Raw genomic sequence first — 1,153,433 nt, 5'->3', positions numbered from 1 at the left:
GCGCGGTCCCTTAAACACATAAGGTCATCTATCAACTCAAGAAAATTGCTTGCAGGCATAGTGTTCCTTTGGCGTTTTCTGCACCGAACAAGCTTTTAAAGCTATGCTCCCGCACCTGCGGAGAGGGCAGAGGAGGATGCCAAATTCGGCATGATGCTTCATACGTGTTGTGCGCGGTCGGCGTGGTTTATACCATTCACTCTCATGTGGTTTTATACCATTCACTCTCATGTGGTAAGACGTAGCTTGGCTAGATAGGGCATTGCGTCAATGAGCGACTCAGGGAACATGCGCAACAAGTAAACAAAAATGTAGATAGAGGAGCGCACCTTGGTGCGCATATAAACTCTTGCAACAATTGTGAGGCACAACTTGATGGGACGTGGATTCTTGGCAAAAGCAAGAATGAGCATGTGCGGCTTGCCTTAGAGGCCTACCACAAGAAAGGCAGGGCGATAATTGCATTAGTAAGATATCTTTGTCCCTGCATCCATCTGAATTTGACTTCCTACGCTTGCGTATGTGATAATTTGGCAGATCTCTGTAATGTAATCTGAGTGCCTGCGCGGTAGTGTGGCCTAGGGTTTATATTGCATCGACGACGAAGAAATAAAGAAGTTGTTAGCACCAGTGTGTGTCGTATCTTCCTTTTGTGGTTCGTCTTAGGTGTTTGTGCTGTAAGTTTAAGTTGCTTGACTAAGCCATTCCTAATTAACAGTGGCTGGTATGAGGCCGATCAGTGGTATTTTGCATGGACTAGCACACAAATATGATAAATGTCAAAGTACTAAATTAAGAAATTGGGACTCATCACAAGCGAGCTACATAATTTAGTGCTGGATTTCTGAGCAAGCTATTAAAAATTATTGTATTTTACGAACCAGAACCCACCTTCTGATTATGACACATGCCATAGCGAGTAACCCCGAATTAATTAGGACAACCTAGGGTTCTTTAACATGCACCTAAGTACACGGGTGCTTTTGCATTTCGCTCCCACTGAAATGCGGTTTTGTTTAAGACTACATTTACGAAAGTTCTAAACACGATCCCCCCTATATTTTTACAGTGGGTGCTCTTTAAATGGAGCCTCAAGGTGCCAGGGAAATTGGTTCCATTTACCAGGCATTATATTTACTGAGAGACATTGCAGAGAGCCAACCAATTATCAGGATGGTGTCCTATTTAAGCGGCAGTTTCGAAGCGATTTTCGTTTATCGAGATTCCACTGTAGTCCATAATAGTGGATGAGTTGTGTTCTGCATGGACACATTAGCATGGCTACCATGTTAAGTTGAATATTGTGCAAGCAGCAACATTTCACTGTACCCAGTGCAATATATAAAGCCAGCAATGTAACATGTTGCAAATGCAGCCACGAACAAGTACCTTCCCTGATCATATCCAATAGCAGCATCTTTAGACGAAATTAGTCATGCTTTCTCCCGTTTAAGTGCCTTGTTTTCAGAAATCAAATCCTCCTTATCACATTGACCTCCAATTGTGTCATTCCCCGAGCTGAGGTCATTTGAGATTGCATTTAATTGCCCTTCAAATAGCATATTGGTCTTATTTAAAAAGCACATGGCATCACAGTGACCACCTAGACATAGAATTCGAGCTGCAACACAGTAGCAAACATTCTGAGGTAGAAGCCTAACTATTCTTTTGAATTTGGATGCATGCTCAAAACACTGCTATGCAATTGCAGACAGGGCTGATAGTGTAGCAACCAGGACAGATTTAACGGACATAAAGGAACAAAATTGTGTGAGCTTCGAATTATTATTCTCTCTGAGGAACCATGCTGTCCAATTATAAAACGGGGATCAAAATAAAGTAATTGGATAGCAAATCTGCATTTCATTAAGTAAATAAAATACTGTTCATGCTACCTTCCAGGGTGCACACTACATTCCCTTTCCTTGAATGTGAATTTGCTACCTTTCCATGGGTTACCAAATGTATAGGTGTATTGTTGGTCAAGGGTGGTGGAATGGATATAGGTCTCAGGCTAGAGGAAATATTTCGAGAAGGAGACTTGCCAGGTTGAACAACGAATGTCTCAGGCTGGAGCCATTTGGTTCTCTTGCAAAGATGTTGCCTCCAGCTTGAGACTTCCTTTGTTGGACAACTGTTGATGACTAATTTCGCCATCTTTTCATTTACCCTCGTCTTATTCAACTTATTGCTCCACGCAGGAGCTGCACTTTCTTTAAAAAATAAAGATATTAATGAGCTCAAAGGCTTTGTGCATGGCTGCATCCCCAAGTGCAAAAATTTGTTTTCAAAGAATGACAGAGTTGGTACCTTTCTTGAGAATTCAATAGGAAGAACCAAAAATTAAGCTAACAGACTGGTTATGACGACAAGTAAACATGAATTGATGTGGAGTGCCATTTCTTCATTTTGCACCAGGCTTGGGGCCAGCCAGACTTCTTCCTAAAATTGAGAAAATTTTTCTAATGAAATACATATTAAGAGTATTTTCTTCATAATCTGAAAATTTAAAAACATGGTTATTTGGTTATTCATATTTAGTTGGGAACAGTGCGAAGGACACTGACGAAGTAAGGGCTTATGCAGTAATGCCACATAGTGCTGGCTGAGAACAGACTCAATTTTAGAACAGACAAACAGTTAAGTACTTTGGAATGCTTCCTAAAAGCCATAAAAAACCAAAGCAGGAAGCAGTTGTACAAAATAATGTATGTGCATGAAAAATGCATCTGATCATCGGTTCGCAGACATGTATGACATTTGCTTGTCAGTTAACAAAACATGTGTTACACTGAAACATTTCTCCTACAATTTGGCAATTCTGTGGGCTTTCATTATTGCTCGGGTCAGTTGGTTGCTGTTGTTACTGCTACTGACAACTATGAACATTGGCAAATTTTGCTGCACCAGGATAACGCATGCATTGTCCCGCTGCAGCGAAACTTTCCAGTAAACATTCACAGTTGTCTGTACCACTTTCCCATCTGTCTCGCCTCACACTGTTCCATCTATAGCGCTTCACCATACTGTAATATGCACCACCGACACAAAATTCTACCCTTCTGAAGTTCTTACTGCTACTTCGCACTCGTCACATTCAGGCCGCCAGGCGTACTGAGCCCAATGCATAGACTGGCAGCTCCTGTCATGGACTTATTCTGGTGTAATGGCACCACAGAAGCAAACAAAGACAAAGCCATGCAGGACACAAGTGCCTAACCTCAAGTCTCGCTTTAACAAGAAAACAGACATCATATACAACACATAGTGACAGGAAGTGATGTCATTAATTCAAAACCAAATTCTTTGTGCAATGTAACTGAGAATGACTGATGCATTTGTCCTTTTCGTGCTAATCTGCCAAAGCTTAATTATCTTATGTACATCTGCTCATAATTTCTGGCTACGAGTTTTGATGAACACAGGAACGAACCAATCTATTTTGCAGTGCATCACTATGTGCGAATGAGAGTTATTCCACACAAACTTCATTAGCCGCAATCTCAAATTAATACAATGTGTGTATGCAATGCAAGCATGACTGGATGGGAATGGCTGATTGTACATAACCTCCGTTGCACAGTGCACCGCGTGCAAATTGTGCTGCACGCAACAAATTAATTTGTTTCCCTGGCTTGTCATTTTTTCTCATCAGAGCAAATCTCTCATCACATGTTTCATACAGAAAAAAAATTTTTGCCCGTAGAGACCAGCTACACAATTACCCATGAAAATTACAAATGCATACGAAACAACTGCAACCACTTTTTTACTTCATCTCATTCATTATATTCCATATTCATGCCTAATTTAGTTGCGCAAATCATTGTTTTCTCAGGCCCTTGTTAGGAGAGTTTTGTGCTGTAATAAAAGGCAGAAGCCAAAAAAAGGAAAAGGTTGGTTGTGGTTGAAGCACAATATGCATCTAGTGAGCTAGGCCGCAAGCGTTGTGTAGTCTGCTGCCATCATAAGGCCGTGCCTACATTGGACAGATGGGATGCTCTATTAATGCGAAATCAGGGAACTTGAGGGAGTATGAGTCATCCGTGTGAAACAATCCTCCATCACACAATGTTGAATACTGCAAAGAATGTGACTGCGGTCCTGTGTTCCACAAAACTTGCGTTGTAGCCAGGTATTACGACCTGACAACATGCAAGGTAATTGTGGCTTGCAACATTTAAAAAGAATGACGAATGTATCAGTGATCCATTAGTTGCACTGCATAAAGAATTTCTTTTAACAGATATCATCACATCATGTCTCCACCTGTTATTAAATATTGCCTGTTTCCTTATTTTAAAGCTTGAAGTGAGATCCGGTGCTTGTGTCATGTGCGTACATATCTTTGTTTACTTTTTGTGGTGTCATTACACCAAAATTTATATAACCAAATGGCCACACACTGCTTTTGTCACGTTATAGTGGTGCTTGCAAAGCCTCCCAAACAGCAGCCTATTTGGTCAAAACATGCTTTTGTAAATATGCTCTTCCAAATAGAAAAGCTATCAAGAAGGTAACAAGAATCAAGAGCATTAAGTTAAATCCACTGCAATGCTTTACTTTTTTGCCTTTATTCCTTACACCTAAGTGGATAAGAAAGAGTGTGAATGTTACAGAAATGCACTAAATAAGTTGTTGAAATTATGCAAAAATGTTAACGCAACTAAGCATAGATTTATGTGCAATAATAGACACCAGTCTCAGTTTCTTTCCTTCTGATACAAACATAGTATATCTTATTCCTTTGGCATGAAGGAAAGCATATGTAGACCAGACAAGCTTATATTTGAATGAGAGCCTTCACGATTAAGCACCACTATAATGTGACCATAAGAGTACATACACTGTAAACAGTGCAGATGACAGCCCAAATTTCATAAGTGCAACATGTTAGCGAAAGCAGCAACCATTAACCCAGAAACTAATCAAATCCCACAAAATAACAAGAAAAAAAAAAGAATAATGTGTCAGCGCAGCACCTGTTCTCAGAAGTTACAGAAAAGTGGTATGCTTGTTAACAAACCTGAAACCACGGCACATTTGTATCTGACCACCTCCTGCCTCTTTATGTGCTTTCGTGCCTTTGACAAGGCATTACTGGATATTTATTTGCTTGTCTGTTGCAAAAACACATCAATTATTAGTCAGTGCACAGTGCACCATGCCATTTATCTATGTGGACTCACTTTGTGTCCTTAGCACTGCTCTCACCTATTCAGAACTAAGGATTGCAAAAAGACTTGTTCTACTTAAATCTACATGCCTTAATATGTGGGTTCTGCAGTTGAAATAGGGTAATTATAAGTAAAATGCATGACATGTTCTTATGAACTTTGTTTTCACAGTCTAATTGTTTATTTGGGCACATAACCAGTCAGATCATTTGTACTAAAACAAGAAAACAAATTCAACACACTGGTTTATACTGGTTGGTGCTCTATTGACTTTAGTACACACATTGAACAAACGACAGGCAGTGAGGAATACCAACAACCACTAACTTCCACACAGCATTATTGGTCACATGTGCACAATATAGCTACAAAAACCCAAGTGAAAGTAGACAAAGAAAAAAGTACATTTTAACAGAAAAAGAACAAGACAAAAAAACTTCTTTTGGTAGCTAAGTCACAATCAAGGTGTAAATGACAGCTATAGTTTGGCAAGCACACATGTAGTTACTTTGCTCAGTTCCTCAATATCCCAATTTCTTGTTTGACAGCAACACCAACGGGACATCTACGCATATCTATTGCACATGCCATTTTTGCTCGCTCCAAAATCCTTTCGTGGTTATTCATTTAGTCCCTGCTTTGCCTGTACTGGCATTGCTGGGGGGGTATACATTCTGTGTAATGTAACTTACATTCAAATCAAGCACACAAAGCAGGGAGGGAATTATCTTTGAAAACTATGCAAACAATTGCAGGCTGAAAAACCTTGCAGTCCCTTTGGTCCAAGGAAAAAACAATGTGAGGCATCACCTATAAGTAAAAGGAAATTAATAAACCTTTTTAGTGTAATCTCTTTCTTGTGAGGTATGATGATAGCCTGATATGAATGTCTCTATCTCTACATGTTTGGAACAGTATATGCTTGAAATAATTTTAACTGAAGAGATTTCCCAGTCTTTTAAATCCTGCCATTGCAGCTTACCCTTACTCTCAGTAATACAAAGCCTTTTAGTATGACTTCCTATTACAAATCTAACTGCCATATTTTGAACATTTTCAAGCAGACCAGCTGACTCAATATTATGGAGATTCTAGCAAACATGTACTTATTTGATTAGTGAATGCACATAAGCAAAATACAGCTGTTCTTTGAGGTTTTCGGGAAGCCAACAAAATGTGTATGGGTGGACACACGACAGCTACTACACCGATAAGCATCGTGGCCAACCAAAATTAAGTTTATTCCTATATGGGCGGGCACGGCGGAGTGTGAGCAGACAATGGTCGGCTTTTTCTGGAGTCATATACAAAGGAACCCCAACATAACGAATGCACTAAAATCAGCAATTTGGTTTGTTGTACTCAGATTCGACCGTTTAGTCAAATAAGTACATTTGCAAATGGATTGTTTTCCCACGGAAAGGGCCGCAGTCAGAAAACACAAATCTGAATGAGAAAAAAATTTTGAATTTGAGAGTCAGCGACCAAAGATACGGTTTCACGGTGTGTTAACGATACCTTCACATAGGTAGCATGAAGCAAACCCAGCCTTGCTTTCGCATCCACCCTGTCCTCTTTGATACTGCCACACACAGTGGAACGACACTATCATGAAAAGTGCTGGCAGTGGAGGCGAATGCTTTGTCTGTCTCAAACTTCAATGCATCTCTGAAACTACAGATTATGCAACCCCGTGTACTAAACACGTGGGAAGACTGTGCACATAATACCACGCCATATCAGCACGTCTAGTCTTTCCACACGCAGCAGATCACCTCTAGAACAGGGTGTGCAGGCTGCAGATGTGCTCAGCTGCGCTCACAGCCATGGCGCTAGAAAAGAAGACGCACGGACTGGGCCCTTCTGAGGGCCCCCTTAAAAGCTCAGTTTGTCATTTTTTGTTTCTGTAATAGGCTAGTGATAAAAGTGAATTTGCTTCATGCCTATTAAGAAATGTTGTACACATGGTAGAAAAATTATCAAAGTAGAACATTTTATTACTTTTCACCCCTCTCAGTTGGAATATCGTACAAATGCATAAGCAGCCATTTTTGCCTTGTTTCATCTAAGATGTTTTTTCATGCTGAAAGAAAGGCATGTGTTTAAAAAATAAGCTTGGTTGCAACATGTAAAGGAATTGTGTAATGTCACAAGGGTTCCTGAAATCAAAATATATTTGTGATTTCTTTGCGACTGGAACACTCAAAAGAAAAACGACCTTTTAAACAGACTAAAACAAAGCCACAGCACATGCACCCATACTAAGCCAGGGACTGTATCAAGCTGATATGAGAAGACTTTCAAGAAAGAATCTTTCCCGGTTTGGTAAAATTCTTAAAACAATGGTTAATACCTGGCCCCACACCTTAAATCTAGAAGGAATAAAGTTTTTAAGCTACTCTGTGTTCTTTCTTGAACCCAACAAATGTGCCTAGAAAAATGGGTCAAGTCTACATCTTGTCGCATCTGTGGCAAGGTGTGAACAAAAAACTCGCTTTAGCTGGCTGCAGTGCTCCCTGCGATGAATATTCAGGCAGAAAATTGTTACCCCAGTGTGACTGTGCACCCAAGAAAACAAAATGTGGTAGACTACATCAATGCAAACGGAAAAATCTTTAGTCCATGCTTGCTGGCAACCTGTGTCTGTATTGGCCTCTAGGAGAATTGTGGCCCCCACGTGCTGGAATATTTCCGTGGAATAGAAAACATTGTGTGATACCAGCTATCAAGTGCTACCATCAAGTAGCTACCAGCTACCAGCTATCAAGCTATCAAAAGAGCTATAGGCAATTTTGCTGCAATAACTGTACTGTTTTTATAGCATTCGTTGTGGGGAGTGCGGCTTGCCCCTTTTGCCGGAGTTCATGCTGAACGGCGATTTATTATCAGTTTGTTATATGTGGAACTTGAACAGCTTATATTTTTGTCTCCTCAATCCACACTTCTGCTGCACTTTTGTCAGCATCTCTACACAGGGTGTCTTGACTGAGGTCATACCAAGTAAGCACGCTACAAGCTTTGTGTGCATCGTTTTCATGACTCTTTCGATGACCAAATTTCATTTCCAGTGACTTCATCAACTAAGTATCTAGCGGCAGCTTGAACATGGGTACTCATGAGAACTCGCACCAGGCTTGGTCAAATACGTCCAGCACTGCAGCACTGAGTAGTGAACCATGCTGTAAGAGTTGGCAACTAAATTGCCACCTTGTGATTGAAACTTTTCATCCTTACAATCAAGGCTTCAATTGCCCAGCCAGCGAGCTGCAGCAAAGGTGTGAACTATAGTCATCTGATGTCACATTCTATGTCATAGCGATAGCAGGTGATCCCTCCAGTGGTGGCCCTCAAGGCCAACAGGCATCCCTTTCTATGCACGTGCTTGTGTAGGACTGGGGAGATGGTGCCAGTTTGTTCTTCAGCATTAACACTGTTCACGCTGTATCAGGAACACATTTTCTTACTCAGTGCAATAGCCCTTGAACCTACATAATTGCCAATGAGTCCTTTGTCGACCAACCTTTCCTTTGCCATGTCATTTGCTTCTGCCTTGATGTCACAGCAACTTCAGCTATATGAAGCAATGATGGTGTTTGAGTACCCACACAGCCTTGCAGCTTTCCAACCTGAACATTGCTTCATTAAAAGCTGACATGATTTGGTCTCAGCAGACAGATCAGAGTTAAAAAGAAGCCTTAAACTTCTTTCAAAGTCATTCTAACCTTGTCAATAATCCCATGCCTTTTGATGTGTTATTCAGCATTGTCCAAAGCAAGTCGGCTCTTAAAAATCAAAATAACAACTTTGTGAGGCCACCTACTAGGCTACCACTGTCTCTTCAGCCAGCCTGAAGTGTCTTGCAGCCATAAAAGCTGGAGTGCACAAAAAACGACAAAGAAAAGTGTGGCAGACAAAATGCTCATGGAAATCCATATGTTTATGGACTGTTACACTGATTGAAAAAAATGGCGGCTTCCCAATACAGTCTTGATGTACGTAGCTGTTTCAGTCACGAATAAACAGCCAGTTGCGCAGTCCTGCACAAGCACAGTGTACAGATGCCCATGGATTAAAATTTGTTGTGTGTGCATGTGGTACAGTGTACCACATTTCTTGTTCCTGAGGCTGCAGTACACTGGGAAGACTGGTTGCAACCTAAATAGTAGGCCCTTAGAGTATTGCAGCCCTTTGTTCATATTTTGCTGCAGATTGCATCAAATGCGAATGCAAACTGTTTTGCAGGACACGTCAGTTCAGTTCAAGCAATTAGACAGAGTAACCCAAGAAATAGTTTAAGCCTCGAAAAGGTCTTAATACAGTTTCTAGTTTAGTACAGGTTCTCGCCTGATGTTTTGGCTTCTTCTACGGTATAATGCTGTTGCTTGCTAGGTACTGGTGGTGTGATGTGCACACTCTCTTGTGTTGCTATAACGACAACTTGTAAAAAAGATTTTCCTTCCTAACAAACATTTGGATACAGTGCCTGTGAGCTCATCTTTTAACCTGTTTTTCATTTGATCTGTGCATTTACATTGAACGTAAACTAGAAAATATCAGTACTGAGAATCACAAAAGAACACACCTGTGTAACGATTCCGCCGAGATCGTTGGAGTGGTCCAGCCACAGGATGCAATGCAGGTAGAAAGGCCTCCTGAGTTAAAGCAAAATAACAATCGTTGTAAGATGCGAATAAAAAATTTTATTCTGTGAGGCTTTCGGCATGTATACTAATTACCACATTTGTATGTAAAATAGTTTTGCATAATAGCTGAGCAAGGTTAACGTCTCGCCCTGTGACTGTCAGCCAATGCTACTCATAGCAATGGTGGCAAATATGGCACATCCTTTCAAATGGAACTTTTGTGGGTTACATGAATTTAAAAGAACTTAGGTTTACATAATACATAACACCTGTGGTTAGAAGGATGTCTTGCATGCAGCACCAATGCCACAAGTGGCACTGCTTAACACTTCCAGGGCCAGACTTAGTACATAAACAATACAAATGTGCAACAAAGTGAACAGGTGGTTAGCTGCTGCTATAACTCAAAGATTGCATGCATCATGTAGATGTGAATGCAGCTCCCATCAGGAGCGAGTTGCCCTTTAGTGCACTTCACTTCTCTTCCTCTTTTGTCTTCATTGCATGTTGGTGCCATATGGTAATAATGAACAAAAATTAAGCACTTCAGTTCCCATTCTTGTTTTACTACATGCTGTAAAGTCATCTAAGTGCGCTTAATACTCTTAAGAATGTACTTTAGCCATTTTGTCAAGATTTTTTGCTTGGCTTCACTACACCTTAATGTAGTGCAAATTCTAGACAATGCTTACAAAAAAACCTACTCCACACAATAACACCTCCAATTAAGAGTACACAGTCTATGGCTTTGAGATGTGTACATACATACTTTATACATGGTTACAATGAAAATATAAGTGGCTGTTCTAATATGCACACTTAGCATACTGCATAACAGTCACCTGGTTCCAAAATGGCTTTTTGTTATCACACATAGGACGGCCACAACTATAAATTTAATTCTGGCAGTAACTTAAGCCACGGCCAAAACCTTCATAGTGCAATCAATGAAAATTTTCGAATTTAGAGCAGTTAGACATAAACAGGGCAAGTAGTTTTAAAGTGTTAAATAATGAACTGTTATGGAATATGGCGGTAGAAGGCCATGCGCCTGAAACATAGGTACTGTTTATCATATAAGCACATTCTTATATTTTTGCTTACTTCCCTAGGGATTGCATCAAACAGTTTGCTTGTGTAAATTTTGCTACGTGGCTGTATCGTATTAGCCCTTATCTTTTCACATTTGGCTTACTGCAGCTTTATGCACAAGCATAAAGCTACTACTGCTACCACTCTACTGCTACACTACTACCTACTACCTACACTACTACCTTCAGTTGAAGGCCAAGCACTATGCTGTCCAACATACATGCATTTAACAACACCGAACAGTAGACAGAGAATGAGCAACTCTTTTAAAAAGTGCAGTTCTTTGGAGACACATTGATATATATCTGGAAAACAGATTTTTGCTAAAATTATAACTTAATATAATTGGTACTGAGCATAATGCATCTTGCAATAAACTTGCATTTACCGGACACCACTATACACACTGCGACCTCTGCAGCTTCTCCACAATCTGGCACAATGTGCTCAAGCTGCCTGTAAACCCTGGAAGGGGTCTATGATAGTTTAAGAAGCTTAGCAAACATGAGAAGGACCTAAAATGAAGGTCAGAGAAGCAAAGCAAATTTTTAACCATTCCTCTCTATGTTGCTATGAATGTCAAGGTTCCAGCAAATGATGTATTTGAACTGTATATTTAATCGTGCAATACTAGAGAGCACATTTTTGCAATAATAATGTGACAGAGAAGAATGACAGAAACTAACTTAATGAATATTTTTCTAAACTTGCATGAGGTTTTCGTCATTATGCTGATGCACACACCTGCATACCTCTACTGTGAAGTCTTGTTTCAGTTTATTTTATTGTCACATAGTAATTTACACCATACACTTGTCCTGAAATACATCACGTTGGGCTCCTTCAGTATTTTTTTCTTACTGGAAACACACATGCCTATACAGGGCAAGCACTCAATACATGCAAGACTGCCACGGGAATGGCCACTCGAGGTCGACTGTTAGTACAGCGCAAAAGACGAGGACTGAAGGAAGAACACAACACAGGCGCTGTCACACAGAAACATACTCAAGGCACTTTGCGAGATTCTCAGGCTTCTTTCATGTTCTAAAAACACATTATGTAGCACATATTGAGCCACAGAGAGCTGTACTGGGAAATTTTCACGTTGCTCTACAATTTTATAATTGAGACTTTTTATCTAATTACATTTGAGAAGTTAATTAATTGATTAAGACTAATTAGGTAATTAGGCAAAATGCAGCAAATCCAAGTATTTCCAAGAGACAGGAAACAACATTACATAGGTTCTGTGCAGCTAGGTGGCATATTCATATATTTAAAAGTTTGCTAATGTTACGTGGGATAACCTGCATACCTCCTATGGAACAGGTGTCACACCAATCACTCTAAGTAATGCCGCTAAACTAGCCATTGCGCTCAAAACATACAGGGTAAAAAAGCAAACTCTAGGTAAGAGCATACCAAGGCCTCTATTGCTGAAAAGGGAAACTGATGGGAGGCGCCCGATCTCCGGCCATGAAGCTGCTTCATCCTCACAGTTGGCAATGAAACGACCGCAGCCGCAGTCCTGAAATAAAAATGAAAAATTTGACACTACAATGATCACACAGAACACAAAAAAGCTGGTCACAAGCTTATCTTGGAGAACATCTGCTGCTACATTAGGTTTTGTATATTCGTCAGCTTATTGTTAAACTAAGCTTGCCAATATTTTATATCTTAATGGCTTTGCTCTTTACAAACCAATACCTTTGCCCAACTCATGCACATATGCACTACTTAAGCTATGAGATGTTTACTGATCCCTTACAATGAATGGCTTCTAAGACAAATTATTTCACACAAAAGGATGCATAACTTATGAGTGTTACTGACATTGAATACCAAGGTAGCACCTTTTTTTATAGACAATGGCGGACTTGAAGCACATTTTTCTCACAGATACAGGTTACAGGTTGATCGGTCTGCCTTTTTTTTTTCACCAGCAACAGAAATTTTGTTATTAATACTCGTGCAATATAGGATGACGCTGTGATGTGTGATATGATCCTGAGTTGAAAAGCGCAACTTCTTTGTGTGAATTTGGCACCTAGAATTCAATACTAAATATCTGTACCCAATACGCAGTGGCACAGCAGCAAAGTAATTAAACATTAAACAAGTTCAGGTATCCAGAGCACAGCGCCAGCTGTTGAATAACAACATTGCACAAGCATCGACTATATAGATATAGCGTAGTAAGTGCACCGCAGGCGTAGTGGCGGCCTCAGCAAAGAACACAGGCATGGAGCGACGCGCCCGTATGACCTATCACCGGCAATGCTATCGCGTAAATTGATATATCTCGTCACGGCACGGGCACCGTTTTCTGCCCGCCGAGGTGCCGCCGCCACTGGTACTCACCTGCTCCGGCCGCCGAGGTTCAAGTGACGGCGTATCCAGTAATCTGAACCCAAGCAGGACACCTGTTACCGCCAAGCAGTACGCTAACAATAAAGAGGTTCTTATACTCTGACCGGCAGCTCATGCGGCGTTCACCCGTAGTGCCGTTGGAAGCTCACCACACGCTTTTAATACCACAAACGCGCCGCCGACATTTCACGCCCGTAGATCAAAGTCGACGGGCGCAGGCTCTACATGCTACGTGCCGCAGTCGTGCACTGCCTGCACAATCAACGACGTGGGTGCGAAGAGACACAGACGATAGAAAGGAGCGTACTGGCAAATCTGCACAATGCGCGCTAAGTGGGCGACCTACTGCACACAATCGCACGAGCTAGGGGATTGGCGCCACGTACGCGCCAGCTAGCAGATACCGCGCACAAAGAAGCGCCGCCGGTTCTCGCTCAAATGATCGCTGTACAAACACTCACACACGCGCACCGCAGTAAACCCTTAACGAGCCGCCACATTTCCAGGCCGCGGTTAGGCGGCGAAGCTTAGCTCACCTCGCACTGCACGTAACTATTATGGTAGTGGCTTGCGCTTCGGGGATCATGTCGAATGCTCACATCCGCCCAATTAAAGACGCGGCAAAGTCCCTCATTATATAAAATCCTAATATTTAAGTACACTCGCTTGACTCTGAGCACTCAAGTCGATTCGATTACGACAAAGCTCGAAGAAACACAGTGATCGGGCAAAATGGTTCTGGACGGCCAACTGTCGCGCCATGTTGTACCGAGACCTTCAATAAGTCATATCAGCGCGTCTCCTCACTTAGAACACATGCACACTCATAGAACATGTAATAATCGTTCAAAGTCACTTACCGTGGAGTCTTGGGGGTTCAAAGCAGTGAGAAACATCAACCACGGTAGAAGAATGTGCCGTCGCTGGCAAATGGCTGCTCGATCGCAGCTTTCAACGCACGCGCGCGCGCTCCGAAGGCTGGTGTTCCTCCGCGCGTAGTTCCGACTTGCGTCCTCTGCAGCACCAAGGCGCGGCTACTCCGAACAGAAAAACAGCGCCGACACACATTGCGCGGGATATTTCGAATCTGACTGCAGAAATAATCCTACTGAAATTGTCGCTGCGGCTGACTGCCTTATTGGTCATGGCTGACTTATTCTTTTCTCTGTTTGGCTCGTCTCAATTTCCCCTACGCCACCGTTATTCCTTGAAAACCCCCATTTTACAACCGCAATGCCCCATCAAATGGGGTCGGGGGTACAATAATGGTTCTAGCTTATTTTACTTCTTCTCGTGGGAGTACTCATATTAAGCTAGGGGGGGAAAATGGCATATCAACTGTTAAAACGCCCATATGGGCTCATTTGTGTTTACAGTGTGAGGCCGATGCACTCCAAAAAAATGCAGCAATGGGTGAACAGTTTTCGTGCCGATTAAGAGTGAGGTCACGCTAAAATAATTTTCGTCTCAGAAAAGCTTCTTGAGTCCAGCGGGTTCCGTCTTGGTTACGAAGGTCTAATGATGAAAACGGTATAAGAGCTCTGTTGCTAACGCATCCTGCTTCGCCAGGAAAGGCAAAAGAAAAGAAAGGTGTGAATGTCGACCGTGGGGAGGAGCAAGAAAACGAGAGGTAAGGAATGAAATTTAGGAGGGCCTCCAGACTGGCTGTGGTTAAACGCGCTTCCCTGCGGCTTCCCGACGCCGTTACGCGCGCGTGTCCTGTGCTCGCTAGAAAAGCCGAAGAGTGTCTCCAAGGCCATTTTCGCCCTCCAGCGCGTTCGTACTTCCCTCCTTCCCCTATTTTCTTTTCGCGTACGGCCTCGCAGAAGTTGTTCCACAAGAGGCAGGCTCTTTGTTCCCTCCGCCGCGCCTGTGGTGCCGCAGCGCTGCCATTGTTATCGAGCGCCCAACGCCGCCTGCATACGTACCATACTGGCTCGCGAACACGCTCGATGTCCACGATAGCTTTATAATGGCTCGCCTTTCACGTGCGGGCGCGAGCGCGCTGCATCAAGCTTGTTAGCGTCGCGAATACGCAGACACTGCTCGCCGTGCACACCCGGCCGTTCAAGATCGATGACCAGCGCATGTCCGGTATAGAACCGGCACAGGAAACTCCCTCCACTCTGTAAGCTCACCCCCGCCTCTCTTTCGCTCTCCCCATCCAGTTACGGCACGGAAGGGTGCAGGAGCGACCAAGCCCGCGCCGCCCTTTCCCTGGAAGGTCTCCTCCCTGTCGACTCATTTTTGTCTAATGACAGATGACTCGCTCGCGATCCGGCGCAGTTGACCAGGAGACCAAGCGTGCAGAAAACGCCCCAGGGTGGCTGGCGCGACAGCAAAGCTGCTCTAGTGGATTATACGTGCCTGAAAGTTTGTCGAAGTGTTTCCCATTGCATTCGAGTTTTTATTATCATGCGTGCACAAGCTCTCAAATTTGGTAACAGCAGTTGACGTCGCGCGTGGTTACTGCACTGCCGGGAGGGCTTTGCCAAAACACAGGAGTGCCCGTGCATGTGCCGGAAAGGCTGACAGCGTGCAGTCTCAAGTGTGGACAAAGGCATGCATTGAAGAAGAACGGGGATAGGCAGCACTGAGAGCATCGACATATATAGTGCACCAAGCAATGCGTTAACGACGTAGATCAGTCGATCTTTAACTATGGTTAACTTGACGTGAATTCAGGCACTTCGAAGTTGTAGATGTAGCAACATAACGGCCCGAAGCTACATTTTTTTTGTCATTGGTGCTGGAAGTTATTGTCCTTTAATATCTCTGAAAGATTAATGTGTATTTGTTATTATGTAATCAAATGAGATATAAGATGAAGCAACAATTATAGATAACGTTTTTCACTCATAACGCCTTAGCCAATAAGAGACTGAAATCGTGCAGGCATGAGCCAATTCTTCCAACATCTGCACGTTATTTCACTACTAAACCTACCCCCGCGCCCCACCGCCACCCCCCACAAAAAAAAAAGGAGATGACCAAGAAAAAAGAACAGTGAGTGCAAGGGTTGTTGATTCACTTGAAGGAAGTGGTAGATTATGTACTGCTTTCTTCTAAATGAAAATTGGGCATTCCAGCTTTGTACATAAGCGTACTTTAAAGCAACAAACTGTGCGAAAAAGCGTACTTGAAGAATAAGAATGCAGCTATGTAAAAAAAATAAAAACTATCCCAACTTATTGGTGCTTAAGATGAACATACGCAAATGTTGATTGAAAACCCTGAATTGGTGGGCGCACTGAGTGGGGCAAAATAAAATGATTGCGCAAATGGCCGGAAAGAATGAAGAAGGCGACAGGACGGAACTCTCTGTCATGTCGCCTTCGTCTTTCCAACGATTTGCGCACTAAGAAGAACTTATTCTTGTCTAAACAATGTTTCGCCAACTAACCCAAGCAGACACCCTTTTGTTATTGCTCCACTTATTAGTGGCTGCTACTCAAGGGTTCTGTGTACAAAACGATGCGAATATAACACATTCAAGTTATAATCACTCAGCAACGACATGCGGACAGATACAAAATTTAATATAGAATGGGGCGAAGTGCTCGCCTTGGCTGCACTTGGCTGCACTTGGCATAACCGGCGAGTAAACGCTGCCACCGTTTACCCGCCGGTTATGCAAATGGCCAAAGGCGTCCCACGGCCCGACACTCGGCTTTCTTCAGGAATGACGGAGCCCGCGTTGCGAAAATTTCGTCAAACCCTGTTGGCACAACAAAAACTCTGAATAAGGGGCGCCAGTGACACACCCATGGTAGCAATTTCTGATGTGGTATCCCAAAGCTCCCACCAGATGGGGAAGCCCTGAGGTACCGGTTACCGTAACTGTAAGAGACGGTGTTATTCTCCTTGATTGTTCGTCGATGCCTGAAATACTATTCAGGCCGCTATTATTTGACAACGGACTAAACCAACCGGCAACCCTGTGACTCATTTCCCCCCCCCCCCCCCCGGAAGTGTACGAAATTTACCATTTCTTTCAGCAAATTATTGCCGATTACATCCGAATATGACAGATATGTTACATGTGCGGTTTAGGTCTTATCTTCATCCGAAATATTATTGAAAGTCATGTGGTATGACTTTCCCTCAGCACACGTATAAGGTTCGAGCATATTAATCTGAGCAGATGATAGCCATGTGAATCAAAATTATCGAAGAAGGTGTTCAAGTGGCGAAACTAAAATGCAGGACGCGAACTGGATTGGCTAGCGAGGCTCGTCTCCGACAAACAAGGCAAGACAAGCTGCCACCTATAGGAAAGCACCGCCCGTCTTTGATTATTTTTTTTTACAAACAGCTAGGACGAGTACAGCTCGGGCTTGGTATTCATAGGGTTAAGCTGGCAACGCTAACAAAATGGCTCTCCTGTTTCTAATGAGACCCGTGAAAAATAGGTTTTTCACACCCCAACAGTTTTTTCTTGGTATCTTTTTATCGCAGATAAATACTTTTCTCTGCACTCAATCAATAGATGTGCGCTAGACAGCACATGCTCATTATCGTAGCCGTCACTCTAAAAATCTCATGCAGAGCTACTACTTGCACACTCAGATTGCTTGCAATGTTACCAGCTTAGTGAAATTATGAAGCCAACTTCGTGCTTTTTCAATAGAAGTGAGTTTCTGGTCCCAGACGGAAGTCACAAATACTTTCATCCGCTTCTTCGTAAACATGCACAGACGACGTTTTTTGTTGAAGACGCACCTTCCCAGTTCACAGCGGTCTGCAATAGCTTCTCCGCCATTCTCTCTGAAGTAGTCTCGTAAATGAAAGCAAATAGAAATGTAGACAACACACATGAATCATTACGGGGCACAGTCCTTGCTTAATTCCCGTGCAGTTCATTTCCAAGTTCAGGCTAGAAGCCCTGCACTCCCTCCCCCTCGTGTCTTAAAGCTGGCTGAAAAATGCCAGCGGTCGAGGTGAAGCATTAGTGTCAGTGCATAGACCCAACAAGTCGCCTGATGAATGGAGACAGCGCAATACAAGCAGCGAACAAAGAATATTACGAAAGCAATATACGCAGCGCTCATTCGAGGCACTGTCGGCAAAGAGAATGAACATTACGGTGTGCACACGCATGCCTAAAGAAGAAAGAAAAAAAAAAAAAACGAAATAAAAAAGCTGGCTGCACAGCCAACAGCGTGGCCATGTGTAACCCAGTTTCCGACTTCATTAATTGGCCGTCAGATAGAAAATCGATTGCTATTCCTTATCGTGGGGCCACCATTTCTGGTCGTCCGCAACAATTTTCTCTGGCTGCACCTCCTCCTTCGGTTTCTGTTCTCTCAGGCTTCGCTAATCACGTTTCATGTCTTTCTTATGAAAACGTTGATACAGCGGCTGATCTTCACAAGGGGGCCACATGTACGACCCGACAGTGTCGCCAGTTTGCTGCTGTGATCAATGGTGAGTATTTCGAGTTGCAACAAGCAGTGCCCTTAGCACTGCTTAGAACTGTGAAGTGTAGTATGGACGGGTCGCTACGACCTACCAAAAGCAACGCAACCCTTTCGCCGACATAACTAACTCCCTGATACTTGTCAGCAATGCTCGCGTTCGAATGAGCCAGGACGAGCAAACACACAGGATGATTGTACTTCGTCTAGTAGTAGTTTTTTTTTTTGTGTTCATTCGCTCAGAAGTTTTACAGGGTTAATGTTGCCCACGCTTCCTTTCAATTTGGTTTTGTACTAATGCCTACTTCACCTATATTTTCGATCGCCTTTCAAGTACTTTCTTTTTGCACATTCTTCAAACGCTCTATAGTTATCGCAGAAACTAAGGTTAGTTAGTTTAGTGCGGCAATAGCAGGTAGAGCTTTGTTAAATATTGTTTAATTTTGTAGCCACAATTGCCTGCACACTTTATTACATGGGCGCAGGTCCTCTTCTTTCATTTCTTTTTTACTTTTATTTTTAGATTAAATACTTTTGTTGCTTATTTTGGTGCAGTGAACAAGTACACTACGCACCGATGTATACGAAAGCGATGATCATGTTTTATTGTTAGTGACCTGGTCAAGATCTCGTACAATTTGAAGCTGAAAAAAAAAAAGGCTCCCTTTACAAATGTCGCGGCAACGTTCTGCGACTAAAAAATATTCATGACGGTAGACACGTAACTAAACAAATTAGATTACCCGAGCAAGGTATTTTATCGTAACTTGCGCCTCTATGAGGCGCGAAGGAACAGTTCTAGTAGCCAAATGTTTAATAGTACAAGGGTTCTGTTTACGAAAGCAGTATGCCCTTGTGGACGTTCTTCAGATATCCTCCTCTGCGCAAACACAATCTTTGGAGAGAGAATACCGTCACTTGAAGACCGCAAGACAGTCGCTAGTCATTGCTAACTACTGCGACCTCATGCGAGAGCTTTTTTTTTCTTTCTTTCTTTTTTTTACTGCCTGTGTAAATTTCTTCGATTGTTTGAGTCTTTCCTCCTTTTCTTTCTTATAGGTCTCATTTTTTCCCCCATGAATTTGGACCTGCCAGTCTTCTGGCAGGAAAATTTCTCATCTTTTTCCTGGTAATAAACAACAAGTGAGATTCACTCCCTTTTACATGTATCCGGGTTCATGTGTACTGACTAAATTATTGCTCAATTTTTGTAAAATTGACCGAAAGTTCGCATTCGCCTTGAAAACGCATGTTTTCAAACTGCCTGCTCTGGTGGTCGGTACTCCAAACAGAGGCCACTCATTCTCAGGACGTCGGCAACGTTTATTTCATTGTATTGACAGACATAAGCATACGTGTGTTTGTGGTGTGTCCAATGTGAAGTTAGCCCTAAGTACCTATGTACATTCGTTATCAATATGAAAGGAACACCTCATTTTTTAAACCACCCGTAGGGACTAAGCACACGTGCCCCTACGTGTTCAAAATTTAATGTGCCCCTGAGTGTTCAATGAGCATAAAAGTTCAACAAGAAAGCTTATTGTTATGTATCAAGTTTCTAGATTTGAACCCATGCATCACGAGTTATTGTAGTTTTAAAACAAAAATATCTGTTCCTATTCGTATTGATGATGACTGTACGTGTGATAGGGCTTTGCATAAGCGACTGTCAGCCATGCATTTGCTAATGCCCTTTACAGCACGACCAGATGAGAATTCAGGATTTGTGGCGCGTTATTATTCTGCCTTGGTTTTTATTCCCGCTGTAAGTGCTTGGCTCGATCCCAACTGTTCGAGCTTTTTTTTTTTTTGATAACAGATGTCCTACAAGTGAATAAATAAACGGATGGCCGAAGAACTACAGCATTGAAATGAACACAAGCGTATACTAAGGAAGCGTATCTCGTTGGCCCAGAGCCACAATTATGCATGCAGTGCATTTGCTTAGGAGAGCATGTGATCGCTTAGTTTGTTAATTGATCACCGTTTTACTTATTCCACGCAAATAATGTCTCCACCTTCCGCTTTCTGGGAGATAACCACTTTTATCGAAGTATTATATCACAATCTTTTCGATGGGGTGACTCGCTTTTCCGTCATGTACTCGAGATTTAGTTGATACAATTCCCGAAAATTTCTCCGTGGCAATTACAGATGGCGTCGCCTCCCCACTGCTCCATGGTCCCGAGACTTCCTCACCGCAAGCACCGAATTATCTTCATGCATCGCAGAACGAGTGGGATGACAAAGATTTACGACGTAAGTGCATGCACCATGGCAAGCCCTGGTATGAAGCTTGGTTAGGATCAATTCAGCTGAACCAGTAGGTAAACCTACGCGCCGTGATCGCTTCGGACATAGTCATAGGAACTGTAACGTAAGATCCTAGTGCTCGGGTTGATATTTTCCTGCTTTCGCTGTGGGACCTAATTAGGCTATGTCCCGGAAGCAAGTACGTTATTAGGCGACGCTCTCCGAGCCAGGGAACAAAGAGAGAAAGAGAGAGAGAGAGAGACAGACCAAGGCAAGGCAGGCAGGTCAACCAAGGTCTTACCCAGTTTACTACCCTACGCTTGGGAATGACATATACCCAGATGAGAAAGAAGAGAGATGAGAAAAAATAATTAAGACGCAGTCATAAATGTCCTAACACTGCCACAAATGCTTTCAGGCCGAATTTGTTAGCCGATGACAGCAGGCAATGTTCAGTTGCCCAAAAGCCCGGTATCCCAATGTCGCAGCCAACAATACGAAACTCTGAGTCAGAAAAACAAGAAAGAAATGTACAGGAAATAGGGAAAGAAGTAAGTCACCGTTATCGCGTTGTTTACCTTGCAAGAACGGACTTAGTGGAAGAACTGCCGCTGTTTCTTTTTTTCTTTTACACTAGCAGCATTTCGCTTTTTGCCTGCTTTCCGAAAGAAAAAAACTTTATTCCACGGTATAGCACATCTTGCCTCATTACACTTGATCAAGTTTTCCCCATATAGCTACAAGCGTTTACCCCGACAATCTTTTAACACTGCTCCAGCTCCTGCGTCTCAGCATTTAAGCTACAATTCGAATTAAGGGTGCGCTATTTCATGCGAAGATTTAAATGGTGCCCCTTGGAATCTGGCAGCGAAGCATAACGTCTACCGTGCGACTTGGGTAGAGTACCCTCTTTAACTGCTCAAGAATTTGTCCTTGCACTCTGGCATGAACCTATTTTTCTTGTTAAAAGCGTTGCTTATTTAGTGGTACGTTATCCTGGCGTTATTACTCGGTGCGTTCTGTATATTGATTTTTTTTTTCAGCTTGCCCTGAAAACCTCTCTTGTAGCCCCCCCGATTATCGATGACCCCCTTCTCTCCTGCTTAAAGACTTAGAGCATACGATGGTGCTCGCTTATAGTTAACTCTTCCACCTTTCCGAGGCCGTTCTTTTTTCTATCTTAAGCAGACACTGTGCTTCGCGTCCGCGAGTCTTTCCGGTCCTTCAAGTCAACCTTGCTTTTATTTAGCATCACGGCGCTAGCATCTTGTGAGGCGCAATTTCCGAGAACCCATTTGCCGAGAAGTTCCAATTGCTTCGAGACCAGATGTCTGATGGAAGTTCCTTCCTAGATGACTCGAAACGAAACGGGCTGGCGTTATACGCTGTTAAAAGAAAGAAACTGAGAATAAAGCCTCAACGGCGCGACTTGCTACGAGGATAACATGTTTCTAAAGAAAATCTGAAAGTGTGAGGATATATGAATTGGTGATAGCTTGTACAGACTCTTGTACTGAACACCAGAGAAATTTCTTTTCAGATGAAGCATGACCACCTGACATCATGAGCTAGCTGTAACGTATGTAAAAAAAAGTGAAATCAGAGCCATTTTAATTTTCTGCGATGCTTTCAAAGCAGGAGAACATCTTTTCAGTGTCGGACCGTGAAACGGATTTTCTTTATAAAGACGGTTGCACGCCAAAAAAGAGAGAAAGAAGGATGTATACTGGGCCTTCGAAGAACCGGGGTACGCCATGACAAAAGACACAAGTTTGTGTGGTAGTACTTCTTTACGGTCAGGTCGTGCAGGGGCGTCAGTGGTGCCTTCATAGATATACAGCAGCTAGGCGTATGATGTATGAGTAGCTTTTCTCTTGAGAAGAAGCTTATGTATGTGTCCAATATTATGTGAGAAAATTAGGTAGCGGTCACGGGAACGTTGAGTCGAAGATAAGGGAATGTTCTGTTGGTGGCTTGCGATGTGTACATTTTGTTACTGCGAGTTAGCGCCCATCTTTATGTATTTATCTATCCTACCCTGTTGAATGCTTTCGCAAGCACTACGCTCTAACAATGATGAGCTATAACTATAAGCCCAAAGACTCACACTGTGCTATATACAGCACCGTATACGAAAGATGAAAGGGGAAAAAGAATGCAGCGGCATTGCTCCTTGGTTTACACGCGAAATAAGCACAGAGCACGTGCAATTAGCTGCCGAAGTCAAGGCGTAAAAGCCGTCTCGGCAGCGAAACGGATTAAAATGCGCTGACCTGAAGAAGAACGCAAAAAACAGTCCCGCGGAGAAAATAAATTGAGAGAGAAAACTTCCTCATTGTTCATGCGACTTTTCAGCTGTTCCGAATCCTTCAAATCCAGAGCGAGCGCTTTTACACAGCCTGCGCTGCTGACTATTTGATCGTTCGCGCGTTGAATATAAGAATCGGCGCGTGTTCTCTCTTGAACACGACGGCTTTGCCTTGGTGATTCGGCATTACCTTGCGTCGTGCAAGTGCCACTTCCATTCGCAGGCAAAGTGCTAATAAAGGCAACACAAAGCCGCCATCTTGGCGCCGCGCCGAAGAAAACTGCGCGCAGTCTGAGGCAAATTGCTTGCAGTAGAAGCGCCGAGGTTACTGTAGCGGGAATAAAGGACGTCTTGAACGTTTCGCACTTCGGGACAAAAAACGAAATTAGATGACGCACGGAGAAGCTGTCGTATTAATGAGTGGATTAAAATCCACTCCGTCTCGGAAGATTTGCGCGTACAGGGACGCTGCAATACTGCCGTCGGTTTAACGCGTGTCAGGCGTTTTGACAAGCGAAGGTGTCGTTTATGTTGGACTTTCTTTTCCTTCATTCCTCCCCCTCCCCCCCGCCCTCCTTCCCTTCCAGCTTGAAAGAGCGGCTTTCAGGTGCTCTCGCGCGAGACCGCTTTGGAGGACTCGATAGCGCGAAGGAAATACTTAACAAGCGAGCTGGTGTCAGCAGACTTCGGGCTTAAGGACCATTTCCTCCTCGCGGTCCGGCCAAATTGTGTCAACCAAGCAGTTTACTCTTGGAGCACGACTCTAAGACGGTCTCTAGATCTGCATATTTTATTTATGTGCTTGAATCGATACCTAAATTCTTTTAGCTTGCAAACAGACTTCGTGGAATGGCTGCCACTATACTTATGATCAGTTTAGGAAAAGTGGACTTTGCTTTCAGCTGTTTAATTTCTTTTTTTACATTTGTGAACAAAAAAAGAAGATTCCTTTAATAAACAAAAAGAAACTTCAAGAACTGCTTTGCAATATTATGTTTAATTATACGCAATGTGGTATGTATAACGTGCTCGCTTTATGCACAGTATGCGATCGCGAAGATCCTACGCAGCGTAGGACTGAAGTGGGATTCATACATTTCCGTACGAATCGTTTGCATAGGCGAACTCAAACAAATTTGAACCCATTTCTCCAATACAGCCTCGCAGAACTTACCGATCTCGCAGATTCTCGCAAAACGCCTTAGAACAACCCGTCAACGGTCATCGAGAAAAAATAAAAATAAAAAGAAAGCAAGAAATAAAAAACGCGCAGATCCAACGCCACGTTGGAATCTAAATGACGCGAGGCTTGTTTGAGTTAGCAAAGCAACAAAAGTAGCGGATGAGACGAGCACAGCCTCGTCCCCTGTAGCCGTTAGATGTCCGCGTCACCACGACGAGAGTAATGAATGATGCTTGTCGAGGGAAGAATGTTGGTGAGAGTTGTAGGCACAGAGAACTGGGACACGTTTCTGGGTACATATTGGGCTTCATTATAATTGGATCGCAGTGGTAAACCCATGCTGGGGGATTGATTAAGAATGCGCGCAAACCCAGTGGCATATGCTCAGTGACCCGAATTGTCTACTAGGCAAGACAGCAGCCACCAGCAGGTTGTCTATTCGGGCACATACCGAGAGGCCAGAGTTATATATATATATATATATATATATTCACAAGTCTAACTGTCGAGGAAACGACGACGAATGCCGAAGCTGCAAAGGCAAAGCTTTCGAAAATCCTGCATTCCCGATCACCACGATGCCCCGCCGTCAGCAACTCGTACAGAGGTTACGCTTAGAGTTAAAGGCAATGCGACGGCCCCAACGATAGTCCCATGACTTACCTGTATAGAATGCTCATGGTGGAGCCTTCAAGACTGATGTCTGAGAGGTCCATGAGACATCGGTGGCTCGGAACGAATGTAAAAAAAAAAAGAAAGAAAGAAAGAAAGGAAAACAAACAAGAAAAGAACTAGGAAGAATTCTTTTTCAACTTTGAAGGTTTCTTTCTGATGGATGAGTGAGCGAATAAATATCTTCATTAAAAACTAAGCGAATAAAAGAAAGAAAAATAAAGCAAGACAAAGAACGAGAAATGTAATCTACAAGTTACCTCAAGGTCTAGGCAATAAATGAATTCAAAAAGGTGTACGGTCGTTATAAAGCTAAGGTGGTTCGTGTAGACGAGCTTGCTGTTCAATCTGCACCATTGTTTATAGGTCTCGTCGTCTGCACCGCAGAGAGACGGTCCCGGCACGACCGGTTGCCTCCGGGCGGCCGAAGCTCGGGCATTCACACGCGATTTTCCCCCGTCACCTGCGTTTGTTTTATTTTTACGCCCGACTTTCACGTTCGTTCAGCTGCAAGATCCTTACGCCGTCGCGTGGTTCGAACTATCCGTTATTCGTCACATGGTTGACGAATCCCACCTCATCGGGCTCGTCAGAGACTCAGTGTCCCCATCCGTTTTCGAAGGCCCGCCCACGTGCGTACACAAGCTTTGGCTTTGCAGTGTAACTATGCAAATACATGTACGTGACATTCCAAAGTGTTTCGACGAGGACTAGTTACGTTGCACGCCCTCATTATATAAAGAGGAATCTGCGCACAAACCTTGCTTTTATGTTCCTAGTTCAGCGGGCGACTTGAATAGTGTGGCTTAGGAATAAAGACGTTTCCGTGCCGTTGCGCTGCTCTCAGACGCCACGCACGCAGGCGAGTGAAAACTTGAGCAATAGGTGAACAACTTTCTTCCGAAGAACCGGAATGTCAGACAGAACGGAGACAAACTGAAGAATGTGAGGCGCCCGTGCTGAAATCGGCCCACCGCCAGACATACACTGTACAGATCGTAACATGGAGCGCCGTATAAATGGGCGGACACGATGACACGCGAGAGAAAGGAAGTAATTCCAAGCCCCGTCGACACGCACTCCATTCGTGTCTCCCGTCATCGCGTCCCACCCGAACTGGAATAAACGCGAGCTCGCGACGCCCTTTGGTGTTCCGAGAAACGGGAGCGATAAAATCGAGCAACGAAGGGCTGAGCGCGGGGCTGGCGCGCCTGAGCAGGCGCGACTACCGTTTCCTCCTCTACATAGCAGCCAGAGCTGGGCGCGGTACATTAGAACTGGTGTACTTCGAGAGCATCTCCGCGAAGGAAAATACAAAGTGAACGATATTTTGCGCGGTACGCGCCATTTTGATCCACGGATGAGGGATTTACCCACACTGGATAAACACTGGATCAACATATTGCTTATAGCAATGACGTTCCAAAAATTCCAGAATCTCCGTGTATGTTAAAATAAGGGAAACTCACGTGTTGGGAACCACGTGTACGAACATCCAACCTCATTTAACAGAAAATGTCAAAATCTGGGCCTACAAGTGCTGACAAAACATCTCTTACGTAAGTGCCATCACCAGCGCACAATCGCCGTTGTTACGGTTGTTATCCCATTAATATATAATCACGAGTGGCAGGCACTTGTAGACACTCCAGCAATGAAACGGTCCTCTGTAAAAGAAATTATTTCGTGAATTTGAGCCACGCATTAGAACGTGGCACGGTGCTTGAACCCATCATTCAAGAGCGGCGTAATCCTTTTGTAATGGGCCTACTCATTTTGCTATGTTCATGCTGTCGTCGCTGGTCATTTGCTACCAGAATGTTGTAAAGAGAGGGGCGCGCAAACAGCCGAGTGATACAGCGGGTGGCGTCGAACATTTCCATCAACGTATGCTGCTCCACTCAGCGAATATACGCCATAAAGGAAGCATTAAACCGAATTCAAACAAAACACTGAGAAACAAGTACCAAAACAGTCGTCTTCATTATTTCTGTAGGATATGTGATCGCTCAGACATTGCTTTCCGGCTCTATCCTTCTCTGACCAGGATGATTTCAGTTAAGTGATACTATTGAGGGCCCAGAACTGCCTTTGAAGAATGCATACAGGTTCTATAAGAGTTTTCTGGGAAAGTATCCAGCCGAGCCAAACGGAACGCTTCACGCCGGTACCACCGACAGCGCACTATTCTTAGCGCCCCGTCGATCTCGCGGCGCTCTCGTCATAGGGCGGAAAACGCGACACTGAAATCGAAGCTGCGCTCGTGCAAGCGCTAACACACAACTCCATTCGTGTACATACAAGCGCAGATCCGAAGCCATAGAAGCGGCGTAGCGTGACGTGCGGCAGATATACGTCGAGGCGCCCGCCGCGGTGCCCGTAAAGGAGGGAGGGGCCTCCCCCGCCCTCGCCATGGGCGCCGTGCGACACGCGGTCTTGCAGGGGTGCCCGATGCCTCGTATCGCGTCGGCTGCAGAAAAGCGCCACGCGCAGCACAGCGCTGGGTTGAGGGGCGGAGAGAGGCCCCCGCCGCCAGAACGATCGTTCCTTGTCCAAATGGTTTCAAGTCGCCGATGTTTCACGACCCCAGCGCACCGCTCAGCCGCCGCACATCGCCGCGCCACCCGGGATGGGGCGGACGGGAGCGTGCGGCGCGAGCGGCGGGAGAGCGCGCGCGCTCGGGACGCTCGTTCTCCGCGAACGAGTGCCGATCTCTCCGGGGAGAAATTCGCCATCGCCAACGATCTTCGCGGGACGTGCTTTTTTCGACCGGACATCTAAAAGCACTCCGAGGCGGACAAAAGCGAGGCGACGAGACGAAGGGGGCCGCTGGCCGCGAATCACCTGCGTCGTCCTTTCTCCTCCTTCTCTGTCTGTCTCATTCCCTGCTGAAGAGTCCTTTTTTTTTTCTCGGTGCTTCCCTCCATTGTTGCGCAACCTGGCGATCCGAGCTTTATTTCCGTGTACTGCGCATCTCGCTCTTTCTGTACGGGAGTCTGTGCAGAAAATGTTTCGATTCTGGCTGAGTGGACACCCTGCGCGTTCTCTCAGCGAGCGTGTCCCTGTACCAGCGTTCCCCTGCCCACCGTACCACCGCACCCTCTCCCCATTTCTACTTTCCTTCTTACCCGTCTTGCTGGCATCACCGTGCAGCCGGGCAACACGCGTTACTCAGGCTTGCTCAGCCTCCCGCTCTCGTCTCTGGTCCCCCAGTTTTTACGGAAGGTCGTTAGTCGGCCGTATCTTTCCTCAGCGGGTGCTCGACTGTAAAACCTGGACTCGCTTTTTCGGGGAGCGCGTTGCGTAGAAGAATGTGGGCGAGGCCCCTTTTGTCATGTTTTGCGAGTGTAGCGTTTGGCTGGAAGTGCCCGACAAATCAGGAGAAATTGAGCACTTTCTCTTTCTCTATCTTTCGGCGTGTGTTCGAATTTTGGCGACTTCTGACTGGCATAATATTTCTCGCTCTTTCACATAGCTGCGCAAGTCCCATACGCATGGTGTCCCTCCGCACAACCCACTTCAGACATTTGGGATAAAAAGATGCCTTAGTCGGTATACACGCAGGTAACACCGCCCAAGTGTCAGTGTGGTACTTGAGTATTTTTTTACGGCATCCAGGAAAATATGCTAAGTCTTCCATGCGGAAGAGCTAAAATGTTTTCGCATTATTTAATTGGCAAGCGCGCATGACAGGCAGGGATGCGGTATGACGTTGCTTCCTTAATTATTCTGCGGTTTCTTGGTTTTCCCCTGTGAGAAACGAGAATTCATAATAAAGCGTCTGAGGAACTCATGCCGTTAGAGGCACTCGGCTACAAACTCCAGGGCATCAGTGTCATCAGTGTGACGGAAGTACTGGTTTGCTTTGCGTATGGTGACAGAACGAGATACTTCTGTGCAGTACAGAATGAGGTAAATTTGGAGATAGTAATCTGGGCCGGCATAATCTAATGATTAGGTCCGCTCGATTTTGTTGCTTTGATATCATCCCCCCCGTGGCATTCGAGCTCGCACCACCAGTGCACCGTTGCAACCTCGGAGGCCATGATCTACCACCTGATCCTGGGGACAAATTAAGCGATGCACCCCTGACGAAGCACGAAACGGGGAAAAATTAGAATAGGACCGTTGCATTAGCCCGGTTGGTCTACGTTGTCTCCCTAAAGTCATTGAGCAAATTTTGGCACTCACGTTCAAGATTGACTGCACCGCAGGTACTTCCATTTCAGATTTTACCTCTCGTGTTTTGGTACATCTGTGCCCTGCTGAGTATTTCGTTGCTCCGCCGGAGTCTACCACTATACGTGTAGTTCGAAGCACCGTACTCGCTGGTGGTGCTTTTCCGTAAACGGTGATGAAATATCCGGGTTCAGATTTGCGATGCAGTGACATGCTAGCAGATCGTAAAAAATACGTTACTAGGCTGATGGTGTTGCAGCGAAAACTGTGATGGGCTCATCCTAATAGCCGTTTCGGTTGGCGATGGTGTCCACCGGCGGTCGTGTCCGGTGTCCGTCGCAGCTGTCGCCTAGCGCGCGAGAAGTCACGCGATACCAAAGGCGCGCCGCGTAGCGTCCATACGTGCTCACTTTGCACTGCAGTTACGTATCGTGGTGCGTATAATAGCACAATTATCCAAGTTATTCGCATCTTCATGTTTCGTCCATGCACACGCTTAACTTTCCCATTGCAACAATCCATCCTTTGAGAGGGAGGAAAATGCCGCGTCTGTAGTGCGGCAACGGCAATTACGAAAAGAAGACATATCGCCGTTTTGAAGGAACATAGCGAATAAGAAGAAGGAACTAGCGTGCGACATTAAACAGTCCGTTATTCTTACTGTTCCTGCGGACTGAGCGCTTTGGACCCTGCTATTTCCACTCACAGCGTATCGTTACACGTATCAAGGGATGGGACATGTGTGCCGCGTAGTCATGCTACCTCCGTTGCCTCTTCGCAACACGTTATGGCGCCTCCTCGCAAGGTCCGAACCGCTGCTGAAGAAGCGACTCGTATAGCTACACGCGCGGCTGCAGCCAGGCAACGTCGGGCTCAGCAGAACACTGTGCGGCCGTCGAAGAACACTCGCCGTCGACGCAGGGCGGACAGTTTAGTTCGTTCTCGAGAAAAGGACGCAAACAGACTTCGCCGAGAAGACTCTCTGGTGCATGCGGCTCGGCAGCTGGTGATGCGGCTCGGCAGCTTCGCCGCCGAGACCCTCAAGTGCATGCTGCCGAAAATCGGGCACGACAGCTTCTACACGAGCAACCTCACGCGTGCTTAACCGTAAATGCGGTACGACAGCTTCACCGCGAGGACCCTTGTGTGCATACAGTAGAAAATGAGGCCTGGGAACTTCGCCCCGCAAGGCCTCACATGCGAAGAGCCGAAAATGAGAAGATTGCAAACAGCCACATAGGAAGATTGCGGACTGCTTGGCACATACCTTCGTTCCTCAACACGATGTGCCCATAATTTTTACGGTTGATTTCAATGCGAACAGGAAGGATCCCCGCAACGCCTGGTTCGTACACTGTGCACAAGCAGACCTCGGCATGAAATTTGTGTCAGATACGCAAGGCAGCTTTTCGTGCACAGGTTCTTGTCTGAACTTTGTATTTACAAACACTAAAAAAGCCCTATTGCCCCGCTGCACATCCCTTTTTGACCTACTTTTCCGACTATAAAGCACACCTGAGTGTGTTTCAATAAATGTATGCGAATGAAAGCGTTGCTTTTAATATACTCACTACTTGCAGTTACCCTATTAATTCAGTTCACGACAGTGTCATATGGAGACGCTCCTCCAGCTTACGTTGTGACTGTGCGGCGTGTGGTGCGCAGGCCTGTGGCTTTTTAGGATCCATGCTTGCGTCATATTTTGGAGAGCACATGTTATTCGATTCACGTCACTGGCAGTTGCTTGCGATGAAAGCAGTATCTGATTGTTCGCATGTGGTGTTTTGCGGGAGAGCTCTAACGATTCAGTGAGGCTTTTTCTTTTTCAAGTTCTTCAGGTTGCCGTACCGTATATTAAACGCTAAAGATTGAATGAATGACTCGCAATTTGGCCAGGAGAATGCAGTGCTCCTGCAGCATGCAAAAGATAAATCAATAAAAGGAAACATGCAACTCTCCCACAGACAAAGGAGTTCGCTAAGACTATTCGAACTATTCTAACTGTCCGCGCTTCTGAGAATCGAGGGCTCATTGTCATGACAGTCAACTCATCTTTCGACAATCATATTGGTTAGCTTGCTAGGCTGGCGTCCACATTTACATATACATTTTTCTTCCACGTCAGGCGCCCAACCACTTTTCTAGATAGTTAAATTTACGTCCATGCTTCCCATATGCAGCAAACTCAGTCGGTGCTTACCCGCGCCCCGTCCCATGAGTTCTGACCCGTCTCGGCTGGCGGGCTCCCTTATATGAGCCCACCGGCACTTTACTGAGCGTTGAAAGGACGCACTGGACTGACCGCGTAAATCAGTTGCCTCTCCTACTGCAACGCGAATATTTCCGCAGAAAATAGAGGTTTGACCGCGCCGAATTCGCAGAGAACGAAGCAGCTTATCCTCCAAGTCGTGGTTACCGTACTCTGGCCCACTTGTTGGTAATATTTTCGCCCAGGAATTGTTGAGCAGTTTCGTTGAAGCGCAACTCTCACTGAGTGAATGAAGCCTTTACTCTTCTGCTGCACTCCGTCTCAGAGCTTCGGTCTGGCGCGTGCTGATTCCTGCATTAAGGGTACCAGTAGCAATGCATGCCGATCATTCTTTCATTGCCGTTACATACTACGCACAAGTACTTACGAAAAACTTTCACCCTACGACAACATCGTACGACGCGACTAGCAATGAATCATAGTCGAGCGGACAATCTAAAAACCAGCGATTTCACTTGGTCCTGAAGGAGGGCAAAAACTAACGACACCTGGAACTTCTTTCTTTACGCAGACTTCTCAATCTACACGAACTTCGGTACCTCTACTGCCGTAGTTTATCAGCTGTATTAATGCTTTCTCGTTCTCCCCGCCGTACTAACATACCGGTTGGTGAACACGGCAAACGCCAAAGTCAAGTGTCTGTGCCTCTGTCTGGAAGTAATTTACACAAAGTGTACTCGCCTGGCCGCGAGAGCAGGTGTTACGGTGAGCTTTCTTTGCCCAAATACTATACTCACTTGCAACATATCACATGTGTGATGGGGTTGAGTGAGTGAGTGAGTGAGTGAGTGAGTGAGTGAGTGAGTGAGTGAGTGAGTGAGTGAGTGAGTGAGTGAGTGAGTGAGTGAGTGAGTGAGTGAGTGAGTGAATGAGTGAGTAAGTGAGTGAGTGAGTGAGTGAGTGAGTGAGTGAGCGAGCGAGCGAGCGAGCAGTACATCAGAGATCAAAATAGCCAAAATTTAATACCTTTCTAATTTTGGTGGCGCATTCCCTTTTGAAAAACCGAAAAGTATAATACACCTACTTTGCTTTACATGCGCAAAATCAAAGACATCCCCAGCCCTACGTCAACAGGCTTTCGTTGAGAAATCTGCATAACGGATGTACAACATATTTATAGCTTTGCGCGTTACCAATTCATATGAACTGGGCTGCTTCAGGATCGACTTGAAAACAAAAAAGGAATGAATTGAAAGTATACTGATGAACTTAATGCACTTCTGCTTCGCCCCATTACTGAGGTGAAGCAACGAACCGTTCATCGCCAACGCACTCCGTAACCAACGCACGCCTGACCGATTAAGAGAAGTGTATGTACTTTGCTCTTTCCTTGGCGCAAACACAAGGTCCACTGCCAATGGCAGTGAACGACGCGGGACCGAGGACAAGAAACAAAGCGTGCGGAATTGAGACGCACGCTACGGTAGAGAGAGAAAAAAAAGAAAAGGAGAACGACTCCGTGGTAGTGGGGGCCATTTATGAAAGCGGCCTCTCCGGGCAAAATATCGCCTCTGGGTCAGTGCCGCGTTCTGGTTGAGTCAGGAACGAAAGGCGAGGGAAAAGCGTAAGTGAAAGATGGGACAGAAAGAACGCAGTCTTGTGTTCAGGCAGGGCTACGGGCCAGAACCCTGCGCCGTCAAAAGGGCCCAGTTCGCGATAGTCGGGGGAGAGAGAGAGACGGAAAAGGAGGGTAAGGCGGCGAAGGCGCGAAGGTGGTGAGATGCCATAGGGGGAAGAATTCCCGTGGGGCGGCCGACTGAAAGATTTCCGGGCCCCAGCACACCCTCTCGCTCCAGCCTCACTTTGTCGCGGCGCGGCCGACCGCGCTGCGCGCAGGCCAACGGGGGAGCGGACGAATCACACTTGGCCAGCGAGGGCGCTTGTGCTCGATCAACCGCGTAAGCTGCGCGCTTTGGAGAAATTGCGCCCAGACGTGATACTCGAGAACCCGACCACTTCTAATTCGTGGGTGCGCGCGTTTGTCTGTGCGTAAGTTGGTTTCATGCCAAGAATGGTATGCATTGACCTCTCTTATCATTTCCCTTTTGCAGCTCTATCCTCTTGTTATCTTTCTTCAGTTATCTTGTCGTCTTTTTAACTTTTAAGAACTTTTTATCTCAAGGAGACAGGGAAAATGCTTTAGAGGCAATAAAATGTTTCGCATGAGGGTGGCGTAATTCCTAACGCATTATGGCTGCGAAAAGATTGATTGGGGATTACGAACGCAGCAAGGAATTTTTGTTCTCGCATGAAACGGAGGTAGCTAGGAAAACAATAGTTCTTTTATTTCTTTCCTTCTTTTTAGTGAGCGTGCATAAGGGTGAGATAAGTTCCACGACACAAGGTTCAGCATTCAAATAATTTTGGTATCAAATTAATGTGTTTCTCTACCTTCATACTCACTATGCACGTTACCTCGACGTGTGAAAAGCATGGCGTAGAGTTTTCGCAACATCGAAACCATGTGTCAGTACACCTTTGAATAGAGTATCGTTCATGTACCTAACGTCCTGGTCGTGTTGTCACCGTTGTCTAAGTACATGTTGCTTAAACACATGTTTAAACAACGCTGCCTGGGCAAATAAATAAATAAATAAATAAATAAAAATAAATAAAGTGACAACGACAAAAAGAAAGTCAAAGGCAGTAGAAATAAGGACGTCCGCATGTGTTACGAAGCGTTTTCCACCTTATACTGAGGTTTATCTTCTCAAGCAGCGAGAGTTTGAGTTCGGTTTCAATTTTTTTTTGCATGCGTTTTCTGAACGTGGCTTACAACAGTAAACTAAAATAGCTGTCGATTCGACACTTTTCCACGACACATTGGATCATTGTGCTGGCATTTGACTGCAGAAAGATACTTTGCTGCAACAACTGTCGTTGGTAATTCTTATGACTCGGAATTGCTCGAGAGAGGCACGTTCACACCCATGAATTTCAGTGGAGGCCGAGAGGGCCTGGTTGCATGATTTTTGCTATTGAGACAACTCTGGGTTAGGCCTCTTTACATGTGTTTCTGCTTACGCTGCAGAAAAACAATATCCGGACACGACTCTGCGCATTGTAAGGGAATGCGCAGATATATATCTAGTCAGAACCGAAGTAAATAACCCGCCTTTCAGAGGAGGAAGCGGCGGGGTGTTGCTTTCTGCAGTTGAACCTAGCCTCGCAAAAGTTGCCGGCAATTTCTTCACCTGCACGCAACTTATCAAATGTGATACGGTCTGAAACACTTCGCAGTCCAGCTAATAACACCAGGTATCAACAACAATTTGACACAGAGCGCAATACGTTGCGCGTTATCCTAACCGCGACGACCCATACGCATCACCATTGACTTTCCCATCCTGTATCGGCTCGCCGTTCGCTTCCAGCAACGAATCCAGCAACTCGCCGACGACGTCAAAGAAATAAAAAATACTCGACTCTCTTCCATCGAAACTAAACTCGACCAAGTGACAGCCCTTGATGAAAAAATTGCTTCTTTTTATGAGTATTTTCGGTAAATTGCAAGAGTCCGTTACAGTTCTGGAACGAAAGTTAGAAGGGTTAGACAACCGCTCTAGACGATCTAACCTAATCATCTACGGGTTTCCAGAGGACGACGGGGAAAAGGAAAAAGATCTTGACGTTGAAATTAGCGAAAAAAATAATACATAATTTACTTCAGCTTGAGCCTGTAGCCATAGAGTGATTCATAGATTAGGTAAAGCGGCCGCAAACAAGGCGCAGCCTTCGATATTGAAACTCCTAGATTTCCGTGACAAAAATAAAATATGCAAAAACTACTCCAAACTTAAGGGATCATCACCCTTCGCGATTGGAGAAGACTTTTCACCTCGGATTCGCGAAATCAGAAGGAACGTGTGGAATGCAGCCAAAGTAAAAAAAAAAGTATCCGGTGACAAGGTTTCTATGGTATACGACAGACTAAAATTTAACACTGCTTCAATAACCTGGGACGAGGAATCAAACTGCATTCGACCGGCTTTCCACAGTTCCCATTAAAAAAAATGCCGAACCAGAAACGCGGACTTTGCGTCCATGCAACAAACCCTTACGCACGAAATGATTTTTGCTAAAATAAGTGCTCGCAGCATTAAGCAAAACCTAACCTGGCTGGAATATTTTATATTCAGCTTTGAACCAGACTTCATCGCCCTAAGAGAACCATGGTTAACGAGTGATGTTAAGGACTTCGAGATAGCGCCACCAAACTACGCAATCTTACGTTAAGATAGGAAAACGCGAGAGGGAGGCGTAGCTATTTCAATAAATGAAGACAGTTAATTCTTTCATGCTCATTCGTGACGTTGAAGGAGCTGAAGCTGTCTTCTGCGAATTACATTTTTCTTCGCACCATGTCGTTGTCGGCTGCGCATATGGAAGTTCTTCACCAAACACTGACGTTCTAACATCCTTGTACACGTACCTGAGCCGTTACACCTTGTCAAACAGACTAATAGTGGTGGGCGATTTTAATTTTCCAGATATGAACTGGCATACGACGCAACATCACTCTGCCTCGTCTGACATAATACTTGATATTACGCCAACTCTAAATGTTTATCAAATTGTAAAACAACCTACTCGTGTACAAGGTAGTTCCGCGAAAATACTTGACCTAGTGTTCTTGAGCAATCATTTTCATCGAGATAAAGTCGATGTTCAGCTACTAGTTGGTATATCAGACCATAACGTAGTGGTAGGTTCAATCCCAGCTCATGACTGTACAGCAACTTTCAAATCACTTGTTACTTATCCTGATTTTAAAAATGTCCATGATTCTAGCGTTATCGCTCACCTTTCCTGTGAATTTTGTTCTTTTGAGCAGCTGGCTAACAAACCTGGTTCAGACATTGAATTGCTCTGGAAGAGATATAAAAACATCGTATGCTTTTGTATCCAAAGTTACATCCCTACTAAAATAAAACAAACAAAAAGCACGACCCTTGGATAAACCGCGAAATCATACACGCCAAACACAAAGTAAAACGACTCAGGAACTTGTTAAAAAAAGAACATAAATTCCAAACTCGCCTATCCCTTACTTCAGCAACCATTTATACGAAATCAAAAATAAAGGCCGCAAAATCATTCTATCTTTCTAATACGCTAATTTCCTTAAATATTCACGAATGGAAGATGGTTAAGGTAATCCGAATTCGCAAAGGAGATGACAAAACTGACGCTTTCAATTTCCGTCCTGTTTCACTAACGAATACAATATGTAAGTTGCTTGAGCACATCATCCTTAAAGACATTACTTTCTACATCGAAAAAAAAAAAACACTTGCTATCACCATTCTAGCATGGTTTCCGCAAAGGCCTTTCTACAGTAACTCAATTAACCGAATGAATACACGAAGTGTCAAAGGCCATTGACAACCAAAAGCACATAGATCTAATTCTACTTGACTTCTTCAAAACTTTTGATTGAGTATCCCATAGAACGCTTACTATAAAAATTGGATCAATATTAGGTAAAGGACCCATTAGTGTTTGGATGAGTGCTTACCTAACAAACCGTTCACAGTTTGTCGAAAGTAACTGCCAAAAATCTCAAATAACCCACGTTACATCAAATGTGTTTCAGGGTAGTGTCCTGGCTCCTGTTTTATTTCTTAATTTATTAATGATCTACCCCCATCTATCAAGACTAACACAAGGCTTTTTGCCGACGATTGTATAGTACATAAAGAAATTAATTGTCCAATTGATCACCTAACCCTCGAAAACGATCAAAAATCAGTATCTCAATGGTGTATGGAGTGGCAAATGACATTAAATATAGGTAAATCAGCTTCACTTAGAATAACCAGGAAAAACATTATATTAGATTTTTCTTACACAATCGGCAACACTCAACTAACCCCAGTTAAAGAACACAAGTATCTTGGATTAATCATATCAGATGACATGAGGTGGGAGGCACACGTAAATCATGTAACGTCATCTGCAATACAACGGCTATATTTCCTGAAAAGGCGCCTCCATTCAGCATCGCATTCAACAAAGCTTCTCGCCTATAGCACATTTGTTAGACCAGTACTCGAGTACGCTAACGTCGTTTGGTTCCCATCTACAAATAACCTAATTAATAAACTAGAGAGCGTGCAAAGAAAAACAGTAATGTTGATTTTTACAAATACCGCATATCTGATTCCCCCTCCGAACTAATGGATAAAGCTGGAATACTAACCCTCCGTAACCGTGCCGAACTGGCATGCCAGAAAATGATGTTACAGCTTTTTCACAATGCGCTTCGTATCGATAGCACCAAATACCTTTCTTACTCAACAACTAGACCCTCACGTCATAAACACCCCCAATTTTTTCAGGAATACTGATTCAAAACTAGTTGCTTTAAGTTTTCCTTTCTTCCACAGGCGATAAGGGAATGGAATAGCCTGCCTACATATATAACTATTTGCAATGGTCAAGATAATTTCCTGTCACTACTTGAAAATTACCTACGCGTTTCCCAAATATAAACTACTTGTAAAGTTCTAATTTTACCGTTCGCTTTATTAAAGACGTTGATTAAATCCTGTACGACCTATTCATTCACTACAGGCGTATTCTAATGAACTTTTAATATATTTTTTATCATAGTGCGCACTTTTTACTTCCTGCATTAATGCTTCATTCATTATACATGTAGTACCATATGTACTTGCTAAATTATTGTACGTGCAACAAAACCTTCTTGTAGTCCCTCTAAAGCATTACTTATGACATGTTCAACCATTTTACACCAGTGTAATACGGTTATTATAAGTACGCCCTTTCTGCTAAAATCCCCGTTGGGATTGACAGTATGTCAATCTAAAATAAAAAATAAAGTAATCACACAAGGTTGATGTGGTGGAGACCACGACGAATGGAAGTGGCTTATGATATCCTTCTCCATGTCTCTTTGCGTCCTGGGGAGCCTTCTTCGTTGGCTTGAATTGCAGCGCTTTGTGCGCCAGACTGTCGGCGGCCTCGTTGCCTTACACGCCAATATGGGAACGCACCCACTGGAACACGATGGTAAATCCGACTTTCCGCAATCATTTCACATCATATAATGCAGGCTGAATGAACTTGTCAAGGGGAAACCCGCGCAGTAATAGTTGTAACGCAGCCTTACTGTTGTCTGTTGTAGGTGAAGAAAAACCAGACAGATGCTGGTGCCTGGTGTCCACGAATGATATTTTTAGCCGAGCCCGCTCAATCAAGGGGAAGCCTGGTTCCGCCGATTCCACTGCTCGCGCACCGTCAGCGTGTTGGGCGTGTCGTCGTCATCTTTTCTGACCGGACCATTGTGACACTTAGTAGTGCGCTACACTGTCTTAAACGAGAACTACCGACTGAGGCTGACAGGAATCCAGTTTCCGCAAGGTTGCTGCAATGGCTACACAGAAGCGCTAGGGTTCAGTGCTGGTAGAAGCCCTAACTGGGCAGAAGTGAAGATCAGCAACAGATGATGAGAGTATTGGTAAAAAAGAAAGCGAAAAAAAAAAGACAGGGAGGATATGAAAGCGGGATCGTCACAGCCGATAATTTAACGAAATATAACAAACTCCAGTAAAATGAAATGACCGGTATATGGTAACACGTGAATAGCTCCTACAGGTGGGCTGACTGTTGGGCTAGTTGGTCTTGTATTGCGCAAATCAATTACGGACACAAAGAACAAACTGAACAAGGATGGGTGCTTCCTTGCGCCCGTCCTTGTCCCCTTTGTTCTTTGTGTGGCTTAATAATTTGCGCTAATCTACCGTAATCATAGCTCCCACAGGCTGGTGAGTGTTTGTCGCCATAGCAATTCAAAGGGAATGTCGTTAACTATCATCATCTTCTTGAAGTTCTGGCGATGCGTCGAGTCTACGGGGGTTGGAACGCGGATTCCACAGGGAAGATGCGCGCACAGCCACTGCGCGAGAAGGGATCGGCGTAGACGGAAACTGGACAGCAACGGAAGGAAGTGCAGAGGGCTAAGAAATGAATTACGGCAGCGTCAGCTAGAGGCACTGGTCGATGCGCTGTGGCTATGAACAGTACCCATAGAGTGCCGCCAATGAACGGCCCAGCGCGTGCCGATGACAAGGGCGGATAGACGACGGGCCGCGGTGGGCATCGATTCCTTCCCTTTCGCTTCTCCGTGCCCTTGCGCGCTGCCCTGTGAGCGTAGATGTTGCCGCTAAGCCGCATCACTGGAACGGACCCGCCTCGCGCACTCCGCGCCGGTCTTTTCTGACTCGCCAGCCGCGGCTGCTCTTCGCTAGAAGTGGCTATTGGAGCGCAACAGAGCGAGGATATATATATACGCCGAAGGCTGGTGAGCGCGACCGTGATTTATACGAGCCGGCCTTCGAAAGCATAGAAACAAGTCAGCGCCGACAAAGTAGAGTGGAATGCCGGAAGCATGGGTTCCTGCTGAGCACGCATTCGAGTGGCTATACGAAATAAATAGAGAGGAAAACAAAGCAAGATTATATACTAGGGCCCGGATTCAAATCAACGTTAGTACCGGATTCGAATGCCGGGCCAGGACAACTCTTCTTCTTTTATTTTTTTTTTTTTTGAACTGCGACGGTTTGTTTCCGAGAAACCGGTATGCGCTTCCTTTGCAGCTTCGTGCGATAGTGGGTAGATGACAATTTTTCCTCGTTCATGAACTGAAAAGATTCAATCTGAATGAAGAGCCGCATTAAAGCTAATACAATTGCCTACTGTGCTGAAACAATCCATATCCTTCTCAGATACGGGGGTGCACTATTCCGCCCTGGCATGTCACTGAACTTATCGAAATGTCTCGCGACGTGACTAGTTAACACTGTTCTTACCTCCTTTCAGTTAAATAACACAGCGGACCAGCTAAAGCAGTCAAATCATTCAACAGAGGTCCCGTATACGAGAAGACTGCTGAAAAACCGGAGCAGTGAAGTTATCTGTCTGCACTGCAGCGACCCCATTTGCGTTGCGGTAAAATTACATTACACGAGGACTGTCAACAAGTGCTACATGGTCTCTTCAAGGGCATGTGATGACATATAGAAAAATATGCCTGTGACTTCCATGAAGGACCCGCTAGAAGTAGTCCTGGCTCTTGAGTTGGTGATCCTAAGCTTTGCCTGCTTTTAAAACACCTAGCAACATGGACGCGGTCACGACATAATGTTCACCATCTCGTACAAAGGTGCCGCGTCTTATACAATTGAACTGCGCAGTTCTTGCGTGCTGAACTGTCGCTTTTCTTACCTAAGATATCTGTGCCAATACTGGTCCGGTCCGAGCCTGGCCTTCCAAGTTTCAGGTGAATTGCTGGTTATGTCGCACTTGGAAACCAAAATATTCCGACATTTCCGAACGGAAGCGCCATGCTTTATGTCAGACGTGAAATAGTACACTTCTTCCAACCAGTTCAAGACTTTTGCAGCAGTGCTTTGGAGGTCACTGCTCTGCAAGTGCGGTTGGTAAACCGAAGCCTTAGCGCGGCGTCCGTATATGTGAGCTCTCATCAGAAGATCTCGATGGGAGAAACACGATGCGAGAAATCATAAGAGACCTCTGCAGCCACTGCCTGCTCTGAGGATCCCAGGCGGGGACTTTGACGTACACCAACACGATGCGAGAAATCATAAGAGACCTCTGCAGCCACTGCCTGCTCTGAGGATCCCAGGCGGGGACTTTGACGTACACCATACTCTTTGGGGTGACAACGTGATTGATGCTCGTCGGAAACAAATTATCAGTGCTTTAGATATTGAGGGACTCTTTGTGGCGAATGACAGACAGCCAATATTTTTCCGACCACCGGCCTCTTACAGTTTCATTGACTTGACATTGCACCCAGCCGACATTCTTGCACCATCAACGATGAGTAAAGATAAAATGGGCAGCGACCACATTCCTGTCTTCGTCAACATTTATGGATTTCGAAGCACCGACCGAATAGCCTGTTCTGTGACGCACTGAGATACGTACAGGGACGGTATCAGCGAATAATAGGGTGACCTGTTCGCGGATATGATACGTAGCAAGAAATTAGCTACCGCTGAGCTGAAGCTACCTGACCTGCTCAAGAATAAAAAATCTATGAACTCCCCTAAAAGAGCGGAACGAAGGCTGATGAGGACGAAGGGTGACCCGCCAGTGAAGACAGTATATAACAGCATTAACGCAGTGATTCGCCGTTACACAAGGAAACTAAGAAACGATCAATGGGCAGCATCTTATGCAAGCTTCTCGGTCTTCTCGCCAGGTCGAATGATATGATGGGTCGTTAATAAACTTGCTTGAAAGGTTCGACCAATCAAACCATCTGAAGAGCTTGCATTGAATTTAGGCAAGTCGCTCGTTCTTCTTGCGACTGCCTTTGCTCAAGTATACTCTTCCGGCAGGTCAGCCGGCTCAACCAAACCGCCTTCACCGCTATTGTCGTCTCTGATCGATGATCTTTTCACACTGAGAGAGCTGGGACTGGTTATAAACAACCTACGACGTCGCTGTGTTGTGGGACTTTACCTTATGAGTAATCAGATGCTAACTAACCTACGTGTTGAGAGACGACGTGATCCACTGGAATTCCTTAAGGAAGTATGGGCCAGAGAGGGTAGCCTTCGTTTGTGGAAGGTAGCATGGGTGGTACCAGTTCTGAAGCCTGGAAAGAATTCTGCAGCTCTGGACTCGTACAGACCGGTATCTCCGACCTCCTGTGCAGCGAATCTAATGGAGAAGATGGCGCGCAGAAGACTCACTTGGCACGTCGAGCAGCATCGGAAACTACCGTCGTGCATGACTGGGTTTCGGCAGTGTCCAAGTGCTCAAGACAATGTGCTGGACCTGCTAAGTCACATAGAACATTACAGTCCAGGTGGCTTGTCGACACTTGCTGTTTTTATGGATGTTGCCAAGGCTCATGACTACGTGTCTCAAACAGCTATCATCAATCAGTTAGAAGCTATAGGCGTCACTGGTCATCTCTTGCACTCCACACGTATGTTTCTCAATGATCGCCGCCTCAAAGTTCGTCCTGTCGATACGCTGAGCGATGAAAGTGGTATGTCTTGCGGCGTACCTCCAGGAGGGTGTTTTATGTCCCTCTCTTAACATCGTCATGGCGAGTCTCCCAAGAATACTAAACGACAGAAAAACCGTGAAGATGTATACATATGCCGATGATATCCGCGTATGGGTCTCCGGCTACCAATATCGTCGCCTCGCACAAATAGTCAATATCAGCAGGAAAAGGATAATTCATACTATTTCCTGGAATTAAAAGAAAGTCTACACGCTTGAAGCAAAATTTTGATGGATACCAGATTCGACGAGTCACCAGCGTCCGATTTCTTTGTATTACCTCGGACCACAAGCTACTACGGCGCCGCGCTGTTTTACACGTTGTGCCGTCGTCGTCACAGAAGCTTCATGTGCTCAAGCGAGTCGCTGGGGCAACCACCCGACCTCGATGCTATGGCTACATACAGTGTTGGTTACAAGTCGGATCATATGCCAGCTACCTCTGATGTCACTCTCAGATAGTCAATACGAGTGCTTAGAAGCCATACACAGAAACGGCGTGCGGCTGTGCTTAGGAGTCCCTCAGAAAAAGGTGCTCTATGAAGCTGAGTCGCGCCCTCTGCGAATTCAGGCTTCCCAGACTCTCATGATCCAGCTACTAAGTTTGAATGAGTCTTCGTCTGGCAAAGCCCTCTTAAGACGTGTGGCTAACAGGCCGTGCTCATATTTTTATCCAGCACAGCGCACGCTTCGAGTCTTAGGATTGCGCTGCTCGAGACAGAGGGAAAAGGTAGACCCACCCTGGCCATGAGAGGATATCACATGCAATTTAAATGTACCACGACTGCAGTCAAAAAGCTGCATTCCAGCTGCAGAAGCCAAGTCACTAGTTCTGGAAAGTTTGAACATGGGTTGCCCGAATCACCTCCAAGTATACACAGATGGCTCTGTCAAAGTAGACGAAGATCACTGCGCAGCTGCATTCTATATTCCTTCTCTGAAATATATGTGGCCTGGCCGTCTGGACTGCATAGCCTCGTCGATATTGCGGAAGGCGTGGCAACAGCTGCTGTTCTGCGCAAACTAAAGACTTCGCCACCACGGAACGTGGTTCCCTTTAGGGACTCAAAGGCCGCATTGCAACAACTCTACCGCAGTCTACCGTGCATCAAGGTCCCGCGCAAATCACTAGCCCCTGTGAAAGAACTCGGCAACAAAGGCTTCACACTGTAGATTCAGTGGACCCCCTCCCACAGTGGTATTGCTAGCGCTGAAAAAGCTGATGCCCTTGCCCACGGAACGCTCTATCATCCTCCTAAAAATCAAGGCGGCAAAGAGTAGTCAAATTAAAAAATCTGACATTCCAAATGACTCTGGGTCACATTGGATTCCACCAGATATTGCATGCGTAACCAAGTGATTTCGTAGAGAGGAAGCCTCACTTCTATATAGAACAAGGACAGGACCTGCTAGTGCATCAGCCTGCTTAAGATGGGGCGTATCAATTCTCCCGGATGTACAAGAAAGTTCCATCCATCCATCCATCCATCCATCCATCCATCCATCCATCCATCCATCCACCCATCCATCCATCCATCCATCCATCCATCCACCCATCCACCCATCCATCCATCCATCCATCCATCCATCCATCCATCCATCCATCCATCCATCCATCCATCCATCCATCCATCCATCCATCCATCCATCCATCCATCCATCCATCCATCCATCCATCCATCCATCCATCCATCCATCCATCCATCCATCCATCCATCCATCCATCCATCCATCCATCCATCCATCCATCCATCCATCCATCCATCCATCCATCCATCCATCCATCCATCCATCCATCCATCCATCCATCCATCCATCCATCCATCCATCCATCCATCCATCCATCCATCCATCCATCCATCCATCCATCCATCCATCCATCCATCCATCCATCCATCCATCCATCCATCCATCCATCCATCCATCCATCCATCCATCCATCCATCCATCCATCCATCCATCCATCCATCCATCCATCCATCCATCCATCCATCCATCCATCCATCCATCCATCCATCCATCCATCCATCCATCCATCCATCCACCATCCATCCATCCATCCATCCATCCATCCATCCATCCATCCATCCATCCATCCATCCATCCATCCATCCATCCATCCATCCATCCATCCATCCATCCATCCATCCATCCATCCATCCATCCATCCATCCATCCATCCATCCATCCATCCATCCATCCATCCATCCATCCATCCATCCATCCATCCATCCATCCATCCATCCATCCATCCATCCATCCATCCATCCATCCATCCATCCATCCATCCATCCATCCATCCATCCATCCATCCATCCATCCATCCATCCATCCATCCATCCATCCATCCATCCATCCATCCATCCATCCATCCATCCATCCATCCATCCATCCATCCATCCATCCATCCATCCATCCATCCATCCATCCATCCATCCATCCATCCATCCATCCATCCATCCATCCATCCATCCATCCATCCATCCATCCATCCATCCATCCATCCATCCATCCATCCATCCATCCATCCATCCATCCATCCATCCATCCATCCATCCATCCATCCATCCATCCATCCATCCATCCATCCATCCATCCATCCATCCATCCATCCATCCATCCATCCATCCATCCATCCATCCATCCATCCATCCATCCATCCATCCATCCATCCATCCATCCATCCATCCATCCATCCATCCATCCATCCATCCATCCATCCATCCATCCATCCATCCATCCATCCATCCATCCATCCATCCATCCATCCATCCATCCATCCATCCATCCATCCATCCATCCATCCATCCATCCATCCATCCATCCATCCATCCATCCATCCATCCATCCATCCATCCATCCATCCATCCATCCATCCATCCATCCATCCATCCATCCATCCATCCATCCATCCATCCATCCATCCATCCATCCATCCATCCATCCATCCATCCATCCATCCATCCATCCATCCATCCATCCATCCATCCATCCATCCGTCCGTCCGTCCGTCCGTCCGTCCGTCCGTCCGTCCGTCCGTCCGTCCGTCCGTCCGTCCGTCCGTCCGTCCGTCCGTCCGTCCGTCCGTCCGTCCGTCCGTCCATCCATCCGTCCGTCCGTCCGTCCGTCCGTCCGTCCGTCCGTCCGTCCGTCCGTCCGTCCGTCCGTCCGTCCGTCCGTCCGTCCGTCCGTCCGTCCATAAATTCTCCGAACTGTATGACATGCGACGAGACAGGAAACATTGAACACTTTCTGAGGTTGCGCCTAAATTTCCAACATGAAAAGGGGACGTTTTTCGGGAAAACCTGCAACAAAAGGACCTTCTGCATGCGTGCTTGCAACACCTTGTGTTTTGCGAAGGATGAGTTATGGCCTGCAATGAAGCGTCACGTTTCCTTATCGCATTCTTCAGTGAGATTGGTCTGATGGACATGTGGTGAAACACCACAGGGATACTATAAGAGACACATGGGCAGAGAAATTGCTAGCCTTGATCGCCAGGCTAAACCCGCCTGTTGCTACAATTCATCACCACCATCCCCACCACCATCACCACCAGCACCACCAGCACCACCCCCACACAGATAACTTATAAGCTTCGAAACTTGGCCAGTAATATACACCGAATTTTTCACTACCGTCCAAAGACTGAGTTGCGGTAATCTGAAGGAGCAAGGACTTTATAGCAGTACAATGGTGCTTCTTTGAAACTATTATAATTGAGCCGATGCGAGTAGCCTAAGCTTCTGTCTTAGAATGCTTGTGTAGAATCCCTTTCAGTGGAAACAGCGCAGAGCGACATATAAAACTATTTTCCCTTGCACTTTTACCTATGTTTGCGAAGACATTGACTAGTAGCTTGGACCATGCTTAGTGGCTCCTGATCAGAAGTGTGCAATATTGTGGAGCATGGGAAAGATCAGTCGTCTGAAGTTTTGAGAATAATTTACCAACGTACAAATATTGACAATAATTTCCGAAATGACGAAAACCTCTCTCCTAACATCTATCCTGTTTTCTACCGGACAGAGATACATCGGTACGGTTGCTCTACGTTCATGCGTTACGTGTTTGACAATATTCGAAAGATTGTTGTGAAGCTTAATTTACAAGATTTCGTTTTAGTGGAACTCTTTCATTTTTAGATAATCAAACTGAAACAGTAGTGGTCCTCTTCATTCGAGAATCGCTCGACAAATAGGATAACCATCCGCTCACCGGGCGGATGTCTCGAATGACGTATTGATAACTTCGCGCGCCTTACAGATGAAGATGAAGAAAGGGGAACGTTCGCCCGAATTTAATGACACACTGGCTGCAGGATTTAAATCTACTGCTTGGCTTTAAGCAATACGGAACGTCCGGAGTCTGTGACGATGTTGCCCATGCTTTCATGTCCCTGGCTGCATTACACGTCTTTCCTATCCACGAGAAACGAGAAATTTACGTGGCAGACTAAAATTTACGCTTGTTAACATCCCTGCCTTTCTTCTAGTGCCGTATTTTTCTTTTTATAACCTGTAGTGAATAACACAGCTGATATATCTCCCCTCCCCTCGCCTTTCCATCCGATTCCACCTCCTTCTCAACTGGACGCCGAGTATGGAGAGTCTATTTTCATCCCGCACATCTACGAAATGCCGCGTGATCTTGGTAACATTCGCGATTGTCGGAGTGCGGACGAAGAATATTTTTGCTCTATGGGCACTCCCACCTCCAGAACACTGCAATGTTGTTCTCAACTTTTCTCATCGCAGCGCACTGTGTTGCAAAGTTACATCACACGTGGGATGCCGAAAGCGTCTGTGCGATTTCTGCACTGTTTGCACATCGACCATGGCCACGTTCACCGCTAAATCTAGTGAGAAGGGTCTCCTATGTCATTGCAAGCAGGATAATGAAGCCGAGAGAGAAAAACAAAAAGAAAGAAAGGAAAAAAGGGATATTAATCAGGTTGCACCTGGGTTGCTACCGTACACCGGGAGAAGAGAAAGTGGGCGGCAAATAGTAAAGCAGTTTATATAGAAACTATCTGGATTAGATGAACGAAACTTCAGCTGGTAAAGCGAGCGCGACGCTACACCCGACACGCTGCATTGTAGTTGTTGTAACCACCGGAGCAGAATCGTCGTTTTAGCCACGCGTATAACTGTCCTGCGAACACATTCAATAACTCTAAAATGACGCAACGCGAAGAGTCTTGGTTGAATGATTCACGTGCTTTTAACGCCACAAGGCAACACTGGAGTGATTAGAGAAGTCGTAGTGAACCACTCAAGATTGACACTGACCTCCTGGAGTTGCCTAATGAGTTCTGCAAACTAGAAGATAACTTTTTCAATTTTAATCTCATTGCACTGGTGGTGCCTCGGCCATGAGCAGAACCCACAGCTAGGTGCTCATCAACACGGCACTATTTCCACCGAGCCAATTTGCAGCGCAGGTGTGATCAACTTTGGCAATAAATCAGGACAAAACAAGGAGAAAAATATAGCGCACACTGTCGTCATCGTCGTCGTCGTCTTCGTCATCATCATCATCATAATATATATGTCCACTGCAGGACGAAGGCCTCTCCTGGCACACTATAGCCGACGCAATCCGGCTGTCATGACGCGTGGTCGTCGATGGCCACGCTCCGTGTCGTCGCTACGCTCCCTCGCGACGGCGGCAGCACTGGTGCCCTACGGGCGCTTCGTGAGCGCCGACGCGCGCGCGCCCGCTTGTTCTCGGTGCTCCGGCCAGAGCGCCCTTCATCCTTCTTTCCGCGGCAGTGGCCACGATGGGACGCCGCGCGCTGCTCGGCGTCGGCGCTGTGGGGGCTCGTTCCACCCGCTGGCCGGGCGAAAGTGGTCGCTCGGCCGGAAGATAACAATTGCCCACGTGGGGGAGCAACAATGAGTTACAGCTCTCCCCCAACAAAGCTCTCCGCCCGCCCTTCCACCCCCCAACCACTACCGCCGAACGCAGCTCCCTCGTTCTTGCCATCCGGTTATTCCGGCGCATACTCTGCGGGCTTCCTTGGGCGTCCCTCCACTTCTCTTCGCCATGCCGCCACAGGCTGAGAGGCCGCGCCGGAGTGTGCTCGTACAATATATACCCGTGTTCGCGCGAGTTGACGTTCGGCGCGCAAGCTTCCAGCAGAATTCCACGGGTTAGTGAAAGCGCGAAGTCTGTGAGAAGGAGCAATAACCGAGGCCTGCAGTAACTCTCAACTAGCACTGCGACTAACGTTCAGTCTTTCCCGTTGATGCGAATAGAGAAAGCGACCCGTGAAAAGAAACCCGTTGCGCCCTTGCGGGCTGGCGACGTAGCTGTGAAGCACTTCTTAGCTTCTTGAGTCTGAGTGGCTGAGTAGGTTTGTCGGCTTCGATTAGAAGAGACGTAAATGGAAAGAAGTCAACTAGAGGCATGTCCGGTTTGCTGGTCTACACAAACTTAAGAGGGATAAAGGGCTACAAAAGAAAAATCGACAGTTTCCCCTGAAGAGCGTAGCATTGACCATGACAGGGAGGTTTAGCGTTTCTCTTAATGTGCCTTGTGTGGTGTTATAAGCATACGCAGATGCGACATGTTGGCACACAAAACACACGCGCGCACACACACGCGCACACACACACAAACACACACACACACACACACACACGCACGCACGCACACGCACACGCACACGCGCACACGCACACGCACACGCACACACAATCGCACATACATACATACATACATACATACATACATACATACATACATACATACATACATACATAAGTAAGCACGCACACGCACGTACACTTCATCACAACAGCACTGTTTCTTCCTCATCTTATGATGTTCACTTCGAACAAGATATGTTTAATTTGACTCCATTACCTGATAAAAAACAACCAGTGATACATTTCATTATTTATGAGTAATCATTTGCCATTGTAAATTTATCATTTTATCAGTAATCAGTTTTACACGCCTAACAATAATATTTATATTACAATATGCTCGCCCATACCTTTATATCTGGGTCTCACACTTTCATTATTATTTTTCTTTGTCATGTGTTTCTGCTGTGTTGATGTATGGTCTCTACGAAGACCAAATAGATATCAAGGACACTATTCTGTGAAAACTGAGGTCTACGCTGCTTATGCACTGTTTCGTGGGGAATTCTAGTGTAGCACACTATAATTGGTGCGGTCGATCGTTGAAAAAGATAACAATAACAAACCACATACTTGCAATATAGGATAGCCTTTCGCTATACAAAATAAGAGTTTGTTAACAAAAGGCACTAGATTTTCGCTGTCTCCTACATTACTTGAAACAAACTAGATTGTCAGTGATCTAAGTAACTTCGCTTTGGTGGTGCACCTAATATAACGGTGTGTTGCTCAGTGCAGTGGATCCAAGTTTCCAAGCCCATATTGTACTTAAGGTTGATTGATGATGCCCCTGCGCCGGCGCGCCAATTTTAAGGAACTCACAAAGCTTTCGTATGTGCACAACAAGGAATATGAGGGCGGCATTCTTGAAATAAGTGCTGGCTGGATGGGTTAAGATCCGCGAACTTGCAGTTTTTTTTTCATTAGGTTGTTGCTTTAATGGTTTCTCTTAAGCGCCTCCGCGAGCTTAGGAAACTTTTTAGAGCATGCGTGCACGTTCAAGGCGCACCACACTATCGCCTGCGCATTCCACCGGAGTGAAAGTAGCAGTTGACTGTAGCATCAGGCTGCATCATAGGTTGTTTTTGGCGCAATGCAAGCTTGCTCGCCAAGACCTCGGCAATTGCCTTTTATTTGTGTGAGTAAATAAACTTTGGTAGGGAGAGATATTTAATAAAGTGAAGGCAGAGTGGTCGGGGTGAGGAGCCAAGTCTTCGCACTCCGGGTAAAAGAAAGGGGTGAGAAAAAAAGAAAGAAAGCGATGGGATGAAAATTATGTTGATGAGTACAGAGAGCTATGCATACCACATGATGTCAGACAGCGCCGTGGCGTAAAAGACAATGCTGCAGACTACAGCGGCAGTCACTCTCACACGAAATTTCAGGAACACTCTTGTTGTACGCTATTTTCTCTCTCTCTCTCTAGGCTCAAAGTTCTAAATGATTTTGGTACGTTCGCTTAGTAAGACGCTTGCAATGTCCGAAGCCTACGCTAACGAGAACTGTACGTGTAATTCGCAGCAGTGCTACTTGAGTACTACGTATTTTCTTGTTCTCTCGTTGTTATATGCTGCTGCTGTGCAGCGTCGCAGTGCAGTAAACTTACGGTGCAATCAAGTTTCGGCGCGTATATCGGATCAGTGGCATTTCTTAGCCCTACAAAAAGAATATACGTTTCACTACTGTGCTTTCAGAAGGTATAACTGTGGTCGGCTCACGGTTATGATGCACTAGCTGCCATCTAACGAAACGCTTTAGAATCCTCCGGATTAAGGTAGTTTCCCTTTATTTCCGTGCGGATTAGAAATGCTGAAGCGTGTACTTCAGGCTGATCTCTCCATCCTTGCTTCATCGAGGTATTTATCACTCTCGGACGGATCGTGACTCCACCATTTGAACTCCTCAAGATTCTCACTGCGTGCCAAACGATGCCACATTGTCCGTATAATGATGTTACACCTCTGCTGACAACAGTCTTCCATGTTTCCACTGGGACTTGATCTGTGCGAGGCATAAGGCCCTCAAAGAAGCGGGCAAGTAATCCCCCTCCTTCTTCCACCTCTCGACTAGTGAAAAGAAAAAGAAAGAAAAGAAAAGGGAAGCAAGACGAAGACTAGCCGACTGCACAGCTCTAAGATATTGGGCGAAGTGGTGAGAAACTGACGATAGACAAAGCTGACGTCGCTCGGCTCAAGACCAGCCTAGCAGCTGTGCATTTGCGCGAGGACATGGCTCGATTTACGCTCGGGAGAAGTCAAGTTGGCTTATCAGCACTTTTAAAAGAAGAGATCAAAAGCGTAAGCCACAGCAAACCCTCCGTCAAGTCGGTTATCCGAACTCAGGCAGCACATCGCTCGCTCAAGTTTTCCATGTACTCAGTAATATAGCCACACAACGTTCCAGCCGCTGCTCATGCCAAGTTACCAAACACAATTACACTGGTGCATCTGTCGGAATTAAGTCCAAATTGGTGAATATTTTCCCTAGAAAATCTGAAGTTTGTGTAGATAGGCTGATGTGATACTTACTACACTCCAAGAACACAACTTCAGCAACCAACTCCTTTGTGCGGCCAGTAACTGTTTTTCGCATATGCAACTCCACTTCGGAAAGTTCTGGTACTTATTGATGGCGTAAATTCCTTTTGCTTGTGTCAAATTCGAGTGGACGTACTTCATTGAAGAAAGAAAAAAAATGTAGGTGTTGGGGAATATGAGAATTGTCGTAAGTGTGGTCATATAGGGAAGACGAGCGTTTTCCGCAAGATGAGTGGCCAGAACTCTTTTTCATTAATTAATTAATTAATTCATTCATTCATTCATTTATTCATTCATTTACTTGGTTTACCTTCCCAAATAAACACTGTGGTTATATAGAGACTGTAGAGGAGGGCTCTGGATTAATTTCGACCATTTGGAGTTCTTTAGTGGGTGCTCAAATCTAAGTACACGACGGTATTTCTAGTTCGCCTTCGTGAAACGGTGATGCCATGACAAGCAATGAAACCCGCTACCTCGTGCTCACCAATGGAACGCTATAACCACTGAACTACTGCGACAGGTCCTGTATGGCGCATATGGTTAATGCGTTAATGCTACCTTGTATATTCCTTAATTTGATAGTTGTGACAGATAAAAGTTGCGGTGTTCTCTGACGTGAACGCCGTATAGATTTTCTTGAAGCTGAGGACGGAAAATATTGTTGGTAATAATTTGATTCACAGGGACGCTAAAAAATGAAAGTAAATTTTTCTTCTCGTACATCGGCCATTGCGCTCGGAAAGTTCATGTACATGAAGGGTTTTCGAGCTTTCAGTCGCATGCATGGAATGCAGGGCGCTATAGACCATAGTTTCAGTGGGGCTGTGTGGTAAATTCAGACGTAGCTATCTGTTTCCAAAGCTGCGCCGCCTCACTAGAGCGGACCTATGGTAATAGGCGCACGCAATCATTCTTGAGCGCGTGCTCTCACTACATTTGTGAAACTGAATTGCGCTAACGGTTTTCAGTATAATTAATTATGTGCCAGTCGACTCATCGTATGGCGTAGTAGCGACCTACCCGCTGTGGCCCTTCGTAGCCTGTAGAGGCTGCTTTCTTTGCGAGATACCATGCCCTGTGAGAAAGCCAAAGAACCAGGAGTAAGACATCCATATTCACGGCGTTTCAGCGACGACTGCCTCCCATTATTAAAAGTAAGAGATTGAAGAGACAGTAATACTTTTTGTGGGACAGGATTAGCAGGAGGAAAACACAATATAAAGCTTTCTGTTGGATTATTTAGCAGTATAATTAACTGTAATTTGCAAATGAGCTTTTATTAATCAAAGCTAGGCTGCCAGTGCCATTTGGACGTTTGCAGCTAATGAGGAGCTCATAAGAAATCGGTTCCTAAACATGATGAAAAACCTTTATTTAAAGCACGCTGCCGCAATGTTTCCAACTCATCTGCAATGCGAGACAAAATCCGTGTGTAAGAAGGGCACGTAACTACGTTTTTAATTCACATCACATGCCAAGCGCCCCAGTGTCACAGGCCGCTTTCGACCGGCGCCAATGACTGCTCATTTCAATTTTTTGGGGAGACAAGCACAAACCAAGCGGGTGCCGCCAGGTGGGGTTGCCTCACCTAGATAAGCTTAGTGCTCTAGCTGGCGCGCCATGGTGTGTCCCAAGTCCTGCACGTTACCACGTGACACAACTTGAAGGCGTCATCTCGCACGCTCATTATTATGCGCTCGATTTCAGTTTCGCACTGAAAATGAGTTGAAACTCATCGCGCCAGCTTGCTTTAAATAAGGGCTCTTGATCGTTCATAAAAGCCGATTTGTTAGGAGCTGCACATTAGCCTAACCTATATAATAAAACGTTAATTGATAAATCTGAATTAACTAGGCCGCTGAATGATCCGACAGGGAGCTTTGTTTTGCTCGTCCTTGTTGCGAGTCTCGTCCTGAAAGAAGTATCATTCTGTCTCGAATCCCCTCTTTTTAATAATTAAAGACAGTCGTCACTGGGACAACCGGTACGAATGAAGTGTGGTGCCCGAGTGTGTGAACGGTAGATTCAACAAACAAGATGCCTGAGATTGAGTAAGTCTAGCGATGGTAATGCAACCTTAGAGATCAATACAATCTTTTACAAGCAGGTTACTTACATGTATTTCGTAAACAAGGTCTTCTTACTGGCCTCTGAGTAATAATTACCTGCGGGGGAATAACAGCGGTAATGAGATGAAAGACGTCCCAGACCCGCTTTGTAGAAGCCCTCGCCGAGATATTGCGAAGTGCCTGCTCTCAAAAGTAAGCTCACCATGGTAAGAGGTTGCTCTGATACATGGAACACATTAAGGCCACCTTCGAGCTCTGCCGTTGATTTCCTAAGAAAGCACAACGGCTGTACCGGCACAAATTAACTGCCGCTTTAGTGAGGGTTAAGTAACCTTATATATTGCATTCTTCGCAATGATAGAAACATCAATAAATATAGAAGCCGAGTTATTCGTTGCAGTTTCTTGGCGTTGTTCTCTCGCGTCAGATGCCAGCATAACAGTTTTCACATCATCCGGCGCGCAACAGTGCAGCCTGCCGCGCACTCGCCCGGCGCGAGGCCTTCGACTCTCAAATCTCGTTTCACTCTTCGAGAGCTCTGCAAGCAGCTGCTTGCAAAACAACCAGAAAAACGCACAGAGGAAACGATGAGGGGTGGGAGAGAGAGAGAGATGGGGGTGGTGGTGGGTGACAGACAAGCGTGCAGTAATGAGGGATGCCGAGACCTTAGACGAGGAGGAGGAGGAGGGGGAACCCAAGAGGAAAGGTCGCGCGCGCTCTCGCGCCGCACTTTCTTCAATGTGGGCGCGGGCATGCGGGGCGCGCGCGCGAGAGGGGTCAGGCGGGAGGCAGGGTGAATATTCTTTCGAAAACAAGGAAGCTCGCTCCCTCGACGGGAACGCGAAAGAAAAGGCGCAGGGCGGAAGCGAGGAGGGTCTGGCCGGCCAGCAGATTCCACTCGAGTCCTTAATTAAGCGCCGTTCGCCCAGGAAGCATCAAAGGGAAATTGAGTTTCAAGTGTCTCGCGATGTGCGCGAGCGCAAAACTCTCACCGTCGCGGGCGAAGGCGGCTCCCCGCGGCCGCTTCCCAGGACGCCCGCGCGGGCATTCCCTCCTCCACCCCCACCGCCTCACCCCCCTTCCCCCCACAATCCCCACCTCACGTTTGAGGTAATGAATTTTTCCTTCGGAAAAGAACACTCTCAACCGACACAGACACGCGCAAAGATGTTCGCGCACGCAGAAGTAGCAGCAGAAACGGCAGCAGCGCACTCAAAAGCGGTGCGTACGGTTGGCGCGCCGCTTTGAGGAAAGAGGACGGGGAATAAAAAAAGACACACGCGTGCACGCGCGTGTGTGTGTGGGCTGTTTGCGGATGTCCCGCGCGCGTGCATCACACACACAACTTGCGCGCCGATCCAGCTCGGCCGCCGTGAGTTCGCTTTCTTTGCAGCGCGCGCGCTCTCTCTCTGTGCTAACCGGGCACCGGAGGCACTCGCTTGAAGCCGCTCGCCGCCGCTCGCCGCCGCCGCGGCTACCGCTTTGCCCTTCGGCGTGCCGCGGCGGCGGCCGCGTAGCCTTGGGCCTCCGACCTCTTTCTCCCCTGGATCCGTTCCTCTGCGGCCGGGCGTGCGCGGCTCACTCGACCGAAGGAACAGAAGAACAAGAATCAGAACGGCGTGCGCCGCCACGGCGCCGCTTTCGACAAACAGGGGCCAAACAGCCCGAGAGTTAGGTTTCACTCGCTCTCTTTATTCTTGCCCCCTTCTCGGCTGCGCTATGCCTGACCTCACCTTTTGCTCCCTCTGCAGTTCTTTTCTTCATACCGGCCCTCGCACTTTCTTTCCCTCTCTTTCTTTTCGTTACTTTTCGGCTCTGGACCGCTGTTCCTTTGAACGCGCGCGTGCCTTCCGTGCTTCGCGACGTTTGAACGAGCATTTCGGACAAGTGATGCCGGATTCTAGATATGTTTCAGCTTCCGTTTTCTTTTTCTGACGAATTCGTTAACTTTTTTCGCGCTCTGCCAGTGAAAGCCTGCCCTCTCTTCTTTTCCCCCCACAAGTATTTTATTTGTATCTTGGTGCCCGTTTGGCGGCTTCGATTGAAGTTTGCTATTTTCTTATATTCAGTTTTTAAAGATTTCTTAAGTTTGAACTAAGCGAGAACGCAGTAATGCGGCGCATTCAACAAGTGGGGCTTCGCTACTTTGTAACTTTTATTCCCTGCGAGTGTCTTTCTTTTCTCTCTCATTTTTGTGTTACTGCACCTTAGCGTCTGGGTCGGACCATGAACAGGCGAGGACTCAAAAATGCAATATCAGAACGCGCCGCGTTATATTCAGTAAACAAGCTAACCACTTCGCTCATAGAGAATGGCAATGTGCGGGTCTCTTCACTGGATGAAAAGAATGATGAGCAAGATTCCTCCGACACCGTGTGATCTGTGGAAGCGCATTGCGTTTTATCTAACCTAGAACATATGCGTCAATAGGCACATTTCTTTTTGTACTGCGTGCTTGTGTGTGTGTACGGAGTGACAAGGAACGAGACAGCGACAGAGAAAGCAGAAAATCATAAGGAACATACATTCCAGAAACGTCATGCTGGACACGAAGCAATGCATTCACTGTATTCTGCGTGGACATCTTCAGTGAGTACTGATCTATAGATGTCCTTTCCGATGGTGGGTAACTGCTGTTTGTTGTACGACCAGCTCATTTAGGTGCGCGTTTGCTAGAGTATAATGAAATATTTACAAGAGTGTAACGGAAATGGGAGGCGATTACGTAACATTAGCACATGTAGGTATTCCACGTACGTCCTAATTGTGCGTTTAAATGAACGCTAGTATTGGAATCAAAAGAGCTTTGTTCAGTCGTAGTTAATGAGCAATTGCTCAATAGGCCACTCTTAACTGAGAGAGATGCTTTCCGTTGAAACAAGAATTATCTTTGCAGTACGTGTACATACACATAAATGACTCGCTCTCGGATTACCACACACGGGAAATGTGCTGAAGCGGGCTTTTCTGCACAGTACACATTTATGTTGTGAAGCCAGCTTTAAATGTACTCGCATAGCGGCGTTTGATTTAGGAGCGATGCTTGCTCTCATGTACAAATTTTACAACGCATCGCAGATACTGCCTCTAAAATATCTCCTACAACGCCAACAGTTGCTTTTGTCATTTATTAATGAAGATGTCAGGACACTTACATGGAAAACTTCAGGACCTTGGTTTTGTCGGCCATAATGGGGCTACACAGCGTGCTGATTCCGCCTAATCAATGAGGCAGCCTGACTTGAACCTGGTTACTGCCACTCATGAGCACTTTCTTCATGGCAGACGCGATGCAAATCGTTTGTTGCATGCCAGTGTAACAACTTCTCGAAGTGTTGCCAAGTCACCGAATAGGAACGAGAGTAATTGTTCAGAGGCCGAAGGAGTTGTCTAAAAGCACTCAAGTGCGAGCTGCATTAAGTATCAGTTTAGTAAAACGAGTTCTTGGGCGAGTTGGTCACTTATTGAAGGCATAACAGCAGTGCCAAAAAAACACCCACATAAGAAAGGAACACTGACAGACATTGTACAGACAGGAGCGATTGTCCGTGTCTGGCAGTGTGCCTTTCTTTTGTGAGTGTTTTTTGACGCTGCTGTTATGCCTGCAATCAATTTAGTATGTTTCATGTTACCTGTGTTGTGAGCTGTCTTGAATGCACTTATGTCAAATGCCTTCAAATTTGACTTTTTTGTTGCCGTTACCTTGATGTTGTTCCTTTCAGCTTGTTTTTTTTTTTAATTTCTAATGCATCTGTTATATGCCCAAGGGAGCAGCCGGAGCCGCCTAAGGTGCCAACATCGCAACATCTCCTTAAAATTATTTAAATTATTATGTTTTACGTGCCTAAACCACGATCTGATTATGAGGCACGCTGTAGTGTAGGCATTTGAAATATATTCGACCATCTGTGTTAAACAACGATCTTCTCAAATGTGCATCTAATTCTAACAACACAGGCGTCTTTGCATTTCGCTCCCACCGAAATGCGGCGGTCGCCGCCGGGATCGAACCCGCGACCTCGAGTGCAGGAGTGCAACGCCGTAACCATTGGGGCGTCACGGCGGGTTCAATATCTCCTAATTATTATGCATTCGGAAAGTATCAGTGTCATTCTGTTTACTGGCCTGCCAGGACTCTGACTTACGTCTTCTAAGTTAAACACTCCTCGTTCACTTTCTCCTCCAACTGCTCGACTATACGAGCCGCGACAGAGCGGCCGACAATACAAGCGCTACAAAACAGTGGACTCGACAGACAGCATCATGACGAAGGCAGGAACGTAGGGACAATGTGAATGAACAAGACGAAAAGGAAAAGTGGAAATAGAAATATAAGAGCCATACTTCTATTGTGCGTGCGTGTATCATCGGCGCACTCGAACCTGGGTCCGTCGCAGGCGCACTGGGACGAGAAGAGAGTGTTTCCTCGCCCGGGCGGATCAATCTTTCTTAGAGCGTCCACTGCAGCGAGAGAGCGCCGTGCTTTCACCACTTCGTCCGTCGGCGGCGCTGGACGGCGGCAGAAGGAAGAGTGGAGAGGCGTCCAGCGAAGCGCGAGTGTATTTTCCTTTGTTGCGGGTCGTGTCGCGGCCGGGTCCTGGCTGCTGGACAACGACACACGCTGTTGCGTTCGACGACCAGAGTCACGTCTCGAAATTGAATAACGCCCTCGAAATGAAGCCATTGAGTCGAGGCCCCGGTCTCTTCTTGAAATGCTTTCTGTTTATTCTATATTTATTTCCTGTTGTGTTTCTTTTTACTTCCCCAAGTTCTGTCTCGTTTTGTGGCTGAGACCGTGGCTACGGATTAGTGTGCGCGGATGAGACTGACAGGAAAGCCGAGGAGTTAGGGGATGTAGCGTACGGAGAAGGCTCGGCTGCTAGTCGCATGGCGTGTGTAGTACGACTAAAGAACAAGAAACACGCACTGGCCGTTAAGAATTGAAAAGAAAGCAAAGGCCTGCAGGGAAACGGGAAGAATTGCGAACGACGAGAAATGGAGACTGATGGATCCTTCGCAACAGTTATGAGAGGAGCTCAGTTATTTATGGACGCAAGAATTCTTTTGTGTCTCAGCAGTTGTTCGCACGGTTGTGTAGGATGCCAAGCGTATAAAGGAACGTGTCCAGCATAATGTTTTGTATACTTGCATATGTGTATGATGGTGTGCAAAAGTAATGGAGTCAGCGCTGGACGAGTACCGTTAAGCAATGTGCTGTATTTCGTTGCGCCTCACATTGGGTCGTTTATCGGTGCAGTCATGGACCATTATCTTTAGGGTAGTTTTGAATGCTCGACGTTTACCTCTTAGTTCTGCTAATTATTACTTAAACTAACAACGGAGGGAGGGAGCACTTTCTACTGTAAATTAGGCCGGCCAAATCCTAATATACATAACTTAGCATAATCAAGACGCATTCCAAGCAGTTAGAATTTCATAAATTGGACTGCTTACACTCGTTTCTGTCGCCAGAAGAGGCAACGGGCGGCAGAGGGCGTGGCAGTTTCGCAACTGGTCGGTTTGCTGCTGGTCGTGATACCATGTCGGCACGGAAACGTACAGCACCGCAGCCCCGTCGACACCAACTAGCCCGCCTCTTTGCGTTAACTTCTCGTCGTTCCATAAGCACACCATATTTCACTACACTCGCCAACAACTTTCTGGGGCAAAAAAAAAAAAAAAGGGGGGGTGGCGGTGGTGGAGGAGGAGGAGGAGGAAAGGTAGAAGGCAGGGATGGTAACTATAAACGCGTCCGGTTGGCTATCTTACGGTGAGGAAAGGGAAAGGGGGAATAGAAAGATGAAATTGATATATGGGGGCTAGGAAAGACGGGCGCTGATTGTAGAAATGAAGCTTCTGCACATGTGTTAACGTGCCAAGAAGAGAGTGCTTTAGGTTTCCGCTTCTGGAAGCAAATGCTGAATAAGCGGTGCTACCTACTAGCGACATTGTCGCTTTTGACAAAATGCGACAAAGGAATATAAAACCATTCAAATTTAACACTCAGGGGTGTATTTCACGTTGCGGGTTGAAATAAGTGCAACAGTAACTAAGATATTCATGGTTTTTGGTTCCATAATCTAAACAAACGCGAATAGGGCCGCGCAATTATTTTCGGGAGAGCTGTCACGCGTGCGTTTCATCTCCGTAGCTTTTTAACCAGCAGTTCTTGAGTGAAGAGGACTGCTGGCTCACAGAAACGTGCACTTAGATGGTTTTGTAAAGGGACAGAAAGCGGTTTTGAGAATGTTGTCCGGTATAAAAAGAAAAGTGTTTGTGTGTTTGTGGCATGTGTGTGCGTATTTATGGGGAAACTGTGTAGCTTCAGTTTCATAACTCTACCTGGGTACATCCGGCCCTAATGTATCCTACCCTCTCGTTTGTCTGCAGTTGCTCAAGAACAGCAAAATTTGTCCTCCACTTACCTCTCATGTTGTAGTGTAGAGGTGAAAAAATTCTCATAAGAATTCGTCGCAAGGAAAACTTTGCTGACAATGAAACATACACCCTGGATCGAGGATTCCAAGATCCGTCTCATCATTATCGCTGTCAAACGTACAGGTTAACTTCTTGGTAGAGCGACTACCTTGCTTAGCTGGTGTTTTGACGCTCCATTAGCTTTCTTTTAATGCGAAAGCTATATGCCCCCTTACGTATAAATCCGCCGTAGTCGGCGTGACCTAAAGATGGTAGAAAAATGGCCGACCGCGCATTGAGTAAAACACGTAAAATAATGCTCGGATTCATGTCAAATTTCTCAAGGAGGTTCTTGCAAACAAAGTAAATTAATTACTTGGAAAAGAAAATTTGGTACTTTTCCGTGTTGGTGGGAATCGAGCCCGGGCTTCCGAGGGGCGAGACAAGCTCGCTTAAGTTTAACCTTAACCACGCTTACTCGGTTCTGGCCGAGTAAAGGTGGGCCTAGCGCGTCCGTCATTGGCCACGTGACGGCGCAGTCAATGGAGAGGAGGTAGCACCATGTCACGAGTGTATAAAACGAGCGCGTTCATGACGTTCCGAGGTCTACAAACGCTATGATGTTCTCGCATTCCCACACGCAAGCAGTCTTAACTATATATACCGAATTTCTTATTTCTAATTGTGCTTTTACAAGGAACCCACATAAGTTTATGTTTTTGAACTGGGCTACAACCATATTATAGTGGGTGTTTTACAGAAACGTACGCATTCTCTTTCTTTCTCAAAGGTGCACAGGCAATGTCACGTGCGACCGTGTGCCTTGTGTTGGCGTTTGCATTGAAGCCGTGTGATCAGTTGTTCGCGAGATTAAGGAGAAATCTTGCCCTCACTTTGAGATGCTTTCAAGCGCCGTGAATGTCACAGCAGCCTCAGAGCACAACACGTCAACGATGGTTAGATTGATGGGAAATACTGAAATGCACTGTGCTGCACTGCTGTATAACTGCGCTGGCTACTTGAAGTGGCTTTTTACTTTTGAGAAAAACTGCGGATGGCAACGGCACTGGGAGTTCATAGTCCGCGTGAAGAGTTTAAATGTATTTACTCGAGCAAATGATTTTAAAAAAAGAACGCGTCTTGTCTCTGCGGTGCGCCTCCTTCAACTGCGCACTCTTTAATTTTCCTTTTTTTTTTGCTATCATATGCATTAGTACAAATGACACAATCTATTACGGTGCATCAGCAGAAATTCGTGCAAGAAATGGTACTTCGCGAATGCGTAATAGAGGGCTTTAAAATGGACCAACAAGTAATTAAGTAAAAAAATCAATTGATCATGACTTACAAGATCCGCGATTATCGAGAAAAATCTAGGGAACCAATAGAAGTTTAGTAGGAAACCATATGGAGTTATCATAGAGTTAACAGCACTCCGTACTAAGAAAGACGCGAAGTACGGCTGTGGGTTGTGGCCCGTTGCACTTTCTTTCTTTCTTTCTTTCTTTCTTTCTTTCTTTCTTTCTTTCTTTGCACTACCTTACGGTGCAATATTAGAGGGTTCACTTGGAGACGACGCTGTACAAATTTTTGCACAACGAAAGACTAAGCCAAACGGCTGCGGCTGCCGTCTATAGCCGACATTAATGACACGGACAATGTAGCATGATAATCAGAAACACAGCATATTTGCAAACGGTATCGCTGCGCTTAGTTCCGCACAGATACGCTTGATTTTGCACTAAGCTGATATATATCGGCGTGAGAACTATTCTGGCATTGCCGCGCGGAAAAGAGGGTAACAACAAAGCACCTAGACGTGAAAAAAAAAGAAAAACCCTGCAGTAACCTGAGTAGAATCCACTAGAGACAACCTAAAGAAAGGACACTTGAGAAAAAAGAAATAAAAGGAAAAAGAAAGAAAGAGAACTGGTCAGAGACATAAAGGAAAAGAGAAGCTCGAATCGATTAATGATTGCCTTAACGGCTTTCTTCTCTGAGGCCTTCTCGACGTCTGGGACCTGCGAGACTGCATACAACGTTTATTCTGCCCCGTCTCGAATGCTCGTTATTTTTTTATTGGCTGCACTCAAAGTTGCGATGATGAGACGGCCTTTACGTCCACCCTGTTTCAGTCTTGTCATTTTGTTTGTCTCCTTGTATATATATTTTTTGCGAGTCTGTGTCTTCTCGCTATCCTCTTGTGAGCAAAGTAGGGTAATTGAGGTCTGTAGTAATTTCCCTTTATCTTGTGCGCCGAGCATTCGCGTTTGTTGCAAGTCTGGCCAGTGGGACGGAGCAAGGAAAAGAACAGGAGCAGTGGAGAGACTGAAATACGATGTGTCGCAATATACAAACAGACTCTGACGACTAGTACGAACTTGTTTTCTGGATTCTTGTCGCGACTTGGAATACCTCCTGCGCTTGTTTTCATGATTGTACTTAGGAACCATTAAATTAGATGGTCTTTTTTTTTTTTCGAGGCAAGAGAAACAAATAGTTAGACAAATTTTATAAGCAACCAGATAGACGAGTGGTAGACTCTTCAGCTTGATTTCTTTCGCTATGATTAGGTGCCATAACATTCCACAGTCTTTGACATGTCATTTTTTTATTGATAGTACGCGCTTATACAGACGAAAAAATTGCTGTTGAGAAGTTTAAATTTCAAAATGTAAACACATTATTTCGGGGGATAATATGATTGCTCGGCACTAGCTGCAAGTTTCCAAACCCAAATATGCCATACTGACAAGCTACGAATGGCGGTAAGCACGGTTCAGAGTTTCGTGGAACATCTTGGACATCCTCATCATTTGAAAAAAACTAGGCTTTCTGCTCGTTCTTTTTTCTTTTTTTTTTGAGTGGCACATGCAGGACAGCTGTTTCATAACAACTTTTATGTCATTAATTTTTACTTCTTGGCCCAGCGACTGCGCTTTCTTGTTGCCAAGCTGTTGTATTAGATAAGTTTGTACAGTCTCACAAAATGGAGAAAGAAAGACAGCAGACTTTAGCGATTCCTTCGGCGCGAAGCTCATTTGCTGCGTTTTTACCGTTTTTACTGGATGCACGCATTGAGTTCACGAAAATGCAGGTTTTTCGTGAAATCACGGGTCTCCAAACGTGTGACGCCGGCAGCTGACGAACAAAAGACATTGCATCCTTTCTTTCTTTCTTTGTTGCTTGCTTTGTTTTTGCTTTTATTTTTATTTTTGAGCACTTCGCATTTTACTGGAATTGGTATCGCGTTGCGCAGGCGTAGCTGTCGAAATATCTACTCCTCGACTGCACCAAACATGCTAAGCGTAAATGGAACCTAGATCAAGAGCAAGACAGGACTGATCCCCATTGACCTTCCTCACTTGTGAAGTTGCTCGACCTTTGGCCATCGTGGACAACCCAGTGAAAAGCATTGAACGTACTTGAAGATTACTTTGAAGACACGGAAAAAACAAACGTGCACTGTGCCGCACTGGGTAGCGTTGGTTATGCAAGTACAACCCTAGTTGAGTTGAGTTGAGTTGTTGTAGGCTACTGGTGGGATTAGCCTTGCAGTTGCTGCCGGCAATTGCTCCACCGTAGCGACACTTAAAATAAATAAATCACATAATCAGACACAGTCCTCACAAAATACAAATGGTCACTCCTCAGTTCACCATGTGGAGGCCAAATCTGTGTCCTGTAGGTAATTTAAAAGAAGGCGAGAGACCTCCTTCCTACACAACCGGTTCCCGCGCGGGAAAACAATGTCTTGAAAAGAGCTGTGAGGAACTCCTGTCTTCTTGAGGGACCCGAATAACACCCTCCTTTCCGCGTTATACACAGTACAGCACATTAGGTAATGTTCTATGTCACCGCACACACCACACGTTGAACATAATGGTGATAACGCCAGGCCAGTCTTATACATCCACGCAGGGGTTCGAGCAGAGCCCGTGCGAATGCGGAGCAGTAAGGTGGCTTGGTTTCTTTTGAGGCCCTTGATCACACATGGCTTGTGAGGTGAGCTCCACAAAGAACTGAGGTGGCACAACACTGCTTCTCTGAAGAGTCTGTTGTCGTCTTGAGGCACTCTTCTCAATGGATTCCCAGACAGCGCTCTATGGGCGAGGCTGTCCGCCATCTCGTTGCCTATGATACCTGTGTGCGAGGGCACCCATCTAGTCCGCCATTCGTGTATTGTGTGCGCTTGTTGTCGAACATGTGGGTCGTAGTGATCTTCGTGCGTCTTGTGTGACGAAGCTCGCTTTTGACTGTTGCGTTTCTGCGCCTGTGTTACACCACCTGTGTATTTTAAAACGAAGCTTCCTTTGCTTACTTACCCGGGCTTTGAAAGGTTGCTGCCTGCTGCTGGGTCGGGCATTATCTCGGTGGATATGGGTGTGGATATGTATACGAAGGTTACGTGTGCCCCGAATGCTATTACCAAACGGTACTGTATAACCCTTCTTGCACGTTGACTGACAAAGTAGTACGCGTGAGCGCGATTCCGTTTACCGTAGCAACAAACAAACAAACAAACAAACAAACAAACAAACAAACAAACAAACAAACAAACAAACAAACAAACAAACAAACAAACAAACAAACAAACAAACAAACAAACAAACAAACAAACAAATAATAATAATAATAATAATAATAATAATAATAACAACAATAATAATAATAATTTCCTATACAATCATCATCATCAGCCTGGTTACGCCCACTGCAGGGCAAAGGCCTCTCCCATACTTCTCCAACCACCCCGGTCACCTATACAATACCTGAACGTATAATTTCGGTTCATAAGTATATCTAACGCACACCTACCCGTTAGTAGAATGGCGTGTTATTTCCGATGGATTCATTGAATTACTTTATTTTCATTTATTTATCGATTTTGTATGGGCCACTGGATGCGAGCCCGCTCTCGTCCAATCCTTCAGTATGTGTATGTTCCACTGCGACTCAAGAGGCATGCAGAATCCCTAAATGTACCCAGATATTGTGCAAATTCTCTAACTTCTCCACATCCCCCATTATCGATGAACGACGACGTAAAGACTCCGATGACGAAGAAAACGCCGAATGCAACGACACATACGACGGATACAACTACGAAAGACGTAACTGACGTCCTCAGCATCGACCTCATCGTTCGCGTTGACGGCCACCAAGTAGCCGCTCTTGTTAACACTGGCTCACATTTTTTCAATTATAAGCTTACAGCTTGTATAGAAGCTAAGGAATGTGAAGACGCCATGGCACGGGCCCAACATAAGAACCGCCGGAGGTCAGCTGATCACACCTGTCGGGAAATGCACGGCCCGACTCTTAATCGCCGGTTCAACCTTCGTCGCCACCCTCGTCGTCCTTACTGAGTGTTGTAGGGAACTTATATTGGGCATGGATTTCCTGCGTGAGTACGGCGCCGTGATAAACATCCGTGACAGAAGCGTCGCGTTTGCCACGAACTCGGATAATGTCACCCATGAGGAGCAACAACAACCTGGCTTACGTATTGCTGCGGACGAAGCCATACTTTTTTCGCGGAGTTGCACTGTGACAGCCTGCAGACTGGGACTGCAGTCGCTGAGCACATCGATGCGCTAGCACTGAATTGCGGCGTCTCCATTGCCAGAGCACTTATCAATGTATTCGACGGAAGCGCCGAACTCTTGCTGGCGAATTTTAATAAGGAGCGCCGACACATCGTTAGTGGCACTGCTGTCGCTTATTTCGACGAAGTAACACAAATACAAGACTTAGCGCAGGAGGCGGACTCTACAATCCACACAGCTGCGCCTATTGTAGACGTTAGTCGGACGTTAACCGCCGTTGAGCGAGACAGTCTTGAACTCATCAATCAGTACCAGGCTGTTTCTCATCTGAGTCACGAGTTGGTCAACCGCCATTTACCAAACACCGCCTCATTACTGATGTCGACGCCAGACCCATTCGACAAAACCCTTATCGTGTGGCCTCAAAGGAACGCGAAGCAATACTAAAACAAGTGAAGACGATGCTGGCAGATGGCGTTATTCGACCATTTAATAGTCCTTGGGCATTACCTCCAGTTTTAGTGAAAAAGAAGGACGGTAGCCTGCGCTTCTGCGTCGACTATCGGAAGCTCAATCAGGTCACAAAGAAGGATGTTTATCCACTACCAGGTAATGATGATTCCTTGGACAGGTTGCGAAACGCGTGCTACTCTTCGTCAATTGACTTGAAAAGCGGTTATTGGCAGATCAAAGTGCATAAGAGAGACAGGAAAAAAAACCGCCTTTGTGACGCCTGACGGACTTTATAAATTTCAGGTATTTCCCTTCGGTTTGTGTTCGGCGCCAGCAATATTTTTTATTGAATATTGAATATATCTTTATTTCCAACAGTGTTTCCAACTTTATTTTCAGTGTCTAATGGACACTGTGCTCTCTTGACTCAAATAGCAAACATGCCTGGTGTACCTGGATAACGTGATTGTCTTTTCCGCAACGTTCGACGAACAATTACGAAGGCTGAAAACTGTTTTTGAATAGATACGCTCTGCCGGTGTCACTTTGAAGCCTGAGAAGTGCCACTTTGATTTTCAAGGGCTCCAGTTCCTCGGTCACATCGTCAGTAGCCAAGGAGTCCGACCCGATCCGGATAATATTGCTGCCGTCGCTAATTTACCCGACCCCATCAGAGAAAAAGGCCGTGCGACGTTTTCTGGAACTCTGTGCACATTACCGGCGATCTATTGCGAATTTCTCGCGCATCTCGCATGGCCGTTAACACAGGTCACCAGAGAACATATGCCTTTTACTTGAGGCGAAGACCAGCAGCGGGCATTTCACGAGCTCCGGCAACGCATGCAAGCGCCTCCCATACTAGCACACTTCGATGAAGACACCTCGACGATATTGCATACAGACGCTGGTAATGTCGGTCTAGGGGCGATCGCTTCTGGGCCTATCGGCTAAGATCAAAGTGTAGTCTGGGGCCGGTGCTCGTGTAATGGCAGGACGACAGCGAAAAGGTGATTGCTCACGCCAGTAGGACCCTATCCCGCGGCGAGGCTAACTACTCCACCAGTGAAAAAGAATGCCTCGCAATGGTATAGGCAGTTCTGAAATTTCATCTGTATTTGACCGGTTGGGGTTACCGTCGTTAGCGATCACCATTCGTTCTGCTGGCTCATTAATTTGAAAGATCCTTCCGACCGACTCGAACGCTGGAGTCTTCGACTCCAGGAGTTCGACTTTATTGTCGCGTACAAGTCGGGAAACCGACACGCAGACGCTGACTGCCTTTCTCGGTCTCCTGTTGAGCCAGCAACACAAGACGATGACGACACGGTCTTTCTGCGATTCGTGGAGACTGCCGATCTTTGATGCCAGCAGCGGGATGACAATGAATTGATGCCGCTTATTGATTACCTGGGAGGACGAACCAAGAGCGCGCCGATGCTACTTGCAAGAGGGCTGGCGTCGTACTGCTTGCACCGCAATGTCCTCTACAAGAACTTCTCACCTAGCGGCATCAACTACTTACAGACATGTCTGGATTGCCAGCGTCGTCAAGCCAGCCGGCTTACTGCACCCTGTTCAAGTACCGGCCACACCATTCGCACAAGTCAGCATGGATTTTCTGGCCCCTTCCCAACGTCTACTACCGGCAATAGGTGGATAATCGCCGCCACGGATTATCTCACTAGCTATGCCGAGACAGATGCTCTGCAACGGGCAACAGCAGATGAAGCGGCACAATGTTTTCTCGAATCCATAGTTTTAAGGCATGGCACTCCCGCAGTAGTCGTCACGGACAGGTTCCGCGTTCGTGACCTAGTTTTGGCATATAGTTCTACGGGTAAGTGGTACCGCCCAGCGGAAGACAACGTCCTATCACCCCCAAACAAACGGACTGACGGAACGACTCATTAGGACACTGGCTGATATGATAAACATGCACGTAGATGTAGAGCACAAGAACTGGGACGAGGTTTTACTTTATGTCACCTTCGCGTACAATGCCGCTAGTCAAGAGACCACCCGCAAGGTACCCTTCAGTCTCGTATACGGCCGCGAGGTTACGACAACATTAGACGTAATGCTCCCTCATGAATTTGATGACAACGAGACGGGTGCTGAAGAGATCACACAACGAGCAGAAGCCGCTACGCAGCTTGCGCGTCTGCGAATCCACGAATCCACACATCACCTGTAACGCCAGACGCTACAATCTTCGGCACAGACCTGTAACATACATCGGCGACAAAGTATGGGTCACTGGATACCTATTCGTCAGCGTGGGCTCTCTGAAAAGCTCCTGCGCAAATACTCGGGCACTACACAGTTCTCCGACGCATCAGTGACGTTAACCACGAAGTCGTTCCAGACGGCTCTCACTGTTTAAAGCACCGACAGCATTTACCCGAAGTCGTTCACGTGCTTCGTATGAAGCCGTACTATGAAGACTGAAAAGACTGCGCAGTGTTTTATTGCTCTTTTTCAACCCTCTATCATCGAGACGATGATATTTTCTAAAGGGCGAGCAATTCGCACAACTATATTACCACAGGTATGTGCCAATTGGGCAAGGTTGAAGTAGTGCGGGTTTTTAGGTTAAGCGTGGAGACGAAGAAGACGTTCTTGGTTTTTCTTTGACGACAGATAATGTATATTTGTTGGTGCTGCTCCGCGTCCTCGTCGATCCCACGTCGTTACAATACGTGCAGTTATTCTGTGGGCATACTATCGCCATTCTCTCTTCGACAAGAGAGAGAGAAAGAGAGAAACTAAGCGGGAGAGGTGTGGAGGTTAACCAAGGACGTGCCCTGTTGGCTACCCTGGACTGGAGGAGGGGGAAAAGGGACAAGCGTCACACATCACCCCCGTCCTCGTGACACTGCTGCGTAGACATCTCACCCTGTGCATCCGCCTTATTTGCTGTTTTCATTTCGGCGTGGCTTGTGAGTTTTGTATTGCATAAAGATAAAAATTGCATAATATTAACCGTGCAACCTAAGTTGGTGGATAAACATAAGCATTTGTATGACGCTGCGCGCTGCATAGAATGAAAGTAAACACCAATTGTACGCACCACCATTAGTTGGATAGGATTTTATTAACCGCTTCCCTAAAGCTCCGCATCACGTAAGTTCCAACATGTGTGCTAGATAAGCACAATTATTTTTCTCATATGTGTGCTCATTCATCCAGGAGTGCATTGTGGCCTTGCGTACTTCTTCTGAATATGTATATACCCGTATGTGTCGCTGCTCAGTATAGTCTGTGGTGAAACTTGTCCTCGCGTATGGTCTCTGTGTGCTCCATTTCGTGTAGAACAAGAAGCAGTCCTCATTTACTCCCTTTAGCTAACTACGTTCCAGATTTTCCGAGCCTTTGACGTAGCCTCTTATTATACAATATTTCTTTATTTATTATTATCATGTGAAAGGGAGTAGCCATCGTCAATAGAGGAAGACAAAATCTCTTGTATATTCATTTCAATAATTTCTTTCTACAAATGGAGGCGCAGAATTACAGCAGTTCACATGTTGTACGGGGACATTAAGACAAGCGCGGGCAAACACGCCAACAAACGCACGTAACACACGACCGAGACACTCATGAAACCCGAATAATCAATGCACTCGGACACATGCGTCGTGACAGAAACCTACTGCTTCTTCTGTGTTTGTCGCGAAATTTGCTGCTCGCCTGACTGAATGCGCTACCATAGATCCGCAACAGTTGAGAACGGAACGAAAAAAAAAAAAAAGACAAGGAAGGAAATTTTCATTTAGTTGCTGACATCATGGCTAAAAGAAGCTTAAGTTACGCCTGTGTGACCTGCATTCGAATGTCCTCTGCAAGCCACCGTCGTCTTGTTTTTCCAATACTTTCTCCTAAATTACATATGAAAACCTAAAAGCGAAACCGGCATAGCGAACCTCGCGTGCGCCAACATTGGCGTGAGCATCTGTGCACGCTCCCGCAACTCAATGCGCACCCGGCATTGTTTTCGCGTCGTGTCAATACTGTTTGCGGATCTCTATGGCGAAATACAAAGCTCCGCACAAGGGAGACAAAAACAATACTGTAAATGTTGAGGAGGACGCTTCGCTCTCGCTCGATTTGATGCCCTGCGTGCTGGCGCGGGGGGCCGTGGCGGCTTTAGGAAGCGCAGCCACGCGCCATTTCATTTGACCCGCGCTTTAACCCACCGCTCTACCGCAGCTAGTAGGTTGGAGGGCCTAACTTGTGTTTTCGCTCGTCAAGACACACGTCGAGCGAGAGGGAAACAGAGGGCGGGTAGTTCAGAGAGCACGGGTTTGGGGGAGGGGGCGGGGTTCAAAGTGGACAAGTACGGAGAAATAGCATGAGAAAGTAAACATCACGAAGACAGAGAAGTCAGGTTGTGGAAGCGGTACAGAAAAAAGAAAATCAAAAGGAGAACGCTTACGCAGGCCCGTGCGGAACGAATCAAAGGCGCACTTTACAGCCTTCGCCTTGCGCTGTCCGCTGAGTATGGAGAAGCGAAAACCAGCGTAAAGCATGTACGACCTTAAAAAAAAAAGAAAAAAAGAAAGAAAGAAAGAAAGAAAGGAAGAAGAAAGGAAGGTGAAAAGAAGACAGAAACGAGAAAAGGACTACAGCGGAAACGAGTTCGGCTGGCCTCACGAGAAAGTCCCGGAGCGAGGTCGCGCGCAAGGCGACTCCCACGCCGCTCTCGCCGCAACACTCGTAATAACGCCGGATGGGAGGGCTTGCTTTCTGTATTTTTTGTCTATCGGAAATCGATGCATTTCGGTAAACCCTTAGTGCGCGCTTCTGCGGCCTGCGAATGAATGCGCTGCTATAGACGTACACACGTACGTACGTATATATATATATATATATATATATATATATATATATATATATATATATATATATATATATATATATATATTTATATTTATATATACACACACAATTGCGCGATATCTGGTTCGAGTTTTCTCTGTATCGCCGTCCCTTCCATCCACTCGTTCCTTGCACCCTCTGCCACTGTCGCTCTCTACGTGCCTGCTATTTATCAACATGTACCTCTTCTTCGTTGCTCGGAAAAGTAACGTTGGTTGCTTTGATCCACTTCCTCGGTTTTGTCTCAGCGCCCTTGTCCCCCCCCCCCCCACCCCGCATATCCATTTCCGTTCGCTATATTTCTCGACTCCACGTCTGATCTGCCCACTCTCGGCGTGTTTGAGCCAGGCGGTTCGATTGCCGGTGGTGCATGTTTGTTTTATGCCAATCTGGTCGCCTGGTTCTTCGACCTTTCGACCCTGGCGTGAAGGAAGCGCACCATCCAGACCATGGTCTGACGAACACGTGACGCACCTCTGCGCGCTATTGTCGATACGTCCATACTCGGGTGTGCGTGGGGCGTTTCGAACATTGAGTGGCATTTGCTACGCATCTGCACTGAAGGTCGGTCACGTTAATTCAATGAAAGTGGGCGCAATAATATTCTTTGAATACACTGGGGTACGCACTAATGTCAATCATTTGCGGCCTATGCTCGTGCGTATATAGGGAATGATGAGTGGTGTTTTCTAGCACTTTGACAAAGCTGTGCGCCAAGGAGCGCTGCAGGTGTGGTTTGAAGAACGTGTTCTTGTTGCCGTGCCTCTGTAATGGAAACAAGTAAAACCACATGATTTATGGAGGCGATACGCGGTAGGTGGCGGAATCGCTTGTCTCTGAAAATAAAGTTAGAGAAGCGCAAGAAAAGCAAGATGTCAAGCGTTGACTTTTCTCTGAAAGTTGTGAAGAGCACTAAATAACGAATTATTGTGGATGCAATGGCTCGGAGTCAGCGGTAGAATAATGTTCTCAAGAACAATGTGCTCGGTGTTCTTGAATTCACAGGTAGAACTAAATCTTCCATACTTGGTTTTAATTTTGCCAATTTTGGCGCTCAGATCAATGTACTGCTTAGAATGCGGAAATGTTTTCTGTTTTACTAGTGATGGCTATGTATAGTGTTCTTTTTTTCCCCTCAAGTTGCCGATGTAATGCCTGCGAAGGGCTCTTAGGGTGCGTGAGTGAAAATATGTATATATATGCTATCGTGCATTTTAATACCAAACCATATGATCACTTTTATTTAGTCGTTCCCCTGTTCAGGAAAGGAAATGCTACGCTGACGCACAGTTAGTTATACAGCCAGGGATCTAAACACGCGATCAGAAAGTTTGTTTGTCCTATACAAATGTCCATACAAAAGCCACACAAAAGTTAGGATGAGTTATATCTTACAAACGCAGCGTTTGTTACCTGTATATTCTGTGCTGTTGCACAGCCACTAAGTTTACTAAGTTCGAACTGTTTCGAGAAAATTTCCCTTGAGCAAGTGTTTCCCGACACCGAACAAAAGCGGCGATAGTCTTCTTTTGGCAGCGATCGCTGATACAAGTGTCGGGTCTGTGAACGCTTGTCAAAGGCAGAAGCGATCTTATCAGGAGAAGTTGCATGATTACGTGTTTCGATAATTGCACACCACATCGCTTAGAGCTCTGATTGCGCACTATTTATGTAAACGTACACATTGATTGCAGCTCTATACAGTTTGCGCACGTTCTTGTCCGTGATCTTCTCAGAACTTAAACTAATAATGACAATAATTTGAACTTTTTACATTTTACTGAATTCACCTTCCTTGTTCCCTGGTTCCCACGTCAAAATAGTAGTGCGCCGAACTACACTTAGGGAACACAGGTGAAGAAAAAAAGAGAACGCTAGTGGCAACTGATACGCAGCAGGTGCAATATAACCCCCCCCCCCCCCAGCCCCCCTTGTCGCCATGTCTGTTTATTTTTACGCGCATGCGTAAATTGCGGAATGCAAAAACGTCCGTGTCTCGTGCATTGGGGGCACGTTAAAGATCACGTTGAGGCGTTAAAGAAGTGTAAGCTCATTTGCGAAATGTCAGTGGTCAGCGAGAGCGTGCGGGCTGCACGGAACTTTACTTGTACCTGCAGAGGCGCGACCATGCGCATGGCTGGGCTTGTTAGCATACTGCCGTGCCACACGGCTGGTGTCTTCGTTTAGTCGTCTAACCGATGGGTTTGCTGCTGCGTTTTTTTCCCACTATCTGACAGCGTTACCACATCGCGTGCCTGCCATAGCCGCCGCAGCCCCCAATGCACCTTCGATAAAACCAACACGCCAACTCCGCGGCGCATTTGGGCGCGCCGCATTTTCGCTCAATTTATTGGGTGTTACACTTAGTGCACAAAGCATACCGTAGCATGAGGCTGCCATTCGGTTTCACTTCACTAGAATTATTGCACCAGCCCATCAAAGCTTTCTTGAAGTTTTTCCTAGTTGTCGGTGCATTTTCCAGGCACAGTTATCCATTTCCACGAGAAGCGGCGCACCTGCAGTGGTAAGACAAGAGTGTGCCTCTCCGGAGGAGCTTCGGGTAAGAGCTCCTTGCGTCCAGTGAAAGAAACGTATGTGACACACTAAATGGGTGCTCAACGAAACAGACTTCGTAAATGCGTCAGCTACCAAGCCAACATTCGGTCAAATGTCTTAGGTGGAGGAGGAGGATCTTCAGGAGTACAGAAGGCAGTCGAAGGAAGCAAGTAAATAACAACTCAAAACTTAGCATGAGTACTTAACCCGTCGGCTGGCGCGAATGATCAAACGGCCAGAAACCACGTGGTTTCACCCGCCGCAGTGGCTTAGCGGCTATGGTGTAGCACTGCTAAGCACGAGGTCGCGGGATCAAATTTCGACCTCGGCGGCTGCATTTCGATGGGGGCGGAATGCAAAAACGTCCGTGTCTCGTGCATTGGGGGCACGTTAAAGATCCCGTACTGGTAAAGATAAATCCGCAGTCCCCCTATACGGCGTGCCTCATAATCAAATCGTCGTTTTGGCACGTAAAACTCCAGAATTAATCCATTCCACGTGATTTACTGCAGTTGTTGCTTTGCCGCTTGCAACATTACTATTGCACATAAGCTCGCAGTGGCGAGTAACCGAGTTGAATCAACTGCTATCGGAACAATCTTGCGGCAGACCAGGCAAAAAGCTCAATAAACAGCTTGAGAGCAACTGACCACCCTACACACTCGTCGGCACAATGGTAGTTAACAAAAAAAAAAAGAGAATGAAATCACACGCCGTTGACTACAATGCATCCTACATAATCCCGCATACTTACATAAATGTGTATTATTATACATTATGCGCATTATTATACAATATGCGCGTATCATTATATATGCGTAATACTACAGCATGCATTTGAATTATATGTATCTACATTGTATACGCAAACAACGGTTCTGATAAATTCTCACTCAAATAAAGAAAGTACAAGTGAGCAAAAAAGAAGAATAAGAGAGTAGTAACAGTGAAAGTGAGTATAAGCATGAATAAACAGCAAATTTTCCTTATACACGAGGAGAGAGAGAGAGAAATAGAAGAGAGCAAAGGCAGGGAGTTTAACCAGACGCACCTCCGGTTCGCCATCCTGCACTGGGGAAAGGGGTTAGGGTTGAAAAGAGAGAGAGAGGAGATAGAGAGCACAGTTTCGCGCACATTTGAATGTTCGCACCGAGTCTACACACGGTCGCCAAGACCTGTCGACTTGAGGTATTTCAAGAGCGCTTTCGTGACTTTCTGTGTCGTCGACGCGTACGCCCATGGTCCAAAGATCTTCATTTCAGAAAATGGTCTAGAGTCTAGCCAGTTCAATGCTATCCGGAGGGCTTCACGCTCGACGTCATATTGGGGACAGAGACATAAGATGTCTTCGATCGTTTCTATAGTTCGACAAGAGTCGCACATGGGCGTATCCCCAGTTCCAATGCGGAACGAGTAGGCCTTTGTTTTGTTTGTTTTTTGTCAAGGAAAAAAATGAAGCGGCCTGCCCAGAAATATTCTTTGAGCTCTCAATCGACAGGAGGACGAATGACGGAAACATTGTTGGCAAGCGCAAACGCACGTGGCACGCTGTTTGGAATCTGCTGTATGCCTAAGCAACACGGGCCCGGAAATTAGACAGGAAGATGGGCGTGAGCTCCAGAGTATGGAAAAAAAAAAGCTTCACCAGGGTGTCTAAGAGAAATTGCCAACCACCGATCTCCAATTCGTCTGACAGGCGTCCATGGACACTACCGAGTGTGACCGAATTCTTTCCGAATGGATCATTCAGGGATCCATCTAGCGTCCTACGGTTTAGCAGCTTCGCATTACTGGGTAAACATAATCACCATTACATATATCCCAAAAACCTAAAAGACTGATGCATTAAAATGACGTTAGGCTGACATTTATTTTCGCAAAGAGGGGTGCCTAATAATCAGATTGTGCTTCTTGCATATAACGCCCAAGAAATTAATTTAATTTTCAGCCAGAAACATTGCGTAAGCATATTCTGAGGTAGCCTCCTTAGACCACATAGAATTGAAAAAAAAAAAAAAGTGCTGGTTGTCAGGGAAATACCGCGCAAGCTGTGCCTGGAACATGCCCGAATAAATATTTTCAACGTGAGCTCTTGAAATCTTGATGTCAAATTAGCTACGTGCTCGTTGAGATAAAGAGCTGAATTTGCAAAAAAAATAAAAAATAAGGGACCATGTGACACTATTGTAAAGCTCCCGTCCTTAAAAGAAATAAGGACTGAAACCATAGGTCGGCAAACTCACTCATGAGCCGACTCACTCAGACTGACCCGTAAGTCTGAGCGAGTCCGGCTGAATGGAACTTTGGTGAGTCTGAGTCCGAGTGAGTACAGTTAAGTAGAATTTCGGTGAGTCTGAATCTGAGTGAGCCAGGCGAAGTAGAATTTGGTGAGTATGAATTTGAGTGAGCCAGGCGAAGTAGAATTTAGGTGAGTCTGAATCCGAGTGAGCCAGGTGGAGTAGAATTTCGGTGAGTCTGAATCCGAATGAGTCAGGCGCAGTAGAATTTCGGTGAGCTTGAGTCAGAGTGAGGCATAAGCAAAAAATAAATTCTGTGAGTGAGCCTGGCATGAGTTTTGTTTATATTGTTTTGCGGGCTATACGGCTGAAATTTATCTAATTAAATACCCAGAGAACAAAACATGACAGAATTCAAGAACAACTCTGACATAGGCGCGATAAATATACCAAACTTATTTTCCTGTCTTATCTGCCGGACGATAGCCCATTCCCCATTCCTCGCTATGTTACATGTGGGTACCAGTGTGGGCCAAGGTTGTCAAACGTTGGCCAAAGAGCAGAACGTTCAGCGGTTATAAGTATGATTGCTACATGTGGTACAAAGTGTGGATTTTTTGGCAGAAGAAAAGAAGGCGATATCATTAGGATAAACGAAAACATTAACATTCCTGGAGTATTAAAGCGTTGAAACAATGAAAAAGAGATGAAAAACAAGAAAGACAATGAAACAACAACGAAAACATGCATTCAACACTGAGGTTGACATTTAGACTTAATGGACAAACTAGGATTAAGCTTTTCGTCAATACAGAAAACACTAGATTGCCCGTCCCAACCAAAAAAGCAAAAGAAACAAAAAGAAAAACCTATCTTATTCAAGCAAGTAAATCAAATGGATGGAAGGTTTAAGGCAGCCAGTTCATTCAATAAAATGCTGATCCTAAGCTTTTGCGTTATCGAGAGTAACACGGGTTGCAACTTTAGAATTTTGCTTAGCTCACGGTATCTTGCGTCATTAATCCTCATGCCACAATCAAATAGAAAATCCACGACAAAAACCAATCTTAAGGCATTAATTTTACATATGTGCATCAAATGGCACCGAATGGTGCTTAATGTATTAATTTTACAAAAGTGTTCCGGAAGGCTCCACAAGATGCTATGGGCGTTTCACTATAACCAGTCGCTTTTCTTTATTACTCTGTACATTTCTACGTTGGCGTATAGACTGATGCTTGCATAATATCAGATGACAACTTAATCGCTCATTATTTTTCGCAAAAATGGTTTTGACAGGCACGTTAAATGCAGAATGCGAGACTCTACCGTCACTTTGCTTTACATGAGATAAATAAAGAAAACAACAACGGTAAATGATATAAAAAGCGACATATAAAATATATCGATGCATTCCCCGGTGGCCAAGACACTTGCAACACGAAGCAAATGTTGAGTCTCTAAGGTGTCCCATTATAACTGATTTTTACACTTGCTTTATCGTATCTCATTAAGATTAATACGTCGATCCCACGCTTACTGAAAAATTCACATCTTAAAAGTATACATCGTTTTCAAGTTAATTGTCTACAAGTGTCCAGAAACAAGACAGCATAACTCACAGTGTTACAAACATACAATTGCCTGGGTTGTGCTGCTCCCCGCATTTTCCTCACCACCTTCCACAAACCCCATACGTTAATCCACGATCATACAAACTTTACCTTTTACATTCTGGCACGCTAATAAATTCACGACTCAGCGATATGTTTTTTTCCCGTGTCAAGATGTAAACGTTATCTCGTGTGCGCAGCTCCTTCTATTAGTCCTCCCCTCCCACCTTTCACTCTAGCCAGCGTTCGCAAACCATTAGTCGTTGCTGTTTCATGTAGATGTACTTTGGCAATAAGGCAAACTCGCACTGCCATTACTTTTCGCTATTTCATTTCGTGGCGGTGCTCCCATCGCACTCTCTCATTACAAATGCACTGATAATTAGCGATTAACATCGTGTAGCACAAGCCACGGAGCAAACTTGTACAAAGAAACTATAAGCTTTCCGGAGCATTGATACATCGTTCGCGATGAAACTCTATGAATGCCCGAGCAGACGTTTCACTAACGCAAACAAAAGCACGACTAGAACAAATGAGTGACACTGTCTCACGTTGCGTCCTTTGAACCTTTTGCTTAGCTCTTACGCTACTTGCGCTTGTTACGTTGCCGTTCCAAACCCTCAATAAACATCAACAATGCCAAGTTTTCTTTCGAGCTGAATGAGGGCCGCGCACGGTTATACTGCACCGCTCAAGCGCAGTGAGAGGTGGCACAGAGGACATGACGCGAAAATCGAAGAGACGGCACGGGCGACCCGTCGCAGCATTGATCTGGGTGTCTTCAATATCGATGCCACGTGCACGCTAGAAGCACATAGCCCACATGCGTATCGCTCCTCTCCTCATAACGGGACAATACAACAGAAAAACGCGGTAGAAATAATGCATTCGAAGCAAAGAAATTACTGGAAAAAAGATGATCTGCCAGGAAGGTGGTCTGTAGCTGCAGAAAGACCATGATAAAGAAAATATCTCAGTACGATGGCCTATCTAGTAGTGTCCGCCTGAAACCATCGTAGTCTGGACATAAATATTCCACTCATCTGCGGATCCCGCCAGCGGGTACCGTCTATAAATTATGAACGCGTAAGGGCCCGCTGTGGTGTGTCGGACTACAATGAACTACCTCGCATCTGCGCTGACAAGAACCTGAAGAGACTACGACATTTCTCCTCGTTGCGATCGGCCTTTATTTGCTTTTTCCAACTTTTTGTCTGGAACTTGCGGCGGGTTGCTCCGTATACCACGATATATGTTGCTGTAAGTAATGTGCTTGGTTGTCATCGATTTGCAGGTGCACTAGCAATCGCGTGTCAAACAGCGATAGCGAGGTCGACTTGTATATAATGCGGTGTCATACTGGTCCTAGGCGAGATTTGTGCACGTCTGTGGCCCACGTCCATGGCAAACTTGATGAGCTAATACAATTAATAATCGCCAGTATGCAAAACACCGTCCATACTCAGAGATGGTCAATATCTCGAAAGCTGGCAAGCTCTCTTACTGACGACAGAAGCTATGAGCCCCATTTTACTTTTCCTGCCAAATTAAAGGATTTAATATTTACGGCCGGAGCGTTTCACATTAGTTTGTTTGCCCTTTCTGTTTCTATGCCCTTACTCCTTCCCTACGTGTACGGTAGCCAACCACATCTACAGCTCATTAACCTCCGTGTATTTCTAGATATTCTTATCTCTCTGTCTCTCTCTCTATATATATATCTATCTCTCGTCCGCACTTATCCACACCCGTATAATTGCTTCTTTTAGTTTTTTTTAGATGACATAAATATCCCACTCATCTGCTGCCCTAATCCCAGAAGAAACCTGCTGTGTAGAAAAAAAAAAAAAAAAGCTGACTTGTTATCGTCGGCTTTCAACTAGCTTGTCCTTGTCCGCTTAAGCAAGAGGTACAGCGAATACGCACACATTTAGAGTGAGGCGAGGCAAAATGAGACACCGGGCAAAGCGCGACATTTTATTTACCTAAAGCAAAAAAGTACTTTTCTGTGGTTCTTTCTTTCCTCAACATGTGACGGTGTTTGTCGATTCTCTCGATGAAAAAGTTCGCCATTGTTCGAAGAGGTCGCGCGGGAAAGAATGCTCATTTGTTGTCCTCCTGCCCCCCCCCCCCCCCCCCCATAGAAAGGGGGGTCGGTGAAATTCTGCTCGCAGAAATTTTGTTGCTTTGTATCACTAGCTACATACTGCCAAAAGTTTAGTTCTGCAAGTGTCGGGGCTTAAAGGAGAAATGTTTTTGAAATTCGGGCATTCGAAAGGGCCAACGCGACAAAAAGCCGTTGAATAGGCATAAATAGTTTCTTACTGGGCGAATCACTTGTTTACGCACATTACATATTCTATTTTTTGTTTAATATTGTGCGGACGTACAAGAGAAAATCATCTGGGTTTCGAAAGTGTCGTGTGCGGCCATTTTCCCGCGCTGTTCTAGAAGTCCCCGAGTTTGACGAACCACCGTCCACCAGCGTGACAGAAGAGAATGTGGAAAAATATGAACACACTATCTCTAACATAGTCTCGTCGGATAACACCTAGAACATCAAGGTGTTACTTTCCATGACTCCAGAGCCGAAATTAGGAAAGACCTTGGTAAGGAACTCCGAAGCTAGCGCAGTTCTAAAGTCATCGCCTCACAAAGCCAAGTTGACCACGATGAAAGTCGTGAAACTACTGCGCAGCTCTGCATCTAGACGACAAGAAGAGGCGGAGAGGACTCGTGAGGACCGACCTAGCCTTCATTCGTTGAATGAACCAGTAAAGTGCAAACGTCCTAAAAAGTGCAACAACAGCACAAAGAAAGACTGACAGTGCTTGATCTGCAAGCACTTGTGGATAACCACAGCGCCAGGCTGCGTTTGCATTCAGTGCGTAGAGTGTAAAAAGTGTGTTTATGAAGACTGCATGAGTGCTCACAAAGTGAATTTCAAGTTCTCCTCCTACAATAACTGAACAACCCAAACTTTTTAGAACGCAGCTCTTAGGCGCCCGTTCCTGCGGCGAGCGTCGGTGGCGTAACCGAGCGATGGAGCACAGCGAAAGATGAAAGAGCGAACGCGGAGCGGGATATGAAAGGCGCGAGCCGCGAACGGCTGAGACCAATGAGAGTGGGCCCTTCAGTGACGCGCGCGCGGGGAACTGGTGTCATGCGGACCCACCCAACCGCTCGATGCGTACTAGTAACTATAACTAGTAACTATAGACTAGTAACTATAGACTAGTAACTTATAGTCTCAGTCGGACGACTCGTTTCGTACTCTCGCCTGCTCGCGTCAGCTCTCGCTCGCGCTTCTTTGGTTTGCTTGGTTTAGTGTCGTTCGCGCTTGCTTCGATTGTCATGGTTTGCGATTGTTTTGTAATCTGATTGTATGCGCGACGAAGATTGCGCAGTACTTTCTGGAAGCCACGCGGGCACCAGCGATTACACTGGAACCTTCGACGAGTCATGTATAAAAGCCGACGCGCTAGACCCGCAGATCAGATTTTCGATCACCACCGACTCTGCCACAAGTCTCTCTCAAATTCTTTGCCTCAATATACCGTGAAATGAGAACACGTACAAAGCTGCGCTCAAATTTCGCATTAGAAAGTATTGTAATCCTCGGTGAATTTTTTGGGGCGGTGTCGTTTTGCCCCACGCAGCGTCTCATTCTGCCCCGCAGGCTGGGGCAAAATGAGGCATTTGTGACATTTCTTATTTCTTTCTTTTTTAAGTTTTGAACAGCGGGAACATTGACATCTTTAGTACGACACAATTTTTACCGAAAGAATGTTCCTGTTTTTTCTTTGTTTCATGATAATAAATGAAATTTAAAAAAATGTTCACTATTTGAAGGTATCTGCCACATTTCGCGCCGCCTTGCCCTACACTGACGGCTCCGTCCTGTCCAATAGTGTTACCACCACTGTTGTCATCACAGGAAAGCTCACCGTCATAAATTTCAGTCTCCCACTTGACCAAATCAACTTGTCTATTAGAAGCCGCAGCTCATCGCGCCGCACTGCGTTTCAGTGATAGCGAAAAACCATAAAAAATGGTCGATTATCTGCTACTTGAAGCTGGCCGTGCGGTGTTCACTGCTAGCCATGTACCGTGGTTCGCATGAATAATTGGTCTTTGTTTGTAATTGCAGAAACGATGCACCACCTGGCTGAGAAGAGACGCCCCGTCACTTTTCAATTGCCATCGAGCCATTGTTGCACTTTCGGTAGAGAACGTGCGGATGAAGCTGCTCGATTAGCCTGCAAAGAGTACCATTATTTATCAATTCCTTTTTCACGAACGGCCTCTGCAAGAAAAGTTCTTTTATTTGCACGCCGGTACAAGCTACATAATTTGAATGTTCCCAACTACAGGCATACCCGGCTACACTCCTCAGATAGACTCTACCTTAAGGTTTTGCTTATCGTAAAGGCTGCCCCAAGGAGACGCGACCCTTTTACGTGGACTGTAGCTTGAAAAGGCGTTGTGCGTACGCCTTCCGCGTAGGAATGGCAAACACCGCGCAGCCGATGAACACTGCGATGAAGAGGAAGGTATCAACCACATTACTTGTCAGCGCCCGCAATTTTTATGTACAGATATGCTCGCTCATCACCGCGCCCAACAAGATAGATGATAGACCTCTGTCGGAAGGGATAATCCTACGACATAGACGTGACTCGATATTCTGCCACAAGACTGCGAATGCATCGTAGTGCTTATTGTAATCCACCGCACGAACCTAACGCTTATAGTACTTCCATTTTTATTTCTTTCTCTCTGCTCTGCTATTCTTTCTCACTCCCTTCTCCCCAACCCCGTGCAGTGAAAGAAACAAGAAACTTGCATCTACTTGACCTCCCAGCCATTTCCCCTCTCTTTGTCTTCCTTGTTCGCTTATCTAAAGAACGCTAATTATTAACACAAATTCATCAACTTCGCGAGGCAAACATCAACAGTGCACGTGAAATTTTGCTGCCTTGACACGGTTTTTAAGAGTACAGTGTGTGCGTCGCAATAACTTTTTTGTCACTGGTTATAAAGTGTACACAATTTTTGATATATAGTGGGAAAAGAGTTCATGTGATAGCTGCAACGTAATGAAGTCGCCGCTTTCCATGGCACTTACTAGTCTATGGGAGGCTTAAACAAGACTGAAAGTGAATTTGGACGATTTGGCCATGCAAATATCGAGAATGACTTAGAAATAAATTGTTTTCAAATATATTTCTAGTTATGCAAGCAATCTTGGAATCACGGTCACTGAACAACCTATATCAAAAAGAGTGATGATTTATCTTTTAGTAATGTGATTCAGGCGAAATGAAAGAAGGCAACAACCCACATCCTCAGCTTTTGCTCCTGAACATTACGAGCTACTGAGAAATAGGGGGAAGAATTTACGAATGTTTTCTTTCGTAAGTACTCTTTTTCCCTTGCCAGCCACCATCATTAATAATATGTTAAACATCGCGATCGGCTACCACCTGCTCTTACGAACAGTTATACCGTAATATTTTTTTTTTTGTCGGTACGGGCGCAGATGAAATTTTCTGCTAGGGGAGAGCTGTCGCTTTGGTTGCACGATAAAATCTTGCGAATATGTGCTAGTATGGCTTGAGAATTTATAAAGCTTTGACATAACTGCCGGCAATCATAATTGATTTCTTCGGCAAGCAGGGATGTAGTAGTCTTCCTCTTCGCATGCACATTCGCATCTTTTACAGTCGGAGCTGTTATGCGCTGGGTTCTGGTGGTTTGTGTGCGTAGACAAAAAAAGATGGCAGCCATTTCAGAGCTGAAAGAGCTAAAGCATAAAGTGAAAGTGTATCGATGGGTATGCTCCAGCTGCGTTTAATTGCGAGAAGTATCAAAACGTACTGTGACAAAAAAAATGTAATAAAAAATTTAATACCGGAATAGACACTGTTTAGTATGGATTGCGGCTTGACGTCACGGGCTCTATAGCAAACCACCTAACCTTATCACAGTTCCATTCCACCCGTACAATGGGTAGGCCGCGCGCGGTGAGGACTGCGGAAGAACAGCCCGCCTACGAAGGAAACCATCGTGAATAGAAGCGGGAATGTGCTCGGCGACGGCGGGAGGAACGTAATACGGACGAAAATCGTGCCACAAACGCCAAGCGTATGCACCTTTGGTTGGATCACCCCTACCGACACCACTCCCGTCATAATTGTGAGTCATTTCAACATAGACGTGTCTCGGCCAGACAGAAAGAGGTTTGTGGCGTTTCTCCTTGGAAGGTTCGGCATTCAATGTTACACGAACATCAGTGTGCCCACGACGCGTCATCGGTCGTGTATAGACCTCACATTGGGCAAGAACCTTTCCAGTGTCGCCACAGAGCCACTGGCCGTATATTATAGCGAAAATAAAGCGATAGACACCTTGGTGACCAAATAATAAATAAGAAAATAAGGGGACAAACAAAAAACATTGAGTATGCAGTTTAATAAAACAACAAAAATCGAGGAAAATGAAATTAATTGTGATATGTGCCTTTCATTTTCCATCACCGTATTTATTATCAACTTATTTATCACGGTATATACCGCTCCTCTGGTCATCCACCTTCAACGAGTGGAATGGCTCTGAATATTGTTTAGGTTCTTATGTGTGATAAATTAGTGCTTTCTTACTTTCGCAGCGCCACATTTCCTTCAATTCATTGTTTGCAAAAATTTTGGTTGCAAAAAAAAAAAAAAAAATAAAGCGGGCGCTTACTGAGAAGTTCACGCCCGTCTACGCAAGCACCGAATCATTCAAGCCGAATTAATGCAAGCCAAGGCATCAGATACGGGTCGTGAAGCTTAGTTAGCATGGCGGTAATCCTCCGGAGTAGTGGTTCGATGCGGGTCGAGGATAATCCCAACTGGAATCGCATCAGGCCTTTTAGCTTCTCATTTCATAACTGTTTCTTAGCCCCTACACCTTCAACGCGGTAGTGACACACCGGAAGGGAAGCCAGAACCCTCCAACGCATTGCTGTCATTTAATCACGCATAATACATGTAATGCGATCAACGACTAATACATATTACATGCTTGCACGTGTGATAATAAACGCTAAATAACTAAGACAGTTAGAATCACCTTCAAGTCGTTAACGGCGCTTTTATGTGAAGCGACGAGATGGCCGCTGCCAAAACTGCCGTTAGCTACTGTGCGCCCCTAATAAGAACCTGCGATTACACACGATCCGTCCCAAAAGAATAAAGTAAATACGAAATACACGAAGCTTAGTTTCCATTCGCTTCTGTTCGATTGCCGCTCCATGGTGACTACTGCGTTTTACTCCCCTGCTCCTTTTATAGATTATACTTTATTTGTGCTCTGAAAGGAGAGCGAAAACACCAAGCATGAAGAAGACTGTATAAAACAAGAGGAAAGAAAGAAAAGAAGGCGTACAAATGTTTCTTCAGGAAGTGCGACTACACTGGGAATGTTCGTTTGTTGCCAGCGTGACTCAAAATCTTTCCTTCAACAGAAAAAGGAAATTTGGTCTGCTTGTCGCGTTATGTTCTCCATTTATGGTGCACTTTGGGTTGTGTGGGAAAGACTAACTAGGTGGAACAACGCATCGATTTTCACGTGAACGACTTGGACACAGGGGTTGCAGAAGCTAACATGTCAAATGAAGCGAGAGATCGGAGCGCACGTCATGCAAGAACACGAAGGAATAAAAGCGAATTTGTTGGTAAGTAGTGAAGGACATGGACTTTTTACGATCTACACGATATAGTTAAACAGCAAGCTAACGTATCTGTAACAATTTTTCGAAACTCAAGAAACTAAGACTCTAAGTTATGTATGGCTTTAAAACGTGGGGTGGAACCAGAAAAACTAAAAAGAAAAGGGGAAAGTAAGATGAATGAAGTTGTAGTACACGGCATATAAAAAGAATCAAACAAGCGTAGAGAAGGGAACAAGGAAAACAACAATACGCTTCACTTGAATAGAAGTTATCAATGTTTGCTCTGGTCAACGAAACTAGTGTAAGATTGCTACGAAAATAAATAAATAATAATTTCTCGTCCGCGGTTCTTGCCTTTTCTCTATTTCCCCCTCCTTTTCCTTCTTCTGCATTTCATTTCTTTCTTTCTTTCTTTTCGCACAATTTTGTAGCACAGTCTCTGCGGCGGATGTTCAGTGTCATGAGCCTCTGCTCATCACGAAGTCGTGGGTTGGATCAGTATCGTGAGTACTGTAATTTAGGCTAGGCGAAATAAGCTAGGGTGGCCGATATTATCCCGTGTCTTAATACACCATATCTCAAAGGTGCAGCTGAACCTGCTGAATCTCTCATAGCCTTTCTTTTAATCTGAGACGTCAAATCGCATCAGTCAATCAGGCATTATCATCACCATTCGTGTGACTGTTACAGTGGCTACTCTTGCATGTATAATAATAATAATAATAATAATAATAATAATAATAATAATAATAATAATAATAATAATAATAATAATAATAATAATAATAATAACGAGGACACACGCGCAGCACTTGTCTCTGGCGCCTCCGCGTGTTCTGTGCTTCCTCCAACCTGTTTACTATTTCTCTTGCTTTCGGACCTAACATTCCTCGCCCTTTCCACTCACCACTTTCTGCTTCATTTACACGTCAGGGATCCAAAGAAGGAAACGTCTACTCAGCTCATTCCTCGCAGCTCCTCGGCGCTGTTCGACGGTTCCCGAGCGACCCTATTGAGCCTCGTGGCCAACGGTAGCACAGCGAGCTGCGCGGTGCCCCCAGTGCTCTCTGCTCGATCGGATCTTCACACTGGAGCCCGTCGCAGCTCCAGACCAGTATACGCACACACACACGTGTGCGCTTACCGGGGCGCACTTATCGACACGCGACGCGATCTTCTTAGTCGGAAGGGCGGGTGAAAGGATAAAACACGGGCGTGAGTACAGCGCTGGAACGGACAATATTATAAAGCGACAAGGGAAAAAAAAGAACGTGAGGATGATAGCACAAACGATAATTGAAGGACTGTCGCAGGAACGTCGCACGAAGAAATAATCTGCTGCACAGATAGACAGTGAGGCCGTGGCCGGCGATGAAAGAAGACGAGAAGAATAATGGAGGCACGAGAATCGCTGCGATGACATATCCCTTTGATTAGTTTTCGATTTCGGGGACATTTCCTTTGTGCACTTTGTGTACAGTGTCTTCGCAGTTTCGGTCATTCAACTTTTGCGCCGCTGCCTACATATCTTTTTTGTTCTTCTCTTACTTTTCTTCATTTCTCAATGCGCAAGCTCACACACTTCCCGTACCTAGAATACAAAGAGCAGGTTCTGTTTCTCCGCATCGAAGGGACGTGCTATTCGCCGCTCGCCCTCCGGGAACCTTCAACACGGCGGACGCAGCGGGCTACGGTAAGAGGGAGAAAAAATGCGGACACCCTGCACGGCACGAAAGGGCGCACGCGGCAAAGCAGGGCACGCGGCTTTCCGATGGCATGCGCGGAATGCCCGCGCAAAAGAGTCCAGTCGATGATGAAGCTCGTCGCGCACTCCTCTTTTTCGTTTCTTCGCAGTTTACTTTCTCCAGTCTCTTCGGCGCACTGACTACACAGACGTGAACGTGCGAGAGCATTGGTTCTGTGTCACAAGCCAGAAAATACGCAGGCGGACAAAGTTTAGTGCTGCCAGCGCGGGTTTCGCCTAAGGGCGCAGATCTTCGTGCTCGACTGAAGTTCTTCTAGAGGAGGGGCCGACACGCGCACATGACCGACTCTCCTTTTCCGCTGCTTGCGCGGCATAGAGACTGAGGTGGACTGTTGGACGTGAAGAATGTCGGGACACACTCGAGCCGATATTTTTCCGCTGCTGCCCCCTCCCCCCTGTATTTCTGCGTATTTTGTCTTTTCTTTTTGTGAGTCAAGTTAGTTTGCAAACATAGCTACGTTCTGACTCTGTTGTCATGTTCCATGCATGACATACCAATTCTAACGCTTCGCGCGCACTCGTTTTGTTCTGCACGTAGTTTTCTCCCCTCATTGAATACAAGACCGAAGAACCAATTGACAAAGTAATAATAATAAAAAAAAAACGAAAAAGAAACAGGAGAAGCTAGCCTGGCTCTGGAGGCTCACTAATTTTATTACGCTACACAACTCGACATTTCCTTGAAAAAATGGTCACATATAAGAATCGTGACGCACTATTTCGGCGTGATTTGTGCGGCGTGTTTTATTTTTATAATTTGATACTTTCTTGCAACCTCTCCAATTATCTCAAACATCTGCAGCTTTTCCAGTGTTTTTCCCAGCCATCTAGTTTGTTTGTTCAGGTTTGACCACATCGAAATTTTGGTTCCTTTACAGCAATTGTTTTAAATATGCGGCCCGGAGTTATGTTTAGCGAAATCAATAATTTACAGGGAATTAACGCTTAACCGAGAACCTTAGTTTGCCCTGCAGAAGATATCCAGTGTCTCTCCGAGAGAGGGAGACGAAGAGACTCGTTGATGAAACGCGTGAGACGTTATTGAAAACGTAAGGTTAAAGCCTGACACTGCCAGCAAGGACGAGGTGTTGGACCTCATGTGTTTCTCATTCTCAGTGGTGCATGATCAACGGTACCTTCAACTGGTCGCGGGCAAAACCACGTGACTACAGCATCGCCTAGCCAAAGCACCACCGGACTGGACTCCTCGTGCTGGGTAACACGCGCGGAGAGTCCAGTATGGCCGTGGCGAAAGCTCCTGGCGCTTCTGGGACAAAACATAACAAAAAGGGCAGACGCGCTGTGCGGACGGGCGTTCTTTGAGATAGCAGCATGTAGTGGCCTAGGTTACGGTGGAGCGTCGCCAACAGCGGCGACGGTGTGTTGTGATCACACGAGATGAAAAAGCTCTGAATCTCGACGACTGCTCCAGCGACAGAGCGCGGAGCGCCCGAGAGTGCTCGACGCGAGAGGAGAGCGATGGAAAAGAACGAGCCGAACGCAAAGCGCGAGCTCTCTTTCGAGCATTTAAAGAGAACGCGGCTCGCGAGAGTGGTACAGAGCGCTCCGGAAGCGACCAGTCGAAGATGAGCTAATTTCGTTCATTTGGCATTCATAAAATGTGCGTCTCTTTCATCTCTATATAGGCTGCATGTTCTATAAGAATACATTGAACATTACCATAACACCGCAGTTGACACAATGGGAATCGGTATACATTATCCAAGTCGGGTATTTGTCATCCCGCATCTCTGGTTTTATGTTATATTTCAATCAGTGCTCCTTCTACGTATGCTTAATTGCTATATTTCTTTGATAAGCGTAGAGGCATTGTATAATATCACCAGCAACATCGCAGCGGAATTCAATGACCCACACTTTGAAAAGTGCACTAGCTCAGAACAACTGCGCGCAGGAATAGTCACCATATTGAGTTACACAAAAAGCAAGATGGATGAAACCACTGCTAGTGGGAATCGCGTAAGGAAGGAAGAACGGATTCATGAAACCATTTTTGAACATAATAGAATGATACCTGAAGATAAATTTGGGTACACGCGCGAGCTTAGGAACCGTTGAATACAAGAGAGAAATGCATTAAGGGAATTGTTTCTTCGCTGGCCTCACTCGTAGCAGCTGTGTACAATACGCAGGTGCTGCACTAAATGCTTTCTTTTTCTTTTATAAAAGATCCGTGTCCGAATACAACGTTTCTAGCAAATCCTTCTTCTTTGCCAAGATTTCTTTATTGAAAGCCGACGTACATATTTGCGGAAGCGTTCAACATGCGCGCAGCGTTTGAGCGAAGTCAATACACCGCGAAGGAAGTGCGGGAGTGCGTGCATGTTTGTGCGGCGCCTGCCGCAGCAATCTCGATTAATCTTCTTTCCTGAGGCATCACTCAATACCTTAAAGTAAAATTACAACCCACATCCATTTTGGGCCGGGAGAGAAACACACAAAGAGAGAGAGAGAGAGAAAGATAAATACACGGGAGAGAAAGCTGAAACGCGCGTGTCGGGAGAAAAACTCGGAAATCGAGCGTATTGAACGCGGTTAGCTCGAAATGCACATGAATTTGTTCTGGACACACCCTGCGACGATGATGTAAGGATTTTTTGTTTGTTTTCTTTTCGTCTAGAACGTCATTTTTTTGTATTCGGTTGCCTGCGATTGTCCCAAAACGTGAACCGTTTTGTTATCAATGTCTATACTTTTATCGTTAGCCCTCTCTGCAGGCAGCCATGCGACGTTGACCTGCGATGTTGAGCTGTGCGGCTGCGAATAAAGCGTGCACATTTCATTAGCTTGCTTTCGCTTCTATATAGCGTCGCCAAATTGAAATGGGTGGAGAGCAAAGAGGATTGGTAGCAACATGATCACATATGAGCATTCGTGAAAGGGACCAGGGCAATTAAATACCGCGTCTGGCTGGTGAGCACATACCCTCGAAGTCTGTTCGCAGTGATTGTGATCTCGGCTAACGTATGCCGACTGTTCATGAATTCGAATTTAACCGAATGAGCTAAAGTCATTTCGCTGCCATATTTCTAGCAAATGAGATGTGTAGGCTGAAAAAAGATTGAGTGGCGATGTAGCGGCAAATACAAACAGAAATGCATTAGCATTACGTTGCACCTCTTTGAGGTCCCGTGTCCATGATTTAAACCGCGTTCCCCAGATTGCAAAGTATTGTTCCAGAGCTCAGTCGAAACACCTCCTGCCTTTTTGAGGAGCCAAGTGCAAATGACATGATTGCAGTCTGGAGCACGTCACCGTCAGTTGCACTATATAGGTATATGGGGACGCCGGCTGCATGGCTGCGCAGATATACCGCCATCATCAGCACGTCGGCCTGGCTCATGCGGCCGTGCGACGCACAACCAGCCTGGGGCCGCGGAGCGCGAGGAGTGGTGACCAGGAACCGTTTCAGTTGGCCGTAAAGGCAGTAAAGGTTGTCTATGGCTATTGCATCCTGTCATGAGAATCCAACAACAAAGGGACATTAGCACAACGTAGGGGAAATTACTTGTCCTTACTAATTGAATTAAAGGAATGATAAATTAATGGGAATGAAAGTGGATGAAAAAACAACTTGCTGCAGGTGGCGAACGATCTCACGTCTTTGCATTACGCGTGTGATGCTCGCACGCGTAATGGATGATGATGGCATCTTTTCGCGCAGTTTTGAGGAGTACCTAGGATACTTTGCCGTCGTTCTTCACAAAATGCAGAGAGGAGCGTACCATGAACCTCAAAAAAGTCCAATTAGCGTGCTCAAGAGTATCCTTGCTCGGTTTTACTTTGGACGACGGTCATCTTCGTCCTAATGAATGTAGATACCACGTGACCGGCTTCCGACACTTCCCACACACTTCTTTCTACTTTAACACTCCTAATGCTACCGTACTCAAAATTAAATGGGCAGTAGTTTAGCTCGAAGGATGAAGCACTGACAGCGTTGCTTTAGAACTCCTCTGATGATGGTCCATGTGTATAAGCGAGTGCGACACGTTGACGCGACGAATGTAAGGCAACTGCTGCTGCGCGTGACGAGGAGAGTGCCACCAGGCGTCGCAGGCAGTCGATGCTGCACAAGGTAAGAGCTACGGAAAACTTAGAGAAATATAGTCCCAGAGAAATATGGTGCTATCTCTTTTTTTTTTTTTTTTTGGTGCACCAAATTTTTAAATTGCTTGTGGCAGATGGCAGCATTTTAACCTTTGATATAAGTTAATCGTTGAGGCGGCTATTACTTCTACGAAGAATCAAAATGCCAAATTGAATAATTACATAATTACCCTAATAAACGTTTTAACTAATTACTTTATGGCACATATTTCAGTACACGGATTGTAGCTAGTGAGTACGCAAGGCAACTTGGAACGAGGTCTGAGGGCGGTACCGGTTTCAAGACATGCGCCGTCCCGCTAGCGGCAAAAATGCACTGTTGTTCCACTTACTATATTAAGAAGAAAAAAAAAAACGCTATTTTATGCATTGAAGCACAACAGTAACTGGAACGCCAACGCATGTCGTCGGAACCGTTGAAAATTATTATTTCGAATAAAGTTTCTCCTTCTTCTTCGAAGCTACTGGTGTAGTTCCGAGAATTCGTTTCAACTGGACATGCCTTGCATACTCACCAGCTACGATACTTAGATTGAAATATGTGCTGTAAAGTAGGGAATTAAAAATGTTATTTAGCTCGATTATCTTAATTATACAATTACGCACTTTCATATCTTGTTCAACTAATGGCTGCCTCATGGAGTAACTTACATCGACCGTTATAACTGCACTATCTGGGACAGGCAATCTTTAGAAATTTGGTGCCCTGTATAGTGAAATGTTCACGCTTACCGTCTACACGCCGCTCCGACCAGTGCATACACACTGCGGCGCAGCAAGGACGCCAGTGCACTTACAGTGCGCGTGCGTACAACGCTGATTGCAGCAGCGGGAGGCCGAGCGCCGCTCTTGCTCCGCTACTGAGCCGATGGAGCACCCCGCTCCATCTGACCGTGCGTCATCACCTCCCTCCTTCGTTTCTTGCAGCCGTCGTTCCGTCGTTTTGATCCGACAGCACTTCTAAAGACCGAACGAGCGTCGCTCAGTTTTGTTTCAGCGAGGTATATCTGATGCTGGAGACACGGACGAAAAGCATAATCCTGTGAGCGAGCCATCGCCCCCGCGCGCCTCAGACAATGTTTAGTTCTCGTTAAAGAAGCAACCTAATACGAAGGGAGCGGAGCGACAGAGACAACGCAATGTTTACCGGCGAGTTGTACAGCGTATAAGCGTTGTTTACTTCTTCAACCGTGGGTACCCTTTATTTTAACTCCTGCAACTCACTGTTTTTCTTTCATCACTTCGATTGGGCTCCTCTATACCATAAACGCGCCCGCGTGTGCGCCGACGGTTAAGTGTTTCTTTGGCAAGCCCCGGCGTGGTTCTCCTCTCGGCGCTTTACCGCTCCCAGATCGTTATTTCCGGCGAATCGTAAAAGAAAACAGTGTTGTTAGGGGGGCAATTGCCATCGCGCGGTTGGAGCCACCAGGCCATACACTCGTAACCGGGCACGCTTTCCAAATATACCATATACGCGGATAGTAAGGGGAGAAGCGCGGGAACACGACAAGAGCCCAGTGGCACGCCCAAGCCATTTCATTTTTACGCTGTTTGCGCTGCCTGCATCCAACCGCCTGGTGCATCCCACCGTATAGGCGCATCACTGCAGGAAACATCATACGCGCCCCCCTCTTTGTGGCCGCCAAACGGCCACAAAGCTCTCTCAGCTCTCGCCACTCTCTTGCGTTGCCTGGTGTTTGAGTCAGCTTCGATGGGACTCTCTGATGGCAAAAAAAAAAAATCTGTTTACAAAGCAAACAACCGATGTATAGACGGCTGTCACAGCGAACAAAGAATTGTGTTCAACAGGACGCTGCGGAGACCAAGCTCAAATTAAGGCTGGCCTGTGTTAAGCGCAGGAAGCGTTACAGTGCAGCTGTTGTTGTTCTTTGTTTTGTCCTGACGATGGCCACACGCAATAACGGTAGTGTGAAAGAGACCCTCCTGGGATTTGCGTCGACTTCGCTAATAGTGACAAGGCATTTTACGGAGAACTTACTTTCGCCGTGTTTGCCCTCACGCCCGGTAGCCTGTCCTAGGCAAGTCCTCGCAGCATTAGACACAGCGTCAGCCCACACCCCGAGTTCCTTATGCAATGCGTGCATGAAATTTCCTGCACGATGCAAGACCCTACAGACTTTCAGTCCTCAAGACCAGGGTTTGCAAGATGAGGAGGCCGTCACCACATCTCGTGTTACTTTTTGTTATGTTCATGAAAGACTTGGTGGTATATCGATCTGTTCGTAGGCAGACTGCAGTCTAATAGAAGTTGAATCATAGTCACCTGCTGAGTTCGATTACAACGCAGACCTTCGTACTAATAGAAGACCGGACTATCTCACTAATGCAAGTGCGACCTCAAATACAGAGCAAGGTGTTGTGGCCTTTAATATAAAGCAGCTTCTCTTTCTCAGGAGGTGCAGTGATTTCAGTTAGTTATGCTGTTATACGCACTTTTCTTCGTGGCACAAAGCTTTCAATTCGGGCGAAAATTGCGTACGATGATTATCAAAAGCACGATTTCTTTATTTTTACTGGCTGCGATTTTTAGACTGCACTGTCTTTGGGATTTGCCCACCAGAACTACAATAAATCGGACAAGAACTCTTCGCATTAAATGAAAACCGAAAAAGGGATAAGAAGCGATGCGCGCGTCACACGAGAGCGTTCACCAGGCAATCAAAGGCGGTGGCAGAGCCGAGTCGTCTTTAAGAATTGCAGCAGTGCTCCGGTGGCTAAAGAAATCAGTAAGATGCAACAAGGTTTGAGGCCGGGCTGGCCGGTGTTCCATGTTACTGTGAATTACAGCGCACACCGGGACCAAACAGGGAACGACGAAGACAGGCGCTATTTCTTCTTTTTTTTTTTTTTTGCCGCAGCGGTGGTGAAGTGGTAGAGCGTCCGCCTCGTACGTGGGCGAAGTACTGGGGTCGAACTGTGCTGCCGCAAACCAACCGTTTTTTTTTTTTCCTAATGGGCATAGAGATGTACCATGTGTTGACACTCGGTTGTTCATATGAGTTCGCCTCTCGAAAGGGGGCCTTATGGAGATTTGCTAGGGTCTCTCTGGGCGCCCCTTGTCCCCACCGCAGTTTTGGTGAAATAGTCGAGCATCCGCCGCGGCTGTGGGAGGCAGGGGAATGCTACCGCCGGGTACTTACCGGTACAATAGGTATGAGCACGCTCCCGGCCTGGTGCTCGCGAACTGGGGGATTTCCAGACGCTTGGAAGGACACCCAACCGTTGGGAAGTTGGTGGCGTGGGACCACGCCAGTCTTGTTTCAACAGACTCTACTGAGATCAATCGTCACTTACAGCGCATACATAGACGGAGGACAAAAAAGGAACGACGTAGACAAGCGCTGTCTACGTCGTTCCTTTTTTGTCCTCCGTCTATGTATGCGCTGTAAGTGACGATTGATACCATGGAATACCAACTAGCCCGTACTCAAACCTTGCTTCAGTATATTTCTAGTGAGAGCTTGCAAAATTCGAGATTACTGAGCACAACATGAATAAAAGACAATCGAACAGCTACTAGCTTCGCTTCTCAGCGCATCGTCTCGTTCGTTTCCTGTCCTTGTCTCTATGTGCGCTGTAATTCGCAGTAACGGTAAACTGTAAACCGGAGATGAATTCAAAAAGCCTTTTGTACAAAGTGTAGTGCATCGATTGACCGGCCCCCTTGGTAAATAACGTGGCTAACGTTATGTTTTTGCTAGCATCTGTTCTTAGGAAAAATTCTTGCGTAAAATATTTTCTTTTGTTAATACGTGCCTTGTCTTTTTTAATGCTTTAGAAAAAAAAACTGAGCGAGTAGAACTATGTAATGCCTCTATATGTCGCCGGACTATACTTCATTAAATATAGTTTACTAGAACACCAAATTACTTCCCAACAAATTCAGCTTAGGACACTAGTTAAGAATACAAACCTATCAAACAAATGGCGAAAACGTGAGAATAGGAAATTAATAAATCCGCAAGAAAAAATACGCACGTAGGTACAGTGCTGACGAGTACGTAATCACTTCGCGAAAACCAGACATAAACTAAGAACATCTTGCATTCATCTCAAATAAATTAGGGTGGTTCGCGGAAGACGTATTAAACAATGAAGACTTTAGGAGAAACAACAATAGAAGCAAAATAGAACACAGAACGCCAGTGTTTACAAAATAATATTTAAAACCCACATCACTATGGTTGCCTGGTAAAACAAAAGGCAAAAGCATTTAGATATCGCTACGTGGATGAATGCGAAAGCATTTCGACGTGTTCTAAATGAGGACCCGTTTTACGAAACGTAATGGCATTTTTTTCACGTTGCTTTGTATCATTTCTCGCATCACGTGTCTCAGTCTATAGTTCGCGTAATTGCGTGGAGGCCCAAAGGAGCCGAGCGCAGCTACTGACTGAGAAGTCGAACATTCGTCAACCGGAGCGCGCGACAGAACTCACTGAAGTCAGCGCCTTTGCCCAGAGAGGGGCAGTATGGGAACGCTGGCGTCATGAGCGGCATCGGAGCCAGCTGTGGAAGAGGAACACGACGAACGCGCTAGCAGTGGCACGAGCGCGCCTCTGCGACCACGTGACTTTTTGTACCTACTCCGGCCACGCCGCCGCATTTTCCGCTTCATGAGCCACATAATGCCTTCGCATTAAAAAAAGTGTGCCATTGAACGGATGGCGAGATCGACACCAAGGACGTGTAGAACGAAAAAAAAAAAAAATCTGCATGACGAACGACGGAAAAGCGATACACACTTTCCCGCACCGCGGGATTCAGCACATGACACGCGTTGATCAGTGGACATTCTGATCAGTGCCTACAGCTACAGACCACTACTGCACAGCCGAATTTCGTTTCTTTCCCTTCTGCTTACAAAGTAGCATTAGACGCGAGCGAAGAGCTCTGCCGCTACGCTTTGCGCGCTGTTCTCGATTCCGAGGGAGCACACCACCGGCGGTGCGTGGCTTGATCGGTTGTTTGCGCTCCCATTGGCCGCTTACACCGGCGCGTGGCGGCGGCGGCTCCGGGGCAAATATTGACGCTGCCGGGGCGATTGGTTCATGCCGAACTGGGCTGCTTCCAAAACGATTTTCGGTTTCTTCTCCTCGCTTTCCCGGGCACCCCAGCGCTCTTTCACGCACCCACTATGCCGCTGTACTAACCCCCTTCCTGCTGTTACTTCATCCCCTCGGGCACTGCGCCGCTGCACGCCGCGGTTTTCTAAAAAAATTCGAGCGATTCCGTCGGTGCTCTCGGCTGACGATATAGTACGCGTTCCTTTCTTCATTACAACCGATGTTCTATCGCTTACACGGCTACGCGCACGTCGCTTACGTTCCTTCCTCTTGTTTTGTTGCGTTCTCTCTCTCTCTCTAAGTTTATCTTCCGGACTTTTGAACGCGGTTTGTCGCACCGTGCATTTGGCGGAACATGACACTGCGCTTATGTTCTCTGAAGCTCGTATTCACCACTGTGTTGAACGAGCCCTGTTATACAAACTCTTCGAACGGCTTGTGCCTACTCTGTGACGCTTGATAGGTAAACACGCTCCTGCAAAGACAAGCAGATAGCAGATGAGCCTTTGCGGCCCATTCGTCGGTGCGCCTGGAGCACCCATGGGCTGCACAAATGGGGATCGCCGTTAAGTAATGAGCCGGCGTGATTAATAAGTGGGAGCTCGATGCGACACCTGACTTGAGTGAAGAGCAACAAAGAGAAACGTAGAAGCGTATAAACTCAATAGAGAAAGACTACATGCCACCGGTTTAAAAGGCTTCTCAGATATTTAAGTTTTCATGTCGTGTATGCGCGATGGTGTAACTGAGTCAGCTCGGCGTAAGATTTTGAAAGAGTCCTCGTCAGCAATCAGTCACGTAGATGTCACAGAAGGATAGGATGATTAACTATGGCGTGAAACTCGCTCAGGAAAAGAAGTGCGACAAACTCTAGGGGTACATGGGTGTGAGAACTGATGACGGAACGTTGCAATCAGCGGCGAATACGCCAGCTGTCCGAAGTTCGCAAACCAGAAGGAAGAATGTTGTATGCGCGAAAGTTTGATAGTGCAACGATTTGTTGTCGACGTGCCCTGGTGTCAGGTGTACAGGGGCGTGCATGAAGACACAGTTGTAGCGTCCTTTGAGTTGTTGAGGCTAACTGGGTGAGCGTACTGTCTTCATAGAACGCTGCTGTCGCACTTGGTGACAACAACTGAAAAAGAGACGAACTTGCACATATTCTCGCAAAGAAGGATGAATACTCGAACATCTTAGTGAGAGAGGGAGGAAGGGAGCAAAATATAATTGTATGGGAAGGCTACGAATCTAAGTAATAAATATTTGCTTGGCTGATTAGTAACTTCTGCTGTCGCGCTAGTTTGTACACGGCTTTTAGAAATGGCTTTAGGCGCAAAAAATAAGTCATGGACAACAGAATAAAAGACACGGACAGGCTCACACTCGCAACTGATTTTTATTTTTCCCCATGCTTCATCTATATACATACCCTCGGGCATGCGAACAGGAGCACATACAGGTGAGGTCACATGGGACAGAAACCAAACCTAGTCATATCCTATCAGCCAGGAAACTGAACTTATTCTCGTGAAGAGACTATGACGGAACGCTGATACACTGGTCACCAAACTTTCTGATATGCATCGCCTCTGCTAGTTCCCGTGCCACCGTATGCTTACTTTTTCGTAATATGCAAGTGTTTTCCAGCAAAGGTTCACACGTGCACACTTTGCAGTGATACGGCAAATGCGACCCAGTCCCATTGATAGAGCATGCTCTCGCAGGCGATCCCTTATACAACGCCCAGTCTGGTCGATGTATACCTTGCCGCAGTCTAAAGTAATCTTATACACGACGCCATCGGAAAATTTTTTTCAAGAAACACTTTACGTGGTTCTTTACACGCTCGGTCCTATTTACGGAAGACAGGCGCGCACAAATGCGAGGAAGCTTCCGAGGAGCCAAAAACACTAGCGGTACATCGTACCTGGAAGCAACATTCTTTAACGAATGAGCAACTCTGTGTGTTCGGAATGACCAAAGGACGCATTTTCCGTCTCTTTTCGCATTCTTCTGAAGCATTGTTCTAAAACCTGTACGCAGTGAAGGAATATGAAACACGTTGGATATAATTGGAGCATTTGGCAAGCTGCTCCTACAGAGGAAGTAATTTTCAACTGAGCCTATTCTGGCGTCAAAGGGACATACAGATTTTACCTGACTGGGGCTATCTCGCACGGGGAGGAATAAAGGGGCACGGAGAGCCCCGCGAAAAGCTTGCACATTTTGGGCATTTCAGAGAAACGCGCGAACTACTCCAATGAGCAGAAGAAACTGATTGGCCACAGCAAATGTTTCTTTGTTTTTAACGTTGCTAGAGGTACTCACATTTATTTTATTTTCCCATTGAGCATCAGGCACGGATCTCCGTTTAAACGTCATTTACCTACGTGCTTCAATCGGCTTGCTGTTTTCGCGTTGTTTTACCACAGGCGCGGCCCGTTCCCGACCTTTCAAGCATATGAAGAAACGAAGTGTTTCGTACGCCCTTGTCACGCAAGCGAGCGCTGCCTGACGGCCGAGGTCGCGTGATGGAGGCTCTTGGTGCTCTCGTGTTAGTGTTTCTTAACGACTGGGGCGGACAAAGAGGGATTTCCCGCCCTGCGTTTAGCCATTCGTACGGTCCACGTTTTTTCTCTTCGCTTGTCTGTTTATGTATGTATGCGCGCGGTGATACTTACGTTTGTGTTACGGGTCTGGACTTATTCTCCCACAAATGACCCCCCTCGTCGCTTAAGCACCGCTTTTCGCTGCTTTTATTTCCTGTGCCTCGGTGAACTGGCAAGCGAAAGGTGCGCGCATATCCACAGGCGTAACGCAAACAGCCTGCACGGCGAGAAGTAAAATATTTACGGAAAAGAAGGCGCAGTAACTTATGCACTGCGGAAGGCAGGGAGGTCAGCTTTGAGCCAATGTGTGTTCCGGTGCCCTGCCCTGCTCTGTCTGACAGTAAAATCAGAAAAGATAGGTGACGAAAAATATTTATACAGAAACTTTACTGGAGTGTTCTAAGTGTTTGTAAGCATTGTGCCACTTGCTCATCTACACGCAACCCAATGAATGGCATTATAAATTCTATCAAATTTGATCCGACCAGTATAGACAGTTATCAGCCCTTATCGGTCTTTATCAGCCCTTATCGGTCTTCATCAACCTTATCGGACTCGATACAATCCTTATCAACCTTTTTTCAATTATTATCAGCGTTATCGCAATATATCCGATCCTTATCAGTCCTTATCTATATTATAGAACATGATCCAAACCTTATAAACCTTTCTCGGTCTTTCTCAAGCTTATCGGAATTGATGCGACCCTTATCAAGCCTTATCAGTTTATATCAACCTTATCAGAATTGTTCCGACAATTACAAATTCTTATCACTCTTTAGCACCTTATCCAACCGCGTCGAACCATTATCAACCGGGATGAGAGCCATATAACCCTTCATTACTCCTTATCCACATCATCAACTCATTGACTGCTTATCTTTCTGTGTTGCGCCACGCGAAAAGCATGAGCCCTCAGTGATCGGTGGCATTTCGGTCGGTGAAAGAACGCTCCAACGAAAGGCGCATCGCGCGACTACAGAAACGCATCGGGGATGTGGCGTGTTTGACATTAAATTTTCGCAAAATCAGAATTTCCTCATGTCTGCAATGCTCAGTCCGCTCTACGTGTGGTCCTAGAGATGGATTTTATTTCACCATCACCAAATCTTTCAACAAGGCCTAGCCTAGCTTAGTCACTCGGCCTCCAAGGGTGGGATTGTATGTTCGAAACTCACCACCGCCAAAGTTTTCCTTTCGAATTCACTCTGTTTCTTTGTACAATAATTTCTTTATAGCGATGCGTCTTACGGGACCGAAAAACCGACGGGCTTCCTCAATGAGTAACCATAGAAATGCATGCGCATTTAAAATCTATGTAGTGGCAGATGACAATGATGGCAGTAGTATGCACGGCAACACGTTCAGAAAGATAAGCAGAAAGCGCAGATACGCATAGGTTTCTAATGGCTGATAACATTGCTTCGAAAACTTGCACGACGCTGAAGGAATCATGTTTTGGAAAGAACTCCTATATGTTAATAGGCAAAAGACGCTGTAAAGAACTGCTATACACTTCTTGTAAGCTATTAATTTTAGAGCATGCACTACTCCAAGCTTAAATTTTATGATTCTTAGGTGCATTTTCGTATCCAGAAAGAGGCGGTTCGATTAAATGTTGATGGCATTGTTGAAAGCTATATTTGGCACGTAAAAGGCAGGAATTCGAATTGAGCCACGACACATAGATGACCAACTATCTCGAAAGCTGAAGTAGGTGTACATTTGTAGGAGGATTTTATCACGTCATCAAAGCCTACTTAGAACGATAATACTCACTTCCGTTATAGATATGCTTTCACGATGCATAATACATTTTGATTACCCCTCAAAGTAAACTACATTGAAGATAACAGAGTTTCTTCGTGAATAATAGCTTTGTATGAAGGTGATATTATACAAACATAATTTGGTGCATAGAGTCGCCGATATATACAGGTAGTGAATCATAACAAATAAATAAATTCAACTCATTGTGTCGGAGACACATGCAGAGTTAACTGGAATTATGCGCAAAGTTTTAAGTCACGTCTTATGAAGCATTGGCACTGTCTTAGTCCAGCACATTCTAATGTGTGCATCAAAGGTCGTTTTTCAAAGGTCCCTTACGAAAAACTGTAGTCCTATAATTATTCCATCTCATTTAGGCGAATCAAAGGTAGCCAGTGTATATTAAGGCGAAAAAAATTCACTCTAAGCAAAATAGCGAACAAGGGTACTCGTTGTTGCGTAGTGTCTTTCCACAGCAGTGTCATGTTTAGTGCTAGTCCTAAACGTGAGAGGAATTCATGTATTCGAACTTGCCCTTGTCTAAAAGAGGGAATGGAGTGGATGACCTGCATTTAGGATAGCTCAATGATAGTTAGATTACGCATTTGTGCGTCAGTGGCATTTATGTAGATTGCAAAAGCCTAAATAATTTCGGTGACTACAGAACTCAATTGACCCTCGAGACCACTCGTGTCACAGCGATATAAGCTGCTCACATACCCGATATCTTGGGTTGAAGGGCCTTTGGCAGGGCGGGGTAGAGGAGTGAAAACATGAATGAACGAAACATCACGCGCTAAAATAATTCGGTAGTTTCGCCCGAAGAGCGAAGAATTAATAGCAATAGCAAGGTTTAGCATGGCGCTAGAGTTCTTAAGACGGTGCTTTAGGAATACGCCGAGGAGACATTATGGTCCCACAAAGCAAGCGGGACGACTGCTAGTCTGCAGCAGAAACAGTGTCCTATAGCAGCTATCAGGCGTCTCAGAATGCTGGCGCGATGAAGAGCGCCGCCACCGGAGTCGCAGGTGTCGTACCTTAACGGCGCACGGGATGAGGTCGAAGGAAGACCGTCGGTAGTGTACCATCGGCGTCTGCCAGCGTCGAATAAAGGATGAGATATGTTTGGCCTTACGTATGTCGCCCGTTCTGCTCAGACCATCATTCCGCTCAGACACCACGGTGTGGAATGCACGCGGCTCCTCGGCAGGAGCGCAAGCGTTTGTGAGAACAACGCTCATAACCAGCAGCGGAAGGTAGAATGCTGCTGCAGATCTGCAGTAGAGCCGATTGAGCGGAGTGTGAAGGCGTGTACACACTTGGCTTCGTCGTTTTTGCAGCCACACACTCCGCTCATCTCTCGCGTCTCTGGAGAGGCTCTGTCTCCACGCCCAGGACGCTCATGAGCCATTGATAGCTCGGCAGCGCGGCAACGGCACGAACGGGCTACGAATGCCCGTATAACATTTCCCTGCCAATAAAGTTTCCCTGGCATCCGTTGCTGCGAATATAGTTTTGCTCCCCAAACACCTCAATGCAAACTCATTTGCTTGGCAGACATAACAATGACCAAGAAAGCGTAAAGAAGAGGTCATTTGCGATATAGTGCTTTTAATCAATCGCGTGCATTCGAAACTTGTGAGAAAATAGTGACGTAAGCGGGGGGGGGGGGAGGGGGGGAAATCAGAAAAGTCAGAAGTTACAAAATAACGTGACGATTTGATGCGCTGTCGGTGTGTTGCAAAAAGGGAATGTAATAGTTGGTTTTTTTTAACATAGTTTGAGGATTGTGTGCTCCATAATAAAAATAAATAGAAAAGGAAAGAAGTGGGATTGCGGGACGTGCCAGTGAACGAAAGATACACCGCAGCCGCAAAATATCAAGCTCGTCACTTTTGTTGTTGTTCCTGCATATCAATTATTATTATTATTTGTTTTGAACACATATACAATATACAGTTAACAGGAAAGGGAAAGCGAGGAGCAGGCTGGCAACTGCCACCGGAAGGGGCACAACGCCTGCCTACTCTTCTGAAGGGAGGTGACACCAACACAGAAATAGGAGATAGGAAGGAGGGGAGGAAAGAGGAAAGGAAGAGAAACAGCACAAATCTAAAGACTAAAGTAGAACACAGTACACTACGCACGTTGTTCTGCCGAGTTTCGACTCTGCAGCCGGAATTAAAGTGGCGCCGCGTCGAACAGCCTCCACAATTATCAATCACATCCATGGCTAGTTCGCTATGCGGCTAATGGTTGATGAACTTAACTCACCCCTTCAATTAAAATGTACTAGCGTGTTCTCGCACAGTATAGAAGATATCCTCATTTATTATGACAGAGAGGGTAGTCAAGGGAGATACCACCAAAAAAATAATGAATTAAAGATGCGGAAACGTGTGCCGAACGTTGAAATATGTCAATCAATCATGATATGTTACCGAGAAGCTGAACAATAGAGCTGCTTCAGCGGGGTAACAAAGGAACCCAAACACATAAATAAAAGAACCCGTATTTAGCTTTAACGACCCATAATATAGTGACGAGGTTCGTATAAACCTGTGTGCCTTTTACTGCCCTGACGCGATGGAAACAGCGAAAGATGGGAGGCCCCATTCTGTGTGGTTTGTCCAAAGCATGCCTCGCGCATAGTAGAGCGGCGTCGGCGTCAGCAGCAGCGTTGGGTTCGCTAAGGGAGCCTCAAGAAAAAGATCGCCTTTCAGGCGCCAAGAGAACCGGAAGGAAGTGCGTCGCCATAAGTTGCTCGGCCCGCATGCACGTTTTTTCTACTCGTGGCCTTTGGCTCCTTCTGCCCTATTTTTTTTTAAACATTCATTCTTTCTGTCAGTGGCTATTCACTAGCTCGTGCCTTATATCTCTCGCCTTCACGCTCTGTTTATTTTTCATAAAAAATAAGAAAGGTGCTGTTTCTGCCTTTTCCTTAGTATTATTTTTGTTAACTGCGTAGCTTCTACGCAAGTTCTTCCTCCGCCATCCTTCTCAATCACGATCTTTCTTTCTCTGTTCTTTTTTTTTTTTTTTCAGTATCTAGTAATGTTTTCTAAACCTCACCATAAACCGCGCCTTCAACGAGCACTTTAGCACTCCTCTTTTTGTCTTGATTTCCGAAAGAAACGACTAACGGGAGAGAGTCGGCCAATGACAGCGTTTCCTTTTCCACTTCCGTTCTCTCTCTCTCTTTCTCTTTTCTCCCCAGCGCTCGCTTGAAGTGTCTCTTGATGGGAAGTGTATCAAAAAGGGCGAAACTGAGCGAACGCCGAGGGTTGCAGTGAATAAAACCGTAGAAAGTGAGGAAGACGCACGAAGTGTGAAAGACAGAAACACAAGAGTTAGAAAATTTCGTGTATATATTTTTTGACCGAGGGAATAAACATCACCGACCTCCGCCCTCCTCCCCCCTCCCCCCGTCCCTCCGCCCCGCCGCCCTTTTCTTTTTTCAGTGACGACGTCGTGCAAGACACGACGAAAAACACGCGCCAGTAACACGTATATACGGGACCAGCGAACGCAAAGAAATAACAAGAAGCACGAGTGACTCGGAGCGCTGCGCCGATCTGACAAATGGGCCGTAACGGTGACGAGACCGGCGGAAGGAGGCCCACGTTGTCGTATACGTCTTGGAACGGACCGTGCTAGGCGTTTTTGCTCTTCACGCTCACTCGACCTTATTGGCCCCTTTTTCGCTCTTTCGACCTCCGTCTCCCACTCCTAGATACCTCTAACACACGCACGCACACACACTTTTCTTTTGCATATTTGGCCCCTGCAGTAAGCGCGAGCAACAATCTTGCACGCATGCACGCGCCCGTGACAACCGCTTCTGCTTCACCCGCCCTCTCGTTTTCATCTCTCTAGTAATGCGTTGCTGTGTGCCGTCATCACCGCCTTTGCTGGCTGCTGTTTCGCCTTTAGTACTCCGCGTCCTCTCTCCGCTTCTCATTGTTTCACTGACGGCATGATTTCTTTCTTTCTTCTTTTTTTGTGCCTCATATTTATCGTATCCTTTCGCTAAGGCGGACTACACACACAAAAGTAAAGAAGAACGAACGAAAAAAAAAAGAAAAAGACAGCAAGCAAGAGGTCAACCAGACATCGTGCGGGCCCGGAGTCCACCTCTTCTCCCCTTCGATGGAAGTTACCTCATCGCCCGAGAAGTTTCGCACTAACGGGCGAAGCGATTGGTCATCTTCGCTTTTATGGCTGGCCCATGACGCCTTTTAAACTTGTGTTTCCGTTCACACGCTTTCTTTCCTTGCGCACGCCTGAAGACTTCCGTGCGCAAGGCACAAAGCGGTGGCGACGTCGTAAACTCAAACTAACTCGAAATGGCTTTTTGACTCGCTGCGCAGATCACGGGGCCAATGCTCATTGACTCGGGTCGTTTATTGCCCTTCTGGCGGTACGCCTTCGCTTTTCTCCTGTTGCGACAAGAGTGCGTTAGTCAGAGCGTATAATCAGTGAGGACACGGCAGTCTACAGGATAAAGGAAGAGAAAGATGGTCCTTTTACTTCGGTACCTTTCGGAATCTCTCAGCTACGCCTGAGTTAAGCAGGGCCCCATAGAAGCTGTCGTTAAGTCCCATAGAACGACTGAACGCTCCACTCACGAATGTCTTACTAAAGACGGGTCATCGCCGTCTGCTTACTTGGCACACACAAACCCTCTGTCGCAGTCGCAGGAAAGAACAGAGTGTTGCGTCAACAGGTGAGCGAACGGGAGTCTTTCTTTCTTTTCTTTTTAACCGACATTATCTTCCCAGTATTCGCCCTTTCCTTTTACGATAAGAGTAGCATAAATCGTGGCAGAGAAATTTCGGTTTAAAATATCCGGCAGGAATCTCTAGGCAAGTGGAACTATCTGAACCAAGACAATGGTAACAGACATTCTCTGGTTTCCCGAAAGCGCGACATACATGCAGATCAGGACACGGAACGAGCCGTTATATTTAGAACGAAACCAATTATACGGACGCTCGAGGCGCATTCACGCCATATCGCCGTCGGCACAGCCGTTGGTGCTGTCATACTGTCACGGTGCCGACGCGCATGAACGGCCCGTGCGCAGAGGGTTAAAAGTCCACCAGAGACGCGCATCGCGTTTGGCTGCAAACGCGACGAATCCAAATGGACTCGTCATCGCGCTTCGCTCAGTAGGCTCTTCCGCAGCTTGGGCGGCGCTATGGCTTCCCGTGCAGGCACGAGCGCTGAGCGCGCGCACATTAGCTGATTTCCCGCTGAGCAGCTGCGTGGACACCAAATCGTGGTGCATACACTGGTCTGAGCGGCGCGGTCGGCAAGCGTCAAGCCCGCAGTTTTCCATCGGTCTCGGCTCGCGCACCATCTCGTCGCTACGCCTGCGACCCCGCTGGCGGTGCTCCTCACGACGCCTTCAGCGCGACACCACACCTTGCCATCGCTCTCAAGGATTCGCCTTCGGGCGAAAACGTTTTTTGTTTTACTTACCCAGCAACTTCTTGCAAAGAAAACAACAATACTACTACTACTACTAGCTATACTACTACTACTGAGAATATTAATACTATTATTAATAATAATAGCATTAAGGGGAGGAAGGAGAAGGAGAGAAAGAAGAAAAAGAAAACAAGCTATCGTCATCAAATTCTGGGCTCTACATCTACATATATGTGTTCACCATTAGAGACGGCGAAGGAAGAAAAGATAAACGGATCATTCACCTTTGATGCACATTGAATTTTTGTTTTTCGCCTATTTGTGGCATTCGATGCGTGTCTCGCAGAAATGAGAAACACAGAATCAAGTATTGTAGGTACATAAAGACGAAAAAAAGAATGAAAAAGAACAGTCCCACAACAGTAATAAGTCATTGTACTGTAGCGCCCAACTATATAGTTAGTTTACTATACAAATCAAGTGTACGCTTTACAATGATGTATGATGATGATACCATCGACAGATATAACGTAGGCTGGCTGAATTTATTGGCAGCGATTAAACAAAACGCAAAACACCGCAAAATACGATCGACGAACCGACGTCGACCGGTGTTTGAAAGGCCACACCCGCTGCGGTAGCACAATGGCTATGACGTCGAGCTGTTGAGGTCGTGGGTTGAATCCCGACCTTTGCGGCACCATTCCGAGGAAGGCAGGATGCAAAAACGCTTGGGTACCGTGCATTGGGTACAACTTAAAGAACCACAGGCGGAGAAAATTGTGGCAAAAAAAAGAAAACCACCAACGCGTGCCTCCTAATCAGATTGTCATTTTGGAACGTAGAACGCCGAAACTTCATTTTAATTCTTGAAACAGCGTTTTTTCCTTCGCCGATGCGCAGCTGGACGACTTCGTTCATTTTCGGCTATTTCCCCGCTGTTCCGTTTTCCTTCGCTTTGGTTAGGGCACGTGCTATAAGCATCGCTTTAGTGCAGTTCCTTTTATCAACTTTCATCTAGGATCGAGCACCACTGAAGTACTCTTGCACAGAATAAATAAAGAAATAAAGAAACAAATCTGCGCATAGCGTAAGGAAGTGATTGAATGAGATCACCGGCTGCACAATAGCGACACATTTTATCCACATTTGTTTGAATACTGTGACTCGGCGCAGTACGTGCGCGGCGGATTAATCAGCCACGTAAGCAAGCTTTCTGTTTGTTGTTGTTTTTGTTGTTTCCTCTTTTTGTTTCATTTTTTTCTGAAACTATCAACGTGTGTGTAGGTTGCCTCCTAGCATTTAGAAAATTTAACTGTTGCTCATTTTCAAAGAAAAGTTTGACAGCTGTCACGCTTGCGTTCATTTAAATGTTCACGAGATAGCCTTCCAATCGTTCAGTCACCCTCGTCCAGGTCTGGTGCTCGCAATCGAAGGCTCGTAACTCAAATCGCGACGCCTCGGCGAAAGAGTTTCTCGAAGCTTCGAACAATGACCTCAAAATGTTGCTCTATCAATTGCTGCGGTTCAAATTTAGTATACGCAGAAGCAGTTTTCTCGAGATGCAGAAACGCCACATTCTTAACATGCAGTGCCAATACCTATTAAGGACACTCCGACAGAGCAACGAACGCTTAATGAAGTTTAAACGGGCAGAGTGCTCTTTATAAAAGAACTTTGTGCTGGCTCGATGACGATTCTTTCTTTTAATGCAGCACCCTTTAAAACCTAGAAACTGGCTTGGCTTTGTCTCTTCGTCCTATCCGTTACTCTGACGTCAACGTGCCGCCAGATTACCTCCGCAACGTCGCCTAGGGAAAATAGAGGAGCATTCCTCTTACCACCGCCACTGCCTTTTATGCTCTGCAGATGCTCCAAACACCAACAAACTAGCTTATATAGCAACGCCCATTGAACCACAACGTTGGGCCACTAAGCGCACCTCTGTTCTGCGTCACCAGACAATAAAACATGGCAATATACTTGCATAAAAATAGTCCGCTCATCTAAATATCACATAGGCTTGCTAATACACTCGACCCCGTTAATTCAATCTCAGTTAATTCGACTTATCGCTAAATTCGAACGCACTAGAATGTCCCGACGACTAACCATACTTAGAAGGAAAACTCACTTCGAACGAGAAGGCATGCCCCTTCGGTTAATTCAACCCTTACCGACGCCCCCTCACGCGCATGCGCTGTTACTAAAAGCTTATAAACAAAAGAAATTTAGCGGACCACGCTCCTGTTTCTTCTTATCTTTTAGTGGCCGATGCTCCTTCGGCACGTGAAGCCTCCTGTTTCATCTTGTATGGTGCGACGTCACGCCCTCATGTTAAGCAGTCAGGTTCTTCCGTTCAGTATGGCGTCGCCTGGCATTTTGCCACCGTTTCTTAATTCGACTTGTCGCATAATTCCTCGAAAACGTGCGGTCCATCAAGGAGTCGACTGTTGAAGAGCGCATGTTGTTCAAAGATTCCACACCTATATGTATTAACACCTTCGGTGTTAGATAAGAACTTCGGCAAAGCGCAATGACGGCAGCCAAATAAGTGCTTGTGCGCTTAGTATGAAATTGCTCACCACTGCCATTGCTATTTTATCTCTTGTCACTGTGACAATGTGCAGTTACAAGCTGAACAAGCTGACGTTGGAGCAAGTACGAGCACCAAACCGAGTCAGAGAAATCACTGAAAAATATTCCCTTTAAAACGGGAGAAAGAACCGACAAAATCAATTCGGTTTATGAAAGGAATGGTGCGCATCACGGCGCGCATTTGTTGCACGGAGGATATTCAGGTGGCATTTGCTCATTCGTTGCGTAATTCCGCACAGAGGAAAGCCGTTCAGTGGCACACCCATAGCAGTGTATGTTCAGATGGCTATGCGTATGCGCCGATACGTTGTGTGCGCTGTCCGGCGTTGTCGGGCGGTGACATCGTTTCAGTGCAACGAAAGTCGGCGGGAGACTGGAGGAAAGAAAAACGCTGCTGCGGTAAAATACAAACATCGTTGACAGTTTCGTGGCATAGATAGATATTCTTTAAAAAACGTACCAGAGGTAACTATTGCACTACTGTCTAGGGCAGAATCAAGTATGTGGCGATTCAATCAGCATGGTAATGATGGACGATACCTAAATTTGCCCAAATTTCGTCCTTCTGGCTTAAAATGGCCTCGTGATTTTGCAAATTGATCATATTAAACAAAATATCTCTTCGCAAAGGCAACAATTTGCAATCATTACGCATGCAAAATCATTTATTCTGAATCTCGGAAGGTGGAGGAAGGTTCATGAAACGGAAAAAGAAAATATCCTCCATCATAGTCTAGCCACGAAGATACAAATGAAACCCATATGGATTTCTCTGAAAGAAAGCTCCGCAGTGTAAGAAAAATTCGTCATGGTTCGGGCACTCAACCAGCGACCAACGCTTTTCCGGGGCGGTCGCTCTTCCTTCATCATGCAGTATTCCGCTAACTTGATTTGCCATATTCAGTATCCCTCTTCCTCGCTCTGTGATCACGTGCCCTCGCTCTGTGACCTGCTAGCCTCCTGGTTAGCTCAGATGGTATGGCAACTTTAGCGGAAAGGCGCTGGTCCAGGGTTCGATCCTCGTAGCAGAACGAATTTTTGTTCGACTGCGAAGCTTTCTGTTCTTTGTAGCTTATTGCTACAGTCAGGTGGACAACAATTCTTTTCCCTTCAATAATTACGGATGTGCGGAGGAAATAATTGCTTGTTTGGAAAACTATGAGTGCTTGGAACTTCAGAAAGCCGATGCGTAATAAGTAGCGTCACAAGACTGTTTGAATCTACAAGCACGAATATCGAACAAATGCGTGTACGAGCCGTCATTCTAAAGGTAATTGAACAATCCCAGTACTAGTTCCCTCTGGTAACTTTTGTAGGAAACTTTTTAAATCGTGGTGCAATGGGAACACATGAGCAATACATGTGCATTTATCGACGCTTGTTAAATTTAAACACACGCAACGCATACGAAATAACAGTACTCACAAGGTGCGGTGTTTATCGAGTAGGTATAATATATATCAGCGACGACCAACATGCATTGTGGTGTGATTTCCTATCTCGGCCACTGCCGTTTTATGCTAAAAGCATATGTGCAACGTCGTACAGCAGACAGTACCGGTCATAGCTAAGGCAGTGAAGAGCATAAACAAGCCATCACGAAGAGACGCACGCACTTTCGCGAGGTAATTAAATCACCAGAAGCTTACTCAGCATGGCTGTAAGGTATACGTGGTCTCCAGCAAAGCAGCAATTGCAGCAGCAAGCAATATTACAATGCATATTGCATTACCGCCAGTTGGTCCTGGCAGACGAATTGGCATGTCCTTGCTGCTTTTTTCAGTCCACAGCATAACCGTACGAAATTCGAAGCTCTGTGGGCTGCTCGTAAATATGCAACTCGGAAGACTACTTATATCACCATCATAAATTATTTTTTCTTAAGCGCCCCTTACTGGGGCGTTACATAAGGAGGACGGAGGGGGGGGCGGGTCGTCAGTAATAAACAATGGTAATTTATACGAGTTCCCTTCCACATATCTTCGATAAGCAATAATGCTAGTAGAGTATGTATATCGTTATATATTTTCTCTTAAGGAGAAGGGGAGGAAGGGGCAATCAACAGAACTAAACAATGCCCATTGATTTACTCTCATTTTCATATAGATCAGCGATGCCACCACAAAGGTCCAAACACAAAATCGTGCAATGTTTAGCTAGCTCGTGAAGGAGTGTATTGCCGGGTGGGCACATTATCGCGACGCTGCAAAACCGGTGCAGAATACGAACACTTACATGAGCGTTAACACGAAGCCGAACGACACCAAACTTCAGGAATGGGAGAAGAACGCGAACAGTTCGTTGCGTTTAGTTAACAAAAAATGAAATGAAGATTGCCGCATCATGTGCGTATTTGCATAGCACTTAAGCGAAGAATTTCGACAGAGGTTCGCCTGTAGTAGGTATACATGCGTTGGATCATGTGTTTTTCTTTGTTCATTCCCACTATGTCGAGGCTGAAATTGAGGATCAGGAAGTGGCTTGACCAGAATTATAACGACGACCGGTGCTGTTGGTGTAATGAAAGAGGTGGATACAGTAAGCCCAATTGTGAGCTTTTAACTGCTGTTTACGGTGTTTAAGTGGCGCATTACTTCATCCGCACGTCTTTTTTTTTGCTGTCTTTTTTTTTGTCCACGCTATGCGAGATTTTTCTTTCCGAGTAATTCTCACAACTCACAACTCATAGATTCTATAGCACATATAGAAGTGAACTGGAGTAGCAAGCGCAGTGACGTTCCCGTGGGTTGGCACAACAGACAGGTGACCCTCCCCTCCTTCAAAATTTCTGTGTTAATATGCGGCCCGCGCAGCCTCCCCCTCTTTGAAAAAGATTCCGGCTAACGCCACTGAGCACACGCTTCAAACCTCTCCACCTGGTCTCCTAGCTGAACCGGTGCACCAATGTAGAAGTGAAACGAAACCGGTTGAACGAAAAAAAAAAAAAGGAAAGGGGTACCGTACCGTATAGGTGTTTGAATTGAAAACCGGGTAATTTAGTTGCAAAATTACATGGGCGATATCTTGTTGCGCTTAATGTATATCGCGAGAACGCTTGAATAGGCATGTCGTACTTCGCCGAGTTTTACTTTTGTATTCGCAGTTGCTCTTTGCGATATTATTATGACACATTCGGGTTTAAAAAATGACGACACACCGTCTCGAATTAGATGAAGAAACGTCGCTGATAACATAAAAAAAAGAAACAGTCATTGCAATTTTATTTGCATATTATTCGCCGCCGATGGTCTCCCACACGGAACAACGGAGAAAAGAAGCTAACTAAAAGAGCAGGGTACTGTTCCTCGTCAACACTCCAAAATGATTTTAAGAATAGTGTTGCCCATGAACCGCTATATATATATTAGCCTCTCTTCTCAAAGCAGCCACGCGGCACTATCACAGTCAGCAGCTTCAGGATTGTAGAAATGACTCCAAAAGAAAATGGAAACAGCTTTAATCGGTTATTTAACAAAGGAAAACCACCCAAGCAAGCAACTTCGGTTATTCAGGATGGCTTTTGTATTAGTGATGCTTCAGGGATTGCAAAGGCTTTTTCTGAACACATCTCGTCTGCTTTCTTCGATACTTCTACCTATCCTTACTCCTGTACTATTCCCCCGTTATCCTCATTCATCTTCTTTAATATCCTACTCTCCCCGATGAAGCGCAATCGGTTATTACCAGTTTGCGCTCCACAGGCCCGCGTTTAAATAACATTAATGGTGCTGTGATAAATTAATCAATTCTGTAATCGATCCTATACTCTCGCACATCTTTAACGTGGTATTTAAGACTGGAGTATTTCCGCAACAGTTCAAGCAGGCAAAGGTATTGTCTGTCTTTAAAAAAGGTGACTGTAAGCATGTCAAAATTTACAAGCCAATTTCCTTGCTTCCATTCCCAGACAAGGTTTCAGAAAAACTAACTGAAATTCGCCTTAGCAAATATCTAACAAAGTTTCGTATTATCTCCAATTGTCAGTTGTCTTTTCGTGAGGGGCTTTCTATGAATATGGCTATTGCAAACTCCCCTGACATAATTTTAAGATGTATTGGCAGGGCAACTTATGCTGGGACTATTTTCGCTGACTTTTCAAAAGCTTTTGACTCTATTAACATGTTGCGGTTAATAGAGTCAAAAGCTCTTGCAAACTGGAGCGTCATGGCATAACTGGACCACCCTCAAACCTTTTACGGAGTTTTCAGAACAATTGGAAACAGCGCATCTCTAATAATGGCGTTTACTCGGATCCAATCAGTATAATATGTAATATGTATAATTAGTATAATTAGTTCCTCCAAGCTCTATATTGGGCCCCATTCTCTTCTTAACCTTCATTAATGACTTCCCCCAGTGTTTAGCTTCTTCGCAGTGCATATTATATGGGGATGAAGCCACAATTACTTTTTCCCATGCCAACTTTTACGATCTAATGTTTAACCTTCAAACAGATTTAAACTCTATTCAGAACTGGTCCACTATAAATAAGCTAAAGGTTAACGTAAAGAGAACATGCTTTATGCTTTTTACGTCTCCTCAGAAAGAAACTTCAATTCCTCGTTCTTTATATATTCAAGCTCGAGAAATGAAAACTAACAGTCGCACTAGCTTTTTAGGTGTCATTATTGACTACAAGCTAAAATTTCGCGACCATATTTTGTTGGTTGTTAGGAAAATCGCACCAGCACTACGGGCCCTCACTCGCACTCGAGCTTTTATTTTTGATATCACAACACTTCCTACTTTATACTACGCATTTATTTGCAGTCGTATCAATTATTCTATTGAATCCTGGGGCAGCACATTTAATATCCATCTATCACCTCTCCTAACCCTTCAAAAACAAGGTATTCACATTTTGTTTTGCCCCTGTACAATCAAACTCACTCCCGTTCTTTTTTAACAATGACGTACTACCTTCACCCTATCTTATTACTATAATCTTGGTCTATATTTTTCAAAGTCTTTCATCGCGATGTCCAGCTCGATATAATTCCATCATATGTATTGGTTAACGCTAACTGCACCGGTTTTCTGTTAAGGGCAATATTTTTTTGTCTAAGATACAGACTGACTACGGAAAAGAAACTATTCTTTTTTGTGCTATATCCCTATAGAATTCCCTGCCTACCGACTTAAAACAATGTAACTTCATTTGCATATTTAAATCTCAATTAAAAGACTACCTACTTCAATAAAAGGATGACCATACTACTTAACTTAACATGGTGTTTGATTATCTACGCCTGCTTATTTAAATTTATACAGCAGAGATGTCACACCAAGGCATTACTTTTTTTGTTTTGTGTCAGTTTTCTTTTGTATTTTTGCACTCCTTTTATTTTTGCAACTTGTTTTTATTATATGATTATGAATGACATAATCCGTATACATGATGGCACATCAGTGTACTCATTTCATCTTTCATCTGCCTGTTAATTTTTCACCTATGCATTGTTAGTTTCGCTTTATCGCTCGATTTACATTTCATCGTAAGGGGTCCCGCCTTCAGTTTTTATTTTGAGACCCTTTCCTGTGTACAACTGTTTTTGTACTGATTTACTTATCAATGAAATTGAATTGAATTGCAAATTTCGTAGCTAACAGATTTCGTAGCCTAACAGACGCTAAGTGCATAACTACAGCAGGTTAGTCAAGTTGGAATGGATTCATTATGAACGACGCGCCGCTTCCTTGGTCGCTCTTTGCTTGTGTCTCCGTTCTTTTGCAGATCATCTTTAGTTAAGCCCTCAATAGCTTTCCACGCAAAAGCCTTGCTCCAGGGCATACGACGCGCATCAACTGCAGACGCAGGAGTAGGACGCTTAGGACGTTAGACATGGCCTACGGACGTTAGGGTGCAGGCAGCCTTACGGGCTCGTATGATCGCTTGCTGTAATTACCAAAACTACAATGGTGGAGCCTATCACATATTTCACGCAGCGCAAGTTATGGACTGCAGTAAGTTTGGCGTTAAAGTTAGCAATCCGGTATTCGTACAGCAGAACACGTACACGATTCCCGCTGACAGGTGTGTTGTGTCTCTTGCTGCTCCCCGTGCGCCCTCAAATCGAAAGAAATAAAAGCGATCCTTTTTCAGTCTGGGCCCTTCCAGGGAAACCACATGCTGAAGCATTGCATGAGGAAGTCCTCTCAAGGTTGACGCTCCATCACACCGGCGACTTGAGGAGGTCGCGCGACTGAGCGTGACCGATGCTCACACCGCCAAGCGCGACCGGCTACAGTCGCTATCTGCGCACAATTGCAGCGCGACGTAAAATTAGCATCAGCGTATACAGATGTACTGTTCCCGTGCGTCTGATTGGTTTAGCAGCTCTGCGACTGTGGTCGCGAGATTGAAAAATGAAGGAGCGAGTGAGCAGCCCAAAATGGTCGCTTTTCAAGAAAAGCGACCATTTGCATCTATGAAAAGCTCCCGGTACAGTTTCCTGTTGCTCATTGTGAGCTACATGAAGGTGTTTTTTCAAGCATGAGAGAAGGCCGCGAATACACGCAAAGTGCCTCAAGTGGCCAGTCGCGCAGCAATTTTTTGTGTATTCGTGGACTTCTTTCATGCTTGGAAAAAAAAAAGAACTTTCATGTAGCACGTACTGAACAAGAGAAATTTGTATCGGGAGTTCTTCATTTTGCTCTACAATTTTCTCATTGACACTTTTCGTCTAATTATAATATTGAGAAGTTGATTAATTATTTAAAACTAATTATTTAATTAGGCTGAATGCAAAAAATAATCCGACTATCTCCAAGCGACGGCAAACGGTATTACCTTGGTTCTGTCCATCCCCGTGGCCTATTTCTAAAGTATGGCTCAAGTTACGTGAGACACCCTATATAATGGTTCAGTACTGCAGCTCCTGAGTTGCCGACCCACCCGTTGACCCTAACCTAACTCAAGGACAACATCATCGACAGCTCTATGGCATATCGTAACACCATCAGGCGTAATCTGATGGAAACTCATTACCCGCACTACGGGTCCGCATGGGAACAATTAATATTCATCCAAGCGCAGACGGGTGCGCGGTGCGTGCGTACCCGCCTTGCGGAATCGTGCTCCACCTCGCTAATTTGAGTTAGGGCGTACCTGGCGCTCCGTTTCTACGAAATGCCACTGAGACGAGAGAATGGCCCTGCCATTGCTCTTCGTTGTCATCTCTTTGTTTCTTCTGCCTCTCGTGGCGCTTTTTATTGCTCGATTCGCTATTATAGGAGCCCGCACGGGCAGGGACAAACGAGCAGTGTAAACTTTCACGTCGACCATGCTTCTCGCACGCGCGTGCTGTTCAAAGATGGATGGCAGCGACGGCGGCCGCAATGGGCGCGGTCAATAGCGCCGTCTGCCCGGCCGCAGCCTTCGACAATGGGCACGGCGGGAAAGCCTGCCTACGGCTAGCGGACGGTCGACGCGCGCGCTGCTGACGCTCGCGCGTTTGGGGAAACATCCGGAGTCCGGAAGCGAAAGCGCTTTCTCAAAAGCCACGACGCTCAAAAGCATGCTCCGCAGACGGCCTTTGGCGTGCGGCGACGAGTTGCTGCGGGCGCTGTGCTCGCGCGAAAGCTTCAGAACCGTTCAGTGAGAGAGACGAGGGTCCGAGCGAGCATTCGCTGCCCGCAGTACGCCGCATTCGCTGTCAGACTGGCAGCACGTTAAAATTTAGTTCACGTGGTGCGGTAACGAATTCACGTATGCAGATAGGCTATAATTACGCTGTTTGTAAAAATCGAGTTGCTACTCACTTTTAGTTATTCCGGCTGCAGAATATTTTGAAACAAATACTAGTTTTCCTATATTTATAAGACTGGTGCGAGTAGCCTTGCCCCCCCCCCCCAAAAAAAAAAAAAAAAAACATACAATAATTGTAAAGCTGTTCTTCTACCGGCGTGACCTATCCCCCAGGTATCTGCCTCAGTATCGCGCCGTATAACTATGGAAGTACACACCGGAACGCTGCACGTTTGAACGCGTTGGAATGCTATCGCGTTTGCGCATACATGTAAGCGGCAAACTTAACTCCGGAACATGAATTGAGTAAAGAAAGCTTGCCTCTCCACCACTGTCGTCAAAATTGTACTTACGTCACGTTATTTGGCTAGATATCAGGGTTAAAACAAGAGTGCGCTCTTATGTGTGGAAACTCGTTCATGCCTTTCTACTTCATTAGCTATCATTTAACATTAACTTCGATTCGTAGGAATAGACCAATTTATTTTATCTCGAACTCTTCTATTTTGCGATGCGCTGCATCTTAGTTGCGTTTTGTCTGATCGTTTATCATTTTTCTCACGTGACACGATTTATGCGGGTGTATTAGCGTGGCGCACATCTCCTTACCTTCTGTTTCAGTAATGAAAAGAAACCATCCTGGAATGTCCAAGCTGAGGAAACATGGGAAAGTTGCACGAAGGAAGTGCACCTTGTGGAATATTATGTCGGCCTTCTGCGCAAGCCCTACTACTTAAAGGAGCATCTCACCGAAAAGACGCAGTGCCTCGGTACTGCCTTGAAGCCTACGGAACACTCTCGTTTTCTTGCCGACTTCCCAAAAGTGCCAACTATGCGCATCTCACTTGCCGCTGTGCTTTCTGCCTCACTATACGTTCAGCCGTGCCATGGTGGCAGTGACGGCGGCGGGCGTGTCGCTTCAGAACAATGTAACCTGGATGGATTGACTGGGGAGATCGTATACGTCCCGATCCGAACATGACGTATGACATTGCTGCGTGCGCTATCTACTGTTGCGTCGAAACTATCGACCACCTGCTGCGGGGCTTTCCTCAGTTCCACGCTCTACGGCAATCACTCTCCTGAGCACTATCACAATTGCACGACCGGCCTTTGTCTGAAGGGAAAATTCAAGAGAACATAACTCGCCGTTTATGAGCGCAGAAGATGCTATTTCGCATTTTTAGGGTAAACTAGCCTTTGGGACGGTCTTTTACAAAGCGACTCTTTTAATGTGCGTGCCTGTGTTATAGAACTTTCTTTTTTCTTTTCTCTCACATTACTAGTCCCTTCGCCCTATTCCCTTGCGTGGGGTGGCTGACCGGACAGTTTTCCGGTTAACTTCCTTACCTACCTCTCTTCATATTTTCTTTCTCTCACGTAGTTTTACCACGGGAAACTACGTCTGTGTTGCGAGGTAATTTGTAACGATAACTTTGGGAATGATTACGACCTTCTCCTTTTTGTTTCGTAGAGCGAAGTCTCGGACCAAAAGCAATATTACTGCCGTGGCTTCTAAATGCCGCGGCTCGAAATTAAGTCAAGCCCGCGACCTCCCTCACAGTCAAAGAACGTCATAGCCGCCCTGCGCGCATGACAGGCACAGTGGCTCGAATGCGGGTCACAATCCAACTGTCATTACTGGCGACGTTGACGTCACGGCGTGTTTTCGTAAGCTCCCGACAGCTTTTAGCGTGGATTACCACAAGTTTACGCAGTACAGCAGTCTTGCAAAACGGGTGCAACAGGTGTTGTTGCACGTAACCTGCGCATTCATAATGCCCACGCGTCGCTACCATAGCTTACGGAGATATCTGCGGCATATCTAGGCTCAGGCTGCAGTTGGATTTCTTTTGAACATGTCGCCTATTTTGGATTCGCGCTCCGAATGTCACTCAAATGGCTCGCCAGCGGGGTGTGTGCATGAGCAGGCCCTCTTCATACTCTCGGTTGTTCTTTTATGAACTTGTGATGGCAATGTAGCGCACTTCCATGGCGACAGCGTCTCATCACAGCTGCATGAGTCGCGCGTGGGGCTTGCAGACATCTGTGTCTGCCCGCGCTGTAGTGCAACTGATGTGCAAAGAACAGGAACAATTGGGCAATCGTCCACTATCAGAACTAAAACATCTATAGGCCAGTGCTCCCAAAGAACATCCCCGCAGAACGCCTTATTCGCGCTACTAAGATTCATGTGTTCTACGGGCCTTCACGATGGATTTTAAGAACGCCGCTCCCTACCGCTCTTTTGTTTGTGCGGTTTGTTTGTACTCGTCCCTCTCTCTCTCTCTCTCTCTCCTTCCACTCTCTCTTTTTGTCTCCCAACTCGTTCCCCCCATGCAGTGTAGCCAACGGGAACTACCTCTGATTACCCTCCCTGTCTTTCTATGCATCATTTCTCCCTCTCCATGGTGACAAAGTGCGCGATATCGCGTGATCGAATTTAGATATTATCATTGGTAGAATAATCGTGAGGCTCTGAAGATATCACTGAACTGAAAGTGAACTAGAAAACGAAAGAGTGTGTTGTGTAGCAAACGTGTCCCACGTGCTTTAAAGGACCCGATGTAGTACACCTGTCACGAAGAAGGCAATTTTTGTTGCGCCCATTTATTCGCGACATATAAGATTCCCCGATATAAGATAGAAGACTATTCGCGACCTATAAGGTCAATTCATTGGGTAAACGGCAATTGTCCTTTCTAATGCGGCTGTAAGTAGTTTGTTAGTTAGAGGTGTCGGGACCGTGCCTGAAATTTGTTTCAATATTAATTAAAAGAAGGGGCTGGGGCCTTAGCGGTTTTCCTTTTTTTGTTTATGTGTGTGTAAGTGTGCATGTGTGCGTATTAAAGAAATCGAGCCTGTTTTTCTCTACCGTCTGCCTGTTTCATCCGACCAGGGGGAGATATTCACTATGGTCAGGTACTTTTTCGCACGTTAAGGAAGCGTGGCTAACAATATCGAATATTTCAAACGCTTTAGCTTGCGCACCACTAGCCGAACGCAAAATCTACTTTCAGAAGGGTGAACATTGCGGTAAATTATGGGTGTCCAGAAAAAGCTTAAGCCAGGAAAGGCTTACCACGTTGTACGACATCTTAACACGCAAAGTTCAGAGCCTGGTAATATGAAAATCGTTGTGAAACATAGCTTGCGAGATTTTCGAGCGATTCTCATTCCCATGGATTTATATTTTGCGATAGGTGGGACTACGTCATCAAAGCTGTGAATTGACGTCAATCTTTACAGGACTTGCCTTCGGTGGGGGAAAAAAAACTGGAAGCGCATTCAGAAAGAACTGTTTGTCACTGGCAGACAAGTATTGTGTCCATGCACTATCGCAAATAAGCATCGTTTATTCGCACAAGCCGCGAGTGCGAACAGCTTTGTGGATATCGAGAATGACTTTCAATCATTGTAAATCAGACCAAGTAATCCATTGATCATCATCATCATAATCATCATCATCGTCATCATCATCATCAACAACAACAACAACAACAACAACAACAACAACAACAACAACAACCTATTTTAAGTCCATTGCAGGACGAAGGCCTCTCCCTCCTATCTCCAAGGACTCCTGTGCTGCGCCAACCGATTGCAACTTGCGCCTGCGAATTTATTGATTTCATCACTCCACCTAGTTTTTTACAGTCCTCGACTGCGTTTCCCTTCTCTTGGCATCCATTCTGCAACCTTAACGGTCCACCAGTTATCTAACCTACGCATTACATGACCTGCCCAGCTTTTTTTCTTTTCCTTAATATCGATTAGCATATCGGCTATGCCCGTTTGCTATCTGATCAACACCGCTCTCTTCCTGTCTCCTTAACGTTACGCCTATCATTCTTCCTTCCATCGCTCTTTGTGCAGTCCTTAACTTGTTTTCCAGCTTTTTTGTCAGTCTCCAAGTTTCTCCCCCATATGTTAGTACTGGTAGAATGTATTGATTGTACTCCTTTCTTTTTAGTAATATTTAGCCATGACCTGTTTTTACCTATACTGATTAAGGTCTACCTGACGACATCAGAGTTTCAAGCAAGAGGAAAGGACAGCTGTGGCTGGCGTATTTTCGTGGTTCACTTCACAACTATATCAACCAACTACTCACAATTGTGCCAACCTCTTGACAGTAAAGTTACAGTAATGCGCGCAATGCTTAAATTATGTCTGTCTTACTCGTTAACTTACGCGAGCCGTGCCTGCAACGGGGTAGAGGATGTTCGCGAACAACACACTGCATGCAATGCGCTGCATACCGGAACTTAAGAACGCACGTCACGCACGTGCTTCTTTCCGCCGCGATTACTTGCTAATTGATTGCTTTGTTCATCGCGTTTAACGTCCTGTATTGGCCGTATTGCCCCCGCATCACTCACCATGTTGCGGCACGCGCCCTTGCCTGGCACGGCCATGCTTTGCTCAGTGTGTTTCCATAATCCATTGGCTGACGAGCGACGACAAAGGCCTCTGATCACCGCACTGCCCCGTCTGAGACTCCACAGACGCAAAGCAACACATGAAAGACACGAAGCGGGAGGCTGCTTACTGATGTCGGCAACGCGGATTTCTTTCGCGTTCACTGAACGCTTAGTAACTACACGAGTGCCCATGCATTCGTCGCGACAGGGAATTGAACTCGGGACCTCGTACTCAGCCGTTAGAAAGCCGCATAGCCGCCGAGTTTGGACAGTGGATGCGTCGTTGCATTATAACTAAATCGTCTGCCTCGTGCACTTCGCCCGCTTTTCACGGCTATACGCTTCAACTTCCGTTATCTCGCGAGGATATTTCACTTCATCGTCACTTGTTATCTCAGCAGGATTACTCTGGAAGTTCGCGCAAGCGTGGTTTCTTAGCGAAACAATAAATGAGACTCAGCTAGTCACGTTCCCATTATTGTGCGTGGAAGCGTAGAGTAAAAACGGACACACAATGACACCGACACATAGCTAAAAGACGTGCTTGTCCTTTATGTCCCCACGTCGCTCTGTTACTCGTCTGCGCTTCAGCGCTCATCGTTAGTAGAGCGATAGTTCTACTACTCCAGGTACAAACCTAGAAAACGCCTGGTTCCGTAAATCTGACCTTCAAGCTTAGACAAGGTCATTTCCTTCGGGCCTCACCTCGCGTGCCATCGAGGCGCAACTCTCGCAACGCCGCGGCGGCGCTCCTCCTCGGGCCAGCGTATTGAGGCGCCAGGATACCGTGCAGCTGCTAGGGCTGCTCTTACTGCTATACGCAGAAGCATTTCGTTCACGTGCTGCAGCGCACCAACATGTCTCCCCCGAGTATTGCTAGAACATCAAGTCTAAATCTTGCTATCGCTTTCAATGCTTCACCTTTCGGGCGAAACTGCCCACTGATTTTTTTATTTCATTCCTTTATATAAGGTTAAATGCTTGTTGCTTGAATTTATGCGTTCGTCTGCCTTTATACATATGAGGCGATTTCTATCGCGCTTTGCACTTCGGTTTGTTAATGATGACGTATATACCACGTACTGCGTACTCGAAGAAAGAAAGAAAGGAAGTGAGTGAGTGAGTGAGTGAGTGAGTGAGTGAGTGAGTGAGTGAGTGAGTGAGTGAGTGAGTGAGTGAGTGAGTGAGTGAGTGAGTGAGTGAGTGAGTTCCAGCAACCTTCGGCTCGAATCAACAACCCCTTGGTTTTTGTCACAAGGGGACGCAGAGCAATGTCTCCAAAACGTTTCTCAACATGCGACAGAAGTGATTCTACCAGACTGTTTATTCTAAGGCCATTGAGCTGCCCTCCATTATACGTTCCTTCACACTTCCTTAGTTTATTTGCTCGCGCCATATTGACCTAATCCCTGCCCGCGTGTTCCTCTCTGCAGTTCGAATAGCAAGCAGTTGGTGTGGACTCTAACCAGCCCTTTAATCGGCTTCATTCTGCCAGATTCGCATCACCTAAATCAATACGAGATTCTAGTTTAAACCGTGGCTCTTGGTTGTTTTTAATCGTTACTGAATTGAATTTTACGCTTAGTGGCAGTTGCGCTGCTTCCATTGATGTAAAAAGAGTGAAATAAAGTGGCATACGACAGCAGTACTCCCCGAACGCTCCTTTATTTGAGTTTGTTTGTTAGGTCGCGGGATCGCGAATACTCTCTGGTCACATCATGTTGAATCGCCTGTTTTACAAGTAACGGACCATCTGACAGCTGAACAAACTTCCGAGAGTTCTGTATTCTCCAGACATACGTATATTATTACCACTCCCGAGCCAACCGTGCCTGCAGATATGCAGATGAGCTGGCTTAATGCTTATGTCCCATTTCCGCTTTTGAGTTTTGTGACGGTGTATTTATTATCCAGAGATAAAAAAAGAGTTTTAAATTGCGGAGCCAGGCCACACAGATCGCAGTAATTCTTGGCGAAGAAACAAAACGGACTGAGCAGACGGACAGTGCGACAGTCTGCACGAGATTTTGACTGAGGGGAGATATCAAATGCGACGTAGTTAAGCGGGAACCTGTTATTTGGGCGTGGTGGTAATCTTCTCTGAACCGGAACGAAATGGGTCCGAGAGGTTCTTCAAGGTCCATGCATGCTTTCAACGTGCACAGGACAGTAAAGGACACGCAGTGAGCAGGATATTAAGTGTGAAGGTTAAACAAATCATGCTTCTTCGTATTGAACATGCCCTTGTAGTTTATTACAAGAATTGCGGGCTGAGATTAAAGTAGTCGAAGAGACCAACTCCTCTACTTCGTGTTAGAGATGTGTGCACCTTTGAGAAAAAAGCGGTGGGGTGCTGCAGTACGCCAGTCCATCTATTCCCGTATGCATCGAGTTTTGATAGGTAGGAAAGTGCTCATGTGTCGGAAACCTATTAAGAGAAGACGCGTAATGAGAAGGTGCTCTGTCATTGATGTAGCACATCAACGTGGGTTTCTGTTTCTATTCCCATGGGCGTATTTTGTCATAATATGGTCATGCCTCTTGAGTTCCATGGCATGCGATAAAAGTGTGCCTTGACGTGAGCGCTAACTACGAGAACGTTTAATTGCCGCCATTATACGTTTCTTTCTATTTCATTGCTCTATTTTTTCGCGGTATTAACCAGCTCTCTTAGAGCGTTGTCCTCTGCAGCGCACATGTTATTTCGCCTATTGCTCTAATTAATTAACCAATCCATTGTGAATGCAACCGTGGTGGTGGTGTACCGGGTGTGTTGTAGGGACAGGCTGGTTTAGCCTGAGGATCAAGGCCAGCAATTACTCAGCCCGAGTACCTCTTACCGAGTCACGCTACACGTCCAAACTTCGGAAACCGAATTGGAGCCCAGGCGAAACAGTGCCGTGGTTCTGATGTTCGCTCCAAACATGGATCGTCTAGAGAAGATCAACTTGGGCTTCATAAGACATGAGACCGTTGACTGCGTCGAGCCCCCACCTCGGTGCTTCAGGTGTCAGCACTATGGACGTGTGACCAAGTACTGTCGGGGTGAGCAGCGGGGTAAGAGATGCGGAGGACCGCATGGTTCAGAAGATACGCGTGCGGCGAGACCTTTCTTTGTGCATATTGTAGTGATGGCCACCTGGCTAGTTATAGCAAGTGTCCTACGCGGGCAGCAATAATAAAGCGAAAGAAAACGTTAAGGCAAAGTACGAGAATAATAAGACGAAGAAAAAGACGGTGAGTAGCAAAGAGTTAGATAACGTAACAGGACTCTCAAAGAGTAATACTAATTTTCCAAGCATGAAGCCTACATCATGAACTCAGGATGCAGTGGTGCCATCGCACAGCGGACCGGTTAAAGCGCTCAAATCATTGAACAGAAGTCCCGTATACGAGAAGACTCCCACAAACGGAACAGCGAAGTTATGTGTCTGGAGGGCAGCTACTCAATTCACGTGGCGGTGAAACAAAACCACGTGAGTACTGTCAACAAGTGCTACGTGCTCTCTTCAAGGATCGGTGATCATACATAAAGATGCCGGCGAGCTCGATAAAGGACAAGCTAGAAGCACTCCTGGCTCTTGAGTCGGTGGTTCTAAGATCCAACGCCTCTTAAAACACCTAGCAACATCAACGCGGTCAAGACACGATGTTCACCGTTTCGCCCAAAAGTGCCGCTTCTTATGCAATGGAACTGTGTGGGCCTTGTGTGTCATTTACCTCAACTGTCGCGGTTCTTACGCAACATGTCTGCACCAATATTGGCCATGTCCGAGGCTGGTCTTCCAAGTTCCAGATCAATTGCTGGTTATGTCGCACATGGAAACAAAATTATTCCGGCATTTCCGAACGGAAGCGCCATCCTATATGTCAGACCTGAAATACCACATTTCGCCCTTCCAATTCAAGACCTTTGCAGTAGGGCTTTGGAGGGCCCTGCTTACTAGTGTGGTTGGTAAACCCAAGCCTCAGCGTGGCGTCCGTATATGCGAATTCGCGTCAGGAGATCTCGATAGAAGAAATCATAAGATTCCATCTGCAGCCGTTGCCCTGTTCCAAAGATTATATGCGGGGACTTTAACACGCACCATACTCTCAGGGGTGACAAGGTGATTGATGCTCGTGGGAGGCAAATTGTTAGTGCTTCAGATACCGAGGGACTCTGTATGGCGAATGACGACAGCCAACGTTTTTCTGACCACCGGTCTCTTACAGTGCCATTAACTTGACACTGCACTCAGCGGACATCCTCGCATCATCAACGACGGGTAAAGGTAGAATGGACAGCGACAATTTTGCAATCTTCGTCAATATTGCTGGATTTCTAACCCCTGGCCGAAGATCCTGTCCTGTTACGCCTTCTAATACGTACAGGGACGGTCTAAGCGAACATTCTGGAGACCTGTTCGCGGATATGATACCTAGCAAGAGATTACCTACCACTGCAGCTAATCTGATGTAACTAACCCGACCACAAATCCTGGGCTTAACACTAATAGAACTAGGCGCTGTCCCTTGAAAAATGTAATGAAGGCTCATGAGGATGAAGGGCGAGCCACTAATTATGGCTATGTATGTAACAGAATTAAAGCAGGAATTCGCCGTTACACACGAAAACTTAGAAGAGATCAAAAGGCAGCATTTTTTTTTTCAAGTCTATTGTTCTTCATACCAGTGCCAATGATATGGTGGGGGGTTAATAACCTTGCTGGAAAGGTTAGACCAATCAAGCCATTCGAAGCCCTAGCATTGAAGTTAGGCAAGATGCTAGCTTATTTTGCGAATGCCTTTGCTGAAGTATACTCTTCCGGCAGGATAGCCGGCTCAACCAACCCGTCTACGCCGCTATCGTCGTCTCTGAGGGATGCTGCTTTCACATTGAGAGAGTTGGAACTAGCTATGAGCAGCCTCCGACGTCGCTGTGCGGTGGGACCTGATCTTATCAGTAATCAGATGCTGACTAACCTACTGGTTGAGGGACGACGTGATCCACTGGAATTTTTTAACGAAGTATGGGCCAGAGAGGGTAGCCTTCATTTATGGAAGTAAGCATGGTTGGTACCAGCTTTGAAACCTGCAAAGAATCCTGCAGTTCTGGACCCATACAGAACTGTATCGCCGACCTCCTGTGCAGCGAATCTAATGGAGAAGATGGCGCGCAGAAGACTCACTTGGAACGTCGAGCAGTATCGGAAACTACCGTCGTGCACGACAGGGTTTCGGCACCGTCTAAGTGCTCAAGACAATGTGCTGAACCTGCTAAGTCACATAGAACATTACGGTGCAGATGCACTGTTGAAACTTGCTGTTTTTATGGATGTTTACAAGGTTTACGACTATGTGCCTCAAACAGCCACCATCAGCCAGTTATAGGCTATATGCGTCATGGGTCACCTCTTGCACTTCATACATAGGTTCTTCAATAATCGCCGCATCAGAGTTCGTCCTGGCGACCCTTTGAGCGATGAAGTTGGTATATTTCAAGGCGTACTACAGGGTAGTGTTTTATCTCCTTTATTATTGAACATCGTCATGGATAGTCTGCCAGGAATACTAAACCATCGAACACCAGTGAATATGTCTACATATGACGATGATATCTGCATATGGGTCTCCGGCTATCAACATCGTCGCCTCGCGCGCATAACCCAGAGAGCAGTAAATGCCATTCTGAGCCACTTGGTTACGCTTCAGCAGAGAAATCATCATCCATACTATTTCACGGAATCAAAAGAAAGTCTACATGCTTGAAGCTGAACTTGAACGGGTACCAGATTCTACAAGTCACCAAGGTCCGATTTCTTGGCATTACGTTGGACGACAGGCTCCTTTGGTGCCTCGCTGTTGACCATGTTGTGGCGTCATCGTCACAGAAGCTGGTTATAGTTGGATCCTACATCATCGTCATCCTCATCTTCTGCTTCTTCTTCTTTTATGTCCACTGCAAGACGAAGGCCTCTCCCTGCAATCTCAAATTGCCCCTGTCCTGTGCCAACCGATTCCAACTAGTGCCTGCAAATTTCTTTATTTCATCACCCCACTTAGTCTTCTGCTGTCCTCGACTGTGCTTCCCTTATCCTGGCACCAATTCCGTAAGCCTAATGGTCCGCCGGTTATCTAACCTACGCATTACATGACCTGCCCAGCTGCATCTCTTTTTCCTAAGGTCAGTTAGAATATCGGCTATCCCTGTTTGCTCTGTGATCCACACCGCTCTCTTCCAGTCTCCTTAACGTTACGCCTAACATTCTTCGTTCCATTGCTCTTTGCGCCGTTCTTAACTTGTTCGGAAGCTTCTTTGTGACTCTCCAAGCTTCTGCCTCATATGTTAGCACCGGCAGAATGCATTGATTGTACATCTTTCTTTTCAGTGATAATGGTAAGCTTCTAGTCAGGATCTGACAATGTCTGCCGGATGCGCTTCAACTCATTTTTATTCTTCTGTAAATTTCCTTGTCACAATCAGGGTTTCCTATGATTAGTTGACCTAGGTAAATGTACTCTTTTATAGTCTCTAGAGGCTGACTGGCGATCCTGAACTCTTGTTCCCTCGTCCGGCTATTGATTATTATCTTTTGGCTTCTGCATATTAATCTTGAACCACTCTCTCATACTATCTCTGTTAAGGTCCTCAACCATTTGTTGTCATTCGTCTCCAGTTTTGCTGAACAGGACAATGTCATCTGCAAATCGAAGGTTGCTGAGATATTCGCCGTTGATTCTAAATCCTAAGCCTTCCCAATTTAATGGGCAGCTACCTCTGAGAGTGAATAAGAGTGCTTATAAGCCATACTCAAAAAAGGTAATCGACTGTGCTTGGGAGACCCTCAGCCGGTATCGAACAAAATAGTGCTCTGTGAGGCTGAGCCACACCCTCAGCGACTTCAGGCCTCCCATGCTCTCATGACCCAGCTATTACGTTCGAGTGAGTCTTCGCCCGGCAAAGCCCTTTTAAGACATGTAGGTAACAGGCCGCGCTCACATTTTTATGCGGCACTGAACACGCTTCGAATCACAGGATTACGCTGCTCGAGACAGCGAGAAAAGGTAGACCCGCCAAGGACCCATTCAAAGATATCATAAACAACTTAAACGTATCACGATTGCAATCAAAGTGGTGCATTCCACCTGCAGATGCCAAACCACTAGTTCTGGAACATTTGAATATGACTTACCCGATTCACCTCCAATTATACACAGACGGCTCTGTCAAAGTAGACGAAAACCGCCGCGCAGCTGCATTCTATATTCCCTCTCTGAGATGTACATGGTCTGGCCATCTGGACTGTAGAGCCTCGTCGATATTTCCGGAAGGCGTGGCAATAGCTGGTGCTCTAAGCAAACTAAAGACTTTACCACCACGAATAGAGGTCCCCTTTACGGGCTTCAAGGCCACGTTGCAACACCTCTACCATCATTGTCCCCGTGAATCAATAGCCTCCGTGAATCACTAGCCCTCGGCAGCAAAGGCTCCACAGTACGGTTTCAGTGAATTACCTCCCGCAATGGTAATGCTAGCGAGAAGAAAACTGGTGCCTCTTGCATACGGAGTGCTCTATCATCTTCCTAAAATCAAGGCCCCAAAGATTAGTCAAGTTAAAAAATCCGATATTTGAAATAATTTTGGGTCACTTTGGATTCCACTCCATGTGCCCTGGGTAATCAAGATATTTCGTCGAGAGCAAGCCTTTCTTCTATATCGAATAAGGACAGGATCTGCTAGTACACCAGCACGGTTATGACATGTGACGAGACAGGAGACGTTGAACACTTTTTGTGGTCATGCCCGAAATTCCAAGATGAAAGCGACGCTTTCTTGGAGAGAGAGAGAGAGAGAGAGCAAGGACAGCAGAGGCAGAGAGGTCATCAAGACGAGCACCACATTTACTACCCTACAATGGGGGTGAGGGAAAGGGAGAATCTGCAAAACAAACAGGGCCTTCTGTATGCGTGCTTGTATTCCTCGATGGATCAGTTATAGCCCGCAAAGATATTTCACGTCTCCTTATCGCATTCTTAACATAGACTGGCCAGATGGACATGTGGTGAAACACCACAGTGATATTATAAGAGACGCCTGGGTGGAGAAATTGTCGGCCTTGATCACCGGGCTAAATCCGCCTGTTACTACAGCCTACCATAGGTATACAGTCGTTTTAGTTATATGGACGCATTGGAATAACGACAAGGTGACACGAACGTTGTAGTTCAATCTGTAATGTCTTTACGTTCTTTGTCACGCTACATCAAATTTTCCGAGCTTTAGATCGATAACAAAGCAAAGCATGAGGTAATTGCACGCTTATTAGGCAGCAGCTTCTCCTGCCCCCCCCCCCCCCCCTCACACTTAGTTTTTCACGAATTGCGTAATGGATCGAAAGTTCTCATTATGGAAGATGGAAATACGGTTTGGTATCGAACGACATTACATTGAGAGTGACTATTCTCGGCCACGGGAATACGGTAATGGGTTTTAACTTGGATGACCTACAGGTTACAAGCACGCACTCTTTTCGATGTCATTTCTATGTAACGCTAAATACGCCTGATGATCGTAGCATTAGGGCGGCTAACATATCGCGCTACGTAAAACTTAGTGTTGAAAGGTTACCCCCTAGAGGCTAAGCATATTAATCTGCATACGTGGACCAGACAGGCTTAAACGATGTGATGCCGTAACAGGTAAGATATTTTACCAATGTATTCAGACGAAATGTAAGTAGGAGACCCCAAAAAACGTTGAATTGCTCGAAAAGCTGTATTCGCAGACCCCCCTGCCCCCTCCCCCCTCCCCCACAAAAAAAAAAAAAAAGGACTAAGCTATAGTCGGATACAACTTTAGGAAAAAGGGGGCGTTTACTCCTCCGAGGGGGAGGCACACGAGCATCCACCAATGGGCGCGCACTCTGGACTAACGTCATGAGCCGGACGGCCGGTGACTCCGCCGACGGAGAAGACGGCCGCCCGCCCTTCGAACTGGGCGAGGTCGCGTCAGCTGTGTGCTTCAGCCCCTCGTCAAAGTGAATTCCAGAACTGTTTGTGATGGTCCATCATGCCGAAATATTGCTGCGAGCTTACGATGCGGCATTTGTGCCGCGTGCGTTTATTTTGAGCCGTGATCCGGCGAAGGAACATTGCAGCGAGCATCGCTGGCGCTGCGCTACGCTTTGCCTGAAAACGGGATCCCGTGGCGACCGCTACGAACACACATCCTGCGTGTTTTTTCCACGTTGTTTTATTTCGCTCCCGAGTGACGTTACGACGAGAAAAGTTTTCCAAAGACTGGTGCCTACTGTTAGCGGCGAGTGTGTTCGTGTACTGTGTCGCTGCGTTTTTCGTCGGACGGGCTGAAGTGATGCAGCAAAACCAGTCTCAGGAAAAATCATAAAAGTGTGCGCGCATGAAACAAACCTACGAGTGTCTCAACAGAAAATATTTGCAGAAGAAGTCTTCAACGCAGAGATTTGTCGACGTCAACTTAGCGTGAACGATCATTGTCAGCAGTGAGATAGCCGAGCGTCTAGCGACGGTGTTCGAGCGTTGTGTAGCACCGTCGATTGATTTCTGTCCACCAATGCTCACTGCACACGCTAGCTGTAGAATGCGTGCTGTGAAATTGTGAAAACGCAAAACCAAAAAAATATAAATTTTATGCTATTTAAAACAAAAAGCATTTATTTAAAACGATGAATGAAGCATTTTTGTACCTTCCTGCCTAGACCGTATTCTCGCCCCTGGTTTGTAATGGTTACGATAAATGCATTGTTTTATATAAGTACTTTTTCAATAACAACCGATTCATTTTAAGCTTCGAAAACGAGTAGTAGATACGCCGTGTACAAGCACAAAAGCCTTGCAGAGCTGCTCCTTCTACTTCTGTCACTTGCAATGAAGCGAAAGAGCAGACGACGGGCACCGTCGTAAGAGGCATGGGGTTCGGTCGCTATCCGGCATGTGCTGTAGCACATGAGAGCTCTACTAAACCAGTCATCAAAATACAAAAGGCCTTATTTATACCGACAATTACGCGTTTCGGGAGCACGATTTTTTGAGCGGGACTATTTTAGTCGCGGAGGCAATCAGCTGTCGCGCTTCGGTCATCTGGGCGGGGCCTCCCCTTTTTTCTAAAGTTGTATCCGACTATAGATTGCACTGTGAAGTTTATTTCTTCGCGCTTTATGGTATTGTGAGCATGTACTTACTAAACGTAAGATGAAACATGGAACTTTTCCGTAGCTGAGTTTCTTACTTTAGGAGCTTCTTTCCATGGCTTCGAAAAAAAATTTGAAAAACGTGCAATATTAACACTCTACATGTACAAACATATGCGATTCTTAGACTATGTTATGCCACACCATGCAACAACCTAGCACGTTGAATTACGAAAGGGATCGTAAGCTTCGCAACCTGGCATACTTTAAATTGCTGATAGATGTTTCATATTATTCATAAGATCCTCATCATCGTTTATTAAACCGTTAAAGGCCCATAGAGACGAGTTACATAAAGGGGGGGGGGGGCGAATCCGTAAGAACAACAGAAAGCATGATTAGTGTGAAGTGAGATGAATATTTGCGTGGAAGAGATATCACAGAAAACGTATGTATTCAGAACGCTCGAAAATTAATACTTATTACATGAACGCTTAAGAAGTAACAATAATTATAAACATACATAAATGTCACATATACATAATAAAGGGTGGAAATGCGCGGACAAAGTAATAACGTGCTTTTGAGCAAAAAGTGTTTGCTATTATTTGTTGGAATTTTAGCCAGTCGCGCTCTGGGGCAACGATCTCTTCGAGTAAGTTCTATTCCTCAATGGCAACAGGAAGAAATGACTTGTTAAATGCGGTGGTTCTACCAAAAACTCGTTGCATGATCATAGAGTTAGATAGGCAACGTGAATAGCGGCCGGGAAGTACTATTAAGGGGCCATGAAAGTTAGGAAAGCAGTAATACAATTTATGGAATAAGCAGAGTCAGCTTGCGTCTAACGTCTAGAGAGTGCAGTCCGATCGACTCCTTAAGACTATTGATGTTTGAATGGTATCTGTAGTTAGACGTTATGAAGCGACCAGCATGATTTTGCATGGATTCCAGTAGCTTTGATGAGGACTCCAAATGAATGACGCGTATTTAAGTTTAGTGCGAACGAAGGTTACATATGCTTTTTAGCGGACTGAGGGTGGGCACAGAAACAACGTTCTTCTAATGTAACCAAGTTTCTTTGATGCATTAGTTACAAATGGAGTAATGTGTTCGGAGCACGTTAAGTTGCTTCTGTTTATGATGCTAAGGTACTTGTGTTCGTCTGCATGTATTAGGTTTATTGAGTTTAATGAGCAATCGTATTCCGAGTTAGACTGCTTGCGAGATACTCGCATAACTTTACATTTAGAAGCATCAGTCTGCATCATACAGCGCGAGCACCAGTTTTCTGTTAAACAGAGATCGTTTTGCAGTAGTTCGTGGTCTTTAGTGGTGGTTATGGGACGTTACAGGACACAGTCGTCAGCGAATAGTCGAATGGATGATGAAATTCCCAATGGCAAGTCATTTACATCAATTAAAGAGAGTAGAGGGCCAAGCACAGATCCCCGAGCAACTTAAGAATTTACGAGAGTAACAGATAATTCGCATATCTTGTCCAGCACGTCAGTCAAAGCAGGAATGCGTCGAACGAAACGTGAAATTATTGGTATACTGCTTATCATATGCGGGGATTGTATAGAAAATCTCAGGTGGGTATTTTCTATTTGTTAATGCTTACTGTACGAACCGGCAAAGTTTATTAGCCGAGCTATTTAGCATGTTCGCCCGCGCATAGTTCAAAGCTGACCAAAGAGACCACGTTCTTGTAGACGCACGACTTACCGCCATATGAGGAGATGACGCCGAAGAACACAAGCCAGCGCAAGAATGGCGTCATTGTTTTTGAGTCGGGATTCATGTTCACTGAGGCCAGCACAGAACGAGCCGCCAGAGGCGAAAAAGATCCGATGGTTGCCTCACAATTAGCACAGCCACCCACTCACGCAGCCACGCAATGGCAGGACCGAACACCGAAGAAGGTCACGTGGGTAGAAGGGGGACGAAAGCTGAAAGCCGCTGAGGGTGTGAACAATGTCTTTAGGGTGACACACTGGGAATGCAGTCGTCGTCAACTTATCCACAACGCCGTTGTTTCAGCTAAGCCGTCGACTTACGAAATACACAGTAATAGAGTATCACGAAGAAGATGAGGGAGCTCCTGCTACGTAGAGCGTGCCAAGTGACGACAGGAGCACGGTTTTGTCACGCGCGTGTCAAAAGAGAGCGGCTTGCCGCGCGTGCCAAGCCGCGGCTGAGCACGCTTTCCGGGGAGCAGCGTTAGCACGCAATCAGTGCAAACGGCGGGCGTCCGAGCAACCACGCGCCGCGGCGGCTTTCAAAGCGACTGGTGGCGCGTACGCTACGCGCTCCCTCGAACATCGCGGCACTCGGCGCGCAGGGGGAGAGCGGCAGGGTACTGGGGAAAGGAGGAGACGTGCCTCCCCCTTCTCCCCTCTACCTCCTGGTTTCCCCACTTCCCGAGCAGCATCCCTTTACCCTTCCTTCGCTCTCGTCTCTACCTCCCTTCCCCTTTTTTTTCCGAGATGGGAACCACCCCGAGGTGGCGCCGCGCGGCGGCGTCCCGCCGAAACTTTGGAAACTCTGGAAGCTACACCGGCTGTGCGCGACCTGGCCTGCCGGTCCCAACTTGCCTTGGGCTCTCCCCAAACGTTGTGCCGTTCGTCAAGCGGCGAGAGCAAATATTGGGTCCGATCTCATGCAGACTAGAGCCATTATGCTTCGCTTTTACCGGTCGCCGATACAAATATCTGCGAGAGAATAGGAGTGAAGAAAGAAAGAACAAAAGCGATCTGCAAACAAAATTCACTGTCAGCCTCCACCGTTTACTGACTACGCCAGCGGAGCAGTTGTGACTGCTTTACTAGTCGATGCTTTTGCAGCATGCTTTTACAAAGTGACTGTTGGTGCCATGCTTTGATAGACGACATTGTGTATCATTAATTTTTTACATGCATTTATTTATTTATTTTTTGACGCTAGCGGAATCGGCAGAGGGGAACGACTACGCGAATGTTTTCTTCTCGAGCCTGTTAAAGAAGTTGGTTAAGATGGAATAGAATCGTCACATTAACCCTGTCCTTGTTACTTGTATATTCATTTGAAAACAAACGATGAGTGCAGTACGAAAGTACATTAAATAGAGAAATGTAATATACTTCTCAAATGCCTTAAAAACTCCCTTAACTATGAGGTGAACAAATTGATATGCACGGTAACCAGGTGCAATAATAATGTTAGTGCACTTATTCACATAGATCGGGTTCACCGAGTGGGTAAATCACACAAGAGGGATATCAATGCTGTCTTTTTATATAGAGCAGCTAATGTTTGCATGCCGTCTGGCTGGGATGTTTTTTGGGAAAGGCAGAGATAAAGCGGATCATCTAAATGCTAAGGGGATTTAATTTTTCAACCACTACTACCGCGTTCTCCCAGAGTGATGTAGAGCACATGAGTTCTAGAGGTCGCTTAAGGTGAAAAGTGTGCTATTTCCTTGGAACACTAAATCCTCTTCATCCGCAAATATAATGGACCGCTGGCAAACGCTCCAGTTACATAATTATATGCCACAGCCAAGCAGGCTTCTCTCTAAAAAAAAACAAGAACATTTGAACGGAAGGTGATCATTTATGAAAAGTCTTGGATTCCTTGTAGCTACACTTACAGAACATTAAAATGCCACTTTACTATAAGCTTTCTTATATTAGTTTGTTGTCTTAATGAAAAGAACTGAGCCACTGGCTCAAAACACATTCGCAAGCTAATCATTGGCTGTACCCATCATGACAAAGCAAACACTACAGTTATTTTCCCATTGGGATTGAAAGAGGATATGAGCTTACAACTATAGGCTGTAATCTTTGCGCAGCAATGTACTGGACCACAGACAGCAGCCACGTAAAGAAAGAAAAAGACGGAAATGGCTGACAATCTTAGAAGTCCCGTACTAGTGTACATAAACCCGATTGGCTACATCTCCCTAATTAGACCTAAACTGGAATATGCTTGCATAGTTTGGGATCCATACACAAAAACTAATATCAATAGTCTTGAGAGAATTCAGAGAAAAGCGGTGAGGTTTATATTTAACAAATTTTCCATATGTGGTTCCGCCACCGAACTTATGCGAATTAACAACCTTCAACCACTCGAAACTAGAAGAAAGAAACAGAGACTTGAATTCATTAAACTGATTCACACCAACAATTTATCCTTTGACCCATCTGAACATGCAATTATCGACCAAAACTACACGCCACCGCAGACAGGATGCATGAACCCCTTACTTTGCAAGAACGAACACACCTAAGTTTTATTTTTTTTCCTCGAACTGTAACCGAATGGAATTGTATAATTGAATCCACTTCGTAATCCTGTAATTTCATGGTTCTGTTTGTTTTGTCAATCTGATTTCCATTGTATGTAAAATATGTCGCCGTCCCTGCTTGGACCACGTGTCCGCAGTATTTAATAAATAAATAAATAAATAAATAAATAAATAAATAAATAAATAAATAAATAAATAAATATCAATTCACCGACGAATAAATACACCCCGCAATTTCATTCGCACTTCGAGGTGGTTACAAATAGTTTCCAAAGGCAACGTGCAACCACACTACTTGCAGCAGCTAAGCAAGCTGAGCTGCTGCAAGTAGTGTGCATCATACTAAAAAGCATGTGTGGGAATAGTAGCAATATTTTGAATGAATAATGTCTATATTCATAATATAATATTTTTCATAATATTCATAAGGATAATCATAATATCCTGTCAGAATATCAATGACAGCTCACGCTATACTATCTTCGGCGCATTCATAGCAAACAAAAAACAAGACATCTCTGACTTTTCATAAATAAATCTATATATCTCAAAAATGCAATAGAAAATGTAAAAGAGAAACAAAAGAATACCTGCTCATTTTGTATTTGCCCACTTCTCCAGATAACTTGCGCCCATGACATTTACTTGTGTTGTCATGACTTGTTCACAAAGATTGGCAGATGAGAAAACGTATATTGTTTTTCTAAATACATCTTTAAAATATAGCAGGACTAAACTTCATATTAATTTGTAGAAAGGGGAGACGGGCAACAAATATTCTAGAGGGAACAGATGAAGTTTATTCCATCTATGGCATTCGACCTGGAGAGCGTCGTGCTCGAAGTTAATCCCTAAGCCACAAGATTTGACATGGTTTCCCCTCCATTTGCAAACGTAGGAGCACGAACACAAGTGTTTCTATGCAGTAAGATTCAAAGTGGCTTTGCTATACACTGTGCTAGCCTGATAGCCATTTCCGGCCACTGTTCTGGCAAGGCGTCGTTGTCCCTAACAAAAAGCGTGCTACCACTCGGCCATCAATGTGAGTTCATAATCACGCAGGAGGTTCAGAAGACGCGACACCACCTTTCGAACTATGTGCGTGTCTCTACGAAACGCTAAATTGGCCATGCAAGCATAACGAATTCAATCAAAATTTAGTGGGTGTAGAAGTAAACTTCTGCATTATCACAAGGTAACACCGCACCATTATTTTGGGTGCCGGTGAAAACGGACAGAAAAAGATAAAGCACTGCAAAAAAAAAAAAAACAACTCAAGGAAATCGGGTTAATGTACGCTAGTATGGGACTTCTAAGATCAACAGCCGCACCACCAGATATGCGACATGTCGATCGTGCGAAAAGTGTGAGAACTTACCTCTACAGACCTGGGCTGACAAGCGGAGATTAGACGGTGACATACACGACTCGATTCTCGTCAAATTTATGTATTGTCCATACACGACCACTTGTCTGCGTCAACGCCTTGGTAACTAGGAGCTTATTTCGAAGTAACGGGTCAACTGTCACGTAAACGAGCGCACTTTCACGGCTGCCTGTGTTCAGCGGCGTTTTTGTAACTGAGACTAGGTAATCCCACGCAACAATGCATATGATGCAGTGCTTTTATTGAGAGAGCAACTATACAGACACTCTAAGTTCCTTTACACCGTCCCGGTCGGCACCGCCGTGCTTACCCGGGTACGACAGCGGATGCGCGCGGCCCACGCGCCCTATATGAGAGGTCACGTGACTTGCTATGAGTGCCAGGGCAAGCATGTGAGGGTGAGTCGAGTAGGGTCGTGCACTGCATCCGAGTTCGGGCCGCATACGGGACGACAGCGCTACAACCAATCTTGAAGGGCATAGCTGGCGGTCTGATGCACACTGTCTTCCCGCACGCCCAGCATGGAGCTCAGCGTTGGAGGTCATGTGATCTGCTAAGCTTTGGAGACGTGGCACAGTAGAAATTCTGAAGGGAAGGTGACACGAAAACATTCGCTTTGAGAGAAACGCACGTGTTTCCCGCTCCTCATAACGTTAGCATTGTCACTAACTGCGGCTACTTGCGGTCATAGAATGAACTCAGTTGATGTTTGATTTTGGGCGCGTGACACCGGGCGTGTTTATGAAGGGAATGTATATTGCCATTTTAGAGTGGAACTCTGGCGATTTTCGGCGCGATTGACGCGCGACGGAGGGTCCCGGGCGTCGTTTCGACCAACGCACCCACGAAAATCGTGTAGCCGCGTGATGCCGTTGGGAGTCGAAAAGATCGCGTCCCGTTGCGTTGCCGGACCCGCGTTCACCAATGATAATGCAGCGCGAGTCCACGTCACGCTATGCGACACCCATTAATTCCTTCAATGCCACCAGATGCAGTTGCCCTCCGCGCATCTTGGCGGAGCAGCGCGGCGGTACACCAGGCAAGCGCGGTGCCGCCGGCGCGCACCCGCCATGCTCATGTGTGTGCCGACGCATCGGCGGTGACGCGTACGTTCGCCGAGCGTTGCGTTTTCGTGAGCGAGAAACACGCCATGCGGTTCCAGTTTTAGGCAACCGTTCCTGCGTTGAGCCTTGGCGTCCCTCGGCGTAACCGAGCGAAGGTTGAAAGAGCGAACGTGGAGCGCAGCGGGGGATGAAAGACGGCGAGGGCGAAGAGATGAAGGAAAGTGGAGGAGGAGAGTATGGCGAAAGAGTGAGGAAGAAAGCGGAATGTCGTGCGTGACGTGCTCCACGGTGGCGACCAGGCATGCGGCAAGCGCGTCCACCGGCACCATATATGAAAATAAAGTGCTGGCGTGGTCTTCGAACCCACTGCGCATGTGCTATTTCACCTGCGCCGTCGCCGCTAGAGAATGCGTTCCGCGCGAGCCACGCGTTCCCGTGTTGATGATTTATTTCTGAACAATGAGTGACACAACCGCTGGAAATGCTTCGTTGGCCGGTGCTGCTAAACGAGCTACCCGAGCAGAGGCTCAGCGCTACCGCCGAGAGGACCCTGTCGTTCAGAATGAAATTCTTTGCCACTCACATGGCGAATTCGAAACCCCTTAACAGCTGCGCTCAAAATTCGCCTTAGGGAGTATCGTACTCGTCAACGAATTTTCTACTGCCCATAAAGCTACGAGGCTTCTTTCATGTAAAAAGCTAGTACTTTTATGCCGCTGCCAGTGGTTTCCCTTCCCGGCGAAGCGGCGACTTCTGTCTTCACCTGTCCTTTGCCCACATGTACACACTCTTTGGCTGTGCACATCTGTGTCTTCCTTTCTTGAAAGCACCTGTAACGTTTTGTTCAGTTTAAATTCTGGCCTACGGAGTTATTGCACCGGGAGTATGAACGCTTGCTGGCCCTTAAATATATATTTAGCTTAACCATGAGGCAGAGTTTGTATGGAAACAGGTGTTTGCACTCCCAATATTGGAACGAACTATGCATATTTCACGCCACTTATAAAGCTTGGGCTCATTATTCATGCTCTGAACGTACGAAAAAGCCACAGAGAATTCGTGTCTAACTGATATTACTGTTACCTACGCGGAAGTTTCCTCTCCCTTATTATTTCCGAGAAAATTTGTGATGTAGGACCTAGGAAGGCATACGCTTAGCCAGGGGTCTGCGAAGGAAAGTTTGGACGCAACTTCCTTACTGTCTTTGTTTGCAGGTGTTAGTGCAAATGCATATATTATGCGCCTGCGACATTGGTTCAATATGATAAGCGTGACTAAATGGACGCTCAGGCAAGTTTCCACATTCAATATCCGGAATTTCAGTCAAGAAGAAGGATGCGCAATAGCAAGGAGATTAACCGCAACAGGTCCCGTTTACTGTCATGCAGGCGCAGAATGACGTGCACGAGAGGGAGAACGGTCCGGGCGATGACGCGCTCGTAAGTATAAGGCTTATTACACGAGTACTCATAATGACCATTTGTGAGTTATTACTGTTGCTATTATGTTTTGAGTGCCTGGAAGAGTTCACGACCTGAGAGTCGCATAGGCAGTGTGTAATTTCCGGTACTACAACGTCGACACATCGTTTCGAACTCTATACGCCATGAAACACTGATCTTTCAGCTCTGTCGAAATTCTCGAATTTTGACTTTGAAGATTAATAAATAATCAGTTGCCAAATTGTCGTCTTGAATCCCCGTAGTATCAGTACTATTAGGTTTATAAGATAAGGTCACCTTAGTTACGTTGAGGAGAAGCCATCCACACGTTCACTGTGTACAACTTAGAGGAACTTATTGTATCGTATTAATTCGGCGCACGGAAATATGCCTCGTTCTCTCATCTGGAAGACAATAAGTTTTATCCCCAAACGCGTGCCATCATGTATTTTATCCGGAACACTTGGCATGTGATCACAAGGTTTACAGCAACAAGCGAGTGCATATTGAACAATCGGCTATGAATATGATCATCTTATCGTCCTTTCACACAAGCCACTATTTTCTATATAAGTACATAATTATTCGGGAAGTAAGTTGTAATTTCATCGCTTGTCTTACTTAAAATCACCTCTAGTCTTCCCTTCTAACCCGCTCTTGCGCTCGTTTTAATCTAGCCAATAACGCCGCTTGGCTCGCCTTAACAAAAGCCCAGATTCCCCAAAAAGAGCAACGGCCAAGCGAAGGGTGTCTCTCTTACGACGCGCCGTTAAAACTGCCGCAAAAGCTCCTTCCCCTTATGACCACCCCGTGTGTCCCAGTTTCCCGTAAACTAATTCACTTTTCACCCGAGCCGCAGCGGCTCGTAGTCATTTCACTCCCGAGCGAGCGGCAAGCACGGGCGCATAATCGTTTTGCCGAAAACTTACCCCATGAAAACTGTCGCAGTCTCGCCTCGCTACTAAGCGCCAGAGCAGAAGCCGGCCGCTCTTTGAGCACCATGGCGGTTCATTCTGGAAAGACGAAAAATAAAATACAGACTGAGTTAGAGAGAGATTAAAAAAGATAGAAAGAGTGGGTGCAAAGTGCGCGTTTCCCTCCAGCTGGCAGCTCGACCGCTATACTGCCCTTCAGACAGCCGTTCCTCAAGTGCCGAGATCGAGTCCAGCGTTTAAGACAGCGACCAACACAGCGCATTATGCAGCGCTTGTTCACGCGCATAACACGTTCGCTGTGTAGGGCGCTCACCAGTGCAAGCCGAGTGGGAAAGCAAAGCAAGGACGGCCGGAAAGACATGAAGCAGCCAGTGCCGTGTATGTTACACTCGTAGAATTACACGGACTGGCTCTTGAGAGGCTTGCCAGGAGGCCACGCGCAATATTTGGCCATGTAAGCGAAGGAGCACGGGAGAAACGGCGCGAGCCGGCTCTGTCGCACCGACGTTCGCGCCGCGCAGTTGACGAGAGCGCGAAGGCGAGAGGCAGACCGAGCAAGAGAGAGAAGGCAAGTGGGGCAGGGGGAAGGCGGCGAAAGCCACTTTTCTCCTCGCTGAGCCTTCTTGTCAGCGGGCCACTTCTGCGTGGGGGCCGACTGGGCCTTTTCAGACACTCTCCCTATCTGCAGACCCTCGCCCTTCCAACGCCACATCTCCAATCTTCAAAACAGCGTCTCCTCCGCTTAAGCCCTCTTCTCCGCGAGTCACTCTTCCTTCCAGGGGAAGCCGCCGGCAACCGGGGTGGCCGCCGGTCGGAGCCAAGGCTGCGGGAAGGAGTGCAGGGGAAGTGAAATGGCCGTTTTCTATCTAGACATAATGAGCGCGGGTAATTGCATGCTCGGCCGTGGCTCGGCACCATCGATTTTGCAATATCCGAAGCCGCGGAAGAATTAGGAGCGCGGAAGTGAGACGATGCGCGCCGTGACTGAGCGCGTCGACCGAACACCGCGTGGCAAACTTTGAACTAGCCGGACGAACGACGACGCCGAGCCTGCCGCCACAAGATGCCTCGTCGCTCGGCTGGACCGGCGCCCTGCGGTGGCGGGCGCGCTAATGCGCCTGGAGAGGAAGCCATCCTCAACGCACGCGAGTGTTCCGAGGCCCGCAACGGTCGCGTCAAGGGGAACGTTCCGCAGACCGGAAGTTAATAAATAAGAAAAAAAAAAGACAGAGAGAGGTCGTTTTCACGGGATTTCTTTATTTCCGGATGGGCAGAGCTTTTTTGTTTCGGTTCTCGTAGTGGCCCAATTTGTTGCTACTATTTCATTTATTTCAGAATTTCTCACATTTAGTTCTCTTTTATTTCTTTCGAAACCTCAATTATGGAGAGGAATGTAATTGCTGCGAGTCTATAAAGCTTTGCGACTGTTCGTTTTAGGACGGTGTCTGCAACATAGCGCATCCCCTGATGCAAAGAACCGACTTACAGCGATTTGATATTAAGGGGTGCTTGAATCATAATAAAGAATCTGCTTATTTTGTAGGCAACTTTCGAGATTATGCAATGAAGTGCCCACTAGCGTAACACTGAACCCCATAACCTGCGCCTATGTTAGCGCACAAAGATAATGCTGCCTGCCACTGACGCATATGTACTACATGTATCTGTGAAGCGTTTTTAGGCATGAAATGTTTTTAACTCCCGTTGTCGGCGACCTTTAAGTGACCTTGAGGCAAAAGGAAGAGCCGTTATTCGGGAACTCAGAGGAGAACATCCGGGCATCGTTGAGAGAAGAAAACGAGATCATCCAGGCAACCAGTCCCCCAGCCCTTTGTGCAGGATCGCGTTACATACGCTAGTTACTGCCCAAACAAGTAAGAAAAAACACTGCTTCCGAGTTCTTCATAATGTTTGTTCCCACTACCACTCAAGCTGTAACTTCTATCACGCTGAAGTTTTATTTGTCATTTCCAATAGCGACGTTCGAAAGGCAGATACAGTGCACCAAACACTTGATTGTCATCTTTTGGCGCTGAGACAGGGTTGCCTGTTCTTTTTTAAACGCCAGTGGTCCGTGAGTTCCGCAGCGCAGGTATTGTGCCGCTTCCTTCGAGAGATGGCGCCACGCTGCGTGACCACGCCGGCAGCGTCCGGCGCGCCGCGGGTGGTTGTGAGATGGTTTCGCTGGTTGTGACGTGGGTGTGAGTAATCGTCGTAATCACTCCAACTAATCTGCTCTGCCGGTAGCCATTTCATGCTTACATATACTTTCGATTACGGGAGAGCCACCATTTTTTTCTTGTCGCTGTAAAACTGTAAAACGATGACAAACTGCCTTCCGGCCGATTATAACATACAACCAACCGGAAATATCTGCAGAGCACTGAAGCCACAAGAAAAAGCTTCACTTCATTGCGACTTCACCATAACACTCGATTTTTTTGTGAATAATAACGTACTCGGGGAAGTCTCTATATAGTAACGGCGGCTTCATGAGTGCGATGAATTTTTTTTTTGTTCAGATCCAGTGCACCGAGAACATTTGCGGTTATGAGTATACGCTTTCCAAAGGGTTTTGTAGGCGCTGTGGCACTAATACGTCCTTAGGTCACCTATGGATTGCAGTCTGACAGTGAAAGTGACTCTGATCGATGCATTAGTTCAGACTAGGGGTGCCGCTCTCTGGGCAACAATGTTCCTAACGGCTTGGTATCCAGTAAAAAGTTATTCATCGCCTTATTAATAGGATAAATATTTGCATTAAGTGCCGTTTTAAAATGATGGCAGGTGCTGGCATAGGCGGTTATATAATAGCCTGAAAAGAAAAAAAACGTAGTGGTCGAATGCTGTCACGCTTATCACTTATGGTGAATCTTATTGTAAACAGAGTTATTCTATACGGAAGAACGGCAAAACTTGAGCTTATATGCACGCCGACGGGAGGCCGTTTTGAGTAGGCTGAGTGGAATCCACGTGGAAGGCATATATGACGCAATTTAGCGGTGCATCGCTCCGAGTCGGCGCGTCTATTGAATGAAAACAAAAAGGAAAGCTAGACAAGCATTGTGTTTACAAGAAAGAAAAGACAACAAAAAAGAAAAGAAACGTTGAGGGAAAGAGGGAGAGAGAGGTTTGGTGGGGGTCGTTTACCTTTGTTCTTGAATCGCAGTAATCGCGAATTCCTAAAGCGAAGGGCACATCTCCTGGGCGTACGGATGGAAGCGAAAAGATCGAGCTGACTTACTATGCAGAAAGTTCTTGAACAAATTTTCTTCTTTTCCTCTCATGATCTGCGGCAAATTAATATTGTCTCTACTAGCGTTAATCCTGTTTTCTTGTTCTGAACTAAATAAATTTTGAGCAAGGACAGGCTATACTACAATAAGTATAAGATCTGGGCTCGCAAAATAACACGTGTAATGCTGTTTTCTTCGCCATTAGTTTAATGAAAGTTTCATCAGCAGTGCCTTCATTGGAGATGTTAAGGGACTGCTATTTCACAGGGATGCCACAATGGGCTCACACGTACGTATTACTTGTATTTCTCCCTCTTTCAGCAATGAAGCAATATTGGTTGGCCGCTAGTCAACGAACATCCTGTCCTGTCTACAGGCTAACTAGAACGGGAAAGACTTTGTAACATCCGCATTTCGAGACTTGGTTGCACAAAGCACGCCATAAACTCATCTCAAGCCCAGACAGCCGCGCGATTCTCACGGGAAGCGCCGATGTATACCATTATCGAGGCAATAAAAAGAATCAAACATAAGTAGGGTATCTTCATTGGAAGGTTTACTATCTAGATAATCATACATGAGATGACTTTTTGAATTGAATTATGTAGTTTAACGTGCCTAAACCACGATTTGATTATGAGGCACGCCGTAGTAGGGGACACGGAAATAATTTTGACCACCAGGGGATCTCTAACATGCCGCCACTGGGCGGGACATGGGCGCTTTTCATTTCGCCCCCATAAAAATGCGGCTGCCGCAGCAGGGTTTCGACATCGTGCTTATCAGCCCAACACCATGGCCGCTACGCCACGGCGATGGGTGAGGCGACCACTAGACGCACAACACAATGAGAAGCGCACGTGTGTGTATATGTGTGTCGACTCGACATGTACACGGCTTGGTATTTGAGGATTGAGGGCATAAAATCTCGAAATATTTTTTCCACTTACAGCGCCGCCTATGGAGTCACTAAATGCATTAAGGGAACCACAGCTCAACTTCGTGTAGCACAGAGTTATTTGCGTTAACACACACACACACACACACACAAACACGCACTCACAACCGTGCGTGTGTGCATGCAGAATTTAGTTATCGCTTGTAAAACAAGCGGAATAGTTGAGTTGGCACTTGTTGCGCGAGCCCTCAGTTTTTATTATTTTTTATTGCAGATAATTCTCGCAACTCATCTTTATCCGTGCTTAAGCCACTGAGCTCGTTTTACGTTTTCTTGCTCGCAGCAAAGGCAGATGCCGCAATGCCACTGTTAAGGCGAACACATTCCAGAGCTACCACACAGAATTGAGGCGGATTGTACGTACCGTGCGCAGGTTTTGTAGCCTGCAACGCGCAATATATTTCAACACTGTCAATGATGCATAAATACAAGGCGGCAGGGTGTGAAGAACACCCAGAAACGGTCCATCTTTAATGTCTTTTAATAATGACCGTGGATATTAAACTACATGTTAGCAAGGTATGCGCCCCTATCAACAATAAAAAAAATAAGTCAACAGAAAGTTACATCGCTTAAGCGGGCTTCGCTCGACACAATGGAGGACGATATGTTTACTTCAGTTACAGAATATGCAAAAGAAAATCTATTAAGGCACGCATGTGCTTCCATATAGTCAGTTGTTCTTTCTGACAACACAGGGCTCGGTGCATTATTGAAATTTATGCAGTAGAACACGTCGTGGGGCTAGGCGGTTCATAGCTTTTCAAAAGATGAAGTGCCAACAGAAACACCATACCAATGAAGAAACAACAATGACAGGACAAGGCGCTTCCTGTAATTATTGTTTCTTCGTTGCTGTGCTGTCTCTGTTGATGCTTCATCTTTTCAAAAAAAAAAAAGAAATTTATGTGCATCTCTTCGCCCCACCATTTACTAGGTGGCACAGAAGAGCGCGATGTGCACCGTCTGCTGACTGGTGGCATTTGGAAAGCCCAGTAGCGCTACTTTGACGTGTCATGCAGTGTTCTCACCAGACATCCTATGACGGCGATGACTGCAGCCTGCAGAAAACAGGTGATGCACAATGAGATGCATGTGCCCCCACGCGGTGTGGTGTGTCAACCGTTAGCAGCGGCCAAGACGGTATAGCATTCGCCATAGGATGCATTGCTGTCTCCTGTAATATTAAGTTGCAGGTTACGGTAATCACCGATAGCTCTACCTTTAGACGTGAAATATTCCTAGAGCTTTTTTGGAGATGGTAATTTAGCTTCGCGTTACGTTTCTAGGTTTGCTAAGCTAGATTCCTTAGAAGAAAGACAAACTATAGAAAGACAAACTAGACAAACTATCAGAGCAAACTATTTTGGAATGCCGACCTCATAAGACATCGAAACAGAGGACGACGAAAGCTCTGCTAGTTTTTAAGGACTACAAACCTGCTCAGGTGTGTGTAGCCTCAATTGGTGTTCGGTGTGTTGCAAGTGCGCCTATGCTGCGGCAGTTTACGGCGATAATGACCGGCTGTCGTCTTATGTCTGTGCTCCCTCCCTCCCTTCTCCTCCCTTTCTCCCTTACTCTATATCTCTCTACTTTTCTATCTTTCTCCCTCTCCCTCTCCCTTTCATCAGTGTAGGGCAGCAAACCGGATTTCCCCTTCTGGCTAACCACCCTGTCTTTTTCCTTTCTTCTTCCCTATCTCTATCTCTATCTCAGAGCTTGTTGAAACAAATATTCCCAAGCTGTTATTCCGGTGACGCTGGTTGTCTTATCTGACTAACGGGCTTCGTTACAATCAATTTTTCTGTTACTTGCACCTTTCTGTCGCAACACGCTCATATATAGGCACCCGCTCATTGCAGCACTGCCTCTCCGTTAGCGGCCGTTTGTGCCCACACTTCGGCGCGGCTAGGGACGCGCCAGCTCACGCTAAGGACGTGAACAGGTTGGAAAGAGTGGGACGTGCCTCGCTTCAGCCTCGCGTGGAGCACCAGCGCGGACACCGCGAAGGCGTCGCTCGCTGATTTGCATCCTGCTTGCGCTAAACAGGAAGCTAACGCCGGCGGCCGGCCTCAGCCAGCGCTGCGACGCTCAGCGACCGCCGGCTTGATGCACTGCTCGCAGGAATGCCCGCTTGTGTGGCGAACACCGGGCCCAATGCGCCGGCTGACCGAGCGAGGCTCATCTCCGTGAACGTTCTTCGTGTTTGTGTGCGTTCCTGCGCTGCCCGGCGACTCGCGCCGGCAGTGCCAGCCCATCGGCATCTGTCTGGGGCTTCTTCAGCACCCTCCACCGGAACATGGCGGCTTTTTCTCACGGTCGTATGCAAGGGCAGCTGCGTTGCAACTAACGTCAGTTTGTCGCCAAGTGCGTCTCTGAGAGGATCGTAAGGAATGTTAGTCGACCCGTCTACGCGAAGCTGTCGCATGGTTGGCTAGTAACAACTTCGGCGGCTGCGAGAAAGATGGTGGACGAGACAGGCACACTGTAGACAGCAGCATTTACACAAGCCACATTGCCCTTTCAAGTTAACGATATTTCACGGTGCGGTTATTTTGTCGATCGCTAGTGAGACTTGAGATGAATGCTACGAATTGCCAACATAATGCGCGCATGCTGCAGGAGGCCTGCCGGCGGTGCTCTACAATCTCTAGAATATGCGAAACGAAAGAAAAAGAAAAGAACTGCGCTTAGAAAAACCTAATTTTACGCTATAGCTTCTTACTTCAAAACAGATACACATCCCTTCTGTTCAGTTTTCTTAGTCTTCGCGCTCGTCTATTTGGTTGACCATGTGCTGTGGCAGCCAACAGGCACTTGCCCTAGTTTAGTTTGTTGCCCGTGCTTTCTCTCAGATGAACAGCAATAAAGGTGCAGTGCCGCATTGACATGGACACAGGTAACAACAACAGAGGTGCTTGTTATTTCACGACATGCCGTGAAACAAACACAGAACACACGTTATTTTACAGCTAATCTAACCCTCGGTTATCTATGGATTGCACTTGCGAGGTTATTAATACATCCAAGCATTCTCACTGCATGTTGAAACGACATTGTGTACATGAGATTTGGTGATAATGCGTAGAATTTCCAGCACCGGAAGAGCTGCACGGGACAGGGCCTGTTGAGTGCTGAGCGTAGTCGACAGTAAAGTTAACTCGTAGCACGCGTTGGAAGCGGTAGCTGCAGTCGGAAGAAGCCTCGGCTGGAGTACGCGATAGACAGCCTCGAGATATAAGTGCCCGGACGGGTTCTGTGCCGAAGACTGCTCTCCACAGCGCATCTGTTCAGAGCGACTCCATACTTCCTCCAGGAGATCGCTGGAACCCGCTCCTGACCTGTCTAAGGCCACATGTAGTTGTTGTTTATGGTGCCTTTAAACATGCGAGCCATACTACGTTGTCTCAATTTTCGATTTCTTGTTTTAACACGTTAGCTTTAGGAGTGCCAAAATGGGAAAAATCTACGTGTCAGTGTGGGAAGCCGGTCATGTCGTCGTAAACGTAGAAAGGGGAATGGGGAGCTTACAAAAGTATATATATATATATATATATATATATATATATATATATATATATATATATATATATATATATATATATATATATATATATAGAACTTGAGTGGTGCTACAAGGTAAACAGAACAAGTATTATCGGTCCACCGATCGAAACTGTCGACATTAAATACTTGTTCTGTTTACCTTGTAGCACCACTCAAGTTCTTTACGTTTGAAAGGTAGCCTGAAGAATTCCTCTTTGCCTACTATATATATATATATATATATATATATATATATATATATATCAGACCACTGACGACGGTTTACTCTGCTCCGGACCACTGCCAGTTGTACTTGGCGCCTCGAAGGCGGTTTCTCGAGTGAGCTCCTCTACAACACTTTGCAATGTGGTGAACGCGGTTTAAATCTTGAATCCATAACTTCAAAAGGTGCGACGTAATTCCCTCGCATTTCTCGCAAATTTACCGATATACCGCTGCATAAACAATAGGAAATAAAAGAAAGAGGACATAAACGTGCGCATAATATGTTCTCTGCATCACAGTGATGACATCGTCTTGGCTGTCTTTGTCTCGTTTCCTGCTAGGTTCAGTTCCCTAGCGGTGTCATGCGACTTGCCCCTGGAGTAATGCTTGAAAGGAAATGTGTGAAGCGAATGGGAAATGTGCCGAATTACCACTGATGAGAAAGAACTAACCGAGTTTTTCGGGAGAGCCATAGGTGGCACGAGCACAATCCATAGTCGACTCGTCGTACTTAAACACATGCAAAGCAAACCTTCTATCAGTGCCTTCACCTGCTTTTTGTTCTTTTGTCTGTCAGTTGAACAGTGCGTAGCATTCACCTAACAGCTGCGTCAAACTCTTAAAGTTGTTGCGGCCTTTATTAAGTTCATACTGCCCACTATAACTTTGGTGACTGTAAGCCACCGGGCCCCCAATGGTGTGGCACAATACCTCTATTTGTTTCCTTCCAGATCGATGTTAGGAAAACGGGGTTAACTTATGCCTGTATTATTTTCTATGTTCTGCCTAGATGCCACATAGATGGTGTCGTGTCACCTTTTTTTATGTCCTCGGGCAGCGCTATACTTTTTTTTTATTTGTGCCATGCGAGTAGGAGCGTGATGACAAACGTAATCGGAATAAAGGGGCTGGAGTGGTTCTCGGATGAAGCACTTTCTTATGTATTTTTTAATTTTTGTTTATTATATAAATATATTTTTTTTTTGCTCGAAGCGGAAGGATTCGAGACAGGCCTCAGTTAATATCCAAGGGAAAGCTAAATGTTGGGTGGTTTTCGTGAATACTTCCGAGCGAAATTCCGCTTACTGAGAAGTCCCCGGACCAGAGGAGAAGAGGAGAAGATCCAGTTTGTTACCCTACGCTGGGGAGAGAGGGGAGGCAAAGTGGCATAAAGTAGAGAGAGAGAGAGAGAGAAAGAGAAAGAAAGTGAGCAGACGTGCTCAGTCACGGTCGGTCACTGTCACTGCATACTATCACCGCGCACAGCAGAGCAGCACTTGCAGCACTATAAAAATCAGATCAGGCTACAGTCACTTGCCCAAGTCTAATGTCCTTAAAAACTGCAAATCTACCCTCGAGCCACGAGCGCCAGCAGGTCCCGAAAAAGAATGCAATTGTTTTCTTTGTAAGTTTTAAAATATGCTGCACAGATGTACACTTAGAGAACACTCCGTCGGGATGCGTTACTATAGGCGATCCCATACATATAATGCCGTACATTAAATGAACCATAAAAGGCTGGCACCAGTGTGTTCCTAGGGCACAGCATGTGAGCACACTTCTAACAGACGTGCTTATGTTCTTCTGGAACGAACCAGGAGAGGCTTCTTTCTTTTTTCTTTACGCCATCGCCAAGTAGTAATATGTCCAGTGGGCGGCTACGCCGATGGTTTTGTAACTGCAGGCTTCTTTTTTTTTCTCTCTTTCATTTATATGGCCGCGTAACGCGCATGAATAGTTAGGCTGCGAAAACGAGCATTTCTGTTGCCTTTTTTTTTTATCCTCATAGTTTCACCTTCAGCCCCCTGTTTCCACACGGGGCGACATTTTACTGCCACAGGTATCGGAACAGGTGTACAATCGTAAGCACCGTCCGTCTCCAAGCCAGCGCAGATAGAAAACAGGCTTCCAAGTTCTGGAGAGGAAGAGAGAGAGAGCGACAAACGTTGGTGCCCGGCGACGGGGGGAGAGCCGACCACAACGCGTCATAGCACGGCGCGGCCGCCGCTGGATGATCGTTCTTGTGGCGTGCCGCTCTCCTCGGTTGCCTGGCCTCGGTGGATCGAGCGGCTGCCGCCGGTGCTGCGCGCACACAGCCCAGGGCATTGATTTGCTCCGGCAGGCTGATGATCGACTCCTTGCCTTTCTGCGGTGTTTTGCACCCCCTCCCCCCACCGCAACCGCTCTGTTTCTTGTTTTTCTCGCATCTACTGTGTATTTCGCGCTTTGTGTACTCTGTTAAGACTTCTTTTTTTATTATTATTACTTCTCTCTGGTCGTTCTTCACGCGCGCTTGCTTGCATGCGCTCGCTGTTGCGTAGGCAAATCGACGCGTTATACGTAGCACGCAGCCACATGCAAAAGGCGGCCAGTCGTCCGCGCACTCCGTCTCTGTAGAGCGTGCGTGTGATACCCCCTGTTCATATTAAACTTTTAAATTGAGCTATTTCGACTCGGCCGAGTTCGGTGTGTCAGCCGCGCGTGTGTGTGGCGTGCGCTGCGAGTTCAGCACGTGTGGTGTCCCCGCGGCATAACAATGGGGGGGGGATAGAACATAATAGCGCTTTGTGCAATGCGTCAATCGCTTAGATGCATTAATATATTTTGTTTGCTAAGCCACGAGCGCCAGCAAGTCTCGAAAAAAAAGCAACTGTTTTCTTTGTACGTTTTAAAAATGTGCTGCACACATGTACACTTAGAGGACACTCCGTCAGGATACGCTACTGTAGGTGAACGGTGAGCCAGATCGTAGCAACGGCAAGACGTCAATATGCAAATACGTCCTCTTTTTCCACCTTCCTCTACCTTCTCCCGTCCCTCCTGGCAATTTTTGCGAGAGTTACAGCGAGGATGTGTCGGGCTGGGATTATTATAGTGCATGCGATGCATGTTTCGGCCGCCGGCCTCGCGACACCTGCACGATTATGAGGCGATAGACACCGGGAATGATTTCTGAAGTTAAAAACGAGCCGTATAAATGGGCATTTAGGACCACACCATCGTCACAAAAACACGAAGGTTCCGCAGATGCTCGGGCGCGCGAGAGTAAAGGGTAGAGATCTGTCGTCCTAGTTTGTCGATGAGGGCGCCCTATTTGAGCTGCGGGACGCGCCGGCGGGCAAGATAGATGGCGGCGAACACGCGCGCGCTGTGTACACGCCGTTTGCTCGCTCACGCGCGTGCCCCTTCGGTGGCGTGGAGCAATCGAATAGTGTTTGGGCTGCGCGCTCCGAGTCGTCCGTGCTCGCCGCCACAGCCGCAGACAATAATGGGTACTCCATCCTCACCTGGCCGGAGCGCTAACATGATGAATCGAGCCGCTTATCCAGCCGGCTGCTCTCCAAACGGAAACGCCTTTGCTGCCAGTCGGCCATCGCAAAGACGCGGGGGCGGCCGAGGCGGCGAAGAACTTTTCTCCCCCCCCCCCCCCCCCCCACTGCCCCTCGAAGGGGGCGAACTAATGGCAGCCGCCGGCGGCCACACAAAGCCCCCCGCGAAGACGATCGGCCAGCGCTGAGTAGCAGCGGCGGAGAGAAGCGCGGCCATTCCTAACAATGGGGCGTGATCGGCCGCGGCGGTTTGGCGGAGAAGGCGGAGGAGAAGGCGCTGTGGCCGGGCAGACGCCTGCCAAGACCCGTACACGCTTTGGCCGCCGCGAAAGAGGTCTCGACGTAACGAATGCCGTCGCGTCGACCCATCCGACGTTGGGGCTCTGCCGGCCGCCCCGGATGCTGCCACCCGTTCGCCTGCGCGGTTGGTCTGAAACTCATTCTGTCTTCAAACGACGGGAGTTAGGAGGAGGAATAGTGGCGCGAGGAACAAGGGGGATCCGCAGCTTTGTGGCAGCGCAGCAGCGGCTAGGAGCGGAAGACAGAGACGGATCTGGCCACGTTCAAAACGTCATTGTTCGATATCCCTTCGACGGAAAGGAGCTCTTTTCGCGAATGAAGTAAAATGGTTGCGTGGAGGTGGTGAAAAAAAAGAAAGGGTGAGGAAGCGAGAGGGATAAGTGAGAGGCGCTTGATTCTGCGCTGGGATCACGAAAGAATAAAACGTTTGTCATCAGAAGATCACGTCACTTGCAGACGAGTTCGACGGTGATGGCGGGTGAGCTGCTCCACACGCCGAATTTGAATGCAGCTGCACGCGGCGATGAAGTTGTAGAAACTAGGCTGATGGGAGACTGCGCCATACAGCTCTGTGTTAGTTCATGGTTTTTGTCATTTAAACAGTGAAATAAATCCCTCATGCGCGTGATATAAATGAGCGTCGGGCTCATGGGGTGCGTGGAGTACACCGGCACCTATACTTTCTCTCAGTTTTCCGACGTTTTATGTGAGACTTGAAACTTCACTTCATAAATATAACTCGTGTTCCCAATCTGGCAATTCTTGCCGGAAGCTCAGTGTGTCAACGCGAAGAGGTAGTGAGCAAGCGAAGCCCGCTTAGCGCTTGTGCGAAAATCACAAGTTATGTGCGGAAAAGCAATTCTGTGAGTCACGCGGTCACCGAACTCATGCAAGAAATCTCTCATGAAAAGTCGGATCATGCTTCACCCTTTACTAACACCCTAGCGGAAAGATGGGGCGCCAACAGTATGGTCGAGAATGGTGTGGTCAACATGCAGATGAGAAAGAGGCTTGAAAGACCGTGTCTTACTGATAGCAATGCGTTACTCGCAGACACAAAGACACAGATAAAAAGAAGAAAGAAGAAGAGTTGTGAAACGCTATGGTAATGTTTGTCAAACTGACGAAGGTCGTACTGGGAACACGGAGAAGAATGCTGGCGCTGAAAACTGAACTGTGTGCTATTTAGAGTTGGATGACCTGAATACGAGGAGGGACGAATGTTATAGCGAATCGCGTCTGCGTCAAACTGGGTGAGGTTGCACCGAGGTATGATCGCAACGCTCTAAATAAAAAGATACCACGGTTTGCTTGTCCTGCTATGTTGAAGAATCGACTGCAGAAAATGTGGGACACTTTATAAGAAAACATTTCGAGATGGTGTGATGCGCGTCAACTGGACTTTGTGTAAACGTCGTGGAAGTGCTTTGGAAGTTGCATTACCGTGTGTTGAGTTCGTAAAAGTAGACGCACACGAGTTAAGAGTTTGTTAGATGCTCAGGACAGCAGCGCTCAAAAACAGGATATCTTCCTGTCGATGACGAGGAGAGAGAAAGAGAAATTACGACTTTATGAGAAGCTCCAGATAGTTGGCTCGCTAATGGGCCGGCATGCTTCATTTAAGTGTTGGATGAGAAATCTTATGTATGGATGGATCACAAACACAAACAGTAAGCACACCCATGTGACGCGCACACATGTGAAAACTGATCGCTTCATTAAATCCTGTAGATGTTTGAAAAACCAGAAGCGCTTTTGATAGCGGCATGCGCTGGCAATTGCTTCATGTACTCGGCGGCCTACGAAGGTCTTCTTACGTTAAACCACTTCACTGAGTGATTGTTGTCTCTGAGCTTGGAATTATTGCAAACCCAAGGTATCACATATGCTCATTCTCAGCAAGAAATATCGAAGAACAAAAGTGTAACTCTGGTGCACCATCAACTTGATCGCCATCAAGCCACTGATACGCATTTCCAATGGTTTATGTACTTGTACGCGTGCCTTAGGGGATTTAACAGGGAATTAATGAGGCAGCTAATAGATAAGCGCAAGACGGTGAGAAGCCCAAAACATGCGTCTTCGTTTTTCTTCTTTCTCAGAGATTCCTCTCTTTTTCGCACCTACGAAGCGCTCTAACAGTACATTATTAAGGGACCCCTTCTCAGTGCTCTACCATACTGGTGTTGACGCTGTTCCAGTGTGTTCTGGTCTCCTTATAGCCTGTCAGTTTTTGCCGAAGTACCCATATTTGCCGCTACGTTCACTTTTATTTAGAAGACTTGAGAAAGAAGCAACGTGCAAGAATGATTCAAGAATTATGCAATACCTTTTATGGCATTTTGCCATCTCTTCTCAATTCCAGTTTGTGTATCTCCTCCTACGTTATCATCGCAAACTTTTCTATCTCACCGTGACGGATCTTGATGGTGAAATTGTTCTGACATTGCGCATTTCTTAAAACAAAAACTCTCCTCCAGGAGATATGTCACGGGAGAGAAAAAGGAAAATACGAAGTCACGCGTCCTTTCTTATAAGCACAAAGTTGAATAAAAACGCACTTCGCTCACAGTTATACATGGTCGATGCCTTCGCACTCTTTAAGATTGTTTCAACAGAACTCTTTGTTGGCCTAGTTTGTGTTTGCTGAAGGACATAGTTTCCCGCAAATTAAGACAGGCACAAAAGGCAGAAACATAGACTACGTACGGCAGTCACCAGTACTCTGTCATGTGATGGACGACGCGACTGGACGTCTTCATCTTCATTTACGCTAAGCAAAAAGTATCTTTCTCAAAATGCACTATGTGAAGTCGTTCACTAAGCAGACGAATTTGTCTCGGCAAATACGAACGCAGTATCTTGTACAGGCGGTTACTGTGCGGCTTCGAATATGGTGCATATGTTTCTTCCTTTTGTGTGCGTCTTAATCCGTGGCTAAGTATGGCCGTCCCTAAGATTGTTCTCAAAGCATTGCACTTCCACGCGCTTAAAGTCATCGCTTCACTTTGTGCACGCTTACAAGTGAAGCTTGACAGAGCCAATTTGAGATGACTGGGAGAAGTACTCGTTCTATGGTGGTCACAATATAAGTGGACGATGATGGCGATTGTCGTTTAATTCAAATCTCGACAGTAGTTTGAAGCAAAAACAAATAACCTGCGGTCCGTAGGACGGATTCAAAAGTGTGCAACATGTCTCGCGCGAAATAAAAAATAAAGGCATACCTGCGAAATATATAGTTATTAGCAATTCCGTGTTTTGCGTTTATGATGAGAATTTCTCTTATGAATGCTCAAGATGAGCCTCTCGCTTCAAGCGACTCATTGTAGATTTGTCAAGTATTGCATCATGCTATTTCTTCAAAGAAATATTTGCCTGCGACGACAAAGTTTTGCGAAAACTCTTCCCCAATAGAAAGTATCACTAAAATTTCAGCATGTACCGGGAGATTGGCACGGCAAACCTAACTATACCACGAACATAATTGCCAAATTGCGGCTGGTTAACAAGTCAATTCTGTGCATTCGCAAATACGGTTCTGCAGTTTTCTGCGGTTTTTAACGCGGAAGCATTGTACGCCCCATTGCGCGAAAGTCTCGAGTCGTCGCTGTCGCCAGCGAGCAATCGTACCGGAAGTAACCGACGGCGCAACGAGTAAAAACACGTAAAAAATTCTCGGATTGACGTCAAATTTCTCACGGCGGTTCCTGCAAACAAAGTAAATCAATGAATTCGAGAAAAAAAACTTTGCCAAATTTCGGTCTGGATGGAAGTCGAACCCGGGCCTCCGGGGCACACTTCCCCGACGCCATGGTGCCTTCCCGGTTCTGGATAACTAAAGGTGGGCCTAGTGCGTGCGTCATTGCGCACGTGACGTTGATAAGTGTGGCCTAGTTGGTGCATCATTGATCATGTGACGGCGCAGCCAATGGGATAGAGGTGGCACCAAGTGATGAACGTATTTTATAAAATGAGTGTGTAAAATCAAAAGCGTTAATGACTAATTCAATGCTGCTGAGCAATCCTTCGAGTTATGAACTCCTCCCGGGCAAGCGATCGCGTTGAGACGCTTGGCGCGTTTTGATTTGGTCTTACTGAGGCGCAGTTACAACGCAGGCGAGGGCTTGCGCTGACGAGGAACGCGTGGGAAAAAAAAGAAACACTTCACCAGAGGGACTATACATTGCTTTCGCTTTCCCACACGTAAGCAGTCATGTGTGCCGAATTTTTCTTCTTTAAGAGTATACGGTTTTTCATAAGCATTCATTCAATTAGTATAAAAAAGGAAAGATGATTCTGTGTCACAGCGCGGTCTGTAGTAACCCGCTCACAGCTTTCTTAGTATTTATCATCGACTGAAACAAAAATTTATTTCCAAACTCAGCCGGGTGGATTCTTCTCCTCCTCTTCCTTGAGTAGGCACGAGACACGATATCCGTTTTTTTTTCTGCTCTCAACACACTACTCGAAGGAGACTTTGGCTTATTCATGTCTTGAGCCTGTGTCTATCGAAAATTTAGAGCATCGCGGAAGAGAAGACTGAGGCAAAGTGAGCGGACAAATTGAGATATCAGTTATAAATGGTGCCGGAGAGTGACTTGTCTAAAGCGGCCATCTATAATTCAGTTCGGGGCAGGTGGAGAAATGGGACAAGCGCCGATTCTCAGCGTTTATTAATGGACGCCGCCGGAGCGAAGACTCCTCGAGTGAGCAGCAGTGCACTGTTCCTGGCGGCACCAAGATCTGACAGCGATTTAATATAAATTTCGCCACAGGCGCTGACGAGTGGTTTCTCGGTCGTGTTATTCCGTGTCGTGATGTCATCAATCGCGTTAATCTTTCTTTTTTTTTCTTTATCTCTCTTTCTCTCTGCAATCGCGTAGAAAGTTCTCGCACGAAGAAAGACAAATGTCAGTATGTGGTGCCACTGCTTGAAGAAAGTTTATCAATGTGAAATTAGGCTATGTGACGTGAATAATTAGTGTCTATGCAATCCTAAGGAGTGCCCTTACACGTGTATGCTTGGCGCGAGCCGCCTTGCTTATAGGCCAATCCACATTTCTGGATCTCGACAAAGGCGCGGAGAAACGTAGATGAAACATAGAAACTTCTAACCCCGAGCATTTCCACAGTAACGTAGAATTTAAGGTTACAAGGTTGAAAAACGAGGAAACCTAAGATCTTGGAAACGTTCGCAAGTTACTTACAATGTATATTACGATTCGATGGTGGCGGAAAGTGATAGCGTCAGTTCTTTTTCTTTTTCATTGTCCAGACGTTATTCTACTTGCTCACATTGCGAGCACGCACCCCGTCAGGTGCAAGAGTGCTCGCCTCCTTAAAGAAACATATGAAGTTCCAGCTTCGCGTCTTGTATTCCCGGCATTAACAGCCAAGGCGCGATAACAACCTTGTGAAAAGGTAAAATGTCTCCCAAGAGTACTTTTAGTGGGCCGTATAACGAAAATAAAAAACCCTGCAACTTATATATTGCACAAATGAATATTATATCGTGGTCTGCAGATAGTAAGGTGGCGACTTACAACTGGAAATGTTGCTGTAATGTCAAGATTAAGTACTTCCCATCTGCGTATGTGAGCACGCGCGCGCGTGCGTGCGTGGGCGAGCGTTTATGAAAGAGGGAGGTGGAGCAGAGATTTCGCGATTAGACGTGCAACTATCTTGCCATAAATATGATACTGAACGTTTTTTTTCCTGAATATCATAAGAAGCCAACAAACACTGGCACCAAGCACAACATAGGGGAAATTACTTGTGCTTAATAAATGAAATAAAGAAACGATAAATTCATCGAAATTAAAGTGGATGAAAAAATAACTTGCCGCAGGTGGGAACCGAATCCACAACCTCGACACGCTATCGTTAGGAAACGGCGCCGTGGTAGCTCAACTGGTAGAGCATCGCACGAGTAATGCGAAGGTTGTGGGTTCGGTTCCCACCTGCGGCAAGTTTTTTTTTATCCACTTTAATTTCGATTAATTTATCGTTTCTTTATTTCATTTATTAAGCCCAAGTAATTTCCCCTATGTTGTCCTTGGTGCCAGTGTTTGTTGGCTTCTTATGATATGACTAATAAAAATCGGGCCCCTCGGTTAACCCCCTTTCTTCTCGTTTCGTCCTCAATAGTTATTTACCATTCAATAAAACAAGAAAAAGAAAGTGAACGAAAAGAAAGAAAAAACTCAGTAGCCTTCCACTCAGTGAAGAAGGATCACCAGCGGAGCTGTTTATGTGGGCCCCTTAATGGCGAACTGCATCTCTGCCGCAGATCGGCCCGGCATTGCACTATTTTGGGGATCGGCCCGCGTATGGAGAGTGCTTAACGCCTGCTGCACCTCCGCCGCGGGTTGGCACGGTATCGCACTATCTTCGGGGTCGGCCCACGTATTGGGAGCTTTATGTTTACACACGGACACGATCCGGGGGTAACTAGGCCTTAACAGCTTCGGTGTAAAAATGAGAACAGAAAGAAAAGAACACAAACGAAACCCCCCCCCCCCCCTCCCCCCCCACACACACCCCTGAAGGTTTTACCTGTAAAGCGTGCTCTGCCTCACAAAGTATTAAATTGAGGTGAAGCCTTTTAAGGCTAGCTTGTATTCGTAGTGTACAAACTGAGGACGAATATTTATTGACCGGTGAACTACAGTTATAAAGTTTGAAATAGCCAAGTTTTTGCACCATACGCTCTCCTTGGATGTCTAAATTGAAATAACTTTCGAAGCTCCTTCAGGAGGCCTGCCGTCCGCATCCAAGCAACACAAATCTCTAATGACTTTGTATTTGGTAAAATCAAAGCAGATGCACCTGTAAACGTGCCCCCGAACTTCAAGCACTCAGAAATTCTACCTTAAATTTATTTGCGGCATAACGGAAGCAACACATTTAATTCTCAAGTTCCATATTTCTCGTAAGTGAGCAAGCATTCCAAGGTTTAGTGTAGGTAATTCCTACACCAAAGCACGATTTCCGAGTTGCTCATTTTTTTATTTCTAGAAGAATAACTTCTGTTGAACATTTGAACATTTATCGAACTTTTGATTTCACAGGATCTCGAAGGGACTGAGCGAACACAAAATGTTAGTTGTTAGAAAACGGGTGCATCGATGTCCACGGGAGCATTTTTGGTCCCTCCAGTTAGGCAAATAACCGGTTTTGATGGGAAATCTTTTCGATCAGTAGTGTTGTTGGCAAATAACAAGGAAGGTTTATTGACTTAATAATGTCCTGGCCTTCTCAGAATAAAAACAAAATCGAATAAACAAAAAAATGAGTAGCCATTCCACTCTGTGAAGGTGGTTGACTAGCGAAGCTATTGCAAATCCCACACAGTTAGACTAGGGTACACGATCTATTTTTGTCACTTGGTAGTGGTAGGGGCGATAGCTTTGTAATTACTCTAATATACACTGGTTCGGTTACAACTTTAGACCGATTCTTGGGAAAAGTTGAATCTATACACGACCTTTGTTGAGTAGTTGAGTGATTTGGATTGGTGTGGAACTTCAAGCCAAACTCTTCTGGCACAACCTGAGTCAACCATTTCTTGTCTGAAATGTTAACTTTCGAGTATCAGCAATGATCACAGGGGTAGTGTCATCACGTCTAGCCTATGAAAAGTGCGTGGTCATGAACCTTTAAATATCGCACTTGGGTATGCCTGAAGATATGCATGGTGTCCCAGCTAACTTTAGCGAGAGTTTAAAAATACGCGAACGCCACGTAGCTACAGAACCAAGGTAATGTTGTTTGCCGTCGCTTGCAGTTACTCAAATTATTTTTGTCGTACCGCCTAACTAGATAATTAGTCTTAAATATTCGCCTCCTCAAAAGTTATAATTAGATGAAAAGTGCAAATAAGAAAATTGTAGAGCGACAAGAAAAACTACGAATACAGCTTTCTGTTGCGCAATACGTGTTACACAGAAGTGTTTTTCCGAGCGTGAAAGAAGCCCGCGAATACAGGCAAAGTGCCTCGAGCGGCCAGCCGTGCAGCATTTTGTGTGGATTTGCGGGCTTCCTTCACGCTCGGAAAACAACTTTATGTAGCACGTATTGAGGAACAGAAAGGTGTACCGGGAGTTTTTCATATCGCTCTAAAATTTTCTCATTGACACTTTTCATCTAATTCTAATACTTGAGAAGTTGATTAATTATTCAGACTAATTATCGAATTAAGCGGAATTAAAAGAATAATTTGGGTATCTCCAAGCGACGCCAAACAACATTACCTTGGTTCTGTGCAGCTACGTGGCATGTGCATATTTTAAACTCTGGCTAAAGTGGATATCACAATTCCGTTTTTCGTTTGTACGGCACAGACATCCCCACAGTCGGTGGCATTGTCGTCTTGCGAGTCGAGGGCGTATGGCTGTGCACACACGTTGTCCTCTGCGTACATGGCAACGCCTCCTGTTCGTGAGTCCATGCGCTGTTCATAACCGGTTCCAGTATACCTATCGACTTCAAAGAATGCTTCTTGAGTTTTTTTTTTCATTTATCATTATTATTTATTATTATTATTGGGGCGTAGCACTTGAAGCCTGCTTCACCTCCGCCACAGGTCAGCCCGGTATTGCCCTATCTCCGGGATCAGCCCACGCTCACATTTTTTGTTGTTGTTGTTGACGCACGGACACAACGAAATACATGGCGCACTAGTCATATACAGCTTCGCTATAAAACGAAAAGAAACCAGAGGACAAGAGCTTAGTATGACGTCATTCAATTTCTCCGCATAGTCGGCTAAGGACGTGGAAGAGTATAGCTGTATAAAAAAAATATAGCGGAAACAAGACGGCAAGAATTTCGCTTACAGATTCTTGAGAGGGCTTCCTTGTCGTTCAGGTAAAGGCTTCCCGCGGCTTCATGCTCGAACAGCCAAGAAATTACTGCGCTTTGAAGGCCAAAAGGGGTTTTTAAAGAGAATGAGCCCAATGAACAACGTAACGAAGAAAAAAAATAAGAGAGGGGAAGGAGGGAGTGAAGGGGTAGAAGCACGGTCTTCGGGAAAGCTGTAGCGTGCATCAATAACTCGCTCCGAGCTCTCGCTATCTTTTCTTAAGGCCTCTGTTTGCTTTTGTAACGATTTCATTTCCTTGGCTTCCTGCCTATTTTTCTTTCTTTTCGCTGAGAGGGCACGACGACGACGATGAAGAGGGGAGCTTGATTCATGCACATGTCACATGCACATGCACACGCCTCGAACCTGGAGTCAACCCCCATCCCAGTATATACAGGGAGACGAGTAGGAACCTTTATTGAGGGGACGTTGCGTATAGAACTGGTGTACTTTCGTTGTTTTCTTTTTCCCTCGCTCTTTCGCCAGCGTCGCAGCGAAGCTGTATCCGGGCATAGGAACAGCCAGGCGTACCTGCGCTTACGTGAGTACGCTCGAGTGTTGTGCGGCTGGGGACTCCCGGCGTTTCCTCCCCTCTAATGAGACACCCTTCCTCGCTCTCCTGCTACAATGGGGACCGCGATAGCTTACCGTCCTTTTCCTCTCATCGTTCTCCCCGCTCTTCGCTTTGTCTCCTGCCACCTGCGAGTCGCTCTGATTCTCAACGTTTTCCCTAAACTTTGTTTCTTCGCCTTTCTCTTTTTACACGCTTTCTTCGGCTTCGGTTTTTCTTTTCTTTCTCTTCTTATTTGCAGTTCCTTCATTTCTCTCTATATGTAGCTTTCGCCTTTCTGGTTTTGCGTTCGCTCACGCTCTGATGTCTCATCCTACGCGTGTTGTCGCCATGCTGCACCCATAGATTTGTGGGGGAACATAAAAGGCATTTTACTTTTACGACAATGCGTATCCTCTGTACAGATGTCAGAGGTGCGTTGATGGCGTATGTTTGCTACGACACAATAAAGGAGAAGAAGACAAATGCTGTTGTCTATTACAGGCCGATATCGCAGTGCGATTACAAAACTAAGTTGATGGCTAAAGCAGCATTTCAATCATTGCTGCCGTGCCATATGGTAATACTGCTGTGGGAGCATCTTCAGGCCGTTCGCTCGGCACCGCATGATTCATATGCATCGACGAACAGCCCAGTATACTTTCTAAAATTAAAATTCGGTGCTCGGGCCGTGCGCTAGAACATCATTTCTTTATCTGAGAGAAATGCATTCTGGAGAGATCATACGCTATGCATTTAAGTCTTGCATACGAGTTTTCCATAGGCCACGCCGGCCTATCAGTGAAAACATATTGAATGGTACGTCATCAGACGGTACAACAAGATATTCGATACTGTGAAAATTTACATTAACGTCTTTCCGTAAACTTCTGTGGAGAACTATCCCCAGAATAAAATGACGTCTTTACAGTCAATAAAGCAGCGTTCCATAGTTTCAGGCACATACAAAGTAGAGTGTTAATTGTCGAAAGAAAAATATTCTTTTTCCGAAGCCATGTTGCAACTTATAAAGGTTCAGTGTGTAATTTGTAAACCAAATTCTTTTTTTGTGACACGGAAAACCGGCATTTTGCGCACTCTTGCAAGTACATTTGTCCCGGTAATCTGATGTATATCGATCAATAAAATGGCGGCGGGAACAGCATGGATATTCAATTGCTATAAACATTTTTGCGCGACACACCGAACACATTATTTTTAGAAAAACTAACAGTCACATAAGCGAGTGAAAAATAAACCTCACCTAAGAACTCCTACAAACAAGGCCTACAAAGAAAATTCGAAGATCCCACCAATTCTGTCAGAACATGAACCAGCTTAACCTGCAAGAAGGCTTATAAAATCGCATGGAAGCTATCTCGAACAAAAGAAGAGTAAGAAACCGCGAGGCCAACCTTCGCACATACTAAAAAAGAAAAACTTAACCCTAACCCTCCAGCACTCACTGAAACGTACGCTTCTATCCTGCCAATGCAAACTAACTGTTTGAAATGATCGTGACGTGTGTCGCATCGCGCAGCACGGATGCGCGACATCAAAAGCGCGCGCGTGTTTCCTTTACCCCAAAAGACGCACGATTAAAAATAGGAAAAAGTCCGGGCATTCGATTAACCACTACACGAAAGCTATGCTTCACATAGGTTCCAAGATGGGCGCTGACGTTCCATGCGGTCCACGCTCGAGCGATTTTATTAAAGATCCGGAACGCTCTAGTCATACGGCAGTGGCTGAGGTGCCTTTCCTCCTTCTTGCTCAGCCGTTAAGAATATCGCTGAAATATTTACGTACTATCTGAGTGATTACGCTTTCCTTCTGAGACTACCTAGAAAAACTTTGAAATCAAAGCTCGAAGTAGTCATGACTATTTTTAGTGTTGTAGTAGTGCATATGGGGGGGGGGGGGGGGCAAAAAAAAGCAGGACAATAAAAAAGAAAGCTAATGCTCTGCACTGTAACTTACGGGCACGACAAGTCGGCATTGTAGGCCTTTTGTGTCGTGGTCTTGTTTGAAACGTCCTGCATGTTTGCGGTCTAGTTCATTAGTTGATTTGAATCATTTATTACGGGCTCAGTAGTCAGGTGTCCACCAGAGGTGTTGACTTTGGGTGGTGGCGAAACATGAAATGTCCGTACACGGTGCTGAAGGTCACAGGCCAAAAAAGAACTCAATAAAATTCCTACAATAGGTTTCTCTAATAGTGCTGTGGCGCCCAAGTCAAACAAAGCTACACGAATAGCTCTAGATGCATCGCTGGCTTTATTTTTCAACGATGCTTCGATCTACAAATGCCTGGAGCCTCATTTTAGCAACATCGCCCTATTTAAATCTGCTATGGGAAAGACAACTGTACCAAATACTTTGATCTACCTGGGTAGGGTATCAACCGCACACGTCCTGTATTTGGTAGTTTCCTACGCTCTTAGCTCCATTACTTTCTGTGGCGTACGTCTGACTCCGTTTGCCATTCATCCTTTTACACTTAGGTATCGCATTCGCGTATTCTGCTCGTAACACGATCGCAGCAAAGCCATATCTTCCTTGAAATCTAAACAAGAACGTCCCTCGCATCCGCTTCATCCCAAATCCGTGCTGGTGCTATGCAATATTCATAACTTCTACTCTACACGGACAGATAATATGTTGGGTTCGGTAAATTCAGCACGGGTTAAGCTGAATTTGAATGTTCTTTTGCGCAATGGTTGTCTCTCGTTATCTCTCTGGAGCAATACACGGTGCGCTCACCTACGTTTCTTCTTCCTTGTCGCCCTTACTGTAACGTCATCTATCCGCGTTCTTCTGTAAACGCAAACAGCCGTGCTGCCATTCCCATGACTGCGTGCAGGGAGCGCATTGTTTCGAGCTATCGGGGCATCGGTTACGATGGCGTAGCGTATTCTCGTTCGCACACAGCCCGCAACGGCGGCCGCCAAAGGCCTTCCAGTGCGCGGGACAAGTTTGTGCCCGCCTGCCGAGCGGTGTCGTCGTCCCGCACAATCGACCGCCGGCTGAGAGCGCTGCCTTTCATTTCCGATACTCGCGGACGCGCATACAACAACGCAGCCACGGGGGACCGGTGCCCTGACCCAATAGCGATAGGCCGCCGTCCCCTTTGCCCCTCATTAATATTGCAGCCTCCCCACCGCGGAGGGCCCGAAAAACAATGAATAATTTCCATTTCCTCCCTCCACCTTCCTCGCCCGCACTCCGCATATTCGATCATCCTAGTGGATGACGCACGAGTCTAATATGGACTTCAGCAGCTATATGAATGAACGATATACCCCGCGCCTGGTACCACGCAGATATTGAGGAGATAACGGGGTGTTTGCAATTTGGTTCTGACTTGCGACTACGTGGCGAGCTCGTAGTCATGCATTGGATAGGTCACCATGATATCGCGGCGGATGCTACAGTTTGACACGCTCAGCGGCGTGCAGGAAATAATGCCCCCGCTTATAGCCGTGGTTCAGAAGGAAGCATGAACTATACTCCGAAAGCGTTTCTCTTCGAATTCTATTCGAAGAGACACGTTGTCGCGACGCTACTTGGCTTGTGATAAAGAATATAATACAGCAATGACGCATCTCTCATCGAGAGAAATGAGACCATTTGTAAACAAGCAGGCAAGCAGTATGTTTAGCGGATGCAAGGAAAAACATTTACGTGTCAAGACGATGAAGCAAGTACACAACACGCAGACAGGTCATGTGGCAAGTCTGGAAAGCTCAACTAAGAAACAGTCGGCAGATTTACGAAAATAGCGAGTTTCATGCAGAACAGGCTTCGACAGCTGACGCTGGCGTAGTAATCATCAGGCGGCGATTGTCGACGCTGCTGTGAAGATGGGCATGGTAGAGACGGGCAACGGTCGGACGCCGTTGCGGCGTTCGCCAGCTGGAGCTTAGGCACAGCGCAGGAGACGCTGGGCCACCTCGGTCGTACGCACTTTGGCGTTTGCCAGCCACAGGCTGCAGAAAGAAGTTGGATGTGGTGTCGATCCCAGGTGGGAGCCTGGAGGGGCCTTGGGTCAGGAACTCAATTGGTCGTTACTCCCCTTACTCCCGTGACTCCCGCGCTCTGGCTCTGGGCACCATCTTCTCCTTCCGCCTTCACGTCTGAGGGGAGAACGCTGGCTCGAGGCGACAAGACGCGCGACGGAACTGCTTCCTTGAAATCACCTGAAATACCTGAAATATCCATAACACTGCCGCCATTTTTGGCACAAAGCAACGCGAAGTGTACCGGCACCCCAGGATGCAATTTGGGGTGAGTTGAATGGTATCTCAAAGCTTTACGGCTGTTCTTTCGAAGACTACGTGTGAAAGGAGTCGCTAGCCCTAACCACCGGGCAAGTCGACGCCTGAAGCGACATGGACGAAGAGGCAACCACGGAACCACAGGGTCATAATGGTGAGGATGAATTCATTGCCATTCCAACCGTCATACGGAGCGTCAAGGCCGAGACCATCATATTGCGGCTGGCGACTAAAATCAGCTTCATAGAATCCATGCCCTACAATGTGAGCGCTGCCATCACGGCAGCAGCTGCGCTTACAACAGCGGAATCTCGGGACGTCACTATGCTAGTTAGACAGCCGCAGAACCTTGTAGTTGCGGAAAGCCGGTGGGAAATCTGCAACACAGAAGCTCGCCTCACTCAAGACATTCCAGTCAGGAGGGAAACAAGACGAAATAAAAGCATACGTGGCGCATGAGTCGGACAACGCAAGGTGTAGTTAAAGGGCGCCCACTCGGCGTGCCGGAAGACAAAATGAAAACAGTCATAACGCTTGAAGATCGGGAACTTCTAGCAGCGAGAAGACTGAGCCTATCAACAGCTATACTCATCACTGTCAGGGGACCACAGCTACCAAAGAGAGCCCTACTTGGGGGATCAGTCACCAAAATACAGCCATTAGTCCCAAGGTAGTCCAGTGTACAACATGCTTCACCACTGGGCACCGACCAGACGTCTGCCCCCATGCGCTTGATATTGTGCGGTGCGAACAATGCGGGCTTCAATTCTCACCGGACCAAAGACCGGACAGAACACTACATGAGTGCAAAATCAAGTGTGCGAACTGCGGCGGGCCTCATGGGACAAGAGATCCCGATTGTCCGAAGAAAAAACAAGCAGACCTCATGGCCAGATTGGCGGCCGAGAAACGCAAGGAACACACGTCTAGGAAAGAAAACACGAGCAATCGACACCCGTAAACATTCCGCAATAAGCGACCACCGAAAAACGACATCAACTACCCAACGCTGAAGACACAGAATCTCCTCGACTGCCCAAGAGAACCAGCACCTGAGATTGTGCTCAGGAGCTCCGAAAACTATGGTAGCCTACCTGACCTCAGTTGGTGACAACAACACAAGGGCGCTATACCAACAACGAACAATGCCAAGAACAAGGCAAACAAGAAACCTCGACAAGGCGGTGCAGAAGACAAAGAAGCATGGAGGCCACGGGCAGAGGCAAGTCCGCCAGCTCCCACTCCTCAGGGTCATACTGACGACAAAAACATAACTAACCAGCCTCGTAACCCACTCAGTCGCATTCACGACAGGAATCATGGTCAGGAAAGCTGCATACAGAAATACAGCAAAACCCAACTCACATTCTCAAAGAAATAGCAGTAATTTGAAAAAAAAACACAAGTATATCTTAGAAAAATAATGTTGAACGTGATAGAATAGTAGCGGAAATGCAAAAACAATTCACTGCTATTATTCAACAACTTGCTGCGCTAGCGTAAAGCGTCGAAACTTTACAACGAACCTTTAGAAAACGACTTCCCGCGAGGGAGGAAGCGCACCCCTCTAAACAAGGCCAAGCGAGCAGTTATGCAGACTAATGACAGCAGACGTAACTCACGACACGAAACAGCAGTTACCGTATGGTAATGGAATTGTAGAGGAATACGCCGTAAAAAGAACTCTCTAATACAATACCTAGCACAAACTGCACATAAGCGGGACGTAATAACTCTTAAGGAGACCAATGCTCCGATCTTCCTACCGGGTTACACGGCCTACCGCAATCCAAGTATTACACACTGGCCCCGAAAGCGAAAGGATGATTATATGATTAGCTATGCTACAATGATGCTGACACTGGTTGCGAACCAACACACGACCTTACAGGAGGACCTCAGTCATATGAACAACGGGGAAGAGGAAAGCGCATTGGTTAAACGCGAATTATTCGAACGATACGACGTAACCATTGATAACAGCTACCATGCTCCTAAAGGACGGTTTTATCGCAGAGAGTGGACGAGCTTGCTCAAAAAACATAGAGAGAAGGACTTGTGACTTCAACAGCCACCATGAGGCGTGGGGCTACAATCACAGTACACCAAATGAAAGGCAGCTTGCAGAAAATGCAAGTGATGCCCACCTAACGCTTCTGAATGAAATAGAAATTCCCACTCGTATTGGGAATTCAGTGGCAAGAGACACAAACCCAGATCTGACTTGTGGCCGGACAGCTAGGGAAGTGGAGTAAAAAAACACCGGGGAAACGTTGAACAGTGATCACAGCGTCATAGAAATAATCCTTCCCACACCACAGAAGCGATGTACGACTAAATGAAATCGCACTACAGCCACAAATATCAGATTGGGATTCTTTCAGGAGCCTTCTACAAGGAGAGTGTACTGATAACCTGGAAGGATTGGCCACACTGGCCGTCTCCCTCTGAACTCCCTCGCGTACCCTCCCGCCTGCTTCTATTTGTTTTTCTCGCAGCACGTGAAATGACGCCGATGCGCTGTCGGCGCTCTTCTTGCCCCGTTGTCGTCGTCGTCCGTTTCTTCCCACACCGAATCGCAGTTCTTCGCTCCGCGCATATCATCACACCCGTTCGTACTAGAAATTTGCAGGGGCGTGAAAGTTCTTTTGAACACAGAATTTTAGTTGAACAATCCCTCGACAACGTGACAGCAGCGTAATGTCACGTGGCATCACGGCAGTTGAATGAATAATGTGGCACAAATGATTTAGCCCTGCTCGCCACAATACTTCGCCATAAAATTATAAGTTAATTATAACCCATGACTGCGTCGCTTTGTTGTCAAAGTTGAAGCATAAAGAATGGGCGTCGTGCTCGTTTCCTGTAAACGCTGTTTTTCAAATATAACGTGGGTTCTTAATTCTTGCTTGCGTGCTTGCTTGCATGACAGGTTATAGTTAAAAGGTTGTCTGTATATTTATTCATCTTCCCGTACCTCAGCATAGCCAAGAGAGCCATTCCTTTGTAACAATATTTATTAATTCGTTCATATCTATTTGCGCACTTAAAAAAAAAAAAAAACTAAGATTGAGGGTACGCTGTAATGCGGAACGCAGACGTAACCATAGGCTAAAGTTTATTTTCAAGATCGTGAGTGGGCGAACAAAAATAAACAAGGATTTATATTTGCAACCTCCAGGAAGGAGATGCGATTGTCTAAACAAATGCAGAGCTACCAAACCTTATTTAACACGTACTGATGCTTTTCGTTTCTCCTTTTTTCTTGACACAATTGAAATGTGGAACCGATTGCCTAATGCAGTTGTGAGCAACGAGGTGTCTGCCGACTTCGAAAATACGTTAGGTACTTTCTTTTGCGAGGTTGTATACTGAATTTTGCTACGAGCATTGTTGTTGACTTTTCTTTGTATAACTATTGTTGTGTGCTCCTTGTTTTTTTTGTCTTGTTGTTGTTAACTACCAACAGCGTCAGTGAAATTGTATGTTACATAGAATGAAAATTATGGATCATGTATTCTTGACACATCACCCTTCCTGTAATGACCCCAAGAACGGGGTTGACAGTAATAAATAAATAAATAAACAAATAAATAAATAAATAAATAAATAAATTCCGAGACGCGACCTTCTTTTTTTTTTCCCTACCATGACGCTGCCTACTGGGCAGCGTCATATTATTATTATTAAATATTAATCGTAACTAAGCGGGGTTTACAAAAGGTTAATTATTTACAGTGTAAATGTATGGGGATGGATTAGTAAATCAATCAATCAATCACATAGAAACAATCCACTAAGAAGCTCGACATTTAACAGCTGTCCCATGGCAAAATAAAAAAAAAACGGCAATTTTCACCGTCGACGACTAGGGAGGTCAGCCGTATCTATAGGCGGGCAGTCGCACTCAGCGGAAACGCATTCAAAGTTCGACATTACAAGGTTATATTTAGCGTAAGTGGGCTCAGTATGCTCCCTATCATTGTCATAACTGTAGCACGCGTTAAACAGGGGAGCCACTGTCACCGCAAGGACGTTCTGAATGCTAATCCAGCGTTTAAGAGTATTTTTACAGATTTACTGGGTTGGGTTGGAGTAGAGCCGTCCATGAAGGTGAACGAATAAGTTTTCACAGGGGCATTCTTACAAACTGCTTATTACAGTGTTCATATTATAACAACCTTCACTTTCTGTAAATGATCGTTAGCACTCTCTTGCAGAAAGGGGTTCAAACAAAACCTTGGCACCCGATGACAGAAACCATTTCGGAGGTAAACTGGACCATTTTCCGCTGAAACTCAAAATGTTTTAACATATGTACGGCCACGTGAACTGCGCAGACTAGAGATGGATACGACTCAGTGCTATTTCTTTCTTTCTTTCTTTCTTTCTTTCTTTCTTTCTTTCTTTCTTTCTTTCTTTCTTTCTTTCTTCCTTTCTTTCTTTCTTTCACAGCAGGCACTTGCGAACACGCTGGTGAGTTGATCGTCAAGTCAATCATATGTGGTTCACATAGTCTGGTACCGAACCCTGAGCTCAGCCTGGTTAACCTCCTCGCCATTTCCCTTTCACCTATCCCTCTTTCTCTTTCTGAATCACTCATTGTTTGTTTGTCTGCCCATAGAACGCTAGACTGCATGAAGTGATTTGCCATGCAGCCAACCGTCTGCATATTGTACCAGCGGCGTACCAGCTGAAATTTCCGGCGGCTTGAATTACGGCACGAACCGAGTCCATATTCTCGCGACAAAAGTGACTTAGCTTCAAAACAGAGGGAATTCCAGACAGCGCAAAATCGCCGTCATCCCTGCTAGCGCGGGAATCCCTCCTAAAGCCCGAGCACGAACTGCCTCCGAGGCTCCCGCTGGCGCGCCGCCTCCTCGGTGAACGCCGCAATAGGCGACGGCCTCCTTGTAGGCCTCAACTTTTTCGCTCACGGCGACTCGCTATGGTAATGGCGTATTTGCCCAAAGTCGCCCCCTTCGGGCCGACCCCATGCGGAGAGGATTGTTAGTGCCAGCGCTGAAATATTGCGGCCCGGTGTGACCCGCGCGCTTCTATGCAAATCGCGGGCTTCCTTCGAGCGCGGACGCAGCGCTACGACGGCGTGCCGGCAACAGATCCGTCCCGTACTCCGCCTCCTCCAAACATCGTGCAGCACAGTCGATGCCTGCCGGTGCTGTAGAAGGGAACAGGCGCAGCTCCGCTACGCATTGTAGATTCGCGTCCGAACGCACCTTTAGTTGTTCGTATGGAGACACGTATACTTAACGTGAACGCGGTAGGTGACGATGTAGATGTATATGCACCATACATCTGTAGTTTCCATCTGTGGATTACTAAACGAAGACAGAGTGAATAAGAAAAAAAAAAGAAAGAATATGTACGTACCTGTGGCATCGGCATAGCGTAGCGCTCTCGCCTATAGGTTGTTTCTCGCGCTGGTTTCGCAAGCCACGTCCAGAGCTTCGAGCGTGCTGTACCGAACTAAGCGCATAAGCTATGGCGGCGTTATAGCCCCTTGCGAGTTATACTCCTCGCTCTTCCTGCTCGCAATGCAGCGTCCCCGCTTCTTCCGTCGTCCGCGCCGTGATTCCGCGGCAAGTCTTGAATGCTTTGAGCCTCGTGCGTAGTATTTTATCACTGTGTTACCCTAATAAATGGCTGAATATTTCCACACTCAAAAACCCCGTTTCAGCCCTTGCGTAAATGTGAAGCTCGCGAAGTACCTGTATTATGTGCCATTGTGCGTTTCTTGTGCGTGGCGTTAAGCTTTAGTGAATGAAGCGCTAGGCGGGCGACCCCAAAAAGTAGAAATTACGGTGCAGAGAAGTGAAAAACGCGTTGTCGTGGTTGATGTCGGATTCTGACTAGAGGTGTTACATACATATACATACATTACATTACATACATATATTACGTTATTCACTCATGGAAAGGTAAAGAAAGATGTAATGCGGATGGCGGCATACTGGCAGAAACATGAGGTAAATAAAGTAGACCTATAACTGTACGGTGTCGCGTTTGTGCATCTGTCAAAAAGAAATGAACAATTAGGTCCTTTATTTTGTTTCCACAGTGATTACGTCAGCAATGTGAGCTAGCACTTATTCATGACGCAACTGGTATAATTTTCTTAAATCCCAAGAATGCCATCTGCCAAGTATATTTTCATTTCATTTTTCTAAAACTTTTGCCCACGATAATAAGGTGATAGATGATGCTTGGATTTGAAACGCGTAAGATATCTTACAAGATCATATGAACTATTGTCTTCGTATAATATCCTTAATAAGACAAGACAATTTATTTTGATCATGGTAAACATGCATCGTCACCTGGGTAACTTACTGGTTACAATGATTGCAATCTTTTGTAGTCACTGATTAGTACTACCCTATGACATATCGCACTACTGTGGCACAACTAGAGATTGAGCTGCTGGGGAGGAGCTCCGTGTTCTAGCTATGCACAGAGGTGGCTTTATCAAGGCACCAATACATAAAAAGCTTGGGAGCACGTTGTTCTTTCCATTCCATCGCAGTGTCACATGTTTTTTGAAGTTTGTGTCGTTCTCTCTCTCTCTTTTTTTCTTCTTGCTTTGAGGTGCCTTTGTCGAGATCACACAATTCATGGGTGCTACAGCGACTGGCCTCAAGGGCCATTTCGAGCTTAGTGAATCTGCCGTGTTCACGCAGACGCCTGTCGCTAAACATGAAACGAGGAAGGGTCACGGAAAACGTGTGCCTTCGTTTGCAGACTCGATTGTTCTTGTTACAGTCGTTGAGCGCGGCCATGCTCACAGCTCTAATCACCCCTGATCAGTTGCACCGTAGGTCTCGGCACATACAACGCCAGCGACGTAGAAGGTGTGCGTTTGCATGTGTGCGGAAGACAGAATGAATTCGAAAGGAAAAACGTTGGCGGTGGTGAGTTTCGAATCTACAACCCCACGCTCAGAGGCCGAGGGTTTTGCACCCTGGACTAAACACCCACGCTTGAAGAAGGTGAATATATCTGAGGGCATATCAATGTGTTGTACAGGTGGTACAAAACACATGTCAATGGAAAACAGTTTCTATGAAGGCTTTGTTGAAGGATTTGATGACGGTAGGACCACATGCAGACCCGACTTACACACTTGTACACAAAACTAATGCCAAGCAAGCAACATCCCCGATGTGTTTCGCTGGTCGCGGGATGCGCCTTCCGTTGGGGCAATCCGTAACCGACCTAAAATGCCGTGTTGCGCAATAAAGACACATGAGCAGTCGAGGAGTTGATAAGAAATGATGAGGGGTTATATCGGTCTGATCACGGTGATAATGGTTCGACGTGGGTGGATGAGGTGCTAAAGAGCGATAAGGGCTTATAGCGGTCTGGACAATTCTGATAATATTGATAACGACTGATTAATGTTGATAAGGTTTGGATCATGTCCGTTAAGGTTAAAAAGGATGAGAAGGTTTGATAAGGGTCAGGTCATGTCTGATAAGGTTGGTAAGGACAAATAAGGGTTGATAAGGATTGGATCGATTGCGATAGGGTTGATAAGGGCCGATAAGAGTTGATAAGAGTTGATAATGGTCGGATCGAATCTGATGAGGTTGATAACCGATAATGGTTGATAAGGGTCGGATTGAGTCCTATAAGGCTCATAACGACCGATATGGGTTAATAAGGGCTTATACGGGTCGGATCAAGTTTGATAAGGTATATAATTACCCCGAGGTACGTGGAGATGAGTAAGTAACACAATGCTTACGCATATTTAGGCTACTCCAGTGGAGTCCCTGCATATTTTTTTCGTATTGCTTCTATTGTACATTTCAAGCCAGAAAACACCAGCGTTGACATGAAACGTCCTTTCTTGCTTCGCATATACAAGGTGTTTCATGCAACTTGAATCAAGGACCCAAAAAAAGTGGTTAGTCGCAGCTGAATGAAACCAACGTATATGGTTTGCCGTCATGTGGCGCTCCTCAAAATTTTTTTATATTCTGCTTAATTGGTTATTTAACTAAAATTTATTATGTAATTTCTTTTATATTCCCTTTCGGGCCAAACACGTTTCCTTGCGTTGTAGAGGATGTTAAAAATGATCGATACATTTTTTTTTTTTGTGGCAACGTACATTCTGCGTGGCGATTTTTTTAGGCATCAAAAGAAATCCAGCAACATAACCACGGGGCTGGGCTCATGCGCTATGGCATTACACCGCTCTCAACCGCGTTTCCTGCGAAAGAACCGTGCACGCGGACAGTGGCGAAGTGAGCGGCGGGTGCTCTAGGCATTGGCTCCACAGTGCGTCAGCATCTTTGGAGGTGGCGCACGGAAAAGAAGCGCCGTCGTCCCTGGTAAGCGATAGGCTCGACGCAAGGTTGAGAGCGCTGCAATGCGGCCACGTGGTTTTATTCCATATTTCACGGACTTTCTTTAAAAGCTGGAAAAATCGGCGCGCAACATGTCCATTGCCGCAAAAAAATTGGATTGGTCGTTGCTAAACCCCCTCTACAACGCAACGAAACGCGCTTGGCCCTAAGGGGAATAATAAATATTTTTCATAACAGGCGGACTATTAAAAGATAATCTAAGGAGTGCCACATGACGGCAAACCATACGCCGTTGGCTTCATCAGCTGCAGTCAATTAGTTTCTTAAAATCCTTGGTTCATGCTACGTGAAACACCCTGTATACCTTGCATACCAATGCATTAACCTCACTTTGTATTTGTTCCCATGTTGTGCATGCGACCTTTCGTCATTTATAGGTACAGAATACTTTATAAACTGCGAGAAAATGCTGAGGTTACAGCGTGAGAGGCAAAGAGCCAAGCGTCCCAATAAGAGGAACAGTGACGGTGAGGCTAACTAGTATTCACTCGCAAACACCATATTAAAATGAATTCTTCTAGTGGTGTCTATAAAGAAAGAAAGAAAAAAACGAAGAGCGCTTTAGGAAACAGCCGGTCTTTATGGTGAAGGGCGCACTGCTAGTTGAGCTGGGCCTCAAGTAAAGAATATTAGGAAATCATAATCAAACACGTGCGGCTAGTGACTGAACTAAAGGTACGCATAATCGTCAGAGAACGAACGTGAAGGCGAAGCTGGCGAACTGCTGCGTGCGCGGGCGAGCCTGGGTGAGTGACATACAAAAGTGCGCACTGATGGCGTTCTCTGAGTCACGTGCAGATCTCGAAAGGGCCACCATGCGCAGCCACGCCCTCACGTTGCGAGACCATGTCGCACGAGGGAGGAGGAGAGGGGAGTTGTCGGAAAGGGAAGGAAGCTTCGGTTCTAGCTCGATGGAGACTGCGGGGTACGGAAAGAGAAATACAAAGAGAAAGGCATATATACGGTCAGTATGAGCAGGGCGTTGTGGAAAAGCGAAGAGGTTGAGGCCGTCAAAAGGGAGGAAAAGGTTGCGTAGCCGGGAAGAGGGGGAAGGGGGCAGGGTGCACCGCGAGGCTTGCTGCTCTTCGACAGGCTGGATGCCGGGACGCCGGGTGCAGAGAGGAGGTAGCGGAGAAGGAAGGGATTTCGACGATGGCGCGGAGGGGACTCGCGTTACAAGAGGAAGAAAACATTTTTGATTCCGCCGGTGCTGCCGCGTGCTAAGCGAAGGGAGAGGGAGCAAAATGTGGGCGAGGAATCCCAGCGAGACAGAGCGCAGTTCTTTCCCTGGTGGGGCTTTTTTATGGATCGACGGAAGGCGTTGGCAGAGTAATGATTTCCGAGGCTACGACCCCCTCACCCTTCCCCGCGCGTCGGTGTCTACACCTCCCCTTCTATCAAAATAAGAAACGAATAAAATAGTTAGAACCATCACGACGCCATCAAGAACAATGAGGAAGAGAAGTAAAAAAAGCACTCGTACCAGTGCGATAGGAAAAGCCGTGGACATAACTCCCCTCGCCCTAGCGGGGGCATCGCTCGGGAGAATAGGAAGAGGAGGGAAAAAGAGGCTTCGTGTCGTGGTGTGTGTGTGTGTGTGTGTGTGTGTGTGTGTGTGTGTGTGTGTGTGCGTGTGTGTATGTATGTGTGTGTGTGTGTGTGTGTGTGTGTGTGTGTGTGTGTGTGTGTGTGTGTGTGTGTGTGTGTGTGTGTGTGTGTGTGTGTGTGTGTGTGTGTGCGTGCGTGTGCGTGCGTGCGTGCGCGTGCGTGCGTGTGCGTGCGTGCGTGCGTGCGTGCGTGCAAATGTGCGTGTCTGTGAGTCCGCGGGCAAGCCACACGGAGCCGACTCTTGTTTCCCCGGCCGCAGGACTCCCTAGGACCGAGCCGCCGATACGTACCAGCTGTACGTGTCTGTGTGCGTGCGTGAGCGCGTGCGTGCGCCTGCGGTGGCGAACAAGCGGCGGCGACGCGAAACGAAAGATTGAAGCCGCTATAAAAGCGCGCAGGCTGCGGCCATTAGCGGTTCCTCTCGGCCAGGGACGATTGTTAGCACGTGCTAATAATTAGCCCGGCGACCGACGACTGCCGCCGCTCCCAGGCGCCCGTGAAGCCATAGCGGGGTGACTTGGCCGAGCACTGTCGCGGCTCTCGGACGCGCCGCTATATAACTTTGGCGACGAAGCCTGGGCGTTGCTGCGCGCGCCCAGCGGCTGCTTATTGTGGGTGCGGCGAGCGGGAACGTGATCGACTCGCGTAGTACGCCACGACCCTGAGAAATGGGCTGGCGGCGCAACTACTGTGGCCTTCCGTTATTGTAAGACGTTTTCTTTTCGCCAGGAGGCTGTTCTTGCAATGAGATAATAGCGGCTGTGTAACGTTGACACCGATCGCTGCGGCATGGACACTAGCCAGCGCTATAAATGATAAATGTTGCTGGAACGTAGTGTGAGTGTAACGAGAAAAATGTCCATGTCCTCAGTATAATTCAAGCAGCCGACCCAGAGATATGTTCTATTCTACACATTCCTTATTTGAATAGCAGACGCGCTAATGTTTAACCATATTATACTCCTTCCTAATCAGCAAGTCTGACTCCTGTATATGAGATCATTGTAACTACGAGGAAAACATCAACCACCTCCTTCGCCACTGCAACCGCTTTTTCCTTCTTACTTTTATATTTTCCCCCTTTCCCTTCCCCTAATGTAGAGTAGCCAACCAGGTGAGACATTGGTTAAAGTCCCTACCTTTGTTTCTTTTCTCTCTCTCTCTCTCTCTCTCTCGTCATCTAACGTCAGCTTCTTTGGAGCACACTCAGCTAACTGGATGATTTACTCTTTACAGAGGCGAATGTCCTGTGTGCTTTACCTCATCTACATCAACCCAGAAAGCCACGCCTGCTCTGATGGCTTTCTAAGATCAACTAACTTGAAAAGATACTTATAGACACCATGCGTCTACTACTGTGCATGTGAACTATCTCTCTGCGCTTTCTCCTTTTTTTCTTTCAATCTCTCATCTCCGCTTCCCCTAACAGGATAGCAAACCGGACGTCCGTCTTGCTAACCTGCTTGCCTTTCTGCCTTTTTCTTCCTTATTTCTATTTCTCTCTACCCTATGTATGGCTCGTGCAACTGTGAAGAGGCTGTCGAACTTGTGTTTTTGTCATCGCTATGATTTCGAACGTGACTTTCTGCTACTAGTGGCCGAGTGGTTAATTTGTTGCTTCCTGTAGTGTTTCTGCTATTAACGCACATCCTATAATGTATTCCTTGCCTTTTTTAAATCGTATTTGTGGTTGCTTGGTGTATTTTTAAACTAACATAAGTTCACGGTTGCTTTGATGTTCGCAAAAACATTTTCGCTGCAGTATATTTTTACTTTACCATGCGCACTTCCGGATTAATTGAATTACAACTTGCAGAACATGTGGTCCCATTTTGGTATTACAAGGCATAAAATTCCACCAGCTTGGTCCAATGTAACCGCAGTATACTGTAAATAAAGAAATACGAGGCTACCTAAGCACTTCTTATGAGTTATGAATGCGAGAACATTAATGTCCAATTGAACACTGCTGAGTGGTCCTTCGAGTTATGAACTCCTTGCGGGCAAGCGGGAGCGTTGAAACGCTTGGCGGGGTTTGATTTCAGCTTACTGATGAGAATGTAGGCGAGAGCTTGCGCGGACAAGGAACGGGTGGATAACATACGCTTCCAAGAGTGAGAGCGAAGGTCACGTGGCATCGTGGCGATGCCCTCATCATCACGCAATACCACGACAGCAGGTGTTCCCTTTCGCCTGCTCTGCTCCGTCGAGGCCTGAGCCAGACGGAGCAGTGGACCATTTGACGTTTTCGCATCAGTAAAGTAAATTACAAACATGGCTACTAAATAGTATTCCAATTTATGAAATCTACTGCCGTAGCCTGGGGTGATCTAACCTAACCGAATGATATATGTAAACCCCGTAGAGCCCGTCCATTCGTGCAAATTTACACTATGTAATAAATGTATGCTGTGTTCAAACACACTGCTCAGTTCAATTTCAGTCCATAGTACACAGCATAAGCGCGGTTCTTCATACATGACTATACAGCACCATCCATCAAAAGTGCTGACATAAGCCCCTCTCTCCTGAAAGAAATCCAGGGAAAACACGCCTCCCGCTTTTAACTTGTTCTGGTTTTGCTTATCGTCTCTACTGAAAGGTTGTTTCAAGAATGCGCTCACATTTTGTTGCAGACAACTCTCGTCTGACTACAGTGCAGAAACAGACAAGGGACGAATAACGGCCGGAGACACAGCGCTTGTGTACGGCCCCATCATTCGTTCTCTGTCTGTTTTGGAGTTGCAGTCACTTTCACTATGAATTAACGACTAACCCGTTTTTATACATACATTTGGTGCAGATGACTGGCTGAGCGCGGTCCAAGACATTTTTATGCAGCTTTTCTTTTCCCTGGAGGATATTATGCCAAGAAAACACGGCTATGATAAAGTTGAAGAGGATATCTCCGACAGACGCCACAAATAACGGCTTAAGTAACCTAAAGAGAAATTCTCTAACACAAAGAAAAGGCTGGGCGTGATTTTTCGCGACGAAATGCAGGTCAGCAAATGTAAGCTGCGCTTGGATATTCTGCTGGAGACCATTTTATATCTTTAGTTTTGCTTTAATACAGGCAGCACTGGTTTACGCTGCGAGGTTTCCGAACTTCTTGTTCAAATGAAAGAGAGATGTTCGAGTTCAGAGAGAGGCCATGCCGGTGTTGTAAACTGAAGATGACAACTCCTGCGTCGTCCATCAACTGTACTTTCCTTGGGAATGCTCGATCTCGTCAACGACATCCCCTGAAAGTGTCTAAGCCTGCCCTGCAGCAGGCGTGCTCCTGTATTTTCATTACGTTCTCATTTTGCTTCAGCCTATGAACTTCAACAGCGAACTACGTAACATTCGTGGAGGCCCGTGCTGCGGAAAAGCAAAGCTTACCTTTCATGGAAACAATGACGTAAATTCGAGCAAACAATGAATAATTTCAGTGCAGAAAGAAATGTAATGAACAGGCGAGCATGTGGAAAAAAAGAAACGAACACAACAGAATGAGGCTAAAATAAAGCCACAAAATATAAAGTCCACGTGACAAGGGAGTCCCAAGAGAAAACGAGCGACGACGTGTCGACGATGGGATGGAAGTCTCTTCACCCCAAGTTCTCGCCTCGGTGTTTTCCACCTCTTCAAAGCTGAGAGAAGAAAATTTTCTCCTTCGGCGGGGTCTCGGGGCGCAAAATATAGCGATGGTACGCCACCAAGACAACGACAGAAGACTCAAGCCAAACACGAAGAACGCAGTAATGGCGAGAAACGCCCGAGGGAATCTCTTTTTTGAAAAACACTTCCAGATCATCCCGTTGTTGTTCACTCTCTTTCCTTTTCTGTCCTGTCGTCGTCTTACTTAGGTGATCCAGGAAGATGTCCTAGTTGTGTCGTTTGTGGTGCTTGTGTCTTGACACGGGCTTTGTCATTCGGCTCCTACCGTCCCCTTGTCTGACACTCGCGTTTCGATCCAAGTGAGTAGCGCAATAAATCAACGGGTGCTGGCAACAACCAAAGCACGACTTACTCGTAAAAACCCTCTTCATCCACTCTCAAGTTAACAGCTGTAATTTTGTCTATAACGTGCATTCGAATATCTTATGTGCACGAGGTTACCGTGTGAGGGCCAAATAAACGGTATTCAAGCTTTCCCGATCAGCTAAACTGTTGTTGTTTTGTGTCCGTTTCGACGACCAGGCATAATGCAACGAAATAGCATCAGCGTCCTTCCGTGTAATATAAAGTCATTTTTGACGCGTTTTTAGTTGAACAATACCTCGCAAGGCTGTCGCTACCAGTGTTGCGGGTTCTGTCTGTGGCCGCATTTACAGTAATGAGACAGAATAGGACATCACATTTCTTAACGCATCACGTTATTAGGATACGACACATGGGGCGCATGCTCCTCTGTTTGAAACAAGCAGGCAACTGCTTACGGGGAGTGCGTTTTGCCATTCAGCGGAGGAGAGAAGACGCGGGCAGCCGTCTGGATGTTCCTGTCGCCCTCGATGCGACACGCCAGTGTTTAGAGGCACCGCGTGAGACGACTCGACCCGTCTTGTTCTATCTTCTTTCTTGCATATTAATGCAATTGTCATTTTGTAGCGCATTACCGCCGTTTACGTGGATGCGATGCGATGCGATGCGCGCCACTGCCGCATTATGTAAGTCCGGCTCGTCCTTCCCGCGCTCCGGAATTCCGTAAATATTAGTAGCATCTACGTACAGACTAAACCTCTATTCTGTTCAGCCGTCCGTCCGGTGGTACGCCATTTTTGGTAAGGGACTATCGATAGCTCGCGGGAAAAAAAATGTGGGCTGGGTTTAGCGTACAGGCCGACGCCGGTGCAAACTTTTCAACTGCAAGAGTGGGCATGTCGATCAGTGCATGGGCTTCCCGCTGAACCATAAACACAGAGCTGCCTCATGTAACCTCCTTTCTACATCTTATCTCGCACAGACATTTATTTGTTTTGATTTGTTTCTGCAAGTTAGCTCGAAATACGAAAATGTAGAAAATGCGATGTCGATCAGTGCATGGGCTTCCCGCTGAACCATAAACACAGAGCTGCCTCATGTAACCCCCTTTCTACATCTTATCTCGCACAGACATTTATTTGCTTTGATTTGTTTCTGCAAGTTAGCTCGAAATGAGAAAATGTAGAAAATGCGAAGCGTTTGCAGCACCACAAAATGACTTATGCTTCTTTGCATACCATTTGAATCTACTTTTGAAAGAACTTGAAGATATCAATAGGTTTTGTATGCAGGGTGTCCCGCATAAATTGAGCCAAGAATTTAAATATGAAAGGCGCGTCGGAAGCAAATTGAAACAAATGCATACAAAAAACATTGTCTGAAACGAACTCAGACAATGTTTTGTTTTCCACATAACTCACTAATTAATTAAGTTTAATTACCCAACTTTTTGATTATTGGCTGAGGACCCTAAGTCTGATGCGCAAACTTGTAGAGCACCTTCAGAAACCCCCGATCGATTTGTTTCCTTTGCGATACGTCTCACGTAGTCTTTCTTTCCGGGTTGCAAAGAAAGCCCGCGAGATATGAAAAAAAGACACGTGACGGAGCGTTTGCGCACTGGTATTGTGCTGCTCTCAATCGTGCGTTCAGTGAGCAAGGTCGGCTGCATCGTGAGTGGCGACGAGGAAGCGGCAGGGCGTTCTTTATCTCGTCTGCAGCGCTCGACCAGCAGCATGCATTTTCGCCGTGATCCGACGGGAGCCGACCTTGTTCACGGAACGCACTCAGAGAGCAGCACGATACCACTGTGCAAGCGCTCCGTCTCGTGGCTTATTTCACATTTCGCGGGCTTTCTTTGCTACCGGGATAAATAGACTACGTGAGACGTATTGTAAAGGAAACAACTCGATCAGTGGTTTCTGAAGGAGCTCTACAAATCGGCCTTTCATACTTGGGGTCTTCAGCCAATAACTAAGAATTTGGGTAATTAAACTTAATTAATTAGTGAATTATGGGAAAACAAAAAAGTCTGAGTTACTATAGGCTATTTCGAATAGTATGCGTTACGTTCAATTCACTTCCGACGCGCCTTTCATTTTTAAATTCTTGGCTCAAGTTATGTGGGACACCCTGTATATAAGCAACTCGCACAGTTGTAGGGGTATACACATGTCGACGGCGATACAGCGAATACCACTGGAAACTTCGTGTAACGTCTGTCCCTGGGAAAAGAGTACAATAGCCCGATAGCGCTGCTGAGAACACCACTACATACTGATAGTTTACCAAAGACGAAAATCACCGGCCAACCAGCCTAGTTCAGAGCTTGTCGATCGTCACACTGAAATGTTACATGTGGGCAAGAGCTTTTAACAATATTCAGAAGTCAAATGTATCCTGCGTTGCATGTTATATATGTAAGCAACTAGGTACCTTCGGTGATTTATTGGCACGTACTTGTTTGCAGTGATGCGTTTGTATTGAGGTTTCAAAATAATGTTACAGTGCGTGAAGCGGTTCTATCGGCTGTTCTATTCCTGGTGGTACGCCTATAAGCAAACTCATCTCAGTATCGCAAAAGAAACACACATATGGTCAGTGGAAATGTGCGAACATCAGATGTCAATTTCTTGTAATACTTTATCTTCCGTTTTTGCTTGTGGTGTCTGGCACAACTTCTCTTTCGCTTGCCACATTCATAAAAAAGCACCAGTTTATACTTGACGTTTAGTAAGGAGTAACCGATGTGTTCCACCACCGCAAAAGTGCCTGAACTGCCATTCATCGGGCTATTTTTCCATGAGCCCACCTAGCACCTGGCGTGACGAGATTTAAAAAAAGAGCTCTTTATTTTTCTCACAATAAACGACTGATTTTGGTTACCTTCAATGTACTGCTAAGGAAGATATAGCTTACTCTGTCTTCAGCTGACGTGTAGCCAGATATTAGGTATCTGGCCAGTCGCTTTGACTGCTCGACATCCTTTATAATGTTTTGTTCCTCGGTTCGGCAAGATACAGCTTCCCTGTGCTAGACGACACCGGCAAAACAAACATGCGTACACTAAAGAGACTGCAAGCACAAACTGTAAAGGCGTGCGTTGGTGTTCTGAAGAGCGCGACTACAGCGGCAACAATTGTCATAGCGCGAGATCACCCAATATCAACGTACATAGCTCTCGACGCTCTCAGGGAGCATATTCGGCCCGTTTCACTACTATATTCGCACCATCTTGCTTCTTCACCTGCAGAGTGGTCACACACAATACAACTTTCATTGAAACATTATCTCCACACTGTAACTCTTTGCCATGGTACTACAAGCCTACAGAAAAAAACACCCTCGCCTTTATGGCGCCTGCATATGCCTGGAATACGCCTCACAATCCCAGGAAGCACGAAGAAAGTTTAGATGCCTTCGTTTGCTCTGAAACAGGCCACATTAGGGCTTTTACTTGAGGTGCACAGTGGCCGCCTATGCGTTCACACTGATGGTTCAGTCACATCTACAAGTTCAGCTGCCGCAGTGCTGATACCAGCAAAATCCCTCAAAATACAGCTAAAAACGTCACATGTGTCATCAACGACAGCTGCTGAACTGGTAGCCCTGCGTGCGGCTCTTCATCTCATTCAGGAGGAAACACCCCATCCGTGGTTAATCTTCTGTGGTTCCAATGCAGCCCTGCAGAGTTCACCCTCATCACGGCGCTATGGATCACATGAGCAGCTGGTTACAAATATTAGACAGGTCAACCATTTAGTTTTTGACGAAGGACACGATATAATGTATAAATAGTTTCCTAGTAACTGTGGCATACGTTGAAATGATCAATCGGATCTTTCGAGAGCCGACGCAGCGAAGAAACATACCGCGCTTGCGTGCAACCTAGTATTGGATTAATGGAATTCATCCGACTTCACAAGTGCATGCCTTCATGCTATGGACATTAATTTCCAGATTATTCTGTCCGACCATCCACAGCGTGACCGCACTCTTTTAGTCGGTCTGTCGCTTGGAACAGCCTTTTCAAATTCGCACCTCTTTCTGATAGGAATGACTAATAGCCCACTTTGTCACTTCTGCGGGTGCAGAGAAACGATCGTGCACCTTCTTTGCGAGTGCCCTCGTTTCGATCCGCAAAGAGCAGCCCTTTCAACCACGCTAGACCAATCGAACATGCATCGAATAACGGAAAACAACATCCTTGGAAACTAGCTTACACGAACATCAGCGCGAGCCGCTATGAAGGCACTGCTGCGTTATTTAAAACACACCGGAATGTGGGACAAGTTACTGTGCGCTGTGTGACTTAGAATGTATTAGCGGGACATTGAAGTCACTGTATATGACTATGTGACGCCTTCGCAGATTGTGTGACAGAGCCCACAGACTTTTTTCTTCCACTCATTTTCGCATCTTTCCCTCTTCCCCGGTAGAAAGTAGCCAACCGGAGATATCGTCTGGTTAACCTACCTCCCTATCCCTCCTTTGCATCTCTCTCTCTCTCTATATATATATATATATATATATATATGTATATATATATATATATATATATATATATATATATATATATATATATATATATATATATATATATATATATATATATATATATATATATATATATTGAAGCGTGCCAACAAAGGCGAAGTCGGAGAACATCGCAGGACGCGCGGAGATAGCAAGAAAGAATAAAGAAGTTAGAAATGGCGAAATGACACTTGTTTGGTATGTGCGGCCTTATTACATAGGAATCTATATGTGCAAAATTGGCAATAAATCTTCGATAACACGTGCAGAGACCTAAGGAACGCTTCCCGGCCTTCTTGTCTGTTGGAACTGGGAACTTTATGACGGCCGTGACCTTGTCGGGGGTCAGGGCGGACGCCTTGATGACTCACAACACGACCTAAGAACTGGAGTTCCTCGAAACTAAAGTGACACTTTTCTGCTTTCAGCGTTAGGCTAGCGGACCGTATCGTTTGTAGAACCACCAGCAGCCATCTCAGATGTTCCTCGAACGTTTCCGAAAAAACAATGACGTCGTCGTGGTATACAAGGCATGTATGCCCTTCCAGGCCTGACAGAACCGTATCCATAAGCAGCTGAAAAGTTGCTGGAGCTCAGCATAAACCGAAAGGCAGGGCCTTGAATTCGTAAATCCCCTCAGGCGTTACGAAAGCCGTCTTTTCTCTGTCTCTCTCGTCGACTTCTATTTGCCAATAGCCATGTTTTAGGTCCACCAATGAGAAGTAGCGGGCATGCCTCAGCCTGTCGAGAAAATCGTCAACACGCAGTAAATGTTATACGTCTTTGTCACCCAGCTCAGCTTACGATAGTCGACACAAAAATGTAGATAGCCGTCTTTCTTTTTGACCATCACTACCGGCGATGCCCACGGGCTTTTTGATGGTTAGATAACGTCGTCGTCGAGCATTTTATTGACGTGCCCTTGGATCTCTTCACGTTCTTTTGGTGCTACACGGTACGGGTTTTGTTGGTTTGGTCTCGCTGTCTCCTCCGTGTTGATCCGGTGCTTCGTCAGTGGCGTCTGACCGACTCTGGATGTCGACGAGAAGCAATCACGAAACTGGTGCAGCAGCTCCACAAAGCGCTGCCTTTCCGCTGGTGTCGAGCTCGCGCTCACGCCAAGAACAGGTAACGGTTCCGAAGTGTCTTCCTCTGCCTGCTGTAATGCAAAGCATTCGCCGAATTCCGAAATCTCATCTAAGTAAGCAACTGCTGCGCCCTTTGCAATGTGTCGTTGTTCTTTGCTGGAGTTAGTAAGCAGTACTTCTATTTGCCCATTATTGGACCTTGCCGTTGAGTGCGGGAGCTGGCCGACGTTGAGGAGGATTTTGAGATGAAACTGAAGGTTTATTTACATTATTTGCAGTAATAACACAAAGTAATGAACAGTCATCAAGTCATCGACGGCCGGCAGCAAATCAGACGCGGCGGCCCGTGGCAACAAGAACGAAAGAAAATGAATGAATGAATGAATGAATGAATGAATGTCTCTTCTTCATGTCTCTCGCTTTTAACCCCTTTGGTCTCTCGGGGTCACGTCATTTTCGGCCAATCGTCGAGCCCACTCAGGTGTAGTCATTTTTCTCCAATTATGGGCGCCCATGCAAGTGTCGTCACATTCAGCCCAGGGGGTCGCTCCAAGGGCTCCACTGTCCGAGGGGTGACTTGCTACCGGTGTTGCCTTGGTGTTGCCTGCCCGCTTGAAAGCGCTCAGCTGGAGGAGACGGGTTGTTTTCGAACAACCCTTCAGAGCTGCAAAACAGCTTTTCTCGGGACCAAGAACAACTACCTGGAACCGTGTCAGCCTCACGTTCCGCTTTCGGGAAGAGTCAAGCAGGGGTGGAGACAATAGCTCGACGTGCGGCACATGAGGTTGGCGTCGCCAACTTGTCTAATAGATCCGGGAACGGGCTAGACGCGCTCCTGCGCACCATAACTGGAATGCGACGGTGATTGGATGTGGTCAGTGAACTCGAGTGATGCCAGGAAAAGGATCCGTATCCAACACCATGCATCCCTTTGATGAGACTTCTGGGTATGGCAACACCTTGAGTTAGCAAAAGCGTAATTATCTGCTCGGCAAGACCTTCTCCATCATACTCTGTGTCGCACCTGACGGAAACAAGACGGCAAGATAACGGTGGTACGGTCACGTCGTCTATGATGCGCAAGGACTTGCGTTGTAGTTCTGCACTTTCGGCCCCAGAAAAGGTTAGTATACCTTCTGGTATGTTGATGACGGCGCTGTACTCGCGTAAGAAGTCCATACCTAAGATCACATCTTTGCAGCAGTCCGGAAGAATAGAAAAATTGCGACGAATGACGAATCCCCTACGTTGATCCTTGCAGTACACTTGCCAGTCGGTGTCAGAAGGTAGCCTCCAGCACCTCTAATGTGCGGCCCTGACCTCTCTATTTTCATTTTGTGAAGACTGTCGCCCAGTTTTTTACTTACGATCGAAAAGTCTGCGCCAGTGTCTACCAGTGCCGCCAGGTCGTGGCCGTCAACTGATACAGCAGCATCGGCGCTAACAATCTTGTCTGTCGTCAAATCATCCGGCTGTATCGGCTTCTCGTTCGACGGCAATGTGGTATTTTCGGCACTTCGACGTGTGGCAACCTTCCCTCCTGAGATCGCGGCCTTCAGTTTCCCCGGCGGGGACTATGAGATCGCCCTCGGGCCACGTCGGCGGAACTGCATCTTGCAGGAAAAAATGATGTTTCGGAGAGGGGGAGCGTGACCGGTAACCGGGAGAATTGGCACGCCAGCGTGTCCAATTCGCGCCAATGTTCGCTCGGCTGCCATCGAAAGCCTAACGAGAAGCACTGGATGGAAATGCTTGGTACCCTGCGACGCGATAAGGGCAATGGCGGAAGACGTGGCCCGCTTTCGCACAGTGGAAGCACAGGGACCTATAGTCAGCTGTGCACCGAATGTCGGTTCTGCGAAGCGGTGGTCGCGTCGGTTGTTCACTGTGGTACCAAGACGATGCCAGTGCTGACTGTTAGTGATACTGCGGCGCGGGTATCGGAGTTGGCAGTCGACGGACATCTGCGTAGCTGGGCTGCCACGTCTGGGTTTGTGGCTCGGGAGCCGAAAACGCGTGCCTCATTTCTTGGTGCACAACGTCAGCCATTGACGCAGCTGTGCATTCACTTGGCCGTAGCAGTGAGCTTCTTAATCTCTTCCTGAACAATTTCGCGTATCAGCCAGCGCGAGGAACCCTCGTCGGTGACCGCCACTGCTGCGGTGCTTGCCAGTCCACTGTTGGTAAGATGATCTCACTTGCAGCATCGTAGGTGTAATGCACGCTCTATGAGTGTCGATTCTTTAATAAATTCATCGAAACTTGTCGGTGGGTTCCGCACAAGACCAGCAAAGAGCTGCTCCATTACGCCGCGCATGAATTGGCTGAAGTGTTTTTTTTTTTTGTTTTCTTTTTGCCTCGGACATATCGGGGTCTGCACGACGATAAAGGTGAGACATGTCCTCAGCGAACATGGCAACAGTTTCATTTTGGTTGTGAATCCGTGATTCGAGAAGATGCTGTACGTGGTCTCGCCTTACGGTGCTCCCGAACGTATGGCGGAACTAGCGGTGGAACTCATCCATCGCGATTTATGAAGCCTGTGTGGGCACCGTCTTCAAGAGAGAAATAATGTGGGATAGCTTTTGTCCAACATGTCACTCATTATACTTGGCTACGCGCTCGTACTCCTCGAGCCAGTCTTCGGCATCCTCGTAGGCGTTGCCGTGGAAGCTCACAGGAGATCGAGGAGTCAAAGGAGTCACCTGTGCTGGGTCAGAGTCTGCCATGTCTTGGGCACTCGTGATAACAGGCAGACTTCGTGGTAGTGGACCAAATTCTGGGCTTAGGTCTAGTAGGCGATGGCTGGCGCGGTGAACGGGTGTTTGGACACTCGGAAAACGTCCTGGGCTTGATGTTAGGCTGTTGACAGGCGTCCCAAACATTTACTCAGCACCTCCACCAGTGTCACAATTCACGAGCAGCAGGAACTGGGAAAACAGGGCAGGACACTTTAATTATAGGCAAACTGAAAACGATTAGGCAGGGACCTCGTCTTCTCTTATGCAATGCGTGATATCTTCGTCTTTCTGTATATTCCGCATATTGTATGGGGCATCATTTTGGCGCAGCCTACGAGTAAACGAAGATGTGGGTGACTTTTTTGGTGGAGAGGTACAACTACGGACTGGTATTCGGAGGCTACCAAGTCCAGGATGATTCTCCGGTCGACCTTCCTGTGGATAGAATAACGGGTGAGCTCCTGGGTCTTGTTATGGATCGAGCTTCTGTGTCGCCCGAAGAACTTGTTAAACGAGGTTCGGCGAAGGTGCATATTCCAGTGACCCTGCTTAACCATCGGATACTCGAGCGACCGTTCAGTCGTGCGGCGCCATATGACGCGAGACAATTCTTCAGGCCACAGTGATGCAACAACAGCAATTTTCGCAACAAAATGCTAGGACGGAAACTCTCTTGTCTGATTTTCGCCACTAGAAAAATCATCAAGTTTATATGTTACGCCCAGAAACGTTTGACGGGTCTTCTAATAACCTAGAAGAATGAATCACATTTTATGAAGCTGCAGTGAAATACAATGGCTGGCGGTCTGACCAAGACCGAGTCTTAAACATGCGACAATTTCTCCGTGATGTAGCGAGAAAGGGGGTTAGTTGCGCTTCTTAGAGCATGTTTGCGAACCTTAGTGCATGAGGAAAGAGAGCTTCTTGTCAACATTACGAAGAAATAACGTTCAGCGATGTGACCAGGCGCTGTTTTACCATGTTGGGTCTGGTTCGCTGCTTGTCTACTATCTTTAGAAGCATCAACTGCTTCGACTTGCTGAACCAGAGTTGCCAGTAAGATCAGTCATAGCGCTCGTTATTCAAGGCCTTCAAAGAGATTTGCAATAACACGCACAAATACAAGGGTCGGAAACTCTGGGAGCGCTACTGCAGCTGCTACAAGCATTCCCTGACTACTGGTGTGAGAGGAGCTGCAAGACGGGGCCAGATCTTCAGGGACAGTCAGATTCTCAGTCCAGCAACTCGGATGTAAGGTCTCCCCAACTTAAAGATAGTGCAAATATTAAACTACATCACACCGACTCAGGAGCCGGTAATGCCTTGCAGTCATCAACAATGTTCAAACAGAAACAAATGACGCCAAAGCTTCACAGTGTTCAACCGAAACGAAACGATACGATCTCACTGATTTCTTCCAGGTGGCTTCACATACAACTTCAAGTGAACGGACCGAACCTGCGAGAGCTCGTCGACAGAGGAGCTTCAATATATATACTCAAGAGAAACAGCGAAAATGCAGAAGACATATTCACAGGCTGATCAGTCCTTGTACGAGGTTATGACAGTCGTGAAAAGGAGCACTGCAAAACCAGAAAGAGACGACGCCACCAGCGTAATCTCATTGCTCAATCTCATTTAGCTTAAGGTTAAAATGTCAGACGCCTTACGCGGAAGTTCTTGCCTTGGTGATAGAAGGCATCAAATACCACTTTCTTTTCTCTCTCCCGGACATGAAATAGTTGAGGCTAAACATTCATTGGGACGACACTGTGTCTGTCAACCCCAAATGAAGATGATTCCAAACCTGGGACTCATGCAAACCGAATTCGCAGGCCGAAGAATGGAAACAGTATTCAGAAACGTAACCCGAATTATTCGGCATGGGAGGCTATCCTCCTGGTACTACCAAGTTTAATGTCCCCTTTAAATTACACGACACTACTATAATCCGGGAAAATCTATACAGCTTATCGAGAGAAAAAAAAAACATGGCTAAAAGAGAAGCTTCGAAAGATGCTAGATGCTGATATCATCCACCCATCTGTATCGCCGTTTGCATTGCTAATCAAAGTCGCCCTAAGAAAGGACGGTATCCTCAGGCTGTGCATCGACTACAGAACGATCAACAGCCAAACGCATCTGATCCCATTTCCAATGCCTCGAATAGACAGCATCATTGACGAAACAGGCGGATGTACCTGGTTTTCCAGGATAGATCTGTGCAAAGGCTTCCGGAATTGTCACTTCAAGAAGAAATCAAACAATACACAACCTCTGTGACTCCTCTTGACATTTATGAGTACAATCGTCTTCTGTTTGGTTGGAAATACTCTCCGAGCTGGTTTCAGAAGATGATGAATAAAGTTCTGAAGCCTATTGTTGGTCGTTTCTGCAATGTATGTGTACACACCATTGAATACTCCAAGAGGCAGCAGCAACATGAAGAAAACACCTTGCGTAAGTTTTACTGCCGCGTCAAGTCATGAACAAGAGCGAGTTCTTGAAAGACAGAGTACCATTTCTGGGTCGAGTATTTTATGGTACCACCAAGAATGCAAAAGAAGTGTCCGTGATGCGAATCGCTAAGCTTGTGAAGTCATGAGATGTCCATTCGCTTCGCTTATTTTTGGGACACCAGCCGGCCATTTTAGGGCGTTTATTCGAGACTATGCTGTGAAGACATGGTGCTTAACAAGGTTGACGCAAAGAGATGTACAGTTTCGATGGACAGAAGAATGCAATTGCGCGTACGAAGAGCTGACACGGATAATCTCTTCTGACCTCTTTGCTTTCCAGACTTTTCGCTTCCATTTGAAGTAAATACAGATGCGTCGCATTATGGAACGGGAGCGGTTCTATGTCAACAACACTTCAACCAGGTAACAAATCAATATCTTCGCGTGCAGGGTTACTGTAGTTACACTTTCACCAACACGGAAGTAAACTACACTACGACTGAGAAAGAAGCTCTCGTTGTCCTAAAGGCCATTCGGTACTTTCGCTCCTACTTAGAAGGAACAAAATTCAAACTCTATGCTGATCATGAAGCACTGACACACTTCTTGAAGTTGGCGAGACTTAAAGAAAACATCGCCCGCTGGATGAACGAGCTTGAGCCGTTTGACAGTGAAGTTAGCCGTCGCCCAGGGGCTTCCGTGAAAGACGTTGATGCAATGTCGAGGTTGGTGATGACGCCTGTTTCAGTTCACCAAGAAGCAATAAACGCCACGAAACTTTGACAAGGAACTGAAGCATTCCAGCCCACAGTGGAGGGGAACGTTGCAGTGCCTTCCACACTTGCGTCAAAAAGCATGGACCTCTAGTAAATAGCCCTCATTCAGATGGACATAATGGGTTTTGGAGATCCCACACGAAGCTCACGAAGCGATTTACATGGCCTCACATGAAACGAGACGCAAAGATGTACGTGCAATCATGTCATGAATGTGAGCTGAATAAGGTGAAATTCAAATAAACAACTCAACAAACGACATTGCCGAGACATTCAAGGACACCATTCGAAGTTGTCCACTTAGACTTCGCCGAGAACCGTAATATATCTGAAGGTGTGAAGACAACGCAAGCGTTCCTTGTGTGTGTGGACGAGGGCGCAAAAATGGTAGTGGCGAAAAAGGGGGGGGGGGATACTCTGTAAGACTGCAGCTAGTGGACTGTCCATTTCAAGCGCCGCTTTTTGGTTGGTGCCGCTCATCTACTTCTCGCTCGCACAGCTCCATCCAATCAGCACATCGGTGGCGGCAGAAACAGACAGCCCACTAAGTGAACTCTTACAGAATACCCCTCCATGCACTCTAAAACTTTTCACACCCTTATGGGTGTATTGCGGGTGTACTTATCTTTTCACCCTTGTAAACACCCTTGAAACACCCTTCTTTAACGGAAAAGGGTGTTCAATAAGAAAACACCCTTGGAACAGCCCAGTCTTTCTAATTTACACCCTAATTATAAGGGAGTAAGTGAACAAGCTTACAATATATGATAAATGAACATTGGCAGTTAACGCATTTATACTGGCTATACATGAAACGCGCGCTACCTGCGCTTGAATCAGGTAGCTGGAATGATTAGATCGGGGCATCTAGGCAGCAGCGCACTGACTCCGAACAGCGGTCAAAAATGATGTTTCCCATGAATGTTGATATCGAACGGATGACACTAACGCGCCGACTTTGCATAGCCAGATATCTGCAAAAGGCTTCGCATGATCAATGGGAAAATATTTACAATGCTATAAAGGTGTGCAACCAGTTAATGAATAAAGGTGTGCAACCAGTTAGACTGGGAATGGTTAGAAGTGAAGGCTAACGGTAACTAGCTCACCAACTTACGGTTTGTAGATGACATTGGCATACTCAGGAACGCTGCAGACTATTTGCAACTAGCGTTTGAGGACTTTAGCGCAGAAAGTGTAAAAGTCTGATTGAAAGTTAGTATGCAGAAGAGAAAAGTAATGTTCCACAGCCTGGCGAGAGAACGAAATGTCATGGTCGGCAGTCAGCCTCTAAAACCTGCGCAGAAATACGTTTATTGAGGTTAATTACTCGCAGGGGCCCCTGATCAAGGAAATTAACAAAAATAAAAAATTAGTTGGAGAGCTTACGGCAGGCATTACTAAATCATGACCATGGAGCTTACTGCTAATCATTGCTTTCTGTCGTTACTAACGTATGGGGCCAAAACTTGGAAGTTACCAAAGAAGCTTGGTAAGACGTTGAGGACCGCGCAACGAGCGATGGAATGAAAAATATTAGGCATGAGGGTAATGGACTGTAAGACAGCGATGTGGATTAGAGAGCGAACGGTGATAGCTGATATTCTGGTTGACATCAAGAGGAAGAAGTCGTGCTAAGCAGACATTGCAATGCGTAAGGGACATAACTGCTAGTCTACTGGAGCTGCAGAATGGGTGCTAAGGGAAGGGAAGCACAGTCGAAGACGGCAGAGAATAAGGTGGACATGATGGAATTAGGAAACTTGAAGACACGTGGAAACAGTTAGCACAAGACAGGGATTGGAGATCACTGGAGAAGGTTTCGTCCTGCGATGGACATCAAAATAGGCTGATGATGATGATGATGATGTCACGACATCCGTGCCAGCTTCGCGGCATGTAATTCATGTTATTCATGCATGCGCGTCATGCACGTTCTGATAGCTCAATTTGCGTCGATTGCGGGGGGGGGGGGGCGAGTAGCCGCGTAGCCAAGGGGGGCACGCCGGGCACTTGTAACGATCAATAACAGTAAATTTTTTGCTACTATGGCAATGGCCCCGCTCCTTCCCCCTCCACGGTCACTTGGACCCCCCCCCCTCCCTCACACGAAAAATTTTCTGGCTACGCCACTGTGGGGAGGGGGGTGTAAGATTGCTGTAGACCCCTCCCCCTAACTTGTCAACGGAAACGGGGGAGGGGAGGGGAGGGGAGCTGTCGCCAGGCTGCAAACCTTAGGCAGCCCAATTACCCGCTGCATTTTCTTTTGGACGTGAATACTGCTATAATGCCATTAGACAGCTGGATTCATGGCGGTTCGAGGGCATGCGACAATAAAAAAAAAGCACATACAGCCATCAGCAAGTCTCAGCGTGAGCAGATCTTTGGGAGCTGGGCAAGACTCTCATAAAAAGAAAAGCTTCGCACCCCTCTTACATGCATTGTCAACTCTGGGTCACCGCCGACTGCACATTTCCGGTAAAGAAAATCACATAGGAACTCCTCTGGGATTTGTCTGAGTATGCGTAAGCATTGTGACTCTTCCTCATCTACACGCAGTCCATGTCGTTATCAATGTTATGAAACTTGATCCGACGTGTATAAGCGACAGCGCTGCGGCGACACGAGCTGCTGCGGTCGGCGGCGCCAAGTGAATGGCGCAAGCAAAGTACTGCAGGTGGCGGGGCCAGGTGCGCTAGTGACGTTCCGTTCATTTTGAGCTGTTATCGCTCTTTAGCACTTCTCATCCGCGTCGAACGATTATCAACCGTTCTCCGGCGGCGGCTGCTTGTGGCCCGGCCGCGTGAACCGTATCTTGAAAGCGAACTGCAATGCGGAGTGTGCCCACTGCTGAAAGCTTAACGCGCTGTGTTCTCACCGTTTACTTCGCTTTGAAAACAGACGCGCGTACACCTATCTTGAAAGTGATCTGCGAAAAGCGCATAGTGCGGCATGAGCTGAGAGCTTCGTGAGCGCTATGTCCTCGCCGCTTCGGTCGCGTTGAAGCGAGAGCTAGCACGAAGGTGAATTCACTCGCTGCTGCGGGTTCTATTTTGAAAGATATCGTGTGGTACGAACTGACGGACGGATGGTTTTTCTTGTTGGATAAGTATAGAACTGCTTACATTATAAAAAAATCGCAGGGTTCGCGAATTTCGCGGTAAGAACCAACACCAAGCTACTCCCCCGCCCCCCGCTGAGCGATGTCGTCTTCGTCGTCCCCTCCCCATCCCCGGGAAAAGGGACACTACGCATCTACCTCAGTTGAAGAAACGATGATGAAACGTTAACAACGACAAGAACGGCGTATCCTTTACGCGTTGTCCTATGGCCTCCGAGATTTGCATGCGAAGCTGGCGCAGGCGAATCTAGGAGGTCATAATTTACCGCTTAATCGCATAAAAAGACTAAAAAATAATGCCAAGTGACACAGTAAAAAAATGTAAACAAAGAACTGATCTTAACCATACTGTTTGGGGAAAAGAAATAAAAAATTACACAGCCGCGACACACGCCACTAAAGCCACCACCGCCGGCATAACGTCGGAACCAACAGTTGGCAACGTTGGTTCACCGCTGCTTCGTCTCCGCAACGCACGGCCGCAACGAGAGCCGCCATCTTCTCGCGCCTAACGCTTTGTATGGTTCTGTTCTCTGCAATACCGCGCACGCAGCTCATCGGTGGATGCACGACTGCACGGCGTCGCAATGCTGCCTGCGTCATTTTCTCGTGTTCGCATAATCAGTGTGAGACATGTCGCATGTGGAGTGTTTGATAGAAATGCCTCCCGTCCAAGTGAAGCGGCCGTACGGGCTTCGGAAGCGTCGACGGGTTTCCGGCATGCGGATTTCAGGTACGTGCAAATGCGTTTCGCCCTCCTATTGAGCTCCGGAGCAAAGCGTGCAATATTTGATGTGAAAGATGCAGTTCCCGTCATCATGGTGTCAATTTCGAGCGGCAAACGAGAACTGCGGCACTTAGCGCACACCGCGGCTGCTAAGTCAGCGTGGAAATTGTTTTTCGTTACCGTAATATGTTGCTGTCAGTCTAACCTGCGGCTTGTGGACAGCTAGCCCATTGAATTTTGCTTGTGGCTGCGATAGGTATGTAAATGGAAGCGGTAATAATTTTCGAGAGCAGACAGTTGTTTCGCTCGTTGTTTGGTCGTGTCATGCGTTATGAAGGCTAGAAATCTGGCTTGGTCGTGCGTAGTTCTAACTCCAAGAGGCGTAACGTTGGCGCTGTATGTGTCTGTTTTCCGTGCCGCGAGTACCACTTTCATGCTTTTGTTGCATGAGAGTGGTAGCTGCTACATGCCGCCTGGGCAGAATACAATAAAAGCAATTTTCTCACTTTCATACGTATGCGATGTGACGTAACAAAATTTCCAGCGTTTTATTCGGAGCGTAAATATCCAGTATAGTTAAGTAGTAAACTCAAATTCTATCTTAGCTTAGTAGGTGTGAAAGAAGTAAAACTCGGATTCCTTTTTGAATTGTTCGCCCCAACCGCAGCGCCCGCAGATGCGTCATCGGGTATTTGACAGTAGCGGCGCTACTTGAGTCGTTTTATGCGCAAATATTTCCCGGTTAAGTACCCTGTTAATTTATGCCGACGCTCGTTCATCGTAATTTTAAGCGATTACTATTCGCGAGTACCGGACGATGCCAAACTTGTGAGGTGTAGCAAACGCGGGAAATTCAAAGTGGCGTGTCTGCACGTTCCAGTTTTTACGTTTCTTGCATTCAAAGCCAACAGACACAGTATCACTGATTTATTTCCATTTCTGCTGTACTCGATCAATATAATGTGACAACTGTATTTGCTCTTTAATGTTCATTTATTGTGTATTCAGCTTGGCTGCCAGAAAATGCTTGAATTTTTTTTCAGTATCCAAGTGACTGAATATTTTACTGACGGCCGTGTGTGAATCACACAAGATGACAAAACTGATAGCAAAATGATGAGATGTTTCTTTCATAGAGTTCGGACTCGACTTTTGGTGAGGATGTCGATCGACCTTGGGCCTGGTGACAGCACACCGGACATGGCCAAAGTGCAGCCTGTCAGTTGAGTGCCCCCAAATGGACCATCAACATCGAAAAATGAAGCAGAGCCAGGTAGGGGCAATTTTCACTTTGGAACGGAATACTCGCAGCTGCTTTTTTAAAAACTAAATAACATATTTACAAAACAATCCTTTCTCTTTGCGCAGCCTACATAGAATTGTTTTTTGCTTGTTATACAGATCTTCAGAAAGCAGTTCTTCTGAACCCTTTTTGCATGCACAAATAAAGAGTGCACTTGCTGAAGAAATTGATGCACTGAAATGTGCATTCGGAACACACAAAGATGCAAAATAACCAACAACTTTAAAGCGGTAAAAAAAAAAGCAGGTTTGAAAGTTCTTCTAACATCCTAACCCGCCTTGGCATATGGAACTAAATATAACAGCAATAGAGGTGCATGCAGATAAGTGTTTGTAAATGTTTGCAAGAGGTGGAGAGTGTCTAAGAAATTGTTTTTATTTACTCAGAGCTTCTTGGTGCCATGGCAGTGCAGTAAAAGCTGAAGATGATGTCTTGCTCCTAATAAACATCTTTAGATTTTAAAATTAAGGGCTTTTACATTCCAAAGTCACAACCTGAAGTTTTGGGAACCTGGGCTTCTTTAATGTACACCTGAATCTAAGTGCATGAGCGTTATTGCATTTTACCTCCATTGGAGGGCAGCAGCCATGGCCTACATTGAAGCTGTGACCAGCATGACTGAGCAGCATGGCATCGTAGTAACTGGGCTATAACACCAGGTCAGAATGAGGAATACTGCTTAGAACTACCAGCTTCTTGGCTCACAAGCACTTTGCACTAAGTTAAAGGAGTATGGAGTACTGACAGTGACCGTTTATGTACCAATTTCTTTTTAGGCTGTAGACTCCATTATTAGGATGCGAAGCTTCAATTAGTCAAAACCAGCCTAAATTACAGAACCAGCTCAAAACACACACAATGTATAGCTGGATTTGGACATGAAAAGGGAGTCAATTCATGTTGCCGAAAATGGAGGTGGCAGTCACACTATTTCATGTGTTTTGCCTAAAACATAGTCAATAATAATTAATCAATTTCTAAAATATTCTTCTCAAAAAGTGTTTTTTTCTAGCATGAAAGAAGGAGCCAAATGGTGTTCAGGTGCACGAGTGGTTAGTTTCACAGCACTCCTTGCATGTATTCACAGGCTTCTTTCAAGCTTGAAAAAAAAAAGCTTGTATTGCACCTATTGAGCAGTAGAAAGCTGGATTGGGAATTTTTCAGGATGCTGTACTATTTTCGCACTGACACTTACTTTCAATATAATATTTGAGCAGGTAAATAATTGTTAACTAATTACCTAATTAGGAAAAATTCAAAAATTGGTTTCACTGGCTCAAAACGATTCCAAACGACATTACCTTGGTTCTGTCCAGCTACGTGGCACTTGTACATATTTAAAGCTTGCACAAGTCACACAGACCACCTATTACTTACAAGGCATATATAGAAGTGGCTAAGTTGTTTGAGCCAGCCATCTGTAGCGAATCATGAGAAAGCCATGATTCTTTGACAAGGGAATGATGAGATTTACATGCTTGACACCTTGTATCAGTATGTTCTAGGCCTGTTCGTAGTTTAGCTGCTACATAAACAATATTTCTCGACATGTAAGCTCATATGCTTCTTTCAAGTCTATTGCCTCATGTTTGCAAAATAAACCATCCTCGCGCTTCCTTCATGATGTCTTTATCTGTTGCTGTGCTAAATTTTTAACATGCAACTGCACAAATTTTCATCTAGTTTTCATATTTCCTCGTTGTTTCGTGGCTTTATTTCTGAACAAGTTGTTTTCTTTAAACCCTGTTGCACACAGCAGTACACAGCATTGCTGTATAGAATAAGAATTGTTTTTTTTTTCAGATTTACATTAATACACCTTGCCTGGGCAATGTAAGCCTTTCTACGTAACACGGCCCTGCAATAATGTTTTATATTGCATTCCAGCATCATGCAAAAGCTGTTTACTTACCAGATGGGAATGTGTGTAAGTGTTGGAAGTAACAGAACTGGAAGAAGCCAGCAGATAATGAGGCCAAGGAAAGCATACAGGAACATGTTTTAGCTTTTTATATGAAGTATAGAAATTATCAATTCAAGGGAAATGAAAGTGGATGAAAAGACAACCACCTGTGGGTGGGGAACGGACCCATAACGTTCACATTACGCATGTGATATACTAACCACTGTGGTACTACGGCCGCGTTTGAGAGTCAACAATCTGAGGGGCCATTGTGGACGGTTGAATGCTGCCTTGGTAGCACAGTGGTTAGTGCATCGCATGCCTAATGCAAAGGTTGTAGGTTCTTTCTCCGCCCATGGCTGGTTTTTTTTTACCATTTTCATTTGCCTTTATCATTTCTACATTTAAATAGAAAATTACAAATAATTTTCCACGTGCCTTCCCTGGCATCTTCCAGCTGTGATGAAGAAAAATTTTGACCCTCAGTTCTCTTCTCATTTGGAAGAACAGGAGCTTCATTTTAAAAATAATAAATTCACCTTGTACAGCATCTCAATGTGGCCTCAAAGAAATCTTATCACAGCAAGTGTATTACTAAGTGAAGTTTTGTCAAGATGATGATATTGCATGGGACCTAATTAGTAGCCTCTGTGTACAGAGATATGACTAGTCTAATAAATAGGAGGATTTTAAGTAGCGCTTCTAACATGGTCTGATCATGTGTTTAAAAAAACTGTAATCTAACAGGATTTCAGGCATAACAGTTGCCCCTGAAAAATATTTGGATCCGCATTGGCATTGTTTTTAGAGAGCACCAATACTGCGTTGATTGAAGTAGCCTCGTGGAACATGAAGCATCGCTTCTTGCTGAGTCAAGGAAATATCTGCATATCTGAGGTGCATGTGTCATGCTCAAATGCTGTTTAAAAGCTGCTAATAAGAAAATTACTTCGCTAGTCTTCCAGAGATTGCTGAGATTGCTTCAGTAGTCTATGCTACCCGATCATAACCAATTTACCAGAGTGAACTTTCATCACAGTTGGCTTTGCAATGTTTATGCAAAATACCACAATTGCCTACTAGACATGTGACTGCACTAAAACTTGGAATTAATGTCCAGTAAGATTTATGGGACAGCAAAAGTTAGTTTATTACTCCAGAACAATATGCCAGACACTTCCGTTATTTCTGCCATAGAGTTTCTTACAGTAATTACTAGAGGGAACTCTGGCACTGCAGTCGTTGTACCACCATGGGAATGACGGGAAGCACATGGATTTGTCTGATCTTCGTGCTTGTGAATTCAGACGTTCTTGTGGCTTTTTATATTATACGCTATATAAATCTTATTGTTGTAAATTTCAGCGCAGTCTATACTCGTCGAAGTGCAGAAGACGCCGCCAACACGCATAATTGTTATTAATTGCAACGATTGAGCTTGTTCAGGTGACCAAATTGAAACGCGCCAAGAGTCTCAAGGCACTGGTATGCCCGCGATAAATTGATGAGGGCGTTGCACTCGCTTGTCGTTACATGCCTCCGTGGCTTAATAGTTTCAATATCAGACTGCTGTTCTAGAGTTCCTGTGTTCGAATCCTGTCGTCAGATGGTTTGAATGATGTTTATTTATTTATTACACAGTATATTATTGAAAATGTCTAGTTTGCAAAGTGACAAAGCCGTTTTAAGCCAAACAGACGAAGTTTAGGCAAAGGGATGTACTTCCCATAATTCCCATGCTGGTACAGCCGTTCTTGTTTCAGCTCTTGTAGACACTAGCGCCAGAGTTCCCTCTTGTAATTATTGTATGAAACTGATTTCTGCACCTCGCTCGTTCAGAAGCGGCACCACACCTGCTGCCTAAACATGCACTACATTTCGGCCAAGTGCAGGAAATGTGAACTCGCCTTCTACAAAGCCTGCACTAAGTAAAACGAATCACAACGTGCAGTTGCTGCCATGTTGAACTGGTGGAACGAGTAGTGAAATGCAGCACCTCCTGAACTAGTTCAGATAGTGCAAGTTAATCGAGTAGAGACTATATAGTAACAGAAGTTGAGTGATTCTGCATTACATTCACGAAATATACTTCATGATACCTTTCCATTTGTTTAGTTATTATGAATAGCTTTTGCATTGTTGGACAAAACTACAGAATGCCAACATATTTTCTAGCATTCACTGGTAGCAAACATGTCAAAACGTCTTCTACTTTCTGGATTGCCGCTTTACCCGTGATCCCCCAAGTTAATTCCGGTAAAGTGCACCAAATTTTCCAAATTTTTTATGTACTCATTTTTTTCGGTGTCATTCTCATTCTAAAAATATATTACTTCATTGGTCTGTGGTTAGAAATAACACAAAAATGAAAGCTGCTCTTGAGGGCAGCTTTCCCTCAATGCCGACGGTAATTCATCTTTGACAATAAGAGCAGCTTAACATCGGGCAGAAAGAATGCGACTCGTCATTGGCGATATTGGTGCTACCTCCAGTCACTAGTACAGCTCGGGATCAAGGGGTAAAGGTTGCGACTTCATTGCTGCCCAATTTTAATTCTGCAGCTGTTAAACTTGGGTGTAGCGTGTGTATGTACGTGTGCATGCATTAAAATGACTTCATGCTAGAGCAAAGCAACTGTAGTGCAGAGAGGCATCAGTCATCTTTATATATTTGCTTTGTAAAGATGCGCTATGTTTATCTTTTGCAGTATAGACTTGGCGTTCTTTGGCAAAAGATGCCCTTGTGCTATTAAAACCTATCAATTAATTAGCTTTTTGCAGTAGCAGATGCTTATTCTTTTTCAGGATCGGTGCACCAGTTTTAATTTGTTTTTCTTGAACTGTGCAATTCCCACTCACAGGAATGCATGTCATCTGAGGTGTTCCTTTTTCAATCAAGAATGTTGAGGTTGTCTGTGAAACTCGATTTCTTGCCTCAAACGAGCTTGTACAAACTGACCAAGCTGGTAATTCTACCTGCTTATACATGAAATATGTTGCGGTTATGAACCCTTATAGTTAATAACACATAGTACAAAAATTTTATGTATTAAAACAATTTCATGGAATTTTTCGTGTTTCTTGTGTTTGTGTTGTCCACTTCTCTACTCTTGTGTCCTGTCTGCACACCTTGCATATTAAATATCATCTAAATTTAACCATGCTTTCTTTACCACTACGCAGGGAGAAAAAGTTCCGGTAACACCATGCATTCAGTATGGTGGCCCAGACGTGTATGCAAGCAACCTCCTTCATGTGGACCAAGAACTACTCTTCAGTGTCTCGCAGACTTCCATGCGAAGCCCTGAACATTCTCGTCTCAGTGGAATGGCTGCTCATCAGCGTGTCCATCACCAAGACTGCCAGTTGTAAAGCTTCTGAACCCCTTTAAGGAAGCTTAATGATGTTTTTATTTACTTCTCACGGTTGGCTGTAGAATCTGAACATTTTTGATGTTTCTAACATTTTTACCTGGCACAAAGCGGTGCAATAACTTTAAACCAGTGTAATGTATTTTAGTGATGCTCACTTTAATGCCTATCTTGTTTTGTTAGTGTTTAAGAAATTTGAATGTCTGATGAGGTAACAGCATTTGGATTTGTCATGGTGGCTCGTTTCAATAAGCTGCTAGGAAATAAGACGCAAAACTTACAACACGCCAGTTGTAGCATTTTTGTTTTCATGACTACAGTATGCACGTTACAAAAGATGGAAAGTGGTGAAAAAAGCCTCGAGAACATAATCATCCTAGGATTGTCATGTCCTTACAGCTCTGCAATGACTAATGCCTCATACATTTTGGGAGCATATTGGTCGCAATGCCTGCAGGTATATTTGATAAGAGAATAGCTTGCACCCAGATTTGCCACACAGTTGATGGCTGATGGCTTTTTTTGTTGTCTTCATGTTATTACTATGTATTCAATATTCATTTAGATGCAAAGGACACTACAGGCACTGAAGTACCAAATGGCACTTGCATTTCAGGGGACAAAGTATCGAGCATGCCTGTCACAAAATGTGTTCTAGGGGTTACCTTGCCTCTAGGTAAATGGACACCAGATGCTCTGTGTACAATGTAATCGGTGTACTTGTCTGGAGTGCTTGAAAGATATGCTACAGGCTGTACTGGCACTGTCTGAAGATAATGCATGGTTCTAGAAAGCCTGCAGCTTGTTGATGTGGTTGAAATTTAGGAGCTGCAATGAATAGTTGTTACTGTGGCAATGCTGCCGAACTAAAGCACAAATTACACACCTCGACTCACACAATGTACTCTGAAAGTTTTTCTACGTGGTATCTGTTTGCTGCCTGACCTTATGACACCTTTGCGAGCAGTCGCAGGTGATTGCAGCTGCTGAGGCTTTATCAACTGGCAAGGTGAAAAAAGAATGCTGTGCCACCAGTCTGGCTGCACATTCCAAGATGCAAGCTATCTTAAACCAGGTGTTCGGTAGACTCTACCTGTGCAGACAAAACATATTGTTTTGAGCCCTATAGGCAACTGCATTCACAACTGCACACAAGTGTGCTGTCACAGCAGAAAGTTGAGAACAAGCAGCATTTTTACCGGTGTTTCTTCAAAACATTAGTGCGAGTCATTCTTTCACCAAGGCTGCTAATCATGCATAGGTAATGAGAACGGCATTTGTGACACAAGGGGTCATGTGTCTAAAGTTTATTTTGATCAGTAATCTATGAGATGGAATTATAAAAAAGTATACCTTTTGTCCCTCAGTGGTTTCTTGGAGAGACATGACCATTTCTGGCAGTTTAGTTGACTTTTTATGTCTAGATTTGGTGTGCATATTGCAACTATAACTAACAGTCAGTGCTCTGTCTTGCCCAGTTTTTATGCTGTCTTTGTGATATTTGCAATAATTTGCAGTTCAGCTGAGTGAAGTATATGTCTACTATTACTAGTTTTCATGTTCAACTTTTGTGCAGTGCTCACTGGTTATTACTAGGCATGTTTTGTTCACATATGTTCTTGGATTGTAGTGCGAAGTGACACAGACTAGAAGCAGACAGGACACGCGCTAACTCTCAACTAAATTTTTATTGTAATGAAGAACATATATATATATATAATCTATATATATGGGTGATTGCAAAATACCGCAGCATAAGTACATGACAAGGTATGAAGACATCGATTAAACATATCAGGAAGTAGGGAAGTGAAGAAAGGAAACAACAAAAGGACACTACTTCAGATTAACACACGTGTTGTGAAGATACTGAAATTCGCATTCTAACAGAGACAGATGCATGGCTAACGTGAGTCTCTCCTAACCTTTTAATGTGGAATGCCTCGATTATTTCCCATCTGGTTTGGCATTTGTGTCTTGAAAGAATTTTAGTGTCTTCAAACAAAGGTTTACAGCCGCAGTTGAAACAATGTGGCGCTAGATGTGAAGCATTAGGGTTGTTAGTGGATGTTTGTGTTCTTTTAGTCTAATATTGATGCACCTGCCGCTCTGTCCAATGTAAGTCTTTCCGCACTTGAGAGGAATCTGATAAATTATGCTAGCGTTACAAGGCACAAAAGGGGACACATGTCTTATGCCGCAATCATCTTTGCTTTTTTTGCCACCCTGTTAAAGTTTCCTATTTATCATAGGGCACATGATAGACAACTTGCGGGGGGCCAAGAAAACTGCATCCACGTCATATCTATTGGCCAAGTTCCGTAAACCATGTAATAATCTGTGTACATAGGGCACCACAGCAAACCTTTTTTTTCTGTTTTTCTTGTTTCTTAGCGGGGCTCTTTACCCATTTTAAAGGTTTTTCGCAGGTTAGTGATAATAAATGCACAGAATAACTAGCCTTCTCGAGCTTACTTACATTCAACAGGGTGGCAGGCGTATAAATATAAGACTAAAAGAACACAAACATTCACTTAACAACCCTAATGCTTCACATCTAGCATCACTTTGTTTCAATTGCGGCTGTAAACCTATTTTTGAAGACACCAACATTCTTTCAAGACACAAATGCCAAACCACACGGGAAATAATCGAGGCATTCCACATTAAAGATTAGGAGAGACTTGGATTAGCCATGCATCTTTGCCTCTGCTAAAGTGTGAATTTCAGTATCTTCACAACATGTGTGTTAATCTGAAGTTGTGTCTTTTCTCGTTGTTTCCTTTTTTGACTTCCCTACTTCCTGATATGTTTAACTGATGTCTTCATACCCTGTCATGTTCTTATGCTGCGGTTTTTTGCAATCACCGATACATACATGTTCTTCATTTCCATAAAAATTTCGTTGAGAGTTAGCGCTCGTCCTGTCTGCTTCTAGTCTGTGTCCGTGGCACTTTGCGCTACAATCCAAGACCATGTTACCGTACCAACTCGCCCAACTTTCTATCCTTTTGTTCACATAGACACACTCAGACTTGTTCTTTCTTACATGGCCGGTTATTTTCGTACTTTATGATAAGATGCAGTTCTTTTCAAATGAAAATATGTGATAGTTCGTAGTGAGGTTATTTAAGAATACTTTTCTGCTGAAAATTTATTTGAACAAGCCTGTGCCATTATTCAGTGCTTATGTCTTTGCATTAGTATGGTTTTAATCCTTATCTTCCTTTTTGCTTTTTAAATGTGCAAACATTATTATGTAACCATTTATCTTTAATGAAATAATAAATACTGAAATTTCTTCACAAATTTCATGATGATTTTGTTCAATTAGGTAACCTCAGACTAGCTGATTGTTATTCTGGTAGCTTAACTTACAATGCCTGTGGGATATTCAGTGCAAGCACATGGTGAAAAATAAACTATATTATTGGGTATATGCAGGTCACTGGCAGTAAATGAAGCATACATAAATTTCAGGAAATAGTGCATCCTTATAAAACAGCATGTACAGCTACACATGCAGTTTTGTTTGTAAATGCTGAAACATTATTCTAAGTGGAAGCGCTTTGTTGCACTTTGTTGTTTGGCTTTCAGTGCTACCTTTAGGTCATTATATATGTGAAGGTACTAGTAGTAGCATACCGTGGAGATGACAACTTTGCTGAATAGAGGTATCAAATATGTGCTTAAAACGGAAAAACTGCTTAATAGGCAAACGTATGCTTCTGTAGTACACTGGTTACTGTCACCAATCCATGCATTGCTTGCATTCAGTATGAGCTACAACGAGCTGTGGTGGCTTTCCCTCCTGGTCAAGCTGGTGTTGCTGAAAAAAGTTTTGACCAAGACAAGTGGAGGTTTTTAATGATTTCAGAAATGCATGTAACATCATGCTTTTGGCTGTGTGCTGTTTCCACGGAGTGATAAGTACTGGTGCACCAAGTTGCGGGATATCCTGTGTACTTAGTGCAGCGCGTCGTTATTTCGCTCTGCATCCTGCCGGCAGTGTACTATCACTGCAGAGGAAGATTACGGAAAGCATAGGGTGTGTGCATTGCTGCGATCATGAAACTAAAATTTTTTGCCTGAAAGGGTCGCACGTTATATATGCTACCACATGACGGACCAGAAGCGCAATATGACGACGCCTCACAGATTCTGGCTCATACTGAACAAGGTAGTACCATAGCTAAGGCTAGGCAGCATTCACAACAGCTAGTCTGTCCATTAACTACATGGCTCTAGTGAACGCTAAAATACTTGCAGGGAAAACACCCTTTTGGAAGGGTGTTGTCCATGCTACACCCATATTGAAAGGGTGGTGTCTGTGTTACACCCCATACAGAAAGGGTGTTGTTTGTTTTACACCCATAGGCAAGGTGACGTCATATTAACACCCTTTCCTTTGTGGGGTGTTAATTTGCACCCTTTGATTGGGGTGTAGCAATACACCCAAAAAGGGTGTCACCCATGGGACAAGTCATTTACACCCTTAAGGGTGTTAAAATTTTTAGAGTGCAGGAAGAGAGGACGCCAACAGCGTGATCTCATTGTTCAACCTCAAAATGTTTGACAACGTGAAAGTTTTGGCATCAGATAATGTTCCAGCCTTTAAAAGCTATAAACTGCTGGAATGGGTAAAACGACGTGGAGTAACACTGAGATTCACCGCCCCATACCATCTAGCAGCTAAAGACTTGGCGTAACGAACCATTCGGGACCTTAAGCAATACATTAGCACGTGCCCAAGTTTTCTGGGATGATGGAAGTGATTCCTTGAAGCAGCAGTATCTCATCACAGCCGACCACCCGCAGCGGGTCTAGCATGTGCACCACTCTTTGTTGCAACTGGAAAACCAACTTATCTTCCAGCTGATGTATCCTTGGCAGTCGACAACGTGTTACCGCCTCCAGACACAAGGAGGACAGAAGACAGCCAAGCGAACTACCATGAAATGACGAAAAGAAACTTTCGTAAGAAGCAAAACACAACGTAACCAGCACTGGAGGTAGGAGCCTTTGTTCTGGTGAGAAAGGGACTATTGTCGTTCCTGACGGTCCTTCTGGACAAGGAGACAAGGATGCTTCACCGTCAAACGGGCAGCTTTGAAATGCTGTTGTAACCTCGCCCCTGCAGGCAATTACGCTCCGAACACCGGCTCCCATCGCCTTTCCCCCTCCCCCCCCCTCTCAGCGACCGAAAACGACCCGGGGGAGGAAACAATAGCACACCGCGCACCGGGGGTCTCCACTCTTCGACACTGATCAGGTTCGGAGAACAGGATTTCAACAAAGTGCCGAATTTCTAGAAGAGTTGCCAGAGGTGTCGCCGGTTGTCAGCGCTCAACCTCGACATTCCTGCGCCGTCAACAGAGATCTGCACTCCGCAGTGGCTCAACGGTCCTTGATGCTTTCTACGGCGCGGCACAATGTCATGGATTCGATTCTCCTATGCAGCCGTCGAACTTTGATACGCGTAGAATAAATGAAGGCTCGAGCGCAAGGAATTTTCTACACGTCAACGAACTCCACGTGTGCAAACTTATTGTTATATACATACCCTATACATTACCTCTCATAACTTAGTGTGTCTTTATGAAGTTATCTATAAAGCCACACAAACCGCAACTCAGGAAGGCAACTTAAGAACTGTCTGGTATATCAGCTCAAACAAAAACGAAGAATCGGCTTCTATAGCGAATGTGCTTAAATACCATTCCATGAGCTTCGGCTATCTGATAAAATAAAGAAAGAAAATAGCAGTGCTAAGTTTAGAGAGCGAATAACAGACATTCATACGCAGAATTATGTTACCTCTCAGCCTGAGATATGTCGGATGCGATTCCATAGCGCCACAGCGGTATTCAATGGTTTGATCTTCAGTACTGTATACATGAACAAACGTGCTAGACCTGTTCACTGTGAAAATCACGTTGTCGTCCGCTCACTATCCCGGTCACACCGTCATACTCCCGGTCACTATCCCGGTCATACTACTAGTGCTGTATGCCGAGGTAATGTCAGCATCAGGCATAAAGGCGGAGCCGATATTTGTAGACACTACAGGAACATAGATACGTTTGGGTATATCTCAAACCAGGGCTTATAAAGAAAAAAATAAGATAAGCATGCCCTAGGAGAAAGGAAACATCGGGGCACTTTCACATCGATCGACACTAAAGTGTGGTGAAACAACTATATCACCCAGGTAATTACATTTAAAGAGAGGGCAAGCCAAGCGATATCTGAACTGGGAAGCGGCGTTGTAGCGCTAAAAGCTCAATAACTGCGCAGCGGGCGCCTGCAGGCTCGAGGGGAAGATGTGAACAAAAGCTAACTCGTGGGCGCCCAAGCTTTTACGGAAGGGAGACAGAGCGAACCTATCGTGGGTGCTGAGACAACCACACGAAAAAACGCGCACAGGCGAAGCCTACGGCACAGAAGAACAAAGGCTACAGCGAAAAACAAGCATGCGCAGACGTGAAGGAGAAGAAACAAAAGGAGAAGCCTCGCGTTTTAGCAATAGATATATATGCGTACGCGAGGGGCTGGCGCACAAAGTGAAGCGCGAAGATGAGCAAAGCGGAGGAGAAATGCCAGACCGTAGTTCAGAGCTCCATCCTGCTCGCGAGTTTTGAGCGTGAGCGCGCGCCGCGCCACGAGCGTATACCTGTCCTGCCCTGCTGCTGCCATGTTCTTCCCTGCGCGCCTTCTTCGCGCCTCTGGGCTTCGGGGCGCACGAACGCACACTCGCAGATTGCATGCGCCGCTTGCAAAGTGAGGAGGCGAAGCGCGGGACGAGCCAAGGGAGGAAAGGACGTCGTGTGAAACGCCAACTCGAGCACTGGCGCCAATAGCCGTGTTCCGAGAAAATATGGGGATAAAGGGAAGAAAGAGTGAGAGAGAGAGAGAGATAGCTAGTGGAGGAGGCTATCGCCAGCCAAGAAGAGCAAGAAGAAACGTTCCATTTCCAGAGCCGCTGCAGCGTACCGACCGAACGACCGACCTGCTCGAAATGGGATTGATTTTTGAAGAGAAGCGCCGATGCCCCGCCGCGCCAACCACCTTAGGCAAGGAACAAATGGAAAGCGACGACTCCATTTACATTAAAACTGACGCGAGAGGAGGATGAGCGAAACTATACAGCGACGGGGAAAGAACAAATCGCTGGGAGCGTTCGCGGGCGGCTTTTGGTTTATTTATCTATCTATAGGTTCTATCTATTTCTTCCTATATATATATATATATATATATATATATATATATATATATATATATATATATATATATATATATATATATATATATATATATATATATATATATATATATATATATACGTGTGACAGAGCGGTGGTTCCGTGCTGGCGCAGCTGCAGCGGTGCCTGCCTTCCCTTCGCATCCAGTTGACAGAGGTGAAAGCGGGAGAGGCACTTGGCGATGGTGAAGGATGGCAAATCGAAAATCGTGCGCGCGCTCTCGGCGGTTCGTTTTCCGAGCTCGCGGGTGGTTACGTGTCGATAGCTGCAAGTCCCGCTTCTCCCTGGCTCCGCGAGAATTGGTTTGGAAATTCGCTGCCGTGAAGACTGTGCGTATGCGTGTTCAAAACAAAGGGACAAGTGTTTTTTGCCCTGTGGTCCAACGGGCCTCTTCCACTCGTGCAGAACCTGCACTTTTTTGCGATTTCTCTTTCTGACTCTGTTTCTTCCTCTTACTTTTCTGTACTTGATTTCGCATGATGGCGTGATTCCGATTTCCACCACAGTCCCTTCTAACATTCGAGCATTTGTCTTTCCTATCTCGTTTCTCCCGAATAGTGCTGCTTTTAAAACACGTACGACGCATACAACACGGAAACAAGAAAAGAAAAATGAACTGTGCACGAATGCAACCACAACACGAGATGCCGACTGGTTTTATGAGGCACGGGAAAACTGCGATATTCCTTTCGAATAATAGCAGAGTTATTCGCTTGAGGCCGAACTGACAAGGCTTTTCGTTCGTAAGAGCTGCTTGTGATTGGTCAGCTACCTTCGGTAGAATAATATGTGCAACATCGCGACTAACTGCCATATGCTCCTACGAACGCAACTAGCTTAAGAACTGTTTTTGTAATTAGTGGCGTTGATGTTTTTTTTTAAACTATTTTTTATTTTGTACTATTTGCTTTTCTTAATTTCCCTATCGAAAACTGAAGGCACAAACGAAAGCCTGTGCCTGATATTCACTGAAATTATAATTTTTCTGATGCAAATGACATCTTGCACGACACTTCAGGTCACTTCTGTACTTGGGCGGACAACAGTTCAGCGCATACGCACGTACACACGAACACAAGAACAAGAAGAAGAAGAGGAAACGTTTCAGGGTTCCACGGTGCGTCATGTGGTGGGATAAAGGTGCTGAGAAATGGAGAGCTGGAGGAAGGCTTCTAACCAAAGGTTAAGCCAAATGAAGTGTTTCAATAGGATGTTCGACCTTCTTATAGGAGGACTTACCACTCTCAGAGGGAGTCTCTTATTATTGCGATTAGCATTGTTAGCCTACTAACCCCACTTTGGTGCCCTGCTATCCAACCGCTATCGTATGGCTCCTGTTTAAAAAAAAAATATATATACGGTCGATTGTACATTCCGAACCAGCTTCCTTCAGCACAACAGCCCCACGCTCTACACATTAGACCACGGTTTTTTTTTTTTTTTATGACCATGGCAGCAAAACATTTATAATAACAATGCACTAAATGAATTTGAGGTGACTGAAAACATACACTCAAAAGTCGGGTAAGCACGTGCAAGCGTTCAATAAATACGTCGGGCCCGATGGTGTTTTCTTGTTCTGCGTACACACTGCGAACGTAAACAGTAGATTCCGAAAAAAAAAAACACCGAGTGTATCACGGCGATTAAGCATGCCTGTCACACATTCCACAGCGCCAAAGGCTATGCAGACCAAGTAACATGACCATGTCATATGGCGGGTCGCAGAGATTTTTGAAAGGTAGCAAATGAATTGCGTAGGGTGTGTTGCGTAAATCTTTTTTCAGTGTACTTTGAAGAATGCATGGCTTTAGTATGGATTATATTTTCGCTGCCACCCACAGAAAATATCTGTTGCGCTCGTGGACACACCGTTCCCAGTTTCCCTTCAGGGTGCACCTTATTTGGAATCCTATTGCCTACTCTTAGATATACTTGAGCGTGTCCTTCGAATGGTCATTCCTCCAGGCGTGAAAGCCTTTTTTCTTTAGGTCACTATTGGCAACGCCTTCTGTCGAAACTTGGTTGGAGAGAAGGGGTTCTTTCAGGACGTGATCGGCAAACTGTTTTGGTTTATCACTGTTTTGTAGAGTGTAGGGTAACAACATGGACCCACGCCTATAAATCCCATATGACACCATCACCAGAATCAATCGTGCCAGCCATTGCTTTGAGACGCTTTGAACTATTTACAGATAAAAGTGAGGATGCGCAGTCATATAGCTGACGATGAACATGAATGTTTTAGGCCAGAAATGAAGCCTGTGCAATCACGCCGTAGTTCAATCGAAGTGAGGTATGACGAACTCCAATTCTACACGCGCCCGTGCGCTGCCACCCAATGGCAGTGCAGAAAGCTTAAATGACATCATCATCATCATCATCATCATCATCATCATCATCATCATCATCATCGTCGTCGTCGTCGTCGTCGTTGTCGTCGTCGTCGTCATCGTCATCATCATCATCGTCGTCGTCGTCATCATCAGCATCATCATCAGCATAATGATCATGATCATCATCATCCTATTTTATGTCCAATGCAGGACGAAGGACTTTCCCTGTGATCTCCAATTACCCTTGTCCTGCGCCAACCGATTCCAACAGCACTCGCAAATTTCCTAATTTCGTCGCACCACACGACGGGTTGCAACCCTCCAACCCCAACATTTTACGACGGAGTACAAGCGCTTCAGGAAGCACTTCCTCGATGACCAGTTTGGGGCCTCGCGGGGTGTCGGTGACCGTTTTCAGATACAAGAGAGAGAGAGAGAGAGAGAGAGGGGTATTTCTTTTGGTAGAAAAGCTTAAAGGTCGGCCTCAATCAATGTTCTGACCTGCTACTCGGCGTTGGGGGAACGGAAAAGGGTGTAGACAGAAAGAATAAAGAAGACGTTGATTACGAGGATGAAGATGGTGGTGACAATCTTGCATGCTCCAAGACTCTTCAAAGACTCTTGTCCAGTCCGCTTTCATACAAAAATTTTGTTGAGACCCTTCATACTATCAGGCTGATGACGATGATCAGGCGAAGGCACCAGTGCCTGTGAAATAGTTGACGAGCCTTCCAAAAGAGCAACATCAACAAATATCCAAATCTACCCATTTCAGGGTCTTTCCTGAACCTTCTCATTTGCCCTCTTCATCCCTCTCCAAGTCACTGCCACGTGATGTGTCCGACGACACGGGCATTTATCATTTCGAAGTCGTTACATTGGTCGAATGGGAACCGCGTCTACAGTCATTATGGGAAGGTTTTTGTGGTAATTCTTCTTCGCGGGTTAGTGTGCATCGTTCGAAGACTCACGTGTTGTCGTAAGTGGAGGTGAAATCAAACAGTTGTCCTTAAGACCGGCGGCAGACGCCATCTGGATGCACTTCTCAACCAAAAAGCTGAGACATAAATGTTAGAGAAAAGTGAGGAACTTTCACTAATAACAGCAACTCTTTTATGAGAAAAGTGCGCAACTCAAGAAGATATATATAGAATATTAAGCAAGGCCAGCCGCTACAGTATGTAAGAACGAAAGCTGAACAAAACAAGAATCCATCTAGCCACATTTGCCTGTTTTATAAGCTTTTCCTTATTCTGCCTCTCCACGTGTCCGAGTTATGGCAGTCCAAAAATAGGCTACATGCGTTTGCGGGCGTCGTTACATTTTGTGATGCTGCTTTTCAAGGGCGTAACGATCGAGACAAAATGCACATGGTTGATCGATTACGTGCAGTGCATTCGAAGTTAGGGGCCGCATCCACCAGCGGGGGAACGACAACGGGCTGCCTGTCCCGCCAATGTTTCAATGGTTTGGGTTCGTCTCTGGTTAGATAGAAGGATCACGGAAGGGTGAGAGGCAAACAATAGGCGAGGATTTCTTCCTTACCCGACATGCACGGCCGGTTCTCGTTTTTGACTGACTAATGCAATTGAAAGGTAGCTTTTGTTGCACTGCATGGAGTTGGTGAAACGAAGCCAGCAAGCTGAGCGGCTGAAACCGCTTTCTTTACACAACTATGCTCCTTCCCGCAAAAATTAAATTTTTTTTCATCGTGCTCAAACTCCAGAAGTCAAGACAGATGTCAAGGCACGGGCAATGAAAACGAGGAAAAAGAAATTTCCTTGTAATCCGCGTTCTGTACGTCATCACGTTTTGAAGCGGTTGGCAATGCCGGCTCGCCTATTACGTCAACATGAGAAGATGACGCTAAGCGCTATAAATATATAGGGACGTTTCCGACAAGTCAAAGCTTTCAAAACATGAAAGGATATGTTCGAAACTTTAATTTGAAAGATAGTGAGAGACGCAGGTGCGCTCGTAATAAGACTGCAAAAAGTCAACTCCAGCTGAATATTGAAAACGCCCCTGCGGAAAACCAACAAAATTCTGAAAGGAAGATTTGGTGCTTACGTAAATGGCAGCTCATGGTAAACAACAAGTGTGGTGGTATGCAGCTGCGACAACTACTGCCTCTTGTAGCAAACGATTACACACTCAGAAGGTGGCGTGTATGAAATCTATTTTTACGAACGAATTTTACACTTTGCGCTTGTGCACTTACTTCTAAGAAGAGGGAAAACCGTTTATAATGCGAAACATTTGTTTCAGAGTCCGGACAGTTTTCGAACATCTGCACCACGCATCGAATGGACATGTGCTTATTGACTGACTGATTCCCCGCCCGTTTCCTCGCATGGGAAAAATGGCGACATCAATTATGTTCATTGCTGGCATTTCTGAATGTGCCGCGTGAATTACGCATCCCCTTCCAAAGCATTTCAACAAACATGTATTTCCTATTAACTTCACAATCCCTGAAACACACAAAAGGTCTCAGCTGCCGGTGCGATATTCTATATGACTCAGTCGGACATGTTCGAAGGATTTCCAGATTAGTTTCAAGTATTCACAGATGCATCTTTACACAGCAATGGTCAAGGCACCTCGATCGCGTTATTATTCTATTCGACTGGGATACGACGTTTGGGAGAACTGTGAATCGGGCTGGTTGGTATCGATTCATCATTACTACAGTGAAAAGTCCTGTCGTTTCGTTGTCCCCTTCGTCTTCGTTGTTTGCGCTGTAGTAATTATGAAATAAGACGTATACTTCACATACCACATCCACCCTCATCAACAACTGCGATACTAGCAGTAATTGATTTGTCACTGAAATATATGCAAGACGAGTTAACCGTATCGAAGAGTGCCATCTTCACAAACTGCCGCGCTGCCCTTAGCAGGCTCCAAAGAAGGGACGCTTATTATGCAGTTGTGCGTGGCATTAATGATTCTGCCAACAAAATTGCATCTAATTGGCTGTTGGATACTTTCGCACTTAGGGATAGTCGGAAACAAAGACGCTGACAGTGTGTCTTCAACATGTGCTTACAAGGTCGCCATCTCATGATGCAGCACGCAGACCAGCTTCTCGCAAGTGGAACGTTTCTAGCCCGTGGTCGTCGTCGAGGCTTGCCTCGTCGAGCTGGAGCACAGCATCAAGTTCAGGGTTGCTACGTGTGGACAGCTCGTCGTGTGCCTTTTGCGGTTGCTGCGAAACACTTGAGCCCCTAATATTGGAGCGTCCCGTATTCAATACACAGTGCACGTCGCTACTGAATGACTATCTTGTCTATAGCCTGCGGTGTAAGACCCTCGATGAATGTTTCTACTCCAGTGGTTACGTATAGACGTGATCAAGCTCATCGCGTCCTCCATAGTTTGCTAGAAGAATATAGCTTCTCTTCCTGCTTGTAGCTTACTATAATAAATTTTTTTTTAGAATGACAAGACCACGGACATAATTTCTTCTGTTTTTTAACATTCCTTTAGTAGAGTTAACTGGGTTGACTGGCCATGTTCTGTTGTTTTATTACAGTCTTTGTCCTTTTGTGCTTTCTTTCCTGTTTCCTTCCCTTCTTCCTATCTTCCATTTCTATGTCTCTGTCTCCTCCTCCTTTCTGAAGAGTTGGCAGGCGTTGTACTCCTTCTGGTGGCAGTCGCCAGCCTTCTCCCTGCTTTCCTTCCCCTCTCTTTCAAGAGCATATATGTTTTCGTAAAAATAATAACAATAATTATTGTTATTTTGGCAGGCGAGCGTATCCCACCGCTTTAGTGGGCCGACTTCAGTATAAAATTGTGTCATATAGGAGTGACCGGGTATGTGCCACATGACTTCTAGTCTGCTTTCAACGTTATATATTGCAATTACAAACGTTCTGCCTTAATTATTTTAAATACACACATTAAAGCCTATATTATCGGCAGTTACCTTAGTCACACAGCCGTTCTCTGCGAATCGTGAATGCTTCGCACTGCGTGAAAGTCAACTGCAGTCGATCCTGCCAAAGTTTATTTATCGGGGGCTGTCAGGTTCGAAGTTTCCCCGGCAGTTTAATAAATAGAGGTAATTCGAAAGGTGAGTGTTGTAGCACGTCACATAATAGTGAGCTGCGCTGGCCCGTAGGGCCATAGTACTCGTGTCATACTTAAATCAAGCGACATCGCAGTGGATGCGTCTCACACAGTGCGGTCCGCCTGATATACAATGCATAAACATAAAAATTGCATGACAATAAAGTTGTGAGCTTTGTGGTGAATAAACACAAACATTCCACGAGATTACACATTGCATGGGATGAAAGTAAACAAAAAGGCGTGCGCGTCGTTGTTAGTTGTACGCCATGTAATTGCCCGCTTATTCCAACATGTGCGTTCGATATTCAAATTTGCGGCACAATAGTAGAACAGCGAGCTCGCGTTTGCACGTGGCGCCATAGTACGAGTGTGTGTGTCATCCTTTTATCACGTTCAGACAAAGAAAAATCCGGCATCAAGCATGTCACGATGAAGGTAGACGTTAATTGCGATTAGCAGGGAAGCAGTGCAGTGACACACCGTACTGCCATCGCCAAGATATGCCATGTGTGAGGTGTGTATGCCGCCGCATAGTAATAAATTAATTTTAATGGGACCATGGCAATTTCTGATAAAACCGCTTTCGTCGCCGGCTTGCGCAGTGTCCATCTTCTTTTTCTTCCTCTACACCCGCGGCAGTTAATAGCAGAATTAATTCAAGTACTGCACTTCATATTTACGTAGCGGGTGGCACTCGCACAGTATTCGTGCACACAACCATATAGATATAAAAGATATGCAGATGCAACACACTTTTTTGGAACCTATATGAAGTGAAGCGTTCATGTAGGAGCTAATAAAATGATATAGAGCTTCATCTTCTGCAATGCGTTCTGCAGAATAGTGATGACGTCCCTTACCGGCAAATATCAGTAACACGCGGAACCACCCCCTCCCCCCTCAACCCACGTGACCCACATGACCGCGCACTACATTGCCTCTGGGATCGGTCCACTTTTCGCCGCGCTGTCTCCGGGATCAGCCAAGTTTTCTATTTCACTGTCTTCATGACCGCCCCACCTTACTCCACAAGAAGCCAACCGAGCAGATGCGCCAAAACCATAGAAAGAAGATGTAAAAAAAAACTCCAACTTTTATAAAGGAATTTGGCCCTTGACGGTGTATACTTGTTGTGTCGCTTGTTTCACTGCTTAATTCTGCAGAAAACAAATCCTGCTACAGGCGCATGTCTATGAGCATGGCACAAACGTATAAGAAGGTTGGTTATATCAGTGGCTGTCGTGGAGGAGAAGGAGGAGGAGGAGGAGGAAAAGCTTTATTAATTATTGAGAGGGAAAAGAGGAATAAGGAAAAGGGTAGGGTGGGAGAGGCAAGCGGTTGGGTGGGTCCTTATTCCAGGACACCAGTGATCCTGGCTACTCTCTCCGCCTTATCCAAGACGCCCCTTTGGGCCACCAGCCCCGGCCGGGCAAGGAGGATCTCCCACGGCTCCCTATTGTAGGTAAGCATCTCTCGTGCGACGTTGGTGTTCGAGGAGGTCTCGGGCTGTAAGTGGAATATCTTGGAAAGGGCTGTGGTTCCCCGCTCGGTTTGTGAGTTCTCGAGCTAGGGAGTGTGCCCTCTCATTGCCTGGGGTGCCCTCGTGTCCTGGACACCATATGATTGCATGTTCTTCTTGGAGTGCGTCGCATAAGATTCTCAGCGTGATTCGTGGCAATCTGCCTTGCATGTACATTCTGCACGCTGCTTGAGAGTCGGAGATAACCAGTGCCGAGTGCCCAGCGCTGTCGCTGTATTTGATTGCCATCCGATTGCTGAAGCTTCAGCAGTGCCTATGCATGTTGCGTTTATTGAGGCCGTTATTTCGGCTCTTTTCCGCTGCCTGTTGCGAACTGCTACTATGACGTGTCCTCTAGTAGTCCGAGCAGCGTCCGTGTATTGCACTTCTTGATTATTCCCAAAGCTTTTGATAAGTTGCTTGCCTCGGCCTTGTCTTCGGCCTTTGTGGTATTCGGGATTCATGTTTTTTGGTATCGGAGTGGCTTGTATTTGCTTCCTGATGTGGCCTGGTATCTGGTGGATTTGGTCACTGCAATATTGCGGTTTCACCGAGCATCTTAGTTCAGTCAGTAGTTGTTGTCCGGCTTGTGTGAGACACAGGCGCTCTGTCTGATTTATCATAACCGCTACCTTGAGCTCTTCAAAGGTGTTGTAAACTCCTGTGTTCTGTAGTCTTTCATTTCCGGTGTCCACCGGTAATCCTAGCGCCACCTTGTACGCGCACCGTATGATCTGGTCCACCATCTTGATTTCTGTGCGATTTAAGTTTTGATAGGGGAGAGCATATGTTATCCGGCTGATGACAAAAGCTTGAACGAATCGTATAGTTTCGCTTTTGTATAGGCCTCTCCCTTTCTTTGTGATTCTTCCCATTAGTCTTGCTATTTGTTTCGTTGTCGCTTTCAGGGTCGCTATAGTGTGATCCGCTCGCCTGTTGCTTTGGATCCGGAGGTCCAAGACACGAACCTTGGTCTTTTCTGGAAGCATTCGGTTCTCTAGTTGGAGGTGTAGGTTTGGCGTGTTACGGTAGTTTCGTCCATGGACTCTTATCCATTCGGACCTTTCTGGCGCACAGGCCATGCCGTGTTCTTCCACGAAGTGTTGGGCAGTGTTGATGGCTTCTTGTAGGGTGCTTTCTTTGTGGCCTAACGATCCTTTGTGCATCCATAAGGTGATATCATACGCATAGAGCGCGAATTTGAGATCTTGGATTTGATGCAACTTTCTTGCCAAATTGTTCATGCCAATGTTAAACAATAAGTATAGGTATAAGTATAAACAAGAGTATAGCTCCCTGTGGAGTTCCTTTGTTGGCGAGGTTGAGCTTGGGTGATCGCATATCTTCTAAACCTATGGTGGCAGTTCTACCAGTTAAGAAGAATTTGACGTAGTCATAAATTCTTTCCGCATCCCATTTCTTCTAGTTCCTCCATGATGAGCTTATGGGACATAGTGTCGAATGCGCTCTTTAGGTCCAACGCCACCACTATGTTTTCTTCACCAGTCGCCACGTTGTTTATTACTTCGTCTCTCAGCCTAAGGATAACATCCTGTGTTGAAAGATGTTTGCGGAAACCGTACATGTACACCGATAGGAGGTTGTGCCTTCCGATATATTCGGTTAACCTGGTGAGTATCACTTTATCACTTTTTCAAACAGTTTCCCGAGACATGACGTAAGTGAGATTGGTCTCAAGTTCTGAATAGTTTTATGTTTTCCCGGTTTATGGATTAGGACTATGGTGGCTTCCTTCCACTGCTGTGGAATGGTACCAGTTTCCCATATGCCCTTGTTGAAGTAGTCGACTAGTCGTCCGAATTGCTCACTGCTGAGGTTGCGCAGCATTACGTTGGTGAGGCCGTCCCCTCCGGGTGCTGTGTTTCGTTTGATTTCCTGTGCCGCTGCGTACAGTTCCGAAACCGTAACGGGCTCATCGAGAGGTTTGTTTGTCAGCCCTTTGTAGCTGAGAGATTCGACGCATCGCCCCCCTGTTTTGATGTATTTGTCCCTGAGTGCTTGGATCAGTTTATCGGTGTCACCTTTGTATTCACCTACTAGGGTGCGCATCATTCTCGCTGTTGCCGTCTTTGTAGAGTCCGGGTTTATCATGCTACGTAAGACAACCCATGCCTTAGGGGTGGATAACGTCCTTCTCAGTGAATCGCAAAATTGGAGCCAGTTTTCCGCTTGCAGCTCTCTGGAAAACTCATTTGCTTGTTCTGTTAGCGTTGCTATTCTTGCCCTAAGTTTTCGGTTTAGTCTTCGATTTTTCCAGCGCTTGGTTAAGGTGCGCCGTCCCTCCCACAGGTGCCGCAGGTGTGGGTAGACTGCAGGTGTTTTCGCGTTAATTGATATGTTTCGTGTTGTGGCTTCGTGCACGACTTTGAGTTCCTTTGCCCAGTCCTCAGCTGTTTGGGGGGGTGTTGTGGACATTGGATATTTCCTGTACGCCGTCCAGTTTGTGATTCTGGCCTGCTTTGGTGGAAGTTTGAGCCGGGGTGTGGTCATTGAATAGCTAATAACATAGTGGTCACTTCTCAGATTTTCGTCTAAATTTCTCCATTGTCCATCCGCTATGTTTAGCGTGAAGGTTAGGTCGGGGTAGGTGTCCCCACACACGCTATTTCCTAATCTAGTGGGTGTTAGTGGGAGAGTTACTAGTTCTAGATCATATTTGTCTGTAATTTCTACCAGCTTTGTGGGTATCCCCAATTGGTGTGGGAAGCGTTAAAGTCGCCTAGGAGTACAAATTTGTCTTTCCTCCCAGGTGGCCTAATGCGTATTCAATAATTGCCGCAAAGTCCGGTCGACGTTCCCTGGGAGGGCTGTATATGTTGCAAATAAAAGTCTTTGCTCTCCCTTTATTCGATATGTCTATTTCAATGATTTGGTGCTCGGCTGCGCATTGAGCGACATAGTGTGAGCTCACCGCTATTCCTTTATGCACTGATGTAGCAACTCGCGGGTACTGCTGATTCGTAACTGTGTACCAATCCCTCAGCTTGACTGTACCCTTTCCTACTTCTTGGAGGCATATAATATCAGGTTTGCTGATGGCCGAATCGATGTAAGTCTGTAGCGCTGCCACTCTTCTTTGGAAAGAGCGGCAGTTACAGTGCCATATCTCAGCGGTGTCTGCGGTTCTGGGCGTTTTACTGGCCATTGTTGATCACGCTTTCGACACCCGTCGAGTCCGAGATTATGCCATTCTTGGCTTTTCTAGCCGAAGGTGCGCTTGGGTTGCTATTCGCTCTTTTACGCAGTGACCTTTGTCGGGCTAGCGTTTCTTCTACGTATCCTTTGTGTCCCTGTAAATCAGCATATAGTTGTTCTTGGAAGTTTTGGATGCTTTGCATCTGTTGCAGTAGGAGTTGTAGTGTTTTGTACGTAGAGGGTGTCGCTTTCGTGTGTTCTTGTTGTGCAGCATGTGTGAGAGAGAGAGAGAGATAAAGGCAAAGGAAAGACAGGGAGGTTAACCAGAGATTATCTCCGGTTGGCTACCCTGTACTGGGGGAGGGGCAAGGGGATGCGATAGGTGAAAGAGAGAAGGATTAAAAAAAAAGAATAAAAAAAAAACTACACGCACACGCACGTACACACAAACTGTTTCTGTGGGCACTGTCACGTGGCCCGCAAAGGCGTTCCTAGTGTTATGCAGTGCACCGTACAATCCTGTGCCACACAGTGAAGTCACAATCTGTCAGAAAGTTCAGTGTCCTTTAAATACCGCAGCAGCGCCTTCATAGCCGATCGCGCTGATGTTCGCGTAGGCCAGTATCCAAGGATCTTGTTTTCTGTAAGTGGGCGCTTGTCCAGTTTGTCTAGGGTGGCTGAGAGGACTGCTCTTTGCGGGTTTTGCTTGTTCCGCCTTATCTGTGAGTTGGCTTTTAAGTGTGGCAATCTCCAGCCTAAGTTCTTCTAAGCTTCACTTGAGTTGCCTATATTCTAATACAACTTTTTTCGTATTCCGGGTTCGATGTTATGGGAGCCGTGGTATGAACCATCCCCGCCCAGCTCACCTGGTTGTCGGTGGGTTCCTTCTTCCTTGTTGGAGCGGGAGATTTTTGCCTGGACCCTGTAAGAATGGGCTGGTGGCTGGGAGTGGGGTGGTCTGAAGAGTCAGAGTCCTTATGTTGCCTCCATCGCTCCCTTGATTGGGATCGCTGTTGTCGTGGCGATACCGCTTGTAGGTCTTTTTGTCGCTTAATGGTGGCCATCCGTCGTCGTCCGTTTCATCCCTGTCGTGCCACCATGGCCTTGGTACAGACTCCTTGATCGGAGTTTTGGGTAGTCTGGATAAAGACGTCCCAGGCGTTTTGTTTTTCTGCCGTGGCTGTTTGTACCGTTTCTTGTAGTCCTTCGAACCGGCAAGATGCTCCTCTCCACAAGTGGAACAGGTGGGTTTACATTCGTGCTCCGGCTCTGGCTCCTTAGTGCCACATTTGCTGCATGCTGAGGTATGAGGTTGAGGGCACACGTCCGTCCTGTGGCCTGTTTGTATGCAGGCGTTGCAGAATTGGAAGAATGGAAGAATGATGGGTGTAACGTTAAGGGATAAGAAAAGAGCAGATTGGGTGAGGGAACAAACGAGAGTTAATGACATCTTAGTTAAAATCAAGAAAAAGAAATGGGCATGGGCAGGACATGTAATGAGGAGGGAAGATAACCGATGGTCATTAAGGGTTACGGACTGGATTCCAAAGGAAGGGAAGCGTAGCAGGGGGCGGCAGAAAGTTAGGTGGGCGGATGAGATTAAGTAGTTTGCAAGGACGACATGGCCACAATTAGTACATGACCGGGGTTGTTGGAGAAGTATGGGAGAGGCCTTTGCCTTGCAGTGGGCGTAACCAGGCTGATGATGATGCTGATGATGCTGCTGCTGATGATGATGATGTTGTTGCAGAATTGTACAGTGTTCTTGAATGGGTAACAGGACATTTCTCTGCCCATGTAGTAGACAAAGCGTGGTATCACGGGGCCATAGAAAGTAATGACCGCTGTCTTTGTTTCCCCAAGCATGCGCACTCGTAGTAACTCCCCTCCTTGCATTCTGATGCGCAGGCTGGCTTGCAGTGTTTCCGGACTCGTGTGCGGTGGCAATCCGTGCACTACACCTTGCTTTGCGTCTTCTCCGGCCGTAACGTAAGCGTTTACTGCGTGTTGTTTGCCGTTGATAACGAGCGTTGTTATCTTCATGACTATATCTGCTACCTCTTGTTTGGCGGTAGATATGATAAAGATATTTGATCCTGGCTTTAGTCGTAAAAGGAAGTGTTCCCCTCTCACCTTCCTTTGTGTGGCCATGATGACCGCTTCGGAAATCTGCGCTGCCGTCAAGTCTTTTATTGGTAGCCCTTGATGGGGTCGGACTATTATTTTGAAGTCTTCCTTTGGTAACGGAGGTAGTCTGTTGACTCGTGGCTTTTTCTTCAGCGGCGGTTTCTTGGCTGGTCCGAGGTGCTGGCTCAACGAGTCGTAGGCACCCCCTCCTCCCATTGTTTTTCTTCCAACTCTTGCGAGAACCTTCTTCTGGCAAACAGTTAACACCGTTTCCCAGTCTCCTTCTTTGTCCTCCTCCTGACCGACGCGTGTGACTGCGGAAGCTATGCCCTCGACGTGAGGTATGTTGTACACCAACGTACCTCACGCCGAGGGCATAGCTTCCGCAGTTTCAGCTTACGCTGGCTCCAGCCAACCTAGGCAATTAGATAAAGATACAGTTGACACTCTTCTAAATCTAGTACTGAAATATAATCGCTTTGAGTTCGAGGACAAGCATTATCTGCAAATCAGCGGAATCGCCATGGGAACGAAGATGGCGCCAAATTATGCAAATATTTTTATGGCATCTTTAGAAATACCCTTACTCGCAACGTTTGCCGTAAAACCAATATTTTATAAGCGATTCCTGGATCACATTTTCTTTGTGTGGGCCGACAATGAAAAAAGTCTCTTGGACTTCATTTCCAATTTCAATTCTCTGCACCCGTCAATCTGCTTTACGCACAATTCCTCCCAAGATAGTATTCACTTCCTCGACGTCACTCTGTCACTTTGTGGCAGTCGCATTTCCACGTCCCTATACAGAAAGCCGAAAGATCGTCAGCAATATCTGCATTTCTAGAGTAGCCACTCCCATCACTGCAAAACAAGCATTCCCTACTCACAGGCCCACAGATACAGAAGAGTCTGTTCCGGATCTGTACAATTTGAGCGACACGCGGAGGAACTGAAATCTGCTTTCATACGCCAAAAATATCCTCCAAAAATAGTAGACGATGCCATGAACGCGTCCGCAGCTTAGATCGAGCACATATAATGGGAGAAAGGGTAAGCAATATCAATACACAATCAGATCCGAACTTGGTCCTCACATACACTACCGGTGCTCCGCGGGTCAATGCCATTCTCAACCGCCATTTCAACATCATGAAACAGAGCATCCGACTCGCTACTAGCTTCAAGCAGCCGCCTCGGGTTGTGCATAGAAGAAACAAAAATTTAAGGGATTCGTTAGTCAGGCCGAGGACACAGAAGTCAAACACGCCCAAGGGCTGTCGACCGTGTGGGAAACCTCGTTGCAAGGTATGCCGTCACATGACAACAACAGACACGGCTGAGGCATCGAACTCGCCCTTTGTATATAAAATTAACGTAGATCTTGACTGTGATTCCAGTAACGTCGTGTACAAAATTCGATGCGAGGTGTGTAAACAGGAATATATCGGACAAACAGAGACCCCTTTCCGCTTGCGGTTCAACAATCACCGCGCGCATGTGAAAAGTGTCCCGAATTTACCTATCTCCAGGCACGTTCGGCTGCCAGATCACTCCTTTGAACGCGTGAGCGTTGTGCTCTTGCAGTCTGGTTTTCAACAGGCCCGTGCACGCGACCAGAGAGAATCTTTTTTCGTCCATAAATTTGGAATGTACGCTAAAGGAATTAATGAGAGTTCGGGGCGGCTGACATGCCTCCGTGATATGCCGTGAGAGTGCATGGGAAGCGCGAATACATGTTCTGTATTCTAAAATTGAGACGCTGGCCAGTGCTTGCTCGTCCCTTAGCATGCGCCTCAAGGGGGCGAGCGGAAAACCAATAAATTCAGTTTCCTGAACCCTGTCACTCAAGTGGTCATTCTGAGTGACCTATTGCCCCTTCTTGGAATCCGCACGAGCTGACTTGATGTCAGTTGTAGGTTAAACGTTCAAAAACTGGACCACAAGGGGGCTATTTAACTCGGCTCCCTAAACCTAAGCCCATGGGTGCACTTGCTTTGCGAATCCCACGCATATATTCTATTTGGAACTATATATTTTTTTCGCACCGTAGCTGGACCACAGAGTTGCCGGAACGGGCTGTGCCTTGTATATGTGTACTGTGACACTGTGTTTCTTTCCACAAGTTGCCGCTCTTCTGTCTTCCTTCTGGGCCCCTTCTCTATTGTGCCCCCCGCCGCCCGATTCAACTTGCCCTCTCTCCCGCTACAACGGCAACACGCGCACTGGTGCTGCGCAGCGACCGTTTTCTCCCCCCCTTGCCTCGGGTCAACGGGAACCTAGCTGCCGCTACTTCCCGCCCCCTTCACTCTCCGACTTACATCTCCCTCCTCCTGTGTGCTTTTTCCTTTTTCTTTTTCTTTTCTTCTTTTTTTTTCTCACTGACCTCCTTGCTCTACATACATGAGACTCCGCCTTCCTCTTGCCCTGCATAGTTGCCAAAGGCAGCTGTAAATCTGCCAAAGTGCCGGAAGTCAATCACTGTCACAACTGTCCCTCTCGGTTTCATGTATCTGAGAACGACCGGGCACCCGGTCTTGTGTCTTCACTACCAGTGCCGAACTGCCATTTTTATGTAAACCCTGATGAAGATCGGTCCACCGATCGAAACTGTTGAAATTAAATACTTGTTCTGTTTACCTTGTAGCACCGCTCAAGTTGATTATATATATATATATATATATATATATATATATATATGACACCATTAGTCAAGGCTGTTTTACCCCGATGCCAATGGCAGCGAGGTAGATTTGGGAAGAAAAAAGAAGAGCTGCGAAGAAATGCAGAAGGTTAACTAAATATAAATACGTTATGCGCGGGCTAATTAACGGACCGTGGTCCTTCGTGTGGACTAACGTGTTCTCGCTGCTCGTGTGCAGAAGGGACTGCCATGGCAAAATAACTATAAACTCGGAAAATCGTATTTACCTCAACGAAATCGAAAGAACCTGCAGTAAGAGGTGCACTAGCGCGCATGATTAAATTTTCCACGTGTTATATATATAGAAGGGCTATTGTGGCTGAAAATGAGTTGCACCATCATATCAAAGGAATGGATTTATTTTTTTATAGACCCGATATTTGCAACTTAAGTATGTATATCTAGATCTATCATTCTTAACTTGTGTATTGACAAGTATATCATGAGATTTCTATGGTGTACTACCACCATTATTTTCTTGTGATTATTATGATGTGTAATTAGTGAGCTAGCATAATTTTTCATTGTTACTTATAATGTGCCTTCTCTGTATAATCCTATTTTTAATGCCTTTTATGTAGCCTCTCCCCTCTATAATGTATACCTACTCCGAGGGTACTGTAAATGAATGAATAAATAAAATATGTAAATAAATAGTATTTGAACGCGCTTGTGGGCGCGTGTACATGCATGTGACCATCTTCGTCTGCCCATGTGTATGTGTCTCTCTGTGCGTGTGATCGCGTGCGTTAAGTTATTCCCGATAATGTCTTGCGGTTGCTAGCTGGTGCCAGAGTTTATAAAATTATTAAAAAATAACAGAGATTCAGTACCATTTTCTTGTATTAAACGTATGTGCACTCTACAAAAAAATAATTTTGTCTCATATAAACCTCCTCCTTTTCTTTTCTGGTATCGCTTATATCGGAACAGTTAGTTTTCGTGAGCACATCGCAGTCTGAGTACCTCGCACTGAGTAAGCGCATTTGGTCCTCAAACTTTTCATGTAATTCTTCCATTGCATTTTCCATGCGCCGAGTGACTGCAACTGAAGCCCAAAGACTCAGGATGAGCATTAGAAAACAATAAAGACGCAATATCACTCTTTGTTTCGCAATTTAGATATAATGATCCCGACCAGCTGATTTTATTTGGTTCTAAAACTTGTAAAAATTATGAAGTCAGCACAAAAAAAAAAAAGAAAGAGAGAATGACTACTAGGTAGTACGCTTCAAATGTCTTGTATCTTACATTACATAATATGCTAACTGCTGCGATATTATGCGTAAGAAAATAAACTTTATTAAAAGGAATGGTCCAGCAGTTTTGGACATTATGCATCTTCTTTTTCTTCCTATTAACGTAAAGCTCCGGTTACGGCTATCTATATAATTAATTGCCTTCCCTTTCTTCAATCTTCTGTTCCTTCAGCGCTTGACATCGGCATCGCAACTTTTTCCGCACCAGACGAAAAGGGCTGCTACAGTAATAGTTTTCAAATAATAAGCATTATCACATTTAGCAATGCTCATGATGCCAATCAGAAACTATAGAAAAAGAGAAGCAATCTAGATCTATTTCGGAGAATAAGCTAAATTTATTGATGTCGGCTTATGTTGTGTTCCGTATATTTGGTTGAACAGTCTCTTTATCTTTAGCTTTTCAGCAGCTACCTATTTTCCATGGTCCAGTGTATGCTTGCATATAACTTTATACACAAGCTTCCATATCCGCTGTGATATGTCAGTGCTGTAGCGTTGCGCTGAAGAGCTCGAGGTCGCGGGTTCGATCCCGACCACGGTGGGCGCGTGTCAATGCGGGTGAAATGAAAAAAAAAACTCACGTGTAGGTGCACGTTAAAGAGCCCCTGATGGTCAAAATTAATCTGCAACCCCCAACCACGGCATACCTCCTAATAAGATCGCTGTTTTGGAGCGTAATACTCCAGAGTTTCATAATAATAATAATAATAATAATAATAATAATAATAATAATAATAATAATAATAATAATAATAATAATAATAATAATAATAATAATAATAATAATGATAATAATAATCTTTTACGTCGACTGCATGACGAAAGCCTCTCCCTCCGATCTCCAAATACCAATGCCCTGCGCCAATCGATTCGAGCTAGCGCCTGCTAATTTCTTAATTTCATCACCCCACCTAGTCTTCTACCGTTCTTGCCTGGCCTTCCCTTCTCTTGCCACCGATTGTGTAACCCTAATGGTCCACCGGTTATCTAACCTACGCATTACATGACCTGCTCAGCTCGATTTTATTCTCCTAATGTCAGTTAGCATACCGGCTATCGCTGTTTGCTCTGTGATCCACGCCACTCTCTTCATGTCTATTTAATGTTACGGCTAGCATTCTTCGTTCCATCGCTCTTCGCGCGGCCCTTAACTTGTTCTCAAGCTTCTTTGTCAGCCTCCAAGTTTCTGCCCCATATGTCAGCATCGGTAGAATGCATTGATTGTACACCTTTCTTTTCAATGATAATGGTACGCTTCCAGTCAGGAGCTGACGATGTCTCTCGTATGCGCTCCAACCATTTTTATTCTATAAATTGCCTTCTCATGATCAGGGTCCCCTGTAAGTAATTGACCTAGGTAAACGTACGCCTTCACAGACTCTAGAGGCTGACTGGCGATCCTGAACTCTTGTTTCCTTGCCTTGCAATTGATCATTATCTTTGTCTTCTGCATATTAATCTTCAACCCAACTCTTGTACTCTTTCTGTTAAGGTCCTCAATCATTTGTTGTAACTCGTCCCCAGTGTTGCTGAACAGGACGATGTCATCTGCTAATCGATGGTTGCTGAGATATTCGCCGTCGATCCTTACTCCTAAGCTTTCCCAGTTTAATAGCTTGAATACTTCTTCCAAGCACGCCGTGAATAGCATTGGAGAGATTGTGTATCCCTTTCTGACCCCTTTCTTTATAGGTCTCTTCCTATTTTTTTTGTGTGAAGAATTAAGGTAGCTGTGGAATCTCTGTAGATACTTTCCAAGATATTTACGTAAGCGTCCTGTACTTCTTGATTACGTAATACCTCTATGACTGCTGGTATCTCTACTGAATCAAATGCCTTTTCGTAATCTATGAAAGCCATATAGAGAAGTTGACTGTACTCTGCGGATTTCTCGATTACCTGATTAATGACATGAATGTGATCCATTGTAGAGTATCCTTTCCTGAAGTCCAGTGTTGATCTTGTTCTATTGCAAAATATCATGGTGAATATTTTATATATTACTGGGAGTAAGCTAATGGGCCTATAAGTCTTCAATTCTTTAACGTCTTCCTTCTTTGTGAATTACTATAATGTTGGCGTTCTTCCAGTTTGCAGACGCGTTCCAGTTTGCAGGCGTTCTTGCAGTCGACAGACACTTCGTACAGAGAGCCGCCAGTTTTCCAAGCATTATGTCTCCTCCATCTTTGATTAAATCGGCTGTTATTCCACCTTCTCCTGCCGCTTTTTCCCGTTTCATCTCTTGTAACATGCTTCTAACTTCATCGCTATTTCTAGAAGGAGCCTCTATAGCCAGTTCATCAGTACTTCCAATGGAGGCATTGTGGCTGCTTTGTGTATTGTACAGGTTACTACAGAATTCTTCCGCTACTTTTACTATTTTACTAACCCCAGAGTTTAATGTTATTCAATTTCAACACAGGATTCACGGCGTAAATCTTGCTGTGACATGAGATTTTTCAAACGCTGCTAAGCAGGCGCGGACAACGGAGGCTACCACAACTCCGTTCGCATTCATAGTTTAATCAACGCAATCGTTTCGTCAACAAAGCAATGCATGATGGGCGTCAGATCAAGTTTTGGCGCTTTCGGAAACGCGTTGTCGCATGGTCCTCGTGCGGTACTAGGTGCGCCCTCTCTCCCACGCAGAGGAATGCTACACGAGCTCCTCTCTTTATGATTGCTCTTGAAGCTACCGTGGTTACGGATTGCTCCGACAGGCGCCGCGAGGTGTCTAGCGTCTATTTTCGAGTCGTATAGTTTGACAGAGCGAAGGAGCTGGCGGGACGCTCGAGATCAGTGATTGAACAAGAAAGTATGGTAAAAGCCATTACTTGCACCAAGCGGTTAGCGCTTCATAGATGTCACATACAAAGAACTTTCTGTTATAACACTGTGCTCTCTGTCTAAAACTTTGAGATAAATTGTGCTTTGATGAACGGGGAAGTTTTATTCTGTCAGTACTTCGTATCGCGAATAGATCGCAGTATTCTCTGGGTCATCACCATAATCAATATATTTTGTTTATGTCGAGTGACGGACGAAGGCATCTCCCGGCGATCTCCAATAATACCTTGCTTTCGCCAGCTGATCCCATCTTATGACTGAAAATTTCTTAATTTCATCACAGCACCTAATTATCGGTCGTTCGCGACTGCACTTCCCTGCCCTTGGTACCCAATCTTGAACTCTAATAGGCCACCGGTTATCTGCCCTGCGTATTACAGGGCCTGCCCAGCTCAATCCCCCCCCCCCTAATGTCAACTAAAATATCAGCTACCCCCATTAGCTCTCTAATCACCACCGCTGTCTTCCTGGATCGCAACGCTAGGCCCAATATGTTAAAGCGAAGCTTTTTTTTATTTTTTTACTTATTTCCTGGGTTTGGCATGTCTGCTGACTGCTGTCCGCTGGATCGGTCATCATCTTGGCGAATATGTTTGTGGACGAAAGTTATTTGCGCGCCGAATGCTATTACAAACTGAAGGGCCTATTTATTTTATTTATTTCATCATTCATCATTAGTACAGAAGGAGGTCCCGGAGTTATAAGAACTGTCAGGGGGGACCTCCTATTAGTAATTTACCAATGCAGGAATTAATACATTATGGCAACATATCAGCGACAGACATCAGAAAGCACAAAGTTAATGAAGCAAATAAACAAATACAGAAAGGTGTGCGTGTGCGTGTGCGTGCGTGTGTGTGTGTGTGTGTGTGTGTGTGTGTGTGTGTGTGTGTGTGTGTGTGTGTGTGTGTGTGTGTGTGTGTGTGTGTGTGTGTGTGTGTGTGTCTGTGTGCGTGTGCGTGCGTGCGTGCGTGCGTGTGAACACATAATGTCGGCTCAACGGTATTTCTAAAGCAGACCAACTTGTTAATGGAATGGCGCATTATATTAACGCGATAGCGTTAAGCGCCCCGTGTTGCAAGAAATTCGGTGCCAGTGTTGGCGCCGGCGTCGGCGAAGTTGTCCGTGAGCGGCCCACGCAAGAGGCCGCGTTTCTACCAGAAAGTTCGCCTTCGTGCATAGCGTTCACCGCCAGCGTTTCACGGTAAACATTACGCTTACATAACCTACAGAGCCGGGAAGCGTGAGAAGCAGTCAGAGATCTTGCTATCGGGTTCTACTCTTAAAAGGCGAAGATTAAGCATCCTCCAAATTGTTTTCTATAGATTCATTGAACTGTATAATCTTAGCTGACTTACCGATTCGGTATATGTGCCACGGGTGTACGTGCCCGCTCTTGGCCAATGCTCCAGAATTGGTTGCGTTGAAAGGAATTTTGGGATTTTGCCTGCCCAAAATTCGATTCGATTATAAGGCGCGCCGTAGTCAAGAATAATTTTGACCACCAGTTGGTCTTTAACGTGCCCCCAATGCACGGGACACGGGCGTTATCGCATTCGGCCCCCACTGAAATGCAGCCCCCGCGACCGGGAGTTGATCCCACCATATGCGCTAAGCCACCGCTGCGGGTTCAGAATGGGTACGTGCGACTGTTACACAAGTATAGAATTCTAACTTTTGCTAGTCACGTGTCATAGCTTTCTGTGCATAAGCCTGCCATCACCATGTTTCCTTCAGCAAGCGTCATACGTCGCCTTCGTCTTCGTGACGTCGCTGAGTGAACACTATGCATCCGCCTAACTTGGTACTTTCATTTCGTAATGGCTTGCGAGCGGTGTAGTGCATAAGCAATAAAATTGCGTGATATTCATGGTATGGCTTGTGTGGTGGATAAACATAGACATTGCATAAGGTTGCGAGCTGCATAGGATGGCTTTGTGCAATACGCACCGCCGTTAGTTCCACGGGATTTATTTAACCGCATCACCAAAGCATTGCTTCATATATTAGATGCCAACAGGTGCGTTGCATCTGCCTGATTTTGTCGTACCATCGCTTGCTGCGTGGGCCTTAAGTTTTCCCCTAGCTTCTTCGATAGCCTCCAAGAATTGTCGGGTGTCACTGAACAATTGCAGCCGCTTTTATGTGCTGGCAGCGTCACGTAACGAGTCGTGCCGGAAGCCGGCTTCCTCTCTCGCCTCTCTCCTCTGGACAAGCTGCACCATCGCCGGCGCCGCGAAAATCCGCGCGTTTCGACAACGTATTCAGACAAGGGTGTTTGAATACACAGGGGGTACCAGCTATCAGGCATCGCTTTTTTGAAAAAGACGGGCGATTCTACGCGAAGGTAAGCAAGTGCATATTGTTCACAATCGAGTAAGTCAGCCGCCAGTAATATTCTGGTTGATGCCATTCAATTTTATAATTAATAATAATTAGCTCATTCTTTAATTAAAGCCCTGAATTCTGTGCTGTCGATGAACAATGTATAGTAAATTTAAATAAACTTAAGGCTAGCGTGTTTTAAGCCATGTACTTTTTGCTCGCTTATTGTTTTCCGGGCGATAAAGAGAAACAGAAAAAAAAAAAACGCGGGAAAATGAAAAATATCGTGTTGCTAAGCGTCCGCCCGCATCAAAAAAGCAGCGCTGCCAAACAAGCTCCACAGCAGTCAGTGGCAGAGCTTGCACTGTATCTGGTGTGCCCGGCCCGCGACAGCCCGCCGCGGAAGGACGCCCAGCAACTCCTGTGGAGCGGGTCTTAGGGCGCTGCGTAGTAAAGAAAACAGACGTGGTGATCGTTACAGCATGGGTACCGTTCGGCTAACGAATGAGTTGTGCTCGTTACTTTGTCAAGCGTTCAAATTGTTATCTGTGGATACATTGCACGATGATCTCTTTCTTAGACGTGGTTTTCGGCAGCGCATGAAGTAATTTTGATTAGTGATAACAGCATACCGATACAGTAAGAATCCCACTTGCAGAGTGGTCAAGTGGCCGGCTCCCGGCTGCGTGAGCGTCCGAAGCAGTGCTAGCTGCTGGGTTATGGAGCGGTTCACTCAATGGCGCATGGACCGAGCAAGCGGCATGATCATGCAATGTATTATTCTGCGTAAGCCCGCTTCAATATTTACAGTGAAGCTGTGTACCTTTGCCACCCAAAGAAATTTTTGTGTGGTTGTGGTAAGCAAACAACTCCCCATAGGTGGGCCGATCCCAGAGAGTGCAATGCAGGCCGACCAGCGGCGGAGGTGAAGCAGGCGTTAAGCACTCCCCGTACGTGGGCCGCCCCGTGGCGAAGGTGCAGTTCACCATTAAGACGCCCACATACACAGCTCCGCTGGTGATTTTTCTTCACTGAGTGGAAGGGCACTGAGCTTTTTCTTTCTTTTCCTTCCCAGTGTATATTAGAGTAACTACAAAGCTATCGCCCCTACCACTACCAAGTGACCAAAATAGATCATGTACCCTAGTCTAACTGTGTGTGATGTGCTATAGCTTCGCTGGTCAACCACCTTCACAGACTGGAATGGCTACTCATTTTTTTCTTTATTCGATTTTGTTTTTATTCTGAGAAGGCCAGGACATCACTAGGCCAATAAGCCTTCCTTGTTATTTGCCGATAACAATACTGATCAAAAAGATTTCCCATCAAAACCGGTTATTTACATAACTGGAGTGACTAAAGATGCTCCCGTGGACATCGATGGCCCGTTTTCTAACAACTAACATGTTGTGGTTGCTCAGTCCGTTTGCGATCCTGTGAAGTCAAAAGTTCGATAAACGTTCAAATGTTCAACAGAAGTTATTCTTATAGAAATATAAAAAAAACTTGAACAACTCGGAAGTAGTGCTTCGGTGTAGAAATGACCTACACTAAACCTTAGAATGCTTGCTCACTTATGAGAAATATGGAACTTGGGAATTAAGTGTGTTGCTTCCGCTCTGCCGCAAATAAATGTAAGGTAGCACTTGCGAATGCTTTAAATTTGGGGCACGTTTACAGGTGCATGTGCTTTTATTTTACCAAATATAAAGTCATGAGAGGTTTGTGTTGCTTGGATACGGACGACAGGCCTCCTGAAGGAGCTTCGAAAGTTATTTCAATTTAGATATCCAAGGAGAGCGTATGGTGCAAAAAATTCACTATTCCATACTTTATAACTGCCGTGCACCGGTGACTAAATATTCAGTCATCTGTTTGTGCACTTCGAATACACGCTATTTTTAAAAGGCTTCACCTCAAGGTAATAATTTATGAGGCAGAGCATACTCTACAGGTAAAAACTTCACGTGTGCCTGTATGTGTCTGTTTCGTTTTTTTTTTTTGTTCTTTTCTTTCTGTTCTCGTTTTTACATCGAAGCTGTTAAGGCCTAGTTCCCCCAGGATCGTGTCCGTGTGTAGACAGAAAGCTCCCCATACGTGGGCTGATCCCGAAGATAGTGCAATGCCGGGCCGACACTTAGCGGAGGTGAAGCAGGCGTTAAGCACTCCCCGTACGAGGACCGATCCCGAAGATGGTGCAATGCCAGGCCGACCTGCGGCGGAGGTGCAGTTCGCCATTAAGGGGCCCACATACACATCTTCGCTGGTCATCCTTCTTCACAGAGTGGAAGGGCACTGATATTTTTTTTTTCGCGAAAGATGGCAGACATGTCACCCCAGTGACCACTCTAGACAAGCGGGATTCTAACCTTGCAAGCCGCAAGGGGATAACAACCTATTATTTTTATTTTTTGTTCGGCCCGTCCTCTACGATGTCCTCACCCGTTTTACAGGAATCAGCCTCACAAGTAGCCGTAGTATTTATTTTATGCGGTCTCTTTCGGATATTACTTCTTTACATGGCTTAGAGGCAATGTCGAAGCACAATGTCGAAGCACAGGGCCACGGCCTCTACGATCTCTCTTTCCAGATGACCATTTTTTCTGCCGATAATCTCTGCCTTTGAAAACAAAGGCGAGCAGCCCAAGCAACTAGGGCAATGAATAGCCGAGTTCGACCCTCCAGCTGCCCCCAGGGAACGTTCATGCTCACGCAAGCGAATGTTAACGCACCTACCGGTTTGTTCAATGTAGTATCTGCCGCACGTTAGTTGAATCTTACATACGACACGTGTCGTGAGAGACACATGCGAATTTGTATGCTTGTTTTCACAGGAGGCCCAGCCCGTGCTTCCTCTTTCCACCATGCTGAACAAATTCGAAAGTTTACAGTGTGCTGAAAGGACAACATCAACCCCATATTTACCAGAAAGCTTTTTAAGAGAATGGGAAACCTGATGTATGTATATAAGTAATTCCGTACATATGTAATATAATATAAATATAGTAATAAAAACCACCCAGGTCTTCCTAATTATGGCAATACACTACCCAATTTCACAATTTTTGTTTCATATGTGCCCATAGAAGGAGCGGGAGCGAAGAGCATAGGCTATGAACTGCGCGTACAGTTTAGGATGCCCGATTTTTACCTAAAATGGCAGGATACCCATGAATTATGGTTTCTGTGTCATTACTCGTTTTTTTTATCTTTTCATTAATCTCTTACGCCACTTAGGTTTTGTTTTCACGTGTGATCTTAACTTTGATTTGACTAATAAAAATCTGGCCCCTCGTTCAACCCCCTTTTCTATCGTTTATTACATAACGAGGGTCTCGAACCCGGCAACATTGATGCCTTTAGGTAGCATGTGTGGGTTTATTAACCGGTTGCCTTCACCCAGAAAGATCACGTTCTCGTGACACCTGTGACAGAAAGGATGTTCCACATCCGGCGCCAAGGTCTGCGAGTTGGGGCGCTGGCTAACACTCCCAGGGTTTTACTAGGAATCATAAATACACAAGAAAGTGGATGAGGAAACGGCGTCGCGGTAGCTCAATCAGTAGAGCATCGCACGTGAAATGCGAAGGCTGTGGGATCGTTCCCCACCTGCGGCAAGTTTTTTCATCCACTTTCACTTCCATTAATTTATCGTTTCTTTATTTCATTTATTAAGCACATGTAATTTCGCCTGTGTTGTCCTGGGTGTCAGTGTTTGTTGGCTTTTTATGATATGACTCCTCTCTACTCACTCACAAAAAGCTTCGTTGTATGTTAGATTCCAAGTCGGTAGATCTGTTTTTCTGCTAACGCGATAGCGTTAAGGGCCCGCCGTCGCAGAAAATCCGGTGTCTACGCCCACCGTCGGCATCTCATCAGCGAAAAATGCGATATATATATATATATATATATATATATATATATATATATATATATATATATATGCATATATCCTAGGCGGCACTAAAGTTGCTCGATCACTAAAGTTGGTCATACCTCGTCTTACCTTCTTTACAAAGTTATTCCTCGGAATTTTGAGAATGACAGCCCGCAAGGAAATGTCATGAAGCAAAACGCCGATAGCAGATGCCTTTTATATGAAATGTTCGCAGACTTAAATAATAAAAGTCTGAATCAGTAACTGAAGATTGGCCAAGCAATAGGCCGCATTTCTAACACGAAGCTCGCCTACGTACATAGCGTTCGCCGACAGCGTTTCCTATAGTAAGCGTTACGGTTATACATAAGCTACAATTGCCGGGAAGCGTGAGAAGCAGTCAGGAATCTCTTAATGCTGTCGCGTTCGACTTTTAAAGGCGGAGCTTAAGCTTCCTCCAAATTTTTAGATCTTTATTGTGATTCAATTTCTTCGATGTAACGCTTCGCGAATATTTAAGAAAATCTGCGCAATATCAGTTCTTGTACTAGTTCAAGAATGAACGTTATTATGGCGAAAAACGAAATGTTTTTAGACGACTAACGTCAAACGACTAACGTTAATAGTTTGAGAAGCAATATCTTAGACTACTCTACTGAAGATTTCTTTTTTAGTTATACAGTTCATCGCCAAAGCAGCGCGGTCGGTTCATTTATCCGGAGAGATAGGCGCAGGGAGAATGGCCTTGAGCTTTATGGCTAGTTAGACGAACGCCCAGACTTGAAACATTTATCTTCGCTTCCCATAAACCTTGTTATACGTTATTAGTTATTCGCCTACGAAAGCGTTCCCGGCCTGCCTCAGCTGCTCTTGGACATGTGCCTTCCTGATAATAAGCAGCGAAGACCAATTCATGATTGTCGTAACCTTGCTTGTGATGTGCAGAAGCTGAGTTATAAAGCAGGGAGGAAACAGGAGCAGCTACGCCAACTTCAACCACACATTCCGCAGTTTTATGGGACCACAACGCGCGCCATACAACGACGTTCAGCAACGCCCACCGTAAACCTCCTCCCCAAAGAGACTTCTCTGCTTGAGTACTTCATTTGATAAGTGTCACTAACCCGGGCAACTCTTGTAAAATATATCCTTCCGCGCCTGCGAACTCAAGCTGTACTTTTTCTGACCCTACCGGCCTTGCAATGCCAGTAAATAAATAAATAAATAAATAAATAAATAAATAAATAAATAAATAAATAAATAAATATTATGAAATATTTTATCTCTTCAAGTTTAGGACCTAGTTGAAACGGTATATGGAAAGGCTGATCTGTGCATCGATTCGCATATGGCGTGTCAGAAATTATTTCTGCCTTTCTCTCATTTGCAGCTCTCTCTCTCTCTCTCTCTATTTGTTATTATTAGATCAGCAATATTCGAGTACTAGACGGGGTGGCCCTGCTGCTGAACACGTAGCGGCGGGTTCCAGTCTCAGCAGCGGCGGCCGCATATTCCAAGGGGGACGAAATTAAAGTACACCGGCCCATGCACATAGATTTAGTAGCAAGTTAGAGAACCCCAAGTATTGCTTCGCGACATTAAACCCCATGAATGAATTAATACCGAAAAAAAATTTGTTATGTTCAGACAAATCTGAAAGAAAACAACCACGATGAGAAACTACCCAAGCAGTTGAGCAGTGGTTGTACACGCACTGATTAAGGGCTACCAGGGAAATATTGCCTCTACCGCAGCGTCTTTACTTGTTCATTTTTTATTTGTTTAGATGTAGATGCTTGATTTTTATAAAGCACTTTATGTTTATTTAATGGTCATGCATGTTTTCTTCAATGACATCATAATTATTGAGTCAATACGATTTTTACAGGACGCTGGAAATCAGAGGCGGGCAGGCAATTGAATGCCAGTATCACGCTGTCCTCCATCGAATCCTTAACCTTTCCGTAGCAAAGAATACGTGCTCATTCTGATTAAACCAGCCGCCGTGAATGTCCTTAGATCGAACATATCTGTATTTATCGATGATGACTCGGGAAAAGGCATTAACACTCCTCAGGTTGCACGGTAAAGTAAAGCGTATAAATTTGAAAGAAAGCGCTTGAAATCCACCCCATTCCTCCATACAGAGAAACAGCAGATAACATAGTCAACGTATTTCCTAGTTGTATGCAGCGGACACGCAGCTGAACGCTGGTACGCAAGCTGGCTAATAGCAATCAGGCGAATATTGCTTCTTTTGCAGTATTTTTACTTGGTTTCGTAGGCCACTTCTTGTTTATTCACTGACTCCACATGTCAAGAAAAAGCTAAAGAGCAACTTTCGAATGCCGGTGCAAGATTGTTATGCGCCCATCCTACGTATCTAATATATATGATCGTGGATTTCCGGCGGTTAACGCAGGAAAGCACATTTGTTTTGCCATTCCTGTGTTGCCCGCAATTCTTTATGGCGCAACAACATAAAAACCAAATTCTGGAGCCCATTGTCTTTAGTATTGGTTAAATCAGATAGAGCAATAACAGAACTACAACTCGCCGTGCCTCTAGCAAGTGCGTTTACAACAACTGCATTCCTGATCCGATCCTGCGGGGCGACGTGCCTATATTTGCCTGTCTTGTCTACGTCTTCCTTTCCTCGTTTCACAGTCTTTTCATTGTAGAAATAACATACCCCTGCAACAAAACATGCGGTAATAACCTAGTCAACGAGCTTCCCCCAACTGTTCTTCGCAGGGCTTTTGCTCATGAACCTTGTACGGCTGATGTCGCGGTCTCCCAGCGCATTGCGCACCTCTCGCTTTCTGTAACCGCTCAGTAGCTGTTCGAGCTCCCCACGCTTTCCGACTGTGCTGGTCTTGCCGAACGTGGCAGTGCGATTCCAGCAAAAGTCCCCTCTCCCCCGTATAGCTATATCATTTTCCTTTCTCAGAATCGCGGCACGCGACCCGCAGTGAGGCACGCTTGGGCGTGCTGCAGCCAGCTCCGGTAGGCGTATATGAGCCAGAGGAAAACAATACGGTGCCCGCTTACATTTTCGTCCCCTGTCCCCGTGCTGCGTGATTCTTTGTTTTCCCCTCCGCGCTTTCTCACCGCAGCGGTATTTCTACGCCTGTAGTCGTCGGGCCTCTGAGCGCATCGCGACGCTCTTTTCTTTTCAGCAGCTTGTAACAGATGTTGCCGCGCTGATTCTGGTTTTCCTTCGCGTCCGCTAGTGCGCGAAAGAAATAAATGAAAAAAAAATGGCGCGCGAGAAACTCCGTGCGGCGTCGCATGCTTTCCAGCCACAGGCCGCCGCCGACCCCGCCGGCAAACGCGCAGAAGCGCGTGGGTGTGCGTGTGTGTGTGTTCGTGCTCTACATCGTCTGCGTGCGTGCGTTGGTGAGTGCAGGGCTACGCTTCTCGTATCAACGAGAGAAAGAGAGAGAGAGAAACAAAAGGAGCTCAAATATGAGAAGGGGGGGCGGGTTGGTGTAAGTGCGGCGAGATAGCTTCGGTGAGGCTACGGTGAGGAGAAGGCCGCGATTTCTCGCCGGGCGTACACCGTTTGCTCTTTGCGGCGACAGCGCTTCCCAGATCAACGCTTTTGTTCTAAAAGCAGCTCGCAACAGCCGTATATGGCGGCGCCGGCGGAGGCAGCGGCGCTTTAAATCCCGGGGACAACTTCATTTCGATTTAGGCGCCCGCTCCTTCTCGGCGGCTCACCCGCCTCCTCTGCCGAGTCGGAGTAAGCGCCGCCCGTCACAGCCATCGCCTTTCGTGTGCGCCCTCTGCGCTGCGTTTTCCTTCCCTCCTCTGAGAGTGAACCGCTGCGTGGGGTTTGTGTTTGCTTGCGTGTACCTGAGTGTGCGTAATGCCGAAAGACTCGGCGGCGCTATATACTCGGTCTCGCTTTCGATATTCTTCTTTTCTTTCTTTCTTTTTCTCTAGACCTTGCTATAGCGCTCACAAAGAGATTGCAGATGCGTTTCCCTTCTTTCTTTTGCATTTCTTTCGTATCTGGTTCCCTTATTCTAGAAGTTAAATATATTTTTTCCCTATTACACACGGTACTTTCTTATTGTGCTCTCTTGTTTCTCGAACTGTTCTTAGAGGTGTCTCGGAATTTCAGGCGTCCCTAATTAATAACTAATTATTAATCAATTAGTTAATTGGGTAATTGTAGTCTAAATAGATATATCTTCACTTTATCTGCTTCTAACATTTATCGGGCCAACCTGGCCGAAAGGAGCGTACAGCAACTGCTCTGATGGGCCAAAGCGCATAAAAGCGTCAGGTCGTATAAATCCATACAAGAACAGTCAGCGCGTTCCTTAGCCTCATCTCAAGGCTGTGAAACCCTTGTCATTGCTTCTTCGCTGGCTGTAGTTGTGAAAGCAATCGGGTACGCTATAATTTGACAGGTGATGACGACGCGCCTGAACAGCGAATTCGGAAGCAGTTGCGGCAAGCGGCGACGAGCGGCACTGCATTTCGGAGCTGTTGTAAGCAAGGTGCTTGGTGTGACTCGAGATAAGATTTGTATTCGAGAAACAAATTGGCAGTTTACCCCGAAGGCGAAGCACGGTAAGCGATAGCAAGGCTGAGCTAAGGCCCCTAGATACAACAAGTTGTTTCTAGGGGCCTTAGGAGTCTCAGAACGCTGTCGTTCGTGACGACGAGCACTGCCAATGCCGCTGGTAGTCTCATGCAGCACTTGATGGTGCGCGAGATATGACCGAAGGAAATCTTCGGTGCCCAACGTCATACTCAGATTTAGCTTGCACCTTTGCTTTACCTCACGCTCAGGTAAGTGTACGCACCTCGCTGCGTTGTGCACGCAGCTGCTCGGCAGGTACACTGGTGTGCGTGCGTAAAACGCGCGTGCCAACAGCAGAACGCAGAACGCTGTGCCGAGGCTCCGTTGCAGAGCTCATCGAGCGGATCGGCAGGGGCCGCGCGCCGGCTTGGCTTCGTTACTTTTGCAGTCAAATGCACTGCGCACCCCCGTCTCTGGAAACCTTATGAACGTCCACGCGCAGGCTGCGCATGTGTGTCTAAACCTTGGCAGCACTATACAGCAGCGCGTCGAGCGTCCTGATAATTGCTATCGCAACAACAGGTGATTGCTGGATGATGACACGCGTGCAAGCACAGTGCTCACTAGTGGCGAAGTCGACAAATGCCATTGGTGGGCTTCGGATCGCCCTGGTGCGATTTGTCGAGGATTCCACACGATTACTGTACTGCACTTCAGCGGCTGTTTCTGAGTAGGGTCTGCGACACGTTCGAACAACGGAGCAGGTGGCCTCTGAAAACGAACAAAAAACGTAGGAGCCTTAGGGGAAAAGATGTTCCTTAGGATGCTCCTTATATGATTCGTCGCTCCTTCTGCCATTCGAAATAGTGTTAAAAAAGAAGGAAATACGACGCTGACTGACAGCCTTTCAAAAGCTCACGAACGTATATCTTGCTTCGAACGAAACTACTCGTTGCATAAGAGGCTTGGTCAACTTGGTGACTGGTCATAAGAATGAAAAAAAAAAAGAAAGAAACAGTGCGATAACAGCACGTGAAAAAGAAAACGATACATCGGTGCGTAGCGTTGCAATGCCTTTTCTGTTAATTCTCTCACTCACGGGTTCTTTCTTAATGCGTCTGCATTATTAGTATCAAACTATTATCAAAGTGTTATTATTATTATTATTATTATTATTATTATTATTATTATTATTAAAGTGGGAAAATGTATCTGTGGGAAGTGTGAAAAGCCGGTCACGTGGTAAAGATGTATGTATGAATGTATGTATGTATGTATGTATGTATGTATGTATGTATGTATGTATGTATGTATGTATGTATGCATGTATGTACGTAAATGTTTTTTCTTTGAAGTGATGTATTGTCTGTTTGCTTTTGTAAATAATCAGGGACGCCCATCCTGCATGGACCATGCGGTGTTCTGCACCATGTACGATATAAAAATAAATAAAAATTATTCATGCCCTTTCAGATTCAATTCTATATTTTTGAATTCCAAACAACAGGGAGGAGGAAGGTGTCGTTTTGTTACAAGCTGTCATGGATCTTTCCGTTCATAGAGAATGTGAACTTCACCTAGTTTGTCACATGCTTGTCAGCATCTCCAACGCAAAAATTGAAAGTCTGAAGTTTGTGTTTCAACTAAAACATAAGCAAGTGTCTTTAAATATTCTGGATTACATTTCATCCCTCATATCGAGAACGATAAGGCATCGTCATGCAGCCTCCCCTACTCCATTCAAAACCAAACGAAACATGCCTTCAAATTTTCTTTCTTTCCGCGCACGGTAAACGAGTGAAACCACCCGTTGACGTCACTACTGAGCCCAGAAGCGATCGATTACCCCTTTATTTAGGGCTTTGTACGTTTGCATGCACATTATGTATGTTTTCCTTGCTATAATCTAGAAGCTTTTCTTGCCTTTTGCGGCTGCACTTTGTTTTAATTCTTTTGTCTCCTTGTACTCTATATCTCTTGTTAACTTTTTTTGCTGTATTCGGTTTACTTCGTGCTTGATCTATGTTTATTGTATAGCTTCTCTAACTTGTAACTAATACCACTCCTGGTAGGGCCCGAAGTATAGCCTGCAACATATATATATATATATATATATATATATATATATATATATATATATATATATATATATATATATATATATATATATATATATATATATATATATATATATATATATATCCACCTCTCTCATCGTTGCGTCCTTCGAAGTTTGCGTGAATTTCGGCTGTATAGTGTAACTTCCGATGGACACGGTGGATGCCTATACACGACTGGTGCGTAGACGTGCGCGTGTGATTATTAATGCGAAAGCATTATATGTGCCATGAAGGTTTGTCCACATTACAGCAAGGTGGGTTAAGGTAGTGTTGGGAAGGACACGTGACAATGTATGACGTCACGTGTCATGGACGTATACCAAATAATCAGAGAAGTCATATTACTTTTGCATATCACGTAAGGATACTTAATTGACTGTCACGTTTTGCTTTACGGAGTAGTGAATACTAATGAAAAGAAAATAATGTGCCCATTCAGAGGTAAAACAACAGAAACCACTTTTTAGCCTATGAAAAACGGTGCGAAATGTACTCGGAACTCAAGTTAAAACTGTACTCAATTCCTCTGTAACTGCTATATCATTAATACTGCGCTGTAACGGGCAAATTTCTTACATTGTGTTGTTATCCTTCCGGAGGTGGAAAATTCGAGGTCTTCTACAATACTCGAATATATAAAGAAGAAAAGAAAGAATAATTTTGGTCGCGGTCCACGAATCGGCAGTCGAGTGGGCTGTGTGTTGATAGCACTTGGGGCGCTGAACGAAGCACTGCCGGAGACTTCCGCACTGATGCCATGAAAAGCGCGGATGGAACGGGCTCTAGGGAGACTGGCATGCCACGATCAGGACTGATCGCTTTCGCCGCATGCGTGAGAGTTTTTCTTTTCTACACATTACACTTCACGCTGGAGTGCTCATTCGTCAATTAGCCTCCATCGCGTCTCCTCTTCCTCATCACTCTGCGAGCGCTGTTAGGCGCGAGGTGCTGGTTGGGTCGCCCGAGTTTTGGAGGGGCTGCGCACTCCCCTGGCGGCTGTGCTGAGCCGCATCAAGCTTTTTGTAGGTTACGCGAGAACTTCCCTGCCGTCTTCTCGTCATTGAAACGAGAAAAAATCCGGGAGAGATGTTCGAGAAGCCATGAAAAGAGTTTGACACTCGCAAACGTTGCGCGAGAGAAGAATAGTTCATGATGCTTACAATGATGCCGCAATTGTACCATCTTTACGAACATATAGGTCGAAAATTTCTAGAAGTTGAAGGTAAAAAAGAGGACAGCGAATGACACAACACAAGAAAGAAGATGACGGGTCGAGGTGGTGTTTTCTTCGCTATTTATCGACTTTCGACCAGCGTGTCGCAATGCAACGTTCGCGCCTCGCGTTCTCGGTTGAAACGTGTCTCGACGTGCCAGAGCACTACTACTCAAGCTAATGGTTGGCTGCGTGAACGTGTGTGAACGTTGATACCGACAACGACGTGTGGACAGTTCATGGTGCACGTCTTGCGGTTGCTGCGAGACACTTCAGCACCTGATATTTGAGTGTCCTGCTTTCACTGCGCCGCGCCACGTTGCTACTGAGGGACTGTCATCTCCTTGGTCTGCAGTGTACGACACTCGACGAATGCTTGTGCCCCCGTGGTCTCGTCGACGCTATCAGGTTCATCCCGATCTCCTTACTTTTCTAGAAGTAACTAACTCAGGTTCACGTTTGTTGCTTATTTTTTTTTTCAAATGGCGTGACCTCGGACACTGTTTCTTCAATCTTAACATTCTTTAGTAGCGTGGCCTACTGTGCGTCACCTGTACTGTGCGTGTTGTGCTTCATTCTTTGCAAGATTTGTGAGGTTGCTTTTTCTTTCCTCTTCCTTCCCTTCGTCCTATCTTCCATTTCTATGTTTCTGTCTCCTCCTACTTTCTGAAGAGTAGGCAAGCGTTGCGCCCTTTGCGGTGGCCAGTAATTGCCAGCCTCCTCCTCGCTTTCCCGTTTTTTGTAAAGTGTATATGTATGTTTTCAAACCAAATAATGACATTAATAAATTCAATATCGTTTAAATTGGCCTAGCTTTCGACCTTTTTGATATGTGAGCGCCTTACATGCAGAATAAGAAGAAAACTAAGCTAATAATGTAAGTTTTGATCATACGTTTAGGGAAAAATGACAAGGAATGCACCCCCCAAAGGTCAAAGTTACTCCGCTGGAAGGTAATAGGAAAAATGTTCTGCCAAGCACTCATTGTGGTCTACCATCGTATTCGTCCTTTGGGGTCCTTTAGCGTCATGTGCACCAACCCCGTTGGTATGAACTCATTTTAATTTACTCTCTAAGGAACAAATTAACTTTAAGACAGGCATGCCTTGAGGAAAAGCCACCGTGGAGGCGTAGTGGCTTTGGTGTTGCGCTGGTAAGTCCGAGGGCGCGGTATCGAATCCCGGCCGCGGCGATCGCATATCGATGAGGGCGAAATGCAAAAAAAAAAGAAAAACAGTCGTGTGCTGTGCATTGTATGCAAGTTAGAGAACCCAAATGGTCAAAATTAAGTCGGAGCCCCCCACTACGGCCTGTTCTATAATAATAACGTGGTTTTGGTAAAACCTTAAATTTAATTTTAAATTGTCTTGGAGGAATGAAGACAAGCCTAGGTTATGTTATTGTCTACAAGTGATACTGGTCTTTTCTTGACGTCAAACGTAGTAAAAATGCGATCCCATTATTTCCAGCAGCCTTTAGGTTCCAGTATTTCATTAACGACCGTCAGGCGCAAATAGCAGCAAAGAAAAACAAGAAATATAAATGCGGGCACAGTGAGCGTCGGCGAAAGAAAAACACCACCCAGTGCGGCACCAGCGTGCTCAAAAAACACCCCTTCTCTCTCTATCTGTCTAACTTTTTTTTTTTGGTAACCGGACACCGAAACTGGCAATTCAACAGTTCATTTGGGAAGCCCAATGTTTTTTTAAGCGTCGCTCCCCATTTGCAGTAAAGGACCTTTCCTCTGACTCTGGCCCTGGCAAAATAGAAGGTGAAAAAGCAATTGTAGGCAAAGTATAACAGGGAACAGCGGAAGGAAATCATCGTGGGTCTCCGATCCTCCGCCCTTGGAGCCTGACCCCCACAACGCAGCGAGCCCTTAGGAGCGAGTGCGTGCCACCGAGACGGCAATTGTGTCCCGCTTAATCTCCCATTGGCGCCCCTGCCTCGAGCAGCAGCCATCCTTGAGGGAACGAGGGAGGTCGCTTTCCTTTGCGTGCTTCTGTCGCGGCGGCACCTCATTTCCCTATTGCGTTTGCTTTGTCTCCACTTCCCGAAGGCGCTTTTCGAGCTCGCGCACGAGACCGAGCAGCAGCCTCGCGCTCTCGCTCGCACCCTCTGTCGTTCGCTCACAGGAGCGCGTGAGCTGACTTTCGATAATGCGCCGCACCACAGTCGAGCTTTTATAGCGCGATTGACGCGCGCTCGTCTGGTTTTTCGCTGTAGCGACGTCGGTCGGGGCGCCTCCCTTCTCCTTAAAGGGAAAGCGAGAAGGCGTCGGACTCGTAGAGGGAATGAGTGCTGTAGAAAGCGAGAAAGGGAGAGAGAACGAGACCCTTCCGTATCTTGCCATCCCGCTCTAATGGACGCCCAAAGCAGGACCGTAATCTGGGCGGTTTGTTTCCATTTGCCGGCCGCGCCTCCTCGTCGGCGCTCCCCCTGTTTAGCCTGCGGCGACCCCCGAGCTTCTGGCGCGGCTCCGTCGCTGATCGTCCCCGCAGCTTCTGGCGCCCCGTAGCTATCGGCACGACGAGAGCACATCGGCGGGGCTGCCGGCGGCGGTGCCTGCTTGCCGAGGATTCGCTTCTCTGATTACGTATGCGCTCGTTTCGAGCCGATTCAATGTGGCTGCTGCTGATGCTACGCCGGCGGCGCCGGCGGCGTTCGAGCAGTCGGCGCGAAACCGGGCTTGCACTCGGTGCCACTGCGCGCTCGTGTGGAAGTCCTGACTGCGTCTGACGTTTAAGCGAACTCCATCAAACGGGCGGGTGGCTTTAGTGTCACCCCTTTGCCCCCGTCTGCTCTGGCTTGTCCTCCTTCCAGGATATCGACGGCACTTTTCCTCTGTTGTTGTTACTGCAGCGACTGCCTTAATCGCCGCCGTGTCGACCAACGGCGACTGGGTTTGATTCCCTGATCAGCGTAAGGGAGATAATGGACGAATGATGGGAGTCGCGACCTCGGAAGGCTATTGTTCGGACGTGAAAGCGTACACTTAATAGAATTAATACGAGACAATATTTTTCAGATCCCGCTAGGATCAAAAAAGCTTATTTCAAGAAACGATTGTATACATTCGCGGAGACTCCCGGGCTTTTACAGTAGACATTGAAGTAAGAATTTGCGTTAAAAAGCATCATATAAATATGTAGAATGGAACACTCTTTGCTTGCCGAAGCTCTCTGTCATACTGTAAACTTTCGTGACCTTCGGATGTAAAAAAAGAATATAAGAAAAGTTGCAGTGTCGTTCATAGTACGAAGCACTGACGTGATAGCTGGCGCTATATATTATGCACAGTGAGCCTTGCATTGTAAGCGTATCGCGGGGTATCGGTTGGAATAAAAATACTCAGATCAGTGCAATCAGTTTTCTTTCGTGAGAAAGAAGAAAACTCTGTTCAATGACGACTCTAGTAGTAGTCTTCCTTTGCAAATTTGCCGCTTCGCATGGACACCGGCGGGCATCAAAACAACAAGGGTAGTTAGCCGATAAGAAGTAGCACTGTAAAAGGCTTCGACTTTCGGACGAAGGAAGATTTCGTTCGCTGCAAGCACTCCTAACCTTACGAGAAAGTCTTGCCGGCGTTTGCTACGCCCGTAAACCTTTAAGCTGTCCCCAACAGGACGCATTTTCCAAGCGCTATACGCTCGTTCTCTTCCTCCTGGGTGGTTCATGTAGTGGTCCCTAAAAGAATAGGAATACTAGATTGAAAAGTTTCATGATGTCACTTCACGATTGTCTGCCTCATGACACTGCGTAAATTAGTGGCCTTCGCAACTAAAATTTAACAACTCTGTACGAAAGGTCGCAGTTGAATTGCGTTCACTCTTTCGCGCACACACTCTTCTCGGTTCCTGGTGGCCCGCCCCGGTGTTAATTGACTACCGTGGCATTTAAGTACGCCTAATGTAGCGCAAAAGTTCTTACAAAAAGGCTTTCAAGAATACTCCACTTCAAAGCTTGCAATTGTTAACGGTGGTGCAATGTCGCGGCTTATGATATCGCTCTCGAACACGACACTTTAATGTCTTCGTTCCAGGTATGCGTAAGATAACTCACATCTGCCAGGCAAATGTAGAGGTCGAGAGCTTGTTGCCTTTGGAGCGGGGCTTAATTTTCTGAAGAGCTGAAAAGCTGACATAGTACCAACCTGTCCGCTCAAACAGGAAGTAGAAGAAAACTCGCAGAATGGTAATGAGTGTGAAACACGGGGCGCTATAACGTAAAGCTATTCCAAACTTTTCTATTCCCATTCTGCAATCAGCCCTCCGCGATTGGTGAAAAACTTTTTTGGGAACCTTCACTTCACCTGTCAGTCACGCGACCTCAGGCAAAGCGCGATAGCTCCCCATCTGATATAACGGGTACACTTTAATTATGTATGATTGGATTGAACAAACAAAAAATTGTCCTTTCTGATTCGATGCCTTTTCGCCATTAGCCCTCGGCTATTGGTCAAAAGTTTTCGGACTGCACCCACTTCACCTGCTTGTCACGCGACGCCAGAAAACCGCGAAAGCTCATCGCGTCAAAGTGACGTGTACGCGTTAAAGATGCATTAATATGCCTAACAAACCTGAATTTTTCTATGAATAGCCGCAGGCTGCCCCGTTCCGAAAGGAATAAAAGATGGCTGCCGCCGATCGCTCACGCACTGGCTACTCGCACCTGCCGGAGAACATGGGTTTATTTGCGTATAATAAATTTTTTTGCGTGGCCGTGTTTAACGTTTGCAGCACTTTCTGCACGTTTACGACCTCGCTGAGCCAATTTTTTTTTCGCTGAGGATCCCTTTAAGCGGCATTCTTAACCTTCTGTTGCATGCCGCCACAATTTTCGACCAGCCGCCGCAAGCGATGTAAGGGAAAACGTACCAATCGCAGGCACCAGCACCACCCTCTTCATCCGGTTATTGGTTTCAGTGCAGCGGCTCAGCCCAATATAATTCCTTTCCACTTGAGCGTGCTCCTCGCCCCTTATCAGCCAATTAAATAAGTCAAGCCGCTCAGTGTAGGCAACGTTATTCGTTTTTAAAGCAAACAAAATGTACCTCCTATAAATTAGGATAGCGTTTGATTGGTGCTTTTAAACATCCCGACGGGTCACCGCCCGGTGCTGGCATCAGCGGTTACGCAAATTTGACGTCAGGAGAATAGAATAAAAGCATATTGGAATAGTTTTACGTTATAGGGCCCCCGAAGGTTTCAGCGTCAGTTTTGGTACGGGGTAGGCGTTCTCGCTCGCGATCTCGAGCTTGGTGACCTCAAGTTTTTGCTTCCTCTGTGGTATTTCAGTGTAAAGGATATGTTATAGCGTTCTGGCTTAAACTATTACACTCCGTTTTGTTCTTTGCGTTATCACCTGCTTTCTAAGCATACTCTGGCGCACGCCGTACTGTTAAACGCCATCGCGGGGGGGGGGGGGGGGTTAGGTATTCTGTAAGTGTCCAGCTATTGTACCTGCCCATTTCGTCTGCTGCTACAGTTCTGATTGGCTGGGCTAGGGTACGCGTGAGTAGAAGACGGGGCGCCCCCAGCCAATAACCACTTCAACAGCAGACGAAACGGACATGTCCACTAGGTGGACACTTACATAATATCCACCCTGGTCACCGCGAGGCGGTTGCAAACGACTGCGCCGCCATCAACTTAAAAAGAAGAGGCACTAACGCGCCGTGCCAGAACTTCCGCGAACGAGCGCCATTGGTGGGTTCCATTCGCAGTGATGCGCGGAGTCCAACAGTATAGGCCCGTTTGATCAGCCTGCACCACTCTCAAGCTGTTCCCGGAAGTACACGAGAAGTTCGGAAATTGTGCAGCTCGATTTCTGTGGTGCAGGAACAACGTGACACTCGAAACGAATGCCGACGTGCAGACCCGGTGCAGGCGTTATGTGCATCGAGTAGTTAAGTTTGACGGCTTCTAACTGCAGGTATGATCGGCTTCTGAGGTATAAATACGTCCCGCACTTGCATAAACACATCGGGCGCGCGCAAGCGGGTTTTTAATAGCGCTTGCGCCCGTGAGCTGCGTCGTTTGCTGCGCTGCTGTTTCGTTCCAAGCTCTACGTCTGCGCGAAGGCGGCACCAACAGCGGAGAGAGTGCAGCAAGATCGTGAACGAACCTTGCACCTTTCCTGAACCTTTTGGAGCGAACGACGTGGTTCAGCGGACGCCACTGCTGCACCGCTGAAATAAATGGTAGAGTGCAGTACCTCGTGAACTGGTTCAGGTGGTGCAGGCGAATACTACAGACCTACTATCTGGTGATGTTGCAGGGAACCGAGCTTTCCTTCGCGTAACCGAAATCTCTCTCATTGGCGGAAGCGCACGTGCAAATCGCGTGCGTCCATCAATGAATGAGGAAAGTGGAGAAGGTCATAGAGATTAGAGATGAGGTATGAGGATGTCAACAGCACGAAACTCAGGATTGAGTTAAGGAAAGCCACTGCTTTAAAATGTCGGGCGGATTTCACGCATATATGAGCATTGGTGTTGAAGGGGCCCTGAAACAGTTTTTGAACATAGCAAAGAACATGCGAACCAAATATTATTGCACTACATGCAGCAGAAAATTTACAATCTTGCGTCAAAAGCAGTGACAAATCGCTTGCTCGGTGACGTAATTTAATAGTGGCGTTATTCTATAATGAGTTAGACAAATTTTTCAAGGCCCCAGGGGCGAAGCTTTCTTTGATGTTTGTGCAGATTTGACGTAAATAGGTTGATGCAGATGCGATGTCCGTCTGAACGCAACACAAACGCAAAATAAAATTATTCGATACAATTCCTTTTGTAGCTTTTTGTGCAATCCTTTCGTGTATTAATCCTTTTGTGTGTAATCTTTTGTGCGTAAATTCTTTTGTGTGATAGACCTTTTGGTCTCTTACACTGCTTATCACTGCTACTACTATTGCTCACAAAACATAGTTTTTTGATGCTACAAATAATAAGAAATGCCACTATTTGTAATCTCCGACGAGGGTTCAACTTGGCCGATTTCATACCGTTTCACGGGTGTCGTATCACGAGTGAAGAGGATTCATCGAACAAACTCATGCCTCACATTTTCTACAGTCAGTTCTTGGCGGTGTTGTTGACTTGTCACAATGATGGGAAGGGTGATTCAGGAAAATCGACATACTAGTTCGACATATTACGGGCTAGTTGGTTCGACAGTTGCGCAGAGCAACGAAGGGACAGGACTTGAGCGAGAAGACAAGACACGACGCCTGATCGCAAAGGTGTCGTGTGTTGTCTTCTCGCTCAACTCCTGTCCCTTGGTCGCTTTGCGCAATTGGGTTAAGCATGGGAAGCGGCGTCAAGAAATACGAGACGTAATGAAAAACGTTATACCTCTCCAACCCCCTGGCCGGTTGGTCAGTCGCACCATCTCTTTTCAAAGTGGGCCGTGATGACTGGCTACGGTGACATATGAAGAGGCGCGCATCAAAGATTTCTTCCATAAAAGTAGGTGTACAAATGTTCCGTATTTTTTTTTTTTTTTTTGTAGGTCGACGTTAATATTTCTGGTAAACACAAATGACGTCGCGCTACCGGGCTGTTCTCGCAGCAAGCAATCACTGCTCCGCATGCGCACTGGACAAACCACAAAACGAGAAGCGAGACACTCCGTGTCCCTGGCCGCAACGAATCGTTGTTCAGCATCCCTCTTCTGGGTGTAATGTTCACCACGCTCCTCACTGCTCATCACCGCCAACCGTCGTGTCTAGCATACCTTCGAGTTCAGCATCCCACTTCGCATCGAGTCCAAGACGTTCTTGTTCCGTTCGACGCTGCTCTAGGGCCCCTGTCTTATCCGCACTCAATGCACGCTATGACACCATTCATTATTGACTTGATTTGCCGTATTGCAACATGTCTTCATACTCGGCTGCTTACATTTCTTTTTTTTTCACTTTTCTGTTGCCGGTCATGCTGTTGTTGACCTAAGTGGTTGTGGCGCATAACCACAGTGGGGGATTGGCCACAAATCGGGTGGTTAAATTACGCGGATAAAAGCACCTGCCCGTGCGTGCTTACTGATGCCATGGTTATTCATTGCCTGCTGTAAAGAAAAACAAATGGCTACGTGGCGTATTTATGTGTGTTCATACATGTTTATATTTTTATGCATATTTCTGTGTATTTTCATTTCCTTTGTATAGGCATTCATATGCAAAGTCCAACCCTTATGTAATACTCCTCCAGTCAGGGTTCTTTAAGGAAAATGAATAGAAGAAGAGAATTTCACAGGGAGAGATAGGAAACTCTCCTGTCGGATATTTCTATGCACCCAAGGCTGTCAAAATGAATACATAGTTTTCAACTACGTCTTTTGTTATCGCACGTATCGTTAGAGCTCCGCTGTCGTCCTCTATAAATTTTTGTAAGGCCCTAATGGTAAGGGTGTTACAGTGCGACAAGAAAACACCCTTAAGGGTGTAAATATTTTTACAGTGTGCTAAATATTCACTTCCCATAGATTCCAACTTGTGCATTGGATCTGGATATTTTCATAATCACAGGGGCTCTCCTGAGGCCTCCGTGTGACGGTATTGTTTTTTGCAGAGAACATAGTCGAATGGAGGTACAAGAGACATTCGCGCTGTATAGTAAAGGGCGTACCTCCAAGGCACAGAAGTGCCTAGATTCGCGGCGCGGTGTGCTTCCCAACCCTTCGATGTGGGCCTGTAGTCGCCGGCTGGAACAGATCTTTGAGAAACGCGCGTCCCGGCGTCTACTTCGTTCATCGAAAACGGGCATTTCTATCGTATTCATTCAGGAGAAGCAGAACGTCGGCATGGCTTTGCGCAGTTAATACAAAAATGCTCTAAATGTATTAGAGCCGAATCATTGAAGTGTCGACACTAAACTTGGCCCGCATTCCCAAAAGCTCTTCTAAGCTAGAATTACGAATAGGAAATTCAAAACAATCTTTATACTTGACCAATATATACTGTTAGCAAAGACGGCCACCTCTTACGAACGAACAATTTTGTGAATTCGGCCCCTGGTCCTTACGTGCTTCCTTCAAATGTCTGGTTTTCATAATGATTGACGACTCCTCGCAGATTTGTACTTATGTTGTTTTGTGCCCATAAAGAAAACAAAGCATCCACAAATGTAGTCGACGCACTAGACACAGAGAGATGTTTCACCTTTGACTCTGCTATTTGATGATGCTGATAAGCTAACTTTATTGAATTCGCAGAAGGGTACCCCCTCCTCCTTGCAAGAAAGGGGGGGGGGGAGACCCAACCTAGACGTCGGCCATGATCCCGTGGGTCCTGGCGGCGTCTTTGGCCTAGCCGGATTAAGCGTACCTGTTTTGTGGGTCGGAGCTGAGGAGAACGGCCCCCAACCCCCGCCCGTCCGGGAATTCGGCCCTAATGGAGGCATCCGGGTAGGCCCAGAGCCTGTGGCTCAGGTTCACCCTGTTACTACAGAATTTATGTTTGTCTGAATCGGACTTGTCTGAATCGGAATTTATGTTTGTCTGTTATCGGACTTGAGAACGTTTGTCCCTGAAGGAGGCTCCACGCCACCACCTGTCTCTTGTTTAATGACCCGTGTGCTGGATGCTGGAGGGTAAATTCTCCTGCTTAGTCTGTAATGCTGCGTGATCTCCCGGTAGCTGGTCATCCTTTCAAATATCTCATTTTCCTCCCCCCTCGACGAAGTCGATCCAGAGGTTCGGTCTGTGAGTCTTCGAGCCGTCTCGTGTGCAGCCCCATTGACGCGTAAGGAGCAGCGGGCGGATGCACATATTATACCTATACTTGGGAATATTTGGTTTCTTGGGAATATTTGAAATTCTTATGTATATTTTTGGCTCTTTCAGCTCCCCTTTCCACATGATGTTCAGAATGCCTGTTCTTTTCTTTTTTTTTTTTTTGCTATTGGTTGGATTTCACAGATTTCCGTATGTCGTAATGGATATCCTTTTTGGAGCCAAATTGATTTGTGTGCTTTATTCTCAATTCCTCTAGTCCTATCTTACCCTGCGCCAGCCTTTCATATCGTGCTACTTTCTGAAGTTCTATATAAGCTTTTTTATAAGACATTTGAATTCCTAATTCAGGTATTTTCTCATAGAGGTATCTATCGCAAGTCCAATGGCCTGTTTAAAAACTCGTTTATTGTATCGACCTTTTCTTTCTCGGCGACTTGGAGTCTCAGGTACGGAACCACATATACAATGCGACTGATAACGAAAGCCTATAGCAGCCTTATAAACTTGTTTTCCTTCATACCATAGTGCCGATTTGCAATTGTTTTAATTAGGCGCACAATTTGTTGCGCAACGGTTTCAGGTAGTCTGATCGTTCCTTCATTTTGTACGCTTGAGGTTATTCGGATTCCCAGAATTCTTATGCTTTCGACCGTGAGTATTTGCTTATTTCCAGCATATATATTAATATTAGGTTATCCTTAGTGCTTTTCCGACCGCTACTTGTCGGATTGTAGTTTCTTGTGCGCATTTTAAGCCTTTATGAGCGACATATCCTTCTACAATGCTTAGTGCTCTTTGCAATGTTTTCTCTATGTGTCCGCCACTAGCTCCTTCCCTCCATAAGGTAACCTCATCCGCATAGAGACTATGGTGGAGTCCTGTAAGTTCTTTCGCTCTTGTGGGAAGACCTGTCATCACCACGTTAGAAATAAAGTGAGACAGTACCGAACCTTGCGGCATTGCTTTACCACCCAGGCTAAACTCTTGGAATTCAGTCCCGCCTAGTATTATTTTTGCAGTGCGGTCAGTAAGAAAGTCTTTTGATACAATCGTAGACTCTTCTTTCTACCCATTATTCCTGAAGATTTTCAAGTACAGCTTTATGTATTGTATTATCAAAAGCATTCTTAAGATCCAAACCTACTATATCTTAGCGTCCTGTGTAGCCACTCTTTCAGAGATTATTTAATGTTGCGTCTGAAGCATAGTATCCTGTGTGGACACTTTTTCCCTGAAGCCTACCGTATATAGTATGGGGAAAGAGATAATTTCATTCCATATAGTTGGTCAGGAGCGTTAGAGTGACATTCTCTAATAATTGCCCTATACACGATGTAAGGGAAATTGGTCTAAGGTTCTCAATATGGAACTTTTTCTTTGTTTGTTTGCGTGCAGAAGGAGCTGTTTCACCTTAACAAATTGCATTTAGCAATTCACAAACATGGTTCGGTGTGATTTCTGTTTAGCAAAATAAATCGGCAAACAAGCCTCTCACGCGCGCATTAGTCGTGCGCACGTGGAAACATCGTTAGTGTAAGAGCAGACCGTCGACAACAGCTCGTTCCGGCAGCGCTGGCAGCGACGACGCTACGCCGCGTCGCGCGCCCTCAAATTAATACCCGAGCACTCAAAATCCGACCATGATCTCGGCTCGGGGTGACTCGGCCAGGTGCAGTGTATACGAAGCTTTACCGCCGTGGCAACTCCCCACCCTCTCGTGAACAGTCACTCTTTCTTCCTTAAGGTTGGCTCCGTATTACTCGGCCAGATAGCGTGCCGCACGGCGGCGTGCAAACAATGCGCGGTAATCAAGCACTGCGACATCTGAATCCTCCCTTCGTGTCGCAAAAGGCCCCCGGCGAAGCTTTTGGCGACGACGTAAATCTGCCGCTCGCCGTTTTGTCGTTCTCCCTACCGACCTCGCGTCTTCCGCCAGAGCGTCCTCTCTCTTTTTCCTCTCTCTTCTTTTCGAGTTCTCCGGGCCATTGAGCGTCCGAATACTTAAGTATTCAACGCCCGAGGACGCATGACTTGCGCCTCGTCTCCAGCTTCATCAGAAATTCATTGCGGTACGGAGGCGCAGAGCGGCGGCTGGAAAGAGTCGAGTGTTGAATGGGAGAAAGGGTCAAACGGAGCGGGAGGAAGAGCTCGCCAGAGCGCGGAACGAAGTTGGCGGTGCGTATGCGGAGAGGGTGCAACGAGGGGGTGGAAGGGGAAGCCAAACGTGCGCGCATATCGCAATGATTCTCGTTATTTTTTAATCACTTCCTCGTTTCTTTTCTCCCCTCCTCCTCCTTTATAACCATGAAACTGCCGGCAGCCGTCCGGATATCGTTCTTGCCCCTCGTCTTAAAGGGCGTTAAATATGCGCGAACGTCTTTTGCTCGCAGTCCGTTTCGGTTTCGTGACACCGCGATGCAGTAGAGGGAGAACAGACGTTAGGAACAATTGTCCGCTGCTTGCGCGTGTTTTCAACATCACTCCGCCTCTATCCCTCGATGGCGTTGAATCAAGCCTGAACCACTTGGTGTAGTGTCCTGTGACAGGGTCGCATATCCTAGTTGCGCAATAAATGCGCTCAAACAGCGATTTTCCCTGCGCCGAAATCATTAATTGAATTCCACCTTCGTCTGCTTGCGCAAATGTATTTGGTGAAACTAAGTTTGGAAGCAAGCTAGGTGATATGTAGTGTAGAAATAAATATAACTTTTCAGGAACCCAAGCGGAGAGTTCTTGGTGTCTTTGCTTACCCATTTATTGCTAAGAGACCTCTGCTTCAACAACAACAAAAAAAGGAATATAAGAAACCTGGGCCGCTATTCCAAACCTTTGTATTCCAATTCTGCAATCAGCCCTCTATGATTGGTCAAAAACATGTTGGGAAACTGCGGTTATGCATTTTTGGACCAAACAAAAGAAAAATAATTATTTCTGATTCGGCGGTTTTTTCCATGAGCCTTCTGCTGCTGGTGGTGGCGGTAACAACTTTATTGAGATTCTGCTAAGTTATGATCAGGCAGGCCCGAGTCCCAGGACTCGGGCCTGCCAGATTGCTACTGGTGAAATTTTTTTCTGGCTACGCCCACTTCGCCTGTCTGCCACGCGGCGTCATAAAACCGCGAATAATCCCCGCGTCAAAGAGACGTCTACGCGTTAAAGATGCATTATTCGAAACTGAATTTTCTAAACTGAACGAAGCTAAACTTTTTTTTCTGAATAGCCAGTGACTGCCCCGTCCCTAAAGGAACAGAAGATGGCTTCCCGCCAATCGCTAAGGCCCTGCATGGCTACTCGCACCTGCCGGAGAGCATGGATTTATTTGCGTATAATAGATCTATTTTGCGTGACAGTATAACATTATCGAGACTTTCGGTAGGTATACGACATCACTCTGCCAACTCGACTTTGCTAAGAATCCGTTTTAGCGGCATTCTTAACTTTCCGTTACATGCCACCGCGATTTTCGACCAGCCACCGCAAGCTAAGTAAAGCGAAGCGGACCAATGACAGACCGACTTTGGACAAAGAAAGAAATCTAAAAACAAGAAGGAAAGAATGGTGTCTTCTGTTCACCGCTTTGTGTCCTTACGCCAAGTCACACTGTCACATATCAGCGGGAGTAAGAATTAGAGTACTGCTGCGAGTCCACCGCATTTTCTAGTGGGCAGCGATATCCGTCATCTTGATGGAGTTCTCATTGCGTTTGATGCATCTGTATTTCTACAGTTTGTCTACGCGCTTCCCTTTCAAACCACACATAGCCTTGTATTGAAGCATGAGACAGTGCCTGGTGGTAGGAGTCCAGCCACATTAGACGTCATCTACCCGGACGTCTGTCCTGACGACGCATGCCCCTCGTGCAGCGACGCGGTGACACTCGCACACGTGCTCTGGGAGTGTAGAAACCCTCCGGCCGACTCTACCTTCGACAAGTTGGAGAAGACCCTACGAAGCCCGCCACTACAAGACCAGCGATGGGCCGTCCAGCAGGTCCGCACAGCGGCCGCCAGGTACTCCCTGTCGGTCCCTGCGTGGGAGACGCCCACTGCGCGCGTCCTGCAGGACCTTTAATAAAATTTATTCAATCCAATTACCGGTAACTGGGAGCCTACTCGTGCAGACAAGTAGCGCTCCTTACGAGGTGGCTGACCACCGCGGGACCCAAACCTTTGTAAAAACCGCCCCTCTTTCGAATCATCCCACCTGTCAGGTGCTTTGGGGTTGCATTTGAAAAATATCGGCAATGGCAAGGGCCTCGAACTCACCGGTTGCCATTGAAGCATGATCGCCTCTGCGATCGCTTCCTGAGCACGCCACCGGCTCCGTATTGTGCCCATTTCACCTTCGCGAACACTGTGCTTTCCAGAAATTTCGCCACTCGCATTACTTTCCTTAAGAGATATCGCTACAATGAAAGCCTTACTTCTTCGTTTTGTGCGTACTTTTCATCAAAAAGTTATGTTCTGCAGAGACCTAAAACGCAGATCGTCCCCGCTTTCCATAAATAATAAGAGTGTTGTGGTGTCTCACATAGCTGTCGATGAAACCCAAAAGAATTATAACCGTTATATGCATATAAGAAATAATCCCAACAAGCTTATGTCAAAATAACGCTTGTCCACTCCATAAAAACTCGGCGGCCGTAACGCACATATATGTGAAACGAAGTTTTCATGAAGCGGTATTGAAATGCTATACAACTAAATGCTATGCGTACAATTTTATTTATTGTAAACCTATTCAACTTTGAAACCATATATATTTATGCACCGCACAAGTCATAACTTTAATTTTACCCAACATTTATGTTTATACATTACAGAGTTCACGAACTGCACATTGCGCGAGCGAGTCATAGGTGCTAACTTGGGGCACGATAAGACTGCGAAGTCATTAGTGCAATTTTTTTTACTTGGTGAACGGCCTCCCCGCTATTCTTTAAACGCAGATATACTCCGAAGGGCAAGCTGCGCAAAAAAAAAGTGACAATAAAATGCAAACATCAAATCAGGCAGATGTACAGCGTGAGACGTCGACGCAGCAATGTGATGAGGACGAAGGCGATGTATGACGCTTGTCGACGGAGGAATGGCGATGACAGGTGTAAGCACAGAGAAGGATGATACATATCCAGATACGTCTGAGTTTCTTTTACCTTTTGCAACACAGCAACACATACCCATTCTCACCAGGTTGCAAGGCATGAGCACTCACAGAGCGGTACATAACCACTGACCCAAATATTTCAAAAAATTGAGAAAATCGTAGAGGTAGTTGATAATGTATCGCTGTTCTATCAAGAACTCCGTGTGCTTTGGCACACCGACCTCTTACTTATGAGTTCACATTATACTCGCGTCTTCATGTACAGGTTATATGTCGTGATTTATCGTTTGGTGATACAGAAGAGAGGCGTGCTTGCTGGCATCGCTTTGTTGGTCAAAGTTCCGTGGTACTTATGCGGGTGGCTTAGACCCAATGAGCCAGAAGTAGGGTAGCCGAAATATAGGAAAACTGTACAAATCAAAGATGCAAGTGAACGCCATGCACTATTCTCCTGGGGTCTATGCGCTTCAGGCGTGCCAACGAGCCAACCTCTTATGCGCAGTTTTCATGTCGTGGTTTATTGCTTGATTAGGCCGAACATTGATGCGCTCGCTGGCGCTATTTTGTTGGCCCAAACTCTGCGCTATTTCAGATGGAGCGAATGACGCTACTCTGCCCGATGTGCGAGAAACCCATGTAATACCTAGCATGACAGTTATCACGAAGTAAAATTGGATAATGTCTGCCTACAGTTCAATTCATGCAAGAGGCAGGCGTAGGTTGAGTGGCTAGATGAAGCTGATTGCATGGTAAATAATTGCGACCAGGCGGTCTCAAAAGTATTCACCAGCGAAATGTAGGCCTGATGCTTCACGTACGGGAACGAAAAGGCGAGCTGAGCTCGCTGTACGAAGACTTCAAGCATACTTCGCTATAACGTACGAAGTTATCACATTTAAGTTTTACAGATTTTTCAAAAATCCCTTCTGGTAGATTGCATAGTTCTGTTTCTTGAAGGGGAATATTCAAAGAGGCGGACATTAACTGCACGAGCAATCGAAACGCGTAATCAACTGATTGATGAAGATTCAATGATTCACGTCCCAATTATTTACTTCATGGCATATATTGCTGCAAATACGCATTTTAAATAGTTAGATTGCAAGGCATATCCACTACGAATAATATGTAAGGATGGCATGAGTTACGACATATGCGCCATCAAAATCGCGGTCAAAACGAACTGTTGTTCCAAAGAATTTTTTTACCAAACCCTCTTTTATTCACTAAAGCACAAAGGTAACTCGAACGACAATTAATTTGGTTGCAGACTCTGGCAATGAATATTTCAAAACTGGTGCAATCTAGAAAGTTCATTGTAAGTGAATCCGCCTCGCCAACTCACCGGCTACAATTTGTAAATTGCAATATATGGCGTAAAATAAATAATTAGAAAGTTAATTAGTGAATTTGCGGTAATTAGATGAATATCTGGTTTTATTTCTCGTGCAAGTAATGTGCGCCTTTTGGAATATTCCAGCTCAGGGTGGTAATAAATTGCTATCTGCGACAAGTGATTTGAATATAAAATTATGTAAAACTAAAAAATGATCACCGGGTATGATCTCGTGAATGCTCTCATCGTTAAATTCGTGTGACATCCTAGAACTAGACCACTACGTGAAGCACGCCCGCACACATGCACCCACATGCAAGTGCACCCGTATGCACTGCATGAACGCAAGCACACAGGAGAACCTTAAAATTCTCCAAACATGACATGTGTTATACTCGTACAGACGTGTGGAAATATCGCGCGTGAATTCCTCGTCTACAACTACAATGCCATTTCCACACCTATTGTCACGAATTCTCAGTTCACAGGTTGAGCAGTGAAGCTTCATTTCACTGGAATTGCAGGGTTGCGCGATCGAACGCTTCGGTCGAGCCCGTGCTCAACGGAAAAATAATGTCAGGCGCCGGGCAAGCTTCCATGATATTTCCAATCAGCTAGGTGTGCATTTATCCACGCTATGCAATGTGCTAGGGCGTATCAGAAAGTCTTTGCCGCTATTTTCTCATTAGTCAAAATAAGGTACACACAGGTAATTACAGATATACCTACTGTGCTACGTGCCTTACACTAACTTTCCACAGAGTCCCCACACCAGTTAAGACGTTTCAGACGTTTGTGCCGTCGCAGCACTGAAGTTGAGATGCCCCTGTGGCAGAATTCGGCCGGCTGACTGCGGAACCACCATCGGACTGCTGTCTTGGCAACCGCTTTTTGCGATTCACAACACCATCACCTCACACTTATCAAAGCGAGACACATTTCCCCATACGTGGGCTGCATTTTCCTGTGAATTTCGATGGGCGTTCGTTCCCTTGCTGCATAGAAAACGAATCACACTTTGTTGTTCGTACGCCGGGGACGCGTGAAGCACAACCACCATCTTCAACAAATGACAGCAGCGCCGAGCCGCGGAGCTGCCGGCACGTAAGGCCGGGTCAGTCCAAGAAAGGTCCGCGCCTGGGGATGAATATGTTGACTTCGCATTTACAGCCGTAATTTGGCTAAAAAAAGTAGGGGCAAAGGCTTTCGCATTCGCCCTCGTAGTTTTGCCAACAAGCAGAAACCGCGTACTTGTTATGCAGTTACGGTAAGAGTGCTCTGCCGCATTAAGACTGTAATTGAGGTGAAACAGGTTTGCAGAGTCGTTCTGCAGCTGTTTGGATGAAGTGGTACGAAGACACACATAGAGAACAGTAGTGGATATCTGAAATTTCCAAGTGGCATGGTGAAATCTTGCAAGCCAGCGGTCGCAGATAACAAGAACGCAGTCGCTTTTCTTTTTCCTGCATTGATTCTGAGGTGATTGGGCGAGTGTTATATGCAACTCTAAGGCAGCGAATTAAGTCAGTAATATTTAATGATTTGTTTTCTCGAGTACAGAGCATTTGGACGTCAATGAAGGGAGAAGTACTAGGGAGAGTGTGGACTTTGGTGCTGACCGACATTATTCATACGCAGAAAACAAAGCTTACTTGTAAACATGTCAAGAGCAATAAAAGAGGTTTACTACAGTGTGCCACTAAAATGCAAGAAAGAAACAAATAACAAAGGAAGTTGCAACTTTCAGTAGGAAAACAAGCCATTATTCACTTCGCTCAAATGAAAACAAAATTTAAATTCGTAGTGATATTTCGTGAGGAACCGCTGACATTGAGAGCAAAAATAAGGCTCTCTAAAGCAGTATACATGAAAAAAAGGTGTCAAAAATAAGGAAATACATTATAATTGAAAGAAAAAATTAATACGTGACTTCATTTTCCTCGCTTTGTTATAAAACATCCTGAATCAAACGGAAGGCAAAATATGATTGAATAAGTTTAAAGAGGTGGCATGGAAAGTGGTACTATAGGAGACTTGTCATGTCAATCTTGTTCTCGCGAATACGTAAAATAATCGTCTTTTTCTTTGTAGAGTAGGCTTAAGAAAATTACCGTAACTCATGTCTGAACTCACATCATGCCACTTGATATACATCAGACTCCTGGACATAGAAGCATTGTTATCGGCATCTAAACAAAAAAGACAATCATACTCTTGGACATAGAAGCATGGATATCATCATCTAATAAAAGAAACAATTAGAGAACGAAGAAACTCCTTTCAAAAGCAAAGTACCCCACCCATTTTCGGGACCTATTTAACTTTTTTTTATCAAGGAGGTGGTAGGAACACTGTAAAATTAGGACCATCATTATGTACACTGCTAGAACTTGTCTTTTACAAGCAAACATTCTCACACACTGTATTTCTTCTTAGAGCTCAAACGACCACATAAGCGTTGCGTGGCCTTATCAACGCACGTTTTCTTTTTCTATGTGTATTATTATCACTATTTTTTGTAAGCGCTTCGGTGGCCACGTCACTTCAAACGCCAACGAACAAATGCGCTTCATTCTGTTTCTCGCGCCCTGCTGCCCTTGAGTGATACCTGCGGCTATACGCATGCCGAACCGTTAACGTTTGTCACAGTGCTAAGCAGAACATAAAAAAAGAAACAAATGACGGCCATCATCTCAAACGACTACAAGCATGTTGAGTGCCGCTGTCGTCCGCTCCGGCCACTCGCCACACATCAGCAGCGGCGCGCGGCAGTTTGCGTGCTTGCGCGCACGCGAACACCGGCACGCGCACAGACACACGCGCGAACGTGTCCTGCCATTTCTCGTTGGCAGGGCGCGGTGTTAAGCCCGCCGCGGGCCAAGTTTTCTCCCCGAGCCTGCGGCCGGAGTCGTTACGGCTAAAAACGCACACATCGGCCGTCCGTCAGAGCTAATAAATGCGTCGGGCAATACATACAAGGACCATTAGCGCTTTTAACATCGCCGCCGCGTCTCGTGTCATATCGGCGGCGGCCTCGTTCGTCCTGTGCTTGCAACGGTGCCAGGACGCCACACTGCCCGAAAGACAAGCGCGCGGGCCCGCGCGCGCGCGCACGCGGTGGGGCGTGGCTTGGCGACTTGCGCATGCGCCCGTCTCATACGAGGGGGATTCCAGCGTGTGCAGGGGTGAGGTAGGCTGAAGAGGGAGAGGGGCGATGTTCTGCCCGGAGTTTGGATCGCTCGTGTGCAGAGAAGGAAAAAACCGAGACGGGAGGAGAGACGAAACACGGGGCGGGAGAAGCGATGCGCGGCCAGGGCCGGAGTTAGAAAAAGAAAAGAGAGAAAAAGGGAGAAAGCGCACCACGCGGTGCTGGCGGGGGTGGTGGCATGGGCGAAGTTGAGTCGGCAAAGGCCGCGCGGTAGTTTGGTCGCGCTCTCGGCGCTGTCGAGGAGCCAAGCGGATACGGCCCGCAAGGCGAGTGCGCGCGCGCCCAACGTGCGAGGTTGGCGTTCGAGACCGTGGCACTTCGGGAACCCGTGACTCTGACTCCGTGAACTGAACTGACCCGTCTCTCATTATTCGCTACATCTCGTTGCCCAACTGCCACACACCGGCAGTGTTTGTTCAACTGCAGTTTCGGTGCTGCGTTTGCAGAAATGATTTCGAAAGACAGAGATCACTTGTCACTGGCGCTGTCCGAAGACTTTGTCGCTGAGGCGGAGTGGCGATAGTTTTCACTGAGGCTCGTGCGCTCTATCTGTGCTCGCGACTGGTGTGGTTTCCTGGGGGTCTACGTCTACGAGTTGGTTTTTGCAAAATCAAGGCAGGAGAGTGCCGTTCGCTTGTACAGAACACTGTAGAGCTGCGCAAATTGCCACCATAAACCAAGTCAGTAACCTTTGTTCGTGTGCGAATCTCGTCCGACATACCTGTTTTTTTTTCTTCTAACAGCCTAATTTGATTATCCATGTGCTGAGCCTTCCTGCTTTGCGCACGTCCGTAGTTATGTAAGGCACGATACTCAGAACATTCCGACAAAAGCGAAGTGCTTCATCATACTAATAGTCAGTTCTAGTTTAAGGTTGTGCAAGGCCTCCTCTCCCGTCACTGATGGACAGACACCGACGAAATTCCTGCCTCGTGGCGCAAGCCGCAGTTCCGCGAAAAGGTTGACATAGTTGGCACAGAGCAAAACACCCCTACCTCTGTGTGGACTAGTGAGGGTGACACTGAACTGGGACTGCCCACTTATCAATAGTTCGTGTAAGCGGAGTTGAAAGACTGCGAAGCACATGAGCCCGACGACACCTCTGACTGACATGAATGCGCGCGTCTTGTCCGGGGTGCGTGTTGCTGTGGCAGCTGTGCTGATTGTGTTTGCTCAAGGTAAGTCCGCGATATTGTGTACGCTTGCTCTCTGCCTTATCTGTTTTTTTTTCGGTCTCAGTTATTAGCGCGTTTCTTATATATATATATATATATGCACTTCTTAAGTCACATAGTTCGGTAGGCGGTCGTGTCGAATGTCCGCTATTTTACTATTTTATTCCAAGGTACTGGAGACTGCAATGTAAGCAAGCCTGTCGATGTGCTTCAGTGATGCCTTCTGTATTTCCTAGTCAGTCGTCATACTTACAGAGTAATCAAAAATCTATTTGTTGTGTGGTGAGTGATATTGCTTTTCCTTTATTTAACGGAAGATTTACCATCGGCTCGAAGCGCATGTTATTTATTGGCTGGAATCATCAGTAGACAAGAAATGTTCGTATTTCGCTATCACCGACAGAACGCGGCACTCGTCCATCATCCGGTCAAGCCTGGGAGTGCCTTCAGCAAGGTGGTTGGGTGTAGCGATAGACCGCACTACATGTGAAGGGAAATGGAGGCACATTACGTACCCAAGGTGCTCAATTTACCCGGTACTTAATACCAGCCCTTTCCTTCTCTTTTTTTTTTCTTGACACTACCGGACCGACATAACGAATTGCAGTTCATTAATTACTTGTAAGCTATAACAATTCCGGTAGTTTTGTGATTGTCGAGTGCATTTTAGGTCAGTAAAACTGTAATTTATTTACGCTTTCCAGTAACCAATTACGTAAAACCACTTACATTACTGCCGAAACAAACAGTAACCGTCGTCGACGCAACTTTGAGCTCTTCAATTTTTTTCGGCAACTACAGAAGAACGCCCGCGGCCTTCATTGTCGGAACCACTACGTGCATCTCGATATGGTTTCGCGTTTTATGCAGCACGAGCATAAGCCCGCAATAACGCTCATATTCAGTTAATCTGCAGTTTGCTTTCTTTAGTCACCGCATAGGTCCGGATTTTTGTCCTATATAGGTTAATAATGTGTCCCGTTGATCTAGCGTTCCCATGGAGGAAGTCTTTAGTGTCGCTGCTGACGTACTCACAATGAAATAAGAAAAAATGACAGACAATGATTTTTAAATGGAATTGTTAACGATGAAAATAACCAACGTGTGAAGAACTGCAGAGGGCGCAGTTAAAGATCCAGACCAGCTCTTTGTACTTACTGTATTTGTGCAATGCTAATAAAAGTTGGGATTAAAGTAACATATAAATAATAGATTACTTCTTAGTAATTAGTCAATTACTTGCATGGTGCAGTAATTCGCCCTTGTAATCTATTACAATGTTAATTATATAGCTGCAATTGTAATACGTTCCCTTTCTTTTCTGTAACGCATACAAGATTGGTACACAGTGAATGAGAAGGGTACTCACAAAACCATGAACCTCGATGTTATGGAACCTTAATTTACCTTTTTTTTTTTTAGTTGATTCAGAACTGCTTCTTAGCACAATGGAAGCTGTAAATAGAGAATAACCCGCTTTTAACTAAACAAACTCGTAGCCAATTAGCGTCAGTTACAGCAGACAACCTCAAAAACCTGGTACATGGCTGCGTAGCACACGGCACTTTGTGATGATGTTTCGGCAACGGCTGTTTGCAAGTATATGCGAAAACCAAACGGGAAACAGGTTTATCAGCCATTACAGTTGCGACAAAATAGACAGTGTAGTAAGCGATTGCAATCAGCACCTTGTTAGGATCATCTATACAGCTTTATTGTGGCGCACGGTGTAAATCGCAGTACTTCATCGCAGTACTTCGAAAGCCCAATATTATAAACACGTCCATTATGGCTATTCAGGCGTCTGTAGAACGTGCCGGTAATGAGCAGTAGTACAAGCAAACAAGAAACGTAACGCTCACCGCAAATGTATGTTTTCTTCAAAAATTGCTTTGCTCTTTTCGCGATGCAGAAATGATGGTCGGAGCTAATGTGGATTATAGCTTCCTCTTTAAGAGGAAGCTATAGCTAGGGCCCAACTCCGACGCCGCCTATTCAAATACATGTAAAACTCAAAAACGTTTTTCTGAGATAACCCCTCGACCGATTTTAATGAAATTTGGTGCATTTGAGAGAGAAAGGTAAATTCTAGTGACTCGTGGAAGCAGAATTTCGATTTAGGGCCTGAATTGAGTTAAAAAAATTTTCAAATATCCGACCGTGTGAAAAAAATAGAAGCGCGAAGTTTACAAATTCATAGCTCTGGATCAAGAACAGATATCGCGGTTCTGTAAGCGGCATCCAGTAGATCATTCAAAGCCGACAAATTCGATCTGTCATTTTACATCTTACATGGATTTGTTACGTTGGTTACAAGAGTTCTGCAAAATCTGTATTTCCATATTACACATTTCTTTATATCCATTTGTAACATATCTATTTTGTCCGCTTTAGATGTACTATTACATGCAACTCACAGAATCGTATTATTCTTTTTTGTTGTTGAGTTACATAATTGTAAACTTGATAGTTTCGTATTTTGAAAATTTTCGATTTTTGCCGATGTTTAACAAAATATTGACGACCTCACTCGAAAATTCGATATCAACAGTCACTAGATTTTAAGTTTTCTTTTAAATGCAACAAATCTCGTCAGATTTGGTGCAGTGGTTGCCGATAAAAACGAATTCACCTTTTACATGTATTTACATAGGAGCACTCGAGCTAAAGCTTCCTCTTATTATTATTATTATTATTATTTGTTTTGAACACATATACACATATACACAGGTATCAGGAAAGGGAAAGCGAGGAGCAGGCTGGCAACTGCCACCGGAAGGGGCACAACGCCTGCCTACTCCTCTGAAGGGAGGTGACAGCAACACAGAAATGGAAGATAGGAAGGAGGGGAGGAAAAAGGAAAGAGGAAAGGAGAGCAACAGGACAAATCTAAAGACCAATGTAGAACACTGCAACAGGTCAAATCTAAAGACTAAAGTAGAACTCTGCAGCCGGAGTTAAAGTGACGCCGCGTCGAACAGCCTCCACAATTATCAACCACATACATGGCTAGTTCGCTATGCGGCTAATTGTGTTCTCCACGATGAGACGCCAAGTAAAGCTGCACGTAATCACCGTTTCACCGGTAGTCGATTCACAATGTACACTATAAGGTGTTTGAACACGCCACCTCCCATCTTCGAAGGAAGAAGCGTTAGGGTACAGTATTGATCACACACAGTAGAGTCGGTCACTGAAGGTCACGCTACTACAGAATGTTGAATGTTCATGCTACAAACGTGAACAACGTGAAACAAACGTGAAACGAACACAGTAGAGTCGGTCACTGAAGGTCACGCTACTACAGAATGTTGAATGTTCATGCTACAAACGTGAACCTAAGTTAGTTAGTTCTATAAAGGTTAGTAGGGCGCGATCGGCCTGATCACGTTTAGATGCACAGCCACTGGGGTATAAACATTCCTCGAGTGTCGCACACCGCAGGCCAAGGAGATGATAGTTTCTCACTAGCGACATGCGCTGCGCACTGAAAGCGGGACACTCAAATATAAGGTGCTGAAGTGTCTCGTAGCAGCCACAAGACGTACACAATGGACTTTGCGCACGCCCTTGTCTGTATAAACGTTCGTGCACGTTCACGCAACCAACCCTCAGCTTGAGCAGTTGTGCTCTAGCGCGACGAGGCAAGCCTCGACCACGAACACGGGGCGAGAACATTCCATTTGCGACGCGCTGATCTGGATGCTGCTTGAGTAGGTGGCGACGAATCAGCAGACGAGCGTCATCAAGCTTGCACAAAATTTCTGGGCAGTCACAGTTGTTATGAACGCAACTTGAAGCGAGCCGATCAGCCTCTTCATTTCCGGCGATTCCTACGTGTGAAGGTATCCATTGAGCAACGAGAGATACCCCACGTGATGTAATTTTGCTCGCAGAGTCATTAATGCTGCGCACAAGTGGACAATCAAGCTCACTGCGTTGTAACCTGCGGAGGGCAGCACGGGAGTCCGTAAAGATGACAACCTTCGATGTAATTAACTCCTCTTGCACGTATTTCAGTGCAACATTAATCGCTGCTAGTTCCGCAGTTGTTGACGAAGTTGGATGAGGTATTTGAAAAATACGTCGTAGTTGAGTTGAAGGGCAGTAAGAAGCTGCAGAGGCGCCTTGACCGTCGTTGTGTACAGATGCATCTGTGAAAACTTGAAGATAATCTGGAAACTTTTCGAACAAGTGAGACTGAGCCAATTGGAATATTGCCGAAACAGCCATATCAGACTTTTTGTGCATGTCAGGGATTGTGAGGAAAATGGGGAATACGTGTTTCGTGATACCTTTTGAAGGCGGAGACGTATCTGAAGCAGCATGTTCAGAAATCGTAGTGATATCCATAAATAATCTCCTAAAGCAAACAGTCACAGAAAGGCGTAGAATAACCCTTGACTTTTCTAAACTTTTGGCATGTACAGCTGACGTCTGAATTGAAGGACACGCATGATATTTCGCTTATTTTATTGAGTTTGGACTTAACGACTCAAAAAGAAAGCAGAAAAAAAAGGCGCGTCGTTTATTAGCGCGGGAGGAAAGAAAAGGATATTATTATTAGTTCTAGGACAAATTTCTAGGGCGAGCGCCTTTGACTCTGTAGTACTGTCCGTTCTGGTCTCTCTACCCCCATTCTCTCTCCATTCTTTTTCTTCCCCTTCTTCCTTGCGTCAGCGTAGTGTAGCCAAGCGGACCCTTGACTGTTTAATATTCCTGCCTTCCTTATATAGCTCTCTCTATGTCTTTCTTTCTTTCTTTCTTTCTTTCCTTCTTTCTTTCCTTCTTTCTTTCTTTCTTTCTTTCTTTCTGTAATATTTTCTGAAAAAGAAAAAGGCTGCGGAGGAACAGGTGTGCAGGTCAACGATGACAATCATGGGAAAAGGTGTGCAGGTCAAACAAAAACAATGTGATCATCATTATACAGGTAATAAAAATAATTTACAGAGAAATTTAGTACACTTATACTCTAAGTTGAGTACAATTAGCGCATCGGCGGGTGCAAAGCAAGAGGGCGAATAACACTCAGGGCTTAGAGCGTTATTTGCACTGCCCTTTAAAGGGCAATAGTCTGGTCTACAGTAACAACAGGGGCACAGATCTTTACGCTGCGTTTTATACATATATCTGAAGCGAATTAGCATTGTTCAATGGGATCAACGTATTCTTTCTTTTTTTTTTTCCCTTTCCCGTGCACCCTGCGACTGCGACGAATTCACAATGTTTTCTATTCTTGAGACTCAGTTCTTTGTGGGTGACCTCTTTCGGTAGTATACTTATGATATTTCGCAACTAATTGACAAGTAGGCCGTCATACACCTTGCTGTTCTATTGGTCGCTATGATGTAAAAAAATTCATTGTAAATACTGGATCTGTCGTTTACAATTTTTCTAGTGTATATTGCGCATGAAAGGCAAAGACATATAATTTAATATCAAAGTCACTGCCTGTACTTTTCACTCAACAAGTCGAACAGCTGAATAACTCGATACGCGGTCTGGCACGAAACAAGAAGATGGAACATGCTTAGGGTGATTTCGCATTGGCTGGTTGGGTAGCGGGGGTGTTTCGTTTGCCTTTAGCAGTGCCTGCCCGATGGAGGTTGTTTTCTAAAGACGATACGAAAAACATGGGGAAAACAAGAAAATCGCTGCGTCAGTGAGAGGTGTTGCGGAGTTCTTTGAAAAGAAAAACGTTTCATTTTAGTTTAGGGCTGCGATATTTTTGTGAATGTCAGAGACCATAAAACACACTCGTGCGAGTATCTCAACATCAAGATTAATTGTTCCGAAGAAGTTACAAAATGCAACGGAATGACAGCTGAAAACCTAACGCAAGGCACAAAATATTCATTTCCCAGGTATTTAATTTTCATACAGGTCTCTTGTAATCCGTTCTACCCGGCAGCACCAAGCAGCCAATGCCAGAGCGATCGGTAGGCAGACATTGGCTTCTATTCCTTTCGGAACGAGCAGTCTCCGGCTATTCCAAGTAATAAAGAATATTCAGTTTTGTTAGGGATATTAACGCATCATCATTGTGCACACGTCACTTCAACGCGGTGAGATTTTGCAGCATTGTGACGCCGCGTGATAGAAAGGCGAAGTGAGCGCAACCCGAAAACTTTTGACCAATAGGTGGGGGGTAATGGCAAAAAAGGCGTGCAATCTGAAGTAATTACTTTTCTTCTTTTCGGTTTAATCGTATGTAATCAGTGTGCACTCGTCATATCACATGGTGAGTTATCGCGGTTATCGTGACGTCGCGTCACAGACGGACGAAGCGGTGGCAGCCCAAACAAATTTTGACCAATCGTGGAGGGATGAGTGCAGAAATGGAATAGAAACAGTTTGGAACAGTTTACGTCATATCGCCCCTGCCAAACGCAGAATGATTAGTTTCTTGTAGATCATGCCGAGTGGATCTCCGGCTCCCTCCGCTGAGCGACAGACCCGAGTGGAGAGAGTCGCGCTTCAGCAGCAGTACACTAGGATGTTAACGATCGTAGTCGGCGCGTTATGCCGCAGCAGATCCTGTGGACATCATAAACGCTAAACAAGGTTTACGTGTTGGTACTTTTGCACCATAAGGAAATAGTCACTGTTGCGTCTTCAATATTTCAATAAAAACGAAGTTACTTCAAGAAAGACGAACTTACTAGAGGCGCACGCGCCCATTACATAAAATTATTGGCAGAAAGATTAGTTTTATTCCCTATGTGGAAGGGACAGACCGGGATAGACTTTCCATCTAGGCTTTATCTGTCGCCTGTAGAAGAGCAGCATATAGACCTTCTCCATCTGCAATAGTAATTACGGGACTGCGTTTCTAATCTACAGCACCCGTGACGTCAGCATAATAGCCACCAGCGTGCACCACCATGGCGTGATCGGGATTTATGTCAATGCTGCAAATCACGCAGTTCTTTTCTCTTCTTCTTAAGCGATGGTCTGTTGCGAGCAATTACCTTCCTGCATGAGATGAAGCCAAGGTGTATCACGGCGTTTTCTAATCAGAGCCAGCCGGGATTAAACGAGGCGGCGATAGAGAAATTCGCAGCAGGATTGCAACATCTAACGCTGCTGGCGCAGCCTTTACTGGCCCTGTTAATGCGGGGAAGCGAGCAAAAATCGACAGCGGTTCCGAGCGAGCGTGTCCCGCGAGGCATTGCATTGCGCACACTGTGCTCTGCGCTGCCGGTGAATTTCGATAAGTCAGGCCAATGGACCAAGTGCGAGCGGGAGGACGAGGGAAAGGGGTAAAAGAGGGCGGACAATGCGTAGCCTCATCCACGGTCACGGCTGCACGGCCGCATCGCGGCGCCAGAACGCGCGCGAGCTCTCTCTAACGTGCAATCAGCGGTACCGCTCGGATCCCGAGAGCCGCTAATCATCGGCGCGCCGCGAGGTGTGCCCCAAGGAAATCGCGCTGATCGGTCCGGCAGCCCGCGTTGAAAGAGATAGAGCGGGCGAGCCGCCCGGTTCGTGGCGGCAAAAAATACAGCCCACTTCCGCTCACTTCGTTTTCTGTTTCTCTTCTTGTTTCCCTGCTTTCCTGACCGCGCGCACACCGCCACTTCTGCTTCTGCGTCTGTTGCGGCGCGGCTCGCATACAGCGCGCGTGCACACACACACACGCACACACGGGTAGTGCCTGCATGGCCTGCACTGGCCAGGCCGCTTGCAACGGTGAGTCTTCGGGTTCGGCAGCCGAAAGCCATTACGCGGCGTACGTGAGGCCGCCGGTGGGTCGGGCTGCAACCCCCCTCCTTCTCTGATTACGCTTCGATTAGAAGCTACGGGCCCACGCACATGCGCGCGCACGCACGCACAGACGTACTGCCCGCGTTACAGGTGCTCTGCCGCGGCCAGACCAGCGCTGAGGTTCTCCGCATTCAGCGCCTGTTTCCTTTCTTTCCGGCCCACTCCGTATATCTGTCTTTCGGGGCGTGAGCGCGTGTGCTTCGGAAAGAGGAGTTCAGGGCCCACAAACGCTGATCCGTGAGCCTCATGCCGATGATGCCGGGAGCATGATTCCCCCTTGCGCAACGCTCAATGCCCACGGGTTCTGGTTAAGCGCTGCCGTTTTACGAGCGCTTTCCGCGCTTTCTGCTCACCTGCTATTCCTTTTTTCTTTTTGGTGCGCAGTTGTTTCTCATGTTGCAGCCAGTTTGTGAACTGATAGCTCTGTATTGTACGTGCCGGTCAGTTTCTGGACTCCTGTCCAGGTAGCCCCTTTTTCCAGACACAGGCAGGCCCACCGTAACCTTACGCAAACTCTAAGCGCTTTAGCCTCGCCCGTACGTCTATTAAACAACGGCTGCAATGTATATTTCTGCAGCAGTTTCCTTGGAATGGAAGGCTACTAACGAGAGGAACAACGGCGAAGTCATTCACGTCGATAGATGCATCTGGAGTTAAAGCCCTCGGCGGAAAGAAGACAATAGTGCCATAAAAACTGTCATTGATTTCGCATTGCTTGTTTCTTCACTTAGACTAACAGTACCAATAATGGTTCTATGGTGTGTATTTTGTGAGGTATTCGGCTTGTTGCCTCTTGAGCATAATGCCGATAACTCTTTGTCGTCGTCAGGCATTAGAGAAATAATACTGAAATATTAGCCGTACGAGACCAACTGCGTGCGCTAACGCTTGTCCTATCATAGGTAAGCAGTGAGAACTGCTCGCTTGAATCTTCCGGTGCATGGCATTACTAAAACTAAGTTAAGAAGCCTGCACCGACGGAAAAGTGCTTCGTCGATGCCTCAGATATCCAGCGCATATCAAAAATGTCTGAGCAAATATCTGGAGAAATGTAACAACGGAAACGCGAGAAACTATAAGGGCTGTCTATTATTGCAAATTGTGAACTTCCGGCCGCAAGGTAGATGTGTTCACCACGCGAGAGGTGGGAAGTATCCCGTATTCAACGGTAACGGCACGTATGTGAGGGAGACGAAAGCATGCGACGCAAATGCGAAGTGCACCTAGAAAGAAGTTTCCGTCAGAGCTTAAAAGTGAAGGAAAGCGAACTGCTCAGTGAATGATGTAACCTATTACAACTAGAACAGCAACCCGCTGGATACAGTTGCGGAAACAGCGCCCACAAAAAGACATACGATATCGCTATCATATAAAAATTCAATTTTTCTATACGGCCTGCATATTTACAGACTCGTTATTGTGTTTCTATATATACCTACATCCCTGATGCCAAAAGGCAATGCATACTTGAGTCAGATTTATTATGTAACTGTGTACACTGAGGGACAAGAATAAATGCAATTTTTCTGCAACCAAAATATTTGTCATGGTCATGCCGCTATGCAAAAAAATAAAAATTGAATTAGTGTGTGTGTGTGTGTGTGTGTGTGTGTGTGCGCGTGCGTGTGCGTGTGCGTGTGCGTGCGTGTCTGTGTGTGTGTGTGTGTGTGTGCGGTTGTGTGCGGGTGTGTGTGTGCGTGCGTGTGCGTGTGTGTGTGTGTAAAGATCGTTGTTTGATTAAAGAAGGGTTCTCGTGTTAATTTTGTTGAGCAAAACGGCAACTGCAGCTGTAACGTGTGCGCGAAATGGTTGGCATGTGCAGCGGGAATAACACAGCGTTTTTCTTTTTTTTTTACATTGAATTAAATCAGTTTCTTCCATTTCGGTGGTGTAGCGTTCAAGTTCAAAGATCCGTTTTCGCAACGCTATGGCAGCGCAGGCCTCAGGCGTTTGAGCCGCATATCAAGGACTAGCGAACTCTGCGCTCTCACGCTTACGTTTCTTGAACTCGGCTGCGATGAGAAGTTTCTTGGGGCGAGGCATTTGGCAGAAAACGGTCCTGTAGTGCGACGTGGAGGCTCTGCGCAGCTTCCAGGGCGCATCGAAGCGGGAAGGAACAAGCCTACCTATTCTGGAAAGTTCGGGCGTCATGTAGAAGTGCCTAGGGCATCTAGCGTCGATTGCTAGGCGCTAAGCGTAGGGCTAACGCCAACGCCAGCAATCCCCACTCCTGCAAGAACCACGGCATGCTTTTTAGGGAAGATGAGAGGGGATGTGTCAAGCGATAAATGATTGCACACTGTTTATTTATTTATTTATTTATTTATTTATTTATTTATTTATTATTATTATTATTATACAGCCCCACATTCGCTCAGAGAGCATTACAGTTGGGGGGGGGGGGGGAATAATACAAATGTTAAACAGTGGTAATTAAGGTTACATAACAAAAAACACAGTGACGAATAACGCAGTGCAGGCAGCATAACTATCTCAAAACAAAAAGGGAAAAGAAAGAAAAGGACTACATGTACATATATACACATACATGGCATTCATGAATATATAAACACATATACACTCATAAATATATACAGTAGGCAAGCAAACGCGAAAGAAAATAAAAATAAAATGAAACATCGAAACACACGAACTGATCACATGTCAAGCAGTTCATTGAAAAAGGCTGAATTTGATGTTTTATAAACGGTGTCCTCAGGCAGAGCATTCCATTCATTGATGGTTTTGGGGAAAAAAGAATACTTTAACAAGTTCGTTCTTCACTTCATTCTCCTTTTAATGTGTGTTCACGGCGATGGGATATGTAATGCGGGTTAAGCATGTATTTTGATTTATTATTGCCAGTATTGCTGTAAAAGCTTTATCCAAAAAATTGAGACGCAAGCAACGCCGGCGTTCAGCTAACGTCGTAAGCGCTAGGCGTATTTTCATTTCTGTGACCCTACAAGATCTGCAATAGTTCCCAGTGATAAAGCGTGCTGCTCGGTTTTGTACGCGCTCTAAAATGTACTTAAGGTTGTCCTGATAAGGGTCACATATCGTGCACGCGTATTCAAGAATAGGCCTTACGTATGTCGTGTATAATAACTTCTTGGTTGCCAGAGGACAGGGGTGAAAATTTCGAGCCAAGAACATTAGTGTGTTATTCCCTCTCGCGGCAATCTCTGCAATGTGATCCTGCCAAGTATGATTGCTTGAGAAGTGAACTCCTAGGTACTTGGCCCCTATTACGGTCAAATTGGTCGAATTATTTAGCCTGTAAGAATGGGAAACGTCAGTTTCTTTTTTCCTAGAAAAGCACACGTAGTGTCATTTTGATTCACTTAGTGTCATGCACCAAGTGGCACACCAGTTCGAAATTTTATTAAGGTCCGCTTGAATGATTTTGCTGTCACTTGGATTGTTTATCGAGCGGTAAACAACGCAGTCATCTGCGTACAATCGTAGGTTCGACTGGATCTTCTTAGCAATATCGTTAATAAAGATAAGAAATAATAACGGGCCCAGAACAGACCCCTGCGTTACTCCGGACGTTACTGGAACAGCTGATGAGCAACATCCATTTACCACTGTTATCTGTCTGCGATTAACGAAGTAGTTAATTAAGCAGTTCATTAGGTCAGCGGGAATTTTTAAATACTGGAGCTTGTGTATTATACAATCATATCGTATCCGATCGAATGCTTTTATGAAGTCTAAAAAACAAACAGTCAATGCTAGTACCTTGATCTAATGCAGTTGTTATGTCAAAAGAAAATTCCGTTAACTGTCTGTCACAAGAAAATCCGGCGCGAAAGCCATGCTGGTCTGTGTAAAAACAGTTTTGCGAATTCAGGTGCCTTATTAGGTTGCTGTATACGATGTGTTCCATAATTTTCGAAGCGCCGCATAGGAGACAAATTGGGCGATATTGTTCTACGTTATTTTTTGGTTCTTTCTTATGGACAGGAACCACATAAGCAAACTTCCATTCGTCCAGCACGATTCCTTCAGATAATGACATCATGTACATTGTATGAAAAAGATTGCTAAGAAAGCTAGCACATTCTTTCAGCACGCGATTGGGCATGCCGTCAGGACCTGTCGCTTCGTTTGTGTCTAGGGTGGTAAGGATTTGAAAAATACCATGAATTGATAAAGTGATATCGGGCACTTCGGGCACTATCATGGGAATCGACCGACATATTTAGACTGCACCAACCCTCAGTATTGGCCCACGAAAATGGTTAGACGGATGGCAGGGAAGACCACGCTACACTCGAAGAGAATGTTCCACACTCAAAAAAAAAAAAGTTTAGCAGCATTTACGATCTACCGAGGTTCCAGCGCGTCTTGTGTGTCCTGAAGTGAGTTATAAGAGTTCCGTCTGGAGGGTTTCTTGCTGGGTGAGTTGGTACACGCTTGTGAACTGAAGACTAGGGGGGAGGGGGGTATTCTGTAAGTGTCCATTTAATGGAAATGTCCATTTCGTCTGCTGCTGAAGTTCTGACTGGCTGGGCGGGGGTACGCGTCAGAAGGAGACAGGCGTCCAAATCCAATCAGCACATCATCAGCAGACGAAATGGACATGTCTAATATGTGGACACGTCCATTTCGTCTGCTGAGTACACCTCCCCCCTCTTCGCCAACAGAGATACAGACCTGTACATCCCACGTACATCCTACCCCCTTCGTTTCTTGTGGGCGCGTCCGTATAGCTGGTTTCCTGTTCACAAGTTATGTCGGCCTTATGGATAGCGAGGTATGATGCGATCATGGTGGCAGTACAGAAAGTTGAGTGAACTGGAATATAATCACGATGGAAGAACAGTACGAAAAATCGAAGAAAACTTAAACTATTATTATCAATTATATGAACATATATACAAACGTCACACAGAGAAAAATAAGGGCGGCTGTCTGTTGTTTCGTAAAAAGGACGTCATGCCCACCCGCTTGCAGAGGAGAAAAAAAATGAAGAAAAAAAGAGAGGTGAATGTTACCACTGTTCCTAACAAGACCCTAGTGCCGTGGTTAAGAAAAATTTCTGTACAGCTTTTCGAGCCTCATATCCAAGTTGACGCACGGTGTGATGAGGTTCCTTCAATTAATTAATCCTAGCTGAGGCGCTGCCTCAACGCATGAAGTGACGAAGTCGTTTGTTATCACACTGCAAGCCATTCATTCAAGAACATCCAGCACAAAGAGGAACAGAAACTATACAAACAACTCAAACACACACAAAAAAAAGAATTAAGTCTCCAAAGAAAGTGTCAACGTCAGAAAGGGCCTACAGTATCGTGGTCTGCAGCGGAGTCGCGAGATGAAGTCGAGGTGGCGACGGCGGCAGCTCTCGGAGCATAGCATCGGTGCTAAATGCAGGCACTGTTGAAGAAAAATCCTGGTCACCCTCAGGCGATCGAGCCCCCGGTGATCTAGTGATGCAGGAGTAAATCCACTTGCGACGTTGAGAACAAGGGCAGGTGGCCTTGGCACGGTAGAGGTCTCGACGCCGGACACCAAGTCAAATGGCTTCACCTCTGCTCCCGGTGCATGGACTTCATTTTCCGGACACCGCACGGCATCTTCCTGCGTACGATCATGAGAACGCGGTTCCTGAGAACGCGGTGACACGCCCCTGAAAGGTCGCCCTGGTCCAGTAGAAGGCACGAAGCACGGGCCTGACGCCCGACGACTTCCTTTCTGCGCCTGGAGCACTGGCGAACTCCTTCCTCCACGCCGGCTTGTTGTTCCACGTCTCTCAGACTTCGTCCTCCTCTTTTCTCTCTGCTCGCTTGTTGTTGCTGCTGTTCGAATTGCTTCTTCGGCGCGCTCGTGCCAGCGCTGCAGCGTCTCGTCGTCGCCTTCGCATGGCTGACCCACTCCGATCATGGCACTCGCCCACTTGACACATAACAACGGCCCTTCGGAAACAATATGTAATTAACCGGAGTTCATTGAAGATTAATTTGTTGAAACTTGCTCAGCAGCCAACAGCGACAAATGCGAGAAGTTGGACATTCTAATCACTGGCCGTGCTCTCACTTGCAACAATAGGTCTCATTGCTCAATTTACAAATCGGATGTGCAAATGTTATACATCGCCTTCACCGACAAGTACGTGCTCCGAGCACTACTTGCTTCGCTTGTGGTTACTACAGGAAAACGCTTGAGCACTTGCTGTTAGAAACATGAATACGAACTGGCAAAAATGCCGTCTTGTGTCGTCATGTCTTGTCTACGTACTGTACTTGCGAAAGGTGCTTACCGGTACATCCATACCGCGCGAACAACAACAACAACAACAAAACACAAAACAAATCAACAACAAAACACAACAACAAGAATAAAACAGCAACGAAAAGATAACTAAAGATACAAATAACAATCGCGACATGAATAGGAAAACGAGAAACCGCTGCCTTGTCTTTTGTTGCCAAGATAGCGGCTTCTCTTCACTCTATTCGTGTCGTGATCACTTTTTTGCATTGCTCTGTCGCCATGAATTTGTCCATCAGTACTTGTGCAAATAGGCATAAAGCTAAACTCCCTTCTTACCCAAATAAAGTAGCACGAAACGTGCATTGCGCTAAGGAACATTTCACATTATCGCGAGCTTGGTGTAGTCGAATAAAGTGTTGAAAGCTGCTAGCATACTGCTGTTTATTTCCCGCAACAAAGCGACCCTGAATTCAAACCAATGTTATTTGCAACACACCACATATAGTCTGCGAACCACCGAATAATTATAGTAGGAAGAGCAGGGGCTACTTTCCGTAATTAAGCAAGGAAATTCGGAAGGAGGTACGGTGGCATAATTTTTTTTCTTGTTGTTTCTCTGTACTTGAAATTTGAAACAAAGAAACAAGCACGTTCTCGATCTGTAGCGGAAGCCAAAGACAAAGCCTCACTCTAGGCCACCTTTAAGCATCGGAAAGTCAGTTGCGCTTCCATTCGTTCAACCCGACCGGCTCCCTCGTCTCATCGCAGTAAACGAAACCAGGACGGCTCGGGAGGCGTTGCTCCCCGCCGTCCGGTTGCTTCTTTGTTCTCGGCAGCTCTCGTAGCGGCCTGCGATGCTGCCAAGGTATGCCACATGGCGTCCACGCTCGGAAGACGAAAGGGAGAAAAGCGGCAACCCAAGGTGCGTGCCGGCCAATGAAAAATAGCGCGGCTGCGGCCGATGGCCGCTCATGAATAAAAGCACTCGGCCGGGACGGACCACGCACCGTAACATGGCGGCCGAGCTTGCCCCGTTAAATATTCACGCGCCGAACAGCCTCCCGTGCCCTCCACGGGAACCTTCTCACAGTCACCCGCAGAGCTGGCCATCCGGCGTGGCCATCCGATACGGCAGCACGTGGTGGCGGTGGCCACTCGGCACTCGGACGCTGTAGGCGCTGGCGTGAGGCCATATACGGCGGTTCGCTTGCCCCCGCAGGGCAAGCCAGCATGATTTGCTGCAGTTGCTGTTGTTGTGCCGGTATTTTGCAGGCGGGGGCAACGGAATTGTTCCGGCACGTGCGCCGCGGGCTCCCGCACGCACGATCAGACGCCGGACCGTCGCGAGCAGTGACCGCGCATGGTGATGGATGCAGCCCATCTAGAGGTTAGCGAGAATCAGCTTATTGGAGTGCGCGGAGGAAAGGACCTGGGAGGCAAAACGCGACGCTGCCGCAGTTTCTACGACAGGCGCAGTCAAATCAATCAGCTTATTTGGCGAGGACAATGACACGTGTGCTGTGATCCTGATCATGACATCGGGCGTTCGCCTCCAAGGGGTGTTTAGAGAAGTGCGGTCGCTCGAGTCAAGAGAACTGTCGAAACGCATGCGGGCCGTGCACTTATCGATGATACCCTTCATTTCTCGCGGTTCTTGTACCTACGGGGAACATAACTTGATGGCATGCAGTAAGGGCGCACGAAATCGGGGATAATTCTGAAGGGGTTTGCGGTGCTATGTCAGGTTGAAATGAGGAAGGTTTCGTCATGTTCGTCATGCCATTTCGTCATGTTCTTCTGAGTGTGAGATGCTTAGAGCTCACACCGCCTTTCCACCTAGCATCTTCATTTACTGCGGACATTCTGATTTTGTGAATGCTTTTCATTTTGGCGTTAATGCGTAGGAACTGCCCCCTTCCACCCCCCCTCCCCCCCGCGTATATATATATGTCCTTTGATTATTACCGAAGGTCTCGCAACTTGACGTTCATACACCAACCATAGCCGTGAACGTATGAACCACAACTCAGTGTTTAGTGTACTGCCACACTTCAGAATGACACAACGGAGGTAAGGATGCTGATATTAGAAAAATTGTCTTAATTTTTTTCCCCAGTGGAACAAAAGTGCTAGGGAATATCTGCCATTTCATAGACGCCATGATCTCATCGTAGAAAACAAAAAATCCGTGAACTGCCAACGCCGGCAATGAAGAGGTAACAACAAATTTGACCCGCTTGATAACACGTGGCCCAAAACAGTAAATAGAGTGTCTTAACTGCAATAACAAAGAAAGAACACGACCAAGTTGAGGAACACTTGTCCTACAGGACAGTTTCGTCAGAACTTGAACGCAATACGCATCAACCCCGTAGTATTATATACGCGAAGCAATCAATCATTAATTATAGTAGGCTGACATGATAAATAAATTACCTCTTGTGTAATAATTGTTTTCCTATGTATGTACCACCCTACTACATTTGTAGCGCTATTTGACAAAATATGTCTTGTGTATGAAGCGGCGAACTCGTAATAACCGTTCTCAAGTCACCTCCAATTCAAAAGCGCTCGCGTAGGATATCAAAATTTCATTTATTTGCTTGTGATCAGTGTCAGCCCTGCACTTTTCTGCTATGCACGCCTTTATCACACATAATTTTGTATACATAGTAGGACGTCACTCGAAATGTCGATCCTTCTTTCGACCAGAGATGCTCGCACTGTCTCCGGTAGCTCCAACGTGTCACCGGCTCCGCTTAGGCGACGTTATCCCTTGCGCGCTACAGGGACCGATGGCATGCATCAGGCATGCGCTGAGTCTCTCCCGTGGCTTCCATTGTGTTCTCGCTTTGGGCGCCCTGTTCGCAGCCAGCGCCGATAGCGAGCGGGTTGCCTTGCGCTATTCTTTTGCGCGCGGTGCATCTTCAGGGGAGCGACAAAGGAACAAGTAGCCGAGCTTCCAACGGGCGCATCGTCATTGAATAAAAGCAACACGCATGTCTCACGAAGGGTGGCACAGAAAGGAACGACGACAAACAAAAAAAGAAAGAAAGAAAAGAAGCTTAGGCACGGTCGTATTCACTATTGCTAAGAAAGAATAAATTTTCTATAGGAATGAAAAAGATCGCACATACCGCGGAGCCCCGGCTCAGTTCCTGCGCCAAGCAGTTAAAGTACAATGAAAACGTTCGTACGATCAACCGACTACTATCACGCGAGCATAGAAATGTTTACAGAAGAAATTCTCAAGATTCGTATTCGCTTGAACGCAAATGCGCACTCCTGAGTAAGCATTCCCACTTTATGCCTCAGCTGCTAATATTTCATCAATCAATTGCCATTTGCGATTGTACGTGACATGCTGAAATTCGTAGTACTCCTGCACGTCAGCTGCCTGAGCGGGAGACAATCACTCCAAGAACGTACACTTAGAAAACTTAACATGCAGCTGGGTTTACGATGGCCCTTTCTCTTCCATGATCCTTCTTCACGTAGTTACGAAGCACAGGGCTTGCACGGGGCTTGGCTTGTAAATTAACCGCAAGGTGACAGGTTAAGACTTGGGCGGCCAAGTCTGTAACGCCACTTTCCCTTTTCTCTTTCTTTTTTTTCCTAACATCTCTTTTCCATTATCTTTTATTCACCTTACCCCCTTTTCCCAGCACAGGGTAGCCAGCCGGTCTGAGAACTGGCTAACCTCTGTGTCTTTCTGTCTATTTCTCCTCCTCCTCCTCTGTAACGCTACTAATTTCGCACGGACTACTGGTTAAGGGCCGGCGTACGATTACCAAACGAAAACAGTCACCATACCGCGACCACGTGTCTTTTGAGCTTTACGTTCTGACCGAACGTAAAGCGTGAACTATTCGCAATAGCAGCGTCACAGAGAAGTTGTTGCAAGGGGTGATAACTTGTCCACACGCTATTTCTTTCGATTTCACGTCCAGCGGTATACCGAGCATTAGGTGCACTTCAAGGAACGCCACGGAGTCTAATTTAATCCGGAGCCCTCCGTTGCAGTTTCATAGCTCTAGTGATTCTATATGGCACACCATACTACATCAATCGCTCAATCACTATCACCTGCAAGTCACTAAGGAAACAAGGAATACAATGAGTGCTTGGACATAGCATACACGTCTGTCGGTAATCAAGCAAATATGGTTATGTTACTCGCGCACTGCACGTCATTTCTGCATGCCGCAGGATATGAGAATTTCTGCTCAAGCTAAAGTTTTTGCTCCAATATTAAGCGAGGAAGGGAGAAAAAAAAACAAGCTGGGTAGTTTTTTCTTCCGTTGTTCTTTTTGATTCTGGGTTCTTACGTTGCGATACCTTGACATGATAAATTTGTAACATTTATAGTTTCAGTCGGTGCTTTCGAAGCGTTACGGCCATACGGCGATGTCTTACGTAGAGCACGTCTACGTAGAGTACAAGCGCTTCTCGTGCCCAAGGGTTACTTCCGAGGGCAGTTCTCGTCGCGTTTGCCTTCTATGCAGAGCGAAACATGAAGCCTGATATCGCGAGGTTGAGCTACGCGAAGAAATAGATATCTGAAGAAAATAATAAATGACTGCATTGCTGCGCGCGCATATATATATATATATATATATATATATATATATATATATATATATATTGTTTGCCTTTGCGACAATACAGAAACTACAACTACATTACCTTTGCGTTACTGGCAGAATTTTCTGGCGTTTGAAGTACCATTCATAGAATATACCTAAACAAATAGAATTAAGCCACTTGTCGCAGAGAAGATAGCAGACGGACAATGGCAAGATTAAAATGATTGGGACATGGTACTTGCGCTACATTAATAAGCCAAAACTCATGCTTTGTTATTTTTACACACCGTGTTCCTTAAAGAGAGCGGCTTTTTAAACGTCATAAGTTAGTTACCGAGATCCTCCTCTCTAACAGCACAGCCTTTTTATACGCTTATTAGTGGTTGGGCACGAGGAAAAAAATTAACGGGCAAGGGATACTGTACAGAGCAATAAAAAAAAAACAAAGAAAGGAATTCCTCAGAATGCGACATGCTTAGGTCGCCCTTCCGGGTCACGACGGTTCGAACATTTTCATAGCTTATCTTGTTTCCCCGTTCCGTTGCATTTCTGTTTTTCGTCCTTCCAATTCTTCGCTATGTAGCAGAGGCAGATATCGCGTTATTACTTTGCCGGGTCGCTCCTCGACTTGTTTACGCCACGCGTAACCACGTCGTCGCGCTCACGGTGATTACGGAGGCACGCAATGTTGGAAAACACCCCGCAGTATGTCCCAGCGCCGTCTCTCACGCTCTCTTCCTTTCTTCTCCTCGCTCTCAGCGAACGCTTCTTTCTTCCGCCCCTGCAAGCACGCTTTCTCGCGAAATTTTAGTGCGCGGGGAGAAGCATCAGCTGAGTGCGAAACAAAGAAAAAGAAAGAAAAAGAAAGAAATAAAAGAAAAGGAAGAGACAGAGAGAAAGATAGAGAGAGAGAGATGGAAAAAGAAAATGAAGCATGCTGCGGGTTCCCGACGTGCGGTGCTTCCCAGACGACGGAACGTCGCCTCGGTCGGAGATAACTTACCGCTCGCATCGTGGCCTGAGGCTTATCGGCTGCCTCTGAGCATCGGGGAGGAGGGGCGAGAGAACAGCCAGGGCTGTGTGTTCTCGCGTGGGAAGGAGGAAACAAGGGAGCAGGGAAATGGATGTAAGGAAGAAGAACTTTGAGAAAGCAAGAAACAAACAAACAAAAACAAAAGGTGATGGGGGAAGAAACAAGAGAGAAAGGGTTGACTGTAACAGACGCGTAGCCAGTCGCGTCCCGCTCACGTCGCTCCGGGTGCTGGTGTTACAGCGTGTTGCCGGTGGCCGAGGATCGCAAATCACATCGGTGCTTCGAACGCTGCTGCTGATACGCGGTTTTAGCGGTCGGCCTACAGGGGAAAAAATACAAAACGTTACCAACGTTGCGCTGGGCGGCAGCTGGGTACCGCGCAGATTTCGCGGTCCGGAGTCGGTGATATAGGATGGTTATACTCGCCCGGAGTTGTATTTAGGAAAGCGGAAGCAAAAAGCACGTTATACAAGCGGGTATAATTCACACCCGTATAGTGGGGATACAACCTGCGATGTGTCGTAAGGGCTGAGGCGAGCGTAAGAGGGCCGTCATGTCGGCCTCCGTCCTGGTTTTTTTCCGGGGCGTAATGGCATACATTTAGGCGTATATATAAATAAATAAAAGAACAATGTACAAAGAAACAAGGTCAATAAAAATTATCTCCTGTATTGTAGTAGATTTTAGACAGGCGGGCGTGAAAACAACCAATAATAATTAAATACTAATCAAATACACATATACACATACCTTAAACATTCGAGATTTATTTCGAGCATTCTTGTGGGCCTCATGTGTTGCAACCGACAAACGTCTATAAGAGAATGGAGAGCAAAAAAAAGAGCTTGTATATAATAATTACGTTTGCATATTATCACGACATTCACTGCTTGCGATAAATATTTGCGTATCACTGCTGAACTACGATAGAAAATTTGATTTGTGACAATATGAGACAAGGTGATTTGGAGTCGTGAAGATGTCCAGCCTGAGATCATGTACCAACCTTCTCGAATTTTCAAGCCAAGCGTTCTAACCGCCAGGCCATGTTCCCTTGTTCATTTTTACGAAAAGTGCAGACCATTTAATAGAAAAATATTATTGGACGATGGTCCAACACGTCACAAGCTTACACAGCGACGCGGGCATTGCCACGATTCGTGAAATCAACTGGCCTCAGTGACCGATTGTAGGCGTGAAGTGATCGAGAACCGCGTGTATTCCTACTGATAGTATCTTCTCCTCTCTCTCTCTCTCTCTCTCTCTCTCCTTTCTTTCTTTTCATCCCTTAAACCCTTTCACCCGAGTAGGGTAGCAAACCAGATGTGCGTGTGGTTGAACTCTCTACCTTTCCTTCCTTCTTTTGCTCCACCTTCTCCTCCTCCTCCTCCTCCTCCTCCTCCTTGCGGAAAGTGGAAGCAGCGCAAACGACAAATAAAAATCATGCGTGCCATGCAAGAAATGAGTACATACGTCAAGCGCACACATGCACCGAGCAAGACCATCAAGTCCGGCGGCTGCTTCTGAGCCGCGTACACCCCTCCGTACATAGGCTGCTCGCTACCAGAAGAAAGCATTATAGTAGATGTCTGCCATTTAGCGTGCCCGTCACGCGTCCTTCCTGTACCAGTAGATGTGCGAGGGGTTGGTTATAAAGCAGGTCACTTGCAATGCTAAAAGAAAAAAAAGATACCTGGATCGATTGTGGCATGACTTCCATGTCTTTTTTTTTTTAATATTTTCTGTGGAATGTGTGTAAACAACGCAGCATTTCTACAATCTACTAAATGATGTTCGATTTTCCCAGGCCGAGAGCCGAAACGGCGATGCATTGACCATGCAGCAAACGAGCTCCTTCCTTCTAACACCACTTTAACTGGAATTATTGTTTTCTCGTAATCGCCGCGTCAACATTTATTATTCTGTGCTAGTACCTACAGTACTTTGTGCAAACTAAAGGGGCTTTAGTGCAGATACGATCACGCTGCATGGTGCACAACTGGTTTGACGACTGGCTTCTATCGCAACGAAAAATTCTAGCATTCGACTGGACTTATCATCACATCAGATGGCCGTGCAAGCATTACTAAGCTTTTTGCGAATAAGTGGGCTGAGCGAACACCTATAACGCGAAACTAATTTCCTGTTCTGCCTTTTTCCTTTTCTCCCCCCCCCCCTTTGTTTTTGTTTTTTTTATAGATCTGTTTTACTACCCTCCTTCCAAGTCATTTCCCCCAACCCCAATGCATGGTAGCGAACGAGTAATTCTCATCTGGTTAAATCCCTTCCTATCTCTCCCCTAACTGGACATAGTAGGTAATGTAGTTTATTAGGAGAAGCGGTAGTCATCTTGCTCACGCGACCAGAGAACATTTGCATTGGGCGCTAACAAACGGCAACGGTTTTTCGTCGGGCACATCTCGCCCAGATTACACCGATACGCCCCGCGTGCACAGCCAAGCGCAATGCGTTGAACAAGACATGGTGATTTGATTTAGTTTCTCTCTAGGAAAGGCGTACAACCTCCATAAAGGATTGGCCAAGAAGTTTGTGCTATTATGAGAGCTGGCTTACCGGGTCCATCTTGCGTGTCTTGCTTGCCCATGAATGACGCTGCAGAGAGCGTGCTTTTGCTGCGGCGTAAATCTGCGTGATTCTTAGGGTTGCACGGGAGCCTCTTAGAGCAATCAGAAAATTTTCCAGTTATTCTTCCCTGCCTTTCCTGTCCTTGCTCTCTCTCTCTCCAGTAATTCTTCGGGTGGCCCTTGAGTTCCCCAAATGGGTTGCAGGAACACCGAAGGTTTTTTTTAAGGTCACGTGCAATTCATTCAACACGTCGATTAACCAGGGTGTCACCGCTGTGTTCCTAGTTGCAATTACGTTCGGGAAATCAAAGAATCACTACGGTCTGGCAAATTTTCTGTTGGGAATTCCATCTCATAGCCCGCTTCTCATATTTCAGTGCAGATTATCAACAGAAGTATGCTCCGAGAAAGTAATATTACTTTTTGGCAGAAAGCAAAGAAAGAATATTAGAAAAGTACCGCGTACAAACTGCGGTGGTCCGCAATAGGTTCTTCGGGAAGAGAACGTTCTAGTTTTTCTGAGAAGCTCATATGGGTTTTCTTTGTAGCTTCGTGTGCATTATCGGGTGGACGATTATCTTTCCTTTTATGAAACTGCCTTCACGTCGCGGCTTTTCGCAGAACTGATTTGTGAACGTTATGGTCTGTCGCGTTATTGGCAGCCACGTAATGCGGGCGAAATAAAAGTAACGGTGACTCGGCGTTGCGTTTGTCGACGTCGTGCACACATGGCTTCGGCTGGGGCTTCCGGCTTCCGGGCTTTCACGTCAAGCACTTCCGGTCGAGAGAGAGCCCTCCAAGCAGCCCGGCATTTCGCCTCACACATCTGCATTACTGTTGTGGTGGTCGATGCGAGTCATTCTAAGAAACACGGGATGGCGTCCGTTATTCCGTACGGTGCCCTTCGAATGGGAGCCGCAAAACCGCGAGCCCGTTGCTCGCCCTGGGCATGACGGGCCACTTTCTGGTGCTCCCGCCCAGAGTTCACTACTCAAATTTTCGTAAGCGTTTCTTAAAGAAATATTTAGCGCATTCTGGAGCCTCCACAGACATCACTCGATTCTGCAGAAGTTTGCGCTTGGGTGGACGGAAGTTTGTCGAGCTGCAGTCTGCGCAGGTACTTCGCCATTTCTGTTTTAGTCACAAATGTACACTGTTGAGGAGATTAAACATTAATTGGCGAATTTATTTGAAAGTGCTAAGAACGTTTAGAAAGCCACCCGCCGGCTGCCACGACGCAAGAGCGCTTTAGTAAGGAAGGCTGACTGCAACTTTATTTAGTTATTTATTCTCTTCAAAGTTTGCCAGACAATGCCTGCGGTACTGATAATTACCCACAGTATGTATTTACACTGTGCACGCAATTCCACCTCGATGCATCTATTCTCCTCGCGCTTGCTTCAAATGTTGAAAATAGGTTTACAAGGGTAGTAAATATAAGGAGTTAGTAAAGCTATCTTGGTAGTCAAGATACGCGCAACACCAAACTTAAGAGCTGGCATCGCGCAATAACGCATTTCTATAGATTCCATCCTTTTCTTATAAACCTCTCACGACAGTTTGATTCTTTAACCGAATCACTGACGAAGCGCGAAATTGAAAGAGATTGAATAGAATCTCTGCATTATCTAGGAGTGAGTGAGTGAGTGAGTGAGGGAGGGAGGGAGGGAGGGAGGGAGGGAGCTGGTGAGTGATGAAGTGATTCTGATGAAATATCGTATTATCCAGGTATAGGTGAGTTTTACAGCGACCATTGGGAGGCCAGAAATCGCGCGAGAACATGAGGGTACCCACGTCACCTTAAAACGTCCGCACAAACTCTCTGTGACGTCACCGAGTCAGGTAGCGTAATATCTTGACTAGCTCAATGTTTCTCACAAATAATTGCCATATTATACTTAGACAGTATAGACAATATTTGCAAAGATACGGCGAAATTCATGACGTCACAACAATGTGATTGGCCACGCAGTCTGCGCCATACACTTGAAAAAATAATGAAAAAATTTCATCAGCCCTTCACTCTGTGAAAAAGGATGAGCAGCGCAGCTGTGGCGTGTTTTACCTCAATCGACGCATCTATGTATATATAGGTATTATTATTATTATTATTATTATTATTATTATTACTATTATTATTATTATTATTATTATTATTATTATTATTATTATTATTATTATTATTATTATTATTATTATTATTATTATTATTATTATTATTATTATCATTATTATTGACAGATACAGACAACGAATACATCTTTTGACTGTAGAGTGATTTATTCTTATTCTTTTATGAAGTAGTGACGTGTGCAAGTACCGCCGCATGACAGACGGGAATTCCAGAACAGTTACAACTTCACTGTGAACTAGGTAATTAAGAAAAGTAGATTAAACACGGCGTAATGTTAGAGCAGTTTTAGCGGCTAATTCTCATACAATTTGTTTCGGGATAGTTTCGACAAAACAAGAGTTACAGCCGCTTTGTGTAACCATACCCCCTACGTAGACGGCTATGTATTGACAGCAGACGAGAATCCTGTAACGTTTACAACTTCACTTTGAACTAAGTAATTATGACAAGTAAATGAAACTCGGCGTAATGACAGAACCGTCTTAGCGGCCAATGTTAGTATAATTTTTCTCAAGGTAACTACATTACATTGAGAGCTACAGGGCATTCGCGAGAAACTGGAAACGGAAATTTTTACGTGTCGACGCAATGGCGTGGACGGATGGGCATCGACCACATTCCGGAGGGTAGCTATATAGAGCTACGCTGTAAAAAAATGTTTGGCTGATATTCCTTTCCCCCATGCAACCAAAAGAGTGCAAAAAATTGTTTTTCAATGCATACCTCGAAGCTCTAAGCTAAATGTAGCGGTTAAACTAATGTAGCATTTTAGCTGTAGGGCTTCTTCAACTCAACATAAAGCAGTAGCTGTTGGTTGGCTCTTTGAAATAATAGCCACCTCCTCCAGCCACCCCCCCCCCCTTTACCCCTTCCCTCCTTTTTTTTTAACCTTTGGTGTGTTGCACCAGCTATACACAGGCAAGGCTCTGATAAAAGATATATCCGCTCTACGTGTACCAGCATCAGATCTTACAATATAGGAAACTGGACTTTCTTTCTTTTACTTATATCTTTTTTTTTCTTTTTGCCTTACTCGCGAAAGATAACTAGAGACATCTACTCTTATCTCGTCACGGGTTTACTGACCTACGGCCCAACTTCGAAGAACGGGTCAAAAGAATTATCTTCCGCCACCCGTTTTACTTGGGGTTCCCAGGAGCCCATTAAAGCAGTAAAGAAAGTCGTTTCATCCTTTAAACACATGCATTCCCCGGGCACGGAAGGCGACATGTCCGTGTCGTTCCCAGCAACGCTTAGACATGAGCTGCAGAGAGCACCCGTTGTTCTTTTCTTCTCCTTGTCCTTCCGTTTTACCGCCTGGATTCACTTTTTCTGTAACACGGTGCCGCTTTTCCACGGAAAGCATCAAGCTAACAAGCGCAGAGATAGGCAGAGAGAGGCACTGTTCAGAAAAAGACAAAACAAACTGAGGAAAGCGGTGTTGCTGAATGTGAGAGAGGGGATAATGAATGCATCGCGTGGCTGTTGAGTAATATCTTGAAATAAGAAAGAATGCAAATTAATTAATTATTAAATAATTTAGAAGCCCCCTACAGGCTCTGCATCGGGCATTTCATTTGTTCAGGTACCGTATTATTATGTACACTTTTTATTTACGCCTTTGTCGTATTTGTGCATATTGAACGAATTATTGTTGGACTTTGTCTTTTAGCATGCAGAGGTTATATAAGCTCCTTTGCTGGTATTTATATTTGGCGGCCATCCAACCTCGCTATATCCACTAATCGTACGTAGCCGAATTACCGGCCGACCCTGCCGCACAAAGCTACTGTGTCTGCTTTCTTTGCGTTCCCGGCAGGGTAGGCAAAGAAAGCACCGCTTTAATAACGGGTTTATCCGTAGAACTGCGCTGAATGTCTTGGTATTAAGTGGGTCGAGCACTTGTTGCGTAGAAAGAAAGCACAATGTTTCCCCTACGTGCCACTGTGCTCGTGTAGTCCATGGGCAGCACGCTCGTGAAAGTAAAGGAAACGACGAAGCATTCGAAAGCGATATGAAGGTCTACCGCTGCGCTGAAGGCGTCTCAGAACGCTGGCGTGACGAGGAGTGTCGCCAGGGGGCGTTTCAAGCGCCCCTCCACGATGGTACACTGTGAGACCAAAGATTGGACAGATTCAGCCTGTAGCTTACTGTCTGTTTCCCTCAGACCAATTTATGTGCCACGGTGTGCTTTGCACACAGCTGTTCAGCAGGTTTCTCCAATCCAATCCAATCCAATCAGCAGGTACACTAATGTGTGCCTGCACAACGCCAGCGCCAGAACGCTGCCCTGGTTCTTGCAAAGCCGACTGAGCGAAGCGTGACGATGCTGCCGTCGTTTTAACGCGAGAGCGTTAACGGCCCCGTGTCGCAAAAAACATCCGGCGTCCGCACCTTACGTCGGACGTCGCTTGGCGAAAAGTAAATCCGAACCACAACCAGGCAGGCCCTCTGCGTGGCGCAGTGGCGTTACTGAACTTATTGAATTCCTCAAAGTAAGATGCGTCAGAAAAATCGTAAAGTACCACCTAAATACAACATACAGGCATGATAGCGTCGGACTGTAGTCGTGAATATACCAGAAAACGTAATTCTTTTACGAGGAAACTCAAACATAAACCCCTTTTCCAGCGTTCCGGCCATTCCTAGAGTAGCGTAGTCCACTCGGTTCCTTGCAACGCTGCCATCAAGATAGCGCTGGCCTCTACATCTGCGGCCCGCGCAAGAGGCCGCGTTTCTAGCAGAAAGGTCGCCTTCGTGCATAACGTTTGCTGCCTGAGTTCTCCGGTAAATATTACGATTGCGTTAAGCTGCAGTTGCCGGGAAGCGTCAGAAGCACTCAAGGATCTTCTAATGCTATCACGTTCCACTCTTAAAGGTTAAGCGTACTTCCGAATTTTCTGCAGCCAAATGCACTGCGCGTCTCTGGAGGCCGTCTCACCATCCACGCGTGGTGACGCGCATGCCGTCGGTACCATCATAGCCACACGGCGCCGGAGCGCAGGCGCCTCGAGCGTCCGTATAATTTCTATCGCAATAAACATATGCACATTGTTAGGAGAGAGAGAAAGATATAGCAAATAAAGGAAAGGCCGGGAGGTCAACTAGACGAGCGCCCGGCTTGCTACCCTAAACTGGGGGTGAGTAAAGGGGGAATAGAAAAAAAGAAAAGAAGAAGGAAGTGATGAGTGTGTGCAGTGAAGCACCGTGACACCAAAGGGGAGTTCCATATCTGGTGATCTGCGTTGATGACATCTGGGACGATCAAGGAGCCAGTGTTCGTTGCGCGAATAGAAGGCTGCGGGTGAGCTATGGGGCTTGCTCGAGACTTGGATTAAGAGCACCCAGCACTTGCACTGCACTTGCACTGCACTTCGCGCTGACGGAGTATGCAACTTGCTGAAAAGTACACGAAGGTTATTTATGAAGGACCGAAGCATCACAACCACTTGCCGGTCTTCTTCGGACAATTTATCGGGAGCCGGCACTGTGGACTCTTCCGCGGTGCGGTGCATGCTTTGATGTGACTGGGGCTCTGGCAGTGGCTCCGGCAGTGGCTCCTGCTGTTGCTCCGACTGTGGCATCGGCTGTGGCATCGGCTGTGGCATCGGTCGTGGCATCGGTCGTGGCATCGGTCGTGGCATCGGTCGTGGCTCCGGCTGTGGCTCCGGCAGTAGCTCCTGCTGTGGCTCCGGCTGTGGCATCGACTGTGGCATCGGTCGTAGCTCCGGCTGTGGCTTCAGCTGTGGCACTAGCTGTGGCTCCGGCTGTGGCATCGGCTGTGGCATCGGCTGTGCCATCGGTCGTGGCATCGGTCGTAGCTGCGGCTGTGGCTTCGGCTGTGGCACTAGCTTTCGCGGGGGCTGCCGCTTCGGTAGCCCGGGCCAAGCTTCAGTATTGGTGCTGTGCGGCACAACCTTAGACTCGACTCCGCCAGGCCTAGCGGGCAGAGGAAAAGTTGTCGGATGTAGCACGCTCTTCACATAGGCGTTCTTCGAAGTCCGACGGCATCGGGAGCGTCACTTTCTAAGGACCGCAACAGCTTCCCGACGAGGCGAATGGTCTCTCGCCATCTTCCTCATCCCATCGCCATCCTTCTTCATGTTGGGACAATCCATTAATGTAGCATCATGGAACCCAATGCAATTGGGGCATTTGACAACCGTATCCACAAAGAAATCTGCTGCGTGGGACACTGCGCAGCTTGAGCCAGCTCTCGTGTTCTCACACAGAGCACTTACGTGTTCCAGCCTCATGCAATTACGGCATTGGAGTGGCCTTCGGATAAATGGAAGTACGGGGTGTTTCAGGTGTGCCACCTTGACGTGTGAGGGAAGAGATTCGTCTAAAATTACTTTCACACAAGGGGATGCGCCGAGTAGAGAAACGTGAGTTATGGCAAAGCCGTCAACGACTGGCTTCACTAGTATAGACAAGTCAGCGCTGGAGATGGAGACATCTACGGCGCAGAAGACAACAGTAGTGGTGTCACCGTCCAATATACTAGTGGACCATCATGCCGCCAAGTCCCCTAAGTTTGCTCAAAGTTTGCAGTGCAGTCTCTTGTAGAGCGGCAATAGCCAATACATTCTTTCGTGTGGTGACTCTGACGTCCTTGACTTTATGTAGGGTCACTGCTTCAAGGAGCACCGAGACAGACTGTCTGTTGAGTCGCCTCAGGTTGTCGGTAGCGAGTTCCGGTACAAATAGAATCGTACTGACTGAAGTATTCCAAGCTGCTGCTGCAATCGTCGTGCTTGAATACAGGTAGGTCCTGGTGTTTCTTCGTTTCGCCTTGCGGCTCCTCACAAGCTGAAACTCGTCATTGGGGAAGTCCTCACCGCTGAGCGAGTAGACACTGGTATCGTCGGGGTCAGTGTTGCTCTGGAGGCTAGTTCGTTTCGCATCCACCACTTAAGTCGCCAGACCTAGCAGGGGCGTGGGGACGTAACGTTGCATCCGTGCCACAACCCATGGCGGCTCCCCCGTGATATATACAGAAATCAGCCGAAAATAGTTGCGCTTAAAAAATAGCGTTCTGGCTCGCAGTCACTTTGTCTTCGTCTTAACAGTTACCCAAAGCGCGATGCACAAACTGCGGTGTTGTCGCTCTGCCTCAAAACATTGCGCGTGAATGGAGCTTAAGTATGTTTTGCCTTCAATACTAAGTTATGCAACGTGGTGATAATAGTTGAGCAGTCAGGTTTATCGAAAAGCTAGTGCAACGTTTAGTTCGACTTGGTATACCACTCAGGAGTGGGAAGGCGTCCTTCGCGACAGCACTTCCGAAGTCCGCCGGGCACTGATCCGACGGGCACTGGTCATCACCGAAGACGTCATAGGAGCCCTGGACTAGAGGTCCCTTCGCAATTTCCCATTGCCTCTCAATAAAAAAATGTTTTCATTATCATCAGCGAGCGCTAGAAGTATACAGTCACACTGCCAACCTCCCATATTGCGATAGTTGCTTTACCTTCTGGTATTTTGCGTCTTTCGAGGTCCTCACCAGCTTAAGTATTGTGTTGTCTAACTATTACCCAGATAAGGATCACTTACGGCAGGTATCAATCAGGATAAGAAAAATACAATCCGCGGGACTCTCGCTTTTCTATCTTGGTACCTGATTTTGTTCCCATCTCATTTTGTAGGTCAGAATTGATATATGTGTGAGAATAAGAGAGACGAGGAGGTGGAAATGAAGCAGCGCACCGGAAACAAAAACGAATGCGGCAATGTAACGGCTTTTTGTCGTCATCGTTTTCAGGCCTCATTGTGAGTCTTCGTACCACATCGTGGCTGAGACGCACACTTTGCAGCGCCGCTCGCTTTCTTGGTCCAATGGACCCCGCTTCTAGCTAAGTGCTCCGTTTCGACGGCACAGTGCACCGGGGCTTCCTTTCCCGTTTTGACCGACATAATAAAGCTTTTAAGGCGTCGCGACAAATCTTGTTGTCAAGGCCATCTAATGACCGTACGCTGTCGCCTACACTGAAGTCGACGGCTGCGCTCTTGTTCTTCCAGCGAATCGCCGGCCCGACCGGAAGATTTTTGCTCCGACTGCAGCCATTACGTCGTTCGCCAGCGGGTGGTTCTGTCGCGATCGCTCTACGCTGCTTTCTCGTTGGCACAAACACCCGCCCAAGGAAACGCTGACACGGCAAAGCTGAAGAGAGGCGCTGAAGAAAAAAAAAAGAAAAGGAGATGCGGTGCTTGTCAAGTGGTCATGACGATGGTTGTGCTTCTAGAGCGCTGTGTCCATCCTCAAAAAAGTCGTTGACGGAAAGCCTGGCTCACTAATAAAATACGTTCGCTGCAGCTCGAAGCCGCTAACACGGCCGATTTCGTAGCATGGTGCTAGGCCGCAAGTCAAGACAATTACAGCGCCATGCGTCTCTTTCAATCTCTGACAGAGGACAAATGAGCGAGCCATTTGACGGCAGAAATGCAATCGCAGATCCACCTGCATGAATACAACACTATAGGGTACACGCGTGTGCGCATGTGCTTGGATACCAGTAATACGTCGTAACTATTCATCGTGAGTCAGAAAACGACATCAACTAGCATTGAAAAGCCATTGTCTGACAACGGCTATGATAGAGCAAAACCAAGTAAGAGCAGTGAATAAATGCAAGTGCTTACTGTTGTTACTGTATACCTGGTGGTTTTACTCGTTATCGTCGTTGATGTATCCGGCAAAGAAGACCCAAGTTGACTGCTCACGCTTCTTAAAAATCATAACAGAGCTACATGTGGCTCAGCGGGGCGTTCACCAACCCATATGAGTTTCGCACTAACTACTATAAATGAAAGCGATCCTTGCAAAGTTTGTGGTGAGGATGAGACCATATCGTGCTTTGCATTCGAATGTTGTCAGTATTGAATGGCCGAGACGCGCGCTCTTCGCGTACAGCGCAGTCCCACAACCACGTACTCTCGGAGCTGACAGTCCTGGTAGCTTAGCTACAGAAGAACATTCAAGCTACGTGCTTGTGAGGGGCTGTCGTATATGTAAGCGTCACATAGTAGTCTTGGTAATGGCCTACTATCCCTCGCGAATATCCGCATGCTTACTTGCGTTGCACTCATGCTACGCTCTCTCTGTCTCTGTCCCCCTCTATTGACATAAAGGCAACATAAGATCAAGCAAAGGAAAGCGTGGCGGAAATTATCTGTTAGTTTAACTAAAAGGTAGATGTGGATCGAGAAATTAAGATTGACGAAGAAACAACTTCCCGAAGTAACACGTGCACACTCGCAAGCACAAGCGCCGCTCGCGCACAGTGAGAGAGAGAGAGAGAGAATGGCACGCTACTGCTCTTTCAATGTTCAATGTATTTTCAGCGTTTCCAACTTTGTGCACGCGAAAACGTGAGGTGCAATCGGAAAACCTCTTTTGGCACCGTGTTCCGCTAATAGAGGTACGCGTTGTACGATGGAATCAAACCAGTGTCCGCAGCAGATTTAGCGGTTTTAGAGCAAGGCCCGCAATAGCCCTAGAACATGGATGGCGCTACACACTCTCCCCGCACTCCGACACGAACGGCAAGCGTGCCGAATCCTCGGGAGTAAGCAGTCGTGGAGGACGAATGCGCGCAATCCCAGCGGCTGTGTGTGAGAGCGCCACTGGAGAGACGGTGGATGTGGCGGGGGAATCGCTGGCCCGCCGCTAATTACGTTTTAGGCGGGAACAAAGCCCCCCCTCTTCGATGCGCATTCCCCGCACGTCCCTTGCACAAAGGACGCCCCTCTGAACGACGACGGTAACGCGTGCGTAGCTACGGTTTCTGTGAAAGCAACTGGCGGCTATTGCTGCTGGGCGCCTCGTAGCCTAGTGGCCTTTTCGTAGCGTATGGCACGCCGGTTAAGTACCACTCAACGTATTGCACCTCTGAAGTGTCGTTGGTTTCGTGCGCATTATCCACAAACACTAATATCATCAGCTCACCTGTGAGATCGGACGCAATGACGCCTCAGAATTCAAAGTTATATATATATATAAATATATATATATATATATATATATTGAGAACCATGATCCATTTTTATGCTCAATCAAACAGATTAAACAGAGATGTGCTTTGAAAGCTCTGCATGATTTCCTTGCAGACGGTAAGCTATATTTATTTCATTTGATATTGAGATTCTGTGAACTCGATTAATAGTGCTCCTTTACTTCAGGGTTACTTGAACAACGGCATTCGTGTGTACACGTATAGCAGCGTTTTGAGTGCGTAGTCGACTTTTTGAGTGCGAGAACTTAAATTACTTAAACAACGTGCCTATGGGATGCTTCTTACGGTTAGCCTCACGTTTGATCATATTTGCATTTACATATTTATTTTATTTTGTAGACTTCGTATGTTTATGGGTTTGTGATATGTGTGCGCGCCTTGTGTGAGAAATACGTAGCCTCAATGTTTTTACTGTATCTTGGAATAGCCGCTCCAACGTTTGCCACATTTCGTCTGTCCGCAGTAACTAAACGAAAAAGCACAATCCTTCCGGATACCTTTCCTAGTCTGGCCACGGTCAGTGCTGCCAATTCGATTATCTTTAATTTTTACAGCTTTTTGCATTTTCAATATTTTCATTGGCTGAACGTCTAGTGAAGGCAGTAATGGTTCCGGCCGATATGGCGCGCCAAAGTAAGCAGAGATCGCTTAAATTGGCTCACATAATATATTCTGAGCATAGGGCTGACAGTGAGTCTCAGATGAGGCTCACCAAAGTCAGTCTCAGCAAGACTCACTCACACTCAGACTTGCTACAATCGAGTACGCCAAGTGAATTTCTGTTAGTCGGACTCAAAATTAACAGAAATTTGACTTATCCAGGCCCACACGGACACAGGCATACCACAATTGGAACCACTTGCACTCTCTTCGTCTAGCACATGCGAAAACAATATTCGGGCAGCCTCACTCAGGCTCTCAAGTTTACCATATCACTCAGATTGATGCAGTCCTAGGCAAAGTCTACATTTGGGCGTCTTATTTAACGAACTTCTGCAACGCACAAAAAGAAGAGAGATATCAATACGGACTGGGTTTCAAATAGCGAGTGCAACTTCACACAAAATGTTCAAAGTAGCACTCCAGCTGACACTATATTGTGCTGCAGAATGCTGAAATTCTCACAAGGGCTTACTGGCGATTTCGGTCGCCCAATGTCAACGAGACGTGAAACGCTGCATAGTGATGTCAGGCGTAACACAACTTCAATTTTATTTCAACGCAAGTTTAATAACTTTATCAACAAAAGAATGTACACAGTTGGTTGTCAAAAGAATTCACGCAAATGCAAGCAAGTGCTTAAAAAATGTCGTACCCTTTCATTTCGCACTAGGTAGCTCAACACTCAGTGTGACCAAAAAAGTTAGAAAATCAATAAAATACATTCAAATCGAAGGTATACTAACACAAACACAATATAAAATCTACGAACTAGAATGCTACAATAGTTACATTTCACATGAAAATAGATACCAAGTTGTACAGAAAAAACATGCTTCGCAGAAGTAAGAATGCTGATACTATCGTGCTTGATTGTAAATGAAGAGTATATATATATAGCGATACTTTTTTAAAGCCGGACCGTACTCATATTCGGCAGTCGAAATCATAACTAGCACGTGATGATTAAGGAAGTTTCGCATTAGGCAAGCCAGTTTCTGGAAGCCGTAACTGGAGCATGATTTTTGTATCGATAATTTATGCGTTTCGTACGAGGTCATAACAGTGTGTACCCAAAATATACCCAAAGGATGCCTCTAATTAACCGTTTACCCTGTAGTAAATGACAACGGCAATTTTTCAAATAACAATTTTATTCATTAGTATGATGTGTAATCCCTGCATTCTCTCTCGATAGAAGTGAAATACAAGAATACGGCAACTGCTGACCACTTATTTGCTGGGAAATCTATATGTTGAGCGAACTGGATCGTGAGTCCAAATATATTTTTTTGTACCATCTGGATGAATCCCAGCTAGTTCACCTGGTTGTTATTTGGAAACGCTCTATACAACAATTCCGCAAAATGAAAATGCAAAGACACACGAGCCCTCTGCTATCTACCGCAGAACGTGGAGCAAAATCCGTTTCGAGCGAGTGCATTGCAAAGCAACTGGAAGTGCGCATAGTTGCACTTTAGCGAGCGCTTTGCGCTCCCTAAAGACATGTGCAAGACACGCTGTGCAAGAAACGCTGTGCAAGACATGTGTGATGCTCTTCGTCCATTTCATATTTATTTGATTTCCCTGGGGCTGCTGTGGTAGCGATGTGTTGTGCGCTCCACTAACACGTTGCGGAACCGTATTCAATTAATAAGTCGGTGCTTGCGTAGCGCAATCTATTTTGTACCTATAACTTTTTCCGGTTCATGGCAAATTCCGATTGCGACATGAACTACGCGTTTGTGCACATTTACCGATATTTGAAACTAAAAAGGATTCTAGAGTAGCTATCGATTTAATTCGTCCCTGCGGATTTGCCCGCATACGTGCAAAACGCACTAAACTGGCCTTGAAAGCAGGCTTTTCCACACCAAGGCTCCTTTTGCTAAAAAGCTTGCTTCACATTCTCCCGTTGTATCGGCGGCAGCCTGCATGTCTGATATACTTTTATGCACGTAACTGTAGTTAACACCCTAAGAATGTTGAGCGTCGTTACGAATAATTAAATAAGAACAAATCCATTTAAGCTGCAATTAAGCCACGATGCGATCACTGCTGAGACCAGTGCTCATATGATTACACCATGTGGACATTGCTTACGTTGTTTTCGCTAGTAATCTACGGTATTTCGGTATTTCGCTAGTGATCGCTAGTGATCGCTAGTGATCTCTAGTGATCTACGGTATTTCGACTGTAGAAGCAGGCCTCAGCGCGCGCCGCGGGTTGAACGGTGATTGCTATACAACGTACACGGCAAGATGTCATGTAGTTGATAAGGAAAAATGTGTCGTATAAGCGCGTGCGTTTGATTGTGCACAGCGCCTGTCACTGGCTGTGTACAGCGTGGTAGCGGTGTGCCTGATGGTGAGTTTTGGGCCTCCTACCGCAGGCGCCGCTGGTTCGAGAGCGGCTTTGCTTCTAAGTACAGGCTGTCAGATGGGCAAAGCACGACACATTTGCCCCTCGACTGTAAGAATGACGGCAGGAGTGGTAAGATAATTGGTAGGACGTGACGATAAGAGATCGTCTTCCTTTTGCTGCGGGGTGATGGCTAAGGCTACCTAGGCGCATGTACGATAAAGTGGGCCTCTCATTATCTGACGTAAACCGAAGCAATGAAGCGCGAAATGCGCAAGCAGCGGAGTCATGCCCGCTTTTTGGCGCATGCTCAGGAACAGCAGATTCCCTCTTCAAACTCGCGTGCATTTCGCTAGACGGCTGAACCACACATCGCAGCGTAGTGCTGTAGCATCCATGACAGTTGCAGCGGGTGGTGTACCTGCAAGACTAAGTCGGCGCGAGCGGAGGTTTCAAACATCACTTACAGCGCATACAAGAACAAGGGACCAAAAGAACGACGAAGACAGGCGCTTGTTTTCGTCGTTCTTTTAGTCCTTCGTCCTTGTATGCGCTGTAAGTGATGCTTGGAACAATTGCATACCAACTAGCCCATACCCAAACCTTGCGAGCGCATGCTCAGAAATCTTAATCAAGCACTTTAGAACCTGGTACCATGAGGGCCACATTCAAGAGAGAGAGAGAGAGAGACTAAAAGAAAAGAAACAGAGGTGAGATAGCATTGGCGAAGTATTCAGACACACAATAACAGTGAGAAATAATGTTAAATATGTAATGACGTCATCGATGTTGCACTTGTCGATAACTGTCTTGATCTATTTGCAGCAAATTCACGCCTAAGATTACTATATACTGGTAGCCGCATGTATAACATTTCTGAAGGACAATAATATCAAACCAATCGCGACACCCGCTTACCGCTTTGTAAAAACCATGAAGAATACTGGTATTAGGGTCGCGACGCAGTGTCATGCGAAGGCTCTGATATTACAAAGTGTGTGTCTTGGAGCCCTAAACTAATATATTTCGCTCTAACTTCTCTGAACGGCAGCGACAATGCAAGAAGAAAGGCGAGAACGTCGGTATAAACAGGCACAGCTTGGAGCCTTAGATGTTATGGTAATTTTTTGCTTATGCGTCTTTCACTTGTGGCAGGTAAAAGAAAGCTCCCTATCTGGCTCTGTCTCCTGAAGAACCAAACGTTCGGGGTTGCTCTGCTATCCCGCGCCTTTTAGAAGGCAAGTATGAAACAATGAATGAAAAGTGTAAAGAAAAAAGAAACAACATACACAGAAAATAAGTGTTTCAAATAAAAGCAAGTAGGCGGCGAAGGAGACCGATCGCTGTTGTTTGGGCCTTTCCACCTAAGCCCTCTTTTTTTCTTTGCTTTCTCCCTGGCTGCGCTTACTTCCGAAATAATGAAGTGCGACCTCCGAGCGCTGCCAGAGGCCGCCGCGCGCATCGCACGCTAAGGTGCAAGAAACGTCGACGAAAAGATTAATGCCGAGGAAGCACCCGACGCCCTATTAGGGTGGCGGAGGAGGTCGGCCCAGCTCCGTCGGCCGCTCCACACCAGCGTCGGCATGGGGGGTCACCCCGGCTTATTAATCGGAGCCTGGAAATTAATAGCCTTCTCTCTCAATTACGGGCACCGTGCACTCACCGCCTTGCTTTCTATTGTTTCTTTCTTCCCTGCAGTGGGCGCGGCCTCTGCGGCAGTTCATACGCCTCGAGCAACAAGCGCCTCGCGAAACTCCAACTGTTACGTGTAAAACGGCGGTAGCGCGAGAGCTTCAAGCTTTCGCAATGAACTTCCTTTCAGCAGCGTCGTCTTTGTTTCTCGCCACCAGGCATTATCTCCGAGCACTGCGAACGGACTTCTCCATACTGTCCACCAAGCGGCTGCATGTTATATAGGCTTCCAGCAGCGCGAGTTCATTTGCGGCTATAAGTCTGCTATTATAGGCCTGACCGGTCGGCACGCGTTCGGTAATATATTAGGATACCACGGGAACTCGCAGATCGCATGATGCCGGAATACGGCGGCCTTATAGCAATCCTCTTTCGACGCTTGTTATGCTACTCCCTCCCTCATAGAACGGGGAGCTCGCGTAATTAAACCGCGGCTTTGGAGATGATCAGTCATAAAGTTCCACGCCACGCGTTTCTGTAAACGGATGAACCACCACTGCGGAGAGGATTAATGAATGGAAAGATTATCAGTGGTCGTCAACGACGGTGCCCCCGTTACATCGCCCACAACATTTTTTTCACCAAATTCAGATGTTTCAGGCTTTCACTTGTATACCTCAGCTGGGAGAGACAATGAGCAGGCTTTTTGCGGACATAGTGAGCAAGAGTTGATGCATGTTGTCCATTTCTCGCGCTTCACAACCCTAATGACTATCTCGGAAACTACTGTGAACGTGCGTCATAGGACTTAATACCTCAGCTGCAAGTAAAACATTATTAACCACGCCGGCCTGATGCTTCTGCGCCAAACAGTGCAAAGGCGCTCCTGATGGTGTTGAGGGACGCAGATCCTCACTGGACTTTCTTAATTGCATCGATATGGAGTGCTTTGCCTGTGTACGTTTGCCTTTATTTAAGTATGTGAGGCTGCTTGTGAAGTGCGTTTTATATTAGTATTATTATATTAGCTTACGAATAGCTCAGTCTACTAACATTGGTTTAGCCTGACTACATGTCAAGCTTGTAGCTAGACTAATCTTTTATGTTATCAGTAAACATTACATCTTGCGTGCTGGCTCCTACAACTTCGATGACTTGGGGTAGCTAACGTAGAATGCAAGAAAGATAGAGAGGTTAGCCGCAATGCAGTATAGACATGATGGGACTAGTAATCATACACTGCGAGGTTGATGTTCTCCCTGGCTGAAGCTCTTCCAGAGTGGCGTGTTTCATTTAACTCTTCAGCGGGGTGCATCAGGGGGAGAGATGCAACGTGAATTGATGATATAATGTGTGACGCAACCCGTGTTTAATTCCTCTTGTCAGTTTTAGTACGTTTGTTAGCGCAGACTTGGAATATAATCACAGCGACAACACAGTGCATACTGTCAGAATGCTCTAAAACATTTAATGTTTTACGCGAAGTGCTTGCTTCCCAAGGCAAATGAGTACACTTTCTTGCTACGGGTTCTAGGCACGTTAGGCAGACCCCTTGTTCTTGCCTTCGCATCAACTGCCAGCGCTCACACCTTAAATCTAGGTGAAACGCTTGTTTTTCGATGCAGGCGGATCAGATGGAATAGAGTGAGGACAGTTTAGGTTCTGTATTCTTAAGACATGCAATTTCTCATGTTGTTATTCACCTGTTCAATCCACATCCACACTATAGGGTGGCCATCTGGACACTTTGCTGGTTAACATCTCTTCCTTACTCTCTCTCAATCTTTCTTTTTGTTGTGCTTGAAACACAAAAATTAAACAATAAATCGGGCACTGGCAACTGCTTTCGGATGTTGCCAATGAATTACCGTCTTATCTGATCTTTAAAAGAGAGAATAAACGGCAAATATCTGGCACGATATCTTGTTGTGGTACAAAAAGGCTGAATCAAGCACACCACGCTTCGCCGGCAGCCTGTTACTTCTGTTTCTTCTCTTTATCTTCACTCATTCGCTATTCCAAGTATATACACGGTGCCCTAACGATCGGTCCCTAATTTGTCCGATGAATAAGAGTCCTCGGTTTCTGCTGCCCTCGCTTGCAGCCCGAGTTGTACCGTTAATGGAACTCACGATACGCGGGGTACGATCTCCTTTCGTCGTCCCGTGTAAAATCCCACGCGGATTATAGTCGCGTTTCACTCTGCCCGGTTACGGCAACAACCACTAGGGCTAGCGGCAAGAAGCATCAGGTCACAAAGGCGCTTGCCGATCCTCTGTTTACTTTAGCCTCATGCCCGCACGTTTTGTTTTCACCGGATCTTTGTTTTTCATCTCTCTTTATCTTCCGCAGAGTTGCAGATTCCTTCTGCATCTGCTTCCCCTTCCCAAGTCCCCACATCTATGTTCCATCGGGTTAGAATCGTGCAGTGTTCTCAAAGCCAATGCAAGCGCCATCTAATCAATGACTGCCTTAACAACGCTGCTCGGTCCTCGAAAGGATTCGTGTTGGCTAGAAATGTTGGAATTCCTGGCCGACCACTTCGAGTTGGCGCCGGCTAATCACGAACAGCTGTCACCTGAGAAGTGATTTGCGTTCGTTCAAAGTCAGCCTCTGATTAGCTAGCGCGGTCGCTAGCTACCACCGCAATGTACGGTTTTGCTGCCGCAGTGCAGTGCATGACCATGGGCAGTAAGGGGGAGGGGCGAAAGGCGACGGGCATAGCGCGGCTGATCGTGCGTTGACACGCGAAAGAGCCATCACGCCTCGGACAGGAAGGGAAAGAAAAGCCGAGAGAAGTAAAGCCGGCTCAGAGGAGCCAGCGCTTTGGGGAACGGGGAGGGCAAAACAAAAGTGAAACAAGACAAAACGAAACAAGAAACCGGAAAGGCGAGGAGGTAGACTGGAGGAAGGGAGTTTGGCACGCGGGCGGTGGTGTCACGCCTGCGTCTTGCGTCGAGGCGTGTCTCCATGACCACGACTTTGGCGAGACAGCCACGGCGTGTCACCGCCAGGTCGCGAGCGCGCGCAAGCACACAGGCACGCGCACACACACACGCACGCAAGAAGCCGCCGCCGACACGTGCTTACACGGTGACTGGAACGAGAGGAGACGAGGCGGCGAGGAGAGAAGAAAAAATTTCTGCGACCACGAAGCCGAGCAGAAGAGTGCGCGGGGAGAAAAAAAAATGCTTTCGAAAACAGGCAGCAATGCGTCAACGCGGAGTGACAAAAATAATAGTATGTAATCTGGGCAAAGAGGAGATCAAGAAGGCGAGGGCAACGCGCCTCGTTGGGAACGGGAACGCCGCGAACACTCGGGGAAAATGACGCGTTTCTGTCACAGGTGGTAAGATATGCGCTTTATTCCAGTTATATATTTCTATAGTTTTCCCTGTACGCACAAATGACTGATTATGCTTCATACAGAAATTTCCTAGCATATTTAACTCAGATGAGGACAGACCGTTAAGACAAGGACAGCGCATACAGTTTGCATCATCATCAGCAGCAGCATAATTATCATCATCATTAGCATCCCTCTTCCTTTTTGTCTGCATTTTAAACCGAAGCTTTCCTTGCCTCTCCTGCCGACTGTCCGGGCGCTGCTGCAATGGTCTTGCCGCACGTACCATTGGGTTTCTCGCAACACCAACAGATAGCGCTCGCGTCTGCGCTTCCCTGCCGGTGCTGCCGCAGGCCGAGTTGCGTAGTTTGAGCGTATGGCACGTGCTGTGCTTGCTTTCCAAATGCAGGTGCTAGGCTGTGGAGTTCGCGTACAGGGCTGTGATAATGTAAACAATATAGTCGTCCATAGCCTGAAAAGAGCTCTTGCAGCTGGCATCTGAACAGCGTGCTGGTCACGTATGCAGAAGGAGCACGCAAACACGCTCCAGCAAAATGGCTCCAAAGAGCGCACTCGAGCGTTGAGGACATTCAGGCCAGAAAGAAGCGTCGCGCGAAACAGGAGCGTTTTCGCTAAGCTGCGAAACATGGTGCAAACCGCGAATGCACGTATATAATATAGAGGGTGTTTTCTTTAGCTGCAACAAAATTTTCAAAATTGCCTGTAGCGGATAGGACAATTCTAATCCTTTAGCTAAATTTCTCTATCAGGTAGCTATTACTTCTACGAGAAATCAAAATATCTAATTAAATCATTGACACTATTACGTTAATTAACCTATCAATTATTAACATTATGACCGCTATATCAATCTACGAGTTATAGCCGGTGAGTTCGCAAGGCGTATTCACTTGGAACGAATTCTCAGGACCGCACCAGTTTCGAGATAATAATTTTCAAAGGGTCACACGAAATACATCGGTGCTCCAGTTGTTTTTGTGCTTCAATGAATACAACAGCGCTTTCTTAAAGGAACGTAAGTGGAACGCCAATGCATTTTGTCGGAAACTGAAAATTAAGATCACGAAACCGGTGCAGTCCTGAGAGTTCGTTCTAAGTCAATACGCCTTGCGAACTCACCGGTTATAATTCGTAGATTGAAATAGTGGCCGTAATGTTAATAATTCAAAAATAATTAAGGCAATTATTGCAATTACATAAGTAATCATTTTGATTTCTCGTAGAAATAATGGCTGCCTGATCGAGTAATTTACCTCAAGGATTGTAAATGTGGTATCTGCCTCAGGCATTTCTTAAATATTTGGTGCAGCTAAAGAACACACCCTGTATACTTACAATTGTACAATAATTAATTGAATTATGTGCAGCTTCATAATTCAATTAAACACTTGTGCCGTGATTCGATGTGGCATGTGAGGCAATGGTAATGTTGAACTCTCAGAGATTATGAACAACACCTCAACACACAACAATGTGTCAAGCAAATACGCCTCCCTTTGTGTTCTGGGGACTACGCAGACAAACAGCAGAGGTGCGCGAAAGGCAACGTTTAATATCAACTCACAATTCTCGCATTGAACTAGACGCTTAATAAGTTACACATTCGCAGCATCACCACTCATTATCGTCATCAAAGCAAACGGCATAAAAAGCTTCGCTTACATCGATTCAGAGTGCGTGGGATCCGCAAGCTTTCCTTATTAAATTTTATTCTGCTCATGCTGATTAGAAGAACTTTGCTTAACACCTCCGGCTGATTTCTCCACATCTTTTCTTTTTATAAGCTCTTTCTCTGTTTTCAACTAATCTACCTAAATCTGAGGATAATTGTGAACTAATAAGGGTCATTGTTGCCCCTCACCCCTGTGACAAAGTTATCACGTAGAAATTTCTCGCTTTAGGCATTTTCAGGCATTCACGGCACGTCACTTATTTTGATGGTTCAAGCATTCTTATAAGTTATGTGATGTGCTAAACTCACGAAATAATATCCACTACAAAATTGACAGTAACCATAACCAATCGTTTATCTTCAATGCAGCCACCATTCATCATATGTATTGACATCGCATCGATTGCTCTCATAGTTGTACCGTGAAATAACATAGTATCAACGTACATGTTGCCCCAATCGCCACCATGAATAAAAACGTGCACACCGGCATATGCATGCATACCCTCGTCATGCCTCGGCACACAAACAGTATGCGCATATCTAAGAACGAGCGGTCATAATCGTGACTTGTTCTGTGGCAACAGTAGGAACCATATCTAACAACATAGCGATGTTTCTTGAAAACAGAAACTAAACGAAAATTCTCTCTCTCGTCGGGGCATTGATCCAGGCAGCGCCTGATACATCGAGTCGGTTCCCTTAAGCTGAACACTGCTACGGGACACTCAGTTGATTCCGTCAAGGGTATACGTGCACCTATTGCAATTTCTCAGCTGATGGCCAATACAAGAGATAAAGGGCGGGAAAAAGTCAAGATACGACAGGTGCTCAAGTCTCTGTTTATCTACCTTCGCGTCGATTTTCATTTCAGCTAGGCAATAATATTCACGAGGCGACGATAACGAAACGGGCCGGCACACGTTCTCGCATGGTCTCCTTTTGGCAGTGGGAACACGGCGGGGCAGGCTGATATAAGCGAACGCAAACGCTACAATCATGTGCGCGAGCAGCAGACTTCGATTTCTTGTGTTACTATGCCAGAGGTGCATGTACTCGAGCAACTTAAATAGTGCAACGGCAAAAACGATGCGGGCGTCCAGTGCGATCTCGGTTGCATTGAAGCTACTCAATGCCAGAACGCGGTTTCCGGGGTGATCGTTAATCGTGGCTATATGGACGTCATGCTTATGCAGCTCACCTAGACCGCAAACAGATATCTCACGCACGATGTATGAATACCTAAGGAAGAGAAAAGAAAGGTGATAGGGATTTTCTTGACTTCCATTCCTACATTAAATATCTGCTTCGTAAAGATATATCGGCTTTACATTTTACTGCTGCCATATGTTTTGTAATGTTACTGATTCCCTGAGCACTGAGTAGCGTACGCGTCTGGAAATACATCGTAGACGTAATTTGAAAGACTGGAGCAATCGCTGACTACAGGATTGCTTAAAATTGTAGCTGCACATAATTAAGATTTCAATATTGGAATATGGCTACAGGCAGGTGACCGGTGTTGCGGAAAACGCCACCGAAGTTGTGCGACGTGCTCTTCAGTTTTGTGGCTTCGTAATTAATCTGCATCTTATGTCAGCCGAAAAGTCGTCACTGATTAAAATAATAATTGCTTGCCGGGTGTTACGTCACACAAGCACGTGACTAAGTTATAGAGAGGAAGCGCAGTGCAGCGTGCATACTACAATATTTTCTCTAAATCATGCCGCTACTGAAAGGAGGTCGCGAAGGCGGCAGATGAGGCCGCAGCCACTGAGTGACCGGGACGGCGCGAAACGTGGTCAGCGCCGCATGAACGGCGGCAATCAACGCATGAAGTCACGTCACCTAAACAGTAATGGTGACATTTAGCCTATCGATTGCGCTATACTAATACCGCTTCAGTCTTCGCCGCCTATCAGATTTGCGCACGCTTACTAAACCGCCTTACGATTACATCCCAGCCGGAGTGCCGATGCCGTTTTCATTGTAATTCTGACAAGTATGGCATTCCAGCGGGAGATTACATCGGCACTGTGAAACTGCAAATGTCCATTCTGCTCTAGCAACAAATGTACGTGTTATTTGAAAAATGCGTTCGGAGGTCTGCTTGCTTATCATGCGTTGGTTAATTGGCGGGGCACGAAAAGTTTCCACCAAGAAAGCAGATTTCTGTGATGGCTTCGGGTCACATTATTGGACGTATACATGGCATCACCGGTTGCCATGCAGTGCGCGGATCAGTGAAAGACCGACGGTTTATGTATTCTTGCGTGTTCCGAGTGTGCTCCGATAACAATGCACCAGTGGGCTCAGATATAGCCCGTATTCTAGCAACTGTGAGTGCTATTTGATCTTGTAAAAAATCCTCTAGACCTCAATTCTTCACCCGGAAGCCACCCTAGGCATGAAGTACCCGATGGACGACGGTGTGGGCAAGCTTAGCTAACTTTGTGTAATGCAGTGGTAGCTTAGGCCATCTACTACTTTTCGAGATGCTCCGATGGCGTAGGTAAGCAATCCTCCAGAGTGACGCGGGGCTCCCACCTGACAGTAACAGCCGGGGCAGGGGCGTGTGCGGCGCAGTTATTCAGTTAGCACGTGGAAAGCTGCCAGGTGACCAACGCGAAGGTGCTAACAGTAGAGCGATGAGTGAGTGCCGAATATCTGTAATGTCGCGTTGAATACACCCCGTTCGTCTTTTTCTTTTTTTATTTATTTTTTTATTTTTTGCAACGCAGGCAAGAGTACAATATTATTGCAAGTGAACCTGGCTGAGCAACCGTGCGTGACAAAGCTCCGAGAGTTCCCATAAGTCGCTGACTACAGTTCCCGTCAACTTTCGACTTTCTCTTATTGTCTTAATCTTTTTCTCCGCTTCTCCCTTCCAGTAGTGCAGGGTAGGCAACCGGGCTGAGTATTGGCTACCCTGCTTTATTTCCATTTATCATTTTATCTCTCTCTCGATTATCTTATAAGGAACATCCAAGTACCAAGAACATGCGTGCTATAAAGTCTAGAAAATGTTTACACCTTAACATGCCAGCCCTGTGGGCGAACTTAGAGGGTAGAAGATCTTTTTCTATCGTTTTTCTTTTTCTGACACAAATAAGCATAGAGCATAAAATCTCAACGTGCTCTCTTGCCGGGTCTCTACGTGTTTCTCGAATGGGCAAGAGAGAACGCTAAGAAACCGAACTACGCTGACAGGATTTTTACCCGCCGCCCCAAGGCACTGCGCTGGCATGCGCCCGGGAAGGGTCAACCTCGGAGACTATTATTCTCCCCGGAAATGTATCACGCACTCGAACGCCATTATTCTAGGGAAGGCCGCGCTTTTAAATCGTAGTCTCTGGCGGATAATCCCGGAGCGTCGCACGCTGGGCCGTCCGCCCCAACGAATCTCGTGGCCGAAGGCGAGCAAGACGTGAGAAGGGCGCCGATTCGGTTCTCGCTTTTAATCCATCCGCGCATTCGGATCGCGTCGACAGCTTCTTGGGGACGTGTATTGAAGGTGACGATTTGAAGGGATTGAGCGACGGATGATTGATTAATGTGTTTGCGCGTAGATGCATTCCTAGCGCGTCGATGCGCGATGTTTGAGTTAGGAGTGAAGCACCGCAGTGCGTACAGCTTTTCCCTTTGCATACGGTTACGCGTCGAAATCGTAGGCGGTGCCACCGTGAACACTTGAGGATAATTAGGAGGACAGAGGCCGAGCTTTGCATGATGGGTACGGTGAGGAATGGCTGCTGCGAACGAGCATGGGCTATCTATCTGATGTACGTTTGCAAGACACGTGAGTGCATTGTGCTCAATTCTTGAATTAACACTCGTCTGGTCTTGTTCTTAAGAGGTGTGTGTTGTGTGATAAATCAAGCATGGCCATCCGACGCCATATAGACCGTAATGTGGAACTTTCGGCATTTAGTTTGTATCTTTCAGTATGCCCGCATAATAAAAGAAAGAGACCATAAGAGCAACATCAGGCATACGAAATATCTGCCTCACAAATGATAACGCTTTTTTCCTGCTAAAGGCTTGAATAACTCAAAAAAAATTTTTACTTTTCGCTACTTCACCTGTAAGGATTTTCTTTTTTACTTTTTGGCTGCAGTTGTTTCCACATCGGGTCCACATTGAAGTACTGCCTTGATTTATTCAGTAGCTCATTACCTGCACGTTCCAAAGTACAATGGGCGAAACGCCTACGTGGCTATTGGTTATAGTGTAATAGTAAAGCTATATCTAATAAAGGGGAATAAAGTGGAAACATCCCTTAATCTACAGCTTAATTCCTGCTTTATGAGATTATTGCCCTTCCTGCGGAAGCGCCAACATTTTATGCCGGCATGCTTGTATCTTGGGAAGCGTTGTGGGCCTGAGGGTACGTGCCAACTACGTTTCTTCAAAGCTCTTTCTTGCTTCTGTCACGTTCTATTCAAAGACGAAGCCATCCCTGCTTTCCTGTGCCCGTCATCACATCGACCAATATGGAAAATTCCCGAGATTTACGTGCCGAAACCACGATATGATCATAAGCACAATGTAGTGGGGGACTCCAGATAACTTTTGACCACCTGACGGCCTTTAACATGCAACCCAAAGCATGGTAAACACCCCCCCCCCCCCCCCCCCCCCCTTCTTTTTTGCACTTCACCCTGTTCTAAATGCAGCCGCTGCAGCCACGATTCCATCCCGCGTCCTCGGGCATAGCAGCGCACCGCCGAAGCCATTACTCCTCCACGGTGGTTATGCCTTCGGTCGTTAACGAACATTTCATATTCTGTTAAATCGCAGTCAAAAACTGCTTCCCGGACGACGCTAACGGTTTGCTCCAAGGCCTATTTCGCCTGGAATGACAAGAAGAAAACGAAAAGAAGGAAAAGAACCACAACCGGAGAGAAAGATAGGGTGGGCGGAAAGTTCGTTTCTGAGAAACATTGGCCCCTTTCTCCACCGATATCTCTTCAGCATGCCATTGAATTCAGTGCGTGGCGCGTTTTAACTTATCTCTTCATCTGTCGAGCTTGCAAAGCGGGTTTTAGCTTTTCTATTCTTGGTCTGGTTTACGAAACTACATCTGGCTCGCATATACGTAGGGTCGTGCGCATGAGCTTTCCTGAATGCTAAAGCGCGCTGCTGTGCGGCTTTGAAGCACTGAAGGCTGCTTCAAAAAGATGTACAAAAGTTCCCATAAAGAGGAACGAGCGCGTCCCCCAATTTTCGGATCCCAACACGCGGGCCAATCTCAAAGCCGTTGTTGGGCTCGCAACACTCGAAGAAATACAAACATGATTGCACGCCAAGAGTAAAAGGGCGAAGAGCGTGGTACTGGGTTCGCTTCAGTCAGTTGGATGCAGCGACTCAAACGATGTTATGTGCCGCACTTTGTGGCTTTGCTGTCGCTCGCGACGCTTTGTTTGCTTCTCTACGGTGGCATTCGTCCGAGTTATCTTTCTGTTTGCATTCTGCACGAATGCACGATCGAGAACAATGGCACCACTTTCCATCGAGACGGGGCCTATAGGTGAAGCCACTGGGGTGTTCGGCCCATCCATCCTTCGCCCTAGTTTTGTGCGCAATTCTTTCACTCTACGAAGATAAAGAAACCTCATGACTTTTCGTTTTCACGAGAGATGAATACTCGTGGCATCAGTCTTTGTATTGTTGCGATGACTCTGAGTTTTATTCTTTAGCTGGTTTGGTCTGGTAAAAAGTGGACCACTTTTTCACTTTTCGCACTATGAATTTCCGTTATTTTTCTTTTGCTTTTGTATACGTTGATGACTGTTCGGTTCTTTCTTTTTGTTGTTGTTGTTAATCTCACTGAGCGTTATGCTTATGGGATAGCTGGCGCTTTGTCAGGCATTTATTTGCCTTTTCGCCAACGTCCACGGAAAATTTGTACATGATTATCCGACAAATAAACATATCATGCCATGTCATATCACATCATGTCTGCTACACTGAAGCCTAAAATAAAGCACGTGTCTGCACAGCCCTAAGTTATAATTTGCAAAATCTTCACTCCGCTACGAGTCTCGGCGTAAATGAAAGAAGCACGGTACCTTTCACGTACGATAGTGGGGCTTAAGAAAAAAAAATGTATACAATCACTCATTGCACGTGAAAATATGTTCTAAATGCACATTACAAAACAATGACTTCGTACTATTTAGGGCTCTCGTACGCGATATTGTTGGCGCTCACTCCCAGTATTTTCCCCCCAAAAAAATCACAAGAAAAGGAAAGAAACCTTGAGAGTCGAAGACACAAATCCTATGGCGTTATGGTCAGTGTAACAAGTTTCAAGGACTTGCGTAAAATACTTTTTTTTTTCATTGTTCAGTAGGACAGCGTCCAAAATCCTATCCGCCCGACGTGACTACACCGTGGAACTTGAGATGACTTCCAAATAAGAAGTCTCCTTACAACACTTTTAAATTCAGTTTTTGGATCATTTCGGCCGCATTGGAGGAGGCAGTTGCTATGTTAAAGGCTGCTTGCTTTCCGGGCACGATGACTCGTTTTGAAGGTCCCGCCTGGGGATCAATAAACTCTGAAGTCATACATATCCCTATATCCTCGACCCCAGTGCAGGGTAGCAAAGCGGAGACTCGCCTCTGGTTAACCTCCCTGCCTTTCCTCTCTCTCTCTCTCTCTCTCTCTCTCTCTCTCTCTCTCTCTCTCTCTCTCTCTCTCTCTCTCTCTCTCTCTCTCTCTCTCTCTCTCTCTTTCTCTCTCTCTCTCTCTCTCTGAGGCCAAATATCCTTCTACAACTGATGTCACGAGCGAAATGACACGAGCGAAATGCCAACTACAGCGCTGCTATATAAGGCATTTCGCGGTCGTGGATCATGTGAGCTACTGCGTAAACTGCGTTGCGTTGTCGCTGCGACGCCACTGTTGGCATCGACGTTGTCACTGCTTTCGATGTATTTTTCCACTTATCTTACTCTCGGTGCGTCCTCGATTTGGGTATTTGCCATGTCTGAGGCTTATCATCATCATTGTCATGTGCGCCTTCTTTGTGACACCTCCGCCACTTGTCAAAATCGCCTTCGCTACATCTTGTCAAAAACAATTCCTAACCGGTGCACATAACGTAGTCCTTGTCTATTACGGTATTAATTCGTTTTCAAATTATTAATTTATTTTATGACATTTTTATACGACCGCATCCCTTCCCACTAACAAACTGGCCTATAACCACTGGGTTCTTGTCCATTTCCCCGTAGTGGGTGAACTGTTTCTCTCTCTCTCTCTCTCTTCCGCTAGAGTATTGCTCGTCCTGGACTTCAAAACACATGCAGAAACCCTACTCCTCTCAGAGTCCGTGTGAAGCGCAAGACCTTGCGCTGACTGCCCAGCCCTTTTGCAGCGGGAAAGCTCAGTGGTTAACGCACTCGATTCCTGAGCGCACACTGCGTCGCTAACATGGGCTAAAATTTCGGTGTAGGCGGGTCGCGCAGAATTTTTCTTTTTCTTCACGCTGTCGCAATGGCGAAGCTGGGGATGACAAAGTGTGGAAAGGACAAAAAAAAATTATCTTTGTGTGTCGTGGTTGTCGTCAGCGTAGCGGAACAAGACGGGCAGACAGGGCAAGGCAAACCCGATTTTGAGCGCTTAAGTGCTTCCGCAGAAAAAAAAATGGAAACAAGAGGGACTCATTCCATCTCCCTTATAGCGCTCTGAGTGGCGCGTGCATTCACTTCTCTACAGTCGCTCTGCACACTTAAAAGTCAAAATGAATAATTTACAGTGCATTTTCTCCGAACTGCTTGACTCGTCTGCTTCCCGGGCTTCGGGCAACCCGAGCGGGGGTACGCATTGTTTAATCATCTATCGACCGACGAAGCATATGTGATGACTGCAAGCGTCTTTTGCATTCGTTGAACGGTTCGACGGAAACGCTGAGTGGCCGTACTTTCTTCACGTCTGCTGAGTCAATGAAAACGCCTTCGGATAAACTGCACGGGAGCTCTTTCCCTGCCTGCCTACTGTCCACAAGAGGCAGAGAGATCAACGTTTGCGTGGCAGCTAGCGTGCGTTTAAAGCAACACACGCTTGCTCATTCGCAAAGACCGCGTCTGCACACCTCGTCCAAAGAATGCGCACTAGGCATGTAGGCGTCGGAGTGGAAACACAGCAGCGCCACGCACGCGCAACAGACGCGTATCATCGTGAGCCCGAGAAAGAGAAACAACAGCAAATAAACAAGATAAACATAACGGAGAAGCAGACACAACATGCAAGCGAAAAATGAAGTAGGGAACTCTCAGATAACGCCTCTGAATTGCTTGCCTAGGGGGTTGGAAGCGGGTATTCAGCGACAAGAAGTGGTGCGGAGGGAAGGGTAGTTGGGGGTGCAGGGAGAGGGGGGGGGGAGATGCGATATCTTCCTCTACGCGTCTGGCTTTTATCGTGGTCCTTCACTTCCCCGCCCTTCCGTCTTCCTCGGGGCTAAGGGAACAGAGGAGGCCAACTCTGAAAACAACGGGTGGTGGCTTCAAGAGCACTTTTTGATCTACGAGAGCGTGCGAGGAATAAAACCAAGCATAAGTGCGCGGGCAGCGGGCGGGCGAGAGAGAGAGAGAGAGAGAGAGAGAGAGAGAGAGAGAGAGAGAAAAGAAAAAAATCAAGCGAGACATTGTTTAAGTGCACTGACTTTCGGGAAAATGCGAAAGACACAGAACCGAAAATAAACCGATAGAGCTTCCTCAAAAAGGGAAGAACCAAATAGAGAGAACAGAAGGAGACAGGCAGTGGTCGGAAAAACAGAAGCGGAAAGAAGAACAAAAAGAAAGAAAAAGAAAGCAGAGGAAGCTGAGGGACTTCATTTGGCGGCTCTCTCGCCAGACAACGCGTGTACACCAACGCGTATACACTGGCTTCTATACGGGAGGCGAAACAGCAAAGACAGGCTATGCTGAGTCTACAGTATAGGGAGTTTTCAAATGCGTGGTGTGGTCGCCGCTCCACTTGATCACGTGCGCGCGAGCTGGCTGTTTACTTTATGCGCCGTTCGAACATATTGTTGAGGCTTCGGTGACGTCCGCTATGTTTTCTTCCTCCGATGCCGCCGCCAGCGCTGCGTGTTTCCGGCTGTTATTATATTAGGAAATAGAGACTATACATCCTCGCACAACTAAGAGAGAGAGAGAGAGGCAGAGTCAGAGAGAGTGAGACACAAGAGAAGCGCAAGAACTAAGTGTGGTTGTGGGAATGGACTGCCGCATGATTTTCCTTTGACGTTCTTTGTTCTTATGGACTTTTTGGAGGAGAGAATATAGATGACTGGTTTACAGACGCGCTCTGGGCGGTTCCCCTCTCAATATTTTCCAATATGTATGCACGATGGCCGCTCGGAGAATCTCTCTACTGTAGGTGTCTGGTTTGCGTTATCATTCCTCGCAACCAACTCTGTGCATGCTTCATTCTGTGTGGAGGCGAAACCATGGTTTTTCACTTTGTAGTTCCGAGAATCTTTCTTTTTTCCACCGCGAAGTATCATCCGACACAAGTAAGACTGCCGAATTCACGATTTACCTGATTGAAAGAGCTTCTACATTCTCCCTCGCTTGGAAATGTTCACGGTAGGTATTTTTTACTTTTTTTTAAAGAATGGTCAAATATAGAACATTGGAAAAGCAGCCGTAGATTTGCGCCCATGATACTCTGCTGGTCTGCGACAAAAAGCAGCCACGTCGGTCTTCTGTATAGGCAATGAAGAAAACAAGAGTTATGTTTTATGGGGCTAGGTTTTCCTCTTCTGTATTAATGTCACATATTAGGAAGCTTTAGAATAGGATTCTAAAGCTTAGGGTGCCCCAACAAGTAACCACTTTGCGTTCGCAGTCTGCCCCACCGAGAAGGTGCTTTAACAATAGCGGTCCCGGCTTGCCTTAGCGTGATGCGGTTGCAGCGCCTTTCCTGCACGCGGAAGGAAAATGAAAACATAATGAAAGAGAAAAAAAGACGGGAAATAATAGCGTCCGTAATATATTAGGGGATGAAAGGTAGGCCTGGGAGTTCATTAATTTCAATGGAATTGTTGACGCGTTTTAGAGATGATCGCAGTGACCTTGAGGCGACACAAAGCAGTTTTGAGGCGTTTGGGGCACCCACGCTATTTTTGTTTATCGTTAGGGGAGTGAGATAACCCAAACCCAAATATAACTTTCGGGTTCGGCGCAGGCGCTGTGGTGAAACCGTAATCGTTAGGGGTCCCCTATCCTTGGGGGCCCCTATTGTATAACAGCCTATTATCAACCACAAGCGCACTGTGGCGGGATGAAGTAAGCAGGACTTCCATGTCGCAGAGTAGTACTTTCAGCATGATCAGTTAAATGCCTGTTGATTTTAGGTTTGCTATTCCTACTGCTGTTTCGTAACTGTTACTCACATTCATTCTTAATTATCGCGTATTCAAAGAATCAGCCATTACGATTATTTTGTCTTAACGTGAGCATCCTGTTTGTTTAATTGAGGAATCTCTGGGGTCGCTGAAGTAGAATACCGAAAGAAAGCAATCTTGTACTGCAAGTCATCTTGAGGACGAAGTGCCAACAGACGAGGGATGAAGGAAGGAAGACCAAACACCTGAGAAATAGCGGAAGCGTCTATAAATAGAATAAATACGTCCGTTCTAGCGAAAAAAGCCATGAAGAAGAAGAAAACCCGGAGGTGACGGCAAACAACCATTGTTTTTCATTATGCAGGGGGAGAATGGGAGGGTGATCTTTTTTTTTTTTTTTTCTGCTACAGCTTGTCTCTCCTGTCTGCCCAGGAAACGTACCTGCAATCAGCTACGCAAAACGCAGGGCCTGTGTACGTCACGCTCAAAATGTTGGAGTCCATCGCCATTCCTTACCGGCGCCACCACGCGTGGTTACTCTTCCTTGAATCGTTATCGTGTGCCCCTACCACGAGCTACTTTTGAGAGCAAGAATAATGGATGTTCAAACGATAAGTGAGCACTGGGAGAAGCAGTCTTAAATGAAATAAAACAATAAAAGCCACTCACCCTTGTGTTATGATGAAAGCACGTTCGTTTCTGCGATTTTTTTTTTTTTTTTTAGTCTGCTCGGTTAGAGGAAGGAGGTGAAATATTCTACGTGCGGGAGGTCGGGGGTGGCTGGGTATAGAAGGCAGGCCATGTCGTCTAGAAACAAAGCGCGGGTGGAAGAGAAAGCCGGAGTATTCCAGCAGTCTGACGAATGGCAAGCGCAGACAGAGATTGGGAATTATCTAGGGGGAAACAGTAACTCGGCCAACTACAAAAGCGAGCGGGGCAGCCACCAGACGTGGGGAAACGTGGAACGGTGAATTGCTCGAGACGGGAGGGAGGACAGCGGGGAGAGGCTCGGGGCCACAGAGTAAAACAAAAAAAGAAAGTACCAGCAAGAAGCTTAGCGTAGCCGATATACGACAGCAACGGGAGAGACGAAGGTAGATAAGGGAGTTCGAGAACGTAGAAGCGGGAATACCTCGAATGAGAATCTCGCCGCGAAAGGAGGAGGGGATAGATGCGCGCCCTGGTCGGCACGGCAGAATCTATGGCCGCGGCTCTGCCCTCGCCCGTCTCGACGGCTGAAATCAGCCGTGTGGGCGTGGAGAGTGAGAGCGCGACCGAAGGAGGGGAGCAACGCAGACGCACCCCACCGGTGTAGGTCCGGGCCTAATTTAATTTTCCTAGCTGGAGCACGAGGCAGTTTTGTCCGCTGTTGTATCTCGCATTCCTCCTTTCCTTTCCTTCCCCGCGTCGCGGCAGTCAGTCGGGCTGCACGACTCCGGTGTGCGACCGAAGGAGGGGTGAGTCGCCGCCCGTTCGAGCGGTGCACGGCTTTGTTTGCGGGCGCGCCTCGGCTGTTCGAGAAGCGCGTGCAGATTGAATGGTTCGAGGCGAGAGATGGCCCGGGTCTCGTCGCGTGGCCGCGGAGGAAGCAGCGACCTCCTCGAGCGCGCTCCCCCCTGGGCGTACAGTGGGTACGAGCGAACACGGTCGGTCCCGGGCCGGCTCGATCAGCCGTAGGGGAGAGAAGGCCCGTAGGAAAGCGATGACTGTCGGCCTGATCTTACTCAAGGCTCTCTCGCTTGGATCTTCTTTCTTTTTCTTCCATTGGAGCTCGCATTGTTTGTTCGTAGGTTCTAGCTGCTGATCTTCTTTAGGCGCTGCTTGGATAGGTTGAGGCCTGATTCGTTTTCATTGTACTCTGCCCTTTGTTAGTTGTATACGCGCTACAGCGGTAAACATTGTCTCGCTCACTACGTTCCTTGATTAGTACCTAATGCGGCCTTCTCCAGAAGTGGCAACATTGCTTTTCGAATGCGTTTTCCTCATTTGAAGACAAACTTACATAATTACCAAAATTAAAAGTGGTGAAAATGTTCGTTTAATGGAAGAGGAGGATGAAAATGACGATGAGGTGGAGGGTAAGATCAAGTAGGGAGCGTCCGATTTGCTACCCTATACGCAGGAGGAAGTGTGTTAAAGGGTGAAAAGAAAGAAAGTGGAAGGAGACGGGTACTAGGGGCGCAAGAACGTGGGGCTGCCCACCACATCTACAATCGGTCCCTGAGGACCGTCGATTTCGTAAACTGTGGCACCGATAGTGTTGACACCTCTCAGGTTTGGTGAGGAACTTCTTCAAGCATTTGACAATATTGAATGCTGAGCACGAGGTCGGGGGATCGAATCGCGGCCGTGGCGGCCGCATTTCGATGGGGGCGAAATGCGAAAAGACCCGTGTACTTAGATTTAGGTGCACGTTAAAGAACCCCAGGTGGTCAAAATTTCCGGAGTCCTCCACTACGGCGTGCCTCATAATCAGAAAGTGGTTTTGGCACGGTAAACTCCATAATTTAATTTTAATTTTTTAACTATATTGAAGACAGATGCTAACTATGACATTTCGAGGGTAGGAAAGAAACCATAGGAGCTACAATTTATGTTTAATGTCGAAAGTTCCATTTATCGTCCGAAAGCTGTACTGCAGGCCACGAGGGACTCCTTAGTGGAACGCTACAGAACTAGTTTGACCACCTCAGGCCTTCTCATCTCTGTTTCTCGCCTAAAGGTGAACGGCAATGAAATTTCTCTTTCGCTAAATTTGTCATCAATTAGTAGTACACAGGGTGATGATATTCAAGTTATTACTACGGCCATAAACTTGCCGTAATAACGTAATATTCCACTTACATTTACACGTTTTTTTCTTTTTTGCATTAAAGCACAAAGTAACTGGGACACCCATGCTTATCATCCCACACTTTTGGAAATATCATTCTTGAAACTGGTGTCATCCTAGAAAGTCATTCAAAGTGGATACGTCTTGCAAGCTTACCGGCTACAATTTGTAAATTGCAATATGTGCAGTAAAGTAAATAATTAAGAAGTTAAATGGTGAATTATCTTTACTGAGTTTATTATCTGCTTCGGCTTCTTGTTCTCGTTATGTCCACCTTATCGAAAAATGCAGCTCAAGGAGAAAAATTATGCTATCTAGCAACGGTCATCTTCAAAAATTCAGCAGAACCTAAAATCACCGCCCTGTATACCAGAAAAACAGAAAAAGAAAAAGAAGAAGAATGGCAAAGGCAAAATGCTGATAAATGCGCAGTATTCTTGTTAGTATCTTTTGAATAGCAAATAAGCAGACGACGCATTCACCCGGTGGTTGTCGGTAGACGTAAGTCCCAGCACGCCACCTCCAAGATTTTTCAGCGCCTCGCTGGCAGCCGTGGACGTCGCCTTATCTTTGAGGTCATGCCGAAGTGCCACGCGTTCTAGATCACGCGTCACTAACGGCGAGCGGTAATGCAGGCGTCCATTTTATTTTTTTTTCTTGCTTCAGTTCCGTATGAAAAACGGCTATTTTTGCGAGTTTTTTGTAACGCTCCCACTCGTATTTCAAATGTCACATTTTGCATGGAGGCTCCTCTATATCTACAAGTGTTCTTTTAATCTACGCGTTTTACGCGGTCCAAAATTTCGTTGCAGTTGGCCTTCAGCTCCTTAATTTTGTCGTGAACCCAGCGAGTGTCCGGTTGCCGCGACTGTTTCCTCGTAGACGGCTCGTGGGGCTCGTTTCTCAAGTGCATACACCCCGGTGTCGGCGAAACAGCGCCCACGACAGTGTTGCGTGCAAAAGCGAGCAACACCATTCTTGTGACAGCCTGCGGACTCGGCGGCGGGGCTCGAGCCCTAGGCGCGGGCCTGCCCCCCCCCCGCTGTATTAATAATAGCGCGACTGAGGTTGAGGCGGCTCATCGGTCTCGCGTAATCCCCTCGAGTCCCCGCCTGGAGGATCTATTAAGGTGCCGACCCTGGGAGGACGCTGCTTTCCTTGGCGAGCAGGGCGTGTGATTTGACACCGAGGCGCTTGCTCGGCGAGGGCCGGACAAGAGAGGAAAGAAAGCGAGCCTGGACCAGCGGTTGAGCACAATGGCGGGCCGTGACTGGATGTCATCGCTCAAGTGTCCCTCTCCGTAGCCGCCACAAGGCGAGAGAAGCCGACCGCGCCGATTAAGCGTCTCGCATCGCGTGCCGCAACATTCTTCGCCAGGCCGTACTATACGTGACAGCGACGGGACAGCTTTGTGTGACACGTCTACGGGTCATATGTACGATAAGCTGATGAGCCGTACGGCTTCGATGGGCCCCGTAGTGGGGGTGGAATAGGGCGAACATTATTATTTCTTTTATCACCATTAGTAAGTGTTGCAGGGTGTGTGACGTTCGTCTTTACCGAGTGCAAAGCACACGTACGAAAAATAGTAGGAGGGAAAGGGTGACGCATTACTACATGACGGGGGCGCGTATCTGTAAGCGGGCAGAGCGCCCCCTCCAGCCTAATATTTTCCAAGTTCTTAGTCCATAGCCTTTCGCAGAAGAACTGAAAGCTAGGCGATTTGGTGAATATTCGCGGTGAAACTATAATGAACAAAGAACAAAGGACACAGGTAGTTTACAAACAGAGCTTGTTTTAAGCTATACCAGCGGCCTTCCTTCTTTGTGCGTGATAGTTTTACCATGCGTGGCCTTTCGTTTCTTTGAAAGAAACGGGTCGGAACGTAGTGTTTCACTAAGACGATCAGTTGCTGATGAAGTGATTTCACGCTGCGTAATATCTGGGCTAGCCAAACTCCCTGCTTTTCGTTCATTTGGAGAAATCGCGTGCTCAAAGAGGGATTAAATTTATGCCGTTTCGTGTGGTCGTCCTCGTCCCTGGGACAGTCACCGTGGTTCGGGGTCTCTATCGGGGGCTTGATTACCAGGCTGTATATAGGCAGCACCTGAATGGGGCTTGAACGAACGAACACAAGTGAGTTAATGTTTAAACCCACTTTAAAGAAGATCGGATGATAAAACGTCGCGCCGAAAAACTTGGTGCTCGCTGCAGGCGGCGGCGACAAAAGCACGCAATATGTCATCGGCAACCGTAGGCGTAGCAGACGGGTAAGACGCGGTTGAAACTAAGTGGAGCAGCTACGCGTGGCGCCAGGCACGATTCCGCGGGAGCATGTCGTGGCATCGGGTATACCGCAGGAACACGTCGTGGTGTTAGGTAGCACTCCGTAGTGTCACGACGGACTCGCGAGGGCTGGCGGCGACTGAGATTCGCCGGGAGAGACCGAAAGCTCATGATATCTAAGTGTGGTTCTTCAGAAGGTGGTCGGCGCTCGATGCGATGTACTCGCGAACAGGATAGTGGTTCGCGAATGCACTCGTCAAACGCGCACTGATAACCAGCGTCTACTTCCTGAAGTCGTGATAGCTCTTCTTGAACCACTCGACGCACGATCGAGACGATGTCATCGCAGGTAGCGATGTCCATACTTGCACCTGTGGTGACGTTGTCCAAGCTACCGAACTTCGGTAGGATCCTTCGGGTCTTCAGATCTCCGAACGCGCGACATTGCTGCCTGAATTCGGAAGGAGTCTTCAGGCTTTCTTTCGTTATTAAAAAATTGCAGACGTCTCAGCGATGCCTTTTAACGGATGTCCTACTTTGTCCTCATGCGACATATTCGCGTTGACAATTCCGCATACCTTCAATATTTCTTCAATATACGTTGAACACGTTTCACGAGGCAATTGGGCTCTGCGAAAAAGCGTGAGTTCCACTTTCTTCTTTTTGGAATTGGAGTCGCCAAAGCAGGCTTTCAATTCCTGGACAAAAGTTTTCCAAGTGGTCAGCACGCGTTCATGATTATCAAACCAAAATATAGCGGTACCGGCGAGATAAAATGCAACGTTCACTCGCTGCGCTCACATACTCCACCCGTTATGCCGGCTTACTCGTAATGTCTCAGCCAGTCATCCACGTCTTCTTCTGTTTTACCTGAGAATATACATGGTTCCGGCATCCAGTAGGTAGGCTGCCTTAGTCTCTGGCTGGCTTGAACTATGCATTCTTTGACGGTGTTCGTTGACCGGCCTGCTCGGGCGTCGGCCATGTTTGTTGGTTCTGGTGGTAGTTCAGCCAAGCGTCTGCTTCGGCGTATCGCGTGAGGTGGTCAATAGCAACGACGGCCCAGCGGTTAGCAGCAGATGTCAGGGGAAGTGGCCCGTACAAATCGAACGGCCGGGTAGGGCAAGATAACGGTTGGAAACCTCCAGGCCAGAGGCGCGGTTAAGATTTCCGGCGCAGACAATCAGGGCATGAGCGAACGAACGTCTGAACGTAACTGTACATCCGGCGCCGGTAGTACCACTGTCGAATGCGCTGGTAAGTTTTGAATACTCCCGAGTGCGCACACTGTGGATCAGAATGGAATGACGCGCATATTTCAGAACACAGACTGCAGAGTATTCCTAGCAATCACTGGTGGCCACCGGCGGTGTAATTGCGTCGGTGGAGTGGGTCGTCGCGAATGGAAAAATGCTGGGCTTAACCACGTAACGTGCTAGTGCTCGGTTGTGCCGATGGATCAGAGAGCAAGTCTATCAGCGAAGCGATCCAGTGGTCCTTGCGCTGTTCGGAAGCGATGGTGCGAAGGTCGATGGAACGAACGGAAAGCTGGGATACGGTGCAGCGGGCATTGTCGTCGGGAGAGGGAGAGCGCGAGAGGGCGCCGGCGTCAGAGTGCTGACGGCCGCTACGATAGATCACGCGAATATCGTAGTCCTGCAGGTGAAGTGCCCAACGGACAAGGCGGTCTGAGGAGTCCTTCAGTGACGACACCCAACAATGTGCGCGGTCTGTGACGACGTCAAATGGGCGGCCATACAGATATGGCCGGAACTTAGCAAGAGCCTAGATGATCGCCAAAGATTATTTTAACGTCACGTTGCAGTTACTCTCGGTTTTCGTAAGTGTGCGACTTGAATAAGCCACAACGTATTCAGAAAACCTGTTTTTGCGCTGCGCAAGGACTGCGCCGAGGCCAACGCCACTGGCATCACTGTGCGTCTGATCGTAAAGTGACGCAAAATGGGAGGTGACATCAGCAAACGGCGCAGCATTGCGAACGCCTCGTCGCACTCTGACGACCATGAAATGAGGGGCCCGCTGCTTCCAAGGAGCTTCGTCAGGGGCGATATTATGGTGGCGAAGTTTCGGATGAAGTGTCTAAAGTAGTCACACAGACCTACAAAACTGCGCAGGTCTTTGACAGGTGTAGGCTTAGGGAATTCGGCAACGGCCCGAAGTTTGGCTAGATTGGGGAGAATTCCATCCTTGGAGACTACGTAACCTGGTATGGTCAGTTGCAACGCGGCCAATCGGCACTTCTTTAAATTTAGTTATAGGTCGGCGTTTCGCTAGCACGTCAAAACACGCCGGAGGCATTGAAGATGCGTGGGGAAGTCCGGAGCGAAAACAACGACGTCGTCAAGGCAGCACAAGCATGTACGCCATGTCAAGTTGCACAGAACGGTATCCATCATGCGCTCAAAAGTCCGGGCACATTACAAGGTCCCCCAAATGGACGTAACATTAAATTCGTATAAACTGTCGGGCGTGACAAAAGCAATCTTCGGTTGATAGTCGTCTGCCATGGGTACTTGCCTATACTCCGAGCGCAGATCGAGAGAAGGAAATAATTCTGCTCCTTGTAGGCTGTCAATGCCGTTGTCAATTCGCGGTAGGGAGTAAACGTCCTTACGGGTAATTTTTCTGAGCCACCGTATGCCCACACAGAACCACACAGAACCATCTTTTTTCGCAACAAGGACGACAGGTGATGCCCATAGACTGTTCTAAGGTCGAATCACTTCGCGTCGAAGTATGTCGTCGACTTGCCCGTTAATTACACGACGATCGGCGGAAGACACGCAATACGGGCGAAGCCGCAGTGGCGGTTGGGAGCCAGTGTCGATGCGATGCGTAACAGTAGATGTCTGACCCAGGGAAGGTTGCCTGACGTCGAAGGAAGAAAGAAATTCTCCTGACAGCCACAGAAGCTGAGAACGCTAGGCCGACGTAAGGTTATCAGCAATGAAGGAGCCAAATGCCAAATGCATAGGGTTAACGAGCAGGCGTAGAAATAGCATTGAGCGTACTGTAAGTGGCGCAGTACGTATCAACGGGCACGTCCATAACTTGCGCGACTTCAATGGCTTCCACGCTGCCAAAACATTCCGCTCGCAGCAGCATCGCTGTGCATGGGGACGGGTTGCTAACGAAGACAGCGCTGGATCCCTCAGTGACTTCTATGGTCGCAAAAGGTATATAGCAGCAGACCTTTCTGGGTGAAAAAGCGGTCGGATGGAGAAAGTAGTGCAGTAGTGTCCGAGAGGCTGCTGCAATAGACGGGCACAACCGTTGAAAAGTTTGAGGGGACTGTGGTCTGGTCTTTGCGAACTAGCTTGTTCGAAGCAGAAGGACTGTCAGCCAGCGTCAAGTCTGACAACGGCGAGAGTCCTATTTCGGCGCGTGCGCAATAAATCACGTCATTGTGGCGGGAGAGAAAATACCAACATATAGGACGAGGTCCTGCGAGCATGAGGAAATGATCAATTCGACGGCGTATAGAACATCTGCAATGACAACACGAGCGGTGCTCGCCGCTATGGGGTGAATGCGCTGGGCGCTGGCTGTACGGAGGGATGGTCCAGAAAGTGGCGTCGTGACATTTCGAAGCAAACGGCTAATTTGCGCTGTCTTAACGTATGCAGCTGCTCCAGTGTCCGCAAGCGCAGATGCGTGAACACCGTCCACGAACACGTCTATCACATTCGATGGGCTTCGTTGAGAGCTTTCAAATTTCGATAGCGTCGCAGCCCGTGGCTTGTGGACTGCGACGACCAGTTTTCGTCCTCGCGAGCGAAAGGACGAGGCCTCATCGGCGACAGTGAGCGACGACGTGCAGAAGACGAAGGCCAGTGACGGGTCTCGGGCGTACTGCCGGTCACGAGTCAGAAGGCGGGTCATCATATGGGCGGGGAGAAGCGACGAGGCGACTTGCCGGGTATGATGCTGCGCTATAAGGCTGCACGCGATTGCAAAAGCGTGCCACGTGGCCGGCATAGCCGCACGCAAATGAGATGAGTCGCAAATCCACTGTCGCGATCGTGGATGCAAACCTCTTGAGGATCAATGCACGATTGTTTCCCGTGGCAGCACGCAGCTCATCCGTGAAATATCTGAAGCACAGATGATCGCGAAATTGGGTGATAAGTGTGTTAGCTTCCCGTCGCTGGCTCTCACACAAAAAGAACTAAGTCTCTTGGAGGCGGCATCACATGACTCGTAACTATGTTACATGAATTCGCACTTCATTTTCTTGTAAGCGCATGCGCGGTCTACACTGCTTCCCATGTATAAAATCGACGCAGTGGCACAATAAACTTAGTTGAAAGTTTGCGCTTGGTGTGTCGTCTTCTCTCACGTCCGTGTCCTTTTTTTGTCGCGCAATATCATTTAAGTAAGAGATGGGTCGATGATCCGAAGGGCGCCACCTATTCGCTGTGGCAAGTCCCATCCATGGCACAGGAGGCGTTGTACGGGGCGGCTGGTAGAATGGTTGCGCGGTGGGCGGCGGTTCGGATCCAGACACGACGTCGGCGTAGCTGAGAGACGCACATTGTGGAAGTGATTGGGGTCAGGCGACGACATTGGCGTCGCTGAGAGGTGCAGCCGCAGGAACATTTTGGCGGAGCTCAAGCAAAGCCACGTTTTTCTCGTGCTCAATGGCGTGGTGGAGCGGAGGCACAAAAAGCGAAGAGGGCTCCTGTATATACTGCGGCTGCTCAAAGGCCAGCAGTGATAGTTGGCGGGCAACCTCCTCATGGACGAAGGCCTTCATTTTATCGAGCAACGCAGACTGGTCCGATATTGTGGCCGAACTAGCGAACGGTTCGTCGCGGGATGAAGAGCGACGTTCAACGACCGCTGCCACCGTAACTCTTCATACGTTTGGCACAATGTGATAATTTCGGCCATGGAGCGAGGTTTCTTGACGAGCAGCATGTTTAAGGCGTCGTCTTCGATACCTTTCAGTAGATGGCTGATCCGCTCAGACTCCGCCATGGCCGAGTTCGCTTTCTTGCATAGGTCCAGGATGTCTTCAATGTAACTGGCAGAATGATTCACCCGGCTGCTGAGAGCGCGCCTGCAAACACTGCTCGGCGCGCAGCTTACGAACAGAGGTGCGACAAAATACATTGACAAGGGCGGTCTTGAAGGCAGACCAGGTTGGGAAATGTGCTTCGTGTTTGTTATACCATAGGCTGGCGACACCCGCGAGGTAGAATAGCACACTGTTCAGTTTGGCTGGTTCATCGCACTTGTTATGCGCGCTGACCCTCTCGTACGCGATGAGCCAGTCCTCCACATCGGTGTCAGCCGTACCAGTGAAGATGGCAGGGTCGCGGTGGCGAGGTACACCAGGACACGTGGTCGGTGCAGGAGGAGGTGTTTGTTGGGAGGCGTCCTGAGGCATGGTAGATGGCAGGGTATGGGATCGAAGTTCTAGAATGGGAGGTTTGAGGGCACAGCACTTTCCACCAAATGTTAAGGTGTTTATTTGGTCGGACTAGGAGCAGCGCAGTGGCGACAGTCTAGGCAGAGCACGGACTCCGAGTGCGAGCGGCATTCACGAGAGAAAACGGTGAAGAGGACGACCCACTATATCGTTCCAATCCTCGTCTGAAATATATATATATATATATATATATATATATATGCATGCTGCTCCGGAAAACGCGCAATAACGCTGTCCGTTTTCTTGCCTGTACAAAAAAATGCTCGTCATGTAGGGTGGTTAATTAATAATGTTTGGGAAGTTTAGTGCTCAGGCCTGGCATTTTACCGATGACCATTAGCATCAGTACTAGCTGTGAGCTAGCGTTCTTATAGGCGCTTCCACGGGGAAGGGGTGGGGAGGGGTGGAGGCGACTGTGTTAGCAAGTCGTGCCAAATGTAACTAATCAAGAAAAGAGCTTTCGGGTATACCTTCTTTATACCCTTTCTCTTCTCGCACGCTTCAAAATTTTCTTGGTTTGACGTCCTTTTTTGCCGTATTGCTGTACTTTGTATCTTAATTCACTAGGCTCAGCCCCCTCGTAACCGCTGCGCTCGAAATTTTTTGACGACTAGGCTTTCCGTAGCTTACGCTAGCTACGATCGCCCTGCACTAGAGCTATTGCAGACGTGCGACTTTCTTAGAAAGTGTATGATCCGCCTTGCGGAAATCTGCGCATACTTCGTGCCCGATGCTATTTTTTAAAGTAACCTTTCCGCCTGTACAGCTGCCGCCGCTTACGAACGCTCAAGTGCGGAATACGAAGACCTCATGAACGGAGTTACGCTAGCTGAGGACTTTTGTATTGCCTATTTTATGAACAAAAACCTCCAACTTCGAACTGACAGGCCATGGGCGGAATTAACAAAGCCTTGCGTCCGTAATTGGTGTTTGCCATTGGCCAGTCACCTTCAGCAATATATCCTCGTCTGCTCCTAAAAACATAAAATGTATATGCTAAGTAAACTAAGTATGCGTGCGCTTTTGCATTTCTTATCTAATTAAATGTGGCTGTCGCAGCCGAGAATTAAACCCGTAATGTCGCGCTCAGCACCACAACGCCGTATCCGTCGAGCCATCAGCCACTGACTCCACCTTCTTTTAGATGACCTTGACTAGAGTAATGTGCATACCGACGACGTGACATGCCAAATAGAGGGATGAAGAAAATTCTGGATGTCCGAAATATCCTAACAATGCAACATTTACACAATGTGTCTGTACCAGGCTATTATACGGCCTATTTTAATCGTATAATCAATCTTAATCGTAGTAATCAGTCTTACTGAGTGTCTAGCCTATGTCATTGTTACAAACGTATTGTTTTTTCTTTTTCTTCTATGTAGATGATGTAACCAAAACCATTTTTTATGTATTGTTCAAATAGCAACGTATAACGTCATGCATGCGTGACTCTGTGAAACCAACAGACCCTTCATGTACCTTCCCTGCTATAATCTCTGGCGAGATTGACAGTATTCCTGAATAAAGTAAATGTTCTCAAGAATTAGATTCTCGATAATATACACGGTATAAAGCGGTCTAGTGCCACACACGTAGCACTTCTGAGGTTGAACACGCGGTTTTTCTGCGTTTGTCACAAACTGTCACAAAACGCGCAATCCCTGACAAAATTTTTGAAGCCACTGAGCGCGCGACCGTACATGGCATCGCTTCGTGCGCAGGGTTCACTGGGGAGGTTTCCCTAAAAGCCGCTGTGAACGGGCTAGGTTCTGCTGCAGCAAGCACCCTGCGAGCAGCGTGGAACACGCCTTCCTCAGTAGTACGGCCACTTGCGAAGTCACTTGAACAAACTGAAGAAGAGCTTTAAGCTCGGCTTGTTGGCGCATATTAACTTTTGGGTGAACTGCGCGAGGACGGGACGAGAAGGGAAACAAATAAACACGCTCGCGTTTGTTTCCAAATCGTCATCTACTCTGTTTTCTGACACACACTTGGTCAAGCGAGATAGTGCCAGAGATTGGACTGCATTCTGTTGCTGCTTTTCCGAGCGGTAGGTCTCCTGTCATTGTTTGCGAACATAAACTGAAGTACTCATTCCCGGTTACGCTTAATATAGATTTCTGTCGCATTCTTTTTGCGTTAGGTTTGTTACAGTAAGTAGACACAAAGCATAATATAACACATTGTCCCTGGTGTCAACCTGGCAGTAAGAAAGCTAGCGCTTAACCCATTGTCATGGAATAAGATAGTCTTAATCTAATTAGTGGCAGCCTAGTGCGCCTATTATTCATTAATTAAATACAAACGCGACCTTAGATAGGTGCGTTCGCAACATTACACCTCCGCTTTCGCGCTTACTTACTTCCGTCCGCGTGATAAAAGGAAAAAAAAGGAGAACGAGCATTTTTACAGCGCGCGCACACTCGTCCAAAGGCATAAAGAATGGTTAAAGACGGGGCTTAAAGCTCGGCGGAAACCATACGGGGTACACGGATGTTTAGTTTTTCCCCGCAGCCCGTACAGGATGCACGCTGGACGTCGTTTGCAGATTTCGGCATGCATAGTTCATGAATGGACGACATCTCTCGGGGGTCGTACGAACTGCACTACGTCGCCGTCCCTCCTGCCGGCTCGTCTGGCCGACGGGCCATAACGTCTGCTTAAGGACCGCCGGGCCATATACGCCGCCGCCGCCGTCCTACGCGTCGCTATTTCAAAGCTCCTAGGGCCATTTTTTGAAATATAAACAGTTATTTTCTGGCTTTTATTTCCCTCTTTCCCGGAATGCGTGCCGCCAGAGCGTGGTTTCATTCGCGTCCTGCCCCTCGTTCCTCGCATATAATCCTGAGCGGTGCGTAGGGGGCCAGCCGATGGAGGAGAATGACCTTCTTTCATGCCATTAAACGCTTTGCACGCAGACAATGAGCGTATTGTGCATTTGCTTACAGCTCCCCTGAACTTGTATACGCGAACTCCTTGCGCCTGCGGGTTGTTTAGTATCCCGGGGTACACTAACCTCCGCGGCTTAAGCTGACCCCGTCGCTCCCTTGTTGCATACATTCGCCCAGCAACGCATTCATCAGTGTTTTAGCCCAATGTCCATGACAGTTGATGAACGTTATGTAAGCTCGCACTGTGAAGCTCTGTTTTGCAGTGCTTTCGCTCAAGTAGCAATATGTGACCAGCAAGTTCTGTGACCTTCGGACCAGTTTCACTGTGATCCGAACGTTGCCACTCATTCACCATCTCAGTGTTCCAGCTTGTCGACGGGCCTGCCGGATTTTTAGGGCAATGTGGAGTAGTCGTCGGTTTCCGTTATGCATAATTATCAAAACCACAAGCATGAACCTGTACTGGAGGCTTCTAGTACGGCATAGGGAAAGCAGTGTTCCAACTACATTAGTCTGCATGACTGTCACGTCAGCTGTAGGTATTATTCTTTCTACATTGCGCGGAAACAAAAGAGCAATTTCGCGTCAGATTTTGCACTTTTTTTTTTTTCCCCGGTAGCAGAAGTGCCTGACCGGCGCCACTGAGGACCTGCAGGAGAGGAAGTGTGGTAATGCTTCAGTCTCGAAACGTGGACGACGTCGTTAGACAATGGAATAGAAAATATAATGGGGCAGGCAGACACAATCTCGTACGTGATGTCAGTCACTTGTCGAGGGACGCTGTATGGGCCCGCGTAACGAGGCAGGAGCTTTTCACGAAGCCGCACACGTCAAGAGGGGGACCAAAGTAGCACGAGGGCACCCGAAGCAAAACGTTCGTCGTGGTGTCGCTGCCCGTAAAGGCGCTTCTGATTGTCTTGGAAAGCAACACGTCTGCTACGGGCTATCTGCCGCGCGTAATCAGCCCAGGCAATGGCGTGCGCGCATATTCCCTAGTCGAAGTTGCAGGAGAAGGAAGAAATGTGTACAGCCGTAAAGTTGGTTTACGCGCGAATGAAATGTAAAAGAGAGAGTATACAACAGCGCCGTGGCGGGAGGAATTATATGCGAATGTCACGCATAGCAGTGCAAGGTCCAAATCACAGTGGTCAGCCGACACGTACTTTGACAGCCTGTCCGTTAAGGCCCGATTCAAGCGCTCGGTGAGGCCGTTGGTCTGGGGATGGTATTGCGTGATGATCTTGTGCCGCGTGGAGGAGCAATGCAGAATATCGTCGATGACTTAAGAAAGGAAGGTACGGCCTTTGTCGGTCAGCAATTGGCTTGCTAAATGTGCTAAAATTACGTCACGGAAGAGAAAGTTCGCCATGTTTGTAGCACAGCTGGGTGCCAGCGCCCGTGTCATTGCGTAGCGCGTCGCGTAATGAGCATAGCGATGGGCTACCCACTTGATTCAGATGTATGAAAGGGTCCGAGGAGGTCCAAGCCGTGATGGAAGGGCTCAGGTGAGACGTGGCTGGGCTGAAGGTACCGAGCAGGAAACGTAGATGGTTTCTTTTGGCATTGACGAGGCTCGAATGCGCTGACATAACGCCGCACTGAGCGGGCTAGGCCAAGACAATAGATGCGATGGCGCACGCGGTCATGTGTACGAGTAACACCAATGTGGCCAGCGGTTGGGGTGTGGCGAAGCTCACGAAGAACTGAGGAGCGCAGGTGTGATGATTTAACTAGAAGTTGAGGAACGTCAGGGTGCACGTTACGACAATATAAGGTGTCATCCTTCAGATTGAACATTCACACAGAATTATCGCTGGGAGAGGATTCCAGGCACTCGATTATTTCTCTCGTAGGCATTCCGACATTGTTCGTTGGCGATCTTAAGCAACTGGCTCGCGTAAAAGACGCAATCGAGGGATTCAATGTGCAAATAGTGACTGTTTGCAGTGGGGTAGTGGTGCAAACAGTTCGCACATTCGTTCACGTTCTCTACTTATTAAAAGAATGGGAAGGTGTACTCTCGCAGCCGCAGTGCCCATCGAGTGCCCATCCTGCCGGTGGGATCTTTCAAAGAGGCGAGCCCACAAAGTGCATGGGGGTCAGAAACTACAGTGAACGGTCGGCCGAGTAAATAAGCGCTAAATTTTGCAATTGCTTCTACAAGAGCGAGGCACACACGTTCTGTAATTTAACAATTTCGCTCCGATGCGGGTAGCAGCCTGTTAGCATAAGCGATGACGTAATTCGCTGCACGATGTCTTTGGGCCAAGACAGCGCCTATTCCGTAACCACTCGCGTCTGTGCGGATTGCGGTTTGGGCTGATGGGTCGAATCGGTACAAAATGGGAGCCGTTGTGAGGAGTGTGGTTAACACGGAGAAAGCCGCGGCTTGTGCGCAGGATCCCAGGTAAAAGAAGCGTCTTGCTTAACAACACATGTGAATGGTCTCGCAATCACTCAAAAATTATTTACAAGCCGGAGAAAATAGAAGCACAGCCCCACAAAGCTGCTAAAATATTTGGCAAACTTGGGCACAAGGAAGTTTTTCACGGTTCGAATTTTGTCTTGGTTAGGTTTTACGCCTGCAGCGACCACAATACGGCCAAGGATCGCAATGCAGTGACGCCAAAATGGCACTTCGATTAGTTCACCTGAAGTCCGACATGGGGGAACACGTCAAATCTAGCTGAGAGGCGTTGGAGGTGTGTATAAAACGTAGGAAAAAATACAATTACGTTGTCTAAGTAACACAAGCATGTGTAGAACTTAAACCTATAAAGCAGAGAGCCCATCATTCGTTTGAAGGCGGCTGAGGCATTAGAAAGGCCGAAAGGCACGACCTTGAATTGGTAAAGCCCGTCAGGAGTCACAAAGCTGTTTTCTCTCGGTCCATGGGGTCCACAGCAGCCTGCCAATATTGAGATCGAAGGTAGAGAGAAGATAAGTAAGCGGCCCCATACGTACAACCAAGGGCACTATCAATTCTCGGTAATGGGTAGAAGTAGTAGTAGTAGTAAACGACTTTATTGGGGTCCTGAGGAGCAAGGCAGGGGGCCTGCTAGGTAGGTCCTTACCCAGCCGTTGGCTAGTCCCATGTCGGAACAGAGAAGCCATGCCTCTCCGCTCATTCACGGGCCCTCTGGACAGCCAGGAGCTGTACGTCTTGTTTCCGGTCTGTGATGGCCTTCGTCCAGTCTTCTCGGTTAAAATCCTGTAACACAGGGCACTGCCAGAGCATGTGACTTAATGAGCGAAATTCAGTGCCACAATCAATGTCTGGGTGGAGCATGTTGGGTAACATCCTTTTTCGTAATGTTGTTTAGGTGGCTATAGTCAACAAAAAAACACGCCATGATTCACCCCAAGGTCCACGATCCAGTCACAGGGACTGGAAGATGGCTCGATAATGTTCTTCACAAGCACCTTGTTGACTTCCTGCTGGATGACGCTTCGTTCAGACGCAGACACTTGATAAGGGCGTCGGTGCACCATTGAACATAGCCTGTGCGGATGCGATACGCGACAACAGACATTTGGCCCAAAGGCCGGTTACCGAAGTCAAAATTGTCTCCATACAACTCCAGAATACGTTTAAAAGCTTCAGCGTGCTCATGCGGAAGGTCATTGACGATCATGCTGCGAATTTTGCGGCTGCCACAAGTTGTCGGCATCGGATGCCCTTCTGAGGACGTGTAGCATTCAGTGCAAAAGCTTTTAGGTGAAAGTCTTGCAGGGGGCAAAGGTGGGCCATGGAAAGCTCCAGTGGAAGTACTGACTTGATCAAGCCAAAACCCACAAGTGGAAGGTAGATCCTGTTAGCCGTAATGCTTAGAACCGCGTAGAGTGCATCGGCACAATGCGGCAGCAGGGCGTCAGTACGAGGCGTCACGTAGTAGTCGCCATCTAGAACAGCTGGTGAACATGACAATTCGACATACATCATGCTTTTAGATGGTAGGCGAACAATGTCTCTGCAGTGACAGTGAGGAGGAGGAGGAGGTTGGTCGCTGGGCTCCCTAAGGCGAGGCAAATGTCGGCGGAGTACATCGGTGGAGCAATAGATCAGAATGGAACCAGGAAAAAGAAAATCAAGCTCAAGTACGATGTCGTGAGGACACTGCGCATGGACCGCAAAAATGACCACCTGGTGATCAGCAACACTAACTCAAGCTGTGCACATCCCAACAACAGCGACCGTCGCACCGTAAGCGACACGTAGGACTCGGGTTGTGGGAGGTGTGATCTTTTTCATGCGACGACGGAAATTGACACTCATGCCAGAGACGTGCGCCCCAGGATCATCCAAACTCTGACAGGGACACAGTCCACGCGGACTTCAATATTGCTTCGGTGGGCACGTAAAGGCAACAGAAGGTTTTTTGGTGAAGGTCGACAGTGCAACTTCACTTCCAGGAGCTCCGCAGTCTGGTTTTCAGGCGAAAAGCGACGGCTAAAGGACGGCGAAGGAGAGCGGCAGCGAGTCGGTGAACAAGATGGACGGTGATGCGATGGAGGTGACTGGGCGTGTCAGATACCTTCATGAAGGTCCTTAGATGCAGAGGATCCGGTGCGGTGCTGAAAGCGGCTTGCAGAACGGAAGGGACCGGAGTAAGGTGAAAATGGGCTAAGGTACTCCTGCGCCAATAACGAGCAATGTGTCCAGTTGGGCTGCAGCAGAAACAGATAGGTTTATCATCGGCGGTTCTCCATTCCGATGAAGGGCGTAGGTCCACGAGGAGGCCTGTCCGCGGAGAGTGGGGCGACGTCGGAAGTGTTCATGGCGCAGACAGTAGAGAAGAGGCTATGTTTCGCAAATTCCTGGTAAACAACAGCCTCACTCAAACAGCCGGCGTCGAGGAGTCGGATACCGTGGGTATTTAAGAAGCCGGGGATGTGGCCACGAGTTCTCGGCGGACGATGCGCGTCACGTCTACTGATGTGGATGGTTCAATCGCAGGACAATGTTGCAGCGGCGTTCTTGAGACGCTTGAATTAAGGCGAGATTCGCCGGCATTTCGCTTGCTCTAGACGACGGCAGTATTTGGTCTCACTGTCAACATGTTCACATTGGCCAAGACGAACAGATTGAAAGCATCGTCCGCGATGCCCTTCAAAATGTGGGATATCTTGTCAACCTCTGACATCTTCTGATCAGCTTCTAGACACAAGGCCAGCACGTCCTGCATGTAAGGAAAGTATGGCTCAGTTGACGTCTGGGTACGTACCACCAGTTGTTTCTTGACGGCAAGCTGTCGCCCAAACGGGTTGCCGAAAAGGTCGCGGAGCTGCTGCTTGAACGTGCCCCAGCTGGTGAGATCTTGTTCGTGGGTACGAATCGAGACGCGAGGGGTTCTGCCGAGGTATGACGTTTGCCAGCATTATAGTTTTGAATACCAGCCATTCCGTTTGCTGACACGCATGTTGGGTCATTCATCCAGGTCAACGCTGTTTGCCGCAAAAAAGGCGTCGGAATCGCGGGGCTGTGCGAGCGTGATAAACCGGGTGGTAGTCGCAGGCGCAGCTGGCGGCGACGCGCCATCACCAGGCGGCATGGCGGTAAACTCGAGGTTGCGTCCTCTAAGAAGCTCCGTCGTCAGAAGTATCCAGCACCTCCACCAAATAAATGTTGCGTGGAAGCACACTATGGAAACTGTTTACAGGATATATTCCCAAGGGTGTATGTCCTACTGCATAAACCAGCGTCTTCCAGTGCCTTCCAGTGCGAAACCAGCGCGTTACTTAGTAAGCACTTCCGAACATTATGATGACCTCAAAATCTGTTTGGTACATATTCACTTTCGGGGATTCGCCAAGAGTCGGGCAGATTTTGCATATCTGCTAAGCGTATAAATTTAGGAATCCATAATTTCGATGGATAAATTAAAGCGACCTGATATCCAAGACGATTCACTAAACAATCATTCTGGTACAATATGAAACAAGGAAGAAAATTCGCACATATATTTATAACTGAGGCAATCAGGGAACAATGAAATGATTAATATGATAAACAATGAAATCGGTTACATCATTCAATATGTAAACCAACCTAAATCAAGCAAAGGCACATGGTCATCATCAGGTCAAGCAGTGGTCACTTATGGGAACGTCGCACTAAACCGACGAGTCGACATCATCTTCTTCGAGTAACACGTAGAAATATTTTAAACGCGCACAAATATGGGTTCCTACTGGCAGATGGCGTGGCAGTTCACAGCAGGAGAGACGGAGTAGTGACCAGGTTGAGAAACAAGAAATACGAAAACAATGCGAAGGGTTGCAGGGCGCGCCATGGAAAAAGAAGCGCCCCCTCGTTGCTGCTACGAGGAAACAGGCACGCGAAGAAGCAGTCCGAGGAAACAAAGGCGAGAAGTTGGGAACGTGATCGACTGCCGCACACTGTGCTCTCGCGAAAACAGGAGGCGGCTCTTTTGAGGCACCGCAGCGGGAATTGAATGTTATCCCTACGAACACTAGAGCCCGTTCGCAAGCGGCAAAACGAGAAATCGCCATGGTGACCAAGAGTGCCAAGTGCCCTGGCAGCCGTGGAAGACGTGGAATGAAAGCGTATGTGGTGAAGGAAATAATGGCAAGTTAATACAAGGGTGACATGGTCGTGTTAGATTGCAAGAAATATGGATCAAGGCGGACATTCAGGTGGGCATATTTCCAAATTGCACCTGTTTCCATACCCAGAATAGCGAGAAATTTTTGGTACCCAAGCTTGGACGTGTTCTCGTAGACCTATTCTGCATTTACTACTCCGCGTTCCGGAGGCCCCGTTCGCCGTGTTTAAATTCATTAACTGCAGACTGCCTTTGACGAGCTTGACTTGGGCACTATTGGTCAAAACAACTAAACGAAGTACGGAAACATTCACCGCATTCCTTTCTAGCAACGGTCTTCCTAAAATATCTACACCACACACACACAAAAGAAAAGCTTTTGTTTTGTTCTTTTTTAACACCATCCGATTGACTGAGACGTGCTCCGGCAAATCCTTTCTGCAAAATCCTGCGAATATGTCCTTCCTTGCCTTATCTGCACAAGGATCGCCGTTTCCTTCGAGTCGTATACTGCAACGCAAACAGTGGGTGGTTGAAGGCAAATACTTGGCGTAGAATTCTCGAGCGCCCGGCCTTGCTGTCCAGACTAGCTTCGCATTTTTTTGTGTGAATTGTCTAAGACGCAAAATACCACGCCTCTGTGTATGCGAAGCCACGGTTCAGACCCTGAAACATAATTCTGGCGTGGATGGCCCCTGCAATGTCCCGTGCGCGTCACGTGTAAAACGCTCCGAGAATAAATCTTACTGGAGCGCACATGCCGTGTTAGAGGGGCTTTTGCAAAAAATATCCATTTCATTCGTTCAGTGCGTGAGAACCCCGGAGAAAACGCAGTGTTTACAACCAGAACAACGCGTCCGTTTTCTCATAGTCTTACCCACGTGATAGCTGTTCAACAACAGGCAGCGGAGTCATAGGTAGAAGTGGTAGAAATGCACCATAAACCATCGGTAAACCTCCAAAGTATTGATTATTCCTGGCCATATCTACGATACATAGGGTAAAACAATATGCATTTTAATGCTTAGTACTCAGTTTGAGCATGCGATAGGTGTTTATTGATTGAACATAACAATACATCGAGAGATAAAGATTTTACTGAGAAGCTAGATATGTTTGCCTTGCATGCTATTCCAGGTGCTGGAGGATAATTGTGGTGTACAAAATGATCACATCTACACAAGGACAGTACATACACTTACAGACACACACATACATAGTGCAGCTAATCGCAAAGTTTAGTTAAGGCCTGTAGATGTTAAAAACCAGCAGCTCTTTCTTAGCGCGCAACGCGCAGGCGGTGCTTCGTCATTTACCAGGAATTGTCAGTCGCGCGAACGCTTCGTTGCAGCCTTGAGAGGTTGTCTCTCTAACAAGTAATGGCAGTACGTATTTTCACAAAGTTGTGACGTGTATACAAGAAAGCATGACGAACTTTCATCTGAACGGCTCTGAGGGCATAAGCAAAACGAGAACAAGGTGAAAGCCGGAGCACTGGCTCTGGCTTCCACCTTGTTCTCGTCTTGTTTGTCTTGCCTTCCCCGTGTTTTCTCTAAGGGAATCAGTAAAACATACAGCCCATCTACAGAGTGTGCCGACTGGATATTACTCTGGCCATCAAACCTTACCCTCCCATATAAGCTTCCAAGAGGCGTGTGAGGCCGACTTGGAGGACCAGTGATGATCAATAGGAATTCTGGCACAAATATGAATCAGGTTTGCCTAACCAAGAGAACTGGGTGGCCTATGGTTAGAGAAAAGCCTGTTTTCGAAATAACTGCGCTCGTACTTGCACAATCACGCATAATGTCCCTCGTTAACTTGGCCGGGTGGATGTGGCGGAGGCTCCTCAGCTATGACTCGGTACCAGAACGCGGCCCCTTACCGAGAATATTGCGCGTCGCAAAACTAAACGCAACTAGTTTCGTGTAACAACATAAAAAGATTGTGGTAGTCCACTTTTCTTGAAACCCAAACTTTCGCGGTTTTACGGGTCCTAAAGCGACCCCTCGTTTCCCGAAAGCGCCTCGCACTATATATTGAGCGAGTTGCGTAACACGTCCACGTAGCATGCAACCCGCGTTGGTCTGTTTTCACTCAAGTACAACGAAAACAGCAGAATGTGACTGTCCGGTTCTAAACAACTCCATGCCGTGCCGGAAGTCAGTGTGATCGCGATGACAGAAACCATTCCCGCAGCATGATTACGAAGTTCAAAAGACGATCCCACTCGTATTCCTTCTCGCTCGTAAATTTTAGTCGCCAGTTCTAGTACTCGTTTAGCGTGCCATGGCAGGCCATTCTTATATAGAAGCGTAATGACCGAATGCCGAGAAATTTAGAACGTCGAAAACATTCTCAGCACGCTTGCAGGCAATGTGACTGAAAAGTGAACGAGCTGAGGACAATGAAGGACAGATTATGGACAATACGTTCTATAAGCCACTGTTGTGTTATCTCTACGAAACAGACCTGCATGCTTATATTGATGTTATGCCGCGTGGCAACGCAAGCGGGAGAAAAATGCAGCTGATCATTTCAAGTATGCCGCTGCGATTACGAAAGCCACAACATTTTGTGTGTGGAGCGCGTAGGACCGAGTAATTCGGCGTTAGAATAAATTCCGAACGCGTGTCCACACACACACACAAGGACCCTTAAGAGTAGAAAGATGATCCACGGGCAGTGAAAAGTATCGTGAGTTGACGGATGAAAATAAAAAAATAAAACTGCGATTGATTGATTGATTGATTGATTGATTGATTGATTGATTGATTGATTGATTGATTGATTGATTGATTGATTTTTAACGCCCAGAAGTGACAAACTGGCTACAAAAGACGCCGTATTGATAAACTAAAGATTATACTTGAAGTCCTGAGGTTTCTTAATGTTCACCAAAGCACGGTACGCAAGCATCTTTTACTTCCGCCACCAACCATTTTCGCCGCTGGGCTTCGAACTCGCGACGTCGCGCTGAACAGCAATACGACATGGCCACTAAGTCATCGTGGCGTAAAATAGAGCGCGTGAATTCTTATCAGGGGCGACAAAATTGGCATGCAGTTAAGAAAGAACGCTTGCAAAAATTCCTACACTCTGTGTTAGGGCTGTCACTGTCAAGAAAGAGAAAGAGAGAAAGAAGAAAGGCGAGGAAGTTAACCGCAAGGCACATTCCTCTTTTCACAAGGAAAACCTAACCGCACAGCGCTTCTGCGTCAAGGAAGACGCGTTTATAGTATATTGAATTATTGGATGGTTCAGCTCACGCTCACGAACAGTTCTTGCTTACCATGATATCTTGTGACATTTACCTTCTTCTCCTCCTTCTTCGGTTCTGCCTGCGCTGGAATATCTTTTTTTTTATCGTCTCTGCCAGATTTGTCTGGCAACTGTTCCAGGAAAACAAGCTTCGTTTACACTTAGCCGCAAGCCCAGAGGCGTATCTAAAAAGAATCGAAGATGCTTTTCCTCCTTGCAACAAAAAAAAATAATGATAGACAAAACAAACATTTTAGGCGTGGTTCTACGAGCCCTACAGGCCTAGCGCGGCAGCAGTCGAATAGCGATGAAAAACGCCCGACGAAGGTTACATACAGCGTCAAATCGAAAGAACGAGACGCGAAGGAAAAGTTGCTCTCGGAACGCGAGCGCTGAAGCCGGCGGAAGTCCTCGTTTGTGACGTTGCCGTAACAATGTCCCCGGTTGTCAACAGTCTCGACAAGCAGTGGCGCCCGACTTCTTCACGCTTTTCACCCGGGAAAATGAGATCTGTCTCCGGTATAGCCCGACGCACGCCTCGGATCCCACCGCCGCGAGATCCCATTATAAAGGCATGCACAGCCGACCACTGCGTTGAGGTTTGCGGCAAGCGTCCGGTCTTCGCTTACTCTCTGAGCTTTCTATAGTTCCTCGCGAAAAGGGGAGGGCGGAAGCGGAGATCCGCTTGACGTTGCCATTCTTGAAGAGACAGCAGGAAATAAGGATGAAAACGTCAAGATCCTCAAGCCTCCCAGAGCAACAACCTTTATTTACTCATTTTCTTTCTTATGTTATTTTTTTTTCCTTTTCGTCCGAGAGGTACGCGAAGCCGAAGAAAATTTTCCCTCGAAGGGCAACGGATTCTTCGCTGAAGTCAGGCTGTTCAGAAATTGAGAGCGGAAATACAAAGCGAAATAAAATTGACCCGAATGGAAGACGAAGCGGAATTGAGTCCTTGTTCCTAAAGGGTAGGTGGTCGGCGAGACGGAAGAGAATTGGGAGAGCAGGCAGTGAAGAGAAGAGAAGAAAAACAAAATAAAGAAAAAAGGAAAGAGACATGACGGACCTGGGGACATGAACGAGAAATAAACGGTGGTTGCTTTAAGCACCTCTTAAGTATGGTTGCCGGCACGTACCGTGTTTGTGCGTTATGCGCCATGCGCTTGTTCCTTTTAAGCGTGTGTTATCAAAATAGCACGTAGTGACACGGTCTGAGATATGGCGGCAACAGAGGCGCACATTACGCGTCCCCGTCTTTTACTGCGCATCAACTAAACTGCGCCTCTAGCAAATTTTGTCCTCCCAGATTTCGAACACATACATTTAAGATGAAGCTGCTTCTGTCTCGAAAAAAATAACAAAGTAATACTACTACAGTGAAGCTGTATATGGCTAGCCGATTCGTCTGTCCAATCCGTCTCTCACCTGAACTCCTGCGGCGCAACCCCACGTGCGTGCGCGGGAAGAAAAACTAGAGAAAGAGAAGCGCGCGATTGGCTGCGCCAGTAGTGACGTCATTGCTCTCCATCGGAGCCGAGCGCGCCTGCAGCAGTTTCTCCGGGTCCGAGATGGGTAGGTCACGCGTCATACTTACTCCTGAGGAACAGGCAGCTTTCTATCAGCAACCCCGCCAGCAGAACCGGGAACGAGTTGGTCTACGCCGTGCCAATGCTGCAGCGCGGGGACAAGAACAGGCTCGTGCAGCCGAGCGCAAGCAACAACTGCGTACCAAAGATCCGGCAGCCTACCAAGCCGTCTTTTAATGAACCGTCGGGATTAACCCGGTGATAAACACTGGTGCCGCACGTTTCAACTTCGCTGGTTAACAATCTGTACGGAGTGCTTGGGCAGTGACTTTTTTTTTTACTTTGGCTCGGATGAAATTGTAAATGTTAGCGAGAATTGACTGCCGGCTCATCGACATCTTTTTTATGTAGTTCCAGTTCTTTTTAAGCGAATAAATTTGTTTTGCTCTCCTCTGCCGTTGATGTGGTCAGAGGTCTTCCTGCGCTTAGCCTGTGCTCTCGCACAACAGAGTCGTGCATGGCATTCGTCGCCGAGCGCCAACTAGCTCTCTGAAACTCACGTGCACTCGCGCTAGAGTGGTTGGTGGTAGCCGGTAGGTGGTGGTGTTCATGGAGTTTCATACAATAATTATTGTAAGAAATTCTATGGTGGTCGCGCTGTGACGTGTTTCTTCGCACTGAAAGAAAAGCATGAAAAAGATTGATACGAGCGGATCTGTTACGGGCATAGGTAGCGGGACAAAGTGGATAGAAAAGATTTGAGGAAGATAAAGAAAGATCATGGAGACGTATATAAAATTGGTAGAATGAAAAGCATGTATAGTAAACCTGATTAACTCAAGCAATCTAGGTGACGATTTGTCGCCGCCCTGGTTCATAGGGGATTCCAATAAATCCTCATCGTTGTCGTCGTCGTCGCAGGCTCGGTTGATGATTGCGGGTCGCATTGGTCGCCGACGCCTGTTTCGCGTTTCTCGCCTTTGTGGGCCGTTTCGTCTTGCCTGCTAAACACTGCTTCACTTAGACCAGCCCCCACAGCGCGTGAGATCTGAATGATATTAGAGCGAATGGCGAGAGGAATACATGGCCTCCGTGGGATAAACGAACAGAGAAGAAAACGCGGGTGTGCAGCCGTTCTCATGCCATCGTCATCACGCTGTCGTGATTTCGTTGTCATCATGTCACCATCGTCGTGTCGTCGTGTCGTCGTCACGCGGTCGTGATTTCCTTGTTGTGATGCCATCTTGGTCATGCTGCCGTCGTCGACGCGCCATGATTATCTCTATCGTCTTCATTCCATCGTCTTCGTTCCATCGTTTTAATTCCATTATTTTTATTCCATCGTCGTCACACCGTAGTAATCACGTTGTCTGCCGAAACAGGTCTACGACAACTTGTGCTGGCGTCATCAGATACCGTTATTGACGTCAGCACATTTACTTTGAAAGTATTCTTAGTCTATTCACCTGAATTTGGCTCCTCAAAAGGCTATTAGCTTACTTCGGCAACCATCTTCGATGGTTTCTGCAACATTTTTTTTTTTTTTCAACGCAGAGAGTCTATTTCCAGGTTTCCAAGTTGAATGAGCTATAGATTGGACCGACTCAAATGTCAGAGGACTATCCACGCTCTACCTCAATGCCTGGGCCAAGGCCAGAACTCAGCACGCACGCAAAGCCAGTATGAATTCACAGCTGCTGCGTCTACTACTGCTTTCGAAACACCAATCCTGAAATGACGTCGATCCACACATCCGTACAATTACGATGTCGAACAAGGAGTGGAATGTGGTGAATATTATGAACGTTATGTGTCAAAAAATGAATCAGGCATAACGCTGCCCCTGAATATAAAATAAGCAATCTTCTCTTAATACAAAGCAGAAGGCACTTATTGGTTAAACCACATGTATAGTCAGACATTCACGCCTAGAAAAGGTGAGCGAAGCCGTCGAAAGCATCAAGCTATTGCCAAGCTTACATGAGCCTCAAAATGTTTCGGAGTTCGCTAGACGACAGAGAATTGGAAACTTTTACCGGAAAAAGCCGGCTAGGGATACAGTGCCTTTTTTGTGTGTGTGACGTAGGAAAGCATTGCTTACAAAGAAAATCGGCATTTATGTGACTGCAATGCATGGGAATGCACCGTTCGAGGAGCCTTCACACAGCAGGCTTAATTCCAGCCGTCCTCGGGCTCTCAGCTGTTCTTAGGCACAAGAACGAAAGGTAAGGTGGTACAAGGCAGCTTTTCTTTATAAAAGAGGCATCCCGAAAAGCCCCGCTATGCAGATGGAAGCTTATAATTAGTTCGGCCAATTTCCTGTGGCCCCGCGACGCGCCCGCGCTGGGCCCGCGTTGACGTTCCTTTCGAGTACTTCTAACGCGGGGCGCCGTTCGTGGCATATAGCTGGGAGACCGCTCGTTTTTTCAATTTGTTGTCGCTGTTTCCTTTTTCTTGTAAAGACAACTCGACAGAAAAACCACGATCGGGCAAAAGTAAGTTCCACGCCTGAAAGCCGCCCCTCCTTGGATGCGTATGCGAGTGTCTAGAGCCAGCGTAAGTTTGTCTCCGAGAGACCCACACAGAGGATAAAAAAAAAGGAGCGGGAGCATATATAGCCAGGGCTGAGCCCGCGAGGCCTTTTGACCAGGGTCTCTTGCGTTTGCCACGGAAATACACCAGCCGGCGGCTAGGGGGATGAAGACGGCAAGTGAATGGACTTAACTAAAATAACATGAAAGAAAGGCGGAAAAAAAAACGTGCTGAAGACCCAGGCGCTGTTTGCGGGTTCCGGGAAGCGGCTAAATTAAAGCCCTCGGCTCTTCCCTTCGAACGGGCGCATTGGTAATTTTTAATGAGTTTCCTTAATAACCTTCGTTTTGTTCGCATCCTATCCTTCTCTGTTTTCTTTCCTTCTAGTTCGCTGAACTCGCTTGTAATAACTTTATTTGTTTCCGGGTTTATCCGCGCTTTCTTTATGTCCGCTTAATAAACTGCTGATCGGCTCAACAGCGAAAGCAAAGGGTTATGAGAACAACGCAAGACCCTTAACACGGACCTCAATGGTGAGATTAGACCGTGCGGGGTTGCTTAATCGCTTCTACACTGGCGCTTGTAAGAATGCTTAAGTGCCGGCTTTTATACTTTCATTGTAGAGATTCGCAATGTTGCTCTCTTGTAATATGTAAATTTGCTTTCTCGGAAGTGATTGTGTGATAAAGTGGTGCCTTCAATGCGGAGTCCCCCGTAATGACACGATTTCACTCAAATTCACGAGCCTCTTGGGAGTAAGAATTAATTATCCGCCATGGAGGAAGCACAGCGCATCATGTGTTTATTTACATACATTAGCCCCGACGGTGTATCGTTGTATAAGAAATTTTTTAACAGAGAAAAAGTCTGCAGTGCAGCTTTCTGAAGCTGCAGTTCTTCATAAAACTAACAGACGCCATTTCTTTTAGGGCTACCAGTGATTTCTAAAGCGAAATAAAACGGAAGACTGACAGTGCTTTAGAGCCAGATCACTTCACTTCGGGGCATTTTTTTTTCTTTTATATTCATCTAGCGTTGACAGCAGGGGAAAACAATTAATTAGGTTGTAAGCCGACACATTTAGAGGGAGTGCTCAGAATTTAACTAGAGCCTGCAGCTGAAATGTCCACTGATTAATAACAATCCAACTTCATTTCTTGCTTTAAAATCACGAAGTCCATTGTTAAGCAACGGTCTGGATGTGGGCAACAGAAAGCGTTAAGGGCCGTTTATAGCCCGACGTAACGCGCGCGCGCGCGCGCGCTCACGCACGCTACGTTACGTTGGCGAAAACAACTCCTTCTATAGTCCGACGCACTGCAGCGCCGACGTAACCGGCGGCTGCCAGCGCGCCCCGACGAGCTCGGCGCAAATTTGGCTCCTGCTCCATTCGCGCGCCGGCGCGGCCAACCGCGTCGACCCACAATGCATTGCGCGCGAAGAAAAAGGTGCCAACACAACTCAGCAGACGGATTTTGCGGACGGCGCGCGACTTGGCGAACGCTCTGCGCATGCTCCGAAGATAGCAGCTGACGGCGCGCGCGTTGAAGTATAGAGGGGATGGCATCTCGGCTGGCGCAGCGCAACCGACGTAGCGTGACTGACCGCGAACGACGCTCGCCCGCGCGCCGATAACGTCGGACTATAAACGGGCCTTTACATAGTGCGCAGCAAACTGAAGTTGTTCCGAACACGCTTCGCTGCACGCCTCATTCAAAAGTGTTCTCGCACATGCATGTAACCCGACTTCTCTTCATGAAATGACACTAAGCAGTCAGGAGCCTAATGAGTCGCTTCAATGAGACAACAGAGAAGCAACAACCCACCGCTCGCTACGCACGTGCCGCTGCACTCGAACAAAATAAACTAGAAGCGTACAGGCTAACTGGCAGCTTATAGACACGCGCCCAAGAAGAATCTCGGTGTGTCTCGTAAATCCGCGCTCATCACTCCGAACACAACGTGGCAAGCGAGAGCAAGACGCAGAAATAAAAGCCAGAAAACAAAACGAAAGCGCCCCTACAGTGCGCACATGGAACTAAAGGAAGATTCAGCAAATTGAGGGGAAGAAAACACGACAGTGCTACATTTGATTGTGAGAACGTTTCCTCCTGCGGGGGGCGTGCCTTGCGAGCAATGCACGAGCCGCAGCGGGCTGCCAATATTTGCCGTTTCCGCCGCTGCTTCGCTGTCGGATCCGCAGCTTAGCTTTTTGGCGTCAGCCACGGAAACAACGCAAGATTTCGCAGAACCCCCCCTCCCCCCCCCCCAGCCTGTAACACACACGCACACACAAACGCAAGCACGTACGCACGCACACCGTACCACGTGCGTGCGCGACGTCGCGCTCTGCTGCTCGCGAGTGCTCTTCATCCTCGGCGTTCCCGGCGTCGCGTTGCTCTTGCCGGCTCCCACGACTTCTTGTAGCGCACGCGCACGCGGCTTACTCGACAATAAACAGGGGGGTTTCGAGAGTGCGGCCAATTAGCGGAACAACAAGTGCAAGAGCTTGCGCGGCTAATTAGCACGCCGCGTCGCCGTCGACGACATCGTCACCGACGCCGTCGCTGTGCCGGCGTGCGATGCGCGTACCTAGATGAGCTTTCATTTAGCTCACGGGCCCGGCGCTCCCGGCGCGATGCGTTACTAATTGCGTTTTCCTAATGCGCCTCATTCAGCGCCGGCGCTCGAGTGCAGAGCCGTCCCTCGGCAACGCACTGCAGCCGCTCGTTGTTCATCTTCTTCCTCCCTCGCCTCCTCCTCCTTGCGCTTACGCGTCTTGTCTTTTGAATAAGGTAACTTTTTATTTCCCTTTTTTTGCTTTATGCATGAATCCCTGCAGTCGTTATAGCCCGAATTAGCAACGTCGTGAGCGAGGAATCTGATAGATGGGCTGCCGCTGGCTGTCATCTGCCTTGCGCGAGTTTGTTAGCTTCCCTGCTAAGCTTCTTGTTTGCGCCGTTAGCATACTGCTCACGATGAGCGCTCCCGCTCGGAGTTTCTTTTCTGGGGCACGTTCTGACTTCCCGTGATGACCTCCTCTTTCCAGATCTCTTTCTTTCCTTCTTGTATATATATATTTCTTTTAAATATCAGTGTTTTCTACGCCTATGCAGTCCAATCAGCATTGTATCTCTTCCTGGTCGTATCTTCGTATTGCGGCAACTTAGACAACTTTTGTCCGGAACACAGCGGTTGTTCAAGAAAGGCGCTCTGCTATGCTGCTAGAGAAGTGTGCGCGGCGACGCGGCGGTACGGGCCGTGTTCCTGGCGGTTCGCTTTGGGCGTGTCGACAAACGTATAGTGTGCCGGACAGAGCAAAAACACAGAATAATTAAAACGCAGAAATTTATTCTTTACCTTATATTAGCGCTCTATCTTAGTTACTGCCATCGTTTTCCTTGTTCTTACTGTACCGAATGACCCGCAACTACCTTTCATCTAAGGGTGCGACCAGTTTTGGAAAGTGCATGTTCTACGCATGTGAAATTAAAAAAAAAGTTATTGAATTGAATGTTATGTAACTTTCTGCGACATCATCGAGAGACTAGTTAACCGTCCTTTTCGCTCATGGGATGCTGACACCCAGACAGACAACAGTACTCACTTTTGCACGCGATGTTGCACGACGCTGGAAATTTCAAGTGCTATTAAGATGAGGTCGGCCGAAACTTCTATAACTTTTCTTTGCCCTCTTTCCGGCCCCTATAGCCCCCACCCCAGTGCAGAGTAACAAACTGGAAAAAACTCGGCTCTGGTTAACCACCCTGCCTTTCCCCCCTCTCTCTCCCTTTTGTGTTTTCGTTCATTTTCGTGTCATCTGAGTGTTAACAGCCGCTAGAACCCATTCCACAAAGAAACAATGATCGCCACCATCTGTAGACGACGTGCTATTGTACAAATCTAGATCAGGCGAAGAGAATGCGACAACTTCTATAACCTATTATATTTTTTCATCATTGCATTCGCAAAAGTCGCAAATGTCGTTTTACTTTTTCGTTCCCACTTGATGCAGAGCGCTTTGTACACAAGAGAAGTGCTGACACCTCGTCCTGCTGTGATTCACTCTTCAAGACATGCAACTACGGAGCAACACAAGCCATGGTATCAAGTTTATAAATTATTTTTTTCCACGCAGTGTAACAGAGCAAACGCGTACGGCGATGCTATACCATTTGGATAGGTTAGAGGAATCAAAGAAATTGAAAACCAATATCGTCGTAATTCACCAAACGGAGACGTTCGCCGGTAACATATTCGCTCTTCGTCAAAAAAAAAAAAAATCGTCAAATTTTATCGCCCATATCCACTCTCGTTTTTGCCACACTATGAGCATTGCGTCAAATTTTAGAGGAATAAGTAATGCTCCATCAGGCGCGGCCTTCGTCGTCATCGCTGTTGAAAGTTGACTGTCTCGCTGTCAAAACGGCATTAATGTCCACACTATTTGTCGCGCTTCTAAATATGGACATCAATATATTTTACCATGCTAGCTTCCTTGTTTTAATGCGTAGAACTGATTTCATTTCGATGTGCTGGTACCAGGAGACTGGCTTTCAGATCTAGTAGAAGTAATGGAGAGAAGGTAGGAAGATAATAGCAATTCACCAATAAAATGATCAAATCGAAGCTTCGCTATGAAATGCGATAAGCCATGTGGCACGGCACGCGTAAAGCACCAGCGCAAGAGGAAAAAACAAACCACGATAAGGAAAATCGCAGTCATCATCTCGGATGAAGCGCGCTCAATTTCACATTGTTACCTCTCACAACAGCCACCTCTATTTGCCAGCGTGATTTTCTGCGCGCTTCTTCCTGTCTCTTTCATCTTCAGTTACCCCGTTGAGCTGGTACCAGCGCACCTTTTTGTTTTATATCTGGCACGTATTTAGTTACCCCGTATGCCTAGCGATGTCCTTTTGTTCCATCTTGTTCACTTCTTTGGCTAGCCCTCTAGCCCCTTCTACGCGTTCTTCGCGACGCCTTTCTTCCTCATTTCAGTGTCTTGCATTTTTCTCTGCATTTGCCTGCTTTGCTGAGATTTAGGCACGAGGCGGGGGCAGGTAATGACCGGACATGTGTAATGGATGGGGCGTGCCTGCTTTCTCCGCCATTTATGGCTCTTCCACTCCTTTCCGGATTTTGTCTTCGCTCCTTTTGCCAGCCCTCTTTATTCATCAATCCCACGCCCCCAAATCTCCCACGTCCTTCGTCATCCAACACCCACGTGATTACCCTCCCTCGCCCATACCCATTAAGTTCGTGTAGCTTCTTTTCAGCAGGCTCGTTCCGCGGGCGGTACATCACATGCCTACGGCTGTATCTAACCATCGTGCATGATGTGCTTTCTGCGCCCTGATCTACTTCTCGCCACCGTCAGAACTGCTCCCCAATTTCAATCGGTGTGTGGTCGGTCTTTCTTTTTATGTTTTACGTTACCGTTGTTCCTTTAGTCTTCGATTTTTTTTTCGTGAGCACTCCGCCTCAGCAAAGAGCATGTGCTCTCGTTAGGCAACGGGAGCCTGAAGGCTGTCGTCGTACCACCATAGCTTTCCTCTCCAATCTCACCTGAGGTGTACGCTGCCAATCTTTATCCGCTTCTATAGTCATCGTACCCGCCTTATCGCTCTAGCCTTATCGTTTCCTCGGAAAACGCAGCACCTTCCGCTTTGTGGAATCACCTCTCTCTGTCATCTAGGACCGCGATCCTGATCTCGCACTGGGGACTCGAGTCGCCAGGCAGGCTCGGGACGGCTGGCAGACAGACTCGCAGAGTGGCCGGGCATTGCAGCGCGATTCGAGAGAAGCACACCGCCCCCCACCTCGAGAAAGAAATGATTTGCCACAGACGTGCCGGCAATCTGGCACGCTCGCTATCTCAACTCGGCAATAAGCGATGCGGCTGGGTTGCCGATCGTCGGTGCGCTTAGCCGCAGCCGCTTCGTACAACCAGCATTTTCATTTTCTTGTCTTCCATGCGCGTGCTCCCAGCGTACGTTTCCACACCATGCCTTTCGGCTTTCCTTCCACGACCTGAGAGGTTTTCTTCCTGTTTTCTTCATTTTTTTCAACTTGCTTAGGCAGGCTGTAGCCGCCGCCATTTCGTCCGCTCCGCGCTCGATTTCATTTCTCCCCGCGGGAAAAAAGGCGCCGTCCCAGACGGCATTCGACCGCGGTCGACTGCGGTCGTAAATTCATTGGGAGCGAGATCCGGGCTTGGAGGGCGAATGAATGCGCGCCGCGGCGTATACTGCACAGTCAGCTCTGTTTCGGACGTTTCAGCTACCGCTTTAAGCGCGCGCCGCGATAGGTCCAACATTGGAGCTGGCCCGTTAGCTTCAGACGTGCACTTGCTGAAGACACAATAACCGACTCGTTATTGAGACTTTATCGCTTTGCGCCCCTCACGGCACCCGCAGCGCACGTGTCGACAGTCAACGAGAATCGGTCGCCACGGTGCACTGTATATGGCTATGGCTCTCAGTGGCTCGTACTCTGGCAAAAAGTCATTGGATTTTGCTCTTGCTGCGAGAAACATTTACCCGCTTCGCTAAGAAATTTGTACCAGGCGGCGAATACGCGGCTTTGTCTTGCGTATAAAAATATAAATTATAAATGTTAACGAAGAAAATGAAGTGCTCCTCTTCGATCAAAGACATTAATAAGGGAAATGTTCTTCCTTGTTGAAGATGGCAGGATTCTCAATGTCGCATTGTTATTTTTTTAATAAATAACTGGCGAACGCTGTCTTGGTGATCTCATCGTCTGCCATGATTGACGCTGCGATCACGCTTGAAACATTCATATTTCGTGCGGTTCTGCGTGGCCACTCGTCTCGGCTTCGTGCAGACGAAAGCAGGACATGCCTTAGCAAGGAATTTGGCGAAATATATCTTTATGCACAAAATAATCGAAGAGCTCACGACCAAACATTCTCAACTAAATGTTTTCCAGGTACAGATATTCATAACTGCTAACTCAAAGAAAGAAGATAAGCAGAAGAATCCTTTAGTGAAATCGCAAGACCAAAGGATAAAGTAAAACTAAAAGTGCTGAAAAAAAATTCATGCGGTGCCACTCCTAAAGAATGGTTTTTTTCTTATACCGTACATCTCATTGCGTAAGCAAGACGTGTCCGCCGACAGCTTTACACGACGGCGTGTTTGTGGTTATCAGAGATACGTCTGCCGCAGACATCCTGCATTCATCTAGTAAACCACTGACCTAACGCGTCGTACCTTCGCAATATAATTGCGCGCAGTGTACGTTTGCCGTTGTCCGTCATTCAGACGAATGCTTGCCCGGCCAAGTGTTCCGTTGCAGTGCAGACGCCGTGGTGGCCGCGAAACGATTCCCAAGGGCGAAATATTTTCTCGCGCCTGGCTGACAGAAGCCGCAAAGGCCTTGAGGGCGAGAATATTCTCTGCCGTGACATCCGGTGTAATAATTTCTTGCTCTTCCCCTGTTACGTTGTTTTTTTCAACGTGACAGATTTATCATACATAACTCTCGTTTTTCTTAAGCCGTGTATAGAGGTCACAACATTTTCGGTGCAGCTATTCGTTTGTTTCAGACCCCTTCATTCAGCTCTGTCTACAAACTTCGTTGAGTGCAGTGCCACGTTGGATAACGGCGACAGAAAGTCCGGTGAATGGCGTCAATTTTCTCTGGCCTACCATGATATCGTTCACTCGCTAAACCGCAACTTCCTTTTTTTATTCTTTTGACATGCTAGTAGTTGGTGGGCAGAAATAAGTCGCCTACTATTCCTTGGGTCCTGAACAAGTTGTAAAGTTGCATAGTTAATTTTGTAACTTTGGCACACGGTATTGCAGGAGAAAGAGCAGAGTAACTTCATTATCAAAAAAAAAAAAAAACGAAGACACGAGCAAGCTATTTCAACTTTGTCAGTCTCTCCCTCTTTCTCTCTCTATCTCTGTATTTTTTTTTGCGTTTGTCTTCGAAGACGTGAAGAATGCCGCGCCCATCGTAAAGAAATCGCGCTCATCGGGGATAACTGAACATAAAGTGACAGTTTTGCCAGCCTGCCATATTACCTGTAATTCTCGAAGCATCTAGAAAGAACGTCGTCAAAGGTTAATTTTGAGGTTGCACGCCTGTCAAGATATGAATAATCAAGATATGACAGTACGGCGGGCTGTACAGTTGTTGCTCTTGATTGCAATAAAACTTACAATACTTGGACATCAGCGCTCACTTTACTTGCGTAGCCCAGGCAAAGACCATGCGCCTCATCTAGTCACCATTACGCACGCGCACTGCCCTTTGACTTCTCCAATCGCGCCATTATCTCGGGCTGGCAGCTGTCGCCATCGTGACAGGCTACGTGGTCGCATGTTACGACAGCGGTTCAGGGTTCTCCAATTTTTTACTTCGCCAGTAGAGAGGGGAAGGGGAAAGTTACCTTTGCCAATGCCTCCGCCTCGTTATCAGAATAAACGCCGCACGCAACAGCCGCGTCACATCAGGGAGGAGCTTTGCGCCGATCCTAACTCTCTTGCATGCGTAATCATGCGAACGACAATTAAAATTCGGGAGCAGTATACCTCGGAGCACAGACATGCAAGAAGAGTGCAGATACACGACTGTCTCTAACTTTTCAATACAAACATACTCAGTTACTGCAGCCAACAAAAAGTTAATTTTTCAATTTTAGTTAACTGCACTGTTTACAGCGATAATTGTCCTCTCACTTTGTGTCCCCCTGGCCATATAACTTATTTGCACAGGTGGTCCTCGCGTGGGTCCCAGTGTCTCACTTTAAGAAAAAAATTAAGATTAATTTTGAACACCCTGCATTATTAGCATGTTCTTTCCAATGCAATTTTTCATCCATTACTGCACCCAAATAGTTAAACTTGGAAACGCGCACAATGGGCTTGCTGTTAAGAGGAAGCTTTAGCTCGGGTGCTCATATCTAAATACACTTAAAAGGAGAATTCGTTTTTCTCGGCAACCACTGCACCACATTTGACAAGGTTTGTTGCATTTAAAAGGAAAACTTAAAATCTAGTGACTGTTGGTTTGGGATTTTTGATTGAGGTCGTCGATTTTTTATTAAAAATTTGCAAAAATCGAAAATATTCAAAAACGAGACTATCAAGTTTACAACTCTGTAACTCAGCCACAAAGAATGGTAATACAATTCTATGAATTGCATCTAATACTACATCTAAAGCGGACAAAATTTATGTTTGACATGAATAAGAAATTTAGTAATATGGAAATACAGCTTTTGCAGAAACCTTGTAAACAACGTAACAAATTCACGCAAAATATAAAATGACATACCAAATTTGTCCACGTTCAATGAGCTAATGGATTCCGTTTACAGAATTGAGATATCTGTTTTTTGTGCAGAGCTATGGATCTGCGAACTTCGTGCTTCTATTTTCTAAAACTTTCGAATTTTTGAAAATTTTTTTAACAAATTCAGGACCCAAATAGAAATTCTGCGACCAACAGTCACTAGAATTTAACTTTCTCTCTCAAATGCAACATATTTAATTAAAATCGCTCCAGGGGTTATCTCAGAATAAAGTTTTTGCGTTTTTACATGTATTTGAATAGGCCGCGTCGGAGTTGGTCCCGAGCTGAAGCTTCCTCTTAATATGCAAATTCAGAAGACAATAATCTAGACTTTTTCTGCTGGAGTGAAATATCACGTATTTAGTTTTACCAGTATATAAAATTAGTTTCTTACGAGAGAACCACGTGCCAACTGCTGCTAACTCTGTCATGATTTGTTCTTTGCAGTATAAAGAGAGAGTTTCCTCGAAAAATTAATGCAGTGTCGTCAGCATACACTGTAGTTTTGCACGACAGAGCGGATGGTAGGTCATTATTGTATAAGGAGAACAGTATAGGACCTAGTACGATGCCCTGGGGTAGCCCACAGATAATATTTCTAAATTCGGAGGTTATGTGGTCGAATACAACACATTGTTTCCGATCTGTGAGGTATCTAGAAAAGAATTGAAGTGTCTTGTTAACAAAGCCGTAAGATTCTTTTTTTAGTAATATGTAATGCGAGATCGAATCGAATGCTTTTTTTATGTCCAAGAAAACGGCGACGGCGATTTCCTTGTTATGGAGTACTGAGTTGACTAACTGCGCCAGAGTAAAGACAACTGTGGTTGTCGACCTATTGATAATGAAACAATATTGTTCAGCACAGATTATTGCATTTTCGTTAAGAAAGCGACTAAGACGAGATCTAACTATTCTTACAAAAAGGTTATTCACAATTCCAAGTACCAAGCTGGGTCGATAACTACTCGAGATTTCTCGGTGACCAGAAATGTATATAGGGACCACTCTCGAAATCTTTAGTATGCTTGGGTAAGAGCCACTATGCAGGGCGTTGTTTATGATGTGGCAAACGAGCAGCCCTCCGACGATGACTTCGAACTTGTTGTGAGCCGTAAGGTTAAGAGACGTATCACCAGAACCTCTTCGTCATGGAGCACAACGAATGAAATACCACAACGGAGGCTTGTGGTTAACACCATCCTTTTCGTTCCTGCTGCACCCGACGGTAAAATGAAGCGCCTCAACACGAAAACTGTATTCGTGGTGCTGGAAGGATTGGTGCCGAGTAAAATTACTGACATATCACAGTGAATACACGTAAGCGCATACTGGCGACTGATGTTACGCACGCGGCCGCGCTGAATACTATGCGCAAAGTCACCGACCTGGACAGAATGAAGGTCCGTTCCCACATCGCGTTAGGTTCTGACGTCGTCACCGGTGTCATCTACGACATAGGGGCCACCATTCCCCACTACGACTTAGAAGTTCGTGTCAAGCCAGCTAGTGAAGCTGCTGTCATTGCGAGTGTTACCCGCCTGGGCAACTCAAGTTGTTTGAAGATACTATTCAAGGGAGACTCTCTACCTTCATACGTAAAGGTGGGCCATTTTCGACATCCTGTACGACCTTTCGTACCGAAGCAACTACAATGCCTCAACGGCATGAAGCTCGGCCACGCGAGACGCGTATACAAGATACTGTAGTGTGTTCTCGCTGCGCTGAAGACCACACCGCGGATGGTTGCAAGGCATCATCATCATCATCATCATCATCATTATCATCATCATCATCCTGGCTACGCCCACTGCAGGGCGAAGGCCTCTTCCATACTTCAACTACCCCGGTCATGTACTAATTGTGGCCATGTTGTTCCTTGAAACTTCTTAATCTCATCCGCTCACCTAACTTTCTGCCACCCCCTACTACGCTTCCTTTCTCTTGGAATCCAGTCCGTAACCCTTAATGACCATCGGTTATCTTCCCTCCTCATTACATGCCTTGCCCATGTCCATTTATTTTTCTTGATTTCAACTAAGATGTCATTAACTCGCGTTTGTTCCCTCACCCAATCTGCTCTCTTCTTATCCCCTAATGTTACACCCATCATTCTTCTTTCTATAGCTCGTTGTGTCGTCCTCAATTTAAGTAGAACCCTTTTCGTAAGCCTCCAGGTTTCTCCAGCCTCCACGATTACAAGGCAACTGTTCTTAAAAGTTCGAATTGTCATGGGTCACATGAAGCTTCGTCAAAGGATTCCAAAACATTAAAAAGAAGCTCGCTTTCCTAAAACAAATGGCGAGAAATCATTTGTCTCATTGGGACGCTGCCAATGCCACCAGAAAGCGGCGATATCATCACCGACGTTCGTCAAAGAAAATCAGTGCCTCTACCGCACCCATCACATGCACTGCGACTCCACCTCCCTTGCCGCCCAAATCGGTCGTGGCTGATAGGAACCAGAATGGTGAAAAAAGCAAGGCTGCTGTTGATGCAGCTTGGCCAAGGTTGTCGAAGCCACAGCCACTTGCAAATTCACAGTGCACATTGGCAACCTTGAATTCTGAACTTCCCGCCATTAACTACCCGAAGAGGACAAACAAATAGTCGTAATGCTTCAATCACTGATGAATGCCATTCGCGTGCTCCTAAGGAAGCTCAGAGTGCACTTCAGGTACTGGACGCTCTATGCCCAGTACTTGCAGGCTTTGGGTAGACACCATGGCTCATTCAATACATTCATTTCGCAGAGAAGTCAGACAAGCTTCGATTTTACAGTGGAACGCTAGAGGATTGAGGTCCCGCATCTCATCCTTTCATCAATGTATTTTCACAAATCGAATTTCCATAATGGTTATTTGCGAACCCAACGTACTTACTCCCATCAATTTGTCAGGGTAAGAACCATTTCTGTCGTCGTCGTGCGAAGCGAGCAGAAAAGTTGTCGTGTACATTCACACGGTTTTACGTATGATCATCATGCCGTACAACCGCATGATACAATCAATATCTCTGCCTCCTTATAAGAAAGAAACAAGTGTCATTCACCCTAATTAGTGTCAACATATCCCCGTCAGGTCGATTTGAACGCGACAGACTTCGAGACATAATGTTGCAGACCAGTGGTCCTTGGATTTTAACGGGAGATTTCAACGCCCATCGCTTACTGTGGGGTAGCTCGGTAATCAATACCAGAGGCAGGAATCTGGTGTTCTCACAGCCTTTGTGTCATGAATGATGGCACTCCTACATAACTGCGAGGTCTTAAGTACAGCAGTTGCCTGGATTTGACTTTAGTATCACGATGCTACAATTGGCAAGTTCAGTGGTTTTCAGACATAGGAACACATGGAAGTGACCATATCCCTACATATTTGAGGACCAGGGGGCTAAACAGTTCTAGCTCATCGAATGCAGCACGAAGAATCGATTGGACTAAATTTAGGCTACACATGGAAAATGCATGCAGAGAAGACCTTGGCCGCAGCCTGGAGGATACCATCACAGAGGCAATGAGAGAAGCTTCACGCCTCCTAACATTGACAGCGAAGCGTTCCCAATTTGACGTAGCACTGGAGAGGCTAACCGCGACTAGCTGAAACGAGATAAAGGAGCACGCAGGCAGGTGGTGACCTGAGAAGGGCACGAACAACACAGAACAACCAGTGCCGTTTGGACAAATTGCAAGAACAACACTGGAAGTCCTTTTGTGAATCACTGTACCTTCGAAAAGTACTTTCATACATCTGGAAGACTGTTCGTGGCCTGCGCACGTCTACGCAATAGCGAAATCCTTTCATGCCCTTAACCCTACATCACTACTAGACGCAACTTGAGGTGGCGAATGCTTTTTGTGCGCGTATCGTTGGCGTGTGCGCCCCCCCCCCCCCCCCCCCCCCAACGCCGAAGACATGAGTGTCGTCCCTGTGTCGCGCGTTCCAAAATTGGAAATTCCATTTCCTATGGGAGGACTGGACGCCTCCTTGGCTGCTTTTCGACGCTCATCTTCACTAGGGCCCGACGGCATCACCTATGCAGCTCTCGCCCATCTTGGACAAGAGGCCAGGCAAGAGCTGTTAAATTACTACAATCACCCATGGTATGAAGGCATCGTCCCTCAGCAATGGAAGATTAGTAGGCTCGTGCCGCTACTCAAACAAGGAAAGTCGCCTTTCGACCCAAAGTCATATCGCCCCATTGCCTTGGCAAGCTGCATAGAGAAAGTAACGGAAAAGATGATTCTTACACGCCTGGAATGATATCTTGAACGCCACAATGTGTACCCTGACTCCATGACAGGTTTTCGACGAGGCAGATCATTAATAGACAACGTTATTGACTTCACAACATCCATACGACAACAAAAATGCCTCAAGCGCATATCTGTGGTGCCCTTTATTGTTGTGAAAGGGGCGTACGACAATGTTACGCATGAAACGATCCTCGAGTCATTGGAGGCTGTTGGAATCGGTGGCCTAATGTTTCTGTGGATCTGTGACTATTTCAACAGAAGGTCCTTTTTTGTGCCGACCGAAGATGGCCCGACTGACAACTATTCTACACACGGTGGCGTCCCACAGGGCGGAGTATTGAGTGTTATTCTTTTTAACCTAGCTATGGTTTGCCTTGCTGAAATATTACCAAAGACAATTCATCTATCAATGTACGCTGACGATATTTGTCTTTGGTCTTCTGCGGTGACTCGTCTTCAAATGCGCTCAAGAATTTAGCAGGCAGCCAGCCTAGCCTGTTCGTATCTCCGTAAACAAGGCCTTAGAGTGTCCATCGAAAAATGCACGTTAATCGCGTTTACGCGCAAACCCATGACACCGTAAACTGTTTATCTCAACGGCCAGTCTATAAAATACCAGAAGTCTCACCGCTTCTTGGGTGTGATTATTGACAGGGACCTTTCATGGAGCCCCCACTGCATTTACATGAATCGGAGACGAATTTTGATTGTACATATACCAGCTGAGGCACCCATGCGGAAAAACTTGGGGTACGTCGTTACGGTCCATGCTGCAGCTGTACAGAGTACTCTTTCTGGGCTTTTTATGCTACAGCTTGCCGGTTTGGGCGAACACGTGTAAAACAAACATTCGTACCCTCGAAAGCTTGCAAGGCCAGGCTCCACGGACATGTCTTGGACTACCACGATGCGCCTCGACTCACTCAGCAATCGTGATTACTAGACATTTCTTGGTTCCAACATACATAACGATTGACAACCTTAGAGCACACATTCGACATCTGTGTCACGTACCCAGTCATTATATTGCTGCTTTTTCAGCACAAAACCCCAAGCCACATTTTCCAAACTTGTTGCGACACATCAAGGCTACCTTCCGTAGGACTTTACACCAGCAGCAAGACCACTGTTGCCGCTGCTGTTTCTACGACAACCCACAAGTACGCCTCACGATTCCGTGAATTACGAAGAAGACCCGCCATTCAACAGTCACTCTACGTCATTTCGCACTGTCAAAAAGAATTAAATTGGAGGGTTTTACGTGCCAAAACCACTTTCTGATTATGAGGCACGCCGTAGGGGAGGACTCCGGAAATTTTGACCACCTGGGTTTCTTTAACCTGCACCTAAATCTACGTACACAGGTGTTTTAGCATTTGGACCCCACTGAAATGCGGCCGCCGTGTGCTTGCAAATGAAGCCATCAAAACATTATGGAACACACCAAGCTTAAAGCATACACGTCTACACCGACTGGACCCATCCCTTCGACTTCGACCCCCATCTGGACTCTCTCGACTAGAAACAGCAGTACTTTACCGACTGTGGCTTGGTGTCGCCTACACAAGATCCTTCGCCTTCCGAGTCGGTATGGACGACAGCGCGGCTTGCAGACACTGCGGCGGCGAGGAGACCATCGAACACGTGATTTGCCACTGTCCTCAATAGAGCGCGCACCGGCTGTCACTAGCGACGGCGTTGGCACGCCTTGACGACAGGCCACTTTCAGAACAGTCAGTTTTGGAATGCCGACGTGAACTGTCGTCGCAGCAAAAGTCGGTCAAGGCTTTGTTGACTTTTCTACGTGACAGTGGCCTATTAGAAAGACTATAATGGCCCCATTTCATCCCTTTTCATATTTTTTTTTCTCACGCTTTCATTTTTGTCACGCTCTTCTTTCCGTCTTTACCTCCCCTTTCCCTTCCCCTAGTGCAGGGTAGCAAACCGGAGGTTTTAAGTCTGGTTAACCTCCCTGCCTTTCTCTCATTTGCATCTCTCTCTCTCTCCGGCCTTACAAGTTACAATTACTTTCAAAGTGTCCTATATAACGACCTCTATGGCAACAGAGCTTGCCGGTCTACGTGCCGCTGTTGATTACATCACACAAGCCAAACCTCGAAAGTGGGTCGTTTTTTGCGACTCCAAGGCAGCCCTTCAGTCTGCATTCAGCCTTACGACGCAAGGCCTATGAACAACTAGTGTTTGATACCAGAGAGGTTCTCCATCAACCCCTCATAAGCGGACATGACATCATTTTCCAATGGCTTCCGGGGCACTGTGGCATCGTCGGAAATGACCTTGCTGATGATGCCACCCGGTCAGCCCATAAAGAAACCCTGACACTTCCTATACCCTTATCAAGGACAGATGCTGCGAGGAGTCTTCGTTTACTTGCTCAAACCAAGACTGCACCTTTGGGGAACACCCCGATTTTCTAGGCACAGGCCGCCATCACAAAGATCAAGACTACAACCGAACAGATACTTGGTATGATTCGGAGGGTATCAAACAGAAACCGAGGCCTTAAAGAGGACGATGCCATGCGCCTGGTACGCGCGCTCGTCGTGTCGCGGGTTACCTACTCCGCCCCGTATCTCCAGCTGACGAAGGCGAACAGGGACACCCTAAACACGATACTTCGTAAGGCAACGAAACAAGCACTGGGCATGCCCATATACTCGTCCACGCAAAAACTGCTAGACATGGGCGCCCACAACACGGTGGAGGAGCTCATCGAAGCCCACCTCTCTAATCAGAGAATCCGGCTCAGTCACACGGAACACGGACGAGCCGTCCTACGCAAGATAGGATGGCAGATCGAGACAGTACCCATCAAGACGGCCCTTCCGGAAGACTGGAAAGCGATAATTCAGACAAAAGCCCTTCCCCGGAACATGACGCCGGGCAAGGACGACGAGAGGCGCACCGCGCGAGCTAAAGCCCTAGCCCGTAAGCTGGAAGAGAACCCCAGGGTCCTCTACGCGGACGCCTCGCTCCGAAAACACAGTGACCGTGCAGCCGTGGTGGTTACTTCAAAAGAGAGGCTGATCGTCAGCGCGTCCCTGAAGACAACAGACCCCGCAGTTGCCGAAGAAGTGGCCGTGGCCCTCGCACTCGCACAGCCGAGCGTGGACACCGTAGTCACCGACTCAAAGACAGCCTACAGAAGCTTCCGCAGGGGGGAAATCTCCTCCGCGACCCGAGCCATTCTAGCCAAGCACAAGCCTCCGGGAAGAGCCATAGAGCTCATGTGGGTCCCGGCTCACTCGCAGGTAGTAGGCAACACCATCGCCGACTACCATGCCCGAGAAATGTCAATCGGGGCCGAGCACGAGCCGGAAGAGTTACCGCACCCGGTTACCAGCTTTCGGGACATTACCCGGATGTACCGAGAGGAAAGGTGCAGACTGCCAGAACCGCACCCCAAACTCACCAGGCAACAACAGACGATCCTGCGTCGAGCGCAGGCGGGATCGCTTGCGCATCCCGTACTGATGAACCGCATGTACCCTGTGGAATACGATATGCTCTGTCCTTTTTGCAGAAGAGAAAAGGGCACCCTGCCGCACGTCTTGGCAGAGTGCACAGAACTCAAGACCCCCCCTCCTCCCCATCCCACCAACACCCCCAATCCCCAACCCCTTGAGCGATGGGAGACCTTGTTATCCAGCCCCGCCCTACCGATTCAGCTCGCACTGACGGACAGGGGCCAGGAGCTGCTGGAAACATATGGGTCCCGTAACTAGGGAACCACCCCATCTGGTGCCTGCGTGCACCACCGATTTATTTCGGGCCCAGTAAATGTTGCTTCATCATCATCATCTAATTGCCATCTGCGCCGTCTGGATCCTACATTGAAGCTGCAGATTCCATCGAACTCCTCCCGCTGTGATGCAACTTTACTGGGCCGCCTCTCGTCAGGGATAGCTTTTACGAAAGCCTACTCATTCCTTTTTGGAATGGCCGACACACCGATCTGGGACTCATGCAACTGAGAAGAGACGATTGAGCCCGTGTTTCGTTTTTGTGATCTCTATGACAACGAACGTGACGTTCTTCAGAGGGTGCTAAAGGGATTAGATAACAGACCATTTTCAGAGACTAAGATTCTCGGAACATGGCCCCATGCGTCGCAGGCTTACAAAGTGACGCGGGCCCTGCTACGTTTCCTGAAAGTGACTGGCCTCAGTGACCGATTATAGGAGTGAAGTTTTGGACATCCGCATGTACTCACACCGATAGTACTTTCTTCCCTCCCTCTCCTTTCTTTTCTTCCCTAAACCCCTTCCCCTGTGTAGGGTAGCAAACCGGACGTACGTCTTGTTGACCTCCCTACCTTTCCTTTCTTCTTTTTCTTCCTCTTCTTGTATTGACAAAAATGGAATGGGTCTGCTTAAAACTGAGCAGAGAGACTGCTACCAACATTAGTAAAAATTTATTGAAATTATCAGCAGTGTTCGTTGAAGGGTTTTCCGGAGCAATGTGCTTTTTATCACCTATATCCATAACTGCGAGCATAAATTTCCTTATTTCCTTGACATCACCGCTCCGTTGGACAGTCCTAGAGCTATACAGTTTCTTGACTTTTCTCATCATCCAAACTGTCTTATTTCTAAAGTATTTAAACTGCTTTTTATGGTATGTGTTTGTTTTGTTTTGTTTCCATCTACTGAAGTATGTGTCCTTTTTCTTTATCACATCCAGAATGTTCTGTTATCCATGGACATATTCCTTCCTTGTATTTGCGGCCTGGGTATTCTTGCGTTGCTTGACCAATTCCATTCAATATATGGCGCATAAAGTTTTCCCATTCAATGTCAACATTACTTGTCGTACAAGGCTTCAAAATCTACAGATTCAAGTAATTTACGCACAGTATCGTAGTTTATTTGCCTAGTTCGTTTCGAATAATTACGACATGAAGGATGTATATAAGCATGAGGTATAAACAAAAAAGTGGGCAGTAATCAGCAATGGTAATGTCATACCCTCTGGCGGGAACAGTAATGTCAGTTTCACAAATCGTGTGAACAATCAGTGAAGGACAACTGTCACTTATTCACGTAGAGGCTGTGATCGCGTTCATTAGATTATGTTACTGAAGCAGCAAAAGGTAGTCACGACATTCATCTTTAAGATTCTGACCCTTTACAAAATTCCGATGCAAGTTTCGGGACCATTGAAAGCGATGAGTGACCCTGGAACTTCGAAATCTCATTTGATCCTTCGGGAGAAGCGAAGTCTGAAGGTTGCTGCTAATGAGAAGAGACGAGCTGTTTTGAAAGTATGATTTAGATCCACATGAACCTTTTTCGAAAACAGCTTTATTCCTCCGGCTTCCTTTAAAAATTATGGTCAACTGCGTGATAATTTACTGCAAGTGCTGAAGACCAACTATGTGACCATTCAGCGATCTATGTTGACATGGCAACAGATACGTGCGCGACTGGAAATCCTCACCATCTTTTACTTATGTGGCTCCCCGCTGCTTTCCGAATATATTCTAAAATCCCGGAGATCTGCGACCCAAAATAATATTTTGCACAACCGACACATAATACCCATTCGCAGCTCCTAATTTTCGCGGCTCATTTATGCTGCCGTAGGAAAACCATTGCTCAAGCACCCTGGCGTGCTTGAAGTTGTGGTGGTATTTTCAAATCTTCAAATTAGCGATGATTATTAAGCGATAATCGAACAACGAAATAAAAAGGTTTCGGAGTACTTATATTATTGGGAGCATATTGGAGTAAAATTCTGTCATTGAAAATTAGAGTGGGAGCAGGGTTTGTCTAATAATCACGCTGCGCCAATGGCCCATTCTGTCTCTAGTGCGGTGTAATAGAACCATCTATATACAGGCCCACGTTAAGAGGTTCACTGAAGGTAGTGGCACAACGCAGACGGCGAGAGATATAGGACACCCTTTCTTGCTACAGCGGCACCAATAATTGAGGCCTTCGCGCTTCCTAAAGGCCGTCTAACTGCGCGCTTAGGTGCACGCACTTCCGACAACCTATTTAAATACGTGCGAAAGCGAACCAAGGAGAATAGGGCCATGAGCGACAGCTTCCTTCTTCGGCAACCGTAATGAAGCTCTCCTCTGTTCTCGGATGTCCTTTCTTCAACGCAATGTCCTGTTCTCCTACTTCTCATTTCTGTCTCTCTCTTTTCGTCACCTTCTGTACTTTCCTTCCTTTTTAATTTTTGGTACTCCCTGTTGTTGACGTCACTCGTCGCACACTGCCGACCCGTCCGCTCTGGAATAGGAGAGCAGGGAAGAAGACGAGATCGGGAACAGACAAAAAGTAATACAACGCACAAGTGGTCCAACGATCAAGAGAGCCAAGTGATGTCCATTCGCAGACGCGGTTTCTTCACCGTGGGGACGCAGTCTAGTATTTGCTGCGCAGGTCAATTCCAAACTCTGCGCTCGCTTATTCCTTTCGCCTCAGCTTACTTTCGTTTCTATAGCGTCGTCATCCAGTCCGCGTTCTTTGTTTCCACGTTAACGTTCTGATTTTCTTGCTTCTATCTCTCTCTACCTTGTATTTCGCTCGTCCGCTTCGAGTACGCGTTGTTTTCTGGAGGCGCGAGGAAACGGAGCCGCATTTGCCTGACACTTTGGTGGAAGTCGGGGCGGTCGAACAGGCGATGGAACGAGAATACAGCGAGCGAACAAAAACGTAAGTGACGCCGAGATAAAAGGAAATGTAAGCGAAACAAGAGGAAGGCAGAAGGCAAGGTGTCTCGAATAGCTGTTGTATAGGGCTCAACCGGGTTCCGCGGGCCTTTCTCACGGTCAGCCCCATTTCAAGAACGGTGTTCTCTCTCGGCCGTTTGTCTCTGAGAGTGGTTGGCGAGCGACTTTGTTCCATTGGCTCGCTGCTACCGCCTTCCCGCGATGACTCGAAGTAAGAAGAAACAATACGAGATCAAGCAGCTCAGCTAGAAAACAAAACAAAAGGAGCGTGGCAAGCGAGACGACAGCCAAGAAGAGTTCAAAGGGCGACGTGCAACGAAATTACTCCTTATCGAACTTCGCCGTCCCTCGCTCGGCGAAAGACGACAAGCAGCGAGAAAGAACAAAAGGACGAAGACAGAGACAAACACTCGGTTTCGCGTGAAGCTCTTGCGCTCCCATGTTCCGATGCCCTCCCAGCGCGAGTAGCGTGACTCAAGATGCTCGCACGCGATGGTGTCCCGATCGGTCGGTGTTTTCACGTGCCTTGACCTTTGTCTCGCTGCGATGGGGTTGTGTTACCCCCTTCACTGTCCGTTTTGCTCTTCAATGTAGCCTGACCCGTAGCTTACAGCGATTCTTACAGCGAACGGCATTTCAACGTTCAAAGAAAATCAGATAGCAGAGTTCTGAAAGCGGGCACTCTTGTTCTGGGTCCATCCTGCTTCACCGTTCTTAAAAGCAGATGTTAGATGCGACAAAAAATTGGTAACGGGAAATTCAATTTCTTGCTAGAGGTGTGCAAAAAGGGTGAAAGGACAAGCAAGGCCTGCTTGTTTTACACTTCGATTGGAAAGATAAGATCGACTTGAGCGTTAACGGCGCGAAATTTTGTTCTGTTTACACCTCGAGAGAACAATTCCAACTTTCTGACAAAGTGAAGCAGAAATAAAAGAAAAAAAAATGATGCTTGAAAAAGTCGGCCGCTCTCTTAGGGACTTCTGTGTCGCGCATATGAAGAAACCAAATTTGAACTAAAACTGTGTGCGTGCGCGCGCGCGTGTGTGTGTGTGTTTCATCAAACTAGCGAAATGTTTAGGAGCAATACATTATTTCTCTCGTGCATAGATACGATTACTACAGAAGTCCGAGCCCGATTAGAAGCCCGATTACAGAAGTCCGAGAGAAAAAAATAATAACTAAAGGAAAGGCAGGGAAGTAAACTTAAGAACTAATCTAGTTTTCAAACAACCTCAGGAGAATGGTGACATAGGAATAAATAAATAAATAAGAAAGATTGAAGTTATACTGGTCTGGCGGTCCGATTCTTTAATCCAACCGGGCCGTACTTAGAAAACGGAGCAGTGCTTAAAACGCTGCCACGTAGACGTCTGTCGAGGTCAGCAACCTAGAATGCTATATTTTGATGCCAATACGAAATGCATATCCGTTTCTAAATAGCACTCAAAAAAATGAAAGACAGAACGCAGTAGCATTGATTCCCATCGTTGCAGGCCACAAAGAAGTTTGGCCTAGAGACAGGGGTCAGCTGGCATCAATCAGTTGGCATCAGACAGCGGGCGCAGTATACTTGAAGTGCCTGCTCTTGAAAGCGCGATAGAGATACACTCGAACCTCGTTATAATGAAGTTGAAGGGAGAGTAGAAATTACTTTATTACATCCGTTACTTCTTTATATCCGCTATTGCCACTTTCTGCGATATACGCCCGATGGGGTGCACAGTTGTACACGGCCTTGAAGAAGACGGCCTATAATAAGAACACGGAATGCGGCCCGCGAAACCACTAGGCGGCCACGCTTGTGATGTACTTTCAATAAAGTAACAAAAAAATCTTGGGCGTGTGCAACAGGCGACCTCTTAGCACTTCACGCGGCAGCCTTTACATAGCTGCCTTCTGTTCCATTGTGATAGTCTTTCACGTCCGCTTTCCGCTTGGCTCGCCGCGGCCGAGAAGACCACGGCACGCAACACAACTCTCCACTGTGTGATCGAGGAGGGAAGCGAACTTCGGCTCGCGGCCTCCGAGATTACGCTGGTGCGGATGCCATCTCTGGGGCCACGCCGTGCTGCCACCCTGCGCGGAGCCCCGTAGAGAAATAGAGGTGTGAATGCACTAATATTTCGCACCACCGCGCATAGCCACGCGGAACCCAGGCACGCGCAAGAGAGGTCAGTGGAGAAGTGAGATAATGAGCCGCTGCTGGTGCACAGATGCGAGGCTACGCGTGGCGGGGAGAAAGACCAGTGTTGCTCGACGGCGCATTCGACGCGGGAACGCGGGGGTTTAGAGGTGACACGATGAACGAGTGTCATACCCCGCGGAAAGCGATGTACTCGGCGCGCAACGGTAGGGTAATTTGGATGCGAAATCATCAATTGTCCCATCGACGCTCTTGAAGAGGACAATTTGTCCGTTTGAAAAGCGCAATTTCACTTTGTTAAAGCGAAGCTTTAAATACATGAATTTCTATGGAGATTTCAAGGAGAAATTCATTTATCTCGTTGTATCCATTATTTCGTTTAATCCATTTTCGTTATAGTAAGGCTTGATGGTACATTATATCAATATGCCACGTCCCCAAAATGTGTCACATTTCGAATTTGTCACATTTCCAATGTGCCACACTTCTGTGGTCATGTCATCCACGGCTTAATGAAGCTCTAAGGTGTTGTTGGTACCTTTTAGACACGTTGTGGACAGATAAGGTGCCCCAAGTATGTTGTAACTCGTTGTGCTTGAGCGCAATTATGTGAGGAAAAAGCAAGCAAACAAACACGAACAATATGGTGCTCTTCAATGTGGAAGAATGCTGATTTCACAGCAAATGAGTTCAGAACCGAAGAACTCACTGGAGTCTGCTCTCTCTCTCTCTCTCTCTCACTTGTTTTTTCTTCTTGATTTCAGGAACAAAAACATGTGCGAAAAATGCGTCTAGACGACGAAGTGGGAAGAGTAGTCCTGCATCAGTCGGGAATTTTGCAGGCGAGGACATTCGCTGTGCATGAATGGTGTGGGTAAAGACTGTACGTACATACGTGTGCTGGCTGCGCGCACAGAAGCGAGGTGGTGTCAAGAAAGTCGGCCAATCTTGCAAAGACCTCAGGTAACCGACAGGGATAAATCTTCGTAGTGGCTTACGAGGAAAGGCGATTGAAATGCCACTGGCAAAACAATTGTAACTGGAAAAATCTCCTCTTGAACGGGTGGTGCCTGCCAATATGAAACAGTACATGATACAGTACGAGCCATGGTGTTATGACTCACTTTCGGTGACTCCGTATGTAAAAAGGTTTTAGTACGCGGCAGCAAACTACTGAAGCTGGCCTTACCTTAGTTACGTTTTGAAACCCAGCCGTTGCCAACCGCGATAACCTCGAGGCTCATGGTGCAGGCAGCACAGTATATATCCCCGCGCTGTGTTGCTGACAGTTTGTGCTCCTTCCCGTTACATTTGACGCCGGGAATACGTTGTGGCTTTCGCAGGACGCCGCATTCTGCTTTTGCTCCGTGTAGCACTGACGTTTTCGTGCAATCCAGTTTGCCTTGATGATTCCCTCGCAGCGGCGACCTCGGGTATACTCATGCGTGCTCAGGATCCATTATTTCCGAATACCTTGACACTAAACACGTTATCAGCATCTGCGCAGGCGCGTTCATCAAATGATGGTTTGAGCATCACAAAAGTATTGTGGATGTCGTTTTTATTTTTGTTATTTCTTTCTACGAAAGACACGCAAACAGACAATCGCACGTGCGCACAACGCTGTTCAAAGCATCGTGGACAGATTGTGTGAGAGCAGCCCCGCAATACTCGCGGTGCGCGGCGTTGCGTAACCGGTGGATGTTCATTTGAAAGGGGGGCGTTCGATTTTCTAGCACCCCGTGCCCACTGCTGATAAGAAGAGGCTTGCTGCGTGGGCGCGGCGAGAGCAGCCGAATCGCAAAACTTCAATCACCAGTGCACCTGATCTCGTCGTTGCAGCGGGGCAGAGGCACAAACTCGTAAAGAACGCACAAATGGACGCCCTGTTCCACAATAGGCGCGGTTGCCTGCGTAAACGATTTCACAAGCAGCAGGATTGCGCCGGGCCACGAACGATAGGCGAAACGGGATGCAAAGCACGGCTCAAGCCGATCACAGCTCAGTGCCGAAACAGACACACGGTGAAGGTGGCCTCAATCTGCGTTCGGTTCAATAAGGAAAAGGGAGGAGCTTAGCGGCATGACAAGCAAAGTGAAATTGCAACCAAGAAATCTTAAGCTGTTATGATGTAACTTCTCAAACAAAAAGGTGCACGCAAAAATAGAGGGGGGGGGGGAGAAGGAGAAAGGAATAGCTTATTTTGTGGCAGAGAGAGAGAGAAAGATAAGGAAACGCAGGAAGGTGAATCAAGTTTCACCTGGTTTGCTACCCTGTACTGGAGGAGGGTAAAGCGCGAAGACAAAAAAAGGAAAGAGAGAAGGAAACTGATAACAAGTAATGCACGTGCAAACACAACAGCGTTCAGCGCGAAATCAAAGTGGTGAGCTCGGCGATGTTAGCCAATGACAGCCGCTTACCATGCGTTTGTTCCTTGTGATGCAGATCCTGCTTCCGCCTTTTGGCAAACCTATTTCAACGCCAATTACAAATGATTTCATAAAGCAGTGTAAAATTTACCTCACCATCGGACCTGACCATTCAACAGCCAAACGCTTTGTGACATCCCCGTACACCAGGGCTCTAAAGGCAGCACTGCATCCAGGAATCGAAAGTGGGCTCAGCGATTTTACCCAGGGACGACCGCTTATCATGCGTTTGTTCCTTTGATGCATGTTAGTTACAACGTCACAATACGTAGTGATAACCGATTTCTAGTCATTCTGTTGAGCCCATATGCATGTTTAAGCGTTGACTATGATTGTTTCTGCTGTACCTTGCTGCTTATTTGTTGTGATATTGAAGAGAACCTAGGGCCCCCAGTTGAGAAAGTGTTTCAAACGCTCATGGAAGGGCAGCAGGTGATAAGGGCCGGAATCTCTGAATTTAAAATTCGCATTCAGAGCTCAGAGAAAGCAGTAGCTCCATTTAATAATCGCTTGTCTAAACTGGAGCAGACTACAGATGATGTAGGGGCGTTGACTACAAACGTAGCAGCCGTATACAGACCACCGTGGCTAACATACAGGCTACGCTGAAGAAAAATCAGGCCAAGATCATTGGTCTAGAGGACCAGGGCAGAAAATTTAACCCAGTTGTGTTTGGTATTCCGAATATTCCTAACGAATCCGAATCCGACTTACGTGAGAAGGTTATTACAGAGAGTTTTGAAGGCCTCATAGGCGTCAGTTGTACATTAGTCAGTCGTATACACAGGTTTAGTAAACCCTCACCGAAATAGCCCATAATCGTTCGCTTTCAAGACTCCAGAGAAAAAGCTGTGTTGAGCAATGCGTATAAACTGAAAGGAACAGATATTTCCATCCAAAACGATTACAGCGCTCACACTCTTAGAAGACGCAAATTGCTTTGGGACAATGAAAATGACAAAAAGGGAAAGAAATTTCGGCTCATTCGAGACAAATTTTGCGCTTTTGCGCTAGGCGTGGGATGACGAAACTATGTCTCGCGTATTCTTACCTAAACGTGATAGTCGTCCTCCCCCAACCGAAAGATAGCAGTCAAAAACAAGCCAGCTACGCCTGGTTTCTGTCAACGCTCAAAGTGTGGTAAATAAAATAGATGCCTTCGAAGCGCTTCTTCTTTCGTACGATCCGCCCTTCTGTGTCATTACTGAAACTTGGCTGCACGAATATATACAGAATGATGAAATTGGCCACCTTGGTACAAACTCTTCCGGCATACTAGGAGTTCTTGGGGCGGCGGTGTAGCAGTTATTGTAAAAAGGTCTATTGAAGCCGTTTCCAGTGAAGAAATCGCTGGATGCCAAAATGTATTATTGAAAGCCATCTATTCAGTATTGGAGTCCCTTTTGGACAGCTTTTAACAAAACATTTTTTTGCGATCGCTGACGCTTCAAACATGGCAATAAAACATGCCTATCAACAAAAAGACCGCACCTGGAATCTGCCGCTACACGAAGATAACTTCCTGCGTTATAATGACCCAGAAATGAGACCGAAAATTCCACGAGTACTTCCTCAACACTTAAAGACATTGTACCATCGTCTTCGACTGAACGTGGTATACACGAACAATTATCTGTACCGTATAGGGCTTACCACTAACCCCTACTGCGATAACTGTGGCAACTTAGAGAAAATGGAGCACATATTACTAGAATGCTCCGCGTACCGCGACGACAGACAATTTTTTGAGCAACAAATGAACATGATTTGCCACGATCCGTTAACATTACCCAGCATCTTAGGTCCAATGCCCGGACCTTTTAAACAGCGGCGGGTTTTGGACTTATTGTTCAAATATCTATGAGAAATTGGACTATTAGGAAAGCTTTAAAGATTGAACATTTCATATACAAAAGCTTAAATTTACCCACCATGTCATCTGTAAATATTAGTATCAGCTCCACTTGTGCATTTGATATTTATTTTTATTATCTTTTCCTCCCACTCTCCTCTAGAATCTCTGAATCCCATTCCCCATCCCTATACAGAGTAGCATGCCAGCGGTTGTATATATACGCGCCGGCAAAATTCTCTGTTTTTCCAATAGAGAGTCTCTCTCTCTCTCTCTCTCTCTCAGCTATTCAGAATTCACATTCTTCATTTGCGCAGTGTGCTGCCCGCCAAAACGAAGATCCTGTGTTCATGACTAATCAATATGACAAACTTGTGAGGCTACGAGGGAATAACGTTACAGTAACTGGTGACTAACTTGCCTTCGTTCGACTGGAACCATATTAATTATGGAACTTCCATGCATAGCGATGTACTTTTCGATATTATGTTTGCATCAAACTTGTATCAAACGGTGCACGAGTACACTCGCAGCAACTACATTCTGGATCTTTTACTTATTAGTGAAATATTTTAGGGAGAATCTGTGAAAGTTCAGAATGGAATATTGGATCATAAGTTAACATACTTCTCTTTTATGTTGTCACCTAAACAAGGTAAATTGCCTAAAACAGTCGCCTTTAAGAAAGGTTTCTCTCGGCCCGATGAAACCTCGATTATCGATCACCCGGATTTAGTTCTTGACTCCGCATAAAATGATGTTGAGGCTATGCGGTATAAATTTTGTGGGGCAGTCAGGTTTTGTATTGATAGGTTCGTCCCTTCGAAACAAGTTCGCAAGTGAAGGCGTAACGCATGGATAACCAGAAAAATCATTCATATTAAGCGCAAAATTAGGAGGCTGAGGAAGCAAAACAAGGAGTTAACGCCACTGTTTGCTGACTTAAAACATAGCATGTTACATAATATAAGCGAATCAAAAGTAGTTATTTCTCCCGTGGTCTAAATTTGCTAGCAACGATGTTCAGAAATTGTGGCGCTATTTTGATAAAATAAATATTACCGGAGCCACAGCCACTGACGCTTGGGAGATCGCGGAACACCTTAACCCATAGTTTCAGAGCATTTTTCAAGGCCTGAACAACACGAACATCAGTGCTCAAATTGTGCAGAATCGCAAAATATTACAATCACTCGGAAAGGAGTCTTAGCCATGCTTCTTAATCTTGACGATAGCAAATAACCAGAGCCTGATGATATACCTAATGCTTTCCTAAAGCGTTACGCCGAACAGATATCTACATTTCTGACTGACCTTTTCCAGCTATCACTTGCTTCAGGTGAAATACCAGCAGATTGGCGAAAAGCACATGTTGTCCCAGTTTATAAAAAAAGGTCAACCTTTAAATGCCGCAAACTATCGATCAATCTCGCTCACAAGCACGTGCTGTAAAATGCTCGAACGTGTTATAGCATCATACATTCAGGAACATTTAGAAGACAAACATGTATTATCACAATTCCAGCACGGTTTTCCAAAGGATTATCTACTGTAACGCAACTGATACCGACTGTGCGTGAACAGGGATGTGTCTTGAACGGGAATGGTCAATCAGATGTGTTGTTACTAGACTTATGCAGAGCGTTTGACCGTGTTTCGCATGCAAAACTGCAGTTTAAGTTGGAATGCATTGCCCTTCCTCCTAGTATTGATCACTAGAGCATAGCCTATCTCAGCGATATGAAGCAGTACGTCACCATTAGGAACTGTTCTTTTCGGTTGTTAGATCTTACCTTTGGTGGGCACCAAGGAAGTGTTCTGGGTCCGCTCCTTTTATTAAGGTTTATTAATGACTTGTTAGATATTATTCCTAGAGAAGTGTCTGCCTGGCTATTTGCCGATAATTGTGTTTAAATAAATGACGTGCACAAAAGATTTAAAAAATATTGCAGGACATTTTACAAGCTATTTCCCATTGGTGTACAAATTGGGGTATGCAGGTAAAACATTGAGAAAATGGTACTTTTAAGAGTAACAAGGAAGACTAACCCGTGTATTTTTATATACCAGCTTCACAAGAATAATATTTTGGAGGTGGACTCCTATAGATACCTTGGGATTACGCTAACAAATAAATTAACCTGGTCGAAACACATATCTGAAACTACAGCTGATGCGCATCGGAAACTGTGGTTCCTCAAGCAAAAACTTAGGACTACTCCTGCCAGAACTAAACAGCTTGCATATAACAACTGCGTAAGAGCTAAACTTGAATACGCGGCGATAGTGTGGGACCCGCATAATAAAAAAGACATCGTACAACTCGAGCCTGTACAAATAAAAGCTGTACGGTTTATTTCTGGCAAATATAAAAGACATGATTCCCCTTCCATGCTAATGAAACAGCACAACATACGCACTTTATAATTCCAAGGGAAAGTTAGTCGCCTCATCTTTCTTAACCATTGCCTGCCAGGAAAAATAAAAATCAAATTGCTTATTCGGGCCAAAGCTCATTGTACGAGGCGGTTCAGACACACGCAAGAACATTCACTGGCATCAATTTCAGCTTTTTCCATAGAACTGTATCTGATTGCAATGCCTTACCTTCTCATATTTTTAGGCCAGTAATATTGGAACATAATTGGAATGTCACCTCTTTGTTTCATGAGATTTTGGTTTGGTTTTTCGATGCTTGTCATTATTTGATAGGTTTTTGCTTGTTTGCTTTTGTTTCTATTTCTCTGCTAATTTTGTTTGAACGTGTTTGCTATTTCTTGTTATGTAAAATGATTGACTGTGCTCCTCCTGCCAGGACCAACATGGTCTACCGTATCTGGAATAAATAAATAAAAATAAAGATGGTCACAGAGCTTTGCGTCTTTAAAAAGGTACAGTGGTGCTCTTGTAGCATTCTGTGCGAATGACGGCCGACTCGGCAAGCATATTCTTCGGCTTTTCATGGCCTGCTGACATTTCATTTGGCAAAAAACAAGATGATTATTTTCATGCATCATACAAACAATAGAAAGAAAATTTTACTGAGCAGCACTCCTTTAATAGTGGTTTTTGCTTTAGAACTAAATGTACTCACGGCGTTCTCAATCATATTTCCCATCTCATAAGGAGTCAACAAAACTTCCCGCATAACAAATTTCCGCGATCTTTTCCTCACTACTCTATACAGTCGTCCTCTTTACCTCTCTGCAGAACAGCCGAAGTAAGGATAAGTGTGATAGTTGGTGCGGCCAGGGGGAATGAATATGGGTAGCCAACAAGGGTAGCCAGATGGGCGCTCTTACGGATAACGTTCCCCAACATTGTTCTTTATATTATTTCTCCCGTACAGTGAGTGTAACTGACAATGCAAAAAAGAAAGAAAAGAATACAAGGCAGCGAGTTAGTGCTGATGATGCGAGCCCACGCCCATCCCAATAGTGGTGGTGGATGACTGCTTTTTCTTGTGGCGAAGGATCCTTGCGGAAAAGAGTACACGTAAGGAGGCGAGTGACTGAAGCGATGCTAGGAAGGCAGTGTGTGCATCTTTTTTCTGGTTTACTTGTTTTCCTTTCACGATTCTTCTTTCTCGTCCTATTTCTTTTTTTTTGTTTCACAACAAACGCCCTGCGGCCTGTCGTTAGCACCCTTTGGTTGAAACCGGATGTCGTTTAAACGTTGCAGCCGCTGGCCCCTGCGCCGAGGAACAAGGCAATTCTGTTCCCCTGCTTAACAGTGTTGCGCCCAGTTCTGTGCACCAAGCTGCATGATATCGGTTTGTTCTCGGTTCTGTTTGTGGAGAGCAACACGAACCACGTTCGCGTATACCTCGGCACAGACGGCACGTACGCACTGCTGATTAGCTCACGAAATTATACTTTTGTCAATGCCCATGAAACTGCGGAGAATACTCATATTGCGGCACTGAGCTCAGACAGGACGCAAGTCAAGTGGTAAAAGGGGAGTTGCGACGACCTTCTATAAGGCCAGTAACTACGTCGAGGCAACAAGAGAATTTCAAACGATAAACGTTTTTTTTTTTGGGGGGGGGGGGGAGGGGGGGGGGGGGGGGGACGGCGTTACACTCCAGTTTGAGAGTTCCCGTATCCATGGGTGAAGGTGTTTTGGTCGCTTCATCCCGGCGCTTTTGTTCACTGCCCGTTACAGCCGCTCACACCAGAGTGTTCCTGCGCAAATATTTGCCTCGCATTTAGGACGATTGTGAACAGAGTAATCAGGTCTCTTTCGGAAGTCGAGCAACGTGAAAATGCACGAACACTTCTCAGTATACTGTTATAAAGTTGTAAGTCATGTTCAGACAATGGCTATTTCGACTACTTCCATCTCTGAAACAAGTCAGCCAACGAGAGAGAGAAAGCACAAATGAAAATTGGAGCGATATCCACGGGGAAAACGTCCGGTAAAACACGTCCTTTACACGGGGGAAATGGAAAGGCATTATTATTTGTTTTGAACACTTATATACAGTTAACATGAAAGGGAAAGCGAGGAGCAGGCTGACAACTGCCACCGGAAGGGGCACAACGCCTGCCTAGTCTTCAGAAAGGAGGGAACAGCAACACAGAAATGGAAGGTAGGAAGGAGTGGAGGAAAAAGGAAAGGAAGAGCAACAGGATAAATTTAAAGAATAAAGTAGAGCACACTACAGTTCACACACAGTACGGCCGGTCACTGAAGGCCACGCTACTACAGAATCTTGAATAGAATAGTTTCGACGCTACAAACGTGAACTTACGTTAGTTAACTCTAGAAAAGTAAGTAGAGCGCAATGAGCCTGATCACGTTTAGACGCACAACCGCTGGGATACAAACATTCGGCGAGTGTCATACACCGCAGGCCAAGGAGGTGATAGTTTCACAGGCGAGCAGGAATGATACAGTGTGAATATTGCCCCGACAGAAAATGGTGTACGGACGGTCACTACGGTAATAACATCGATGCACGCACTTGCGCTAAAGTGAAATTGCCATCGACAAAGAATTGCTTTAAACGCCTTCTCGCCTTGTACAGTGACAATAATGCACTAAAACTACGAAACCTTAAGGTGACTGTTACTTGACTTTAGGGGTTCCCAGCGCTTTACTACACGCCCGGGCGCGTCTTCTCGGGGTGTAGTACGCAAAACCACTTTCGCGTTAACTGTGGTAAGTGCGAGTGCCGCTACCCGCAAATCTAAAGCTGCTGGCAGGGAATGTGGTGACAAGGACTACTGTCACGGGGCAGCACATCGACGGGTGTAAGCGCGCGGTAAAAAGGTGCGACGTACCCTAAGCCAGTAAAGTAGAGGGAGCTGCATACAACTGCTAATACAGCGCATGGCCGCAACAACGGCCACTTTAACTGGCCGTCTTTCGTCGCTTCCTGTAATAACGCTGCGCCCTGAGGCTCAGAGTGTTGTCCTGACGCGAAGCGATCGCTAAAAGGCAAGAAGAGGAAAGGGGGGTAACGGCCTCAGCAGGTCAGGAAAGCACGAACTACGTCCAGCGTTTGCCCGCCTCAGTCTCCTTATAATATCTGACTGGTGGTTGCGTCTCTATTTTTCAGTTTTCAGTAACCGAGCACACGGCAAAGCTATAAACCTTTAATAGTACTCCCTAAAAAGGTAGAAGTTTGTTTATATTAGTTTTTATAAGTGAAATAATGCACGAATAATCATCTGACAAGCAGAAGAGCTGCCGCTATGGTTAGGACTATCGTTTGAAGTACAATGCAGGGTCTGCATAACCAAGTTGAAAACAAAATCTTCTTGCGGTTTGCGGGAACAGCATTTGTTTAGTTTTTTCAGAAAGAAACAGAAAAGAAACAAACAGTTATATTACATCGCGAAATTTTCTATTACAACGGAACTTAGATTTTTATAGGTCTCTCTCTCTCTCTCTCTCTCTCTCTTTCTTTCTTTATTTTTAATAGACAGAAAAGCAATCTTGCAGGCAATCAGGACATAGGTCGAACTCTTCCTCCAGAGTCATCAATGCACCTAACATAGGCAGCATAGAGCAAACAAACAAAGATATTTTCTAAATTATCAACACGTATGCGACGTTGAGGCCTTAGTTTAGGTGCTTAGGTGAGGCACTACAAGGCCACGAAGGCCCTACTGCATACTTACGCCAGTAAGGGCTTATAGACATTCATTGACTTTGCAACATCTGGGCTTCATTTGTTTGTTGATCCCTACTTATTTATTTATTTATTTTATTTTATTGCTTTTGTTTATGCTTTTTTCCCCTTGTGTCAAATCAAATGCCCTATCTCAAGTAGAAGATCCTGCATAAACCAAGGCTACCATCTTCAACTTCCAATAAACTCTTTCTCTCTATCTGGCCTTCTTCTTCTTCTTCTTTGTGTATGTTATTAGACATTGTGTATTCGAATTGTCTATGCTACCAACCGTGCTAATGTCGGCAGGAAGCCCCTTTGGCCCGTGTTCCGCTATGCGGCACAGACGAAAGTTAACTTAAGCAATGAAAGCCATTAGCAGTGCTAGACAACCCTGTAAAAAGTAGCGCAGTGTTAAACATTATCTCTTAGGTTCATTCGTGGGGCTTGCTCGGTCCAATCACGAATGTTACTAACGCCATTTGGTGTTAGCTTTGGCTGAAAAGTGCAAAAACAAATTCGTTCAACGAGAGATGTTGGTGCAACAGTATGCGCTTTAAGCTATTACATTTTAGAGAAAAAAAACCGTCATAACGTGTGGAATTACACCGGCAGTCTCCAAATAAACTTCACATTTAGGATGTGTGTTCCGCTTGCCAAATAGGTGAGCTAAAGTAATTGCTCTGGCTTGACATGAAAAGCTTATCAATAATGAATTGTAGTTGTTAAAGTCTCCTTTTCTTTCCCCAGACGTCCAAACTTTGTCGTGCCGAAGCGCGCATTTCTATCTACATAAGCTTTTCAAAAACTCGCTTCTGAATGTACGTAACGTAATCGTGTTCATTAGATATAGGGCCGATGATATCCAATTTGCATGCCAAAGAAGCCGACGTTACAATGAACTAAATTTTTACAAAGGAAATGCTACTCCCACTTTCACTTTTCACTTAATAAAAACGCATAAGTGACACAAAACGTGAAAAGAGACGAACCGTTAGAGTAGTACCTCTCGATGCTCGAATTCATTTGCCACGGATATGCCTCCACAAAAAGAAAGACTGTCTACTTAGACAAGATCTATGAGCGACTACATTCACATGGTGCACACCGATGAGTACAACCCAAATTCCCTTGCGAGGTGATTCAAGCGGCACGAACGCTTAAGCGCGAAGGCGCGTGCAATAAATTCCACCCACTTATCATCATTGCTTTGCGGGGGCAGGCGCCGTTCCTAAGAGGTTTAAGGCCGAGTCGACAAAATTCTGAACAATCGGATTAGCCTCAAGTTTCATCTCCGCACAAATTGTTTCCGTCTATCATCTGTACTCGATATACGTACATGTATTTTCTTCTTCCCATGCGCATATTTCTAACTCATTGAGAGTTCGGATCTCTGTAATAAGGAGAAAAGAACATAGACAAGAAAAAAATAGCTTTTGAAAGCCAAATATCTCTACCTTAGCTCTCCTTGCGTACATTTTCTGTTTTTTTTTTTCTTCTTCTTCGTATATGTGCACTCAATAGCGGCCATTTGCAGAATGTCACCGCGTTTTATTTTTAATAACACCAAGGTAGGCTTGTATTGAAATTAGGCAGGCATAGCTCTCATAGGGGCTGGCATGCAAATTAATATATATATATATATATATATATATATATATATATATATTATTTTCCTGTGTAAGATATAATGTTGTAGGCATGGAACTTCAACAGCATCGAAAATGAGATCATTGTTACTCTCATCTTCGTATCCCACAGCGAAAGAAGCAGTCCTAAGATACTACTTCATTGTTTTTTTTTGTTTTTGTTTTTTTAACTACACGATACATCGGTGTTCTCGAAAGTCGGACTCTCGAATGTTCCGGGAAAGCGAAAGTTACAGGGGTTGGACTTTGCCGCAGCAGAAGAACCGTGGGGGTCGTACGCGCCCCCATGGTAAAGGGCAACAAATGAATTACGGCTCCTGTTTACGCTCAAGCTGCTTCCCGAATTCACAGCAGCTATGGTAAGAGAGTACCCAACCTTGAGTATTTTCGCATCCCTGCGTCTTTCTATACTCACATGAATTCGGATAATTTGCCGTGACATTAATAAAAACCACGTACAGAATGCAGCTGAGTATCTGGTCAGAAATGAAAGTGGCAGTTTGAATTGCCTCTGAATGGTTTCGTAAAAAAAAAAAAACAAGTTTATCAAAATAACAAAACGCCATTTGCAACTTTCGTATTTTGCCACCTACTGCATTCTCACTGCTACGAATTGCATTCGAAACGATGTTATAAGCTTTAGGGCTAATGTTCAATTCAGCTGGATTTCTGCTTAGTATTTCACGAAACGGAAAAAGGAAAAACGGTGCACGCGCAGTGAAGCAGTTACATTGGAGTGCATTTTTCTTTTTTTTTTTTGCAAAATGCAGGAGGTTAGCGAAATAAATTTATTGGTTGCACCCGGAAAAATGTGGTGGCTCACCAAACTACAACAACGGCTAAGACGAAAGGAAAAAAACGGCAGCGACAAGGCGACGATTATTGCATGCTGGCGACAACGTCGAGCAGGACGATCACGATCATAACATCGAAGACAAGACAACGCCTCAGGCGTCGAAGGTCCTTTCCTGCGCGATGAGAAATAAAGGAGAGTTTTTATGTTTCTTTTTTCCATCATCTCTTTTTCTTCTGCGACACGCGAATGTAACCAAGATAAACACCCTGATGCTTTCGACAGACGCTTCTAATGCTGCATGGTTATCGCTGTAAAAAAAGATGGCCGAGCTGAATAGAAAGAAATGGAGTTCTGTGCACGGCAACAACGTACCGCATCTGCCGTCCTTAAGTTTACACATTAGAAGCTTGTACGATTTAAGTTAGCGGTGCAATAGTGAGACATATTACTTGGCGACTCCCGAGAGCATCGCCTCCTGGAGCACATTGCAAGGGTGCGCTTCGCCAGCTGCCGGATGCACGCAGGCAGACTAGGCGCTGCCGTCTCCCAGCGGCGATGCCTTCTGCGCGAAAGGTCGGGCTTTAATTGAGCCTGCGAACGAACTCGAGGTCCCACTCGTCGCTCCGAGCCGTTAGGGCTGATCACGCCGCCGGGAGCCGCTGCCCGTGCCACGTGGTCTCGCCTGGCGACTTTCCACCTCGCCTTCCACCTTTGATCTGCCGCGTTGCCCTCCCTCACTACCGCCGGCAGAAACGAACCTCTTCATTTGCCACGTGTCCCGCCCTCCCCTAACTCGACCATCTTCTCGGTCCAACAGAAAATGCCGAAACGCTCATCGACCCGCGGGCTCCCACAGATATACTTAGGCCTGATTACGGACGATAATGTGGCTGCACGCTTCTGCGGTATGCCATGTCGGCCGCTTGTCCGCGCGCAGTTGCGACAGACGGAACACGGCGATTTGGAATTCCCTTTCCGACTTCTTTGCTTTGGTGGTAATGAACCCTTCTCTCAGTTTCGTCCTCATCTAGCGACCTCCTTATCCTCCGACCCGTCGCCGATTCCTGATGCAAGAGAGGATAGATGGGAGGGAGAGAGAGAGAGGATGCGGGCGGGCGTGAATCTCTCGCACGGTTGACATTGAGGCGAAATGGGAGCGTCTCAAGGCGTTAGAATAATGGGGCGCGAGGGAGCCGGGTCCAGTGCCAACGTCGGCGAAACGTGTGGTGTGACGACCGAGTAAAATGAGGGCGACGGGGGTTGAAGGGAACGTTATTAGAGTGCGAGCAGAGTACTGCAGGTAATAGACCAAACGCGGAGACACGCCAGTCAAACTCATGCTGACAGGATGCCTTGCTGAAAAGGAGAGTGAAAGCTGCAAGAAGGTGCAATTCTTAGCGCCTAAAAAACGAGCAAGCTGATACGTGGTTGTGAAAAAAGAAAAGAAGAGGAAGAGAAAGGGGGGAGGGATGGCCTACTATGTGCTTTTATGACTACGTTTGATGAATAATCAAAGATGCATAGCTATGATATTCAGAATAATTAAAAAACACTAAATCTCGTATTAACTGTAAAAGAAATACAAAAACATAAAGCAAGCAAGAAGCCTTTTGTTTAAGCGCAGTAAAAAGTGAGGGGGAAAGTTCTCTTTCGTTCACCCTGTCTGGCTATACTTGTAAGTAGGTCGTAAAACTCTGCATGAGACCTTTGCTTGAGGGCTAATGAGGCAGCACATCATGGGAACTTCATTATTTGCTTTTCGCTCAATAAGCTATCCGTGAGTTTATTCAACGCAGTGATGAATAACGCGGTGCCTGTGAAGAATAGAGCAAATGACCGGCAAAACGGCCAACTAGTTAGACTCAGACTGCCGCAATGCGTACTAGATAAATCAATCACTCAAAAAACAGCATTCGTTCTCTTCACCAAACTAATAAGGGACTTTTCGTGGAGAAGTACTCTGTGTATACAGGTCATTTAGACTCAGCAAGAACTAATGCAGTTTTACAAATAGGTCTAACGCAGACCATCGCAAACTGCGTCAAATATCGATGGCTCGTTGAAACCAGCCAGTACTTATCTTTTCTTAATCTTCTGGTCATGGAAACAAGCAAGAACTTGAGTGTGTATCCTACGGAGAAAGCTATTGACGTAGTCTATTCGAAGTTGAAAGCGATTGCGCAACAATGTCTTTGCGCGTCGTGGTAAGCGTAACGTAAGGCTCAATGTTCTACAGTGGTGAAATTTGCATCAAATGCTTTGAACCGCCATGTCGTCGAAGGCTCATCTAGGCAGATTGACACGAACACACTTTAGATCTCTGAGGACACTGAGAGAAGATAGAGAAACGAAGAGGGAAAGGTAGGGAGGTTAACCAAGGGCGTACCCGGTTGGCTACCCTACACTTGAAAAGGGGGAAGGAGGAGGAATAGACAAGGAGAGAAAAGAAATATAACGCAGTCAGTCATTCACAGAGTCAGTCGCAGAGGAATCTCGACTGTCACAAGCGTTCGTGCAATCCAGTATCCTTCACAAAGTGCAGAAGGGTTCTTGTGGCCTTTTGCATGCAAGAATTCATAGGCCATGGTTCAAGGATCTTTTCTTCCGAGAGCGCTCTGTTATCTAACCGGTTGAGTTTAGGTTGTAGAGTAGGTCGTTGAGTGTCATAGGATGGGCAGTGACACAGAAAGTGCTATAGAGTCTCATCGCTCCCGCACAAATTGCACGCCGTACTGTTGACCATTCCTACCAGGAAGGAATAGGAATTTGTAAATGGGACGCCCAGCCACATGCGGCACAGTTAAGTTGTTTCGCGATGGGAAGGTCTAGGTTGCAGGCGAATTTGCAAGTTAAGCACACTGAGAATATCCAAGCTAGACATTGGGAATATGCAACCTAGACATTGGGGTCACACGCTAAAGTTCGAGTTTTTCTTGAGTAGCCTGTATATTTCCTGCTTGCCGTATAAGCGGAAGTTCAGGGGCCCCAGCCGCTAAAAAGAATTAGCGATCATAACATTTAGGTCGCTACGAAGGTGTCTTTCTTAATAACGAAATATATCCCACTTTCACTTGATCGTTCCTGAATGCACAGGTAGTTTCATCAATATTGATTAGGTTTGTTTAGAAACAGTCAAAGATATCTGACTTAACTGGTTAGCCTGTGAGCAATTCTTGAGGCGCTAACAATTTACATGTTAATCTATTTCAGAAAACGAAGTCAGATGAGCTAGGCTACTATTTTTTTAGCTCCCAGTGTTTGCACTTTCTCCCAATTAGGAAAACTTTCCTCTACTCACCTGGTCTTGAGCACGCAAGTTGCCGCGCTGAGCTCGTAAAATTTGCTGGGGAGCCGGTCCCCCGGCTCTCTATGGCTTTCTTTCTTTTATATATCGCAAGTCTCTGCCCGTACTGGCGTCTCGGACAGGCCGGCACTTTCACGGATGAAAAGTTGAGGGTCGAATTTACGACGCATCTTAAAGCAAACCGCGAGAGGCACGACCCGCGTTGGGGCCCAGATGAAATGGGCCGTGCGTAAGCGGCGGAGCTGCGAAGGAAGACTCTCACAACTTCTGTCTTTTTCTTCGTGCCTTTGTTTCTTTTCGAGGGGGCATTTCGCTTTTGTACTGTTTTACGCGCGAAGGCCACCCGTGGAGACCCGTGGCGCAAGAAACGAACCGTTGAACGGCAAGAAACACTGGGGAAAGGGTATTTTGCGCACTCGTAAGAAGCAAAAAATAAACGAAGCTCATGCTGCATGGAGCTTTAAGGAAATGCGGAGAAGGAAGGGTTGAGAAAGAGCTTACCCAGAAGCAGCTCTGCTTGGCTATCCTGCACAAGGGCAATGAAGGCAATGAAAGAGGCAGATGACAAACACGAAAGACTTCAGTCGCGGTCACCATTTAGGAGTAGCACACAGTGTTGCCAGTCGTCGATTGGGAAAACTATAGACTTCAAGAACTAGAGCAGAATAGTTCACAAGTCTTCTGCCTAAACTTCCTTTATGAAAACTATCCGACAGCCTTTTGTTCTAATTGTGGACAACCGCTCAGTCTGCGAAGCACGCTGCCCAAACTTGTCTCTCGATCGACACTAAGCGTGGAGAGGCAGAGAGAACCATGATGCAGCATCAAACATTTCCTTGTTACTTCTCATCGAGTTTAGAGTGGGATAGAAGCTTTGTTTATATATATTAAACAACCTAACATGCAGCATCATTTTTATTCTTACGTCGCTGAAGCAGAATTCCAGCATAACTCAAAAATCTGCTCTCAGTGGTTATTGTAGTGCAAAGTATCAATCCAATAATTGCATATAGTTTTAAGTACTATTGACGGCCAGTGATCAAAATAGTCAACAATAATGCGAGCTTGGTTAATTTATAAGAGCACGCAAAGCGGCAAATAAATAAAAGGGCTCCCGTATAACGTGGCCGCGAAGGGCGGTATTCCTTGATGCGGGAAAGTGACTGTCTCGCGCAAGGAAGGCACTAGAAACCAATCATAAACTTTCAGTACACGAAAACAGCACAGCGAAGACAAATGCGTACAGTCGACCAAAAAACGTTGCTGGGCACAGGATCTGCGGAACGGTTGAATTCCCGCGAGGCCTGGGCGCAGAAGCTCGAATTCGAAATTTCAATCTGTAGTAGTCTTCGTTACCTTAACAACGATTCGTTAAATTATAAGCGTCCTGCCTTAGCAGAGCAGAAATTCACATTTGCCATGGTACCCTTGACCCACGAACATTTGATCCCCCACTGTGGATACGGCGCTGTATCTTTGTGAACACTTGGTCGAGCAATCTCTAAACAGTGCATATACTAGATTGACTCAAGAAAACATGTGTGGGGCAATTCTGACAGACAACATACAATCAGCGAATGTTGTCGGACAAGAAAAATGTCATATTATGAAAATAATATTTCGTGAATTTGGCCGTTGAACCATTCCGCTGCCGAATTCTGCATCAGCATTCGATGTTGCATCAGCACCCAGTGGCCTCCGTATATAAATCATTGCCCCATATTTTACTAGATACCATCCGCTTGTGTACTGAACCGTTGCTTCTTTTTAAGTTATTGTTTTTACTTCTTTAGGATACAATGAACATCAACAACATATTCAACTTGTCCGAACCATGGTGTCATTCTAGGAGTGTCGACACTGAAGTGCGGAAATAAAAGAAAAAGAGCGAAGGGTTAGCGAAAAAAAGATGAACATGACTGCTGACTACCAACTCAATTTATTGGTCAAGAACACAAAATAAACATGCATACACAAGGTGAAACGTTATCAAACATTGTATCAGTGGCACTAGTGAAATCGGCAGGTCAGAAACCGGCAGCAGAAGTTATCCCATATTTGCGCAATATCTGATCAAGGGTAGTCTGATCAGACCGATGCAAAGTCGCACGCATTTTAGTATGATGAACGAATGCCTTAGCGGAACATTAAAAAAATGAAAAATAAAAAAGAAAGAGCTGTACTTGCGCAGTTAATCAAGAAAAGCAATTTGTGGATTGCTGCATAGGGGTTGTGTGTCGAATACCACTCAGGTGCGTCCGCAGTTAAATAGGCCAAGCAGGACGCTGTATAAACAAAAGGCCGGGGAAACACAAGTATGACTTAACGAAAGGAAGGACATCTAACCTAGTGGTACACTGCAACGGCTGCAGCTGGAAGCCCCAGTTCGAAGAGGGAAATGTGCTGGATCGCCATCACGATCGGGAAAAGCGGAAAATTTCTGGCGCCTATTATATTCATAAATGTGGTGACACGTACGCGAATAAACCATCACTGCTTTTACATGATAAGGAGTTAAGATAAGGAGCCTACACCAACCCTAGTCTTGTTTTGTCTTTAATCTATCGAAAATTCTTGCCCTGTAATGAATTTCTACAAACCTTTACTGCTGGTTTTTACCCACCAATGCGACTAGTCTCCCTGAAACGGCTTTTGATATCCTTTCACGTTTTGCATATTTGTGTGTGTTCTTGACCAATAAATCCGGTTGGTAGTCAGCGCTCGTTTTTGTCCTTCTTTCACAAACTTTCCGTTTTTTTTTTCTTTTATTTCTGTACTTTGGTGCTTCGCGCTGCAATAACTCGCCCGTATCGCTATTTTTGTTTTAACCAGAAATATTGACTTCTGTAGATTTGTTTTGTTGAAAACGAATGTTTCCGTCGTAATCTCTGAAACTAAACTTCCGCCTACGCTTGGAAACTTGCGCGTGGTTTCTTGGTAGTTTAGGTGACAGTGAATAATACCCAGTCGTGAGATCACATTATCTATTTTTTCTTTCAGTCATATAGTTCCTTAGTAAAATTAATGATCTACTTATCTCTTCGTCTCGAGAATGTTCATGGTATGACTAAAGATTTTAAAAGAAAAACTCCTTTCTCTGCCACTACTGACAAGCAGTTTCTAGCCTTAGGAGCTTGCGTTCTATTTCGAAATTGGTCTCAATATCGCCAAGAAATAGATAGAAAAGGTGGTGTTGCTTTCTTTCCCCCTGTGGTGTGATGTAAAACTTCGAAGTTAAAGTATGCGCCAATTTTGTAGCATAAGTAGTTTGACAGGACAAATTATATCCCAACGTGAAAATTAAAAAAAAATTGCTCATCCCAGCTTCCGAAGGTACAAAATAGCTGAAGACAAATAAACCGAATTTCACCTACAGTAGCATCATCCAATTGCCGCTATCTATATATATATATATATATATATATATATATATCATGTCTCTCTCCCTCACTCTCCTTGCAGACTTATTTTCGTTTTTGTAAGTATTAAGTGATTGGCATTTGTCTGCGCCGTGGAGGAAGACACAATATTGGCTCTGAGTCCGTGCGACATTTGGCAAAAGTAAATGTGAACGACTGCAGACAAAAGAGCACCGACTGCGCGCCCACAGAAGAGAAAAGCGAAATTCGTGGTCCCATAATCTTGCGCGCCTCGTTCCGAAACCTTCGGCTACCTTTTCGTTGGCCGCGATTCCTCTGCGCCCTTTTTGCTCTCTGTCCCGTGTGAGCCATTCCAGCTCCGCCGAACGAGGCCACTTATAAAACCTCCATTTTACGGCTTATTGAATCGCGAAAAAGAGCCCAACCAAATTTCGATCAGGCCTTACGACACCCAACTTTTATTCTTCTCTCTCTCTCTTTAGTTCTCTCTTTTTTTTTCTTTTTTTTCCATTTGTCGTGACGGCCAATTCTTCGGAGACCATGGACTCGATTTCAGGGAACAAACGACGCAATTCTTTTTTTAAATTCTTGCTGGTTTCATAAATGTTGCCTTTGTAGCAGGTAACGATTGCGCTATAGCCAGTGCCGCACTGACTGCCGCTGACTGTCGATAGTGGCACCAAGCAAGCGTGTTGCATCACACCAATATGGGGCATTGTTTCAGAGCAAACTGTCCATGTGATATAGATTTGGAACTAGGGAAGCAACAGATACAAAGGCATATATGGGAGTTTCCAATAAACATAGAGGACCGACACCCGGAGTGCAATCATTATTCGCTTATCTCTTGATGTAAAGTGTCATTTATCAAAAAGCGAAGGTGAACTGACTCTACTCAGTGGTACAGTTGGTGCCAACACACTTGGTGCCAACAAAGAATGTGCTGCATATTAGCCGCAATATTTCTGGTGCGTATTGCACCAGTACTATCCCTCCTCGTAGGAACTCTTTCGAACTAGTACCGGACGTGAACAACTGACCAGACTTTTGCGAGAACATTGAGTTCTTCGCTGAAGCATATTCACGCAGTGTTTGACATAATTGGATAATTGGTTTTCATATGCTTCTACGTGCTACATTTCATTTATACATTTCTGTCTCTTTCTCCCCATACATTACCTGTAGTCAACAGTTCTTAATTGTCTTGCTTACTCAAAAAACGGCTACGCCTTTGGGAGTTTCTTCAAAATTCTGCTTTAAACAAGGAAAATACATTTCTTTTTTTACCTTGATATGCAACAAATAAAATTTAACATCGTTTTTTTTTATTTTATGAAAGTAGTTCTCGTGTGAAAAATCTTGAAGCACGGCGCAGCACACAGGGAAACATCCCAGTCGATCCCAAGATTTCCTTTGAAAACAAACTGAGTTCTTCCGGCTGCGATGTCATGCCATTCTTCGGAATTCACAAGTGTTGTGACTGACTTTTCCGGCTGCGATGTCGTCTTCCCTGTCGCTATACTTTAGCTGACAGAGTCACTATCGAGCTCCAACGCGCAGTCATTGTGGGAGTCCGCACTCTTCTCTACCAACACTGCAATTTCGCCGTCTGTCAAAGTGTTCCACCTCATCGCAGAATCTGTTTGCAAGTTTGGCACAGCTCGCGCAATACCAAGTGCTCCTGCGCCCAACACGTCTGTAGAAGCGCTCCACACCACGTGCTCCTCACTTTACTGTCTGCAAAAGCAATGTGGAACCATTTGACAAACAAACATTTCGTCACCACTCACTATATTTTCCAGGACATGGCAGAACATGCTCTGCTTAATGCATGATACGTTCCTCTCGAATCACATCGTTCTGCGTGGCGATGGACGCGAGCCTGTCTGCAGAAGCGTTCTCCACTTCACAGTCAACTCCTAGGCAACGGCAATGCGGACAAAGCATCGCCACAAATGAATGCTTTCTTCTTTTTCTTCCTAAGCCAACTAAATCTAAGTGGAACAATATAGAAAACAAGCATGACCCCATTGTGACACCATACTCTCCTTGGACTAAACAAATGGTTTCTTTGAATCGCGCTTTCCAACACGGCGAAACTGCAGTGGGACTGTAGACGCACTCCCCAGTTAAAAGGTTGTAACATATAACTGAATCTGCAAGGAAGCTACGTCGCTAGACAAAGGAATAAGCGGTTTCCCAGCAATTCGAATATATGTATTACAATAACGTATTTCTGACGACGTCTACTGTATCTAACGTGAAGCTTCACAAATACAAATAATAGGACACAATGAAAATGACACACACAAACGCGCGCGCGCGCGCGCCCGCGCGCAAGCTGTTTTTCATTTTAGAACTACGCATGTACCAACTAGACTAACAGCAAGCTCTCCAACAGTGTGCATAATTATTCCCCTTAAGGCGATTCACCTGTGAACGCATATTGCATCTTATTGAATTATTTCTCATTGCGCCAACCTAGTCAGACGAGATATCGGGCGCACTATTGTATATATACCAGGCCCACGATAGGCTAATTATAGTGCCACGACCAGCAACGATTGTTGAGTATACGATGACAGACACCACGGAACGCAAATACACACAAAACTTAACCCTGTGCCATGCATGAAACAATTGAGACAGCCTCATGTTAATACAACATCAGCAAAGTACACATTCTGCATGCTTTTCCCTTTCCTTCCTTCCATATATGTACTGATTTACTGAGTGTAACGGAAGAGCTAAAGCGAGTCGGTAAAGCTCGATCACCGTGACAAGATACACGAGCTTCGGAATAACTCAGCTTTCAGTGTTCACATACGCATAATACAATGACACAGCTCTGACGCTTTCAGTGTCGGCACAAGATGTATCGCCTTCACCGATACCACTTGTGCCAGACTCAATTTCCTTTCTCCTATCCCAAAAAAACTCCTTCTGACGCGACACACGTGCTATTATTCCCTCGTGTGCCCGCTGCCTCCCTCGCAGCCTCACAAGGGTGGATGAAGTTTCCTTGAGGAAGCTCGGTGGAACTGAGGTTAGCCTTCATTCTTGTTGACACCTGGAAGTCGAAGGGCTTCATCAAGGATGACGCCACCCGCCCAAACTGTACGACCCTGACACTAAACACCGATGATTACTGCCTGCTGTGGACTTGCCCAGGCAGCCGACATATCCGGGAGCCGACATATCCGACATATCAGACGGTCTGGTCTCCGCAGTGACCGGCATGCTGCCTGCATCAAGTGGAGTCAAGATGGCTGTAATTACAGAGCTTTGCTGTGCTTCGTACACGATGCGGTATCACATTAAATTTTTTTTGTCGTCTTTCTTTTCTTTTTTTTTGTGTGTTTCGTAAGCCAGCCCAAGCCCCCCCCCCCCCGAAAAAAAGAAAAACATGTACCCTGAAATGCCAAATGGTTCCCGTATACGCTAGGCTGACCTTGATACGCCAAAAATTTATTTAAGCATCAGATGCGAGTACTCTCCCCAGTTGTACATGGTTCAGCAAATCAATTTTAGTAATTATTTAGTAATCAAATAATTTCTTTTACATCAATAACATCTCACAAGGGAGGCTAACAGTACGTTCTAACCCAGTTCCTGAACTCATTCAGCGCGGAACACTTGGCTTCTTTCTATTTCCTTCTGCCTTTCTTTCTTGGGCTACATCGCCAATACGCGTGGAACAAGACCGCTCGGCGAGAGGCTTCCGTTGATCCGCCCGTCTTCTCTCTGCAGTATTCATTCCTGGCGCGCCCAATGAAGACTCATGGGGCGCGCGGCGATCTCTTCTTCCCTCGCGGTTCCCCTCGCACACGGAGCATTGTGGATCCTGCGTCTCGGCGCAACAAAAGGGGCGAGGGCAAGCGGAGGATCCTCGGCCAGGAGGCGATCGGCAGGATCCGCGCCGCGAACACGCCGGCTCGCTGACCGATTCTTCCGGCTCCCCGCTTGTATACGAGCGACAACGTGGTGGAACGGCTCCCACGGCTGTTGCTGCTGCGTGTGCCGCTGCTGTCTCGCGGGCCGTCACTCGCTCACCGCGCGCGATTGAGATTAACAGCGACGGTGATGTGCACGGGATATGCTAGAGGATCTGTTCTGTAGTGGCGCCTATAGGTCTGTGTGTCTGCGATATGAAGACAAAAAAAAAAACTAACTTCTGCTAACTTCTGTGTACACCCACTTTTGCGATCATTACACTTCCTCCCATATCTAACTCCGTACTCGAGAGTCATCGTTCCTTCGAATGAAGAAGTAGAGAGAGGACTATATTTAAATAAACCTGGAGACGTTTGCATGGCGAATCGGCTAACGTGCTACTCCGGACGGAGGCGATGAAGTAAGAACTGACGAACACGCAACACAAATATAATGATCGAAGCACATGACCAAGCTAAGATGGAATGGCGACATAAGATGAAAAGAGATAGAGGGAAGAGAGGGAAAGACAAGGAGGCTAACCAGTGTATAGAACGACTGGCTACCTTGTGCGGTGGCAAGCGGGCGATGCAGGGGAGACGAAGAAGGCAAGACAGTCTGTGATGGCAGACAGACCACAATATGAATAAGTACATGATGACTACGTTACCTTAAAATATCGAAGGCGTACTGCTTCCGTAGATATCCACAAGAAAAATCAACTGCCCGCCCCCATCCAAAACTAATCAGTGCCACGCTGAAATGCTATAAGCGCTAAGAAGGCACCTTTAAGCCTTATCTCACAAATCATGTCTCACAAATCAAGAACTTTCGCTGTACGAGCATTCTATCCAAAAACACTACTTGTGTTCGCAAAATAGCATCTTCGCGGCCGAGAATTCAAAATAGCATCATCTAGGCAACCGTATTCGTCGCGTGCTGCGAGAACTACAAAAGCATTTTCGAAATCAGGAAACAGGCGAATGGGAACAAGAAACGACACAATCTCGACCAGTATAGAAAAAGCATTTCTCATTCCGCCAAACACGTTGGAAAATAATGGCTTCCTTTTATTTATTTATTTTTTGCTGCTCTTTTGTTTGTTCGGACAGTTGACAGCTTATCTTGCGCTAAGAGCCTATATCGGTCGTCGATCGAGCAGATATATATAAACTATTGGCTCCGGCTATTTTCACTGGACCGCGCGAACTCCTTTGCCTTTTATCTGGGCTTCTTGTTTCCGAAGAACGGAACGCACGGCGCCGTGACAAGCGATTTCTTCTGTCTCGACAGACGTGTGCAGCCAGTGGCCAGAGCACGCGAGCCGAACAGAACAAGCTCTCCCTCCCTCCATCCACGCGAGATGGACAGCCAGCACTGCCGAGGAGGTCAGAGATGGATCGGCTCGATTCCTGGCTCCGACACTGTCTCACCCTGCCATCTTCGCTGACCGACTCGCACTGCGTCCTCCTCTCCAACGATTCCCACTGCTTCTCCATGGCACTGCTGCAGATACGGCTTTTGCCTCCGTTTTCCCTCTACTTCGATGGCTTCGTCTTTTTTTGCCCTGTCTTCTTCTTCACCCTTTTCTCGTGTGGCGCGTCCCGCTGTCCATGTGTCCACAGCGGCAACCATCAGTGTAACGCGAGATCGCCCTACATTGCAACGCATACAGCCATCGGCCCCCTGTGGGCGCACATTCGACAAGTTGCCGAGCTACCTTTTCACCATATTGCCTGCTTGCCGGCAGAAGGGCCCTATACAACATTCAACCGTATAATTCCTGCCATCTATGCGTAATACCCGTGCCTGTATCACGATGACTGCGTTGACGTGAAACGTGCCTCAACATTCTTTACATCGCAAAGAAAGCTGCAACGTCGGTAGCTGCCGTCAAGTAATAATGTCGCCTGTAGGCGACATTATTACTCTTATGCTAAAGGCAACGGCCGGCTACACATATACATCGACGGCTCCGCCAAGTTTTTATTTCAGCAACTTCGGTGGGTGTGCCAGCAAAATATGTCGAAATAAACTTAAAACAACTCATGTAATATGAACGACGATTACTGAACTCGCACCCCTGCGTGCGTCTCTTTCATTCAATATCGAGGGGACACCGACAACCATGGCCCATCTTCTACAACTCGAATGCAGCTCTTCAGAGTTTACTCTCAGCACCACGTCATGGATCACGCGAGCAACGTGCTGCTAACATCAGACATGTCCATCATCACAGTCCTAACGAATGACATTATATGATGATGATCGGTGTTTATTGCCGCAAGGGCAATTACATTAAATATTACTTCAACGGCTGCTAAGTGAACGGGGAACATGAGGAGACGATGTAGCGGATCCATCCACTTGGTCTGCCCACGACGGCGCCAGCTGTGTTGCTATTCTGGCTCCGGGCTTGTTGCACTTACACGTGGTTTGACACTGGACCAGTGGAATTAGATTAACCTTACGAGCGTGCACCTTCATTCTTTGGAATTGACTTTACAGCTCTATCTCCAGTCCGGCTTACCACGACATGACAGGGCACCTGTGACCCATCTATGGCTTGGAGTATCGTTTACAAATACACTCTCGTTTTCGAATCTAAATGGTGAACATTCGGTGACCTTCGAGGGTCAGTGAAACAACCCAGCAACGCTTTTGTGTTTGGCCCGGCATTAAACGCAAATAAGAGCGCTCACATCCACGTTAGTTGAGCTGGACAGTCGTCCACGCTACGAAATCAAGGTTTTCCGATATAGGCCTCGAATGACATCAGCGCAAGTGGCTTTATAGGCGCTAATGCTTCATTTGAAAAAGGCTGTATTGTGACGGTGCCTGGATTAGAGATTGCACTGTATGACACTGTAGGTCTCGGCGTGTGTCATTGTTTGTGCTGTCTGAATGTGTGACACTGCAACATACCATGTGGCAACGCTCACACAGATATGCACTGACAGTTTCTTCTTTCCTACTTTTATTCTTTTCCAACATTTCTTCCTACCTTCTTTCTCGTTCCCCAGTACAGTGTATCTAAGCGGAGATATCCTCTGATTCACCGCTCTACTTTCGTTTACTTTTCTTTTTCTCTCTCTCTGCTGCCCTAGTGTTAACGTTGCACTCAAAAGAAGAAAACAGCCCCGAACGCGAAACTGGAACAGGAATATTGCGCGAACAAATTCCGCCACGCACTTAATTGTTCGATATTAGTTATCTGTGCTCTAAGTTTTGTACTACACAGTCTTTTCGAGCCTTCAAACAAAAATGCCTAAAAATAAAAGGAAAATGACGTCAAAAACGAATGAAAGCATCGCTACCCAGTGATATGTCCTTGCGTGCAAACACTTCAAAACTTCAAGTCAAATCTTTCGAAGATAAGTCCTTTGAATGTGGCCGTCAAAACAAAAAACGCTTTTCTAAGGCGTATAATTGTTCTTTGTTTGTTTATGTTCTTGTTTTCTGTGCAGAAAGCATTTAAAAGTAAGCTTTTACTGCTCATGGGTATGTCCGACCTGATCAAGGCATCAACAATTCAAATTACGACGCGATGAAGGGCTTCATTCATTTCAGTTTTTCTTTCTTTCCTTTTTCTTTCTTGCTGTCCGGTAGTGTGAACGTTACTTTCTAGAGCTCTAACAATGAAGGCATAGTATCCGTTTTTTCATTTCTGTTTGTTTGTTTGAGACTTAGTATTAATTTTCTTTACCTACGTTTGGAATTATATGTATGACCAGGGGCCATTTATACCAGGCGTTGTATATATATATGTGGGTAAATTAAGCTTAAAAATTCGGCAGAGACGCTTAAGACTGCTTACGTCTGGGAATGAGAAACCCTTTGCGGACCTGGGAACGTCGTGAATGCGCTCGTTGCATGCATGAACGCGCTCGTGAGCACACTCATTGACACATGCACTAGGCACGCCTTCAGTCAGTCAGAACCGTGGAGCCATCCTGGCGTCGGGAAAGAGTGCTCGTATCGCACCCCGGAGGCCTGGCTTCGACTCCAACCGAGACCGAAATGTACCAAATTTTTTGTTCAATGCCTTTAATTTGCTTTGTTTACAGGAGTGTCCCTGAGCAATTTGAGGTCAGTCTGAGAATTATTTCACGTGTTTTAGAGCGCAGCACGTCTGTTTGCAACACCTCCAGACGGCTCCAGACGGCTGGAGGGCCTCCCGAACGGTCCTAATCTACAAGAAGAGAGACGAGACCGACCCCCGCACCTGGCGACCTATCGCGCTTGTCAACACGGCCCCCGTTCCTGCGGCGAGCGTCGGCGTCGGTGTAACCGAACGAACGTGCACAGCGAAGTATGGAAGAGCGAAGACGGAGCGCACCGGCAGATAAAAAACACCGATAGCGAAGATAGCGCGAGGAGGAAAGCGGAGAAAGAGGGTGCAGTGGGAAAATGAGGCGAAAGCGAAGGAGGAGGGTATGGCTAAAGCGTGAGAAGAAAAGTGTAGTACCGCGCAAGACACGGGCTCTGCGGCGATGATGTCTACGAGATGGCGCCACAGTAGCGCGCGTCATCTGGGAGGTCTCTGCGGTGGCGGCGGTGGCCGTGCATCACTCCCGCACGTCACTCACGCGCTGCGTCTCGCGATCTCCCGATTAGCGAGGCAGTCGCTACACACTTCTATCCGTTTGTAGTGTGTCGCACGAGATAGATCGTCCGCGCCAGCCAGTATATCGCGAAATTAAAACACGTGTAGAACTGCGCTCAAATTCCGCATTAGGGAATGTCGTAATCGTTGGTGAATATTTTTACTCCTCGTGCCATCGAGCATTTTTGGTACCACCTTTCGGTCACGCCGACGACGACGGATTTTTCGCGTAATGGGACACATAATGCTTTCGTAACAAATGCTTGACGCAAGTGGCATTGTAACTGCCGTGCATTGTGGGCTGTCGATTGAGAAAAAGAATGACACTTCGTGCGATACTCTTTACCGTTGCCACTGTGTGGCAACTGACTGTCATTTACACAAAGCTTTTCACCCTAGAATCGTTTCGTCCTGTGAGCCTAACGAGCTGTTTAAGCAAGGTTATGGAGAAAATGATTGACACTAGGCTGCAATTGTGGTGTGAGCAAACAGAAGCACTTCCCGATAACATGACAGGATTTCGAAGGCGGCGATGCACCATGGATGCAATTTTGGATATTGTTACTTATGTTGGGCACGAACGAGCTAGGGGACATATCACAATAGTTTTCTTAGTCATTAAACGAGCCTTCGAAACAGTCAGCCATGCTCATATATTGCGTGGCCTGCTAAAACTAGAAGTCTCTGAAAGGGCGCTACGGTGGATATCCAACTTCTTCAATTGCAGATGAATATTTATTCAAACAAGCGAATGGAAATGTTCTTATAATTTTATTCAAGGAGTCCCACAAGGCAGTGCCTTAAACCCGTTTCTCTTTAATTGTGTCATGGCAGATTTACCACGCAGATTTCCATTTGCACTACATTACTCTATAAATGCAGATGATGGTATTTGGACCTCTGGTTTAAGTACCAGCCTTGTTCAATCAACTTTGCGGGAAGGCCTATACATTGTGGACACATTCTTAAATGAAAGAGAAATGGAACTGTCTTACAGTAAGACGGCGGTGTTGCCTTTTACCAGATGATATCTATAGGATTTTCAGCTGTGCTGTGAGGTACAACCTTTAGACCTAGTGAAACGACACAACTTTCTGGGAGTTATGCTAGACAGGCAACTTTCTTTGAATTCTCACATTAAAGTCCTCAAAGAACAAATAAACTCAGTAATATATGGTCATCACCGCGTAACAGGCACGACATGGGGAGGGTTGGTTTCATCCTCATAAAAGTACACAATGCACTTATAAAGCAATAAATAGCACGCTCTTCACCTGAAATCTCCCGTTCACCTGAAAAGAGACTCCGACGATTAATAGCTAGGACCCTAGAGCCATCATCATTATCATCAGCTTATTTTATGTCCACTGCAGGACGAAGGTCTATCCCCGCGATCTCCAATTACTCCTATCCTGCGCCAACCGATTCCAAATAGCACCCGCGAATTTCCTAGTTTCATCGCACCACCTAGTCTTCTGTCGTCCTCTACTGCGCTTCCCTTCTCTCGGTACCCATTCTGTAACCCTAATGGTCCGACGGTTATCTAACCTGCGCATTACATGACCTGCCTAGCGCCAATTTTTTTTCTCTTCATGTCAATTACAATATCGGCTATACCCGTTGGCTCTCTGATCCAAACCGCTCTCTCTCTCTCTCTGTCTCTTAACGTCATGCCTAGCAATCTTCGTTCCATCGCTCTTTGTGCGGTCCTTAACTTGTTCTCAAGCATCTTTGTCAGTCTCCAAGTCTCTGCCCCATATATCAGCACCGGTAAAATGCACTGATTATATACCTTCCTATTCAATGATAATGGTAAGCTTCGAGTCAGGAGCTGACAATGCTTGCCGTATGCGATCCAACCCATTTTTATTCTTCTATGAATTTCCTTCTCATGATCAGGGTTCCCTGTGTATAATTGACCTAGATAAACATATTCCTTCACAGACTCTAGAGGCTGACTGGCGATCCTGAACTCTTGTTCCCTTGCCCGATTATTCACCATTATCTTTGTCTTCTGCATATTAATCTTTAACCCCACTCTTGCACTCTCTCTGTTAAGGTCTTCAGTCGCTTGTAACTCGTTTTCAGTGTTGCGGCATAGAACAATGTCATCGGAAAACCGAAGGTTTCTGAGGTATTCGCCGTCGATCCTTACTCCTAAGCCTTCCCAGTTTAACAGCTTCAATATTTCTTCCAAGCACGCAGTGAATAGCATTGGAGAGATTGTGTCTCCTTGTTTGACCCCTTGTCTTAGGCATTCTTAGGCATTCGTCCAACATCCTCAAGTCCCTTAGTATTTGCAGAGGCACGTCATCCTCCATTTACTTTTTCTGAGCACGGTTGAAACCTGTCGACACTACTTTCGCGTTTCAGTGTAGCACAAAAAGCATCCACTAACAAGTGTACTAATTGAGAGAGACCGGGCAAACACCAATTCGGTGATTCAGGTGCGCAAATACTGACTGCCAAATCACGAATTTTGGTTCTCGGATATCTCCTACCCTCCATGGCGAGTCGTCACTCCAAAAATTGAACTTTCGGTTGGAGGCATTATTCGCAAACAAGATATGTTTATGCTAGCAGCATAACAACTGGTGTTATACACGATATACTTTCGGTACCCTGGCTATGTACAAGCGTATACAGATGGTTCTTGCCAAACAAATTATTCTACGGCTGCCTTTGTCATTCCAGAATGGAACCAAATGCAGACGTTTAAACTATCTTACATGAAGTCATCAACAACAGCAGAGCTTTTTGCAATATTTTCTTTATTACGATACATAAATTCAATGCAAGAAGGAGAACAATAGGTCATCCTTTGTGACTCGCATGAAGCTTTGTCTTCACTTCATGGTGACATCAGCAATTCGCAAAACGTGGCGTCAGTTTACGAGACACTAAAGGAAGTCAAAAAAGCAAGTGAAGAAAATCGCACGATAATGTTTCGATGGATACCTGGCCACTGCAATATCCTTGGAAACCTTGCAGCAGACAACGTGGCCGGACAAGCGCGTGTTCATAACGCCTCATCTCCCTCTAATGCAAGGCGAATTGCAGCACATAATAAGACAGGTCTCAGCCCGTAGTTGCAAAGCGACATGATTTGACCAGAGCTCGAAATCTCCGGATTTATTTCACATTGACCCATCGTTTCAATTTCAAATGCCGTCCACATAGATACAACCAGAACTTTTGAAACGCTCATTCACCGTCTGCGGCTCGGTACCGAGTACATAAAACATTTCTTTCACAAAATTTCGAAAGCTGATAGTCTGGAATGCAGTTGTGGCCACGCGCATGAGGGTCTACAGCATCTTCTGGTAGAATGTCCGCGAGGCGACACACACTGACAACACTTAGCACCTTATTTAGTGGTATTAGTTCGTAGGCCCTTCAGCCTCAGGAAGATCTTAGGTCCTTGGTGAACATACTCATTGCAAAGACGTGCGTTACTGGCCCTTGAAAGATTTTTAGAAGCGATCAATGTTCTCGGAAAGTACTGAATAGCGTGTTTAAATGCGATAGCGCATTCTATGTTTTTTCTTTTACCCGACTTTGGCCATTCCAACGCCTGGTTTTTTGTAACTTCATAAGAATTTAATCCGTGATTTCTCATGTGCCCTTATTTTAGTCTAGCTAAGTGACCGGAGTTTGTGTTTACTTTAGGGCACATATGTGACTGGACTTTGTGTTGCTGTGTTACCGAGTTGACTTTCAGTTTTAATGTGTCATTAGTGTACTGATGTGACTGGACGTTCTGTTTTTATGATTAGGAGTTAACTTTCAGGTATAGTGTGACATTAGCGTACTTATGCGACTGTAGTTTGTGTTGTTATGATTTTCATTATGTTTGATTACGATTGATTCTTTTATTTTAAATCCATATGTCAAAAAGAGTAGCCGCTGCCAATTAAAGGCGACAACATCTCCTAAATAGCATATAATAAAAAAAAAGCTTTTCACCCGTCGAAGAATATACCGGCGGTTAATATTTCTTTGTGCAAGCTGCCCAGCTCTTATCCGGGCACCAGAGCGTAGCAGTTCCGCATTGCGCCCCTTGTACGTTCAGCGCTTCGCTCGTATATACACGGGTCAGCATACCACGTGTAATTGCGGCAAAGTACAGGACAGTTTCGCACTAATTCGTGAAACTATAGCGACGGGAATACGTCTCACGCGCGTGCGACACATTTGCCCTGCCAAATTACCCGTCAGAACTGCTCCGCATTTGCGCGCCGCTCGACATCCGCAGCCCAAAAGGCTGCACGCGCCCTCTAAAGATACTTGCTCGGGAAAAGACATTGCGTGTGGCAATGGCGTGGCCGTCGTTATTAATTCCGGCCCCCTTGCAGAGACTCAACCGAAGCGGGCGAGCCCACGCGCGCTAAATTAAGCTGCGGCAAGCGTAACGAATGCGGCGTCGATAGCGTTTCCAACGGTCATCATTTTCAATGTAAGGAATATGCGAGACCCGGCATCGTTCACCGACGCCGAGTGCACTTTGAGGTTTGCTCATTTAGACACCGTGCAGTGAGCCTTGTACGAAACTTTTCTTCAGCCCGTAGCAAACGAGAATGTACGCATTTTGGCAGATGGCTAGAAAGCGTCGCAGTGAACAGGTCCCCAATACCACATCTTAATAAACACCGTATAAGTAATATCAGCTGTGTCTTACCAGTAACAGCTGTAACAGCTGTGTCTTACCAGTAGTCACGTACGGGGCAGAAACCTGGAGGCTTACGAAAAGGGTTCTACTTAAATTGAGGACGACGCAACGAGCTATGGAAAGAAGACAGACAGACAGACAAAGAACTTTATTAATGGTCCTGAGGAACCGGCGTTAGGGTACCTCCCTTTTCAGGGAGTTCCCGTAGCCGTCGCGGGCCGCACCCACGTTGGGGTCGGAAGATCGTGGTCCTCCGCCCTGTCGCAGGCCCTCTGGACAGCCCGTAGTTGCTCTGAGAGGTCGCCACTCTTAAGGGCTGCCTCCCAGTCGGTTAGAGTGCTTAGCGATGAGCTACGTAGCGCAGGGCATTGCCAGAGCATATGGGATAAGGAGCAGTACGCCTCCCCACAGGCTGGACAGTGGGGTTCTACATTAGGCGCGAAGTGACTGAATCGGCCCCTGGAGGGAAATGACCCCGTTTGAAGCATGCGAAACGCCGACGATTGTGGTCTATTAAGTTTAGGGTGTGGTAGTGGAAAGGCCCGCCGAGCAAGTTGATAATGTGCCAAGATTTCATGGAAGGTGAGAAGCGAATCCCTGTACAGTCCTAAGTCGCCGCCCGTGAGTCCACCTGAACCGCCGCGGTGTGTGAGACCTCGCGCACAGTCATGGGCCAACTCATTGGCGTTAACAACCTCAGAGTGCACATTGATTCCCATATGGGTCGGGAACCATTTGATGCTATGAAAACCAGCAGCCCACTCGCTGCCGAGGATGGCCGCCTCCTCCTTTGAGATCGAGCCGGAGGCGAAAGCTCGGGCTGCAGGTCTGGAGTCTGTAAAGATATTGGGACGTAGAGGGTCCTTCAGTGCTATAGCTATAGCAACCTGCTCGGCTACTGTTGCAGAAACCTTCCGCACGGATGCTGAATTAAGGAGAGTTCCATTGGAGTCAACCGAAACTACGCCATAGTGATCAGAGCGCTCGTACTGGGCGGTGTCAACGAAACATGCCAGATTCGGAGTGGCCGCAGCCGCTTTTAACAGGGAACGAGCCCTGGCTACCCGGCGCCCTAGATTGTATTGAGGGTGGACGTTACGTGGCATGGAATCTACCCTGAACGTGTCTCGGACCATGGGTGATATGTTCACGTTGCGCTCCGTGATTTCCTGGTGACCGCATCCAACGGATTCGAGGATGCGTCTCTCCGCTCGCGATGATGAGAGTCGTATTATTTGGGCCACTCGTTGGGCCTCGACAACCTCTGATAGGGTGTTGTGCATGCCTAGTTGCATGAGACGCGCGGTGCTGGTAGTGAGTGGTAAACCCAGCACGCATTTGATGCTTTTGCGCATGAGGGCGTCAATTTTGGCCTCAACCCGTTTAGACCAGCGCAACGCGGAGGCTACATAGTTAACGTGGCTCATCAGAAACGCGTGGTAGAGTCTGAGTAGATTGCTCTCGCTTAAACCCTCTCTGCGGTTCGAGACCCTGAGGATAAGCCGAAGCATATTCTCCGTCTTGGAAGTCATGCGGGCTATAGTCTGTGAGTTGCCCCGCGAGATTCCAGCAGGAGTCCGAGGACCCTGATGGTATCCACTCTGTGGATTTGTTGTCCGTCCCTCGTATAGAGGGCTATGGGAACTTGATCTAAGGGTGTGGAGCACCTAACCCCCCGTCGGGTGGGCCTATACAATAGAAGTTCGGACTTGGTTGGTGACAGACTCAGGCCCGTGTCTAGTAGGAAGTGTTCTGTGATATCGAGCGCCTCTTGGAGAAAGAATGATGGGTGTAACGTTAAGGGATAAGAAAAGAGCTGATTGGGTGAGGGAACAAACGCGAGTTAATGACATCTTAGTTGAAATCAACAAAAAGAAATGGGCATGGGCAGGACATGTAATGAGGAGGGAAGATAACCGATGGTCATTAAGGGTTACGGACTGGATTCCAAGGGAAGGGAAGCGTAGCAGTTGGCGGCAGAAAGTTACGTGGGCGGATGAGATTAAGAAGTTTGCAGGGACAACATGGCCACAATTAGTGCATGACCAGGGTAGTTGGAGAAGTATCGGAGAGGTCTTTGCCCTGCAGTGGGCGTAACCAGGCTGATGATGATGATGATTATGATGATGATGAAGTAATATCAGTTAAAAAGAAATACTCGATTATTATTATTATTGTTGTTGTTGTTGTTGTTGTTGTTGTTGTTGTTGTTGTTGTTGTTGTTGTTGTTGATGATGATGATGATGATGATGATAAAATCGGAACGGCCACAATTTCTGCCTGCTCTCTATGGATATATTGCGCCTTCTTTAAAAAAATCATCGCTCATGCGCTGCACAAAACTCCGCAGTGGCATAGATACATGCGTTGTGCATGAGTTGTCCGCAAGTTGTTTCAAGCACCTCTCCAATAGTGGCTATGTATACACCGGCCATGCGCGCGACACAGACGAAGCCCTTCTCGAGTGCATTTTCATTCCCCAGTTGCAATTTTCGGGAACCTGGAACGTTCGAGAGGGAGGCTCGCGTGCGACATCACCGCACGACGCGACCCTTTCTCCCTCCGCACATCAATACTTTGAAGATTCGAAATTGCCGCGATTACGCAAACGACGACGCGTGGCGTCGCGTCAAACCAGTCTGCGCCGCATTCGTCGCGGGGCCAGAGGTCGCGGCGCGCGCCACAGTGCTGAGACGATATCAAAGGAGCACTCAAATAATAGAGGCGAAGCGAAGCCGCCGTCTAGCGGTGGCTAGGCAAAAGATGGCTTGGCAAAGGCGGTGGTTATCCAAAGCAGATGGTTTCGCGCATGCACTGCTGTGAATTCTTTCTGTTAAACTGATGGTTGCGTGAAAGCACACATCAGCTCTAGCGGTCCCTCTTCGCATATTGTGTGACGCAATAACATTTTTTGAAAGCAGGAGATGCATCAGTTCATTCCGTCATATGGAAAAGCCAACTATTCGGCTGTATTTCATTAGTGGCCAGACAGAGTTGATGAACTGAGCTTGGGCAATGCTGTTTCTTCATCTCGCATTTGATATAAGCAATGAAGCATTTGACCTGCGGTCACCGCAGAAGAAAGCAGCCTCCTCAGAACGACACAAAGTGGAGGGAGCTCGTATGGATTCGTGTATTTCAAATTAGACGTATAAAACACGGACATCGCTCCTTCAATACCCCCGGTATATTTCTAATGAAAAAAAACAGTAAAGAAGGAATACACACGCGCCTTTTATTGTATGTAGGTGTGACATAAGGGCTCCTTTCGACCAGCCACCGAATTCACTTGTAGCATATACATAAGGTTGCGCTGCTATTTACGACTTCTCGGGTTCGACTGCTGGTCACAGGGGTCGCATTTCAAAGCGCGCGAAATGCAAAAAAACAAAAGAAAGGAAGAAACCGCTCATGCTGGGCGCTCATTGAAGGTCCCCAGGGGGCCTAAATTAGTCAGCTGCCCCCCACTAGGGTGTGCCTCATAATAAGACGGTCGTCCTGACGCAATACATCCCCACAATTCATTATTTGATTGACCCCTTTCGTTCAATTTATTATTCTTCAAGTTCTTCTCATCGTCCAACGCCCAGAACTGCCGTACACTGAAGATAACATAGGCGGAGCGCAGCTCGGACCATTGATGAGAAGGAAGAAAACTAGAACAGAATCGTTGCATTATATATCCCGGTCTCGGCGTTTGTCTTGGGATAGTGCCTAGAGGCAAGTGATGTTCGCAGTACTTTATAGGCTGAACAGTCGTTCACTGTCAAAACAGGAAGGTCTATAGGTTAGCGCTCCCAAACTAACTCCGCGCAGCGGGCTGTATCTCCACTGATGATGTTCCCGAGGTCTACAGATCTACATAATAGAATTTAAGAACACACTGGATAGCATACGCAGTATACTTCATTAGGTGCCCCTGTTTATATTTCTCTTCCCTCACGCTCTCTTTACCTTTTTATCCCTTCAGCCCCTTCCTCAGTGCTATGAGCAAACCACCACTACCTCTAGTTAAGCTTCAAGCCTTAACATGCATCTTGTCCTGAACTTTGCCACGTCCACACCGACGTGAGGCATCTGTTATGTGTCGGTTGCGGTTGGAAGTGGGTTTCACGAGAGCTTATTCAACACAAATCGACAGGGGCTGATAGTTCTGTATGTGATGCCTCCGGCCTGCGAGGGAACATACACCACGGGACGACGAAGTTCTTGCGTTTGGTTGGTCGTTCCTTTTGATGCTGAAGTTTACTCTAATTTTGTGCTTCATCGCGCATCAGCAACACCCATTGCTGTTTGTACTAGCCCTCAAGGCTCCTGATTTGCTGGGAGACCGTCCCTACAAAGCTTGCGATGGAGGAGATGGTGGTGGACCCGTCTGGCGGCAGGGACAGGCCTCTCGCTACAAGGAAGTGCCTCAGCTCTTCAGTGGGATCAGAAGCTGGCGATTCCAAGTCTGATGCAAGGTCGGATGGCTTGGATACCGTCATAGCTGCTGAGCATCGGCGTTCAAGACGGAAGTCCTCGACATCGTCCTCAAGTGAAGGGACCATAATATACAACAGCATCGGGATTACGACAGTAGCCTTCGTGGCTGTCAACGTCGTGGTAAGCTTCATAGACATCTCCTAACAGAAACTTCATGACTTTTTCTTCAAACTGGCCCCTGGTATTACCCAAGAGGTTCGAGTGAACCCATGGAAGAATATCATTGCCGTAGACACCACAGATAAGAAGACGGTGCAAACTCTATTTGGCCTCTTTCAACTCTGTGGTGTCAACACCCGGGCTTATATACCACAGGGAACGAATGTAACAGCTGGTGTCATATCTGATGTTGACCTAGAACTTCAAGACGACGTTTTGAAAAGCATGATCGTTTGCACGCCACCATGCAAAATCATCATCGCTTGAAAGCTCGGCTCGTCAAAGTGTTTGAAGATACTCTTTGACTCTGAAAAGCTGCCTAGCTATACGAAGGCTGGTCTGATGCGATACCCACTTCTACCTTTTGTACCAAGGCCTTTCCAGTGCCGTTAAATGTCTAAGGATTGGTCATGTACAGGGTTACAGCAAAAGTATTGTGGCCTGGACTCTGTGACAACTGTCGCAAAAATCCCGACGTAGATTCATGCGACAGACACCGTTTCGCTGCCCTGACTGTGAAATTGAACACTTGGCAACAGACAAAGACTGTCGCACACTGAAGGAAAAATTAAAAGCTCTGAAAAAGAAAGCTAAAAAGAAGGCATCAGGAGAGAAGACACGTAGCCATAGCGCCCGTTCAGCGGCTGCAAATGCTACAACTGAGTATGCACCCGCACTTTCGAAGAATAGTTCCGAAACCGTGCATCGGAGGAAAGGAGGGAGACGGAACTTCTGCCTACCAGCGACATCGCGGCCGGCACTTCCATCAAAAGCATCAGAACCTGTCTCTACCGAGATCACATCTCCGAAAGCGTCTGAACCAGCTTCTTCCAAAGCCCCGTCTACAGCAGAAAGCACTGCATATAGGGTGCCCAAAACTGTCTCAGTCAACGATGATGTCCAGCTTATCAACCTTCTTAATTTGCTTGTCAACATCATTAGGTCTCCGATTGCCGGTCGTCAGACACCAGCAGCATTAGGTGCAGAGCAACTTCTCGAAGCTCTCGTTCCAGTTCTCGACAGCCTTCACTAGAAACAATATGAACACTTGTCGAAACCCTCGTCCATTTGTGCTGCAATGGAATGTCAGGTACTTACCAGCACGGCATGCTGATCTAGTCCTTCTGCTCCTCACAACGAACACCCCGCCAGATGTTGTAGCACTTCAAGAAACCAATGTAACAAAAGAAAAATTCAGACTTCCAGGCTTCGTAGGCGTCCACAGTAACACTCGATGCACATTACCAGCATGCGGTGCTTTGCAGTGCACGGACGTCACGCATTCACGAAAGGCTTCAAAAGCATCGTTATACGTACGAGGTGATCTACATTTCGCAGTTATTGACAAAGATGACATCTGCGACGCTGGTTTTGAATGTGCGGCTGTTGCTGTAAGTCTCAGAGGTACAATGATGACTGTGGCAAGCACATATTATCGACCAACGCGGCCTTCAGACACCACATTACTGAATTACTTTGTCTCTCGTTGCGGCCAATCATTTGTGCTGTGCAGAGACTTCAGTGCTCACTATCCTTGCTGATGTTCTCGTCCACAAGACAGTCTTGGCGTGGAGATCAATGAACTCATTGTTAGACATGATCTACAAAACCCTCAATGACGACTCACCTACATTTGTCGGCAGAGGAAAGGAACGATCCACCATCGACCTTGCAGATCGCCTACTAATTTGGTTGGTTCCAGAAAATGCTCCTAGCCGCCAAACTGCCCCCTACGCTGTGACAAATTGGGGCAAGTTCCGTCAGCTACTGTCAAAGGCGCCATAAAACGACAAGCTGTTCAAACTAAATTTAAAATTATGGGGTTTTACGTGCCAAAACCACTTTCTGATTATGAGGCACGCCGTAGTGGAGGACTCCGGAAATGTCGACCACATGGGGTTCTTTAACGTGCACCTAAATCTAAGTACACGGGTATTTTCGCATTTCGCCCCCATCGAAATGCGGCCGCCGTGGCCGGGATTCGATCCCGCGACCTCATGCTCAGCAGCCTAACACCGTAGCCACTGAGCAACCACGGCGGGTGCTGTTCAAACTGGCGAGTGAGTGTCTACAACAAGCTAAGGTACGATGACGTCGGCGCATAGGTAAACCAAACCCTGACCTTAAGCTCTTGAGGCTACTCGCCTGTCGACGCCGCGCTTGCAGGAGGGCGCAGCGCTCTAAACGAAGCTCTGATTGGACGGTAAATAAACGCCTAGATGCAGCTATAAGGTGGCACACAAAACAACTTCGTCGAAAGAGCTGGGCCACATTTTGTAGTTCGCTGAAAACAGCAAGCGGTATCGGAAGTGTATGGCGCATACTTAAGGCTCTGCGAACTCCGGAGTTCTGCGCAAATCCAACAGCTGCTTTGTGCATAACGACGGGCCGAAGTCTCACGGAAGCACTTGCCGACCTTTTTGTACCTACTATGTCAGGAGACGACACAAACGGCGACCTTAATTCTCTGACAAGTCACGGCACCATAACCTCTTTCTATAGTCCTGCTTGCGAAATGGATGAAGCACACTTTACTCGCGAGGAGCTACGCTATGGGCTTAGCCTTTCTAAACGCCGCACTGCCCCACTCCAAACTCTTCACCACCCCATACATAAAAATAACATAAAAGAAAGGGGGGCAAGCCCACTTTTTTTTATGGTACATTTATATATAGGGAGACGATGTCACCCGATATATATATATATATATGATACCGTCACCCTATATAGGCGAAGATGGTGTCATGTACTAAACCTTACGAAATATCGATGAGGCCTTCCATCAGCTTATCTTGGACGAATATAATGAAATGTGGCAAACGAGTCTGATCCCCAATGAACTGAAATCATCTGGGGTGATACCTGTTTTAAAGCCCGGGCGTCCAGCAAAACACCTCAAGTCATACCGGCCAATATCACTAACATCTAATGTTATCAATCTCATGGAACGAAAGGTACTGTTTCGTCTAGATAACAGATTACAGGAACGAAATATAATTCCACTCCTTATGTAACACCCCTGAAACGGTGGCCTTTAGGGAAATGAAATAAACTGAACTGAACTTAATTTCTTTCCTGATGTCATGAGCGGCTTTCGTCGCCATCATTCAGCCCTCGACAGCATTGCAGACCTCGTATCAACGCTTGAACCTGCTCGAGAAATCAAGCACTCTCTAGGCATACACTATCCCTAGACATACAAGCATTTGATTCGGTGCCACATAGGGAGATTGTTTTCGTACTTATGATTGCGAGAATTTCGGGTCGTTTGCTTCGTTTTGTGGGCCATTTTCTATCGGAGCGCAAAATTAAAGTGCGCGTCGGAGGAGCAACAAGCGAATCTCGCACTGTTAACTGTGGTGTCCTGCAAGGCAGGACACCACAGTTTCTTCAATTCTCTTCTTTCTCCGATTCTCTTCAACAGTGTACTTGCTGGACTTCCAAGCCGATTGCCTCAAGAATGTGACTTTCCGCTAGGCATAGAAATCTAAGTTGATGACATCGCACTGTAGATCGGCGGTCCTTCGAACCACGGTCCACGTCTTCGTGGAATCTTGCAGAGAGCTCTGAATGTCGCATCAGAGTACATGGATGAAGTTGGTCTGCAGATTTCACCCGCTAAGGCGGCCGCAATGGCGTATCATCCTAGACAACGCGCTCGTCAACCATGAGACGGCAATACATCCCTCGGAGATACACCGATAGATTTGGTACAGCAACACCTATACCTGGGCGTAATTATCGATGATCGGCTATCATGGCGCCCTGCCGTCGCCTCTCTGCGGCGCAAATCGCATTCCCTACTCATATATGTGGCTTCCTTGACTGCTAGGCGTGACGGGTGTGACCAGATGACAGCACCACAGGTATATCAATCATCTGTACTTTCTGGCGTGATGTATGCCTTACCGGTGTTGAATGTGCCACCTAGTTGGATGCCTCAATTGGAACGGGACCATCGTGTTGCCCTCCGAGTCATTCTTGGCTTACTTCGTGAGGCGCAGTCCGTTCCATTATTCACTGAAGCGCACCAGCTGCCCCTGAGGCTGCAAGCAGACCAGAGAGCGTTATATCACGTAGAGCGTCTGCACTGAGCATAATATGGACAAGCAGTTATTAACCGATTGGTTGAGCGACCGTTATACCACATGGGGAAAATGGCGGCATTGTTCGCTGCCATTGCTGGCAGTTCAGGAGATACTACCTCACTGACAACTCCGAAGGAACACTACAACAAATGTATCTTCCCTATTCATCTTTCGATTCCCGAGATACACAAACAGTCTGACCAGCCTGTTTCGACACTATTCCAGTTGTTCCAGCTGCACTTGAAAAATATAGAGACCATATTAAAGTAATTACGGACGCATCGGTAAGTAGCGACGCTCAAGGCGCTGTAGAAGCTTTTTTCTGCCCGTCGACTGACATTAGAAGGGTGTTTCGAGTGCCTCATCCATCCTCATCAACAACTGCGGAACTGGCCTCGTTTCATGTTGCTCTGAAGTATGTACGTACAGGAAGAAATAAGCACATCGAAGGTCGTCATCCTTACAGACTCCCGTACTGCCTTTGGCAGGCTGTTCAGAGAGGATGTCAATAGCCCAATTCTACGCAGTATAATAGAGTCCGCCGAGAAAATTACTTCTCGTGTAGTGTCCTGATGTCTTCTTACCACGCTTAATCCTCACGTGCTTTTCTTGCTACGTGAGATCAGCTTTTGCCCCGTCGTTCGGACCTGCTGCATTTCTCTACGTTTCCGCTGAGTCTGTGTTTACCTTCCCGATCGCCATTTAGGACGTTGGTTTATGCTTACGTTCTTCTGTCTCTGCTCTGACGCCATGGTCTCGATGTGTGATCGGCGTATTCTCCTAATCCCGTTTGACGCCCCCTGGGATTTCTGTACCACCTAACCCCGCCAGCTATAGTCACGCATACCATGCATGGCTGTCTGCCTATATTAAGTGCAGGGTACAAAATGACAATTCAGTCAACAATCATAACTTTGTTGCACCAGAAGGTGCGCCTTGAGAAGGCGGTCACGCACTGACTGCCTGCTTTGAGTCACAGAGGACAGCAAACACATGCATTCGATGCTCACTCACTCACGCGCTTCTAATGTACATTGATAAAAAAGACAGGAACGTAACGTAGCACAGGTGCTGCGCAATTTCTTTATAATTGTCGTGCACATGCAGCGATAAGCTTATACCCTTTGTCACCCGTTGCATTGTTTATGATCAGCTTTCTTCCTTTGCCCATTGGTTCTATTCTATTGGTTTGGGTACAATAATGAGCTTTTTCACATGATCCGTGTCTGGCTAACAGTCCAATAAAGCGAACAGCTTGATCAGAACGCTGTCCTTACATAAATGCTACGAGCTGACAATACAAAACCTTCAAAACTAGAGAAACAAGCCTACAAAAAAAGAGGACCCATGTACCGATATTCAATAAGAACATAAAAAAAGCCGGCACATCAATTGCAATGAATATATCTTCAGATAGCCTTCAATGTGTGCATGGCGTAGCTCAAGAACATAACAGAAAACGGTAGGGAGTAGGAAAAATAAAAGTAGGTATTCGAAGAGTCGCCACTTGATCACTTGATAGAGGCGCGTACGGCGAATGTTTTCTTTGTTACATAGCCGTGAGCGAACAGAGTTTGAAATATTTCACATGTACCGCATATCCTTATAGTCGGTTTATAAGCTTGTCTGCAGTATTGAAAAAAAAAAAGAAGACGAAGCAGAAGAAGAAACAGGCTCGCTTGCTCTGTCCGTGTGAGTTCGTAATTTAACCAAGAGCTCAAGCAAATCACCCAGACCTTTTTAGCGGGCTGAGATTAGGAGCCTAAATGGACAGACTTATCCGAGACAAAGAACGACTCCTTTATCTTTTTTTTTTATTCTTCGAACGCAGCGTCCGAATTCCCAGCGGACTCGTACGCGAAGTGATAGAAAGATAAAACAAATAATGAGAGATTTATTCCAATACGACATTGCTCGCGTTTTTATTTTCCTACTTTCTTCATTTCGCCCATACCAGGTCTGATATCACTAAACACGAGAAATTAGCAAGAGAGAGAGAGAGAGAAGCAAAAAAGAAAAAGACGGTAATCAACCACGTACCGGACATTCATGCAAAATAAAGCGAGGAAAGTCTTCTTCCACTGATAAAGGCAGATCTGTGTCCATGTTCTAGAACGAGAGTAAAAAGAAAGGAACGTAAAAAGAAAAGAGCTAAGCGAGACAAAGACTTTGTTTAGGGCAGGGGACTAAGTTCGGAGAGAGAAGCCGACGGTGTATTACAAAGGAATAAAAGAAAAACGCTATGAGGTCTAGGTTTTCTTTAGCCCAGTGTTGGGCGGCCATCGCCTCCTTTCTACTTTCTTTTTCGCGTGCTACATCTTAATTTGCATTAATTACACCTGAGGGAAATGCGTACCTAAAGCCCCCCGCGCACGCAGGTCCCGTTACCGATGGGACGCCATGATAACACGCGATTCCCACCGGCCGCGAAATAACTGCCAGCTCACCGCACACATGCGGGAACACCCCTTGTTTCGCGCTCGCTTTAGCTCACGGAACACATTACTGGGATGCCGCGGGCGCATGCAGTAACTAGCAGCGCCTTGTGGGTGGGAGAAGCCGGAAGATGGGCGGTATCGTATAATTGGCGGCGGCTACGTACAGCGTTGCTGTTTTTGGGCGCTATTCTGGACACGCATGGCGGCTGCACGGCCGCCATTATCCGCCATGTTTACTCTCTGATTGGCTGTCGAGAGGTCACGTATTTTGAAATTTGTGCCGGGAAGCGGAAGTATTGCAAAATGCAATTTTGCGTTTTCATCAAGATGACGAAACGTGACGTGGAGCTGCAAATTTTATGGACTAATACATTTTTTTTGGTCCTTGGCAGATATATTGGGATGTTAGCGCTTCAAAAAAATGTGAGCGGTAGCGTGCAGAAGCCAGTGCAATGCATCTGCAATTGCGCGAATATGTGGTGGCGATCCAAGATAGGCGCCATGCCAGCTTGCTGATTGGCTGAAGGAATATCTCATGAGGAGCGTCACAGGAAGGGCTGATTCGTAAACGTCATTTTGACGATGCGTGACGTTGCGCTGGGCCGCCATTGCTGAGATTTTCCGCCATAATTTTTGCTGCGACGAGCCGCGCGAATTATGCTAATGAGCAGCCATATGCAATGGCAGCCGAGAGGAATGCATATCGCCACATTTTCCCCGTCGTTTGGCACCACGAAAATCTTTTGTTCATAACGCGTGCTCATAGTATTTGCATCGCTCTCGGGTGGTGTTGGCATTTGTGTTTGGGGCCATCATTTTTTAAAAGAACGCGTTTATACGAAATAATATTGGTTGAACATAGCAAACTTTCGGCAATGTTGTCCACTTTTCACTGCTGCATTTGTATTGTAATCAAGATTAATGCCTTTTGCCACAATCAAAAGTTATGACAACGGCCTCTTTCTAATTTATAAAAAGAAATGTACGCAAGGCGGCGCCTTGAAGTTTCCTCCCTCGGTGCGAGTAACCAGCGAAATGAACAAGAGATGGCAGCGCCGGCGCTTGCGTCGCTCTAGTGGATATCTCTGGCGCGCGCAACGCTATCGGTGATATTCGACCGTTTCTCAGCCAGCCGAGTCGGGCTGAGTCACTTGCGTTTCACGAGATAGCGATAACGTGGCCTAGAACGTGCGCGCATCACCACTGGTAGGTCGCGTATGTTGTCTCAAGCAAGAAAACAAGCGCGTTGGCGCCAACCATGCGATGACTCATTCCATTTTCCGGGGACACGCATTCTAGCTATTGAAGCAGACGACGGCTTGTACGCAGCAGACGACGGAAGCGAGGAGCCTTTTCGACGGAATAATCATATGCTTTGAGATAGCTGCTTTATTTTTACTGCGGAGGAAAACTGTTTTGCTTTACTGATAACGCTACATTCAGTGCCTTCATTTCAGTTTCTTAGGCAAAACGTCAAGTTGGCGTCACGTTACGTAAGCAAAACTTGGCCACCAGCGCCATTTTGTTTGCGTCGCGCCTACGTCATGCACCGAAGAAAATGGCGGAATGTCCAGAATAGCGCCCTTTGTTCGTTCTTCGCTGGCGTGCGCCGATAGACAGGGCGTCTGCGTCACATTTTACGCACGCTTGCGCACTTTTCTCGTGCGTTGACTGCGCAGAAGCCTCGCGTGCACGTAACTTTCGCTTCGCATTCCTTTTACATTACATGTCCCCACATGCAGCTGTGTGAAAGGTGTACAATGTAGCAGTTAACGTTATGCGTAAGACTATAACTATGAGCTTTCTGACCATCAGCAATCTATCAGCCTGGTATAGGTTACCACATATTACGTATTGGACATCAGGGAAAGCCAATTTAGGATGCCTGTAATGGGATTTACATATGCAGAGGCGTCTGCCCCCTCGGCATTAACGCAGTGATCAATCCTTTCGGATTGCAAGGTCGCATAGCTCTAGCTTAATGGAGCCTCTAATCTTTAACGCGGTGACGACAGCCACGAAGATAGCAATGATGAAGAAAATTATGTCGCATACAGCAGCAATGCCAAAATTTTCAGGCTTAATCACTTACATGATGGCTGGAATCTATCTTTATAGTTCTTTAATGGCAGTAGATTCGTTGCTTGAGAAGCAGGAACTCCTTAAGTGCCAGCCGATCCAGCCTCGCGATAGCTGCATACAAATAATCCTGAAGGAGGAGGATAATAAATGGAGTGAAAGAGATGAACATTAGCCAGTGTAAACACCGGTTGGCTGCCCTGTGCTGAGGAAACGGCTAAATGGAATAGAAGGTTATAGCACGAATAAAACAAGATAACGGGTGAAAAAAATGCGCCCAATAACGCGATGCAACGCGCTACAATTTCCAAAGTCGGTCGCACGATTCACGGATGCTTAAGAACCTGAGCAGATGATTTAAGACTGAGTGCCACATCCCGTCTGAACCTGTGTCCAAGAACTTTTGCCTCCGTCAAGGGGCAATCGTACAGTTTATCAAGCGCTGTCCCGAGCACTTTTCTTGCCCCACCGTAACGGGGACAGTCACAGAGGAGGTACCTGATCGCGTCCTCGCAGCTACAGTTATCGCAAGCAGGGCTGCTGACCATTACAATGAGGAAAAAATATGCTTTCCTGAATGCCACGGAGGGCCACAGGCAACACGTAAGTGTTGCTTCCGCTCGTAGTATCCCCGGTGGAAAACAAAGTTGCAGACGTGGTTCCAGTCTGTGGAGACGTGCGTTGGTGAATTCACTGGTGTTCCACAGAGTCTGTGTAAGCTGGTGTGTGTCTTGACTATGGTGCGTGTAGATCAAGCGGTAGAGTTGGTCGATAGTAGGTTGCCTCTTGAATGTGACCGTGCGTACAGCAGGTCGCGGTTACATGCTAGCAAACTGACTAGCCTCAACGTTCTCATGCACAAAAAGACTGCTCGTACGCAAGTGCTGTGCGCGACTGGTCATTGCCGCGGCAGCCGTCATATTATCACGCCGTTGGCTATCATGAGTCTCGGCATCCGAACGCCGGATACTGAGGAATGCTACTATGTAAATGAAGTTCTGGGAGTATGAATCGATGTGATTTGTGATGATTGCCTCACCTGAACTTGATTTTGGCTAACTATATATGGCCGTCTCGAATGTGTGTCTAAGCTTAGGTGCACTGGCGTTTTGAAATCGTAACTTCGTGCTTTAGAGCAGAGCGCCTTCGACACTAATGCACCGCGTACATGGGCGAGGTGCAATGTTTTAAAGCGACAATACTGATGACAAAAAAAGCGCTGACGGAAACGCCACATTCGACTCTACACGCGCGCGCGCGCGCGCACACATACACACACACACACGCACACGCACACGCACACACACACACACACACACACACACAAACACACACACGCACACGCACACGCACACGCACACGCACACACACACACACACACACACACACACACAGAGAGAGAGAGAGAGAGAGAAAAATATAATTAAAGATATTACTGAGTGGAATACGACGTACCTAGAGCTGCGGAACGGGCGAACAGAGAGGCAACTCCTATACTCTGACGGCTATTACTAGCCAAAATGCAGCGTGCGTGTTCTTACAAGGGGCATGCGTCACGCTTGGCAACAGTGGATTTGGTTTTACCGTCTAGTATAGAGAAAGTGCAAAGTAGTGAAAACACAGTTGTCCCGATCAAAGCTAGCTCGACAACAACACCGGCGGCACAACGACCACGGTGATGACGACACGACAAACAAAAGATACGACGCCAAATATCACAGAAGACGCCGACGATAGCCACAACGAAGGCGCTACGAGAATCAAGGACGACGGCGACGACGATGACTGACAGAATGATAGCTCGCACATCGCTAACGTTGGTTGAAATCCTGCGTGGGGAATCAGCGAGCACTCTAAGAAACTTTTCTCGCAACTTTCCGTTCCAAGAACAGCAGCATGATGATGCCTGCTGCGGGCAAAATCTTCGCCTTTAGCAGCTACCGTTGAAGCGAGGGCAACGAGGGCAACGTAAGAAACTATATATATTTGCGTAAGAAACGTAAATTATATTCGTAAGAAACGAGGGCAAACGAGGGAAGAAGAGCAGCACGTGCCGCGAGAAAAGTGTAGAGGCAGTAGAAACAAAATTGTATTAAACGAAAAGAAAGAAAAAGAAAAAGCAGCGCGATAGGAATGAAGCAACCGCATACGCGGTCGTTTCTTTCTTTCCTTTAGTTCTATGTTTCTCTGGCTTCCTGTTCGAGATCAGTGGGTTAATTACGGGCCTCCTTCATCTTCTACCGAACGAATCGCAGTCCTAGATTGCACTGGCATTCCGCTGCAGCCTTGCGGCACGTTTATCAGTCACGCTGCTCGAGAGCGGCAGAACGCTCCGCGCATTGCGCGAAATGAAACTTGAACACGCACGCTCCGTCGCTCCTTTTGCAATTTGCTGCTGGGCCCGGTCTAGTTCGCGAGAAGACGAGCGAGAATCAATGGAGGAACGTCCCGAGTTATGAATCCCGGCTCGTTGCAACGATCTGGATTCCGCGATCATTAACATACCTTAATTTTTTCTCATATTATTATTATTATTATTATTATTATTATTATCTGCCGCCACAAAGGCCTTCCAACCAACGAGGCCACAGGTCAGTGCTATTTACGTAGTTATTGCTGGACAACCAGTTTGACTGGCAACAAGAGTTAGCGAAGAAAAGAAACGCTCTATATTTAGAACCATCTCGGCGCTCGGAAAAAGAAATGAATCATTTCGCTGATTCGGTAATGCAATTCTTTTCGCTGGACGCATATTTACGGCCATTTAGATTCTTGTATTTTCGCCCTCCAACACGTGCCAGACGCCTTTCTTGAACACGTCTGCCACACGGCGCAGAAAGACGCAAAGGGTATGTACTTTAACGACGGAAAAATAGTCGTACCATTTCAGTTACAGAGGGAGCGTATAGAAAACCAGAGCAGCCAGATTAATCGTATCGTGCACTCTGGGGAAAGATTAGGAAGTGCAAGCTGGAAGATTGGCCACAGAGATAAATAAACGAAAATCTACTGAGACAAAAATAAGCAACGAAAAAGAAGACTTTCGGAGCAGCGCTGTGGAAGTCAGTCGATAGCAAATTTTCGAATTCTAGCTATTACCTCCTTGACAGTGATGGTACTGTAAAGCTGTGGCCCAAGGCACCACCGCAAGTATTGAGCGAAAGCAGCCGGCACTCCTCGCGCGTAATGGCCCACTGCGCGTTTAAAGTATACGACATGTCTGCGATACGGCGCCCGACTGTGAATACGAAAATGCGAGTGAATGAGCTCGCTTTTTTTTTACACATAGAAAACAGAGAGCAAAATACAGATAGGCATCGATGATACATTGCCTTGTCCGTTCAGAAACGTATAAATGCTTTCAAAGCTATAGCATGCGCTTGTGGATCATTTCGCGGCCCAAACACTATTCTTTTAAGTAAAAGGACACTCATCAAAATCATTCAGCATTGATACTAAAACAAATCAGTCCTTTCTGAGTCATAAAGAGGGCAGTTTATGAGAACATGTTCAACGTTATCCTACAGACTGATCGCATTGACAACGAAGCAGCGTTGCACGACGTATCTGAAAAAGGAAGCTGCTTGGATATGCAACTTCCAATATAAGTCGGTGAATTATATCATCCATAACACGGGAAGCGCCAGTGTGCATCGGTAATACTAAGCTGCAGTGGGCCCTAACCAAAAGACTTTCCCTACAAGTTGTATAAGTGCGAGTACATTGTGTAACGAATTTACGTAGCCGTCTTATACACGCTTCTGCATATGTTTCTGTAAAGTGCATCATGAAAATAAGCGCTGAATTGTGGGAATCCGCTTAAAGCCCCTTCACCTTAAGCATTTCCTACCATGCCAAAATTACCACGTAGCCACTGTAAACTTTTTTACGTGTTAATTTGCCTCACCTGGAGCTACCTCCTGCGCTGCGTTATGTATCGAACAGCCACACCTGTTGTGTAAATTGCCAATTTGTTATGACATTCTCGCATAACCTGCACGATGAGGGGTTGCACGCTTTTCTTTAGCTTTGTTTTCCGCTTAGTATGTTTTTAATAAATTAACAGGAAACGTCAACAACTTATCCACATGTATTATCTCTTAGTATTCCGGGTGTCCAGTTGAAAGGGTGAGGACAGTAATCGGGCCCCTTAACACGTCGAGTTGTCTCGTTTTGCGGCTTATCACGCAAAGATACAATGTTCGTTGCCTGTAGGGCTGACATGCATGAGGGTGCTGGCAAAAATAGGGTCTTCAAAAGCAGTGTGCGGGCGTACGGCATTTCGGCATTTCGCCTTTTCTGTATTGAAAATAATTTACTTTTCTATCTTTCATTGCCATATCACGTACTGTTGCGAATCATAGTCTTCCACATTTAAAAGATATTTGGATCGAATTGTACGCATACAAAAGAGAGCGGTGCGGATAGTGTCGCTTTCCGATCGGTTAGAATCCAGCAGTTCTTTATTTTGCAGGTTGAAAACAATTCGTTTTACCTTACCCTCCGAAAGGAAAGTCGCTATTTTAGTGAATAACATAATATCGGGCAATCACTCATTGTCGTTTAGTATACTTATGATTCCTACTCGAGATACTAGATATGCCACTAACATAAATTTCAATTTACCAGTTACCCGAAACACGTACATACGGTCAAAGGCTAATTCAGTATCACGGTACAAAAATATGGAACGCCTCACCAATAGAAGTGAAGAGCGCCAGTAACATTGTGTTCTCCATAAAAAGATTATATCTTGCAAAGATCAGTTAGGAATGTTGCACTGTCTTTATGGTGATATTGTTTCTGTAACCTTGCTATCTTATTGCTGCATTGATGTACGTACGTTTTCCCTCTTTTGTTTTTCTTATCCTGGTTAATTGTGTAAAACCAATACGCGATTGTTCAACCCTGTCTTGATCGTTGTTGCACATACGCACGTATACCATATGCGCCTACACTGGCCTCGGCTATGGGCCCAACAGTTGTTTGCTTACGTTCATGTACAATTTTATGATGAATTAAATAATGTCTAAATGTCCACAGTAAAAAAAAAAGCTGATGAAAATTAACGTAACGGAAACATGCATATCTACAAACGTTTTTGTCAATTCTGGGACTGCAAGGCCATCACAAGAAGCGCAGACTTCACTTATGGTTTTGTCGTTTCGTCCACCCTCACTTCTAATGCGGGTGTCACACGGGGCATTTTCGATGGTGATCGAGCCAGATCTGAATAGAATTTCTCGATCGTGATTCGCTCCTTTGTGCAAGCTACGGAAGGGAGCCGATAACTGCCGAGAAGTTTGATCGAAAACGTACCGTGAGACATCGCTGAAGGTTAGGGAGGAAAAGCTGTACCAATGTCAGCAACCTCGATATTTTCAGCCTCTGAACTCACTAGTTTCATTGTGTGGAACTACGAATACTGCAGAAGTTATCGCGGCTCCTTTTATTTTGGGCTTCTTCGCATTGCAAGCTATTGGTGCACACATTCTATAAGTGACACGTCAGCCTTGCACGTTGCTAGAGGTAAATATCGGAGCTCGAGGAGCATGCAAATATAAAGCAAGAAACCGACACGTGCAACTTTCGGAGCGACACTTTTCATTCATTTAGGAAAGCCAGGTAAAGCACAGGAAAGAACTTTCCGCCATTGCGATAAAAAAGAAAAAGCATCAGCGCCCCGAGGCGCTCCTGAACTCTCTCTGTACGCATGCAAAACGCGATAGTTTCGCGCTACCTGGTGCCTCGGTATTATAACGAGACACGAGCTGAAAGCCGAGGGAGGAATGAGAGAGGCCCCTGAACGACTAACAGCCAAGCCAGGCCGATCCAAGCCAAGGCCAACCGAATCGGGACACGACTCGCCTTCCCGCGGCGTTCCGCACCGCGCGAAGCAGGACGCGTCCTCCCTGCCTTCTTCAACGGCTGCAGACAGGATTAATTATAGGATAGCACGCGTCCTAAAGATGCAAATGAGGGAAGCAGTCAGCGCGCCCCAGAGCCCGTGGCTCCTAAAGCTGCGCCGATGAGTGCGTGCTTACGCTCGGTTGTGCTTCGCCGCCGCCTAGTGTGCAGGCAACACGAGCGAGACCCTCGGGTGGCCTGCGTGCATCGCCCTTCTTCCTAGTTTCTGCCGAGGGAATTAAGGTCTCGTCAGCACCACATCGCGCTTGATTCTATCTTCAAGCGCGCGTCTGGAGCGCTGACGCTGGTACGGCCGCATCGTGTGCTCGATCGCCCTGGCACTTTTTATTTATTTATTTTTTTGGCGATTCTTCACGCGCGTATAGTCTACACGCTGAGGCCTCAGTCGAGGTGCACGTCAGTGTTTGCCGGAGGAAAACGCTAAAACAAAACGGTTAGGCAAGTTGACCCCGCTCCGGTGCGGCGCGAGAGAATAGGCGAGAGAATTAGACGGGCAGCACCTCTTAAGCTAGCTGTAGCCCGCGTGTATGCTGCTAAAACAACTCGCACTGCATCGTCGTGGGATCCTTCCGCCGGCCTCGTTTTCAGCTTTGCTTGTTCCGACATCGCGGCTATGCGTGCGTGTTTTTCGGTGTGTAGGGTTCCACGTGGCAAAATTTGCTAAGCAAGTGTTTCCGCTCTTCGTTCATGGCCTCTCTCTTCTTTCTTTTTTTTTGGTTTTTTTTTTGGTTCGTTCGTTTGTGTCAGCACTGTCCGCTCATCATGGTGGTTCACCAAGCCTCGGTCTTTGCCGCTTGCAGCAGCCGCAGTGGAAGCAAAGCACCCTTGGGAGTCACTTGACCGAGGCTACGTTAGTTAGCTTGTTAGTTGGAGAGCGCGCGTGATGCCCCACATCATAGGAAATCAACAAGTACATCGCGCGAAAAAAAAAAGCTAGAAAGAAAGCAACGCGGTCGCAAAACGATAACGACGGTCGGCGAAAACAATTAGCGAGAGCGAGAAAGAAACGAAAACAAAGAAGTCGAGTATCGCTAACTGGGCCCGATTTGCATACGCGCAATGAGCGCAATGAATGGATCAGACCAGGCAGGGAGGATGATGATGGCAGAGAGAGAGAGAGAGGGGGGAGGGGCAGCGAGTAAGGTCGACGTAAAGGCGACGACGTGCCGCAACGCGTGCGGAGCCTGTGGATGGTGGGCGGCGTGAACAACGAGAAAACAAAGCGTTCCCGGCTCGGACATACGCCACTCTCTCAAAGACAGAAGAATTCATTAGCAGGCCGGCTCGCGAAGAAAAGCGGGAGAACAAAAGGAACGATACTATTCGACGCGGCGCGTTCACGACGAGACCCTTGTTCCCAAGGTGACGGGGGCCGATGATAGCCGAGAGCGCCGGCTTTATATACGCGCATGCGCCTAAACTTCCCCCAACGCGAGCCCGAAGCCCGGTCCTAATTACGAGACGGAGGTATATACTCGGTAATCACTACTGTGCAGCCGGGAAATCATTAGCGCAGAGACAGAAAATGGTGCCGCGCTACTGCGATGGCGCGCGGAAGCTGTGGCGCCACATGCTTTTTTTTTTTTTTCAGGAGCGTCAAACGTGCTTGCATTTCTGTGCGCAGAAAATGCGAGTACTGGGGCTATTAATTAGATGCGAAACGAGGCGATACTTGTATTTGCGCGAACGTGTCAGAGGGGGGACGCTTTGGATGCAAAATTTCTAGCGTGACGCCCGCCTTGCTCGGGCGCGATGTTCTCCACAACAGCCGCTATAGCTGCTGCTGCTAGGCTGCATCCGGCGGGAGGCGCTCCGGATGCGTTCAACACGTCGCAGGGGGTCGGTGTAAATGCATTCGTTGCTCAGAAATGATGCCGAGGAGGCGAGAAATTACTCCCGCATGCAAAACGCCACCGACCGTTCAGAATGCAGCGAATTCCCCATCGAGACCATAGGCGTTGCTAAACCGCGTCACAAAACGACTGAACCGTAAACAACACGTTTCCTTGGTTGATTACTCGAACGTTCGTTTCACTACCGACGCTATTTGTACGTATAGACTAAACCAGCCGTAAAAAATTAGCCGGAGGTCCATAGAAATGGGTTCCACCTTCGAGCTGCCTATACGCGCTTGGCAGCTGAGACTCGCCTAAAACAAGGGATGCGATAATCTACGGCGCTTTAATTCGACGCTATGCCCAGCATAAAGGGAACAACCTACGGGAAGAGGCGAAAATGAACGGAAGGAGGAAGGGAAGGTGCAATCTCTAGGGAAACAAAACAAGACGGCGAAGCACGGAGGCAGCACTGGCTAATTGGTTTACTCATGCGGCGCGCCGTCACGTAGAGGCGACCCTCCCGCCGGCCTCCACAACGGATCGACATACGCACGCAACGTCCTCCCTCTCCCCTCCTCCGCCCGAGCACCGTCGGCCGCCTCGCGTGCCGCCGTCCTACAACGCAGGAAGCGGCGGGGCGGCCACCGCGAGCGTAGCGAGCCAACGCAGAGTATATATCGGCTAAGGGAAAGCCCTCCCCACCGCTCGTCCTTATCATTGTTATTATTGTCATTACACGGCCGTTATTCATTGCCGGCACGGCCTCGGAGCAGCGCGGCATCGCCGATCAGCACGAAGACCGTGTGGCCCGAATGTTAATTCGAAACTGCATCGCCAGAGGTCTGCCTTATATTTCTTTTTTTCTTTCTTCATCTTAACACTTTTGTCTGTGCCTCCTTTCCTCGCGTAGCTGCTGGGGCTACACTTGGAGCGTGCAAAGAATGAACGAAGAAGAGAGAGAAATGAAAGAACCAAGTTTTTCTTTCGCTTTTCTTCTTGTCTCTCTGTAGCTGACTCGGACACGCGCGGGGTTCGTGGCGCCCGCGCTGTAGCGTCGCGCGCAGACACGAGGCGCGATAATCACGAGAGTTAAGCCGATTTCCTCTCATTTTGCTAATTAGGGACGTCGTCGCCTTCTCTGCTTTGGTTCGGTCGTCGGTACCGCGTCCGCGCCCTCCCGGTTCCTGGCCTGGCTTCCCAGCCGCCTCCGACCCCATCATTGTCCTTAACGATGACTTTTCTTATAGCTATGCATACCATCGCGTTATCCCACCTATGAGTAAAGACGTGCCTTGCGTTTTTAATACAGCGTCCTTTTGTCTTTTGTGCACGCGCGTGTGTGTCCAGTAATGGTTTGCAGAGTTACTAGTTAAGCTCGACTTAATTGGGGAAGTAACGAGAAGAGGTTGTAAGCAGCAGACTTCCGGCAACTTCATTTCACCTTTCCGGAATGAAGAAGCGTTATCTTATATCGGCTAAAATCAAACCATAACATATACAAGGATGAGTCAGTGAATACGCTTCATCAATCCATGGTCTACTCCAGCGGCGGATGCGCATGGCGTTGAAGCGAGAGGCAGCACGAAGGTCAATTCGCTTGCTGCTGCCCTTCCTCACGCCAGGGTTTTGACAGCGAGCATCTGCGGACATCGAGTGAGATGCCTTCACGTTTGGCTATGCGCGCGGGACCCCATGCTTGTTAATTCTGATAGTAAGCGCGTGTTTACAAGTTTATACAGCCGACAAAGCTTCCTATAGCTGTCGTGTACAATGTGCTATCGCAATCGATGCTTCGCGTTTTGGGCGAAACTGCGACTTTCATAGCTGCTCCTAATTTTTAAAAGTTGTCTGTGGTAGAAAGCGCAGTTCTAACCCTTGAATCAAGTAACATGATGAGGTGGCCTGGCCTGGCTCCATTACTCCATTACTTCTACGAAAATTGAAAATGAGTAATTGGATAATTAACGTACTTAGGCTACCTTACTTTCTAAATAATTATTTAAGGCACATATTTCAATCTAAGAGTTGTAACCTGTGGGCTTGCAAGACATCTCGACTTGGAACGAATATTGAAATTAGTACCGCTTCCGAGGTATGCGGCGTCAATCCTCCGTTAAAACTGCCGGACCGTTCATTTTAATAAAGTTTATTTTCCTCTTCTTCTTCTTGTTCCACTTGCTTTCTTAAGAGGAGGCTGTCTTATGCATAGAAGCATAAAGAATTCTTGGGGATGCGCTTTGCGAAATCATCGCCAACAATTCCTAAATTAACATATGTGCCACAAAGTAATCAATTAAAAACTGCATTAGTGTAATTCTGTTTATTATCTATTAAGCATTTTGTCTTCCTGTTAGAAGTAATGGCCGTCTCATCGAGTGATTTAGCTCAACGGTTACAATTGTGCTATCTGCCACAGGCAACTCTTTCTCTTAATTTGATGCAGATAAGAAAAAGAAGAACACTTGTTATGACTATGCTGTTCATTCATGCCGCTTGCTCCGCGTAAGCTCTGCAATGCAGAATTATGGCTCTTCCCACTGGTCAAGAAGGCCAGTCTTATATTAAAAGGGCCTTTTAGCCTCCCTGCCTTTCTATGCGTCCTTCTCTCTCTCTCTCTCTCTCTTTCGATTCTTGAGCCACTAGGAAAAACGCTAGTTTATGTAGGGCGCTCATATTTGAGGCTCAGGCAGGATGGACCCCCAAGTATAGGAAGTGCTTCACGCTGCTTGCAACTCTGCATGCATTACTTACTCGGCGCGTCTGGCTAGATTTCTTGTGCATTCAGTAGAAATTATAAACAAATGCCGAGCTCTCTTATTTGTGTGTACATTGAGCAGTCGTTGTTGAAAGTATCCTAAATCTGCTAAGACGGAAATTGTTTCCTCAAAAGCTAGGCATCGGGGTAATTTACTCCACTTTAGGGGAACTAAAGCGTATGATTGGCGTAATTTTTAGACAGAAAAGCTTATATTTTGCATTTGAAAGCAAACATATCGGGAGTTACAAGAAAAAAAAGGAAGCAAGAGTTGAACCCGCGATCACGTGACGGAATCACCTCTACCAAGTTGATTCGGCGTCCACAGCAACACAAAGGTAAAGGTGGTTCGAAAGGTTGATCGCGTCAACGGTCGCTTGTTCAAACAGTACGAGTACGCGTACTCTTCAGTACTAAAACATATTAGTATAGCCTTGTTACTCCAACGTCAACGTCAGACTTGTAAGGAGGTAAAGTACACGAAATAATATGAAGAAACGGCAGCACAGGAAAAACACTCCCTCCTCTCCTGTCGTTTATTCAAATCGTTTCGCGTCTTTCACCTTCGTAACGAGTATGAACCCCCCACCCCCACCCTCCACCCCCATATAGTGATACGTCACTGGTATCGTCTTGGCTAGTTGCCGCCAGCGCAAGCGTGGCAGCTGGCCCACGCGCTAACGGTATTAGCGTAGATCGGTAGCGTTACGCTAAACCGACCCGCTACTAGTACAAAACTAAAGTGAGCACGCTGGAATGAAAACGACAGGGGTGGCGATGTGGGCTTATTGGTACATTTTGGCTAAAGATAGCCGAGCGCAGCGAATAAACGAGGACAAAAGAAGGCACATGTGTTGCACATGAAGTGTCCGCGTGTCCTACATGCCTTGTTAAGTCCTCGAGTTTCGTGCGCTCGACTATATTCAGTTGGATTTAAACGGTGAATAGCGAAACCGTGGTGGGTTTAATGGTACACTCCAGCGCGCGGCCTGTATAAGGTTGCCCAACTCGCCACAGTCGAGACGCTAGACAAACCGAACCCGAACTAAGCCGATGTCTCGCCTCCGCAGTTCTCGGCTTAATAGCCTGGGACAAATGAAACCAACCTCGCGCCACCGTACGCGCTCGCACTTCCAACGACACACCCCGCGCCGTCTTTGGCTGGCGAATTAGCTATACACGCACGGTTCGCGCCCTTGCGCAAAACCAGCGTGTCGGAAGCGCGAGCTGCGACTTCGCATCGCCGTTTCCTTCCTTCTGGTGTCGCCGCTATTCGCAGAAGCAGCAAAAGCAGCAGCAGCAGCAGCATAGCAGCACGCGCTTCGCCATTGCCGTCGCTGGCGTGGTGCGGGCGCGTTTATAAATCTCTATATAGTAGAAGGAAACGAGGGGCCCCGACCAGGTCTCATTCGTCTATTTTTTAAGCCGGTCATGCGATAAATCGCACTGGGCTGTCGATGGGGCGACACGAAAATGCTTTTACCACGCGAAGCTCTCTCCCCGCCTGGTACGCTTCGGCCCTCCCCCAACTGGCACCCTTCGCAGAGTCGAGTTCACCCGCTAGAGCTTGTTGGGGGGAGGGAGGGGCTGAGGGAGAAGCTGCCGCGATCGGAGGCCAAGGGTGGCGAACCCTGTTCCTCTCTTGCTCTCGACGCTGTAAGGCGATGTCTCGGCACCCTCCCCCTCTCCGGCTCTCTCCCCAACATACTTCACATTTTTTTCCCTTTTTGCGTTCCCCGGTCTCCCTCTATTGGAACGTTGCTTCCGATCCCAATGGTTCCATTGCCTTGCTTTTCATCCGTTTCTTCTCGGTGTCCTGTATCGTGATACGGCGACCGTGCGTATGTATTACCGAAAATCTCGCCCCCTGGAACACTCCTGGAACTAGACGAACCTGCACGAAGTAGTGTCGCGTTAGCCACCGCGCGACGGAATCGGGACAGGTCTAAAGTTGTGCTGACCGAGCCAGACGCACAGCAATTTCCAGTGTACGAGCCAAGCCAAGTTTAACGAAGAGATTGCGTTGTAGCGGGCGGAAAAGTCGGCGCCCAGACGAAGAAAAAAACAAAGGAGGTCGCACCCGTACGAATCATGAAATGCAACATGGTGAAGCCGCTTTGTGAGAAAACCTGCAGGTTCCCATCGTTTATGTTTGAATGTAGTGAGGGAAATGTGGGTTTAAACTAAAAAAGAAATATTGTCGCTTCATTCATTTCGGTGAAATATTGTCGCTTCACTATTTCGGTGGAATCACTTGAGCAACATGACAAGCAAGGAGGGCAAAGAAATGCGCAGTGACAACACCAGGATTAAACGACAACGTAAGAATGAAAAACTAAAGCTGGACATTCGTATACCTGTATGGTTGAAGAACAATTGAAAATGTAAATAAATATGGCGAAAAACACATTTCATTCCGGCCTCTCAAGGATATTTTTTGTTCTTTGTTAACTGTTCATGATCGACTTGTGCGATTAGACGTTACCTTGGTGCCCAAAGGGACTTGTTTGTATATATTTAAAATCCATTCAATTAGTTCTTGCAGTCTTAATTGAGTTACTATCGCGATGTATTTTCAGTTGTAGTTTCGACTCGTTTCCCCTATAGACTGGAGGTATATACCGCAGGCGAACGTCTAACATCGTCATAGCTTGCATAGTTGGCTATTCCTACATAAATTATAGATAACGAAGGCGTAGGTTCCACACAATACGCTCGGGGCGTCATTCAACGCACCAAACAACGACAAGCGCGAATTATTTCTATTTATTATCGCTTTCTGATTTTTATTTTAAGTTCACCGCTATATATATATATACATATAAAGTTAACGAAAGCCTCGGATATGTGTGGACTCGTGGGTGCGCTTGGTAGCCGCTCTGCTCTTTGTGTCTATCAAATGTGCGTGATTTCACAACACTCCTGCCCATCACTCGAACATCCAAGCCCTGTCGCTTATTTATCGCCAGCTGAACTGTCGCTTCGCGGGTCAGACGGGCCCCATCTCCCTCCGCCACCGCGCCATGGGAGCGGAGAAAATATCACCGCGCCATCGCAGTCTTGGAACTTGGCATTTTGCGCTCATAAAGCGCGCACGCGTCGGTGGCACGAACACTGCCACGGGTCGCTCTCGCGAGAAAATGCGCGTCGCACGCGCTCCCTAAACGCATCACGTGAATTTATTGCTGACTCGAAGCGGCGTCGTTTCCCGCGTGCGCGTATCTGGGCGTATAAACGGGGTTGGATAGGGCGAGGAGGCTGTCCCCCATTAGTCACACATGCGCGTGCTCCGTATTGGCTTCTATATATATATATATGCGATAGGTCGCAGAGGGGCATCAGGTTTGAACTGTGAACCCTGAGCACAACGAGAGAAAAGCAGTGCAGCAAAGTCGAGAGGTGCGAAGGGGCGAAAACAAGCTCGCATCGTCGACGCGCTCCTTAAGGAAGATAAGTCGTCATACGTCGATAAAAATAGTGGTGCTTGCACAGACGTACGACTCCTCGGCAAGGACAGCCACTTACGTCCCCAGTGTATACGGCGAGAAGGTGAGTTGCGCTTCAGCGAAGGCAGTAAAGAAAAGGAAAAAGAAAGTTACGGCTGCTGAGAATGGCGTGAAAAGGGTGAGAAAAATGAAAGCGTGGAACGTGTTCGTCGGGGAAACAGAAATGATGGTTTAAAAGGCCCGCTTACCAGCTTGGTGCGCTGCCGGCTGAACGCAAGAGTTCGACGTCGGCAACGCCACGTGTAATGTACCTCTTACACTATACTACAGTCACTTATATTCATTCCGGAGGCGTAGAGGCGAAACCCTAACTACGAGCACCTTAATAAATGGCGTTTATCCCGTGCCCCTCTCTGAAAACTTTTCTTGTCTTTTTCTTTTCTTTCTTTTAGCTGATACTAGAGGCGGATGAAGAGATGCAACTCGTTTTAGTGAAGATGAGGACGCTACGTTGCTATTTCGAAATCGACAGGTGACATATACTATAGAAGGCTTGCAGGCCGGGAGAGCTTAGTGTTTGTAAACCAGCGCCTAGATCGTACAGTATGCGTGGCTGACAGAACAGGCTGCTCTGTCTCAGCGAACTAAGGATGTACATTAATTTTGAAGACCATAATTATACATTGCGAGACGGGGGCGGAAGAGATAAAAGCAGCCTTTATGATTTTATCCGCTATGGATGTAGGTGCTCGTCCTGCTACTGTTGTTCTCCCTTCTTGCATCTGTTGACAGGTAAGAAATAATGACAACCTCTGCAGAGTTAATAACAGAAGAAAGTGGTGCTGAAAAATGGCTAAGGCGAAATTAAACTATTGTACGCGTGCACTGACATGAGGCATATTTTCTTCTTTTCTTTACTTTTTTTTGCATGATGTTCATTAATAAATATTCTGTCTTCGCTTCTTTTCATCCTTCATTATTAACGTCCGGGTTCCAACTCCTCTGAGTTTTCTAAACATTATAAATTATTTTGTTCATGTGTTATTAACTAGTTCTTGTTGTTTTAGCAACATTTAGGAACGATCTATAGATGCAGGCGACGCTGCTGCAAGTGTCATAAAAATGCTTGGCTAGTCTCGTCAGGAGATATTTCACTGGGCTAATTTGATTTCTTGCTATTTCATGTTGTTACTGCACTGTGCTCAAACAATCAGATATTCGGGGAGGTAAGTGAAACCTCGGTGAACGCTCACACGAGTACATTGGTCTTTTGTCGGAAGAGCACTGTTTTCTAAGCAGCGAGAATAAGTAAAAATAAAGGACGGGCTGTACACTATCCTCAAACGTCAGAATCTGCTCCCCGCTACATCGCAGATTCTACAAATCGCTGTTCTAAATTATACCTTGTCGGTTATTGAAATTGAATGAGGTTTCCTTCCAAAGTAAAAAAAAAAATATGCTATTGATGTTTTCGTGGGTATTTAAGTGCATAATGTGAACACAAATCAAAGAACATATAAGCAAAATCTGGGTCGCTACATGACGCCGTCATCATCACTGCAGTTCAAGCGAATATGCCATTTAGTTGGGTTTTCAGGAGGGTATAGGCTTGAGCTGGTTGGTAACACATAGTTACACTGGAAGCCTAGCGCGGGAAGGACGATCGACAAAGACTAGACAGGACAAGCGCTAACTTTCAACACAGCGCTTATTGCGGAAGAGGAGCATATATACGCAACTGATTCTGCCAAGGGAAAGGACATAAAAGCTTAACAAAAAACGCCACATGCCATCATGCCATGAATTCAAGCTCTGTAGTTGATAATGCCACAGACGGCCTGCTGACGTTGAGCTTGCCGGAATGACCATATACGACAAAGCGCTGGACATTCCACTGCGCATGACACTCCTCCGTACACAAGCAAAATTGCTTGTTTGCTTCTGATTACCTTTTCCTCCAGTTTCCCCATTTCCCTGCGTAAAACGATCTAGCAGGTTCAGTTATCGTTGACTGCGCAGCCTTTGCTCTGTTCATTCCCCTCTCCTTGAGATGCACTAGCCCATATGACTACTTGTGCTGAACTGAATGGGAATCGATTGATTGCCCGTGCGTCCGTGCATACTGGGAACTTCTATCCTTCTTATCTTTCAGTCCCCGTCACCCCTTACCCAGTGCATGGTATACCCAACTCGGCTCAGCCTCGTTAACTTCCCAGCCTTTCTCTTATAACTTCTCTTTCTTCACTCTTCCTCCAAGAAACGTAATCTACCACTCTAGTATAACCTAACGGCTTTTCTTGTTTATTTCTTTTGTTCTTATTTTTTGCGCTAACAAATAAACGGAGGGGACGCTAATATCGACGCAAAGTGCTGGGTACTCCTTTTTCACTCAAGAAACCCCAAAATATATTCACGGCAAACAGAACGTCAAACAGGCATGAGAAACGCAATATAATATGCTATAAGCACAACGATAATGCTTAGGACACAAAATGTCCGAATAGGTAAAACTACCACAAGTTAGACAGAGGATGCACATGTAAAATACAATAAGCCATAAGAATGCAAAACTGAGTCATATCCGTACTTCAAGAAGAAAATTAAATTTAACAAGCTCTGTCATTCTCATTGGACAAAACTATTACATTTAGTTTTCTTATTGCCATAGATAAAGTCGTTGACCTCCAAGAACCTTTAGAAAGCGACTCGCGCATGTTTTTTGAAGAGCATTCATGAGATACAGGCCCAACAGCTTCTTTATGTTCATTTCTCTCCGATCACACCTCACTAACTTGGACGCTACGTGAAAGGCAAAAGAATGTTTGGATTTTCTTTTCATGCATGGCCGCCGTACAGCCGCCTCACACAATTCTCTGTCTGAGCTAACTGACAGGTTCTTTTTTTTATCAATTAATTTATTACTTTTACGGTGACATTTTTTTTATGGTTTTGTACTGGAGTAGTCACCGTGCTCTGTTCATGACCACCCCGTCGTCACATAAAACGACGGACTCATGCAAGCTTATTCCCGTCTCGCCGCCCGCGCCGTCATTTTTGCAGATGTAAACAAGAGCATACATCTAATTTAACTTCAACCATTACTGCCATAAGTGCGTTGACGCAAGGTCAACGACGTCGGCGTCTTTCGCCCGGTCTTTAATTGCCGGGACTAAACTCCTCAAGACGACGTCCACAGCTGCAGGAAGTGAGAAGATGGAGGCATTCCCTGTCTCCGAGTCAGCACACGCGTCATAGCAACAGAAAAACGACAAGCTGACTCAGCTCGGACGGGTCGACGGCCGCCGCTCTTTCCGGGAAATGGGGACAGAGAGACGAAGAAATTGCGCGGCGCGGCCCATTCATATACAGTGGGCAAACCCAGTGGGAAGCTGTAGGACGCGCGCCGCTGTCAATCTCTGTTTTTTCTTCGAGCTTGAACTTCGTGTCCCAACACTGTTTCGAATCGCGGTTTCGCACTGATCACGATATGAAAGGAAAATCTTGTTATCTGTCCAATGAGTATTATGAAGCTAAAAAGGAAACCCATACGGGTTTCCCAAAAAAGGAAACAACGCAGTCGAAATTAGTCTTGCTCTGGTCACTGAACCCAGGACCTACGCCTTACTGTGGCGGTCGCTCTGCGCTATAGGCTAATCATTGGAGGTCAGCAGATTCCAGTGCGAGGCTGACTTATTCCACAACTCTAAGGGCAGGGACACTGAATACGGTAAATCAGTTCTGCAGAAGTCGGCAAGGTGGAGGAAATTTCATGGAATGGAAATATTTTAATATCTTTCACGAACCTTCCTCTGCCTTGCGGGCTTCCGCAGAACTTATTAGTCGGACAATCTATGTAGCAGACGGCACTTAAGCACACAGTATTGGCTCTCTCGGGAAGGCTATCAGGTTGTGAAATACGCTAGTTAATTCATGCGTTCGGGCCTCCTACCGTAATCGACGTTTAGCGGTTACTCTGCGCATGCATAGTAAATTATGCGTGTTGAAAAAAGGAAACACACATTCCTCGCACACACGCTTTAAAGGCTGTGACGCTGTTGTTTTGGTGCCTAAGATGATTCTAAAGTCCTACACTACTGACCAGCCATAGTGATTGTACTGGAATATATACCGGTGCGAATCTACTACTACGACATGCGTCTATCATGCGGGTGGTCACATGTCCATGTTTTACAAAAAAAAAGTAATAATAAGCAAGTTAGCTAACGTTGCATAGACAATTATTGACTAAATGGAAAAACAAGATTCAGTTGGTCTCTTGTGTGAGGTGTGTGTGTGTGTGTGTGAACACTTTTATTGTAATGAGGTCCGGAGGCTCGACTTCTTAAGCCAAGGCGGGCCGCTCCCACATTGGCACCGTCAGGCCAAGCCTTTCAGCGACATCATGGGCCCTCTGGACGGCCCTTAGTTGGTCCTGAAACAATGGGCTTTGAATCCTTTTCTCCCACTGTGTCCATTCTTCAACGAGGTCGGGGAGAGTCGCGGGACACCCCGCCAGCATATGTCTGATTCCAATGATACCATTACAATCGTTGCAGTCCATCTTAATCTCCCTCTCTCAATATATTTTATTAATGGTGTACGGTGTGGGATACGTGCCTGTTTGCAATAGGCGCAGTGAGACTGCCTGAGCCCTGTTCAGTTTTGAATGTAGCAATGGGAATTGCCTGCGTCCTAAATAGCAGTGTTTGGTAATGTCTAGATTATCTCTAGATTCCCTGGCTTGATGGTGAACAGCTCGGTTGTGACTATCGCGGTTAGCAAGTCCTCGTGCCAAGTCATGAGCAACCTCATTGAGGTTTACCTGAGTCTCGTCCACTTTCCCCATATGCGCAGGAAACCATCGGATCTGTGTGTGTGAGGCGGCCTTTTTCATTTTCCTCCTCTCGGTTCATACCGCCATTGTTCGCTAAGCACAATAGGCGATTACACAATGACACAATGAATTTAAAAACACATAATATCGAAATTAAATTGTGCGATTTAGCGTCCGGAACCTGCACAGTGTGTTATCAGGGACGCCGTAGAAGACATCTCAGGATTAATTAAGACAAAATGAGGCGCTTTAACGTGCAGCCAAGGCATGGTACACGAGCGTTTCTGTTTTATTTTTCGGTTCTTTCCCATCGGAATGAGGCCGCCGCGGCAGGAGTCGAACTCGCGACCTTGTGCTCAGCAGCGGTACGCCATAGCCACTGAGTCACTGTGTTGGGTAGCCATTTCGATTTAAACGTGAATCCTTCAAGCTTAGTATTAGAAATATAGGGCTTCCCCAAGAAACACATGCTCCACACGTTCTTGCCTCAGCGACGAATAAACGCAACGCAGAGAATAATGACAGCCCATGACACTGAAGGCGATATGAATTAATTTCTCCTCTGCTACACGTATGCTCTACTTTCTCTTGGTGTCGCTTTCAGGGCGTCCTACTTGTTTATTTACGTTTATATACATATTTCCATTACTTGCGTGCTAAATTTGCGTTTATCAACAGCTTTAATGTATTGTCACGGGGTCACGATAGTAAAGAAGCAGCAGCACGAACAGAGAGAGATGAATATGTGAATAGAAAACACGGCAACACTTAAATAACAACGGTAGCAGCGAGCACAGCCGCCGGTCGCCAAATCGAATCCCATTGCTAAAGACTCGTCCACCGCTACGTGCAGGTGCATCACCGTGATTTCCACAGCAGGCGACGGTGCTCGCGTAAGTTCGAAAATGCACTATAGTGTATAGCGTCTCGCGTGTACAATTTAATTAGCAATTAACTTATGTCGTTAGGACGTCTATATGTGAAGTGACAGCGAAAAAAATATACCTACAGAGGCAAATTAGCACTGTACGTTGACGATCGGTACGCTTTTCAACCGATGAGAATATGTCGTGGTGTTAAAGACGCGAAACAAGAATCACAAAAGGAGGTAGCGGACAAAGTCCCCTTGTTTTGTGTGTTCTCTTTAGCTCGCATTAAGCCACGATGAATCTGTATCAACTAGCCAACATATCAGATCTTCTTCGACGTTAATGAGCTCGCAAATTTGCCTTGCACCTAATAAAGAGTTATATGTATCAGTTGCGCACCTTAAAGATGCCGGTTGGCAACAATACTGTATTAGTCGTCACCGCCACCAGTCTCTTATTTTCTTCCTTTTTGTAACTTTATACAACTCGAAGGAGCTTCTCTTCCTTTTTCTTTTTTTTATGCACTGCCGTAAAGGACGTCTTACAAGTGGCTGATATGTCCGACTTATAAGCACCAATACGACAACCAACGCTGTCACTAATCAAAACACGCGTGAAGCGCCTCTCGAACTGCGGACCCGTTGTTGACTGACTACATAACAAGGATGCTCTGTGCTGCACAGTATTCGAGAGAGCAAGGAAAGCAAACCCTATTGCGCCCCGCTGCCCCATCCGCCCCTCCCTCTTCCTCTGCCGCTGCTTTTGTAGTGCGGCCCTAGTTCCACCCCTCTCCGAATCCACGCTTTCTGTCTCGGGTGGTTAATTGAAGTGACTTTATTATTCGCTCTCTGGAGGCCTGTAAGTGACGGGTGCTGTTGAGCACGCTGCTCGTTGCGCAGCTTGCAGGAGGCTCTTTAACCAGTTATCCGCGAGTCATTTCCAGGAATAAGGCTCTACGCGGTTTATATTTGTTGTGTTGAAACATCTTTCTAGGCCGTTCATTGTGACCAAAAATAAAAACGAAAAATAAAGCGATTGGTAACAAAAAAAAAACGCCCAGTTATAAAATTTGCCAAATGTGTGCAACGTATATTAGGCCATGTGAGAGTGAATATTAACTACCTGCCTAGGCTCGATATCTCTATAAATAAATGACTAAAAAAACCCATCCGCAACTTCTATATACTAAAAAACAACATATCAGTATCTTGATTATTCACACCAGTTGTTAGGTTATGAACAACAATTACCGGCGATTGAAACACTTGTTCAACTAAAGGTTAGGTATCACGTAGGCTAGTATTGGTATTATAATGGCAGCTGGCTCAGTTTTCTTCTTTAAAAAGTGAAGAAACGATGGTTAGCTCCATCGCACTTCTCAATAGCGAAGTGCATCTTGCCTATCTTTCACGCCGGAGCAAGGTTCTCGCACAATTCTGCTACATCCATCTAGTATTAGACAATGCTTTTAAATGTTGCGTTCTTTCCGCTAACGCACTTTCACAAACCCAATAAACACTCATGAACGCGCTTACTACTGCTCTACATACGTTGGCTCATGTTTACCCAACTAACGCCGGAATAAAAGCATTCTTATTTCATTCTATTCCCTATCAATCGCTTACTAGTTCGATGAAGAAGCTTGTGTATATCTCTCACCAGCGCTTGAGCATACCACGCACAAGGAAGAAAGAGGGATCGTTATTGTGGCAGCCCTTCATTGTCTCGTGACCACGGTCGCACACCCAGCCACGACAGTGTCTCGCCTCGCAAGGTGCTCCAATCATCGCTCACTGTCAGTCTTTCCTGCAGTTCCAACCGTCCCTACGTTCTCCTTGCGTGGGGTTCGAGTGCCTCTCGACATACATTCACTGCGCTTATACGAGGCTTTAACCCATGTGTCCTTTCCTGGACGTCCTCGGTGTTACGTTGATGGGGTCGTGACCCCGCAGCGGACTTGCGCAACCACTGCTCTGGGACCCGAGGAACGCACTCTCCCCATTGATGGATTGTTTCGGGAGGGACTGGCACTCGCGAGTAAGAGAGCCACTGCGGTTCCAGCTGGGGTTCTTACCGCATCGCGTCGTCTGCATGGCTGTGCCGGACCAGCCTGCATTTGCATGTTAAGTGCTATTTTAGATTCAGACCCGAACTCTCTTTGTTTTCGCGTCCCTCTTGCGCTTGCTTCTAACCTTGTAGGGACTTTGTCGGGCACGTGTGCCTTCTGCAGATCGCGCCCGGCTGTGCTGTGGCGGCAGCTGCCGTATTATAGGGCTCAGCTCAGTTTACGCATTTATCTCAGCTGGAGGCGCTCAGTCGATAACTTGGAAACGGAGCATGAGTCCTTTAAAACTTGGTTCTTGTATCCTAGCTAACACTGAATAACTGTTCGCCAGCGTTGTTTTGCGCTTGTCAATTAATGCGGAGTGGGCTTCGTATAATTATTGGCGCCGAGAAGTCGTTGTGAGGTTTCACAGAGGACGCGCACGAAAATGTCAAAAAAGAGAACATTGATATGTTTTTTTTTTTTTTTTTTTACTGCCATGTGTACGTACGTCATCCTTTATTTGTGTTGCAAGGCGCACATCTTCGTTGAAGCCTGTCTCTTCGTCGGCTCTCTTTAAACCCTCTCGTCGGCATTTAGTGCACCGCCTTCTTTTTTAACTGTCTGTCTTCGTTTGTCCAACTTTCTCAGCTCTGAACGGTTGAGTAAACGAGGCTTAGGTGTAATGTTTACCGTCTGTCTCGCCGTTGTTGCTATTTATGTCTTTGGAGGTTTGGTGATCTCTGTACAGATGGGGGCTCGACGCAACAAGGAACCTTCCACGTTGTCAATCGTCACCGATTTGTTGTGATTGCTACCACGCCCGGTATCGCAAGGAAGAGAAACAAAGAGCCAAATGCATGTCAGATGATTTAAGAAGTTACCCATCCTTAATTTCTTACTACAAAAGGCACCGAAGCCGGAAGCACCGAAAAGCTGCGAGCATCCTTTGCCGACGACGCAGAAAACAGGCTAGTCTTTAGAACAATTGCTGCTGCGATTTTTAATCAAACTGCTCCAAATTTTAACCAACTTCTACAATTTCCAGCTGATGTGCAGACATAAAAGTTTGCAGAGGCGTTACTCACTTCCGTTTTCGTCGTTGATTCTTCACTTCTCCAGACATGTGATGCGCTGTAGTCGCTGCGTCTGCCAGACAGGAGTCTGCATCTTAGGACGCCGTTGATTTATTATTACTGCCAACGGAAAGAGGCGGTGTGGGATGAAGGAGAGGGGGGGGGGCTACGATTGCGCCGCCAGCCACGTACTCTTAAAGCCATATACAAAGCCGGCAAGAAGACAAAAAAATGAACAAGAAGCGGCCGGAGATTCCAAACGTAGCCGGCTCTGTCTCCGGGGGAGCGTTCAGAGGCGCGCTCGTCCGTAGACGACGCCCACACCTAAGGCGACCGGTGCGCTCGTAAATCAAGCGTTCCACGCATTTTCAGCCAGTGCGTGACAAAAGCTGCTCACATTTCGACTCTGCCAAGGTGAGATTTCCCATGGCTTCTTATGTTCGTGTTTTCCATGCCTAATATTTATCACGGCGAGGGGCGTCTGCAGACCCTTCCTCGCTTTCAGTTCGCTCGCTTGTTCCCCCTCCGGACACGAGGCGCCCACGGTTTTGAAAATGGCGCACCGTATACGCACCTTGCCGAATGGCACGAATACGCTTTCCTGTGGCGATAGTGAGCTTTGTGCACTGGCACCAGTGGCATTCACCGTCCCTTCACCTAGACAGCGACCAAAGTTCTCTCTTATTTGGTTTTGCAAGCACTCAACAACCAGAGTTCGGATTTCAGCTTGCGAAAGTTGCTATTTTTGCTAGAGAACTTTCCGCGCATGGGCCCTGTTCGCAACGATAAAGCTCCAAGTTCAGGCGAAGAACTAGAGCGTTCAGTTTTCGCAAAGAGGCTCGCTTCTTGCGCAACCACATTTTATCGTTTTGTGAAGGCAGTCAGCGCCACGCGATTTGACTCCACTGTGGTATTGTTTACTTGCTTTTAAAGAGTCCAACGAATGAACGCGAGCACGGTTACATCGTGAATATACGTCGGCAAATAAGAAAACCCCATAGTTCAATGGTACAACAGACAGCTTCCTCACCTATGCGAAGCATATTACCCCACCCTGAAATATGGAAGCAACAGCGCCAGCATCATCTTACAGGGCTAATATTATCTTACACAGCTCACTCCCCAATCGCACATTCAATAAGTCACGTACGTAGGCCTCCAGACTTCCCATCATGATCTTGAAGTTGTCGCACGTGACAAACTATTTCACTCCAAAAGCTGTTGCCTTTTCCTTGCGCGAACTATTTCATTCGCGAGATTAGTTTGCCTAATTTTTCAAATAAGTTAAGCAGCCGCAAAGAGGGGCAAAGTCTGTACATCCTCGCCAGAAATGCCTGCAGTGCACTCACTTGCAGCTTTATTGGCAGTAGGAGCATAGCCTAGCTTGGGTTACCCTCCTTAAACCATGAACATTTCTTTTTCAGTGCGAAAGATTTATGGGGTAGTGTGAGAAGCGTTGTTCAAACACCGATGAGACGTTGGTGACAGGCCATTTGCAGAAGATAACCTGGGACCGTGGCTTTGTGCGCTCGCGATGTGCAAGAGAAAGAGAGAGGGGGGGATATAGGAAGGCAGGGATGTTAACCAGACAAGAGTCTGGTTGGCTACCCTACGCTGGGGGAAGGGAGAAGGGGAAAAGAGAGAAGGAACAGAGAAGGTGTAGATACGTGCACGGACAGTACTTGAGTTAAAGCCGCTCGCGCAAACTAGACGTTCTGAGAAAGCACAAAAGTGCCTTCACTGCCTTCTGAGTCGATGATCGGTGGGGACGGTGCACTAGTACTATACACCAGTCTGCATGACCCCATATATTGAACTGAATGATGAACGCTTCATTGCGTGTATGTCCACGCCAAGTGTGGACTTCCGTCCTTGTCCTCTCTCATTCATTTTCGCCATTCTCCAGTGCACGGCAGCCAACCAGGGCTTCCATGCACTGGTTCCAGTTAGATTCCATGTCTTACGACCTCTGCTCTCTCCTTCTCCCTCCGATAGGACGTTCCGCGTTATTGCCAGAACAATCGCCTTGGCGTGCACTTCCGATGCAAAAGGCTTTAAAGCGAAAGCTTTACTGGCCGCGAACATGCGATTTCGCCGTGGCCGTGCTCCGAAGAGGCACATGAAGTCAGACCGCGTTCCTCGTCACACCGCGTTCCTCGTCGTTGCGTTCACCTCCGCTCGCTTCGCCAGCTGCGTTGCATGCCTGATAACATGTCGGATGATTGAAAAGGAGAGCTCGCGTGCGCCGCAACCACAGTTGAGGCAGCTGTATGGACGGCGATAATATTGATAAGCAGGAGGAGGCCTGGAATCGACATCGGAACCAGATGAAGAGGAAACAAATCGGCCAGGAAACAGACGAACAGCGCGCCGAGCGACTGGCTAAACGCCGCAACATAGATAGACAACCAGACTAACCTGGACTGGCAATCAAGATTAACCAATGCTAACCATGCGTAGCTTTCGCTACGTATATCCTGGCATAGCCGAGCTAAGCCACTGCCAATTTTTTCAGCGAATTCTTTGGCTCTTCTGATAATTGGACAATGCCGTCATGTTTTTATGAAAGAAGGCTCAAGCATCTTTTCTACAGTCACTCACCAACTCAATCAATCAATCAATCAATCAATCAATCAATCAATGAATGAATCAATCAATCAATCAATCAATCAATTAGTAAATTAACCAACCAACTGATTAGTTATTCGTTAATTAATTAATTTGTGCGTTGTTCTCGCGCGCCCTGACTTGGTCGCAATAGGAGCGGACACTAGATGTGATAAATCTTGCATCCTCGCAGGTGCCCGCAGCATCCGGTTCGAGCGCGTGGACGTTCCTGGCGCGGTGATCAGCGGTGAACCCGTCCTGCTGCTCTGCGAGTACAATCTGGAAGGCGCCGAGCTCTACTCGGTCAAGTGGTACAAGAACAACGTCGAGTTCTACCGGTACCTACCCAGCGACGTTCCGCCGGGTCAGAAGTACGACCTCGTCGGACTCTACGTGAACGTAAGTGCAACGCGATGGCAACTGCTCTCAGTATATACTCTTATGCACCGTAGACAGCGCTTGAAGAGATCCCGAGGACCTATAGCATGCTATGGAGGCCTGTGACATACGTGTAAGTGCCTGTGAAAGTGCGAATGTCAGCTTCACTGATGTCAGTGTCTCAACGGGCTCGTTTGCCCACGAAGAGTTCGTAACTCGAAGGATCGCTCAGTAGCGTTCAATTTGATATTAATGATTTCGCACTCACAAATCATAAGTGCTTAGGCATCCTTCGATTCTTTTATCGATAACATTTAAGTAAACAATTCCTAAGCCTAAGCGGTGGAGCTCGATCACTACCCGGGGACGGAGAGGCGGCTGTTACAACCGCATGCTCCACCATTGGGCAAAATTAGGCGCGGGAGGATCCGGACGCTGACAAATGCGTAGATATTCTTACCTTGCACCCTGTCTTAGTAAACGTAAATGTGCAAGGCCCCCGGAAGAATTTTAACAAAATTAAAGAAAACGTCACAAATTAAGGACACCGGAATAAATCTTATATTGAATGAGCGGTGGCTCGTATTGCTACAGCTTCCGTCAGGCTGACTTCGTCTTAAAAACCTGTCACAAGATTCTCCTCTTACTGCGTTACCAAACATAAAAAAAGCAGCTAGTCTTGTCACCGGAGCCCGTTTAGGCTGCGTATAATTCTATGCCGGCGTTGTTATGGGGTGCCCTTGGGCCGACCTGCAGTGGATTGATGTATCGCCCGGACAATATACTGTTCGACTTTGCCTAGCCTGGTTGTGCGATAGACTTCACAAGTGGCTACTTGATGTATCTTTCTGCAGACAAGTCGGGTGCATGCGGCGTATAACAAAAGAAGCGCAGGAATTTCTTACGGCCGTATCGCTAGACACTATACTCTATTATTTATCGCAGCGCCCGGTAAAGTTCGGTTCTAGTTAATGTTTGGAATATAACTTGAGTGCAGTTATCGTTATGATTGCTGATGCGCGTTTGGCATGGACAAATATTCAAGGTAAAGACGTCCATGCAAGGAGTGCAAGGAGTCTATCTCCGCGGTGTTTACAATGTGACGGTGCTGTCATCTACATCTCCTGCAGTGCATACTTATCAATTGAGGACCTAAACTGTAATTGCAGTCTTGTCTTTCTAATTTGCCACAGCTTAATTTAGCAGTAGAAAAAAATCTTACCTGCGCACGTGTTTACTAACGCCGCCTTCGGCTGACCGCTTGAATTCACTTGCAGTTGTCCAAGTCCAACCACAACCGGGTGTACCTGGACCGTACTGACCTCAACAGTGAAGGTAGCTACGGCTGCGAAGTGTCCACCGAGGGACCAGAATTCCGAACAATCATCTTTGAGAAAGACCTTAACATCTACGGTGAGATGGCATTCTGTCAACAATGACTCTGCTATAATCACTCGTCACTTACAGCGCATACTTAGACGAGGGACAAAAAGGACGACAAAGACTAGCGCTGACTTCCACCTGATTTTTATTTTCAGAAACTAACGTATATATCCTGCCTGAGACACCAAGACAAAAGCGCCACCTATAACGCGTCAACCCGACATGAGTATGCATTCAAAATGCATGACCTAAGATGAACGAGAGCGCATGTGCGACCTTAGAAAAACCAGTTCATTGTCTGTTAATGCAATTGATTTTTGAAGAAACCACTATCTTAGCTAGGCATTCTAATGAATGTACCAGACTTATTATTAAAGCATCAGCGATTGCCGATGGTGACTCAGTTAGTAAGCCATCAATTGCATTAGCAGACAAAGAACTGGTTTTTCTGAGGTCGCACACGCGCTCTCGTTCATCTTAGGTCATGAATTTTGAATGCGTACTCATGTCGGGTTGACGCGTTGTAGGTGGCGCTTTGTCTTGGTGTCTTAGAATATATACGTTTGTTTGTGAAAATAAAAATCAGTTGGAAGTATGCGCTTGTCTTCGTCGTCCTTTTTGTCCCTCGTCTATGTATGCGCTGTAAGTGACGATTGATACCATGGAATACCAACTAGCCCGTACCCAAACCTTGCTTCTACCGGCCGTGGTTGCTCAGTGGCTATGCATGGTGTTGGGCTGCTGAGCAAGAGGTCGCGGGATCGAATCCCGGCCACGGCGGCCCCATTTCGATGGGAGCGAAATACGAAAACACCCGTGTGCTTAGATTTAAGTGCACGTTAAAGAACCTCAGGTGGTCAAAATTTCCGGAGTCCTCCACTACGGCGTGCCTCATAATCAGAAAGTGGTTTTGGCACGTGAAACCCCACAATTTTTTTAAACCTTGCTTCTGCTATAATGGCATTCTTGTGCTTCTGAAAAAGGTCGACGCTGATTAAGATACACAAGGATTTATACCAGCCTTGCTTTTTCAGGCATTAGTTCAACGAGGTGTTGACGGCTCAATACTCTTTTACGTAGATTCAATCATACCACTCGCCTGGAATGACCCAGAACTAAATCTATCCTTAAACGCCTGTCTCTTTTCTTTCTTTTTTTAAATGTGTTTCGTATAATGTAATTAATTTTGCATGTACAATGGTGGTGCCAACGTTTGCACAATAACCAACCTTTGCTCGAAGGAATTGTTGCGCAATCATCATTATCATCATCAGCAGCAGCTTATTTTTATGTCCACTGCAGGACGAAGGCCTCTCCCTGTGATCCCCAATTACCCTTATTCTGCGCCAAATGATTCCAACTTGCGTCTGCAAATTTCCCAATTTCGTCACCCCATCTAGTTTTCTGCTGACCTCGACTGCGCTTTGCTGCTCTTGGCACCCATTCTGCAACTTTAATGACCTACCGGTTATCCATCCTGCGCATTACGTGGACTGCCCAGCTCCATTTCTTTCTTTTTATGTCAATTAGAATACCGGCTATCCCCGTTTGCTCTCTGATCGACACTGCTCTCTTCCTGTCCTTTAACGTAACGCCCAACATTTATCGTTCCATCGCTTTTTGCGCTATGGAATGGAACGAAATATTGCAGAATAAAAATTAATTTATTTTTCTACAAATGTGTGATTTAGAGACAAAAAAAAAATCGTTTAAAATCCGAAATGGTCACATGATTGCGCAGCACAAGTCGAAATGTATGACTATGAATTTATTGTAAGACTTCTACTCTTCATGAACTCTGCATACTTTCAGGCACTATATTAAAATATTGGACATCACTTTTAAGAAGAATACAAAGAAATGCCTAATGTTTATTCCGTAAATGTTTTAACATGAAGACTGCTCTCAAGGGGGACTGGCAGAAGAGGAGCTGATATCAGACATCAGTTATTAGTTTAAAATGGATATCACTCTCGCTGTTACAAAAGTGTGATCATTCAGTTTCTCAGTTAGACCATATTTTCTAATCCTCCTGTCTTTCTTTTTCTATCTGTCAAGCCTCAGTCATTACACATCCCCTAATCTTATAAACAGTGGCACAATTTACGCCTCTTGTCGTGGGATCACTACAGAAAAAATTCATGCCCCCCTCCACCCACCCAATTTAGGCCGATATTCATGAAATCATTCCGACTGCAGTATCGTCGGATGCTTCAATGCAGCAAGCGTGTAGTACTTGAAGTACCACTGCTCAAACTCGTGTCAACGACCACATCGACCTTTGCCGCTCTCCCATATCTTGCGGAGATCCCACATATTAATATTTATTTATTGAACCTTTACTCACGTGCGTTGTTCGGGCAAACAATTCACAATAAACCACCCGCCGTGGTCGCGTAAGGGTTTTTGCGTTGCGCTGCTAAGGCCAAGGGCAAGGTATCAACTCTCGGACGCAATTAGACGGGGGCGAAATGCAGAAAACGCCCACGTACACCGTGCATTGGATGCCCTTAGAAGAACCCCAGCTGGTCGAAATTAAATCAGGAGTCTCCTACTACGGCATGCCTCATAATCACATCGTGGTTTTGGCACCCAAATTCCGGAATTTAGTTTATTTTTATTTACAATAACATTTTACTCCCACATCGCATGGGATCTGCAAACTTTTTTTTTTGTTAGTGAGAAGCAGGGTCGGTATTCCCCCAAAAAAATATTTGTAACTAATAATCACTCGGAAGAGCAACTGCCAGCCAATCCTGATGTTGGACATAATATTAGAGAAGACGACTGGCCAATGTCAAAGAGCACGTACGAAAGAAAAGCTTAGTGAATTCAGTCCCAGATGCTGGCACAAGCGGTCAGTGGGCGCCACTGCTTGTCGCAGGGGAAAAAGGGGACATTTATCAGAAGTCACCGTACTTCTGATAAATGTACTTCTGAAAACTTCTGAAGTCACTTAATCGGCGTTCTGCTCACTGCTGGTTATAAGTTGTGAGACTACGCCTTTCCTTACGCCTTTCTTTCTTCCGACGTCGTGGCGCACCAGTTGGCTTGTGAAACTAAGATAAAAGCACGGGCTTTCCCTCATTACCGGCGGGTGACATTTCTTGTATGAGCGAGAAGTCGCCTACAAAGAGAGAGAGAGAGGAATGTGTTGGCAGGCTAAACGACGGCACGAACTATGTGCGTGTGCTGTAAGGTGTAATTTCGAGCTATTCGCAGGTCATGTCACGCTCAGCGCTTAGGTTGGGGTGCAGCCGAGGAGGTACAGCGAGAGCGCTCCTTTGTGTAGTGAAAAACTTGGTCCAAAACTTTCGAGAGGAGTTCGCGAAGTTCATACATTCTGCTTAAGCGGCAACATCAGCTGCCAGGTTTCACTGCGTTTTCGAAATTGTGTCGCAGAGGCGGAAGTTTCCTTTTTTTCTTTTTTTTTCCCCTACCCATAATGCTTAAAAGCGACACCGGGTATGAGAAAGGTTCCGAGACCTCGTGAACGCGACACTTTTTTTCCATTAGACTCCTTCACTAGCAGACTGTCGTAAGTGAAAACACAGCTCCTGGCTCCAATCAGGCGCAATATGAGTCTATATGTTACGGCGTTCTGGAAGAAAATAGGTCGTTTCCGCCTAGTTGCTGCGGGTGCGTCGTAGAAGTCGCACACATTACAGAGCTTTCTGGTAAAATTACTAGACAGAACTCTGGCGCTGAGATCGTTGAGTCGGCATGGGGAATGATGGTTAGCGCATGAATTTGTCTGATATTCGTTTTTCTGGCTTCAGACGTTCCGGTGGCTCTATTTACGGTGCTTGTAGTACCTTTATCTGCCTAAACTTCGAAGCTACAATATATTTCTAAACGCAAAATGTAACGGGACTCCGCGCAGATGCATAATTATCGAGAATTGTTGCATTCGTGCCGCGATATTTTGTCGAAAATGATCCATTTGCAAGATCACACAGCCGTTTGAAGCCTGAACAACGAAGTTTAGGCGAATTCATGTACTAACCATCATTTGTCGTCCTTGTTGGACCACCCTCCCTGCACTCCCCATAGACACGAGCACCACAGCTACGTCTCGTAATCTCCTTGCACACAGTAAGACACACGATGAAATTTTTCATGGGGCAGAATAACGAGGATAATAATTGCTATCAAAAATGAAAGTACTAATTCAGAAGGTCCAAGAATATTTGGCGCACGTTAATGGCAAGAGCCGAGTGACGAGACCAAAAGTTGGGAAATACGAGCGGCAGCACGCTGTGCTATCAACTGAATGCTTCATTTAAAAGAACGAAGGGTATATAAGTAAAAATAAGTTCTCGCGGGATCATTACGCAAAGGCTTTTCACCTTTCAAAGGCTGTCAAACGTCACAATGCAAAGAACCGATTAATGACGTTACTAACAAAGAAACTAGAGTAAGAAAGAAAATCTGACAAAAAAGCAGACACCCATGGCAACACGGAAACGTCACGACGTATGCACGTTCACTTGATGTGCATGCAGCAAAATCAGTTGCTGGTCAGCACTGCGTGTTGTGGCGTCTTCTTCCTGGGTTTGGATTCCGTCGCCCTGCTCCAGATATAAGTAATGGTTTGCAAAATCGTGCTGTCGCGCGCTTCACTATTTCAACATTATGCTATGTCGGCCAAATACAGATTACGCGACGTCCGACAGCAGGCGGGCGGGAACACAGCACGCATGAAGCCACCTGGCGTGTCGGCTACCCTGACGCCCTCCGCAGGTGATCTCCAACTTTGGGAGCGCGGGCCGCGTGTGCACTCAGCCACGCGGACAGCCATGCGCAGCCACGATAGGGCTAGAGAACACGGGTGCTCTCTTCCCCTAGCGCGATTTAGATCACGTGACCTCGAAATTGGGCGAGCGAGATGACCGGTGACCCGCTTCCTTCTCACCCTCGCATGCTTGGCCTCGCATCTGCAGCATACAGCGCGCGGGCTTATCACTCTCCTTGCATTTGGAGCCAAATAAATAACATTTATTATTCCTCTCTTCTAAGTAGTACAAGGAGAATGAGTGGCCCGCGCGCTATATGCTTTAGACTTCAATCGATATATGTCGGTGAGAATGACGGTGAAAATTCGCGTGGAGTGTACATATAATTGCTATACCAATAAAATGACCTCGAGCGGCCAGCCACGCAGCAATTTTGCGCGCATTTGCGGTCTTTAAGCTCGGAAAAACACTTTTATGTAGCACCTATGGAGCAACAGAAAGCTGTATCGGGAGTTTTTCAGGTTGCTCTACAATTTTCTCATCTACACTTTTTATCTAATTATAATATTTGAGAAGTTTATTAATTAATTAAGACAACTAATTAGGTGGAATGAACAAAAGATAATCTGAATATCTCGAAGCGGCGGCAAGCAATATTACATTTGTTCTGTCCAGCTACGTTGCATTTGGATATTTCTAAAGTTTGGCAAAAGTTAAGTGGGACACCCTGTATATTCAAAGATACACACAAAACTTGCCCAGGAAAAATGGAAGCCAACAGTCGAAGCACCAAATTCATATGTTAGGTTTGTGGGTCCCAAGTAAATTGCTCAACTGTTTCAGTTCATTTATTCTCTTCGGACGGGGCGATGTTTAAGATGTTCGTTTGCATTACCGTGCAGTGCAAACGGGTGCCAACATGATTGCGGGAAATTTTATATGTGCGTTCTGCATGCCACTCAAAGCGAGCATGGTCTATTCATTTATTCATTGTCATGTGCATTGACGCTTATTAGCCAGTTAGCTGCTGGAACATATTATTGTTATCATTAGTCACGTGAACATATACAAAAGCATCACAAATAGAAAGATAAGTGGTGCTAGCAATTCGCCACCAAGCGCGACACCACGCCCACCCGCTTGCAGAGGAGAGGAGAAAGGAGAAGAAGGAGATAAAGTATATGAAAATAGATAAAGTAATAAATAACACACCACACGGTCACACGCAGAGCACTAGCGTTGCAGACCAGAGATCAGTGCCGTGGTTGACAAAATTACAGTACGGCACTGTGAGCACCCCATAGAGTACGCGCGCGACCTTTCGGAAATAATATTTTATTAAGCTGGAACGTAATGATAATACAGCGCAGTACATCCAAGTACTGAGGTCCTGCGCGATTTCTGCAGTGTTGCCGGAGCGTGGGCCCGTCATCGAGGGCGTGCGTGGACGCTACCAACTTGGAGACGTCCTGAACGCCACCTGTAGGTCGAGGCCTTCCAAACCTGCGCCCTTCCTCAACTGGTTCGTCAACGGAAAGCTGGTGAGCGCCGCTTGCACCATGCCGGGCGCCCTCCGCACTTAGGACAGAAAAGCGAAACGCGATACCTGGTGCACCAACGAACAAGCAATACTGTTCTAACTCCCGCTCTGCTTGGCCTCCTGACACACACAAAAAAAGAAAGAAAAATCATTAATTGCTGGGGAAAATCTCAAACAAAGGACACACTTTGTTCTTCAGTTCTTTCTTTCTTCCTTTTTTTAAATCTTGAACCCTAATCATTTCACTAGTGACACCCAAGATTCCACTTCGGCTTTTATTTTGTGGATGCGCATCCTTTTAACTACCTGAACATGGATTTTTTTAGTCCAGAGTGTGCCTTGCGCGTCAATAAAATTCCAGTCACTTAAGGATATCCTATTATGCTTCACGTGCTGAAAACAAACTTTTCAGTGAAATAACACCTTTTTATTCCCTTTACTTGCCACAACATAGGAGAATAGTTCCCAAATGTTCTCAGTTTATTATTATCAAAGGTGCATACGCAGTCCACTGCAATTACGCGTGCGTATAATGCCTGTATGGTCTCCTCTTGTTAAGCACGCGTCTCCCAAACATTTTTTGAACAACTCGGTTTCCTGTTCGACGTCACCATGCTGACGGAAACGTGGTAAACAGACAACAACGCTCTAACCTTGACTGGCTATAGCGTGCTTTTCTTAAATTGCCCTTGTCGAAGTGGTGACGGTATATCAGTGTTGATAAAAGACACGCTAAACTGTGAACTATCTGACGACTTTACTTTTCCAGAAGCTGATTGCGGAGCATTGAGGAATTTAGTGAACAATAAACTTGTACCAGTTGTTTGTCCTCCACCCAATGACTGTCCTCCTAAGTGCTTCATACAATATTGGCTGGTTAACATCCCTGCCTTGATATATTCCTCTCTCTCTCTTTCTTGAAAAAAATTGGGAACGGCGACGAAGTGCTTCTTCTGTGGAACACAGCCTGCCCGTCTCTCTGCTTTTCTGGATTTTTCACTGCTATTGTGGGGTCTGCCGTCCCACATCTCGCGATGATGGACGTGCAACCTCCCGAGACCCCGTCCGGCTCCAGTTCATCAGCGGGAATCCTTCGAGGAAGCGAAGAAATAAATCTTGCGACAGCGAGGACACTGAGCTGTACTCCGCATCAGCTGACGAGTCATCGCAAGACAGTTTTGAAGCTCTCTTACATAGCAAGGAGAAGCGAAGGATGGTGAATACAGCCTCGGCGTCAAGTTTGTTCACCGTAAAAAATGCGCCTCAACGATGGCCTCATACCATCCTGTTTCTGCTACAGAACTCGACTGACAATCTTCGCATCCCCAACAGGCAAGTACTGCCCTTGTTATTTTAGAACACTGTTCCAAGCTAAACGCTTGTTTTCCAGGCTAAACGCACTGGATAACATCTTGCCTATCGACGTTATGACCCCGAGTGCGTTGAGCCTTCTCCAGCGTGTAACGCAGCTGGGCAACATAAGGGTTCGATCCATTGCCCAGCGCACGGTACCACCATTGCAGGAGTCATTTATGACACTGACATACAGATCCCCGATGCAGACCTTCCAGTGCTCGTAAAACAGCGAGTGAGAACAATGCTATTGTGCACGCCGGCCATCTTGGTAAGACACGGTGTGTGAAATTAACGTTCAAGGGTGACTGCCTTCCCTCTTACGTGAAGGTTGGCCACTTCTGCCACCCGGTTTGATCATTTGTTCCATAAACGCTGCAATGTTATAAATGCCAGAGGATCGGCCAGGTGAAGGGTGTTTGCACAAATTCTGCCACGTGTCCCCGATGCACCGAGCCCCACTCAGAAAAAAACTGTGGTGCGACTATATTGAAGTGCTCCAACTGTCAAGGTCTCACACTTCTTCCAAAGACTGCCTGAAGATTAGGAAAGAATTTTCTGTGCTAAAACAAATGGTTAGGGACAATTCAACCCACAAGGAGGCCGCTGAAACAGTGCGACGTAGACGACGTCACCGTAGACGGTCCTCCCGTAGGATTACGACTGCTTCGAAAAATACGTTAGCTATTTAGGTAACGACGTCACTTGCAGTTCCCAGCGCAGCAAACGCTGACGCTGGACGGCAGAAAAGTCCGAAACGCCTCGCTTTAAATGAATGGCCATCGCTTCCAAGTAGACAAACAATAGAAGAGCAACAGCAGTTGCCGCATCCAGTACAGCAAGCTGGTCCATCGGATGAATTACGACTTGCAGATCAGCAAGTGGTATCGCCACTGCGATCCTTAATGAAAGCCATTCGCGTGTTGCTGAACAGCATGCACACAACGTCAGCCAGAAGTGCACTGCAGGTACTGGACGCACTAAGTCCGGTGTTGGCAGCCCTTGAGTAAATAATGGCGCACGAGCAACTATATTTTCGGGAGGAGCTCAAAAAAGCAGCAATTATCCAATGGAATGCCCGGTGACTCCGATCGCCCATCGCCGATTTACGGCTATTCATGTACGCCAAGTTTCCCATCATCATCATCTGCGAACCGAACTTATCGAACTCAATCAGGCTATCCAGCTATGAATCATTTATGTCGCCAACTATTGGTGAAAACCGCAAGGTTATGGCGTTTATTGGCCGTGATCTCAATTACATTCTTCAGCCTGTACCACCTCAGGACGATAACCAAAACATATGCTTAACAGTAAAGAAGAAAAAAACTTACCGTTACTGTTGTGGGTGCCTACCTATCACCATCAAGTAGATTTGATTGCAAAAGATTACCAGACATCCTGTCAACATCTCCTACTCCATGGATTATGATCGGGGACATCAATGCTCATCGTACACTCTGGGGAAGAACGAAAATCAACGCGAAAGGCAGATACTTGCCATCTTTCGCCTCCGACAGCGAACTCTGGGTTTTAAATGACTACAGTCTTACATCTCTATGCAGCTCCACATACAACAACTGTCTTTACTTGGCCTTCGTCTCACGAAGTCTCGTCACGCGTACTGGATGGTTTACGGACATTGAAACGCACGGGATCGACCATATCCCCACGTATGTCAAGATAAGAGTACTTTCCTCTTCCAACTCAAATGATACAATCCAAAGAGTGGTCTGGCCCAAATTCCAGTCTGCTATGGAAGACCTCTGTCAGTGTAATTTACTACATAATCAAGAGCACAATGAAGGACAATACGCGTACTCTAGTGTTCTCTTTGAAATTCACGGAATTTGGTAGAGAAATAGAGCGACTTCGAGCAATCCGGCGATGTGCAGACCGTAGATACCGACGCACGAAGTCCGTCGACGATATGCGGACGGGTGGACGCCTAAAAAAGAAGATCCAGCGCCGGTTAGATAAAATAGAGTCACAAGGCTGGACTGCTTTCTGTTAATCGCTAGACCCTCGCAAGCCCATATCGCACTCATGGTGGACGATGCGAGGGCTTAGGACACCACCCGTACAGCGGTCTCAATTCAAGGCTCTAGCCCTCATCCAACAGCGGCCAGACATTGATGTCGCAGAAGACTTCTGTGCAAGATTATCCGGGCAGGTCATAGCTTCCAACAACCTATGATATTCCACCAGCTTCCCGCCATTATGTGACCTGACGGAATTTCTTACAGAGCTCTGTGGCATCTGGGTGAGCGGGCGAGGAGTGTTCTGCTTGAAAGCTATAATGAAGCCTGGCTAACTGGCCCACTTCCCACAAGCTGGAAGACTAGTCGCGCGGTTCCACTACTGAAGCCTGGCAAGTCTGCGTTGGAGTTGTCATCGTATCGCCCGACTGCATTGGCGAGCTGTGTGGGCGAAGTCATGGACGGGATAATCCTCGGACGCCTGGAGTGGTACTTGGAATACCACAACGTCTACCCAGATGTCATGGCAGGCGTCCGACATGACTACTCATCGATTGATAACGTCGTCAACCTAGTTACCTACTCTGTTGAAGCTTGGGGAAGTTGTTGTGACATTCTTTTTTAGCAGTGCAGAGGACAAGGACGAGGCGAGTGCACAAACAAAGCGCTGACTAGCTACCTACGTTCAGCACCAAAAAGGGTGTAAGCGTCTCTGCGCTTCTTTTTTCCTCGTCGTCAAAGGGCCGTACAACAACGTTACACATGAAGCCATCCCCGCCGCTCTGGAAGATGTAGGTCTCGGTGGTCGCATGTTTAGATCGATACACGGTTATCTCTCTATACTATCTTTCTTTGTGAGCACCGAGGACGGCCACACTACTATACTTTACAGCTACTGTGGCATCCCCCAGGGTGGTGTACTGAGCCCTATGTTGTTTTACCTCAGTGTGATTGGTCTCTTTGGTCACCTTCCAAAAAGAGATTAATTATCAATGTACGGGGACGACATATGCGTTTGGGCGTCCGGAGTGACACGCTTACAGCTTCGCGAAAGGCTTCAAAAAGCGGCCGCCAGACTACACTCTATCTCCGCAATCAAGGCCTGGAGATTTCGGCGGATAAATGTGCACTTGTAGCATTTACGTGTAAGCCCATGACGCACTACAGTGTATTAATAAATGGGGAAATCATACCATTTGTATGGTCTCATAAATTTTTAGGTGTCATATTTGACAGAGATATCTCATGGAGCCTTCATGTATTGTACATGAAGAAGCAGTTGACAGGCATCTGTCACCTTCTGAACTTCTTCGCTGGAAAGGCCTGGAGAATGTCCAGAAGCGCTATGCTGCAACAATATAGGGTACTTCTTCTGGGCTTTTTGTGGTACAGCTTGCCAGCATTGACTATATAACGCAAATAAAACAAGCCTACGTACTATTAAAAGCGTTGAGACTGAGGCACTCAGGATATGTCTAGGTCTTTATCGAGGTGCGTCAACGACGGCAACTATTGCAATAGCCCGAGACCACCTCATTGAGACCCGCATCACAATTAAAGCACTGAGAGTGCACGTAAGACAACTTGCACGCACTCCTTCGCACCATTTAGCCTCTCTACCTGCGGAGAGACCACGTGCCTCGTTCTGCCCTGCGGTATCCGCCCATCGTGAGGCTATACCATCTTTCTGCACACCTGGCGCGAGACCTTCGACTTCTCCTTGGTGCCTCAGTCAACCAAAGATCAACCTGACAATACCTGGCGTCTGGAAAAAAGCAGATACGTCATCGCCGGCTCTTAAACAGCTTACTTTATTCCTATTAATTGAGAAGTACCGGTATTATACCCACATATACATCGACGGCTCCGTCCTGCCGAAGAGCTCTACCACAGCTTTCGTCATTCCAGCAAAGGCCCCCACTATCAAGTTGAAAACATCTCAGTTGACAACGTCCACGACAGCAGAACTCGCAGCGCCTCGAGTCGCACTACTTTATTAATGACGAACCAACACAAAAATGGTCGATTTTCTGCTACACGAAGACGGCACCACAATGTTTATTGTTAGTCTTACGGCGTGGTCCACGCGAACAGTTGGTATTCTAAATCACAGTGGCTACGAAGTCACTGTGGTGTCATCGCCAATGAACGTGCCAATGAAGCCGCTCGTTAAGCTCATGCAGAAGACAACCGCCTATCGACCCCGCTGTCTAGGACAGCTGCTGCAAGGATGCTCCGCATACTTGCCCGCCAATGCACTACATCAGAGTGCAGTGAACCACATTTTATGCACGCCCGTCTAGACACCCTGGATCCAACGTTAAGCCTCCAACTTCCACGAAGGCTTCCCCGAAGAAAGGCGACCATTCTGTGTAGGCTATGGTTGAGCGTCGCGTTCACCAATGCCTACGCGTAAAGTATAGGGATGGCCGACACCGCAGCGTGTGGCGAAAGCGGCGACGCGGACACAGTTCGTCGTGTTATTTGCCGGTGTCCGCAGTACAGTGTGCAGAGACAATTGCTTTCCGTCGTGCTGAACCACTTGGACGACCAGCCACTGTCGGAAGAAATAATTTTGAAACATCGACGCGACTGAACATCGCATCAGAAGGCCGTGCAAACGCTACTGCGCTTCTTGCGATCGGCCGGCCTGTGTGAACACCTGTCATTGGAATGTCTTTTCTGTGACCTGCTGTCGCTCTTTGTCGTCTTTACAACCGCTATATATTCCACCCCAGTGCAAGGTAGCAAACTGAAAACTCGCCGCTGGTTAACCTCCATGCCTTTCCCCCTCTCTGTCTCTCTCTCTCGAAAAAAAATTTTCCCTTACGGGAACGCCAATAAGTTTAATATAGTATGTGGTGTCGATTTCAACATTTATTTGCTCAAAAAATACTCAATGGCAAGTGAATTAGTCTGGCTTTATGAAAGCTTTGGCCTAATTAATGTAAAAAATTGACCCACCAGTATAACCACTCACTGTTCTATGCTAATCGACTGCTTTCTTACAAGCTTTGAAGTTAACAATATAGTATCAGGGGATATCTCGTGTGATTTGAGTGATAACTCACCTATACCTAATACTATCAATGAACATGTGAACGAACACAGGCCATACATACTCATATTAAACATCACGGCTCAGAATCTAAAAAACTTTCGTCAGGATATAGCACTCATGTCTTGGACGCGATTTTTATTGCTTAGGAGGATGATTCAGCCTTTCACATTCTTCTACAAAAATTCAAGAAGCCTTATGATTTGTATTTCCCGCGCAAGCAATTCTGTCCATCTTGAAAAATTCGTAAGCCATGGGCCGCAAAATACTTGATAAACAAAATCAAGGTTAAATATAAAATGTATCATGTCTTTCTCGCCTATCATGACCTACAGTTAAAGAGTCATAAACCATACCGTAATAAATGCTGAATAAGGAATAGTACTTCTGCGCAAGCTAAAGATAACCCGTCGCTCACGTGGAAGAAATTAAATACAATACTTGGCAGCCATAAGGCACTTAACAAGCCTTTCGAACATAAGATCAATAGCGAACGCTAAAGATCTAGCCAACATTCTTTAACGATTTCTTTGTAGACATGGATCATCCCCCTAGGCGAATGCTAACACATGCTATCAGAAAGAATCATGAAAATATACATTGTTCTTAAGCAGCATATCAGAGTGCAAGGCTTTCTCTGTAATTTCAGGTACGAAAAATAGTATTATCGATGCGCAGTATCATATGCAGATTCGTACAATAAAATTCGTTGCGGATCCTTTCGTTGGTTCACTCGCGCACATTTTAATATTTGCTTTTCCAGCCGTACTTTTACAACGCCGTTACAAATCGCCAAGGTGGGAGTCCTTCACAAGAAAGCTGATCGGAATAATTTAAACAATTACAGAACTATACAAATATTGCCTGCACTTTCAAAGGTTTTATGAATAGATTCTTCCATGAGACCTTCTCGCTTGTCGTCTTTTACAGATAAACATAACCTGACAACGAATAGCCAGTACGGGATTAGGCAGTACCAATTGACAGTGTTCGCCCTCCTCACAAAGGAAAGTGTATTTTGGAGAACATATAACGTAAAAATTTAACATTACAGATTTTTATTGATTTCACTAAATCATTTGATTCTTTGAACCGCGACCTAATTTTACGCAAGCTGCAATTTTATGGCGTACCTGCCTTAGCAGAAAGCATTATTCAATCCTATTTGAGCAATCGTAGGCAGTGTGTAGCAATTCGTCGTCACCTTTCTTCCGTGAAAAGCATTTCTTTCGGTGTACACAAAGGCAGTATTTTAGGACCAACCTTTTTAATTTGTTAATTAACAATATGACGCATGTTTATCAGAATTTATCATTTGTAATATATGCGGACGGTACAAGTTTATTCATTCCGGATAGTGATCTTGTGGCACTATTCCACCTAGGAAATTAAATTCTTTCAAAACTAGTGCTCTGGCCCTCAACTAAAGGACTAATTATAAATGAGAAGAAAACCAAGGCAGTTACATCTATATCAAATGGATGGCAACTGCCTGTAGACTTTTAACTCTTCTTAAATCACAATCCAACCGACATAGTCAACAATTTTAAATCTTTAGGTGTGATATTCACTGAACATAAGCTTTGGGCCATGTAGATCGATTATACAGTAAAAAGGCTGCCACGAGTAACATCTCTACTCTATCAGAATAGAGGTGCACTGCCCATATGCATTATAATGGTATTATATCACTCATCTTCTTTCTTCTAACATGTATTACTGCTTTCTTGTATGGGGCAATACAACGTAAACTAATATAGAAAAGCTGGTTCGTGCCCAAAACAATATAGCTAGAGCTATATCTACTGTTCCATCGTACGCTGCAGTGGCTCCTTTAAAAAAGAAATATGGTTTAATTTCCATGGAAAACTTTACAATAATTGCCTCAGTAAAACATTATTAAGAGCAAAACGGCTTACTGTTCTGATCTACTTGCATTACAGATACACATATAAATACAAGGAATTGGGAATGCTGAAATGCGCCACTAAGCCGTAGTAATTATGGAAAGCAGATGCTCAAAAGTGCAATTCGAAAACCGTTAAATTATTTTTGTGATGGTGACATTTTGTTTGAAAATCTAACCGCACCAGAACTTAAGCGTGTTTCTTTTTTCATTTGTACAAGCCAGCATGCAAGTTATTTTGGGTCATCTTCTTCTTCATATTATTATTACATCAGTACTCGTTGAGTGAAATGCTTGTACGTGCATTATTATTTGCTATTACTCTTTTTCTTGCTATAAAAAGTTGCTGCTTAAACGTACGGGAGTGAGAACCTGGCAAGTCGCCTCATCGGCAGCTTTTTCGTTTCACCCCTCCATGTACACTGCCACAGGAATAAACTGAATTATTGATAATAATATGCATGTTACTGGACGCGGAATCTTCGTTAGGAGGAACGACAGTGTGGCGAGACCGAAAGTGAAGGAGGGGATACTCAACCGTTTTTAGATCAATCACGCTCGTAACTGTTCATTTGATATGCAAACCGAAGCTAAAGATTCTTTTTTTTTCTTTTCAGAACTGAGCAGCCGAGTTTGTAAACATGCTCATTCATCTCTGACATACGCTAAAAGGCAATGCCTGCCTAACACACGAACTGGCATTTCCTTTCATTGGTACTGCAGGATACGCTGATATCCTACAGTGTCGGGGGTTATTTTTTCAGGTGTACTACGCCACACTTTGCCTCAAATGTGCAATATGTTATGTAGTCAATAGAGTTAGCACAAACTCTTCCTTTTTCGCAGTGATTATGGCATTTGGTTAAACTAAGAAAACAATCGGCTGCTTTAGGAGTGTGTCGTGTGGCGTCGGAGCCGGCAGTCCCATCTCTCTTGAGCAAACCAAGCTAACAAATGTAAACCTGTCAGGTGGGCGTAGAGTTTAAACATAGAAGACAGATATATTGTTGCAGTAAATGACCATACTTATGTTACTTAAATGTTTCTGTAACGTATCGGCAGTGGCGTACTCGTTAGCATGCAACCTCGATTTACTTTTCTTCGACGAAAATACCGATTTGCAGTGAAAACATGTCTCACGCGTTCTGGTTGAACAAAGCGTCATAATATGTCGCGTCTGTCATTGTTGGGCACCTAACGTCTGCGGCACCGGGTATTCTGTGAAGCGTAATGCCTTTATAAACCACCTAAAACCCTCTAACAGCGGCGAGCGTAAAACCCTTCGCGCGCTTTTGTAATAGATCGACACTTCCAACTTCCTCACTTATCTCGAAAACATTCTATCCCAATGCACCTAACTTTTACATCAAATGGCAGTATCAGAAAAGTGACATCAAGCTTTCCCGCTAGATTAAGCGTCGTCCTCTTACGTCTGGAGGGGGTCACTTTCTCGTTTCTAAATTCTTTTTTTTTTCTTCCTGGCTTCCTACATTTAAGTCTCTGAAAAGAAGCATAAGTTTCGAAAGCCCTTCCGCGTAATCGCCACATCGCCAGCAATTTAACGCCATATATCTGACAGGGAGAGACGCCAAGGAGGCTAAATGTTTAACGCATGAATGCTTCGCAAGAAATGCGCATTATTTCATCATTCTCTCTTTCTCCCATTCGCCCGTTAAAATGGGTCACTTAGACCTCCGCATCCCCTACTGCTCCAGCGCTTTCATTCTCTCCGTGTTGAGACGCATGGCGGAGAGACGCGACAAGGCGACGGCTGTACCCATTCATAATGCAGAGCGGGCGTCTCGAGGACTCGGTATGAATGTTTGAGGTGCTCTTGGGGTATCCTTTTGTCGGAACCATCCTGGGCGCATAAGGGTGGCACTTGACAGGCCCTTTTCTCGTGCTCTATACATGCTCGCGTGCGCTCGACACACTTTATGGTGGCTTGCACCATTGTGCGCGTCTCGTTCGCGTTTCGCTCAGCCTAATGCTCACCGAGGGGCCACATGTGAATGAACTGCTGAGCATCTTGATACGCGGGTTCTCGTGCTTTCTTTTCGGTTACAGCTGCGCTGAACCAGCTACCTGAAACGTGCATAAAAAAGCAAGAGCGCATTCTGACGCTCTTCGCTTCACGGGCACACTCTCGATAAAGCGACATATTTTGTTCCGTTGAAACGCGTGCTCTAGTCGGTGATGAGGAGGGTGATTTGAATGAACATCAACAGCGAAGGCTCTTCCAATTATCAAATCACAACCACTCCCGTGCAGGAATTTGACGATAGCCTTGAGAATATCGCGCCGATGACATAAGTTTCGCCGTAGTCCCAAGAAGACCCTTTTAGACAAAAGTTGGCTGTTCAACTTTCCTTTTTATTTCATAGCCCACTTCTCTGGTTTCCCCAATGCAGGCTAGAAAACCAGATATTTCTACCTGTTAAACTTCCTACCTCTCCCTATATTTCTCCCTCTACCCTTTCACAAACGCTCGTCCAGTGCCAGAAACACAATAGTAGCGAAAGACACGATAACAATCATGAGTTTGATAATAGTTATGGTGACGGCGATGACAACAACCAAACGAGGAGGAAGTCACGATGCACTAGCCGTGAGTAGTAACGTATGTACTACGTATTTTACCACCGATAAAAAAAACAGTTCTAATGCGAACCTTTCCTTCTGAGTTAAATCAAATTATCGGTTTTAAACGACCTAAAGCAACACACATGCTATGAGGAACGGCATGGTCGGGAACTCCCACATAATTCAGACCACATGAGGCTCTCTAACAAGTACATTAATCTAAGCACACGAACGTTTTAAATTCCGCCTCCGTCGTAATGCGACCCTCAAGGCCAGAACCTGCCCAGGAATTTTGGACATTTCCCCTTCGGCAATCTGTTAAGCGTCAGTGCGTTGCATTAACGGAAGTAAATGAACAGCATATTGAAAAATTATGTTACAAAGAATTGGCTAACTTTCAGCAAATTGCAGGTAGCAACATCGAAAGAGAACTTCCTTCTAAAAATCCCAGGATACCTAAGCACTTCTTATGAATAGTGAATGCGAAAGCATTCATGTCCAATTGAACGGCGTTGAGCGGTCCTTCGAGTTTTGCGCTGCGAGCAACGTAGCATAGCGGTACGTACTGCCCGAGCCAGCAAGCAGCAGCAGCCTGCGGTGTCAACGCCGCATGCCACCTACGCGGCGATGCCCTCTCCCCTCACGCCACACCTGGCGCGCTATCGCTACAGCAGTTGCTCGCTTTCGCCCGCTCTGCCTAGCACAAGGCCTGTGTAGTTCACTGCTCCGCAGCGCTCGTGAAGACAGCGAGGGTGACGTGGTCTCGTGTTGAGGCCCTCTCTGCTCACGCAACACCCGGCGTGCTGTTGGAGCAGCAGATGTACCCTATCGCCCGCTCTGCTCCGTCGATCCGAAGCTCGTGACGTTGCCTCGCTTCCAATGGTATTGCATGTTTATGAGCCGTTTCGCTGCTGCAGACGACAGACGCCAGCTTTATCGCTCAAGACCATTTGACGCTTTGGCATCAATAGCAGGCGCACTTACGGCACTCAGTCGACCCTTGGCGCTGTATTATAGCAGGTTTTTTTTTTTCCGACCAATATACTGCTGCAACGCAGGAAAAACTTACGTCTAAGTGTCGTAAATGCGCATAATATTAGAACGAAGTAACCTCTCGACGTTACAAACTGAAACTTGAACATTGACCAATCTTCAATTTTTTTTTTTGACAATCCTGCCTATTCAGTTACGCTAATGTACTGCGGTGAAGTTAAAAGATTGCCGCAGAGGCAATCTCAAAATTTTGTGGGCAAGACCAAACCGGTAATATCATGCTCATCAGAAAGAAAAATAAATCTCTGTTTCCCCCGTTCTCCAAGGTAGGGTAGTAAACCGGATTTTCTCTTCTGGCTGCCCTCTCAGCCTGTTCCGCTAGTCGCTTCTTATCATCTAGCTCCTAAATGACGTCGTTTGAAATAAAGTCTCAATATTTAAGACAGCGTCAGGAGGTTGTCGCATAACCCGTCTCCAGTAGTCACCGGCTAAAATCGCACCTTATATTCTGCTGCAATGAAGGACGCCAATGTAGGGAAACACCCATAACTTGCTTTCGTAAGTTCAAGACGGCTTCATGCTGCGTTCAACACAACTTTAGTCAAATCAAACAGTCAATCAATCAAAGCGAGATAGAGGTTCACAGAAAAATGGAGATGAAGTGATCAACAATGGTTTATCAAGGAATGACTCGGCAGCCAACCTTTCGGCAAAAAGGATTTGTTCTCGCCAGGCCAACAACTGCCTTTGTCAATTTATGTCTTCATTTGTTGCCTTGGCCAAGTGAAGCCCCTTTTTCAGAGGCATATCCCTTGTTCAACCAGTGATATTTATCTATCAATAACAAAAGCTTTGCGATCGGTGTAGCAACCACCAGCGGCTACTTGCCGATCAACTTTCTTGCGCTTGCGCGAAATGAGCCGTCACTGCTTTTCCACATGCTGTTCGCAGGCGCCGTCCCACCAGGTGACACACAAGGGCCCATACCGGCGCGCCAATGCGTTGCAGGCGTCTGTGTCCACGCTGCGATTCCAGATCACGGCCCGTCACCTGGCTCACGGCTTGATCAGGCTGCGCTGTTCCTCTTCAATCAACAAGAACCACTCGCGAAGCAGCCAGGAACTGCTCGTGGGCACGCAGAGGCATCTGGCTACCGAGAAAAGTACTCGACGCCCTTTTTTCTCTCGGTGTAGTTATCCCGAGTGCTCTCCTTATAGGCGTTTTTTTTTCTGTTTATATCTGTGCTAATGCTCAACAAGTGTATTCTTTTTATCTGATTCCACATGAGACAACTACTCTGTATTGAAACAATGAAAATAATCACTTGAGAGGCCCGCTCTCATGGCCTGGCCAGCTGCGCCATGATCCTAGCCACACCTGTGAATACCCTGAAATATAACGCACCATTTAAGTAAAAATCAGAGGGCACATAAGCACTTCTTCTGAGTTGTGAATGCGAAAGCGTTGATGTCCACTTGAACGCCGATGGGCGGTCCTTTGAGTTATCAACTCCTCGCGGGCAAGCGAGCGCGTTGAGAAGCTTGGCGCGTTTTGATTTGGCCTTACCGAGGCACAGTTAGAACCCAGGCGGGAACTTGCGCGGTCAAGGAACGCGCGGATAACACAGGCTTCTGAGAATGAGAGCGAGGGTGACCTGGCGTCGCGGCAATGCCGTCTCCCTTCTCGCAACACCTGGCGTGCTATCGCTGTAGCAGGTGTTCCTTTTCACCTGGGATGGAGGAGGGGGGGGGGGGGGTTGTAAGTGTCCACTTAAGGCTAATTCGCACTAGGCCAAGACGACACTGATTGCAGTCTGCCGACTGTCGGCGACAGCGTTTCTTACTTCGTGTCGATGCCTCTGTCACACTGTACTGACGCCGACAATGCCGATGGTCGGTGGAGGGTGCGGAATCGGTAAAGTGTGACAGAGGCGCCGACACGAAGGAAAAAACGCTTTCGCCGACAGTCGGCAGACCAAAATCGGTGTCGTGTTGGCTTAGTGTGAATGAGCCTTCAGTGGACATGTCCATTTTGTGTGCTGCTATAGTTCTGATTGATCAGACTGGGATACGCGTCAGAAAGTGACAGGTGCACCCAGCGAATCAACACTTTAGCAGCTGATGAAATGGACTTGTCCACAAGGTGGACACTTACAGAATACACCCCCCCCCCCCCTCTTGCTCTGCTTCATCAAGCTGCGCTCCTGACGTGGCGTCGCCGCCAATCGGAATTTAGTTGCCATGTTTCGCTTGTCTACAAGACAGACGCCCGCGTTTTTGCACAATGGACCATTTGACGCTATCGCAGCAAAAGTAGTTATTTAAGGAAAATGACACATGCTGCTGCCAGAATAACGCTGCCGTTGCTGGTAGGCCCTCCAACGATAAGCCATATATACGCATTCTTAGAGTTGTGACACAGTGTTTGGTTCATGAAAGAGTTGTGAAAGAATATGACGGATAAGCCATCCTCTAATTTGGGCTGCGCACGCTGACCTGTCTGTACCATTGGGAACGTGTCCATACCATTGGTTGTTTATCACACACGTACTTTCAACCTGCAGCTTACGAAGAGGAGAACGCACCGACAGTGACCGGCGTGAAGCCGTACTACTCGGTGGGACACACCATCGACCTCAACTGCAGCGCTGTCATGACAACCGATGAGATTGAGCTCGAGTGGTTCATCAACGATGATGAAGTATGCCAAGCTCTTCTGCTTGCAGTCTTTTGACGCTTAACAATGAATCATAAAGACATAAGCACCCTAATGAATCTCGATGTTTGCTTTAAAGAAAAACTAATCACACGCAATTATGGTTAAGGAAGGAGTTAGGGGTAATTTCGGCAACTCGCGAAACTGAGGTGAACGGAACTAGCAGCCACAGCCGTAAACAATAAAAAAAAAGGAAAACGAGAAAAATTTTGCCACAAGCTTCAAATTTTAATGGAGGCTTCTAACTCTGCAATTTGCACTGGACAACTGATTAATATCCCCATATGTCTTTACAAAAACATACAGAAACTTCTGTTATGATTTCAAACACCAAAGTAGCGAGCAAACATGGAGGACTGAAAGTCATTTTGCAACAGACTTCTTTAGTAATCTGGACGTGTACGTAAAGGCGTAAGTAAGATGTGTCATTCCACTTACTCCTTTGCATTCAGCTATACAGCAAATAAACTTGCACGTTCAATGCAATAAAAAAACAAAATAAGATTAAGGATTGATAAACGTATATAGGCGTAAATACTAATGAGTTCGCGTACAATATTTTAGAGATTTTAAGCATGCACATTACGTATTACAGCAGGTTAGACCGCCACGGAAGTTGTCTAGGACGACGAAAGCACGCCTTTTCTTAGAAAATTGGGACTCACGTTGACCACTGTCTCATGCATAATGTGGCAAAGTAAAACGAAAAATCCACGTTCCCGTAGGAATTTCACGATACTCTAGTCTCTTACTTGTACGTGTCCAAATTAGGTGCTTTCTGGTGATGTTATCTGCCGCGATCTCATAATTTACCTTTCATAATATTACCGACAGTTGATTCGCGCATACGAGCATAGTAATTCATAATATACAATGTTGAGACGCCGCCGTCGCGCAGCCCTTCCACTAATCTCTCATCATGTTTTTTTTTTACCTTCGCCACCGTCAGCACATGCCCAGCGGCTACCAAACACGTTACCCCACGAGCAGACAGCCCGAGACCGGCCTGCGCGAGACAGTGGTGCGCCTGCGCTTCGTCCTTCAACCGCGGCACTACCACAACGACGAGCTGCGGCTCCGCTGCACGGCCACCTTCTCCAAGCTGCTCACGCTCTCCTCCGAAGAGACGGTCCTCGTCGCCTCCCAGCAGACGCCTGGCTTCCACATAGCCGAGAGCCGCTCAGGTGAGGAAAGAGGCGCCACGCGCTGAACGACGATCGAGGAACTTTCGTGAAGCTGCAATCCGGCATTAGAAACGCTGACCGAATTTGAGGGCCCGCTACGTGGGCATCGTGCTGTTGTATAGGGCTTGAGCACGTGCCGTCAGAATGTCCAACTTTCCACAGTTGTGTCTATGTTCTAGCAAGTTCTAATGAGTTAATGTTGCTCGAACTGCAATTAATGATATATTATTTCCTAAAGGCCATGCTTGAACTCGATATGAGGCTCACAGAGCTGTGCTGGAATTCATATCAACCACGCGACGATTTAACTCTCATATGTAATGTTCCTACTCTGCGTGTGACTGTGTGAGGTGTTTTTCCTTAATCTCTTCGTCTTTTTCTTTATCTCCTTCATATATTTCTCTTTGCTTGCTCTCCGCCGCAGGTGAGTGGGCATGGCGTCCCTTTTAGTAGACAACTGCTAGACCATATCTGTTTCTCTCTTTGTGGTGTTTATATATGTTCACACGATTGAGAATAATGACACTGGGTCCCTCCAAAGAATTACGCTTAAAGCAACAACATATATAGTGATTTTAGGCGTAATATGCATTTTATCCCGCTTCGCGATTTTTCTCTACCTTTAGCAGGTAAAACCCTAGAAACATTTTTAATGCGTTAGCATTAGGAGTGTCAAAGTGGGAAGACGTGTATGTATGTGTGTGTGGCTAACACTCCCAGGGTTCTACTAGGAATGTATGGGAAGCCAGTCACGTAAGCAGTGCGTACAGGTAAAGTAATCGGAGAGCTTCAAATAGCGTGCACACACACACACACACACACACACATATTATATACATATATATATATATATATATATATATATATATATATATATATATATATATATATATATATATATATATATATATGCTATGGGAAGCCAACAAACAAAGACAAGGACAACACATGGGAAATTATGTGTACTTACAGGTTGATATAAAGAAACTATAAATTAATGGAACTGAAAGTGGATGAATGAAAGAACAACTTGCCGCTGGTGGAGAACGATCCCACGTGTTCACATTACGCGTGCGATGCTCTGCTAATTGAGCTACCGCGGCGCCATTTTCCCATCCACTTTCCGGGGTATTTATGTGTTGCTACCAAAGCTAACCCTAGGAGTGTTAGCAAGCGCCACGACTCACAACCCTTGGCGGCAGATGCAGAACATCCTTTCTGCCCCAGGTGTCAGTAGCCCGTGATCTTTCTGGGTGAAGGCAACCGGTCAATAAACTCACACATGCTACCTGAAGGCATCAATCTTACCGGATTCGAGACCCTCGTTATGTAATAAACGAAAAGAAAGCAGGATAACAGAGGGGCCCGATTTTTATTAGTCATATCATAAGAAGCCGACAGAGACGCCAAGGACAACATAGGGGAAATTCCTTGTGCTTAATAAATGAAATAAAGAAACGATAAACGAATGGAAATCAAAGTGTATGAAAAAACAACTTGCCGCAGGTGGGGAACGATTCCACATCCTTCGCATTACGCGTGCGATGCTGTATCAATTGAGCTACCGCGGCGCCGTTTCCCCAACCACTTTCTTGGGTATTCATGTGTCCTAGTAGAACCCTGGGAGTGTTAGCCAGCGCCACCACTCCTCACAAACCTTGGCGGCACGTGTTATATTATATATATATATATATATATACTACGGCATGGGGTGCATAGTTGCGATTTCCTTCGCGTGCGTCAAGCGTTCTCCTTTGTCCGCACTGCGTGCACAGGCATCCCGCGCCTCGCGGTTTAATCAGCGGCAATTCTTTTCCGGTCTACGCTACGCAGAAACTGTGATTAACCCCTACACACGGTAATCGCTTAAAAGAAACAAATTCGAAGTAGAAAGCTCTCACAGAAAAATAAAGAAAGCGACTCTGCATTGCACGTAAGAGGACAAAACAAGGTCAAAACGACATTCATATATCAGACCACGTGACGGGCAAAGAATAAAAAGTGCCAAAGGAATAAATAGTGTATCGTATTAGTTGTCAATGAAATGATGGAGATGGCATGAGTTTGTAAATGTGTGAAGCTACGCAAATTGAAGTTTCTGTGAGTCTACTACCTTCTTATACTACTTTATTCCTTTTAAAAGTGCGCGTAAATGTGCCCCCTCTCTCTACTCTCTCTCTCTCGCTTTCTTTTTTTTTATCCCTATACCCCTTCCCCCATTGCAGGGTGCAACCCGCAAGCGCGTCTAGTTCATCTCCTTGCCTTTTCCCCTCTCTCTCTCTCTCTATTTCTCTCTCTCTCTCTCCACACAATTAAAAATAAACTGTATCTTACATGGTTTGTGATAAGAATGTTGCTGTGAGTTCTATAGCGAAAATTGTTGTAAGAAAACACCCCAATTTCTTATGTGATAAACAGTGTGCGTTCAATAAAATGTTACCTCTCCCCAAAGTATATGTGCGGTTCTTTAAGCCATTCGCTTTTTACACAAGATGTGATACTCCACAATGTGTTGTTTTTGACATACATTGAAAGTTTATTGTTTCGTAACTAAGCATTTTTTTTCTGTTTTCTCTTCCGTGTAGTGGTTTGTTAACTGCTATTATTCCTTTTGTAACATAGTTAGTGTCCGGAACGTTGTATCCTTTATATCGTCCTCTAACGCTGTCCTACTTGCCTTAAATGAGAGAAAAATGTGTTTCTTAAATTCAGAGAATCCTACCGGAGTGTATGCGGAGTGGTGCAGACGCCTACACCCTACTGCACATATAGGGAAGAGAATAGGCGACGGAAAGGCCGTAGAAAAAAGAAAAGGCAAAAAAATATATGATCATGGCATGTACGCGTGATACCAGTATTATGGTGCTGATGTAAACAGGCTAGAGGTTGTTAATTCAGCCAGTGTCCTGAAGGAATATGAAGAAATTTTTGAAGCTTGACTTTGCTAGGAAGGAGAAGACATGGGACCTAGTATCTATTGATGATTTTTTTGTTATATATGTTTTTGAAAATGCAAGTACGGGCACGAGCTCCTGCTTTTTCTCCTCTGCGGAATATGCGGAAGAACAGATAGATGGCAGCGAATGACAAAGAACGAGGACAAAACTGAAAATCAAAACAGAATGCAGGGAGGCCCAACCGACAGTTAACTAGAAATGTCTCTTTTCTTCTTAAGGCAGCCACGTACGAGCTCATGTGCCGGCATTATACAGCAAACACAGCATTTAGTGCAGATGCCACAGAGTCACGCAATGTGTCGTCACTGCACGTACATCGGCATGAACACACATTAATACGAACATGATTTGAAAATTGGTACAGCGCTAACAGATGCATCCACAAAGTAACAAGGACGAGACACAGGCGCTGTGTCTCGTCCTCGTTACTTTCTGGATGCATGTGTTAGCGCTGTAACAATTTTCAAATCAAGTGTGCACCAACTGGCCCAGAAAGCTTTATGAATTACTACGAACCGTTCCCTGTAGACAACAATGAGTCATCGCAAATACTTACCTGCAGTGCATGTCATGCGTAGGACAATGTCACAAACGCTTCCCCGCAGATAAATGTTCTATATTACTGCCGGCAAGCTTTGAACGTGTCCCGCAGTGACTCAAGAGGCACAGTATCCTTAGATGTTGCTTGATATGTGTGATACTTATCTGTGCACACACCTGTCATTACGAATTGCACGAATCGAAGTTAGCTGCAAAGCACTTATTTACCGCTATATTTATGCGTCTCTTCGCTTAGATTAGAACATGTGTAATATTTCTGCATAAATTCTTCTTTACTGGATTTTTCTTTTGTTATTTTCCCTCTCACCGCTACCTGGAACAGGATGGCCGTCCACCTTGGGGAATTAACATATAGGTCTTCGAAATAACGCTTATTCACGCACCAATGACATCACGACCTTTTCTTCCGACAGTCACAACCTTATGTTCTGCCTTCTTTGTTAGTGGCGATGATGTTGCGCTGTCTCCTGAATGAAAAACAGCAGAGGAGGGGAGGTTTCTTAGCAATTCCTTTCTCATGCGCAACAGCTGTGGTCTTGCCACAGGTCCGTTTCAACATATTGTTTCACCCTGTAAAGCGTGCTCTGTTACAAGATGACTGTGAACGCGGCGAAGACAACCTTTATTAGGCTCCTGACGTCGATGCTTAATAGGAAAAAAACATCGCTCTTGATTGGAAATAATGATGAAGTCTACCTAATTTAGCAGCTGTGAAAACTATTCCAATCGTTCTCTACAGAACAATTACAAGGCATCCGTTCTCATTCTACACTGATAAAAATTAGAAACATTTGAAAGGATCCCTACGTGCCACAAGATAATAAAACGCCAACCCCTCTCTTAACTGCTGTAGCAGAAAGCAAATATTCCTCCAACCTGTTGAACTGATCTCCCAGCGAAATATAATGTAATTATTATCTTCATTATATGCACATAAATAATATAAGTGAAACGTTAAGCATTCAGTTTGGAAGAAAGTGTACTTGGTAGAGACAGAACGCAGTGTTTCTCAAGGGCACCAATATTGATCTGGTTAAAGCCACTCAAAACACACTGATGAAAAAAACATTCCAACGCAACAGCTTTGAATGAGTTGTTGTCGATCTGCACTTCTCTGCTGACAAGCGTATATATTCTTTGCCAATTACGCCGATCATTTTTGCGTAATGTGCTCTGGGTCCTAAAGCATTTACTAAGAAAGGCCGAAGTGGCGTGCCTTTAAACACTACTGAACAAACATTACTGTCACATAATACCCAGGTTCTTGGGATAATGGCTGATGTGACGCATTCTAAAGTTTCATTTAGCACTATAACGCAGGCACTGCCCCCAGTCAGAGCGCCATGGAGGTTCCTAAAATGGTGCAGGATCCTGTGCACTCAGTGGTCAGCACGCAATATATCACTTATAAAACGTCATTTCACATCATTGTCCTTGAGGTGAACTTGTCAATTAAGTACTGTTAAACAGACAACCCGAATAAAACTTGTTACATACACTTTATGTTCATTTTCAATGTGATTCGTTTGGTTTTGTGAAAGTATTTACGATGTCATCTATCCTTCGCTGAACGTAAGCTACATGCATGACTGATGAGCACATGTGCTTACAAAATTGACAAAATTTAAAGAGCGGAAAATAGCGAGAGTGGCACTGGGTAGCGCAAGTACTGACGATACACGTCAGTACATACAAATGGATGAAATGCCATATGATAGCGCAAGTGCGATAGAGCAAGTGCCATTTTGATAAGGCTGCAGTATGATAGCGCAAGTGCCACACATTGCTTTCACAGACAATCATGCTATGTCTCCTGTTTTTATTGACTTCTTATGTGGCTGCTCTGCTTGATTCAGCGTAAAATTAAATTGGTCATCTTAGAGCTCAGCTCTTCGGCGCCAGTTCCTGCGACGAGCGTCCGTGTCCTACCTCATAACTGAGCGAATGAGCACCGCGAAAGCTAAGACCGAATGTAGAGCGCAGCGGGGTTTGAAAAAAGGGGCGAGATCAAAGAGAGCGCGAGGAGGAAAGCGGAAAAGGAGAGTATGGCGAAAGCGTGAGAAGAAAATTGCAGTACCGCGCAGGAGGGGCTTTGCGGCGACGATGGCCACGAGATGGCGCCAAACTAGCGCGCGCGGTCTGCGTGGAAACATAGGGCTGCGTGGGCGGAGGTTGTCTGGGCTTCTGTGAATCGCGCCCATGCATCCCCCATGCGCTGCCTCTCGTGATCTCCCGATTAGCGAGGCAGTCGCGCCACACTTCGCTCCGCTTGCTACGTTCCGCACGAGATTGTCCTCACCAGGCACTATATCGCGAAACGAAAACACGTATACAGCTGCGCTCAGGAGGAGGAGGAAATAAAGAGAAAATGCAGGGACATTAACCAGAAATGCGTTGGTTGGCTACTCTACTCTGGGGGACGCGAATGAGGGAATGGAAAGATGAGATAGAGGGAAGGAGGGGTGGGGAGGAAATCCGCGGTGAACTCGCGCACGCACGCGGGAGGCCTGAACGAGTCAAAGGCGTTCACATAGGCCAGTCGTCCTCAAGACAGACAAAAGTGCCTTCACAGCTTTGTGGGCCGACGAGCGATGGGGATGGTCTTCAAGTAGCACCTGAGCTACGCTCAAATTTCAGATTAGGAAGTATCGTAATCGTCGGCAAAATTTTTAAGGCCCGAATCACGAACTTTTCTGCGTTAGAACGCCAGTGGAAAGAGGACACAGCTCAAAAAAGGCAAGGACATGAGAGAACGACCTGCATACAGCGCTGACTTACAACAGTTTACTCACGAAGCCATTAAGGAATAAATATATAGGATGCTGCCAAGCGCAATATGTGAATGATCGGCAAAATACCTGGAGCTTCATTTGTAATGCTGATGATGATAACCACACGCCCACGGTGCACACTGAATGTTTGCAATTGAAACCATTTCCCATGCGATTTCCCAAAATGAAACTGCAATCGAAGGAAAACTGACGCACGAGCTACCAAACTTCCTGAGGAAACTTGCCTCAACGATTTCATTTGTCAGATGTGAACTATGTTTAGCCAGCTATTCGCTTTTTTCCAAGTAGGGCTTGTACCCGTGGTCGCGGCAATGAATACCCAGATGGCCCTGTACCGTGTTGTACACATCCTTATGGTGCTCCCTGAGACGATCATTCAAGCACCTTCCTGTCTGTCCCACGTACTTTTTCCACAAAAGAGAGAAATCACATACACCTCGCCATTGATGCAGGGCACTAAACCTTCCTGTGTTTCACAGTACAATGGCCACGCCTGGCTTGTGAAGTAAACTTGTAAAGCTGTGCTAGTTTTTCTGGAGTGGGAAAACCACCGCAACACCAGCACGTTGCCTTACCCTCTTCAGTTTGTGGGACACATTATCTACATACGGAAGTACTACAAGTTCTTTTTTTTACGTTGGTGAACGTGCTGCTGGATCAGCTTCGCCGTGCTTGATTTCCTTAAAGAACATTTCCTTAATAAACCATGCCTTGGCAAACTAGCAAAGTCAGTCGAAAAATCAGCACACCTAAGTATGGACTTCCGTTTTACCACTAAAACGCACAAGAATGACTGCCCTTACGAGTACTTGTAACCAAAAAGGGACTTGGCAGAAATCTGCTGTCATATTTCCTGCAGAATAAACTTAGTCTACTAACCATTGACGACCCCTATCTGGTAAGAGATTCGGATGCTGTCATCAGGGTTTTAAACGGAAACAATAAGTGTCTGAGGGTTTATTCTATCAATGTAAAAGACCTGTATTATTCCCTCCCACATGATGAGATGCTAAGATATGTAGAAGAATGCGTAGTCAACATTGGATTGATAGCGTTCCAGAACGAGACACAAAATTACGGTGAGTGGGTTTTTAGAATTGTTTTCATTTTATCTTAAATCTACCTTTGTCTCTTGGGGGGAAAGACAAGTACATTTAAAAAAGTGGAAAGTGCATAGGTTCATATCTTGCGCCTCTCCTCAGTGGTATTTACCTCGCACATAAAGACCGCATTATGCAAAGTTTTCTTGATATGACCCTGGTTGCAAAAGAGTGCAGATATATAGACAATTTTTAGTTGTCATTAAATCTCCAGAGAACGTATTTGAGCAGGCTGCAGGAAAAGTGTTCGATATATTCAGAAAAGACCTGTATCTGTTAGAGCTGACGCATGAGCTACCCGAAAGTAACTGTTTAAGGTTTTTGGACGTCAAGCTGTGCATGTCTAGTAGACATTTGCGCTGGTCATCCAAACCGAGGAGCGGGAAACCGCTTCTCTCTTACCAGTCAGCACATTCAAAACTAGTCAAAAAAGGAATCGTTAATGTGTGCCTCGTCAGCACATGCCCTTAGAAGGTCATGTCCGCATTCTGTGCAAAAAAGTTTTGATGCTCATGTTGACCGCTTGTTGTCTGCCGGGTACACGAAGACTTTAGTATCTGTTGTCGCGGAAAAGCTTTTTGAGTAAATCAAGCGTGGCGAAGATGACCGAGCACGACGTCCGCCAGTGGAAACAAAAAGAAAAAAACTTGCAATACGTCCGTATATACATGATGTGTCCCACAGGCTGAACAGGGTATACGGCAACCCGCTGGTGTTGCGGTGGTTTTTTCCATTCTGCAATAACTAGCGAAGCTTCGCAAGTTTGCTTCACAAGCCAGGCGTGGCTATCGTGCTGTGAAACACAGGAAGGGTTTAGGGCCCTGCATCACTGGCGTGGTGTATGTGGTTCCTCTCTATTGTGGAAAAAAGTACGTGGGACAGACAGGAAGGTGCTTAAATGATCGTCTCAGGGAGCACCGTAACAATGTGTACAACACGGTACAGGGCCATCTGGATATTATTTGCCGCGACCGCGGGTGTAATCCCTACTTGGAAAAAAGCGAAGTACTGGCTAAACATAGTTCGCAGATGACACGTGAACTCATTGAGGCAGATTTCATTAGGAAGTTTGATAGCTCGTGCGTCAGTTCTCCTTCGATTGCACTTTCATCTCGGGAAATAGCGTATCTTGACAAGGTTTGAATAGCAAACTTTCCGTGTGTTCTGTAAGTACGTGTTTATCACTATCAGCATTGCAAATGATGTTCGAGGTTCTTGTGTTGATCATTCACATATAGCGCATGGTAGCACTCTATATCTTTATTCCTTCATGGCATTATGAATAAACTGTTTTAAGTAAGCGTTGTGTGCGTGTCGCTCTCTCGTGTGCTTGTCTTTTTTGCACTGTGTTCTTTTTCCACTGAATCACCAAGAAGCCCAAGCTTCCATGCTAAGTTAGAACGGCAGAGACGTCGACGTACTATCGTATGATCACCTTCAGTGATACTGTCGCTTTCGCGTGATACATGCTCAACCAGCCCTTCAACTCATCCGGTTTTACTCAACCAGTCAATAAGTGCACTGAAAGGGATATTGCTGAAAGTGACCGTCCGGGAATACATACCGCGGTTACACTCACTAGGTGTCGACTCACTCCGACACTGCCTTGATAGGGTTGGTTTAAGCCACACGGTTGATGTGGCCAGGCGCCACAAAAATGAGGAAGCTTTGATTTGCCTACAGTCGTATCAGTCATGTCACATCTTTACGTTGTGACGTCATTCCTCATTTATATTGTAACTTTATTTGTGCATCTTGAGGATGTTGATTTCGAACAATCTGCTTCTTGCCCTCTGCAGGTAGAACCGCACCTGGCTGTGGAACGCTCTTCTGGACAGCCCTGGAAGCCGTGTTCGTCTTCTTCCTCTTGCGCTAACGAATTCGAAAGCCGTGACGGCACAATCTCAAGCGCACACTTGGACAGAAGAGAATTCAGTGGCGTTTGGATTAATGTGTAGCATCACCGTTGCTCAGGCTTGGCGACAATCGCGGATCCGATGACCCCAGCTCGCCAAATTCAGTATCGGCGCAAGACATGGCAGCTGTGCGCGTTCAGTGCGTCGTGCTTCAAACTGCAGCGCTGGGATAACCGCTGTGTGTGTGTCTATGCTACCGGTGGCGATTCGTTTGTTGTTGTTGTTGTTTTTGTTGTTACTTTCCTATGTTACAGTGTTGGTAAGCAGTTGCTGCGGTCCTGCTTCGACACGACGTGTTTGGTAGGCATTTCTGTGAGAGCCGCGATGTTGTCGCTGAATAGTTATGCATCCTAGAATGTGTACAAGTGTTGGAAACTGGTGACGTCTTATCTTCGAGAGGTGAAGTGGCTGGACAAGACGCACTGCTGGTGTTTTTAGCATAATCCCGGTTGATAAGCAGTTCATCGAGGTAAGTATTGGCGGCGAGGCGCTTATATTACGGTTCGCATTCGTGAAATCATGTGCGGAACACCTGCTGGTGTCCCGTGGAAAGGGAACCCTGAGAAACATTATGCACACTGATTTGCTAGTGGAAAACAGGCAGACATCATTTTAGTGGCATGGTCTAATGTCCCTTTGTAATTTATCATTAATGTGCACCAACCACTATTTCTTTTTCAGGGATCATTCCTCTTGTTCAAATGATGATATGGGAGCAAAAGAAAGCCTTCTCTCCTTATTTTTTTTCCGCTGAGAACCGATAAATTCAATTAATAATTGTTCTGTGAACTAGGATACAAAAAGAAACTTTGTTTTAAAGAAGTAGACATTTCTTACTACGTTCGCACCAATTTATTCCTATAAGACCTATTCAAAGAAAAAGGCCCATATTCACAAAGCATCTCTTACCTAAGTGTTCGTTGACATTAGCCAGCTCGTATATGTCTCACATATGTATTGAAAGTGTTGAAACAATAATGAAGCGATAGCTAATGCGGCAGCAAGTCAGATATTCAGTCTACGTCAGTGAGATTTTACAAATACGTGCCCACTTCTTTTTATTCACCAATATGACACTACTTGGTGTTTCTGACCATTCAAATACAGAGTGTGCTTAACTCCAATAAGTTCATGTTTAGCTTCATATTGATGTGAAGTATGCAGAGCTGCCGTAAAAACGGTGGGGAGAATTGTAAAATTATTGAGCTGCATAAACAGATTTTTTTTTCTTTGCGCACACAGTGAGGACTTCATAAAGATCACCCTTCATGAGTTAAAAAGGGGGAAATATAGTGCTGATATGGTTGGAAATGCATAGTTTTTTTTTTAATGCAACGCCACCCACTTTGACCTGTAACGAAAGCATGGCCGTGTAAGCAACGTTAGTTTTATTAGTCATTATTCTTCCGGCAAGAAGGTTAGCTTGTATCGTTACTAAAGAAGCACTCTAACACGCAGAATCACGGAGACTGCAAATAGAAGTTTTGACGTGTTCTATTGCGTCCTCCGTCAAGCTCATTTCCTCATTGGTTGCTATTCCACCAACCCTGTACCTCTCCCTCCCCCCAACCCTGCCCCTTTTGAATTCAGGGATAGACGGCAAAGGAAGCATCGCAACAATACGAGGACATGAGGACATGACCCGCTATCTCGCAGCCCGAACAGACCGAAGACAGCGGTGACACAATAAAAGTGCCTCTACTATGCAGCCGTCTGATCTCTCTACTTTGGACGCAGATGTGCCGTCGGCGGTAAACACGCGTCGTAAGAAAAAGAAACCAAGCTTCTCATTCCCGCTGATTCGCGAGTGTATCAAGTAAATGAGTTTAAAGGCAGACTGCAACGTCCTCTAGCCGACGCAGCTCTTTCTCTCTTTCCCATTGCTCCCATTTCTCCTTTGGTGTTTGTAAACGCTATATGTACGGTCATCTGTTTCCAATCACTGAATTTAAGCATTACTGGACAACGGGCTGGAGAATACCTGGAAACACATTTTCCTGATGATATCCATTCTCTTCTGATGACACGCAACAGTTCAAATTGTTGTTGGACCTGATTTCAAGCGTACAGTTCATTCGGCTACGCGCAAGTGCTGTTTCACTTTAGGGTTTCTGACAGTTTCCGTACAAATTACCTTTTTAAGATTATTTTCGTCGTGTCAGGTGTTTATTCGGCCCGAGCAAGTGATCTCTTCTAATTTTCTCTATCTGCACGATTAATACTATCCGCCTTATTGATTATTAGACGTTACTCTAGTGTATCATGTTAGAACAACTTGCTTTATTAGAGAAACGTCCTCTGCAGCGTTCAGTCACGAGAAACGCCACGCACGCCCCTATCGTGAGCGCGTAAGAGGCCTAGAAAAGTGCAACACCATATCTAGAAGGCTTCTCGACCGTAAACCTTAAATGCCTCCAGCAGCTGTGGTAGCTGACGCAAATTACGATTACAACCGCAGTGACAACGATGATGACGACGCGAAGGCTCACTTGTCACAGTCCTGGGATTTAATCCTGGGAGCGGACAAACACAGTTTTCATTTTCCGGTAGCCCTTTTCTTTTTTTTTTTTTCTACCAAGAGACATAAAGACATGGTGACAGTAGGCTCAAGTATCCTTAGCAGATGTTTCTGCAAGAGATATCTGGAATCTACGCTACCAAAGCAATAAAAGTAGGGAGAGATACAGATAGTTATTATAGAAAAGCAGGGGATTGGCCTGAATGTATTTTCCGACTCAGCAACTGGGCAGTGGGATGGGGGGTAAAAGGAGAAAAGGAGGAAAGTGCTGGTGATGAGGACGACGGTTTAAATGAACATGAACAGTGAAGACTCTTCAACTCATCAAATCACAACCACTCCCATGCATGAATTTGACGATAGCCTTCAGAATATCGCGCCAATCACATAGGTCTGGCCACGGTCTCAAGAAGACCTTTTTAGACAAAGCTTGACTGTTCAAGTTTTTTTTATTTTCTCGCCCACTTCTCGGGTTTCCCCAATGCAGGGTAGGAAACCGGATATTTCTACCGGTTAAACTTCCTGCTTTTACCTATGTTTCTCACTCTCCCTTTGACAAGAGCTCGTCCAGTGCCAGAAACACAGTCACAGCGAAAGAGACGATGATAATCATTAGTTTGATAATAGTGATGGCGACGGCGATGACAACAACCAAATGAGAAGGAAGCCGATGCACTGGCCGTGAATAGTAACGTAAGTACTACATATTACCACCAAAAAAAGAGGCACTTCTAACGCGAACCTTTCTTTCTGAGTTAAATCAAATTATGGGGTTTAAGAGACATAAAGCAATACGCATGCTATAAGGAATGCCATAGTCCGTAACTCCGAGATAATTCACACCACCTGAGGCTCTCTAACAAGCACATTAATATAAGCACATGAGCGTTTTTAAATTCTGCCCCCGTCGTAATGCGGCCTCCATGGCCAGAACTTACCTAGGAATTTTGGACATTTTCCCTTCGGCAGACCAATACCTTGGCACCGACGAGGAGCTGCTGGCGGAGCTCGCCACTCGGTACATTAACAGCTCGAGACAGAGCGACACGCACATGCCACACTACGTCGGAGCTCCCAATGAACAGCTGGATGCTGATATTTCGGAGGCAGACGTCTATGCTGCGCTGCAAAAGCTGCGCACGACGTCAGCTCCGGGCTCCGACAGGGTTACGAACAAGGCGCTTTGTAACCTCGACCGGAAGTCGGTGGGAGCGATAACCGAATACCTGAAGAAGTACTGGCACTCCAGCCGTTTACCCCCTTGGTGGGAACACGCACAGGTGGTGTCCATACCAAAACCGGGCAAAACACTGAACCTAGAGAATATAAGCCCCATTTCACTCACCTCCCGTCTAGGCAAGCTGATGGAGCATGTCATACTCTGCCGCTTACAGATATTTGCAGAGGAACACAATCTCCTACCACCCACGATGCTCGGTTTTAGAGCACACTTGTCTGCCCAGGACGTCCTCCTTCAATTACACCACGACCTCTTGCATCCAGAAAGCGGTTCGAGCACGAAAGCTGTAATAAGTCTGGACGTCCATAAGGCTTTTGACAACGTGCTCCACGCGGCCGTGCTCGAGAGCTTAGCCGACTTACAATCCGACGAACCAACCTACAGCTATATCAGGTCGCTCCTCACAGACAGGTCGGTCAAGCTCGCGGTCGGGGATTTGCGCTCGCCTGTAATCCGGCACGGGGACAGAGGCACGCCGCAAGGCGCAGTCTTGTCACCATTCCTGTTCAACCTAGCAATGCGCACCCTGCCTCCGAAACTGAATGAAGTCCCGGGACTCAGACACACGCTATAGGCCGACGACATCACACTCTGGACGGGTGAACGGTCGGACGGCACAGTTAAAGAAACGCTCCAACATGCCACCAACATCGTTGCGCAACACGTGAACGCAGCGGGACTAGAGTGCTCCCAGCACAAGTCGGAACTCCTCCCGATCCGGCACCCTACCGAAGCAAGCACAAGTCATCCCCACCTCCAATCATGATACACGCAAACCGGCAGTCAGTAACCCCTGTGGAACATATGCGAGTACTGGGCATGATACTACAGCAGAACCGGCGGAACGGCATCACCATTGAGAGGCTCCAGATGACGGTGAACCAGACCACGAGACTGCTACACAGAGTGAGCGTGCATAAGCAAGGCATGAAGGAGAAGGACCTGCTCCAACTAGCCCAGGCCTTTGTCATCAGGCGTCTCACCGTACCTACAGTAACAGAAGACAGAACGAGCTCGCCTCGACTGCGTTATACGACACGCATACAAGGCAGCCCTCGGCTTACCAAGACACACATCCACCTAGAAATTTCAACTGGGACTTCACAACATCATCAATGAACTCATTCAAGTACACCGCGCATGACAGGTCCACCGTCTCCAAAGTAGCAAGAACGGCCGCTGGATCCACGCTCGAATGGGCCTCAGAGCGTCCCCGACTGGCAGTGACCCCGCCACCATTCCACCACACATAAGGGGCAGGCTCGTCATCAAACCGCTGCCCAAAAACACACTCGCTGGCCACCACGACGACGGAAGAAAAGCCAGGGCCCAGGTCCTATACAAGACGTACGGAATCAACTCCGCCATGGCGTACGTCAACGCAGCCCAGTACACTGACCGACCCCACACCTACGCCATTTGCACCGTTCCAGGTCCAGGACTCAAGGCACAGATAGCTTCGAGCTCTCTGCGCACTGCCACTCCCACTGAAGCCGAAGAAGCCGCCATTGCGTTGGCCATGGCCTCAACAAACGCCTGCATCGTTATGAGCGACTCCAAAACCGCTATAAGAAACCTTGCGTGAATAATAGTGGCGCAGACCACACCAAAGCTCCTACAGCAACTGTACAACAGAGAAGAACCGCGCTCAATAGAGTTGATATGGTTCCCGGCTCACGCGGGGAATCCAGGGAACGAAACGGCCCACCAACATGCTGGAGGATTCGTCAGCCGAGCGGAGGGCCTGCCGGAACCTGAGACTTCAAACGAAGTCCTGCACTCATACCAAGACATAACCCAATATTACCGTCTTACACGACACATAGGGCCCGCACCACACAGTAAACTAAACAAGCGTCACGAGATCACCTGGCGCAGATTACAGAACCCCTACGTTTACTCGCACATTTACCTGGACAGAGCAAGTCCGTACTGTCACCTCTGCGGCGAGCTAGCTACGCTGAGTCACATCCTCTGGGACTGTGAGGAGGACCCCCCTCCCCCCTATCTCCTGGCGTATCCCTCACCTTCATCGTGGGAAGAAGTGCTGCTCAGCTTCAGCCCGGACGTGCAACTCGGAGCTGTGAAGCGAGCCGAAGTGGTCGCCGTCACGCATCCCCTGGCGGCCATCTGGCCTTTCTGACGAGCCCATGAATTAGCTACCAACTCTGACGAATAAAGTTGTCTCGCTCTGTTTCTCCTTCTGCAATTTGTTAAGCTTCACCGCGATACACCAACGCAATTAAATGAACAGCATTTTCAAAAATTATATTACGAAAGATGGGCCAACTTTCAACAAATTGCAGGTAGCAATGTCGTGAGAGCACTTCCTTCTAAAAATCCCAGGACACCTAAGCACTTCTTATAAATTGTGAATATTCACTAGTCAACGATGCTCAGTGGCCCTTCGAGTTTTGCGCTGCGAGCAACATACGATAGCGGTATGTACTGCCCGAGCCAGAAAGCAGCAGCAGCAGCAGCAGCAGCAGCCTGTGGGGCCCACGCCGCATCCCACCTAGGCGGCGACGCCTATCGGACAACGCGTCGTGGCGATTCCCTCTCTCCTCACGCAACACCTGGCGCGCAATTGCCACAGCAGTTGTTCGCTTTCGCCCGCTCTGCCTGGCACAAGGCCTGTGCACTTCTCTGCTCCGGAGCGCTCGTGACGAGAGCGAGGGGGACGTGGCCTCGTGGTGATGCCCTCTCTCCTCCCGCAACACCTGGCGCTCTAGCGGAGCAGCAGATGTACCTTTCGCCCGCTCTGCTGCGTCGAGCTGCAGCTCGTGACGTGGCTTCGCAGCCAATGACATTGCGGAAATGGGAATACAGTGCGCTTCTAAGTGGAATAACGACTGAAATACGGAAAGAGAAGCAACATGCTCGTTGAAAACTAAAAAAGAAACCGGAAAGCTGGTGGAACAGAGAGATAGGAGAAGCAATCATCGAACAGGAAGCATTCCGGGAGCCCAGGAGGCAGGCAAGAGAAGCGCAGTTACCGCTGAATGAAGTAACCAGAAAATGAGAAACATGCGGGGTTAAAAAATCAATGGTAGAACTATTGGTTCAAGCAAAGATAAAAGGTGAAAGTGAAAGTTGGTTGTCAGAAATATGTTAGAAAAAGAAGGCCGCACCTAGAATATTTTGGAACCACATGAACTTATTGGTGTGATGTGTGGTGCGCGACGTGGTGCGGTGATCGGGACGGTCGAGAGCAGACGACGCTGAGTGCACGCGCGCCGAGGTGGAAGAAGGACAACAAGGACGACGAAGAGCGTCCGGCACGAGAACGCGCGGCGCAGGAAAGACAACAAAAAGAAAAAAAGCAACCAATTAGAAAAGACCACGGGGCGTCGGGCAGCCAATCCGAGAATGCCAAATCGGCCAGACCACAAGAAAAAGCGTTGTGCGCCGGCAGAACGAGGGGGACACGGAGGGCGACACGCAAGAGGACACGCAGGGAGACGCCGGGGAGACGCCAGGAGAGTCCCAGGAAACGACGGCAGGAGGAGGTCAACCACCGGAGCGGGCGTTGAAGACGGGCCGTCGGGTTCCGGACCCGAGCCCACCAGGACTTCACCCGCCCGGGGCCTCCTGCCAACCTGTTCCTGTGCGTCGCCCGTCTACCCGAGCGTGCCGTCAGCTCCTCAACGCCGGTGAGCTTCTGCGCCAGTGGGCAGGACGAGAACAGTCGGGCTTCGGGCCCGAGTTCTACGCCAGCTGCCCGGCCAGAACGCCACCCCCGTCTGCCGTGCCGCCTGCTGCCCGAGGCCGGCGTTCGAGCTTCCGCGCCGTGGGCGAGAGGGGAGCAGTCGGGCTACGGGCCCGAGCTGTCTGCCCAGCCAGAACGCCGCCGCCGTCCACTCCTGCCACCCAGGCGCCAGCGCTGGCGCGCTCCCGGCGCCCGGTCGGTCAGCTTACGCCGCGACCTTTGGTGAGACCGGTGCCACTCCTTCTGCCAGCTTCTCACCGCGTTGCCGCGTCGAGACTGCGGCGCGTCCCCGCCCTCGTGGCAAGCCCGGACTCGCGCCCTCGTTAAAGCCCTAAGTGTGTTCCTTACCGCAATGTCTTCTTGAGTGTTTATTTTATGCATGCTTTCTATTTCTTTCTGATTGCCTTATGCCTTTTTAGTTTGATTAAAAGTCTTTGTGTGTGTGTTCAAACCAACGGCTTTGTCCTCAATTGGGTTCTCGGAGGCTCCGCCTAAGAGAACCGTTAAAACATTGAGAACACGAACCTTTGCGCCCCATAAGTGGGCCGTCACAATTGGGCAGTAAGTCTGGCACAATACAACATATCCTAGACGAAGTTGGAAACAAATGTAAGAGAACGCGGCATTAAACTACACCCGCAAAATAACCGCAGAATCACACCAAGGCAATGACGAGGTTGTACTTGAGGAAAAAAAGAGCATGAAAGAGGGCCAAACGGAAAAGGAACTGGTGCTGAAAAATTTCAACTGGAAGCAAGCCAGCCAAAGAGAAAATTCCTAAGCGCACAGCCACAGGGCTAGACGAGGTTCCCGTTAGGCTGATTAATGAACTAGGATCAAAAACTAAGGAAGCTCTGTTGAACACAGCAGAACAAAACTTTAAAAGATAGGCGAATAGAATATAGTTGGCGATGAAGTAGAATGAATTTACTTTATAAAGGTAAGTGGGAGAAAGAATTCACTTATATAGACCGTTGACCATTAGATCGGTAATATACAGGTTTGCAATGCACGCAATTAAATGAAGTTTGCAAGCATGGACAGAGAAACGGCCCTTTTGGGAGAACTTGGAATGGCTTCAGGAAGCAAGCCAGCCAAAGAGAAAATTCCTAAGCGCACAGCCACAGGGCTAGACGAGGTTCCCGTTAGGCTGATTAATGAACTAGGATCAAAAACTAAGGAAGCTCTGTTGAACACAGCAGAACAAAACTTTAAAAGATAGGCGAATAGAATATAGTTGGCGATGAAGTAGAATGAATTTACTTTATAAAGGTAAGTGGGAGAAAGAATTCACTTATATAGACCGTTGACCATTAGATCGGTATTATACAGGTTTGCAATGCACGCAATTAAATGAAGTTTGCAAGCATGGACAGAGAAACGGCCCTTTTGGGAGAACTTGGAATGGCTTCAGAATAGGTAGGCGTCTGGATGATAACTTCTTTGTCCTTACTCGATGTATTGAAATATCCAGAGTAGAAAAGACACCGTTATACGTGGCCTTTTTCGACATTACAGGAGCATATGACAAGGTACACCGCAGCATTTTGTGAGATATTCTGGAAGGGAAAGGCTTAGGCGACGATTTTCTATAGCTTTTAAAAGAGAGTAACCTAGAAAATACCGTTTGCGTTGAATGAGAAGGGATAAAAAACGAGGATAAAGTTGGATATCAATAAGGAATTGAGGCAGGAGTGCCCTTTATCCTCACTGCTGTTTATGATGTACATAGTAAGGATGGACAGGGCGCTAGAGGGAAGTAATATCCGGTTTAATCTCTTATACAAACAGGCGGGTGAAGTAGTAGAGCAGCAGCTTCCAGGTTTGTTTTATGCGGACGACATTGTGTTGCTAGCTAACAAGCAAGGTCTCGCTAATATCTGTGGACAGGAAGGCGAGAATTTAGGCCTCAAATAAGCGTTAGAAATGTGGTATTATGATACCCAATGAGAACAGTGAACAGGCAGTGCCAATACAGGGCCAGGAAATACCTCGCGTGAAAGAGTATAAATACCTTTCTATGTGGATAAACGAAGGCAATAGATATATGGAAACAACGGAAAAAGCAATAACAGTAAAAGGGAAGAGAAATGCGGCCATAATGAAACACAGAGCGCTATGGGGATACAATAGGTACGAGGTGCTCAGGGGTATGTGGAAAGATGTAATGGTTACGGGACTTACCTTTGGAAATGCGGTTGTTTGCTTGAAATCAGGGGTACAATCAGGACTCGATGACAACCAAAGGTCAATGGGATGCCTCGCACTGAGTGCTCAGGGGAAGACTACAAATGAAGCTGTGCAGGGTGATATGGGCTGGACAAACTTTGAAGTGAGGGAAGCTCACAGTAAAATTGATTATGAAGAAAGACTGAGGAATATGGAAGAAAGCAAAAGGAAGCAGGAGTGTTCAGGTATTTGTACAAGACAAACATTGACTCACAATTGAGAAAAAGAACTAGGACGCTTACCAGCAAATATACGACCTGTATGATAAGCAACGTGGCAACAAAGAACGTCAAGCGGAAGATCAGAGAGGCTGAGATAATCCCATGGGCGGCGGCAATGGAAAATAAACCTGCTATGAGCAACTACTGAAGAGGAAAAAACAAAATCAGGAAAGAAACAATTTATGACAATTCAAAGGGAAGCTCTTTACTTTTCGAAGCGAGATCAAGACGCCTTAGAACACGCACTTATATACAACAAGGAAGAAGAAGCACATGCTTGCTGTGGCTAAGCTAGGGAAACGCTGGATCATGATTTATAAGAATGTGAAGATATCTGCCCAGCGTTCGATTTAGGCACCTCTGGCCTCCTTGAAGCCCTTGCATTCCGCAACAGAGATTAGCAAGAGGGTATTGGAAGATTGGTGGAAGACAAGTAGGGAGAAGACAAACAATGGAGGTGTACCAAAATAAAGTTCAAAATAGGGTTTTAGAAAGTTGGGTATGGGAATGTATCGTGTTTTTTAACATAGGACGTTAGGCCATATAATAATAAGAGCATGGTGGCACAACCCACGACATCGTTCCAAAGGGGGCGCTCATAGCATCCATCCATTCATCCATCCATCCATTGCGTGTTTAGGGGCCATTTCGCTGCTACAGACGACAGACGCCGGCTTTATCGCTGAATAGGCCATTTGACGCTTTCGCATCAATAGCAGGCTCATTTACAGCCCTCAGTCGCACTCAGCGCTGTATTATAGCAGGGTTTTGTTCCTGACCGAAATACTGCTACAACTCAGGAGGAATGTACGACTAAGTGTCGGAAATATCCTGCTTTTTCATATCCTGCTTTTTCAGTTACGCTAATCTACTGCGGTGCAGTTAAAAGATTGCCGCAGAGGCAATCTCAAAACTTTCTGGGCAAAGCCAAACCGATCATATCGTGCTCATCAGAAAGAAGACAGCTCTCGTTCCCCCATTCTTTAATGTGGGGTAGGAAACCGGATTTTATCTTGTGGTTGCCCTCTCAGCCTGTTCCCTTTCTTCTTTCTCTCTCTCGTGCCCCGCTGCACAACGCCAAAACCCCTGAGCGCTGGCGGCGGATGATGCATTGATTAAATGCTCCTACAAACAGTCTTAGATTTTCAGGTTACATCACTACTAGATGCACTAGATGGCAACGAAAATGTTCTATTGGCAACGAACGTGTCAGATGCTGGGGCTGCAGCGTTATTCTTTAGAACATCGTGTCTGTTCTGAGATTATGCTGCAGTGCAAACGATCAGAGCCGAAGCAACCTATGAAGTCTGCAGATTTCTTTTTACTCTGAGTTATCCTCTGCCACGTCTGACTGTGTTTTCCTTGCCTTGGGATCATTTCTCTTAATGTTGTTACAGTCTCCGGCGAGGGTTAAGGGGCGGCTTTGATGGTCACCTAGGCAAAATAATCGTGGAAATTGTAGGAGCAACGTCGTCTGCCTCTTTCTCCACTCTCGCTTCCCACGTATTTTTCCTTCAGTTACCCTTTGTAACATTACTCCTCTCCCAGACGAAGCCCTCCGGACGAGTCACTCCAGCGTCCTGCGTGTGAACGACTTCAGGGAGGCAACAGGCGTCACCTCAGTCTTGCGTGAACAGCGGCCATTGGAAGGGAGACGTGCAATAATCGTGTAGTTCACTTCGCTTAGACGATCGAGGATAACGAACGGCCCCGCATAGTCGGCAAGCAGCTTTTGGCTCAAGCCACGTCTGCATACTGGAGTCCACAGCTACACGAGGTCGCGAAGAACATAGGTAACATGTTGGTGGTGACTGTCGTAGCATGTTTTAGTGTGGGCTTGCGCGGCCAATGTAGGTAAGTGAGCAAGTCGACGAGCCTCAACTGCACGGTACAAATTCTCCGCTATAGACAAATCCTCATGGATAACAAGAGAAGTGTCCAGAAGCGTATCACGAGGTGGGCGCGCGTAAAGAAGGAAAAAAAGGCTGAAACCGCTCGTTTAGTGTTTCGCAGAGTTGAAAGCGTACGTCACGAACGGTAATACTTCATCCCAGTTCTTGTGGTGCGAAGCGACGTACATTGATAGTAGGTTTACCAATGTTTGGTTTGTGCGCTCGGCGAGCCCATTAGTTTGTGGATGATAAGCTGTTGGGTGTCGGAACGTAGAGGCGCACGAACGCAGTAATTCTTCCACAATATCGGCAATAAATTGGCGACCACGGTCACTTATTATCACGCGAAGCGGCCCGTGTTGGAGTACGATTGAAGGCAGCAAAAACTGGGAAACCTGGGCTGCAGTGGCGGAGGATAGAGCGGCCGTCTCACAATACCGCGTCAGGTAGTAAGCACACACAATGATCCACCGGTTGCCTCTTGAAGAACGCGGAAACGGTCCGGTCAGGTCTATGCCGACCTTTTCAAAAGGGGAACTTGGGGGCTTTACAGGCTGCAGGTGACCGGCTGGAGCTGAGGTAGGTCGCTTGTGGTTTTGGCACTGTAGTGTACAACTGGCCACATAGGTGTCAATTGTTTTGCGCATTTGAGGCCAGCAGAATCTTTCTTTAGTACGGCTAGGTGTCCGCGCGATGCCTAAGTGACCTGAGATCGGGTCATCGTGCGTAACGCGCAGAATAGATGTGTAAAGAGACTCCGGAACCACAAGTAGAAAGCGGGCACCCGTCGTTGAGAAGTTCCTCTTGTAAAGAAGACCATCTCGGACGCAAAATCTACCTGCGGTTATAGGCCCTTTTGTGGCAGAGAAAAGAGCATTCAAGCTTGGGTCTTTGCGCTGCTCTGCGGCGAATGTCAAGGCATCGGGAAAGTGAGGCGAAAGGGAAGCGATAAGGTGATCAAAGTTCTCGGCTTCACAATCCTTCGTACGTAGTGGCATGCTAGAAAAGCAATCCGCGTCAGCGTGTCAACAGCCACTCTCGTACGAAATAGTGAACACATATTCCTGTGGACGAAGGGCCCATCGCGCCAGACGACCGCACGGGTCACGAAGATTGACCAGCCAGCACAGAGAATGGTGATCTATGACGATGGTGAACACGCGACCATAGTTGTACGGGCGAAACCGCTGCACGGCAAATAGAACTGCTAGCCATTTTTGTTCCGTCACAGCGTAGTTCCGTTCAAGCTTGCTTAAAGAACGGCTCATGTACGCGACATGTTCGTTGTTCCTAGAGCGCTGAATGAAGACGGCACCGATGCCGACGCCATTTGCGTCTGTGTGAATCTCTGTTGGAGACGAAGGATCGATGTGCCGGAGTATTGGCTGTGAAGTTGACAAAAGCTTCAGCTGGCGAAAAGCGGCTTCACACTCAAATGTCCACTGAAACGGAGTGTTCTTGCGCACAATATTCGTCAAAGGGTGAGCGGCATCCGCGAAACCAGCTATGAACCGCCGGAAATATGAGCAGAGCTCTACGAAGCTACGAAGCTGTTTGACAGATTTAGGTTGTTGGAATGATTCCACAGCTCCCGTCTTCTGTGGGTCGGGTCTAATGCCATCTTTATCGACGAGATGTCCTAACACCACAGTTTGGCGCTCGCCAATATGGCATTTCTTTTATTCAGCTCAAGGCCAGCCTTTTCGATACAGTCGAGTACAATAGCGAGGCGAATGTAGTCCTCCTGAAATGTGCGTCCAAAAATTACGACATCATCAAGGTAGCATATACAAATCTGCCATTTCAAACCGCGCAGAATAGTATCCATGAATCTATCGAATGTCGTCGGCGCATTGCACAATCCCTACGGCGTGACGTTGAATTCGTACAACCCGTCAGGCGTAACGAATGTCGTCTTTTCCTTGTCAGCTGGGTGCATCGGAATTTGCCAATAACCTGCTCTCAGATCCACGGAAGAAAAGTAGGAAGCGGAATGCACACAATCGATGCCGTCATCAATACGGAGCAGCGGATAGACGTCTTTCTTGGTAACGGAATTCAGTCGGCGGTAATCAACGCAGAATCTCCATGTACCATCTTTCTTCTTCACAAAAATGACGGGAGCGTCCCAGGGACTCGCCGATTCTTGAATTACTCCCTTTCCTAGCATGTCTTGCACTTGCTCGTTGATGATGCTGCGCTCTGACGGTGCCACTCTGTAAGGTTTCTGCTGTATGGGATGCGCCGAAGCGGTGTTGATCCGATGATGTATTCGAGAAGCTCGAATTAAAGGAATTTCGCTGCTTTTCGAAAATTCGAACACTTTCGAGTGCTTGGAGAGAACGCCCAAGAGTGTATGACGTTCGCTTTGACTAAGTGACTTGCTAATGGTTTGAGGGAGTTGTGAATCTTCTGATCCTTGAAGATATAGATGTTCATTTTCGCTTGTAGCACCAACAAGCGCAACCAGCGTCGTAAAGGATTCGGGTTTGAATACAGCGAGTTTCATGCCACGAGGCAACACTGCAGGCTCCATTGAACTGTTGATGGTCCACACACTTGGCGTCCTTCGAGAACAGACACCACACAATGGGGAACTAACATTTTTTTTTTCACACAACGAAATTGAATTGGTTCCAGTGTGGCATCGAACATGGCAAGGTCGTTATTAGAAGAGGTTACTGGAACGCACACAGCAGAAAATGCAGGAATGACCATGTCCTCGGAGACGACAAAGATGCATTCATCACGTGATTAATTCTCCAAGAGCGCAGCTGGGAAACTACCGCGGACGGAAATGTGCCCACTTTTACAGCCAACAGTTGCCCCACACTTACGCAAAATATCGATTCTCAATATGACGTCATGTGTAGATCGTGTAATCGCCGTGAATTCATAGGGAAACGCTTTGCTACACAAAGACACGTCTGCAGTACAGACTCCCACAGGACACAACGCATCACCAGTCACACTGCGGAATGTCGCACCACGGCTAAAATAAAACATCACTTTCAGTTCAAGAAGCCTCTTAAAATTGACACTCATCACAGATATTGTCGCGCCTGTATCCACAAGTGTCATGCTCGGTACGTTATCAACAAGTACATGAACTTTGTTCTTGAGCATAAACGCTGACGGGGGTATATCTGTATATAGTGCGCGGTACCTTGCCGTCTCAACCCCATTGGCTGCACCGACTAGTTTTCCGGCGGCGGTGACTGCGTGCATCGCCGCGGCGATGGGGATCATGGAGCACGGGGAGCTCGTGGCGGCGTTAAACTTCGATCAGAGGCTGGTGAGGGGTAGCGTAAACCGGGAGGTGTGCGTGGTGGCCATGACGTAGAGGACGGGCGGTCTAAAGGCTGGGCTCTCGCTGGTATGAAGGGCGGTAGTTGCAAAAGCGCGAGATGTGACCCGGGGCGCCACAGCTGTAGCACACCGGAAGGAGTCGAGACACCTGCTGAAGCTCGGAGTAACCAGGCCTTTCAGAAGGAATTGAATGGGAGTATCGCTCTTCACGGGGACGGTAGCCAGCGAACATTCGTTGAGAGAAACGCGACGAGCGAAAGTGGCGTTCGTAATTGGAGGGTAGTGGATATGAGTACCCAGATCGCAATGTTCCTTGGTATTCCTCGACGACATTTGCTGCATAACTGATCGCTGCCATAGGGCCGGAGCGGCCGGCGTTCGCGTGCGTTCTGTTTCTGTTGCATAGCCGTCCTGAAAGCCACCGGGTCAATGAAAGATTTGCAGACATCGACGGAATTCTTCTCTTACGAAATTGCCGAATTGTCGACGAGAAGTCAGTAGGCGGCATAGTATCGGCACTGGCCACTGTTGGCACGTTCGACAGACGGCCAAATTTCGGAGCTATCTGTCCATCTTCAGCTTTTGATATGTGCGACAGTGATGCATTACTTCGGACACGGAGTTCAGGTTCTCTTTAACAATCAGGAAATTGTGCGCGTCTTCGGTCATCCCCTTAAGAACGTGTCCAAACTTGTCCTCGTCCGGCATCCTGGGATTCACTATCTTGCACAACTTCAATATTTCTTCTGTATATGTGGTACATGTCTCCCCTGGAAGCTGTGCCCTCTGAGCCAATGTCTGCTCTGCTCGCTTGTTCTTCGCGTTAGAATCGCCAAAGCACTTCTGTACTTCCTCAACAAAACGATCCCAAGTTGTCAACATGTCCTCGTGGTTTCATACCGCATGAGAGCGGTGTTAGTGAAAACACAACATGACTGAGCGGCGCTGCCGAGTCCCAGCCGTTGCTTCTGCTCCCCCGTTTGAGCCACTCATCGACGTCTTCTCCTGAGGTACCGCCAAAGTGCGGCGACACTCGATAGTATGGCAAGGAGCCCGTAGGAGTTGCCCCCACCGCATCAGTGGTCTGGACTTGGGACATAATTTCGATCAGCGAAGGCAGAAGTCCAGCAAGGCGGCGACTGCGGCGAAGTCCAGGGAGTAGAGCTTCCGTCGTTGGGTTCGTCTTCGTCTTACCCCGCACCTTCCACCAATCTGTTACAACCTCCAGCGAGGGTTAAGGGGCCACTTTAATGATCACCAAGGCACAAATAATGGTGGAAATTGTAGGAGCAACGTTGTCCTCCTCTTTCTTCACTCTCGCTTCCCGCGTATTTTACTTGCAGTGACCCTTTGTAACAATATAAACGACCACTGCCTACGTGTCCCCATGATTTCTAGAGAAGCATCGCTAATTCCACCATGTTCTTTGGTCCTTCGTGTGGTACTCATATCGCTTAAAGTGACGACGCTTTCTCAATTGTCATCTCGCAGGCTTTCGCGATGTCCTTGGTCTTTCTTTGAAACCAAGTTTAGCCCCTAAATTTGTTATACGCAATCGAGAACGAACGATGCACTACCCACCCAAAAAACGAGAAAATCAACTTTCTGTCGCATGATAGCCTAGTGAAGGCGGGCTAAATATCAGTGCTCGTATTCACTAAACTATCCCACGGTTATAATTGTTAGCAAGACAAAACTTCATCCAATTGCGATACTGGACATGTTATCAGCGATGACGGTTGGCCAATGGCAAAGAGTACTTGCGAACGAAAAGCCTTGGGAATGAGATCCTTGAGGCTGAATTCACTAAGATTTTACAGCGAATATGTTAGCCTCGATTTGGTCGGCATTTTTCTTGTGCCCGTCCACTAGCAAAAATGTGGGCCGATCTCGGAGGTAGCGAAATACCCGGCCGACTAGCGACGGAAGTGAAGCAGGCTTCAAGCACTCAGCAAATTGAAGAGAAAAGTGCATACATTCTTTGGAATCATGCATGCAACATACAGAACAGCATTCACTTCAATAAAAAACAAGCGGAAGAATAGCCCGCGAGAAATTCAGAAAGGCGTTCTATGCCGCTTCTCGATGCATGCATCGTGGCGTAATGGTTCCAATTTTGGGCTTCTGTACTAGAGGTCCGGTGTCCTAATCTACCCCTCGAACGTATTTAATAATGTTTATTCATTTATTACAGATTACTATGTTGAAAATGACGAGGTTACGAGGCCACGAAGCCGTTTGAAGCCAGAAGGGCGAATTTTAGGCAAATCCATGTACTTCCCATAATTCGCATGCTGGCTGAACCACCCTGATTGCAGCTCAGCTCCCGTAGGCACTCCCCTTGCAGCACTGCTATGGGTAAGCCAAACAGAGTTAGGGCCCCCGAGGAATCACAGCGACCACCAAAGTGATTATCACTACGATCACTCTAAGAGAGAGAGAGAGAGAAGGAACTTTAATGAGAACCAGCAGTTTAGTCGGCTGCACCTAGGCCTCCCACGATGGGACGTCGAGGTCTTGCCTCTTCGCCGCTTCATAGGCCAGCTGGGTAGCCCAGAGTTGGTCGTCAAGATGGGAGCTGCGCAGGGCGGCGTGCCATCTCGACGAGAGGGTCACGGGATTAAGGTCTGGGTATTGATGGTTGCACTTCCATAGCATGTGGTGGAGTGTTGCTGATTGAATGATCACTCTAAAGTAATAAAACATTTCATACACCCATCAGCAGGTGCAGTGGTTTTGCAACAGCTTATCTGGACATGCACTTTCGCCGGGCCGGGATGGCGAGTCAGCTTTTTTCACAGTGGAGCTGTATATGGCTAGGGTACGATAGAATTTTTGTATCCGCACACAAGAACTATCATCATCAATGGCTCAAACCCCCGTAATCAAGCAAAAAATGCAATGGCTGATGGTCCCGTAAGGCAGAGGCTACAAGCACTCTGCTAGCAAAGTGAAGCGAACAGTGCTTACATGCTAATTACGCATGCAACATGCAGAACAGCATGTCAAAGAGTGTCCTCGTCAATGGCTCATAAACAATGGATCATACCTCCGTAAGCAAGCGAAAAATGCAATGGCTCACAGCCTCATAAAGTTCATGGCTACTCACTTTGGGTGGGTTAGTTTCGATGACATGTACACATATGCACATATAGACATAAATAATTATGCCTTAAGTGCAAGTCCTTATGGCAAAAAAAAGTGCGATGACATTACCCCTGGGGTCGTTGTCGGTGATTTCAATGTGGATGTGTCGGGACCGAAAAGGGAGTGGTTTACGTGTATTGTGTTGCACGCCGCTTGAGATTCCACACCAGTCCGGCCCAACCAACCACCCAGCGGCGTACGTGTATCGATTTGACATTATCCAAGAATGGATTTGCAGTAGCGAGTATGCTGATCAGTGTATATCATAGTGACCACAAAATCATTGTGACATTGAATGATGCCAATACAGTCTTTACCACAAGTTTTGTTACCATGGTGTTTATAGCTCCGCTGATCATCCACCTTCGCAGGGCGGAATAGCCTTGATTCTTTGTTCGCAAGGGCTGTCTGCCATTGACCAGTCACCTTAGCTGATAACATGTCCAGTGTCACAATTGGCTGGAATTTTGTCTTACAGACAATTATAGCGGAAGTACGTTTTTTTAAAATACGTGCCCAGTGCCCGTATTACCGAAGCAGTTACGCTAGATCAGTTCGTAAGAACAACTGTCACAGCGTCCTGTCACAACTGCCACAACTGGGACAGCGTACGGCAAACATTTTCTGTATCAAATAAAACGGGCTTCTTCCCCGGCTTGCTCAATGTGGCCACGACGATGAGGATGTTCGCCATCTAGTCCTCGAACGCCCCATATACACGACGCAAAGACGGCAGCTAGAACAAGAGCTACACTTCACTGATCCTCACCGACCTTTTTCACTCGCAATGTTGCTGGGCCCATGGCCATCAAAAATAGCACAGCGAAAAGCATTGAATGCACTTGAACATATTAACGAAGAGACAGGCATCCTTAACAAGTACTAGATATCGCACTGAATAGACACACAATGTAACTGCAACTTGCCTTCATTATTTGTAATTATTAGTGCTTGTATATTACGTGTTATACTCTTTTGTATTCTGTGTGAACTCACTCTTTCCTCTCATATTCTGTGCATGTATTAGTTTAACTCTGTGTATTTCCTCATCTGTTTATATGCTCATCGCACTCTACATCACGGCCGCTTGTGTGACTTTGTTTGTGAACTAACTTTCTTTTCTTGTACGAGAAATACAGCGACTGCACACACGTCTATACCGATGGATCAACTACATCAACCAGTTCCAGTGGCACTGCAGTTATACTAACAATGGGAATAACCCAGTGGTTCAAGACTTCCCATATTACTACGTCTACAGCTGCAGAGCTCGCGGCTCACCGCGACGCGCTTCATGTGATAAATGCTGAAAGTACTCGAAAATGGGCAGTCTTCTGCGATTCAAGGCCGGCCTTGCAACGTGTGCAATCGTTTCTCCGACATGGAATTCACGATCAACTCACGTGCGAAATCGTGGAACTTGTCCGCCCCTTGAGAGAAAAAGCACATGATGTATACCAGGTAATTGCGGTGTCACTGGAAATGTTGACGCAGATAAGGCAGCTCGGACGTTAAAAAAAAAGAAGACGGCTGCGTCCCCTATTCTCTCTCAAGGACCGACGCTGCTAGACAACTTCGCATTCTAGCACGCACACTTTCCTTAGGAGAGTGGAACACCGCACATACAATGCGCACAAGACCTGCACAGACTAAACCCTTCGCTGCAACTCAGACCACCGGCCAGACTGCACCGACGCGAAGCGTCTCTTCTGTGTCAGCTGTGGCTGGGAGTTGCCTTCACGAAAGCTTACTCAGCACTAGTTGGAGTAACTGATAGTCTTGCATGTGATGCTTGCGGAAGCGAGGAGAACATCGACCACTTATTGTGCCACTGTCCTCAATTTCAAGCACAAAGACAATCTTTCTCTAACACACTGAGGAAACTAGATGACCGTCCTTTGAGTGAACAGACAGTACTAGAGCACCATCCCCACCGATCTTCAGCTCACGAGGCAGTGAAGGCACTTTTGTGCTTTCTCAGAACTTCTGGCTTGGACGAGCGGCTTTGACTCAACTACTGTCTGAGCACCGTCACTATACCCCCTCTCTTTCCCTTCTATCTCTTCCCCTTCTCCCTTCCCCCAGCGTAGAGTAGCCAACGAGACTCTTAACTGGTTAACATCCCTGCCTTCCTTATATACATCTCTCTCTGTCTCTCTCTTGTTCATAACTTTGTTTACAAATTCAATGTGGTGCGGCTTTCGTTTGCCTTTTGTATATATATGTTCGTGGATGTATAGGGTTGTGTACTGTGGATTTCTGGCCCTGTGACGCCGTTTCTTTTAATTTTCCTACTACATATTTTTACATCTATATTGCTATTTCTACTATGAGAACAGGAGTAGCCGTCTCCATTAAAGGCGGATTACACCTCTTTTTTGATTTTCATTTCAATAAAAAAAAACGAAGGCCGCCGATCAATGACAAACAGCTCTTACGAACGAAAAGCTTTGCGTATTCGCGCCCAAATCTAGTCGATAATTTTAATAAAAAATACGTGAGATTCTTTTTAAAAGTGACACTTTCCGCTACTCTTTCTTTGTTTGAACTATAAGAGATTGGAATACTCTACCACCTGACACTGTCTGTATTTGTTCAAATGATGATTTCTTCCATGCTTTATGAATGTAATGTTGAGTGTTTGTTTATATGAGTTGTACCCTCCCTGCTGTAATGCCTGAATAGCGAAGCAGGTACCCAATAAATAAAATAAATAAAATAATGACGGAAGTAGTGTTAATCAAACTTATTCAACACTATCATGTCGGTTCATCATTCTCGAACCTCGCGAATAATTTCAGACCTCCCGCGAGAGCTGCAGTGAGGGTAAAGCGCATTGATTTCCACAGCAAGTGGCGCTGGTAGCGCCCCTGGTCAGGCTCACAGTGCAACCTGTTGGCCTTTCAGTGCGCTCTGCATCTCGAACTCAGCAGCAGCCTCCCAGATGGCGTAGTCTCCTTAGCTTCTGCACCTGTATCGATCTGGGCGCAATAGGAATATTCTTTCTACAACACTAGGGAGCAGCAGTGGCGAATCTCTTTGAAGTATACACTACATTCATACTTGCGAAAAATTCGCTGGGACAACTAAGCGCTAACTGTGCATTCTACAAAAGATGCGAGGGGGAAACGCAAACTTGGGAGAACGGGGTGAGCAGTGCATCTGCTCTCTCACATGCCTTATGAACGGCGTTACCTTTGAGCAACGCTAGATGGTGTTACTGCATACCTAACTCCAGAGGCAGATGGACATTTCGATCGGCGCATTAATTAAGGGTATTTCAAAGAAGAGAAATGCATAAATGTTGCTCTCAATGTTTACACTTCTATACCTTCGGCCAAAGACACAAATAGCAAGTACCAAACTGAAACCCGACAATGAACGATGCGCAATATTTCATTCCTAATTCCTGCTTTCTCCGTAGTTGTGCGTTCGAAATTTCAGGTAAATTAATGTAACAGGCGTTGCTGAACATTTCTGATTATTTTTTGAGGTAAACACTTCCAGAAAGTTCAGAAAGCAGCTTGAAATAATTTGCTGAAAGCTATTGCCATAATTGAAGCGTACATTTCTTGTCGCTCAGTTAATGGGGGTTAACGTCCTGAAGTTTGTACCGCGTAACGAACGATGGAACGAAAAATGACGGGTACAACGTTAAGAAATAGGAAAGAGCGGCGCGAATTATATAGAGAACAAACGAGGGTAGTAGACATTCTAGCTGACTTCTAGCTGACATTAAGAGGAAGAAATACTGAACAGGTCAAGTAATGTCTACAACAAGTGATTGGTGGTCTGTTATAGCAGCATTGTTACCAAGGCAAGGCGAGCGCAGTTGAGGGAAGCAGAGAAGTAGGTGGTGGTATGGAATTAGGACATTCGCAGGCATAGGATGGGGTCAACTCACAGAAGACAGGTGTAATTGGAGATCACCGGAAGAAGCTGTCGTCCCCCATTGAAAATAGAAGAAGAAGAATGATGCGGATGAGTACTGTCATCCTAAGGAAACAAGCAAGAGACGGCTATGATATGTAAATATCCCATATAGTGGTAGCGGAGGGGGAAGGGGAGAGAGTCAAACCGGCGAGCTCGTGTTCAGTGACATAACGCCATATCTACTAAGATGTAGTATATGTACTACTCATGTATAACCAATTTAGCCAAAGAGGAGTTGCTTTGCGTTTGACATTTGGCAGATTTCAGCAATCTATTTTCTCTACGAAGATACTTCTTTGTAAGATAAAGCCGGGTAAAAGCAGCTCCGTGTTAAATCTTGGCGGCCTTTTCGCCGCGAGAATGAGTATGCGAAACTTAGCAATGTTGAAATTGTGGGTTCGGATGCTACCGGCGAAAAGTTATCTTTTCGTCCACTTTCATTTTCCCGTTTCCTTATCATTTTCTGCATTGCAGTTTCAGCCACAGCTATTACCCCTATATTTTTCTTGGCTTCATTGACCGTTTGGCTTTATACTGTCGTGATTCACAAGAAATCGAGCCGCTCGATTTTCCTTCTTCTCGTACGTATATAATTCTCATTTTTTTTAAACATGTGCCTACACTGCCCGCATATCTGTAGCGACATATCCAGATACATATACTTGTCTTTTTAAACATATTCTTATAGCGTTCGCACACTTGTCAGCATAGTGTGAATTTTATGGTTTCCCACACGGGAACTCATAGAAGCCCATACCATAGCGCAATACGAAAGACTCACACAAACGCCTACTGGCAGACACATACTTAACAAGCTTAGAGTAACATACGCATCACAGTGTGGCACTAAAGTAGACATACCCCACGACATAAGGAAGCAGCTTATTATCCCACCGCTACCCAAAAAACATGCATCCCGAACGCCACGGGGAAAGGCGGGAGGAAAGGGCAAGGGCTATACAGAGGAGATTCTAACGCCCTCAGGACGTAGTGTACGTCGATGCGGCAGAGTACACGACTAATCAGAATATGTGTATCGTTGCAGTGAACTCAGAAGGTGAGCCTAAAGTCAGCGGATCTATTAAAACCAACAGAGCCGAGGTGGCTGAGGAATCGGCCATTGCTCTTGCAATGGCTTCCACACTGGCCACGATAATAGTCAGTGATTCTAAAACCGCCATTTTGAATTACGCAAAGGGGCGCATTTCGCCGGAATCACAACGAATCCTGGCAAACTTCCGCGGTCAGCGGGTTGTCCGTATCATCTGGGCGCCTGCGCACTCCTCCCTCCCCTGCAACGAGGCGGCCGACACCGTGGCTCGAGGACTCGCAAGCCGAGCCACCCATGCGCCGCGGCTGAGGCTGACAGGGGATCGGATGATTAGCTACAGGGAGATAACTAACCATTACAAATGGGGGAGGGTGCGTTTTCCTCCAGCCCACCCATCACTTAATAAGCAGCAGGCGGTGGCGTGGCGCCTCCTTCAAACAAATGCGTATCCAAATCCCGTGGCTTATAATCATTATTACCCAGAACAATATTCGGCCAAATGTAAATTTTGTCAAGAGAGGGTGGACCTGGATCAGACTGTCTGGGCCGGCCCTCGGGCGCCCCTACAGGGCCAAAAAATTAAGGATCGGAAACAGTGGGAGACCGTATTGCTCAGCTCGGCTCCCGAAGACCAGCTTTTGGCCGTCCAGCAGGCCGAGGATGCCGCTAGAGCTCAAGGGCTTCTGGCCGCCATCTAAGCGGTGTTGCCCCACCCCCCACCCCCACCAATCTGCCGGCTACATAAATAAAAGTTCTCTCTCTCTCTCTCTTTCTCTCTCTATCTATCTATCTTTCTCTCTCTCTCTCTCTCTCCCACACACACACACTGGATGTACCAAACTTGGCAAAAGCTCGCCATCCACCCTGTAACCAACCCTACGGTACAATTTCCCTGTCGCATAGAAATCATATGCATCTTTCCTTCCCGAATACTGGCACCATGTTTGCCGCCTCATGCTGGCCATACAAATGTTATAAAAAAGAGTGCCCCGAAGTGCAAAAGAAGATCCGAGGCAGGAGTGTCCGTGGAGGCCTGATTCTGCGAAGCACGTATGCGCAGAGTGAATTTCACGCTGAACGCATGCGGCATACTTGTATATAGATGAGACACGTGCTCAACTCATTTTATATTCCTAACTGTGCCTCACTTTTACAGCACAAAATAATGTCCTTGTGCGCATCATCACGACCAATTTCTTCACATAAACATGTGTTGATTCGACGTATACAGTACTGTGAACGACAAAACTAACTTTTATTGGGCGAACCTGTGCCCACAAAACAGGCTACACTTATAGCACAACGATAGCGGCGAACACGCTCGGCGATCGTCGAAAATCTGCTCAGCGGGTCAAGCGCGTCGGCTTTTATACAGCAGTCGTCGAATGTTCCAGACTAATCGCTGGGACCCGCGCGTATTCCACAATGTTCTACGCCATTCGTGTCAGGCGATGAAATCAGATAACATAAGGTTCGGCGACAACAGACAGCCGGGTAGAATCATCGATAACTTTCCAGAAACGTCGGATACATGCAGGCGCGTCCGTCGCTGTGCGATTACAGTTGTTAAGCGGCGAAACGTGGTCGCCCGATAAAGATAAGTACACGTGTCAATATAGCAAATACTAGTAAAATACGCCGGGGACATCGTCGATCACCGAAAACTCGTAGATTTGCTCAATAAACGATTCCTACACGTGCGAACGCTGGAGGTGCCCTTCTCTGCCCAACGTATAATACTTCCTGTGGCCACGGGAAAAGATAATGCACTACGGGCATACACTGGAAAGTTATAGCGAGGCAAGGAAAATTGTGTAATTTTTATTTCGCAATTAAAGATATGTGCGCCAGGTCGCATTCAACTTTTGCTCTGGAATCGAGGCTTGAATATCATATTGAATTTGCGACAGTGTTTCAATATGGGCATATGTATATGTATTTGGTCTCAGAGCTGAAGTAGGCACGCTAAATAGCATGCCAAATTTGGTTTCAGAAAAGAGGTGTCTGCATTCCGTTATGACACAATGCGACGGTTTGCGTCTGGGCCATGCGAATAATCATTGCAAATGACCCGAGACAGAGTTTTCACCGACGTACAGGATCAAATGCTATGACCGGATGCCGCAACATACAGCAGGACCTATTTTCAAAATCCCTGCATTTTGTGGGTGCTGCATTAGAAAATTCTGAGGGGTAGCCGGATTTTTTTTTATATAAATCTGACCACAGTTACAACGCTTATCCCACGTGCCACCTACTGCACGGTTTTCCTCAGTTTTGACAGCGTAATGTCGGCGTCATATCTTGCAGTTAATAACGGAGCTGCTCTCATTTATTTGCTGCTCCAAAACAAACGTTGTCACTAAATCACGAGTGTCAGATAATATTCATTTTTTCTCCTATAAACCTGCCCTTTCACCGCGACCACTCTTTGGCCGTAGTTGGTGCTCTCTATCAGCATTGCGGTGGTGCACTCTTGCAGTGGCTTAGGAGAGCTTACCTCTGGAAGCAGGCAGTAATCTGAAAAGCCTACAGGATTTCTCATTTGCCCTTCTTGGCAGATATGCGCTTATTCCCGGGACCGATGCTTATCACCGCACAAGGAAAACAAAAAGATCTCTCGTGCGTCTGTGTTTAATAACGACTCCACATCGAGGGTCCCCCTCGAATTCCCCTTGAGGACCTCCTCCAGCACGAGTGAATCGATTCGACTGAGCCAACATCGCGTTCGGCTTCACAGCGCCTCTAACAGGTGGCCGCGTGCGCCCGAGCGCATCCCCTGGAGCGACCACCTATAAGCAATCCAGAGAGGTGCCATCAAACACACGAAAGAGAGACCGACCGGGCTTTTGATACCACAGCTGCGAGCCTTTTCTCGATTGACGCATTCCCCGAGGTTCCTTCGCGCAGACTCAGGTGGCGCCACTGCCGAAAGCCTCGCTACATTGCACCGGGCGCGCTGCGGGCGATCGCACTGGCTTCTGCCGGCGGAACGCGCCGTCCTGCGACTGGGATTTCCGACTTCGATGCGACCGGCAGGTGAGTAGGTGCTCCTCTCTCTCGCTCTCTCTTTTTTATTTCAGCCTTGCCTCCTTTCCTTTCGTCGTTATTATTGTGCGGCTTCAAGCCGTGCTCGTTCCTTTGGGACGAACGAGAGAGCGCGCGAGCCTTTTGGGCAGTGTGGGCTCGTCGTTGAAACGGGGTTCTTAGGGATAGAAATGCGGCCCGGCGCCTCCAACAGCTACCGGAACGCGTTAGCGGGGAGCCGGCGCGCTCGCTCTCCCCCTTTCTTGCTGCTGTGTCAGCTGAATGTAGACAAGCCGCTTCGCGCGGGTCGGACCGATCGCCGAACGGTGATGTCGTAATGTGGCGCAGCGCATTGTCATTGGCAACGGCCTCCGTCTGCAGCATTTCATTTCTAAACGTTCTCTCTTTGGTGACCACCGGTGTGCGAGGAAACCTTCTTCCAACCGTTAGTTTATCGAAGGAGACCTTCATCCACGGCATTGCAATGGTTGCAGACCACGTACATAATTGCTCATTGGCACGTTTCTGCAGTTCGACAGCCTGGAGAGGAAAGATGCACTGACGCAAACACCAATGCGAAACATGCACCTTGCCTTTTTTTTTAACGAGGTGTCTTCTTACAATCTATCTTCGTGGGTATTTTACAGAGCAGCGAGGAAGTAACAGCTATGACACAATGCACATGGGACTCAAGACTCTATGAGCATCTAATGGACCTTATTGCAATTTCAATACGAAGGACGCTCGTCCGTGAATTTTTAGTTTTTAGACTTCTCGATTGAACCTTTCCGAGTCAAGCCTCCTATAGATGGCGACGTGAAAGTCCATCTAAAAACACAGAACTAAACAATTTCTGAGAACAGATACAAGTTCGAACAGCAGTTTCTGACGTGATAAAATACAAATATACATTCAACCGCTCAGTATTTAGACTCAAGCAACAAAGACCTAGACAAACTGTGACACGTTTTCTTTGTTTCGTTTCTGATATCTCTTTTTAATTGTACCTTTCAGGTTGCTTTATGGCACGCATTAGCCGAGCTAAGTTGTTAGAAGTAGTAGAATGCAAGGTAATTGGCGCACCTTCATTCTCTACCGGTGCGTCAAGGGTCATGCTATATGCAGGAACCGCCATTGTTAACTCTCTCAATCAATACTTCCTGCATCATTCTATGTTATAGGCTCGAAGTGAAACTGCGACGCGAGCGAGATCGATTCGTTCATTTTGAAAATTATTGTCTCAACGCAGCATGATCACCTAAGTGTCGCTTTGCAAGGGGTTAGAACAAAAATCTGATTGAGAGTTTAGTTTTTTTCATGTACCGTAAATGTGCCGCAACAAGCACACGCAGCAGGATACTAATGCCCACTCACGGAACTCCGCGTTTTCTTCCTATTTTACTGCCTTGTGGCTTCGAGGCAAATATAACTTAAACGTACATGGATAATCAATAGTTAAGTTTGTTCGCTGGTCGAAGAAGGATGCCTAGCGGGGTACAAACTCGGCTCGATCTTGTACATGTATGTTCACCGCCCACGAAGAATTGTATAGATCACCGGCGCCAAGACACTTACACTGAAACACATCAAAACCGGACGCGTTTTTGAAGGAGAGATTGAGTGAAGTAATATTAAGTGGCAACTCTTTATTTCAGAAGAATGATGTTTGAAAGTCCACGCGGGAAAACAAGACAGCTAGCTCTACATTCGCTTGTTCTTATAGCGGCAGCCAAAAACTATAAGGATACCTTTCCTGTAGTGTACTGAAAGCTACAACAACTAAAGGTACGCGCGCACGCACCTCGGTAACTGTGATTCTTGATGAAACCTACTTGGGTAAAACATAGAGCAATGACACTTCGGGGCGCATTAATTTCTAATGGTACACACAAGCACAGGTGTTTTCTGGGACAACGTTGGGAACAACAGGTGTTCTTGCTACAACACTGCTCATTCGCATGTCATGCCCGTTGAAATGTATATTTCACTTTAACAATCACTGCGATTTCACCAATTTCCAGCCCCTCCCCCTTTTGACCCACTCAAGTCACCGTTTCTAACGCCTTTCTTTTAATTAATATATGGTATTTAGGAGATGTTGTCTCCTTTATTTGACGCCGGCTACTCCTTTTAGCATAGGGATTTAAAAAAAGAATAAATCATAATAAAAGAATAATGAAATCATAATAACATGAAATCCAGTCGGGTAAGCACACTAATGCCACACTAAAACTGAAAGTCAACTCAGAAACACAGCAACACAAAGTCCAGCCACATATGTGCACTAAACACAAAGTCCGGTCACATAACTATAGACTAAAGTGAGGGCACATAAGAAAGGACGGAATAAATATATATGAAGGTACATAAAACCAGGCATTGAATTGGGCAAAATCGAGTCAAAAAACATAAAATAAAAGATATAGAATGCGCTTATCACATTTTGACACTCTACTCAATAGTTTCCGCCAATATTGCTCGCGTCTAGAAATCTTTGAAGGGCCAGTAACGCTCGTCTTTGCAGTGGGTGTGTCGGCCAAGCACCCAAGATCTTCCTGAGGCTTCTTCAGCCCAATGTTTTCCCGAAAAGGCGCAATTTTATCTCGTTTCACGCGGACGCATTGTCGGTGGCGGCGCCACTCGTTAGGCGGAAGCACCACGCGTAGACGCCAGCCGGGGAACAGGCCATTAGACCCCACTAATCGCCCGGCGCTGCAGCTTTTAATTTGTCTGGGCGAGCGCGCGTCGGCCTGTGGCTTGGTGCGCTGAGGTAATGACGACCGCGCGGAGCCCCGTTGGCGCCTCGCGGTTGCAGTCTCTCAAAACTCGCTCTCACGTCCGCCCTAAAGAGTGCCGCTTAACAGGGCCCCCCAGGAATCTCAACGGCCTGTGCGCGTCCTCTGAAAGCAACGGACCGTGCTGCCAGTAAATCCACCCTTATTAAGGGGCACGCGCGCATCGCACACGGACTCGTTCGGTGGTCTCGCATCAGAACATGCGTGCCTTGCCTTAACGTTGCCGCGGGCGATCATCGAGAACCTGCTGACCTTAGACGTCGGGACAATTATTGCAGAGGCGTGTATCCAGCTTTCGGTAATGATTCCCGCAAGATTTGCCATACAGTAGTCTAGCCGTGTTGGGTACGATGGTTCTTGACCCACGTCATGCCAGAAGTGGTCACCTCGCGTCGTTCCTGGCAGAATGAACCTAAGAATAGTGCAGTTGGTCGCCCTTTAATGCTATTTTTGATTGCTTGACGTTTCACGGTTTATACGCCCTATGTTGGATCGGCCAAGAAAGAAGCTAAAGGGCCAGTCAAACGCGAAGAGAAACTTGACCAGAAAAAAAAAAACGAGAGAGAATATCATTTTATTTTTCTCTTTATAAACCCGTCGTGTTTGTCTTCGGTCCCCTAGTCAATATATTATGACTGCACAGCTACTTGGGCAAATGTAGACTGCTTCATTTCAGGCATGGATCGTTATTCTAATTTTTACGGTTGTCTCCTCCTGAGAAAGCCTCTACATTAAAGCAACAGTCAATATCTTAATGTAACGTCGAGAAAACAATCAAGTTGCGAAGACAAGGAGTGAGGTTTCCGCATAATAATTATAATTTTCAGACGGTTAGACCGGTAGCTTGCTGCTATAAAACAAATAAGATTAGACAGACAGACAGACATAGACAGACAGACATAGACAGACAGTATTGACAGACATAGACAGACATAGACAGACACAGACAGACAGACAGACAGACAGACAGACAGACAGACAGACAGACAGACAGACAGACAGACAGACAGACAGACAGACAGACAGACAGACAGACAGACAGACAGACAGACAGACAGACAGACAGACAGACAGACAGACAGACAGACAGACTAGATGGACGGACGGAATAACTGGAAGCGAGACAAATGATATGAGAAATTCCAATGACTATGTTGCGAAAGCGCATGCATGTTCCATAGAAAGGCGATTTTAGCCTCGCATAGAGCCGGCAGCTGCGAAACTGTGGGCTAGTCCGTGCAACAAAGATGCACTCTCTGATCTGCACTAAGGATCGGTTGTCTGACCTTAGAAAGAAGACCACCTCAATTACCCAGAACTATATACATTGCTGCTCTAATGCGCGACAGCCTTTCTTCTCCGTAATTAGGGGTGGTATTAGACAATTTCATTGTCTCAAGAACGCGATTAATGCTATTTGCTCCGCAACTTCTATCATAGCTTCGTTATTTTTGGCGTTGGTTAACTCGTATTAGTGACAACTCCACGTACTGTCAATGAAACGAGGGTAGATTTTGGCCTGTTTTGATTGCCAATGAGAGTTTCTCGACTTTTTCGTCGTTTGAATGTAACAGCAGCTTGCATATCAGGCTCTAATTTTGCTGGATGGCAATGCGAAGCGGCCAGATACACTCAATAAAGCCAGCAGTTATTTACTTGCGTGGTCTAGCCTCCTCTTAAACTTTGACGACGTAGATTTGCCAGCAATGTTTCTCGGAAAGCAGTAGCAGTGAAAGAATGTGAGCGAAAAAGCTCCCTTCACTATTTGTATCGCAACAGTTGCAACACTGCAACAATACAGATGAAAGCCCAGCCTCTTGCTAATAGTTCAGCGTTCATAACTAAAGCGAAAAAGAAAACGGATTGTGCGACGAACGATGCCGAATTCATTGCTCCTATATATAGCTTGAACAGAAAGAGGCAGTTTTGCAGCGATATGTGACAGTGGAAAGCAGAGGGGCCCGCAGGCAATAATCCTGGATATCAACGTTATATTGAAATGCAAACAGCACGTTGAAACACCTAGAAACTGCTATACATAATAGTACACGATTGTGTGAGGGTAACCCCTCGCAAATAATGGGGAAATATTTAAAAGGAGTATACAGTGCATGTTATAATCACGCTACGAGTATGTCGGTCAATCTTTAATTCTGTCGGCACTTAAGGTGACACATTAATATTGAAACATATAGTCTTTTTATTTTTGTTTCTTCTGATGCTTTGCATCTACCGTGTAATTTTCTTACTTTTTTATTATTATTGACGTTATCCAAGGAAATGTTGGCGCACAAATATGGTGTCGGCTTCTCCTTGGCTCTTGAATATGTGGTACATACAAATTATAGTTGCAACATAAAACATATAATATACAACATAGTTACAACAAAGTTGCGTCGTCATATATAGAAGTCAAAGTAACAACATGAGATTACAAATACGCACTTTAAGCAATAATGCGAACAACGGTGTCACATAACGAATAAAGACTCAAGCAGCGATGCTTTATAACCAATTCAATATCACATCTGCGCCTTGACATTAAAAATGAAGAATTATCTTCTAAATATCTTTTTTGTGCCTTAATAGCAGCCAATGATGTCGCTGTCTTCCAGATTTTTTTAATGCTATTAAAGCGGACTTTTGCCTTGTTTTTGTTGGTCACGGCACTAATAATTTCTTCAAACTAGGTGGTGTTCGGTCCAATGCCATTAATGACGATTTAATTTGGCGTCCTTGCGTGTATCGTGCGGGACGTCTATAAGGTGATACGTATCTTCATCAACAAAACGACGAAAGCTATTGGCCAGGCTGAACAATTTAAGCGTGGCCAATTCGGTGTAAAACGTATTTTGTGTAAGTTCGCGCTCACGTGCAGGACTCACTCGTGCTGTCCATATCAAATTGTCTTGCACATTACAAAGATACTCAATTGTATAAACTATCGCGAATGCTTTTGTTGTTTCGTATATTGACACTACCGAAACTATGGTGTACTCGCTGCTGTGATATATGGAATTATTAGTATAGCATTCTTCCCTTGCTGCCGACTGACTGGTTTCACAACATTGGGAAGCATAAATAATTAGAACGGGGAAAACGTTTTAACTATCGTGAGTTTGTCGCCCAAAGATCACCGATATTTAATTAGACCACGCGATTCATTAGGCATAATGTGGCCGTAAAAAATTAAATTAAAGAAAGCTTGCTTGCAGTTAAGTCCGTTGTTAAAGCGAATACGCATTCAAAGAACATGAGCAAATTTCCCTCTGTGGCAAGTCTAGAAACGTCCAGCTTTCCGGCGGATCAAATGCGGAAGGTGGAGCTCTGTCTACGCAGGCACACTTTACACAGGCAGTGCCTGCGTAAAGAACAGCGAGTATATGCTTTCTCAATCAAATCATGCCAGGGCAAAAAAAGGCTCATGTATGCCACCCAATTGCTGCAGTGTGATCGAAAGATTTGGGCCATTGGGGTCCTCCCCAGTGATCTTAGCTTGAAAGTCCGCACATCAGACGCTTGCGGCTGTGAGGAAGCAATCGCACATCTTCTGTCCGCGTTATAGCACGTACTGTACGCTACGTTAGAGACACAGCAGAGCCGATCCTTGCGAGAGCAAAAGGTGCTTGGACAGCGGTCACGAGGAACGTATGCGCCAAAGCCAACCCGAACCTTAGTTCGCTTCCTGTGGTCTACTGGCCGGCGGGACAGGCTGTGATGGTGGCGTGTGCATCCTTGGAATCTTTCTCACCGATTTCCAATTCGCAACTCATCTTTCTCCCTTCCTATCTCTTTAAGTCTCTTTTCCCCCATGCAGCGTAGCAGACCGGACTTGTTTTCTTTTTTTTCTTTCCTAATCTCCCCCATTCTTTTGATTCTTCCTCCGTCTTTATGACGATCTTCGCTGGCATACCGGAAAAAATGCGATGTCGCCGCACACTTGGGCTTAATACGCGTAATAATACGCGTAACTAATACGCGTAATTTCACCCGTTTAAAAACTGCCAGGCCTTGCAAACGCTATTCATCATTCTACCGGGCCTCCAGTTGGGGATACGTTAGAGGCACGCGTGCTACTCTCAGATGACTGACCAGAACGACACGGGCTTGTTTAAGATTTTTTGGCCGTCGTTGCCACTCGTGGTGGCGGTTGTCCTAACTTGGCAGCGAACTGCTCAACTATACCGTTCACAAACATCCATGCAGCGCGATGACCATAAGCGGTCGTAACAGAATGAAGATGGTAAAAATGAAAGCCGGAAGGACTTCTTGGATGTAAATAACCACTGGAATGTATCGAAGGTATATCCGGAACAAAAACAACATGAAAAGCCTGCTCCCAGCTGCTTAAAGAAAACGAAACCTGCAAACTTTGAAACACTGCGTTCACTGGGACTGTGCTGCGACAGAAACCTCAAAGCGGCTGCTTTATTTGCTGATGATCATATCATTTTACGATCCTTGTGCGTGCATTCGTAGGGTTATGTTTACCGTACATAATTTGGATCAAACCATATGGCGTATAGCTGACGGCGGTTAAAAATTTTCTACGCGACTTCTACAGTTCCGGACTAGGGCTGCTTAGTGGGTTCCTTTAACGAAGAAATGCGTGTACTCGGAAAATGCATTGTAAGCCTGTATCACTCCAGTCCTTCCAAAGGTACGGACAGAAATACATAAACGATTGATCACGTACGCGCTTACACTAGGCCTACCGTCCAGCCAAACGTGATCCTTCAATCTTTCCTCAGTTGAAATGATGACGCACACGCAACGAAAACAAAACAATGTCACCAAGTCATAAGCATGCAATGTGATTACTAAAAATTAGCAAGAGCTACGGGGCGAGATAAAAACGCAGAAGCAGCAAAAATCAATGTCAGTAGTGCATCCAATGAATGTACAGAAAAAGAGAAATCAGGAAAGGTCATGTTCACAACGCCGCATGAAGCAACGCAGGCGACGATGGCAGTTCTCTTCATTCTGCTTTCCGTATGCGGGAACAAAGGCCGTCACAGGTGGAGGGGGACGCGGCTCGCGGCGCTATTCCCGCGTTCGCATACGCTCCCCTGCTGCATTATGGAATAGCAGGAGATTACGTGCGAGATGATAGTATAGCCTTGCCCTATTTGGCATTACGCCAACTAAAAGACACACCGTGTCGTAACCTTTCTTGCCCTGCACATAATAGGCGCGAGCAAGAGCGCTTACGAAAGTAACCGCACGCGAGTGGCATTCATATATTGGGGGCGCGGTCCGCGTTATTGCGCGTGCGCTGTACCGGAGACAGAGAGTGCGATTAAGCTAGCCTGCTTGCGCTGGAATTCCGCTTGCAGTCACATGCAATTGTTGTGTAACGCGCAATGCCACCGACAGTCGCTACGCAGGCATTTGCCTGCAGTGATGCTTTGCAAGGCGATGCCTACGTGTTCTGTTGTTTGATTATTTTGTCCTGTTTCATCTTGTGGAGTCCCCTCGCATCCACTGCACTTGCACTGTAAGGAGGCTGGGCGCCTGCGTTGATTTATATATGTTTATTACTAATAGTGATCAGGACCCGCATTTTCAAGCCATTTTTTTTAGTTTTTATTTCTTCCTCCTACGTGTTTGGTCCGTATGCCGCCGCGCCGCTATTATTATCTCTTGGTTATGATGCTATACGCGAGGCTGATGAGTAGAAGTGAATAGAAACGAAGGAGACGAATGTTTTCAAAATGTGGTCATGGCAGAATTGCCTTCCGTTTCCGTATTAGATAATTCACGCGTCGACAGCATGCGACTTCACTTCCATTCCTCTGTCTTTCATATCTGTGCAATACTCATTTGTGCGTTTTTTGCCGCTGAGCGTTTATGATCGTCCTTATTCGTTATTTATTTATTTATTTATTTATTTATTTATTTATTTATTTACTGGGACGGTCGGTGTCTGATTGGTAGAAGAGAACGAAGGATGAGGCTGATAGGATAAAACAATAACTACGAGAATAAGTGAAAATCCTGCAGTCTACTTCTAAAATTTCAATACCTTTGTTCGCTAACAAAGAACGCGCCACTATCTATGCCCCTTTCCTTTTTGTTTTCTTGCTTTTTCACTAGAATATACATTGCAACAATTCTCATTAAACTTCTTGCCGTTTCAGATAATTGCGCCATCTAGTTTTTCTTGTTTCTTTTTCATTTTTTCGCAACGAAGGACATAGTATATAGCATACATCAATTAGTGCAGCCGGATTTAGGCTGAAAATAGTCATTAACACTTACGAAACATAGATAGGCTTTAATTGCAGTAAGCGAAGGTACAGTTAATAATAATATTAAAAATATGTGCAGCAACGAGCTCTTCGGGATTGTCTAAAGCCTTACCACTATGGATCTGGATCGCTAATGAAGACTTAATTAGAGGAATCCGCCCGTGAGTACCGAACCTTGTTATTGAGCCCTCTTGCCATCTTCAAGGAGCCTGCGTCTTGTAGCGTACTCCTTGGAGCAGCAATCATCGATTTTATCGACTCAGCGGCCATTAACCTGTCGCGGCCCTTATCTGCGCAACGTCTAAGGTTACGAGAAGCTCAAACAAATCAATGCAAAACTACGAAGCTTTTGGTGCATCGAGACGCTCTCAGCAAGAAGCTACAAACTGCCGCCTTCCTACGCCCTAGATTAAACGCGTGTTTTAATCATTTCTTTTTTCTCGTAATTATTCCGATCAAGCATGTTTTGGGGAACAGCAGTAACCAGGATGTTATAATGCGTTATCTTTGATGCGTTCCTATGCAAAGTAGAGGTGCATGCTACAGCTCTTGGGAAGGTCTTGCGCAGGCTGCTCCTGCGGCGCTTAGCATGGCGAAGCCCAGGAATCTTTCGGTCGATAAATCTGCGCACCCTACAGACTGCACAATTGTTTCGCAGGCCGCCTTTACAATTAAATATTACCATCGTGCGCAAGAAATACGTTGCGTCTTATAAAGACTTGTGAATTAAGAGTCTCAAACTTATTGACTTTTTTTTTTTTCTCAGCTTCTCGAAGCTTTGGGGTTACAATTGTCGCGGGTCAACAAAGGAGAGCGCCTCGAGTTTACAACACATTTCAGTAAAACTAGTAACTTCAATTTTGAACAACTAACGTTCCAATCTAACACTGCCAGAAGTGACGCCGCCAATTTCGCAGGATATGATGTGTTCCCAATCGATCATCTTTGGGAATATCAGTTTCAGTGCACACTGGATGGGCTCAGCTCAGCTAAAGACGACTTCACAATAACAGCCACGCACACAGCTTCCTGTCAGCTTCGTATTCATATTTCATAGTTCTGTAGTGCGCTAAAATGACTCCCTTCGCAGCGGTCAGACTTCACGAAAGAAGTTGCGCCTCGCAAAAGTGAAAGCATGCACCTTAAAAAGTGAGCCGCAGGCAAGGGGGCGGGCGCGCGTTCCTATTAACAAGGATCATGATGATGGTGATAATCGCACCACCTGCACTACATATTGGTTATACCAAAGAGAATAAGCGCACTTGCTGCGGCTTAGTATACAGCACGGTGTATTGCGCACGTGTCTCCTTCATTAGCAGCCTTTTAAGGTTTCTTAAGTTAAGCCTCCCGCCAGCGGATCATGGAGCTCGACTTAAATTCCGACTGGCCGGGTGTAATGTGGGTGAGGCCGTCATTCCTTAATCTACGCGTTTCGTGCGTCGGGCTGCTGCATGCCGCTGTCATTAGCCAATGTAGTCGCATGGCAGAATAGCAAGGGTTACCGAGGGCAGGAAACTAGTATGTCGCGATGTCGACCATCTGGTGTCGGGAGGATCAACATTTCGTTGGACTGGATTGTGGAACTATTGGTCACTTTCGTAACGCCAATCACGTGTAGGAGGTTCTTTTTTTCTTTTCGCTGGAATAAACATAAACTGATGCCTTCATTAAGCGTACGCCGAGAAAAGTATCATTCTTTTGTCAACTTGCGTCGCGAGAGACGACTGATGGTTATTTATCGTGTTATATATATCAAACCTCTTGAAAGATTCCAGCGTGAAGCGGTCAGGCTTTTTTAAAACAAATATTCGACGTATATGAGGCTTGCATACTGAAATAAGTGGAAATTAAATATCGGTGTAGACGTGTGGACTTGCTGTAACAGGGCATATGAATACTCAGTTGGGAATTTCTTTCCCTTCTAAATATAAAAGTGTCATTATATCCTTATTTATGACAGTCAACGTTGACAGCCAGACAATTAAAGATGACACCACCACCCACACTCATTGACACCCGTATACACTAGAATACTAGCCTTAAATGTTTTCTTTCTTCCCACGAATGATAATGGAGTGGAATGGATTCACTGACAATCAACTTGTTGATTTATAGCATGATGGCACTTTTTGCTTCGAGGTGAAGTTGTTCTATTTCTGATTTTGCATATTTCGTTATTGTTTCACACTAATTGTTAGAAACTAGAGGCCGGAGTACGGCACAATATAAAATAAATAAAGAAATAAAAGGTGGCATCGCAACAGCGCGTGCCCAAATACCCGTACGCGAAATAAGTAGGTCCCAACAACGCCAACTTCGACAGCCTGAAGTCGTGCAATAAATAAATTACCGGGACATGCGAATGGAAAAGAGATTCTATAAATGTATAATGGTTTACTTTTTTTCCCCATCGTATGATCTATAGGAATCAGTTTTCAACGTATTCTATTTCTTTTCACGAGCTTCATTCGCGAGTTATTTGAGATTCCACGTATCAGTGCTAGACCTCGAGTCGACCGCGAATGGTTGGAGAGAAGGCACACGCGTCGGCTCAATTTCCCTTAGGCGCCACTATCTCGTCGAGCTGTGGTGATTGATTACGCGCGGCCCCAAACCCCTATTTTGCGAGAAGTCATTGCATTTCTGCGAAAACAATCGTTCGAGACGCGCGGTCAAAGTAGGCCACGATCGAATGTCGCACTCCAGTATGCTCCAGCGCGCCACTCCAAGTGGAGCACTCTTTCTAGTCCCCTTTCCCCCACCCCCAGTGTAGGCTAGCAGGCTGGGTGCTCCTCTGGTTGACCTCCCTGCCCTTCCTGTCCTTGCTCTCTCTCTCTCTCTCTCTCTCTCTCTCTCTCTCTCTCTCTCTCTCTCTCTCTCTCTCTCTCTCTCTCTCTCTCTCTCTCTCTCTCTCTCTTTCATTCTTTCTCTCTCTCTTTCATTCTTTCTCTCTCGCTCTCTCTCCGCTGAGCAATTTGATAGCTTCATCGCCTTCGCAATTTCCATTTCCTGTCACGCAGCAACTGCGCTCTCACTGCGTCCAGCTGTTATTGCTCGCAACCAGATCCAGGGTTATCAGACGGGGTGGTTTCTGCTTCTCGTGTACGCGTTGCCCTACTTCGTTATATCACCGCCTGATCGGAATACTCGTCGCTGTTGAAAAGGCAACACCGAACTGAATAAATACCAGAAAATGAACCTAAGAAGCTTGGTGAATAGGAGGCTGAGATTGTTATTCCTTTCCCCACTTCTCTCAACATTCCATCTTTCTATTCACCCTTTCCCGTCCGCCAGTGTAGGATAGTCAACCAGACGCCTACTCTTTTTCTTCCCTCCTCGTATTAATAACTGGACAGATATTAAAAAGAAAAATGTGCAAGTAAACAGGCGAGTGGACGTTGTAGTTGCATTATTTATTAGCTCTTTGTTGTTGTTTTCTTCGTCTAAAATAAACATCGAATCAATTTCCAAAACATTCTAAAACAAAAGGAAAAGGCCGATACAAGGCACAAGAAATAGGTTATTTGTCTTCTAATTCAAGCAGATTGAAGTTGGATAACCTCTGTGTTCGATGTGTTGAGTAGAGAACACATACGTCACCCTATGATTATTCAATAACGATGAGGGGGGGCGGTGAGGGAGGGAATGTGGAAACAAATTCTCAAGCACGTTACACAACATAATTTCCGCCTGGCAATAACAACTACGGGAGAGAGAGAGAGAGAGAGAGAGGGGAGGGAGGGAGGGAGGGAGGGAGGGGGGGAGGGAGGGAGGGGGAAGGCAGGTAAGTTAACCAGAGGGGAAGATCTGGTTTGTTACCCTACGCTGGGGAGAGAGGGGAGGGGTAGGTAAAGTGATAAGAAAGTAGAGATAAAGAAAAAAAGGAGCATAGACATACAATCACAGTCGGTCATTGTCGCCGCATACTGTCACCGCACAGCACAGTAGCATTTGCAGCACTATAAACATCTGCTCAGGCTACAGCCGCTTGTCCAATTCTGTTGCCTTTAAAAAGTGCAACAGTGCCCTCGTCGCCCTCCGCTGCGATGGCTTGTGATGGCGGCATATTAAAATAAGTTCCTCTGTGAGAGGTCTTCGGTCAAAGCGCGCTATCGTAATTGCGAGCTATCGTCTCTGTAAATTGCAGCGACGACAGTCACAGAGAAGGTGTTGAAGTCTCCTCGTTACCACAGTCATCAGACGAGGCGTCGTCGGTCCATCCGATTCGGAAAGCAAAAGACTTGGTGAAGGCCACCCCTAGCCATATTTGACAAAGCAGGGTAGCTTCGCGACGGCAGAGTCCAGCTGCAATGCAAAGGCGCAGAGAGGAGTCTAGGTTGGGCAACCGGTTGTTTTGAATACTTCCTGCGTTCCACAAGGAGAACGGGATATCACGGCTGAGCATTTCAAGTTTTCTAGCTGCATATGTCCTTGATAATGGTATCGGCTCCTCTTCGTCACCTTGAAGAGCCGACCGAGCAGCGTTATCGGCGTGTTCGTTCCCTTTGACGCCCCAGTGTCTTGGAAGCCACTGAATTGTCACGTGCTGTCCTTTCTGAGTCAAGGTATGGATTAGTTCTCTAATCTAGAATACCAGTTATTCGTGTGGTAAGGTCCCGTATTCTTATTGCAATTACAAACATTCGACGACTCCTGTAGTAACTCTAAAATACTTCAATCTAAAGCGCAGGTCTAAGAGAAACTAAATACAAACCTAGGCATGCAGAACAGCTCTTCGTGTTTACGGATTTGTTCTTGTGGACATTTTGACAGATGTTTCAATTTTCAAGACTTTTGCAATTTTTACCGGATCTGCGGCACTGTTCAGGTGTCTGTCGAATGGTTAGGCAAGAATTAGAGCACACTTCACTCAGTGTGCAGTGAGAAGTTGAGTTGTGTCTGCACAGAACGAAAACTGTTTATATATATATATATATATATATATATATATATATATATATATATATATATATATATATATATATAGGCATTACTTGGACAGAACAATAGTTCGGACGGGCCATGTGAGAGACCCAATTGCAAAATTCTGCGAGATCACGCTACAACGCCCTTTCATCTTTAGCATGTTTCATTTCTATCAGCATACCGCGACCTGAGTGGTTTGTCGCTTCTGCAGCGGAACTAATAGTTAAACCAATGAGCTGAACAGAACAGAAATTATCAATTATGAACTGACGTTCACATATTGCACAAGTAATTTGGAACTCTCTTGCATGCTGAATTACGCCAGTCCTATCGCACGAGAAACTTGAGCTGGGTACTGGCTTTTGGGTACTAAAGCTGGGTACTAAAGCTATTAACGCAGTAGAAGCATTTAATTACGTGAGAATGTGCCGTCCACAGAAATATTTCACAAGCATAGGCGAGAACAAGATCTGCAAAGCGTCTGCCATGTGGCCTATATGAGTTGCGACATGTACCGGTTTTCCCACGCAGCTTGAGCCAAACCTTAAGAATATGCAAATTCCGTGGAGCTGGACAGAACCAAGGTAACGATGTTGGCTGTCGCTTGAAGATAGTCAGACTATTTGTTGCATTCCGCCTAATTACACAATTAGTCTTGATTAATTCGCTTCTCAAATCCTACAATTAGATTAAAAGTGTCACTGAGATCATTGTAGAGCAACATGAAAAACTCCAGATCCAGCTTTCTGTTGCTCAATACGTACTACATAAAGTGTTTTTATAAGCATGACAGGAACTCGCAAATGCACGCAAGATCACCGCGCAAGTGGGCGCTCGAGGCCCGTGTGTTCGCGGGCTTCTTTCACGCTCAGAAAAACTCTTGTGTCGCGCGTATTGAGCAACAGAAAGCTGTATCGGGAGTTTTTATGCAACTCTGCAATGTTCTCATTGACGCTTTTCCTCTAACTATAATAATTGATAAGTTGACGAATAATTAGGACTAATTATGTATTTAGGAAGAATGAGAAAAGTATACTGAGTATCTTCAAGCGACGGCAAACATTACCTTGGTTCTGTCCAGCTACGTGGCATTCGCATATTATTAAACTCTGGCTAAATTTACGTGGGACAACCTGTATAATGAGTAAAAGCCTTCCTCAAGGATGTTGAAAGCGCGAACATCTTCACAGTGACTGAATAAATTTCAATGTCCAGCTACCCTCCATGTCAAGAACTTGAGACGCGGGTGATTTTGAGAAGGAATTACGACAAAAACTAAGGGTTTATTGCATTTCAAGGCCCACGTAGGGGTTGGCCCGCATGCACCTGCAACACTGTGGATGTTGTTGATGCAAGTGCGTCGTCCTTTAAATGTGCTACTCCAGCCTGTTAGCGAGACAGCACGCAGCATGAATAGAAAGGGTAACTCTGCTGGGAGCGACCGTCCATTTGAACGCTCAGTGCAACTGATTGTCGCCTGGAGTACGAGTCACACCGCATGAGTGAGTGAATTTCCATTGCGCTCTGGAGCGTATAGCAAAGTAAAAGGTTAGCACGTGGATGATTACCTTGCTAAAGAGAACAACCGTCAGTGCATGGTTCAGCTAATAGCTGCAGACGGCTAGCTATGACCGAGTCCGACAGTGCTAAACGGGCTAAACTGCCCACACAGCTAAGAGCTTGTGACGCGCCTTTCCGAAAATTCGCATCCGTTTCCGGCAGTCGTCTCTATTCACGAACGTCGACTTTAGTGTCGCTGATAAGGGTGACGCATATGTCGATCGATGTTCATTACATATGTTCGATTGTCAGTCAGCACCGATGTGTGTCGTCTTCCGGCGTCCTTCGTTTCGTCGCATGCGCTGTTTCCGGCCAGAGAACGCTCGGTTCGCTTTTCGCAAGCAGGCTCGAGACGACCGTCGTTGCATGGGTTGCTTTTATTCGTGGTTCAACGGCACCGTTTGTTACGGCCTATGCGACATCGTATTTAGCGCTGTTTACATTCTCGGTCTGTGTGCCTTGGTGTCACCGCTGTCAATGGCGCGTTATCGGGTTTTAAAACGCAAGGAAAGGTGAACACAAAGCGTGTGCGGCTTTGGCGGCTTTGTCTTTTATTAGGCGCCTATAGAAATGTCGCATGCCGCGTTGCTCATCTCGGCGCAACTCATCGCAACTCACCGCAACCTGGGAGGGAAGCCTTATTGACGAAGTACGCCGGTGGCAAAGCACCTTCCCGGAGTTGAGCGCAGCTGCCACTGCAGCGGTGCTGATCGGCGCTGCTCTGTGGTGCCACCTGACCACTGCACGTAGCCTTTGTGGTTCCGCCTCACGTAGAAGCTGAGCGCTATATAGGGCGCGATATAATTGTAACTTACAAGTAATTTTGTGAGAAAACACAGATAAAAGCGTATATTTAGGCAAATACTACACTCTTAAACAATATTACATCCTTTGGGTCGTATTCTGCCACACAACAATAATCGTCATCTGTCTTGTCCGCATTTTCTTTCTTTAACGCTGCGCGCCCAGTACTTTCATGTCACGAACGGCATGCGAGCTATCAGCATGACACAGCATTCTCAACAGGAAAGTAGTAAGCGCAGCGTTTTCAAGAAAGGAAACGCAAGCAAGACAGATGACGATTATAGTTATGTGACAAATATACACCCCAAAGGATGTAAACTTCTTTTAGAGTGTATATATGAAGAATGCGCGCAATTTGGCGTTCTGCTGTATTTTGTACCCCTCCTATATCCTGCAGTGTCGAACATATACAATTTTCTGATTCGATAGAACTTCCTGCATTTGTCTTTTCTTTCGTCTCTCTCGCATTCTCTCCTTCGCTGTCTACTATAACACGCACTCTCGAGGCCATTTGGCGGCGTTACCGAGGGTCGCGAGAACAACATAAACGTAATACGTATAGCTCGATGCGACGAACAAATTGAGCTTTAGAGTTTGTGCAGAAAAAGGCAATAAAACGGAGGGTTAGGGATACCTACAACAAGAGCCAATGGTCACAGTAGGTACACAATATAGGTAATTAGAGCGTTCTACTGGAAAATGGGCCTCAGAGGAAAACGACTGCATAGGAGAGAAAGAGAAACCTAAACACAAGCGCGGAGACACCGGCGCTATGATCTTTTACATTACATCAGGCCCTTACCAGTACATGATAATACACTCTAATGCTTATCTGCATAGTTTTTTTGCAGTGACTCTTGGTTGCTTCAGTGGTCCTACATGATGTTGGTCATGATACTTGCCGCTATGGCAGGCATCATGTACCGGCGGTATTTCGGTATGCAAAAGTGTAAGGAAATGTACGCGCACTAAAGGTGCAAACTGAAAATAAAAAACTGTTGCACGCACTCTTAGCGCATATCGTATCGATGAAACACTTTTTAAAGTGTGTGCGCTCTTCATACCCAGTCATATATCTTACAGGCACGTCTTAGCTGTTTAGTTACAAAACTGTATTTCTTGTGTGCTCAGATAACGGCCAGTTAGTAATGCAGGCTGCGTTTCTTCGCTTCCAGGGCGTTTTTCCGCTTTCTCTCCTTATTTCCAGCCATTCGCCTCCCTTCGCCTTGATTCCTAGGAGAGAGAGAGAGAGAGAGAGAAATAACATTTATTTATATAGCCGGCAGATTCGTGGGGGGGCCGACCCCGCCTAGATGGCGGCCAGAAGCCCTTGAGCTCTAGCGGCATCCTCGGCCTGCTGGACAGCCAGAAGTTAATCTTCGGGGGCCGAGCTGAGCAACACGGTCTCCCACTGCTTCCGATCCTGAATTTTTTGGCCCTGTCGGGGCGCCCGAGGGCAGGCCCAGATAATGTGATCCAGGTCCGCCCTTTCTTGACAAAATTTACAATTGGCCGAATATTGGTCTGGGTAATAATGATTATAAGTCACCGGATTTGGATATGTGTTTGTTTGAAGGAGGCGCCATGCCACCGCCTGCTGCTTATTAAGTGATGGGTGTGCGGGCGGAAAACGCACCCTCCCCAGTCTGTAATGATTAGTTATCTCCCTGTAGCCAACCATCCGGTCCCCTGTCAGCCCCAGCCGCGGCACCCCGGTGGCTCGGCTTGTGAGTCCTCGAGCCACGGCGTCGGCCGCCTCATTGCCGGGGAGGGAGGAGTGCGCAGGCGCCCAGATGATATGGACAACTCGCTCACCGCGGAAGTTTGCCAGGATACGTTGTGATTCCGGCGAAATGCGCCCCTTTGCGTAATTCAATATGGCGGTTTTAGAATCACTGACTATTATCGTGGCCAGTGTGGAAGCCATTGCAAGAGCAATGGCCGATTCCTCAGCCACCTCGGCTCTGTTGGTTTTAATAGATCCGCTGACTTTAGGCTCACCTTCTGAGTTCACTGCAACGATACACATATTCTGATTAGTCGTGTACTCTGCCGCGTCGACGTACACCACGTCCTGAGAGCGTTGGAATCTCCTCTGTATAGCCCTTGCCCTTTCCTCCCGCCTTTCCCTGTGGTGTTCGGGACGCATGTTTTTGGGTAGCGGTGGGATAATAAGCTGCTTCCTTATGTCGTGGGGAATGTCTACTTTAGTGCCATACTGTGATGCGTATGTTACTCTAAGCTTGTTAAGTGTGTGTCTGCCAGTAGGTGTTTGTGAGAGTCTTTAATATTGCGCTATCGTATGGGCTTCTATGAGTTCTTCGAGCGTGTTGTGGACACCTAAGGCTAGGAGCCTGTCATTCGATGTGTTTATCGGTAAACCTATGGCTTGTTTGAATGATCGTCTAATGATGCCTTCGATTTTTGTCTTTTCTGCTACTTGGAGATTTAGGTAAGGGGTTACACATACTATGCGGCTGATGACAAAAGCCTGGACTAGTCGTACCAGATTGTTCTCTTTCATCCCATAATGGCGATTAGCTATTCTCTTAATTAGTCTCATTGTTTGTTGTGCGCTGTTTTCTAGTATTCTGATTGTTTCCCCGTTGTGACCGTTCGCTGATACGTGGAGTCCGAGGACTCTAATGCTGTCTACAATAGGTATTTGGTTGCCATTTACAAAAAGCGTGATGTTTGGTTTATCCGTAGAACTCTTACGGCCCCTGCGTGTCGGTCGGTATAGAAGTAATTCTGATTTTTGCGGCGAGCATCTCAATCCTTTATCCACGACATATTTCTCAACCGTATGTATGGCTGTTTGGAGGATTTCCTCAATCTGCCCATCACTTCCACCTGTTACCCAAAGGGTGATATCATCGGCGTACAGGCTATGCTGTAATCCTTCTATATTTTCTAATTCTGCTGGCAGGCCAATCATAGCTACATTGAAAAGAAAGGAAGATAAGACTGATCCTTGTGGTGTGCCCCGGCTTCCGAGTTTTATCTCTTTGGATTTCACTTCACCGATTGTGATTTGCGCAGTACGGTCAGAGAGAAAGTCTTTAACATACGCATGGGTTCGTTGCCCCACTCCTAGGCCTTGTAAGTTTTCTAAAATAGCCCTGTGGGTGATATTATCAAAGGCCTTCGTAAGATCAAGACCAAGGATAGCATTGGTATCTAGTGTTTGAGGTCCCGCGTCTATTATTTGGTGTTTGATTTGCAACATAATGTCTTGTGTAGACAGTATTGGTCTAAACCCAATCATGGTGTGCGGGAAAAGGCCATTATCTTCCATGTAATTAGTTAGACGTGTGAGGATGACGTGCTCCGTGAGCTTGCCAGCACACGACGTTAACGATATAGGCCTGAGATTCTCAAGTTGAAGTTTCTTTCCCGGCTTTGGAATCATTATAACTTGGGCGGTTTTCCATTGACGTGGAATATTACCCTGTTCCCTGCAGTTGTTAATATACTTGGTGAGGGCCGAGATAGATTCATCATCGAGTTTTCTCAGGATCTTGTTGGTGATTCCATCCGGGCCTGGCGTGGACTTCGTGTTGAGCCTGATGAGTTCCGCTCGAACTTCAGCCTCGGCTATGGGGCTGTCAAGATACGGGTTTTCCTTACCAGTATATGGATGTTGTTGTTCTTTGGTTGTATTTCCTAGGTATAGCCTTTGTAGTTCCTGTAAAAGTTCTTCTTCCGTGCCTTTGTATCTGTGAATTATTTTGTGCAGGCAGTGTCGTTGTGTGGACTTGCTGTTTTCCGGGTCTAAAAGATGGCGCAGAAGATTCCAGGTTTTAGGTAGCCCTATCTGTCTCTCCATGGCGTTGCACGTGGCCTCCCAATTTTGACGGCTTAATCTATTCGCATAGTCCTCTATTTCCTTATTGAGCATGGCGATTTTCCTTCTCAGGTTTCTATTAAGCTTTTGCTGTTTCCAGCGTTTCTGCATGCTGCTTTTTGCCTCCCACATATGTAGGAGTTTGCTGTCCGCCTCCTCTATCCCCGCTTTTTCCGGAATAGTCTTAGTGGCTCGTGTCACACTTTGATGAAGTTTTTTAGTCCAAATCTCGATGTCATGTATGACTTCATCAGCTTCCTCCTCCCGGATTTTGCGGAAGGAGTCCCATTCCACAATCGTTATTTTCCTGCCTTTCTTTCTTGATGGGCCTGCGTGTACAGTTGTTGCTACAATGAAGTGATCACTACCCAGATTTTCTTGTGTGTTTATCCATTTTGCATCAGGCGTGTTCTTTGTAAAAGTTAGGTCTGGTGTGGTGTCATTGCTCACACTGTTACCCATTCTAGTGGGCGCCTGTGGATCCGTTACGAGAGTGAGACCCTCCTGCTGAGCGTCTAACCATAGATTACGACCCTTGACGTTCTCCAAACGGTATCCCCAAGCCGCGTGGGGTGCATTAAAGTCCCCTACAATTACCATTGCATGTCTTTCTGCTAAATTTAAGGATTTACTAAAAAGCGGGCCGAATCTCATCTTGTGTCGAGGGGTACTGTATACATTTAAGATGAAAAGGCTTCCTTCTCCCTTGCGCGTGGGAATGATTTCAATCAGGACGTGGTCTACACCGGTCACGCCAGTGTTGTGTCCTATGACCGTAAGGTTTCTATGTACGAGAGTTGTAACGGACGCCTTCTCGTCGGAAGCACCGTATGCTTTGTAACCGGATAATTTAGCCAGTCCCCCTGTTTCTTGCAGGGCGATGACATCTGGGGCCTCCTTGCTACTTATGAACTGCTGCAGGTGTCCCCGTTTCCGGCGATACCCGCGACAGTTCCATTGCCATATTATGTATTTATTACGCGGAGCCATGTTTAACTGTTTGATTCTCCCCGGTGACTTTACTGGTTTCTGTCACTACGGGTCGATGATATGGTTTGGTGGTCGCTTTTACCGGTCCCACTCCCGCAGGCCTCAAGTCTTTTTGCGCGTTTTCAACAACTGTTAATCGGGTTTCAATGCCTTCTATTCTTTGTATAATTTCCACGAACTGTACCTGTAACCCGGCGAATTGTTGCTGTAGCGTCTTAGTTAACTCCACAAACATTCCCTCTACTTGCTTTTCTAACTGCGTTGAGACGCTGCTTTGCGCGTCTGGCGCGTCTTCAGCTTTTCTTTTGTGGGGCGGCGTCCCTGTCATTTGCGCGAGAGCGGGCGTTGACTCGCGGCTAGGCGTCTGTGCCGTACTGGCGGTAGACGTGTGACTTGGCTCGTGTGTCCTATTCTGCTGGAGCCTAGCGTTCTCTAGCTTTAATTGTTGAATTTCCTCCCTCTGCTTAGCATTTTCACGAGTAATTTGCGCTAGTAATTTTCTAATTTGGATCAATTCCTGCTCCAGGGCGGACCCTTCTTTTTTAGGTGTTACATTAGACGGAGAAGCAGCGCCAGAGACCGTGTCTGCCCAGCTCACCTGCGTTTTGTTGCCGTCGTCTCCGCCAGAGCCCTCCGGGGTTCCGTGTAGTGGGGATCCTCTCGATCTCGATTCAGACCTGGGCTGGGATGTGGACCGGGACCGGCCGCCACCGCCTTCACCGGGGAGTCTTGGGAAGGAGCTAGAGCGGCTCCTGTCGCGGCGTCTGCTGCCGTGGCTGTTGGTCCATGTCGATCCCTTGTGCGATTCCGCGCTGCCCGACCGCTCCCTGGACCGACTTGGGCGATTGTCCGCCATAGCTTTCTGCGGTTGATGTTCATTCTGTTGTTGTTGTTGTTGTTGTTTCCACTGCCTCTTTCTGAGAAGATATGGGGTCTTGAATTGTTCACGGCACTTTTTGTCTCCTGTGAGGTGTCCCTTCCCACACATGAAGCATCTTGGCTCGCACTGATGATCTTCGGGTGGATTGAGAGTTCCGCACCCGTGACATTTCTTGCTGTTCGGTGTCGGGCAGACATCCGCTCGGTGGCCGAGGCGGCCACAGGTGGTACATGTTCCGTACTGCTTACGATATAGTAGGCATCGGTATTCAGCTCCGGTAGTACACGTAGTGTGGTACGTATGTACCTTCAAACACTATCACCACTGAATCGGTGCGTCCCATGCGTCTTGCGTGTAGTATAGTCGGGTTTCTGCAGTTCACCAGGCTTTTTTCAACGTCATTAGCCGTGTCGTATTCTGGAATACCGTGTATGACTCCCTTGGAGGTGTTCTCCGGCGCAGTAATGTAAGCGGCCGTACTGTAGGTGTTCGATCCAAGTTGGATTTCTCGTATCTGGCTGTAGCGTTTCGCATTCTCAAGTTTCGGCGTGCTCATGATCATGATGTTTTGCCTTGGATTGATTCATAGCGTATCTTCTCCGGCATTTTCTGGTGTCAATGCGGCTGCCAGCAGAACGCTATCCTTTATGTACGCAATGCGTTGTTGCGCCATGTCGAGCCCACCTCTCGGGCGGATCACTACCTTGTAGTCATCCTCCGGAAGCTGCGGTTGCCTCGGGGCCATTGGTCCTTGTAGAATTCGTGCGTTCGTGGTTTTCCACGCCGTTGAAACCGGCGAGTCTCCGATGTTCTTGGATCGTTCATCGAGGTCTGGGCGTCTCTTGGCGTTACTACGGCGTTCGTGAGCCGCAATCCAGCCCTGGTCGTCATATTCTTCCGGGGAAATTGTCTCCCCTTCCACCTCTACGACGTCCATCCTCGCGTCTCGTGGCGAAGCGGGGGCCCGACCGCACCCGAGTCAGGCGTCGTTCCCGCCGAAGTGGTGGGAACAGTGGCGTCGTAGACCCAGCTAGTTAGGGTTAGCCAGGCCGCCGGCGTGGCAGTGTACTAAAACTGCCTTTGTGGCTCAAAAAATCGCCCACCTGGTATAATGCCGATGTCTTCGTAGTCCGTCGACCTTCCGGTGTTAGGTGTGGTAGTTCTAGACTCGAGAACTGCCTTTTTCCGCCACAATCATGGAAAGTTTTCGGAGCCCATGCGTATCCCGTCTTGTCGGCTCGGCCCCCTAGCGGCGAAAAAACCGATTCCTAGGAAAAAAAAAAGAAATAAGCGAGAGATTCAACCATACCTGCTTACACCCCAGAGCTACACCTCGAAAGACGCCGCAGTGGATCCAGGGCTGGGGGTTGATTTTGAGCACGCTTCTTTTTTAGCTTTCACCTGATTCCGAGCCAATCAGAACATGGTCGCCACGGGAAGGAATCGAACTCGCGACCTCGCGCTCAGCAATAGCATGACACAGCCGCTAACACGCTGATGCGGGTGACGGCAAGCACAGGGAGACAAAGAAAGATCTGCTGTATAAAAAAATTCAGTTTATGCCAACAATATATCAATAGCACGCAGAGAAGGAGCGAGAGAGATATATGTATAGAAAGGTGGCAGGGGGGCTAAGAGAGAAAGAGAGAGAGAACTAGAGGAAAGGCAGGGAAGTTAACCAGACGCACGTCCGATTAGTTATCTTACACAGGGGTAATAGAGGGTATAGGGTCGAAAAGCTAAAGAAAGACTATAGTTAGGCGCACACCTGGAGGTAAGCAGCAAGTCTATGTGCATTCGCAGATACTCGTCGAGTTTAGGTATTGCAGGAATGTTCTCGCCGCTTTGCGCCCTAATGACGCGCACGGCCATAGCTCTAGGAATTTCGTTTTCGAAAAGTTACGATGCCTACTGAAGGCACGCAAGCTACTGAAGTTCCAACGGTCAAGTGGCCTAGTTGAACATCTGTGACACTACCGCGTTCCTTTGCGCGTATTCGCGTTATTTTTTATTTATTTATTATTATTATTATTTTTACATCCTGCCGGCCGTCTCGCTCTCTGCGTACTTCTCTGCATTTAACCACCGCACACCCCATTCGAGTACGTATGCGAAAAAGGGCTCCAGGTCGGTTAAACGCACAGCAAATACCTAGAGAGTGGAGGGCGCCGGCAGGATGTCGGACTTCGTCTAACACGCAGTCTGCGTATTCATAACGCACGGCCGCGTGTACAGGCACGCGCCGAAAGTTTGCGCACCTGCGACGCCAGAGACGAGTCATTGTACACAGTCTGGTAAATGTCGCGCGTCGCTGGAACAGTTAACGACGCGAGGCGACGCCTCTGAATAGCGCCGTATAGACCTAACTGGGATGACTCGTTGCTTAAAGTGGCCGACAGCTGTTCCCCATCGATCAGTGCACGCTATAATGCGTGCGGAACGTCGACAAAAATGACAGCGCAGGCTCTTCGCGCATGTTATATTCGGCTCAGCGAGACCGAGGCGTTCTGCTGGTGACGAAAAGAAAAAAAAAAAGAAAGAAAGAAAAGTGCGGAGTCCGTTCCCGAGCGGGGAAGGAGCCCCGAAGGGACAAAAATCAGAGATATGCTAAACGCTTACAGCATTCGCGCATAGCGACAAAACGACGTATTAGGAATTTCCCGGGAAAACGTACCCAAGTGGCTTCATGTACTCAAAACCCAAAGTCCATAAACGCGGCTGCTTTCCTTCTCTTTCTTTTTTTTTGCGTGCTTTGGTAATTCAGGCCGATAGCGTGCCTTGCGTTGGGTACCCCATTTCTCAAGTTCCCTTCCGCCTTCCCTTCCCATCAGGGAGATTTAAACATGCGTACACATGAACTGGAAGGGTTGTCGCCTTTCCCCCCTAACCACCGGAACAAAAGAAAACGGCCCTTCGCGGGGAAGGGGGGGGGGGGGGGGGTTATGATTTATACAGGAGGTTGAGTTCGTGTTGAAAAAAAACGTCAGACGCCATGTTAAGTCTTTGACATGCAATGCCATTTATTGTACCGTTGTTTTCCTAGTCAGAAATCAACATACTGTCAATGTACACAAAAAAAAAAAAACTCAACACTGAGCTAACCAACTAGTCTGCTGGTTGGTATAGGTAGCGCACTCGCCCGCGTACTTTCTCTGCACGCGTGTCTCTGTGGTGCCTGTATAATCGAAGATCTTCCTTCTTTTTTTTTATTGGCTGACAAATATTTATCGTCGTCGTTGTTGAATTGACGCTTATAAAACGCCAAAAGAAAGGATAATCACGATACGATGGCCAAAAAAAACGATCAATGACGGCCGGTCTTGCGTGCGGACCGGCAACCAACCCGCTGTTTAAAAAACCGGCCAGGCGGGTCAGAAACCGGGCAGGTGGCAATCTTAGCAATCTTACCATAGAGGCGGCCTTATCTCGCCCAAAAATAGAACCAGCGGCACCGCGCTTGCACAAAACCTGGACACGCCCGGGTTCATATTTATTTTTTTCTCTCCTTAGTACTCGCCCAGCCGATAGGGTTTCATAAGTCTGGGTTAACTATTTTTCATAAGATTCCTACTGGAGCTAGTTAATAAAGCATCCTTCGATTTGCTGCAAGGTCTTCCGCGCAAAAAAACACGCGCAGTTTTTATCCTAACGAAAACAAGACCCTTTTATCAGAATGTTGCCTGTATCCTGAGGAATTCCTTGCTAGCCCAGTCTTGATATCAAATCAATCTGTGTCCAAAATTTAGAATGAAGATATTATTTTATTTTATTTTATTTTATTTTATTTTATTTTATGAGTTACGGTCTCCTTCTTGCAGTGAACCTTTCTCTCACTTGGAACACTGAGAGATGTTGATCCTAATCTTTCTTAAGGAAACAGAGAGGGAGTGAAAATAAGAGGTGAAAGGCTGAGAGGTTAACCAGATTAAGTGTCCGGTTGGCTACTCTGCACAAGGGGATGATGTAAGGGCAGAAAAATGAGAAAACAAGAGAAGATTTACAAAAAAAAAAAACAAGTGCGCATCAGCTCGCACAGGTTGTAGTTTTTTTATCAGTCCCATTGCTTCTAAGAAAGCACAATAGCGCTTTTAAAGCAGTTTGGGCCGACGTCGGCTGCGACTAAGGCCCGAGAATTCTGGCTTCCTTAAGGGGACGGTTGTCTATCTTTTCGAACGTGGTGCTGAGGACTTTTGCTTGTGCATTGAAACGACTACAGTCACACAGAAGGTGCGCTATCATCTCTTTACGTCCACAAACTTCACATTCTGGACTAGCGGCCATCTTTACGAGGTAGGAGTAGGTGTAAGTAAATGCCACTCCAAGCAACAGACGACAAATGAGAGTTACCTCCCGTCGCGGTAAGCCGTGCGGAAGGCGGAGCTTCAGATGAGGATCCAGGGAACAAAGGCGCTGGCTTGAAATGTGATAGTGATCTAAAAAAGGAAATGACGCTTGATTCTGCAACTCCTGAGGGAGCACGGCGAAGCATCGGCGGAAATCCAATGGACCAACGTAAGCTCTCGGGCGACCGCACGGAACTTTCCAGCTGCGCCTGTTTTCGACATCGGGATAGCGAGGCAATCGCCACCGTCATGTAAAGATGGAGCGGCTGCGTCTGTTTGCTCGTTTCCAAGGATACCACAGTGATTTGGCAACCATTGAAAGATGATGACAAGTCCTTTCTCAACTGTCCGGTGGCAAATTTCTCGCGCGTCAGCGACATGCCGTTCGTTGTGTCCACGCGTAATGCAGAGAACAAACTCTGGAGGGGACTGCCTTGCAATCGTAGACGATGGACCTTTTCTGGGACGTTTCCTGATTGATCAATTGAAGTGCAATGTTTTCTAGTGTTAACATAAAATTCTGGGGTATTACTCGCCAAAAATGGTATCCAATCCACGCTGTGAAGGTGGTTGGACAGCGAAGCTGTAAACAACTAGAACGATTGCCCATTGCCACGTGCGTTGACATTATTAACGTGGCGACACTCAGACGCACTTTAGCTAATTATTAGCCTAAGGTGTTTCTACAACCTGCGACTTGGCTTGCACCGCTGCTTCGTACACCTACAAAGAGAGGGCCAGAGAGGACAGAAGTTCGCCGCGCCTCGTATGCATGCTGCTCTTCAGGAGTCCTCAATATACGTGACCTTCCCATAGCTCTGTCACAACACATAATTTCCTATAGGCGGGTTCTTCTTTTACATACGAAGCTGAAATGACGTCATTCCCTGGTTCGTAGGCTACAGTCAAGCTGCCGTTGCCGTGGCAGCTTGCACAACAGCAATCTTTACCGGGAAACATATGCGGGGAGCGCCACGTGCTTCGCATTGCATATAAGTACAGGAGTGCCTTTTCATCAATTATGTGGTTCCGATGCTTATTTTGAGCTTGTTCTTTATTGAAACGTATGATGTATGCATGATTCCGAAAAATGTACGCACTGTTCGCTTTACTTTGCGCTGAGTGCCTGTTGTCTCCGCCTTACGGGGTTATGAGCCATCGCATTTGGAGCAATGAGCCGTAGATTATGCTGGTTTTCTGTCGACGTTCCACCAGAAAGAAATCCCGGGATCCTAGCCATAGACAGCTTCGCTGTGAAGTCCTGATTTGATTACGAGCCATGCCATAGCGGGGGAAATCCGGATTAATTTTGAGCACCTGGCGGGCTTTGACGTGCAACCAAGTTCACAGTTCACGAGTATTTATGCATTCCGCACCATTCGCAATGCGACCGGTCCGGCGGGGATCGAACCCCCGACCTCGTGCTCCGCAGCGTAACGCCATAGCCACTCAGCTATTGTGGCGGGTGCTCCACATCCCGTTGCCTTTCGTGCAGGAACTAGTGCCGACAAGCCAAACAATTCCCCATTTCTAAGAACTCCCTGTCGACGCCTCACGGCCACCAGTCGCACGCGAAGCAGGCAAACCGCGGAGGAAAGCACGACGAGAGAAATATTGAGCTCCACAATGACTGCAATTCATTCCAGGCTTTTGTCGAGCGCAAAAGGACGTGCGCTGCGGTACATCGAAAGTAATTAGGCACTTTGTTCATGTCGCACGCAGCTGCGGAGCCAGAGAGATGTAATTTGATTCCTTAACTTTTCGAAAGCGCACTTTCGCATCTAGCGAAAAATGCAAATTCGCCAGACAGGCTGGTCGCGCGAGATTACATTTCCACTATTTGCCTACTAATTCTCTCTTTCCTTATGCGTACATACGTGCGCCACTTTTTCTTGCAGCTGAAGTTACGCTAATCTACGGAGTGCCTCCTGCTCCAGGTTATGTGTAACATGAGGATTGTTCCCGCTTTCGACTCTTTAGTTCGTTTCTCGCTGTTGTTGCGGGAAAAAAAAGAAAGAAAACATTTGTCTTGCTAAAGAAGAAAGACAGCGAAAGACTATATCTGTTTTTCATTTTAATTCTGCGAGCTCACTGTTTCTTTCCACTTGCTCATTTTATCTACTCAGTAGTGAAAACAGTGAACTTTATTCCCAGCGCACCGGTATAGCTTGTGAATTTTATACGTACTAGCGAAAACGTCGTATACAGTCTTTTGAGACCGCTTTTGTAATTTGGTTTCGGAATAACTCAGCTTATTTTCGATGCGAGCAAGTTGGGCAGCAATGATGAAAATACCATGGCTTTCAGGATAACAGCCGAGTATTAACTTCGTTATTCACCGCTTTGCATTGCTTCTAGCCAAAAGATATACAGTTTATCAACAGTGTTGTGGAATTTGTAATTAAATATTAAAGAGGCATCGCATTATAATTACAAGGAAGGCAAAGAGCCTCGCCCGTCTTTTACTGTTACGCAAGGCCATATTTATTTGCATTTTGCCTGCGTATTGTCTGCCCGGTTCTCGGAACACGTTAATGCCTTCAATGCCCTCTGGTCACACTTTCAAACCCCTTTTATTACTCTCAGAAAGATCTCGCCCTTTAGGAACCGCCTTGCTCTCCAACAATAGCCGTCATCTATATTGCACGCCTGTCCTTTCTTCAGCGCTTTGCTCGAGGGATTTGGCGCCACGAACGGTAAGCGCGTGTCGGTGGGACGTAGAGCTCCTCATGCCGGGAAAGTATACCGAGCGCAGATGGTTAAACAAAGGAAGCGTACGCGAAAGATTGATCTCGAATATTGCTGGGAGACAAACGTGGCCCCAAATGGTGCGAACTATTTTAATCTACCTCATTATAATGTAAGAATTCCTGCGTGAGCTATTTCGTTCACCAAGAATATCTTCGCTTTAGCTTATATGGTAAGATGTCACAATTTGCGCATTAAATGCATGCTTCTTTCGCTCTCTATGTGTGTCTCTCGCTCGGTCTCTATTTGTGTGAATAGAGGCTTTATTGCTGGTTTTACCTTAATCATCTTTTATCGCTGAAGTTCAACAAAGAGCTGGTCAGAATCGTTGTACGGAGATGGTGCTCCCACACTAGCGCGTGCGTATGAAAGAAGAATAGTGTTTACTTAAAGGCCCGCGGTAGCCGAATTCAATCTTTCGCTTCCTTTAGATAAAAAAAAAACAAGTATATAAACGATAAGTATTAAGGAAAGGAACCAAGGCAGAGGAGACGCTGAAGCGTTGTGCAAATTAATAATAATAATAATAATAATAATAAGAAGAAGAAGAAGAAGAAGAAGAAGAATCAAAATAATAATAGAGGCACCAACTATTCATCAGACAACATTATTCCTTGTTGAGAATTTTCGTGCTGTCGGGATTTTAAAGGAGTACTGACACAAAAAAAAATCCACGTGGTTTTTTCTGCTTTAATAAGTAGTTAATGACCCAATAATCATGGCACGAAACCTCATTTACTTCAGAGCGCGACAGGTAATTATTTGCAGTCTTTTTTGTAGCGACCAGTCGAAGTTTCGGTTCCAGAGAGCAACGAGACGGGACCAACGGGAATGTAAACAAAGTGGTCACGTGTTCGCAAAAAGCCATGACGTATGCTCCGACGCGCAGCCAGCGTGCGCGACCAACTTGCTGAATACTGTCGTGCGACTGCCGCATCGGTCGGACGACCGCAGCCAATGACAGCGCCGGTAGCGTGAACGTCATGGCCACGTGGTAGACCCGGCGGGGTGGGGCCGGCAAGCGGGCACCTCGCCGCTCCGATCATGTCTGGTTCTTTTTCTCTCCCTGGTCGAAACGCGGGCCTCTTTCGCCGCTGACGGCGGCATATAAATGGGCTACAATTTGTTTCTGACACGAAATAACTTCTAGAATAAAGTGACCTCGAAAGAGTGCGAGTTATAAAACGTTGTGCGAAATAGTAAATCGTTGGCGTGATTTCTACTCGGACACGGTAAGCGCAGACGCGCCAGCAATCGTCTGTACACGAAGCGGCTCGCCTGACTGGCCTGTTTACTCATCGCTACTAACGGCACCGGGAAAACTAACCGTATTTTCACTTAAGAGAAACATAAATGTTCAGGCATTGATTGTGCTGGCGAATTTAGGCGCTTTATTACGAGCGGCGGACGCATCGCAAGGACCCTCGGCCCCGGATAGACGGCCGTCGAGCTGCGGCATGCGGCAAGTCGCACACGACGCGCCGTACTACAGATCGCACGGAAAATCGCGCCATGTGTCTCGCGCTTTAGACGTGGCCAATCACTTAGCGACTCAGATATTGCGGCCGGCGATGGCAAGGACAAACCTCAACAAAACCCTCGCATCGGCCACAATCAATGGTTTTTTTACCAGGAATCCTTACAAACTTGCGCACCTGTTTGTCTTTCTAATAGCATATATTCAAATATTTTTTTTGTTTCGCGTCGCCTACGATGTCAAAACGTTGTCTGAAAGATAGAAAGGATAGAAGAATAATCTGAATGCGTTGAGATAACCTTTGACAACGTCATGAAAGAATATTCCTCAAAGTGAGAAAGGGAGAGGGAGAGAGGTAAGTCATAAGGGAAATGCAGGAAGGTTAACCAGGCTGAACCCGTCAGCCTACCCTGCACTGGGGAAAGGGGGAAGGCAATATGCATAAACTGTCTACCGGCAGAATAGAGAAAAGAAATGAAACAATGATAACGAAGAAGAGGATACACAAAGGAACAAGCTACTATTGTATAGGACACAAAAGCGCCGCCCGATAGCGTCGGTGGGCCTCGAGAGCAAAAATGAGCGAAAACATTTTGTGGTATTAGCAGTGAGGGCTCGTGCCAAAAATTGTTTCAAAACCACGCCACACAAAACAGAACAGTGAATTTCAACGCATTTTAGTACCATCACCGACATAATTTTCTCTTCGTCGACCTTCTTTCCTTCCTTCTTTCTTTCTTTCTTTTTTTTTTCATTTTTACGCAGCCGACCCATCGCCCCAACAAAGGGTTGGGCAAAGCAACGCACTTCGCGAAATCTTTACATGCCGCACAATATACGCTCCATCAGAACTCCTGCTCTTGACATTGCGCGCAAGTAGTCCCGACAGGCCTGGCCCAGACATCGCCGGCGTGACGAGAAGATTAAGCTCCTTTATTTTACCTACAATGTTCTCTCAATAAAGACATGCGGACAACGTCAACATTATTTTCTTCCAATATAACGCCGGCCTTCGCTTTTACCCACATCCTTTTTTTTTTCGTGAAGAAGCTAATATCTAAGAAGAAAAGCGAAAACTAAAGCACTGGAACGGCTTTTGTGGTGACAGCGATGACGGCTTTATTGCGTTCCTCCCGGATTCGCGAGCTCCAGTGCGGGCGTCGGGCCTCTGTTCAAGAAATGAAGATAGTAGAACGTATCAAGGCGGACACACCCGCCTTACGGCGAGCATTAACGGACAAAATAACTGTCGAAAGAGTCGTGTAAGGCTTAATGAAGTTTTCGTCGGCTATAGGCGGCCGTCGCACTGGTTGAACGCTTTAAGCAAGGGAAAGTGGGGGAGGGGAGGCTAGTGAAATGTTCATATTTATGTTTATGTATTAGCATGTATATGTTGTCACACATATATTTAATGCGAAATGTAACGCAAGGAACACAGGCGTGGCAATGATAAGTTTGGTTATGTGCAACCTTAAGAAAGACTCAACGCCGCTCACAAGAGCACGGATATGATGTGCAAGCATATGAACACACAAGGGTTACAGCTTGGGCTAGGTAAGGTGTCCTTTGAGTGAAGCGTAGCCCCTCGGCGACAGAAAAAATGCAGAGGAAATATAAATGCGTATCCGCGCTTTCTAACGGTTCTTATGTGAAACTCAGTATACGCGTATGTGTCGGGAATGAGTATAGCATAAAAAAAAACATTTTTTTTTAAGTTTTACGTGCCGAAATCACGATATGAGCCAAAAGCCGTAGAGGGGCTTTAACGTGAAGCTGAATCTAAGCGCAGGAGCATTCTTTGGAATCACCCCCCCCCCCCCCCCCCCCGCCTCTCGGAATGCGACAGCCGCGGCCAGGATCAAACCCGCGCTGCGAGCTCAGCCTCACAACGCCTCAGCCACTAAGCTTCACCGGCGGGTGACTCAGCATAATAGGTTACCCAAGTTGTCTTCGCCTTTTGTCTTTGTATGTTACAGCGTGTCTAAGACTCCATATGGGGATCTTGTTTACTCTCTTTAGCTAAACTTCGCTCTAGATTTTCAGAACATGTGATGTTTCTTCTCACCGTGCAATACACTGTTTTTAATTATTGCTACAATGTCATCTTTAATTGTTGTTGCTATTTCTGATAAACGAGTAGCCACCATTAACACTGTATGGTGGCTATACATTTTCATTTATTTTCCTTTCAATTAAAGAAATGCAACTGCCTTGATCACCACAAGGCTTGCGTGTAAGCGCCACTACCTGCCCAGTTAAGGAAATATGAGCAACATGAGAAATCACAGGAATATGAGAATGACAGCAACGGCAGAAATTTCATACACGACTAGACCTGCAAGTATAATATTCCGCAGGCAAAAGGGATTAGCTGTTAATTTGGTTGCACACGGCGTAATGTGCAACAGGTGGAAGAGAGAAAAACCATTCAGTGAAGGTCTGAGTTGCTTTCATTTTTTTCGCTCCCGTTGTGAATAACAGGGACAAATGTTAAATAGAAGTAGCCAGACATAAATTATGCCTCAGAAACAACAGAGGACATCAGGGAAATAAATTATATCGACATAAACAACGCGTCCTAAATCGGAAGGACACCTTCCACGATAACCAAAGATATTCTGTGAGGTTTAACAAAAGCACATCTATTACTCGTCTGTTCTTAGCGTCTGACACGCGTGAAAAAGCATACTAGTAGCATTTGCAAACCATAATGATGTTGAAATTATAGACGTTAATATATTTCTCGACTTATAATTTATAACGCGCTTTTTGTTGGCTTAAACAAACATTGATTTCTCAAAATAGGTAAAGCTACGCAAGTTTTCAAACAAATTGTACACTCTCCCTGAAAAATAAAGCCATAGCTACAACTTCCTAAAACCTCACCTGCTGCCAGCACTATTCCCTGCAGACTGACTGCGTAGATTACTCATCTCCCGCACTGAAGGAGACGAGAAGACCTCGCCTAAAGAAAAAAAATATATACATATTTTTGCACAGGAGCGTTCCGCAAATAGCATATCTTGTAACCGAATTTTCAGCGTGCGCTTTTAATGTCGAATTCGAGGCGCACAATCGGTCGCTGACTTCAGGATTCACGACACGTACGTGCTCAGCTCGAGCCAGCCTTTCTGACTGTAGTTTAAATCTTCACAGCACGACGGTTGTGGACACCTAAAGTAGGGATGTTTTTATATCGCGAATATTCTTTTTTGTGCCCGATAAACGCGCCGTTTTGCATTTGAAGTGCACCTGCACACTTTCACTTTCTTTCTCTATAGCGTCGCCATGGCAACGCAGACTAAGTAAAACAGCTTGTCCCACAAAACAGCTAGTTCCGTCCGAGTGCCTAAACCCTGGTGAGGGGACGTCCATTATAGAATGCTCCAGTGGTCGCATTTTAGAGATAAATTGCACGGACAAAATCCGATGTTAACCTTCTTTTTTTAAAAGCTCATGTGCGCCTTATACGATCGCGCCAGTCATCCCTGTGTTCTCACTTCTGTGTAAATAGTGCGTGATGAATTAGCGATGGGTCTTCTCTGGGTATTTCTAGCCGCTTAAACGTGTTTATCATCACCTGCCTCATTTGCATCGCATCTCTCACGCGCATGGTTTACATCTGCACTACCAGGTTTTCGCACCCAAGTTAGCAGCGCTGGCTTCCAACGCGTGCCAAAGGGGGCATGAGCAGGACTCGGATTATAGTTGGGCACAAAGATGGTGGGTTGTATTTTGTTCTTGCAATTAAAGGAAAGCCACTTTCAAAGAGGTGTCGTAAGTGGTGAATCTCCATTAATTGAAGCCTTTTAAATGTGGTATAGAGTTGTCAACGTACATTAGAGCTCAATATTTCTCGCGGCCCGCTTCGAAACGGTGAATTGGTCACCCACCAGTGAAGCATCACCTGCACTACGCAATCTAATATTCATATCTTACCTGTTGCTTCCTACGCTTCTGCATCGTCTCCTAAAGAGAAAGTTAGAAACGCGTTTTACTATAATACGCCTTTCGGCAGATACTCAGAAATCAAATCAAACTTTCCTGCCGGGGCCTAAATAAAACATTTTTCATAAACGTAGCTTCTTGTTGTCAAGTGCCGGTTGTCTTTCTCACTGATATGGAAAGATATTGCGTGTAAAAGCTTCGCAAATTCATAACATGTTAATAAATATACGGAGGTGCATACTAAACGAGGAATATGAAAGTAATAAAAATTATTTACGAATTTTTAGTGAGCATTCCAGATTTCGATGTCTTCAAAAAATTGCATCAATACACGCAGCGCCCATATTTGTGGAGTTTATCTTTAATATTTTCCCCAAAGACAGCGGTATTCCACAAATTCTCTGCAGTTTTCTTCCTAGTTCTTGGCTGCAGGCAAAATATTTGCTATACACTGTTTCATAATTTGTCGCTCGTTACCATCACGCTGCTGTCAGGCACGAATAAAGAAGAGCTTTTCTACGTCCACATTTTATTTATTTATTTATTTATTTATTTATTTATTTATTTATTTATTTATTTATTTATTTAATCTGTCTGTCCGTCTGTCTGTCCGTCCGTCCGTCCGTCCGTCCGTCCGTCCGTCCGTCCGTCCGTCCGTCCGTCCGTCCGTCCGTCCGTCCGTCCGTCCGTCCGTCCGTCTGTCTGTCTGTCTGTCTGTCTGTCTGTCTGTCTGTCTGTCTGTCTGTCTGTCTGTCTGTTTGTTTGTTTGTTTGTTTGTTTGTTTGTTTGTTTGTTTGTTTGTTTGTTTGTTTGTTTGTTTGTTTGTTTGTTTGTTTGTTTGTTTGTTTGTTTGTTTGTTTGTTTGTTTGTTTGTTTAGTCTCCGCCGTATTTCGCGGCACTCTCTTGACACTAAAATGGAATATCAACCCGCCCGCACTTCTACCCTTTAAAATGACGGAAGCGTCGTCGGCTCAGTTCTCTAGCAATGTCGGCAGCTTCTCGGTGAAACGAGTGCATCCTTCGCCGTCGGCACGGACCTCACGTGTGCTCCCGATGCGGTGCAGCCCCACGACAAGAACTTGGTCAACATGTCAAACATAGGAAGCGATAAGTGAATTACTGCAGTCGCTGAAGTCGTCAAAGCTATGGAAGTGACTGTGGTGTCGATGCGCGCCTCCGGTTGAAGCGACACCGCCAGTGTTATTCCTACTTTCTTTTTTCTTCCCTTTCATCCCTTAATCCCCTACTCCCTGCGTAAGGGAGCAAATCAGCAGGGACACGCGTACGGCCGGCTTTTTCTCCCTCTCTCTTCTCTCGCTATACCAGTTCGAGTAGGTAGCACCGAAAAGCACCCGACGCGAGCGTAAACAGCTCTGAGACGCCTCAAGATGGAGCCGGCAAACCTGCCGAGCTTTCGAAAGCGGTCGATTGAAGCGAAGACGACGGAGCGGTTCCGCGGCAGAATGCAGCAATTTGTAAGCGACGAAGAATGCTCGCAGGCACGTCGCCCATAGCTCCGCGCGGAACCTGGACTCGACGACTGAAGGCGCTCCAGGCGGCGACTCCACGGTCAGCTTTTTTCCTCGGGTCGCTCGCCACGTGTCCCGACAGAAATGAAGGAACGTCGCGTCGTCTCTCTGGCGTGGGCGCACACGAAGCACGGTGACAGTTCGGTTATGCTTTCCCGTTTCGCTCGAGGCTGCCGTTTTCGGTTTACATGTCTGAAGCACTTGCTTTCGGTTTGTCGTGCATAGCTGCGCTTCGTTGAGCAAACTAGCAAAACAAAAACAAAATTTTTTTATACAATCCCCCTCGAGCAACCGCGCGCCTTTCCAGGAAATCGATTCAACCTCTCAGCATGGCCGCTCGATTAAAAAAAAACACGAGTGTTTTCAACGAGCGGGCGTGCTCTCAGCGTCGTGACCACTACTCCCGAGTGGAGGGTAGCAAACTGGGCGCAGTGTTTCGAGGGTGCGCAAATTTACGGCGATGCGTAGAAAGTTTGTCACCGCGAAAAAAAAAATGAGTCGTCGAGTTATAACGCACTGACGTCTGCACAAACCTTTATCTTTTTCGCTCGATAATTGACGGCATGGCGAGTTACTGCTCATCCCATTATCATTAATTAAGTAACGTGATAACGTCGTGGCCTTAATTCACAACGCTCTTAGTATGTAACAGCCGCTTGGCATTACATGGCAGGCCGCCTCCGCTAATCATAAGTCCAACGCCGTGATCTGCCCTTGCAAACAATTCTAGCGTAAGAATCTAGCGTAAGACACAGCTCCTTCGGAACAAAAGGTATCAAATATCGCCATTAGCAGTCTTGTAGCCTGTACATGCCAGTGAAAGACACGAGACACCACAGAAAACTGCTGTTATTATTAAATATTCGCATGACCAGGCGCGCACAGAAGCGCTCACATCCCTGCAAAGCGCCTAATTAGTTGATATAGAGATAAAATAAAGATATCGAGCTCAAATATAGAGCGTAAATAAAAATTCATCTTATATTCGACTACGGGCAATATCTTAAGACAACGGGCAAAAAACCTGAATGTATTTCGCCTGTCAGCTGCTGAAATATGTCGAATGAAGCTCCAACGCTGTATGGCCAATCGCACATTTGCCCACAGGAAGCATGTCATTGAAGAAATTTGTGTGGATTTTTAACGACTACTTCGCTTGAAGGTAAAGGTCAATTTTCAATTGGAGGTTGTCAGCGCCTGTATGCCTTGTAGGGGGTACGGACCCGCGTCAAGCCTTTTCAGGGCATTTTGGTCCTTGCCGCTAAGCATCTCAGGATGTTGAATAAACTAATTTGATTTGATTTGATTTGGTTTGAAAGCAAACGACGCCCAGTACAGCGCAAGCCTAATTTGGTAAGTGCACCCCGTTCATGATCCGATATTTAGATATGTTTAGTATTAACAGGAAATGGTGTTCCGTGCACATGTGCATATGATTTCATTTTTCACTATGCAAAAGCGGAGTAGGATGCTAGGCCCCTGCCGCCAGAATTCTTTAAAGAGTTTCTGTCTTTTTTTCTCTCTCTCTCGGTATTGTATAGCTCAAAGGGAAAGAAAAGCGAAGTCGCGGTAAAAGCTAGCGACAACTTAAAGATAACATGTCTATAGCGATGTCATCGCTGTGCATACAATTTACCTATGCTTTTGCTCATTGCCTGTCCAGTGCGCCGGTCGAATATACAAGGTGTCTCAGCTAACTTTAGCCAAGCTCCTCACCGAAGAAAAAAATTGCAAGAAACACGGTGCAAGACACGATATTAAGACCTATGGCGTTCAGCCGAGAGAGGTCTGACGACCAAACACTTTAGGTATTATGATCGTATCTTGCACCATGTTTTGTTACTGTATTTTTTTTTTCGTTGAACAGCTTCGTTAGCCGGGCACCCTGTACATACCTGCAAAAAAAAAAAAAAAAAAATCTTCGGCTAGCAGTATTCGTCTTCTCCTTTAATAAATTTGCATGGAAAATACCAAAGAGCAGCAATATTGTTAAGACCTGCCGTTTTTGATGTTCTCTTCAAATCTCGCTCAAATATGCTGAGCAGCCTTTCCCCTACATCCCTATAGTATATTTTCTAACGCCCACATAATAAGCTGCCTAAAGGTACTAATTAATCTAACTGCACTCTTTTGAAGCATACAGTATGCTAATTAACGACGGTACATGCATTGCCCACTTTTCTGAAAACATTCAAGCAGCGTTTTCTACAAATGCGCACAGAAAACTACACAATAGAGAAGCCGTCGAAGAGCCTCTGTGCACGATTAATTAGCCTGCAGCAAGAAAACGAACGCGAGATCAAGCGAAAATTAAAGGAAAAAAAAACGTCCTGAAGAGAGAGAGGCGTTCTGTTCTGTGGAATTCTGTTTTTTCAGTCTAGCCGCTCGTTTTTTTTTTTTTTTTTTTTTTTTTTTTTTAATAAGGGACGTCGTCTTGACTTCAAGCGGCGTCCAGACAAGTAAACCCGTCTCATTTTCGGGTTCAGTTTGCAGACCTTGCGCAAGATGACCTCGGATAGGTTTCTCTATTATTCTCAAGCCTAGCTCTTGCCCTTAGAAACGCGAGTGTACTGGACTTGTAGAAAACACGATTCTTCCTTACATACTGAATCAGTCTTCTTTTTTTTTTCATAGAGCGCTCCACAAGTGTCTTCACCTATAATTTATTTTTTGTATGTGTGTTCTGCAAGATCACTTGATAGCGCAGACACCCCCCTTATCAATCGGATATAAATTTCGTTAAGACCCTGCGAGGCAATCTTGCATGTTTTGCAGCGTTATCTTTGTCTCTTTTGCTTGCAATAATGATTTTCACTTATAACATTTATATAAAGTATAAATTCTCAAACGTGCATCTTCTTTTTTTTTGTAATGCGCATGTTCAGATGCCTGAAAGCCGTTTTATTACAGCCGCCCCCCTATTTTTTTTCTCTTTAATTGAATGTCCGTAGGAAACGTTGACATTGTCACTGATGCCGGCTAATGCGCGCTTAGTAAGGCAACACAAGGCAAACTCAGCCTTTTTTTTTTTATTTTGAAACATGAAGCTGGAGTGAACGCCTTTAGTACACTCTGAATGATAGATATTTATCTTATTGTCAATGAGTACGATATTAAGTGCATGCAGACCGAATACACGCTGAAACTATTTAAAAGATGTTTGAGACAACTCCATTCGTGAAATTTGATAAAAGGTTCATTTTTTACGCTTCTAAAGAAAACATTCCACGACGTTGTGTCTGCGATAACTTATGCCCATGAGTATGAAATGCACGAGCAAGCGGGAGGTCAACGAAAGTTTAAGCAGGTTTTGACAGTTGTCAAGATTGCTTATTGAAAATTGTGACTGAGTTCAAGTTTGAGGAATCCGGGGGTCAGAGGAATCCTCGCCCTAAAGAAATAGATGCACTCGGTTTCGAGCTGGTGCTGAGTCACAATTTCCTACACAATGAAATAAAATGCAAAGAAGATGCAAATGCAACGCACCTCCACGCATTATGTAGCTATGTACCCCTTTATCGTGCAACGTAAAGTGTAGTGGTAAACAGTTCAAGTGAGGTCCAGAACCCAAACAGTCAATAAATATTTCGTTTTGCTTTAAACCCATTTCACATGTTATTTGCTTCTTTTTTCACTTAGTTCTGTGCTGTTGTTGTTCGCTACTCGTATTCCTTCAAAGACTGACCAAAAGGCCACGCATTACTTACTGCTGCGTTGGCTTTGTTTCTTAGGGGCCGTATAGACGTTCCTTATAGTATTATAGTTTATAGATGTGTATGTGTAAAAGTTATTGTCATTCATAGATTCTTGAAATGGATTTTCCTATGGGGGGGGGTCCTGCAACAGCCTCCACATGGAGGCTAGCATTGAGTATAAGTAAGTAAATAAACAAACAAATAAATAAATGAATGAATAAATAAATAAAGGACGGCATGAGAACAATTTTCATGAAAATGTGGGAATCCTGGAAAAAACGTGCACAAAGGAAAGAAAGAAAGGAAGAAAGAAAGAAATGGGGTGGTGGAAGTGGGGAGCCGTGTTTACGCACGAGTGCTGTAACATAACTAAAAGTTCGAATACATAGAAGCGTTGAAGGAGTAGAGTGGGCGAAATGCAGCAGGTGCCGGAGAAATTAAGGAAACGTTGGTCAAATAAGGACAGCCATAAAAAGCTACCAACTTCGCACTAATTGGACCACTCCGAATAGGTAGAGGAGCGGCTAAAACGATAGGCGTATGAAAACTACAAGTACACCCGTGAGCAAAAACATACGGACCACAGGGTCGCCCAATAAACAGACTGTCTTCGTAATTCACACGCATAAACGGAAACTGATGAGTGCACTAGAAAATTCGTAATGTCACGTTTAGATTGCATTCTTTAATTTCAAGTTGCATTCACAGACAGAGCAGAAAATGAGTTTTATCGCGCAATCCCTGGTCCGTATGCTTTTGCTCACGGCTGTATAATTCGAATTAGAATGAATCTGCAGGAGTACGACAGTTATTTAGCGGCACCACAAGGTGTTTTTCTTTTTAAATTTATTTATGTGAATATAAAGAAGATATTAGCACTTTTAGTGGCACCGGCTACTCGTTGCAGAGCAAGCAATGTCTAAAAGCCCTATAAACACTAAAAAACGTTGAAGACAATCTAGCAACACCAACGTTTGCAAAGTTCCACACAAGAGTAAATGAAATGAAAAGAACATAAGAACACTCAGAAGACGTTCACAGTTACGCAAGTATGAGAAAGTACACGAAAGGCACTGAGAATGCGTGTGCCAACAATGCCGCAGACTAGGCGGCTGCAGAACACACCACATAGGTACATAAATATCTGACTAGGCATAATAAACTAAAATTGTACATCCCATATGTGACTTGTATTTGGAGACGGAGAAAATTTGGAGTGGTTTGTCATTGAGGGGAGCCATAAAAGAGAGATCAACGGGATGGGAAAGGCAGAGAGGCTAACCGGATGAGATTCTGGTTTGCTACCCTGCCCTTGGGGAAGGGTAAGCTGAAATGAAAGACGGAAAAACCAGGCGGAGAGAAAACGCAAGCTAACGGGAAAAAAAAAATGTAGGGAAGGCCGTGAACGCCCATGAGAATTACAGTCTTTCCAATAGGCCACTCGAACGTAAAAAAATTCAAGAGTGCCTTCCCTGTCTTGTGGTGTGACGACTGTATAGGTCGGACTCTTTGTATAGGACTGTCTACTCCGAAAACGGCCGGTCGTCAAGACGCTCCAGCGCGGTCACGAGTGACTGCCTGTGGGCGCTGTATCGAGGACTTGCGATGACAAAGAACATGTTCAATAGCTTCCTCGTCGCCGCAGTCGTCACACGCAGCGCTATCCTCCCATCCGATACGGAAAGCAAACGGCTTTGTAAATGCGACGCCAAGCCACAATCAATAAAGTACCGTTGTCTCAGGTCGGGATAGTCCAGATGGAGGGTGAAGTTTCAGGCAGGGTTCCAATCGATATAGACATGTGTGCTCGAAACTAGGTTTGTTCCACAACGATTGTAAGGCATCATGTGCAAGCACTCGAAGTTGCGCTGCTGCATCTGTTCTTGACAGATGCTCCTGCATGCATCTTCATGAGCAGATCGAGCAGCTTCATCGGCTTGTTCATTACCCATTATCATTTTAGTAGGGAGCCACTAAAATGATACGTCGTGCCATTGCTCGACGAGGCGATGAAGGAGCTGTAGGATTTGTAGCACTAGTTGTTCGTAGGGTCCACGGCGTAAGGAGGAAAACAAGCAATGTATAGCTTCCTTAGAGTCGCTGAACATGCTCCACTTTTGAGGCCATTCCTGTCGAATTATGCGTAATGCGCTATGAAGAGTAGCAAGCTCCATGGCTGAGGATGTAGTCGGATGCGGCGTCTTGAACTTGGAGGTGGTTACTTTTGCAGGAAAAATTACTGATCCTGCAGATCCATCCACGTTGGTTGAACCATCAGTGTATATATGGGTATGATTGCTGTATTGTTCGTGCAGCAAGAACAACGAAAGTTGTTTGAGAGCGGACTTGAGATGGTGGAGCGAGACCCACTTAAGCAAGACACATTATACTATATAAGGTCATGAAATTATAGCAGTTATATTGCTGTAAGGCGTGTGAGAATTTCGAGCTGAAGCTACAAAGTTTTTTGGAACTGAAACTTCGCACAGCTACAGTTGAATCATCTGCGAGCCCATATGAGAATTTAACTATATTCTGAGAAACGCAACCCGACGATTCTTAAATAATTAGTTAGGTTGTGAGGTTAAACGTTCCTCACGAACACTTGGCTACGAGAGATGCCGTAGAGGAATGCTTCCGGTTCATTTTGGCCACTTGTAGTTGTTTAACGTGCACCTGAACGTAAGTAACACGAGCACTTTCGCTCTTCCCCCACACTGAAATGCGGACGCTCGGAATCGAACCCATTACCTTGCCCCCAGCAGCTAAACTCAACAGCTACAGAGGAACCGCGGTGTGTAAATTCCGAATGTAGGCTGGTCAATCAGAGTTGGGTAGACACAGCGGTGGCTGTGACGGAGGAGGAGAGATCACCTGAGCAGCACCTCTGGGCAGGAATGAAAGTGAGTCCGGGAGAACGCGGGGCTCTTGGTGGGAGGCACGATACTCACTGGCACCATACTGTGGCAGCTTCGCGGGCCTATGCCGATGGCATTGCAGTCAGGCAGGGCTGCTAAAAGTTTTCATTTCTTAGTCTTGGGAGGGGGGTGCGCACGCTTCAAGAAAACCGAATACTCTCTTTCCGCCTATCCAAGACTCGCCCGGGCAGACACGTGCTCGAAAAGCTCGGCATCACATACCACACGCAGCACGAAATCAAAGTAGAAATTCCAAAAACCATACGGAGGCGAGCAACTATACGTACCCCAACTGCCTCTCAACATGCACGCCCAACACCACACGGGGAGGCGTAAAGCCAGGGCACAACACCTGAACCAAAGTTACTCCAACAACAAGCAGGCGGTCTTCACCGACGCAGCCCGTTATCGAGACAGGAAGAGTTTCGTGGCGGCAGTTACTAGCCACCGAGGCAACCACCTCACGAGCTTCACCGTGAACACGGCACATGCCGAAGCGATAGAGGAAGCGGGCATAGCGCTGGCCCTCACACAAACCAAAGCGACATACGTGATCTGCGATTCGCGAACGGTAATTCACAATTTTGTAAATGGCCGCATCTCGCAAGAGGCGTATCACATACTCCAGCGACATACCATACACCAGGGAGAGGCCGACTTCGATAACCGAAGGCATTTGCTATGGATCCTGGCACACACTGGATTGAGCACCCCCAACGAAGCGGCTCACTGCATTGATCGAGGCCTCACTAACCGAGCATCATCGGAGGAAGAGCCCCCACGGGGTACTGCAAACGTCTGGTGGACGTGGGAGGATCGTATGACCAGGTTCCATGACATCACGACACACTACCAGTTACAAAGACGCGTATACCCATTCCCTCACGCTAGGTTACACAGGACGCAAGGAGTACACTTCAGACAATTACAAACGGATTCTTACAGAAACCCCAGATTCATGCACGCCATGTATCCAGACATTACACTACAAACAGATGTACCTAGTGTGGCGAGGTTGCCACACTTAATCACATGTTATGGGAATGTCAGCACTTAACAAACAAGTCGGGCAGTGCCGAACCCTCCGTCTCTTCCACCGCCAGCCTCCGCTCGCGCTGGAAGACCGCACTGCTCCGTTCGAACCTGACAGCAGAACACTGGGCCGTCCAGCGAGCCGAGGAAGCCGCTTCGAGACAAGGTCTCGGAACCGCGTCCGCGGCGGGTGCCCAAACCCACTAAAAGGACGCTCCACTCAAATCTTATTGATTTGAAAATAAAGTTTACGCTCTCTTTCTTTAGCTTTTTGTGGTTGGAAACAGGTTTTTCGTTTATCACAAAGTCCCGTGTTTTAATGCAGATAGCAGCAATAATCTGCTGCTACTGTCGCTAAAGCTGACAGAAGCACCAGTTTTTAAAACGGCGCGCAGCAACAAATTCCGGAGAGGGAAGTTAGCCACTACAAAACCTGGGCTGGCTGAGCCTCGCGACCATCTTACACGTGACAACTGCCGAAACATACCGGCTTTCTAAAGCTTTTGTCATGCTGGACAGGAAGTTACAATAGTATAACGAGAGCCGTAGAGAAAAGGAGTGTCTGGGTAGAGCACCAAACAAACGTCCTGTTGTGTTGATCCTATAAAGAGAGTACGCGTATGCATCAGGAGACGCACATCGCATCCGTACAAATGATCATATTATATATATATATATATATATATATATATATATATATATATATATATATATAAAGCCAACAGCCAATGAAGCCAAGGGAAGATCGGGAAAATTGGTTGTGGCTGAAATTGAAATTAGAAATAATGAAGAAGGAGGAAACGAAAGTGGAGGCAAAGATCAGTTGCCGTCAGTGGTAGCCGAACCCACAACCTTCGCGTTACGCGTGTGTTGCACTGCCCACTCTGATGCAGCGACGGCTATGGGTCGCTCTACTGGCTTGAGCATTTATGTTTACTAGATCTAGCCCAGGGGGGAGTGTTAGCTACTGCCGCTCAGAGCCATGGTGAGCTGTGTGATGTGGAGCAGCCTTTGGGGCGTCACGTAACACGTGAACTTGGGACGTCAGGCACGTGGCGTCGTATGCTAGCTACTATATATATATATATATATATATATATATATATATATATATATATATATATATATATATATATATATATATATATATATATATATATATATATATATATATATATATTCTATCTTCTACAGCAAAAAAAAAGGAATAATTGGCTATTCCACAAACTGATTCATGATCTGTCAGCGCAACGACTAGCCGAAGACAAAAAACGAACTTCAACCGAACCTTTAATGTAAACACGTGTTCAATATTGTAAAATATACAATATACAATATACATGGTGATCTTTTCTTTCACGAAATATTGAAAAATAGGCTGTTGCAGATAGCATGATCCTAGTCATAGAGCTGCATTGCTCAGCGAGGCGGACATTACGTGCCCGAAAAATACAAATACTTATTCAACTGTTTAACAAAAATCCACTATCTTTCGAAGTAATTACTTTACGGCCCATATTGCAGTTTACGAACTGTAGCCGGTGAGCTTGCTTGAATCATTTCCAGAATGACGCCAGTTTGGAGATATACGCCATCAAACTCGCCATAAGATATACACTATTGTTTCACTTACTTTTTTAACAAAACGCTCTTTCATGTATTGAAGCGCGAAAGTAACTGGGACACCCATGTATTTAGTCCCACGCTTTGGAAAATAATACCTCAAAACTGGTGTCATCCTAGAAATTCATTTCAAGTGGATACGTACTGCAAGCTCACCAGCTACAATTCGTGATTGCAATATGTGCTGTAAAGGAATAATTTAAGTACTTAATGAGTGATTTTTGTTAATTAGTTGAATATGTGCTTCGATTCATTGTGCTATTAATGTCCGCCACTTCGAATAGTGCAGCTCAAGAATAAAAAATATGCTATCTGTCACAGGAGATTTTTAAAAAGTCCGCAAAAATAAAAGTAAAGATCACCCCGTATATGTTCGCATTGAAGCTTCAGCTACCCGCCGTGGTTGCTTAGTGGCTATGGTGTTGGGCTACTAAGAATGAGGTTGCGGGATCAAATTCCAGCCACGGCGGCCGCGTTGGTATGGAGGCGAAATGCGAAAACGCCCGTGTACTTAGATTTAGGTGCACGTTAAAGAACCCCAGCTGATCGAAATTTCTGGCGTCGCCCCCTACGGCATGCCTCATAATCAGGTCGTGATTTTGGCACGTAAAACCCCATAATTTAATTTTTTAATCTTTCAGGTGTTTGACAGTACTGGTGATAGTCTCTTCTTCTTCGTCTTTGTCTAGTTGTTGTGCTGACAGATCATGAACGTATTCGAATTTGCGCAGTTCTCGCTACTTTCGAAAAAAATTAATTAATTGAATAAATCTTCTGTTTATGGGATGTCTGTTTGGCTTATTAAGAAGAGTGGGGAAAAAGGAGAAAGCGTGTCGGGAGTGTAAGGCGCGATACAAGTAGCAGGGTCTACAACCGGTGCAATAGCCCGCATTCTCTGACAAAAGCAAAAAAATAAAGGGGGGGGGGGGGGGGGGGGGGACTCCAGGGCTGCGCGATATTTCTCTAGGCCACCCGGATCCATCCCTTGCGGCGCGGTATCTCTCTTCCTGGCGGAGATGCTTTCTCCGAGCCACTTCGTGCGGAGAAAGCAGCTCGGCCAGGTACCGAGCTACGAGGGATATTGATCCGAGGAGAAATGCATTCCCACATCAGCCGTTTGGCTGTGGGTCGTACGGCTTGTTTGCAGTATAGGGGCAGGTGTGGCTGGCAGCTTGGAGCGCCACATGCGTCGTTGTCAGCGTAAACATCTTGCTGACTTGACTTGCGGCCTGACGTCTTGCGTGAGCGCGCCGCTTTCCGAGCACCTCTGGGTTGAAGGCAAAGCGAGACTGCAGCCGGAAAAGGAGCTCTTGTACGACGTGAGGGAGATCGAGATACATTTAGTGGCACTTCGGAGGTACAGCGTTTCACAAAGGTGCCTAATAGAAAAAATAATACATGAGAAGAAAGGAAAAGAAGCAACAACGAATACAACCGTAACAATAATAAGGTGCTGCGGCGGAGATTTCTACAAACGTATTCGTATGCGCAGAATACGAGGTCGGAAAGAATTGTTATATCGAGGACGGTGGCGGACGCCGGCCACATAATGAGAGCGGAGCACTTGAACGGAAAAAAATGAAGCGAAGAAAACGGTGTTCGCGAAGAATACGCGTAGCGGGACATAACGACGCCTTCTGTGGTCACTTTTTCGTCAAAGGAGTCGAGCTTGCTCTTTTTCACGTCGAAGGACGCGAGCACCCCCGCTCTTGAGCGTGCACCTGCACACTGCCGTGGAAATCGTGCCCGTCGCTGTCCGGGAAGGCCACAGGCGGACGTACCCGAGATATGTTCGGACCCCTCTTCTCGCGTTGTCGACGACGCCGCTTTCTCTTTTGCGATGCGCCGTTTTTACTTACGCGGATTGAGGCTGCAGCGAACCTCTCTATACACTGGCCCGGTCACGCGCGCGCAAACGACTCCGCTCTGGAACGACGCGTGGTGAAGGGGACGTCGGGGAAAGCCGGCGGCGGGTGCCTCGCCTGTGATTGGGAAACGCTTGTCGGAAGTGGTACACGAGGTCCCCGACGACAGCCTCGACTTCGATTTCATCGCCGCAAGAGGCCGGCCCTTAGAAGAGCCATTACGTCTGCCCTCGCTATTTCGAGCGCTTCGTTCCGTGGAATGCAGGCACTGAAGTCAGAGGGCGAAATAGATAAACGCGAAGCCGCGTCAAAGTGCGTTTCGCCGATAGGAGAGGTCCGTCAATCCGTGGCGCTCGCGTCTGTATTTCATCCTCTGCATGTTTATTCATTTGCCCATCGGCAACAACGCAAGCCCTTGCCGCTTACAACCATGCCGTGGTCAAAGCTATCTCATTAGCCTTCCTGTGTCATTGCCCATCTGTTTCACTCATAACTCGCGTTTGCATTTAACGTTTGAGTTGAACATAACAAATAATTTCTCCCGAGTTTTCTCTGGCTTCATTGCCATCGTCTTCATGTATGGCATAGCGACTAACATAAAATCCAGCCCTTCGACTTATACCCCCATCTGTACTCTCTCGACTCGAAACAGCAGTACTTTGCCGACTGTGGCTTGGTGTCGCGTTCACACGATCTTTCGCCTTCCGAGTCGGCATGGGCGAGAGCGCGGCTTGTAGTCACTGCGGCGGCGAGGAGACTATAGAACACGTACTTTGCCACTATCCTCGATACAGCGCGTAGCGGCTGTCACTAGCGGTTGTGTTGGCGCGCCTTGACGACAGGCCACTTTCAGAACAGAATCTTGGAATGCCGACATGAACTGTCGTCGCACCGAAAGTCGGTCAAGGCTTCGTTGACCTTCTTACGCGGCAGTGGCCTATTAGAAAGAATATAAGGATCCCATCCCCCCCACTCTTTTTTTTTTCAGGCTTTCTTTTTTGCCCCACTATTATTTCCGTCTTTACTCCACATTTCCCTTCCCCTAGTGCAAGGTAGCAAACCGGAGGCTTTAACTCTGGTCAACATCCCTGCCTTTCTCCCATTCGCATCTCTCTCTCTCTCTAATTCTCTCTCTCTCTCTCCCCAGCTCTTCGGATCAGCGCATTCTTCTCGCCAATTTATGGTAATTTCTATTTTTTTAATTTTGCTTCAGCTTTCTTTTTCCGACAAGCAAACTTCTCTTAAGTCATCGCGAAAGCATGACTTAAGAGAATTTTGCTTGGCTAGGAGGATCTACCCCCTCCCACATTGCAAACTCAATAGACCTCAGGCTTTGGCACTACGGCTTCTACAGACGGGGGCATACCCAAACCCCCTACTTCTTCACAAGATGTACCCCTAAATTCAGACCACAAATGCATGTGCACTATGCAATGACTTAGCGAACTTACCTCACATGCTCTGGCGATGTCCCGCGTTACGCGGCGATGAAAGCAACACTTCTTCACGCTGGGATGCGGTCCTACACAGCCCCAACCTCGAAGAACAGTAATGGGCTGTCCAACGGACCCGCGACGCGGCGGAGAGGATCGGCCTCTATGTCCCGACGTGGGAGCGGCCTGCTGCGCGCCCTAAAGGACCCTAATAAAATTTTTCATCCATCCATCCATCCATCGCGAAAGCATTCCGCTTGAGAGATTGCAGAGTAAACGGCAGTGCTAAACACCTTAGTTAAAAGCATAGCTGCCTGATAAATGCGGTGCATGTTTATGCGTGCATACTGCAATTTTTTCTTCTCTCCTACTCATATTTTCATCCTTGTTGTCCTAAGTAAGGTAGCCAATTGAGCTCTTCCTAGCTCATCCTGGTTAACCTCCTTGCCTTTGCCTTTTCACCTCTCTCTCTCTCTCTCTCTCATTAATCATTGAATGCTGGCAGTTCGTAGTTTGTGCCTGTTCATAGAGAGAGAGAGAGAGAGAGAGGAAAGGGGAAAGGCAGGGAGGTTAACCAGAGAAAAGGATCCGGTTGGCTACCCTACGCTGGGGAGAGAGGGGAGGGGGAGGTAAAGTGCCTGTTCATAGTTCACCAAGTTTATGCTCACCTTGTTTTCACCAACTTAAGCTAAACATGAATTCTGGCCTTAATATCAGTACGTTTCATAATTTTTCAAGCAATGGTTGTGCCTGGTTTCAGTATGCCGTGTTGCGGATACGGCGGGAGACCGCCGGTTCGGGTCAATCTTTTCTGATAATATTTTTTGAAGGCTAACGACGCACATTATATACAACATCTGGCCCACATCGTGAGCCCGTGCTTCCTGCTTTTGCGTTTCTTCGTCTTGCGCACTTGCATAAATGCGCCGCCCCTCACGCGGGCCTACACAAAAAGCGACGACAATGATCGCACTCGAGTCCCTTTGCCTCTGTCGCTTCGTCAAAGACCTACGCTGCCAACATCTCAATGCACACATTCGCGGCCCTCTGCTAGATCGCGTCCGCGGCAGACTTCCGAGTCGCTAAAAACGCGCGTAATGTTTCAATGTTCACAGTACAAAGCAGAAGAGAAACTGTCTGTACATGTTCAAACAGTATGCAAAAGAAGGCACGTGTCAAAATGTCGGCACGAAAACGTAACTCAACGCTAACACAAAAGCGCAGCAAAAGAGCTGCACCGCATGGCACGGAAGTACGCTGCTCACAATGTGGCACAAAGCAGTAACATAACTTTAACGAATCCAAAATGATTTTAACGTCTACGGGCTATTGATTTTAGAAGAACGCTGGCTTTTCTCGCTCCGGTGGAATGAATGAATTCTCAAGTTTTACGTGCCAAAGCACCGATTTGATTACAAGACACGCCGTAGTGGGGGAGTCCGGATTAATTTTGACCACCTGGGTATCTTTAACGTGCCCCCAATGCACGGGACACGGGCGCCTTCGCATTTCGCCTCCAATCGAAATGCGGCCGCCGCGGCCTGGATTCGATCCCGCGACCTCGTCCTTAGCAGCGCAACACCAAAGCCGCAAACCCATCACGTCGGGTAGGGTGCAATATGCTATGGTTCTGAAGGAAACCGTAACAACGAGCAACATGATATTACAACTGTCTTGATTATTTTTGCATACAGATGAAGAGCTCCTCATCGGCAAAATGATTATTGTCTGATACGCGGAAGATTGGCTCGGTTCTACCTGCAGGCGAGCATTGACTTGGTCACTGCAGGGTAACAGCGTCTCGTACTAAGCGCGATCGAAAATTTTTAGTCCATTTTTCTGAGGGGAGAAGCTGCTGGCGTAAAAGCGCCATTAAATAAAGCATGCCTTGCGTTTCCATAGCCACGACCTGGCATGAGGCCGTCTTTGCATGGGTTTCCTTCAAAAGGGAAATAACTAAATGTACAGACAAGAGAGTCCGTGAAGAACCTGCTAACGGGTCAAAAAGTACATCTTTGAGGGCTAACTGAGCGAAAAGCACTGTACTAATCGCATATCACGTCCTCCCCGCTTTCTATCCTTATGCTGGGCCCATGATTATGCGCGCACAACTTCTAAGCTTGACGCAAGGTTTCGCAGCACCACGTTATTAATCCGTTCAAGATGTGGTGGCATCAGCACCCCGGCTGTTTGCGTTTCTTTTTTTACTTCCTTTCCTTTTCAGTTTTTTTTATGTGTTCTGTCACGCACTATATGTTCAAATGGTCTTAGGAAACAGCGCTCCCCATGCGGCTAACTTCATTTGCGAATATCCGGACGACTGAGCGGCAATCACCGGGTTCAAATTAATGCGACGCGACCGAGTGATGTGCTAAGCAGGAGCTGGGAATTCTCCCTTCGGGCGTGTCATCACCATAAGCACGTGGAAAATTCCTAATCAATACCGCTGGACACAATTTTCGATTAATGTACTCCGTGTGTACGGGAAAGGGGCGGCCGGGCACAAGCAAGAGTCAGCACATCGATAAACACCGAAGAAGAAGCATACATTTTCAATTCATACAGCACCGTGAATGGATGTTAAGCTGTTCCAGCGGAACCCTGCCATATACGTTTCTTACTGACAGTATACTATGAACACAGGCTCGACAGAATATTTCCGTCAATCATCGCGGCTTACTTAAAGCATTACAATTAATCTACACGCAATGCCAATAACGTTTTACTGGAAGAAATATGCTTGCAGCCTCTCAACACGTTTATCCATGAAACCTGTGACGCCTGTATAAGATGCATAAAGTAAGGCTACCTTGGGCGACATAACAAAAAGTGAGGACGGGGACTTCTTACGTGTCACCCCTACTAAAGGGGAAGCGGGGGGGGGGGGGGGAGAAATCTTCGCCTCTGAGCCCGCGATCAAGTCTTTTTTTAAAATGCGGCATGTAGACCACAAATCTCAGCACAGCTTGACGTACTTATTCTCCATGCGTGCAGGCCATCTCTAAGAGACCTACGACGAGAAGAGCTGCCGCTTTTGCAACACTGGTTATGCGAATTCATAGTGAACATCAGTTAATGTTGGCCGGTAGTGACGGGGACGGTGAAGGTCGACGACTGTGCTGCTGCATACAAAAAAAGAAATTTATTACCAAAAGAAATATACGACAACGGCCGGAGTTACCTCGACTTCGGCGGCTATATACTGCACATCATGGCTTTTCACGGGATTGGACAAGCGGCTGTGACAGTGATATCACGTACCACGCAAGACTGATGGACTCTAACTGACGATGTGTGTGCTGTGCTATGTGCTCTCTCTCTCTCTCTCTCTCTCTCTCTCTCCTTTCCCCATTTTTCATCCCCCCCATCCCACTCCCATGTGTAGGGTAGCAAACCGGCTAAGCGAAACTGGTGAACCTCGCTGTCTTTCCTCCTCCACTTTTTGCTTCCTTCCTTCCTTCACGGCGCCATTGAAAGGACGATATATATATCAGAGGATTCCGCGCTTATATGGAAATTGGTGTAAAGTGAAGTCGTCGTTTATGTTTTCGCAGGTGGTCAAGTAAATGTTAGGACATACGTAACGTGAATCGCAAATAGGGCTCAGGTTCACTTGTTTTGATAAAACCCTGGTGGCCATTGCAAGTTTGCTCCGGGGCTTTGTAACGTATATACGTTTAAAGCCTGCGTCAGAAAGCACTATGATCCCTTAGCGATTTATATTCTCTCTCATCGCATTTCTCTCTCTCGCTGAGTTATCTTGCTCGGTTTGGTTGGTTCGTTGATACGTCACTTAATTTCTTTCCTTCTGTACCTTTTTTTTTATCATGATTTGCGGCGTGAGCCACGCTTGATGCGCTGCCCCGAATAAAAAAGTGCCCTTCCTGGAAAAGTGTGCGCCATGGGAGAGACAAAGATCGATTTGAAAGCAACGGACAATCCATTAAAGCAACATTTTTCTTGCGCTAGCGCTTCTTCGCTTCGTATACTTCCGTTTCTTCAGTGAAAAGAATTCTCATCGTAGTTCGTAAATTAAATTTCGCGCACAACGGATATATATATATTTTTATATATAGTATGGCGCACTCGGGAGACTTCTAATTATTCTCGAATAATAGAGATGGACACTATACCGCCGTGTAGTTTCTACGTTGAATTTCCCCAGAAATGGGAAGACTTACACAGTTCGCACAATCTTGCTCAAAGAAAAAATAAAGGAACTACTGAATATTTGCTCATTTTAGGGCATATTCTGCATTCCAGTTGGGTTTGTGTCATTTGCTTTTTGTCATTTCGGCTCAGTCACGTTGAGACATAAGGGATCCGTTTTGTTTTTACATCACAGCAACATTCATATTTCTGTTTACTTCTCGTTTCCCAATAACTAGATCTAGAAATTATAATGCATAATCAGGCGAGTTAGCTCGTGTGCATGACAGCGGCAGAAATGGCTATTCCACATTCTCGATCGCGATACGTTCTCTTGATACATTTCCCACGTTCCACATCTATCGCATTCAAAGCGCTCCGTTTGTGAGTAAAGTCCTCAGCGCAACGGCGCCTGATTTATAACAACGGCTTAACTATTCATGCCCGGCACGTCCTTGCACTAAACATAATCATTATCTGTGACGAAACTCCTGCAGACGACATTTCTCCAGCACCTGATCAGTCTAAAATTAGAGAAGCGGGTGGCAGTGATGACGTGTTATCTACATACGACGCAAACACAATCGGGAACATGTATAAGCCACGTGCCGTTGTTACTGCACAGGAAACAAACTGGCGACGCAAGCCAAACGTAAGCAGGCTGTCTGGCGGCGGCGTCAACCTGACGTGACGTCAGGTGAAGCCAACCGAGGCACGGGCCGTGGCAGACACACGGTGCAGTCAACCGCGGAAACGCGTTTGGCGGACACACTTTTTAGAGCTCAGCTCGTGCGTCGGCCTCGACGTCAGCGTAACCGAGTGGACGAGCACAGCAGCGAAGGATGAGAGAGCGAAGGCGGAGGGGTAAATGAAAGTCGCGAGCCGCGAACCGTCGCGAGAGCGGCCTCTTCAGTGACGTGCTCGCAGGAAACTGGTGCCCCGACCGATCGATGCGTACTCGTATCTGGGTTCAGCCGGACCGTTCGTTTCGTACTATCGTCTGCTCTCGTCAGCTCTCGCTCGCGCATGTTTTTTGGTTTGCTTGGTTGTTCTCGTTCACGCTTGTTTTGAATCTCATGTTTTGAGATTGTGTTTTCTTTTTTTTTTTACAAAAATGAGTTTTAACGAGACGTCCTGATGGAAAGGTTCTTGGAGACAGTGCGCCATATCCGATACTGTACGACAAGACGGACCCTGAATACAAGGACGCGGAGACGACAACCAGTACTTCATTCTTGATTTTGGAACACGGCGACGCCGAAACAGTCAACATGATTATGATCAGTGAGACGGCGGCGTCATCTTCGTAAGACGTGACTCGCGTTAAGAATAGAGGACGAAGAACGTAACCACAGCACCGATCTGTCAGCAGACGAAGGAAAAAGCACGCGAAATATCGCACCTGGAGGCGAGATTTTCATGGTGTCAAGTGGCTTACGCAGCGGCTCGCTGCAAATTGGTGTGGCCGCTCTGCAGCAGCCGCAACGCCTGCGGCGCGCCGCGCGCGTTTTACCGCTAGTGCGTATAGGGCTTTCTGCGACAACGATCGCTCAGAGGTAGAGCTAGAGAAGCGCGCGTCGTCTGTTAACCGATGACGTCATCGATAAGGCACGCGGCGTGCGAGTTAAAACAAAGCGCCGCATGAACGGAGGTCTGTCTGCGGCGGCGGCTCTGAATCGCGCCCACGCGTCACCCGCTCGCTGCCTCTCGCGATCTCCCGATTATCGAAGCAGTCGCGTGACACTTCGCTCGTTTGCAACGGGCCGCACTAGACATTTGTCCGTGCCAGCCAATATATTTCGAAATGAAAACACGCATAGAGCTGCGCTCAAATTTAGCATTAGGGAGTATCGTAATGGTCGGTGATTTTTTTTCCTTATCAAACTTCAGTGTTACCGTTTTTATGCCCAGTCCATTCGAAAATCCTATATAAGGTTAGTCGCCAGAACACAAATGCAGGAAAACAACACCTTGCTTACTGCAGGGGTAGTTTTTACCTCAATCTTTCCACAACAGCCCCTGCGCTGCAGAAAGAAAAACAAAATAACATGATGTGGTCGTGATATATGAGCTGCAATCTTTCGTACAACATTATGCAGCATGAGTTAGATAGAGTCGATTATTCATGATAAAGTGTTCAATAAAGCAGTGTGCTTCCTTTTTGTATGCCTGTACAGCCTATAATTAGTCCACACCGCAGTACCCACTGTACTTGCTCGCAATGGGCACTTGCTATGCCTGTACTTCTGGTCGTGATGTATATGCTTCGTCACCTGAATCATTAGTTTTACGCAATACGAAAATCCATAAGTGCACCTGCATTTGTTGACTCATAAAGGTACGTGGTATACACACCACTGAACGAATGAAGCACGCCTGTAAAGCCTGTCGAGCCCAATAAAAAAGTCTACAATATGTCGAATGGTCGAGTTACGGTCTAGAAAGCCACAAAAGCTCGTGGTATAGCAATGACCTATTGAGGCAACTTAGTTTCCAGAAGAAAAAAAAAAGTGGAATCGACAATGTTGACGAGTTCGCCAAATTTCGGAAATGCTTCCTTCAAACCTGGAGTGCCACGTACATAATGCCACATAATTTCCCCTACGCACTCAAGGCGTCCGTGGAAAATGTTCCAAGGACGCATTCATGAAGATCGCTTTCTAAAAGCTTTTGTTACCTTATGCTAAAGCTGTTTTGATGGCTAAACGTTAGCAATATAGAACGTAAAATTAAAGTTATTTTTATTGTAGTAGACGGGGCTCATATAGCTGCCTTGAAGCAGGTTCTATATACCTCGCCGGCCCTCGTACTCTACGACTGCTGTACTTCCAGTGGACGGGAATATAAACTCAAACCTCAATCTTCAAAGACTCGAGAAATTGGAGAGAGTCGGCGTTATATGAATTCAGTGTGAAGGGGGCCCGTTTTTCTGAATAAGTGCAAACAATCTCACTGCACCCGAGTGTATCCCGAGCACCGTATCATTGCTTATACGTTTTACAAGGAGAGCAGATGCGCCAAGTTCTAAGGAGCGGTATGCGAGAATCGAACGACCTCAGACTCTCGGAAAATCCGTGCAGTGCCTACATGGCATAAGCAAACGTCTGTACATATTCAATAACGAACTAAACAGTATGCCACCGAGACTGACTGTAAAGAGCGGGAAGAAATGAGTCTCCCCAAAAAGGGTGGCGGAACATGGCATGCGTTGCACAACGAAATGTGGTAGGTGGAGCACACAAAAGACGTGCCAGGCCTTGAGGAATCTATGGTCCTTATCTTTACATAACCAAAAAAACATTTTAAATGGTTGCTTTGCAGCTCCCACCATGAATGTCCATTTTACAGAAGTTTTGATCGCATCGGAACTCCCAGCAAGCACCTGGTTGTGCCACATTTGCCTTCATCTTTAGAAATCCGGGACGGTGCCTCCACCTTTTTTCGAACACAGAAAAAATAAGGTTGCTTATTGTAGCTCTTCGCTGTGACAAATGTGAGTCGGACACCGGCAGATGCAATGTTGGTAACCGAGGGACACAAAGCACGTAGGCCTCGCCTAACCTGCTCCCGGCTCAGTGGGGAAGGTGCCAGAATACTAAGCTTTTTCCCGACTGCCTGATTCGACGACGTCTTCGATCAGGTGTGCATAAGGACACCTACGGAACTGATTACACATCGCATTTGTCGCTGCCCCTTTGCTATATATTGCGTTCCAGTTGCTGTTGCTGCGTATTAACTGTGACTGCATGGGAAAGCATTTCTTTGCGTTTTAAATGCTTGTTTACCGCTCCTACATATTGCTTATTATGCAATGTAGGAATAGACGCGCTGCCAGCTTATATTAACGAAGAGGCTTAAACTTAAGCAATCGGCTAATGGCCAAGCAATGTTGTGCTGTACTGGTTTAAATTTGAATGCGATTAGCTGTTTTGGGGTATTTCCTGTATTCTGCTGTGTCTGTCATTCTACCTTCTAACTATTTGTGCCTCTAGCCGTTTTCCCGCTAACTTGGGTCACTGAGTGGTCCTATAGGTTTAATGGTTAGGACATCGGGTTGCTGTGGTGAGGAAACTAGGTTCGATACCGTCTGTTGGACCAAATTGGGTCACTGGGTATGTGGCAACTCTTCAATGAACGTGTTTGATGCCAAGTAGCGTCACTGAGTCTGGGCCACTATTATTAAAAGAGCTTTAAAGTTTATATGGCGCTGGGCGCAACCAAACCCGAGTGATATATATTCAGAAAATATCTTTGAATATATATTCACACACGCGCCACGCGCGGACTTCGCGGAGGCGCCGCCAGATGGCAGAGCCCGTACAAAGGGAAGCGCGAGTGAGGAGTCAAGCTACATACACGCCTCTTCAGCGCTGGCAATACGGTACGTCGCTACGTCGCTTCAATGCTAATCGCATTAACGAGGACATTCATCGTGAGATGCGTTCTGCTGGTATTTTTAAAAATGAAATGTCGGTCACGAGAGAGCTATAACATTATATAGTGTCCAGCAGTCTAGGGGTATAAGTCCCCGCTTCAACGGCGGCCAGTAGCCCTAGGGCCCAAGCGGCGACCTCGGCCTGAGTAGTATAATGACTATATAAGCCAACGGGTTCGTGTATATATTCGTCTGAAGGAGGCGCCAGGCCACCGCTTGTTGCTCAGTAAGTGTCGAATGCGCGGGGGGGGACACCAGACCCTTCCAAATCTATAATGACTCGTGATCTCCCTGCAGCCAACCATGCTGACCCCTCTTGACCTTAGCATGCGCGGCTCGGTTGCTAGGCGTGTAAGGTCTCGAGCCGTGGTGCGAGCCGCCTCGTGGCCGTGAAGGAAGGAGTGCGCGGGCGCCCAGATGATTTGAACGGTCCACTGGTCGCGAAAGTCAACCAGGATCCGTTGTGCTTCCGGCGAGATGCGGCCCCTCGCGAAGTTGCGGACTGCGGCTTTGAAATCGCTGATTACGTATTTGGCTTGCGTGGAAGCTGTTGCTAATGCAATGACCGATTTCTCGGCTACCTCGGCGTTTTCGGTTTGAATCGAGCCGCTCACTTTGTGGTCACCGTGCGCGTCTACCGCCACGACGGACATGTTGCGGTTGGCTACGTACTCTGCCGTGTCGACGTAGGCACCTCCTGAGAGTCTTGGAATAATTTCTTTATAGCTTTAGCACGTCCTTCCGGGCTTTCCTTGTAGTATTCGGAATGCATGTCTCTAGGTAGAGGGGATATTTTAAGAGGCTTCCGTGTGTCGAGGGGAATGTTAACCTTTGTGCCGTACTATGATGCGTAGTTTTTGTCGATTTTGTTTGAGTATGCGTATTCCCGTAGGGTTCTGTGTGAGTATTTCACATTGTGCAATCTTTCGGCCTTCTATGAGTTCTTCTAGTGTGTTGTAGATACCTAGGGCTAGGAATTTGTCATTCGCATGCAGTGACTATGGAAGCTCCTATAGATTGTTTTTACGCCCGTCTTAAGATGCCTTCGATTTTGAACTTCTCCAAGACTTGGAGCTTTAGGTAGGGGGCTACGTGCACTGTGCGGATATAATAACGAAGGCCTGTACTACGGGTACATGCCGGACTGACGATTGGCTATCCTGGAGATAAGCCTCGTTGTTTGTTGGGCACTGTTTTCTGCGAAAAAGAATAAAGTAGAGTGCCTCTGAATCTGTTCTCTCACAATAACATAACAACAACAGTGCTACGGGTGGACGGCGGAACACGGAAGCGCTCGCATGGTCCTTATCCGTTTATTGCGTGTCTCCGCGGCGGCCCTCGTTCAAGAAGGGCGCAGTCGTCGAACACGCCAAGCTCGTCCGGCTCGAAGCGGGGGAGACCGAAGGTTTCTACAACACTGTACGAGGCTTCTGAGACGCGGCGCGGTGGCGGTGACGACCTTCGTCGTCGAGGCAGCGGCGCGGACCCGTTGCCGGCAGCTCTCGGAGCCTCAGCGCCGACAGTCAGCTCGCTAGACAAAGGAAGCAGAAAAAAAAATACCATAAGGAGTGTCATCAAGCAGAGAACAACACCTCGCTGTCGCAGTCGTCAGACGTGGGAACCGCCTGGCGTTAACGGGCAGTCATGCATTACGAATGAACTCGGCGGGGACACTGCCGGCGAGAGCACCGACGGGCCTGAGCGCATGCGCCCTCAAAGCGGAAGGCTGAGAGAGAGAGAAAAAAGAAACAGAGAAAGCAGCACAGGACAGCTGCGCGTTTCGTATCACTTTGGGTCGGGCAGCGCTTAAAAGACAAGCGAGGCGGTAGGAGAAAGTACACAAGCTAAAGAACGGTGAACTCGACGCGTTCGATCTGCGCTAATGGAGCAACTCTTCAAAAAATAAAACCTTTAAAGAACAGTCTAAATTGTCAAGTTCTTGCTTCTCTCTGTAAGGCAATATTCTTGGAGAGCGGATAGCCATCATGACAGGAACTCTTGATCATTGCGGCACGAAAAGACCGAGAACGTGCGGCCTTAAAGAGGTCTATACGGCACGTAAGTAGCTATAGCTGGAGAATCACGTTTAGCGCTTGGAAGCACTTGCTTCCTGTTTCTGCACTTTCCTTCTATATGGGCAAAGCTGTCATGAGGGATGAAATTTATTTGAAAAAGAAAAGTCACTGATTGACAAGAAAAAATTGAGACAAAAACAAAACAATGGAGGACGCAGGGCTGCACTTAAGTGCAAGATCGAAAACAGTTTAGTTCGAGCAGGCTATACTATGACACATGTAACAAAAACAAATTACTTCTACGTTGCTTGCTTAAGATTTCCTATCAGTCTTGTGCCAATATTTTTGTTAACAGTTCCGTTTATTTACGTTTATTGTTTCTTTTCTTTTTAAACAAGGTGCGATCAAAACATCTTTTTTTAATCTTTTTCTCTCGAAGACTAAGAAAAAAACAATGTTGAATACAGAGGAAGGCAAACCGTTCTCATCCTAACATTATGCCTCCGGTTTGAAAAAGAAACAATTATCTTGCTCTCTAGAGCTTTCTCATGTTCATATTAAAATTCCTCACCCACAGCTAACGCATGAAATTGTCAAACTTCGCGACGACGTCAAGCAAAAACGCCACGAAATTATTTTCCAGTGGCTACCTGGCCATTGCAGCATCAGTGGAAATGACCAAGCAGACAAAGCTGCCTGAGAGTCACATCAAGAAGAACGCAGCGTTCGTATTCCTGTTTCCAGGACAAACGCTGCAAGGCAGCTTCGTCTCCTGGCACGCAATCTTTCTTTAACAGAGTGGAATACCTCAAATATAAGGTGCACCAAGTTGCACGAACTGAAGCCTTCGCTCCAATTCCGCCCTCCACTTGGATTTCACCGACGTCGAGGTATCGCTTCCATACCGGCTGTGATTGGGAGTGGCTTTCACGAAGACTTACATTACATTGACTGGAATGACCGACAGTGCTACGTGCGACGTCTACGGCAGCAAAGAGAACATCCAACATTTATTGTGCCACTGCCGTCTAGTTAAATCGGAAGGACAAACACTAGCTATCGCATTGCGACAATTGGACGATCGGTCGTTGTCTGTGCAGGCGATATTTGAAGATCGCTCGTCAGCACACAAAGCTGTGAAGGCACTGTTGTCTTTCTGGAGGGCAACTGGCTTGCGTGAACGCCTTTGACTTGGTGAGGCCCTCCGCGCGCGTGCGCTAACTCACCACGTCTTTCCTTCCTCCCACTCCTCTCATTATCTCATCTTTCTATTCCCTGTTTCCCGTCCCCCAGTGTAGGGTAGCCAACCAGACGCATTTCTAGGGAGGTATTCTGTAAGAGTCCAGTCCAGCCCACCCAATCAGCAGCACTTCAGCAGCAGACGAAATGGACATGTCCACTAGGTGGACTTTTAGAGAATATCTCCCTAAATTAGCTCTACTGCCTTCTTTATTTCTTCCCTTCTCCTCACCAACAGCCTCAAACAGACCACTGCTGCGTTTTGTTACGTCCGTGGCCGTGGCCGTCCGTGGCCGTGGTGTGCACGAAGCACACGATGTCCAAGTTGCACACAGAACTTTAAGTATTCTTAGGAGGCACGGCGTAGCTAGGGTACATGCGAGAAATTGTATATATCGAACCTATTGCGAACACGATTCAATTTTTACATGAATGTATTTTCAACATCCCCCCGTGCTTCTATTGTTTTTCTTGGGTATTCTGAACATACGGCTTTCCTGCCTCTTATCTGTATGTCTTTTCTTGCACCTTTGCACTTACAGCGGATAAAGTTTCGTAGTACCTGAGTACATCTATGGCGTCAATCCTTATCTCTATATAACAAATGTCTTTTTTTTTTTCGCGCCTTCACTTAAAGAAAAATCAAAGTGACAGGTCTAATCAACACTGAAAATAAGGGCTTGCCATGACACACCGCAACGAATTCCGGAAATCCACAGCTGGCCAAGTATTTGAAGCCATTGGAAATGACAGACGCTCACATGCGTCGAGGAGTTACTTCTAACATTCAATAGAGTTACGTTTACAATAACTCCACCATTTGCGACAGAAAACAGCGCCTTCGTGCGAGTAATCTACGAGGCCTGTCCCGGCGCTCGAAAAGGCTCTCAGGGCTAAGCAGGCGACGCCCTGCCGCGGAGAAACGTGGGGTGCGGAACCTCGTGCGTTTGCACCATCGCGCTCCAGATTGACTGACCCCCAACTGTAGCTCGGGTTAGCCAAGCTGCAGACTTCCAGTGTGAAGCGCTTAAGTTTCGTTAGCCGTCAGCGGCCGTGCGTGCCAAATGCAGTCACTGATCGCCTCTATAGCATCGATTTCGGAAAAAACTTCGTTCGCCGTTTCCGAGAACCAGCACGGAGCTGTGTAGCCCAGAGCCGGCCTCGGATACTAAAACTTAGCAGCCAGTCGCAGCCCTGGATCACGTTTCCCAATCCCGACGCCGCACGCTCATGCTGGATTAAGAACTTGAGGAACTAATGAATAAGGGGGGAGGGGGGGCTGTGGTTAATCCATTCCACGCTTCCTAATCGTTCTTTCGTGCTCCCACGCCCCGTCACCTTGCTATCTTGAAGCGACATTGCTAGCGTTTTAACAATCCTGATTTAACAGTTTTCAGTGTGACTTGTTGTAAACGCCAATGGAGATGTTCATTTCATTGTTCTAGGATTCGGTTTAATGAAAGGACGCTTTAACTAATATGGACTCAATATTATTACTTTAAAATTGGGGTTCTGCACTGCATCCCGCTTTTAGCTCCCGCGCTAATTCTACGCGTGCTTTAGTGCTTTCGACCATACGATATGATATAGCTATTCAAGAGTGATTTTTAATTACTAGCTGTATTCAAGGTGATGGTGTCGCTTGTCGATGGCGCCGGTAACTCTTATCACTAGGCTGAAAACGACGAACGTGATGTACAGGCAACAATTAGGAAAAAAAAAAACAAAGACCTAAGTTACAAGTTTTGTGTACAAAACAAGTATACGTTTGGCGGTGCCCCGATGAGTGCCACATTGCAAGATCAACACTCGCGAATACTGATACAAGAGCCACGGAAACGCGAAGGCCCTAGAAAACAAGGGAACAAGGATATTTCGCAAATTTCTTGGGTAGTTTTGCTGTCTCGACGCTAATTCGCTGCCTTTTCCGCTCTCCCTCATTGTATGTGTCACTGGGTTGTAGTGAACGAGTCTTGAAAAAAAAAAATGAACGGGATTGAATTTTTCGAATAACGTGAATGCTTGATTCGTCACAACAAACGTCGACTGAAAAAAGAAAATCGGGCGAGGGGCTGATTGTGGAGCCAGCCGTTGAAACAGCGCTCACAACGGAAGCACGAGAAAATCACACCAAACCAGGGAACGTATTTTGCTGTGTAGTTCTCTTATGTCGTTCCTGCTGTTCGCACCGTTCTGTCGACACGCAGTTGTACAATTCTTATCGGAACAAAACGTTGGAGGGTGCAAAGCGTTAAAACCGAACGTATTCAATAAAATAAGTATAAGCACCTTGGTAATGGAATGCTAGAACGCTAGGGCGGTGAAGCGGCACTTGTAATTTTCTTTGGTAAGCGCGAATTTGCCTTTTCTGATGTGTTTTCACCTGTGAATGCCAACAGGAAAACACCAATGTCCTGTCTATCCCCGTACAATTTCTCGTCATTGCTGTTTCATGCGTGTAAATGAGAGAGAGAGAGAGAGAGAGAGAGAGAGAGAGAGACGTCGTTTTGTGCAAGAAACTAATGTCGTCGTCGTTCGGTGATGGCAGGTTAGAGCGTGTCATGTCTTGCACACGAAAGATAATCTGCGACCCCTCATGAAACGCATTTAACGCAGTCATCAAGGACAAACAGAGAATATTAGGATGCCAGACATTCTTTTATCTCTCACCTCTGACACTTTCGCGCGGGTAAACACGCCTCATAATTGGCAAAATCAACCAGCTATAATGTCGGACCGATGCTAACGCCTGCGCAGCCTATGTGGTGTTATATATGTATGCGGAACCACTGTTACAGAACTCCGTAGTCCCTGCCTACAGCAGTAGCCGATCCCTCACTGGGCTTTTGAGACGGCTTGTTTCTCTGCCCAGTTGCCATGGCTTGCCACTATGAATACATTGTTGCTATCGTACCTTTATGCGTAGCTCAGAGGCGGGCGCTTTATGTAATGGATGCGTATGGCATAGTTAACACGTCCTTCAGTTTCGCATGGGATTAATTAAAAGATGGAAATAATCGTAATTGCTCTTTGGGTCCTATTACCTTGTAGTTGCCCGTTGGTGCTCCTCGGTAATCATATTTATTGTGACAAATACGAACTTTGCGGCAATGGGGATGTGAGCTTTCTTTATTCATTTTATTTAATTTGCTCGCAGAAGAATTCTTCATCACTACTGGTTAGTACTTCCCGACTGTTAACAGTTCTCTGAAACTTTTGAGTTGGACATCCTTCCGGCCGGCTCGCGCCGGCACCCGAATTTTCCAAAACTGTTTCGTTTGGTGGCGTGGCATACGTGCACGTAAAAACATGAAATAATCTGTACCGCTACTCACAAAACATTTCAGAGCTCCGTTTTATGTATCAGAATCAGACATGGCGGAAAGTATAAAAAGCGCAGGTATTAAGCCGGTAAGTACTGCTTCGGTGTCCCCACCTGACCGAGATGTACGGCGCGAGTGCAATACATAAAAACACCTGCGCAGAGTCATATTTGTAATGCTGCCTTTGGACAGAAGTGGCTGTGACAGTAGCTCGAAAAAATTATGGCACTGTGAAAAATCAGGCTACCGAAGCTCTTTGCCGCGGAACTCTTCGGGCTCCCCTTGCGCGAGACTGTTTAAAAGCGCACGAAGCGTATGCTGCGCATATATACTGTGAATTCCCCATTGCCTCCTGGCAGAGCCAGGCTGTTGTAAACAAATTGACTTGAGCTTGGTCAACCGACTCAAATTTAGAGAAATCGGAGCAGTTAAAGTTAACCCTTTTAAGAATGAATGCTTTTCGAAATTGCCAGATCGCTTTGGGGCAAACGGGCAATTTCAAAGGTCTCGCTAAACTGATGTCAAAAAATATAAGCGCCAATGCTACGACGGAGCTGTAAATCAGGATTCTTTTGCAATTTAATGTCGACAGAGTTGTTCTCTCGTAACTCGCCTCGACAAGTCACCTGTTTTGAAATCACTCCACTTATTGCGCCCTTTCTGACGTATTGTACAGCACGTTTGTATATGCTCAGTTTCGAACATTTTTACTTTCTTCTTTCTTTCCCACGTATTATCCTGGCCGTGCCATTCCGACATCATCAGACCATGTTTCTCTCCTCTCCTTTCTGTGCTTTCTTTCCATTTTTCTTTGGTCTCTCTTGATAACTTAGTCGTCTCGTCCTCCTCACCTCCTCATTTCCACCTCCTCCCCCCCTCCCTTCTGGCACTGTTCCCTCCACAAATTACAAGTTCGCGCCTTCCTAAAACAAGCCTGGAGCGATCGAACGTTCCTTAAGCTTCGATCGCGCGCTTCCCGCCTTCTTTCCCGTGTACTAGCGTGGTCGCGTTGCTAGACCATGGAGGAGAGAGCGAGAGAGAAATCGAAGCGAAACACGGTCGGCACAGAACACGTTCCTTTTGTCGCGTCCGAACCATTGCAACAAAGCGCGGTTTCCTAACTAGTCTCCACTCCTGTTTCCCGCACTATCCCATCGTTCTCGCCGTACCCGGTGAACCTTTTCTCCGGCTTGGTTAGCACAGGGAGAAGGAGAGAGCGAGAGAAAGGGGAAAGTCGTGTACAGCGCGCGCCGGCGGTAAAGCACCGGCATTCCCGCGTGTTTCTCGCCGGCGGTCGATATTTCATTCCCAGGCCTGCAAGAGCCTCTAAAGCTGGGAAGGGCCTGCTGTCGCAGGTATAACCGCTGCACCGCGCGCGTCGCCTACAGCTGGGCACGTATTGTGGAACGATTGCATTTGACGATGCGGTGACGTCGCGCTTAGAGCGAAGAGTGTCCGTCCGAGCAGCGCTAGGGTCCCCGCAGCCGTGGTCTCGTCGTTGTTTGTCCGCCTCACCGGTTCGAAGGTAGTCGGTGCGAAAGTTCGCCATTTTGAAGTCATCAGTTCGAAAGCGATTGCCGCCGGTTACCCGCCAAGAAAAATGGGCACAGGGATCGCAAACATCCTGCGCTGCAGCGCCCGTGTCGTGTTTTCACTTTAATTCGTTCTTGGTGCACTGTTTCTAGCCTTGCAAAAAGGGATTCACCGGCTTTCGACGCAAGTTATAGAGGCCTCCTTAGGCTCACCCCAACCCTCTCATTCCTATTCTTTTTCCCTCATCTATCGCATCCCTTTCCCCCTCTCTCGGTACAGTGTAGCCAACCGGAGATAATCTCTGGTTAACCTCCCTGTCTTATCCCTTTTTCGCTCTCTCTCTAAAAGAACACCAAGTGCCAAACCGGGTGAGATGTCTTAACAGCTAAACGTTTGCCGCGGATTTGCATGCTACATTTGCTGGGTTGCCACAAGAATACCTACTTTGCGCCTAGCTGCTATTATCACATTTCTCCTAGAGGCTAAATAGTGAGGTTGGTTTCCTCCATGGCTACTGCGAACTTGTATCTGCACACGTCTTATGCCCACATCTCTTCGAGCACGTTGATAAATCCAACCCCATGTTTTTGAGTACGTATGAGGGCGATACATTAGCAGAGAGGTAACGTATCGTATCGAGACATTACGCGAGAGCATTGTAATGGTGCAGTACCACATGAACGATGAGGAGCTTGAGCACTTCAAGCCATGACATACCTAATAGAAACATACAAAGCGCGACGCCTGCGACTTTTGCGCGTTCACGTGCTTTGGAAAACTAATTTTTTCAACAGTAGCGAGAACCTTACTAACGCCTCCATCGTAGAAGGCGAAAAACTGGCGCACCTTGAGCCTTACCGTCAGTGACCATGGCAGTAATCTCATACATTTCTACGGGATAGGTGGGACTTCCTCACCGTAATCCTCTTCTACAGCAGCAGTTATTACGGTCTCTCATAATGGGACACAATGCATCGTATATTACGTGTTACATGCATTGCACGGCGATGTTATATGCCGCACCGGAAAATTATGTTATCTTTAGATCAAACGAAAAAAATAAATCAAAATCCGCGACAATTGTTACCTTTAGGCGTGATAATATGATGCGTTTGCAAAGGTCATTTTATTTCATTTTTCTTCCATTTCCGTCCGAGACAAAAAGCTCAAGTTTGCTTCACTTGCACTTGAACGGCGTCCGGGCCCCCTCGTTACAAACAAGCAGCAAGCAAAGAGAACACGTAATAAAACATGAACATCCATTAATGAAACATAGCGTTGTTATACAGACCAAGCGAGGTTTCACATATTATGTGAAATAAGCAGGGCTACATACAAAATGTTCATTTTATTACCAATCTAAAAGGCTACTGATATTAAAGTAATTGTTTAAGGCACCCAAGTCTGGTGCAGACATTTGTCCTAAGCAGAATAGTATACGTGGCCCCATACCTCAGATGGTATGCCGCAGAAAAGAACAAATGAAAATGCCTAATAAGTAAAGTATACAAGCAGGCATTATGACTTCCAATAAGCACTAGCACAGAAAGAATACTAGCGCTAGGAATGCATAACACATTGTATGAACTCATAGAAGCTCAACACATATCACAGTATGAAAGGAGGAGGAGGAGGAAATAAAGAGCAGGTGTTAACCAGAAATGCGTCTGGTTGGCTACCCTGCTCTGGGAGAGGGGAAAGAGGGAATAGAAAGATCAGATAGAGATGAAGGGGAGGGGAGGAAAGCAGCGGTGAGCTCGCGCGCGCACGAGTCACAGTATGAGTCAAAGTAGCGAGTGAAGGTATGAAAGACTCTCTAAAACAAAAACAGGAATAAGTATTTTAGAAAGATTGGGTATTAACTACCGCACATGACACGGAGAAAAGAATGAAATGCCAAGAGAGATCCGAAATACGATAATGGTTACCTCCCTGCCAAAGAACATGCATACCATACAACATGAAGGACGAAGAAAAGCAGGGCCAAGGAGATAAAGCAACAGTTTTTGTAGGCGCAGCTAAAGACAAACGCAGGAAAGGACTCGCTGCAGTCGTAGTCAATCACACAAAAAAAAAGAATGTGTAACAAGCGTCACAATAAAGACAGAATAAACAGAAGCAACAGAAGGAACGGCGGTAGCAGTAGCAATAACACAGACCGAAGCATACATAACAATCAGTGACACACAGACAGCAATTCGCAACTATGCAAATGGCTGAACCTCCCCGGAGGCGCTACACATTTTATTGAAAGGAGCAAGAAAAATTACAGAAACGTTCAAATGCTGTGCACCTCGGCCCATACTCCGACCTCACCAGGGGACAGCGGAAACAATGAGGCGGCACACAACGCAGCTCGAGGGCTAACCGACCGAGTTGCGTCAAACATTGGCGCCGTCAACTCGGGGGCCGCCGAAGAAGGTAAGGACGGAGATTGGGAGGGAGGAGACAGATTGACCAAATACAAAGACATAACAATACATTACAAAATCCAAAGGTGTAGTTATGCACCACCTCATCTCATCACCTCATCATTTATACACCCCTTCATCAAAAACTAAATAAATCGCAGTCTGTCCAGTGGCGGCAGTTACAAACAAAGACCTACTGTAATCCAGTAATGAGGAACATAATTTGTCCAGATATATATACAAGACAAACGAATGTAAGTTATGTGGCTCAAGAGCAACTACTGAGCATATGCTCTGGGAATGCAATGCGCTGACAAGGTAACTAGTAACGGGAAGACAGCCTTTGGTGAAAGCCTCCGCGCGCGTTAGTGTGCTGTGCTGCTCAGCCCCAGATCAACTGTCCAGCGCTCCGACGACGCCGCCAGAGCCCAAGTGCTCGCGGCAGACGCCTAGGCAGGGTGAAGCCCACCCAATTAACTTGCCGGACAAAAATAAAGTTTTCACAGCTACCACCGGGCTAGGCCCAGGCCACAAATTTGGCGGATTTTTCAATAAACTTGTTGCCACCACCACCACCACCACCACACAAGCGGGAGCGAATTCTTGGTTAACATCCCTGCCTTCCTGTATTCCTCTCTCTCTCCCTCTCTCTGGCCTAAATAGCCAGAATAAGCCCACCTCAAACAACCGCACAGGGCTAGTAGAATTTGTTTATAAAATGGCACAGAGGTATGCCTGAGTTTGTGCACTCTAACACGCTATACTGCAGCATACCATAATCGCCACCACTGCCATCTAGAAAGAACGCTGAAGGAAGTGGGCGCGCTCGCCTAATTAAAACACACACACACACAGTGTTGTGTGCGTGAGTGCGTGTGTGCGAGTGCGCGTGTGTGCGAGTGCGCGTGTGCGCGAGTGCGCGTGTGTGCGAGTGTGCGAGTGCGCGAGTGCGCGTGTGCGCGTGTGTGCGAGTGCGCGTGTGTGCGAGTGCGCGAGTGCGTGCGCGAGTGCGTGCGTGCGTGCGTGCGTGCGCGCGTGTGTGCGCGTGTGTGCGCGTGTGTGTGCGTGTGTGTGCGTGCGTGCGTGTGTGTGTGTGTGTGTGTGTGTGTGTGTGTGTGTGTGTGTGTGTGTGTGTGTGTGTGTGTGTGTGTGTGTGTGTGTGTGTGTGTGTGTGTGTGTGTGTGTGTGTGTGTGTGTGCGCGCTAGCTTTTCGGTTAAAGATCATTCTATACACTACTGGATTATGGATTAACAATGCCGCACGCCTGGTCGGGGATCTTTCGCATCTTTCGTCTCGACAGTTTTGCATTTAACCGTTTTGTTCAGGCTCGAAGTTTGTACGCACGAAATCAGTGCATATTATATTTTGTATTCAGTCTCCGACAGCAGAATCTGACGCATTTCATCGTCGAGTGATTCTCAGCTGCACCGTTAATCAATACTCCAGGAGCGAAGCGTGTCTCAGACAATAGAGCTGGTCGAGACGCGTACGGAGTGCTTGAAAAGAGCCGCCCAGTCGCACCACTGATTTCTCGGAACTCTTACGATATCTGGGCTTATTTCCCGTGTTTCCAATGTCTTTGAAAGGGACCCTCATATCTCGCGAGCGAATCCGCGACGGTAATTGGCTGCGTAGGCCGCGACCAAATTTTTTGTCATGCTATAGCTTAGCCAAATTTTAAACTGAATTAAGCGCCCCAATTCGCCGCAATGGGGTGAAACAAAGTGCACCAGTAGTTCAACAAAGAGAAATAAACGAACTTGATGTATTGTTTTCACGCGGTTCTCTTCGACTTGGGTAGTTTCCTGGCTAGCACCTCACGACATTGCCGCTTTTAAGAAATTAGAAATAGCTGTCACTAGATTGTGTCCCCGTTTCCCGGTTCCACCATAGTTAGCACAAAAGGCGAATGTCATATCTTTCTCTCGGAAAGGTTTATAACGAAGGAACAATTCATCTCAGAGACCGACAGCTCAGATTTGCCTGTCTTCATTAGAGCTACCAATGCACTTGGAATCTGAGGAGCTATGCCTTCTGCGTAATGAAACAATAAGTGCAGGTGGAAAGTATGGGGTAGTCCTGGTAAGGAAGTGTAACATTTTCGCTGAAAAGCAACATAGGCGAACTGCCCGCCTTTCTGGAAACAGGGTCATGGATTGATTACTACATGTTTGCCTATTCTGTCCTTTTTTGCATTTGTGTGTAAAGTGTATGCATGCAATGAACTATCACCACGAGTGAAAGTTCTGTGAGATGATACCATGCAAGACGTCGCGACTCACTTGTCAGCGAAGGAACGCGTCTTCATGGCAAAAAATAGCGTAAAGCTCAACACACTGCACCATCGTATTGCGTATGACGAGAGTCATAGAAGGTCCTCGCTGGAATAAAATATATCGGCAACTTTTTCGAGGCTAGGTCAGCCTGCAGCAAGCAACACCCCTCCTCGTTCTCCTCTTCCTCATCGACACAAATCTAACCGCGCTGCTCTCAAATTTATGTAGAGAGCAAAGCACCTTCCATGAAGCAGCGGGTCAAGCTCCAGCACGGACTGAAGCATGCTTTTCGTAGAGCTTCGTGGCATCGGCAGCGAGATGAGAATGTAAAGGGACGAAGACAACGCGGACCACGTCCGAAATTTTCCGGACATGTTAATTCTGCAGAGTCCCGGCTCACCGCACTTCTTGAAGGCGACTGGACTGCACGAACGCTCGTGACAACGGACATTCATTTGCGAATGTGTTATGACTGACCCTTCATTATTTTTCCTCTCTTTCTGTATTATATATACGTCCCTCTTTCCCCCTCCCCAAGAGCAGGATAGCCAACCGAGCACGTTCTTGTTTAACCTCCCTGCCTTTCCCTCTTCGTCTCTCTCTTTCTCTCTAGGCTCATTGCACCAGCGTACGAAGCTCACCTACAGACTTCGGGCGTAGTGTTAGGTAACTTCTGAGCAGGGGTGCTATGCAGGATGCGCCGAGTTTCTCGTTCACCCGAGTTTTACCCGAGTTTGCTCGACGGCAGTCAGTGAACGGAGATAGCGCGGGACGCGCAAAGGCTGCAGGCAAAAAAATACGTAGACAAAAAGCCGCGTATGACAACATGAGCGCACCCTGCGCGGGACGCTACTTTCACGTATCAAGCGCAGACGGCTGCACAACGAAACGCGCCAGCGCCGCGTATTGTTATCAACGGATTATCGCAATATAGCAATACCGTGACTGTCCCGCTGTCTGTCTGCACACTTGCCGTGAGCCGCTTGCCACGCCTTTCGCGGGCGCGTCAAGGGCGTGCCTCCTCTTCCGGGGCTATCTTTCTATCCTCCATCGAATGCGAACAGGGTACATGCGGCGCATTCTTGCACTTACGCTTTCGCTCAAACGAATACGTTAAAATACAACAAATAAAATAACGAACATTTTTATTTCTTTAAGTGTCTGTTTTTCGTTTTGAATGCTAGAAATTTCTGATGACAAACGGAGATCGAGCAAATTATTAAATTTTGCACTTCTTGCCGCGAGTGGCGACAGTGAGGCGAAAGCTTAGAAGCGGATACATTGAAGCGGGTCGCACGCACGAGGCAGTTCATGCGGTGAGAAGTCGCCTAGGGGCGCTGCAGTGCTATTCTCAATAGGCTTCTCAATAATGTCAGTGATCACCACTTTTTCTCTATTAGGGGAATAAAAACGCAGCGCCGTGGTACGGCTGTTCATCACAGGCGCCTTAAGGCCTCCGCTTTATCAACAGAAAACGACACACTAGTCACGGGAGCAACGGCTGTCGCTGCAAAATGGTGGTCCGTAGTGCCCGTAGTGACGCAGTTTAGTGAAAATGTACCAGTTTATCTTTGTGCGCGAAGCCTCGGCGATGCATTGCGAAGAAGTGCGTGCTTCCCAGCGACACAATTCATCGCTTGTCATCGCTTGCCCAGTGAAAGTGCCTCTGAGCGCATGTACGCAGTATTTGAGTGTTTTGTGCGCACCAAGGTGCTTGCGGATTACTTATGCTGGAGCCAGCAGCGATCGCAGAAGGATACCGTAACGACACCGCAGCAATTGCATTTTGGCAGGTGAGGGCTCTTGTGTGCGGTTATGAAATGAGACTTCGAACGGAGAAAGGTGCTGGAACCGTTGAGTGCGCAGTGCTTGTTATGAAGAAATGCCATTGCACTGGGTCTAGAAGAGCGAGCGATTCTCGGACGCTGATCGTGTTTACGACGTTGTGGCTCCGATACATCACCGATGACAGAGCAGCCATCTCAAACGACTGCTGCGATACGCACTCCTCAGCATCGTCGTCACCCTCGGTGCATCGATCCCTTGGAAGCAGCTACAGTGACGTGCCGATTATGATTTACTGTGCGCTACGTCGCCACAATGCAGGCAATGAAACCGTGCTGTGGGGCCATCTCAGCCCGAGAAGATATATGCATAAGCCAGCGACAGTCAACGCTTTGTTTTTGATAGTAGTGCGCAGTACATCACCGATGACAGTGCGTTGTGCGTGTTTTATGTCGGTGGTGAATATTGTTGATGCCTCTCAGCTCGGCACCGCGTCGCTGTTGGCGAAAGATAAGTTGGGCGTGGCCCAACCGTGGTGGGTGCGCGCACAAGAGTTACATGCCTCGCGCGGGGCGTAACCTATGGCTTTGATTGACAGGCGAACTCGTGCTAAACTCGTGCATCGCGAAACCCCTTCCGAGTTGAACTCGGGAACATGGCGGCGGCAGCAGCAGCCTGTGTTATTTCATCCAGCGGCAGCAAGCGTCAGTATGACCGTTTGTACCCGTTCACCTACATGACCGCCGTGGAGTTTCAGCGTCATTTTCACCTGTCGAAGACATCGGTGCGCTGGCTGTGTGACGAGCTAGGCGAAGACTCGTTTATGGAGACAGCGTGGCGGGCTTCATTCGCTCACCGTCGAAGAGCAAGTCCTCTGCGCCCTCAGTTTCTACGGGACTGGGAGTTTTCAGGGAAGCGTCGGCGCCGAGCGTTACATTGGACGTCATCAGACTACTGTGAGCCTCTGTGTCAGAGATGTCTGATGCGCTTATTGATGCGGCAGTGCTGAAGCGGTGGCTGGCTTTCCCGAAGACTGCGGCTGAGCGGGCATTTATAGAAGAACGCTACTTACTTCGCGGAAACATTACGAACGTAGTCGGGTATGTCGAGGGAACGTACGTAGGAATTAAGGCGCCTTCAATGTCAGCGTTACTGTGATTAGCATTGAAGCAATGTCTAGACGCACCATATTGCCAAATTTGTCACTTCTGTGTAGCCGACTTAAATTTTGTGTTACCGACATCACACATGCGACAGCCTATGATAATGACTTTTTCGCTGGTTGCTGAATTTTTACAGATTGTTCTACTTATCTATCAGGGTGCCTTCCAAATGGCTCACTTTTTGGGGAAAGAGGTTAATGAAGTATGAATAGATAAATGGATATCACAAAATGTGTGAAGTAGCCTGTGAATGCTAATCTTATAAAGAACTTGGGTTTTTTTTATGAGATTACTTAGTACTTAGTATGCATAATGCTGAATTTTGGTCATGCGTCATCTATCGGCCACACTATGAAACAGCAAGGCATTGCACAATATGTTGCAGTGCGAGATGCGGATGTCGCGCCAAGGCGGTTGTGCCTATGCGTTTATGGCAAAATGAAAATGCATTGAGAATCTTAGTGTGCTGGCTTGCATGAAGAAAATACTTCAGAGTGTTTGCTGTGTGCACTGTTGGTGCATGTGCCAGTGGTTCAGTGTATTTTCTTTTTTTTTGGGGGGGGGGGGGGGGGGGGCAGCGTTATTATGTATGGGCAAATCATATATTTTCGTCTCATAATGGGGCTCTAATTCTTCAGCAGTAGAACAATGCAGATCCAATGCTCTGCAGAACTCGGTGTGCGTGAAGATGTCGTGAACCACCAAGGCAAAATTACATATCGGGAGAAATGTGGTGCAGATGCCAATGAAAAGTGGGTCTTTAACCCGCCATGATAAAAATAAAGATTGCAGAGGGAATAGACCTTTTGTACAGCTTTAGAGCAATGATTACACAAACTGTGACATGCTCAAACGTGTAAAAGCTTGCCGCGATGCCAAAGTAGGATGAGCGATATGTAGCGTATTTTGGCATTGAACGTGTCTTGTAACTGCTATTTTTATTGTAAGCCTCGCTGTCACGGCTTTCCCTCCGGCACTTCCTTTACTGAAACGCAGCACTGTCTTTCTATTGTTGTCATGATGATGATGGTAACGGCAGCAGTAAGGCTGGTTAATGCTTGCCCCTTCGATTCCTGCGAGTTTAGTGCTACAGAATATGGCACGTGCATACACCTGTGCAGCAAAATTTTACGCTTGTGGTGATTTGTTGGAGAGCTAATTCGTGTTGGGACATTTCAAAGATGTGCGCCATTGTGGCTTAATAACTGAGCATTGATGAGGTTGAAGACTGGTTTTATTGGTATAGAAGCTTGAAGTTGAATTGCACAACAATTTGATGGGACACAAAGAAGAGAAATACACACAGCAGAACGCTGTGCTGTGTGTTACTCTTCTTTGTGTGCCGTCGAATTGTTGCGCGATCCAACTTCAAATAGAGCATTGGGCTTCTTTGGTGCAGGACCGAGGAAGCGTGAGCTATTCGACACCATGCCAGTGCCTTGTCACACAATTATGGAAGACTGAAGGTTTGCAAACAAAGCTTTGCTTTCACATCCACCTGCTCATGTAATACAAGCACTGATTGAAAGAATCGTCATACAAAAATAATGGTGAAATGAATGGCCTTTGAAAATTTGGATGTTGACACTAATGACATAATAGGTTCCACACCGAACTCTACAATTGTACTGGACAGAGCAGTTTGTTTCCTATGTGAAGCACAAGTTTCCATTACATGCTGTGCAGACAACCAAGCTCAGTTTGTTTTAACCTGGTTCACAACATTCACTGTAATCTGTTTTTGATTCTAAAGTGCCAAACACCACCTCTTTTTTAAGGATGTCATGGGAATATTTGGCGAGAATTGTTTACAGCCCCTCATAATGGAAGTGTGGCCAGCCAGCTTTGCTTGGGTGCCTTTATAGATTTCTGTTCCTGATCATTGTGTGCTATCAAGTTGCTAAAGTCTATGCAACCAGTGCAAGGCATTACGTGATTCTATAGTGGGATACAACTTTAGGAGGCCGCAGAACCTGCACTTCAGTGGCAGGTGAACACAAGCCTGCACCAATGGGCACACACTCTACACTGATGTCGTGCCGCTGGACGCACTAATACCCGCTCATTGGAGAGGGACTATTTCTTTAGACGTGGAGGCAATGGGCAGCTGCACTTTGGTCATCTGGGCGGGGCCTCTCCTGTCTTGTGAAGTTGTATCCGACTAGAGGATGCCGCTTTTCATACAACGCAAAAGGACAAAGTGTACAATTATTTGGTCTATGAAATGGATACATCACAAGTGAGCTATGCATGGGCTTAAGCTGTGTGAAAATTAGTACATGCAAATATATGACATTGTTAAAGAATATGTGGTATCGGACATGCATGTAATGACACGTTTAAATCGGGGAGTGTTGCATTCATATGCACAGTCTATAGGTGATAGCATTATTAAGCTATTGCCGTTTCCTGTCTTTTCATTGTGAAATACACACACCATTCATCTTGTGGCTAATCAACACCCACTCTATTCTTGCACATAGAAAGAACAAACAGCACAATGACGTATATGCTGCATTAGTGTCTTTTTCATTTACATGGTCCAAGAGTGGCACAGCTTGTCTTACGTTTTTGCCCATTTTGAAGAGACACCAAGTGCATGTTACAAGTGTCCCAATATGCAGAGCACAATGTTTACTGCAATAATTTTATTCATGCTCTTGAATAATAAACAAAATAATAAACTGAAAGCTCCTTTATAAGGTGTGTTCTGGGGGCTCGACTGGAGAGCAGTGAGGGCACTGATCCTACTGTTGCAGAGCAGCCCTCTGGACCTTGCCACACTCTCAAGAGCACGTGCCTGGCGCTCGCCTACTGCCACCAGGTGGTTGAGTGCCTCCAGCAGCAGAATGTTTTGCTGCAAAAAAAGTGGATTGTTGGAATGAATCAACCGCATATAAACCATTATTTACAAATAAAAATGCTCATTGCACTATTGGTACTAAATGCCCTTAACTGTGGAAGCCTTTAGTGTATGCATAATAAAACAATTTGTCGGGACAACGTTGCTTTATTTTTCATAACGGGTTGTTTTTTTCAGAGCCAATTGTAATGTTTACTAGTGTGCCAACAGCTGAGGTGTCCTCGCACCCTCACGAGTCTCTACTGTCAGCACCACAAACCTATTTTTGTTCACTGCAAAACCAATGCCGCTTCCTACAATCCCGTCTTATGCGAGCTGATTGCATCCTATGCCTACAAACATCATATTTTTGTCCCATTACGCAATTTTCTACCATCTTCGGCTGCAGTTCTTGACATCCATTCTGTCACGCTTATGTAATCACCTGTTATAAATTGGCAACGAGTGATTGAAGACGTGCATGGCCTGCCCGCCGATTCCATTTTTTTTTCTTAATCTCAGCTAGCATATCAGTTGCCACGGTTTACTACGTTACTGTCTTCCTGCCTTAATGCTATCTCCAACAATTTTTGTTACTTCGCTTTCTGCACAGTCGTCGATTTCTCAAGTTTCTTTGTTAACCTCCAGGTTTATGTGCCATATTGCATAACCGGTAGAATGCAATGATTCTAAAAATTTTTCAAGGATATCGGTAATGTGGCGATCACGATTCGGGAATGCCTCCCATGTGCTGTTCAAACCATGAAATTTTTGTATAAGTTTCCTGCTTTACATCAGTACCTGCTATTGATATTTCACCTGGATAAAGATACTCTTCCATAGATTCTGCGGGCTGAATGTCACTGATGAATTTCTGGTATCTCACCAAGTTAGTGAAGGTTACCTTTATCTTTTCCATATTTTCGCGGGCCCACGTACATGTAAAAGCACGAACACTCATTGGTTCTCAATGCCTTTTTTAAACTGCTGGACATTCAGTTCGTTACTACGATAGTGACTTAATCCGTGCACTATTATTATGCTAAATATGAAACAGTAGAAATATACTTATCTGCAGTTTGTCGATGTCTCCTTCACTGTGTTGGTTGCGAGATCCATCGTCGGCACCACCTCCTTGTCGCATCTTAGCTATATCGGCTGTCTTCCTTTAGCACACGCTATGCAATATTCGTGACGCTCGCAGTCACGCAGAGGGGAGGAACTCAGCGCACTCACAGAAGCAGCACCGGATAAGTTGTTTGTTCAGGATTGTGCCGTGAACAGTAGGTGCGCGTTGCGATCTGTAAAATCGCCTAAGCTATTGGCAGTCTTTCGGGGTGCACGGAAATATTGCTCACGGAGGAACAGAACTATCCAAGAAACAGTGGTCATCGTCGAGCCTGATCACTACGACGCGCACTGCAAGCTCGTTGTACGAGTTTGTTTACACTGGGCTTCAATGTTTAGCCGCCATGCTCGCCCGATGAATGTATGTGATGACGCCACCACAGCGTTCCCTCGTGGTATAATGCGAAGCGTACAAAATAACAAATTAGTCGAATACACATTCAGTCTATATCTTGTAAGCTTTAAAATGCTTTTAAACCACGTTAAACTAACTAATAATATTTTACTAAATGCATTTGTTTTATAACTCGCTTGTACGTGTAATGCACTCAGTGGAACGACAAACAAGTGAAAGAAGGCACGACCATGCACCGACGGTATGATCACGTGAGCCCCTGTTTGTCGACCGCCCAGAAGGCAACGCCCAAGGAATGATAGCCACCCAGAGTGAATCTAGATAAACCAATGAAACTGGAGGCTTGTGGAAAGATAAACTGTGTCTCGGTACCATTTGTGCTTTCATCTAGGGGTGTCGCCAGAGCTCGTGAAGATCCCGAGTTTCGCCAAACTCGGCGCATCCTGCATAGCACCCCAGGACACAAGATGCACTCTTGTGCCCCGTTCCACATCGCCGTTTGTGTTGTCTTGTTCACCCGTCTCTCTGAAACGATAACGAACTGAACGACATACGGATAGCATTTGCGTTTCTTAAGGTTTTCTTAAAGCAGATGCTCGGGCGGAGCTACGTTGCCAACACGTCTTGCTCCAGATCCACCTGCAGCCAACATCCTCCTCCTTTTTCTTCTCCTCCTCCGTCCTTGAAGTATTTTGAGGGATTTGAGAACGTTTATTGATGTCTGACTACCTGCTTCATTAAAGAAATACAGCAAAGCTGTGTCGTTCTTGCGCCCTACACCACATCATACTTGTCTTTACACGCCTTGTTCCATGGTCTCGACACAAGGTTTCCTAATCTGTGCCGCTGCAGGTCATGCACTGTTTCTGAGCCTTCTTCCTTACCTGCCTTAGAGAGGGCAAAGCATGCGACGCACTGCAGCGCGCGCATGTGGTAAGAAGCACTCTTCCTAATTATTCCTCCAGTCACAAAAAGGCTCAACACACCGCCTGAGGTGCCACCATTTGTTCACGTCTCAATTAAGAGAGTGAAAGAAACTCCGATGCTAATTAGGATCGGCTGTAGAAAGCCAGGGACACTTACGTTGGCCCAGGAAGTTCAAAACTCGCGTCACCGCAATGTGACGCAGCGCAAAGAAGGAAAAAAATATTTTTTTCTTTTGAGTACTTCTTTAAAAACTGTTTTTCTTTAGGAAAGTATAAATGAAAAGCAACGAAAGAAAGAAAAGAAAAGGCCCACAAGCCCCGATGCGCAGACGCGTGGTTTAGTCATCGAAATGCGAAGCATGAAACTGCTGCCAGTCGAAGCTTCCCGTTTCCGACTGCATATATATTCCAACAGGAGTTTGATGCACTAATCGGCAGCTTCGTTTCGACGCGCTGTTTCCATTCACGTTACGTGAAATTCTTCGCCTGTTTCAAAAGTTGCGTGGCGAAGCCTTATTTCACGGGCTGATATGAAAGCTTATACATCTTTCGGATTAATGGAGATACCCGCCGGCGCTTCCTCCATATCAAGGCGACACGCCTGAATGCCTTGACAGCTGTTGAGTAAGACGTCGCCGACTTGTTGAGATATTGTAGTTAACCAAGTTCTCTCTTCGGATCGTGTTCAAATATTCCTTCGGTTCTTGTAAGAAGTGTGGAGTATCCGCACCGTTTCCTCGTCAGCAAGAAAACTGTTCCAACAGCATAAAAATGGCTATAGCCTAGCTCCATTTATTTCGAAATATAGACGTACTGCACTACTAGCTATCGACCGATTGAGTATATCTGAGATCAACAATTTACCAACTGTCGCTAAATAGGTAACAGCCAAAGAACGGCCGACCAGTTACGTCATGGCTTCCCTTGCATATGCTGACTTTTAGCGCTTGATTACTTAACTGTTATTTCTTGATTTATTTGTGTATTTATTTACTTGTTTGTTTTGCTTTCTCAGTGGTAAACTGTACTGGTATGAACTTGTCGCCTCGTTTTATTTTGTTTGCTTTGCGATTTCCTATGGTGACTCGATCGGCAGAAGGACTTCTATCCGAGCATTTTTTTTTTTTTTTTTACCCAGCCCAGCCTCACTGCGAAGGCGATTCGTCTATGGCATCAAAGCAGGCCATAATATTGCAGCTAAAGAAAGGCGCAAGTGACCGACGTATCTTCTTCCTTGCTGCTCTTTTTTATTTTTTTTCGTACAACGGGGAGAGGCTGTAAGAGAATTTTCTTTCGCTGGAGACCCGAACAGCCTGTCGAGGCCCGGCGCTCCCTAGAGCGACGCTGCTCGCCATCTCCAACAGCCACGGGCCCGCCCACCCGGCCCCTGGCGCCATTTGGTTTTACCAGAGCGCCATTTCTTCGCAATGCCGACTAATCCCCCCGCGAAAGTGCACTCAGCTCGGACTAAGCTGACAAGAAAAGTGCTTGTCTTCTCCGCTTCGCCTATTCGTTTTTTACTAACCCCCCCCCCCCCCCCCACCCCGCTCTCCCACACGCGCACACACATATACACACACCATTTTCTTTTTCGTTGGTGCGTGCGCGTCGCTAAATTTAAACGTGGTTTTCTAGTGTTTTTACATCACTCGCAGTGATTTTACATCTATATAGAGCATCGAGGAGTATTGCAGTTTCGAGGATGCAGATACCGTTCCCACTGCATGTCCCGGAGCAAACGGTGGCCATATATGATCTGCGCTAAACCGTTTTACAAATATACACCACTAAAAGACTTTTATAACTAGTAGTATAAACTTGCAAAATGTATATAAATTTGGCCATCTGTAGCTTTCTGGTTGTTTTTCGAACGTACAACAATGCGGTGGCATCTAGCAAGTGTGGCGATTCTTTCTCGTGGATACGTGCGATAGTCGCAAGGAAACAAAAAACAACTGTCTGCAAATCATATTCGGACGCATCCACCTTAGCACTTTTCTAGTCGAGTTTTACCCAAACCACGACGTTAAAGTCACATTTAGCTGCTCATAGGAGTTACCAACGCTTACGTAAGCTATCGCATCCCTTTGCCCCTCCCTCGGTACAGAGCAGGCAACCAGAGATAATCGCTGGTTAATCTCCCTGTCTTTCTTTTGCCTCTCTCTCTCTCTCTCTACCAACGTCAACCAACGTCACAAGAGATATTGTGCTCTGCGTACTCATTGTCTTTGTATCATTTTACGATGAGTTTATTTTACTTTTGGGCGTGTTCTCTGAGTTGCGTTGCCTTTGCATGCTTCTCATGTGAAAAGATGTAGCCGGTCACGCCTTCTTATTAATTCATGTAAATAAAAATAAAAAAGCAATACTGACATCATATGCTACATTTTACTACAAAAGCAGCTGAAAGATTCCCAATTGGATTCCTTATAAGACTGCGGTGTCCGTCGTCGTTCCAGCTTCGTCGTCGTCGTGTTGACAGCTTGCTGTCGGCGTTACATATAGTTGAGGGAGTTTGCACGGAAGTGTGAAAGTATCGTACAAAGTTAGAGGCATTATGAAAAATTGTTATGATGACTGGTGACGCAGTAAATAAGTTAGCAGCCGCGAAAATTCCTGAAGTATCTGCAGTCCTTTACTGCGACCTGAAAGGCCCTAATGTTATACTCTTCCATCACCTCAATGAAACAGTAATCCAGGTGACAGGAAATAATGTCGCCTCTTCTAATATTTAGTGTGCCGTCGCTGCTACTTTTCCATTGCCAGTTACGAACATACTTGATGCTGGAGTAACTAAAAAAATAATTAATGGAAACAACAGGTTCCCGTGCCACCAGTTACGGGACATAAGGAAGTGTCCCGCAGCGCTTCTATTACAATGACATTGCAGGAGACGCTCAGGTTGAGTTATTGTTGGCCTCGATCGCTGGTCATAAACGACTCTCCGATTCGGTATAACGGTCGCAAACACTGCAGGGCTCGCACCGCCTTCATTCTCCCGCCGGCAAACACAACTTCGCGCGATACCGATTTGAGACCACTCGCCGAAAGAGCACGGGCATAAGGGCACTTGTCCCTGTGTGTAAGACGAATACAAAGCTAAATTACATAACCTCTGGCGTGTGAGGTGACCTCTAATTTCCTCATTTTTGAATAAAAATTAAAAAAAACATCACTTCAACGGCCAATCTTAGTTTTTATTACCAAGATCGCTGCATAACGTATGCTGTTGGTGAGAAAATAAAGAGATTAAATGCTTTCGTTTATTCGGATCCAAAGAACTTACGCTCTAATCTTTCTCGTCAATGTTCACACTGACTGCCTCTTTACTTATGCGCCCATGTATTTTTTAATTTTTATCTATCTTTTTCTCATCTAGTCAACCGAAAAAAACCTTGGTTATCCTCCTTACCTTTCCCTCTTTTTCGTCCTCTCTCTCTCTCTCTCTCTCTGTTCTTTGACTGAGCTAACTGAGCCTTTTCTTAAATGTGGCTTGCACTCAGGGAATGCGAGCCACACCTATTCCTAGGAGTCAGTTCTGAGGTGTCAGAGTATCGCATTTGCACCTTTCGCTTTCGTCTGATATGCCGCTGGCCATTCCCACAATGCGTGTACTTTGTTAAGACATACGTTCCAAGCTTTAGGCATTTTGGTGTTGCTTACGACTGCCTGAGAGTAGTGTGCCGGCCAGCGTTTTCCATACAATCACTGCGTCGGGGAAAGGGCTGTCGCTAACGTTCGTAGCCGTCGTATGCATTTTGCAGCGACTGCAGTCAATGTGTTCGCGCGCTAATGAGGGACGTTTATACGAACCTCTCGCACGTGCCTAGCGACGCAAAGCCCACAAGTTCACTGCACAGCACAACTTCAGACTAGCATTCTATTCGTATTACCGACAACATTACCTACGCGAACGCATTCATATTCCAATAATCTTCAGATACATTTAATGGGATCACGTATTTAACGGGATTATGAACGCAGAAAAACGGATTAGAAATGTATTATGGGTTTCAAGTCGCATTTCAGCGTATACGTGACTTTTTCATCGCTGAGCAACAAAGAGCCGTGCAGGCCACTGGACCAAACACGCGCTCATTAGCGCTCAAGTCCTTAACAATATTCCCGCCTTAATTGGCATAATCTCGTAGAATCGTGTTACTCAACTCTGTTACATTTAACTGCTAATATTCCTATTACTTCTGGCTCCCTTAATGTTATTAACGCGCGGCTATGTTTCTCGGGGATTGTGTACAACAGTAACGCGTTTCACATGCACACCAAGTTCTTACCAGTAATATAAAATCGCCTGTTTCCTTTTTTTTTTTTCCCCGTAGCAGGAGTTGCCACAGACTCGTCTCGTAACATTCCACCACGGTGCGCCAGCAGACGCTTACGGGTGTGCTGTCGACACCCAAAAATAGCTAGCAGTAGCCCTCGCCAACCACAATGGTGACATCATTGCGTACGAATTGTTTCCGACACAATGCGTGGCGACATATCCGCTGAAACGCCGCGTAATGTCGTCACCAAGGGTGCCGCTGTGAAAGCGAGCTTCGACAGTGCGGACCTAGCTCGCAATACTTTCCCTCCGAGACTGTCGACCACTTCGGTGATCGCGGAGGTAATGTTGCCGGCCGCTCTTGTAATATCAGCTCTGGGATGCGCGTTGCCGTCGTTTAGAAAGGCTATATCCTGTTGCCTTTCTTCGTTTTTCCTACTTTTCTCTTTTTGCCCCTACAGTATTTTCTTAATTATCGCCTGAGGCAGATAGCAAAATTCTAGTCCTTGAGCTGAATTGGTCAAACAGGCGGACATTACTTGCACGAGAAATCCAATCGCATAACTGATTAAGTAAGAAAGCTCAGTAAAAGAGTTGAATAAATATTTCATGGCGTATTGCAATTTATAAATTGTCGATTGTGAGCGCGCAAGGCGTATCGACTTGCAACGAATAATAAGGATGACATCCAGTTTCAGGAACCTGATTCCCAAAGCGCAACGAAATACATGGCCGTTCCAGTTACTTTTCTGATTCAATTAATAAAACGGCCGTTTCTAATTAAAAGAAAGGTGGGAAGCAGCACTACAGCGCATTTTTACCACAAGTTCGACGGCGAATATCTCTAAAATAGTTGCCATCCTAAAAATTCGTTTTAAGTGGATATATTAGGTTGCAGGAAGAGTAGGTGGGTGTATAAAAAAAAGACGTTTATTTGACCGAAACGTCGAAACAGCTGAAGCGCCGAATTCAACGGTTCCTTTTTCTCTTTCTTTCTTTCTTTCTTTCTTTTATTCTTTCTTTCTTTGTCTCTCTCTCTCTCTGCATATTTTGCGTAAGTGCGCCAACCTATTTACGACTTATTCACCACTAGATCCAACGAAGGAAACCTTTATGTATATTGGGTGTTAAATTTTCTTTCTTAGAGAGGCAGATTTTTCTTTTAATGACCTGTAGCAGATTACATAATTCTAGATCTTGAGCTGGATTACTCAAAGAGGCGGACACTGCATGCTTGAGATACTGAAATGCGTATTCGACTAATTAACTAATCGCTAATTATGTTTTAATTTCATTACGGCACACATTCCAATTTAGTAATTGTAGCCGATGAGCTTGCAAGGCGCATCCACTTGGAACGAATTTTCAGGATGAAACCAGTTTCAATATATTCATTTTCAAGGTGCGCGACGAAATGAGTAGGCGTTCCAGTTGCTTTTGTTCTCCAATGCACAAAACGGCGTTTTGTTAAAGAAGTAGGTGGAACAAGAGTTCATTTTTTACCGCGAAGTTTGATGGCACATACCCCGTAACTCACACCATTTCAGAATTCGTTCTAAGTGGACATGCCTTGTAAGCTATCTCGCTTCTTTCGTCTCAATGCAGCGATGAGCATTCCCTAGACGTTTTCCACGAGGCAGTCCTTTCATCACCGCGCTCCCAGACGACGTGGGGCCCGAGATGCGTAGACTGTGACGCGCAAACAAAGGAGCTCACTTCGAGGTGAAAACTACCGTGAAGAAATGCACTAGCGTTCCAGTTACTTTCTTAACACAATATCGTTTTATGCATCCAAGCACAAAAGTAACTAGAACGCCAATGCATTTCCCCGCAAAGTTCTGGAATTAATTTCTTGAAACTGGTGTCCTCTTGAGAATTCGTTCCAAGTGGATTCGCCTTGCGAACTCCACGACTGGAATTTGTAAACTGCAATATGGGCCATAAGGCAATTATTTAAGAAGTTAATTACTGAATTTCTGTTAAGTAGTCGATTATGCATTTAATTTCTTTTTGTCCAAGTATTGTCCGCCGCCTACAGTAGACCATCTCATGAGCTGAAATTGCGCTATCTGTCACGGGCAATATTTAAAAAAATTTTTAAAGTGTTCGCTGAAACACCCGGTATATATACATATATCTTCCCCTTTTCTTTTTATTTTCTACTTTCATCTTCAACCACACCTAATTTCCCCGTTGATTTCCTTGGCTTCAGTGTCTGTTAAAAAAATTAAATTATGGGGTTTAACGTGCCAAAACCACTTTCTGATTATGAGGCAAGCCGTAGTGGAGGACTCCGGAAATTTCGACCACCTGAGGTTCTTAACCGTGCACCTAAATCTAAGTACATGGCTGTTTTCGCCTTTCGCCCCCATCACAATGCGGCCGCCGCGGCCGGGATTCATTAGACAGTCCTTTAATACATTGCGTACGTAAGATCGCTACGTTCCGCAAAGTGCGCATGTGCAGAACGCAACACGAGCGGTACGTGATGCGTGTGCACGCATCCGATTCTTGCGTGCGTACGCTAGGAGCCTCGCGTGCTGCTGTCGTGGTTCTCGTTTGTTCAGAATAGCGCGACACAAAAGAGTTTCGCAAAATGGCGGCGTCAAAGGCGACCAGCTGAAGGCTGTAATGGCCTACGATTTGGCTTTGCTGCGTGAAGTGAACGCGCAGAACCCATTCCAGGATCCTGCACGAAGGGAATCCACAGCAAAAAATATGAACTTCGTTTTTGAGAAAGTGTTCAGTGTGCGCTTTTTGCGCACACATGTTGCGTCACGTTGGCGAGAACAACGGCGTCCATAGTTCGACCGATGTTTCGACGCACTGGCGGACGCGGCCGACGCGCCCGGCGTCTAACGACGCTCGCCCGCCTACAGGCATTTCTCAGTACTAAAAGCCCTGACGTGACACGTGCTCCTGCGCCCCGCAAAGCGCTTGCGTGCTGCGTACGTATCGTCATGGCGCAGTACTAAAACTGTCTAATGTCTGTTAACTTTATATGGTCATGGTGGACAAAAATCGAGGACATCGGCATCCCTCCTTCTCTGTTTCATTCATAACGAGAGTCTCGAATCTGGCAGACTTGATGTCATTAGGTAGCATACGACGGCAATTTTTTTTTTTTTTTTAGCCACGTGCTTCCTTTCATAAGCCCGCGTGTTATTTGAGGCCGTCTGGCAAGAAAGGATGTTCCACATCCGTCCACTATGGCTTAGAGTGGTGCTGGCCAACACTCCTAGGGCTAGATCTAGTAAACACAGATACCAAAGCTAGTGGACGGATTGACAGCCGTCGCCCCAGTACACATGGTAGTGCAACGCACGCGTAACGCGGAGGTTGCGGATTCGGTTTTCACCCGCGGAAAATTGTCTTATCGTCAACGTTCATTTGCCTTTTCTTTATTATTTTCTAGAGTTGCATTTCAACCACAACTAATATATATATATACTCATATACCACAGCTTTATAAGGTCACACACACACACTATTATATATATATATATATATATATATAATTGGAATGTAACAGTCGCAAGCGCACAGCGCAAATCTACACAGCTGGTAAATATAAAGCCCCCTTCAAGCAAATGCAGCCGTTGGCGCCGCGCTTAACGCTCTAGTGGCTTCTGGCGACACTGTCGTGCAGCGGACGCGCCGTCGCGTCCCCTTTGTAAGCGCCGCACGGACAGAGCCCGCGCATTTCATCACAATGTAACGCTGTCGGCAGCCTGCCTACGACAACGCGGAAACCTCCGTGCCGCAAACGATGCCAGCGAGACGCGCGTGTCTCAGCCTGCGCTTTATTTGTGGGCCTATAGCTTTGCCGTTCTTTTTGCCTCGCGCACACTGTCGCGGAAAGCGTCTTTTTCCAGGCGTCCACAATGCACAGCATTAGCTGCGGCGTTTCTAAATCACTATCATTTTGCGTCAATGGCTTCGAGAGCAAAACAGAAAAGTAGCGATGAAAGAAGACAAAAAAGCTACCCCGAGGCCACATAGCGTCCGACGTGCCGGACAGTCGCGTATACGCGTGGGAGTCTCCGATTGCGACCTCGCTCGCAGACACGAATGCCTTCCCAATCTTTGAGAGAAGCACACAGAGATCCAAAGAAGTAGAGTACGGTTTTCCGGCCAACATAAAAGGCTTCCTCGACGCTAACGAAGCCCAATGTTCAGGACGCCGAGTACAGAATTGCTTTCCCGTAAAAACGAGTGAATAAAATGTGGTCCGGTGATGACCCATTCTATAGTGACAGCCTTCAGAGTGGTGAGGCAATCGCTTATTTACTTTTTATTGTGATAGCAGTTACATGAACACTCCTGCAGCATTTCCGCCGTCGTCGTCAGCGCGATGTTTTGTATAAAGTCCAATTGCGATAACACCGTGACCGCGCGCCGTATGCTGTATGTGCGAGTGAAAGTGTGCGAGGGTGAGCCGACGATGGTTCCTCAATCTCGCGCGCGCAAGGGAGCACGGCGGGGGGACGAGTGCTGATAGCTTCGTGTGCGCTGTTCCGTGCGCGCTCGCCGCTTAGTTCCCGTTGAAGCGAGAGGCAGCACGAAGGTCAATTCGCTCGCTGCTGCTGCCGCGCTTCCTCACGCCAGCATTTTGACAGCGAGTGTCCGCGGTCATCGAGTGTGATGTGTACATTTTTGCCTGTACTAGTTTAGTTACCAAGCGAGTGTTTAAACGTTTTTACGGTCGATAATACTATTATCCTCAATTTCGTATATTCAAAAATAACATGGATGTGTATTCTTTTTATTTTCTTTCAATGAGTAAGTGTGCGAGCGAGCGAGCCGTCGTGCGCGCCAGGGAACTAGTGGAGTGGCGTGCTTGCACGTGCTCTATCAGACGGCCAATCAGTGAAACGCTCAATTAGATAAATTATTATTTCATATATTCATTTTTGTTGTTCTTTTCTTTTATGCACACGTCGCTCTGAATATATCGAAATAAAAGATACCTCTGCTGCTAGCATTCGTGGTCGCAAACTGTGGAGATGGCTCTTTACTTATTGTACCTTGTTTATTTTTTATGTTAGCTCGCTTGAACCTTCCGCATTAGATGGCGTCTATGAAGTGAAACTAAAAGACCCAAATTAACTGTACATCCACAACACAAGAAAGTGCCGCACGGGTTCCACAAAAAGGAGCCTTCTACACCCGCTTGTCTTGGAGAAAGGTACACCGCTGGCTGTAAATATTCGACGGCATGACTACAATTTTGCATCTTAAGTGAGAGCGAAAGCTTTTGGAGATTGGAATCGCTATTCGCTCATGCACTTCCCCTTTCGCCGCGCTCACCGACCCAGAATTAGGGCAATCAACTCGGCGCCGATACGTGCCACCGGGACGACTCGGTTCGATTCGCATATCGACCGCCTCTTTTGTTGACCCAGCGCGTTCTTTATCCTTCCATGCAGGAGACGGCGAGACGAAAGTGAACAGTGAACATTATGAAATACGCGCTTCCCAAACCGGCTCTTATTAGGATGAACGGCGACGAGGATGGAGTGGGAACAGCAAGACGAGGAGCTCGCAGAGTGGGAGCGAATGAGCGAAGGAAAAAAAAAAAAGGACGAAGCGCATGGGAGAGTAGCTACTTGCCACCGCAGTTCGCGTATCGCTTTCGAAGGCCCCTAGGTGAAGAGGGCACACATCCGGCAGGCACTTTCGTAATGAGTTGGCTGCAACCGGAGTAAAACAAGACAACATTGCCCGAGTGAAACCGAAGGACAGCAATAAAGAAAATGAAGATACCCGCAACGATGCAGATTGAAAAGGGCAAAAAAAAAAGAACACGCTTGGCCCTTTCACGGGATCCACGTTTGGTTCACCTCCACGGTGCTTCACCACGAGCTAGGGGATCTGCACGCAGTTCACCTCTTGCGATGGGGTCTCTTTTCGTTTATTTCGTGACACCGAATGTTGACACGGTGTTCGCGATTGTGCGCTGTCGTCTGCACGCGCTCGATGATCCCGCGATGCTGTTTAAAGTTTGCCTTTCGGTGTCTAATCACACACTGGCGGCCGCGTCTGGGCGGTCCTGGCGCTTCTTTCTTTTGTGTGCGCAGCCGTTGTGATCTTTCTCTCTCGCTCTCCGTCTCTTATTGGCTGCGCCGAATTCTGCTCCATCGAATCGAATCTTCGGACAACGACTCGCTGCTAAGGAAAATTGAAGGTCTTGCGTGCCGGTCAATAGTGGCACCTCGGAGGAAGGAAAGCGCACGAATAATACAAAAACGAGTACAAACTACGGAGTCCGTCGTGGATTACACTCAATATTCCATAATGACAACGCAAGAGATCAGTAAGGACCTTTTTGCACACTTTTCCTTCCCGCCAGCGACGGTCCCGCCGCAAAAATCGACCTCGCCGTTGAGGAGCAATATAGACCATGTGGAAAGCCCTAATGATTGGCTACGGATGTCTGCCGATGCCACAGTTCGTCCCTTCTTCAGTTTAAGTAAACGCGGTTGAGTGGCTCGATCTGAAATTTTCGTGACCTATTCAAATTAGAGCGCAACCTTATACAATGGGTGAATGGATATTGTGACCATCCTCTTTGAAACGACGGTGGTAGCTGGTGCCATAAGCTCGTTATTGTTACACACACATGCCTCCTACTTTTTTTTTTACGTGTAAAACCGGCCCACACCGGCACTGTGAGAAAAGGCACCCTCAGAACCGCCTGCACAGGGAAGGCACGCTACATTTCGCAGCTGTCAATCTTACCGTTTTATAAACGATAGTAGCATCCTGTGTATTCGCTGTGTATTATTACTTCCAAAAGTGAAGGTGAACGCCAGGGTTGGTTTTACACTATGCGTCGCTCTTTGCAAGCAACGTTACTTGTATGCACTTGAATATAGTGCAAACTGCAGTTGCATCATATCTAACTACAGAACACAAACACACACACACAAAAGTCGCAGTTTCGCCCGAAAGGCGAAATATTGATTGCGATAGCAAATTGGTAGAGAGCTATACGAAGTAAGGATAGTAGCTTTATCGGCCGTATAAAGCTGGAAACACTCGCTTACTGGCTAAGTTAACAAGCGCGGTGAGCTCGCACAATCAAACGTGAACACATCGCTCTCGATGAATACGGACACTCGCTGTCAAAGCGCTGGTGCGAGCAAGCGCGGCGGCAGCAGCGAGCAAAGTGACCTTCGAGCCGTCTATCGCTTCAACGCAAGAGCGGCTAGAACAGAGCGCGCAGAAAGGTGTGAGCTGTCTGCGGATCCCTTTCAATATACGGCACACGCGACCGCACGCGTCCGTGCAAAGTACGCACGTGTTGGCAAAATCGAAGCGCACCACACCCTCCTTCCCGCGCAGCCTCCCCGCTTTTCTGCATATATGGCGCGCGAGATTGACCCGCGATCGTCAGTACCCCTTGCGCCCGGTCGCGAAATGCGCGATTTCTATTTCTACCGGAGCACAACGCCACCCCTCCTCCCTCCCTTCCATCCCCCCACGGCCTTTCGCGCGACGGAAGACGGTGCGTTTGGTCTCCACTTTCACCTTCGCGCGTGCCAAATGGAGCCGCGACCGTCACCTTCCCTCACGTGCTTTCACTCGCACATACAGCACACGACGCGCGGCGACGGTGTTATAGACCTAGGACTTTATATGGAACATCACGGCGGCGGCGGCGGTGACGGCAAAAATACGCCTGGTGTATCCATATAACTGCTATAGCAATAATAAGAAAACCAGCAATGTAACAAAAAAATGAAGTTAGCAGCGAGTGAGTCGCTTCTATTTGCAGTGGCGCCCTCCAGGAGGGTCTAACTATTAGTAGGAGCAGTATCAAAATCTATTAAATAATTAAAAGGCAATAAATCGAGTGTAGAAAGCTGGTCTCGCTTCCTCATGCCCCGGTGAGTTGACTCATTTGTCCAGAAGTCCAGCAGCAGTCCTCGCCCATAGCGCCTGCTCCACCAGTCGTTGCTGGTCTTGCGTGCTTGAGTTGGATGCTTTCCCCAAGTCTAGGGTAGGGGTGGTTGATTTGGGGTATGCAGGGTCGTAAAAAGCGACGTCACCTGGGCGGTTCGCAACCGTTCTCCTCGCTATGAAAGGCTAAGGAAGTTTACGTAAATGCGAACATCTCTCACAGGCAAGATGGTTTTCGAGAGCCAATACAGTAGGCATAACTCAATACCAGAAAGCAATGGCACTTGGCAACGCGCCTGTTAGAGCAGTATACGTACTTACGCCAGCTCGGAGCTCGTGAGCATGGCATCGTCTCTAGCATTCATTTCGTAGCGGGGATTTTAACTTTATTGGGCAGTAATGTAACGCGGTTTGTTAGCTTGCTTGCCTCTACACCAAAGCTTCCAACCATCATTCCTCCCTCTCCACCTTCCTCCCCGTGCTTCCACGCCGAGATGTTACGGATTGCATCTGCAAGCAAAACACGGTGATAACACAGGAAGCATACGAAATGGAAGCGAGCAATATTCTCGGGAAGTATTGAGTAGAGTGTTTAAATGTGCTAGCACATTCTATAAGAATGTAATCCGCGATTTCTTAAAAAATTATGGGGTTTTACGTGCCAAAACCACTTTCTGATTATGAGGCACGCCGTAGTGGAGGACTCCGGAAATTTCGACCACCTGGGGTTCTTTAACGTGCACCTAAATCTAAGTACACGGGTGTTTTCGCATTCCGCCCCCATCGAAATGCGGCCGTGTCCGCGATTTCTTATGTGCCCTTATTTTAGTCTAGCTAGGGAACCGGACTTTGTGTTTACTTTAGTGCACATATGGGATTGGAATTTGTGTTGCTGTGTTTGAGTTGACTTTCAGTTTTAGTGTGGCATTAGTCCACTTGCGTGACTGGACTTTGTGTTTTTTATGATTTGGAGTTGACCTTCATTTATAGTGTGGCATTAGTGTACTTATGTTACCGGAATTTGTGTTGTTATGATTTCACTATTTTGTTATGATTTATTACTTTTTTTAGATCCCCATGTGAAAAGGAGTAGCCGGCGCCAATTAAAGGCGACATCTCCTAAACACCACATAATGAAAAAAAAGGGGTGAAATCGGGACATGTCGAAAGAGCCTTTGGATTAGTTGTAGACGCTAACGTTCTAACTCTTTAAACACGTGTAACGGGACCGTCTACTCAGGTTAGGTTAGGTTCGGTTCGATACGGAGGTCTGTAAATTCGGGCGCACCTTCCTGTCGACATCGGCATTTGTGAACCTCTTTTCCTTTTGAGTGTGCTGGCAGTTGTTGTTGTGGCCTCAACTATTCTTCCCTCAAATAACGTACCCTGCACTTTCTTTTTATCACTTCATTACCTTAACACGCGAAGCAGTCCTGTGTTTCACGGCGCGTCTATGGATTTGTCGGTCCCCCAGCTACAATATCGGACACCTGAGAATGCCGATAAGCACGGGCAATTGCGTCGCCCGGGTAACAAATGGTTGTTGCCGCGACCGACCAGTTACGCAATTTCTCTCAGAATTTTCCTTTGCGCCTCATTAATCTAGAACGTGCTCGCGTATTATTTCTCGCGCATGCCTCGAGCACCGTGCCTGTTCCCAACGTACACATTAGCGCTCGTCCTTTTTTTTTTTTTTTTTTGTACAAAATTCACTGCAAGCTGCGCGGTACATTAGCATAAGCGTTTTTCACTTGGGCAGCTCCCGCGTAGGATAAGAGAAGCGCCTTCCTCGTTGCATGACTTGTTGTTCACGCGCGTTTCGCAATCTGTTGTGCTGGCTGCTTCTTTTTTCTCGGGGATTTCTATGCGCAGCACAAAACTATGCTGCGCATAGTTTTGTGCTGCACATCGCGCGAATGGCTAAACGAGTTCCTCGGGCAATGTTGCTAATCAGGCATTGGAATTCTTCCTGAAGTACATTAATAGCTCTGGCAAACATTTTACGTTTGTGATCCGCAAGAGCGCACACTAGCGCGAAGATGACACACACACACGCGCGCTCGGGCGCGGCCCTTTGGTATTAAAGGCAGCAGCTTAGCTCTGTGCGTGAACAATGAAAAATTTTTTCTTCGTTTAAAAACTCGGCTCATCTGTCTTCATCAGCCCTCTGCGACCAACAAGGCCGATGCGCTCGTCTTTTCCCTATTCTCGTTCATTGAAATGTTACATAGCAAGCGTATAAAATTGGTTTACTTGTTGGCGATCGTAACGCAATTTCCGACCGACAACACAGCAAATAGTCGGCCGCTAGAGAGAAACCGCCTTATTGATGAGACAGCACTTTTATTGTGCGGGTTTTTGTTCGCCACACTGACTGGGAATGGTGGTGTCCGTGATCGTATTTCAAAGGCTTAACAGGAACTACAGCAGCGGAAGAAGACAGCGTTGCGCGCACCGCAACGAAGTGTTGGTTCTTGAGAAGGTGTGGTGGCTTGCGGCTAAGGCGTTGCGCTGCTAAACACGAGGTCGCGGGATCGAATGCTGGCCGCGGCGGACGCATTTCGATGGCGGTGAAATGCAAAAACGCCTTTGCCCCGTGTACTAGGGGCGCGCTAAAGATCCCCTGGTGGTGAAAATTAATTCGGAGTCCCTCACTACGGCGTGCCTCATAATCAAATCGGGGTTTCGGCGCGCAAAACCCCCGAATTCAATTCAATTCTAGAGAAGGTGGAGGTGTCCGCTGCGAAGGCTCGATGCTGTCGCAGTAAATGAGTTCATGCAGAGACGCAGGAATCGGCGAAATCTGTAAATTCTTTCTGTTCATTTGTTTCCGCAGCACTTCTTATTTCACATTTGCTTAATGATGTGCTTCTCGAAGCAGGCAGTTTTCACCGTTCTTAATGTCGCAGTGCCCGTGACTTTCCTGCGTACCATCTGTATCTGTCTATTGTGTTTCCACGTGTATACACGCGCATACGGCATCGTTTCTGGCCGAATAAATGTTCGGAATGTCCGCGCCATGCCTTCGTACACGTCGCGAGGGTAGCCTCAACAAGGGCTATGTCGTTTACAAGGTCTACGGCAATAAGGGCTACGTGGTTAACGCAAAAAAAAAAAAATAAGAAGAAAAATGACCCTCACAGAGAAAGAGGGGAAGATCGCCAGCATTTTTACTTGTATTTTTGTTTGTTTCGTATTCTCTTTTAGAAACAAACGCTCGCTATGCTGAAAGCAAGCCTGCATCGAGCGCATATGCTCGCCTCTGATGATGCATGACCGTGCAGGCAACCCCGATGGGATGTAAGCGCATGCTTAAACGCTCATTAAGCTTGCCGCGTGCACTACATTCTTCCCCTGTGCATACGCAAGCGCATATAGGAAGCCGAGGGGGCTCGAAACCTGCGAAGCTGGGCACAGAGTACGGCCGCCTTTGGAGCTCTGTGAAGAGTTCGAAAAAAAAAAGAAAAAGCTTTTTAGCGACTCTGTAGCAGCGAGAAAGTGAAAGGATGGGCGAATAAAGTGCCGTAAACTACATCCAGCTATATACCGTATTTCCTAGCACCAAAGCACCTCTAAACGCTATAAATGCTACACCCATCTTCTTGAAGTTAATTTCTGTGGTCCTGAGTGCCAAAACCACGATATGTTTATGAGTTACGCCGTAGTGGGCGACTCCGGGTTAATTTTGACCACTTTGAGTTCTTTAACATGCACCTAAACACGATTGTTTTTTCCTTTTTTTTTTTGTATTTCGCTCCCTTCAAATGCAAAGTTCTTTCGAGCGCCATCAACGGGCTCGAAAAAGAAAAGTAATATTGAGTGGTTGCAGTCGAGTGTATACGGTAGTATCTCACGGGGCGCCGAGTGAATTTTCGGTGAGCATTCTGGTCGAACCGTACCTGCGCGCCTAGAAAACTATAGGCTGTGCCTTTCTCTCTCTGGCGCTCGAATGTGCCGAGAAATTAATTGGCTGTTTGAGTGTACGCAATAATAAACGACCTTGCTCTTGGTGGTCTCAGACAATACACATTAGTTTTTACGCGCGCATTTGCAGTTTCAGCAGCTTCAAGGGCGTTTTAACGCAGAAGCAGTTTGGGAGAGCCTCATTAGTTGCAGAGCCAGGAGGTTTACACACTCGGAGCAATCCCTCTACACTCTCCCCCCCCCCCCCCCCCCCATCCCGCCCCGCTTTTCTTTCCCCCATTTTACTTTATTGCTTGAGGGGCCAGCTGTGGATTGCAGTTCCTTTCTTTACAGGAATATCGCCAAATTCATCACACAATGTGCCAACAGGACGCCACCCTGGTTAACCACAGTCTTTCCCTTTTCTTTATTTCTTTCTTCCTTTCTTTCCATCTGTCTCCCTCTCCAGTGGTCGAGGCCAGGAGCTTGCAAGCAAAAGTGGATTGGTTGTAGCCGCTGTATTTGCTTAAATTCCAGGAACTATGAACGAGAGCTTAGAGAATGATTACGTTTCTTTTGGATTTCTGACCGACAACAAGAGCACTAAGATAATATTTTGCGTGCCGTCGTTTCTTTATTATCAAAGCTGCTACAAATGACTGCCCCGCGTTTGGTACAGTTCAGTATTCGCTTCACCTCACGTCATTTCTTTTGTTCACAGAACAACTGTACACAGTATGCTGCCAGCACTTCCAATGCCCCAATGAACAAATCGACCATCCGCATTTTTCAACTCTTCGCTGTTCAGGGCGCATAGCTACTGGTGCTGCGACGACGTCGAGTGCGTGTGCGCGTCTTTCGCGATCGACTTCTGGATTCCGCACGGTGTGGCCCACTCGAGCTGGCTATGGATCAGGCACGTTTTCAAGCTGCCGATGGAACCGGGACTATAGTTGACAAGGTCCAAATTGCCTACGTAAATAATAACTTCTCGCTTGCGCGGTTGGGTGTTCGTGTTAATTTTGGTTGAGAGACAGTCGTGGTATAATATGGTCCTCCTTATGATTTAAACAGAAGCGAGTACACGTTCCAAAAAAAAAAAAAAAGTCGTCTGCGTTTTCCAGCTTCTTCTCGTCTATTTATGATCCGCGTGGCCAAGGGTGGCTTCGGGAGTCATCATAGACAACCGGACGCTTTCGTTGCCAACTTGCGGGAAAACGTTGCGTTCCACGCACGTCACTGCCCGAATTGTGTGCGATCGACGCGCTGGGCACAAACACAAAGACGAAGCGTAACAACATCACATTCTGCTAACGCTCATTTTCTACATCTTTGTCAAGCTGTCTGTAAACTCAGACTCTGCACGTGTAAATAAGTTATCTGCCACAGCGGCACAGTTCTTGATGACAGCTGTTGGAAATGGGTACAGTTAGGTTGAACTGGCGCAGCCTTTCTGTCATCAAAAATACCCTTATTAAAAACTTAATTAAAGCCGTTTGATAGTCGACCTTTCCTTTCTAAGGAAGCGAGAAGTACTCAGACAACATAAAGGAAGGGCGCAATTGCAGCTTGCGTATCTTATATTTGCCTGCACCTGCCTTCTGCTTTTCTCTTTCCTCCTACCATTGGAACACTCAGAATGACCTTGCTCATCGTTTTAGCTACTCGGCACAAAATGCCCCGGGGAACAGATAACCGGCTCAATGCATAGCGATTGGGTCTGTGAGGCACTTCGTTGCGTTGCTATTTCCTTATCTCCCTCAACTATATAATCACTCCTCTCCCTCCTCCTGTGTATACTAGCCAACCGGATGCCATTTAAGACCTAACCTCCATCTTTTTATATTCTCCCTCTCTTTCTATGTTCTCTCTCTCTTTATCGCTGTTGCTCCTTGGACGTTCAGTTGCCGTTGCTATTATTGACTGAAAGGGTATATGGCGACACTATAAGGAGTGCGGCGATATCTACTATGGGGGACCGAGTGATGTAAACAATTTCAAGTAAAGAAGAAAAAATTTTTTCCAAGAAGTGCAGCACGAAACTCAATTTTGGGCCAGAAGGACTCCGAACGAAATTATCCCTAAAGCGCAAGACAAATCGTGGAGCGCACGCCAGAAGAAATAAAAAAAAAGAAAACAGGAAACCGAAATTTCATCAAAGTCACTGGCTTGAATTATAAGCAGATACCCGACAGAAATTTCCCGCGACATTTCCCCCAATGGCTCACAAGAAATAATAAGGATCGACATGGAACGGTTAAATCCAGGCATGATAAGTGGCGGCTGTCGTCATCGTCGTCTTTCCCAAAATGTTCAGTCCTGACCCAGATACGCAGATAGAGTGCTTTAAGCATCCCGCCTACATTTTCACTTAGGCGGTGATGCCCGTGAAGCTGGATCAGTGTCTCGCAACCCCCTGACTTTTAGTAAATGACCATCCCTTCAGCTTTGTTGGCGACAACGCCATCGAACGTAAAAAAAAAAGAACGAGGAGCTGACATCCTTATACGTTGTGGGTGAAAGTGCTGATTCGGCCAGTAGAGAAATAAAGTATCAGCATAGGACAAGCCTTCGCCGTCACGTACGGCTCCGATGCACTCTCGTGTTTCTAGAAGGACGTGCGTATGCTAGGCGCGCTTGACGGTGAGTGCTATATCGCGCGTCCCAGCTAACTTTAGCCGCGCTGTATAAAGAAAAAAGAATATGATTAAAGAACGCAGAGCAAGATAAGATTACACGGTGCTCGGTCATCAGAGGTCTGACTACTGAACACCGTAGATCTTATAATCGTATCTTGCACTGTATGTTTAAATCTCCTTTTTTAACAGCTAGGCTAAGGTTAGCTGGGATAGGGGAAGTTCGCTACCTGGAGCGCGCCGTCCTGGCCAGCCTCCAAGCCGCTGCAGAATATGCGAGTGCGCTGCTGTTTTTGACACCGCGGGTGCAATTCTACACTACTTTCAGAAAAATGGTAGAGTAATACTTAAAGGCTCCTCTGTTATAAGCAAAAGTGGAAACTGCATGTAACGGTTCTTCCGGTTGCTCTCTCTCTCAAAAAAAGAAAAATTGAAAAACGATAGAGGGAGAGAGAGAGAGAGAGAGAGAGAGAGAGAGAGAGAGAGAGAGAAGGAGAGAGAGAGAGACCAATGATCTTAGCGGCAGCGCGTTTCATATGCGCGATGAGCGAAGAATCTTCTTTCGCTTGTCACTCTCAACATGCAGTGTTGTTGACTCGCACTGCCTGCGTCTTCGTAAATTAGTTGATGTTTAGCGCCCATCCTGTTGTGTTCCTGCTGGGTGTCCGCTTTCTATATACGTGTGTCCCGCATAACTTGTTCCAAAGTTAATACGCGAGTGCCACGTACTTAACAGAATCAAGGCAACGTTGCTTGCCTTCGCTTGGAGCAAGTCAAACTGTATTTATTAATTTCGCGTAATAACATTAGTCATTATTAATTAATCAACTTCCGGATATCCTCAACCTGTCACTCACACTTCTCAAATAACGTCAAATTTATTCTCAAATTCTCACGCAAAAGTGTCGCGCGGCACATTCTTTTTTTGTTTGTTTGTTTTTTGTTTTTTTGCGGCTTTCTTTTGTGGCTTGGAAGCAAGTTTTATGTAGCAGGTATTCAGTAACAGAAAACTTGATCGGAAATTTTCCAGGATGGTCTAAAATTTTGTCATTGGCACTTTTTCTCTGAATATATTTTTAAGAAGTTGATTAATTAATAATAACTAATTATGTATCTAGGCGAAATACAAAAATTAGACTGACCACAAAATAACATTGATTCCTGTCAGCTACGGGTAACTTGCACATTCTTGCATTTTTGGCAACAGTTGAGTGGGACACAAGTAATACGTCAGACTATACAAACCAACTAGCTTAGTTTTCTGTCTTAACCATGGAAGAAAAAAAATGACATCGCTCTTTCAGACTTTATTGGCCTCGGGCGGAGGCTTGCCTGTCTGTCGCATGCTCTAGAGTAGCCCACGTTACTCCTGAAAAATGCCCGCAAGGACATGCGCGTTCGTGAATCGATGGTGATGGCTGCTTCTTTTGTGTGCACGAAGGAAGACAATAGCGCCACCCGGTTTGGCGAAGCCTCATGTCCTGCAGCTTTTGCGCAAAGTGAAGCCTGCAGAGCCTGCCCAGTGAACCTACGAGGTTATGCGCGTCAACTGCATGGTACGTGAATAGCACCAGTTTTCAGTTAAAAGACTTAAAGCGAATTACGAGTGCATACTTATATTTAAAGCAGCTACATCTAAATTCTCAGGCTAACATTCGCACCGCCATCGGACTGTAATATATATATATATATATATATATATATATATATATATATATATATATATATATATATATATATATATATATATATATATATAGCGGAAAACGCCGGCCCGCTCTGAATGGCTCGGAAGAAAGCAGCTCCTCGTGCGCGAGGCGTTCAATTCACCTTTAATGCGAGCGTCATGCATAAACGAAACGACACATTATGCCTGCGGAAGTGTTAACAGACTCGCGCCTGCGTGGGTCTTATCACGCGCGCAGCAGTGCTTCCTGCGATTCCCCACAACATTGCTTATGTTCGGCCTTTGTTCGAATGGCGTCATTACTCTGTTCGTCTTCACTCTTTGCCTCGCACGATTTGTGTAGCAGAGCCACGCCATCACCGCCACCTTATTCCCATCGGGACCGCGAGCTCCTTCGCACAGGTACGTGGTGGAAGCGACGTGGCCAGAAGAGAGCGAGCGCACAGAAAGCCCCGAACACGCAGATAGGATAAAAAAAAAAAAAAAAAACTTCGGTGTATACCAGCAGCATTACCTCGCCACTACCGCGGCCCCATTTGGCAACGGGTGGCGACGAGAATGCAATCCTCGGCCACTCGAGAGGGGGGTTTGTAGGCACTCGTCTCTTCCTGTCTGGCCATTATGCAAATGGAAGTCTCGTAGTGCGGGAACACGCGCGACCACAGATGTTCCCCTCCGGGGTTGAGCCGGAATGAGTGGTGCCGGTGAAAGGAGTCGTGTTAGAAACATGCGAACGTGGGAGAGTGGAGAGGCGAGGGCCTGGCAGGCCTCCATGGCCGTGCTGCGGCCGCTGCAGGCTTCGAAGAGCAAGACGTTGACGATTCTATTATGCCTCTTCGCTTGCGCGGCCTCCGAGAATAGGTGGTTTATTGATATCCGTCGGGCTGCCTAATGGCGCACCGGTGCGCGAACGCTGTCTGATATATGTAATTATGCGTTTGTCTCTGCGTTCCTTTGGACACCCGTTCGCAATATTTACCGACACAACGCATGATCGCGAGTGAAGCGAGAATAAAGAACGCTGGCTGCTAAAACCCGATTGGGTTTGTTGGGTAACCTCCTTGGGACCAAGTAGGTTTAGTTGGGGAGCCGATTTGTGTGCGCCTAATAGCACTGTGGGATACGCTTATGGTGGTACGCAGCGTCTTGCTTTGATAGTGCGCGCTTCGCGGGTAGTTTTCGTTTCTCGTCGCTACAACTGTTCTTTTCCCACACCCTACTTTTTCTCTTTTCTACTTACGCTATTTCTGATACAATTTCAAGTATTGGCCAGAAGGCAGACAGCTACGTTACGGTCAGCAGCCTTTGCTCTTTCTGTTCAGAACAGCCATTTTCCGTTAACAGGCAATCTGATCGGGCTAGTTGACACAATTCCATGGTGGCAGGCAACGCGCAACAGACGATTTGCAAAAACGCTCTGTGCATGCGCGAGTAAGGTATTTTCCAAAAGAAAGTGCATATCTGAACGATTAACCCTTTTCTAAGAAACGAAATGAGTCATCGTAGATGGTTGCCAAGGCGCTTGCCTTTTTTTTTTTAAATTGAGGCAGCATAAGCGACTGACCAGTGGTGAATAGCGCACGTTCCTGGCCACATTATCGGTATCTCGTGAAACGCGAGTGACTCAGCCCAATTCAGCTGGCCGAGAAGCTGTCAAATGTCACCGATAGCGACAGCGGGGAAATACCTTGCTTTCCAAGCAGATTTTGTAGCTCGGCCGGTGCACACAAGAGGGCGCGCACTACTTTGCAAGTTGTCTATCGACGAGGGCAGAGGAACAAAGAAGCACGAAACACGAAAGCGTTCGTGTGCACTTGAAAGATGTGAAATTGAACAGTGATCAAGCTGAAGACTGTGAAAGACGGACTGTGGACAATACATTAATACGCAGTATATCTATGGAACGGGCTTGCACGCTTATATTTAGTTCCATAGTGACCTGATGCCACGTGGCCACCCAAGCGGGAAAAAAAAAAAATTTGCGCTCGTGTTTCTTGTTTCTTTCCACCCCTGTTTTCGTAAATTTCGAGTCGCCTGCCACAATGCTTCACGTTCGCATGAACAAGATTCTGCTATCACTCAACCAGAGCTTTCAGACTGAAATTTCTGCATGACGCTCATACTCGTGTCGCGAATGGGGGAAAAAAGAATAAAAAGAGATACGTCGACAAATATACTCACTCTGGCGAAGTGCAGCCATGCTTACTTCCCAGAAGATGTCAACCAATGGGATAGAATTTCCATTCTCGTTCTGTAAAAGAAACAAAACGCTCTTTTATATTTATTTACTTGATGTTTTTAGGCGATCCAAGCACACGGCTGTGTACTACATGCACAAATCCGCTGTCGCGAACAGTCGGACAGGCGAATGGTCCCGCTGGAACTTTCCTTTTACGAGGTCGCTCGAACCATATATTGAATTTCAGCCTTGACTGCTCGCACTCTGTACTAAAGGGCAAGCGTGGCGCGGTGTGTGTGCGCTAGCTCTCTTGTTCATATCCGGCTGGGATCTGGGATCTTATGGGAACATTTAGACGTAACCCTCTCCCCTCCGCTCCAATGCCTGCTCCTGTCACGACTACGAACGAGCAATATATTGTTTTCTTAGTTTTCTAGTTATAAGAGCTTCGACGCTGCATTTTCAGCGTCGGGATGCCGTTTGCAGCTATATTTGCCTCAGTGAAACCCGTCCAGCAAGATGTGTGGTCGTAGCAGCTGTGTAGCTGGGATGTTCACTCAGTTTCTCTATATGGTTGCACATAACCGAAAACCTGCCTAAGTGGAGGCGCGCCACTGCCCGCACTCTTTATGTTGCCTAGGTCTATTTTATTTATTTTATTCTACGGGGAAGAACCTTATCGTTAGTTAGATTTCTCAGCGACTTCCTGCAAAGCATCTGTAACGGCGCTGACGCCACGATGACGTTGACGGAGTTGACAGAGTCTCCATGAGGATGTTGACGTACATGTTCGCGTGGATAACGGAGATAACATTTACTTGTTATAGTGTTATGTCAGCATCACCGTTATATAATCCAACAACAGGTGAACATGAATGAAATGAAATTATAGGGTCTTACGCACCAAAACCACTTTCTGATTATGAGGTGCGCCGCAGTGGAGGACTCCGGAACTTTCGACCACCTGGGGTTCTTTAACGTGCACCTAAATCTAAGTACACGGGTGTTTTCGCATTTCGCCCCCATCGAAATACGGCCGCCGTGGCCAGGATTCGATCCCGCGACCTCGTGCTCAGCAGCCCAACACCACAGCCACTGAGCAACCACGGTGGGTACCCAGGTGATCCCGAAGATGCCGGTGGTGAGATGTGTGGTGCGGCCCCTTGAAGGTAGAGGATGTGGGAAAACAGGCGACGCCAGAGCGATGGCCGAGTGTACCGTGAAGCCTCATCATTAATCGCGTAGCAAGTGTGATAAAAGGGCTATGAGCGTGCTCGGTGGCAGGTACGGACCGGTATGTGTGGAGAGCAGCGTGCAGGAGGGACAGCCGTGATGTCAATCAATGCGGCGTTGGACGGCATCATTGGTGAAGGGCGAGGGTCTGGGACTGCCTGACGAGGGACGCAACATGGCTGGAGATGGATAAACGCCAAGAACAGATACTGTGCGCCAAAGAGCCAGGAAGTGCTACTTATGAAGCCTTACATTCGGGAGCCTTACATTGTTTTCTATTCGCAGGCCGCCGTGTTCATATAACCATTGGCCGTTCTCTGGTTTGCGCACGGACTGTGCCCTAATAATATACGACAAGAAGTTGTGTCATAAACCTAACATCTTGTAGTGGCGACAAAGCTTTATGTGGCCACACATGATCTCTCATAATCATTACAAAAATTTATGTCGTGACAAAATGTCATGTTGTTCCTTTCTAATGGCAGGAATAAACACTTCAGAAAGTAGGCGTCTTATTCTTCTGACCGTCTGCATCCTATTCAAATCACACTCTAAACTTTTTCATTTCAACTTGGAGTTCTCTATTTAATAGCAGGCTTTCAGCAAATGCTCATGAGTGACTACTGGTCCCCTTATGTACTTTACTGTAAGAGCACTAGAAGCACACGATATCTTATTTATTTATTTATTTATTTATTTATTTATTTATTTATTTATTTATTTATTTATTTATTTATTTTAGCAAAAGGACAGATTTGGTTTTCACATAATAAGTGGAGTGGTAGATCTAACCAAGAGCACAAGCGTTCCGAAAATGTCAACAAATGACACGAGATTGCAACACGAGCGTCTGAATAAAATTGGCTAACTAATCTTGCAGCTTGACATACCACCTTGCATCTTAGGCAACCACTTCCTTTATTTTCATTTTAAGAACATGACTATTTCATGCCCCGCAGAACATTCAGTTTAAGTGCCTAGAAAGTCTATTACAACAAAATCTATCATAAAGGCAAAAGGATTGTCCTTGCCTGTTTTATGTCTCAAACCACTTGGACGAAAGAAAATGCACTATATGGGCATAAATATTGTCGCAGAAATAGCTAATAAATGCGCACCAAGGAAAAAAATCTGCGTCAGCCTTTGAGCTCGCCCGTACATAACTCGATGTCCGTCTGTGCATTTCTTTTACCATGCGACCAACGATTGATTTAACTTGGAGCGCCTTCAGAGCTTTTCAAAGCACTCGTGGCAGTGCGCGCCATATTTCTCGCTTTCCATGGGCAGCACCGATAAATCCAACGTGCCACGAAGGCTTGGCAAGGAGGTCAAGTATACACTGGCGGTTTCGTCGAAAGATCCTCCGTGCCAGCGAGCGTTGCTACCGTTTTCTTCGAAACATTGCGCGCGTCTAAACAGCACGCCACACATACTCGATTCATCGCCCAAAAATATACAAAGCGCAGGGCGATTTCTGGCGCCGAACCTAACCAGAGCTTTCGAGTATCGCTGCGAGATAAATCAAAGGGCCGGTTATACCGAATCAGATAAACTACGATCAAGAAAGCGTCCAGCCATCGAGAACCCCGCGAGGCGATTCCTCTTGGCAACCATGGTTCCCGGACACGGCTCGGCCAGAGGGAAAATAAATGCAGAAACAAACACGCAGACGCGCACGACGCATGGCCTAGAGACGGTCCCTGGAGGACGGTTGGCGAGCTAACGGTCCAAGGCCCCGGGGCAGCGCGATCGAACAGCGCCACGTGGGCTTAGTAGCACTGAGCGCACACGTGGAAGGCTCGACCGGGAAGACGAATGTATGCACATACGTTTTGGCGCTCGAGCCGGGGCGCATGCGAGGCGTGTAGCCGCCGCTATGCTGTGTCTTTTTGTGACTCGACCAAGCCGAATTCCTCGACGTCCGCGTACATCCGTGACGCGACGTGAACGAATGCTCAAATAGAAAAAAAGGAAGCAAAAACGAGAAAAGTCAAAGCCAGTGAGGTCAATCATAAATGCTATACCCAGCTCTAAAGGAAGGGGCAGGGAGATATGAAAGAAAGCGAAGCGGAAAGAGGAGAACACACATTCAATGCTCGCCGCTACACAAGCAACCAACACCACCGTGCCTGCGTGGTTATAAGGTTCGCAGATGAAGCAGCCTCACTTAAAGGAGGAGGAATTCACTGCAGCTTGTCTTTCCGCTGTGGAGCAAACGAGACTTGTGACCTTCATCGTCAAATTTTCCATCTAGAACTGCTGCCCCATCTCTGAAAAATCGAATGAAAAGCGCGTCTATATCGCAGAGCATTTTTCTTTTTGCAGGAAATATTGGAGAACGAGAACTCTATTTACAGAATATTTACACGATTCACACAGACAAGTACACAACGGATCAGTCCCTGCAGTGTCGTGCTCTTCAGCACCAAGCTCGTGCTCTCCTTAATGTTGTGCAGAACATCGTAACAATGTGAAGAGGGAGACGCGAGTTGCCTATATGATACATTCACATGACCTAGAAAAAATGCGTCCAATGCCCGTCTACAGACGTTTGCTTTGTACATGAATTACTGGTGACACCGCTTCTAGCTCGTGCGATAAGGCCTTCTATGGTCAAAGGTACTGGCATCCCTCATGCTCACCCGTCCTAAAAACCTGTCAAGCAAATTGCTCATGTTGCAATTGCTCGTTGCAAACAACCCCGGAAAATTCTATGAAAGTCCACATAATCCTTGCGTGCAAACTCTCTATGGAAGTCATCTGTGCAAGCGCACCATCAAGATATCACTGGAGACTTCGCTATGCCGGCTGTTACGCGCATATATTTTTATGTCCGATTTGATGTTGGGACTTTGCCGCTGGTTATCCGGGTTATCAATACGTTATGCAGTTGAAATACAGACTAAATAAATTTGTGCGGGGAACTTACAACTCACGGAGAGTTACATATGCACGGTACTTAATTCACGTGCGCAAGCTGCGAAGCGAGCGCCTCAGCACCCTGCGCATAGCTTCGCGTTCCGGCTTGGTTGGACGCCACATAGACTGCGTGGCGGGCCACGTAGCTCCGATGAAGCACACTTTTATGCGCCGCGGCGTATAACGTTTGCGGCCATAAAGCAGCTGTCGCTTGGCAGAGCGCGCTGCGCCACTCCCCGTTAACGGCGTTGCTCCTCTGCGCGTAAAACTCCCTGCATGCTTGAGAAGAGCGCGAGAAAAGGCTGAATTTAGCACCGGTTTTCGCAGAAGCTCGGGCCCACGAGGAGAATGCGCATATACTGGATGTGAATATGAATGGGATTTTGCTTGAGGTTTTATTAACAGGTTAAAAGCGCAATTGCTGGTTTGAACTTTTAAAAGTTCAGACAACGTGGCATTTGTGGATCGTATTACACACAAGATATTCAAGCGATCGACTTAATCGAACAAGAGTCATGAAATGATTCCGTCCAGGGTTTATACATCTCAGACGTATAAAGAACGCGTTGAAGCGCCATCAATCCATCCGTCCATCCGTCCATCCGTCCATCCGTCCGTCCATCCATCCGTCCGTCCATCCATCCATCCGTCCGTCCGTCCGTCCGTCCGTCCGTCCATCCGTCCATCCGTCCATCCGTCCATCCGTCCATCCGTCCATCCATCCATCCATCCATCCGTCCATCCATCCATCCATCCATCCATCCATCCATCCATCCATCCATCTAATTTGTTTTATACCAATAAGCCACCCGTCTGAAAATTATTATGCGGCAACAAATGCTCAAACTTCACTCCTGCTTTTCACCACTTCATTGTTTTCTGGACGCTAAATTAAGATACAGACTGTTTCTGTAAAAATAATTCACTCATTTTCTCTCTCTCTCAGCAGCCCGCTGACGACTGGAGTATGTGGATGGCAATCTAAAATCTCTCTGAGCCGTCGTTCTCACTCAATATTTGAGCGCGAGGGTCGACTCTAGTTATTGTGGTCGCCTTGTGAAGTACTGCGCTCTGCCGTCTGCGCTTACTCGTCGAGACGAGCTACTTCTTCGAGGTTCTGCAGCATGTATTCACGTGCCTTGAGGCGCTCTTGCCAAGGAACAAAGAGCCGTGGTTGCTGGAGATAAACTGATCTTTTTTTTTTCTTTTTTCAGGCATGCGTCATGTGGGAGTGCTTATACGCCCCGGAGCTCCGGCACTAGGTCGCCGCTCCTCATGCATTATTTATTCCTCCGAAATAACATAAATACAAATTTTTTCCCTGCTCAGCCTCCGGGGCACCACTCACTGCAACGGAAGTGGCCGCCATGGATCGTTCTGAAACAAGAACACAAAAAAAGAAAGCAAAGACGCTTGAACGTACACCGTTAAGTTGATACATTTAGGAAGCCGGAAGACTCTCTATGATATTTTATAATCTAACCACTTCCACGACGATGTTGTCTTGCGATACGAGGAGATTGGTTCGAAAGCGTATGGACTATTCATATTAATGCTATCCGTCAACTCCGCTTCATATATACTTTGTCTAGTCCCAATACGCTGCCTGTGGGCCGACTGAACCGTAGCTGATTAAATCTGGCGGACTACAAGTTCTGAGAGCGGAGACAGTGTGATAATTATGCCCGGTATATATAAATTCTCTCTATAGGTTAAAGGCTTTGCATATCACTGTTCGTCAAAGTACGGATTCTGGTAAAGTGGCCGACGAAGAAGAGAACGATCCAAAGGAAGAGGAATGATTGGTGGACAGAATTTCTCGGAGGCAAACGAACAGAGAAACCTACTCTTTTTCGGTGCTTCGGTACTGGGTTTTAATCATAGGGACTTTTTTGACGCAGTGAGTGCTTTCATCCAAGGCACAAGACGCATACAATGCTAATTCTTACTTTCCTTGCTATTCCTATCGTAACTATTCTAAATCGATGTCATTCTAAAATTTGCAATCAGTCTCGTTATTTCTTGTTTTAAGTTTCACGGTCCATTTATCTCGTCTCAATACTCAATTCTACAAAACTACCATTCGCAGACGAGGCTTTTTTTTTATCGGCTGCTTCATAATTAGCTATTCATTGAATGTAAAACTACCCGATTCCTAACGCATCTCCCATTGTGGCCACGTGCCATGCTTTGAAGGCGCAACGACAACAACAACAACATGGCAACTAGTTTAGATTAAACAGTCTATGACGCGAAGCTTGCGTCGGAACTTTATAATCTATACTACCGCGTGTGGGCGAAATACATTCGTGTAGGCTTAGGCTGGCGGTGATATCTCGGCAAACAGTTCTCACGTCTCTTCAGTGCCGCGCACATTGTTGGAGCCGCACCTTCCCCGTGAATGGACCCATGTTGTTCCCATGTTGTTCCCCATGTTGTTCTCCCAGCGAATGCGCGCGCGCGACGAGCTGCGGCCGAGGCCCTCTGAATGCCAAACCCACTCGCGCCGACGTTCAAACGCGATCACGCCACTCAGCGCTTTCAGCCTCGCCGTCGCCATGCGCGTAACCGCCCCGCCGAGAGCGGCAACGCGTGCAGCCACTACAGCGGGCCCCTTTTGCGGTGCAGCTTGCGCGGCTGGCGTACACGCATACTTTGGCGCGCCCGCGAAATCCGCGCAATATCGCTTATTGACACGCTCCCTCTGCGAGTCTATCCATCTCTGCCGAGCGATCGTGTGTCTTTATTTGCTCCTCTTCTCGCGGCATTCGCCACGCTGCCTTGGTTGTTTTTTGGCCACCCCCGAGACGCATTATGCGCCACTGGAGGAGCTCGCGGCCGCGTCGCTGGTGGTGCTGGCGGCGGCGGCTTGCGTATGTAGCGTGCACACGCTATTCTGCTGTCGTGCCAGCGACGCCGAAAGCGCCCTTCGTTCTTGCTTTCCGTCTTTCTTTCTTTCTCCCTTCCTTCCGGAGTTTGCATTTTCCTTCTATTTTTTTCTTCTTGAATGCCACACGCCCGAAAGCACAGAATTCTGCACAAATATTACACTAATGCGCAATGTGTCGAAGCTGGCGCCGCTGATACAGCTGTTTAACAGGGACTGCAGTGATGGCGAAAAAAATAGTCATCTGTTTCTTTGTTTCTTTCCTTTCTTTGTCATTGCCTTACTTTAGTCTTTGGTAACTGTCATCTTGTCCTTTCTTTTCGTTTACCTTCCTAGCTTCCATTTCTATGTGTCTGTCTCCTCCATACTGAAGAGTATGCAGGCATTGTTGCCCCTTCGGGTGGCAGTTGCCAGCCTGCTACTTGCTTTCTTCTCCTGTCTTTCAAGTGCTTGTGTTTTCAAACAAAATAAATTAAAGTAAAGTTAATAATAAAGATAATACTAGTAATTTATTTCAGTCCTTCCTTTATTTCTTCGTATTTATTTGCTTGTCTTTCTTCCTATTTCCTTCTTTTTTTCTATACACAATCATCCTTTGGACATCGAACATTTTCCTGACTACCTTGGTCAAATTTCTTAAATGCATTAGTCTGTCATCACAAATTCGTCATTAGAAGCGCCTAATCTTTTTAGCTGGCTCTAATGAATAGTTTTTGAGCCCTTTTCAGAGCTTCTAATATCTACTTTAGAAAATTAAAAATAAATAATCCACGTCAATGTTGTGCTCCACGCTTAGCCGAAGCGAAGCGAATACATTAACCAGTCGGCAAAGACAGCGGACACATCAGTATAGGCTGTAATAGTTCTGAATGTTCAAGATTTTGTTGTTGGTTGCTGCAAATGGCAGTTGAGAGGAAGGAACTAATAAAAAAAACTAAGCCTCCCATAAAAATCAAAGACGCTGCAACAGGCGCGGATCGACAGGACCCATTGGCATGCGGCACGAGGACAAATGCACTATCCATAATTTTCACGGTGGATTAACAATCACTCCCCCGCCCCCATTCTGACAGGCTGCACTCAATAAATCTTCGCGCGAAACCATGCGAGAGCCGGTTTCTTTTTGGGACGTGCATGCAATTCATCGGATCAATAGCGCTCCCTGCTGTTGTTTCCCGCCGAGGCGAATGAAGAGAAGCAGATGCACCTAATACCTGCATCAGAATTGCCGCAAAGCAAGTTTCTCGACACTGCATGTTACGCAAGGCGTGTATAAGGTCTACGTAAAGGACGAAAGCAAATGTCTGGGTTTGCTCCCACTATTCAGCGGCTCATTTTTTTATGTCATTTTGTCTTAGATTTCTTCGTTACTAGGATTCGCATGGCCTTGCTGTGTTTTTACTGCGATCGCTCGCCACAGCGACCCACGTTACACATCCTATATCTATTTAATTCTGTGCAGCGAATTGGAAGCTATATACACCCCGCACTAATGCGGAGGCTAAAGTTCTATACCTAGGTCTCCTAGCAACTTAATTTTAATACCGGCGACGAAGCTTGCGTTGTCGCTGGAACTCGCTTGATTTAATCAGAGAGGAAGGCGTATACGAGAAAGGTTGAGCGATAGGAATGTTTCTTTGCAGTGCATCAATTTGCAGTTTGCAGTGCTGCCCAGCCCAATCGTGACAGCCATTCACCCTTTGGAATTTTTCTGTTCTTTCATTCTTGGTTTCGCTTGACTTAAGCCTTCATCCACGACGCCACGCATGTTTCATTGTCCGCGTGGACAGTGCACGTAACTGCAGCAGTTTAAGGAAGCTACTACATTATGTGGTTTAATCTATATACCCATCCCCTTCGCCTTGTCCTCATCATCATCATAATTTTTGTACGCTTTCCTCCTTTCCCTGTGCAGAGTAGCAGGCCATGCCATACTTACTCAGGCCGACTAATCTCCCTTGACAATAATAAGTTCCCTCTCAGTACTTTTTGTCATTGGCCTCGTGCTTCGATGCGGTTTACAACACACACGCACACACACATCACTTCAATGGGACCCGTCACTCAAATGAGACGTTACGTCGCGTAGAAGTGAAAGTATCCCGGAATGTGATCGACGGAGGTTACAAACCGAGATGTCAGAGACAAAAATGAACATAGTGATGTCGTTCTATGAAAATGAGTAGCCAGCGCCAATTATAGACGCCAACTTCTGTAAACGCTGCCAAGCCGTGACCTGCGCGATACAAGGAGGCTGAATGTAGCAGTGCGTAGTTTGACACACGTTTTGTTTGTGCCTCAGCTCTCGAGACAGTCGTCAACCAGGCGCGATATGCGGGAAGCGAAAGAAGAATAGGAAGAAAGTAAATGAGAATGGAAAGAAAAATAACATTTAGGTCGTTTTTCTCGAGCACCATACTTCAAGATCATTATGTTGCACTCTGTGCCGCTATACAATGTCCTGTATTTACCATGCTTTTGCCGCTATGCTAACTTGTCATGCTTGTAACTTGTCTGAGTGACTGGTTTGTGATAAACGTACCGTTTTGTAGCTGAGGGCGCCACGGAAGATTTGCAACAAAGAATCGGAACTCAGAAACCCCACCATCTCGTGAAAGTATAAAGGTATTATGGCGCAATCTAAAATAACATTTGGAAGAAAAAAACACCACAGAAAGAGTGCCAGATCGTCTCCTTTCTTCCATGTGTGATTTTACGTTGCGCCACAACACTTTTATTAGCTACGCACAAACTCGTCCAACATATACCAGAGTCCTTCAAAAACGTTTCAGGGTTCATCAATAACGAAAAGTATTGATGCTGTAGCCTGCTGTCGTGACAGTATCCCCAGCCTGCGATGTTGTTTTCAACCCAGAACGTTTCGGTCTCGGTCTAGTCACCAATATATCAGCACTGCAACCTGCGGCATAGCAGCAATTCGCTGCCAATGATATGTAGCTAGCGGCGGTAAGTAGCGCCTAATCTACCCAAATTTCTGATTTCTTTATTCATTCATGTTTAACACAGTTTTCTTGACTAAGGCCTCGGGACGTATTTTCACTTCCCTCGTTTGAAGGTGCGCGTTATCTTACCAGGCCAAGAAAATAAATGCCACTTATATCACGGCAGGGTTGGTCATGCATACATGTAAAATCATGTTTACCTTACATACATCTCCTAGGATACGCGATAACTTTAAAGAATCATACGGACGACGTCATTTGCTGATGCGTTTTGTTACGTCATGCTGTACGCATACGTGAAGCTTCCTGGAGCTTCGTGCCGCGGTCGCGTCTCGTTACACTATGTCTGTTCTTTCTAGTACACCGACCCTGCTCTGGAACTGCGCTTAAGCATGATAGTCGTCAATCTTTCCCTAGGTAAATAAATATAGCCAAACACCACCGATGTACTACGATGTGCTACGTAGTGGTTTGGTAATATTCAGTTGATGTTCACGAACGCCGTTAGTTCATTGTCGTGCATGATCTTTGGGCATACTTACAGATATCAGGCAATTTAACTTCAGCTCATGGTGTCTGCCCTATGTAGAATGCAAAAAAAAAGATAATGAGAAGTGTGAGGCGCACACAACGCTCTAACAGTGCGTCCTCCTTTCTGGAGAAAAGCCGTGTTCGCCGCCTTGAAATCATCGACATTCGCACAGAAGGGCATCACATAAAGGCTCGTGAGTTAACAAGTATTTATGCGTTGTGGCGGACACTTTTTAGCGTAGGAATATTGGCGAAAGATTTGTTACAAGTTATTCGTAATGAGGCATGGCAGAAGCCATGTTTTCTTGTTCCTATTTTTTGTTATTCTTCGTCTCTTCTTTCATCGGGTAGTGTGGGTACCTTCCCAGATAACGAATATCAAAATAGAACTGCGGCGACAAATTTGCATTTGCAAAGCTGACCAACCTTTGGAGTCAGTCAAGCGGGCATCATGGCAGTGGTCGTTCAGCCTTGAAACGTTAGTTAGCACACATTCAAACTTTATCATCAGCTTAATCACTATGATTGTCATTTTCGAAAAACTACATTCATTGTCAATTGCCTTCACTGTGCTTGTTCGGGCAGTTTCTTCATATCTTGCCTGCTCCTGTCCTAATTTCTTAACCTGTTCTTTCTTCCTCTGCCTGTACAGAGTATAGCCAGCCGGACAGTAAATCTGGTTAAAATTTCTGCCTTTCATCTCTTATTTCTCTTTCTCTATCTCTCTCGCTTCACTGTAGTAATGATGGTAATGTATTGTGAAATACTGTCACTACCAACATCATAAACATAGTCATACCATTACTTTAACGAGTTCCACACAATACCAGCGAAAGAGCGTTTCAGCGTTTCAGACAGAAAAGTCAAAATTCGTGCGTCCGTAAAATCGTGATGCAACCACGCGGAGCATATCTTCAACTTGGTTCTAGTGCGGCGTCGCCTGGCATCAGCGATGACCTCACTCTTATCATGACCGAAACGAATACCAGAGGCTACAAGCCTTTATCGGGTGTCGCAGGGAGTCAAGACTGAGTCAAGATTTTTTTTCCAACATCAAGTCGGACGTCGCTAAGCGAAAAGATGTTGGAGACATCTTGAGAGTTCCCAGCAGGTCCGTATACAGAGCAGCACTTTCGACCATTTGGGCCACGGTTACAAATGTGAGATCGCATAAAGCAATAAATCTACGGGCCGACGTCTGGTGACGCAACGCGAAAATACGTCGAACGTAAGCTTCGTGCGCAATTGCCGCTTCATTCGTACAGCGGCACACCTTCTTAGGCTACCCGATTATTCCATCTCTCAGAGAGAGAGAGAGAAAGGGAGGAAAGACAGGGAGGTTAGCAAGTGTAAGTGCCGGCTGGCTACCCTGTGCTGGGGTGGGTAAAGGTAATGAAAGAGAAACTAAATGAATCAAGGACCAGAGCCAACTCTAATTTGTTCGCAAATTAATCGTATACGCACATGCCTCGGCACCCGTTATTTCATTTGCCCCGTATTCCCATCTCTTTATGCCCCCTCCGAAGTCATGAAGCGCATTCCCTTTCTCGCATGCCAAGCAAAGCAGCTGCGGCGAGGCGGTCGCGCGCGAGTCGACACCGCCTCCGCAGTGCTGGAATGAAGAATGGTCTCGCCGCTTATCAGCTGAGTGCGACCAAGCGCGCGTGCCTCGAATCCACACTGTCTTGTGGGCTGGGCAGTCCTGCACGTCCCGGCGGGCATTGTGCGCTCTTCACTTCCCTAGCACATCGCTACGGTGGTCTCCGCAACGCAGACCTCCGCCGGTGCTGTCACTTTAGATAAGCATTACTTCCCTGCTTTTGTGTTTCCTCGGCCAGTGCGAGCTTTTAAAACAGCGGCTGCTCCGTCTACTCTGAATACGACGAGGAAGAAGTCGACGGAACATGCGAATGTCGCTTTAGAACAAAGCATCCTGTCTGCATACAGGCAACGGAAGCGACCTACCGATTGATAATGTATGACAAATAAAGGGCCGAGATCGCCTCTCTATAGCTCCGCGATTTCGTGGAGTCTGGGTGCATTCACGGGCGTCTCTGGTGCAGGCCTAAAAGACGTTATGAGTATGTTTGTGCCGTATAGAAGCTTGTGATGATAGACGTACCTGGCGCGTGTCCACTTCTAGTGATAGAGTGAGAAATTATTGGCTTCTCTTTATTGTGATATTGTTAACACTGACACTACAGGCAAATTTTCTCCGTTGGCGTCGCCGTCGCCGGGATGTTCCGGTTATGCACATAGGTCGACAACTGCCAAGATTGACAAATTTGTGCATACACGTCGTTCGTGACGTGTACGCCTCGTCTAGTTTGAAACTTTGAGTTTACACACGCATAGCTAGAATCCTACATGCAGGAGATAGACTACGATGAAGAGGGTTGAAAAACGTCCCCCGATATTTTCGCCAGCTGTGCCCTAGTTTTTTACCGCGAAGCTGTCAGAAGAAGGAAACCGGGGAGACGGTCGTCCGCCTGTCCCATCTCAGGGAACTCGCCGCGGACACCCACTCGAGGGTTTGCGCGCTGTCGACGTGAGAAGTGGGCTTCCTGCGCGAGAAGGGGCTTCACGGCATCTCTGTTTCTCTCGAAGTTAGAGAAGCGACGCTTCTTCGAAATTCGGGGCTCGGCTTCGTGGAAAAGTGGCTGTCGTCGAAACGCTCTACTTACTTTGTTTGCGTCTTGCTAAAGAAAAAAAAACGAAGAACTTTCATCTGGAAATATTCTATTTAACTTGCACTTCGGCAATAGCTCGTCTGGGTTCTTGACGCTCCGGTGTGCTTTGTAAGCGTATTTGCGGTCTCGCTTGACGTGCGCATTGGCTTTGGTGTGCTTTGTTTTTTTCTGGGTTTTTTTTTCTTTCTCTCTTTCGTGTTATGCGGTTACGGAGCACTCATTATAGCTGGCCCTTTCTGTGATACTCTCTCTGCGCTTGCGCTTTCACGACGACCGTAGTTGTTTCGACAAAAGCTGAATTAAGGTTTTGGAACCTTTATTTTCAACGTCAGGCATTCCGAGATGTCGTTCTTCCAAACGTATCTTCCTTTTTTTCGATAAGTTGCCCGATTGACTACTACTTGAACAAATTCAGCGACGGTCGCAAAATAAACGTACCGTGAAATACGGAAACAGCTTCTTTTACCTTCGTCGCCAATTTCATTCACCCTTCTCGATTCTTGCGTCATATATTTCGCATTTTCCATAAGATTGCTTTTAAGGGGATGAAAGTGAGCGTGACCTTGGTTGAATTTATTTCCCAGTGCACTTCCCCTTTTTTTCTTTTTTTTTTTGAAATCTTGGCGGCTCGTATTGCCACCACGTGGCTCCAACCTGCTAGCGACGACATTACTTAAGACTTGGGACTGGGTTAAATTGGTATCCCATCACTAGTAAACTTGAAGCGTGAAAGAAAAGCAGCGACGACAAGAGGATAGCGTTTGTCCGTGCCCCGTTATGTCGTCCCCGTTTTTCCTTCGCGCTTCAAGTTTGCCAGTGGTATGTTATTAGTTGTTGATTATTAGAGCTCAGTATTCGTATAAAAAAGGGTCTTTTTTTATTGAACAGAACGACAGACAGTGACAACGCTGCTGCGAAAAACAAAAATAGTCCCGACGCGTTCGAGCTTGATATACGGGATCATTAATGCGAAATGGGCATTATAGTTAACGTCAGGACCTTTCACACCGTTCCATTTGTTCTGTATGAAGAATACTACGCTTTGTATGAATTTCCTTGTCGCCAAGCTTACCTGCACTCATCCCAGGCACGTATACTCAGGATGTCTTACGGGGGGGGGGGGGGGGGGGGAGAGGGGGGGCAACCCAAGGTAGCTTTTCTATGAAACTGAGGGGGGGGGGGGGGACATGTACTAGGACAAACGTGAATAATGTCTGCCGTTTGCCATAAAGACGCGTAAACCCGCAAAAGGGAAATGAAATAAGGTGTATCTCACAGGTACGCCTGTGAAATGCACCTCTCCTTTACTTGACAACAAAAAAGCACATCAAATGGACTCGCGCAGGAAAGAAGCGCAGGAAGAACACTGCCAAGAACAACTAAACAAGCGAAAGTCTAAAATAAAGATTTCTTGTAGCGTCTTTTTGATTTAGATCTGGAAGAATTATAGAGAAATATATATTTGCCGAACAATCACAGTTCCTTCGAATCCATCCTTTACTGCTCTACGAAGAGCCAGAACCGACTCATATTGTTATTTAGGAAGTTGCGTAACGATGCGTTGCCACCGGTCCCGTACAAGCGCGTAGAGCGCCGGACGCTATGGTTCTAGACGTAATGCACCCACCGCGGAAGGTTAAAAAAAAAACCACACAAACACAGCAGAGAAGAGGCTACGTCAGACGGCTCGACTGATAACTGTAGAAGCGTCATTCAAACCACACGGTATTATTTTTCACTTCCGGCGACGTTTTCTCTGCTTCCTTTTTAAATAAAAAGATGTTGACCCATAAATTTTCAAAATTTTCACAAGTCACTTAGATTAGAGGCGGGGGGGGGGGGGGATCCCCCGTGCCCCCCCATTTGGTACGTGCCTGACTCGTCCACAATAAAATTAACGGCACTGTTGGTTATCTTAGCATCGTAGTCACATCGTCGTCTTACGGTTCTTTGTAGCCGTACAGGGTTTCCTACAAACATTACTTGTGGAAACTCAGAAGGTGTGAACATTCAGCTACCGTTTCAGCGGCGGGAAGTATACGGATTTGTCTATAATCTCCGTGCTTGTGGCGATAGTCATTCTTGTGGCTTTATTTATTAAGCATTATGTGCCTTTAGGAGCCTCAATTTTTCCAGCAATTGCACTTTTTGGAACGCCCGATAGCAATGTGACTCTGTGCACATGCATAATAATTGAGGGTTGCAGCATTTATTATGGAATATTCCGTCGAATATGACTAATTTCGAAAGTCACAGATCACCTCACAATCACGGTCAACTCTCGGTCACGAGATCCGCGGCGCAACAGCGAGCATCGCAGATCTCGGAGGCCACGCTTGCCGCAATTCTTGGGTCAATCGGAGCCTCTTACATTCTGCGCGAACACCGAGTCGGCCTGAGACGTTTCACGTGCCCGGCCACTTTGTATGCGTACATGGCCATGCCGCTATATCCGGATTTCTTCGCATCGTCCGTGGATCCGTCGGTGGGGCGTAACCAAGCGCGACGAACTCCCGATCCATCGCCCGAGTCTCGAACGTTGTGCTGCAAAAATCCAATAAACGCGAGCACGCCAAGGGGAACACGTCAGCGCACTTATCGACGCTGGCGTCAATCGGCGCACTTTCTATGTAAAGAAGGGAAGCACCATGTTGCTGGGTGGGGTGGCGAATGGGGCGGAACGAAAGCAAGATCAATCTCGCTTCAAGCTTTCAGGTGCGCCTTTTTCTTTCATTTCTCCCACGCTGTCGTGTAGCTTGACAACTTTGAAAAGGGCGGAAACCACAATACTCCTCTTTTGTTTTTTTTTGTTTTTTTTTTCGGAACGTAATCGCCTGAGCTACTCAATATTTTCTTTGCTGAGTTCACGTATTGCTTTTCTATTACTATTACTTTTCCTCGCTCCTCTATTTTCCGCTTCCTTTCGTCTTGGCCGGTGTCGTATACAGTACAAGCACGACCTGGGGGCAGCTATAAATTATTTACGCCATTCTTAACCTCACCTACCGCCGAAGGCCGTTCGACGCCAACTGGTCGCAAGATACAGCTCGGAATTGGAGAATGCGGCGCGGAATGCCTTCCACTGTTTCCCTACGAATGTTCTGGCTCGAGTACGCGAAACTTCTCCTAAAATAAGAGCTATTTCCATTGAGCGGAGCTTAGACCTACGGACATGTAAAGCTTCTTGAAGTCGTCTCAACGGTTATAATAATAGGTCGTCTACGCTGTTTTTCAACAACCATAGTTTTATCTCGCTGAGATGTGCCTCTGCGTGTGCATGCGTACGTGCGTACGTGTGTGTTCAGATTAACATATTAGCATTTCCTTGTGGTTGCTGTTTCGACACAACAAAAAGATTAAGTATAAGTATATTGAACTAGATACAATTTTCTGTCTGAAAATTTTATTGAAGGTCTCGGAAATATCAAGCGCACCGGGCACCATTTAACATCGAGTGAAATTTGCCATTTGACAAGAGCATATTTCATGCTTCCAACAGCTAACACGAGTGGTTCATTCCCCTGTTGCATTGGGCTCGCTATAGAGGAATGAGTCAAAAGATCTGTCGGCACTCATTTTCATTCGAGTGTTCATACTCAAGCACATATATAGCAGACAATAGCGCGATGTACTAGTTCAAGAGCGATGTAACGGCGCAAGATAAGAAGAACAAGAAAACATTCATTTCATGACGACGTACACGCGAAGCAAGTGGTGCGAAAGGCATTCGGGTCCAAATACAGGGTCCAGCTCCGGATGACACATCATGCCCACCCTACGTTATGCAGTCCACTATGACACACAGGTAAACATTATGAAAATCTATGGAATATTATGCACCATAATTTAAAATATACGAAGCATCGGACAACCAAAAGGAAATAACAGATGTGCATTTAAAATTTTTATTCAGTGATTCAAAGGATGAAGTTACGACGTTTAGAGCAGGGAAGTTTTGACCCATTGCGTAAGTTGTCCGTTGAAGCTACTCTTCTGCACGTGTACGCAAATTGTAGCTATGAACTCTTGTACAACTCAGGCTGTGCACCTGCCGTGGTTGCTCAGCGGCTATGGCGTTGGGCTGCTGAGCACTAGACCGCGGGATCGAATCCCGGCAACGGCGGCCGCATTTCCATGGGGCACCCGTGTACTTAGATTTATAGGTGCACGTTAAAGAACCCCAGGTGGCCGAAATTTCCGGAGTCCTCCACTACGGCGTGCCTCATAATCAGAAAGTGGTTTTAGCACGTAAAACTCCATAACAAAAAAAAAACCAGGCTGCGCGCTCCTGCGAGCAGCTTCAAGTATACCCTAACTCAACCGATTCTCAGTACACGAGCGGTTAGCCGATGCAGCCGCAGACTTCGCCTGTTTTCACGTGTTTTCTTTTTTTTTTTTACAATCTAAACAAAGCTTTGCATTATTGTACTCATTTCGTAAGGCACGGGCCTGCGAAAAACAGACCGCTTATGGGTTCATCTGATTGTCGTTTGGATACAGATGAACTGTCGCGTTCTTCAAGGTAGACCAAGGCGTGTTCCGTCCTGCTTAGGCATGCCGCCACGAATTTAACGTAATCGGTTTGTGACAGCACTCAACGCGGACCTCTAAAGTGGGGCGAGAAAAAGACAAAGCCATCCTTCCGGAATCTGCAGAATTGAGCGGCGGCCGCTTGCGTGTGCGCGTGTGTCCGAAGCCGATACCGAAACAGCGTGGTCACGGAGCTCTCGAGCGAAAAAATTATCCTTTCAAATTTCTCCGAATTCATTTTCATCTCAGAGAACTTTGCTCGCACGCTTCGATAGTCGTAGATTATTTCTCACAAAACTCATCTTTCTGTTCCTAACTGTCTTTCTGATCCATCGAGCAAGCGTTATCAGCAGACGGTCAGTCATCTGACTTGCCGTGACGCTGAAGATCGTTCCGCAATCTGCTTTTTCTTGTGAACACATCTTTCTGCGTAATGCAAAATCAAGAAGGGGGTCGATAGACGTAGTAGCACACTGTGGTATAAAAGTTACAAAAGCCACATAGTTGTGCGATTCGGCCACAACGTTTTCCTCCAAGTGTCAGCAATGCCCCCAGTTTTCCGCAAGACGTGCAATGATGATGAAGCCGCTGCTAAAAAAGCACCGTTTAAGTATCCTCCTGGACGTATACTTCTCTCTTCCTCCCTCTTCTTTGATATAAGGCTGGTTTTACGCGCGATTCTATTGTAGCGGGCTATACTCATATAGTTTCCGGCTATGAGCGTCTGCAACTTCATTTGCCTTTGCAGTTAGTGAAGTGCAAAATACCAATGTTACTCCGGAAATAAATCATCTCCATTGCAGGTCGCATGCATCATTTAGAGCAAGAGCGAAGGCCTTGCCGAAACGACGTCCACATTTTTTTTTCCGAGACGAAACCGGATCTTCCACGCTTCCCGTTACTGTCGCATCCAATTGTTGGAGCGCCCTTTAGCCAGGCGGAACTTCTCACTGAGGCTGGGACCGAGCGCGAAATGCGGCTCGGCTCGCCTGCGGTGACACAGGATGCCCCGACGCTGCCGCCGATTCATTACGGCGATGGCATGACTGAGGCTGCTCCAGCCGATTTCGGTGGCATCCGCCGCAGATGACAACGGCGCGTTCGTAATCATCATGTTTGCTCGGTCCAGGAAGTCGCAGTAAAATAAAGCTCTGACTGTCGCCAACTCAGATCCATATATGATGGGTAAGGATTGCGTTCGTTCGGTTATATTCCATTCTTATTGTGCACTACTCACGGCTGACCTATTCCGGCGATAATGCTGGCAGAGAGCCGCTCAGGCCACAGACGAAGTGCGAAAATTAATAATGTTAGAACAGAATAACTACACTACCCCCGGCAAGGAGCCCTTATTTTGCAACGGCTATATTAATTCGCCTTTTTTTCTGCCATGCCTCAGTGGCTGCCACGATAGTGTGCGCCTCCGCTATCGTCGGCATCGACGACTCAGCGGGACATGACGCGAAATGAATAGAGTAGGATGAAAAAGATTCAGGCAGAACGCATCCATCAGAAATGTTTATTGTCGTCAATGCGATTAGCATTCAAGTGGCAGTGCAGATGAAATTCGGTGGTCGGAGTTAAATTGTTAGGAGGATCGGTAAAGATTACTTCGTTGTTACGTAAATATAAAAATATTCTTATCGCGTGATCCGGTTTCTATAGGTCAATGCAGAGAACTGAAACAGCCATGTGCACCGCCGAAACGCGTCATGTGTGAGCGCTTACTGCAGCCGGGCTCCTGTTTCGCGCTTCTCTCTGGACACGTTGTGCCGCTTAGCGGCGAGCGCGCAAGGTCCCCCACCTTTTGCGTGACCTACGAGCTTGCACCGCGGTGGCGCGCCAGTGCGTGCTAAAGCTGACAATCAGTAGCTTGTTGCGCAGCCCATAATCGCAACCAAGCAGACACAACGCGTCATTAATCAGCTTTTTTTTTTTTTCAGTACGGTACACGTACCACTCACTGATACATTTACCTGAGGTTTCCTACCCAAAGAGAGAAGGAAACACCTGCTACATAAAGACCCCTCTCTGCTTCCAGCGCTTCTGCCACGCCTGTCATCTCTTCTTTAACTGATGTTTGCCGTTTTCCCAAGAACTTGTATAAGCAAGCTAGAGCACCGGAAAACTGCGTCTACGCTGGTTTCTAGAGCAAGGGTGCAGTCAGTTCGTGATCTCCGAACTGTGTGCAGAGCTAGTAACAGCAGGATTTTAACACAGCTATCATTTTTGTTGTGTTACGCATGCTGCGAAAACCATTACATCCTTCCAACTTCGATATATCTTTACATCTAGCACAATTTGTACGCTGTGCAAGAAGTGCGCTGCGTTTTTATAAAACAAGAAAACGTGCTGCAATGATTCTTGATAGAAGCCGAGAGTGCCAGTCCATCAATCACGGCAAAAAAGAAAAGGAAAACCTCATGTTTTGACAGATAAATCTTCAACATGAAACTTAACAAAACAGTCCGTAATCGCTGTTTTGACAGGATATTTTGAGAGCAGCTTGACAACATTAGACTCCAGCTGGCTTCCAGCTCGAGATCGACATAGTGGTGACTCGAGAGATTCTTCCGTATTACTATTTTTTTCTTTTAGCATTCTAGGGAAAATTTCTGCTAAAAGAGCGAACTGCCTGCTCCACGTCTTCGTATAATTAAGGGAGCGCGCTCACGAGACTCTTTGAGCGCCGTCGTCCTTTCACCTAAGTATACCCTCCGCTTAGTTGCTTGAAAGAATGAAGTATAATAGGATATGGTTGATTCTCAAAAAAAAATTGGCTGTGGCTTAGCTAAGGTTAAGCCCAGGATACGAAGCATACTAGCCTTTATTTTAGTTGTTGAACCACTGTTTAGCCTGGTGAACTCGTTCTTCGGCCGTTTTCGTGGCTCTTTGTAACTTGCGCTTTGCGGTCTGACGAGCGGCCCTTTCCCGCCATCGCGCTATACAACTGGCCTCGACGAGAGCGCGCCGCTCTTTTATACAGCTGTTATGACGCCAGTGCCCTAGCGGGAGGAATGGGAGTTTGGCCGCAGCACCGGCTGTGCGACCGCAGGCGAGCGCAAGAGTTGAGCCCGGCTTGCAGCTGTTGTGACGTCAGTGCCCTAGCGGGATGAGCGGGAGTTAGGCCGCAGTACCATCTGTGCGACCGCAGGCGAGCGCACGAGCTGAGACCCGGCTATGTAGCTACGCGGCCGCAAGCGAGCGCACGAGTTGAGCCTCCGCTTTTGCAGCTGTTATGACGTCATATGGTAGCTACGCGGCCGCGCGCGGCGCAGCAAGGAAGAGCGTGGTTGTACGGCTAGTATGCTTCGCATAAAAAAGGCACCTGCGAACTTTGGGCTTTACCTCTACGTTTAAAAGTCCTAGGCCTCGTTTAGACCAGCCCAAGGCGTTCGGGGCGTTCACCAGTAGCTCTGTCGTCGACAAAATAGCCGCTCAAATCTGTGATACATAGGTGACTCTTGGTTCAATTAAGGAAATAAAATAAGAACGAAAAGCCGAGCGGATACAGCATCGAGCTGCTGTACTCGGACAGCCAGGTTCGATACCAACCAACGCCGAAGATTTTCATATGTTTCCTTCTACGTGCATTAGACCGTCAAAGAGGCCAGAAACCCTGTACAAACCGCAAAGTGAGGAAAATAGGCTCAGGATTGTTACGAAATACAGGACCGTCGTACGTGTGAACCGTCGTAACGCTGTCGTCAAAGTGCCGCCGTTATCGCCTTTGCGTGCCGCCGTTATCGCCTTTGCTTTTCTCTAACGCTCGAAGCTTTCATTTGAGCGGCCTTCTACAATATTATTTCATTCAACTTCATGTTTGGTATGCTTTCATCACTCCTTACTGTCAACCGAATTTCCAGAGAGAACTAGTAGCACTCATCTATGACCGTCCACCAGTTTGACCTTGTTGCTACCTCGTTTGGCAACAATGTTCATCATCGTTTTACCTACAGTTCGTCTGTGCACCTACAGCGCGTACAGTTGTTTTTCACGGCTGTGCCTAATTCAGTGGCTGCATTTTTGCGCTCAATCGTACAAGCCACGTCTGTGAAATTGGCGACATTTAGTCGGAGGCCACCTAGCTGGGAGAGGGAAGCGAGCGCCGGCGAAAGAGGGCGCCTTGAGGTGGAGAGGATTAGAGTAACTGTATATTCTACCAAAGGTAGTACCTTTGGTAGCATCTACAGTAACTCTAGAGAGGATGAGCGCGCGCAGGGGAAGGTACGGAGGAGCGCGCGGCGGAGGAGGAAGACAAAGGAGGCGGAGCGTCGCGGAGGAGGAGGGTAGGCGGAGGTGCGCCGAGTCCGCTTCCTCTCGCAGTTGCTACGGGTTTTGTGTGCGCTGTGGATATACCGGGTTCGACTGGCAACCGAGAAGCCGAGCGCCGAGCGAGAAGGACGGAGCAGCAACGCAAGCGGCGGCAGGCCGAGCGCTAGTTGACCGACCCCGAAGTGGTCGGTAAGCGCCGGGCACGAGCTCAACACGGCGGGCAAAAGGCGCGGGCTAGGCGTGCCCAGGAGACTCAAGATGCTACGCGGCTGGCGACAATGCGGGTGTGCCAGGCAAAACGGCACAGTTTAGAAACTCCGGAACAGCACGTATACGCTTGGGCGTAACCTGCAGAATAGAATAGAGCAGAATAGCAAAGAACATCTTTTTATTTATTGTCCACCTACGGCTCTTGAGGCCTTCCCAAAATCGCTGGTTCCTGTTCACCTAAAAGCACAAATTCAATTCCTTCCCCCACTCCTATCTATCTATCTATCTATCTATCTATCTATCTATCTATCTATCTATCTATCTATCTATCTATCTATCTATCTATCTATCTATCTATCTATCTATCTATCTATCTATCTATCTATCTATCTATCTTAACGTGGCAGCCGCAAAGGCACAGCGTTTTGCATTATTTTTTTCATCTTCCTTTTTATTTTTTTATTAATTTTTTTACACGGTGGTGAACAGGCGCCAGCATTATAACTTTCCTGTGCCAGCTGCTGTACTATACATGTTTACTTGTGCAGCGGTTGTTTTTGGCTTTCCGCGTGCTTTAAAACTCGGCAGATCGATGCCATCGCGTCCCTTGACATCCTGCTACTTCGCTTACACTTTTTTTTTGTAGGGGAGGGGGTGGGGAGGCGGGCGGGAAACATATTTCTTCTTCTTGCCTTTTATGACACTGTGTAAAAAAAAAAGGCTATACAACATATAAGAGAATGAATTCACATCTCAGGAACAGAGGCTGCTCATCGACCCTTCAACGGAGAGCGGCGCAAAAGGTCGATTTGTCGACACGGCGAATTTTTGAAGCGCTTCGGGTTTTCAATTGCGCCGGTGGGCTAGGAGAGAATCTCGCTTCGCACCACCGTAGAAACTTTTCACTCAAACATGTTTCTGGCTTTGTCTATATCTTACTTTTTTATTAACCTTGCGATAATGACGGTTACCTTCTGCTTCACCTTTTATTTTATTTTTTTCTTTCTTGCTGCCGAAGCCCACATGAAAATACGGCCGCAAATAGCGTCAAGTCCAGGCTGACGTCACTCGAGTGGCGGCAGCTCAATTTTACTTGATCCTTGTTTGGAAATGTCTGTGTTGCTTCATTCACTCATTGTTCCACTTATTTCTCTTTTTTTTTTTCTTTATCTTTCCCCACGGCAATGCCGCTGTTTTCGTCCATTTATGAGCTTTTCTCACGTGTGCTGGGCCACAAGACACCGCAAACAAACCTGTACGTACTGCGAGCTGCGAGTTCATGTGCTTGTGCGTGTGTGCCTGTGCGCCCATGCGCGTGCCCGCGTGTGCAACAAGCCTCCCAAGCAAGGAAAGCGTCTAACCGAGACTGCGTCTGCCATTCGTCCGTCAGCGCTTCTGTAAATGGCTCTCTTTACAACGCAGCCGGCCTGAGAAGTGCCCTGAATCAGCAACAATGAGCATGCCGCGGTTCGGCACCACACGTAAGCCATCGAAATTTCCAAGTATGAAGAAGCAAGACAGACCGCAGCACAAACGGACAACTTGAAGAAGCACTGAGAGAGTTTGCTTTCACATGCCGTCCAAAGTACGTCATAAGTGGTTCCACCTTTAACCACGTGCAACATGTTCTGACCAGTATCACATCGTCTTCCTCGTTCAGCGCCAAATGGACTCGTATACGTCGGTCGGCGCCTCGCTGAGTATTTGTGGTAATTTTCATATGCTTGCGACTAAATCCGGAGACGTACAAGATGCGAACTATAAAACGTGTTCTTTTTCTTCGCTACGGCAATGCGAAAGCGACTGGTTAGCGGCTGAGCAAGTTATTTTGAGATATCTAGCTGCGTGCAAGGCGACGAAGTTATTTTTTTTTTTTGCGCCCTCTTACAGGAAGGAGGCGCTAAATATAAGCATGAGGCCGTGTTTTTTAAAGAAATATCAAGCACTCAAATGGCCCCGCTGAATATTGCTTCAAATATTGCGTTGTAAAACACAAAACTAACAAAAAATTGCGCTCCTCGGATTCCCTTTTTCATATTGACGAATACGTCAGTGATTAAATGAAATGAGCTCAGAGTCGGAGCTATTGCTGGTACCGCTGTTTCTCTCTCTCAGTAGAGTATACGGTCCACCAAGTTACGAAGCCACTGTCACTGCAGATACGCAGCCAGCGCAATGACTCGGAAGTAACGGCTTCACCCAGCTTTTCACACGCCTCCTAGTACACCCTGCCCCCCACCCACCCCTCCTCGACCCCTGTCCATGGACTTCCAGCGTCTCTGTCGCAAGTACTTTTTCATCGGGATGTGAGAACACACGTTCTGCGGCTCTCCCTGGTGATAGTGAGAAGCCATTCAAGTGTGGGCTCAAAAGAGTCCAGAGGGCATCATGGCGACGCCCAGCTAGCTCTCGTTGGAAAACTGCACCCAACAACGACAGAATGTTCACATCGAGATCTCAGAGAGTGGCGTAACCAAGATGTGGCGGCGCTGACATCGCATTCCTATGCATAAAAAATAAAACTATTAACTTACACTACTGGTGGGAATGTTCTCGGAAGAAAAAAACTAAAACATGGCCAAGGTTTCGAAAGTTTCGTTTTAACTATTATACTGTTCGAAGCGGTGAACAGCGAATAAAAATGTGACTGTGATGTGGATTGGTTTAACCGGTACTAGGCCCGTTTGTTCACAAAGACGCAGCTTGTCTATAGAAGGGCCTTTTTACTCAATTTAATGTGTCGTACTGCAAAATTCAAAGCAATCGCCTTCTTCGTCTCTTTATACGCAATTACCGCTGTCATGCCTTGCAACAAGAAAGGAATTTTAGAGAAACAGAAGTACGAAACAGTGATCCTGACGCAGTTATCACTGTCTTTCTTCCTCTTTTTTGTCACGAATAAATGACGAGTCATTCATGGCCGCGCAGACCTTAAGAACAGCGTCTGCAAGTTAACAGAGGCCAATTTCACCAATCTGTTCATCTGTAAGTGCTTTTTGCCATTGGCCGGCCTCCTTCACTAATACGTCCATCTGGTTGGCTGAAATTTTCTGTTACGAGCAATTCTATTGCGTAGAAATTTTTTGTCAATGCGGGCTCAAGTACTTGCCCGCCTTACCCGTGAGGTTGCACTTTTGTCCGTCGGGAGCCTTACGCGTCAAATAAGGAATTGATTGCTTGAAGTTGTTTATGTCCAAACAAACCACAAGCTATCAGGAAGGCCGTATGGTGAAGTTATCTGTGCTCCTCGCCAATATTGACCACCTGGCGCTTTTTAACGTTAACCCAATCCTCTATTCACGAGCGTCTTTGTATTCCGCATCCACCGCAACGCAGAAGAAATCCACTTGATGGCAACAAAAGTTAAACAAGTCTGCAATGTCGTCAGTAGTCGAGGAGCAGCCCTGCTCCAAATTGTACTGATCTCAAGTTTGCATTGGTAGTTTGCATCACCATCGGAGCGTTGGAAGTTAGGGATTTGCCCGTTACTTTACAGTACGCAGTTAGCTACGAATGTTGCTTAGTCTCATATGATGCCCTCAGTCAGGAGAAGACAAAATAACGCACATAAAGATTACAAGAGCAGTGATGAAACACAGATACGTACACGCCGCGCCATGCGTACAGCGACTGTACAGTCGCTGTACGCTGACTCGCCTCCTCGTCGCATTCACGGTTGGCGCGCACGTGTTCGAGCTCTACATACGAACTCGACACAGCGCGCCACTTAACCAACACGAAGGGCCGGCGACAGCGCCGCTCGGAGAGGGCTGCTCTATCTCATCATTTTTTCATCGATCCACTTTTCCGCCTCCGTTCTGTTGAAAAAGAAAATGCAAATTTCTTGATTGAATCTCTGGCAATATTCAACGAAGAGAGAGCGTTGGCGAGAAATAGTCGGGTGAAAAAGAGAGAAGAATGATAAAATTTCCAGAGTACTTTCGGCCAGGCAGCTGCTGTGCTCGCCTTGGCTTTGATGTCGGCACAAGGAAAACCTGATCCACTCGCGAAGGGCTGAAAGGCGCACGGCTACACAGAGAATAGTTGCGAGCAGAAGACGCTATGCGGATGGCGGGTAACGCAAGCGGAGGGGACAGCCGAGAGTGACGGGGCGCAAAATGGAGTGCGCTGACGCGGCTGGAAACAACAGAGACTAGTTTTACAGGGCCGCGGAAACGAGCGCGCCGTGATGATAGAACGGGAGGTTGTGAAGGAGGAGGAGTAGCGGCGGCTGTTTCCGCCATACATCGAGCCATGCGCTGTTCTAACGCAGACAGCGTTTTATGCACAAGGACCGCTGGAACACGGCCTATTACTCATGCAAAAAATTTTTCATGCCTTTTAAAGCGTCGCGCAATTGACAGTATGTTCGCGCAATGTAAGCTGCGAATGATCGAACGCAGAATGCTCACCTGGATACCTTACCGTACGTTAGCTTGTGCGTGTGTGTGTTTAGGTTTTTCTTTTCTTCTTTTTTATCCTTCTCTCTCTCTCACCTATTGCATCCCCTTGCCCCTCCCCCAGTACAGGGTAGCCAACCGGAGATAATCTCTGGTTAACCTCCCTGTCTTTCCTTTGCCTTTCTCTCTCTCTCTCTCTACTGTAACTTGCAGGAAGCACTTTAACGGCGGATAAATTTACGCCGCAGTCACGAAGCTTAGCGCAAGTAATAGCAGGTTGCCTTACGGTAAGTTTTTGAGAGACGAAGGCAGTAAAATGTTTAGGAAAAGTGGAGGTCACGTGACGATCTGTGGAGCACATTTCCAACATCACATCCCTCCAGACTGCATGCGTGCTATGGGGCCCTCATCAAGCACATCTAATCAACGCGCTTGAATCAGTGCAAAACCGTGCCATAAGGTTAATCCATTCAATGTATTCTTATGATCTCATCGTGTCGTCATTGGAAAGAGAAGCCGGTTTCGTTACCCTCGCTAATCGTCGTCGCATTTCAACTTTGTCTCTGTTTCACAAGTTTTAGCATACTTAACTTAATCAGCCGCCATGCATTATTCCCGCTGCCCGCATATCACCCCGCATGCGGCACACGCATACCAAGTTCGCCGCCCTTGCACTCATACCACCAGCTTTTCAAGCTCATTTTCTTTTTTTTTTTTTTGCCCCCCAGCAACAGATTGGAACAACCTGCCCCACCAAATTGCCGCCATAACCTGTACACCTACATTCATGCAAACACTAACAGACCATTTTTCAGAACAAAAAGTACGAGATATGCTATTCACATTCATTACTTGCGTTATCTATGTATGTACTTGACGAAACTATGTGCCCAATTCCTTCACGTATGTTGTATTTAAAAATTGTGCTCTGTGATCCTTAGCTGATGTGTAATGAATATACGTACACGCACGCCTTATGTAATGCCCCTATGGGGTTTTTGAGGTAATAAAATGAAATTAAATTAAAGCGTTCACGAAACTCCGCTATCGCTGAAAAACCAGTGCTAACAGGCCCTATATATGATTAGGAAGGCCTCCAGATGTTTATACAAAAGTGGAATGTTTATCGGCTTCCTTATGTCATTTATGGTGCTCCCACGTAAAAGGCATTGTTGGGAACACACTGTTGGAAAGCTGAATATTTTCTTTGCCCTTCTGAACACAGTTTCTTTGCTTCGATAGACCACAGGGAATGAGGCACTGTGTACTTACTCATTACCTGCGTTCATTCTTAATTTGCGCTTGTTTACTTCGTTCCGCGATCCTCCAGGCGCGATATATATAAGGGCATTTCCATTATTTTGGGCATATCAAGTCACTGTGTTCGTTTTCTCAACATGGCAGGAAAGTTGCGCTGCGTACGCAGTATATGCACTTAAGAACAGCAGACGCCGGACCGCTTTCTTTCTTTCTTTCTCTGCTCTCACTTTTTCGTCGCCTCGATATTTGTGGGTGGAGTGCTATACAAAATAATCATACAATTCATTCCCCTATACAGACGGAACCGTAAACAAGAGTATCGGTTGGCAACTTGAACATGAAAACTAAAAAGGAAGTGAATGGGTCGCGGTAATGAAATACGAAGAAGGGAAACGAACGAGCGATCGAATCGGGAAGGCCCGTTTCCGCATGCTTTCCAAGGCACGCTCCCACGACCAGTGAGTTACTCGCTCCGCCCGCAGCACGCAAGCCAAGCTGTCTTCGAGGTGACAGCTCGCATTTTTGCCCACGCCCCATCTGCGAATACCGCGCTTTTCTACGTCACGCAGCGCCACAGCCGCTCCCGAGGGCGGCGCGCAAGCGAGGCTAAAGATAAAGGAGAAAGAAAGAAAGAACAACTGAAGCCGAAGACACAGACGAGACGCAGAACATTTGGACATTTCTACCTCTCTTCGTATTCTCTAAAGAAACGCGTTTCTTTTTTCGCGTTTTTTTTTTTATTCTTCCCGTTAGCCCGACAGATCAACAGCGACCCTGTGCTTGCATTGTTCGCGTTTTTTTTCATTTTTTTTTCAGCCTAAGCAGTTTTCTCTGCAGCCACCCAGTAGGAAGTGAAGTGAATACTAGCGGATCAACATGAGAACAGAGAGGATGGAAGGCTGAGGAAAAAGTAGGAAGAAGAGAGAAGTGACGAATGTTGTTGTTTCTGGCGGCGAAGAGGTCGCTCGGAGAAATGGGGATAAAATTGCGCGGAGCCGAGGCAGCTAGAAAAGGGGAGGCGGCGTAGACAGAGAATTTCGGCGCGAGCGCTTAGGCGTTTTCGGCGGCGGAAACATGACCCGTTTTCTGTCGGGCTGCAAGCTATGCGCGCAAAGATTCTCTCCGCTCGCTCCCGCACGACCCGCGTCATTCTTCTCTGCCAACTTCTTTCTGGGTTCATTGAGCGCCGCGCTCTCTGTCATTCCTCAAAGATAAGCGTTTCGTTTATCTTTCAGTATTGCTCGCATTTTCTTTGGGTCGTCATCAGGCCCACGTTCATCATATTTCCGAGCTACGTTTTCGCATTTTGTATCGTCGTTTTTGCAGGCCCTTTGACCTAAGGCAGTAATCTCTTTCGGTGTAACAGACGAGCTTAACTGAAACGACTGCGAGGTTATACCTCTTCACTGGCGATACTTGTGCGACACGTTGTCACCTTTTATTTCCGAATCCGTGTCAAGCCATCTTGTCAGCCGCTCTTTCATCCTTATAGGTCACTAGTATTCACCGTCGTCCTACACGTCTCCTTGTTAGGCCGCGTGTTGCCCCGTTCGCTTGGTATTCCAATTTAAAAGAAACCTTTCCCCCTTCCGCCCCTCACGTACACACGCACACACATGCAGACGCAAAGAATAAATTTTCTCTTCTCTTTCGGTGCACTCCTTTTCTTGGCCGTGGCTTGACTTTTTAGGCTCCTTAATAGTCCACTTTTCTCTCTCTCTCTCTCTCTCCCTCTCTTTCGTTCTTTCTTTTCTGTGGTCGTTTTAAAGAAATAAGAAAACTCGCCGAGACTTTAGCAAGTCCCTCCTTCTTTTAACCCGTTGCTTCTTTGCGCATTCCGTTTCCTCGAAATCCAAGTCTTGCGCAAGGAATTTGTGGGGAAACATTAAAAGTATGTCGAAAGACGGCCGCTTGCTCCACGTTTGCGACGTGTATGCCGAGCTCTTAAAGCGGCTGATGATGCGAATGTGACGTGAGGCAAGAGGACCCCTCTGCTTGCATCTGGGAGCACGCAGGATGCCACATACTGCATCCAGGTTTCCCGGAATCCTCTCAGCCATGGCGTAGCTGAATAGGACGGGGAGAGAAAAGGGGTGACCGGCCTCGGATGGCGCGCTTTGATGAGAGTGGCACCTTAACCTAAAAGCAACCTAAAGTATGGTCCTCTCCTGAAGAGGACACCTAAAAAAGACTCAGGCTAAGATAACTGCAACATTTATTCTACTTAATCGTAAATGAATGTCTTTCATATGGCGCGTTAAGCACATATCTATCGATTAAGAATAATTCTGTGGACTTGTTATCAAAAGTGAGATATACTCAGGACTATAATAATCACTAGAAGCTCTCTTCGGTAATGGGTAAAGCGCATACGCATTCCAGAAGCGCCTGGGTTTAAAGTGGGCGAAAGCACCAACCAGTGAGCGGGCGAGATAAGCAAAAGACATTTAGAGGATTTGTACAAAACACACACACGCACACACAGGGAAGAGATTGATACAACCGGATCTCTTACCGGCATAGGTAGCGGTACAAGGTAGATAGAGAAGTTTTGAGGGAGAGGAAAGAGATTTAAGAAACGTACACAGAAATACTAGAATGAAAATACGTATAGCATACCTGAATAACTCAAGCAAGCTAGGCGACTCTTTGCCACCACCCGGTTTCATAGGGGATGCCAGATCATCATCATCATCATCATCATCATCATCATCATCGTAACACTGCACATATGCAGAGCGTAAGAAATCCATGCGTCTAGATTGTGACTGACGCCACCGGATTGCCACGAACTCTGGCGACTCCTGTGAATTTTAACGTTCGTCCCGACTCAATCATGCAACCACATCTAAAACACGATAAACAAATTCCATTACTGAGTAATTTAGAGAGAGTGTGCGAGAAACGTTGTACAGAGCTGTATAGTTAAGATAAACATTTAGTAGCTTGGCTCTTCAGTACTCAGGTTTACACTAGAGACGCAGAAATGCTCCCTTTAAGCAACCGCTGAACAGATTTGAAAGAACGTAGTGTCGCATTCAAAATGGAAAGTAAAATATTAGTGATTGTTGGCCGATAAAGTGGCTGTCCGACACCTCTCACCGGCCCTTAGCTGTTCCCCGATTCACCTCTTCAAACACAAGTTCAGTGTCCTTACGCAGCAAAAGTAAGGAGCCAGTAATCAGTATCCATCGAACCGATTGAATCTTTTCACCACAGCTGCTGCACGCGCGTAGCCCTGGCCGTACGCATTGAGGTTGCCGCTGAAAGCACGCGTTCGCTCAATCGCACTCCACCCTTTCGCATCGTGTAACGGTATCCCGAGCAGTTCTCCAGCTTAAAAAAAAAAGGGTACACGAATGAAGAAACTGAGAAACGCAAGTCTCCTCGCTCCCCGAAATCGCTTGCACAAGTACTTCCGCTACTCTGTAACGAAAGAATGCGTATCAGTTTCTGCTCACGAATTCTGCGATTGAACTGCGTTCCACTTTCACGCACCCTTCCGCAAGGAACTCCGTTATTTATGACTACCATTAAAGAGCGCGTGCGTCTCGGTCATTACTCGCGCAAGCTGACGCCCAGAATGCCGGCTCATCCTCTGCTCCCTCTCCCCCCACCCTCCCACTCTGCATTGACGACGGGCTCCGTTATCGCTGCAACTTTGTCACCGCGCTCTTCTTTCCGCCATTATGGGCACCTCTCCGAATGACTGCGCTGCGAGGCGCGCGCTCGCTAAAGCAGCGGGTCGTCGGCGTTTCCTCTCGTCACGCGCGCGCGCGTCCTCATCGTGCTCGCGTTTCTCGCGAGTCGCCGCAGGGCGTCCCAGGGCGCGTGCCTGAGAAGCTGCCGTTGCAGCGTCTAACGGAGCTAACGCACGACAAGGACCAAGGGGATGGCGCACGGGGCGCTTACAGCAAATGACTCGTTGAAAAACACCTCGACAATGCCTTACTTCATCAGCGCCAACAGACTGACAAAATTTACTCCTTCCTGCCACATCTTTCAGCACACTTCTTCGTTCTAATGGTTCTCCTGCTAGAGGTTCTTGTTTTATTGTTTCGCTAGTCTGTTTTCTCTCTAAACGTCCTTCGTCAACCAACCACCTACTACAGCTTTCATGACACCTTTTGCGCGCCTTCCAAATCGGGATTTCTTTTTCTTTCCTTCTTTCTTTCTCTCCCTCTATCTATCTCTCTGTTTTTTTCTCTTTCTTTTTTTTTCGCCGACGGGGTCTCCGCTTTAACCGGTCTATCAAGTAATAAACGAGGTGCTTTGCCCGGGGGCTTTCACCGTTACGAGTGGGTCTAGCACTACGGCATGGCTGTAGGGCGGAGAGAAAACTCCCTGGCGCGCAAACCATGGCCATGTGAAAACTGAATCTGCAATATGTATATATAACTGAGAAACATTGTGCCGAGGAAATCATATATGTCGCCTTGAGGAAGACAAGTGGGCTTGTCGAAACGTTGGCCTGCGTTTATCTTGTTCTCGCTTCGCTCATCGTCTTGAATTTCCATCTCCCGCAAAACTGCGGGTCGTAGCCACCATATAGTGTATTGTGGTCCTCTGTAGTCATCTAACACTGTAGACATGTGAGGAGACGGAGGGGGGGGGGGTGAGACACGCACAATATTACACAGGCTTTCCTATTGTTGATGCTGTCGTTGCTGTGCTAATTTAAAAACGCGATGTGTTCAGTTGAAATGTGTTCTTGAATTGACGCTGCGTAGTCTTGCTGTGAGTGCAGAAAATCAAACCCTGAAATTAAACGTCCCAGAGTAACACATCGGCTACAAGGGACGCCGTAGTGTGGTCTCCGCAATAATTCCTACCATTGTGGGCGTTCTCGTAGTCCGCCCCCTTTTCGAACTCTCGTTCCCTTTAATGAGTGCGAAATTAAATTAAATTATTATGAGAGAAATGCACGCTCCTATATTAAGCTGCAATTGCCGGCCACAATAACGCCCACACGGAAATAAAGTCGGCGCGGGAAGGAGCCGAACACGCGACCTCGCGCTCAGCAGCAGAATGTCAAAGCACTGCAGAAAATGATGGGACATCAAAAATTATGCTATTCTCTCTTCTTATGTACCGCATCACGGTGGAGTCATGGAGGCAACACATTGAACATTCCGCTATAAAGTGATTCTTATGTCTTCGTACTTTCAGTTTTCAGAAACCGTAGCATAACGCCACAAGTAAAAACGCAGCTTGTACATGCCATTCTTGTACATGTCTGCAAGATATGTCAGGCAGTTCGCGGCGTTTTTCTCTCAGTTGTTCTTGCGGTTGCTTGCTTGATAAAAGGAAACACAACGAAGGGTAAATTAACGCAGCCGCTTCCAGGCTTTCTTAGTTAAAAAATAAAGAAAAAAAGCTTAAGGCGATAACGTTCTGGAAGTCCCCACGGGAAAATGTCAGGGGTTAAGCCATTTGGTGTTTTGCCTTTCTTCATTTTGTTCAAGGAATGGACTTGGAACGTTGCGACATTAACATTTGCACACCATAACTGTCCTCGTAATATGAAGACAATGACCAAGTTACGATTTAAATATTATGTTTTCCTTTCTGCGCATGAAATCTTGCACTTCAGGGTCAGAATTTGTAAAACTTTCATTCGTAAGCGCTGTTTACCATTGGCCCAGCGCATTCACTTACAACATGTGCAACACCACGATTGTCAGACGCCTATACTCTTGCGAAAAATAGCGTAAGAACATTCTTTTTGTGAATACGGGCCAGGAAGTTTGTGCGAAATGATTTGTAAAACGAAAGTCGTAAGACGAAGTGAACGTAAAACGTAAAACGAAGTGAACAAAAATTTTGGGGACGCTTAAGCTTTGCCTTTAAGAGTGGAACGCGATAGCGTTCAAAGATCCCCGACTGATTCTCACGCTTCCCTGCAACTGGAGCGCATGTAACCGTGATGTTTACCTGAAAACGCCTGCCGCGAACACTAACGCATGAAGGCGAGCTATGTGGTGGAACCACGGCCTCTTGCGTGGGCCGTGGTTCCAACGTGTCGGCGCGCCCAAAATGGCAGACCTGTGAACGCCGCAGCCGGTTTGTATGTTTGAAATGGTTTCTTTGAGTTTTCGCGTATCATAATTATGCTTTCTCAAATACTCAAGTTACAATCCGAAAGCTATCGTGTCTGTAGGTTGTGTGCAAGTCGTAGTTTACGATTTTCTTACGTATTTTAGACTGAGAAATTCCATTAGTTCAGTGAATTGCTTGCATTATATGGAAAACTTGGGCATATGTGGTTCGAACATCTTTTTGACGGTGAGACGTCCGACGCCGCACGCCCGTTGCGGGACGCCGGATTTTCTGCGACACGGGCTTCTGAACGCTGCCGCGTTATGAAATTAGAGAATCAGTGAATGAGTGACTTGCTCACTCACATTACGATTCTAATCACCACAGTTCCGGCGGTGATATGGTAAAGACTTCGTGGGTGCTTTTGATACAGACAATGGAAAAAAACGAGTGGAGCGTGTTAGCATGAACGGAGCGTGTTAGCATGAGTGGAACGAGTTAGCATGAGTGGTTACACCACTCATGCTAACTATAGAAGACATTAAAAAAAGGCGTGCTCTAGACAGAGCCCAAATGCTTCCGCCGCCAAAACTACATCAATCACACAATCAATGTGGTTTATGTTGCTGTGCTACAGAGCCATACAATACGAATAAGTCACTGAGATTCACTGAATTTGTGTTCTTGTTCAGCTCCTGAAAATGTTTAGTTTGTTTCACCGCAAGATACATTTTACCAAGGCATAGCCAGCTTTACAGGAGAATTAACAATGGAAAATGAAGGTTTACGGTGAACAGCATAAACAATAAAAGGGCCCCTCAACCACCACTCTGAGCTCGTAGGCGAGCGAGTACGTTCCCTCTTGCCTTCGCTAACCAACTACGGGCGCTCTGTCCTTCTGGCTGCGTACATTCTCTAAAGAAGACGTACAGAATATATCAGTACAGAATGTCACTTTGGTGTTGTTCTTAAATTTCAAAACACCATCACTTCAGCTTATCAGGACGCCGCACTTTTCACCCACACGCTTTTGCCGCCGCACGCGAGATGCAAAACACGCGAAATGATGTGAAATTATTTGATTGAGCACGACAGGCAAGCGAGGCAACGGCGAACAGTGAGCGTGCGATTGCATGGCAAAAACGGGCTTGCAGATTTATAGATTTATCGAAACTGATGTTCCGCTTATACGAAGCAACCGATGGAGCTACACTTGCGGAGTAACGTGCATGACGCTGTTTCCATCACGACATGTGAGGAATGGACTGAAAATCCCGGAGGGTAGTACGCGGTTGTTTTTGAGTTATCGGAGGTGGTTTAGGGACTCTTTAAGGTGTGAAAATTGCGGTAACAAAGGCCATACAGGGCTAAGAATATCTGAAGTGCGTGCTACACAGCCCACATATTACGCGGGGAACAGCTGTAGCATAGCCCCGTGCACAGAACGGAGTAAGACATTGCAAACACAGCTTTAGCGCAACACCACAACCACCTGCACTTACACTCCAACGCTCCCCACGCACATCACACACATATGTCTATTCCTGTTTTCCTGTTCGCCAGATTTACACACACGCACGCACACCCAAATCATCCCCTCCCCCCACACACACAAACACAGATCATGTTTACCGCTCTTTCCTGTCCTAAAGCTTTTTTCTGCCCTTGGTTGCGTCTTAACTTTGAGAAATAAGATGTTTATTCTCGTTTTCCGGCTCGCCAAGGGGTTTGTCTGTTGTTGCGCAGTAATCCTTCCGTTCACACATTGTTCATCCAAGCCTTGATTTTATTTGCTTGTTCGAAGGAATCGAGGCTCTTCTCACGAGCCTCGGTGGTTGTGCTGCAAGCAGACCGGACCAAAGGCAGCTAACTCTATTATGACGGGATGCCCAGGCCACTAAGCCTCTGTTGATTCTTCCCAAGGAGAAAAAGCTGCTGCGCAGTCAAAACGAGGACGCCGACAAAGGCATGCCTTGTAAAGAAGCCAAATATTTTGACGTTGTCGCTGTTCTCATCAACAGAGACGACAGCTTGTGTATCGCTGCACCCACGCAGAAGATACAAAGATCAATGGAGCATGTAAGTAGGCGCTAAAATAGCACCGAACGCGCGGCACCAGCAACATCCTTCCTCTATATTCGCTTTTCTTTCCATGTTTCTGTTTGCACTCGACCTATCTAGCCATTTTATTTATCGAAAGCGCAACGACGAAAACGTCCCTGTTGGTGAAGACAGTCTCCGGGGCTTTAGTCGCAGCGCCAAATCGAGGCGACTCTGTTGTGGTATTGCGTTAGAATAGTGGCAAAGAATGCGACAAGCCATGCGTGGCCTGGCCAAAAGAAGGCGCACTCCTGAAGCTACAAGATAGCGTCATTTCTGCGCGTATACAATCTCTTGTGTGTGGAGTACTTGGTTCGAATCCCTAAAGCGTGTTCATGAACGTTTGAGACGGGCATTGTGTGATATGACGTGAAAAAAAAGTTCTGCACGAAAAAAAAATTTTCTGTTCATCAACATCCATAGAACACTATCTGCGGTTGCAGTTAAGATAGCTGCAAACAAAAAATCGCTTGCGCTGATCAGTGCTTAGTCAGTCAAACAGCGTCAAAAACACGTGATCTCCCACGTATCCACATAATCAGATAAATAAAAGGCTGTCACTCGTCGATGACTCTGAATGGGACACAAATGGCATCTGCGGAGTGGCTGGCTTGCTACATGATTACATCAGCTGACATTTTATCCGCTCCATGGCCGACCTGTGCAACTTCGGAAGCCACCACCGTTCGGAAGCGGTGCGTAGTCGCATGCGTGCGAGTTCGCGCTCCTTCTTCACCGCGACCACGCTAAACAATGAGCGCGACGACGTAAGCGTTGATCATAGAAACGTCGATATCAAAAAAAAACTGCCGGTGCGTGTTTATAGCATTAGCTATACGTTGTGGACTCAAGGCCGTGGCTTCAGAGCCAGTGGCAAGCTGAGGTTCTCAGAGACGACACAGAGTGTGGTAGACGTGCAAAGGCCAACCATTACTTCCTGATCGCCGCTTCCCATGCCAGGCTCGCTGCGCGTGGCCCGGGTGCATGAGCCCCGCTCCGACGATGATGATAATCGCGGCACCGCTGTGCCGCCATTTAGACCGGCGTCCCCGTAACGTATAGAGAGGCATTCAAATGCATTACGCAAGTAAACATTTTTGTCGTGAATTGCACTGTCTTACGGCAACATTTCAAGAAAACCAGGGGTCACGAGCTTCCGATTCTTAATCCGACGAAAAAAAGGAAAGTAAAGAGAATGAGATCCGACAAACCTGCAAAGAGTGGCAGTATGTCCCATCCTGACGCCTCAATCAGGGGCATAGCCTGCGGCATTACATGCGTATCTCGAGGTCGGTAACAACTCGCACTTACAGTAGTACAGACCGCGCACTTTGTCGGCCTCGGTACACAGCCGCATCCACGATTATCGCTCGCTGCAAATGGCTGTGCGCGGCAGTTTTGTCGCGCCCCCCCGGTTTCACTCTGTTTTCCAAGGAGCGTGATACGAACCGTTTCCTTCCTCCTGTTGACTTAGCGCCAAACTTCCGATAGACGTGCACGGAAACTGCGCGCCCTTTAAGAATTAGCCCTTCTGTGGAGCAAAGTGCAAGGCGCACGCTCGAATTATCCTTGAACCGCTGCGGCGCACGGCCACTGGTGCTACGAGGAGAGGGCGCTAAGCCGGCGTAATGGCGCGACTGTCGCAGGCTCGCCCGGTTTTTTACGACACCCCCCCCCCCCTCCTGCCCGCCATTGCCTGTCACGGCGCGGTACGCGCGAGAAGCAATCGGGCCAGTTTATAGGAGTGCAGTGTCGCCGTTGCGACCGTGCCTCTACCCGCGTGTATGACCCCCGTGGCTGTTGTTTTGCTACACACACGTACGCTCTCCTAGGCGCCTAACGCCGCCAGCGTAGCCTGCGAGATGTATCCGCGGCGCTGGTGCGGAAGGGTGCCAGTTCGCGCGGTCTGTTCCGAACGAGCGGTGACGGAACAGGCGTAGTTAAGCCAAAATCCCGCTAGGTCGATAAGAAGCGGGCTTTTCTCTGTTGCGCAAGCGAGAACGAACGTTTGTCTGGAGCTTAGTACAAGCTCAGCGTGTTTCGTTCGTGTATTCGGGCAAACCCGGCTGAGCTTAGCTGCACTGCGTGCGTCTGGCACTGAATCATCGACTCGCGCAATGCTAGAATAATGAACCGAAATTATAACGCGAGAGGTAACACTTCCATTGTGTTACATATTTTGTATCATATTGTTACGTGTTACGTATCATATTTACAACGCAATACGCCGCACTTGGCCAAGAGGCAACAGCCCGCGCTAGCCTCCAATCGTCGTCGTGGTCTTCTTACTGTTCGCCTCTTCGTCATTGGTAATACTATTCCGTAGCAATATTATCTATACGCACAAGTTATAGACCACAAAAAAGGATTTAGATTTAAATAGTGCATTAACCATACAAAAAAAAAAAGTTTCTGATTTCTCAATTTTATTGTTGACATATGAAATTTTGATAACATACCACAGTTCCTTTGACCTACCAGCATGATACTGCTCTTCTGCCTGTGTTCACAGCAATACCGCTTCTTCTTTTTGGTGTTTATTTTCCTAATACGCTTATTCTTACGACCAGAATCTTGACCCATGTTCTGTAGGGGGTGCGTGCCGTATTTGAGACTTAAAAACAACGATAAGGGCGGCGACGGCAGCAGCGACGGTGACGGTAACATAAACAACAACACGATGACAGCGACTTAGAGTAAGATACAAGATATTTTAAAAGAGAGGGTAGCCATAGCCGTGGTTTTCTGCGGCAGATTTGCCTCTCTGGCGCAACCGCTGCGAATGTCTCATGCAACCGCGATACAGGGCGATATGGCGCGAGCCTTACCACTAACCGGCTATCGCTATCACTGCGTCACACTCTGTAAAAAAACAACATCACATTTTTTTTTTCTTTTTCGTTTTGACTTTGCGAGCAGTTTAATTTCACCAGCAGCCGAAGCTGTTCGTTCCCGCAAACATTTCACTAACGACCACACAAAATTCATATTGTCTTCCCGAACCATCGAACACTTTACTCGTAGCACAAAGAACGTGGAACAGGCGTGCTGCACGCGAGTACCGCGACAGCTGCTCGTGCTGCTAGTTGCCCTGCGTCGGTCCGGCGCCGAGTGCCGAGACGGGCCGGAGGGGCGAGCATCACCTCGATAACCCCCTCTCGATCACCATCAATACAGGCGAGACGGCCCCGCTTCTTTCGTTCGTCCGTCCCTACTGGCCGCGCGGGCGCGTCTCGACGATATTTACCTCCCGGTGCTTGCTTCTTACAGCCCCGGCCCCATCGCCCCATCGTCGTTCGCGTCGTCCCTATTTGCCAGCGAGTTAGCTGTACGGCTGTTTTCTTTGTCTGACCAGCCTGTCATCAGCCGTCTCTCGTTCGATGGAGCGGGCCACCGGCGGCGCGCCTAACGTCAATTTCGCGTGACGCTCCGTCTTCGCCGGGCTGTGTTACCACGCGCCCATCTTTTTTTTTTTTTTACTCTCTCTTTATCTCTTCTCATATACGCACAGCGCAGCGGGAGTTCTATGCAATGAGGGAATGTGGTGGGCTGATTATTAAATATAGGCATCGTGCCATGGTAATCCTCGATCAGAACTTCATTACAGCTTTTTTTTTTTTTTTTTTTTTTGCCACCAACTCTGATTAAGCACGTTCGTAACTTTTGCAGTTTACCGGCAGTTTCAATTTTTTTTTCATGTGTTGAAGCCACCACGACGTGACCTCCCTTTTCGATTCTAGTGCGATCGAAGTTTACAATATTTCTTGCGCAAGAAGGCTAGGGCAAACGACCATAGCATAACGTTCACTTATTTGTTGTGTCCAACACTTGTTGTGTCCATAAAATATATACCCTTCTTTCAAGATTGTCGGCCTGTTCGACTTGTTTTGATTTCTTCCTTTCCTTTTGTTCTCTTAATTCGGCTCACTATTTCATATTCTAGCACACTTCTTGTTCGATAGTACAGGGATGATAGACAGAGCATGCTGTTTAAAAACTAGTGTATATGCTTCCCGGCCACACGATTATTTTTTTCACCTCGCTCCAAATGTTATAGGGCTCTCAACCCTTTCAGACGCCACTTTATCCCGTTAATTGAAAACTTGCTTTCACCATATTTCTTGCATCTTCAGAATCATAGAAAGTGTACAGCGGCAGAAAAGATTAAGAATTTTCAATTGTTTATTGAATTTTGTCAAGTTTACAGAATGTTGACTCCATGTGGAAACTCGCTACAGGAACATTAAATATGAGAACATAAACCATCTCGCGTTGTCAAAAGCTTGAAAAACCCTCATCTATCCACTTAAAAATGATGCCTGGTTCATGACGTTGTGAAAAACAGTGAAACAAGTAAACCCGCTACATTCAACATACTGACACCGAGTAAAAACCCCCAACAGTCTACCTTCCCACTCATTTTCCTCAAACATTCTGGACGTTATTCAATATTGCAGCACAGTTCCAACAATAAGTGCTTGAAGATGTATGCGACAAATTTTAAATATCATTACTTTCATCAGTGCTTTCGCTGTTTATGCACTCTCTTGCTGTACACAATCGTGTAGACCGCGTCTAATTCTTAATTGGCGCTCGTTTTTCCTGCAACAGTACGCATCACATATTAAGCGAAGCTCAAGCTCTGTTACCTTTCATTTTTCGCTATTCCTGTATTAACTTTATTCCGTAATCTCTCTTTCTTTGATGACGCCTATAGCGGCGGATCTTGTTACAGCCCCTTTCGTTGTCACTTTGCTCCTAATTCTCCAAGTGCTGCAGTTTCCCGGATGTTCCCTACGCCGAGAGTACATGCCATCGATCCATCTAACCCAAATACACTCATAGCCAAATACGTCATTGCTCGCTGTGCGCCGCACAGCACACGCAAGACCTTGGCACGTGTGCCTTCGATTCACCACGGCGCAAACGCTCCCATCTGGCGCACTGTAGCGCCGTTCCAGTCCTTACAAGCGCCACAATTTTCACTGACAACGTAGAGCCACCCGCTGGACGTTATATATCTCACACGCGTACGTCAACGTTCGTGCGTGCGTGCATGTCCGGACACGTATAAACACAGCCTCGCTCACCGCGTCTGTTCGTCAGGCCTGACGTCCTTCGGAAACGTTTCGTCCTCGATGTCCCGCTGACATGGCATGCCTCGAGGTCTCTCCCGAGATTTCTCGCACGACATCGGTTTTTGCAGAGAGACCCCTAGGGACACTTTGTGGTTTGACAGCGCACGCTGTGTGCAGTGCAAGCACTTGGCGGCCCTCACTCGTCCGGCTGAGAGCCGAAGAGCCAGCGGCAGACCATATCTGCACACTCAGCGCATTCGGCAGCGTTTTGACTATTTCTTCTCCGTGAATCCCTCTTTGTGAAGATGGGGCTGTGCTATATTACTACAACAAGCAGGAATTTTTGTGTGCAGTAAATATTATCATTTCTACTTCTCGTGTACATTAACCAAATTGATTCGCTGCTAAATGCCAAAGAAAGTACAATAGGTGTGCCCAAACCAAGGTACTCCAGTAAAGTACAGATGCCGTGATCATATGTACGCATTATGGCAAAACGAAACAAAAGCGAAGTTTACATTCAATGCGCATACCACTTACAACAAAATTTGATGCAGTTAATTTACCGGAAGGTAAATGAAAGTTTACAAGTGAAAAATGGCTGTTATGTCAGTAGGCATGCATTGTTTAACGCGTCGTTACATCTAAAAAAAAATATGTTTTTCTCGCGAAAAAAATTGCTGACTTTGTCATTGTCAACAGCATTTGGCAAACAACGTTTGTATAATATCGTCTTTCCCAAAAACAAATAACAATTTACACCTTGACGATTGCAAACGACAGAGGTCAGCCCAGGTGGCGCCACTTTTCAAGAAAAAAACGAGCGTCATTGCGCAAGAACCAAACAAAGAGTGCGCGCGCGACTTCACTTCAGTTTTTCTGAGCCTGTCTGAACTTGCAGAGCAGCATAATATTGAAAGCGGCAATCCTTCAATGAAATAAAACGGCTTTGTTAAGACTAGGATTGAATTCGTTGTCCGCAGTCTGCCCTCTCTAATTTTTCTCTTTTTTTTCCAAGCAAAGGTACCTTTCGACAAGAACTCGTAAAATTTCCGAGCCCTCCTTCTGTCCTTTGTCTGCACCCGCTTTGTAAGACCCAGGGGCGTAACTAGGAGGAGGGGGACGCTAGGAGGGCTTCAGCGCTCCTTCACCCCCCCCCCCCCCCACCTCCAGACATATTTTTTTCGTGCTGTCATCCACCGCCGTCCAAAACAGCCCTCGGCGCCGGTAATCATTCTGGATTTTATCTAGAATGTTTTTTCCACGCTCAAAAAGACACCTCGGCGTGAACATTGCGAACTCGGGCTGGATTTCGTGGCAACGCCCATGCACCTGGAGTGACAAAACGCAAGGAGCCCCATCCGAGCACAGTTTCAAGGGCGTTTTGATGGCGAGCGGGCTCGTCGCGGCATCTCGCGCAGGGCGCGGAATTTACTGAGCGCATGGATTTAAATTGCGAAACATTGTGGGTATCCGCCACGCGCAGCGCCTGTAGGGGCGCCACTGAAAGCCGCGTAGCGGCGGCCGTTGGAACCACAGGTGGACCTCGTGCCGGGGACGCCTGCTTGCACTACAGGCACGACTGAAGTCTGTGCGTGCGATTTGCCGCTTGTGCGCGTCCCAGATAGTTACTTCTTCGGCGTCAGTGGGCGCGAGGAAATCGCACTGTACAAGAGTGGACATGTGTCCGACTTCACGGCTGTCTGGGACGACATTGTCTCCTCAGGCGCCAAGTGTTTGCCGCAGATAAGCACCAACAAGCTTGCCTACGCAGTGGAGCTCATCGCCGGTAGGCCGCTTTCATTATAACGCCCCGGCCGCTACTGGCTTCATTTGTTGGCCCGTGAACCAACTTTCTTTATGCACACAGTTGCTTCGTTTACATGCCGTGTTTATTTATAGTAGGCTCAGGGATCGCCGTCGCGCCTGCGAATGGTTCGTACAGGTCTGGCGACGTGAGAAGCCAGCGGCTGTAAAGCTTGCAAACCAGCACGATGAGCTTGAAAAAAAAATAGCACATATTGGACTCCGGAAATAATTAAGGGTTGCGCTTGCATCTTACCACTATCCGCACAGCATGGATTTCACATGTTCCATCGTTAAACAAGCAGAGCGTTTCGGTGATTTCACGGGAACATGCGAGTGAGATATCGGAAGACGCCATAGCTGAAAATTTGCCTCCCTGGTCAGTCAAGAGCACACTGCTTTTATATCTTACGTCATATTTTAGTGTCACCACCATTTTTACTAGTATCACCGTCGCACCTGAATGTAGAATTAAACCGCATGTTATATCGTGTGTTGTAGTGCCCGGAGTCTGAACAGCCAATGCAGCGCTTTCTAATCAGTTAAAAGACTACGTTGACACTATGTTAACACTTTGAAAGCAAATACAAAGCATAGCAATAAATAATTCTTGTATAAACCACGTGCTACATTGAAATCATGTTCAAAGCAAAGCCAATTACAGTGAAGCAGCATGAACATATATAGGCCCATTTCATGCAAAAGAAGAAAAGGAGAACAAGCACTCGCTACCACCACCAGCAAGAAAAAAAAAGGAAACATGCAGGTCTCAGAATTGACCACAACGCATAACACCGCTAGGGTAAAGTGAATATGCATTAGTTGCAGACAGCAGGGCTTCAAAGTTCAGGGGTTTCCCATTATTGGGAAGGGATATTAAGAAGCATTCAAAACGAGGCTGAGTGTCCTGTCAAAAGCATTTAATGCTCACAGATGCCACGTTGTACAGTTAACATGCAGATAGCTGAGGCGAGCGTATACCAAACGTTATATGCCGCAGCTCGCATTTCAGTGCCATCGATAGGCACTTCACAGCCGATTCCGTGCAACGCATGGGCGACTGCGTCGCCTTTTATTATTTTTTTTAGGGCGCCGTCGCCTGCTTTTTAACACGGAGCACTTTGTTCAAAGCGTCTAAACACAATGAGCTCTTCACAGCTTCGCTCCGCATTCTCTGATATAGCTTTTCGCATGTTTTTTTTTTTTTTTTTTCATAGAGGGGCATCGCGTCTCTTCAGTAACAGCAACCTAATCTTTATCGTTCATGGACTGTAGACGAGGCGACGAACTTTAAACAACCCGACTTTGTTGTTTAATTAGTGCCTAACATGCTGGGCTGCTAAGCACGAGGTCGCGGGATCGAATACCGGCCACGGCGGGCGGATTTCGACGCGGGCTAAATGCGAAAACATCCGTGTACTTAGATTTAGGTATACGTTAAAGAATCCCAAGTGGGTCCAAATTCCCGGAGTCCCCCATCACGGCATGCCTTATAATCAGATCGTGGTTTTGGCACGTAAACATCATAATCTAAGTTTAAACGTCGAAGCGCTCACTAAAGACAAAGCGACATCAAGCAAAAAAAAAAAAAAATACAGTGATCGCTCTAAAACTGCAGTAAACAAAGTGTGACCGCTTATCTTCTACGTCGAACAGCCGCGATCCACCGCTGCCGCCACTCTTGCTCGCGAAGCAGCACTGGAAACTAAGTGTGTGCCTGAAGAACTTTCGTACGTGTTAAAGCGCCCAGCTAGTTGCTTCGAAACATCACTGGAAGCTGACAGAAGCGCTAAATCACGATCAAGAACGCAAGCATGACAGAACGCCCATAGGCGCTAACGGGAACAGTGCTCGCTCGAGCCCGCCTGGGCGACAGGCGGCGTTGTCGGCATTTTGCGCATGGCGTATAAAGTTCTCATAAACTTTTAATGCGAAAGGTGCGTTGACATTTCCAAAGACGTGCTTTAGATTTTTAATTCGGGATCGCTGTGGGTTTCATGTTCTTATAAACATTTGGCGCCAAAGTTGCATTGACTTTTCTAAAGTCGTACATCGGAACATGCAATGACACAAGCCAGATCAAGACACTATCAGACAAATTGACAAAGCACGCCGCGAGGTTCGATGAGACGAAGCGTTGTGGTGGTTCATTTGGGCCGTCATGCCACAGAAAAGAATATCAACATTTTTTGCACCTGCGACAAAACATCCATGTCAAGACACTAAAGCCAGCAAAGGTAACTACGCTCTTATTTATTTTTCTACTTTGACTTTTATTCGCGAGCACGCATTGAGCCTCTTCAATTTTCTTGTTCTCGCTACCCGCGGGCTACCAGAGTCAGCCAGAGCGGATGCGTTTTTCTCGTGTGGCCCCAACCAGTGCGCGGCGCACTTCGGTGCGCGTTCGCTTTTCTCCGGCCGAGTGGATTTTCGCCTGGCAGAGTTTTGGACGCCTTCTGGCTAGCATACGAGAAAAAGAAACAATGGTCGCTCGCCGCCATCACTGTGAGAGCTCGATGGATTGCAACGCGCTCGCTTGAGCGCAACCTCTCCGCAAAGTCTCATCTCGCCGGTGTATGATACCGAGCAGTATGCGTGTGGTTCTCTGTGAACCAAGCCTCTCCTTTCTTTTTCGACATCCCTTCGGTAGCCACATTAGGCGCCGAAAGCAGGCGTTCGATTGTGACCAACATGCTTTCTTTTGCGCCTTTTATTTTTTCAATTCCGGGCCCTCGCCCCACAAAAGCAAAAAAGACATTGTTGCGGCGCAGCGAATTGTCACATGGTGAAAGTTCAATGTTGTCACTTCTTCTTTTGCGGAAAGTAATAGGCCATGGGACTCTTCATTTGCCAGATACTCTTATTATATTATTGCGATAGCAATTATATGGACACTCTAGGCGCATTCCTGCCGTCGCCGTCATGTTCCTTATAAAGTCCAAGGGCGATAACATCGTCACCGCGCGCCGCATGCTGTATGTGCGAGTGAAAGCGTAGGGGGGAGGGGGGTAGATGGGTGAGCCGACGAAGGTGGCTCAGTATTGTGGGCGCAAGGGAGAAAAGGCGGGCAGGGAGCGCGCCACCTTCCGTCGTGCGCGATGCATCAGTGGGAGTGGAGGGAGGGGGGAGGGGGGCTTAGGATTCTGTGATCTGTGAATCTGTGATTGTGCAACATATTTATTTGCCTTGTTTGACGCATTATATACATTGACTTTTGCTTAGATACGTAGATTTATTGGAGACATGCGTCCATTTAAACATCTTCTTGCGAGCTTTTGTGTATACATGCAGTGAACTTTGTTTCCAGTGACACTTTCTTGCCCTTTATCAAGTTGCATGTTCAGGTATTTGTACATTCCATTGTACCTTCGCATTTCTAATGTATATTTTGCAGAACTCCTGCTTTTTATATGTGCTCTCTGTTGCGACTGTAATTTCGCTGCAATTACTCGCATTACATGAACGGTGACAGCTGCTCCTGCGCAATACATTGGAACGAAGGACAGCGTCATTGAGATTCTTCCCTGGCCTTTGCATATGTACAAAGATCTAAACAAGGCTCTTGAATGGCAAAGTTTCATTAAAATATTTGTCCTCAACTTGTTGATGTCATGGCCTTTACGTTTTTTTCATATCAGCAGCATGCACTGTTTTGCTAGTTTCGAATTGATATGTGAACCGACTAGCCCTCATCAAGATCTTACGAACTGATATAGTTCTGAAGTTGGCGTGATATTTTCTTTACTTATTAGACAGAAATCATGGAATCGTTCATATCAGTTATTTCTGGCACAATTTTTGGTACATACGAATATATTCTTTTATGAGAAAAATACATATTTTACTTGTCTTGACAGTGCGTAGCGTTCAAGAAAACTGCGTTGATAACTACAAGATAATAACTGCATTGCCATTACCTTTGGTAATGGCAATGCAGTTATTATTCTTGTATTTGATCGATCGAGAAATTCCATGAGGAGGAGTGTGCAACAGAAACGGAGGGGCTTTGTTCCGAGTTTTTCTGTCCGAAAAGACACTGGGAACAAAAAATGGGGTGCAGCTTACCTTGTCTAAATAATGTTTATTCATTTATACATTGTGGCTTTAAAGGGGTCCCGAACCACTTTTTATCGAAGTGGTGAAATGCACTTGAAGTGAAAATAGGCTATTATATCAGAAGTACTTTGGCGCAAAAAGTACTTCTATGCGGTCAGCAGAAGCGGAGGCGGCGCGGCGGAGCGCGGCATGCCCACTTCGCTCCGCCTACCGAACGTCACCGTGGCGCGCAGTTCAAATTTGATTTTGGATGCTCACGTGGACGCCACTATTTCCTATTCTGGCGCCTACGACGCGCCAAACGTTCTTAGCCAAACGTGTCAAACGCGGTTGTCCTCAGCGAGTCACAGTGCGTTCAGCCAGTGGACTCAACGAGAGACCACTGCGGTGTCTATACGCTACGTAGCAGACCGCAAGCTGCACGCAACAACAGCGTCTGCTTTGTGCACGACAGGGCCAGAGCGCTCGCTCGCGCTCACATGCTCCTGTCTAGCTGCGCTACGTGATGCGGACCGGTTCTGTCCTGGTCCAGCTTGATCGACGGAAAGTAGACGCATCCAACTTGCGCATCACGAGCCCTCACGAGCTCGTTCCACAAGCGTACGAGCACGTTCCTCAAGCTCTCACGAGCACGAGCTCTCACGCGCTCTCACGAGCTCGTTCCTTGCGAAGCGAAGTCTGCCGCAAGGCGTCTAACCAGGAACGGTCAAGCGCGGGTGCGCGCTGAAAAGCATTGTGTGTTGTCCGGCGTGGTTCGAGGCTAGTTGAGTGTTCAAAACTATAGTCGAAATTAGCGAGACCCGAAGGCTACGACACCGATAAGCACAGCGTCCAAAGTTTAACTCCTAACGCGGCCAGCCGCGGCCGAGCGCGAGCAGACGACAGTCGCCTTCTTCCGCAAGTACGTAATCATTATCGAAATGCGAAAGCATATTGAAAACCGGAAGCCATATTTTCGCTTACTTCAGCCGGTTTACCAAACTGCGCCAATAAATATACACACTAACAGTGGGAAGAAGCGCACAGGTTCGAACACCCTTCTTAATTGATTTCAGCTATTGGCCAATAGCTGCCGCGTACGAGAATGTGCCATATCACAAAATAAAGCGTCCATAAACGAGTGAGTGAAAGGCTTCTATTGAAAAGAGAGCGTTTCAGAGAAAGACGACTTCGCGCTCCACTTGCGAGCTCCACGCGCCGCGCACGACTGCAAAATTTAGCCCAGATGTTCACAGCAGCGTATGCTGTCCGGGGACTGTGTGTTTTCACTAAGCACGAGGTGTGGTTCAGGGGCCCTTTAAAAAACGGCACGTTGCAAGTTATTACACTCACGTTGCTTACGTATAGGGCTGTCATTATTGCGCACGTAGCGCTTTTGCCCACCAGCCTGATCCTGCAGCGCTCAACTTCGTTACGCCGAATCAGCGCTCACCTGCGTGCGTCGATAATTGGCAGAACTTGCCTCTAGCGCCGTCGCAAATGTGTTAGCGTGAATTATATATTACACGTTTTAAAATTTTACTTTTCTTTAACTCTCCAGTTAGGCGAGCCATCCCTACGGACGTCGGGAGGTGAGTTTAATTTGCGAAAACGTTAGTTCCAAGAACGAAACCGACTGGCACGTGGCGTGTAGAAATAAGCGCAAAGACAGAATCGCGCGTGCGGAAAGCATTGTACACCCTGCAACGTGGTACTACAGCGTCCCGATCGATCGCCAGTATGGAGCACGTCTGCCGTTTTAAGTGCGCTTGTGCACTGTCAGGAAGATGTCTTTCTCACCATCGACAGAGAAAGAGAGAGAGCAAGTTTGATGATATCTGGAGAGAATAGCCTATCGTGACAGGCCTGGCATGCTTATACTCCAGGTGAGATAATGAGGGATGAAAGAAAGCGAGCTGGATGAAAACAAAAACAAAGCGCGCGCACACACTAACACAAAGACGCGTGTAATATGCACAACACGAAGGTTACTTACAATGTCGCATTGCGCTCTGTACCCCGCATGCATGCTACACGCTTTAATGGGGGCGCAGTTGAGATTACGGACATTGCTACGGTCCAAGAACGTCTCGCAGCTGAAATCGCATGTCGTGCCACGCATTTAAAGCGCTCCTCAATACAAACCTTGAGGTTATAAAGCGACTACAAATACAAAGTAAATTATCTGAGTCTTCGTCAACACCGCAAGCTGGACAAGTGGATTTTAAGTACGTAGTGTTATGTGTTAGCGATGTGCCTTTAACGCATTCCCCTGAATGTCGCACTATGGTCTCAGAAATCTCTACGGAGCACCTGCGCCCAGTGATCTCGGAGGCTATGGTCGCACCATCGAGTTTAGTGCCGAGAGTGCTCGAAGAAGGCATATCGCTAGTGTCCGCGCGCGTCATCGCCGCCACTGTGCTTGTTCAGTCATCATGGCAATGATAGAGGGATCTGCCACACCTTCGTCCTTCTGACTCCAATACACCTTCCTATAGTGTTAATATTTCGTTGGAAATTTGTTTTACTGACACTCATTTATTCTGCACATAATAACGAAAACGATCCGCTCACAAAAAGCGCAAATGCTTGTGTGTGGCTCAGGAGCAGCACTTACTCTCAAGTTATGCACATTCCATTCCGTAACTGGTGTCACAGAATCAACAGACAAATCGAACATTTGGCACGTCAAGGAATGAAAAGTTCTTAGCACTAGGACAGATTTTGCTAAATAGCGTTTAATTTATCACCATACGGCAATCGTCAGGCTCATTTTGCCTCAAGTCCTTACCTTTAGGCTGTATTTTTTTTGGGGGGGAGGGGGGATATTAAACACGAAAATAAGCCGTGAGAGTGTCCAATATAGTATCATCTAGCAAGTGTTGAAGCTCAAGCATCATCTCGACATAGAAAAACACCCGCTAAAAAGATACTACATTAATTAATGCGCTAACACGTCACAAATGACAAAACACCTCACACTTCTAAAGAAACGCTACGAGGCTAGTACGCAATGCACTTCAACCGCGCTCTCTCTCTCTCTCACACACACAAACACACACAAACACACACACACACACACACGTGCGTGTGCGTGTGTGCGTGTGCGTGTGCGTGTGCGTGTGCGCGTGTGTGTGTGTGTGTGTGTGTGTGTGTGTGTGTGTGTGTGTGTGGCTTCTTCAAAGAGAGAGAGAGAAAGATCAAGAGGAAAGGCAGGGAGATTAACCAGTCTCCGGTTTGCTACAATGCACTGGGGTTGGGAGATGGGGATTAGAATGAGGACAGAGAGGGAAAGGGTTTTAAAAAATGCAGGTACAGAGACGCACACAGGAAGGAAGGGCGTTCCAGTTAGAAACGTTCACAAAGGCCGGTAGGTCGCAAGAAGCGCAGCAGCGCTTGCACGGCCTTCTTCTGCGACGTTAGGTGCTGTCGATGGTGTAGAATTCCTTCTTCCAATAGTGGTCGGTCGTCCAGCTGGCTGAGTTCGTATTCCGCGTCGTAAAGGTGGTAGTAGAGAATACAGTGCAGCCTTCGAATCACAGAAGATCGTCCACTTGTGCGGCGGTTCATCACCGACGAAATGAAGGGCGGTAAGGAGCGCTGCGAGCTCTGCTGCCGTCGATGTTGTCACGTGAGTCGTCTTAAATTGATGGCTTTCGCTGGTATCACGATTTCCACAGCTCAGGACAGATCCATTAGTGTAGATATGTGTAGAGTCACGGTAGTTCTCTTAGAAAAGTAGCAACGTGAGCTGTTTAAGGGCTGGTGATGATAGATTAGGTTTCTTTCGTGATGTCAGGTATTGTCAGGTTAATTTTTGGCTGACTGAGGCACCATGGAGGAATCGAAGGTCTCGCAGAAGGAGTGAAACAAGCTGGAAATGATTCATCATGTGCAGTTATCGTTTGAGTGAAAGAGGTGCGTGGTCTGTCCACTGGTAGAGACGCTAGGTGGTGGCGAGGAGTCCTGCTAAGATGCCTTACATGGGTCCTCAGCACTTCAGTTTCAATGTGGGTCTTGACAAAGTGGTATCTAGCCATTGCTATCGCAGCCGCTGTTGATGCACTCTGAGGCAGGCCTAGACAGATCCGGAGCACTTGAGCTTGAACACTTTGTATTGTACGTAGATTCGTTTTACCTGTGTTGGTTATTGCTGGCAAGCTGTATCGCAGAAAGCCTAGAAAAAGCACCCTGTACAGTTGTAACATGACACTTGTCGACATTTCCCAAGTCTTGTCAGTGAAAAATATAAACGGGTGACAGATGCCTGTCACCCTTTTTTTCACGTATGATACGTGAGGGCTCCATGACAAGTCCTCGTCGATTATGACACCTAGAAAATTGTAAGATCGAACATGTGGTATTTTTGGCCATTTATCATTACGCTATAGTTTGTCAAGGGTTTGCCCGTAAATGGCACTAGTCTGCATTTCTCGGAGGAAATTTCCAGGCCTCGATTACGGAGGTGGATAGCAGTTTGGGTGGCGGCTCTCTGAATTCTCTCTCACAACTGTAGGCGCATTACTGCAGACGTCCATATACAGATGTCATCCACGTACATTGAGGAGGGAGGAAAGAGAAAAGTAGAAGGCAGGGAGGTTAACCAGAATAACGTCCGGTTGGCTACCCTACACCCGGGGAATGGGAAAGGGGAAAACAAAGATTACAGGGAGAGAGAGGAGGGAAGGAAAGAAGGAAATTGCGGCGAGTTCGCTGACGCGTGTGGTCTTACAGAAATCGCGTTAATGGTCACAGATGGTCGCACAAACCCGTCGTCCTTAAGAAACACAAAAGCGCCTTCACCGCTTTATGGGCCGACGGGCGATGGGGGCGGTGTTCTAGCAGCACCTGCACAGAAAGCGGCCGATTGTCCAGTTTTTGGAAAGCTTTGGCAAGTTCTTGTCTCTCTGAGGCATATCTTGGACAGTGGCACAGCAGGTGGTCGATGTTTTCTTCGGTGCCACAGACCTCGCAAGCTGCACTGTCAGTCATTCCAATTAATGTAGAGTATGCCTTTGTGAAGGCCACTCCTAACCAAAGGCGGCAGAGAAGTGCAGCTTCACGTCGAGGAAGTCCGAGTGGAGGTCGAAGTTGCAGGGAGGGGTTTAGTCGATGCAGTCGCGTGAGTCGTAAGTTTGGTGAGTTCCACTCGGTCACTGTGAGACTGCGTGCCAGGTGTCGAAGCTGCTTTGCAGCGTCAGTCCTCGAAAGCGGAATTGAAACACTGTGCTCTCCTTGATGTGCTGTGCGAGCAGCGTTATCGGCGGAATCGTTGCCACTGATTCCACAGTGACCAGGTATCCATTGAAAAACGACCTCGTGACCTTTTTGTTGGACATCATGGTAAAGTTTCACAACTTCGTATGTCAATTGGTCATGACATCCGTGTCGGAGAACTGACTGCGTGCCCTGTAGTGCTGGTTTTGAATCGCAGAACACAGCCCATTTTCTAGGTCTTTCAGAATCAATGAATTCCAGTGCTCGACGCAGGGCCGTTAGTTCTGCCGCCGTTGAGGTCGTGACATGCGATGTCTTGAACCGCAGTGTCATTCCTCGCGTTGGTATAACCACGGCACCAGAAGAACTGCCCGACGTAGTCGATCCATCGGTATAGATGTGCACGTGGTTGCTGTACTTTTCGTGCAGAAGAAGTAAGCTCAGCTGTTTTAGAGCAGGGGCCGGTAGATCTGTCTTCTTCTGTAGTCCCGGAATCATTAGATGTACTTGTGGACGGCTCAAACACCACGGAGGAAACGCTGGCTTGGCCGCAGGTGCGTACCCTGAAGTAAACGACGCACGATGTGCACTGACAATACTGCTAAAGGTCGAGCAGGGCCTTGCAGCAGTGAGGCTCGCCAAGTGGTGGGAAGGGGTCCTAGCATAATGCCTGAGATGCATCCGCATTGTCTCAACGGTAATGTGCGTCGTGATTGGGTAATCCTGCGCAAGGGCAATGGTTTCAGCCGTTGATGCACTGCGCGGTAAGCCAAGACATATCTTAAGGGCTTGGGCTTGAATACTCTGAATCGTACGCAGGTTAGTCTTGCAGGTGTTGGATATTGCAGGCAGGCTGTATCGCAGGAATCCAACGAACAACGCCATGTAAAGCTGTAACATAGCCTGTATAGATACTCCCCAACTTTTTCCTGCAAGGAACCTGAACATGTGACAGATAGCAGTCAGCCGCTTTTTCACGTAAATGACGTGCGGAGTCCAAGACAGGTCTCTGTCAATTATGACTCCCAAGAATCTGTGACTTCTGCTGTATGGTATAAGTTGTCCGTTTATAGATACGCCGTAACCAGACATTGGCTTCCTCGTGAATGCCACCATTGCGCACTTTCCGTACGAAATTTCAAGTCCTTGTTCACGAAGGTAGCAAGATGTCATTGTGGCTGCCTTCTGAAGCCGAGCGCGAAGCTGAAGTCGTGTCACACCTGTTGCCCAAATGCAGATGTCGTCCGCATAGATGGAAAGTCCTACCGTGCTTGGCAGGTTGTAAACCAATCCACTGAGGGTGAGATTGAAAAGAGTCGGGCTAAGCACTCCTCCTTGAGGGACTCCTCGGCTACTGTAATGCTCGGATGTCGGGCCATTTTCTGTGTGCACGTAGAATGGTCTCCTCTGTAAGTAGTTGCACACCCACATATACATCTTACCACCAAGTCCGACGGCTTCTAACGTGCTAAGGATGGCTTCATGAGTGACATTATCATAAGCTCCTTTAACATCTAGAAACAGAGCAGCAGATAGTCGCTTACAGGCCTTTTGGTGTTGCACATAGGTTATCAAGTCAACAACACTGTCTGTTGACGAATGGCCCCGTCTGAATCCGGCCATAGCATCTGGATAAATTTCATAGTATTCTAAGTACCATTCCAAACGTGTTAAAATCATTCTTTCCATTGTTTTTCCGACACAACTGGCTAGTGCGATCGGACGGTATGAGGAAATGTCCAAAGGCGACTTGCCAGCTTTGAGAAGTGGAATGAGGCGAGTTGACTTCCACTCTTGCGGAACTGCACCCGTCTGCCAGGAGTCGTTGTACAGGAGCAAGAGTGCCTTCCGAGCTTGGTCTCCTAGGTTACACAGGGCACGGTATGTAATGCCGTCAGGTCCTGGCGCTGAAGAACGCCTGCACAAAGCCAGCGCAGCTTCTAGTTCTTCCATAGAAAAAGGGCATTCCATGCGGGGATCGCGTGAAAACAGTGGGTGGTCGAGCGTTCCCGTACCCGTTCCATCGGAATTTGCCTCACCAGCAATCTTTCTGCAGAAAGATTCAGCGACGTCAATATCACTACATCGTAGATAAAGTGCCAGAGATTTAAACGGGTGGCGCTGACCAGAGGTTGTGCGAAGTCCACGAACAGTCCTCCATATAAGCGACAATGGCTTTCGCGGATCCAGGGACTCGCAAAAGGATACCCATTGTCGCGAAGCCAGCTTGTTCATTTGACGCTGTATTTTCTTTTGTGTTCGTCTAGCCAATCTCAAGTCATGATTGGACTTCGTGCGTCTGTATCTTCGCTCCGCACGACGGCGAATTGCTCGAAGTTTTGCTAGTTCGATGTCGAAATCGGTGCGGGAAGAACTCCTCGAAAGCAAATGCGTGGTCGTTTGTATGGCATCCTTTATCGCGCCCTGTAGGTTACACGAGGTGCCATCAGGACAACAGTCTTCCATTATTATTTTGTATTTAGGCCAATCGGTGCACTGGATGGTTCTGGAGGACTTGGAGCTAGTCAAACCTTCGATCTTCAAATAGGTTGGGATGTGGTCGCTGCCCCGTGTTTCTAAATCCGAAAACCAGTGCACTCTTCTCGAAAGCGAACGTGAAACGAATGTTAAGTCCAAGCAGCTGCTATACGCTGATCCACGCAGATAAGTAGGGCTTCCATCATTTGACAAGCAAAATTCGCGTTCAGAGGCAAAGGACACCAACGCTCTGCCTCTAGAATTAACTTTGGAGCTTCCCCATAGGTAATGGTGGGCGTTAAAGTCACCAGTGAGCACCCACGGCTGTGGAGTCGATGTTAAAATTCCCCGTAGGCGCTCACAATCTAGACGGCTTGCTGGAGATAAATAGGCTCCAAGTATTGTGAACGTGAGCTTTTTCTTTTTCACTGTTAAGCAAACGTATTGATTTGCTTCGTCAGGAGGCACTGGGTGATGTACATAAGTCAAGTCACGGCGTATAAACACAACAACCTTGCTGCACTCTCCGTGGGTAGAGGACATGAAGCACTCATACCCGGACAGTCTGATGGGAGCTGACAGGTTGGGCTCGCAAATCACGATAATGGGGAACTGGTGCGTAAAGACAAATTGTCTAAAGTCGGGCATGCGTGACTTAAGCCCTCTGGCGTTCTACTGAAGGACAGATGCATTCTTGACTTCCTCTTGAAACGACGGCATCTCTCGGGCCGTGGTTTTACCCTAGAGCCGCAAGCACCGGACTCAAGGTGTCCAGCACCTGCAGTGCGCTCTGTGCCGACGGGGTTTTCATGCTGCTCAGTAGAATGCGCATGGCGTTCATAAGTGACTTCAGCATCACTATGACTTGGCGATCCTCAGTCGTCGGCCCATCCGCGCTTCGTGGGGTCATTGAGGGCGGCGCATTTTGATGTGACTCCGAGGCAGGCCGTGTTCGTGGAAGTGCAGGCCACTCTTCAGGAGGCGAGAGTGTTGCCCCAGTCTTCGTTTTCGCACTGTCGCTCTTTGTGGAAGTTGGCGTTGATACGGTAGCCGCTTTGTCGGAAGATGGTGTATATCTTTCGGTAGACGTGACTCTTCGTGCTGCTCTTCGGTGCCGATGTCGTCGTCGCCTGAGAGTAGCGGCAGCCTCTCTGTGTGTTGAATGGTCCCGTACCATACGTTTAAGTATTGCTCGCTCGTTCCTCACCCGCGGGCAATCATTCGATGAGGCCTCATGAGTACCATGGCAGTTAGGGCACTTTAACACAGTTGCGCGACAGGCATCTGCTGAATGAGATTCGGCGCAACGAGGGCACACGAGGTTATTCCTACAGACACCTTTTACGTGCCCCATCTTGCAGCATTTGTAGCATTGCAGGGGCTTCGGTACGTATGGGCGGACTGCATGGCGGACGTGGCCAACTTTGACGTGTGAGGGAAGGCTGTCTCCATCAAACCACAGCTTCAGGCAACGGGTGTTGCCAAGTCTTGCGATGTGCGTGATAAGAGTGCCTTCTGTAGTTGGCTTTATTAATATCGGTAAGTCGTCGGTTGGTATAGAAATATCGACATCATAAATGACGCCGATAGTGCCACTGCAGCCAGTAGGAATCATGGATCGCACTTGCACTTTGTCGATCTCCGTTACGTGCCGCAGGTTTTGCAGTGCACTACGGTGTAGAACATCTACTGCAAGGACATTCTTCCGTGCGTTTATTCTCACGTCCTTTATCTCGTTTGGCGCGATTCCCTCAAGAAACGCAGAAAGGACTTGCCTATTTAGGAATCGCAGATTTGACACTGGGTCCACAGGCATGAAGAGCATAGTGTACGGCCAGCGCTGTGGTGTTGTCTTCACGGTGGAGACACTTGGTGACGATGACCTCCGTAGCAGTCTTCTTTTTGTGGTTCGGCTCATGACAAGCGTGAAATCGTCGTCCGACGAGTCGACGCCGTCCGAGTACAACTCGGTTGCCTCGCTGTCCGTGTCACTTGACGCATTGCCACGTTTCCTGGACGCGACCCCACGTGATGGCTTGGCTCCAGGAAGGTCTTCGAGGGCTTCTTCGTCCATTGCCGCAACACGGGAGCGGCAGCTTCCACAGTTTGGAAAGAAACAAAGCGAGACAAAGGTACAAGCGTTCTATGATAGAAACACTTCGTCGTCGTCCCACGTACATTGATAGACTGACTGTGCTTGGCATGTGCTCAAGGAGAGCAATTAGAGTTAGATTAAATAACACAGGGCTAAGTACACCACCCTGGGGGACGCCGCGGTAGCTATAATATAGAGAAGTATGGCCTTCCTCGGTGTTTACAAAAAGGATCGTAGCGAGAGATAGATGTGTATCCATTGATACATCCGACTACCCACTCCTACCTCTTCGAGAGCAGAGAGGATGTCTTCGTGCGTAACGTCGTCATACGCCCCTTTGACATCGATGAACAAAGAAGCGCAGAGATGCTTACGGCATTTCTCATGCTGAACGTAGGTGACTAGGTTCACGACGTTATCGATCGATGATCGACCACGTCGAAAGCCCGCCATGGCATCCGGGTAGGTGTTGTGGTACTCCAAGTACCACTCCAGGCGTCCTAGGACCATCCTCTCCATTACTTTGCCCACACAACTTGCCAAATCGGTCGGGTGATATGATAATAACTCCAACGGCGACTTGCCAGGCTTCAGCAGTGGAACAAGGCGACTTGTCTTCCAGCGTGTGGGTAGCGTGCCATCTCGCCAAGATTCATTGTACAGCTCAAGGAGAACAACTCTCGCTCGCTCACCCAGGTGACACAGAGCTCGGTAGGAAATTCCGTCAGGTCCTGGCGCTGGTGAACGGCCACACAAAGCTGATGCTTCCTTAAGTTCGTGGATTGGGAATGGTAGATCCATGCGGTGATCACGTGGTGGCGAACAACTACTCGAAGGCGGTGGGATGTTTGGAGCTGTGAGTTGGCCGGATGACCTGACACAGAACTCCTCTGCCACGTCACTCTCCAGTCTCTTTTGAGAGAAGGCCTTGAATGGGATCCGCTGTACGAGGGGTGCCTGGAGACCTCGTACCGTTCTCCATTGTTGCGATAAAGGCTTGCGTAGATCTAGCGACTCACAGAAAGCAGTCCAATGTTGCGATTCGATCTTGTCTAAACGGCGCTGGATCTTCTTTTGCGTGCGTCTGGCGGTCCGTAAATCGTTCATTGCCTTCGCGCGTCGGTACCTTCGTTCAGCGCGTCGTCGGATTGCTCGAAGTCGTTCTAGTTCCACACCAAAGTCCGTCAGTTTCGAAGAACATGTGAGAGTGCGCAAAGTGTCTTGCACTGCGCTCTAGATTGCCTCTTCCACGTTGAAAGACAGATTGTTCTTCCATGACAGACTGAAATTTAGTCCAGTCCACTCTTTGGATCGTATCCCGTATTTTCAAAGAGGTTATATAAAAGTATATGACCTCCTTGGGGGATTCAGTGCTTATGGTGCCCTGCTGCTGAGCGCGAGGTCACCGGTACGATTGCCGGCCGCTTTTCCACGGAGATAAAATGTGAAAGCGCTCGTGCACTTCCATGTACGCGCACGTCGAAGAAGCCCAGGTGCTCAAAATTAACCAGGAGCCTCTCCAATGCGGCGTCCCTCGTAAGTAAACTGTGTAGGTTCGGGACGTTCAACCCCGCAATTTAATTTACGCCGAGTAATCCCGAAATGCTGCGTCGGTGTTATTTTTTTTATATACGACGCATGCATTTTTTTTTTTTTTCAACAGTGTGACTCAATGCGTCCGAGCGATGTTAACGCGCTTGTTCGTGCCGACATGTGCGCCATCAATTTCATCTGCGGGCGCCTTTCTCTCTTTCGCGCTCGGCAGCAGCGCGTTTAGCAGGCGTCGACCTCGTGCGACACACTCATGGTGCGCAGTGTTTCTCTGCCTGTGTTATTCTGTCTTTCGTATCCCCAAATCCCCGTTTGCTTTTGTTTGTTTTTCTGCCCCTAATCCCTCTTAGTCTTCCGGCTGTCGCCGCCGCGCGCCTGCACAACATAGTTTCGGTCGAGCGTTGGTACGCGTCGAGTCCTGCCGCCGCACGGATTTTTCCGCTCGAAAGGCAACGCGACGTTGTCTTTCTATTGCCCCCGAGCACAGGTGTGCCGTATGCGCCTGCCTAGTACGGGCTCTGTGCGTAGACCAGAATATTTCACGCTCGTACCTGCGTTTAGAGAAAGCACCCTTAATCACGATCCCGGTCGACATTGGTCGGCATGGTCCACACAGGAGTTGCGGGTTTGTGATAGGGGCAGCCGATGACAAAGCCAGGACGAGTTAACACTGCGGCGGCACGCATGCAATAGGAACCACGTGAACGCTATCGCGGCCGTTCGTTCCGCCGGTTCCAGCAGCCCGTAATTATGATGCTGATTTATACTGACATCTGCTTCGAAACGGGGATGTGACAAATATTCATATAGCCAGCTTGAGCTAATCAATAATTTAATGCCATTAGCATTTCTTAGGAACTTTCCCCAGCGTTACTATCGAGTTGCTTCGGTATGGAAGAAGTACATTGCGACATGCACATAGCTTTTCTTTTTTTCTTGGCGGTGACCGTCTTCACGAAATTATCGCTGTAGTGTTATCCCTCGGCGCAAAGTGCATTCTCTGCAGCCAAACTTTCGTAATGTGGACAGCTATTTGATTGCGAGACAGCCGTGTCTGATCAGACTGCACGTGCGACGCGACTAGTGTTGTGTTGTACAGTGCTCCACGCTCTTGCCTAGAGCGCCTGGGTAGTCTCGCTTGTCTTTCCAGGCACAAGTTAGTACACGAAAGTGTTCGATTATTTACTTACTCTTCCTAGCAGTGTTCGTGCTTCTTCGCCGTCAATAGCCGTGACAGTATTCAAACATGACTCTGCCGACAACGCACGTGCTACCGCATCCTCACGCACACAACAAAGACCGGGGGCAAGGACAACCCGCGACAACTCGCTTGCTCGTATACCAGAGCGCCGACCTACTTATACAATAAGGCACTCGCGTCTCGCACCCAGGACATGCACCGAAATGCGACCAAGAAGCGGCACCCGCTTTCGCACCTCACGAGGCTGCCGAGAACAGAACAGACGTGTCAGGAAGAACAAAGAACCTTGGCCTGCATTTCGTATACGCCGCGCGTGCGCACACACACGCGTACTCGTTTGCGTGCCCTTCGCACTTGTAATACAAAAAGGCACGCTGCATGAACAACGAGGCAGTCAGGAAGGCAGGCAGGAACGGAAAGGACATGGACTGGGGCGTAGAGAGGGACAGACGAAATCCAGCAGGGGCAACGTGAGATGTCAGGCGGAGTTTTCCCGGAGAAGGAAAAAAAACAAGCATAAATGACGAGAACGAACGGCGCGATACGAAAATGCGGCGGTGCGTCGGAGACTCTTCCCGTTTGTTTGCTATGTACGACGAGGCGGCGAGCTCATTTCGTCGGAGAGCGCGCGGCGGAGCCGGCTCTTGGCAAGCCACTGCCAATTCAGCACGGGCCCGGCGGGCCCGCCTTAAGTCAACACGCGCTAGACGACGTGGATGGTGAGCGAGCGGGAAAGCAGCTTCTCTTTCCCCATTATCCGCTTGCCTCCTAACTGTACCCCGCATCGCTGCGCTGCCGCTATAGTCCTAGACGTCGTGGCTCTTAGAAACGTGCGCGGTGACACATCGGGGCAGATTCGGGGCAAGAAAAGTAGAAACAGCACAACCGTCGAGACCCTCTGAGCTTGCCTCGCGAGCAGTGATTTGCGGCAACGCCACTGCAAGAGCCGCACCGCTGCGTCTCTTGCTTCTGTTGCCTCTGCGGTCGATTTGTCCTTCCAGTGTAAACAGGCTCCCGCTAACTTAGGGGCACTTGTACTGCTGACGATAGCGTCGCCCGCACAGTCTGACCCGGGAACTCATCACGCGGTTGGAGGACGATGGTTCTGGATACCCTAGGGAGCGTATCGTCGCGCAAAATAACAAAGGAATGAAAGAACCCGGAGAGCTCCTCCGACAATATACGCATATATACAGTGAAGGAGCGCCGTTATGTCGAGTGTCTCCTCGCAGAGCGAGCACCGCAGGCACTGAGCCTGCTGCGTTAACTGCTGCTGCGGAAGACGGGTAGAGCCTCGCAATATTTCCTATATGGGAGGCGAATTTACGCTAGGAACGACATGTGATTAGGCCTTTGTTTTATGGCTACGCAGGTCGCTTGGATGCCAACGGAACGGTACTTAATCGTGTCTTCGATGATGAGCAGCCTAGGCTAGCTTATTTCTTTTTTAATGTTATTTAGTTTTCTTTTTTAATAATAAAGTACACGCCATACACAGGCATTCGGTGCAAGAGGAATGTCTTCTCTCTCTCTTACTCTCGTTACGCAAACAGATATACTGTACGTAAAGCATTCGGAAGATATGGACTAAATGGACTAATCCGAGAGCAATCGAAAGAACCTTCACATCGCACGTGTAAAACTAAATACAAGAAGCTCAAATACAAACGAGAGTGGTTTAATCAGCTTATCGCTACCGCAATGTTGGCGCGAAAGCATTGTTGATATTTCAAACCGCAGTTCCATTCCTCTTAGGTAGGGTTATATAAACCTATGTTATGTAAACAGCTTAAGTACCCCCGCAACTTGGATCTCTACAGTGTATGTTAGAGAAATATGCACCTACCTAAACTGCATTGAAACGCTTTGCTGCAACGCGAGATCGCGTTTACTTATTTAGGAGTCTCACTGCTGATGAATATCGTCGGCACCATATTGTTTGTGTAGTCGTTTTGTCAATATTTGAGTCCCTCTGTCTGATCAGCCTTAGTTCAGTCAGCCGGATTTCTAACCAAACGAAATGCCGAATGGTGACTGCAATCTAACACTCCAAAATACTCTCCGAGTCACCACAGTGAAACAGGTCTGCTAATAATAACCTGCAAATTGAGCTTTTATGATGGTCACACAATTAAGGAATTCCTGCAGTGAGATCTTCAGCGAGAACTCTTTTATTTTCATATTTCTTCTTCAAAATGACTTCTAGCGAGAAAAGCAAGTTTTGACGTTACGCAGACGATTTCTAGAACAGACTTGTTGGTGATATTTTCTGACATCGTTGTTGCGTGGCAATATTTCGGTGGGAATATGTGCATAGCAGCAAGTGAGCGCCGTTGTGAGTGCACTCAGTTCTGAAAGCTTTACCTTTTTGCAAGCGTCCGGTCGCGTGCACAATTAAAAGGAATAAGAAAACATCCATGCCAAAGCCTCATTGTGCACACGATTAAAAATTCTCATGAACCAGGTATATTTACGAATAAAGAACGCGAACGGTGAAAGCGGGGACTGCATGCCACTTAGTGCACCTCATGAGCTCCGCTCATTCTGCAGCGATAACACGTGCAGCGAAAATATGCCTAATGTGTTCAGAAGAATATGTAAATGAGCCCTGATGAGAACTGATTCCCAATAAGGCGAGCAAAATACGGCCGAGTTAGGCTTGCAGCACAAGCCGTGCAACTTTTCGAGCCAGGAAAACGCAAGCGCGGTACGCCGTTCTTGACATCATCATTCGGTACGCTACCAATATATGTGCTGCGAAGGAAATCCGCTGCCGCCACATTCTATTAGGCACAACCGGCTGCTGAAAATGACCGCTAAGGGAAGCGCTGTTATGAAAAGGGGTCAGCAGTGCAGCTATATATCAAGGCAATGAAATGACATGACGAAGCCGAGCATCCGACGATATCTCGTATGGTCTAGAAGAAAATGGTCAGGATGAAATGGCATGACGTGTTTAAATAACGCAAACTGTGCTTCACTTACCGAAAAAATAAAATTTGTGAGGTGCGACCCGCACCGTGAAGCTGGTGACTTCGAGGTCGTTTCGCACTATTCGATGTACCTGTTCATGGCGGTGCTTTTGTCCTTGAAGAGACAACGCACGGGCTGGTGTGACTTGTCGCCATAGCTTTTGAGGCGTGGCCACGGAGCACGCGTATCAGATGGTCACAATACTGCACGTTTAACAGACGCACTTGCACTGTACGTGAGCACAGAGAAAATGACGCACAACGTGCACCGAAACAACGCATGCAGGCGCGACGTAATCATGACCGCAGGAAAGCGCGCAGCTGGCTCGGACATCTTGCCTCCAAATGTCCACGAACAGGAAGTGACGTCACCACTGAAAACCAAGCAGTCCTTGGGTCACATATTGGCGCTGCCGTTCCCAGCCTGTAGCAAAGCGTGCGCGAAGGCGCACACGCGACTGGGTGAAGGCGTCAAGTCGATGCAGCGCCATGTGACCGCTGTCCTTTACCGCGTAGGCGCGTGTGAAGCTCTATTCGCACGACGAGACAGATTGCCAATACAGTCCGTAGACGACCGCGACGTGGCTGAGCCGCAAAAATCGCGCCGCTAGTAGCTCGTCTGCGGCTCGCTCGTGTGTTCGGCGAGGTTCGACGGCACTGAGCTACGTCATGCTCACCCGCCGGATGAAACGGCAGTCCGTCCTGTCGAGTCAATGCCGCTGAACAACCGTTTCCAACAATGACATATGTTAGGGCGCGCTCCAATAGTTGCTTTGATGCCCACCGGTGTCCACCGGCCAAGTGCTCTGCCAGATTTTTAGTTTCATAAACTCTCAACGCCTCGAGAGTATACGAACTCCGGGCTCGCAGATTTTCAGTCGAAGATTCTCTCAGCCACTCCGCCGATGCTGCAGCCAAACAGAAAAAAAACAGAAAGGAAAAATACTCCGCCTGGACAATACTGCGATTGGCCTTTTTAATGATCGTCCAAAATGGTTAGCTGACACCACGTTCTGCAGCTTGTCCATAAGCCAGCGCCGATGTGAAATAATGTGAGCGAAGCCAGTGGCAAGAGTTGAGAGGCTGGGTAGGAAAGAGGAATAAGAAGAAATTCGTGTCATCAAGGATCATCATCATCATCATCATTATCGTCATCACTACTGTTTCTTCTACACCAGGGAGCGCCACCTAAACAAACGAAGACGACTCGCACCAGGGTCACTGACTATACGCGCACCGCACGAAACAGTGCAAGGTTTACTGTTCACAAACTATACACTCTAAGAAAAGTTTGCACCGTTGGAGTCGTATCTTGCCACACAACAATAAACGTCATCTGTCTTGACCGCATTTCGTTTCTTTAACGCTGTCAGCCCGGTACTTCCCACTAACGAACGGCATGCGCGTTATCAGCATGACATACCATTGCCGGGAGGAAACTAGTGGGCGCGGCGTTTTCAAGAAAGGAAACGCAAGCAAGGCAGATGACGATTATCGTTGTGTGGTAGATATACGCCCCAAAGGGTGTAAACTTCTTTTAGAGTGAACCCGCCGCGGTATAGCCCAGCGGCAATGACGTTGTGCTGCTCAGCTCGAGGTCGTGGGTTTCTGTGAGGTCGATATGCAAAAACGCTCGTCTGCTTAGATTTAAGAGCACGTTAAAGAACCCCAGGTGGTCAAAATGAATCCGGTGTCTCCCACTATGGCGTATCTCATAATCAGGTCGTGGTTTTTGTACGCAGAACTACGGGATTTTTTTTATTATACCTTACTGCGCATAGCGTTGTGCCGGCTATTGAGCCACTGCTTCACATTATAGACAAAAATGAGCAATCTTTTTTTTTTATTGAGAACTGTTTTGAGTCTCACCTTTTTTTTTGCAACATGCTTGCTACCTTGTTATGCAAGGGTAGTCACTTCGATCAAGTAAGCTCCAAAGTGGGCACATTGTTGCAATTCACAGGATGACTTGCTGAGATTTGTTGGCAACGTAATTGCGCTCAACACGCCCGTTTGAGCCGTCGCTCAGTTCTTTCGGCAAAGAACTGGTAAAATGCATACAACATTTCTCCTCGGCTTCGCCACACGTCACGGGTGGCTCTCTTTCTTTTCTTTTTTCTTTTTTTTTTTTTTGCCCTCCATCAAGCGTAGTCGAGCCTTGAAGCTCTAACTCATGCGCTAAGGCTATCGGGAAACTACCATGTCTTGCTTGACAGAGATGCCATGTTTCTGTATACGACGTTTATTATACGTGCTACGTGCATAAATGTGCATGAGAAAGGCGCACAGAAAATATCCTTATAATCAGTTGTTATAGGCGCCGCGTGTTAGTGGCCACAAAAAAAAGGGGCAGAGTGTTCGGGCCATAAAAGGAAGCGGAAGTGACCGTCTCTATAGTCAGCGCAATAAAGAAGCGCGCTATGGGATTTCGATGGCGACGTCCACTGACATTGATATACTGAAATCGGCTTGGACGACCGCCAAGGATAAGTCCGAATCCGACGCCCGTTGCATTACTATTGCTTATGTTGTTAGTGCAGCCCATTGATATTACTATTGTTTATGCTGTATGTTGTTTGTGCAATTTGCTGTCTGATTCGTTCGTCACATCTTTACTAGCAGTGAACAAAGGCATCAGGTCACGCAAGGCAGCTGCTGCGATGGTACGTGCTTGTCATGCTCGTATTTAGGTTTACTTAAAGAAACGGAGGAGTACGAATGGGTTATAAACAGCGCGAAGCAGTGTTCAGACTACACTACCGTCGTACGTATGCTACATCCAAACATTGCGACTGCATGGCCAACATCTGTGGACAATAGTGAAGTGGTATTCAGGCATGCTCCATTCGACATTTTTAGCAGTGTAAAACCACTTGCATTAGTTCCTCCCATCGCTTTCTCCCTCAACTACTGTACATAAATAAAGACGTCCTTGACTAAACTGCCCAGACAAAAATACGTTTCTACATTTTGAAACGGACCACAAGGGGAAGGAGACAGTGGAGACAGCCTTGAATAAGCCTTTTACAACGGCGCGATTCTATTTCTATTTCGACTGGCTTGTTGATCTGATAAGTGCGCTGCACATAAAGCGTAGTGTTTTTACTGCACACCGCGTTAGCTTGGACAGTTCCCTATTACACCCCCGGCTCATGATTCAGCGTGTTTGATAACATCGTAGTCCTTCGCGTGGTGCTTCAGTACGTTCTCACACGAAGAAAAGAGAAAAGAAAGAAAGAAGTAGAAGAAGGAAGCGAATAAAGTCAAAGATAAATGAGATTGTATTTCCAGGGCTGAGTTACTACTTCATCGCATAAAAAAGATAACTTCAATGGCGTTTTCGAAGACACGTTCTTGAAAAGAAAGTCCAGCCTGTATACCAATGCGTTTTCACGTTCTTTATTGCAATGATTAACGCAGATCTCAGTTCTGTCAGCCAGCAGCCAGAAGAAGACGTGCTGTTAATTTTGCATTTTTCCTACCGGGTCCTATAACGGAAGGAAGTTCAAATTATTATTGAAAAAAATTATGAGAGAGTTGATGCCAAATATGCCACAAATGCATGCGAATCGCTCTCCCAGCGTTTTAGCCTCATGAAAAAGCAGCCCTCAACTGTGTGTGTGCGCGTAAGAAGACTTAAAAGAATGCAAGCCCCTGAGGAATCGCCTTGCGCCTTGAAACGTTTGAGTCGGTAATACGATAGGAAAGGCTGGAAAACACGTGGAAGCATTTCGTGCGTTTATACCTTTGTTTCAGCTTTACGCCTCTCGAAGCGGCTAATTCACCTCTCCGTCGTTTATCCGGTCCCTGCCTGCTGCAGTACTTACCCAGTTCTCGTGCCAGAACTGTTCGTAAGAGCAGCTGCCAGCTATTTGTAACGTCGGAGGGCACTTACGAATGAAAAGCTTTGCGAGTGCAACCCCTGGCCTTCTGCTGCCCCTAGTTGCGAGCTTCGTTTCCCACTAAGCTGCCCCAAAAAAGAAAATCGAAGTGATGTTACCATATGTGTAGCCGCATTCGACATGACGTTTATAGCGACGCCGCTGTCACCGTCGAAAGCTCGCGGGACATCCAATAGCATTTAAAAGCTTTCAGCCTCCGACAGCGCCACCCCGTTCTGCTCTAAGCTAAACAAGAAGAGCGTGCCGATGAACTTAACCATATTTTCTCAACTTAAAGAGCAACTAGAAACAAGCATCCTATTAATTACACCGGTTTTGACATGTGGAGTCCTGGCAACCTGCGCCCTTTGCCGTGTATTTTGCCGTCCGCGCAATCCCTGGAACCGACGTTCGTTACCTCTTCTCGGTGCGCTCACTGGAACGAGGACTTGGGCCCGGGCTAATGGCGCGCGACCCAGTGACGTTCCTTTCTTCGTGGTCTTTGCATATTTCGTATAGTTCTTTAATCTCTCTTCATGCACTGCGAAGCTCCCGTTGACACTGCTGCTTAAAGCTCTCAATAAATCCTCCTCCCTTTTCCTCACAGTCCTGACGACAGGTAATCGTCATTAGCGTTAAATAGAAGCATCTGGTCCATCGCTTCATACGCTGGCACAGTGCATGTCAGAAAGGTGGGCGCGTGCTGTCTGCCTAAGAGCGGAAACGTGTGTTCTCGCTTCCCCCTCACTCACTGTTTTAGTTTTCTTACGTCACACTTCCGTATCTCTCTCTCTCTCTCTCTCTCTCTCTCTCTCTCTCTAAGAAACCCACATAATCCTTCCGTCCTCTCACCAAATTTTACGCTGCATATTTTGTAAGCCCCTGCAGAGCTACTGAAATGAATGACACTTTATTTTCCGTATGAGCAGATGCAGGTGCGTAGTTTTCTTTCTTTTTCTTTGTTTTCAGCACCATTGAGTAGTGGCTATGCGACACGGCCGCATTCTCGCTCTATCATCGCTTTTCGTGAGTGATACTTGTTGAAGGTAGTCGAAAAATTATAATAGCAACTAAAATCAATGTGATGCACGAAAGCGGTGTGTTTTCTACATACGACGCTCCTCCCACTCGGTACAACGGTGACGCGAGCGCTGCGATTACAAGAGAGTTCCGCACGTGTCGTAGGAGTCAATCATGCTTGACTAAATGGCATATACGGTAGGTGTTATAACGAATTTACTTGTGGTCAAATGACGCTATTGGGATTACTAAGGCGAAAGCCTTAAGTGGCTCATACCCCCGATGGCCTTGAAAAAGAAAAAAAAAAGAAACGCGTCGTCCGGTCCAATGGTAGAAAAAGTATTACCCCTAAGCAAGCAAGAAATGCAATGGATTTTCCCTATCGCAATGCAGAGACTACAGGCACTCAGTAAAGTGAAGCGTAGAGGACGTACATATATTGTAATCACACATACAACGTACAGAACCGTGGCGTCTAGTCGGGTGCTAAAAAAGAAGATACGTGACCTTCTCAATGGCTCATATCCCGTAAGGATGAGGCAGGGTGTCTACCGACCGGGAAAACCGGAAAAACCGGGAATTCTCAGGGAAAACAGGAATTCTCAGGGAAAACTCAGGCAATTTGTGCTTCTCTCAGTGAAAATTAGCTGTCATTTTATTGAAAGGGAACGAAAGTCACCCTAATGCTGGCTCGAGTAAAAGAAAAGAATCGTAACGAGTTGTCTTTTACGCCGTGTCGTCGGCTGGAGGAGTTGCCAGTGTAGAGTCAACGACTGATTTTCCGGACGCCCGATTTTTGGGACATGCCCAATAATGCGTACGGCTTCGCGGCACCACCACGTACCCCATAGAGCCAATTTGTAAGAACGTCCGAAATTTAGGACGCAAGAACCCTTCGCCGTCCGGCTTTCCGGACTTTTTGCCGTGACGGCAGGTCCGAAACGGCAATAATCAAAGGCGCCGCCGCCACCGTTTTGATTATCTCGCCGCCTCGAACCGGCGCTCTCGCATGCAGATCAGCTGGCAGCCATATCCACCATCGCGGCAACGCTGGGTCTAGCTCCTTCTACGTTCGCTATTAAGGTTCTGGCCATTCGGTGAGGTGTTTTCCATTGAAATAACTCGCCGCTGTCAGCAATGGCACCGACTCCGCCTTTGTGGTCCTTGCGATTGGCTTCGAAGCTTACAAAGCACGGCGCGTTGCATAATGCCTGTTCCCGAAAAGCAGCTTCGCCTTTGTACAGAATTGTTACTTGGTGAAGCAAACGTAAATTATTGCGGTGACGCTTAACAAACGTGGGAAGGGGCAATTGTCACGGGACGCAATACGTATTCACTCATTACACACACGTGCACCCGCCGTCTCCTGTCACAGTACGAGCACCGATATACCTAATAAGTGTACTGGCAGGCCTTCAGAGCTTTTTCGTACGTCCCTGGGGCCATTTGAGCCCTTAAGGGCAATAAAAGACATGCATTCATTTTTTCGGACTGCCCATTTTCGGGAAATTTTAGTGGTCCCTAGGGAGTCCAAAAAATCGGGCTTTGACTCTACAACTGACCAAAAGAATGTTTCAAATGGTCTGTGGGGAGAACGCATGGTGGTACGAGAACGAGAACAGAAAGGACCGTCGCATCGAGGAGTGATCGGGAAAGGAACTGTGCCGCCTCTTCTGTGAAGGAGCTTGAGCTCAAAACTCAAAGCGTTGGCTGACGCCGAGATGCAGGTGACCGTAATCCGAAGCAAAATAAACTTCAAAGCAGCGAAACGCAACACCGAGGCATTGTGTGTGGGCTGAGAGTATATCAGGAGAGTTGAGGGTGGCTTTCCAGCTGGCGAGATAATCTCAATTGTGACAAAGTTTGCGCCTAATATCAATGAGCTTGCTATCAATTGATAGGAATAGCTCATTTTCTAAAATATTTGCTTGTTTATGCATCTCTTTTTATGCGTATTTGGAAATGGTTGACTCCATTTGCAATGGGCTTTACTATTTTTTGTCAAAGATATTTTATTTCCTGTGCATTTTACTAGCGCCTCCATTCAGTTTTCTATTTTGAATAAAATAAACACTACTGCTTACTATTCAAACTGAATTAAGTCGCTTTTTTATTTTTTAACATGCTTAACAGAGAGTGACAGCATCGGGCGACAGGGTGTCAGCCCGTCTTGGCATAAAACAAAGTTCTGAAATATTGCAAAGGCACTGAGGCAAAACCTGGAAAACTCAGGGAATTTGAAAATGTCGACTTGGTAGACACCCTGCTGAGGCTACAAGCGCTCAGCAAAGTGAGGGGAACAGTGCATACAATCATTGAAATCACCCATATAACACACAGAACTGCACACGTCTCAATCCTCTGCTGAACTGCAACGTAAAGTCGAAGAGAAACGTCGTTGGCGCGAGTCTGAACCCGCTGTACGAGCGCGCGAAGCCGCAACAAAGCGTCGAAAACGAGCCGAAGAAGGCGAACTGCGAAAGCAGCAACGCGACGATGCCAGACGGCGCATTGCCAAGTGTGCAGCAGGCTTTCGCCTTCACGTGTTACAGCAGTGTAACATGCTGTCGAACTTTCCTACGAATCCTCTTGGTCGAAGCGGGAAGGCGGCTCTTGCAGATGCTAATAGAACGAGGTGTCACCGACGTCCCTTAAGCGTGCTTTCAATAATCTTATCGCTTTAGCCACCGATTCATACACGTGGCTTAAGTACCTCATACTTCTGTCTACGATAGTGACACGCCCCTGATCTCAACTCACAGGAGGATCAGGCGGAACAATTGCCGGCTATTTATGCCAGGCTAACTCCGCCAGCTGCAACGTCACCACCACCACCAAAACAAACAGGTTGCCGGACAAGTGTGATTACGGGATATAGTGTGATTGCGCTCCGTTGTTATTACGGTCCGCAAGCATAATTTATAACAGCGTAAAGTTTTGGAATAAAAAGAAAATAAAATCTGCAGAAACAATGAATTCTAGAAGCCGCTTTCATAAAATGGATGCACGAAACCTGACAGTACACGACGGATCGTGGAAGCAGCCTAAGTGACAACTTCTCGCTTACTTATTCAAGACAAGACGATGCAAACGCGCCTTTATGGAAAAAACATTGTTATTATTTATTAGGTCTTTCATGGAGCGATATGGAACAGACAGCTGTTTAGATAGTGCCCCATAGTGTGTGCACCCACTCACAAGTCTGCCACAAGGTGGGAGAAAGACCAAAAAAATTAAGAAAGAGCATCACCTAGAAACTCACGAGGCACGGAGACGAAATTAGGCGGCAAAGTTCGAAGACCTCCGGGAAAGTCGAAACCTAGATGATGTTTTCAACGTAGCAAAATTCTCGTTCGCTTAACGAGCATTACACGCTGGCATATCCAGTGTGTTTCAGCAAACTTTAGCCAGAGTTTAAAAATATGCCGATGCACTCTAAGACGACGCGATCAAGCGAATGTTGCTCACTTTTGTATGTATATAGTGTGTTACGCAATATTTTTGTATTTTGCTTAATTCGATAATTACTCAAGAATAATTAACCAACTTCTGAAGCCATGAAGTTAGGTAAAAAATTGGAATGAGAAAGTTGTAGAGCGCCTTGCAAAACATCCGATTAGACAGTTTCTAACTTTATATCTATTAAGTATTAGTGTTTTTCATTTTACTGCGGATGCCCGCGAAATAAAAAAAAATGCCACGTGACATAACCGCTTGCGCGCCGTGATTGCAGCGCTCCCAAACTGTCCGCGTACAAACTGACAGCATCTAGCAGGGCGTGCTGCCGCTTAAAAGGTGAGAGGGAAGTGACGAAGGCGTTGGCTGTGCCATTTACGCCAGCGATGTGCTTCTCTCGTGGCGGTGCATGATAGCGATAAGCAGACGCAGTGGCAGCACACCCGGCTAAATATTATGTTCGTTTGTGCGCGACAGACTTGGGAGCAGTGCAATCACGACGCGCAAGCAGGCATGTCACGTGGTGTTTTTTTTTTTTTTTTTTTCTCGCGGGCATCCTCAGTAAGCTTAAAAACACTAACTCTTAATAGATAGAAAATTAAATTATGGGGTTTTACGTGCCAAAACCACTATCTGATTATGAGGCACGCCGTAGTGGAGGACTCCGGAAATTTAGACCACCTGGGGATCTTTAACGTGCACCTAAATCTAAGTACACGGGTATTTTCGCATTTCGCCCCCATCGAAATGCGGCCGCCGTGGCCGGGATTCAATCCCGCGACCTCGTGCTCAGCGGCCCAACACCATAGCCACTGAGCAACCGCGGCGGGTTTAATAGATAGAAAGACAGAAACTATTTCTTTGGACGTTTTGCAAACCTCACTACAACTTTCTAATTAGAGTTTCTTTCCTAGCTTCGTTGCTTCAGAAGATGGTTACCTAATCTTTACTAATTATCTAATTAAGCAAAATACAAAAATAGCGTAACACATTACATACAAAAGTGAGCGACATGCCTTTGGTCGCGTCGCCTTAGAGTGCATCGACATATTTCTAAACTCTGGTTAAAGTTAGCTGAAACGCCCTGCATAATGCAACTGCGATGTATTCGTTGGAAAAAAGAACAAGAACGAAAAGTCATCAGCACAGATCGCTTTGCGAAATCGGCTCTGGGGCCGCAAGAGAATCGCTGTCTGCTTCTCATGACTGTTAGCGCGAGAAGACTAAGGATATAAACTTCCTTTTCACTTTCTACTGCTACTAAACCTGCTTTTATTTTGTATGTGCATTTAGCTATACGTACATCCAGCCTCAAACATGCAAGTCCCGCCACGGATTCACACACGCTACACTTAGTGCGTACATACATTCGCAGCTGCTGTATCAATCAACGCTTAAATTACCCGTTATTAAATGTCGGCGTTGAAGTAACGTGAGCTGCACTTTTGCGGCTCGTTCGACTGGAAGCTTGGCAGGCTTCTAACCCGCGGTCGTGCGCGACATGGGGAGATGCAAACTTCGTGATTAGCACGTTCTTTCTGACGTTTTCGACTGCCTTAGTCTGATTCTCGTGGCGCTCGATGTTTAATTTTTTTCAGTTTTTAAATAATTGGCTGTACCTGTAGCACACCATTCTTGATTCGGGTGCGTTATCAAACAGAACAAAAGACAGAAAAGTAAGTCGGCAAGCATAGTGGCCGATTTAACATCAAGCAGTTGCGTGTTCTTCATCTTACTTCGTTGCGTGCTCGTCACCTTAGAGTTAATCTCACTTCACATTTTTTAAGATGTGCGCTGTTAGGGATTTCCTTTTTTCTTTTCTTTTTTTGAAAGGTTTCTTTATTGAAACCGTAATGTTTCAGCTTCTGTGCAGGCTTACGCCGAAAGACTCGATCAGCAAGGAACAGGGAAAAATGGGGGAAATTTGTCACTTATAGCAGTCAAAATTAACTACCTCACTTTCCTTTTCCTTCGTCTCGTCTAGTCCAGTGGACGAGGAACAGAACTAGCTCTGTCAAGGAAAAAGCATGTGAGCAACGCGCTATAACAAAGACGCTATAACGAAGGCATATTAGCTAAGTAGCACAACGACAATATTTTTAAACCAATAAAATAACTCGAACCGTGTAATGAGCAAGATGAGGTACAGTCGGACCATGTGGGTCAATATTTTGCCAGCGCGCGACGCGAAGCAGACACCGAGCTCAACAAACAGGTGCACGCCTTCGTGGAGCTTCACACAATCAGCTGAACGCACCTTTAAGCGCCTCGATCTGCGACAGCGTTTCTTAATTTTCTTTCTGAGCACACGGGCATTAAAAAAATTATGGGGTTTAACGTGCCAAAACCACTTTCTGATTATGAGGCACGCCGTAGTGGAGGACTCCGGAAATTTCGACCCCCTGGGGATCTTTAACGTGCACCTAAATCTAAGTACACGGGTGTTTTCGCATTTCGCCCCCATCGATATGCGGCCGCCATGGCCGGGATTCGATCCCGCGACCTCGTGCTCAGCAGCCGAATACCATAGCCACTGGCACACGGGCATCTCCTCTATGTTATTTCTTATTTATTTATTTTTTGTCGTGCTCAACGTTGAATTAGAATACGGGACTGGCAACAAAAACGAGGACAGACTAGGCCAGCGACACACACACACACACACACGCACGCACACGCACGCATATATATATATATATATATATATATATATATATATATATATATATATATATATATATATATATACATACACGCTCGGACTTACACGAAAAAATTACGGCAACTGGACAAACTGATCGCAAGAAGGAAATGGAGGCAAAACAATTTACTTGCGGGATTTAACTTAGGAAGATTAAACAATCGCAACGAACGGCAGTCACTGCGCGTAATATTGGCCCTAATATTCTCAGCCCCCACGCTCGTTGCTCAAGTCCTTCATTGCAGAGAAAGCTGTCCTTTGAAGGCGATTAATTAGTCTTGGTCCAAGTATTGTTCCAAGTAACAATGGACGGTTGCGCAGCGCCCTAGGTTTGTAGCGCAGCTGTCGCCTTTGGTGAGCATGTAGGGGACATTCTAGCAACACGTGGACTATGCTTTCACCCACAGTACCGCTTGCACGACGAGCTTTAAAAGGAATGTGGGTGTTGCATAAAACACGGATATAAGAGCGCTTAGGCAGTGTCTCTACAATTCGCGGCATCTTCACATATACTCCGAATTTCAGCGCACGGTGTGTTGTATCTACGCGTAGAACGAAGTATAGCAGATATAGGACATCGCATAAAATGCTTCGTCAGGCTCTCTTGGTCGGCGGTCATTAAGGGTGCGCCTCCTGTACGGCCATACCAGAGGTAGCAATTTAGTAATACAGATTTTAGCACGCGTAGGGGACATTAGGGACGCGATGAGCTCAATTTGGCGTACATATTAGCTGAACGTAACTCGTACTTTATTTAACGACTGCGTGACACGTGAAGCGAATTATGAGAAATGAAGCCGGCCGACGCTCGACGCATGATCCTTAAGCGAGGGTCATCGGACCAGCCCCACTTGCAATTTATTCATACCTCAAAAACAAAATTTTCGACGTTCCAAGCATTAGTGTTCTGAAAAGCACGAGCTCTCCTTCAAATTCTTGTCCGCCCTTTCTTTCATCTTTCCTAGGAGCTAGCGGTAAAACCACTTCCGCTGCGAAGGCCGTGCCAATAATTTTTTTTTACGACTTGTGATTTTTTTCATAATCCCATTGCTTACCTTAATTTTAGGCAGCTGCGAAAATCTGCACCTGTCGTATGCGCACGGCGTCTGGTATAGAGAGGCTTCCTCTTCGCGTGATTCAATGCTTTCGGTAACTTTCTCTTCACGAATCGCTTTCTACAATTTTCCCCTTTTTTTCTTTTTTTTCACCAGTTGTATCCTTTAGTTTTACACTGGCCGCAACATCGTTCGCTAGTAAGGGTGGTCTGAATAGTGACCCTCTCCGTCTGCTAATTAAATAAACTGCGCATGGGGGCTTTCATTCGCCTTTTGTTTCTACCGAGCGGACAGAGAGTAACGAAGAACGTTTCTCCGTTATGGTATGCCGTGAAACGAGCCATTTGTGATCGATAAACACTCCGAGAAGCTTCGCCGCTTCAGAATGAGGCTCCTTTATTCGCAGATATACGCACCGGGATTTCTAGCGCAATAAGCTGACTGTGCATTCGAGATGAGGCGAATATAAGAACCGTTAAAACGAGAAAATGAGGCAGTGCCGTTATTTCATGCCGATAAGAACATTTACAATGTTCGTTTTTACATTTTTTATCCCTCATTTGAGCCGCTCTTTATGTACCTTGTTCGTGTCAAATATGAACGACCAAAAGGAATTCGTAGTTCGCGAGGCTTTCATTGCCTGCTGCTAGCTTGACTATAGGTTCAGTCACCTAGACTTAGCAGCTTTTTGCAGCTTAGAAACAATTTTTTTTCCTTTTCCTTTTGCTTTTATTTTCTTTTTTTCTGCATTTAGAAGTGCATGTTTGTCTCACATGCTTAACACTATATGAAATTATTGCACAGAGCAGCGAGCTCCAAAACCTACACTGACAGAATCCGCAGTTAAAACTGCGTAATAATGCTTACCACCTGGCGTGCGCCCAGATATATGACAGGGCAGTTTGACAGAGATATCTATTACAGTTTATTTAGGGCAGTTTCATGTCGTATGCCGCCACCACCATTTCGCTTACTTGCAGCAAGATTAAGTCGTATACTTCGTAAGGATAATGATGTTAGTTATCAGACAAACCAATTGTCGTCAAGGGTGCAAAAAAAATTTACTGTGGCGTTAAAGTTAAAGTTAAAGTGAAAGTTGAAATTTGGAAGCTTCAGATTCCATCTCTATCGCTCGTGCTATGATTAACCCCAACGTAAATGTGAATAGTGTCATTCGCATGCAAGAGCGCAGGATTTAGAACTGAGCGCAAATTATTTCGAAATATGAAATGTGCAAGTATTTACGAATGATTGTTTGTAATTCGTGGATGATCTAGATACGGAGCAGTGTGACCACCTGCCGTTGTTGCAAATAACTGTACCATTATTGCGTCACTCGGGCGTCAAAAACAGTTCACTAATCAGTGCAACACAAGTGTTCACAGAACTTCACTCCCCGGGGCGAAATACCTTTCGGTGTTTTATTTTACTTCACGCTTACTGTCGGACAAAATATAGTTTTTATAAGGAGGACGTAACATGACACAAAACAATAAAATAAAAACCGACAGCATTCAGAGGTCGTATCGATATGTGGCAGACAGGGCTCGCTTACAGTATTCCATTCTGCAATCGTGCCTGGAATGAAAGTTAACTTCTCGTTCTCCTGACGAGAAAAACAAAACGTGTTATTCGATTGAAATGATGGTGGCGTGCAGTTTGTGCACAGTCGCATTACGTACAGCGAAGTGTGCTGGAACAACTTAACGAGTAATCTTATTATTTTATTTTATTTGGATGCCTCTGGCGTAGTTCTTTCGCACTAAAAAGATAAATAAATAAAGAGGCAAAGAGAGAGAAGAAGGAAAAAAAAAGAGTGGTTGTAAGAATGCACAACAGTCGAAGCTCGTCGTCCCCTCAGTGGACGTTTTTCACTACACGCCTGTATTTTAATTAAATGTCGTTTACGCAGCAGTTGCTAGACCGACGTTTCGCGCAGTTGTCGAGACATGGTGCAGGGAATAGAAGTCGATGCTTGGTCGAAGGAGCAACCAGCTGCGGCAAGCATTCTTATCACGTAGAATTCGGACTTTAACAGGTCTTTATTCCTTTTTCTTTCTTGCCTCTCTTCTTACACATCCATCGCAAACTACGCAGCTCCGTTCGTCTTCCCGTACAGTCGAATCCGCGCAGTGGTTGAGCGACGTTGCTTCTAGAAATTAATATTAACTAGCGGAAGTTGTAGCGTTCGATCGAAACTGCACAAGAAAACCGGGTTATGGAGAGCTCCGGATTAATTTTGACCATCTGGATTTAAGTAACATGCAAACAAAGCACGTTGCACGAAATTTTCTTCTCTTGCTTTTTCTTTCTTTTTTTCTTAATTTTTCATTTCCATTCCGTCTACACCGGCATGCGGCAGCCGCGACCGGGACCCAGTCCGCGACGTCGCGCGCAACAAGCCAACGGCAGCTATACCGCGGCGAATCATTATTTTAGAAGAAAAAAAAAAGGTGGAATGCCACGACGACGGTGGAAAGCTTGACGATGCAGCGCTGGCAGGTCAGCCGAGGTCATTACTCATAGTTTTGCAGCACCCACCGACGCCGCAACGCGTCGACACCACCTACGTTGTTCAGCACCACCTGGGTGGTTCGACACCACCCGGGTGGTGTTGAACGCGGGAACACAAGGCCGGCGCTCTCAACCGGTGCCTTGATGCCGGTTGTGAAAGAAAAAAAAAAGATGCTCAGCGCGCGCTCGATGCGCAAACACGGCACGCGCAGTTCGGTTGTAGAAGCCCGTTATAGGCCCTCTTGGTCGGGCGCTGTTAGATATGGAGCTGTTTTCAGCACAAAGCCCGCTTCTTCGAACGCAGCCTAGCTGCAGCGACGGAGAGTGGGGGATGCGCGCCTTGTCCCCCAGTCGTAATTGGGTGGCAATTTTTCCTTGCAGCTCGCCATTCTTAACAGCGCGCCGCGGCCGACCCTCGGCCCCCTACACTTCTACGCCCTTCTAATGTTCCATATATAGTTCCATTTTAAAAGAAAGAAAGCAGACGATCCTCGTTCTGACTTTCTTTTTTCTGTTCTTCAATTTCACCAGCCCTGCTTCGAAATTCGGGAACCCCGAACGCGCTTGGGCGCAAGAAAATAAGTAAATGTATACCTCCTTGCGTGTGCAATGACGCCTACATATTCTGAAGGATTGGTCAAAAATCGGCTAGAACGAAATAAAAAATTCCTGAAACAAAACACAAATCAAACACAAGAAGCAAGAGCATGCGCGATAGATGCAAAAAGAGAAATAACGGGTACATTACTATACAAGGGTATTAAAACGCAAATTGGGAATAAGCAGGTTAGGATGAAAAGAAGCAGGGATAGGAAAGTATAAATAAAATAAAATAAAATGAAGGAATAAATCAAAAGAGTAAACAAGTTCAGGCATGTGTAGGATATGCATGGCTGTTCCTCCTCCTCCGTAGTCAGCGTCTCCTTCATTCTTTCGCTTCTGCCTCTTCACCCACAATCGCAGGTTAAGCGTGCGTCCAGCAATAAAACACGTTCTTTTCATTCCACTCAGCTTCTTTTAGAGCCGCTGTAACAGCTCTACCTTCAGTTCGTCGTGTGCCACGCCATCAATTACGCACAAGTGTAATCTTATTTCTATAACGACAAATAGGACCCAATAACATTGTTTGTGCAAATTGATAAGATGCTTTCCTTTCAATAACAGTGTTAAGCCTCCGCTTGGTAAGGTAATTAATAGAGAGAGAGAGGAAAGCTTAAGGTGTCAAATTAATTTGTCTTGGCAATAAATTTGGTCGTTAATACCCTCCGACAACGAAATCCTTCGAGCTGTCAGAATGAGTATATTATTTTCGCAATAACGGTAGTGTTTCCTTTCTTTTTCTTTTTTCTTTTGTTTACGCAAGTAAGTCCAATTTAGAAATCAATTCAGGAACATTGCATGAAGATTAAGTTGCAGTGGGCGCACAAAGACCCTAAAATGCCAGACAGGAGGAGGAATAAACTTTATTTTAGGACAGCAAATTTGAGACCTAGGCGTCTCTACCTAGATGATGGCCTCGAGCCCTTGGGCTCTGGAGGCATCTTCGGCCTGCTGGATTGCCTTAAGTTGGTCTTCCGGTGCACAGCTCAGCAACGCGGTCTCCCACTGCTCTCTGGTCTTGTGCATTTTATTCTGTGTGGATGTCCGAGGACTGTTGAACTGTTGGACCAAATTATTCCCGAGTACCCCACTACAGCGTGCCCCATAATCAAAGCGTGTTTTTGGCACGTAAAACTGCATAATTTTTTAAACACTGTTTAAAAAATAAAAGAGAAAAGAAAAACGAAGTGCGAGTTGTTAAGAAGAGGAAGTTATTCAGTTATTCAAATCAAGTTATTCAGGCTTTTAATGGTTTCATATTGCTACGGCACAATATGCGCGATCACGAAAGGCCAGCAGTGTGAAGACGACGACGACGATTAGAAGCTAGCGCGGGCTGTTGCCTCTTGGCCAAGCGCAGCGTATTTTCCTTGTAAATATATTTGTACATAGCTTTTCGTCTGCGTCTTCCTACGTAACATATCTGGTGGAGGTGGACGTTCCCTGTACCTCGTCACGGAGCTTCGCAGTGGACGGTACGTCGAGCCTTCCTTCATGGCTCCCGGCGACGACAACCCGACTCCGCCGGCTCCGACACCTGCTGCCACTTCGACGACCTACATCACTCTCCCCGCTCCCCGTGATCCTGGCGTATTCTCGGGCCAAGATGGGGAAGACGTCGATGACTGGATCAGCCTGTATGAACACGTCAGCCGCAATAACCGGTGGGACCCTACTATTATGCTCGCCAACGTAGTCTTTTACCTCGGTGGCACACCTCGAGTTTGGTATCGCACGCACGAAGATGAGCTCACCAGTTGGGATTCACTTAAGACACAGCTTTGAGACTTGTTCGGCAACCCCTACGGTCAACAACTTGCCGCGCAGAAGGCGCTTTCCGGCCGTGTGCAGACGTCAACAGAGCCCTATGTCACGTACATTCAGGACGTCTTGGCTCTGTGCCGCAAAGTTGACACCCACATGACTGAGTCAGACAAGGTTTCCCACATCCTCAAAGGCATTGCCGATGACGCCTTCAATTCGATTGATGACGCCTTCATCGATTGTTCCGCCAGTACTCTCCGCCTTGACCTGCCTGTTCTGGATCCTGCTGAACCACACCCCAGTCGCCTCAGTTCCGCCGACTTCGTTCGCTTGCCACCTTCGGCACTGACCTACGTTGACCTAGTGTCATCCCCACCAGTCCCCGACGGTCACTACATCGCGGCTCCTATGCAAGACGTCCTCCTTACACATGGGATCACAGTACCCCATACAGTTTTATCTATTACGGCGAATTGCGTCTGCCTGCCAGTGGTCAACTTTGGCTTGACGACACAAGTGCTGCCACGTGGGATGTCTTTGGCCCAGCTTTGTTCATTCGAGGATCACTCAGTAGCATCCATTGCAGTAGACGACACTTCATCCGATACTCCTCTACCATCGCAGTCGGCAAATTGTACCATCGCTGACTTACGGAAAATGATTGCCCCCGACTTGCCCTCCGAGCACGCTCGTGAACTCTACCGCGTTCTGTTTTCCTACCACGATATTTTTGACTTTAACGATCGTCCTTTAGCCCAAACTACAGCTGTCAAACATCGCATTAATACCGGCGATGCCCCTCCTATTCATCGCCGCCCGTATCGAGTGTCACCAGCTGAGCGTCAAGTTATTCACGCAGAAGTTCGCAAAATGCTTGCCAAGAACATTATTGAACCATCATATAGTCCATGGGCGTCACCTGTAGTACTGGTCAAAAAGAAGGATGGCTCATGGCGCTTTTGCGTGGATTATCGGCACCTTAACAGGGTTACCAAAAAGGACGTGTATCCCCTACCTCGGATTGATGACGCCCTTGACTGCCTCCACGGTGCTCGCTATTTCTCTTCTATTGACCTTCGCTCCGGCTACTGGCAGATTGCCGTGGACGATCTCGACCGCGAGAAGACTGCTTTTGTCACACCCGACGGTCTTTATCAATTCAAAGTGATGCCGTTCGGTCTATGTAACGCCCCTGCCACTTTTGAACGCATGATGGACTCCCTTCTTCACGGTTTCAAGTGGTCCACGTGCCTGTGCTACTTGGACGACGTTATCGTATTCTCCCCAACGTTCGCTACGCACCTCGAGCGCCTCTCAGCAGTCCTGGACGTTTTTCGGCGAGCCGGTCTGCAACTCAACGCATCGAAGTGCCAATTCGGCCGTCGCCAGATTACCGTCCTTGGACATCTCGTTGACGCGAACGGAGTGCAACCGGACCCAGGCAAGATCCATGCTGTTACGCACTTCCCTGTTCCGAAGTGTGTCAAGGATGTGCGCAGCTTCATCGGCCTTTGTTCGTACTTCCGCCGTTTCGTGAGAAATTTCGCCGCCATAGCACGACCACTAACCGACCTTTTGAAAAAAGACGCTCCTTTCCAGTGGGGCGATAACGAGGCCTCTGCATTCTCTCATCTAATCGACATTCTCACAACGCCTCCCGTTTTGGCCCATTTCGATCCTTCTGCGCCTACCGAAGTCCGTACTGATGCCAGCGGTCACGGAATTGGAGCAGTACTGGCACAACGCCAGCGTGGCCACGACCGTGTTATCGCTTACGCCAGCAGGCTCCTCTCACCCGCGGAGCGCAACTATTCCATCACTGAGCGTGAGTGTCTGGCCCTAGTTTGGGCGGTTGCGAAATTCCGCCCATACTTATATGGCCGATCCTTTTCCGTTGTCACAGACCATCACGCGCTTTGCTGGTTATGCTCACTGAAAGATCCTACAGGAAGACTTGGTCGCTGGGCCTTACGCCTCCAAGAATATTCGTATACTGTCACCTATAAATCTGGCCGACTACACAAGGACGCTGACTGCCTGTCTCGCTACCCGGTCGACGAGCCTGACGACGCCGACAGTAGTAGCGCCAACGGCATTTTCTCTGTCTCTGCCTTCGGTAACATCGCCGATGAGCAGTACCGAGACCTATCGCTGCGAGCACTTATCGAGCGTCTGCGCTCTACACCTACCGACGCATCCGTTCGCCGATATGTCCTCCAGGGTGGCATTCTGTATCGAAGGAACTTCCTCCCTGACGGCTCTGACCTTCTTCTTGTCGTGCCAAAACAGCTACGACAGACTGTGCTCTTCGAGATGCATGACGCACCCACTTCAGGACATCTTGGGGTAACCCGCACGTACGACCGCGTCCGCCGCCGCTTCTATTGGCCTGGTCTCGCTCGCTCCGTTCGACGCTATGTTGCTGCCTGTGATCCCTGCCAGCGTCGGAAGACACCTCAGGTGCTACCTGCCGGTCATCTCCAGCCGATCACCGTCCCTGTGGAACCGTTCTTTCGTGTTGGATTAGACCTGCTCGGTCCCTTTCCCACGTCATCTTCTGGGAACAAATGGGTAGCCGTCGCGACTGATTACGCCACCCGATACGCTATCACTCGGGCTCTCCCTACCAGCTGCGCCACTGACGTCGCGGACTTTCTCTTGCGTGACATTATCTTGCTTCATGGCGCCCCGCGACAGCTGCTTACTGACCGTGGTCGAAACTTCCTCTCGAAAGTTATCGCTGACATTGTGCGTTCCTGCTCCATTCAACACAAACTGACTACTTCATACCATCCTCAAACCAATGGCCTGACAGACCGGTTAAACCGTACTCTTACCGATATGCTGGCCAAGTACGTTTCCAAGGACCACCACGACTGGGACATTGCCCTTCCTTACGTAACATTTGCGTACAATTCTTCCCGGCACGACACCGCCGGATTTTCTCCCTTTTATCTACTGTACGGTCGCGAACCTACCTTGCCCCTAGACACGGCACTTCCTCCTGCTGCGGTCTCAACAAGCGAGTATGCGCGCGACGCCATCGCCCTCGCTGACCATGCACGCCAGCTTGCCCGTGCTCGACTGACGGCCTCACAGACCACTCAGCAGTGTCAGTACAACGCCCGCCATCGTGACGTACAGTTTTCACCTGGTGCGCTCGTGCTCCTGTGGTCGCCCTCTCGTCACGTCGGACTTTCAGAGAAGCTCCTTTCGCGATACACAGGGCCCTACCGCGTGCTGCGCCAGGTGACGCCTGTGACTTACGAAATTGCTCCTGTGGCCTCAACCTCGTCCTCTCCTGTGGCATCTAGTGATGTCGTACACGTCAGTAGGCTCAAGGCCTACTACACTGCTTCCGAGTCCGATCTTTAGTCGCTCCGGGACGGCGCTTTTGCAGCCGGGGGTAGTGCTACGGCACAATATGCGCGATCACGAAAGGCCAGCAGTGTGAAGACGACGACGACGATTAGAAGCTAGCGCGGGCTGTTGCCTCTTGGCCAAGCGCAGCGTATTTTCCTTGTAAATATATTTGTACATAGCTTTTCGTCTGCGTCTTCCTACGTAACAATATGTTCTTCACTTCAATGTACTAAATTGTACCAATGTTCTCAGTTCCCCGCGCTTTTACAACCTTATCATTTGGTCAAGTTAAAAGATTAAAAATTGCTCTGACTTACGGCCAGCAAGGTACGTGTTCATAAGTTGAGATTTCACCAAAGAGTTCACTAGACGCCTTACCCCGCCAACGCAATTAACTGCAATCTACTTGGCGTGTGTATTTTTTGTTTTGTTTTCGTCTTTTTCTTTTCATCATTTTTTTGTACGGCGGACAGTGCGAAATGACGAACGATTTTTCGGGCCCCCAAGACACCGCCCCCACAGCGGACACCGGGGCATTAACGTAATGCCCTCGGTAGGCCTGGACGACCGCACGATGCGGAGAAGATGAATTGTTTACGTCGTGTTCATGACGCTGACCACTGGTTGGAGATGAGTCCCACACAAGGGCCCGCACACTTGGCGCGCTCGCACTAATGCAAGACTCGGAGGATAACACGCTTTCTGCTTCCCTCCGCCACCCTCCTTTCCTCTTCGTCGCCGTTTGTGTTTCGTGGGCGGGTGCACGCGCATGCGCACTTGGCGGTGTTTGGGTACGTTCAGCGGCGAGAAAGAGAGGCAGTTGTTGAGATGCTAGAAACTGCGCCCCGTATTCACGAAAATGCTGTTAGGATATATATATATATATATATATATATATATATATATATATATATATATATATATATATATATATAAAATAAAATAAAATAAAATAAAATAAATAAAATAAAATATATATATATATATATATATATATATATTGTAAGCACTATTAACGTACTTCGTCGTTTTCATTTGTACATAGCCATCATCATCTTCCCTCTTCTTCGACTTCTTCGCGCGTGAGCTGCGGGCGTTGCCTTTTTTGGAATAAACAGCGCTGGACAACTTGATCGGTCTCGGTATTATAAAGTGGTGGAGGTACGTCAAGATCCCGACGTCCTCTCGCGTTCCCGTCCTCCCTGGAGCTCCGTTCCGGTCGCCGCCTGTACCCAGCACCTCCACCACTTTATAATACCGAGACCGATCAAGTTGTCCAGCGCTGTTTATTCCAAAAAAGGCAACGCCCGCAGCTCACGCGCGAAGAAGTCGAAGAAGAGGGAAGATGATGATGGCTATGTACAAATGAAAACGACGAAGTACGTTAATAGTGCTTACACTAACTATATATATATATATATATATAGAGAGAGAGAGAGAGAGTGAGTGAGTGAGAGAGAGAGAGAGGGGGGGGGGCAGGGAGCTTAACCAGAGCGGAAGGTCCGATTTGCTACCCTACGCTGGGGAGAGAGAGGATGGAGATAAAGTGACGTGAAAGTAAACAGATAGAGGAATGAAGGGAGAACGGATACACACTTGCAGTAGGTCATTGTCACCGCATACTGTATCACCGCACATCACAGTAGTACTTGTGGTACTATATGAACATCAGTTCAGGCAACAGCCGCATGTCCAAGTCTGTTGTCCTTAAAAAACTGAAACGGTGCCTTCGTCGCCATTCGCTGCGATGGCTTGTGATGCCGGCATTCTAAAATGATTTCTTCTGTTAAAGTACTTTGGTCAAAGCGTGCTGTCACAATTACCAGCGATCGTCTCTGTAAATTATAGCGAGGACAGTTACAGAGAAGGTGCTAAAGAATTGTTCGTAACGGCATATACCAGCGTACTGTGTTGGTCGTATCATTGTACGTGCGTGTGTGTGTTTAGGTTCTTCTTTTATCCGTCTTTCTTTCTCACCTATTGCATCCCCTTGCCCCTCCCCCAGTACAGTGTAGCCAACCGGAGATAATCACTGGTTAACCTCCCTGTCTTTCCTTTGCCTTTCTCTCTCTCTCTCTCTCTGGTCGTATCATTAGCAAAGGCCAGTGGCAGAGCGCTATTACGAACGAATAGCTTTGTAAATTTGGTCCCCTGTTCCGCACCTTATTCCTTTTTTTTTTCCTTTTCCCCTTTTCCTGCAGGACAGAGTACCTGTCCGAAGGAGTGTAGCTCGTTGCCTTCTGCATCATTAAAAAATTATCTCTCTCTGTTTGCTGTTGTATGTACACCTTAAAGAAAATGATGTCAAGTGGCATTTTGTAAATATTGACACGTGCACTTGTATATCTCTGTCGGGTGACCGCGTTTCGCCGCCTGCCGGATGTTGTCGCGCAGCGCGGCCGGAGGTATCTGGGGTGTTGTCGGTGGTTCTATCTGCCGTCTGTTTTTACCGAACCTTGTGTTGTCTGATTTCATCGCGTGACGTGAATGGTGTAGAACTTTGTGCAAGGCACGCGGGTTCCAGCGATTACTCTTGAACATTCGACGTCTGATGTATAAAAGCCGATGCCCTTGACCCGCTGATATTTAGACAATCGCCGACTGTGTTAGCCGCTGTCGCCGTTCTTTGACCGTAGCCTGGGTTTTTTTTTGTATAACTAATTTATTTTGATTGACGGTACCTTTTGACGGCGAGTGTGACGAGGCCCCTCAGTAAGTCTGGCTTCCACCGCCCGCATCGGCCCCTTTGTGGCCATTCTGCTGCAGCTGACTTCCGCCGGACTTCTTCGGGAGCAGCTCCTGTGGAATGCTGGGCAGCACGCCGCCCTCGGATATAGTGACGCCCGACAGCAACTTGCTGAGCTCCTCGTCGTTACGCACGGCCACCTGCAAATGGCGGGGCGTGATGCGTGTCTTGTGGTTGTCGCGAGCCGCGTTTCCCGCCAGCTCGAGCACTTCAGCCGCCAGGTGCTCCAACACTGCCGCCATGTAGACCGGGGCGCCGGCGCCTATACGATCTGCGTAGTTGCCCTTGCTCATCAGGTGGTCGATGCGATCCACCGGGAAGTGAAGTCCAGCCCGCGACGATTGAGACTTCCCCTTCGTAGTCTTGGACGCCTTTTCTGCTAGTGCCCGGCCGGACATAGTGGACCGCACGGCTAGAAACGCAGTGCCCGGCCATGTGTGCCTACTATAGGAGCTTTGTCAAAGTCTTTTCACGCATCGTGGAGCCGCTAACCATCTAACCAAATGAGATGTCGAGTTCAAGTGGGAAACGCCGCAGGCCGACGCATTGCCCACTTCGCCGGCACTTGCACACTTCGACGAGGACGCCGATACCGAAATCCACACTGACGCCAGTAGCCTAGGCCTCGGTCTACAAGTCCGGAAGAAAACACTCTGACGCCGACTGCCTATCACGCGCCCCCATCGTTCCCCCGCCGGCAGACGACGAGGATGACGACGCCTTCCTCGGAATAATAAGCGCAGAAGACTTCACTAAACAGCAACGAGTAGACCCGGAGCTAAAAGGCCTCGTCAAGTATTTGGAAGAGAACACCGACGTTGTCCCTAGGGCATTTAAGCGCGGATTGTCTTCGTTCACGCTACAAAACAACCTGCTCGTGAAGAACTTCTCACCAGTCCGCGCCAACAAACTTCTTGTCGTACCGTCAGCGTTGCATCCAGAAGTACTGTACGCCCTACGTGACGATCCAACCGCTGGGCAGCTTGGATTCTCCCGGACGCTGTCGAGGATGCAGAAAAGGTATTACTGGCCGCGTCTGACCGCCGACGTCGCCCGTTACGTCAAGACATGCCGAGACTGTCAGCGATGCAAGACACCACCGACAAGGCTTGCAGAATTACTACTGCCGATCGAACCTCTTTGCCGACCATTTTAGCAGATCGGGATGGATTTTTTGGGACCGTTTCCGATGTCAATATCCGGAAATAAGTGGATCGTCGTGGCGACGAACTCTCTCGCCCGATTCGCTCGAACTGAAGCTCTACCGAAAGGCAGTGCAGCCGAAGTGGCGAAATTTTTCATCGAGAACATCCTGCTGCGACATGGTGCCCCAGAAGTCCTCATCACCGACAGAGGAACAGCCTTCACAGCAGAACTCACCCAAGCCATACTGCAATACAGCCAGGCAAGCCACAGGAGGACAACTGCCTACCACCCGCGGACGAATGGTCTCGCGGAGCGCCTGAACAAGACCCTTGTCGACATGCTAGCAATGTACGTCGACGTCGAGCACAAGACATGGGACGCGGTACTACCGTACGTAACCTTTGCTTACAACACGGCGGTGCAAGAAACGGCACATATCACGCCGTTCAAGCAGATTTACGGCAGGAACCCGACCACGACGCTCGACGTCATGCTGCCGCACGTCGCTGACGAAGAGAATGTTGACGTCGCTACCTATCTCCAGCGCACCGAAGAAGCCCGACAGCTCGCCCGCCTACGGATCAAGATTTCATCGCGTGACGCGAATGGTGTAGAACTTTGTGGAAGGCACGCGGGTCCCACCGATTACTCCGGAACATTCGACGACTGATGTATAAAAGCCGACGCGCTTGACCCGCTGATCATATTTCGACGATCACCGACTGTGTTCGCCGCTGACGCCGTTCTTTGAGCATAGCCTGTTTCTTTTCTTTTTCATTTCTTTTTTTTTTTGTTATTTTTTGTTTTTTTTTTTAGGGGGGAACAGGTTAGCGAATAAAAGTTAGTTTCGTTTTTCACAGTATTGCTATTGTGTCATTTACGGTCACTGTCACGTGGCAATATTATGTAACTGTTCGTTTGTGTCTGTTTTGACTTCTCATGATATGTTCTCCAGTGCCCTTCGCATAATCTTTTTATCCTCCATTTGCTCTATTTCCCGTGACAGACCGACCCCTGTTGCGCACTAAGTGACTGTTATGTACGCTATGATAGGAAGCACAATTCGGCGGTGCCCACCAAGAGCATTTATCAAACCACAGAAACAGCAAAAAATTTACAGCTTACGGAACAACAAAAAACAATAATAATGCCCGAGCGTTAAGGAAGCAATGATAGCAGAATTACACCATACTACAGCAAGCAATGCGAAAACAGGACAAAGATTGGAAGTACGTACCATCGTCACAGGCGCTTGGGGGGGGGGGGGGGGGGGGGTATTTGCAGCGTTTCTCTCTCTCTCTCTCTCTCTCTCTCTCTCCATATGTCTCGCCATTGTGCAATAAACATTAAAAAGAAAAAAGAAACTGCGACGTGTCATCCCTTTCTCTAAAGGTACCTCCGTTATCGCGCTGTTCGCCGTACTATGGCGTCATACAATCAAGTACAAACAACCCTTTTGTAGAACTTGGTCACTCACAGTGCTTATTTGTTCGGGACATAGAGATTCAATCTCTTTATTGATCATTACCTATTACGTAGCATCACCGTAAACACTTCCTTGCGCGTGTGTGGCTTTAATTCGTCCGATTGCAATTTTCAGCATATTCAATGTTTATACGCTCACTGCAAGTCCTTGAAAGTGTTACGAAGTACAGCTGTCATTATCTGACGCCTCTCGACGTTACGCAGGCGCACACTTTTCCAGACGAGAGGTGTCGCCCCTGTGTGTACTAATGGACACCTGAACACCGTTAAATTAGCTACGTGAATTTTTGACAAAACCATTCTTTTTTTTTTTTTTTCGCTGCTTAACTTCCTGTTATGCATCCGCCCTCCTACCCACGTCTGGACGCTCGTTCCAACGACCGCGAGATGGCAGAGTATATTAGCGTAAAGTATTGTAACTCTACCACTACCACTAGAGCTACCACGCTGTGCGCAGTTTCGCAGCGACGGTTGCGTTAACGGTAAGACGGTGACGCTGTGTCGAAGTACCGTAATGCAAAAGGAAGGAAGCGGCCTCATACGGGCAGCTGGATGGATATAAGGGTCACATCGAAATAGGAACAGGAAAATAAAATATGCAAATACAAGAAGAAAGAGATAGGCAAACATCATCGCAAACGGACATTGGTGCGGAGTCGAGCAGCGGGAGGAAAACGCGAAGGTTGGAGCTAAATCCCGACACCTCGCGCGAGGTCGCGTGGTGCAACAAACCAGTACGCGGTGACAGTGCAGGCAGCGAAGCAACGAGAAAAGCAAGGCGTGTCTGGTCGTTGCGATCCGTGGCGCGCGAGCTATATCGACTTCCGCAGGAGAGCCGCTGGTGCGCGCGAGGAAAAGAATTCGACGCACCCCGCTCTTCACCCGTCCGATGCTCGAGCAGTAGCAGCAGCAACAGGCCGAGTCCCAGCGAGCAGAATGACAGGCCGGCCTGGCCAGGCAGCCGCCATCGATTCGGCCTCCGGTCCGAAGGTCACGTGGTTCCTGACGGCCGTTGTCGAGCCGATGGGATTGCACCTCGGGGGAAGTACAGAGGAACGATGAGACAAAAAGAAAAAAAGAGAAGGGGGAAAAACGGGCGGAAGATGCAAGGCCGGCGGACTCGGTGATAAAGGTCAAAGTTCGTCTTTATGCACAACGCGGTGGAGACTATATAGTTTTTAGCTTCTCTATACTTCTTCTTACAGCCGTCCGCTACTGTACCTCTTATTTTTCGCTCTTCGTATTCGTCATCTGAGTCGCTATTCCATGTTTCGAAAGCCGGTGTAGACAAGGCAGGTGTAGCTGCTCTTCAAAAAACAATAATCCGGGAATTTTTATGCTGTCCTTTTCATTTCCTGCACCAAGGATATCTCATGGACCCTGGCTAGTGTTTTGTTTTGTTTTGTGTGTGTGTGTGCGTGTGCATGTGCGTGTGTGTGTGTGTGTGCGTGTGTGTGCGTGTGTGTGTGACGAAAAAATGTTATCACTAACGGAAGAACAATACATCGGCAACTGCGGTCACTAATATAAGCGATATTAATCGGCCTACTTTTATGTTTCAGTGCTTACAGTACGTGCGGGTTGTATCGCGGCCGCGCTGTATCCAGAAAGCTTAGTGCGCAGTAAAACCATTGTTTAGCTGAGTTGCTTCGTAGTTGATTAGAACTCAGTGCGACAGGGGCGAAGACAAGATACACGGCAACACAGGGCAGTGCTTGTCCTCTGTCTTTTTTTTTTATTTATCCTGACTTCCTTTGTTTTCTTTTTTCATCTTGTATTTGTATCACTCGCGCCGTGTTCTAATCAATTAATCTTAAAGTACTCAGGCTTATACCACCATTGCTTTGTAGTGAATTTTTCTTCTATGTCTTCTAACACTTTTGGGCCCGTATTCACAAAGGACTTCCTATGCTAGAATTGCATGGAAGAAGGCGATCCTGCGAGTCGTCATATTGGCGACATTATTATAGCGAAGGCGGTCAGTCAATGACAAAAAAGCTTTTCGAAAGAAAAGCTTTGTGGATATGGCGTCTGCACCTGTAGTGCACCTGCAGTGCACCTGTGGTGCTGAGTGCATCGTTAAACCTAATGGTATGCAGACGACTGCCAGCCTGCTCCGTCTGCGTTGAATTGCAGTCCCCACAAATATAGGGTAAATAAAATGGCAGTATTGCGTCTGTGCATCACACAAGGTCAAAAACAAAGAAAAGAAAGAAAGAGCTATTGAGCATATTTTATATCACTGAACTTTAGTACCAGGAAAGAATCACTAACCACTTGACGACGGCACATGGTGAACACAAAACGCATGTACAGACCCAATTGAGGCCTGTTTAGAGCGGGGGAGTAGTGGGCCAAAATTACTTTAGATAATTCTGGCGCTGCGATCTTGCGGCTACCATGAAAGAAAAAGGGTAGTACACGGATTTTTCTAATCGTCGTGATTGCGACTTCAGGCGTTCTTGTGACGTTATTTATCGCGCTTTATCTTTCTAAGCGCATGAAACCGATAAGTTTCTGTGGACATGCGTAATCATTTCGGAATGCTGCGTTTACAGGGAAATCTTTTGATGAAAATGATCAGCTTGCAGAGTCACAGAGCAGTTTAACGCCAGAAGCACGAAGTTTAGGCAAATCTACGTATTAGTCATTCGTTTTTGACAGACAGTAGTTGTTACTCCAGTAGAACTCTCGATAGCGAACAACGATGCTAAAGCTTTATCCTGATGGATGGCCCATTCAAATACCTTGAAGGATAAAGAGGTCTGATATTTCAAGAGGTTCCAATCGGCTTCTTAGTAATCGTCAGTATTTATCGATGCGGCATTACTGTCCAATTTTTTATAGCATGAGATTCATGAAATGTCGGCGCCCTTGAGCGGCTGAAGCTACTGTTTAGCCCACAGAATAAATATATACTAAAAATGTAAGAACAAGGCAGAACTGAGCAAAAAATACGAGTCAAAAGAAGGAGAGATAGAGAGAGATATAAATAGAAGACAAGAAGAAGGAAAAAGAAAGGCACGGAGCCAGGTGACACAAATGCGAGACACCTGACAACAGAGGTCACAAAAACACACTGTAACACACAGTCTGCTTACATATATATATACACCAAAGTAAAAAAAAAAACACGAAGTCACATCGCAGAACGGCAGACGAACTCGGGCGCAGAAACAGTAAGCTGCAAACACGGTCGTCACAAACGCTGTCTTATCGTCACCTGTCAACCACAGAAATCCGGAAGATATCCTGTAAATTAATCTGCGATATAGAAAGCCTAATCAGAACGGTGACTAGGCCAATGACTCCTTAGAAAATCCCATAAACCACGCGTCAGAACGACACGCATGCTGAGCACTCATTCAATTCGCAGGAAACTGACTCGCCCATATATAGATAAACGCGCAAACACATTTCGTGCTCTGAGGGACTGCGTTTCCCGGGTCGTTTGATTGGGAGTTCAACGCCGTGCACAGAGCTTTATCGTGCGTACACGAAGCATTAAGCATCGCCACACTTCTACGTGCATTGAAAGCACGCACAACGCGTATCTAACACGCGTCCATGTGGAGCTATCTGTAATGAATGATTAACTCGCGCAATTTTTGAATACGGTTCAGTGCTCGTCAATCTTGTGAAGCTGTGGAATACTTGATGTAGTTAAGGCCGGGACCACCGTTTCCTAGACCACACGCTATCGATCGCTGCGCCACTCGTTTAACTTCGTGCCACTGCGGACGCGTGTGGAAATGCGCAGAACGATGGGTTGTGGTTCTGGTTATTCGAACGGCAGTTTGAGGATTCTAATCCAACTGGCGTCATGCGTACGCTTTTTTCGTTTGCTTCGTATTTCGTAATTTTTATTGGTCCTTATCTGATTGATTGGCTTCGTTGCATTGATGGAGCATGCCTAATTTATTTCATTCAATAGCTTTTTCTCTATTCTCATGTGACTAATTAACACACACATTAAATACCCTTATTCTATGCACCTACGCTGCTCGGCAGTTGCGAACATATATAGGAAACGTGTTCTGTGCTCATCCTTTAGTCCCTTTCGTTGATGCGGCGCAGTGTTTCGAGCTTTGGACTTCAGCTTAGTGTATGATCACAGAGCTCAAGCTAGGCGCCGACCATGTAAACTCTCTGGAATAGACTTTAGCCCGTGAATATTACATGTTTAGAGATTCGAATTTCGCATGGTTTAGACTACCAGTCCCTGGTTGTGCACTATACATTATTTAATTATTCAATATGGCTAACCTGCTTGAAGAAAAGAGGAAGGAAAAACGAACCCGGCAGCGATATTGCCAACAAGTAATATCTGTTCGTAGTAGTTAATATACGTGGTTGTTTTCGATACTCAAATTTGTGAGCACACTTTGTTGAACATAAACGATAAGAATATGAACGCATAAATGAAGACTTAAAGCCAAAGTTGGCACAGTCTTCCTTAAAGAATGACTTCAAATGAGTCGTTTATTTGTGGCGCGCAATCAAATGTCGGCAATGGCTTCTCGAAAGCCCAACTAAAACTGCCACAACAAAGTTATCGGTTTCTGAAGGTGACGAAGACATGGATGAGCCATCCGTAAAATCCGACATGCTTGGCCTTTTTTTTTTTCGTAGAGCGTAAACGCCAGCGATCTTTACGCGATTTACGACTGACTTCTATGCACGCTAATAACGCACTCAGGGTTTTACAGTTTGAGAATAAATTTTCTCTTTACCATTTTTGTACCCCGGACGCGGAATACCCCAGCAGCTATGATAAATGCAATAAACAGTCGTTAAAGCAAGAATAAATTATGAGTAATAATGATGTGTTTCTTACTGATGGCTAATATAATAGATGCGCATTTCATTTCGCCGACCAATATATGATTCTTATGACAGCTTTTAAACACCGCAAATGTTTGTTAACCTTCCATAATCGGGTACAACATAAGGAGGCAGGAGTGTCCCCGCCCAGACGACCAAAGTGCGGCAGCTAATTGCCTCTGCGACTAAAGAAATAGTCGCGCTCAATAATCCCGCCCAGTTCGAAGCGCGGGCGACCATGGTCTCCGCTGGCGGGGCAAATGGCCGTTGGGCTTATGACGTCAATCTAGAGCGCGCGCCCATTGGTGGAGGCTCGTGTACATCCGCTTTTGAAGGACAAATGCCGCTGCCTTCAAAGTTGCACCCGGCTACAGAGTAAAACATGAATACTGTGTCGACTCAGAGGGAGGTTAGACGACTGCTAGGACGAATGCACCGGCCATAGAGAGGGCGAAGATATCTTCGTGCTGTTTATACCTTAGCCTTCTCCTGAGCTGTGAACATCCTGCAACCCACCTACGTATGCTAGAGAAAGAAAGAGAGCCCGTACTCGTAAGCGCTCTCTGGGATGAGAAGTGACACTGCAAAGTATTGATAGGTTTTCTTGTTCCGCCGCACATGAGCAAGATGCGTGCTGGTTCCACGGAGAGCCTCCACTTTCCCCTCGGTCGTTAGTGTTTGCCACATTACTTTGCCACATGTAACGCATCAGTGTTCCGATGGTGCAGCAAGAGCTTGTGCCTGTATAGGGAAGCGTTGCGTCGTCGTGATTGCATTTGACGAGACTACTGTTGCTGCTGCCGAAATATTAGCCACGACAATGTAGGAAACGCCGAAGGAGATAGTTCCTCCACTGCCACGCTTACGCTTTTTGCCTTGTTTGTTTCTTGTGACGGCGTAATGCGCGATTTAAAGGCGCATCCCACCCCCTTGTAAAATGAAACGATCTCTAAAACAGTTGTGCGTTCAGGTGCGCGATGTCTTCCTTCGTCCGCGCCCCTTTTCACAAGACGATATTGAAATCGGGGCCGGAATAACTTAAAGGCTTCCTTTCGCTCGATTCTATTCCATTCATGTCATCCACCAAACACACCCGGCCGATCGCGGTGATAGTGCAGGCAGAGTGCCGCTCAAACGAGTGACGAAGTGGGAATAGAAAACAAATTGGAATATAATCGTTACGTTATCACACCTCAGATTTCACCTCACGCGAGTAAGCCGGAGGCCGCTGTGCGCCCCACAATAATAACAATCTTTTTTCTCTCTATCTATCTATCTATCTATCTATCTATCTATCTATCTATCTATCTATCTATCTATCTATCTATCTATCTATCTATCTATCTATCTATCTATCTATCTATCTATCTATCTCACTCTCTCTCGGTTTTGCATTCGCAGCTGCTGCCCTTGGCCAGCGACTCCCGCCCCGCCGAGCCTGACCTCTTCCTCCTCCCTCCAAGCCATCCGGGAAGGAGCGCTTCCCCGCAACCCTCCCCTCGACGAGCCTCCCGCAAGGTAGGGAGGGAGCCGAGGGAGAGCCGCCATGAGCGAGGCGAGCCCACGGCGCGAGCCCGCGGTGGGCAGCTCGTCGTCGCTGACGTCATCGCCTGCGTCCAACGGCGCCAGCAGGCGGACGCCCGTCATCCGCCTGCACGGAGCGCCCACGCTCTCGCCGCGACCAGCGCCCAAGAAAGGTAACTGTACACGGGAGTCGTTCTTCTCCCCCCCCCCCCCCCCCCCCCGCCCATGCACTTCGTCCGTAGTTGTTCTGTGACTCTGGTTGCGAAACTCTTCACGCAAGTAATCTGTCTTGTCCTCCTCTTCATAACCCTCCTCCTGCTTCTTCTTCTGCTTTCTATATTTTTTTTTTTCGATTATCAGTATCTCATGATACGTACGTACACAACCGGTCACTGCTGTTTCCCTTTTTCTCCCGCTTGGTTCTTCCAGCCAGTCACCAACCGGACACTTAATGTGGTTAACCTCACTGCCTTTCACCTCTTGTTTTGCTTCCTTCACTCCTTGATCGGCACCTCTCTCAGACTAGCTGTCTTGCTGTTCTCTCTTAAGGCCACCTCTTTTCACCCTGCCACAAAATTCAATCTTCATTGCCCGTTTGCCGATGTACCTGTAGTCTCCTTTTATTACGAAGGCAAACCATCTTTGTCGTCTTTAAGCACTCTTGACCACTGTGTAATCGGTCGCTTACACACAAACTAAAAAGAACCTTCCACGAAAGCACGCTGCGGACGCTCCGTGTCCCCTGCCGGCTCCAAGAAATAAAGCCCTTACTTCTCGCACAAGCTCACGAGCGGGATGCCCAAGTTGCCCAGCAGTAAACAACGACCACGCCGGTTGCCACTCGCAATACGCGCAAAAACAAGGAAGCTTAAGGAACGCATGCGGAAAAGACAGGTCACAGCACAAATATACAACACAGGGGATTTATGAACGCGGTCTACAGGGCATCGCATTCAATAAGCCACTTCGCCATCCTATCGCAAGCCACACGGTGCGACGTTAACATGCACCTCCGAAGGTATAGTTAGGTAATACTGCTAATACGTACTCAGCTGTGAGTATCACTAATGTCTCTCCAATAAACTAGGCCGCTCTTTAGCAAATGTTCCAACAGCCATCGGCTGTCGAAAGCTGAAGCGGGTATATGAATCGCGAGGAAAAGGAAAACCAACAAGAATTAGCAAAGGTGAATTGCAGGCGCCGTAAGTGAATTCCCTCTAATCGTATTTTGCCGCTGCACACATAGGTTGAAACTGGCCATATAAATGTAATAGGCAAGTCTACGACTGCCAGCTACTAACGTCGTCACGGATCTCTTCATTCTAAACTCTTGGAGAAAAGAAAGAGAAGAGACGCTGAGCAAGGTGAAGGAATTATTGAAAAATTGACCCTCCGCCTCCCACCTTTGTGGAAGGCGGAGGGTCAATATTTTAATAATTCCTTTTAAGCACCCCCACATGTGCTTTTTTTTTCACAATGAATTCCCCTTCATTGTTAACAAGGCTGCCAACAAGGCATGTTAACAAGGGTGTGGGGACCGAAACGCAAAGTTTTCAATAATTTCTTTACCTGGGTCGTCCTGTGTTCTGTTTTCTTCACGCTCGTTCCCGGCCAGACGCAATTTTTTCACATTCTCGACTTCACTCTCCCTACTCGGTCCTTTCTTCTTGCCCCATGCCTTCTGTGTAACGCAGCATCCTCATTTCAGCCTCTGGTATCGTCTGTATGTGCGCAATTTAAGGTGCCCTCGTCTGCCTATTTAATAAGGGTAATTGCGAAAGCTATCTCTTTCCTCCATCCCCCTCTTCAAGCTGTCCCCGTGTTTCAAAAAATGTGCACTATGACTGACCCAACCTTTCCGCAGCCGATCGCGTATTCACCAGCCTCATTTTAAAAGAGTGAACAAAAAATAAACACAGTACCTCTTTTCGCGAGCCGCCGTTGCGAGTGAGCATACAGCGACAGCTTTTACGGCCGATATTGAGCTGGCTCCAGCTCTAGTTAGAACCAACTCATTGTCTAGTCACCTGCTTTTGACAGATTGTGTGTCAAAGTGGCGCCAAATAATTAGGCCCGGGCGCGGTGCGCCCACGCCTCGGATGCCCGTCTGCGTTCTTTGCTCAACGGGAACGCGTAGAGCTGCCGAAACTTGAAAAAATTGGTTCTAGAAAGCGGCCTGAACTGCGCATATCGAAGCCCAGTTTTGCAATCCAAACGACTGCTGGCCTGATCCCGCTTCTCCTACGCCGGACACTTGTGCCTCTGAGGCCGTTCTCTACCTGGGTGTTCATTACGCAAACCGGCTCCTTTCGCTGTACACGTTCACGCCCATTTCGCAATGCGAGTTTCTTTTTCCGCGACTCTTCTCCGACACTCGCGTTCCCCGTCTTCTCTCTCGCAGCGCACCCTGTCGCATTATCCGGACACGATGTCGCAGCCTCGACGTCTCGAGTGACGTGTTACGCGGTGCTGACCGAGAGGGTCATGCGATCTTGTGTGTCATAGTCGTGAAGGCCGAAGCGAATGCGAGTAAACGACGCGGCTGGGACCCTCGTATGATTAGAACGAAGACAACTGTTACATGCGCCGCTCGCTGCCCGACCTGTAGGTGAAGCGTTTCGCAGAAACTCAGGTTTCTGAGGGATTGTGCCCAGCGGTCAGCCTTCCCAGAAAACCACATAATCACTCGAAGAGAGACATCGCGCCTATTGCTGCGCTTTGGTCCTGACTACGGGCTTTCAGCCGTGCAGTGACGCAGCTGTATGTTATTGAGAAAGAGGATAATTTAGGCGAAGTGACGGCAGAAATTGAATGCCATCTGAATAAACCCGCCTGTCGCAATGCCATCATCACCATCCACGATGTCCAGCGTCATTTGGCTCGTCTTTTTTTTTCGTTTCTGACTTGGTGTTTCTCAATATCTATCTATCTATCTATCTATCTATCTATCTATCTATCTATCTATCTATCTATCTATCTATCTATCTATCTATCTATCTATCTATCTATCTATCTGTCTGTCTGTCTGTCTGTCTGTCTGTCTGTCTGTCTGTCTGTCTGTCTGTCTGTCTGTCTGTCTGTCTGTCTGCCTGTCTGTCTATCTATCTATCTATCTATCTATCTATCTATCTATCTATCTATCTATCTATCTATCTATCTATCTATCTATCTATCTATCTATCTATCTATCTATCTATCTATCTATCTATCTGCCTGTCTATCTATCTATCTATCTATCTATCTATCTATCTATCTATCTATCTATCTATCTATCTATCTATCTATCTATCTATCTATCTATCTATCTGCCTATCTGTCTGTCTGTCTGTCTATCTATCTATCTATCTATCTATCTATCTATCTATCTATCTATCTATCTATCTATCTATCTATCTATCTATCTATCTATCTATTCATTCTCCGCGGCGGCGTTCATCGTCGGCGCATCCACATCAGGCTACGTGACCACCGGAATTTGAACCATTTGAAAACGAATCATAGCAGTTACTGCATGTTACTTACTTTGACAGCGATTACAACGTCGATTTCATATGGCGAAGTATAAACGCATTGACGCAATGAAGGACATCACGCCAGAAATGCACGGAAAGTCTGTTCCGTGTGGGAATATTTTACATTGATACTCGGTGTATCGCTAAATACATCACAGATAGCAAAAAATTCGGTCACTGGCCCGTCACGTCGCAGCTTCAAGGTTTCAGGCCGCATGTTATCTATAGCCTCTCTCACACTATGTGGCACTGTAGTTGAAGCTACAGCCGACGTCAGTCAATCGTCGGCGGCGTGATCTGCCAAAATTAAAGCGGCAGTCTAAATCGAAAAAAAATGCGCATATTAAATTTCTATTACGAAGCCCTGACAGCCTCGGTCAGGAATTACTTGTGTTATTCGAATAGCATCACACATTCATAAAAAATGTACAAGAAGGTAAGCATTAACGGAAATATGAAGGTTTTGTAGGTTGCGCAGAAAATAAAAAGAATAAACTCCTGCATTAGTTAACACGATATCTACGAGCCATCATGAGGCTGCAGTAATGATTTGAACAAATGTGCGAGTTTATCACTGACGCGGAAAGGTTACACGGTGTAATAGAGAAGCAAACTGGCATCTGAAAGTTTGAAGGATGAAGGATCAGCGCCGAAATAGGCATCTCATATATCGAGATAAAAGTAGGTCAGATGCAAGAGTGCTAATTAATTATGTATCTCGAGTCACCGGGACCCAAAGAGTTCCAGCTACGTTTTTGTCTGCGAACTCAACAAAGGTATATACAAAGTAGCTAACAGTAAAAGGACTGCTACAGAGCTCCATGATCGCGGGGCGGTGTTCAAAAAGTATCGGGTTCCGTGTGCGTAGTCTGCGGTCACCAATCGATCTCGACAGCTTCCACGAAAGGCTAAAACAGGGTGCAAATGAATAAGTAATGGAGTTAAAGAGCGTGAAATAGGGTGAAATAGGGTCACTCAAACATGTATTTCTATAAAAACTTCAAGAACCATCATTACGATCCAGTATCGTAATCTGGTCGCTACTCATAAGGCATCTGTGTGGTCGCATCTGCTCTCATAGATAAGCTAAGGCGTCCGGTGCGATACTTCTGAGAGGTTACGAGCTTAGCAGTGGCATAGGCAAAGAGGAGATTAGGGCATTCGAACTCCTTCTGAATTTCGCAGGTTGTAATATATATGAACGCACACATGGCGGGCTGAAAAATCCTTTAAAACATCACATCAGCACTAAGCAACTGAAGATGCGAGAGAGAGAAAGATAATGAGAAGATGAATTCGGACAGGCCCGTTATGTCGCGAGTATGGCAGTTTTGTCCTTCACTGTCCTTAGAGCTTTTAGACAGAGAACGTTATATGCTTAGAAACTGGATCACAGCATGTGTTCTCGTGTGTGATATAAAATCTGTGTGCGTTTTCATGCATGAAGCAGTCACTGTTGGCCTTTCTTAATGTGTGTACTTCAATTCTTGCAACGAAACATTTCACTCCTTTTATGCCCATACTACTAGATGTCATACTGCCTATACTACTAGATGTTTATGCCCATACTACTACATGTCAAGATCATGACGACATGGTTGTCATGATCTTGACATTCATGACTATAAAAGGAGCCAGCCCAGAACTGCTGAAATTTAATGCATTTGTTGCGCCACTACGTGCGCCCACATCTTTTTGCGCCCCGTCAGATAAAGTAATACCACACTTGAGTGACTTTTTGATTCCATTAACTAAATTGCTGCGAATGCCCCTCATAAGCGTGCAAACTATTATAAGCGCGTCTTGTACCCCCATTCGCACCCTCTTTTTCATCTGTCTGCACTTGAAAACCACTTAACTACCCGTTACCGCTCCCAAGCTGTTCCTCGTTACCTCACGCCCACTGTTCCGTAAGCCTCTTTCCTACTTTATCTACTGGAGCATCGCTCTGCGCAGTCCAGGGATTCGCAGACACCGGATCCGAACAGCGTGCATCTGACTTCGCGAGCCTGGCGATAGCGGCACAACTGTTAATCGTTGTGAACGGATGGACGAACGGACACGTTCAGTCAATTTCAGAGCCATAGTCACATTTCTTCCAACACCCAGCGTGAAAAGCGCGCCGATTCCGGAGGGTGTAGGCGGAAAGTCACATAAAGCTTAACAGAGGCCTGCACGCCGCATTCTCTAGCCTTACAGATGCTGTTCGCAGTAAAATTTGCGCCGTGTCAACTCTCTAGAGTGTCGTGGCCGAGAAAGCCGTCTTCCGGCTGCAGCTGGCGCTGACTCCGCGTGATCGTTCGTCGCAGGTGGACGTCGTGCGTCCGAGTTCTGCTTCCGCGAGCCCCCCGAGTACGTGCACCTGGCCCCGCCGCGGTCCACGGTGTCCACTCCCCCGCCGGGCCGCAAGCGTTCCGCGTCGCTGCCGCATGTGCGCAGCCCGTCGCCCGTGCCGCCGCCGCTGGCGAGAGCCGCGCGGGCGCACCATGCGGCACAGCAGCAGGCCAGGCAGCAGCCCGGCGGAGACGAGGAAGGCGACGAGGACGATGAAGAGCGCCGCCTCGACGACGACGACCAGGAGGAAGAGGACGAGGATGAGGCCGCCGCGGACGGACGGGACACGCCCCCGCCCCCGATGGCCGTCTGCCCCGAGGAAGAACCCGGCGCCGAGACACGCCAGCAGCACCGGAGCCGGCTGCTAGGAGCAGCCACGGCGGATAGGAGGTGACGTCATCCGCTCACTGGTCGAGCGATTGATTGATTGATTGATTGATTGATTGATTGATTGATTGATTGATTGATTGATTGATTGATTGATTGATTGATTGATTGATTGATTGATTGACCTCATATAAAATCAAAGGGCCGCGTTTGCATTCATTGAGATTTGGAAGACGCGCAGCTTGGTCGCCTTTGTTGCACGGTATTTGGCAATAGAGGTTTATTTGATGACGAGTTTCGCTGTACTTTCTCTTCTTTTTTCTTTTTTCTTCCTTGCTATTCTTCATGCGGGGGCTATGGTGCTCTTTAATTAAGGAGATCGTCAATCGTGATGGCATCAGAAATTAACCATAAATAGGGGGGGGGGGGGGGGGGGGAGTGTAGGCCAGGTTTCAGGCATTAGTAGAAAGAACCGAAGAAATAAATTAAAGAATAAAATAAAAATGCGAAAAGATAAGAAAATTTACGGGTATACTAATAGTGGCTATCTAATGAGACAGCTGTTCGACTGTCTTCTTTTCTTTTTCATCTGTACTGTGCTTATACGTTTTACATGATGGCAATTTGCACTTAAGACTGAATTGTCCATCATGTGTGGTAGCGCCATTTGCATTAAAAGTAGCAGCAGACACCGTATGCAAAAACTTTACGCGTACAAAATGCACCTCAGCTGTTCAAGTTATCGAGGTGGATGGCAGCAGGACCTTATGTCGTTAGGCTTGCGTTTATGACGCAGAGTCAACCTTTCGGTACTTCATGGGAACACAAGCATCTAACATCTGTCGAACTAACCTGCAAACAATTGTTAAAATTCAGATGAACGCCCATTCATCAATACAATGCACGCATTGCCAAACGTTCCATTGAAAAGAGCTTTCGACGTAATTTAGATTTTTTAACTTGTTCTTTTACACGATGTCTCCTGCACGACAAACCTCCACGCTAGAAATGCATTAACTACAAAGGGGTAACACATTGCGCGGTCAAATTCTCTAGAGCATTTCCTTGTAAGCCATCTGACACGAGGCGCTCTATGATGGACGCAGGAAGTCGACGCCCTGCCAGCCGAAATTCATGCAGGGCCGAAGAGGGCGGCCTTCTTTGGACCTCACCGCCGCACAGGCATCCGGCCACATCACGCTAGGTAGCCACTTGGGTAAGTGCACGCTCACTCACTCACTCACTCACTCACTCACTCACTCACTCACTCACTCACTCACTCACTCACTCACTCACTCACTCACTCACTCACTCACAAAGTCACGCACGTACACGCGCGATGAACTTACGACAAACAGGCGAACATCGACGACGTTTCGAAGAAAGAGAGGCGTAAAAGAGAAAAAGGGTGAGAATTTTAACAGTCGCGCGTCCGGTTTGCTACCCTGCACTGGGCGAAGGTTATATAGGGACGAAAAGAAAGGAGGTGAGGTAGAGCATCAGTTCCGTGAGCATGACGTTTCATAGGCTACTGCGCACATGTTGCAGGCACCTGTACATCTGGCTTTTCCATTATAAGAGTATTTGTGAGGAGAAGCCCACTTGCCATCTCCAACATTACCATCTCTAACATTACCATCTCCAACGAACATTTATTCAACCGGTGAATACATGACAGCCACTATTCCAAGTTTACATGCGGCTGTGTAACTGAGAACGTTGTCATTACAACGGTAAGCACTGCAGCAAATAAACAAATAAATAAATATACGCATCACCCACTATTGCACCTAGCTCGTGGACTAGCACTTCAAATTCCAAAGAATTATTCGCGTGTTTGCACCGCGTCTGCGCAGAGAAAGTCTAAAAAAAAAGAAACGGGCCTCATAATCAGAAAGTGGTTTCGGCAGGTAAGACCCCATAGTTTAATTTAAAGTATAAAAATTTTGTTGTTTTTCTATAAGTAAATTGTGACCTTCGTTAACTAAAGCCGAGCAGACATTGTTGAAATCAATAATGTCACAGAACTTAACGCAGGAACATCAACGTGCCATCGCCACATGTCTATAGCTTTTGCTTTTTTTTCTGAAGTTTTACGCCCGGTGTCGTTTAATTTTTTTGTCTTCCAGAAGCGCAATCATTAAATCCAAGTTGGTACTTCTCTTTGGTGCCCTTTTACAAAAAACGTTCGCATGAGCTGTCACTGGTATGTACTATCATTACGACCTAGTAATGATGCCTAAACTGCAAACATGCTTTTGCAACCATCGTTTGTCAGAGGCCGCCGACTTAATCGACTCGCCGAAGAATAGCCCATGAGCACAGGCACTTAAACAGGCGACGAATCATGTTGAAAGTGTCGTCTTTCTGTAATAAGCGACGGCTTGTCGGTCAAACCGGCATGGTTCTTCTCACCTGCGTCCACCAAACATAAGTTATCTAGCAATTTCGGCATCATGTCTCTTGGTGGCCATCATCGAGTTGCACTGGTAGCATGCGGAGCAAGACCAATTCTCGTGTGTTCTCTTTCACATAGCTTGTAGTGTCGTAATGAAAAAGAGTTTCAGGCATCATGCATGTCTCACAACGTGGTCAATGGAAGAGCAGTCGTTGGTGGACAAGTCGGATCATTAAGTGAAGGACGGGAACTCGCGTTTTACCAGCACGGTAGACCTTTTGCGTCATGCGCAGTAAGATCCGCTTGCGAGATACCACTGACGTGCGGAAAGGCTAACATAGGCCTGACTGGGGCGCTGCATAAAGGGTATTGCGCACCAGATAAATTAAGCAAAGAGGTAAGGTCTCCCCTACCTGAGAACTGCATTGCGTTCGAGTGTGAGTGAAGGCGTTGTCGAGATAAAATCTAATATGACACAGGCGCAAGAAAATTGCTGGAAGCACGCTGTATGAAGACAAGAGAATCGAGTTGCATCAGTGATCGTCTGTTTGTCGGTTTGGGTCTGAAATGCACTTTCTTAAAGATAAAGTTTGATGTGATAAAAATAATAGAAAAGATTGTTGTTCAAAATATAAGTTGTTCAATTAACCTCGCCGGGGGATGCCTGCCTGCTGCGAACTGTGAATTAGGTCAGTCAACGTCGTCAGTGCGAAGCATTTGTCACGCCTGCGCGTTTGCCCTTCTCGCGTGTTGTACTGCGCTGATTCCTCGATGCCGCCTTCCTCTCCGTCGCAGAATCCGAGATCGCGCGTCGCCGCCACTCGGTGGCCGCAACCGCGGCGGGCGCGGACAAGCCAGCGGCGACCTCGTCCGATCGGGGCCTCGCGCATCGCACACAGGCGGCGACCAAGAACCGCGTGGCCACCGCTTCTGCCGGTGCGGACGCCCTGGCCGACGAAGCGGCGCGGGCCTCCTGGCTCCGCGAGGCCGACTCCAGCGACGACGATGACGACGACGACTTCGACCTGGGCCCGCGCACGGTGACGCCCAACTCGTCGCCCGTCATGACGACCGCCTCCTCGCTGGCCGGGGCCCGGAGGCCCGTCTCCTAAGCAGGCGGCGACGTAGATATGACCGATGTTTCGGCCGAACACGGCCGTCGTCTAGGCTGGCTCACCACGGTGGAGCCCCATTCTCAGCTTCGAGTAACAGCGCCCAACACTTGTAGAGGCGCTAGCGTGTCTGCACGCACTGGAGCTCTCTATCTTTTCGCTGCTTTCTTTTTTTTTTCCTTACCGCCGCAAGCAGAGGGTGATTTCGTGCGCCCTGCACCGCGATGATTCTGTTGAACCTTTGATTAGATTTCTTTTGCAAGGCCGGAAGACTCACGTCCTACTTGGCGCTTTAAAAAATACGCACACTTCGTCGATCAGAAGCTGTACGTCATTGCAACCTTTATTGAACGCTTGTTACAGGACACGAGAAATTGTTTCTTGTACTGCTTGCGCGTGAATCAGACTCAAATTGCTTAAGAACTCTCGCAATCGGAAGCCCGAGCTAAAACCTTCCGTCTCCTTAAAGATGGTTGGGTTGGGACCAGTTGCCATAGGGTGTACATATAGTGCATGAGTATAATTGCGGTGCCAGCGGCCGTAATCAATGTCCCTGGTAAAGCAGTGGCGTTGCCGCTTGAAACAGATCGCGGTCGTCATTTTCGCTCGAGAGCTATCTCCAACGCGGATGCCACAAGGATTGTTGTGTGGACGTTGTGATGGAACGGCGCCGGTATCTTTGAAGTAGCCGTGTTCACGAGCATCAAGAGGCCGAGCGAGTGCGCTGATTGGCGAGAACCACGTCGGCCAAGCGTTGCTGTGGGCGTGCACAAGCTGTCAAGAAACTTGGCACCTCTTCTTCCACAGTATGATCATTTCATTACGAAGCAGTTTGTGACAACAATAATTGTTTGCCTTCAGCGACGTCATCACGCAACAACCAGCGAAGAGAGGAGCAATGTGCATCACAACGCGAAGGGAAACAATAAGGCTGTGGCTGACGTGGGACTGGCAGAGGGGGAAAGATAAAAGCGGAACGGCGCACCCCTCCGAGCTCAGCTTTACACATGACCGCAAAAAAATGCTATAGCAGCGAAGGTATCAGGTCGCCTCTAACTCTGCTTACGTTTGGCGTTTTGAAACATTCCTTGGGCGAGGAAGTTTCCAGAGCGGTACTGTATTGTTCTTAAAATCGTTCGTTGTTTCTACGAAACGCATTTCGGCAAGCCTTTTAAAAACTAAGAGATTGTTTACGCGTCTAGGAGGCTGCCTGCGTGATCAGGGTGTTTCGTGTCCGAGCGCTCTCAATATTGGGCCCGCTACTATGAAATCTGCTCCACTTGCGCTGTAAGCAAACGAGCAGCAGGAAGCAGGAATAGACGGAAAGACAGGAAGGTTAGCCACGAGTAACATTTCTTGCTACGCCTATGTGTTTACATGCACAAGCTATTTTCGGCGTAAGGAGTTGAGAGGTTGTGGAACGAACGAATAATAGAATAAATAGGATGTCATGTCAAGTATACAGCAATGCTCACAACGGTAACTGCAGATAGCTAAGAGTATTGTCGTTGGAAGTGTATGGTATTGATACCGGTGATATATATTCGGCACAGCGAAGAGCTACATCGGTGATAATCACAGGGTCGCTTTCTCGCTTCTACTGCCGACCATCCGAAGCGGTCGTAAGCGGAAGCAGCGAAGCATTGGAACACCGGTGACGCCAAAACTGCATAAGAGTTTTAAAAAAGAACACAGTACGACACCAGTTTGGTAGTCAACGACCGATGGACGCAGTTTTGGAATCGGCTGTTTCTCTTCTTGTTACATGGTAGCTGGTTGCACCATAAACATCGTAGAGTGGCCATTGAGGTAGACGTTAATGTTCCCTATCCCGCCACACCTTTAGTTTTCCGTTATAGCATTGTGAATGTGCAAGTAACCCTTACGCTCGCCTATGTGGCGCTGAAAGCATTTCCACTCCCATCATCTCGTGGCGCAGCTGGTAAACTGCGAACATTCTTTCACGCCTCCGCCATGTATGGAGCGAGTCCGTGTTTTCTTGATGGCCGCATCACTTCTACAGTCGGGTACAACTTTAGAAGGCAGCGGCATTTGCCCCTCAAAGGCAGATACACACGAGCCTCCACCAACGGGTGCGCACTCTAGAATGACGTCATGAGCCAAACGGCCGGGTCGCGTCAGCGGGACTATTTCTTTAGTCGCGGAGGAAATCTGCTGTTGCGATTCGGTCATCTGGGCGGGGCCTCTCCTGTCTTCTTAAGTTGTTCCGGACTATAGAGCGTACAGGCAACGTACCTAACACAAATGCGTCTGTCTTTTTTTTTAATAAACTGTTCTCTCCGAAAACGCAGCTTGAAAAACTGCAATAGATGTTACGCCGTCGCCTATTCTCCTTTTCGGCGCAATCCAATATTACACGCATACACGCTTACGAGTGCCGTCATAAGAGACATAGCTTAAGTGACTGATTGACAAAGGCGTTGTTCTCGCCTCCTGTGGGCAGTTGTACGTATATTTGTATAGTGTTAAACCTTGTCGCATTGTTGTGCTGCACTTCTTCTCGGGCACAGTATGATGTTGTGTGATCCCGTTGTGATATCGCAGTAGTAACCGCGTTGCTGTCGTGAAATTACATAGTTGTAAACCGTAAATGTCGCCAATCACGCCACGCTTCTCTTTGTACAGTACGCGAGAGTTATTTAAGAAAAAAAAAATCCTCCGCAGAAGTTCACCCGCGCGACGTGCACGTTGCTTGGCGCTCTTACACGGTCGTGAAGCGCATGTTGTGACCTGGGAAGAAGTGGCATAGTGAGAAGTTCGGCAAGTTCGTCTGTATACTACGCAGTTTGTGTGACAATGAGCCGCGCATTTCGTTTTACTTCGAATTACTTCATATTTCGTGTAGCGCAATTGAAATAAACATCTGTTAAATACCTACTGTAAAAACGAAATCCTCAAGGTCTCCATACGGACATGTTATAGAGAAAGAAAGAAATAGAAGTTAGATGACTCCTCAGGCAACATATCGTTTTATCTGTACTCAGCTATGAAACCTTTATTTATTGTGCGGTGTTTACAATAAGCATGACAAAAACGTGCAGTGGTGAATGATCACGAAAATGTAGGCAGGAACAATTTCTATACAACTGATGAATTTATGATAATTGTTTTTTGAACAGCAAGTACTATAATATACGGGATGTCATGATACAAGCCTGCATGTTTTTCAACTTGATTTCAGTGGTGTACAAGTCAATATTGCGCACTTTTTCTGGAGCTTTCTGCTAAACGAAAGTACAAGTATTCAGCTATAGGTGTACACATGAAGAATTATTACAAGTAACACATGGTCTACTTTTAGAGAAGTTTACTTAATTTTATTGCATTTGCCGTTTAGGAGTTCTTGTATTTAATCCTTTGAAAACGCCGCGATGTCTGCGGCACCATTAATTTTTATTTTTTATTTCGTAATTAGGCCATCGCGCTGCGTAAAATGTATAAACGCACCCATGCTGGGTGGGGCCACAGATACGTTGGAAATACGTCCAATGTAGTACGTGCCGCTCCACCGGATCAGCACGGGAATAATATGGCGGCTGTAGCCCCGATGATAAAGTGCTTTCGCAAAAATGAACATAGAAGCAAAAAAAAATTTACGCAGTCATCGCTTACAGCGCAAAAAAACGTTCATGTGGCCTTCCCATATCCCTTAACGATGTCTTAATACGCCAGCAATGTGTTTTGCGTAAAAAAGGAAGTCGAGAGGCGAGAATCGTGATGTGCCCGCGGTCCTCGCAATTCTTAATCCGGCTCCGAGTCGGAGTCATCACAGTTCACAACACTGCCTCTTAAGAGCTCACCTGCACGCGTAAGATCTTTGACAAATAATAGTTTGGAGGATCTGATTCAAATTTTAGCTAAGGCAAACTGCGCTTAGAATTAATCGAACTAAGTACTCATTAGATTAGAATGCGCCCCATCCTGCTGACTGTTGTACTTGGAGCGTTGACGGGGACATTAATATTACACTATCAACATCCTGCGATTGAAGTACAACGGTTTTGATCCTTGTACATATTTCTTGCGTACCTAGTAAGTAAAGATGTACTTGTAAGTGCTCCTGAAGGTATTCACCAAAGCGTTTTGAAAAATGCGAGCTCACACGCTGTCTCCGTGGATGTCGCCCACTCTCGCGATCCTTGACAGGATCTCTTCTCGGTAAACAAGGTTCTCTCCCAAGCGCCGTAGGCATTGTCACTTGCACAAAGCCCCACACACAGCGTCATTCTTTGTCGCCTCCCTCACATGGCGCCACCCCGTCAAAGACATTCGTTCATGCACGAACGATAAGACCCACGTGCCGCTTGTTTGTTTCATCCACTAAGCCAAGTGCTTAATTCCTTCCTCTTATCCATTGTCTGTGCATTACAGTATTTCTGTCTGCGTGCATCTTTATAGAAAGAAGAGAGCCTCTGCGTTTGATGCAGAAAAGAAGAGCGAATGTAACACGAGAAAGAGTATACAGGAGGGGCAAAAAAGAAAAGAAGAAACGTGCACTCACGTGTCCCATACGAGCGTTCCTAAGCACTGCGTGTATTCTGCCCCTACAACCATGTGGCGTTTGAGTTGCGTAGCACGCACACATCGTTACGACCTCCAAATTAGGTTCGGTCACTTCAGAGCTCATATCAATAACGTGTACTTGTAAGGCTCGGTATCCCTAAAGAGTTTGAAACATATAGTGGCTCTCGCACACACAAAACCGTGCACAGATGGAGTATTATTCTGGACACTCAAATTCCGCCATGTTTCGCGTTTTAAGCCTATCACAGAGGCCGCAGCAGCGCGGTGAGCCAATCAAAGCTGACTAAATGGCGAATTCGACAATATGGCGCAGTTTGGCAATGGCCACAAAAGAGTCTATGCAGCATTTGTCTGTAAGCCACGATGCGTGGATGAAACTGGGACCACTGTGGATTAAGCGTCATCGCGACGCTAGGACTCGGTCATCGAGACAACGCTCCGTGACGGCGCCGCGCCTTCCTCTAAATTTGAAAGGTGGTTTCGAAATCGTTGTCGAAACACGGCACGCCAAGACCTCGCGTGTGTTGTCTGCCGCGTTGCCTTGCCCGCGGAGCCCTGTGTATGTATAGTGTCGCACATGCAAATACACGTGCGCCTAAATCTGCGCGGCGTCCGCCATGTTTGCTCAGTGGCTTTGGTGTGGCGCTGCTAAGCACGAGGTCGCGGGATCCAATCGCGGCCACAGCGGCTGCAGTTCGATGTGGGCAAAATGCGAAAACACCCGTGTACTTGGGTTTACGTGCACGGTAAAGAACTCCAGGCGGTCAAAATTATTCTACAGTCCCCGGCGTGCATCAATATCAGATCGTGGTTTTGGCACCTAAAACCCCACAATTGAAGAAAACAAGAAAAGCTGCCCTGGTAGACTTAAGTTGCAGCCCATTGGTTCACATTATTTCGGCGTACTGTCATCTCCAGAGAAGTACTATATCCAATTCGGCTACTGCTTCGAAATATTGAAATCGGACTGCAAAACATGTTGCGGAAACGTGGAATCCCCGTCTAATGTATTATGATATCGCGCTCAGCATTTTCAACAAAGACGCATTTTATTGTCTGTCGTGTCACTATCAGAGCGTCTGCGTGAAAACCATACACGGTTTTCACGCAGTTGAATGCATGCTCCCTGCTGAGCGAGCACCCGGAAGCTCGAGCAGCAAACGGTGAAATGCGCGTCCCGCCGGAACTGTAAACGCTGCGTTCTACGCGCCAGTATGAACGCCGCTGCTCGGACGTAATGCGTTTACGCTGCATCGGGATCGGTATGATGAGAAGCGCACTTTCCTTACATATTTATCATTCGAGCTTTAATAATGCATCGTTACCATAATGCAATGAAATCGTAGACATCTTTTATAAAAATTTAAAAAATAGGAAACTGAATCGGGTGTCAGACGGCAGTAAATTTTATTACTGTCATTTGAGAAAGAAATCAGACAGCTAGCCAAAAATTAAAAGGAGGTTTAAGGAGGAGGAGAAGGAGAAATAAAGAGAGAAGGAAGGGATGTTAACCAGAAATGCGTCTGGTTGGCTACCCTACTCTGGGAGACGGGAAAGAAGGAACATAAAGATAAGATAGAGAGAAGAAGGGAGGGGGATGAAAGCCGCGGTGAGCTCGTCCAGAAAGTGAAGAGCGGGTTATGAGCGGGGCCATAGTCAAGGGCTCCAGATTAATTTTCCCCGCCTGTGGTCCTCCGACGTGAACTAAAAAAATTCTGTTCCCATCGGAATGCGGTCGCTGCAGCCGGGAATCGTAACCACCACCTCGTGCTCACTAGCACAACTGACAACTTTCCGACGATAACGATCACATAAGAGAAGAGGAGTAGCCGGTGCCACACACAGGCACCAACCTCTCCTTAAATACGTTTAATAAAAAAGTAAATGCCCTAACCAGTGAGCCACCACGGCGAGTAAGGCAGTTTGCCACGTGTGAGAAAAATAGTCCTAGGAAAAAAAAATAGAAAGAAATGTGTTCATCTTGATAGAACGCTTTCTGCGTGTCCTTCTCAACAGCGTGCAGTGAATTGTTGCGCTGTCTGTCAACAAACGAAAGTGTTGCGGCTACTCGAAGACGTCCTCAAGCCGATCTGTTCCGAGAAACCTTTTCGCAGTCGTCCTTGCCAATGTCCTTTTCTGTTTGTTTTTTTCTATCTTCAATTCTAATGAAACTGTTTAGAGTCATCGTTACTTCCGACTTCATTACACTCCTATCAGTGCGGCGAAGCCTTTAAATCGGGCCATCGCGATCCGATTAGGAACTCTACCGGCAACAGAAGTATTGTTTCGGGACGTGTCTGAAAGTAATAGTTCGGTGACTTCGGTGAAGACGGCTCCAATGACCGCAGTGGAGAAAATGTCAGAAAGGAATTGGCTCTCAAGTGTCCGTGTGGACAAACAACTTCTCAGAGTGAGCAGAGTACTCGGCGGCAGGTCGGTCGGTGTTTATAGTTGTGTTCTGCGAATTTTTCTTTCACTCTAAAAAGTCGTCTATTCGTTTTTATTTCGTCTTCTTTTCTGAGTTACGTCCTTCATTCTACACGTGATCGCTGTTTGCGTCGAGTTCGTTTATTAGGACATGTATTCATTAGGATTCAGTTAAATTCGCTAAGATATTATTTTACTGACTTTCTCCAGCATTTACTAGAATATTTCTATGCTAAAGGCAGCAGATAAATGAAATCAAACCAACTTTTTTTTCTCTCTCCCTGAAAATATAGTATAAAAGAGCACTCGCTGCAGTTACGTTTGTTTACAGTGGCCATTTTGCTGGAAAGACAGATAAGACGGCAAGGTCAGCTTGCGGTTACTGTACTTCTACCCTACTGAACACACAGAAGCACACAGAAACCAAACAAAATTAGAGAAGATTGAGGCTTAGAGGAACCTTAAAAGCGGTGCGGCGGTTCTTCCGGTAACACTTCTGACAAGTGGGCATGTCATCATGTGCGTGCGTGCGTGCGTGCGTGTGTGCGTGTGTGCGTGTGTGCGTGCGTGCGTGCGTGCGTGTGCGTGTGCGTGCGTGCGTGCGTGTGTGTGTGTGTGTGTGTGTGTGTGCGTGCGTGCGTGCGTGCGTGCGTGCGTGTGTGTGTGTGTGTGTGTGCGTGCGTGCGTGCGTGTGTGTGTGTGTGTGTGTGTGTGTGTGTGCGTGTGTGTGTGTGTGTGCGTGTGCGTGTGTGTGTGTGTGTGCGTGCGTGCGTGTGTGTGTGTGTGTGTGTGTGTGTGTGTGTGTGTGTGTGTGTGTGTGTGTGTGTGTGTGTGTGTGTGTGTGTGTGTGTGTGTGTGTGTGCGTCCTGAGCGAGCGATGCCTGCTACGCCTTCTCACTTAAAATGTCTATAATGCGACAATAACGTGCCTATAAAGTTCGAAACGCGCTAAAGCGAAGTTCATAGTCTTTCTTTCCGCGGAGAAGCTTTTATATTCGGTACAATTCAGGCGGAGAACAAAGGTCAACTCCGATAGATTCCCGCGGACACCACTCCCCGAGGCAAGGGTAACTTCGATCACGTCGAATAATGTCCTAGTGAATAACGTCCTAATGTGCCCATTGATAAACGTGTTTGATAACTGCTCGCACCTTCGTGTGTTCCAGAGTTTGGCAATCTTTCGCCGCCTTTGTTGCGTCAGTTTCTGTCTTGTTTCGAAACTTAAGATGGCTGCTACTAGTGACCCCATTCACAAGCAAACACAAACACAGTCGCAATAGTAAAAGAAAGTTATAAATAGCTAAGAACGGCCATTCAACGAAAGCCGAAAGTCCTAGGCGCCTGGGCCGTTCATGTAGCGTAGAGCGTCCCTGGTGGTGGTGGCGGTGTCTTCTGACCCCATGGATCTGAGCAAGTTGGCTCTCGTTTTTTTAATGCGATGAAACGTCGCTCTAGCTCGCGAAACAACGGCGCAAGCGCGAAGTCACACAATACACACTACAACAGCTGCACGTTGCCCCCGCTATGAGGTCAATCGCGACTACACATAAATCAGAAGGATTTTCGTCAGCTGCCGAGCTAGAAGAACGGAAACGACGCCGAGCCAAAGCTGCGCTACCCAACAAGGAGAAGCTAAGCAACGGCGCCTGCAACAGATGCGAGACGCTACGTGCACTAGAGTCGCACGGAATCGCACCGCCGCACACCAACGTGCTGAAGCAGAACGCCGTTGATACGCTGCCAAACATGATTCAAACAAGCCACCATGTCTGACGCACTGACGACTATCGTGATACCCTATACTGCAACACAGGGCCGTTAGGAAACTGCAGTACACGTCATGGTGCGCGTTGGAAATCTGTGTCGCTCCACATTTCTTGAATGCACCGACAGTGACCCTAGAATTGGTTCTACCGGATTTCTTTTTCTTAAGTAATTATGACCGAGTGCACGCATAATGATACGCGCACACAAATTTCACCAAATGGTGTGCCGGCGTCCGTCTTAAAGGGCAATTCCGGCGATATTTCGATGTCCACTCATCTTAATAAAATTTTGAATATATGTTCTCTTTTGCACTCTGGTTATCTGTGCCAAACTATATGGTTGCAAGTCATTTACTTTTCCTGAAAATTAATTTTAAAAATTGATTGCGTTCCCGACTCATGACTTTATATTGGCCAACCTGTGTTTGTGACGTCAGAGACTACTGCGCCACTGCCGCTGAAACCCTCGCCTAAATCGGCGCTGTCTAATTCGGAAACTCTGTAAAAGCTCCCTGTGGCATCAGGAGACACCATTGGCTTGGCTTCTACGGCGTTAGCACCAAGTGTACTGTGTGTTCAGCACGCGCTCAGCGTGCTTACATTATGGTAGTGCAGGATCTGACGTCATCGGCTCATCGTGCCGTCGCATGAATCAGCTAGCCGTTTCGGTTTCGGCATCTCGTTTATTGGTTATTTAAAATTATTGACGAATTTCTAAGTAAATTGAATCACCCTCCCGGTTACAGGACTGTAAATGCCATTTGAAAATGGCAATACCCTAATATGGTTAAAAAAAACGCCGGAGTTGCCCTTTAACGCTTCCGGCGTGCATGAGTACGCCCGCGTAGGCAGTTGTAACTGTCCTAGCAATCTAGTTTGGCAATGTCACCACGAGATTTATTCAGTGAGGCAACGCAAACTTCGCTTGATGAGGACGTATTTAGAGAAGATTCGACTCAAGCACATGACAGCGCACCCTCGCTGGTTCATTTGATATCGTTTTCACTGTTTAAGTCTTTCAGAAACACCTGGCGGAATTAAAGCGGCAGCGATAACGCGTTTTTACTGCCGTTCTCCTAACATATTGTCAGCGATCCCCGTAACTAATGCATTTCACGCATCCATTTTCGGTCTGGCGAACGAATTTTCAAGCACGTATGTCATATATTTTGGCTGACGCCGGATTTTCATAGTCGCATATGTCCATATCGGGAGGCACGTCACCCTTAACGACAGGTCTCTCGCAAGACTTTGTACAGCGAAAGCAGGCAGACTGTGTAAAAATAAAACTCGACAGAGCGGTTCCTATGCCTTAATGGCAACACACGAGGGGAAAGTTTCTTAGCTGCGTTCGAAAAAATGCTAATGCCTGAGTCTTCAGCGAGCGAACATATTCGGCCCTCAATTTTCTTCCCATCACGTCGCCTTGTTCTTCAGAGCAGCGTAAGCTGGTTCGCCTGGAAGCTTGCGCCCATAACCAGCTTATGCGTGGGGACCGAAACGAACTTAGCCCCGGCGCTCTGGGCCCTTCAGACTCGCCACGTTAGGCATTTTCATCGCTGTTCCCGTCAAGGCTTGTGAGCACATGTAGCCATCCTATTCTTTGTCTCGTATCCGCTTTCGTATTCTCTACAAGCTTAAAAAATTTGAAGCACTCTGCTGGAAAACAGCGATTCTCGTTGCTACGCAGCTGTTGTCGAACCAATGTGCTGCGACGCGCTGAAACGTGCAATAGTGGAGGAAAGAGGTACGCGTAAACAGAGACGCGATAGACATGCGGTGTGCGGAGACAGACCAGTAATGTTCACGTCGAAGCGTGCACCACGATGTAAGAAGTAAAAATCAAGTTACACGTTACCACGCCTAATTTGGTGACACACGCATCACTCGAGAACTCAAGCAAGAAAACTTCGAAGTATGAAGCGCTTACTTTCCACCAGGCAAGAGAGCGACTGCAAGAGAGCGACTGTACCAGCTACAGCATAACACATCTTATATCACATGAACAGACTCATAATATCGCTGTGTCTTGACAACTTGGTCACGAAGCACTCGACGACAGCGAGCAACAATCGAAGACAAGAAAATCACAAAATTCCTGCCTGCCCCTGCAGTGTCGCGTGCAGCTAATGTTCAAGCACGTTCTACTTATAGAGGAAAAGAAAGAACGAAGGCACCATGATTACAAAAAGCAGTAATAACCGTACATGGGGTGCACAACCTTCCAGTATTTTTAAAACAGCAAGTCTAGTGCGAGCTGTAAAAGGCACAAAAAAGGATTCAACAATCAGTGCGCCTCTATTTTACACCTAGTCTAACAACGCTACATGAAATACGTTGATAGCGGTCGGTCGTTGATGCGTGCCCCAGGAAATGTCCGTGTCCAGCGCGTATGCAGGAGAGGCGGAAAGTATGGACCCACACAGCTCCCAAAAGACTTCCGGTTAAGTCCTCTAGAACAACAAAGCTGCAATTTTCAATAAATGTATACAACCCTGCAGCTGGCACCAGTTCTTTTGTAGAGTTAGAATGTTTGACTAATGACTTTTACTGAGTACAACAAGAAAGCGACATACATGCGTTCGCCGCATGGGGCACATTCCTTATATCTGAACACATCAAGAGTATTTAATTTTTCGTGGCGAACTTGGCTCCCAAAAATGCATGACCAGAAGTTTTCCGAGGTTACGAACACATTGCTGCCACAGCGCGGTTTATAGAGTTCATATGCTCCACAACTGGCACTGCCCAATTTAGGCTGTCCACGCAACACCACGTGAGGTGCGCGTGTACTGTTCCGGGTGACTGTGACCTCCATACGGACTGCATTCTTAAAATGGTTACCGATTGCTTGACCACAAGTTGCCACGCGTGACGCAACGAGTTCACAGTTGTATTCCCGGTACTTCAATATACCGGTAATTGATCAGAGCTCTCGCGAACTCACCGATGCTATCACGCTTCAGTAGTACCACATGCGGTTTACAACAGGGCCTAAAGAAGCACCCGTAACACACGTGGACGCCTGAAAACATACGAGAAAAACGGTACAGTCTCCGCCAGTAAAGGAAACGAAGTTCTGTGTACTCGAACGCTTGTCCAATCGATGCGCTATTGCTACCGCTGGGAACGACGTCTCGATCCCATTTCGATCGAAAACATGCACAGTCGTGCGGAGTATGCGCAGTTCAACATTTTCATAACTTGGACTTCCTTGATCGAATAGTGATTAGCGATCGGAGATGTCACAGCGAATATACGTCGCGTCCCTGCCAGTTTGCTCCCACCGCTCGCTATGGGTTCCGACGCTGCTGCCCGTGTGGAAATAACGACCCTGGATCTTCTAAATGTAGCGAAAGGCTTTGACCTTGTTGCTGGGCTACCCGATTGAAAGATATATCTTCAGCGCTTCTCCTGGGTTCGGGCCAGAAGCAGCTGGTATAGACGACACTCGCCTCGTGCGCATCGTTTTCCGTTCAGAACCGGCGTGCACGGTTGCACCCCGACGTCTCCTTTGAAATGATATGATTTTGATATGACAATAACGTTTTTAGTAGTTGCTGGATGCCTCACCGTTTCTTCACACAAAGGGCACGAGGAAGGAGCTGGCGGCTTTATAAGAGACGCCGAACTACCGGTTTAGCGTTGGCGCTAATAAATTGTTTTTTTTTCTCCATTGGCACAAACCACGAGGCGCTAGCGGCAGTTGTCGCTACTTTAGATACGTTTAGAAGATCCAGGGGCTTTATTTGGAACGCTTCAGCGCAAGCTGCCTATAGGTCAATTGATCGCAGTGTGTTCTGTCATTTACATTTCGATAAGTTCTCCACATCCGAGAGTGGCAAGCTAAGCTTGAGGCATCACTTCGTTTGAAAGCTACAGCTGTCTACCTCATCTCCTTAAGGTCGAGCAGTGAGAGCTGCCCGGAACTCCCGCTATCTGTTTTTTCGTAAAATATTGAGTCACGTGCTCTAATTTGGTTCTTCCGGCAGCCGCCACCGGTCATGTGTTTTATGTTTTGTTCTGTCTTTTACCGACATATGCACACCTATCTTTCGTTTCTTTAATGTCTAGTATAGGCTAAGGCGACGCTGTAAATGCGCTCCTATTCACGAGAAGGGACGTTTATATTCGTACGAAAAGAAATCGCGCTATTGAGCTCGAGGGAAGAAAAAAAGACACGCAAAAAACGTATCGCTCATCTCCGCCGGCAGGGCCCACTCTTCGTAATCGCCGCTCCAGAGAAGAAATCGCTTTCGGTAGTGAAGGCGGAACAAACGCAGTGCTTTGGAAAGAGCCCCATCAAAACGCTTTTGGGACGCGGTGGGGTGTTTTGTCAGTTTATTGGCACAGTTATTCTCTTCTCGGGCAGTAGTTTGCTTCTCCGGCACTCTTTCTGCACGGATGGCGAAACGATGTTGCAACTCGCCCTTTCGCGTTTGAACGAGGCACCAAACGTAAGCGTTCGTGAGCAGCAAACGTAAACATTAGGGATGAGCCATGGAAAATGAGACTTGTTGAGAGGCCGCCGTGGGAAGGCGCTCGCTTGGTTTTCTGTACCCGCGAGAGCGCATAGCGATCACTGGCACCCAGCAGCGTTTTTCCTATCTCGACCCAGGCGATCGTCGCTTGCATAATTGCTTCATTGAACAGGACGCCGCGCGTGTATTCTTTGGCGTGTTATTTTCATTTTGTTTCGCTGTCTTTCTCTCTCGAGATCTCGTGAGGTACAAGCGCTTGCGTACCGAATCATCCCAGCACACCGGCGAGGTATGCGGCTGCCCGAGCGAGATATTTCTTTCTCTCTTCCCCTTCACAAAAGAGCGATGCATGGGCTGTTGTTCTAGCGACACTGAAATCGTTGTTGTGGCTGTTCCGTAGAGTTAGCGTGCATCGCGTAGCACCGCACCTCTTTTGAAGCTTCTCGCTCTCTTATCATTGTTATTTTATTTTTGCGGAAGGTGTTGTACAGTGTTCGAAGGAGGAGACGTTACATTGTTTCAAGTGGCCCGACCGTCGGTGTCGAGGTCGGCAGGGCTTTAGGGTGGCGCAACTGCCTACGCAGTGTGTGGAGTAAGGGGTTTGACAAAGAGGAAGCGTTTGTCACATGCTGTTTAGTGGTTTCACGCGCATATTTTTCCGCCTGTTGTTGCGCTTAAGCGCGTGAGCTGTATAATACAATTGCGACGTTGTGCTGTACGCAGTGTCTATTGCACGTTCGTATATAGCGTGTGTGTCTGTGCGCGCGTGTGTTTGTGTACGTTGAAGTGTTGTGAAGTGATGTGTCTCTTTTCTCTGCCTCGTCTGGCTTTAAATCAAATTGCTTTATTCTGTATAAAGTTAACGTACAGTGTGACCAGTGATCGTGCAAAGCTTGTGAATGACCCCCGCCTCATTCTATAGCATATAGTGAAGTTTAAGGACGGTTGAAAAGGACAATGCAGCTTTATTTTGCTAAAAAGCGCTCGTACTGTGAGTGACAGTATTGCTAGCTGATGCGCGTGTTGTTAGCCGCTGTGATTATAATTAAGAACAGTGGGATAACTATATAAGCAATATTTAAAAGGAAAACACTATCCTATTTAATTATTTTCTTATCTATTTACATCGGAAGTATCCACACCCGCGTGTTCGACGTGTATGCGCTGCAAAAACGCGGATGATATTAGTTGCACAGTTATTCCTATCTTTTGATACACCAAATCACAAATTTACTGTAACACTTGAGGCACTCAACAAGGGAATGGTGATACCTTAAGCAGAATTTAAAGATAAAGATGACAACTGACCTGACACAGAGATGCGCTGCATGTCGAAAGCTATATTAGCTTATAGCTCCCATGTGATTTTTCTTCTGTTTATCTCAGTTCCTATGTTTAACATTCGTCTGTCAAGTTACAGTTATCAGTTGTCTCGGCTATACAAATACACTTAAAAACAGCAAAAGCTTTCTTACTTTGTCGTGATAATTGGTGACCGCACGCAGAAGTGTCGTCGGTATACATCTGATCTCACTTCGCATCAAAAGTTTATCCATCCATCAAGGCCCCAGCTGTTATTATTGCCTTTTTTTTTATTGAAGTGAATATTAGGAGAGGTTGGCGCCTTTATGGTGGCACCGGCTACTCCTTGTCACTTGGCAAAGGAAGCAAATTTGCGTAAAAAGGGGAGAATAGCGACACGAAATATGGCACTCAGTAGAACACTGGATGAATAAAAAATATACAGTCCAAAGTCCAAAGTCCATCAGTCGCAAAGTTCTGTACATTAGTTCAGACCACGTACGCATATATAAAGTCAGATATTTTGTGCAGCCAAAACACACAACTTATTGCTACCTTACACTGACTCTATTTATATCTCAGTGTGGCGGCTGAAGTTACGCCTTCGAGGGTCCGTTTTACCCATGGACGTTCTCGTAAATATCTGTCACTTTGGGTCTGCCTTTGCATATCTCGCGACGTAAATGTCATGAAAAGAGACTGAGGGAAAACACGGGGAAGTCGGGAGATGGAAATTCAAGACGATGAGCGAAACGAGAAGAAGGTTAAAGCAGGAGACAACGTTTCGACAAGTCCACTTGACGAAACGCTTGCTCCCACTTTTACCTTGTTCTCATTTTGCTCATCGTCATGAGAAGAGACTGGCAACATTGTTTTATTTTTTTAAACAACGAGAAACATTCAAAAGATTTGACTAGCTCACTACCAACTAAAAGACTATGACATTTAAAGGCATTACATCAGCGCACGCAAAAAACTTCGTAGACGCCTCCTTCCTGGACTGAACAGGCTGGTTTGTTCGAAATGGCAGCGTGACTGCAGCTCCAGGAAGAAGGAAAGTAACAGCAACAGCCAGTCCCTTCAGTCAATTTAACATTGCCAAAGTATTCGCATAGGACAAAGAGAGAGTACATAAACAAGCAAACAAGCGTACAAGGACGAAGGGATGCATCATTTAGGCATTACATTTCTTACTCTGTCTTTATGTTTTATTTTTTCCTCCGTCTTAGAAGGCTTGATCGATGTTTCGTTCAATTCGGAGGTATGGGTAAGCTCAGAATACCTCAAAAGATTGCTTGCTTAGAGCATAATTTGATGTAAGTAGCCTTCGAGAACAAGGACAAAGTGAGATTATTTTAGCAAAATGTTATCACAGTGAAAAAGAATTTTCGCCCTTATAAGTGTTGTAGAATTCTAAACTTTAAAGCTGTAATTTGTTTTTTCTTTACGCGACATCGAACTCAAACAAGGCTTGCAATGAAAAAAAAAAAGAAAGAAAGCCGCAGTAGACGATTGTGTGTAATTCTGACCACCGGGTGCGCTGCGATACGTCTGTCAAGAGGGTTTTACAGTGAGATGTACGAAAGTTTATTTCATGCAGCTTTCGTGTCGTTTGCCTTCCTTCTTTATTTGCTTACTCTGCCACAAAAAGTCCTAAAAAAAATAAAAGGAAACTTCATTTGTCCCTATGCCATGAGAGAACCCTTAGGGGAACCAATTTCTTTTACTATATACCATAGCCGATACCGCCTGCCGTCGACAGCGCATGCGCAAGGGTTGCCCTGCGTGCACAGTTGGGAAGAGGTGGTATACGTAGCTGTTACGGTAGAACGGTAACGGCTATGCTAAAGTACTTTGTGGACGCGCGGACGCTGCATGTGTCCGTGTGTCCGTTTGTCCTTACTTCTCGTGCGCGACCTGCGCCGAATCATGCATCCCGAACACGCCCAAACCGCGCAGAACTTGCTACTATCAGCGCGCAAAAAGCGATGCGTCGACAATTTTTTTAAAAAGCAAGCAAATAAAACAATGAAGCTAATAGACTCAACAACCGCTCTGGTGTTGCGTCTACTTGTCTACTTTCTTCTTTTAGCACACGCCTCTTCTTGTGGGCTGCTGCTAGCAAGAACTTCATCACCCAACCTAACTAGCTTAGCGGCTCGCGTTGAAACGTATTTACCGAGGCTATGGGATGAGACTTAGTACGAAGGGGCAGTTAGGACAAACGCTTGAACTCCAGCCTGCGTCCTTTCTGTTTCTTCCAAGTCCAACGCTCAGTTCTGGTAAATACGTTTCACACTTACCAAAGTCAAGTACCATTGCCTTCCACTTTTACCTAAAGCAAGTTACGCCGTTAAAGATAGCGCAGCGAAGAAGACGGCGTTTTTTTTTTTTTTTAACTTATCCGACCTTGTTTTAGACTTTCATTATGCAGGGGCACAGAAAAAAGCTGCTTCTCCATCTCCATCCCCTAGTTTCCTAGCGCTATAGCGACTCGATCAAGCAAGCATCGCACTTGCCATCTCCCCTTTCCAACATAAAAAAATGAAATAATATAACAACAGATTATCCGTGCACGTCATTCCAATTTAAGATAATAACAATAATATTAGTGAATAGAAAGACCTATTTGTGCATGACGACAGTGAAAATCGGAGAACACGCACAAACGGCATTAACTGCGGCAACTTTACAAAGATAAATATCGCATTGCCTAAATTAAAATAAATTCTGAGATTTTGCGTGTCAAAATCATGACATTATTTTGAGGCACGCCGTAGTGGGGGACTTCGCATTAATTTTGACCAAATAGAGTACTTTTACGTGCACCCAATGCACGGTACATGGGCGTTCTTACATTCCCGCCCCCCCCCCCCCCCCCCTTCCCCGTCGGAATGCGTCCGCCGCAGCGGTCCGAATTTGATCCCGCGACCTCGTACCTAGAAGTATCGCATTCATTCTCCTCTCGGCTAACTTTGTTAACACAGCTCAGCACTCAGGCACTTCCGCGAGAGGTGTTTACGTGAACAATCAGGTGTACAGAGCAGCCCACTGTTTACTCAAACACTGCGGATTCCATTTACTGGTCTTCTAGTGGCAAGTGCCGTCTAAAGCTGTGTGAATTGCATCGCACAGGTGTGTAGAAAAGTGCCAGCGCCACCAATCGCAAGTCATCTGCTGCAAATTTGGGCAATTGTACGCTCGCCAGAGGGGAAAATTCGCAAGTGCCCTACACTCAGTGTTCCCTTTAGCAGTGAACAGCAGTGTACACTGTTCCATAAGTCCTCAATGACGCTATGAGACAACTAATGAACGGCAAAGGGAACGTTTGTACTGTGCACGTCCCACTTAACAGTTCGTTACACTTGCGCATGCGCGTTCACCAAACTCGAATGACAAAAGTGTAACGACAGACAAATCCTTAACATGAGACAGGTTTCTCCCGATGACGTCGCAACCAAGTAGCGACGACGTCGGTAACGTCACACGTTCTGCGGATGTCCCGCTCGAAGACGTGGGTGTGTGTCGCACGACACTTGTTGAAATGGAGTGTATATGACGGAACCCCGTCGCCTTGGGAAGGAACGTGACGAAAGACGAAAACAAACGCCGACCACAAGAGATTTAGTAATGTTAACGTATGTCAGCTCTCACGTCCAAAATGAAAGTAGAAGCGAGAAAACAGCCGCTTAAGTACATCGTATAACGTAAAACTTAGCAACGTACTCAAGCAACTGTTCAAGCGAAACGTCATCATTGCTAAATCCTTTGTGAACGGCGTTTGTCTTCACCTTTTCTCACGACATTTGTTAGTTCAAATTTATCATGACGACTGGATGTCATGTACAGAAGTATTTCTTTCTCTCTCTCTCTCTCTGTCTCTCTGTATGAAAAAGAAAATGCTGGACTTGTTGGCCAACCGCCTCGGCGGCTCGTACTATACACGTGGTCTTGTCGGGGTATAATTTTTATGCTCGCTCATTCGAAATCGTTAGCGGCATCTATTGTTCATCTGCAAGAAGACCCTGAAGCGAGCGAGTTGTCGATGCTGTCTGTACATACACCTTGACGTTTAACAGTGTTGACCAAATCCAGTGTATTGTTGTTCGTGACGGAAGGAAACGAATTATTTAGCGTAATAAAACGATGTTCGTAAAATTGATCTTGCTTCGATTCGCATCATTATTTTGCTTTCTTGTTTCTCTTCCTGTACGCTATTGTCTGCTATACAAAACAAAGGGTTCACAGCAGTGGCGTAGGCAGAATAACTTTTTTCCTATGTACGGGGTTCTGGGCAGGCCGCATACTATACTCGCGGACAACTCTCTGTTGCTATGAAGGGAAAGCTACGGAGGCAAAGCGCGCACAAGTGAGAGCGCTTCTGAAAGGAGTCCCACGTTTTCATCCACGATCGTTTAAGCTGGGGAAGAAAAAACATAAACGCCTTATTAGATACAGTTAAATAAGACAAAACACACCACTGAATGTAAAAGATCACTTATTTTGCGGCTTTTCCTTCCCGCGTCCAGGCAAACGCGAAACCATCGCACGCGGAAGCTGTGTCGATTCAGCGTCTTTTCAGAGGAACCAAAAGCACTGTCGAACGCTGGCGGACCACTTGGCGCGATAACACATGTGCAGAAGCTCCGTCGCCGTAGCTTTGCTTTCATAGCCACAGAAAGCTGTCCGCGAGTATAACACGGACAATTCGAGGGGAGAGGGGGAGGGGGGGGGGCACGTGCCCGGTGTGCCCCCTGTGACTACTCTACTGGTTAACAGAAAGGTAGAAACTTCAAGTGGTAACAGCGGGCAAACAAGGAGTATCTCTGGCTAGAGCCAACGATTTAACAAGGGGCATTGTCTTCGTCATGCACTGATGAAAACAGTACCTGACAAAGATAGGTCCCCTTATCGACAACGCCGACTCTCAGCCAGCCTCCTGTGTCCATCTACGATTGTGCACTGGGTTGCATGCGCGCGAGAGTTTCATCTCCAATACGTATTAGGTGGCACGGCATCGCTGACCTTTCTTATTTCTCGAAGGGTACCGATCTATCGAGTCGACGCAATTCTAATGCGTTCGCATGCCCGCTTAAAAGCCATCAGGTTGGCACTGAGGCCCCGCAAATGGGCATTGACAAAACACTGGATGTTTATGGGACGGAGCATGATACATACACGGATTCCCACGAAATCTTAGCCGGACATTTCGTACAATACAGCCTACAGCCTGCAACATCGTCATCCTCCTCCCTTTCCTCATTTCGTACAAGATCGTCTTTTTGAAGAGAAATGTCGTTAGTCAATTATGTAGCCGAAAAATTGCTCACGCGGGTAGGATAATTTTATCAATTAAGCGTTGAGGTTCTTCACGGCAAATGAGCTGATTCTCTTTGGAAAAGGATAATAAAGTTCGCTGCATATTAAATTTGTTTCAAAGCATGTATATTCCCGGAAACACACCGTTAACGCTTAAGAAACTGCTTTCATTTCACGTTGCAAGAGAAAATTCTCCAGGTTTATCCCGTGCGCCAGAACGCGATTTCTACGCAGCATTCCTAGCCGCAGCAGTCACAAATGCTCGTAAGGCCAACCATTCATTGTAGGTGTGTTCTACACACCTACAACGGCGTTCGTGTTGTCCACTTCTCTTCTCTTGTGTCCTGTCTGCACGCCTCACCTTTTTGCATAATGAATCCTTACCAACTAGCTCAGCTTTCTGTCGTTCTAAGTGTGTCTAAACTTGCTTGCTTCAAAGCTTTCAACAGCACTCCAGCTTTCATTTTGATACCCGGAACTGTCAATTGTACTTGCGGACGGTGCAGACACCACAATGGGACTGACAATCGTGTAGCAGGCGTGAATTGTGTTGACAAGTAGAACTGATGTCTTACAATACTTTTGGCAAATGTTGAATGTGCACCCTCTTTGCTGGCAACCAAGCAAAGTGGTGTGAGTGAATTCGAGTCAGGTGTTGGATGTGCGCTCTCAGGACATCTGTAACAATGTAGACTGTCATAGGAAAATATCTGGCAATCGCCACTGTTGCAATCGATTATGTATTTTTTGGGAAACCAAGACAAGTTCTGAGCGCTTGTCTTGCACACTCTGAAGTCCGCGAATATTTGTAGTGGAAGTATTTCCTAGTACAGGTAAGCTGCACCGCAGTAAACCCAGAAATAGTGCTTTATATAGTTGGAACATTGATGACACTGTAGTGCCCCAGGACTTCTCGCCGGGAAACGCGAGAAGGTCCACAATGGCGGCCAAACGCTTTGTCAAGTACAAGACGTGAGGGCTGCAAGACAAGTCGCTATCACTGATGACGCCAATAACTCGGTGCGTTCGTCTGTATGAGACATTTTAGCCATTATTCCGCAAAGCATACAGGGTCATCACTTTGCGAGTGAAAGCAACGAGTGCACACTTCTCAGGAGAAAGTTCCAGGCTTTGCCTTCTTAGATATCCTGACACTGCCATGGAAGAATGCTTAAGTCGTGCGCGGACTTGTACACGTGTCACTCCTGTATCCCAAATGCAAATATTAGGCACATATACCGGGAGGTGTTCGGGCTTGCGGCAACGAATCGGCGAGACCAACAATCACTAAGTTGAACAGGGTAGGGCTAAGTACGCCGCCTTGCTATACACCACGACTGGTATAACTTCAAAATAAAGACAGATCTTTCATTCAAATAGCTGCCAATCCAGCGATAGACGTGTCCACCAATCCCTACAGCTTCTAGGGCGTCCCAAATTGCATGATGAGTTAAACTGTCGTATGCACCTTTAACATCAAAGAATAAGGCCGCAGTGATTCGTTGCTAGTGTTTCTGATGCTGTACATACGTTACAGGGTCAATAACGCTATCTATTGACGAGCGTCCGCGTCAAAAGCCAGCCATTATATCTGTATAGACGTCGTAGAATTCCAAGTACCATTCTAACCGTGTAAGGATCATTCTCTCATCTACGTTGCCGATGCAGTTGGCCAGTTCTATTGGACGGTAAGATGATTCCGATGGAGATTTGCCGAGCTTGAGGATTCCGGCAACATGTCTATACACATTCAGTAGAACTCAACAGCTCTACTGCTGCACTCATCATCCCGGCAAAATTTGAAGAAATCAAGTTAACAACTTCATGTGTTACCACCTCGACGGGTGCAGAGCTTGTGGCACTCCGCGCTGCACTTGATTTCATTAATCAGGAACCACCGCAACAAAGAACAGTTTTAGTGATTCCAAGGCAGCCCTTCAGTGCATACAAATCCCAATGCGCCACGGACCCAATGAGCAAATAGCCTCAGAAATTCGATAGATATATCATCGCAGCCATAACAGGGGATACAGCATAATCTTTCAACGGCTTCCAGGACACTGCAACATCAGCGGGAATGACCACGCTGACAAAGCCGCCCGATCTACACATGAAAGTGGTCAACAAGTCTTGACTCCGCTTTCGGGAACAGAGGCTGCAGCTGGCCTGCGATTGATGTGCCGTGAATGTACTTTTCCCCTCTGGGACTCGAATGGTTCCAACATGTGACGTTTGCCTTTGTTGTCTCCGGATATATAGGTGAATCCACCGCCTGGGTTACGCCGACGGTAACAGACCATGCTGTACCGTCTGTTGCTAGGCGTAGCACTTAGCAACTCTTATACCTTCCTTATTGGAATGACCAACAGCCCAACGTGCGATATATGTTACTGTGAAGAGACACTCACACACATTGCCTGTGTCTGCCTGCGCTATAGTAGCGAGGGACAAGTGATGTGCAGAGTGATGGACCAATTGTACAATCGTCCGCTAACATAACTGAAAGCTCTAGGCCAGTTCTCCTAAATAACATCCGCGTAGGCCTTATTCACTCTGCTAAGATTCCTGCGGTCTACGGGGCTTCACAATATATACTTTAAGAACGCCGCCTTCTACCGCTCTATAGTGTACGCGGTTTGTTTGTAATCGCCTATCTTTCTCTCCCTCCCCCTTACGCTCTCTTTCTCTTTTTATCGCCCTACTCCTACCCCCCTTCCAAAGTAGTCAACCGGAACTACCTCTGGTTAACCTCCCTGCCTTTCTTTGCATCATTTATCTCTCTAGCCAACACTTGGCTACAACTGCCATATAGCCTTTGCCGAGGCGAAACAACCTTGCTGTGCCGCTTGTGGCAGGGTGGTGCTGGTGATAAACTTTAATAGTGGCGTTCACGAACGCCTACTATTATTGTATATGAATGGCCGAGAGCCCGATGTGCGTCTCCTGTAGGTGCGAGGAAACCATCGAGCACCTATTGTGTATCTGCACTCGCTACGACTTACAATGCCTTCTCGGATGACATATATATCAAAGCGTTTATTTAAAAGGAAAAAAAAATGCGGAAAGCGGGCCCTAGACTGGCTTGAGCGGTCCGCCGTGCTTGGTCGAGGAGCGCTAGTTGCATCTCCCGATCCTCGCTGGCGAGCCAAGTCTCCCACTCCTCCCTTCCGGAAAGTTTGCCGGCTATTTTTGGTGTATTAATTTTGGCTGGCCTGTTCTGGCAGTCCCACGTAATGTGGGCGAGAGTTGGCCGGCCTCCGCACTAAGGACAGCGAACGCTGTACAGCGTTGGGTGAATGGCATTTTTCAAATAAAGGTTTGGAAATGTGTGCGTCTGTATTCGGCGCCAGTCATAAGAGTCCTGCCTGGATAGGTCAGGGTGTGGTGGACTGTACTTTCTTCGCTCGCGCCGCTGGTGCTCAAGGATGTCTCGTGGTAAAAAGGGGTTTTCGTCAGAGTGGTCGGCCGCTCGGTTGACAAAAGCACGAGCTGCGCCGTCCGCTCTCTCATTGCCCTCGAGTCCTGCGTGAGTCCTTTGGACTGAAGGCCGTTCTCCGAGTGAAAGATACTCGGACAGTGACCACACCCGTCACTGGCACAAAAAGCGACTCGTGCACTAGCACACTACTTGAAGTGCACCGTCTTAAGAGACCGTTTCTAGCGCCCCTGTGCATCCTCCCACACGTACTTAGTGCTCACTCTCTCCCTCTTTTCATCTTTATATTCCCCTTTCCCCCACCCCGGTTGTAGGATAGCAAACCGCGTACTCGTCTGCTTGACCTCCCCGCCTTTCCTGTCCTTGTTCTCTCTCTCTCTCTCTCTCCCCAACCCCGAGCAATTTTTAATGTCATACGGTTGCAGAGCCAAGAGGGCGTGCAAGATACATTTGTTGGGGATTATATTGCGCAAGTTAACTTGGGGGCACGACCTGTTAGCACGTAACGCGCTCATGGATCATGTACAGACGCCGCCGCCTACTATAAAGAAAAGAAGCAGCTTTTGAATATCCAGTCGACAAAGAGCTGCCTTGTGTATCATATACTATAGCCGTTTGTACCCTACAGCTAGAATAGAACTGGCAGAACTTTCGAAGTTAATCAACAAGCGTAAGACAGCTGACGTAAGGAAGTATAATATGGATAGAATTGAACATCCTCTCAGGAACGGAGGAAGCCTAAAAACAGTGAAGAAGAAATTAGGAATAGGCAAGAATCAGATGTATGCGTTAAGAGACAAAGCCGGCAATATCATTACTAATATGGATGAGATAGTTCAAGGGGCTGAGGAGTTCTATAGAGATTTATACAGTACCATTGGCACCCACGACGATAATGGAAGAGAGAATAGTCTAGAGGAATTCGAAATGCCTCTGGTAACGCCGGAAGAAGTAAAGAAAGCCTTGGGAGCTATGCAAAGGGGGAAGGCAGCTGGGGAGGATCAGGTAACAGCAGATTTGTTGAAGGATGGAGGGCAGATTGTTCTAGAGAAACTGGCCACCCTATATACGCAATGCCTCATGACTTCGAGCGTACCGGAATCTTGGAAAAACGCTAACATAATCCTAATCCATAAGAAAGGGGACGCCAAAGACTTGAAAAATTATAGACCGATCAGCTTACTGTCCGTTGCCTACGAATTATTTACTAAGGTAATCGCAAATAGAATCAGGAACACCTCAGACTTCTGTTATAACCGAAGGACCAGGCAGGATTCCGTAAAGCCTACTCAACAATAGACCATATCACACTATCAATCAGGTGATAGAGAAATGTGCGGAATATAACCAACCCTTATATATAGCTTTCATTGATTACGAGAAAGCGTTTGATTCTGTCGAAACCTCAGCAGTCATGGAGGCATTACGGAATCAGGGTGTAGACGAGCCGTATGTAAAAATACTGAAAGATATCTATAGCGGCTCCACAGCCACCGTATAGTCCTCCACAAAGAAAGCAACAAATTCCCAATAAAGAAAGGCGTCATGCAGGGAGATACGATAGGGCAGGTAGTGACGGCGGATCCGGATCATGAGACGGATATAATCAGAAGAATAAGAATGGGCTGGGGTGCGTTTGGCAGGCATTCTCAGATCATGAACAGCAGGTTGCCATTATCCCTCAAGAGAAAAGTGTATAATAGCTGTGTCTTACCAGTACTCACCTACGGGGCAGAAACCTGGAGGCTTACGATAAGGGTTCTACTCAAATTGAGGACGACGCAACGAGCTATGGAAAGCAAAATGATGGGTGTAACGTTAAGGGATAAGAAAAGAGCAGATTGGGTGAGGGAACAAACGCGAGTTAATGACATCTTAGTTGAAATCAAGAAAAAGAAATGGGGCATGGGCAGGACATGTAATGAGGCGGGAAGATAACCGATGGTCATTAAGGGTTACGGACTGGATTACAAGTGAAGGGAAGCGTAGCAGGGGACGTCAGAAAGTTAGGTGGGCGGATGAGATTAAGAAGTTTTCAGGGACATCATGGCCACAATTGGTACATGACCGGGGTAGTTGGAGAAATATGGGAGAGGCCTTTGCCCTGCAGTGGGGCGTAACCAGGCTGATGATGATGATGATGATGATGATGATGATGATGATGATGATGATGATGATGATGATGATACCTACGAACACAAGAGGTGGATTCGCGAGATCCTCTCTCGAGTTTGAATTCGGCAGAAAACATTTCTTCGGCTGCTCCCTTGGCTCCATACCTCTCGCAAATCACATGAGCTGGGGCACTCCGAAATTTCAGATGTCTTGTAGAAGACGAAAAAGATATCGCACGGGAACCACATCAGAGTGACTGTCGATGTTAAAGCGATTAACATTGAAGCAATGTAAGAACGCACCGTATTGTGCACAAACGCGTCATATATGAGGCGTGTACTGCAGCCGAGCTCCTCTTTCGTGGTTCCCTCTAGATAGGCAGCGCCATCTAGTGGCGCCGCCTCAAAGTTCGCGCGTTGCACTGTCTGAATATATATTCAGACATGATTTCTGAATATATGCGATACGGTTTCGACTCCGCCCAGCACAAAAAAAAATTTAAAGGGTATTTTTTTTTCGCTTAAGAGCTGCATACCCAGTGGCACATTCCCAGTGATCCAAGCTGGCGTGAAAGACGTTATATAAAGACAAACGGACATACCACAAACTGAGTGAAGTTTACAAAAAACGTTAATCACATTAGAATATGTCCGATGGTTGGTTTCGAACTTGATTCCGTCAGCAGAGTAGCCCGATGCTGTACCCATTAAACCTTGGACTAATCAACCACCCAAGCTGGCGTGAAAGACGCTAGATACTGAGAGACAGGCATACCGCTAACTGGGTGAAGTTCCCAAAGGATGCTAATCGCATTAACAATGGGTGTAAGCACATTGCTTGATGGCTATTTTCCCGAAGACGGCCGAAATATATATTACCGTCAATTATTAGCGTTCTTCGGAATGCTGGGGGCACGCTGCTGAGTTAGAGTAACTTGGTTAGAACATGCTGGGTTAGAACAAATAAATATGCGCATCTGTGAGGTCAAGTCTCAAGCAATCTTGTCAGTTCTCAACAATCATGCTACAGTGACGTAGCCATGTCATGAACGTCCACAAATAACCAGGTGTCGTTAACAGATATATGGAGAGCCCCGACTATTCACCATTTCATCGCTAATCTCTCCGGAACTAAGGTGAGCGGGACCAGCCGTCGTTAAATACGTTCCAGCATAACAAATATTGGTGATCAAAGTGGAATGTGGCGCATGTGTCGGTGAACAAAGAACTTTCACAAATTTTGAGTGAATAGTGAATGAGTTAAGAGAGGGAGAGAGAGATTTTCTTGACAGGAAAGACACAGAGAGAATGAGTGAAGAAGAGGGAACCGTACGGAGCATTGTTCCTGCTTTACGCTCCTTGTGAGCTACCTGCTTATCCGATACCTTTCACGACAACTGAAATCTCACTTTGGAAAGAAATAAACAAGATGTGAAATATCACTGCGCTACTGACACAAAGGAAAAAAAAAGAAGAAAAAAGAAACGTCGCGCGCAGCTGCAGCGCGACGTTGCAAAACATGCATATAATTAAAATCCCAAATATATAGCAACGTGAAAAGAGCTTCCCGTGTTTGCGTGCGCTTTCGTTATATTAATGAATTACTGGATTTTTAAGCGCAGTCGTCTCTCCTAGAGCTGAGGGTGAACGCCCTAATGCTAGCGAAAGGCCGCAATGCCACGTCGACGTACGAACGCTGTGACAAGGCAGTTCGTGCCATCTGCCGGCAACGAAGGAAACTCAATAAGAGCATCTTCCTAAACTTGTGCATGCGCCAGCTTTCTCCCCAGTGCCATTCCGCTCTGAGCACGTCGAAAGGTGCCACTATGTTTTTTTTTTTCATTGTGCTATGATTAGGCTACCCTAAAATATACATAATAAAGTTGTCTCAGACTTATTTTGCTTTGGCGAGAAAAAAATCTGGACAGCTCGTGCTCGAATCTGTAAATGCTTTTGAACACGTGCCATTTTCTTCAGTTGTAAAAGTAGGAAAGGAAAAAAAAAACACGCACATCGTAATGCGGCGTGTGCTCCTGTAGATGCAGCTTTTGTGGGAACCGGGAATATGCCGCTTATTCATATTCCACCAGACCCAGCTCCGGGCCGTCCAGAGGGCTCACGAAAGGGCGGAGGCTCACGGGCAGTGTTGCCACGACACATTAAAAAATAGTAGTAGATTTTCTCGCGAAAAATCAGTAGAAATCAGTAGATTTTCAATTTCAGTTTTTGCACTCAGTTTATGAGCCCACGAATTAAGCGCTTATATTAGTACTATGTTGAAGCATTGTAGCTTCTAGGAAATCGTACAAAAATTGACCCCGATGATTCTTAGCGATACTTTTGAAAAACCCTGGGATCCAGAGAGCCATTGTCAAGCACAAATTTAAAAACAGTGAAGCCCTCCGATGGCCTATTCAAAGGCGTCAGATGGTAGTTAGTACCTGAAAGCTTTAGAGTATAGTATCTTCCAGACAGGGGTAATTGGAGATCGCTGGGAGAGGCCTCCATAGAGGCCTCCGTGCTGCAGTGCACGTAGAAATAGGTTGGTCATGATGATAATGGTGGTTTCATAGTTGTGGGTTTCGGTAGTGCACCCACTTTCACAAATTCACCGCCTCACCTTTTCCCATAGAGTTTCTCACTACATTACCTAGAGGGAAATCTGGCGCTGCTGCGCTGTGGTATGCATGGGAATGCCGGTATATTGTGGGTTCGGATGGGCATCGTTCTCGTAGAGACAGGACACCTTGAAGACGCGCTTGGCAAGTACCGTTCCGTCTGTCACAATGATTCATTTTCTACTAGAACAGCACGTGAAAAGCTGTTTTAGCTTCATTATTACGCGAAAACATGTTTTGTTTAACTATGAGAACTTGTTATTGTGTGTACGACTACATGTTACGTAAAAAGTATCAGCGGGCCGCTAAAGTTGGAGAACAGACGACAAGATTCGCGCTCGCTTTGAAACAGTTGGTCGTCTGTTCTTGCTTTTCTTCGCTTGGTCATTAATCGTGGGTGAGTAAAGATGTAATATGCGTGAATGGAAACATTTTATGAAGATTTTACTGTGAGAACGCGTTATTTGCGTAGCCATATCCACGTTTTAGACGAAGCCTCTTACAACACCAGCCAACACGAGCCTCGCAGACAAATATACCGTCATTCCCATGACGGCACGGTGCCCCCTTAAGAAACTCCCATAGACGGTGGCGCCAGATTACCCTCTAGGTGTTATTGTGAGAAAGTCTATGCCTTTTCCCATAGAGCATAGAAACGCTACGCCTTTTCACGACTTTGCTCAAAGACAGAGGTAGCACCACGTTTGAGAGTCTGGAAACGCAAGAATGTATGTTAACCTCGGAGCCAACCATGTTTTTTTTTTTTCTCTCATCACATTAATATAACCTCTGTACTGAAAAAGTTGCAGATTTCACTTTTGTTTCAGTAGAAAAGCAAGAAAATCAGTAGATTCAAGCGCTTTATCACTGAATCAGCAGAAAATTTTAAAAATCAGTAGATCTACTGATAAATCAGCAGCCGTGGCATCACTGCTCACGGGCTTCCCGTCCCAACGTGGGTGCGGCCCGCGACCCCAGCCGACCACTAAATCAAGAGTGGGTGGGGAGGGGTTCCTCAGGACTCAATAAAGTTATTTCCTCCTCCTCTGGCTACACGAATTGTATAATTTAAAAAGGATCGGACACAGATCACAGGTGCTGTCGGATGCAAACTGCCCGTGCCTGTTCTCCCTATTCTGCCTAACTGCACAAGTGAACGAAAGCAGTGTGCCTTTCGTTATTCATTTGAACCCCTTATCCGCCCTGTTCGCTGTCCACACTAATCATCACATAGTCACGTGAGTGACCCTGAGAAGGCTTCATGTTCCCATGCAAAAATAAAGTAGCTCAACAAACGCACCAGCGTGTTGTCAAACTCTTGCACTATTATTTTCCCCCTGTAATTGCATTTTTTATTAATTTGTTCTTGCTTTTTACCCGTGGGCCAGCGCTCAGGCCTCATGCTTGTTCCTGAGCACGTTAAATAAATTGATTGATTGATTGATTGATTGATTGATTGATTGATTGATTGATTGATTGATTGATTGATTGATTGATTGATTGATTGATTCATTCATTCATTCATTCATTCATTCATTCATTCATTCATTCATTCATTCATTGAAGTTCTCTTCGTTTGTGTGGTTATTCATGCGCGATTTTCTGTTTGTGCGTCTATTTGGCTTCGATGGTTTCTCGTGTATTTCGTATGGTATGATGAACTTTATTTAATGTCCTGAAGATCAACCCTTAGGTTGACGCAGGCGGCTCCCACGTCGGGACAGTAAGGTTTAACCTTACCGCCGTATCATGGGCCTTCTGGACAGCCTGTACTTGATCGAAAAGACCTCCACTGTGTAGGGCTCGCTGCCACCAGTCTCTCTCCTTGTCACAGTCTGTGAAAGTCACAGGACACTGCCAAAGCATGTGATCCAGAGTAATGATGCCATTACACTTCTCGCAATTGATTGGTATCTCTCTTTCAGGATATATCTTGTTAATAAAGTTTGGACTTGGATAAGTTCCTGTTTGCAACAATCTCAGAGTCACCGCTTGAGCTCTATTGAGCTTAGCGTGTGGCACTGGGAATTCCCTTCTGTTGATGTAATAATGCCTCGTGATTTCATTATATGTTAGTAATTGGTCCCTGTTCTCCTCCTGTATATTATTAAGGTCCTGGTCGCGTAGTGCACGGATAGTAAGTCCTCGTGCAGCTGCGTTAGCCATCTCGTTTAAATTCTTCCGAGATGGATCGACAGACCCCATGTGCGCAGGAAACCAGCGGATTTCGATCTCTTGGCTGTCCAACTCACCGATCAGCTGGGCAGCCCTTTTGGTTACAAAGCCATTGGTAAAGTGTCTAATAGCCATCTTAGAGTCACTGTAAATCTTCGTCCACTTATTATTCCTTAAAGCCAATGCTATCGCTACTTGTTCCGCGACTGTCGTGTCTTTAGTCATGATTGTAATAGCATCCCGAGTGAGACCATCTGCATCTACTACTACTGCCGTAAAGGCTTTCTTTCCTCTGACCCACGCAGCATCTACAAATGCCGCATGTTCTCTGTCGTGTTCTATCTCTTGCAGGAGAGCTTTGGCCCTTGCCTTTCGTCTTTCCAGGTTGTGCACCGGGTGCATATTTCTGGGGAAAGGAGTCGTCTTGATTACCTTTCTTATGCTATCTTTTATTTCTACTGTGCCTTCACCTGAAATTTTGGATTCGGTTGGGCACCATCCTACCTCTTCTAGTATTGCTCTACCTGGCCTTGTTCCAGAGAGCCTCTCTCTGTGGGCAATTTGCTGAGCTTCAATTATCTCGGCTATTGTGTTGTGGAGCCCGAGTTTCATTAATTTGTTATCCGGAGTGTTAATCGGTAACCCCACTGTTGTTTTGACTAGCCTTTTAATTAATCTGTTCAGCTTGTTTATCTCTGTCTGTGTCCAAGTGAGCATCCCAGCTACATATGAGAAGTGACACAAGGCGAAAGCGTGGACCAGTCTCATGGCGCTCTCCTCTCCCAGCCCTCTGTGTCTGTTAGTGATTCTCCTTAGCAGTCTTATTACCTCCACAGTCTTGCTTGTGATGTGTCGTATTGTTCTTCCATTTGCCCCGTTTGCTTCCAGGAATAACCCTAAGACTCTAATGGATTCTACTTGCTTAATAGATTCGCCTGCCTTCGTGGTCAGTACTAACCTGGGTTCTTCCTCGGGAACGTATCCCCTCGGTTTTCTACCCCTTCTTCTGTTCTTGAGTACAAGGAGTTCAGACTTATTAGCAGAGCATTTGAGTCCCATGCCTTCTAAAATAGACTCTACCTCATAAATGCTCTTCTGAAGTCTGCTTTCCGCATGTCCCATACTTCCTTCAGCGGTCCATATAGTCACATCGTCTGCATAAATGGTAAAGTGAATGCCCTCTATCCCTTTTAGTCCCTTTGCCACTTTTGACATGGCCAGGTTGAAAAGCATAGGTGACAAGACCGACCCTTGTGGCGTCCCTCTGTCACCGAGATCCATCTTCTTTGATTTAATATCCCCGAATCTAAGGTGAGCTGAACGATTGCCAAGAAAGGTTTTGACCACTTCGTAGAGTTTTCTCCCCAATCCCAGTTCGGAAATCACTTCAAGTATTGCTCTATGCTTAATTCTGTCAAAAGCTTTTTCGACATCCAACCCCAAGAGAGCTCGAGTGTTTTTTGGTTTAGCTAATAGCAGTTGATGTTTGATTAACAACATGGCATCTTGTGTGGACAAGCCTGATCTGAAACCAATCAGATTGTACGGTAGGATGTCATTGTCCTCCACATATTTCGTTAACCTGTTCAATATGACATGCTCCATTGTCTTCCCTAGACATGATGTTAACGAAATTGGCCTCAGATTATCCAAGTTGAGTTGCTTGCCCGGCTTTGGTATTAAGATAGTACTGGCCGTCCTCCATTCTTCTGGATATACCCCATTTTTCCATAGGTCATTAATGTATGTGGTCAGATATTTTATTGAATCGTCGTCCAAATTCTTAAGCAATCTGTTAGAGATGCCATCCGGGCCAGCTGCTGACCTACTATTCAGATCATACAGTGCCGTGCGTACCTCACTTTCGGTGAATTCCTGATCCATATTTTTGCATTCTACCCCTAAGTAATCGGGATAACTCACATCCTGATCTTCTTTCCTGAGAGGCAAGTATTTAGTAGCCAATCGCTCCATTATGCTCTCTGCGCTTGCAGTCTGACTCTCCTGGTGTACCAATTTCGCCACTGCCGTACGTCTATTCGATTTAGTGCCTTTTTCGTTGAGCAGATGCCTGAGCAGACTCCAATTGCCTCCACGTTTTATCCTTCCGTCTAGACATTTACACACCTCATCCCATTTTTGTTTCTGCAAATATCGTGCGTGTTCCTCTATACTCTTATTGAGCTGAGCAATTCGTTTTCTAAGTCTCCTGTGTATTTCGTGGTCTATTGCAAAACTTTGCGGAACATATTTCTCACTAGCTTTATCTCTCTCTATTTCACTTCATGTTTAATGTGGCTGCCTGTGCAATACCTGTGAAACTGTGTGTGAATGCTAGGTGGCTTTTTCAGCGGTCTCCATATCAGGATACGCGAAAGGGATATACTTCATTTTGTTGTTGTTGTTGTTGTTGTTGTTGTTGTTGTTGTTGTTGTTGTTGTTGTTGTTGTTGTTGTTGTTGTTGTTGTTGTTGTTGTTGTTGTTGTTGTTGTTGTTGTTGTTGTTGTTGTTGTTGTTGTTGTTGTTGTTGTTGTTGTTGTTGTTGTTGTTGTTGTTGTTGTTGTTGTTGTTGTTGTTGTTGTTGTTGTTGTTGTTGTTGTTGTTGTTCGGGAATTCCCCACGTGTGGTAGCGAAGTGCTAAATAGTTGAAAAGATTCGTTGCACCTATCATGATCCTTCATTCATAGAACAATTTAACTTTGTGGAGAAGCCGCTGCGCCTGTACCTATTGCTAAACTTTGCAATCCGTACTCAATCAGTCAGTCAGTTAATAAACTTCGATTATCTTATCATCCTCCACTCTTCCAACTCTGTCCTGCAGTATGACTGGATGTGCTCGCAGAAGGGGGGCACAATCATGAGCCACGAAGGCACTGCTGCTATCCTTACGCCAATCAGGTCTTATAGAAATTATTTCACCTTTTACAAGCCATCTGGTCTTTATTTGCTTATTTATGTCGAGTCATTCTTTTTTCCCTCTCGTATACATTTTCTTCTTCCATTTCCCTCTGCCTCTTCAGGCTCCAAACACTTCACACATCAAACACCTAATCTGAAGTAGAAAGGTCTGACATCTTCAACTTCCATTAAACTCTTTCTTTCTCTGTCTCTATCTCTCTCATCCTGACATTCCATGGGCCGTACAACGTAAAACTATTCCAATATTTTTTTTTATTCCAATCTCCTGACGTCAAATTTGCCTAACTACCGACGCAAGCATCGGGCAGTGTCCCGAAGGGTTGTCTGAACAAACCAATCAAATGCTGCCCTTGTTCATAGGAGGTCACTTTTGTTTGCTTGAAAAACGAATAACATTGCCTGCACTGAACGGCTTCTCTTATCTAATTGGCTCACTAGAGGCGAGGAGCACGCTCAAATGGAGAGGCATTCGATGGGGCCGGGCCACTGCACTGAATATCGAGAACCAGATGAAGAGGGTGGTGCCGGTGTCTGCGATTGGTCCGCTTTCTCTTACTTAGCTTGAGGTGGCCCGTCGACAAATTTTACACGGCCACGCAATAAGTTTTATTACACGCAAATAAACCCATGTTCTCCGGCAGGGGCGAGTATCCAGTGCCGGAGCGATCGGCGGCAGACATCTTTTATTCCTTTCGGAACGGGGCAGCCTGCGCTTATTCAGTAGAAAATTCAGTTTTGTTCGGCATATTAACGCGTACGCGTCACTTTGAAACGGTAAGCTTTTGCAGTTTTGTGACGTCGCGTGAGAGGCAGGTGACGTTGACCAATATCCGAGGGCGAATAGCAAAAAGGCGTCGAATAAGAAATAACTATTTTTGTTTTGTTCAGTCAAATAATGCACAATCAGTGCGTGCACGTCATATCAGATGGGGAGTTATCGCGGTTTTCGGGACGTCGCGTGACAGACAGGTGAAGTGGGGGTGGGCCAAAAAAGTTTTTGACCGATCGTGGTGGTCTGATTGCAGAATTGGAATAGAAAAGTTTGGAATAGTTTTGCGTTATAGCGCCCCTTGTCACTCAGCCAAATGCGAAACGTTGTCTCAATGTGCTCGGCTACGGGCTATTTAATAAAGGCTGACACGGTCTCCAGCCGTCGAGCAGTGAGATGACGACACCAGTAATGCCTTGCACGAGCACGGAAAGCGAAAGAGGTATAGTTTCATCCCCCGGCCGTTAACAGTGTAACTCAAGGGGCCTAGCTAGCTGCAGTTCGTACGACCCAACCAGCCTTCGGAACTATAGGAATGGCCACCCAGCTTTTAAAAATACGCAAAACTAAAATCTGCCGATGATAATAAAGACCCTATTTCAAAACTCCAGAGCAGAAGGCTATGCGTGCTCTTACCAGCAAAGCTTTGTGTGCACTTTCTATTAGCGCGCTCTCTCCAGAGGGAAAGGGGGGAGGGGGAGGGAAGCTGGCAGGCTATATTAGAGACGCAGTCGCAGTGAGGTACGTGAAATGTCTTGTACTACGTGCTGCAGAGGGTCTATGGGCACTGTCGGGCACACAAATGACGCAACCAGATACACAAGTTACATTTATTCACGTATTGCAAAACTTACATGCTTAATTTATGACACAGCTATCGGGGATCTTACGGTCTAATTTTACGATCGTGCTCGCTTCCTGTTCGTACTGGGCCCATTTGTTTTGCAGGTTTTTGGAAAATAGGATAAAAAATTTGGAAGACGCTTAAGCTTCGCCTTTAAGAGTGGAACGTGATAGCATTCAAAGATCCCTGATTGCTTCTCACGCTTCCCAGCAACTGCAGCTTATGTAACTGTAATGTTTACCGAGAAATGCTGGCGGCGAACGCTATGCACGAAGGCGAGCTTTGTGGTTCTTTTTTTGATGGTGTGCAAGAAACCGAGGGGGCCGCGCCGTTCCTACAAGCGCCTCCTCTATATATATTTTTTTTCAATGCCAGGCAGGTGCGGCCGATCCGACCGTCCACCACCCTCTCCTATCGTCATTTCCTGCTCTTCCTTCCCCTCCCCCCCCCCCCCTGGCTAGCGTTCGCGCCTGCTTCACGGTCGTGGGGGAGAGTACCCAAGAGTGCCATCTGGGTGGCGCCTCACAGCGGAAGTCGGAGGAAGAGCGACAGACGCGTGATAACCTGACATCTGACATACGTAGGCCACGCAGGGACAGAGCGTCTACGTACTCATCGGGAACGGCAGCGGCCCGCGTTCAGACGCCCATGTTACGCTAAGGCGTACCTACCTAAAGCCTTTCCTTCCTCCATGCTAAAGCCCCTATACCTACCATCTGGGTAGCGTCAGATCGCGGCAACTCACTGAACTAAGGCGCACCGACGGCTCCCATTGGGAAGCGAGCCATTGCACTTGCATTGAAAAAATAGAGGAGGCGTTGCTCCTACTAAGACAGACTAACAGCAGCTGGAAAACGCTATAGCGTTAAAAGGGGCTTGTGTTTGAGTTTCCGAGTAATAGAATTATGCTTTCTCGTATATTCAAATTACAATCCGACGCTATCATGTCTGTGGGTTGTATGTAAGTCGTACTTTACGGTTTTTCTGACGCATTTTACTTTGAAAAATTCAATTAGTTCAGTAACTCCCTTTCGCTACGCGGAGAGCCTGCGTGGTTGGGTATGCATGGTTCGGAATGATTGTTCCCGAAACGACTGTCGACGCCGGACGCCGACGACGGATTTTCTGTGCGGGTCCCTAAAGCTTAACGCTTTCGCGTTAAAATTATGGTGACGTTTCACTTTGTGAACGCGCGTTACGCGCAAGCGAATAGGTGCTGTTCCAGTGTTTCTAAGCTATGCTTTGCCTTGCCTTGCCTTGCCTGACACATCCGCAATGCACTTTTTTTTTTAATTACCGCCCCTTCCAGTCCGTGAAGATGGTCGAACAGCCAAGCTGTGTTAGTTACACCGAGTGTTACACCAGTCGGTCTATATAATAAATATTTTGTTTCACCGTTTCTTCACCTCATTTTCGCGTTTGCTTTCTTCGCGCGGCGAGCATGCTATAGAAGTGGTGTTTCTTTTTCTTTCTTTCTTTTTCTTGGGGAGGGGGGGGGGGGGGCGAGGTTTATGTGACGCACAGCTCGGGGTCGGCCCTGCGACGACGAGCCCGTTCACGAGCCAACTCTCGCTAACACTCGCGGTAGGCAGCTCCTTCCTCAATAGTACGCACTACTCTTGGTCTTCCTATAGTTATAGCTGGGATGGAATATGCGGAAACACAAATCCAAAGCTACGCATATTGGGCGCGAGGCTCACTACTGGAGATGCGGGCGCTGCAGCCGTTTTGACACTTTGTTGTATTGGTTTGACAATTGACGTCTTTGTGTTTCTTAATGAGGTTACACACACGTTCGGCTCTGAGGGAGAGAACGACGTCAGTGACGGTATGCCCGCAGTCCGCCGTTGTCGCTTGCGTTCGATGTCTCGAATACGCTCGGTGGCGTGGTTATAGCAGCATCCGCCCGGCATGGCCGCTTGCAATTCTTCAAATTAAAGTGCTTCAAAATTAAATCTGTCCGTCACGTAAGGCAATGAATGGCCCATACCCCCTTAAGCAATGGCTTATATCCCCGTAAACGCGGGTTCCCCATTACGACGAGAGAAAGAGAAGTGAAATTCTACGCTGGAATGACGAGCGGCAACGAGGCCAGCTGTGGAAGAAGACAACCACGACGAAGAATGCAGGAGCGGTGGCACGAGCGCGTTCACGCGATAGGCGGGCCATTGCCTAGAAAGTGTGAAACAGCACATTCGGAGGCCTTATAGCTTATGATGAGCACCAGTTTGATGCATTAAAACTACTATGGCGTAGCGAGGATTCTCAAACGCGACCGACTCTCGCTCGAATCGACAAACGAAGAGTTACCCTGGGTACGCCCCTGCTACAGACTTAGACACGTTTCTGTATTTTTATGGTCACACAAACGCTCTAAAAGCATATCCACTATTTCTTTTTCTCTATCTGTCAGAGCAATCACGTTTAAGGAATGCCCTGTTCTAATGTTATTGCGATAGCATTTATATGGACACTCCAGGCGCATTTCTGCCGTCGGCGTCGCCGTCACCGTGAGGTTCCGTATAAAGCCCAAGGGCGATAAAACCGCCGTTGCGAGCCGTAGGCTGTATGTGCGGGTGAAAGCGTGTGAGGGGAGAGAGAAGTGGTTCTTGTGGGGAAGGAGGAAAGGCTGGCACTATCTTCTGCAACCCATGCGGGAGCACGGCTCAGCGCCAGCAGGGTGGCCGAGATGGGATTAAAAGAAAGAGAGGGTAGGAAGGAGAAAGGTATAGGGTCGTCCCTGCAGCATCAGAGCAGCCCGGCCGGGAGGGCCCAGTGGATTCGACCGGAGGAGTAGGCTGGAGGTAGACCGTATAGGAGGTGGCCCAGTAGAAGCGAAGTAGTGGCGGATCAGGAAGCCCGAGGTGGTGGGATGGCCGTTAGGCCATCCGTCTTTGTAGAAATTTCCTATAGTCTCGCCGAGAGCCTCGACGAGTCGAGGTACTCGACGACACCTAGGAAGGCTGGTAGCTGATTACGACAGGGGAAGAGGATATCTTCCTGTCGTGAACATGGGAGCCGGAAGCGTGCCCTCTCCTGTGGCGCACGAGGAAGGAGGAAGGAGGGACGTTCTTCTCCGGCGCTACGATGCCTCGATATCCTCCTCGCCTACCGCTCCGTACAGAGTGGAGACAACCGCGGCATCTACTATGTCGTTGGGCAGATTGCGGATTGCGGCGCTACGAAAAGTTCGGCCTTTTAGATAGGAGCGTCTAGCGTCCCATTTGCGGGGACATACTTGCGTATGACTGTAGCCATGGTTTTCGAGCCGATATACTCCTCCCGAACTATGTTTAGTAGTGCTTCGTTCGAGCCCTTGAACTGCCCAGCAAGTGTAATTAGGGTCCTGTTGGTGACCGTTTTTGTATTCTCCGGCTCGAGCATGCTTCGCGGTATTTCCCATGTTTTGGCTGTCGTTAATGTGCCTCTCATGTGACTGCGGATCCAGATCATGAGACTGAAATAATCAAAAGAATAAGAATGGGCTGGGGTGCGTTTGGCAGGCATTCTCAGATCATGAACAGCAGGTTGCCATTATCCCTCAAGAGAAAAGTGTATAATAGCTGTGTCTTACCAGTACTCACCTACGGGGCAGAAACCTGGAGGCTTACGATAAGGGTTCTACTCAAATTGAGGACGACGCAACGAGCTATGGAAAGCAAAATGATGGGTGTAACGTTAAGGGATAAGAAAAGAGCAGATTGGGTGAGGGAACAAACGCGAGTTAATGACATCTTAGTTGAAATCAAGAAAAAGAAATGGGGCATGGGCAGGACATGTAATGAGGCGGGAAGATAACCGATGGTCATTAAGGGTTACGGACTGGATTCCAAGTGAAGGAAAGCGTAGCAGGGGACGTCAGAAAGTTAGGTGGGCGGATGAGATTAAGAAGTTTGCAGGGACATCATGGCCACAATTGGTACATGACCGGGGTAGTTGGAGAAATATGGGAGAGGCCTTTGCCCTGCAGTGGGGCGTAACCAGGCTGCTGCTGCTGCTGCTGCTGCTGATGATGATGATGATGATGATGATGATACCACCTCGCCCAACTTTCCACTTTAATACCGTGATGGTTACTTTGCCGATAGTGCGTCCGATTTTTGGTGAGTCTATTGAAAGGCTGACAATGTAGTGGTCACTCCCTATTGTTTCGTCGAGATTCTGCCAGGTCACATTGTCCGAATTGAGGGTAAATGTCAAATTGGAGAAAGGATGTACGCTGACACTGTTTCCTATCTGTTTTGGAGCAGTTGGGAGCGTTTCTAACTGCAAACCGTATCTGCCTATGACCTGTGATAGTAGCGCCCCCTTGGGAGTATCCCGTTTACAGACCCAGGTTGCGTGAGAGGCATTAAAGTTCCCTGATGAGACAAGTCGGTATTTCCGTTCTAGTTAGGCGATCGTTTCTGCGAGGATATTTTCAAAGTCCGCTCCTCTCTCTTTTGGCGGACTGTATATGTTTACTATGATGGCTGTGGCCATAGCTCGTTTATTGGCATGTATTTATAATTTGGTGCTGCATGGCACAGTTTTGTGCGTAGTGGGTACTCATTGCGATGTCTTTGGCCACCAGCGTTGCTACCCGCGGATAATCGGGGTTAAAAATCTTATAGTATCCACGTACTTTAACTGGTCTGGTACCGATTTCTTGTAAACATATAATATCCGGTTTGATCAAAGCCGCGTTTATAAAATGTTGCATGGCCGCCGCTCGTTTGTTGAAGGTGCGGCAATTCCAGTGCCATATTTCGAGTCGGTCTGCTGTGTATGTTTATAGGCTACTCGCCGTTGTCCTCGCTTTCAGCTGTGTTTAGTTAACGTGGCCGTCTGCTCGACGGGGCACCCGGGCTTCCACTCCTACGTTTACGTACTGTTTGCTAGCTTGAGATTAATTCGTCAACATAGCTCTTAAAGTTTTGACATTCTACCTAAAACTGCTCTTGGAAACTTTGCATACTTTGCATTTGTTGCGCGATTTGCGCCAGCGCGTTTACTATCGGAGTCTGAGCTTTTGGTGCCGGTGCCGGGGATGTCGTTGCCGCGCTCGCTTTCGCGGTGCTTCGGGAAGTGGCAGAATTCAGTTGTTTTAGGAACGCCAACTCTCGTTCGAGTGCGTTGAGGCTCTCCCTTAGGAATTTGTTCTCGGCTATGATCTTTTGATATTCTGGGTTATCTGTTATGGGAGCAGCGGGGGTTCCCACCCTCGCCCAGCTTACCTTTGTTTTGTCGAATTTCTGCGAGTCCTCCCCCCTGTGTACGGGAGCTTCGGGTTGCGGAGCCCTGAGGGAGGGGGATAGGGAGATGGGAGGGTCTGGGTGTTGTTTTCTTCTTGATTTTGATCTGGATCTGGACCTGGATCGTGATCTGCACTCTAAAAACATTTGCACCCTTTCGGGTGTATATTTGCCACACAACGGTAATGGTCATCTGTCTTGCCCGCAAGTCCTTTCTTTAAAGGGACACTAAAGGTTAATATTGAGTCCACGTGGACTGTTGAAATACCATCCCAGAAACCCCGGAACTCTTGTTTCGTGCGAAGAAGAGACTTATTTTAAGAGAAAATGCGTTCTGACGCGTCCGCGTACCTCTAGCGCAGTTCAAATCGCCCGCCCTCCGATCGAGGAGTGGTGACGTCATGGTCTCATAGTGACGTTGCGCCGTCGCTGAGTAAAACGGCGCCCGCCACGGAGGAAGGAAACTGAGGAGAGGCCCTACCGCCTCCGCGCGCTAGGAGAAAAGCGTGGAGGAAATGACGTAGTAGGTTCTCCTTTGTTTTGCTGTTTTTTTTTTATTTCATTGCCGTAGTGGCCCCGCCTTTCGGGCCACAATGGTGGCTTTGTTATTGTTCTGTGCGCTCACACGTGTAGCTCCGTAGGTTTCGTACCGTGGCAAAGGCGCCGTGCGGGCAGCTTTGCGTTGGTCTCCGTGTTTTGTTGCGCTGTGTTATCTGGACCGTGCTCTACCGGATGTTGCTGTGGCCAGGTGGGACAGGACGAGCTAAAGTTCGTGAAATGAACGCGCATGCAACGCTGTACGCAATGTACCGCGCCACGGCAATGGCTACGGACGAAGGAATATTCACGTGAAATTTTGCCCTTTCGCGGAATCATGCTAACGGGCTAACGATTGCTTAGTATTGCTGCGGAGCGCACGGGTCCGAGCAGCACGGTTGCGCGCAGCGCGGCGTGGTTTAGCGAGAAATGTAAAGAAGAGAGGAGAGCTGGCCCGATAGGCGGAGCAACGCCATGAGCAACGCCAACTTCCGGCTTCACTTTAGCTTCACAAAGAGTGACGTCAGGGCCTCTCCTTAGTTTCCTTCCTCCGTGGCGCCCACAGACGGCGCTACGGCTTTTCTTCACAAAACGCGAACGCGCGGCCAGAAACAGAGCCAAGACAGAGCCGACAGCAGCGCGAAAACGGAACTATGATGGCTAGCGGAAGAGAAAGAGCGCGACAATGAGCTGGTTATTTTATGACGCAAACTTCGACGCTCGTTGTAATGGACGACCCTGGCAACGACACATTGGCTCGCGATGCTGTGCTCGACTTCAGCGATTTAAAGGGAGACTAAAGTGAAAAACGTTTTCTTCTGCATCAGTAAATTACCGTTCTACAACACCAAAGACACCATTCTTACAACGATAAGACGTTTGGTAAGCCAGAAAAAACGCAAGAACGAAATACGGGTGGCGACGTCTACTTAAGTCCCCGCACCTGGGGGCTGTGACGTCTTGGTTATTGATGGCATCATCTAGGGCCTACTAATTATGTATAGTGGTACAGATTGACTACATTGTGTTCTAAAGGAACCAAATATTAAACATGGCAAGTTTCGGGAACCTTTATTCAGCCAACGCGGCCCAAATGCGAAAACATACTTTGGAATCCCTGACGTCACGCTGACGTACCGGCGCTGGGGTTTCGGTGCGAAATTCAAATACTGATACTTGGACCTTCATTTTCTCATCTAATAATCAAACTATTCTTTTGAAATGACTGCCTGCAGGGTTCTCAAACTATGCTTCATTAATCTAAACTGGTTTATTGTTTCGCTTTAGTGTCCCTTTAAGCCCTGATGAACGTGACCTGCTGCTGAGGGCTCGCGCTGCTGTCGTCGTTGCGCATACTATACTACGACGGCGGCCTGCTTTGAAAGGCACTCCACACGACTTCAGTAAGTCGGCGTTGAACACTACGTGATTTTTCGGCTCTTTGCCAGCGCGCTGTGGCAGAGGTACGGCACTTAACCACTTCGAACGGAGAGATTCACCCGTAGGCACACAGTAATAAGTAACGTTGGATTCGCCGCTGCAACTGCCCTTGGCCAAGTTCCACGGACCGTTCGCGCATCGCACGACATCACATGGATGTGCCATTCTCGCTGCTTGTTCCAAATACAAGTTTCGCGAGCCAGCAGGACAACCGCAGCGCGCGCGGCGCAAGGTCGAGCGCGCAGAGTCGAGCGAAAACGGAACCTCTCGATCACCCATAGTACTCAAGGGTAACGTCAAAATGTTATTTTTTCTTAGAATCGAATAGAAGTAGACAAGTATCATTTTCTTCCGTCTTATAATGTAATGAAATGATCTTTTTAATACGAGTGGTTGAGTACTAGTGACATAAATTATGATGAGGAGTGCCTTCGTCATCGGGCTATTAGTACCGGAATGTCGCTGGGGAGTTTCAAATAGTGTCATGCATTTACCTCAATTTCTCGGTTACTAAAGCCCTGTTCGCGATTACATTGACGCCTTAGACGCTCTAGAGCATTGCTTTATCACTTTAACTTGACTTCATAGTAACCTTTAGTGTCCCTTTAACGCTGCGAGCCCGATACTTGCAAATCACGAAGGGCATGCGCGTTATGACAGAGCATTCCCGACAGGAAAGTAGCGAGCGCAGCGTTTTCAAGAAAGTAAACGCAAGCAAGACAGATGACGATTATCGTTAATTGTGTGGCAAATATACCCCCCAAAGGGTGCACCAGATTTTATAGTGTGGACCTGGGTCTATGTCTTTTCTGGAAGCCTGGCTGCGCCTCCCTCAGTATCGGCCAGGAGTTTTCGTCGGATTTTTCGTTCTTGAACCATCTTGGTGTCGCTGGCAGTCATTGCTCTGCTGCGTCTATTCTTGATCGACGCTGCTTTCCTGCCTTGAGTGGGTTGTCGTTCGTCGGTTTCAGCCTTTTCTCGCATTCGCGGTCTCCCGTCAAATGTCCTTCTCCGCATGCCGTGCATTTGGGGGCGCATTCGTGATCGGGTGCTGGATTGCGCGCACCGCGCGTGTGGCACACCGCTATGTCCGGTTGAGGGCACACATGCGAACGATGGCCTGTCTGGTGACACATCTTGCACACTCGTGTGGTATTCTTGTAAGGATAGCATGCGAGCTCCCCGCCTTTGTAATAGACATATCTTGGAGTGATTTCTCCTTAAAAGGTGATCACGGCTGTCTCCGTGTCTCCCAGCATCCGCGCGTGAAGTATTTCAACTCCTTGCGCGCATATTCGGAAATTGGCCTTGAGGGTGTCGGGGGGCATATGTGGTTCGAGGCCATGTATGGCCCCTATTCGCTCCTTTGCCGGTTGCCACGTATGTTCTCTCTTCGTGGGCGTGGCCATTCAAGTTCAGTTCCGCGATTCGACGAATTTTGCCCGCCGTTTCTTGGCTTGGCGTTGATAATGATGTTCGATCCCGGCTTGATTCGGAGTAGGAATTGGTCTCCGCTTACTTGACCGTTGCAGGCTGCAGTCACTGCGTCCGCTAGTTGCCGGCTGCTGAAGTTTTTTTACATGTAGTCCTCGGTGCGGGCGCACAACGATTTTGAATTCCTCTCTGGGAAGAGTCGCCGATAGTTATATTTCCGTTTGGGCTTTTCGGGTGCCGGTGTGCTCGACATGTAGTGTGCCGTTTCTCGTTTCTTGTTCTTTGCTTGTGCTAGAGCATTGTTCTGCCTGAGCATGAGAACTGTTTGCCAGTCCCCATCCGTCTGCTTGGCGTTTTCCGTCCGAGGCTCTTGCGACCCGAGAGGGTCGTGCTCTTCGATTTCCCGGCAGTCCATGCTGTTCTGGCTTTCGTCCGGGAGCTTAGAAAGCCTGGACAGTATCAATGCTTCAGTCACTCACAAATGTGGTTGTTATCCTCTAATACGGGTGAACTTCACGGATCCATTGGGAACGCTGAAAACAGCCGTACTTGCAAAACTCCATTTGAAAAGCTCCTGCAGAAAGGAATCAACCTTCATGTTGCGAAACTTAGCGCGGATTTCTTGCGAAACAAAAATCTTATTTCAATAAATGTGGAAAGGAGAGTTTTAACGACTTGCAGCTTTTACAAATTCGAAGGCCAACCGCTCTAAAATTGTCGCATTGCACCGCGCCAAAATTTTCTCCTTAAGTCTACACCACTAGTTAAATTAACCCACGGGAACTTACATTTATGCCACCCAGAGTATGCTTCTGAAAAATTGCCAAACTTTGGCTTTTGAGCAAATGCCTCTGACTTACCCCACAATCAAGGTCAGTCAAATCTTCAAGAGGTTTCTCACAAACTAAAAAACAAATAAATAAATAAATAAATAAATAAACAAATAAATAAATAAATAAAAGATGAGGTGTGCAAGTACATCACGTGTTTATTTCATTATAAAATCCCCAGAATGCCAAAACTGCAGGAGTAGCGAAAACTGAAACATCTTACAGACGTTCTAAAGAAAGAAATAGTCGTCTACATTTAATAAATAACTCACCCACAACTGGTAAATCTAATGCTGCAAAAACATGCTGCATTGTTGTATTTTAAGTGAGAAAATGGAGCCTACTTTAAGACCCACGTATGGTCATCCCAACAATTGCGTCTAAAAAAAGAACATTCGCTGTTTTTTCTCCGTTCCATACACAGCGATCAACGGTATGTGGAGGCTAGAAAGACTTCTTGCAGTGGCTTCGTTCGCACATGGATATAGCTCGATGTTTTTTGACCGCAATTGTGCGCAACTGTTCTTTATATAGCCTTAGTATTGAATGAAACAAGTTTTAACCATTAGAAACAAACACACTGGGGGGTATGGCTGCTAATGCGTTGTTTTAGATCATTTTTCATTTTTGTTGTTGTTGTTGTTTTTTCTATTTATTTTTATTTGCAACCCGTCGCGAGGAGCTTCACGTGCATGCTCGCGCGAGCGAACGCTGTAGGCGCACAGCGAGGCATGGACGAAACGCTCGGAGGGATAGCCTTCTTGACTGAACTTCCAGCGTAGCTTCCACAGCGTTCACTGCTATGTAATGGAAGGGAGTATAATCCTGTGTGAGAGGTGGTATCGACGTGGAGTGAAAGAGTTAACGTGTAGAAAAAAAAAACTGTGTTCTCTGTGCCACGCACTTGTAATGTTTGCAGCGTTTTGCGACACGATAACGAGATTTTCGTTTTTGTCGCATTTAAGATTTGTTGTGCATGAAAAAAAAAGTGTGGTGGAAAAGTAGTCGCAGTTCCGCGATGTGGAAGCATTTTCGTGCCCAATATAAAAATCTAAGTGAGAACGAAAAATATTTGGGACCCGTTTTGCGACTCTTCTCCATTCTTACTGCGACGAAAAGAATGAGTTCAGATTTCAATATGAATGTGATTTTTATTGTTAGAACGAAACACATCGTGAGGATGACCATACGTGGATCTTAAGATAGGCTACATTTTCTCACTTAATATACAACAAATGCAACATGCTTTTGCAGTAGTAGATGTACGAGCCCTGGGTGGGTATTTTATTAAATTTTCATCAACATCAGCCACGTTTATTTTTATGGGTCTCTAAAATGTCCCAATTTTCGCTATTTTTACAATTGTGTTAAGTTTGGGATTTATAACGACATAAATACATGGCGTACTAGCATACTTCTTGTTTCTAGTTTGCGAGGAACATATTGAAGATTTCTCAGAACTATTTACAGCTCCATCGCCTTAGCTAAAATGCTCCCCCCCCCCCCCCCCCAAGAAATAGAAAAGTTGTCTTCGAGGTTAGTCAGAGGCAGTTGCTCAAAACCAAAGTTTGGCAATTTTTCAGAAATATACTCTGGGTGGCATAAATGTAACTTCCCGTGGGTCAGTTGTACTAGTGGTGTCGAGTTACGGAAAAAAATTTGGCGGGGTACAATGCGTAAACTTTGTAGTGATAGGCCTTCGAAATTGTAAAATCAGTAAGTGGTTAATACGGTCTTCTCCGCCTTTAGTTATTATATATATATATATATATATATATTCAGGAAATCCGTGCTAAGATTCGCAAAGTAAAAGTTGATCCCTTTATACAGACATTTTCCCATCTCATATAAATACTTCGCTGAAAACTAAATATAAACGGGATCCCCCTTAATCTGTCGTTAACTGAACCACTTACTGCAATAGCTGAAATGTTCTTTTTTTTTTTTTCTGGTTTATGTGGCCGCGACGACTCGTGCCTTATACAGACACAGCTGTGGTATAAGACCATCCCACGTCATCTATTTTGCCACATTTAGCCACTTAAAAGCGGGCAAATACATAAGGAGATGCATTTTCTCTCTCTTTTAACCCTCTCCGCGCGCGGTACGCGGTCGCATGGCGCTTCCTTTCACTGCTTCCGCAGATTCGCGCCAAAATTCCATAATTACGTCACCTCCTGACGTCACGTGCACAGTCTGCTGCCGAAAGGTGATCGAAAACATGCGCCGCCTGCCGGCAGCGTTTGCTTTTTCTCGTGAGGGGCGACGTGCGACATTTACTTGAATCTATGGTGAGTAATATTATCCCGTTTCTATTCCGTGTCACTTGAGTTCAAAACAATCCTAGCGACGATGAATAGGGACGTAGTGTCGCTGGAGAATAGCTGGCGTTCGCAACGACGCAGCCAGCTCGGCTGTGGTGCCCCTGCAAATGTGGGCTTTGCTAGGCCTTTTCAAGTCACCGTTGCCTTTCTACGTTTTGACGCCATGGCCGATTAGGGCGCCACAGCTCTGCCATATATTCGCTGTCTAACACCCGAAAACTGCAAAAATTATTTTTTCTCGCCCATGCCATGTTATTTCGGTTGGCAAACATGTCTGTCTTTCGCGTTTAGTGGGCAGCAGAAACCTGTCGTCTGATATTTGAGTGCAATTTATGCCGCCGTTATGTTGCATGCCACAGGCGAGGTCTGGCCAGTTTGGCATTGTTCAAGCAGTTGTTGGCGCCTAGCGGTGCTTGCTGTGCGTCTTAGGAACTCGTCCTCGTGTACCTGCTGGAAAATAGAACTTGAACGGAAGCTGCGGACGCTGTCTCGATGGTCGCGGTCGCGTAGCAGTTCCTGCAGTGCCTGTTGCTGTCTGTGTTCGAACAGAACATCAGTGAAAACAGAAGGAAATGTTTTGCGTCCATCATTATCGGTCTGCACCCTATGGGTGTTGTGAAATTGCCGAATAAAATTTGTTTACCGCCATGTGAAGTGGTAGTATCGCTTCGAGAGCGCACTCAGCCGCCCAGAGAAACCACGAGAGCCACGCAGCGTACTGGTTCCGTCTTGCAGTCGCCTAGCCGCCCACTTTTCCGTTACGTTTCAGTTCCCGACTCGCTGCCCGGTCGCGCTTTGCGCCGGTTGTTGTTTTATTGCTGCGATGTTCAAAGCGGGATGTGTGAAGTTGAGAACGAGCATAGTGTAGCCTACGTTAAAGTGCCGTGTTCCGCTGCTTTTTGTTTTCTTTTTTCTTTTTTGCTTCTAAAGACTGACCCTAAGTGTCAGCGCTATTTCATGAGCGCTTATTGCACTAGCGTTTTAAATGAATATATGTTAAAAAAAACATTATGCTCTGTGACACGTAATCATCGATTATTTGCCTACAAAATTGATCAGCTCATTTAATTGAATGAGACTTTTCCAGAGCTTGGTCATTACGAACTTACTCAAACAGAACAGAGCAAAAAATAAATAATTAGAAATACCGGATGCGCCCAGAAAGCCATTTGCTTAGCAATAATTTCGCCCTCTCTTGCCTAAAGCTACATTGTTGTCAAAGATAAGGTGCAGATTGCATTATTATTTTTTTTTTTCTATTTCAATACACTGCTGGCCAGGAACTGACCCAACCCAAGCAGGACATGTAGGACAGCACTACGATGGAAGTACAAGAGAAACAGTTATGCTTAGGCTCCTGGAAACAAATCAAGAAAGTGTATGAACAGTTAACACAATACTTTATATTGTGAGCTCGCTTTTGCTAAGCAAAGGAAAGGAAACTGGATGGTCAATGACTTTCGGTGTCATAGAATTGTTATTTCACATATTGAAGCTTCACCGGGATCACTGCCTTAAGCAAGGTTATTGAAGTGCATTGAGTGTAAACTCGAAGACATGTATGATTCAACTTCATGATGGGCTTCCCTCACCCCAAAGTGCCTCCTGTGGTTCGCTTTCTCACCACAGTGGCTAGCTGAATCCCTTGTTGGAACCACTCTCAAGAATCTTTAATGTGAAATGAAGAAATGGGATGGTTGCATTAGCCGTTTAGTGGCTTACATTTAGCAGCATGTTTCAATGTGATGTATTTTTTTTTTTCACCAGTTAAGACAAAACACACTTCCTTGTTTTCTTACCCTCTCCCCACCTTCTTTTTTTCTTTTGCTTTTTAATAGCGTAGTGACCTTGAGTTTATGAATGCATGCATGTCTTGTGTGTGTTCATGTATATTAGAGCACGGATGCTCACAATGATCACACTTGGTGCAGGTAAAGGACCCCCATTTTTCAACTCTTCCGAGAAGAATGCTACCAAGCCACTGACAAGAGAAAATAAAAGCTATCCTGGCAAGATTTAAAGATCATGGGTCAGCAAACCCTTTCCCTCTTCTCTTTCTCGCTTTTCTATTTTTCTTCTGCTCGGAGAGGACCCAGGTTATATGCAGCAGGCTTGGTTAGATGTTTGCTAATTGAAATTAGCACACTATATCCAAAATGATGCTACTCCCCATTCAAGTTCTGTTTCAAACCATTTCTTATGCTCTTTGTCACTAGCTCGAATTGCACCCTACCTGTGTTATTACTGGGAGAAGCCACTGTATGAGGCAGATGGTAGAGCGGGACATAAGCAAACAAAAAGAATGTTTACATAATACAAGCCATTATTTTCAACCACTCAGTTTTGACAGAATCGTACACAAAGGGTTCAGGGCATTGAGGCCAGCCATACTGAATTTATTGCTTATTTCCTGTGTATTTCCTTATTTCCACTAGCAATGCATTACAGATTTGAAGTGCTAAATTGTGTTAATGTAGGGCATTTCACTGTAAGAAAACAAGCAAAATCTTCAAAGCGAATGCAGGCGCATCACTAAAACTGGAATGCTGCGAGGACGAGTGCACTGTTGCGCAGTTCGCCTGTTATCACATAATTAACAAACTGGCCTGCAACAATGTATATTGCACCTCCTTTCTCAGAAAGCCATGTAGAATATTCCCTGTGCTACACACAAAAGTGCGACTTTGCATTAGTTGGGCCTAATTATGCATCATTTCATTGGGCAAAAACAGCTTGAGAAGCCAGTAATTATGCACATATTTCAGATAATGTTAGCAATGTTTATTTGCAGAAAATAATGGCCATGCCTATTCCGGTTGGGCCAGTTGTAAAACTTTCTTCCTTTTATTGCTGTTAATAATTGCTGTGTAGGTGTTTTACATAGTAATATATGCTACAAGAACGTTGAAAGTAACATGCTATGAAACTTGGATAAACGTTTCTTTTTTCTCTCTCAGTATACCTTATATGATGTAAAAGACACTACATTCATAAAGTGATTTTCACTGTTATATTTCACTGTTCTGATTGTGTCCTCTTTCCTCATTTTCAGACTTTTTGAAGTGTGGTTCATGTGGCACCATTTTCCATGAGCTTGACACCTTTATCACCCACAAACAGGCAGGATGCACTGGCAAGTCTGAAGATACTGAAACTACAGAGAAAAAAGGTTTCCATTTTAAGTTTTCCACATATTTTTGAGTAATGGTAACATTTGCACAGTCTGCATTTCTTCACTTTTGAATGGTGGTTGATTGCAAGCGGTGGTGCCACTTTTGGTGCGACTGTAAGACAGAAGTTTCTTAGGTTGTGAAATGCGATGGCTGATTCTGCATACATTCTAGACTTTCACTTTGCTCTCATATGACAGTAATCTTGGGTTCATTGCCGAAACATAATCCTCAAAATTATTCTTGCTTTCCTTGTGCATTTAGCCCTAAAAGGCACGTTTAAAGGGCAACTCCGCCGTTTTTTTAACGATGTTAGTATATTGTCATTTTCAAATGAAATTGACAGTCCTGTCACCGGTAGAGTGGTTTGATTTGCTTAGAATTTCATCAATAATTTTAAGCAACCAATAAACGAGATACCCAAACCGAAACGGGTAGCTGCTTCGTGTGACGTCACGAAGAGTCGATGACGTCAGATACTACCGCAATGTAAACACGCAGAACACTTGCTAAACAGGCAGTGCAAGTGGCACTAACATCAAAGAAGTGAAGCTGATGGTGCCTCCTGACGACACAGGGAGCTTTTACAGATCTTCCGAACTAGACTGGCGATTTCAGCGAGGATTTCAGCAACAGTGGTGGTGTAGTCTCTGACGTCGCAAACACAGAGTGACTAGCAAAATGTCATGAGTCGAGAACATGCAACCAATCTTTAAAATTTATTTTCAGGAAATCTAAATGACTTGCAGCTATCTTGTTTGGCACAGATAACCAGAGTGCGAAAGAGAATGTATATTCAAAATTTTAAGATCAGTGGACATCGAAAAATCGCCGGAATCGCCCTTTAAAGGTCTGGAGAAATTAGAAAAGCTCTTATGAGAAACTCTGTGCACCGAAATAGTATCAGGTTCTGTTAAAACTTTGTTAACAAGATTATGTGGAAATTGTTCTAAGAGTGCTCTGGAACTTGGAAAATCCCTATAATGTCAAGTACTGTACTAAATCTTGTGTTGCATTCTCATTTAGTCATTCCTGTGGTGTTTGGTTGCTAAAACTGTCATGTAATGCCTTTCACATTAAAACTTAAGTAGCTCCAAGAGCTCTAGGCTCTGGCATACTTTCTGGAAATAGTGTAACCTTGTTATAACGAAATCTCATCAGACACAAAGGTGTCTTTCTTATATCTGATATTCATTATAAGCATATATTCATTACATGCATGGATTTATGAGAAACATTTTAGATTTCTTCATTATATCTAGTACTTTGTTATATATATATCCATGTTTGTTATATCAAAGTTCAATTGTACTATAGATACATGCGCCACACAAAGCAGCTGAACACCCCTTTCCATGTTTGTTAACCCGCCATGGCGGCTTAGTGGCTGTGGTGTCGCACTGCTAAACACGAGGTTGCAGGGTCAAATCCCCACTGTGGCGGCCGCATTTCGATGGGGCCAAAATACTAACACACCTGTGTCCCGTACATTGGGGGCACGTTAAAGATTCCCTGGTGGTCAAAATTAACCCAGAGCCCCTCACTACAGCGTGCCTCATAATCAAATCATGGTTTTGGCACGTAAAACTCCAGAATTCAATTCATCTTCCTCAAGACTTCAACAATATACAAATGCTGCAGCTATAATTTTTGCTGTCCACAGCCAATGCGGAGACACCTGGAAAGTCAACCCCAAAGGAGGAGCAGGCAACTACAGCCCAGAAACTTGCCAAAGATGAAGATACATCTAAGGGTGGAGGAGCTACTGTCACCCCCTCTGCTTCCAAAAACAATGGCCTTCAAAAGGCAGGTCGGCGAGGCTTCCCTGGCTACCTTCATCAGGTGAATACCAACAGCGTGGAACTTAGCTGTTATATGAAATCCAAGTTCTGAACATTGTTAATCATTCATATTAGCAAAGTAAGAGCTACTGAGCTGACATATCGTTTGGCTATGAATGTCATGGCTGACATGCAGATATGACTAAAGGTACTTCCAGACTTGTATTTGCACCATGGTACAGCAAATTGGCAATCAAGGAAGGCTACAAAATCTTATTACACCAAGGAAATTGGATTCATATTGCCTCAGCATAGTTGCCTACATAGCTGGTTCACTCCATAAAAATTGAATGTCTTGCTAATTAGTAAGTATTTCTGATAGCTAGGCTTTTATAATGAAAAGCCCAGATATCACATGTAATGGATACGACACTTATCTTTCTTACACCTGTATCAAATGGCTCTGGGGCTTTCTGTATATATTTAAAATGTGTGTACGAAATGCCAGGCAGGCAGGCATTCAGCCCAGAGGGTGCTTTTAGGCACTGCAGTGGGAGCTTTAGAGCGAATGGTAGACAAGACGTGGTATTACACACCATTAATAAGCAATAACAATCTGCAAGGTAAACTGTGTAAGCTTTATGTTCACTGCAAAATGTTATGCTCGAAGTGCAATGCAGCTTCAACCTTGAGAAGCAGGAAGTGACTAATGCTGTGACGAAAGTTGCACCATGGTGAAAGTGTGGGGGAAAAGGCATCACCTCGACGGAGCCGATACTGCAACACGCCGCCACGCGTAGACGCCATTCTCTGTTTGCTTGTGTTATGTGTGCATTCCTTGTCCGCGCAAGCTCTCGCCTGCGTTCCGACTGAAGTTACATCGTCCCGCCAATAGGTATCCACTGCTGTCACGGGGCCGATGGACACGTGCCATTGCTATTTTATCTGGTCGATCGTGTCTCGAAAGCAAGCCAAGTGTCCCCACCTAAAGAGCACATATTTACACTGTGCCCACCCTAACTACTTGTTAGGGTTCTGGGGAACTTGCATTTGAGTCATTACACTGGGCTCCACCTTCTATTGCTTCATTTGAGGATGCATCAAACTTTCCAAACATTCAAGGTTGGTTTGACAGTGATACAAAGGGACAGAAACATCTTCAACACTTTGTTCATAGTATATCAAGATACATTTAAAAGGATATCATTAAAAAAGGTGGGGAAAATTGGAAGCAGGTACTGTAACAAGATATCTGTATGCCACTCCTGGCAACTACTACTATTGCACGTTTTGTGCAGTGATCTTGGTGTGAGGTAGTATCCACAAGTTCTTTAATACCTAGAACTGATTCTGCTGTAATTTGCTCCTTTCGGGATGCTAAAATAAAAGCTACCGAGAACAAGAACCCTTCTCAACTTCAGGAACATGTCATTTGCTGCGGTGAAAAAAAAAAGGACATTACTGCTGCAAAACACGCAGCTCCTTTTTAATTTTATTTACATTCTCTTCTGGTCGTGGCCTCCTCACTGTCTGTTTGCAGCGCTTGCGGCAGCAGAAGAAGCTTCAGATGCAACGTGCCTGCAAGGTAGCAGCCGCTGAGCGGCAGCAACAGGCCTCCAAGGCCCAACAGGCACGAACACATCCTCCCGGAACAACTGTTGCCTGTGGTCGCTGTGAGGGCTGCAGCCGGACTGAGGACTGTGCTCAGTGTGCCAACTGCACGGTCAGTACCCTGCAGCTGAGTTTGTGTCCTTAACTTTCCTACATTCATCGCTGTGTATGACACTGGGGTGACCTCTTCCTAGAGGATTAAATTGAAGAATTTTTTTTTTTTTTGCAATGAACTGTATTTCGCTTCTTCTTACTGTTGTTAATATTATTTTATATTTATTTTTTTCTTTGGAAATGTGTTGACTGTCACATGATAAAAATAGCGCTTGACAAATCTGTGTAAATTTTGCCTGTTGGCAAGGCATACATTTTGTTCGTTGATGCGTGTTTCTTCAAAACAATAGTGAGCTCGTGCCCAATTTTTCTTTTGCCCCCTTCGATGTTCATAGTAGGCAATTAAAGTGTTGCAGCCGAGTCCACTTAGACTGTGGCTTGCTATTATAGCATGTGCTCTTTGTCATTGCACTAAATGAAGTTAAAATAATTTGTGGTCAGAAGCATTAGTGTTAAATACCAGAAGAAAAGCAGTTAGAAATGGACCTGTTCACTCAACATTCTAGTGGTATCGTGCAGAAGATGACAAAGCTAGTTTCGGAAGCTTCTCTATTGTCAGCACTGCTCTTCCTACTTTGTTCACTTCTCTGTCCGGTGTGGTGGTAGGATTTGCAGAGTGAGGCGAGAGCTTAACGAAGCTTGCTATAATGCAACAATAGAAAAAATGATTAAATTTTTTGGTGGAAAATATATTGAGAGTGAAAGAAAGATCGTCATGCCATAGGTAAGTGCAGGACTCAGGAGCAGTAGGCGTGCACTTTGAAAGACTTCGTTCAGTTTTCATGGTTTGTGCTGGGATCATGTCTGGTCACTTGAGATGAAAACGTTATTCCAGAATGTTTTGGGACACCTTAGCCAGAGGTTATTTTGCCAAGAACACAAGCTGCGTGCAGTGCAAGTCATTGATGTCTGAGCTCATTATAGAGTCCTTTCCGACGCATGAAGACAAGGATTCCTGACCAGCCTAAAGCAAGTGTCAGCTTTTGTGTCATTGTGCCTTATCGCTCAGTGAAAGCAAAGATCATAGGATAACCTAAGCCAAACAGAATGTTGTGAAGAGCTTATTAGCAATTGCCCATAGAAAAACAGGTTGTTTTATTAGTTGAATCACATACAGTTGAACCCGGATATAATGAATTCTTGTGTATAACGAACAGCTGTAAAATCCCCTTGAAATTTTTAAAATTAAATTTATATTATTAATATATTGATATATTATTGATGTTATTGGTAATTATTGGTATATAAAACTATTTCTCAACCCCCTTCGAGTTCTATATATCCGGGTTCGACTGTGTGATATTACCATCACTGGCCTGACTGCCAGCTTTGCAGCTTATCAGAAATTTACACCATGCATAGACCTGGCAAGGGTCTTGTGAATTATTTGGCATTGAAAGGTTACCGTGACTGCGACGCTAACATAATATTGTTCCGCTATGCTAGAACAACATAGCTGTTGCTTTTGTCATTGTATTTTATTTCTGAAAGAGATTCATTTGTTTATTCCTAGCACAACCATTATTGAAGGTGCAGCTGTTGTTGTAGATATATCCTGTCAAACAGAACTTAGATTTGCCAAACAAATTTTCCTGGTCCCTTCATCTTTGACCTAATGTATAAGGAGCTCCACCTCCTTTGTATGTTTGGCTATCGGTGGTTCACGTATGTGACAGTTGAAGAAGGCTTGTTGCACTTGCACAATGCCAAGTTTGCTTACATGATCATGTTGCCGTTTACTCTGTGTAAGCCATGTGCGTAAGTCACACTACTCCACTGCTAACAACATGTGGTGACAGAACCCTTTGCCTTCGTTCACATTGAAGCTGAAAGGTCATGTGTTAACAGCTTAACATTTTTGTCGTGCATCTATATTTGTTCTGCAGCCAGAACTTTTCTAGGGGCTTTCTCCACAGCCATTCTGTCCATGTTCTGGTGGTGCCCTGCCTCTTGTTGAATAACTGTGTGCTGCACAGTGGCATGCTCTAAACATCCATACAATGGTGATAAATGGTGTGGCTTTAGCCTTCGTGGTGGCTCACACAGTGATTCATTCATTTTTGCCTGACTGCTGTGCAGTGCTGAAGAAAGCCTCCTTTCTTCTTGTTCTCCTAGGAGAAAAAGACGGGTCTTCGAGGACCAAGAAAAAAATGCCTGCTGAGGCGCTGCGAGAAAAGCACAGCACAGGTTAGCTCCAGTTCATCAATTGTTCCAGACGCATTATGCTTTGGAAGTTAAGCTTGCATAACTGTCCAGCTGAAGCACATTCTTTGTTAGCCCTCAAACACATTTAGCTGAATGTACAATCAGGCCTGCTTCAAATGAAGTGCTTCAGGGCACAAAAAATTCTCAATACAAGAGAAGTTCATTATTGTTGAACTTACCTGCAAAATTATCTTTGAGGAAGCAAAGAGGTTGCAGCTTCGATGTTTGACATGCGAAGCTAGCACACATGACAACTTTTTTGTTTGCCGCAAACATGTTACTGGGGTCGCAATAACTGGCACCTGCCTGAGCATCCGCTTGTGCAGTTTCCCACGATATTCTCACGTAGACCCCATATAGCCTAGCACTTCGAGCAAGTAATGGCACAGCACAGTAGCTTCCCTAAATATTATCCTACAGCAACAATGCTTACGTCACTGAGGCCTACGCTTGCAGTGTCAAATGCCCCACCATTTCTTATTAATATTGAACTAGCAGTTCTGCACTGACTTATTTTAAAAATCGCTCTCCTGTCATATGTTTTTGCTTTCTTCTTATACTAGTGCTAGAGCCTCTCTCCTCAAGTAGAAGGCAAAAAGTTCGCTATGCTGAAGCATTTCCTTTTATTTCTTTTTACCACCTTCATTATTTTTCTGAAAAGCTTTTGCAACATCTTATCCTGAAGGCTTCATATATCCTGTTCCCCTTGTCTTTCTCACAGAAGAAGAAAGTGTACATAGTGGAGAGGATACTGAAGAAGAGGGTGAATACCGCTGGAAAGGTTGAATACCTCCTCAAATGGAAGGGATACCCAGAGTGAGTTCCTTGCATTTACTTCGACTTGTCATGCATGGCTTCACTGATTGTTCAACTGTGTTGTTATTTGTAGATGCCACTAGTAATTTTAATTCAGAATTGTGCGACCAATTGAATCATTTTGTCTTCGCACTCTAGTGTTTCACACTTCAGTAGCATCCAGAACGAACATTGCAACAATTGTGGTGAGAATCAGAAATTAGAAATGCGAGTTATAACAGAGTCCTTTGATAACTTTCTTTTTCCGACTCAGGAGAATATATATATATATATATATATATATATATATATATATATATTCACGCGAGTTCCGAGGTGTTCACAGATTTTTGTGAGCTTTTTAGAAATTGATGTTTACGTTACAGAGACAAAAAGTGAATTTTAGTATTTCACAATTATCGGCTGTTTTAGCACAGCATGATGTCCAATATATTGGTCACTGGAACTCTACCCGGTCATTTTTGGGGTAGTGGGTATGCAGTAGAAAGGGCAAATTTAATATTAAAAATGGCTTCAAAAGTGCAAAATCTGTTTATTAATAAAATTTCATCATGGAAAAAGAACGAGCGATAAAATATGAGAAATAGAACGCACTTTTTCGGCAGTCGCCGTAGAAAGCTGTGCTGCTGAATGCCGCCATTGCAAACACCCTTGGTGGTCAAACTACTAATGCGTTTTCAACAAAACTTCATAGGTGGCGCTAGTAGGTGTCTAAAATATTGGACAATTTGGTTTTATGGGCTAAAACATGCTGCGGCCTGTGTAGTGGCGGAGCATTTGATGTCCAATATATTGGACAAATGCCCCATAGCCGGAACTCGGGAGGATATATAATATATATATATATATATATATATATATTATCAAATTAGTTTGCTGTGTACAATGGGAAAAAGTGACAGCTGCATTTCCTGTCATAATGCGCTGCCTACCCATGGAAAAATAATGATATGTGCTCAATATGAATATTCGTATCATCTAGGACAGTCATGCTCTGGAATAGCAGCTAACACTGTCACTACGATGGGGAATGCTAAGAGAGATGTGTGGGTCTGTAAAACGTGCCAAAGTAACAAATTAAACAGCCACACGGAGACTGCTTGAGGAAAACAGTGGTTCTGAGTCTTCATTGTCGGGTGAGCTAAGGGAAATCAGAAAAAGCTTGCAATAGATTCTACATAAGAATGTTGATTCTCTCCTATTGCTGCAGGATGAGTTCCTGGCTGTATCTAAATCAGTTAAGGAACTCGAAGGATCAGCATTGTTTTTGTCCGAGGAGTACGATTCTGTTTTGAAGCAACATCAGGATATTCAGAAGTGTCAAATGTCTGATTGTGCTGAACTGAAAGCTCTGAAAACAACTGTGTTAACTCAGACAGCAGTAATACAAAAGCTAGAAGAAAACCAAAATGAAAGTGAGCAGTACAGCAGACTAAAGGATCTTGAGATTCACAGTTTGCCAGAGAAATGTAATGCAAGCCTAACACAAACAATCATGCAAATGGCAGCAAATCTGGAACTGTCGGGGTGTTCGTCTGACGACATTGCGGCCGTACATCGCTTAAAATTCAAAAGCGGTGGTACACCTGTGGTCCTGGTGCACTTGAAATCTGTAATTTGGAAGGAAAAATGGTTTGAAGCACGGGGAACGCTGAAGCAACTAACGTGAAGGTGTATCATTTCCAAAGATCTACTTCAATGACAACTTGACCAAAGTTAATTGTGATAGCTTCTGGAAAGCCAGAACGAAGGCAATGGAGGAGGGTTATTGGTTTTGGTGGACGAAAGGAGGCAAGATCTTCATGAAAAAGAATGAAAGAGCGTGTCTTGTTCAAATCGGCAAGCAAGCAGACCTGGAAAACATTGCTTAGCCAACATACCTTTTTCTTTCAGCGAACTACCAGACTTCAATTCATTTAAAACAGAATTTACATGCAGTTCTGATAATGATTTCACTGTTGTGAGCGTTAATATTCAAAGTCTGCATAAATACTGGGATGAATTTAAATTCATAGCTGAGTCGGCTGCTGGCTTTGTGGACGTTTTTGTAATAACAGAAATCAATGTTTCTCAGGCTTGCCTGGTTACGTTTACCTTGCAGGGCTTTTCTGCACATTTTGTTGCACGAAGCCGGCGTCGTGGCGCCTTAATGCGTTCCATTTCATAATGGACCAGTAAGGTTGTCTCTCTCTCTCTCTCTCTCTGCTCTCTTTGTAAACGACAACTGTGCAGTTTCTCCTGCTGATCCATCTTTTGTACATGCCGAATCTATGATGGTTAAAGTTTGTTAGAGGTCATTTTCTGTGCATATCTTATCAATTTATCGACCACCCTCATGCAACCTTTCACGGTTTCTTGTAGAGTTTGATGAAACCCTGCGGCAGTGGAGCTCAGTGGACAAATTCTGCTTAATCGGAGACTTCAATATCAACATTTTATACCCTGAAAAAGTGAATGTTTGTGATTATTTATCTATGTTGTACGCTTATGGTCTGGAATGTACAATTAGAGCTCCTACAAGAGCTGAATAAGTTAATAATAGCCTAGTGCAATCTTGTTTAGATCACATAGCAGTCAGAACTCCCAGCTGTTCATTTAGGTCATGTACTATTCTACAAAGGTTGGCTGACCACTACTTTGCAGCATGCCGTCTTGTATTAACGGATGCGTCTGGAACGCCGTCGGTTGAAACTGCATCTGGGCAGCACATATGCCTTGTCCCTATTCTTAATCCAAGCTTGACCGGGTCTGGCCATTTTGAGCTGACAAGCGCAGAGCATACAATGTGTGCTAACAAGCATGTTTGCAAAAACTTACAGCACTACGTGCCGCGGAAAGGTCTGAAATTTCAATCCAAGCGCCATTTTCCCTAGCACTCGCGGCGACCGTGCTCCAAGCCGGATGGTGACGTCCTCGTATCCCTGCACCTACGTGCTCGTGTCCGCAGTGTGACGTTGCTCGTAGTGACACGCGACTTCGAGAATTATTATAGGCAACATCTGTTATTTATACGATCTGGTGCTTGGATTGACTAATTGAAGTTTAGAGAAATAATGAAACATACTAACAGAATGTCTGCATATTTTTTGTTTTACTTCGCACCGAAGCAAGAGAGATGTACTTCTGCTTCGTCTGCTTGTTCCCACGGTCGTGCAGTCACTTGCGCAGGTACCGAAACTATGTCATTTTCTACCGTGTCACACGGGCGTTTGGAAGGCCTTCCAACCAATAGTCAGTTGACTCAAAGGTCAAGTTTGAGCTGCTACACGGGCGGTTTCGAAGGCCGCCGAGCAATAATCTATCGAGTTAACGGAGCACCCTACAACTCGATCGAAATCTCGATAGCCTTTAAGCAACGGAAGCGGAAACAGCGCGAACATGCCCTCTCGTTCACAGTGTGCTCGTACTCACGGTTAAAAAGAACAAATCAAATCAAAATGCTCTAAAGATACTACAGTCGAACCCGACTATATCGAACTCGTTTACATCGAATCATTCCATATATCGAACAGTTTCTGGACACGGTATAGTTACAATGAGTATATATAGCAAAAATTACGCTTACATCGAACAAAACTAGTAGCGACTCTCGATATATCGAACGTCAAGCGGCGGAAAGTGCCCCCGGAAGTTGGCTTTCCCTCGCGGTGATGGGAAAACCCGGCGGCGCGGCTCTATCCAACCGCTCTCCCTACGTGACCGCGCTACCTCGGAGCCGCCGACACCCCCCTACAAAAAATGATCCTGGCCCGCCCGCCCGCAGCGCTTGCTCAGACAGCCAATCAGAGGCTCTTGTGCTCTCGTCGTGCAAGATGGCGAAAGTGCGAGTTGTCTCGCTGCTTATCTGATTCATTGTGTGCGCCTTCTCCCGCAGTGTTGCCGTGATGAAGCGGCAGAATTCGCCTTTCGCCATGAAGCTCGAAATCATAAATCGGGTCGAACGCGGTGACAAGTCGGATGTCCCCGCAACATACAAGATTCCGAGGTGCACTCTCGGCACGATTTTGAAGGGGGAAATTGGGGCTAAAGCGGCTTAACTCGTGACCCGGTGCCCGTAGTGCCCGTGGCGCCCGACGCGTACGCACGGCCGTGTACGAGCGGTTCATCCAAAATAGCTTCAGCCGTACCGACTTCCGCGTGCTCGGTGATGACTGTAAATTCTGATTATTGCGACGAAGCCGTTGCCGTTGTTGCCGAAGTTTGGAGCGAGCTGTCAGAATTTCCGAAAGCTGTTGACGAATCAACGGTGAACGAGTTTGTGAGCGCAAATGATGGTGTCGCGACCATGGGAGAGCCCTCAAACGAAGACTACATTGCCGACATCGTGCCGAGCACAAGTGAAAATGGGCACAACGACGAAAGCAACGACCGTCTTTGGCCCACATCCTCCGAAGTGATTGGTGCGCTCGCACTAGTCCGGTGCTTCTGCGCGAATGCGGAATGTTGCGGCCTCAGCTGCTCCGACTCCTTAAACGAAGTGGAAAAGTGCGTGCCTCGCACGCAGCGAAATTGCCCAAGCAGAAGAAAATGCAGGACTATTTCGTGCGAAACTAAGCTAGTTTCATCAATAAAAGTGATTTTATAAATGGTATGTGCTTTTATGGCATCCAATTATTTAGCAGGCTTATATCGAATTATGCTCTATATCGAACTGATAGGCGTTTTTTGGCGAGTTCGATATAGCCGGGTTCGACTGTATGTATAAGTGTTAATAATTATTCAATAAAGTATTTTTGCCACTTGACACGTGCGAACTGCACATACTCGACAACAGCGACGTGCTTGTGTGCATTCCTTCCTTCATGTTGTCTAGTACATTCTCCCTCTACTCCATGTGCTGCCGGCTGCCGTCATACCACCGCCATAGCGCTTTTAAGTGGTTTTAATGTTGTTTTACTTTTCGTGACATGAAAACGAAAATAAAGATCCGCAGCGCCACACAATTTTGCGAGAAACGCCTGAACCACTCAGCGGCCTTTCAATAGTGTCGTGTAGCAGTGCGACAACTCCTTTGAGTGGATAGAGTTGTGGCGTTTCGAAGGCCGTCGACTGGAAGGCCTTCCAAATGTGCCCGTGTGACACAGATATAAAACTATTTGAGACTGTCAACAGTGTTCACCACTGCACCGACCTCCAGAAAGACATTTTTTCACTCTCAAACTGGTGCAGAAACAATACGGTACTCTTAAATGCTTCCAATACTATGTCGTTAAGTTATATGCGGAAAACACACCATGTGCAATTTTCATACACCCTTTGGGATGGATGCTCCACTGTCCCGGGTCAATGAAATGAAAGATCTTGGTGTGTACTTGCGACAAAACGCTAAGCTTCTCTTCACACAGATAATCACATAGCGTGCCCTTCACGCTTTTGGAATTGTTTGTTGTATATTGCATGATATCACTCACCTGTTCTGTTTCTGAAATTGTATTCTGCTGTGAACCTTCCATTACTAGAGTATGCCTCTGTAGGTGGGGGTGCAACGTTGTCACGTTGGGGTTGTCTGATTGTCGACGAACCTTGTATAATTTGATTGAATAAGCGCCATGAATTGTCTAGTAGTTCTGGAAAGTGCACGGGCACCATTGAGTATGCTGGAACTTTCGACGACTGATATATGAAAGCTGACGCGCTTGACCTGCAGATGAGATTTTCAACGATCACCGACTTTGCTCGTTGCTATCGTTGCGATTGAGTGTTGCTTTTTCTGGGCACAAGCTTGCCTAATAAACAGTTAAATTTGTAACTCCCAGTTTTGACTCTGCATCATTTTTCACCGTCACTACTGGGTGACAATATTTCAAACACAGATTCTTACATAGTCGGCTGTGCAATAAGCTACCAAAAATGAAATCGTACAACAGCTTTTGATATTATATGGCATGGTCATGCAGGTGTTTGCAAAGCGATCTTGTAGACAGGCGACCCATGAACGCGAGCGCTGATGTCAATATTTTGTGCAGTATTGTTGCTTCATATTACTTGAAAGGTAAAAAGAAACTGTTGTGGCAGGCGTACGTTCACTAATCAGACGTGTTCTTTATATGTAAAAGAGCATACAGATCACTAACTTATCGTTTCAAGCTTAGTTTACAGCAGGCTGTTTTAGGCCAGACTTGGATGGTTGATGACAAAATAATCCAGCAACAGTGCGCCGCAGCCGAGGAGTGAGCGTCAGCGTGCATCAGAGCTTGTGTCCAGTGGTTGCATGCCCTTTTCCCCCAACTGGCACGAAGTGAATCGTTCGCTTCTCGGTGCGTGCCAAAGTGTGCCGACGCATGCCAGTGTTTGGGCCTTTACTGTTGATGTTTGTGGCTGCTTGGCCTTGAAATGTTGCCTGAACACAGTCTAACAAAAATAATAATAAACTGACAGATCATTCTTAAATGATCGGCCCCATGCGGAATCTGGGTGGAAACACTGCATTTGCTTTGCATTTAATTGCAGCTCGGAAAACTGCTGGGAGCCAGAAGAGAACATTATCAGCAAGCGACTTATCCAATTATTTGAAAAAGAGCAACAGGGAGCTGCTGGCACTGAGGATAGCAAGGACAAAGTGGGCATCAAAGATGAACTCGGCAGCTCCTCAAGCAAAGAGGTGACCTTGTAGTCAGCACTAGCTGTGGTTACTTTGCTGTTGTATGATTGGTACCAGAATGATACTCATTAGCAATCTCTCCACGGGTGGCAAGTAGCTCAGTGAATAAGAAAAGCCAGCTCTTCTGCATCTTGCTTGTAGTTGATGTGCCTTCTTTAGCCAAAGCTGCCAGAACAAGCTCAGGTTTCACAGTTAACCTTCAAAGTGAGTGTGTGTGTATGCCTGTTGAATACTTTGCCTTTATTGACTGGTTAGTGTATACTTTGTAGAGGGGCATGGCAATAACTGAACTTTCTGAGGAAGTTTTTCTGAGCTTGTTTTACTTTTGTTTTAATAAGCAGTCAAATTGTAGATGTTGCTTGAACCCACTTCTGCACCAAGGTGATGATTCAAGTTTTGCAAGTTTTCTGATTTTTGTGAACTGTGGAAAACATTGGAGGGCATAGACAGAAAATCTGCTCACAACACTCTCTAAAATTAAATTTTGTCTTTTAAAGTAGATTTTGTTCAAGACATTTCAGTAGTTGCCCAATAAGAACATTTCCACACTCCATGCACTCGAACAGGGAGAGAGGGGTAAGAGCTAAAGCTGCCCTTAGTGTTTGTAAAAGCTGCTCAGCATCTACTGCACTGCACGTATCAATGTGGAAATTGAGTCTTGGCAGGCTCATGGAAGTGCTCGGCTCGAAATGGTAGCAGCAAAACTGATTTGCATTCAAAATAAGCCGTTGTTTCTCACAGATTTCTATAGAGCTCGGTGGAACTGTGAGTGTTGGCTTGAATTTTCTGTAATTTATTATGAATAAGCTTTTAAATACCTTCACAAACACAAACATCTAATGTTCGCACTCTCTTATAACGATACCGGTTTTAACACTATGTAGTATCAGATATAACAAGGAGCAGCCGGTGCAGTGTAAATTTTTGTATGTGTTTTAGGTCAAAATAAACCACTTACTGCAATGCTGCAAAAGAAAGCAAAATCCTCGGGACGGGCTGGCGGGGATGGGGAAAATGTAAGCTGCTTTGTTACACCCAGCTATGTGCTGCACACCCTGCAGAGCACACCGTCGTCACATTGTCTTGAACAAAAAGGGGGGGGGGTGCAGGAGACGGGAGATGTGTGACAAAGGTGTGCCAAATGGGTGCACGAAACAGAGGCGGGCGTGGTGATGCAGCCGGTTTCCCCCTTTCTTTCCCAGGATTTCGCATTTCTTTTCAGGGCAGGCACCCAGTTGCCACATTTAATTGTTATAACCAATGATGCAGCATGGGAACGTTGTAGTAAGCAGTTTATTTTACTTTACCATAGAACACACAAAAGTTCACATGCGGCAGCTGCTCATTGTTATATCCGAGCACTGTCTGAATCAGTAATGTTTTAGAAGTGGGTTTCAGGGTGCTTCTCTTTGACGTGCTAATATGTTTCAATGTTTGTCCCCTCTGCTTTTTTTCTGCAGCCCGGTTATAACAATGACATTTTCTTGGCACTTGAATATTGTTATAAGTGGGTTCAGCTGTAAACCCCTGTTGAGTCTAAATGTTCCTCTGCGACTTGTAGATGTGTAACAGAGCTTAGTAGCCCCATTTGTAACAATTTCTTTTGTCACCTGTGCTTCCTGTTTAAAGTGCTGAAGATTCCTTTTAAAGGGCTGGCTGTTTAACACAGCACTATGCTGGTTTGGTTTTTCTTGTTGCACTTAACAGATAAAGGACGAGGACGAAGGTATAAGTGAAGAGGCTGAAGCAGCCACTCATAAGCGCATCTTCTCAGCGCTGGGCCTGCACAGGCAAGGAGAGGAGCTCGCCACACCCCCACCTGAGCCAGGTCGCAGAGGCCGCACCAGCAAGTCGGCTGCAAAGGACTTCATTAAGACAGTGTGTAGCAAAAGGCCACGCAGCCCAGAGTTGCCCACGTCTCCATCACGAATGTCGAGTGCATCAATAGGCACCCCGCCATCCAAACGACTTGCGGCCATAATGAGTCCCAACGCTCAGGAAACATCTGCTGGTGACACCGCCACAGCTGCATTAGGTGAAGCAAAACAGGAAGATACAGAGTCCATAGCAATCATCTACATCCCAAAGCCGGATGATCCCGGCAAGTATATTACTGTAAAAGGGGACCATCGCCAGGTAAGCAATTTGGACAGAGTGGACCTAAATCCTGTGGTTGTTTTGGGTCCCAAGCATCCGGAGATCAAAGGTGCACCTGGGGCATCAACTGATGGTACAGAGACAGTTGCAAAGGAGCCAGGCACATCAACACCCAAGTCACAGGAAGAGCCACGTACAATCAATGTGGAAGTGGTTCAGCTGGGCTCCCTTGAAGATGAAGAAGAAGAGGATGGCTCATTTGCTTCACCGTACCGTAAGCCATCAGTAGTGGCCCGAGCACGCATGAAGGCTGTTGGAATGTTCTCTTCACCATCACGCCAGATGGCCTATCACAGGGGCCCTGGCAGGCCGCGCAAGACGACCCTGCCGGTGCCCACGCCATCCCGCAGAGGTCGCAAGCGACGGCGGCCGGCTAGGGATGACTTCTACTATGGCGACGATGATACAGAGTTTGTTCCTGCCCTTTCCCGTACGACCAAGTGCAAGACAGTGGTGGAGGTGAGTTACTGTCTGTTGCACATTGCCACCTTTACTGAAGGCACCAAAATAAGGGAGATGTCACGCGTACGTTAACGCCTGGTACGCTTGCTTCAGCGGGCGGAAGGAACACACGAACGCAAGATGCAGCACACACGTAACATTCATTCAATAGGCTATTTTAGTAACAGGAACACACGGTAAGATTCAACACTTATTACACATGGAATGCGTCCTCCCTTCCTCAGCTTTCCGCTCACACTACCGCGTTTACAAACGTCTGTGCGGCGATCGTCTATTCGCTGTAGTAGTGGCGCTTACAGTACCGGTTCTGTTCGACGCGGGTATCGGCGTCCCCCGGTCTGTGGTCCGTCGATGCGATCTGGTCGTCGTCAGTCGTTGTTAGTGTCCGGCGTCCCCGATGCCCCGGCCGACGTGACGAAGGCACGGTCGCTGCGGGTCTGTAGCGCTCCGGCAGAGCGCGGCTCGTGCCGGCTGGCGCTCCCGGTGCGCGCCGGCCCAGCGTAGTTCTCCGGACGGGACGGTGACTGGCTGTAGCCAGCCTCCGCGCGTCCACGGTCAGCGGCACAAACGCTGACGTGTCCTGGCGGGTAGGTCCGGGCCAGCGGTAGTTCCGGGGACGTCGGGCATCTGCTCGCCGAGCCTGGTACTCGGGCGGGACGTCGATGTGTCGCCTAGGAACTGGGGCAGGACCCAGAGAGGCGATCTCCGGCCGTCTTCCCCTGGAACGCTGCGCCCGGCCACCACGTCCTTCCCTGCGCGCGCCCCTTCTCCAAGATGGCGGCTCCACGCGCTCGCTTCACTCTTTCTTCCTCGTCTTCTTTCTTTCTTTACGATTGTCACTCCTGACAGGAGAAAACCCTGTGGCTCCAAAAAAATAAGGGAGATGGGTAATAGGGAATTGTACTTATGTGTACTGCCTTGGTCAAGCTGCACAACATTTTGTGTGCACTGCTTCAGCATGTTACATTAATGAAAACTTAATTGCTAAGGTGACATTGACAATAAGCTGCTAATAGCTGTGTTATGTTTGTGACCATACTTAGTACAATCGCTTAGTACTGCTGATTATAGTAAGACACCATGCAGTAAATTTCCCCAACTTTCTGACAATGCTGTCCCTTGCTTACATTGCTTCACATATTTAAGAATTAGGTGAGAAATTGTTTATTTTTATACTCGAGGTACTGGTTTAATTTGGCGTTCTTAGTCTGTTTAGAAGTAGCAGAGTTTTGCATCCTCATAAGTGCTGGTGCGGCACACAGCCCATGCCTGCAGTGGCTGACACAGCAGATTAAATCCAGAAGCTGACAAACTTCTTATATGTCCTGTCTTGTTTTGGGGGCTTGTTGAGACCTGTGGTTTAGCCCTGTCACTCATTGCATAAATCTGTTAAAAATTAAACATGAAGCTCAGCATTGTGACACTTGGGTCACAAATCTCATCTTTTTCTTCCAAAAGTGAAACTTTTCATTGTGAACCTTGCCAGGTTTCATGATCATGGCTGTGGTCTGGCCGAATAGGCCAACCAATCATAGCGGTGTATGTGCACACACATATACTTGTTGCATGTCCCCAGTGTGGCTCTGAACGGCAGGCATTGATCTCTTCTTTAGCAGCAATTAACAACAGGCCATTCTATGAAAAAGTGTTACTATATAATTGTCCGGACATAGCAGTGATGTGAGCCTTCAAGGCTCTCTTAGAATATTTAGTTAGCACAGGCCTAGGTTCAAGACTGTGAGTGGGCTCATCGAACACAAAGGTGCATATAATGGCATCCTACTGCTTGTACTCATCATTGACTCCTCAGTCCCCTGTTTTTCTTCTTTTCGCGTTCACCCTGAGCAGAGTAGCAGGCTGGAGGACCTCTCTGCATTTCCTCAGTATAGTATCCTCTCTCTCTCTCTCTCAATAAAGCTTCGCTTCACATCAATTCCGGCATGGTATTCTGGCACCTGGGTAATTCATTTGTAACTACGCGCAGCCTCAAGAACAAACAACAGGCGTAATGTATCAATACAGCTTAGCAGCAGCATTGAGCTTTTGTACCAGATAAACTTGTGCTGCTTTCCTGTAATTATTCTTCAGTTATGCAAATGAACCTGAACTGATTTGAACAGTTATTTTTTCACTCCAGAGTTGAGCCAGAACTGAACCATTTTCGGTGAACCAAGACAAAAACCAGAATAAAAAATTTTGGTTCGCCACTCGGGTACTATCAGCATAAATTAAAGTGCAAACAAGTTGCAAACACCTAGAATGCATTGTTGTGTTTACAAACTTTGCCTGCATTTGTATCAGCAGCTTCAATTAGTCTCCAAATGTACTTGCAGGACTACATCAGGCTTAGAAACAGGCTACTGAGTGATTGCATGTAAGACTTTCACATAATTATGTGTAACAGCTGTTGTCATAGCTTTTCCTTTCTCTGCATTTCAATTGATGTTGAGTGGTACAAGCTGCATTTCATGAGAGGCCAAGTGCAAAGTGTTCTATATTGTGTGGTCTGAATGAAGCAGTAAAAGTAACAGACAGCATCCTGCTAGCAGATATGCTTGCTGTTTTCAGCACTATTTCTTCCTTCTCTTGTAGTATGGCTCAATATTGTGCTGTCCTGCTGTTTATGAAATCTGTATAATAAGTGGTCACCAAGGTATGCTGTATATACTTTGTACAGGTTGTTGGTGAAGATGTGGATCCCGCGGCATCTTTAGTGCCTGAGGTCCCCAAGAAAAAAGTGGGCCGGCCACGCAAGTACCCACCACACCCCATGCACCACCTGTCACCACAGCAGCGCAAGATGCTGGCGGCACGGCGTGGCCGCAAGAAGCTAACGCAGCCGCGTTCTCGGCGGAACCGTGTGTTTGTGGTGATGGCCGATGGCACCATGGTAGAAGTGTGTGGCACCGACCGGCAACGAGCGGTGGAGCGGGCAACTGAGAAGGTGCGCGCCATGCGTGAGGGTGGCGCCGACACACTCGCTGCGGAGGAAACGGACCTTGCTGAGGATGAGGACAGTATGCCAGCAGCAGGGGCTACGGGCACCGCCACAGCGGCAGCCACTGCAAAGGAACCCGCTCCAGTACGTGCTGTACATAGCACTTAGGCTGATCTTCTTACCTGCAATTAGCTCGTAGGCTGATTTACTCATTTATGGCATATAGGGCACTGACTTTGTCCAACATTTATAAAGTGTGCATGTGTGTACACATCCTTCACTATGTAGTATGTTTGCATCACACTGGTCATTCACAGTGAACATACAGCAACCCTCCATGTTTTTTGCCTGGTCTAATTTGTTATGAAGCTTAGCTAACGCCACCAACATATCTGGAAGACTATTGGCAGCATAAAGAAAACTCAGTTGAATTCTTCAGGTCTGCTTTGCTAGCATTTCTGAATAACCATTTTTTGATAGATTTACACGCACAATGTAGTGCATGAATAAGAATGGAATAGTAACTTTTCTAATAGCTTAATTCACAAATCGGAAACCTCATTTTCTTGAACTGTCAGTATTTTTGCCGAAATACTTATGAGCTGTGCCAGGCTGAGCTTAGCATTTCTGCTGTGCACAGCTGTTGCTTGTACATGGTCTGCCTAGACTGACCTTTCATCTGAAAGCAGCCAAAGGCACTCAGTGCAGCCAAATAGATTGATTGAGTATAAAAGTTGTATTTTCTTTTGTGTAAAAAGTTCGGAGGCATCATGAAGATCCTATTTAGCACTCGCTGTAAGCAAGCACAAAGGTACAAGGCCTACGTGTGTGTGTGTGTGTAGATTTTGTTGAGGTCAATCTGAAACTGTAGGTCACAACCAAAATGTTCTTTCTTTTTTCACATGCAAACACATAATCAAGTAGAAGCATAATTATAACACACACATTGAGAGTTGTCACATCATGTGGCAACACTCTTGAAAAGTACAGTTTGTGGAGACCGCCATTCCTGAGAATGTGAAGCCTATGAAAGCATGCTTGAGCTTTCTGTGTGCATTTTGCATTACACTTAGTGCTGATGTCAACATTGAGTTGGATTTTCAATTTTTTCTGTTGTACAAGTTTGTCTAACATTCCAAATTTAGTTCTTGGCTCTGCTGCAGCTATCTAGTATATCCAAGACACCAAAACTCCATCAACGACGGTGATGATGAGCATGACACAAAGCAGTGGTGCGCAATGTACAAGAACAACTCTCTTGGGTTTACAGTTGAGCTGTGCAATTTTGTGAATGCATGAAGGAGTAACCTGCATGAAGAACAGTGTATTTTGAAGCAACAGTTGCCTTCATCGGACCATTCGAGCCATTGTATACCGTAAAATGCTGAGAGATGCCCCACCCCCGAAAAATAACCCACCCCTGACTAAGCTCCCTGCTTAAAACAAAACTGAAAGTTACCCACTTGAAAGTTACCCATCATACTGAAAGTTAGCCCACCTCATATTTTCACTCGATTTTCTCTCGATTTTAGGTAGGCTATCTCTCGGGATTTTAGGGTACCTTGTTCGACTTGTCTGGCTGGTATTGGCCTCCAGTATTAGTACTGATTTCTATTACTGGTACAAGCCTCCATATGGTGCAAAATTTTGTCACCGTATAAGAATAAGAAAGTTTCTCTAGCAGTATTGCAGCTCTACTGTGTAGGCATCATGTGACAGTTCTGGATGCAGTTCGGTCTTGTTCCTTCAGAGCGTGCATATGCTTAAAGGCATTCTTTCGTCAGCGTCAGCACTCGGCACTGTAATGGTCGGCTGTTCATCAGCATTTTCCTTTTCCTGCTATTTATTGATCAGATTTTCCTGCGGCTGGCCACAGTTTCAATTGTGGATTGTAATTACGTTTACGCACAAAAATGGGTAAGGAAGGGGTGCCATACAACATTAGACCATAAGTGGACTGCCTCTAGGCCATGGCCCTTAGCTCTAGTATCGCCATATGTGGCTGTTGAGGCCAGGCAGCCACAAATGGGTGTTTGAGCACTGAATTTGCTTGTGCATGCAAGAGCTCATTTTTGCATAAGACCATGCTAGAAGAGGGTTCACTAGCCCCCCGTATTCTCAAGCTATCCTCAACTAGAAGCATTTTCTTCGCTCCACCAAGTTGAGCCCACTGTCACCCCTTGACTGATGAATAAACTACATTTCTCAAAGATTGCCATGGATAATCATGAAGCCCAGTGACCAGCTATGTCCACAAGTGGCGCTGCTATCTACTTTCTTGAGTCGAGAGGAATTTGGATTGGAAATGTTGAGAAACGTGACTAAACACATAAGGTGCGAGCCTGTTTCGAGCACACTCAAGTAGCTGACAGCAATGCATTGGTGCACTGGGTTTGCAAAATACTCTTCTGCTGGGCCAACCTTCTGTTAACGCTGTCTTTCAGGATGGAGCTACCGGCAGCCCTGTTACCGTGATGCCAAGTGTGGCGGGTCCTTCTGGAACAAGTGTAGCCACACCGCAGGGGGGCATGCTTGGCGGCCGAAGGAGGAGCAGCACCCAGATGAGCCTGGAGGAGTGCACCAATGATGCCGTGGACGACACGCACACACTCAAGCTGCCCAACACTGTGCAGCTGGTAGAAAGCGAGCTCCCACTGGCTGAGGCTGAAAACGCGGACTCCCTCATCGGCATGTTCCTCTTCCGACAGGTAAGGCATGTTGCTTCTTTCTCATCTGCTGTTATTGAACTTGCTTGCTTTAAATGCCGCAGGAGTTTAACACACTTGTATTGGCCATCAGGTCATGTGCGTAGTTCCCAGCTAGCCACCGTGCCATCACATCTAGCCGAATGTATTGTTGCACGAATTTAGAACAGCACAGAGAAAGAAGGGATGCAATGATTTCTGTGTTATACTTCTAATTCACGGTGTTGGACTAATTCTTACCAAATAGCCTAGCAACAAGTCTTGTCTGAAACAGCTGCACACTTGGGGATTGCAGAAAGGGCTTTGCTTGTCAAAACATTAAGGCACATGCTTCTTTCTGGTGCAGGTGTTCTCCCCCAATGACACCAGCCTGCAATGTCTGTTCTGCCAGTCCAAGTATGTGTTCCGTTTCCCCGTCGACCTGGAGAAGCACTACCACGTGATCCATGAGATTGCTGTGCACAGTGCCAAGGCAGAGTTCAGCGAGGCCGTGGTGTTTGTGTGTGTGCCCCCAGATGTCACTGAGGACACTACACTGAACTCCACTTGTCGGTTCTGCGACCTCACCCTGCGCACCCTCTCGGAGGTGAGGCTCAATTAACCTACCACCTTTGCAATTACAGTGAAACCTCGTTAAACCGTAGTTGGCCGGAGCTCGGAAAAAGTATGTACTAAACGGTAGTACTGCTTAATCAAAATAGCATGAGATCGCCCACTTACCTGTCAAAAACGAAACTCAGTGAGAGTGCGATGAAAGAGGAAAGAAAACATGCAGAATTTATTCACTTTGCACTACAAAAGTGTTATTTTCGTTTAATGCCGCGGCGGCCTAGTAGCGACGACAGCGGCCTCAAACTTACTGAAGCTGCAAGCCAGCATTTCAGCAGCCACCTCGGCAAACACTCGCATGGCAGATTCCTCGTTGGCATTACATATTCTCTGTGCACAGGCGTGGTAGCGTTGCAGAAGTCGCGGGGCACCTTTATCATTGCGGGGTGCTGTTCTTGTCGCGATGATTGCATTCGTGAGGCTGACATAACGCATAGCTTCTGTTACTGTTGGGTCTCAATCGCCCATGCTGTCACTTTTCGTGTCGTCCTCATCACTGTCGCTAGTCAACATTTCGGCAACAACAGAGGCAACGATGGCGAAAAGTTGAACCTCATAGCTGACATCTTTCTGCGGTCGCAGCAGCGCTCCCGAGCAGCTTCTTCGCATTCCAAATGCCACACATCGTAGTCAGCAGTAGATACCTGTAGCGTGCCAGCGCCGACTTCATGTCACGTTCGATAGCACGAACAATGTGTAATTTTTCTTCTATGCTGAGTACCTGGCGTCTTCTTTATCTGAGCTTCGGTAATGACGCGAGTCCTTGCTTGCACGACGCCACAATGCTCTCTTGGCTCTCTGGCACGGCGCCGAAAATATGTTGATGTTGATGCGGCTTCACGCGCAAACGCACAGAGCGCTTGGAGGCCGTTGTTCTGATCTCTGAGGCTTGTTGCTCTGCTGGGCCGCCCGATGGAGACGACGCACCGCCGTGTTTGCGCGACGAAAAGTGGAAACACTATGTGTTAACAATACGTACGCAATAAGCTGGTACGGTTTATGCGGATACAAAACTTATTATGTTCAGTAGCCATCGAGTCGGGGATTTGACTTTACTACTTTTTAAACGAAACTACTGTTTAAGCGGGTACGGTTTAACGAGGTTTTACTGTCATATTAGCAAACATATTTTTTCTTTTTTCCCCTTGATACATTCTGAAAAAGCCTCCCATGTTGCATTCAGAACCGTACTTCGAATATAGCAAGCCACAGATGCAAGCATCTGTGTGACATCGCCGTGGCTTTTTACATTCAAGGGAAAGGGGGAGACCTGTGTTAGTTGGAAGTCGCTTGCAGTTACTCGTAAAAAGCTTGGTTGCTTTATGAGCACGTGTAGTAGCCTATGAGTAGTGCATTACTGTATCAAAACTTAGAACGCAGCAAAGGACGATAGACAAAGAAAAGGATACACAGGCATAGCCTATTGGCAACTCCAAAATCCGTTACCTGTGCTGACAACACTGTCCAAATAAACAACGATGGCTACGAAATCCAGATTCACAGCAGCTCTTTCACTTGGTACTATGTGTGCTATGCTTAAGTATCTCGTTTGTGGCATAGAATCAAGGTATTTCGTGGAAACCGAAAGGGTCCTTGCTGCCGATTACCTTATTTTGATCAGCCTCAATTATTTCAATGCCGAAACTGTGGAAATAGTTTCACTGTGCATGCAAACATCCGGCCTGCCTAATTAGCCGCATCAGTCTAAAATTTTTTTTAAAGATAAAGAGCCTTTCAAGCAATTCGGAGATTAAAAAAGGAAAGTGTTTGTGCATAGCAGGCCTCCGAAAGGTGCAAGCACTTGTTCATGGCGTTCCTCTACTGCTACGGGTGGGTGCTACGGGTGCAATACTTGACTGTTTTCAACATTTCTATAAGCAACTCCGCACTGCAACTTGTGTTGCAGTATATTACACAGTATATCCATATAGTATCCATCCATACATATATACATATATCCATAGTATATCCCACAATTCATAGGCAGTAACGTCTGTCGTGCATTCAGAAGTTAAATACAGATATCGTGCAATGATAGAATGAGGCTAAAAACTGTTAAAGTACCTGGTCAGTGAGTCCTAAGATAAAAACAAAGGATAATTCAGTTTGTGAGTCGGGGTGCACCTTTCTTTTTTTTTTTTTCGAGATACAGTTATAATTTCTGCTACTGATGCATGCAGAAAAAAGTGCATTGATGAGAATATTCCTGCTGCTTAAGGCATTAGTTACAATAATGCAGGGGCAAGAAACTAAACTAACAAAACCAAATGACGCCTAAGCGTATATTATTAATTTATTATAGCACCTACGCAAACTAAATACACTCCGCGATTTGAAAGGCCAGCAACATACTTAAAATACCGTATTTACTCGAATATAGATTAGCCACGATTCTAAGCTGACCCCCGAATGTCCGAAGCCAGAAAAAATTTTAGGAACCTACCTTGAATGTAGGCCGAACAAAACAAGTGAGGACAGCATTTATTTAATACTCTTCGTCATCACCACCGTTAGCCTCATCCCTATAGCCCAGACCACACATACGCTTGCGGACGCGCTCAAGCTCGCATCCGCACGCCCATGCATGTGTAGACAGTGTGGCATCGCACGCGCCTAAATGCGGCACGATAATGTTGAACAGCTCCTCTCTGTTACTGCATGCTTATTTTTCTTATCGCTGTCATCTCCTCGTTGTGGCACACGCAAAAGCGTCTCCCGTTGCGCCTTCCAGCGACGGACGTTTTTCTCACCGATGCTGAAGTCCCGCCTACCTTGGTATGCCTCTGCAGCTAGCACAACTTTTTGTTTGACAGCAGCACTATAGTGTGCCATTATGATAACGCCATGCCGCATGCCGGTATCATAGAACCAGCTCTGATACGACACAGGTGAAAGCGACGACATCACTTGTGTACTTCAGTTGGCTACTGGCCCGGCTAGTAGTGGCTGCGATACTGACTTTTCTAGATGGCGCTAGCTATGGACCATATTTATCATTTTTCAGTTGCAAACAGGCGCGTTTTTTAAAATCCTCGAATCTAAGCCAACCCAAGAGTTTTGTATATGATTATTTGGAATAAGCTATCGGCCTAGATTCGATTAAATACAGTATATTAAAAAAATAAAGCAGTGGTCTACTCGCCGAGAAGAAAGAAGTCCCGAGTGAAGTGTTTCAAAGAAACCAGTATGGTATCAGTCACCTTTTCCCAATGCGGAAGCTTCTTATCCAAGTCGCTCTCCAATGCAGGCCGTCTGCTTCTTTCAGGAAACAATTAAATCATACATTGCTGCCTTTCCACTGCATGACACGCATACTGGTACACAACAAAAGTCTCGACATCCATCTCTTTGCATTTTCGGGCTTGTGCACCGCAGCATAATGATTTGAAAACTACTAGGCATTCAGTGCATGCACTGATAAGAGACCCTCTTTCGCTTCAAGCCTAACCTGAATCGACTGTTGCTCAGCACGAGCGCTTCAGCCTGTGCACTGGAAGTGACTTTTTTTTTTTTTCTTTTTCACATCGTTCATGCGCTCCTGTAGGCACCGTTCAAAATTGCACTCTTTCACCAATATAGACACAATTACAGTCCGCACATGGTATCTTATATACAACACTGGGAAACCTTTCTTTTCTTAGTTTGTTCTCGACGTTGACAAGCTCGTTTCGTAACTTGCGGCAGGGAACATGGGCAGCTTGCACCTTATAATTACGCAGGACACGTGCCAAAGCTTCGCTGATGCCGGGAACATACGGGATGGCGGCGCGGCATTGGCAGGAGGCATCAAGTGGTTCCCTAGGGTGCGAGGCTCTTTTTTCCAAAGAAGCAATAAAGCTTCTTGAGTAGCTGCATGCGCCAAGCTAACGTCGAATGCAGGCCAAATCAGAAACCAAATCTTCTGGCTTGCTACAAATCTTTGGGCTTTAGGCACCAGTGTACTCGCTGAGCACGCAGAAGCCAAGCAACATGGTTTCAACTGGAGCTAAGCTTCAGTCATCGCCCAAGAAAAGAACTGGACAAAGCGACAGTATCTGGAATCCCTCACTATCCAAACAACCACACACACGCTTAATCAAAACGATGGCGATCTCCCGCCAACATACGCAAGATGCCTGAAGCGATTACCGTATTTACTCGCATAATGATCGCACTCGCGTAATGATCGCACCCCTGAATTTCGTCGTCAAAATTCGATTTTTTTTATTTCCCGTGTAATGATCGCACCCCGAACTTGTCGCAGCGATATGTCGTGTGCCAAGTCTAGCTAATAATGATCGCGCTTACCATCTGTCGAAAGCTACGCGAACGACTCGTCTGCACGCACCAAACATTCTTAAGTAGATGCCTCATTTCATTACTTTCATTACTTTCCGCACTTCCATGACAAAAAGAGGTACAACCAAACTTTCCTTTATTATAAGTAGGCTTTATAATGGTTGTGGTCAACAAAAACAAAAAAGGCGCCTTTCGATTCTTTTCACCTGCACTCGTGAGCACGCAACAAATCGCGCGCGGCAATGATAGTAGCCACGTTTACACTGATACATTAAAACTGTACCCTATTCATACGTCGACACTTGTAACACAGCTAAGATATTCGCCCAGCCTTAGTGGAAACGTGCCATGTTAGGATAGTAGTGAAGACAGATGCCACAGTTTCCGCAACATGCCGGCCATGCGTTTCTGTCACTGGCAGCTAAGTGCGCCCATCTGTTTCTGTCCCCTCAAAGTGGACATGGCTACGTTATTGCCGCAAACTTGCCGATATTAACGATATTGTGCATCACTGATACGGAAGAAACTGTTTCAATGCACGTAATGTACTCACGAGAAGAAAAAAAAATCGCATTCGGCGCGTTCGGCTTGCTCCGCCGGCCGCCATTTTTGTTTTGGTGTCCCGCACCCGCATCCCGCAGCAAACGCGGGACGAAAAAAAATTTTTTTTTTTTTTTTTTTTCGGGAAATTTAACTCGCGTAATGATCGCACCCCTGAATTTGCGTCAATTTTTCTGACAAAAAAGTGCGATCATTATGTGAGTAAATACGGTATTGAGGTTGATTAAGCTGAAGGTGTTTTGCCTCTCAGCTCAGTGATCAAAGCTTCCGTTCCGTATGGAAGCCAAAACGTTTAAAATTTTTTGACAACCCCATTTTGGTCGGTGTTCTGTATTTTATTCCTATTATACCAAGGATTGTATATGGGACCATAAATTAGGTATAGTTGTCTTCACTGTAATGATGTTTGACTATGTTTTTTAGGTGTTTCCAGTAAGAATCTTGGCTCTAAGTCAACAAATCACCTTTTTGTCTTACCGCAACACTCCTCAATTGCATGAATGCTTTCCCAGTCAACATGACCTCCTCTCAACTCCCTAGCCTTTCTTAAAGGGACACTAAAGGTTACTATTAAGTCAACGTGGACTGTTGAAATACCATCACAGAAACCTCGAAACGCTTGTTTCGTGCCAAGGAGAGACTTATTTTAAGAGAAAATGCGTTCTGAAGCGTCCGCGTACCGCTAGCGCAGTTCAAATCGCCCGCCCTCCGATCGAGGAGCACTGACATCATGGTCTCATAGTGACGTTGCGCCAACGGTGAGTAGAACGGCGTCCGCAGACGGCGCTACGGCTTTTCTGCGCAAAACGCAAACGCGCGGCCAGAAACAGAGCCAAGACAGAGCCGACAGCAGAGCGAAAGCGGGAGTATGGTGGCTAGCGGAAGGAGAAACGAATTACGTCGCACATTACGTCCCACGGCACACGGAGAGTCCGTTTTCGTTAAACTATAGGCTGCGGCGAGCTCGCAGCGTGGTCGGCGTGATCTGTGAGAAGTGACGAGCCTTTTCGCACTCGCAACAGGGCATAAAAAAGTGCGAATCGACGCAAAACTCGACCTAGAAACGTGCTTCGCCACAGCCAGGGCTCAATACGACCCAAGCTGGCGCGACCCAGATGTCGTTTCCCGCACCGCCACCAGGCGCCGCTACTATACCTCAAACTCCAGCGCAAGACGCCCATAAGCTGGTACTTCATTCTATGGCGCAAACTTCGACGCTCGTCGCAATGGACCCTGACACCGACAGATTGGCTCGCGATGGTGGGCTCAACTTCAGCGATTTGAGCACCGACGAGCGCGACCTGCTGCTGAGGGCTCGCACTGCCGGCGTCGTTGCGTACTACGACGGCGGCCTCAACACCGGCTCTCCGGAGCGGGAAAGCAACGAGGGCTTCCCACGACATCACATGGACGTGGCATTCTCGCTGCTTGTTCCAAATGAAAGTGTCGCGAGCCAGCAGAACCCTCACAGCACGACGCGATAACGAAAGTACTGAAACTCCAAAGCGTGCGCAGCGCAGAGTCGAGCGCGCAGAGTCGAGCGAAAACGAAACCTTTCGAACACCCATATTACTGAAGGGTAACGTCAAAATGTTATCTTTTTTCTTAGAGTCGAATAGACGTAGACAAGTAGCATTTTTTTCCGTCTTATAATCGAATGAAATGATATTTTTAATACGAGTAGTTGAGTATTAGTAACACAAATTATGAGGAGTCCTTTCGTCATCGGGCTAGTACCGGAATGTCGATGGGGGGTCTCAAATCGTGTCATGCATTTACCTCAATTTCTCGGTTACTAAAGCTCTGTTCGCGATTAAATTGACGCCTTAGACGTTCTAGAACATTGCTCTACCACTTTAACTTGAGTTTCTGGTAACCTTTAGTGTCCCTTTAATTGCCATGGAATGCAGGTACGCGACCACTACCCAGAGGTGCACTCCAAGACCGTGCGACTTGTGGCCGAGTCAGCGGTGACAGAACTGGCGTGCCAGTTTTACTGCAGCGTGTGCTCGTGGGCCTCTCCCAGCTTTGAGCAGCACCACAGCCACATGAAGGCAGCGCATCGCATGCAAACATACACCTGCCGCTACTGCGGATACTGCACACCAAGGCCGGGCCGCCTGCGTTTCCATGTCAAGCAACGCCACCTGCAAGACCAGCCGGGTCCGCACCTGCAGTGCTCGGTGTGCTCTGTCTACGTGCACGGCCGCGAACGCCTGCACAAGCACATCCTGCTCTCACATGCCGTCCAGACTGGTAGGTGCCCATCGCAGTCCCAACTGCTGAAGGTTTGGCGACGCTGTAACCTTAAATTTCGAAAAAAAGCACGTTGAGAAATATCACTGAGCAGGGTGCCTAGCAACTGAGAAAACCAGGAATTATCAGGGATGTTGAATAGTCTAGAAATACTCAGGGAAAACTCAGGGAATTTGTGCTTCTATCAGGGAAAATTGGGAATGAAAGTCGTGCTAATGCTTGCTCAAGTAACACAGAGGAATCGTAACGAATCGTCATTGATGCCATGTCATTGGCTGGAGGAGTTGCGAGTGTACAGTCAATGACCAATTTTCCGGACGCCTGATACTTCGGATGGCTTTGCGGCACCACCTTGTACACCATATAGTCAATGTATACGAACGTCTGAAATTTCAGTCTTAAGAACCCTTCACCGCCTCATTTTCTGGACTTTTTGCCTTGATTGCAGGCCCGAAACGGCATTAGTCAATGCCATCACTGCCACCATTTTGATTATCTCGCCGCCTCAAACAGGTGCTCTTGCACACAAATCTGCTGGCAGCCGGAGCCACTACCGTGGCAACTCTAGGCCTAGCTGCTTCGACGTTCGCTGTTAAGCTCCTTGCTCCTTGGCATAGTGCCGTCGGAAGTGTTCTGCACGCTTTTAGCTGGCGATAACCCAAACATGCCGCCACTCCCTGCGGCAGGTGGTTCACTCCCGCAGCATCCGGCATCGCCCATCAGCTCGATTTTGTTTCAGTTTCCATCATCATCTCAAAACACTACACTATAGGAAAATGACAATGCTTCTCGGGGCAACTGGAGTGCCACCAGCTCAACACGTGTTGGCATCTCATCCCACAATGATTCGTGCAATGTTTCGCCTGACATACATGTCAACTACTGTTGGAGTCTTGTCAGATTTTTTAGTTTCTTCGGATTGTACGTTTCCCTGGCTAGTACATGTTTTCTTGCATTTTCTTTCTAAAACACATGAGAGGCATGGGAAAGTGCTCGCCCATCTAAAGGAAGGCTTGGGCAGACAGCCGGCATGGCTGGGTCATCTTTATAACGAATCCCGCCGCCATGCACAGGCATTGCCGTGGGAGGACTGGTGCTGTACTACAGCCATGTTTTTGCTGTAAGCAATTGACCAGGCTGTTTGTCGTACCCGCAACATGGCGGCATTTGCAATAATGTATATTTTGGCGGTCATGCTGGTTTCGTTCACAATAAGTGAATGTTCATCTTAAGTGAGGGGTGTCATATGTGGGGTTGACTGTACTTCATTTAGCCCACCAGAGGCTGCTTCCTCTAAGGCATATATTGCTGTTTTCCTTAGCTGCAGCCTACTCGACTAGTATTCTGTGATGTAGCAGACAATGCAGAGTAGGTTTTGGCAGTTCTTCAGAATCCTGCAATGTGGAGAAAATGTCATGAAAGAGAAAATTGCCATAGACAAAGGAAACTCATAGACTCAGAACTCATGCAGGTTTCCTTTGTAGTTTTGTGCTATAGTCACGTGGATTACAATTTTTCCTTTTGGTTGGGTGTTAGTGAATGCTGAGTGCAGTGACACCTTGTGAGGAAAAGAATGCTGTGGCATGTGCAGGTCCACAGACGTGGTCATGTGCCAAGTGCCTGCAGCCCTGTGGTAACTCTAAGGACCTCATGGGCCACATCAGCCGATGCCCGCTGCTGCGAGGGGAGAAGGGCAAAGGTCGTGGAAGCCTGGGCTCCAGCCTGGGTGGATCCTCAGGGGGACCAAAGGCTAATCTCTTTTACAAGTGCAACCACTGCTCACTCACCTTCACCTCAGAAGAAGAGATCAAGGCAAGAATCCCATTAGAATCACTCTCTTGCACTTGAAAACGTTGAGAGCTGTAGTCCATAATAGGCCTGATGGGAACTAGAACTGGCTGTGGGGCATTTCTTTAGTGCAGTTGCCCACAATAATGCATACATGCTGCGTCGCTGTGGATGAGTCCCATTAAGTACCCGTGCAAGTAGTTTTGCTTGTGCTCCCTACATTGTTGTCGTGAAGGATGTTTAAACTATACTGCATGTCTTATGAAGGAATATGCCAGAAGGAATGTGCATGGCACTATTTCTTTTCTTTTTCTTCTTTTAACATTTATTGATTGAGCAATGTTATCATACTTAGCATTATTACTACATGACATAAACACTTTTTTTGTTCTGTGTCATAACATTGCAATACTGTTGATGATGCAAGGCCCAGCATTTCGAGATCAACTTTAGTAGCAAATATATCTTATGTTTCTCTGCCTTCATACTTGCAAAGTGTCATCCTTTTACATGTGATACATGCGACAAGCATGTGTTACAGTTCGTGGGGGTTCCACTCTGCGTGCGGCTAGGGCTGAAGGCGAGCTCCGGATCTAGCCCCACGCAGTCGCTTTGTGTTACTCCCCAACCCGTAGCGCGGGAATCGCGGCTACGTCGGGTTCGAACGAATAAGGCAACCAGCGGCGTCAACTGTAAGAACGTTTATTGCTACCGGCAATAAAGAACACTGGCAGAGGGACGTCCTCTCTGTAATAGTAATAAATAGGTTGGCCTCGTTGCCCGGGATAGTCAGGCAACGTGGTCACTCACGGGTAGCGGCAGGTACTCCAGTCCGGCAGGTTATGGGTCCGGCCTCAGAGAGAGAGGGTCTCCCCCGGTCGCGCTGTTTTGTACCTTTTTACCTGGGCGAGGGGAATGTCCTCCTCGCCCGTCAGCGACCTGCTCGCAAGTCGGAGAGGAAGGGCGCGCGCGCGTCGCGAGAGCGAGGGAGAATCGGGAGAGGGCATAGTGCGCCTCTCCCCCGTCTATGCCGGCTCTCGACGCGACGGCACGGGGGAAGATGGGGGCGTGTGCTCCCCACAAGTTTCTACAACTTAAACATACATGTGAATTCTCCTTTAAGCAAACTAAACTCTGGCTAATTTAAAATATAGCAGAACCTCATTGATATGTTCCTGTTTGTTACATTTTCTGGGCTCTTATGCTCCTACGCACTGATCCCACTTACTTTCCATGGGGCACGTTAGCTTCCCATTTGTTATCTTTCCCTTCCCGGTTGTTAAGACTAAGAACTGCGACAGCACACCAACAGTGTGACATTGTCAAGTGGCGCCTACATTGACCACTGCATGTTGCCTCCAAAAACTGCCACATAACAGAACCACGTGTGTTCTACTGAAGAATCACAATTGCAGGGTTCAGATTGTCACTGGTCACCAATCTCAACACGTCCCAGGAAGTCGAGAGTCAAGAGGAGGTCGATGAAGACACAAGGGGTTGCCCTATACCCATTTTTATGAGGGCTGTCTTTTCAATACCTTATGCAGTTATTTTGATAGGCTGTGTGAGAACTGAAAAAGAGGAGACTGCTAGTAGTATATTATCAATCAATCAATCAATCAATCAATCAATCAATCAATCAATCAATCAATCAATCAATTCCTTTGAAAAGGAGGAGTATGGGACTAAAAGCTCGAACAGCTAGACGACGTCCCGACCCCTTACAAGTTGACAGTACAGCAAGATGACGGCCAGTCATACATAAGAATTTCAAAGTGGACAAGCATAATGAGTGACAAGTAATACAGAATGAAAGTAACAAAATGGCAAATGACAAATGGCAAAAGCAAAATGGTAGTAAAATTATCAACAACATGAAACAGCCCAAGGCTGTTTGACCCAAGTGCTAGGTGGAACTAACAAGCTTCAATAAGTGTGGTTCGTGGCTACAACTGCTGGAAAAAGTCCTTAATTTTCAGTCTGACTGCCAGGTAGCAATAACAAGCTTGATTGAGCTAGTTTTCGAAAGTTTGTTTTCAAAAGTTTTCAAAACTTCAAGCAAAGTTTTGTGTGAGGGTAGCTCTTTGTCTCATCAGCAGTACTGCTGAAAGCGTTGTCGGATGTTATGCTTTCCCATATTATGCATTCCTTTTCCATGGTCCCCTACAAAGTCTATCTACAGGGTTCTACTGTATCTTATAAGTACTTGCTAAGTGTCAGTGTCATCCTTTTACATACGAGATGCGTGTGGTATACTTTCTGCACATTCAAAAATACTGTCTTAGTTCTCCTAAGTTCTCCTAAATACTGCACTAAGTTCTGGCTAAAACATTGTTGGGCACATGGTGTAAAGGTGTCACTTCTTTCTTTCTGTCACATGTTGCAGAAGCACATGGCAGATGGGGTGCATCTGCCTGTGGGACAGACGACTACCACTGGTCAGTCTGTAGTGCCAGGAGTTTCTGAAGAAGGCAGTTCTAGCGCCACAGGCGAAGGTGCTCCTCTGGAGTTGTCCGGAGGCCTGGAAGCCGGCAGCAGTGAGGACGACGGCCTGGCTGGGTCGTCGAGCACATGTTTCCTATGCTGCATGCGCTTTGCCAGCGCCCAGGCCTGCCAGATGCACCAGCACCATGTGCACATGCGATGGGTCAAGCGCGGACTGCCGGACTTCTCCAGCGAAGACGTCCAGAGTAAGGGTTCTGTGCTTGCACTGTCGATTGTTGGTTGTGGTTGCTTCAGTTGCACCATAGAGTTTCTTTCTATTCTAAGCTGAATGCCTAGAGGGAAATTTGGTGCCTCTGTCTGTGCTAGTTTCTGTGCGCTGTGATGCCATTGTAATGCTAGGATATGGATGGTTTGTCTTGTGTAGAACTTGGCGTGGCCTAAAAGGCTGCTCAGATGTAAATATGTCCTAAAAGGAAATCTTCATAAAATGTCTTTGTGCTCCTGTAATACACATTGACACAGGAGTACAAATGCAAAAATATTGTATCCTACCTTTTTTTAATTAGTGAGCTGCCGACCCTTTAACTACAGTGTGGTGCTAGACTATCCCAACATACTAAAAGATCGCTAATTGCATCCTCTTTCAATATGACTCAAAACATGAGCCAAATGGAATTCAGCCTTCTGGAGTATGGTTTGTTTACAAGTAGAGCTTCTGTACAGAGTAGAGTTGTGCGGAGATTTGTCATGCAGCATGCAAAACAAACTAAAGTTCTGAGCGAAAGCCACATGTCATGCTCACAGGAGCCAAGCTCGTCACAACACCAGCAATGAGTGTGTAGTCAACCTCCTTTATCCAGGACGCTTGAAGGCCACTCCAATATGAACTATGGCAGTTATTCTATTTTTTTCTCAACGGATGGAAATTTCCCATTGCATATGCTCAGACATCGCCTAATGCATGATTCTTTGCTGCGCACAGCACGATGGTGCACAATGAGCAATCCTGAACAAGTAAAAAATATGAAAGAAAAAATTAATTATCAGGCACTTTTTGCACCGATAGAAAGAAGAAAAACAGGACCGACCAATTTCGGATGAAGTTTTCGAGACATTGGCCATCAAAGAAGGTACCAAACTGTGGTGACGTTGGCACCGCTACCACCAGGTTTGGTTAGCTGTGCCTTAGTAGCAGCTTCTCCATGCTGCATGGTTGGTTCTGAACCATGTGACCATGCTCAACAAATAGAAGTGCGGGTGGGAAAGGAAAAACAAATGCACAACCTCAATGTAAAGTATCAAGTATCAGCTGCTCGCCACTGCTCACAGTCAGTTTTCTTTGGTGTCGGAAAATTGCTTTCCATTCTAAGAAGTCAGGGTAGGTTTATTGAAGCTGCCAAGTTGCTGTAAGATTGCAAGAGATTTCTGCTCCTTTCCTTCTGCTGTGGCAGGAGCTTGCTCAAAAGCTTGGCTTTCAGTTTTGCTGGGGCAGTTTGTTGAAGCTTTGTATGCTGTGCTGCTTGCAGACAACCTGTACAACATGCCCATGGTAGAGAACAACAGTGAGACAGAGCTGACTCAGCAGCGGGCTGTGGAAAGCATCACGCAGCAGCCCGGCTCTGAGGAGGACGCCACGTCAACAGCACCCACTCGGGAGGCCCCCGGCAGTGAAGGCTCAGTCACTACGCTGGCTGAAACAACCAAGAAGGGCCCAGAGGAAGGGACAGACGATGGGAAAGGTGGTGCTGGTGGCACCCTCAGCTCTGCTGACATCCCTTCGGACGCCAAACTTTTGGAGTTAGGCTTTCCTACAAAGGTGATTTGGTTTATCATATATATTTATTTACAAACACTGCAGGCCTATGCAGGAAAGGATACACAAGATTAAACTGTGTACCATTATTGAATGTTCATTCAAAGGACTTCTTGTTATGAAAGAAAATTAAAGCTGCAGCACAATGATAATTATTGAAGGTACAAGAAAAGACAGGAACTGCACGTAGATTTTAGTATGCTTAAGTGAACGAGAAGAGTGCTCGTGTATTTTCATTCTGTGTTACATCCTTGTTTCGAAGTACGCTGCCATAATCCGTCGTGACTAACCAACTAGCCCACCAGTACCTCTTAAGCAAGAAGGGGCACCAAGGAGTTCGATTTTCGTTAGTCACAGTCATATGAAGTCAACATATCATGAAGCCCAGGAAAGCACAGGGGAAATTATTTGTAAGGGGGGACATGGGGGGGGGGGTTGTTGAGATAACTTCGTTATTTCTTGATCAAAGCTTATGAAACTGCATATGCTCATTCATTGTTTCGAGTTGATTTTAAGTATCTAAATATATTTTGCATATATATAGTAGTTGCTGAGATAATTAATAATTACACTCTATTGTTTGTTGAAACAATTAAAGTTTACCTGCTAAAGGGAAAGTTGCAAACAACCTATAGTTTGAATACTAGAGTGCATAAGGATGCCAACAGTAGAAACAGATTCAAAATTGAAAAATTATTTGTCATTTTACAGCCCATTGAAGTTCTGTGTTCACAGTATCAATAATAAGAGCAAATGTAAACGTAAACAAAAAAATTTGGAACTGAAAATAAAAAAAAAAAATCTGCTATCAGCGTTGCATTCTCAATACATTTAGCTTTGTGCCGTGAAAGAAATATTAGCTCTAGCTGTCCTAGATCCAAAGATATTTATACAGCAAACAAGCAAAGTGACCAAGAACCATGTTTTGAGAAAAGGAAAAAAGAAAAACTTTGCTCAGTGCAATGCCTAGACAATGCTATTTACATATTTGTGAAAATTTTGAAAATTTCTGAGATAATGCATCGGACACTGTAGAACCCAAAAATAATCTTTAAAAAGAAAGGGATTTTTTCCTCGATTTTTCGGTCTCTAAGACCCGTGTCCCCCTTAATTGAAGTGTACAAATGATAAGCTAAAGGAGTGAAAGTGGACAAAAAAACAAACAAACTTGCAGCCGGTGGGAGCCGAACCCACACCCTCTGCATTGCGTGCATTGCTCTACAAATTGAGCTACAGCGGCAGCTGTTCCCACTTCCACTTTCTTGGGTATTCATGCATGTGTTCAATATCTAATCCGAGGAGTGTTAACCATCCAAACCCATGGCCATGGTGGCTGATGTGGAACATCCTTTTGACAGAGCATTAATTTATACAGTTGTTACTAAAAATTCGGCCCCCTCAGCTCTCCTTATCCTTCCCACTCTACGCTGCAGGCCGTACAGGCAGTGGAAAGCATGGTTCTTAAATTTAAGACATGTGGTTGTGTGTGTTCTTTTTTCTCTCTCTCTGTTTAAGTATTGATTTGGAAGCCGGCACTTGTTTCATTTTGTGTGCAGGTTGGCCACTACTGCCACGTGTGCGACGCTGTGATCAAGAGTTACGCCCTGTATTATCTGCACATGCACAACCTGCACCGACTCGAGAAGCGCTTCCAGTGCATCGTGACAGCTTGCGGCCAGACCTTCACGTGTCCCAACGCATTCCAGCGCCACTCATTGCGTCACAACCAAAAGTCTGACAGCTTCTGCTCCATGTGCGACATGGTCTTTGATGACAACGAGCACCTTCAGGACCACTTCCTCAGTGCCGAGCACGCCAACAAGTACATGCGAGTCCAGGTGAGGCGTTTAAAGCAGTGTTCGCGGTCTCATTGTCAAAAATCTTGCTATGAGCTAATTAGTTTTTCAATTGACCTGACCTAGCACTAAATTTGACCCTGGCTTTAAAGGGCATCATATTGGATGGCTCTGTAGTCTGTGACGATCACACGAAGCCAACACACAATGGAGCCAAGGAAAGCATAGGGTAAATTTTGTTTTTGTTTTTATTGAAGTGCAGAAATGATTAAGTAAAAGGAAATGAAAGTGAATAAAAAGAGAACTTGCCGCAAATGCAAACCAAACCTACATCTTCGCAGTGGCAAGTTATGAATGAATGAGAGGCTTCTCTGCAAAAAAAATGTCTTTCACCTGGCCTTCATTGCTCTGTGCTTCAAGAATAGTTGCTTGACAGATAGAACTAGCACAAAGAAATGTCGCTGGAACTGTTCATTAGCAGTGAGCAATCTGTGGTCGCATGCCATACACACGATGAACAGCCAAGATTGGCAGGTGTGATGTCGAAAAGAAACTGGCTCGCTGCACAGATAGACAGTTTGAATAGGGATTAGAAGCAGGATTTTCCTCATATCTCATCCGAAGAGCCTCCTAGCCAAACGTGTAACTTCCCCAGTGCAAGTGCGTGCAGCAACTGAGAATGCATGAATTGAATAGCACCACTTGCACATGAAAATGTGGATAAACTTGCACTTCACTAACAGAAAGGGTGAAAAATTTCATGCTGCTGCAGTGACTGAGCAAGGCAATGGTACGCGCATGAATACCAAAGAGAAAAAAGGAGAGGGTTCTTTGTTGGCATTGCATGTTCTCCGTGCACGCTGGCAGTAGCACTGCAGAAGTCGCGGGGCGCCTTTTTCATTGTGGGGTGCTGTTGTCGTCACGACGATTGCATTCATGAGGCTGGCATAACGCACAGCTTCAGCCACTGCCGGGCCTGAATCGCCCGTGCTGTCGCTTTCCGTTTCATTTTCATCACTGTCACTAGGCGACACTTCGGCAACAACAGAGGCAACAATGGCGAAAAGTCGAACATCATAGCCAACATCTCTTCGCAGTCACAGCAGCGCTGCTGAGGAACTGCTTCACATTCCAAATGCCATACACCGTGGTCAACAGTAGATCCCTGTCGTGTGCCAGCACCAGTGTCACGTTCGATAGCACAGACGATGACCAATTTTTCTTCTTTGCTGAGCACGCAGCGTCTTTTTTTATCCGAGCTTCGGCATGACGCGAGTCGTTGTTTGCACGACGCCACAACGCTCTCTTGGCTCTCTGGCACGGCACCAAAATTATGTTGATGTTGATGTGGCTTCACGCGCAAACGAACAGGGCGCTTGGAGGCCATTGTTCTGATCTCTGAGGCTTGTTGTTCTGTCGAGGCGCCTGATGGAGACGACGCACCGCCGTGTTTGCGTGAAGAAAAGTGAAAACACTACGTGTTAACTTATACGTGCTCAATAAGCTTGTACGGCTTATGCGGATACAAAACACATTGTGTTAAATGGCCGCTGAGTCAGGGATTTGACTTTACTACTTTTAAAACGAAACTACTGTTTAAGCAGGTACGGTTTAACGAGGTGTTACTGTAGTATGCATGTTCCCGAGACGTTCATGCTGTTGCATTCTAAACCTCATTAACTTTGGATGAATTTGTACAGAGTATGGATCCATAAAAATTATTGAGGCCTTAATTTCACATCAGATTGTCATTAGTAGTCCATTACATGGTTTGGGGCTCTTACGTGCTCATCACCAAGTGTGCTACTTTCGACATCGGTCCGGTGCACTGCCTGCAGAAGTGCACATGATAGAAAGGTGTTATGTTACAGCTGTGTGTCCCGCAAGCAAAATTGTTTCCCAGGCCCGCATAAAGGCAAAGCAGCAACAGCAGTTTTACAGTGTGACACAGTGAAGTACTGCACATTTAGCTCCCTAGACGGGATTACCAATGCAGGCTTTGAGAGGCTTCCTACAAAATTTTACAGAAATGCGTAAATTTGGGGTAAAACAGCTACAATTTGCATTGTACAGCTCTGTAAGGAATAATGTGTGTACAGCGCTCTCTCTCTATTTTTTTTTTTCCAGTCTGTCTAAAACGTAATGTGACTGGGGTGGTGGTGGTGGTGGTGGTGTAGGTGGTGATGATGATGATGATGATGGCCAGGAATGTAACTGATGGACCGGTGCTCACCACATAATTTCATAACTAATATGCCACCACATTGTACTGTACCATTTAAAGTTGTGTGCTACTAATGTGTAAACATTGCTGAGATCGTAATTATTGCAGTATGCTTGCATGTACTATTTTGGTTTTCAAAATGTCTTTTCCTCATTTTTCAGTAAATATCAAAAGGTCTGAAATCTACATAAATTGTTCTCTTTCTTTTTAGTTGTACAGATTTTTTTCTAAATTTCCTTTGCATATTGCTTCAGGTAATTTATTTGTTCAAGTAAATTATCTGAAGAGGCAGCCATTACTTGCCCTACAAACTGTAATGTTCAGTTACCTAATTGCCAAATTCTCACTGATTAGCTTTTTTATGTTTCAGTGTAGCTTTTGGACACATGTTAAAATTGTGTGATTGAAGTGATTGAAGCCAACAAGTGGTGAAATCATACCTGCTTGATACTAGCTACAGCTTTATGATAGCTGTCTCTGAAATGTACCACGGAATACAGTGTAATCTCGATATAATAAATCTCATGGAACTGCCGAAGATAATTTGTTATATTGAAATATCGGTGTATCGAAAACATGCAAATCGTCATTAAAAACTAAATTTAACAAGAGGGGTCACCTACATTTGAAAGCAGTACATCCACAAATCCGTTTATGCTTTTGATAACGACTCCACAGGATGGGAGGGAGAACATGTGTTTATCTGTCATTTCCTCCTGGTGGACACACAGCTCGTATGGACCTTGGTATTTACACGAAAGCAAGGAGAGCGCACCACGTGATCACAACGTCACGCTTTCGTTAGGCGGTGAGGTCCCCCCGAAGCTCCCTGCAGGCACAGGGGAGCATTTGCTTGCTTAAAACGGCTCCTCCATTCCCGGGGAAGTTCCCCGTATGAATACAGCTGGAGACTACACAAGTGCGTGCCTGGCCATATGTCCATGCACCATACTGGCAGTTACCAACAGCGAGATTACGTGCCACAGTTCTATGTATGTTCCATCTGCGGTAAGGTGAAATGCAATGCTGCATTGTGACAGCGATCAAGACGTGGTGATTCTTGAGTGCGTGCGGACTATCAGAAATGAACCATGCAGTTGTGTATTCTTTCAGAGTGTAGATAATGCACCTTAAGCTATTGTGCCCGCTATGCCTAAGTTCGCTAATACGCCTTCATGGCATGGCATTGATAGCTTGTCATGATAGCTTGTTATGTTCGTGGCATGGCATTGAAGCCATATTTGTTATAACCGATAATGCGGCGTAGGAGCATTGTAGTAATTCATTTATTTTACCATAGAAAACACAAATATTTGCAGCGCAGAAGCTGTTCGTTGTTACATCTGAGTACTGTTGTTAAAACCGGGATTGAATCCCGGCCACAGTGGCCGCATTTCGATGAAAGTGAAATGGTAAAGCACCCATGTGGTTAGATTTAGGTGCACCTTAAAAGAATTCCAGGTGCTCCAAATTATTCCAAAGTCCCTCACTACAGCGTGCCTCATAATCAGATTGTGGTTTTGGCACGTAGAACTCCATAACATCTCTCAAAAACGTTTGTTATAAGTCAGTTTGAATTTTGCGTGGAATTACTTTGTGCAAACATTATAACAATTATCGGTTATAACAATTTGATTTTCTTGACACTCAAATATTGTTACAAGTGGGTTCGACTGTGATGCCAGTGGCTATTAGTCAAGTTTTCAAACGAGCACTTACAGCATTCGTGTATCCGAGAACTGCACATAATGCGCCACTGTGCCTTGCCTAATGTTACCAAAAACACCCACAAATTTTATCGCTTTCTTTGTTATTCATTCACTAACTTGCTCACTGATATCAAGGTCAGGTGGCGTTTTAGCAAACCCACCTTTCACCGACGATTTTTCCCATCAACGCTTCACGATTGTGAACAATGTAGTGGGCACGATCACATTCTCGTGGTTCCAGAGAACCCTGCGGTTTGTAATGCCATGCCGTCAGTGCAAATTTGTGCAGTTTCTATTTCTGCGGGCCACCATTACTCCGGGCAATGGCTGGCACAAACTTGTGATCGCAGCCATGCAGGAATAACTGCCACTGATGGCGGCACGACCAATTTTTCAGTCTCGTAAATTGCAAATGTGCACAATATCTTGGGTTACAAATCATTATTTTGGAGGAGCTTCTTGTTATAATGCTCGTTATATATTGAAATATTTGGTGCCTTTAAATATATAGTACTGAAATATTTTTACATCAAACAATTAGCTTATAGCTGATGATATCTAATATTATTGCTAACCTAAAGAAATGGTTAATCTGAGGTTCATACTAATGAGATCTGACTGTACATTGTTTTTCTATTTTCCCAAAAGCCCCTCTCAGATTCTTCTAAGCAAAATTAACTGCAGTGCCCGTGCATTTATTTTAGGGTTTGGAGACAGATACATTGAAAGTGGTACAAGTTGCAGAATTTCTGCTCATTTTGTTTCTGAAATTGCAACAGGTGCTTTAAATTTAACAAGTTTTCAATTGCAATTATAATGCAAGTAATGTCCCAGTTGTCCAGTATTCCAACCTGAAGAGGTGAAGCAGTACTGTTCTCATCGATCATTATGTTTTTTTTTTTTTTAGAAATCTAAATTTCTAGAATGTAGATTTGTGGGGAGAGAGAACTACAAGTGGTATAATGCAACCTCCTCCAAAAATTTTAAAACAGATGTCACAGGGCTCTGCAGCAAAACTAGTAAAGCTGTAGGGAGTGAAGGCCTATTATATATAGTCTGATGTTCTTGGCGCACTGAAGTGTGTGGACTAGAGCCAGTGAAGTTGTTCCAGCTGCGCCAAGCAAGCCAGAAATCTTAGTTTATGCTACAGCTACTCAGGTGGCGCAGCACGTGAACTGTAGCGCATACATGATTAATGATCCATGGGCATGTGAGGCATTGTGACAAAAAAAGATATGCTGACATTTGGCGCGTCCAGTGTCAAGATGGAACACATTCTATTCATGCTGCTGACAACTTAATGCATCCGGCCCATTGGTTATGTCAGTGCACCGAACTAAGAGTCTCTTATCATTGTCAGTCCACTGTCACTACAGTGAGCCCATGCTCATTATGTCCGAGCATAACAGAGCTTTAGAATTGTCTTCCTCAGTTACTATAATACTGCAACACTAAAAAAATCTGTAGGGCCTGCAGTATTATCGGACTATGTGCAGTGACTCAAAGCCCCCAAATGAAAAGCTGCGCCTTCTCATCTTACTGAATTGTGCAAGCAGTGTTGTGGAGTGCTTTCACTGGCTCCCTTGATTCACTTTGAATGGTTTGTATGATGTGCAGGAGAAGTACAATCGCTCGGAGCCACGTAACTACCGGTGCAGGGTGTGTCACAGCTGGTTTGGCCTGTTTGCCACTTTTGTGAAACATATGGAGACCGAGAGTCACCAGTATCAGTGCCAACACTGTGGCCTTCTTTTCGTCCAGCCAGGGCCACGTCGTAACCACATCCAAAGTGTACACCCAGAGCTTGCGAATATCTGTGAGGTATGTCCCTTTCCCCTCTCACCAATAACTGAAAGCGTCACTATGCTCAAACACGATGTGGTAAACTGTAATTCAACAAATCCTCAGCTTGTGAGTCATACTTCCGTCGAAGGCAGCACAAACCTTTACTTCTTTTTTAATCACTACCACTATGTCTAATTCCTTTTTAGTAGTGTTTGTCACTTCATTATCATCATCAGCGTACCTCGTTTTTCATGTATGCTCTGCGTATTCACGTCCCATTTTAGTGCCAAACACAGGACGAGAGACTAGAAAGAGAAACGACAAGCACATGGGCGCATCCCTTTCTGGTCTCTTGCCTCATACTTGGTGCTAAAGCAAAACGTTAATCAAAAGAACCAACTCACCCAAACTTATTACCCACATGTTTTACGACCTCTTCAATTCCATGATTACACTTGCGAGCTCATTGTTCACTTAGTAGATCACCTGTCTTGGAATGTGGATGTTAAACTCAATGATGCTGCTCTTTCAATTCATTATTGCCTGACAGGCGGTGAGGCATCATTTTCATGTGAGGCTCTGTGATCTCTGATAAAGTCGTGATGCATCTGTCAGTTTGTCATGCTTCACTAGGCACTGGGCACGGAGAAGCTTTTACTGGTGGCACTTCCATGTGGTGGCACTGGAATGTAACAGCATGAGGCAGCCGGGCCGGGCCTAGCAGGTGCAGGTGCAGCTGTCAGCTATGTTTGTTGAATATATTCTGTTGTTTGTTCTGTTTTACACTGCTGAAATACCTCGTGGAACCCAATCTGAACAAACACATTGTGTTTTTGGGTGCACGAACAATAATACAAACATCACTGAAGCTGTTGAGGCCACTCAGCTCTATCGGTTTTTATTGCAACCTCACCAGCTGGAACGGCAGAAAGCCTGGATATGCGCTGTCTATGGGCAAACAGTACCTGCATTACTGACACTGCTTTACTTTTGTCTAGTTGAGCTAACATAAACAAAGGAGCCGTTCATTTGCAAAAGCTTCATGTTCCATGTAAATTGTGTGTCTTTGCCACCATTGTTGTGACAGCCCCTCACCTTGAGCACCAAAGGCGAACATGCGGATTTGTAGTCATCTTGCCGTCCTCTCAGCCGCTCAGTCTTCTTATTTTGGGGTATATTTTCCTTCCACACAGTCCCCAACTTTGGTTGCAGCTGGTACATGATTCTGTGTGTTCTGCACCAATGGCGAACACCAACACAGCGGCCTACTTAAACTCACCATAAACGCGGGCCTTACGCCCAGACCATACATATGCTTGCCAACGCGCAAGCTCATGCCTGTGTGCTTTGCATGTGTCGTGCCTAGTGATGAATAGCGGTCTGGATCTATGAGAGACCCATGCCAGCATGCACCCACTTGGCTCACTCATACCTGTTCTGACATCGTTTCGTACTTTGTTATTGACAATGCTTCAAATTGCCGAAACATTGATAAACAGAATTGTTTTATTTTTTAGAGTTGTTAGATCAGTGCAAAACATAAAAAAGAACATATTGTTGCGTGTGGAAAGACACGGACAGAAGAGGCTATTTACAGGCTATTTACACTGGAGCCAGGCAGCCAGGCTGACACTCGCTCGCGCCAAGTGCACCGACCAACTTCGTCGTCGTTCTCGCGGCGGCTCATTTCTTGAGCATCGCTTGAGCATATCGTAATACTACCCCCCGGCGGCAAAAGCACCGTCACGGTGCTGTTAAATATCCAAGGCGCGTGGAGAGTTGTAGGGCTTGAGTCGGGCGACGTGGACGATGTCCCGGTTTGTCACAGCGGAGGACGTAGTGGGCGTGGCTAAAACGATTTCATAGGTGACATCGGTCACTTTGCGGAGCACGCGATATGGGCCTGTGTAACAAGAAAGGAGTTTTTCACATAGGCCAACTTTACGCGAAGGGAACCGGGCACAAAATGGACATCACGGTGACGGAGGTCGTAGCGTTGCTTCTGCTTGTCTTGGGACACTTGTAGACGACTGCGCGCAAGTTGGCGAGCGTGGTCAGCATGGGCGATTGCATCACGGGCATAAGCGCTAGTTGAAGCTGTGGCGGACGGAAGCACAGTGTCCAGTGGTAGCGTTGGTTCGCGGCCATACAAGAGGTAAAACGGGGAAAAGCCAGCAGTTTCGATACGGGAAGAGTTATATGCAAAGGTAATGTAAGGTAGAGCCAGGTCCCAGTCACGGTGGTCGTCGGAAACGTATTTGGATAGCATGTCTGTAAGGGTGCGGTTCAAGCGCTCAGTAAGGCCGTTCATTTGGGGATGGTAGGAGGTGGTAAATTTGTGACGTATTGAGCAGGCACGCATGATGTCGTCGATGACTTTGGCCAAAAACGTACGGCCACGGTCTGTTAGCAATTGACGCGAAGCACCATGCATCAAAATAATATCATGTAGGAGGAAGTCCGCAACATCAGCTGCGCAACTGGTCGGAAGAGCACGGGTTACGGCGTAGCGGGTTGCGTAGTCCACCGCGACTGCAACCCACTTGTTTCCTGATGTAGATTTCGGAAATGGGCCATGAAGGTCTAAGCCAACACGATGAAAGGGCTCGGCAGGAATGTTGAGCGGCTGCAGGTAACCAGCGGGGAGCTGGGAAGGCTTCTTGCGTCGTTGGCAAACTTCACGAGCGGCGACGTAACGTCGTACGGAACGGGCAAGACCAGGCCAGAAAAAACAGCGACGTACACGGTCATAGGCTCGAGATATGCCAAGATGTCCTGCCGTTGGTGCGTCGTGGAGCTCTTCTATAACGATGGAGCGGAGGTGTTTAGGTACTACAAGCAGGAACTCAGAGCCGTCCGGATGAAGGTTACGACAGTACAGAGTACCGTCGCGGAGGACGAAGAGGCGTAGAGTAGCATCGGCCGGAGAGTGCTCAAAACGGTCGATGAGTGCTCCGATGTAGGCGTCAGGGCGTTGCTCGTCGGCGAAATGAAGCAGCTCGGATACCGAGAATACGCAAGAAGCACTGGCAATATTAGAGGAGTCAGAGTCGTCAACAGGGTAACGCGACAAGCTGTCAGCGTCTTGGTGCAGGCGGCCACTCTTGTACACCACGGAATATGAAAATTATTGTAGCCTCAAAGCCCAGCGACCAAGCCGACCTGTAGGATCTTTTAGCGAAGAGAGCCAGCAGAGAGCATGATGGTCAGTTACTACGGAAAAAGGGTGACCGTAAAGGTAAGGACGGAACTTCGCAACCGCCCAGACTACAGCAAGGCATTCTCGTTCCGTAATGGAATAGTTGCGCTCCGATGGTGTGAGGAGGCGGCTCGCATAAGCAATTACGCGATCCTGGCCACGCTGACGCTGGGCTAAGACGGCACCTACGCCATGACCGCTGGCATCTGTACGCAATTCTGTAGGGGCATCAGGGTCGAAGTGGGCGAGAATGGGTGGTGAGGAGAGAAGAGTAACGAGACGAGAGAAGGCGGCGGCTTCTGCAGTACCCCACGAGAATTGTACGCCTTTCTTCAAAAGATTAGTGAGGGGTCTAGCAATTGCCGCAAAATCTTGAATAAAACGACAAAAGTACGAGCATAGCCCTACAAAACTTCGAACGTCTGCGGCTGTCTTCGGAACCGGAAACTCTGACAGCGCGAGTTTTGTCGGGATCAGGCTGTACTCTGGAAGCATCAACGAGATGGCCCAGAAGAGTAATTTGCCGGTGGCCAAAACGACATTTGGACGAGTTAAGTTGCAGCTTCGCCTTTCGAAATACATCAAGTATAGTTGTGAGACGTTCAAGGTGAGTGTCGAACGTTGGCGAGAAGACGATGACGTCGTCGAGGTAGCAGAGGCATGTGGACCATTTGAAACCTTGGAGCAAGGAGTCCATCATACGCTCGAAGGTGGCAGGGGCGTTGCATAATCCAAACGGCATTACTTTAAATTGGTATAGGCCGTCAGGTGTGATGAACGCGGTTTTTTCGCGGTCCATATCGTCAACAGCAATCTGCCAGTACCCCGAACGAAGATCAATAGACGAGAAATAGCTGGAACCGTGCAGGCAGTCAAGGGCGTCGTCTATACGTGGAAGCGGGTAGACGTCCTTCTTTGTAATGCTGTTCAGATGACGGTAGTCTACACAGAAGCGCCACGTGCCGTCCTTCTTCTTAACCAACACCACAGGTGACGCCCAGGGACTCGAAGAAGGCTCAATGATGTTTTTATCGAGCATTTTGTTGACTTCGTTTTGAATTACTTGGCGTTCTGACGCAGAAACTCGATACGGTCGTCGGTGAATAGGCGTAGCATCGCCAGTAAGAATACGATGCTTGACCGCGAGCGTCTGGCCTAAAGGGCGATCGTCGATGTCGAAAATATCTCGGTAGGACGATAATACTTGGCAAAGCTCTTCAGCCTGCGCTGAGGACAGGTCCGTTGCAACCATTTTCTTTTTATTGGGATCGGCACCCGAGGCTGGCGCGAGGGGCCTGCTAAGCTCGCGAGAACATCGGTCGATAACGCTGCCATGTATTGGTCGCCGAGACAATCAACGGTGGCAAGGCAAATACCTTGCGGTAGAATTTGCTTTGCCAATCCAAAGTTGCAGACAGGCATTCGAGTGCGGTTCCCAGTAATATTAAGTATACTGTGAGGCACTGTAACGTCATACCTTATTGGAATGTCGGGCAGAGGAGTGGCGAGGTACTCGCCATCAGGAACTGGTGGGAAAGAAAACAGTTCAATGTAGGCTATTGACTTTGGCTGCAGGCGAAGAAAACCGGTGGGACGTAAGCGGCAGTGGGGTGCGTCAGATGGTTCTGCGAGCATCGGCAACTCAAGGCGAAGGGTACCGGAAGAGCAGTCAATAAGAACAGAATGTGCGGAGAGAAAATCGAGGCCGAGAATGAGGTCGTGGGGGCAATGAGCAATTACGGTGAAGAGGACTGGAGTGTGGCGGCCGGCGATGCTGACGCGTGCCGTACACATGCCGATGATAGGCACAGTACCGCCATCCGCAACGCGTACGACGCGGGCCGACGCTGGGGTGAGGAGCTTTTTGAGTCGTCGTCGGAAGGCAGCACTCATAATTGAAAGATGTGCTCCTGTATCGATGAGTGCCGTGACAGGATAGCCGTCAACGTCAAGAAGGTTTCGGTTCGTGGGTAACGTGAGCAGAGGATTTGAGGGCAGGGTCGATAATGCAGCTTCACCTCCAGAAGCTGCAGTGCCTAGTTTTCCGGCTGGATCCGGGAGGCGATAGGCGGCGAAGAGAAGCGACGGGGTTGGGGCGAACGAGACTGATGGCGTCGAGGTGAGGGCGAGCGGCTGTACCGAAGGTTCGGAGCAGGAGCATCAGCGGCAGTGGATTCATGGCGGCTGGTATAGGGAACGGAAGGTCCAAAGGTGCGGGAATAAGCGGCGGTGTATGTCCGAGGAGTTGGTGGCCATCGGTTGCGGCAGTGACGAGCGACGTGGCCGATGCGACAGCAGTGGAAGCAGATCGGCCGGTCATCAGGGGTACGCCAATCGGACAGGTTGCGGCGAGATGTGGCAGAAAAGGACTGCCGAGGACGAGGAGGGCCGCTAGAGAACCGGGAAACGTTGGGTTGAGACGTGGAACACACAGGGTTCAGACCCATGTTTTGAAATTCCTGTCGGACGACGGCCTGGATCATCGCAATGGTGGTTGCTGGCGGATCGGGAGGCGACGTGGAGAAAGCTGGCGAACAGGTGGCCTCGAGTTCGCGGCGAACAATACTGGTGACGTCGTCAGAGGTGGTGGTCTGACGTGGTCGACCCTCACATGTCGACGTAGCAGCAGTGTTGGGTAGCCGTGTGATGTGGTGTGTAATACGGCGGCTCTTAGCTTGCTCAAGGCGACGGCATTCTTTGATGATGGCGTCAATAGTCGAGACGTTGCCGAAAACAAGCAAATTGAAAGCGTCGTCGGCGATGCCTTTTAGAATATGTGACACTTTATCGGCTTCGGACATACCATCGTCAGCTTTGCGGCATAGAGCTAAGACGTCGAGGATGTAGGAAACGTACGGCTCCGTAGATGACTGTACACGAGACGCAAGAGCCTTTCTCGCGGCAGCCTTGCGCCCAATGGGGTCGCCGAACAGTTCCCGTAGCTTCTCTTTGAAATTGTCCCAACTGGTTATCTTGTCGTCATGCGTTTGGTGCCACACGCGTGGGGTGCCGCCGAGATAAAAGATGACATTGGCGAGCATAATCGTTGGGTCCCACCTGTTATTAGCACTGGCGTGTTCATAGAGTTTGATCCAGTCGTCAACATCCTGGCCCTCCAGGCCAGAGAATACACCTGGGTCGCGATGTGGGGCGACCGTGACGATTGGAGCAGTGGGACATGCCGAAGCCGTTGCAGAGGTGGGCGTGTCACCGGGAGGCATGGTGACAAGCTCGGTGTGCCGACCACTTCTGAGTTCCGTGGTGAGGACGGGGATCGCTGACCTCCACCAGAATGTTGCGTGTGGAAAGACACAGACAGAAGAGGCTATTTACAGGCTATTTACACTGGAGCCAGGCAGCCAGGCTGACACTCGCTCGCGCCAAGCGCACCGACCAACTTCGTCGTCGTTCTCGCGGCGGCTCATTTCTTGAGCATCGCTTGAGCATATCGTAATAATATTCTTGCATCACATAAATCTGCCTCACTGAGTGTTGATGGTGCTCCTTCGTAGCTGCGAAGCCAGGCGCTTGGCCATGCTAGGCAGCCAAGCACCAATATCTGTCAGGAACAGATGTCTGTGCTCTCACTGCACTTCGATGCGTATGATCTGTCCCTCACCATCTGTGCTAGTATAGGTGCGCAGACACAAGCTCGTGTAAATGCCAAAGCACATAGTATTCTGCGGGGTGTAAAGGCCACTGGCAACTGTTGTCGTTGCACCAGTCTATGTGTAATAGAACAAGAATGAAGATTGGGCTAGTTGCTAAGACATTAGGATCAGCGAAGCATAGCAAAAAGAAACAAAGTGGATAGAGAACGTACCGGCACATGTGCGATCAGCGGAGCAGTGCAAAAAACAAAGAGAGACGTATGTCTCCCTTTGTCCCTGATTGTTGTGCTGCTTCATCAGTCTACATGTATTAAATACAAGCAGTGTTAACGTGCACAGCAAAATAACATAAACTGCTGGAGTTCCATGTCTTAGCTTGCCACAGTGAGCATTGTTTGCAGGCTGCTATGGTACTATCTCAATTTGCACTTCTTCTCTTGTTTATATACCACCTGATGCCATGAATGTAACCTGCCTCATACAAGGACGACCTATCTTAAGAGTACACACATGAAAATGCCTTTTCCAGCTCATCAGGCCTTGCAAACCACAGCATGCAAAATCACTGGAAGCGCAGTGTACTCCTTCGCCCCATTGTCTGTATCACATGTCATTGCTATTACGGATGCCGTTAGCGACACTGCTGGCGCTTTATGATGGCTGTCCGGTTTCTGTACTAGGTACTAATTGTTGCTGCTCATGTTTGAAACCATGCAGTGCTTTCTAATTAGTGTTCACTTGTCATGGAGTAGTCATAATATAAAGAGATCGGTGCTGTTTTGAGGCACGCACTTGTTTGCTTATGTGTGCAATGTCTATTGTTTCTAGATTTGTGGCTCCAAAATGGCTAACTCCCAAGCCCTTTGGAGTCACCTGTCTTTGCACAGCATCGTGCACGAATGCCACAAGTGCCACCGCCGCTTTCTTCAACGGGAGCAGCTCATGGCTCATATGGAAGTTCACGCGTAAGTGCAGCCCTGGCCGTTCCTGCTTACATTCACCGACAACTTAGCTCTATATTCACACAAACAGGTGTTGACTCAAACTTACTAAACTTTACTGAACGGCACACAGTGCCAACCCTCAAGTAAAGACACTACACTTCAGTGTCGCTCCACTGTGATTCCTACGATGAGGAGTTGCTTGAGAAGCACGCCTTCACTTCAGTGCATTTGACTGCACACTGAGAGCAAGCACCCTGTTACAAAATATTCTTTCAGAAACTCTTGTAGAATGTCATTGAAGCACACTGACCACGTCATTTGACTGGCAACACTGTCATTCACTTTATTGGGTCAAGGTGGAGTGTCAGGGGGAGCGTTGCATTCTTTTCATAGATTTGCTCTCGCTAAAGTTTAATTAACTTTTGCAGTAGAAGTGCATTTTCCATCCACCGTACAAATAATGTGATGTGTAATAGCACATTGCTGCAACGCTGCAAATGGCAAAAATTACGAGATACATGACTTTGACTGCGTGTAACGAAGCCATTGAGAGACATGGGTCTCAAACATATTCAATTATTCTTGGGTGAACTGAATGAAATTTGACACTCTCCCTTTCTTTTTCCCCCTTCCGTTGTCTGTATCATTTATCGTCTCATGTAATTGAATTCGAACTTCGTTGGTATGCACACAGTTATTGTTATTGCGACTGACTTCCATCTCCGTTCTTGTCATGCAGGCCACCAACGCCTTGCCCTTGGCAGGGCTGCAACCGCAAGCTGGCCACAAAAGTGGGGCTCTACAATCACTTACGTATGCATCGTGGTGACACAGACTTCAGGTGCCTGACCTGTGGAAGAGGTAGGCGTCCTGTTGCACATGCAGTTGTCAGCAAGTGACAACACATACTGCCATTGCTTAAAGTTCTAAAGCAAGTGCAATGGTTATGCTGTACCAAAAGTTACAGCATAACCTGTCGCTCCGCAGGATTGCTGCAGAAACTCCACCGCAGTGCTTCGTGATAGCTCTTGTTGCTCAAGAAGCTGCTAAAAAATGTTTGCGATACAGTAGAAGCTTGATATATAGAATTATCAGGTGTAAAAAAATATATGCCTATATGAGCATGTAATAAATATACCGTATTTACTCTAATCTAACATGCACTTGTTTCCCCGATAAAATGGGTCTAAAAATTGCGTGCGCAATAGAATCGAGTGCGACCCAAAATTTGCGTTACGATATCGCCATCGGCATTTCAAAATGGCCGCCTCGTATGTGCTTCAAGCCTAGCTGCCACAGCTTCCTCCATGTGCTGCAGTACATGTGCTTAGGCAATGCTTCCTTTGGCTTAAGTTAGTGCGCCGTCCGTCTTCCCATTTTCTGCGTTTGCTCTGTCAGCATGGAAGTTCCGACTGCGAAGACATGAGAGTTCATCACAATGCCGCAATTAAAAGGAAAGCGATCACGTGTGCGGGGACGGACGGAAATCGAGCCGCATCACGGGCGTTTGGAGTTCCCGAAACTTGTGTGTGGGACTGGCGAAACAAGAGAGGCGTTCTACACCAGCGGCTGCTATGTACGGCACAGCCGTGTGGCCCCTATATTGAAAGCGATCTGCGATGGAGACTAGTCTACGCATCTCGGCGCACCGCGCTGTGTTCTCGTTGCTTAGTTTGCATTTAAGCGAGAGGCCGCACAAAGGTCAATTCCCTCGCTCCTGCTACCACACTTCCTCGCTTCAGCGTTTTGATAAAGAGTTTCCGCGGTCATTGAGTAAGACGTGTTCGTGTTTGCTTGTGCACGCGTGACACCATGCTTGTTAATTTAGCTAGTATGCGAATGTTTATAAGTTTATACGCCCGATAAAACTACTATCCTTACTTTTTGTATAGCTGTCTACTAATTTGCTATCGTAATCAATGCTTCGCCTTTCGGGCGAAACTGCGACTTTTTTATTTATCGCCACTTTAGTGCATTGGGAGTAATTCCTTGTTTTTTCCAAATGAGAGAAAGTTGTATTTCTGTATGAAAGAATGAAGTGCGTGGTGCTGCAAAGGACTTTTCTTTTCTTTAGGTCACAGCAGACGGGTGCACGTTACAATCGAGAGCGTTCTTTTTCTTCCTTTTTTTTTGGTCGCGGAAAATGGGTGCGCATTACAATCGAAGGCGCGTTAGAATCAAGTAAATACGGTATGCTTACAAAGAGCATTCAATATTATGAAGGTATTTTTGTGCTGAATGCAACTTCGCTATAACAAGGTTTAACCGTAGCTTTAGAGTCTTGGTTCATTCTGGAGAGGGATCTTTGTTTTTCTTCTCTTCAAACTTTGCTATGTCAAAAATGCAACCATTCTGTGAACATGTGCTGTAGTTCATTTGTAAATATTGTAAATGATACTGTTGTCTTACTTGTTATGAATGTAATGCAAAAAAAATGGATGGTGCAATCAAGTATGAGCGATTTGTGTAGGCGAGCAAAATCCACATAGACGACAAAGGCTTCATCAACTCGTTAAATCAAAGGAGGTGATTCATACATCAGTAGCGACATGCAGGCCACATGCAGGCCACATGCAGCCAAGAAGCCTTTGAGGCCTTTGGTGTCGAATGTAGATTCAGCGTCCAATTTTTAGGACTTCCTAGGGGCCACAAAAACGTCCAAAATCTTGGGCAGTCTGAAAAAAATGAGTTCATGCCTTTTACGGTCCCCAAGAACTCCAAACGCCACACACACGTCCATAATAACTCTGAGGCCCTGCCAGCTCACATATTAAGCATATCGGTGCTTGTACTGTGACTGGCCAAGGCAGGTGCATGCATATATATATGTATATATACGCATCCCCTTGTGGACAGTGCTCTAAAGGTTTCCACAAATGTGATTATACCCTCGAGAGGTAAAAGTGAGCCTCTTTTATGAAATGAGGCTGTGCTCAACCACTTCTGGTCGCACAGATTTCTAATTCCTTCTGTTCACTACATGTAGGCTTCTTCAAGAAGAAAGCTTTAGACTCTCACATGCGACTTCACGAAGAACCCTCTGCGCTGGCCAGGATGCAACGTTCGGACCTGACACAAGGTAATGTGTATGGGGAAAGTTAAATCACTGCAAAGCTGTTCTGAGCTGGTCTAAGCCTCATCATAATGGAGTGCCATAAATTTAGTGTCCATGACATTCTGCTGCTCAGCATGATGGGGGCAATGAGTGGGGCAGAATGTAGAAACGCTCATGTTCTGCACTTTGGGTGCACACTGAATCCAGAGCCCATTACCATGGCACCTCTCATAGCCCCATGTTGCTTTGTTACATTAAACCTGATCAATCATTTGATGCATTAAACCCCATCCACCAAATCAAAATATGTCAAATCAGCAAGCTTTCTTCTTCTCTGTCAAAGAATCTCTCACTCTGTCAGCGACTTGGCAGCACACCAAACCAGCTGCCTGCAGAGTCAGCACAGACTTTTAATCGCTGGTGCATACATTCTGTGCACATAAAATGTTCCACCTTAGTTTAGTGTTCTATGCTACCATACCAGATGGAAACTCTAAGGGTGAAGCATGTGGCTTGCACTACATGCCACACCGTCTGACCTAGGCCCCAGTAAACTGCTGCAGATGCAGTCAAGTTAACCCCTTAACTGCCATGACAAATTTTGAAATATATTGAAAAGTGTCGAATTTTTTTTACACCTGCATATTTTCCGCCAATTTTTTCTCAATAATAGTATGATACCAGGAATGCCTATTGCATTTTCACTGTTCTTGTCGAAAAAATAAAGCAAAAGTCATTGTGCATTATTTATTTGTCAAAGTTACAAAAGTTGCAGATAGAGTGGAAAGTCCTAGTTAAAATTCAGAAGTTCAAGTTAAATTGCAGAAATTTTGTGACGAGTTAACTCGTGATCGGCACCAGAGGCCGTTCACATACTGCTTTTATGTCCCCAGCTATCACTTTGCTTATTGGCAATTTGTGAACATGCCAGCTGAGTGCTGGAAGCAATTAATTTTGTGCAATGCTTGTCACTGGATGCCAGCATAAAGAAATGCTATTTTGTTAATTTGAAGCATCCACTTGATTCTAAATCAGAAGCTTGCAGCGCTCTACTGGCATGCTTATGAAATGCTGATAGGACCTGTTTCACCACTACTTATATGTGGATGACAACAATAACAAAGCTAGACAAACATGACAGGTGCATGGAGGAAGGAAAACATAGGAGAGGCTCCAGCCAGCATGGATGTGTTGGAGAAAGTGTGGCGGAAGTCACATGCTGTTTTTCTCAAAGCAGCACTAGGAATGGTACCCCAAACGTTGCCATAGCATCCACGCTCCTGAAGCTCTCGCTGCTGATCTAGGCCTCTGAAAAGTGAGATGAGTTTTTTAGCCCGTGTCTTTCCCATAGCACATTCTGTTCGCAAGAAAAGCTGACTTTGGAGCGTGATGTGTAAGTTTGAAAGGTGTGTTTTGGGTCTGTGAGTGCGAGTGTCAGTCAGCAACAGACACACTCAAGTAATGACGGCACGGGTCTTCGCCATCTTCTTAAACGTGCCACAGAAAAGCACAGGAACGCGTCTGCTTTACTAAAACTGTTACAGAAGTTTCGGAGACTTTGTTCTGATGCGCCTCAGCAGCACACACTACAGGCAGCTTGTAGCAATGCAAGTTAAAAGCTCCCGCCTATCTGATCCGGCGAGCTGATTGTAGGTGCAAAGGGAGATAGCACACCAACATGGCTGCATTTCTGGCTTCAAAAACGTGACGCCAAGGCCTCTCCTATTTTGTTTCTTTCCTTTATGGAAAGCTGCATTAGAGAAAGCAGTCATCTTGCTGAAGATGATGTGGCAAGAAACAATCCTTCGGGGTCCTTCATTGGTACATGGTGCAATTTTGCATAGGCTTTAGCTTATGTTCCCTCCGCCACCACTACCCTGTCATCTTTCGAAGGGCACTAATTGTTGTTAGGTTAGACAACACGTATAACGAAGTAATTTTAGTTGGAGTGTGCAAATAGTAATTTTTGAGGTCGAATTGACTAGTGCTGAAAGCGAATTGAATTGAATATTGAATAGTTTTCAAATAATGAACGGACTTCTTCACCATTAATATAAAAGAATGTTGGCATCGCAATATTTTCAACATTAGCAAGTTTCTGGCATTACATTGCACATTATAAAGTAGGCTTCATCAAAAGCTCGAATGGAGCAATGTCAGGTTTCTCTGGAGCATGCATGGTCGTGCATTTTCAGAATGACGTTTCCAAAGGCAATCTGATGAGCCTGTTAGCATCAGTGTACTATACCTTCGACGGAAATGTGTGCTGACTGCAGCGATGATTGGCAGAGCATAAAATGCACTTATTTTGTTGCTATGATTGATGCTGCAGATGGTGCTTTTATTATATCAAATAATGTTGCACACAATCGACACAGTTGCAGCATTAATAAATAGTACCAAATAAATAATAGTACACATTGCCAAATTTCATGCCTGAGCGAAACTTCAGTGTGCATAATAGCAGTCTAGCTGGAAAGTGCTCGCATCCCCTACTGTGTCCCATGTGGAAGGGAGGAGGGGAGGGATTTAATTATTTTTGCTTCAGTTTCATGTTTGCTCATGCACAGCTGGCAATGTAAAGTATTCAAAAACTATTTGAAAAATATCTGCATTTGCGAATAGCAACTATATTTGATTCAACGACTGAACCAAATAGGGCAATATTTGATTCGTTATTCAAAAGTTTCAAATGGTTGCGCACCTCTAAATTTTAGCTGTGCAGTGAAATTTGTTATATAGCAAGTTTTTACGCTAGTATAAATGTTGCCCGCCATGGTGCCTTCGCGGCTGTGGCATAGCACTGCCGAGCACGATGTCGCAGGATCAAATCCAGGCTACTGTAGCCGCATTTTGACAGGAGCAAAACGCAGAGACGCCTGTGTTCCATGGATTGGGTGCTCAAGACAATATGCTCAAAATTTCCGGAATCCCCCCCGATAGAGCGTGCCCCATAATCATATGGTGGTTATGGCACATAAAACACCGGAATTTAATTAAATCAATTATTATAAATGTTATAATCTGTGTATACTGTTATTGGATAACACACATGCAACAGTTTAGTACCCCAAAATATTGTTGCATGAAAGTGCAGTATTACAGTTTTGGGAAACATTTGTTACAGGGTATGACTTTCAGTTAGCTCAACAGAGTGATAGTAATTTTCTTGTAGTTTGAGGTGGTTCTTGTGCATCGTGCCACTTGAGCACTTGCTACGGTAGCTCAGTGGCTAAGGTGTTGCATTGCTGAGCAAGAAGTCACAGGTTTGATCCTACAGCGGTTGCATACCGGAGGGGCGGAATGCACTGTGCATTAGGTGCATGTTAATCTGGAGTACCCCACTATGGTGTGCCTCATGATCATGTTGTGGTTTTGGTAAGACTTCAAAATTTAATTTTTATGCCACTCGAACCAGATATTTTTCCCGTGAATGTTGTGTATTGTGTACTATCAGTATGTAGTTGTATATATTAGTACAGTAGAGCCTCGTTTATACGATCTCATTTTGCACGATATCTTGGTGTCAACGTTGGTGATCTAGAACACACAAAAATTATCCAATACAGAAACACTTCTTTTTTTACCAGTTAATATGTTCCCGGAAAACATGATCTTTCAGCACTAACGGTTAGTATGCCGCGAAAGTGCGATCATACAACATGTTTTCTGGCTGCTAGATCTGATATGAACAAGAAAAGGGGCGAGCCGCGCACTATTGAGGGCAGTAGGTGCCCGCCACAGCAGCTGCCCTGCAGTACTCGCCCGCTCATGTCACATGAAAATGCCAGCATGCACTCAGTTTCCTCTTTCATACTAGCAAACCTCCTCGTGGGTCGTTCACAGCTATTACCATCAACCCTATTGCGATAAGCATCTTCCCCTATCTGTTTCACAGTGCATGTGGCATTGTGCCAATGGGAGTGTACTGCACGTTTCTAATGGGTGATAACCCAACTCCACCGTTGTTCCCTACTGCAGGCAGTACAAAGTGCACGCCATGTTTTGCTCAGACGGCATTGTATTCCAGGATCGCCCACTAGCTCAATTTCATTTTGATTTCCCGTTGCCATCTTAAAACACTACACAATAGGAACATGACAAAGAGTGACTTAGGCTCCTCTGGCCCTACACGCGTCAGCATCTTGTGCCACTACAGTTCTTGCCTATTGGGCATGTGATAACTGCTCACCAAACTGCCCAACCCAAAGAGGCTACTGACCCTGATCGAATTTGAGGAGTGCAAATTTAAGCTTGCTGAAGCAGCAAGAACGACAAGACGCATCTTGGGCTGCTCGGGCCCACCAGCTCGTAGCGCATTGGTGCCTTGTTCTACAACAAGGCCATATCAACTACAGTTGAGCCTGCCAGATGTTGCAGTGACATCAGGTTGTACGTTTTCCCAGTTAGTTCGTATTTTCTTGCGGTTTTTCTTTTCTCTTTTTCCTTTTTCAAAAATTTATGAAGAAGGTTCTGCTGTATCTGCATTACTTGCAACAATGTTGTCCTTTAATGCTCTGTATCTTGCTTACATAGGAAGCCACATGCTGACTGAAGTGAGCCCGCAGGAGAGCCAGGAGGAATCTGCAGGAGAGCTCATTCAGCTTATCTGTGCGGGTTGCTTGAATGGCTTTGAGTCTGAGGACTTGTTTGCTGCACACATTTGCACAGGCCACCAAGGGTAAGTTCACAAGTGGCTGCATGCACAAATTTGGCATGCGACACAAGAGAGATAAAATGCTTGTGATTGACGAGGCTTCTGGCTCGTTAGTTTTATTGGTCAAGCTCGTAATACTTTGCATGCTATGTACACAACATAATATGCTCCTCTGGTAGTGCTTAAAGTCATTGAGACAGGGCTTACGTACTGAACAGAAGAACATATTATTTCTGGTTAGATCACAGATACAGTAGGGTTGTTACCTTGCAATAGAGCGTACTGTCGAACACACCAGTCAAGGAGCATTCATCCCGCTGTCATCATGTCATATGAAATTTTAAAGGAGTGTTCTCATATGAAACAAGTTGAAGCCAGGGACAAAAAAAAAAAAAAAAAACTTTCTTATACTTGTGAGATGTTTACTTTTTCTCTCTTAAAGGATGCATTATGAGAAATAGTTGAGGTAAGGTAAGATGACAAGTTATGAGTTATTTTATGCACATTTACAACCATTTGCAGAAGTATACTTACCACGGGAGCGTGCAGTCAAAATGTCGTCCAAGGTCTAGCATTGTTCCTTTTTTTTTTCCTCCTCTTTCGTTGTTCAGATACTTAGTGGTGAAGCCTAAACCACAAAAGAATTACATTTGCAGCATGATTCCATTCATCGTACAGTTAAACCTCGATATAACAAACTTCAGTATAACAAACTGTGAACGCAGATGGTCAGATGGTTGAATTAGAAGCAGCTGCTGTTACAGACAAGACTGTTAGCTCCCTTCTCAACCCACCTCTCGTGCTAGGGCAGTCTTCATACAATGTTACATTGAACCATAGAATGATTCATAGAAACACACCATGTTGGGCTTTTTGTATTGGATCCTTTATTTAGCTTGATTGGTCTTAACAATTTACAACAAGCTCATCTCAAGTGAAAATCTTCATTTGTTAATGTAAGTAGTCTTCTGCATGGATACACTGATATTGGATAAATGAGCAACCGTTACAATGAAGTTCATGGCATATTATACGTTCTTATCCTGGTTTCTATTAAAAATTAACTTGGCCTAATAATTTTTATATCCAAGACAGCAATTTCTCATTTTATCTAGATCAACTTGGATTTCACTTCATTGAAAATTTAGAATGTGAACGTGACAAAGTTTAGGCTGTGTTGTGTCATCTTCTCGTTGGTGCACTTGTGATGATTCCAGCATCACAACTAGAACTTCTGTGCATGACAAATTTTTACTTATATGAGCATGATATCTGTTCGCACATAAAATTACAGCTGAAAAATCTTACATGTTATAACATAAAGTACTGTTGAATGTACAGTCTTCCAGGAGTCTCTGCTGCTTAAAGTAATCTTTGCATCCTTTTAAATCATGTTTACGTTAGTGTTGAAACAAGCTCTAGCATTAGGTAAACCAAAGCATATAGCCAATGCTTGAGCACATTGTTCACAGCATAGTTGTACCACTTTCTGAAAGAGAAAGTTGTCATCCACCCGACTGTAGCATGAAGCTACAAAGTAAACTTATATAGGTTTCTCAGAAAGAAAGTTTTGCAGTTGAACACAAATTTGTCCTGATCCGGGATTGAACCTGAGGCTAATGCTTTTCCAGAGCAGTTTCTCTGCAATCTGAGCTAACCAGGAGGCTAGCAGATTGCAATATGGAGCAAATTAACTGACAACTCATAGCATAGGAGCACCGAATACAGCAAATCAGTTCTGCGGAAGCCTGCAAAGTGTGGTTTCCTTTGCAGCTTCGTGCCACAGTCGAGTGGATTGAAATTTTCTTTTTATGAACCTTTCACCACTGTGTGGGCTTTTAAAGACGATTTACTATAGTCATTTGTACGACTTTATTCGATCAAATCTCTCGCTGATCACCAAGGGCAAAATAAGAGTCACGCATAATTTATATGGTTTCTTTTTCATTGTGCAGGCATAGCCAAGAGCAGGCCTTTGTGACTGCTGATGACTCTGTGATCAACATGGTCACAGGCGATGGCACTTTGTCATCAGCAGACCTTGGTGGAAGCCAGCTGGTGGCCACGACAGAAGATGGTATCACCACTACTGTGGCAATAAATCCACAAGAGGATTTGGCCACGCAGTTGGCTAGGGCCGTAGCAGAAGCCACGGGCCCAGGCCAGGTGACTGTGTCTATAAACACAGCCGATGGCATTGCAACCATTAGCCAGGACCCAAGAGATTTGGCCGATTTCCAAGACATGGAATCTGTGACCATGGAATCTGCCGACCTTGAACTTGCAGACCAGCAGCACCAGATGACCTCATTGCAGCAGGAGGGAATGGAAACAAGTGAACAGGAAGCGGGTGATGAGCTTGTCATACAGCAGCTTGGAGAGCCTGCACAGGACACATCACTCGAGCAGGAGCCCGAACAACAAGAGCAGGCAGATGCAGAAGAGATGATGCACCCTGGAGTGCAAGCAGAGGAGCAGGCACAACAGGAAGCGGAACTGGAGCAGCACCAGATGGAAGATACCATGCATCATCAAGCTTCCGAACACCAGGACAGTGGCATGGAGGCTGAGATGAACGAACAAACAGCACAGCTACTGATGGCTGCCGATCAAGAAGGCCTGGAGCACCTGGCCGTGGAGTCTGAGAACGGTGAAGTGATCCACTTTGCCATCGTTCACCACCCGGAAGGGTCGCAAGAAGGAGTAGCCGTCACCTCAGAGGAGATGGCCATGCTGGCCGCTGGTGGAGACGGTGCAGTATCGTCTCTAGCCCGCATCATGACAATGGACACATCGTCGTACATGGTATCTGGCGACATGACGACAACTTCAGCACAGCTCGGCAGCGAGACGAAGGTTGTTGGGGCTCTTAATACAGAGGCACCTTTGCTGTCGGTGGGCTCTGGAGATCTGTGTTCGGCTCGGGAGGCCTACGACGTGGGACAGGGTGAAACGACTTCGGAGGCCATGGCTGAAGGCACAGAGGGCCAAGAACAAGCCATCACAGCTGAAGGCATGGCCTATGCTGAAACACCTGCTAGTGGTGAGGGTGACCAGATGCCCATTGTCATGATGGTACCAGGCGGTCAAGAAGGCTTGAACATGGAGGGTGAGGAAGGGTTTGCCAATGCTGCTGTGCTCAAGGTTCCCACTTCGGATGGTGGGGAGAGGGTGCTCCTTATTCCCATCAGCTCGGAAGGTGGGAACACGGTGTTTGCCTTGCCGAGAGGACTGTCACTTGGAGGGGTTGCTGAAGGACAAGAAGGGGCCGGAGCACAGCAGGGCTGTGTGACAGTGTCCCTTGATGCAGCTTCAGCAGCCAATGTTGGTGAAGACCATGGCATTCTCACGCTGCCAATGGTCACAGACACAATGACAGGCCAGGTGTCAGTGCAGTTTGCCTCAGAACCAGGAGAATAGGGTCCACTGTGACAGCACAGACAAAAACTCTGTTGTGTGGGGGTACTTGCAGAAATGTTGCATTCTGTTCTCATTGAACCTTGGTCTCTCCATATCGTTTCATGGTGTGCTTCTAGTGAGGCCATGTTAATACGCTTGCTCTATGGGTTTACAGCATACAAATTGAACAGATGGTTAGGGTTTCCATCATTTTGTATCATCTCATAGTCTTTTCCTTGTGCCTTGTTGTATTGCAGTGATTCCCTTTGGTCTTTTTCCTCTTCTCTCTCTTTCTTTTTTTGCAAGACAGTGTTGGAAGCCTTTTGGTGTTCTAGGTTTCAATGTTGAGAACAGATGTTTTTGTACCCCAGCAGTTTGTCTCCAGTGATCATGCAAAAGGAAGTAAGGACTCCCAAAGATAAGGCTATTATGGCTCCCAAAGTACAACTTGACGCAGTCTGCACTTCCATCGTGCCCATGTTTATTTTATTTTTGCTCTTTCTGAACTAAAATTCAAAGCAAGAAAACTGAATTGCAGCTGATCATTCTTATTCATTTTTTTTTTTCATATACTGTTGGTACCTGGCAAGGAATGACTGCCAAGTAAATAAAGGTATATTTAAGCACAATCATCTCATCAAGCTTACAAGGAGGAATCATGTTCAAAAGTCATGCTGCCCTACTGTAAATATGCCTGCATTGTTTTCTTTTTTTTTTTTTTTTCAGTTATAGAATTATAGTATGTGGCTGCTGCTGTCCACTGCAGGGTTTTACAAACCGGACAACCAGTAGTATCTTGTACATTTTCCTGCTGTCAATAAAGCATGTTCACCATTCTTAAGCTTGTTAGAGGTATGCTACCCAGAATGTCCAGTACTGCTTACTATAGAAGCAGGTTTGGCTTCCTTTTGTCTCCAAATCTGCTCTCTTTGCAGTTTTTTAGGGCATCAGCCTGTTCATGCACCTTTGTTTCTAAAAATACTAATTTTATGTACACATAGTATTCAGTTTCATGAGCCTTTTCTATTTGCAGTTCTCTTTCAAGTCACCCTGTATAGTAGACTTACTTGTCACTATTTGCAGGAAGCAGCTCTAGAATAATCATTACTTGGCCCAAGGTTCTGCACCAAGTATTTTGAGAAATTAGGGATAATTCATAGCACGTACATTAAGTACAAGGTACATTACAATAGGAATTTTCTCATGATTTTAAAACCAGTGCTATCCAAGGTGTGACAAAAGGAATAGACAACCGATAGGGCAGACTAAACATTAAATTCATCAACCCCGCATAGAATTGTGGCATAGCTGATAAAAGGAAGAGAGAAAATATATTGCTAATTTTGTGCAACATTTGGATGCACTGCACTGAGCTTGTTTTAAAGACATTTTCCAGTGTGTCTGTCGAGTTTCATCTGCAACCACTAAGCGGTCGAGTTGAAACTCTACCGACACCCTGGAAAATGTCAGTCAAATGTACACCTGCAAGCAACAAGAAGAACACAGACAAAAAGTGTTCCTTCAGTTGGCCGTGTTGCTTGTTCCTTCTACACGCCAGTTTGATCAGCCTGAACATGTGCCCCTGCTTGAGTGGCATTTATTTGGCATGTTCAAACCTGAGCTTACAAAGTTTTCTCTTCATAGTTATGAAAAACTGATGTAGCCAAAATGTCCCAAAATCACACCACGTGTGTAACTGCACTGCATGCAGTCTTCTTGAAATTGCCCAAGTCCAGGGCCCTAACCAGGGTGAACAGTTCACATTTCCTACCCCCATTGCGCTCACCTTCTGCTGGCTGCCCAACAACTTGTATCTTGCCATTCATCAGTCTTCACAGAAAAGCAGGTGCCATTGGTCCAAAAAAGCCCTAGCTTGTGTGTGTTTTATACCTAGAAAATGTCAATTTAGCTGCATTTTTTTAAAAACCTGGGGTTTGATGTCCTGAAGTTTGCACAGCGAGCAAACTAGGGATGCCATAGTGGGGGCTTCAGGTTAATCTTGATCATCTCGGGTTCTACCAAAGCACAGCACAGGGCCGTTTTTGTGTTTCAGCCCCACCGGAATGCAGCCGCCATAGTGTGGAAGTGAACTTGCAACCCGACGCTCGTCAACATAGCACACAGCCACTCCACGGTGGATAGGCTTTCACTAGTCCAGGAAGTGCAGCATTGTAGTTATCGAGTTGGCACCAAGTAGGGACCAGAGGTGCACCAGTTCTTGGTGCACTGGCACTTAAGTGTAGGTGCCATGTAAACTCTGTGAAGTGCGGTGACAACACTCTTCAGTTAGGGTTGGTCTAGCTAGCACAAACCGTCGACTTCTGTTAAATCGACCCTGACGGGACCGACTAAATCGATTTAATTATCCATCAAGTTGAAATTAAGCAAGATTCATTTGGCAGTATTTCCCCGATTCTAACATGCCTCCAAATCAAATGCACGCACGCTTCCTGTGAATCCAAAGTAGAAATCTAATATGCACCCGATTTCTTAGCAAGATGGGCAAGGCTCCAAAATGTGTGGTACAGTAGCAGCCAATTTCCGAATTAGTTTTGCCACAGTTTTTAAAGCCAGCTTTGCCACAACACCGCCATATTATACAGCAAAGCATACAAATGCAGTTTTAGACATAATTGGAAGCTTTAGAATCGGGTAAATACTAAGACATTGTGAATTGCTGTTATTGCTTGCAAATATTCCTAGGGCAGACTGAAAATAGGCGTTCTCGATGGGAGATCTTGATGTGTGCTCAACCCATATGTTTACAGTCCCCTAGAGACAGATGCTGCAAATAAAGAGGTTGCTATTGGGGTCACCATAGGGGTTGGGCACATGCATGTGGATTGATCATGTTCTTATCCGGCGAATGTTAACTTCAGGATCGCAATAACACAACTTTGGGCCTATAGAATTGCATGTGCGCAGTCTGGGACCTTCAGTCAAAATCGAATTACTGGAGCCAAATTATGAAGTATACCATACCAACAACTGGTGATAATTATTACACAACCATACTGGACTGACCCTCCGTTAAGATCAAATTAACCAGAGCCAAATTAATGGAAGGATACTGTACCAGCAACTGGTGGTAACTTGTTACAGAGCCTTACTGAACTTTCTGCGCAATGTAGGGTTACTCGCATTTATAATTGTTTTAAGCCACAAGAAGGTCCTCAAAATGTTGGAGACTGGAAGGTTGATGCGATGTGGTAAATTTCTTTCTTTCCACACCATCCAGGACAAGCCTTTTCTCCACTTTAGTCACGAATTACTACACTGCAGATAAATGTGTAAAAGTTGCACAATTTTATTCCAAGGTACTGCAGGCTCCTCTGAAATAGGTCGAGGGCCTCTGCAAATTTTCTAGCAAGTCTCATTATTACAGAGTAAAGTGACAGCCATCTATAGCTACTTCGCCCACTACGGAGCGACGTCGGTTGATCTCGCAAAATAAAAACCAGGAGTCTAATTGGGCTGCTAGTTATGTGCTGGCTACTGTCTCGCCAAGAAGACATCGGTCACTGGGTATGTGTTCAAATACATAACTTGCTGCTGTGCGGACTAGTAATATGGGTCACTGTGTGGGTGCCCAGACAACTTTGGCAGTGTGCAATAAATTGGAATGTGCTCATTCTTGGCCAATCCACCAGGAGGGCACACACCAGCTGCCAGTTCATCTGCAGGACACCTGTGTCAGTTTCTCACTACATTACCAAGAGGAAAATTTGGTGCTGCTGCGCTGTGGTATGCATGGGAATGCCGGTATGTTGCCACTTTGGATTGGCATCATTCTCAGAGAGCCAGGCAAGCACTGTTCCACCTGTCACAATTATTCATTTTCTACTAAAACAGCACGTGAAAAGCTGTTTTGGTTTTATTACGCAAAAACATGTTTTGCTTAACTACGAAAACTTGTTATTGCATGTACAAGTATATGTTAAGTAAAAAGTATCAGCGGGCCGCTAAAGTTGGAGGACAGACAAAGTTCGCGCTCGCTTTGAAACAGTTTGTCTGTTCTTGCTTCTCTTCCCTTTGCCATGCATTGCAGGTGAGTAAAGGTGCAATTTGTGTGAAAGGAACCATCTTATGAAGATTTTACTCTAAGAATGCGTTATTTGTATAGCTATATCCACATTTTAGACAAAGCCTCTTACAACACGAGCCTCGCAGACACACATATCGCCATTCCCATGACGGCACGGTACCCCTTAACTCCCATAGATGGTGGCACCAGATTTCCCTCTAGGTGTTATAGTGAGAAACTATGACCTGTGTTGAGCACAGCCACTGCAATTAAGTTTTAATGGCTACGAGACAACAGGTATGGACTTTCCTGTTGCTTCCAAACTAATTGATCAGAGTAAATTTCTTGCTTTCACATGGCACCATCCACAAGAACAGATTGTTGCTTAACTTCTCACTGCTTGGTCAAATTTAAATTGCATTTTTTCCCCCCTACTTTAAAACTTTTCAAAATTTTGAAAGTGACTGTAACATGGGTAATTTATGACTAAAAGTTGTCATTGACTTGATCCGTGTTTTGTTAGTTGCACTTGGTATCCAACACATGCTGGCATGCCCGAGCTTCAACAAAGAAGTGTCTGGTGCTGGGCCGTTCTTTTGTTCAACAAAGACAACATTCACCAAATCCACCCCAATTTTGACACTAAAGGATAACCAGCACTTGATCTGAAGTTTTATATGAATTAAAAGACTAGTGTCATGGAAAGCTTAAGCTGCAGTGATGTAGACCATTTTCCTATCGCAGTTTATGCTCTCTGGCATAAAAAGGCTGGCAACTTGTTCAAAAACATGGCAAGCTGAAACGCAAGCTCAAACAGCTACTGAACAATGTTACCAGCACTGGGCATATAATCCCAGTGTTATGACAAGAAAAGTCACACAAGAATTTACAACTCCTTTAATGAACAGCACAACTGTTCCAAAAGCATATAATAAATAGTGTCCAAGGTACAGGAGGGTGGGGGCCACTGCTCGCTCTCCTGTGTTAGGTGGACAGCTTTACATAAAATGACAACAGGCACAAGAGGTTCCTTTTGTCAACGAGCTCGGGTACACTTGCACTGTTCTTTCAATAATGTTCAGGGCCAAGGGCTGCAGAGGATGGAGTTGTAAACACCTCTGCTGGCACTCCTTGGCCGTCCCCCGCTGAAGGCCAGGTCTTCTGTCACAGCTCTCGATACATTTACTGCAATTGCACATGCAGAGACAATTAGTACACAGCCTTCTACATCACACACAAAATTTCAGAATTTACCACACCGAGTAAAAACGGCTTCAAAGATGTGCGCACGTGATATCCAGACATAGGAAAACGTTAACATAATGCGCGCCATTCGACCTGAAGAAATACATAGCATTCTGGCAGTAATGCATGGCAAAATTTTGCATACGCTTTTTTCCATCAGCTTCCACCAAACAGAAAATCTACTAATCTGTCACACCCTTAAGAGCCAAGACAAGACATCTAAATTTAGCATGTCTGCCTAGCGAGTACTTTCACAGCCTTAGCATGTTGCCTTCCCCTGTCAAGCTGTGCTAGGTGTAGCTGTAAAAGAAGCCCCTCTGCTTTCAGCAACCTATAAACTGAACACATTGCTTAGCCACAGATCATATTCACTGCATCCTCTTCAAGTTCATCGAAGTTTCAAGGCTGCCACTAAACTGGTAAAAATGTCATGACACGGCAACCATAACCTACCATTTTTTCTTCATCCAGACCATGCTTGAAGAACATCATCACTGCCTTCTCTCCTCCACCATCCTGTTCACGGTATTCCAGGAGACCAACAATGCCCTCAGCATTGCAGGACTCGCCTGCAGTAAGGAAATTCAAGGGGCACTGAGTTATCCCTACATAGACGAGTGCAAAAACATTGCGACCACATGACTCCTGCTAGGGTCCCTAAAATATTGGCTAGTCTGCCGTCTGCCGACATGAACGAGGACTGTTTTCAAATGACTGTGGCACTGCTAGCAGTCCTCATGCTACGGTGCTGCGCTCGGCCGGCCGCCTGTTCGCAAAGCGCACGTTGCAAGCATAGTTTAGCTGTTTACTTTCTTTTTAAACGATTTTCTGCTGCCACGTACGTGGGCTGCATTAGAGCAGTATTTGTTAATTGGTTTGAAGGTTTTAGCTGCATAAAGTGTATTCCTTCGCGAAGACTTTTTGCTGGGCCACATGAAGCATTCCTGTGGAGTGGGGATAAGACTCAGAAAAAAAAGCAATTGCGCATCCTGGAATAGCTTGAGCACTGAATTTATTCATGCAATACTGCTGCCCTTTGGCAGCCAAGGCTGCAGTGGCTAAAAGTGACACTGAATGAAGTTATTTGAATGAATGAATAAACTTGAAGGTTCATTTGAAAAGTTGAAACTTCATTTATCCAATGCAAGAACACTGCAACCACCTCGCAATGCCTATGCACTTTCAATTGTTTTAATTTAACTTCGCCTTAATCAACACCAAAGGTGGCGGCTTGGACTCCCATCAAAGGTAGAGGATTTGACTCCCAACAAAGGCCGTAGGTTCGAGCATCTTAATTAGATCTAATTAACTGTGCCCTAATTAACACCAAAGGTCGCAAGTTCAAATGCCTTAATGAACTCTATCTTAATTGACTGTACTTTAATTTCACCTTAACACCAAAGGCAGTGGGTTCGAGTTCTCTAATAAAGCTCTGCTTATTAAACCTGCCTTAATTCACTCTGCCTTAGCCAACTGCATTAATTGACATTGCCTTTATTAAATTTGAATTATTTGACATTGTGAACTGCCAACGCATCATCTTCCACCTCATGAGCAATACAATGCTTCCACATTAATAACCAACATGAGGTACAGGTGTGCGATGCAGCATAGTAAAGGGTAAAAATCGAAATAAAAAACCCAAGCTCGTTCAAAACATATGCAAGGCAAAAAAAAAAAAGCATAATTCCAGTTAAGGGTAAGCAAGAACAGTGAGAACACATAATAGATCAGGGCCCGTATTCTGATATGTTCGCCTTCCGCGAAACTATCGCCCTGGCCACGCCTCCGCTAACGGCACGCGCTGATTGGCGATTTTAGCAAAGCCAGAAAATAAACAGCGCTAACTAGTAGTTCCGGCCTACGTCATTTTAACTTCATGGTGTCGATGGGTGCTATCGACATATATTGAATAATGAACATGTCTTTTGGAGTCTCTTCGCGTTCGGTTGGTGGTGCAGTGTAGTAGAGGTAAGATATGTGGTAGTTTATAGTAGCCTTACACGCGTTGTTTCACGGCGATATTTGTCGATTCATGTAAAATGAAACATTTCACACTTCCTTATTCAAGTTATTTTACCTAAAGCGGCCATAACCAAACATAGTAAGTGCGTAGAACCTGTACTGTGGCCACTACCCTCGCAAACAACACACCTGAGCCACTCTGCACTCGCCGGGCGCGATCTCTCATGCGATGTGAAGCGTTTGAAGGCACACGTTGGTAGTGCAAGCTGCCATCATGGGTCAGCAGTAGCTTGGTTTATTGAATGAGACTTTCGCGGAAGGCGAACATTTCAGAATACGGCCCCAGATTACAAACGGCAAAAGTAAACAAAACGAAGAAAAAAAGTATCATTTGCGAAGCATGCGCCGCTGAGATGTGATGCAAGGAAACGACAACATGTAAATTTGATAATGCGCATGGTGAAGAAGAGCACCTGAATGTGTTTCGACAATAGACAAAATTGGGGAAGCTCATTCCACTGCGAGATAATCCCGCGCAAGTAATGAAGCACACAGTTAAAACAAATTATTAAGGGAAGAATGAAGAACCTTTAGAAAACACCGTAAACAAATTATAGCACACAACATCCGATGAAATGGCAAGAGGTTCGTGAATAAGGAAAGGAATTGTAGAAAAAAAAATGAAGAAAAGAAAAGAATTACAAGGCCGCTGAGCATGCGTCCCCGATGTGACGCAATTGGCGAAATGCAATTATGTTCTTCTTATTTTCAAATGTTCTAGCCTTTCTTTGTTGTCCTTTATTGAGAGATTGAGAGACCTCAGAAAAACCGGAGGTGCAGAAGAGGTATGTAAAGCCATCCGCGCCAACACGACGACAGCAAAGAGTAGCAGTAGGACCGCTCGCAGCGCCCTCTGCGCTTTCATTCAAGAAGCGTCCTGGCCGCGCCATACAGCGCGGCGCGCAGACGGCAGACTAGCCAATATTCTAGGGACCCTACTCAAGCAGCCACGCCAACAGAAGCACTGCGACATCATGCGACCAGCGGTGTTAGTCACAAGATACGCACAACGCAAAGTCGCGAGTTCGAGGGTCCTAATTCTGCCTTAATTAACATTATCAACTGCCTTGATTGGCTCACTTAACCTTCTGGACATTCGTGGTCATGCCAACGCTAGATTTTCTTCCTATGAACCATATAATGCTTTCGCATTAATAGAAAATTGCCCCATAAATTGCTTTTCATGTGCCCACGCAGACAAGGGAGATAAGCAAGCATGTAGCACTATCATGTCAGCTAAGTAGAAGCTTGCAGCTACCAAACTGTGCCAAATGATGTGCCATGTTTAGTGTAGCATCATCTTGAATCCAAAAGACACAAGCAGGGTGCACTTCTGGTAGTACGAGATGCCAAAAAGTAGAGAGGTTTACAGTAGCAAGGTTGAAGTGGAACATATGTAGCAGTTTCAATGGAAAAAAAAAAAGGGCGTTAAAGAACTTTGAAGGCCATGGCAAAATATTTTCAAGGACTAAAGCAACATTTTGCTGGATATTTTTAAGAATGAGCAAATGGTTTTCACTGGATGCAAACAAGGAAGGTATTACACACGAAAGGCTCAGTGACCGAACCACTATGAGCCACCACAAAGGTGCATTACAGGGTTGGATTGGATTGGACTGTACCGTATTTATGGACAGATGTTAAACAAGATCTGCAATGGCAAGTAGAAAACAAAATTCAGGTCTAAGGGTTTTCAAGGCCTGCAACTGTGATAAATTCCAAGTAAAGCTACAAGCCCCTTTCGTATACAATGATCGCAAGACTGTCAACCCCCTTAAGACCACTTTAATGATCTTAAGCCAAGCACGTGCTATGTACGAGATACAATGATACACTTAGCGCGATCTGCAAGTCGGGCTAAGAGAAAGGCAAACTTGCCTTGCTCAAGACCATGCCTGCGCTCTTGCTCAACAATTGCAACAAAACTGCAAGAATAAAGCCAGCTTCAAGCCGACAAAGTGAAGTAAACCACATTTCTCAAATATATAGCTTGTAATTTAACCAGAAACCATCTTGTAACAAAGGTTTAATGAACATAATGCACAGGTGCCAGCACACCGTGCAAGCTCCGACATGTACTGACCTTTGTAGAGAACAACTTTTATGTGAAAGCGCATTGCCTGTCATGAAAGTGTTACCAAGGCACAGTTACTAGGCTTACCTCTAGTGAACTGTTTCGAATTAAGTAGTTACTGTGAGTGTACAATTCATAACGTAATGCACCAATTCAGTGTGCTCAAAGACAAGCAACTACATGAGGTATTGTCTTCTGGTAGGAGTAGCTTATGACCTCTATGTAGAATTAACAGCGCTAATTTATTGCCTAAGAATGCAGTTATTAAATGCACCTGAAGTCTTCAATGCTCATGTCACTATATGAATGCTACGATGCCTGCTGCCAGTGCAATTAACATTTTTCAACACCATACCTGTTAAAAGTCTCGCAAACATGCCACTGAGGAGGGGGCAGAATACAGGCTTTCCTCTAGTATGTACCTGAGCACACATATTTGGGATACACATGCACTTTATGAATGATGATCGCCATTTAGCACACAGATAAACTTGGAACAGTAGGTTGACAAGCAAAACTGTTCAGTTCAGCCGTATATTCATTGACTTCTAACAGCACGGGTAGACTGACGAGCAAAAGGTCTTTGTGAAGACATTTTTTAACCGATGCAACATTAATAAAATTGCAGAACGAGCCATTACTTGTAAACTTTGCGGAAATATCGGGAGTTTCAGGTACGCAGCACCCACTGGCTGCTCTCAAACCTTGTCTGTATTACAGACTATGTTTGATAAAATGCCCTCATGAACACAAACTGTGGCTGCCCACAACCAAATTCTACCACGATGCTTTACGTGAAAAATTATTGTAAATGGCTATTTTAGTTTGGGTATGGCTGTTCTACTAGCAGCTGGCACAACTCCTGGAAAGAAATTTTGCTAGCAATTAGCAGACATTCACTAGGTGATTGCAGATTTGTAATGCGAGAACTTACACAAGTACCAAGTAAAAACAATGTGCAATTTAGTATACTTTGGTGGATACCAAAGGCGGTGCGCCACGGCACCCAAACTAATATCCAAACTGGTCCGTGTGTTGGGATCTTGTCAATGACAGCCAGCTGGGGTGTACAAGATTGACTGTCTGGATCTTGTATGCAGACACCCAAGTCATGCTATAACCTTAACAGCCCCAACACACGGCCACCCTTGCTCCAGCTTTGATCTCCAGACTTTGAAGAGGCAAACAGAATAGCCACATAACCTAAGGGCAAAGCCCAGCTTCACACTTAAATATTTTTTTTAACAGGAATTGCCAGTGGCTAGATGTCTAGAGGTATAGAAAATGTTGGGGAAGGGCTCACCAATGAAGAACTGGTAGTCATCCAACTTGGGCAACACCTTTTTGACAGCAGTGGTTAACTTGCTCTTGGCATCCTCAATCTCCTCAGGAGACTTGCCCTCCTCCTTCCACTTCTCCTGAAGCGCCTTGGTGTAGGTCTTGAGGTAGTTCTTGTAGTCAGCCTTGGTGAAGCAGGTTTCTGTGAGCCGCATGTTCAACACCAAGTCCAGGCCGCTTTCTACATTCTCATCTGTACCCTCGTCAACCTCCTCGGCAGAAGGGTTTGCACCATCCAGCTGGATTTCACCCTGCTTGCGGGTCACATGCTGCACACCAAGGGATACAACGCACATGTACACAAGGAAAAACCGGGCACCACTACATCAAGCTGTTCACATGCAAGGAGGAAGAAAATCGAGTATGTTGGTAAACGAAAGGTGCACTGCAGCAGGGGAAATAGCTTGCAGGTGATACATCTCTTTGCTACAGAGCACTTGTGAAGAACATTTGGCAGAGAACTTCTGGGAGCCTTTCCAAAAACGTATACTTCGCCTTTAAGCATAACTAGTACCAGTTGAGAATGCTACAGCGGCACCACATGCTTACATATGGAAGCATTTGTTGATTTGATCCCGTAAGCAATGGTCCCCCAGAATAGTAATCGGTTAGGTAATGCAGAAAAAGAGGATGTCTCGCACGTAGGAAAAACATGGGCGAGACTGACATACTTATGCAAGTTCTGGCACTCATTCTTCCGTCCACCATTGACGGCACCCAATGCTTCACAGCTAAGGTCACGCATGCAGAGATACTGACGGTGACTGACCTCTGAATGACGTCACAATGGGCACGCCTCGTACTGATATGTACGAAGTCAACGCACTGACAAGGCATCGGAGGCATATTTTCACGCTTGTACCTAGGAGTGCCTCTCGACAGTTGGCACATGAATGTAGAACTCGCGCCTATTTCACGCACGCCGGCTTTTCCGCATTCACGCATCATGTACGCACAACAGCAAATGCGCAAGCCCATTGAGCATTAGTCAGTACCCTGCCGACAGGTGCACAGTACACCACTGCGAACGTTGCAGAGTGAAATAGTATGACGGCATCCCCCCCCCTCTCTCTCTCTGAGTCGGTGGTTAAGCAATACAATTGGTATGGTTCGTGTCATCGTTTCAAACGAACAACGCATTCTGAATGACGTAACACAGGTGTCGGTCTTAACACGCTACGTTTTGACAAGGCCCGCAGCGGACGAAATTGTGCAGTTCCTATTTAGTTTTCCTGATTGAATTGAAATAATAACTTACGTGACATTCAATTTCGAAGATGCAGTCGTCCACCAACTTGTACTTGCTGGAATCGGTGAACATCTCATCGCCTGCGTAAACGTTGTTACAATGACACCAAATCAGTGAACTAACTTTTGCGAGTTATAAAGGTATCATTAAACCACACTTACCGGAGATCTTATCCTTAAAAATCAGCATGGTTATTTAGATTAAGTGGGATTGCACCCGCTGCTACAAGACAGTACACCTCCGCCTACGGCAGCAAAAGGGGGGAAAAGGGCCTGTGAGAGGTCGCTTCGCGTTTAAATAGCACCGCAAGTTCATAACTCGAGACGCCGCCACGTTTTCCGGGACAACCTTATTTCTCAAATTTGTTTTAAACCAATATTTCAGGTAGATTACTGTGAATATAAAAAAAACGAACATTGTAAGCTGAAAGTCAGTACGACTTGCATGGTCAGTCACTATAATCAGTGCAATCAGCGGCATCGTGTGAACATCAACTGCCGCCAGCCGCCATGCTTGCCGCCAATTCTATTTGAAAACAGTTCGTTATAGTTCGCTGCGATTAACTGTTGACAATTCCTCAGCATTCGAAGGGGAACCGACCCGAAATGGCCGGGTGAGTTTTTCGCGACGCTCAACTCACCGGTGTTGTAGTGCAGAAAAATCAGGTGATGGCACGCTCGGGTGGGGTCCCCAATTCACAGTATTACATTGTGGTGGATCCGTACCAAACTGCTAGGGTTCAGGTTTTCGGTTATTGTTACAAAATTCAGCGTAGCTGTCCTATCTTATCTTTCATACGAAAACGAGCTTTAATATGTTTCACTATTTGTGCCTGAACGGCTCAAAGGATCGTTAATTTGCTTTTTGTAATTTTTTACCTTAATACTGGTGTTTGTTTTTGTTTTTTTCTAGGTAACATCTGATGTTTCCTCTATGATTGGTCCGTGTCTCGTACTTTAAATCATTATTCCTGAGAAATGAGTGTCATATTAAACGGCTGCGTACAGGTACTGTACCGAGGCGGGGTCGCCATTAGGCGCTTGTGAAGAGGATAAAACCGACAATTAAAAAGTCAATGCACACTATGGAGCGACGAATAAACTAAAGTTACAAGTGCCTTATTGTTGTCAGACATGTAAAAAATACAGTGAAAGGTTGAAGTTATGATTTACAGTGTGACGTAGTTAGGTTTCACTTATCTTTAAAACCTTTAAGTTAATTTTTAAACTGCTTCAGTAAAATGAGTTCTTGGGCTAGTTGGTCGCTTATTGCAGGTTAACAGCAGCACCAAAAAACGCAAAAGAAGGGAACACGGACAGACAGGAAAGCAGCGATTGTCCGTGTCTATCAGCGTCCCCTTTTGTGTTTTCTGGCGCTGCTGTTATGCCTGCAATTCAAACTGGTTGCTGATTTATCATTGCAAGAACCACAAATGACGTAACCGTTTTCTTTGCTCTAGTGCCCTTAAATCATGCTGTTTCCTTTTTCTGCATTTTTGGTCATTATGAAAATGCTCTAAGTGCAGAAAGTAACCCAATTAACCAGTCATATTATGGCATAAGTTCATTTTTACAAAAGCTTTGTATGTTTTGCTTTAATTTTCTCTTATACGAGGTAATTTTGGCCCTAAGACATGCAATAATTAACACTGTAGTGCATATTATGGACATAAAGATGTTATATGAACACTATAAATATGGAATGTTGAAATGCAGCCAGAACATGAAACATGGTTATTATGTGTAGTCTATTTAACCTTTTATTTTCCGCTAACCGCCAGTTTAACAAGAGTACATAATCCATGCAGCTTTGTGTTTGCTGGGTGTTTTGTTTGGACATGGAAGCTGTAGCTCTGTTGTCTTAAAATACTGGACTGTTTCACAAATGTGCTCCTACTTTCAAACCTTTTGAACAAGTTCTCAGCATCGGTCTTCTGTAAATAGTTGCCAAATGTAGATTTGAAGGAAAGGCTGTGCCTGCCACTCATTTGAAAATGCGTACTGTACATTGCAGGACCTCTTTCTGCTTGGTGACTACACTTGCAAACCTGCAGGAATGCATAAAAGATTGCCACCAGGGAATGCGCAATGCAAATGAGCGTGCACGAGCTCATGTTGCAGATGTGTTGGAAAACATTAAGGCCGCTGCAAACTCCGTGTAAGTAACTGCTTCAGTTTCTATTCTCTGGTTCATAAATTATGTTTTGGAAAAACTTGTACTTGGTGTAGCAGGTGTAGCAAGTCCTACATAGGACAGACAAGCCATTGCTTGTATGACCAAGCCAGGGAACACAGTTCAAAGTTAAGGAAAGACGGCTTGACGTACTTGCCTGTGCACTGCAACGACTGCTCTTGTGAGCCACATTTCCAGATTAAGTTCTACATAGGTGTCAGACTGCAGGCAAACTAATGGATGCATATTACATAATGGAGACAGGTTCACACTGTATCAGTGACACTTCTAGGTTGTATGATACGGAGATAAGCTTCTTTGACAAGTGGGTTCCCTGTTAGGGTATTGGGACATGTCAGCTCATCAGTGCATTTGCGCATGTAAAATCTTTGTGCATATATGAGTGTATGTCTGTGCTAAATAGAATAGTTTCGCTACTGCTTGTGTCATTCTTGTTCCTTCCGCTGTTCTAATTTTTCTTTAGCGGTAAACATGTCATGCTGGTTCATGAAAGATATTTGTGTACATTCTTCAATGCTTAGCTGTTAGACTCAGAGGTGTCTACCATCAGGGCAGATCTGGCATTTTGAAAGTATTTGTTTGTTCTGGAACATTCAGGGAATTTTCACCTCAGTTGCTTCGAATTAGGGAAATTGGCATACATACAGTGGTCATGGTAAAGCTAGTGGCATGTCAAAAGGAAGCTGTTTTCATTTAAACCTACGCAATCTGCAAATAATGATGTGCCTTGCTAATTTTATGTGTGTGAGCCAGTTTCTTAGATCTCGTAACTTTTGTAACCACCCTGCTAAAATCCTCATTCGGGATTGCAGTATTTATAAATAAGTAAATAATATTTGTGTTGTATCCATCAAACAAGTGATAGGACTAGACCTAAATTTGTGTCAAGCTATGCTGGGTGCAACTGAGACACTCATCTTTATACATAGCTAATTTTCTGTTTCCTTCTCCTGGTGTTTTCGTTTCACCACAGGGCTAAACATCCCTATAATGTGATCAAACATGTCTACTTTTGCTGCTTGCTCTTGTTGGTAGTTGGTGCGAATGCTCGCTCTCAAACTTAGTATTTAACTTGTGCAAGAAGCCTAAGTTGCTGCTGCTTCTTTTCTCAACTCCCAGAGAGTGTGGGTTTGCCGTGCCAAAAACGCCTGGACGAAAACAAAAGGCTCGCATCAGTGCAAAGAAGTCATTTTCTACTGCGTGAGTTGCCAACCACCTTCCACACTCTCGAAATTTTTTTGTGGGGTTGTTTTTAGATAAGATTAACCAAACATCCACAGCTGACACTTATAATTCTCATAGAAAAATTATATATGTGCTTACGCTTACAAATTTCTGAGCTGTTTCACACAACAGACATTTGTGTGAGACTTTTCTTTAAAATGCATACTGTACAAATAAATTTTGCTAACCTAAAGTTCAAGTACTCCCTCAGGAAGGAGAAGATGCCTTTTCCCAGTTTGGTGAATTGAAAAGCTGTATGGTGTATGACTAGTGTCTGAAATGTCTGATTAGTGGTGCTGCTGCTGCGGCACCTTGGCATCCCATTCTTTCTAGTTGCTCCTGCCATGCTGAAGTCCTGTATCCATGTACCTTTTGTCTATTGTTTTCAGTTTGTACTTTTTCTGTAATGGGTGGGGTATACTTTGTTTTTATCTGAAAAATCATTCATTTGTGTGTGAGAGAGGGCGCACATGCATCATTTTTATTCATATGAAAGCCTTGTGACCTCTCTCTTTCTCTCTCTCTCTCCTTTGTTTTATCAGTAATATGTACAATACATTGTGTCAATTAAATGCTGTATTATGCATTTTATGTTGCTTCTTTCGTAGAGACTGAAGCTGCTACATTTGTAGCTCACTCTGCGTATAGTAGTTATCCAGAAATACAACCATGCATTCCAACCATGAAATTCTGCAGTGGGCTTAATTTGCCGCAAGCTCTCCAATAAAGGAAACAGGTTATGCTAAAGAACGTGTTTACTTGCCATCTCAAACGGGTTTTGGTAACAAAAAGTAAGGATCGAAATGGAAACCGGTTGGCTTCTTGCAAAGCCAGGATCAAAGGAAACCTTTACTTTAACTTTAATCCCTTACTGATATCATCCCTCTAGTACGTTTGTGATTAAGCGGTGTGTTGTATTATATGCCAATTCTGAGCGAAGTGTATGCTGCTGTCATTGTACAAAATTCTCATTTTTTTAAGATAGCCTATCTTTATGATACCTACCTTCCCACCTTTCTTAATAATAACAACAATTTAAAAAATTGCATGTACTAGATCCAGAGCAAAAAAGTGCGCATATGTAACACTGCACTCGTATCTTGTTTTTTAGTCAGCTCTCGCTGAGAATTGAAGTTTCGAAAACGATTTAGGGTATCTTCTTTCTTATTTATCAGTCATTCTTAAAGAAAGATGCCCAACTATGCTCATTTTTGCACCCATGTCTAATAGAGCCCTACCAAAGAGGCAGACTCGTTCGGTGTCAAAGGGTGCCAAGAAGCGCAGTTCAGGAAAGAAAATTGTAACTGTGCAAGATGAAAGATCATCCACATCGTCGGAGGACCCCGAGAAGGAAAATGCTGTCGTGCAGCTCAAATCTGCGGCAAAGGCTACCAGGGCCGCCAACAAAAAAGTAGCACCTGGAGTTAGGGTAGAGGCAGCTACACCTCTTGCAAAACCAAGCCCCCGTCAGGTAAGTAATGTCTAATTTTATTTATTTCGTTTCATGGTATGGAGGTCTTCATAAGTAAGACGCTGTATAAGCTGGGCACGCGGTATTGAAGGCGTCATATGCTGCTTGATGGTTTGTTGTTAAATATTTCTACTTCAACTATTACAGCCTGGCTCAGTGAAGTACAGTAGACTTCTGTTAATTCAACTCCGGCTAATTAACCCTTTCGCTGTCGGACCTTTCTGGCCGTGACGCACCCCCAGTGTCGGCTTGGTTTCAGGGAACGAGCATAACAGGGAATGAACATAGCAATTTATTTTTTATTATGATTGGTATACAAATAACATAGTCAATGCAATATGCACATTTCAGTGCTCTGCAGCTGCTGTTAGTAAACATCATCATCATCATCAGCCTGACGAACATTCGTTCAACATCCGAATCTGACGATGTGGAACTCATCTCTTCCTCGCATGAGACGCTGTCAGAGTCCAAATCCGAGCTCGGCTCGTATTCTGAATCGGAAGAGCCACCGCTCCTATGAGCAGACAAAGGTCCCGCGCGCCTCAGCTATCCGAAAGTAACCGCGCGCAGGAAGGATGCGCTTTCAGTTGCCAGCACAACGGAGAGAAATGGGACGTTGTGTGATCAAAATGACAGAGGGAGATGGAAAAAGGCTAAAACAAAGTTCGAAGGGCTTTACGTTTACTGCTGCAAGTCTGAAGCGACGGTGTGGCGAGAGAGCGAAAGCAGCAATCGAGTCACTCTTTTCAGAGAGGCAACGGCGCGTGCACCTGAACTTGACGCGCCGTAGCAGACACACCAACAGAAGAAAAATAAAAACCTTCAAAGCAGCGGAGATGGCAGAACAACCCTTGAACCCATAACTACACGCACGTGACGCATGATTCAGCGAACGCGGAGCCACCGCGCCACTCAGCGAAGAGAATGGGGGGAGTGGCAGTCGCACCGTACTCTTCAATACATGGACTACACAGGTCGGGGCGATAATACAAACTTGTAGAAAGAGTCAACAGATGGCGTGGCCAGTTTGAGCTTTGCGCTCAGGCGCGAAATTTTGAACGCACGATAGAGAACGTACCGGTACGTCAGTGACACTGTGGGGGGAGGGGGGAAGCGCGATGACGTACCGGTACGTCCGTGACAGCGAAAGGGTTAAATTTTTCGGTTAAGTCGATCCTGACCTTAAGTCCTGGCCATCGCCCGCCCATTTCTATGGTCAAAACTTTCTTTATTTTGATCCTAAAATTGGCCTTTGCCAGAGAATTCAGATTTGACCAGTCAGCACACATGTGCCTAGCCCCTGTGGTGACCCCAATAGGGACCCCTTTAATAGCAGCATCTGTCTCAGCGAAGCTTGGACAGTGAATGCGTTGAAGATGCATCATCTCCTGTTGAAAGCACCTATTTTCAGCTTGCTGTAGGAGGCTTTTCAAGCAATAACCATAACTCACAATGTCTGATCATGGTATTTAGTCAATTCTAGTGCATGCTTTTTTCAAGCAATAACCATAACTCATGATGTCTGATCACGGTATTTAGCCAATCCTAACGTGTGCCTTTCTTTCAAGAAAATTTGGCCGCAAATTGCCTCCGTGGTGCAGTGGGACATGTGTTATTGCTTTACAGCATAACAAGGACGTATTGTGGCGAAGCTTACTTTAGAAAAATCAGCCGCCCATGTGTAACACATAGACCGTTGCTTATTTTTCTTGCCAAAAAATTGGATGTGCATTAGAGTTCTACCTTCTGGGGAGTTTTATGTCATCTCAGCATTAGTTTTCTACTTTGGACACACAGAAAGTGGCCATGCATTTGATTCGGGGCCATGTTAGAGTAGGGCTACTGCCAATTAAGTCAGTGGTGTGTTTTGACAGGTTTATTTTCCTGCATCTTGTTTAATTCGACCCACCGGATAATTCGGTCAACTTCGTCAGTCCCATCAGGCTTGAAATAACGCAAGTTCACTGTGCGACACATGTTTTCACGGTTGTAGAAATGCTACCATGCCCTTCTTGCATGCAGAAGTATGGCACTTAGTCGCAGTGATAGCTTAGTTGGTAAAGCACCTAATGCATAACGTGAAAATGAGTGATTTGGCTTCCACCTCTGGCAAGTTGTCTTATCGTCCACTTTGATTTCTTTTATTACTAATTATTTCTGTGGTTTAATTAGTAATAGTTAATTTTCCACATGTTTTATCCGGCTTCATTGTTTGCTTCTGTAGCTGTAATGTTTTAGCTGCTCAGAAACTGTTGTCGCATAGCAAGGGCATTGACTTTGACAGCCTAGATTCTCTGAGATAGCATGCGAGGGATTATTTTCCAGTTGTGTGCTTATCTTACACCCATGTACTGCACAATGCTTGGGGTTCAAAGAATGTTCCACATTCACTGTCATGGCTGTGATATGGGCACTGGCCAACAATCCTAGGGATAATGTTTACACATGTATAAAACCCTAGAAATTGGATGGGAGAATGGCCACCACAGCAGCTTAATTGGTAAAGCACCGCACGCATGATGCAGAGGATGTGGGTTCGGCTTCCACTTGTGGCAAGTTGCTTTTTTGTTTACTTTTATTTTGCTTTTCCTCATTATTTCTACATTTTATTTAATAAGTTATAATTGCCGTCACATGCCTTCTCTGGCTTCATTGTCTTTTTGCTTATATATGGTTGTAACGAATGAAAGGAAAAAGACAGCTACTCATATTCTCTTCTCTTTCTCAAGTGTGAAACTTGAGAAACAAGAGATATCTTAATTTGACTGAAGTTGTCTCTCAATGCCTGTCTGGGCATCATTGAAATTATCGTGACGCCGTGACACAGCAAAATTTGCTGATTTCGTATAGTACTAAGGCTAGGTATGGTGATGTTGCTCACTAAAACAAATAATAGTAATAATGATAAACAAGAGTGCTGTGCCCGTGTTTCTCCAGGCTGTACTCGTATGTGGTAGCTGCTGCAATCATGGATATAGAGCTAACCACTGTATCATGTCATGGGTTGTGTCCCGAGTACTGAAAGTGGTTCGTAAAAACAAGCATCATAGTAAATTATTTAGAGTATTCTAGCACTTGACAGTAGTTTTTCTAAGCTTTAGAGGGCTTGGACGTTCCCTTAGCGAAAAAAAAATTTGTGAGTCTGAAATGTCTGTATTCTTTTAAGCAATCTTTGAATATGTGCGTTGCGATAGATACACATATTCTGTGGCAGATCCAACATATTAGGGCAGACGCTCTAAATTGTGCATGACCTAATCTAGACTTGCCATGTACTGTGCCACGTCTTTCTTTTTTTTTTCCCTCCCTTAAATTAACTACGTTGTTCAGCTACCATATATTCAATTTTGGTTCTACTCCCCTTTATTAATTTGTCATGCCTGCAACATCAGCTGTGCTTAGCTATGCCTATAGCTTAATGCATCATTGTAGCACTATAGCGCTGCCTCTTAAAGCTGCATGGAGAAGTAAATTAAACTTGATTGGTTTAGTGTGGTAGGCAGAACATTTCAAAAACATTGTCTTGACACCAGTATGCCGATTTGTATAGTAACTTATGGCTAAGTGATGTGACTGCTGAGCCATCTGTGCAAACTGTGCAACAAGTTGAAACCAACAAGTTAAAGATGTGCAACGCAGATTTTTTGCAGTGTCCTTTCTGTCCTCTACTCTCTTTACCGAAATGACTTCCACTATCCTATCTTAAACTGTGCTCCATGTTCCTTCTATCTGCAGCCATTGCGAAGCACAAGACAGACACGGGCTCAGGCAAAGGCCCTTGGGGCCAATTCAGCTCAAGCGACCCCACCCCGTGCAGCCGGCATATCACGTGCTTTGCTCTACTCGCCTGCTAATCGTGCGGCTACACCGTCCAAGCAGCTCTTCTCGCCATATACCAAGTGCAGTGTACAGGAGAAGGCAAGGGCCTTTGAATCAAAGGAGCCCATTTCCCCCTTGCGTGCTTCCGGGCCCCCCAAAAGCAGCAATGCAGCAAGAAACCAAGCTAGTGCTGCAGCTGTTACAAAAGAAGTGGGTCCCTGTGCTCCTTTATCTACCACACCGATGCATGCTTCATCGGGACCCATTAGTGAGGAGAAGATGCCTGTGACTCGAGCAAGTCTGAGCACAGCAGTCGTGCCTTCACCACCTAAAACTGTATCAAAGCATAGTAGTCAAGAGGAAACGCCTGCTATCACATGTGTGGATGTCACACCATTGCGTCTGCCTGTCAAAGAAATCCCTGTCAGGAGGTTGTCTAGTGTGTCTCCGTCAGAGTGCAATGGACAATCCTCATCATTGCGTTCCAGCTCTCCCGCCTCAAAACATGACGCCGAAGTGGAGCTTGCTGCCACATCGCCAGCGGCTTCCCCAGGTGCAAAGAACCCGGCGCCCATCGTACCTGGAGCCGGTGCGGCCAAAGAAAGGCGCATTACAAGGGCGTCAGCTTCTGCTGCTGCAGCACTCATCGCAGTCTCAGAGAAAAGCTCAAAAGGAACACCTTCTGGCATTCAGGCAGCCGAACGCTCGTCTGAGGTGTCATCGGCAGCAGAATCTGCCTCTGATGATGAGGAATGGGTGGAGTCGCCTACCACGCCGAAGCGCGCTCGTCTCCTCCCTCAAACCTCTCACGCTGGGGCACATGTGAAAAAGGTAAGCCTCGGACAGTGTGGCCACATGGAGCCGAGCAAACAGAAAGTCGTCTAAATCTTAATACAGTGCTGACACATAACATATTAACACAAATCTAACAGGCACTTTTTTTCAGAAAGGAATGGGTTACAAAGTTGCTTGCACATTACGGTTGGATACGAAACAAGAATCACATATAGGGTGGCCAGTGTTTGGGGCGTTGTGCCAAGCTTGCTACCTGTGCACAGTGCCAAGAGAGCTTTCCATCACATACTTCAACAACTCTTATGTAGAGTCCCATAAAATCTCTTGAAAGTGATAGCAGTATCTGTGAAAGTGATTGCTCGAGAGTACTGCTCTTGTGTGCTTGGTATCTCTAGCCAATGAAGCTTAAATGGCGATGGCAGCACACCACTTCTATTATAAAAAGTTCTTTTAAAATATAGTTTTCCTTCTGTGACGATAGGTTCAGCACATCTCATATTTTTATGATCCTGGAAGTGGAGGGCATGCTATATTTTCCTATTATAAATTTGGCGCATGTTGCATTCAGGTTTACGTTTATTTATTTTTATTTTAAGCATGCGAAAATTGATTGCGTGTTATACAGTATTAGGGATGCGCTAGAACTGTGTAAGTACAGTATTTTCGAAGTTGCAGAAACACATTGTGTCCTCCTCACATGTAAAAGGATCAGACTTGACACTTACAAAGGTTTGAAAACATATTGTAATTTGATACTGAAATTGATCTTTAAACACTGCTTTAACATTGTCGACGTTTTTGTAACCTTATGGCACTGAGCAATGTTTGCTGGTGTTGACGAGAAGTGCGACGACATTGCTCCTACAAGTATACAAGAGTGCTGCACATGTGTTTTTTTGCCTGTGCTCGGGAGTAACAGCTGTGGTTATTGCAACAACAAAGTGAGCCAGGGTTTCATATTGTCAGAACACATCCACCTCCTGGGTGCTGAAATTGAAAAGGGTTTCTAGAAACATGTATACTAATAGTAAATTGTTTTCAGTGCTCTGATACTTGCCATTATTTATCTAGGATTCAGAAAATTGAACCTCCTAAATAACTCGTAAAAAAAAAAAAAATTCTTCCTCTGATTGTTCAACACTGCACATTATCCTAAAGTGGCAGCATTTCAACTGCTCTTAGCATTGCTCACAGGATAAGAGCATTGCGATGAGCGTGCCCTTGTAGACCACCTAAATAACACACTAAGTAAAGGAAACTCGATAGTGATATTATATAACATACAGCGATAACGTACAGCGTATGTTGCATATATACATCCAACGCAATGAGTCTCAGTATGACAACTACAAATTCTAAATAAATGTATCTTTATCAATATAGTGCATCGCAACATTGCTTGAATGCTTATCGCATTACTGTCGATAGTCATCGGGAGATAAGTTTGGTTGGAATTTTTTTCAGAAAATCACCAGTACGTCCTGAATTTTTTTATGGCCTAGTTATTGTGAACAGATGTCATTATTGCAATATCAGCAGCTTACTGTCAATTATTTTATGTGCTTGAGTTTCAGATAGGCAAAGCCATAAAAACAGTCTATATGAAGCACAATATATTTCTTGGAACAGAAGTTGGGCGTACTTTTTCTGTTGTTCGTGATGCGATGCTTTATTGCTGGCACGGAGAGAAAAAGAAATCGCAGAGGCACTGGTGACAAAAGCGTTTTTGCAGAGCCACATGTTTGCAAGAGAAGTCACGAATGGCTCTGAAGAATCGTCCTCACCATTGTCAATACTAAGCTGAAGCTCCAAACATGGCTCATTAGAGCTTTCCAGCTTAAAATGTTGTCTTTGAGATAAAGAATGTCCAGAAACACCACAATTGTGGCATTGAGAAAGGTGGCCATCATCACTGCAGCCACCTCACTTCGCGCCACCATGTTCAAATGCAGTGGAGCCAGACTTATATTTCATTTCCATCAATGGCGCCTGTAAAGATCAGTCTTCTGGGAACCTGGTACCATTTAATAGCGCAGCGCTCACACCACAACGATGAAACAATTGCCATTTATATGTGGCTGTCAGTAGATGAAAGAAGATCCCTGGACGAGTGTTACTTCTCACTGGCATATTTTGGAGGAAATGCCTGAATGAGTTAGTCTTGTCCTTGGCACAGAGGGTTAACCTTTGACTAGAGTATTTGTTTTCAAATTTGTTCTACCTGAATGATTGGCCTTCATTATGTTCTCTTTGAAAGCTCAAAGTGAAAGCAACGGAAACTTTCTATATTAGGTGACCTAGCTTGTCAGAATGAACAAAAGTGTTGCACTTCAAAGCAAAAGGTTTACTGTGCTACCTTTTCCTTTTCTTTCTTTGTTCTTTCAACGGGTTAAGTATAATGCATTTGTAATGTCTGATTCTGGAACACCGTGCTCAAAAAACCAAAATTTCTGCCCTAAAACCTTGTTTTTTTTTTCTCCCAAAGTAGCTTCAACAAGCAAATGCTTGTCTTCTCTACCACTGATTTTTCAAGGACCAGAAAAGCAGGTGTTTATTTGTAAATTAATGGCTGAATAGATGATAATATGCTAAACCACTGATTTTTCAAGGACCAGAAAAGCAGGTGTTTATTTGTAAATTAATGGCTGAATAGATGATAATATGCTAAACCTGCAAATGCACTTCTCGTGGCACCTTTTTAGACGCAACCAAAATGGTAGGAATCGGGCTGAATCGTAATTGAAGTATCAACATGCAAGTCAGTGACACCATTCTTGCCACCGTTTGTTCCCCACGCCAGCCAGGGTACCAAAACACATTTCTCAGTTTTAGCAAGCTAATCATCATACCGTGTGGTTGAAGCAGTGCATTGACCAGGACAAAGCGGAGAGACACAAGTAGTATACATGACAGTCGCTGTCTCTCCGCTTTGTCCTGGTCAGTGTGCTGCTTCACTCACACGGTATGATGATTAGTCACCAACTCGCCCAGCTTTCCACTTTACCGAACAATGCTGGTAGCAGGAACATGACCGTCAAAGTTAGCTCTGTGGGAAAGCCTGCGTATGGACTTTTGCATATCGTCCATTTGTGAACTGAATGTATGAATGTGTGTTGTTTAGTGGCACAAGGGCCAGGTATGGCCAAAGAGCGCCACATTTATGAACTGTATTCATACATTAATCTTGTAGGTGCAGGATAGAGCGATGTTGCAAAATTCAATGAAATCGAACACTTCGAAGCAGCTGAAATGATCGCTGAAACTATTGATGATTTTGTAGGCATGCTTTTGTCTCAGCAGCACGAGCAGCTATGTAAAATGCTAGTTAAAACCATTCGATGTTGTACCAGTCAAACCCTTATTACAGAACAGCCAAATTATCCAGCATTGTTTGAGGTATTCAATAATTCAGCTCAAGTTGCTTCAGCTTTCCAATGCCTGATATAGTATGAGTATATAGTATGCTTGTATCTTTGTTGTAGAAAAAAGCATTGCTGTAGAAACCAAACTTTTTTGCTCTTAAAGGGCCCCTCACCAGGTCTGGCCATTTTGAGCTGACAAGCACAGAGCATACATTGTGTGATAACGATTGCGTCTGCAAGGTATTACATCGTTACACCCCATGGAAAGATCTGAAATTTCAAACCGAACATTGTTTTTCCTTCTCCTCGCGGCCACCGCGCTCCAAGTCGGACGGTGATGTAGTCGTGCCCCTGCGCCTATGTAGTCGTGTCCGCAGTGTGACGTCGCTCGTGGTGACACGTGACTTCAAGAATTCAAGACAATATCTGTTATTTGTGTGATCAGTTGCTCGAATTGACGAATTGAAGTTTAGCAAAATAATGAAACACACAAACGGAATGTCTGCATGTTTTTTGCTTTACTTCGCACCAAAGTAAGAGATGTACTTCTGCTTCGTCCGCTTCTTCCCACGGTCGTGCGGTCACGTGCGTAAGTACCGAAACTATGCCATTTTCCACCATGTTCCAGCGCGTGATCATGCTCTGCGATCCGCTTGTTCTGCCTCAGTATTCATGGAGCACTGAATTATACAGCTAGTCATGTTTCCTTGTGCACAGCGTGCAAAATCTTGCGCTGTGCGAACCAGACAACAGCTCACACGCGACACTTTCAGTGGCAACTCATAGCTTCGGGGGGGGAAAAAACGAGGACAAAAAAAGTGACAGCAGGGCCCGTGACGTATGTGTCACGCGATCCTTGAGGTCCGGCACGGGAGAACGCAGGGAAGGAATTTCGCTCGCGAAGGCTAGACGGGGCGAGTGGAGAGGGAGTCTCATTATGCAGTCGAGCCCGCCTGCTGAAATCGGGTTCGCGGCACTGAAATATTTCTATTAATTTCTATATTTCTATTAATGAGCGGGATTGAATCCCGGCCACGGCGGCCACATTTCGATGGGGGTGAAACGAAAAAACACCCATGGTACTTAGATCTAGGTGCACGTTAAAGAACTCTAGGTGGTCGAAATTTCCGGTGTCCTCCACTACAGTGTGCCTCATAATCAGAAAGTGTATATATATATATATATATATATATATATATATATATATAATGTGTTAAAAGTCTAGCTTCCTTATGGCCAAACACATTTTCAGTGCACGAGTTGAAAGAGAGTGTTCTAACTAAAATTCTATTGCTTACTGGTGTCTGTAGCTGCTTTCCGATTCAGAAATTGAATAATACTTTGCTCCTCTGAACACCAGCTCAGCGGTGTTCTAGGTTCCGCCAAGACACTCGGAAAGGACTGTCCAGGACATAAGCTCAGCGCTGTCCGCAAAATTTCGGCTACCCCATCCTCCTCCTCCAGGTTCGCTCCTGTCACACCAAAGCAGGCCACGCCTTCAAAGGTGGCGCGACCATTTATCACAAGTGAAGCACGACAGGTAAGCATTCTTGATGTTCTCGTAAATGTCATGCCACCTTCTGTTTTCTACTGTCCTGAGAAGACATTCTAATAAAACTAGGGTTGTTCAAGGTTGACGGATAGTTTAGTTTTTTGGAGATGGAATGGAAGTGAAATGCTTTATGGTCATGAAACTTTTCTCTGTCACTTGAACAATGTGACAGTTACTAGCATTGCTACAGTGAATACATTTGTGTCCATGCAGTTTATTTATCACAAACTTCTCTACTTTGCTGAACAGCTGAAGCAATGCATGCAGTTGTCTGACACTTATTTGTTCTTGAGGAACTCGAGCTAGACTCTCATTCTATTCTGTTTAAAGGGACACTAAAGGTGAATACTCAGTCGACACAGACTGTTTAAATATCATTCCAGAAACCTCGCAACGCTGTTTCGTGTCAAGAAAAGACTTAGTCGACAAGAAAATTACTTCTAAAGGGTCCGAATACCTTTACCGGAATTCAAAACCCCCGCCACCCTACCGGGGGAGTGGTGACGTTGCATACACCATCACCGTCCTTTGCTGCAGTCGCTGAGTAAAACAGCACCTGACAGACGGCGGCGCGGTACCGAGCCAAGGCTGAGCGGTGGATTCACTGCTGCAGCTGCTTTTTGGTCAAGTGGCGTAGACCATTCGGGCATCCCAGGACATCACATGAAAGTTTACTTCTCTGCTACTTGCAATTTGTGCGAGTTTCGCGAGCCAGCAAAACCAGCGCAGCACTACGCAATAACGAAACAACTGAAACATGAATGCGTGGGTGCCGCAGAGTCGAGCGAAAACGAAACCCTTCGATCGGCCGGGTCGTTTTCAAGGCTAATTTCAGTCGTTTATTTTTTTCTAGAAATGGACACGTAGCACTTTATTTCGTCTTATAATACAATACAATGACGTTTTTTGCAACGAGTGGTTCCGTGGTAGTAACAGAATTTACCTTAGGAGTGCTGTCGTCATTGGGCAAGTACTTGAACGTCCCGGGGAAGTCTATAATCATGTACTGCATTTACCTCAATTTCTCGATTATTAAGCCTCTGTTCGCGATAATATTGACGGCTTATATATCCTCGAGCACTAATCTATCACTTTAGCTTGTCTTAATATTTGCCTTTAGTGTCCCTTTAAATATTTGACTTTAGTCACTTTTCTACAGGCCCTGACACATGGGGTGCCATTATGATAACTTAAACGGCTGTGTATGTGTCTAATGGGCCCTACTACAAATGTGATGCATTAAAATCTCTATGATACAAATTTCTTGGGATCTCGAAACGTATTCATATCATTTGAAATCCATATGATCATTAAAAAGCCACAATCGCAGCACCGAAATAGAGATAATTTCGGACATTCTTCTCAATTTGCGATAACTTTGGATTGAAGTCCTTGATGCCTTCCTGGACCTTTATTCCCTGAATGTCGCTGGGCAGGCACTTCCAAAATGCATAAAACGTTCCACTTGTTCCTTCGCCTACATTGCCAGCACTCACTGCATGCCACAGTGAGCACGTTGCAAGTGTGAAGGCTTCTTCTGGCAGAATCATGAAAGGTCAAGATTACATACGCTGACTTGCAACTGTATGCTGCTGCCATGCTTTTCTTACTCTAAGATGTCTTGTGGTGGCTCTGAAATCCACGTTATCCATTGCAACACTGTAGAGCAAGTCATATTGAAAGAACGCCGGGTACATTTTCAAAACTTGTATCACCTTGAAATTCAGATTTGACAATACTTGCGTGGGATAATTTTTATTTATTTATTAAATACTGCAGGCCTTGAAAGGCCGAAGCAGGAGGTGTAATATACATTCACAATAAAGCAGTACATGTAGAATTGAAGTACAGCACAAAATATTGCCACACCATGTTAGAAATAAAATAAAATGCTGCAAGCAATACAACAAAAGCATTTTGTGCAACACAGCTAGTGTAAAAGTAGAAGTCATTGAATTAGCAGCAGATTCTACAGCAGGCTAATTAAACATGAACTCAGCCAATTTAATTAGATATATGTTCATTTGAGTAAGTGCTGGTCATTTGTTCAGTGGGGAGACTGTTCCACTCTGCTATTGTGCGAGGGAAGAAAGAATACTTGAAAACATTATTTCTGGCACTGTAATGTGTTAGTGAGGCAGAGTGATAATGCCTTGTTCGGTGGGCTATAAGTGGATGTATGTAAGGCTGGGAGAAAGACAATTTGCCTTTATTAAGTAAAAAGAAATTCAAGTCTGTGAATTTTCCTTTTTAATTGCAATGTTCGAATATTATGTTCAATTATAAGTTTTTGTGGGGAGTCAATTGAGCAATATTTTGTAAAGATAAACCTTACTGCTTTGCACTGAATTATTTCTAGAGCATCAATACTAGTTTTAGTTCTAGGATCCCATATAATAGCTCCAAATTCCAGTTTAGGACAGACGAGGGGTGTATGAGCAATTAGACAAGTTTCAGGGGGAGCATGTTTTAATTTGTGTCTGAGAAGATGAAGTTTCTGGAAGGCAGAGTCGTATAAGTAATAAATGTGGGAGTTCTAGTGGAGGTCATTGGTTAATGTAAAAGCTAGATATTTGTACTCACTAAACTCTAAGTGGCTGTGATGCAAGGCTGTAGGCAGATGATAGCTTCATTTTTCTCGTAACTTTCATGAAGACTGTTTTGCTTATGCAGGGGTGGGACTCATGCGCCAATTGCGCCATTTTGATACAAACACGAATTCTTGCACCACGCTGCGCCAGAACGTCTTTAGCATTTGTGCTTCGGCAGTGGCCACCAACAGTGAGCAGATTCATTCTCCAAAAAAGAGTGCAACTGTTCACATTCAGCACACTTCGCAACAGCGCCTCCCGCACAGTTTCTTGTAATTTTCGTGCTTATAACACTGGACTTTTTGGCACTTCCGACAAGTGGCCGGCGCACGCGCCACCACTCCCGGCTGCTGTCACTGCTGTCGTATCTTCTGACAAAACAGCCTAGGCGGCTGTATTTGGAGTGTACTAGAATACAGTTGAGTGGCCGGGGCGGCGCGGTGCTCCCTGAAGCGCAAAACAACAAAAAGTAAGCTGAGGGCGCTGCGAGCGAACTACCTACCTGCCAACCCTCCCGATTCGCCTGGGAGACTCCCAATTTTTACTGAAGTTTCCGATTGTATGATCACTGTCTTATATCTCCCGAAAAGTGGTCTCTGTTCGCTCAATAATGGTTCTTGCGAAACCGGCACCGCGGAATCTACAGTCACATCGTAATCGTCAGCATCACAAAAAACGACCGCATTAGCACCATCGGTATCATCGACTAAGCAGCCAACTACGGTGCCTACTAAGCCGACCAAAGCCAGAGCCAATGTACTATCAGCGTCAAATGAAACGTGAACAGCGGAGTGCGTGGCCCAAGCGTAAGTGAAGGTATAATGTGCGCCGTCCAGTCATCACCAATGACAGACGCGCACATCCGATTTGGCTGCATGGCGCTCGTTTGGGAGTCAAACAAACGACCAACTGCGCTCAGCACACCAATGCCGGCCAGCGTCGCAGCTGCCAGCGATACCGTGCTGCGCAGGTTTGCTGATTGAAAGAATGATGTGGCACACAAGCAGCAAACCACATTAGCGAATCTATAACGATGACTGTGCTAACTGCTCCATGCGCATCGCTGTTCTCGTCGGCGAGCTGTGCCACAATAGTCGCCGTAAACTGCAAACTTTAGTTTCTGTTATCTTTCATTTCTATTTTCTACCTTTTAAATGTAAGAACCAAATCACAGGCGAAAATATTTCTCTATTGGGGGATCGCATGGTGCGGCCAAATCGGCAAATGCGTTCCTGTCAGTGGTGATGGCTGGACGGCGCACACTATACCTTCTCTTATGCTTGGGCCACGCTCTCTGCGGTCCACGTTTCATTTGACACTGATAGTAGCTCTTGCATTTCATGCATGCCTTCCTCCATGGTGCACCTTGTTGCTGCTGCTTGTGTGTATGATTTGTGTTGGCTAGGCCGCGCGTGTGCGGTGCACCGTGTAATGTTACAATCCTCGTGTGCTTGATGCCATGGCGCTATCAAAGCCCAAGAAAAGGTATCTGCAGAAGTTTTTGCGATCTTATACTTCTGCATTTCCGTGCTTTTTGACATCGAGAAAAGGAGAACATTTTGCATTTTGTACAATGTGTGGATGCGACGTCAGCGTGTCTCACGGTGGGAAAGGCGACTTGAAACTGCACGTTTCCATGGCGAAGCATCAAAGCTATGTTCGCACTGCTGAGCAGCAAGACACCATTGTGAACTTTATCTGGAACAACTGCGACGACAGTGTCATACGTGTGGAGTGCCTCTTTATGGTATTCCTCGTCGAACACGACCTTAATGTCAGCGACCACGTTGAGCCTCTTCTATGGAAAATGTTTCCGAAATGCGACGAGGCGAAGCATTATGGATGTGGACGCAATTCTGAAACGCAACTCTGAAGAATGCGGAGGTGGCCAACCTGAAATTTATTTCACAGGCATCGCTCTCAAGTCTTCGTTTCTTTATTCAGAGTTTTCCCCAGCTGCTGCCCTGAGATTCGAATGAATCTGCTGAAGGTGCTTTAGATGCTCTCGAAGCTGAATTTGCCACACTACAGTCATACAGTATTCAAGAGGACATTCTGATGAAGAAAGGTGGGACGTGCAGTGGTCTTTGGTTGGAAAAATGAAAAACGCTGATGGAAAACATGTTTAACCGAGTTGCTAAGGTGATGCTCGATTTACTTGCGATACTGCATAGCAAGGCAGAGTGCGAGAGGATTTTTAGCACGGCGTGAAAAACTAGGACTGAATTCCGCTCGTCAATGTGCAACACAACCCTCCAACACCTGCTGCTAGTGAAGGGCCGTCAGTCTGGACCATGTTTTGAGCAAAGCTACTCGGACAAATTTTTGAAGTGAGCAAAGTCTGCTACTGCAAGGTCCCTGCAAAAAGACTCGTCGAACACTCCCTGAAAGTTTGAACACGCCCCCCCCCCCCCCCCCTCGTTGGCGTGAATAGTCTCCCAATTTTTTATCTTATCAAGTTGGCAGGCATGAACTAGATATCAGGGAGGCCACACTGCAGCAGGTTCAGCAGGCGGGTGTCTTTGTCCCCAGGACTGGTATAACAGAAAGCTATTCCAATCTGTTTTTATGTCCATGTGGCAAGGCCTGAGCCATTTTGACCTATCATGAAGGGCTAATGGCAGATTTGTAATAAAAACAGATTGTAATAGTTTTATGTTATACCAGAAAGTTATCATTAGTTGCTTTGGAATCGCCTTGGTCTATTATGTAGAAATGGCTTTAAAAAAAAGTCGCACTTTTGCCCAACAGACGAAGCATCGATTGCGATAGTAAATTGACAGCTATACGAAGTAAGGATAGTTTTATCGGCCTTATTGACTTGCAGACATTCACTTACTAACTAAATTATCAAGCATGGTGTCATGCACGCACTCGCTGTCAAAACACCCCGCAGGGGCGTCTGCGTAAGCAGGCGTTTGGTGTGTTGCGCCACCACGTACCCGAGCACACGAGGGTTGGACCCTCCCGCGTGTAGCCGTGCGCGGCTTAGCCGTGTCCGGGGAATCGGGGATCCTGGAGGTTGAGCCGATGCCGGGTGTTCGGACCTTTAAGGCCCCCCGGCGGAGGCAACACACCTCTTTGGCCTCTGCTTCACGTAGACGGCACCCCCGGACTGACCCACCCGGGGGAAATCGGCAGTCGCCTTTTCCTGTCTCTCTCTCCTGAAACCTTCGTCTTTCCCTTCCACTTTTAGTACTTTCCTGTCTCCTTCTCTCTTCTATTTACTTCCTTCTTCTTGGTGGCAAGGGTTAACCCTGTGTGGCTATCCAACCTTGGGTACACCATATTTGGTTATAGTGGCGGCGTACGACTGGCGTTGTGCAGACTTGCATGCAAGTTCTGCCGCGTCCCCTCGTTGGGCTCCGTGGTGGGCGGTCGGCGCTGTTGCCGAATTTTTATATATTTCATGGAAACTTCTTTTCCCAAACTTCCTGATCGCCCTCAGAAACGAGGGCGCACCGAAGATGTCTTTAAGTTTTTTGGCAATCGTACGCAGAACTTTCCCCGCTTTCATGTCATCCACTCCGATAAGCCTGAGAAGACTGTAAGAATGATCTCACCTTTCGTTGTCTCAATCTCTGACAGAAGTTTTTGGTCCCGGATACAAAGCATCGAAAATGGCTAGCGGTGATCTTCTCCTAGAGCTCCGCGATCAGAAACAATTTGAAAAACTGTCAAAACTTGTATCTTTTGGGGGTGTTCCAGTCACAGTGACCCCACACCGTACCATGAATACTACCCGTGGCGTTGTATCGGATGCTGATCTGCTTGAATTGTCTGAAGCTGAACTTCTAGAGGGTTGGAATGATCAGAACGTGATCAATGTTAAGAGAATTAAAATAAGACGTGACGGAAAAGAAATCAATACCATGCACCTAATACTTACATTTGGCTCAAGCAACCTACCAGACACTATCGAGACAGGCTATGTGAAAATCCGAGTGAGACCATACATTCCAAATCCCCTACGATGCTTTAAGTGCCAGCGATTCGGCCACAGCTCACAGAACTGCCGAGGCCGCCAGACATGTGCAAAATGTAGTTCCCGTGACCATGCCTCTGAAACGTGCGAAAACGCTCCACACTGCGTGAACTGTGATGGCGAGCATGCCGCATACTCGCGGTCATGCCCGTCTTGGAAAAAAGAAAAAGAAATAGTCACTATCAAAGTAAAAGAAAACATATCATTCAAAGAGGCACGCAGGCGGGTTGCATACCTTCCTAAGGCCAGCTTTGCCGAAGTGGCGCGTCAGGGGGCAGCGTCACAACGGCCTCCGGCGGCTGTCCGACCCACAAGCAGTGAGTCGGCAGTCACGCCATCTGCCCCCGCGACGGTTGCAGCTAGCGCTGCTCCGTCAACCGAGGAGAAGGAACCATCGACCCCGAAGGAGGGCGCAGCCGAGGCTGCCTCAACTTCCGAGGTTCCTTCCTGCGCTGGCAACGGCCGGCGTAGCCAAATCCCTCTGGGAGCCCCATCGACCTCCGGGCTGGTGGGCGCAGGGGTCTTGCCCTCCAAGGCGGGACTCCCTCTGAAATCTTCCCGCTCGCAAGAGCATGTGTCCGGCGCCTCACAAGAGGCAATGGACACTACACCTATCCTCAAGGCGCACCAAGCGCCTAAGGAGCGGCGAGGCTCCCTCGAACGCTCCAGAAAGGGCAGAACTCCCGTTACAGGGCCTCGAAAGGGCTCTGTAATTTAATCTCTGTAATCTCTATAATCACTACTTCTGTTTCTGTACACACAGCACTTATTGACCTCCAATATGGATACACAAATAATCCAATGGAACGTCAGAGGCCTTCTTAGAAACCTTGACGACGTGCAGGAACTCATCCACAAACACAATCCAAAAGTGCTGTGTCTACAGGAAACACACTTAAAATCTAAACACACAAATTTCCTGCTACAGTATGTTACGTTTCGCAGAGATCGCGATGATGCTCTCGCATCATCGGGCGGTGTTGCCATTGTTATTCAGAAAGGCATAGCGTGTCAACGTTTGCAGCTACAAACACCCCTTGAGGCAGTGGCGGTTCGTGCTGTTCTCCTCAACAAACTTATCACTGTCTGCTCGCTCTACATACCCCCCCATTACAAATTAACTAAACATGAATTTCAGTCCTTCATAGACGAATTGCCAGAACCTTACGTTGTGCTTGGGGATTTCAATGCGCACAACAGCCTGTGGGGAGACTCTCGTATCGATGCGCGAGGTCGCCTCGTTGAACAGTTCCTTTTTTCGTCCGGTGCGTGTCTGCTGAATAAGAAGACATCCACATATTATTCTCTCGCAAACAGAACATTTTCTTCAATTGACCTCAGCCTAGTTTCCCCTTGTATGCTGTCTGAACTCGAATGGGAAGTCACCAAGAATCCTTACGGAAGCGACCACTTCCCCATACTGCTAAAAACACATAAAGAAAAAGAATGTCTACCACAGGCTCCTAGGTGGAAGATCGATACAGCCGACTGGGAGAAGTTCCGAAACTTAACAAATATCTCATGGAATGACATGTCTTGTTTAGGAATTGATGCTGCTGTGCAGTATCTCACAGCCTTCATTATAGACATGGCATCTAAATGCATATCAGAAGCACATGGCTTGGCATGTAAACGGCGGGTCCCGTGGTGGAACGAAGACTGTAGGATCGCTCGAAAGAAACAAAACAAAGCGTGGGGGTTGCTACGCGCTTCTCCCACTGCAGAGAATCTAGTCAACTTTAAGCAAGTAAAATCCCAAGGCAGGAGAACCCGCCGACTGGCCAGAAGAGAAAGCTGGCAGAAGTATTTATCGAGCATTAACTCGTTTACAGACGAGGCCAAAGTCTGGAACAGGGTAAATAGAATTAGAGGGCGACAAACATATTCACTCCCTCTGGTAAATACACAAGGCGATACACTAGAAGATCAGGCAGACTCACTTGCGGAGCACTTTCAGAGCGTGTCAAGTTCAAACAATTATTCGCAATCTTTTCTCATACATAAAGAAATAGAAGAACGTAAGCCTTTAACAAGAAAAAGCCGACAGAATGAGCCTTACAACCGTCCTTTCAGTATTGCCGAATTGAGAGCTGCCTTGAGCGCATGCAAGAGCTCCGCACCAGGATCTGATAGAATCATGTATGAAATGCTCAAAAACTTACAAAATGACACCCAAGTTACACTACTTACACTTCTCAACACTATCTGGGACGCAGGGTACCTTCCGACCGCATGGAAAGAAGCCATTGTGATCCCTGTTCTAAAACAAGGCAAAGATCCTTCATCAGTGGCAAGCTACCGCCCGATAGCCCTCACAAGTTGCATGTGTAAGGTATTTGAAAAAATGATAAATCGGCGACTGATCCATTTCCTTGAAGAGAACAAAATGCTTGATCCCTGTCAGTGTGGCTTCCGAGAAGGGCGCTCCACAACCGACCATCTTGTACGTATTGAAACAAATATCCGGGACGCATTTATACATAAACAGTTCTTCCTCTCGATATTTCTCGATATGGAAAAGGCGTATGACACAACGTGGCGTTACGGAATCTTAAGAGACCTGTCAGAAATGGGCATCCACGGTAATATGTTTAATATAATAAAAAGCTATCTGTCAAATCGTACCTTCCGGGTAAAAGTCGGCAATGCACTCTCACGTCCTTTTACGCAAGAAACGGGTGTACCCCAAGGAGGCGTGCTCAGCTGCACGCTATTTATCGTGAAGATGAACACGCTTCGTGCTTCACTACCACCCGCCATCTTTTACTCTGTCTACGTGGACGACATTCAAATAGGCTTCAAATCCTGTAACCTCGCAGTATGCGAGAGACAGGTACAGCATGGTTTGAACAAGGTGTCAGGGTGGGCAGAGAAAAATGGTTTTAAAATCAATCCTCAAAAGAGTTCTTGTGTGCTGTTCACAAGGAAGAGAGGCCTGGTCCCGGATCCTTGCTTGGAAATGTGTGGACATCAGATACCTGTAAAGAAAGAGCACAAATTTCTAGGTGTTATACTCGACAATAAACTTACTTTCGTTCCACACATTAAACATCTTAAAGAAAAGTGTCTGAAAACAATGAACTTAATGAAACTTCTATCCCAGACTACATGGGGTAGTGATAGGAAGTGTTTAATGAACCTATACAAGAGCCTAATTTGGTCTCGATTGGATTATGGTGCCGTTGTGTATAACTCTGCCGCCCCGAGCGCGCTAAAGATGCTAGACCCAGTCCACCATCTGGGAATCCGACTGGCCACTGGCGCTTTCAGAACGAGTCCCATACAAAGTCTATATGTGGAATCAAATGAATGGTCTCTCCACCTACAGAGATCATACATTAGCTTTAGATATTTCCTTAAAGTACGCGCCAATCCTGAACATCCATGTTTTCATAACGTTACCGATATGACGTGCGCTACACTTTTCAGCAATCGTCCCTCCATAAGACAGCCTTTCTCGCTGCGTGTGAAGCAGCTTAGCGATGAAATGCATGTCCCGCTCCTCGAGCATCGCTTAATGCACTTAACCAAGCTCTTACCTCCTTGGGAGTGGCAGGTGATACAATGTGACATATCCTTTATAAAAGTTACAAAGCACGCTCCTGAGGCTGAAATCCGAATGCATTTCCTAGAACTCCAGCAAAATCACTCCTGCGCAGAGTTCTACACAGACGCTTCGAAGTCAAATGCCGGGGTATCCTATGCAGCCGTCGGCCCATCGTTTTTGGAATCCGATGTACTGCATCCGGAAACAAGTATCTTTACGGCCGAGGCCTACGCACTACTCTCTGCTGTAAAGCACATAAGAAAATCGAAACTTCCAAAAGCAGCGATCTATACAGATTCTCTCAGCGTCGTGAAGGCCTTAATGTCACTCAGCAAACATAAAAATCCCGTATTCAATGAACTGTATTCGGTATTGTGTAAAGCGTACTCATCTAACCAGAACATCATAATATGCTGGGTACCTGGCCATAGAGGTATCGAGGGCAATGTACTGGCTGATAAAATGGCCACATCACTCACATCACTAAACACTTCTTCTGCAGTTGCTGTCCCGTTCACAGATCTGAAGCCTTTCTTGCGTAAGAAACTGCGACAACACTGGCAACGCATGTGGAACGCAGAAATAAACAATAAACTGCACGTTATAAAGCCACAGCTAGGTTTTTGGCCCTTCCCATCCAAATCACGGCGAACAGATGTCCTATTCTGCCGCCTCAGAATAGGGCACACATTTGGTACACACAATTTTCTTCTTACTGGAAACGAACCGCCAACCTGTGGTCGATGTGGTGAGAGGCTGACCGTCCTCCACGTCCTCTTGGAGTGTCGCGAAGCCGAACCTGAAAGAAAGAAGCATTTTCCTCTTGCATATCGTCATTGCATACCTCTTCACCCAGCAATGTTTCTTGGTAAGGAACCGCTTTTCAACACCAAGGCAGTTCTCGAATTCTTAAAGGATGTAGTTCTACACGTTATAAGCCCAATTAATTCGTAGAGCATCCTCGCTCCAGAGGATGCCGCTGCGATAATTGTTCTGAATAGCACATGCCTCCAGGCCCTTGTGTTTTCAAGGGCCATATGGAGGCAGTAGTGCTCTAGCATGTCTTATAATCTGCTATATTTTACCTATCGTATCATTCTTTTTAAATGCATCTAAATGTTCATAGTACAAGTCATACGTCATCGCCATAATTTTATCATACAGATTTTACGCACTTTATTGCGTATATTTTAAGGCCCCTTTACAGCCACGTCACACCAACCTCATAGTAATCATAAGTACATTGCAAACCCATTAGCACAGACATGGCGCTCTTTGGCCATACCTGGCCCTTGCGCCAAAAAACCCCCATACATCATCATCATCATCATCGCTGTCAAAACACTGGAGTGGGGAAGTGCGGCGGCAGCAGCTGTCGAATTGACTTTTGTGCTGCGTCTTGCTTCAGCAAGAACTAAGCGGCGAAAATGCAGCGTACACAAAGCTATCAGCACTCGGCGCATGCACCATGTCCACATCGCAGATAGCTTTTAAGATGAGGCCTGTGCCATACGCAGCAGCCACCAGAGTAGGATGCCTCTCCTCCCTCCTGGTGCCTTGTGCACGATTGAAGACGACGTGCATTCTCCCTGCTTTCGTCCCTTGTGCGCACGAGATGGAGCAGCCATCACTGGCTCAACCTTGCACGCTTTTACTCGCGCATAGAGCGCACAGCAACATTATCACCCTTGGACTTCGCACTGAACATACGGTGACACCAATGGCAGAAATGTGCCTGAAGTGTCCATTTAATTGCTATTACAATAATAAAACACAATAGTTCATAACTCTGGCTTCTCCGTACGGTCTGTTGGGGAAGCGCATTTCCATGCACTTCACCCACACTGTCAAGACATTAAAGAAAAATGCATATATAAAAAATGCCTTGGGCTAATTTTCAAAATTTTCGAACTCACTATTGCAGTATGCATGTCTTTTTGGTGGTTCCTACCACTAATTAAAAATCTGCGCGCACTACTACCGAAATTCGCATAAACTAGGCGGTTTCAGTATCGTTGCTTAAGGTAGTTGCAGTACAGTACTCATGTTAGTTTATTCTGTTTTGTCATTGTTTCAAAGTGCACTGCCATATTGCATTATTCCTCTAAAATTCAGATTGGCCTGCTCCAAACTGCTCCAAAATGCAACTTTATTTGCCTTAAAATTGCTCCAAAACAACTTTGGGCAGTTCCACCCCTGCTTATGTTAAGCTCCATATTCCAACGAGTGCACCAAGACTGATTGTTTTGAAGGTTGGAATTTAATGCGATTTCATCTTGGAAGGCAGATAATTTCAGTAAAGAGTAAACAGTCGTCGGCAAACAATTTAATATTTACAGGCAGAATAACGGTGTCAACAATGCCATTACTAAATATGTTGAATAATAACGATCCTAAAACACTACCCTCAGGCACACCAGAAGTTACGGGAAGCTCACTAGTAGAGTAAGTATCAATAACAACAAGTTGCCTGCAGTTAGTAAGTTAAGCAGCAATCCAATTTGTAACATACATGGGTAAATTGAGTAGTTCAATTTTTTTATTAGCTTTGAGTGTGTAACAAGGTTAAATGCTTTTTTGAAATCCGAAAAATATGGCATCAATTTGTCAAGATTTGTCCAGCATGCTAGCGAAATCATTAAAAACAGTAGTTGATTGTGTTAAAGTGAAAAAGCCCTTTTGGAGAGCATGCTGCAGGGTTTACAGAATGCCTTTGTCTCTCATAACTTCATTTATTTAGTTATTATATGCTCTAAATGTTTACAAGAGGAGGTAAGTGATATGGAACGATGGGTTGCTATTAGTATGGAATCATCCCTTTTTTAGTACTGGCATAACACAGACCGTAAGCAGTCTGCAGGAAGCACGGCTGAAGACAAAGGTGCATGAAATAACAAAACTAAAGAGTGGGATAACATTTCAGTGTATCTGAAAAGAAGCATTGGGTATATTGTCTGGCCCAAGAGTCAATTTCGTTTTTATATTTAAAAGCGAAAAAATGCGAGGCAATGAAACTATATTATATTCATCATTGTGTGTGATGCGATCAGAAGAAAAAATACTGTTAAAGTAGTACCTGTTAAACCATTCCGCAATATCTTGTTTCTCGATTATAAGATTTCCGTCATGTGCAATCTGGTCGACTGATTTGCATTTTATTGTTAAGAAAGCCCCAAAACTTGCTGGGAGCATTCTGAATGAATTTCGGCAGTGTATGCTGAAAGTACCGTAGTTTTGCATTTCTGACTGCTTGGTTTAATTTCGTTTGTAAGGTATCAACTGTGACACGACAAATACCTTGTAGTCTTAAGTGCTTGACTTTCCTTTTGATTTGCAAATCTTGCGTGCCGTCGAGGAAACAGCTTTAGACGTTTTCTTAGCTTTTCTTTTTTTTTTTTATAGGAACAAAGTTATTGATGCAGTAAGTACAAATATTTTCAAACTCGTTCCAAAGCATAACAGTGTCATGCCCTTTGAAGCTACCAAGATGTGAGTCCAGGTAGTCAAGCACTCTTTTATCCCTGGCACATGAGAAATCATCGAAAGTAAGAATGTTGATTTGATTATTTTGGCATGGTTCAAAGGAGCTAGAAAAAGACACCAGCTCATGATCACAAGTCCCCTTTTCAACAGAAAAAGAGAATTGTTCGAGGGACCAACTTGTGAAGACAAGAACAAGTATTGTGGCCGATTCAGCACAAATTCATGTCGGTTGTGTCACGACCTGCTGTAGGTTGTGCTTCAAGATAATGTCATGCAAGGAACTAACATGTGAATTCATTTTAGAACTGAAAGAGCCATGCACCCAATCAATTCCTGGCAGATTATTTCACCAATCAGAAAAGCTTTTTCATGGGTAAAAGATGCCATGTGTTCATGTAGATCATGTAGGAAATGTGCAGCCAAATCAAGTGCCCATTAATATATATATATGTAAACATATCTGAAAAAATATTTGTTACTATTTGCTGTAGCAAATAGTAACAAATATGTGTTCCGCAAGGAAAGTGTTAAAGAGCCTCTCATCGGGCCATATAGCAAATTTGGGTCAAACGTTGGAAGTTATGTGCCCTCTAGGGAGCATTCTGCCGCAAAAATTTTTCAAGTTGGTTCATTAATAGCCGAGATAAAAATATTTCAGTGCTGCGATCTCATGATTTCAGGAGGCGAGGGCGACTGCCAAGCTACTCTCTCCACTTGCAAGCAAAATTCTTTCCCTGCATTCTCTCATACCGAAGCTCAAGTATCGTGTGACACACATATCACAAGCCCCACCTTCATTTCTTTTTTTTTCTCTTGCTTTTTTGCTGCCTGGCGCACTTCCACTGACGGCGGCGTGTGCGAGCTGTTGCATTTGTCTTGTTTTGCGCAGCACACGATTTTGCATGCTGTGCATGACAACACCCGTCTAGCAGTATAATTCAGTCTACATGAATACTGAGGCAGACACAAGCGGCTCATAGAGCATGATGGCGCGCTGAAACACACTAGAAAAACACAATTTTGTTGTCTGCGCGCGCGACTGCACGACGTGGGAACAAGCAGACAAAATGGAAGTACATCTCTCCTTCTGCGCTGTGAAGTAAAACAAGAACATGTAGACATTCGGTTTGTGTGTTTTATTATTTCTCTAAACTTTAATTCATCTATTGAAGCAGCACATTACACAAATAACAGATGTTGCCTTGAATAATTGTTGAAGTCATGTGTCACTAAGAGTGACGTAGTGACGCTCCCAAGCGTTCCGCACACAAAGGAACATAGCATTTAGCCGGGTGTGCTGCCGCTGCGTCTGCTTATCGCTATCATGAACCGCCACGAGGGAAGCACATCGCTGCCGCAAATCGCACAGCCAACGCCTTCGTCACTCCCCTGTCGCCTTTTAAGCGGGCAAGCAAGTATGTCTTGTGGTACTATTCTTATTTTTATTTTGCGGGCATCCGTAGTAAGCTAAAAAACACTAATACTTAATAGATAGAAAGCTAGAAACTGTCCAATCGAATGTTTTGCAAAGCACTCTACAACTTTCTAATTGGAATTTTTGCCTAACTTCGTTGCTTCAGAAGTTGACTAATTATCTAATTAAGCAATATACAAAAGATAGCCTGACACACTAAATACAAAAGTGAGCAACAGGGTTGGGTCGCATCCTATTGGAGTGCATTGGCATATTTTTTAACTCTGGCTAAAGTTAGCTGACGCACCCTTTATATAGTGCAACTTATAATCTGCTCCAGGCCACCGTCAGCTGCACTTTGCTCCTCGAAGAGGCATGACGTGTGTGGAGTGAGCTCCTGAATAACACTGCGCAATGCGACGAACAGAATTTAAGTCATGCATTGGAGCCTCAAAGAGGTGCAACAAAATGCTAAGACATTTCTTTTGCATTTACCACTAAATCACCACTGAATTCTAGAGCGCATTGTTTAGGCAACTGTTCCTGTGACGAGCATCAGCGTAACCGAGCGAACAAGCACAGCGAAGGATGAGAGTGAACGCTGAATTCAGTGAGGAATGAAAGTCATGAGGAGGAAAGCAGAGGAGGAGGCTGCATTGGAACCATGAGGTGGAAAGCAGAGGAGGAGGGTATGGTGAAAGCATGAAAAGAAAAGCATAATGTGGGGACGATGGCTACAAGATGACGCCAGAGTAGCGTGTGTTGTCTGGGAGGTCTGTCTATGGCAGCTGCTGTAAGTCGCACCCATGCATCACTCATGCGTCACCCATACGCCCATGCACTGCCTCTCGCAACTTCCAGGTTAGGGAGGCAGTCGCGCCACACTTCGCTCCGTTAGCAATGTGCAGCATGAAACACATTGTCCACACCAGCTAATATATCGCAAAATCGAAGCATGTACAGGGTTTTTCCATAAATTAATAAAACTGCCTGCCTTGTGGCGCTGCAGTTGCTAGTAGCGCATTCCCCAGAGGCAGGATTTGTAGTGGCAGTCGCATCCGAGCTCTGAATCGATGAGGATCTGAAGGGGTGCAAAAGCTGTTTGTCATGGCAGAAAATGTCAAAAATGGAGTGTTTGCTGAAGCAATGGTACGCGATTAAATTTTGCTTTCCCCTTGGCAAAACCGCTTCCAAGATGCTTGCCTTGGTTAAGGAGGCCTGCAACGACGACGCCCTGTCAAGAGCCTAGATTTTCTGGTAGTTAAGTTCATTAAAGAACGGACGGGAGAACGTTGGAAGACAAGGAGTGATCTGGATGCCCTTCAACAAGTGGTTTGGACGAAAATGTGGCTAAGGTAAAAAAATTATCTGGACTCGAACCTTCGTTTGAGTATCAGATTAATCGCTGAAGAACTCAGCATGTGCAAAACAGTGGTTCACAATATTCTGAAAATTTGAACATACGGAAGGTTTGTTCAAGATTGGTGGCAAAAGTGTTAAGTGATGAAAAAAAACAATTATGAGTTGATGTTTCCCGTGAGATGTTCATGCAGTTAGAAAGTGAACGGGACTGTTTAGACAGCGTAATAACAGGTGACGGATCATGGGTGTTGCAGTACTACCCCAAAACCATGCGCTAAAGTTTGGAGTGGCACACCGCGAACTCCCCGCTCCCCTAGACAGCAAGAATGTCGGCGTCCAAGGTAAACACAATGTTCATTGTCTTATTTGACAAGTGTCGGGTGGTCCAAAAAGAATTTTTACCTCCTGGACGAACTGTCAACACCATGTTCTACAAAGAAGACCTTGAACGCCTTTACAGAGTCGTCAAACTGAAATGACCGGAGAGTGCTGATTGCTAGACGCTCCACCACAACAATGATTCAACCCACACTGCCCTCGTTGTAACCGCCTGTCTTGCCCGAATAGGGGTTGCAACCTTGCCGCAGCCGCCGCACAGCCCCGATGTGAGCCCAGCACACTTTTTCCTGTTCCCAAAGCTCAAGAGAAGCCTAAAAGATTACCATTTCGATTATGTTCCTGTCATCCAACGGGCTGTCGCAGTTTCTGAAAGAGGTTGCGGCAACTGATTTCCAGGGAGCCTTTGCAGCGTAGGAATTGTGTTGGCAGTGATGTGTTGATGCCCAAGGAGACTATATTGAAGAACTTTAATATGGTACCAATTGGATCAATAACTTATTTTTACCAGATCCAGTCTCATTACTTTACGCACAAACCCTGTATAGATCTGAGCTGAAATTTTACATTAGGGAGTATTGTAATTACTGGTGAATTTTGTTTGTGTATATTCATTTACAAGTTTACTGCAATCTTAAGAAAATGTGATTTTTTCAGGGTGGGGTTACATAGGAGAAAAATAGAGGATGCGCCATAGCATTGCAACCAACTGACTGTGCTCCAAGTGCATGTCATTAAGTCAAGTACAGATCAAAACATTTCGCTAGCTGAGGCACACTAAATATATTTAGGAAGGGCTGTACTACAATGCTGTTTGTGAGTTTATTTTGGTCAGTTATTGTCCTATTAATAAATGCATTTAAAGCAGGTATTGTGGCTGTAGGAGGGCATAATTCCTAGTGCATGCCTTTGCTGAATAGTGTGTCCCATGTAGAAAAAAAAGTTGCGAGATCTCAACCTTGCAGTGGCTGGTAATGAATTTGTACAGAAATTTTAGCCTCAAAATTGGATTCCTTTGAGTTAATGTCAGCGGCTTGGCTCTATTTAACAGGGCTATAATTAATGTGCATAAGAAGTTATTTATAAACTGTACAGCACATTTTACAATTCCTTCAATTCAGTCTTTCTGTTATTTCTTTTCCATTTTTTTAAGTATACTAAATGAAGTGTAATCTAAGGTTGGCTGTACGATTGCATTAAATGCCAGAAGGCAAACACCAGGTGTAGTCAACCCAAGTGTTTATCTGAGGAATGAAAGGTCTTGTTTAGTAGAACTGGACACCGAATTAATGTGCTTGATCAATCTGTGGTCATTGGAAGTGCAGAAACCAAGACATTTTATGTTCAGCCTTGGTAATAAAAAACACATTGAGCTGATTGATCAAAAATGCAGGGGTGACGCTTGCATGTGAGCTTCATAAAAACGATTTCTTTTTTCCTCAGTGTCAATGACATATAATTCATCACACCAGTTGGCAACCTTTTTCAATGCCCTATTTAGATCTCGCTGGTCAGCAAGACTGTCTATCTCTGAATACATGCACACGCTTCACCTACACGACGAAACTGTTGGAGGAGCAATGTTTCCCCGCGTACTGTGGAGAGGAGTTTTTCCAGTTCCAAGAAGTCTGAAGGGAAGGAATGAAGTGCTTCAGCTGCAGCAAAAGCAGCAAAAAGTGCCCTCTCTGCAACCTTCTTGCCAATTTGCGTGTAATCATTGCATGATGACCAAGCACACCCACTCCTGCCATATTGGGATGTGTGTGCACAAGCAAAAGTTCTAGTCAACCTTGAACAACCCTTGTCTCTGTGAAGGGAAACCATTATTCTCGGTGATACTCACTTTAGATATGGTGTCATAGCTTGAGAAGATGGAATAAGATCATGAGGGTTTCATCGCTAAACACCGCAGTGGAACGCCATTGATACATTCCTCGCTGTTGCATTTTCCAGGCTGCTGTGTCGTGTTTTCATAATCCCAACATAAATCTCATTGACTCCGATGTATTATGTTCCCATTTGATACAGTGCCATTCTGTAATGTTCCCGCATCTTACATTGCATTTGAAAATGGGTGCCACGAAAATGTAGCGGTGCAGGGAGAAATTCACTCTCGCATGTTGCAACAAGCGACCAATTCATTGCAACAAGCTATTAATTCGTTGCAACAAGCCACCAATTCTTTGCAATAAACTAACAAAGTTGCACAAGCCAGCTGCTGCACAAGTATGTACAGAGCAGTTGGCAAAGCATCTGAAGAAGTGTGCATCGATTAATACCTGCCGGGAACCATGCACAGTGGACCAATTCTGCTAAGTACAGGGCTGCATTTACTTCGTAGCCTGTAAGGGTCTTATTTGCATTTAACAATTGTTGGTTCTCTTTTGTCAGCTTCAGTGCAGTAGAACCATATTACGCAGTGAAGCGTATGGGAAATATTAGGGTAGGGGCCACTGTCACGGAACACCATATGTGTTCCTTAATTATACATGCACACATGTGCCGTTCTTGGTCACAATACGAGCACTGAGGTATCTAATAACTGCACTTGCAGCCACACTGATTGTTTCTGACGTTGTGCTGTGGCGAGTTGCGCCGTTCTTCGCTGTTATGTTTTCCAGGCTGGTACTTTTCTTTTTTCCCCACAGTCTCTTTAGAAACGTATGACGGAGCTTCTACTCTATTCATGTTCACACCATGCACCATAGCTCTGAACTAACTGCAGCTCTTTCCCATGTTTTCTGTATGAAGTGAACTTGAGCACTTCGAAATCAAATTTGAGCATTTCAATTCTTAGTCTAATTCCTTCTAAACAGGGACGCTTTCATTTCTTCTGTAAATCCTCCTTGCCTCCTCTTGACTGTCTCACACTTACTGCCAAACTTTGGGCCTGTTGTGTCCCAGCACCTATAGCTTTCATGAACTGGGACTCCCATGTTTAGCTGGGCTTGGGTTTATAAATGCTTCTCTATGAACAGGGCACCCTGAAGGCATCCACTTTAGAGGAGTCCACCCGCAAGAGGCATGACAGCAGTGGCAGCAGTGAGATGGAGCAGCAACGCAAGCAAGAACTATTGCGGATAAAAATTGATGCAGCAAAGAAGTGAGCTGGCATTACCTTTTACCCATGACCTTGTGTGCATTCACCTATTTCGGACATCAGCAGTCGTTGCCTCCGGTGCACCTTCAGGTTACATGTGAAAGCTCATATACAACCACAGGGTAGAAACACTATCAAAACTGCAGGCAACGAGGCAATTCAAACAGAGGCACATTGTCTATGTAGTTTCTAGACTGTGAACGAATCTACTGGAATGATTCATGCAATTTGGCACAACTGTTAATGCAACATCCAATTCAAGCGGTCTTCTTGGTGAAGATGTTCAGCTGACACGAAAACATGTTTGTTATATCCAATACAGTAGTATCTCGACGATACGAACCACTCGAGATGGTGTAAAAATTAGAATCACCCAAAAACATATAAACAATCTATAAATTAATTGGGGATGCGGCAGTACAATGGCCAACTTGCTCAAAATAGCTAATTTTGTTTTATCGCCTCCAATTCAAAGACTTTCCTTTATGTTGTGGCGAAATATTTGGAAGAAATACACAGCAGAATTAAAGAAATTTGTGCTTTGGGAGGTGCTATTGCATCGCTGATCATGTGAGTGCAGCTTTCCATTGGTGCAGTGCCGCCATCTTGGCACCGCCATAAACACAGATAGCCATAGCGCTGTATTTCTCCATGCAGAAAAGCAACAAAAGGAAGCACGAAGAGAGAAAAGCAGCATTGCGATTCGTTACTGCATTCGCATAGCACACAGGGAGGGATCCTATTGGCTGACTTGAATTTGAATCACTGGCACACGTGTTTCGCGCACATTTTGGCAGCAGCGAGCTGTGCACTTTGCGTGTTCTGAGGCCAACATTTCAAGATCTCCCTGGTTATTTCCGAGTTTCTTTCATTGCTGTGTGTTAGCTGATGCCTGTGTGGCTGATGTAATATGCCCTAGCAGCAGGAATGCTACCGGTGTGCCAGCGCACCAGCTCAATTGTTCGCATCATCTGCTGCAACGTTAAGAACGATTCGCCACATTCGAAATTTAGCGCATTGTAAGTTAGTGGGCTTGGGTCAAGATTTCTGTCATCCCAAATTTTGTATCAGGCGCGATCGTATCAACGAGATTCTACTGTACACACTTGAAACATGCATGCTGATGTGGTGGGAAATAAATTTGCAAGTAGGTCTAACAAAACAGACACAAATGTGATGGTCTGTCAGCAATTAGTCAACTTCCATTAATTTGATCCTGATGGGTCTGACAGCATTGATCAATCTATCTGGCGGGTCGAATTAAGAAAGTATGACAGTTTTGCCATAAGGACAAAGTAGTGATTGCGATAGCAACATGTTAAAATAATACACGAAGAGTACGACTCATAGCTATAGTGGCAGTATGAATTGAAGTAAACATAAGCTAAGTAAAAGGGAGCTGTTGTGCTAGGGGTCCTCTGTTTGAATCCTGCCATCAGACAGTTTCATGTATGTTTATTAATTAAAGCCAATGTCTTTCTTAGCGACTTTACCACCACTTTTCCATATTCGTTGTGTTCAAACCTCTTTCCTGGTCCGATCCTTGATGTTGTGTACAGCCGCACCAATAATATTCCATAATTTTCAGGTTGAATATTTAAGTCTAAGAGTAAAATTATTTTAGATAAAAGGCCTGCATTTTCATGACGTTTTTGTGGGCTGCCATTCTCAAAATTCTGAGGAATAATTTTGCAAGAATGTAAGACCTGCTATGAGCAACTTTAATGATAGAATGGCATGGCAATATAACCCACATAGACCGCATGTCATATAGCATACATATACGAAAATATATATGGTACCTGACTACGACGGCAAAAATTGGCTTGGTGTGTTCTTATAGTTGCTATTGCAATAACAAGATACAGAAGAAATGCCATAACACACCCCTGATTTAATTCACTTTAGTATTTCCCCTATTCTAACTCGCCCCTGAATCATACGCACACTCACTTTCTATGTATCTAAAGTAGAAAATTAATGTTTCAATTACATTAAATTTCCTGAACATAGAAATCTAATGCGCACCCGACGTTTAGGCTGCCCAGCCGCCTGGTTTTCTAAAGCGAGCTTCGCCACACGGTTTTTGTAGTTAACTTCGCCGCGATACACTGATGCTATACGTTAAAGCATACAAACGCCGCGAAGGCAGTTTTAGTATTGTGTCCAATCGCACTGCGCAGGCTATTTTCGGTCCGATTTCCTCAAAGGGGGGGGGGGGGGGGGGGGGGGCATATTAAAAACAAAGGGAGCCACATTTCAACCTTAACTTCGCTACTACTGTTGTCAGTCTATCCTGTTGATAAGGCCTCGTGCTTAGTTGCCAAAGAGGTGTACTAGCCATTTGTGCTGCATTTGTGTGTTCCTTGTACCAGCATAACATGGAGCGGAGCTCGCTCAAGAATGATGTCAGATCAAAACGAAGTTGCAGATAAAGTCCAGTCGCACATTGCTTAGCAGAATTGTTGGCGGTGCCACTTTAAAGGTATCTATATATGTACACAACTGCTGAAGTCTAATTTGCTTATAATTAGAAACTTTCTTTGTAACCCTGCAGGATTGGAAGAGCAGATTCCGTGGTTGTACAGTAAAACCCCGTTAATACGGATTTCACAGGACTGGAGAAAATGTCCGAATTAACTGAATGTCGAATTAACAAGGTTTCGACAATAATAACTCAAAAAATGGCTAAAACATCAACATACCTTTACTTCATGAAATAACTGGTTATTGTTGCTTGTTGCGCGCAAGAAATTTGCTCGGAAAGCACAATTCTTCTGAGTTCTTGTAGGTGGTGCAGTCCGCGCAGACTGTCGGGAGAAACGACACAAATGTCCTCCAAAACATTAAGGGCGTCATCGGCCTCTTTAGCAGCTCGGCGCTGCACTTCACATGCATCCATGAAGGGTGCATTTTCACTATCAGAGTCGGGCTCTTTGTCGCCTAGCACATCCAGTATTTCGTCGTTGTTGAGGCGACTGGCAATGCCAGCGTCACTATCGATGTGGATGTATTCGTCCAGCGGGACGTCCGGAGGCAGAAGCCTGTCAAAGCGACTGCCATCTTCCTCGGCTTTTTGGTTAACATCCGCATCCCTGGCTTCCAAAGAATCACCGTCGCGGACAAAGCCGCTGTGTCGGGAGCAGTTCGCAATTACTGCGGGCGGCGTCTTGCTCCACATATGCGCCATCATGTGCACTGCAGTGAGCACAGTTACATCATATTTTTTCTTTGCCTCCATACAGAGCAACGTACGCTCAAGCACTTGTCTTCTGTATGAGCCTTTCACATACTGAAGGGGGCCACTCAAAAGCAGCTGTACGTCGCGCGAATCTGCAATCCATCTTAACAATACTTCCAAGTTTCTGGTGTGCTGCCACTCGCGGTCTCTTCCTGTTGTCAGCGAACTCGTCGCAGTGGCATGCCTGAAGAATCTCCGCTTCATTTTTCACGTACGTGCAGAGCACGCTTCTCTTCACGTTGAATTTATTCATTATGACCTGCCGAGGCACCTCTGCCTTCACGGCTTTCAATATTTCTACTTTCGCTGCCAAGTCCTTCTCCTCATACCTTGCCCACTTCGGTGGGGCACGAGAGCACGTGGTGGCGCGGCTTGCACGGTGCGGCTAGGCGTGGCACTGAAGCGATGGGTACACGCACGATGTCAAGAAAAAACAAAGCGTAAATGGAAAAAAGAAAAGCGCAAAACAAAATTTAACACACACACACAAAAAAAGTTCCGCCGTCCTCACACACGCACCTGAGGCAGACCGATAAACACGATAAGAAACAACGAAAAAAAAACTGCACAACTCTGCAACCACACAACTGCACAAGCAAAAGACAACATCGGAAATGGCGGACAGCAATACAAAGAAAAAACATGTATGTGTAGATTAGGGGTGCTAGCATAGACCGATAACTGCCATGCCGATAACCATAGCGATGTAGAGGTAGTGCCAAGCGCAAAAGCGACTGCAAAGCCAGAAGTACGTCATTGCCGCCGTGTTTTTTGAGACGTAGGTTTGTCTATTATGTAGCAATAAAATAAACATGGCGGCCTTGAGGTATTTCCGGCCTTTTGGCACTCCCAGTGCATGCAAGTATGGGCTTTGAGATCAGCGCATGTTAATCGGAGACGCCATCGCTGGCGGTTTGATTTGAACACCCCCTAGTGCCACCTGATCCTATATGCCTCGCGCGCCTCTAAGCTCCAAGAACTGTCCGAATTAACGGGAGTTTCGTGCAATAGGGTTGTGTACGTGTTTGACGATACCAGACGGCGCGTCCAAATTAACCGAATTTCCGATTTAACGGGGGCCAAATTAACGAGGTTTTACTGTAATTTAATCAGTTTTCTCATGGCTCATAGCAAAGTTATGCAGGAGAAATTGTGCACATTAGGAGTAACCTGGTCTTGTTGACATGCCCTAGTTCAGCTAACTTATTTTTTCTTGCTCACTCGAAGCGCTTCAAACATGCAACATCTCTTGCAAGTCAAATATAAAGGCAAGTCAAGGAGCAGATTTATACCATGACATACGCACAGGGAGAGCCATTCTATTAAAAATAATGAAACTAGTTTACTCATTTTTAGCATATATTCTTTGTTGTTGTGCATAAAGCCAGGTCCACTATATTTATTGAATATTTCTGTTAAAGATGAGACAATATTTGGTATGTATATGCCTGTTGAACACTGCACTAAAGGTGCTTGTTGCGCCAAAGCAGACTTTTGCCTTTGCTAAGACCTGCGCCAGACGGTCAAATGGCTCTTCCACCAGTGCTTTGGCCATGGTGTGCACATTTGTCTGTGCAACTTGTTTTTACCATTTCTGTCCAGTTGTAACAAGGAATAAACCACAAACATTGAGCTGTGCCAATATACAGTGGCTCCAATTCGCTTCAAAGTGCAGTGTACCGATACAGATGGCCACTCTGTTGAAGGCAATAGCATGTTTGGCGTGATATCTAATGTGCCGGGATATTCAGTGTGGTGCATTCATTGGGCAATGGCGAAAGTGTAGTTTTCTTCCTGCCTCATGATGCTTAGAGCCAATGAATTATTTGTGCATATGCTTTGAGCCAGGGATTGAATTATTATAATGAAATGTAGCATGGCTGAGTCCACAAAGTATAGATACCGTAGTTATTTTATTGCTGTGTAATTTTTAGAATGCACACAAGGGATTGCCCTACCATGTTGGTTTGTTTTCAGTGCAATCTCCAGCACTTAGGAATCAAATTAAGCAAATTTCAGACATTTATGGAAAATTTATCATAACCTGCGAGTGAAGGAAATATTGTAGACTGCCTTTTTGTTTTTTCTAAAAATTGTTTTACCTCACTCGAGGTTGGCCAACTCGTGCACATTTCCTGATAACAGTTGCTATCCTGCAGACTGCCTCTTTCTTTTAATAACATTAGGCAATGGAATGCTTATCTTTCTCCTTGCTTATCCTAAACAGCTTCATGAATCAGAAGAAGTGTGCTGAACTGGGCTGGCTGGTGCATTATTAGGACGGGCACAAACAGAGCTTGGGCTCTTTGCTCCCGACCTAATCATGAAGCAGGTTGCAGGTAGAGAACAACCTGGTTTCTTCGTGTGAGAGTGCTTTGGACCCTGTCAAATAAAAGTCGAACTGACTCCCTGCCTCCCTCTCTCTGGGTCACCTTTGGGTGCACTTGGAGCAAACATAAGAGGCTTCTTCTTCCTTTTTGTTTCAGAGACCGAGAGCAGAGGCTGGCTAGGGCACAAGCTCAGCGGGAGCGACGTGAAGCTGAGCGGCGGGAGCAAGAGCAGTTGCGACAACGGGAAGCTCAGCAAAAGGAGCTCGAGAGGTTAAAGCTACGGACTGCATTTCATCAGCTCAAGCAGAGCGAGTGCGTGTTATATTTGTCATGAATGAGAGCCGCCTTGAATTTGCCAGAAGTAGAGCATGTCTATCTTTCAGAGGCACCAAAGGCCATGTTCTCAGTGTATCGCTTTCGGAATTGTCACTTTCAGTGTACATTGATTGGATAAGCTGGGAGATTACTTATGAAGCATCGTGCTGGACTTTATGTTATGTAAAATTCGAAGTATCCCTAACATTGATCAGCCAAGAGTATGGCCCTTGTGCATAAGCCCTCGAAATGCGGAAACTGCAAAGGGGCCAAAATATTTTGCTGGCAGTCCGTAGTTGCAATGCTGTTCAAAGGTTCACATGTTGCTAGTTCCTATTGTATTAATCCAAAAGTTCGTCTTTCAGTGTCTCGTAAAATAATGGGAGATTAGCATGAGCTTCATTGAAATGTTGCAGACGAACAGGAACAAAGCCATACTGCCTAATATTGAAGCAGTATGGACGAAATGAATATCCTAGACTTTGAAACCATAGTAAGAATACTAGCTAGCCTCGGATCACTTTAAACAATTTACAATAGCTTTATATGACAAAGTTTTAGTTTTGTTTCTTATGAGGTGTTCCCCGCACAGTTTTCTGCTTTAGGGCACTCCATTGTGCTACTTCTCTTGTATTTGCTCAAATGTACAACATCGCTTTAATAAAATCTGACATCTGAGGTGTATGTGTCATAATGTCATGATGGAGGAGATGATCATATTGGAGTACGATGTCGCAAAGTTTTGGCACACGCTCCAGCTCGTTTGGTCATGCTGCTGCATCAGATGCTTAACAAGTAGTAGCTCAGCAGACCACTGAGCAAGCTGGATTAAGTACCCCGAAACGTCACACTGTTCTCTTACCATGTGTCTGCCTATTGTGTCATGACACAAGCACCTCCTGGGAAACAAAACCAAAACTGGTTGATAGAAAAGTTATTGTAGAAAATATTTAAAGTGCTCTAAGGCTTGTCAGTATTTTTTCAAAGGTTACAAGGTCAAGGATCATCATTTAAAGCAGATATAAGAAGTCTAAACTATCATGCCAGCAATCTTTTAAATAATCTGTAATTATCTAGAGCCAGGTACTAAGCTGATGTGGTGGCACGAAGCCTCTCTAGGCCACAGCTTCACTTTTGACGGTATTATCGGTGCTGCAGGTATTTGGGAATCGTAACTTGCATGGTTAAGTGTTCTGTTGCAAACTTGAGAACCTCATTCCCTTATAGAAACCTTGTTCTTTTATTGCTTACCAGGCGCAGCCTAAATGTTGATACCTTGGCAGCTGCTACAAAGAGGAAAGCAGAATCTCCTCTGGTCTCTGCATCCAAGAAGCCAACTCCCGTAAGTTATGTTTCAATACTTTTCCTCGTTTCTTCCATTGTCTGCATATATTAACAATGTCCAGAAATTTGTGCATGGTGCACGTAATTAAGTACAGAAAAAGTTGTGTTGAAGAGGAACACGCAAGTGCTGTCAACTAGATTTATGTCAAGTAAAAAGCACAACCTCGACCAAGAAAAGTGTGCTTAAAGGGAACACTAGATCAGTTTAGACTGACAAGACCATAGCTCTATATTTATTGATTTAATGGCAATTGGTTGTTTATCAGAAGAAAAGAAAAAACATAGATGGCTCGGAAATTTACGACAATGAAGGCATATAAAGCGCAATAAACAAAGCCACAAGAACGTCTGAATCCACAAGCACGAAGATCGGACAAATCCATGTACTTTCAGTCATTCCCATGGTTGCTGAATGATTGCAGTGCCAGAGCCCCCTCTAGTAATTATTGTAGGAAACTATATGCTAGCATACAGCGCCAAAATTTATGACATCACGGCAAGCTGGTGCGAGAACTTCAAGCAGGCATTGCCAACCATTTCTTGTTCTTGCGCCTTTTTTTTTTTAGCCTTGTCATGTCTCCTCTCAATATAAGAGTGGGTTTTTTGCTATCGTAAAAGGGTAATTTACTAATACAGCTGAAATAATTTTTCTCTTTAGTGTCCGTTTAATAATATCCAGGTTTCGAAAACGATGTGGCGTTGGGCTGCTTGGTGATCTTCAGAAATGTCCATTTGCACTCAACATGACTATTTCTATAGGTTACAGGTTTACTTCCAGTTAAACACTATGTCATCGAGCCATTGATTTCATCAATAACATCTGCAATTAAACCTCCGCATCACAAAGTCAGCAAAATTGGTAATTTATTTTGTTATATTGAAATTTCATTTTATTGAAATATGATCTTTTATGAAATAAGTACAGCGGCCAATAGATCTTTCTTACACAGAAGGGGTCACAAAAGTTTCCGTATTGGGCAATTGGAAAAATGAAATTTTAATTAGAGACAAATTATTATTATTATTTTTTTATTTGACAGCCAGCTATGAAAAATACGGTTTCACGCCATGTCGACGATATCTTCACATCAGCGGTTCAAGGCGAGGCCAGCCACACTATTGCATCCACTACGCATCTGCACCTGACAGTACCACCCGTAGTGTGACGATGCTATCACAAAAGGGCTGGTAGCGGGGAGCAAATGCTTTGTCTGCCTCTTGCTTCAACACGTACCTGAAACTCAATATTACGCAACCTTCATTACTAAATGCGCAGGAAGAAGCGCACGTGATGACTTGCCATCTCGGCAACCCCCCCCCCCCCCCCCCCCCCCCCCCTCCCTTTGCTCGCGCAGGAAGACTACGCTTATCAAGCCACCACCTTTCTTGGCTTGCCCTCACATGCTTTCACTCGTACTCAGTAGGATTTTATCGCACTTGGACTTTATATGGAACATGATTGTGCTCCGCTTCGGTGGACACTCTTAGCCACATGGCACGCGATTTGCGAGGTGCGTTCACAAGCAGCCACTTGTAATCCAGTCATTTGACCATCGGCGTCCAAGGAAGTTTCTATTTATTGTCATTGTATTCCTTCACGGCACGAGTGAAATTTCATTATATAGATAGTGCGTAAACACGCGTTGTTATATTGATGTTCTAAATATGTGGTGTTCTATGGACAAGACGTTATAAAATGTTATTTAGTACTTTGTTATATCAAGAATTTTATTATTTGAAGTTCACTATATTGAGGTTTAACTATTACAAAAACACATAACAATATTAATTAGGCAGCTTCTTCACTTACAGGCAAAGTGCACTTATGAGTTTGTCGGCATAATCTCAAGAGATATTCTTCTTGCTAGCTGTCGTGGGCTGATTCATTTTGACCTTGCCTCCTTTATGTATGCGATATGCATCATTCATGCTTTTCACCAGCTAATCATCATATAAGAACAAAAATGTAGATACGTAATTCGTGTATGCACAGTCTCAACTATACATCATGAATGCATAGCTGCTCCTCCAGTTATGTCCTGTAACTCTAATTTCATACTTGATGAAAAATACTTATATCTAAAGTTAGCATTACCCCACCCTCCCTCCCCACTGGTTTAGCAGCTATGGCGTTCTGCTGTTGAGCACAAGGCCATGGGCGCAACTCACGGCCATGGCAGCGAGATTCCGATGCGGGTAGGATGCAAAAATGTTTGTGCAGGGTGTCTACCAGCTGGGAAAACTGGGAAAACCGGGAATTCTCAGGGATTTTGACTAGTCTGGAAAAAACTCATGGAAAACTCGGGCAATTTGCACTTCTATTAGGGAAAATCAGCTGTAATTTTATTGAAAGGGAACGAAAGTCATGGTAATGCTGGCCTGAGTAACAGAGGAATCGTAACAAATGGTCTTTGATGCCGCATCGTCAGCTGGAGGAGTTGCCAGAGTACAGTCAACGAGCGACTTTCCGGAAACCAGATAATTCAGATGGGCTATGGGGCACTACTGCATACCCCATAGGGTCAATGTATAAGAACGTCTGAAATTTCGGACGCAAAAACCCTTCGCCGTCTGATTTTCCAGACTTTTTGCCGTGACCACAGGTCCGAAACGGCATTCATCAAAACCACCACCTTTTGATAACCTCGCCGCCTCGAACTGGCACGCTTGCTCACAGATGCGCTGGCAGCCGTAGCCACCACCGCGGCAATGCTAGGCCTAGCTGCTTCGAGGTTCGATATTAAGCTTCTTGCCGTTCCGTGCCGTGTTTTTCATTGCATGAATTCGCCGCTGTCAGCAATGGCACCGACACTGCCTTTGTGGTCATTGCGATTGGCTTCGAAGTTCGAAAAGCACAGTGTGTTGCATAATGCCGGTTCCCGAAAGTCAGCTTCACCTCATTACAGCAATGTTACGCTGTGAAGCATAACAAGTGTAGCAAGGGGCGACTGTCACGGGACACAGTATGTATTCCTTAATTATACACGTGTACACCCACCATTTTCTATCACAGTACGAGCACCAATATGCCTAATAAGTGTGCTGGCAGGCCTTCAAAGCTTTTTCGGGCGTGCCTGTGGCGATTTGAGCCTTTCAGGGCTGTAAAAGACATGCATTACTTTTTTCGGACGTTTTCGAGGCCCCTAGGGAGTCCGAAAAATCAGACGCTGACTGTACAACTGTCCAACAGAATGCTTCAAATAGTCCGTGTGGCAAACACACAGCCAAAGGAGAACAAGAAGACAAAGGACCTATGCATTCAGAAATGAACGGGAAAGGAAGCATGCCGCCGCTTTTTTGGAGGAGCTTGCACTCTAAAAGCAAAGCATTCGCTGACACCGAGATGCAGGTGTCCCTCATCCAAGCAAAAAAAAAAAAAAACTTTAAAGCAGTGAAATGCAACACTGAGGCGTTGTGTGGAGGTTGAGAGTACGTCAGGACAGTTTAGATTGACTTACCAGCTGCTGCGAGAGAATCTCACTTGTGATAAAGTTCGGGCCTCATACCAATTAGCTTGCTATCAGTTGATAGAAATAGCTCATATTCAAAAATATTCTCTATGCATCTCTTCTTATTTGTACTTGAGAATGTTCGACTCAATTTGTAATAGGTTTTACTATTTCTTTCGAATATATTTTATTCGCTGTGCATTTTACGAACCCTTCCCTTCTGTTTTCTTTTTGAATAAAATAAACACTGCCCCTTACTATTCAAACTGGATTAAGTTGTTCTTTTATTTTTTAATATGCTTACAAAGAGTGACACCATTGGTCGACATGATGTAGGGAGCCCGTCTTGACATAAAACAAAGCTCTGTGTCACTCGGGGAATATTGCAAAGGCACTCAGGGAAAACCTGGAAAACTCAGGGGGAATTTGGAAATGTCAACTTGGTAGACAAGTTGTTGTGTGCCGTCCTTTGGGCGCACTTTAAAAGGCCCCTCACCAGGTCTGGCCATTTTAAGCTGCCAAGCGCAGAGCATACATTGCGCGAACGATCGTACCTGCAGAGTATTACATCGCTACGCACCGCGGAGAGATCTGAAATTTCAAACCGAACGTCATTTTTCGTTCTCGTGGCCGCCGCACTCCAAGCCGGACAGTGATGTAGTCGTGCCCCTGCGCCTATGTAGTCGTGTCCGCAGTGTGACGTAGCTTGTGGTGACACATGACTTCGAGAATTATTCAAGGCAACATCAGTTATTTGTGTGATCTGTTGCTTGAATTAACGAATTGAAGTTTAGAGAAATAATGAAACACACAAACGGAGTGTCTGCGTGTATTTTGTTTTACTTTGCACCGAAGCAAGAGAGATGGGGGGGGGGGGGGGGGGGGTACTTCCGCTTCGTCTGCTTGTTCCCACGGTCGTGCGGTCACGTGCGCAGTTACCGAAACTGCCATTTTCTACCGTGTTCCAGTGTGTGATCACGCTCTGCGATCTGCTCAGTATTCGTGTAGCACTGAATTATACCGTTAGTCATGTTTCATTGTTCACAGCGCGCAAAATTGTGTGCTGCGCGAACGAGACAACAGCTCGCGCGCCGCACGGTCAGTGGAAATGCGTAGCGCATAAAAAAAAAAACTAGGGGAAAAAAATTAAGGTGGGACCTGTAACGTATGCATCATGCGATCCTCGAGGTCTAGTATGGGAGAATGCAGAGAAGGAATTTCGCTTGTGAAGGCTACACGGGGCGAGTAAAAAGAGCGTCTTGCTTGGCAGTGGAGCCCGCCTGCTGAAATCATGGGTTCGCGGCACTGAAATAGTTTTATCTCAGCTATTAATGAGTCGATTTTAAAATTTTTTTTCAGCAGAGCGCTTCGTAGAAGACACGTAACAACTTCCAGCGTATAACCAAAATTTGCTACGAGGCCTGGTGAGGGGCCCTTTAAAAAATGTGCAACGAAGCCGACTTTAAGAAACTGCCAGTTATTGTGTAACGCCTTATAACCTTGCCCCCCCCCTTTCTTTTTTTTTTTTGTAATATCGGGTGTGCGTTATATTTCTACTTTGTTTAAGAGTGTTTGATTTGGGGGCATGTTAAAATCGAGCAAATACTGCCAAATGAATCAGCAGTGTGTTTTCACGATTTTTCTGCATCGTTTAATTCGAGCTGCTGGTTAAGTCAATCAATTTCGTCATTCCTCTTAGGGTCAATGTAATGCAAATCAACTGCGTATCGTTATTTTTCTTTGTTGCATGCAATAACAGGAGGTCTCGCACTCAAGTCTTCTGACTGTGAGATCTTTTTCTGTATTTAGGTCTTCTTTGAAACATATATTCCAGGTTTATGAGAATAAAAATTTAATAGAACATTTTTTTGGTGCAGTTGAACATAAGCAAGCCTCCGAAGATGGCCAGGAATGCTTGCGCTGATGCAGTGGCCGCAAGGGTGAGTAGTGTCTTATGTTTTGGGCATTGGGCATTTCTAGTACAATGAAATATTGGCATGTGGTAACGTGCTAACTTGGGCTCGTTGATACATATCTGACTAAAACGAATATCAACGCTGGACAACGGAACATGACTGAGACAGATAAAGCGCTTCGTCTGTCAGTCACGTCCCAATGTCCAGCGTTATTTGTTTTCTTCGGATTTGCATGTGGCTTTTACAGCTCCATTAGTGGAGGGCTTGCATTATTGCTTATTGCTTTTTTGTTGTTCCCTCTTGTGTACCTTGTACCAAAAGGCAGTGGGTATGCAGTAAATTCTGCTGAAGGGCTTGCACTGAGTACAGCAGTGGTGCTTATCGGTGAGTGCAACTCGTTCAAGCAATGCAGTCGAACCTACTTATAACGATATATTGGTTGTAATGACCACATTTCAGTGCACTTGCAATTGTCTGAGCCTGCCTATTGAAAATGCTTCCAGGTATGACGAACATACTTTAAATCGGCGTACTGTTACAACAAATGCTTCGAACCCGGTCATGGTAAAAAGAGAGCAAATGCTAAGTAAGCACCGCAAAGTACATAAAGCAAGCACACACTGCATGGTGTGGGTCATGTAGTGGCACGTGCACCGGTGCAATAACGGATGCCATGATGGCGTCACTCTTGTTTTCGCACTGTTGTCCCCGCCGTACCACATGCATTTCGCCTATTTCGGCAATTTGAAATGACCATCTGTGTCCTTCCATCATGGGAACAGCGGCTGCTCAAACATTGCTGTCGATGCGGCCTGAGTCGGAAAAAACACTGCACCACTCGCGGCCGCCACCCAATGTTGCAAAGGATCGGCTGTCACTCTGATGCTGTTATCAGGAGATCACAATTCGGCTGCACTTCGTTTACTGATTGGAGATTGCTGATAATGGTTTGCGGTGACATTCTACCTTTCAAACATTGAATTTTTTCACCCGAAGCGATATAGATAACTTAATTTTATAGCTCTTGTGTGGCTTATATGCAGTCGTAATGCCGAAACCATGATGTTCGAGACCTTCACAGAATGGCGGCATGCCACAGTAGTTTCTGAATTTTTGCGCTTCCAGCCAACTAAAACGCTTTGGTGTCTTGTGCAGAATACAGTCATGTCCTGCTGTTAGTAAAATATATCGCAAGCTTTCAAATAAAGAAATGGAAGCTGTGCTTGCAATATCGAAATGACAGGTTATGGGAGCCGGCTGCCATTTTGAAAGAGCTATACAACGCCGCATTTCATTCTTTAGATGAACGTTTCTAACGGAAGTTTGCAACTAAGTATGGGAATGCAGCAGGAACAAAATTGACACTGAAAATCTGGTTTTCGGACCAAAATCACTGCGCTGCTGAATCATAACTGCTGATGCCAGCTTCAGTGTGGTTGATTTTCTAGCATTTCTAAAGGCAAGTTCATATATAATGAACTACTGATATAACGATCACTTTCTGCAGAGCTGTTGAGTTCATTATAAACGGGTTCGACTGTACTGATCCTGCAGCCTTATTTTGAGCAAGAGTAACGGCAGTTGTGTAATGGCACGTGCAAAATTAAAACCTTATGAATGTATTACCTGGATGTTCAAAATGTGTGAAACATGTGTAGTCTGTCATGAAGTAACAAAATATAAAGAAACGAGAGATGGAGCGGGCAGGGGGTTATGGTCATTGTATATGTAGCCTGCTGAAAGTACAATTTTGTTACATTGTGTTTCAACTACATTGTTGCATTACATTTACTTTTGTTCTTCCTTTTTTGTCTTGTGCAATTTTACAGCTCATCTTCGGTCAGCCGAGTACGAGCCTTTCGCAGAAGGCGAAATTGAACAACAGCCTTCAGCAGCAGGCAATGCTAAACAGGTGAGAAAATAGTTAACCAGTTAGCTATCGCATTTCGTAAGTTTTTGTCTCAGATGGCAACACAGCTTGCTTTATTTGTTTCTGACAAACCAAGTTAATAGTGTCTATTAACTAACCTCTGCAAAATGTATCCGCACATTTATCGAGCCACCACAAACGAATATAAGCACTGCTGTGCCTTGTGGGGGTTCCACTCTGCGTGCGGCTAGAGCTGAAGGCGAGCTCCGGATCTAGCCCCACGCAGTCGCTTCGTGGTACTCCCAACCCGTAGCACGGGAATCGCGGCTACGCTGGATTCGAACGAATAAGGCAACCAGCGGTGTCAACGGTGATAACGTTTATTGCTATTAGCAATGACGAACACTCGCAGAGGGACGTCCTCTCAGTAATAGTAGTAAATAGGCTTGCCTCGTTGTCTGGGTGAGTCAGACAAACGAGATCACTCACGGGATGCGGCAGGTGCTTTCGTCCAGGCGGTCCAGGTGTCGGCGTCCCAAGAGAGAGGGTCTTCCCCGGTGGCACGCTTTTATGCCTTTTTACCTTTTTGCGTGGGGAAGTCCTCCTCGCCCGCCGGATACGTTTCCCTTTCCCGTGAGCCGCGTGGGGGGAGAGGGGTACGCCGTCACAAGAGCGACGGAGAAAGGGAGGGCGCGTAGTGCCTCTCTCCCTTGTCTACACTGGCTCGACCCGTCCGCCACGTGCGAATGGGACGACGCGGGTACGCGGGAGGAAATGGAGGCGGGTGCTCCCCACAGCCTATTCCCATCTCGCTGCTGAAGGATCCAGTCGAGCTTCGAGACGTCCTTGTTTTTAAAATAAATTTTGGTTGGAATTTTTTCAGTTTTTAATTCAAGTGGGAAGGCTTAATGTGTGCTAGCTCTAGTACGCTAAAGCTACGGCTGCTGGCCTTCATGGGCATGAAGGCTATATCGAACCCGCTATCGCTGCACGCAACTTCTCGTGACATCAGCACCTCTCCAGGGGAGCTGACGTGTCCAAGAAATGGAGTTAGCAACCTTTACATTTTCTCAATAGACTGCACTTTTGGGGCAGGTATACTCTACATTAAAGAAAAGTTGTAGCACAGTAGAGAAAAGAGGACCAAAGAGAGAAGGGGGTCAAGTGGGGGAAGGAAACATCCACTCTGCCTGTACTGGTTTACTAAAATCATGCCAACCATTTTTTGTTAAAGCTTGGCTCAGAGTCAGCTTCTGTGTATATGTATAATTTTTGTGTTTCCTTGTGTTTTGTTTCTTTTCTGTCCTACAAGCTCTGTGAAGCACTTTTTAGCATTTACAATGATGGAGTTACAATGAAGACTGAGGTACAGTGGTCTTTAATGGGGAATTCCTCTCATAAAGGGACACTAAAGGAAAATATCAAGTTAGATAGATACCTTATCTCTCTAGAAATCTAACATCATTTTCTGTGTGCCAATGTAAGACTTTGTTGCATAGAAAATTGACACCGAATGTCTCACTGCTGCTACTCGATTTAAATCACCTGCAGCAAGACTGAGGACATGACATAATCTCCGAGTCACCTCTCTCACCTGCTCTTTCAACTGCTCTTGCAAATTGCATCATTGGCATTCCTTGAACCGCTTACCTCAGCACATTCTGCCTCCCATTTGCCTCATCCTCCTCCTCTCGCTGAACGCAGTCAGGGTGGTCTCGTCAAAATAACACCTCTTCCTCTTCACTACCTCTCTCTCTCTCTCTCTCTCTCTCTCTCTCTCTCTCTGCTGCTCACCCTTTGCTTGTACGTATCTTGCAGCTTGCCAGCAATGCCAGCCACACAGAATGCTTACATCACGAGAGATGTAGCATAGTTCATGCCAGATGGCAGCACTCCAATTTTGTTTTTAATTAATTTTTTTTCTTTTATGTTTTTATTTTTTGCACTTACAAAACTTGTTCTCACTACAAATAACGAATTCGTTATTGCAGAAGCCTAATTTTTCAATCTAGCTCGACCTAGTATTTTTCTTTAGTGTCCCTTTAACAAACCCTTTTATTATTTATTTCGACATACATAACAAGAGTGAGGAGGGAAACAAACATTGAAAAAGTAGGAATGCAAAAAGACAAGGGGAAACATGAAAGCGAGTTATATGCATTATGAAAGCAAAGCATCAATCTGTACATCTCTTGTAAAACAAACAAAAGAAACGAAGAATGCAAACAGGAATCGAGAAAACTGCGAGTTGGGTGAGTTGGTGAAAGTTCATTTTTAAGGTGGTGCCACAGAAAGAAACCCAGACACTAATAGACATGAAACACAGTTGATGAAAGTTCATTTTTAAGGTGGTGCCACAGAAAAAAACACACACTAATAGACACGAAACACAGGTTTCATGTTTTGTCTGTTTTTTCTGTATTGCCATTTTCAAAATAAAAGGACATTACATTAACAATTGGCAATTTTCTCAATAAATGTGGTCGATGAAAAGAAGCAAGTGGCACTAGGTAAGAAGTTTCAAATGTAGACACAACAAGGAAAGAAACTGTATTTGAAGATTTTTTGGGATAGAAAGGAGTGACAGTAAGGTCATAATGGGCAATGAGTAGATGAATGGTTAGCGAAAGTTATGTTCTTGCCTCCACAGTCACATGGGGGCATGGTTGGGCAAAGCGTGGGTAAGGTATAATGCATTCACTTTGGCACTTGCACCTGTATCATGGGACTGAACCACATCTTTAGGGCAAGAAAGAAAAGTCTTGCTGGGCATATTCACTATGCTGCAAAACATAATGCAGAACACAAACAGCTAGGTAGTACATGCGTGCTACCGGAAATCCTAATCACACAAAACTTCCGCAATGGGAGAACATGAACAGTAATTTGCGCTTAGTAAGAAATTAAATTGCATGCATCTTGCTTGCTTGCTTGTGCAATAGTGCCAGCAGCCTTGGCATCCATGGCAGTAGTGTTAAAGGTACATGAAAAAGTGCAAAGTTGACACAAGTTGTCAGTTCAATGTGAGACGTACCATCAAAAAGCTCAAGAATAAACAAGCAAGCAGACTGCAACAAGTATGGCAAAAGGTTGCATGCGCATAAGGCGCTTCACCTAACTAGTGAAAAATAGGAAACAAAGTCAGAAACATGATATAAAGACCCCTACATATGTCTCTCTGTATAGTGTTTAATTTAAATGTTTCAACAAAGCCTTGCTTAATGTAGATTCCAACAAGTGTGATCGATCTGCCATCTTTTCTCTTCTGCCCTACAGCAACATGTAAGACGTCTCCATTTTCCTTGTTTCTTCTAGCCTTTCACAGTCGCTAAGAAGCCAGGCAAGCTTTCTGCCCTCCCCTGAGGCGCCTCAGGCAGCGTCTGACTCGCAGTCCATCACAGCCCTTGTTGAAAACACACCAGAGAAGGCATGTGCTGCTCTGAACGTCACCGTAACACTGTCTTCGGAGGACAAGCCTGCAGAGGCCCTTAGCGAGACATTCACCGTGCCTTCCACCGATCACCTTGAGGCCATTGTTGCAAAGACGCCATCTGCAGCAAACTCCACGTTTGTAAGGACCAGTGGCCCTCCAAGGTCGAGCGGGTATGATAGCATCTATGTACTTCCATTGGCATGCTCACTTGCCTCTATAATGTTACACAAGTGAGCTATTTGGAGCCACCTGTGTAGTTTGACACATTTGTAGACTTTGTAGACATGTTCGTAGACAAAAATAAGTATACCTGTGAAAATATACTACAATTAAACCTCGATATAACAAACTTCAGTATGACAAAATTCTCGATATAAAGAATTTAGCATTTTATACCTTGTCTACAGAAAACCATGTATATTGCACCTCAGTATAAGGAAGTCTTCCTTCTTTTGCACTTCTTTCTACAACCTTACTAGCTTCGCACACGGAGAAATGTAAACTCTGCACTAGTGGGGATGCCACACGGTCGCACTTTCCGGACAGTGTTGTTTATGCGCGATTGCACTTTGAAATAGTTCAGGTGTCTGCCTCAAGTGAGACTGCTGTGGTGTCTACTGCAAGGAGCGTGAAAACAAACACACAAGAAACATTGCGCTTTCGAAGTGACGTGGAGCTCCCTTTTTGTGAATAGTTTTCTCAGCGTCAGCGTCTGCTTTGGAATGGGAGGAGTACAGGCTTTGCCTTGGCAGAGAATGCACACGCGTTCCCTGTTCGGCAGCGTTCCTTGTTTGGCGGTGTTTGTGCCCTCTGGTGGGATCATGGCCATGTGCAGACCTGTTGCACGCAGGAGATGCTAAGTTGCATATTGTGACCAAACAGTGCAGCCAAGCTCTCTCTCTCTCTCTCTCTCTATATATATATATATATATATATATATATATATAGCGTCTGCTTCGCACGCATCACTCGGGTGCTTCGGTGGTGTGTGGTGGCAGCATCTATGGAAAATAGCAACAGCAAGGGCTGAGAGCCAACAACGACATTTTTCTCGGATAGCTCAAACAATGACAACTTATGAATTGATGGGTTGATGGGCAGAGTGGTTAATTTTGTGGATTTCACTATAACGGCCTCTCAGAATAACGAACGATTTTCGGCGGTCCCGCATGATTCATTATATCGAGATTTGACTGGAAATGTGCCACTCTTAAACGAATCTTTCATGCCGACATGGCTCACAGTAAATGCACGACTGAGCAGGTACCGCTGTTTGAAGATACTCTTTGATGCCAACTTCGAGCCCTGGGTATGTGCCACTCGATCTGTGCTGATCTTCAATGAACCTCTTTGATGCCAACTTGGGTTACAGGGTATGTGCCAATAGGCATGTGGCACTCCTCAATGAGCATCTTTGACTCCAACTTGGATTACTAGGTATGTGCCAGTGGGGATGTGCCACTCTGCAATGACCAAAAATATTCCTTAAATTTCTCCCATGCTGAGCGGAATTTAACTCGTATCTCAAGGACAACGGCCCTATGCATTAGCAGGCTGCGCCACAAATGCACTGGGTATGTGCCATCCTTCAATGAACCTCTCGCGAACCTGAGTTGCTCAGTATGTGCCACTGGCAGTGATGGTGCCGATGCGCCAGTTGCACCGAACTGCATCGACAGGCGAACCCTGCTACATCCTGCTACATTTCAGCAAAATGTGAGAAATCTGCAGCTACGTTACACCTATGGAGTGGCTCAGACTTTCGTAAACGGAACTAAGCCTTCAAGAGCCGTTTCTTCGCACATCGAAAGCGGCATGACGTAGACCAACGGCTGTATTAACTCCATGGCAGATTGTTGTTTCTTCAGTGGGCTGGTGTCTATTTTTAATAACTTCCGCCCCACAGCATGCGGGTTGCTTAGGCAACAGTACAGCATCTGTTTTTGGGTGGCAACGAGCAATTGCGATGGTGCCGAGCCAGACCCAGCACTTCTCTCCTGTATGACCAGTGTAAACCGAATGACCAATGTTTCGGACGCTGTTTCACTTGATTTATTTAACATATCACACACAGTGTCGCAGAAATGGCAGCCATGAACATAGTTGCCACCATTCAATTCGTCGTCTATCCCCCACTTTAGTTGGCGAGGTGATTTCACAGCTTTAAGAATGCCGTACGCCCGCTACTAGGATTTTGGTCGACTTAGCACCAAACAATAACTTGCACTGCAGGATCCTGAAAGGCAAGGCTGGTTAGGCCTAGATGCATCGCATGGCCATAACAAAAATTCACTGCAAGTAGGCGCTTGTGGCAATGTGGTCGTCAATAGCTTCAGACTAGTAAACTGCCTTGGTGATTGTTCATGAGATCACGGGCTATACTGGCGGCCAGAAGCCAAGATTGAGTCTGTGGGCTACATGCCGGCAACTGCCGTGAATGTTTTTTGTTTGTTTATACGCTTAATGGGCGGACAGCAAAATCTCACGTGTAGGCAGAAAGTTACAAACTTAATTCGCGCATAAGAGCCTAATCTGACAGCATTACATTAAGATCGTGCACACATATCTGCACTTCGCAACTACAGGCGACGCACATCAAGCTGCGCGACAAGCGAAAGCAAAACGCCTCTGTGGTCCCGACCATCTCGACCAATGCAGAGCACGGATGAAAGACGGCGACAGTGAAGAAAGCACGTCGAGGAAAGCGGAGGAGGAAGGTGCAGTGTAACCATGAGGCGGCAAGTGGAGAAGGAGGGTACGGCGATAACGAGAGAAAAGCTTAGTGCTGCGCAAGATGGGCTTTGCAGCGACGATGGCTACGAGATGGCGCCAGAGTAGCACACATTGTTTGTTCACCAATGACGCCACCGATCCAATATATGGAAACAAAGCACTGCATAAGCAGAGGTCTGTCTGTGGTGGCTGCTGTGAATCGCGCCCATGTGTCAACCATACGCTGCCTCTCACAATCTCCAATATAGCAAGGCAGTCGTGCCACACTTTGCTCCGTTTGCAATGTGCCGCACAAGACAGATTGTCAGTGCCAGCCAATATATAGCGAAATGAAAGCATGTATACAGCTGCGCTCAAATTTCGCATTAGGGAGTATTGTAATTGTCGGTGAATTTTTTTTCTAGAGAACTCGTCGGCGACTGTTTTTATCATGACGTTGGCGCTCGGTACATTAATTTTTACATTCATGGATGAGTTTCGTCACCAAGATTGGCTCACCATGGGACATAGGTGATTATGTAGCACATAGCCTAGAAGCCTGGCAGCACTGATAGCAGCTGCGCTATGGCCCTCTCTGGGTGATATTCCCCCGCAATAAGCTACATAAATTTGGGGAGGAGGGCCTGTGCATAGACTCCCACCTATGAATGCAAAATTATCTTATTGGGTGTCAATTTTGATGATGAATATTTCGGAATGGAACCATTCTTGAAGAATTGAAAAAAATTAAGTTGTATTGAAATTCATCACTCAAGTTTTGAACAGCTACTTGAACTCTAGAAGGCTTTATAATATGGAGAGTTTGCAATCGCTTTCATTAATCCTGCTCCAAAATTCCAATTTACTGCTCATAAATGCATTTTTGGCTGCTCTGAAATGGCATGGGCCAGTAGCATCACTGCACTGGGTGGTCAGCAAGCAATGGAACAATTCTCAACATTCTCAGGCAATTGTACGCCACATTTCTCATTTTGGTGGCCACCTACGGACTTCTCGGCAGTGCCGCTAGATGCTGCAGCATGTTCACAAAGAAGCACAAGAGAAGCCTGTTGCATGCATTTCAGAGGCCACGCACAGGCTTTCTGGCGGCGGTGTTAAATGGTAGCAAGTGTTCTTAGGGAAGCGCAAAAGATCAGTCCCGCTGTAGTACATGCCTCATACACAACTCATTTCGACAGTGGCGATACATTGTGCCGCTGCATTGATTCAATCCTGAATGTATTACCATTGACAGTCATTGTGAGATAGGTTCTGCTGAATGTTTTTTTCTCAGGACAAATATCCGTACCTTTTTACAATTTTGTTTTTAATTTGCGGGTGCCGTCTGATGACAGGCATTAAGCATGGTCAGCCATGGTGTCCCAAGATTTAGGACGCGCGCAGCGCAACCCATGCAAATCGCAGCGAACCACACTGATAAATTGTTCTCTACACAATCTGCACCGCATGTCCTGGCGCTCATAACCGTGCTAGTATGGCTTGATGTTCTTGAGATTTGTCCATAAGTGCTTACTGACAAGACAGTATCAATCAGGCATGTCTGGGAATTTGTGAAATTATTTTTGCTGCTGAAATTTTAGAATCTCCAGGACAAATTTACAATTTAACTATGTTTTTCGCTGCAAGTACAACTTCGTTATATCGATGTTTGACTGTATTTGAAAAATCTTGGCATGTTTGCATTCCTTTAAAACTGATGTGCCATGCAGTAGCACTGCACATTGCTCCTTAAATGAACACAGCACTCTACATGCACCTTGTAAAGTGCTGTTCCTGTGTTTTGTTACTGTCGTGATGGTGCACCAGACAAGATAACCTTTCAATTGTTTCTCACTTACAAGGTCCTCAGCAGATATACAAATAATGCAACTGAATATATATTGTTACGGTTAAGGGAAAGAAGGTGACATGAACTTGAGGAAGATGAAGACTGGCCGTTGCCTGAACGCCATACACATCAGTTGTAAATATACATTATCTTACACTCGTGGGCTGCTTTATTCCTGCAACATTTTATTGAAAGGGGCGGGGTACAATCGCGGAACTTCGCAGCGGATGTCATCTACCTGCCGCCACAAGGGCAAATCAATCGACACAAGCGACAATACCTCAGCAGCCCTTGCCAACGGTCATCCTCACTCATCCGTGGGACCCAGGGACATTTTGTGGCACGGATAACGCCGACGTCAAGGACTGGCTTACAATGTACGAGCGAGTGTTCAACAACAACAGGTGGGATCCAACAATGATGCTAGCAAACCTGATATTTTATCTGAGAGAAACTGCGAAGCAATGGTACGATACACATGAAGCTGACCTAACGAGCTGGGATGTCTGCAAAGACAAAATGCGAAACTTGTTTGGCATACCTGTCGGTCATCAGCTGGCAGCAAAAAAAGAACTTGCGTGCCGCGTTCAGACGCCCACAGAATCCTATGTCATGTACATACAGGATGTGCTGGCCCTCTGTCGCAAGGCTGATAACAACATGACTGAGGCAGACCAGATTGGTCTCATACTAAAAGGTATTGCAGACGATGCCTTCAATCTCCTGATGTGTAAGGATTGTGCCACTGTGGATGCAATTATAAAGGAGTGCTGGCGCTTCGAACAAGCGAAGGGCCGCTGCGTCGCTCAAACTTTCGACAGATTGCCCAATACCACCGCGACATCTTCTTCCGAAGACCCGCCGCGGTTCATTCAGCCGACAGGACCGGTAGATATAACGTGCATAATTCGCCGAAAGCTTGAGGCCATGGCCCCGGCTCCAGTTCGTTCCGACTGTCGGGCAAGCGTGCCCGTTATCTCCCTTATACAAGCAGTCGTTCGAGAGGAAATAACAAGTTTGGGCATTCCCTCTCTCTGCTCGGTCCACCATACAAACACCTAAATGATTTCTCCGGCCGCTCGCTCCCAGACGGAAAGCTTTCCGCCACTCCATCGCAACCCAGCTGACTGGCGCACAGCGGATGATAGACCCACCTGTTTTAATTGTTCCGGTATTGGACACATCGCCCATAATTGCCGCAACCACTGGTCGTCACCTCTTCGGTGGTCGTCTCCTAGTCACTACCGCCAAGTGCCAGACAATCATACTTTCTCACCCTATACGCTGACTAGGAACATCAATGCCGACAGTGCTCTACCAAGATTCAGCCACTCCCCGTCTCCGCAAAGTCGTAGGTCCCGTTCACCCCTCGTTCACCACTCTTCGTCCCCGTCTGCAACTGGTCGCTTCACTTCGAAGAAACTAGGCGGTGAAGCTCCCGGAGGTGAAGCTGCAACTCTGACCCGGCCCACAAATCCTCTGTTCACCCTGCCTACAGGTGGAAACCTACTGGACATTGAAGTTGATGGCGTTCCTGTTACATCTCTCATTGACACAGGAGCGCAGCTTTCAGTTATTAGCGCTGCTCTTCGCCGAAGGCTCAAAAAGGTTCTGACGCTCGCCGTACCGTGCACTGTGCGAGTCGCTGATAGGAGTACTACACCTGTTCTTGGAATGTGCAGAGCAGGTGTGACCATTGGGGGCCATTATACCATTGTTTTACTTGTCGTCCTTGAGCACTGCCCGCACAACCTAATTCTCGGCCTCGACTTCCTTTCAAAACACTCTGCCCAAATTGACTGCTCCGGAAGTGTTCTACAGTTGGATCTGCCGCTTCCTGCCGACACAACAACTTGTGCTTCACACCGCTTATGTTCTGCTGAGTTTACAAGGCTGTATCCACAGGCGGCTACAAATGTCCTTTTGACGCCCTGTCCTCCCGTACCTGATGGCGGGTACGTCGTGTCGCCGCTTACTGACATGGTTTTGTCGCGCAATATTGCCCTACTGAGCACCTTAATCCGGATCCGCGAAAACTGCACTCGCGTGCCCATCCTCAGTTTTGTGTTTTCGTCGCATGCGCTACCACACAGTATCGCCATAGCGCATATCACTCCTTTGGAAGACCTTGAGATTTCTTCTTTGACCTCTGAATCCTTCCTCAGTACCAACGGACCTTTGTCACCCACTCCTTTGTGCCCGACGCCTGCGGACGATTGGTAAGATGATTGCCCCTGACCATCCCTGCGAGAAAACAACAGTGCTTCGTCACCTCCTGTCATCTCATCGGGATATCTTTGATTTGGACGACCGTCCACTGGGCCAGACATCTGTTGTCACGTATCGCATCAACACCGGTGATGCCAGCCCCATTCATAGGCGGCCATATTGTGTCTCTTCAACAGAAAGGGCCATCATACAGAAAGAGGTAGACAGGATGATGGACAAGGGCATCATTGAACCTTCCAGTAGCCCGTGGCATCACCGGTTGTCTTAGTAAAGAAAAAAGACAACTTGTGGCGCTTCTGCGTTGACTATCGTCACCTCAACAGGATAACAAAGAAGGATGTTTATCCCCTGCCTCGCATTGATGACACTCTTGACTGCCTTCACAGATCCCAATACTTTTCATCAATTGACCTCCGCTCCAGCTATTGGCAAATTAGCGTCGATGAGATGGACCGCGAGAAAACCGCCTTCGTCACACCGAACAGTCTGTATCAATTTAAAGTCATGCCCTTTGGATTATGCAATGCACCAGCTACATTCGAGCACAGGATGGATTCTCTTGCGCGGCTTGAAATGTTCTACATGCCTCTGTTACCTTGACAATGTGATTGTGTTTTCACCAAACATTGAGAGCCACCTGCGGCTGCGGCGCTTCACGACATTCGAGGAACCATTATGGGTTTCCTTTGTAGCAATTGCTACAAACGGGTGGATGCCTGATTTTTCCTTCATTAATTACTTCTCTCCACCTTGCGGGTTTCCGCAGAACTACTGCGTCGACCATACTCTCCGTTTTTAGCAGGGCTGGCCTTCAGCTAAACTCCTCCAAGTGCCATTTCGGTCGCCATGAAATGAACGTGCTCGGCCATCTCATAAATGTCACCGGAATCCAACCTGATCCTTAGAAAGTTCACACCGTGCGAAAGTTTCCTGTACCTTGTTCAACAAACGATGTCCGTAGTTTTCTGGGCTTATGCTCTTATTTCCGGCGATTTGTGAAAAAATTTGCCGACATCGCTCACCCTTTCACTGACCTTCTTATGAAAGATGTCTCTTTCTCTTGGGGACCACTGCAGGAGAAAGCCTTGTCTACCCTGATTGAGCGGCTTACAACTTCCCTGATTCTGTCACACTTCGACCCTTCTGCACCCACTGAAGTACGAACTGACGCGAGTGGTCATGGCATTGGCGCTGTCCTCGCACAGTGTCAACAGGGCCAAGACCATGTCATCGCTTACGCCAGCCACCTTCTTTCCATGCCCGAGCGAAATTACTCCATTACTGAGAGGAAATGTCTCGCACTCGTGTGGGTGGTTGCGAAATTTCGACCGTACCTTTTCGGTCGGAGCTTCTGCATCGTAACCAATCATCACGCCCTCCGCTAGCTCTCCTCTTTGGAGGACCCAACTGGACAACTTGCACGTTGGGCACTGCATCTACAAGAATATACATCTTCAATTATGTATAAGTCAGGGCGCCTGCATAAAGACGCTGACTGCCTGTCCCGCAGTTCCGCAGATAGATCATCCGGACGATACTGATGCAGACTCGGACATTAGTATTCTGTCCCTCTCCAGCTTCCTCCATATTGGTGACAAGCAACACCAAGATCCTGTTCTTCGAACACTTATGGAACACCTAAGCTCCTCGCCCAATGACCCATGCCTCTGGATGTTCACCTTGCGCGATGGAACTTTATACCGTCGTACAGTTCGTCCTGATGGCCTGGAGCTCCTCCTAGTCATTCCCAAACGCCTTCAACTGGTCGTGCTCCAGCAACTTCACGACGCTCCTACTGCTGGACATCTGCGCATCACTTGTACTTACGACTGCCTGCGCCGCTGCTTCTTCTGGCCCGGCATTTATCGCTCTGCGCCGTTATGTCACTTCTTGCAACCTGTGTTAGCGCCGGAAGACGCCTGCTATGCCTCCTGCTGGTTTGCTTCAACCAAGTGATATCCCTACAAAGCCTTTCTTTCGTGTGGGCCTCAACCTCCTTGGCCCCTCTCCAATTTCCATTAAAGGAAACAAATGGATTGCTTTAGCAACAGGTTATGCCACGAGACATGTCATCGCACGAGCAATGCCAACCAGCTGTACTACAGATGTTGCCGACTTCTTACTATACGTCATCCTGCACCACGGCGGCCCTTGCCAGTTACTCACAGATCGCGGCCGCTGCTTTCTATCTAAGTTCGTCGATGGTCTGCTCCGCTCCTTTTCTACAGAACACCAGCTTTGTTGTATCCGCCGTCGTGCCCTGCCCGACTACGCTGCAGGCGCCGCAGAACCGCGAAGTGAGCCGCCCAGGCCGTACCTCGAACAACACCCCTTTATTAGTCCGTGATGAGCATATATAGACAGGCGCATGTGTCAGCTGACGTGATAAGGCACGTGCCTAGCGCCATCTAGGTTATATAAACACAGCTACGGAATACCGCATTTGCCCCCCCTCAAAAAGAGTTACTTAACATATTAACAACTGGAAGCACTATAAGCACTCAATATTTATTATAGTCTAAACCACAATGGTGGTCTTCTTTGCCTTGTCGAACTCCTTAATTCCGGAACGTCCCTTTCATCTGGTGTCCGAACAGATGACTGTTGAGGTAAATCATGGCTTTCCTGCTGTGGCTTGCCAAACGGTGTTAGGTTTTCGGGTGAACAGCTTCTTGCAACTGTAGGTGATGTGACTAGTCGAGGACAGGGTACCAGCCGATCCCGATTCCTAGTGCGGCTGTCATTAAGCTTGTAGGTGTCTTGGCCACATTGGTCAACAATGGTGAATGGACTTGCGTAGCTCAAAGCGCCTTTAGGCACATGACCTGGCAAACTCCTGACTCGAACCGATTGACCCGTTAACGGAGAATGCTTCGCAGCTCTTTGATGGTCAGTGTAGGACTTACTTGCTTGTTGCTTTTGTGCTACACTGCTGCGGACGGCTTTCATCGATGCGTGCGGGTATTGGAAAAACTGTTTACCTGGCCCTCCTACAAGATCAAGTTTTATTCTGGGATGACAGCCGTGCAGAAGGATGGAAGGCTTCACTCCTGTGGTGGCTTGCGGCGTGAAACGGTAGACTCTGAGGTAGTCGGTGATAGCTTCCTTCAAAGGCCGACGTTCTCGTGTGCAGACTTCAGCGTACTCTTTGAGTACCCAATTAAGTCTTTCTATTTGACCATTGGCTTTCGGATGGTAGACTGCCGAGGATGCATGGGCTATGCTGCGTTCCTTAAGAAAACTTTCAAACTTACAGGCTGTAAATTGAGGACTGCAGTCACTCGCTATCTCGTCAGGATATCCTTCCCTGCTGAAGATGCTTTGGAGAAAGGAGATGACTGTTGCGGTAGTCACTTTCACCAAGAAACAAACCTCTGGCCACTTGCTGAAATAATCAATGGTTGTAACAGCAAAACGGCAATTTGCAGCCACATTGGAAAAAGGGCCCACAATATTGATTCCTAGCTTCTGCCATGGTGCCGATGGGAATGCAACTGGCTGCAGGGGTGGTGTCACCGGTTTTGCAGACTTGTCAATTGATTGGCATAGCCCGCAAGATGCAATCAATTGTTCTACCTACTTGCACATAGTAGGCCCCCAGTATTGTTCACGTAGTCACTGCTTTGTCCTTGTTATCCCGGGATGGGACTCGTGGGCTGCGTCAAGAAGCCGTGCTACGAGAGACGAAGGTACGACAAATTTGTCTCCACGAAGCAGGAGGTCTCCAACGACTGAGAGCTCAGTCCGCACCCGGTAGAACGGAACTGCCTCGGGAGGCAACATCTTCAGTGCAGGCCATCCCAACGTCTTTATGACCTTTTGAAGCAGAGGGTCCTGCATTGTTTGAACTACAAACTCCGCATGAGTAATGCAAGTTGAGACAACCCAAACGCTCTCCTCTCCCTCTCTTCCTCCTCCACATGACCTGGGAGGGGCATGCTTGAAAGAGCATCAGCAACAGTATTCCTGTCACCCTTCTGGAATTGAATAGTAAAGTTGTATGCCATCAGCCTGGCAATCACCTTGCAATCCAGAACGGACGTCGACCTACTCCTTTTATGCTCAGGAGCGTGACCAGAGCCTGGTGGTCGGTGTGCAGTGTGAATGGGCGACCCCAAAGGTATACTCTTCAATGTTCGCATGCCCACAAACAAGCAAGGGCCTCCAGTCGTCCAATGGAGTACTTCTGTTCCTGTGGGGCAAGCCTGCGAGAAGCAAAAGCAATCGTTACAAGTTCATCATTTCTTGTCTCCTGCAACACCGCTCCTAAACCAATGGACGAGGCATATGTAGTGACAATAATGTCACCCGCAGGATCAAATAGCTGTAAACATCTTGTGGCCAAGGAACTTTTCAGCTGCTCGAAACAGACTTGTCTCACATCATTCCAAGTGAATAGGGTATTCTTACTCAGCAACTTGCAAAGAGGCTCGACAAGCACCGCATGATCAGGCACAAACTTGGCGTAATAGCCCACCATGTCCAAGAATGAGCACGAAGTGCTAATATCTGTTGGTGCTGGTGCAGCATCGATGGCGTCAGTGTTGCTTCGTAAAGGGCGTATCCCGTTGTGACTGATCCTGTGACCAAGGAAGTCTATTTCTTGTACATTGAAAATGCATTTGTCATTCAGCTTTAATCCAGACTTCACAATCAAGTGCAAGACTTGTTTCACACTCTCGAAGTGTTCCTCACGTGTGCTTCCATACACATGGACATCATCGATGTACATGTGTACATCGATGTGTACAGTAAACCCTCGTTAACTCGAAGTTGTAAAATCCGGGAAAAATTTCGAAATAAGTAGACTTTCGAGTTAAGCAATATGCCAAAAATTTCAGTGACCGGGTCACTGAAAGAGCCAGTAACAACCAGCACTGCTAACAAACGCTCCACAGCACGAGGGGAGCTTTAGCAATAAATGCAGAATTCGCAGGAAAAACTGAATTCTATTATTTTGAAAAGAAGAACTAGGTGATGCTTGCCTGCTTGGCGTTGCCATTCGGCACGAGAAAAGCGTCCTCGAGCTGCTGAACGCACCGCATGAGCCGTTGTTCGCCGCCGCTGCATTCAACTTTGTTGCGGAGCAAACGTAGCAAGTTTCTTGTTTCTGCAGTTGTCGGCAGGTGGTTCTTCGTCAGCGTGATCACCGTCGTTCACTGCCATATTAACAATCTCGGCGTCGGACAACATTCCGGTAACGGGCACGTCCGACTCGTAGAGTGCGTACTCTTCAAAAGTGATTTTGCCGTCTTCGGCATCGCTGGCGCAGCCGGCAGCTTTGCGGACTTCGTCGCAAAGTTCATCGCAATCACTGAACTCATCAGTGTCTGGCTCGAGAGATTTCTTTTACATTATTTTCCACTCGGGGGCCTGCTTTCTTCCTGCAACAATATCAAATAATGAAACTAAGCAGTCTTTTTCCTCTTCTTTCTTTTTTGCCAAACAGACTCCACAGAACCTAGCACTTTAGATATGAGAAACTGTTCTGTATTTGATTCAGTATTCAAAAATCACTTTTACAAATCGGAAATTATGCTACTAATGTAATTTTCAAATTCATGGCATGTGCGACTATGGTGTTAGGCTGCTAAGCACGAGGTTGCGGGATCAAATCCTGGCCATGGCGGCCGCATTTCGATGGGGGCGAAATGCAAAAACCCCCTTGCCAGGTCCATTGAGGGAATGTTAAAGAAGCCCTAGTGGACAAAATTATTCCAGAGTCTCCACTACATTGCGCCTCATAATCAAGTCATGGTTTTCGCACGTAAAACCCCAAAATTTAATTCAGTTCATGGCGTGTGGTATGGCTGTTGCACTGAGCCTGCTGAGTATTTCTCCTGCATTAATTTTTCGAACTTCTGCTTATAGGTCCGCTTATGTCCATAATTACTCCTGCAGAATTTTGTGATGGTTTTCGCTCATTTTAGGTAGCGTTTGGGCATCGCATGGGAGTGTTGCTTTATCTTCTGTACATGTGAATGCTTTCACCTCCAGGTATGATATCACACCGCACAGGAGCGAGCTTCCTCCAGAGCCCAACAAGGACAAAGACAACTATGACATCAACGACCTTAATTCTGGCGATGAAACTGATGATGATGAGAAGCCACGCAAGGAAGTTCCTGCCTGGGCTAAAGGTGAGACTGTTCCGTAACTGAAACTGGCCTTTTTGTATGCTTGAAAATTTGGCACCATCCGCCCCCTCTTCCTTGTTTCCTCTTCCAAAATATTCAACATCATTTTGTTGTAAATTGTTTTGTTAACATTGTCAATAATGGTACATATAAAAGGGGACATAAAGCACTTTCGGGGAAATTTTGTGTAAAGGTCAGTTCGTTTTACGACTGTCCACCAAAATTCACACTTTCAGTGGACACAGTTGTAAACACATCAGTAATTCACACTTTCGCTCAGGTTCTTCACGATTCCGGCCAAGTGGATGTCATATTTCTAGATTTTCAGAAAGCTTTTGATTTAGTTTCACACAGCAAACTTCTCCAAGAACTTGAAACTATTGGTCTTCCTTCTTTCATTGTTAATTGGGCTTCTGCTTATCTATCTAACCGATTTCAGTATGTCAATATCGATGGTCACTGTTCTAGCAAACTTTCAGTCACTTCTCCCGCAAGGCTGTGTCCTTGGACCACTACTGTTTCTTATCTACATTAATGATATTAGACGTCATCACTCATCCTGTTCAAATTAGGTTGTTTGCCAACAATTGTGTTTTGTTTCATGAAATTAATGTTCCAAGTGACCTGGTGTAACTTAATTCTAACCTACGTAATATTAGTGAATGGTGGCACTAAATGGGGGATGAAACTAAATGCTGACAAGACAGGGCTCATGCTGATCACTAACAAAAGAAACAGTCATTCCTTTTCATATAATCTTCCCGCTTGCCATCTTTCAGAGGCCAAAGAATATAAATACCTTGGAGTAACACTAAAATTAATATTAATGCGCTTGAAAGAGTTCAGCGCAAAGCTGTTCGGTTTATATTTTTCAAATATTGTTCCACTGACTGCCCATCTACTCTAATGCTTCAACATGACATAAAGTCGTTAGAAGCTCTGCGCAGAATACAAAGGTTAAAATTCCTCTTTTTACTAAAGAATATGAAATTGTTAATGGCTCCTGATTTGTATCTTAAACCGATAACGTCCAGGTCAACACGAAACAGGCACACTGAAATGCTAAAACCTTACCTTGCCAGAGCAAACATTTTGACTTTTTTTTTCCCACTTGCTATAACCGAGTGGAATCAACTGCCATTATCTTCGCTCGTTGACACTGATGCCTTAGAACAGGCCATTCTGCGAATTGATGTTATTGTTCATATCTTGCCTTGTACTTTTTGATATTGTACTCATGGTGCTCCTCCTGCCAGGGTCCTTCACTGGGCCGGCAGTATGTTCTAAATAAACAAAATAAATAAAGAGAAATTTTTCAGGCTACCTTTCATACGTAAAAAACTTGAGCAATGTTACAAGGTAAACAGAACAAGTATTTAATTTCACCACTTTCGACCGGTGGACCAATCTTCATCAGGGTTTACAACAAAATGGCAATTCGGCACTGATAGTGAAGACAGCAGCCTGCATTAGGCATTGCAACTTAAATATGAGGAGCAGCTGCTGTTGGGTCAATCAAAGCTCACAGAATTAGAAGCACTGGAACTGGTAAAATACGTGGGAAAGAAGAATGTCAACATCTAAGAACAACAAAGAAAGAAACGCGAGCATGACGATATCCCAACGGCCATCAGAAGTGATTCTCAAAGTCATAATCTTGAATCCGAACCAACAGATTGTCCTGAAGTAACCACCGAAAAAAAGCATGAGACAATGGGAAATAACTCAAATGTCATAAACTTGATGAGTAGCCCATTGTCCAGTGCACAACTAAATCTAGTTTCGAAAGGTCTAACTTTTTGTCCGGCATCCGGAAGAATGAACGAGTTTGAATTGTTCCAAGAGTTGGATGATTTCGCGAGAAATTTACACCTAAGGGAGTACTTCTGGGATCGTACAACTGCAGAGGGGAGTCGTGATCAGCTACCTGGACTCTCCGATAAATCATGGACACCTGGTGAGGCATGCGATAAATATCTGAACATGTACATTTGCGCGGTTCAAAAAGACATTGTAAAAGAGTGCGAGAGGCATCGTCCTGTCTGCAGTAACCTCTCAAAAGAGGAACAGGGGGCGCTGCGAACCTTGCATGAGGATCAAACGATTGTCATTAAGCCAACGGACAAAGGTGGCGCAGTGGTGGTAGTTGATCGGGGTGTTTACATAGCCAAAGGTTTCCGTCAACTGGGCAATCTTTATACTGAACTCCCAAGTAATCCTACCGAGAAATTTGAAAAGGAAATAAAGGACGTCCCCAACATTCTGCTCAAAGCAGGGAAGATAACCAATGCGACATTAAAAGCCTTGATACCGAGAAACTCTGGCACCGGCCGTTTCTACTTACTACCCAAAATTCACAAAATAAACAATTCCTGCCAGCCTATCGTTTCCAGCAATGGAACAGTGACTGAGAAAATATCCAGCTTTATTTGCATTTTCATTAAGGACATTCCAACTTCATTCCCCTCGTACATTAAAGACACAAATCACTTCCTTCAGGAGGCATCAAACCTGGCTGTACAGGCAGGGGCTACAGGCAGGGGCAGGGGCTACTTGGTCACTATGGATGTCGCATCTCTGTACACCAACATACCCCACGCTGAGAGCATAACTTCCACAGTTTCAGCTTACACTGGCTCCAGCCAACCTAGCCAATTAGAGAAAGATACATTTGAGACTCTTCTAAATTTAGGGCTGAAATATAATCGCTTCTTGTTCGAGAACAAGCATTATCTGCAAATCAGTGGAACTTCCATGGGAACGAAGATCGCACCATATTATGCAAACATCTTTATGGCATTGTTAGAAATCCCCTTCCTCGCGAATTCGGCCATAAAACCAGTATTTTACAAGCGATCCTGGATGACGTTTTCTGTGCTGGGCCGACAGTGAACAAAGTCTCTTGCACTTTATTTCCATCTTCTATTCTCTGCACCCGTCAATTTCCTTTACGCACAACTTTTCCCAAGATAGTATTCACTTCCTCAACGTCACTTTGTCACTGAGTGGCGCTTGCATTTCCACGTCCCTATGCAAAAAGCCAACAGATTGTCAGCAGTATCTGCATTTCTATAGTAGTCACCCCCATCACTACAAAACGAGCATCCCCTGCTCCCAGGTCCACAGATACGGAAGAATCTGTTTCGTATCTGCAAAATTTGAGAGACACGCGGAGGAACTAAAATCCACTCTTGTACGAAAAAAATATCCTCCACAAATAGTAGACAATGCCATTGAACGCACCTGCAGCTTAGATCGAGCACATATCATGGGAGAAAGGGCGAGCAATACCAATACCCAATCAGATCCGAAGTTGGTCCTCACATACACTACCGGTGCTCCACGGGTCCATGCCATTCTCAACTGCTATTTCAACATCATGAAACGGAGCATCCGACTCGTTACTATCTTCAAGCAGCCGCCTCATTTGGTACATAGAAGAAACAAAAATTTAAGGGATTTGTCAGCCCAATGTGCCCAAGGGTTGTCGATTGTGTCAGAAACCTCTTTGTAAGGTATGTCGTCACATGGCAACAACCGATACAGCTGAGGCATCAAACTCGACCTTTGTATATAAAATTTTTAAAAATCTTGACTGTAATTCCAGTAACATTGCGTACAAAATTCGGTGCAAGATGTGTAAGCAGGAATACATCGGACAAACAGAGCCCTTTTCGCCTGCGGTTCAACAATCGCTGCGCGCATGTGAATAGTGTCCCGAATTTACCCTTCTCCAGGCACGTTCGACTGCGAGGTCACTTCTTTGAATGTGTGAGCGTCGTGCTCTTGCAGTCTGGTTTCCAACACACTCGTGCACGCGAGCAGAGAGAATGGTTTTTTTTTTTTTTTAATCCATAAAGTGCAAAAGAAATAATGCAATTAGCTTGTTTTTTGTATTTGTAGTGGGCCAAATCTGAAGAGTCTAAATCTGTTTGAAGGTCGGACATTACATGGTCAAGGTTGATATGGGAAAAGAAGTTGTGGTATCATCCGCATATAATATGCACTGCGAGAAAGCCAAACACTGGGGGAGGTCATTAATGAAGTTTAAGAAGAGAATTAGGCCCAGAATAGAGCCTTGAGGAACACCACCTTTTACAGTAATTGGATCCGAGTTTACACCATTATTATAAATGCGTTGTTTCCTATTGTTCAGAAAGCTCCGTAAAAGGTTTGAGGCTGGTCCAGTTATGCCATAATGCTCCAGTTTTATAAGATGCATGTTGTGGTCAATAAAGTCAAAATTCATTGCCAAGTCAAAGAAAATCGTTCCGGCATAAGTTCCAGTATCAATAAATTTTTTTAATTACGTCAATGAAGTTTGCAATAGCTATATTCGTAGAAAGCCCCTCATGGAAACCAAACTGACAATTAGTGAGAATATCAAGCTTTGTAAAATATTTACTAAGACGTATTTCAATTAGTTTTTCTAAAGCCTTATCTAGGAAAAGAAACATGGAAATTGGCCTGTAATGTTCCACAAGCTTACAGTCACCTTCTTTAAAGACAGGCGATACCTCTGCCTCTTTAAGCTGTTGATAAAGCACTCCAGTCTTAAATACCAAGTTAAATATGTGAGAAAGCACAAGAGCAATCAAAGGACTAATTAATTTTATGACAGCACTCCATTTTCTTTGAGTCATTTGCACAATCCCGAAGCAGCCGGCTGTAATAGTGCCGCTTAGCTGCTTTGAAAAGACAGAATATTACAGCGGAATACTTTTCATAGCGCGATTTTAGTTTGCTGTTAAATGGCTCTCTTGTAGTTTTTTTGTATGAGTTATCTTTCCTCTGTAAAGAAGAAACATTTAGTAGTGCAAGGGGCGTGGGGAGCCCCATATCGTCTAGTGGATGATATACTTCTTGTACAGCTGTGTATCGTATCAGTAATGGCAAAATAAAATTCAGACAGTGCAGCCTCAGGATCTGCGAAATTAAAAAAGTGTGACCAGTCAGTATTCAAAATAACATGGACAAATTCATTGCTATCAAAGGATGTACAAAGGTGAGGCAGAGGGGCATGAGCTACAGAATTACTAAGGTAAAAAACACTGCTGGGTGATCACTGATATAGCAATCAAGTGCACCACAATAGACAGGTTAATCCAAATTTGAGAGTATGTGATCAAGTAACAAAATCTCATCATTAATGCAAAGAGTAGGCACTTTTATCAAAATCTGTAAACCAAACTAGAGAAACAGCTGATGTAATTGGTACAGACGTGGTTTGAAGTGTCAAGTAGGTTAATGTTAATATCGCCCATTACAAAAATATTCTTGTTCTCGAAAGGTAATTTCTCGAGTACATCAACAAAAGCATTACTACAAAAATCAGTAGTGTCAGAAGACGGAGAATGGTTAATGGAGGCAAGTACAGATTTATTTTTATTAATACAGTGAAGCTTGGTTAAACCTTAGTTGGCTGGAGCTCAGAAAAAGTACGTACTAATTGATAGTACTGCTTTGAAAAGTACAATGGAAAATTACAGGACGAGCCAACTGCTCCACTGTTCATGAAACATTCCATGCTTAGGGTGGATCAGTCATACTATTATAAGTTATTCCAGGTGATTCAACAAAATAAACTATTTGAAGAAAGTTCCATCAAAAGACCATATTGCTGTTTACGAGAACAAAGGAAACAAGCGCCTAAAATAAGAACTAATTATGGAAAACAAATTGCTGCATACCAGACGCATCATACTCTGAATAGACTGAACTTTAAAGCTAATAGTAGTGCCTTTAAAAAACAAGCAAAGAACTTATTAATAACCAGATGTATACAGTATCAACATTAACGAGCGGATTTTCATGCCTCGACCAATGCTTAAGCCATCCACGAATTAGTATTTCCATGTATAATGTACTTTCAGTTCATGCATTCACGTTTCTCATTTTGGAATTTGTATTGTTTGGCTGTGTACCTTGCCGTGCGCAACTTCTTCTGTACGATTGTTTGAAGATGTTATGTAAACTTCATTTATTTACGTGTGATTTGATATGTGTACTCTTGCACGTTACTAGTCAGCCATTTTCCTGAAACTAATGTATTAAAATCCTTTTTTTATTATGCTGAACTCGAAGCATGTGAACTGTCACGAACTGCGGAGGGACAGGGGCCTTTGTCGGGCTTGATTGCCTTTAGCCCTTACCCTTGCAGGGAGCTTCGTAAACCGCTTACTGCAAATAAAGTACTTAATTGCTTGCTTGCTTGCTTGCTTGCTTACTTAGTTACTCACTCACTCACTTATACTTACTTACTTACTTACTTACTTACTTACCTATTTACTTACTTACTTACTTACTTGCTCGCTTGCTCGCTTACTTGCTTACTTACTTACTTACTTACTTACTTACTTACTTACTTACTTACTTACTTACTTACTTACTTACTTACTTTACTTACTTTACTTACTTACTTAAACAGAAATAGCGCGAGACCGCCCACTTACCTGTTAAAAACGGAGCTATGAGAGAGTGCAATAAAAGGACAGAAAACATGCAGTATTTATTCACTTCACTGCACAAAAGTATCTATTTTCGTTCGATGCCGTGGCGGGCTATGGCGGGCTAGCAGCGACAATGGCGGCCTCAAACTCGCTCAAGCTACAAGCCAGCTTTTCCGCCAGCCCCATTTTCTCGGTGAACACCTGCATGAGGCTGACGTAACACGCAGCATCTGCCACTGTCAGGCCTGAATTGCCCGTGCTGTCACTTTCCGTGTCGTCCTCATCAATGTCATTAGGCGACACTTCGGCAATAACAGAGGCAACAATGATGCTGTTGTTGGTGTGGCTTCACCCTTCCAAGCGCCCTCTGCGTTTGCGCTTGGAGGCTGTTCCGATCTCTGAGGCTCATCGTTCTGCCGGGCCGACCTACTGCCGTGATTTTGCAACAAAATGTGGAAATACTACATGTTAACCGATACGTACGGAATAAGCTGGTACGGTTTATGCGGATACAAAACGTATTATGTTCAGGGGCCGCTGAGTCAGTAATTTGACTTTACTGCTTTTAAAACGAAACTACTGTTTAAGCGGGTACGGTTTAACGAGGTTTTACTGTAATGCTGAATGGCTGAAGTTCAGTCCAAATGGATTCGCATTTCACAAGACCGATTTTAACATCTGTATTGCCCAGCCTTAGACATCTCGCAACGACACCGGATACCCAACACTATCCGAACCAAGATCATTATCCCCCCGCTTCCGAAAAACATGAGCAATGAAAACAGCGGTAAACACAAAGCTAGGGCGGCGGCACTCTAGCAATGCTACAAAAACCAACCTGCCATTACGTGGATGCTGCTCGCACCAGTGATGGTCGACACACCATAGCCGTCACTACTGGCGACGGACAGACCATCAGCTGTGCGACGGTTAATACATCTTCCATTGTGGAGGCGGAAGAGGCCGCTATCACCATGGGCACTTCCATCCCGGGCACCAAGATTATAATATCCGACTCGGAAACAGTGATTCATAACTAGACCTTGGGTTTTATTTTCCCTCGAGCATTCAGAATCATCAACAAAGAGCTCAATCAATTGAAGTTAGTGTGGGTACCCGCTCATGCGGGCAACCCTGGTAATGAGGTCGCCCACCTAGCCGCCCGAGCAGCAAGTAACCGCGCGGTGGGCTTGCTCGACGGGGTTGATCGACATGAAAGTATCCACACCTTTAACAAAATGACCGTTTATTACCGTGAATCGAGGTGAATATATCCATCCCCGCACAAGACACTGACAAGAATACAGGCCACCAACCTCAGGAGAGTACAGACTAGGTCTGTACTTAGTCGAAAAAGACTAGCTGCAATGACCGGTGGTGAATATCCACCAAACTGCAAACATTGTAACTGCCCCCTGGCGGACCAAGGTCACATATTGTGGGGATGCCAAAAGAACCCTCCCCCGAGAGAACTTTTTAGGCGAGCACCTTCACACGAAGAGTGGGAGATGAAGACGAAAACTTACAACCCGTGGGACCAGATACAGTTGGCGGAATGTTCTGATAGCGTCGCAGCGAAGCAGACGCCATGCTAGCCCACACCGCTGGGAAAGAAAACTCCACTCAACCTTGAAAATAATAGATTTCTCTCTCTCTCAATATGAAGATTGCAGAGCCTCCATGAGCGTCGCTGTTACAGTGAGCGAATTCACCATGGTAATTTCAGAAATTGCATAAATTTCTATCACCAGAGGTGCAGTTGCAGAAAAACACAAAACGGAAAAATGATGCTAAGGTGATGAAGAAGTGTGTGAATATGACCAAGATTCTTTTTAAGACGGGGGACATTAAAGTGAATGGCAGAAAAATTGTCATATTTAGGTGAGACATTAGTGAGTTGGTGCATCATATTCTTATCTTGCTTTAGCTCAACTTAGTTCGAGTATGAAGGACGGGATGAGTGCATCCTGTCACCTCTCCTTTTTCCTTCATGCTCGAACTGAGTTGCACTAAATCAAGACAGGAAAGCATTAGCAAATTCACTCGGTAAAAGAACGTCCATGACAAATATGGTAGTTATTATATCAGCCTTATCTTAGCGTTCACACATCGAAAATATTAGGTGATTCGGAATCAACCCAAAAGACACATCTTGTCATTATTTTCCTAGCCTTTGACACATTTGTCTGTCCAGACAGACATCCATTCTTTCTGATTATTTAGCAAGCACGCCTTGGAAAGCAGGTTTTTGTTCTTGGGTGTTAGGTGGTCATTAATAAAAATGTATTTTCACTAGAACCGGAGAACCCAAGAGAAGAGGTTGCAAGGCAAGCCTTACGAGCCTTAGAAACAAAAGCAGCTTGCTTTTGCATTGAACAAAATTCAACAGTGTTCTTTGGACATGCTACCTGAGTAGGGACTCTACGAACAGTATCAAAATCAGTTAGACACGGGGTGGTCTTTTTTTAAGTTTCTTCCTTGGAAAATTGTTAACTGAGACATGTATGTATCATTTCATTGCTTATTTTGGGATGGATATATCAAGGTTGGTGGCAATCCCACAATTTCTGCTAAGTAGGTATGACTTCATTATTACTTGGCTTCAAATGTGTAACTACAATATATATGCCACAGAGGGAATGAGTAAAAGTTGAAACATTTTGATATGCCATGTGGGTTATGTTTAGTCTAGCCTTTCCATAGGCTTTTTATCTGCACCCCTTCACATCCGTTTGGTGCTCAATAAATCTGATGTGATTTGAATTACGTTATTTGCCACAGGCGATTCCTGAACAGTTGGTTTCATATATTAAAGGTACATGTTATAACTGAGTTTTATTGCAATTAACTTATCTTCTGCCCCCTGATCACATGCATATTTGGTACATTATAGCCATAGACTTCTTTCTTTTCATTATAGTGTGTGCTTTTCTTTTATTCCTCTTTTCCTTAAATCAAGACATTGGAGTCACTGGACAAGTGAAGGTGAAAAGGCAGAGACATTCCATAGTCTGTAGAGGCTCCTTGGTCAGTTAGTATGTCCAAGAAACCTGTATAGAATCTGAAACATTTCTGCTTTTTCACCTTCGCTTGGTCAGCGACTGCTACTTCTTCGTTCATCACGTCTCCTAACCAGATGAAAATTTTCGTCAAACTTTGTACTACATCCTCTTTTCCTTGTGAATTAATTTTCCCTCATTCCTTCCTGTTGGTGTTAGTAAATCAGCACCTCATCGGGTTTTCTTTTTCCTCCAATCTTGCTTCTCATTCAGGTGCTGCCTTGAACAAGCTTGTGGCGCAACAGCACGCCAAATCGATTTCAGGCCTGGAGTTCTTCGGTGTGATGCCCGTGCCCAACTTGGACAAAATATTCCAGCTGAAGAAGAAGTATTTCAACAAGCGCACGAGCTCCCAAATATGGGATTGAGGATCCGAGGGCTTGTATATTGTGTTAGAATTGTGGAGTGACTGCTAATTACCCTGCCCTCGTCCCTCCAGTTTTAAACTTGCTGTACATGTGCAATGACGAACATTTTTCCGAGATGTGTCTGCACAGTTCTGTATTCTCATTTTGTCATGTTCTTTGCAAGATTTTGAATTGTTTTTTTATTTTACCTCTGCAGAAAACCGAAAGAACGCATTTCACCATCATTGTGTGCACGCTCACGAAGGCTAAAGAGCCTGAAGTAGATAGCTGCTAGGCGACTTGCTTTTATTGTGCAAACCATGTGGGCTCCTAGATGAAGCCGTCAGCAAGAGTTAACCTGCTGCCTCTTTTTATTTCTTTAATTTCTTGCTTTCTCTTTTCTCTCTATCTCTCTTCTTCTCCCCAACTTTTTCACACCCCGATTCAATATTTTTTTAGGTGTCACCTGTTCCAGGCAGTACAAATTGACCTTTGCATGGCTTACTCGAAGAGACGGCCATCACTTCCACATCAAATTGCAATGTTCAAATAACCTCTAAAGTAGGTCCCACTAACTACCATCCTAATAATGTAGTGCACATGTTTTAATTGCACACTGAATTTTTGCAATGATGCTACGCCTAACGAATGGAGGCTCAGCAGCACAGTGTGACGTATACATGCAGCTGCAGTGCACGCTAGTTGCTGGCAGAGTCGTGGTCACTGCGTCGGCGGTCACTTGAAGCCGGTACTTGTTGAACAAAACTCTCACAGAAGCAGCATAGTGTTTTGCATCTCGGACTTGTACCACATGAAACAGGCTAATACCCCACTCAGACGAACAAACTTGGAGATACTTCGAGCGAGTACACTTCATCTCGCTGAGTGTTACTTTGGCGGCGGGGTGCTAGACGGCAAAACCAAGTGTCATTCGGGATTTGTAAGTCTATGAAGCCATAGGGTATGATTGAAATGATTCCGGGAATTTTTAGTTTTGGAAATGGTTACTGTTTTATTGCAAAAGAAAAATGCTTATGTACGAGAACCTCTGCCATCAAAACTAGAAATTCATCTTTTTGTTTGGGCCAGTACAAGTAAGGAACATATCCAAAATCTACTGGGTCAAAATGACGAAGTCCGCCGTAAATGAATGTTCCAAGTTTTCTTTTTCCCTTCACTGAGGTCGCAAAGGTGCTCATAACATTTGAAATTGCAAAAAAGTCTTGAAATTAGGGCCGACTCTGCTGTGAGCATTTATTTATTTATTCTCCAAGCATAGCAAACAAGGCTACACACTTCAATGCAGCATAATAAGTCCCTCGAACACACTAGCTGGCATGTGCACTCTACAGCAACGGTCACTAAGTTTGCCCGTCTGACTCGGGGGTATTAATTAGTCTTGGGGTTATCACTTGCACAGCTGCAGTACCTATGCCTTAAAGCAATGATGCTATTATGCTTTGCAATTTGTCGAAGGAGTAATGTCTGCCTCTTCATGCGATTCACCGTGAGCGGAATTCTCGATCAACTGATAATTTAGTGCCTGAAGGTGCTGAATTACTTCTGCTTCAAGGGAGTGCACTCGGACGTCATTATAATGATGTCGTATCTGGCACAAAATTACTTTCGGTATATCTTACAATCCGTTATATCCATGTTTACTATGCTGGCATTCGACTGTATCGAGTTTCTCAGGATGCCTTCATTAAAATAATGCAGGTGTCTTAGTATCATTTATGTTCGTTTCTATTTTGCTCTAGTTAAAATTATCTTTTTTTCCTTTGTTTTTTTAAACTTAGCCCAACATACTTTTGCATGCACATTTTCATGTTAGCTCAGCATTGTAAATACATTCTCTCATGCTGTGTCACTTTGTAGCTTAATGTGTATGCACTAGATTACATTCTGTCTCAGTGAACTCCTTTGCCTTTCCAATAAGTTTGCTGTTTTTACTGCGGCACTTACATTGCCGCCCTTATTACAAAGCTCCTTGGAGCTTTGTACTTTTTTTATTCTGGACAGAAGGGATTTTATACTGCATTGAAGGCAGATACTGTACGAAAAAGAAGCTACCAGAAGGCTGTGTGTATGCGTCACATTATTGTTGCACGCAGGATCATTTCTTTTCAAGCAGTAAACGCAAGTTCGTTTGTTCATATATGGTAGAAAGGGTTCACATAGATGAAGCCTTTGTGATGCCTCAATGCTTATGGTTGGTGGTTCACTCTTGAATATGATATGCTTACCAGCAGTTTGTACATTAAGCTATTTATAACCTTAAGTGATGTCTTGTATTACATTTCTATATTAATTTTGTGACTGCACATTGTGCCCTATACATTGTGTGCCCCCCCCCCCCCCTTTTCTTTTTTAACTGATATAGGTGCACTGTTGACTTCTGTTGGTTCAACCTCTACAGGGACTCGCAAATTTGTTCATACTATTCACCGTCCGAATTAAAATGAGGGCTCAACAAGCATGGATGCCGTTTTTTGGTTTTTGAATGCAGTATATTTCACCAGTCTTAAATTAACAGGTCATCTGTGGTTCTCAGCTTTGCTCTTCTAAATAGGTGGAAAATCCTATAAGCATTTGCATGCGAGTTGCCTGGGCCAAATTCTAAGCTCCATTGCTCATTCCCTTTTAAAGCACCACACAGTGTGCGAGCTCTCCAAAGTGAGTACGCATTTGCCACCTGATTGCTATGCAATGACTCAAAGAAATAAATAAAACGTAGGCACTGAAAGGTTTCTTCTGTGTGTTTGTGTCTGGCTAGCTTGTCTTGTACATGACAGGGTAGGTAGGTGCTGAACAGTTGGCTCATGTGATTTCAGCATTGATGTTAGTGGCAGGATATGAAATATATGAAGAAAACCACAAGGCAGAAAAAAAAGCATCTTTCCTGTTTTGTGGTCTTCATTTTGTGTCCTGACACTCCATAACACCTATGAACCAACTAGCCCAGCAACAAGTAATCATATTTCAGCATATAAGTGCTAAAGGTACAACAGTGGCCCTGCAAGATTTAAGAAAAAAAAGATGCAATCACATGCTTGCCCTGGGGCCACAAAACTACTTGTTTTGTGCTTGAGTGATGATAATATATGTCTCTTATTTTGCTGCTCAGCAGAATATTTTGTGCCTTCATATTCTTTTGGTTAGTTGCAAAATCCTGTAGTGGTGCTCAGGTGTCCTTGCATCAGTACCTTTGGCCCTGGGCAAATAGTGCCAAGGAAGCAGGTTTAGAAGAAAACATGATTGACACTGCTGTGGCAAGTTGACAAGTGTGGCAACTGAAACTTTCAACTGAAGACTGTATTCCCCCAAAAAATAAAGGAATCCACTTGCTCAACAGTTTGCTATAAATAAAAATAAAACCTATATGTTGAGACAGTGGCATCGCATGCGACTTGTTACTATAAAACCCTATTAAATATAATAAATGATCATAATACAACTTATTGCTATAAATTATAAGAAATTCAACATTTTATATCATATTTCAACAACTGAGAACAACGCAGAAATGCGAAAAAAAGGAAGAAAGAAAAGACAAACTAGGTGTTTTGCTTAATAAGATGTACGAATACAATGGTGTAGAAAGTTAAGATTAGTTTGATGTAACTAAAAGAATTTTTAAGTTCTGTTTTAAATCTGATACACTTTCTGCAATTTTAACGGAATGTGTTGGTATTCCACAGTGGTCCATATCTTTTCTTTGAATAACATCTAAAGGTAGTGATGTTACTGTCTTGTATAATGTTTGGGTCATGGAGATCGTTAGTCTCCTACGGTGTGCTTCATAATCATATTGTGGTTTGGACACGTAAAACCCCATAATATTTTTTAAGTCTCGTAATGTGTTCTGCAGTGAAGACTGCATGCTAGTCCTCCAACCACAGACAAAATCATACGGAAATGCAATGTGCAGTGGTATATATCAGGTAATACTGTAGGCATGCAAGTTGCTCGTCATGTGCTTTCGTCTGTCAAGCATGCTGTAAGCCAAGTGAAATCAGTTATTTATCATGCACCCCCGCTTTTTTTTTCTTCTTTATTGCTCAATTCTTGCTCAACAAAGAAAAAAACGGGGGGAGGGGGGTGCTAGCACATCGCTACGTAATGTAGCTTCGCAATCCGATGCCGTCAGCACCGATCAGTGCAGTACGAGCGTGAGTACGAGGGAGTTGGCGGTGACAATTCAAATTTTACCGTTACCGTTAGATGGAACTGACCAGGCTACTTTTCTGTTAACGCTAAGTTTGAGTAAATCCCTCATTATATGTGATTTTCTCTCACATCATCTTTATGAACGACAGAAGATATGTTGCTTAGTATTGCCTGCTGGATATAAAATCAGGCTTCTTGGTCGAGTACTTTGTATTTTGGGCTTGTGTCTTTTGTGCACCCGCAGTTTCCTCAAGTTTTGTTTTTGTTTCGATAACTCGGGGGAGCATTTTGTGTCATGTGGCCTCGTCGATGTCGTTGCAGTTCGCAGTGACGCGAGGGAGTACCTTAGCCTCCGATGGTAGTACGCATGATCCAAGAAAACAACTATCGTTTTATTCTTAGTTCGTTTTACTTGAGCGCATGACGCAAGCAAATTACAAGGTCTGCGAGTGAACGTATCAACTAGTGGCAAATATTAAACAATCTTCCTCAAAATTATAACCTAATGTACGCGCATGCCCGCACACACGGCGTGAGGTCCGCTGTGCGGCAAAAATTTTGACGCCTGTCAGCGGTTCCAGATTACGTCGCTAGGCGGCTGAAGTCGTGTCGTTTTCCCCTCGGCGTCTTTCACTGTTTGTTTTTTTAGATTGCGCAAAACGCGCAAAAGTATCCGCACCTCACCACTCCACAGACCTTATTGAAATTTAAGGCCAGCAAAGTGATGGAATCGTTGTTCGCTACCGCCGAAAGGCTCTCTGCGTCTACGCCAGGAAGGATAAAGGTAAGTGCTTGGTTTCGGTGTTATTTCAGCGTGTTGGAACGTCTTTTTTCGCACTCACTCCTATCCTCTTCACCGGATCGTGGAGAGTTCCGTTTCGGAATGGGCATGCGCCGTAGCGACTTCCGTTCGGCGCGCCGATGCAGCGTGTAGGCGCTTGTTCCATACCGAAAAAACACAATATATCCCACATTCCATTAAAGTGAAGTTGAAGTTCTCTAATGGCCAGAGAAACAAACCCAAAGGTAAAGTTTTCTCTGCATGTTATCGCATTTCCAACACACTTCGTCACTTTGCGCAGGAGCGCTTTGTTTGGGTATTGTAGGTTGCCCAATGAATTACTAAGCCTAGTGGCTTTGTGGAGAGCTTTTTGATAGGTTAGGACAGTCGTGTTGGACAGTGGCAGTCCCAGGATTATCCGGGCTACTTGCTGGTCGCGGCTGTCAACGTTATTCATGTTGCGAACCGCACGGTGTGTGGCTGATAGGCTGTTTCCGCTGCTCCCTTCGGTGGCACTTCTGGCGTGAGCCACCTTGCCTCGAGGTATTTTGTATTTCGCGCTTTAATGAGGCATCCCTTCCTCGATCCTCGTTTGCACAAACTGCGACTATCGTATCGACGCCGTGACCCGAGCACGGCGTCTGGTTTCATGTCTTAAAGCAAATGAGCATTATCTACGACGGTGTGCGTGCTCACGAGCACCTGTGTGTCTGCATTGGTATCTGTTGTTTTTGATGACGTCTGTGTGCCAGTTTTCGGTTTCCTTTCGTGGTTGTAATTTTCTTGTAACCGCCCTGCTGCACTTATTTTCTTCAGGTAGAAGAGTATAAAGAAAGACTAAAAAAAGAAGTGAGTATTTTCGTATTTTATTTTTGATGCATCACTCTAAAAAAATTTCCCAGGTACCGAGAATGAATAACGTCGCTTTGTTACATGCATGTTATTTTAGCTCTGTTTTAAATGTGTGTGTGGTCGACAAGCTTTTGTTCATAATCGGCACATTTGAATGTTCTTAAATTTTTAATGTTACTATTGGGTCTTTCATGTGCGAGTAGTACACGTTCTTGAGAGGTGGTGCGGTCTAGCAATGTCTAGCTCTATGCTTTAGCTGGAGTGCGTCCTACTTTTATTTATTTTAACATTAATGTGCATGTTTCGTGAGACGCCGACTCTGCATCCTTCAAATTGTGAAAAGCAGATCTGCGCAAAGCTTGCATATTTGTAATTCACGTCTAAATTGGGGCGCGCAGTACGCCCATGGTTGCTTCTGAGTGCCTGCTTGTAAAATGTATTTTTGCATTCTTCGGCTTCGCAGGCAGAGGAGTTGGTTTTGCACAAATTTCCTGAGAAGATATTGGAACTGGAAACCTTGCTGAAAGTATGTATGCTAATCATAGTTGCATTTTAGGTGTTAGTGCCGTTTGTATTTTGTACTGGTATTATGTTCATTGCAGACCGATAAGTTTTCGAAGACAGACCTTGCAGCTGTACATGTGGATATCAACATTCCAGTGCCTGAACCGCCGTTCATCAACCATGAGGCTGATTTGGTAAGAGTAGCCATGAGCTGTGATGCACAACTGTTTTCTAAACTTACTTGAACCTGGCAATGATATTGCAGCCAGCCTGCCAGGGATAGGTTAACCCTATCCGTGACATGCTTAAACATCCCAGTTGCTGAGAGGTTTTAACTCCTCACAAAGAATAAATTAACTGCTGCTGGTGCTGTTCAATGGATTGTGCACTACCAAAAGCACAACTAAGCACTCAGACAAGGCTAGGCTCATCCATGGCATTGCTAGAAAATGCAAATTACCACTGATGAGCTGAGATTATTGGCTGAATTTACAAGAAAAGTGTGAATGAATCCAGCTCAACCTTCTCCTCTATGGTTTTGTACAACTAGCTTTTTATTTCTGCAGCTGATTTGTTCTATTTCAAGGCAGAGCTTTCGTTGGAAATTTGTGCTGCCACCAAGGGTCGTGAAGCTCTGTGGCAGCTCTCTGACATTGAACATGCAGTTGTCAATCTTCATCACTCCATAAATAGTCAAGAAATCGCTGATAAACAAAATATGCAGACGAAAACAGTTGTGCAGCTGCCTTTTCATTTCTGCTACATTCACATTTTTGCATTCACAAACACATTCACAACATTTGCAACTGTTTGTGGCAATTAAGGTGAAACTGCAGGAGTGGAGCTTCTGCACATATGTTGTTGTGCCAATTAGACTGGCAGCACTTCACGGTGCTTTTGGTTTCTTGAAGGAAACACTAAATCAGTGTACTTAGCTATGTACTTTGGCTTATTTTGCTGTTGGCCTCAGCTGAAGCTAATGTGTTCGAGAATGTAGGACTTTCTTCAGGAGTGCTCTTAATTGTGCATGTATTGCTCCGTAGCTCTCCCTAGGTAACGAGGTAACAATAGCTTTATTACCCTTTAAAAAAATAATATTGCATTTCACAAGGCTGCTGCAGGTTAAAGACTCATTATGGGTAATGCATCAGGTAATGTCGGGTAATGCTCACAATCAGGTAATGCACAATTACAGATTATTAAGAAGGTAAATTAACTGCTCAACATGTTCAGAAGGTGAGCGCTCTCTGACACTCTGACATCTCCACCAATAGAAAACTAGGAACTGAGGTGGCGGGGATGGTCAAGTACTTGGCGAGTGTACTTAAAAGTGGGTACTTGAAGCGGCCAATGGACTGTCCCCACTCACAAGGATCCTTGCCCCTTTCCAGAAGAGGCTTTTCCGCATAGTCTGTAACTTCCCTCTCAGAGGCAGATGCCAAGTGCGTCCTTTCCCACTTCATTACTAGATCGTCGAAAGCATTCCACAGTCTTGTGTAGTACCACCAAAGAAGACTTCTGGCTTTCTTTTCTTGCTTGCTCGGTGGCTCATCGTCCGCAGTTGATGCCATTCTTGGAGAACACGCTTGAGCGAGGACTGTATCGGCACTGAGATGCAGTTAAAACTCGATTTAACGAAGTGATGACCACGCTCGAATTATTTCGTTAAATTGGGAAGTTTGTAAAATCGAAAAAAGAATTTTTCGGTCCTTCAAAATCAAAAATTTTTTGCCATAGCATCGTATTTGCCGCTAATCCAGCCAATCTGCTGCATAAACCGTGAAATAGCTAAAGCAACCACTGCCGCCCCTATTGAGGCAGTGTGTTGAGTCCGCAGTTCCGTGCATGGGCTCAGCATGCAGCCTTGCCAAATAAAGCTAGGATTACGACTAGGACACCTAGATGTTTTAACACGTTATCTTTAGTGCGCGCGCTCAAAGGAAAACCCGTCTGTCAGAATCATTTAGTTCAGGGCAAACTTTACATAGTGCAGCCAAGTTTCATTAATTCGGGTTGATGACAACAGTGAACCCTATGGGTACCTGCCAGGGAATGGAAATTTCTTCGTTAGATCGGGAACATTATATAATCGGGTTGCGTTAGACAGAGTTTCAACTGTAGTTCTAGGTAGCACAGCAGCGAAGTTAGCGTGGTTTGAGTTTGCTTTACAGAGCCGTCGCACCATTTTAGAAAATCGGGAACACAAGGCGGGAGTTGTCGATGGCGATGCAGTGTTCTCCTCGAACACACACACACGCATATATATTATTTCCAGACATCTCAAAACAGTCCCTGGTAACATTTTAGAGATACGTATTTTATTGCATATACTTACAGAGCCTGAAAGTACATCATATATCATTATGAAAGAGTCATTGAATAAAGCTTGGCAAAAAAGAAACTGAAAGTGATCATGTCTGACGGGCGTGATGCAGATAGACTGAAACAGAACAGAGAAATAATGAGCCGATCTTCTCAGTGAATAAGCATGTTCTTAGGAGAACGTGGGGCAAGCGTATAATTCATTACTTGCTCCATTATTCGCAGTCTGTCCGAATATTGACAGTTTCTACCGTTATTCGGCCCTCCTCGAATATTCGAGAATTTACGAATATGCATTTCTCAAATCGAATACGCTTCGAATAAGGAAAACTTTCGATTTGTATTTAAAATTTAGAATATTCGCACACCCCTAGCATGCGCAATTCAACCACAAAAATAAGCTTGTCGTGCAGTGGCCTACAGCGGGCCGCTGCAGCCGTGTTGTGTTCTTGGGAGCTGCCCGACAATGGACCGCAAAGGGTTAAAGGGTCCCTGAAACGACTAAGACAAATATCGTAGACACATAGGATACAGCTGCAGTAACACATTCATGCCACAATTAAAGCGAAATATCTTTTTAAGAGAGCTGTGAGCAATGACAAGTTCCCCTCCTCCCTAGCCATGCTTTTTCTCAACTCGTTCGCCGAGCGATTCAAGCTCTCCCTTCATTAACTCTGTCATGATGTGACATTGTATTGTCTACTTCCGGTTGTCTTCGAGCCAGCGCGAAGCCGCTCCAGCCTCTCCACTGGCCGCCTGGCTGTCAATCCCCAGTGAACGTTGTGTCGCAGCGTTGAGTGTGTCTGGTATTCTAGTAAACACAGGCAAGTTGTGCGTTTCGACGGATGAGCGGAAGTGTTAACTAAAACCTGTTTATACTACTACCACTGTGATGGGGCTTTAACGTAAACCTTAGCATCCTGCACAGTGCAGCTTTATTGTGGTTGTAATCCTCTGGTGTGAAGTGACTGCCAAACGTGTAGGCGCTGGCACTGATCGGATACCGACAGCCCGATCTGCTGCAGCCATTATGCTCTCATGTTGCCTTGAAAAGGGACACGGGTGTTGCAGCTTGACATGTTGCTGATCACTAGATTTGCAGCCCACAACGTAACAAGGTTGTGGTCATTGTGCTCGCAAGAAAAGGCTCGAGACCAACCCTGAGCATGCAGTTCAACATCGAGAATGTAACACAAGCAGACACTTGGTGTGCCGGAAGTGTTTGAGTGTAGTGATAAATTGTCATGTATTCTCTTCCTGTTTCTTCTTTTTATACAGACGAGTGAATCAACATTCCAACTTGTGAACAAGATTTGTTCACTGTAGATTTGGAAAAAACGTTATTGCTGATGTAATCTGAGTAGCCAATTGGTTAACATGACGAAATGGTGTGAAATGAGCTTTCAATGTGGGCGAACTGCGCAAACACCCGCATACTTAGATTTAGGTGCATGTTAAAGAACCACAGGTGGTCCAAATTTCTGGAGCCCCCACTACGCCGTGCCTCAGTATCAGGTCGTGGTTGTTGCACATAAACACACCACACCCCTCCCCCCCTCTCTCTCATTTATACCCGTAATGGGCTAACTACGTCAATAGGGAAGGGGTGGCTGAAAACTTGGGGGAACGACTCTACTGCAATCGGTAGTGATGCACACCTTTAAAACCTTATGATAAATTGCATGCTTTACGTGGACTGCGGAAACGTGTCGCTGATCAGAAGGACCTTTCCTAGTTCAGCGCAATGCGTTGGCGGGCTAGTTGGTGCGAATCCATGAATACTTTGTTTAGCACAAAACAAAGTATTCACGGACCTGTCCTAGCGACTCAGTATGTTTGTACGTCAAAATCGTTCCAGGGTCCCTTTAAGTAGCTTTTGTTGTACATAGCAGCTGTACTTCTCTGTAATTTGCTTATTTGGCATTCTGTGTTGTCTCGTAGCTAATGGCTTTAGGTCAGTCTTGTTCCAATAGGTAGGAGGAAAATGAGTGCCATGGATGGCTTCTTGAGCTCTCCTATCTGCAGTAATGACACCGCAAAAATGTTGGGTTTGGCACAGTAGATTTCCATTAATTCGACTCCACTTGATTAGATTATTTGGTTAAGTCGATCCTGACCGAAGGTCCCAGCTGGCACTCATGCATTTGTATGGTCCCAAAGATCCCTTATTTTCATCCAAAATTGGTTTTCGCCTGATAATTCAAGCTTGATCAGCCAGTGCACGGGCCTGATTCTTATTGTGACCCCAGTAGCGACCCTTTTAGTGGCAGCGTTTCTCGACAGATTTTCGGAGGCAGCGGATGCGTTGGAACACACATCACTCTCTTTTCAAAGTCTCCTGTTTTCAGCCTGCGCTTAGATTTTCAACCAATAATGGTAGCTCACAATTTATGAACACTCTATTTACCCTATTCTAGTGCATGCCTTTCTTTTATCAAAAAAAAAAAAATGAGTTGAAAATGGCCTGCGTGGTGCAATTGAATAAGAAACTAAAACCGCCCTTGTGGCAATTTACCGCATAACAAATGTAATGCGGCAAAGCTAACTTTAAACTGTGTGCCGAAGGGGACCTTAGGAAATCTTTTTTTCCTGTAGCGCAAATAGCACATAGATGTAGAACAGAAACATACACACAGGCGCTGTGTGTGTCTACCGTGTTGCCGCTTTTTTCCTGTCGCGCAAATAGCGCAAGGAGATAGAAGAGAAACATGCACACAGTGCCTGTGTGTGTGTGTTTCTCCTCTCTCTTTGTGCTATATGCGCTACAGGAAAGAAGTGCAAAATGTTACACCAACAAGGCCAAATATCTACTGATGGATTTTAGGAAATCGGCTGCCATTGTGCAACACGAATTAGACTTTGCCACTTTTCTTGTTCAAAAATTGGGTGTGTGTCAGATTTCTACTTTAAATGCTTTATTTACATGTCTATGTTAGTTTTCTAGTTTGGACGTATAGAAAGTGCACATACATATAATTTGATCAATTTTGTTGGTTTGGTCAGTTCAAAATAACGGAAGTCGGCTGTATAGCATTAGCATGTTCCACAAGTGCAACAAATAAACAAGGATGTTCTGTGCAGTTTAACCCATTACCGTACTTTGCGAACAGTGAGAGCAAAACATTTTATATTTTATGACTAGGGAATGGTAATACAGCTATGTTGTCTGTAACATTGTGCTGCAAAGGGCAAGCAGGTTTTCTTAGAATGTTTTGGTTTCTTTAGCAGTTAGTTCTTCTACAAAGCATAAGTCAACCAGCACTTGACATGTGGTAACATGCAACGATGGCATTAATTTCGCTGTGGTGCAAGGAGACTTCCCCTGACACAAGCAAAGCGGTGTCACAATCTATGCTTGCTGTAGACGAGTAGCAGATGGCATGCCAGAGGCCTACAGAGCATTAGCACGTTTCCTCTTTCATTGCGATCACGTTCAGTAGCAGGCTCACCGGTCTTTCACATTTAGCAAGCTTTCTGAAGTAAACTCTCATTTGTTAGTTTGCACTCGTGGAAACCTGTCTTTCTTCTTCATCGGTTAGCTGCACAGAATTGTCAACATTTTTTAACGATTATCATCACCAGCATAAATGCCAATTCTAATGGAAAAATAATGATCTGAGCAGTTCTCTTTAGGCACTGCTACTATTACTCTTCAGGCAAAAAAGATTGTCTCCTCTCTGGTTACCAAGCAACTAGTACCCAAATTTCCATATGTGTGTTTACATGTTGCTGTTTCAACGAGAAAGCCTTGTTCTTTCCTTGCAGCCTGCAGCAAAGAAAAGAAGGCTTGAAACTCTTGAGAATGAAATCACAGGTGAGTGATGTTATGGGTCTTCTAGTTGGTGCATAGTGGAAGGGCATTGGTGTTCAGCTTGCTGGCAGGTTTGCAGCTTCAACTGCGTTGTGCATGCACTGAGCAGTTCTGTCAGTTTCGTTGCCAGTGGGCTTTCTGCATAAGCTACATGCTTGATCAAACTTTCTTTTGGGCGTGTTGGTGGGGTTTACTAGACAGGGTTTTGAGTGCTAGGTGGAACATACGCAAGGATAGATAAGCATACAATATGCCTTGTGTGTGTCTTTCCTTTTGTATGTGCCATCTAATGTCCAAAAACCAGGTTTAGTAAACTAAACGTTCCTATAGTGCAACAGCTTGTCCATATATATATGTGTGTGTGTGTGTATATATATATATATATATATATATATATATATATAATGACATTTAATCTCAGTGTTGTGCAATGAGAACTACAATTTCTATCACTTATTCGGGGGAGACCAGACTGCCATGTCCATTGTCTGCTGCTTATCCGCCCACACGTGAAAATAGTTCAGATGGAAAGATCACCTACCACTGATCATTAATTTGTTATGGCATTCTGCTACTGCACACAAGATCACAGCTTTCATTCTTGGCTGCAGTAGCTGCATTCCAAAAGGGCAACATGCAAAAAGCACTTGTGTATCATACCTTGCATGCACATTATAAAGGGTCTGTACCAAAACTTCCTGGAATGATTTTTGTAGTCTGCAACACCGCCTGGTGTGGCGGGGCTTCAGGCAGAGAAGTTAGTGAGGGATCTAAGCTTCGGAACAAGGCCGGTCTCGGTTGCCTGCGGGCAGCTGTTGAGGCAGGTCACGCTCCACGCAGAGGTATCTACTATACCCTCCCTGAGAAAAAAGGAATGGGCCAGTTTTTGGAGCACTGTTATGCAATCAAGTTTTGTGTGAAACCGGGTAAAAACAGGGTGGAGACGCTTTAAATGCTTCAGAAAGCTTATGGTGACGACATAATGAAACAAAGCCAAACTTTCATGTAGCACAAGAGGTTCCGGGCATGCCAGGAATCTGTCAACGACGACCGCTCGAGACGCTCGTCGACATCACAAACGGACAACTCGGTGCAAAAAGTGCATCAAGTTCTGGATAAGGACCGGCGATTAAGTGTTCGGATGATCGCAGAGGAGTTTGGAATACTCAAAACAATCATTCATCGTAGTTTAGCAGATTATCTTCAAATTAGGATAGTGCGCGAAAATGGTGCCAACAGTCCTGACGAGTGAGATGAAGGAAGAGCGTTTGTTAAAGTACCAGGTATTGCATGAACGCTATGAAACGGACCTAGAATTTTTGGACAGAGTGACCACAGGGTATGAGATGTAGATTTTTGAGTAATCCTGAATGAAAGCGTCAGAGCAGCGAGTGGCACACCACGAAGTCTCCTCGCCCGAAAAAAGCTAGGATGAGCAAATCGCGAATCAAAGCAATGCTCATTGTGTTTTTTGACAGAAAATGTGGTTCACATTGAATTCGTGCCATAGACAAACAGTCAATAACGAGTTTTACTGTGAAGTGCTCAAATGGTTGCACAACAGGGTTTGACGCGTTTGAAAAGAAATTCGCGACAATTAGATCTTGCACCATGACAACATGTCAAGCCACACTGCACCCAATTTCTCTGAGTTGCTGGCCAAAATGGGTGTGGCAACGCTGCTGCAGCTGCCACACAGCCCCGTTCTGGCACCACCGGACTACCTTCTCTTCCCAAAGTTCAAAAGAACCTTGAAAGGAACTTGGCATCGGACGCTGAAGACGGTAAAAGCAGCTGCGACGACCACGCTGATAGAGGTTCTCGTTGATGGCTTCCAGGGTGCCTTCAATGATTGGATGAAGCGTTGCCAATGGTGCATCGAAGTAGGGGGAGAATACTTTGAAAAGTTTTTAAAAGATTGTCAACTGGTATTGAATAAACGATTTATAGAAAAAAGAAAGTTAAGGGAAGTTTTGGCGCGAACCTTGTAGAACCCCAGGTGGACAAAATAAATTTGGAGCGCTTGCCATCCCTCATAACCCATTTGGCAGTTTTTCTCATGTCAAACCACACAATGTAACCCTTTCAGTTGTGTTTCTTTCTTTTCTTTTTTGTTCTATCGGATATTTCCTGTAGAACATTCCATCCTATGGGGAACATTAGACTATAAAGGTTAAAAAAGATAAAAGGATGAGCTGTCCACAATTCTCAACAGTCTTTTTATGTCTTTTTTTTTTTCAAAGCTTTCTTTTCTGATTGAGGTCTACGGCTGTTCTGCGTGCAGTGGTTTAGTAGATGTACTCGTCTTTTACTTTTGTAATGTTCTCTTACTTTTGGCTTGCAAGCTTTCTATTTGCTATTCGTATTTATTTGCCTGCTTTCTTTAGCTGGCCTTGGTTACTGCTAATAATGCAGTTTTTGTTTGACAATTGTAAAAGAGGCTCGATGTGCATTGTCTCTTGATTTTATCATATTTACTTACACACCCCATTTCTCCGTCTTTGTGCAGGCACCAAAGTTTTGGTCCTACCAACAGGCTCAGTCGGCACTAACAACCACATTGTCAGCATGGTCGATATCGTCAAGCCGAAGATTTGGCAGCTTGTAGATGACACCAACATAGTGAGCTATTTGGAGTTCTTACATAGGTTGAAAGAACTTCCTTTGTTTTCAGATAAAACACAATAATTTCAGATTTTTGCACCTCAAAGAAGTTGCATGGAAATTGAGTTACACCCAAAGTTTGCCCTTTCGTAAAGAATAATACAATAGAACTTCATTCATACATTTTCTCTCCTTTCTCTTTCCTTTCTACATAAAAAAAAATGCGAGAAAAAGCGTACTAACCAGGAAAACTTAAAATCCAAAGAAACTAAAGAATTTTGACAGGCCCAACTATTGTTGCCATCTGCGTAATGCGAAGCATCGCGCGAATTGTTGCGGTACAAGATGCTGACGCGCGTGGAGCTGGTGGTGCTCCGGCGGCTGTTTTCCTATTGCGTGGCGTTTTAAGAGGGCAACTCCAGATGCGGCTGAAGCGAAACATGATGGCCACATCGCGTCGCCTGCAGCAGGGAATGCGGGTGCATTTGGATTATCGCTTACTAAAAGCGTGCAGATGCTTATCACAGTAGGTTTGGAGGCGATAGCAGTGAATTCTGCGTGTGACGACCCGGGATGAGATTTGCTGGTGCCAGAATAAGAAACTGCATGCCGTCGTTCTCTAGTGAGGTGTGCGGGGATATGCCCTTCCCAATTACACACGCTTCGCGCCTTTTCTTGTTCACATGGGATCTAGCGGTCGGAAAACTTATATATGATCGCACTCTGTAGTAGGGGACGGCAGTGTGTTTCGGTTATCGCCTGTTAAAAGCGTGCGCTACGCTTCCGATAGCACTATGCTCTGTGAAACAGATAGGCGACAATGCTTATTACAATAGAATTGGCAGTGATAGTTGTGAATGCCGCGTGTGACTACTATGGAGAAGATTTGCTGGTACGAAATGAGAAACTGAGTTCATGCCGACGTTTTCACGTGAGACGGGCGGTCGTATATTGCAGTGAAGCTACCACAGCGGGCAGCCATATACTGTTCTCGATAGCCTGTGCCTTACGCATTTTCTTGTTAACATGGGATCTAGTGGCCAGAAAACGTTTCATACTATCGCAGTTTGGCTACGTACTGAACATAGGTGCCAAAGAATCGTGTTTTCTGGGAACATATGAACCGCTAAAACATGAGCGTAACTCTATCGTGTAATTTTTTGTTCTCGATTGCGAGCATCAATGCCGGAAAAATGTACCTGACTGGAACGTGTCAACAAGGTTCTACTGTAATTGCAGGTGTTGCAAACCTAATTAATGTTGGCCACTTTGTGTGAGCAGGTGGTCGAGATGTATAATATACTATATTTAATATTTATACATTAATATAGTATATGCCTGTTTTTCGCTTTAACAGTGAAGTGAAAACTGAGCAAGCTGAGAACATGGTGAAAGCAGAAGCCAACGTTTCTTTCAACAAGTGGACTTGTCCTTTTCAAGGTGACATATGCTCTCCTTGGCACAGTATATACAAGCTCAGAAGTACAGTCAACTACTGAATTTTCGAACGCCCAAATTTTCGGACATGCCTGATATTTCGGACGTCTTCGTGGTATCGTCACGAGCTCCATAGAATCAATGTATAAGGACATCTAAAGTTTTGGACTCTCCAACCACCCGCCGTCCAATTTTCCGAACTTTTTGACGCGACGGAAGGTCCTGTGGCTCCTCGCGCAGCGCCCTTGCGAAGGAAATCGACTTGCAGCCGAAGCATATCACCGCTTTGAACCACAACTAGCCGAATCTAGCAGTCGCACACCGATTTGGTCTGGCCACGCTGGCTATGTTCATCGCCGCACTTCCGCCTCCGGCGGAGTTTCCGGAGCGGCTCCATTCCATTTGTTTGCGCAGCAGGCCACGTTTTGGCTAGCGTGGTGTGTGGTTGTGCTGTTGTGTCAAGTGTGCTCTGCGATGCTAGGCCTAGGTGCTTCGACGCTTGTGAGCGAACTCCGCTGTTCGCAACTTTAGGATTTCGCTTGCCTTCGATGGCCCCCACTCCACCTTCGTCATCCTCGCCGATGGCATCGAAGTGCGGAAAGCAGTACCGTCGGTTAACAATGGAGAAGAAAGCCGCCATTATTAAGCAAGTCGTGAGCGCCCGATCGCAGGCTGACGTGAGCAAGAAGTCAGGTTAGGGGGGGATTCAGAAGACTGCAATGTTGAAAATGAGGAGCCAATGCCTGCGCCGCCTACAAGCGCCGAGTTGACGCGAGCACGGTGTACAGTGCTGACATGACCCTTGCTCAGATTGAGGCGAATATGATCGCATGCAACCCGAACGCCGTCCAAACAACAATCAACAAGTTCTTCAAGCCACTGCAGCAATAACCGGCTATAACACCCGACGATGCACATGTACATAATAAACAGGCAGTCGGCTGCATACATAGTTTTTGAACGCCTTTTTTTATAGCCACTTCGCTGATGCTTTGGCAGGGTTTCAGAAGCCTGATACTTCGCCCTTTACCTCTAGATCCGATAAAAAAAAATAAAGTGCGTTTTTTGCATGCATTCATTTTTTCGGACTGCCTGAATTTCCGGACATTTTTACGTTCTCTAGAGGGTCCGAAAAATCGGTCGTCGACTGTATTGGAGCAGCAGATCCACCCAAGAAAACTACTTTGACTCCTACTTCACATAGCTGCACCGACAGTACTATGAGCAAGCATCCAGAGCACTGCGGCAATGCAGTAGACATATTAGAGTTTAAATCCCGTTCAACTTGATCTCCTCAGATGTGGACTTAACGTTTTGTCCCACGAACAATGCAGTAAATGAGTATGAATTCCACAAAGGTATAACGCAGTTTCTAAGACACATGTGCATCAAGAAATTCTTTTTTGATAGCCCAGACGTAGGAAAACTGGACAGACTCTCATAGACCACCTGGCATGTGGGCACCAGAAGCCGCAACAGTGCCCCGAGCTTGATCAATACATAAAGCCAACCTCAAAGGAAATTTTAGAGTTAATGCAGCATTGCTGCAAGCGCGAAAATTTGTCCCCCGCTCGGCAACAAATTTTTAAAGAACTCGTGGAAAGAAAGGATATTGTAATAAAACTCTTTGATAAAGGCAGCAGTATTGTAATCTGGCCTATAGGAAAGTACAGAAATGAGGCCTTCGAACAGCTGTGCAACCATGCCCATTACAGAAAACTTGACTAACCGAACTTCGGACTGCAGCAAGCTAGTAGAAAGTACCGTATTTACTCGCATAATGATCGCACTTTTCTGTAAAAAAAAATTGACGCAAATTCAGGGGTGCGATCATTACGCAGATTAAATTTCCTGCGAAAAGGGAAAAAGAGGTTTTTTTTTTTTTTTTTTTCATTCTGCATTTGCTACGGGGATGACAACAGGTCAACAAATAGGCAGCTGCCATTGTATGTAGTGCAGGACACCAAAACAAAAATGGCAGCCGGCGAAGCAAGCCGAATGCGCCGAACGTGATTTCTTTTTTCTTCTCGCGAGTACATTACGTGCATTGAAACAGTTTCTTCCGTATCAGTAATGAATTATATCGTTAATATCGGCAAGGTTGCGGCAATAACTTAGCCATGTCCGCTTTGAGGGGACAGAAACAGATAGGCGTGCTTAGCTGCCAGTGACATAGAAACTCATGGCGGGCATGCTGCAAAAACTGCGGCATTTGTCTTCACTACTATCCTAATAGAGCACATTTCCACTAAGGGTGGGAGAATATCTTAGCTGTGTTACAAGAGTCGGCGTATGAATAGGGTACACTTCTAATGTACAGTGTAAACGGGGCTACTATTATTGCTGCTCGCGATTTCTTGCGTGCCCACGAGTGCAGACAGAAGAATCGAAATGCAACTTTTTTGTTGTTGTTGACCACAACCATTATAAAGCCTACACATAATAAAGGCACGTTTGGTTGTAGCTTTTTTTTCTTTTTCATGGAAGTGCGGACAGTGACGACAGGAATGAAATGGGGCATCTGTTTAAAAATGTTTGGTGCGTGCAGACTGCCTGGTTTGTCTTGGAAGAGTTGCTCGCGTAGCATTCAACAGATGGTAAGCGCGATCATTATTAGCTAGACTTGGCACACGACATATCGCTGTGGTAAGTTTGGGTTGTGATCATTACGCAAGTGTGATCATTATGTGAGTAAATACGGGACAGTAGCGGAGCTCTTGTCCCAAGAACTAATCACCCAATCTGAATATCGCTTCATGATGCCCAATAAGAAAGAAGTCGACCGCTTTTACCTTCTTCCTAAAATGCATAAGGTTCCTGTAGAAAAAATATTTACAGCAGAAATCCCAGGCAGGCCTGTAGCGTCTAACAACGCACCTACCAAGTCACTACCACTACGTCACTACGCACCTACCAAGTCATAAATTCTTCAATCACCATCTGTCTAGTATCTTGACCACCCTAACATTTTTTGTTCAAGATACGCCCCACTTCCTCAGAATAATCGACTCAATTGACACCAACCAAATCCTCTGACCGCACTATTCTGGTAACTTTTGATGTTACTGCTTTTTACACTAACCTACCCATGACAAGGAATTGAAGTCGCTCTCAGTCAATCCTCAAGTGCACACTCCTGAAGTTTACCTGACACTTCCCCAGTTACTTCGCACGCTCAGCTATTTTGAGTTCAATTCCATTCACTCCCTACAAACTCTACACAAGCATGGGAACACCATACACTCCCACATATGCACACATTTCATGGGACAGTTTGAAGCAAACCTGATGAAAGATACCCTTTAAAACCCCTTACCTGCCTGTGATACATTGACGACATATTCATAATATGGGAACACGGCACAAATGCGCTAAGCACCCTAATTAGCCATTTCAGCCACTTTCACCCGAGTGTTAAGTTTACTGCTCACCACTCTCCTAGTCCAATCTACTTCCTCTACATGACGGTTTACATAGAAAACTGAGAACAACATTTCACTGGAAGCCTATGGAAAGCCAGCAGTATTTAGACTACAGCAGTCATCACCCACAACACTGCGAGCAAGGAATTTTTGTCAGACAAGTGAAATGAACAAGTATCTGTAGCAAAGACAACGATTATATCCACCACCTAAATTACTTTAAAGTAACGCTAGCGGAGAGAAACTATCCACAAATTCCTCGCAACTGGGCTTATGACATTGCGTCAAGATTAGAAAGGCAGTCGGAATTAGAATAACCTACACCAGAATCTGAGAGACCACCAGCCTCTACAACAAAATATTCCAATGCCCTCCCAAACATAAACAACATCCTACAAAAATACCACCCAATATTGTCAAGTAACGAGCGTCTCAGAAAAGTGTTCCTGGATCTACCAAGGGTTAGCTATCGCCACAACAGAACCTCTAAAGACATGTTAGTGCATGCAAAAGTCAGCCAACATCATTCCCCCTTCACAAAAGCATGTCCCCGCCCCATGTGCAAAACCTGCAAGCACCTTCAAAGTGACGGTAAAATTAAAATTGCCGCAAATAGCTATACACACCAAGTGAAAACTGGCCTTGCTTGCACTAGTTCTGAGGTAATCTATATGCTCAAATGTTCAATTTATGTAAGAAACTATGTCGGTGAAACGGGACAATCAATGAACATCATGTTAAACGGACATGTACATGCACAGCTAAATAGCTTCGCAAAGCCGTTGCTGGTCATTACAACATACCAGGTCATAACTTTGTGGTTATGCATACTACAGTCAAATTTTCGTTCTGCGTGAGACAAAAAAATAGAGAATCATACCTCATCCACGAGTTCAAGACATTGTAACCAATAGGCAGTAACGTTTCAAAGTGATATTTAAAATCTATGTGCTATGCTAAGGACCATACAATGTAGTCTTCCTTAACTTTGTAAGGAAGCCTTCATTGCGGTGAGGCCGCCTTATATCATTCTGAAAGCTTCCTTGCTAAGGAGCCCTCGGTGAAGGCTTCCTTGGTGCTTCCTTAGCGTAAGGTTGCTCTGAAGCTACCTTCATGTGTCCTTATGCATATGTCCTTATGAGCGACATATGCTCTCCTCGGCACAGTATATATAGGTACTGTCTTTCTAGGGGGTGGGTGGGGGGGAAGAGGGTAAGCCGGGTGGGCAAGGTAACGACCTAGGGGGTGGGTGGGGGGGAAGAGGGTAAGCCGGGTGAGCAAGGCACCCTAGGTCATTACCTTGCCCACCCGGCTTACCCTCTTCCCCCCCACCCACCCCCTAGAAAGACAGTACCTATATATACTGTGCCACGGAGAGCATATGTCGCCTTGAAAAAGACAAGTCCACTTGTCGAAACATTGGCTCCTGCTTTCACCTTGTTCTCGTTTTGCTCATTGTATTGAATTTCCATCTCGCATTCCCCGTGTTTTCCCTAAACGAAAACTGGCATATATGAAAAGAAATATTCGGCACCTACTGGCCTTGAGTGAACAAAAGTTTGCTGCAAGCTTGTTGCTTTTTTAATAGCCATGTTTACCTGAATACAGTAATAGCGTGTTGCATCACATTTCCTGCAGTTGTGCATGCCAAAACAGCAGTACTGCGAATGGTAGCTGTGACATTGAGAGGATGTTTGCCCAACTATGGTACATTCGAAAAAGGGTGGCTTATTCGGTATTTCATTAATTTTGTTGCAAGAGCGTGTATTGGGAACCAATAAAATAGGGCAACAAGGACAGCAGGCAAGAATGAAAGACCTGGCAGGTCTAGGATGGACACAGAAATTCTCACACTGTATATGATAATGCACATTAACAAGGGTTTGTAAGATATATAAAGGCATTACACCTCCTGCGAAGCATGGCCATGTGCACTACTATTTGTACTTTTTCTTTGTTATAGAAGTGCAGGAACATACTAAAGAAAAGATTGCCAAACCAGCCTATCTTTTCGTTTTTGTTAGTGTAATTTCTTTAAATGTAATAATAATGCCTGGCCATGAGGATTTATGTAGATCATTTTGTAACATGGTTTGCGAGCAGCTCTCTTTGTCATTACATGTTCTTGTGAGTTATTCCTCTTGTTTAAGTAGAATGGTTGTTCCAAAAGGAGATCTTTGCTTCTGTTGTTTGTAAAACTACCAGAAGAATCTTGAACTTTGAGCTGCCAGCCAACAAAACCCCAAATTTCCCCCAGTTTTCCTCTTTCAAAGGATACTGAACAAAAATAAGAAAAAATAAGGGAAGCATCGAAATTCCATTCGGAAGATGACTGTTTTGATACGCAGCGTTTATTTTCTCATATTTTTAAACAGATGGCTATATTTTCGTAGAATTGCGAATGTGCGGCGGCTCCTCGTCGACTGCTGTGACGTGTGTCGGCTTGCAGCAGCAATCGTAGCATTTTCTACAATAATTGATAAAGGGAACTCTGGTACTGCAGTCGTTCAGCTCTCATGGAAATGATAAGAAATACATAGATTTGTCTGATCTTCATGCTTGTGGATTCAAACGTTTTGTGGCTTTGTTTATTGCGCTTTAATTGCCTTCATTGTCGTAAGTTTCAGAGCAATCTATACTTTTCGAAGTGCAGAAGACGATGCAGACATGCACAATTGCTAATCATTTCATCAATTCAGCTTGTTGAGGTGACCAAATCGAAACGCGCCAAACGTCTCAAGGCATTGGCTTGCCCGCAATAGATTCATCAGGGCATTTTATGTCACTTGTTGATGCATGAGTCCGGGGAGTAATGGTTTCAATATCAGGCTTCTGTGCTAGAGGTCCTGTGTTAGACTACAGCTGTTGGACAATTTTAATAAAGTTTAATTATTTATTACGCAGTATTTTGTTGAAAATGAGAAGTGTACAAAGTCACGAAGCCGTTTGAAGCCGGAAGGACAAGGTTTAGGCAAATCGATGTACTTTCCATAACTCCCATGCTAGCTGAACTGCCCCCATTGCGGCTTCCATAGACACTAGTGTCAGAGTTCCCTCTAGTAATTATTGTATGAAACTCTATGGCAGCAACAGTGGTGGGCAGTTGGCGTTTGCCTGATGTCCGCACGCTTTGCTCTTTGCACCCTTGTTGGCTGTGATAGGCACGCAGCGCGAATCTATATTCTTTGAAGCTTCAGTTCTGCTGGAAAGGTACGACACAGCTTGTCTCGCCTGATACTTTTCTCACACCCTTGCTCTCAGCAGCATAGAGGCATTCACCTGCTTTATGCCAGCTGCTTCACTGATCACATTACAAAACTGCACACGACACACACGACAATCTTTAAATACTTGGGCACAAGCTCCGCTTGCGGAAACAAGTATGCAGCCACGAGCAACTGCATAGTTGAGGCACCGTTCACTGCCGTCCATGCAGGTGGACAGATAAAGGCGATGGCTGGCACGCCAGTATTCAGCATTGACAATGTCACAGACACGCCACTTCCTCTAGTTCACGGCACGGCCGATCGACATGGTATTTTGCGAAAAGGCATTAAATTCATTATTTTTTGCTAGTTTCTGCCTGCAAACAAGGTTGTGTAAAACAATTTCAGCACCCAAGTGCTGAAATTTTAGCCCAAGTTCGGGCTAAAAATCTCGGCGGCAAAAATTTTGTTCAATAACCCTTTAAAAATAAGACCCAGTTTTTACCCCTGAATTTCAAAAGGTATAAAACTCTTAAGACGAAAGGCCCGAAAAATAATCTATAGTAAGCTCACCACTACAGAGTCTTGTATAGCCCATGTTGCTTCAAACTAGGATCTGTTAGATGAATCATTAGCAATGGCAAGAGTCTTGGGATGTTCAACGTGTCGGCGTTTTCAATAGGGTGATGTCCATTACTTGTATAGCCTAAGTGTAATTAGTTCTGAATGTCCTGAGGCTGATGTGAATAATAGTAGGCAGGTAACCATTGTATTTCAGTTTTTACTTTAGCTCAGTGTTAAAAGGATAACTGCAACGAAATTTCACTTTGGCTAAATTTGGCAGTGAATAAGCAATATATATAGTTGAAACAATCTTGGCAAAGCTGAACAGCGGTTAATTCTCATTGTGACCCGCTAGGAAGTTGTACTACTTTGAAACTTCTTTAAGCTGCAGACAGATGGTGCCACGACGCATCAAATCTTAAGCAACAAGAATGTTTCCTTGCCGTTGATTTCTAGCAAAGAATTGTGCATTGCAGGAACGCCCTGCACAGCCTCACAAAAGGAATAACTGCCATGACCCATGTATAGTGAATGCGTAGAAAGCCTAATTGCAGATTGAATTGAATTGTTGATTAATGTGACCAAGAGCAGCATACATGCCTTCTAATTTGATGCAGCATAAATAAGGGAAGAAGGAGTAACTTAATATTATTATCGCTCCGTGTTAAATAAATGTTGCAGTCAAGTTATGGAATTTGGATTAAAAAGAGTAGATAAAGAGCAGCAGTAGGACCTGAACCAGTTCATGACCACTGCACCCTTCCATTCGTTTCAGTGGGGCAACAGTGGAGCCCTTTCAACCATGCCATTCGTTTTGAAAAGTGCAGGGTTGGTTAACGATTTTGTTGCACCCTCCCTACCGATAATGCAGACTTTGTGCAGACGTGTAGGTATGGAGCAGCAGACACAGCATCTTAGTGCCGTTCAAACACCGCTTAAGCATGTCTGCTGTCTGTACGCAACACAGTGTGTGTTTAATGCCTCAGAGACTGACCATACATGCAGTTCGGAACCTCTCAAACTGACTGGATGGTGCATTTTAGGCCTACAAAACACCTGCACCGCGTCTGCACCTCGGCACTCATTTCAAGTATTTGAATTTGAATTTGAATTTTATTTCTCGTTCATTCAAACGAGGGTAGACTGAGACTAAAGGCATAAAGCCTGACAAAGGTCTCAGCCCCCGCGAACGACAGGTTTGACAGCAGGTCACACACATATGCACAATTTTGCGCGTTACAACAGCGTTGGTTACTGTGAAAATTCATGGTAGCAATGTTCATGGTCATTCGATTCTACAAATATATGGTACAATGTACAACAACGGCTAAGTGCAGGTAAGTATTTGAGATGCTAATGGTATGCTAAAATTGTACAATTAAACATGAAATAAACGTCAGCTTATTTATGGAGCAATATAGAGTATCATTATGCCTGCACCATTGAAATTGAGCTGCACACTTTCTGAACTTCTCAAGCCGCGCCCTGAACTGGTTAGTGGTACAGGCAAATCAAACGAGCCAGCACTTGTTGGAAGTGTTATGTGACGAAGAACGTTGAGAACCTGTGTAGCTCCTCAACAGGACCTCCGACAGAGGTGCCTGCGAGTTGCTGAAGAATCTAGGAGGCGATGTGCCAGAGGCTTATGTCACATTCACTAACCACAAGGTACACACATTGTTGGCTTAAGTGTTATTTAAAGGGTGCCAATAAGCAAATTGGATAATTGTGAGACCTGCATCTTTGCCAAGATTGCTTCATTAGCACATGCTACTCATTTATGCCTAACCAATTTAGCCAAACTGAAATTTTGTTGTAGTTGGCCTTAGAAGAAACAAGCATGCCTGCACAAGCTGCTTTCAAATGTCGCACCACTGTGCCAGCATTCCCCTCAACCTTGCGTCCTTGCTCCTTTGCCCCCATTTACACTGCTTTCTTTTTTCTTTTTTTTTTTTCCGCACCTCATGCAGCTTCCTGTGCTTTGGCATTCCACGGTTGTTTCACTTTCTTCTTTGGTGTTCTTTTTCTCTCTTCAGTTAAAAATGTGGATACAGTTTCTCATACCAAGAATCGAGGATGGAAACAACTTTGGTGTTTCTATACAGGTACGTCACTTGCTAACAATCGTTTGTCTGTCTCTCAGGAATTGCAGTCAACCTCGTTACAATGGAATGGGATATGAACTAATGGGCCTAATAAGGTAATAGAAAGTTCGCTGAGCTCGCTGCCTTGTCAGTCTTGACAACAATCCAGACCTGATGATCACGTTCAGACTGTATTGATTTTGTGTTGTTGCCCACTCGGTGCGTAACTGGCATATTACTATACTGTATACTGTTTGTATTATTGCCCGCTTGATGTGTAACTGGCGTATTACTGTACTGCACTGTATTCCTGTATCTTGCTGATAAATCCACTCCTGTAACAGTCCCAGTGGGACTAACAGTATGTTAAATAAAATAAAATAAATGTCCCCTTGAAATTCTCATAGAAACCCATGCATTTAATGTTATTGTAACAAAGCAAGAAACTAATTTAAATGGATATAACAAACCTTCCTTTAGTTCAGAATATTGCTGATTAGGCTGAAATTTGGTGGCATGCAATGCTGCTTTTAATTTGTCAGAATCAGCAGTTCAAAACTCCCACAAGCTGTCTGCTACACAGCCACATGCCAAAATGGATACATTGCCGAGTCTGTGGTTAGCGGGTATTCAACAAGGGAGAAAATCACTTCCCCGCTGCAAAGGAAGTGCACTGCGTGACATGGCACCCCTGTCAAATGGCATGGCCCATTGGATCTTCCCGCAGGTACAAGGGGGAGGGGGGGCAGTGGGCCATATTTCTATAATTCATGTAATTTTCCATCCTTTTTTTTTTTTTTTTTTTGTCATCTGCTACAACAAAACCTTGCTGTTGTCACTGAGATAGGGCACTCTCTGTTATGAATGGTAAGAAAGAAAAATTAGTGTTTCAAATTAAAACCACTGCTTGTGTTCTCAATAATTGCTCAAATTGTCAGTGTATCAACAATCTTTAGCTGGCCTTCAACGGTGAGCAGAAGCCTTGTCCATCGACTTTTGTCAGTGGCCCTGTGGTTACTGGCAGAGCGGTCCTTCCCTTCCCAACGGCTTTTATTGGCCATGACTGTGGACAATGCTTAACACAAAATAAATGCGGCTCCCTCTTCAACTTTGTTATAGGGAGGTTCTGCTGTACAAGAAATTCTGGATGTAGAATCGTCATTTGAAAAGCAACTGGTGCCACTTCTCAGATGTGCAAGATTTGACTGAAAGATAGTTCTCATCATTCTAAAATTAAAAAACATAATTAAGAATTGGAGGGAAGAGGCAGATAACAGCAGCATAGACATTGTGTACGGTCATCTATCAATCTCTTGTGTGGGGTTCCGCAATAGTTAGGGTCGGGTATGTCAACAGGGTTAGCTGACTCATGCCGTCATCCAACTCAACCATGGTAAGAACGTTGTTGAAGGGAGGAACATGTTCTCATCAAGAACGAGGAGTACAGGGTTTATTTACAATATCTACATGAAGAGTGGAGAACGTTAACATTTAGCATGACTGAAAGTGAAGCACACCAAGGAGCCGAAAACGACTGCTTAAAACCTCCCTCTGTCTAGAACTGAGGTTGAACAGCGCGAATAAAACAAGTACACGAGGAAACAAAACACCACAGACAAGTACTGACTGCCAACTGGAAGTTTATTTGAATTTCTCCAGCCATGGGTTATTTCCAGCATAGGCATGCGTACGGCAGTCGCAAATACATCTGCAAAATCAGATACATCATAATCTTTCATTCTCCTCTGTCCTCCCTAGGTCCCTAGGCCAGGGAAACTGCCTTCAATCTTTGCCCAGTCGAAGTGTCCAAAGTTGTAAAAGGACCCGCGTTGAGGGCGAGGGTTCGCACTCTCGCTCCCGCACCTTTGTTTCACTGAACACGCAGAAGGAGGGCAGCTTCATAGACAAAGGGTCATGCTTGACTCAAGCTGGCACTTGGTTCCTGGTATGACCCTACAGTAAGCTGAGGCATTTGTCAAACGACCGTGGCGGTTACCAGAGTCGGTGAAGGAGTACCGTAGAACACCCTTTTACAGGAGTTCTCTTGCTCTCATTGGTCTGTGAAAGCAACAGCGAACCTGCGAACAATACTCTGTCCACGAAACAGTGCATGCTTGTCCAAAGGGGACGCATTGTTGGCTTCACAAAGCGATTCGTCACAGCAGGGCCGGAGAGGCCAGAAGGTCACTACCCCCGCTGGCCGATCGTAACAGTGCTGAGTCTTGTGGCAGGGAACACTAATGGTATGGGAGAAGTTCACTAAGCTTACACATTTGAAGTTCTTGTGCGGTATCTGAAACTTGGGAGTTCTGTGCACATTCTTTTCAACATAACATTTTATGTACTGCAGGAAGACGCGTTGACAGAAATTAGAGCGGTGGAGGGTGAGGCGGCAGCATTCTTTGACCAGATCTCTCGGTACTTCCTGACACGGGGCAAAATTATTGCAAAGGTGGCCAAGTATCCACATGTGGTAAGGACCTCTCTTTTGTTGTCAGCTGTTAGTGACAACACAGTGTTGTTGATTGTTGCTTGACTTACATGTCCGATCACCATGGTGTGTTCCTGCAAATCGCTATAATGTTTACCATTTTGTGATAACTGTATAGGCGTTCCAAGAAGCCCAATCTGCCACAAGCTGTTGCCTGCAATTCCAAATTCAAGGGAACTAAGTGACGCAAAGTTAAAGGCCACTAGTGTAATCGACACCCTGTTGCTTTGACAGGTTAATATAAGTACCAGTCCTGTTGTAGTGTGCAAAACTACCATCACTGAGCGTTTCAAAAAATTCATTGGTCATCATTTCAGCTTCTTCTTTTCAAGATACGACATCAACTCAAGACACTTTATAGACTGTTCCCATTGTGCTCCATGCAGCTTTTAGCAAAATGCAGTACAGTCAAGCCAACTTACATCGAATGTCACGGTCATGCAGGAATGCATTCATTATAGCAAAGTATTTGTAATAGGTACAGTAGAACCTCGGTCATACATTTTAGAAAAAGATACAAGAAAAAAAAGTTACTCAGCGGGAAAATTTGCAATCCGAAGTAACTAGAAATTTGACAGATTGAACTATTGTGGACATCTACGTAATGCAAAGCATCACAAGGATCGTTGTCCTGAGACATTTTGTTGTTTTTCTATTGCGTAGTGTTGTTGAAGGCTATGGGACACCGAAAAAAAATGAAATCAAGCTGGTTGGCAGCGCCAATGTGCTTTTTATTAATCGAAATAATGGCGTCTACAACTGCCACTTTCGTGCCCTTGCAACTTTCTCCTCCGGTTCTTCATTTGAACTGCGCTTGAAGCTGTACAATCACGCCTGCTTAGAATGGCTCTTGCACGGGGAGAAGATATAATGCATTACTTTCTTTAATTTTCTCTAGCAATGTGCTAGAGGAAACGAAAAGAAGTAATGTTTTATATCTTCTCCCCGTGCAAAAGCGGGCAAGCTGGCAGTAGTTGCCACTTTGAATTTCGTGCAGCCCATTTTGTTTGTGTCACAAACTTGAATATAACATGAGGTGCGTTCTGAGGCAGAAATTTAGGAAAGAAATTCTTTATATTCATGCAAATGCGGTAGGCAGAAGGAGCACTAAAGATAATAAATCAGTTCTTATTGATCAGGTATTCTTTCAAAACTCTATTCAAGTTGATTTTACAGTAACAGGTTATTTGAAGAGAAAATTAGTTCCTTTTCTTGAATTTCATGCCGAAACCCTAGTGCCGGCATGTCAATGTGATGACTTGAAAGATTTCAATGTGTCTGGTTGTAATCGGGCCATCGTGGCTGAGTAAATGTTCTTGAAACTTGCCAAGTTCAGTCTTGCCTGTTTTAACATGCAATGTAGTCACCATCAAAATCCATCACTTTACGACCAACTGGTGGGCAAACTTGAATGCGACAGCGCCAGCTGTCTCTTATTCTTGTCTCTTTCGACCTATCACCCTGCCGCTCATGGTAAGAGTGGCGTTTTTTGGTATTGTAAAGGGGTAATTTGCCAATTCAGATCAGTTTTTTCTTTTTAGTGACCCTTTAAAGAGCAGGCTGTTGAGACTCGTGGATTCTTGCTGCGACTACAGGAACAATACTATACACAGATGCTCATGACTCTACTGTCTAGAGACTGCACATGTTAAGAGGAAGCTTTAGCTCGGGCCCAACTCCGACGCGGCCCATTCAAATACATGTAAAAACGCAAAAATGTTTTTCTGAGATAACCCCTGAACCGATTTTAATGAAATTTGTTGCATTTGAGAGAGAAAGTTAAATTCTAGTGACTGTTGGAAGCGGAATTTAGATTTAGGGCTTGGATTTTGTTAAAAGAATTTTCAAAAATTGAGACGTATGAAAAAAATAGAAGCACGAAGTTTACAAACTAATAGCTCTGCATCCAGAACAGATATCGCGATTCTGTAAACGGCATCCATTAGACCATTCAAAGCGGACAAATTTGATATGTCAGTTTACATCTTACGTGAATTTGTTACGTTCTTTACGAGGGTTCTGCAAAAGTTGTAATTACACATTACTCCATTTTTCAAGGTTCATGTGTAACATACCAATTTTGTCCGCTTTAGACGTGCTATCAGGTACAATTCACAGAATTGCGATATCATTTTTTCTTGCCGAGTTACGGAGTTGTAAACTTGATAGTTTCGTTTTCTAAAAATTTGCGATTTTTGCCAAATTTTTATAAAAAATTCACGACATAACTCGAAATTTCGAAACCAACAGTCACTAGATCTTAAGTTTTTCTTTTAAATGCAACAAACCTCGTCAAATTTGGTGCGGTGGTTGCCAAAAAAACGAATTCTGCTTTTACGTGTATTTAGATAGGAGCACCCGAGCTAAAGCTTCCTCTTAAGTATGGTATGTTGAATTTTTTGTAATGTTCAGGGCCAGTCTAAAACCAGTTTGCTTCTTGTTGCTGGGCTAGTTTGATACTTGTAGTGGAATTTTGCGAGATGTAAAGAATGTCTTCTGAACATTAGTTGCAAGGGATGTTCCTTCCTGTCCAATCATTTTTTTACATGCTTTCGTGTCTTGTGCATTATAAAACCAGATTCTTGCCCTGGCCTGGTAACGTGAGGGAGAGAAAGCTTAAGCAAGGCTTATGAGCTGTTGTTGTCACAGGCTCAATTTCAGTGTTTCTCTGTGCATCTTTGCATAAATACTGGAGCCATCACCCTGTGCATGTGTATTTCATGCTGATGCAGTGGTGGTGATGCATAATGCTTTGTCACGTGTGCAGGAGGACTTTAGACGTACCGTGCAAGAGCTCGACGAGAAGCAGTACGTGAGCCTGCGGTTGGTTCTTTGTGAACTCAAGAACCACTATGTAAGAGCAGCTCCTCGTGCACTGCTAGCAAGACCGTTGCGACTTTTGTTATTAACCTCTCTCTCTCTCTCGTGCAGGCGACCCTCCACGACTTGATCACGAAGAACTTGGAAAAAATCAAGAGGCCACGAAGCAGCAATGCTGAAAACATGTACTAGCTTTTACACTAATAATAAAGGCAAAAACAGGTGGCTGTGGGCTGTTTGTCTAAGTTCTAGCTGCATTTTCAGAGTGAATGTATCGAGCTCCAGCAGCTGTTTCTCAAAAGGCCTTTATTCATCTGGCTTGAGGAAGAGGTGCAAGTGCTGCATCACTATATTATTACTGTTGACAGGTATGATTTTCAACACCATTAGAAGGCCAATACCTGCAATCTTCATTGCACTAAGTGGCATTGTGGTGGAGGCTGCACGTTCTGCGAATGGCGGGTGACATGTGGCAACAAATCCAGTGTGGCATGACCATGCGTTGATTTGCCTTCTACTATACAGCTGCTAGTGTCCAAGACAAATGCGCTGGTTGATCATGCCCCTGGGACAATACATCACAAATTGATTTCAAACACTGATGTGACAACAGCAGAACTGCAGGCGGTTGTAGCAGCGATGCATCACAAAATAATACTTATCACTACACCCACCATATCTATTGACAATGCATGTAGGAAACTAGTACACACCAACTTGCCTAAGCCTTTAAGGCAAGTTATCTCTATCCGCAGATAAAAATTGTCTGGATCCCTGGTCATGAGAGGATGTTGGGGAATGAATGAGCTAATCAGCTTGCCTGCTGATATGGTACATCATGCTCCCAACATATGACCAACATCTGACCAAGAGTTTGTCTAAATATGATGGGTGTAGTGATTGGAGTATCCCTCCTACTTATCCCTAGTCCACAATGCTAGGTGGCCAACTACAGTCGCTGTATTCCAGGAGCAGGTGCACCTGGCAACATCCATCTTGTCTGCCGTCAAGTACACTGACAGATGTGGCCTGGTCTGAGGTCGACAACTCGAAGCTGCCCGAGTAACAATGATGACCAAGCATAATTTACTAGGGACAGCTTGTTGGACCTGAAGCATAGAGGGGTAGCAGCAGCAATAAAGTTGCGTCTTCTCAAGTGATCTGCTCGCAGAACACTCCCTAGCTGTATACACTGTTGCGACAAATAATCGCGGTGAATCGTACGTCCTATGTGAATGCCATTCAACATTACACCGTTATCCGTATCGCCAACCCTTCCACCACCGCAACCAACGGTTGCCTGCGGGCTTCATTAGCCTAGAACTGAAACGCGATGCAAGTGACGTTCTGGACTGAGGGAATTTATTTTGTGTGTGCGTGCGTGCGAATAAAGTGATTTGTCGTTATTTCGGCCTGGAGTAGGGGGTTTTGTATTTGAGAGTTGCGGCGGTTAGTGAGTGCGGAATTAGCCCCCCCCCCCCCCCCCCCAAAAAAAAAAGAAGAAATTGCGGGAAGGAATAGGCGCTATATGTGGTTGGGAGTTTTGCGTGTAGTTATTAAATGCATTGAGCACGTTCTGGAATGGTGAAAGCCGTTCACGCGGTTAATACGGATGTCGCACGGCGCACTTTCATTCGCAATCGGCTCCTTTGCGCCAACTCCTGGAAGAAACCAATCGCGATCGAGAGATGGCATGTTACACTGGTACAACATGTGCGGAGTTCATGTTCGTGAGCTACCCGCCGACGCTTGATCTCGACAGATAGAAAACAAAGAAAAAGCTGTGGGGTGATGTGTGGCGTGGGCCGTGTTTGCGTCGAGGCTCTCCAGATGGCTCCACTGCCGCGCTCCACTTTTTTTTCGCAGCGCAAGCTTTTTTTTCTCTCTCTTTTCGCATTATCCAGCCGTGGAGTGTGGCGGATGCAGTCTTCGCAGACTCTTGCTGTGCGAGAAGAAGAAGACGCGCATGCGCCCTGCGCAGCATTTGAGCAGACGTGTGAACGTGAAAATCCGTAGGTTTTGATACATACGGTTTCGTTAGTTGTGTTATGTGAAGTGTGGCATGGGTCTGGGCACGTGTGGCAGTGCGGGCTGCGACGACGCACGTCCTACGCCAGTGCGGATCCGGTTGCTCGTCAGCGGTGTGTTGTGAATGGGCTGCGTGTGCAGTGCTGGTGACAAGAAGTGGAATTGGTACTGCTACGGCTACTGGTGGTTGGGCAGACGAAATTCCTAGGCCTAACGATATTCAGCGATTCATCGAAAGATGCACAGTGGTACTGCCGACAGACTCCGGATAGGCAACGAAGTGAGGGAACTGAAACTTGGCCGCAGTTTCTCGAGCAGCTCCGGCTCGGCATTCCATTCCATTAGGTGTAAGTGGCCTACCTTTTTCTCTGCGCTTGACTGGCATGCGTATGTATTGCGTTCACCGCGAGATCAGCAAATGCTGCGTTCACGCCACGTCTTTGGAGTAGTCTTTAAATTCTTCGAAAAGAAAAAAAAGAAAAATATGGGAAAGGTATGCGGATGGCGAAGCATCGTTATTGCGGGTATACTCGCTCGCTCGTGAGACTACTTGCGGTCGGGCCCGGAAAAAGGACAACCTCGACGGTTCGGTGATAAAATGCTCGTCGTCTAGTTGGCCTTCTCGAACCGAGAGTCATCGCATATTTTTCATTCTTTCCTTCTTTTGCTGTTTTCGTGTTTTCGACTCTTAGCATCCGCATTGAATTTCTGACGTACGCCGGGCATTGCCGCTTGATCTTTCCCGACTTCTTAAGCATCAAACCAAACGCTCACTGAAATCGGCGATGTGATCGGTAAATATACACACGTATTCCGTCGGTTCATCGTCCTTCACCCTGCACAGATAGTTCTTTGTGTGCCTAATTTTAATTGTAAGATTTTGCGTTGTCTGAATTTCTCATTAATGTGCATGGAACGCGACAAGCGAAGTGCTACGCGTGGCAATGCTACAAGAACGAAAGCAGCCGCAAAAAAAGAAAAAGGCCCGTTCGCTTTTGCCAGTGTACTGTTTAGGCATGACATCAAGACATTTGTCAAAGCTCATTCATTGTGCATTCTTTGCTAAATCTTTTGAACACACTAGCACATGTAAGCAAGTAGCGTGGCGTTTTTAATTCGCCTGTAGCATGTTGCCGGTATCATTGTGTGAAGGGAGTTTCAGCGTCTGTCACAAATACCCACAAGTCGCGTCGTTCGCAGATTGTTTTTTTTTTTTTTCTCACTCTTTGTAATATTCTTCGAACTTTTTGCGTTAAACGAATGTGAGTCCATGGAGGATACTACCGCATTTCTAAACAATCGACATGATATTGAGGAACGCATTGAGGCACTAAAAAAACTTAACAGTTTGAGAACGCTGCTCCATGATAGGTTTCTAGCGCTCACGATTTTCTCTCCAAGCGGCCAGATTACTTCTGCATGCTTCACCCGGGCTTCCTGCGATTTGAACCTGTGAACATATGTAAATCACTCTTTCAGTAGCATAACGTACTTGAGTCCACCTGTACGCGTAGTAGCAATGGTGTTGCTTCAAGTGGAGTCAGTCCGAGCAGTAGCATTGAGTCGTTAAAAAAAAAAAGTGTCATGTGTTGTCGATGCTCGTTGTCAGGCGTAGCTCTAAGCCGGTGCGACATAGAGTTACTGTATATGCTACAGCATATACAATTGACTCCAGTGCGATAAAAACGACTACAAAACGCATGGCCGATTGCTCCCCGGCTATATTCACGTTCACGTACGATGCTGCTGGCTTCGCGGTAGTACTTGCAACTATAACTGACAGCAAAACAATGTAGGTATACAACAGTAATTAGGATGGTCCCCTGCTGTGGCTCGTACTCAGTACGATGGGTATGCTCATAAGTGGTCAAGTGGTCATAAGGGGTCAAGTAGGATTATAAAATAAATCAATCAATCAAAATAAGAAAGCCGGGAAAAAAATAATGATACGTAAATGAGAAGTCCCCAGACTTACTATCAATTTAAATCAAAACTGCCTGTTAGGTATCAAAGAATTGAAATTGATTTATTCATAATATATTACAGGTTTTACAATAATATACAGAAAGAGATCCCATAGTCGATGGCTGTATCGGTAGAATGATAGATGTATGGCTGCTGCGTTAAAATTTAATTCAGAGTATAAATGAGTTGAAGTGAAACGAAATGATTGGAGACGAAAGCGAAGAAAAAAAATTAACACAGTGACCGTATTGTTTTGCGGAGAAAATGCAACGTTTGTCACGCATTAATCTTAATGTCGTTTTCTGTGGAACACGGGTTTAGAGTCGAGGTCACGCACCAACACGATCGTCTTCTTTAGGGAAATATCGGCGAGAGTGGGTTGACTGGTTGCGAGCTGTGAGAAATACGCCACGTGGAAATCACAGGAAAATGAAGGCTTGCACTGAAGTAGCAGTGGTCGTCGGACAAGGAATCGAGTTGCTTTATCGAAACTTTTTGTTTTCTCCTGACGTCGCGACGCATAATTTGGTCACGTGGGAGCAGGAAATTGCGACATTTTTTACACTCGGTTGTCAAATTCCGCCATGTTGTCGAATTTCTGGTCAGCTTTGATTGGGCCAGAGGTCTGCTACGGCTTCCCTGATTGGCTCAAAAAATGCTGCCATTACATAACGCGGAATTGGAGAATTTCCAGAATAGTAACCTCGTTCTGCCGCTTTCTGTGCTGCTACTCGTTGTGAGGCCCGATGTGGGAGTGGAAGTTGTATGACGCGAATAAAAAAGGTGACCTGCCATTTTAGGCCCTAAAAAGAATGCTTGATCGAAACCGACCGATTCAGATTTGGCAGTTCTCATGTAGTGAATAGGAGGCTGGAAGAAGGGACCCGTCTGAAACGAGGAGACGCGACGTTCGGAGCGTTCTGTCTTTTTCGACGATGCGAAATGAAAGGCCTTCACCGTAGCCCACTTTTACCATTTTAGTCGGTATTTGTCAGTTGCTAGCGCCCAAGGAAAAAGTGCTGGGTGAGCTGAAAGTAAAACGCGGTTCTGTGGTTTAGGTGCACTGACTCGCAATCTGTAGTGCGCTCTCAGGAGGGCAAGATCGTGTCGCAGAGCGCTTTTATCTGGAAAGCATGTTTTCTGCTGACTTGTGCGGGATCCGTGGAATTGCACACCACAGGAATCGCTGTTGGTTTAGGGAGGCATTCACCGGACTGCTAAACATTCGTTCACTTGTATACATCATGACCTTTAAACTCGGATAATGAAATAATTCGCAGTTATCTACATTGGATATCACCTCTATTTGATGCTGTGGAAGCTACGGCCTTGCGTGTGCCGCCTTCTGATTGTAGTCTTAGCAGTGTTTCCTCTCGACACTCAGTAACGCATTTCGGAGGAGAGGGGGGGGGGGGGGAGCGTTTACCTTTATTGATAACGCGTGTTTATGAGGGACAAGATTGTACTAATTGACGAGTACAAAAGCGCGCGCGCGATTATTACGAGCCCAGAGAGTACACTTATCTGAATGTCCCACCGCTATTACTGGCGTCGTGTTTCCACGGCGACGTGTCCGACCACGCTCGGGCACTCTCCAACCCGAGATTCCAACCCGCGATATTTTCCTCCCACACTTTTGCGTTGGTCGATGTCATGGAGCTTCCTACAAAATTCAATAGAGGGCACTCTGTCGCTTTGATAAGTCAACTGCCATGATGATTATGGGTACGTATACGTGGATTTGTATAATCTTCGTACTTGTGACTTCATACATTCTTATGGTGTTATTTAAAGTTGGACGCCCCTACAACGAAATATCCTGTATAACGAATTTGCTTGCACAACGAAGGAATATTGGTGTCCCAGAGATCTGATTTGTTCCTTTACGGAGGTACATATTGGGAGAGCCCCACCCTGTTGGAGGGTACGGACACCGCATCCGTATACTACGCATCATTCCCACGCTGGAGGAACTTCCACGCTTGCAACTACCCTAGACGCTCGCGCTGGTTATTCTTGTAGGAAACAAATGCGATGGAGCAGGGCGAAGTGCTCTTGCGCCACTTAACGTGAGCGTAATGCACAGCGCTAGGGCCGGCGAAGGCAAATTCACAATGTAGCGTGCGGTAAAGCTGTTGGCCGCGTTCGCTGCTGGTATCGACATTATGCCCACGTGCCATTTTGGTTTCGGGATCGTTCGACATAACACTTGACACTGCAACTCTGCGATCCTCGTGATGTCCACGTCGCGTCGAGAGCGAAGGCAGAATGATCTAGAAACTAATCTCTAAGGCTGTGCTTTGCCTTACTGCTGGCGCCGGAAGCAACAGGTGACGTAATGGACGCCATTTATTAGACCTTCGCATCTTTCGTTCATTTTACTTCTCTTTTAATTGGTAAACAACAGTGCCTAATGTCTTACTGAACGGCCCGGACCGTAAAATGCAAACTTCGCGAAATTCGAACCAGGACGAAACAAATGTAAGTGCACAATCTCCAGTTATTTTTAGTTTTTAAGACTTAAAAGGGAAAAATAACAGGTTATTGCACTTTCTGTTGTATCGCTTTATTTCTCACGTATTTCCTGCCACATCGCAGGGCCAAATATAACGGAGGGGTAAAAAGGAAATAATTTTGTTTATATATATAAATGTAAAAACGCAAGCGCGAGAAAGTTTAACGCACTGTGTCAGCAAACGTCATCATCCTAAACGCACAGACGAATTTCTCTAGCTTTCACTTTTTTTTTTTTTTTTCATCACCCGTCAGGGAGGTCAGGGTCCTTGTTGTGAAACACCCGATATTTTCTCTGAAATAACTATGAAAGCGAAGCTATTCATATATTTGCAAATTATATGACGGACTGGAGCCCAATTCGCTATTTCTGGGAGAGAACAGACGCTCATTTGTCCTTCGTTTAACGTAGCGGCTTATTCCAACATACACTTCAGTGACAGTGGGTTTCGTGCGCGTTTAAGGATTTCGTAGTTGGTCGCAAATCGTGCGAACTCGAATTTTTTAAAGGAAATCTGAGGTTGGCTCTGGTTTCATGAACCATTTCATGTGTCACTTGAGTGGCGCAGCGACGTTGTCGGTACGTCGAGCGGCTTGTTAATTCCATACGTAACGCCTGCCTCCAAATTTAACCGTCTTATGCCAAAGTGTGGTGCTTTCAATAAGGACTTAATTTCCCCTAGTGTCAGGGCCGTCCTTAGCTATGTGCCATTCCGTAAGTATTACAAGGCTATAATTTGGCCTCACCCCCCAACCATGTATAGGTGCATTAAAGGATGGTTTCAGAGTTCCCTACAAAAAAAAAAAAAAAAAATTAAGTGATGGAACCCCGGCGCTGTGATCGTTCCGCCACCGTGGGTATGATGACCAGTGTATGGATTTGTATAACATTCGTACTTCTGACTTCAAACGCCGTTGTGGCGTTATTTAATACGCTTTATTTTTCCAAGTTTTCAGGTAATCATGTTTATCTATGCACACACAAGCAACACGTCTCTGCGCACATGCACTGCGAATTGTTATGTCAATAGCGCAAGGTTTTGTTGAAAGTTATCAATTTTCAGAGTGAGAAAGCCGTCTGAAGCTAGCAGGACGAAGTTTGTGGGCAAACTCATGTGCGCGTACTGCCCGTCATTCCCATGCTGATTGGACAGCCGTATACTTGCAACTGCCGTGGACACTGTAGCGCGCCAGGGTTCTCTCTGGTATCTTTTTTTTTTTTTTTTGGAAACTCTGTGCGTTAATGTATCGTGAGAGGCTAGATTTATGAACTAAGAGCCGCACGAGGCCATTCGTGGACACGACCCATCTCTATCCGTTTATTTTTTTATTTTTGGCGGACGCACGCAAAATGTTTCTCGAGGGTGATCGTCTGACGCGAAGAGAAAGGCAACCGCTGGCACTTAAAGTGCAGCGGCGAAACTACATTAGGGCAGCTCAGGTGTTCTTTCTTTTTAATCTCTCTCGCTCTCTCTCCTTCGTATGGCCTGTCGGGGTTTTCTTCCGGACGCGACAGACCGAAAGGTCGTCGCCGCGCAGCACAGCCGCAAACCGGCCGCCTTCCGCGTTCCCACGCGCGTTGAACTGCGACGCCGCCGCCGCTGTACGTGGGCAAACACGCGGCGCAAAGGGGACTGTGGAGGGTCCGCGATTTAACGCGTGCCGAGACGTTAGTTCGGCCCGCATGCATACGACAGACGTTCGAGGAAGCTGCTAACGAAGCCCGAATGACGCGTCGTTGGATGCAAGCGCGTCATCGTCGGGTTCCCAATTCTGCGCTCTCCGCAGCTGTCGCGTCGTCTGCGCGGCTTCTGGACGCTGGTTATTCGCTGTGGCGCGGAGCGGGAGAGGGACGATCGCCCAGCGAATCACTTGTGTCCGGTTAACGGACTGGCCTAATGACGCTCGCGCTCGCAGCAACTATTCTATTTCACGAATCTTGAATTGTTTATTACTATTATGCGCTCAATTAACGAGTGTTAGTTAATCACGCAATGACAGCGGTGTCACCGTTGTCGGGTGCCGTTGACAAGCTCCATGTAATTTAAACATTCTTTACAAGCTAGCTGAACGACCGGCAAGCCGCCCACATTTTTATTTCACTCGAGTTATTGTTACTACTACTACTCGAAGATTCACTATAGTCCGCTGTCGGATACGTCATTCTGCGCCGGCTGCGTATGACTGAAGACACTCGACAGGCGAACGGCTGCGCCTGATTCCGACGGGTAGCTAATAACCGACCAACTGCTGTTTTTCTTGCAGTGAGATCGGAGCGCGATTTATTGCTGCTGAAAGTTCAACAACACCGCCGTAGGACGGGCTTGTTCTGGCATCGAGCCCGCGCGTAGCCTATGTAGACGGGCTTGTAACGAGACAGGCACGTGGCAGGTTCCCCGAACAATGCTTCTTTTTTTTTTTTTATTGTCTTCGCATGCTGGCGGAGAAATGGAATAAAGCGACACCTGTCCTATCGCGAAGGGTGTGTTTAACGTATCGAAACATTTAAGGTTTCGAAACTGACAAAATAAGGTGCTACTACTACTAAACTGTATTGTGGGTTACGAAGGGCGCCGTAGTGGAGGGCTCCAGATTGACTGATTTAACGAGCACCGAAAGCACAGTACACGAGGAGTGTTTTTGCATCCCGCCCCAGTGGGAATTCGGTAGCCGCGGCTGGAAGTCGAACCCGCGACTGGAAGTCGAACCCGCGACCTCGTGCTCAGTATCAGAACGCCATTACCGCCGCAGCCGGTCGGTAGTTCACTCGGCATCCTTTAGTTGTCATGTACGGTAGGACATGATTACTATAATCGCTGCGTAGCAGTACTCTTGGGGAGCCTAGTTTTCAATCGGCTGCACAGCTTTAGATAACTGTGTTCGAGAAACGTGTAGAGTACTTAATACAGTATTGTAGGTGGTGGGGTTGAGCTAATAAGCATGCAGTGGCTCATTTCTGCCCAGTGTCAGCCCCTGACCCTGATAACTGCGTGTTGCCCAGGTAGGGTGGCTTCCCCTTATGGGGAATTCCAAGCAGGGCAGAACCCGTCGCCTGTAAAGAACAGACCATGGGCAGCGAAAGAAACGGCCTATTAGCTTTCTTATCGCTTACTAGTCTACTCCTCGTCCTTCAGTGCGAAGTGTCGTGCACTATCACTCTTGTCTAAATTAAATGCGCCTGTGATTTGCCTGTTGCGCATTATCGCACAGACATTGTGCTTTCTTCTTCTTCTTCTCTCTTTTTTTACGACTTGTCGTTGTCTTTGTGTTGCGTCATCAGTGCACAGTGCCGTGGAGTGCGAGCTGCTGTCGTGGCTTTCTCGGCTGCAGCCAAAGTGGCCGGGAGAGGACGTGTCGGATTGTACAGTCGCCGAGCCGATTTGCGAGTCTGCGTTCCCAGCCGCGGTATTCGCAGTTCACTTTGCGTGAGCAAGCGAAGTCGTACATTGCGTTACTGACCCGAATTTCCATGCGCACTGCACGGAACTGTTGTCGAGACGACATATGAGCGAACCGATTCTCTTGCGGGTCGCTCGCCGCGGACGAACTATTCCGCCAGCTGCGCGTGGCCTTTCTGTTGTTTTCTCTCTCTTCTCCTGCAGCCGGCTGTGCGTTGTAGTGGTTCGCACTCCTGCCGGCATCCGGATCCGGGGACGCGGGAGGGTGACACGTAATAAAGGAAATGTTTTTTTTATTATTATTATTTTATATTTCATTCTCTCTCTTTCTCTTTCTTTTTTTTTTGTCAATTTTGGAAAGCAGCCGTAGTGCACTTGGCCTCTGTTCGCTCGTGTGTATTGCCGGCGTTGAATAGAAGGCGGGCGTTGGAACGGAAGCATGCCCGACTCTCGTCTCTCTCTGGGCGTTCACTCAGGCATAATACGTCTTGCATAATGGTGGCTGGTCGGTCCTGAAGGAGATGTGGCGTTATTCTCTGCGACCTCTGTGAGATCATGGCTCAGCGCTGTGTCGTGCGGGTGTCCCGCCCTTTGCATCCCCTTTCTCGTGCAGCCATTCCTATGCTTCGTTCGACGCGAGCGGATCGAGTCGGGAGCCGCGATGACTCGGCTGCTCATGGATGTTTCGATTACATGTTAGGTGCCCAATGAAACCTGCTGTGTCGCTGGAGTTCACGAATGGCCTGAGTTGCGAGCGGCGCAGGTTAGGAGATCTGCAAATTCATGCCCGATATGAAAGTAAAACAAACACGAATGAGCGGCCATCGACATATCGTACATGTAGATGCATGCCGAATGTTCTCGAATCCTGACGTAATAGTTCTGCGGGAACCCGCAGGGTGAAGAGAAGTAGAAGAGAAGAAGAAAACCTTGCGGGTTTCCGCAGAACTGTTACGTCAAGCCCTTGCCTTTGCTTTGAGTTGTTGACAAATTCGACTTCACCCTAGCCGCCTGGTTAGCTCAGGTGGTAGAGCGGCTGCCCCGGATAGGCGCTGGTCCCAGGTTCGGGTCCCGGACCAGGACGAATTCTTCAGCTGCGAGGCTTTTCTTTCGAGGAACCCGTATGGGTTTCCTTTGTAGCAACTGCTACGAATGGGTGGGTGTCTCATTTTCCCTTAATTAAGCTTTCGAATCCTGTCCGCGTGGATTACTCGGTGCCACAAGGCCTATGAGGTGCCTAGTTTTGTTACGATTGATTGATTGATTGATTGATTGATTGATTGGTTGATTGATTGATTGATTGAATTTAAAGTTCCAAAGAGGCACTCGGGCTACGAGAGACGCCATAGTGGCCGTAGTGTAGGGCTCCGAAATAATTTCGACCACCTCGGTTTCTTTTAACGCGCACCCAGTTAACGGTGCCCGAGTGTTTTTTCATCGGAATGGGGCCGCCGCCGCCGGAGATCGACGACAAGTGTTACTGCGCTGTATATAAGCCGGGGATATTTTTGCCCTGTACGTTCCTCCTTCAATTCGGTCTTTTGTGCATGCGTTGTTTTCCTTGCTAAATTGGTGCGCCTTCTGGCAGAGGGCACCGTGGCGTGGAAAGGTGCACTTTCGGCTGGGATGTGCTCATTCGAATCGTATGTCCCAGTCAACCATCCCCCCCCCCCCCCCCCCCCATTTAGAAATGCATCTTAACTAGAAGCCCGCGCTTGACTTAATCTACATGACGTGGAAATGCAATGAGCGCCTCGGGCACGTTTACGGCAAACATCATTTAGATCAAATCGAGTATGGACGTTTCTGAATACGGGAGGGTTAGATTTCCTTAATTCTCTGAGTCTTCGATGCCCTTGATACTCTTCGGGAACTCGATCGCTGTTAATAAATTCCATTAACTTCTTAGGTCTTTCGTGCCAAGGCCACCATATGATTATGAGGCATGTCATATGGTGAAGGACTCCAGATTACTGGACACACCAGTCGGCATTGAGAGCTGACTCGGGGAAGCGATTACGTGCATGAGCTGTCTTCGGGTCTCGGGAGGATATATACGCAGTTTTTATATGTCGGGAAAGCTGATAGCTCGTCATGAGTCTTTTACATTCACAGCAGTGCGTCTATCTTTCTGTGCCCCTTTACGACGGCCATCTCTCGCATGGCCTGATCTGTGTTATTGTTGTGGGCGGCGTTTATCGCAGTACGCGTGTGCAGCTGTATCGCCCTCGTTACTTCTGGGACGCATACGTGATAAGGGCTCGCGCAGATTTACGCGCGCCGTTTGTTTAGCGTTCGGGGAACTTCAAGGAAAAAACTTGACCAGTGTCCGCTCACTAGTTATCTTTCCATTATCTTTGACAGTGAGCTAGATTTAATTTACGTCATTCAATCACACGATTTTTTTCTCGTTTTTTATGTTTACGTTAACATTTTATTGTAGACTTGGTATGTTTGAGGTTTTTTGCGGTAAGTGTGTGCGTGTTATGGGGTTGCAAGAGCTAGTCAAAGTTTTTTTTTGTTGTTGTTCTTTGTCGTGGCATAGCCGGCTCTAACTTGCCTAACTTCCCATTTAACTACAGCTAATAAACATCAACGAGAACGGTTGGTCATTTCTACTGCTGGGCCAATTTACTGCGAGGATTCCTTTCTTGTTATGCGCCATGCACCGCCCGTCAATCTCGGTGATAATGTGGGCTGAGCGCCACGTCGGACCACTGACGCAGAGCGAGATGGAATATGGCTTCGGAATAGAACCGCTACGTTGTACTGACCTTGATTTATGTCTGCGTCATTTATGTCTGCGTACTGCGTCATTCTAGTTCACTTGTAAACGGTTTCATTACGCGACGACTGGTTTGTCTGTACTTTCAGTTACTTTTCTTTTTTCATTCTTTGTCATTTTGGACGGCAGTGTGGTGCGCGTGTCAACTCTGAACCGTGCAATCACTTTGTCGGTTTAACAAACTGATCGCGGTAGTGTTCTGTTCTCTAGTTCTCTAGCTCGTCCATAGTGTTGGCGGGAAGTGAGGAGCGTGGCAGCATATGCATATATATATATATATATATTTCGATGCTGAATTTGGATCCTTGGAAATTTTGAACTTGGATCCTGATGACTTCTCTTGAAGTGCGTTTTAAAGGGTGCTGTGCTGGCGAGACGCTGTCGCATGCCCCTTGATTCGCAGTTACCGAATATTTTTCGCTTCCCAGCGTTGTGGAACGTTCTGCGGTGAGAAAGTCAGTATTATACATACTACAAGCTTAGTGACAGCGCGTTTACGAGGAGACTGGATACGCATAGCTGGCGCGCGCCCCGTGTGGTTGATTCCGTCAAGAAACTGAGTTATTGTTCCTTGTACGTCCATTTGTAGTGGGCGTTCAGTTCACATGCATCACCGGCTGACACTGCGCCATTGTGCTGCAGTGGTGGGGGCGAAAGCGACGGCGAAGCCTGCACGCTCGGTCATCGCTGATGCGACTACCAAGGTTGGAGCTTAGCCGCAGGGCCGTGTTAGATATGCAACGTTTCTTTCCACTTCCCACTCTTCTCGCCCTTCGTCGTTGGCTGGCCTGACGCCAGGTCTTGGCTATCGCTGGTGTTGGCCGCTTGGTGCGACGTGTGTTACGAAATGAATAGAATGGAGTTAGAATACGGCCTCTGTATTGTTTGTGACGCGTGTACAGTCGGCGCTTTTGCACGAGCAATTTGCATTTGCGACCTCTTTCAATCTTTATTTTCACGCTGCTCGGCGAAACTCGGATCGAACAAACTTAAAGCCCTATAGCAGCAGCGCGGCAAGTCGGTCTAGTTGGTGCATGTTCATCTCGTAAAAAGGTGGTATTGCGCTCAAGGCACACGGACAACAGAAGTGGACGGGGCACGCGCACACTCGCAACTCAACTTGTACTTTTGTTGTCCGCGTGTTTTTAGCGCAATAACCCCCTTTTTGCAAGATAAAGCCCTATAGTATTTTCTTTTGTACGCACGAAAGGCTTGACAAGTTTTTGTTTCCGTCAGAAGGATGATTGACTGGAGTAGTTGCGGCCACCTTGTATTTGCGGATTGCGCTCATTTGCATGCATGGACGCGATGCGCCTCTGTCGCACATTCACGTAAACGTGGCTATAGCGGCGTTTGCACGAATGCGACAAGTGGCGCGTGAGATCATCGCGCGCTATAGCAATAACAATGTGGTCTATAGGTTTCGTGCCGCATGCCTATACGCGTACAGGACTCAACTTCGTAAACCAAAACATTGTACACCGCCCGCAAACCGGCAGGCGCGTCTCAGTGCACCGTGCAGTCGCTTCGACGACGCAGCAAGCGTGCACAGTTTTGAAAACCCGGCTGCGACGTGCTGCATTCTCCGCGGAAGGCCGCGAGTGTGTGCGTGCGTTTGGTTCTGCTCGGCTGCGCGTGTGGCTGGGCACAGTGCTTGTCAGCGTTCCATTGTCCGTTCTTTTCTTTTTTTTTGTTATTATTTTTTGCGATAATTGCTGTATCAGTGACACGGCGCGGTGACTTCTCGAAACGCGCCACCGTATCGCGCTGTCCGCGGAAGTCATTAGGGCACACAGTCAGCGCGAGATATTAATTCTCGGCGTGCAAAGCGTTCGTTCGGGTCGGTCTTTGAGCTCCCCTTGAGTGAAGGACCGGTACGCATGCGCTCTGTTCTGGGCGTCCATAGCGCGTGCTTTTTGTAATTGAATATATGGGCTTACCGCGTGCTCATTTACATATTTAAAGCCAAGCGCCCGGTCGGTGTTATTCATGTTGATGGTGATAGGAGGAAGAAAAGATGGGGGTGGGGAGTATTAGGGAAAAGACAGCGCATGCGTTGACCTCAAAAGTTAAGACTTATAATAATGCTAAGTATTCGGCACGGGAGCGAACGTCGCAGAAAGCGAACGAACTCTTGACGCTCTGCGCACGCGAACTCGCTGGTATGTCATAGCGTGTGTGCTACACAGTAGCATAACGCTTTTCTTTCTTTCTTTTACGATGCCGTACAACACTTGCCGTGGGTGTCGTGTCTTCCTGTTTTGTTTACCTCTTGTATCAGTATCTGTACGGCGGGCTGTACCGAGCCTGGACGAGTCATCACCGCGGCACACGGAGATAGCGCCAGGAAGCATCTCGATATACGACCGCCACTTCATCGGTTGTATTGCGCACCTGAATGGCAACGAGCAAAAAATGAGACCGGCGATGAATCGCAGTTAGTTGGCGTAAGTGGAATGCCGCTATCGGGAACATAAATAGAGCGAGCGGAAATACACGTGACAGATACTCTGTGCTTCCGCAACAGCACCGCTACTTTCGTTATTATTAGTATTATTACGTTTTATTACCCATTTGCCCTGTCAGTACCTTCCCATTGCGTCGTCCCCGGAGGTCGTGTAATTTCGTAGCACGCACTCATTGACGCTAGCGACAAATGTCATCGCTATTTGGGCAACGGACGTGGCAGTGTGAATCGCTTGAGCGTACTTTTCATACCGTTTGCTACCGGCGCCAGCCGCGTTGCGTGTACAGGAGTTTTGGTTGTTTGATGATGGTATGGTGGCATGGCGACAGCGGACGGAGCAAAGCAATATTTTTGGCCTGTTCTAACCGCACGCACGCGTACGGACACGCGCACGCCCACACCGGACTCCGATCAGTTGGCACGGTCTGTGTCAAATTTCGATGCCACTGATTGCGTGAGCGCACCTGTCGTCCGACCGTGTACCGAGTAGTAGTAGTGGTAGTTGGTTGTTTCTTTTAAATAACTAAGGGAAGGAAGAAATATGCAGATCCCACGCACTGTAGGAATCGATTTAAGCGAAGCTTTCCGTGCTGGATGCTTTGATTGACGATAATTAGCGGTGATGTTGACGGCTAAAGCTTAATTTCATCAACGTTTAGTCTAACACGAGAGTAGTGAGTTGATGTTAAGCGTTATTTTGCGGGCACCACTGCTGTTTGTCTGCGTAGTACACAGAACACACAGGGAGAGGTGTTTGCTTGAGGCGTTGTTGGGCGCCATATTTCATGACCTCTGAGAGGGTTGAGCGTTGTCATTTCCTCACATGGCACATCGCATTGTGGCAGAAGTATTAAACTTAAATTGGAATATGGGGCTGCACTTGCCAAAACAACAACCGGATTATGAGGCACGCCGTAGTGGCGGACTCCAGATTGATTTTGACACCGTGATGTTCTTTAACGTGACCCAAAATCTAAGTGCACGTGCGTTTTCTATTTCGGCCCGTCGAAATGCGGCTGCCGCGGTTGGGGTCAAATTCACGGCCTCTAGCAATGCCATAGTCACAAAGCTAACGCGGTGGGCACAGAAATGTTGATTTGACGGTCGACCGCTTCCGTAGTGTCACCCCCCCCCCGACGCGGTGTGCCTGACAGCAGCAGTGGGAAAGTCGAAAGAAGAGGCAAAGCAAGCTTCGCTTTAAAATTGCTAATGACCGCAGTAACTGTCTATCGCTGTCGAGTCAGAACTCCACGTTGCCCGAAAGCCGCAGTGTTTAGGAACGCGAGTTCCTTGGTCCCGTGAGCTGCAAGACGCTATAGGCGTGCCCGAGGGCAGTTCCCGTTGACACTTGTCTCTCCCCGAATGTCGCTGAAACTTTTGACAAACACGCTGCCTCCGGGAACCCACTGAGAAACGTGACATGAGCTACGTCAGCGGTCGTGGTTGTCGTTACAATGGTTAATTAGTCGCGGGTACGATAACCGGCTGTGGCGGCCGCTTTCCGGTGAGGACAGAGTGCGAAAACGTTCATGTGCAGTGCTGTTGGTAACTCCAGAATCCGTTACTTGTGCTGGCAACACTGTCGAAATAAACAAAGATGGCCACGGCGTCCAGGTTCACGGCGGCTCTTCTTTTGCTTGCTGCTGTGCTCGCGTTCCTTGTGTTTGGCGTCGAATCGAGGTGTTCCGTCGAAGCCGAAAGGGTTCGCGCTGCCGACCGTGTTGTGTAGATCGGTCTCAAGGATTTCAGCGACGAAACCGCGGAAATAGTCGCTCTGTGCATGCAAACGTCCGGCCTGCCCAACGAGCCGCGTCAGACTTTTTTTTTAGACAGAACCTTTAAAGCAAGCCGGGGGTTTAAAGAATAGAAGTGTTTGTTCGTAGCGAGCTTCTCCGAAAGGTGCAAGCACTCGTTCGCGGCGTTGCTGCACTGGTGCAGCTACGACACTTGGCTGTTTTCTACCTTCATAGGCGACTCCGCGCTGCGACTCGTGTTGTATATCACATATAGCATCTCGCAATATACTGGCGGTAAAGCCTGTCGTGATTTCAGAAACTACATACGGTTATGCTGTACTGATAGAACGAGGTTGAAGTAACGTTACCTGGTCAGTGTGTCTTGGGATAAAAACAAATCAGAGATCTGTTCGTGAGTCAGGGTACACTTTTGTTAATACAGTTAGCTGATATGCGTGATACGGTCGTCTGCTTCCGATGACTGGCGCTTGTTCGACGTAGAGCCCGGGTTCGCTAACACAGCCCATAAAATTCTCAAACGCCGTTGAAACGTGAGAAGTAAATAACAACCAATCAGACCAAGCCGGGTTTCATCCAACAGGTTTCCACAATTTAGCAAGGGTTTTCTTTTGGGCAAAGTCACTTGTATTAGTGTAAATGCACGACCAGGAAATGAACTGAACAAGTCGTTGTGGAATTTAGGTGTGTGCGTAGTGTCGGAAAGCAAACTAGCGGCGCTAGCTGTGCGCAGGTCGAACGCTCCAAAGCTGGGACGAGTGCTGTTTGCTCATGCTTCAAAATTTTTTTGCGAGCAACTGACAACTCGGCGCGTTGAATGAGAAAACGGCATTTTCTGCTTCTACCGCTAGACTAAAGCATGCTGTAAAAACGATGTGTCCCATCGCGGCATGAGATGTGTCCTGATCAACTTCATATCTTCCGAGGCAGTTATCATTCCTGCTACCGTGCCTGTAGGCAAAGGTAGATTAGCGAGAATATTCCTGCAGCTTAATACATTAGTAACACTAATGCTGGGGCAGAAAACTGTAAAGGATAACACCAAATTAAGCTTGCGCGCGCATCATTATGTGTTTATTAAAGCGCCTGCCTAAACAAAGTATACCCCGCGATCTGAAACGCCAGCAAGATTTTAAAAACAAATAAAAAGAACGCAATGGGCTACTCGTCTGGAAGAAAGAAGTCGTCCCGAGTGAAATGTTTCAAGCAATATCTGTCCATTTTTCCCAATGCGGAAGTTTCTTATCCAAGTCGCTCTCCGATGCGCGCCGTCTGCTCCTTTCGGGAAACGATTAAATCATACGTTGCTGTCTTTTCACCGCGATGACACGCATAGTGGTACACAACAAAAGTGTTTCGACATCCGTCTTCTTTTTTGCTCATTTTTGGGCTTGTGTGTGCCGGCGTCACGATGATTTGGAAACTGCGAGGCATTCAGCGCACGCCGTGGTAGGAGACCCACTTTCGCTTCAAGCCTGAACCTGGATCGGCTGTTTCCCGGCGCGGCCGCTAGGTGGCGAGCATTTACTTGGAGTCGCGAATTTGTCCTTATTCGCGCAAAACGCAATACTAAGGAGCGACGTCACCTCTAATGTTGTCGTATTAGCTGGCCTGTGATGTCAAGAATTTTAAACAGTGGCGCTACGCAATACTAAATAATATTTTGTTGGTGAGAAATGATTACGTTATGTATTGATGAGATGATTACATTTATTACTTTATAGCTTCGCGCTAACGAGAGGCTCAAAATTTTTTATAACGTGCCCCTCTCAAGAACGACTCGAACATGGAAAAATAACTTGGAGGTTTTGCCGTTGGCGTAGTTGGGACATGATGTTAAGAAAGAAAGGAACTGAAAAAGAGTTATTTTTGTTATAAGCACTTTGGAGCCCGTCACTTAACACTGACGTGCAGGCGCTGGTGTTTGCGCGCGAAGTTCGAAAAGAGGAACTTTGGCATAGATCCCCCTAACCGAACTATTGCTTTCACTTTATTGGCGAGCAGTGTTTAACACTTCTCCACGTCCACCGCGTCTTTCCTTCCTATCTCTCTCTTCTTACTATAGCCCTATTCCCCTCCTCCAGCGTAGGGTAGTCAACAGGCGCTTTTTCTGGCTAACGCCCCTGCCCTACCCATCGCGGTACTTTAGTACCTAGCTGCTGAACGCGAGGTCGCGCGCTAAATCCCGGCGGCGGCCACTGCATTCCGATGGGAGCGAGAAAAAAAAAAAAGACGCTCGTGTACTTATGTGCACGTTAAAGAGCCCCAGGTGGTCAAAAGTAATCCGGCTGGAGCCCCCCCACTACGGCGTTCCTCATAATCAGATCGATGTTGTGACACGTAAAACTCCAGACTTTAATAAGACCCCTTCCCCGCTGTCTTTTCTACATTTTTTTTTTCTTGCTCTCTCTCCGCCAAGTAACTGATTTAGTCTTGCTCCTTAGTGTACCATTAATGTGTGGCTATTCCTGGCTCCAAGCCTTCCTTTCTCGAGACAAAAAGCGTGCTACTTGTGTTGCGCGGCGGTCGCTCTCGTTCTCAAAAATGGGGGGGAGAGAGAGAGAGAGATGATGCGGAGAAAGAATAAAATACGAGAAAAAAACGCAGTTTTGGAAATGGGAGCGAGTGCCAGATAAGCTGTTTGGCTTGGCTGCTTTCTCGTAGTTCTGTTTTTGCACTTGCCAAGAAAGCTGTTTCATTTGTCGTGTCCGGATGCGGGATCCTTGAAAAGTGTTTACTGCACCTCCTGTACCGGAGGAACTCTTGCTCTGCAGCTAGTCGGCCAGCAGCAGGAACCGCGTTTTCGGGAACCAATATATATTTTTTTAATTCACATGATCGCAACATAACGATCATAGGTTCATTATATATATATATATATATATATATATATATATATATAAGCTATATTTTAGACCAGAATATTTTAGCACATCGTTAGTGCTTTCATTTTGATAAGGAGGAAAAGCGATGTTCACAACAGTGGACACTGGGTCTGAGTAGGATATATATATATATAATCAACATGCTTCTCGGGTCAGTGAGCTTATCCGATCACGACACATCAATGTAGCGGAACCTCATTGCTCTTGCTCTTACGCGACCGCCAGGAAAGGGAAGGCAAATATATACTTAGCATGGGTCGTCCTTTTCCAACATTGTTCACTCACTCCTTTTCTGTGATAGTTTTCTGAGCATATCCCTGTGGCTTTACTGCCTATTTCGGCAATGTTCGAAATCTGGTCGAGTCCGATTGTCAGACTGAAGTTTTAGAAACACAACTAACCGAGACACGGCATAGGCTGCCCCGAAAGGTTGTTTGACACGGATTACTTGATTGTTTGTTAGTTCGACCCGTTGGCCATGTGGATCGTGTAAACATTTTCGAGGTTGCTCCGTGCTAGGAGATGCGTACTTTCGCTATTGGAGCACGTAGACTATACGAAAGGCGATCGCCTTGGTGTGACATCGCCTGCTTATATAGATACGGACCTCGCGTCGTCACGCGAGCGGTGATCGCTCATTGTGTGTTGGCGGTGGCGGTCGTGGAGGCGAAGATGGGGAAGAAACTAAGGGGAGGAGCGCTCAGCTTCCAAGGCGGCATCGACGGAGGGTTGCACAGGCGCGCGGTGTGCAGCGGCAAACGGGACGTGACTGAGGCCGAGCGCGAAACGGGGCCGCCGCCGTTGCCGCGCGAGCAAAGAGAGTGCGTGCGTACGTGCGCGCGGCGCGCCGCGTTCAGGAAAACGCGTGCACGGAGCTGGACGTCAAGGCGCTCGCTCCCGTGTATAAATAAGGCACGCGGACACGGTCGCCCGACCGAGAGCGAACTCGAGAGTCGAACTCAATAAAACTGGAAGGGCGAGGAATGACGAAACGACGCCGCCGCGAGTTGGCCAGGGCGAACGAGAGACCGACCGGCCGGGCACTGGCCAACTGCCGGCCGGCCATCGGGGCAGCGCTCGGTGGTCCGTTAGGGGCTCGAGAGGGAGCGAGTTGAGGTGAGATGGGGAGGGACGATTACCGTTTCTTGGCGCCCCGGCGGTGCCTTATTCGGACATGCACACCGCACCGCTTCGTTGGGCGCCTTTTGCACGTGCTGCGACCAGCACGCCGGTGCTTCGGAAAAGGGGGACACGACGCGGCCGACGTGTGAGAACGGCCGACCTTCTTTCGTGCTTTGCCGTATTTTATTTTTCCCCTTCCGGTTCTCGCCGCCGTTTCCGGACCTGGAAACCGTTTTCTTTTTTCCGGTCACTCAATAAAGTAGGAGGTGGGGTACAAAGTGAAAAGAAGGAAGGAAGCGCGGCTATTTGAGTTCGTGTTCGGCTGGCCGGCTCCTATGCAGCGTCGTCGGGCTGCCGCTTTCTATCTTGTTCTTCTTTTCACCGAGACGCGAGAAGTGCAACTGCAGCGGTATTCCGTCTAATGCGCCTATATCAAGCTGCATTGCCCGGAATAAGTGAAACAAAAATAGACGGAAGTGGGAGAGAGTGTAGGGTGTGGCTTATGACGGGGATCGATTTTCACTAAAATGCTCGTGTAGTGTTTTTCCTCTTGTAGATTTCTTTCACGTGGTTTATTTCTCACACCGTATAAAAACCTGCGTTTGCGTGAATGCGACGTTTATAGCGTATCGTATTTCCTAGCACATCACGGTAAAACTAAGCGTCTTGCGTGCGGCGAATCCCTTTTCCTCCGAAACAAACCGGAAGCTGTGCCGCTGGCAGTCGTGTCACCTTGCTGTCTCCGTCGATGCGATACGCCAGCGTTTTACATTCACCGCGCGAGTCGTCTCGATCTACTTTCTTCTGGCGCATTAATGCTATTCGCTTTATCTGGCGCATTAATGCTATTCGCTTTCCTAGTGCATTATCGCGGTTTGCACGAGCCGCGTTTACATGAATGCGACAGTTGCGTGTCGCATTCTTTAGTGCATCAGGAAAACTATACTGTGCGACAGCGTTTACGTGTCGAGTAGCTCCCCTCGCCCGAAACGAGCTGGAACCTGTGTCCGGCGATTCTGCCCGTAAGTGAAAGAGAGCACACGGCCGCAGACGTCTTCCTTCCTCATTGCGATGCGCCAGCGTTTACATGCTCCACGCGAGGCGATTACACCCCCTCGGAACTGTATGTGTACCGTCTCTTGTCGCGTCAGTGCGATTCGCCTTCCCAGCGCCGCCGTTTACACGAAGGCGATGCGCCACTTGTCGCATAACGGAACAATGCAGTTCCCGTATACGTTCTTCCATTTCTCTCGTGGCTGTACGCGCATCTACGTTAGGTACCGAACGCAGTTTTATTTCACTTCGAGTCGTTGAGAAACGTGTCACGGGTACTCGGACCTATATGTAGGCCAAGCCCGAATACCCGCTGCGGTCATCGCTTGTCGATTCTGGTATTTCCGTACTTTGTGTTTCTGGATACTTAAATTGTGGGGTTTAACGTCCCTGTGCGGGAGGACTCCGGATTTACTTCCCAACGCGGGGCACCAAAAAGCGCGGTGCCAAGAGCGTTTCTGCTTTTCCGCCTCCGCAGGAATGCGGCCGCTTCGCTGCTGGGAATCGGACCCACGACCTCGCTCGCAGAAGTGCACGCACGTCATAGTCACTGACCCATCGTGGCGCTATGCATGCGCCTGCGCCTCAATAGCCTCAGTGTTGCTTTGTGACGTTGAGCTCCTTCAGTCAGTCAAGCACTCCCTCTGACGACAGATGTTGTCTGCAGACTCAACAGGAATCTGTTCTTATGTCCCTACCGTCTGCTTTGGAGAGGGACAAAGTGCTCTTTGTACATTGCGGTTCATATTAGAGGATGTGTTTTTTTTTGTTTTTTTTGGACGTACACGGGGGTGCAAAAGATATTCGAATATAAGAAACGCGCCTCACGCTTCGGAAAACTGATATGTAGCACTGAGAATAGCCTCAGAGCAAAGGCGAGTTAGCATATGCAGGAGTCCCATGTCGGCGAAGTGTTTATTGCAGCCATGTAGTTCCTATCCCTTGCCAACTAAATTTAGCGTACTATACCCCGGAAGATGAAACCCGAATTAAGGCTCACGAGGCGTTTGTTCACAAACAGCTACAGCATGTCCCATCTTTCGTCATATATGTCGCTTATGATGTCATCTTTGATGTAGCACGCGTACGTATGACATAACCTATGTCGTGAGGTTTACAAAACTTCATGGGCGTGACAAGCAGCGCAATGTGGCACCGGAAATGATTGATCACAACGGCGTCGTTTGTTTAAGGTTCTTTTTTAGTATGTCTGTACAGAGTGACAAATGTAGAGCTCAATTGGCGCTGTGTACACTCCGTATTAAAACAGCTGCGTGCATTGCTTCCTTTTATTTCTTTTTTTCTTCCACATCCGTCTTTCGTTGATTGACGCGCTTTGAATTTTGATTGAGCGTGTCTTCACACGAGAGCCAAAATACGCAATGAAAATGTAAATATGCCGATTAAGGACGAATAGAAGGGCTATAGGCTGCGTTTTAGCGCTTTGCTTGTGAAAGTAAAAAAAAAACTCATCAAGCCATACATAAGCTACAAATGTTCGGCGTAGATCCATAATAAGCACGAAGGAGCAAATAGTAGCGCTTTGCCATAGATGCAGTTTGGCGTATATATTGTGCCTTGTTTTATCTCTATCTTATATTCTCGTTCTTACATTGCTATCAAGAATGTAAACAAGCATCTTAAACGTCCTTTGTCGCTTAAGAATGGATATAAACAAAAGAGCCTGGAAGCGCAGATATAGGCAATGCGAGCTTCCTGGAACGTTTCTCTCTCGCGTGGCAAAATTTGCATTTTTCTGTAATGTGGCGCCACGTGCCGCTGGCATTGTTTTGCGGCGATTACAAAGCCCGCTTTCATTGCGGCGGCTTATGGACGCTGCACTCCTCCGTGTGGCAGTCCGTGCGCTAGGGGAACGAGAAAATAGTAATAAAAAATACGCAGTTTCGCCTGAAAGGCGAAACATCTATTGCGATAGCAGATTAGTGGGCAGATATACGAAACAAGGGCTCTACTTAAATTGAGGACGACGCAACGAGCCATGGAAAGAATGATGGGTGTAACGTTAAGGGATAAGAAAAGAGCAGATTGGGTGATGGAACAAACGCCAGTTAATGACATCTTAGTTAAAATTAAAAAGAAATGGGGATGGGCAGGACATGTAATGAGGAGGGAGATAAACGATGGTTATTAAGGGTTACGGACTGGATTCCAAGGGAAGGGAAGCGTAGCAGGGGGCGGCAGAAAGTTAGGTGGGCGGATGAGATCAAGAAGTTTGCAGGGACAACATGGCCACAATTAGCACATGACCCGGGTAGTTGGAGAAGTATAGGAGAGGCCTTTGCCCTGTAGTGGGCGTAACCAGGCTGATGATGATGATGATACGAAACAAGGATAGTAGTTTTATCGGCCGTATAAGCTTGTAAGCATAGATACACTAACTTAATTAACAAGCATGGTGTCGCGCTCGCACAAGCAAACATGAACATATCAGACTCGATGACCGCGGGAACTCGCTGTAAAAACGCTGGCGTGAGGAAACGCGGCAGCAGCAGCGAGCGTGACTGACATACGTGCTGTCTATCGCTTCACCGAAAACTGAGCACCGAGGACACATGGCACGCAGAAAGCTACGAGCCGCCGACACACCTAGACTCTGGCCGCAACGCATATCGCTCTCAAGATACGGCTGGGCGACCGCGCGCAGTTTCAGCCGGAGTCGAACGCCGCCATGCAGGCGCCATTCATGTAAGCCGCCTGCGCGCCTCGCAACGTTGGGTGCCTCGCCTGCGACGGGAGACGGCGCGCTTTCGCGCGGGCGAGATTGAGCCGCGATCGTCGGCTCCCCTCGCACGCCTTCACTCGCACATAAGGGCTTGCGGCGACGGCGTTATCGCCCTCGGACTTAAATACGGAACCTCACGACTGGCGACGGCGGAAATGCGCCTGTAGTGTCCATCTAGTTGCTGTCGCAATAAAACGTAGGCGGATGCTGCCGTCCTAAGTGCAATGTGTGCGAGAGGCTATATGGCCGCGCACCTCCGCCATCATAAGAGGAAGCTTTAGCTCGCGGGTGCTCCTGTCTAAATACATGTAAAAGGAGAATTCGGTTTTCTCGGCAACCACTGCGCCAAATGTGGCGAGGTTTGTTGCATTTAAAGGGAAAACATAAGATCTAGTGACTGTTGGTTTTGAATTCTTGTTTTAGTGAATTCTTTTATTAAGAATTGGCAAAAATCGAAAATTTTCTGAAAACGAAACTATCAAGTTTACAACTCCAACTCAGCAACGAAAAATGATATGGCAATTCTGTGAATTGCATCTAATCTTACATTTAAAGCGGACAAAATTGATTTGTTGCACATGAAGATAAAAAATTTAGTAATATGAAAATGCAGCTTTTGCAGAACCCTTGTACACAACTTAGCAAATTCACGTAAGGTATAACTTGATATACCGAATTTGCCCGCTTTGGATGATCTAATGGATGCCGTTTACAGAACCGCGATATCTGTTCTTGATGTAGAGCTATTAATTTATAAACTTCGTGCGTCTATGTTTTTCGAACACGCAAATTCTTTAAAATTATTTTAACGAAATTCAGGCCCTAAATCGTAATTCCGCTTTCAACGGTCACTAGAATGTAACTTTCTCTCTCAAATGCAACAAATTTCATTAAAATCGATCCAGGGGTTATCTCAGAACAACGTTTTTGCGTTTTACATGTATCCGAATAGGCTGCATAGGGAGTTGGGCTCGAGCTAAAGCTTCCTCGTAAGCGCACCTGCTTAAAATTACAGAAATAAAAAAAAACCAGCGTAGTTACAGTGTTGCTACATTCGAATTCCTGCTTTACATAAAACCTTGCGAAGTCCACGCAATTGTGTCAGTAAGTATTGCAAAGGAATTACCAGCGTGGGAATTGAGCACATGCAAGCGCGCACGCTACCCCGCTCTCCCCTGTCTTGTACGGAATGCAGCGTAACAAAAAAATGGCAGAGGGGGACAAGAAAATGATGTCCGTAGCCGTGTCTCCACGAATGCGACAGTATTTCATCGCATTTCTTGCGCATCATAATGTGACGCACCACCATTTACACGTTACGCGTTAACTCTAGCGCGACGGCGTCCTAAACGTGTTTGAGACTGCTTTTCTTTTTCCCCTTTCTTTTTAAACGTGCACTTTGAGTGGAAAATATCAAACGCCAGACGTTTTCGTTATCGCTCTGTACCCGCCCCTGATGCGACGCGCTAGCAGTTTGCTTGCATTGGATAAAAGGCGCACTTCGTCGGCGTTTACATGAATGCTGTGCGCTAGAATTATGATCTATGCGCCGCTGTCACATTCATGTAAGAACGACTTGCAAAGCACTTTAGCGATTTTCGCGAATTTCGGTCCTTCGCCTTTGATGAGACGTTAATTCCACGTGCCGATCGAGCCGACTCAGTCTGACCAGACGCCTCATCAACCCGATATATCTTTTACTGTAGCCCCACCGGCTAATTTCATTTCGACGCGCATATTTTCACTCGCGCCGCTTACATCGGATTCATGTAAGCCTCCTCTCATGCCGCGTGTGAGAATTGACTTCGGCGTGTTTTTGACGATTGCTCAGCGGTAATCTGTGATCCCCTACCACCAAGGGAATCACGGATCCCCATTCTTTCGTTTTCTTCTCTCTCTTTTTGTTTTTAATTATTTCGTCTGCGGTAACGCTTTCTGTGCCGATTGTTCGCCGAGCGCGTGCTTTCGCGCGTCGTGGCCCGTCTCAATTGCTCTTAACCTTTCCGCGTTGTTCTGACGCTCGCCGTTCACTCTCACCCGCGTTGGCCGGCTGCGCACGTGCTCTCTCTCTCTTTCCGTACATGGCGCGGCTTTTCTCTCTTCGTCGTTGATGTGGCGCGCAGTACTCGCGTGAGCGGGCGCAGCGCGAAGCAATTTCTCGCGCTGGTGGCGTGTGCAGCGTACCTGCAGCGCAGCGGACGCACGTGCCTGCGTCGAGCATTTTGTTGCCCTTCCTTTTTTTTTTCTTTCTTTCTTGCGCGCCCCTCGACGGTGCTGCGCGCGCAGGTGCGGCGGCGACGGCTCTTTGATGGCCATTAGTTTCTCTGCGTGCACGACGATTCGTACGCAACGCGTTCCGCCTCGTCCCTGTGCGACGTACGATGCATTGGTTGGCCTCGCCTCAGCTGCAGGCGATTTCTATATAAAGCTCCGAACGGATACTAACTTAAAGCTAGCTGTGTGCGGTGCTGCGCTGGAAAGGGGAGCTCGGATACGAGAGTCTGTTTCGGTTGCACTCGGGTGTATACACGCTTTTAATTTATGCTCCTTGCAAGCGCGCTTATGGCGCGAATGCTTTTGGTTGCTGATGCACGAAGCGCAGTGTTTTTTTTTTTTTTTGTTTTTTTTTTGCGCGTGTTTCGTTCAATGGCACGAGTGAAATGTGTAGCTACAGTGGCGGCGGGGTCGGGCTATAGGGCTATATGTGGCAGCACCGTCGCCGCGTTAGTGCGGCGCGCATTGAAATGTATGCGCGGCGCTTCGCTGTGAGCGATTTGGGCCATTTGTTTGCTAACGAAATGCGCTGGCGGCAGGGAACTGATGGTATGGTACCCTCCAATGCTACATACATTTTGCAAGAAACCCACGGAACATTCCTACTATAAATAAGTGAAAGGGGCGCAAAACGCATTTTCTGTTCCGGTACATACATGGTGCTTTTTGTTGGTGTTCGGCTTCCTTTCAACCTATTCTGTTGGCGCTGCTGTTGTGGAACTCAACTTCCTTCTATTTTTGCACTTGTTATAGAACGCGTGTATTCTTATGCAATGAAGTTAAAGCAGCTAGTTATTATTGGGACTCTACTTCACCGCTTGAACGCATACATAAGTACCTTTGAATTTTTTTTTTTTTTTGATTGTCTGTCAAATTCAATATAGTTACTAGATTTCGTTAAACAAATTACGTCACTGTCAGTGACAACGCAGTGACAGGACCACTGTGTGACTTCACAAGCGTTTTTTTTTTTTTTTTTTTTCGCGGCAACAGCAAAACAGCATTTTACCACAATTGTGTTTTGCATTATTACATGCATGCGAATGGTGCGAATAACTTTAAATTGCTTTAGGAGCCAACCATATTGCGTTGTTTTCGTTATTTATGAAAATAATGTCTACTACCTCCCGTCAAGCTAAGAACGCCGCACTAAAGGGCGCATTATTAGCCGCCAGCAACTCAGCTTTACGACGTCCTGCGTCTAGCGGACCCGCCGTGGTTGCTCAGTGGCTATGGTGTTGGGCTGCTGAGCACGAGGTCGCGGGATCGAATCCCGGCCACGGCGGCCGCATTTCGATGGGGGCGAAATGCGAAAACACCCGTGTACTTAGATTTAGGTGCACGTAAATTTCCGGAGTCCTCCACTACGGCGTGCCTCATAGTCAGAAAATGGTTTCGGCACGTAAAACCCCATAATTTTTGCGTCTAGCGGCTGCAGTTACACGTGATCTTCTTGCGATACTTCACTCCCGCTTCCCTTTTGTAGCAGATACTAAAAGTGCCGAAGTGCGAAAATTTAACTTGCCAGGCGAAATTATCTCCGCGTAGCGGCATCCATACAATAAAAGGGCGCCTCAGAAGCAACTAAGGATGGTTGCGTAACCGCTAACCTCCTTCACAGCTACGGTCGTGCAATTATACGCCTAAGATTAATTGTATCCGGCGACATCATATGAGCACTTGACATTTTCCTTCCTACTGCTAAGTGATCTCACGCACCTCGTTGATATTTCGTGGCATCGTAAAGATTGCGCAATGATCAACGCATCGCTACAAGGAATCGCTATAGAGCGCCGCGTTCGGATATCGCAGCGACCGCTTCGTTTGCTTAAAACGACGTCAAATGCTCTTTGTGAAGTGCTGGAGTCACAATGCGATCGTAAAATTTTAACGAATGTGACGAACGGATGGCGCAACGAGCGCACATCGCGCGCTTGCTCGACACGTGCGGTTACTGTTCCTGCTTACTGTTCCTGCGTGCGCAGCTTGCGCCCACCCGAACTTCCTCGTATCAGCTGCCTGCCAAGTTTACGCGAGAAAGGGTTAATGCCGTTGCATCGATGAACGAGGTCGTTTCATTCGCGCACGCTGCTCTGCGAGCGTCTTTTCATACGAACGTCGTCGCCGATGATGAGCACGATCTGGGCGACGCAGAGGCTGCCAGTCGCCGTCGGTGGCCTCGAGACCTTTTGTTCGCGAGGGGAACGTCGCGCCGCCGCCTCTTTCGCGTGGAACGTGTTTCGCTGTGTGCGGGCGGCGTCGCTCCTGCATGGGGAACTGCTCTCGGACTATTTCCCGCACCAGCAGTGGTCTGCGCTTGTCACACGCGCGACTTCATTATCCCGCCGGGCGTGCCAGGGCATGCCCAGAACTGTATATATCTCTCTCTTCGCTGCGCGTGCAATGTGGTGCGCCACCGCAGAATCGTTCCAAGAACGCGTGCCTTGCTGGCTCGACGTCTGCATTGCTGAAGGCTCTACAACCAGTTTCCGCGATTATTCGCATCACCCTACAGCATGTAGCATCGCGTTACAGCCTCCTTTCATTGTACATTCCACGAATACCACGGGGTGCTGCTGCTACTTCTTGTGCTGGTGTTGGTGGCCGGTTCGGCACAGTCGCTGTTGTGGCCAGTGGACGGCTTGCCGGTTTTTTTCGCAAGGCCGTACTGCGCCAAACGGCGCACGTCTCTAGAGTCGCCGTAACACAATGGCTTTAGAGCCCTACTAAGCGTCGTCGCATGCTTTAATACAATTGTGGAAAACTTCTCGCGAGCGGCGGGGTACAAGCGGGGTGAGCACTGAACATTTGTTCCACAAATCTTTGTGGCGCAGTGTTCAGCGAAACACAAATTTCGCGAAAGTTTGTCGCGGTGACTCAGCAGCCGCGGCACTCTTAAAGGCTAGGCACGAAGTACCGGGTTCGATTCCAAATGACAGCCGTCCAGTGCGGCGTCGCTTTGTATTAGCTCATGTTTGGCTTTGGAGCAGGGTCGGCTAGCGACTTGAGCCAGTTAGGATGCAGACAGTGCGGGAGCGTCTCTGTTGCACCAGTCGTTGTCGTCGTCATCATCATTTTATTCCTCTTACCCTCGTATTCAGAAATGTATATTAAGTTGGAGCCCATGCTTGACTTGATATAAACAACGCCTGGTGCGAACGCGCCCAAAACGCTCATTGCGATTCCTTTGGTGCGTTAATGAAAGGCGTCATTTAAATCAAGTCAAGCGTGGGCTTCAAGTGAAGATGCATTTATGAATACGGTGGTTCTTCTTCTTCTTTAGCCTATATATCATCACTAGAGGACGAATGCCTCTTTCAGCGATCTCCAATTAGCCCATCACGCCTGTCTTGCACCAACTGACCCTCTCTTATGCCTGCGAATTTACTCATTTCGTCGCACCACCTAATTCAGTAAGCAGGGTGGCTAGCTAATACTTCTTTTCCTTTTTTAGTTTAGCACGTTTCTACAATATTCTAAAGCTTCGCCTCACTACTGCTCTTATAGTTCTTGAGCTGCCTCCCTTCATCTGCAATAGTGCGAGGCATAGCCGCGGTCCCAGAGCGCAGCTAGAACAATTTTGCACATTCTAAGCGGGCTCCAGCCTAACGTCTGCGGTGTGGAAGCTGAACGCCGCATCCGCTTGTTTTAATAAGCGTCGTCTGATTGAGCGCATGCGTTATAGCGGTGTTCGGCTGCGTGTGACAGGTCGACCGTTCTGACGCATTTGGAAAACCGGCGTTCCTTGTCCCGCATCCGAGTCCGTGACCAGACTGGCGCCGGCGCATGGCGCATCTCGCTGTTTTGCGAGGAAAAAACCAGCCAGACCTGCCGGCTTGAACCCCCCCCCCCCCCCCCCCCATCCCCGTATGTGTGTGTGCCGGTAGTTGCTGGGTGTGTTGTGTGTGTATTTATACATGCACGGGCCACATAGGCGAACAACCCGCTCGCTGCCTGTGTGCAGTTCTCGCCAAACGCGCCGCTGCGTGCGGTGTATTTATCTGCTGCGCGCCTCCCTCGTTCCAGGTCAGGTGACGGCGGCGCGTCGATCCCCCCCCCCCCCCCCCCCCCCCTCGAAAAAAGCACCGCGCGCACTCGAGCGCGCGGATCGAAGGGCGATACGCGTTCGTGGAGAGACAAGAACAAAATGGGGGGAAAAAAGAAGCACTAGCTGAACGAACTGCAGCTGGAGGCGTGACCGGCTCATCGGGATCGTCGTCATACGCCCGCGTGTTTGTCCGTGTATGCATGTGTGTGCCGATGTCGTTACCCTCAACGAGGCTTATTTCGTCTGCCGCCGATGGGACAGGTTTCCGTGGCGTCCTCATTGTTGCTCGTCTCGACTCTGTCGCAGCTGAGCCGCTCATGTTGGAGGCGACACGCAAACACAGGCACCTGCGTACAAAGAAACCAGTCGTATTAGGGAATAGCGCACTTCGGCGAATCTCTTTTAGGGTGCCTCAATGAGCTTCTCCCCCACTTGTCCCGCCCGCGTCCAATTCAGGGTATTGCTGGTTTTGGATAGACGTGGGCGTCTACAGTCATGAACGTTTGCACGGTTTCCTCGAACGAGTGCGTCGAGTATATGGATGGCGCGCATAAGGGTCGCTTTGCACCAAGGGTTTGTTATGCAGGCCACGTGGCGCAGTAATGGTAGGGAGCTTTGGGGGCGACGAAATGAAAGGACCATTCTTTTGCGCGAGATTATAGCTGGAGCGAGCTGTGTGCGCGGCGAGCAGGCTAGCCTGTGTGCAGGAGCCGAAAGAAGGTGCGCCGCAGGTGCTAAGTGCGTGTTGATCGTCTCGCTTCAGTCGGCGCCCAGTGTGCCCTTCTGCACCCATTTCTCGCATGGCTCGATGCATGGGCTGAGCCCACAGTGATGGCAACAGATACGCGACGGAGCGATCAGCAGGGACGCGATGCCGTTGACCGCCAGCGATAGGGAGAGCTCCCCTATAAGCGGCCTGTCCTAAGCCGCGGGCCGGGTCGCCCTGCTTCTCACGCACCCGCAACCTTTCTCTCACCCCGCAACCTCACGCCCTGCTCGGCGTGAGGTTGCGGGTTCGACTGCCGGCCGCGGCGGCCGCATTCCCATGAGAGTGGAATTTTGAAACACGTGCACGTACCGTGATTTCGGTGCACCTTAAAGAACCCCAGGTGGTCGAAACTAATCTGGAGCACCCCACTACTGTATGTATGTGCATTGTCATTTGTTGGGCACGTTGTTGAACTGACTTGGAAAGAGCATATTTGGCGCCAGCGCACAAGGACAGAAAGAGAGACGGCAACACAATGCGCGTGCTTATATGTGGGCATGCTTATATATATACCGGGTGTTTCAGCGAACACTTTCAGAAATATTTAAAGATAGCCTGTGGCAGATAGCACAATTCTAGTCCCTGAGCTGGTGTACTCGAAGAGGCGGACATTACTTTCATAAACAGTTGAAACGCATAATAGACCAATTAACAGAAATTCACTAATTGTCTGTTTGACTAATTGCCATATGGCACATATTGCAGCTTACGAATTCTAGCAGAGGAGTTCGCGAGGCGGATCCACTCGGAAGGAATTATGAGGGTGACACCAGTTTCGAGACATTAATTCCCGAACTTTGCGGAGGAATTCATTGGTGTCCCAAGTATTTTTGTGCTTCAATGCATAAAACGATGTTTTATGCATTGAAGGGGCGAGTATCTCGTAAATGGTGTCATCCAGAGAATTCTTTTCAAGTGGATAGGTCTTGCAGTCTCACCCGCTACCATTTGTAAATTGCAATATGGCCATAAGGTAATTAGTTAAGCACTTAAGTCGGGTTTTTTGTTAATCAGTTGGTTATACATTTTAATCTTTTGTGCAAGTAATACCCGCTCTTCGAGTGGACCAGCTCATGGACTAGAATTGTGCTATCTCCTACAGGCAATTAAAAAAAAAAATCTGCAAGTGTTCGCTGAAACACCCTGTACATAGCGTGCTTCATTACGCGCGAGTTGCATTGGGATATTAAGTCACATAATTTTAACTCTGCCAAGTGACCGGTGTCACAAAGTGCGCTTGTTTTTTTTTTTTTGTTTGTTTTTTGCGCCTTTTGCTTCTAACTCTAAGAGAGTACTGTCAGGTCGTTTCGCGCATTTTTTTCGCTAGGCTCACAATCTGCTAATCAGTCGATAAAACAAACTGAGCAAGCATGCCCAGCTGCAGCACGATACACCGGCGAGATATTCGAAAATTCCCCTTCTCATTTAGCTGTTCTTGAGGGCGAAACGAAGAAGGTCATATAATGAGCGTAGCTATGTAATATTTGCTATCTGGCCAATGACAAGAAAGGCTTTAATATCGGTTCTGTATCGAAACATTAGCTCATGGCTGCCCTAGGCCCCCCACACTAGGCCCCACCGTTGTTGCCTCGTGGCCATTCGCCCTTTATAGTGCTGGAATCAGGAGCGCCGTTATAGTTACCGTTACAGCAAACTCGTTCACCGGGCAATGGACGTCGCAAGTGCCTTCATATATGCGCCTAGGATTGAGGGCTCTTCCCCAATATTCCTTAATAAAGCTTACTCTCTCTCTCTTTCTCCATCGCTGTTGCTCGTACTCTGCCACAGCGTCTGCGGACGATGTGGCTGAGGAGTAGCAGCACAGCGCTGGACGCGAATCCATGAGGCTGGTAGCATCGTTCGTTACGTAGCATTGACTTCCGAAGCCACAACCGATTCAGGGATAGAGCACGAACCGAGTCGTCTTGGAGCAAACGCCGTGGTGCAGGAAACCCGAATTTTGAATTACGGAAGAGCATGCGTGAAAATGCAAGAGACGCTGTCGCAGGGAGCTGCGTTGCCTTCTAGTGCGTATAGGGTGCCGGTCTCCTTTCGTTTCTCTCTCTCTTTCCTTTGTTTCGTTAATTTTCTTCACTCTGGCGCTGCCCACGCGAGTGCTATTCCGTAATATGCGCGCGCAGTACGTGGCCTGCCTCGCGTATCACGTGCGCCCGACGTTGTGGGTGGCGAGAAGACCGATGGCCCAGCAGGTGTCTAATGCGGGCGCACACATGCTGGCTGGCTTACTTTCTCCGCAGCCATCCGTCGCTGCACAGGGAGACGTCGACCATGCAGTATATTTACTCCACGGTGCCTGTTAACCCTGCTGCAGGACGTGTGGGCTGCGGTAATCACTGTGCGCGAGGGCGGTTGCTATAAATATGGCTTGCGCATGACGTCACGAGCGCCGCGTCAGAGCCCCGTTCACAGCTTCCACGTTACTGCCAGGGTTGGTCTGAACATAAAACGGATTGGGTATGCGAACACATCATTCCTGTGTGCGATCGATGCTCCAACGTAGCTGCCCTGAGTATACGTCGGTGCGAGCACTCTCTAAGGAGACTCAATATCTGCTTCTTGTAGCAACGACTGTATTTTGCTTGTAAGGTTAGATATGATCACCACATCTGATCGAGCCGAGAATTCCCACATCCTACGGAGCTGTTCCTTTTCGACAAGGAGCGTCACAGACTGGCTGCGTAATCCATTTACTCGCTGCCGGTCCCGAATATTATACCCCTGTCAAGCGGGCAAGTTAAGTGCACTTACGGCGAGTGCACTCGGTTTTTAAGTGCACTTTCCCAAATCTTAACGTCGCAGCGGAGTGTACTCTCAGATGAGTGCACTCAAGTCGGAGTACGTTCACGGAACGCACTTTGCTGGCCGAGTGCGTAGCCTCGCCGCCAACGGTTTGAAGGAGTGCCTAGCCTCGCCACCAACGCTTTCAACAACGCAAAATGTAATGCATAGAAAAAGGACACAAAAGTTAATTTCAGTTATTGGACAGCTTTTAACAATATAATTTGTGTTTAGCGAGAAGCGAAACAGCACAATAAAGAAACGAATTTATCATGTACGCAACTAACGGCGCCAGAATGATGCGGCACTGCGGCGCCGCTATGTTCATTCAGTTCGTGTTTATTTTGGTGTGAAAGCGTGCTGACCACGTTAGTCGTGCTTTGAGCCGTGTGCGTGGCATTTTGCAGTGTAGCTAAATATCGAACTCGCCGTCTTTGCTCATATATACTCGCTCATATTCTGTTCTAGCAGGATCATGAGCAGGATCAACTGCCGCACACCGCCGTGTTGTTTTGGATTGGCTAGGCATTCGTCTTGGCCAGTATTGACTTGCAACACACTTATAATAAAAACATCTTCGTTTTTTGTTGAGACAAATAGATGAAGTTTGTTTTTATATATAATTCTACTTAAAACAATCGCTTTTTAGCAGCTTTCTCTTGTTAATTTACATCTTTAAGAACGCGCTCTTAGTCTGTCGCCATTTTTTTTTTACTGCGAGTGCACTCTGTTTTCCCGTTAAGAAGCGCGTTGCCTAAAGTGTGACTCAAGGTCCCGAAGTGCACTCCCCGTAAGTGCACTTAACTTGCCCGCTTGACAGGGGTATTAGACGCGCAAATGTCACCTCGGTTGAAGCTTCTTTCTTTCCTCTTTGCCCTTCGCTCCCGGCCAACGTCCTGGCGCCTTGTTGTGACGTCACAAGCCTCCTGCACGTCGCTCGGAGAGCGCGCTGTCATCCTTTCCCTTCGGGGAACCCGTCATAACCGAGGAGCTTATTGGCGCCGCCACCGCCTGCTTTTGGCGGCGGCGCCTTTGCCTTGGACGGCGCTTCTTTTGTTCGAGGCTCGTGCACTGCAGCTTCAAGCCGCGCACGTAGCGCCCTCTGTCGCGGGTGACGGCGATTATAGGTTGGGGGTGAATGCGAAGTGGACGCGTTGACAACGTAGGAGAGCATGGCGCCTCGTCGCGTGGTTGTGAACACCGGGTCGAGGAAAGACAATTCGCCGTATTGCTGCGTTTATGGCTGTCACAACAGCTACAGGAACACTGCTGGAAAATTGCCGCCGATCAAATAAATTAAGAAATTCACGAAGATTTGCTCCTTCAAATTGAAACTGGCGTGAAAAGGTTCACCTTCACTGTTGTATTATATGCATTTGCAGGTAATTCAGGACAGCATTAGTCGTTTTACCAGCATTTATCATGTAGGGAACCATTGCATGTGACCTCAGGCGTGTATTGCAAGGAGTACTTAATTGTGAGAGCTAGGCCCATCATTCTTCTTGTGTACAGATTTTATAGGAACTGTGTTGTTTGAGGATTTTCACCTTGGGATTAACAATGGAACAAGCTGTAGCCTTGGGCAGAAATGCAAAAGACCTGTGTATGTGAATTTAATGCGCATTAGAAGACCCAGGCAGTGAAAATTAATGCAAAGCCCTCTACCATGGTGTCTCATAGCTCAAACAGAGCTTCAATATATTGAACTCTAAAGCATGGTTATAACCATGCTTTAGAGTTGCAAAGTTAAAAAAAAGCAGCTGCAACATGTTCATCTATGTTGTGTGTAAAATAACAAAATTTGACTTGACATAGTGCACCATGGTGCTGTGTACAGTACTTTTAATGAGGTTCCTTTCGATATGATTTGGCTAAAGTGGAACTCAGTGAATGCAAACTGCATCATTTGCACTCTGTTGTAATAACACCAAGCTTGTTTCACATTTACCCGACGTGGTTGCTCAGTGGCTATGGTGTTGGGCTGCTGAGCACGAGCACGGCCGGTCTCTAGGGGAGCGCGCGCTTTCCTTCTTACGGCCTTCGCATTCGCCGCGGAAGCAATGGGAGTTTTTCTCCAAGAGTTACGCCTTTCGCCGCCGCCAGGGGCGCGACGACCCTACTGCTAGGGACCGCTCTCTGCCCGCCTGCTTCTGCGGCGGCGGGCGGTGATCAGCTAGTTTCGTGCTGTTTTTCCGCTGCTTCTTGTTCAACGATTCACTGAAACGAAAGAAAACAAGAAGCAAATGATTTATCTACATGTCAGCCAATAAGTTCACACGTGAACGGAGTTTTCATAGAAAAATTCGAACCATAGAAACATCAAAGGTCCAATCACTCTCGTTCCTGAAAGGTATGATAGGTAAATGACATATGTTGCGGTCTGAAATCCCGAAGGTCGTATTTCGGTCAATTTCTTGCATGTCTCATAGTCCATGCCGAAGTTAAGTGCTGGTAGCGAATTTAGTTAATGCCAAGGTTAACGGAATGGTTTATGGGGGTTTAACGTCCCAAAGCGACTCGGGCTATGAGGGACGCCAATGTGAAGGGCTCTGGAAATTTCGACCACCTGGCGTTCTTCAACGTGCACAGACACTGCACAGTACATGGGCCTCTAGAATTTCGCCTTCATAGAAATGGCTCAGTAGCTTAGCACTCCAACCACTGAGCCATCGCGGCGGATTCATATAAGTTTCAATGCCGCCATATTCATTGCTTTCTTTTTCTCGCCATATTGTCAGGAATAGGGGGTATCGGCTCCTGACTCGGCTACCTGACGACGCCATTGTCGCCGCTGCTTTCGCGAACGGCATTCCTCGCAGCTGCGTGTCGAATTATGTCTCGAATTCCGACACATCCGCCTTTACGTTGGTTTTCTAAGAATCCTCCCAAGGTCCGAATTCGCCGATCTTAACAATGTGCAGAAAAGCCTGCCAACTTGACTTCCCTTTTATGTGCGAAGCGCAAACGTCTCTGTTAGTCTGCGCTTGCTTTTTTTTTTTTTTTTTTTTTTCCGAGCCTCGCATATTTCTTTCTTGGACGGGGAGTGCTCTCATCGCACTGTGTGCCGGCAGGCAGCGTGGCCTTTAGTGTTGTGAGCGCTGGTGCACGTTTCTACCCGTTTCTTCCACGGATTAAGTTATTTGCTGTGCGACGGTGTTTATTGCCCGCCGTTGATCATCCAACGCGGCGATGGTGTACTGCTGCGTACCGCTTTGCAAGTCGCAGTTGGGTAAGACTCGGGGCGTTTCTTTTCATCAATTCCCGAGTAATTCAGAACTGTTTGCAAAGTGGCTCAAAAACATCTAAAAACTAAACCGACTGAATCTACAATAGATGTGCGTCAGTCGCGATGCTATAGATATGTAGAGTGTTTCAGCCAACTGATATGTTCTGAACGTAAAGCATATTGAAGTTATGGATCTGAGCGCACCGCATTGGACACCTTGAATTTACTGTGAATAAATTTGTTTTCGTTTCTCTGAATCCGTCCAGCGTCATGAATTCATGCTAAATCCGCTTTCGTGCAAAACAAAAATGGCAGCGCTTGAGGTTTCAGGAGCTATATTTTATACGTTCCGGAATTCTTAGGAATCTCTCATATAAACGCTTCAGGTCGCTTCTAATTCTACACACTGGTTAAAACCCGTCAGTAGGCAAACTGAAGAGGAACACTAGGGTACAGTGGCGCCGCGTAACCACATCTCGAGGCCTTACGCGCACGCGTTCGTTGAGCGAAGAGAAAATCGAATTTTGATTAGTTTGTCGGAGCTCTAATCGGAGATGATTGCGCCACTAAGGCCATCGTCATTCTTACCACCTTTTCTTCTTCAATTTTTTTTCTGCTCTCTCTGTCGCTGCTCAGCCCCGCTTTCGTCCGCTTTTCCTTTTTTGTTGCGAGGTTGAGTTGCTCGCTGCCTCGTACTTCCGTCTTGCCGCTTCTCATATACAGTTCGCAAGTCCAGGTTGGAGTCGTTTCGCAGGGGTTCGGACAGCTCCTTGGATCCTGGTCATTTCTCCTGTTCATAACCGTCATCCTCACGGTTTAGCAGAAACACCACGGCGCAACCAGGTTTATAACTATATACAGTAATTTTTGTAAGAAACTCAATGGTGGTTACCGCTTTATTCTTGGCGCCGACTGGCTGAGCAAGTTTTCTGGCTTGTCAAAGAAGCGTCGCATCGTTGCGCCGCTCCTGGATTCGTGCAGCATAAATTTGGGAGAGGAGCACCTGCGCCGGCGCCTCGTGGTCGCTCTGCAGCGACGGACGCAGCAGCAGCCACCGAGCCGCAGCTGTATGGTACACCGCCTGTGTTCTTTCGAGCAAACGCTTCGTCTCGGGCGAGGCCACGTGTGTTGCCTGCTCCTGCGAGCTCGAGCGTTCTCGCACCGTGGACAAACACCGCTCGTATAATCTATGCAGCTGGCGTTCCCATCAGATACATGCGAAACATGCATGAGATAACTTTCTACAGAGATTAGGATAGAGGGAGCTGTGGCACTGCGATCGCGTTCAGCTGCGATGGGAATGATTGGTTTGGACGTTCTTGACAGATCAGTTCCTCGGAAGTCCGCAAGGTGGAGGAAGATTCACGAAAGGAAAAATTTTCACCACGACGGTGAAACCCATTCTGAGAAACCCGTATTGGTTTCCTCTGTAGCTTCATGCTACAAAGGAAACCATCAGACATTTCTTGTGGCGGTGTCCTTATATTTCTACATTTTCAAGCAATTATGCTTTTCTAATAGAAACACAGCGGGGAAATAAGTCCCTGCGCACAAGCAGATTTAGTGTTTCCCATTAACGTCGCTTTCAAGCGCAGCGCCTGTTTTCGACGCTGACGCTGCTTCTTGTTAATGCGATTGCGCTGTCTCGAGGCGTGGCACTCTGTTATAGTCAAAAATCAGTCATGCCGCGCTCTCTACAACCCCACCTGCCCCAGATTTTTCTTGTTCGGCTCTTTTAGCGGCGCGTGGCTGAAACTACATTCAGTGGGTACTTATAATGTAAAGTGCTTCGCGTAACCGAGAGTGTTGCTTTTGGGCATAAAAAAAAAAACTATTAAGCGAGACTCCGTCGGCACAAACCCCATCGGGCAAGACGGAACAGTTCGTTCAGGTGAAATCTTCTGCCGCATAATTTTATGTCAAGAAAAAATAGAAAGAATAGAAAAGCGGCCACAGGCGCACGGCGTGGTTATCCACGACGGCGCCGAGCTAGACCTTCGCAGCGTCGTCGCCCTCCTTCCGGTTGTGAGCGTTGCGCGAGCGTGTGTGCCCCCTCCCCCCCTTCCGCAGCTCTCCACCTGCAGTAGTCGCCCCTCGACGAGGCGTGCCTCTCTTCCGCGCCCTGAACGAGAGCGAAGGCGGCCGGCGTGCCCTTGTTTGGGGCTGTGCTTTGCTTTCGGCCCGTTCGTGTGACGGTTTCTTTCGCGGCGCCTCGCCGGGAAAAAGAGATTTTGGGAAGCGGCGGTGGCTTTTTGGGCGCGTGTGGTGCGCTTGCTCCGTCGCCAGACATGCGTGCCCCCTCTCCCCGCGGTGGCATTCCGCGCGGTCAGGGAGGTAAGTTGGAATTTAGCTGTCCCGCGAAGGCGCGCCGCGGAGTGGACAGAAGTCTTATCTTGCTAGTCCTTGACTGTCCGCGTCCGGTCGGTGAAGTGCATCGTTTGGATGAACGTTTCCTAGTTTTCGTGCAGTCATTGCCCGTATCGTGTTGAGCGCACCGGCTCCCGTAAAGTGACAGAAGCTAAGCAGCACTGCCCGTGCATTGGAGAACCGTGCGTTGATAGTTGTCCTCCTTGCGCGGAACTGCCGACCGCCTTGGGCCAAGCAGTCGCTCTGTCTGCGGCAGCTGTAACCCCCCCTCTCTCTCTCTCTCTCTTAACAAGAACTTAATTATCTCACTCCTCCCCCCCCCCTTCCACCTCATACGAGCGGTGTTGCACAACGTACCGCAGTATATGTCGTGATGGAAATTTCGGTTGTCCCTCGTTGTTCGTTGGCGGTGGAAGTGGGCTTCGGCGCGTTCCGCTTACACTCGTCTGTCTACTTCAAACACAACACGGAAATTTGCATTACGGTTCACTCTTAAATGGAGCAATTGACCCGTACTTAAGCCAACACATCTGAAACGTTTTTTTTTTAACCTTTATCGCTAAGAAGCGACTTTTTTCTACCATAAGACGTACATTTATGTAATAAATACACTGCGTGAGCCTTCGCGTCATGTTTCAGCTGTAATCCTAGGCAGATCTCCGTGCGTGTTTTCTGGACCGTATAGTGTATAATACTCACAGCTTTGCCAACTAGAGGGGTAAGAAAGCGAGGCGGCCTCGACGGTGATGCAGAAACTCGCATCAGACGCTACCTTTCCCGTACATTTAATAAGCCGATATGTAGTGTATTCAACGATCGAGTGTGCTTTGTTTGTGTTTGCTTGGAATTTGCCTGAATTACTGCTTTGTGACTTTAAAAAGCTTATGACTGAGCTCAACGAATATATATATATATATATATATATATATATATATATATATATATATAAATGATACTGAACCATAATGATAATGAAACCACCTGTCGAGTTGTTTACGATACGTCTCACGTAGTCATATTTTCTGGGTTGCAAAGACACTACTACTACTAATACTACTAACAAACCACTCACACGTTTGTAATTCTCCCATGTACGTGCTTGCGCTCTTTTATATCGCAAGCGACGCCGACTCCACAGGAAGACAAACTGTGCGCTGTCACTCCGGCGTGTAGGCCTCGTAATATGTATTATTTATGTTCCCAACTTTTAATGAGCGTTAAGCTCCAGTTCAATTAACGGAAAGTGGAACTACGTAATTGAGCGGCGTACCCTCGGCGAAAAGTTTAAATGCGTAAAGTTTAAATGTCGCTTCAAAAGTTCAGAGCATATGTCGAGTGTTACTCGTGACTCGTTGGTCGGAGTTGTTTTTTGTTAATTTATGCTGGAAGAAAAGTGTTTGTGTTCTTTTTGTATGCTACTCTTTCACGATTCTTCATGCTATTTTGTGTGCACTGGCATTACAGTAAGCGCTCTCTACTTTTACTTTTTCCAACTTTGTCAAGTGAATACGCTCGCTCCTCCCTTTAGGGTGTATATAGCCTGAAAATTGACTTTCTTGGAATTGTTTTTAGCAGATACGCTGGCCGTATTGCGTCATGTTCTTCTCGTTGCCTTTCTATTGTGTGTTTGTGTGTGTGTGTGTGTGTGTGTGCGTGCGCGCGCGCGCGATGTGTTGACTATCTGTGCCCATAATCTGATGACAACCACGTTAGCGCTAAGGTACCGTGACCTAGGGCGCGCATCTCAAGACTGCCAGTTGTATAAACATATCTTCTACAGCTAGATGTGCCCAGCAAGCTTTTTAATGTTCCAGGTCTGCGAAATTATTCGCATTCTACACCTGCTTGCGTCTGTTTGGTTGCTCTTAGTTGCCCCCCGGCGCGCCATTTGGGATGTCATCTGCTCGATTCAGTGACATTTCAGGCAACTGACCGAGCACAACTCCCTGTGGCAGGCCTGCATAGGCGATTGGCCAGGCGAACCTCAGGCATGACTTCGCGCTCCGTTTAACGCCGCGGCACGAGTAAAAGGCTTGCGCCTGTCTCAGCTTCCACGCGTGCTCACCTCGATGTGCTGCTTCGTACGCCTAATAAGCCTAGTACAGTGCTCGCCGCTGTCTTTCTGCGTGCGTGCTCATTCTTGCACTTAGCGTGCGTGCGTGTGTGCGTCCGGGCTGTTTATCATAAAAGCAGCTTCTTCTTCCTTGATTCTGAGTGCCGTTTACCTCTCGTCTCTGCGCGTTCTCCGTACGCCTGCTCTCTTTCGTCTCCGGGCACGTTTCCCATGAATGTCAGCACTCGGATCGTTTCTTGAAGGAGAGCTGTGTCTATTTGCACTGGCGACGGCGTTCGAAAGCGCGGCGCCCCCACGTGATCTTCCCCAGTGCGCGTTCTCCGTCCGGCTATAGTTGTGCGCAGCGTGACCAAAGCGTGTATGCAGCGAAATAGTACGTCTTCTTTCTCCTCTTGTGCGCCGCATAATAGTGCTCTTTTCGTTTTACACCATGTACAGCTGTTCATGCCGCACTCCTCGCCAAGACATTTGAGCCGTGTCCCTTACTGTGACAAGAAATCGTAATCAACGTCATCACGTCGTAACGCGGGCGACATGGTGCGTAAAAGTTCAATACCCAAAACATCGATGCCCATAGCGGCCGTGGGACCTGCTCTGAAGCTTGACGCTCTAGCAAACTGGTCCATGACAGCATGGTGGACGGCAGCGTGGTGCGCGACAGCGTGAGTGCTAAAGCAGCAATGTGGCACCCGTTGCGGCTTGCACCACAGTACACGGACAGTTTCAACTTGGCTGCGAGTCGGGGTAAAAAGGAAAGCGAAATAATTGCAGTGAATCGTCAACCTGCAACAGGACCCGCCGTGGTTGCTTAGTGGCTACGGTGTTGGGCTGCTAAAGCACGAGGTCGCGGGATCGAATCCCGGCTACGACGGCCGCATTTCGATGGGGGCGAAAAGCGGAAACACCCGTGTACTTAGATTTAAGTGCATGTTAAAGAACCTCGGGTGGTCCGAATTTCCGTAGTCCCCGACTACAGGCTACGGTTCAAGGCTTGCGACGTTGCTGTTGGCCTAGAAAGTTTCGATGTCGATGTATCGACAATGTGTTATCACTGCAAGAAGGGGTCACTTGAAAGGAGACTTTTTTTTTTTGCTCCGATGGCTTTGCCGCGAGACATATATAGTAAAAATAAACAAAAGAGGTATCGAATAAATTCACGCAGCTATGTGTGATGCAGGTATACTGCTGAAATGAGTTATAGCGCATTTGTTGTCTGTTATCCAACTGGTGTACCAAAATAGAGACTTGAGTTGTGGACAAGTCCGCTTAAGGAAGCGCTGGCTCCAGGCTTCCCCAGTTGGTCATCATTGCAGCTAGCGGCGTAACAGCTGTTTCGCTTTGCACGATGCCTGGTGAAAGTTGCGCAGATCCCGAATTTCTAACTCAAAGACTGGAAGGCGAAGTCTGTCACTTGCAATCGCCTTCTCCAGGTGTCTTTGTCTGGTGGCAGAGGCCATGCATGCTTACGTGAAGGGTGGGTTTGGGTGGCTGGGTGACGCTGTGTAAAAAATCGAGTCGGGAATCGCGTTAGGGGACAGACACGCAGGTGACGCCGCCCGTCTCTTGTTTTGCGTTCTTTGGGAGAGCTGTTAACGCTCATACGACGATGACGCGTTTGACGATGCGTGCTCCTTATTTTCTCTCTCACACTCACTCTACTCATCCCCATGTCCTTGCTCCCGGCGGCTAGCAGCATTGCACCGAACTGCTGTTGAGGCAGTCTCCGTTCGTCTATAGTGCAGTGGCCCCGTGTACGCACGCAAAGCCATGTATATAGCTCTCTAATTCACGGCTTTCGTGACCTTTCTGGTTGCGCGGCGTCTTCTCTGTTGAGCTTAATTGACTCTTCGCTATTTCTTTGTGCAGTCGCTTCTGCATCGCTGCCGACAGAGGAAGAGTTAAGGGAAATGCGCTAAGGTGGGCAGCTGTGTGTTTATATATATATAAGGGGAGTGAAGGGCTTCATCCGCGACACGTGAACAATTTCGGCATTCCGGCGGCGCCGGTCAGTGACGGAGTGTACTGGGCGGACGAGATAGTTCACTGCAGATGTTTGCTGCAATATATATATATATATATATATATATATATATATATATATATATATATATATATATATATATATAGAAACGTATACCGGAGTATTTTAATAGTTTAAAGGAGTCTGCGTTCCTAAATTAGCACTAGTGTAAGACAAGCGCGCTCATATATATATATATATATATATATATATATATTAATGACCTGCCGGAGCGTGAGCGCGCCTGTCTTACACTTGAGCTAATTTAGGTACGCAGACTCCTTTAAACTATTAAAATACTCCGGTATACGTTTTTCTCTCTCTCTCTCACACGCACACACACACACACACATACACAAACGCGCGCGCGCGCGCTAATGTATCTTGTCGCACACTTTGGGAATGAGTATTTCGAAACTGAGAATTTCTTTCTAGTGGATGTGAGTTGTAAGCTCGCCAGCTAAAATTCATAAATTGCAATATGTGCCGTGATGTAATTAGCTAAACTCTTAATTTGTTCACTTTGTTATTCACTTATGCAGTGTGTGTCTGCGAGTGCGTGCACGAGTGCGCACGCGCACACCCGTACAGGCTGTCAGGAAGAGGTTTGGGCTAGCAGTGAAAGAATATATGACGCGCGAAAAAGTTGTATGTTCACAGTGAAGATCGGTGAACAGCGGAAGGCTGTCTTTGCCGCGCCGGGGTCGCAGCTGGCTCTTCTGTAGGCGTACTCGTGGCGTTCCTTCCAGTTATCACCAGCAGCGTGCGAACACCGCACAAATGAAACTGCGCCGCACCACTGCCGTCAATCGCCCCACGTCATCTTTCGCTATTGTTCTTCACGAGCGCACAGTCCTCTCGTCCACATCATGACGCACGCCGAGTACACAAGCGCCCATGTACTCCCTGCGCTTACCGTTGGTGAAAGTAATGCGGTTAGCTTCGCTATTTCTTTTTCTTTTGCTTCGTATGAGTAAATTCGCTACGCATAACTTGAAAAGCGTAGGCGCGACGAGCCATGCTTTAAACGGCGCTTCGACTGTTTCACGTGTGACGTCGTTTACTTGCTGATGCGTTATTCATCATGCCGCGATGATTTTAGCGTTCAGGTTTGAGAGCTGTGCGCTATTCAACCGAATTTGACTTCGCGTGCCAAAGCAGCGACATGTCTATTGTATACGACGTCTCTGAAAATCGGATCTAACCGTCTCTGTATTTGTTCTCTCCTCTCTCTCCCTCTCTCTTTATTTCTTTCTTTTTATTTTTTGCGTTACATGTGTGTGCTTTGCAGCGTATGTCTAAGGCCGTATTACGTCGCCGGATATATCTCATCTCTTTCCGGCGGTAGAAAAAGTTTCCCAAAAAGAATGTCGTGTGAAACTTAGGCGCTGGTGTCTACGGGAGCTGCCAGTATGTATAGTTCAGCCAGCATTGTAATAATGGCGGCAATGCATGGATTTTCCTAAACTTCGTCCTTGTGGACATATTCAACAGTATGTCGCGTTAAAGATGCAGCAAATCGTAATGATTACCATCGGCGCACGGACTAATTGCCTTGCTGTATTTAGGAGGCTACGAGTGCTTGGAAATAGCGAAAGATAGGGCGCATATTAAATAATGGCACGAGGACGTTTGAAGCCGCAAGCGTACACTTTAGACAAAGCCGCGTTATTGAGCATAACTCCGATTCTCGTGGCAGTTGAAACCTCGCAGCGTTCCTAATTCCTAGTAATTTCTTGCGGGTGGCGTGCGGCAGGCGTACCAGCAGTACTGCCGCAGGCGCATCGTCGATCTTGGCGGCGCCTAGCTTTGCATGAAGAGGCGTATGCACGCGCTCTTGTTTGCGTGTACACCGTCAGCGCGCGGCCACTTGTCGTGCGTGGCCCCCCATCTGCAGTATGCTTGTCTTGCGCGCCTACCGCGTCCTTTCTTGGGCGCGTCAGTGACCTCTGCAATATCGTTGCTTCGCCAAGCGTGCACCTCTCGCTATCTTCGCATTATCAGCTCCGGTTCCTCGACTTACCCGCATGCGCCGGGTCTCGCGCTGCCCACGCTCCTCGGTGCATGCTCTGTATGGCGACTTTGGGGTAGACTGCAGCTTCTTGAAGCGCACCGTGTACAGCGTATCCGTGCCCGTGTGTCTTTATACGCCTTTTTTTTTTTTTTTTTCTTCTCATGTACTCAGTAATGAGCGTTATCTGTGTGCAGCTGCGCTATTTCCCGCCGACTTGCGCCGTCGATCGGCCCCGTTACCGCTCGCTGTACGCTAAACGTGCTTGCCCCGCGCGTATATCAGCGGCTCGGAGCCGTAGAGCGTTCTTTATCCGCTTTCGCGATCTTTTAATTGGCGTTTTCCTCACGTGTCATTATCTGCCTTCGTTGTGCTCCTTCGTGTCAAAGGCTCCTCGGCTATATAGCTTGGCTCCTGCAGTGGACAGCCGAAGGCCTCGTGATAAGACGTGTTCAGTTTGTCTGTACATGTATTGCAGGCTTCTGTCATACTTAACCCGAACACGCCTTGCGCGCCTTTTTCCGTTTTTATCATGGGTAAAGCTGGAGATTTCCGGTTCGGGAAATATATATGAGCGCTTGTTAGAATTGATCCGTTAGAAATGTGTCTTGATTGCTATGGCTCAGTTTGACGCCGACTGTATACGTTGTTGGCGTCTTGGGACGAACCAAGTGGAGCAGACTTCGTCACAGGGGTCACGGGAAAAAGTCACTTCCGTGACGAGAACCACGTTGACATCCCAGCGTTGTTTCGTCCTTAGCAACCATTCGAGTCATCCATCCGTACGCACGTTTAACCGACTCAAGTTTTTCTTGGCGCGTTTTTCTCACTGGCGCTGGGAGCGGTGTCCATCTGTCTGCTTGTTTCCTTCTGGGGATTGAAGTGGTAAGAAATCGAGATGCCTACTCGGCCACACGTATAGCAGCTGTTCCTCCTGTCCGATCGGATCTTCCTCTTCTTTCATTCGCTGCGGTGCCTCGTTATCTTGAGGTTCCCACGCACTAGGCCCTACTTATAAGTAGGAAGCGGCCCTAACGTAATTCATTCGAGCCATATGCAACTGATGTATACATGGTAGTTGACTCTCCGCATGGAATGAACGTTTTCCTTTAAAGGGTCTTCAGTACGCACCGATGGGTGGCATGATATATATGCGAGTTATTCGATATCAAGCGTGAGCTCCAGCTTGCAGCGATTCCAGCACTGCAGGGTCGAGGCGAGCGGGCAGTCGCATATGTGCGTCACGTATCTATGCGAAACCGGGGCGCAGAATCTTAAAGCGCCTTAAATATTCGGGCGCATTGAGAACTGCATGTGCCTACCGCCGCAGTTCGCCTGTTGTGCTGCTCGGATAGGAACTGTTCCAGTTGTTATATGGGATTCCTTGTACACTATACTGGACGTCGGGGCTCCAGCGGTATCCATAATTTGAAAAATAAGAGTGGATAAAGAAAGAAAGGGAAAGAAGGGGATCACCCTTAATTTAAAGCCAGCTGCATGTGGAACCATACATCAGTGGTTTAATCAGTGTTAAAGCCACCTACCGCGAAAGTTGGTGATAACTCGTGTGAGACCGTCGCGTCGTCACTAACTGCATAAAACGACCAAAAACGTTAGTTTCCTTTTTTTTTTTTTTTTTTTTGACTTCTTCTTGGAGTGTTGCATAAAAATGACGCACCGGAATGGAGCCAACGTGGATCAATTTCACGTGTTCCACAAACCATTCGTAACAAAAAAAGCTGTCCGACCCACCGTATGGCACAAGCAAACAGCGTCCTTGCAGTAGTCACTATACTGCACGGGGGCAATGTCCTTCCAACACGTCGTCCCAAAGTTTTGATGTACGTGTGTTTTATCTGCCGGGAGCGATGTGTCATGGAGCGAACGATCGATGCAAGCTGCTTGTGAAGTTTTTTCTCCTCGTAGCCTTATTCGTGGCACTGTCATGACGCCGGCTACAGATTTCAATGACAAGCATTCCTTGCCAATAAAAAAAAAAGAGAAGAGAAATCGCTTTAGCTTTAGATGCGAAAACCATGGTCAGATTATGAGGCATGCCGTAGTGAGGAACTCCTCATTGGAGGCACTTTGGTTGGTGATACGAAGGTTCTTACCTCGCCTTGCTTGGGATTTCTTTAATTAGAAAAAAGAAAGGAGCTGTGTGTCTGATTAGGGGACTTGAACCATGGTGCCCCCGCGCAGTAGCCCAATGCTCTATACATTGGGCCGCAGATGCATGCATAACACGACCGAATACCAGCCCATTCTTTTTACCTCGTGCAAGGGGGGGCGTCGCGCCTTCAGGACCGGCCGAGAACCGGACAGGTTGTGCATAGCGTTTCTTCACCGGGATCAGTCAGCTATACCTGCAAGATGCTTCATTCCCACTCGTCGTGCGCGGGATCTGCATGAAAATTTTCTTTTTCTTCTGCACACTATTGCTGCTTGCGGCTCAAGCAGCAGTCGTTACTTTACATAATTCGTTTCAGATCCTAGCGTGCTGCGCGTGCTTGACTATGCAGCGCGCACGACCTGTGGCTTCGTTTTGCTGTCAGCTATAAACGTGTAGCCGTCGCGGTCGCAATAAATTGGTCGTTGGTGAGAACGATGGTGGCTGAGCGCTTCAAGTACAACGAGCGATATCAGCGCTGCGAACCTGGACGGTGGCTGTCGGTGCTGGGCGCAATTAGCGCAATTGCGGAGCCAACAACGTCCACCACTTGTGTTCTACTTAAAACAGGAACTGTGTTTCGTATCGGCCGCAGAACATGTTGTACGACACGCCCTTTGCGGTATCCGAGTTTGAAAAGAAATCGCAGGAAGCAAAGTACCTGCTTTCATGCGTTGAGCACAATTAGTGCATGGCACCGCAGTAGCAAGAACTAACACGCGCCAAGGAAAGCTGAGTATTCAACAGCTTCTGGGGCCCATTATCTTCGACATAAAACTTATGGTCGAGTAGAGGCCCTCTTATCGTGGAGTAAAAAAACGCCTTTGGGGACTGCGCCCGTTCCGGCCTCATTATCCTTTGGAATTGGACAGCTGGCGCAAGATTGCATCTAAATTTTTAATGAAGCGTGCAACCTCTCAGCTTAAAGAAAAAAAAAAGAGAAGAAGATAGTGAACGTGAGATTCGTGAACTGAAACCCGCTACATATCGAACCTTGTTATCTCGCGTTTCTCTCTCGCTGCTTTGTCCGCAATTATAGAAAATCACACTAAGAGGTCAAACTATTTTCTCTCTCGCGATGCTACTGGCGCTCAAACTGTGGCCACTGACGGAGTATGATGTCACGGATTCCGTGGTCTCTTCGCGGATTTAAATCCTGAGTGAATGTCCAGACTTCGCACTAGCTCTTACGTCACGAGTGTAGTGGTGCGAGGAATCTAAAGTTTGTCTGAACTTGGTCTTGTGCAGTCGCTACCAGTCCTAATACGAACAATACACATCTATAGCTGCTTAATTTTAACGAACGCGGGCTGCAAGGCGCAGACATCGAAAAGCACCTGCTAGAGCACTCAAGGTAACTCTAACCAGAAATCTTCAGCATGCACCCTGCGCAGGAAAAGTAAAAGGGCACATAAAAAGCTTTCAGATTAAGTGCTATGATGAATAGTGTCTGCTCCGTTCCGCCGGACTGAAAGGTTTACGATCGGGCGAATTCCCTTGCGATAACGCAACATGGATAAAGCTATCTATAATAACTTGACGGCACTGGATGGATGCACGTACGCCAGCGAGACTGGTAGATCACACAATTACATTGGAAAATTGACGACTTCGGCGGAACGCACAGGCGCTTGATACGCCGCCACACATTAAAGAAAAGTGAAAGACGAGTGGAAACGCCATGTGCGAATTCCAGCATCACCATACTTCCTACACTCCCCCCTTTTCCTCGCCTCCCTTATAGACATAGGTTTTGTCAACTCCTGGCGTAGCCTATCATTAACCCTAAAATATTGTGCAAGAACTATTGACATTGATTGTCAATGTAAGCGAACAGCCGAACGCTCTCAGAAAGCTGTTGGCTTCATTAAAGTAATGATACGTTTGAGAGGCGCATGTTTATTGCAGTGAGGATATTTAGGTGGCTTTTGTTGTTTCATTGCGTCATCCCGTAGAGAACGGAGCCGATAACCGTCATATATGTAGCTGTATACGTAGTATAAGCGGCTATACATATAGACTGATTCTCCATCGGCGCGAGCGCCGGCGGGGAAGGCGACTGCCGTCCTTCTCTCCCACCGTTCAACCCTCTCCCGCAGATACCACAAGGGGACACGGGTGGCGGAAGAAAGGGAGGGATGCCTATGCCCCACCGCAGCTAACCGCAGCGTCCGAACTCTCAGACGGCGCGAAACTCTCGCGCGACAGCACGTGCGTGCAGCGGCGAACGCAGCCCGCAACTCGACGCGCCTTGCATCGACACCTTTGAGTCCATCGTGTGGCAAACATCGCGAAAAGACCGGGACGAAAAAGGAAGGCGACGAAAACAGCGCCTTGGTGTCGGGGCTGAAACTCCGACCGACCACGAGGACGAATGTGGGAAAAAGCTTTTGATCGTATAAAGCATAAGGCAATACTTGGCGTCCTCTCGGAGATGGGGTTAGGTAAGAGACTTTTTAACATTATTAAGGACTTTCTTAGAAATCTAACTGCACAACTCATGCTGGGTGAGCTTAAATCAGAAGCTAAGAATTTGGGAAACAGGGGCACTCCACAAGGGGCTGTGATCTCACCCATGCTATTCAATTTAGCAATGTCCAAGGTTGCAAGAAATCTGGAGAAAATTGAGGGTATTCATTATGTGGTGTATGCCGACGACATAACCGTATGGAGTGCCAAGGGTAATGTAGGACAGACAGTGACCAGATTACAGGAAAGTTTATATGTTGTAGAGGACACACTGAAAGACATGGGGTTGAAATGCTCGGCAGCCAAATCAGAACTTTTGGTCATTAAACATCGCAGAAAAGGTCGTAAACCAAGAGGTTACATTCCGGAAGATGAGCCAGGAGTGTGCTTATACACTCATGAAGGATCCGCAATCAGGCTAGTTGAAAAAATCAAGGTTCTTTGGTATCACATAGACGGAAACAATGCTAACTATACAACCATACAACATATCTCGAATAAAACAGATGAAGTGATTAGGTTACTAAGTAGAATTACCAATAGACACAAAGGCTTAGGAGAAGACAGCGCTTTGAGGCTAATACACGCCTTTACTCTCTGTCACTTCACTTATGTGGCTGGATTATTCAAATGGAAGCAGGCAGAACTTATCAAACTTAATGTGATGCTCAGGAAGCTCGTTAATGTAGCCCTAGGGATACCCAGTAACGCTGCAACCGACAAACTCATGAGTCTAGGGGTGCGCAACACAATGGAAGAAATCGCGGAGGCCCAAGCTAGCGCAACACGAAAGGTTGACACAATCACGAGCTGGCAGGAACATATCACAGGCAATAGGTGCAGAACTGAATACATCAAGGAGCCCAATAGCGGCTGAAGTAGAATTAAGGACTGACGTTAGAAAGAAGATCAGAACCATCCTTCTCCCCAGAAACATGAATCCAGAATATAATGTCGAAAGGAGAAAGGCAGGAGCTAAAGCACTCTTGCAGGAAATAGAGCAGCAGAACCAACTGGCAGCTATAGTTGATGCTGCCTGGGGGAAAGGTAAAGAAGCATATACGGCCATTGTCTCAAATTATCAAAGGAAGGTGCAAGGTACTATCACTATTTTTACCAAGGACCCCATGGTGGCGGAACAAGTGGCAGTTGCTCTCGCCATCAGGAGTAATAAGTGGGCCTGCATTTACAGTGATTCTAAATCCGCTATAAAGGGTTTTGATAAAGGCTACGTAGCTGATGTAGCAGCTAAACTTTTTGAAAACATTGGGATTATGAGAACTGAAATACGATGGTTTCTTGCGCATATGGGGAAAGTGGACGAAACTCGGATAAACCTCAATGAGGTTGCTCATGACTTGGCACGAGGACTTGCTAACCGTGACAGTCACAACCGAGCCGTTCACCATCAAGCCAGGGAATCTAGAGATAATTTAATAACATACAATGACATTACCAAACACTACTATTTAGGACGAAGGTAATTCCCATTGCCACATTCAAAACTGAACAGTGCTCAGGCAGTCTCACTGCGCTTATTGCAAACAGGCACATATCCCACACCGTACACCATTAATAAAATATATCCAGCGAGGGAGATTAAGATAGACTGCAACGATTGTAATGGCATCATTGGAATCAGATATATGCTGGCGGGGTGTCCCGCGACTCTCCCCAACCTCGTTGAAGAATGGACACAGTGGAAGAAAAGGATTCAAAGCCTATTGTTTCAGTACCAACTAAGGGCCGTCCAGAGGGCCCATGATGTCGCTGAAAGGCTTGGCCTGACAGTGCCGACGTGGGAGCGGCCCGCCTTGGCTTACGAAGTCGAGCCTATGGACCTCATTACAATAAAAATTTTCACACACACACACACGAGGACGGACGAAAGAAAGTTATTCGCTATTAAAAAAGCCAAGAAGCGAGGGAAACGGCAAACGAAAACTCAACACTGAAATACGCGGAATGCTGCGATATCTGTGAAGCGAAGTCTCTCTTTGAGAAGTCGTCCCTTTGGCCTCGGAACAAATGCAGAGGCAGGGTTCCGGAACATTTAGATGAGTCTGTGCCAGGCATGGGATTTTTTTTTTCTGTTGCATTTGTTGCCTGCCAGCGGTCGTGCGAAACATACAGACGTACAGGCCTGCGTAGGCCTGCTTCTGCATCACACGGCTGCATTCTCATTTTCCCTTGCCGTTGACGTTATATTACTCGACAGCTTGCAAGAGCACCACTGATCGAGCACCTGCGCATATATTCGATCGTCCGTTCAAGGAAATTTCGCGCTGACGCCACGATGAATCGGCGGCGAAATCGTACCCCTTCTGTTGCTCTGTTGGGAGAACCGCGCGCTTCTCGTCAGCGCCGTGTCGACACGCCGTTTTCCTTTTTTTTTTTTTCTTCTTCCACCCGGCTGCTGCTGTAAGGGGAACCGGCGTATCCGTTTGGGTGCCGGAGGCGCGCGCCTCCAGGAAACGCGTCGGGTGTCAGTTCCCGCGCAACGCTAGTCTGCAGCATCACACGACATCGTAACGCGGCCTCTTTTGACGTCAGAGCGCGTCGTGAGCCTAGGTGCGTGCGTGCGTGTGTGCGCGCGCTGCTGCTGCTGCGCTTCCGCTGTGACTATGTCGCCAGTTCGATTCCCGTCCCCGGCGGCCAACACGCTGACAGAATGCAAGGTAAAGCCCGTGTGTGGTGCTAATAAGGAAACCAGGCCGCCAGAATTAAAGAAAGAAGGAAGGAAATAAAAGAAATTAGTTATTTTGGAATGGAATACATTTGTGTATTTGAGAAGAAGCAGTAGGTCCGCACAGCGAGCGATTGAACGTAAAATGATAGACGTAACGTTAAGAGACAGCTGACGGTGCCACACTGCGTGCCTGTCATGGAGGCAACGGGCGCTCCCCCCTCGTTCTTTTGAGGTGGTTGCCCGTGTGCTGAGCTTCAAACACCCACTGACAACCTTGACATCTTGATGTCGTGCCAACTCGCCCAGCCATGTGCGCGAACCTCCAGGCGTCCACGATACGGCCGACCCCCTTCCCGTGGGTCGAACTGAGGAACCCGGTGCCACGCCGCAGCAAGGCTGCTACCGCGACGAAAGGGGAATGCGACGCGGGTGACTTCAGCAGCAGCCGACCCGCCTCGTTCCTGTCGGCGATGGGTCGCTTAAGGGATTTAAAGCAGAACTGGCGCATTGTTAAAAGTCGCGCCGTCGGTCTGGTGCGCTCTTACTGCTGCTACCTGTACGCTATTACCTGTTGTATGTATAAAGCTTTTCGTCTCCTCTGCGTCTGTTCCAGGAGTTCGTCTCTCGTGCATCGACCCCGAAGTCTGCCACTGCCTCATTTATTTTCTTTCTTTTTCATTTGCATATCTTTTGTTTACTTCCCACATTTGCAGGTGGGCCTGCCCACAACACTTTTTGTCGCTTTGCGGCATAAACTGCTCGCGCGTGCTGTTTTTGTGATTAATCAAAGTTCCGCTGTCGCAGCCAGTTGAGCTGCGGAGGAGCGAAGGGTGAGCACGGGATCGGTAGCCATGGCAACGGCCTCCGTTGAAAGAGAGAGAAATTGTGGCGTGTTAACGCGGCTATCATCGAGACGTCATTCCGAGCTCGCTCGGTGAGAAAGAAAGAAAGAAATGAAGAAAAGAAACGTTAGAAGAATGCGAAATCGGACACAGTCAAGCTGTTCAAAGTGCAGGTCTACGTGTTTTATCATTGTGGTGACTGCGGTGGAAGCACGTTCAAAAAGAACGTGCTTCACTTCGCCGATTTCAAACGGTCGCGTATAGATTCCACAAGTCTTTCGCTCCAAAACTCATAACCCCGTTTCAAATGGCGTGATGATTCCTGCAGATTTCACACGAGTGACGTTGCGAGGCTTGGAAATATGCGGTCAGTCTCTTCGTGTGCGTAATCTTTCAGTGTTCGGAGTTGCTGAACTTCCCTGCCAAGCTTCTTGTGCGGCATAAACTACGCGGAAACAATTTAAAGAAAATAAAACATAAAGCGTGGCTCGTCAGACGCGTCATTGTTGCCTATATTATTATTTTTTAAAGTAAACTAATACATTTAAATATGTACATTTCTTTGAATGTCTGGCGAGCTCTGATTTGTTTTAATTTGTTCTCTAAAGCGGAAGTTGCTGGATAAGCTTATTCCAGCAATAGTGAGTATTCTAGTAGGCGCTCGCAATGTCTCTGCAATCCACGCACGTTTCAAACAGGAATGCGAAGTCCGCATGTGCGCTCACCGGTGCTGCCCCGAAAAGGGGAATGCAGAAATCAGTGCGATTTACTAAGTAATGGCGGCTATTGCGCATTGAGTGCGACGAAACCACTGGATTGACGTGCTTTGTATTGTCAAGTGAGAACTGTTGTGAATGCCACCGGCGTCGGAGACCGCAAGTTCCAGTTTTCCCACTGTCCGTAATGCATCCTGAATTTATAGATACCTCGCCTTAAATAAGCGCAGCAGCTTCCTAGCCGGCCTTTCACGTCCGGTTTCGAAAACATATCGGTGTTAAAATTATGCACGTGCGCGGACCGCGTTTGTACGGTACTCATCTCATCTGGCACTCTCGTTAATTTGTTGGAAGGAAGGTTATAAGTCGTTAACGAACGGCATCATGCGAGCTACATGAATGATGCCCTGAGCCGACTTCAGGACAGTGAACCTTGATTATGTTTCGCCGAGCTACATACAGCACGGTCATTATGCAACATTCACGGTCTGGCGTTTTATAAGACGGTGTCGTTTTTGATGGCGCAGCTCATTACGAGCGCAGTTTAATTGCCTTACGTATGAAAGTGCGCCAGTAATAAGATGAGTCGTTCGTGTACCTGGTAAGCTCGGAAACAAAGTTAAGGTAGCGAACGCGCGTTACGGCCGGACTGAACTGAACGTGGGCGTAGTTCTACGCCCTGCATCCGGCGTCGCGTGTCTCTCTCTCTCGCTCTCTCTCTCTGTGTGTGTGTGTGTGCGTGTGTGTGTGTGTGTGTGTGTGCGTGCGTGCGTGTGCGTGTGTGTGTGTGTGTGTGTGTGTGTGTGTGTGTGTGTGTGTGTGTGTGTGTGTGTGTGTGTGTGTGTTGCGCGCGCTCGTGTGATCCACACACTTGCAAGGTCTACGCACACGCGCCTCCTCCACTATTTTTTCGATTGATCCCGGATTCCGCGCGTTCCATTTTGATTTCTTGTTTGGCGCACTCGTTTCTGGCGGCCGTGCTCCAGCGCGCGCGACCCTCTCTGCGTTGTGTCCTTGTACCCGGCCCTTAGCTGTGCCCATCGTGTTTCTCGTCCGATGTCGTGCCGAATGCCTCCGGTGCCTCTCGGGGCGCCGCGATGCCGCGTACGTTTCGCCCCGTCGACGCTTCTCCGGTTCGTCCCTGTCGCTCCCCGCTGCTCACGTGACTACCTATCGCTCGCGGGCGAGGAGCGAAAGTTGGCCCACTTGGTATCCGTCCATCTTAAAAGGCTAAGCTGTGGAACCAGCGTGCGTGCGTGTGTGGGATGCCTGCATTCCTCGTCGTTTTACGCTGCCACCTCGATTGTCGTGGCAAGCTTTTATGTGGACTTTGCGAACGAGACGCGTAATCGTATTTAGTTGCTCCGGAGAAAGCTGGGTCACACTGGTCGGCGAAGGTGCGCGGATAATCGCTCGCCAGTAGGTCCCGCTACTACCGCGCGCGTCATAGCGACGCAAATGAAGCTCGCTAGCAGCCGTAATGACCGGGGCAGCACGCGATCATACGCGATGTTAGCAGGCGTCTGACGACGCCGGGAGGCCGCGTGGCGAGAAGTGGCGTGTGTGCATTGCCTACGCACAGCCTGCATGCACATGTTTCGCTTAGCGCACGCGCGTCAGAGCGCGTTTGGAACGCGTGCGGCCCATGATAAGTGAGCCTGCGTAGCGATGGCGTACATGCGGGTTGCGTGATGGCGGAGAGGGGATGCCTGGTCACGTGTGCGGCGTGCGATCAGGCGGGCGAGCCTGCGGACGTGCGAAGGGCGACGGCGTCGCGCGTTGTCCCATGCGCGAGCTATGCGTCCGCTTGCGTCCTCCGAGCACGTGCATCGCGTTGACGCATGGTGTGGAAGGGACCGGCACATTCCTTAGCTTGACCCCGTATTGCAGCATGTGTTAGGGAGTATTTGCTCTCGAACAATACGGGTGTCACACGGCGCACTTTTTTTTTATCGCGATCAAGCCCGGTCCGGATCGAATTTCTCGGCCGTGATTGGCTCCTTTGCACAAAATGCGCGAGAGAGCCAATCGCAGTCGAGAATTTCGATCCGGATCGGACGCAGCCATCTGTACTACAAATGTGCTGTTTACCGGCTCTGTTCCCTAGGGAATTTCGCAAAGAAACAACAAACGATACCTAAATATCCTATCTACGACAAATATACGCCTTCCAGCGCATTAAAGCGAAGCTTTCCTTATCTACGTCCCCTATGTTTGGCGCGTCTGATCGGTTGGTTTCCAGCCGTATAAGCTGGGCATATTTGGGAGATAATGTAATCCGCAATCGCGTGGGCGTCGTGGTGGATCGAGTCATTGCCTAGCACGTCATTCTCTTCCCAGATGTGTCGCGCGCGCTTGTACCTGCTTCGGTGGTTTATATAGAATGCCGCAAAGCGAAATTGCAGCCGATTTCCAAGTCAAGTCAAAGTCCAAGTCAAACACTTTCTTTCTACTGAAATGTCCATATGTTGCCCGCATATCTTCTCGGCGCAGTTAACTGCGCCAAAGAGATGAGGTCACTGAAGAAATTGTTTCATTTGACTGAACGGAAAATTACTCTACAGAGTCTGCGGATCAGCCCTTGTACCGGCCTACCATTCTGCTTATAAGGAAAGGTGAACTCTGACGTCGCTATAGGCCTGTAGCGGTGAAGACCTCCGAGACGATGTATTTCGATGTTTCTCGACTTCTGTGACATTTTGCTCCGACTGTCGCATTTGTGCCGGGCCTTGTGCTTTAGTGTTTCTGCAGCGAAAGACGTCAGCTTGATTCTGCGTGCCTTATCTGTGACGGCAAAGCGAGGCCAACCGTGAGTGCACGCACCTTGCGGCCGTGCGATCGATACAGGTGCCTCGAAATGAGCTGTTTCCAACTCAATACCTCGCGGCGATTGGCCTATATAAGCCACGCGATGAGGTTAGCTTTACACGAATCTTGGGCGATCGATCGCGTTTTATGAATGCCGGTTACTACGTCTGGTACCAACACACGGCATTCCAGTTTAAATTGCAAGGTTTAACGTCCCGAAACAGCGGTTTATGACTCATAAGGGACGATCAGTAGTGGAGGGTTCCGGATTAATTCTGCCACCTGGTGTTCTTTAACGTGAACCGAATGCACAGCACGCGAGCGTTCTTGCATTCCGCCCCGATCGGAATGCGATCGCATCGGCCGGTATCGAACCCGCGACCTCGTGCTCAGCAGCGCCTTGGCATAGCTGCTGAACTACCGCGGCTGGTATCCGCCCGGAACTCTGCGTATCGTGAAGGTCGCGTCGTGGCGAACTCTGCGTGTCGTGTGTGACCCTCTGCATTTGTCGTTTCGAATATCGCCCAGGACTTCCAGAGTATCTGCGTGTTGTTGCGTTCTCCAGTGTAGCTTACCCAACCGCTGCCGACAGTTGCTGCGACTCCTGCTTCTTCAACCCCGACCGGCGTTACCATTGGGTAGCGTGGCGTTGTCGGCAGGCTGCAGGTGTACGGTAGACCTTGGCGATCAGGCAGGGACGAGACGACTTCTAGTGCGAAACTTGCACGGTTTATTCAATGGTTAGTGAAAGATGAGAATGGAGTGAAAAGTACATTGCGGGGCCCTTTAAATAGGCTCACTAAAATCGTATGTGGGATGGGATCTTGCTCAAGTCAACGTCACGTGACATGCACTGAATCCCAGGGTGCTTGGCAGCGGCACCCACTTTCCCAGGTCGATGTTTTCCTGAGCTTGCCTCTGCTGGTGGCAACCTGCGGGTACTGGGAATCGTAGGCAGCTGATCCCTTCTCTTTCGCGCGTCGTTGGTTCGCGGAAAGCGTTCTCCCCTAGAGTTTGACAGTTCGCGGAAAGGGTTTTCACTCTGTTAGGATTGGGGGCTCAATCCCATCGCTCGTAATCAGTTGTCAAGATTGGAGTCGGGCATGAATTAGATGGTATAGCTGGCCCATGCCGTCGTCCAACTTATCCACGCTGAGGACGTTGTTGAAGAGAAGGACTGCTTCTCATCGAGAACGAGGAATATGGGTTTATATTACAGTATCTACATGCAGTTCATCAGTCTAGCATGACTGCGAGAGAAAAGTACCTCAGTCTAACATGACTGCTTGAGAAAGTACACTGAGCAGCCATACAACAGCGGTTTATAAACACTCGGTCCTCAATCGATCCCAAGGTGAGGGAAACGTTCGACCAGGCACCGTAGACAAGTTGACCAGGCACCGTAGGCGCATTTTATTCCCCGAGCTGACCCCCGCAGCGCGCCCGCCGGCTGCCCATTATCTTGCGTCTTGATCGGCGCGTGGGAAGGGGTCTCCGTAGACGTTGCCGCGGCAACTCCCCCGCTCATAGCAGATCAGGTCCGCGGTGGCGGGTTGGCGGTGGCGGTTCTTGCTGGGACTACACGGATTCTAATAAAGCTCAGTTGATAGTCCAGTCGTTGTGGTGTGAGCCTCTCCTCTTGTCCTTTGTGTTTTTGACTGGTTTTTTTCGTTCAAGTGTGTACCAACTGGCCCAGATTTCAACCCTTCCACAAAGCCTGCTTCGTCAAACTCGGCTCCAGTGGTGGAGAGTCGAGGACGCGCATATTGTTGTCCACACACAGTCGACTTAGTGACGCCGTGGCTAGAGGTTTGCGGTGGCGTTCTAAGAAAACTTTGCCGCCGTTGTCGCAACTGGCTGGCAAAACTTGCACGTTGCCACCTGGGCAGGCTATTCCTAACAGCTAAAACTTGCATGTCAGCGGGCCGTTCTTAACAACGCACACACACAAAAGGGCCTGTGAACACTGCGGGGCGTCCGCCAGACCGACATCCACTCGAGACAGCCATAGCAAATTATGAATCAATTCTTCGTTTCGCTTAGGCGTGCACACACACGAAGGGGCCTGTAAGTACCGGTAACCACTCGAGACAACCACAGCAAATTGGAAATCGACCTTCCGTTTCGATGAGGCATGGTGGTTGAGCATCCTTTTTGCCCGGGGTGTTACGTACGCCAACCGTAACAGTATGGAGCGCTCACTCGCTGAAGGCAGTGCCTCTGGCTGTCCGTGGGCTGCAGGCACGGGAGAGAGAGAAAATAAATATCTTTATTGAGGTATTCTTTAAGCGTTGTCTTCAGGGTGGTCTCCTCTTTCCAGGAAGCCATCGGCTTTAGCCACGTCCACGGCCCTCGCCACCAGCTGGCGCTGGCTTGCGAAGGTGACAGCTAGTACTCTCCTCCAAAGCTCATGTGTGTGGTATGGATTGGGTGTGTTAAGGGGTTATTGTGTACAACCCCCTGCCATGTGGTAAAGGGTGCCCTGTGCTCCACAAAAGTCGTAAAGTGGAGAGCATCGACATGTAGGTGGTGGTGAAGTGGTCGTTTCTAAATGAGTGGAGGAAGCTGTTGGTTTGGAGTGCTGTGAAAATGCGGTCTTGACCTTTGTGTAGCTTTTTATGCGGGGGTGGGAATACTCTACGTGGCAACCTATAGTACATGGTGATTTCCTGATAAGAGGCTAGAGGGCGGGTGTGATAGGGCTCCTCCGCTGTGTTAGGGGCTCGGTTAGTGAAACCTCGAGCCGTGAGATGCGCCATCTCGTTGCCTGGGATGTCATGACGCGCTGGCGCCTACACAATCTTTACTCGTCCTTTCCTTTTTCTTTGAGGGGGGGGGGGGGGGGGTATGAATTCTGCCGTAAGAGAAATTGCAGCACGCTTGTTGTGAGTCTGTTATGACGGTGTCTGGGGTCTGTGCGATCGCCAATGCGATGGCCACTTCCTCGGCGACGATGGCGTTGTCATTGGGGATGGAGGCGCTCGTCAGCTGCGCTTGGCCTACGATGACGGTGATGAATATCGCCCTCAATCAATCCAATGATTGAGGGCGATATTGAAGAGAAGGGGGGACATGACCTCTCCCTGTGGAGTTCCTCGACCTCCAGTCAGGAAAGCGTCCGTGGCCTGCGGCAAATCGAAGAGACCGGAAGGCAAGGGTCCGAAGTGTCAGCAACGCTTTTTAATGCGAAAACACGGGTGTTTTCGCATTTCGTTCCCTCGAAATGCGGCCGCCGTGGCCGGGATTCGATCCCGCGACCTCGTGCTTAGCAGCCCAGCACCATAGCAACCAAGCAAGCACGGCGGGTGCTCCGTAAACTTTTCACGGCGACTGCACACTATGCGGTATTCTGACAGCGGAAACCGATAGTTTTGTTTCAGAACCTCGCATCGACGTCGAACAGAGGGAATGTTTCGCGAGGCTGACCGAAGACGGAAGCTGCTTCATGCGCCTTGAAATGTAATGTTCGAACCTGGCAACTATTTGCGTGCTTTGAAGTGGTTGGAAGTGGCTGGTGGGTTCCCTTTCAAAGCGCTCTCTTATGTTGGTTCAAACTGACCTCTGGGTTACGTTCAGTGTACCTAAAAGGTGTGCGCCTGTCACTGCAGCTTGTTCCTTCTTGTGGAATATCTGAGCCGAGGTAGTAGAGGTATGGAAGCGCACGACGATTGCAGGGCCCCGAACGGGAAGGTCGCTGAACGACCTCGTCGTTAGCACGCATTCGCAGTGTGGTATACCATGCGCGCTTGTCTTTATCGGCGGCGGCTTATCGTCCGCTACGCATTGTCATTTGCATCTTTCACGCCTTTTCTGCTGCTTTTTCTGCTATCTGTGCGGGATTGTTGGCATTCCCCCCGATCTTGTTTTAGAAAGAAAAGAAAGACGGTCGACATTTTCTCTCGTCCGGCGGCCTTCCTATATGCGAATGGTCTCTTCTCCTCCGAACCAGTTTGCAGCCTTCTGAGCTCCGGGATCTTCGCCGAGATCAAGGACGCCACAGCTAATGTGCGTACACGTGCGCGCGCGCCTGCATGCGTATACAAGGCGCTCTTGTGTGAAAAATTGCCATCACCCCACTCGCGCTTGTCTTGCTTGCCGAATTTATCCCGTGTCTCTCTCTTCATCTCCCCGAGATTGGTTCGCGGTATCGCGTTTAGAACCCCGTTGGTTTCATTTCTTTTTAATGGGTGTCGAGGACGTTTGGAGGACGGCGCACGGAGGAAGGAACCGACGCGAGGCGTTTATCGCACAAGCAACGCGCGAGATGCGTGTTGCGCTTTTCTTTGCCCCGCGTATGTATGTATGTGCGTAAACGAAATATTCGCCGCGCGATAGTTTGTCGTTGCTATTCTCGGGGCACCGTGAATCGTGTCCACCGGGCGAGATCATTCGCATCGCGCTTCCTTGTCGCCTCGTGCGTATATTGCTCGATCGCTCGTGACTCGCACGAGGAAGAGAGAGAGAGAGAGTCATGTGATAAGCTCTTGTCCCGCGTCATCGTGTCTTCCTCCGTCCTTCGCGTGCGCCGCGCCATGGGCAGCCTAGTGGCCAGCACAGCTTGTCACTTTCGTGCGACGCGAAGGCGCTCGCACGGAACCCAAGTTTTCTTTCTCCTTTCCCTCACCCCACCGTCGACGTCCATTACGAAGCACGCAGGAGGAGAGGCTCGCGCATTACAGCGCATTAGGAAGAGCTGTACGCTCTGTTCGAGATAGATAAGCTGGCGGCGGAGGACGTGCAAGCTCGGCGCATATGGAGCAATGCGCAGCGCGAGCTGTGGCCTGGCTGCTGCTGATCCTGCCGCTTTCACTGCCTGCCTGCCTGCCGCCGTGGCAGTTCAAAAGAGAAACGCAGACTTTCTCCCCCTTTTCGTACGCCCGTAGCAGCACTCGGTTTCTGAAGAGTCTTTTCGAGAGCTGCTGCTGCTTGCCGCGCAGAAAACTCTCGCACGCCTTGCAGAGCGGCACTGTGCAGCAGTTAAAGAGTGTGCGCGGGCACTGATAAACGTTGCGCGGGCGGCTTGGAAGTTGAGCGTGTAAGCAAAGGGAGATGGATATATACTGAGGCCCACCACTCGAGAAGGCAGTTTCTTCCTTTTTCCCCTCCCCTTTTTTTTGCGTGTGCCCTTTTCTTTTGCAGCAGGCGCAGGCTTCGACCAGTGGTCTATTCAAACTGTATAGTTCATAGGTGTAACCGAACTATATAATCTGTGCGTGCGATTTATTCGTCAGCTTTCGATCATGGCATGTGCGGAAGTGTAACTTCGTTTTTTTTTTTTTTTTATGTAACTATAGTGCAGTCGAGACCCTCAGAACAGCGCATGCAAGAAGCTGCAGCAGTGGAATGATACCTAATAAACTGGACTCTTTTCATTAACTATAGAAAAGTGGTCGTCTATGCGAGATACAAGAACTGTCTTTCTTTTCTTCTTAACTTTTTTTTTTTCAGCCGGAACAATAGTACTCGTGAACTTTGAGAGAGCGAATATAGAAAATACGAATAGCACCTCCTTCGAGAATTCGGCTATACTGGCTGGTCCACGTAACCCGAAGAAACGTCGCATGCCGACACATCGTATATAATGCACGCCTTCTAAACTCCTTGACAGTGCTCGGGCGCCGTGCTTCCAGCCGGAGAGTCGACGTCAATCGCGCAAGTGCGCCTATACTATGGTGGCTAGAAGCCACCATACCTATATGTGCATGGAAGGGCTGTGACATCGCTCATAGTGATACGTGACTTCGAAAATTATTCAATGCAGCGTCAGTTATTGGTTTAGTCTGTTGCTTCAGTAAACGAATTAACGCTTAGAGAAATAATAAAACATTGAAACAAAATGTCTGCGTGGTTTTGTTTTATTGCGTACCGTATAGCAAGAGAGACGTAGTTTTTCCGTTTCGTAGGCTTGTTCCCGCTTCCTGCAGTCGCGCGCGCCCAGAGAACGAAACTCATTTTCTACAGTGTTCCAGCGCTGCGATCATGCTCTTTCATATCCTCACGCCTGCCCCAGTGCTCGTGACTGTGGCACTGACTTGTACCGTTTATCGGGTGTTCTCGTGCAAAGTACGCAAAATCGCCCATTGCGCAAAACGAGAAACGCTCACGCGAGAGACCGTCACCGGTAGTGCGCCACTCAGTAAAAACGTGCAGGAAAAAAAAAAAAATGTGTGTGTGGGGAAGGGGGGGGGGGAGGGGGGTGCTTCGCGCGATCCTCCGGCTCCGATGTGGGTGAAAGCAGGGAAGGAGGAGGAGTAGATTTTAATGAGCAGAAAGGAGGATAGGAAAACAGGGAAGGAATTTAGCCTGTGGAGGCTAGACGGGGCAAGCGGAGACAGTGTCTATGTTGGCGGCGACGCTCGCCTCCTGAAATCATGGGTTTGCGGCACTTCAAATACTTCTATCTCTGCTATTAATGAACTGATTTGAAAAATTCTTGCGGTATAACATTCTATATAGGGCACGTAACAACTTCCAGCGTATAACCAAAATTTGTTACTTGGGCTGGTGTGGCCACATAGCATGGCACGGTGCTATGTGGCCCTTTAAACAAAACGTGATGATCTGTTCTTTCTTTCTTTCTTTCTTTCTTTCTTTCTTTCTTTTTATAATGACAGCTGTCCAAGCTACTTCAGCCAACTGTAGCAGTAGCAATAGGTTGTGATAAATGAGATGATGAAAAGGAAGGTAAGGAATTTTGCTACTGACCGCGCCGTAACAGTATAGCTTAATCTGCTGTCATCTCAACGGAAGTAATCAGTATAGGGTTGAGGGAAAGCCGTAGTGTAACGGTTATCACCACCTGCTACGCCACCTTGATCCTCGTGATGCTTCCTGTAATTCTTCCAGAATATAAGAATTCCAGGATTGGATGCCTGCGCTGTCACGTCTCAGCCGTCATCGGACGTGTCGTTACATATGTTCGTCGCCGTGGTATTGTCGTCATCGTCCTTTCTATCGCTGTCGTCGGGCCGCCTACCGCTGACTCCCCCCTCCCTCCCCCCTTTTTTTTGTCATTTCTTGAGAGAGGAGTGTGTGTGGTGGGGGAAGGGGTGCACTTCAGCTTTTCCTTTGCGTGTCCTTAAGCATTCGTTCGCCTTTTTGGACGTCGCAGTCCGCATGCGCTATCTTCCATAACTCGTAGACCTTGCGTGTTTGCTCACTTCCTGGCAGTTGAACGACGTGGGAGGTCCCATCCTTTCAGGTCGTCTTCGCCGCGTTCCGCCGTTGTTCGCGTGGCCGGCGCGCATATGATGAACGAGGCGTCGTGTCATCGCTTCGAGTGAACGCTCTCTTCGCGCCCTGCAGCTTCCTACCGCTCGCTTCTGCTCTGCAGCACAGACCTGCCTGTCGCGGTGGGCGCAGGCAACTTCGCTGCGTCAGAGAGAGCGTCGCACACGCGGATGCGTTTGTATCTGCATACGGAGAATGATTAACGACTTCGGCTCACCTCGGCCTTAGATTCTCGCCGCTGAAGACAAACGCGTTGTTGTGGCCGTACTTTTCTTGTTGTCTAATAACCGCCCGCAGCAGACGCCGCTATCCGCTTACCAGGTCATCGCGCGTGGGGGCTGCTGCATTAGGTTAACACGCGCGAGAAGCATGCTTGGTCTCTCCGTAAACTTGCGGTCTGCACGGGCAGTGCTGCAGTGTACTTGGTGCGCACTGGGCCAATGAGCTTTGTAGTTTGTGGATGTTCGGTGCTCACGAAAAAAAAAAAGAAAGAAACGATACGCAAGTTTATGTTAGTAATCCGTCAGCCTTCACCTTGCCTTAGTATTGCGGTAGGCTTATTTAAGGGGAAAAAAACTGCCGGTAAATTGCGTGTCAGGTTTCTAATTCCTCCCTTCCCGCCCGAGTTGCGTTAGTATCCCGACCTCCTCCTCCTATCGAGGCGTGTCACGACAGAAATGCCAGTGGGTGCTATACGTGACACCAGTGACCGGAATCGCGCAAGTTGATGCCTCTGCCGCTTGTTACGACGATGGTGCTGTAATTGTAGCTAGCTTCCTTATAACGGGTTTCTGTCACCTTCGCTGAATTTCTGTCGCAGTGGCACGAATTGCTCGCCTCATCGACTCGTGCACACACGTAGATTTGCAACACCCACTGGTTTGCACTTTTTCAACTGCAGTACGTACAGGCCCTTCTAATTTTGTCGAGATTTCCAGGAGTGACCGCCGCTGTTATGGATTTCCTTGAATTCGCTATCGCTGCGCGCACACTCGCGATAATTGTGAAAGCTAAGCGTCGGGCCAACGATGGCAGCCGTCTGGATAGTCCGGTGAATGAAACACTTGGACCAAAAGTTTATACGCCAAAGGGCTGCTGCGTCTCACGACGAGTGCCGCTCCCAGTTTCCGTGGCGAAACCACGCCATCGTAGGCGCCGTATATCGCGTGTCGCCGTCTCACTTGCGCCGGGACACCCAACTCGCGCCAAGCGCAACAGAGTCGCCGCACCCGAGCGCAGAAGGCACACTATAGCAGTAGGGCCCCGCGTCTGTCGTCGCGACGGCCAAGCGTCACGCGTCGCGAAATATAGCACTGCCCTTTGCGCCGCCTCCGTTGCTCGGGGCGCGCCCCGCTATATGGGCCGGCTTCCCAGCGGGTGGCTCGTGAAGAGTTGCAAAACGGGCGCTGCCAATAGCGTGTCTGTCTAGCGCGTGTGTCCTTCGAAAATAGACGCGAGGCGCCGTCACTCTCTTTTTCCCTGCTGATATACGTCTCTGACCGCGCTACAGCGCTGCTTTGGAAGTTGTGTGCGCGCGCATTTCCAGCTCCCGTGTCTCCGTTACTTGTAGGCAGCTGGGTATCAACGCCGTCTCTTTTAACTTCGGAACGACGTGGCCTCGAGGGAATGTGAATAAACCAAGCGCCGCGCGTAACCGTTTCTCACTGCCTCGTTGCGCCCTCGAGGCTGCTGCCGGCGAAAGGGTTGAGAAGCGGGCGCCGAGCGCTCTTTCTGGAGCTCTAAAGTGGGTGTGTTCGCTACGCTTAGAATTGGCGCCACGGAAAGCTCACTTGGCAGCGGTGGAGGAAAAGCGCGCGGCGCCTCGCGCGGGATGCGTCACGCACTCCGTCTAGCTACTACTCCATCGTCAGCCCCTGCGACGAGTAGCGAGTCTCTTTCTTCTCAGTCATTAGATAGCTTTAGTTTAGGGGATGCAAGCGGCTTGCGTACTCATGAACTAGGGCGACGGCACTGCGCATGCGCAGACGGTTCTGCGCATGCGCAGTACCGCGGCCCCTAGTTCTTGCGTACGCAAGCCGCTTGCATCCCCTAAACTAAAGCTCTATTGCTCGTGGGACTGCGCCAGAGGTGGGTCGAGAGCAGCAGCGCGGTATGCCGTACTGCGCCTAACCGACCGCTGCTGCTGCCGCAGCCTCGGTGGGCTATAGCTGTAAGTGGCCCACCACGTTAACATTTTAATCGTGTCCCGGCTGTGTCGGGTTTACCGACCAGTTCTGCTCTCTGCGCGCCTCTCGCGCGGTAATGGTCGCACCGTGAGTATAGTGTAAGCGGGCAGTGTGCGGGGCGTGCGTGAACTCTATCCTTGGCCGAGATTCGATCCGTCGCGCGTTCCGTCATCCCGCTCTGCGCGAACCCGCTGGGACATGATGGAGCACACCGGCGGGTTCGTCAAGGCGGTCGCCGTGTCCGACCGCCCAAGGTCGCCACCGCGGCTCCGATTCTCGGGCTCCCGAGTAGATCGACCTTGGTCGCTGACCCGAGGATTGGTTATCAATCTTCGTCGTGGTAAGTTAAACGCCGCTGAAATGTCGGGCAACGCAGCGGTCCCATTGATGTTCACTGTACGGAAGGATTATTTCAGGAACCAGCGGTGCGTGCGCGAAGTATTGCGGCTGTTTCGAACATTTCATGTCCCTCGGTGGCGTGGAGTTACTTGGCGAATGGGTAACGATCAGAATAAGTATGCGGAAGCGTTTGGCGGTCCTTGCGGCCAGGGCGGTGTAGCATGTACGCGAAATGCGTATTAAAACACGACCACTAGTCTTTATAGATGGAAACCAAAACCTTGAAGCTTTCGTGTGTGTGTCTCTGCGAGTGCATTTTTTTGAACCCTTTCCGCTCTGTCCTGTTTCTAATCCCTATCTCCCAACCCCAGTGTAGGGTAGCAAGCCGGAGACTAATATCTGGTTAACCTCCCTGCCTTTCCTCTTCATCTCTCTCTCTCTCGAAAGCAAACGCACTAAAAGGTTGGCTGCATACTCGACAATGCAACTCGGTCGTTTGCGTTGTTCTTTTCCAGCATGCCTGGTGATGCCCCGTTAATTGATTCTGCAGTCCCTCTGCAGCTCCTAACCTCGCTGAACGCCCAGCACCTCTTAAGAGCCAAGAGGTTGCTCTTGGGTGCACTTGCTGTTCGTTGTAAAGGCCGTGCATGCTTCGAGCTTTCTTGCATCTGTGAGCAGCTAACCTGCCGTCGAGTGCGTGCGTGGCCTGTAGTGCTCGCGATATCTCTGCCACCGAGCCGCCGCCTGGCACAGAGCCAGTAGACGCCCACTTCACCTATAGAAATCCAGAGAACCATCATCGCTCCTGCGGAAAGAGCAGGAGAGAGAGAGAGGGCTGATCGGCCCCTGTCGTGCTCTTTTTCGCCGTCCGTGGGAATAACAGCGTCAGGCGGGGTAGTGGTTTGGTAGGGTGGTGGCGATTACGGGCGGTGGTCGCAGAAGCGCGAAGCTTAGCTGTAGCTGTCTCGTCGTGGTTTGACCGCATGGTCGGTGGACGTTTGTGGCCGGTTAAGTATACAGTCTGAATAGGCCTTGCAATGGTCGGCTTGGTTACGCTCCGTCAAAGTCAAGGCTAAAGAGTGCCACAGAGGTCTGTCTGTTCTTTCGGCCTGGTGGGAAAGTGCGCAAACCGTGCCCCTGTTTCGTTTGTCTTGCCTTTTGCTCTTTCTTTCCTCTCATTGACTCCATTACTTTCTCGCCGAAACAAGTCGCCTTCCCTCCAAGGAACAGCCGTGTTCGTTGCTCGATCGTACGTGGCCTTGTACATGAGGCCAGTTTCGTGCCTCGTACACGCGTTTTACCCTTCCCATTTATTTAATATTGTTTTTCTTTCGCTCGTCAACACGACGTCGAACCGCCTCCTGCGTATGACCCGCATGGACAGCATTGTCGTTCACTTTGAGGAAACTGAATATTTAGTTGCGTCCTCTATCCGATCCTTGCCAAGTGCCCACAAAAGTGGTAGGCGTCAGGCTGCCACATCAGTAGAATTTGCAACCTTTTTTCACGTTTCTGTTTTCTCCTTCTATTCAGATGCTTTCTATACAGCATATATACTTAGGGATATAACAGCTACCCTATACGGTTTGGCCACAGGCGCAGCACCTAAAGGTATGTCACTTGTTCGGGCGTTCTCGTGCACTGCTCTATAGGATTAGGAATGCCAACTGGGTTAGTTAATCACCGCTGATACATCAAAGAAGCAAAGGGTATGCGAATGTGCATTCAAGCTGGCGCGCGCAGGCAGAAAGTGAAACCCGATAAATATTACGCCGGCGTATACTCGAGACTGCTTGCGATAGCGCGGGCCAATTTTATGTCAACTCTGTCAAAGGAAATCGACGGTTGCTTTGGGGATGGGGTGGTGGTGGTGGTGGGGGGATACGCTCTTCTTTTATATAAGAAAAATCGCCCAACAAGAGGGCATACATCACTAAATCGATAATGACAGGTTGTGTGGGTGATAACAACAACGGCACATGCAAGTGGCCCGACAAAAGTCATCCCCCCCCAAAAAAATAAAAGAACTTTCGGGAGGGGGGGGGACAGAAGAGGGGGGCGTAGAAACTTCAGCCAAGGGTGAGGAACGTGAATTCCTTGACCATCAGATGCGCTGACGGGTCACTAGTACAAAGGTTAGCGTGAGCGCGAATCTGGCCAGCCTCGAGGAATTCCTTTTCGAGTCTGCCGTTGGATCTGCTTATAATTTCGGTTTTATCGAATATGATTTCACAGCCACAATCCCTGCAATGCGCAGGAAGGTGCGCGGAGTTGCTCAGGGCCTTTAAAGGTGAATGATCTCTTAACCTGTCATTTATACATCGCCCCGTCTGCCCAATGTAAACTTTCCCACAGTCGAATGGTATCCTATATACCACTGCGTCGGCACAGCGTCTTTCCTGTCCGGGTCACCTTTCTACTTCCGCAACGCTTCGACGCTCCCCTTTGCAAGAATCCGAGCGAGCAATCGATCAGTCTGAGCCAGCGCGCATGTTCGGTGTTGGTTGACTCGATATCGGTGGGTCTGGCTTGCGTAAAGCGCGTGAACTGTGTAAGCGCGTGTGTGTAAACTGTGTAAACGCGGGCCGGCAACCCGGCATGCGTTGCCGGGTTACCCGGCAGCCAGCAGCCATGGATCGGGTGTCCTCACTCGCCAAAACCTGAGTTATATAGCATCGCCTTGACGAGTAGTGTCGCTGCCTATAGTCTCCCTGTACATGGTCCCTATTATTATTATTATTATTATTATTATTATTATTATTATTCAAAAACGTGTGTCAACGCTATGGACGCGCCTGGAGAGCACGCCTGACGAGTTATGACCTGTAGTCATTTGCACACTATAGCAGCAGTCATCAGTTTTCTGAGCTTTGCTTTTGCAAGAGGCCAAAGGCTGCGAGAATAGCCGGGCGCGTCTCAACCGACTCTATATGGAGGAGGATAATGGGAACCATAGACGCTTAACTGTCCTGCATTCCATATATATTGTAAAGGCTTCCACGTGCGTTCTCATAATGTCGTATGTTTTCCGTGTTATTTGAACAGTAATGATATGGACTGCGTATACACACCGTATATAACGTTATATTGGACGCGCCGATAATGCGGAAAACATGCGGAATACTGAGAAGGCGTACTATAGTCTTGGAAAGCTCTCCGATGTAATTGACACGTTTTTGAATAATAATAATAATAATAATAATCTTTTGTTGTTGATGTTGTTGTCGAGGGTGATGATCACCATCTTTTTCTCTCACGGCAATGTACCGGGCTGTCTTTACACTCATGCCTGCCATATGCGCAGAGGGTGCTAAGTGTTTAGTGTACATCGTGGTATCTCACTTTCTGCACCATTTCGTTTTTCTTTCGTATTCCCCTTTTTAAAACTCGTGCTCTTGGAATGTAGCGCGAAGTGACACGGATACAGAAAAGAGCAGACAGGACGAGCGCTAACTCTCAACTAAATTTTTATTAAAACGAAGAACATATATATATATATACATATAGGTGATTGCAAAAACCGCAGCATAAGAACATGGCATGGTAAGAAACATCAGTTAAACATATCAGGAGGTATGAAAGTCAAAGAAGGAAACAACACACAGAAAAGGATTACTTCTGATTAATACACGTATTGTGAAGGTACTGAAATTCGCATTCTAACAGAGACATTCCAAGATCATGTTACCGTACCAACTCGCCCAACTTTCTATCCTTTTGCATTTTAAAACTCATTTTTCGTCATCGCCATTCGTTCCTTGCGCACACGAACGCGCGATCGCCGTTCGGTCTCGGCCGGTATCGTGCGGTGCGTCGGCCCGGACCCGATGCAACGCCGTCCCCATTCCATCGCGCCTACATGCCTGGCCTTGTGCGTCTTAATCACGCCAGTTATTTTTTCGCCTCGCAGGTATGTATACGCCGACTCTTCCTCCGAAACCGCTTACGGGCATTGTAAATGAAAAACAAAATGCGGGAGAAATTGCCCGCGTATACGTCGCGAAACGAGAGGCAAAGGACGAGAAAAGCCGTGATGGAAACCGCCGCTACCTTTCCTGTCTACCTTCTCGTCCGAGAAACGCAGTCCTCTTATTCGGGTCACTGGCATCGTCGGTGCTGTCCCCTTCTACTGCCGCGTTCTTTTTCTTTCGTTTCGTTGGATTCCCCTAAAACCCCTCCATCCGGCTACTACCGTTGATGGTGGGGATTCTCCGTTCGCCATCGGACAAGCGTCTCCGCAGGATCGCACGCCCTCTCGCCTCCGTGCGGCACGTGGAGAGAAAGAAGAAAGATAAAAGCCGCACGCGAACCTACCTGCCGATGGAATCCGGCCCGGCGGCGCCGAATCGCCGGCTTGGTGGTCCGCCGCCCCAGCGCAGTCGCACGTGCGTCATCGGCCGGTTCGCGTTTTAAAGCAGCGCGGTGCGAACGCGCTTGCGATGCGATGCGGCGAACCCTTCTCCCTCGCTGCTGTTACGCTGACACTAGTACGCGCCAATTCGCTGGATCTTTTAAGGATTAAAACTGGCAGGAGAAAGCCGTGTCTCGTGAACTGGGAATGCATTGGCAGCTACACTCGTAGAGTGCCTCCACATAATGACCGGCGAGTACGCCGAGCTTCTCTCCGCGACCGATCCCGACCAGCTCGTGGTAGCCGCAAAGTGCGAGACGAAGGGAACTGAGAAAGCAGACGCTAAATAGACTACGATTTTCGCTTCGCGCTCCACCAGGACCTTTCGTGTCGGGAAAAGCGCATTGGGTGACTTTCTTAACGCGAAGCAATCTTTGCCCCTTCCCTCGTCTTTCCCACTGCTGCTGCTGCTGCTGTCTGACACACCGCATCGGCCCGTGGTTCAGAGCGTACTGAAGCACGGCAGAGAGGAAAGGCGACGCGAGAAACTCGTTTGGACCTTTCCATCGCATCGCATGTGCACACTACCTTCTGGAGCTCCCTTGGCGTCGCCACACAGCCTTTTGACAGCTGTAACTATCCGGAGCCGAGATAGGGAGAAGGTGATGTGACAAGGCAAGGAAACGCTAGACAACAGTGGTTGCGGGCAAACTCGGGTAATTTAATTAAGTTCTAGGTACGGTACGTTTCTGCTATTTCTGAAAAATAAACACTACGCAAATTGGTCAGGCTCACAGCTTACGCAGGCCGTACTAAACTAGAGCCGCATTAAAGCGCCCCGTAGGATCTGGGCGACACTACGGAATCGGTCGCTTGTCAAATCAACACTTCTGTGCCCACCGCGGGAGCTTTGCGGCCATGGCATTGCTCGAGGTCGCGGGTTCGATCCCGACCGCAGGAGCCGCATTTCAATGGGGCGAAATAACAAAAAAGAAGAACTCTCGAGGATCTAAATTTAAGGACACGCTAAATAACACCACGGTGTCAAAATTGATCCGGAGTCCGCCACTACGGCCGCATCACCCGATTGTGGTGATGGCACGTACAGCCCCTGTTACGTTTCGCCTACAACGCGCGGTAATGCCGGCGCGGATGCAACGGACGTCGGGGCTTTGTTCAAAGCGGCGGACATTTTGGCCCGTCCGACGCCGCCGAAACGCCTACCCGCCAAGCGTGTCCAGGCGTGTTTCAGTGCCACGTGTCTTCGTGTGTGCGTGTGTGTGTGTGTGCCCTCGCTTGTCAAAGCGCGGCAGCCGGGGAGCGGAGTTCCCCGAATGAGGAGCCTGGACGTCTCTCGGCTCAACTGTTCGCGCCGTCGTGTGGGTGAGGGTTGGCGATGCGTCACTACACTCGGTTCAGCAGGTCTCTCGGCCCGACAGTTCGCGCCGTCGTGGGCTCCTGCTGCGCCGTCCCGTGACCTTCATCCCGTGACCTTCCCTCCTTCCCTTTTGGACCGCGACGCCGGGAGTATAAGAGCAGCTGCCCCCGGACGCCAGAGGAGAGGCTCCGATTTGTACTGTTGAGTTACGTGCTCTCCCGTCTCTCCACTCCGGTCGACCTGACCGGCCGCTCTTTTGCTATGTTAGAATAAACAAGTTGTTCTGTTACCAGTCTTCTCTTGCTTTGCCGGGACCTTCGGATGCTTCCAGTGCCCCAGGCCGCCAGGCCAACGCTACCCTTGGGGCTTGCGACCCATTGGCAATAACGGGCGTCAACACCGAGTCCCCAACAACTCGTGCCAGCGGTACGATTCCAACACCCCATAATGCAAGTAAAGTTTAATACTTCTGCCACGATGTGATGTGCCATGTGAGGAAATGACAACGTTCGACCCTCTCAAAGGTTATTAAGTGTGGCGCGCAACAATGCCTCAAGCGAATAACCCTCCCTGTGTGTTCTGCGGACTACACAGACGAACAGCAGTGGTGCACGCAAGGTAACGTTTGACATAACTCACCACTCCCGTCTTGGACTAAACGTTGAATAAATTAAACCTTCGCAGTCAACATCACCACTCATTACCATCATCACCACTAGTCGGCCGGCCATGTTTTCTTGGATGCTCGAGATGCACACAGTAATGCAGTATTGCAATATTTACCACACTGAGGAAAAAACTAAATATTTGCGCACTGAGCTGCACTTTGCGCGTGCGTGCGTGTGTGCGTGCGTGTGTGTGTGTGTGTGTGCAATATCTGCTCAAAAAACTTTGTGTTGTTGCTGTAATGCTTGGGCTGAAAATTGAAGCACGAAGCTTACAAATCCATACACCAAAAACATAAGTATCGCAGTTCTCTAAACTGCATCTGCACTTAAAGGTAGTAAGAACATGCGCGCGCGCATTCTGCGCGGCGATCGCACAAAAGCGAACCAACAAGTGTATGAGCCGAGCATTGAGGAGCTCGCTGGGACCGGCCGGGTTCCCATCAGCATTTCCTTGTCGGTTTCATGGGTGCGGCGGCTGATGTGGGAGAGAGTGTCGGTGTGCTTTTTCCCGCTTTGATTACGAAAATAAACACTATTGCCCGCGAGGAAAGTTTTGTCGGACGCCGAGCAGGGAGAGGCTTGGTCCTCTCGCAGAAGCGGCCTGAATGAATGAATGAATGAATGAATGAATGAATGAACCGCCTCCTATTTCATATATACAGTCTATATTCTCAGACACGGGCTGGCTTGATCTGCCGTTGTGGCTCTGTGGCTGTGGCACGAGGTTGAGCACGGGGTCGCGGGTTTGCATCCCGGCTGCGGCAGCCGCATTTCCGGTGGGGCGACATACGAAAAAACGAAAAAAGAAAAAGCGCTTGTGTACTTGGATTTATGTGCAGCGAAGGAAAGGACTATTCCCCCCCCCTCTTTTTTTTTTATTTACTACGTGGGGTTCACGGTGCACGCAAGAGTTCCGTGCACGCTGCGCGGACATGCGCGTTACAGTTGACAAAAGGCTCGCGTTGCGCAATCGGATGGCGGATAGCGCACATGCGGAATACATTACTCGTTTTCTGACAGTAGGTCTGCTTTAGTATCACAGCCTTCAGCATGCCACAGCACCACGCGTACACACTGGAAGCACCTGTCATTTCGTTCGGCTTTTGAACTTTAATGTTTCTTCTCTGACGTTCATGCCTCCCTACGTGCCCGAAATGATTTAGTACTTAAGGAACAATTACAGGAAATGCGAAGTTCAAGTTTGCGATTTACGTCAAAGCTATAAGTAGGCGTCAATCAACACTGTCTTGGAATTCTGGAAGCAGCCCTTTGTGACGTCACAGATTTGGGATATCCTTGCCGGGTATGTTCGTTTGTCAGTTATGGAAAAAGAGAGAGAAAATTCGTTCTTCATTTCCAAATACATTTTAACCTTTTTACGCTTGCTGAATTAAAAGTAACCGTGCCTCTTCGCCGAATTCGCGAAGAGGCATCCACTTGTGGCGTCACGCAATGACGTTTGTCGGGGTGCGGTACTTGAAAGGGAGCTCGACCGTCGTCGGCGACTTATTTTTGCACAGTTTGTGTATGGACGAAAGGTTGGTCAAAGGTTTGTCTGTTTGTGGGCAGGACAGGGAGAGAGGAGATAGCATGATAGTACAGAGGAACAGATAGCAATTATTCGCGCACGGATATATATATATATATATATATATATATATATATATATATATATATATATATATATATATATATATATATATATATATATATATATATATATATATATATATATATAAAATATACGCACACACACAGTAAGGTGGCCAGGCACCTGTGACGCTAAGCTGGCAGCTTAGCCAGCTTTCCTCGTCCCAGGCTGAGAAAGCAGGCAGTAGGCGTTTCCAAAAGCGTCTTGACTTGAGCAGACGATCGGTTACGTTCAGCGCACACCGCTGTATACCCGGCAGCGAATGATCGATCTGGGTGCCGGTAGCCACGTATTTCGTGCATGCCAAAAAACAGGGCAGGCCTATCCTTGGCGGATCTGTACCGCCGCAGACAGCGCGTATGTCCGCGTGCGAAAGCTGCCCGGGGACGGTGGACCCGCGCGGGGGTTTCTTTCTTTTTTTCTCACTCCGCAGAATCGAACGCTCCCAAGTGCGTGGCCCCCAACAAGTCGCGGAGCGCCTTCGAGAAAAAATCGAGCGTTCTGCAGGCGCCGCTTCTTTTTCCCGGCGTGTTTTAATTTCCTCTCTTCTTTCTTTTCTTCTTCTACGGGAGAAACAAGGACGCCCGCAGCCGTGAGGGAGTTGACGCTGCGTTCCCAGCGAGGCCGGCCGGCGAACATGGGACGGCGCATGCACGACAAGGAGGAAAACGACATCATCTCTCCTTCGCCCTTCTTTACTTCTTCGTTGTTTCGAGGTGGGGGACACATGCGCACAAAACACACGCATTTCTCTCAAGGACGCCGTAATGCCACAGAGGTGCGCCATAACCGATACTCGAAATGGCCCCTTTCGCTGCCTTTGTTTCTTACTCTCCCTGCCGCTTAGTTGCTTGGTGTCTTTGGTGTTGCGCTGCTAAGTACGAGGTCGCGGGATTCAATCCCGGCCACGGCGGCCGCATTTCGATGAGGGCGAAATGCAAAAGACATCCGCGTACTTAGGTTTAGGTGCACATTAAAGAACCCCAGGTGGTCAGAATTAATCCGGAGTCCCCTCACCGCGGCGTGCCTTATAATCAGATCGTGGTTTTGGCGCGTAAAGTACCATAATGTTTTTTTTTTACTCTGCTGCTGCTGCTTAGACCGGCGTGGATGCACTGTGTGTGCATGCTCTCTGTGTTTCACGATATATCCGTATCACACAAAATCGACGAAAGGCGCGTCGTCGTGAACGGTTTCGTGACAGACTCGCTGCGGTGGCGCAATCCGAACCCGCTGCCGAGCAGGGGTTCGTGGTTTCGATCCTCGGCGGCCCTATTACAAACAATGCAGAAGGAGAGAGATGACGCAGACTTTTCAACAGCCTCGACTCAGTGACTAGGCTAAGTAACTCTATAGATATACTGCAATGCACGCCTTCACATGACCTGGCAACCCCGATCTTACAATCGAACGAACGCTTACATAAGCAAAACTCAAGATCGGTCCTCACTCGAACGCCACTGTGCACTGCCCAGTAATTATGTACGCTTAGTGCCCGTGTGATGCCGGTGTCACGCGTACGCTTCTGATCGCGACCGGGGCCGATCCGGATCAAATTTCTTGGTCGCTGCTACGCGGGCCAGCGATCTGGATCGAGTTGTCGTTATTGCCTGCTGATCGTCGGCAACTGCATAATGCCTTAGCTACAAATTCAGATTTCCAAAGTATGGTTAAGCTCGGACAATATTTCAACTTTGTCGCATATTATATTGCCGATAGAAAAAGGTTTTTAAACGTTGTTTATTCATTTTCTGTTTTTAGCGTTTGCAGAAAGCTGCGCTAGAGGACGCAGACGTCAGCCTGCGATCGCGATCAAGAGGCTTGGTTCACGGATCCCGATTGTCCGGATCCTGCAAGATCGCGATCGCAAATGACTTTGTAGCAACGCTCGATCCTTATCAAGCTCAATGCGCATCGGCCCCGATCGTGATTACAAGTGTACGTGTGACACCGGTATAAGCGAATTAACCCGGGGCCCTCCACTTCGGCGTATCTCGTACCCCGCTGCAGGTGTTGCCTTGCGGGGGTTCGAGTCGTGTATTTGAGAGAGGGATGTTGGGGTCCGGCTAGCCACGTTGTCAAAGCACAGCTCAGTGTGGCATGGTTACGTGTCATGAAGCTCCGTTGTTTTGGTGGGGTGTTTGTTTGGCCTAACGAAAAACAGTACATAGTTCAACGTGGCTTAGCGTGGTTTCTCAGTTGGCCGATTCCGCCTCGCTATATTGTGTTCAGCGGTTGCGCAAAACGTCAGTGACGGCAGCAGCCCGCCCGTGCGTACAGATATGCAGCGGGTCTAACCGGCAGGGCGCGCACATCGCGTGCATACGCGCGAGCAGCCGCATGCTGGCTTATAGCGTCCCGCATGTGAACGACGATAGGCTGCGAAGAAAGAGTGCATTGTTCGCACTGCGAGGCAGCTGCTGTGTTGTGCGCACCTGTTGCTTTTCTTTGCGGTAGCTTGGCCGGCATTCGCCGCGCGCGTCTGCAATGCGCCCGCATGAGTATTGATTGTTCTTGCCGTGGCTTCTTTACTATCTCTCTCTCTCTCTCTCTCTCTCTCTCTCTCTCTCTCTCTCTCTCTATCTATCTATCTATCTATCTATCTATCTATCTATCTATCTATCTATCTATCTATCTATCTATCTATCTATCTATCTAATCTAATCTAATCTAATCTAATCTATCATCCTTGTCAGCCGAGCTTCGCGAAGTGCGTACTACGTTTCTGCTTCCTCGGCGAGAGAGCGTTAGCTTCACAGTGAACCATCACCATGCTAGGATGGTGTTATCCCTCCTTCCACGCTCTTCGTTATTTTTTCCACCATTTGTACGAGACCGCGCTGCTTAAGCCTCGTGATACTTGGCGTAATTGCCCGCAAAGTCTCGCGTCGTTTTGTACGGACCGTCATTACACTCAACGTGGTGACGCGGAAGGATGTCGGCGCCTTTCGTCAGCCCGGTAAAGAAGGCTAAAAGCAGAAAATGTATACAACATTTACTGCTGCATTCAGAGGTGCTTCTTAACTTGAAGATCATGCTTGACTTGGTATAAATGACGCCTGGTGTGAACGCGACGCTCATTGCGTTTCCTTTGGTGCGTTCACGACAGGCGTCATTTAAATCAAGTGAAGCGTGGGCTTCGAGTTTAGGTGCATTTCTGAATACGGCCGTTAAACGTCGTTTGTTAAAGACGCGGCCATTTCCTCCGCATTTGGACGCCAGCCCCGCGTGGCTGAGCTTCCGCTCTCCAGGGGAGGTATCCTATAAGAGTCCACCTAGTGGACTGATCATTTCGGCCGTTCCTGATTGGCTGGGGCCGCTCGTCTCCTCCTCGCTCGTACAGCTGCATCCAATCAGCAGCGGGCGAAATGGACAGTCCACTAGGTGGACTCTTACAGAATACCACCCCAGAAGAGCTACATGTCCATCCAGCACGAACGCACGCACTCGCGCGCCTCCTGCAGATGAGTAGGAGGAGGAGGAGGAGAGATGGTTCAGAAATTAAAAAAAATACTGATAATAAAGGTGTGGGAAACGAATTCTGCGCGTTTGGCGTACGCGCGGTGTGTGTGTGTAGTTGGAGATCGGGGCGCGCGTACGAGAATAGGCAGCTCGTGCGAAACGGGACCAAGAGAGCATGGCTGTTGCGAGGACGATGCGCTCGCTGCAACGACGCGTTTCACCACGACGCGCGCGTCGTCGTCGTCGTCGTCGACGGCGGCCCGAGCCCCTCAGCGTACAAAGGACCCGTCGCCTTTTCTTCCCTCCCGCCGCCCGTGCGCTCTGGTCTGGCTAAAAATAAAGGCTTCACTCAGTTGGCGTGCCGGCTGAGCGTACGTATACTTACAGCGCTGCGGGCTCGCACGCGCGGACACGCCACCCGCGCTCGCGTCGTGACTTCTCTCCGCGGCCGCGCCTCGCCAGAAGCCGCCGCTTCTGCTGCCTCTATTATACATACGTATGCGTGCCCGTGTGTGCATATACTGCCGCGGTCCGTTTCCTTATCATCGGTGAGTGGCTCCCCTTTTCCGAGCTTTTCGGAGCCCCTCCGCCCGCGTTTTTGCCCAACTCGGTTCCTCTGATTTATCTTTTTTTTTCTTGCCCTCGGGCTTCTCGTGGCTGCTCTCGGCTAACGGCGCTCGCCGGAGGCATGCACGTACGTATATGCATAAATCGTGAGGTGTTTCGGCGTGCACGCGTTTGCCTATACGTTATACTTCACGCAGCCGCACGCATCAACCTATTACCGCGCGGTCGAGGAAAGGGTCCATCTGCTTCACGCACGTGAGCGATTCTGTCCCTAAAACGCAGCGTGCAATGGAGCGCAGAGAAAGACATTGATCTTTACGGAAAGCCAGGAACCAGGCACGGACGGTAGAATAATAAACGCGGCCGGGACAGCATTGTGGTATGCCGCGTTCCTCCTGCAGTCCGTGTCCCGATTGGTCGTGAACGTTCGCATGTCTGCCAAACTCCCTGTTCTTGTTGATCGTGTTAGATCGAAACTTCGGATACCTCGTGGAAGTCGTTGAAAGTCGAGGCACGTGAGCCAAGACGAGACATAAGGACGAGGTTACCCACCGCGGTATCCCAGTGACTGTATGCATCGTTGCGCTGCTGAGTTCGTGGTCGCGGGTTTGATCCCGGCCGTGATGGCCCTGTTTCGAAGGGGGGCGAAATGCAAGAATGCTCGTGGTGTTTAGATGCGCGTTAAAGAACCACGGGTGGCCAAAAGTGATCCCACGCTACGGCATATGCCTCAAAGTGAGCTCGTGGTTTTTTAATAGACGACGTTAAACGTTAACAACGACGTGCTGCATTTTCTGTATAATATACATTTTCTGACAGGAGGTCTCCTTTCAGCTATATGATCTAGCACCTTCTCCGCCAGATTCGTGTGTATACGTATATGATGAGCAACGCTCTGGATATGATCTCAAAGAATGCACGTCGCAGAGAGTGATTTTCGGTAACAGAGGGTCTTGCAATCTGTGATCTGCCTGCCGAAAAAAAACTAACTCTCAGGTGCCCTTAGCTATCGCCTAAGAGACGCGAAGGTGAAAGCCTTGTATAGCCTACTGTAATTCACCTTAATACTCTTACATACACCTTAATCCGCTTTAATCGACCTTAATCCACCATAATTTACCTTAATACCCCCTTAATACTCAATAATAGACCTTAATTTAACTTAATCCACCTCAGTCTACCTTCGTCCACTCTAGTCCACCTTAATATAATCATTAATCCATAATTAATTAACTTTGCTAATCAGTTATTCAGTGATCATCTCTTGTACTCGGCTGGACATGCTTTGGTTCGCTTTTGGCCTGTCTTGGGTCACGTGATATTTTCTGTACTTCACAACGCGACCTTGAAACATAAAGAGATTTGAGGCTTTCGCCCTAAAATATACTGTCGCACAAATGTGCCTACTTCTTTTTCGTTAGTTGTCCTATAAGATTCCTAAAAGAACGCCGATGTTGTAATCTCGATTCCGTTTGAAGCAAGCGTGAAGTGTCGGAGGTATGAAGGCGCTCTTCCGCTGATAAGTTTCTGATAAGTTTCTGCTCTAATTAGAGTTAACAGAGAGTTGTTTTATCTATGCATTCTGTGTATATATAGCTGGGCGCAGGCGGGAAGCACCGTTATAGTATATATTCTGCATGGCAGGACATCGCGTGCGCTTTAACTTAGTTATGCACTGCTTTGAATCGTACTTCGATCAACTACGGACGTAAAGACCAACGACAGCTAGGAGGCGCGTACGTGTATATTTTTCTCAGCTCTCGAATACTTTTGTTTTGTGTTGTTTTCTGCTTCCTTTACTTCCAATATCTTATTTTTACCGTGTGAGCGCCCCCGCCCTGTTAGGTTTCATATTATTCTGGGGCACCTTTCGCATAAAAGTTATCCTTGTTCCCGAAAGCCGAGCTGACGCGAAACTTCCGCGGGTCAGGCTTTAAAAAAAGAAGAAAAAGAAATGGCCGCATTAGAGGTCTCGAAGGCGTCATGAGAAAACGTGTGCGCTCCTGAATTTCCTGCGCATTCCTTTTCGCTTTCGAAGAAGCAGCATCGCTTCTACGGCGCCAAGCCCATCAGTCCACGGAGTTCCTTCGACAGCAAAATGCATACTTTCAACCGCGCGCATGCAGTCACGACTACTATAGAAGAGCCGGTTTGGAGAACGCATTTTACTTCCCAAAAACGGAGCGTTTCGGCAACCCGGATTACTTTTCGCTTGAAGGTTTTCTTTTTGTTCATTTCGATTTGTTCGTAACCGTTGTCTGCAGCTTGGCCGTGTGCGGCTTTGGTTAATAGCTGTCTCGCGCCCAGCACCTTCCTTCCTCTATCCTGAAGGAGACGACGCGGAACTCCGTCGCCTGCTTTCGCTGCTTTTTAAAACCTGCTGGCAAGTTAAAATTCTGGCTTCTCTCATCGGGTTTCGCCTGTGTCCGCTTCCCGTTTCAGGATCTTAAGTGCTTTGCGACGCATAGATAACTATGTGCTCATATCTCTGCATATATACTCTCCGGATGTCGCAGAGCGATCCGTCGTCGGTGGGCGCGTATGCGCGACCCACTCGATGCAAACAACGTGTGCTGTGCATATTCTGGACGCGCCCAGGCCATGGCTATGAATAGCTTCGTTGCACATTCTCTTGTATTAATTAACGAAAAGCACAGGTAATCTCGCAGCCCATGCATTTGGCTTTGAAGTCGTCTTTCAAGACCGTGCGTGTATGTTTTCTCATTAGGACTGAGTGAAGTATATACCTACAGAGTGGAGTATGTATGCGGCGAACTACGCATAGGGTAATTGTCCCCAAAGACGCTGAGCAAAGCTTGCCAAGCAATATAACGGTAACTGTTCGAGCTTTGAACCCACAACGTGCGCCACCTGTTGTAACAGCTGCTACACTGTGGCGACGGCGAGGCGGGATACCGCTCTCGAAAATTCTCCCGACGCTTACAAAAATGACTGACGACATGAGCGTGCTCCCGGAGCTCTCCCTCTCAGGACTACGGAACAACGATGGCGCGCATGCACGCGCTCGGCGCCCACGTAGTTCGAGTAACTGCGTTGCCTGTGGCACCTGTGTAGTTTGCGCGAAACCGACAAGTCGGGTAGAGCCAGGTGGTTGGGACGAAATGCATTAGTCAGGTTCCTGTAAACGCTCAGTTGGGCTTGGTGACCGTCGGTGCGGGATGATGTATTAAGCTTTCCTGGGGACGGGTGGGTTTCCCATGCGTGCAGTCGTGTCGGCCTGCAGGATATCCCGAGTTAGTCGTTTTTTTCTTCAGCTCGCGTACTTCCACTAAACGCGTACGTAAGGAGGCTATGTAAACCGATAAATTTCAGGTTGTTGTTTCTTATAGCGTTCTGTGGTCATTGCTCGTTCTCTCACGAACGTTGTAGGAATGCGCAAACGTTGTGACACTTTGTCCGGACGCTGCCGCGACCGTCGTTGCGTTTCCGCCTCTGTTACCCCTTTGTTATGGTCCAAGAATGCTGTTATTTCCTCCCGCATGAGACATGCAGTTGCCGTCGCTTGCGAATCCTTGCTGCCGCCGCTTGACAGAGCCCTTCAGCCACTCGTTTCGTCGCCCCTTCTAGTTGCTGTGATTAATGCGTGATCACCACATTAATAGTTTCGTCCTTTTTTTTTCCTCCTCCGTTTGCCATGCTGAAGAGCGATGCAGCGATTCAAGACAGCGTTTCAAATGTAAACTCAAAGTTGCGAACAGGACTGTGGGGCCGTGACGATATTCGGGCTCGCTTTCTTACTTGCGCAACTTCCATCGTCCTCCTCCTCGTTCTTCTTTCTTTCTTTCGCCCAGAAGCTCGGCGCCTTCCCGCTTTGTGCTTGCACGCACAGCGAAAGCGTCTCCCGTTCATACCTCACATTCGTCATCACTGCGAAAAGTCTGGCTGGAAAAGGGACGAGTTACCGCATTTTGTAAGTCAGCTTCCTTTCAAAAACTTTTTTTCCAATCGGAAACTCGCATCCGCGGGTGGCCCCCTCGAGATAACAACGCGAGGAGGAATGTTCCGCTATTGTCGCGTATCTCGAAAGCGGCTCTGCGGGGCTCGCTTTTTTTTTTTTTTTTTTCTTCGAGAACCAATCAGAAAGTTTTGTGTCGTCAAGGTATTTTGCCACCGCTAGGCGAGAAGTCCAACTAAGGCTCGCACCGCTCACCCCAACCTGTCCCCTGCTTGGATGCGCCAGATAGCACTCACGACTACAGACTGCACCGTTCGGGAACTACTTTAGTGAGGAGCACTATCGGAAGTGGCTATGCGAGCTGCTTTCAAACTTGGTTTCGTGCGATGTGCGTGCGTGCGTACGTGTCAAGGCGTTCTATGAACCCGACGAAAATGGGTCGATTCCGCATGTCGGGCTGAGCCTGTCGTGCTCATGTATACGCTAGCCGGTCGGGCTGCAACGGGCTTCGGATCGGGATCGGGCTGAGCCTGCCCGACCCACTTGAAACGCACATGTTAACGTGGACTCGACCCATCAGCTACGAGTTCATGTAACCACCGCTGTCCAGTCGAGCTGCATGATCCCTACTTCTGGCTCGGCCCGCTGTCGGGCTCATATAAACGCAGCCTCTCTTTTCTCTCTTTATGTGTGTGTGTGTGGGGGGGGGGGGGGGGGGGGCGTGCTCGTGTGCGTGTGCTTCTTCAGGTGTGTGCACTTAGGGCGCGTGCTCACTTTTCTTTCTTCGCCCATTTCGTTTCTGCTAATAGGTTAGTGAGTATACGGACATCGTATACATTTTCCATTCGGTCGGCGCCGGCGGTGCATATGGAACGGGGCCCCACTTCCCGACTTCATCGAAGCCAGGCGTATACACTCAGAACCGCCCTGTATCGAATACATCTCGCCGACAGCGCACGAACACCGTGGAAGAGGAACTTAAAAGAAAGAAAAGAAACTACGGCGCCGCCCCGGCCAGACAGGCCGACCCGATTTGTCAGCTTTTTCGCTAGTTGCCCTCCCTCTTCTTTCTCGTTTCTGGCGCGCCAGTACGCGTATTCGCGCCGACTCGTCGCGGTATTCTACCGGGCTTCTTCCCTTCTGTGCATCACATCCGCGGCTTCGCTGCTTCCGGTCTTGCGCGAGCTTTTGCGTTCTCTTCCCCCAGCGGGTGGCTTCGCTGCATCGTATCTGCACGCGAGCTCATTGATCGGCTGGCGGCGAAGGCGGCGACGTCTGTCTGGGCGGCACAACGTCGCCTGGCGCGCCCGTCTGTCGCGTTGTCTGTCTGCTTGCGGCGTGACGCGCCGGATCTCGGGTCATCCGATATCCCGTGTATTACAACCGAAAGTTCCGCTGAGAATCAGCTTCGCTGAACACGATATTTTTTTTTATATATAAGCGAGATGTCGTTTTACAGTTTCGTTGCCTGAGCAGGGGTACCGACGACATCTGTCCTTCACATATCGGATTTTGCGGCACTTTAGTCATCGGCGGCCTTTCAGTGCAGGAGAGGTCAACGAAAGTTGGCAGGTCGGGTCTTTCTCTCTTTCTCTCTTTTCGTAGTTTAGCATAGTCCAACATCAGATCTGTGACGTCAAGCGCACTACCTCAGTACGTCGAAAATTCGAGAATTGCGTCGCCACGTGACTCTTGTTTTAGGTCGCGTAGTAAACGTTCTGCGAATTAAGCACGCTCCATCGAGAGCATTTGCTTCTTGGTTGGCTATATGTAGGCGTTGTTATAGAATTTTGCAGTACAGCGCCGTGCACACAAAGCGTCATGTACCCACGTGCTTCACTGTGCGCACTTTATAATATTGTCACGTGAATTTTGTGGGTAAAAAAGACAAGTAAAAAAAAGGGAACCCACCGATATTCAGCACTTTTCACCTGATGCGCCAATCACAATTTTACTAATCAATTTCGCCGTAAGTAATAAAAGAAAAAAATTGTGTCGGTGCTTGATGCATGATACGCATCTCTTTTATTTGCAAACATAAAAAGCCTTCCCGCACGTTGGAGCAACTTGCAATTACGTTTTTATATTTCTTTTTCTTGCAAAGTAGATTGCTGGGACTCGTGATCGGAAGTTGCTTAGGGCCGCAGTTGCACGCGAAACCAGGTGCTGCTAGACGCAAGCCGGTCGGTAGGCCGGTCGGCCGGTCAAATTCGTATTCATGGAAGGCTTTGAGCGACGGGCACATCGAACACTTGCTCCCGTTCTTCGACGTTTGCTCGTTTAATGCAAACGAATTCTCTGGAAATCGGCAAAGTTCAGAGGTGAGTGAAAGTACGACGACATTGGTACGACGAGGAACTCGCGTATCGGTTTCCCTTTGTGAACGCGTCATGCTGCGAATCTGGTGACAGTAAAGTCATTCATACGGGCTTGCTATTTTCTTTTATCGAGAGTTAGAATTGGGGACCCAAGAAAATTGCGGGACGCAAGGGCGCATGAACAGAACCCACGCCAGTCTTGTATTCTTCGTTCGCGTTGACCCAAGACCCAAAAATCGAAAACTAGCCTGGGTCCCCAAGCCGTCTTGGGTCTTAAAGCAGCCTACTTAATTCGTAGTACTAACACAGTGATTACGTTTATTAGATTTTATTGTTTGCCCGTTTTACTTAAAGATGCATTGTGCTCATTTTCACTTGTACGGAAAGCGTTTTTTTTTTTTTTTTTTTTTTTTTTTTTTTTTTTTTTTCTTTCGAGCACCCTTTTATTTTCCGCACTGCGGCGTCCCGAGCGCTCGACCGAACGCTGTCTGCGTTTGACCCAATTCTCAAACTCTGCTGATCCTCCAAACCCAAGAGCAGCCTGTCCAACGTGGCTCGAGGGCCTATTGTCTTGGGTCCACAATTCTAAATCTATCTATTGCTGCATATGTATAGCCTATAGCCGTTAGTGAGCCCTCTATCAGTTTTTTTTTTTTATTTTTTTTTTTATTCTTGTGGTCTTGTTGTTGGCGTTCAGGGCGTGGTATCCACCAAGCTCATCGACTGTTACGTCACATTGTAGACAATGAAGGAAGAGGGTTTATTTGCTTAGTTACACGGCTCCAGTTACGGAAGCCCACTCCATGCAAGAGCAAGTTAAACGTCCGAGTTCACATAAGGACCCTCTGACCTCACGGCTCGAAAAGTCTGCTTAAGTCTGCGCTTTTAATCCTGTCGTCCTCCCTAGGCGAGTCGACTAGGGAATCTCAAGACTGTCGCGCAGCAAATCACACTCGTCGATTGCGTTGCGATTCCACGCCCGTGCTCGCAACACTCCGCAGTAACTCCGCCTCCGAAGAGACTGGTTTGGAATGTGTGGCAAGAAAGCAAGCTGCGACTCCTAGGTCGTCGACGTTGTTCCCCTCCTTTTTATCCTTCGCTCAGGCTGCCAGGTAATGGCGTGGTGATGGCCTTTTGTGGGACCTGTCAAGAGTCGGTGTCGACGCTGCGTTGACCTCTGGATAGGCTGCTGATGGATTGGCGGTGGTTTGACTCGTGGCAAACGTCCCATTAATGCCTTTGTGGTGTTGAGGCGTAACATTGTTTACAGCCGAACTGAATGTAAGAAACCCACTGATCTCGCTTTATGTAACTGGCACTATTAGGGAGCCCTGCTGCAGCAGGCACAGTGTTGGTGTAATTCGCCGATTTATTTTGCCTTTCTCTCCAGTCTATTTCATTCAGACCACGTCTTGCTGGTACTGGTGATTACGTAGGTGGGTACTCCGCTCGCATAGATGACGACAAGCGCGCAGAGAAATTAAGTTGGGAGTAGAACCATCGCACTGTTCCGGCCGGACAAACCGTTACCTCGCTGTGTGCAACTGCGTCTCGACATCCTGACCAACGAATGTGTGCGTCCGCGACTTCCACCCGGTGGAGTTCGCTCTCGTTTACCGTGCTCTCATTACGGCACTTTGCAGCGCCGCTGCTTGTTAGATTTACGAACGTTGATCGCTTTACTGCGACGCGGTCGACCTCCTCTCGGCTTGGCTTGGCTTGGTATAGCTTAAATTTCTCGTGGTGCTACTTTGTGTGCGTGTGTGTGTGTTTGTAGTAATTTCCGCTTTCCCTCAATGCTCGCAGAAGCGCTGCGTGTTGGGTAACGACGGGGGAGTGATATTGGCGTCGATGGCTCTGCGGCACGTTTATTGTCAGAACTCGCCGAAGTGTAGTGACGAACCGCGGACCGCTCGGGTTGTGCAACAGCGCTCGCTTCCATCGAGGTCAGCTCGCCCTTCTTCCTGAGTGAGATTCCGCGGCAAGAGATGGAAAGGGGATAGAGCGAGAAAGGAAGACGCGGTCCATACGAGCGAGCCGGGGAAGAAGCTGCACTGATGGTTGGCGGACCAGCATGGCAGGTTGTCACTCGCAGTCTCCTTTGCCGTCCTGTGGCAGACGCTCGGGATGACCGCTAGTGGTGCCCTCTTTAAGGGGACGCTAAAGAGAAACACATCTAGGCTGATAAAGCATTCCTTCACATCTCCATTTTCGTTAACATAGTTTTACGCGGTTGAACGCTAAAAGAGAAAACGAGGGCAAAACTTTATTGACGGCAGTGTTACGTCATCAGTGTGACTTTGGCGCGGTAACGGTTCTGAAAAAGTTGTCTTTCGCTCTGTACACTGCAATGTAGTCCATCTAAACGAATATATATATTTAAAAAAGAAAGAACAAGCATACGCCGTCAGAATTCGTGACGTCGCCGGCGAGCTGCTGCGCTAAGTTCTAAGTTAAATACGACGTCTCGACCTGTTCATTTTACAACGAAGCCGTTAAGGGCTACTTTCCCCAGGATTGTGTCCGTGTGTTAACGCAAAACTATCATCATCAGGATTGGCTCCAGCCTCGTCGTCTTCTTCCACAGCTTACCCCCGTATTCAGAAATGCAACTTAAGTTGAAGCCCATGCTTGACTTGATCTAAGTGACGCTTATCGTGAACGCGCCGAAGGAAACGCAGTGAGCGTCTTTGGGCGCGTTAATGTCAAGCATGAGCTTGAAGTTAAGTTGCATTTATGAATACGGGGGTTAGAGTCACTCTACCACAGCTGGCTCGTTGGCGCCCTCTTCGGCGCTACCGTGAGAACGCGTTCGGGACAGTGCTCCCGCGTTCGTCGTCGTCATTAATTAATTGATTAATTAAGAAAACAAAGGCGTAACCAATTTTACAGCTAAGCTGTTAAGGGCTAGTCCCCCCGGATCATGTCCGTGTGTAGACGCAAAACTCCCCACACGTGGGCCGATCCCGAAGCTTGTGCAATGCCGGGCCGAACCGCGGCGGGGGTGTAGTTCGCCTGCGCCATTAAGGGGTCTACATACACAGCTTCGCTGGTCAACCTTCTTCACGGAGTGGAAGGGCACTGGCTTTTCTTTTCTTTTTCTTCTTTTTCTTTTCCTTTTTTTTTTTTCCGTCGAGGCCGACACAATGAAGAACACAGCGACGTCAACGGTTTACCTCGCCAGCTGCAGCTTTGTTCACGCTGGGCTGCGGACAGGTCTGGCTCTTTGATACACAGCTTCCGATCTCGGAGACTACACGTGGTGTTAACTGTGGCCGCAGTTAAAAAGAGGGGGCACTGGGGACGCATTATTGATTGATCACTGTTGGGGATAGTTCTGCTAGCACGGTTTTATTAGCTAACCGATTGACAGGACTCCGTCCCTCTATTCGAGGCAGGTCCTGGGTGCGTGTGGGTCGGACTACTGCGTTCGCTTACACTGCTTGCTGTGCTTGCTGAGCTTAGTTCGGCCAACTTCTCTTCGTCGTCTGCAGCATAAATCGAGTTCCTGCGCTTCTGCTGTTACCTTCCTGTCCCTCCCGTCCGAGGAACCGCAGCAGTGCAGGGAGTAGTGCGCCGGCTGTCTCCCGCCGCCGCGGTCAGATAGCAAACAGGTGAAACCAGTCGACGGCTGCCGGCTGGCTTTCACTGCCGCGATCGAGGAAAACGAACAAAACCGAAGAAGCTAAAGGGGGGGGGGGGGGGGGGGGGGCAGGAATGCCAGCAGCCGAGCGGGGCGAAGCAGCTCGAAGGCGAGGACTGCGCGTGCGCTGCGCACGCATAGGATTTGGGTCATGTGTTTTCTCCGTTCAACTTGTTCTCTTCCAGAGCGACTGCGCGGTCTGGCTGCGAAGGCAGGGAGAGGATGTCTCTGTCCTCCTCCTGCTGGCTACGCAGCGAGCGGCTGCCTTCCTCTGCACGGGAGTGCGCAGCAGTGCATTGCCGCTTGCAACACGTTGCCTTTCGCCGGCGCTGACCCTGTTTATTTTCTTCCTTTTCTGTTTGTGTGTATGTGCGTTTTTCTTTTTCTCCATGCCGCCGTATTGATAGGAAGTGTCTGCCGCTGCCATTCGTATAAGGATGAGGGAAGGTAGGGGTGAAGCGAAATGTGCGCCCGCTCGCTGTGTGCCGCCGTCACTGGCCTCGGTCGCGCTCGCGATGTGGATCAGACCAGTCCGACGGGGCGCACGTACTGCGGCCGCCCGGAGGGGAGGTAGTCCGCTCGTCTCCGTTGCGCGAACGCTGCCGAATGCGTGGTAGCGCAAATACGTATATTGCTATAACGGAGTATACGTGGGCGCTCACACGCTGCGGCAGTTGCGATCCTAAACTCGGATGAGCGATTGGTTCGGAATGTGTCTTATTGTCCTGTGTACGGGTCTTCGGCCTAACGCTGAAAAAAGGAAGAGCAAGGAAATTTGGCTGATATTGCCCGGTCGAACGTGCGGCCTTTGGGAGAGCTCTGCGAGGCTCGGTGCTAGCTAGCAAATTCTTGTGGAGTTAACACGTTTGCTGAGAAATCGAGTGGCAGCGATATTGCTGCGAGAGTCTAAATACCATAAATTTCTGCATCTAATAAATACGTGGCACTATCTTGTGGTTGCGAGAAAGGCGCGCTCTGCTGAGGAACCCGCAGATGAACAACCTTTCACATGCGTTACCTGCAGCACCTTGTGTTCCCAAAAGGAACAGTTAAAGCCCGCAAAGAAGCTTCACGTTTTATTGCATCCTTAAGAGAGTAGTTTGACGGACATGTGGTGAAATACCGCAGTGCCTGCCGGGCGGAGCAGTTGCAGACCTTGATCGCCAGGCTCAGCCAGCCTGTTGCTACATCCCACTACCATCCCTACAACCCTACATACATCGGTAGGCGAGAACTACGACACGCCATTTTGAGCAAGCATTGTTCTTGCAAAGGGGACGCATACGAGCGAAGACATGCCGAAATTAGAGAGAAAAAAAGAATAAATAAAGAGAACGTCCAATTAGATATGATATTTTGGTATAGACCGTCACTTTCTTGCGCTGTTGCGTGGTTCGGTTCCAGCAGCGCTTCCACTCCTTTACTTCAGGTGAAGTGGTTAAGCTACGCGGCATGTGTCATGGAACTCGACTTTGCTGCAAAACACCCTTATAGATACAGTTTACAGTATTGTAACATCTGTACGGAGTTGCGATTTCTTGCGGTTTGCTATCGCCGCCGCCGCAGCTGTCCGCATACTGCCGCACCACGCGCCAGATGTGCTCCGCGCGGCAGGTCGGATGGGCGTCCGTCCTTGTCTTTTCTATCTGATTGCGTTGGTTTCGCTGTGTCGGGCGCTTATTGTTGTCTCACCGGCGAGTGTAGCAGCGGCGGAGAGGCGGCAGCCGCGTCTCCTCCTTTCTCTCCGTTTACACTCTCCCGTCTGCGCTGCTGAAAACTTGGAAGAATCTCCGACGGCTCCGCGGCTCCTGACCACAATTTTTATTTTTCTCGTGGACAGCACTCTCATGTTGTACAATTCCTTCCTCTCTTTCCGGCGAGCCTTCGCGGAATTCCACCGCGACGTCGTCGTCCTTCATGCGTTGGCTGTGTCTGTGTTTGTTGTGGAGGCGTCGCCCGCTTTTTCGACCATTGAAATGCGCGTTCTGACTATTTAAAGAGCAGGCGGCCAGGAAGCGGTCTAGCTGGCATCGTTTAAGAAGCTAGACGGCGGGGCCCGATTAGAGACGGCCTTCTACTGTTTATCGCGCTTTAGAGAGCGCATCGTCGCTGACTGTCCAGCGCTGTATACTTTCGTTTTTGGCCCTTCCGCTGTCTGTATCCTGGGCACTAGATATATTTGCGGAACGCCATTTGTGCCCCAGTTCTTTCTATTGAGCTCCTGGCCGTGGTCGCCCGAGCATTTTCATCTTTCTAATGCGCTGGCTTAGCCAGCTAGCTTCCTGCCAATCTTTTAATTCTCGGCGATCGAGAAGCGCTTGTGTTCGCTGCGTATCGAAGCCGCCTAATGCAGTCGTAACAAAGCAATGCATTTGCGCCTAAAAGCCATATCTAGTTTAAATTCCCTGGTGTTCTTTGTCGTGTGCCAGCTTTGGGGAGTATCGATAGTTACGCTGTGATACGTTGTTATTTAGTGTCCTTTCTTCTATATAACCAGCCACGCACACCGCCCTAATTTCGTGGAGAGGTGGGTGAGCGCCTACCATGCTTCTTGATTGATTATGTACTCGGTACCCAAGAATGTAAGCATACGCATATGAGAGGCTGTTGGTTTGTTTGAATAGTGTTTGCAACGTTTAGGCCAAAACCTATTGTCTGGATTGGTTGTGCGTAAACTAAAAAAATACGTAAAACACATTTGTGATCTTCGCTCCTGTTCTCCGTAGCTTTCTCTTGGCCGATTATGCTCCATTATACAAGGCCTGTCTGAAAAGTACGCGGCCTTGTTTATTTTTTAGGGAACGGTGGCAGGGCGCATGTTCCCCAAGCTAACTGTGCGATGTGGGAGGAGGGCCCCTGGTGCCTTTAGCCTGCAGGTGGCGTGTTTTGCGTGTGCGGTTGTGTATAGGCTCCGTACAGTCGAGATTGCGGCTACTCTGGCGCCATCTGCCGCAGCGATGCGACAGTACTGGGAAGGTGGCTCGGCCGGCTCTACGCGTATTACTTCAGGCGCGCTGCACTTCGTAGCGGCCACTGTTGGGGCCGTTTTGCTTTGTTAATTAGCCCCCCCCCCTTTTTTTTGGATACGTTTTGCGACAGTGCAAGAGCCTACGCTTCATGGAAAAGCGTCGAAATTACAGAGGTCCGAAAAGGAACAAGTGGAACTGGCGATACTGCTGCGTAAAACTCACAGCCACGAAGGCCAGCCCGGGTTAAATTGGTTCATGTTTCCTGGCAGGCCTTACGAACTAGAACGGCGAAAGAAATGGATCGCAGCTGTGAAGGTAGTTAAGTGAGTCAGCTTCTGTCATCATATTTGTCAGAAGGGTTTGTTTTGTAAATCGTGCTACACACACGTGCGCGTTTCGCAGCTTGCGCGACGCCAGCAGTCATGGCCGGGTCAGCTGCTCAACATTTAAGGTACATTTGTCACGACTGTTCTGATTTGACGACTGCTGTTGGCTGTGCCTTAGCATTTGGTATGATCAGGATAACACTGGCGTGTGTGATGAGGGATATTTTATGTCGAGGAAGCTTATTTTATGCTGGCAAGCGTTAATTCATAGACGATACTCGTTTCGGCTGCTGGCGTCAGAGCCGCAGTTTCACATGGTGTGATTTTTCTTGCGACTCTACATTTGCGATATCGCCTTGCAAAAGCAAAGCGCATATGCAAGCAAACGAATTCGCAAGCGAAATCACACCTTGTTAAAAGTGCATAATGAACCTCGATCATTATACATCATGAAAAACGAACATTCGCGTCATATAAGTTCTGATCTCGTGGTTAACAAATCTAATTTTTCAGCTGCAGATGGCTCGGAATGGGTCCCAAACGAATCAACCAGGATATATTCTAATCATTTCGTCAGCCTACGATCGCGATTGTGAAACTCGAACTACTCGATGCGCGGACTGCGATCGACTGAATGCGTATCGAGCACAATCGCGATCCAGTGTGACCGTGCAGCTGTACCCAGTCCACATCGAACTGTATGGCGATCTAAGATAACAGTGTGACATGGGCATCAAATGATAGGCCGCAGTTTACAACGCGCCGGCGCGCAATGAGGCATGCATCGCGAACAGCGAGGTATCGATTAAAAATTGGTCAACCTATTAGAAGCGCAACGTTTTCAGGCTGCCAATTTAGTGACTTCTGTGTTAGTGTCACAGTAGGCTTTACCAACGTGCAAGATAAACTCGCAAAGTTGTTTTCCCTGCAAAGGACGGCACTGGCGTGAACGTCCAGGCCGGCCACTTCGTTCATGGGGAAAGCTTTTCTCCGCTGGTTAACGCAGCAGTATGAAATTACGCTCTTATTCCTTTAATATGCCTAAACCCGCAAAAAGTATTTGCGACATCGCAGAGGACCACGCTTGCACCTTCATGTACACAAAAAACGACGAATCGCGGATATGCGTGCGTTATTCGGCGACATGTGCACGTAGTTTAAATTTCGCGCTCTTTCCACCTTCCCAGTGTCGCGCTGCTCGCCACAGGCGGCGCTGAGCAGCGCGGCAGAAGCTTGCCAGCAAGTATGCAGCCTGTAGGGTGAGCAACACAGCAACAAAGAACGTCAAGCGGAAAGTCGGAGAGGCTGAAATAATCTCATGGGTGGCGGCAAAGGAAAAGAAACCTGGCATTAGTAACTACTTAAGAGGAAAAAACGAAATCAGGAAAGAAACAATTTATGATAACCCAAAGGGGAGCTCATTACTTTTCGAAGCGAAATCAGGATGCCTTAGAACACGCACCTATAAAGCGAGATATAAGAAGGAAGAAGAATCATGTGCTTGCTGCGGTAAAGCTAGGGAAACGATGGAGCATGTTTTATTAGAATGTGAAGACATCTGCCCAGCAGTCGACTTAGGCAATACTGGCCTCCTTGAAGCCCTTGGGTTCAGCGAGAGCAGGGAAAAAGTAAACATGTCCGCAATAGAGATTAGTAAGAAGCGATTGGAAGATTGATGGAAGCGAAGTAGGGAAACGACAGAAAACGGAGACGTACAAAAGCAAAGTTCACAATAGGGGGTCAGAAAATTTGGTTGTGGGAGTTCGTGTTTTTTTTTCTTTTCTTTTTAACCTAGGTAGGACTTTAGGCAGTATAATAGCTAGATCTTGGTGGCGCAACCCACCGCCCCGTTCCAAAGGGGATGCTCATAACATCCATCCATCCATCCATCCGCTGCTGCTCAGTGGCGCCGCCTGTTCACTGGATGGAGCAGTGCTCACTCGAAATCGCGTGAGCAAAAGGGACAGAGCCAATTTAACAGACACTGCATAAATGTATGTGCAAATCTTGATAATAGCCAAGCAGAAGCAATTCGGAATATCCGAATAGCGTTTGTGATGACGGTATGGTTATGAAGCCCTGCTCAGGCATGGCAGCCTCGTTCGTGCGGCTCAAATGATTCTTTTATTTTGGCGCTGCACAGTGTTTCAATGGTTCGTCAGACTCCCTATAGTCACTGCGCGCGATTTTTGGCTATTCACAAAAATCGAAAGGCACCTGAAAGTAGCGCATTTTCGAAACCTAGAGGACATGAAGTGAAACGCCACGGCTGCCCTATAGCAGCACCTCCCGTGGAAGGGTTCCAGGACTGTTTCGAAAGTGGAAAGAGCGTGGGACCTGGTGTGTGGAAGCAGGAGGGAACTATACACTGAACGGGATTAGGACGGCGAAAACATCAGGCGACGCTTCGATTTTGTCAGGAGCACGGTCGGATACGTTTCACACAGGCCTTGTATGCATATAACTGAATGCTCACAAAAGTATAAGGTAAAAAAAAAAGCAATATCGTTTGAACTTTTTTTTTTCTTTTTGGTGCTTAGCGTTGCATATGTAGATTCAGATTGGGGAAATATCGCCGCTTCCAGTTCATGCTGCGTTGGCTCTTTGAATAAGTGTGAATGCTAATCATGGCGACGATGACCGTCACGAAAACAGGCATTCAAGTACAGGTTCTCAAGTCAACGCAGTATATTCGAATACTATGTACGACGTATAACCCAGGAAGACGCATGAGAGGCACGCACGATCGTCGTTTGAATTTGTCCGGTGCGACGGTGAAATGAGGCATCTCGAGCCTCATTTCCTCGTATTTAAAATATACAATGCAAAATATACAAAAATATACAATTAACCGGTGGGTGTTATTTTATATGCGAAGGTTCTTTTGGTCTGGATGGTCATGCTTCAGCGCGCTCCATTTCTCCCTTCGATATTATCCTCATTTGGAAGTATGGTTGCATTGATTCTCGCATCGCGCGTTGTAGGTTCTGCTACTGTTTTACTTCGCGGAAGTATGACGAAACTTGCTGTAATCCGGGGCTGCGGTCTCATCCGTATACCGTGCAACACACGCGGTTCGCGCGAGCAAAAAAGCGCCTCGTCGCGCTTCAGTGATGTGGAGGCAATCTGTCTCTCCCCACGCTCTATCCCGGCGCCTTGTTGCGTGTTTGGCACGTGGACGACCCTTATCATAATCGGCGGCCATCGCGTGGCCGAACCGGGGAGGCGGGGAAGGGTGGAGTCTGCGTTCTCGCAGCACGTATTTCTCGTCCTTCATTCGTTGTCCGCCATTCTCGTCCAATTTCCGATCGCGGTCGCCACCTGTTCCTCGCCTGCCTCGCGCGTGCGGGGCTGTCACGAAAATGACGCCCTAACGTTGCGCTCCGTTGGCGGCGTCCCGTGTTCGCGGCGTTGCGCGGACGTCCGTGCGCGCGCCTTCCGCGCCGGAAGCGGGAGAGCGGGCACGACACGAGGCGCTGACGGCTATCCGATCGGGCTTCGGGGAGCGCTGTTGTCGGCAGCCGCGACGTCATCACCGGATGCGGAACGCGTTTTGGTCATGGCGATTAAAAGGCGCGTTTCTTACACGCCTCTCATTGACTTCTCGTAATCCCGGACGAAACGCTTTCCACGCGCTTGCCGCTCTCAAGTGGCAACCACACGCGACGCAGTTCAGCCTCGGATTTCGGCGCGGGCGTCGTATACACGTGGCGTGAAAGCCCACAACCGAGCCCCACATTCGGCGTGGTTCCGCTTTGCGCAGAAACTTGAGCGACAGCTTGCGTGGTTTCACGGAATCAGTGTTTCGATAGCTCTCTGTATTTGGTCAGAACCAACACCATGCTCTGATTAGTCGTTTATAGCCGTGGAGTCTAGGCGGCTTGGAATCCGCGGTCGCAATAGCGTACTGTGTGGCTGGCTCAGCCTATATATGTAATATGGTCGGTGCCAGATTGGGAATGCGTGTGCGCACCGGCCGACTGACGTCGTAATGTTCAGGGTCTGATGTGGTGTTACCAAGGCAGTTGTGATGTTACCAAGTGCGGGCATATATGTCCACAAGTAAAGCACTTTTCGATAGTATTTCGTTCCACATGGACGTGGTTTATTTGGTACTGGCATTTGTAGTATGGTACAATGGTACTTATTTTAGTTCATATTTATTGACGTGGTATTGTTTGTGCGGTGGTGCAGCGCGAAGGTGCTCATCTGGGAAACAGGGCATCGTTCATCCCTATTCTGGACGTACGCTGATGATCTCGCTCAGAATAAACGGGTATGAGGTGTTTACCTCTTAAAGGCGCGCAAATGATCTTACGAGCACTTTATACAGGGAAATGTCGCGCATATAGGACAGCTACTCTTCTCGCAGGTGTTGCCTTGGCGATTCTATAAAGGCTTGCTTGATGAAGTGTCGCCCTTGATTGTTTTGGTTTGTTTGTCTTTCTTTTATTCGCTGAGTTTCTCCTGCTACGATTTGGGCGTTCGCGCTGTCACGGAGGCACTATTTTGTCTGATTCTTTCTCGTTTCTAGCTTCTGCTCTTTCCTCGTTCTTGACTCTTTCAATGCCAGTAGCTCTCAAGTGACGTTTTCTTGTTCTTCTGCGCCTCTGTTTTTCGCCTTCGAATATGCTGTTTCACGGAACGTTTCCAATGTGAATAAGTGCTACGCCTTTCCTTTCTTGTACGAAGTGCATTTGCCTTGTGTAGAAGTAGTGGCGATTTCATGTTCATGATGGTGGTGTAGTATGGGATGACGTGATGGCGCCCGGCGGTGGCATCAGAAGGCTTAATGGCGAGCCGTGCTACGGTTCCGACGTCCAGCTCGTCCGATGACCGGAGCTCGTTTTGTCGTTCACGTCCTCTCGCCCGTGGTGCCGTCCTCGCCCTATACCTTATCATCGTCAACGGGGCAGCGGTTGAAGCTGCCGCCGCTTTATGGACTATATGTGCAGGAACATCGTCTTTTATGCAACACAGTGGCACAGCCTGCTTCCTTTACTTTCAGTAGCGAGTTATTGTTTGAACTTAACCGTTAAGGTTCTCATTTGATGCCTCTTGTACGTCATATTATATGTCTGCCTCCGAGATCTGCAACCACAAAAATTTGTGCTTGTGATAAAAAGATACTTAGCGTTTGCGCTGGTTCGCGTCACCTTGTCTGAAGCCTCTGTGGTGTCATATGTCTAATCACGAAAACAGTTCAAAAGAAAAAGCAAATGCGGACAAAGGCACAAAGATTGGCACCTAAATTTCGGAGGCAACAGCCGTCATTCAGCGAGCGCACGCTAGCAGGCGCCACAGTACCGCGCTGCATAGCGCTGCAGCGAACATACAGGCGCTTTATCTTCTGCGCAAGCGAACCTGAACGGGCCATCGCAAGTTCTTTCAGTCGCAATTTTATCCGAAGAGCATGTCGTATTTTCTTTGTCTTTTTGTTATCTAATGTAATTTTTTTTCGTTACTCATTGATGGAGCGAGTTGTTGGTTGGGTCGGCCAGTTGAATCTGTCCTCGTTTGGAAGTAGAGAGTACATATTCCGAAGGTCATATGTCCAATGACCGAGTTAAGTGTTCCGCAGCGGATGCGCACTTTGGTTACGCCCCGTGACGAGGAGTAGCCACGAAAAAGCAGTCGGTGCTGTTGAGCTACGAACCGCATGACGAGCATAACAGAAGTATATGAACGATATGGCTGACGGCCGGGCTACACGGTTTTATGTGAGACACTCTTGTATCGCCTGAGTAAAAGTGACCCGTGCGCTTTAAATTCCTTCTCTAATTATACCGTGTGGCAACCTGTGCAACACGTGAAAAAATAATAAGCCACTCTAAAGAAAGAAGGAAAAAGAAACAGCCGGGGCACTGAAAGTGGCTCGCCGGTGCTCGATGGAGCCGTCAGGCAGTTGAGGACGTCTGCGACGCCGACAAAAGCTCGCTGAGCTGCTTTCGCCTTGTCTCTTTGAATGCTCGCTTCATTTATTTTATTTCTGTCACGCTTTACGCGGTGCTTTCTTTTCACTCCTTCCAATCGAGCTTTCTCGCGAGTGATCGGAAAGAAAAAAAGAAAGCGGGGGAAACCCGTTCCGTCTCTCGAGCACTGGCCGTCCGGCCAGCTTTCCAGGGACCTTTTGCGACCTGGCCGCGCTCCTCCTTCTCTTTGTCGATCGCTTTTCATTTCGGTAAGCGTCGCGCGCCAGCTCCCGCAAAGCTCTGAGGCACGTCGCCTTGAAGCTTCCGAGACGAAGGACTCGTGTGAGAAGGACGGGCCTCTGCATGCGCGCGAGGGACCTCGCGTAGAGGTTTTCTTGGGAGTCGGTGGTAGATTTTGTCCGGGTATATTTGTCTGCTTTATCTCCGGTAGGGAGCTTGTTGTCGACCCTCGAGCGTCCGACCAAGTTAGGGTGCGCTCGAAGGCGTCCTGCCGCTGCTCGTTGTATTCGCCTCTTGTGATGACGCAAGGTTGCGTCGCTCAACCGTGTGTGGCGGTAGTAACACTTGAGCGGCCGTATTGCATCACCGGTCTGACCCGCGCAATCTTTGTAGCTCGAACACGCTGGGCAACGCAACGGCGTCTAAATGAAATGCTTATTGCAGCCCCGATCTGCACTGCCTTTCAACCTGCTCAGACCATGCTTGAATGGTTTTTCATTGTTTCAATCGCGTTTTATGGGCGTTTTATGAGAAAGGCGTTAATGCGTACCTTAACTGTCTAGCGTACGGTTGTCGCCTAACACATCTGTCTATGGGGAATGGAAAACGGCATTTACTCTCTCAGCAGTATTGCCCCTCCCAGCTATTATTTATTATTTTGTGGAAGATGTATAACATAGCTTGCCTAGCTTTATGAGCTTGAGACGGTAGAAACGAGCACAAAAGTAACATGGATGAGAAAGGACAGCGGACAGGTGCTTACCTACCACTGGTGTTTATTAAAAACATCGCGTCAAAATTATACATTCCGCGAGGTTCAAACATACGCACAGTGAATACGAGCATATACCAGATGCAATCATTAAAGCTCATCGATCACGTCGAATCGACTTATTGTATGCAGATGAGCTTGCTTTCCAAGCCCTATAGTCTTCGAGCGCCGTGTGCCGCAACCACATGAGCGCGTCAGCCTCACGCCAACACGCGTCTACGCGCCGGCACCATTGCCGGAAGCGCTTTGGCAGAATCAACACGGGTGCTTCGAGCGTCAGCAAGAAAAACGAGGGACGGGATTTTTCGCTTTACTTTCAGAGCATAGCTAGGGGTAGTGCGGCGGGGCCAACTGAATGGAGGCGCGTGATTTCGCTTTAATGTGGCTACCACTGTTTTAGTAAGGTTGTCGAGAGTGCCAACTGGTCACGTGAAGATATCGAATGACGCGGATGTGCCTTTGATCAGAAGGGCCTCTCCGTCGTTTTTCCGATGCCTGCTAACGGTTGTTCGGCTTGCCGGTTTCTCCCGTCTGCCTGTCTCCTCTGTCTAACCGCAGTGGACTGATAGGAGACGGGAAGGGAGGGGAGACGTGACGTGTCTGTGAGCGTGTGGCCAACCCCTACTCTTTACTTCTTTTGTGCAGACGACTTCAAGCCGGCATCTGTAGATACGTCCAAGTCTGCCAACGTCGAAGTGGGGGAGAAGAACCAAATCACCGTGACTGTGCCGCACATCGAGGTAGGTGCGCGCTCGGCGGGCGACCCACTTTGACCGGCACGCCGCCTTCCTGCCTGCTGCACGCCGCCGCCGTTGCATTGTGATCGCATCGCGCCGTGGCAGGACGCAACAATGCAAGACGCGCAGATCCCATTTTACTCCCCCCCTGCCTCGACCGTACATCAGGAAGGAGGTGCCCCGTCGCTGAGACGAGGGAGACGGACGTCTGCATGCATGCTCACGCGGCGTTCTTTCGCATGCGCATTTTCCCTTTCTCTTGTCTTCGGGACTCTTCGCGTGGAAGCTTTCTTTAACCCTGTGCTTTCTGCGTCATTTACTATGCTCTTCCTTTCTTTTGTGGACTCTATACTTCCCGAAACACTCTGCCTCCGATATCCGAGCTACTATGAACCGTCGTTCTTGTTCTGCGCGCGGCTATTTTACGACGTTCTGCCGTCGACACTTGCGTCGCTGACAGAGTTCTAAGCACGGGGAATTTCCCATGTGATGCGAAAGCAGGTCACGAAATATCTGCAGATATGTTTTTTTTTTTTTTTGTATTGTTGTTTTCGAGCGCTGCGATTTCTTTCTAAGCCGTAGGGAACCTTTCGTGATTAGGGCCAGTTAAACGTGTAATGCGGAAAAGCCCCTCGTCCTACTTTCGAAACATTTAATTCTGACTGGGCAGGCCCACAAAATTGCACATGATGCACTATATATATATATATATATACACACACCTGCTGCCCTTGTCGCTAGTGTAACCTCTATAGCACTGAATTTCGGGCTGAAATCATGCAACTGTCGGGTATGTTCTGTAACAATCACTTTTAGTGACATCTGCGTAATGTCACGGCGGAACGCTAGCCAGCCCGATGCATGCCTCAGTAATAGCGAAGCGCTTGTCCCAGCTTTTCCGGCAGCTGCCCACACCCTCAATGCGCTCGGCAAGGACGTATTATACTAATAACACTGGCGGTATACGTGCACTAGCTCGCATACTTCTTTCGCCACGTGCGCTTCATGTGATTTTCATCAATCGGCGCACGCCGAAATTAATCGTCACAGGATCGTCCCTGCTGGTCGTACACTTTGGGGAAGCCACACATTAGCTTTTGTTAAGGCGACGTTCGGTATATGTCATTTTAGCTTTCCTCTGCTGGGTATCTGCCTTCCTCGCATGCAAACCTGCATGGTTTTTCCTGTACTGCTCCCGTTGCAACTAAATGCGAACTACGCATGCGCGTTAGGCAGGCGACGCTAGCCAGGAAGTAGCGGTAAAGCAAAGCAATGAAGCATCTCTGGCATATTTTCGGGGTTATTTCCGTCCGGCATCGGTGCATTCATTTTCTGATGCGCGATAAACCTCACCTATTCCGCGCGGTTACTTATTCAAGGGACGTGTGGTACGCATTTCCGCCTAATTTCTATGACGATAAAACCTCACATGGGCGCTATAGGCTCCGGTATGCGAGAAGGCGGGAGAGGAATGCCACTTGGAGTTGCGGGATGCTATTCCGGACGTCGTCAAATTCCGCCATGTTGTCAGATTTTGTAATGGCGGCATTTTGAGCCAATCATAGGGGGGCCTTACAGCCCTCTGGACCAATCGGAGCTGGCACGATGGCGAATTCAATAATATGGCGGAATTTGGCAATGTCCAGAGGCAGAGGAAGAGAGCCTGTGCTGCCGAGAGGGTAACTTGACTGATATAACGTAATGATGCCTCCCGCTTGATTCTATGCCACTCAACATCCACCGTTCACTGCCGGCTGATCCCATTGACAACGTAGGCGGAGGGGCGCTCTGACTACTGACGAAGCGCGAAAAGGAATGACATTGGAATAGAATCGTTACATTATCCCGGTCCTTGTCTCTTCACACCATGACCTCACATTCCATTCGCTTCTAGCTCCACTGTTACTAGATCCTCTCAAAAAATTCTTGCTGTAGAACGCTCTGTAAGCTCCCCTTTACGACTTCCACTGTACAACGCAAGTTTCCAGAAGAGCCCGGTTGGGGCACTTGAACGTCAGCGTACCGTACACTCTTAGGCAAAGTTACACCCTTTGGCTTGCCCCTTCTGCCACACAACAATAATCGTTGTCTACCTTGATGCGTTTCCTTTCTTTAACGCTGCGAGCCCGGTACTTTCCAGTAACGAACGGCACGCGCGTTATCAGCATAGAACAGTTTACACCCTTTGGAGTGCCCCTTCTGATAACGCGCGTGCCGTTCGTTACTGGAAAGTTCCGGGCTCGCAGCGTTAAAGAAAGGAAACGCATCAAGGCAGATAACGATTATTGTTGTGTGGCAGAACGGGCAAGCCAAAGGGTGTAACTTTGCCTAAGAGTGTAGAACGCTGCCGTGAGCATTCGCTCCCCCGCTTATTGTTGCTGTTACGTGCAGCATGCATGCTCTAGAGCAGGTTTTTGTGTACGTGTGTGACCAGCGGTAGCCAATCCATAGGATTTGTAGTAAGAGTTAGTGCACTCTAGTTTGAAGGCACGTGGATCAAGGCACTGTGTGACCAAGGTGCGTAAACGCGTGCTGATACCGCCCCTCTTCTCCCGGCTGGTCGTGTGATGGTTGCCCCCAGTGTGCGCGCTGTGGCTGATGTACGGTGCGATCCGCCGTGGGTCCTGCGCCATCTGCAGAACCCTCTGTCCCAGGGCTCCGGTACGGCGCACACGGTGTTCAAGGGCTCGCAGCGGCCATACCAGCGGGAGTGTGTCCTGGTCGTCGACAACGTCACCGGTGAGGTGACGCTCGAGAGGCTTAGCTGTAACATCCAGCTCAAGAAGACCAGGTAATAATGTCCTCACGTCTCTCACCTCATCAGACCCACCTCTCTTTCTTTTTTCCGAATTTCACCCTGTGTTTACGTCTGGTGTCAATTGTAATGATGCATTTGTTTCAATATTTCCACTGCTTGGAGTTGTGAAATAATGTGGCATTGCACTGTTGTTTGCTAACCTCCTTGCTAGATTAGTTGCAAGAAAGGCTTACCCCGCCTAGCAATGTCCTAAGTATGATTCCCAGCTTAGGAATGAATTACCTTTTGAACTATACTGCGGACTAAGGAACCTATTAAACAGGAGGCAGACATTTACTTTTTTGCTTTGTCATCGTTACCACAAAAGGATGATTGTGAACGACCACAGCACTCACGCGTCCCACTACAGTAATTCAGTTTCACTATATACTACCTTCCAGTACTTAACAGCTGCTGATAGTTTGGGTGTCCATTGTTTCCGCAACTAGATTGTATTGAGATATTAGACAGTCGATTATCATTAATTAGGTTTAACTGAATTGATTGAATCATTCGACTAGTCGAATTAAAGGGGTACGACATCAAAATCGATACTAGAAATAACTGGTAATTGCTGCATGCCCATAGGTATCATCTGTATAGTATTAAATAGCAAATGGAGCTTAAAACGCATTTTAATTTAATCTTGAAGTTCCTTCGAGTGAAGAATCGAAAAGTGCAGCAGCTATCGATGTAGTCATCAGCGTAGGTCCTATTTGTAAACAACGTTGCGTGACGAGTTTCGGCGCTTTATTTCGGTGACGTGCGACGTCATTGGCCTGCCTCGCCGTTCGGAAGACAATTCAGCTGTTCGTAATGAGTGTCTCGCACTGGCCGCACACGTAGCATACGTGCAAACGTTTTACCGTTTGTGGATTACGATGTTATCGGCACCGTGGCCGGCAGGATGGATGGATGATGGATGGATGGAAGGTAGGAGCGTCCCCTTTGAAACGGGGTGATGGCAGTTGCCACTTTGCTCAGCTTTTTTATTTTTGTTTAACTGTGTCGGAAGTTATTAAATTTCGCCATTTTCTTCAAATGCGTCTTCCTACACTTTTAACCTTATGTCACCTCTCTGCTTTTGAGCCACCAATCCTCCGATCGCTTTTTGCTAATTTCCACCGCATATTTATTATTTGCATGACTATTGTTATCTCTGAACCCTACGGCCTCAGGAAGCCTGACTGTGCCCGCATCGACACAGGGATGGATACCATCACATTTTAGTATGAGGTGTTCTATTGTTTCTACAGATTTACCACACACAGTACATGTGTCTTCATCGTTAAATTTCTTTTTATAGATCCGCGTTCTAAGACATCCTGACCTAGCTTCAAAGAGAAGGGCACTGCCTCTTGAGTTATCATAAAACGCTTCCTTCCTGATCTGCTGTTTCCAGTCTCGATATAGTTCAACACTATGCTTCTTTTCCATTTAATTTATCCAAATTTTGCCTTCCGCGTTTTTAACCTGTCGTTTAATGCTCTCTTTCTCCGTCCTCGTGTCTGGCATACTTACTGGTTAGCTTCCTAGTTCTTTTCCGCCATTGTGAGTCAACGCTCTTTCTGTATATGTATTTAAATACCTTAGCTGCCCACCTGTTATCGTCCAATTTCCTCAGGCGTTTTTCGTATAGGATTTTACTCTGAGCTTCCCGTGCTTCGAACGATGCCCAGCCCATATCCCCCTGTACTGCTTCGTTTGTAGTTTTCCCGTGGGAACCTACTGCTAATCTTCCAACAGCTCTCTGATGTACTTCTAGTCTCGACTGAACTTCTGCCCTTAAAGGGACACTAAAGGGAAACAATAAATCAGTTTAGACTAATGGAGAATCGTTTGAGAACCCTGCAGGCAGTCATTTCAAGAAAATAGTTTGATTATTCGATGAGAAAATGAAGGTCAAAGTATCAGTATTTGAATTTCGCGCCGAAACTGCAGCGCCGGTACGTCAGCGTGACGTCAGGGATTCCAAAGTATGCGTTCGCATTTGGGCCGCGTTGGCTGAATAAAGGTTCCCGAAATTTGCCATGTTTATTATTTGGTCCCTTTAGAACACAATGTAGTCAATCTGTAGCGCTATTTATAATTAGTAGGCCCTAGAAGATGCCATCAAAATCCATGACGTCACAGCCCCCATGTGCGGGAACTCAAGTAGGCGTCGCCACCCGTATTTCGTTCTTGCGCTTTTTCTGGCTTACCAAACGTCTTATTGTTGTAAGAGTGGTGTTTTTGGTGTTGTAGAACGGTAATTTACTGATGCAGAAGAAATCATTTTTCCCTTTAGTGTCCCTTTAAGCACAGGACCGCATTCCCGAAAGTAAGCCCCCGCACCATTACTCGCTTCCAAATACCTCTCAGTACCTCATACCTGTTGTACCCCCACAATGCCCTATGTTTCATTATCCCGGCATCTCTTCGCCCTTTTGCTATGAGAAACTGTTCTTGCTGCTCCGTGTACCTCTGCCATTTGTTTATCCCTACCCCGAGATATTTGTATTCGGCCACTTGGGGAATTTTGATGGCCTTGTATTGTAAGCTCCTGATCAGTTGTGTCGTTGAAAAATAGCAAAGTTGGTGGCGACATCTTGTGACAGTTTGTCCAACTACAAATGCGTTCAATTTTTGTTTGTATTTTTGTGCCGTCAATGTTATTCCTGAAGGAAATTGTCATGAAAGTACGGTACATTAACGATTATGTCGCAACCAACGCTTTGCGCCAACTGTTACATCGGATATGTAAATTGCTGTGTTAATTTTGCGTGCGCTCTCGTGATAGCGACGACGCTGGTAGCGGCGTCAGCAGATGTCGCTACGAGCATTGTTCCTGCCATGTACACCTCTCCTATTACCCAGTAAAGTGGAACTGGTAAGAAGTCTTCGTACACGGCAAAACTCTCTAATGCCGGGATCGTACTCCGTAGTGTACTTCTGCCCAACAAAGCATTTCGATGGTGTAACAACGCACATGTTTATTCCCACCAAACTAGCTGACGAAACAGGAACACGGATAGTATGGTAGACGGTGCGCCAGCGTGCGTCACAGGTCTGCGCGCTTACGTGATTCATCGCTGTTTACAAGCATGCCTCAGGTCACGGAGCGCGATGTGCTCTTCGAAATCGAAACCACGACTGGCCGTCACATACGATCATATAACTAAACAATCGTCGCGCGCTGGAGCAAACGAATTTCTGTGCCATGATTACTGAGTCAATAGCTACTGATTAAGCGCAAAAAAAAAAAGGACGTTGGTAGTCGGCAACCATCAAAGTTGCGGTTTCGTGTCCAGTAGGCATGGTGGCATAGGCGTAACAACCGTACCGGGGGGGGGGGGGGGGTGCACTTTTCTCTACTAAGCATCCCCTGCTTGGGTTGGTTGCCACCATGTCGACTGGGCACGAAACCGCAACTTTGATGGTTGCCGACTATGGACGTCAGACTCTGGAGTTTTGCAAGACACGTAGCGCCACCTGCCGGTGCGAAGAGAGAGTAATTGAGTAGTGCGAAGCCCGACTCCCTTGCTAAGTTGCCTATGCCGCTAGCGACTGCGAAACAACGATTTTACTAGATTTTGGTCCATATGGCGAGTGTTTTGTGCATTTGACAACCAGACAGAGAGCTATGAATTTCTACTCTAGTCGGACGCGCCGCCGAACTGCCATAAAGCGCTTGCTCGCTCACTCATCAGACTGATGACGGCAACCGCGATAGCTCCGCGCGCTACGAAAAAACGCCGCAATCGACGCTACTGTTGTGTTGTAAATTGCCATGAACGTGAAGGACGGAATAACAACGTTCAGTTTTACCGATTGCCACCGCGATCGCAGGAAGGGGAAAGGCGAGAGCGCTGGATACGAGCCGTTCAACCTGTTGGGTAATCGGATTACTTGCATTCCCCACAACACATTGGCTCGCATGAGAAAGTGCGACAATTTTGTTCTTCTGTAATTGTGTTGCGTAGCCCTGATGGAGGACCGTGGTAACCAAGCGAAAACTCAAGAATCTGCAGCCGCCACTTCGTTGGTAACAGAAAACAACGTTGCGAACCATCCTGCTTATGTGCCATCGATATCTGCGCCTTTTAACAGACGTCCGCCTCCGCTTGACTCAACAAGTGGGACGGAGAGATTTGGCAGGTCAGCTTAACCAAACATTTTGGTTCGTTTATGAATTCAAAATCCTGTTCTGGAGCATCGTTGTATCGCGATCTCATTTCTACTTTCGGTATTTTGTATGTCCTGTGCCGATACAACAAGCACGCTTCGCAATGTGCTGAGCCTGCTCGACTGCGTTTTTCAAATGTGAGCAATAATGTTGCTGTAGGAGCACTGGATGAGTAATTGCGAAATAACGCACGTGTGTAAAGAAAAAAATGTAGCGTTTATTTATATTTATGTGTGCGCGCTTGCTGCTCGAAGCGTCTGCAACAAGTTCAAATTAAGGCACTGAGCGATGCTGTAGCTCCTGCGAGAAAGAAAGATGCAGCGCGTAGGCACTGTAGGAAGCTTACTTTCGTTATGATCGCACGCTATTTGCTGCCTTGGAAAACGTTTTCTGTTTGCTGCCCCGGAAAAGGCTATGAAAGGATTTACTCTCTGTTAATAATTACGAGACAAAACATTACGATAAAATACATAAAAATATAGGAGATACGTAATAAGTCTTGTATTCAGGACATATTCAATTGAACCAATTTGAAATGCTTAGATTTTTATGCTGATATGCCTATAGATAAACCTGATACTCTCTGTACTTGCGAGTTGCAGCACGCCGAAATAACACTTGAGACTTTATTTTATATTGTACACGTACTTCGCCCTGCTGAGCTTCCTTTCCGAAGCGTGGATGGGCGGAAGAAGCTTTCCAGGTCCTTGATTTTTAGGAAACCGTGCCTCAACACAAACGAAAGAGAAGGGTCCATTGTGGTCTATGCACCTTCGCTTGCGGACAGCTCTCCTTGCACTACTCAGTTCGCGCCAAGGCTCCGATGGGGGCGCTGGTGACGGGTTTTTTCGCAGCGCCGCCTGGGCAGAGTCTGAGGTCTATCGGCGAAGCGGCGCTGGTTAGGCCTAGCGCACTACACAGCGGAGCGGCTAATGACAACATAGGCTTGTCACCAGCTGCAACCTTGGTGGCATAGGGGTAACTACCGTATACCGGGGGGGGGCACTGTTTTCTACTACGCATCCCCTGCTTGGACAGCGAGGATCGTTTTTAGTGCCTTCTAGAGACGTGACTCCCCCCCCTTAGTTACGCCTGTGCCACCAAGGTTGGTTGCCACCATGTCGACTGGACACGAAACCGCAACTTTGATGGTTGCCGACTATCGACGAAGCGGCGCTGGTTAGGCCTAGCGGACTACACAGCGGAGCGGCTGGTGACAAGCCTTCGCGAGAAGTTCGCCGTAAATATGTCCGCTTTTAGGACATTGTCGGCGTGAGATAAAACGTAGGGGCTGGCTCCTCCCTGCCCGAAAAGTTTGTTAGCGGCGGCTGTGGGGGCTTCGCTTCTTTGAAACGCAGTCCATTAGCCATACTGCGTAACTACCGTTCGCACGGTTGCGCATTCGCCTCGTATCGGTACAACAAGATGCCTACGGGCCATCAAAATCCTCATAATACCCTTTACTGGTCCGTCGGAGGCACCCCGCTTGCATTCGTGTAGATCCCAATCGTTTCTTTTTTTTTTTTTCGACGTTATTTGTTTATATGGTTATAATGAATACCGGATATAAATAAGGTATTTTCGTGTCCAATGGAACTCTATTATAATGAGGTTCAACTGTACCACATTAAGCAGGTAAGAGGACAGAAGATGAAAGAAAAAAGGAAAAGCTCAGCAGTGATTTGCTCTGAACTCGTTTACTGTAGCAGCAGTTACATGTTTGACAAATGTGATCATTGGAGATTCCAACTCCTGCTTCAATGTACTACATGACTATCTCCACCTGTGGATCCTTTCACTTCAAGGGAAACCATCTGCTGCAGCCCTGTTAGCTGGAACGCAAAAGGCAAATGGACTTAGCACTGACTGTGTTTACCTTTTATAAGCAGCTTTTTTACTTGATGATGCTATTTTTTTGTCATTGCCACAAAATTGTTATGTGACTCCCCCACTGGTTGTGTAGGATGCATGGTTTCATCTAAATGACATTTCCTTTTTACATGAAGATTATTTTACGTTTCATTATGGTAGATTTGCTGATGAGCTCAGTGCATCTGGAGGTTTTAGTTAACATGGGCTGTAATATGAGGTGGCTGTCATTGCATTCTTACTCTATTTTAGTGCCATCTGGAATAATGCTTCATTAAAAGCCATTTAAAAATTTTTGTCTCACTTGAACTTCAACTACTTATATTCTTTGACACAACTATATTGTCTCTGCAGGTGGAGCTGGCATACACTTCTTTCCCCCTTTGTTCCTTGTTCATCCATATGTTCATTTCTGCAGAGCCGAAGGGAGCAGCAAGATCCAGCCACGGCCCATCACCCCTATCGACAGTGGCAGCAGTGGTGGTGGAGGATCGCGCAAGCATTCTCCCTCGCAGAAACTCTCCCCTCCTCAGCCGCAGACGAATGGCAAGCACAGCTGGTCCTCAAGCTCCCCAAATGGGCCCCAGCAGTCACAGTCACAATTGCAACAGCAGCGTACTAGCCAACAGCAGCCAAGGATCTCTCCAAGCCAGCCACAAGCTCAGCGTGGCAGTCCCCCTGGCAGCCAGAGCAGCCCCTCCATGCCAACCCTGCTGACACCTCGAGAGGGAGGCGGCTCCGTGAGCCGGGCTCCCTCAGCCAGCAGGGACAGCATGCCACTGCTGACCACTGAGACCCTCCATGGTAGGTTCATCTTGCATCACTCTGCTGTTTTCATCTCTGTTTCTCTTGTCTGGCTATGTTATAAAATCAACACAGCATGTACAGGAGGTTGATTCAACTGTCAACACATTGACAACAGCTCAATTGAATTGGTGTTACCAGCACCATGGTGCCAATAGCTTTTAACATATCACCATTGTGTTTGGGTTTGAGCCAACCGTGAGATGAATGTCAAGGCTGGTCACATTATGGGCTTCACGGGCGGCACATTACAATGGTTCCTTAGCACATGTGCTGTTTATTACCTGTGGAGAGATAGAGAGAAATAAACATTTAGTTTCTGAAACAGTAATCCAAGTTAAGACCCGGTTCACCTTAGGTGTGAGGATTTCTTATTCTAAGAACCCTCTGGCTTGGGCTGCCTCCTTGGCCCAGGCGACGAGACTGTGTTGGCCATCCAGGTCGTCAGAGGAAAGTTTGCCTCCCACGTTTCAGTGGTGATATAGGTGAGCTTTGATTTCGGGTGCTCTTCTTGTGCTTCTGTGGGGCATCCTTGTTTGGAGTCGTCTTGTCGAGTTTGTGAGGGGGGTCTGTGGATGTGTCACGCATTGGGCAATCCTGGACCATGTGTTGTGGAGGTTCGGTATTTATTCTGTTATTAGAAAGAATTTGTGAAGCAAAATATATCTTTGAATATGTTTCCTGACACACTATGCATTTTCCAACTGCTAATTGCTATTAAGTTTACTAGAAACGACAAATGCCAGCAGCATTTGTAGCCAGCAGAACTGTTGTCCCAAATGCCAGTGGCATTTGTGCTGACAGTGGCACAGTAAAGTGGGCAACGAAGTCACTATGATTGCTGTGCCTGCACGGTTGCAGTATTGATAGCATGTGGAACTTGCTGGACATTTGGCTTTAACGAACAGATGTAATATAATACTAAGACAGTGTGCAGTGGAAATGTCCTTCAGGTGGCATAGAAAATATTTGTTCTGGTATTACCAATAGGCCTTACGCCGAATGACACGTCTTTTGGGCTCATGCCATTTGACAAGTGCTTAATTTACATGGGAGCATGGGATAGGGGAAATATCTGCATTGAGCCAGGGGCTAAGCAACTGATATCACGGCGGTATCATTGTTATTACAAAAAAATGAGTGTTACTTGCCATAGTGTATTGCTCGTTTTAAAGCATTACCTCTGAAATTTGGGGTGTATTGAATATTTTTCTGTTACGATTTCTTAGTTCATTATTTTGCTATTTTCAATGCGTTATCAACCTTATAGTGCTGATGCTTACACAGTGCTATATCATTAAGGTCCCATATTTTATCAGTTTACATAATGTTTTGTCAGGGAGGCTTGAGTGATACAAGATTGTTTTTGCATCCTTATTTCACCTGAATAATGGTTCAAAGAAGACTCGAAACTGAGCAGGAGCAGAATGCGGATTACCAAAAGAAAAGAGATAAAAGAAGCAAATTTATACACCTGCTTGTTTTTCTTTTTTTTATAGGAGTCCCTTTCTGTTAATTTTTATGCAGGACCTTTCTGACCATCATGTCTACTGTATGAAGAGATCTGGCCAGACACTGTGTAACGTATATAAGTTCTAGCTAATATAACGTCATTACATTAATTCCGAGCACCTCAACTCTAAGCTAATTTTTTTATTTTTGCTTTAATTGCATTTATATTAGTTGCACCACTTCTACACATTTAGATTGTTCACATTCACATTTAACGAAAGCATATCTCCTCATGGTCTAGAGCGCCAAGGCATGTATTCCAACTTAAGTGCTTGTGGAAGTCAATTTCTCACAGTGCAGTCTGATTTGCTGAAGCACTGGATGTGCGCATGTTTGTTTTAGTATGATGAAAAACATGGGAGGGGTGTACAGTAACAGCACTGTCATGTATTGTGTTCACAATAGTGCTAAAGTCATTCGCACAGCACGCTTATAGAGCCAAACATGTTGCCACTCTGTGTATTTGCCACGCACTTAGAGGAAGATTGTCCTAAGCACAGTATGCAAAACTGCTTGTTTTCAATCGTAACAGGAATCTACCTGTGAAGAAAACAACAATCAGAGGTTACCAGTATCATATCCATAAGTAAACATAAGCATGAAATGCTTCTTGTTACATTATGAGCATACATAATCTTATTCCTCTGTCTTCTTTAAGGTATTTCATGTGTTCTTAGTTGCTTCTCCAGTTGCAGCTTGCTCTCACACATGCTGATCTGCAACATAACTGACTCTAGGGCGCAACTTGCACAACCACTTCAGTTGTGGCATTATTGGGACATTACATCCTCAAGATTGGGCTCCTTTCTTTGTCTTGACATTTCTTGTATGCTCATCATCAACATAATTCTCTTTGTCACTGCAAAGGAAAGCTATTATAGATCATTCTTTTTATTTATTATTATTTTTTTTTTGCATCTGGTAGGTTCACTTCCTAATGTCATGAGTTTACATGTATGGTTCACACTTCCTATAGGTGCCCTATCATATACATTTGGTTTTACAACAAAAGACACTTCATTGTCCCTTGAAAAATACCGTTCTGGTGTACAAAGATGCCAGAGTTGGGGAAAAATCAGCAATTGTTTGTTCACCTAAATGTCTGTAATTTTTGCAGCCATGCATTTGGTAAGCTTATTACATTTGACATTTTCAGTAACACTTGTATTCATTTGTGGCAATTGGTCTACACTGCTGCATCACCCTTGATATCTGAAAGGTGGCCTGCCTGTGTTAGGTACCGTTTGTCCTTGAGTCATCTTGAATGTAATTCAATATTACCTAGCAAATAGGTCAGAAACCAGCGTAATCGGTATAGTACAGACAGCATAAGCGAATTCTCTGTGTGTTATCCGCTGAAGACTTGAAGATAATGGATACATACTATCTAGACTGACTTCCAGTTACACTGTTATTTACATTCTACTGTTATCTTTGCCATGTGTTTAAGTATAAGTCTGATGCTAACATGTACAGTGATGTACATTTCAGTGTTATCTCTGTTAGGCATTTAAGTGTATGTTCACCAAGGCTTTCCAGGGCAGCATTTACAGCTATCACTTCAAGTGTTTAGGTACTGTCAAACTAGACGAACTTAATTGCTCTAGGTATTTTCATTTCTAGTGTCATAAGCATATGAAAGGGTGTGAACACTTGACTTTCTGTACATTTTAAATCATACTTAAATGTTTATATTTTCGGAGGTACTCAAAACATGTATGATTTGGTTGAACAGTCTCTCCTTACCTTAGTCCCTTAGTGGAAAGCATACCAGCATGCAGTCACTTGCTGTGCTGTCTTATTTACTTCTGACTACATATTGACACAAAGATGTGGGGCTCCCGCACCGCAGAACGGTGCGCGCACCATGATAGTCTGGGACGTCGCGCGCATCGTAGAAAGTCGGAGGCAACGAACTTCGCGCAGCTTCCACATATGACATACGAGGCTGTGGCTGCCGTTCCTCGTACTGTGGTTTCTCGCTGCGCTCAGGGATTTGTACTGCCTGCCTGATTTCTTCCCGGATGACCTCAGCCAGAGCGAGTCGCTGTACCGATGCTGGAGCCACCTGAAGCTTTTGGAGCTCTTCTCGAACAACAAGCCTAATGAGCTCCCGCAAGGCGTCGGTATTGTCCAAGGGCATAGAGAGAGGGTCACGCGATAGGGTCGACACATCGCAGTTGTACTGCCGTGTTCACTGCTGCAGTGCCTTTTCCATAGATATGGCTTCCGCAAGAAACTCTGCAACGGTCTTTGGTGGATTGCGTATTAGGCCACCGAATAACTCTTGCTTGACACCGCGCATCAAGTTCCTGAGCTTCTTTTCTTCCGGCATGGAGGGATCCGCACGTCGGAAAAGTCGGCACATATCTTCAACAAACATTGCGACGCTTTCATTCGGCCGCTGTACTCTTGCCTGAATTGCAGATTCAGCTCGCTCCTTGCGATCGAGGCTGGCGTATGTGCCGATTAGTTGCCGTCGGAATTCGTCCCATGTTGATAGGGCCACCTCACGGTTCTCGAACCATGTCCGCGCATAGTCCTCGAGGGCAAAGTAGGCGTTGCGTAGCTTGCGCTCTGGAGTCCAGCCGTTGTATTCTGCGACACGCTCAAAGTGATCGAGCCAGTCCTCTACATCCTCGAAGGTGTCCCCATGGAAGGACGTGGGGATTCGCGACTGGTTGAGGACGAGCTCGGTCGGCGCGGTCGAGGAAGATGATGGAACCGACGTACTCATCCTTCTGACTTGGTAGCGGCTCGTGTTCAGGTGGCAGTCCTTGAAGTCGGCAGCTTGTCCGTACGTGCACAGGAGTCAGCTCGACCGGACTTCGTACTGGGCTTGTAGACGGTGTTCGATCTGGGAGTGGTAGCATGTACCCCGCACCTCCACCAGAAAAATGTGATGTAGGTTGGAGATGAAGCGTTACAAAAGAGACGTTCCTCTTTAATGGCGGGCCAGAAGAAGAGCGTGCAGCTTACGCACCTCATCGTCTTTCATGGCGCCGACCTTTGCGCGCTCCGTTCTGCTGTGCGGGAGCCCCACATCTTTGTGTCAACATTGAATACCACAGAACTTAATGTCTAAGAGGTGTTATCTTTTATATAAGTAGTGTTTAACTAAAATATTTATAAGCCTGACTGTAGCAGTTGCAGCTATAGGAAACATATTTTCAATGTGAGATGAGCATTTAATAAGTTATCTATTTAAGTATGAAAAAATAAGGCTTTTTAGAAAATATTGTATTGTTTATTTTATGTTCATTTTGCTAGCTAATACATTTTATCCACATTTATTTTTGACATGGTGTTGCGCTGAACCCGAACATGTATTTTTCATTACATGGTGTCCACACTATTATGGTGGCCATAGTGCAATACATGTGATTACGGGACTAAAACAGAAGCAGTACTTTGTCATCCATCTTCTTGCCTTGCCTTGCCCTGTGGTGACTCCTAGTGTCACGGCCCTTTGAAAAAGAACTCCTGTGGGACATATCATTATGTGGGAGCACCATGGCAAAAATGCAATAGTAGTATGATGTTTCTTGCAGTTGCAGCTACCTAAAAGCGAGTGAAACATTTAAAATTAACTTCCTCGATGTGACTCCATGTTTTTGTTGTGGCCGTGCAGACTGCCAAGAAGAAGTTCCTGATGTGGGCGTGTTGTCGGACTCTAGTGATTCGAGCAACTCTACTAGCAAGAGCTCTGCCAGCTCAGACTCCAGTGACTCTGAACATGAGGATGCTCCACCGACACCACAGAAAAACTCTTCCTCTCAGCCTTCCCACTCTTCCAGGGGTCCTCATGGTGGGTCTCTGACATTGTTTCTAAAAATGAATTGAATTCTGGGGTTTTACATGCTAAAACCAATAATCTGATTATGAGGCACACCCTAGTGGGGGACTCCGGATTAATTGACCACCTAATGTTTTTTAATGTGCACCCACTACACAATACAGGTCTCTGACATTGTCTGTCTGCTCTTAATGTGCATAAATTTTGTTACCTTATCATTTGTCCCTGTCTGGATGAGCTGTTGTCATATTAGTCACATCACACCAGCTAGCCCCAGCACCAAATTTTATAGTGTAGATTTAGGCGCAGTGTATGTCATGTCTGGCACCAAAGGTAATCAACTAATTATGTATACAATCAGAGGTAATTCATGCACTTCTGCATGCGTTGCATACCAAGTTGTATTTATCAGGAACAGATGAAAGTTCTTGCAAAACTTTCATTGGAACATGTTACAAATTCATCTATTCTATGGTTTATTGTGCAGATTGATGGGGAACAACTAGATGAATGGCGTCATTTTTCTAGTAGTGAGTCATGTTCGAACTAAAATTGATAATTAAAAAGCAGTAATTGTCATAGTATGTACATAAATACTTACACAGTGCAAATATCAATTTCTGTGATAGTTCAGTAGTTCAGCTGGTGCTTGCAGCTGCTGCATGAATCGCTGAACTTATCTCATTTTGGCTTCAAAGTCTTTCGATGGACATCAGATTTCTGGCAGAAAGTGAGTATATGAAACTGAGACCATGAGCCCAGTAGAAGTCACATTTAAAAGAACAGACAGCAGGAGCACTGACTACTGGCAACTTTTATTTACTCAGAAAGAACACACACAGTTATATACAAAAAGTAACCTCCTGGGGCATCCCTGGGTGGTCGTCACGTCTTGGCATGAAGCCTATATGCAGACAGGCTGGCTCTATCCTGTGTTGAACGATGCTCACTCTCCCACACTCACAGGAAAAAAGAATGTTTTGTGCTAGGTCGCTAATGCACAGATGGTGTTGCATCTCAACACGGCCAAGGGCATTAATTAGATGTTTAACAATAGGCAACCCTACCCATTCATCAGCGCCTATCCAGAAGTCAATGCAGCGTTGACGCCGACTGTTGACGGGTCAACAAAAGACCCCTCTACCTGAACCTGACAACCTGTACTAATTGATGAAAAGGGCCAATGTTGAATGCTACCATGGGAACGGCTTCGACCTCGGATTCCCAGGTTGCTAAGCATGCAGGGATGAAGGTACAACATCAGAGGCGGAGTTTGGCAGAATGGTGTGATATCATGGGCGGGATGTTGCGACCAATTCTATGATTGTGATTGGCTGCGATGCAGTCATCAGATTCCCTAGTCTAGTCACATGGGGGAGACGACGGTATTAAAAGCAGAGACTTTTGGTGCAGTGAGGAGCTGGCGTGTCCTAATCTGAACTCGGACGTTTAATATGCTCTTACATGGAGTGGGTTTCCATATCTGGAGCCAGTGTGAATAATGTAAGATAATCCCTTTTCCCTTCATTTCTACTACCGGACGTACTCGTCGATGGGCTTGGTGGATTCTTGGCCCAAACACCACCTCGAGCTGCAGCAATGGACACCAATGCATGCAGGCACGCTTGTTCATGTTTGCTGCTGGAAAAATGTCAGAAGTGCCTTCATTGTCCAAGCGATAATTTGAAAAGCTTTGCTTCAGTTTCAGCCATGTAACATAAATGTTCATCCCAGAGGCAAGCCTAACAGTGCCAAGTTCAACAGAGACAACAGTTGACCATAAAAAGCCACATTGACACAAGAAGACTCAGGGATACTACAGGAAGCAGTCAAACCCACTTATAACAATATTCAGGTGTCGCGAAAATTCCATTGTTATAACCGATAATTGTTATAACTGGGTTGCATGAAAGAAGTCAAAATAGGGGGATGGCAGAGCTGTTGTGAGAAAACTAGAACGGCAGTGAGGCCAGTGCCCCTCCCCACCACTTTCCTCCATCCGGCTGCTGATTGTGTTCACTCGTTTAACTGCTTCCTGGGAGCTCCAGTCGCGTGTAACAAGTCGCGACTGTGAGCGTTAAGGAGTGGTGCTGTTATAACAACGGCAAAGAGGGGTTGCTGAGGCATCGCTTTGGTGGCCCCAAAAGGGGCCTTTGAAGAAATGCGAGGATGTTGTCACAGCAACCTGTCAGCTTGAGAAATGCAGAAGAAACGCTGAGACGAGATTCACAAGCATCTTGCCCCGTACTTCTCACTGGCTTGCACGAGAAAACCCTGTGTCCGTCAGCCTTGCATGCTTATGTGAAGCTTGCCAACATCCTTCTCAAATCCACGTAGTGCAGCGGAAGGTTCCTTGCGAAAACGAAGCACCGGAGGCATTGAGTCATTTGCTGGGCTCCCTGTGAGGACAATGTTGAGGCAGCCTGCCCTACCGCATCATCGCTGCCGTCGTCGCAGTCGCCATCTGATGCAAGCACGTCCGCAATGATCGCGTCATCAGTTAGAAACACTTAGTTTCCAAATCTATAGCCATGCACTTTCTTTCCACCAGCAACATTGTGCATTTCCCATGACCGGCGGACGAATCAGCCCACTTCCGTTTCAGTGGCGAGTCAAATGAGACAGAGAAACCATGTGGCTAGGAATGATTTAGATGCAACCAACAAAGACGAACACGAGCGATTAAGCTGTTTGCAGAACTGTGCTGAATAAGGAGCCAGCAAGCAATCTGGGAGCAGCGCAGTTGGTGTGGCCCATTCATGTTTCAGAGAGTGGCGCGGTATAGAGCTATGGGCACAGCCCATTCGTGTTTGGAGGGGTGGAAGGGTGATGGGAGAGAGGCGCATGGAGAAGGCTGGAAAATGAGCCTGCGGCGGCTGTTGGAGCAGCATCGTTCAGTGGCTGGAATTTCTCGTTTTCTTTTTTTCTGTTCAAGGATTTCACTTTTCATTGCCTTTTGGCATGGATACCCAGCAGCCAGACTTCATCGTTATAAACGATAATGCGGCATCAGGGCATTGTAGTAAGTGGGTTATTTCACCATGGAAAACTTTAAAAAGTTGTCAGTACAGCAGCTTCTGGTTGTTATAACCAAATATATTGTTAAAACTGGGATAAATATAAGTGGGTTTGACTTATATGCATTGTCAGCAGTCATGAATTTAGCGGGCTAAGATATTTTGTAGGAATCTGTTGCTGGGGCACATTTCCTTTCTTTCCAAACCATGGAAAATTACAGAGAAGAAGCCTCTGTACATGTGTCGACAGGTAGTTCTAGCAGTTTTAACCTGCTTAGTTCCAGTATTGGGTTCATTTTCAGTTTCCATTATAGATTTACAAATATGAGAGTGTTTGTGATGATTTGTTACAATGAGCGCACTTTCTTGTAGCCCTATCCATTACATTAAAAATGAGGCTGACATATGCCAGTCTTGCTGGAACACAGGATTGAATGGCACTTCAGAAATTTGCTGTTAGGCAAGTAGGCATCACATATATAATATGGCACCATCGTAACATAAGAACATTTACACATAGCAGGATATGACATGCTAGCTAACTATAGTAGTCAGTCTGTATTCCTTCAAAATTTGCATCCAGAAATTCAGCCAGTGCATTTGCTTTGCTGTTTTCCTTTCATTTCTCATGTTTCAACATTATGTTGCTTGTACCTATGTAGTTGTGTTGACTGCAGTTGGAAGTAACGTAAGCATACCCTACCCAGTTATGCGCCGTCAAGAAGCCCCACGTTTCACACGATGAGAGTTATGTCAACTAATGCTCAAAGCTTCATGCCAAAAAAAGAAACACTGGAAACGATCATCATGGATGATGACACTGACATTGTTGTTATCAAAGTCATGACTCAACTCTGATATCGAGGACCACAAACTTCTGATATCGAGGACCACAAACTTCTGAACAACACATCGTATACCGTTTATAGCCACGATAGAACCGGTCGTCGGGGGGGGTTAGGTCTTAGTATTTGTTAAACAATGGCTGGTCTCTTCTCGCTTATCTACTGAGGGTCACCACGAGATCCTTTGCCTCAAGATAGTACTGCCGACAAGCACGACCATACTGATTTCTTGTTACCGTCCTCCTGATTGTGACATTTCATTCACAAACGAACTTAATTCCGTCATATCCGATCTAATCTCCCATTTTCCTCGTGCTAATCTCGTGCTGTGGGGTGACTTCAACTTTCTGGATATTTACTGGGAAAACTGCGTCACTAAAGCCTGTGCATCCAAAAATTTCCTAAAAGTAGTTCTTATGTACAGCTTTAGCCAAGTAGCTACCAGACCTACTCGCAGTACTAACATTCTTGATTTAGTTCTTACTACCAATAATGAACTAATTAATTCTTTACAGTATGTTAAAGGTGTTACCGATCACAACATTTTATTCTTTAACATAGCTACAGAGCTTCCTACCCGCCAGCCATTTACTAAATGCATCCGAGATTACAATAAAGCAAACTTTCCTGAAATTACTAACAATCAGCTTGAATCCTTCTTTGTAGACTTCCATCAATCAGCCTCTTCCAGAACAGTTGAGGGAAACTTGTTACTGTATAAACACAAACTTTTGTCTCTTCTTGATGCTCATGTTCCTCTTGTAAGTATTCGTGAGGATGCTGACAGACCCTGTTGATCGAACAACCTTAGAAAAATACCTAGGAAAAAAAGCGCATTTTCCGCGAACTCAAATGGCGCAACAATCTGCAAAAATGGGGAAAATACTTTACGGTATTGCGGGAATACACAAGTTTGCTGAAGCAGTCTAAACGCAAATATTTCCACCAGGACCTGCTGAGCATTCTGCGTGACAACCTTCACAAATTGTGGAACTAATTATCCCTCAAACGTGCTTCATGTCATAGTATTGCGTTAATCAACTTGGGTGGGTCTCCTGTCCCAGTGAATCAAAGTCCCGATGTCATCAACTCTTACTTTTGCTCGGTTTCCACTAATGAACCTGCGACTAATATTCCTACATTGCCATCTACTCACTATTCAGAAATGCCGGCTGTTATTATACCGTATTCACTCGCATAATGATCGCACTCACGTAATGATCGCACCCCTGAATATTGTCGGCAAAATGTGCTTTTTTAAAATTTCCTGCGTAATGATCGCACCCTGAACTTGCCGCAGCGATATGCCGTATGCCAAGTCTAGCTAATAATGATCGCACTTACCATCTGTCGAGTGCTACGCGAACGACTCTTCAAGACAAACCAAGCAGTCTGCACGCACCAAACATTCTTAAGCAGATGCCCCATTTCATTCCTTTCATCACTTTCCGCACTTCCATGACAAAAAAAAGCTACAACCAAACTTGCATTTATTATGTACAGGCTTTATGATGGTTGTGGTCAACAACAACAACAACAAAGGCGCCTTTCAAGTCTTCTCATCTGCACTCGTGGGCCCACGCAACAAATCGCGAGCGGTAACGATAGCAGCCACGTTTACACTGATACGTTAGAAGTGTACCCTATTCATACGCCGACGCTTGTAACACAGCTAAGATATTCGCCCATCCTTAGCGGAAACGTGTCGTATTAGGATAGTAGTGAAGACTAATGCCGCAGTTTCTGCAGCATGCCCGCCATGTGTTCCTATGTCACTGGCAGCTAAGCACGCCCATCTGTTTCTGTCCCCTCAAAATGCACATGGATACGTTATTGCCGCAAATTTGCCAATATTAACAATATTATTCATTACTGATACGGAAGAAACTGTTTCAATGCACGTAATGTACTCACGAGGAGAAAAAAAATCGCGTTCAGTGCGTTCGGCTTGCTCTGCCGGCCGCCATTTTTGTTTTGGTGTGCCGCACTACATACAGCGGCAGCCACCTATTTGTTGACCTGTTGTAATTTCTTTTCTTGCGGGAAATCCAAACTCCTCCTCTACAGACAGTCGAGGCAGGGCGTTGGGAACGTTCGAGCCTCTGGAAACACTGCCAGTCGAAATTACAACACGAGAAGGGCACCCCATTCCGAGGGTGAACTCCATCAAAATTTTAGGACTTTTAATCAACGCCAAAGGCTGTAATGCAGAAGCTCTAAACAAGCTGGGTGCGCAGGCGAAAAATATACTAAGACTCATAACTAGAATCGCAAGCAAAAGGGGGGGACTCAAGGAGGACAACCTACTCAGGGTCTTCCAAGCTTTCTTCATCAGTCACATTACTTACACGGCGCCGTACCTCAAATGGAGCAAAATTGAAAAGAACAAACTCGACACGCTCATCAGGTCCGGCGTCAAAAGAATACTCGGTATTCCACAATCCGCTAGCGCATTAAAACTACTTGAACTCGGAATTCACAATACCACAGACGAATTAATTGAAGCACAGTTTATTGCACAGATCTCCAGGCTTTTGTCAACTAAGCCGGGAATCAAGATTCTTGATGAAGCTGGTCAGCTCCCTATACAGGCACCGCTCAACCGACACTCCCTGTCTAAATTAGCCCGTGAAGGTATAAAGGTTGAGCCCGTGCCAAGGAACATCCACCCAATATATAACGAAGGTCGCAGAAGAGCGCGGGCTAGAGCCATCCTTCGACGAATCGATCCTTACGGGGCAGATGCATTCTTCGTTGACGCCGCCAAATATGGCAGCGAAGACAGGTTTGCAATCACGGTCGTTGACGCGCGCGGAACACTTATCAGCGCCGCATCAATCTACGCTAAACACGCGAACGAGGCGGAGGAAACCGCGATAGCCTTGGCTCTTCAAGCCGCAAAAGGCCCGGCGTCCATTTTCTCCGACTCGCGCACGGCGGTCAGGGCTTTCTCGTCCGCTCTAGTTTGTAAACAGGCAGCCGACATCGTTAACAGATGCTTTCGTATTAATACGCGAGAAGAAACCGCAGGTCATACTATAGCATGGTTCCGAGCCCACATGGACGATGTAACTAACCGAGTGGGTTGCAACCCTAACCGAGCGGGTTGCAACCCTAACGAGCGGGCCAACTGCCTGGCGCGTGAATTCACGAACCGTGCCCGAGCTAACGGTCCGGCTCTCCCGCAGGATTGCCCCTTCAAAGATAAACTTACAACCTTTCACGAAATTACGTCACATTACAGACACAGCAGGAGAAAATTCCCTCCCCCCAGCCCGAAACTGAACAGGGCTCAGGCTGTTACTTTCAGGCTTTTACAGACGAGATCGTACCTCACCCCGAGAGCTCTTAGTTGGATAGACCCGAACTTTCCGCAATCGTGCTCCAAATGCGGTCACGCGTGCTGCTCCTTCGACCACATGCTCTGGCTGTGCCCGTACCAGTCCAAGTGGGACGCCTTGCTGAAGAGCTCGGATTTTCCAAACCAACTACAGGCCGTCCAGAGGGCCCACGACGTCGCGGAGAGTCACCATCTCCCTGTCCCGTCGTGGGCGGAGCCACCAACTTGATCGGGGAACCATCGGTTCCCCCAATCAAGTTCCTCAGGACACTCTTAATAAAGTTCTTGTCACTGTCACTGCGGGAAATTTAACCCGCGTAATGATCACACCCCTGAATTTGCATCAATTTTTTGTGACAGAAAAGTGCGATCATTATGCAAGTAAATACAGTAACTACTCAAGGAATCTCCAATGTAATCAATAAGCTTAAACTTTCAAGTGCACCAGGCCCAGACGGCATAACGGCTAAAGCCTTGAAGGGCACCAAATTGCAATTGAGCTGCTTCTTGCAAATGATTTTCACTCAATCTTATTTCCTCTTCCACTGTTCCGAATGATTGGAAAATTAACAGTGTTGTACTTATACACAAATCTGGTAGCCGTTCCAGTACATGTAATTACAGCCCTATTTCCTTAATCTGCATACTTTGTAAACTTCTAGAGCATATATTGTACTCCAGCATTGTATCTCATTTAGACAAGCACTCTTTTTTCTTTCCCAATCAACATGGATTTAGATGAGGCCTCTCATGTGAAACACAACTGTTCGAATTCACCACAGACCTTCACCTCCACCTTGACTCTCGTTTTCAAACCAATGTTATCTATCTTGACTTTGCAAAGACGTTTGATCGTGTCACCCATCATCTTACCGCAAAACATGCTTGACTTAATCTTGACCCCTTGTATTGTCGTGGATTGAATGCTTTCTCACAAACAGCTCACCTATGGTGTTGGCCGGCTGAGCACGAGGTCGCGGGTTCGTATCCCAGCCACGGCGGCCTCATTTCGATGAGGGTGAAATGCGAAAACACCTGTGTACTTAGATTTCGGTGCACGTTAAAGAACCCCAAGTGGTCTAAATTTCCAGAGTCCCGCACTACGGCGTGCCTCATAATCAGAAAGTGGTTTTGGCACGTAAAACCCCATAATTTAATTTAATTTTTTAAACCACTCACAACGCACTTTCATCGATAAACTAAAGTTGTCAAGTAGTCCAGTCTTGTCAGGTGTACCACAGGGCTCTGTGCTTGGGCCTCTTCTGTTTCTCATTTTTATAAATGACCTCCCTATCAGCATTCTTTCATCAATCTGGTTGTTTGCTGATGACCGCATCCTGTATCGGCGCATATCCTCCCATAATGACCAACTAATACTCCAGGAAGACCTAAGAAAAAATAGTAAATTGGTGCTCTCTTCGGCTCATGTCCCTCAATGTTTCCAAATGCAAGTATACATATGTGTAACTTGCAAGCGGGAAATCATTAACCACCAGTACTCTTTTAATTCTACAGCCCTCACTCAAGTTGACTCTTACTGTTATTTCGGCGTTACTATCACTAATCAGCTTACGTGGTCTGCACACATAATTCAACTTATAAACGACTGTTCTAAATCACTTGGCCTCCTCAAAAGATCAATTTTTCTGTTTCCTGTTCCCGTACGCAAGCTCACCTATGAAACATTCTTTCGGACTAAACTTGAGTATGCCTCAGCAATTTGGAATGCTCACCAGACTTGCCTTATTAGCTCGCTTGAAGTGGTGCAGAATCGCGCGGTACATTTTGTCGCTTCAAACTATGAGTGGCATACAAATATAAGTAGCATTAAATCATCCCTCAGCATCCCTAGTCTAACACTTCGTAGAAAGATTTCACAATTTTCCCTTTTCCACAAACTGTACTATAATTTCCCACACCTCAGGAACACTATTCTACTTCCACCCAACCTCACTTCTCACTCTCTGTTTAACTACCTGAGTCTACAACGTCTGCATGGTACCTCTAATGCCTTCAACGAATCTCTCTTACCTACTGCTATTCAACTGTGGAACGCGCCACCCGACAGTATAGTAAATGAAAGGGATTCAGATAAATTTAGGCACCTATTGCCATGTTTTTTAAACCTTTAATTACCACTACTGCGCTTTTGCTCTAACGTCTACTATTTTTAAAAGTTGCTCTGTTATACTGCCGGTTTGTACATTATTTTGTTTTGTTTTTATTTTTTCTCGCCTATTGTCTTCTAGCATGTATACTAAGTTTTGTTTACCGTTGTATAAATAAGTTAACCATTGTATAATAATGACCATAGTGTTTGTTAATGCATTTGCCCCCCCCCCCTTATGTAATACGCTGAAAGGGGTCCTTAAGGGACAATAAATGATAAATGGTAATGTGACAAGGCTTCCTGAGCCAGCTTGTCATGCACTCACATTAAGCAAATGATGAGGAACACACTTCTTTCATTTGAAAGCGTTAAGCTCTTTATCACTTGCTGTCTTTGTGGTAAAGATAGAAACTGTATATATGTACAGTAGCTCAAGCGTGTTAGAATTTCTGCACCATTCTTCCAACTTTCAGAGAGTTATATGCAGCTAAGATGTGATGCATCACTATGCAATCTCTTCTTTGTTTTCATTATGTTCACTGATGTCATTGCTTTAGTTTGTAACCTATTTTCTTCTGGTTTCTCTTACAGCCACAGTAAATGGAACAAATGGCCAGCACTCCAATAATGCTTCCTTCTCAAGCATGCCCAGGTTTAGCCAACTGAGTCAGTACTTCTTTTTTTCCTTCCTTCAACAATTTTCTTATGGAAAACTGAAAAACTTATGAAAGTTTCCTCATGACTTGGCTTTCAACCAGTGCTGTGTGCTACATGTGCTCAGAGACATCCTCTCAGTACTATGACTAAAGAGCTCATACAATGAATTAATCCAAGTCAAGCAGTTCATATGCGGCATTTTTTATTCAAATTTATGTTTGGGAATGGTAAAGATAGCTGAGCATAAATAACTGAAGGTTCAATGTATGGTGTGTTTTAACGATGTCTGTCTCTAATAGTTTAGGGTGAAACATTCAAGGCAAAATTAATATCTTTACTGGCCATTATTTAAAGCAGTGTTGGACATCTTAGCTTGCATAAGCATCATTGATGATGTCTTTAAATAACAAATTGTTCTAAGCAATAATAATTTCAGAGAATGTGTGCCAATCTTAGAATAGATGCCAGTCACTAAAAGTGTAGCCACTTAGGTATCTCAAGTGTAGCTCCAGTTTAGACACCTGTCTACAAACTTGACATGATATGCATGGGTGTTCTACTCATTTTCTAAGAAGGTTTTCACACTGTTAGTAAAACACCACCACCATGCACCTCTTTACCATGTCTTCTCCAGGACGTGCGACAGTAGAATCTAGAATCGAAAATGTTGCCCTTTGAGTGCTTTTCCTGTTGCTACCGCAACCTCTGGAATGTGGTCAGCATCGTAGACATATTGCGTGGAGCAGTGTTGTGAACTTTTAAGCCAGCAAGTCGCAGCTCAAAACACTTCATCTTCAGAAATAAAGCACTCAGTGGTGATGATGGTGACTTACTAAAATTTTGTCTTTCTCATGTTTGTTATTATTGTTTGTACACATTTTCTTTACTGTTGTTGTAATTTGGAGCATAGCTTTAAATTACTTCCTTGGTGGTGAGTCAACTGTAGGGATGTAAAAAAAAAACTAAGATGTCTGCCTGCATGGGTGTAGTGACCTTGCTGAATATCTCGCAATTTAGCTGCATCTACAGTTAACTTCTTAGAAGATCTGACACACTGAAAATTGGAGGCAATATACGGGGTGAGAAGGGTGATGTGTATGGAAAGTTGCAAGCATTGAGAGGGGGGGGGGCACTCTAGCGATGCTACATTAACAAGCAATATCTGTGAAAATTTCAAGGATCACATCTGGCGAAGCATTATCAATGACGTATTGGTAAAGCCACATTCTGCATATTGTTACGGAAGGATGAAATAAGGGAGAGGACGAAGAAGATCGGCGGAGACGCTGGCTGCTGCATATTTTTGGTGGTCAGCCATCTTAGCTATTCTGACTCATCCTGTATATACATATTAAATATAGTTTTTCTATACTCCCCGTAACATATTGGTGAGAGGTGGAGGTACTACGGTTGGAAACGGTGCTCCGCAGTGGACGTCGCATCACCGTCCGCACCATGAATGACAGTTAGCACGCGGGATCAATGTCGTTGCCACCTCCAACGTCACCGTCGCCAGCTACATCGCTGTCACCTTCGGTTGTGGTTGTGCAACCCAAGGATCCTGGAACTTCCTGCGGGACCGTTGGTGCCGATGTCGAAAAGTGGGTGGCCATGTATGAACGCGTGAGTGGAATCAACAGATGGGACCCAACGCTAATGCTAGCTAACCTCTTGTTCTACCTAAGAGGCACGGCAAAGGTGTGGTACGAAAACCACGACGAGGAGCTAACCAGCTGGGACCAATGCAAACAGAAGTTGACAGAGTTGTTTGGCAAACCAGCCTTCCGTGAAATTCCCGAAAAGCAGGAACTGGCCTCCCATTCCCAATCCCCCAAGGAGTCCTATGTCTCGTACATCCAGGATGTGCTGGCACTTTGTCGTAAAGCGTATTACGACATGACAGAAGCTGAGAAGGTCGGGCACGTGCTTAACCCTTTGAGGGTCGAATTATTTTGAAAAAAACTTTCCCAGGTGGTCAAATTATTTTTTTGCGGATCTTGAATGTCCAAAATGTATTAAGTCGGGAATAAATAGTCAAAAATAATTAGGAACAGTATTTTGGTGTCGGCATCACTCAGAATTGCAAAATGTTCAATAGTATTTCCGAGCGTGGTACTCGTTGTAACACGGGTCTACGCACAGCGCCTTATCGCAGTCTGCACACCTAAAATGCGTGTCTGTTCTCTTGAAGCGAGGAGTTGTGTTGGCGCACACATGCCATCTCTGCGTGCGGCTGCCTTGGGCAGAGGTCTGAGGCACTCTCTTGCGTAAGCGCGTTGCCGCGGAGAGCGAGAATACCTCGCGAACGGCGCTGATAAGCAAATGGTGATAACCAAGCTAAGAGAAGTGCCAATCAAGATAGAAATCAACTTCCGCCGCCCCTGCGAGAGCGTGCCGACAAAGAGAAGAACAACGTTTCGCGTGCCTCCGTTGCGATCACGCGGCGGAACCGAAACCGCGAAAGCGCGTTGCCACTGAGAGCGGGAATACCTCGCGAACGCCGCTATAAGCAAGCTAAGAGCAGCGCCAATCAAGATAGAAATCAACTTCCACCGCCCTGCAAGAGAGTGCCGACAAAGAAAAAAATGACGTTTCGCGCGCCTCCGTTGCGATCACGCGGCGAAACCGAAACCGCCAAAGGGGCGTTGCCGCAGTCTGAACGATGCGCTGAAGCTAGCAATCAGCTCTGTTTATCTCCCCAAGAAGGTAGCACCAATTTCAAACGCATCTTGTAAGTGCTAAGAGGTGGCAGCACCTCCCGATGAGCGCTCATCGTCATTATGGCGCGAAATTTCAAACGGAGGGTCGGAACCGTACCCGTACGGCAAAGACCTTGCGGGACAGAAAACCGCCGCCGTACATGTACGGCGAAAACCTTCAAAGGGTTAAGGGCATTACTGACGACGCCTTTAATCTGCTCTTGTGCAAAAGCTGCTCTACAGTTTATGCTATCATTAAAGAGTGCGGACCATTCTAGCAGGCCAAAAGCTGACGCGTCTTGCACCCATTCGCCAGACTTCCCAATACTGCCGCAACGTCTACCTGTGAAGATCAACCCACACAGCAGCATGCATAGCCATCAAAGGACCTGGTGCAAATCGTTCGATGTGAACCGGATGCGATGGCGCCCGCAGCTTTCTGTTCACATACCCCTGATGCTACCACTTTTTCCATTCCTCTCGTATAAACCATCGTTAGCCAGGAACTTGAAAACATTGCTTTACATTCTGTATGTACTGTAACCAATCCCAGAACTAACGAACGCCCTTCTACTATTTTCGCCCCACCCCGAAGCTTCTCTCCACGTTATCGCAACCCAACTGAGTGGAGAACTGTGGACGACCAGCCGATCTGTTTCACCTGTCGCCGCATTGGTCATGTCGCCCGATACTGTCGCAACTCGTGGCCCTCAACACCTCGCACGCCGACCAACCTGAGCCGTTTTGATGCAAATTCCCGCAATGTTCCACCCACTGCTGAGTCTAACAGCACCGACAACTCTGCTAGGAACACATGGTACAGTCGCTCACCATCGCCACGCGGACACCAGTCTCGTTCACTACAAACACGTTGTCCATCTTCTCGTTCGCCGCAGCCACGTCGCCTTTCGTCCCCTGGGGCGTTTGTCCGCACCCTCTCAGAAAACTAAGAAATGCAGCCCTCGGAGGTGGTGCTGCATTGCTTACTACCATAGCAAATCCTCTGTCTGTGCCCACAAGAGGAAGTGTAATAGGTGTTAAAATAGACGGCGTACTTATCCAAGCCCATGTCGACACTGGAGCCCACGTATCTGTGATGAGTGCTAGCCTCATCAGGCGGCGTGCTGGTTGTTCTTGGAATGTGTACTGCGCGTTTAACTATAGCCGGCCGCCCTACTTCTGTTCTCTTTGCTGTGATCGGCAACTGTCCTCATGATGTTATTCTTGGATTCGACTTTTTATCCACTCATTCTTCTCTCATCGACTGCGCGACCGGCGTTCTTCAGTTGGAACTCCCTCAACTCACCGATGCTCCGAGCACTGCCCCACCACAATTGTGCTCGCTTCACGATGTGCGTCTGTCAGCCGAGGTAGTTACTTAAGTCAGTTTGACCGCCCAGCCACAGGTTCCTGACGGTGAATATGTGCTTCGCCCCATCATCGATGTGCTTTTGAACCGGAACGTTGCTGTTCCGCATATGTTGGTCACGGTTACTAATAACGGCGTAGTTCTACCGCTTCTGAATTTTAGTCTGTGCCCTCAAGTGATTCCGGCCAGCATGTTCTTGGCCAGCGTTTTTAGTGGTTCTGAATTCAACATTGAGAGTCTGAATGCCGAGAGTGGCTTATTAGCACCAATTGCAGCTCACAGATCTGGTTCCTTAACGGATGACTTCACAAAAATTATTGCGCCTGACCTCACCTCTGCACAGGCCACGAACATACGTCACCTGCTTGAATCTTACAGTGACATCTTTGATTTCGGCGACCGCCCTTTAGGTCAAACATCTCCCATACTTGCCCACTTTGAGCCATCTGCACCAACCGAAGTCCACACTGACGCAAGCGGCCATGGCATCGGCGCTGTTCTCGCCCAACAACAGAATGATACCGAGTGCATGATAGCTTTCAGCAGCCGCCTGCTGTCACCTGCCAAGAGAAATTACTCCATCCCCGAGCGGGAGTGCTTGGCTTTAGTTGGGGCTGTGGCCAAGTTCTGGCCATATTTGTACGGCCGCACATTTTTGGTCGTCACAGACCGTCATGCACTCTGCTGGCTGTCTCCCTTCGGGACCCGACTGGACAGCTTGGTCGCTGGGCTTTGTGGCTCCAGGAATTTTCATTTAGTGTCCATTACAAGACTGGACGCCTCCACAAGGACACTGACTGTCTCTCGCGTCACTCCATGGATCCTCCTGATCTTGTTGCGCATGATCTGGTGACCTGCGTGATGGCTTTCACTGACATGACCGATATGTGCACTGAACAACAACGCGAAGCATCCTTACAGTCCATCATCGCTGGAGTGTAATCTGGCCGCACCAACAGCACGTGCCGCATGTTTGTGCTGCATGACTGCATCCTCTACAGCCACAATATCAACCCTGACGGCTCCGAGTTGCTCCTTGTCCTTCCTCATCATCTGCGATCCGTCGTTCTCAAACAACTTCACGATGCACCAACGGCGAAACACCTTGGAGTTTTGCGTACGATGCCGGTTCTTCTGGCCTGGTCTCCACCACTCTGTGCATCGTTACAGTATTTACACGATTGAAAGTCTACCCATTTTTTTTTAACTTGAAAATATGAAGTGGGGGGGTCGACTTACAATCGAAACCAAAACATGGCACTGCCAAAAAAGCGAGACCAACAGGAGCTACAACGTGGTTACAGTTCTATGCTTGCTGTATGGCCCTACCCGTAGCTTTTCGCTATTCTGCGTGTTTGTTCGCTTTTCAGAAGGGTTTTTCAACATTTTTGAGAATTTTACAGTGCACACAACACTCATGGGGGGATGTCGATAGTTGATGGAAGCGCCGCTGTTCCATTCCCGGCAGCATCCTCAGAACAGCGGCGCTTGCAGGGAGTGTCGGTAGCTCATGGAAGAGCAGACACTGCTCACGGGTTTTTCTCTATAGTGCGTCCAAAGGCATTGGTTTGGTGCGTTCGACTTGACTGCCGGCTATGTGCTACTTCCATGCTTCCTCAGTCGTCATGAATGCTCCAGGCCCACTAATCATTCGGCACTCGTTCGCAGCAGCGTTCAAGAGGGCTGCCATCCTTTACACTGAAGAGCCAAATCACTGTGCAGCGGGCCGCAAGTTCGATGTTTCTGAACAGGTGGTGCGAAGCAAAATTTGAAGCATAATGTTTACTGTAGCATAATGCCAGTAAATTTACAAAACAGGACAAGGAGGAGGCAGTATGACACATCGCTGTCATGTGTCGACAGCCCTGTGTCGTTTTGCCTCCTTCTTGTCCTCTTTAAAAATTTAGGCCTTACACTATAGCTATAACAAACCAACTAGTTCAACCGAAACTGTTGTTGAAATCTATTGTGCTTTTTAATTTAGTTTGGTGTTGATATGGCACATTTCTATCCATGCTGGCACTGAGAAAATATGTGTATTCGTGGGGATTGCTGAATGTTGTTGCCATTACATTGGAAAGCTCGCGACAACTGGAGGTTTGAGAACAAATGGCTTTAATTAAATGAGTTTACTGTACCTCTACCTTTTTATACATTTCTTGAAGTAGAGCATTTTTAAATGATGCCTTAATATTGCCAGTAAACAAAATAAATGTGGTTAGGCGATCATCTTAATGCTGGAAACACTGCTTCTGGCATAGTATAGAGAGGGCTGTGTCAAATTAATGTACGCTTCACATTTCAGCCAGATTATACTTGCACTATAGCATGCTTTCAAGGAACTCATATGTGCCCACCTTGATTCAAGTCTGCTGAGGTAGTTGTGATAATAACCACAACCAGGGTTGCTCACCTGATGTAAATTTTAGAGAAATTCAGGCATCTGATTAGCTCAGGTGATATGACAAGGGCTGGATACAAACAATGATATCACTGCAGAGCCAAATATTAAGTGTGAAGCTAAGTGTGAATCTAAGTATGAATCAAAGAAAATTTTTTTTTGTGAACACCTTGTTGGTCATTGCCACATGGCATGGAGGCAGTCAGTACAAGTCAGCTGATAAGTTTTGCAAGAAAAACGGCTGTTCAGATGTGCTTGAAGAGTTGTTATATAGAAAGAAACCAGAAGAAGAAGAAGTTTATTCTTTCTTTCAAAATGCAAAAGAAAGTGAAGCAAGAGCTAAAGGCAGATGGTCTTTAGCTCTCTAGATGCAAACATTAAGTCAAGCAATGTTGGTTAAGGTTTTAAAACAACTACCACATCACTTTGCAAGGAACATAGCTTCTAAACGCAAGAAAATGGTGTAAGTGCAAGGGAGGAGTGGCTCCATCGCTGTTAATATGCAGAACCAGCTCCCACTGACATGTATTATGCTGGCAGAGGTTTATCAAGAGTCAGCAATGGACAATAAGAAACAGCTCACACAGAATTTAAATGTAGATGGAATGCATCATGGCCTAGTTTAAATGGATGCCTGCTCAGAAAAATTCTCTAATGCTGGCTCTGCACATCAATATGCCTCCACTATTTATGCTTGCATGGCAGCCTCTCTCTTCTGCCCTCTGATTCACTGAGGGCGGTGGAGCTTGGCTTCCGAGATATCTGTTGAAGCACACACTTTCTTTGCTTCCCTGCCCTTTTGTGTAGCTAATGTGAGTGCACGGTTCCATTTGTAGGGGATTTAAGTTGCAGAAATGTGCTGTCTTCATTTGCAATATTGTCTGCTACTGAGCCATCTTGACACAGAACAAACAGGCAGAATGTCACAAGAGTAGCACAAGCCTTCCATTCAAGCCAGACCTAATGCTAGTTTTGAGTGGTCCTTTAATAAGTCAGCAGCATAGCGTGGGCAGCACTGATTTTGGTTGGACACAGATTTGCTAGCAGCTCCCCACATGTTTGGTGGTACAGTTGAACTCGCGTAAAGCAAATATGATAATTTTGCAAATAGCAACATTTAATTATTTATACCATTACTTTATTATAGTTGAATGCCTCTGAAATAAAATGACCTGTATAAACAAAGATTCCACATGTCCCATCCAAACTCCCATTTTTCATGTGTTGTGAATGTCTCTGTAGCAAAGCGTTAATTTTTATGACAAGGAAGGCAGTAAGTGGCATTCGATGCTTTGCACCTCTACATTTCGTCGCTCCCTGGTTTAGCCATTGAGTTTGCCATGAACCTTAGTGCATAATGTCAAATTCTGTGGCATGTTCCATCAAACTGTGCAGAAAAAAACTAGTTTCTTCTTTCACTGAGTATCTCCTGAATTCATGGCTAAGTAAAGGTTTTGTTTTTCTGAATGCGCTTAGCCTCCTTTCTTGCAAGTACTACAGTGCACAATATTTACCATGAAATGGCCTGTAATACAAAGGATTCTGGAGATGCCAAGTACTTCGTTATAAAGTTGTCTGACTGTATAGTATGTGTCTTACCTAAGCATAACTCAAATCTTGTCTTTATTAATAATAGATAGGTATGTACTATACGCATGGAATGAAACACGTCAATTCAGGATTAGCTAATATGTGTCTTTGTTTCTGCTGTCTCAATTTGGTGTGACATCTGCTTAATTTTGGCTTTTATGCTTAGATACTAATAGTTCTTACCATCATTAATGACCAGATGCATAGTGACATGGCACTGCAGTGTCAAGTTTTTGTACTCATTAGGTGTTCTACTCTAAAATTTTCCTGTTGCATCTCATTCCATGAGTATAGTACAGGATTGGTATAACAGGTTTCAACTCTGTTTTGCTCAGTGTCATGCGCGGGTCATATATTAAAACTATCCATCTTTCTTGCTCACAGGTGAAGATCTGCACTTAAGTGAATCTGGCAGCGACAGCGATGACTAAGCACTCACAGCCAACAGCAGGTCACGTAGCTCCAAGCAACATTAGCATGACTAAAGAAAATGGGCTTGCCTCCTCGTCAACTTGAAGGCAAAGAGGCACAGCCTTGAGGAGGTGAAAGGACTTCAGCACACAAACACACACAACCATGGCACTTCTCCCTGTTTTCTCTCACTCAAAGACGGAACAGAGTGGGCACAACGAGAGACTAGCAATTCTTTTTTTTTTTTTTCTGTCCTATGCGTGGCACTAGGGAAGCCAGCACAGCGAGCTCTGTTAATGTGGAGCAGTGACTTCATCCTGTTCTGTTTCTGTGCCGTTTCTGTATGCCTGGGCAGTACAGTGTGTTTTGTGTGTTGTTTTTTATGTTGTGTTTTCCTCATTGTTCATAGTGTGTCTGCAGAATGTATGAGCACATTATTTGTGCTTTATTACCAATACCTTTTTTTTGATAGTATCTTTCTTCCTTCACTTTTTGTGTTTTTGTTTGTTTCCCTTCAGCAATGTTTATCGCACAAAAATGAACACTGGTGGAAAAGACTGTTGCTGCTATTCATGGTTCACATGCGTGCCAACAGCGCAGAATTATTGTGCTTTGTTAATGCCCGATTACTGCAAAATCCTCCTAAAGAAATAAAGGGAAGAATTTGTGGTACTGATGAATCTTGTCACATACCGTTTACTTAAGCTTGAAATGTTGCCACTGTTGATTTAATTTGCTCGCTAGGAGGGAGGCTTCAGAGGTGAATTATTGCTTATCACAGTCGTGACTGCATAACAATTCTACTCCAATTTCATATTGTTCTCCCTTTCGCATCGACTTGGATGCCCGCGGATGCTGCCATTATTGCTGGGGTTGGCCATTTGATAGGATGTGTGACATAAAAAGAATGGGATCAAAAGAATTGCCTCATTTGGCGTGGGATGCACACTCTTCTAGGATCATGAAGTCTCAGTTAAATTGTGGCAAATGGACTCATTTAACTCGCTCGTTAGTGCATAACTGCTTCGTGCATAGTATTTTCGGGGTCATACACTTTGCTCACAATCTGCTTGATGAGTAATAATTCTGTCTCTTATTCGTGATAGGCTGCGCAACAGCAGGAAACAATCCGTACTGCATAATGCTGCCAAGGTAGTGTTTGAGCGCTACAAGGCTTATACTTATCACACAAGGTAATGGAGGCAACAGCACCATTGTAACGTTCCCACCATAGAGTTTCCTACAGTACTACCTAGGGGGAACTCTGGCACCACTGTCAAGTGCAACAAGTCATGCAAGTTTCTCAAGGTGCACTGTGGCACCATGGGTATGCAAGGATAATTAAGGTTCAGTTTTCCTTGAGCATCACTTGACCTAAAGCGTAGTCATGGATGCCAAAATAAAGGCCTCTTGAAAATAAATCTTCATAAAATGTCTTCGTTCTCCCATAGTAAATCTTGCATTAATGGTTATACATGTACCGCCACTGTAACCTTGGTGACAAAGAGGCTGAAGTGCACCGAGCCCAAGGTTAAAATATGCTTGGTTCCCAACTGGGTGGTTGCCATATTGGACGGTTCCTCAGTAGTCACCAACATGGCCGTGTGCATGGCAAGGCTGGCTTCTGCAAAAAGATGCACTGGCTCAGCGCTATTCAACAACCGCATAATTTCGTGTCCTGCAGTAGAAGGTCAAGCCAAGAAGAAACCACTGGCAGGAATCTCTGTTGAAGAGGAAATGCCACCAGAGCTGAGACAACATGCCATTGACATACAGCTGTGCCTCCACTTCAGCAAACCACATGCCAGGGCTGGGCAGACAGTAGAGCCGCAGTTGTAAACTCTATGGGTTGTCTAACTGGAGAGGGTGCGGTTCTTCTTATGGCTAATCCACGGTCATGGACACTTGGTGGCTTGCAGTGCGTAGCCAGTCCTTGCTAGTGTGTTGGACCTGATGTCCTTGATCCCTAATTAGGTGGTGCCAGAGTAGCGATGAGCTGCCACATTTTTTGTGAACCCAGCCCAGCCATGGGCATCGCCATGTTTGCCATGAAAAATCGGCTTGAATGGCAATTGCTCATTGGGATGCCAAGCATGTTCTAACCTCTAGCTCAGTGCATTTTTGCCTTGTCGACCCCACATTTACGATGGCGTTACACCCACATATTGTATAACAAGCAAAGAAAATAGCAACATGCAATTGAAATTGGCACTCTGTGAGCGTGTGAAACCTTCTTGTCTTTGCTCCAACTTTAGTGACCCACCAGTAATGGTCTCGGTCAGTATAACTGTAAACCTTAGCGTAAGTGCTGATGTTCTTACTTTTTCTTGCACAGTAATAGAGGAAGAAAACAGCATTTCACGCATTATTTAACGGAGACTAAAACATTGCGGCAGATGAAACAATGGCTGCCAGTTGCATCTGCGAGCTGTCCTGGCTCCCCAAAAAAGATGCCTATCCAAAGGACCCAGTTATTGGCACTCCCACGCATACAACAGCATAGCAGCGCCATTTTACTCCCTTGTAATTGTAAGAAACTCTATGGTCCCCACTGTGAGCACAGAAGGCTTGGCTGGGCAATTATCCAAATCACATAATGAGAAATACAATGATATAAACATGCTTTCATCAACATGCCTCCATGTACATCGCAGGTGGCCCTGCAACAAGCCCTTGCTTTTCTTAATTTCCATAAGTGCGTCACCATTAGTGTTGGTTAAGTTTGTATGCAGACTGTAAACCAGTGCTTGAATTTTATTCTAATTCGTAATGCCTTGCACATTGCATTACCTTATCGAATGTTGATCTACAATGGCCTGCCACTGTGAGCAGCATATTTGTACTGCTGTTCCAGCCATAGGAGGCTGCTCTCCAACTATGCCGAACGTAAGTAAATATACAGTTGTACTATTACTCATGAAAGCTTTAGAAAGTGTGAAAGTATGATGTAAGGTTTATTTCCTGTTTAGCTGAAGTGAAAAGCAAATCACAAAATTAAATTTTTTTTTTTGTATTGCCAGTGGATGCAGTCTGTGCGACACTATGCAAACAGCCTGGTGATAACATAACCATGCCAGTCATGTTTTATGAAGGCACAAAATGAGAACAATAATGAGACAGCAGCGACTGTGGAACATCTATGCTAAAGGTACAACAGTAAATTGGATGCACGTTTTTTTGTGACCGTTCCATGCATCTGTAGCATGCTGCAGGACTTTTTTATGAATCGTTGCAGAATTGTGAAGGTATACCACTATGCTGTGCTTTGGCAATCAGGTGTGTGTTGTCTTTTGTACAAGCTTCTGTCTATAAGGAAAAATACTTGGGTTTAAATTTCAGCTCACTGAATGAATGATAGGGTAGTAAAAGTTGAATTCACTTCTAAATATTTGCCATGCCTCTCGATAACACAGGGGCATGTCTTAATTTGCTTGCTCTTGATTGCATGTATTTACATTAGCCATGCTATCACATAACCACCCATTAAGAAAGTGTCACAACATTTTTCGTCTGAGCGCCATCAGGTTTTGGCCTATACATTGCAGTGTGGCTCTTTAAGTATGTAACAATAGGCCATGAGCTTAATGTCTTGTGGAGGTCAGAGTTAGAAGAAAAGTTAATAGTGCAGCATAACTTTTTAGATGGCAACATAATAAAGTACACAAGTTCTTATGTTAAGCAATGTAATCTTTTTAAATTAGCTAGCTTTAAGTAGAATTTTTTTTTTGCTTGCCTTCAAGCTACAAACAGCAACAGCTACCCTTTTTTCAAGTCATACATGTATACCTGCTTGATGTGACACTGGTAGGTTTGTTGCCATTGTTTAGCATGCATATAACCTCTTGAGTTTTGTCATTGTTGTTACACAAAGGTGCAGAAAAAATCATGCCCCTTTTCATTCATTCAGGTCACCAACTCTTCACTTAATAAGGCAGCAAATTATTATATCTTATGTTGCATAAGCTGAGCAGTATATAAAAGTCTATTGAAATATTAAAAATCAGAAAGTTACTTCAATGACCTTAGGTATGTTTCATTTCTGCATGGAGATGTTTCACACGTGCTATATTTGAAGGTGCATGCCTCAGTCACCAATAAGAGAAACTAATTCAACGACAATAGAGTGAAACTGAAGTGAGGTATTGCGGACATTCACCGTAGCGCTATTTTTTTTCTAGTTACATACTAGTTACATATAGTTACATCGGTCCTTGCAGGAAGGGCACTCAAGTGTACAAGGCAAGTAAGCCTTTGAAGTTTGCCCTTGTTTCTTGCAGCACCACAGGTTTCATGTGTCGAATAGACTTTTGCAAGCACCTAGGAGCTACCCTCGCACTGCATATTAGATCGGGATGCTATACGTTCCGAAAAGATTGGAGCAACAGAAACCGATCTGATTAACTTATAATACCTATATTTGTTACCATCTTTATGAATAAAGTTTGAGCAGTTCAATCTTTATGACAGTGGGACGTAGAGTGTGACATAGATCTTTAGCAGTGCGACATAGAGTCTCAACAAAGCAAAGTGCCTTTATTATTTAAGTGTGGCATGACATAACAAAACTGAAAAGAAAAAAAAAACAAACAAGGTGACCATTCGTAATGAGTGCCATGAAAGGGTCTTGTTTAAAGGCGGCTCAGACTCCACAGACACAGCAAAGTGCATTAGCAGTAGAAAGACGACCAGGGCCATGATTTTGTCAAATCGCATGTCAAATGCACATATAATTATAGAGAAAGTTGTACTAGTTGGTATACATACCGAAATTCAGACATATTAACTAGCATTAAAACGGCGTAGGATTAGAATGTGTCCATTTTGCTTCTCATTCTAGTCCTACATCTTTTTAGTGGCATTTAATGTCTGAATTCTCAAATGCATGTAATGTTGCTGATGCATATTTAACCGGTGGATGTCAGTGCACACCACGGCTGCTTGCATATGTAATTAGCACAGAGTGTTCGGGTGGCAGTGCTTGGTTTGTTCTGCTGCTTACAGAACATGATTGTCGGGTCCCTGTAGGGCAGAGGAATCCCGAGGTGGTATCTTCCACAACCTAGTCTTCCTTGCTGAAGACGTACGCAGGACAACATTGAAAATTTATATGAGAGTGCAGATATGCCCTGGTTCTATTCTGTGTACTATTACGTGCATTTGTGCCTGATCCACGAAAGCTGTGTTGCGTGTTGTCTAGTGTGATATGACAAGCTTCCATTGCTCTAGCTGGAAAAGTAGACGTGTATGTCCTTGTTGTGAGCTGACAGCTCCTTTGTCCCATGTTCTTGGCAGTTTCATGAATGAGAAAGTGATGATGCCCTCCCTACCCAAACTTCTCTGTGGAGTCTTGTATGATGTAAGCGAGTTAATTGTGGCCTTACAAAACCAGCCTGTGTGTGGTTTGTTCAATACCCTTTTTGTTTTTGTACAATCTGCCAACTTTTGACTACTACTTCTGTTTGTTAACATTTGTTGGAAGCGATGTACAAACGTGCATTTACCACAACTGTTTGTCTATTTGTCTATTAAGGCACACACATTTGTTCAATGTGGGGAAGTGTTACCCTCAACCTGCCTTACATTTTGTATGTGTTGTGTACGTAGAGTTCATTCCCAAGTAGCTATGAAGGGTGTTTGCTCACTAGCAACTTGTCTTAAGATCTTGAGGCAAGATTTGCCTGCACTTGAGTCGGCACATAAAGCCCGACCGATGTTGGTGTGGACTGTTTCAAGGTTGTAGTTGTAACAGGCCATGACAAGATGTTGCAAGTGTAATACATTTGAACGCTTATCACCTCAGCAATGCTTTCTTTTTTTGTGTGCACAATGTTGTTAGAGAATGGGAATTGTGTGCTGCTGGCAGTTTGGACTTTTTTTTCTGTCAAACTGAGAATACCCAAGTAGTCTGTCATATGCACCTGGTCATTTGTTGTTGATTTTTTCCAAGGTGTCAGTGTGTGTGCCAAGGCTTGTGGAGATAAGAAAGAGGAAGTGGATATTGTGAGGAGGGAGAACTCGCTTGTAGTCTCAAGTATTGTGTACTGCCGTAAAATTTGCTCAAGGCAGCATTCCCAGGAATGTTGTGTATGTTAAGCAGCCCGTGAGCGGAAGAACAATGCTAACTTGCCACTTAACTTGAGATACACCGAAGGCATGCTGTGTATAGGAGCATGGTGAACGTTTTAATAGAACAGTATCAGCAATTAAATTAGTACACATTCACAAGTTCGCCACCAATAATGGGAAACCTTGCACTGGTTTTATTGCTGCATGTGTAAAAAAAAAAATATAAGTGCAAGAGCCAAGATACTGTAATGGTTGGTTAGGTTTCATCTAGGTTCGCGACAGTGGAATGCACATGGTAATGATTCTAGGGCCACCTGTTTTCCTTGTACTGTAGCACAGCATGTTAATAGTTTTGTGAACCAGCGTCTTCACTTACAAGCAGTGCCTGTGGGGAAGGAAGGCCTGTTGGGCAGCTACCACACATGTCCCCTTGGCACTGCGTGAGATGACTTGCAAAACCAGCAATTCAGACCATGCAAAAGCACACGGAATTTTGTGCACCTCAGGAAGCATGTACAAGTGAACAATGCTTGTTAGGAATGCTGTTAAACCTGTGTGTTCAGGTTTTTATGGCTGGGCAAGGTGCCACTTCTTACCATTCTTAGGGTATTTAAGTATGGAACGTTAAGGAAAATTACCTCACGTGCTGCTGCGCATCTAGCCGCTGTTCTTCCCCCACGGATGAATGCACGCATGCATCTAAGCGCGCTGCTGTGCTGCTCTTTTTTTTTTATCTTTCTTTTTTTTCTTACATTCCTGCACAAGCCTGTGCCCCAAGATTCTGCCTCCAGTAGAATTTTGTCTCCATGCATTACCAGCTGTGATGACTTAGCCTCGTCAGTGGAATGAGATTACGAGGTTCACCATGAAACAGGAGGGAGGCTGAAGAAAAGTATGAAAGGACTGACTGCAGGCAGCATGCGTTTTGTCTTGTGTTGCACCTGTGAAAACTTACCAGATGCACCTCATTTAGAGTTGAGATGTTGGCTTTCCAGAACTAGTCATGTGGTTTAGAGTGGAGAGAGAGCAGCGGAGTTGGCATTTGCAAACAAGATTTTTTTGTTCATTATTTTACCTTTAATCCCCACCCCACCTTAACTTCATTTCGTTCTTGGTCTATATTGTGTCAATGTCTGCTTGGAGTGTATTGATTGTTGGCAGAAAAAAGAAAACTGTGGACAATATTGCTAGTGCAGCTGTGACTGTTAGTGACCACTGTTGCAGCTGACAATTCTGTTTTTTTTTCCTTCTTTCTCTCCTTCTTCCTACTGTCAATGAAAATATGAGCATTGCATTCCTTGTGCCACTGTTGATGCAAATGCACATATGTTACACGTACTTGATAATGTTTGTCAGAGAAGCAGGGTGGTGATAACAATGATACTCTTACCTCTTACATAAAAAAAATTGCAATGTACTTGTTTGGTAAACGCAAGCTGCAGCATTGAAAATGTTGTTCTTTTCATTTCTTTTTATTAGTCAACACACTGGAAGTAAACCTCAAGCGTCCCAAGCTTTGTATGTGACTCTGAGGACCTATGCATGTGGCTTGGTTTCTTCAGTAGCTACAAAGTAGATAAGATGTTTTATATAATTATTATAATTATTATTATTATTATTATTATTATTATTATTATTATTAATATACAAGTTTAAACTGCTGTTGGATGTTTCTTTCTTGGTCCAGTTGACTCTCGTACTCGGCGTAGCATAAATGCTGGTGCTACAACAGTGTGCGTGGCTCTTGTATTTGGTTCAAGTTGTCTTGAACTGCACAGAACAAATACCAAGTCATGCATCATTCACTTCAGTGCACTGTAAAGAGACCTCGAAATAACTGAATTGACTGCACTGTTGTAGCTTAAAGAAGTTTTTATTCATTCAATATGTTTAAACAGTGTCATATTAGCACAATGACCATGCACACACAAAAGAAAAGTAGAATGAGGCTTACAGCATGCTTTCGTGGTTAATGCAATATGCAAGCATTGTATGCTAGAAATCATACTGCAAATGGATAACTAGAAGGCGTACTTCAAAAGTTGGTAACATAGCTGTATTTAGTCTCCTTAGCAGCTTTATATTTGTAGAGTGTTAGCAACTGTAGTGTTAACTTTCTTTTAGTAACATTAATAGCCAGTAAATAGTCCTGGTAAAATTCCTGAAGAGTCTTTGGATGAGTTAAGTACCTCACGCTTGTTTTATCCAGAGGGATATAATGTGTACCTTCATTTGTTGCTAGTTCAAAAGACATACAGAAGGGCTTATTAGTGGGACATCTGGCTGCATAAAAGCTCATTTTCTAGGCAAAGCACTGTCTTGAGATGTGATATCATTTTCCATAATTGGGGCCAAATGGCCATGTTTCATTTTTACGTTACAAACGTTGACTACCCGCTGCAGGCAGCATGTTAAAGCTATAGTTCAAAGAACAATAAGGAAGACACCTGGGGACAATTAAAATTTAAAGACAAAACTCCAAGCAAATCATTATCACTTATTGACACGACTCTTCTGTCATAACCTAGTGGCCTGGCAAAAAAATTAAATAAATAAAAGAATGTTACTGACACTGATGTCAGCTTGACGAGCAAAGAGGTTAAAATAAACTGATGTCAGTGCGATGGTGCTTCGAAGGCGTAAAGCCTGCATTCTGCGAAGGCAGGTGCATCATAAGCACGAACGTATATGTACAAAGAGTGGAAGCAGCATTGAGGGTCCACTGTACACCCCCCAACCAGACCGCACCCAAAAATTATTGTGCTGCCAAATACATATACCTGATGGGCACTGACACCCATGTGCATTTAGAATACTCGTTTGTGACAAAGATGAAACAGTAAAAATGGTACCAGATTTTAAAAAGAAAAGCTGTAGAAATGCAGAGAATGTTATGGTATTGTCAAATCAAGGCTTGTCATTCAGAATTGTCAATTCAGCAATTCAAATTCGGCAAGGTCACACTGGCTGCCGCCTGGAACCTCACAAAAAGCTAATTCCACCTTGCCACGAGTGATGAATGACACATAATGACACATAACAAAGGTGTTCCAGCTGCTGCTGCCGAACTCGGACACCACCTATTCAAATACATGTAAAATGCAGAAATACTTTTCTGACATAACCCCTGGGCCGATTTAAGTGAAATATGCAGCATTTGAGAGGAACAGTTAAATTCTAGCGACTGTTGAAAGTGGAATTCTGATTTATGGCCTCAATTTTCTTACAAAGATTTTATATAATTGTTTGTTAAACAAAAGATGGAAACCTGATGTTAACAAATTTGTCCCTCTGCATCAAAGACAGATACCACCGTCCTCTAAATTGCATCCATCAGATCATCCAAAGCGGACACATTTTATATATTAATTTATGTATTATGTGAATTTGTTACAATGTTTGTGAACGTTTGGCAATAGTGCTACTCGTGTATTAGTGCTGTACTCGAAAACCATGTACAATACATAAAATTTCTCCGCTTTAGATGTGCTATTAGATGCGATGCAGTTTACATAGTTGTGATATCGTTTTTCGTTGCTGGAGTTAGAGTTAACTATAGTTTCGTTTTCTGAAAATTTGAAATTTTTTACAATTTTTATTTAAAATATCAATGGCCGAAAAAAACTGCCGCCCCCAACAGTCACTAGATTTTATTTTTTTTAGATGCAACAAACCTCATCAAATTTGGTACAGTATTTGCCAAGAAAAACGATTTCTCCTTTCTCAGGTATGTAGATAAGAGCCCCCGAGCTAAAGCTTTCTCTCGAGTAATACTTAGCAGGTTCATTTCAGGGCATTGTGTCATGGGTGGAGGGCGGGGCAGCGCGTCATCCTGTGCTGGATACTTCACGTGCCATCTGCCATCTTCACCATGCCATCTGTTGCGCATCACTGTACGCGTCACCTTTTTCACCCCTCTCACGATGCACTTTAAATGTGGACCCACTGAATGACGTACCTATAGATTTTAGGTTTCTTAAACTCTTCTAAAGGATAGCACTGGGTCTGTGCCATGGCTGGCATTGCCAGCAAGGCTAGGTACACATACAGCCAACATCATCCCCCTCTATGTTTCCGTCCTGCGTCTGCATAAAAAAAAAATGGTGAAGAGCCAAAATAGCCGTAAGCAGAGTTCTTTGTCTCTTCCTACTATAGGTAAAGGACAATTTATATATTTATTTATGTATATTTATTTATTTATTTATTTATTTATTTATTTATTTATTTATTTAGGTACAACCATAGGCCCTAGAGGGCATTACACTGGGGCAGTAATACAAAAGCATTGCGCAAAACAGTAAGTGATAGGAAATATCTTGGCAGCTCTATTTGACCGTCAAAATGGCGGCAGGCCATCATTTTGTAAGGTGCACACCACGACCTACTGCACACGACAGCCAGTCGAATCCTCGAGGGCTATGCTCGTCCATGGCGTCTGCTGCTGAGGTCAGTCCGCAGTACCAGCATGTGTGACGGGGATCGCTGCGCCGAGGCCGAAGGGCCACTCTCGTCGGTGGTGGAACGAAAGCGTGAGAAGAAAAGCGTAGTACCGTGCAAGACGGGCTGTGTGGCAACGATGGCTACGATGTGGCACCATAGTAGCGTGCGTCGTCTCTATGGGAACAAAGCGCTGCATGAGCGGAGGTCTCTCTGCGGCGGCTGCGGTGACTCACACCCACGCGCTGCCTAGCTCTCTCAATCTCCTGATCAGCAAGGCAGACGCGCCATAGTTCGCTCCGTTTGGAACATGCCACACAAGACAGATTGTCTGCGCCAGCCAATATATCGCGAAATGAAAACGCGTATAGAGCTGCACTCAAATTTCGCATTAGGGGGTATCGTAATCGTCGGTGAACTTATTTGCAAGTCGATCGTCTAGCTATAATATAATTCAGAGGTTTTGACACGAGAACGAAACTTGACACGATAACGAAACATGTTTGCAGGCGGTGGTGGCCGCATACCTTTCGGGCAAACCACCTGGCTGCGTTTGGGAAGATGGGCGCCTATAGTCTGAGGCAGACGGACTTCAGTTAGATGCGCAGGCTCCGTGGATACCTTCAGCGAACGCAAAAACGCGATGAGTCGGTGAAGCAAGGTCAAGCACGCACTCGGCGAAGCGTAGCGACAGCATTTTGTATTTGGTGGTCGTGAAATTTTTGATGTGTGCACCAATAATTTCTTGGAAAACACTGACGTACTACGATGGTAACACACACACGTATATATATATATATATATATATATATATATATATATATATATATATATATATATATATATATATATATACATGAAGCACAAGTATGCAACGATATGATACTCGTTTTCATTTTGGCTGTTTTGTACGATGTAGGATAGACGCCACAGCCAGCTAGCAAATGTATTGCATCTGTAAAAAAATATTACCGTAGTGTGTGTATTTTGAGCATTGCATGTCACGTACGACATTGCTCCGAGTGAGATGCCGTGCAGCGTCAAGAAGCGATCTTCGCCGCACAAAAAGCGCAGTTGCGAAGAGCCCTTCCAGGAACCAATCGCATGACGTTTTCCACTACCATTCTCTTTCTTTTTTCAGCGATGAACTTATGAGGGATACAGTGCTAGTTCATTTTCTGGTATGTAAAGGAAAAGAGGCTGTTGTCAGCTATTGGCACAATAAATTGCAGATGTTTGCAGAGAAATGCAGATTTTTGTCAGACAAATGTTACACATATCGCCAGCTGACGGCACAATTAGATGAGTCTGTGATAGGATTCTCAGTATTGCCAGTTTGCAGTCAAACTATCGCGACAGGAGGCGCGGTGTCGAATACTTTTCAGCGAAGAAGTGCATGTTATTTTGATAATTGTGTTCGACTAATATCAAGTGTAACTTCATCCCCCCCTACCCCGGGCCGCTTCCCCTATGGTTTTCTTTTATCCCTCAGCGCCTCGACAGCGTATGTACAGATTATGAGCAATCCTTCTGTTATGTGGGGTTTTCACTCGCACAAGAGCACGCAATTCATTTCAGACCGGCCTTTATCCGAAACTTGACTGGCTGTCCAATCTCTTACATTGTGAACAACGCCCGTGAAAGTACCCTTAGTCATCACGGTACAATATTGTGCAACACTCCGCGTTACTTTACTTTACAAAACATGCATGGGGACGCTCCAGCGCCAGTTGAACGCAAAATATATAGACAAGCTAGCGTGCACAGAAACGCTGATCGAACAAAATATTCAAGTATGAGGAGGGCTCTGCATGTTTCCTGACCTGACAACCATTTCTTTGTGAGCCTATATAAAGAATGCACTAAAAGCAAGCCTGGTGTCTGCTGCAATGAGTGAAAGCAAATGCTCTCTGTAAATAGGAACTGTTACGGTTCGGTTTGGGCGACAATGAATGGAATGGATGCCAAACGCCTGAGACACGTGCCTAACTGTCATGCTCGTCAACATGAAAAGACTTGTGCGTCGGGTGCGCATGACGGGATTATGCACCAGCGCAAATTCTACTCTAATTTGTCCTGCGTTCAACCTTTCTACACCAACGTGTTACTTTTTGTGGTTTGACTCGACTTGACCTACGTTCAACCTTTCTACTCCAAAGAGCGGTTTCTCTCCGTGTTCCTTTGTGTGGGTTGACCCGACATGTCCTGACAAGGCCCTCTACCAGGGAGTAAGAGAGAATGAGGTTGTCCGGATGGTGGATGGTATAAGAGGCCAGCGATACCCCACGTGGACACATCTCTGCCCTTGTCTGCAGGAGCACACACGCCAAAAGTTTCCGTTTTTTTTTTTTTTTTTTGTCTTGGATCGCGCTGCTCACCCATAATGATGTACTAAACTTCAGTTGTTGTTATTACATCCCCTCGTCTTCCCTTCCGAACCATCTCAGATGGTCACTGGTTCGAGCTCCAAGTAGACACTGTTGAAGGTCGCTGAAACCCCGTCCCCGCCACAACTGATGCCAGCTCTTAAAGGCTAAATCCCATGTGAGCGATTTTGTGCACGACGGCTTCGAGTGACGGCTTTGAGCAATAAAACGGGCTGTCGCTAGAACAGATTGCTCGGTCTTGTCGTTCGATTGCTCGGTAATTCTGGAAATCTAGAATTCGTCGCTCGTCACCCGGAAGTGCCACGAGCGACTAGCCAATAGCGCGAAGCCTGAACTGGATGTACATCACTGAGGTACTACCGATTGTCACACGCAAGCAAAGGATTGAATTTTTATACGTGCAAGGATAAGAACCTACTGCAAGACCTTCAGAAATATGTTATGCTGCTTTTTACAGCAAAACACATCAACTTAAGTTAATAAAGCACGCGTCACGCCAGTTAAGACTCGTATTTGCTACCCTCATGCCGGCAACACTGGGGAGACGTCGGCCGAAATCGTCGCTCGCATTAGGTACAACTAGTAGGCGACATCCATCTCCATCGCAAGGATTATCGCTGTCGTGCGCCAGATCACTTGCACGGGATTTATACTAATAGCATTCGACATAACCGTTTTCACATTTGCGAAGCTACTGCTTTCCCGCATAGCGTGGGCATCACTATGGCTAGTTTTGAGGGCAAAAAAATAATAGTAATTATTATGCATGATCTGACTTACAAAAGTTGAGAACTAGGAACCGGGTGCATATGTCGTATATTACAGCGAAGCTATGTACCTCTGCATTCCTCGCATGAGTTCGCAGAGGGGGTAGCCTGGGCGGCTTGCGTCCATATCATGGACAGGAATGCGCGCGCAGCCGATCATTTGGGGGAGAGGGGGAAAGAGTAGCCATGGCGTATGTGCACGTGGCCTGAACTTCTATGGTTATGACGTCACGCGCGTCGAAGGTGCCGGCGTTGCAGGAATGGAGACGGGTAGGGGGATAGAGGGAAAGAATGTGGCGACGGGGCTTGTATTCCCTCAAGTGCTGCAGAAGACAGTGTTAACCGTTCCCTTTTTCATAAAGAACCACTTCTCTCTCTTTCTGTGTACGTGGCCTGCACTTCTGTGGTTATAATGTCACACGCGTCGTAGGTGCCGGCGCTGCAGCAATTGAGACGGGTAGGGGGAGTTGGGAAAGGGCGCGACGGCACCTGCCAAAGCCACCTAGAATTTCTAGATGGCGCTGCACCTGCACACGTGGCCTGCGCTTCTGTGCGTCGGAGGTGCCAGCGCGGCTGCAGCAGCGATTGCGGCAGATGCACGGGAGGTGCATCTGCCGCGGCGGCGCTTGTGTCGGCGTAGTGTGGTGCCGTAGGAAAAAATGTATGTTGTCATAATGTATGCAGCCCATGTATGCCGCCTAAACAGGTTCGATGGTAATCCGTTCCCATATGAATCTTGCGGCCCCATGATTTTTTTCTCAGATTTTAACGCGATAGCATTAAGGAGCCCGTCTCGCGTGTCAGCGTCGAACGTCGTTTCGGCGAAAAGATTTTCGAACCACCCATACCCAGGCGGCCAGGCCCTCCATGTGACACAAGAAATTTACTAAATTAATTGAATTTGTAAAGCTAAAATACCTGGAAAAATCGTAAAGTATGACTTACACACAACCTACACACTTGATAGCTCTCGGATTGTAATTTGACTATACGAGAAAACACAATCCTGTTACGCGAAAACTCAACGGCGGTTTCCGCCATTTGCGCGCGCGGGTGTTTCGGGGGCCACTGAGCTGCGCGCCCGGTTCCTTGCAATAGCTCCAGCTGGCGCTCGCCTCAATCGCATCGCGGCCCGCGCAAGAGGCCGCGTTTCTACCAGAAAGCCCGCCTTCGTGCATAGCGTTCGCGGCCAGTGTTTCCCGGTAAACATTACGGTTACATACGCTCCAGTTGCTGGAAAGCGTGAGAAGCAGTCATGGTTCTTTGAACGCTATCGCGTTCCACTCTTAAAGGCGAATCTTAAGCACCCTCCAATGTTTTTTTTTTTTTGCTCTGAATACTTACACTAAAATATCAAATTATTGCTTTCGTGTTCCTTGAGGTGCTTCTTCGAAGTTTCACACGGGAATTCTAAAAAAATCCGAGGACACCTAATCACTTCTTATGAGTTGTGAATTCGAAAGTATTGACGTCCAGTTGAACACCGCTTCGAGTTATCCTTCGAGTCCGTCCTTCCTCGCGGGCAAGCGAGCGCGTTATGATTTGGCTTACCGAGGCGCAGTTAGCTCGCGCAAGCTCTCGACTGCATGCTATGAACGCTGCTTCCGAGAGCGATGGTGATTTGGCGTCGCGGCGATTCCCTCTCCCCTCACGCAACACCTCGTGCTGCCAGCAGATGTTTCTCCCGCTCTGCTCCGACGAGGCGCGCTCGTGCCGTGGCGTCGCAGCCAATGGGAATTTAAGTGCCGTTTCGCTGCCACAGACGACGAACGCCGGCTTTTTCGCTCACTAAGCCATTTGACGTTTTCGCGTCAAAATTGTCTTAGCAATTGTTACTGCTATACATCGATTAAAAACACCAGTGATCGGGCTATAATTTTAGGCTGGCAGTAACGTTGCGACTGCTACGTCAAGAGATAAAATGTGAAAACAAGAAAGCACCGAAAACAAGCGTATTTCTAACGCTAACGAAAGAGTTACACGGGTACCCGTATATATATATATATATATATATATATATATATATATATATATATATATATATATATATATATATATATATATATATATATGTGTGTGTGTGTGTGTGTGTGTGTGTGTGTGTGTGTGTGTGTGTGTGTGTGTGTGTGTGTGTGTGTGTGTGTGTGTGTGTGTGTGTGCGCGCGTGTGTGTGTGTGTGTGTGGAGAGAGGGGTGGCGGTAGGTCAAACGTCTTGCGGCTGGACCCACAACTCATGAGCTAGTTTCCTACTGTGCGAATGGGTGTTCTTGTGTTGCAGAAGTGGTAATTTACTGACTTAGCGCGTTGTCTTTCTTTAATGTTGCTTAGTTCAAATGCGGGCAACGCAGCTACCCTCCATCAGAAGAGCGTTCATCGTCTTTTCGTCTCTTGGCGTGTCCATCTTCACTCTTTGCAAAAAGAGAGAGGAAGAGACATAACTCTCGGGGTACTAACTATATCTAACCACATTTACATGGGTGCCCGCACAATCCGAACACTCCAAATCTCGTCGTGTTAGCTCCAATGGTTCTCTCAACGTTTTCGCCGAAAGAGAGCACGCTTCGGGCCGGACATTCGACAACGCGCATTCTGTCGCGATACAGTTGGGTTTGAATAAATGTCAAAACATTAAATAGCGGGAATCCTGTTGGAAGCTCAACTATGGGGCCGATTCGAAAGCCCCTTGGCAATATATGGGGTACACTACATATATATATATATATATATATATATATATATATATATATATATCCCTCCTCATAGAAATAGTCGAGGGATAAAATGCATTAAACATTAATAATAACTGCGTTGCCATTGCCAAAGATGCTGCAAACAAATTTAAGACAAGTTAAGTATGTATTTTTTCATAAAAGAATAAACTCGTATGTCTCAAAGTTGTGCCCAAAATAACTGATATCAATGCTTCCAAGCTTTCTGTATATTTAATAAGTGAAGCAAATGTCACACGAACTTTAGAACTATATCAGTTTGAAACCAGCAAAGCAGTGCATGCCGCTGATATGAAAAATGTAAAGGCCATGAAATGTACAAGTTGAGGACAAATTTTTTAATGAAAATTTGTTAGCCTCCCGACCTTTCTCTCATTTGCATCTCTCTCTCTCTCTCTCTCTCATTCAAGAACCTTGTTTACATTTTTGAACATATGCAACGGCCAGGGAAAAATCTCAATGACGCTGTCCTTTATTAGAATGTATCGCGCAGGAGCAGCCGTCACCGGTCGTGTATTGCGAGTAATTGCGAGTAATTGCTCCGAAATTATTGTCGCAACAGAGAGCACATATAAAAAGCAGGAGTTCTGCAAAATATACGAGGGCGAGTCAAAATAAAGTGAGCGAATGCGAATATATGACAAACGGGGTACGTTATTTAAAGTTAGTCTCCATGAGCATTTAGACATTTGTCCCACTGATTAACGAGACGCGTAATTCCTGTCTCACGAAACTCCTTGGATTGCTGCTTCAAAAATCTGTAACCGACTCTACGTCATCGTCCTACACGAATCTACTTCCCTTGAGCAGTTTTTTCAAATGCTCCCAAATGTGGAAGTCGCAAGACGACAGGTCTGGGCTGTATGGCGGATGTTGCAACGTTCCCACTTGAACTTTGCCACTTTTGTATTAGCCACATAGCGACCTGGGAACGGGCAATGTCGTGAAGCAAGATGATTCCATTGCTCAATTTTCCACGTCGTTTGTTCTTGATTGCGACACGCAGCCGATCCGACATTTCACAATATCGGAAACGATTGATAGTCTCCCCAGGTTTACCAAATTCGATCAATAATGGCCCCTGACGATAGAAAAAAGTCAACAACACTTTTCCAGCAGAAATGACGCCCGTTGCTTTCCTTGGGGGTGGTGAATTCAAATGTTTCCACTGTAAGCTTTGCCGTAGTGTTTCAGGCTAGTAGTAGCGGCATCATGATTCGTTCTCGGTCACAATTGCAGACAAAAAGTCGTCACCCTCATCGTGAGACCGGATTAGATGAGCCTATGCAGCGCCGAACTTCTCCGTCTTCTGGCGATGGTTCAAAATCTTGGGCATCCATTGCGCACACAAGAGCCGATAACCGAGATGTTAATGAATTATGTTGTGAACCGAACCGTGACTAAGGTTCACACGCTCTGCCAGTTCATCGATGCTTATGCTCCGTTATTGTCTAATCAGCTCATCAACTTTTGCAATTGTGTTGGGGGTGATTGCACGATGACTTTGGCCCGGTCTTGGATCGTCTTTGCAACTTTCACGTCCTTCTTTGAACAGTTTGCTCCAACGCTTCACAGTGGCCAATGTAATGCAATGACCCGCCGCGGTTGCTCAGTGGCTATGGTGTTAGGCTGCTGAGCACGAGGTCGCGGGATCGAATCACGGGTGCGAAAACACCCGTGTGCTTAGATTTAGGTGCACGTTAAAGAACCCCAGGTGGTCGAAATTTCCGGAGTCCTCCACTACGGCGTTCCTCATAATCAGAAAGTGGTTTTGGCGCGTAAAACCCCAGAATTAAACTTAAAATGTAATGCAATGTTCAACGTACACGGCAGCCATACGGCGACTAATTTCTTTTTGGGAAACACCTTCAGCTCTCAAAAACTTCACGACACCACGCTGTTGAACTATTGGAGCGTCCATTATGTCACGCAACCATGTTCAACCCAGTGTATGAGAGCATTAAAGAACATCTATCCTCACTCCTGTGAGTCACTTCTGTAGATGAGAGATGTGTGTGTGCTACGCGCATGCCTCGCAGATAATGAGCCGAACCATTATTGCGCGGGGTGGGTTGGCTCACTTTCATTTGACTCGTCCTCGTAAACTAGAAGTGCGAAGATACAATGGAATATACAAATGTGAAGACACAGCTTGATAAAGGGCAAAAAAGTGCCACAGGAAACAAAGTTAACTGCGCATATACACAAAACCTCGCAAAAAATATTTAAATATACGTATGTCTGCAATAAACCTACGTATCTAAGAAAAAGTCACTATATATGATGCATCAAACAAGGCAAATAAACATGTGCAACCACAGATCACAGCCCCCCCCCCTCCCTCCACTCCCCCGATGTATCGCGCGCGACGGAAGGCCGCGCGCTTCCTCCCCGCTTTTCTCCCTTGCGCACACAAGACCGAGCCACCATCATCGGCTTACTCATGCCCCCCCCCCCCCCCCCCTTTACACTATCACTCGCACATACAGCATGCGGCGCGCGGTAACGATGTTATCGCCCTTGGACTTTATTTATACGGAACATGAGGGCGACGGCGACGGCAGGAATGCGCCTGGAGTCTCCATGTAGTTGCTATCGCAATAATATAATAAGAGTATCCGGCAACTGAAGCGTCCCGTGGCCCATTACTTTCCGCAAAAGAAGTAACGAAATCGAATTTTCACCATGTGACAATTCGCTGCGCCGCAACAATGTCTTTTTCTTCTTTTTAGGGGCGGGGCGGTGCGCCGAAATGAAATAACGCAAAGGAAAGCATGTTGGCTACAGTCGAATGCCTACTTTGGGCACCTAGTGTGGCTACCGAAGGAATATCGAAGAAAACGTGAGACGCCTGGTCCACAGAGAACCATACGCATACTGCTCGGTATCCTACACCGGCGAGACAAAATTTTCCGGAGAGGTTGCGCTCAAGCGAACGCGTTGCAATCCGTCGAGTCCCCGCAGTGCTGGCGGCGAGCGACTATGCATTGTTTCGTTTTCGTTTTCTCGCCTGCTAGCCAGAAAGCGTCCAAAACTCTGCCAGGCGAAAATCCAGTCGGCCAGAGAAAAACGAACGCGCATCGAAGTGCGCCTCGCGGTGGTCGATGCAGCAGGAAAAAAACGCATGCGCTCTGGCTGGATCGGCAGCCCGCGGGTAGAGAGAACAAAAAGAAAATAGGCTCAATGTGTCATCGCGAATAAAAGTCCAAGTAGAAAAATAAATAAGAGCTTAGTTGCCTTTGCTGTGTCTTGACATGGATGTTTTGTCGCAGGTGGAAAAAAATGTTGATATTCTTTTCTGTGACATGACGGCACAAATGAACCACCACAACGTTTCGTCGCATCGGACCTCGCTGCGTGCTTTGTCAACTTGTCTGATAGTGTGTTGATTTGGCTTCTCTCTTTGCATGGTCCGATGTACGACTTTAGAAAGGTCATTGCACCTTTGGCGTCAAATGTTTATAACAGCATTAAACCCACAAAGTTCCGGAATTGAAAATCTAAAGCACGACTTTGGATATGTCAATGCACCTTTCGCATCAAAAAGCTATGAGAACTTTATACCCTTAAAGTTTCAGAACTCAAATCCAAACGCTCCGTAGATTCCGCGAGATGCTGAGACGAGGCCGCTCGCCATCAAAACGCCCTTGAAACTTTGTGCTCAGCGGGGCGCCTTGCGTTACGATATGTGACTCCCGGTGCATGGGCGTTGCCGCGAAATCCAGCCCGATATCGCAATGTTCGCGCTAAAATGTCTTTTCTAGCGTGAGAAGGACATTCTGGACAAAATCGAGCATGATTTCCGGCGCCGGGAGTTGTTTTGGTCCGCGGCGCATGACAGCACACAAAAATTCCGAAGGGGGGGGGGGGGCTGAAGCCCCATAAGCCACCCCCCCCCTGGCTACGCCCCTGGTGTGTAGTAGTAGTAGAAGTGGTAGTAGTAGTAGTAGTAGTAGTCGTAGTAGTAGTAGTAGTAGTAGTAGTTGTAGTAGTAGTTACATTTTACATAGAACTTTATTAAAGCTTACAAAATTTACTACGTTACTACAGATGAATTATCTGTCCCAGAGGACATCATTAGCAAGCAAGAAATTCATTCACTAACTAAACGAATTATATCATTTAACGTTTTAATTAATCCTTGCGGCACATTATAGCGGAAAGTTGAAGGCAACCAACATAAGAGGTCTGGTTATGGGTTCGTGAATTTCGAAATGGCTCCAATACCAAAATAACTGGCGTCAAATTATTCATTTTAACTGATCGCGCACGCGGCACCGCGAAGGGGGGCTGCACATTAAACATGTGCATGTGATTAACGGCACATGTAAACGTGCGCCGTAAATTTTTTTTATTCAGAGGTTGATGTAATCAATTTAGTCATTGAACGGATATTGGTTTGCTTTTTAGAGCGATGCTCTTAGGCGCCCGCCTATCTTTCTTTGTAGTGTATATAGTAATGTGCCGTTCGTTTCCCCTAGCTATACCTTTACTTTTTTTACCAAGGTGCGTGGGGTCTCGAGATGTTCCTGCATACAGCGAGCGTCGGCGCCGGCGTAACCAAGTGAACGAGCACAGCGAAAGATGAAAGAGGCGAGGAGAAAAGCGGAGGAGGAGGGTATGGCGGAAGGGTGAGAAAAAAAGTGTAGTGCGGCGACGATGGCTACGAGATGGCGCCGGAGTAGCGCGCACCATCCGGGAGGTCCGTCGCCAGCGGCTGCTGTGAATCGCACATACGCGTTACCCCACGCGCTGACTCTCGCAATCGCTCAGATTAGCGAGGCAGTCGTGCCACATTTCGCTCCGTTTGCAACATGCTGCACGGAATAGACTGTCCGCGCCAGCCTATATATCGCGAAATGAAAACACGTATAGTGCTGCGCTCAAATTTCGCATTAGGGATCGAGTATCACAATTGTCGGGGAATTTTTTTGCCAGCAAATGATATCCGCCAGGACAGATAATTCATATGTAGTGGCGTAATATACGAGTAAATTTTGTTGAACTCTTTTAATTAGCGTTAGAATAAAAAAAAGCACTGTTATGAAAATTGTGGATTACCACTGCACAATAAACGGCGCTGCAAAATGCGTCTCTGGAAGTTGTCTTCATAAACACCACATGTGATTGTCAATCACACTATGGCGCCTCCGGAGTGTGGTTATCTGTTATTTTTCCTAATCGTTCTACAATGGGTTAATAAAGTGTTAACTAACTCGCCTGAGAACAAGTTACACCGAAAAGAAGTCGCTTCGGACAGCAGCGACACAAATATTGTCAGTCCGTTGTAGTTCATCAGTTGCTTGAGCCATGTGGTAGTGAAGTTTAGGCCACTTACTTATAGCTTACGATATCGTGAGATGCCGTTATGCTCGAAGTCGAGCCAGCCTTCATGACAATCGTTTTGTGATTGCTGTTGCAAGTGCGGCCACAAAAATCGCCCTTCGCGTTTTTTTTTTTCGCTACAGTCTTTTGATGTGCCCCTCCTGATTATTTTTCCTGAGACCACGTCGATGATATAATCGATACAAGACTTGCGTACCGACAAAGAAAGCAAAGGATAAAGGCAGGCCAGACGCATTTTGTCTTTTGCCAGATGGCCCCATTGAGGTTGTCTGCTAGCTATGGCTATATATAGACTTTAGCCCGGTGAGGGAAGCCATACGCTTTAGTAGTATATACACTCGGCCAAAGCGGGGAACCTTTTGCTTCGCAGCTTCACAAGTTGGACAAGTAGTTGCACGCCTTGAGCATGCGAAAGGAGTCGTATATATTTACACGTGTACACGTGTATTTTTTTTCATAATATATAGCTGGCTTGTTGTGACACAATGTTGCACACGTACGCCTTGCTTCAGCGTTTTTTCCGACAAGCGTGCGACGAATCATTCACCCTAAAGCCCCTCCATACTACCTATACCCTGTCAGCTGACGGAGGGGCTTTAATTCACCCTGCGCTTATAATGGCTGCGTCGACCGCTGAGCCATATTACAGCGAAGGCTGTCAAAGGGGCACGCCCCCCCCCCCCCCCCCTACAGCACAGAACATTAAATCAGTTGAGAATGTGGCGCGCTATTCTTTCATTGCATTTAAGTCGAGCGCCTCTACAACGAACTGCTCCACAACGAAGTGACCTGTATAACGAAGGAATAATTCTGGCCCGGTTATATTGTGAGCTGTGCGGTGCGCGACCTTCAGAACGAAGTGACCTGTATAACGGATGATTTCGGAGGTCCCAAGCACTTCGTTATAAAGGCGTTCGGCTGTATTGGGCGGGAAAACGTTGAATAGTAGGGGATAAAATGAAGAGCAAATTTTCACTATTGAATGTCACGCCCAACTTCAGTGCAGGAAGGTTAGAGTGACGTCACGAACTGTAAATATTTCTTGCACGTTTGTCTTCTTTTTTTTTGCATTGTGCTGAAAAACTCAATATAACTAACGTTTTTGCAATGCAGTGCAATCCGCGTAAGTTGGTAAGCAACTATATAGTGCCGACCAGATGCTGTCAAAAATCAGCGACGCCACGAGTGCTGTTGCTGGAACTTCGAGGTGGCGCCGCCCCCGTCTTGCACTATATAGGTGCCTCAATAAGCCGAGAGTGTTGTCGAGGCACCCAAGATCACTTTCGCGCTTTCTTCCTTTTTTTTTTCTATATTTATTAAAGCGAGTATATCTTTCCTTGCCTCTTTCGCCCGTTTTCGCTAGTTCGTTCGTTCAGGTCGGCATGCTATTCGCTTACATTGGGAATCATAGTCGATGGTTTCCGCATATTGTTTTTATTATTACTCTATTTGTTTATTTTTTACCTGCTTGCCAAATCTTCCCCTACGGTAAAATGGACTTTTCTGGTCAGTCATAAGTGTCCAGCGTAGCTTTATACTCTTGTTTTATCGTGCCTCTGCAGCCAAATTTAGTAGCTTGTGCTGCAGCTTTGTATGTTCATCTTGTCACTAGACTCCATCGCCCCCCCCCCCCCCCAAAAAAAAAAGAAAGACTACTCTGCTCTCATTCGAGGTGCGATCCTATAATTGCATACGGGAGCCAGCTTCGGAGTGTGCGTCGCTGACATTGATGCCGTCGTCGTTGCTCTCTCAGTCATTCTCGTCTTCGGGGTGTTGTCGTCTTCCATCTATGTTGCCCAGCTGACCACCAAAAGTTGTTTGTGGTTGCATTTTTAAAGCTTGCTTTCTATATGATCTTTTGCGCTGATCTCGTGAGCCATGCTCAGGTTACCGTTGGCTAGTTTTTCTTTTTGTCCCAAACCTACCCCACTCCGACTGTGAAGAAGAAGTTACTGGAAGATTCCGGATTGATTGCGACCGCCTGGGATTATTCAATGTACTCTGAAATATTCTGTTACCAAAGGAATGTGGCCGCCGTGGACAGGCATTGGGATATTCGATGCTGCATTATCGATGTCTTCTTATTCTTTTTTTTTCAGCGCATTATACATTGCTAACAGAATGGACATATACAGCGCTGGTCTGCACTGTGTGTGTCCTTTCTCTTGTCCGTGTTTAAGGCACTGGCAAAACATCGATAATATAGGAATCGAATCCGTGACATATGTTATAGTGCAAAGCACCAAAACGTGAAGTCACTAAAGCTTGTCACTGCGGGATGACGCTCAAATTCCATACAAGCCCGTGCGCCATCACAAGCTGCCGCGGCTGCGGTGGAAATCAAGGGAGGAAGCATAGAGCTTGCGCAGGAACCTGCACACGCTGCCTTGGAGGCCGCGATATGTTCTTATGAACCAGACATATATCTGCAATGCCATCATGGCTGAAAAAAAAAAAGAAAAATGCGCCTCCATTCCACCCTATCAAAGTGGATGTACAGCGAAGCTGGTGCGGACATTAGACCAGTACCACCACTCCAACTGACGATAGAGGACCTTACTCAAGCACCAGCACCACAAGCAACTTGCGGTGTTCGCCAAGAGCCTTATTAAACTAAATAAATGTTTACAAGGAAATTGCGTTAGAAAACGCGTAAAGCACGACTTGCACACAAGCAGCAGCAGACATGGTAACTTCGGGATTGTTATTCGAATATGCGAGAGAACATAATTCTGTTACGCGAAAGCTCAAACACAAACACCTTTTAGCTGCCGCTTCTTGGGTGAGCACGCCACGAAAAATCCCGACCGACTAGAGGCTAACAACTTCGCTGTTAAAAGAAAAAAAAAAAAGAAGCTGTGGCTCAGTTGAGGCGTTGTAAGGAACAAGAATAGAGCATTCTTTACTAAGTTTTTACGTGAGCGCTGCAGGGTTCATTCGCGAGCATCTCTGAAGCTATCCCGCGCACTGAACATTCCCGGAACCCTTGCGTAGGCGTGCATTTAGAGCACCAGGCTGAATGCTGCGTTGTACGCGCGGTCACCGTGACTAACAATAAAAGCATTCTGCACACACACCGCCACTTTTTCAGAAAAGGAAAAGCAATGTACTGAGAAAGCATAACAAAATCTTCAGCTGCAGGGTAACCGCTCACTGCCAGTGCACAATACGAGCAGTGTAACGGCCTCAAGAAGTCCTGTTTGCTGAGTGCCGGTTTCCAGGCTCGGTGCCGCGGGTCATGTGCAATTATTGGCCGCGTAATTACATGCTTTCCGTCGTTCTGGTACGAGATGGACGGCTCCTATTTATCATCCTCGGCAAGCGCTTCGTCCTTCAACGCGATGGCAGTTGGAAGAGAGGAAGGTGTTACGTTTTGCGAAGTGGACCGGCGGCGGGCCACGGTGGTGATCAAAGACGACGTGAGCACGTCGGCTCGGTTTATTTCGTCCTTGCGCCGACTGAGAACCGCTGAACCTATATGTTCGTATACGCCAACAGAAACCGCATGCGAGGGCAAGGCTGTATATAAACTGCTATGCCTGACGTGGAAAGGCACGCGATGTATCGAACATATGCATTCGCGCTAGCTGCCCAACTGCAGATCACCGTCTTCCACTCTAACGCCGCACCATTTCAGAGCAGAGCGCTGTGAGATCTACGCGTACACTCTAAAAACAAAGAGAGTTCCAGGAACCCGCTTGGAGGGAGCACTTGCTTGTCCCATATACACTTACTCATCCCAAGTTAGCGAGCACGTCTCCGCTCCTCTTTGCGCTCTGGCTGTCTGTTCACTCCCAGACCTAAAAAAAACGCAGTGTTCGTTTTTGCTCAGCGTGATACATCGCCCTGTCTCGGACCGGGCTCAACTGAAGCAAGAGAATTCGCTACGTTGTGCTCTCCCTCTCTCTCTCTCTCTCTCTCTCTCTCTCTATATATATATATATATATATATATATATATATATATATATATATATATATATATATATATATATATATATATATATATATATATATATATATATAAGAGTTGAACGTACATTCTACTCTCTCTCAGAAGGACAGCGTGTAAAGGACACTTCACTCTCACGTTTCTTAGAGAGTGAACAATCACTCTTTAAAAAGTTTGCACCCTTTGGGGCTTGTCTCCCAACGATAATCGTCATCTGCCTTACTTTCGTTTCCTTTCTTGAAAACTCAGCGCTCGGTGTACTTTCCTGTCGAGAATGCTGTGTCACGCTGATAACACACAAGCCGTCCGAGACTTGGAAGTACCGGGCTCGCAGCGTTAAATAAAGGAAATGCGGGTAAGACAGATGACGATTACACTCTCAAAACGGTTGCACCCTTTCGGGTGTATATTTGTCCCACAACAATACTCGTCATCGGCCTTGCTTGCGTTTCCTTGCTTGAAAACTCAGCGCTCGGTATACTTTCCGGTCGAGAATGCTGTGTCACACTGATAACGCGCAAGTCGTTCGTGACAAGTTGGAAGTACGTACCGGGCTCGCAGCGTTAAAGAAAGGAAACGCGGGCGAGACAGATGACGATTATTGTTGTGGGACAAGGTAACCCCCAAAGGGTGTAATTTTTTAAAGAGTGTAGCGTTGTGGGACAAGATAAGCCTCAAAGGGAGTAAATTTTTAAAGAGTGATGGCTTTTCCTCCATCCGGCGTTTCGCGAGAGTAAATGCCTTGGAGAGTAAATTGGTTTCTTTACTCCTGGTACACTCTGTCCAGTTGTTAGAGTGCATATATGCATGCTGCGGCTGCGGCGAAGATTCGAACGTGCCTTAATCATCGTTTTGTTGTAATTAGGCTAATTGATAGTATCCGGTCAGAGCCACGGCGCCGTGCCTCAATCTGCTACTGTGCGGTTGACGCTCAAGCAGTTGCGGCTGCCTGTATACATTTCTTCATTGCCGCCGGTATACCTACAGCTGCCACTGTTAAAGGGACACTACAGAAACACTAAATCAGTTTAGACCTGCCAGTTTCATAACTCTATATTCGTTTATTTCGAGGCAATAGGTTGTAATATTAGAAGGGAAAATGAAGGTAAAACTTCGATTTCTTGAATTTCGAACGCGCCAAAACCCTCAGCGCCAGTACGTCATTGGCTTCACAGATATCAATTTTTTTTAATATATATTTAAAACGTTGTGCTCAGTAGAAGTTTCTGAATCTGGCTAAGCTCGCTCTTTGGGCAGTTTAGAATATAATATAGCACACATCTGCTGATAAAACATTAACCATATATAGGCCACAGCAGGCTTCATAGACAACCATGGCATCACGGCTATCTTATGCGGGAACTTCCAATGCGGCGTCGCCATCCGCGTTAATGTATCTTCTCACGGTAAAAGCGCCCTTTTTTTATTGGTATTGTAGAGGTTATAATATATGCTAATAAAACTCATATTTTTTTCCCTTTAGTGTCCCTTTAAAATCGCAGACTCGTCACACGTGTATTCCGATTCGCTGTGTGCTTTACGGATACGGATATATACAGGCTGTTTCAGCGCGACCACTTTCAATTTTTTTAAAGGTTGCCTGTGGCAGATAGCTCAACTCTAGTTCATGAGGTGGTCTACTCGAAGCGGCGGACACTACTCGCAAATCAAATTGAAATGCAAAATCGACTAATTAAAACACACTAATTAGATGTCTAACTAATTATCTTGTGACCCATATTGCAATTTACTAATTCTAGCCGTGGTGTTCGCAAGGCGGATCCACTTAGAACGAATTCTCAGGACGACACCAGTTTCGAGATATTCATTCCCAAGCTTTGCGTAGATTTGGTGACTGTTTATGTACAGATAAAGCTGCATGCATAGCTGACTGCTCTACGAAGGGCGACAAGTTCGGACCCTGTCGACGTTGCGACATAGCTGGCATTGGAAGTTCTTGCAGGTTGACGTCAACGGAATAACCGCCACACCAGTGGAGCTGGAAGAGTATAAACGTGAAACGTGAATTGAAGTACGTATCATGCAGTAGATACAGAGCGGTTTGCGTCAGGGCCCAAATCGGCAAGTCAGGCTTCTTAAATTCTAACTCCTGGAATGGAGAAGCGCACTTGTGGTTAATTGCCGGAGACGCCACATACGATACGGTGATCTTGCCGCAGGCGTGAAATCGGATGGAAGAGAAGAACGGGAGGAGACTATATATATATATATATATATATATATATATATATATATATATATATATATATAATGCTCGAAAATGTCTCGGCGTCTGCCTTCCGAAAGAGAACCAAGGCGTTGAGGCTGGAACCGGGATGGGTGCCGACGATGAGTTCTACAAGCGTGTCAGCGGCGTGGCCAGGGGATGGCACGCCAAGCACGTGGCACACCAAGCTCCTGCTGCTCCTGCTTAGGATATCCGCTGGACTTTTGCAAGTGATGATGCCTTATTACAGTGCATCCTTGCATGCTGGTCCATTCTCTTTGCTTGCTCCCTTCTTCTTTCCCCTCTCCCTCTCACGCACGCATGCGCGTCGACGTCGACGTTTTCATGACCGCCATGATGTTGCGTACGAACTCTGAATCCTTCCAATACAGCCTCTAAATACATTTCACAAAACACTCAGTGTGTACATGTCCCAGTATACCTTAGCAACGTGACCTCGGACAAACGACGCACTTGAGGCCGCCGACAAGCTCCAGCACAAGTTGAGTTAATCGGTAGGTAACCTCCATTAATTCGCTCATCAACAAGCGCAGAGAAACAACTTCACGTAAGCAGGCATCACACCGCACAAGCCATTGCCCTCCCCTTTCTTTCTCGTCTTCTTCTTCTTGTGCACTCGATTGCAGGCGTCAGTTGCGGCCCGCAGAGCCGCAATAGCGCAATTTGCGGTGCTCCCCATAAGCACTGCTGGAGGGTATGCACGCCCGAGGTATCTGCGAAAGAGGCATTACGTAGCAGCTGTTCTTCGCAGAGAACATCTATATAGCGCAATGCGCCGGTGCCTAATGATCCTGATGGGAGCGTTTATGTCTTGTAGGTGCACGATGCCCGACTCGATTATTACAGCGCCGCCCGCACACGTGTTGCGGCTGAGTTCTCGGAAACGGCCTGATAGCGGGCGGGTACACTGACGCAGACGCGCACTCGAAGTTGCACGACACGGGTGCTCCGCGACTCGACGCGCTCCAGGGTTGCGGCTCACCTCGGCAACCGCGGACGATGAGCCGCACCGAGCGAGCAGGTGCTGCGTGACATAAATGCGGCCGTTCAACCAGCTCGCCCAATGTCTCGGTGAACGGGTTTGGCGACGCACCGTCAAAGGGCACACACCCTGCCAGACATGGCAGCATGTACAGAGAAGCGACAATAACGCTGCCGCCTGCAGCACTTGCACCGTGATTACCCACGCAGGTTTCGTGTTGGAAGCAGCATGAGGAGATGAATATAAATGTGTGCCTGTATAAAGATCTATACGAGGCTCTGAGAACTCAAGCTTCAAGGAAATATGCTTCCCTTATTGCGAAAACTGGTGCGCGTGGTTGTGATGCCTATACTACCCCCCCCCCCTGCCCTCTCTCTCTATCCATATATCTCTCATTCTTTATATTTTTTGTCGTTCGCGATTTAATCAACACGTCAAATATGACAGCGAGGAGGCGCCTCCGACCGTTAGGCTTCTTGTGCACCCGAAACGTGTACTGTTAAAAGCACTAAGGAGAAAAATGATTCGAGTTGTATTAAGAAATTAACCTTATACAATACAAAAAATGAAAAACGACAGAAAAAGAAGACATGGAACGAATAAACACTGGGCGCAAGGCCCCGACGCCGCCTTTCTTGGAACTCCGGCCGCGCACCAGCTCGCCGTACGTGACTCCATAGATCTTGACGCCGTCTGCTCGCTCGGGCTTAGTTAATTTTCTTTATCGGTAAAGACAGACTACACTGGTGTTCTAAGCGATGCAAACACTGAACTTAAGAAGTTTCGAGAGCATAGAGCCACAATTAAGGGCCCAAGTACGAAACGTATATATACTTTGAAATAGCGGACATCACACTGACGTATTATACCGGGTCGGTGTTTCGGCGCGAAATTCAGGAACTTGTAGTTTTACTTTCTTTCTTTAACTATTAATAATCAACGTATTACCGAAAAATCAACGACGAGATAGAGTCCTGACAGAATACTTTATCACCATAAGTGATTTAGTATCTCTACTTAGTGTCCCTGTATAAGATCATGAGACCAAATTGATATTTTCAGACTAAAGATCACAGCTAAGTTTTGACACAAAGGTCTCAGCAGCAGGATTCACCATGCAGTGTAGGTTACATGTGACACGTCATATCAAGCAATTCTTTTCCTGTGAAGCTGGCGAGGCGTTGTAGATATGCTGGTTTGGGTACCATTTAGGTGTTCCTTTCAAGAGTGGACCTCTTGTGCATCCATTTTACTGATCGTGTCCTGAAAACATCATATACAGTATACCGCCGGGACACACCCCAGAGTACACGACGGCCGAGAGGCCGCATAGAAAAACGAGAGACTGCATTCATGTACCCTCCTGTAAAAGAAGCCGATGAGGAAGGCAGTGGTGCTTGCTCGATTAAATTGATTAAATGCAGCAGTATGTTACATATATCTCACTTCCGTTCGCCGCGCAGACCTGCACGTTGCAACAATGGTTCGGAGAAGCAGAAAAGCAGGAAGCCGGAACTCGCATTCATCGAGGAAGTTGCAGTGCGGACGACAACTTCCTCGGAGACCATTTGATACATAGTTATATGCAAATGCGGACACATGCATGAGCGCAATCATAGCGCTGTGCTGGAGAGTGTGACAAAATTACTTGCGTGAAGTTCCGCTCGTTTTTTGGATGGAGAAAGTCGAGTGGCATGTGTCATCGGCATATAGTTCTGAATGTGCAAGCTCACACTGAGGTTGAAGCGGTGCATACGTTGCAAAGATTATTTTTGTTTCTTTAAACGCAATACATCGGTATTAAAATTTTGCAGTAGCTTCTGTTATTGTTTTTGTTGCCTGATAAGAGCAGTTTCTTCTGTCACAGTGCTGATAAGCCCTAGTAGAGTGGCGAGTTGAGCTAGTTCGTGGAAGTTCAACTTGTAGTAAGGGGTGTACTGCGCTATAAACAAACGGGCAGCAGAAGTAGAAGTGGATAAGACGCGCGCAGACTCAAAAATAAATTTTATTGGGTGAAAGATCACGTGTATACAATGATCAAAAGACTTCATCATGCCCATAGGCCATCCAAAAGCGCTTGCAACTTTTACCTGGTTATAACCGACGGCTGAAACGCTGCTGTGCTGCTTGCGAGTAGGAGTTTCTTTCACAAACTCCTACTCATTCCTAATTGTAATGGCGGACAGTCCCAATTGCAGCAGATGTGGTGTCGAAGAAACGACAAAACATCTCCCGTGTGACTGCCCCACATACGAAGACGATAGGAGTGCCCTTCGCACAGCTTTGGGCAATTAAACGACCGTCCTTTCACAGAGGAGAAAATATTGGGCTCGTGGCCTTGTGTGTCTGCCGTGTGCAAGGTCACAAAGGCGCTGGTGCGTTTCTTGAAATGCACCAATCTGTATGATCGCCTGTGACTGACTCAGTGATGAACACTTGTGTAACAGTGCAAACTGTGAACTTATTTCTTCCTTCTCCTCTTTCAATCCCATTTCCCCCTTCCCCAGTGCAGAGTTGCTTACTGAGCTCAGCCTGGTTAACCTCCCTGCCTTTCCCTTATGACTTCTCTCTCTCTCTCTCTCTCTCTCTCTCTCTCTCTCTGCCGTCACAATCTTGCGTACAGAAATTGCAGTTTCGTGCCTCGGACACTCGAGAAGGAGGTGGTGCGCATTTTTCGTGTGGGTTCCAGCAAGAGCACCGCGGACTAGGGGCACATTTAATTCTGCACTGAAAAGTGCCGCGTATACTATATGCTGTGCCAAGTCGCAGGCGGAGCAGTTATGTCTCAAATTGTCTGTTATCTCTAATTTTCTGGCGGAATTGACAGTTCGATACATGGGTCTATCAAGAATGATTCGGAACACTTAGACTGTTGATCAAAGCAGGTGTTTTGTGCTGAGACGCCCGGATAACTGTCTCAGGAGCAAGTGGACTTCATTAACTGAAAGAGGACAATTTAATCTTTCTTCGATATTGTGCGCTCGATTCGCAGCTGCATGCATCTGCTGCAGTGTTTCCGGGAATATTGCAGTGACCGTGTATCCACTGAAACGCTATAACGTGATCCTTCGCACTTGCTTTTGTGAGCTTCTTTAGTGTTTCGTACAATGAATATGTATTGAAAAAAATTTTGCTTGTGCTTCTTATTGCTGTGAGTGCGGCTTGAGAATGACTAAAAGTTACCCATTCTTGGCGCATTTTCTACTGATGCTGTAAAGTTAAGAAAAAGTTGAACGATAGTGGAAGGTGTCACTCGGGATAATTTAAATGTTTGCTGCAACGCCAAATGTGCTTTGGCGGATCTGATGCAGATGGCACGATCCGTCTGTATACACGTGTATCTACAGGATATAAGGCGCGAATCCGGTACAGTGGCAGTTGCTGCGCGGCCATCACTTCTACTTTTCAATGACTGCACAAACTACATGCACGACATAAGAAGAGACACAGCTCAGCGCTTAATTATAAATTCGCGAGTCGTTCTTGTCAAGTCACTTTCAGAAAGTTGTCTATGTAGAATGACACAGCGAAAATTAGAAGGCAAACCATATTTGCATATCCGGTTGTACAACAAGCACCTCGTTTGTCGGTACAGTACCACTCGACACCCGGTATGCGCTCAGACCGGAAGCTCGTGACGTCATTATCCGGTGAGCCACCTACTTCACATGTGCAACGCACTTGCGGCGCCGGCAAGGGTTGGAGTACCGAGAAGAAGCAAGTTTAAGAAACGAGAAGCAAACCAACAAGCTCCCGGAATAACTCGTCTTTCCTGCTCCAAGAGCGTGACCCTGCTTTCCGTTCTCCCTTACTTCTTCCCTCAAGCTGGTGTTCGGACTACGCAAAGGAAAGGGTGCAGACTGTCTGCTATAGGAACCGCCATGACGTCACCGGGTCTTCCCCCCTCCCAGCCCCTCAGCCTCCTCCGGGCCGAAACCGCGAAACTACGCGCTGCGTTGACTCCGTCTGCGTTGACTGATCGAATCGGTTCCGACGCCAGCGCTTGTTAGCGCGGCGCGACGGCTGCTTTTCTTCATACTTTTTATTTGATTCCCAGCATGAAGCTGTAGGGCGCATCAGATGTAGCGCAGCGGACGGCGGATATCCGCTTCCTTACCGACGCAAGAGCGCTTGCTACAGGCACGCACAGAAGACGCTATCGTGAATGGACTTTCTCTCTCGCCATCACCACCCCTTTCTGCTCGAATTCCGAGCTGCGCGCTTCTCGAAAAGAGAATTCGGACTGCCGCCGCCGCAGCAGCCACTGCTACTGGGAGAGCCGGGGCGTCGCACCAGTATCGCTACTACATCGAACGAGGTTTCCGCAACAGCAGACGTACACGCATGTTCGTTCCTGAATCAGCGGATGCCGTTTCGATCACCATGTCGACGCCGTCAAAGCGCCAATTCGAGGCTAGCAGCTCTTGAGATTTCTTGAATTTCTGCTATAGAGATGGGAGGGGAGGAACAAGTATAGATGTTAACCCATTCCGAAGCCTAAATTATAGTACCACAAGTACATATTAAAGCACACGTTAAATCAATCCGAAGGTTTGCATATGGTGAAGATTATAATAAGCGCAATCGCGCCATAGTAACAAGGCTTCATTTAGAAGCTTACCGTTGCATTAGCATGTTCTTACGTGGTTGCCTGCGCCATACATTGCGTTTGTGGCACCAATCATTTCACCAGTGGCCTCCTCGCATTTAACGACTGACGAAGTTATACAAGCAGTTCGCACGGTCACAAAGAGGCATGTGAATGATGCGCTCATGCCTACGCGCAGAGAATAAATAAATAAATAAATATATAAATAAATAAATAAATAACTAAATAAATAAATAAATAAATAAATAACGGGAGGAAGGAATTCGCAGTTTCGCCCGAAAGCGATATCAGAAGTATTTGTATACGAAGTGGCGCGTAGTTTTATGGTATAACATAAATTTCAATAAACATTCGCTAAGCAAGCGTGGCCCGCACCCAATTAGAAACACATCTGGACAGTTAATTCGATGATATAGCGAGCACTTGCGGATAAAACAGGTGATGAGGGGCACCGGAAGCGGGCAGCGAGCATGTTTGTCGCAAAGCGATCGTTCCGTGCTACCGCTTGCACCACTTCAACTGTGCCGCGCGCCTCCAAAGCTCAAGCAGATCACCTGTATACGCTTGGCGCGCATCAAGCCACCAGCCTTAACGTTTACCAAGGATTGCTCACCTGTCAGCTTATAAGAGCAATCCACATGCGTGCAATTTATATCCTTAAGTTTTTTTGTTTTTTTTTACTCTTTATGTAACTGCCTCGAAGCCGCACGTTACACTCGCACAGGTTGCAAAAATCCGTTATGAAATCAAAGCCGCGCGTCGGAGGTCCTGCAGCGTTCCTTCTCCGGCAAGCCCAATTATAGGCATAATTGGTGGGGTTGAACGCCGCAATTCCAGCAGCACCTTAGCTACGATAAACGGCGTATGGTAAAGTGTTTAGACTAAGTTCGACCACAAATCTCGATTCCGCACCCATCAATATGCTGCCGATGTGCGGCTGGGAATCGAGCCCGCAACCTCATGCTCAGCAGCCGTCCTGTATATTTCATCTCTTGCCGCTATACCATTTGTATATTCCTTCCTCGTCTCCTGGGCACGATTTTTCGACAGTGGCATATACAGAGCACCACGGAGAGCCTGCCATTACTCATAATATTAGAATGTAAGGCCATGGAACCGTGGCCTCATCCCTCGTGGGCATAGAGAGCTACACGAGTGCTTTTGCAACGGACTTGTGCGCCCGAGACACATTGTGCCTCGATCATACATGGTTGACGCTATATCTGTCTTAACTTTTGCCTCGTCTCTCGCTATTTTGCTCCTAACCCGTTCTCCTCGACGCAGCTAGAGTTTAGCCAACTCGTTGACCTCTCTGCATTTCCCTCTCCTGCATACATAGTGATGCCCATCTTGGGCTGATTTCATTTCTTCCTTGCATGAGACTCAGTTCTGATTGCATTTTTGCCGACATAACTATCTTGCCTTCTCGTCACGTGGCGCCGGCACCTCAGTCCCCTCGCTTGAACCTTGGCCGCAAGGTCCACGACCTTGGTGGCAGAAATCCCCGAATGTAGTTGCTTGGAACTATGTATTATCTCTTCGCTCCGTGTACGAACAATTCACGTCTTATTCTTCAATGCGAGCCGACACTTGCAACAGCTTCACTTGTGGGCTCGTATTTCCGACGGTCGGGATCCGCGTGAAACGATTTGCCCCTGATCCATCTCCAGCGGATACGCAAGTCGCTCTCACGGCAGTGGAGGTCACGGTCGTCGGCCCCTTCTGTGCACAGGAAGTTATATTTCTTAGGAAACCAGATATCTCGGGGCGAGGTCATTCGCTGATTGATCTTATTCCCGCAAACGAAACTCTATAGTGCGCAGCTGCCTAATTCATCTCCCTTCGATTCATACTGCATGGCTCCTCTGTTAGCAGGAGTCCTGGATTAAGGATTCCTCACAGCGAGGATTACCACCCAACCCATAAACAATAAAATATTTTTTTTTCTTCTTCTTCTTCTTTCTCTCCATCTCTGTACGGTAACGTACTTTTCAGCTATGCAAAGGTGCACGGTGCGTGAAAGGCAGCTATTAATTTCTAATTTTTCTTCAGCACAACGTAACTTTTTGCATGCAATACTTACATCGACGCAAGTCCTCCGCGCTGGTGCTTCGGCAAATGCTAAGAACATTGATCGTGCTCGAAATTAACGCACGGTATCAACTGAATGGATTGTACGTATAATCGAAGGCGTATTGTTTTCTTCGTCTTCTTTTCTAACACCAACACAGAATAGAGCTTCAGATTAGAGGACGCAAGCCCCTTGGGTCCCAGTAGCGCCCAAGCAGACAGGGGTGCTTGGGTACGCAAATTTCCATCAACCCTTTTCCCAGCACAGGGTAGACAGCCGTTACTTACATTGGCTAACCTCCCTGTCTTTTCTTCCTTTTTGTATCTCTCTCCTAACCAAGAACTCTGTAGTTTACTTTACATACTGAATATTTAATGGCAGTAAGGACACAAACGCTCCAACAAATAGTGTGTGCCTGTAGCCCGAAGCTGGAGACATCATATCATCATATCATATATGCTTCGCATGCATCACCATAGGCCTTTGCGTTCACTTCGTTACGATCTGGCACAATGCAAAGGCTACGCCACCAATCCACTGCGCTGAAAAGTGCACATGTTTCACGTACGGTATTAAACGTGGGTTTCAAATTCAGGCGCGTCGTGGATGCGTCGACAAAGTGCATTGCTTAAACAAATGAAAATTGCCAACTTCGCGTTTCCTTTCCTTTCCGAAGCGTAATATGACGTTGCGCTGCTGAGACTGAGTTATTCGCGAGTAAATACGGTAGGCGCGCCAGCAATTGCATAAGGGCACCGGGACATGGCGTGTTTCCAAGAGATTCGAGCTCTCACGAGGCCGCAGCTTCGTCGTCTGAGCCCAGTGCATTGTCTGCACGCCATCGGCAGCGTCCATTCCGACACAGCATGCGGCGCGAATTTACGCGCAGACACGTAATCTGACGTGAGGGCTTTTGTCTCGCGGGATTGCGTGTGCTCTCGGGCTTGGCTATATAGTTAGATGCTCGACGTATATTATGCATCGTTACGTGTAATGTACACCGGAGGTTTTACTTATTATTTTATTTGTTATTGTTCGAACATATTACTTTAGAAATTGCGTGAAACATGCAGCGCAATTCGACCTATTCAGGTGGATTACCTGAAGGGGCGGTCGTTACTTTCACGACGAATCGGAATTGCCAGAAAGCCAATCCGCGATTCACCTTACTTGCTTAGAAAATGTCTTAAGACTAGCAGAACTTTTCAGATATGTCCTTAAAATGTGGTATGAAATACATTGTCATTAAAACTAACAGTTTCCCAAAAGCATCCCTCTGGCAGTTAGGAATGTACGGCCTTAAATTGTATACGGCAATGCATCTTTCAGCAGATATTGGGGACGGTATCTAGGAAATGCGGCTAGTCTTAGGATTTCTAAGCAGCGCATCCCATAAAGTGAACAGTTGTAAAGTTAATTATTGAATAATTTTTATGGGAAATTGCAGCATTGAAATTATTGCAGATAATTCCGGTCTGTTTAGGACAAAATCCACTTGAGCAGAACGAACTGCACTATATGAATGCTGCAGACAAGTAAAAAAAAAAAAAAAGAGCCTGTTCTAAAGAAAGAAGGAAACATGGTGCGCGCTTCACAGTACACTTGTAGCACAAAGGAATACAGGTCGGCGACACCTATCAGTGCTTGAATAATTAGCAGCTATGCGGTGCGAAAGATCTGGCGTGCACGAAGTGCAACCACGATCTCACACAAGTGCTTTTTTCCCCCTCGCCGGAGAGCAATATGAAGAACTTTATATTGCCTTCCGGCGTGAACAACACAGTGGCTTGAGACCTTTAGATAAAGGCTGTACAACCTGAGTACATGAATCCCGAATGAGTCAACGAACTCAGCACCGTGCCAACGACCCTGCGGAGAAACAACAGCTCTCTCTTTTTGTTGATGACAGCTTGCTTTCTTAGTGCTTCGCAAGAAATGGGGTCAGATCGAAGGTAGTGCTGCAGCAAAATGGAGTGCTGCGGTGTTTCCAGAACACAGCGAACGTAACTAGCAGTGCAATTGCAAACACAGCTGCAGAATTTTATGACTAAAAGTACATGTGCCTTTTAGAGTGCTTTACGCCTACGGACATACCTACAAACGAAAGGTCATCCCGACGTGAGGTTTCAAGTAGTACATAGAAAGTTCTTAGGTGGACACTATAGTTACAGTCGTACACAAGGCTCTTGCTTGCTTTCCTTCGAAATATCATGTTTGCGGACATCCTAACCCTTCCCATTATTACACAGAGACTACCATCACCATTATCATTAAAATAGCACGTATGCATGTTAACTTGGATGTCACTAATTTTTAAAAGCAGGTGTAGCAATGCATGCGCATCACCTTTGGCGTAAGTGAAAACGACCAAAGCTGAGGTTTATTTCTTTTTTCCATTTCGGCCGTGTAAGGCGTGGCCTACAAAGGGTTGCCGGGCTGGCCTACCTCGCACGGACCACTCTGCAGCAGCCGGGCGAATCTATTTCTGCGGGCCAGCCGCAGGAGCAGCTTTTTTGCGCGGTGGCCCAAAGATTCCCGCGGAGCATCACGCGAGCCAGCAGGAGCAACACAAGCAAGTCAGTGCGAACGGTAACACGTGGCACGGCTGGGAATGGAGAGAAGGGAGGGGAAATTCCCTCTTCCTGAAGAGCACCGCCGCGTCGAAGCTCCGCCGCTTCATTTCGTGTTCCAAAGAAAAGCGAAGTGAAAAAAAAAAAAAAGAAAGAAGACATAAAAGATGACGCTGTTGGGGACAAAAAAGAAAAGCGCAGCAGAGCGGAATGCTTCCCAACTGACGAAGGGTGAGGAAAAAGGCCTGGATCAAAGCTGCCGCACCCTTTTGCAGCAGGCCATCGCGAGGACCATGAAGGAAGTGCTCGGTCGGCCGCGGCACGCAGACGATGGACGGATCGCGTCGTCTGCTTGTTTTCAAGGAAGAGACGACGCCTTCGCTTCTTCCATGAGAAGATAGTAGAGGCACTCGCCTCGCCTTCCTGCGATCCTAGACTTGTTTGCTTATTTTTAGTATTCGCGGGGATCATCGGCACGTCGCGCGTAATGGCCGTCCTCCTCGCAAGAGAGCGCGCAACTGACATTCTGGTATTATGTAAAAAAAAAAAAGGGGGGGGGGGAAGAGGGCAGCAGAAGAAGATAGGAACGCGCCACACTAAATCCGGCTTGTTAGTGAAAGCGGCTGTAAAAGCTTGCAGAATATGCTGCAATGTTAATTACACGTACTTCTTGTGCTGTTGACGATCAATAAAACCGCGTTTATGGATCTGTCATAGGCCCTTGTGAACAAAAATTGTCCAGCAGCCGCCGCTTCTGCTATACGAGTCAATCGCAGCTTCATTCACGCAGTATGCGCCACAGACCATAGCATACTGAAGGCAACGCGCCGACTTCTTTCTAAACAAGTGCTAAATGTGCAAACCTTTCGAAAAAATACCGACCGAAGGCGCGTTCAGGTTTGCACAAGGCGAGACGGTGAAGTTTATTTACGCTAGCCGCGAGACGCCCGGGAAAGTTATGAAGTGGAACGAAGTTTCCAGCTGCTACAGACGCTTAGTGAACGAAACAAAAAAACACGCAGAAAAAATGGAGAGAGGTTACATTGTAAAGCATAGCAACAGGAATCCAGGACAGACGCCAGCGCACCATGCATACCGTCAAGCACTACCGTGCAATCCTTTCTTGAACGCATTTGACATTTTATCTGTGGCGGGTGCCGTGGAATGACGGTGTTGTGTACGGAGACTTAACGAGAAATACAAACTCAAGCAAAGCAAGGAAAGAAATCCGTTTGCTTGAAGCTATGCAAGGCAAATGTCAATCTGCAAACGCCAGTTTTCGCCTTCAATGTGGGTCTCACATTTTCTGAGAAGAATAATCAAGGATAGAAAAGCTGCACAACTGCTCAGAAGGCCGAGAAACACAATTGACAACATCGTTGAAATGAACAGCGCATGTTCCTTCTCATACGATCAGAGCAGAAATCAAGAATTGTAAGTTGAGAGAAGAGGTTAAGAGGAAGCTTTAGCTCGGGTGCTCCTATCTAAATACAAGTAAAAGGAGAATTCGTTTTTCTCGGCAACCACTGCACCAAATTTGACGAGGTTTGCTGCATTTGAAAGAAAAACTTGAAATCTAGTGACTGTTGGTTTCGAATTTTCGATTTTGATAGCCAAATTTTTATTAAAAATTGGCAAAAATCGAAAATCTTCAGAAAATGAAACTATCAAGTTTACAACTCTCTAACTCAGCAAGCAAACAAGATATCACAGTTCTGTAAATTGCATCTCATAGCACATCTAAAGCGGACAAAATTGTAATGTTACATATGAATCTGAAATAATTTAATAATATGGAAATACAGCTTTTGCAGAACCCTTGTACACAACGTAACAAATTCACCTAAGATATAAATTGACGTATTGAATTTGTCCGCTTTGAATGATCTAATGGATGCCACTTACAGTACCGCGATATCTGTTTTTGACGCAGAGCTATTAACTTATAAACTTCGTGCGTCTATGTTTTCAAACTTTAAAGTTCTTGAAAATCCTTTTAATAAAATTCAGGCCCTAAATCGAAATTCTGCTTCGAATACTCACTAGAATTTAACTTTCTCTCTCAAATACAACAAATTTCTTTAAAATTGATCCAGGGTTATCTCAGAAAAACGTTTTTGCGTTTTACGTGTGTTTGAATAGGCCGCATCGGAGTTGGGCCCGAGCTAAAGCTTCCTCTTAAATGTTAGACGCAGCCTGTAGCTTATTGAGCCTTATTCCTACCAGGCTATTCGAAACGGCCAAACGTTAATGAACCGTTCCATTCTCCGGCAGTGTATGATTAAGTAATGCTGAATTCCAGTGGCAGATCTGAAGCGCTCCCAGATCATTTGGAGCAACTTGGAGCTCATTTTGGAGCAACTCTGTTCCATGGCAGATCGGGGGAGCGGATCACTTGTTCCGATGGCAGATTGAGAGCACAGATCTCGCTCCGAGCCCGCGGAGCATTCCAGACCGCTCCGCCAAAACCGGTGGATTCGACAGGAAGTCTGCGTGACGTAGCTCCTTGCTCGAAGAGGGATAGCTTTAAGCACAGACGTTCGCAAAATTTACTGACAGAAATAACTGGTTTATATATATATATATATATATATATATATATATATATATATATATATATATATATATATATATATATATATATATATATATATATCAACCACTGCAGAAGGGTGTTTAAGACTGAATTTGCACTTATGAGAACGTACAATGTACGTACGTGGTACAGGGTCGTCCACTCCTACTAAGCAGACGGCACAGTATGGCTCCGCGGAGCGCCAGCGCAGTGTCGTCTGCAAAAGCGCCCCGCTCGCCGTGCTGTATCAGACACGATACGAAGTCCCACGTGGCCCCACCGCTTAGCTTCGATGCGCGGCCGCGCCGTGTGCGATGGCGCTCTGCAGAGCGCTGGCATACGCTGGCACCATATGCTGCCACGCTGTGCCGTGTTCGTATTAAGACTGGACGACCCTGTACATTGTACAAGAACTATGGGCTATAAATTTCATTTAGCGTAACGGAGATAGCAGCACACCGATTGTGCATACATGTACCTTGGGTTCCGTGCAGACGTTGCACGGTATTTGATAAAATGGCTACCACAAGTAACGCAGCTCGTAAGTACTTTCGGCGTGGCGCACGTCTTCCGGCGTTGGCGCCTCCATTTTACGAGCCAGATGATTGCGCTACGCGAGGAGTGCGTAGCCAGCGTTCTTGCGTAGCCCCATCCATATGTGGTTGCTGCTTGAGACTGTACGAAGAACACGGTCGCAGCCAACAGCGCTACAGCTCTGGTTCTATCCTGCGCTGTCCATTCATCCCAGCACTTCTATATGATCGCTTCTCAGGAGACCGTTCAACTGTTATAGCTTTCAATTTAAAGAGCTTTATTTAAAGAGCTTTACGTTTACATATCATGGCGCCAACATTAAAGAAAGCTTCGCTTATAACACCGAACTTTTGAATCGGTGAAACCTAGAAGCTAAGTGTGTCAGTGACACGCCACGAGAAAGGGAAGCCCACGTGTGCGCAAGTGTTAACAAGAAACCTCCTAGGCTAACAAGGGGCACGACAATTGCGAAAGTTTGAGTGGGAGATTTCGCCGCCAAGTCGGTCGCGCTTCCGAGTGACTCGCGGAGCTTGACGCGTCGGAAACTCGGGCAATACTTGGCATACAGGGCGCGGAGAAAAGACCGAGCACGTGAAGCAGAATGCCAGGGCCGTTTTAATCTGCAGCGCTGCGGGTTCCCCCTACTCGTGAACGGGAGCGCCAGCCGAGACGGACCAAAGGCTGCCGTTCCGCAGAGCGGTAAATCCACTGCAAGCGGCCTGAACTGGGCACCGATGACGGCCCCGAGCGCACGCCGTTTTGCAATCGAGTTGTTTGAGACGCAGACATCTAGACTGCAAAGGATAATCCGCAAAAGTTAGCGCTCGCATTCACTGCTTTCCTAACGCGAATCGTTAAGTATGGAACCTGGGCCATACAGGAAACAAGCGTTGGTCCAGCACATATCTTTTTCAATTGAGGCGAAAAGCTCAATATACAAACAACGAGGTGAAAAAGTATGCAGCATGTTTAATAACAGTGATGAATGAAGAAATCTGGAAATGGTGCTGCTTAGATGTCATCGCAACAACAATCAAGAAGTTCATATGTAGTATCAAAAGGCACAGCGACCACTGGTAAGTACAAGCGTACTTGATTGAGCAGCAGTAAATTTAACAGCCTAAAACAGAATTGTATAGGGACACAGTAAAAATAAGACAAAATTCACCTAAAAACAAATATACAATATAAAAGTCTTGGTGCACTTTGCAGCACATGATAAAAACAGTTAAAACGTAAAAGTCCTGCCTTGGAAACTTATATGAAGCAAGTGTAAAATTGGCATCCTTAATTGTAACTCTTCGTCATAACCACAAAAAGAAAACTGTACAAGTCACACACACACAAAAAAAGCAAGACAAACCACAGGGAACGATTCGGTGAGGCAATGGCAAAAACATGAAAACAGTTCATGAACATGTAGGAGCTGTCTAGACACACCTCATAAATACGCCCACCTGTCTGATTACCTTTCAGGAATGGCAGCAGAGAGTGATTGTGCTGATGGGGACTAGGGGGATGTGCCCCATCTGAAGTGTTGTCAAATGCGCAGCTTGACGGCTGTCAGGAACTAGGAGAAACATCACTGCCTGTCACTGCAGATGTGGTCTGGGAGGCAAGAAATTTGGCTTGCTGTCCTCTGTTGCCCACAGAGTAGAGTCTAGATAATTTGCAGTTCTCAGCTGCCCTGAGATTGGGCTCATCACTACAATCTCTCCAGATGTACCGCACTCTCAACTCGGGCTCAACTGCCCTTAGTAGATGAACTTGTTTTGACACTAGAAAGAGTTCCACAATCCCAAAGGTAAGACCATGGTAATGGTCAGCTGTTAGGTCTGTGCTGCTGTGCGCTAAAGGCACTTCTTTAGCAATAAGTGCACGGTGACGCCAGTAGTCTGAAACATAGAAGCTGAAATGCTTGAAGTTATTACTGTCAAAGAAACCATTTTCCCTCTTGAGTTCAAGGAAGGCTGGAGCAACAGGATCCTGCTCAGTGATGATGGGGTGATATTGAGTAAATGGAATAGGCAAGAACACCTGGACCCCAGACACTGTGTTCATGCGGACCCTGTTCAAGTAGTCTGTCCTGATTTCCATCCCTGCCTGACAGAGGAGGATAAGGGAGTCTTGGGGCAGCTTTCGCACCACAAGGTCAATCAGTGCAAAGTCTGAAGGAACCCGTCGATCCTCTGGTATCCTGATACTGATTGTTGCGAGCTTAGCATTGCTCTTTCTAAACCGGTTTGAACTGGAAACAGCAAAGCTGCGGATGTTTCCAAACACATCGGGCACACCAGCTGGTTGAAGGAAAGCAAGCAAGAGCATCGTATTATCATTCTTTTCTAGACAACTCTTGGCATACTCTTCAATGAAAACAGCAACATGGTCCAGTTCTTTTTCTTTGACAAACAGTACCATTATGATCCGTGTATGCTCTGTGACATAAGGCATGCCAATAATTTCAGACTTTCCGAGGGGCCGCAAGAATTCAAGAGTTCTGTAGGTCTCTGCTTTGGATGTCTCATTCCAAAGCAGAAGATGCATCACATAGCTAAGGCCTCGTGTTGGATCAAACTTTCTATAGCCATCAACAGTAGAAAGTAGTGTTAAGTTATTCTTGGGAAAAGAGCTCACGAGAAATTCCTTCGCAGATGTTTTCAAGTCTTCTATACTAAGCTTTTCGGCTCCACTAATCAAGCTAGTGACTTCAGTGTCTGTTTTCCAGAATAGATGGGTGTCATTGAAATACACAGAACGAATAATGTCAAATCTGTTGGATGGTTTCAATGTTGGCTCCACACCAAGAGGCCATTCTGCCCGTCCTATTGTGTCATTGGGCAGATGAATAGCGACGTCAGCTATCTGTTTCTCCGTAAATGCAATTTGTCTTTTCACTTTTTGCAGATTGTAGAGGCTGAAGTGATGATGCAGGCGATAGAAGTACTTCGACGTAAGCACTGGGTAGAGAGTCACCACTGCACTGAAATCTTTCCTTGTAGTAAGAGTTGCCGGATCTGGTACGTAGCCAAAGTCCTTCTCAAGATTGAAGGAGTAGAAAGGCTGCTCCTATAAGACACAAACAAGGTAAAAGGATATCATTACTAGGGGAAGGTTCCGTGCGCACACAGGAAAATCTTGAAATCAACTACAGCTCACCTGAAAAACATCGCTGCATGGAACTCCAGACACTTTAGCAATGCACTGCGCAATGTGGTCGTCCAAGATTTCGCCTGTCCCAACCAGGCACGAGTCAAGATTTCCAAGCACCTTTTTAAATACTCCATTGCTCAGCAACATGCCGGCGTCCAGATCGCAGGCCCCGTTTGTAGACCTACCCAAAAAGACTTCTACATTTACACTCACGTGAGTAGCAATGCTAACGAGCTTTTCACCATTTACGTATGTGCTATCTCGCATGAGAAACACAAAATCGAAGTCTTTTGCAGTGTTCTTCACGCTCAGATGCCTGAGAACGTGATACGCCAAAGAGTCGCACTTTGTGCCGGGCAGCTGCAAGACCGATGGAGCACTGAGAACAGCTGGCGAGCTGTCCCCGTCTGAAGCACACGCATAGAAAATCAGTTTGTTCGGATGACCGGACAACGTCCTGTTCACGGCTGCACCGAATGTCTCGACCGTTTCTGGCGATGTGAGCACAACGACGAGCAGCTTCTCGCGTATCTCCAGTTCGGTGCTGTAGAATCGCGGTCGTTTGAGAGCCACTTTCTCCGGGCTGTTGGCCTGAGAAGTCTTGGAGTGGCCGTCCAAGCGCAACACAGGCTCGAAGTCTTCGTCGTCCACTGGCGCAGACTGCTGCCAGCTCAAGAAGCCGTCCTTTGCGGAGGGCGGCGACTTCCGCTGCTGACAGCCCATGAACGGCACGGCCGTCAACGAAAGCAGGATTCCGAAGCATATTCCGACTGGCACGAGTTTCTTATGAAGCACGACTCTCGACGACCGCCTACCGAAGAGTACCATCTGTGCCTGTCCGATTTAGAAACATCGAACTCGGCACTGCTCGGCACGAATGGGGCGAGCGCACTGGTTAATCACAAATTACGCAGAACTTTGTCTCAGTAACATCGCGATAAGAAGAAAACGGACGCGTCGCGCGGAGGCACCGCCGCATCACCTCCTCCGCTTGAGAAAGCTCCCCTCAACAGGCTCCGACCAGCGCTGCGACTCTCCACGATGAGCGGCCCGAAGTGGACCTTCAAGCACTCAACTCGGGAAAACTCCCCGCGCTCCTCCTGCTCTTGCCGCTCTTTCGCACGCGAGTTTTTGAGCTCGCTCTACGTTTCTCGGCCAACCACCAGCCGTCTCTAGTGTGCCAGCAATCATTTCATGATGATGCTTAGTGTATCTGGCGATTTGTAGCTTTAGCCCAAAATAATTTCCCGCTTACGTTAATAATAATTATCATTGTTAGCTATTTTGTTGGTGCAATTAATACGTTATTTATTACGCTTGCCTTTAATATATTTTAGGTCGAGCTACAGTGTACTGTAGCGGAACTTCCTGTGGTGCTCCTTGTGGTTTGGCTTTTTGTAGTTTTTTTTTTGCCGTGTTTCCAGTAGTGAAACATGGCGGCTGCGGCTATTGTGGACGATTCGGCGCCCGTGAAAGTATGTATTAATTTCATGGTTGATTTAAGCCCTGTTATTTCTTTGTGTCGTTGTAGCAGAGCTTTAGTGTGGGTTTATTCTTCATTCGTCTGCTTAGCGGCATTGTTGAAGAACCTCTAGTTTGATTACAAGTTTGTGCCAGTCATCGTCCGCTCTTTGCGGTAGTGTGTATCGCTGCATTGTGTGTGTTTTTTAAATGTATAGCGCGTGTAGACGCATCGTGTACATTGCATGTAATGGATCGGCTAATGGTAAACAATATCTTCAGGCACGGATGCGTACGAGGAGGGTAAGTAAATAACATGAATGCTCATGTTACTGACCCCTCGGGCATGCGCTGCTTAAATCGATCGTTGTATTACACGTTTATATCGAGTGTGATCTTTCCAGATGGAGGTCGACGGAGTGTCGAAAGGAGACGGCCTCAAGCAGTACTACATAACTAAGATAGAAGAACTCCAGGTGACGCTCGTTTGGTTTATTTGTGAAGTGCGAAATCCGATGGGAACTTTTTGCATTCCAGCTCGTGGTCTCCGACAAGACACAAAATCTTAGGCGATTGCAAGCTCAGAGAAACGAACTCAATGCCAAAGGTACGTTCCTTTTGTGCCCTTTGTTTAAATGTAGCGCTGCTGTCACATTCATTTCTCGTGAGTGGCGAAAGGCTGTAATCGTCAGTCACTGCTCCCTGGCGCCACCTGTTTTGAAACGATTAGCTGTCATGCACCCATAGGCCGGCAAAATAGACTGATACTCACTCACTCTTCGGACTCGCTCACTCTTCGGCACTGACTGTCGTTCCTGTATACGCACGCTCATTCACCAGCTCGCGTTCATGGCCACTTTCAGTCACACATTTACCGGTACCCGCATCCACTCAGCAGAACTTACTCGCATACATATGCCCACTCACACACGCCAACAGTCTCTCACCCGAAGTCGCCGTCAGTGACTTTTGTTTGTACTCACTCGTCTTCATACTCAGGTCTACGCAAACCTATTGTCACTCATTAACGCCCTATCACACCTGTGAAATAAGTGTGGAGCGATCAGTGTATGCCGACCTATGCATACACCCTTATCCAAAGTTTTATCTTGACATGGTTGTTGCCAAAGCAATATTGTTGTGCATTATCTTTAGTAAGCTAGCGGCCAGCATTCATTGCATTGGCCTCATGTCAATTGCCTCTTTTTCTTTTTTTTTTAATGTCTAATAGACTTAAGGCAGTGAGGAAGGTCCTAGCTTTCATTACTGTTCGTTCCTACAGTTACTCTGCTATTTACACTGTCAGCATTTCTCTACATCTACTCGCAGTGAGGATGCTTCGGGAAGAGCTTCAGTTGCTTCAAGAACAAGGATCGTATGTTGGTGAAGTGGTTAAACCAATGGACAAAAAGAAAGTGCTTGTTAAGGTAAGCCCATAGAATTTTTTTTTGTATGGTGATTAGTTACAAATGGCACATTTTTTTGTTATATGGTCAAGAAATATTGTTTCCCTATAAGAGTCCACGTTTGTTGTGCAACAGCACGTACAAAATAAAATTTCATTAGGCTGCACTCACCGGTAATTTCAGTGCAGTTTTATTCTCTTAGGTCTATAACAACCTGTAAATATTGTCTGGATGCAGCTGACTACATCAGCATTAAGGACTTCTGCTCCTTGTTTGTCATGAACACCACATAGAAGTTTGTTTCACCATGTGTGCTTGTAGGTGACTTCCTGTGGCTATCACACATTGCTCAATGCTATATGGTATTGGAAGTCACTTGTGATGCTGCTCTGCTGCATCTATGGATGTTCCACGAATAACAAGTCTTCATTAATTTTCTTTCACATGAAGCTTTTAAACCCCTCTCTTTTGTTCATTCTAGGTTTATTGCAGCCATTTGCCCACCTTTCAATAAAGTGCATTCATTCCAAGTCGCCAAGCAATTACTTTAGCAGTCATAATAGGGCTGGTATTGGTTTAGTTACATATTCCACTCCAGCAGAAACTTATACCTATGACATAGTTCTGCAAGATACTTGTAACTTGGTATCCACTTGACAAAGGTACTTACAACTTGTCTCTTGTTTTTCAAAAAAAAAAAAAAAAGTTTAAATTTCTGTTTTATCTAACTGCCTTTGGCACATGTCAGAGATTAGCTAAACACTTGTTACTTTGGTGTCCCAATGAGTGCAGTTTTTAGAAGGGTGCATTTCATTTAACATTATATTACAAGGACTGTTGCCATATTGTGAAATCTGTCTGGAATGCTTTAGTTTGTTTCTGCTTAAGGCACTGAAGGGGTCAGATAACTTCAAATACTAGGTGTCTGTTTCCTACTTGACGATCTCTGCTGTCACCAAGAGTGAGTGAGTGAGTGAAAAGAATGAACAGCCTTTTTGACCATTAGTATTGAAAAAATAGCAAGTTATATCTCACATTACATATTTTGAAGCGTGGTCTAATAATAGCACCTGTGAAACGTTAGGAACAAATAAGCTGTTTGCATGTTGAAGCCTCTTTGAAGCATACATGGTCATGAACTTTCAGAACAAAGATCAGAAATGGGCAGTCCTTTGGGTCAGTTGGCAGCTGCATGTACCATCGAGACTAAATCAGGAATGTGCCTTATCTGCAGCAACCTAGCGAAAAGAGCAGACTTTGTGCTACTTGTAATGGTTAGAGAGCATGGTGCCACTGATATTATGTTGCAGTGAAGTGTATTTAGATTCAATCAGAAGAAAGCACACAGGTACAAACTCCATAAGTAGTACCACACAATACCCCACTGGCAAATGTCGTATCTAAGTGAAATTTGTGTGCAATTGATTGCATTTTAGCTGAAGAAAGTCCGGTTCTTTGAGTGACTCGGTGTGCTCTGTTATGTAATTTTTTTTTAGTTACATCCAGAATAGCTGGAATTAATGTTGTCGTATTTTTGCTTTGGTTTTATGTCTGATCATGCACAGTTGACAATGTGAAGTGTTTGGAAACTACTCTAAAGAATTATGAATGTTCAAAAAGCCGGCAGATCCATGCCCTGTGGGAACCGATGTTATGCGAAGCAGTGTGCAGGGAGCCTACCAAGTTAACAAAATGACCATCACACCAAGATGTAGGCGGCTGTTTCATGACTTACATAATACGCATGTCATGCCATTGATGTCATAACCTATCATTTATGTTCGTCATACACTCTTGTGATACTGCGTTAATTTTGGTACATACCAAGTTAATGAAACGACCATGAGAGAACCAAGACGGAGGCGGCTGTTTCATGACCTACATGACACATGTCACGATATTCATGTCATGACCAATCATTTATGTTCATCATACACGCTTGTCATACTATGGCAACTTTGGTACATACCAAGCTAACGAAACGACTATGACAGCACTAAGACGTAGGTGGTTGTTTCATGACCTACATGACACACATGTCATGACATTCATCTCATGACCTATCAGTTATGTTTGTCATGCACTCTTGCCATACTATGCCAATTTTGGTACATACCAAGTTAATGAAACGACTATGAGAGCACTAAGATGTAGGCGGTTGTTTTATGACCTACATGACGTGCATGTCATGATTCATGTCATGACCTATCAGTTATATTCATCATACACTCTTGTCATACTATGCCAATTTTGGTGTCAAGACGTAGGCGGCTGTTTCATGACCTACATGACACGCATGTCATTACCTATCATTTATGTTCGTCATACACTCTTGCCATACTATGCTAATTGTGGTACATACCAAGTTAACGAAAAGACCATGAGAGCACCAAGTCGTAGGCAGCTATTTCATGGCCTACATGATGCACATGTCATAATAGTCATGTCATGACTGGTCATTTATGTTCGTCATACTATGCCAATTTTGGTACATGCCAAGACGTAGGCAGCTATTTCATGACCTACATGGCATGCAGGTCATGACCTATCATTTATGTTTGTCATACACTCATGTTGTACTACAAAATGTATGTACATAAGTTTGGTACATACAAAGTCATAGGTGGCTGTTTCATTACCTACATGACACACATGTCATGACCTATCATTTATGTTCGTCATACACCCTTGTCATGCTAATTTTGGTACAAACTAAGTTAACAAACTAAGTTAGTGAACCGGGGGCGTGGGGCCAGTCAAGCTGTTTTTAATGCAGCTTTTTTTCCCTCGTTCCAACCACTTATGTGAAACTCCATGTATGTGGTAAATAAGTGAACTTGAACAAAATGACCATGAAAGCACAAAGACGTAGGCAGCTGTTTCATGACCTACCTGACGCACATGTCGTGACAGATTATTTATGTTCGTCATACACTTTTCTCATACTATGCCAGTTTTGGTACATACCAAGGTAATGAAATGACCATGAGAGCATTAAGACGTAGGCGGCTAGATACATAATGTCAAAGTGGCAAATGTTCGCCAAGACATGCTTCACATTTGATAGTGACTGGGCAGTTCAAGCATTGAATTGAATAAGACAATAATTCATAGGGTATTCGAAAGCTTCAAATATTCATGCAGCCCTGCAAGCCAGCGGACAGTGGAGACAAGGAAAGCATATTTGGCTGAAATTTTAAATGAGGTTTAAATTTGCAACAAGCTTCGTATTCGTAACATAAAGGAAAAATCAAATGACAGTGGAAGGAAAGACAGTTGCCACCAATGGGAGCCAAACTGACAACCTCTAAGGACTGGGGCTGGGCTGTGCTTACAAATGGTGGGAAGATTTGGAAAATTATGCAGCTTTCATAGTTGGTGTCTGTAAGCAGCTCGTCTGTCATTTGTTTGATCATTGCCTCTGCTTAGTTCTAACTGCTTATGAGCAGTGCAACCTAACAAAAGCTTTAAAGCTTTCCAGCCTTTCTCAGCTGCTGCCATTACACAACATTGAATCACATTTTTACTTACGATGATACTTATTTAATGTGAAAAACATACTAGTGCAATTAGCCGACTCGCCAAAGCCTTAAATTGGTTTGTAGGGCAAATGAGGGGAAGTTTCCATGCAGTATTCATGGCGTGTTTGTGAATCTAGCTTTGTGAAATTGCGACTATTCTTATTTTATTCATGCAAACAGCAGTTCTTGTGTTTGAATAATGCTGGTGTTATTATCGGAGTAGTATTTGCTGTTTTGAAGCATTTGATTTTATTACATGTTTTTCTTCATCTCGTTTATTGGTTGTTTTAGTACCTGCTAACAGCTGTAATGCCTTGGTGACAGGTCACTAGTAGTAGTACATACAAGAGCATGAACATAACAAAATATGAAAACAGAACAGCGTTTCCAGCAATATTGCATGCTAAATTAAATATGCAAAGCATGAGTTTGTATAAGAAACTCAAAAATATCTGCTTGCTCAACTAAGTTGCATCAAGCATCCTGTCAGCCAACTTTAGACACTCAATTGAAAATATCCATGTCAGATGAACTGGCATTGAACACCTGCTGCAGTAGTGTCATGGGGCAAGTTAGAGAAAGATTAGAGTAAAACACGTCGGAACACCTGCTGGTTTTCAGTGATCGAACCCAAAACTGCAATCATGCTAGTAACATGACAATCAATCAGCCCACATGCCACTCGTCCCAAGAACTTTAGATCACACACGAGTCGCCTGTCACGCAAAGAAAGCGTACTTGAGTCAACAGGCTTGAGTAGTCATAGTATCGGCATCGACAAATGTATCTGTCATAGTAAGTGCGAATGAATTGATGCTGGATGGCTGCTGTTAGGTCACTTCGATGGGTACTAATAGAATTCCACACAGCAGAAGCAAACTCTAATCACGGTATGACTAGTGCGCAGAAAAATGTTTTGAAACAATCAGGATGCCCGGCAAGGGCTCACAATATTGTGAAATAAGTAAACCTGGGTGTCTGAAAAAATTAGTCATTATGACAAGACTGCTGTTCTTGTTTGAGTGCTTTATATCTTTCTTGTATCTGTGTTTGCAGGTCCACCCGGAAGGTAAATTTGTGGTAGACATTGACAAAAACATTGACATTGCCAATGTGACCCCTAACAGCAGGGTAGCCCTGCGGAATGATAGTTACACGCTTCACAAGATATTGCCAAACAAGGTTAGTGCAACGCTTTAGCACTGTAATAAAGGGTGGGCTTCTTGCGAGAATTTTCGTTCGAGGAACCCGTATGGGTTTCCTTTGTAGCAATTGCTACGAACGGGTGAATATCTGATTTTCCCTTTATTAATTACTTCTCTTCACCTTGTGTGTTTCTGCAAAACTATTATGTCAAGCTTGAGCACTTTATTCAAGCATTTCTTTGTTACTCTTAAGTATAGAAATTTAGTTTGCTGCTTCTGTATTGACTAATGCTTGCACAAATTGTTACAGTAGGGCAATCTACTTATAACATAATTCACAAAACCTAAACATCTCATCATTATGGGCATTATTGGTGTATTTGGGCTGATTTTATACTTCAAGCCCATCACTATTACTGTTTATCCTTATAAATGGTAAACAAGCTGTTTAGACCAGGCCTACAGATATAGAGCACATTTTCAGCACTGTTTCATTCGTGAATTACAGGCACGATCATTCAAGTAAGTGTGAATTATTAGCAGTGTAAAAATTCAACATTGCCCATGTCTTTGATGATAAAGTTCTTTGTGTACTTAAGTAATGTAGGTATTCACTTTTAGTCAAAATGGTACTGTAGGTGTAATGTACAGTAAACTTTTCTAGGCTTTATCTCTGTGTTATAATAATGAAAATTGTTCACTTTGTCTTCTGCTGTCTAGTGTACTCATGGCTATGGGTAATGTTGATTGTACTGGAAGTGGGCTACTTGAATGGAATTTTCATAAGGAACACAGTTACCGGTGTTATAAGTTGGTTCTTAAAACAGGGAAAGAGTATTTTTAGATGTTTTGGACGAAACTTGTAAACTTATGGGACATAGGCCATTATTGCTGTTAAAATATGTGATGAACACAGTGAGCATTGTCATTTCCTTACATACTTTGCAGATGGTTGTTTTTCAGGATGCATTGAATATGCATAGGTGTTGTTACTATTTGTGCTGGTTCGTTGTGTTAACACAAGGGTGGTATGGAATATAAACAGTATTTTGAAAAGTGTATAGTGTAGGCAGGCATAAAATAAGATTGAATGTCAGGATGTCCTAACTCTGCCTTAAAATGTAAAGCCAGTGTTCACTGGTACCATTTAATGAAAACTTGCCTTACATATTTGTCCTGTTTTATAGATATATGACCTCCGCCATCCAATGGTTGAGTTCGTAGTCGATAAAGACAGTGTGTCTTTGGTAAAAAGTGAAATGCTACAATCATTAGCATCATCATGACTACAGATTCCCTCCTTGGAAGAAAGCTCGGTCTGCCTGCCCTCAAGAGTGGGTTGCAGGAAGATTAATGCATTTGTGACTTTCTTTCAGGTGGACCCACTGGTAAGCCTTATGATGGTAGAGAAGGTGCCTGATTCTACCTATGAAATGGTGGGAGGCCTTGACAAGCAAATCAAGGAGATAAAGGAGGTCATTGAGCTGCCCGTCAAGCACCCTGAGCTCTTTGAAGCATTGGGCATAGCACAGCCTAAGGTGAGCCTCTTACCCAATCTTTTCTGTTGTACCGTATTTACTCGCATAATAGGCGCACTATTTTTTCAGAAAATCCGGCGCGAAGTTCGGGGTGCGCCTATTACGCGGGGTAAAATTTACGAAATTTTTTCAACTCGCATTCCCGCGCTTTAAATTTTAACATATGTCAGGAATATGGCTACTCTCACATAATTCACCAATAAATCCAGCATAAAAGGGAAAATAAAAGCTACCTACTTACCTTTTAATGAACAGGCGAGAGACGTTGACTGAACACACACGTAAAATTTATTAAGACTATTCAGAGTCCGAGTCCGAGAGAACATCCTCATCACCGCCGGGTGGAGACTCGTCTTCCTTGTCTGAGCTCCACAGCATGTCGTCTTCGCTTGCATCCAGTGCATTGGAGATCCCAGTCTTCTTGAAACTTTTCCTGACGACGTCATCCGAGATCTCCCGCCAAGCTTCCACGATCCATTCGCACAGCATTTCCATAGGCGGCCTCTTAATTTTGCCACCGGGGGTTAGTTGACGCTGTCCTCCAGCCATCCAATTGGTGTAAAGCCTTCGAACGTTGTCCTTAAAAGGTTTATTTAGGGAAACGTCCAAAGGTTGCAGCACGGAAGTGAGGCCTCCCGGAATCACGGCAATATCCGTACGCACCTCTGACAACTTCTCTCGGACACGTTCTACAAGGTGCCCGCGAAAACTGTCTAAAACGAGCATGGCCGGATACAACAGGCCGCCCGGCCGCCGGCCCCAGACGGTCTTGACCCAGTCCACCATCAATTCCGCGGACATCCAACCTTTCTCTTGGACCCTCACGTGTATGTCTCGAGGGAAATTTCCCTTTGGGAGCGTCTTTCTCTTAAAAATAACATAAGGCGGCAGTTTGCGTCCATCCGCAGTCACTGTCAACATGACAGTACACCTTTGTTTTTCAGCGCCAGATGTTCGAATAAGCACACTCCGTGCACCTTTTTCCTCTACTGTTGTATTTCTTGGCATGTCGAAACAGAGAGGAGTCTGATCTGCATTACCTATTTGTGACAAAATGAAGTTTTTTTGCTGCCGGAGCCGTATGACGAAACGGTGGAAATCGAGTACCTTGTCCTCGTATGCTGAGGGCAAGCGCTGGCACAAAGTTGTGCGCCTCCTCAAGGTAAGTCCGTGGCGTCGCATGAAGCGCGTTGTCCATCCGGAGCTTGCTTTGAAGTCTTTCGCTTCGATGCCCTGCGCTCGGGCAATTCTGCGTGCCTCCGTCTGCACTATGTCGAGAGACACTGCACAACCGTCCTGTCGAAGGCCCCGTATGTGTTGAACTAGTTGATCTTCCACTTGCGGATACTTCCCCGACTTTGCACCGCGGAAGGCCCGTCGCGACTTCTTTGTGGCCTGAAGTTTTTCTTGCTGACCTCGCCAGTAGCGAATGCTTGTCTCTCCGACACTGAAATGCCTGCTTGCAGCACGGTTCCCATGCTCGAGTGCATACTGCACAGCTTTCAGTTTGAATGCAGCCGTGTAGCTGCCGTACTTGCCCATAGCGGAACACGCGACCACACGAACTGCACGCCGTTTGCAAAATGGCGAGATGCGGCGATTTGTCTTTTCTTTGCCTGTGTCGGCATGTGTAGAGCATTGATGGCGATGGCACTGTCGCTTGTGTCGAGTCGCCCGGCCTCCGAGAGTCGCCCAGCTTTCCGAGCTGCCTAAGCGAAGGTAGCGAAAAGCTTATATCCGCGCGGCGGTTTGGAGAGGAGGGGGGTGTTATCGATAGTTGATGGAAGAATTATTTTTCGCTCGTTGATGCGTTTTTTTTTTTCTTTTTTTCTTTTTACGGACGCGTTAAGTCCTCGTGCTCGCTGGCTACGCGGCGGTTCGGGGAGGGGGGTGCCGGTAGTTAATGGAAGAGCTAGTTTTCGCGATGTTCCATGTAGTGTGGGCCCTCAGCAGCTGCGACGGCAGCAACACTAATGAGACTAGTAGTCCAGCAAATGCGTTGATAAGCTTGGGTTGTGAAATGTGCTTGCGTTTCTTTTTTTCACCCGAGATGGAGGGGGCAGGAGGGCGTCGGCTTGCAATAGTGTAAATGCGGTACTGACCACAGTGCCAAGTTCGGGGTGCGCCTATTATGCGCGGAAATAAAAAAATCAAATTTTCCGCGACCAAACTGGGGGTGCGCCTATTATGCGAGTGCGCCTATTATGCGAGTAAATACGGTACGTAGTGTCCTTCACATGCGGGACTGGCCTCTAGGCCCTAGAGGTGTGAGAATAATATGTCGGCACATTTAGCGAATACTGCTCACCAAATTGCAAGCAGCACCACATGTCTGATTGCCATACGTTGTGACAAGGTACCGTTGACTGCATAACTTCTAGTGTAAAATGAGGCCATTTTGCTTATAAAGAGTTATAGCTGGTAAGTATATGTTTTGGCATTACCATTGTATTGGAATACCATGACTTCTTAAACACATTGACTGATGTGGGCTGTTACTTTGTAGCAATGCCTTCCGCTTGATTCTATGCCGCTCTTATCTGCCATTCAAGGTTAGTTAATCCAATTGATGGCTTGGACCACTGACGAAGTGTGAAAAGCGTGAAAAAGAATAATGGTATTGGAAAAGGCATCATTACAAAATCACAGCCATGAAGAATAGAGATGATTTTGGATATTAGGAAAAGAAAGGTAGCTCGGTGTTAAGGTGTACTGTTTCTCAGGTGTCAATGTCATGCATTAGAATTAGAGGCTAAAAAAAAAAAAGAACACTTTCATTTACCTCCCCGTCAGCAAATCTCGCTACGTCCAGCAGTGTTCTTAGGCAGTGAGTGGCTCTTTGACAGTCAATTAGTCTTACCTTTTCTCAACGATGTAGGTGCACTACATGTTATACAGCCAAGAGATCCATAGCACAGCCTCTTATCAGAGGTTACTGCTGTGACAGTCGTATTTAGAGCATGTGCTTCTCGTCTCTTGCGCTCAAGGGTCCAGGTGAGGCACAAGGGCTACTTGCATATTCTTACATATTTATGATCGCAACAAATATTTTATCCTCATAGCACACCTTGTTTTCCATTGTCATGTTTTTAGTACATAAATATTATATGCATTTACACAGCGACTAATCTTGGGCCCTTTTGCGGCCGTGTTACAACCTTGACATCATGTACTACTGTCAACTTGTTTCACCATATGTTTGATGCTGTTTGGCCAGAGCTGGCCCTTGCACCAATAAAACCCATTAGTCATCATGACAACATATTACAGTGAAACCTCGTTAAACCGTAGTTGGCCAGAGCTCAGAAAAAGTACGTACTAAACGGTAGTACTGTTTAACCGAAATAGCATGAGATCGCCCACTTACCTGTCGAAAACGGAACACGGAGAGAGTGCGATGAAAGGGGGGAAAAACATGCAGTATTTATTCACTTCGCATGACGAAAGTCTTATTTTTGTTTGATGCCACGGCGGCCTAGCACGACGACAGCAGCCTCAAACTTACTGAAGCTGTGTGCCAGCTTTTTAGCCAGCCCCCTCTTCTCGGCAAACACTTGCATGGCAGATTCCTCGGCGTTACGTATTCTCCGTGCACACGCGCGCTAGTGCTGCAGAAGTCTCGGGGTACCTTTTTCATTGCCGGGTGCTGTTCTCGTCGCGATGATTGCACTCATGAGGCTGACGTAACGCGTAGCTTATGCCGCTGTCGGGCCTGAATCGCCCGTGCTGTCGCTTTCTGTGTCGTCCTCATCACTGTCGCTAGTCGGCACTTTGGCAACAACAGAGGCAACAATGTCGAAAAGTCGAACCTTGTAGCCGACATCTCTTCGCGGTCGCAGCAGCGCTGCCGAGCAACTTCTTCGCATTCCAAATGCCACGCACCATAGTCAACAGCAGATCCCTGTCGTGTTCCAGCGCCGACTTCGTGTCACGCTCGACAGCAAGAACGATGTCTAATTTTTCTTCTATGCTGAGCACCCAGCGTCTTTTTTATCCGAGCTTCGGCATGACGCGAGTTCTCGCTTGCACGATGCCTCAACGCTCTCTGGCACGGCACCGAAAAGATGTTGATGTTGATGTGGCTTCACGCGCAAACGCACGGGGCTCTTGGAGGCCGTTGTTCCGATCTCTGAGGCTTGTTGTTCTGCTAGGCCACCCGATGGAGATGACGTATCGCCATGTTTGCGCGACGAAAAGTGGAAACGCTACGTTTTAACCGATGCATAAGCAATAGGCTGGTACTGTTTATGCGGATACAAAACACATTATGTTCAATGGCCGCTGAGTCGGGGATTTGACTTTACTACTTTTAAAACAAAACTACTGTTTAAGCAGGTACGGTTTAACGAGGTTTTACTGTGGTAGTGAGTGCTGGTTTATTTACTCTGTTAAAAAAGGGTTACAGGGTCGCTTGCAGTTTTGCACATCACTATTAACTATCCACTTATGCATCTGTTTTGGATGCCCACAAACGTAATGTAAAGGACAAAATGCCAGATTTTTGCCTTGTTGAGCTTGTCCTGTGACTAATATAAGATGACACAGACTAGTCCATGTTGTTTAATTCCTTGTGGTGTTACCACGTGACCTGAGCAAAGGGAATATATTCATTGGTGGTAGCAATGTGTCTGCTCTGCTTGTGTACTTGCAAACCCTTCATGTAGTGACAAACTTTCCTAATTATACAGAGCTCACGCATGCACACCTTGCTTTTCATTATTCACAAAAGAATGCAGTTTTTCTGGCAATGTGAATGTCAATTTTCTTAAAAGCAGTGCCAAAACATATTTTCAATGTTGTAGAAACTACAGTATATACTTGTCGCATGTAAAAAGATGACAGTTAGTAAATATGGAGGTAGAACCTTACAAAATACTTTAATTTGATTAGCAAAATGTTGGACCTGGTCTCACTGACATAATTAGACGTCATGCCACAGAGCAAAGTTTGGTGACATTGTGTAACAATAAGGGTAGTTGTGATGGTGCTGCTCATAAGTATGAATAGAGTACTGCACATGTGTCTTTTGACTGCACTCGCATGTTGCAGCTGCTGAAATCATGAAAGTAATGGAAACCAACATATTATAGCAACACAACACATCCATCTACTGGTGACTAATATCAAAACTGGTGTGTAAAAGCAAGTATTATAGTAAATCATTTAGGGCTTCCCAATGCTTGCTAGTATATATTTTCTAGGGTTTAGACCTCCATTGAATGCAAAAAAAATGAACAAGTTGAAAATGTCTTGTGAAGACTTCTTTAAAGTGTTCCAAACCACCCCTCAGGCTTGGTGTAAAATAAGAACACAGTCTGCAGATAGCGTAGACTGCAGTCAACATCTCAACCAAATTTTGCAGTCATGTGTGGCTCATGGAGCTCATATACTTAGCACATAGTTACCTTTTACTCAAACACTTCCTTCGAACAAGGCCTTCTCCTCATCCACTTCGAAACTACCGGCAGCTTGGATATGTCACCATGTGCAAGGTTCCCATAGACTGCTGCTATTGGATCATAGCTGACATCAATAAAGAAAGATGCTTGGATCAGCCTGCTTCTTCCTACTGTAACTGTGTATATCTATTGATGCAGTTTAATGAAGAGGCTGAAGTAAACGAAAATCTTTCAAATTTTGATCAGAATTATGTACTTCCGAAAGACACCGACTTTCGTCTTCTCACACTTGGGCTCGGCTGACTGTGTAGGAATTAAACTTTGCTTGCCCTCCTTATTGGTGTCATAGCCATTGAGTCTTGCTAATTTTGATGAATTTTGAAAACTCAACTAGCCTCGAACCGAGTGAAACTTAAAGTTAAAGCACACTTACGGTTGTCAGTATGCGCTCACTCCTGGCCGACATCACTTCGTATTGAGCTATTGATAGCACTTCAAAATGCAGAAGTCGGATGTGGCTACTATCCATCAGTCAAGCTGGTGCAGGACATAGTGGGTCCGCACCATGTGGCACTGCCAGACTGGAGCACATGAACGTGAGCACATACTCCAACCCTGCCGTGCACAAAGCAAACACGCATGCGCACAACAGTTGCATGTCACTGTGGGGGACTGCTACGTAGCATAGATGCTGCCGCTGCCTTGGGGTGCTGTGATGGCCTCACTCACTGAGTGCACTGTGGCTCGCTGAGGACAACTGCGTTTGGCGTGTCATAGGCACCAAAATCGGAAGTAGTGGCGTCTATGTGAACATCCAAAATGAAATTGAAAGTGTGCACCACGGTGACATTCAGTAGGCGGAGTGTTGCGGGCATGTCCTGCTATGCTGCAGCCTTCGCAGTGCAAGGCATTGAAGGAGTGAGAGCACCGACAAGGGCATCCAAGATGATCTTTGATTGCCAATAGCTCTGCTTCTTCTGAATGTGTTGAAGTACTTATCGTTGCAAAGTATTTCTGAAATAGTCTAGTTTGACTTCAAAAGCATTTCTCAGCTTCGATAAAGAGTGTTTCAGGGCCCACTTACGGTACCTATTTTCTAAGGACAAACATAGTTCACATTAATTTTCTTGTCAAAATGGCTAAACAATGTGTTCTCATATCTGTTGATTGAGTTTGATACAATTAACCATCATATTATTTTAAGTAAACTTGAATCTTATGGCATTTCTGGGCCGCCTTTACAATTAATTCGCAACTACCTAATACACAGACCATATATAGTCGGAGTTAATGGTGCCTTCTCCTCATCAAAAATTGTAAATACAGGCGTTCCTCAGAGATCAATACTTGGGCCACACATCTTCATCAGCTAGAAGTCTTACAAAAGCAGACGTTACGATTAATTGCATTCCAATCGCATACATCTCCCTCTGCTCCTATATTCCGTTCCCTAAATGTTTTATCCTTACGCATGTTATTTAATCACAAGCTGTCACTACTTACCGTATCTACTTGCATAATGATCGCACTCGCGTAATGATCGCACCCCTAAATTTTGTCGTCAAAATTCGATTTTTTTTATTTCCCGCGTAATGATCGCACCCCGAACTTTCCGCAGCGATATGTCGTGTGCTAAGTCTAGCTAATAATGATCGCGTTTACCATCTGTCGAATGCTACGCGAACGACTCTTCAAGACAAGCCAAGTGGCCTGCACGCACCAAACATTAAGTAGATGCCTCATTTCATTACTTTCATCACTTTCCGCACTTCCATGACAAAATGAGGTACAACCAAAATCGCCTTTATTATGGGTTGGCTTTATAATGGTTGATGTCAACAAAAACAATAAAGGCGCATTTCGATTCTTTTCATCTGCTTTTGCACTCGTGAGCACGCAACAAATCGCGCGCGGCAATTATAGTAGTCACGTTTACTCTGATACGTTAAAAGTGTACCCTATTCATACGCCGACGCTTGTAACACAGCTAAGATATTCGCCCACCCTTAGCGGAAACGTGCCGTATTGGGATAGTAGTGAAGACAGATGCCGCAGTTTCCGCAGCACGTCGGCCATGCATTTCTATGTCACTGGCAGCTAAGCGCGCCCACCTGTTTCTGTCCCCTCCAAGTGGACATGGCTACGTTACTGCCGCAAACTTGCCGATATTAACGATATTATTCATCACTGATACGGAAGAAACTGTTTCAATACACGTAATGTACTCACGAGAAGAAAAAAAAATCGCGTTCGGCGCGTTCGGCCCATTTCGGCTTGCTCCGCCGGCCGCCATTTTTGTTTTGGTGTCTCGCACCCGCAATCTCGCATCCCGCAGCAAACGCGAGGCGAAAAAAAAATTTTTTTTTCCGCGGGAAATTTAACCCGCGTAATGATCGCACCCCTGAATTTGCGTCAATTTTTCTGACAAAAAAAGTGCGATCATTATGCGAGTAAATACGGTATGTTTCGTCTTATAAATACCGAGTTTAATATTCCAGGTTTTACTCGCTCTAGCCTCATCAATTATAACAACACAAGATTTTCAGCACAACTCAATCTTCTCCTTCCAAAAGCAAAAACTAATTATGGGAAATTTACTGTCGCATTTTCAGGCATTTCTGTTTGGAATTCAATACCATCTGATATGAAGTCATCTACATTATTATCATTCAAGCGTAGAATGAAGGAGCATTTCACAAACACTTTATCTGACACATAGTATAATTTAACGAACCTAGAATGAATCACATTTTTTTCTGCTTTACCATTATGCAATGTACTGTTCAAATTACCAAGTCAATGAATTTTGCCTATAATTGATAATTCTCCTCGGTGTTAGTTTTAGGTGCCATTTACCCTCGTTTGAATTTCCGAGAGTCATTTTTAAGATTTCTTCAATCTTTTTCTTTCTTTTTAACTCTGTGATTATACTTGATGTTTTTAATATATTTTTCTTTTCTCTCTTACTGTTTATTTCTGATGATGATGTAGAAATTGTATAATATATGACATGACTCACTGTTTGCCATGATCCTACTATCCCCTTTTTATGTCTCGTTAGGAGGTCCCCCCGACAGTTGTTACTTTGGAACCTCCGAATGTGTACTTATACCCATCTTGTATTTGATTTCGTCAAAAATAAATATTGGTTGATTGATTGATTGAAAAAAAAATATGAAGTGCTGTACTATTGTCATTCGCCTAGGGTGTCCTGCTGTACGGACCTCCTGGCACTGGCAAGACGCTACTTGCAAGAGCCGTCGCTCACCATACCGACTGCACTTTCATCCGTGTCTCTGGATCAGAGCTTGTACAGAAGTTTATTGGAGAGGGTTCACGGATGGTGCGCGAGCTCTTTGTCATGGCAAGGTCAGTTGCTTCCCTCTACTAAAGTTTGTGATGTTTAAGGTAGCTGTAGGGTGTATACTGCATTCCTGAAATTGGACCATTGTTGCATGCCATAGTTCTTTGTGTTATGAGATGCAAACCGGGAGCTGCAGAAAGACCTGGCATTATCAGTAAGCATCATCACAACCTAGCAAACAATCTTTTCAAGCTGTGATTGAGAGGCAAGCAGCATGAGAAGCAAGTTTCGAACAGAGGCTTACCAAAAGAGTTTACATTGTTTAACTCATTAGGAGCCCTGAATGAAATCACAAGCCCAACTATGCCTTATTGATGCTAATACATCATTTAGACCCTGTAAAGTACATCCATAGAACCAAAATTCCTGTGCTATGCTATGATGAGGCAGTGTTGGTTTTCAATGCCATCGTGAGATATAGATTCGGGGCAAGCTATAATATGTGGTCATCTGCCCCACTGGATGCAGGTATGTTTGTGCTGTTTCTGCAGCATTCTTTCGTTGAAATTTTATCTGTTGCCCTACTTCTTTGTCTTACTATGCAAGCAATGGAACTATGTGGGAAGTTTTGGCTGTAAGGTACAGTGCTCAGCGATTCAAACACAACACTCGGAGCTTGTGACTGATGGCATTTTTTGTGTCACCAGAGGCCATTGGGTATACCGAGTTGATGTATTTTTGTATCGGATGGAAGTGAGAGCCTTTGTGATCTATTAGGACTGCATTTGGCCTCCCCAGTAATCGCCCAGTGCTGACCGGTGGTGCAGAAAGTACCAGCCATCATGTGGCCCATGTATCATGTTTCAATTGCTAACAACTGTAGGTAACTGTGCAACATTGAATATAGCATTTGGTGCACCGTTGTCAACTGTAAACTGCCTAGGCTCCTGCATGTTTGTACTGACCGTTTGCTCGTATTTCACACTACCATGTTATGGTAGCTTACATTCACCAGTCACTCAGTATACCTGAAAAAATAATAATGTATGAGTGCACATGTGGCTAGTCATTAATTGTTCTCCCTCATGCGCTACAGTGTTGCCGTAAGGAGCTGTATCGCTAACCTAATGACTGATGTCGCGTAGGCGACACCAGTCACGTTTCTTGAGCTATGGGTGAGATGCTGGTCAGCATGTGCAACAAGCTAAAGTGATTGTACGAGTGAATTATTTTGCAAGATGCCACACTTTGGCTGTGCTAGATGAATGCGTGAGACTGCTACACCAGTACGTAAGCATGCACCAGCATGCTATGCTTATTAGCTTGCTTCCCTCTCTTGCATGTAGTTTGCTCTGATGAAATCAGGAATGATGCAAGACTCTACAAAGAAGTTGTAGTTCCTGCAGTCAAGGCCTCCTGCTGGTCGCCACTTCTTTTGCTTTGTAGTAGTCGACAGCATATTCGTGCTGCAGTTGCGGAAACATGCCATGATATTCCACTTAGTGTGGGGAAAACAAAGCTTGTGTTTGCAGAGATTTTTGGCGGCAGACATACTATATGTATGTCAGAACACCACAGCAAACTCGCTCAACATAGCTCATGCAGCTGACAAACAGTTCCTGTGCATGTCGTGCACAGAAATCCTTTAGGATGGTAGTGGAAACTCAATGCTGTCTTGCATACACACAGGGTTGTTGACATTCTGGAAAAAGGTATGCATACAGTTGAACCCGACTATATCGAACCCATTTACTTTGAATTGTTCTGTATATTGAACAATCTCTGAACATGGTATAGTTACAATGAGTATATATAGCAAAAATTACGCTTACATCGAACAAAAATAGCAGCGACTCCCGATATATCGAACGACAAGCAGCGCAAAAGTGCACCCAGAAGTTGGCTTTCTCTCGCGGTGGCAGGGAAACCCGGCGGCGGGTCTCCATCCAACCGCTCTCCCTACCGTGACCGCGCTGCCTCGGGCAAGCCGTAGACGCCCCCCTGCAAAAAATGATCCTGACCTACCCGCAGCACTTGCTCAGACAGCCAATCAAAGGCTCTTGTGCAAGGTGGCGCAAGTGCGAGTTGTCTTGCTGCTTTTCTGGTTCATTGTGTTTGCACCTTTTTGTTTGCGTTTTTCGCCATGAAGCCTAAAATCATAAACTGGGTCAAATGCGGTGACAACTCGGATGACCCCGCAGCGTGCAAGATTCCGAGGAGCACTGTCAGCACAATTTTGAAGAATAACGGGGAGATTAGGGCTAAAGCGGACAAACTCGCGAGCCGGTACCCGATGTGTCCGCACCGCCGTGTACAAGTGGTTCATCTGAAATTGCTTCAGACGTGCCGGCTTCCACGTGCCCGGTGATGACTGTAAACTCCGATGAGTGTGACGAAGCCGGTGCCGGTGTTGCCGAAGTTTGGAGCGAGCTGTCAGAATTTCCGGAAGCCGTTGTCAACGGTCGACGAGTTTGTGAGTACAGATGATGGTATCGCGACCACGGGAGAGCCCGAAAACGAAAACTACATTGCCGACGTCATACCTAGCACAAGTAAAAGTGGGCACAATAAGGAAAGCAACGATGGTCTTTTGCCCACATCCTATGAGGTGTTTGGTGCACTCGCACTAGTCTGGTGCTTGTTTACGAATGTGGAAGGTTGCAGCCTCAGCTGCTTCAACTCTTTAGACAATGTGGAAAAGTATGTGCGTCGTAGGCAGGAAAATTGGCTAAGCAGAAGAAAATACAGGACTATTTCATGCGAAACTAAGTTAGTTTCATCAATAAATTGATATTATAAGTGCTATGGGCTTTTATGACATCCAATTCTTTAGCATGCTTATATCGAATTATGTCCTATATTGAACTGATAGGCTTTTTTTGCAAGTTCAATATAGCCTGGTTCGACTGTAATTCATATTTTGAATAACTGTTTTTGTGGAGTAATAAGATTCATCTTGCTTTGCCTTTTGCAACCTGTTTGTGTGGGCTTGACTGTGCAACAGCTGCTATTTGTTGTTAAAACATGACTTTACTTTGGGCAGGTTTTTGAAATGGGATGAAGAAGCATATAAGCAATTTTTGTGTAAATGTACTCTTTTCTCAGCCCATTGAGCCTCTGCTTTTAGTGGTACCCTGTTGGCATATAACTCTATAAACTGTAGTTAGGCTGCACACTCGTTAGTGTATAGCCTATCAATTCTGCCATCAGGTATGCCTTTATTTGGCTCTTCTGCACTGCTATTAAGCACTCATGTTAATTCTGCAGGGAGCATGCCCCATCTATCATCTTTATGGATGAAATTGACTCCATCGGATCGTCCCGTATCGATGCTGGCTCAGGCGGTGACAGCGAGGTGCAGAGGACCATGCTTGAGCTTTTAAATCAACTGGATGGTTTTGAGGCAACCAAGAACATCAAGGTATGAAATTATTTGAACGTGTTGCTAATTTCACATTTACTGGAAGCACCTTCAAGCTTCATAACAGCATACAGTCGAGTCCAGTTACGACAAAAATGACTGTGCGCTAGAATAAATTGGTTGAAGTGAAAATTTCGCTGTTGTGATATTCACAATGATGTAGCCAACCTGAACTGGTAGACCACAGAAACCTTTATTTCCAAAATTCAAGCATTGTCGACTGCTTCCTTTTTCTCCCCAAGAGTGTCATGACGTGATTTTCACATCCGGTGAGTAGTTGCATGGCAACGTTGTCATCATGCACAGCCACAAGTTTCCCACAACGACGACGAACGCATTCAGTACACGTGCTGTGGCCGGTGGAGGCTACAGGTGCGGCACTTCGTCTTCATGTGACTGCCCCTCATTGCGGACACTTTTGGTAATGTCCTCATCACTAAGTTTCTCATGGGTGATCACATCAATGTCAGCGTCAGTGAAATGTTCCAGCTTAACACTGAATGGCACATTTCCGACATCTTGAAGGGCCATCCAGGACGCCATTGCCTTTGCCAGCCGATGCACTGATTTATTCCAGTCGGCAGGATCCTCAGTGCAGTCAGTGTGTGGGTCCCCGCGCATGTGAAACATTTGACGATGACTGGTCTGGTTGCAGTCCATGCAGTAAGCATCATCTGCAGTGCCATGTATAGGTCCAACTTTGTGTCTCGAGCAGTCTCCACGTTCAACAGGAGACACTGCATCACTCGCTGACAGTAGGCGCACTTCAGGCTTCTTATCACTGCTTTGTCAAGTGACTGGATTATAGAAGTGCAGTTGGGTAGAAAGTACTTAAACTCCACATTTGTTAGCTCCACATCCGGAATATGATGACGGGCAGAGCAATTGTCCAGCAGCAAGCACACCCGCCAGCCCTGCTTCCTCATGTCGCAGTCAAACGCTGTGAGTAATTGCGAGAAAATGGCCCGCGTCATCCAATATCGGCTGTTGGCCAATATATTATGGAAGGTACCTATTGCATACCTGCCAACCCTCCCGATTCGTCTGGGAGACTCCAAATTTTTGACTTAACTTTCCGATTGTACGATCACTGTCTTATATCCCCCGAAAAGTTGTCTCTGTCCGCGCAATAACGGTTTTTGCGAAACCGGCACCGCTGAATCTGCAGCCACATCGTAATCGTCAGCATCACCAACAATGGCTGCACTAGCACCATCGTTATCATCAACTAAGCAGCCGACTACGATGCCTAGTAAGTCCATCAAAGTCACAGCCAATGTAGCTCTTGCATTTCATGCGTGCCTTCCTCCATGGTGCATTATTACTGCTGTTTGTGTGTATGATTATATGATTAGTGTTGGCTAGGCCGAGTGTGCGGTGCACCATGTAAAGTTAGGAACCTCATGTGTTTGATGCCATGGTGCTATCAAAGCCCAAGAAACGGTATTTGCAGAAGCTTTTGCGATCTTACACTTCTGAATTTCCGTGCTTTTGGACATCAAGAAAAGGAGAACATTTTGCATTTTGTACAATTTGTGGATGCGACATCAGCATGCCTCACGGTGACAAAGGCAACTTCAAACTGCACGTTTCTACGGCGAAGCATCAAAGCTACGTTCGCACCACTGCGCAGCAAAACAACATTGTGAACTTTCTTTGGAACAACTGCGACGACAGTGTTATACGTGTGGAGTGCCTGTTTACGGGATTCCTCATCGAACAAAACCTACCCCTTAGTGTCAGCAACCACGTTGGGCCTCTTCTACGGAAAATGTTTCCAAAATGCGACGAAGCGAAGAATTATGGATGTGGACGCATCTCTGAAACGCAACTCTGAAGAATGCGGAGGTGGCCACCTCGAAATTTGTTTCACGGGCATCGCTTTCGAGTCTTTGTTTATTTATTCAGAGTTTTCCTCAGCTGCTGCCCCGAGATTCCAATGAATCTCCTGAAGGTGCTTTAGGTGCTCTCGAAGCTGAGTTTGCCACTCTACAGGCGTACAATCTTCCAGAGGACATTCTGAATGAAAAAAGGTGGGATGTGCAGTGGTCTATGGCTCGAAAAAATGAAAAACAATGATGGAAAACGTGTTTCACCGAATTGCTAAGGTGATGCTGGATTTACTCGTGATACCGCATAGCTACACAGTTTGTGAGAGTATTTTTAGCACAGCGCAAAAAACTAGGACTGAATTCCACTCATAAATGTGCAACACAACCCTCCAACACCTGCTGCTACTGAAGGGCTGTCAGTCTGGACCATGTTTTGAGGAAAGCTACTCCGACAAATTTTTGAAGTGAGCAAAGTCTGCTGCTGCAAGGTCCCTGCAAAAAGACTCGCCGAATACTGCCTGAAAGTTTAAACGAAACCCCCCCCCCCTTTCCAGTTCCACCGGAAGTTGAAACAGTAAATTCACTCCCCCCCTCCCCCCTGTTGGCGCGAATAAGAAGTCTCCCGATTTTTGATCTCGCCAGGCTGGCAGGTATGCTATTGCCTTTCATACAACGGGGCCTTGCACTCTTCCCAATAACTAGTGGTGGGCACTTGTCCGCATTAGCACACAGCAGCATGGTCACGTGCTCTTCTATGGGTTTGCCACCGTGGCAATAACCTTCCATTTCGACGGTTCTCGATGGCAGCATCTCAAAAAAGGCCCGTCTCATCAGTGTTGTAGATGTCACACATGGCATAGTCCTTCAACAATGATAACACATTTGTTGACACCCAAACGGATGCACTGCCCGTGCCTGCTGATGCCGACTTGCCACAAAGCACCATATGGCAGGCCTTGAATCTGCTGAGCCAGCTGGTGCTTGCCTTTATGTAATTGATGCCGAGTAGGCATGCGTAATTTAGGGCCTTCTGCTGCATAGCGTTTCCACTGATTGGCATCTTATTTTGCCCTCAAACCACAAAGCTTGTGTACACAGCATTGTAAAGCTCTTTGAACGCTGATGGCATAAGCTTCTTCCGCTTTGCTGATGTGCCCAATTCAAGTGCTTTCTCTGTTGCTTCTTCAGAGTTGAGAATGGCGGTCAGCGAACTGGGAAAAGTTTCAAACTTTCCGCAATGTCACCTTTCTTCTGTCCACTTGTGACTTTGGCCAGGGTGCTTTATCCTCTAAGGATACAAGCGTCAGTTTTCTGCACTTTCTGAAAAGCATGCTAAAACACAAGGAGGCTTCTCTGAGCAAACCAAACAGAGCCACACGTGCACAACAAGAACTGCACAGTTGCACTAACGCTAGCTGTGCACCAACAACACTGAGATGCAGCTGTGCGCCGTCACCATGGCCTCCATGCTAGGCTATCAGCGGTAGTTTCTGGTGGTGCCAACACACGATTTAAACTTTGTAGATGTTTATTTGCGTGGCAAAATGCACCAAAATGTTTGAAATTGTGTTTTCTGCATGGTAAATTAAATTTTCGAGCCTGGAATTGCTTTGTAAAATTTTGTTGAATCATAATGGTACAAGAAAAAGCATTTGTTGTGGTGAGAATATTTATACATTGACTCCTATGGACCACTGATGGGGAACTGAGAATTATTCATTGTACTGGAAATATTGTTCAAGCAGTGTTCATTGTAGCGGGCTTCAACTGCATTACGTTTTCTAACTCCCACTGTGCAATCCTTCAAATGCACAAGCTATTTGAGTGTATACACATGCCATGTAGTTGCTCCTGTCTCCATTGCAGGGTTTGTACACCTCCTTAAATGCTTGAAAACCCCAAGTTTGGAAAGAGAGAATCGGGGGCCCTTAAAGCTTCTTGAAAATAAATGCACTCTTTCATTTCCTCAAACTGGAGTTGGGAGGTGGCTTCTGAACATTGAAAGTAACAGCCTCCGCATCGACACTGTGCCGTGGGCACTCTATCAGGAAATTGTTTCGAATATTGTCTTGTCAGATCTTTGGTAAGCAGCTGCAGTTTGGCATGTCTGCTGTTGCCCTCCTTGGTGCTAGACAAAGGCAGATCAAGTGAATAAGCCGTACCACGATATTTCTTGCTTTGCTAGTTCGTTTACATTGCAGCCATATTGAATGTTTTTTATGCCTGGACAAAAGTAAGTTTCAGCCATTTGGCTGTAATGAGATGAATCTCATTCGGTGAAGCTGGACACTACTAACCCTTATCAAGCAAAAAGTGTGATGTGCCTCAAGGCAGTTGGCATTGTTACAATGGAAAAGTTGACTTCGAAAAGCCACCTGAAGAGCTTGAAGCATGTGTTCAATGGCTGCTTAGCCGTAAGGAATTGCAGCTAAGAAGAAAAAATTTGAACATATTTTGTGTGTATGACTGAAGTTTGTTTCAACCTTCTTGAATTCGGCTTCAGCAACCTGTAAATTTAATTGCCCTTGAATTTTTCCATCACATGTTCTGTATGAACCCTGCCAGTATACTTGCTTTCAGTTGCCATTTCTTATTGTGCCTTGACAACTTGCAAATTTTAGCGTGGTGTCTTTTTTGCAGTTGCCGGTGTCATTTGTATGCTCCCTAGACATTGCTTAAGCCCTTTTATGTACACATTTGTGTGAATACTAAAATTTGGGCCATGGTAAAATTTTATACACATTTGGTTACACTTTAAAACCTGCTTTGTCAAACTGCCTGCTTAAATTCGAGCATGCTGCTTGTTGTACTGAACCAAGAAAAGGTTGCTGCTGTTCACTTGTGTGCTTGAAAAAACAAGGACTATCTTTCATTTGAGTTTTATTAACATAGCATTTATGTTTGGCACTTCCACCATTAGGCAACTAACATGTGTGCTTGAAAAACAAGAAAATCTTTCATATCAGTTATGAGCCTAGCAGTTACGTTTTTGCACTTCCACCAATAAGCAAGTAATCATGACCGAATAAAGTTTGCATGCAGCAGATGGAAAGCACCACTTTTTGTTCCAGTGCTTATTGTAGCACGGTTTTCTGTGCTTTTTCACTCATTTGCATGCATAGTCAGAGAATGACATATAGTGGCACTACACAGATCACCTACAGTGATTCGATCAGCATGGAAAAGTTTGGGCTCTTGGTGATCAGATGGTAAAGTATGTGCAAGACAAAGCTGTGATTTCCAGCAACATTTGTTTCTTTGGAGTTTGGAAAGTTGTTGGTATTTCGTGCATTTTGCCTTTACAGTTCTATTCACCTCCTCCACCTCTGTGTCTTGAATAAAATTCATAAGCTGTGTACTGATTTACTATTTCATCCAGGTAATGCATAACCTTCCCTATATGTATGCTTAAAATTTTTCTTGTATGTTAAAAGAGCAGATCTGGGTGTAGGTTACCTATGTTTTAGTGTGCCTTACAATAGTTTCTCTGCCGTGTTCTGCTTATCAGGTAATCATGGCGACCAATCGTATCGACATCCTTGACCCCGCACTGCTGAGACCAGGCAGGATTGACCGAAAGATTGAGTTCCCCCCACCAAATGAAGAGGTATGGTTCTCGTGACAAGCATGTAATTTTAACAGTGAGCTTGCTAGTTAACATCCAAATGTGTACACTAGTTTCTGTTAAGTGCTTGGATATGTTTTATTTTAATCAAGCTAAGCTTTGCTCTTTGTCCTCCAGTTTATGTGGCAGAAAAGAGGTGAAAAAGCTAGAAGAAAGAAAATACTGCCGAAGCTGTGTTTATGTTTGGTCAGGGAAATTTAGCGAGCATGACCTTTGTTGGCTTCATGAGTATGAAGCTGGATGGCCTGATCATTGGGCTGCAGGTTCCGTTTGCTCTTGCATCTAGTAACCTGCACATTTCATGATGGTCAACTGTTAAAGCAAGCCTGTTGTTCATGCTCTAGGCACTGACAACTGCGACTGTTCCCACAGTTGTAGCATCAATGTAGTGTATAGGTGCGTAGAGAGTGTCAGTGCTGACACTGCAGAGGTGAGAGCTGTCCAAGTTGTTGCCAAGAGAACATTGCCTGCTCACCATTGGCCACTTGTGTTGCTTGGTCCTGATGATATAGTGCACTTACATAGCTGCAACATTGTTTCAGTGAAATTGGTTTCTCGATTGTCTGTGCCATACCGTATAAATGGCAGTAACTGTGCAGTACATGGGCACAGCTGTTGCTGGCACCTACAGTTAGCGCACTTGCAGCACTTGTAAGGAATGCAATAATTTCATGAGAAGACGTCGTTACAGTCTATGTCCGTTTTTTATTTTTTACTCCTTAGAGACTGCGAAAACATCCAGAGTGTCTACCAATTGGGAAAACCGGGAATTCTCAGGGATTTTGAATAGTCTGGAAATACTCGGGGAAGACGCTGGGAATTTGTGCTTCTATCAGTGAAAACTAGCTGTCATTTTATTGAAAGGGAATGAAAGTCGCCCTAATGCTGGCTCGAGTAAAAGAGAGGAATCGTAACGAATTGTCTTTGACTCCGTGTTGTCGGCTGGAGGAGTTGCCAGTGTGTAGTCAACGACTGATTTTCCGGACGCGCAATTTTCGGGACACGCTTGATAATGCAGACGGCTTCTCGCCACCACCATGTATCCGATAGATTGAATGTAGAAACGTCTGAAATTTTGAACGCAAGAACGTTTTGCAGCGCCCGCAGGTCCGAAACAGCATTAATCAAAGCGAGCACCGCCGTTTTTATTATTTTGCCGCCTCGAACTGGCACTCTCGCGAGCGGATCTGCTCGCAGCCGTAGCCACCACTGCGGCGATGCAAGGCCTAGCTGCTTCGTTGTTCACTATTAAGGTTCTTGCCGTTCGGTGCTGTGTTTTTCATTGAAAGGATTTGCCGCTGTCAGCAATGGCACCGACTCCACCTCTGTAATCCTCGCGATTGGCTTCGAAGCTTAGAAAGCACGGCGCATTGCATAATGCAGGTTCCCAAAAGGCAGCTCAGCATAGCAAAGTTACGCGGTGAAGCATATGAGAAGTATTGCAGTGAAGCTTAACAAGTGTGGGAAGGGGCAATTGTCATGGGACACAATACATATTCTCCAATTATACATGCGCGCACCCGCCGTCTCCTGTCACAGTACAAGCACTGATATGTGTATTGAGTACACTGGCAGGCCTTCATAGCTTTTTCAGACGTGTGTGTGGCAGTTTGAGCCTTTAAGGGCAATAAAAGACATGCATTAATTTTTTTGGGCTGCCCATTTTTGGGAAATTTTAGTGGACCCCTAGGGAGTCCGAAAAATTGGACGTTGACTTTACAACTGACCAAAAGGATGCTTCAAATGGTCTGTGGGGAGAACGCATGGCGGTTTGAGAACAGAAAGGACCGTCGCATCGAGGAGTGATCGGGAAAGGAACTGTGCCGCCTCTTCTTTGAAGGAGCTTGATCTCAAAAAGGAAAGTGTTGGCTGACGCAAATATGCAGGTGACCCTCATCCAAACCAAAATAAGCTATTGAAAGCAGCGAAGCACAAAACGGAGGCATGCGTTTACTGAGGGCATGTCAGGGTAGTTGAGGCTGACTTTCCAGCTGGTGACAGAATTTCACTTGTGACAAAGTTCGGGCCTAATACCAATAAGCTTGCTATCAGTTGATAGAAATAGCTTATTTTCGACAATATTTGCTGCTGTACGCATCTCTTTTTCTTCGTATTTTAAAATGTTCGACTCGATTTGCAGTGGGCTTTACCATTTTTTTTTTTTAGAAGGTAATTGCTGTGCATTTTACTTACCCCTTCCTTCAGTTTTCTATTTTGAATAAAATAAGCATTACTCCTTGCTATTCAAACTGGATTAAGTTTCTTATTTTTTAACATGCCTACTAGAGAGTGACAGCATTGGGTGACATAGTGTCAGCCCTTCTTGACAAACAAAGTTCTGTGTGACTCAGGGAATTTGAAAATGTGTACTTGGTAGACACTCTGAACGTCCGGGAGGAAAAAAACGAATGTATGCTTTCAACTGCCCCGAAGGGCTCAGATTACCACAGCCATGTCCTAAATAGCTTATGGGCCTGCCACTACATTTATTAGGCATCTTGGTACTCGTACTGTGACAGGAGACGGCAGGTGAGTGTATGTATAATTAATGAACACATTAGCCTCTTTGAACATAATTAATGAACACAGTAGCCTCTTTGCACTCTTGGTATGCTTCACCGCAATACATTGCACATGCCTGACCACGTAACATCGCTGTATTGCGGCGAGGCTGACTTTTGGGAACTGACATTATGCAACGCTTTAGAACCTTGCGGTGCTTTCCGCGTTTCAACTCCATCGGTAAGGATGACGAAAGCGGAGTTAGTGCCGTTGCCGACAGCGGCAAATCATTTAAATGAAAAACATGGCACCGAACCGCAGTAAGCTTGATAGCAGACATCGAAGCAGCATTGAAATATCGAAACAACACAAAACGACTACTATGGCTGCCAGCAGATTGGGATACGATAGGGCTGGTTCAAGGCTACAAGATAATCAAAATTGCGGCCGTGGTGGCTTCAATGAATGCTGTTTTTGTTCTGTGGCAACGGCATAAGGCCCGAAAAATAGGAAAACGAAGCGTTTCAGCATTATCAGGCATGTCCGAAAAATGGGGTGTCCCAAAAATCTGCCGTGCTGTATAGCACTAGTTTGATATATCACCCTTAAAAAGCTGTACAAAGCAATAATAACGTATGCAGCTGGGCATGGCAAGTGAGAAAGTTTCTTGTTACGTGATTTAAGTAATGATTGGCTGTTTTTGCATTGCCTGGGCCTGTATTTTCCTATGAACAAAGTCTGCACCGTTCCTCATTGGCTTGGACACAACTTGGATGTTGTCATGTCCCCATTATTACTGGGATTGGCCACTTTGTATGTGGTACAGTAGCATCTGAGCCGATAAGGAAGGGTAAAGAAGTTCCTTTAGTAATTTTTGTAGGAAGCTCCCATGTTTCTCATAGCGCTTGTGTTGTCTTGAGACATTAAACAGCATCAGTTGGAATCATAGGTGCTCCTTGTGATGCAGCACTTTGCAATGGTTCTTACTGCAGGCGCGTCTAGACATTCTGCGCATCCATTCACGCAAAATGAACCTGACAAGAGGCATCAACCTGCGCAAGATCGCTGAAATGATGCCTGGTGCCTCTGGAGCTGAGGTCAAAGGTGTGTGCACTGAGGCAGGCATGTATGCCTTGCGGGAACGACGTGTCCATGTCACTCAGGAGGATTTCGAAATGGCTGTTGCAAAGGTGAGTTTCTCTTTCTGAGTAATAATCCAACCCTTGAAATGCACCTAAAAAATGTAGAAAATGTGAATATAGATATCTGTGAAAGATGAATCCCTAAATATTGATTAAGAACTGCACCTAAACATTCAATTTCACTTGTACATGTAGTTTATGCAAGTGGTTAGAACTTAAGAGGTGTGCAGAAATAATGCGGTGCCCTAAAAGTAGGCAGCCTTCTTTGCCATTTGCCACATTCGGAGTTAATGGAGTGTAAATGTTTTATATAGAGTATTTACTGCTATGGGTGGTAGGATATTCAGTAAACACTTGTGTAGAGGGAAGTAATAGATAGGCTCATTTTGAAGCACGTGGTAGGTCAGGTGACGATGTCATTCATGGGTGGTGACGTGCATCCGATTGTTGAGCTCAGAGAGTGAGAATGTCTCCCTCAGGGGCACTCTTTTATGCATTTTTGCTTACGTGAGAGGGCTGTCCTGCTGACAATGGCTAATCATTGCACATCTAAAATGATATTATTCATCCAAAATGTTTCATTATTGCACATGTCCCCATAATTAAAGGATGGAACACTTGTCAAAGGGTCTGTCATTTGCCTGAGTGACAGTGCAATTTAAGTTTGCTTAATCAACTTGCCTGCATTCCCTGTGTCAGTCCTTGTTGCTCTGGCTTGTTTAATTGATATGCCTGTGAGGTAGTGCAAGATAGAATTTATTCACAGGAAAGACAGATAGGTCGACCTGAAGTAGTGCACTCTAGTCCGCTACTCAGCATTGGGGAAGAGGGAAGGGGAGTGAAAGTACCGGGATAGGTGATGGTAAGAAAGGTGGTGGGTGCTTATGTATACCAGACAGTGGCCCTACTAGAGCTGCTCGTCTTGCTTGGTGTCCTGCAGAAACTTCAACAGTGCTCTAGTTGCCCACATTGAAGTTGCAGTGTCAGGCCATGGGCCGAGGATAGCGTCCTCCAACAGTGGTTGCCTGCCAACGCTGGCTAGGGGTCTTTCCAATGTCTTTACTCCAGCATATATGCTGGGCATTTGCACAATGTGTGTTCCGGCATTTCAGGCATCTGGCAGTATTTACAGTTGGGGCTGTTCGACTGGCCGATGAGGTGTGCATAGCGATGTTTGAAAGCAATGCCCAGCCGAATCCCGTGCAGCAATGACGTTTTTTGAAGTAGTTTAGCTCTATACAGCTCACTGTCAGGATGCAATTCGCTGCCATGGGGGTTGTCTTCTTATCAGCAGAAATTAGTAATATACGATTTTGTTTCTCATCTTCAGGTGATGCAGAAAGATGCTGAGAAGAACATGTCCATCAAGAAACTCTGGAAGTAAGGAGGTGAAGGTGTACATACACACGAAAGGAGCTCACTGCCTTCACTTATCTGTTGGAGGCACTGCCGGTGTGAACTGTTGATTAGAAAATTAAAGATGTGTGCTTCCTGTATATCTCACGTCTCTTTGTTGAATCTGCAAGTTAAATTTTCCATTGTTTATCTTTAGTTAGCTTTCTGCATTTTAGGCCAGTACCTGTGCCATCCAGGTATAGAGTAGACTCATTAATTTGATCCTGACCGAAGGTCCTGGCCTGTGCCCATGCATTTCTATGGGTTGAAACGTTCATTATTTGTATTCTAAAATTGGCATTCATCAGGTAATTTGAAGTTGACCAGTCGGTACGCATGTGCTTGACTCCTAAGGTGACCCCATTAGTGGCAGCGTCTGTCTCGGCAAAGCTTAGGGGAGAACAAAATGTGTTCAGCACCTGTCATCTCCTGTCGAAAACATCTATTTTTCAGTTCACCCTAGGAATATTTTCAAGCAGTAACTGTAGCTCCCTATGTCCGACTAACGTATTTACCTGATTTTAACACATGCCCCTTTTTCCAATAAAATTGGGTCGCAGTTTCGCCCAAAAGGTGAAAAATCGATTGTGATAGCAAATTAGTAGACAGCTATACAAAGTAAAAGTAGCTTTATCGGCCGTATAAACTTGTAAACATTCACTGAATAAATTAACAAGCATGGTGTCCCGCATTCACAAGCAATCATGAAGATATCTCGCTCAATGACTGCACACTCGCTGTGAAAATGCTGGAGTAAGCACAGCAGCAGCAAGTGAACTGACCTTCGTGCTGCCTCTTGCCTCAACACGAACTAAGCGGCAAGAACACAGCACACACGAATCTATCAGTATTCGGTGCACTCTGTTGCTACTGCAGATCGCTTTCAAGAAAGGGCCCGCACAGCCATGCCATATCGCAGCCGTCGCCACAGTAGAGCGCCCCTCTCCCTCTGGTGCCCTGCACGCGATGGAAAACTGCCCAGTTCCTCCCTCCTTTCCTTCCTTGTAGGTGTGATATACTTTGAGATACTGGGAGGCACAGAAAGGTACTCTGACCGTGCAGCATACAGGCGGGAGGCAAATTGTTTTGTTCAATATGAACATGGTCTGACTCGCCGTCTCTGGTACCCTTGCTTGACGATTATTGTGAAAATCTTGATCACTTGGATCAAGCAACCAATCATCATCACTGGAACCATCATCACTGAAAAAAAAATTCTCAATGCTTCGCGACTGTGCGCGCAGCCTGCAATGTTACTGTCATCTTTTAAAACTGTTTGCAAATGCAACCTAGATAAGTTGTTTTAAGTACTATCCAAACCCTTTCCAAAAAACCCTTTCGGGAATATTTTGACAGTGGCAAAGAATTTTTAGGTTTCACCAACAATGAAGTTAAAAAGTTTACAGAAGCTTTATGAGTTAGTCATTCGCACCATGTGGCCACGTTGTCATGCGGCCCCTTGTTGACTCCAGCCAAGTGGTTCACCCTTTAAGGATGAAGCAAAGGTACCCACAAGAAATGGTTTTCATTAAAATGTGCAATATATGCACCAAGAATACGGATATTAAAAAAAATATTTCGCCAGAATGTCTTCGCAATTGGTGGGCAATGCCTGGCATAACAGTGGAGGCAAGCTTCACCCCAAGGCACCAATGGCTTTGCGTGGAACATGGACTTATGCTTTTTTTATGTGAAACAGGTGTATATTACACTTGCTCTACATTACTTGTGCGATACTACTGCAGCTCTTTAATTGGGCTTTCTACTTTGATTCTGCTTTCAAAACAAAGTCTCACACCAAAATTCTTCCCTTCTCTGTTCCTCTTGTAATCCAAGCCTATCATTGTGTTGGCCGAAAACATTTAGCCAGGAACTCTGTACTAAAAACAAATTCTGCAAGAAAAAAAAAATTTTCAGCTGCTTAGCCTGCAGGCGATGCTTTTCCATAAAAGGTTAATGGCACAGCAAAGAAATTGCATCATGTTTTAATTTTACCTGTTAAATATGCATGCCAAATGCAGCACAATTTTGGCCTTCAAGCGCAACCCCTGATTACACGCATAAATCTGATGTGGGAGCATTCATGGGGTATCATGAACTGTTGTGTGCATCTGTCATCCTGAAACAAAAATACCCTTTCCTCTGTGCAACCTCTCTCTCTTGATGGCTGAGCTGAGGAAGCCTTTCACGCTGTTTGCCCTGGCAGGTTTTGAACACTTCACGTTACAGGATACGATCAATTGTTATGGGGTTGACAAACTGCGGCCCAACATTAAGATTGGTGTTGCCAGCTATCGAATAAAGCAAAAGAGAACAATGTCTGTCAGTGCTAACACAGGTTACGAAAAGGTGAATTTATTTCCAATTTGAAACCGTACAAACTAAAAGCGGTACATATGCTGTGAAATAACTTGACAAGCGTTAAAGTTTTAGTAAAATCATGCTGTGTGTTGCACAAGAACACGATTTCGGGCACTGTTTCACTGTCTGCAATGGCACATGAGCATCCATGTCCTGACACTTTAAATATTCTTGCTTCTATTCTCAAGCTGTCCATTTTTGCTGCTTGCATGAATGCATATGTTCTGTAGCATTCATGATTGTAATTGCACTTAGTGTTACACTTATGGAAGAACTAATGGGCGGATATAAAGCAACAAGACATGGACGTACACGGCACTATTTCTAACATTAAGCACAATACAATCATGAACGTCCACCAACTAGCCCCGTTCATTGCGTTCTGTGGCAGTTCTTTTTAGAAATACTTCTTGCGTGCCACATGTTTGCAGACAATCATGTTATTTAAAGGCAGGCTACTGAGTCTGTCTTATTACTTAAATACGCCAAGATTATGCAAGTTTGCTAGTTTCATTTGCTACATGAGAAGTGGGTTGGAAAATACACATACACACACACACGCCTTTATGCTTCAGCCTTTACTGCTAGTACTTTTGCAGCACATTTCACACCTCTGATTTTGGGACTTGACACTTCATGTGTTCATGCAACCGGAGTACGAAGTTATGTCAAGCTAATAGGAGGTTCAGAGAAGAGTTAAGCCAGATGCACTAGATGCCAAGTCTAATGACCAGCTGTGGTATCACTGGGAATCGCATCTGTGTTTGGATTCGGCTGTTATGCTGAAGGGCTTGGCAGTCACAGAGAACAATTGGTTGCCTAGCGCTGGAGTTCCACAGCAGGAAGATGGAGCTGTTGAGGAACATTTCAGGCATGGCATTACAATGGGCGCTCCGTGCCTTCGTGGGAAGCAGGCATAGGCTTTTGCAGAAAGCGTATTGCGTAGTCCACAAGATTAGTCCCATGCCAATGCTGCAAGAGTGAACAGCAAACAGGCACGTAAACACACTGTGTTGCACCTGTCATCACCGGGAGATGCGTCGTGGTGGTGTCTTCATCATCTTCGTCTTACCAGCCTTCTCGTGCTTGGTAAAGTGTGCGCCGAGCGCGAGGAGCGACTCATACACCCTGCGGCAGCACGGGCATTTGTGTCCGTTGCCGCTCTCATGCACAGCCAAGTGTGCCCTGATCTCTTCTTCATCGCGGAAGAGCCGTGTGCATGAACAACGAAAGCAGAAGCCTGTTCGTCGGTGCCGGCTCAGGTGGTGTGAGTAGGCATCGCCCTCGTTGAAGGTGCGTCCACAGAAGGTGCATCGGAACGGTGACCGACTGTCATGCACGCTGCCCCGATGCAATAGCAGAGCTGACGCCGATGCAAATGACTCGAAGCACCTGCGCATATCAGACATTTGTAGTGCCAACCACATGCTTGATTTACAAGTACCTAGGCATCCCTGGGCTGCACTATAATGAGGATACGCAAACACCCATCCTGAAAAGCACAACATTTTGTGCCCTCCAATTCCTCACCCCCTGCTACGCACCCCATGTTGCAAATGCATGCTGCAAGGTCAGATGTGTACCCTATTCAAGAAATTTGAATAGAATACAAAATAGTGAAAGAAAGTAAACTGCTGCTCTAAAGGAACAATTTCTATACCACAAGTTGCTTTTAATGTCCCTTGTATTGTCTGTTTTATTTGTACTTTTCTTTATATTGGAAGTATCATTATTTCTATCAAATAAGTTGCTCAACTGTATAATCCTGCTGTTAGCTTTTTTGCATCCACACACATGCCAGGCAACAACAACAAAGAATTTGCTGCAATAAATGCCCACGGACTGAAAGTGAAAGGTGCTTTCTTGCAGTCATTATGAGACTTGACTTATAATTTGTACATTATATACCCTTCGACTACTGAGTGTATGGTTCTGCTGGTGACAGTACAGCTGATCGTCGCACGAATGGAAGCATAGCACATTTCAGTAATAAGCACCAGCAACGGAAGAGTGAATCCTGTAGATTTTGTGGTACAGCAGTGGTTGACTCTTCCTCCGGCTCACTGTTTTCTCATCTCTAATTTATGCTTCCAGTCCTCTCATTCAACCTCATTAATTTTAGACTGCTTGATGTAGTAGGAAACATTCGTTAATAACCAATCAAGATTGCTGTCCACATTGCCATATGCTAAAAGCAAGACATCTCATTTTAGTTGAGAAAAGTTTAAGCCTACATGTTAGCCTTAACCTTAAAAGCATAAAGAATAATTGCCTCTGGCCCATGGAACTTGCTTTGTAAGTGCTATGATATTTTGGTTGCAACACAAAGTACTTGTGTTGCACAAAGTACCCCCCCCCCCCCACCCCCACCCCCCCTCACGGCGCCGAGCAGTGAGAGGGAGGCGACACAGGACGCACGTAGTACCTGGAACACTGAAATGGTCGCTCTCCCGTGTGCCGCCTCTGATGTATCACGAAGTCGTACTCGCTGCTGAACTCCTTGTGGCAGGAGGCGCATGTGAAGCAGCCAGCGTCGTCTCGCCGGGCCATCGGGGGCGGGGAAACTTCTTTGTGCCACGGTTGCGGGCTGGTCGGCGTTGATGGGATCAAGTAAGTGTATGTCACCGGTAGGCCTGCGAACACCAATGATAGTTGTCACGGTAACCTACCGCTGCTCACGATAAGAAGGCGCGTTCACGTCGACCAACTCGTATTATGGTTTGTTCGCTTATCTCCTGAAGAAGCGACACTGCTTGTGGTACGAAGGGAAACGAACTCGTCTAACTTTGCACCTACCACATCGCGAAGTTAAACTAAGGCGTGTAGGTAGTTCAATCCGCATCGGTTAAGCTCACCGTGGTTAAGCCTAAATTGATATTGTATTGTGTAAGTTGGGCGAGTAACCTACGGGTAAATGCATGCAGCTAGCCAAAATTCCACGCACGTGTGGTTTTAACCTACATGTGCTTCTGGGGAAGTAGCCGTCGGTCAACGCGCACCTTTCAATGCACCTCAAGTGGGATGACGGAAGCCGTTAAAAAAGTCTACTGCGAATCGTAAGAATGCCTTTTTGTCTGTATACAGCGCGCCGTCGCGTCGATTGCTCCTTTGGAGGGTCAACACGGAGCTAAAAAGATATGCAGAAAAAAATAAAGCAGTTGTGCCATTCTTGTAAAGAAGGATAGCGACGACCAACATGAATCCCGCAGGGAACATACCTTTGTGACGTGTGGCTGGACTGTTAGTCATGATGCTGGAAGCTGGAAACGGCGTTCGCGGTTATGTTTGGCTACTATATTGCGAAGCGCGTCGTTCCACCCGGCTTACACTACGCTGCTGCAGGCCTCGCTGTCTTTGTTTAAACAGGCCGGGCCACAGTCGAAGCAAGCAAGCAAGCGCTGCCGGTGCTGCTACGAGGACGGCGGTGCCGTATGCGCCGGTGCCCCTGTATCAGCTGCATGCTCACGCGACCAACCGACCACGTGATAACCATGGTGATCACGGCCCGCCGTTCCGATGGCATGATGATGATATGCCTTTATGGCACGCACCCACAGCGGGGGATGGGCCAGGAATCGGTGGTTTGAACTCACAACGAATGCGGCCGGGGGGGGGGGGGGGGGTTGAGGTGAAGAGACACATACTCCTGCAGGCCTAATGGGAGCATAGCTCAGCGTTTGTGGGGAGAAGGAAGTGGGAGGACAGAGGATAGAAGGACGAGGAAAGGGTAAGAAGGGGAAGGCGGTGTCCCATGGTGGGGCTGGCAGTGGGTGGTAGCAGACCCCTAGGGCCTACTGGACAGCGATGTTTCCTCGAGGAAGTCGAGGACTGCCTAGAAGACATGCGGCTTTAGCGGCGGGTGGGAAAACTCGGATCCGCGATGGTGGACTCGGGGAGGCCCAGCTGGCGGAGGGTAGCAGCGAGTTTTGTTCGTTACGTTGCGTGCCAAGCAAAACTGGCTGTTACTCTGCCGCCAGCAGGGCCAATGGCGCGCGTTTACTTTAATTTACAGCGAGGCTGTTCAGGGCTACTTTCCCCGCTGTCGTGCCCGCGCGAGGAGGATTCAAGTACCTCCAGAGACGCGAAGTGCGAATTTGCTTCCAAAAGTGACAAAGCCAAATAGACTCACCACAATGGCGGATTCAGAGAAGGGGCCGCTATGGGCACCGACCCCCTCCGAGACATGCCGACTGACAGCCCTGAGCGTGCAGCAAGCATTCCCCCTCTCCGCCCCCTTTCTGGAGGGGACCCAGGATAAACACCACCTAGAACAAGTCAAGGCTGCAGCACTGCCTCAAGTCTGCAACCTTACGTTATCAACTGGAGGCGATCGAAGGAACGCGTCTCTCCCTGGTCGCCACGCTTGTCCGTGGGTGCGCCGGCATGCGAGCAATGTAATCGCGGCTCTATTGTCATGGCTCGTCAAACACTGCGCGCAGTAGCTTTTGGTGAATGATGTGCGCGTTGGAACGTGCCTGCAGTCGCTTCCCGCGTTAGTTGAGTCAAGTCGCTCGTTGGATCGGGTCTGCGATTTCTCATGCTCTTCGAAATCGCGTGACTACCCTCTTCTAATACGATTTGAAAATTACCGTCTTTACGTAATGGTGCGACATTAACATCACGATGTCCAACAAGTGTTGTGCTCCCAAATGTCGTGGAAATTAAGACCCAGGATAATCGCGCATTCCTTAGGATAATAATGTGTGCAAAAAAATGGATACGCTCTATACTGCGAGAATATTTCACTCCATCTTAGCACTCCAGGGTGAGTAATGTTTTTTTTTTTTTTATTAGGGTTGACCCGCGTGCTTTTTAACGTTATTTTGTTCGCAGAGCATTTAATCAGTACCCAAGAATTACCTCTAGCGAAATTATTATTCTGTATCGAGCAGAAAGCTGTTACTTACATGCATGTAACATTCTTTGCACGTTTATGATGATCACTTCTCACTTGATGACATAATTCAGGAGAAGTCTTACATCGCAACATTATCAAGCAAGCAAACGTCTTACATCAAACAAGCAAGGTAACTATTCGCTGCAACGTAGTGGTGATTCAGGAGGCGCTCTAGAAGATCAAAAACATCATACTGGTCTTAGCATAGGTGGCGGAATACGCCGGCTACGCTACTTTGAAGAAGCTCAAATGCAAGGAAGCTCAAACAGTAAACAAAGAAATAAGCGTCTAAATTGTTGAAAGGCATTATTATCTCACCAGATAATAATGTCTGGTAATATCTGGTAGTAATTCGTTGGCACACCCAACGATGTCTGTCGTCGATGATGTAACTATTAACTAAGTTGTTATTCAAGAGCTATCAAAGAAAGAGCACTTTATTAATTTGCCCAACGCGTTAGGTATACTGAAGGATCTCACCTTAAAGCTGCTAACCAGCGATGATTCATATCATATGGCGCCTCTTATGAAGACCATACAACTGAAGTGGTTTTTAAAAATGTGCTGTCGCGCAGTACGAATGTGCTGCTGAGAAACTTTTCTTCCCAAATGAACGAAAGACTGTAGTTCTGGAGTTTTACGAGCCAAAACCATGATATGATTAAGAAGCCCACCGTAGTGAGGGAACTCCGGATTAATTTTGACCATCTAGGGATCCTTAACGGGCCCGCAATGCACGGAACACGCGTTTTTTGCATTTCGCCCCCATCGAAAAGCGGCCGCCGCGGCCGGGAGTTGATCCTACGATCTCTTGCTTAGAAGCGCAACACCATAGCCGCTAAGCCACCACGGCGGGTTAAAAGAGCTGTAGATGCCACTACTAAATCTAAGGAAGCTCGAAACGCTGAAAAAAAAAAAAGTGCACCACTGTTAACACTGAAATACATGAGCAATAAGAATGTTGCATCGAATGCGTGTAAATACCTGCGGCAGATTACCCCCGCGAAAAGCCACGTACTGAAGACGAAAACTGTAATGCCGTCCACACCTTTCTACTGTCCTTTGCCTATTTTAGAGCGTAGTTCTCAGGCGCCCGTTCCAGCGTTAAACGTCGGCGTGACAGGCAGAACGAACGAGGGGAGCGCAGCGGAAGATGAAAGACGGCGATAGCGAAGAGGGCATGAGGATGAAAGCGGAGGAGGAGATTATGGAGAAAGGGTGAAGAGAAAAGTGGAGTGCCTAAATCCCCTTAAACTTCGTAAAGGAGCACCACGCTTTGAAGAATGCCGCCTCCTTCTCGCGCGCTCTGGCCGAGGCCGACGCCGCGTCGCTATTGGCCTAATAGCATCACGTGGGCCCTCGCGTCGTGATTCAGTGCCATTTTCACTCGAGAAGCGTCTACGGAGTGGCGAGGAGCGCACGCTCTTAAGCAAAATTACACCCTTTTGCCACACAACGATAATCGTTATCTGTCTTGTCCGCATTTCCTTTCTCTAACGCGGCGAGCGCTGTACTTCCCAGCAACGAACGGCATGCGCGTTATCAGCGTCACATAGCACTCCCGACAGGAAAGTAGCGGGCGCGGCGTTTTCAAGAAAGGAAACGCAAGCAAGGCAGATGACGATTATCGTTGTGTGACAGAGATACACCCAAAGGGTGTAACTTTGCCTAAGAGTGCATGTTGGCGCCGTTGCTACGCTCGAGTGGTGTAGGCGGCGCCACGGTCGAGGAGGGAGCGTGAAAGAGAGGAGAAACGAGGAGGAGTGAAGGCGGAGGAGGAGAGTGTCACTACTTTACGAAGTTTAAGGGGTTTTAGGAGTGCCGCACGAGACGTGCTCCACGACGGCGACTTTCTACGAGATGGCGGCATAGTAGCATAGTGACGTCATCGGCGGCCGCCGATGACGTCATTAATAAGGCATGCGGCAAGCGCGCCCACCGAAACAATATATGGAAACAAAGCGCTGACATGGGCTTCGGAACCACTGCGCATGCGCTTCTTCGCCTACGCCGCCGCCGCTACAGAATGAACTCCGCGCAAACCACGCGCTGCCGTGTTCACGCTTTCTTTCTGAACAATGAGCGACGCAACCGGTGGAATTCAATACACCTAAAGATTTGTTCTCAAATTTCGCATTAGGGAGTATCGTAATTGTCAGTGAATTCTTTTATAGGCGAAGTCTTCACTGAAAGTTTGTGGACATCAACAAGTGCAAAAAGCGTGAATATGCTTCCTGAGAGAGAGAGAGAGAGAAAATAATGCAGAGAAAGGCAGGGAGGTTAACCAGAGGTAGTTCCGGTTGGCTACCCTGCGCAGGGGGAAGGGTTAAGGGGGATAAAAAGAGAAACAGAGTGGAAGGGGGAGATAGAAAGAAAGGGAGACAAGCACGAACAAAGCACGTACACTACAGAGCGGTAGGGGGCGGCATTCTTAGAGTCTGTCGTGAAGCCCCGTAGACCGCAAGAACCTTAATAGCGCGAGTAAGGCCTTCAAGTAAAACTCTTGCTTGGGCTAGTTGGTTCATGCTTGAAGAAGTAAAGGCAAGGCGCAGAAGACCAGGACTCAGGAAGAAGAACACAAACGCTTGTTGTTGTGTGTGTGTCTTGTTGCAAAAATAAACTTAGTTGTGAGTGGCGCCGGTTCCTGTCGTTTGTGTTCTTCTTCCTGAGTCCTGGTCTTCTGCGCCTTGCCTTTACTACTTCAAGGCCTTCAACGCGGATGTTCTTTCGGAGCATTGACCTATGCTTCCTGAAGCAAAATTGCTGCGACCGCAAGCCCATGTAGTTCCTCCAACACGGCCGCAAAGCTCCGGCGCGCGTTCGCCGTTACCTCGTGACGTCACGGTTGTCTGGATCCGCCCCTGACGCACCGTCACGCTCCGCTCCGTGAGGTTTGCCGGAGCCAGCTCAGCGTTCTGGGTTTCCATTGTTGGCATGGGCGCGCACACATTAGCTTTCCTGCTGAGCAGCTGTGTGCATACCACACCGTGGTGAATGTCAAGCTAAATTTATGCATTATTTCTTTGTACGGTGACCAAAGCCAACGGTTTACCTTCGTTCTAATCTCGTGCACCATCGAGATGCGCCGCCTGCAGCGACACTGGCACGTTCCCGATCTCGCCATCGTTCTGAGACGCCATCAGCGCAACTCTGCCGTGTGTCCCAGCTAACGTTAGCCAAACTGCTTAAAAAAAAAAAAAAAAAAAACTCGGTGCGAGATAGAAGAACGCTACAGAAATTCTGAGAATTGTCTACTAATGCGCAAACATTATTTGGCTCGACTGTTCGCTTTTGCTTATTTGCTTTTCCTAGCTTATGCATGTCTACCGATCGCTTTTTCGATGCCAAAGAAATGAAATCCGTGTACTGAACAGTGTGGCGATGAGTGGCCAAGAAGCTGCATGGCCCCTTCAAAGCGATCGTAACAATTTAGCCGGAATGCCGTCACAACCGGTTTCACTACAGCTGTTCTTTTCCTTTTATTTAAATTTTATTTTCTCTTTTTATTTTTCTTTGTTACGACCTTGACCAGAACCACCTAGGTGGGTCTGCCTTGACGCGGCAACAGCTACGTCACCAGTTTATTCTTAACACCACGAATAACTTATTATTATTATTATTATTATTATTATTATTATTATTATTAAATGCACCAATCAGTTATCCTTATTTTTATACTCAGGAGCCCCAAAGCAGGCTTTTCCGCACATAAACCCATTATGCGGTAAAGTAAGCTTTCAAGGCGGCCTGAGGAGAATGGTTTTCTTTCTCGTCAATTTTATTATTTATGTAAATGTGAATGCATTATATGGCTTATGAAGCGGAAAATCCGGCGACGTGGCCGGAGATGGTACAAAAAGTCACGTGGTCACAGAGACGCGTTCGGGCCACTACTCGCGCGTTCGTCGTCGTCTTCTTGCACAGCTGGCTCCGATGCCGCTCATCATGCCAGCGTTCCCGCACGGCCCCTCCCTCTACAAAGGCGCTGACGGTACTGGCCTAGTGCCAGTGGGTGCGGTGATTTCGGTGGGTTCTTTCGTGCGCTCCATTGGACGAACTTTTGTCGAATATGGTACAAAAAGTCGCAGTTTCTCATGAAAGCCGAAGCACCAATTGCGATAGCAAATTAGAAGATAGCTATAAGTAAGGATAGCCGTTTTATCGGCCGTATAAACTCGTAAACATTCGCTTACTAACTAAATTAACAAGCACGGTGTCACGCGCGCACAGGCAAACATGAACACATCTCGCCCAAAGACAGCGGTAACTCGCTGTCAAAACGCTGGAATGAGGAATCGCGGAAGCAGAATCGAGCGAATTGACGTTCGTGTATTTCTTGCTTCAACGCGAACGAAACATCGAAAGCACAATCCACACGAAGTTATCGGCGCTACGCGCACCCAGCAAACATCGCAGATCGCTGTGAAGACGAGGCGCGCGCGGTTGCGCACTTTGGCCACGTCGCAGATCGCTTTCAAGATACGCCGTAAGCAGCAGCCGCTGTTCCATCGAGGCGCGCTCGCGCCATGGCGATGCAGCGAATGGGAAGTTAGACGCCGCTTCCTTCCTACAGATGACAGAAGCCGGCTTTTTCGCTCAATGCGCCGTTAGACGCTTCAGCATCAACATGAAAATAAAACTTACCGTGTTCAGTCGTCAGACCTCTGACGACAGAACACCGTTTGTGTTAAAATTGTTTATTGTACCATGCTTTCTAAAGCTTTCTTTTTCCATTGAACAGCTTGACTAACGTTAGCTGACACCTTATGCACATTGCTATTATCGCTTTCACTGCTTCGCCTTCGCCTACAGTGAAGGTGTATATGGCTAGCCGATTCCTCCGTCCGTCCGTCTGTCGGTTGCCTGTACGCCGAAAACTCATCCGGCGAAGCCCCATGCGCGCGCATAGGGTTGCCTACTGTTGCCTATTGCCACTCGAGAGCCTACTTTGGATCATCACCATTAGGTTCTGTGGCAGTCGGGCCATGTAACATGACGTAATAGATCGGAGTGAAAAGGCCTTGTGCTATCTAGGCTCCGAAATGGGTAGGCCACACGCCATACGTACTCCAGAGGAGCAGGCAGCTTCCTATCAGCAACGCCGCGAGCAGAACCGGGAACGAGCTCGTCTACGCCGTGCCGATGCTGCAGCCCGAGCATAAGAACAGGCTCGTGCAGCCGAGCGCAAGCAGCAACTGCGTACCGAGGATCCAACAGCCTACCGAGCCGCCGTTTAATGAGCCGTCGGGATTAACCCAGTGATAAACACGGGACCGCACATTTCAGCTTCGCTGGTTAACCATCTGTACGGAGTGCTTGGGAATAACACGGCACACCTCCTCATTTCTGGCGCCAGCTGTGGCTTCCTTTCGGTGGAAACAAATGTAATTCTCAAAAACTTTACGAAGGAAACGCGATACCACATACAGCTTTGGAAGCAGTCTGACGACATTAAGTGCTATTTTATATGCTTCTG

At 46.4% G+C, this 1,153,433-nt stretch overlaps 12 protein-coding genes, 3 long non-coding RNA genes and 1 other non-coding gene across 22 annotated transcripts in view; 9 read left to right on the top strand and 7 right to left on the bottom strand.

Annotated features, from left to right (window-relative positions):
• LOC140216122 (uncharacterized) overlaps positions 1 to 14,300 on the bottom strand; it is a 15,068-nt gene extending 768 nt beyond the window's left edge. Inside the window, exons 1-4 of the long non-coding RNA XR_011892794.1 lie at positions 14,149 to 14,300; positions 12,338 to 12,443; positions 9,760 to 9,829; positions 1 to 2,442 (exon numbers count right to left, since the gene is read on the bottom strand). The exon at positions 1 to 2,442 is cut by the window's left edge and continues 768 nt beyond it. This is a non-coding gene — a long non-coding RNA (uncharacterized lncRNA). The remainder of the gene's footprint in view (positions 2,443 to 9,759; positions 9,830 to 12,337; positions 12,444 to 14,148) is intronic.
• LOC126541650 (cell adhesion molecule 4-like) overlaps positions 1 to 133,274 on the bottom strand; it is a 355,930-nt gene extending 222,656 nt beyond the window's left edge. The window contains exon 1 of the mRNA XM_050188504.3: positions 132,768 to 133,274. Coding sequence (XP_050044461.1) covers positions 132,768 to 132,843 — 76 coding nt within the window. The 5' untranslated portion in view covers positions 132,844 to 133,274. The remainder of the gene's footprint in view (positions 1 to 132,767) is intronic.
• A 24,379-nt stretch (positions 133,275 to 157,653) lies between these two features.
• On the top strand, positions 157,654 to 157,726 carry TRNAT-AGU (transfer RNA threonine (anticodon AGU)). Its single transcript has one exon. It is a non-coding gene; the product is annotated as a tRNA-Thr (tRNA).
• A 36,901-nt stretch (positions 157,727 to 194,627) lies between these two features.
• Positions 194,628 to 202,062, top strand: LOC140215934 (uncharacterized). The gene is made up of 3 exons (XR_011892528.1): positions 194,628 to 194,869; positions 196,000 to 196,136; positions 201,252 to 202,062. It is a non-coding gene; the product is annotated as an uncharacterized lncRNA (long non-coding RNA).
• Positions 202,063 to 262,361: 60,299 nt separating this feature from the next.
• LOC126541651 (uncharacterized) lies at positions 262,362 to 471,762 on the top strand. Of its 3 annotated transcripts, XR_008614790.2 has the most exons (9): positions 262,366 to 263,363; positions 437,114 to 437,319; positions 438,576 to 438,711; positions 444,825 to 444,958; positions 457,781 to 457,991; positions 459,393 to 459,529; positions 460,494 to 460,728; positions 469,938 to 470,523; positions 471,645 to 471,762. XR_008614790.2 is itself a non-coding variant. In XM_055076818.2 (8 exons), exons 1-8 carry the CDS (start codon positions 263,270 to 263,272, stop codon positions 463,088 to 463,090), a joined length of 1,290 nt encoding a protein of 429 aa, XP_054932793.2. In that variant the 5' UTR covers positions 262,362 to 263,269; the 3' UTR covers positions 463,091 to 463,173. The 3 variants fall into 3 exon arrangements, 2 of the variants coding, with proteins under 2 accessions (XP_054932793.2, XP_054932794.1); XM_055076818.2 differs by lacking the exons at positions 469,938 to 470,523; positions 471,645 to 471,762 and adding an exon at positions 462,954 to 463,173 and having other exon boundaries at positions 262,362 to 263,363; XM_055076819.2 differs by having other exon boundaries at positions 469,938 to 471,762.
• Positions 373,873 to 659,971, bottom strand: LOC129387615 (uncharacterized). The gene is made up of 3 exons (XR_008614792.2): positions 659,652 to 659,971; positions 597,171 to 597,240; positions 373,873 to 374,003 (listed from the first exon to the last, which is right to left on the bottom strand). It is a non-coding gene; the product is annotated as an uncharacterized lncRNA (long non-coding RNA).
• Positions 496,282 to 720,083, top strand: LOC126541652 (uncharacterized). Its single transcript, XM_050188506.3, has 5 exons — positions 496,282 to 496,342; positions 691,595 to 691,890; positions 697,539 to 697,953; positions 698,997 to 699,106; positions 701,084 to 720,083. The coding sequence occupies exons 2-5, from the start codon at positions 691,740 to 691,742 to the stop codon at positions 701,398 to 701,400; spliced, it is 993 nt and encodes a 330-aa protein (XP_050044463.1). The 5' UTR covers positions 496,282 to 496,342; positions 691,595 to 691,739; the 3' UTR covers positions 701,401 to 720,083.
• Positions 681,850 to 685,119, bottom strand: LOC126541653 (histone H2A-like). The gene has a single exon (XM_055076820.2). It carries the CDS (start codon positions 683,134 to 683,136, stop codon positions 682,702 to 682,704), a length of 435 nt encoding a protein of 144 aa, XP_054932795.1. The 5' UTR covers positions 683,137 to 685,119; the 3' UTR covers positions 681,850 to 682,701.
• Positions 720,084 to 747,274: 27,191 nt separating the features above from the next.
• On the top strand, positions 747,275 to 813,444 carry LOC126541654 (uncharacterized). Of its 2 annotated transcripts, XM_055076822.2 has the most exons (24): positions 747,275 to 747,881; positions 749,195 to 749,292; positions 749,846 to 749,943; positions 750,967 to 751,083; positions 752,748 to 752,926; positions 754,406 to 754,588; positions 756,706 to 756,777; positions 757,517 to 757,611; positions 764,062 to 764,212; positions 765,920 to 766,828; positions 769,509 to 769,913; positions 772,214 to 772,477; positions 772,821 to 773,060; positions 779,833 to 780,178; positions 781,770 to 781,990; positions 784,353 to 784,656; positions 785,938 to 786,227; positions 787,781 to 788,062; positions 793,571 to 793,774; positions 801,377 to 801,513; positions 802,232 to 802,353; positions 804,479 to 804,571; positions 809,084 to 809,228; positions 811,160 to 813,444. In XM_055076822.2, the coding sequence occupies exons 3-24, from the start codon at positions 749,940 to 749,942 to the stop codon at positions 812,622 to 812,624; spliced, it is 6,228 nt and encodes a 2,075-aa protein (XP_054932797.1). In that variant the 5' UTR covers positions 747,275 to 747,881; positions 749,195 to 749,292; positions 749,846 to 749,939; the 3' UTR covers positions 812,625 to 813,444. The 2 variants fall into 2 exon arrangements, with proteins under 2 accessions (XP_054932797.1, XP_050044465.1); XM_050188508.3 differs by lacking the exon at positions 749,195 to 749,292.
• Positions 813,445 to 817,508: 4,064 nt separating this feature from the next.
• Positions 817,509 to 824,832, bottom strand: Tctp (translationally controlled tumor protein). Its single transcript, XM_050188514.3, has 5 exons — positions 824,720 to 824,832; positions 824,568 to 824,638; positions 823,275 to 823,578; positions 818,326 to 818,441; positions 817,509 to 817,812 (listed from the first exon to the last, which is right to left on the bottom strand). The coding sequence occupies exons 1-5, from the start codon at positions 824,745 to 824,747 to the stop codon at positions 817,810 to 817,812; spliced, it is 522 nt and encodes a 173-aa protein (XP_050044471.1). The 5' UTR covers positions 824,748 to 824,832; the 3' UTR covers positions 817,509 to 817,809.
• Positions 824,833 to 825,058: 226 nt separating this feature from the next.
• LOC126541655 (uncharacterized) lies at positions 825,059 to 902,225 on the top strand. Its single transcript, XM_050188510.3, has 14 exons — positions 825,059 to 825,171; positions 826,572 to 826,715; positions 827,871 to 827,951; positions 829,206 to 829,446; positions 833,185 to 834,099; positions 838,786 to 838,965; positions 858,674 to 858,798; positions 864,523 to 864,678; positions 865,936 to 866,023; positions 871,352 to 871,414; positions 873,220 to 873,302; positions 876,576 to 876,863; positions 889,481 to 889,623; positions 899,342 to 902,225. The coding sequence occupies exons 1-14, from the start codon at positions 825,164 to 825,166 to the stop codon at positions 899,494 to 899,496; spliced, it is 2,670 nt and encodes an 889-aa protein (XP_050044467.2). The 5' UTR covers positions 825,059 to 825,163; the 3' UTR covers positions 899,497 to 902,225.
• A 2,040-nt stretch (positions 902,226 to 904,265) lies between these two features.
• Positions 904,266 to 930,770, top strand: REG (proteasome regulator gamma). 2 transcript variants are annotated; one of them, XM_050188512.3, is made up of 10 exons: positions 904,266 to 904,429; positions 905,243 to 905,275; positions 905,742 to 905,804; positions 905,881 to 905,976; positions 911,870 to 911,918; positions 914,425 to 914,537; positions 925,185 to 925,253; positions 927,583 to 927,705; positions 930,491 to 930,577; positions 930,655 to 930,770. In XM_050188512.3, exons 1-10 carry the CDS (start codon positions 904,370 to 904,372, stop codon positions 930,733 to 930,735), a joined length of 774 nt encoding a protein of 257 aa, XP_050044469.1. In that variant the 5' UTR covers positions 904,266 to 904,369; the 3' UTR covers positions 930,736 to 930,770. The 2 variants fall into 2 exon arrangements, with proteins under 2 accessions (XP_050044469.1, XP_050044470.1); XM_050188513.3 differs by lacking the exon at positions 904,266 to 904,429 and adding an exon at positions 904,549 to 904,671.
• A 1,674-nt stretch (positions 930,771 to 932,444) lies between these two features.
• LOC126541658 (uncharacterized) lies at positions 932,445 to 1,072,313 on the top strand. Of its 2 annotated transcripts, none has more exons than XM_050188516.3 (7): positions 932,445 to 932,918; positions 1,031,113 to 1,031,207; positions 1,033,859 to 1,033,995; positions 1,040,454 to 1,040,839; positions 1,045,983 to 1,046,159; positions 1,056,051 to 1,056,125; positions 1,064,560 to 1,072,313. In XM_050188516.3, the coding sequence occupies exons 1-7, from the start codon at positions 932,810 to 932,812 to the stop codon at positions 1,064,604 to 1,064,606; spliced, it is 1,026 nt and encodes a 341-aa protein (XP_050044473.1). In that variant the 5' UTR covers positions 932,445 to 932,809; the 3' UTR covers positions 1,064,607 to 1,072,313. The 2 variants fall into 2 exon arrangements, with proteins under 2 accessions (XP_050044473.1, XP_050044472.1); XM_050188515.3 differs by having other exon boundaries at positions 1,033,844 to 1,033,995.
• Positions 1,072,314 to 1,106,807: 34,494 nt separating this feature from the next.
• On the bottom strand, positions 1,106,808 to 1,110,310 carry Chpf (Chondroitin polymerizing factor). The gene is made up of 2 exons (XM_050188517.2): positions 1,109,015 to 1,110,310; positions 1,106,808 to 1,108,924 (listed from the first exon to the last, which is right to left on the bottom strand). Exons 1-2 carry the CDS (start codon positions 1,109,834 to 1,109,836, stop codon positions 1,107,422 to 1,107,424), a joined length of 2,325 nt encoding a protein of 774 aa, XP_050044474.1. The 5' UTR covers positions 1,109,837 to 1,110,310; the 3' UTR covers positions 1,106,808 to 1,107,421.
• Positions 1,110,311 to 1,110,380: 70 nt separating this feature from the next.
• On the top strand, positions 1,110,381 to 1,140,802 carry LOC126541660 (26S proteasome regulatory subunit 8). Of its 2 annotated transcripts, XM_050188518.2 has the most exons (12): positions 1,110,427 to 1,110,483; positions 1,110,752 to 1,110,772; positions 1,110,874 to 1,110,945; positions 1,111,007 to 1,111,076; positions 1,111,799 to 1,111,896; positions 1,116,453 to 1,116,578; positions 1,117,918 to 1,118,079; positions 1,126,684 to 1,126,847; positions 1,130,050 to 1,130,203; positions 1,135,544 to 1,135,642; positions 1,139,155 to 1,139,352; positions 1,140,635 to 1,140,802. In XM_050188518.2, the coding sequence occupies exons 1-12, from the start codon at positions 1,110,442 to 1,110,444 to the stop codon at positions 1,140,686 to 1,140,688; spliced, it is 1,260 nt and encodes a 419-aa protein (XP_050044475.1). In that variant the 5' UTR covers positions 1,110,427 to 1,110,441; the 3' UTR covers positions 1,140,689 to 1,140,802. The 2 variants fall into 2 exon arrangements, with proteins under 2 accessions (XP_050044476.1, XP_050044475.1); XM_050188519.3 differs by lacking the exon at positions 1,110,752 to 1,110,772 and having other exon boundaries at positions 1,110,381 to 1,110,483.
• Positions 1,140,803 to 1,143,020: 2,218 nt separating this feature from the next.
• Positions 1,143,021 to 1,146,548, bottom strand: LOC126541661 (zinc finger protein 131-like). The gene is made up of 3 exons (XM_050188522.3): positions 1,146,279 to 1,146,548; positions 1,145,486 to 1,145,693; positions 1,143,021 to 1,144,452 (listed from the first exon to the last, which is right to left on the bottom strand). The coding sequence occupies exons 1-3, from the start codon at positions 1,146,307 to 1,146,309 to the stop codon at positions 1,144,086 to 1,144,088; spliced, it is 606 nt and encodes a 201-aa protein (XP_050044479.1). The 5' UTR covers positions 1,146,310 to 1,146,548; the 3' UTR covers positions 1,143,021 to 1,144,085.
• Between the last annotated feature and the right edge of the window lie 6,885 nt (positions 1,146,549 to 1,153,433).

This window comes from Dermacentor andersoni, chromosome 2, assembly GCF_023375885.2.
Source record: "Dermacentor andersoni chromosome 2, qqDerAnde1_hic_scaffold, whole genome shotgun sequence".
NCBI lineage: Eukaryota > Metazoa > Arthropoda > Arachnida > Ixodida > Ixodidae > Dermacentor > Dermacentor andersoni.
The sequence above is the reverse complement of the archived record's forward strand: the minus strand, read 5'-3'. Positions and strand labels throughout refer to the sequence as shown.

What these genes read in the sequence shown, in the direction of transcription:
- LOC126541651 (XM_055076818.2), top strand. Translation starts at nt 263,270, where the DNA reads ATGAGCCCGACGACACCTCTGACTGACATGAATGCGCGCGTCTTGTCC. An exon ending in GCTGATTGTGTTTGCTCAAG is followed by an intron (nt 263,364 to 437,113) that starts GTAAGTCCGCGA and finishes GCATCCTCGCAG; the next exon opens with GTGCCCGCAGCATCCGGTTC. An exon ending in GCATCTGGCTACCGAGAAAA is followed by an intron (nt 457,992 to 459,392) that starts GTACTCGACGCC and finishes TTCAACCTGCAG; the next exon opens with CTTACGAAGAGGAGAACGCA.
- LOC126541653 (XM_055076820.2), bottom strand. Translation starts at nt 683,136, where the DNA reads ATGTCCGGCCGGGCACTAGCAGAAAAGGCGTCCAAGACTACGAAGGGG.
- LOC126541652 (XM_050188506.3), top strand. Translation starts at nt 691,740, where the DNA reads ATGAGCGAGGCGAGCCCACGGCGCGAGCCCGCGGTGGGCAGCTCGTCG. An exon ending in GCGACCAGCGCCCAAGAAAG is followed by an intron (nt 691,891 to 697,538) that starts GTAACTGTACAC and finishes CGTTCGTCGCAG; the next exon opens with GTGGACGTCGTGCGTCCGAG. An exon ending in CACGCTAGGTAGCCACTTGG is followed by an intron (nt 699,107 to 701,083) that starts GTAAGTGCACGC and finishes TCTCCGTCGCAG; the next exon opens with AATCCGAGATCGCGCGTCGC.
- LOC126541654 (XM_050188508.3), top strand. An exon ending in TCCCTGGCTACCTTCATCAG is followed by an intron (nt 752,927 to 754,405) that starts GTGAATACCAAC and finishes GTCTGTTTGCAG; the next exon opens with CGCTTGCGGCAGCAGAAGAA. An exon ending in AGTGCAAGACAGTGGTGGAG is followed by an intron (nt 766,829 to 769,508) that starts GTGAGTTACTGT and finishes TACTTTGTACAG; the next exon opens with GTTGTTGGTGAAGATGTGGA.
- Tctp (XM_050188514.3), bottom strand. Translation starts at nt 824,747, where the DNA reads ATGCTGATTTTTAAGGATAAGATCTCCG. An exon ending in TCTTCGAAATTGAATGTCAC is followed by an intron (nt 823,579 to 824,567) that starts GTAAGTTATTAT and finishes CTTGGTGTGCAG; the next exon opens with CATGTGACCCGCAAGCAGGG. An exon ending in TGACTACCAGTTCTTCATTG is followed by an intron (nt 818,442 to 823,274) that starts GTGAGCCCTTCC and finishes TCCTTACTGCAG; the next exon opens with GCGAGTCCTGCAATGCTGAG.
- LOC126541655 (XM_050188510.3), top strand. An exon ending in AAGGCCGCTGCAAACTCCGT is followed by an intron (nt 826,716 to 827,870) that starts GTAAGTAACTGC and finishes CTCAACTCCCAG; the next exon opens with AGAGTGTGGGTTTGCCGTGC. An exon ending in CATCCAAGAAGCCAACTCCC is followed by an intron (nt 866,024 to 871,351) that starts GTAAGTTATGTT and finishes TTTTTGGTGCAG; the next exon opens with TTGAACATAAGCAAGCCTCC.
- REG (XM_050188512.3), top strand. Translation starts at nt 904,370, where the DNA reads ATGGAATCGTTGTTCGCTACCGCCGAAAGGCTCTCTGCGTCTACGCCA. An exon ending in AAGAAAGACTAAAAAAAGAA is followed by an intron (nt 905,276 to 905,741) that starts GTGAGTATTTTC and finishes TCGGCTTCGCAG; the next exon opens with GCAGAGGAGTTGGTTTTGCA. An exon ending in AACTGGAAACCTTGCTGAAA is followed by an intron (nt 905,805 to 905,880) that starts GTATGTATGCTA and finishes TGTTCATTGCAG; the next exon opens with ACCGATAAGTTTTCGAAGAC.
- LOC126541658 (XM_050188515.3), top strand. Translation starts at nt 932,810, where the DNA reads ATGCACAGTGGTACTGCCGACAGACTCCGGATAGGCAACGAAGTGAGG. An exon ending in TGACTGTGCCGCACATCGAG is followed by an intron (nt 1,031,208 to 1,033,843) that starts GTAGGTGCGCGC and finishes CGCCATCTGCAG; the next exon opens with AACCCTCTGTCCCAGGGCTC. An exon ending in CTCTTCCAGGGGTCCTCATG is followed by an intron (nt 1,046,160 to 1,056,050) that starts GTGGGTCTCTGA and finishes TTTCTCTTACAG; the next exon opens with CCACAGTAAATGGAACAAAT.
- Chpf (XM_050188517.2), bottom strand. Translation starts at nt 1,109,836, where the DNA reads ATGGTACTCTTCGGTAGGCGGTCGTCGAGAGTCGTGCTTCATAAGAAA. An exon ending in CATGCAGCGATGTTTTTCAG is followed by an intron (nt 1,108,925 to 1,109,014) that starts GTGAGCTGTAGT and finishes TGTGTCTTATAG; the next exon opens with GAGCAGCCTTTCTACTCCTT.
- LOC126541660 (XM_050188518.2), top strand. Translation starts at nt 1,110,442, where the DNA reads ATGGCGGCTGCGGCTATTGTGGACGATTCGGCGCCCGTGAAA. An exon ending in ACGATTCGGCGCCCGTGAAA is followed by an intron (nt 1,110,484 to 1,110,751) that starts GTATGTATTAAT and finishes CAATATCTTCAG; the next exon opens with GCACGGATGCGTACGAGGAG. An exon ending in CTAAGATAGAAGAACTCCAG is followed by an intron (nt 1,110,946 to 1,111,006) that starts GTGACGCTCGTT and finishes TTTGCATTCCAG; the next exon opens with CTCGTGGTCTCCGACAAGAC.
- LOC126541661 (XM_050188522.3), bottom strand. Translation starts at nt 1,146,309, where the DNA reads ATGACTAACAGTCCAGCCACACGTCACAAAG. An exon ending in TCCAGCCACACGTCACAAAG is followed by an intron (nt 1,145,694 to 1,146,278) that starts GTATGTTCCCTG and finishes TGGTGTTCGCAG; the next exon opens with GCCTACCGGTGACATACACT. An exon ending in CGACCATTTCAGTGTTCCAG is followed by an intron (nt 1,144,453 to 1,145,485) that starts GTACTACGTGCG and finishes TGATATGCGCAG; the next exon opens with GTGCTTCGAGTCATTTGCAT.